The following is a 1,009,580-nucleotide window of genomic DNA, read 5'->3' on the forward strand; positions in this document are numbered from 1 at the left end:
CGTGTTACCTCCGTTTTCGGGTCTCGCTGTTCGCGTGCCGTGCAGGAAAGCCCGTCGCCAAATAATGTACAACGAAAATCTTAATATAATTCGATCACAGACATCGTTTATAACATTTTAAAATTTCATTGCCCAGTCACGGACGCCCACAGAAGATTAAATTGGTGTTGGAGCACAAATGGCAGGTATGCTACTAGTTAAACAAGAAAGCAAACAAATTCATTCTATGTCGAGTAAGTTCAAATAGCAGAAACGTTCAACTTGTATTTGGAGTGTGCCTGGTTCATATCTCGACCAGGCGCTCAGCTGTCATGCCTGAAGAGTTTACTCGGTTTCTCATAGTTCCCAGATGGTACGTTTAAACACACCTGCTTCATATTCGGGAGGTCCCGGGCTGAAATCTCGGCCCGGAGACCGGTTTTACTGAGTTTTTTGTTTTCCTCAGTCCCTCCAGGTAAATGCCGGGATAGTACCTTAAATTAGGCCACGACCGCTTCCTTCCTTTTCCATCCTCTCATTCGACGTTATATAGTCTGAGCTGCTAGAAAGCGTCGTTAAATAAACTATAAATAAATGTTAAAGAGATCGGTATCGATTCCTTCCACATCCCTTCCAATTCAACAATTCATAATGTCTCATCAAAAGCTAAATAACCCATGAAGTTAATACGGCGTCTTTAAACAAATTAATAATCCAGGAGTACTACATGTGAGCATGACTCATCTTATTTGAGCGTCGTAAAGGGTAGGGTTTATATTCGACCGACGTGGTTCAACAAAGACGCGAACGAACAGACATGACCTCAGGATTATGAAATTAGTTTATGCAATTAGCGCAGAGAACGAATAAAAAGAAACGATATATACTCGTGAGACGGTAAAAACAGCTTAAACAGAGCGGACACTTACACGAAAATTCGGACTGGAGAGACTTTTATAAGAAACGTGCAATTATAATCAGAGTTTAATGAATATGGAGGGCGGGTAGTATAAGACGGATTACCTTAAGCAGTTTGCCTCTCCTTGCTACAATGACGTAACCGTCGTTTCCTTAGTTGAGTCGAGTGAACGAGTCAACCCGTTGTGAGGCCCCGAGTTGTCAGGTGAAGCTTTAACATCCGTCTCTACGACTGGAAGTTCCTCAAGGTCTTCATCATTTTGCTGCTCGCCTTCCTTCCTTCCTTCCTTCCTTCCTTCCTTCCTTACTCTCATCTTATTCCATTCCAAACCTATTCCTGTCTCATTGTTTGTTATGTCCATTTCCTCTCCTTAGTGACTCACAAAAATTCAGATAGATTCGTTTTCTCTGCCCCCTCTTCACTTTTGTCCTTTTTTGTTCTCTGTGCAATTTTTGTCGCTTGGTGTACATTGCGTTTTAGTGGTCCAAATTGTCGTGGTGCCAGGTTCAAAACCTAGTAAACTGCCCAAGCTTTATCGTCCTTGTCCCCAAATCCTCTGGTACAATGTAAAAATCCACCTTCATACAGGCCAAAAGCATTTATTCACAATCCTTCTCCATGCACTTACTCGGCAGTATATAAATTCTGCAGTAGATACAGTGTCGCTAAATTATTCCTCTTATTCCCAATATTTAAATGTATTAGGGAGCCAAAAAAATATCCAGAATGTTTACCACTGGCAAAGCCTCTGTTTTACAAAGAATTAACATAAACATACGTAATTTCACGTAATTAGCACGAACTCCTATATTTAGAGCACACGCATTACATATCCGTCGGAGAAGTTGTCGCTTAAGTACGGCGTATTTCGCGAGAGTTAAAAACGCATCGACAAGACCAGATGAATGGGTGGATGGACGAATAGGCCTAAGCTACTTGCTACTACGTTTGTGAACTTAATGTGTTCAGTTGACAATCGCTGAAAGCGCCTCATTGCTTGGCAACTGACATCTCTGAATTCAAAATCCATCAAACTCCCCCCTTCCTGATTCTTTGTATGAAATGCACGTCGAAAGTCGGTAACAGCCCGTGAAGAGGAACCGATTCAAACCTAACTACCGATGACGAATTATATTATTGTTTATTTAACGTGGCCAATCAGCGTTGTGGTCAGATACATGTGTCCAACCAGAGTACAGAACACTTTGGGATATGAATCACGTTTTGCGCTAACACCTTAATTTATTCGGAGTACTTCTGGCTGCTACCAGATCTGAAGTCAAGGCTGCATTGTGGTAGTAAACGCGGCTCCAGGCTATTCTCCCAGCACACGTGATATTTGGCGGGCGTTTGGCGCTGTACTTACTTTTGAACCGTCATCACTTGGAACTTCTCTTCTCGGAGCAGACATGACAACTATACTAATGTATCAGATGTATAGTGTGGTTGTAACCAATTCTATTTGATATTTTGGTAAATCAGGAAAGTGGCTAATTTCTGGGTAACACAGGTTCGATTCTTCGCAGAAGCAGAAATTTTTCTTTTCATTACCTCATCCAGATCGGCTCTGAGTCTCGTCAAACTTTTTATCCAAGAGGAATAGATGATTTTCTATTCCATGACATTGTTCCTAAGCACAGGAGAACTTCACCTCTAGTTGATTTTACAGTTGGGATGTCCAGGGACCTAGTCCTGAAACCATATTTTCCGTCGTGCGTTTTCATGTTTTCCGTTCTTCGAGTCGTATGCATGGATAATGCTTCAAAAAAGGTCATTCTCACTTATACCTCTATAAGATCATTATTATTCATTTATAAGTTCATTGAGGGCGGCTAACAATGCGGAATTTTGCATGCGATAGACCGTTTAATGATAGACAGCTCCTTCTTCCACGACTGCCTCGTTTGAAAATAAAACAAATACGTTCATTACGAGCCTTTTACTGATGCTACAACCTAGTCCATATACGAATAGAACTTTCTACTTGCAGTGATGACCCTGAAGTCTATAGTGTTGTTTCATTATAAAATTCCAGTGCATTTTGTAATTGAAGTCAGCGCATTACAACGCCAGTAATTACAAACAGACATACCACGCCATCAGCAAGCAACACTTTCTACGTATTATTCACATTTGTACTTGTCGATTATGGATGTTTCTAAAGTTTTGTTTCGATTAACGTTTCCAGTCTTAAATAAATCTACTGCCGATATGACCACAAGTAACCAACGGACAAACTCCGTGGTAAAAGGGTCTTCCTTCAACAGTTATAATAATCTATCCATCTGTGTGGAACCTGAAAGTTGATTACTCTTTTCATAAAAGATCCACTATTTGGTTTTACCCAGCCAGCTCAATCCAGTTCATATACTATTTAAGATTAATTTAAACATTATCCTTTCATCTCTGCCTATGTCTCCATTGTGGTGTCCTCCCTTGAGAATTTAAAACAAGAAATATGAGTGTAGGTAGTTCTTGTTTCCCAAATATTTCTTCATTCAGGCATCTCAAAATTTTCGCTGGAGAGTAAAAATTGTGCAATTCCTTTGTTACTGCCTCCGTCTTAGATCCAAATATACTTATATTTTCGATCTCCATCGATTATCTTACATCGCTGTGAAAGAACATGCAAAATTTTATACGTCTTAATCTTTACGTTTTAAAAAATAAAGCGAGCAGATAAATGAATCTGAACCGACATAATTTTGCGAAATTCTGCCCTGAAAGAATAAAACACTTTTAAAGCCATGATATAGCAGTCTGAAAAAAAAGATTAATTGCGTTAGAAGAATTAAATATTTTCGACGAGTCTTTGTCAAAAAAGGACTCAATTCGTAATGATCCGGCATTTAAGTGTTCTGAGATTTTCTGTTAAATTCAAACCACAGGATTTCTGAAACAGGGGCTAACACCGTCGTTTTCAGTTCGGAAGAGACAAGTCTTCTTCTTTCATTCATATAATTTGCGTTGAGAAAAAGCTGCTATGGTGAGTCTTGTAAATTGCATGTATGAATAGATAGTGAGCTAAGCGCGAGTATGTTAAGTCCTCTACAGCACGTACTGGATGTTTTTGTTCAGAGTCGAAGCTTCACCATTGAGCTCTAACGTGCACTGTATATAAAGCGAGACTAGGCGCCTATACACTAGCAGGTATTGTAAAGTAATAACTATACAAGCCTGCGGACAGTCGTGTATAACTGTCATTAGTTGACACTCTCTCTAAATGAATGTGCCTATTACGAGCAAACTGAAGTATCAATAACACGCTGTATTTGTATTCGGACTGGTTCGAGTCCATTACTGGGCATTAGCTGTCTCAACTTCTTTCATATTTCAATGCAAAATCTGGGGAGAGACAAGAGATGCATAAAAAAGAATCTGGATAGGCCTACTTCATGTAAAACTGAAAAAATCAAACATTACTGAGAATATTATTACAATGGAGCATAGGAATATATGTTGTGAGGATGTGAATTGACCTGGCAATAAAACTGAACTGTAATGACAGTAATGAAATTTTTAATTTTATGACACATTTAGAACATTTTCGTGAATTTTTAAATTTTAGAGATATTTAGCCAAATTTGAAAATTATTGTAATTTTTAAAAACTTCGACATTTTTCTTAAATGTTGAAAATTTTTACATAAGAAAATTTTCGCAAACTCGATGTGTATTAGACTGTTAGCCCATTCTGTAATTTTTTGTAATTTTTCAAAATTTTGAAAATGTTGATCCCACTCAACCAAACATAACTCCACGTAACTAGGGCAGGAGACTGGGTGGGCCGCAGTTCCGGTCTGGACCCAGAGGCTAAAGGGAAAATCCTCTGCCCCTGTCGGTGATCGAACGCCGGTCGTTCGGTCTGTAGTCGGTCACTAAACTGACTGAGCTACCCCGGCTCATGCAGAAGATAAGCTGTCTACTTAATTAGACCGACGGTTGCTACATCTATTTGCGGACGGAAAAGAACGCCTACATGTGAGAAACAGCATCTAACAAGCTACAGTCCTACTTGTGACTATGAGTAACGCTATGCTAATCAGAAAAATTATCGCTCCGTGAGAGGCAGGTGTTGCCAACTGTTGCATCTCATTGTGCATCGTAGCTGCGAGATGCTTGCCTCAATGTTACAAGAAAAATTCGGCCCCTTCCATTCTACACCCCACGCTATCCCCTTTCTTTCAAGAACAAAGTGTGCACAGGAAAACCTGCTTAAAACTGAACCACGAAGGTACCTGACTATTTTACCAATCAGGCAGTTACTTCTACATAAAATAAATCTCTTCGTGAAATATACCGCGTGTAGACTATAACAAAAATTACAGGTAAACAAGTACTAAGTATATTGCGTTTTATTGAGTAGTCATATTATCAGTTTCTTTAACTTTTCCAGTAAAGTATTCTGCACATATTTTGTGAATGGTCAGATTTCTTTCCGACTTACGAACAAGAGCGTTCGTTCTCAGATAAATTCCAAGAAACACAGAACAGACCAAATCATGTAAACAGAAAACAATTTCAGCGGACTATTTTGTGTTCAGTTCTCGCATCAACTGTTTCCGATTTAAAGATTCTCCGCTTATTAGGGGTGATTTATATTTTAGCGACATTAATTCATACTTTCGCTCAAAGGATATATTTATCGCTTTCGTTTACTTCTTAGAATAAACAGCGATTATTTCTCCTAAACATGCTAAAACGTCTAGCTTTCTAATAGAGATATGGTGTATTTTCTTTGAAAAGGGAATTCTAAAAGACTGCTTTGACGAACTTCGCGCTTCAAAAGGCTGCGTCAATAATATAACGCTGTAAGAGTGAGAACTACTGGTTTCAAAGCCTAAATCAAAATAAACATTGAGGCAGCTTTTAAATATGAACTGAATTTGGTTATACAAATCTGTAATCTCATGTTCGCCCTACTGTTTGTACAACACGAATTTCTGGGCGTTGCAGACAAGTAGCCCTATTTACAGTGTGCCTGGAGCAAACCTCTTGGTTAAATCGTCCCTGGGCTTGAAATTCGGTAGTCCGGAGTGAGGTCTATTTGCATATGGGCAGTCTTTGTATTTTGTTTGGTGTCTCGTAACTTTTGTTTTCTATAATGTTGAAGAGATTTCAATGCTGGTGCAAGCATCGTACTCAATTTATCAGTTCAGTTCATGAAAACATTCTAAATACCTACGCCTTAAAAAGCCTTAGCTCTCAAAGACGTCCTGAGGACTAGGCGCTAAGGTTTTCTCACACAGATAAAAAGCAATACATGTTAGTATTCATATCAATATGATTACTGCATATCCACATTACAAATTCAAACACGTAATATTAATCTTATTACATTAATCGGGGCCTTATGACAGCATAACGTGTTTTAAAAACAAAATGTAATCGAAAAAAATGTGAAACTTGGATAAACTTCAGGCACTGACAAAGTAGTCTACTACTTGTAAACACTTAAGCAATTCGCTATTGGATTTGAGGTTTTCTGGATTTTTAAACTACTGTATGTAATTCATTTCGAAACTCTAACCTTGACTTTATGTATCTGCGGTTTATTTAACGACAGTATCTAACCTTAGAATGATTAATAAATAATTGGAAAGGATATGGAATGAAGTGGTCGTGCCCTAATTTAAGGTGATATCCCGGCAATTGTCTGCAGGGACTGAGGAAAAACCACAAAAGACCGCCAGGAGAACTGGTGTCGGAATCGAGGTTCTAACCCAAGACCTCCCAAATACAAAGGAAGTTAATTAACCACTCGGCTGCAACGTTCGTTTAAATAACCTTGAAAAAGGACTCCATGACAGGATGTAATACACCAGATGTGGTGTAGGTACAAGGGACCGGTGTTTCAGGTCGTTCTGCTGCCTGGAGCAACAAAACAATGGCACCTAAAGTAGACGTGATCAACGGAATTAACTTAAATGTTTAAGTAAAAATCAGTGTATGTAATACTTCCATCCTCAAAATAAAATGTCTTTCTTTATGTACATCAACTAAACATAAAAATCACGCGAATGTATGAGCATATTTAATTTCGTATACTCCGCAATTTAATGCTGAACAGAAAGTACCAAGAGCGAAGATATGTATATAATACTTGCAATTCTCAAAATCTCCGACTTTTATAAAAATAATGTGCGAGACATAAAAGTTTTATTGACAGGCTACCTGGAACTTTCACTGGAGACAGATCCCGACCAAGACCGGTTATATTTTTGGTTGTGTTCTCTTCAATGACAAACTGCGCATTTCAACCCAAGAAACTTGCACGTTTCTCATGTCCGACCTTGAAACCGCCCTCATACCCTTACGAGGCAAATGATAATTTCCATCTTGACCGGCTTGCACAAACCAGTGATTTGTATTAAAGTCTGAAGGACGTAAGAGTTTCCATCAGTGTTATAGTTTATTGGTACTTAAGCCTACACGTTTTGTCGCAACCTTCGCCTTGGTTGTGGTAGAGAACAATTCTGCAGAGCATGTTTCGACATTACGCTCTGCATTGACGTCTGCGTCTGCATTTCCTCTACTCGTGTTCGGGTTCTGAATTGCAGCTTTATAAAAGTCGGGGAGGTGGAACAGGGATTATGTAATGTTTCTATGGGTGTGCACTAGACCTATCAAATGGTACTACATATCCGGGAGATAATTTGGAGTAACATCATACGCAAAGCTCAAGAAATTGCAATAAAACCTGTGTGTGCCAGTACTCTTACGTCAAAGAAATGGAATAAGGGACTTTTAATCCGCTTATGACACATAAACTTAAAACCTGATATTAAAGTAATAACTCCTTAAGGCGTTGTTCAGTCTGAATCATTATGTGAACTGTAAGTAACTAACCAATCAATTCTAGGAACATAGTTGTTCTTAAGGAGCTCACAGTTTCATCGCTGGCCAAAACCTGACCATCTTTTATGGCAAATAAATATGCCTCACTATTTTAAGAAAATTCCGCCACTATATCCTATCCAAAGCCAGATAAATCCAGTCCACAGCCTCATATCTTATTTAAGATTAATTTTAATGTAATTCCTACACATTCGTCTCCCTCCAAAGAATTCGTCTATGCCCAACCCACAGTAACGAGGATCATTCACTATCAGTTGTCCGCGACTGTTTATTCAATGTAGCTATTCCCTGGAGGTCGTCTCCTGAGGACCCGCATCCGAAGAGACCCACTGTAGGCCAACACCAATTTTTCAAACGGAAAAATTAGCGTCATCCTTGACCGACTCCTTAAGTTTGTACAGAAATTCAGTCTATTAAGTACACACAGATTTAGTAATTTCCGATAGAAGACTGGTCATACGACTATCATCATGCTCATCTAACATGGCATGTTCTCTACACAGAACATAGAGATTCAAAATATTTTATAAGAAACATGTGCCTATCCATTATAAATGTTGTATGAACCTTCGAGTACGTGTGATGAATACGGAATAGTGTTGCGAACCTTGACAGAAATAAGGTGGAGGATTAGGGTTTTGTTTGTCCAGTGTGTGAAAGAGACACCGCTATGTGACTTCCTTTCTCAGAATTTCCTCACACGCTGCTGTTGTTTCCTCCTCCTGCATACACAGCCTGTTCTTGGTCACACACTCCCCGAGTACACGAGTCATTTGGAAGAAAGAATCATGCCTCGAATTCGGTTCATTCTGTAAGACAGTTCACGCCGTTATTTCTGTATTTCAGAACCATAAAACAGCCCAATGATATCGTACCTTAGAAATTGGCTGTCTTCTGGGTTGTTGCGCCGTGTAGTCTGTTATATGTTAACCGACGTTTCAGATGCCCTTACTGCTTCCATCATCAGGGCGATAAGACAACCCAGAAGATAGCCGTCGTGGAAACCTCAAATCCTACAAATCGTACCTTCAGCATTTTAACAAGCAATAAACCGCTGACTCGTAACTCGGAGTAATTCAATTTCAGTATAAATAATATTCGTATGTAAAATAGATTTCGTTTTTTATCTCCATCATCAGGGCCATGATATCACTCTGATGATGGAGGCAGCAAGGATATCTGAAACGTTGGTGAACTTCTACCTGACTCGACGGCGCTACAATCCACAAGACTCCCCATCTTCTGTATAAACTTACGTGCATGTGCATGTCACATCACATTCACCATATTTTAGCAAAGATATCCATGTTAGCACAAATATCGCCAGTGTAGCATTCTGCATATCTTCCACCCGCGCAGACTAAGAATTTGCAGACTCTTGTTAAGTCTATAAGCTGCTGCCGTGAATAAAAGCGCCTGGGGAAAGTGTTTTGTATACGTTTTTTGTTAACAGTAAATATACCAAAATTCTGTAACTGGAAACAACAGAAATGTGCTGTATGCGTTCTGATGACGTGAAATTCGTGGTCACAGGGCAGCCACATATATTAACAATAACCCTCATTTTATGAAATGCCACGAATATTGTTGGCAATGCCTGTGAGAACCTTTCAGTGAACACTGTCTAGGGTTACGGCACTTACACATAGCGTGTTCACCGTCATTCATTGACCTGGTAGATCCTCCCACTCCCGGGCTGTTCATCGAACGTAACTTCTCTTTATGAAACTGGCGTTGCTTGTGGGCATCAACAGCGGAAGAATTGTTTTCATACCTTTTTAAAGGCAGCTGAGCTGCACACGATCTATATTTTTCTCTGTAGCAGGAAGAGACGTCCTGGATTTTCCTTATTCCTTAAAACATCTCTCACGATCACCTTTCCGTTTCCTCTTATAGGCTCACCGACGAGCTCCCAGAATCCCGAGAACCTCAGTGGCCTGATGGCTAATTAAGTTATGATCGCAGTTCAGTGAAATGTAGAATGACATTAACAGATCTCGAAGAAATAAACTGTACAACACGAACAATCAGCTCGCTCGAAATGTGCGATGACGAACCTACGGGTATCATTACAATTAGGAAACAGTTGAATAATCATCAAGCGTTCAATGAAGTTCTTGTACCGCGGTGTTCCACAGATTACACAACAAATCAACAAAGATACCTTGTAAACTCTGTAATGTTATATCCTCGTGGTCTAACCAGACAGACCGACAATGTAACGTGTATTTCTACCCACGAGTGTACACGCAATTGGTATTCTTTGCTACTCACGAGAGCCAAACATCAGCCCGAACATTCTCGTGCGTGTCTGGCACGGATTACGCATGTATATGTGATCAGCTCATAAGTAGTACTGTGATGGACTTCACTTGGTCCCTGACAAACATCATCCTGAGTGTAGACTTAATGCGTCAGAGAACTCGTCGCTTGGCCGAACGTCGCGAGATTGTGAAGTTAACAGAAAATTAATACTTGGTTTTACAGTCGTACTAATTAGGAATAAAGCAGCAGCTGGCTTCTTATAGTACTAGGCCAGACTGAAAGAAACGAGCACAAGCCTCAGAACTAAATTGCAGATCCAGTAACGAAACAGGACCACCTGAAGTGAGTCATTTCGATGTGCTTTACGAAAACACCGCAGTATTCACTGTAGTTGCGCTGAACCACAAAGAATGTACCGCGTAGTGTGATGAAAGTTGTTTTACTAGGCCTATAACGTCATCTCCAACAGCATCATGACTAAGCCTGATTTGAGCGCCTTGAAAAAGTCATAATGTAGCTCCAAGTTCCTGTTTTCAATGTCAGTCGCTGTAGTGATTTTCCGCGTATTATTAATACGTGATCAAAACACTGCGTGAATATTAAGAAACCGACTGCACGTTCCTTCTTCAGGCGAATTTCTGTCTCTCACGGTAATAAATGTCACTAGTGGGACCCGCGGGCAACTACCCTTTTATTTAAAGATAATATTTGTTTGTTTATTTGTTTAAATCTTGTCAGTCTAATCACAATAAAATTCTATTAAATATTAAAATATTACTATAATTAACATTTAAATATTTAAAATGATGTTCTCTATCGAAATGTTCGACTTACATTAGAACATCACTTTTTTACACTTTTTTAAAGATAATGTTAACTAAAGAGGTTACCACTTTTACTTCTACGGAAACTAATAACGTTTCGAACATGGCTGCCTTCTGGGTTGTTGCGCCATGTTTCAGAGGTTCTTGTTGCCTCCATCATCAAGGCGATCATCGCCCTGATGATGGAGACAAAAACCCATAAGACAGCCATCTTCAGACTCACCGCCGTAAAAACCTCAAATTCTACTTAATTAACTTTCATTTGTGACAGAAAAACAGCCAAGAACTATACCCAATGTAAAACCTGTGAAGTACGCATCTCAAATTCTAACCAGAAATTATTCTTAGAAAAGTTAGTTGTAAAATAAAAGATACGGTAAATAAAGAATAAAATGCATCTACACATATAAGATAATTCTTAAATGTTGTTAAATGATTTTCTCAAACCCTGGATCTGCTACTGTAAGACGACGAGGAAAATAGACGCACAGAATTCAGACAAGAAACTTAATTTCTTAGACACACTGTGAGTAACAGATGACACTGAGAGACGTATCTGCCTGTACCTGGCATCAGGCACGTCACATGCCCCGGTTACTTTTCTTGGTTGTATAGCAGATCTGCCTCATTAGCGGAAATAGTTGCCGTCATAATATTTGTACATCGCGGCGTAGGTCCCTCGCTCTTACACAGGAGCACAGAATAAAACACACCAGCCCGCATCCGCCCACTCATCTCAGTAGCTACGTAGACATCGTGCCACACCGAGTTTTCTACAGATGTGAATTTTGCAATTTTTAGAACTGACTGTTGCCCTTGTTGTCAGGACTGTTAACATCTTAATACTTATTAATAATTAATTATCACGTTTCGTCTTTGGTTCCGCGAAATCCTATTGTTTCCATCTTCTGCAGTTCGTAAGGTTTTCAAGAATGCTAACCCCCACGAACGGCGAGGGTCTTATGACTTCACCGCAAATTGTGGGAAACTGTGACAACTTCCTCTCTCGTGTTATTTTCCTTTTAGCAAATGTTAGTCATCACCTCATTAACATTCAATGAACGTATTTTCAGGCTGTTTTTTTCACAACGTAAAACAATATGGCGGCCGCATACATATAGAAAATTTATAGAGCCATGCTAGTCCCAGTTTCACAAGATTTCTTAATCACAGACCGGGGACCGGAAACAGTTTGTCAGTCCAAATCATGCTCGCCAATATTACACCTTTTTTAAGACAGCTACACTATTTTATTATTTTTCGATTATATTTTCTGCATACAAGTACTTGAAAGAGTGAGACGTAATTAACAACATCTGCACATCATTGAGCTTCCAGGGGCCATAATTTGCACTACGGGATGTTATACTAAAACGCTGTCAGCGTGGAAGCAGCCTTGCATGAACCGTGTATGTTTTATTGATATGTGTCATTTTAGCACAGAACAAATCAAAATTCAAGGTTCTGGCGCTCCTGTACTGCGTATTGAATGTAGCGATAGCGTCCTTTCTCGCAATACAAGAAACGTGCTAGAACGTTTCGTTGCTAAAGAGTGGTAAAGTTTTATTACGACTCGATGCGAGGATCTGAAATTTGCACGCTTGCCTCGAATTTTGAAGATTCGGTCGTCGATATCTATTTATACTTACGTTAAAATACAATTTATATATAACGAAAAACATAGGGATGAAGAACATGTCTGTCTTCTGTGTTGTAGCACCGTGTAGTCTGGTAGAAGTTTATCAACGATTCAGAAGTCCTTGCTCCATCCATCATCATGGTATGGGTAAACTTCTACAGACTACATGGCGCTACAACCCAGAAGGCAGCCATCTTCAGACTCACCGCCGTCAAAACTTCAAATCCAAAATAAGGATCATGAAAACATTTTCTACATTTGTCTTTAATATGTCAAGTTTCCAGTAAAATGAAACTTGAAAGCCTTCGGGAAGTAAGATACTTGCAGGAAATTTGACACGACAGCTTGACTACGAACCAGCACGGAGAGGAGATGTCCCCCATTGTTTCATACAGTTATGAGTCAACCTCACCTGCCTTTTACCCGCACATCACTTGCATGATGACCCACCCACCTCCCCCACATAAAACTCGTACACGTCATTGCATGACGTCAGGACACGGACGTGAAGACATTTTTGCGAGTGACTGTAATGGTTGCTTACACTTCGTGTCGGTTCGGACCCATTCGGCTCTCATCTATTGCCTCTTGTTTTCTCAAGGTGTGGCAAAGGTAGAGAGGAACTAAAAAACTGTTTATAACACAAGTCTTCATTCGCTGTAGGGAGCATGCAGCGTCTAGTTCGCTCGTTCAAGTCTCCTCGTCTAACTATGCTGTGCGTTCAGATACTAGTGGTGACCGTAACAGCGTTCGCCGTCAAGGGCGAAGACCCTTCGGAAGTGTTTGGTGTTATCTACGAATGGAACAAACTTGATTTCACGTGGCCTGATGATTCTTTCAAGGCTAGATTTCTGGACTCTTCGCAATTTATACCTGAAAATACAACAATTTCGGGCGTGAAGGTCTGGCGCGATAGACTATTTGTAACTTTACCTCGCTGGCGTCGCGGCGTTCCTGCGACATTGGCTTCTATCCCGCTCCTAACGGCGGGAAGCCACCGCAACGCGTCTCCCAAGCTGGAACCGTTTCCGTCATGGGAGATGCAGCACGTGGGGAACTGCTCAGCCCTCCAGAATGTGCAAAATGTAGAGATACACCCGGACGGGTACATGTGGGTCATCGATTCTGGAAGAGTTAATACACTGTCACAACAACCCGACAATCGGTGCCCTCCTAAAATTGTAATGTTTGACCTGACTTCTGTTACTTCATCGTCGTCTCCAGAGTACAACTCATATGATACGGAACGTAGACAAGAAGGCACCGAACGCAATCATCAAACAGGTTACTTCCCGGGTGGATACAACCCTCCTAGTGATAACCAGGGCAGATACAATCCTCTGGGTGGAAACCAAGGTGGCTACAATCCCCCTAATAACAACAATGACGGATATAATCCGCCAAGTGGCAGATATGACGGATACAATCCTCCAGGTGGCAACCAAGGTGGCTACAATCCCCCTAATAGCAACAATGACGGATATAATCCGCCAAGTGGCAGATATGACGGATACAATCCTCCAGGTGGCAACCAAGGTGGATACAACACTCCGGATGATAGCCATGGTGGATACAATTCCCCTAGGAGTTATAACAACAATTACAACAGGCCTGGTGGTAGTGTTAGGATAGTCACGTTTTCTGACTCAGTGACCTCTGGAGATACCAATTTGGTGGACATCGTCCTCGACAATGATGGCACCGGTTACACTTACATAAGTGATGCAAGTGAAAAGGACCCAGGTCTGATAGTGTACAGCTGGAAGGAGAACCGCTCGTGGAAAGTCCGCGACAGCAGATCCATGCGAGCAGACCCAGGGGTCCGGAGTTTGTCAATCAACGGAGTGTACGTAGATGTGAACAAGAACATTGATGGACTTGCCTTGTCGCCTGTTTCAGACAAGGTGGAAAGGCGCCTGTATTACTCGCCCCTCAGTAGCTACTCGCTTTTCTCTATTCCTACGTCCGTCTTGAAAGACGAAACTCGCGCTGTAGGTGATGTATCAGGAGATATTAAGACTCATGGTCGTAAGACGTCCATCAGCGAGGGCATGGCTATGGATTCTCGTGGAGTTCTGTACTACGGTCTGTTGGGGGAAAACGCTATTGCCAAATGGGACACCAATCTGCCCTTCGAAGGTAATCAACGTAAGATTGCTCAAGACAACAATTTGCTGCAGTGGCCCGCCAGCTTTGGTTTCGATTCTCAACTAAGGAATCTGACTGTTGTTTCGAACAGGCTTCAGAATTTCTTAGCAGGGCGAGTTCATCTCAACGAGCCGAATTGTAGAATCATTACTGCATTCACCGGTACCAAGTCATACCTATACCCATCAATAGGGTTCGATTCTTCAACATCATCCCAGCGACCCACTGGAGTAACGGACCGGAGCTTCGACGACGACAGAAACACGATTCACTCTACTCATCACCAACATGTTACGGGCGACATTCACAAAAGCGCCGCGGGACAGATGACTCCAGTTCTGACCATGACAGCCGTTCTTGTCATTATCACAGCAGCGGTGGCGTAGACGGTAACTTCGGTCAGTCCAACTGTAGAAAGGCAGCAAATAACTTGGAGGTAATACTGAAAATTTTGTGACCGGATATAGCAGTGCAGATAATTACTTTTTCTCAGTGCATCTGACAAAGAATGGTATCTTTGCATTACTGGTGTCTTCATCTTGTCATAGTAGAATGGCTTTAAGGGGACAATCTACAGCTGCAAAATTTATCTTTCTACTTGTCCCAGTGAATGTATTTGGACATGATTTGATCTTCATGCGTATTTACTTCTGTCCTCTTAAAATGATGACTGTTAATGTTTACTGCTCAGTGCCTCATGATAAATGAATAAGAATATAAAAAACATTTGTGGGTAACCTGAGATGCATGACCTCAATATCTATATCAAATTTGGGGAAAAATGATAGATAAACACATAAAACGAACTAAACACATAAATATATAAAATACCAAACACCATGGAGCAGAGTTCTTCTTCAGAAGTTCACAGTCTCTTAGCTGGTCAATAAATTCTCCATCTTTAATTAAACCCAAAGATTCATTACCATGTTCACTGGTACCTATCCTGAGCCAGATCAATCCAGTCCATATCCTCACATCCTATTTTTTTGAGATCCATTTCAATATTATCCTCCTTTCAAACCTTGCCTATAGAGTTCATGACATTTAAATTTCCAAACATGTCCATTTTCCATTACCTAAGTTGCTCCACAGAATCTATCCAAATCCAAGACCCTGAGTAACATTTTCTAATGTGCAGGTTTTCTTCTTGTGGTAAGGGGTTGTTAGCCCAACCTCCACACTAGAGGACCACCCCTTGTTGTCTATATGTGACCGCTTATGCTGATGTGTTCACAGGATGATGAAATGTATCAGGGGCTATGAGAGACAGCAAGCATCGTACAGTCAACTGCTGCTGCCAGAAGAAGGTGACTCTGATGATGAGGAAGTGACAGTGTATGAAAGTGAGGACTGGCTGGAAAAGGCCCTACTAAAGGAGGAGCAACAGGAAACTCAGAGACGGAGGATTATGTCCTGTCCGACCTAGCAGCACTCCAAGTAAATCATCTAAATTGTATCATAAGCACTGTCTCATCAATGGCAGAATCTTGTGACCATGATGGTGCCTAAAAACCATCACTTTTAATGTTAAGTACTTTCAAGACTGTTATGAGAATTAATATGGTGTGTACGAGTATGTCTGCCTAGTAGTCTGTATCTCATATCAATCCTGGAGTCTATATATTGTTTTATACGCTGCAGTGTATGCTTTTACACCACAAAAAATATTAATTTGTGTACCTTAAGTTTACAACTGTAAACAATTCACATCATAATCATAAAATTACAGATCTCCATCTTCAGATTTACAGCCTAAAGCTGAAACCAAGAATTGCAATACCCAAGATGAATATTCCCATAGTTCTGTCAAGTCTCTGCAAAGAAGTGGTGGTGTATGTATTAACAATATCTCTTCAGTGGGTGAGTGAGAAGATGACTATCTTCTTGAATGTCACACCACATAATTTGTTAGATGTTGCCTCCATCATACCTGATGATGGAAGCAGTAGGCTCCTCTGAAACATCAGTCAATATCTACCAAACTACACAGTGCAACGTACCAGAAGACAGCCATAATAAGATCTTTACTACTTCCTTTCCACTCTAAACTGGTCACCCTACAGTCTATAAATACTTCCAAAACCTTCATGAACATGTTTACAGTTTCAAAAATAAATACATCAAAACCAGCTCATTGCCAGATGTCTTCTACCAAACAGCAGAGTCTTAAATTATTGAAACAATGAACCAATGAATTTAAATTAAAACTTTTGTTTTAAGTGACTCAGAAAAAAGGAATGAATAAGGTGTATATCTCCTCAGGATCAAAAGTTGGTCAGTTAAATTGTCAGCATTCTTATACACGTTTAGCTTACTCCACACACACTCTCTCAAGTCACTAATTCACAAATCAAATGATTACCTTAACTAAACAAACTGAATTTATTTTATCTCTACAGAAAGACTGTATGATCTAAAACCAATCATTTTAATAACATAGACACTGACCAAGCATATCATCCCTTGTGAACCAGATCTGTGAACATTGCAGACAACCCTTACACCAATGGTTACCATGCCTGAAATAAATTATTTCTACATTATATCTGAGAAGTGACAGCCAACCAACTTGGTAGACTTCTGTTCTATAGATGTTTGATTGTTATGGTTACACTGTTCTCTTGCAGTTATTCAGTGGCATAATGCTGCTGCTACTGCACGTTTTACTGAAACCCCAAAGCTCTGTAATTAGTCTGACATAAAATAATGCTATGGCTACCAAAGATTCTTTTTTAGTGTTTATTGTGTCCCCTTGTAAGTTCAGAATAGTTGTATTATCCATCATACAGCTTTAGAATGATTTTACAGGCTAAAAATAACACACACATACTGCAGTTCTACACTGCTGTTATGATAGTTTAAAGCAAGTATTGTAATTGCCATACAATAAAAGAGTTTTGTCTCTGCCTTGCATCTATTATTTGTACACAGGTCAATGAGAAATTAATCAATTTTGAGAAATTATTAATATGGTAGCAAACTGTTTTGCTTCAAATCTTATGGCATAACCCATTTTATCATTTCTTCCTTCAGTCCTCTATTGCAGCCCTCGATGCAGAATCTCCAATGAAAGTATGAACTTGCATTTTTCATAACTGGCTATGATGTAAGGCTGACAATAGATCTCTTAAAGTACATTTGTGCCTTTACTTATATGACAAAAGCCATACATATTATGTTACATAGACTTTGTAAATGCTCCAAAATATTCAATGAAACATTACTTTAATAGTGTTTGCCAACTGCTAACGTGTATATATCTTTTTTATAAACATTAATTTTTAACTTTGTATACACCAGTGTATAATTTTAAGCATTGTAATGAATAGAATTAAATTTTCTGTAAAAAAATATGTTTAAGAGTTTGGAGTAGTTATTGTATAGACATTTCTGTGTATTCAATTTTAAAGTAACATTTTATTCAATAAATCTAACATGAAAAATGGAAAGATCAAATATACTGGCTATGCCTTCAAATTCAAGGGAAATAAATCTCAGCAGTTTACAATGTAGTTGAGCAACAGGTGGTGATGGCATGAATTACTTTGTCCTTATGAGCAATGTTTTTATGTATATATTTAAAATGACAACAACATTTGACTTTACTCCTCTCTCTCTTTTTCCCCATATTGTCTCTGGCCCATAAATGCTAGTAATATTATACCAGATACATGCATGTATGTCTTTATATTTCTGGTTTTATAATACTTCAAACATACAGGATAATCATGTCATGACTGACATTAAAACTGAGCTATTAGCCCTACATCCAAGCTAGACATCCCATGTTTCTGTTTTCTGACTCACAGAATTACATAGTAAAATTTCTGAAAATGGAAAATATAATATTACAGACATCTATGTGAAACAAGAAAATAAATAAATTTCTGAAGACGGAAATCTTCAAACTCACCGCTGTGAGAACCTCAAGTCTTACAAATAAATTTCTAATTCCTATCTTATTTGCCAATTATGAACTTTTAAATGCTAGATAACCACTTAAATTATGCATTAAAATCTCCAATTTGAAACGTCCATGATTGTTCTGGGATATGTGAAATGGTAAACAACTGTTCAAGCATAGCAGATACTTGGGTTTTGAAAATGAAAGTGTTACATTTCATGACTCTAATACAGCAACCAGAAAATAATGTAATGTTAAATAAATACAATTTAGAACGAAGAGACTCTAAAAGAATAGGGTTACAGTGGTTAAAGTGCATAAAATGATTTGGGTCTCCTACTAGGCATGTTCAGGGCTGATTTTGATCCCTTTGCAATTTGACTTGGTTCTTTTAGGTTAGGATAGCATTATTGCTAACTACTCTATCATATCACAATTTTAATAACATGGACTTACTCATAAAAGTAAAATTACCGTCACGGTTTCGCTACGACCAAAATTATCACCACTGCCCTACTAGTCTTGGTGTCATTCTTCCAAGCCCTAAAAAATTAGCAAAAACTTCATGCAAGTACCCACTCCAAATTCCACACAGTATAATCATTCTACATCATCCTATACAGTCCATATGACTGAAAAGTATCATAGTGAAGAGAATACAAATGTCTTCAGTAAAAATATAAGACCATACCAAGAACATTATAATATACAATGTTCCCTCAATGAGTTGCCCCCTTCCAATACCACTGTTAATGAAATTGAATTTTACCGCGCATGATTCTTACCGTTCCAAGGCTGTTCCTATTACTGCTTACAAGTCTTCGCAACGATTGCAAGCCAAACATTTAATATTTAATGCGCACAATAGTTCTGATTCGTACATTTTTAAACACATTACATGTCAAAGAAATCATTTCTGGATACTTCCTTAAGAGCCACGTTCAGCGAAAATAACAATTTCATATCACAATGCTGCCAATAGTGCCAGACATATTTTCATTCTCAAAAGTTACGCCTACGCGAATTTAAATTTCCCAACATAATTATACCAGTGTTCATGTACCATATGTTTACATAACATGGGCGTCTATGTGTACGTAAATTAACCTAAAACAACTTCTTCATGTGTGTTTGCATGCAGTACTTGTAACAAAGAATGGCATTTACTGTAAGATCATAATGTTAAAGAGATAAGCTTCTGAAATGAATGGCAACTGTGAGAAGAATTACGTTCTTCATTTCTCTGATATTGCCAAAGAATAAAACAACATAACAGAAAATGTGATTAAAATTTAAGATAAACTAACGAAAATATAATGGTGAGGCAAAAGTTTCTTCTAGGAAAGTGGATGAGAGTGCTTTGGTCTATGCTTTGAGGGAACCATTTTTGCACTTTCCTTTTTAATTGTGTTTGTTTATAGTAATGGTCAATCAAAAGAAACGGTTGAACACACAGCACACCTATGCTTTTACACTTGTGATTCTCTTCTGAGGTCAGCTACCTTGACTATACTCATGATTTGTAAACCATCTAAATCAGTGCTGAAAAAAGCTGCAATTTCTTAGTGAAGTGAAAAGTGGATGTCCATCACAAATACTATTTCAAAGAGACTATCACTTCAAAAGGTAGGAAAATAAATTATGTTAATGGTACCTTAATGTCATATGTCAATATGTAATGTTTATGGAACAAGTATATTAGAACCTCAAACTAATTTTGAATGAAATCTTAATGTGTACACTGCTTAACTCATGGTCCATTGGGCCTAACAAGTAGCATTGTCTGTCTATGGTAAACCTGATAACATGAATAACTATACTGGTAATCCAAAGATAATCTATTATCATGCATAAACATCCTCCCATCAAGCCACACAGAGAACCTCCATGTCTTGCACTTAGTGCAAGTACATGTCAAGTTAAAAATTAAATACTTCTCTTCAGGAGAAAGTTCCAGGAAAAATAATAGTGACACATTAATTTTTAAAACTTGATGCTGATCCATCTATTTTTCTCCCTTCTCCAACCAAAATATTGGCAGAAAGGTTAAAAATCTCAATTAAGAATAACCTACCTCTGGACCAGGATTTAAATGTGGGATCTCCTAAACATAAATCAGGAGTATAGATCACTACACCACAATGTTCAGTATGTAGGAAATGTTTTTAAAATACATGTCAATATAAATCCAGTTTGTCACACAAGATTAGAGAATGGAACTGTCAGTTTCCTCCTTTCTCAACCCAACTTGAATCCATGGACATTATGTCACTAGGGACTACCCTAAAATCATACTTTTAAATTTTCTACAATCAGTAATACCAACATGGCAGATGAACAAACTTGTGAGGTAGGATCAAGATTAGCGCCACTTACACTAAGGCTGTATAGTGATGCGTAGTTATAGACTTTTACAAAGTACAAAACTTTGGTATAATTGTTCTTTGAATTACGTAAAATAACACAGCAGCTCCATGAAAGAAAAAAAATTACTTGACCAGGATTCAATCCTGTGACAGTCTGCATGTGAGTCAAGTATGCTACCATAGAACTAAAGCACCTTATGACATGTCATTATTGATTTATGGTACTTACAGAAGACTTTAAGACCAAGTGCTTTGTATATTTGAAATTAAAGTTGTCTAAGTAAGGTAGCTAAAGTAATCTTTAAATAATATTCCAGTACAGTGCAGAATACACCTTTCCATTGTTGTTCAGATCATACAGTTCTCTATTTCAAGGTACCTGGTAGCACACAGCGTATCATAAGGTAAAAAGATGCCACTGCATAACATCTTGAAAAGAGCTTCAAGTTACATCCTTGGAGTGCAGACAGGAACCCCTTCACCACCCTCCTTCGCTGATGGAGAAACTATTTTCTGTGAGTTCAATTTTATAAAAAGTATTTCTTATATCCAAATTGTATGCCCATACACCCATGTTATGAAGAACTTATGCTGCAAAAGTCAATATTATATGTATATCGAAAGGTCAAATATGACAGCCTGACCAATAGTTTTTATGTTGTTATGAATGCCTGATGTTCACATTATGATCACAAGCAATGATTGGGTTGTTATGTCACAGAAAATTATATATGGAAACAGTTTAAGATTTGTATGCATATAAAGTTATGCACCGTTTCCATTTTACACAAGTCAAACTTCAGTTAAAGTATAAGTGAATGTATCCAAATGTATTTTGTACAGAGTATTGATAAATATTAGACACGTTTATGGCTTCCTTGTCTTCATGTTTTACAGCTCAATGTAAAACTTCAGCTTTTGGGGATGTGCATTTTCAAATATTGAAAGTTATCCAAATTTTTACACTGATTATGGCAGTTTCACAATAATATAAATTTCATTACTAATAATATTAGTAATATCACAGCAAATGTGTGTAAGGAACACCATATGGTATACATAATATTTTTTAGGTAAGAACAATGTGTGTGTACATCCACCAACCCTCCTGCGCCAGGCATGTGACATTGTGCACCACCCTGGTTACCTCACCATTACATGTCAACAGCAACAGCAACAGAATGGCAATACACGACCCACACTGCAGCTCAGCTGGATACCAAACACTACACTGCGACGCAACCCATGGACTGTTGAGAAATCCTGCACAGAACTCACACATCCTGCTCGGTACATATAATGGTTCCTCGCATAGAACTGCTCTGTTAGACTGTGAGGAGATTATGGTTATAAAATTTAAACATTCAAATTAAACAGCCTGTATAGGTCAAAGTTGTAAATTTCTGTCTTCTTGCAGCCTGTAAAAATTACATATTTAAAAAAGTCAATTGAATAATGATTAACCATTATCATCCATGTGATGCAGCTTACAGATGATCCAGCTTCCTGTTTGTCACACTAGCATACCATTAACCATTAACACCAGCAGTCAGCCCTTTAATACAAAGATTTCAATCCTATATTCCCATAAAATAAAGGTTAATATTCACATGAAAATGTTGTTTAGACTGCAACAGTTGGACACTCCCTTTAAAAAGTGAATGTTGAAATACATAAGCTAATAGCAAATATATCTAAAGTATTTGGAGATAGTTCTTTTGAGATCCAAAGGAAAATTTTCTTCCTAAGACCACAGTATGTGTCAATCTATCTGTCCATCCCCTGACCCAACTAGGAACATAAATTTTACAAGTGTTAACTGACTGATATTCTTGAAACCCTTTTATGAACACCATGTTATTGAATACCTACCCATCTTGGTAATTTTTCTTAACTCCCTGTCATCAGTACCAACTTGCAGCCATGCAAACTGGTAAGATGAGAATGGCACTAACATCAACCTACATAGGGACTTGAAATTTTGTATATTGGTAAATATTTGAAAAGTATACAGTTAGTAACATTTTTTAAGATAAATGGAGAACAACAAATGATGGGGATTTTATTTTTATGAACGTACACTGGTGACTCATTGTACTTTGGCAAGTAAAATTTACATGGTGACATTTCTGTAAACATGTATGAATTATATGAAGACCTGCAAGTTTAGAATCCTATAGTATACCATGCAGTGATAGTTGTCTCATGCAACAGCTTATCACACGTCCATTTTTTCTACAGATCAGAGGAACAGGCTGCCACTACTCACAGAGACAATAACTGTTCTGAAGAGACACGCCTCACAGCTGATTATCAGCGCCGGAGTTCGGCAGACAGTAGCAGTAGCAGTTGTAGTAACTTGATAACACAACAGTCTCGTGAGACTGAGCAACATACAGACACTGTCATAAGCTCAACACATTGCTCAGACAAATTTAGACACCATTTCATAGAACAAAGACCACGCACAGAACGAGCATGTATTCCGGATGAAAATGGGCAGCAACAGAAACAAAGACCACAATCACTGGAATGCAAGAGGAGACTTAGCAGTCAAGATGATTTACTTGAGGTGCCAGAAACAGACAGTGATCAGAATAACAGTTCAGTTATCAGTCCTGTTATCAGCGTAGAAGAGAGTCAGGATGATGAGAATGCAACCAACCACAACATGAGTCAAACTAGTCGCTCCCCATCCCTCACATCTGCTTGCAGCTTGTCTCTTCCACCAACTGCTATAGGTCCAGGTGGGTTCAGAAATTCACTTGTATAATGAATGCTGTCGATACAGAAAACAGATATGAGAGGTCACACAATTTTTTACTTTTCTTACTAACTCCAGGGTTTGAAAAGTTCTTCTCTGGCTTTTGTACTGTGTATAAGTGTGGCCTCTTGTATCACAAGATAACATCTGACTGGCCATTAGCCAATGTAATGGATGCATTTGAGCCATAGTTCAACAAAATGAGTCCTGTTCAACATCAGTTCCAATAAAGAAGGTAAATGAATTAAAATAAATTTGTAGAGCCATTCATTTTCACTGCTTGTAAATGCAGTGACCTTAGAAGAATTTAGATCCCATTAAACAGCATTTGACAGACATGATATGACCTTGTTACATGGCACTGTGAAGACAGTTACAATTTATAAAAATGTCACTACTTATCCAAATCTGTATTGTCATATAGTAAAACATTTCACTGCTATAATTATATTACAGTAAGAATTTCAGCTGTGTAAAGCAAATGAGTGCCTTTGTTTAACAACTGCATAATTAACATAAATAAGGTAGTACAGAAACATAAATGTAATTTTGCATAATATGGTTGTCTTATCAACCATGCATGAAATTACCCTCCTAAGTGCCAATTACAAACCAGCATAGGTAATAGCATTCTTCTTTTTGCACCCAGACGAGATTCCACCTTGGATGAGTTCACCAGAGTTATTGGCCCTGCAGCATAACCTCACTTTTCCAGAGAGTGCAACCGCATCTCCCATAGTTCGCCGCACCCATCGTTGCCGGCGGTTCTCTGTAGACCTCGGTATGAAAACCACAAGTCGTCTGTCTTTTTTACTTTTTGTGATGAAGAAACTTGTATTTCCTTTTTTATCTGATTTTCTAATTTTTATTGTGATTTTGTAATTTATATTATTCATTGTCTCCTTCAAAATGAGGCCCTGAAGTGCTTCTATTTTGACATATATTGATGATTTGAGGTTCTCACAGCAGTGTGTATGAAGGTGGCTGTCTTCAGGGTTGTAGCACCATGTAGTCTGGTAGAAGTTTACTCCTGATGATGAAAGCAGCAAGGACTATGAAACTACATGATGCTACAACCCAGAAGACAGTCATCTTCTGATATTGAGAACTTACATGTTAATTCCTTTTTGCATGAAGGAACAGTTGATAGGAATCAATGATTAAACATAAAATTTATTTAAACTACAAACATCCAATGATCTTTTTCCCTCATCCCTTATTTGTCCAGTAACCCACTTAGGCAAATTACATAATAAGTGAATTTTAAGACATATCTAAAACTCCAAGACATAAGAACCCAACACTTCCATTATCAGAGTGTCTTTGGTGCAAAATTTCATAAAGCAAGAGAATTGAGCACAGTGCCAACATGAGTTTTGTCCTGAATGCCATAGGGTGATCTTCATATGATATTGGACCAATATTGTTTGAGGGTTTCTTCATAGTACCAAAAACATATTTTATTCTGAATTTATGAATACAGACTTCAGTTACTAAATGTCCCATTTTGATCCATATATTTTTATATTCCGTTAAATCATCATTTACCACAGAAATTACTATAATAAAAGCTGCATATAAGTCCATTTTCATTATTAGGCAGTTTTCCTCATAAACATGGATGAAGGTATATGCAGTCACACTTAAAACTGGATTTATCAATTTAGGATTTAGAACTTAGCATTAAAGAATAAAGAAACCTTGCTGTGTGACAGTTGAACAATGTACTTACAGGTCAGATGAGATCACTGAGGTTGTTCTTCAATGACAGTGCGTGTACATGTGGACAACTGGTGGTGGCATCCAGAGAAAGTCAGTATAAGATCCTTCACTTCCATCATGGAGGACTGGATCGATTAGCAACCGTACTCCAAGACTGGAATTTCTTGCTACACAGTCCACAGCTCAGTGCAACTGACCAATCGCAGCTACCATATCGTCACTTTATGGTCTGCAGGTGTGCATATCCTACGTCAGAAGGCTGTTACTTACAAGACTGCTGTCATCTGTACATTTTAAACAGGAAACCATACCTTAGATCTGTCATTAGATCAGATTTACTGACAGTACAGTGAACATTCAAATAAAACATTAGAAGGCATGGCACTTATTAAACAAGGTGTTCAAAGGCATGTACATGTATGTTCATGAAAGCATTTAGCTTAAACTTGCCTAGAAGATAGAATGCTGTATATTTCTGTACAGAATTATATTGTTAATTTCCCATTGAAGTCATCCACAAGAATTTTTATTTTTTAAGGTTTCAGACAATTGCCAAAACTCAGCCTAAAACTTGTATCCAATTTCAAATATAGATATGGGTTATAATCTTAAGAAAATCTAATTAAACAGTAAAATAAATTTAAAATGCAGGAGGATTGAAAGGAGCCTACAGGTAAACCTCGATTTACGCCGGGGATGCGTTCCTGGACGAACCGGCGTAAATTGAAACTCTTTTTATAATGTAAATCAATAGGAAGTCAATGACTTAAGTTCCTCAATTTCAGTCAAGGGAATGTCGAGGTTTACCTGTATTTAAATTTACCTGGACCAAGGTCCAGGTCTGAGAATAACTGAATCAGGAGGCCCAACAGATAGGCTTTCTGGCCTCTTCTCCCCTTTTAACTGTACAAGGAAGCAGAATCCAGCTTCTGAAATGTAGTTTTATAATTTAGACGATGGTCAAGTCCGAAGAACAGTTTTACATCACAGAAACCTTCAAACTTTGACTGATCAAGAACTGCCCTGCCTTTTATGAAACCTAAACATTATAACATATTATGTCCCTCTATATGCCTTTGCAGTTGGGAGACAACATTTATACTTAGTATGTTGGTCACGTTTTTCATATCTTTTGTCATCTTATCTCTTGACTTAGAATGACACAGCATCTGATATGCACCATGCATGTAAAGTATCATACAAGTAACAACTGTTTCTTCACTGTTGATTCTTTCTTCTGTTGGTGGTGGTTCATGGTGATAAAGGCCAGAAGTGAGCCAGGATGAGTTGCATCCTGAGGAAGGTTTGGTACCCCCTGTGGGGCAAGAAGAGTGGTCCAGTCTCCTCAATGAGGATGGGCAACTGGAGGATGATCTCACACTCAGAAAGGTACTGTTATGCTGCATTAGTAATTTGTGTCTGTCTCATAACAGTGCAGTGAACATTAAGATTCTATAAAAGGAAGGGAATTTCTTGACTAGATGCATGACTATCAGCTTCTCAAGAAACACTCTGCTTCATGGAGTAAGTTAGTTGATGTGGTAGGTAATATAGTGTTGAACAGATGGAACATTCTGCACTTTGCACCATCAGTTGACAGTTTACAAAATATGTTTCTTATAAACGATTTCCTGACAGTTTCACCTTAACTTTTATGTTGATTTAATTAAATTTAATGTTAATTAAAAGTTTATGATCCGTATGTTATATATTTATTATCATTTATGCGAGTCATTTCTTTTTTCAATGTGATTTACACATAAAATATTTGACAGCAAAAGTTTAATTGAACTTTAAATCAAAGACAACACAATATGACATGATTATTACGAAAGAGAACATCTTCCTTTTCTTTTATTTTTGCTGAAGTTTACAGCTTTCAGTTGGTGTTGCTGCTATTTACCACAGAAGGATATGTGTGTTGACTTATCTGTAATATGAAGTAATAGCAAGAGTTGTAAGTTTTAAATATACTGCATTCATGGTTGGTGCAGGGCATCTTCTTTGGAGGACTGGAGCCAAGCATCAGGCATGTAGTATGGCCTTTCCTTTTACACTGCTTTACCTTCCAGTCAACTTATGAAGAACGTGAACAGATTCTTGAAATCCGTCATCAGGAATATCATGAGATCACGTGAGTGTAGAGTGAAATCTGTAATGAGAATTTAATTACATAATCTTTAAATTAAGAGCAGCAAGTACTTCTTCTGGCTTTTTTAGATTTTCATTCATGTGATTCATTCTGTCTCTGTAAGTTCTGTAAACAGATAATTTCTTCTTCCTCTTTCTTGGATGCTTCAAACTCCAATTGAAGGAATTTTCTTTATTTTTGCACCTAGAAAATTAGGTGTGTGTTTATATAATGTATGACAACATAATTATAGCTGTAAGAACCTTGTTTCCAGAGGTGGGTCAGCATACTTATTGTATAGTATTCTACATGTCTGAAAAGAGGGAAATAATGAAAACATTCTAAAAACTAAAATCAATAGATACTAGGACATGCTATGAAGAAAATATAAAAGTCTGGAGCTGTACAGTTGACGTTTGTGTGCACATAAAGAATGCTAAGAAATTTTATGAAAATAATTTTAAAGCACTGATCTAAGGCACAACAATGACTGTGGATCATTATTAGTGCAAGAGCCATCTAATACAGTAGTGTCATAAAACAAAAGGGCAGCAGTGACTTATTTAATGTGGCATCTTTTGGAACATCATTGTTCTCCAAAGAATACCATCAACATCGAGCCCAAATTATGTGACTCAAAGTTTTTATTTTGTTATAGTCGAAGGCGTTTGGAGATGGAGCCAGAGCAGCAGCAAAACTTCTGCCGCAATGTTCAGTACATTGTTGAGAAGGATGTTGTACGCACTGACAGAGGGAATCCTTACTTTGCTGGCGAGGATAATCCCAACATTCATGTTATGAAGTGAGAAATTTTAAGATTACGGTTTGAACATTTCTTGTGAATTGTCAACTACTACGGAGATTTAATTTCAGATGTAAAATATGAACAAAAAATTAAATATAAGTCAGGTAATATGTAGAGTTTGTGCCTATTTTTTCCTCCATTATTTTACTGATCAAAGTGAAAAAAAAATTACCAATCTAGAAACAGAATGAGATATCTCTAATATCAAGGTAACCTATACACATAATTTTTGGTCTGACTTCAGTAACCCACTAATTCAGATAATCAAATCTGCAATTAGCTGACTGTTATTCATTTCAGTAAATTTCCTGATTTCTTGGTTCATCATCATGTTCGCGAAGGCTCTGAGTCACCTGAGTCCAGTTCATATCTTCACACCCTACCATTTTTAAAATATCTATTTCAGAATTGAAAATTGTCTTTCCATGAATGGCTAAGTCTTCCAAGTGGTCTGTTCCCCAGAGTTTTTCCAACCAAATGTGTGCATTCTGTTGTTTCCCTTGTGTATACCATCCACCTCATCCTTTGTGTATAGTCACCATTACAGCTAATATCAGGTTAAGATTACTTACTGCTGAACTCTTCAGTTTGTAACTTGTCTACATTCCCCTGTTAACATAATTTCTCTTGAGCCAAACATGTCAGATACAAAAACCTTAATGTCCTCACTCCCTAGCAGTTCTCAATTTAATGGATGAATTCTGAAAAAACTGGTTGGTTCAGTGGTTTATAATGCCCTGAGGGATGGTGTATGATATCTTTCCTGGCCTCTGCCCACTCTAAACAGGTCTAGAATCCATTTCTGAGGTAAGGGCACAGATATGGTAGATTTTGTTACCCCTAATGATTAAGTGATTATGAAGATGTTGGCAGAGGGGACCTGTAGTTTAATATGGGCTTCAGACTATGATGAGGGCCTGGATTACTTTACTTTCCCTGTGTATAACTGACAGTGTGAATGTTTTAGTCTGTAAGGAGAAAAAGTTCCAGGTCAGATCTGAATACTAAATGAGAATCCAGTCTTACCCCAACACTACCAGATTCCACATTTTGATAAAACTTGGTATGAACTTCATACCATTGTTCATGCTTATTCATTTCTACCATCAGTAATACTAATATGATAGCCGTACAAACTTTGAAGATAGGACAACACTACAGCATGAATCTATATTGAACTATCAGTTTGATAGCAATTAACAATGAAACACTGATGTAATGAATGTGAAATTTTGTGTAGAGATAGACACTGAAATATAAAATCATGCAAGGTTTCAAGATAGATACTGAGCATAGCTGAAAAAAAATTTTGAAGAATTTTTAGGTTGCTAAAGACTATAATCAGTACTGGGAAACATTTCCAATTGTCAAGTGGTCAGAATCCACATTAAAGGAAAAAGATCACTAATTTCTGCTGATCTTGGTCTACAAATAGATGCATCTAAAGGAACGTAAGTGCTTGCCTGAACTTCATGTTACATTTGGGCCTAAAAGAATTCTCACTGATGCTGAATCATGATTTAACAATGTTTCAGGGTAAGCAGAAATGTGTCATTTCTATTAACAATCACTGCACAGCAGAGACTGTTTAACTATTAAAATGTTCTCACAGATATTACAGCTGCAATTTTGACTCTTTTTAATTCTGAAATATCTTGTATTGCAGAAACATTTTGCTTAACTACGCAGTTTACAATCCAGGGTTTGGATACACTCAGGGTATGTCAGATCTGCTTGCTCCTGTGCTTGCAGAAATACGCACTGAGTCTGAAGCATTTTGGTGCTTTGTTGGTCTCATGCAGAAAGCCATCTTTGTTTGCACGCCAACTGACAATGACATAGACAGACACTTGGTAAGAATTTTCTTCGGTGGCATCAACTCCTTGCTTCCTCATACTGTGCTTGCAGTCTTGCCATGTTGTATGTGACTGTGTTACTTCTTCATGTTTATGTACTATATTAATATTTACTGTGAGTTCTGAGTGATGGATCATTGTTTTCTTGTATCAAACTCTGCTCATATGGTGTGCTATGCAATGTAGCCATCAGAATAACACAGGTAGATGTCAAAACACATATTACTGATTTTCTGTAAGTAATTTATAACTATATGAATGATGAGTACTGCTTTATAGATATCTGTAGAAGAGTAAACTGATGTCAGTATATTGTCAAGATTTATTAACCTTACACTGCCATACTTACAAACAGTTAATTATTATGTTAACTTCTTAAATTTCAAGACTACAATTAAATCTTTTGAGTGATGAGTCACGTGTCACATTTTTCTGTCTCTGTCACTTCTGGATTCCATAGAAGTCAGCTGTTGGCATATTGTGGATTCATAGTTTGTCATACAGACAGATCAGTCACAGTTTCAGTTTCAGTTCCATGGCTCTTTAAATGTCCAAAATTTGGTGCAATGTGCATGTTGCAGAGCTATCTGAGGGAACTCATCCATCTTATGGTACCCCACTTTTACTCCCACCTTGAGAGTCATGTTGATGCCATGGAACTTCTCTTCTGCCATCGCTGGATCTTACTGTAAGTAACATACATTCACTGTATTTTATACACTTCTGAATGGTGGGAAGTCTTGGTTTCTGAAGGCACATGGTCCAAGAACTGGTACAGAAAATTCCAACTCAGACTTCATATTCAGGGAATCTCAACCTGTTCCGTTTGTTGGGCTTATATACAAACTGAGTGTTCAGGTGAGTGAAGATGTGATTAGCTTTGAAATTTAGTATGCAGTTTGATATCTTTCAGTTTGTTGTATCAGTGTGTATTTAAAATAACCATGTTTTTGTAAAGTTCAAAGCGCAAAACACAAGACGTCCAAAATCACATATATCAAGAGAGGATGGAGTTGCAATGCTCTCAGAGTAAGACTCAATGAACGCTTTAACTTTTCATGGAGCTACTCATATGTAGAAGGCATGACAGAATGGCTCCTGAATGTAGTAACACTTGTAGATAGCCTAATGCTTTGTTGCCTCAAGAAACAAAGATTGTAGTTTCATCATCTACAGACAATGCAAATAAGAGAATGTCATTTCATAGGATTCATCATCTTTCATCCAATAGAACATTTATATAGCATATGCCTCAATAAGATTAAGAATTTTATTTTATTTCATTTATACCTGATGAGTTCTTGCACGCATCACAAGCTGCTTTAACAGACCTTTATTGCAGATGCTTCAAGCGAGAGTTTCCAGAAGTAGAGGCCCTGAAGATGTGGGAGGCATGCTGGGCAAACTACCTCACAGACTACTTCCATCTCTTCCTTTGTCTTGCCATCATCAGTATCTATTCAGATGATGTTATTGCTCAGGATCTTCGCACAGATGAAATGCTTCTTTATTTTAGTTCCCTGGCCATGTTCATGGATGGTGAACTCATTCTCAGAAAGGTAAATTATCTTGTCACATTTTCAATGTCATTAACATTTCTTTCATACCACTTCTCAAAGTATCAGAGCAATCTGAATAGCTGAGACATCACAAAGGTACATACAGATTTACCCCAAGTTTCTCATTTTTGTTTTTGTTGTGTACTTTGTGTGAATAAGAGAAGTATTCATCATACTAGTAGCATGCCATTGACTGTCGCTTACTAGCCAAACACTAAGTAATATCTGCAACTGATTTAGAGTTAGGAAATAATCACATAAGTTTCTTGGTTGGTTAATGGGTCTGAGGCTGATTCATATGCACCAGTTATTCAACAGTGTTAAAACATTATACAAATCAGAACTTCATTTCATCCTATGAATATATTTGTCTGTTAGAAGTTGGCTCAGTAATTAACTCATAGTGGTAGTCTGCTTCAAAAAATTGTCATCAGCAAACTATGAAATTAACTTTATTTAATGACGCCTTTTCAGTAGCTCAAACTATATAGTGTCGAATGAGGGGATGATAGTGAATAATGAATTTAAAAGAATGTGAGAGAAAGTGATCATGGCATAACTATAAGAATGAATGGAAAAATATATATACATATATATCCTTCAGTAATATGTTTGTACTTACCTGCTATTTACATTTAAACTATTTCTTGTCCTTATAGGTTATTTAAGTATTTCTCAATGTTCTCTTGCTTTCTACAAAAATGCTTTTACATTCTACCCATTATAGTGTGTTCCTCTTGTCACTAATCATATTCTGTAAATGCATTCCCCTTCCATGTAAATATTATAATACTCTCGTCTGTCCAGCTAGATATGCAGATCCATTCAGGTTACCCAGATATGTTAAAAGCATCCAATAATATTAAAACTTACAAATATGGCTTACAAGTATCTGAAGCTGTAATGTAATGTTTTAATGCAGGCGCGGGGTCTGCTTCATCAGTTCCGTCAGATGCCGCGCATCCCATGTACTCTGGGAAGCCTGTGTCAGTTGTGTGGCCCAGGGATGTGGGACTCTACACATGCTCCCATTGTGGAATGTACTGGCCAACACACTGAAGGCGATGCATGTCCACACCGCAGGTCACAGCATCAGTAGCAACTGTAATCAAGAGACGCTGTATTCATGTTTCACCTATTTTCACATACATTCTTTATAGAAAGACAAACTTTGAGAACTGACCATTCATAAAATCCAGTTCTAGCTCAGTCACATTCCAGCAGCATACTGTTTGCAGTACACAGAGTGGGACAGATCTTGCAGGTTCAAATGAATAATATGGATGCTTGTATTGTATGTGTATTCTTTGTAATGAAATATATGTGGAAAGATAATGTCTCACTGTTAGCATTATGAAAATTTTTAACTTATGTAGGAATGTGGTCTCTTTGACAGTTACGTAATTCTTCAGTTTGATACGGAGAAATAATAGCTTGGCCAGTCAGAAGTTCAACCTGTGTCATAGTATAAGACCCATCAACCTCATATCTATTTAGTATCACAGAAACACAGCATTTAATTTGGGGTCTGTTGAATGAGGAAACAATTCATATTATGTTTTTTAGCACAAAATAGGTAAGTAATTTCACAAGTTTACCAGTTTATCTAAATTTATTGTAGTGAAAGTTTAATGTGTATACAAAAGACTAGAAACACAAGTAACTGTATTTTTAAATAAATACTAAAAGATATTTCTATAATGTGACCACAACATTTTTTTAAAGCTGACAAGCTATTTATTCAACAGGAAACTGGTTCAAAAATATGTAAAAACATTTATTATTGTTGCATATAAAAATTATTTTATGGTCTGACAGGAAAACCGTTAACACTAATCAAGTTTGCATTTAATATTTTATTTTGGCCAACAACAAAATGTAGAACACCAGTGATAGTAATGAGAGTAGCTATAAAAGTTTATATTGTATAAATATGGTGGTATTTGAATCCTGGGCTCCTTCTCCTGGCTTAGATCAAGGACCTACATATCATTATTACTTCCCATAATAATTTTCCCTAGTCATCAGTTAGGACTGGTAATTAAAGTAAATGTACAATATCTCATTCTAGAAGGAATAGAATATTTTTATAATTTCTAATTAAATTTTGATACTTTTCATGAAATATTATCATTCCAACTGAAGGATGCAACAATTTTAGTGTCACCTGTCCCACTATGAATACTACAGTACACTGTGATGTGATACAAACTGCTGTATCATGATGCACCAAACTTTATTTGCAAACATGCAAATGTTAAGAATTTTAACTTTTAATCATTATCAGTATATAAAAAGCATGTTAAATTACAATGTAAACTGTGATATCTCTACCTGTATTTGTGTTTAACAATGTGACACTCAGTATTCATGATAATTGCAAGAATGTTCAAAGACTGATTTGGAGGTCAACTTTCTCATTTCATGTAATTAACCTAACCTTCACTTCTCAGGTTGAAATTCCTGAAGCAGTATAGTGATTAGGTTACAGGCTGAATGGCTGGGATTCATTCCCTGGCAGGGCCTCCTAGCCACCAGGTACCAGGTTTCTTTCCTTGAGAGTAAGATGAGAGGAGTGTGAAGCTAACAGCTAACCTCCATCCAGCACCAAGGCTAAAAATGCATAGAGGTATATGTTCATGCCCCTATACATCTGCATGATGTGGTGCATAGTTAAAGCACCAAGGACAATTTTATCTGACCTTCACTTCCTCATACGGATAAAAGCTTGTAAGATCTCACAAAAATGTTGATAGCAATTTTGAAAATATGCTGCCTTACTGTGGAAAAAGTCGTCATAATGACACCATTACTACAGAGAAATTGATTTAATTATGACAAAAGCATTCATTCATGTGGTTTAATTAACTGTTCATTATATTCAGTTTGAAAGTAGTGTAACATATAATTTGGAGCTTATTTTTCTCAGGCTAACAAAACTTTTATACATCAGTATGATCAATAATATTTGAAGGTTACTAATTAGATATTTATATTTAATGGCACTAGCATTACTGTTGTATATTTCTTGCTGAAGAAAACTGCCTACAATCATTCTATGAACATCTTGCATTTGTTGATCTGTTTTCAGTGTACCTATGCATTTATGTGTGTGTGTATATATATTATGTTACCAATCGTGAATCCATAATGTGCCATTAACAGAAGATCGTGCATGCATGCAGAAAAAGGAAGAAAGCTGGGAGGCTGTTGTGTGCTTTTTGAGCAGTGCATTGGACATTCCAAAGATGAAAGGGTAACTGAATTTAGCAATGTCGCATATTTCTGTAGCTAAGACTGCAAAGGACTGACAACAGAGTATGTTCATTTAAATTATTAAATAAATAAATCTGTGGCGTAACAGCTCCAGAGAGCCAAAGCTGACTAACTTGACTGCTGGCCTCATGTTCACATGCCTAAGCAGAGGTGAACGATCATCCAACCAGATATAGGGTGACGTGGTCAGCACGACGAACCCCCAGCCATTGCTAGTTTTCATGACCAGATTACGCTACTCATTATAGCTCCCCAATTTCCTCACGATGCTGGGTTGGCACCGGTCCCATACACTGGTCGAAAGCTTATGAGAAAATTTCTTCTCCCCCGAGACTCGAACCAGCACGCATTCCGTATTGCCGGTCCGAAGCATGATGCCTCAGACTGCACGGCTACGGCGCGGGACTCATTTAAATTATTACTTGATTTAATTATTTACTTGAAGCAATATTTCTTATGCATTCTGTTCATTATCCTGCACAGTGCAGAACATGGCATGCAATGTGTAAAAGTAGCATGAAGCCTCCTAGCTGTAGTATTAGTTTTTGGGCTAGTCATATAGTGCTGGAATGAAGTCAAAGATCAATTGTGATCGATTCTGTATGTTCATGTTCCTTCATGGTGAGAGCCACAAGTATAATTTTTCTGAATGTACTTACACTATCAATAAAATGATCATTCCGTACTGTAACAATGTGTACTGACAGTTATTTAAACCCAGCCAGTGCTATGCATATCCTAATAAATTTCCAAGTCTGTCATAGTATATATGTAAATAGAATGTTCAGTTTAATAACTGACTGAACTGTATCAGTGCAGACACCAGGATAGTACCATCAACACTTCCAAGATGTACAGTTAAATGTTTGTAAACAATTCCATTCACCACCAAACGGAACTACGAATTTCCCACAAATCAATCAAATTACTTACACTTTGGAGTTCACGCATATTTTCATTTCCACACTCGATGAACTGCATCAGAACCTTAGTTCGTTCTTCCAAAATAATGATGAGCATGGTCACCATTCAAGTGGCAACCAAACTAGTTCATTGTATGCATGTGATCTGGGCAGTATTCAGAATAGACAATTATTCTGCTCAAAAAGGGCATAAAAAGTTCAATATATTTTAGGTAAATTAAAATATATACATGTCTACAAATACATACTATTTAACATGAAATATAAAAATAAATTAATATTATCTACTTACAACTCAGCCAAATAGTCACATGAGGAGTTCGACTACAGGGATACGTTAAGAGAGGAAGGTTCACCAATACTGTTGTTACCTTACACCATGTATTGTTGGTGCATCTACAATTTATATTCATGAATATATGTCTGATATACAAGTTTCAGTCTTACTTTTAGTTTACACTTACAAAAACCTTAAAAATACATTAAATGAAGCAGTCTTGTGAAGATCTTCCACCTATGTAATAATAAAATGTGTTACCGAGCTATGAACATTATCTGACATAAAGGAAGCTCAGTGATTAAAACTCCATCTACACCACCACCTGACACATGTAAACAACACCCAAAGACTACTTTAAAAATTCATTCATAATAAAACAGTTTATCAGAATATATAAATTGCACTGTAAATTCAACCAACCCAAACAAATTGGCATATTGAATGGACATACCCATATTATGTAGTATCAAAAATGTAATATACCTGAAGCAAGTGAAGTCACAATACAGAACATAAGTTCATAATAACCAATATGCCAATAGCATCTTGGAAGCGTGAATCAGGCACTGTTCTTACATTTCAGTATTTTAAAACAAAAAGGTCACACTACGAAGAACTAAGTTAACTCAATTAACATTCACACAATGCCCGAGTAATTTGTATCTTGATAGCACATAAGAAAAACGTAAGAAAAAAGGCAGAAATTTACAGAACTTAAAAAGAAAACCTATCAAGTTAGACCAAAGCACCCACTAAAAACTCATGAAATTGAACTGCAATGAAGAGATGCTTATAAAACTGAGTCACAATCCGACTCAGTAATATGTGATGGTAAGCTGTTATTCACAGTTTCATCACCAATTATGAAACCTATAGGCCCTGTAGAAAACTACTGCAGCGTAATTCATATACTAAAACATTCAAATATAAATGTTGCCAAACCATAAAAATTTAAAAGCACCAAGCTTTCAAAAATGAATATATACATAAAAATAAAAATGTTTAACAGTGGCAGGTCAAAAGGATGATTACGCCCAAATGTTAGTTACTGATTACACAAAACTCTTCATGAAGTTAACTGACACTAGGACAATACATGTAATTGCCCATATTATCACAAATAACACCCAGTATTTGCCTTTGAATGGTGATTCAAAACCATTCTTAATACTCATTCCTATTACTTTTAATGTTCTCTTCCTGGCACTAAATACAAGGAAAGCTGGAATAAGATATTGTATTCCAGCACCAGCATATGATCCAGTCACACCAACAAGAATCTCAAGGTTCTTAGTGGTCATGGCAACTAGTACAGGAGGGATTACAGCCAAGAGTGGGAAAAGCAACTTGCAGATACACCAATGATAATGGTACCCTTCGGTGAGGAACAAGGACTTTAGGTTATTACGCAGTGTTATTGCCACTATAGGGAAGCTGGTACTGAGAGTGAATACAGGGAAGAGAGCTAGGAAGTAACGGGGGATCAGGAATGCTTCCTTCCCCAGCCAGCGCTGACTGAAGTCCAGGGTGTATAAGTCACTGACTTGTGCAAATGCAAATACACCAGTGAGTGCCAGCAGTAAGTAGAACATGGTGATCAGAAGGTAGTCAAGGGCTATCGAGCTGAAGAGGCGAGACTTGTCTGCGATGGGCGACACCAAAGCCGGAAGAGAGTGGTGGCACATGAATGAATACACACATGCCCCAAACAATTCAGGGACACCCACTATATCAGCTGCCTGAGGATAACCCTTAGCCCCATCCACAATCAGGTCTCGGATGGCTGTTATTATCATTACGGCGAATGCTAGATGTGCAAAAAAACCTATGCAGGCTCATTCAAAATAAATTATTTTTAGAGTTTAATACATTTAAAAAAAATCACACAATTTATCGGAATTTGAGGTAAAATTAGCTACAACATAACTAAATCTTTAAACTCAGGTTGTTCAAATATTCTGTTTCTTCACTGATTTGTAATATGCAAATAGTTAAATACATGCTTTAACTCACCTAGCTGACGTAAAATGGCGCTAAACATCTGCAAGTACTTAGTTTTCTGCATGTCAAAGAATGCAAATGGACCCAGTGCTGCAAGGAAGACTCCCTAAGAACCAAATGAGTCATCAGCCTCCAACTTTCCTCCATTTCAACTCCTACTTTACAAACTTCCAGCAGCCAACTCACCAGGAACACGCGATACACACCGATGCGTGTCAAATCCACATTCTCCCAGCAGATGTCAGTATCTGGAAGTGTGAAGTTGCTGGAACTGTTGTATGTGCTACAAAAAACATACACTGTTCAGTTTATAAACGACATATTTCAGTAAGAATCAGAATGGATTAGTTCAATCACTGTCTTGATAAACAATCATAATTTTAGAGTTTAATAGAACCTGTTTCAAGCTTAGTGGGCTGAAACTCACTTCAGGATTCTTTCTCCATTTGGTATAAACACATCCAAAAAATGAAATTCAAGGGATTTACATTTTATTATATACCACCTCCTCAAACAACAAGTGTTCAATAAAATGATCTTGTAAACACATTTAACAAATTAATACACCTCTTTTGTAAACATAATTATCCCTAAGAAATAATAACACATGAAGCCATGCATGTATTTTGCAGTCCTGGCCAATGAACAACATAACCATTTTACTGGCCTATGTTGAACCATGTTCAAAACAGGCCACCTCCAGTACCTATCCTAAGCCAGATGGATCCAATCTAAACTCTTCCAACCTATTTCCTTACAATGCATTCTAATATTATCCTCCCATCCACACACAGATTTTCTGAATGATCTCTTCCATTTCAGGCTTCACAACCAAAATTCTGTATGCATTTCTCATCTCCCCCATGCACATCACATGTCCCACCCACATCATACTCCTTGGATGTATTAGTAAAACTTAAAAGCAACAAAGTAACTCTCACCAGGCAACCTCCATGACAGACTTGGATACTGCAGCTGCATAGATGGACAAGTCCCCATACAGATAAACTACAAAGCAAAGGAAAAACAAAAACCGTCCACCTGCAACACACAGATGCATTCTGTTACAACACACGCCTACTGGATGACAAATGTGGAATCAGACTAATGGAAATGATTCACTAAAGGTTTGTGACAATGGCTGATTTCTACACTGAAGTTGTTTAGACACTGCCCATCATCTGAGCTATATTTAAAATACATGATGTTTTGTGAACTGACTACTTGTCTTCAGGTGACTGGCTGTTATACTGACTGTACAAAAAAGTTAAACATAAAACATAATTTTCACACCACAAATATTCTTAAAAAATACTTGTCAGGAATAACATACTTGTGGATAAGAGACTGTAATTGCAAAATAAGACTAAGTACAAGTAAGTTAAATCCCAAACATACCTGTATTTTGACATTAAAAAATAGAGAATTTAGGTATAAATCTAAAACTAGCAAATGTGTATAAGGTACTAGGTCAGTGAGAACTGATTTCTACTACCATTTTAGGTCTGACATAACATAAGACAACACATCAATTTACTAAAAGTCTATATATAAAACTGATTCTGTAAATTGTAACTTACTTCTGTTAAAAAACATAGAAGCCATTTGACCCTGTAAGAAAAAATAATCCAACATTAAAGATCATTCCAAACAATAAAATGCATTATTACTTCCCTTAAGCCACTATCATACATATATTTGATCCTCGTCAAATACAAACATCATGGTCCAATGGTTAGCTCTACTATTTACTGCTTCATATTCTGGAGGTCCCAGGTTCAAATCTCACCTTGAAGACTGGCTATCCTGATTGATTATGTCAGTTTCCCTCAATCCCTCTAGGAAAATTCTGGGATAGTACCTTAAAACTTTCCATGACAACTTCCTTCCATAATATTCTTTCTAATTCATTATTCATTAATCATCTGACACTATATAACCTGAACTACTAACAGAATTGTTTAATAAACCATATGTAAATAAAACCATAAAATGAAGTGTTACATTCCTGGAAAACAGTGCCTGACAAACTTAAAAACCTATGGGAAAAACAGGTTTCAAGGAAATTGAAAAATATACTTACTTATTTTCATAACATAAACAAGCTGCTTCATGTAATTAACACATAAATATACTAATGATCATGATGATATGCATGGAAAATTCATTTAACAACACTTCGCTGTACAAATTTCTTGGAGTTGCTTGAGAAGCATAAGACAACATATAGAAAAACACTTGATTCTGCTGCCAAGCTATTCAGCAAGAATCTAGCACCAGTACAAAATGTGTTTTAGAAAATTCTTCCTAAATATATGTAAACAACTGTCATAAAGGGTAACAAACACAGCGTCTAGTCAAAATCATGTTGCACTGATGACAGACCAAAGCACCACAGAGTATCAAACATTATCATGTTCCTGAATAAGTAACAGAGATCCCTCCAGAAACCAGAAGATACTTTGTATTATCCCAAACTACAGAAAATCACAATGTAATTCAATTACAAGAGCTAAGGTGTATCACATATTTATTTCCTACTGGCCAACCATGTAAGGTGTCTACTATCTGTACAGAAAAGATGTTTATCAGATGATAACCAACCTATTAGTGACCAGGCATAAGAAGACAGTGCACTGCTTTTTTCTGTCTCCCATGAAAGGATGTGAGAATAGCGGTGAACTAGACATCAAATAAAAATTATGTTGTGTAGTAGAAGCTGATAGGATTATTAGAGGTCTAGTGACCTCCTGCAGCCTCTTGGCAATTACAATGAGTAATTACAACACAACAAAACTTCAAATGAATGTTTCTTATGTCCACTTTTCTTTCATCTAGTGCTGAATTTCTACGGCCCCAGCAAAATAACAAGATTTTACATACAAATCATTCCTCTTTTCATTGGATTTATAACACTTTCCACATAAAACTCTTGCCCTGTACTAGATTCACTCACTGGTTCTCTTGCTTATAGCTTACTTACCATCTCAATCTTCTCCTGAATATCGTAGTAGCAATGTGGATCTACACAACCAGGAGAGAAAAGAGGTGTATCCTCTGTGCTGTCCTCATCCATGGATTCTGTTTGCAATGCCTGCAACAATACTCCATCTAAATAGCAAAGAAATGAATCCTTATATCATAAACACATATGTACATATGCTGGAACTAGTGGTGGCTTGTTGCAGCAAAACTTGCAATGTCTAAAATGCCTTATTATTCTACTGAACTTAACACCACGTAAAAATAAATGTGTTCTCATTTAGAGAGTGGTCTTCCGGGTCTTGCACCACATCACTTAATCAAACGGTTGAATCACGCTGCCTTTAAAGGAACATCAATGTTTTCTTGCTTTCTCTTAACATCCAACTTTTCAGAAACTGACTGTTTCCACCTTCAAGCACAGAAGGACCTTACCAGAAGACCTCTTTGAAACAGCGATATTAGACACTGGATGTACAAACTTCCAACATCGTGACAGTAATTAGATGTCCACACAGCTAGCAAAGATGATGTTGATTGATGAATCTCTTTACTATTATTTCAAAATTATAAACTTTCATAAGTCTGATCACATTTTTCCCGATTATCAACGGGGTGAGACTAGATAGGATGCCACTTGTAGCAAGCGAGTGAAAGCAGACTATAGGCCACAACATAACTCATGCAAGTAATTCCCAGCTTCTCACTACAGAGGACAAGGTTTGCTCCCAGGCTAGTCCACGAGAGATCTGTGAAGAAAGCAGCACTGAGACAGGTATTACTCCAAGTCCTTCAGTGTTCTCTTGTCAACATCATTCCACAGATGCTTTATATTCACTCATGTATCATCTGAGGGATGGATAATGCACCCCACTAGCAGTCACAGTTCCACAGAGACACAGTCTCACCCCCATGACACACTTATCGCTCTATCCCCTAACAGAAACAGGTAAGTTCCTCTGATCCAACAACATCAATAGTAGCATGCTACTGAGACTATCTTTAACAGTGAAGAGAAGTTTCAAGGTATTCAATCTATCTGCTACTTTTCAATAACATTGTCTCTTCCTTCACTTACCTCTTTCGTCTTCTGTACATGTTTCCAATGAACAATGGCACTGGCCGAAGCCATGGCTTCTATCACAAATGTCACAGTGATATAGCTGAAATATAAAATGTTGGAAATGTAGGCATGGCATAATTGTAGCATTCTCAAATTACCAATACATTTTCAATTTGTGAAAGCTAACTTTTCATGTTCCCTTATAAATACTACAGAATATGTGAGGACAGAGAAACAATAACCTCCAATGCAAAATCATATGAAAATCAATCCAGTGGTTGTTGAGTTATGAGAAGACATGGTATAAAATAACTTTTGGATTTATACACTATATTTAATTAACTTTAAATCTGTAAGACTTATAGAAAAATTATACTGGATGTAAACAATGTGTAGAACCTTTTCTGCAGTCAAATTTTTCTTCAGTTTACTTCAAAGAAACTTCAATCCCAAACAGGATTATACAGATAGCAAAATTTCTAAATGGCAATAAATTCGCTTCATACAAGAAATCTGTTTGTTATTTATACAAGCAGCCTTAACAAGTACTTGTCTCTGTAGTTCGAAATTGACAGAAACTTCTACACTTGAATAAAACCACAGAAGTTCTCTTTCATGGAGTAAAAATATTAAATTGGTACAAATGGCACTGCATGTCAATAACATAGTATATACATGCAAAGTAGTGTTGCTATGTGTTATTTATTTAGCTAATAAAAGAGTAATAGGTATGGCATGAAAATGTGAATCATGGTCGTCTGGGTTCTTACACCATTCATAGTTACCAATGTTTCAGATCAATGTGTTGCCTCCATCTTCAGGATACAAGTGAGTAATTACACAATACTGACAAATCACAGAATTTTAATATATAAACATGAAGTTTTGCAAGGAGAAAATGTGGATTATGGTCTTCTGAGATGTAATGCTAAGGAGTACTGTGCATGATCACCAACATATTCATGGAACACAGAACTCTGAAGATGGAAGTGACATATTTCCCTGAAATGCTGCTGACCACCTACAAAATTACTTGATGACATAATGTAGAAGACCATGGTTCACAGTGATGGGTCCCAGTTCTAGTCAACACTACCATAAAAATTCCTGACAGTTTTGTTCTTAAAATCTTGAGACCAGAATGATCTGTATAATGTTTACCTAATGAAGGCCAACAAACAAATAAGGCAAAGTCCAAGTGCCCAGCCAGCTCTGCTGAACACAGCAGGCAGTATAAGCGCACCAGTACCCACAATCAGGTTGAAAACATAAATCAGGCCCATCTGTACAACAAGAATTATAACAGATTCAGTTGACAGTAAATTAATTATAAATCAGATTTTTGTAATACTGTGCACATAATAAAGCATTCAACCTACTGCAAAAACTCATCCTCAAAGAAAAATAAATACAGCTTCAACATAAACCACAATATTTATATGAGCTTCTTTTAAAGCTATTAATCACTCAGATAGTCAAGAAATTCCCTGTTTGTTATGGAATCCACAGTTTCATGATCATGTTCACAATTCCCCACTTAACCTATCCTGAGCCAGAATAATTCAGACCACCAGTTTACATCTTGAAGTCATGTGTATCAGTTTATCGCTTAGCTCTCCCAAGCAGTCCCTTTCCTTCTGATTTTCCTAAAAATCACTAAACAATGAGCATAATAATATGGATGAGTAGAGTTAATAACACTGCTGTATTCCTGCTGGGGAAACACTGAAAACTAAAATAATACACATGAAAATTATAATTACACTTACCCATGTCGAATATGGCTGTCCTGAACTTAATGTATCAGCAGAAATATCAACCATATTAAGTCGTATTCGTAAATATGGTTAAAATAACATACATTACTTTTCATTACTTTATCAATTACAGTCTGCGTACCTAAATATAATACGTGTCATCCACAGTAATTTGACAATTCAGCGCCAATGGAACGGAACCAGTCGGTCAGGTGTACCAACATTAATATTATTTATTGTAACCACACAAACATTGTTAGCATGTGTTCATAACCCCTCGACAAGGTAAAATAAACTATTTTAATCTTAGCACTCCGTGTTCGTCAATCTAATGCTAAGTAATGGGATCTTGGGGAACATTAGAATTTACTTCAATACTCCTCAGTAGCTCGTATCGATAGGAGTTTGATGTTTCAACTCAGTACCTCCTGGTCACACTTCATGGCATAGGAACATCACAAATCCAACATAGCACCTGTTTTGCATAAAGGTGCATTTTAACAATATTCGCAAAACTGGATCATTGTACAAAACTTCTGTATATTACAAAATACAAACCTCTTTTCCAAGACCTCTAATATGTCACTCCCTCTAGACAGGATAGTAGCTTAAATTAGCCCATGACCACTACAATAATCATTTCTATTTCATTATTCAATCATTCATAGCAAAGCAGTCCAAGTTACTGTCAGTCATGTTATCAAATCAACTACAAATACAGACTTAACAGCAAAGATTTCCAAAGTAGTGAACATATGCATTAACATATTTACATTCGCTTTGTCAAAACTTGCATCTTGCAGTATATGAAGATGGAGGGAATTTACATAGCAAATTGCAAGCCATGCCTTGTATTTCCACATTCGACTGCCCTGATAATCAGTTTATCAAGGAACAAAATTGAAATTTTAATGAACTGATGCACAAAAGAAAGATGCAGTTAAATATGGTCAAATTACCAAACAGATTACACCAAAACCCATTCTTGATCTACGTACAAAAAATCTGCAATTCACTTTCAATTGCAACCTACCCAATACAACTCAAGCTTCTTACAAACAAGAGAATAACTCAATCAGGAGTGATCAAATAGAAGCCACCTACGAGAAAACATTTCAAACAGCCAGTTCTGAAAGGTTCAAGATATTCAACCCTCATATTCCACACCAGCAACAGGAAGCTACACTCCTCCATGACCACTCACCCCCCACACATGATGGTTCTGGATTTGGATGGTAACTGGGTACAAATATAAAAACAAATTTTACTAATTTTTATTTATTTTCCCATACTCTAATTCTTAGATCTGCACATGGGAATAAATTAATACTTTGGCCTAGTGCATTTAGAAATCACTTTGGTTCTGAACTGAACCATCAATTTTTTTGAGAGAAACAGTCATAACTCTTATATGTGAAAATTCCCTGAAAAATGCATTACAAAAACTTTTACAATTTTCAGTTATGAAATTACCAAATATCTTACAATTGTCAAATTACAGTAAGCCTTTTACACAGAATGCTTGAGCATGGATTCCTCAGAGTTGATTGCTCAGTCGTAGAAACCCTGGGAGACACTGAAGGCGATCTTAGAGAAAAGGCAGCCTAACCTTCTTTAATCATATATAGAAACGCAAAACATATCAATGGAATCACGCAATTATAATACAACTTGGTGATTTGAAAACTGTTCATGACAGAATGAAAGAAAGAAACAAGTCTTTGATGTTCCTCCAGGTTGTAGGAGTACTCTGGCTTGCAAAAGCACAACTTCTTCGTGATTGAAAAATAATTAAGGTACGTTGAACATTTAAAAGCATTTCCTGTGGACAATGGAAGGCCCAGATTCATCATATTCCTGCTTAGAAATCCACATCTGCTGGAAGGTTGAGAGAGAAGCAAGGATAGAACCTCCAATCCAAACAGAGTATTTCCTCTCTGGAGGAGCAATAATTTTAATTTTCATTGTGGAAGGTGCAAGGGCAGTGATTTCCTTCTGCATCCTGTCAGCAATGCCTGGGTACATGGTGGTACCACCGGAGAGAACCGTGTTAGCATACAAATCCTTACGAATGTCCACATCACACTTCATAATGGAGTTGTACGTGGTCTCATGAATGCCACAAGCTTCCATTCCCAAGAAGGAAGGCTGGAACAGCGCTTCTGGACAACGGAACCTCTCATTACCGATGGTGATCACCTGACCATCAGGAAGTTCATAAGACTTCTCCAGTGAGCTTGAGGAGGCTGCAGTGGCCATCTCCTGCTCAAAATCAAGAGCAACATAACACAGCTTCTCCTTGATGTCACGGACAATTTCTCGCTCCGCAGTGGTTGTGAAACTGTAGCCACGCTCAGTCAGAATTTTCATGAGGTAGTCCGTCAAATCACGGCCAGCCAAATCCAGACGCAGAATGGCATGGGGCAGAGCATAACCTGAAAACATTTAATTAGTTAGTCCTTTGGGTACACTATCAGAAGAAATATGCCTGAAAGTTCAGAATAATATATCCAGTGCTGATGGTAAACTATTCTTGGAAATTAAGTTGAAGAAAAAAGTCCCATTATATGCACTTGGAGGGAGAGGATGGTATAGCTCCTACTCATTCACCTAAGCGCTGGAAAAAGTGGTCAGCATCACATAACATCCACTCTTTAACCTCAGAAAAGAACCCTAGTACCCATTAGATCAGATGTCAGGTAGGCCTCAGAGCCAAGTCTGGACGAAGAAGAACCTATACTGACAGATATCCCAGCCCAAGTTCATTATACATTACATAAACTACTCACAAATTACCTTCATAAATAGGTACAGTGTGAGAAACACCATCACCAGAATCCAGCACGATACCAGTAGTTCTGCCAGATGCATATAGAGATAGGACAGCCTGAATAGCTACATACATTGCGGGTGTGTTGAATGTCTCAAACATAATCTGCAACAAATAAGTGTCATTAGTATATTGTTCCTACATAACAGTGGAGATTTTCTTTATGCAGCATGAAAAATAATTCCACACACCTGGGTCATCTTTTCTCTATTTGCTTTAGGGTTAAGAGGAGCCTCAGTCAACAAGACCGGATGCTCTTCAGGGGCTACTCGAAGTTCATTGTAAAAGGTGTGGTGCCAGATCTTTTCCATGTCATCCCAGTTGGTCACAATACCATGCTCAATAGGGTACTTTAAGGTAAGAATGCCTCTCTTTGACTGGGCCTCATCACCCACATAGCTGTCCTTCTGACCCATGCCTACCATAACTCCCTGAAACACACAAAATACACAAACTTAAATCAAACTGATACTGATGTAAAGACATGTTTTCCTAAATGAATATAGATGTCCAAAATAAATGCCACACAAAATTTAAAATGTTACAGGAACAGATCAACTTACCTGATGTCTAGGTCGCCCAACAATTGATGGAAATACTGCTCGGGGTGCATCATCGCCTGCAAACCCAGCTTTGCACATTCCAGACCCATTGTCAACTACAAGTGCAGCAACTTCCTCGTCACACATGGTTAGAAGCTTAGGATACTGAAACAGTCCGAGTAATATGCACGTCTTACCACCAACATTAATTTTAGAAAAACAGATATCAATCTGTAGCAATTACAACCAAGAACTTCAACAAAACCTAAATAAGTATCTCAGCTACTCTCAAATTTGTTCTAGCAGATGTGGCAATGGCTACAGCACTACTGAATATATCAAACATTCCTAAATCTATAGATCTCAGGTAACAAAGCTTATTTCAGCCTTAAAAACATTTCACTTGTTTTTCAGAAACTTAAATACCAAACAAATTTCTGAATTAAAAAAAATCTGACAATGTAACCAAACTGGGCAGCAACCACCTGACGTTATCAATCTTCCAGCACACTCAATACAGATGTGAACTATGCAGTTTCAATGGCCAATGGAACAAACCACTACTAAATACTAAATAAGGCGTTCCTCTGCCATATAGGTAAGGGCGGCTCCCAAGTTTCTGAACTCCCAGCATCACCATTCAGCCAACCCCGCCCTCCGAAACATTCCAAACGATCCTGCTCACCCACTGAGCCACCCGGCACAAACACCCACTGCAGAAACATCGCAGCAATTCACAGTAACTTCAAGAAATATAATTATAACTAAAAATTCCACAACACTTACTTGAAATTCTTATATACAAAAAGTACAAAAACGCCGACTTGCGAACCACCAATTCCAGTACCAGACTGATTGCACTAGCCTGCTGAGGTAAGAGTAATATATGCCTGGTAAGTCCTTCCCTCCCTCAGACCTCTCCCCCCTCAAACTTATAAGGGCATGGCACCCTCAGCCAATGGCAGCTTTCTTTACCATATATGGTATTGAGCTAGCAGCATGGAACACAACGCACCCTACCGGAACCCGCCATGCCGGTTATGACATTCGAAAGCCGGTCAATTGTCACTTATTTTTATAGTAGAAACGTTTCCGGCCTTCCGCACTTCACAGGAAGGGAAATGTTCTTAAAACTATAAACACCAAGTAAATATAACAAGTTAAGGCAAGTAAGAAAAACGTAAATTCAATACTAAATACTTCCGTTACCCTAATATAACGTGTTATTTATGAGAACTCCTTTGCCACTGGAGAGTAGCGAACACTGCTGTACTGCCTCTAAAATTAGAAACGAAACCACCTGCTACTGAGCGAGAATGCAACCTGTTATGTCGCACCACTCCACGCAATTCTTATATAGATTGAAAGATGAAGTACATTATTCGTGCATAAGTATCAAACGGCCCACTTGGCAATTCAAAATGGTTGCCCAAAAACGCATATTGCCGGTAATTAGCGACTGTTCAGAGAATAAAGAACTTCGTCATTGTATTTTTTCAAGTTAAAACAGATAAGAGAAAATTCTTCTCCTATCTACAAGATAAAGAAAAAAAATACCTCATACCTTACCTTTGCACAGACGTACACGTCACACTTCCAAACAACACTACGAATTTGCCGCAAGTGAGCGATCTAACCGCTCAGGGAAAGTCTCGTCACAAAAGTGGACTCGTCCAAGGTATGAAAATAATTTTGATATTGTTGACACAGAATTATTGTACTGATAGTATTACGTTGGTAGCAGTTATATACATTTAAAAATTAAAATAATAATAAATCTTATTATCTATTGAATAAAGAACACTCCAAAATGTTAGATATTGTACTGCACATACAACCCAACTCCCCTATTCAGTTTAGATTCGACGTTCTCCCCACCTCTGTTCCCAGAATTGTACGTGCCTTATATGGGCATAAAACGAATGGGGATTTCTGATTGGACGAACCAAGCCGGTTTGATTCAACGGCAAAATGCATGGGATAGGAAGGTTCAAAGTATATGGCCGTTGTTTTAAACAGTACAGTAAGTCTTTGCTTATGAATCATGACGCATTAGATGGCACTGTAAAATAAACGTTTAGGCATGCCTGAAAATTTTAATATTGTAAGTTTTCGGTGATGGTTTACCAGTACTAGTTTTCTTCAAGAGTGCGTCTATGTGACAATGGTGACGTAGAAAACGCATGATTCTTCAGCTCTAACCAACGTCTTTGACATAAGATTAGTGACAGGCATCAACCATGGCATACTTTCATATTCGCGTTATAATTTCATTAGAACATGAAGGTATTCAAGTTGACAATTAAGAAAATAAAATTAAACTCAATATTTAAAATGACAGTCTTGTAGTAAGAAATGGGCAAATTATCCTCTTTTCAAAAGCACCAAACATTTTGCCACATGGGCATTTTATGGGATCAAACAAAATATGCCGGTCGCCGTTGTTATCCCTTAAAGAAGCAGGGCGTGTCTGAGGCCATGGATTAACCAAATCGATATTCAGTTCACTGACACCGTTACTGTCTCGTGACTAAACAGTCCAGTCTACTTCTTCTAAACAGTTTAGAAACCACCAGCCTTTGAAGGGTCTGTCAAAGCTAAAACGCATTGATGTAAGTGATGGCCAAATTGTTCATTTCGTTAAAATGATACAAATATCTGAGGGGCTTCTTTGATAGTCTTTCGCTTATTTCCGTAGGGTTAACCATTGCCTGTCCTTGCACTCTTCAGTCAAGGACAAACGTGCAAACAAAGAAATACTGGTTTGGATTAGTCTCTTGGATAATTTAGTGACGAATAAAAAAGTTGTCAGTGGAACCACGGTTCCGGAGAATCTGACGTAAATACGTCTCTGTAATGTAATGAAATTTAATATAATAATTCTTATATAAGATAAGTACCTGTGATATTCTAAAACGTTATTATTATTCTTCTTCTATGGCTCTCCGGTCCGTATACGTTTTTACCAGCACAAAATTATCTAGTCTACGACGCACTTCTACAAGCGATTCACAGCTCAGCTCTTTCCGCAATAACTAAAGCGGATTGTTGACGGCAATAATGTAACACAACAATGCCGAGTAAACAAATGACGTAACAATTAGTTTCTTAAGTAACATAACCATTGTTGTCGGTCCATATTTACACATTGTTGATAAGGATCTTACACATCTTCGTTACACTTTTTTGCCGAATGACCCTTCCGTATAGACGTATTTACGTCAAAGAAGTTGACGGTTCCGGAGAATCTGACGTAAATACGTCTCTGTAATGTAATGAAATTTAATATAATAATTCTTATATAAGATAAGTACCTGTGATATTCTAAAACGTTATTCTTCTTCTTCTTCTATGGCTCTCCGGTCCGTATTCGTTTTTACCAGCACAAAATTATCTAGTCTACGACGCACTTCTTCTACACGCGATTCACAGCTCAGCTCTTTCCGCAATAACGAAAGCGGATTGTTGACGACAATAATGTAACACAACAATGCCGAGTAAACAAATGACGTAACAATTAGTTTCTTAGTTAACATAACCATTGTTGTCGGTCCATATTTATACATTGTTGATAAGGATCTTACACATCTTCGTTACACTTTTTTGCCGAATGACCCTTCCGTATAGACGTATTTACCTCAAAAAACAGTTTTTGTCAGCATGGAAGAATTTAAAAGAAAGGGGCCATGATCTATTCTGAGATGCTATCACAACAACAATAATAATTCAATTCAATTGTCTTCGTCAAATGGATATCACTCCTGCAGTCCTGATCTATGTTTTCGTGGCTTCACTCAGTCCCTCCAGGCAAAATGCCGGGATAATGCCTTAAATCAGGCCATTACCGTTGTCTTCCGTATACTTCCCAAATCATTATTCGTCATTCAACCTGTCATCCGGCGCCTACGGCGCTACCTGCTGGCACGTCCCTAAAGAAAACAAAGCAGAAAGAATGAATCACTGAGATGAGTATCCTCTGCTATTTTTTTTAGGTTTGTATACTTTCCTACCCGCCTGTTTCTAACAACATCTAAATTAATATTTCAGACCCGTCACGGCTTTCAAATTATTTTATTTTACAATGTCCTGTTTCAAACCTCAAGATTTAACGTACGTAACTTTTGATGCGAAAAATGTACTTGTCGTTTTGTGAATCTTCCACTCTCAGCGATGTATTTAAAGTGTTTAAATAATCTTCTGGGGGAAATGTTCGTATTTAAGACTGACTGGAGACTGGAGAATGTCACACAAAAGAATTTCATAATGTGTACTTTTCGACTACAGGTTATTGTCAGTGCGACCAACTCAACGAGGAAAATACAGGCAGTGCATATAGCACACATGGAGTACATAAGACACGAAAACAAAATTCTCGTCTCAAAAACCTGAAGAAAAGGGACTTTGGCAAAGACAGGGGGAGCATCTTAAATTGGATCATCGAGAAATATTGTATGAAGTTGGAGACTGGATCGAATTGGCTCATGGCAGAGTTCAATGGCCGACTATTGTGATCAGGGGGGCGATGCAGTCCCAGGGGGCTACGCCCCTAGGGTATCATCCAAGATCGTTCAGGAGTGAGTAGTGCGTGCCACACCGCGAGACAAGAGTAACAACTTACAGCTCTGTCTGTACAAGTAAAATATTCTGACAAGTGTGCTTGCATCAGTAGCCCAGTCATGCGCAAACAATGCTAATAAGCATTCCAAGGGAATGCCGGGTATAATTCGACGTTGAATCAGCTGACACACTCCATGTTGGAAACAATGAACGTCTGCGGACCCAGCTCCACTATCACTTAGTCCATATTTAGAATGATGTTCCGTTCTCAACCGGAAAGCGGCTACTCTGTAGACCGAGAAAGAGAGGGGATGATGCTACGAAGATGAATCTCATGGAAAATTTTTGCGAGAATATGAAGTGGGTATAATCAACCCAGGACCGCGCACAATGGCCAGCGTTTAGTTCGTCAATTCTCAACTTGTAACAGATTTACACAGCAGGGTCAGATAATCCCAGGTTCTGACGTTTCTCGAAATATAAAATAATTGTATTGAATACAATGGGTGTAGTAGCCTCTTGATTGGAGGTACGAGATTCGATCCCAGAAGCTGACTTCATCCTGCAGTTTTGCTACAGTGACGACAGGAGAAAATTGCGTAATGAGAAGCTTCACGATCTGGTCAGTTCGTCACATATTAGGATGATTAAATCAATAAATACATTGTAGACGGCCCATGTACCACGCATTCGGGAGATGAAAAATTCATACAGAATTTTAGCCGTAAAACCTAAAGAGACTAAATCTGCGGAGACTGAGAGGTAGATGACAGTACAAATTGTTCACATTGACTACTCGAGCTAACGCAGACAACTTAATTCTACTGTAGACCGAGAGCCAAAGAAGAGTCTCCAAATCGCCCATTTCTTTCGAAAGAGCTCACGATTTACCTACGGTTATCTGAAGTAAAAGTTTCCCTCTAAATCTACAAACTCCCCAGAGATTCTCACTAGGGAACTCTCGAATGGGGAAAGTAGAAACACGGAATATCTAGAACAGAGATAATCTCTGCTGTATTTGGAACAGAACTGCTCCACTCTGCATCTATCCTACAAGCTTGTTATATTGAAGCTATGTGAAAAAGCACTTTAACACGCTCGGGTATTTAGTCATTTGTTACAATAAAGTTACAGGCCAGAGATACCGAGCAAGTTGTTCACCCAGTACGTAATACAATTATAAAGGATTTTTAGTGCATAATTTACATTAGCAACAAAAAGATGAATGCATTAACGTGGATGTCCAGACCAGAAATTAGCCACTTCGTTGACAATTTCGATCGAAGATCGGTGACTGCAAGAGAATGACTCACGAATGAGTCAGAATTTCGGACAAGAGTGGCGTTACACGTAAGAAGACTCACTGTTTGGTATGGCAAGAGCGAAGCTTCCCTTGACAGCTAAATGCTTCGAGCTGGCGGCCTTCATGGGCTGAAACCTTGACCCAATATTGTTGTCCGCGCACAATGTAGTGGTCTGATGCCTGACCTCGTAATCACGAGTCCTACGCGTCCGACAATGGTTCTTCTCCTCAGCCAGTTTAATCCAACCCACATCAACAAATCTTACCTCTTTAACACATATTTTAACAGAACTCTCCCATTTACGCCTAGATCTACCACATGATCTCTTCCCCTAAAGTTCACCGACTAAAATACAAACCCAACAAGAAAATTTATAGTTTCGTTTAGGGTTTTAGATAGGACAAAGACTTCTTCGTGAATTCAGTTTTGATTTGTTACTATCGTTCACATGTATTTTCGTAAAAATGTATTAACTCCTATATATAATAATCAACAAGGCCGTGTTTTTTTGTTTTGTTTGTTTTAATACGTCAGCATATAGACCTACTTATAATTGATTTAATACGCCATTAGTAGCCTATTAATGCAAAGATGAATCAGAAACTTGACAACCTTACGACTCACATTTTCAAATGTGTGAATGTAAGACAGTCGCTCCGATGATGGAGGCAGCAAGTGCCACTGAAACGCTGTTAAACTTCTACCAGACCACACGGAGCTACAACCCAGAAGACATCCATCTTCCGAATCACCGCGGTAAAAACCTCAAAAACCTACACAATCAATGTAAACTTGTACATTGTTTCTCTGATTCCAAATTCTCAGTATTTGGGAGAATTTGAAAAACGGCAACTTGGATGCAGTTTGCTGCAATTTTTGACACCATGAGTTATAAATACTAACAAATAATTTTAATTTGTAGTTCGTGATATTAGACGTGTCACGCGGTCCAATCTGGGAATTCCGACGTGTCGCGGGTTGTGTGCCAGTGCTGAAACCAGTGGGTGTGTTGGTTCCTTCGAACGTACCGCTATTTCGGAGAAGCAGACTATGACGTGGCAGCAGCACCAACAGAATGAAGAAAATCTACATCGAAATTCGATAAAGCACGTTCAAAATACGAGTCTTGAAAGACTGTTTCAAGGTCTGAACAACGAACCGCCAGTGGGAGCGTAAACCTTGGAATCGTTTTAAACCTAAGCGCCAGATGTTGTGATGAGTTGCAACCGTTGGTGGGTTTGAATTTCGAATCTGACGTCATTCTGTTCAAAGTAACATACAACCCTAGTACAGTCGCGCAAATAAATTTTATAAGATTTGAGGTTTTCACAGCAGTGAGTATGAAGATGTTTACCAACGTTTCAGAGGTCCGTGCCTCCGTCATCAGGATGAATCGCCCTGATGATGGAGACAGTATGACCTCTGAAACGTTGGTAAACATCGACCATACTACACAGCGCAACAACCCAGAAGACAGAAATCTTCATACTCTGATGACGGAGGCAGTATGACCTCCGAAACGTTGGTAAACATCGACCAGACTACACAGCGCAAGAACCCAGAAGACAGAAATCTTCATACTCATCGCCCTGATGACGGAGGCAGTATGACCTCTGAAACGTCGGTAAACGTCGACCAGACTACACGGCGCAACAACCCAGAAGACAGAAATCTTCATACTCATCGCCCTGATGACGGAGGCAGTATGACCTCCGAAACGTTGGTTAACATCTACCAGACTACACAAAGCAACAACCCAGAAGACAGAAATCTTCATACTCATCGCCCTGATGACGGAGGCAGTATGACCTCCGAAACGTTGGTTAACATCTACCAGACTACACGGCGCAACAACCCAGAAGACAGAAATCTTCATACTCACCGCCCTGATGATGGAGGCAGTATGACCTCTGAAACGTTGGTTAACATCGATCAGACTACACAAAGCAACAACCCAGAAGACAGAAATCTTCATACTCATCGCCCTGATGATGGAGGCAGTATGACCTCCGAAACGTTGGTGGACATCTACCAGACTACACAGCGCAACAACCCAGAAGACAGGAATCTTCAACCCTTTGATTACAACAGTCAGTTCATTGAGAATCACAGCGCAACAACCCAGAAGACAGAAATCTTCATACTCATCGCCCTGATGACGGAGGCAGTATGACCTCTGAAACGTTTGTTAACATCGACCAAACTACACAGCGCAACAACCCAGAAGACAGGAATCTTCAAATAAATTTTACTCGCTAACGTGTACAAACGCTAAGCGGATATAATCACTGATGCAGGATTTCAAAAATACTGGCTAAAGAATCCGTTCTTCGATTGAGGGTTTCTTAAATTAAAATGTGCTTAAATAAGTTAATTACTCATTTCTCTTATTATAACACATTTAATCAGCACATTTCTATACATGTAACTACATCAGTTTACTCTTCTACTCTTTTTAATAATTTCTAGAACAATACAAACAATAACAGGACACATAGCTGCTTGATTTACAAGAAACAAATTCTGAATTATTTTTGTCAAGAAATTCAGATTCCAAAAGCGAAAGGATGTTACAACACATTTCTCTTCTATTACTGATCAGAACTGCTGGGATTTTCTCATCTCTACCCTCTCGGAATGAATAAAGCAGAAGTCAACGGAAGGCGTGGCAGTCCCTTGACAGTCAAGTCCAAATGAATCAACTTTGTTACTAATAATTTATGGCAGACACGTCAGAAGTTCCTTTCTTTCTCTTTGCTACATTCTCTCTCTCTTTCGTTCGTCGCCCTCTCTTTTTCGCTGTTAATATTTTGTGTCCTACTTATTAACACAAAAACCGTTACAAAAGAGCCAAAACAATTTTTCAAATTAAAGACAGAAACTAGAACATAAGCAGACAACGGAAAACAAAGATTAATATCCTACGTTTACACGTGTTCCATGCAGGCCAATAAGACACGTGGCATTATTTGAAATATTAAATTAAAGTTTTGGAATCTACTAAGTGAGCCGAGACACCCAAAAGGGCACAAAAGTAATAAATAAATTAGAGTTTTGAGGAGAAGAGAAAGGCAAATTACTCAGAGGAATGTTTCTGCTTTTCTCATCGCAAATTGCTGGGAGCACTGCGTATTTCAATGCTCGAACCAGATTCAAAATATCGAACGCCAATCTCTTTATGGGTAAAACTGGACGAGAATATTATTCTGCAGCTTGCACACACTCTGTGTACCCGTTTCAGTGACATTAATCGGTCTTACGTCTCCCATACTCCTGAGACAGCGAGACGAATTCCGAAAGAGCACGAATGTTCCACCGTGACTGCGTCGTGATGGTGGATGCCTTGATGGTCACATCGTTCAAGGAGCCCTGTCGCGTATCTAAAAGATTCACCACAAAGAATTCTCCGATTCGGAAAAAGCAAAGGGTTTAATTGGTCTAAGTAGTGGAAGAAGAAGAAGAAGAAGAAGAAGAATGCAATTATGAATACGAATATTGAGGAAAAGGAGAAGAACGTTGTGATGGAGACTGTAATTAAGATTACGAAGATGATTATAAAGTTATGGCAGCTGCGGATATACTGAGTAAGCAGTCACAGATAACCGACTAAGGGTGGTCCTCCAGACTGGGGGTTGAGCAGAACATCGCGCTCCATGAAGTTGGTCAAAAGTTTATCAAGGACACGAATATGAGGATGAAAACTAACGCATTCGGAATGAAGTCCTTTGTAGTGTTTCCACGAAACACAGTGAGGGATTCAGCGTTCAGGACAAAAGTAAATCTCAATCCAGAGCACGTTCTTTCTCCTCCATCGTCCGTGGTGAGTCAGCAGCTTTATTGAACTGGGCAGATCGGACCTGGGAACCAGAACTTGGGTTCCCGTGGTCTGCACAGATAAAACTGTGTTCTTGATGGAGGAATGCTGAAAGAGTGGAGGCAAAACTGGACTGAAAACTGAGAATCCAATAAAGTGGACCTTAGATTCCGTACTTAATGACAGATCAAAATATAAACGAGCCTGGGGACTCGTGAACATTGCTGTACAGTGTTGATGCCAGTACAACCAGCGTCCATTACAGACGCTTCAAACGGCCACGGTTCAGCGGACGAACAGGTATTTCCCACACTTTGTAACGCAGGTGGCGAAGCAAACATTCGCGACCTTGCAGAGAAATAATGGAGGAGGTTCTACAGAAGATAACGCGATGCTACAGCGACTAGACTGACAGGCTGTAGGCTTATCTACCTTGCGTATGAAAATTTAAGCGAAATAAAACACGGTTTGCAACCGGAGCACGCGAACCGTATGTGTCTCCCCGACATTTCCAAGGTAGCCACCGGTGAATTTTCAAAAATTATTCCACAGACTTTAGACCTTTATGGATAACTATAAGTCGTCCAGTTGGTCAAGAAAGTTATCGCCTTCTATGAGAACCCGAAAGTTCATTCGACGCTATACAACGCACACAGGTGACAAAGCGTCGTTAAACTAACAATCTCAAGTGCCGAGAAACCTGTTCGGTGCAGAAATACGTTAGGGTTGTGACATGCGGGTGAGGCATCGTTCCAGGTGCACAGCGACCGATATCGTCATCAGATGACGTCATAAGTGTTTTCTCGCACATTACTTCATCTCTGTAGGAATGGTACAGTCGTGCACAAGAAAATGAGAACACCCGGTGACAAACTGTGGTTCGCGTATCTCCAAATTATTTCGCGGTGAAAGTAATCCGTAAAAATTGCCTCCCTGTGTTCAAATATTATAACACTCCCTCTGTATCCAAGCATCATCATATAAAGAAGACATTTACAATGAGAGGAGTCAAAGCTCCACGCATTATATGAAGGTGAAAGGTCAGCTTAACGCTCCACAATAGTGCGATATGATTTGTAGATTGAGGGAAATATGAAGTGTGGGTTCAGAAACACCGGACGGTAACAAAATTCAGATCAACTCAAATGTGCTGAAATACAGAAAAAATGAAAACGACAAAACGAGTCATACGAAATCTGACTGAGATCCACATTTCGTGACAGACTCACCCTTGACATGAAGACAAGGGGACACAACGGGCGAAGGATGATGATCAGGGGGGCAAAAGGATGGATTAAAAATATCTTCCGAAAGGAACTCTTAGTAGATATGGGGGTATCTGCGTACAGAAGGGAACTGACACGAGTCCCAAAGGTGATGTAACGGCCTATCTTTGCGTTTCAGACGTCATCCTGCCAGAACTCGTCCTACTGGTAAACCTTGAGATACAACCACCAGGGCGTTTGTTGTTGGCGCTCGGAGGATGACAACGTGTAGTTCACCAATTCGACCACCATGACAGCGAAGAAGAAGAAGAAGAATAAGAGACAAAAACACAAGGAAAAGTATTGTTTGCACAAGACTTGTGCTTCCATGGTTTGTAGATTGATGAATCACTAAATCCATCTCATATTCACGCCGGTAGACAGATGTCAATCAGGTGTTACCAGGACAAGCCCTGCTTTGCATTTAGATTGCAGTAATGTCATGGCATCCTGGTACCGCTCTCTCAATTCTAGACAATTCCATGCAATGCGTTGAGCCTTTCATCGGGAGGGTCATCATGCTATCCCGTCCCGGGATTAAGCTCTTGGCTTGTTGCAGTTCCATCCGTTTTAGGCCTCGAAACCTCTGAGAATATAATGTTTTACGTGAACAGTGTCCCTGCGTATAGCAAAACTCCCAACGTAGAGGACGAGGGCTTTTACGCTACATTTTCCGACCCGCAGACACAACTGTCTTTTAAGCCTTTTGTTTAGAAACAATTTTCCTTTCAGAAGACCCAAACCTGTATTAATTATCTCTGAGGTTGTGATTCTCCCTCCACATCCACCTCCAAAACGATTTCACGGGATCGATGTTGCCAGAGAAAGACGATTAAGCACACCGCAAAGTTGAATTCAGCCACATTAAAACTTGCCTTGTAACGGAATAAGGACGCTGAACATCTCTTTATCGTTTCAGTCAGCCTTCCGTATAATACAGGTGCTTATACTGTAGAGAGAGAAAAAATACCTCAAGGCTAAACGTATTTCTGATCCGTATCACAAGCCAAACATTCCCTACTACGTAAACAGGTTAGGAACTCAGCAATAAGACCGAGTAGTACTCGGACCTGTTTTCAATCTTCCTCCTTTCTTGGTCTTGTCTCTCACGTGTGTTTTACAGGAAGGAATAGCTCAGTCAGGGCAGTAGTCAAGCCACAAGCTGGGTGAGTGGTGTCCGATTCTCAACAGGACGAGACTTTTCTGTTCGCCACAAAGTCCAGACCGGTTCCGGGGCCCACTCAGTTTCTCATCCAGTAGGAACTGGGATTCTTTCCTCGGGGATATATCAGCCGGAGCGCTTATTCATTTCCTTTTTTTTAACTTTCGTTCTTGCGTTAAGCATTTTCCGCGTATTATATATTTCATGTTGGTTTTCACTCCTTACTCTCGGAACAGGAGAAGTTTTCCGAGGACAAATTGCTATTAGATATGATTAACTGTAAGTTCTTCAGTTGATTCTGATAAAAATTAGTTATAGTTCACTTACACAACGGAGTTCAATTGTTCACGGACCTGCCCACACGTTTCTAATCATGTTTCCATATAATTCATATCTTTTTATCGCCACGGACACTTCTGCTGCATTAACTCGGTGGTTCAGGGGAATGGCATTTATCTGTTCCCAGACTCCGTCGTAAATGTGGAGCTCTTCCATATACGCAGAACATTATCTGTGCAATGTTGACTAAATTCCATACCCTCTGTGACGTCACATGTGACGTCATATTTAACATTCATCCAGAAGAAATGAAATCTAGAAATGGCAGTGCAGTTACTGGATGAATGAAAGGATGCAAATTCCAACACAAGTTATCCACGTTCGTACAGGTTAGGCCACATATTTACGAGGTAAAGTACAAAATCAAAGATGGTAAAGTTGTGTCATATTGCGATATAATAAGTATATATTAAATCTTGTCCGTCTAATCACAATAAATTCTTATTAAATATTAAAATATTACAATAGTTAACATTTAAAATATTTAAATCTAATAAAAAATGCACGCTAGCATAATGTATGAAAATTGTATTTGAATTATTTATCGTTTTGAAGCTTTATATAATTATATACACCTGAGGATGGTTCTTTTAGGAACTGAAACATGTCGTGAAACATGAAAAATGATGGTCTAATGTAAATCGAATATTTCGATAAAGAACATCATTTAATATTTTAAATGTTAACTATTGTAATATTTTAATATTTAATAAGAATTTATTGTGATTAGACGGACAAGATTTAATATATACAAAAGCAAAGTAAAAAAGCGAAAATCGATGTCATAGATGGGACAATGTTGGCCAACTTGCGAAATTTACCTACGAATAAATACACTTTCATCGCCTCAAACGAGAAAGCAAGCAAGATCCATCATCCCCGAAAATGTGGATCTTTGTTCCTCAGTATCGCATCTGATGGACCAAAAGGGTTTTATCAAGAAAGCTATCAATCGGTTTTACACAGCGGCTGTCTCCTTCCCGCAGGAGTTGTAGTGAGAGCCTCACGAGCAACGACCGAGATCATGGAACCGGTTCGCTTCCGGTTCTGCAGCATCTTCATTCCTTCCCCGGATGTTCCATGTAATAAAAGAACGTTGTTAATAAACTGGCTACAGCAGTTCTTCAAGGTTAAGGTAAGAACAGCGTATTCAGAGCCCAACACCTCGGTAGAAACACAAGAAGTACTCAATTAACAGCGCTGAAACAGCGTTTCTGTTATGCGTGATTCGGTAGCATAAGAAAACACTGCAAAGAATTATAAACCATTTGTTTTTAACACATAAAAGAGCTCAAGACAGGCTACCTTTAGAATTTTAAATATCAATCATTTTAAATTCTTTTGTGAAACGAAAGTGGGAAGGTATCCTCCGAGTTCACATTTTCAAAAACACGCTCTTTACAATTTTTCATACATTACTGCTCTTAATAATCAGTTATTGCACTGAGAGGTTATTTGATGGCTGTTCCGCTAAGACTAGGAAACGCAATGATCGCACACAGGGAAAGGGCCACGAAGTACCGCTGGAAAAGCCGATGTCTTCACTGCAGAAACAAATATATTGTTGCAAATTGAAGATAAACATTAACTTCTAATCGTTTCGCTAAATATTAATCACGTCAAAATGTTTCAGAACAAGGCCGGCCAGACCAGTAGATCTTCATGAGATGAATATATTTTTGTACAATGAGCAGTTTTTGAGAGAAAAAATGTTCGATATGAACTTCATAGAATGTAGGTGTTATGTACTACATTTTCGGGTAAAAATCAAATTAAAACAAAGCATTTTAATATATGCACACGCCATCAATTTACATGAAAATCGTTTGAGTACTCTATGATAAAATATGTGACAGATGTGACCTCAACATAATAATACATTTGAGAAAAAGAGAGCATAAATATTTCTTAAACTTCACGAATACACATTCTGACACTGCTGGGCTGATCTAACAAGTAGGGCATGAGGTTTTCACGGCGGTGTCCGACGATGGATGTGTTCTGGGTTGTAGCGCCGTGTACAACGCTAGAGGTTTACCACCGTTTCAAAGGTCCTTGCTGCCTCCATCATCAGGGCGCACTACCAGACTACACGGCGCTACAACCTAGATGACAGCCATCTTCTGATTTAACAAGCTTCAAGGAACAGGTTCAGGTGAAGATTATCTTGAGAGGAACTACTTCTGTGCAGCATCTTGCATTCCTGCCCGCACACTGGCACAGAATACAGATGCGTCATGTCGATTTGATGTCATCTCTATTCAGTTCATCTTACGATGTTCACACTGACATCAGTTTCGCTGCAAACGGTCAACGATCTCATTTCATTTTAGAGGGCATTTTAATTAGCAAGCAACTTGAAACTTGTATAATTCGCGAAAGAATGAGAACTCCATTTAGATTTACGGTATTTATTACAAATTAGAAATTCTGTAAGTCAATCTTCATACCCTCAGAACAGGAAGGCAAGGAAACTAATACTACAACAAATGTCAATGACGACTAGAGTTAAATAGAATGTGTAGTAATGCATGTAATGTTTCATTTTGAAGACTGTTTTAAAGCGCAAGAGTACATAATCCTTTGTAGCCAAAGCTCGTGTACATAATATTTAAAAAATCCGCCCGTACCTCAAAGGAAACACGACACTTTACCATTACACAGGACAACTGGCTGATGTTGTTAAAGACAATTATTACATTTTACTCTAAGAATCTATCTTGAGAAAATAAGGCGTGTAAGAGTGTAATGAATTAATTTTACTCGAGTATATAAACGGAAGTAATTATGATAGCTTTCTTATTGTAATCAAGTATTTTAATTTTCCAATGTTTCTGAAGGATTCATTAGTTGTCCTTATATCATGATTTTTCTCTAGTCATTGCCGATGCGTGAACATGCGCTTGGCTATCTCTTCGTTGTCTCTCTCGTATTTTAACCGGATGTACGCGAACTGTGTTATCTGACGACCGTTTTTCCTCCCTGGGAGACAGTACTGATTGTTTGACGGAAAGTACAGAACAGAGCAGTGCCTGAGAAGGGAAAGCAGACAGTTATTAAGGTTCCATAATTGCGTGAGAATGTATATACAATTCGTCACGCAAAGATGTACAGGTTTAACACCGCAAAGATCTATAAAATGCAACATTAAAGATCGTATCTGGAAATTGTTCACTTCGTTTGTACTGTGTTCTGGACGATACACATCTTAACCCAACCGAAGAGAGCATAAACACGCTCTTAAGCAACAATTACGTGGCCGCTTTAATGCAAGACACATGCTAAAAATTGGAGGCTGTGGTATAAGATCTGTACCTCTCTTTCCTGTAAGGAATTCAATTCCCATTTCAGCTTACGTTCGGCACAATAGTTCTACCAAGCGAAGCGTTGACACGTGTATAACGTGTCCACTTCCTCCTAATCAGAAAATTCGAGTTGAGTTCATTGCGATATCTGCTGTCACGCTTAAGGTACACGGGCATACCAAAACAACATTATATTTCACACAAAATTATTCCCAAAACTATTATTATAGTCCTCTGAAGGTTTCTGACGGAGATGATGCTTTTTATAACTTTCCTTCGTAAACACACGACGTTTTGGAAATTCGTCATCAGGTGAAACAAACAGTTGGGCTCATTGCAAAACGCTGATCCGGTCCGGGGATTGAGATTAGCTCTTCTCGATGGACCCAACTGAATAAGTCGCATGGTTTCGCCTGGTGGAAGCAGAACCGAGCTCCGAAAAGTCATGAGTTTTTTACTTGCGGATGTAGCTTCTGGGCCACAGGACATTTGCCCACAAGTGAGGGATCCTACCGCCTCTGGACACATCTCCAGGTTTTGACCTGGTCCTGTGATGGATGTAGCAAGGTGCTAGGACTTCGCAGGTTCGACAGGTGATACATCACACAGAGGTTAGGTCAACTCGGGCCGGCAGAGGTCACTGATACCAGAAGTACTGTTAACTGTATAACATTTGTACCGCATAATAACGACTTGGGTAGATTAAAAAGTTCCTTGTCTGACCCGTGCAGGACTGTTCTTACTTCTTAGCGAAGATGAAGAGAGTTGTGTTTTTAAAGGATATATACGTATAGTTATATACATAGCAATTTATTATTTTATGTATTATCAGTGTTTGCCTGTTATTGGCTTCTTGCTGTTGGCAAACATGTAAATAAATTAATTGAATTGAATTGAATTAATTAAATTATGTGTTTGAATTGTTCTTAGTGGATATTTTTGTGATGATAAGTCATTAAAACTGAATTCTGCTCATGGAATGTGAGATCACATGACTGTTCATAAATCGAGGTATTGTGCTTTGAACAAATTCAGTCGATTTCCGAGAAACAGGAAGACATGCATGAGTTAACACGTCCTGAGCCACTTGAGTCCAGCCTGTATTCTCACACATTATTTATGTACGGTTAATTTTAACCTATTTCCCAGGGGATAACGCCTGTCATTAATCTGTATCAATTGCAGAGGCCACGGATCGTCCTTAATACGCTTTCAAGTCATGACATTTAGGCGCACTGCTAACTTGATGACATCCTGCAGCCCGAACAGAGCATTAGGCCTACCGCAAAGCATAAAATGCGATTGTGCGACTGGAAGTGTCCGATGATACGGGGCTCAGTAACGGTCAGCGCTGCAGAATGTTGGGAAAGGAATGTGGCTGGCTGCTAAATGAACAGGTTCAGGTTCCGTCTGACCACAACGGCATGTCGTGGTCCACACACTCACGCTGCCCATACGCGATGTTAAACTTTACTGTGATGGCTGCTACGTGACATAATTATGAACGGCTATTTGCTGACTACCGGCTAGAAGACAGGTGTTCAGTTCCTGGAAAGAGGAATTTTGCTCAGATGGGCTCTGGGACCAAATCCGTGCAGTAGATTCCAGACGGCCGGAGAACAACCAAATCAGTGCACGTCTTTTGTGGAATCCGAAACCGTATATACGCTGCTGCAGAGTTAATGAACGTTAAAACAGGTGGCAAGGCAAGGATGAATGAAAGTAACCCATGAACTGGCTCTTTGCTTACTCCGCCAGCACTTGAAAACTGCCTGGAACTAGGACCTCATGTTCCCATAAGCATTTTCTGTGCGTGTGATTTAATTTGTTAGAACAAAGCCTTCACGTGCAGAGGCCTCAAGCACACGCTCTACTTCCTGCACCGAAACTGTGGTGCTCCGAATATTAGTCATTAATTTCTACTAGACACTGAGGAGAAACTGCTCTGATCATTTTAAGACCAATGCAGAACAGAAACTGTCGAGAAATGTGCTTTTCCCACGCACAATTTAGATGTGGATAACATCAGAATGGCCGAAGCACGAACCTGGCCACCCCCCATCCAATGTCGAAGTTACGATTGCATGGAGCTTTTTCAAAATTTTGTAGGACAAATTTAGAAAAATTTCTATACAGACGTAAAGACTCTATTTGCTAAATTATCATACCAACTTCAAGGATTATGCATTGCATTATATTTAGTACAGAACGTCAAATTGATAAGATTACAGCCGATTAGGACATTTAGATTGGGCCTCTAGTTTTGCGTAGCGTGGAATGTAATTAACGGATTTAAGCGCTGAGTAAAGGAGATAACACCCCTCGTACTTTATTAAACATACACATAATCCATTAGCATGTCACTAAAGTCTGCACATCTGTTTGTCATACGAGCTTTCAAGCCTGACAGTGTTCATATGTCCATCGCAGAACAGAAATCAAATCCACGAGGCGGTCAGCACTCGCCCAGCAGTTGTCTTGACAACACGATGTGATCGCTACATCTTCAGCACTCCCTAAAATGTTTCTCATTCATGGACCGGTAACACAGATTGAGTTTTCTAAGAATCCGGCACTCAACCTGTTTCGCATTGTACAATATAAATAAGTCCACAATTCTCAAATTATTGACACGTCTAAATATGTTTATTTGCGATATAAAACCTTAAAAATTTGTTTGGTATTAAAATCAAAAGGACCTCGCACAGAACATTCGCAAATATAAGTGTGCATTAAATTATAAACTTTAAGTTATTAAATACATGTCTTCTAAGAGTCTACGGAAGGGGAGGGGGTGTAACACGGCTCACGGCTACGTCTCCAAATTTTTGAACAGCGCAGAGCGACCGACTCCAAAAGTCAGTGACCTTTCCTCGCCACTTGGCCGGTCACACGATTAAACACTACAAAAAATGAGGGCGAGAGAAAAAACAGCTGCAGTTCGTCTCAGAGAATTTTCAGTAGCTGCTAAAAGAACTGAAGAACGAATAGAAGTTCTCTCGTCGATAAGTCTTCCAGTTGTGGCAATATATGGCATGTGTGGAAGTGCAGCGGTCGGCGGACCAGTGGTTGAGAAACACTACTCGGACTCGTAACCAGACGGCACAATACTTGTGTTCTTGTTTTCCTTATTGCTGTCATGTAAGACAGACATCTATGCAATGCGCAGTGTCAACAAATTTCGGAAACGGATGTCTTAAGCGCTGTTTAAAATACAAGTAAACCAAACGAGAGGAAAGCTAAGGCAATACCAGAACTCGATCCAAGCCCCTCAACACCCACTCCTCCACAAAGAACCTCACCGGCCCTGATGTTCCTTCATTGCAAAGATAATTTGTTTTAAAAACAGTATCACAACACACACAAAACTGTGTTCAGAATATAAATTAAATCTGTACTCCTCCCCCAGTATTGTCAGGGTGATTAAGTCGAGAAGAATGAGATGGGTGGGACATGTAGCGCGCATGGATGGGACAAGAGGTGTGCACCGGGTACTGGTTGGGAAGCCTGAGGAGAAGAGACCGCTGGGGAGACCTAGACGTAGATGGGAGGATAATGTCAGGCGGGATCTATGGGAGATAGGAGTTGAAGGAGACTGGATTTTGTTGGCCCAGGACAGGGTCCGGTGGAGGGCTTTGGTTAATTCGGTGATGAACCTTCGGGTTCGGTAAGCCATCTAGTTAGTTAGTTAGTTAGTACTTCACGAAACATCCTCGTATAAAGAATCAAATAGCGTTTCATATAAAAGACGTGCGTACAACTTAGGCGGCTCTACTTACATGTCACCCAACTTCGCAATCGGGGCTGCGGAATACAAATCTCAGCCCAGACACCGGCTATCCATCCTGACTGAGGGGTTCGGCGGATTTCCTCAGTCCGCCCTGGAAAATGCCTGGATGACATTAGGCCACAACCGCTTATTCCCATATAATTTTTCAATTCGTCAGTTAATAATCATCCTACCTTCTGACAATATATAGGTAGTCTGAGCTACTAACAATATCGTTAAATAAATATTTTTATATAAAATACAACAGACTTTTATTTATAAGATAGTATAATTGCTTCATATTGTGAATCAAATATTAAATTAATTATTCGGTTTTGTCCGTCTAATCACAATTATATTTAAAATTTAAAATTTACAAATAAGATAATTAAATTATCTTTGAATCATTTGCTTTGCAGACCGATGTAGAACATCAAAAGCATTCACTCCAAACAATACATTCGCTCCAATATGTGAAAATAATCTGGATATGAACATCACCAAAAAAAAGCTACACAACAGAAATTGTAGTTGAGTTTTAAGTTTATTGATATAATTTTACACCTGAAGATGGTTCGATGAAACCGAAACATGTTGTAAAAATGTTCCAAATGTAAATCGATTATTCGATGTGGAACATAAAATGATAATTTAATTATCTTATTTGTAAATTTTAAATTTTAAAAATAATTGTGATTAGACGGACAAAACCGAATAATTAATTTAAGACTTTTATTTTTCAACCGGGTTTTATTATCCGTCGTCCTAGAAACTCTGGTTTAGAGCCTCAGTATATAAAATTGCATGGGAATCCCTCGAGTAGATTGGTGATAAAATATAATATGTGGACAAACAGACACATCTCGCCGTTAAGGGTTCGTTTTATGGACTTCTGTGCATCGAATGTATAATTTATGACGTCAACTTTATTTCAGACGCATCGTCAGTCTATATTCGTTCAATTTTGTTAAGAAAATATTAGCTATTTGCAGTGAGAATCATACGAACCCCATTCGCACAAATGCATGGCCACTGATTCTTAATGTAGGTAGTACATATAGTTGCCACTGGACTTTAAAGGATCAATAATTATGTGCATAATTTTCAGTATTACAGATTCCAATTACGATAAATCTGTTAGATATGATTTCAGAGCAAACAAAGAATACTTAAAAATTAAAAACAGTCGTCTAATTTAGTTTATACAAAAAGGAGTAATTTTTCGTCCTTATTTTTTTCTTCAAGTCTGTATTCTTATCCAAACTCTGACAATATTTTTGCATAATGTCAGAAAACATATCGATCACGAGTCGAACATTGTTCCCATTCTAAAGCTAACCAACATTCAGAAGAGATGAATAGTTTAGATGCGATAATATAAAAGATAAAACGGGTATAGATAATCACCTTTCATGACCTTTGGTTGTGAATATCATGCAGCATATGAAAGGTCAGTACTGATAAGACACACAATGGCCTGCTTACTTAAGTATTCGTAGTTGTTTTCCTTGACATTACCTAATCACTTAACTTTATACACGGCCATTCAAAATTTGGAAACTACGTCACTATAAAATGTTAATTATGTGAACGAATTGTATATTATTAATAATATGTATAGTTGCGATTAAATAACTGTATGAATCTTCAAATTAGAAATTATTTCGTAGTCTTCTCCTCAACAACCTTTTCGCCTGGTCTTCCGCCACACTGCCAGGCACGGATTTGGAACTGTAATTCTTAACCCTATAACACAGACGCTATCTGGTCTTCATTCCTTAGACACAGACAATAAGGTCGCTATTTAAATTCTTGGTCTTAGAAGGCGAATACATCTAAGATCACTCACTTAAGAATAATTAAACAAACCCTTAATTCATTAGACGTTTCAGTCAGAATGGGACATATTCGAGAATATTCGGGTGGTGTATGTCTGATTTTTTACGCGACGTATCAGAAGGAGTCTTCCTTGGAGTCCCTCCTGGTTATTTGAGTTAGTACAGACAGGTGCACTTCGACGTGTAACCTGGACAGAAGATATATAAAGTCGGTACTATTGAGCTGCTTGGAAACTGAAAAGTGGACGGAGAAAACGTGTTTTATTTGGCGTTCGGACTGAATTCTTAAATATTATTTAAATGATATTCGTCTTCAAAGGCTACTTATTTAAAACGTATTTGAATATTAAATATGTCTTACGTGTATAAAGTGAGATTCAAATGGGAGAATAAAGTTAGCAAGATGCCATCAAAAGTAAATGGAAGACGGTATGTTTATTAGAAATGTCGGTGCCTACCAAGAGTCCACACGGCGTTACAACACGGAAGACCGACATCGACAAACATATATCTGTCTATTACCCAAAGCAACTTTGATTCTAAATATCAAGCATTCTGTACTTGGGATTTAAAAGTTACAGAGGACAATAGCTGATCCACCAGCATCTGTCCGCCCGGCAGGCGGGCATCTGGCAAGCGGCGGTTGAAGCCAGACAGGTTGTTTCATTGCTCACAACATGCAACTTAACAGAAACAGTCATTACAAAAAGCATTTGCCACTGACATGGAGCATCAAGAAAGTTCTAAAGTATTTCAGTTTAATACGAACATAAATTCGTTCACGATGCCTGTAAAATGAACGCAAACATAAGCACCCACGTACTCATAAAATGCTACGCTTTTAAAGATCCCAATAAGCGCGGTTCACATGATGTCTTTGTTTCTTATAGCAGAACAACAGACAACCAGAAAATCAGGTAAGTATACAGTACGTATACAGCGACACATTTTTATTTCCATTAGCATTTAATAATGATTAGTGGCGTTAACAACCCTTTGATTATGTAAGATTTGAGGTTTTCACAGCGGTGAGTATGAAGATTTCTGTCTTCTGGGTTTTTGCGCTGTGTAGTCTGGTAGATGTTTACCAACGTTTCAGAGGTCATACTGCCATCGTCATCAGGGCCATGAAGATTTCTGTCTTCTGGGTTTTTGCGCTGTGTACTGGCAGTATGACCTCTGAAACGTTGGTAAACATCTACCAGACTACACAGCGCAACAACCCAGAAGACAGAAATCTTCATACTCATCGCCCTGATGACGGAGGCAGTATGACCTCTGAAACGTTGGTAAACATCTACCAGACTACACAGCGCAACAACCCAGAAGACAGAAATCTTCAACCCTTTGATTACAACAGTCAGTTCATTGAGAATCAGGCCTTTTTGACGTAAATACGTCTATATGGAAGGGTCAGTGTCATTCCGCAAAAAAGTGTAACGAAAAATGTGTAAGATGGTTACCTAGGAAACGTTACATTACATTACATTACACCTGCTCCGAGCTTGGAGCTTTTGTCCACCGTGGATTGTAGTCTTCTGGGTCGTGATGCCGTTCAGAATTGTAGTAGGTGCTAAGAACGTGCTTATAGCAAATGTCCACACGAAGGTAACAAGTACAAAGTGAAAAAGAAATGCCTCACATATGACGATAGACAACATTCCGAGTCGTCTTCAGCTTCCCTAAAACTCGTTCTTGGTTGAGTCTGCAGACAGTTTTTGCTTAATTTTCGGTTTAACAGCACTAACTAATGAACCATTGCAGATAGGAATGAAATGTAATATAACAGATTCTAAATATACCTACAAATTATGCGTTCAAAGTTGTTTACCAGTCAACCATTACAAACATGGCGACGAAGTTGAGTTAACAGATGATATGGTCTGGCTCAACATTTTAACCATATCGTAGTCAGAATTTGGAATTAAGCAACCGATTTTTCTCAAAAACATAATAACACTAATATGCACATACAATTTATTTAACTGCAAGCTGAAGGAAATAACCGCTTCCGGTATTATTGTGGTCCTATCTGGCCAACTGCTTAACGCGTTAATCCATCCATTTCATTCTCGCACTGTAGATTATAATTTAAACTTACATTACCTGAATGCACTAACATTAGCTATATAAGACTTGTAAGGATGGAACATAAACTAACAAAATGATAATACACAAAGTCTGACAAAATGAGTTTGGCCCGGAACTTGAAATGCAGAATGGTTACTACTCAAGGATTAAAATCCTTTCTTTCCATCGGCTCCAGTAAAAGCAAGCGAAACTTTGACGTGTTAGAGGCACTCAGCGGAAATTTTATCGGGTGATTAATAACGAAACTGGTGATAATTAATCTAATTTAATGAACTTGAATTTATAGATTATTAGACACCAACTGCTCACAACGTATTTGCTAACAGTTTTGTAAATTAAAAAGAAGGAATAGGGAAACTTGATAATACGAGAAATTGAAATGACACCTAGGTTTCTGATTTAATTTGATTTCCGAATCGACGTCATCGTAATTACTAGAAATGGACTTGATATAGTTTTTTCTGGATCATCTGCCAAGAACGTATATGAACAGGTCCCAGTCCGAGAAAAGGATGGAAGGATCCTGTTCATATGGACCTGTCGTCAGACAGAACACTAAATAAATAAATGATGGCCACGTTGGTCTAGCTGTTAGAACGCTGGCCTTGTAATCCTGGGGTCTCGTGTTCGATTCCCGGCGGTGCCCGAATTTATAACTTGTGTTGGGCAAGGCCGTGGTCTAGGCAACACGGAGTTTTCCTCCGTGGCATCCCAACAATTACTCCATTCACACACAGAAGAAGGCAATGGCAAACCACTTCTGGATCATCTGCCAAGAACGTATATGAACAGGTCCCAGTCCGAGAAAAGGATGGAAGGATCCTGTTCATATGGACCTGTCGTCAGACAGAACACTAAATAATAAAATAGTCTAGCGGTTAGATCGCTGGCCTTGTAATCCTGGGGTCTCGGGTTCGATTCCCGGCGGTGCCCGAATTTATAACTTGTGTTGGGCAAGGCCGTGGTCTAGGCAACACGGAGTTTTCCTCCGTGGCATCCCAACAATTACTCCATTCACACACAGAAGAAGGCAATGGCAAACCACTTCTGGATCATCTGCCAAGAACGTATATGAACAGGTCCCAGTCCGAGAAAAGGATGGAAGGATCCTGTTCATATGGACCTGTCGTCAGACAGAACACTAAATAAAATAAATCTTCTTGACAAACATTTGGACTGTGATCTACTGGGTTGTGTCGCCATGTAGCCTCTACTTGCAGGTGCTTATCAACGTTTCAGACTGATGTTTCGTCTAAGTCTTCAGATCTTCTATTTTAAATATGGATTCAATACGGTCCCCAGAATGTTCTTATTCGCCGCACACCAGAAGACCACAAACCGCATTTCACCACAGAGAAACTATCTTATAATGTCTTATAACACATAGCCTACAAAAAACTATGCTCTGTATAATTGAAAAAGCTCGCTGCAACTAGGACAACTGTGAGAATTAGCGCGTTTGTAACGCCAGTCACAACTTTACTCGACCTTCGAACACAACTACCGTTTTCTAAATTATCATGCATATGCAGAACTGGAAGGACAAAAGTGACGTAGGCTTCGCCAGCAGGCCTTTTCATAAACCAACAGCAATCAAACTTCTCAGTTTTCGCTGTGGTAGGTAAATTTTCTTCCTAGTAACGGCTCATTCCACCCCTGGTAGAAACATTTCATATTTATGGGTTTCGTATGGTTCTCAGAATGCACAGCGATTATTATGTTAAACAGCATTAACGAACTATTCTTTGCAACGGAGACGCGTAGTTTTCTTTGAGGTACGGACTGAATTAATAAAGATTCCTGTCTTCTGGTTTGTTTTACAGTGTCGTCTTGTAAAAGTTTTGCTGGCGTTGCGGCCTGATGATAGAAGCAGTAAGCACCTCTGAAACGTCGATAAACTTCTACCAGAATACACAGCGCAAAAACCCAGATTAAATTCTGTCAACGTTCAGTGTAAAACCCCAAAAAACAAAATTTGATCCACGCCCTTTTGTTTAATTTCGGAGATGAACCATACCAACCAACAAACGGAATCAACCTCCCGTCTAAGCCTTCGCGTCATGTCTCCCATCTTTTCCTCGTGCTGTGCGCTGTATGGGACTTCAGATAATTACTAAGAACTTATACAGGAGAAATATCCACACTTTGTGACACATTTCCTTTTATTTGCAGATTAGCGATTATGTTTCGTTTGTCACTCCCTCTGCACATTCCGAGATACGTAACACTAAACAAAGGCTTGGTAAGCTAACTTTGGTATCCTCACTCAGTACATCCGTAATGACTATAGTGATATTGCCAACATATTTGAAAAAAACAGTGGTTTAAGAAAGGGATCACCAATCTTTCTCGGGGGACAGTCAACTACGAGGAGCTCATAATTTATAGCAGGCATCGTATGAATCTACTGATAAAATGCGAATATAAATACTTATATGAGGACTGTGTTCCTGCATCTGCCATACCAACTGGACCAATATGAAACATCGCAAGTGTGTGACAAATTATCGAGCAATTAACAGATTAAACATTTAAAATTCCTTACGAATATTCTAAAATTCTCGCCGGTTACCACAAATCCTTCCGTTCCCTCGCCCTTTACAGCCTAGTGGTAATTGTATGTACCACCAGCGTTAGCAATTTCCCGTAGTGTGTTTATGTGATTCTCCTAAACAGCGTCAATTTGAAATGGAGATGCGTTGTCTTTTCAAACATTATTTAGATGAGCATCGGCTTCAAAGAGTTAAGAAGACACTAAGAGAAAACAAGTAAGAATGAAAGACAAAGTTGTCCCTGTGTGTTATGCACCAATCAACAGGACATTCTGAGTTATACTAGCTACGTCATTACACGCGTGCTGGAGAAACACTTGCCTCTGCTGACAAGCTGTAAAATACATCAAAACCTGTGACCTGAGATGTGGAGCGTTCTGCACATAAACAGAACAGAGCATCAACGTTGGGATTCGCTTCAGTCATACCACAGAGCCAACTGCACTTCCTCGTTGCTTATCAGAGCTGCTGATGTGACAGTTTCTTACATGCCGATGAACACGTATTATTAAATCGGAGATTTCAAAGCGTGACGTGTAGACCACTTGTCTGTGGAGTTAGTCCGAAATGCTGGAAATCCCTATTATATTCATATAATAAGACAGTTGGCTGACTTTTTTTTTGGGGGGGGGGGGGGTGTGTGTGAAAAGAATACGTTTTGAAACTTTACATTTTCTATTTGGTAAGAAACAATTGTTTTGATTGTGTAAAGTCAAACATATTCTGTGTCAAACTTTTAAGTTTTCACTCCTACCCTTGAGGGGTGGAGGGGGGGATAGCATATTCTTGGTTTGTGATAATGGTAGAATCATTCTAATAAGAACAGTACGCTGGTCATTATCCATTGTCTGAGGTGTATTTTAATATACGCCTACACGACGTTACGGAAATTGGCTCTACTCCCGTCTTCAGGAAATTGGTTGTCATGATACTGGCACTTTTTTTATATTATTGGTAACAACGGTCGGGGCCGAACTCGGGACCTTCCAAATGCTAGGCTATAATACCAATCATTAGGTCTGGGGTTCCATCATGACCGTTGTCAGCAATATTAAAATGACAGTAACATGCCAGCCAGTCACAAGATGACGGGAGCAGAGTAAACTCCCGAAACGTCGTGTATATCAAGTTTGCCTCAGGCAATGACAACATGCAACAGAGTGTTGTTATGATATATACACACCGCCGAATGTATACACTAATCCATACACTTCATACTATAAAACTTTACCGTTAACCGTAGCAGCATCTTTCAAGAGTTGTATCTTTCAACGACAGAGGTGTTAAACGGGACTCTTTTATTCTCCAAGCACTCCTTTACAAACTGCGAGCCCTCTGACCGTGTATACAGATGTTTTCATGAAGAATTTATTCTCATAGAGAACAAGCTATATTTCCTGTTCATATCAGTTTAATATACCGACGAATTAGGAATGTAGTTTGAATTCCCGAATGTTAACATTCGATGTTTTGTTAAAAGAAATGTAAAACACGAGGGACGAATTGATAACAAATTCCAGTTTTACATTTTATTAAAATTAGTCCAACGGTTCTCGAGTTACGAGATGACAGCATAAAAATCCAAGTTGTTTAATTATAAGATAGTGTAATTGCGTCATATTGTGAATATTATAACAATTATTTATTTTAATCCGTCTGATCACAATATTTAAAATTTCTTATAATTAAGATAATAAAATATCATTCATGTTCCATATCGATTGATCGATTTACATTTCGGAACATTTACACAACATGTTTCAGTTTTTATAAAACCATCATCAGGTGTAAAATATATCTAAGAACTTAAAACTCAATTATGATTTCTGTAGTTTTTTGGTGATGTTTCATTACGTTTGTTTTTCCATTTTTGGGCGAAGGTGTTGTTTTTCTTAAATGTTATTAGATGTACATATCGGCCAAAGATGTAGGAGTGAGTGTCCCGATATGTCCAGAAGTACTAGTGTCTTCGAATAGGTGTGTTAATTATGTCGAAAACAGTTAAGTCTTACGGAAAAGTGTAATCAACATAGAATGTGTTTCATTTTTCTCTATAACTTCTATTCGTAAACCTTTTTCGCCCCGATAAATATTCAGCGACTTAACGCTCAAGACACGCTCAGATTAATGCAAGTCTTAACTCAGAGTGTCCGTTATTTTTGATGTAAATACGTCTATACGGAAGGGTCATTCGGCGAAACAGCGTGCATAACAATGTAAGAAAAAGGATTCGAATTTCTAACACACGCCTGCAACAATATTGGCTGAGCATGCCGTAAGGCTCTTTTCTCATTTATTATGCATGCAGTATAATAGCCCGAATGAACCGTATTGCAATACACTCCGTTACCTAAGAAACTAGTTGTTATGTCATTTGTTTACTCGGCGTTGTTTTGTTACATTTCGTTATTGTGGATAAAGCTGAGCTGTGAATCGCTTGTAGAAGAAGTGCGTCGTAGAGTAGATAATATTGTGCTGTTAAAAACGTTTTACAATATCACAGGTACTTATCTTATATAAGAATTATTAAGAAATCTGTGATACTGCCCTCAACTCTCTACATTTTTGATTTAATTCATCATTGTCTGTGGACATCGTGGTCTCTTACAATTGAGCGAAGGTCAAGGTAAGGGATTCCTATTTATTATTATTCATCAAATTTATATGTTTTCATCTGCATTTGTGAACTCGTGTAAGAGAATTAGGCTTGTCTTCTTTTGACGTAAATACGTCTATAAGGAAGGATCATTCGGCTAAAACAGCGTTAGTTACGAAGATGTGTAAGATTCAGCGCCGAGTCACCTTTAAATGTTCATTCCTCAGGAATGGTAAGAGTATGGGTAATGTAACCTATATGTAAAATGATCAGTGAATAAGGACCTTTAAGAATCTGTAATGTATTTTATTGTAATTATAATTGTTTATATATTTATTGTAATTTTAATGAACAATTTTAAATGCATCTGGCGCGTTAAGCGCCCGCCTCTCGAAAACCGTAAGAGATGGATCTGGACATATCGTACGAAATACTTATTACCTCTGGAGCTTTCCATATCTGTTTTCAGATTTTATATATCACAAATGGTTTAGGTTCTATAAACATTTATTTATACAAATAAAGGCGCATCGCACTTCACGCTACTGCTACGTTAGCGTATTTACGTCAGATTCTCCGGAACTGTGGTTCCACTGTCAATTTTTTGTCCAGTTTTAACCAAAACTGAAATTTGAACAACAAATTTTAGTAAAACTCCTCAATATAAAATTTCACGAATATTCGTTCATTGGTTCTCGAGTTATTGCATAAGGACGGATAGACAGACAGACAGTCATGGCGGAACATTTTTCAACAGTATTGGGAAAAGCAAAACTATCTATTGGATTAATCTGGCTCAGAACGAAGTTTAGAGGCGGTCTCCTGTGAACACGGTAATAAATATTCGGGTTCCATAAAAGGAAACAAGGGCAGCCTATATATTGACCATATGAGCAACCATTAGCTTCTCAAACAGGACTCTGCTCAACGCAATTAGTTGTAAATGATCAAATGACCATATTTCTCTCCACTTGCTCAAAAACTTACACTTCTGAACAGAAAACACGCCTATATGCGACCTCCGGGTTACGTCTGAGACGCGTTTACAAATCCACAGGACTATCAATTTCTGCTAACATTTATTCACTCTGAAGGCAATTGTGGTTTCGGAATTTCCTTTAATTCTTTATTACTGCCCTTATCTAGAGGCATTTGGCTTAGTAAACCTATTTATGGTATGACACTCATGCGAATGCCTGGTGAACAAATACGCGAAATTTTATGACACGCCTTTATAAATCCGGTTTATTTAACGACTGTGTCAGTAGTTCAGATTATGTATAATCGGATGATAGGACGAATTGGGAAGGACATGGAAGAAAGCCATCGTGGCCTAATTTAGGGTACTATTCCTGCATTTGCCTGAAGGGGACTGAGGATTACGACAAAAACCTGTCAGGATTACGTAGAGTGGAAGTCTCCACGGCACGTCTTCAAGTTGCGAACGGAGAATGCTTCTAGATATGGATGATGCCTGCAGGCGAATTGAATAAACAGTCGCTTACAGTTGATGAGACGTTGTCTTCTAGATTGGTGGTTGGGCGAGGAGTTAACATAACTAATACATAAATATTTTTGACGTAAATACGTCTATATTGAAGGGTCATTCGGCAAAAAAGGGAAACGAAAAAGTGTAACCTGGTTACCTAGGAAACGTCGTGTTTACTCGGCATTATTGTTACCTTACATTACTTTACATTACATTACATTACATTACATTCAGCTACCACAGAGCCATCTTAAGCGTAACTAATTCAAGTTAAATAAGCAAAGTCTTAATCAAACTTATCTCAATTATAAAGCATGTATAAAGCCAATATATAAACTTCCTTTCATTGTATTTATTGCCTAAATATAATTTAAATACAAAGACGTATTTACGTCAGATTCTCCGGAACCGTGGTTCCACTGTCAATTTTCTTCTATTACCCTTAGTATACAACATTTAAACACAAATTGACTAAACTCTTTCCAGGAATTACCGCTGTAATTCGTATTTATGAAAGTCTCGGTCGAATGTCGGACTAATACTAACGAGGTCAAACATCCCTTCTAAAGCATTCTTCATACTATCCCGCACAAACGACGAAGGTCTGAAATCACGTGGATGTGCAGCATATTGACATATCTCATGAAAACCAAACCGGTCTGAGCCGCTTCGTGTGAGAAATTAGTTTGCTAAGAAAGAGAATAAGAAAAAAAGAGGCGTTGATGGAAGCTGCGTGTCATGGACCTTCAAGATACTTGAAGCAAAGAACGTCAAAACAAGCTTTAAACAGATAACAACAGTCTTTTACGATTCAGTGTATATAATTACAAAGTAGTTCAAGTAAGCTGAATAAAGTAATGAAATCTCAAGGACGACTTCAGAAATGACACCAACCATCAACCAAAAAGCTAACAAAGAGCGGAGTCCTGGGCAAGCGCAAGCCATCGTCCCTTGCTAGGTTACGCCATTCCTGCGTAAAATGGAAAATAAATTTAAAAAAACCCGCACTGCTAGAAATGGTAAACAGTGCCTTAAAACCAAAACGGGTGTGCTTACGCGAGAGAGGATTTTGTCGTAGTGGAAAGCCTTGCGTATTCAAACTAGGAGCTGTTGCTACTGGTGGGAGGTTTATCCCGTCAGGCAACTTGTCCTTTGTGAAAAGGATTTTGGTTGATTTCAACCCAGAAGTAGCGGGAATCGCTTTGGCTGATGTCCTCTGCAACTTGGGGGAAATCACATCGGTTGAAGGCCTCCATGCCCCTTTTCAATTAGGCCTTACAACTGAGGAAAGGCACGGAGAACCTCAGTCAGGGTAGCCGAGTGGCACATTCCAGAAGTTCTTGAATCTGACCAAGTAAAAAAGAGTAACGAAACAAAGCAGTATACAAGAGGCATGAGGTGAAGATGTGGATAATGGTCCTCTGGGTCTTGACGCCGTGTGGACTTGTAGGTAGATGCAAACGTTTCAGAAGAACATGCGCCTTGGAGGCAGGATGTTCCTTCGAAACGTTTATATCTACCTATAAGTCCACATGGTCACTACCCAGAACACCATTATCGACAAAGAAATCAACATCTAGATCCAGGGAATACCTTAATATTTAACATAAAACTGCAGGAGGCCTACTCGTTTCTTGGAGGAAGTCGGAAGTGGTTCCTGACCAAGATTGCTCGACTGATAATTCCCTTGTTTACGTGTTGAGTGGATATCCGAGTTACGTAATTCCATACCACACCGAGATATGGAGGTGAAAAAGTGGACGAAACGAGGAGTAGACAGAAGCAGAAGGATACGAAATCGTGCTCATAGCACGCATGTTTGCTGCCTGCATTCCAGACTATAATAGTTCTCCACAACGTACTTATTTCCACCGGGATACCGGATTTCCTGACTGACAATCTGTTGCTTCCCTCAGTCTGTCCATGCCAACTTCTCGGATTATATCGCTCCCTTACACAACGTTTGGTATAAATCAGACCAGTACCAATTTCCATCCAAATCCATTATTTATTTTCGTAGATCACACATACGGACGGACAGACAGAACCTCCTAATTATGTATTTCGTGTAAATTGTAGGCCTACATAAACGGATGAACTGAAAATGTCCATTCAAGTGGAGCACAGGACGCTCAGGATCTGCGCCTCTGACTTGACCCACTAAGTCCCAGACGCAGTAAGGCACGAACATAGAGTTTCAAGGTCACACACGGGAGGGTTTGCATGTGAGCGAGCATTCGGTCATAGCTCGCAGAAGATGAAAGGAATTTCATCCTTTACGGAGTACTCTCGTTCCAAGTCTCTTGTCTGCATGTCTGGATGCAAGACGCACGCAATACACCTCGCAGGGCAAGCTTATAAGATATAATTCGCCAGTTAGAAGTTGAAGATGGATGTCTTCTGGGTTGCCGCGCCACTTAATCTAGTAGAAGTTTTCCGACGTTTCAGAGGTGATTTCTTCCTTCATGAAGGAGGTAGCAAGCGCCTATAAAACGTCGGTACATGGCGCAGCAACCAGAAGACGGCCATCTTCATATTCGCAGCCGTAAGAACCCGAAATATCAGCATGTCAGAAATTATTTTTGTGTTTATTTCATTAAAAGTTTCAAATAAAAGCTACAGGCCTTGACGAAATCTATATTTTATGTCATGCAAACATTTCCTGCGTAAATACTGATAGAGAAACCGAGGTCATAAACTGCTCTTCATTTTACGCGGTGCTTCGCAATCCTTCCCGCGGGCCTCAAGACGTACCAGTTTCGCCACTCGAAGCAGTACTTTCGTGGGCCTAGTAGTAGACCTTCAACTACGATTACTTGCCACGCTCATCCTCTGCAGTCTCTGAAGATAGAAACTACGTCGGAACGAAACAAAGCAAAAATGCTCCTGTCAGGATCCCCCCCCCCCCTCTCAATTGTGTGGGAAAACGACGTAGGGTTGGTCAGGGTCGTGCTTCGCCCACTTGTCTAAACTTAGACAAGGTTTTCGAGAACAGACGGCGGACAAACTAAAAACCTTACTGGCTCGCTCAGCTGTGATATTTCTGTCTTTGTTGAATCTTAACTCAGTTACAAAATCCTAATTCAGTACGCCCCTTCGAAAAGTTGGTAACCGCCTACAAGAACACATCCCACCTTTCTTAGCGTAAAACCATGCTACCCGTTTGACACAAACGTATTCTATGGGAGTGCCAGAATGGCTTACGGGCACATTAAAAAAAGTACGAGGGTGGCGCCCTGTCTCGACGGCAGCCCTTAGGATTAAAATGTATGCTACACAAACAGGATGAGAGGGTGTGGAATGAATTCAGGTTGATCAGAACACGGTTCAGTGGCCGTTTCTTATAGATGCAGCAATGAATCTCCAGGTTCCGGGGGGCGGGAAACTTTTGAACAGCTTAGCGACTGTCATATTCTCGAGAAACACACTGCTCCATGAAGCTTGTGTGGCGTACAGACGAATTCAGCATCTAGTCTTGGTGCAAACTGCAAAATCACACGAAGTAAGAGAATCGAACCAGGAACTAGAGAGTGCAGTGGCTGCTGTGTATAAATAGACCGCGCCGAGTAGCGGTAGTAGCCGGCGTAGCTATTACTCGGAGCAACTGCCTGCCATGCCGGAGGCATCTTTTAATTACTGTCTTGTGCTTTACTCTTGACATCAGTCAGTAAACTGCTGTAACAGGGGGCAACGCACTGTGCTAACATGAGCACATACGTACAGTCTCGTTCACAAACAAACGATTAGTGGAACCCAGTTTAGTGTTGCCCTCTTTCGTTGTTAAAATGTCGCCGGAAAATGAAGAAGGTTGTTTGCCGGTAGTCCGACGTTTCAGAGGTGCTTGCTGCCTTCAGAAGACAGTCACATTCATACTCGGCGTGCAATATCAACATTATATAACTTTTGTTTCGCGAATTGTAAAAAATAAATTAAATACTTCTTCTATGAAATGAATACCATTAGAAGAATACTTAGTACAACCAAGAATATGCCTATCTCTAGGAACTGGGCATACTTTAGGAATAAACATCGCACGACATTTCCAATCTGAGGCAACTCAACATGAAAGGCATATTTTGGAAGCAAATAAAGTACAACATTGATTATCTCTTCAGTCTAAAGTTGAGTGATTTCAATGCATTTTCATTAGCAGACTATGAAAATTATATCGAAAATATTTCACTACCCAACATGTTTATTTAAAAATACGATATCGTTTAGCTTCTCGCAAAGAATCGACTTTGAGAGTGGCAAGCGTGCAGCTGATGGTTAATAAATCATTCCATCATGCTTTGATGACAGAGGCAGATGCAGAGGTTTCCGAAACGTTAGATTTCTGCTATGAATTTACGTGCCGGTCGCTTTATCACTTAAGTCAATGCGGAAGCTTAAAGTGTTTCACAAAAGACGGTTTAGACTGCTTAAAAGATAATTGCCATGCTGTTAAGGCATTATCCGTATCTTTCAACAGTCAGCTGACATTATCCTCATACTAACAGAAATAGCGTAGTCACTACCGATCATACTTCTGAAATATCCACGTTGTCCTTTTATTTAAATTTTATTTAAAATTTAATTTACTCTAGTGGTTCGAATTGGTCTCGTTCTGGGATCATTTTATAAACTATTTTAATTAAAAGGCTCAGAGTTTGGACGAATTAGAACAAATTAATTTAAATTTTTTTAGTGTTCATCTTCAAAGTTCTCAAATGCAGATAACACAATTCTCTGAAATTATTTCTTCTTGAAAGTTCTACCGAAGTGCAGATATGTTATCGCAGTCATTCTTTTTCTTACACGAACTCGTTAGATCTTGATTATACAACAAATCTCATTTTAATCTCTAATCGAAAGTTTAGATGATAACCAGATGATATCTCAATAATCGTAAGGCTTGAAGGAGAGAAGTCGAGAGCCTGTCTCTGCCAGTTACTGCGCGGATTTTCAAAACTTGGAAAACATTATTTTAGCTAAGTGAGTAGCATATTCTTATAACTAAAAGACAAGATTACGATTAAATAGTCGTCCAAATGCCGAAATTAAACTTTCTTTCTTAGTTTATCATCCAGTAACTTATTCATGAAAAGTTTCCGTCTGGCCTTCCCCCTCGCTGAAAGGTACTGTCTTGGAAATAATAAAACGTCATGTCGTAGATAAGGTCTTAACCACTGCACCATCGAGAAATAAGTAACAATAAAGCTATAACCAACAGTCTGAAGGCTGGAGTAGAACCCACTCCAGGAACATCGTGCACATTATATAAATATCAGACAACGGAGGACATTGAGCACAACTGCCTTTGTCACAAACCTTGACACTTTCGTTACATTCTTCATGGCGGTCCATACCAACTCAATTCTCTCTTCACACGTTGCACGTCAAATTTGGTATTTTTAGATTCTTCCATTCTGACTGGATATACTCCCACAATTATAATGCCATACCGTAGTGCGTCATGGACACAAATTGTTTTGTATTTTGGACAACACAGTCGGCCTTCCTCTTCCTAAACCCAAGACGCATACAGATGGTTCTGAAGGACAACCCAAGAATAATAAATGAAACATTAGGACTAAACTTTGAGTGGGAGGGCAGCACAGTATTTGATAGAGCAAAACGTTATGGGAAAAACCACTGACCGATTACATTCCTCAAACTGATCAATGCTTATAGTTAGACTGACAAAAACTATAAATGACTTGTTATATAATTTCAATATCAACACAAATCCTTAATTTTTAGGGCACATAAGCGTTTCCACCATAAAAGCTAAATCAATAAAAGTTCTTTATCAGAGATTGATCTTTGAGACGTAACATTGTATTGTTATATTCCGCCTCGTTAATGCCATCAACCACGGCGACTGGTTCTGTCAGAGACTGTACAGATGCCTCCAGTTTCATCTGAAGACAGTAAATGTGTGATTTTCTTATTAACGGTGTCACAAAAGAGGTGCGGACGCATTTCTATCAGCCTCACGTGCCAGTGGAGTGTCCCTGTTTCTGTTCCCACCTCGAGTTCTCCGCGTTTCTTGCATCCAGCGGTCTAAAAGTCCTTAACGGATGCCTGTCTTGGTGAAGACGGCTGATGATGTGACATTAAGGATGCACTGGTGACAGGGTTACATCAGTCTTACGAACCTGTTGTTACGTCTAAGAGGGCGGATGTCATTGGTTATTTTAAATAATATATTCAGTACGTACCTAAAAAGTATTAATCTAGAACAACCAACGTTAAGAATAGAAATCTGAATCTCTTTTACAAGCAACAAAGAAAAACCACCCTAAAGAAGAAGTATGCTAATGAAATGGTTCGTAGCTCCTGGGACTTTGATGAATTCTTTGGAACGACCTAAGTAGTGAGAGTGGACACGAGACTTGGAATGTCAAGAGTCCCTGGACGTCAGGGATTTTGCAGACAATATCAAGGGAACCATCAAAACATATGTGAGATTCAGTGAGAGCGCAGGAGGTAAAACTGGACAAAGGGTACGTTTGATCAAATATGATTGTCAAATCAAAGAGGATGAGGCGGGCGAGTAAGAATAACATTTTTGTTCGAAAGCCTAAAAGTAGAAAACCACTCGGAAGATCTGGGCGCATATAGGAGAATAATATTAAAATGTATTTTATGGAATAGTAATGAGGGTGTGTATCGGATTCATCTGACTCGGGCTCTTGTGAACACGGTTATGCATCTTCAGATTCTACAAAAGGCAATGGGTTTCTTGACCAGCTGAGCAGCTAGTAGCTTTTCAAGAATATGTTGCTTGGATTTGCTTAATAAGCATCCGTTAATCCCAGGATTGAAATCTCCTAGTTACGGACTCGAGGCATTATCTTCTTAATACGTGATCGCTAAGATAAATTTGCTGATTACTGGTTGATGCAATGATGTATTGTGCGATGAGACAATATATTTTCTTCATAGTTTCTAAAATCACCGTAAAGTTCGCCAAACTTTTGTGTTGGTCGTTTCATAATTCAATTCAATTTATGAAAGCGATTATAATGCATTATCAGCACACTTAATGATTTCATATCTACATGTTCAAAAGTTAAGTTCGATATATTTATGTTCAGTCAGAAAACTATCTACTTGCCTTTTATCAAAATGAACCGATTAACCGAGAATAAAAATGAAAAAAATGTCACATAAGTCACGTAATCTTTGAGTAGGATGAAATTAAAAGGACAACGAATGTCTGTTAGTGGCGGATTTAACGTTATTACCGCAAAAATATCTAAATAACCATATGCTATAACCGTGATGTTTCACTCTGTAAGTTGTTCATAATTTCATATTGATTTACGAAATTTCATCTTAAGTAATGCGTTTTTGCTGGACTTTATCGTCGTAATATTTCCAAACCTTCCCAGAATGAGAACTGTAATCTATTTAAGATAAGCAGGTAATGCCATTACAATAAGAAACGTTTAGACCTAATCAGTTATCGAGCTTAAAATTGATGGCTGTGATAACACGTGATAATATCTCTATGCCATATTTGGTTTGCAGATGCTGCTCTGTTGAAAGAGAACGCAATTACCGAATTCAGTAAACGATAATAATATGTTTAAAAGTTGTTAATTTTTCTGCCTTTGTTGCAAACTTAGTTGTCCTCTAGTCCTCAGGCTCTGTAAAGAAGGTGCATAGTTGCTCTCATATGGTCGTCGTGAGCAAACAAACGCCATAACATGACTGAAAGAACGTCTTCTTTCGTAAAACTTCGTACATAAAGACGACCACTTTTCTACTGTATGCACGTGTTCTGCATGAAGTGGCCTGCATGTGCGTGTGTTTCGTAATAGATACGTAATTCCTTTCATTTTAATGCACGTGACATATTACTAAATTCGAAAATGTTCGTCTATAACTACAATCGTGCATTATCATAACTGTATTTAATTACTGGCAGATTATAGAAATACCAGTAACAATTTACCAGTAGATACTGTCATCGTACGCGATGGCATGATAAACACAGCCATAAACGTTTTGAAGACAGGAATGTGAATCTGACAGAGACCAAGTTATGACCATATTTGTCTTCAATTGTTTACCGGAACTTAGTATTTCCTAAAAGGACTCGATGACTGTTCAGAAGCCCATTCTCAGACACAGGAAACATTTAGTATTTATGGAAGACAATTAGAACCTAAGGATAATCGCTAATTGGTCCTCAAGGATCTCTATCCTGACTCACACAATGAATTAAGAATATTAATATACACGTCATCAGAGTCTTTGAAACGAAAATGGCACTCATTTAGAAGCTTACGTATTAGGACCATACTAAATTATTAGTAACCAGTACGCTAACTTCATGGTATAGCACAGTCTTCCTCGAAAAATCCAGTCAACACACCAAGAAATTAATAATTTTATACAACTTTGGAGTTCATTACCTTATTAACAAAAGTCGTTTACTGGACTCTTCCCTGAGCCAATCCATTTCCCACCTGCTAAACACATTCATCTCCAAGGTTTTAGTATCAACCGTCCATTCACGTCTGTGTCTTCAAAGTGGTCTCTTCTCCTGGGTTGTACGACCTTTGTTCGATTACCGGTTTTAAAAGGGATTTCGCTTAAAGACTGGTCCTTCAAGATTTCAAAAAAAATTGTCCTACAATTTGGCTATAATTTTGAGGGTCTAATCGCCGATAAGTCACGCGTTACATTTTGTAAGTTACTCTACATTAAAATGGAGACGACTACAAATATGGGTCAATTAATGACACAATTAGCGCATCCAATTCCTTTAAAAAAAGACACTTGTATGGAACACGAAGGGAACATAATGGTACCCTTTATTGGCGAGATGTTTCTTCTTGATCGCCATGTTGGGTTTTGCTCCCCTCTTCCCTCACACATGGCCCCGGAGGCGGTGATATATAAGTCTTATAGGACAAGACCAAATTAGTGTTGGTAAAAAGCACAGTGCAACCTTACTACTTAATATGGGCATCATCTGTGCTTGTAAATCGCTAGTATCTCTCCCTCTACAAGCCAGTCGCTTTCTCCAGGAGGTCAGGGTATACGACAATCAGTTCAAGTTTACTACGTCCTGCCTGGGATATTCAACCGAGCCTCTGCAACGCTGTCGACATATACTGCTGGCAAATACGACAGCAACACATAGAATGGCGGGTAAAGAGAACATCGACTCCTGTATCCTTTATGAAATCGACTATTGGGTCCACCCAGCATCCTGATCAACGAATACCGAAGTTACTTCAGCGAAGTTAAAACGGGCGGATCATGAATCTGACCACAACATCATTTCGTGCCGAGGTGGTTGATAACCAAAATGCAAAATTCATTGTCTTTGCCTTTTACATATTTTAAGTGTGCCCTGTGACCACACCAAGCTCAAATTTCAGGGCTCTTATTTTGAGTACACAGAGCGGAGAGACGGGTTTGAATCCATCTGGTCTGTGTAACTTATTCGTCCGTCAATCCGTTGGGGCACGCATTTGGCCTTACCATGAAATATCTCCGCTCATATCAGAATCAACAAGGCCAATCGACGACAGAGTTCGCCATGACCGCAAATCTAGCCGAGATCATGACTCACACATTCGTTCGGCCTAATTCCCAGTTGGTTGGGTTAACTTCGATCACAGCACTAAAGAAGAAATATGTTGCACTTAGCGCCGTTTACGACGAGCAAGATAACCGAACTCTGGGGACGCGGATTCGAATACCAAGTAAGACATCGATATTTTTGAGCGTTTCTCGTTACTACATACCATCCTCCTCATCAAAATAATTCCCCAAAATATGGATTGTGGCTGCATAGCCGTGGTTTGATTCCAGGTACGGACAGAGTATTTATCCACCTCGTCAGCATGAATCTGGGATGCACCTAGCCTCTTGTCCAATAGGACAGCGAGCTCTTTCCCCCGGGAAGACGAGACTGGTCGTGAAACTGCCCTCCACCGATCCAATTCAAATATGCAAGTGTCTCTGTATACCTGGTAACATTTTTCCGGTTGGGGAAGCCAACATTCAAACTAACAACGTGCAGAAAGATTACCCGACGATGACACAGAATAATTACCACAGCAAGAACTGTAAGTTACATCCAGTGTCTTCCAGTAGTCCTGCGGGTAAGCATGACCACAACCATTCTTGTTCATGCTGATTTGATTGAACTATTCGTTAACATCTCATGGCTCCCAGTCGAGGTAATGATATTCGAATAAATCTTTTATGCCTCATCTCTCAGGCGAAATATAGCATTCATTCATACCACGCTAATATCGCCTAACAGAGACACACAGGCAAACCAAATCTCGCAGTGTTAAATAACGAATATTACATGACATCTGCTTGAATTCGATTTGACGTTTTTCCGAACATTTAGAACAAAATTCTGACCTGCACACAACGGGTATGATGTTGACCGTGTTGTATGTTATGTCACCTGAATGAAGGGTAGCGTGTAGTGACCTCGTGCAGGCCTACTGCACTGTGAAGTGACCCCTGTGTTTTATATAACCATTCTCTGAAACAAGGCCGCTGACCGCAGTGTTGTCTCTCCATCACCTGGCTTCAGCACTTTACCATATAAGGACATCTCGTTCAGATATGAGTAAGTGCATAAGGCTGATGTATGTCAATGAATACTTGTTCCATACTACGTGTCCCCACAAAGTGGAGTTCTCAAGCGCGTTTATAAAAGTTCTGAAGTTATGGAACTTAAAATACAGTATCTATTAACCAACTAATTACACGGAGCAGAGTCCTTGTTGATAAGTCCATAGTCATGCAGTCAAGAAGTGTCAGGAGTTATACGGAACCCGAAAATTTAACCACATCTCGATGTTTACAACAGCACAGAAGTAAGGCGTGCCAGCCAATTTAACGGAAGCTGATGAAAGGTTAAAACTTAAAGAGAGAGAAAGCAATTGCCTTCAGAAACTTAGAAGACTGATCTGATCTCATATAATGAATGATTCACATTATAACAAATATGGCTGTAAATACGAGATTAATTAATTACGAATGGCACATAATAACAATCCCAAGGACCGAGTGAATGAGGTTAGGTTATTTTATTGCCGGTCTCCAAATAACCAACATATTAAGGTAATGTCGTTGAATTCAGATTTTGATTGAATTTTTCTGTTATTAAGAGCGTCTCCTCTACCTGGAGGCAGTTGCATGTAGCAATATTAAAGAGGGAACATGTCGGATATGAAGGTTCGATCCGACCGGCGACAGCAATTTCTGAACATTTTACGGTCGATATAACCAGTCTTGAAATTATACAATTTTACGTTGCTACTTCAACAAGAGCGGTCACGAGGTGTCGAATAAACTATGAATATGAAAAGGAATTATGAGTGGACAAGGTGCACTTCACAGTAGAACGAACTCTCCTTGAATTCACCTACAGAAACTGTGAAATAACACGAAAAACTTCCTTAAAATTTAGCCGGTAACCCAGTGTAACTTCTGGTAACGGCGTTTGATGTTCGGGGACGTTAAATTCTTGAACACTACGGAAGCGTACTGAGATGTTCCTCACAATGGGAGTAATTAACGTACATTAGACTGCAGCATGCATATAGGATTAAGCAGCAAAGCGGCACTAGTGAGGGCATCGTTCTAATTACCTTATAAGGAAGCCCCAATTAGAACTTCCCAAGTACGAGCGAAAGTTTTCATCGTCTTCAGCACAGCCCCTTCACTTCCCGGCCAACTCGCTCAAGAGACGAACGAACATCGCAAAAAGTAGAACTTTTCATTCCAGTCCAAATTTAGAACCACCAAGTAGCCTTCTTTTCAGGGATGACCAATAACGAGACACTGACAACTAAACAATCTTCAGTGGAGCGCCGTGTAACTGTTTTGGAGAATTCCATCCCGAAGGTGGAGGCGATACGTTCCACCGAAGCGTTGGGAACAACCCAGAAGACCGCAATACACACTGTCAGCGGGGGACTCACATATGGTCGGTGTGCGGTAGATCACGTGCATCTGGTCAATGAAACAATTTCGAGGCCTGGTTAACGCCTTGAAGCCGAAGCTCGTGTCATAATCTTAATCTCCGCACAAGATGGAAGTAAATTTTCAGTTTCACGCTCTGGTCGTCTTATCCCCCGAAAAGAGCCACTGATACCCAATGGATAGGATGCTATGTGGGCCTTGCAGCTGGTAGCGAAGAGAAAAGTCCCTGCCGGGAATAGAACCCTGGAACTTTGACTTGTAGCCAGTAAATATACTGTCTGATGAAGTGTCACTGAATGGATCAAGAACTAACCAACATAAACATCAAGAACTGACACGAACTCAGGCTTAGCAGCTGAGTTACGTGACGTTACGCCATTTGTCGTGCGAATATGGCCGTAAGGCAAAACTTTTCACTGACTCATGCAGCCAACTTCGTCTCTCTGTCGTTCAGTTCACGCACATTCTCAGGAAAAGCGCTGGGATCATCGCACAAAGTCGCATAATTTGGCTTTCGTCTTAAAAATGCGATGTGGTAAGTTCCAACAATGTTCGACAAAGTTGATAGTGGTCTTCTTGGTTCTAAAGCTGTGCAGACTTCAGGATGATAAAGAGAGTACGTTTCTCCGAAACAATGACATCTACACGGCGTTAAAACCCAAAATATCAACATCGGCATCTTCATCGTCGTGAAAAAAAATAAAATCTCACATTAGACAATGTTAACTGTCAATGGCAAATTGGCAACGATACTTTATTCCCTCTCTTTAGCAGACAACCAACTGGCAAATATCCCAAGATGATGAATATCTGGAGGATGTCACAAAGAAACGGAATTCCACAAGTCTCTGTAGAACCTATTTTCTGATGCTTTTAATTTTATCATCATATGAGAGATGGGAAATGAAAATGAAATTATAGTCGGAAACCCTGAAAGGAAAAGACCATTTGCTAGCTTAGGCACAGATGGAAAGCTACTGTTAAAACGGATCTTAAAGAAACAGGGTGTGAGGATGAGGACTGGATCCATTTGGCTCAGAATATGATCCAACAGTGATATTTGTGAAAAGTGTAATAATTCCATAAAATGCGGAGAATTTCGTAGGTTCTCAAGAAAAAGCCGAGCTTTTCATCTGCCCCCAGTTAGCTATAGAACATTCTTGAAGCAGAGATGGCGACGGTGGAATCCCCAGACATGAGATGTCTAGTCGATGCTTCAATCTCGGTGAGACACGAGAGATCCTCGGTCAATATATACTCGTACACAGAGCGCGGAAGTAGCCTACGTCATGACGGCATCATTGTATTCAACGTTAGAAAACGACGGAGATTCAATTTCGCATGAATTCTCCTCCCTGTTCGATTAACAAGCAGAACTCGCTCTGCAGTGGCTTCTAATCTGGAGGGAATTTGTTTCGAACCTTCGAGGGAGGGGGCGATCCTGACAAACATCCTATCATGGATTTCTTCAGTTCCTCTCTAATGTGGGGCACTAAGTTGTCACACGCCACTGTGTGATTCGAATTTATGATCTTGACACATTGTGCTGTTCAGGTTGACGTTAGAAAAAATTCATTCACTATAGAAAATTAACTGCTAATCATAGCGGCCATGCGATCGAAGGCCTGTGAGGTCACAGGTTCGAATCTCGCCCGAGGCACTGAGATTATATTCCCTGTTTTTTGAGTTGTCTTGTGTTAAGTACAGACCTTTCAATGGGTGATCAACCGTTCCAAGGCGTCCTACGAAATGTCAAAGAGATTTACTCTTTCAGAGGTTACTTCTGAATGAGAACAGGCCAGATGGCCTAACTCATAACAGCTGAAGACGAGGCAGACGAAAGCACGAAATGGCACGGGAATCAATAAGTTGATTTGTCACAGTCACAAAACAGTGACAATACGTTCCATTATTCTTGCCAAAAAACGTGAGACAAAGATCCGTCACACTAGGTTCAGATTATTTGTCCATATAAGATTTGAAGAGATTTCCTCTATTTATTTATTTATTCATTTATGGTTTATTTAACGATGCTGGCAGTAGCTCATACTACATAGAGTCGATTGCTACATAACCCCTCTTTCTTCATTCCACCATCAGCACTCCTAATTATGACATGCCATCTAGAAGAGCGCAGCGCGGAGTATGTAGCACCGCAATTGCTCGCGAGAGCCCCCCCCCCGAGTTCACCATTCCGATTTTTAACTTCACGGAAACGCGAGAATATGCTAGACAAAGAGTAAAAAAAAATGGCGTCAACACTGAAAAATCAACGGTAATTTCGCTACAACTGGCCACGACCGTCTTTTTCCGCCTCCTTTCCAATTCACCATTCACAGTTACCTAGCCAGTAAGCTGCAGAGTTTGAGCAACAGACCTACATTAATATGAAAGTGTGTTTTAGCGACTCTGAATCACTTGCAGTTGCAGAAAGAAACACGTGTTGAAAATACAGGCTACACTGCTATGATCGCCAAAAATATATAAAAACGTCAGTTATTTATTCCTGTTTCCGTTGGGGAAACCGCGAGCTCCCTGGAACTTCCATAGCTTGCCGGGAAAAAAGAGCTGCGCGTAGGAACCAGCACTACAGAAAAATCTTGAGTCATGATAGCCTGTGATCGGGACAGGATTTAAACTCCATACCTCACGAATGCGAAGCGGGATAACCAACGTTGGTTCGTGGTGGCAACAACTGTCACACGTGCAAACGGAAAAGAAGGAGAAGGAGGGTATATCTCGTAAAATTAACAAATACAGTGGAACCTCGAAAAACTGCGCCTCGTTATACCGAGTCTGTGATTATCTCCCCCCAATACGATTACATATGTTCTACATACTTCTGATATAACGCGGGTACTGAGGCTGTCCCCCGAAACTCGTGTTGCATCGAGGTTCCACTGTATACCAATAACTGGAAATTCCCAGGCTCAACTGGCCCGTCTGTCGACAGGTTCATATTTATCAATATGATGGGCCGCTGCCCAGAGGTACGGATCATTCGGGCAAACATGACACCCCCCCCCCCCCCCAACCTTCAGGGTTCAGACAGTATCTTACTCTGAAAAGTCGATATCCACCTCCATGGCACTGCAACCCAGAAGGTTATCATCGTTATTTTCCTGCGAGAACCTCATTCATATCTCATATTTGGCTTTTGTAAGGACTGTTATTATTGTACATGTAGTTGTTGGGGTCATGAGTGTTGAGTTGTATTAATCTCTGTTCGGTAACGTGGCCCCTTAAAGACCGAATTTCAAACAGTACAAAATCTAATGATGGCTACTTGTGATTATTGTTATGTCATTCAAAACAAGCAATAAAAATTTTGCAACTTGGCATAAACGCTTTTGTTTTGTGCTGACTGAGTCGTAACTACGGAATGAATACTTTTAGTACAGAATATGTACACGAGAAGCGGTAGCTGTTAAGACAGGTCTAAAACAAGTGCCGGTATCGCTCCGACTTACGAAAAACGTGCACAAAAATAAATTTGAAGTGAAAAATGATTATAAGGTGGTTTTTGCACACATAGTTTATTTTGAAATACGGTAATATGACTCAAGCATTATTAGGGAGCAGGTAAGGTCATATAACCAATCTGTATGGTGCCACTATATGACTGTACGAAAATAGGCATGATCATGGACATTTAAAACACCTATAATATTATTATTTATTCACAGCGGCTGCTAATTTGTGAACTTAGTTCATACGAAATTAACTGTTTCAGAATAAATATTCTGAAATATGAAACGTCGGGTTGCACATGAATGAAGTCGATCAATTTAGTTTACCCAACTGTAAACCTTTCAATTACCTAGAGTAGAGTAGATTTAATTTTCAAACTTTTACGAAGTATTACTTCTTATGTATTTCAGGAAACGAGTTCGCAGCAGTAACTGCGAAGAAGAATGCTGCGATTTCATGCCACTTTCTAAGAGAATCAATAATTTACATATCAATAATGGAAATTGCTGCAGCAGTCTTGGTTATCAACATCTTAAACATTCAGTCACAAAACAGGTATATATGCTATAGAAGTGGCAGGTGTATTACCACTAACTTTGTACTCAATCCTGATTCGACTGCCAGAAGTATCTAGCAGTGAAACAGGAGACTTGGGTGAGAAATGGTCGCTAAATTTTTGCTGATGAAACATCTCGTATCATGCTCATAAGGTTCTTTTACTTGCTGTAAATCTACAACATGGGACCGCCGGCTTTACTTCCCCACCAAAGGAAGTTGTGCTGTCATCTACAGATGTACAGTAGTTTATGATATGAAGGTAGAACAAGGCGGACGCGTCTTCAGTTTTACGCAAGTGATGGAATGGTGAATAGTGATGAACAAAAGCAAACTATGATCTGACACACATAGTAACACAGTTGTTGGTACATTGCTTACATCACAAAATGTACCAACCTAAGGGTTTACACATCCTAAAGAGGACTGCTTATATAAACTTTACAGTGAATAGTGCAGAAGATATATCCTAAAATATAAAGGATGATTCAATCACTGACCCCACACACTGCATATTGTACCCTATTCATTGTTACATATGTATATATTATCCATAATTAGGAAACATTGATCAATGCATATCTCTAGTTAATTTTTGTTTTTGTATGTTCTGCTTGATATTTTGGATGTAGACCTACATGAGTGCTTGAAATTGACCCAGTACAGTCTTTGATTTCACTGTTCCATAGAAGTATTATTTCCAAATTTTGTGTTATCATAATTATGTTTATGCTAGCTTTCTCAGTGTCAATACTGCTGTGAAGTGTCAGAGTAAAACTTAAATTTCTTCTGTTTTTTGTTGTTGTTACAATATATTAATATTTTCCTTTCACACTGCACTTGCTGATTAAAAAAATCATAATGCTTTTCCTTAGTTTCTGTTCTGTAGTGTTAACGTATGCTGTAATATAAAAAAGTAAAGCTGTCCCACTATACATCATGTAGGTACTTGGGGGAAGAGGAGGTATAGCTCCTACTCTTTCTTAACCTTGCCAATAAATAGGGGTGAGTGGTTAGTGTCATGCCCCAGCCATGCTTTACCCCCAGGAAAAGACCCTGGTACTCGGTACCTGTTGGATAAGAGGCTAGGTAGGCCCCAGAGCCAGTCTGGATGCGGAGGCTAGAGGAAAAATCCTCTGCCCCCGTTGCAAATCAAACCTTGGTTGTCCAGTCCATAGCCAGTCACTATACAGATGATGTAACATTCATTTTTCATTATTATGCATTCTTTGCACAGTGTGTAAAAAATGAACACACATAGGGTTGACCATGTCTGTCTGTCCATCCATGTCTGTATATTTCAACTTAAGAACTGCTGGATGGTTCTGAATAAATTTTGGTGTGTACATTTTACTGCTGGGGTGTACAGTCATTTCCCACAATCAGTAATACCAATATGACAGATGAATGAACTTGTGAGGTGGGCTCTATATTAGCACCACTTACACAGTTGGGGTCATACAATGATGTATGGTAACAGATATTTGAAAAATACAAAACTTTGGCATAGTAATTCTTAGTTTTGTTTTCAGGATGACATTTTTGAACCAAGCTCTGATAACTGGGGATGCATGGATGCAGCAGGAGAATGCCTAGAATTACTCTGCCATCAGAGTTACAGGAATGGAAATGGCTGTCATGTTGCAGTACAGTCTACTTGCAGTGATAACAGTGAAATTTCTCACCGACCTCAGCAGTCTGCAGAAGCTAGTGGCAGCAGCCCAGGTTTGCACCCCAGTGGTTGGGTGACAAACCATATCTTATCTCAATATAATCCAGCCCTCAGTGCATCAGACAACCCATATTACTATGAAAGTAACAAGTTATTGTTTGCTTTGTACATGGAGCGGTTACATCGTAATGGTGACACTCTCTATTGATCATGTTTGTTCCACTTGTTCAAGTGGCTCTCTTATTAATTAGTGGTTTTAGATATCATTGCATAAATCAGCAGATGTGTGCTATGTAGTAATTTTAAGGGAAATTAATGGATTTATTCATATTTGTTGCTAAATAAAGATTTGCTTGTACAACAGTAGAAAACTTGGTTATTATGCATTCTTTGCAAGATGTGAATAACATGAATACACATATGGTTGATGATGTCTATTCATCTGTTTGTCCATATACTTAAACTCATGAACCACTGGATGGATTATGATTAAATTTTATGTGAACGTTGTGTCAACATTGGCCATATCCACCTCTTACTTTCTATTTTCCAAAAGTCAGCAATGACAGGGCAGACACTTGAACTTGTGAGGTGTGAGTAACACTAATCCCACCTAATATATGGGTCCTGAAATTATGGATTGTAACATCTTAAAATATATGCAACTGATTTATAATATGGTAAAAACATGAAATCTGAATATTGCGTTTGGTTTGATAAAAAAGTGACTAATGAACTTTGTGGCTCTGTGAAATTTGGACAGAAATAATACAGTAGACCATAAACATACCCACAAATTCTGTATGAGATATATTAACATCATGGTAACTCTATGAATCTTTGACATTATATCCAACACTTGTAACATAGGCAAAGTCTGCACTAAAATAAGTTCTCAAGAAGGAAACAAATAATAGTAATAAGAAGAACATTCTGTAACTCATTTAGAACTGCATGCAATAAAATATTCTGACTTGATTGGGAATTGATCTTATGACTATATGCACATGAAGCTAGTATACTAGCCCATTAATTAAATTGCATTCTGCTATTTGTATTACCTCAATATGATCTTCACAAAACAGAATTTATAAAGCTTCAATTGAAAGTTATTTGTTTAATTAAGATAATAAAATCTTTGTTTCATTGTTATTTTATCTAAAATTAATAATCTAAACATGAATTGAATAGAAAAACTATAATTTAGCAAGTTTGTAAATTTAATCACAAACAGTTCCAGTCTCTTTTCTGTGTGTGTGTGTGTGTGTGCGCGCTCCAGAATGCACTTTTCCATTATTGTTATATCATGCCAAGCTGAAATATTTTAATGCCCATGCACAAAGGATCTTATTACCAATTGAACTGATTGCTTTAATTAAATACTTTGCTGTACATTTTTTAAATTACATGGCATTTCATGAGATGATTAATACATGGGGTGATATTTATTATATTCTAGAAAGCATGTTTGTTATTTATTTTAATGTTACATGTGTAGCAAGAATAAGATTAAAAATTGTATTAATGACACAAATTAGTCAATAAAAATATACAACTGAAGATAACTGAAATGTATTCATCCAAATTACATTACTATAAACTGACTTTGAATAATATCTGAATCTCTCATTCTGTCTGTTCTTATACTGCTTCCTGTTGGCATATCATGTTTCATAGTGGTGATATGTGAGCTGCATAAATTATAATAATTATTTGGAGCCAGACAGACACTGAACTTGCATTGAATTTTCAGCGTTAATAAAATAATTTCCTATTGGCGATGCTTCTAACATGTTTTCATCTCTGTTATGTGGTGGTTTCTAATCATTCATACTTAAAAAAGAGTCCTAAGGGAAGATATGATAATGATAGGCACATTTAAATATAATATTTAGGAAAGATGCTTCTTCAGAGCCTACCAGTTGTTATATTTATAAACCAGAACGTATGTGAATGGAATAGAAAATGAAATATCTGTCCTGGGCATTGACAGACTGGCAGAAAATCAGAAGGGACAGTGTATACAATAGCTGCAAAAATTGTCACCAGCAGGCATATAAGTATGGTAGCATATGGAAGAAATGAAAGAGAACAATGAAATAGTAACAAAATATAAGGAAACTTTGGGTAGTCATCTTAACATAAGGTCTATTTGCTGCATAATTTTAATTTATACCGATGTACTTTTGGAAGAAAGGAATGTCCAATTTCACTGCCTTTTAAGCAACAGGCATTAAATATAAGTACTTTTTAGAACTTAAGAGGTTTAACACTTGTAAATTTGAGGTTTTATTCTTCATTTTTTCCCTCTTGATACAAGCAACTCTAACAGGTTAGACTGCTGAAGAATAACTAGTCTGACATAATGCTATCTTTTCATAGTGGCAAATGGCTCATAATTTGCAATCATACTGAGAAATAATCAGTTATTTATCACAAATAAGTCTAAATAATTTACAGCTGAGATATAATTTCAAATTACATATGCTCCTCTGTTTCTACCTAGAGATGATACAAATTCATGTGATTGGCAAACATAGCCTGATATTGAATAAATATGCATCTCTTCCAGTGCACCATCTACTGCTGCAGACACTATATTGGAAATATCAGTCTGAGAATTAAGACATTCTGTACTTCAGGTAAACTTACTAACGTAATTAGTTTACATATCTTCATGAGTAAGTGGCTCAAGAGTGTGAATACTAGACAACAGAGTGCACTTTGGAGTGCAGACAGATCACACATTACATCAACTGATTTATCATCTTTGGCTAAGAACACACCAGATATGGATTGCACCTGAATTCAAGGGGCAAGGAGAAGCTTGTGCAACTTATTGCCAACAATAATAGGTACAAAGTGGACAGTGGTAAGATACCCATAGTCATTGGAAGATCTAGGCCTATTTTAGGTTATGACCCAATCTATCACTAAATACCTAGAAAGATGTCAAAATTAGCCAGATTTAAATTTAAAATACAATAAAAATAAAAAGGTTGTGGTATACCATCAGAACATAAGATATAGGGAATTATTTAAGAACTTTAATATTCTTCCATAAGTCAGTGAATTCTTGCTCTCATTATTATCACTTACAGTGGACAACATATAAAATGTTCAAATAAACTCAAATATTCACAATATAAGTACAAAACACAAATATAAGCTTCACATGCCAAACATTAACCTCAATAAATATCAAAAAGGAGTTTATCATACTGGAATTTAGCTATTCAATAATCTCCCCCATTATAAAAAAGTCTGAATCACAATATAAAGAAGTTTAAACCAGCACTGAAATAGTATGTTGTACCTCACCGCTACTCCATAGAGGGATTTACCTCAACCAAAAATTCTCAGCTATTATAAATATACGTAAGCAATAGTGGTTATGCTTTCTTGTGTAATTATTTTTTACGGAAATACTGTAGTCGACTGTACATTACTGTCATAACTACGTAACTTATATTTGTATTAGAAATAAATATTGTATTTGTGCTATGAAATGTTTTACATCCTTGGTTTAGGCCTATGAAGAATCTACAGAACGTAAAATAAAATGTTATTCTATTCAGCGAATATAATGGGTTCCTTTGAGATACATCCCCGTAATTCTTCTCGCTTACAATAATAAACTATTCTTAATAAAATAATTCCTACTCTCATATAAATGAGTTTCCCCGTGTACATCAATAATTTTTTGAAATTCCACGTCTTGAATACAGCGGTTTAGTTCAATTCGAGAACCTATCGAACATTCGATACTACGGAAGGTCGATATCAAAACAACGCAATATCGTCGTGCACAGCAGGTGTTTTCGTTTTCGTGTTTGTTGTCTTTTATAAGCTGCGTAGAGTTTCTATTGCAAAGCAAGGATTTATGACGAAATATTGTATTCCACAGCTACAATGAAGAGTTTAGAAAGGTATGAGAATATATTTAATGTGTTAACCAACATTTATAGTCTTATTTAGTGGTGGATTATAATGCCATCTTGTGACCTTATTTTTGGAGACAACGGATTAAATTGCCATAATGAGTAAAAAGTTGTATCCGTTATTTAGGTATCGTATATTCTAGGAAGTATGGGGCCGAATGTATGAAGAAGGGTGATAATTTGTATTTTCTTTCTGTATAGATGACGTTATTGGAGCATACAACAATGAAATGAGAGAGTGCCACTTAATTTGAGGTAAGTAGGTCTCCATGATCCAGGATACTGTTCAGCTTCTAGTACGGAAGTTGAAGCAATTTGATGTATTTGATCATTGTTATTCAGTTGTGTTACGTAACGTAATTAAGATTTTACTAGCATGTTTGTTTAACCATGGAATGTACATAGCATTAATGGAACAGCACTGTCAACACCTGTCAGGAAATAAGAATAAATGAGGTCACTGTTGTCAAAATAGACATGTCATCTAAAATTCATTAACCGTATTAAATTTTTATGAACATTTCAGGGGTTCCTGATTGACAATAGCAGTGAAAACCCCCTCACAGACCATGAATTTCACCACATTTGGAGGGCACTTTCCTCCTGGCTCCATACCCACAGCCACCATTCATCAGTTTGGTACAGCGAAGTTTGCCCACAATGCTGGGGGACAAATGTTGAGTGTTATTGGTGGAGGGGAAGGAGCAGTACAGTACATTCGCCAGGTTGACCCCAATGGTTTCACAATGGCAACAGCCCAAGGTACAGGCAACAATCAGCATCCTCAGGTACAACAGGCACTCATTACATTGCCCATCAGTATAGGAGGCAAACCTGGTGAACCAGGTCAGCCACAGCAGACCGTGCAGATTCAGGTTGTGAACCCCAATGCAACCACAATATCTAACAATGGTACTGCAAACAATGGTGCTCCAAAGTATCACATTTCCCCGCTGTCACTGCATCACTTTCCCCCGGGTGTTTTGACAGTGGCTTACAGTGGACAACAGCAGGCTGGCACAGAAACAGTGCAGTTGCAGGTTCAGCATCCACAGATACATGTGTCCCAAGCCTCCAACACCTCACCGCAGTCTCAGGATATTTCAAATAATAATAGCAGCAACAGTAACAATAATAACAGCAATACACAGAATCATCAGGCGCAAGTCTCACTTCACCAGGCGCAGCAGCAAACTATCACAGTAACTGCAGGAGACAAACATGATCAACATCATCAAACATTTCCTGTTACAGTTGTTGCATTGCAACCACAGGATCTTATCCTCCGAGATGCTGTGACAGCTGTGGAACTGGCAGCTGCCAAGTCACCTCAGCAAGATGGGACAGGAACAAAGGACAACACTTTGCAGGTGGCCATTGTGAAAACTGAAGGTGATAAGGATGCTCAGGGGAATGAGGATTATAATAGTTCACAACATGCACCAGCAGGAACGGTGGCCACAATGCCTCCTACATGGCAGAGTATAGCAGCCCCAGGCTCAACTGTGGCTGACTACCTTTCACGCATACCTGCATCCACCCTGCCCCTTAGCCTTCATCACTTCTTAAAATTCTCAGCTGAAACAATCAAGCGTGAGGCTGCAATAGAATCGTCTCCACTCTCTAATCCAGAACTTGTGGATGCCAGTTCTGCTACCAGTCCAGATGGAACATTAGCTGCAGCTCAGGGGGTAGGAACTGCTGGAGCAAAACCTAAAAAGAAGAAAAAGTACAAGAAAAAGCCTCCCAAGCCACGACGTCCAAGACCAGGGCAAGTCCACATTGCAACAGCATTGGATGGTACTACACTGTTCTGTTGTCCAGAGTGTCATATGGCATATCCTGAAAAGGAATTGTTGGAGCAACATCTGGTGGGGCACAAGATTGAGCGGAGATTCATCTGTGATATCTGTGGGGCAGGCCTGAAACGCAAGGAGCACCTTGAAAGGCATAAGCTGGGTCACAACCCTGACAGGCCATACATCTGCTCAGTATGTCATAAGGGTTTCAAACGTAAAGAGCATTTGAACCTACACTTTGTGATTCACTCGGGTGAAAAAACGGAGGTGTGTACAGAATGTGGGAAGGGCTTTTACCGCAGGGACCACTTGCGAAAACATGCCCGCAGCCATATTGCCAAGCGCGTCAAGGAAGAAATGAGCAATCAGCAGCAGCATCAACAACAAGCTGCAGCAGCAGCTGCTGCTGCTGCCGCCGCCACCATGGTGACCACAGTGGTACTGCCAACTGCTGCTGAGACAGGAGCCATGATGCTTCAGCATCACCACTGAACATATTGGACCAGTGGTGCCATCTGGCCAGAATCAAACACTTGTGTCACATGTTTGCTTGAAGCAGGATTGATTATTTATACTTTAGTGGTGCAATTGCAAGAGGTGAAGAAACCAAAGCATTACAGTTGAAAATACGGAACTTATGCAAAGTATTAATTTGATGAGAATTGTTTTGGAGATGTGTTCTAGGTGATTGTAAGACCTAAATCACCTACTGTCACAACTTAAGAAAAATGAGGTTGGGATACAACTGTCAGCCAGAATGACTGAGGTATTGGCTTCACAGTACTGTGGTTTATGAAAGAATCATGCTTGTACAATGTGCCGATATTTCTATCTTTAGAGGTGTACAAATGTTAACACAGCATCACAGCAACATGAGTCTTGAGCTTTCAAATTAAAAATGTCAATAACAGAGGATCTGTTCATTTATTTTTTTCTAATGTCTGCACTCTGTCGGTTCAGAGGGAACAGTTATGAATTACATACCAGACAAGTCACATTTACCAAGAAGTTATCTATATAATTCTGTGGAGAGGTCTTTTCACACAGACAGAGTAAGTACAAAGTAGCTTTACAATTTTCAATACATGTAACAAAATTTTCATCACATGTAAGAAGACAAAAGTGAATTTATTAGATGACTGTTATGTTCAAGTTTGTCTTTTGTCAGTTGTAATAACACATACCACCATCACTAGTGCTTTGATCCTACAAAGCAGAATGGCAATATTTACTGGCACTGCAAGTGGAATATGTTTTCTAGTTCCATGAAACAAAGTCTGTCATACAAGTTTAGAGAAGATTTTGTATGCATTATGCCAAAGAACCTTCTAGTAGATCATTGGTGTATGCCTAGCATAGTCATTCTGCTGAGACAGTGTTATATTAGCCAGATAAAGAAAATCATTAAGTCAGCTGTGCTACTCAAATGTCTATCAGATTGGTACACTTCCACATTTTGTTGCAGATATTCAAAAACTTCTAAATGATCGTTTCCCAGGTAGGATTGGTTGAGATGAACCAATTGCATGGCATCCTTGGTCACCAGACCTAATGCTAGTGGACCTTTTTATGGGATTTGCAAAGTGTTCCAGCCACTGTTACCTAATAATGTGAATGAAAGAAGGCACTCTACTGTTGACAAAGATCAACTGGTTAATACTCTTCAAGGAAATAATCACTGTTTACAGAATCATATGATGAAACCCACTGATATAAAATGAAGAGTTTCTGATTGTTAAAGCAGGTGGTACAGACAATTATCACTGGGCTTTAAAGGGTTAAAGAGGAAAATATTGAAGCCACAGCAGATGCCATGCCTGACATGCTACCTAGCATATAGGAAGAGACTGATTATTGTTGGGATGTCTTATATCACAGCTGACATCCACATTGAAATGATGTAGTCACTAGAATTTGGTGTGCCTCAATGTATTTTAAGCCATGTAATTTGTTATACCATCATATTCAATTTCTGTATGCCTTGAAAGTTGTAGAACTACTTTGTGCTCAGCCTGTTATGAAGTATTATGTTAAGTGTATTTGTCACTGGACTTTTATGTTGGATTTATCACAGTGCCATTATTGGTGATTACTTGACATTCCAGAATAGTTACATTTCTTAGTGATGTTCATAAATTTCAATGGACAGGAAAATGTGTTATCATTTGTTAATTTTTTGTGCCTTTATGTAGATGATTATAAAACTGCTTGGATACTGGTAAAACTGTTGTGGGTATGTAATTGTATACGCATAAAATACAATGGAGCAGACCTTGTTTTGGGTATAGTTGATGTTAGTGCTCAGAATGGAGTGATTGTTGTCAATATGCTACACTAACTGAAGGCAACATTGTCATCATACACAAGACTTCAATGAAATTTATTTCTGGCCAGTTGATGCCTGAGCTTCGGCCTTACAAATATTTATATATTATGCATATATATATATATACATATACATTGACTCTTAGATTCAGAGTTTTTTTTTTGAGTATGTCATTTCTAATGGTTGGTGTTGAAATGTGAATTATAATGGTTGTTACAAAGAAGTGATAATGATATGTGCAGCATTGGTTGGTTGTATGGAGAAAAGAGGTTATGTTGGAACATTGCACATCATGACTTTAAAGTAAAAGGACTAGACATTTTACAAATAAGGAAAGATTTTACAAAACTGGTGTTGACAGAGCTGTATGCCATCAAAGGGCTATTTCAGCTTGGTGATTTTTTTTACCATATTCTCTGTATAAAACTAACCAAACTTTCTACATGTGTGTGTCTAACTTATTTATAAAAAAAAGAAAAAAAACATTTAAAAAATTCTAACATCCTTCTTTGTTTAATGAATTATTAGACACATGGTATTGGTCCTGAGAGGAAAGACTCTCATTTCAATTATCTATGTGTATCACTTGAAATGAACAATAGTTAGCTCGTGGGTAGGAGGGGTAGGTTAACCAGGCAGATATGCCAGTACCTTGTGACACACCACACAGAGACTCACTCAACTATTTAAGTTATTATTAAGTGCTCCACTTAAGGGGAATAAATGATGAACATGATGAAAATTCTTATTTCAAGCCACCTTCCCATTTTCCCCCCTAAAAGTATCCAATGACTACCATTCTTGATGAAAGATATGTTGAATAGTGACTACTTTATATTATGTAAGTTTAATTACAGAATGTTCTACTTGTGTTGAAATATCTAATGCACAGATTTTTTAATTTTTATTTTATATGTTATGTGAAAGTGCATACTAGAAACAATTCTTCAAAATGTGAGCAACTATGAAAACATGCAGACCATTGGTCATGTTTAACAAGGATTAAAAGCTAACTGCCTGCATGAAGCATAGTACTTCTTGAGAATCTGATAATCATTTAACCAAGCAAGAGATACCCTGCTTCCTAACCAACACTAAGATACTCACTCACCCAGTTTCGTGAAAATACATTTAATATTATCCATCCATCTATGTCTAGGTCTTCCAACTAGATTCTATACACCTTTCTCATAAATCTAGTGCAGTTAATATCAAGTATCAATAGTAGCGACAAAACAGTCTAATAATCCGGAATATTTTATCAAGTTATTTACAAAGCATGCCACAAAGACAAGGATCACAACAGTCAGGTGAGTAAGTGGTTAGTAAGTACATGTTCAGACAAAGGATTTCAAAATGAGTCAGTATCAATGTTTTTTCATGAAGAAGATAGTACTCTGTTCACAAGCCATTTCATAATGTATAAGGTGCTGTGTGGTTACCTGAACTGTGTTCATGTCCAACTGGACCATATGTGAGTTGTGACACATGACTGATACAGGTTAAAATGTTACACATGCATTAATATGTGTAATGTTTTCTTTACATAATGCTCAAAAGTGAGGATAATGTATCCATTCTCTTCTAACAAACCCAAAATGTCCCACTTTTAGCATATATATAACACCTATTTCAAGTTTCACAAACAATCCCACTACCAATTTTTGTCCAGTGTTAAGTATGTACTAACAGATTCAACAGCATGCTTTTATGACATGGTAAGTTGATGAATTCTGAATGTAGTATGTTTTAGGATGCAGTGGTCTACTTGATATTTTCCCAAGTTTTTCACACACAAAGTAGGAGCCATAAGTATCTATCATTTAATGTCTGATGTAGTTCTGCTGATATGAAGTAGGTACTGAAGACACTTTTACTTGGATATTAAAAGACTGTTGTCAGACCATGAGGTTGGCCATTTGTTACTAAGTGCTAGTGTATAGTGCAAAGATCTTAGTAGTGCAAAACTTTACCTCCATGAACCCAAATATGCTTTGTTGTTGGCACAACACTAACTTAATTTTTTATCACACATACAGCATAATATATCTATTTTATTGACAATGACAAATTATTAGGATAACATGTTTTGATCACTTGTGATCAAAATATGTTGTCCTAATAATTTCAATTCTTAATAAAATGTATGATGAAATATTTTCCTATTATACATTTAAAACAACCACAACATGATGAAGAAATGGATATTCGTTTTTTTACAGAATTGTTTGTATTTTTACATCTCTGAACATCAAGTTCCATTTCCAAGTGTGTCCAGTGTTTCTTCAGAGTGATCTGGTGAACCGTAATGTTCACCAAAACAGTGGACAAATTTTAATGAGCTCAAGAACAAAGATTAGGTAGCTATCAGTGACTGGTTTGGAAAGTCTCCAATCAAGAACTGTTACTAACACACACTTTAGAATTGTTTACAGGCACGAAGTGAAGAGCACATTTTCCCTGGATTTCCTTTTGGCAAGTTTAAAGAGCACTGTTGTACATTGTAAATCATTTATAGATTTAAAATCCCTTGTACTATAGCACTACAAGTCAGACTTTACCTCCAACATAAATGGATTAATGGTGTGCTAGTGTGATGCACATTCAGCTGCACTGCTCATAAGCAGTGATGAAAGGTTGATGATAAAAGTTAACAATAATATAGCAATTATAATGGTTTATAACTTTAAAAAGTAACTCTTTGAATCATAAAAATTCTTAGTGTCCATTCCTGTTTAAATACCTGCACATAAAACACTGTGATCTTGGATTCCAGCGAGACCACTGATTGATACCAGTAGCCACTGTGAACCGGGGTAGCTCAGTCAGTATAGTGACTGGCTATAGACTGGACGACCGGGGTTCGATCCCCGACAGGGGCAGAGGATTTTTCCTTTAACCTCCTATTCAATGTTTACCGAGGTCCTTTACTGGGGGCAAAGCGTGGCTGGGGCGTGACACTAACCACTCACCCCTACCTAGTGCCAAGGTTATGAATGAGTAGGAGCTATACCTCTTCTGCCCCCCAAGCACCTACATGTATAGTGGGACAGATTACTTTACTTTTAACCAATGCTTGCAGTACCCATACTGAAAGTTGCTTAAAACATAACTCAAAATGCAGTATGTGGATCTGTGTGTATAAATATTTTGTTAAAATTAAACAATTAAGTGTAATTTAAATATTTGTTCATCAGTACTTACAGTACCAGTTTCTTGAAATTGACACATTGCAGCCTTGTAGAGTTAGTTCCAAAGTCAATCCACAGCATGATGACTGGCCATGGTAGAATCTCCAAAGCAATGGATTGATGGACATGACAAGCAGACATCAATGTCCATGGTGAAATTGAAGTTTGTGACCAAATGAGATGATGCATTAACAATGGGCTCACCTGCATGGTAAAATATTGAGAATTAAAACTAAACAGAAATAGTCATACTGTGAGATGTACCACCAGTGCATGATCAGAGAAAGTTTACCGTAGATTTTTTGGACAATATTGATAACATATATACACTTCAGTCCTTCAAATAATAGTTGCAAAGGCATAGAGCTTACACTTTTATGGTTGAAACAGTATATATAAATGTAATGTTTTTCTTTTCTTTTTTGTGGCAACAAGAACCACAAGTAAATTTTAACCTAATACTGGGATCATAATGCATTAAGGTACTGATATTATCATCATAGATATTACGGTGCATGGTATATAAGAAATGATAAAAGTTATAATAATAAACCAATGTATTTCTGATAATGACTATGCAATCTACCAGTTCTTACTTGCTTTGAAACATCAGCACTTTTACTTTAATTTTGCCGCTTACTTGGGGTCCGTTGATGGTGTAGTTGGGTCAACTCTGTATAGAGGTCAGGAAATCATGGAAGCTTAGGAAACAAGCTAGCATCGTTTTGCACAGCAGGTGTTTATATTTTCTGTCAAAGACGCTTATTTATGGGAAATAAAATGTAATGAGAGCAACAAAACTTGAAGCAGTAAGTACCAGTGTTTCTTTTAACCAGCCTATATATTTTACTTGTTTTAAAATATGTTACTAGTGATTACATGCCGGCTCTACTAGAGGGAGTCATCGCTAAATTTCGGCACTATATTTCGAAAGAGGTCCATTGTGAACCCATCTTGTACCCCTAATGCGCGGGCCATGGACGCCTGTCGAAAAATGTATTACAGGAAATGTGCTGCATTATCGAACAGCAGTACTTCTGTGGCGTGCAAATGAAAGCAGGAAGAAACGATCTCTAACGTTATACGAATAATGCGCATCACATCAATATTTGAAATGGATAAGAGCCGCCAAAACCATGTTGGAATAATGCAGTGAGACAGAAAATATCAAATGATAATTAAGTGTGTGTACCTTCTGTGTAATTTATTTATTAACTTTGTGACACCCAAAAAATTTAACTATAGGTGGATAATGATGAGATGTGCAATGTTTGTTTCAGGCTTAGTGGTGGGGATTATTTTCCAGGCTCCTCCAAGAAATATTACAAGACATCTTAGACCACAACGCCGTGAATTGCAGTTATGAATTTCTCTCCATTTGGAGGACACTTCCCAGCGTCCATACCCACCATTCACCAGTTTGCTGCAAAATTCACACATGATGGGACTGGAGGAGGCTTGCCACCACAGAGTGTTGGTGATGGAGGAGGGGCAGGAGCCCGTTATCACACTAGTCCTGGACCAGCTCATTTTAACCAGCATCATCCCCCTATTGGGATGCCAGTGAATATGGGCAAGTATAACAGAGGAGATGGTGGGAACAATCCTCCAGGTGGTGGAGGCCAGCCTCAGGTTAATATGATGAATCCAAATTCTTCCAAATACCATCCAGGAACCAACTTGACAGGAACACATCACTATAGTGGGAATGTTGGCATTCCATATAGCCAAGCAGGAGCAGTTCAACAGCAGCAACAGCAAAGCCGACCTACCTCATCACCATCCATACAGGACGGCCAGCAGCAAGGCAACAAGCGTGGAGCATATCATGTCGGCGAAATACAACCACAGGACTTATGTGCAGCCATGATGCGGGAGAATGCTGCTGTCGCTGCTGCAGCAGCAGCAGCAGCTGCTGAGAAAGAAAAAGACATGAAACGAGAGGAAGCTGGTGGTGAAAAGGATGATGTAGGAAGACCTGGATCCAATGAAGCTGAGTACAGTGGCTCCATGGCACTTCATCACCATCACCACCACCAACACCATCATGCTACCCAGACCACAGCTACCATGCCTTCCACCTGGCATAGTCTGGCTACACCAGGATCTACTGTAGCTGACTACCTGTCCCAGCTGCCAGCCTCCACTCTTCCTATTAGCCTCCACCACTTTCTCAAGTACTCAGCTGAGAACATAAAGAAGGAGTCTGATATGGCAGCCAATGCTGGAGGTGTTTCTGCCATTGGGGTTGCCAGCACAACAACACCTGGTGTTGTGGGGGGTGCTCCTGGAGTGCCTGGTGGTGCTAAGAAGAAGAAAAAGAAGAAGGCAAGTAAAGAAAAGAAGCCCCGGCCAAAACCAGGTGAGATTCGCCTCACAACTGCTTTAGATGGCTCAACATTATATTGTTGTCCTGAATGTCACATGGCATACCCAGAAAAAGAATTGTTAGAACAGCATCTGTTAGGACACACTTTGGAACGCCGCTTTGTATGTGACATATGTGGAGCAGGTCTCAAACGAAAGGATCACTTAACACGCCATAAGCAGAGCCACAACCCAGAACGACCTTATGTCTGCACAGTTTGCCTCAAGGCATTTAAACGAAAGGAACAGCTGACCCTGCATTTTGTGATTCACTCTGGAGAGAAACGTCATGTGTGCACAGAGTGTGGGAAGGGATTCTATCGCAAGGACCACCTGCGTAAGCATACACGCAGTCACATTGCTCGTAGAGTCAAGGCAGAGCTGAGTCAACATGCCCCACAACCCCAACATCCCCCTACTCCACAACATCAAGTGGCAACCGTCTCTGCTGAGCAACCACCACCTCCACCATTGCTCTCCTGAATGGCGGCCAATGGGAACTATGCCAACGTTCCCAGCCTCTTTAACTCGGATCTTCTGGCGTTCGTATCTGCAGCCAAGGATGCGTTCTAAATAGTTGCACTGAGCCACATTGTAGCTAGCTGTAGTAAGAGACTTGAACATTCAAAGATGATGCATGGTTAGGTATTGTAATATAAAAATAATCAAAGACAAGAAAGTCATATAGCTTTCTGTTAGTGTCTTGTGGATTTGGACAGATGAGAGCTATTCTCATAATAGTTCAAGTTTTTGAAGATGAACTACGATAGAGATGTATAAGATTGGATTTGGGTTGTGTTGATTGCTGAGGTCCTTCTAGCATTTTGGCAAATGTTGCATTTACTGTCTTCAGGGTTAATGTCTTATATAGGAAAAAACAGGAATGTTTCAATGGGCTGGATTCTGGAGTCTTAAATGAAGATTAAAGATGACCCCTGATTTTAGTTAGTCTATATCTCTTCCATGTTAATGAAATCTGGGTGCTTGATTAATTTATTGGCTTTGTTGATGGTACTGGGATGATGTTTGCTATGACATGTTTTGTCAAACTAAGTACTAAGTTTAGTCTGTATGATGTCCCATCTTGGGTTGGTAAAGGACCAACAACTCTCAACACATGCAATAGAATAGGAGGTCTCCACAATGATTTTTGAACACATTAGGGACACTGGACTGTGCACCAACAATTGGCAATAGTAACATTTTTGTAGCAACTAAATAGAGTATTCTGTTTGATACAACAGAAGTCAAAGCATTTATCCACAAATAAAATCCCTACATCATCAGAGAAGCCACTGAAATAAATACCAGACCATTAATTGAGTAGATAGATACAGGTTGAGCGAGATCTGGGTTCATCTGTTTTGTTCTCTCTTCATTCCAAACTGCAGGATCCAAGGTACCACATTAACTAGTCACTTTCTCCTTTCCCATATAGCCGGAGGTCTGTATATAAGTGTTTCATGCACAGAACAACAAAACCAAGGTAATATTGAATTCTTGCAAGCAAATGCCAAGATAGTACCTTAAAATAGGCCACAATAGCTTCCTTCCACATTCAACACTATATAGTCTGAGCTACTGAAAAAGCATTGTTAAGAAATCCATGAAATGTTTTATTTGGTACTTCCTTCTCAGGATATGCATAGCTAAATTCTCATGAATATTCCATGTTTGAATTTTCATAGCTTTTGTGTAACTATCATGAGCAGTGGCCTAGGAAAAAGGGTGACTTTTACTCAAGTATCATGGGGAGGTTGAAAGAGTCTATTACATGAGGGAGGACCAGCATATGGTTTCATTTTTATACTTTTAGGCTGCAATTGTTATGTTTTTAATGCAACATCAGGTTCTCCTTTCCATTATTTTTCCCTGAAGATGGCAGGTGCATTGTTTTCCAAAATGTTTAAGGGTTTAAACAATGAGTGCATTTAAATTCTGAAAGTCAGTCTCATGCATTAGGCACTGATTGCAGAAACTTAAGGACAAGGTATATGGTGATGTTTGTCAACAGAATGTTGGACAAGCATACCTGATCATCTTGGATTACATGAGCAAGCATGAGACTAGTTGGCCAGTGGCCACTCTTTAATGAAGTGTGTTTTTCCATTGAAGAAGAGAAGGACTTTAATAAATTTATAGTGTATTATGGTAATATAAACAATTTTAAATGAATAATAAGGGGATGATAAAGTTACCCTAGAAGTCTTTACAGGACACTCCATCATAATATTGAAGTGATTTCATTTTGGAATGTCGGTTGTGAAAGTTTACCTAATTAGTTTTGTAAGTTATTTTTTAAGTTACATTGTGCCATTTTTATAGTACAGTAGGCCTACTATGGTTATATTTTTTGTCATTGAACAGAAGTTGTAAATGCGGATAGTGTTTTTTAAGCCAAGATAATGTATTCAGGTTACCTCATGTCTCATCTATACAGAGAAGAGGATAAAAATACTCATGGAACATTTTTTAGACCTTTAAAGAGAATATGTAACTTATTTTTTTTCTGGAGGGCAAATGCATGTTCATGTAGCATTGCTTTTATTGGTGCATTATATTGAATATGTGCATAATTTTTCCTTTCCAGGTTAAAAGTATTATTTTTTAGTAAATGTTAGAAAGAAGCCACCATTTATAGAGCTCAAGATCTCTTTTTAAGCTATTTAATGAATGATGTATGCATCACACATTGGACTGGAGAGAAAGTGGACATTTGGATGGTTGATTTTTATAGAGGCAGTATATGTGAATCATGTTGAAACTAAAACTGAAAATGTCAGCCAAAATGAAAATGTACAATCCTGCCATCATGGTGCCAATGTATGTCCTTGCCCTAAATGTCATCAACTTTGTCCGAAGGGAAAGGAAATGGTCCCCTGCATGCAATGCAACACAATACAGTGTATATCTGCTTTATACCAAAACTAATGAGTCTCTCTTATTTACTCAGCATTGCTGAATGAAAAGCAGATTGCAGATTATAAGAGGGTTGAGTCTCAGAATGTAGTCTTACCAATGATAATATATACAGTGAAAAGAAAGAAAAATCCTCGAGATAGTACAAAACACTCCGACTGACATATTGTAAATGTTATTATGCTTTTCTCTCTTGTCTACAGAGTGCTTACCTTCCTGTGTGAATGTCAATGGTATGTCTCAGCTTGTGAGAATTTGAAAAAAAAATTGTTGTTTATAGGCTGCAATCATTATGGACTACACACCCCAGTGTTGCTTATGTATTAATAATTAAAGTCTGTATTGGAAACAGTTGAATGTCTTCTTGCCTTACTGCAGTTTTTTTATTTAATTCCTATACCAATTAGTGATTAGGCTGGTACATGTCATTAATGACATACCGAGAGGTTAGAACTTGTCTGAGAGAAACTCATTCATGGATGAATGCAGATATTTTTCAGACAGCCTGTGACTCTTAAATCTATAAATACAATTTATTTTATTTTTGTAGTACTGGTGGTACCATGTATTCATACCTTCAAGTATAACACTGAAGGAAATAGAGGTGAGAATTTAATAAATTGAGGTAAGGCAGTTTTACAGTTTAATGTGGTTGAACTGGAAGAAAGTTGATTTTCTGTTTGTATGTCTGACGTTTGTTACAATTGGAAAATAATTGGCCTTTGTGCTTAATTAAACCCATACCATAAAGGTTTGCACTTATTAACCTGACTCTAGATGGAGGTGAGTGATCAACTTGCACCCTGGCAGCTTTTACCCAGGTGTGCATTGAATACATTGGATGGGCTCAAGAACTTGGTGTGGCTGTTTCATGTACAGATGGGGCAATTGCAAAGTTTATATTATACAGAAAAAAAAAGTCTGAACACATGCAAATTACAATAATGTATGATACTTACTTGTTCTGAATCAGGATAGGCATCAGTGGCAGGCTCTTGTGAACCTTCAAGTTCTGTAAAAAGATAAGAACTTTTTGACTAGCTGAGCAATATATTGCAGCCTCACAAGAATAACAAAAATTTTCATATAGTTTTGCTTCAGATCTCTACATGTAGATAACTGAAAGTGACTGCTCCAGAATTAACTGTTTAAAAAGGACTTTAATACTACTATTTTTAATTGAAAAATATTGAACTTGGAAAATATTAACTTTTTTTATTTAGAGTTTATTGTTCCTATGAATTATTCAATCTTTATGACAATTTTACATTTCAGCTTCCACAGATTATCAAAGTTTCATTTTTAATCTATGCGCCGAAAAATATGGATCTTATTGGTGAATGTGTGCAATCAGCCTCACCATACGATTGGTCGGTGCCTGTCCCCCTCCTCCAGAACCCAGTAAATAATTGTAGTTATGTTTTTAAAACTGATTTAAAACAGCTAAAATATAGAGTACGCTTACAATGTCGAATTTATGAAGCGACACACATTCTTATCGCTTATGTGTTGGTGTGTATTAATTTGTGTTCCACCACTTTCAAGATGGCGGGAACAAGAAAACAAAACCATCGCGGTAAGCGATGTGTCAGTTATGGGTTTATAGTCAAATTGGGTGTGTTTGTACCAACAAAATTAGATTGCGTTCCCCGGTTAACGTGAGAAAGATATCATTGATAGTTGTTGTTGGTCAATGTAGGTGCAATCAACAATATTTTAAAGCACTAAACTTTCACAATATGGAACATACAAGTATAATTTCTCAGCGTGAATTGCCTCTTCTATGTCTATATATAAACCAATTTAAGATGCGAATATTGTTACCAGCATTTAAATCGCTGAGCTTTATATATGTTCCTGAAATAATGGTTCCGGAAATATGAATGTCTCACAGTATGTAGGTGGAACACATCAATCTTTTCATCAGCAGGAAGTTTCCCCTGTCCAACAACATCATGTTGCAAGCAACAGTGGTAGTGGTGTGGTTGTCATCGGCAGTGCCAGTGTTCAGTATCATTGCACAGATGCCATTTCTCAGGCTACTCAATTTAACACTTATCTATATGGAAAATCACAAACAAATGACACGAGGGTAACAAACCAACAGAACTCATGTGTGCACCCATACTCTGCCAGCACATCACAAAGGAACAGTGAAGTTGGGCAGTCCTATAACATGCACCATAATCCCATACCTCAGAAGGTTGATGCATCAACCATGACAGAAAAGGAAACCCAGACCAATGATGGGCTCTTTGGTAGCAGTGTGCAGCAACAGGATTTTAAAACTTCATATCCCATTACAACGATGATCCCTTCCCCTGCCACTTGGCAAAGTTTGGCTGGTCCACCGGGATCAACTGTTGCTGAATACTTGTCACGTTTGCCTGCTTCAACTCTTCCTCTAACACTTCACCATTTGCTGAAGTTCTCAACAGCAGCTACTCCTGAAGGACATGCTGTTGCAACACCTACCTCAGGTTCAGGGATCAAAAAAGACGAAGATATTACATTGTTGACAAAGAAAAAGAAAAAGAGGAAATACAAAAAGAAGACATATATCCCACGTCCACCACGCCCTAGGCCTGGTGAGATCCGTCTCACAACAGCACTGGATGGCTCTACACTGTACTGTTGCCCTGAATGTCATATGGCATACCCAGAGAGGGAGCTGCTGGAACAGCATCTTGTAGTTCATCGTCTTGAACGTCGTTTTGTATGCGACATCTGTGGAGCAGGCCTGAAACGCAAGGAACACCTTGATAGGCACAAACAGGGTCATAACCCAGAGCGCCCATATGCCTGTTCTATCTGCCTCAAGGCATTCAAACGCAGTGAGCATCTGTCACGACATTTTGTCATCCATTCAGGTGACAAAACACAGGTTTGCACAGAGTGTGGGAAGGGTTTCTATCGTAAAGATCACCTCCGAAAACATGCCCAAAGCCACATTGCAAAACGTCTACGTTCAGAGCTTATGGGTCAGAAACCGCCACAAAGTGGAGGAGGTAGTAATCAACAAGGCATAGGGCCACTGGGATCAATGCCTTCTCCAACTGGCATCACAGCTGTTGCTCTCATGCCTGGAAGTGCTACCCTTCCCATCCTATCATCCTGAATAAAGAAGTGATGTTTCTCCATTTTCATCACTGTTCTGCTTGAGAATGTATTTCCAAGCTTAGCAGTCCCATAAAAGTGACTATGAATATGTAAAGAAACATTATGGAGTTAGGTATTTCATTTGTAATTTATGTTTTAAATTACCTTTAATAGTCATATTTTAATTTGTAAAAATTTAGATTAACAGTGAATATGTCAAACTTTTCAGAAATGCAACTGGTGATTTGCTATGCTTCCAGTACTGCATGAAGCATTATCTCTCTTTGTGTATGTTGTGTGTGTGTTTGGGGTGGGGGGTGGAGCAGACTAGTCTCATCCAGACTTTTACTTGCCAAAGGAATGAAGTCAAAAAGTTTTTACATAGAATCAAACACCACAATTTTTTTATCACTAATAATTTCTGTATTAAATACAGAACCATAAATTGATAAAATCAAAACTGCTGTGAAGTTTCTCTTTGACTCTTTCTCTAAAGCATTTTCACATTTAATTACTGTGCCACTGATACTGATTGATAAATATGGCTGTCTTCTGGGTTGTGCCATGTAATCTGGTAGAAGTGAACCAGACTACATGGCGTAACAATCCAGAAGACGGCCATTTCAAACTCACTGCTGTGAAAACTTCAAATCCTACATACTGATAGATGTCTGTAAGATAATAAGGTAGTGTTTATGTCGTGTAAAATTTTTCTTCAGCATGCTTGATAATTCAATTTTAATTTCTTGATTCAGACTTTACCCGTTTGTAATGGGTCTGTTCATTCCTGATCCTTGTAAACATAATAATGAATCTTTGGGTTTTATAAAAGGTAGGGAATTTGGCCAGCTGAGTGACTGTCAAGTAATCAAGAAGCCTACAATATGGAGATGGTTCATTTTGAAGGGAGTTATTTTTACAGTGATTACAACTGCTAGTAGAAACAGCCACACGTTCAGCAGAGTTAACAAATTACTGAGTATATGGAAAGTCTGTAAAATTTCAATTTGAGATAAACTACACCAGGTGTTGACTTAGATTTAAATATTTTTTGTCTTAAAATCACTTGAAACTCAATCTCTAGTTGTAAGTTATTTTTCCTTCATTCACATGCATCAAACCTGTCAGTACACTATAACCATGGGTGGAACTACAACACTGTCATTTCTGGCTTTTATGGAACAAAGTTTCCACTGTAGTGATTTTACTTCTAAATTAGTATAATATGTGCTATACATGTCATAGCTTTTCATATTCCAAAACTAGATAAGAAAGACAGTTCTAATGCCAGTGTGACCCTTGCATGAAAAGAGAGATTTCCACTTTGTGCACAGTTAGCCATGTGTTATCTTTTCAGAAGCTACTTAATAAATCTATGAAGTATTCCTTATTTTGCTTATAGTAAGGACTGGAGATCAGCAATTTACAGATGTCAAAAGACTTGCTTTCAACTCAGTGCATGCCATGTGTTCAGGATTATGTTTTCCATCAGTATTGAAGTGCTATACTGACCCTCATATACCCTCAGCCATAACTTTTCTGCAGTCATTCACTCAAATTTACGTTTTAAACATGACACTGACAATCACTTTTATTTCTTGTTCCTTTTTAAAATTAGTAGGAACAGACATAAGAAAATTCTGTCAGTATATTCAGTTAATTTACAAATAGTGTACACTTCTTTTTTGTTGCTATTGTATTGTATTTTTAAGACTGCCACATGTTTTGTTCCTGTCTTCAAGATTGTTGAACAGTAAACAATATTTTTGTACCTGTCTTTATGTATTAATAGATATTTATCTGTTAAGTTTTGTATAAAAAGAAATATTGTCAATGTTGTCAAATTCACTCCCATACTGATGTTTTTGTATAAAGAAATATAAATGTGTCTAGTTTATATACTTCATAGCACTTTTATTACTTATATTCCTATGTTATATTTTGTGTGCCTGTACTGGATTTTAGTTATACAAAACTGATACCATTTTGAAGGACTTGATTATCAATTAATGAGCAGCAGATTTTTTATTATATTCCCTTCAGACATGGTTGTGGAATATTCATCAGTAATTAAATACTATCAGTAACAGCAAATCTTCCCTCTTTAATCTCTTTTAATGTACTGCAAAGACTGGCAAATAACAGGGACTGCAGAAAAAGAAAATTTATTGACACTAAACTTTACTAAGTGTTATCAACTTCTGACTTCATATATGCATTCAAACATATCTGCCATACCTAGGAATACTGCTGGAAATAATTTTCTTAAAGTCCTTTTGTTACTATTACATTGCTTTCATTGCCTTGAAGTGATTCAGCAACTTTGTGACAAATGAGGTGAGCATGGTGGATATTCCAACTTTTATATGTTGGCCATTGAAATTACTGTGTGGGAAAGAGAAATGTTCTAATCTAGTCATATATTTCGTCTCTTTCAGTAAACATTTCAGATCTCTAAGATGGAATGTTTATGACTGTTTTGGAAAAACAAGTTCGTGATGGATAATTCACTCAATGGCTCAACAAGTGTTTGACTTGATTTTTTACATTCAGATGTTATGTTCTTGGATAAATATTGTCATTTTATTTTGCGATAATACGTAAAATTCCAAGTATTGTCATCAGATACTGTTTAGTAAATAACTTTTTCTGACAAAATTATTAAAAATGTGGGCACATTGCCCTTCTCTTTCTTGTACTATTAAAATACAGGGAACTTCCTCAGCGACCGAATTGTCCGACCCTTTTTACCATCAGTTTGACCTGATACTCACCCGTCGTCTGCCGAGAAAAAGGAGTCGCGGGACGCGGTTAATATGCCGCGCAATATAAAAGCACGCATTCTGTTGGCTGTATTTCACTTCGAAGACCCAGGCGAACACTTTTCTAACAAATTCGAAAATCGTTTATGAAACTGACTCTACGATACGTACGGCGAATCCTTTCACAAAACTATCTCATAGAAAAATCTGCCGTTCAAGCATATATTTCACCATCTTCACTTATTACAGCAGACTTCTGAATGACCTTACAACAGAATGCCTGATATTATTACGCCAACTGCACGTGCAGTGATGGCCGTAGATCACAGACTGCATAAAGCAGCCAGCACGTTTTAATCATTGGATTTGGTCGTTCAAAAAATTCCCTGTACAAACTGTAACCAAAAACAAAATTAATACCAGTAAGTGATATAAAATGCTAAATCATTAACAACACACACCAACTCACCAGTGTTGCCAGTTGCTGCACAGAACATGAATCTGATGTCAGACCTAGTATACCTAAATCCATAATTGTAGTTCGAGGTCATTTGGAAAAGTGCCCCACTCCACCAATCATTACTCATAGTACTATGACAAAACTGTTGATAGTGTCATTCTACCTAAAACAACAAATTTTGAAAAAAAAACCCATCAAAAATAAAAAATTAGTGTCTGACGTATCACCAAATTCCATAACTTTATACACAAAATGGGTAGTCCCGTGTGGATTAGTATGTGTATTTTGAGAGTCCTGTTAATTGGCTTTGAAGATACATATTCCTGATAACAGTATGTTGCACAGAAACGGCCACTATGCAATTTTCCCCAGGTAGCGATGGCCATAATTCTAAAACCATTAGTTGCATCTACATATTTTTACCTTCACACTGTGGACCTATAATGGTAGTTTAAGGGCATTTGCCTAATTGCAATTGGAAGCCAGTTTCTATTTTAAGTCACAAGTTACCTAGCCAAAAACTAAAATTTACGATGTCACATATTTCAAAACTTGTAACAAAGACAAACTTGAAACTACACAATACCAAGTACAGGAGAACTCTCAGCAGTATTAATACTGAAGTTGTAGCTTCAGACATTCATCAGATAACTGTGGTGAAATAAGATGCAATTTCATCATATTTTGAAAAATGTCAATTTTCATACCTTGTTTACTCAGGTGTGACAGCCCACGCACATTTTTCATTTATACCAAAGAATGGCACATGGTAAATAATACATTCAAAATTCATCATTACACCACTCCTCTACTCCAAAAAACCCTATCTCTAAATACAATGTGTGAGCATGTCAGCCTCAGTTTGCAGGAAGCCAGAAATGTCCACACACAAGTAACAATTAATTAAGGGTAATGAAACTTAGTAGGATGATAAGTTGTGGCCTTGAACATCCAAACCAGGAACCAGCAACAATGCTGCAATACAAAAATCAGTGTTGTCAAGGCACAAAATTTCCAACCCTTCTTCCTACCTCACATCTACCATCCTACCAATTATCATTTAGTTCCCTACACTGTTTCCTAAAATAGACTGGAACTATTCAGACATTCTGTATTTACCATAGATCAGTAACACCTCAATGAAGCGTTATAAAATTCAAAGAAACACATCCAGAAAGACCAAATTGGTATTTTCTATTTGGTGCACAATTCATCAAAACACGAAACTTATGATGGAACTAATTGATAGGTGGTCTTAAGCAGATAAAATGAGAATTGTATTTACACACATGAATGTACTTGGAATGGAAGCTGCACATGCTTCAGGTCAGGAGGTACATGTGCATATATATTATATTCAGAGACAGGGCTATGTCATAGTAGGTCCACTGCTGAATTTTGAGTATATTGTTTACCACATGTTAATACATCTTTGGTGAAGTACAAAAACAATTCTGGGTCATGTTACATCATAAATGTTCATTTTTGGCTAGCTTATTAAAATGATGTAATTTTGTGGTAAGTTTAAACTACATACTTAAATTGTGTAATAACAATAATCAAGTACATATGCGTAAGACTTGAGGTTCTCACAGCGGTGAGTATAAAGATTTCCGTCTTCTGGGTTGTTGCGCTGTGTAGTCTAGTCGATATTAACCAACGTTTCAGAGGTCATACTGCCTCCGTCATCAGGGCTGTATGACCTCTGAAACGTTGGTTAATATCGACCAGACTACACAGCGCAACAACACAGAAGATGGAAATCTTCAAGTAAATATGCCTTAAAAGAATTCCCATAGATTTCCATTTTTAGAGTAAAACAATGTGAAACTAATCAAATGTTCCAGTTACTGCCATGTTAACATTGTAAAAATAGCATGTGTAACATTCTTCTTTGTATATACTTCCTGAAAACTGATAATATTTATGTAATAGTGATTCTGGGAAAGCTCAATGCTTGTGCACTTCATAAGTAGTCCTGCATCAAGACTGCCAACTGTCACTAAACTTTGACAGTGATGCCACACAAAGTAATATCATTTTGCAAAGAAAGGCCTGCTTACTATATTTGGACATAAAAGAGACGCAGTATTGAGAATGGAGAAGATTACCAAACATAACATTCCATAAATATTTTTCTGCTAGTCACCATACAGACTTTAATGCCCACATTTCTGCATGTCTTTCATGAAGTGTATTTATTGTAGGTTTCAATTTGTGTTCAGTATAAAGAAGAACAATATATTTTCCTGTCATTAATAGATTTGTGATGGTGGTATGCTTTTGTTTCTTGGAAGTAAGAACCACATTCTGAAATGTTATTTAACGGGTAAAATCAACAATGAGGTAGACACAGAACATAGCATGCATTGTGGGAAAACAAGAGATGTATATAAAATTTTGGCTGGGAAAGATCATGCTCATCTGAGAGGGCTCTGTTCTCCATACAAGTCATATTCAAATCACAGATTACTTAAGACATGTATTAGCAAAAATACATTTCTATTAAAAATTATAATGCACATGGTTGGTTTCATTACATCATTTACAAGACAAGTAAAACATACTGTCATGTCTTGTTGAAAATAAGTTTTGAATAAGTATATGGCATTGCATGAAACATGTAACTGTCCTCTAAAAGATGTTATATGTTTACAAAAAGTCAAATTTAATTGTTTATTTTATATGATAAGGTTTCACCACATCATCACAATGGATTGAACTCAGTTTGAAACATATTCAATCATACGAGGTGCGATCGGAAAGTTTATAGACTGCACCTATAAAAACCCGTACACTTATCTCAGGTATTAAATTCATCCATCACCCTCGAAGTAGTTCCTCTGGGAGTGAACACAACGATCCCAGCGCCGCTGCCAAGCCTGGAAGCATCCCTGGAAATCTTTCTTTGTCAGCCTGTCAAGCATCATCTGCGATTCTGCCTGAATCTCTTCTATCGTCTCAAATCTCCTTCCCTTTAGCTGAATTTTCATCTTTGGGAAGAGGAAGAAGTCACACGGCGAATAAGGAGGGTGCGGGATGACGGCCATGGTGTTTGAGGCCAAAAACTGCCGAACTTTGAGGGCGGTGTGCGCTGGCGCGTTGTCATGATGCGTCGCATGTGGAGTTCTTCCTTTAGAATCAGCTGACAGGTCCCATAGCCTATCCCAACAATGTCGCACAAGTCGTTGATGGTACGACGTCGATCGTCGTGAATGGCCTGCCGAATCTTCGTAACATTTTCGGGCGTTGTGCTCGAAGATGGTCGTCCAGAACGCTCGTCATCATCGACAGAGGTTCGGCCATTTTTAAAACGTGAATGCCACACAAAAGTTTGTGCACGACCCATTGCGGACTCCCCAAATGGTTGCTTTAGCATTTCATAGGTTTCCGTAGCCGTTTTGGCGAGTCTTTGCCAAAATTTGATGCACACGCCATTCCGAAATGGCAGGAGGGTCGGTGTAATGCACTACCAAAACGCCCGTAACTAAGAAACAAATGCTAATTCGATGATGCCGGCTGGCACACTGATTCACTATGAATGTAGGCCGCACCCCCCAGCGGCAGAAGCTCGTACTACATCCGGTTTGCCCGCTATTGACACAGTCTGGAAACTTTCCGATCGCACCTCGTATCAACTTGAACTAAATATAACTGCTACATAGTTTCTTCCTCACTGTCAGTAATGAAGCATTTACACTCAAGTTTCAATAAAAAAAGTAAAGCAGTCCTGCCACATTCCACGTAGGTCACTTGGAAGGAGAGGAGATAATAGCTCCTACTCATTCTTCACACTGGCACTAGATGGTGAGTGGCCAGCACCACGCCCCGGCCACACTTTACCCCTGGTACCCATTGTATAGGAGGCTGGGCGGACCCCAGAGCATCTGGATGCAGAGTCTACAGGAAAAAATCTCTGCCCCCACCAGGGATTGAACCCGTCGTCCAGCCCGTAGGTAGTCACTATACTGACTGAACTATCCTGGCTCAAGAGTAAGTTTCAGTACATAACACTGAATGTAGATTCTAAATCTAAATCAGCATTTCATGGATCATATAAGAGTGTTGCAAGAGATGATTAAGGGTCACATGCTTATTTAAAATGAGGACACAAAAAATAATATTCTCAAAAATCCCTGTGTGTGCGCGCATGCACGCACACACTTCAGTATGTAATCCTAATAAATTAATCTTACATAACCCAGTGTGAGAAAAGAAGATATTTAACAATTAAAGTGAAGTCAGTCTATGGAAGGTCAGGAATTTGGATATGTAATAAAAGCAGGATGTAAGGAATTTGAGATTAACAAAATGACTGACGACACTAGCGAGCACCAGAAGTGGAGAAGTCATGATCACCAGTTGCCAGACTACACATTACCAATTAAGATGATTTAGGAAGACCACACACGAGATGGTTCGAACAGTCTTTGTAACCTTGTAACAGGTCTAATAAACATAAACCTCAGAAGAAAGAATAATAAAAATTAGAATCAATGAATTAAAGTCACCATCCTTCTGTATGGAAAGTCTCTGCTTATGCCAACTTCAGAGAACTGACTCTCTTCTCATAAGCAGCCCAAAGTTTGGTACGATATTCCTGTGCAGCCTGTACAGGATCTGCAGCTTGCACAATTCCCCTGCCAACAACAGCAATATCAGCACCTCGAAGCATTATGACATCTTCTGGGGAGTTATATTGTTGTCCCAACTCCCCATCATTCTGGCAATCCAAACTTACACCAGGTGTCAACTGCAGCAATCCAGGATTATTAAGAGTGCTGGGAGTCTGACATACCACACCAACCACAAAGTCTGGATGCTTCTTACATATTTCCATCGAGGCTGAAAGAACACACCTACTCATAATTCCACTTTCTTAAAGTGATGTTACAATTAAAATGGGTAAGAAGTTTAAATAACTAGTTACGAGGGTTGGTCACAAATGTCATATAATGACGTGTTTCAATGACAATAAATTACAGTTTGCAGTCTGCTGCTTCTGATTTACTTGTTAATAAATTAATTAGCCAGTGTTTAGTGAGGTAATGAAGAAAAACTACATTCAATTCATCTATACTTAGACCTTAATAAATAGACCTCCATTGGGGCATAAAAAAAAGATGATGGAGCCAATGCTTGTGCCTCTGCTTTACAGATTGGAATCCACTGATTAAAAATTTCTGGATCAATAATGGATGCACACCAACCAAAATACAAAGGACAGTCATGACTATGGGTTGTTGTGTTAACACATTATGTACCTACATCTAATTCTGTCTCCCTCCATCTTATTTTACAGCAATAAAAATATAACTAGACATTTATAACACTTAATTTCATAGTCCATAGATTTTAAGTTAAAGATATATTCCTAAGTGTATGAGATATTGGAAAGGAAGCAAAGATGAGAACAATAAGAGAAGGAATAACAAAAGACAATAAAGTATCAATATTACTAATGATGGTATTGTACATTGAAATGCTGCATGGACTTCCAGGTACATATGAATATATCAGAGGAACATGCTGCCCTCATATTCAGCTCTCCAAAACACTGGTTCATATACAAGTCCATACAGAGTGACAACCCACAACAACATGGATGTTCTTGCTTCTAAAGCTAATGCAAGTTTTGATCATTTCTTTGAAACTTTTCCAGCAATACATTTCAAATGCCAAATACATTCAGTAATATAATTTTATGATTAAAGTGAAAATAAATGCATCAACTTTACTCAGACTAGTGCAGAACTTTCTTGTTTCCAATAACATTCTGACCTTCTACGAACTTTCATTCTGTGCATTAAGATTTGTACAACACAAAATATTTTATTGTGCAGGAAAACTACACACTTTTAATCATTTTATGACATATATCCATGCACCCATATTTTAGATATTTTATAGACTTCCCACTATTCTTACTGAAAATCTTAGAACTCTACTAATAAAATCATGTCTGCATTTATGTATATTGCTTGCTTACCTTGGAAATTTTTGTTTCCATCTTAATTCTCAATAATGTCCAAGTTTTGTCTTGCACTGGAGAAAGTAGTTCTGAGACATACATAATCTTCAACAGCATTTTTATAATTAAATATCATGGTTTAAATTCACCTGATCCACCAACCAGGCACCTCTGCATAACAAAGTAAAGTATAACTTACAAGAAATATAACTGGGTGTGGTAAGATTCCCAGCAGAGCTCATCTCCACAACTATAAAACAACCTCGATGGAGATCAGCAACAGCAGATTTCAATCCTGTTATCACACCTTCGCCTGGTACTGGATGGACTGTCACAAGATCAGCCCAAGAACAGATTTTGTAGGTCCCATGTGAATACTGCAGACTCACAGTGTGACCGATATCAGCAAATTTTCTGCATAAAAAACAATAAATTAATCATTGTCCTGACGAAACATCAGCCAATATCTGCCAGACTACATGGCATAACATCCCAAAAGCTCTTATGAGTATTATAGTGATGAGATTCTGATGGAGTACATACCTATCCTCAATCAAGAGGAAATTATGTTTCTGAGCTGCAGCAAGTAATTGTTGGATGAGCTGAGCTGAGAAGTCTTCCACTATATCAATATGGGTCTTGAAGAGGCATACATATGGACCTACAGTCTCAGCTAAAGCTATCAACTTGGAAGCACTTGTCACATCAGCTGCTACACATAAGTTACTCTGCTTAGCCACCATTATTTTCAGCAATTTTGCTGCTACAGGATTAGTTGCTTGATCTGCCCGTACACTGAATGGCAAAGACAATCTGGATGGTTTCACACTCTCTGCAAATAGATTAGTATGTTCTTAAAATATTATCTTACATGTAACATCATATTAAAACAACAACAGGAGGCACTGTGAAGCAGAGTTGTTGGAAGACAGAGATACATGTTGTTAGATGACCACATAAACTAGAAACATCACAGAAAGATGATGAACCCAGGATCTGCATGAACGGATTGGCAAATGAGACCGGGATGTTTGAACATTTTTCATTTCTACTCCTGATTTATACCTGTGAGGGGTTGTGCTGTGAAGAATGTGCTATCAAGGTGTATCTGGCTTGCTGCAAGGTACTTCTTCACACTGTCCACTATCTCTTGGTTTACTCGTCCAGCATCTTTTAGAACTTGTAGAATCTGGAGCCAACAACATTCACTATCACTGTCAGTCAAGCAAATGAAATATTTCAAGAACTGGTAAAGAAATCCTCACTTAATGGTACCTGCACCTTGTCGTGGTGGTGGGGCTTGAGTACCTCAGTGATCCCAAGAGCTATGCTGGCAGTAGCACAGCTACTGGTAGGGCCTCCCTAGCCAGATTGGTCGAGGGGGAGAGGTCAGACTAAGACAGGTACCCTGGTCCTCCAGGTTGGGGGTTGGACGCAAGGCTAACCTCGATCAAAGCCTCGGACAGACGGACCTAACAGAAGACCGAATGGAAGAGGCCATGGACCGAATACGGACCGGAGAGCCATAGAAGAAGAAGAAGGTAAAGAAATATATTACAAAACAACCTGCTTTATGAAGATTAAGATTATGAGATGTGACAGTATAGAAAGAAAATATAAGGTATATACAGAAAAGCAGAGCAAGAGTATAGAAGGAAAAAATTAAAGAGAGACAATAAGGAACCAAAACAATCTGAGGGAATTTAAGGATACCAAGATAGCTGTCTTCTGGGCTGAAACACTATACAATATGGAAGAATGAATGTCTTGGAAGGTAAATTAACAAATAAGAAAATAAGATGGCATGGATGCATTTAAAAAATAAACAGATAATCCAAAAGAAAGTTCTGGACCAGAAAGTAAAAGAAAAATGACAAACAGGGAGCCTGAGATCCAAACTGGAACAACAGGTTAAGAACTATGTCATACAGAAGGAAAGTAAACAAAGGAAGAAAATGAGGAGAAATTGTGGAAAGACATAAGTAAATGGTAAGGCTTGAACGTCAGATGACCAATATAAAGTGAAAATGTCTTAGGAACAAGACAAAGAAGTTACAGAAAGCTATTCAAATGAAAACCTATACCTGATTTCACAGACTACCAGTAGAAAACAGAGTTAAATTTTAGCTGAATTCAAATAAAGTAAATAATATATAATTTCTGCATATGTATGTGTCAGTTTGTACTATCTGCCATTCCTTGTTTCTGCAATGTATCTTAACTGTTCTTTGTGTCACACCACTCCAAAGTTGAAAAGTCACATTTAAGCACTTTAGGTTATATACTAAACATTACTGATATAAAGGGAAGAATAATTACACATTCATTTTTATTCATCATTTTATATATAAAAGTCTTTCATCTGGACACAAAAAGAATGTGTTTAAACTGTCTCCTTTATTTAAAAAGACTTATATTATTACACAGAGTCACTGTATAATGTTAAAGATCAATGGTGAACATTACTATGCTACATAGAAGACAAAGTTGGAGATCAGGGAAGCATGCATCACAGAGTCCAACAAAAAAACTGCCTCTGAATTCCACTTACTTGAACAAATTACAAATCACCAATCTCTTAACTTACTAACTGCATGGAGTACAGTTCTTGAGAAAATTATAGTTGTTCAGCTAGTCAAGAAATTCAGTACCTCTTACAGAACTCAAAGTTCATTACCATGTTCACAATAGCCCTCCCACCAGTTCCTATCCTGAGCCAGATGAATGCAGTCTACATCCCCACTCTAACTAAAGACACATTTTGACATGTTTTCCAGCCAAAATTTTATATGCATTTCTCATCTCCCATTTCTTAGTGTATGTAACTGACCTTCCACAGTTGCATAGGTTATATAATGTTCAACAGGAAGCTGAAAGTTAATGCTTGAACTCTGAACTGTCCGACTCAGATTCAGTGACCTAACACATATCTGCCTTACCTGGGAGAGGGTACATAGGCTATGCATGGTGACACCTTTCTCTGAAAGATTGTAATTGCCTCCTTGCTCACGATCCACTACAACAACAGCAGAGGTCACACGTAGCCCTTCAGATTGCAGGTCCTGCAACACAAATGTTACATTTAAGTAAATAAAGCTTCATAATATAAGTAACTAGTAGCAATTGTAAGGCACTGTTATAATACATCAATGTATATTACACCCATGAAAAATACAAGCTACCCAAATTAATTATCAGCATTTAAAATACAATGGAGTTTCAATATAATGTGACTCATTATGTATGGGTTCAGATAACATAGGGCCAAGTTTTTCATTCTGAAAATAAAGATGTACTGTGTATATGACATTAACGTTAAACTATTATATGCTTGAGCTTCCAAAGATCCATTTAATTGATTTTAAGCTTTCATGGTGATCATGCTTTTGGTTGGTGGCCAACTTGTACCAGCACCCAAACGCACAGTCCACATCAAATACCTATTTGCATAGTAATGCAGCAATAATGTAGGATAAAGATTTCTGCTTGCCCAACTATGATGTGGAAAATGTCACAGCTTTTCTGATTCACACTGCTTGGGACAGGCTTTCTCTTTCAGGTAATGACCTTACCAAGTCTTGTATGTGCAGGAAGATGATAAAGCCACCTAGGCCATCTGGTTTTCCCAGTCTTATACAAGACTTCATTAATCATTACCCCTAGAGTGCTTTGTTTCCTGTATCATATCCCTTTCATACTATATGTGTCCACATGGTGAGGTTATGGTGTAACTGGGTGCCAGTTGGAATTACAACAATTTTTGTGCATTTCCTATAGCACATGAAAACTGAAGATTTGTTATCATGAGTAATGTACCATGACACCCGGGTGGTTGGAAGTTTGGGACCATAGAATCTCTAATACTTACCATGATCGTTTCCAAAATGCTGGAGCCACTTGTGACAACATCTTCAACAATGACACACTTATCACCTGGACTGAATTTTCCCTCAATCAGTTTCTTGGTGCCATACTTTTTTGCCTCTTTGCGGCGAATAACCATCGGAGTTTTTGAATATGAAGATATAAGAGTAGCAATTGGCATTGCTGCATATGGCACACCACATAGCTGATTGCAATCTATGTCTTTTATAGCAAATTCCCACAGCAATTCTGCAACAGTTTCCTTTAAAAAAACAGTATTACAATAATATAAAGTATTCTTCCTCTGAATGGCAAATGTGTATCATAATCATTCAATGCCAGCAACAGCATGCTGCTCTGTGGTAACCAAGAGGTCCAAACTACACTTTATGAAGTTTACACTCTCTAACTCTGAAACAGGATTTCAGTATTAGAAATTTGCTACCTGATACCTTGATGAAGCACTATTTTTAAAATTCTATAATTAGAGTTAAAGTACTCTGATGTTCTAAGAAGTAAACAAATAATTAAAAAGCATTCAGACTTGAAATAGTCACTAAGTCAATAATGAAAGAGAACTTAAAAGAATACAAGTCCCAAATCCAATGCATGTGAACATGTACATGCAATCAGTTTTCGTCTTCAGGTGTATTGGGCAGGGGCACCTAGACTGTTGTGTCCGATAAAAAGAGCTAATCTCAATCACTGGACAACCCGGGTCAGAACGGTAACATAAGTATACGCACCTGAGGTCAGATTTTGTCGACGAGAGAAAATAAAAAAATATAGAAAGCGTGTGAAAGTCAAAGACTAAAACTAATGTGGAAACGTCATATACATTTCAACCTTGGACGATGGACAAAGTACAAAAACCCAATAAACCTGATTATGAAGTGCCGATCCTTGGACCACTGGCTGGGAAAAACGGGCTTGTTCTTGAATAGGAACACGTGCACGTAAGACACAAAACACACTGATCGTGATTCTATCTGAATTACCTCATGCTTATTGTACAAACTAAGCCTGAATCACAATTTGAGAACTTAGAATCTGGGGAATTTTCTATTCAACGCTTTTTCTCTGAAAGGAAAGCTGTAACAAAGATTACTCATACAGACCCACTTACCAAAATTGCCGGATAGGATATAATACTTCTCAGATCGATGTAAACAGGAGAATCTATACTAGATTTCATTTTAAACAAGCCAAATTTCACAGCCTCGATCTCGTGTAATTTTATAATAAGATCTTTAAGTTTGCTTTCAAACTCCGCCATTACGCATGCAATGAACAAAATTGATGTGTAAAAGAGAAAACTGTGCCCTCTCTTCTTCAATTGCAATACAGCCTGTCACGGATTATCCGAGAAACAGAAGAACGAAGAAAACAAATCTTTTACCACAAGATAGCAGGACAGTCATTGAACACATTTTTTTTTTAAAATCTGTTAATGGCAGTGTTACACACTTTTTATTTCAACATACCGAAATATTACCAAAAAAACAACAACTGTGAATCAGAATTTGGGTTCATTTAACATAAAATTTTAATTTTGTTATAACTATATTTGTATTATAAACAAGTATTGTAGTTGTGCTAATCCTTGGCTAGGGTCTTTGAAGGATCCATGGAATGTAAATAAATTCTATTCTGTGGTATGGCAGAAAATCACTAAATAAATTTACAACCTTGTTGACAGAGGCAGAGACTGTTGCTCCCAGATGACACTATAAAACAATCTAATTGTTGGTTCCTTCCATGCTCAAAGAATTTCAGAAAATAAACTTTCCTCATTATGATGGTTAATGAAAGTGATGTCCTCTTGGCCAACCACATTCTACTGTTTTCCCACCAGGTCTGCAATATGACATTTCTCTCTTCCCCCAACTTCTAACCACTTTGAAAGAAAAGGTATGCAGTAGTGCCAGAATATCACATGGGAAACAAGTGACATCCTGAATGAGCAACATAAGTGCTTCAAAAATGGTTGTAAACAGGAATCTTGCAACTGCTTTGGAGTAGATAAATGCAATAAACTGTCACTGTTATATATCTGTCCCCATTACTTCTGCACTAGAACTCATAACTGTATTAACATATTTAAAGTGCTTATAAATGTTTTCATTAACCATTACTGGTATGTTAAATTAGATGTTAAAATAATTGTTATTTTTTATTTAATTGACACCAATATCTCTCTAAACATAAAAGTTACATAAATAGCAGTTACAATGCTTTTCAGTTTATTCTTAATACTCTAGAATGCTCATCTCTTCCTGCTGTGCTGTTTCAAGTCCATTTTACAGAAAGCTCACCACACATGCATTTTACAGTGTCAAGAAGTCAATATGCAAGTACAGTAATACACATTTAACATGCACATTGTTGCTGGTAGCCCTGGCTGCTCTTTGGAATATGTCATGCATGATCTATCATGTATGACCTATGTGTTAAATACAATAAAATTAAATTGAACACCAATAAAAATTAATTCAGAGGTATGACTGAGGTTTCAAAAGGCACATACATTAACGTGACAAACTAAAAGAAATTGCATATTAAATTCTTTTCTAATGAAAATTTAATTTCAGTGTTACTCTGTCCCTTCCCCAAACTTATTGTCGTCTATAAGGGATTCTATCTTGTAATGAGACCTCAGCAGGACTTTTATATAACTTTCAAAGACTTAAACTATGGCAATAAGAAGTTAGAAAAGTCACTTTAAAATATGAAAGTTCACTAGACAGTATCAACCTCAGCACCTGCCAACAATACCCAAATGAGCAGCACATAAACAAGTGATACTTGAGAAAGAGATTGCCACTTTTCTACCACAGGACATACATATTACAGACCATCAACATCAAGCTTCATTTAAAGACCAGGAAAATTAGTAATGTGCAGCTGTGGTCTTCTGAGATTTCATATCATGTAGGCTTGTATGTTACCAGTGTTTTCAAAAACTTAGGTAACCACTACCAACCCAAAATACCACAAATGAGATCTTCACTGTTAAAATTAAAGACTAATATTTGAAAACACATGCTCCTTGGAGAATGAGTACTGTATATGCTTTTGCATAAGTGACTAAGAAGCACAAATATAATTAAACAACTGCAAATTTGTACATAATGCCAGAGACTGACCATGAACAGTGCTAAAAAGCAAGACCTGGTTATGAATTGCAAAACCTTTTAAACATTTGAAGTTATTTAACTTTGAATTAGATTCTACTTGGCAGAGATAGATTATCAGTGTTCCACTCAATTTATTTCTTCCACTAGAGAGGAAACTGAAAGGGACCTCTGCATTTTCTCCTATCCTTAAAATTACACAACTGAACACAAAATCAAACTGAATTCATGGGCTAGTATTATTAAGTGAGGAAACTGAAGAGGATGTTCATACCTGGCTTCTACAATTCATGGCACTGCAAACTATCCTATTCACAAGCCTGTCATAAATAGGTTCTGATACTTTTTATTTTGAGAAATATTATTTTAGAAGAAAAACCTAGTCAATAGTTATAGCATTACTTCACATATTTCCTAAGAAGGTATTATACACAAATGATTTGTGAGAATATGCTCATAATACATTCACCACTTGGAATGGACATGGTGGCAAAAGAAAAATTGCCAACACTGCTGGATGATTAATCCAGACTGTCGAATCACTTTATTCACCAAACTTCCACAGGTCACATACACAACTTCTTTGTAAATTGAAAACATGAACATTAACGTCACACTGGAGGCCACTCAGTCATTCATGTAAATTTTGTACAGTCATTAACTATGTGGCATATGCACAAACTTGGAAGTTGAAAGTGACACTAATGACATTTAGTTTTCAGTCCTTAAAGAATGTATGGTAATAGATTATAAAAAAATTTGTAATATTTTTCAGAATGTAAAATTTCAAAATGGTGGATGCAAGAAATCTATATTTAGCTTTTCATTTTATGTAGATAACTAAAGAACAATGGAGCTAGGCTTGTCAAATGTGCTATGGAGATAATGACATACACATACCTACAAATTGTGCAAGAAATATTATTCATAAGTCAACAATAACATGGCAACAGAGTGAAAATTTGAGGTATATGTCTCACAAATTATATTTATACACAATCTGTAAATAAGTAGGAAGTTCTTTTTCAAAAACAAGACAGTATTAATACTACAGCTAATAATAATAACTACAATGTGTAATATATGTTCAATTTCAAGCAACAGGCAATTAAAACTCAAGCAGGATTTTATCCAACCATATGCATATGAGGCTAGCATGACAGCCCATGAGCATAATTTAAGTTTACTGTCAAATCATAGGCTTTGGGTTCTGCCTGTAACTTCTTTTATAAAAGTTTAATTATGAAATGGGAAGTTCCTTGCAATTTTGCATGCTTCACAAGGCCTTTATTTTTTATGTACCAGTTTTTGAGAAGTTATAAACCACATTTGAGCTTCGTGCAAATACAGTTCGTTTATTGACCAAAATTAAATTCACACAGTAATTTTGTGTATCAAACTTTATTGAAACTCATCAAGTAATTCTAGAAATGAAAAATGTACAGACACAATATACCACTGGGTTTAATTCATGCATATTGTGGAAAGAACATATGCAAATTGGTAGTTTATTTTTGTAGCAATCAGATTTACTGGTGCCTGTAGTTTTCACATTTATTATTCCACTAACATGAATTAATTGAAATATTTTCAACATTCCACATACGATTCTCCACCCCAACATCTGTTACCACACTGTTACTTCTGCTTAGATTAGATCCATGTAACTTAAATAACAACCTATGCAATTCTATAATTTTATGTGTCCCAAGCTGCATCATTAAGGAAGACACTAGGCTTTGGTATAGTATGATGAAATGGAAAGTGCAACAAATGGGCCATGATTTAGTACTGTAAGAGACAAAAGTGCAACTGTCTCATTGATACTCATTTATTCAATACCAACAGCATAACACAGCATTTCCAAGCAGTTCATTTGTTACAACTTACCATCCATAAGTGATAGCATGATATAGGAATGAAAGTAGTAGTTAATAATTTCAGTTAACTTATACTGTAGGGCAGGCAATTTGTTTGTAGGAATGTTCTGTGGCAGAAAGTAAAGAATCTTATTCTCTTCAAAAATAAAAGACATGACTCTGTGAACTACTCTTCATTTAAATTCTGTCGTAAGACACATCCATTTTGTTTTCATTGTTGCTACCACCACCCGCTTTGCAATTTTAATTATGTATGTTAAAAATCTAAATTCATAAAGATGAACAGAACAATACAAGCCATAAAAAGTACTAAATGTTACAGAATTAGAGCAGCATTTTAAATAAATATCCTAGCATCTGGTCATCTATGACCAGCATACTGAAGCAAGCATCTAATGGAAGGGAATCAGAATAGAAAGCAGAGTTAAAATACTTAAATTTTTTACACATTTTTGTAGTCACATGTTTGACTCCTGTCCTGGTCAACAACACTTTGAACCAACTGAAATACTAAAATACCCAGGGCAAAACAGGCAACCAGTTCATGTGGGGTTCCAACAATGTCAGTCTTATTTAAAAAACTGAATTATCCTCATTTTATTTACCCTTTATTCCATCTTTGTATTCTACTTCATGGGTACCTAAAATGTGGATAATGTTCTTATAAAACTGTACACTTTCAAAAATTATCATTCTCACTGGACTTTTTTACACTGCAATTGCTTCCAATGTCATACTATTCACACTTCTGGGATCAATGTTGTTATATATATATTTATATACATAATTAATAAAGTTATTGTTTTCTGTACAGTTGTCCCAGAAAATGTACCCAATTCAGCACAAACCTAGAAACAACTCTAAACAATTCTAGAAATAAAATAAAAAATATTTGCTGTTGTTACAAGCATCTACACATGCATGTATGAAAACACAGAAGACAAGTCCTTGACTTTTATGCCAAATAAGATGTCATAAAGTTAATTTTTTCACATTTTATGCTACTATCATAGTAACTTTCCAGGTCACTCTTGCAATTCTAACATGGTACCAAATAATGTAAAATAAAGCTGTTTCTTGTGCCCAATACACTCAAACACTCACTCTTGGCAATTCAAAACTGGAATGGAACAGAAACCCATGATCAAATGTCTTTGTGAAGGGTTGCAACAAGATGAGCTTCTGAATCTTAAGTGCTGAGGTGCAAAAACCAAAGATGTGTGGAGGCAACTGCCACCAACACATACTGGATCAAGAACAGCCAGGCAAGAAGCTGCCAGAAGCTTCTGACTAGCTCATGCTCACAAGTCTGCAATGCTTGTATGCATGTGCCACACTGACTAAAATTAATAATCAATATATATGTACACATATCCTCTATTTCATTAAGAAAAATATTTACTTCCTAAATCACATATCTTTCAACAAGATACAGTGCAAACCATGTTCCTGCTGTAGTTGTCCAAATGATGGGTTCATAACAATATAATTCCATCAAATATTAGCACAGTGACCACCTCGTACGACTAGAAGAAGAACAAACAGAATGGGAAGCCCTTATAATATTCTCATGCCAGTTCAAAATATATAATCTTAACAAACTATCTTGGATTTCCTTAAGGTTCTGATGCAAGGGGTGATACTAAATCAAGTATCTCAATTCAAATAACATTTTCCATTTCTGAACAACCACTATGACTACTCAAACACACACACATTATGAAGGTGCAGATGAACTAAAATGATGGCTTAATAATAAGAATCAAACAAAGCATGAGTGGAAAATGCAGAGTTAAAGCACTAAGTACACATAGTTACCACAGGGCATTAAAGGGTTAACTATAACAATTAAAAATGAAGAACAAACTTAATGGAATGCACCCTAAACGAATGCTTCCTATGTGCTGACTTGTGTCTGAAATTCATTACAAGAAAAAAGGTGTAGACCAGGCATGATGAAATCTATGCCAGCACACAACCCTCTTTCAAGTTTTATGCACCCAAACTCACTCATCAAATTAAACACAATGTGCAGCCCTAAGGTCCCAAATTCAATGAATTTTAAGTTCAAAACATGTTACAAATAGCTACTTTTGTTCTGCTGTTTAATCTTTCAGTTAAATAAAGTGGAAACGTGTTGTAGTGAAATTCACATTTATGCGCGCTTGTGGGGAAAAAGAGGAATGAAAAATATATCTTAAATTTGAGCTTGGAATAAAAAAAAAATTGGCGGTTGTGATTTTCCCTACCCATGTGATGCCCCTAAAAGTCAACTGTTTTTAAGCAGCTCTTGGTAGACACAGAGTTTAACATGCCAGATGTCGACCATGACACTCAGAAGTAACACTAACACAACTTCACAACCACTTATCTATCCATGTCAATCCTGCAGACGACCAAATCTGATATGAACATTTTTTTTGAGAGATGACAGACCTTTTCACATTACATTTACTCAGGGTACAGCAGCTGCAGTATGAAGCTGACCACTCTTCTCAATTTGATGCCAAGGCTATGAATGCATGAAATGATGCTTCTACTCCTCCATACATCAATATGGCATGATGCTTAATTAAGCACAGGGACAATTTTATGTTTTATAAAATAACATGGAATGCTGTAAAATCAATGAATAAGCACATAAAGAATAAAATATGACATACTACAGCAGCATTATTTAAGAATATATCTTTCAGAACTAAATTTTGCTATTCTTAAAACAAAAGGTAATATGAAAAATGCCAAACTTCCCACTCTGATTCTCTTCTTCTTGGTCCAAACCATGGTCTGAAGTACAACAGCAATACACAATGCACACATGCACACTTCACACGCATAGATACATAAAAGATTGATGATGATAGCACAGCACACGGTGTGGCGATCATGGCACTAAACTAGTTCGATGACTCATCGCAGCAGCATGCACTAATGCTACCTACTGACTACAAAATAGCATCAAAATTCCATCATAATATAATAATACTATCTTTAGAAATACAGCACTTGGAAATGTAAATGGCGTAAAGATGTTTCTGTATCATATTATAATTTTTAAAATTATTTATCTAGTTGCTTAAATCATTCTTTGTAATTATGCATAGATAGAATATAATATAATCTGTGTATGTGTATATCATATGTACATTCTATTTCATTTAATGTGAAAGAAAAGATTGTCTACGTGTAAAATTCTTGATTTCAAATGTTAATAATAAATTCTACATCTGTACAGAGATAATATAAATTACAATTCACTTGTATGGCAAGGCTCAAAAGAATATATGATGATCTTTCCACTTTCCCTTCCTTACTTTCCCACTGTGGGAGCAGACTATGTCTGGCTATGTGAGGACTAATAATGAATGATATTTGGCAGAGATTGCAACACTGGCCAAGCCTTATACACACTGTGAGAACAGAATATATGAGACCCCCCCCCTTTCCTTATGCCATCTGCTCTGACCAATGTTGTGTCACAAATTCATTAAGCAGATCAGCATTAACAGAGGAGGCGATTTTTGAACACAAGTGCTATGTATGAGCTAGCTAACAGTAATGTAGAAACAACAAGTAGAGAGCCATAAGAGATACATTCTTCAGTACGTGGCCAAAACCCCATTAGGTGTGGGGACAACCACAGCAGTGTGTGTGGGATGTGGCTGTAAAGGTGGTGGTGGAGGAGGATGGTGTTGGAGGTGATGTGTGGTTGGAACCACAACCCCGTGTCCTGCCACAGCAGGATTCTGGTGATGTCCTTGTGGAGGTGGTTGAGGCTGAGCTGCACCTGCCCCACTTCCTTCGGCCACATGTTTGCGCAGATGGCGAAGCATGTTGCCCTTTTCAACAAAGGTCTTGCCACAATCGGGACAGGCATGTGGGCGGTCTCCTGAATGTGAGCGCCTATGTGAGACGAGGTGTCCCTTGCACATGAAGTCCTTTGGACAGAGGTCACAACGAAATGGTCGTTCAGCTGCTGCCCCTTTGTTGTGAGAACGCTGGTGGAAAAGCAGATTCCCCTTGAGTGGGAATGCCTTCCCACACTCTGAGCAGCTGAATGGACGCTCCCCAGTATGACACCGCATGTGATTGATGAGGTGCTCTTTGCGGGTGAATGGTTTAGAGCAAACATTGCAGCAATGGGGAGTCTCTCCAGTGTGCTGGCGCAGGTGATTAGTCAGGTGTTCTTTACGAGTGAATGTTTTGTTGCAGAACTCACAGCGGTGCGGAGATTCACCTGTGTGAATGCGTACATGATTGGTCAAGTGCTCTTTGCGTGTGAAGGATTTGGAACAGAAATGGCATCTATGTGGAGACTCGCCTGTATGTTGTCGAACATGATTGGTCAGATGCTCTTTCCGTGTAAAGGATTTGGTGCAGTACTGGCATTTATGGGGAGATTCCCCTGTATGCTGACGCACATGGTTCACCAGATGGTCCTTTCGAGTAAATGCCTTGGGGCAATACTGACAGCGGAAAGGTGTCTCACCTGTATGCTGTCGCACATGATTAATAAGATGTTCCTTGCGTGTGAATGACTTGGAGCAGAAACCACAACGATGAGGAGACTCTCCTGTATGCTGGCGCACATGGTTGAGAAGGTGTTCCTTACGGGTAAATGTTTTAGAGCAAAAATCACAGCGGTGGGGTGTTTCTCCTGTATGCCACATGATGTGATTTGTGAAGTGCTCCTTACGAGTAAAACTCTTCCCACATATTTCACAGCGAAAAGGTGTGTCATTAGTGTGTGAGCGCATGTGGTTTGCAAGATGTTCTTTGCGTGTATACTTCTTACCACACACCTGTAAATACAACAAGGCCCACAGTTAGATGGCGTGTCAAAATATATCATGCTGTGACTAAGCAATACTTGTTAAACGTCTACCATCCCAGCATACAAATGTTTGTGGATGGAAATTATTCACAGAAAAATACAAAGGTTCACTCCTTTTTTGTGACCTTATTACCACAAGATGCTGGGTAGGAGAAAATTCTCTCAGCAAAGACAGTAATACAATGCATGACCTAACTGGAGGTTCTATCAGCACTCAAAAATGTTTTCAGTAATTCAGCTTTACTTACCTGATATTACAACAGTTGCTGTAAATGGTGATATCCACTATCCAAGAACATTATTTCACACCGATGTAACAAATTTTGTAACATACATTCAGAAGTTCACAATGTGACTTATAGAGCAAAATACTGTATTTCAACCAGAAGAGCTTCTAAAGTTTCCAAATTATTTATGTACTTTGTTTCAAGTTTCAGTACAGGTAGAATATATCACACACATTCTGATCCCAGAAACAAGATAGCCATACTTCTCTAATAAATATGAATCAAAACTATATATTATGCAATTCTGCTAGCATACTGGCCTAATCAAAATACTCACAACTAACTCTCAACCACACACACACACATGCTGTTTAATATTGTAACTCACTACGGCTGGCACCACAAATGAAAATAATGCTGACAGCCATCTGGTCACAAAAACAAATGTTTTGATTCATGGCAATGAAATGCACATTTATCATGCATTCTCTCTTTATGTTAAGGCATGACCCATGCTGTTATAATCCCCAGTTTGAATGTGCCAAGATTTTTTAATAACAACAGAACTCATAAATAACTCATTCCCTGTGAAGCCATTCAAAACCGAACTCTCAAAATATTATTCCAGAAATCTTGGAAAGTGATTTCAATGAGTGTGACAAAATTTGTTGTAGCTCTGTGAAATGTGCTTTTATGATAAAGACACCATTCTGAGCAGTTATTATAACACAGTCAAGTAGAGCTGCTTTAATGAAAACATTTTTCAAGAATGGACAAAACCTCCAAATAAAACATTCAGTAGTGTGTTATTTGTCTTACCCAAGGGAAGCCAACTATCAGCTGGTATCTCGCCTAACAAACAATAATAAGGCCATAAGCAAAGCAATAAACCTCTCTGTGATCCTAAAATGTTACTCTTTACTAAGAACTAATAAGGAGTCAATCACTTCAGCACTGTTGCCTAAGAAACTAAACATTTTTAACTGAAAACGGTATAATATTAGGATTTAGTGTTTCTGAATGCTTTGACATCTCATCAGCAGTCATTACCAAAGCTTCTAAACACATTTTTCTGACCATAATTTGCACCAATCAACAGAAGCAGACATCACAGTGTAACCTCACACCTGACAAAAACACGTCTTTCCACCAGAAATGCAGGAAGATACAAATATTATCCTCAGTATCATGTCATACTATGATGTATAAAGCTAGAAGCATCGAGCTGTAACACTTATTACATAAAGCAGAAAAGATGAAAATATTTTATATCATTTGGACTTTATTATGAAACAGGCGTCCTGAAACGAAATATATAATTAAATATAACAACTTAACACACATACACATAACATAATACTAGACTGAGATATTAATGAGACATTTATGTTATATTAATACAAACAAGAATCTAGAACAAATCAAATTCTCCATGGACATGATATTGCGTGCGTACTGTTTGCAAACAACATATTTTGTATGTAGGGTGCTTCTTACAGATGAAGAATACGTTGGCCTGCATTAACACAAAGTATAAAGAGAAATAAGTGTGTTTCAACAGTAAGTACTTCTACTATAAAAAGATAACCAACCTACTGAAATGCAATGTACTGAAAATATGAAAAATCTTGCTTCTTGATTCCAAGACAGTATCTTATGAACTACTGCAATAAGACAAGTTAAATTTAGTATGCTTAGAAACTATGGATGTACTGACATATTTTGTATTTCAACTATGCACAATACAAAAATTATTAATTTATTTGTTTTATTTAAAGTCAGTAGCTCAGACTATACAATGTAGTATAAAAATATCTGATGCTATCTACTACTGTTGAGTGTTGTCATGGTATGTTAATTCCACTTTTCCATGCCTGCTTATTCCCCATATCAGTTTCTTCACATACATAAGTATTGTCAAAGATCTTATTAAGTGAACCGTTCTCCATGCAAACAATTTCCAGCTAATGAGACAATGCTGCATATAAGGATATATCTCGAAGCAACTGGTAATAGGATTCGTCAAAAGGAAATGAACATTTGAATCCTTCCAGCGTGACAAATTTTAGTTCTGTTAATAGTTTAATTTATAGAATCAAAGACAAGAAGCAGAATTGAACACGAAACATACTAAAATATTATAAATATGAACTGCAAATATTTCAAGACAAAGTAAACAACCATTAGTCCTTCCAAAATCAGCTTTTATCTTATATCCAGGGATACCAAATAACTGGTCTAATATAATTTCTTGGCACCATTTGCACCAAGAATGTTTCTTCTAGGATATTTGTCTAATTTCTTTAAAGAAACCATACATACCTGACATGCATGTGGTGTCTCGCCAGTGTGCCACATGACATGATTCATGAAGTGCTCTTTTCGTGTGAAAGACTTCTTGCATATATCACATCGATGAGGTGTTTCACCAGTATGTTTACGTACATGGTTGACCATATGTTCTTTACGAGTAAACGTTTTGGCACAATACTGGCAACGATATGGTGTTTCGCCCGTGTGACAACGTGTATGATTGTCTAGGTGTTCTTTACGTGCAAATGACTTGCCACACACTGTGCATCCATATGGTTTATCTGTTGCATGCCGTTTCATGTGCCGCTCAAGACTTGCAGCATTAGCAAACACATGGAAACACACTGCACATGTGTACATGCTACCACCAAGGTGACACTTGCCATGCCGGCTCAGTTCAGCTGCACATGTGAATGCTTTCCCACAAACCTGAAAATTAAAAGTAAAATTATTGGCCAGTACAGGCAACAAATAATACATCTTATATAGGTCTAAACACATCACAGTGTTTGCAAAACTATACAATAAACTGTTAAAATACTTAAATTCAAAGATTTCAAAATACATGATTCATATTAATCACAAAACTACTGAAACAACCAGAACTGCTGGAACATTGTTTAACTTTCTTCCAGGACAATGCAGCAACCTATCACAACCACGATGTCATATCGAGCTGGAGTTTGGAGGTGTTGGCACACCTTCATTAAGACAAACAGTAGTTTTTGGTGTAATGATTTTCTCCTAACTAATTTGAAGGAACTGCAAATTAATTCTTGAACTAAGTGAACACACACAAGACATTAAACAGAATTTATTGTGAATTACTCTACTAAATCCAATGGAAATAGTAGGGGAAAATAAATGAATAATGTTTTAAAAATGTGGTGAAATTATTAGTAAAATAGCTAAAAATTTAAACAACATAAAAATTTTGATACCCATACCTAATAAATATGAATTGTCTATGATATATCAGAAATTCATGATTATTTTTAATAAAATAAAAAAGCCCCACCTCATGATGCAATGCATAAATTTTGCCCCCACTGAAGAGGTTAACAAAAAATTGCAATTAAGTCATCATTATACTAACAAATATGCAAGACCATCACTTTTAACCTATTCTAACTCAATAATGATTCTGCACTGGATACTTAAAGAGTTGTTCCCTTTTCAGAGGCATTTTTTTCTTGAATAACACTGTAAATTTTAAACATTATTAACTTCTTACACCCAGTCACTGTGGCCGTGCAGTCTGGGTGTGGGCCTTTTGTGCTTGGAAACTGGGACCGTGGGTTCAAATCCCAATGAAGGCACAGATGTTTGTCCGTGTCTTTCTGTGTTGTGCTGTCCTGTGTACAGGTAGAGGCCTTGTGACGGGCTGATCACTCGTCCAAGGAGTCCTACCAAATGTCTAAATAGATTAAGTAACCCCCAACAGAGGTGTCCAAGACCCACACTGGGTTGTAGCGCCACAGATGATGATGATGATGATGATGATGAACGTCTTGCATGCAACTTCAGCGACAAGTTAATACTTTCCTTAACCCACTCTAAGATAAGTGGTCACGTGTATAAAAAAACCCCTCATGGACAGTACTCCAGGTTAAAAATCAGCCAACATATGCAGGAGTGAACACATGTAAATAATGCACTTGTGGAATATTGCCAACAGCAGCAGTCTTTACAATAATCACATCTTATGACAACAATAATACTATAATGAATTAATAACAATGCATGGAATTAAACAAGCTGAAGATTCTCACTCTAACATTTCATAAAAATACATTGTTATTCGACACTACCCGTGGATTTGTATGAACAAGTGCTGGATGTGGGAAGTGACTCAGAAGACCCTCTGTACAAACGCAATGGTGAATATGATTTGTCACATGACTGTATGTTTGACACGACCCTCCAATAACTAGTGTTAAAAACAAGTTAAAATTAAAAATACTGTCAAGAAAAACATTACTTTGAACTTCCTAAACATTATAAAAATGTCAAGTACCTGGCAAGTGAAGGGTTTTCGTTCTGTGTGGTAGCGTCGATGGACTATAAGTTGATACCGGAAAGGAAAGATCTTGCTGCATATGTCACAGATGTGAGTGCCTGGTGCAGTGATGACAGCTGCTGTAGCAGGGGATGTGGCAGTGCTTGCTGTGGCTGTATTACTTGCTCCTGCACCACCGACCTCACTACAAGAGGACTTCACACCTCCTGGACTCTGCAGAACTGCACCTGCATTTGCAGTTCCAGCTGCCACAGCTATTTCATTTTGAAGCTTTCCAAATACTTCGTGGTATGCCAGCAACTGATTGATGTCTTCCACATTTACCTGAAAAAATAAGAACATGTTTTATTAGTACAGACAGATGGGTAAATAATAACATAATATACACATTTTACAGACAAATTAATACCATATATGGGTAATAAAATAGCATACAGTTCATAATAAACATATTTACATATTTAATGAGCAAATTTTTATTCAATTGACTCTTCACCATCGTCAAGAAGTTTTAGATTTGATATAAATATTTCTGTCTTATAATAAACAACAGCTTGTGACAATGCAGGTAACAGTGTGTAAAAATATGTAACCCTTTCAGAGCAATGTTTTTACAAGCTTCTTAAAACGCAATGTACTAAACAATTGTTATTCTTTGGTTTTTGTATTACTGTACTTATAGTGCATGCAACTTATTTTCTGTCTATCTTATGATTGTAAATCTGACTGACAAGGCTTGTACATGTGTTTTTCACTTTCACTGTCACCATATCTCTTCTTAAACACCAACACCGTCAGTATTTACATCTGCCACAACTATGACTGTCAACTGACAAGCCTGTTCTTGATCACTTCCAACTGAAATAATTATCAACTGAAGAACTAAGTAATTAGATTAAATGTGCAAAATCTGGCACATGGGACACTGTCTTCAGATTTCAAAAACACAGCAGACTTCCACAGAAATTAAACCACCAACTGAAACACTTCACTTTCAGCCATTCCCTCCCCTCCCTTCCCTCAAAAGTTGTAACAAGGAGAGAGGAAACAGACAACAGTACTAACAATGACTGACAATTACAAATGATTCATCTTTCAACATACAGCAATCCCTGCATAATGCACGCAGAGGGATCATATTAAATACTGATATAATACTTGGGAACATTCACCAGCTTTACCTTGTACATGTTCTGAACCATCTCAACGCCCAATGTCTTGGTCAGTTCTTGGTCTCCATTCCCCGGGGTACTGATCTTCACTATGCTACCATCTGCAGTACGAATGTCCATCATGTGACCCTTGATGTCTTGTACTGGAAACCTGACCAAAAAAATGTTGGTGAGAACTACACAATACCAGTACAAAATCATTTAAAACTATTCTGGACATTTCTTGGAATAAATGAGTATTTCTATTTCATTATCTCTATTTGGTAATGTTAAATACAGTGAAACCTCGATGCATCATTTTTGGTGGGGGTGGGAAATAAAAACGATGAATACGGGAAAACGATAGTTGTGGGAAAGCATTAAAATTTTTAAAAAAACTGAATGTTTCTCTTTCAAAGTTACTTCTTTTTACCAAAAAAGTCTTTAATGGACAACTGTGGGCCAGGACTAAGATTTTTGAACGATTGATGTGATAAAACGATAGTTCGAGGAACGATAGAAGCGGGAAAATGTAACATTATTTTATATGAGATGTATCCGGGACTGAACAAAACGGACGATGCATCCGGGAAAACAATAGTTCGGGGAACGATGGATAGAGGTTTCACTGTACATTTATAATTATTATTTTGTTTCACACTGGTCTTTTTAAGTGTAGGGAGATCAACTAAATATTAGGTAATGTACTGGGAAGCTATGATTCCATACCATGAAATAATGCCATTAATACTAAACCAGTAAAAATAACACTTCTTACTGAGGCAAAGTGCAAGAGAATGTTTACTTTGGAAATAATTTTCATCTTAACCCACAAAACATTTGTACCAATCTCACCTCAATTTTAAATGACAATGAAAGATGCTAATTAGGCACATATTTAATACATATTTTTTTCTCCTTACACTAAATGCATGATAAAGTGCAAACTCACCCAGGCATGGGCAAATTGCGCATGTCCTTGGCACAGCCACTGATTGTGGGTTTTATCTCATCTTTCACCTGGTGTTGCTGATCAGGACCTACTGGTGGTGCTGCAACTGGATCCATCTGAGTTCCAACTTCCTGTGAAGATGCTGGGGTAGGCACTGCAGTCTGCATAACGCTATTGCCTGCCCCATTAGTACCAGGTCCAGTACCATCCCCTGCTGCTCCTGACTGCTGCTGCTGCTGCTGCTGTTGTTGTTGTTGTTGTTGTTGTTGTTGTTGTTGTTGTTGTTGTTGTTGTTGCTGCTGCTGCTGCTGCTGCTGCTGTGACAAGGCAGCCTGATGTACAGCCACAGCCTGATGCTGGTTCAACTACGTGGAAAGAAACTCAGCGTATTTCAGCTACTGAGGCCTAATAAGTGGTTACTACTTGATGCAGACAATAACTCACTGTAGTCTACTTCATAATCTGTAGGGATTAGTAAACAAAAGATCACTCCTTCAATTTCTTTACCCTTAATCATTCAGTTTTGTATTTATTCCACATATAATAAAGGCAGTTATATCAAGACAGTGATAATTTTCAGGCTGCACTAAATCAAAGAAATACTTCAACAGCTAAAAAATTATAAACTGTTTTAATAATACACTATTCAATGGAGTACGTAAAGTAAGTTCTTCAAATGTTAGGCAGGCAGGGGCATAGAAGTAAAGCTCCATGCAGTCTTAACTTCAGTACTAGATGGATCTGAATGGTTCGCTTTACAACCAGTCACCTTAATACCACGGAAAGCATACTGGTACCCATTAGACAGGAGTGAGGGTGCCCCCCCCCCCCCCCCCAGGGCTGATCTGGACAATGTGATAACAGAAAAACCATGTTTCCAATAAACAAAAACTGAACTTACAACATGAAACCCAATCACTATGATCGAGCTGATCTATAAAATATTAATTTAAGATTTAAATATTGCATTGTATGAATAGAGCAAATATATGGTAAATGAAAAATATATATTTGATGCTATAGAGTTTAATCACTGAATAGTATCCAGTTTGAAACATACTCCCATAAAACTCTATACTTAATTTACAAATTTACGAATTTTTCCATGACAAGACCCCCATAAATTGAGACATACATGTATGTTGTCATTCACATGTACACAAATACCTGATGCAACTGCTGCTGTGACAGCTGCGCAGCCATACTCTGTTGTTGTTGTTGTTGTTGCTGCTGCTGCTGCTGTTGATGATGTTGCTGTTGTTGTTGTTGTTGTTGTTGTTGCTGTTGCTGCTGCTGCTGCTGCTGTGCTGCTAACTGCTCACTGGCTTGTTGCTGAGTCTGTGCTGCAACTGCAGCTGCATTCACCAACTGAAGATCACACTGCACCTGGGAAGTGATATGGCAAGTTTCCAGGTGGAGGGATGCAAAATGTAGAATATATTAATTTTGCAAATTCTGTACTTGTACACAGCACGCACGCAATAGATGTAATGGCAACCATTGTTAATTATCCATGGAGATTTATTTATACATGTATGTAATTATACTGCTAATCAGGGAAGAATTATAATAACAAAAAATTTGCAAGTAGAATAGCCAATAGTCAAACTACAGACAATGTTTTAATTAACGTTAATTCAGATTCAATAATTAACCACAGTTTCACTACCTTATGTAAGTCATCTTGTTGTCTATGATCTTCTGGGATGTGATGCCATGCAGGTGGTTACCAATATTCCTCCAAAATTTTGATAACCACTTACAAGGCCACATGGCATCAAAACCCAGAAGACCACAATCAAAATCTTCACTGCCGTGACAACATATTTCAGACATAAATCACCTTGTCTACTCTAAGAACAACAATATCAACACCCAAACTCATCTTCTCCATTACCATACACAGTGTTGACTTTTAATTTTCAAACGATTACACATGCCTCACACCAAAACACTAAAATAACTTAATTTTCTAAAAATGTGGTAATTACCAATACTATATACCATGTCCTTCAGAGCACATCTTCACAAATGCAATGACATCATTAATTTCATAATTTAACTGTAACAGTCAGTACCACCTTCCTTTCTCAGCATATATAAATAAACAAATCCGAAGAACACATGTAAAGGTAAAGAAGACACTAGTACACTTTGAAAAGAAACACTTTGGCCTTTATTTCCCCCCCCCCCCCCAGATATATATATATATATATATATATATATATATATATTATCATCATGGGTAAACCCTTTCCTTACATGCTTATCAACATAATTATATGAAGCTGCTGGTATATGGCAGTAGTTTGCACTCACTTGGCAGTGGACCTGGTTTTCACCACAACGCTCTGTGGTACATGTCCCCTTGTCGAGCTTGTCTTTGTCTACCTCTTCACTTGTCAATACAACTGTAGCAGTTCCAGTACCTGCTCCTGTCACTTCCAGGTGCTGTTGCTGTGCAGCCACAGAGTGTGGTGGAAGTGACAGAGTAGCAACGCCTCCTGCAGTAGTTGTCAGCGCTGCCTGGACAGCTGTCACAGGTATCTGCTGCAAGATCATTGATAAAATTAATTTACAAATAAGTAACACAATTTTTATGTCCAACAGTCATATTAGTAAGATGTTTCCTATAAATGCTTTCATCTAAGAGATACCACAAGTTAAATGGTCAATGGTTAATTCCTGTGCATAATTTTCATGACATCAAAGTTAGCAGACAACCTCCACCCATTATGACATCCAAGAAGTCAGTAACTCTTGACAACAAGAGAACTCATAAGATGAACAGTTATGCTCACTCTGTGAAGAGCTAAATAAAATAAAGAAAACACGAACAAGAATAAAAAAGCACACTGCTAACCAATATAAGTACTTCAAAGTTGCAAAGTATAGCTTGTTCTCTTTACATTTATAAATAAAGATTTTCATAAAAGGGGCTTTTGATGATGATGGAGATAAACCTACATGGACAAAACTGTCATATTATGAGTTTCCAATGGTCTGTCTGCCATATCATTATCGTGCTTCTCTAAAACATTGAGAAGCAGTTCATAAACATAACTAACCTGTGCATGAGCATGCTGCGGATGATGAGGAACAAGTGCCATGGTTTCAGTGGTTACACCTATGCCTGGGGGACCCGTCATGCAGTGCTGCTGCTGCTGCTGTTGCTGCTGCTGAGATAGTCCTTCCTGGCCTCCTCCAGGTTTTCCATTGTCACATGGCTAAAACACACACAAAAGGAATGATTGCATAATTTACATTTAACCACTAGCACCTCCCTGCCTAATATCACTAATAATCCAAACAATACAACATCAACTGGCAGACCTATGGTTAGGATTAAGTTAGGTTAGGGTAGGCTAAGTTAGACAAACAAAGACACACTGACAATCACCTGCAAAAACAAACACAGTATTGCCCTAGTGAATGATTTAATACATATTTTCTTCTAATTTTCTGACTTAATACACTCATAAACCTTTAGAATATAGTTTGCAGTGAATTACAATATAAGAAAACTAGTTACACCCAATGTGATGTCTGAGCATCCATCAGCAAAACTGCAACTTTAAACTTATATAGAGTTTTATCAAGGATATAATTCACTGAAATAATGAGTGCAACAAATTCATCTTTTGATTTAAAAAATCGACAGAAGTTTAAGCAGTGAATCCTGTTACAATAAGTATAAAGGGGGAGCGATATTAAGCACATTTCTTCATAGACCTCAAACATGAATTATATTAATCTCTTCTGGAAGCCATTAATCACGGTCCTTAAGAAACAATGGATAAGAAACAGAAATGGCATTTGTCTGACTTAACATCTGCCCAGAAAGACAGTGCATCTATTACATATAAAAAAACTTGTAAGTACTCACTCTAGGAGGATGCAGCCCATATACTGAAACTTGGGGAATGGGACCTGGAAACAGGTTGGTAAGTACCCAATACTTGGCCACACTGGACAGCGCAACAGCTGTTCCAACACGCAGGTCTGTTGGCGTCCCTGTATGTCTTTGAAGGGCACCAGGATGTGTTGCTTCCTGTAATATACAAGTGGTGTCAAATATATTTTAATACTTTTCAAAAAATAGAAATGGCTGTATTTTCTATAACTTGCCACACAGAATGAGTAAACTTGGTAGGCCTGGCTGGTCACAAAGATGAAACAAGTCAAGCTTGGAAGGAATGTACTAATATGAAACTTCTATATAAATGAGATTAACAGATAAGCACACTACCACCTATAGTATGCATGCATGTATTTGGCACTAAAATCATGTCCTACAGTCAGGACACTTACAGAACTGCATAAAACAGTGACTTATGTATGTACAGATAACAAATGAATTGAATAACTTTACACTATGCATAAATAACTTCACACTTTGATGGAGGTAAACTGTTATCAAACTGTCAGAAAGCACTAACAATTCACTATACTTTATATGATGGCATATCTTCATATCCTCTGTGTACAGTAGATAAGCATCTATTCTTGAATATGGTTACTAAATCGAAAGCATTTTCAGTTCATGAGAAATTTAATAGAATCAAAGATGATAAAAAATTGAAATAGGTCAAATAAAGACCCCCATGTTCAGGTCATACAAAAAGGAATAACATATACATAATATCATACAAGATCATTTAAACCAAAACATAGCCTTCTAAAAATATCCTAACAGGTTTATCTGCATTAATAGCACAGGTACATACAGCAGAAAAACTGTGGCTAAAAGAACTGAAAATACAAATGTTACGTATCTGCTGAACAGGGACACTAAAACCGACTGTTTTGAGAACAAAGTTTGTACCTCCATAAACACAAATGAAAAACAAGGCATCAAAGCAGTGCTACCTGGAATGCCTGAAGATTTTATATTCCAATAAATGATCATAACGATAATTCCCCTCTACATATGCTGAAGCTCATTAGAGACAGTATCACATGTTCCATGACATGGAAGCACATCCAAACCTAAATCTAACCAAAGTAAGGTACATCAACAAGGCATCCACAGTGGGAAAGAAAGTACTACTAGTTTGAATTAAGCACAATAATTTTATACGTGAAAAGACAAAATCAACATGATTATAAAAATACAGTTTATAGTTAAAAAACACCTAAATCTTTGGTGGTTGGTTCATGACACAGAGAAATTACAAAGAGTAGGTCTATTTCACAAAGCACATTTGTTTTCCTGGTAAGGAAAATGATCCTCATTTTATTAAGGTTTATAGTTTGACAAAATTAGCTAAACACAAACCACGTATACAAACAATAACTGGAATATTTAGTTACTTGAAAAACGTCTAGGTGTTCAGAAAAAAAAAATGTATCAAATTAAATCACATAAATTTAAATCAAAATATCAAGAGGCAAAGGTTCAAGAACTAACTCTTTAAAGGATGAGAGCCATTATCATAAAAGGAAAAACAAATACTCCAGAAAAGCAGATATGAGAGTCTGTTGCTTAAATAACTAACAGTAATTATAGCAGCAGCAACAGCAGTAATAATCATAGTAATAACAGTAGTAGTATTCATACAGAACTGTAAATTTGTGCTTAATAACACACAGGGCAAAATATACCTCAGGAGGAGCCGTCGAGGAAGTTGGTACAGCCAATGTGTGCTGCTCAGCATTCATTATGAATCACAATGCTGCACTGATGAATGGAAACAATAATCTGGAACATATGTTTTCAAAAATGTTGCTTCTTGTAACTTGTAGTAGACTTGTATGTCAATCTAAACTTATTCCTTGTATTACAGTAATGTTACTGTAATAAACACTAAGCTGATGTAGAATCAGTTATTTAAATAACAATATTTTATAATACTGTATGAGTTGGCCAAATTCAAACAAAGCAATAACAACCATAAATGAGTTAAAGGGTTTGATTACCAATTTCAGAAGTGCCAGAGATGCAAAATATTTCCTAAATATCACAATAACAAATAATTGTTATTTCCTGCGTGCAAATGCCAATCTTGTCAAGTCTTATAACTACTAATTATGGTGCATTTCCTGACAACAGACAATTTGAATGAACCGAGTGACAGCATACATTTTGTAGCATAACACTGGGTATACTACCCAAAAAAGACCAGTTTACTACATTTATACGAGGGTTACTTCAAAAGTAATGGCAACTAATTTTTTGGGGGCAAACACGTTATATTGAAGAAAGTTCAAAATATACATATGAAAGGGCACGATATGTCCCGCGAGAGGACATTTCCAACGCAGTTCGGCAAGAGATGGCAAAATTTGGAGATGGTGAAGCTGATGGTATTCACTGTCTTCCTCGTCGTTGGCAGCGAGTACTTGATACACTCGGAGACTACTTTGAAGGTTGCTAGTCTTAATGTAAGAATTTTGATTTAACTCACATTGAATTTTTCAAGGATTAAAAATGAAAGTGAAAAAAAAGGTCATTCCATAATGTGCCTTTTTTCTTGCCTACTATACCTACACCCATTCACACCTACCTGATCTGACTACGCCAATCGGATCTTGCCTTTTCATTTGTATATTTTGAACTCTCCTCAATATAACGTGTTTGCCCCCCAAAAATTAGTTGCCATGACTTTTGAAGTAACCCTTGCATGTCTAACCCCAATAACATACACCGACCACAAATATAAGATAACAATTCTCATGTTACAAGACAACATAGACGTGTGGAATGAAGCACAGTTAAAACACCGATATATTATTTCTCTTCTCTACAGCCACATTTATAAATATTTCAAGAGAGTTTTCTTAACCTCAAAACATAGACATATAGTGTTTCTTAATTCCTGTACATTGTGCTCAAGCATTTTATTCAGTTTGGTGAAGATCCAAATGATCATGGGAACGATCAATGGAATCCTTTCAGCAACAGATTAACACTTCTGAATATTCTTTATCGTGAAGTGAAATGGATGCAGCTAGCTCAGGATAGAGTCCAGTGGCAGGCTTGGAGATGAACCTTCAGTATCCATAGAGGAAGTGAGCTATTCTTTGACAAATGGAGTTTATAATCGACTTTTAAAAGAATATCCTGCACCATAGAATGAGTGAGTGAGTATTCTATATCTATGAAGTAACTGAACCCTTTTCACAGCTGACTTTTCTCTTTAGCTTAATGGTTTTACCGTATAATTTTAAACCTCAGGGAAATGCCGGAATAGTACCTTAAATCAGGCCAAGACTGCTTCCGTCCACATCATTTCCAAATCATTACTCAATATCATCCTCTGATTTGATGCTATATAGTCTGAGCTAATGAAAAAGCATCATTAAATGAACTATAAGTAAATAAATAAATTTAAACTTCAAATGTCATTCAATATGAGTAGACTGGATGGCTGTTACAAAATAACAAGCACTTCATCGCCTCAGATTCTTAATTGGTAACTTAACGGGCTCAGCTCTATGGAGAGAGTGAATGAGTTAGTTACTTATGCCCACTGTGGTGGTAGTAGTAGTTTACAGCTGCCCCACAAAAGAAGTTCTACACTTTATTCATATTTACATAAATGATGTGCCCACATTAATAAAAGAATTCATCACCCAAAACTCTTTCATTTGCTTTTCCATTCCTACTCTACTTCTTTCTGCCCCATTACACCTTCCACTGTCATCCTAAATACGTACGATTAATAACACTACTTTTTTGTAACTGATCAATAAGTGCCAGGCACATACTGAAAATTTCCCTAGTATGAGCACAGTTAAAAGTTGTGATGCAAAAATTCAGTACAAACAGCACATAACTAAAGCCAGCCATATAATACTGTGGTCCATGCTCAACACAGGCAAAACTGTTAGTGATGTGAAAGTATTTTAACACCTAAGAATTCTTTGGTTTTTCAGTTCTTCAATTCATTATTGATATGTCTACATGTGATTTCCTGTGCTGTGGTATGAAGTCCCAAAATGATGGTAGTCATGGGGCCAAGGCCATATGACAATGTAGTGACACATAGTGCTGTCATATACTTTACAGCGACATGGAGAAAATACACTTCTCGCCTGGCAGACACATTATTTTGCCCATATAGTTGTTCCTTGGGTTACCACAGTAGCATGTAAGATTCTTGAAACACTACTGGTGCAAATGTGCAGTAGAGGACAAATGGTTCAATGGAAATCATGCATTTATCTTGCACAAGGTGGTGAACTCGTGTGCCTGTACCTGTGACAGTGACTTCCTGTACTGAGTACCATAATGATGATAAATATCAACATCAATGGCTCCTTTCTTCATACATACACAGTTTTTCAAATATGTCAAACTTCCAAATGCTGTATCACAGAACACTGTGTTGTGTCAGAGGAATTTAATGTTTTTTTAACCGTTGCAATCATGTGGAACTAGGCCACTGGCCATCCCCCGACATGAGTGAATAAAAAACAGTGGAATGATGCTGACATGGGAAAACTGAAGGGCCTGGACAGAAACCTGTCCCAGTGCCACTTTGTCCACTGTAAATCCCAGACAGACTGCCAGGGCAAGCCATCAATTAACTGCCTGAGCTATCACACAACCATAAATAATGGTTTAATGTTATGCACACTTTGGAACATATAATAAAGTCACTGAACATTACGGCCAATTGGTTAAATAGTCCAAGGAACCTACGCACCTATAAACTCATTACTAGTATTCTGGCTAATACTAGCTACCTGCTTCATATTTAGGAGATCCTGGTTTAAAATCCCACCTCAGGGACTGACAATTTCTGTGGTTTTCCTCAGTCCCTGCAAATGTCAGAGTATAATATTACATTAGGCCACAACTGCTCCCTACCACATCTTTTCTGATCCATTATTCCTTAATCAACCTGCCATTTTACATTATATAGTCCACGCTAATGACAGTATTGTTTAACAAACGAAAAACACAGAATCTAATGTATCCACCATGTAAGTAATTGAACAAGGGACATCCTGGCAAAGCATATGCATGTCTACAATCTGCCAACCCTGCTTCAATATTCGTAAATGCTTCAACAAAAATACCAACTTTAGTCCTTTCTTGGTAGCTATATAATTATTATAAGACAACATCTACAGAAGTTTGAATCATTTCATGTAGATGGGATTGCAGACTTTCAACAAAATTGTAATAAGCAATTGATACCTTGTTTGATCATACAGTATTTGCAAATTCAAACAATATAAATTTCAAGTTCAGTCAAATGTCTCATGAGATCCAGAAATACAATTTTTACCACCAGTTTGATTGATGCACTGCAGACGAGATGAATATAACGTATCTGCTGAAAATTCAGCACAATTAACTTCAATGGTGTAAACAACACAATAAAAAGTATAATACACAAATTCATTTCTAACACATCATGTTGTGGGATACAACATTCCTGAAGGTAACGAAACTTATGTAAAAACACTAGGTGGTTGCACTCTATAGCCCTATACAAATTACGTACCTCGAAAAAATTGACACCCTGCAGTTTTCTTTGCAAGATTGATCACTCATTAACATCTGATCAAGAGAACAGCACAATATGGTATCATTTAATTGTTAATATTGCGATGTATCTGGCTACGCATCACTTCATAAAAAAGTGCGGCAAAATAGGAATGGTGTGAAATAAGCGGCTGTCATTGTCATGTAGCTTAGAATAGGCTTACCAACGCTCAACCTTACGAAAAAAATAATTGTCAAATATGCATATATACGTGAAGTAAACATAAAACACTTGTATTATGAATAAAGCGTATGCACTTCTGCATACAGACATAGCAAATACATCGTATATAACTTACGTATCCCGTTGTCTATAGTTTTTTATACAAAGAAGAATTTCGGACAATAAACAGGTTAGCTGTCATGGCGAAACATCACGGCTTGCAAGCGACTGTAAATTACTTGACTTTTGTCAACTAGCTAGAGTCAAAAACTTACAATCATGTCCACACACACAATTTTCAGATCACGTGTCAAAGTATTATGCATAATTTATTCACAAATAACACTCAATTCAAAAGAAATTTAATAAAAATAAAGAAAGAAACATTTTAGCGTCAAAGCCACTTATCGATAGCCTCAGTCGATTTTCGTATCACTCCGCTTCCCCCGCACAGCAACCTTCGTAACTTTGGTCGGAATATAGTTTCAGATATGACGAATCAAATCAGCACGAAATCGGTATTTTATGAATTGGATTTATATAATTAAAACTTATTTAGTATATGGAAGTACTGTGTCAATTTTTTCACACTCTTTCACAATGCATTGTCGTGCAATGAAACCGAAGAGAATCTGAACACCGTGCTGTTTACAACTACATTCCAAATTCTTACAATGCACGAAATTCAAAGTACATACACAACCAGTAAAGTTAACAAGATATCCCCGTCTTATTGGCCGAACAATATGGTGAATTTTCAAGCTATAATTTTAAATCTTAGTAAGTGAAAAGGCTATAAGTTTCAATTCCATCTGCTAGAGCATAGCACCTTCCATCAGACCTAATGACTAGAACAGAACTTAATTTACATTTTGTTATAATTTCTTAGCAAGTAACAAATGTAGGTTTGGCATATACCTGGGTTAGAAATAAATGTTTATGGGCAATTCTTTGTCAGGCCTCTCTTGTTTCTCTCTTTGCTATACTTCTGTAAAACAATTAATTCAAAAATTCACAATTAAAGATAAAGACAATAATAAAACAAAAGTGAAACATGAACAGAAAAGAATGTGACAGGAATATTAATGAAGGTTTGGCAAGGACTTTTGTTAAACATGTTTTTCTAATCTGCAACACATGTTGTTAAACTGAAGAAACATGGGTTTTGTTTTACCTGCAACTTATACAAAACAGGCGTCACCTCAGTCACGATTTAGTTTTAGTATAAATACCCATTCTAATAATATTATGCATTCTGTATTTTTCTCAACATTAAATAATTCACAAATTTCATAACCTGTCCTGCACAGACATACATAAAGTTTGTACTTCATTCATTCTACCTTGTGTAGAACATTACACAACAGTTTTATGTATACATCTTATATACACATATAATAAAATATATCTGCAAGTATTAAAATTACTATACACATTATGCTGCAATATGTATGAAACTATTCACAAAATATTTTCAATTATGTAATAATTAGGACTATTAAAATATAATCACCTGGAAGAATGACTAGTACTCTCTATATGCTTGAGCAATGTATTGTCAGAGAATTTTTTTTGGTTTAAGCACTTTGTGAACTACAGCCTATTTCTAGTGCAGTCAACTACTACTGCATACACATAAAAGGGAAGAGGTGAAAGAAAATGCAGATATAAAGCACTCTCCTGGTAAAATGATGCCTCACATCTCACATGACAAAGATGATACAACTACAAACTTATTTCCAGTTACTGAATACAATCATTGGAAATGCAACAAAATAAGCTCAATTTCTTAGTTAACAACTTTTTCAATACGTTCACACAACAGAAATGGTCAACCGTGCAACTTATAAGATTTATGTTTTAAAAATTGTTCTCACTCAACAATGTACAGATCTACAGTGCTAATTTATCACTTTCAGATTCTCAGTGAACAAAGTACTTGACAATCTCCTTCCATCTGTGAACCTTCTGTTAAGGTAAATGCTTTTATCCTTTTCACTTAAATGAATTCTATGTGAAAAGCATAAATTTACACAATGTCAATCCAAAGAGAACTGTCAAAGTAACCAGTTCACACATTCAAAATAAGTACAAAAACATACTGTATTTTCAAAAATTAAAGAGAACCAATTAACAATACTTCTTTCTTTAAAATACAAGAAGAATGATTAAATGTCATTGCCATTATAGTATTTAAATTTAAGTAACTAATTCAGTTTCAAATTATTTAGAAGCACAGGAACAAACGGTGAAGGTTCATCATATGAGAGAATGGTTGAATATAGGTCTCATGAAAAAATCATCTGGCTTTCTGCACGAAATCTGACAGAATAAACTAAACAAGCCACAAATATATCTGAATCTCACGTCTCAGTCAACATTTAAATACAGAAAGACTGACTTCCTGAACAAAAACCAGAAGACTTAAAAAAATTAAAATTACTGGTATATACATAACTACTAATAAACGAGTCTTTTCAAGTTTTTATACTTGAGTATGTTTTCTTTACACAAATCCTGCTTGCAGAAAAGTTACATAATACCTTCAGAATTAGCACGACAGAGTTCAAACCAAGCACACAAGACATAAAAATAGCCAGATCAGAGACAATTATGAAAACCTACTTGACACCTGACTACTGGCTGAGGGTCTTCCGTGTCACTCATTAGTTACTGCTGCTTTCTTCGAGGCAAGTTAACTGCATGGTAATGAAACTGGAAAATAAAGGCACTACGCAGTCATGTCCCTGAGGTATTTAACTGCAGGCACAAGAAACAAGAGTGCAAATCTTCAGTCATGACCACATCCTCACATATAATGAGGGATGACCGAGTAATAGTACACTATACATCATATAGTTCATACCAATAGCCAAGATTTGTAAGCATATGTTACATAAATACTTTTCTGTAAATTTACAATCCATTGTCAGAGTTCAGTGGTGATCTCATCTTGTGGGCGGAAGCCAAGGGTGAAGAAGTCATCTTCATCGAGATAATCCCTGCTTGCAGACCACTCAGCAAGTATTGTATAATTGGATGGGCTGAATTCCCAACATGGGTTGAAGTCCCCACTGATGAAAGATGGTTGTAACACTGTGGCATCTCTCCTCAGAACAGCGTCATTGCCAGCTAAATGGGCATTGTTATAATTATTGTCAAATGTTGATATAGCCAGCTCTTGCAGGCTCTGGTTTGCTGGAACTCCAGTGTGGTGATTTTGGTTATTCTGACAATTAACGTGTTTATCCGTTTCTGAGGGATTTGTTGCAACGGGTTGAAACGTCGTGAGTGTCCGGTGATTCAGTTCTGGACTCACATAAAGGGATGGTGTAGATGACTGATTTGTCTGAATTGGAACTTGAAGAAAACTGACCAGCTGTGCCTGAGCAACCTGCAACACAACAAATGTTAATAAACTTAGTGCCATGCCGAAGCTACTTAAATGCAACATGTACAGAAAAGTAATAAAAATACCGCTTATATATACTCAACTTTTTCATCTTGAATTGCCAAACAGTAAGAGAGCAACAGACAGACAAATGAAGCAACATATTTATTGACACTGACTGAAGAATCAGCATCCATCAAGGTTTGGGGTAACTGTACTAAAACAAGGAAAATGGTTGGTGCATTACAGCTTGCTTGTTAGCAGTGAAATATGGGTAAATTTGGTGAGTTACTGCATTCTGTGTGATGAAATTATTGTTTCAGTTTGTCATTATTTTCAAAACCTTTTACATCTGCATTATATAAGGCACAGTTTCATGCTTTCGCATTTGCCAGCTCTCTATTGAAAGAAGCATTGAACTTACAAAATGCTAAAATAACTCAACACAGCTAATTTCTTTCTACAAAGACACATTTCAGAAGGTACAACGTGGATAAGGGAAATGGCGAATGGGATGAGAAATTATGATGATAAACTTTGGCTTCAAAGATTTAAATACCCTAAACATCCTGGCTGCAGAAAAATCTGACATTACAAATGGAAAGGGTTAAATTGCTCAGCTGATGGGAAGATAGTGTAGGAATAATTGTGATACCTGTTGCACACATCCTACAAACCTGATGAGGATTCTGCTTCTTATACCTTCGCAGCACACGCTCTCCCCAGGCCAGCAGCTTTTCCCAATCAGCTGGTGGTGACTCTATCAAATGCTCTGGTCGATTTAGAAGTGTAAGGATCCGTGCCAGGTCTGTCAACACTGGTCTGTAATATCAAATCAAAACACTGTCTTACTAAACAATTAACAACTTGATGCAGTATAAGAATGCAAATACAAAGGCGGAGTATTTACAAGAGAAAGGGCAATGGATTACACGGTGCATTTTGTCCTCAGTGACAAATTTGTTAATGAGATGGTTGTTGATTAGGAAATATGAGAAAATGTAGATGTAACCATGGGGCTGGAAAAAACAATAGTTGCCAGCTGATAACATAAAATTCGTGTATGATTAAATGTCCCAAAAGAAGAAGACAAGAGTGCAAGAAAAAAGGTGGGAATCTTCATCATGTTTATTTCTAACAGAATAATGTGAGCTCAACAGATCAGTCGTAAGTCATTTACATTTATTTTAACAAAGTAAGAACATGCTATAACATAAATGTGAAGTAGATATTACAGCAATGTCGTAAATTAAAATTATTTAAAATTCCGTACTGTTATACCTTCATTCTAATTGTAAAGATTTGTGCTGAGTTTGTGGTTCAGACCTGTCTGCCAATTCCAGATCTACGGCACAACTCATCTAAACTTTCTAATCCTATTTCATATTACATTACTGCATTGCGACAATGTTAAATAATTAATTAACCTTCACCTCACATATTTGCCAAGTGTCAACACAAACCGATCAATTTAAAACAAAAACATATACTGCCATTAAGAAAATGGCATTCATATGAAATACCTGTGACCAGTGAGTAATAAATAAGCAATGCTCCAACATTATTCCAATTTCCAAAGTGAAAATAAGTTCCACAATTCAGTTTCAAAACACAAACCTGTAGGCTTGAACAGCTGAATCTCCACGGCCGTTAGTATGGTATAATTCTCGTACTTGTCTTCGTGTGTCGTTTAGCATTGCTAAGAAAACAGGAGCTTCACATCGAAGAGTTGACAAATGTTTCACAAACTCCTTCCTCTCCAGTGTATCTATAATTATATATGCAAAAATAAAGAACATGATACAAATTATATACTGACAAGAGTGTAGTGGTAACTAAAAATCTATCCTAACTCACACTTGATGCCACAACTTCATTTACATAAATTATTTCTCTCATCAGAATAACAACTATCCACATTACGGCCAATCTCTCCCAGTATTAAACATATTTGTGAAACACGTCGTTACAGCTCATTGTTAAACTGTCTGGTTTCTACCCTTTGCTACTTGTTCCTTTTCAATTGCTATCAAGACACAATGCAATGTCACAGAATCAGAGCTTTTACTGAAAAGTGTCCCAACAAGTTCATTCACAACCACTAGTGAGAGAATATAAAATATCGAATAAAATAAATCAATAATACATTGAAGTAACAGATTATAAAAATGCATATTTACTAGAGGACTAAAATGTACTACTGGAAATTCAAGGCAAGAAGCACAGGAATGGAATGATATTTATGTAAGACATTCATATGGACATTCTGTACTATAAAAACTCACTTACCACATTTCTAACACATTTCATAGTTAAACAAAATGTATTGGAATCATACCAAATGTAATCATCGAACTGACTGAAACTGTAAGATAATGTACTCTGTGTTCAAAAGAAAGAAAAATTCACAGCTTACTAATTAAGGTCTCTGATGTATGGGAGCTGTGACTCACCATGATCTGGAGATTCATTACGGGCAGAGGATGAAGAGAAACTTGCTGTCTTTGTAATCCTGTGTCTCCGATTTCGCAAGTACAGAAAACTTCCGAGCAGGACACCCATGCAGATAGCAGCACCACTTATAGTACCCACAACGATAGCCAATGACCGACCTGAGAGTCCAAAAAAACCAGTCTCTGCAATATATAAAAGTAATTTGCTTTGTAACACAACACATTATCGTAAGTTAATTCAACTGGGTGTATAGATGACCACATTACGGTCACTGCAACAGGAACCTTGCTTAAAGTGCATATTTATGGCTTTCACGTCTATCTCATTTATCATTGTCTAACACACTACGTATGTGTATTTGTGAATACGCTAATATGTTCCATCAAGATTTTTGGTTTATTTAATATAGCAGTTCTTTATCAAATGTTTACATTATTTACCACTAAATGACAACTGTCAGAACAATTATAAATCATGTTTTGGGAAGATTGTCAGAGGAAAGGGTCATGATCTAGATCGCCACTACTCATGAACTTGTTCTTGTTCTACCTTGTAAATGCTTTTAGACAGAAACTTAAAATTCTTATTTTAGAGATCCCTATCAAGAGTTCAGATAAATTAACTAAACACTGTGGCCACTTTTAAAGATAACCACTTTATTTTCTCTATATTTTTTTCAAACCTAAACTTTACCTAATTCTGTTATAAATTGGTGACTCCTAAAACTACTATCCTTTAAGAGATTGAAGGTGAAATTATTTTAAGGTTCTTCTCAGGAGCATCCAAATACACCCATCTCAAATAAAATTACAAGAAAAAGATGGCCACCAATTTCAACTATCTTTTTCTTACATTTGTAAATCCGTGAGTTTGTATCTGCTGCGCTGTGTCTGATTAACTGAACAAATGCCTTCATTAATTTAGGTTGAATTCAATAGTATTTCTTTTTTACCTTTAATACAACTAATTTCAACAAGCAAGATACAATATTACCTAATTTTAAAACCAGTCCACTCTCAATGATGACACACGAAGGTAAATTTGCATACTGTATATTCACATAATGTATATATACTGCATTAATGACAAATGCTGATGAATTCTGAAAGTGAAAAACTTAAACACAAACATCACACAAAATGTTTGTATCAACAAGATGACTGCAAAATGCTTTTTTAATTGCTGGTTCTTACTTAATACCATTCTAGATAAGTTTGTATCTGTTTGGTCTCATACACATATAAGTGGTTCTTATAATTTAATAACATCAACCAGAGGTAAGAACACCAAAAGTGTTACTTTTCTGTATCAATGCATTCAGCTTTCCTTCAGCTCTTCCTTAGTAGAATATGTCCTCTGCTCAACCCAGAACAGGCCATATTATAGTCACGGTACTCACCGTAGCAGATTCGGCCCATATATGACACAAAACTAGACCAGTCTTCACGATAGCCTGCAGGACATCTGTCCACACATTGCCGGGATCCCATTACTATGAGATGGGCACACTTGATGCAGTGTGGTGCCCATGAGTCACCATCATTACCTGACCCCTTGTTCATGTCACATCTTAAACAATCCTTCTGCTCTCCACAACCTGCAGAAAGAATATTTTATGCAATTTACTTCAGAGTTTAACAACCAACATTTTTGCTGCAAAATTAGATTTAGGGCACTATAAATCATGAAATGGGTACAATTAAACTGGTCATTATATAAATGATTCAACTGAATGAACCAACATTTCACTTTCTACCTCGAAAAACATTCCAAACACGTCAGTTTTACTGTAAACTTCACTGAAAAATATATAAATCAGGCCACGTGTGCGCTCAACACTGCCCCATACAAGATTTAACCCAAAACAAGAAGGCGGATATAATGCGTAAGAGTGAAAAAATGAGGGAAGAAACAGGATAGACAAGACCGCAGACTCGAGATGCTGGTCGGGATGAAAAATTATGCGTCTGTAAATGAAGAACACACTGCCGACCATCGATCCAGACCAATTCATTCACCAGATAACCCCGTCTTTTGGACCATTTCATCTCTATTCCAAGATCACTATAGGCCTGTGTCATCTTCAATTTGAATAGAAACGACCTTGATCTGCTAGAAAGTACGAGCACAGCAGGTGGTAGAAGGGGTTGTGAAAAACAGAATATTCTGTCGATATTTGAAAGCGGGACCTCTCATATATGAAGGATTACTAACTACTTCAATGTGAACTGATCTTCGAAAAACAGAGCTTCCTAGGCAGGTGGTGTAAAACATGGAGCAAACAAAAACATTGTTTTTGTGAGTGACGGAGTAAAACAGTTCGTACTAGAAACCACACCGAAGGTACCTGCTTGCAAAACTGGCCCAGACACTGTTGCTCCAGTTATCAGGACACAGATGTAAAGACAGCAAAACAGAATCTACAACAAAATGAACGAAGGATGACAATTGGTGAAAGAGCCATTTATACGAAAATGCCATGTTATGGTGCCAATCTCGTGCTACGACTCGTTCGCAACCTATATATCAAGAAAACACTGGCCCAGTCGTCTTGCGTCTTGGGGCAGACAGGTTACGTAGAAGAAACGTAGGAATGTTGCTGCACCGTTATACGGGACGGATCACTTGTTCGACGGCTCGCGAAACACGAGAATCTAGATCGCTCACACTCGACAATGCACGAGCTCCCAAAAATGCAGATTCTGAAACAACAAATAAGTTCCGTGAAGAATTTATGAAGGCTACTTCCTTTCAGATGCGGGACTACAAGGAGCTACAAATTAAAGGTTGTACAAATGTTGTGGTTCATACTTTCCACTAGCACAGATTTCTAGAACGTTAAATTCGCCAGGTATTAAATCAAACTCTCGCAACGTCGCCATGTTCGCAATTTCTAACACAAACACTTATTTTATATCCGTATGTGTGTATATGATAAAATATAGGCACCGCAGGACTGCATAGACCCCATAAACAACTGTTTCCATTTCTGAAGGTTGTTCTTCAAGACATATTTAAGGCAAGAAAACAAACATGCAGGCTAGTAGAACTGCAAAGAGTAACAAAGAAGCCTCTTAACAATGCCTTAAAGCTCTGTAAACTTTATATACCCGTGACCTACAAATGTAAACAGGAGCCATGGAATGCGCGGCATGCAGCATTGCAAATACAGACACAGGATGCGATATTAATTTTAATTAGGATATAAATCACTATTTCAGCATTCAAACAAGGCGGCGAATAAGTGACAGCTTGTCACGCCCACAAAGGCAGCTATAAGGTTGTAACGTTGCCAGATCATCAGTTTTAGCTTCACTCACAGTCTTAATACCATCATACACATTAACGGAGAGGTTCTGCGACTCGGCAACACCGTGCACAGCTACGTTAGCCATTAGCTTGAAATAAACACCTTGATAATGTGGCTTTCCTGTGGAAAATTCGATGCCTGCGTTTTGGCTCTCCATTTTCATACACACGATAAAATTACTAATCACCCGCAACGCTTTGCTTTTACCAATACGCTATCGTGAAGTCATTGAAACTGCGAGTGAAAGCGTGTAGTGGACGTGAAGTGGCTGTACTGACTGACACGCGTACTGGTTTACGTGACAGTCGTTACATCGCCTTCTCGCTTGAGACCCACAATAGAAGACAAGAGTGGTCTGAGTTGCGGACTGCCGCTACGTGTACACGGTCAATGCGGTGGGGTCAAAGTCGTTTCTTTAGCGCGCCCTACTTCGGTCAGTGTGGGTTCCGTGAAAGAACAGAACACTACTTTTCAGAGCAAAGGGGGCCTTAATTATTAACGTGATGCGAGATATCGTTGGTTATTTAATGGAGCTGTGCCATCTGCAGACGTTAGGTAACATCGAAGAAGGGTGAACCAAATGTGGCAATGAATCTTGCCATGCACCATAGCGATCTCAGGTTTCAACCCCGGTACGAAGACCCTCTCAAAGTATTCATAGTTTCACTCAGTCTGTCGAAGCAAATGGTGGGTGAAGAATACCTTCAAACAGATCACGACAGTTTCGGCATTAGTTTATGGCATCTGATCTTTCGAAAGACCCGTTTATAACATAAACTCAACGATGCGAAACCCGACGCTAATCGCAGTGGCATCTTGGAGATTAAGGAACAGTTTCAAAATTCGTTTTGTTCTGTTTAAACATTTCCAGAACTTTCTAAACGCAGTTATCTCTTCCTCCTTTTCTTTATATTTGAATTTAATCTCAGTTCTTCACAGACTTATATTCGCGTGGCGTGGATGGTGTAGAATTTAAGGTTTTCAACGGCGGTGCGTTTTAAGATGGCTGTCTTCTGGGTTGTCGCGCCGTGTAGAACCAAACTTCTACCAGAATACACGACGCAACAACCCAGAAGACAGCCATCTTCAACTATTAAGACTGTCTTGAGACTGTTATTTGTAATTAATCTCTCAGAATTAAGTTTAACCTTTTGTTCTTTGTTAATTGATATTTAAGATCACAGAGGATTCCCTCTGTTGGTGGATAGTAAATGTGACTAATAAAAGAAACTTGCCTATATGAAACTTAACCCGCGCCTCCACCATTACACGTCCCTGGATAGGAAGATTCTACGGCATTAATTACACGAAGGAAGCAGCTGCTGCATTTGCAGGGCTGTACAATTGAATCTGAACCACCAATACAGCGTAAGCTTGGTGAAAACCATGACAATGAAATACTGCACATGCAATTGACTGAGAACATGAAGCGAAGTTAATCCAACCTTCAACGTTCAAGACCTTCGAATTTTTTACTACTAGGCAAAAAAAGATAGTGACGAAATCGACTTCACTCCATATGTCAGTGAAATTATTGGGAATCATCAGATGTGTGTGTTCCGACGTAACAGATCTACAGCAGATCAAAATTTTCTACATTCCCCAGATACTGGAGAAAAATTGGGAGTACAATGGGACAGTCCACCAAATATTTATAGACATCAAGTAAGCCTTTGACTCAATTAAAAGAGAAGCTCTTTACAATATTTCGCTTGAATTTGGTGTTCCTAAGAAGCTTGTCAGGGTAATTAAAACGTGTTCAAGTGAATATTATAGCAAAATATCAATGTGAATATAAACAAAAGAAGACAGCGTCACATTAACAATTCAAACAACGGGCAAACAGTTCATAAGACGACCTGAGGATCATACATGTTCAGCAACCCATCTTCGAAATAGAATAAAATACAATAGCAGTTATACTTCATCAGAACTGTAAATCTGTCATAATTACAGAAAGTCGCTTACATTTGCATCCAACCGCTACGCGACCTTGTACTTTTTATAACAGCACCACACAAACTGGAACTGTGACTAATCAAGATGAATCGGATTTGGCAAGTGGAATGCGTGGGAGAAAAGAACGAATGCACTTAAAACTTTGATTGATAACCTCAGAGGAAGAGATCACTTCGGAGTCCTGGGTTGGATTAGCGCGGATGTAAGGTGCGAGTGGGATTGAACTAAACAGGATTTTGTTGGCAGGCGAGTATCAGCTGCCCAAGAATCCGTGCAGTTGTTAACATCACAAAACTACGACTCGAGATTACGAGAGTCAAATGAAAACGCAAGGAAATGTGCACCGTGCCTCATCCAGAAGGCGAAAATGTACAAAAACCTGGTCAATATTATAGGGAACTAAAGAAAGTTTAACTTGTTTCTTTTTCCCAAGACAGAACTCTCGCAATAAATAATTTCACAGTGTGACATCGGTCACCCCTGGTGACAAGAGAAAACTCATAATGGGCATTAATGGAGTCAGTCTGGCAAAACCTTGCACGCAAGACCGGCATATGAGAACCCGCTGGCGTACTAATGAAATAATGTTAGAAAGATTCAGCAAGATTATTGTTCTTCATAGGACAAAAACCAAACTTTTAAATCGCACTAACGGCTTAATATCAACATTCCGGGAATGACTGGGGAGACCAAGGCATTCGGCGGTGGCCCACTGTGGGGTTGTGAAAACTCGGTCCGGGTAGTACTTTCGATGAAGAGGACGTGTTCTTTACCGACTTGCCAGATGTAAACATTCTCCTCACTCTCAATCAGTGTTCCTCCATTGGAGCATGGCTCTTAACTCTGCAAGACCTAAGGCCACATTCAGACTTTCTTAACGACTCGCGGGCAGCGAGTTTATAAACGAGGACTCTTCTCTTTTGGATTTTCGTGGCTGTAGTTCAATGTGTAACTTGCTTTCGAGGATGAACCGCTAGGGGATGAACCATTATATTCACCCTGACAATAGCAATTGCAATGTTTGCCGAAACATTCGATAATTCTCAACATTCGATGCGGTCGTTCCCTGAGAGAGGAAAATGTCTATTAAACGTGACTTACCATCTCAAGTCGACAATATATATATATATATATATATATATATATATATATATATATATATATAAGTCACAAAAATAACTATATAAAGAAAAGTAGACGACGTAAATTCTACCACGAACTTCTTGTTTCAATTTCTGTGAACGTTGCAGGAATTAATAGGGAATTTGGAATGAACACCGCACAGGGTCTGCTGCTTAGTTCGGCCTTGTACCCAAGACCCATGCATGACCTCTCACTACTATCTGCAGCAGTGGGTTGAGGACTGGCTGGTCTTCTACGTAGCTGATTGCGTAACGCAGGCGATACGTAACGGGGGACTGAAACAGTGAACACATTAGATTCCTCTGGGCTTCGTGGTCCAACCCTTCAACTGCATCCAGTTTTACGTCACTAATATTTACGATTTATGTACGAGTTCTTCAATAAATGTGATAAAACCTGTCCATGAACATCATAAGTAGCTGTTATGGGCCATTACGTCCAATAATAAGTTCGTCCGATAACCATCAATTTCATAGACACACCTATTCCATCAAAATACCGATACCAAATTTTATCAAAATCCTTTTGGTGCCTCATTTCGTACGAAAAATTAATGTAAATAACCCGTTCTTCTGTAATTTCCAGAATCCACGTCCTTTGTAACAGGTCGTAGGGTCACTGTTTTTATATAAACACTGTGAAGTGTCTTTACAAAAGTACTTAGTAGCCTACACCTATCGAAGGGTCGCACTAGAGCATTTGACCCTCCTTGACGCACTCATCACGGCTTCCCAAGTGACAAGGCAACCAGCGGGGAATTAAGATACGGAAAGAAGACAGGATATGACATCAGCTCGACAAACAAAGAAAAGGCTTCCTTATTCCAGTGAGCTAGCGCGACCTGTGACAAGAACAAGTGACATTTTGTATTAATTATAACAACAAAAGACTATAAGAGGGCAAAGTATTTATTCTAAATCAAATCCTAAGGGTCTATATTCCTGAAGATTTCTGTCTTCTGGGTTATTGCGCTGTGTAGTCTGGTCGATGTTAACCAACGTTTCAGAGGTCATACTGCCTCCGTCATCAGGGCGATGAGTATGAAGATTTCTGTCTTCTAGGTTGTTGCGCTGTGTAGTCTGGTCGATGTTTACCAGCGTTTCAGAGGTCATACTGCCTCCGTCATCAGGGCGATGAATATGCCAATAGGGTGTGAGGAGTTGGATTTATAGGCAGGGAAGTGAAAGGTGTAGCCTGCCCCGAGCCAATGGGAGCAGGTATGGGAGTGGACCAATGGTAGCACGTGGGCGAGAGTGGGAGAGGGAGAGAAAGTAGAGAGAGAAAGGTGAGTTTAGTTGTATGGATCAGGGCCCTGAAAAGGGCCGAGTTAGTGGTCTGGTTGGTTCTGGCGGCGCACTCTTGCTCGTTCTCGGAGTCCTCGGAGTGTGTGGATAAGAGGCTTCCAGGACCGGCTCAGGTGAAGTCCATCTTCCTGTTGTCTTTGGTTTCACTCATCACTTCTGTAACGTCGGGTTGTACACGCCTTCCGATAACTAGAATTTCGAATATTTCTTTCACACATTCTGAAGTGTATTTATTATTCTACTTCCGACGTGGTTGACTGTTTATCGAATCGCACCCAGGGGCAACGTCCTTATTCACATACGATGACATGTTAGTGTTGACATAGAATGTGTGTGGAGGCGCGGGGGCAGGTCTTAACAACGTTCTGTCCACCGAACAGGAAGGAGAGAGAAAAAAAACGTCATTTACGTTCCCGGAACACATCGTGGCACGTCAAGGTCGACGTGTGGAACAAACTGAAGTCCAGAATTATGACAATGAATACAATGTCAAGTGATGTTAACATTCCAAACGAAAGATCACATCCTTTTCTTACCACCCTGTGTAATCTAACGTTACTCACAAGATTCCTCTGCACGCCATAAATAAAAATTATGCACAAGATTGTACAGCTCAGGTTTAAACGTTTTCATCCTAGGATCGTACCGGCGTTGGGAGACTGCGGTTCTAACCGAAATTCAAATTTGGCCCAACCACAATTACAGCTCATCCAAATGTTTACATCTCGAAATGAGTTACTATGAACAAATGTCCTTTCCCGCATGCCTGTAGCATTCCACACAAACATCACATACGCAAAAGCTATTCTGACCTCTTTGATTACATTCTATTGCAACACGTAAACTTTTCCTTGAAAAATATTTATAGTCCTTAAATTATCGTACGAGCTATACACAAGTTCAAATTTTAAGGGCGTGGAAAATAATCCTACTGAAGATTCTCAAGTCCGCAGTCTAACATTTATGCAATACTGTGGCTATAATCGTATAAGAATACAAGACTGTTATGGAAAATCAACACTCTTTTGCATCAAAATTGCAGTATTCGTTTAAAAAGACGAAGTCCAACAGCGTTTTCTCTCCACTCTGCCCTGGGACCCACCCAGTCTCCTATCCAATACGTGCCGGGGCTCTTTCCTTGGGGATACAGCGGTCGGGGCGTGATGCTAACCATTCACCTCCATCTAGTGCCGAGGTTACGAATGCGTGGAGTGATGCTTAGTTATGCACAGCGACAACTATATTTGCCACAATATAACTGAATAATAAAACCTATTTATAAAACTATTTTTAAGTTATTTTTGTTAATTACAATGTAAAACATGTTGTCTAGCGGTTAGAACGCTGGCCTTGTAATCCTGGGGTCTCGGGTTCGATTCCCAGCTGTGCCCGAATTTATAACTTGTGTTGGGCAAGGCCGTGGTCTAGGCAACACGGAGTTTTCCTCCGGGGGCTTCCCCGGTTTCTCCGTGGCATCCCAACAATTACTCCATTCACACACAGAAGAAGGCAATGGCAAACCACTTCTGGATCATCTGCCAAGAACGTATATGAACAGGTCCCAGTCCGAGAAAAGGATGGAAGGATCCTGTTCATATGGACCTGTCGTCAGACAGAACACTAAATAAAAAAAATGCACGATAAATTGTTTGCTGTTTGATCCTAAGTTCGTTTTAAACTAGCCCTTCAGTATACACGTTTATACAACACTAATTACATGTTTTCTGAAACATTCCAGTAGGTTGGTTGGTTAGGTTGAGAACAGAACTGAATTTGTAGTCTGTTGTACTGGTCTACAGCTCTTGCGGAAAAGAAGTATAAGCGACACACCGTCAACAAGTAATAATACGCATGTTTCTTCTTCTTGAGCTACAGCCATTATTGCACGGCTGAGATCATACGAACTTTCCCCATTTAGTGTATGCGGAAAACCATGAGCAGTGACCTCAGTTACTCCGCCTTCGTATTAAAGCGCACTTTAAATTATAAGTTTTGAGAGCTGAACACGAATGGAACAAGGTCCTATGTGCGGCTCGTAAGACTTGTCACATTCTAATCGGCTTTCAATCTACATTCAAACGTTCAAAGGCTACCATCAGTCTTGTGTCACCATATTCCAGACATGGCCGATCATTTTTGGGCCCGGCTTACAGCAAAATGGCCGACAATACACAAAAATTGAGGATAAACTTCAATGCCCCGAGAGGAATTCGAACCCGCTGTTACACATCATCCATGTCCCATTTATTTAAACAACTTCTAATACTATCCTCTCACATACGACAAAGTCTTCTAAATTTCAGGCCAGGGTAAATATGAAAATCTCCTTATTTAAATCACTGCTACAAATTTCATCGACTTTCTCTACATGTCACCAAATTTATCCAAATTAAATTGTACATTTTCTTGTCATGTCAGTGTTTGTGTACAGATCTTATACCTCCAGGTTTCCTGACTAAACTTTAGTATGCGTTTATCATCTATGCGCGGGCCTGCTACATGTCCTGCTCATCCCACCCTCTTTAATTATGATCACCCTAACAATGCTCGTACATTTTGAATGTCTTCATTGTGAAATTCTCTCCTGCCGCCGGTTTCACCCCCCAATGAAGTAAACATCTTCTGAGAGCAAGGATAGGAATTTCAAGTCTACAAACTGTCACGGACATTTTGAACCAGATGCAGCAGGATTCGTCGTGCATGTAAGAGACAACGTTCCTGTCCCTTGTATGGCAATTCCAACTGCGAGAGCGAATGAACAAGGCATAAAGGCAACTTCACAAGCCGACTGTCCTAAGTAGGACGTTCATCATCTTATTCCCGTTACACGGCTACTGCACCTGCAGCCTATTCAAAATTATGTACACACACAAAAGCTGTATTTTCCACCAAACGCTGCATATTACGCCGTCACACACAGTTTCCGGCAAATAGTGTTTCTTGCCTCATATGAGCATAATCTATGTGTATGTCGTCCATCGAAAATTACGTTTGTTTAATTAAATCAAACTTTAATAAACTTGCAATGAAAGCAGACCACAAAGGCGACAGTTATATCATCCAGTTTCAAATAAAACTGTTGAACTTCCAGCAGGGGTGATTAAAAACGAACAAGAACAATTATTTTCCAAATAATAATAATAATAATAATAATAATAAGATAACCGGTGAATTGAAAGGTTTACTTCTTTCTACAAGAAAAAAAATTAGAGGGGTTAAACCCTAAAGATTGAGGCAGCATGTTCCCCTGAAACGTGGAGTGGAGGTAATCACCCAGCTCCTGCATGGCATGGTGCTAAGTTAAGTACCAGAGACCACTTTACCTTAATGACATACTTCAAAAATATGTTTCAGAATAACTATTTTCTGCAATGTAAATATAGAACTGTGTATAAAAATATTAACCATCTCCACAAATTATTAAAATAAAAATGTTGATATACATTATTAATAATGCTAAAAATAACGAAACAAGCACATTTAAAATATACAAATATCATGCCATTCAGTATTATTAAAAATTTAATGAAAACTCAGTTCAAGCGCATTATGAGAGAAAAAATTGTTTCCAAGGTACTTGTGGGTTATCAGGACACATCGCTTTAAAAAATAGGTTACGTTAGTTTCACTGCTTTCAAGACCATCCAAAGCTATACAGTCATAACTCCAAATTAAGCCACTTTTCTATCAGCAGTATAAGAACATATTTAAAAGAGTTATTTGGTGGTACAAAAGCAGTAACTTCCACTTAGAAAAGATAGAACTGCATTTCAGATGCTCTCCAAATTTATGTGCTTAAAATTCATATATGTTGGAAGCATAAGGGGGGAAAAGAAACAAAACAGCCAATTAAAATGTCTAACATGCAATTAACGTGTATATAAAGCAAAATACACTATTATCAAACACAACTACAATATATGGGTCATTTTATGGTACAAACTAAACATTGACCTACAACAAGTGTTCCTGACCACTGATCTAGAGTGACAAAGCAAATTCATAAGAAAATTTACTCTCTGGTAACAAGGTATAAAACAATTGTAAGCTACTTTAAGTCACTCATATTTATCTGAACGAACTTACACCAACTGAATTAATAAGCACAGATAAAAATTACATAATTTCTACTGTACCTGGTATAAGTTATTTAGTGCAATATAGACTATTAACATGTATGTGTTTATGCAATACTATATGCTTGTTTTTGAAATCTTTTGAGCACAGCTTTTACTGTATTTATTATTATGATCATATGATATTGTCTTATTCTGAAACAGACTACAAGTGTATTGATCTAAAAGACAACTAGAAATTAAATATTTCTCTGTTCAGTGTTATACTTAAATTTACATAAATGTGAATGACGCATCTTTCGTGATAAAACAAATTAATATAGAACATTATAAATTCAATTTTCCTAGCAGTTGTAATTTTAAAATTAACTGGCCTTCATTACCCTGTTACATTACTGAAACCCATAATTATACATTAAGTGACATTTTGACAGCAGCACTGTTTTAAAGTTGGCGCTATATTACTGGAACAGACGATGAAATCAACTCACCATGAATTTCACCAAATGTTGACACAGCACCCATGACACACAAAAATAACATCCGAATGCTCAACGAGATTCTCCTCCTAGTCCTGCCCATGACTTCCAATCGTCATCTGTAACGATTCGTCATTCCCAAAATCACAACTAACAAACAAATATAACACAAATCACAAATTAACATTCACACCACAAACCACCACCACCACCACCGTAGCCGCCAACTCTGCATTGACAACTGACCATAACATCGTTAACAGAAGTTGCAAGTAATACACAATAAAAATATAGATAGAGCCACGTACGATTGGAAATAGGTGGCAAAGCCTGGGCACAGATGGCAGCACAATCAATACTGCCAACCCTTCACGCAGAAATTTTCCTTCGATCCACCATCATTTCATAGATAACGCACCAGGAAAAATTGTTGTAATGGTGGGCCGCATAAATTGTCAGAACATTTCTAGCACCAAATACTTGGAAACGCCTAAATGGGAAAATAAAAATTAAAAATATCTAAGAGAGCCATAATAAAAACCAAATGTTTTTCCATTATACTTAGAAGTAAAATTACTACTGAAGACGATCATTCTTGGTCAATAGTTTTTTATTCAATACAATCTGTTCATAAGTATCTGTTAAAACATGAGAACAGAGGGGCTGGTGAAATTACATAAACATCAGATACTGGTAATGACATGAAAATTTTAAACTGGACCCTGAAGGAAAGAGGGATTAAAAACAGATTCCTACACCAGTTGAAACAGACACAGCATGAAAGGGCACATTTTTATATGTACCCAGTTAAAGTAAAACACTTTTTTTCTATTGTGAGCCTTGTCCTACCTCTGAAAACAAAGTTTTATGACAGAAAAAAGATATATGTAACCTCCAATGAATGTTTGCTAGGAATTACTACATAGAAAAATGAAACTCTTTTCACTAACATGCAATTTGAACAATTATTTACATTGCGGTCTTTTAAATCTTATAATAGCTATAAGAAATTATAATCCATACCTAACCTATGATACATCTCCTCTTGCAATCAGAAATATAGATTCTTTTATAAGAAGTGTTCAACACACATCATTTGGCTCGACAAACACAGCCTTCTTGTTTTCATATCATTCCAATTTTGTTTGTACAAAGTGGTTCTGATTTTATAATAAACACTGAATTTACAATGTACTTCCTTCATAAAAAAACTGTGGTATTTGATTTGGGATCTGAAAGATGTAGAGAATTAAGTGAGGAAAAAGGTACACAATTAGTTACCTTGCTTCTGCCATTCCAACAAAATGTTAAAGATAAAATTGTATGTAGGCAAAGGTTTAGCAAAAGCAAATTCTAAAATTTCTAAAAACAAATAACCAAGGCAATTACATGAATTTAAATACTCAGTGACAGTGACAGTGACTGTCACATTTAACTAAACTTCACTGTCTAATTTTATTGAACTGCTAGCTTCCTGCTTCAATTCATGTTGTTGCTTATACCACACCATCAACTACAATACTGTAAGGTACCAACTGGTGCAATATACCCCTTGTTTGATACAAGGATATTTATGGAAGTTATGATACACAATGATGTTAGGATGTTCAAGGAACAGAACAGTTATGATACACAAAGACATTCATTGCAAATCAAACATCAAGATAATAGCTATGTTGCATTATGAGATACCAAACCAACTTTACAAACAGGGAGCACCTTTTTTATGTTGACCACAGAATAATGAAGTTCATAACAAAAAAGGTTTCAAGAAGTAGCAAGTGTTTAAACATATTCAGAACAATCACAACCAACTGAACAAATTCTCTGAACAAGGATGGTGCATGGTGAGGCAGAAACATTAAAGTAATGGGAGTAGCAGTGTATATCCAGTCACTGTCACCTTCCAAATGGTGTGAACTGTGCCACATTCTGAGACTCCTCTCACTTCAGCTGTAGTCTCATCAAATTCATGAACTCAGAAACATTACATCCATAGAGAACAATCACCTGCTAAATTATTCACTGATAAAGTCACAAGCACAGTAGAAAAAAAGAAGTTTCACACTGATACATGACAACTGATTAAGATAAAGTCTGATTTAAAAAATAAAGATTATTAATGTAAAACATGTCAGTACTTATGTTTTCTCTCATTAAATATAATACAGTATCATATGAGTCTTTCAAACTCTGGAATTCAAACCTCATGAATCTCGCTTCTTACAACAGTGGACTTCTGCATGACAAACTCTGACAGCAGTTCACAAATGAAGACTGCAGTGATACGATGAACACGATAAGAAGTAACAATCACCACAAGCTCCTACATTACTCAGTGTCCTACACTTGTCACAGGTACTGATTGCTATATATTTTTTCCAGATAAAGAACAGATAATGCCACTCTTCTCAGAATGTAACATTACGTTGGTAGGATGGCTTCCTCGGAAGAATACACCCCCTTCTGAAAGACAGGCATTGTGTATTGTCATAATGGTTAGCACACTGACGAAGTACACATAAATTATCCTTAGAAAAGTTTGAAAAACAATCAGGCTTCCCCAAACAATGACAAAAAAGGAAAAGGTAAGGCAAATATTGTTACATATATTTCATCATTTACATCTCAATTTTTAATTACAGCTAAACATTGTCTACACAACAGCAGCTCATTCTACATCTGCATTTCAAACTAATAAGCATGTAATTAAAATCAATTTAATGTATTAAACTGCCACTTATAAACCTCATCAGATCTCATGGTACTCAAACTCTGAACCTTATCATGGTAAAAAATATTTATGAAATATTATTACATCTATTTACCAAATACTGAAATACAACTAAAAACCCTATTTTTATGCCAAAATTTTTGGGTAAAATTCAATGCAAAACAAGTATTTGTGCTAGATTTTATATCACAAACCACTGGTCATATTTTAAATCTATATACGGTTGCAAATTTGTTGGCACCAGCATGACTAAATATATAGCTGCTACTTCATTGGCACCAGCCAGACTTAATCACCGTATTTATTTGAATAAGAGACGTACTTATTATCCAAAATATTACATATAACAAATTTGTATGATAAATACACATAGTATGTACATGTGATATAAAACAGGCAAACAGCAGTTTGTAAAGAAATATTAGCACATTAATGAGCAATAAGTTCCAGAAACATGTAAAAGCACAATTATTTTGCTAGTGCACAGAGATACTACTATGTTATGTTTTTTCTTTCTTTTTGGAGTTCATGATGTGGAAACAGATGACAGACATTAATTTCTGCAGAAAAGATGTTAATCACAGTCACATCAACTTCTCTGCATAACATGGTTGTACAGACCTACAACCACATGACCACAGAAGTGGAAGACTTACTACATATCTAACAAATTGGCACTCAGAGCATGAAAGAAAATTTCACGCAGTTCTCCAACTTCTGTGTTTATAAATACAAACACATTATACACATAAATGTTATGCAATCTGGAAGTTCCTTTCAGAAATAACTATGACCAATACTCATAACATAAACAAAGTGTGTTTTCTGGCATCAGGTAACTGTTTTGCATCATTATAACACAACGTTAACAGGAATTTATGCTGGCCACAACAAACACACAAGTGCCATATGTGACCTGTGGTTAAGAAACCCTGGTCTACATGAAGTTTTGCACATATGTACACATTCTTCAGATCAAATAAATATTAAACAAATGCAAATCTTGTGACAGAAGTTTTTGCCACATCCCACAACAGATAAAAGGATTTCTGTATCTTGGAAAAATATAATTACATACATATAAGTTTTCTAAAACATAGCAGGAAAAAAACTGGAGGTTCTGCTGCAACACCAACTCAACATACGCAATGTTTCAAGTGATGGCACTACTGTGTATGTTAAATGTTTGTCATAATGACTACTGTTGCAAATATCATCATCATCATCAGAAACTAAGTAAATTATCTACTATGTGCCTAAAAGCCTACCTCCACTTTAAAAATAGTCAGGTGGTACTGTTTGTCGAATAAAATACATAAAGCAATTTATCACCCCAGCACTAAGCGGATCAGGAAGTCACTCTGTGTATCTATTAATTATTTAGAGAAGAAAGCAGCTTACGGATGTAAGAAATTCAGATCAAAGAAGTCACCAAAATTACAAGCCCTGCAAAATGATGCAAAACATTTTGTAAAAATATACTTCACTACGCTTCACAAATATTATAATTTATAATACTTCACTGGCCTGCAGTTCTGAAGTTCAATTTATATGTACTTGAAAGAGCAATATCAAGACAAAGTATAGAGGAATGTACAGACAGAATGGAAGCAAATGCAAGAGTGATACTAGAAAAACAGATAATGGAGAGTTTCAAATAATTCTAAATTATTTTCTAACATCCTGACAATACTACGTACATATTGTTTAACCAGGGAACAATCCCTAATGGTTGCAAAATAAGAGAATACTTGGTATGTTAGACAATGTGAGGTACTAGAGTCCTGAGTTATGAAAATTTCTCAACATTCAGCATCACTTCATGAACACACCATCATAAAACAAATATGTAAAAATGCATAAAAATAGTTTCCTTTCCTTATAGACTTCAAGCTTAAGGGCTCCTGTTATTATACCTCAGGCCACAAAAAAAAAAAAAAAGCAGACATTAATAAGGATAAAATTTAGAATGTATTAGATCATTCAATGAATGACATCACATTCTACAAACTGTCTATGAATACCTAATAATATAACACATAAATATTTTGATGAACTTGTAACTGTGACTAGGATATATGAAACTTGTACTAGCCTCCCAAGAACAAAATCTGAAATCATGCTGGCAGCTTCTTCTTGAAGGTGGAAGACAACATTATTAGAAAATGTGAAAGATACAATAAAACCTCCATACAATGAAATCCAGAGAAACCATATCTATGAATTTTGGTAAGTCAAGGCTTTGAAACCATAGCTTATAATATACATTGTAACTACCACGCAATATTCTGTACAGATATCATAGCCTATAAAATGCACTGCATCTTCACCTCTTTGAGATGTTCGTAAGGTAGAAGTTTCAGGCTTTCCTGTAGTACACATTGCTATTCAACATCCCAGAAAAAGAACCACCAGTGTCTACAGTATGTTGATTATATTCTGCCTTTTTAAAATGCCATACCTTCAGTTTCAAAGATACAATTTTCTTTACAGTACACAATATAAAATGCCATACCCAGTTTCAGGATATCATTTACATTAGTAATAACTATCAGAAAACTGTCAATTTTCCACCGTTCCATTTTTTGAATATGCTTTCTTCTCCATTTAAAAAGTGAGATACATACATGTACGTCTTGATTCAAGTAATTACGGTACATTCATTTAATACTTCTGGTGCCCTGATATGCCTTTCCAATTCTTATACAGAAGGAAATAATAAAAATGTCAACCCTTCAATAACTTACCTTGTGCTGAGCACAGCGAGCAATATATGCCTCTTCGTCCAGTTCCCATCCCTCCTCCCTTGCACACCCATAGTGGAGGCGCCGCTCACAACCTCTCCGGACACAACCCACATTTGCTCCTCCTTCACCACATTTGTTACATATCTGAAAACAGTTAATTCAAAACAAAAGTTAAGATGACCAAATACCAAGCATGCATAGGAGACCATTAACCTCCTATAACAAGTATCAGAGAGACACAATTTAATTCAGGGAAGAAACAGGGCAGTATTTCTACAGGAATACAGGAACATCTGTGAATCTAAAGGAAATTAAAACATTCCTAACTAATTTCAGGGATAAGAGTTCAGTGCAAAGGCAAAAACCATGTGTAAAATGTAACACACTGACTAAAACTTGAAGGTGTCCCCACGCCCCAACACAAACAACTGTCAACTTGGGGAAGCACTCAATGGTGCATGTCCATGATTTCTTATTAAATATATCTGCAGCTACCCTCCTGAAATTAAATAAACTGTCCCTTTTATAACTATCACAACACAGCACAATTATCTGAAGAAAACATGCCTAAAAGTCAAATGCAAAATTACTATAAAGCAGACAGCATAGTTTTTACTAATGCCATATAATTAAACAATCACACTTTAACTGCAGAAATCAAGTGCAAACATGTGTCACAGGAGCATTATTAATAATAATAAAAAAACTCAGCAGACTTCAGAGAATGTTGAAGGCCCTAGTATGGCCGAGCAGTAAAGCTCATTTTTCTATAAATCAATATCAGGTTAGTGACCAATGACAACAGCAGCAGTGGTTGAAAGTAAATGCAGATAAAAATCCTTAATTTTCTTCCAAACTGAAGACATTACACACTTTGTAGCTGCTGAAATAATATTGCTAATGACATATATTTCTTTGGTAGTTGGTGAAAGCAGAGAGAGTTAAAAAGGAGGTTCTGCTATGAGGTCCATTCCAGTGTCAGGAAACGAAGTTAAAAATACAAGCTAAACTGTGTAATTATTAATGTTTTGTTCTGGTAGTCTCATAGCATATAACTGGGGAATAAGAAGGAACACTAAGTGCTGTAAGTTCTTCCCAGAACTTTTCAGATATCACTTAAAAGCTCATTCAAATTCACATATTTCATAAGAACACAGAAAACATGCTTTTACTCTTGCATACTGACCGTATGGACTGCGCTCCAAACAGCCTCTCGGAGCCCAACAATGCGAGATCCAACAACATAGACACCAGCAGCCCACACTGCACACTCTTCATGCACCCATACTTCGTAACCGTCTTCCTTCCCATCACTACCATTTGAAGATACAGGTACCATTCCAAGTACCGGCACGCTGTCCAAAGAGTGTGACCGTTGGATCTATAGCATGTAAACATCCACATGCAACCAAAGCATTCAACTCCAACATGCAGAATGTTCACCTATGTTTTCTAGTTCAAGTCAGGTATAATCATTTCACAAAAGTGTGTTGATAAAATTATATTTTTCACTGTGATCATATTGCACATTTTAAGACAAGGTTCATATTCCAGCTAAAATCTTATCAAGTGTTATGACACTGCTAAATTTTGTACTGTAAACCAACAAATGTAAAACTTTCAGACAAGGTCAAAATGCTGCATTCATTTTCGCAGCTTAGGTAATCCCTCCCTCAACTTACGCCACTAAGGAAGTGGCAACATTGTTACAGTAAGCTAAGCTACCATATCTAATTGAATCCAATGCACGCCTACTTACGCACAACCCTCATAACAACAAGACTTTAAGAATAACATTTTTCAACCGCTGACATGTTACAACATGACCCTCCACACCAATCACACAAGTCTTATGACAGTGTTAACTGCAAAGTGACAGCCAGTAGAAGAGATACAGTAGGAGGCTTAGGAGCGGGAGAAAATATTATTTCCAACAGCAGGGGTAAAATCTCCCACAACATATCATATATTTCCTGGGGTTTCACATCTGTGGAAGGGACTATAAATAAATATCTGAACTTTCTATTTTACATAATTACAAACGATAGTATAGAAAGTTAAACAAATCTGCAGTTCTTTCACTGATAAAATTTTCTACCTGATCAGCTAGCACTCTAGTACATGGCTTTTTCCTGCTTCTATCTCCTGCAGACTTGTAGCTGACTGGAACCATGGTCGTATGTATCAGAACTATGATCCACCCTTCTCATATACTTATATGATTGTTACTTACAATCATGGAGAGATTTTGTAATACTATATATATGTTAACAGGTTCTTACTGTACACTTGACATGTACCTTTCTTGACATTTTCTGGCAGAACTGTTCAACCATTTTTGCCCCACGTAAGCTGAGTTTATTCCGTCCTCCACTAAGCTTCTGTTCCTCTGTAATGTCTCGTTCATCAGCAGATCCATCAGCAATCACATCCAATTTATCTGGTGGAGTCAACAGGTATGGGCCAAACAAGTCTCCTCCTACACCAAAATGTGGCCTATGTTTGCAGAAAACACAAATCCATGTTTGGTCTCTAGTCTGTGCATCATAGCGTGCAGACAGCGTACTGCTGAACATGCCTAAAGCACTGCTCCCACTGCGTGTCATCTTGCCTGAAAACAAATAATAACTATCAGTTTCATGAAGCACATTACCATTACAAGGGAGTTCAAAAGCAGTAGTACAGCAACCTTTTGAGAAGCAAAGATATCAAGAATCTGCTGTTTTCTATTTGTATCCAGATTTTCCAACGGCAGTACACAAACAAGGTTCATTCCTACCAACTATCATACTATACTAGTGTATAACATAACTGTAGTGCATTGGTGTAGGATGCTGCTATGGATACAGACATCTGGCAACATAAGTTTCCATTACAACTAAAATTTTGCTGCAGTTTATTCACAAGAAATCATTAACAGCCACAACACACCTAAGAAGTTCTGTAAATCAATCTTAAACATCACTCACCTCGATAATCCAAATCATTGTGATAACTTGGAGTCTTCCTTCTAATGGCAGTACTGGGCTGTTTCTTGCTTCCTCCCCTGTCACCACCATCCTCGTCCTCACCTCGAAATGGTGCATTAATAACAGACACATGATATGGATTATCTCTGGGACCCTCAATGTGTACCACAGGTCCCCTAGAACGGCTACTGCTGGTGTTGCTGCTACTGTCATATACAGATCCTGATTGCAAGGGGCCATCACGACACACACTCTCACCTTTAATGAGACCCTTTTTCCGAGGTATGGGGCTGTCGCCCCCGTTCTCACCTTGAAACAATTTTGACCTCTTTACCTTCTTCTGTAACAGGCTCAGAGAATCATCTGCTGACCTCTTGCCTTGCTTCTTTTTCTTTTTCTTTGGCATACTATCTGTTGAAGATGCCCCAAATATGCTCTCAGATGATCTGGCTCCATTCCTAGAGCCCTTTGGTCTTCCACGTGACTTTAGACCTGAAGTGGGTTTTGGCCCTACAGATGCAGCAGAATCAATACTGGTCAAACTATCCAGAGCCTTACTCGCTGGGGATACTTCCATTGGTACTGGAGAGGCAGAATCCAGCTTCAATGGATCTACACACTCCTCTGGTTCAACAATCCCTGCAAACATCTTCTCTAATTCTGTCTCTACTTCAATAAAGGCATTTTTTACTTCAGGTTTTGAGTCTCCCATTGCATTCTTATCATGATGATTTGAGACCAAAACAGAGAGGAGATCTCCTGCATTGCTGGATCCATTCTCCTCCTGCTGATCACTAGCAGACTTTCTTCGTGTCCTCTGGCCAGCCACAGACCATGCAGAAGATGGGGACATTGCTGAGCTCTCGCTGGATCGGCGTCTTCGTGTAGGCTCCTGCTTCTCTGTCAAATCTCGGTTGCTAACTGCATCCACAGTAACAGCTTCAATGGGTTTGGTAGATGGATCCTGCTCTGCATTTGTTATGGAAGCAGTACATTCTACAGCAGCTGATTCTTTAGTTTCACTGTTCTCATCAGTTGCAGGTCCTTCTTCTAACTTCTGACCATCATCTTTTCCTCTGATATCTCCATCAAATTCAGGTTCCTTCTCAACTTCACCTTCGCCAGAGACCTTGGACACACGAACTGGTTTGTCAAGTTTTCTCTTACGCCTGGGCTTGCCATTCTCTGAGTCATCGCCCCCTCCGGAGGTAGGTGATACGGCATCCTCTTCACGCACTGGGACTGGTGACTTGTGTTGATTTGCAGGTTGCTGCTTCTGCTGAGCTCCTGGTGAAGGAGTTTGAGCATCACGACCCTGACCACTGCCACTGTCTTCACTAGTACCTACTGGAGAGACAATCACAGATGCTGGGACTACAACAGTGGTGGTGCTGGGAGTCTGCGGTGACAGCTCAACCACTGCAGTGCCCATACTTCCTCCTCCAAGTTTCTTAGTCCCACTCTCCACTAGATTCTCCAAGATGGAATCTACTTTTTTCATTCGTTTCGGGTTCCCACTCTTTGGTGAACGGACTGGCGACACCGAATCTTTAGATCCTGGAGAAGGAGATGGTACAGATAACCCGTCATCAGACTGCTTTGACACAGAACGGCCACTATTACTGAAAGAAACAATGTTTGATGCTTGTTCCATGGGTGGTGCAGTCACATCAGTTGTACTGGACATGATCACAGGATTACATCTCTCCAAATTCTCTTCAGATACAGGTTTCACTGACTTCTCTTTCACCTGAGTAGATGAATCCTTGTCAGTCTCTATACTGTCATCTTTATCAGCTCCTGATTCACATTCTTCTGCAGAACTTTCAGGCTTGCCTTCAATACTCTGATGAGGACCTGTGGCAGAAGTTTGTGGGGAGGCCTTAGATTTCTCTCGAGGTGGAGTTTGTGCTATAACACTCACTGTCTTTGTGTCAACCACTGGTGCAACAGTTTTTGTATTAATGTCTGTGCTAGGAGTTGCTGCAGATGAACTGGAAATTTCAGGTTGGGAACTGGGTGTAGAGGTTGCACTACTACCAATAGCACTGTCTGAACTCACTTCCCCATTCAAAGGCGTAGGAGGAGAGGTTACATTTGTGTTGTTCACAGCAGATGAAGCAGAAGAGGTGGATGTGATGATGCTTCCATTCCGCAGAGACACATTTTCAGAAACCTGAGGAGTCTGCTTATCAGTGCGGGTCAAAGGAATGGGTCCTGCCTGTTGTGGTAGCATCCTTGAGTAGACTTCTGCACCACTTCCTGCTGAAGAAAGATCAACTGTTTCCTGTTGATGGGTAGCTGAAGGTGTAGATGCCCTATATGAATTTGCTTGAGCCAATGCTGCAGATGCAGCTGCAGCATTGCGGTTTATGTCTTGATTCACCAGCATCTGAAGGCTGAACAAGGGGTTACCACCAACTCCACCACCACTGCTACCAGAGTTATTTTGCTGTGGATGGGAAGATGGTGGAGGTAGACACCTTCCACTTCCATCATGGCTGCCTGAAGCTTTGGTGGTTGCAGACGACACAGAGCCTAAGTTGTTCCACGAGCCTGGAGTGGGAGAATGCAGTGGTGATCGCCGATCTCCAGACACTGGAACAGAACTTGCCATATGGGCATGCTGTGGAGGTCCCTGTATTCCATGGCCAGTGTGAGGAGGGTAATAGCCAGGACCCTGAGGAGGCCCACTCACTGCAGCTCCTGGATGCATACTTATCCCTAAAACAGATATGGTTTACTAAATAAATACAATTGTACCACTACTAAATAAATGTTACACTATATCTGTATAGAGAGATTTTATATTCATAAATTCTCCATAAGAAGCTAAACACTTCATTAATTTATATCAATAAAAATAGCTGATTTCAAAACTAAAGGTGATAACTGAATTCTTGGTGACAATTCTAAAAATGTAAATCTATATACATAAAGATCTCTCTTATGAGATTTGTTCAAATAAAACCCATTTACAAAATGAGTTTCTTTTCATTGTTCCAGGTGAAAGAGTTGGGGTTAACAGCCACGGGGCCTGAGGCAGGTATACAATTAACACACCACCCAACAGAACTCCACCACAAAGAACTTATTGGTTGATGCTGGAACCACTGCACTGTCTTTTATACATTCGTCCAACCCGAATCTATGTATCATTAGCATAATCAGTCCCAGCACTCACTTGCTCAGTATATGTAAAGACCAACAACTCAGATGCTTATTTACCATTAGATTTGAGTTTCTGTAGACAAGAAGAATGTTGAATACTTACAGCAAAGATGCAATGCAAGCATTACAAAAATATTTAATAACATCTTAAATCAAAAGTATACATTTGCATCATATTAGCCAGTCAGGGCTTCCAAACAATGAACTAGTTTTGAGAGAATGGTATCCAAGTTCTAGTCATCTGTAGTAGCCTTAATATAGCGTTCTAGCACTGAAATATGTCACAACTGCCTCCCACCAAATTTTTATCTTGTCACCTTACATGATCATTTCACACTATGAAACATCTACATTTGAAACACCATCATCAAATAACCTAATAATTAACTACTCTATTTACAATCACATCCTTCTAGTAAGAATGGAACTTAAAAAAGACATTCCATTACAATTAAATGTTCCTATTCTAACCTCGTCCAGCACCATGATGAACCCAGGAAGGCAAATTATGTCCCTGATTGGGTTGTGGTGGGCTTCCCATTGGTGGATGCCTCCCATGGTGATGAGCAGGATACTGGCCCGACATTGCAACAGAAGGTGGAGGGGAGTGCAGAGAACCTGCAGGTGTAGGAGTATGTGCAGGAGAGGGAGATGGGGTGGTAGCTGACGAAGCAGGTGATCCTGTTAGTACAGAAGAGTGTTGGGGTGAGGGACTTGAATGATGCTGAGAGTAATCGCCTGCTGACTGCTGCATTTGCCACTGTTGACTGTTGCTACTTCCACCGTTACCACCATTACCACCACCTCCACTGCTGTTGCTACTGCTGGGAGAGTAACCACTGTGCTGGCCTGAACATACAAAACAACTTACATTAAGTTTATTTACCAGTAACTCATATTTACACTTTCACTTCTGATACACCAGTAACATTAATACAAAACTTACCGTGGTTAGGGGAACCATAGTGGCCAGGCGAGAGAGCTGAGCCGTAAAGGGCTTGCTGCTGGGGATTGCTGTAATTCATTCCATGCTGTGGAACTGCCGGCACTGGGCCAACTGTAGGGGATGAGAGACTGTTGCTGTAGTGATAGCTACCTGCAGGTGTAACAGGACTCGCAGGAGAATGGGGTGAGAAGTGTGGTGGCTGTTGCTGAGAGTAGGTGGGTGAGAATATTCGCTGCTGCTGCTGCTGATCAGAATATGTACTTGAACTCCCTTGATTCCCTGCACATTAGACAACACAACACACAATAGAATGAAATGCCTTAAAATGTCAAGTTTCTTGAAGATCATACAACCTAACACGAAGTGTAATGATGAGCTGCTTCTAAACTACAACTTTACGCAAGACAGCATCACAGGCACTGCAACTGCCAGTTCTATCTATATATAAAGAAAAATGTGCATGACTGCTACCAAAGCATCATCAATAAGCTATATGTTACAGTCTCTTCAACAAAGACAACATCACAACACATCAATCAGCATTGTCAGAAGTAATGGAAGAGGTGGGAGGGTGTTATAAAGTGTGTTGTCACGGAGGAAGTTAGAATGTGGAAGTGGATAGACTGACTGATAACATTGTCGACCAGACAATCATAAACAACAGTGAGAAAACTTTGGTAATAAAGCTCACTCTTATTCAGACTTACAAGGCATGGCCCTACCCTCCCCCCAAAATTGATTTTTGAGTTCTATATTATTTTAGCATACATATGCTAAACTCAGTATAAACAAAGGGCTGCATAAAAGGAAGTGACTCTTCCAGGGGCAATTATATTGGCGGGGAAACCATCAACTTTTACTAATTCCAGGCTTAAAAATAAGACATATTTTACATTCCAAATTTTCCCACAGCCATAAAGAAATGTGTAGCTATATGACATGCACTTGAAAACTTAACATTTATTAACAATGTGACATCTTTGGCCTCACATCAAAAAGGGACATGAATTGATATGTTTCCTGTAACACTATAGTACCCTGGTGATCAACTAACACTGAAAATGTGTCTGATAACTACATAAAAAAACTTAAACAGAATGATTGAACTAAAAGTGAACAAACTCTAGTCCCTTTTCCTTCAACAGGTTCCAATAATATCTTCAAAACATGTTTGAATTTTTCATTCAAAATAAGTATGACCAACAGAACTAAATGTTTCATATATTGCAATATATACATTTACAGGTGGATCAAAAAGGCATTTCATCATATTGCAAACATACAGCACAAATGTTTTAAAACATACACAACTGAACTTTGTAACATATACTTAAAACACTGACCAATGTCCTTGAAAAATTCACTAAAATCCACTTCTCAATCACCTATTTCAATAAAATACATGATCGCCATCCTTGCATCCATGCTTTGGTCTTCCAAAAGTAATTTTTTCCATCAAGATTTACCTTTCTTGTTCTCCCAGTATACCCACCTTCCTGCAACATCCTTGTATTATTCAGCAAATTATGGGACTACTATACTTGCAAACTACTCCCACATCAAACTGTGCAACACCCTATTCATTCTCATTTTCACAGTATATTTTCTGCAGAAGAGGAAAGTAGTGAGGCTTATACTGCTTAATGCTGATACCTTACTTAAATGGTAGATAGGATCTGAGGTTGTCATAGCAGTAAGTATGAAGATCTCTTTCTTCTGCGTTGTAGCGCCATGTAGTGTGGTGGAAATTTACAAACACTTTAGATATCATGGGGAGTAGCAAGAACCTCTGAAACAATCATAAACTTCTACCAGACTACACTGCACTACAACCCAGGAGATCTAAATGGTAGATGTTTTACAGGTTTAAGTATGCATACAATGGCAAAGAAAGTGAGTGACCAAGCAAAGCAAAAAGGTTTATGAAAAGTGAGACATAACACAAGGAATCAATAAAACATAGATATTAAAGTCCAGACAACAGCACAAATATATAGGTCTTAGAGTTTTCACATTCAATAACAACTTAAAATGCATAAACACAAGATAAAAGAAGGAATACTAACTTATAAAAACTAAAGTAACATGGAGCAAAATACATATAAATAATATATCTGAACCAAAACTAATGACATTTGACCATCCAAATACCTACCAACATGTAGCACTGCACAATTAAATATTTTGAAGTAAAAATAAATAAAATAAACAATAAAATCTAATAGAACCTGTGAACAGGTACTTGATGGAACAGGACTTTGGCAGAGCTAAAGCTACATGGATGAATAAGAACTGACATATCTAACCCTGTATGGATACTGGTGTGGCAGTGATGTTGTAAATGTGAGTTTATCTTCTCTATGAGTAACATACCAAATGTTGCAACAAATTATACTTCAATACATTTCCCACCAGTGAAATACACGTGACAAAAATCAACACATTCAGATTTTTGTTCATTGAAGAAGTCTGAAGAGGTAGGAAAGGAAAATATTTCTGGCAAATCTTTACAATATACAAACTAGTTTTAATGGTTACGGTATATGTGGTAACCATATTGTGAAGTAAATGTAAATGAAACATGAGTATTCTGACAAACAGTAACAAGCTGCCAAATGTCAAATGGTCTGAAATAATAACTATAAGCAGACAAATAAATGTTTTGTTACAACCTTAATTTTTTAAGTTACAACAGGAATCAGTAATTTCATATGATTCTGTGAATGATCTACTTACAATGCTCAATGGCATAATATACCAGGATACTTACAAACTATTTTGAAATCTTGATTATTGTAAATTATAATATAATTAATAAACAAGATAGCAATACAATGAATATCTTTGGACAAAACATGTAAAAACCAAATGAATAACATGATTTCTGTAATAAAGGTGGAAAGTGAAATGTTTAAAGTTATAATTCATATGAAACTTTATTTGTAGTCCTTAAAATTTGAAAGCACTTTCAAACCGAACACACAATTAAACTTTAGGATAAAAATATAATAGTGCATATGCATATGAAGTAGTTTTTGGATAAGCAGCATATTTGTATATGTTATTTATTTTGGCTTCAAATGAAGAACATGACCAAATTCTACCTTGATTCACAGGGTAGTAACCATATTGGTGCTGCTGTTGTTCATACTGACTGGATCCTGGTTGTAGTGGTGGTCGAGAATAAAAGGAAGGCTCCAGAGGCTGATAGGTGTTTTCTGTTGGATCACTTCCACTACCTAAATAACATATACAATGCCCTCAGTAGCATATAACAGTATTTTCCATGATAGGAATTGTAAAGAAGCAATGGGTGTGCATGCATCTTCGTTTTATACTATTATAACCTCGAGCTGATGGTTCTAAACTATTCTATGTGGATTTATTAAAGGTCAAATAAATGTATAAAACATCTAACGAATAACAGATAAAAATCTGAATGTCAGTGCAACGAAAAACATCTTATCGTATGCTATATGGCACCTAAATCGTCGTATAAAACAAACTCTGGGCGTACCCAAACAACCGGCATGGTCAGGGCAGATGCCATCAGGGTACGGTATCACCCAAATGGAATCCTTTCTTTCCTTCGCACAAGATCGATGGGGGCGAAAATGCAGTCACCGCGCGAACAAATACGCGAAACGTATACTGTACTTATCATACATACGCTCTAAATGTTCCCATTAAAATAAACAAGACCACTAAACTTACCTACGCAATGTAACTTTACACAAACTTTCACAAATTTACTTCAAGGATTTCCTTTCTAAAACACCCGAAATCATAAACGCAGGATGTAACAAAGATGGCCGCTAAATTCTTAGACGCCATCTATTGCAATTTATATGAACTTTTTAAAAACTGCTTCTTCATTGTTTGATAGTGGCATCTGTTATGTACTGGTAGAACCTACGATATTACAACGTTTGACGCTGTATCAAATATTGAAATATCGGGATATAGCTACCAAAATCCCAACTGACGCTAGAGTTATACGAAAAATATAAAGCAATATGATGTTGATATTACCAATAATCACTGTACATTCAAATATGCACATGTTATAATTAAACTCCGTTCATTCTCACTGTCAGCATCGCGCATCTGTGGTATTAAAGTTCCACGCGTCCTTGAAAAAAGAAACACAGTTTGTTACCTTATACTTAAAAATGGTCCTACATAATGCAATTACATTAATGTAGTAGCTGTAACAGACAGTACACAATTTACTTCGTAGGCATGTTCAGGTCAGTAATCCAAGTATCAGCGCACTGATAATCTATTTTTATATCGTAGTTATGTTAGTTCAGGTCATTTATATCTCGAAGATGGCAGATGTGAGCAAAAGCTATACAACACTTTGATAAAAATATACGAACACAATCCAAAGCATTCCCGCGAGTGCTGCCTGTACTGTAAAAACGAGTTTTCTTAACACGTAGGTTAAAAAAACTTCTAAAAGATTCTCAAAAACACCAAACATAATAATGGATACATAAAGTGTGGACACCGTTGATTGAAGCAAATTTAATATTAAACTATTAGCAAATCACATGTCTGTCACACGTATTAGTCACGCCCTCTGATTGAAATTATCATATAAATCTTACTAAACTTAAGTTAAAAACATACTTTGCGGCCACATTAGACAATAATTACTGTTATATATGAACGTGTATTAAGCAAGTGCATTCGCCCGTTCTATAAAGGCGTATAGGTGGCGTGGAAGTATGAAACACTTCGCTCCCAGCACGGTCCTTAATGAATAATTAAACTTACAACACATTTCTATCGACTAAACAATTTTGTCAATGTGCTTTTTTGATCTGATGAGCCGGAACAGCTCAGTCAGTACAGTGACTGGCTACGGATTAGACGACCGGGATTTTTCCTCTAGCCTCTGCGTCCAGACCGACTCTGGGGCTACCCAGCCGCCTATCCAATCGGTACCGGGGTCCTTTCCCGGGGGTAAAGCGCGGCCGGGGCGTGATGCTGACCACTCACCCCCCATCTAGTGCCGAGGTCAAGAATGAGTAGGAGCTATACCTCCCCTCACCCCAAGCGCCTACATGGCTTTACTTGTTTAATCTAACAGCTCACTTTGTAGATGTGTCAAACCAATTACAAAATGGGTATTCCAGCGTTGAATAAGGCGATGAGTGGCGAATGACGTGTAAGATACGACTCTGAAAGAGGCGGTCGTAGATAATTTTGAGGTAACATCTCAGAATAGCAGCTAACCCGACCAAGATCCAAACCGATACCTCCCAGATTTTGAAACATACATCGATTTCATAAAAATATTGCGATTAACACAATCCTCACCAACCTCACAAACACCTAGCACTGCCATGAAATAAAATATAAACATTTACTCTATACCTACAACTTGTACCTGTTGTTACTGTTACTACTACAACGCACATCACACCTCATCACCAAATTGCAGGAAAGAATCATAATACAAAACTGTTAAAATTGCTTCGAGAATGATGCAACAAGTCACAAAGCGAACTCTGCTTTTGCACAAATTTCTATCTATATAGATCATGTGAGTTAATGCTATATTTAGTGAGAGTTTACAAAATAAGTTAGAAATCCAATGTAGATCATGAGTTAGCAGATTGTCATACGATTTCATCCAACTAGGGTCACAGTTTATTATTATTTGAAACTGTAAATATGTTGTAGAATATTGTTATCATCAGTATTATTGTGGTCTAGTGTATTTATTACTTTATTTTTGAAAATAAATTATTTCTTTCCGACTACATGATAAATTTGTTGGACAACCCCAAACTTTTTCACCGTCTCCATATGTGTACTCATCGGTTTTCAAGCAATAGTTCATACATAATTAATGTAAATTTTATTGTCTAGTTCATCAGTTATGGATGTTAAACTAAAAGCTAAACAATTTCATCACCGTTGCCACGTTATTGTTTTACATTATACAAAAAAATAAAAATTGTATATTTTTAATTATCTATTAGGCCTACCATTCGTTACTTACAAAAACTGATCCACTACTTAAGGAAGTGTCTGCAGAGAGTCTCTACATAAATGACGTTACACATTACACTAATAAAGCAACTACTTGCCCACGTAATAACGATGCTGACCATCTCAGTGAAAACGTTCTTAAACACACAGTCTTGACGTACCTACGCGCACGGACACCACAGACTACGAAAATGTGACGTAAGACTACATTTTCCTGTGGAGTTTTTATCAGACACCGTGAAGTTTATTTCTTAGTACAGAGTGTACAATTTAAAACGCAAACCAGCAAAAATCACATATCACGGAAATATTACGAATCACAAATGAAATCAAAAGGAGGTCCACTCCCGCGTAAATATCTCTCCAAACCTCCTCCGTGGCACTCGATGCAACGTCGTCACCGATCCTTGTCCTCAGATAGATGAATCCAGTAAACATCCTCAAACCCCATTTCATGAAGATTCACATTTCCCTCTCATCTATGCTCAGTTCCTCCGGGTTATATTTTCCCTTCAGGTTTCCCAATCAAAATTTTGTATGCATTTCTCGCTTCCTGCATGCGTATTTGATATGCTGAAACAATCCATTCTAGTACCGGCAGTACTGACAGAAAGGATAAGACAACACGTTCCTGCCAAGCAGCTTGTGATTTGTCGTCCATCACTGTCCAAGAATGCAGAGGCAATAACTCACCACTGAAATCTAACGAACGGAAGAAGGTGGAATCTAATCTCTTCCCAACAAACAACACTGAAGACAATTTCAAAACAAACCGAAACTTGCACTGTAATGCAGTGAAACAAACACAAAGATTTGGACATGTATATATTATGTTTATATGTACATAACCACACACGCTGCGCATGCGCGTATAATCGCTATGTAGCCCACTATGAGCGCTGGCCTGTCTGGAGAATTTTCTGCCTGAATTTCGAACCTTCGTTTCAAAATTTTGTAGAACTCCTTGGACCAAGGGGTCGGACCATCACAAGGTAATACTACAACACAGAATGATGCGGACAAACAACCACGCCTCGAGGACGATTCGAACCCACGATTTCAGTGCCCGAGCGACAGACCACTAGTGGTCAGTGTGATCGGCCTTTGATATGTCATTGCACAAATGCAAGAAACATTTAAACGTCAAATTAATAGCACCCTTTCAATGTAGAACGTGAAAAGTTGTTTTTAATTTTGTTTCTATTTTTGGATACCTTCTTACCAGGGGGCGGTGGAAGCGATTTATTTTCATGCGCCCGCCTGCTGGCTTCATTCTAGTCGGCGTGGTTGCCGCAAGTCAAAACGTACCCGAGGGGGACATGTAGAAGGCCAAGGTGTGTCTCGGGCATTGCCGCAATTCTTTCTTAAATCCTTCCTTTTTTATTACTGCTGTTACTTTACATAGCAAAGAGAGAGATGGATGAAGATTCGGACAAGAGGGAGAGAGCGGGAACTTCAGAACTGTAAGGCGAAGGTCAGGGGTTCACGCTGAGAAGGTACGCCATTGTACTACAGAAACCAATAACACGACCCATTGATGCATACAATTGTTTCAAGAAAGCGGGAAGGAAGGAAAATCAACTTATGATCAGGCAGACAATTCTTCAGTACTTTTTACTGTTTCAATTCATTTTGGTCTTCCTAACTGACAAACCTTTACAATACTCTTCTTGGCAACTCTTCGTTCTAGGTAATAAACGTCCAGAAATATTTAATAAAACATGCATATAACAATGAGTTGAACCATCTACATGAACTATACATTTGTAGCAGTGGTACTGGAAACATTAATTAATACTGAATTTATCAGTTTACTTACTTTAATTGATTATTAATCAACAAAATAAATTTGTAATTGAGAATCAGTCGTGGCGCCACCCTCCGTACCCACTTCCAAAATCCTCCTACGCAACAATGAGTATGGAGGGCAGAAATATGCTATAATCCCGATATGGCAACCTTGCTTCTCTCAGCCGGTTTTTGGGGGCTGCCTGCAATGCTACATCGATCCAGCAAAGAGGGGGTGACGGGGACGAAAGAGAGGACGCACATAGAGATGAGACTACGTGAACAGGGGGTCGTGGCACCATGTGCCAGATGACAAGAACCACAATAAACTCTTGTTGTCTTCTCGTGTAATTCCTTTTCCTCATGCACCTTCAAACTTCGCTTCCTCACTTTTCTCAGTCCTACATCATATATTTCATGATGTAATTTATTCCAGGAACAATTGATCAACTTCATGGATCAGTCAACGTTTGAAGAGAGGTCTATGTTTTACAGAAGGGTTGTACGTTCCTAAAAGTTGTGGGAGGCCTGGCGTTTCTTGTTGTCTTTTAAGAAGGCAAGGAAACTAGAATTTTTCTGAATACCTGTTAGGAATGCTGGAAATTGCTATCAAACAAAAAAGTCCCTTTATGCAGTCTTGTTATAAAGATGACGTTAAACATTTTGGAAGTGAGCACTTATCGCCCACCATTTCACACCACGAAGCCGTTGAAAAGTGGCATTTGGCAATACTGCAAACGAGTTAACTTCCGATCTGAATAATAGGCAACATCTCAGACAGAACTACATATTTGGTTACCTAGACCCAAATACGCGGTTTTCAATATAATTACTAAATTACGTATTGAAAAACAAATTTCCTGTAGTAGGAGAAACTTCGACAGTGGCATGTGTTTCTATGGGGCTTTAAAATTACATTGGCCTGCAATGTTCGCATTTTCTCGTATGCTTTCTTATTTTAACAGCTGATCCAGCTTTTCACATCGAAAAGCACCGCAGTACACAACAGATCTATTAAACGTTTATGCTAATATTAAGTAATTTGACTTCAAAAGCGAAGGAACACGACATCAATGGAACAAGTTCAAAACACCACTTTTCGAATCACATTTTCGTTAATAACCGGATAAACAGTTAATTGTAACTAACAAAAAATATGACATGATATTTACTCACCGTACCACGTCGCCAGTGTTCTGCCGGGCATTCTAAATAATCCCAAAATAAATGTCACCTCATACAGTCATAGCAAGTGACGCTTGTTCACACATTGCTATTACGTTTACAATGCCTCCTCAACATACTTAACGCACGCCAGTCTGACATCAACTAATCTTCTCACGGGATGACTTTGGTGGAAATTGTGTGGAGGTGTTTTTGCATTCGCTTTGCCGCAACCTGTCCGGAGATGATCCGCACTAGCTCTACCTGGCGGATCAAGCTCAACTTGGCAAACTACGTCACTAGCGCCAAGCCGAATCGTTGCTAGGCAACAGCATCTTGCGCCCAATGGACCAGACAACTTGACAACGGAACAATGCTAAAATACCCTAGATATATTACTGGCATAATTTGTTTTAATAAGAGATCATCACACTGCTGATAATACACCTATTTTACGGACTGAATGACTTAATGTTATACACAGCCGTTTATATAATTCAAACACAACTTACACGATGTGTTCTACAATTGCTTACCACTGACGTTCCTGGTTCTGGATTCGTCACCCATATCACTTGCCGCTGACTAGCTATTTCATAACAGTAATGGGCCTGCAGGTACACCATTCATTCGCGGCTGTAGACAACGTGCTGTACTCCACCCTGTTTCAATAAAATATTCAAAATTTCTCCCACAACATTTGAAAATCAGAATAACTGGATGTCGTACTCCAATGTGACCAATATATTAGTGCGAAATCCCCTGTTTGGAATATGGGCTTGCAAATGACTGAATCCTATCCCCTGTGTCTTTAAAATACCACAAACCCCTGTGCTTGCCCTACACAATTCGGTCTCAGCAATCACTTTCGACATGGCAAATAGTAAAGTGCATGGTATACAAAGAGTTATTTCGAAATTAGCGTCTTCTATAAACGCAGGAAATTATTATGAGGCCCACCAGATGTACAGAACGTTGTATTTCAGGTGCGTAAAAAGTTAAAGATGATAAGTGATCTTACAATTGGTGTTTTGTAGGTGCCTCTTTAACCTAGATACTCTTAACATTTCTTTATGTCAAGCCTCAATTGATTTATTTGGCCTCAGGTTTTTTTCCCGGGAAGTAATACCCACGTTTACAAATTTACACTTTATTTCAGATATCTTGGACAGAAAAAATATGGTGATCTCTTAGATTTGCTGTTTGATGGTGCAGTATTATTACTCAGACATGATCAGGTAGGCTTATTTATACTATTATTATTGAAACATGATGTTTTGCTATGAGTCTTATTTACCTTATTTTACTGTTTCTGCAATTGCAGCAAACAAGTGGAGCAGATCTAGCCATTCTTTTGGTTGATGTCCTAATCAAAGCAGAGGCCTCTATTTCAGAAGACCAGTTTAACAAATTATCTCGGTAAGTCACACTTTATATATATACGATTTAACAATTTTTATGTCGATACTCATTTCTTAATATTTTTCTGTTGTATCTATTCTATTTCAATGCCACAGCTTATTTGGAATGATAAGTTCAGATGTGCCAGAAAGAGAAACATTTCTTGCCAACGCATTGCAGTGGTCAGTCAGAGAGTCACATGAGTACAAGAGTGGACATCCACAGCTGCACCAAAGCATAGCTCAGATTCTCTGGAAAGGTATGTTGTCTGCAAGAACTTTTTATTGCACACTTCATTTGTCAGATCATAATGACTGAACCAAGCTAATTAGATCTATTAATCACATGTTTTCAGAGAAGAATTATGTACTGGCTAGGTATCACTTCCTGCATTCTACAGATGGCTTTGGTTGTGCAGCAATGTTAGTAGAACTGCACAGGCAGAGAGGTTACTCTAGTGAAGTGGATTTGTTCATTGCTCAAGCTGTATTGCAGTAAGTATGCCATGAAGTCAAATGTGTATGTTGTTTGCTGATATCATACTCTACATTTGCTAGTGAATGACAGATATAGCTAACAAAAAGTAATTGGGAAACACTCATATAATTGAAAACTAGTTCTTTTACATGTCAGAGTAGTTCCATTAATGTGGGGTTTCATGGCTTTTCTCTTTCGTTTCATGCAAGGCTAGGAATATACATTCTAAATCACTTTTCTGGATATATTTGAATACTTTGGTTTTTATCATAGGAGTTTAAGTTATAATTTGTTCATGCCAACTCTATATATAATTTTTTTCTTCAGGTACCTATGTCTACATAACAAAACAAGCGCTAAGGATGTCTTTGACAGTTATACCACACAACACCCAATCATCAAGAAGACTGGTCCACCTTATATACTGCCACTCCTCAACTTCATATGGTTTTTACTGAAAGTTGTTGAAAGGTTAGATTTATTTAATATTTTTGCAAATAGTTCAGATAGGTGTTCAAGTTGATAGCACTGTATTGCATTTGAAACACTGGATTAACCTTTTTTGTAGCCACATTTAATTTTATGAAAACTCGCTGAACTTGCTTATGGACACAGTGAAAAGCTAGCTTTAGTTCCATGACAATGAACAGAAAGATAAGTGTTGTGTTGTAACGTGATTTTCCTGTGTGCAGTGGAAAGCTTGCAGCTTTCACAGTGCTATGTCAGCAATACCAAACAAGCATTGAGAGAGACCCAAGTTACATTGAATATTTGGACAAGATTGCACAGATATTCTTTGGAGTTCCCCCACCACGTCCACGGTCACAAGGTCTCTTCGGTATGTGTAAAATGCAGTTTTGACATGCATATTTTAATTTAACTAACGCCACAGACTTTTACAATGGCAGTTCTGTCTTGTATTCTATATAGTGTTTAATTTTTGCAGTTACAAGCCAATGCTGGAAGAAAGAAAATAGCATGAAAAGTGATGCACTAGCAAGTATTGTAGAATTAAATTATAACATATAACTTGGGCAACCATACAATACAGAAATTGTCAGTACTACTAATGAAAACAACCAAAATGCTGCAGCTGTTTGACAGTAGAATTAAACTATGTTTCATTGTGATCCCCAGTAATATTCTTATTAATCCCTTACACATCTGTGCTTCTCACTGTATCAAAATCATGAATGCACAGATATTCAGCACTCACTCACCAACCATGAATTTCTATACTTTGTATCTAGTTTTGCCAACTGTAGTGTTTTGTTGTATGTCAGCAGATCTGTGTACACATGGAAAAAGTCACTTCTGCCTCCAAGAAACCTATATTTCCTGGGAGCAGGGCTGTAACACTATCTGTAGCTTCCAGATTATCACTGCAGTGTCTTTTGTGATACTTTTTATATTCTGTGTGTAAAGTATTTATTACATATTTTCTAGTGTTAATGAAGGAACAGTCACCTAAGGATCTGAAGAGTGCTAATAGTGGCTGTGGTTCCCCATTTCCCCAACCCCTAAATTTCCCATAAAGCCTTGATGTCAGAAAGATAGCCCTCATGGTTGGCAAGGGACTGCTGTATAAATATGTTCGGTATTGTGTTATAGGTAATTTATCTTTTTCCCTTTTCTCTGGTGTTAACCCTATGTAAGATATTGATATGTTTGATTCATAGGAAATCTTCTTCAGTCCTTCCTCAGTGATCTGGATGAACTTGAGTCTGAAGATGAGTCACACTCATTGCATCCAAGGGCTTCCACATCACGCCAACACATGGAGACTGACGAGTTGGACTGATGTAATAGTGCAGGATAGTGATGGAACTGGTGTGTCCTGGAGTGGTGGTGCAACAATATTGATAGATGATGTAGAGTCCATCTACTCTTGTAGCTTCCAGTAACATTGCACACCCACCCCTCATTTACCAGGAATTCTTGTTAGAACTGCACAGTGTGGAGAGAATTGCAGAGTTCTAACAGATAAAAAGTACAAGCTTTATCCATTTTATATAGTGTGAATGAAGCAGTACGACCATGGAAGGGAGTAAAAATAACTTAGTATTTCAGTCTTGTAATAGCCCTCACAGGTTTTATTCTGAAAACATTTCTAATATCATAATTTTCCTTTTTATTATAATCCTGAGGTACCCGAAAGATGAAATATGGCATAAAGAATAATATACAAGCATATGTGTGTAATTGGAGTGGTCCTAGTTCCTGAATAGCAGTTTACTGATTAAATTAATAAAATATTGATTTCTTATGAATTAATATATAATGGATATGTACATAGTGTAGAGAGAAGGAAGAAAGAGCAGCCCTTTTTTGGACCACCAGAAAGAAACCAAGTGCATGTCTTACTCTGTTCTTTGAGAGTGTGAATAAGAGGGTTCCATGATCTGGTCAGGGGGGATAACCTATATATCATCTGATTATACTGCCTGTTTGGAGCTTGATCTCTCTTGCCTCCCTGATGACCCTGTCCATGCATCTGGATTTCTTGGCTGGGATACTGGCATCATTTAGCAGAATATGACGGCCTAAGTTGATGTTGCATTTAGCTACTTATGATAACAGAGCCAGATGTGGGAATGGTCTTTCCTTGACCCTGGTTTCAATGGAAAAGCTAGGTAATCCTAAATGGGCCCTAGGAAACTTAGAGATATTTGAAGATGGCTGTCTTCTGGGTTTTCGCAATGTGTAGTCAGGTGCCACAATCCAGAAGACAGCCATCTTCATAAGCACCACTGTAAGAACCTCAAATCCTAATTGAATATATTCTTTGGTCGAATGCCTACCATCTTGACGTTGTGCTTACATATCATCCTGCTAATGCAGATGTAGGTGGTATGACTTTCTGAGGGGGCTCAAATCATGAGGAAGCCTCTTATTTACACTCTGAAGAACAGATGATTCTCTCCAAGAGCAGGCATGCACTTGGTATGAGTTCCTTTTCAGATGGTCCCTGAAAAGGGCAACCTTACTTTGTAGACCCCTGCAAGAGCCAACTTTCCCTCCATCAACCCAGCCTTCATCTGCATCTGTTGGATTATACTTGGCTCCTTCTGATGGGCCAATGTTCCTGGCCTGATTCTCAACCAAACCCTATATAACTCATCTAGCTTTTAACACTACTTATTTCAGCACTGAAGATGGAAGCAGTATATTCCTCCAAGACATTAGTATACAGTCAAAAGACTGAGGCACAACTGTCCAGAAGATGACTGTCTCAACTATAATCACAAAAATCTTAAATATTCAGCATGTATTTAAAACTGATGCAAAGTGTTAGTCACTGGCTATAAGTACTTGTTTCATTCTGTCACGAATTTGTGTGTGTAGGTTTGTAATGGAATTTAGGACAAAAAAGTGATTGTGAAATCAACTCATTTTCATCTTTTTCTTGAGCTGTGTTCTTATTTGATCTTCCTATAATTGTCTGTATACTATATTTATGCATTACAACACTGAATTGGGACCTATCCAACTACATGTGCATAAAAATGATGTGAACAATTTTTCATATAATTTCACATTTTTATATACTACAGTAAGAATGAAATCTACTGAAGGTTTTCTTTTGTATTCCCCTCCCTTGCCTGAGTGACCCATTTCAAGTATTGTTTAGCAATACCACGACCATATTGCAGGTGGATACTTACATAAATCTGTGTGTATAAAGGTCCCTACATATTATATTACGAGAGCGAGAGAAAAGAAAATGCCTTGAAGCAAAATTTTATACACATCTTTTGTGATACTTCTGATGATAATTTGTTAATGATTATGAGGAATTATCATAACGTGTGAAGCTGCTGTAAAGGCATTCCAATGAGAATTTTTTTTCGGACTCGAGTATTTCCTGCACTGTGCTACTTACTATCTTAATTTAGAGCATAAATTTTAACAATTGCAAGAAATAACAATCCTGACAAACACAAAAGCCAGTGGAAACTGAAATATGAAAGTATAATAGATGAACTGTATGTAAAAACTTTAAAGAAACTAAAGTAATAAAATTAGAAAATAAAATTAACATAAATACACATCTCAAATAATTTTATTGTGTGGAAAAAAGACTTAATTTTATGGAAGACAAATTAATTACTTTTCATCAATAACTGCTGAGAAACTGACACTATTTTTCTAGCTAACCTTAGAGACAGTTCAGAGTATTATAAAACCACACAAAGAGTTATTAGAATGGCATGAAACAAAAGTGAAGTTTGGGAATGCCTGGATTTAAAAATTATGTAACAATTACTGGCATGTTTATTCAGATGTGTGTATAAAATCCTGCATTAAACAATTTCATTAACATAAACTGCATCTCTTGTTTCTCATTCCTCTCTTCATTAATGTTGATATTAGTGTTACTGATGTAGTGTCGAAGACTTTATATTGTTCTGAGCAGTGTAATAAACATAACGTGCAGGCAGTCCACATTTAAAATGCAACTACGGTTACACCATTTTAAGCTCTAGAACTGTTACCTTTATTTCTTCAGTAGTAAATTTTTGTACTACTAATTTTGAAGATTTCATGAATAATCTGAAGGTGTTTCATGATTTTGGTAAACTTCAGCTGAAAAGTAAAAATGAAGTATTGCAGATAATTTAATGAACCAGCACTCAAAAGATTTCTGAATCCACACCTTGTGCCCTAATTTAAGATGAGGTATGATTTACTTTTAGTGGCCACACCATTTTCAGTCCAGTGTCAACATATGTTACAAATTCTAATGTTAAAATTGTTATGATGCAGAATTGTCTTATATCATCATATTTTGTTTGAATGAAATGCTATAATATCAATGTTTTTTTATATAATGAATATTACATAGTAGACATGCCACAATATATGGATAAAAAAGAGGAGTAAGTTTGAAACACATAAAAAAGAATTAAAAACATTTAAAAATCCAAAGTTGTAACTGGACAGAAACTTACCATACTTTTCCAAATACCAAGCACCCTTGAAAATTTGTTTGAATTATACTAGTACTAAGGACCAAAAACAACCACCTATAAAAACATGTGCAATGGCTAACAGAATGGAAATAAAATTAAAAAGTCATAAGAATATGATACTGTACTTACAAATACTGGTATGCTTCAATGCTCTTTGGATTGATCTCGTCATTGCCAGTGTACCAAAAATAACTAACCCAACTGGTGACTACTACTTTGTATAAAATGACCATTCTTTTCCTAGTCTTGGATATAATTTTCACACACATCAGACTTTCTGACCGCAGTGTAATTCCCTTTTTTTCTGCATCTCATAAAATGTTGGTTTCTCAGCATATGTTTAGTTACTTTCATTTATTCATTTCCAACAGCTGTTCTTATCTGTGGCTGAGAATGTTACACAGGCTATAACAAGAACTACATTGCAGTGATTCAACAATAATTAACAAAATATCCCCACTCTTGCCTGTTACAAGAAAGTGAGAATTTTTGAAGGTCAAGCTTCCTGCTCTGCCTAACAGCTGATATAGCATTTAGTGCTACCCAAATCTTGTCCTCAAATATGACATCTCATGCAGGAATTTTACAAAAGTTTGCATGCTATTTGAACAAATACATTATTTCCATCAGGAAGCACTGACAACCTTAAGGAATGTTTGCACTCACATGTTTGGGAACTGACATAGTTCTCCCAATCTTTGAGTAACTTCTGTGAAGGATAATATACGTCTTAGTAGTCAGGATAACCTGGCAAGGGAAATGTCTGAGAGAATGCATCAACTTCTTTACGCAGTTGATTCACCTTCTGTAAGAAGGTATCATCTTCTTTCAGGACACGCTTGAAGTCAACCAGTTTTGGTCCTGAGACTTTTGTCACCATCTTTGACAACTGGAGGCCTGTGAAAACAATTCCATAGGTGTAAATAGGAAGACAATATTAAAATGGATATTGAAGAATTAGGGTGGAATGTTGTGGGCTGGATTCACCTAACTCAGAACAGTGGTAGGCCCTTATAAGCAGTAATGAACCCTCAGGTTCCATAAAAGGCGGGGAATTTTTTGATAAGCTGAACAGTTACTAGCTTCTGGGAGGGGGGGGGGGGGGGAGAGAGAGAGAGAGATAGACACACACACACACAACTACTACTACATGGAATCAATTACTTGATTCCAATGGTTCATCAGTTTTCATCATCCAGTGAAAAACTAAATACAGTGAAACCTCGATGCATCGTTTTCGGCGGGGGTGGGAAATAAAAACGATGAATGCGGGAAAACGATAGATGCGGGAAAGCATTAAAAATTTAAAAAAAAAACAATGTTTCTCTTTCAAAGTTACTTATTTTTACCAAAAAAGTCTTTAATGGACAACTGGTTTGTCGAAACTTTACGTTTTAGGCCAAACAGAGCACTTTCCACGTTCAAAATGCTTTCTTCGTCACGTTCACTAATATTATGCGCATAAAAGAACGACTTCACTTTTGCCAATGCAGCGTGTGCTTCGGCAAAACTCGGCAAAGTTCGGGCTCGCATTCGTCGTTTCTCCCTCTTCCTCACCGCTCCCTCAACCTTCGCGGACTATAACAGGAAAAATGGAAGTACTATTACTGCCGAACTCAACGAAACGTAGCTGTAGAAGACACGATATGAACCAGAAGAATGAAAAAGTTTCGCTCGCCTTTCCTTTGTACTTATAATAAAAGCATTTGTGAAGAAATTCACACTGCACATGCCATCTGGCATCGCTGGAACGAAATATGAGTGCACCATAATTAAAATCGTAAAATTTCTGACAATGAGCACCGCCATTCACTCCAACTATCACCCCTGCACCGCTGACCCTCATTCCAAAAGAATGTGCTGGTTGGGCGACATAACAGGTTACCGCTACTGTGTATTCCAAAAACATTATGCGTCTTTCGGTATTAATTTATCTCAAAACCCAGCATTTTAAATTCTCAGAAACGATCATTGCGGGAAAATTGTGGGCCGGGACTAAGATTTTTGAACGATCGATGCGATAAAACGATAGTTCGAGGAACGATAGAAGCGGGAAAATGTAACATTATTTTATATGGGATGTATTCGGGACCGAACAAAACGGACGATGCATCCGGGAAAACGATAGTTCCGGGAACGATGGATAGAGGTTTCACTGTATATATTTCACACAGACACCATGTTGTTTTATATTCTACAAAAAGAGAGAGATAAGGACATACACAGATATATATATATATTAAAAAGACCTAATGGTACACCAGATTTGAGTACCCTAACTTACATGGCAATAATGTCACTACCTCAGAAGCTGACTGGACATTCAGAAGAATATACCAGCATGTACAGCAGTCTCATATGTGCCCCACCTCAGAAATGGACGCATTCACCATTGCCAAGGCAGGAAGAGGTTAGGGAAGTCTAACAGACCATAAACTGAAGCACTAGCCATTACAATAGCAATCTTGAGAGAGAGGGCTACTACTGTTTCTCCTGAATTCTGACAGCAATTGTATTGCATACACAGAAACATGCAAGTTGCCATAATACATTTACAAGAATTACAACATCATATGCTTACCTCTGTGTATGAATTCCACCACTTTGTCAATATCCTGCTCCTTGAGGCCTCTTGTTGTGAGTGCTGGAGTGCCCAGACGAATTCCACTTGGATTCAATGCACTCTTATCTCCTGGAACTACATAATAAAATTAGTCAGGAATGTTCCAAACTTCAAAACTCTGACAATGTTGGATAAATTTGCATATGCAAAGTATGTTGTAATCTCCCTCACCTGTGTTTTTGTTACAGGCAATAGAAATATCCTCCAGGATTTTCTCTGCTCGTGCACCTGTTATACCAGCTGATCGTAAGTCTACCAAGACAAGATGTACATCTGTTCCACCAGTTACAACTTTGTATCCACATTTTTGCAGACCATCACAGAGTCTTTGTGCATTAGAAACAACCTTTGAAATAAATTACAGAAGAATTAGCAAAAAGAAACAGTACATGAATGAAAACATGAGAGCTTTAGCTTACTTCAACTACAAGCACAAATTATGTTGGTATATCAGATCCCACAGTATGGCCCACTGCTAGCCTGCATCATCATCATCATCATATTCTGTCAATGGGGCCAAAATGGAAATCCAGAGCTATGGGAATTTCCACTTAAATGTGGAATCCTGGCTCCACCCTTTCAAGGCAAACAGAACACCTTTCTGATTTTTATGTATTTGTACTTAGGAAGTGCCATGATACAACACCATGGTAACAGAACCCACTGATTCAACATAACTAATACCTAAATCTACCATTTGTCAAAATCCACATCCACAGCTAGTTCCATCTACCTCCCACCCTTATAACTCATTCTCTTAAGATCCACCTTAATGTCGTCATCCTAGCTTCTGCTCAGTCTTCCAAACTGACATTTCTCAAGGGGTTTCCAGACCAAAATTCTGTCTGGATTCATCTCTCTCATCCTAACCATATCTTCAGCCCATCACAGCCTCCTGAACTTCACTATCCTAAGAAAGGTGTGTAACTATAAATCAATAAATGCCTTGTTATGCATGGAATACTCTAAATTGCTCATTTTCATCATTCTTCTCATGTCCAAATACTCATAAATCAAAAGTTACAGTGGAACCACGGTTCCGGAGAATTTGACGTAAATACGTCTCTGTAATGTAATGTAAAGTAAAGTAAAGTAATTTTATCTTCAATGTCATTCATTTTGTTACGAAAGCGGATTGTTGACGGCAGTAATGTAACACAACAATGCCGAGTAAACAGATGACGTTTCCTAGGTAACATAACAATGCACGCAAGCTGACCATTGTTGTCGGTCCATATTTACACATTGTTGTCGATTTGTTGATACGGATCTTACACATTTTCCTGTCACTTCTTCGTAACACTTTGTGACCCTTCCATATAGACATATTTACGTCAAAATTTTTATTACAGACTACCAAAGAATACTTACCATAATTCCTAGTCTTACATGGATAAGACCTGGTGATAAGAAGCAAGTAAATAAATAAATATATATATATACATACACACACACACACTCATCTCTTTCACATGATGAGGAAAATGATTCAATTTTAACCTCTATGACTACAATATACACATACTTGTCACTATGGAGAACATTAGAACACCTTAACAGTAGCTCTAGGTACGCTACTGCTGTACTTTCCATTCAACAGTATCCTTAACCATTCTCAGGATATTATGTAATACAAAGTTTTAAGTTCTACCCAAAGGCATTTGTAGACACAAAGGACAATATCTGTCACAAATTGTACTAATGACAATACCTGCTCCTGGTAGTTGCGAAACTCAGGTGTCATTGCTTGCCGCAAGGCAGTAGCAATACCTGCAATGGCATTATTGTGTGGTCCACCCTGCAGCCCAGGGAATACAGCTTGGTTGATCTTATTCTCCAAATCATACACGACTTTCTCACCTGCCTTATTCACAGACCTCACACCTGTAAATATGATATTATAATTAACAGAGTAACATTTCAATTGCTCTCTTTACAAGGCTTGTCATTGCTCTATTTTTTTAGTCATTATGTGTGACTATCAGAAACTCTTACAAACATTTGTGTTAGAACATCAGTAAACAAGCATCCTTACAAAGAAGCCAGAGCAGGGCTTGAAAATAACTTTGTGATACCTGATGGCTTATCTAACAGCCAAATACTTTATGTAGTATTTCCTGGCAGTCACTACAATCCCTTACCATATAATGAAGATACTGCATTATAATCTAATGTGGCCACTATTGGTATGTAACACATCCAATAGTACTTCAAACAATGTGGCTGCAGTGATGTATGCGGTAAGTTATAAAGAAATCCTAAAAAAGATGTCATTATAACAACATGACTTAAATTCTGTGGAAACAGAAACATAACCAATGCTCACACATGAATCATTGTTTCTTAATGTGAGTGGTCAGCATCATGCCCCAGCTGCACTCTACTCCCATGGAAAGGATCCCAGCACCCATTGGATAGGAGACCAGGTGGACACCAGAGTGTCTTCTGAACACACAGGTGAGAGGAAAAATCCTTTGCTTTTGCTGGGGATCAAACTCCAGCTGTCCAGTCCACAGTCAAGTCACTGTACTGACTAAGCTACTTGGCTCATGGTTTAATACCATAAAGGATTACATAAATAACCTGGCAGAAAGAAGACTGCAGAAACCTACCCTTCCTGAAGAATATCATGGCAGCACGAGGCCCACGAAGTGTCTTGTGTGTGGTTGTGCTGACAATGTCACTGTATTCAAAGGGACTGGGAATAATTCCAGCAGCTACCAGACCAGAAACATGTGCCATATCAGAAAAGAGGTATGCGCCGTTCTCATCAGCTATTTCACGGAAACGTTTATAATCCAAGCATCGAGAATAACAACTGATACCTGTAAATATAAGCCTCCAAGTTACATACATCAGCAGGACTAATTCATACAACACACAACAATGCTAAACTCCAACTTCTATAAATAATACAGTGCATTGGTTTAAAACAAAACAGTAAGACAATCTAGAAAAGGACAATGAGTCAGACTTGGTGGTAGCCTTCTATGCAGTCACTGCAATTTCCCTTGAAAACGTATTCCAGCATTCATAATTATTCTGCAAATACTATGTTTGCTGTAAGCAACAATACAAAGCTTTATTTTATCAGTCACAGACCACAAACACAATGTGGCAGACTAGCTATTACAGAATAACAATAACTGAGATTTTCTTACGTATAAATAAGAATGTATATGTTTATAAAATTCTTTTAAAAAATAAGAATAAATTCAAATCTTGGACATGTAGTAGCAGATTTATAATATTAATTTTTATAAAATGTGATTACAGACATTTTGTTTCTATGTATGCACATATAATGTACTATGAAACTAGTATATATACAGATAAAAAAGTAACTTGCATGCACACAAAACACAGTGTTTCATGTAAATCCTGTCGTCTCAATCAAACTGCTAATTCAATTCTAACGGGTTCTGACAGTGGTGGATTACACTTAAAATTATTCTTTGTCTGGACTTTTTCCACGGACCCATATGAGTAGGTACCTCTCGCCTGAAGACAGAAACAGAGTCAGTTTTCAAAACGTCATGGTTTCTTCTTTTAAACAAGGATGAGAGAAAAAGTCCAGATAAAGAATAATTTCAAACTGCTAATTTTTAAGACACTAAGATCCTCCCTAACCATCCATAAAAATTTCTTATTTATTTATGACAATCCATAAATTTGCATTTTATGTGGTTTTTCTTACTATGTTACAACACATAATCAAGTTTACATAACTACTGAATATCACAGCTTAAAAGTTGTGAACAAACACATACATCAAATTGATCCCTCGGAACTAAAAATATTTAATTCATGATACAATGAGTGCAATTATGAAAAGTTACAGTTCTAGAACATGATGCCTAAAAGTAAACTGTACAATTCAGAAACATCAAGACAATTAACATATAATATCTGGCTAATGTAAAATAAAATTATCTAAATATTGCGTTTCTTCTATGTTCTGTTCACTCACCAGCAATTATAAGTTTAGGTTTGAAGAGCTTTGCAGACTGCGCCAGGTTGTCATAGTTAATTAGGCCTGTATTGGGGTCAACCTTGTAAGGCATTGACTCAAAGAAAATTGAAGTTGCAGATATTTTCTTAGTGGCTGTCATAAAGCCATGAGTGAGATGACCACCATCCGGAAGATCGAGACCTAACAAATAAATCATAGGTGTAAAAAATTGATCTTAAACTAAGGAGTACAGAGGATGGATGTGTAACGGGAGTTAAGTAACATCCGTGTGAACTGAAGAACTCAACTAACACACAGACTACTTTCATACTTACTTTGAGCTTGAACAAATAGATTATATGCAATTCATCCATGTAACCAGATCACAAAGATGCAGAATAAATCATGGTACAAAAGCACAGTACACTCAATATATTTCAAGATAAATTTTGTAAACATACAATATTGTTACTGTTTCAATGCTAATTTGAATTTCCATTAAACATATGGTATCTATTGTTGAAATGCCACAAATAATTAATTAGCTTAAATTGCTTAATGATATCACAGAAGACTTTTTTTTACCCTTATCTTCTCAAACACATAATAAAATATTCAGTCTACTATGGCCAGTGCTTTTAATCAAGATCAATGAATGACCTTGATTTATTTACACACAGAAATAATCACTATAGATGTAATGATTTGAAGTTCATGTCATCATATGTTTCCTCAGATGAGGTAGGAATGTATAATAAATTTGTCTGGATAAACAATTTACATACATTAAATGACAAATGTACTATGAAAATAAAACAACCTAGTGATTCTAAGTAAAAAGTGATTTTCAAAATTGCATGCAACATTATATACCCATGATTCTCCCATGTGGCTCTACTATAGCTGTATACACAGCTAGATTTGCTGGAGATCCAGAATATGGCTGGACATTGACACCCCACTCTGCAGGGTCAAGACGGTACAACTCCAGTGCCCTCTTCTGACATAGCAGTTCAATTTCATCAATGAATTCATTGCCACCATAATATCTGCAGAGAGACAAATGCCACATTCAGTGCCTAGAGTAATTGCACACTGTTTGTTCTGTATGACATATGATGTACAAAGGTAATTACCAGGTGGATATAAGAATTTATGTAAAGCACAGCAATCACTTTACATGTTTCTTAACTTATCAGCATAAGACATACTAACACTACTGTAAGCACAATTTATTTTACTTCTGAATCAGTTACAAAAATATAGGGGTCTCCATAAGACACCTACAGAAACATAACACATGCCCCTTTCCACAAATTTTATTTATGGTCATATATTATGATAATTTAAAACTCAAACTTTTATTAACTTGATGTCATTTGGTGATTTAAAAGCTGATGGAAGGAATGCAAAATCAAACAATTTTTAAATAATTTTGCTGAATACAATGACAGACAGTTATTAAGATTTGAGGTTCTCACAGTGATTTTTTAAAGGAAACTAGTCTTCTGGGTTGTTGCAAAAATTCTATTTAGACTTAACACTGTCACACTGTGCAGTAATATGTCTGTATGCCAACATTTTGGAGGAACACACTGCCTCCATCTTCAGTTCCAAAGATGTTCCTCCAAAATGTTGACATAGAGCTAAAATACTAACAAGCCAGAATACACCATCTGTGTCAGAAGGTTGTTTTAAATAAACATTCTCTGTTCCAATGCACTTGTAACAACAAAACTTCAATGATGGTGACCATCACAGGGTTTTCATGCTGGTCATTTTAACATAATTTCAGAATTACATGTTAATGGCTCTATAAAAGGACCAGAAACCTTACTTCAACCCAAAATTATAAATCTATTTAAAATATGGGAATCTGGACCAGATAAGTTGAGTCCATGAAACATTCTCAACACATTAAGTGTAAACAATGATTGATTTTAAATTACATTACATTAGATTAACTTTATTACAAATATTTTTAGATAAACTTGTAACATTTATGTGTCTGCAAAAGACTGTAAGGTTGGAATTTTGGAATACAGTGTGTAAAAGATGATGCTATATGTAATTCAGTAACTTACTACATGTGTAAATGGGCCCACGCTGATGGCCCACATGGACTGAAATGTTGGGTATTAATGAATAATATAAATTCCAGCCAAGAAGTCAATTGCATCCAATGCATTTAAATATTACCTCTGTCCTGGAAGACCTTCTGAATATTTGTTATGCAGACATGAACTCAAGCACTGTAGAACAGGAAGAGATGTGAAGTTTTCTGAAGCAATCATTTCCAGGCCATGTAACTGCCGTTTTTTCTCCTTCTGGATGAGTTCAAATAACTCTGGGTCACTATCCCATACATTTTGGTTCAAAGACAAAACGTCTGAACTCATTATGATTCTAAATTCCACCTGTAAAAATTATCCGAAAAATCCTATATTACAGCAAACAATGAATATCTAGCGGAAAAAGGAAACACGTACAGCAGAAATTATACTGTACCCAACGATTAATATTACTGCTTCTGAAATGCCAAGAAAAACATGTGTAACAAATATCTATTATATTCTATCACCAAAGTAAAGGTCATGGCTCAGTGATAACCTTAGTTTCTGACGTCGATCTCCAACTGCATCATACTATTTACAAATTGGCCTTGAGATTGCGGTTAAGAAATTGTGCTTTTTGAGTCTTAGGAAACAAACTTTAAATCAGTTACTTACGTTATAAATTCACAGAATCTCAATACTGTTTGGGAATTTTTTGACGTTCACTGCTGTCAATCCTCTGAATTTCAAACGTTTCAGAATCATGTGCAACGCAAAAGCAGCTTCACAAACCACCTGTTAAATTTAGTACCCGGCGGTTTCTCTCTGTTAAATCAGTGGTATACGAGTACAGAACCAACCAATCAGGTCCCATTACGTTAGAAGATTGGTGAACATAACAAACGTGAGCAGATTATGCTTTAATGCCACAAATGACCGAAGTAAATATAACATTTTCGTCGTTTGCTTAACATGACAGACGATAAAATCTTTCAGAAGAGACAAGGATGTGATTGTTAACATGATGGTCACAGTCGCTAGCATTTCTATTGCTCATTTACGTATATGGTGTACACATTCCAGTTGTTCCTATTACTGTCACATGCAAACAATTGCAACTATAGGGAAGTGCGTTCAAGTTTATTAAAAACAAAGGATTAACAAAAATATGAGTAGCAACACGATTTGACTACTTGAGTCCATCACATTTTATTGTCATCTGCATTCTGGAGAAGACATTTTAGCTTGGCTCATTACAGCTTAACTTGTACAAGGTATTTGTTCACTGACAAAAAAGGTGCAAATGGTATGTGCTCCAGTTACAGGCACACTGCTTGTACTGTGGAAATTTTTATTTTGGATGGTAGTACTGAGCACAGCATTTCATAATAACCTCCCTCCCAGCCTTCCAAAATCAAGGTACCAAGGCAAATTACATAAACTATACATTCTGGAACATGAACCTTCTTATACTAGATTAAAGGTACAAAAGGTAGATTGAAAGATGTTTGCAAACCACCAGCCACAATTAACTTCAGAAGCAACACTGCAAGTACAATGGATCCAGAATTTTATAGAACAAATTTTGCTGGTAGTTAGGAATTTCTCATTTTGTATGTTTCCATATATGTAATGTTAGGAAATCGACGGCACTCCTTTCTTTCTCATGATCACCTTCCTCTTCTCAACATAAATGGTAAACAACCATCACAGCAATACATTAGCACCTCAAGCAGGTCTAGTTACATAAGAACTTATTAAAAATTTAAAGAAAATTAGCTTCTCTTAGAATCATGCAGAAATATATCAAAATCCAACAGTTTAGGATAAAGATGAATAAGGAGGCAGGTATGATCAAACAATACTCATATAACATCTGTGATAAGGCTTATAATCAAATAATTTTAATTTCTATTACAATTCATATTTAAATTAGCCTGCCAAGAATCAATTTTATTTATTATCATAATATCATACAAAGTAAAATAACCAAAATCCTTACAGTAAATGGTTTTACAGACTGTACTTTTATGCACCAGTGGCTCAATCCAGCTTTGGTGTTCTTTACCCTATCCAGTCAGCACATCTTCCACTTATATTAACCCTCTCTAAAATAATATTCCTATACTGTTATATTTTTTTAAACAAAATGTAAGTATACACAATGGCTTATTATTAGTTTCTTATTTTGCTTTGGAACGTCACAGTCTTAATTTCCTGGCAAATTCCAAGTTAAAATGGCCACAAATGTAGTCAGGCAATTAACAAATACAAGTTATGAAGGTCATGATTAAATTATCACACAGATTATATTAGCTTCTCCACACTACAATGCGCTCATACTTCCAGGCATACAATTTTTAAATTGATAATTTAAACACTCTTATATTTATGCAAGCAAAATCATCATTCATGATACCAGTTGGCCACTGAATGTAGTTTGATACAAAACATGCAACTTCCTCTCTCCACAGCAGCAACACGTCTAACCAAACACCTAACATCCTTTAACAGCTGTGTTATTATTTACGATCCAGATATTAACAAGAGTTATTTAAGATACAGAGAATTATTACTACATATTCAACAAAGTGTCTATCAACTTTCTTAATTCCTCAAATTGCAACAAAATAAAGAGATTGGTTAATCCCACATTTGTGATACAAGACAAAAATGTGAAGGTATACAGGTAATACGGAAGTGAATGTTTGAAACATATTATGATTGCTATCATAACAGGGTTGCCAGGTCCCTTGTACAATTGCTGTCAACTTAGTCCGTAAGGAGCTATCAACTGTTTACATGGAAGATCAGATTCAAACTCTTAGTACGTTTTCTTCAACTGAAAGAAAATCAACCTTTATTATAATAATCACCAAGTTATATCAGACATAAAATAGATGGGAAAAGTAACAAAAATATAACTCTGATATAGAACTATGTCAGAGCTCAATATGTACAACATTCATGCTTCAAAACAATGTCAGGTATAGGGCGAAGTACAACACTGGACTTCAGTATGGCATAGCTGGATTATATATGAAACAAATCACAGATAACATATGTAATCCGAAATTCTAACAGTAACATGTTTTCATAAAGAATGATGTAAACCATTATGGAGAATGCAAATGGGTTAATTCCTGTGAGTCCACACCCACACCCCTGGCAACCCTCTCCACAACAGGTATTATCATAATGCATTAAGAAAACTTCTTTTCACAGCAAATGCTTTGAGCAAGAGTATCTGTGCAGTCAACATACTAAAGACTATGCCACGTTACAGACATCTTACATACTTCAGTCCAGTTACAATTCTTTTTCCATGGCTGCTCTGACCAATGCCAAACACATACTTACAAAGACAACTGAGGCACACTGCTGCGAGACTGATCCTCTGCTTATCACTAAAATCATACACTAGAAGTTATGTACAAATTAGAAATATGTATCAGTTATGTACAAAATTATGTGAATTATTTTTAAACTAAGAAGTTTTTCCTTTTTATGTATTACTGATGGATAGGGTAAGTTTTCCATATTAAATCCAAAGACAATAATTTTGTTTCAAATGAAAATAAAATAAATGGAGAAAACAGCATTATACTTACTACATAAACATGTGATTTTTATTTTCATTAAACATACAATAAAAAAAGATCCAAATGTAATGCTCTTTCCCTGTCGAGTAGGTCTGCTTCCATTTAGCTGTATTTTATCACTCATGCACACGTACTCATTCCTTGCTATAAAGTTGCACGCACAGAAACACAATCTTTGTGGGCTACATAAGCCCCTATGGCTAAAGTTCTTTCACAGGAATACTTCATTCAACCCTCATTGTAAATGTCACATTCCATCATTATAATTTGAATCTCTTTACGGGGCTACAACAGTAAGGGCAACTAAGGGCAAAAAGCATGTAGAGGTACCATCATATCAACCACTTAAACAAGTGGGTCTTGGGTTCCAGTAACCAGTTGCTGTTGCTGCTGCTGTGACACACAACCAGTTTGTTTCTCAGTTCTGTCAACCAGTACACACACTGTCCCCTTCTTGCTATATCTCCTATTTCAGTGATCCAGCAAGATTCAAGGGTTGCAGAGAGATGGAGACAGAAATAATGTTTCAAATGAAATTACAGAAGAAATGCACAGCCTGTCACTGCACAGTAAATTCCTCTTTGTCCCAGATAATTCTCAAAATTACTACATCTTTTAACTTCAAGAAATATACTTGTTGTGCATGGTATCAGTTTATGCATCAGGGGTATAGCTGACCACAGACCTCAAATAATGATGTCTTCATTTCAACAAATGCAGGCTCCCATCAGCTACTAAGATGCCAGGCACAACTTTTCATAAACCTGGGTTCAGTTGTATATCTTTATAGCTTTCTCCAAGTAGTTGAATCGTGAACGCTTTGGAGTCTTGTTGATGTGATCTAAGCCCAACCATGGCTTTGGCGTTGAACTTCCTACAACATAGCAGGAGCAATATTGTACAACTCAATCCAAAAGTTTGTGACGATGGTGCGTTTTCAAAATAAAAAGTTTTCCATCATCTAATAAAATAATAAAATTGCACGACATTTCAGAGATGGGACTCTATCTCCGTCTTCAGGTATACCTACTCTGATGGGCCCAATCGATAGAGCTAATCCCTATCTTAATATTGTACAACTATGTAATTCTGGTCCAGGATTCAAAGTAACAAATAAAACAGAACATTTTAATATAACGCACATAATATGAATTTGGTCCAATTATAGGCCTATACTGCAACATTACATAATCATTCCTTAAACCATTAGAATTTCAACAACAAATGTTATCAACCATACCTTGATTTGGATGATTTTTGAAATCTTGCAAGTTAATGAAGAATTCAGATTCCTCATTAATAAACTGTGGTCTTCCCACCAGCACAAGAGCAAATTTAAACTGTAACAGAGAGAGTAACAGTAACTTAAAATAACTATACCTTACCAAATGAGCATAAGATATACATGACTGCAACGTTGTGAAATTTATCTAAAATATTATTTGTCTATACACAACACTTTCACTTTGTGTCGTGTTTAATTCATTTGCAACAACATGTTTTGTGAGTCTCTAAAATGGATATTAAAGATCATTTAAACTATATGCAGGTTTACACTGTAACTTACAATTCAATGTACAAACCTTTTCAAATTCTTTTTCTGGTATGCCTAATTTCTTCTGTAATCTATCTTTCACCTTGGAGAAAGGCTCCCCCTGCAACCAACCAAACAAATTCAACAGAACATACATATATCACAATAAACTAATTAATGTTAAACTAATCAACATTACAACAGACTTGGAGATCACTTCAACATGTTCTTTGTGTATCAAAAGTTCACACCTCATTCAGAATGTGCACACTAGATGCATAACAGAAGGTACAATTTTTTTTTACAAAATTTTACAAGAATAACATGTTCTCTCTCTCTCACATGCATTTAAACAAGATAATTGATTTATCTGCTAGAAACACTTCAATAACACTGACAAATAGTCTACTCTTTTTGTTTACAGATTAAAAACTCACATGTTTCACTTTAAGAAAGAAAGGAATCCCAAATGGTGTGTAGATATCCTTGCAGAAGTGGGCAACTGGGATCAGCATCTCATCATCTGCCAAGTTCAACTCGTCTCGTGGGATCTCCTCTATCCTACAAAATATAACAAATCTGATATATACAAAACAGTGGGGCAAAAAGAATACATATGACTAAAGCTGAGGACAAACATCCACATCTTCAGTGGGATTCAAACCCAGTATCCAAGCAGTGAAGACCTATGCCCTAGACCAGCATATCTCAACCTACGGTACGCAAGCCAATGTTGAGTGGTATATGAAGTAAGAAAATCAAAATATAATATTAACATAAATAAGTTTTCTATGAATGCATTTGGTTAGTGGTACACTTAATGTGTTAAATTACATACATATTTTATTACATTCCATGGATCCATAAGACAGTCAGATGACAACAGGATGTGGAAAAAGTCATAATAATAATACAACACATATTATAAAGTTAAATAAGGCTTAAATCTCCTATAACTGTACAACACAGGTTAAAGGCAAAGGTCTCCACAATGTTTTTCTCTTATGGCACAAGTTCCATGCTTCTAACTAAACTGAATCCTGAACTTTCTTCAATTAGAAGATGGCTGTCTTCTGGGTTGTAGTGTCATGTAGTCTGGTAGAAGTTTACTAACATTTCTGAGGTCCTTGCTCCTTGTGATGCTCATTGCCCTGATGACGGAGGCAACAAGGACCTCAGAAATGTTGGTAAACTTCTACCAGACTACATGACACTACAACCCAGGTGTCAGCCATCTCAGACTTGCCGTTGTGAAAACCTCAAATCCTACTTCCTTCAATTATGGTACGACCTTTACCGCCTCTTCAGAGGAACATTGAATGGGGGATATCAATATAATAATTAATTTATATCTTAATTGCGTCATGTTTGTGTTATATCAATACAGTGAAACCTCTATCCATCGTTCCCGGAACTATCGTTTTCCCGGATGCATCGTCCGTTTTGTTCGGTCCCGAATACATCCCATATAAAATAATGTTACATTTTCCCGCTTCTATCGTTCCTCGAACTATCGTTTTATCGCATCGATCGTTCAAAAATCTTAGTCCCGGCCCACAATTTTCCCGCAATGATCGTTTCTGAGAATTTAAAATGCTGGGTTTTGAGATAAATTAATACCGAAAGACGCATAATGTTTTTGGAATACACAGTAGTGGTAACCTGTTATGTCGCCCAACCAGCACATTCTTTTGGAATGAGGGTCAGCGGTGCAGGGGTGATAGTTGGAGTGAATGGCGGTGCTCATTGTCAGAAATTTTACGATTTTAATTAGGGTGCACTCATATTTCGTTCCAGCGATGCCAGATGGCATGTGCAGTGTGAATTTCTTCACAAATGCTTTTATTACAAGTACAAAGGAAAGGCTGGCGGCACTTTTCATTCTTCTGGTTTATCTCGTTTCCAGCGGTTCAGGGTCTTCTACAGCTACGTTTCGTTGAGTTCGGCAGTAATAGTATTTCCATTCTTCCTGTTATTGTCCGCAAAGGGGGTTGGAGCGGTGAGAAAGAGGAAGACGACGAATGCGAGCCCGAAGCTTTGCCGAGTTTTGCCGAAGCACACGCTGCATTGGCGAAAGTGAAGTTCTTTTATGCGCTTAATATTAGTGAACGTGACGAGGAAAACATTTTGAACGTGGAAAGTGCTCTGTTTGGTCTAAAACGTAAAGTTTCGACAAACCAGTTGTCCATTAAAGACTTTTTTGGTAAAAAGAAGTAACTTTGAAAGAGAAACATTGTTTTTTTTTAAATTTTTAATGCTTTCCCGCATCTATCGTTTTCCCGCATTCATCGTTTTTATTTCCCACCCCCGCCGAAAACGATGCATCGAGGTTTCACTGTACATATATTTATTTTTCCAGTCTATACACAAAACTTGTTTTAAAATAATGTTGTTAAAATTATTTATAACATTTACAATATAAATTGCATTATGTTATATGTTATAATTATTTTAAAACAAGTTTTGTGTATAGACTGGAAAAATAAATATATGTATATTAATTAAATTGTGAGATTGGAAACAAATCCATTATTCAAAAGAAATACTTCCATAATCAAATAATATACAAACTCACCTAAATGCCTTTGTGCCTCCAGTATTCAATGATTCTAATGGTGCATCTTCCTTCAATCCACATACTATTTTATTGCTATGAATTTCACATATCCTAAAACAAGAAAATTATGTATTGCAGCTGGTATCCCAATCTGAAATTATCTGCATATCACATGTAGATGGGACTGTCTATTCAATGTGGAACTATACCTAAGTTTCCCTGAACCATTCTCTGATAGCTCAACTTGCTTTCTGGCTTCCTCCAAGAGATCAGCAACTGTTCCATTCTTGTTAGGATAAAGTATCAGTTCTTTCTCCTCCTTTAGTTTTGGGCCCACCCAGACACACTGCAATTCATATTTATCACAAGAAATATGTTAGAATAAAGTGCAATATACAATGAACATTAAAATTAAAAGGACTGAAAGAATATTGTAATAAAGGAATAACATCAAGGACACAACATCCACTAAATACAAAGCAAATTACTGAAATTGATATCTGAATTTCTTTCCCCTTAATGGTATAAGATAAGAAAAAAATTGTCACCTTAAACTGTTTCTTATTTTCCAATTCATTGATTCGTATACTCAGCTGCTGGTAAAAAATCTTCTTGGGTGTTTTTGGTTTAGAATATACTAGTAATTCCTTCAGTGTTCCTTCAAATGTACATCGCAGAGGGTGGCCTGGACTATCCTTATAACTGTTGAAATAAAAACATACCGTTACTGCATCACAGTCTAATTAAGTTCATTTATACACAAAGTATAACAAACATCCAGTTTGAAGTTCACAAAACAATAATTACGAATAACAGCTTTCTAGAATTAAATATTTGGCTGTGTAAGTAAATTGAATTTCTTCCCAGACATATCTATGTACTAATTTCTTGTGTGTCTACACTTAATAATATACAAATAAAGTGGCATGCACAGAGACTTAAGTTTGATAAAAGATATTTAATAATCTTCAACCAAACTACACATAAGTAATATTTAATAGCATGAGCCTATTAAGATAGGGGTGCTGAGCCTTCAATTCTTCTTCTTGCATCAAAGACTTTCTTACATAAGACTTATGAAGGCATTTCTTATATATATATGACACCTGAAATTACTTTCTTGATGACAACAAATAAAAACAATTCAATACATTTGAAAACATTTACAAATTTATGTTTTAATGCTGTGACCTATATTCTGCACATCTCTGTCAAAACAAATTATGTTTTACCTATGTGTGACCATGGTAAGAAAGAGGGGGAAAGAATTATGTCACACATACCTTTATTTCTTTCTTTGGAATTTAAAATTCCAAATTATTGTGACTTACTATTAACAATAACAATGTATAGTAACTGTTACTATATAGACAGCTGTTTTTGGTAAGTTCCAAAACTAAGCGACAACAATTTTAAGTACCTTAAAATGTGCAATCTTTCAACAATGTCCAGATTTATTTAATATAGCAATATTTTCAGAAAGGTCACCTCTCATGTCTTGACTACAGCGATTCATCACATTAAAAAGAAAAAAAACAGTGAAGTGAAAGTTATATGTGGGCAGATTATTTTCTGAAGATACAAACAGATTCAGTTAAGTGATTTTGTATTTTAAAGGTGATAATGGATCAGATTTTTACAGTGCTAGTATTTATAAAATTCACTTATAGAATCACATCTAAAATAACATACTTCTGGCATTTGAAGAACTGCAGAAGGTATGGATCGGTACCAACTCTCTGTGCCACAGCATGTGCCATCTGGTCATATGTCATTCTCTGGGACAGGTCAATTGTGAAACCAGGATCATTAGGAATCATCTTATCACAGAATGTAACCTCTACTCTGTGGAACAAATCCCTGTAACAAACACCAATTAGATTAACATCAGAACTTTTAATCTTGTTCAACCTTTCATACTTCCTCTCTTCCAAAGCCTGACAAATATTTTTAAAAATGTAATCTTCATCAACCTATAAGATGCTGCAAGGAACACTCTACATAATCATCAGAGATACATAATATCCAAAAAATTATTTAAAAAGTACAGGTGTTTTGCTCATAAATATGGCCTAAACATTCTCATTCCTAACAGAGATTTGATTTAGTTACTGTCACAAAATTGAAGAGATTATACAAACTCGGTGCCCCACTGCTGGAAAAATGAAAGTATCGATAATTCAGAATAAATGCCAGTCTAACTGATGTTCCAGCAACACCTAGAAACACATATGTGCAATTAGAAGTCAGAATTTGTACTGAATAGCCAGAAAAGGGCCCCTTGCTTCTAAATGCTGGCTGTCATTGGTATACACATATTTAAAATACACAAAACATAATTTTGTATGCTACATGGTATAGTACTGTAAATGGAGTTACAATTAAAGCTTGTGTGTTGACTTCTGAGCTGCCAGTTATTTTCATAAGTGATGCTGAGAAAGATTACACAAAGTTGCACTGTACTGTTAGAATGCCCTTGCATAACATCCACATTTCAATGCTTATGGAAATGACTCACTTGAAATAATCTCGACATGTTGGTAGCTCATACATGTCATCTCGTTCGTCCTTCTGGAACACGATGATATCACCATCCATCAGTTCTTCAAGGACTTTCTCCAGGGGCTCATTGTAGTTTTCAATTCGCTCTACCATATTAGGTTTTATTTCCTCATAAAGAACCAAGTCTGTATCTGCAGCAAAGCCTGCCCGCTCATTGAGTAGAGGAATCAGTTCTTCTGCAACAGTCCCAAGTGCCACAGTATTCTGATTAGTAAGTCTACAAATGCTGGACAATTTTGAAGATACTGGCAATGCTTTTATACACATTATCTTTCTCATTTAATGGTGACATGAGTAGTGATGAGTTCTGATTGTAATTAAACTGCTAACAGGTGAGGCAGAAGAGTGGTTGTGCATCAAACAGTATGACCTTAGACCTTCACAGTACAAGTTTGTGCACTGAGTACTATTCTGTGATGAGATGCAAAACATTTTAATTAGCTCAGTATATTGACAGAAGAAATAATGCAAGTAAATAGGTCACATATGTCATAATGTCAAGCAGGATAACTGCCATTAATTATAATGAAAAACATTTAAGCTTGAAGAGATGGTAAAGTAATAATATGAGAATTCCAGAACTAATGATTTGAGATCATACAATAACATTAAACTTGTGATGTGTGCAGCTACTTACGGACTTTGGCTGCAACAGGCATATAATGGTGGCCACAATAGTGTATCCGCTTTGTCTTTGGGTCATAGAACTTGAAGAATAACAGAACATCAGAATCCTTATCAAACGGTGGTAGGGCCTGTAACCCTGAATCTGGGGGAACAACTTCCACAAATACGTTCCAGGGATTCTGGTTTTCTGCCACATCCAGTACTGATTTGTGTAGGTCAGTCTCCAAATCAATCAGGGTTGGGCGACATGTCTGGTTCGATCGATAGCTGAATGGCCATGGCCTGATTTGTTCAATAGGATACTTCTGTAATAGTGATAACACATTATTAATATCAATCATTGGTTAAAAGTGAGCCACAATATACATTTCTTTAGTACAGCTGTAAGTAACTCAGAATAATTTCTCCATACTGACAAAAAACAATGCATACAAAACTGCATTATATGCTAAGCTGCAGCTACAACACAGAGGGCACGGAAAAGATAAATATAGCAATAATGAAATAAAAATGTAGGCACTTCATATGTGAGAAGTATAATAGCAACAAACAGAAGTGTTAGAAATATACTAAAGAATAAAAATGCAGGACAACTGTACAAATTAGTGAATAACATACTCTGGAAATGCCCACGAGGAAAAAATTATGCCTATCTGAAAGCTACTACATACCCATAAAAACATATTACTCACAAGACTGTCAGCCAGATGTTCCAGCAGTTCTTGCAGTGTTGTCTGTTTGCGAACTCGGAAAACTCTATAAAGTGCTCGATCAGGGTCATATAAGTCATTACCCTGATGGCCATCAAAGCTGTCTTCCAGCAATACCTGTACTGACATGTAAAGATGTGCCTCATTGCGCTCTTTACGCCGAATCTGCTCCATTCGCTTTTCTTCCTGTAGTCGTTCTACCAGCTGAAGAATAAGGAAAATATCAGTCTGCCTACTTCAAAATGAAATGAAGAATAGCTAATTATTGCATTACGAGAATTAAAAACACACATGTAACATATAAAATGACAAAACAGGACAAGTTCCAGTATCCAACAGAACACAAAAAATGCCTGGTTATATACTGTTAAAACAAAAATTTGGAATCTGCTGGATTATCACAAACAAAACCATTAAAATTGTTGGATCAGCCAAGGGGAACCATGTGAATGGCCAATTATTACCTAAGTATAGATTTTAAGACATAATTTCAAAGATTCGCATCATTGTGTTTCAAACTGTTGACTCAAAAATTATAAAGCATACATAATTTGTAGGCATGTAGATGACCTATTTCCATAACAAATTACAGATGCTTAACTCCAACAGCAGCTTTCATTAAAATTAACACAAATTAAAATTTTGTGCACTCACCTAGTTGCTTTATAATCTACAAAATAAAATACAAAAATACTGTGACAATACATCTTAACCAATCATTATTAACTCTCAGAAGCATATGATACCCATAAACAAAACATACAGAGTTAATGACAAAACAGATAGTACATATAATTATTCCTGGACTTTGAAGGGCTGAGTAGCGCTACTGTTGCTCCCACCTCACAAGTATGCATGTAACACATGGCATTACTGAGAGCAGGAAATTAAAAACAAAGACTTTGGAGTAGCCTTCAAAAGCATAGGTCTGCATTAAATTTTATTAACATATTTTCAAAGGTTGTTGCAGGCAGGCAGATAGATGGAGAGATGGCCACAATTAGCCCTATGTGTATTCATTTAGTCCACATCATGCAAAGAAAAGCCATTTTGCATTATGTTACGGTAAAATTTGTAACATGTTCCATTATTACACAATGTTTTATTTCAGTTTTACATTGAAATATGGCAGCAGAACACCCATTTCTTATGTGGCTTATAACTCAAAATAATTTGAGAAGTTTGGTAGATTCCACCTAAGTCTATTACGGTAAAGATACTATGGACAGATCCTGTATAATCCGAATGAGGGTGCACCAATAAAGGTTCATAACTGCTTTGCCACTGACTACAAATGGTCTACACTGAAACAATATAAAATTCCATGAAATATATATTTCAGTTCAAAAGGATGCATGTAAAATACAGAGTTGTCATGAAGTCCCAATCCATTTGGTTGAAGAACACGGAATTCTTTCCAAGTCAAAGCACCCTACTTACACCATTTTATGTCAGTAGCTCAGACTATACAGCACAAAATTACAATTAATGAATTGGAAAGATATGCAAGAAAGTGACTGGCTTATTTACAGTCTCCACACTGGAATTTGAACCTAGGACCTTCTGAATATGAAGCAGTAGCGATAACCATCTGACTACTATGTCAGGTGGTCCACTTATTTCAGTTTAAAGTGTAACATGCGTCTGTAAAGAAAGACTTAAGGCAAAAAAATTTCAAGTGCTTGTAAGGAAATTCTACAGATTATAATTCTTATTTTTTATCAAGGCCAAGCTGCTCCCTATTTTGCAAACAGTGTATGAAATTACTTTAACACAGGTCAAGGATCACAGACTGTGAACCTCAAGTCCTCAGATTTAATTTCAATGGTTCAATATTCTGTAATGTATTCATTTCAGACAGAACTTTGTATTCTTCCTTGCATTCACATTATAGTAGGAAAAAAACCCCAGTCTTTACAACATGTTCAGCTACAGCTATATAACATTTGTAATGGCAGTCAGTCCTGACAGAGACCATGCACTGTACATTACAGAACTGAGACGATATATAAATAAGGCAGAAGTGACATGAGCAGTGCAATTCTGCAATTTCCACCTGACACCACATAACCAAACTGCACAGCTCATTTAAATAACCTTGTGCTTTACCCCTGGATAGTTTGCTTTTCGCTTACAAAGAGTATGCCTGTGACAGGTACTTTGTAGAAAAAGATTTCTGTTTCACCAGTCTCAGACTCAACTTTCATTCCAAACTTTTCTGACTTCAACATCATTCCGTTTCTCTTAAAATTTTCAGTTTCTCACAGGCAATAAACAATCACAGGTGCTTTCATTCATTTCCAACAGCTGTATATATACCTGTGTCACCATTATTTTGGCATATTACACAAGGGGGACTGGAGGACAGTATAATTAGGTCTGTACAGGCCCTGTTCAAAATGATACTTCTCCATTGTACACACAATGTGCACAGTGGGAAAGTAAAACTACAGAATGAACACTTCTGTGCAGAGTTTTTTGACCAGAGAATACAGCACTGCTCATTTGCTGCACAAATCAAGTCATAATGAGGTCAACCAAAATCAATTCTATGGAGAACAGATGCCAGATAAATTAACACAGATAATTATGGCAAACCCTAACAGCAATGAAAACCTGTTGCAAATGGAAAAATAGAGCAGCTGAAAATACTATATACAACAAGAACTGAACTCCATGAAGCAAGAGCAAGGGAACTTTTGAAGAACAAGCTTCTAAATCTGCCTAGCAGCCAATACAACTAATATAAACAATGGTGCCAAACCTACAGTTCCAACATGTATATTAAAATGTGTAGCACCTTCAACCACTCAAACCAAATCCTCAAATAAGACATGCATCTTGTCATTTTTATGTACACATTTCTGAGGAAAGGTGTACATGGTATATGGATACAGTATATGAAAACTTAGTGACAGGTTTTGGAATTACACACTGCCTTTAATTATAAATTCAGGAACGTATTAAAAATTATATTACTCTAATACTTCAACAGAACTGGAGCTGTATAGTCCTGAATGGTGTAGAACTGTTATGATCATGTGTTCTACAAATTAGATTATCTGATGTTCTGGGTCCAGTAAATAAAATGGTCAAATCACTGAATGATACACAATCAGAAAAATGGCCTCTATAACAAAATTATACTATGTAGGATTTGAGGTTTTCATGGCAGTGAGACAGAAGACAGCCATCTTAAGATTACACTAGATCAACCACACACACATGGCAACAAAATGTTAATTTTATAATGCCATTATCCAGAAGAACTGATATTAAATACTAAACATATTCTGAAATCCACTCCTTGAAATTTGGTTTTAAACATGAATAAAAAGTGACAGTGGAACCACGGTTCCGGAGAATTTGACGTAAATATGTCTATACGGAAAGGAAGTTTATATATTGGCTTTATTCTAAATATTTCCTTTATACATGCTTTACAATTGCATTAAGTTTGATTAAGACATTGCTTATTTAACTTGAATTAGTTACGCTTAAGATGGGTCTGTGGTAGATGAATGTAATGTAAAGTAATGTATTGTAACGTTTCCTAGGTAACAACAATGCTGAGTAAACAGGTAACAATAATGCCGAGTAAACACGACGTTCCCTAGGTAACCATTGTTATCGGATCTTACACATTTTCCTGTCACTTTTTCATTTCCCTTTCTCGTGGGTCTGTGGTAGATGAATGTAATGTAAAGTAATGTAATGAAATGTACTGTAATAATTATTATATAAGATAAGTACTTGTGATATTCTAAAAAGTTTTTGCCAGCACAAAATTATCTACTTCACGATGCACTTCTACAAGCGATCCACAGCTCAGCTCCTTCCGCAATAACGAAATCGGATTGTTGACGGCAGTAATGTAACACAACGATGCCGAGTAAACAGATGACGTTTCCTAGGTAACATAACAAGGCAGTTACACTTTTTCGCCGAATGACCCTTCCTTATAGACGTATTTACGTCAAAAAGTCTGTAATCTGTAAAATAATCAAACTTGTGCTGTTTTAAATTAAATTGCCAACTATTATTTACATCTTCATAGTTTCTAGGTAGACATAACATTTGAGTTTTGTATGACAGAATTATTATGGACCTACTTTAGTGGAAATATATTTTAGTATTCTCAAAAGATCTCAACTTAATGACATAATGTCTTATGTGATTAGATAAAGATAAAAACAGGATCCTCCTGCTTCATATTTTGGAGGTCCCTGGTTCAAATGTTGGTCCGCAGACCAGCTCTGACTGTATGCTTATTTGTGATTTTCATCAGTCTCCCCAGGCAAATACTGGAATAATACCTTAAATTAGGCCATGATGGCATTCTTCCATAACCCTTTCAATTAATGTTCATTAACCATCGTATCATTTGATACTTCATAATCTGAACTACTGACAGCAACAACGAATAAAACACAAACAAATAAATAAACGGAACAGCAATAAAAATTGCCTGAAAAGCATTTTAATGTAAACAGACAATGGCAATTAGAATACAATCTTACTACAAACTGGAGAACAGAAATAAACCCAATATTATATAAAAGGTATATTCAAAATGCTGTACAACTAAATTTTGGAAGCAACACAAGTGTGAAACTTTTAGAAGAAACAAAGCATTAGTGAGAACTATGCTAATCAGGTTCTATGTAACCTGGGCACACTGTTTCAGAGTCCAATGAAACAGAAAGTCACTGCTGCTGCTTCTTATTGCTCTCAAGTCTCACCTCCTGTGGAATGTCCTCCTCAGTCACTTCTTGCAGCACATTCTTCAACTCTGAATCACGAATGTATACCAACATGTATGCGTTGGTACAATGTTTCACTGTCATATTCATGTCATCATCATGGCCACCATAGTTGTGATCAATTGCCTCCTGTTTTGTGCATCGTGATACCACATCATCATCAAATTTGCACCACTGAAATTCACAAGATATTTATCAGATTCCACATTCTACACCTCTGAAACTCTTCAGAACACAGAAGTCCAAGGAGTTCCCAAAAACTTAAGACCAATTTCTATTTTACAGTTCTTAAGTTTTTACAGCAATAACAAATAAAGTTTTTCAGGTTGCAGTAGTGTCATTTTGGAAGAAACTTGATTTTCCAGAAATTCTATTATGAATGTAAGCAGCAACTTCCTCCAAAATGCTTACACTTCCTCTACACACACACAATTCTACAACCTAAATAATTTAACAATTAATGTTCCTTCACTTTCACTGACTTCAACAATGAGATAGAAATGGTATAAAATGAAAAAAAATAATGTTTATAAGATTATTGGTATGACAATGTAACATGAATATATATTAATAGGCATCTAAATGCCATGAACACCATGTCAACCAAGTACATGTGACAAATGTACAGCTTCCCACAATCTAATAAAACATATGCACTTAGATAAAACTCCTGTTCCTTTGGAGTGAGCGTTGCCAGGCTCGAAAGACTGGATGGAACCTCCGACAGATCCATCACGCACCCAAGATGACCCAAAAAACGATTCCTATAGGATTGGAATAGGTCTTTGTGTCTACCCTGACAACATCAAATAATCTGAATGTGATATGCACAGATCAATAAACTGTGTGAAAGAGCTTCTCAACATCTCTCCTCCATGCAGTTAGTATGAATTTAAACCGTGTTCACACAGAGCAATCATATACACTTTCAGATAACCTACAATCACTGCCAAATGAAATAAATTCTTAACCCGACTGGTTTCCCATGCTGCAGCAAGAAAAAGTTTCATTATACTTATACAGACAAAGGCAGCATACCTTGCCATCACCCTTAGGGTTAATGAAGACCACGTAATGCCCTCCATGGTTATCACCACTATGCACCAACACTGCATGCAATATATAATCTGCTCGCGTTGGTTCAGGTGTCTGCAGATATGACTCTAGGCTAATCTTTTCATCGAACTCAAACCTGGAATAAGTATGACAAAATTTGAAAAAGAAAAGAAAGAGACTGTAACAAAACATTAAATACAATTAAAACAAGAGGGGATAACTTCTCGGGAAGGATACTACAGAAAAGGAGAGGCAAGGAGTCCAAGAGTAGAGTGGATAAAATATCTGATGATGACTTCACTCACCAGAAATGTGGCAAGTTTGTTATCCAACTGAAAACCATCTTAAAAGTTCACACTTGTATGACTCATTATTCATTAGGTTTGTGTAATACTTGGATGAAGAATATATATGAATATTCTCAAACAATTCATCGGTTTAAAGAAGCGACGTACTGACCTGTCATTGAACTTAACAGAGCAATCAGTTATTGGATCATACTGGAACCTCATGAGGTGTAAGTGTAACACAGGAGGGAATGAAGCAAAGATGACGCCCTTCTCCGCATCTTGGAGTCCATGTTCGCCTGCATCATACTTGTTGTCTCCATCCAATACTTCAGTTGCAATATAGTCATGGAAAGACTCTTCAACTGAACACAGAAATTAATTGGTGAGATATCAGGTTCTCATAGTAATAAGAATGAAGACTGCACTCTTCTGGGATGCTGTACTACCTCCATCATCAGGGTGATGAGTGCTCCTCTGAAATGTTGCTCAGTGAAATGCTACTATCAGTTCAACATCCCAGGAGACAGAAATCTTAAAATTAATAAATGTCTCTTAACATTTGACTACATCACTTACCAGACTTCAGTAATTACAATGGAACCCAGAAAATTACTTATTGGGGAAAGAAGCGAAATGGTCATTTACTTAGTTATTCAGAAAATACAAATACAGCATAGTTAAACAAAACTTCCTAAGAACAAAGTACACTAATGGACTAAACCACATAATAGATGCTTATCTATTTTAGATTATATACTGAGACAGACAATTTCATTACACTCAAAATAATGTTTTTATACATAATTTATCACAGTAAAAAATATCAAGATTAATACTCACTATTTTTCTTTCCTTTAATATTCAGCTGGATGTCATAAAAAGTTTCCACTCTTGTTGACGTGTAATCAATATTTTTGCATTTTATGAAAGACTGGAACACAGAATAAGCACATGCTAAAATCACAATATTCAATGAGTAACTTGTCACTTTATATGAAAGAAAGTGAAAAAGTACTTACAACCATCTTCCCTTCAAACAGTTTGGGAACTGTTCCTTCTACACATGTCCCCTTCATCTTGCTCTCCAATTTGTCCAGCAACTGGAAGAAAGTATCATCAGAGGCATATTAAAGAATTATACATAAAAGGCAAACATAAACTATGACTTACTGTCCACCACTACACATTCCTTCCACATAAAAGTTAGATGTAACTTTTGAACATCATTCCACTGTGACGTCTATAATTTTTAACATGAAAAAGTTTCATATAAATATGTAAGAACTTCACAATTTATGACCATACTAAATTCTATATTTCTTGCTGTAATGGTACTTAGTTACTGCCATCACAAGCAATGCTTTGCCAAGGAACAAACTGATTATCAATTCACAAGCTTTTTAACAGCTAGCAAACCTATCTTGTGATAGAAACCACCCGCCCTAAAAATCTTTTAAACAGGGATCAGAAAAAAAATGAACAAAATGTATAGCCTATTTTACAAAACATTCAAGATCTGATTTCCTGTAGTCACATGTTTTTCCTAAATCACTTGCAGACATCATCACTGATCCTAATATCTGCTGAACTCACCACTCGCAGGAACTCCTGGACATCATGCTGCATGAAGGAATCTAGAGTCTCCCATCCAAATGACTTTGTCAACTTCTTTGTACCTACTGGTTTGTCACAGAACTGTAGTTCATGAAAGACTCGCTGTAATGCAAGAGCCACACTCTTGCTCGAGTCATCACTTTCTGTCGGCATCTTGTACACAGCCTACAAAATAGCGAGTATTTAAATGAATTACAGTTCATACCTTTGCATTAAATTCAACACTTTTACAAATTTTACCTGTATATACATATATTCTAAACAAATTTTCAACAGTGCAACACATTACACATATAGATCTATAATGCTACATCACATATGTAAAAATTACCACCTGTGCTTCTCTACAACAACCATACCTAATATATGCCAGTTCACACTAGTTCTAGCAACATGCTTTAGTTGCATGTCTGCATTGAAACAAACTTCTCTTGGACAATGAACGTGCTATTTTCCCACACTTTCCTTGGTCTTCCTGGGACACTTGACTAAACATTTTTCAAGCCAAAATTATGTACACATTTTATATCCCACATGCATGTTCCAACTACATCATAACTTCAAGATTAAATTACTTTAAAAATATCAATGAAACATTCAAAGCATAAGTTCCTTAGTAGTTCTTATGGTGGTAAGTACAAAGATGGCTGTCTTGTTGGTTGTAGCGCCGTGTAGTCAGACAGACGTTTACCAACACTTTAGAAACACTGGTAAACTTCTACCAGACTACACGGCGCTACAACCCACAAGACAGCCATCTTTGTACTTACCACCATAAGAACTACTAAGGAACTTATGCTTTGAATGTTTCATTGATATTTTTAAAGTAATTTAATCTTGAAGTTATGATGTAGTTGGAACATGCATGTGGGATATAAAATGTGTACATAATAATACAATACATTCATAAAAAATACCTTGTAATAAAGACAGAAAATATAAGTTTATGTTTTCCAAACTGTCAACACATTTTTCAATGTACAGTGAAACCTCGATGCATCGTTTTCGGCGGGGGTGGGAAATAAAAACGATGAATGCGGGAAAACGATAGATGCGGGAAAGCATTAAAAATTTAAAAAAAACAATGTTTCTCTTTCAAAGTTACTTCTTTTTACCAAAAAAGTCTTTAGTGGACAACTGGTTTGTCGAAACTTTACGTTTTAGACCAAACAGAGCACTTTCCACGTTCAAAATGTTTTCTTCGTCACGTTCACTAATATTAAGCGCATAAAAGAACGACTTCACTTTCGCCAATGCAGCGTGTGCTTCGGCAAAACTCGGCAAAGCTTCGGGCTCGCATTCGTCGTCTCCCTCTTCCTCACCACTCCAACCCCCTTTGCGGACAATAACAGGAAGAATGGAAATACTATTACTGCCGAACTCAACGAAACGTAGCTGTAGAAGACCCTGAACCGCTGGAAACGAGATGAACCAGAAGAATGAAAAGTGCCGCCAGCCTTTCCTTTGTACTTGTAATAAAAGCATTTGTGAAGAAATTCACACTGCACATGCCATCTGGCATCGCTGGAACGAAATATGAGTGCACCCTAATTAAAATCGTAAAATTTCTGACAATGAGCACCGCCATTCACTCCAATATCACCCCTGCATCGCTGACCCTCATTCCAAAAGAATGTGCTGGTTGGGCGACATAACAGGTTACCGCTACTGCGTATTCCAAAAACATTGTGCGTCTTTCGGTATTAATTTATCTCAAAACCCAGCATTTTAATTTCTCAGAAACGATCATTGCGGGAAAATTGTGGGCCGGGACTAAGATTTTTGAACGATCGATGCGATAAAACGATAGTTCGAGGAACGATAGAAGCGGGAAAATGTAACATTATTTTATATGGGATGTATTCGGGACCGAACAAAACGGACGATGCATCCGGGAAAACGATAGTTCCGGGAACGATGGATAGAGGTTTCACTGTATATTAGTTTCAAACATATTCTATAAATATACATATTTTAAAACTGATGTGTAATGTACAAAATTAGCCTATGAATTGGAAATATGAGTTCACCTTTCGTAGTTGATTGGTGAAGTATAAAGTCTGTAAGAGAGAGTTCATGTAACAGGTTGCACCTTGATTCTTCAGGCCAACATAACCTGTGTGTTTCTTTGAGTCCCAACTCACACCATGAGGAGCATCTGCAACTACATGAACCTGAAAGATGATGATTCCATATTCAAAAAAATCAAATCATACTTACTTATGACGACAGATTCCTCCATACTTTCAAACAAGTTCAATCACTGTAAATAAAACTAATATTCTTATTTAAAAGTAAATGTTGTGTTATTCTATACACAAATTATAACATGGTAAGGAATATATTAGGATAATAAAACACATTAAACAAGACAGATACAAAAGCTATATAAAATCCTATTGGTTTACAAGAACAAGAAGGATTAAACATACTTGGTTCCTTGCAGTCAGCATTTTCAACTCACACACTATGTCCAAAAGAAAACAAAGAAGAATTTCCCCCCCCCCCCTCTGAAACAGTTATCAGTACAGACTGATTAACATTTAAACAGAATAACCACTGTAGGCAGAATGAAAAGGAAGAGGGGTGAATCAATCAGTATATGGTCCTCCAGAAGGGAGAAATCCCCACTTCATGGAAATCAGTGAAAATAATTCAGGAAGATGTACAGCACGTCAGTGCATGGGGCTAGAATAAAGCACAACATACACTGTTGTAAAATATGTAGAGACAGGCAGGATTAGCACCTAGATGCACACTTTCAGGTATTCTGAACATGTACAATTAACCACATTATGAACTCCAAAAACCAATTACTACATTACTTTGTTATCATAATTAATATTTAACTAGTGTTAAAATGACACATTGGATTCCATATTTCATAACATAGCTGCTACATTAAAGTACTGCTTGAGAAGAAGGGATCCTTATTTCTGATCCAAGACAGTCTCTTAAACTTTCTGGACGATATAACCATGACAAACATGGACTCCACTTCTAAAATGAAGTATTCAAAGGATAAAATTCTGCTGAGTCCCATGACAGAATGATAATTAGGCCTAATGGCAGACCCAGCTTAATGTTGACACAAATAACAGTTTCGTATTTTTAGTGGTGTAGGATGGGGCTATATGCACTAGATTTGACTTACCTTCAGCCCAGAAACCGATGCCACAATACTAAACTATCACGTTTCCTTTAATCAATAATCTACAAAAAACATGACAATGTTCATTACTCAAATACATTTTTATTTGTAGCTGTTTGTTATTATCATGGAAGAGGCGGAGCAACTTTCATGCATAGTAATGATTATTCGTGAAGAAAAGATTGAGACTGCCTATTCCCATACCAGCAGGCTAAAAACAAACAAATTTAAATGAAAAAATAGCCATATAAAGATTAATAATAATTTACAATATAATCTGATGATCAAACCTCCAAGATGATGGAATCATCCTTGATAAACCCTTTTTCAGGATCGAGTACATCTTGCCATGACATGAAGTGGCTGAAACCCCAATCATTTTCTTTGCTATAGAAGAGATGTTGAATTTCTGTCAGGAAAAAAGAAAACATCATAACTTTAAAAAGGAAAACTAACATTTAGAAACCAATTGTAAGCACCACCAAGGAAATAAAATTGTTCATACAGGACAATTTCTTAAATGAAAAGCTTCTCACAAACACTACTAAATTTCACATGTTTATACTCGGGCACACTCATTACTTTACTTTACACTACTGGAATTATTTGTGACCAGAAAACTTCAAAAGTCAAGGTTTTAGTATGTGGCTGAAAACTAAATCCAGCCTCTTATGCTTGTGTGCACCAGTATTTGACAATACAATGGAAACCCTTATTTACGCTTTTCTGGGTATCAATGAAAAATTCTGTAAATTGCAGGAAACATAAAAATTATAAGGTTAACCAGAAACTGGAATGCTCAACAAATAATGTGCATAAATTACTATGCAAAGTATGAACATTTTTACAACATATAACCCTCAAAAATAAAAAAAATACACAGAATCATTCAGGAAGTTACAGTGATTTGTCAAATACAAGGCCTATAAATGTTTTTGCACAGAATAAGTGATGGATTTACTTAAATAAGTAATCTGGTATCTTGTTCCACTTGGATCCTTTTAACATGTAAATGCCCACACCAATATGAATCTTCTTCAATGACATGATGTTTCTTGACTATTCATAGATAACAGGAATAATTATAATAATGACAAACTTCAAAATAGGTGGAGGGAAATTGGACACCATAGTGATATTTGCAGGACAGCAACAAACTTCTCAGGGTAGGCAAATGCCTGAAAAGAGTTGATCAAACCCCCACAAAAGAAAGAAGAAGAAAAAAGTAGCAATCACCACAAAATTCCTTATGTATGAGGGTGAAAAACCGAGACGAGATATTTTTTTTCTCAATTACATCATGGAAATTCAAGACTCACACATGTCTAAAAATACAAAGTTCCTGTTTTGCTTCAATGCTGCCATCAGAACTATCTGGATTCGAACTAACATCACCATTATCGTAAAAGTCCAAAACTTAAGCGTCCTTGTAGACACCTAAACTCTTCAGAATTCCACGCTTTTTAAACTCTTTAAGGACAAGATCAGCTGGTATCTGGTTCTAGGTGCATAGTTCAATTTTGGTTTATTTCATAGAAGCATGACCCTACTTGTTCTGTCCCTCTTATCATCTTTCTTTTCTCAGAGAACATGAAAGATTGCAGTCACTTTATTTCAGTAATTCCAATACCTGTAATTATGGGTGGTACTAACAGCTCTGAAAACCTGTCATAAATGAAGGAACAGTGTGATTGCAACTGCTATATTCAGCAAGGACTGTCTTGCAGTAACTGATAACAACTGACAATATACCTCCTTCCTGAAGCAAGAAAAGTGGAAGTCTTGGCTTAACAGCAAGTACAGGCTGTACAAACAATGTTGTTAAGTCTTACTCTCGTAGATTCTTACACGTAGCACTTTCCATGAAACTTTTGAAGATTAAGCTTCTTTCTTCAAAATAACAATGGGTAAAGCTTGTGTGAGTAATGTTATCAGGTCTATCGCTGTGTCATGTATATTCCCAAGCATAGTGCACTATGTACTATCAAAAGAGAACCCATAAAATTAGATACACACCCAGTTGCAAACATGTTATAAAAAGGTGAGTACTACTTGGATAAATACAATTATAAAAGTGATCTTAAGTTACACATTGTATATTAAAACAAATACACTGAAAACAAATAGAATGATGAAAACTGAATACACAATGAAGTCAAAATTTGGGACAGGAAGTTTCTTAGGCCTAGTGCACACTGAATGGAGAGTTGACTACATGTGGATGGCTGAATTTACGCTTCATGTTTTAGATCATCCCTGCAGAAGAAACATAACAAAAGCCAATTATGGAGATACAAAAAGCATTTGCATGAAACAAATAATACCATGTAGACTGCAAGAAATTGTAGCACTGTAGAAGACAGTGAATATTAACAGAATTATGACCACTTGGTGGTGGGATAATAGCTACTCTCTTTCATACAAATTTTTCAGAAATAAAATATGATCTAGTTCTGCAACAAACTGAAGGACTTTGATCCAAAACTTTATGTACTCACTACGACTAAATGCTTCCACATCATCCTTCTGGCTAAGAAGCCGTAATTCAGCGACAGCATAACAACTCCATGACGAAGATTCTGATTCACCATTACACTAAAACAAGAGAATGCAATTTACTATGGTTGGCAGAACTACAAATTAGGGTAAAACACAAATTTTTTTTGATTTAGGTAGTTTCAAATTTCCATACTTCTGAGAGCCTGATGAGAACATAATTACTAATTTCAAAGATGCATACTGCACTTTTCAAAGACTTTTCACCATATAAACTCCACTATTCAACACTGACTGGCATTCCTGCTTCTGCAACTTTCACAAGTTAAAATGGCAGCACCACTACAACTGTTCATGACAAAGTAAAAAATTAATAAGATGGAGATTCTTCCAAATAGTATAATGCTCATACGACGTTTCATAAAAACCACCCTCTACTACTGATGTCCATAGATGATTCAGGGGACAAATAGTGTCTTCTAACTCAAAATTATTTTGACAAACATTATTTCCATCTTATATTCTGACAGACTCAATTTTGCCATAAAAATGCACACAACTTCAATAAAAACTACACTGATTTCAGTTTTTGAACAAATAACAATAATCATGGTAAAATAACAAGAGAAAGAAGAGAGTTCTTCCAGTTAGTTGTAAATTTGCCACTAGCATGTATTACCCATTCAGTTAATAAACAAAGATGACATGACAAATAATAAATAAAATACAAAGTGTACCAGATTTCTGTTGAATGCTATTTTTTTAATTCATAAATCAGCCAGTCAATTTTGGTGGGAAGGTAAACCATTTCAACAAAGTCCAATGTCCAACATTCAAGTTTCGTTAATTCCATTTTTGAGATATGTCTGTTTTATGTAAAATTGGTAACAGTTTCAAAGCGTTCTGCTAACAATATAGTAACAATTAAATATTTATCATGTATGTTGGAACAGGTTTGAAAGATTTTGAATGAGTTACAACAGGCACTTAAGAAAATCATATTCAGTTTTCAGGAAAAGGTACCATGCTGTGCTAGCCTCTCACAAATTACCAACTTCAATCAATGTAACTACTAGATACATATATTCAAGAGCTGCAGCTTCATGTCCTAAACGTGTTTTCCTTTGATGTAACATGAAACCTAATTAAACATTTTTTTGCAAGAAAACTTGAATCCATTTCCAGAAACAGCTTTTCTGGGTAGTCCCCTAAAAAAATGTTGTTAAAATGGAGCTGTGTTTACTCCTCTTCATCTCCAATTCCCAATATGGTAGATGTGATGTTCATTCCAACACACTCCAAAACTCTGTCAATTTCCCACTTTCGTAACAATGGAAGAGGCTGAAGAATACACCAGAGGTGTATATAACAAACACTGCTCAGAATACATAAAATTAGTGTGCTCTTTTATTAAACAACAGAACATTAGGAAATGGTAATAAATGATTATTTGTCAGCATGCTCAAAGATATCAACGCATATATTTGAAATTTAACACACAAAACTCAATTGATACTTTGTACACTCAGTAATGTTAACAGACAATCTAAATACAAATAAATCAAACTGAAAGAATCTAAACTAGCCTACTATAAAATGAAATTGCATTACCATATGATAGAGGTCCTTTTAAAAAAAATTAAGAACACTTAACTGTTAAGTACGATGACCAAGAAAAAGACGAGACCAAACAAGAGAACCTACATAACAGTAACAAAAAGTAAAGCTGTCCCACGCTTGGGGGGAGAGGAGGTATAGCTCCTACTCATTCTTGATCTCGACAGGAGCAATTATAGGATGAAAGGAGAGAGTAGAACAGAGAAGTGTCCAAAAAATACTGCACAAATAAAATATAACAGCACTGAAACCACAAAAATATTTCTGGTTAGAAGGTAAAACAATGAACCATTATAGCTGAAAGATGCACTTAAATTCAGTATGATGACAGATTACTTTCCAATATACCGCATAAACATCTTTCAGATAGAGTACTTTGAAGTAATATTAGGGAATCATTGGCAATACAGCATGGTCATGAAAAACTGCACAACAGGACTCAAAAATACAAAACATTTATTATATACACAACACATACTCCAATTCTGTTGAAAATTAATGAACTACTGCATATGGTTTCATATTATGAGAGACTAAATATTTCTAAAAACTTCACATGGAATTCTTTTGTGGTTAAAACTGCTAATGTTCACAATAAGGGTATAAACAACATAAATACACTTCTTAAAGTATCTACCCAAGTATTATCCTAACCTTCTCATGGCAGAGCATATTAAAAGACAAAGCTTTAATAACCAAGTCTTGACAGAACTGCTGGAACATACCATTACTGCTAGACCTACCAACAACAAACAAATGCAATTCCGAATTGCTTTCATAGTAATACCATAATACTGAAATGGGATCATACTAATAACCAGTGTGCAGGACAGAGGTGTCTATAAATAGCTTTTTAAAAATAACTCATGACACTGGGAATGGTAATGATCATGAAAAATCCAATAAAATCACTTTTCTCCAGCAGATTCTTTCTTACACCACAGTTACATTTGTAGAAGATCAGCTCCTACATTCATCACAGTATGCATATGAACACACATTTGACCAAACAGCATTGTAAATGCCATTACTCAAAATGGTTTAAGTGAGTTGTGTATGTATATAGAGGTATTACAAATTTTAAAATAAATACTTAAATGCAAGAAACTACAGAATATGTCTGATGCCACAAGGGAAATTGTACGTAACTAAATCCTGACAATATTAGAAATAAAGATGTTACTTTCATCCAATATGTCTGCATCTTCTAAGATGAAGGAATGTACTTCTATCCTATTTGATATAGTCCTCCATTATTTGTTTGGACTAGTACAACTCCATTTGGCTGTAACAAAATTTGGGTAATGTGGAATGTTTATACACATTCAATTAACCTACCTGCAAGAAGAAACCCAAACTTCTTTGTGTCTGTCTGTCCTGTGTCTGGCTGGTTCGAGGCATCACCATGATCTTCCATGGTAAGTTACGCACATAACATGGAGGAGACAACTGTGATTCCTTCAATTTGCTGAAGTTGTGTACAGTATAATGAAATGTTGCTTCGGAGCGAGCTTCGTCTATAAAAAGGAAATTGAGAACTCAGATGAGCTTGAAATGAACTATACCTACACATTCTCTAACATTATACCACTATTACCTTCTTCCATTTCTGCATCCTGTGATACACAGTGATCCTGAGCTTCACCATTCAATTGCTGATTTTCTCCACCACCGTCCCCTCCGCCAGCATCATTTGGCGTCTCCACAGTCTCGACTATAAGGAAAACTACACATTTTAGCAAAGTACAAAAATGACTACAACATATGTAATAACAGAATCTTTGACGCACTTTCGGTCAGAAAATGTTTAACAAAAATTGTAATTGAAGCAAACTAAACATTCGGTTCAACATTTAAATACAATTCTGTTTAAACACTAGTAAAAACAATTAAAACTTTAAAATATCAAACTATGGACACCGCCATGCGAAATCACACAGACGGACGCCGAATAAAACAATGTTAACGCCGCTCTTACCTTCTTGAGTGTCCATTTCTTCCACGTCATTATTTTCATTTTCTTTGTCATTCACGTGATTCATGTTTTCAATAGAAGCGATCTGGCTTTGGATTTTTGATTTTTTGAGACTGAGAGTGACCGCACGATCTTTCCCTGTATTGTAGGAGTTTTTACCGGACACGGTCACTTTAACGTGTTTACTCGCGATGCGCCCAATGTCTGCGGATTTCTTCACCCCCTGTTTCCAGGGGAAACAACCGAACCATATATATTACAGGTAATTTATATATTCTCAGATCTTCAAATATACAAAAACTCGAAATACACACTGATTCACAATCCACCTATTTAACTCGAAAATAAACAAAATGGTGGAAGCACCAGTACTGAAACAGTTAGACTCGCTCTGCGTTCAAAGCACGAATCACCTACATAGAATATGGAACATGCAGGGATATTAAATGCAGGCACGGAAGGAACTGCTATGTCATCTGTGGGGCAAGAGAAGGAAGGAAGTTATCAACGGAACCGTGAATGCTATGTTCACATTACCTCATTATTAAAAGTTGGCAACGAATGTTGCTTCTGTCGGTACGAATATATATATATATTGTGCTGTCATCTATTCACATCTGTAGCAAAACTACTAAAAAAACAATCTGGCCATCAGTCGGTAACAACGTTAACTTTCATCAAATTTACTTAACCCACCCTTCACCGCTAAAGATCATTTTACAAACTTGAAGAAGATTGTCTTCGATACAATATACCATGCAGTCTGGTAGACACCAACCAAGGTTTCAGATGCACTTACTGCCTCAGTCATCAGGGTAATGCCCAATGATAGAAGTAGCACTGCTGACATTTCAAATTATGAGCTATACTACCTCTTCCCCCAAGCACTTGCATGGCGTATAGTGGGACAGCATTACTTTACTTTTACCAGAATAAATGGTATAATATCCTAGAAGACAGTCATCTTCATACTTACCAGTGTAAGAAAATGAAATATCAATTTTATCCCTGATACTGCAAAGAAACTCCACTTTTAAAAATGACAATGTGAACTAGTTAAAACCAGTTTCACTGCACTCCTACATATCAGGAAAGGTTTCTCAGCAGTTCCTTTAAGAAGTACAAACATTAATCTAAATCAATCAATCGAAAATTCCTTAACTAATATGTACTGGATCATTTATCATAGGTAGAAAAGCTCAGTATTCATAAGCATTTTGGACAGCTGAGATTGTGTAAACTTGAAAGAAAATTGACAGTGGAACCACGGTTCCGGAGAATCTGACGTGAATACGCCTTTGTATTTAAATTATATTTAGGCAATAAATACAATGAAAGGAAGTTTATATATTAGCTTTATTCTAAATATTCCCTTTATACATGCTTTACAATTGAGTAAATAGTTTGATTAAGACATTCCTTATTTAACTTGAATTAGTTACGCTTAAGATGGGTCTGTGGTAGCTGAAATATGTTATAAAATTTGTACAATTTAGAGTATCAACATTTCGTGCAAACACCATATCTATACAAGATTTTGATCTAAGAGTACTATATTGAGGATTTGATATCAACATTAAGCCAAACGTTTCCTCCATAAATGTGACAAAGCTTTGATTTTCCTCCTTTAAATCAATGTTAAAATCTCCTGCCAATATAATGGGTATTGTATTGCGCCTTTATTTGTATAAATAAATGTTTGTAGAACCTAAACCATTTGTGATATGTAAAATCTGAAAACAGATATGGAAAGCTCCAGAGGTAATAAGTATTTCGTACGATATCTCCAGATCCATCTCTTACGGTTTTCGAAAGGCGGGCGCTTAACGCTTAATGTGATGAACAATAATAATAAATAGGAATCCCTTACATCAAACTTTGTTCAATTGTAAAGACCACGATGTCCACCCGCAATGACCAATTTAATCAAAACTAAAATGGAGAGAGTTGAGGGCAGTATCACAGATTTCTTAATAATTCTTATATAAGATAAGTAATTGCGATATTATAAAACGTTTTTAACAGCACAAAATTACCTAGTCCGCGACGCACTTCTTCTACAAGCGATTCACAGCTCAACTTTTTCCACAATAACGAAAGCGGATTGTTGACGGCAGTAATGAAACACAACAATGCCGAGTAAACAGATGACATAACAACTAGTTTCTTAGGTGAAGGAGTAAAGCATTGTTATGCACGCAGCTGACCATTGTCGGTCCATATTTACACATTGTTGGTATGGATCTTATACATTTTCCTAACGCTGTTTTGCCGAATGATCCTTCCGTATAGACGTATTTACGACAAAAATTCGTTTTCATTGCAGGAATTTGTATTCAATATCAGCTTTTGCACAACTGGCAAGAAAAGTGGCCAAGCAACCAGGAAAACATTGAATATCAGAAAGGATGTTGGGAGGGTCTGTTATATTGTGGTGGACCTAATTCTGATTTTTGTATCAGAGCATGGGATTGTTGTTAGATTCTCCTTAAAATCAAGCTTCAAGTATGCTAAGACAATTCTGGAAGGCAATATTAAGTATATTATTGCATTAGTTTTAGATGAGTGCATGTAACAATTATCACAGAATAAAGACATGTACAAAATATAGTGAACAAAAGCATTTCAGAAACTCTGAAGACAATGTACTACATTCATGGCAAAACAACAGACAGTAACACGGTAAAATAGAGCACTAATACTGAATAGATACATGTAGACTAATGTACAACATACAAAAACACAGTAATAAATAGATTACTTAATTTAAAAAAAAATTGGACTGTTTTCACTAATACTTTTTGATCATAATTATGATTGTAGCATTGCTAAATTATAATATACTTTTGCACAGCAGATGAAGTTTGCATTGTTTGAATGATGTTCTCATACAAATTGATAAAGATAACAATGGTTTTAGGAACCAAAATTTGATATGGTTAACTAAATAAAACAAACTGAAATCAGCAGAATCATTCTAGAGAAGTTAGAGTTACTCATCTAGTCTTATTTACCACCCTTCAATGGATCATAACCACAAACTATCTTTGTCCATGATAAACAACATCTTCTGTCTTGTAATTGTTCTTTCAAGTCAAATATACATTTTTCAACCTTTATTTTTTAGAGAGATTAAAACAAGCTATTGTTTCTACAACATTTTTACTGTTATAACTACCTTCTGAATCAATAGTCCAAGTTTTAATGGCACTGCCACAATTTTCAGTAGTTTCTTAATGACTGAAAATATACAATGAGAATATATGTAATGATGCAGAATGCCACAGGATGTAATATGAAGAAATCAGTAAGATAATGTCACATATAAGATTTGAGGTTTTCACAGCGGTGAGTATGAATATTTCTGACTTCTGGGTTGTTGCGCTGCGTAGTCTGGTCAATGTTTACCAACGATGAATCGCCCTGATGACGGAGGCAGTATGACCTCAGAAACGTTGCTAAACATCTACCAGACTACACTGTGCAACAACCCAGAAGACAGAAATCTTCATACTTATCGTCCTGATGATGGAGGCAGTATGACCTCTGAAACGTTGGGTAACATCTACCAGACTACACAGCGCAACAACCCAGAAGACAGATATCTTCATACTCTGATGACGGAGGCAGTATGACCTCCGAAACGTTGGTAAACATCTACCAGACTACACAGCGCAACAACCCAGAAGACAGAAATCTTCATGATGTCATATATTGCACCACTTGGCATGGCATGGAATGGCAGGCTCTGAAATCATCTACAGAATAAGACTACTTAAGACATATTTCCAAAAATAAATTTGACTGAATAAAAAGGAAGATGATTCACATATTCTCATAATGTTCAGAGGAAAAACTTTCCAGACCATTAACTGCCACTGAAGTATATTCATGATTTTATTATAACTTTCTCAAGCATGGGTGTGAAAGGCACTGTTTGCAGATAAACCTTATTGGAACGTCATCATCTGTACTATAAAATCTATAACTTTAATACAAAAGTTCAGTTGTGGGCAGTTCTTTGTTAAATATGATAAATATACCAAAGTTTTGTTTTAAAATTACAAGTTTTAGTGAAACCAGTCCTTAAGAGGGTTCTTAATAAAATCAATGTCACAGCCAGGCTCAAATGTTCTTATAATAAGGCAATAGGTAGTAGTAAAAAGTACAGTAGTTACGTCACAGACAGGGGTGTCATACGCAAGGCATGATAAGAAAACATGTCTCACACATCTTCTCAGTTAATTTCCTGCTACACTTCAGTCTCTCTACCTTCACAAAGCAGATTACAGACTTTAATAAGAATTGTAATTTATGTTCAAAACTGACTGATTCTTGATACCTTAAAACAGTATAATAATAAAAATAACAATAAGGTAGTGCTGTGCGAGATATATAGTTATTCGTCTATTCATAATGACACAGTTCATCTTTGTCACAGGTCTTCAGAAATGGTTGGGAGTCTAAAAATAATACTCTTCATAAATGTCATTACCCATCTTTAGACTTACATCAATGTCCCACAATCTGGGAAAATGTTATACAAATTTACATCACATTGTTTGAGGCAAATTATTTTTAACTGGCAGCTGGGTCAAAAGTAATTGTTGATGAGTGCTGTAATACAGTTTGCCTTATGTAAGTATCGTTAAGAAATATTGCTTATATGAAAATTTAAATCGAATCAATCTTCATATAATTAAACCTGAGGAATGTAGATGAACTGTGACATTAACAGATTATCAATAACATTTTATAAGCAAACTAAATTGAAATTATTTGCATATACTCTTATTACAAAGAATTCAAGGTGCTACTATAACACATGATAATTTTATGTAAGTGTGGATATTATATTTATTTTTACATAAATAATAATATGTAATAGTCTAAATTATGTCTCATGACTCTTAATGTTTAAATTTGTCATTAAATAAGTACAGGTGCAGTATTGCATATAATATTTATTCATTAATTCTAATGAGAAATTAAAAGGAAATTGTTTCACATCCTTCAAAAAAGATGCTACATGGTTTCCCACCCTGACTGCAAGCACCGATAATGACAAACAGATGATATGATTGAACTTTCTATTCAGAACTTTTATGTATATCTGCTTGTGTACAGATACAATAATTTTTAATAGTAGGAGAATGAACCTGCATTCCTTTATCCTTGGAAATGTTCTCATTTAACATCACACGACATAAAATCCTTTCAAGCGTCTATGGGAACTCGTACTAATATTGCCAACACTTATTCAGTACCATTTGGACTCATTGGAAGGGACTCCATTGTACTGCTATTTACAAATAAAGGATTCAACTGTAGTAATATGTAAACTGGGATAGCTCTGTCATTATGGGCTGGGTGAGCTAGATTATCAACAACAATGTTCTTCTTCTTTACTGCATCCAGACTGGCTCTGGGATCCACCTTGACTCCTATCCTATGAATAATTCAGGCACTTTCATGGAGATAAAGTGGCCACAGCATAAAGCTGATCCTCCATCTAGTTCAGAGATTATGAATATGTGAATTATACCTTCACTCCCTCATACATCTTTATGGTACAATTCTTACTTACTACACTACTATTAATGAACGAAAACACTGCCAACATTTTATTTTCTCGTGGATGAAAACACTCAGCTACTACAATAAATATTTACAAGGAACAAAATATGAACACTATATATATGAAGTTATATAATTCCTACATATACACAAGTTTGTGACAAGATTATTACATCAAAGAAATTCAAAGTCAGTACTTGCACTGTATGGAATGGCACAACAGAAGGAGACTGACTTGGGATACACATTTTGAACAATGGGTGCAAATGGAAAAATTCAGCAAAATAAGAATCTACAAAATACTTGCAGAAATTTAAATTACATTGTTTCTTGTGGTAATGCAGACATTTAAGAAAAGCATCCAGGTTAGTTAAAGGAAACATTTATGTTCAGGATTGTCAATCCTAACACATGGCAATAACTTGATGTTAGTGACATGGATTCTCCATACAGGAATCTAGAAAATCCAAATAATAATTATAAAACAACAACAAATCACTACAAGTTATAAATCTGATGCAATTTTACAGAAATGCACTTTCAATGCATTATAAATTTCTTTAAATAACATTTGATGTTTCCAAGTACAAAAGGGACTATTGGTTCCAGAACTAAACGTATGAACTATGTCCACGTTTTATCATATTTGCCCATTATAATAAGCACCCAAATTTGAAAAAGTTAAATAGAGAAAAAAAAGTCTTGCATGTCAGCATGTAATAACATAGGACTTTCCCACATTAAGTTACCTGTTCTTTGTGATGTGTGTCTGGTAACAAAGTAATATAATCAAATCATACAAGCCTTTATCAGTAAGAAAATATTAGATTTACAAGAGTAATCACAAAGAGCATTGGCAGCCCTACACAATACAATAACAGTTTGTGGAAAATTATTGCAGTATCACATTGACAAAATTCCCATCTCATTATAAATATATACCTAAAGTATCATGAGTCAATTAAACCTACAATTATATAAAAGGATCTTATATATAAAATATGTCACTTTTGAACTTTTCATAAATACTAGAGTAGCACAACAATGTTGGAAAGTAAATCTGGCCATATGTGCAACATATCATTATGACAATCTCATTTACCAGTGACCACTGAGAGAGTTCATATAATGTAATATTTTGACTGCTTTTCTCATTTTATGTCTGCTGAATCTTTACATTTATTAACCACTTTAATTGAATATTACCCAAGAAACACACACAAAAAAGGACATTTCAAACTCATGCTGCAAATACCATTTACTACAATGCTTATGGCAAGAAAAATGTTAAGAGTAGGCCTACGTTAAACTACTTATTATTTTGTGTCTTTTGGTAAAACACACCTTTTAAAGCCTGGTTCACAACAGGAGCATAGACTTCAGCAACATAATATCTCTCATGTGTTACCTTGAAAGATATGACCTATGCAGTCCTACCACACTTCCATATAAATACGGTCCAATTACTTTAGTTTCATGTGCCTTGAATTAGCATTTAACCAAAAAATAATTTCAAGTTTTACTTGTGCAGAACTTTAAATATCAATATAATTTAACATAGTGGTCAACTTCAAAATTTACAGTGAAGAATTACCATCTCAGGACATTTGAAGTGAGGCCTACCTTCATGCAAGAAACAGAACGACCAACATCACAGCTGACAATGTGGCACCATTATTTTCAAGGAAAGTCATCACCAAAGTTATAAGTACATACAGCTGCAAATGTAATATCATGGTACATTGTATTACAAGTTGAAACATTTAGTAGGGTTTGTTTTCATTGTGATATCAATTTAAAAAGCCATAAAAATGGAGAAGTTACCCAATAGTGATGCTATATGTATAAATAACGTGGAAGAAGTTCCTGCAAATAAAAAGATGTGACATGGTAAATTTCAACTTTACATATGCACATGATGATGAGATATGAAAACAGAAATTTTACTGTACTTTAATTTAGCACATATCAGCAGAAAATTTCAAAATTTCTTTCCCATCATAAATCAGGCTCTGAAAATATAATGAACTCATGAAATAACAATTTACACTTTACCAATGTAAGGGATCAGTGGAAAAAAGAAAAACTCTTTAATATTGATCACATTTACCTATGGCAAAATTGCTAACACAGGTAACTAAAATCATGGGAATACAAACAAGCAGGCACCTATGTCATAGTTTAACAACTACTTAAAACATATCCTTCAGCTCCTAAATTTACCCTTCATATTTATTTAGAAGAAGTTGACTGCACAGTACTGGTGTGCAAGATCATTTTCACTGAATAGAACAAATGGTTGATTTTCCTTTCCGTTTGTCCATTGCAGCTGCTCGCCGTCTAATGCCTTCAAGATATACTTCACGGTTGAAGAGACCAGCTGCGAGCGGAATTCTGCATCATACCATAACAAGAATATATTTGACTTAAAAATGTAAGAACTATTTAATCCTTTGAAGTATGAATTCATATTCAATATGGATCAGCACAGCAGTTCTTTGGTACATATATATATCAAAACAAAACCGTCATATGCAACCAGTTTTAAATGTAATATCTAAATCAAATCATGCTGTTTCTTCTCCTTTTTCTCTTTTTTGTACAGCAGGTAAGCCCAGTACCTCATGATTTTTCCACATCCAATGATTAAAGTGCCTTGTATATGTGCTGGAGCATACACAATGTTATTTAAAACTGAATGCAGCCATGACAGATTTTCTGTTTATGGCAATGGAATACAGGTTCACTGATATGGCTGTAACATTTTTCTGTACAGTAAAGTAACAATGGTATCTTTTCTACTCATAAAAGTGTTAGTTGAGAACTACTGGACCAGCATATTGAATACGTTGCTACAACAGATTAAAAAATTAAAGCTACTCTAAAATAAATTTTTAAAATTACTACTAAGCTTCAGTCCAATTGGTAATTTACCTGTGGGTGAACATGAATGACATTTACTTTCAGCACAATGATTTTTGTCACTTAAAAATTCCAAAGAAGCTGCAAATCTTGAAATCCATACGGTTGACATAAGTGACTTAAAGGAAAGGTGATTTGTTGTCAAGTACTCTACATAAACTTCTAGGCAAATTCTGCAATTTTCATTTTTTCAATATATTAAAACAAAACAACAGCAATATGAATGTTTAAATACAGGAAGAAGTCTTTCTTAAATGATTCCTAACTAGCAAATTTTTATATTAAAAAGCTCATAAGGTACCCACGTGTCTACTCCCGGACGCACAGTACTGCGATACAGGCCCCACACAGGCTTATGGTCTGATGTGCATATGGAGGGTACAGATGTATACATTAGACATTCTAGAAGCCCCACGCTGGTACTGCCAGACAAATCACGGCGATGGGATAAACCCTTTGACTTGAATAGTATGCGGTCAGTATAGGCAGGGGCACGTTGCTTATGCGAGGTGTCAAACCGCTGGGTCCCAGGATCATATTTATAAGTAGGTGGAAAAGTGATAGGACCTTCTTCAAAGTCCCGGAATATTGAGCCTGGAAACAGTATTCATTTCAGAATTTTGTAATCTAACTGCTATTATTTTGTGTTTCTGTAGTTTTACAAACCTAATTTACTATGATTATTATTAACTGACTATTAGTTTATTTAACAACACTTTTTCACCTGACTACATTATACTGCATCAAACTGTGGGATAACTGTGAGTGATGAATTGGACAGAATGCAGAAAGACGTGAGAATGGCCTACTGCAGACTATCAGTAGAGAATGGTGACAGTGTTTTGCCACAGTGAAGCACATACGAGTGGACCTGGCATGTTTAAAATTAGCTGAACAAGTTCCAACAATAAAGAACAATCAGGGCACAGGTCCAAATCCATAACTACAGGGAACACTGAATAAGTCTACAAGCTGATTCTTGACAACAGAAAGATGACTATCGATGAAGTGGCAAATTATTTGTATATCAGTTATGGTTCTACAGGACAATTTTCCACATCACTATTTTTAAAATAAGTGCCAAGGCAACACTCTAACACTATAGAAACACCAGGGGGCCGCCCTGGACCAGCCCAGGTCAACTACAGCCTGGCCTGAAATATATTTGATTTGTATAAAATGTGTTAAATGACTGTTCTAGCTTGTATATAATTAATTTTTTAATAAATAATTAGAAATTAACTGCATTATTAATTAAATTTAATCATACTTTAGAACCAGCAATAAAAAGTGCATAATAGAAGAGAGATAACTGGGCCACAGATTCAAATTATCTCCACCACTTATCTTACTTGAGCCACCACTGGGTTAACATAACACAATAACTCAAGGAAACAGCTAGCAAGTACTGTTAGCTTTTATTTGTTCCTGTCTACCTTCAATGCGGCTGTTACGCAATTGGTCACTCTGAAGAGTAAGAGGATGAGGCACAGGAAATCTCTGCTCTGCTACCCACTGAACCACTTCATCTCGAGGTTGTAATAACCGGAAGTTAAGGTCACCACACCAGAATACACAGTCAAAATTCTGTGTCACATCTACAAAAAAATGGGCAACATTAATGAAACATTTGGAATTTATCTTCCCTCAGGAATCCTTGGACTCCTGCTCTATTGCATAAGTATTCCTTTTTCTGTACGGTTAATTTAATTTATATTCATCTGCAACAAATGAAGGAACTTGCACAGGGCCACTAACCAAAACTGGAATGTAACACATCCTTTTTGTAAAAATGAATCAAATCTCAAATTTGAATTGCATACTTCAGACTGTTCAAAAAGCCAAATAAATATCTGTGGAACAGGACTCCTGGAATAGATCATTCAGGAATTTATTCATAATCGTTATAATGATTCCTCTTGAACTGGTTATTTTTTTAAAACATTTTAGTTCTCCTACAATTCTGTAATCATCATAATACCATGGTATTCTTCTACTAAAGATTCTTAAGTGTTCCTTCATCCTTCTTCAAATTACCTCAAGTTCATATCTCTCTTGGATACTTGTATTAATCTATTCCATGAAAGGGCCGAAACCATTTCAACCCATGATTGCCTGAGAGTATAAGGACATCATTTCCAATGTATAAGATAGAACTATATAACTGACACTATGGTGGCATGGGACTACAAGTTGAAGGCTCAACACCTCATAGCAACAAATCCCACAACTAGATACAATTTGAAACTAGTGTTATCTATCTCTCTTCATAATGTGGCTCCCTTAGATCAATCTCAAAAGTGAAACAAATTTCAGGAAGTGTCAGAAGCCATTCAAAATATGACACAGAAAGTGAACAACATCCCAAAAGAAAAGTATCAGAACTGCTTCAGCAGGGCACAGGACTGCAGGAAAAAAAAAATCACTAAAGAGACATGATTTATGCTTTCACACTGCCCTGCCGCAAAAATGAAGAATCCTATAATTTTTAATTCTATACTCCATTCTCATATAATACAAAAATACATTTATTTTATTCTTTCTCAATGTGAAATTACATAGTCTTGTAGGTGGTTACTGGTGTTTCTCCAAAATGTCAGTAACCAACTATCAAACTACTCAGCATCCTAATATCTCATTGTAAAAGTGGTTTTCATGAAAGTCTTCAAACAGATATATATATATACAAAAACAGGAAGACTGCCTGGCAACTATGGTGGTAAAAACTGAGTTTAAGGCTATATACAATAATAAGATCCACAGTCAGTCTTTTTACTTGAATAGAAGACCTTACATATTGTATTTAAAATCAACAATTACAAAATATAAGGAACCATACCCTTGCTCTTGTGACGGACAGGCAGCTGCTTAGGTAAGTCAAGAGATCGAACAATCCTCCTGACATCCTGAATCCTTTCTTTCACTTTATCAAGATGAGCAGTGAGATGTGCAGTGATAAATAGGTAGGATGTGCCAAAAACCATGAATCCAATAGCTACTGCACCTTTGGTCTTGAAGGCAGTTCCAGGTCTTACACTGAAGCTTGAATCTTCAGCCACTGCACAACACAACGTAAATGTAACTATAATGTAACAACACAATGCAAGGATATGAAGGCTGTTTACCAATATTTGTAACATAGTTGTTCACAGTGATGAGCTGTTGGCCCCTGCCTTACTGCTAAATTGAAAGACCACTCCTTTGTCAGCTGTACAGAACTGCTTATACAGTATACTTCACATCTATCCTCCATGAACAGAGACCTCTCAACTTCTTCATGCATTTGTTACTTATCAGTGTTAACATTATCCTTATGCTATACTGAACTGACATAGATGGCCTACCTGATACAGGAGTCTTCTTTTGTTTGAAATCCTGTCAGTGATCATACTTTCAGTGTTAAGGCATATTCTGCATCATTCTATAAAGTTCACAATTAAGGCTATTTGTATTTTTTTCATAATTCATTCATTTCACTTTTGCAAACAAAAGAAGAAATTTTCAACATTCATGTTGCCACTACAGATGAGAAAGACAATTACAAAATTCATGTCAAGTATTTTATTAGTAAGGGGTCTCTTCCCTTCTGATTTATGCTCATGTGGCTCATTTATATTTTCCTTTTAACAGTCCACAACTATTACTTATGTAGCAACCTTCATTACATGTGGGCAAGAGTGTTGAAAGAATATATTCCATGGTACGACTTATCACTTTCCTGAATATGTAAGTGCATGTGCTCACACACACAAAACATAACCACACTTTCAGTGATTATCTAGACTGAGGGAAACTGTCTTTTCTCTATGGTAAAATGTTTGAGTTTGCTGTTTGTAGAGGTCAAAGATAGCTAACCTGAACAGAACCAGAGCAGGTCCCTGCGAATGAAGATAGCTAGATGAATTGTTCCCAGAGTGGCTGAGTGCAGAAGCAGGTGTGATGGGCCCACTGTCTCCTGGATGCTCACCTCCCACTCAAATCGTTCTGAGAAGCTCTCCTGAGTGCCAACAGCAATTACATCTGGCACATGTTCTAGGTCATCAGGCAACATAAAGTCATTAAGCTGTGGTGGTGGAGTCTGTCAATAAGAAGTATGATAATTAATTTTCATCCTCCACAAGTGTACAGGGTCTTTATAAAAAGATGTTTCAGTTTTAATTGCTTATAATTACCTAACTACATAATAAACATCACTGTATTTGGTGTCTCTGAGTTCAGTAGTCATGGGAGATTTATAATCATGTAAAACATTTTCAATATGTACACCATCATCATCCAGCACCATTTACAGCAAACATAAAAATTTTTGTACAACTGCACGTTCTCCCAAAACTACTGAAATCAGAGACACCAAATACAGTTATGTTTTGTATATAGTTAGGTAATTTTACACAATTAAAACTGACATGTCTTTTCAGAAAAACCCTTTACTTGATGGATGTGATCAAAATAAATGTGTGTATGCATGAGGTACTGCTTTTTCCCAACAGAAGTACATCACTACATGAAACAGTGAGTCATCTAATTAATGTAGCCTTAAATGCTTTTACCTGAATGAGGATAGACCAAATGCATAAGTCTAATGTGGGAAGTGAGGGTGATGAAAACCCTACACAAAACATTAGTATTGAGGCCTGGATGCAAACATGATTAAATGGACCAACACCAAAAGCACAGTTCTTTAGTGGCTATCCCTACCAAAACTGCCAAAAACAGTGTATGCCTCCCCCCCTCCCCCATAAAAAGAGAGAGATGAGAGCAAACACAGTCCAGAATAAGGGTTATATTGCTCAAGTCTTTTAACTTTTGCATTAGTAAGTTACAATATTTCTTATGTTATTTAAGGCACTACACTTTTTATTGACATTAAAGTATACCTCCATAAAATTACTACTTCTCTGATAGTTGAACCCAAAAGTTCAACACTGCTAATACTGCCTGCCACTGCAAAAGATCTAAAGCCAGTTCCACCCACCTCTGATCCTCGCAAGTAGCAGGATTTTAAGTCCAGTATAAAAGAATCATAAAAACACTCTTAGAGTTATTATTATTAAGCAACAAATTGACCTTCTGAACAAAACTTGCATATTCTATTACTTAATACTAGTCTTTGAAATGGACTGGAATTTCATTCCATATCTCTTTCAGCAGTCATGACTTCTTTTCAGACTGACAAACAATGGGCTTAAATGAAATCACAAAAACTGTTTGCAAAAATTCATAATTTGGAATAACATTTCACATTTTACGAATATATACATAATCAGATAAATATAATAAAGAGAAACTGATGTTATCTGTAATGTTCTGCCACAAACCTGACCATTCATATTCCAAGTACCCACAAAGATCCGTAGTTCTCGCTGTGGAAGAGTCCGTTCCAGTTCTTCTAAACCTAACAGAGATGTAACAGCAATGCGACCATGCAGAAAATTCCTGAAATCAATAGTTCATCTATATATGTATTTCTGCTGGACACAACTGACCACTATAATGAACCACGGATTACAGAGTAGGATACACAGTTGGTTTGACATTCTGAGGTAGCCAGAAAGTATGATGAATCTATCCTCCTCAAAAATTTAAATTACCTAGTGAGGATCCTTCTTCAATAGCCTTCCTGCCCTCCATTGAAACCCTCTACAATCTTATTAGCAGGGTAATATCTAAATACCTCACAACAGTAGGGCTTCTGCAAAGGAAAATTTCCATCTTATCCAGCCTTTAGAACACTGGGTGTATACAGCATACTCTACAAGTTGAGGACAGTTTTCATTGGATAAACTGGCCATACTATTGAAAGCATGGTGAAGGAGCACAATCACCAAATCTGGCTCTATCATGTGAAGAATTCAGCCATGGCTGAACATAGTATCAACCAGAGCCATCAAAACGTCTTACATGACAACAGTATCTTGGTCAAGAAACCCAGACACATGGATAGGATTATCAGGGAAGCAACACAGATCAAGCTTCATTCTAACAACATTAATAGAGAGGAGGGGTTCTCCCTGGACAGGGCATGTAGTCCTCTTATTCACACTCCAAATGAAAAGAACATGCTCTCTATGAAGAAGACGCAACAGAAGCATAAGAATCATTGTGAAAAATACTGGTACATGAAATCCACTGTTTGCACCTAAGGAATGCATCATTTTTAATATAGAAGAATATACTGGGAAGAGATTTTGTCGTATAATGTTACATAATGCAATATGATAGCAATCAACTGAATGAAGAAAATGAGAAAACTAAATCCAAAATACTTGTATGAATATGATCAATACCATGGATGTGAAAGATCTAATTATACATTTATATAGCTGCATTCATAAAATTCTGTTTTATTGGTTCTGTCAGGGCGGATACAAAAGTATTTATACCTATTTCTGGCCTTTGTTGTGGGAATGAGATGTAGAACTTGTGCAGCAAGCAGAGAGTGCCGAGCCAAGCTATCCATGGATGCAACAATGCCACAAATAGCACCATTCTCAGAACCAAGGTTCCCATGGCTGCCTCTGAAAGGTACAGACACCCTCCCATCCTTTCCATTCCGATGTGGAGGCAACATGGTATCATGAGAAGATGACCTCTTCTTGTAGCCTCGAATGGGATCTGGAGCACTTTGGCTAGAGTCAGGAGACGAGTGACGAAGAGAAGGTGAAGGGTAAGAAGACGAGGAAAGTAGGAGGTTGTCAGCTGAGCGGCGATGCGATAGCAAACGACTCCGAAGTTGAGCTTGTGATGGTGTCTGCATTGGGGGAGTTGACTCACATGAAGATACTTCACTTGGTGAAGGAGAGTGTGATATTCTCAGGGAAGGCTGTCTCGAAACAGGCACACTTCGAGAACAAATCTCCTGCTGATGTGATTCAGTGCCTACTTCCCTTGAACAAGCAGCAGACAATGTTCTCTCATCAACAGATGAGGCTTTACCTACATTTTGCATTTTTATGTTCATGTCTTCTGTATCACAAAATGCAGCTGCTGGTATACTTTGATCATTCTGATTGCTCCTCTCTGTATTATTACTGCGATGGTAATTAGAACTATGTTGATGATTCAAAGATCTAGAACTCTCTGTCATAGCACAACAGAGGGACAATTTAGTACTATTGCTAAAATCTCTTGGTGATCCCAAGCGACGAATCTCTTGTTCTTCCCTTGAACCATCTTTGTTTTGACTGTCTTCTGATTTAGCTGTGCTACTGTTTTTCTTAACTGGTGATACAATGGTACTAGAATCATCTTTCTTATCTTTCTGTGTTATGGACAAGTTACTCTGAATATTATCTTGCAAGCTCAATTCTTCTGATTCAGCTGAAAGGCAACCAACCTTGGTCTTCTTTTGCATTAAGCTACACAATGACTTCTTCTTTGGTTTTAGCTTTGAACAGTGATCCTGGACATCTATTACATCTTCATCGGACATTTCCATCTTCAGATTCTACTTATTAATATAACAGTAACAAGCATTTTACACTGATGTAGCAAAAATATTATATAACCTTAAAACAATCTGAAATAACCTATAAATTTATTTACTAATTTTTATATTTAATTATAGTGAAGATGCTACAACGCAGAAGTATAAGCAGTACTAGTTTCTAAAACCAAGAAACTAAGCGTACGGAAATAAATTAAATTCTATTACTATTTTTTTGACAGCATCACCATGAAGTACTACCCAGCAAGGCGCCATTATACTCGTTTCACGGGACATTAAATTCCTGAGGGTTGACCACGCTGAATACCCGTTCGCTTGTGGAAGGGGAGGATTCGTATGCGAAAGGTGGGTATATCATGTTCTAAAATGCAGATTAAGCAACACTTGCCCAAATAAACAATTGTTGTGGATGTTTACCATTAAATTTAACAACTTAATTCTTTTGTCTGCCTGCTCACAAAAATATTAACTTCCTCTGCCTGCATGCCTTCGAACTCAAAATCAAAATGTCCCTCCAACACTATGATGAAAGATGTTTTAATATATTTCCATCGCTCGGTGGCAGAGGGATCAATAAGTAGGTTTTTAATGGTTCGTATGCATATAGCTGATGTAGAACGAACTTAATTTTTATGTCCTGGCTAATAATAAGTTGACTAAGGACTTCAATAACTTGTATTGATTAAAATGTTCATTTTTAACATAATTTATTGCTGGTTTACAGAGCTGTTGATGTAAAGTACTTTTGATAGTCAGTGCATTAGAGGCATATTAAGAGATTATAATCTGAGTTGTGTGGGGAAATAGAGGTATTATTCATTTTCAATTGAATACCAACTATACTGTGGTAGTTAATGATAACTCTGCTTACTGTCCATGACTTTTTTTTCCACACACACACACACACACACACACATATATATATATATATATATATATATATATATATATATATATATATACACATACATACATACACACACACACAAACAAACACGCACGCGCGACCAAGGCGGCTTACAAATGTAGAGTATCCCGACCTACAAACATTTCTGAACTAAGTTTTCTCCCAACAATACCATGGCAATGTACAGTGCTTGAAATTGGCTGATCTCATAAAATTTAATAGGATTCTTTTCAAATACAAAATAAAATTACATTGTATGTTGTATAATAAAGTTCTAAATACTCGGTGGCCCTGATTACATAACATTCTTTAATGCTGCACAACTCAGCCACTGATACTGTCACGAAAATGAACTTATTATTAATTTATGTTTTACACTTAATGGTTTATATGAACGTGGCATCTATGCCACAATATGTTTAATGGATCTATATCTGTAATGTTCACACATGTATATTTATGTACCCTGACCCTAAAACACAAAACATGGTTGATACATAATGAAACCTACGGTTACTGTGGAATTTTGAGTTACTAGTGAAGTTAGAGACTTTAGAGTACAAGTGCTATATAAAATATGACCTGTGGCTTATAATGTAGCACTTTGTAGTGGGGAGGGGTGCTGGCATGTTTAACCACACATTTTGATAGTAGTACAGATGGTTTATACAGTATGACATTCTTTTGCCACTTACCATGAACAAATTGTGTTCATTCCAGAACAGGTAAGCATGAATTTAATATACATGCCTTACACAAATCATTGTATGTTCTTATTAGGGTAAAGTACCTGTTCTAGTCATCAGATGACAATGAAAGGCAGATTTATTTCTCATGTTGGCAATCATAAGTGATGGTTTATAAACAGAACTAGCAAGGTAACTTATGGACAAGACCAATGTAATCCAAAGGTAGGGTAAATGATTAATGGCACACATTGCAAGAAAGTGAAAAACTTCAAATATGGGATGACAAATTGTACATATTAAGTTGAATGTTGTAGTGTTATCAGAAAATAAAACAATGCTCAAATTATGAAATTATTTTAATGGGTGCAAAATATACATTCTTCTTTGAAGATATTTAATATTAGATGTTAAATTATCTTTTGATTTTGTGAATGGATTAAATACAAACCAACAGCTGGACTACACATGTGATCCAAACATACTTGTACAAGTCCCATAGTAACACACATGCTCAATAGACTTTTGATTAATGAATTTTATAAATTCTAGAATACAGTTTAAAAACTTGAACTGTATTTAAAAGAGTCTCATCAAGAAATCTATGTTGTTTTCTTACTATAAAGATGGTTGTTGAAAAATGAAGAACTTATACAACTTCATACCCCACTTTGTGTACACTATTTTCACATCAAACTGTAGAGAATATAACAAGCTACATAAAAAACTATAAATGGGTATTCAGAATTAGCAGCATCTAGAATATTTGAAGCTACCAATATTCCAGTGATCATTTAAACTACCAACACTGAAATTTAGACTTGATTAGATCATGCTACTAGAACAAGATGCTTGCCATATAAGGAAACAAGGATGACGTTCTGCTTTCATCTGTTCGTCTTTGAGTTCATTCTAATAAACACACTCTCCTATGAATATAATACTGAAGTTTATACCATTCTTGAACTGAAGGCTGAAAAGAATTCTCAAAATGTATGCAAAATACCCTGAAAACTGTTGCCCCTTGAAATTTTTAGTTTACAAAATTCTGACTAGTAAAATAAATGTAAACATCAATGGAAAGATGCATACTTAGTGTCAACAAATTGCTAATGCTTAAAAAGATGTTCAATAAAATTTATCAAAAATAATTCAATATATGATAAAATGTACACAACTTAAAATTTATGTACTGTACAGTTACTTTCTATACATACACACTTGTTCCTCCCCTCAAGGGCCTTGCTGCAACAACCACCTGCCCCAAACCCTATGAATAACCTCCTAGCAATACTTGGTCACAGTTTTCTTTGATTTGAATGGGATGCTGCTGGAACTGCTGGGGAGGGGGAGGAATGGCAGCAGTGTGCAGGAAAATTAGTAGTGGTGAACAATACACACAACATTCATGCCTAGGTGGTATTCATAGCTACAGTAAGGGATGGAAGATCCATGCTTAATGACCATGTGGTGTGCTAATCGTAGTTTACCAATACAAATCAAATTCATGATTTGTAAATATGGATTTTTTTTATATCAAATGTTATAAACAGACAAAGGTTAAAAGATGAAATATAGGACAGCACTCTTAGTAATTCCTCAAGGTATTCTTCAGTCTGTGCATGTACACACACACAGACCTTAAGGTAAAGCCTAACAGTGCAGTATCAACTGTTAAAATTAATTAGAATAAATGGTCATAATTAACTACTGAAAATTATTGGAAAAACATTATAGCAGATTTTATTAGAATATGCTGATCATGCTAAAAATAAATATGTTCAACATACACTGTGATACTGTGTGAAAGAATGGACTAAAATTTGCACACACACTTGCATAAATCATGGATATTTGAACTTCATAACAACTTTGGAGCTTATTTTCACCAGGACTTGAATCTTGTAATTAAAACAAGACAATATTAATGTCAAGAATACCAATGTATAACAGTTATTGAGCACAACTAATGGGACTTCAGTTGAATTCACAGTTTTCACGCTAAAATACATATACTTTTCTTATTAAATTATGTAAGTTAGATATGAAACCACAAACCTTTAAGTATTAAAAGTACAATATTTTAATTTTTTGTCCAACTCTCTGCTTCCTTTAACATTTTAATCAAAATATATAACTAATTCTAAGTCTAGCACCACAACAGGTTTGCAAACTATGTTGGACAGTGACATAGCTAATCTAGTGGCAATCAGGAACCAAAATAACACAAAAATTTTAATTTCTGTGACAAACTTCTTGTCCATTGCTCAGAAAATATATGAGGTAACTACGAACATGAACAATAGACCCTTTTTAAAGTCTGCCACAGCCTTATGTAGATATATGGAATACATGTATACATGAATGAATAATTACAAATATTTAATCTCTAGATTATTCAAGTGGGCTTATAAATATTAACTATGTCACAGGCCATGTCTATAAATCACAAACACAATGTGTGACTTTTACTAACTTGCACAAAATTACCCAGTGTCAAAAATAACAAAAATCAACCGGCTGGCTGGACTAGGAAAATCATGAATTGTCAAGACAATAAAACATACACAATTTCTTAAGAATTTTTCAACATTAAAATATTTCTCATTCATCTACTAGGAATATAAACTATCAAATTACATAATTATTGACAGGTAAATTTTTTTTTCAAATATTACTTTGTACTCTCTCTCTGATGTTAGATGTGCAATAAAGCTGAAGCATACAATATTTGGTAACAAGAATAAAGGAAACAATCACATAATATGACTGACTGTTAATAACTAGCAACAATGCCTAAGTATTTATATTTATATATTTATTTGAAATGAAAATATAAACATTTATTTTTGGCTAGCTACTATTGTTAGATGAACTAAAGTTCTTTAAAACAAAGATGTCAACAGGTGGATTCACCAACAACAGCAAACTTTTCAATAACTATAGGTTACACAAAGATTAAAAGAAAGAAGTAACAGTAAAATAATGAAATAATAATTAAATATGAAGATAAATAATGTGAAGTTAAAAAAATCTAGTTCTTATAAACACTTTCATGAGCAAGGATAGTGCATTTCTACTTCATTTTGCATTATTCTTTTGGTAACAAGTTTCTATTAATAAGAGTTACTGGGATGCTATCATTCATAAACTCTCACTCTAGTTACATAACCACATACTCATAAAAGGATTCATGACTGAAGATAAGAGTGATACAAATACTGAGGAAATCAGACTAAATGAAAGAAGAGAGAAATGAAGCTGCCAGCTAGCCAGTTGTCATGGCCAAACAGCAGGACACAGCCCCCTCTGACTAGCTTCATGTGAAACAGCTGTCCTCCGTTCAATGGCTAAATACTTAAAACTGTACACTACATTTCACTTATACTCTAGTATCACATCACAAACACACTCATGTCTTTGTTCATTTGTGCAACAATTGTCACATTTATTGTTAAAAAAAATAAATAACTTTCAAAGAACGAACACAGTTGTCTTTGTACTATGGCAGAATGACTGGTTGAGAAATCCAGTGGCAGGCAAGAAAGAACTCCTCACTTCATTCCGAACACTAAATCAGTCTGTCCTTTTAACTTAAAATTTCAACAACCTACAATGCTCAGAAATTACACAAAACCAAGACACAGGCAATCACAGATTCACTTTTCAACATACGTGAATAAATTTATTGAAATATATTTTTATGAAGTTTTGAAGAAATGACTGATTTGTCACATGACAAGTCTAGAAATTCTGAACTCAGGATGTACAAATAAATCATACTGCATCAGAAGTGCCCAACTTTCTCTCAGTCTATATAACTCGAAAGGGCAGAAACATCACAAAATGATAGTAATATAACTAAATACAGGACTGATGATTTGAACATCTGTGTATCCAGATAGCACTGCATTCCAGTCTGTATCTTTGAAACTACTCTTATATTGCTGGCACCGTTTCCATGGCTCATAAATAATATGCCACAGCTAATTTTTTATGTTATATATACATTACAGCCTACAACAAATGAACATTATTATTGTCCAACTACACCTGTACTAGATTAATGAAGTTGAAATTATTTTTATTTAAACATCTTTGTTCATTATCCTATTTCTGAAACAAAACCACAATGAAAAAGCAGACCAGACTGGGCACAACTGATTTTGATGTGAAGAAAATAACCATCTGTACTGATTAAGCATAGTTCCCAAGGAAAAATAAATTTACAAGCTATTTTAGGTTAGAAGCATAACTCACAATAATGGTAAACGATCTGCTATACACATAATAAAATATGATACAGAAGCCAGAATCCTTAGAAAGGATACACAGAACAAGAAATTTGTCTAATTAAAAGCCATTTCAAACTATTCTGAGCATTGAGTTAGAGTGAGATTGAAAGAGATCATCATACATATGGAGTCAAATATCTTACTACACAGTGTGAGGATTAAGTCCCGATGGTGGGAGTCACTTGGAGAAGAGAACCCCATGCACTCGAAACCTGTATAAGCAGGTATATTCCATATTTCCATGATTAGATTCAATACGGAGCTCCACAAACTCAAACGGGTCAACATCTGAACGCTGTACAAAAAAGTTAACAAGCTTATTAAACATTTGGAAATGTACAGATGAAAATCTGTTTCTCATGATAATCAAAGAATCATCACCTTACATGGCTGGTAACCCGAGAAGAATTTATTACAATCACCAATATATTCCATGAGGCCTTCCAAACTTGTATTACTGGGTATTTATTAAAAATTTACATTTTAATTACACAGGATACATTATAAATAAATACTTCACTTTACTAAGGAAAATGTATCAATCCTGGATCACATACCTTAGAACACATAAATGAGAATCAACTTGTTATAGGGTAATGAACAACCATAATACTCAAGTCAGTTTCTTATCAAGTTTTACCCTTCAATAACTACATGTGCCTTGGGCCCACCCAACCTCTTATTCATTGGGCAGTAGGAATTACTGCCCAAGGTGCCAAGGCTATCAGAGTATAAGTCAGCTACTCAGCTCCACATACTGCTTAAGTTAAAAATATGTAAAGTGTTATGTTTCATTTATATATGACAAACAAATGAAAATAAACATATACAGAAACCTGTATGTTTGTCCATTTGCAGCTTCAGTGGAGGTCAATAAGACAACATTTATGAGTTTCATAAATCATCATCATAATAATATTAATCAAACTAAAAACTGTGATATCTTCTAAACTATGTCTCTGTATAAATAACTTTTTTGTTTCAAGTCAGAAGCTCAATATCCAACATTCCTATGAACTGATCTGTACTTATTTATCAAATAACTTCTACTTGCCTGCACACTGAAATTCTGAAGACTTGTGCCATTCTGCTGATACATGTACTTCCCAAGCAGCACTGGTTCCATGTCCTGCACATCCTTCAGACCCTGCAGAGATGTGATTACAAAAGACAGCATTTTTCAGTGATGGTCAATAGAAAACTCACACAAAATCAGTACAAGGTATCATAGATATTTTAAATACAGGTATTAAGAGTCTGTATATTCAAAGCATCTAATACACCATACATATATAAAATGAATGCCATTAAAAGTTGTATACAATCCTACTAAATAAAATCAAGATTATAATGACTTCTTGTGCACAAAAGCTTTAACCCACTGGCTTAAAGGTCCTGCTGGTTATGAGACACGTCTGTTAACAGACTTGATGGTAACCAACTCCTGACTGAGATTCTTTCAGTGTGGACTGGATTTATTTGGCTCAGAAAAAGGACCAATGGTGGGCTCTTGTGAATATGGTAATAAATCCTTGGGTTCAATAAAAGGTGGTGGTTGTTGGTTGGTTGGTTGGTTGGTTAGTTAGTTACTTCAAGGCATACCATATTACCATCTCCAGAAAGCAAACCAAACCATTATTTTAAGAATGCAAGATACTTTTTAATGAAAATGATGTGCAATGTGTGAACTTACCCAGATAGTGAAGTCTTTTGGGGCAGAGTCGATCCTGCCATGTGGGGAGAGGGTGCGGGGAATGTGCTCCAGACTGAAGGCAGTGATCTGGACCAACCCAGACAATTTGATAACAAGAAAACCCTGGGAACCACTGAATGCCCAGCATTCACCAGGGTGTACACCAGGCTGTAACGCAAGAAAATGGTACATCCTTCTAGACACCAATACAAAATAAGTCCAATATAATGCAGAGCTCTACCATAATACTGTCTCTGTGGAAATTACCAAGACATTTTTCCATTACTATATCTGCCCCATATTTGGTTTCTACTTTTATTACTAATACTGTCCTTTTTCCTAGTGAATTTTATATACATTTTTTATATCTGATCTCAATATGTAGTAACTTGTTTGAAAACCAGAAAGCTGTACAACTACAAAACACCTAGTTTTTAAGCCTTTTTATTTTTGACAAGCTGCAGACAAAATTGTCTGAAAACACGAACTGCTTCAAAATTACTGAACTATTTTCAATCACTATAACATTTCAAACAGTAAAGTTAGTGCAATGATTCAAGCACAATCTTACATAGAAGAAGGCTGTCTTCTGGCTTGTTGCGCCATGTATCTGGTAGAAGTTTACTGATATTTCAGAGGTCCTTGCAGTCTCCATCATCAGGGCAATGAGTACCAGACACACAGTGCAACAACCCAGAAGACAGCCATCTGCAGACTCACCACCATGAAAACCTCAAATCCTACTTACATTTTTACATATTTAAAGTTACCAGTCAGAGAGAGATAGGTGTCACATGTTTCTAAAACCCTTTAAAAAATATCTGTAGGAACATGTAGCTGCTTAAACTATATCAGTCATTAAATATAATACTAAGTGTAACAATCTGAAATACATTATAACCAAAGAAAATTGAAACATTTCATATTCAAATATATCAAGTACCAATAGTCCACCTGGAGGAAATATGACAGAATGCAAACAATATGCCATAGTCGGCATATGCACCCTATCACCAAGCCTGGTACCAGGAACTATAATGAATGTAGTATCCAAACTTGTGTTTTAACATCTAGTACAAAAATAAGTTAACATTTCTAATATGAAAATCAGACTATAAGCCATGAATTTCAGAAAAACTCGCAAGAACAGAAAACCATACCTGTATAACAGTGCGAGGATTGTTTGAAGGATACCACAATGGGATACCCAGCAGTGATAACTTAGCAGTCTTGGCTTGGTAAGTCTCAGTACACCTTGTGCTTATGACACTTCCACCTGCAACCAGCAAAGACAATGATGAGATCAATATTACAACACACAAATCATAACAGAGTTAAAATTAAAATAATTCAAATCACTGCTATGTCATCTTTAAATTCATGTAACCTGATGCTATCAGACCAATTCATTTAATTCCTGTTTATATACTATGTTTCAATATATTAAGTGTGGCAGAGGGCATTTAACATTACTTCATCTTATAGCATGGTTTTCCAAACTTTGGGTCACAAGGACTGTTTGATGGGTGATGGATGTTGCAAAAGTCAAAACACAATTTTTATATTATTATAAATTTAGTCAAGTAATTATTTGATTAATTTTTCAGATAATTTTTGTACTTTTAAACAAATGTACCTCTATTCACACAACAACAAAATATAATACTAGCATATTTACAACAACAAAAATGTTTCTAATTTGCCCCTAATTGACAAACTATGTGTTATCAGACAGAAGAATTTCGAAATGCTGGGCCAGAAACTCACCACAGTATTCTATATTAAGTTTTCTATACAAAGGAAGATGGACTGGCAAAGAAACTCAAAACCGTACTTCCCCCACAATTAGACACAACAACGCAATTTTTTCTTGTTCAAAGACACTGCTCATGATCAAAAATGGAAGAGAATGCTCCTTTTTGTAAAGGTAAAACAGTCCCTGTGCCAGCAACATACCACGATGGCAGGTCATGTTAGAAAGCTACACTCATTCTAGACCTCAGCACTAGATGCAAGTAAGTGGTTAACTTCATGATTTGGAAAATGAACTATGGTAACCACGACATAGCAAGCTGGATTAGTACCAGTCAGTCTGAATGTAGCAACAGAATGAAAAATTCCTGCCTGTAATCACACTTCAGCTGTTCATCCTGTCCTGCTTATAAACGAGAGAGAGGAATGGTGCAGAAAGGTGGGGGGGAGAAGAGGTAAGAAAACTTCCTCATTTAATCACAAGGAGCTGAAATATATACATCATAATATCATAAAGAACAGTATCAATTATTATTTTGGTAAAGAGTAGAATGAGTTGCTTTGGTAAGCACAGTACAACGGCTGACATTCATGATTAAATTCACTCAAATAAAGATCTCGAAATTCCTGTTCCCCCCCACCCCCCATAAGAAAACTACTACAAAATTCTACATATTCAGCTTCTATCCCGAGCTCACCAGAAGACTCAAGGGCATAGTCCACAAGACCAGTCTTGTCTGCATCATACTTTGCCAATGCCTCATCCACAATGGCCCGCACCTGTAGGTCGGTCAATCCCGCCACACCACTGCTGTTAGTCACCCACGTTCCCTGTGAAGTGTCCATCCATTTCAAGCAAGTTACACAAATCAGTAATGGTCCACTGAATGGGGAAATTATCTATGACAAAATCACTCATGAAAGTGCAAGTACCTAAATATGTACTTTTAATTGTACATTTTACTTCATCTATACAAAGAGAGAAGTAAATGTCAACTTTGGATTACCTGTGTGTCTGCAAAATTTTCAGATGGTAATTACAGCTGTAACTAGTAATATTACCTTGTTACCTTTATCTTATGAATGTAAAGTAAGTCTAAAAGTAAGGAATACTTTTAAATTTTATCTTCACTATTTAAAAAATGTACCAACTAATATACTATCATAAAGCTCCCAATTTATGCATGGACATTAATTTACAAGGAGATAAGAAAAACCATACATAAACTCACACAAAAATATAATAAATAAATTTAAGAAGGGCAATATTAAAAAGTAGTAAACAAACAACATGTAACTAGAAAACGTATAAAGAATTCAGATCTATAAATAGCCTACAGATTCTGAGGCCACTGTTTACATATTTTCAATCAACAAATATAATGGGAGATGAATATGCTCCTACAGAAAGATGAAATTCTCCCTGTGCCTAAGTATTATCCATTGAAGGCATACAGAGACAACTCTTCAAAGACTCTAGATTTAGGCAATCTTGCCCAACATTGCCTGGCTGGCTCACAATGCATTTCATCTGATTGGTTCTGCTGTGATTCAGTGTATGAAGTTCCACTAAACTACAAACTTATGACACAAGACTGGCTAGCCCTCAGAAATGATCAGGACGCGTGCAAAGAGGAAAACCTCTCTCTCTCATGGATCAAGTCCCAGACTTTCAACCTCCAACCAGCCACTTTTCTAAGCTACCCCCAGCTCATGCTGATACATAATTAATAAAAAATAAAACCACGTTATTTTGAATAACATATTTTTAAAGGTTTGAAGTAGGCAAAAATTCAAACCCAACCATGCTGCTAATCGTGCTTGTGACATCATGATGCTGCTGCTGCTCCTGCCACTTGGCAAACTCATTCTGGACGTGTTCCGACACTGAAGCCATGATTATTTCCTTGGACCGCTGTACAGCTTCCCTGTGAATACAGTTGAATGTTTTACAGACTCTGCCATAGGAGAGTAATGCAAATGAGGCGAAACAAAAGTTTTATTCGTACAGAATTTTAAGAATTAAGAATTATAACTGACACAACTGTAAACATGTACAAGTCTGATTATGTTAAAGGGTGTGGGAAACGCACAGCATATTTTGGACCTCACACACTGTGCTTGGAATCATCCTTTGTAAGTATACTATGTCTTAATCTGCTTCTAACATTTCCGAAAAAACTCTTTTGATGAAGCTTACCAAAAATATTTAAAAGAGCAATCCAGAAACACACTATGAGAACTATTTTGCAACTAGTTTGATATCTTCAAGTGATTTATTACAATGTACTGTACTGTGTTTAAGAAATTTGTTGTATATGTATTGAGTGACATTAATTACACTTTCATCTCAGAGGTTTCTACAGCTACCATGATGAAATAGTTGTCAGAAGTAATCTGCACTGACATATGACCTTCCTGTTTAGCTTCATGTAAATCATCAAATTATTTTAAAGTTGTTGGGGCAAGATATGCACACACAAACCCTAAGAAATAGCTTAAAAGAATGCACTCTATTTCCCTTAATATTTTCTTACTAATGAGAATAAACAGGTGACATAGAAAACAGCTATCATGAAAGTTCAAAAATAAACAAACTATGAAAGTACTGACATGTAAAGTTATGTAAAAACCACCCTCTTGCAGTATCTAATGGATGAATATTACTTTCTGTTTCATGCCATCCACATTCCATATAAAACAATACAAATTTATTTCTTGCAATGTCATTCATCACATGAAATACTGGCTAACAAGTCTACTATCAAGAAGTATTAATCACTGAAATTTTAAACTGGTGTAAAGTTCTCAAAGCTTACATAAATACATTACCTAGTTTGTAGATGAAGTGTGAACGTCAGGTTGGCAAGTCTGGCTTCCAGACCATCCCAAGCCAAGAACATGCTGCTCACCCACGCACGCAAGTCTTCGGGGTTTCCTGAAAACCGTCCTCCTGTAGCACCCAGCAGACCAGCCAAAACCCTGAACACATGCTGCTCAATAACATCACCATCTACTTTCACAGGACCGGTATTACGCTGACAGCACCTGTGTAACACCTGAGCCTGCTGTTCCTACAGGAAGACAAGTCTACATAAGAATACATTCAGTGCTACACTGAGGTAGCATAAGTTTATGATTCTTAGTTATATTGGATTGTCATCAGATGATAAAGCAACTAACACAAAGGTTAAGAAAAACAGAACTAAAGAATACAACGAATATGAATATGCATAAATAGGCCAACATTTAACATTAATAATGAGACAAACGTTACAAGGGAATTTTTAAAATAACAGCTACCTACAAAAAGATATTTAAAATTATATGTGTGTGTGTTTTTATATACATATATAAACACAATACCTGCAAAAGTCTTAATCTGTTCTGTACATCACGTAGCTCTTTGCGCAGCAGAACTTGGTTACTATCTCTTATGAGGGACTGTGCAGCAACTTCTTGTCTTAAAGCTTGTGTTTCTTTTACCAATTTGTGCTCCCATTCCTGTACATGAGCTTGACCCCCATCCACCTCAGAACTAAGATGATCCACTTTCTGTTGAATTTGCTGCAGATGGAGTGAGAGCTGTGATAGAGAAGCCTTCTGTTCCTCCAAAAGCTGTAAAACAAAAAGCTACTATGCATTTGGAGAATCAATTTAATTAAGAATGGTCAGACTACAGGAATTGTGCAAGTTGAGTAAGTTTGGGTTGTGTGTGTTAATCTATGAAAACAAGAGACTGAAGATGTCTGAGAACTGGAGTTAATTAGCAGCACAGGTATCAGAGACAACTGCAAATGTACCTCTGAGCTCATATGATAAAAGTCCTTCCGCTGGTGCACATCTGATTCAATTTGTCCCTTGTCCTGCGTCTCTGTGATCAGCAGTTGCTGGAACTGAGGGCTGGCCATTATGTAGTGAGCCAAAGTTTCCATATCAACTGATTGCTGCTGCTGCAGCTGAGGATTCTGACTGCCATGTGGTAGCTCAGGCAATGTCAGGCTCACAAACAGTTTCTCCTGAGAATAAAATGATTCAAGGACAGAAGAGTAAAATATCTGAATGAAACTTCTTTTTATAAAAAACTGTACAAATTTAATACACATACACGTTTTCAGGTGTCAATACTTTGCAGGAATTGGTCTGTTATTGTTGCAATCACATTCATTATACACAAATAAAGTATAGCATTTATTAAGTTTCTACATAAAGGAAAACTGTCCCTGTGCTTAATGGCATGACAACATATGAGATGTGTGTGGATGTACAGTTTGTGCATTAACCTCAGGGCTTCACAAAGGTAAGTGGTCACCTTCATGCTCCAGATGCATTATTCCTGTGGGAAAGACCCTAGAATATACTGGATAGGATACTGGTATATGATATATAAATTCATTAATATTTCAAACACTTCCAAGGGAAGATGTTACTAAACAGATAGTGAAAAGAGCTTATCTTAACTCTGCATACATTTCATGTGACTAGTAAACTTACCACACATTTTCACATCACAAAATTCATACAGGAGAGTTGACAGTGAGTAAGCAAAAGAACAAGGAACTGAGAAAGATAAATGAAAATTAAATAATACTAAATAAGTTCAGGTACAATATAGTTTATGCATTAAAATGATACAAGAAATGTTTCAACAACTGTAATCTAAAATTAACAGGTACTTACCTTTAAGGCACGATAAGCTTCAAATGGAATCAAGATCAAGCCAACAAGGGCATTCCATGCCGTGTCTGCTGCTCCCACAAGAGGATTGAAGGCAACTATTGTAGGTTCAGACATACCCCACCAACCTGTCAACATAATCAAAATGTGTATGGTATAGGCTGAACTTAAACTTGAGGAAGTTCTAACATGTAATGAAGTGAGACATAAGAACACACGAGCAGCAGCTGCATTATTTGTGAGTGTACAGAGTTTAATCTAAATTAATTTTTCATACTGGAACAGGAAGAAGCAAGGCATGAATCCGTTTCTACACTTTCATATCATACACCAGAATCACACTGCATTGGATTCAAAGGCTGCACAACAACATTAAATTTCAACTTAATCAATGCCTTATAGATAAACAGTCTAGATAAATTACCATGTAACTTATGGTAAATATTCTTTGCCATCAATATATTATTTTAAATTCTAGCTTTAAAATTACCAAGAAAAATGACTAGACACTATATTATGAACCTTTTTACCCAGATATAAAATTAAAGGCTTATTTGTACATTCCTCTAACTCACACACTTTTCTTCTGTGTAGAGAGAAATGCACTCATGCTACAAACACTTCTGGTTGCTGATCAATGTAACAACACCAGCAAATCAAGACAACTTTGAGAACTAGAGGAACGTGAAAAAACCAATTTAATGTTTGTAGTACAAACTGAATATATATTTCAATCATAATACTGATGCTTCACAGTTAAGTATCAATTATTGTGCATGATTTTTGTATAAATTTTGTGAGCCATGATTGATTACCAATATAAAATGTAAGGTTCTTATGTCTTAATTATATGCAGCTTAGAATAAAAGTAATTCCTTTTATACAATATCATCTACATTTTGATACAAAATAAGTAATTTCTCAAACATTATAAGAGATATGAAATCCTTATTTCTCCACATAGACGAATTAATTTTAATTTCACAATAAAGTAAAATGAAATTCTGACTTATATCCCAATGTTTCACATTTCAAACAGCCAACTTAAGTTAGTCACATAAAGATATTACTTCCTATTCAGCCAAGAACAGAGTCATAATTATTTTTCTAAACACATTAGCCACGAAGACTGCTGCCCATCAGTCACATACACAAAGATTAGTTAATGACAAAACACTAAAATCACCCCTATTCAAATCATTCATCAGACTAAAACCATTATCTTTAAACTACAGTAACATAATGCATTCTTCATTTCTCTACATCCAAGACTGAAAACCACAGTTATGTATTCAAGGTAATGAAGTATTGTTAACTTTGCAGGGGCTTGCACATTATACTTTATGCCATGTTTCTATTATTCAATGAATGTGCTTCTTGAAAATATTATTCTGTGAACATGGAAATTATACAATTTGATTGGTGTGTGTGTGTAGTATATACACACACAAATACATATACAAAGATGCATACTCCTATATAAAAATGTAAACACTGTCAGTAACCACTGAAAGCTAAATGTCTATAGAGAGAATAAAAAGATAATCATACCCAATAGTCATTAAAAATATTATTATGCTAGTAAGAAAATAATCTGTGAAAGCATAAGTCACCTATCAGATGAAATCCCCATACCTTACCTCTAACAAAAGATTCTCATACACTGAACTGAGTTTGTTTCTAAACCCTAAACTTCTTTAATCTATGCCTACTGCCAGAACAGCAAACCATGGCAGATGGCAAAACAGGAGAAGGACAGAGGAAGCACACTCACCATTATCACGCACATAAGCCCAGCCGACAGCAGCAGTAGACAGTCCATTCTTCCAATGTTTGAAGCCAAGGTAAGAAGGTAGAGGATTACAGGAATGTTTGGGGTGGTGAGAGTGGACAAGGTGCCTTCCTTCCTCTATCCTTCTCCCTTGTTCAATCTTGGGGGAGGGGAGTTTTTATAAAACTTTCTTGAGAATGTTATATCTCATACAGACACACAAGAAACAAGTGCAAAACAAACTCCAGTAAGTACAAACCAAATGATACAGCATTAATGAAGCTAAGTGCAAGGGTGCGTGGAAGGGTTAATACAGACCTCTGTTAGTGGTGATGCAATATTTTTTTAGAGAACAATTTAAAAAAAGACTATACACATTAACATCCATAACTCAGATTATACAATCTTCACATAATAAAGTTATAAAATTAACACAATGTGTCTAATTTAAGAACCACTTCCTTCCACTATCAATACCTAAGATAAATCTGTATGTCCAGAGATTAATACTCAGCTCATTAAAATAAAAACAAGAAGCCATTAAAACAGCTGGGAGACTCCATTCAATGTTTTCTTCTTTAAGCAAAGAAAAAAAAATTAAATTACACTCGTCAGTCTGATCAAAATATTCCACAGTAATATGTTGCAGTTATGTGCTGCATAGAGATAATGACAGGACGAAAAAGACATTGGATAGATTTTTTCCTCCCATTATTATTATTATTATTATTTAATATTTACATCATTTCTGACGAATATCTTATACTAAAAAGTATAAAAGTAATGATTTCAAACTACAGTCTGTTAATATCAAAGCTGCACCATGAAAAGAAATATGAGAAAAAGAGAACACAAAAATTCTTATAATGATTATTTGAGATTATAATTATTTACATGTAAACCCATTTAGAACCAGAAAGGTATGCTACATACACATGCCACATGGTTAGTTAGAGCACACTGTTCAACATGCAACATACAGAGCTGCGACTGTCAAAGCCGTTGAAAATAAGTTATACACTAGTCTGACTGATAGCTAGTTAAATGTAGTGATAAACAATGTTCAAATGGGGAACACACAAGTTGTTAACTCCTTTTATAATGCCAACACTCTCAATATTTTATCACTAGTTTTACAGCATCTTCTCCTCTTGAGGTGTTTTGGGTTGTTGTTTGTACCATGTGTGATTGTGACTGCACACCAACATTTTGAGAAACATGCGAACTCCATCTTAATATCAACCATGAAGATAAAGGTAACATGTTTCTCCAAAACACTGGTATACAATGGAACAAAGAAGACCACAATCTAATCTCACAGCATCATGAAAAGATCATATCTTACAGTGTCTTCTTTTAAGTTAACATCATAATTTTCATTAAGTAATATGTCATGTTAATTTTGGGATTCTGGCAATAAAATATTTTTATTTGAATCTAGAACAGAATCAGCCTATCACCAATATAACAGAAGAGATATACACTGTTTATATTTCATGAGGTGAATTAGAAAATTACTGGTTTCCGACTTGTCCAGTCTGCCTACTTATAAAAGTTTACATAAACCTCAGGTTTTATGAAAGTCTGTGTATCCATGACAAATGTTCTCAATATGAGAGCCCCAGGCTATTGGGATGCTGTCAAGCACATTTTCTGGGGGTGAAGGGGGGGGGGAAGAAACAACATGCTTCCATATTCTGGTGCATTTCTGAACACCAAATTCTTATAAAGATAAAAATTCCATTACATAGATAAACCTGAAATAGGTATGGCTCATAAGAACAGGAGTGAAAATAGTAATATGGGTTGTGAAATTGTGTAGTCATTAATGTTTTAGAGGAATGTGATGTTCCCATTGTCAGGAGAAAATATATTTGGCTTCTAAGATGAAATAAATGGATGGACAGATTCAACCTCATTATGTGGTCACTTTATGCACTTTGTGCAAACAACATAAATGTAATAATTACCGGAAGTGAACATGACATAGTTATACTGATTATCCAGGACCAGAACTGTGACACAAGAAAATTAATTCCACCACTTTTGCACATTCTAGTAAGAAAGTAATGCACATCAGAAGCATTGTCAAATAAAGGCCATCCCAAAACACAACTTACAAGCTAACAGTGTGATGTATATATAGAGGATGATATTATAGTAATAATAATAATATTTGACATTAGCTTTAGAGCAACATTGACAAAAGCCTCTGCTGTAAGGTGTACAGTATGGTAAAGTATGCTGCATATATATTATATATATCTGGATATATATTAAGCAAAGAGACACCACTATAAGAAATAAAATATGTACCAATTTCTTACACATCCCATTATCTGACATTTTATACTATGAACTGGCTTAATGTTTACAGCATTTTTATATGTAATTTTGTCTGTCTAGCTACCTACAAAATGTTCTTATTGCATGGGTCCCCAAACATTTTCACTAGTAAGCCACCTGGTTAATAAATTCTATGCACATGGGCCAAACAAGATGCAGATTTTTAAAACACAAGTGTATTATATACAAATACAGGCTATTTTCATATTAAATCATGAAAGATTAAGTAAATTACAATTTTTTCTGGAAAAATATTACTGGTCTAATTTTTTACTTTCTTCACTGAACATGAATCATAATCACATATAAATAAAATAAAAATATGGTATGAGAAAGTAAAATTACATGCTGCAAAAGTGCATCAGGCACATCTGTAGGAACTTCATTTGTCAATTCCTGAAAGCTTTGTTATATTTAGTAAAAGAATTCTGATAAATATGAGGTTCCCATGGCTGTGAAGGTGTTTCTGTTGTTCTAGGTAGTAATGCTGTATGGTGGCAGAATGTTCCTCTGAAACATTGGTATCTTCCTACAAGTCCATACAGCATTATTGCCCAGAAAACCAACATCTATCAATTATTATTAAAAATGTTACATGGCCCACAGTCTGTACTTTGGACAGCCCTGCCCTAGTGTTCTGTCAGGCTCTGAAACAAATCCACTGTTAATTTTAATAAGCTTCCTTGCTCAGAGACTACCCAGAGTTCAAGCCCTGATGATGGAGATTGTGTATTAGTGATAGCTAAGCATGCCATGCTGATGGAATAATGGCTGGCAGAGAAAAATCTACTCCAAAGTCATTTTGACCATCACTAATCCATATGGACTGCTCTGAATATCAGGCCTCTAAGGTAAGAAGATAATACCTTTCTGCATAAGCTATTGCATGGCCATAACTACAAACTAATGTCTGAATTTGTATCTCTTGAATACATACTCATTCATTAAGATATTAAATTAAATTTTTAAAACTAACTAATTTCAAGGCTATCAGCCAGTCATTAGTATAAATACTATATAAATTGTTAGCTGTATAATCCTCACAATATGGGCTTTATTTTTTCATTTAATGATATGAGTCATGGAATTAATCAATTTTAAGTGGGAAATGTTTGCATTTGTTCCTGATTTTATAATTTCAATGACTTTCAGAACTATTTTAAAATGTATTAATACTTACAATACTACAATCCCCTTACATATACTAACTTTTCTAAACATACGTATCTGCAGACTAAAATCTACTTTTATCATATATTGTGTCCCCTTTCTTCGTAATTTGTCATTTAAAAATAAACACACTTCTATATGTAGCATATTGCATGTGCAACCTCCTTACCAAAGAAGTAAACATTTAGTTTCAGAGCTTGGATCAGTGACAGAGTAAATTGCTACTTTCTATGGTATTGAATATGATTTCATCCCTCTTGTGTGGAGTATAATTTACACTAAAGATCATGTATAAAGTTGAACTAGTTTCATAAATAATATGTAGTGTAAATTAAATGTTAATCTCTGACCCACCAGTTAGATGGTCTCAGAGTCAGGGTAGTTAGATTTTATCATTTATGGAAGTTTAAGTTCAATATAAGCCCTAAAATTATAAAACAAATTAGATCAAGAATAATGTCTGTATTTAATAGCAAAGAAGTGATATCAAGGGCCTGACATACACTGGATAAAAAAATAAAACAAACTGAGGCCTGCTGCATGCTGCACAGGAAAAAGCAGGGGATAAAATATACAATCTCAAACTAAGCATCTGACTTAAAAACTGGGAGCAAATATAAGTTAGAAAAAGAAGTTTTAATTTCTGAAATAAAGTTTGGATAGGGAAAGGAATATGTTTGCACCATGTGAAATCCTGTAAAAAAAGTATGCATTTTTAAATAGTAAGCTGACAAATAAGAAAAAGTTACATAGTTAGCTATGACACAACACATCCAAGAATGCACATAAAATAAAGTTATGTGTGAGCATGCCTCACTGCTAACCACAAAAGAGATTAGCTCTATCTACTGCAGACATCACCTCAATGTTTCTTCATACTGCAACAACCAAAGAAGACTAAGTCTAAAAGATGCAGATGCCGCCAGAACCAACCAGACCACTAACTCGGCCCCTTTCAGGGCCTTTATCCATACAACTACACTCACCTTTCTCTCTCTACAATCTCTCCCTCTCCCACCCTCGCCCACGTGCTACCATTGGTCCACTCCCATACCTGCTCCCATTGGCTCGGGGCAGGCTACACCTTTCACTTCCCTGCCTATAAAATCCAACTCCTCACACCCTATTGACATATTCATCGCCCTGATGACGGAGGCAGTATGACCTCTGAAACGTTGGTTAACATCGACCAGACTACACAGCGCAATAACCCAGAAGACAGAAATCTTCATGCAGTTTTTAAGTTCCATAGCACTGTGACAATGATCATGATACAGTAGAACAAAAAAAAAATTCAGACTAGTGAAACAAGTAATTTTAGCCCTAAACATTTTATGGTTAGAAACAGAAATACTGTATCAAATCTATAATACAGGTTTTCCTTATAACATAAATTGCACCTTCTTCTTCTAAAAGTGCCTATCCATTCCTGGTGTTGGCGATCAGCATAGCTCATGCTTGATTGTACTATGGAATTATAATGGAGTGGTTTCCCGTTGCCTTCTCCATCGCAGTATCACAACCGGTACAATCATCTTGTAAATAATAGTTTACATGCATAAAACAGACTTCAGTACCCAAACAATTCAAATTCTCTTCCCATTTGTGTAATTTCAGTGCTTTCAATGAGCAAAGAATCAGTACTGAAATCTCTGCAACAACTCCTCTTTTATTATAATTGAAAGAAAATAAGGTAATAATATAATTAATGTATGTTTTACTCTCTCATAAGGGGTTAGAGTGGATTTGAAGACAGTTTTTGTGGCAGTTTCATTAATGAAGAGGTATATCCATTACTGAACACAAGCTCGATTTATTTCGCTGGCTTGCACCCTCCAGAAAGTATGCACATGCACACACAGAGAAAAGGAACTGCTTCAATTTTATGGCATGAGGGAAAGTTAATTTTTTTGGCACTTGTAGTAATAACCTAATTTTAACTTTTCAAGAGGACAGGTCAATGGTGATGAATATGTAAAATTATAATTTGTCTTTCACATTTAAAGAAAGGAGTTGATCAAATTTTCACAATCAAGTGTTTCCAAACATTAATGGTCTTCAATCAAATTTCAAGAATGTTCTTGTTCAAAAAAATTCACAATGTTGATACAAGCTATTTTCTGTCTTCTTAACCACTTCTAAAAGCAAAACAGGTTTACAGAGCAAACATGACTTTCTAGACCCCTCTTTAATAATTTTACAACCAACAGAACATGGTAAGATCAGTAATATGAACCATTTTGTCATTCAAGTTTTTACCAGTAACAAACAAGAAATTGGGCCACATATATTTTGAAATAAAAACACAATAATCATTATTTAACAGTTTTCAAATTTTTTTTAGTGATATGTCTGATAAAACAATGACTTACTTCTACTTAAACATAAAAGATCACAGGATATTTAATCAGGAAGTATGAAAGAAGAAAAACTGGTACAGATTCAGAGAGTAAGACAAACCGTTAGAGTAATCAAGCAACAAACCCTATATATTTAATGCATAGCCAGTGACATAAAAAACTCTGTTAAATTGCAACTGTGATGGCAACAAGCCAGTTATCTCATTTGAGGCAATTTATCACTCATAACCATTGCCACAAATTATACATACATTACTTAACAGTAAAGAACCACAACAGTTGATACAATTTCCTAAAGAGATAAAATAACATCAGGTAATGCTTTCAAATGTAATAAATTTATTTTCATGAATAAAGAAATAAGTTGGACAAACAACTCTATGCCCTTATATAAATATATCCCAGCACTAGTTTCTTTTATATATATATATATCAAAATTGTGTAAAATCCTCAATGGACATGTCAAAAATGCAGCCCCTTGTATAGCCAATTCTTGCTGAATGGAATAAACTTGAAGTTTAATGTGACCCTAGATCCTGAAGCATTGAAATAAAAATAAAATTTACTTGAAGTACAGGCTAGTGTAAGTCAAAAGTGAACGCCCACATGAGGATCAAAATTGTGATCTTCTAGCTGGCCAATCCTATCACATCTAAAAGTCAAGCATTAAAATGCTGTATGTGAATGTATCAGTATGTAAATATCATTTAATCTTTAGTACTATGATAAATGATTGCAGAGAGCTACAGTGCTGGCAGATAATTTAAACTAATACATTTCTGCAATTTTGGAAATATGGTCCACAGGTCATTAATCACAAATGTGTAGAGAACACTTACCTGCCAGAAAGATGAGGGGCAGCAGCAGGAGAAAAAGTCTCCATGTATTGCGCTTATGTGAGGAAAACGATTTGGATACGGCATCTGTTTCTGTAGAGTCATCTTGTTCATAAAACAGCTCATGCTCCTGTTCTACTCGTGTTGTGCGCCAACTTGACAGCAGTAATGTATCCAAGTGCATTATTGACAGGAACAATTGATAAGCCCAACTGAAGGTCCTTGGTAGCCAACTGGAACTTCCCTCACCCCTTACAGGTAACACAACTCCTATTCACAACAGGAAAAAATTGAAAGTAATGATAAGCCAGCTTTGGAGAGCCAAATTAAACCTTCAGATCATTATTCTCACTGAAGAGGTTTGTAGTTTTCAATCAGAACCAAATACAGCAAAATAACGTTAAAATAAACTTCAATGAAAATTACAAAAGGAACACTACCATCCTCATTACTTGTTCATCAAGTATCAGTTTAAAGATAGAACCACTTCCCAAGAGAAATACTTCATTTCCTTGAGGTGAAAAAGGAACACAAAACTGATCACAGTAAATTTCATTATAACTTACTTAACTGCTGCTATATCATTTCACTGTGTAACTTTGATATACTTTAGGTACTGTCCGCAAATGTTTTCTAGGTGTCTGAACTCCATAAAAATGATTTGGCTTAGCTCATTACAGCCTGGTTTATGCAATAGGATAGTAAAGCAGGAAGGCATACACACCAAACACATAACACTGTGTGGTTGTATTTGCTCCACTGTCATGTATTTTGAACAATAGGATCAAGCAGATAAGAAATCATTTCAGACTAACCTAACTACCTACCTCTTTCATTCCCAGGCCCCTTCATTAACAAAATGTGGGAAGCACACATACATGTTCACACATTTCAAAGCTAATACAAAATATGGAAAGCACCTCTTTTAATTAGTTACTACAGAATGTCTATTTGCTAAAATTATGCATAAAACAATAAGCTTACGGCGGGGTGTGGTGTAGATATCAGTGTCACGCGGATGACCAACTAGTCTATACACAGCATCAACTGTGCCAGTGTAAGAGACAGTGATGAAAGTCCAGATAACCATGAAGAAAGATGTGATAACAGAAGTGACAGTCCATGACTTGGAAATATGTGAAGAAGTCTTGCTACTAAGTGACTCAGCCACTTCATCCACATCTGAATCAATGGCAGCCCAATCTTCCAAAACTTTCCTGGATGCCTGTGAACCTGGAATTGTATCATCTATGCTGATATAAAGATACACAGAAGTAATGCAAAACATTATCATCTTGTCATATTTCATACTGTAAATATTTTTTACAGTAAACAGCGACATGTGCCATAAAGGTTGCGACACTGATAATTATCACATTAACTGAAATACTGAATACTGCACTGATAGTGGAAAAACCTTAATTCTTCTAGTAAATTTATAAATTGTGCAATCTTTTATGAAGTGCCAGATGATAATAATACACAAAACAGAATACACTTAAACTATTATTCTACCTGAGAGAGAAGGATCAAACCAACGTGATTTTGTTACACGATGCTTTGACACGGAAGTGACAGTACTGCTTGGTGAAATTTTGTTTTCTGTGCTGCTGTAATGGTGCATGGTCTTGAGGCTTCTACGAGACATGTTGGGCATAGCAATCACACCTGGTGCTAGCTCTTTGCGATGTGGTGACACCGGGGAGTATGTATAGTCAGTCTTTGGAAACTTACTGCAAGCATACAGAAAGTTAAGGTACTAAACCACCATTCAACATGATCGAATACCACTAAATAAATCAAAGTAATTCTCATTATTAACACATCTCATAAATCAGCACTGTAGTCAATGCAAGGTAACTGCCTCACATTATCAGTCAGTCTCACATTTCTTTTGTTTCATTAGTCATTTCCATCAACCAACCACTTGACACTCTTTTAGTCTGAGTTAATAACAGCATCATTAAATAAACCACAGATGAATACATAAACATGCTTACATCTCTTCTTAATATCCAACATGTCAAGCTCCAGTAAAATATATAAATAAAAGATGAAAAATTACAAAATTTGTAGGTGACATGTTTATGATCCATCACCATACCAAATTTTTATGTCTAGTTGCCATGACTTTTAGTCATCAGGATGGAAAGAAAACAACTTCTTGCAACAACTACTCTGTTGTTTTAGTTTTAAACTATACACAAACTTAAGCTTAAAAAAAGTTAAATGAATATTACTGCCACATTGATACTGTTAATGACACAGTGAAATGAAAACTAAGCAAGACATTCATATCAAGCTTCATGATGAAATTAGTCAACTGGTTCAAAGGGTCAAGCATGGGAGAGAAACACAGAGAAAACATAAAGTTGCATGTTCATTTTTCCGGCATAAGAAAAAAGGAGAGGTTAGAAATAAAAACTCATGTGGAACAAAATTTACATTTAGTAATGAAAATAAAAATCAATAAAACAGTTTGACTGCATTACAAGCAGCAGAAAGGTGGTAATTACTTTTTAGTTAATTTAATAGTTTTTTGATTGCATAGGTTCAATATAATCAAAATGGGATGATGACTGAGTCAGGAATTGGAAAGAATAAGGAAGGAAACAGCAGTAACATGTTTTAAGGTACTAATCTTGCATCTGCTAGGAGAGATTAAGTAAAACCATTAAGAACCTATCATAATAATAGCTATGGGCTGAGAAAGAAAACTATGACCTCCCAAATATGGAGCAGTTTGGCAAAAAGCAGTAAATTAAACAAGATCTGAATACAATCTAGATGGTTTCCTCAAACATCAATTTTATTTCATTTATATAAATAAAAATGGTCCCACATCATGATTACTCTTGATATTTAAAAGGCCATGTGTATTAAAGAAAATAATTTGTAAGTAAAAGGCTACAGAGCCAAAAAAACATAATGATACTGCCCTTCAAGTTATGCAATAACTTATGACATGTTATGGGGGGGGGGGGAGGGAGAGAGAGAGAGAGAGAGAGAGAGAGAGGTAAAAGACAAACTGAATCAAGTTTCCAGACACAAGAACTTTCTTAGCAAAGATGTGGCTTGGCATGAGTGTGAGTCACTCCAGGGGTACCCCAGTCTCCTATAAATAGTATCCTTCCCCTTACCACAATTATGCAAGGTCAGGTAGGCCAGTTCAGTTCAGAGAAAGGGAGGCTGGGATGAAAGTATATTTAGCAAAACCACATCTACAGTATTTGGAATTGCACCATCACCTTCTTTGTGCTGGACAATGTATCTGTATCTCCAGAATCCTTTCTCCTGGCCTCAAAATTCAGAATTAAAAGAAAGCTGAAAGCATTATATGGGCAACTACATCATATTCACAAACAGAACTGCACGAAACATCTAACAAAAACAGACCACCTGATAAGACCCAAGTAAACCTATCTTTTCTCCTGAAGATGATCCTTACCAAATTTCATCATAATTATGAACTTACAGACTACCTTTCTTGTACGTATCCTTGGCTCTGCCTCAGTGTTGACAAAATTAAAAACACCCATATTCTTTGAATCACTCCTTTACAAACTTGTACTCAATTATTTTTCATGCATTAAAAAATAGCGACATGATAAAATCTAACTTAGATATTTTTCTTTTCATTTGCTGTAAAGCTTGATTCACCAAATTAGGATGAGCAACCACAACATGAACTAGCCATTTAAAATCAGTACAAAGTGCTTAGCAGCTGCAGTCTCACATTATGCATGTAACAAAGTTCAAAGACCACAGATCATTACTCACATAATAACAAATGAATAAATAAAAAGTGTTATAGTTATTAAAGTTAAAACAAACACGTGTTCCATGCAAGCACATAAAAATACAAGACATAAACATGATCTCTATGTGCCAAATGCTAACCTTACTAAATATCAAATAGGAGCAAACTATACAGGTATCAAGTTATTTAATAATCTTCCACCAACAATTAAAAGTCTAAATTATGATATAAAGGTATTCAAGACTGCATTGAAAGATTACCTCTTCACTCACTCTTTCTATTCCATAGATGATTTCATCTCTGCTGAAAATTTTTAAGCTTTATGTATATCTATAATCTATATGTAAACTAAGTTTTGTATTTCTATTTAAAATTCTGAGGTTTATGTATATTAACTTGTAAAATTATTTTTCATTCTTGTATTGCAGAATCTGAAGTTTATGTACATTGATATGTAAAATACGTTCTTGTACTTGTGTCAAAAGTAATGAAGTTCTTAAGTTTATGTATACTGCATGAAATGACATGTTCTACATCCTTTGGTTTAGTCCTAAGAAGGATCTATGGAATGTAAATAAATTCTACTCTACTAAAGTCTGCCTTATGACTGAAGTCTTTCTTTATGCCCAGATAAAATTCCCATTAATTTATATGTGTATTATAAAAAAGTACTATACCTGTGCCATGACATATTCTACATTCTTGGCTTGGGCCTATGAAGGATCTATGAAATGTAAATAAATTCTATTTGCCAGCAGTACATAACCGTTGCTTTCAAAAGGTACATCAATGCAAAAACTACAAATTCAAACACCACTGCTATTAAAACATCTACAAGAAAACAATGTGGCTAACCAGCATGTCAAGGAACCTTTCACCCTTTAATCAGTAAGTGACTGTGCCCCAAATGGAATCTTTTCTGAAATATAATTAAACAGTAAAGTGCAAAATGCTCAACCAAATATATAATGCATTATCTTTAAATTCAAAATACAGTCTACACAAGGCTGACCTGGAACTTAATAATTACACTCCTATGCTTACTGGAAGTCCAACTTCCTGTTCCCTAATACAACATACAATGCTGAACAGAATTCCAAAGACCACTCTCAAGACAGGTGTACAATAATGGTATCACTTAATCTTTGAATCAATTTGTAATTAACATTCATAATTCTGTGCCATGTGTGTGTAAACTAAAGACTTCAACAAATATGGGGGAACAAAATTATTTTTATAGTGTTCAGATTATTATGAACTGCTCTAAAACATACCTTCAACTAAACTTAGATCCTGTGACATGTTATTGAACTTTTTACAATAATTTTAATTATACTAAACTTAAATGAGTACCTAGTAATTGATTAATATCATATTGTATGTAATGTTTAACATTTTACACAATTTAAATTTAAAATTTGGTGAAACTTTCCCCTATTACAGACCTGCATATTTACAATCTTCCACCAAGATATGTTTAAAAAACTAAGGGAAGGATGAATTTATCTTAGCAGTGACATTCTCAAGTTGGCAGCACTACATTCTATTATAACACTTTCAAAGAATATTAAATTTTAATTATGGCCTTGAAATAGTCACTGGCAGAGGTAAAGAGAATAATGGAGCATTTAAAAATCATATTTACACATATTATCTAATCCCTCCACAAATGTAATGGTGCATGCAATTTCTCTTTCACAGCACAGAGATATGAAAATTCAGACATGTAACAACATATTATTGACCACAAAACACTGAGAAAATTACCATATTACTGAATTTGTTTGTTATCTTGTTAACATTAATACTGTTATTGTTATTGGCATCATCATATCACTTACCTTTCAGTTTCATAAGTTATAATTTTAAGAGTGAATTTGCTTGAATGGAAGCAAAGATAGGCATGCTAAGTCAATTACTGTGTAGTCATATAACAATCATACTGTACATTCAGTCCATTATCTTAATATTCTAGATAGGACTATTAAAAAACACTGCGAAAATGGAATCCAATATAACTAACAACCTGAACAATCTAATTCAAGTTATCAAAGACTCTCCCAGTATACATACATTTCATGACCTACTCATCACACATGCAAGCTATGGAGCTCTTGAAGTAGAATGATGTGATAAGGAATATAAGAGGCTTCAAATGCCCATACATAATTTATGGTCTGTGTATCAGTGCTGATTACATTTTCAAATTAAATCTAGTATCCCAGAAAAATTATAAAATGTTAAAAGAAATGGACAAAATTTAATGCGACTATTTCATAAATAAATAAGAATCAAATACTAGTACCTTGCTTGTGGTTTCTGTCTGTAGTTTAAAATATAATGTATTAAAACTATTTATTCTGCAACAAAATGTCTTCAAAAAAACCAGTTCTGGACATACAAACCTTCTTCAACTCTCTACGAGCTTATGGAATTTGGTGCAACAATATTGGACACCTCACACTCTTTGCTTTTTACTAAGATTTTCAAAGCTAATTATCAAACTGTTGTGGAACCCTATTCTGCTAAACCCATTCTATTCTTCAAATCTGGCCAAAATCAGATATGTATTGCAGAAGCAAACAAAAACAACCCTCAAATGAACTAGCTGAATCTTGTTATGTTACTTTTGTTAAAGTGAGTCACAACTACAGCTTATTTTAAGGTATTACCCAAACACATCTTCAATATGTTGAGACTCAGATTTCTTGAAAGGGAACAACCAATGGGAAGGATGCAGCAGCAGGGTTGTTATATACCTCCAGGTAAAGGATGGCAGGACAGGTCTGTAATGCATAATTAAAAACATGAGGAAAATATGTTGGTTACATGAAAAGCAATAACAAAACATTAGAAAGCAAACAAGGCAAGACTGCTACACTAGAAGTATAAAGAACTATGGGTTCTTTGTTAAAACCCAATGATATCCTAATCAATGTTTATATAGAAATTGTGTTAATTAAAAAAATAAATTGAGCCTTATTACATCATGTACTACGAGGTAATGTCTAATAATTTTAACAATATTTTTTACATTTTGAATAAAGGTGCTGGTACTGTATACTGGTGCGTACAACCACAAAAGAGCACAGAAAGATTCTTATTCTTCAATACTCTTTTAAGATATCTTGGTCTTCATGTGAATTACCTGAAAATTAATGTATGGAATTTATATATAATGAGTCATAAATGTTTTAACTTGCATTAAATACTGACTCTTAAATTATAAATATTTTGAAATACTATACAGATACTTAGGTAAAATATTAACAACAAACTACTGAATTTATTGCTGCAGGAACAAAAATTCATGTTTGTTGTCTGGTCCTATACAGAAAAAATTGGTCTCAATACAATTCCAACTGAAATTAGACATTTTTGCATGCTGAACACATATCAACAAGAAAGCATTCCCATGACATCAGAAACGCACATGTTAACACAAACTATAGATCTGACTGTATTCTCAGATATGTGAAAAAATTAAAAATAAGCAAGCCAAGAAAGAAGAGAAAGCACCATGTAACAATGCGTAAAGTACACCTCTGACAATACACAAACACAATGAACACCAATGCAATACTTAACTATATATAATAATGATAAAAATTTAGAACAAAATATACACACACTAAATAAAACAGCACATTTCTGGTCAAGACATATATCCAAAATACAGAGGACTAATAAATAAATAAATAATTTTATTGCTCATATGTTCTACCAATTACAGAATTATTATTTATAGTTTCAATTTAACATTTATCCAAACTGAAGAAGAAATTCTGTAACACAGAAAGCAGAATGCCATTTTTAAAAAACCCAGTCAATTTAAATAAAATCTTCATCTTTCATAACTCCTAATTCCCTAGTTTTCAGGCTAGTAGTTACATAGTTTGAATAACCTATGTATTTAGATTTTATTTTTGTTCAACTGAACCTATATTACTTTCCAAATTTCTCTCAAGAAAATGATACATAACCTATGGCACAGCAATCCCTGTTAAATTCCTTGCTATATATACTGCACATAGCCAACATTTCTGATATCTGACAGTACATAGTAAGCATCCTGGTTGCCTAATTAATGTTGTATTAAATATTTTTGTGTGTAATTCATGATGATATTTTAGAGTGACTTACAAGCAACATGAAAATCTTTAGTTTGTCACGTGGAAACTATATTAAAAAATGTTTAAAAATGACAATATAACTATTACTTCTGAACAGGAAACTATAAAAAAACCGCCATCATGTCAATATGTTAACCCTATAAATAACTGTCACTATGACCCTAACATAAATCTTTGATAATGCAAAATAGCCAACCTAATGTTCACTGTTTGTGATCTTCACTTTTTTTAACACAGACGTACTTCTTAGCGGTGATATTAGTTTTCTGCGTTGTAATGCAAGACCAACATCAAAACCTAAATCACCACAAGAACCTCAAATCTCACACATTTCTTAAGTTTGTGCATAAAGGAGTTTTACACTTTACAAATATATTAAAGATGTTGTGCAAAACTGAATTCTCATACACTTTTATAATTTTGGCACTGAATTTTAAAGTAAGCAAAGCAAGCAAAATATATTTAAATACTGGCAAATTCAGAGATTAAGCAGCCTTAGAAGCAAAAAAGTAAATGTGAGAATATTTTACATGCAGATATATCCATTAGCCATGTGACTTCGCACAATGAATGGTACTGTAGGGGCCATAAAAGCTGTCTAATTGTAATAATTACAATCACTAAAGTGTTTTATTGAACACACCAGAGATTGCAATCACTCAAATTAGAATCACACAAAACTAGATTTGCATGTACATTTTTATAACCTCTATGCTTATAACAATCAGAATGTAGTTTACATCATAATCAACACTAAACATGTTTCGTAACAATTAATGCAAAAAAACTATTCTTTCATGGCCCCTTCAATAATCAGTGCATGCTACACTGCCCTTCAAAGTGCAATAAATGTTCAATTCCAGCATGCAGCAATACGCACTTCCACCAGTCTCCAGCTTTCTTGTAGATCTGGTACGCAATGCCTTCTCCTCCCTCACTGGAGAAGTCACTCATTTTGTGATAGCCCCTTTTCTGTAGATCTTCCTCCTTAACTGCTTCTGCTGCCATGGCAAGCACTTCATCCTCCTTTCTGAGTGTAGCTCCATTAACCAGCAGGCGACGTTTTGCTCTCTGGCGATCTGATCGTCTGTCAATCTGTGAAGATTACATATTAACAAATTCTCCGCAGATTTGTTATATGATATGTCAATTGTCAACATTATAATAGTCTATGCTACTGATAGCATCATTAAACTACAAATAAATAGTAGTTAATGGAATTATATTAAGAGCATTAAAAGACACCACAACCATTCTATTCCTGGTCTTAACTAATTTGCTATTCATAACCATCAGAACAATTAGTCCCCATGCAATTGTGTATTAATCAGTGGTTATCTGTGATGCAGAGGCTAATCCTATGATTATATTATTCTGCCAAGACTATAAAACTCCTCAGATAATGACTACAGTCCACACATGTAACAAGACTGAAAAGACCAATTTGAGATACACATTTTTAAAAGTGTTATTTGCATTTATGTAAACCTCATTAACCTTTACATAACACAAAACAGTACAGGATATAATTCATAGTAGCGCATGCTACAAAAGAAAATGTAGCACCAGTGCAACTTAATGTTCCAAAACCCAAGTACAGCAATTAATTATCCAACTCCAAAGAAGAGATTTCCTCTTGAGAAAGTGACAATAGCTTAGTTGGTCAAGAAATTTCTAAACTTTTATGGAACCTGACGGTTCAATATCATACCAAAAAAAGCCCATCAACAGACCATGTCCTGAACCAGATGAATCCAGTCTCAACCTTTACACCATATTTCCTCAAGGTGCATTATAATACTATCCAGGTCTACTGAATAATTCCTTCCCTTCAGCTTTTTCTGGCCTAATTCTGAAAATTTTCATATCTTCCCCAGCTACTTCTTCCATGATTTCATCACCCTAATGATGTTTAGTGAACAGCAGAAATTATGTATTTTCCTCCATCCTCCAGCTACCTTTCCTTTGATCCATATATTCTCAGTACCTTGTTCTCAAACACCCTCAACCTATGTTCTTCCTTAGGGCATGCATGTAAATTTCACACCCACATAAAACAAGTAAAATTATAATCATACCTTTAGACAGGAAGATACAAAACTTTAAACAGTAACAAGCATTCCCCATATGATATTTTCCCTTAATTTTGATCTTTTAGTTGTTCCCAAATATTTCACTTTGCCACATTTTCAAATTATTTATTAATTAGCCCTATAGTATGACTGTACTGAATTCTCTGAGCCATGAATATTTTGTCTGCACTTACTTCTTGACCAGCTTCCTCAGCAGCATCCAACAAAATTTCTTTGGTCTAACAATTAACAAATAAAAATAAAATTGAATTCTAAACATATACTCTGCATGTTTAAATTTATACTCTCTGTAGTTTATAACTACATGGATGAACAAGAGGTTTGTATTTCAGTAAAAGGTTCCATATTTTGTCTGTACAAAAGAGCAGTCCATTTCTTGTGATTTTGCAGATAGTGTAGTTAAGTGAGATAAATTAATAATATTCCATTTTATCTCCTATAATTTACTTTTAAGTGTCTTAAATAACTAGACAGCATTGTTGACATGCTTACCTTTGCTCAACAAAAATGCAATTACCTTAAAATATAACCCTTTACCTTTTGTTCATTCTCTACTGCATGTTCATTAGAAGAATCACTGTCATTACCAGTCTTCCTATGCACATGCCTCACTGTAGTAACATTCATGTGAGATTCTGTGACTGAGGTTAGGCCAGACTTCTGACCGTTACCACCCCTCAATCTATGGATGAACAAGAACATTAAATTTTAAAACTATAGAGTTGTTTGCATTTACAATTTGTCAGAAATAGGCAATTTTAAAATTTAAACACAAACTGAATCAAAGTCCCACCTTATTACATAGTTACTTTTAACTCACATCTCGAAGTATTGCCCCATAATTCAGTAACTAGTAATAATTTAGGGATATGGACATATGCTCCCCATCCTGATTAAGGAAGATGTAAAGAAAGATTACATATATCAGCTCATCCAACAAACTCTTCACTTACATCAATAAATTAATTGACCTTGCAATAACCGTACTTTGGTGAAATAAATGTTAAAAACAAAAACTGATACTCACCTTCCCTTGATTTGTGTAGCTGAAGTAGCACGTCTGACCTCTGCTGTGCCATGAGTACTCTCCCTAGCACGTATTAATGGAGTATTTGATCGTGACCTACTACTCCTTAATTCCCTAATATTTTCTTCTTCCATCCTTGATACCTGATTAGTATGTCACATTTAAAGAACGAGAGAACTGTTTTACAAGTTCGTTTCGATGAAGAGCCGTTCTATTAAACTGAAGCAACGCGAACTTCGATACTAAAAGCTCTGTTTACCCACGCTTTGCATAACAATGTGATGTTTTTGCGTAACAGCAAGGACTACTAACCAGCCTATTCCATTCTATTTAGGTAACTCCCGCAAGCACACACCCATGCAGAGATTGAAAACTTCCTCACAAAATGCCTGCTTAAAAATAGAACGCACGTCCCGTTCTGCACAAAACTATGTTACTAGCGTTGTGACTATGACAAACAATGTTAGTACTCTTGAACTCCCATAAAAAGAATAAACAAATGGACAAATCCGATATATGTCAAGACTTCGCATTCTACACTTACGATAATGACGTCATAGTTATCTTCGACATTCGTTTTACTAAACAGTCAGCTTGTTGATTCCTCTGCCACCTGGCGAAAGAAATGTATTAACATCATAGACATCTACTTCTACGTGTAGTAGTGTATAGTCTGGCAGCAGTTTAGTTACTAATATTAAAAATATCTAAGTTGAAATGTATATAAAACCCTAATTATGGCATATTCCATATAAGCATTAAACAGTAGTGACAAATGAAACCCATCTTAATCCTTTTTTATAACAGTGACCCCAGATCTTACTCCCCATCTCACATTAAGTTGAATTATTTTCATACAATTTTATAATTATTTCAATCATCTCTAAATTTATCTTTCATTTTCCATAGTCTCCCACAGCTTATTTACACCTTGGTATGGAGTTACAAACTTTCTTCAGCTATGAAAGCAAAACTGGTGTCTGATTTACAAAGTTTCTCTTTTCAGAAAGTTGTTGAAGGAGAAACAAGTTATCTACACAATCTCCCTACCACTACTACTTTAAAAAGACCAATATATATATATACACACACACACATCATCCACCTTTTTTTAGCTCATTTGTTTTTATAATGTAGACTGCAGTACCTTGGTGTAGATTCTGTAATATATTATTTACACTAAATCCCCTGTAAATGTGTGGATCTATCCAATTAACTTTTTCATATACCAAAGTAATGCAACTCATCCTCCATCAAACCACTGTTTTCATTGCTCCCATGCATTCATTTAATAGTCTAGTTATGTAAACGGCAAGGAACTTGGGTCAATTTTCCAATGATGGATCTTCCTCTGTCCTTAGGTATCAAAAAAGGTGTACAGATTGAGAGTTAGCTTGGTCTACGAGATCCAACAGATGCCCCACCTTTTGACACCCAAGACCAAGGGAGCTCCATTCTATGTAATTAAAGAACTTAAAAGAAGTCAAAGTACATTTGTTTTTAAAAATCTCTTAACAAAGGTACATTACAACCCTCTTACATTAAGTTTCTTCTGGGATTCCCAGCTTCAATAAAATTAAGACAAGTTGATTCCATAAGCAGTACTCATGAAACACAACTTTGTGTGTTGAAAACGTGCTGAGACAGGGCGTTATGTTTCCTTTGTGAAAACTTTCTTAATGACACAAACCAGAACCAAATATGCATAACCTATTTTGGAAATATAATAAAACTGGGCTCTCTGACCAATGGAAGAATTACAAAATTCAAAACTATAAATAATGGTGCTGCCTGATCAAGTTACAAACTTTATGCCCTAAATAGAACTAGTCAAAAATAAATTGCAGCTGTGTACATATAGAATAACCTATATAAGACTGATAACAACATAGAGAGGAAAATGTCTGGTAAGATGAACTTAGAATCAGAGCTAGCATTCACATAATATTTAATGTAACTTTTATTGCATGTACAAAAAGATAAAGTGTTACCTATTTTTATGCAAAAGTGTATAAGTATTTATACAACTTCTTACATTCCAATATTATAAAAAATAAGCATATAGTGCATTTTAGTTTGCTCAAACTAAAACATCTTATGATACCTCTTTTTAAAATCAAAACCACCTTATTCAACCCTACCCACACCACACCAATGACATACTACAGAATTATGCCATATACTTGAATCAATTGCAATATCCTACTATCAGCCAATATTAATTAATTTTATTAAAATTCCAATAATATATCATTACTGCTGTTGACAATGTATGTATCTCTTTTGATTAGGGATTTTTACAATTACCAATGCAAATTTTGTTTAGGAATGGTGGAATTTACACTCCCCATCACAAGTCCATAGATTACAAGGAATTTATAAAACAAAATGTTATTTGCATGTAATTAAATACTGTAAGAAGTTAACTGAAGTACATTCCAGTTACCATTATTTCTCACGAGAAAAACTAATATGAAGATATTTATTAATGTAATATTGTACAAATAAGACCTCCCAAGCTCTTAAAAAACATGCAAACATAGTCAACTCAATAAATAACCATCTCTCTTCCTATCTGAATTGTATGCTTTATCCTTCTTCCTGAGAAACATATAACCCAAGATGAAAATTATATGCATGGACCATTAAATGAAGGTGTATACAGTACTTTTAGCCCACATCCTTAGTTAAATCATTCTGTAAGAAAATGCAAACATCTTAATAGAGTATTAAGAGTTAATACACAATACATTCAGTTAGAACAGAAACAATTTTATTACTGACTAGTTTTCATTTCTGCACCAATCAATAAAATACATCTACATAAATATAATTTTCATCTTAGGTTTGCCAAAATTTGAGAAGAGTGACTACACTGTGTTGCATAGTTTGCAATACTTGCTCAGGACACTCAGCAAAGATTTCAGCCAACTCTGATGGTGGAATAAAACTCACACCCTTTTACTTCTTGCCAGAGCCTCCCCACCCCCACAAACCCTTCACAAAGCCTGTGAGTCCAGCTCCTCCCTTCTTTCCTCCAGCTGCTGCTTCTATTTTGTCCTCTAATGAAGGAAATTCTACAAAGTTGAATGCCAGGTCAAAAAATAAAGGTTTACATGGTATGGGTTGCATCTCAGGTGGTAGTTTATACACACTGGGCGTGCGAGATACTAATGATGAATCTTCCCTGTATTCCCCCAGTCGTTCGTACAGCGGCTGTATGAAAACAACATTTCATGTTCATAATTTCAAAATGAAATAAGACATAACATGCAAATGTTAGGATCTCAATCATACACAGGTAAACACAAAAGCACAAATTATTTGGAGAGGGGAGGGCAGATACAAAATACAGAGGCAACAAACATGAATGAAGTGTAATTTATAAAATAGTATCACTGTCAAACCACATCCAGATTGGTTCTATAGCCAATGAACCTCCTATCAAAAGGATACTAGATCTCTCCCTGGTTGTGAAGTGGCCAGACTGGGAAGGTGACCACTCACCTCAGTCTAGTGCCAAGGTTAAAATTGTTGTAGTGTTTAAGAACAGGGACAATTTTATCTTTTTACTTTATTCTATATATAACGAACTACAGAAGTATACTGTTAATGGGGTTCTGTTGTATGTGATATTTATACATACTTTCTTGCTTCTGTAGTTAGTCTTTGTGCCAACTTGGGCAGATCCAGTTTCCTCATCCTGTAGTCCCTCACCCTCCAACACACTATGGGCATGCGCTGAGAACAACTGTCGCTCCATGTCATGCTGAAGAGTTTGTAGCTGGGTACATAACTTGCTCTCTAGGGCGACTGAGGCATTGCTGGCTTCAAGGGCCTCTTTCACATACTGCTCAGCACGCTGGTATAGTGCCATGCCCTCACGCCACCGCTGAAATCCTATAAGGCTCTGGGCGATGTAGAAACATCTGTATAATAGACATGGTACATGTCTTGTTTAGATTCTTTTTCAGCATTCTTTTGAATATACTCACTAAAATCATTACCTGAAGTCAGGTTATGAAACTTAACCAAAAATCTTGAAAATGGACAGGTTTGTTGGCATGACCTACCGTGTCGAAGGCATACATTAACTTAAACCCAAAACTTTAAAAGTTCAAATATCAGGAAGGAACAAAAAAAGATTATATGCATATTGACTATAATATTATGAGAAAAGTAAATTTAAGAAAGTTGTCCACTTAACAAAATTGTGGCAATAAAACTGTAACTCTCCCACTTATCCTGTGGCTGTGAAACATGTTTTCTTACTCTGCCAAAAGAACATACACTGTAAGGAAAATATATGGACCTAAGATAGATAGAGCAGAAAATGGAAGGCTTTACATAATGAGGAACACTGTGTTTGGGACATTAATCCCTTGGGCCATTTCAACAGTAGTTGTATGATCTGTAAATATTATGCACTGTAGTGTTCAGGTGTACCACACATTACCTGAGCATGGGTTAAGTGAAGATGACAGTGTGAATGAGGTAAATATTATGCACACCTTGAAAATGTAACATGTAAAGAAGACGAAAAAGGTATAAATGTATAAAATTTGGATAGTAAAAACACTTGAGAGTTGTCAGCAAAATATAGTTTATACATGATGTTTCATTGTATGCAGGTGCTAGACATGACATTACAACAAAGATCAGTGTTATGGAACTGAATGTGGCAGAAACCCCTACACTAAACAGAAAAAATATATACAAAGGGATGTGAAAACAACTCAGTTTATAAAGAGTGAAGGTCCTAAAATATAAAGAAAAAAAGGGACATTCCTATTACATCATCCTTCCATGATTCATAGGTAATGGCTAAAAATCAAAGGTGAGTACAAAATGATGGCATACAAATTTTCAGCTGAGAGATAAGGGGTTCCAAGCACCAAAAGTAACAGATGGAAATGGAGACTTGTAATTCCAACACAGAGGAGAAAACAGATTCTGCTGCTGTACCTAAAGGCACGGTAGGCCTTGATTTTTGTCTCAATCTCCTGCTGATATTGCAGGTCATCCTCCAGGCCAGTTAACAGCTGCATCTCGCCATAATTCTGCAGGATGATCTCATACAAACGAGTCAGATCTTGTGGACGAGTCCTGCGTCCTTCCCCTCCACCCTACAAAGAAAGGAGAATGTGGAATGTTATTTCAATGAAAACCTTTAACTTTCTCAGCTAGGCGGTGTACAATCTCTGTTAACTTAATATCTATAATTAGACAGAAGGACTGAATGTTACATACGAGCAGCCATATCACTGACAATGGACATCTCACCCTGCACATCACAATCTACTCACATGATATGGCTCACCTCATTCTTGTCAGACAGAGCAGCCTGTGCAGATTCCACCATCAGCAGATTGCGCTGAATGGTTCGTGTGAGGCGAATATGCGTCAGATAGGATAATAAATGCTGAAGTGGAGTGAGTGGTGTTCCAACTGTACGAGCCTTAGTGTTCTGAAATAGTGACATTTCAAAATTACCACCAACTGCGGGAGTCTTGTCACTTGTCTGAAGAACAGTGGTTGTTTCCACCATCACTTACAGACCATCATATATATATACATATACACACTTTATCACACATTTATACTCGTACAGAACATTCACTTACTGGATCTGCCTTCAATTCATCCCTGACAGCAGCAATTGCATCCTTACAGTCCATAAGAAGTGTCTCCAGCAGTGTAATCTTTGATGCAGTGTCTGCAGATCGTGCCAGTGATGTGTCCAGTTGCTGCTGTGATAACAGGAAACCCCTTACACGCTCTGGTCGCACAGGAATAGCATGGCCACGCCATTCTACATCACAAAGAATTTCTGATCGACGCTGTGTCTGCACCATCAGTGACTAAACACAAAAGGAAGTTTACAGATCATCGTCAGCTCAAATTTTAACATTTTAATTAATTCACAGTGTATACAAATTATTAAAATGTTGTAACATTTTAATATGTTCCATTTAAAAGGAATGTAAAAAACTTGAAAATAATGAGCTACAAGACCCAAGCCATGTACTTTCAAAATGAAGTGAGGTCCTTACAACTGAACATTATATTACAATTTTCTCAGCTAACTAGAGTTTGGAGGTGCCAAATGGTTTCATATGGCTCAGGACAGGGACTGGAGATTGGCTCTTGTGAACTTAATAATATAACTTCAGGTTCCATAAAATGCAGAAATTTGACTAGCTAAGCTTATTATCAGCTTCTCAAGAACGACTCTGCTCCATGAAGATAGTAAGTTATTACACACAATTTAGAAAGACAAACATTCCAGAGATGTAAGAGATAAAAAGTTGTTGAGATCAATTTTAAATTATTATCCATGTCTGTATGAGAGAATGAGCAGAAACCATGGAAAGTGGTCACTTGTTACACCACAGTGATTCCTCAGTTTCTTGATTTCATTTCTCCATCATACTACTCAAACATGAGTTATATACATATTCATTATTTTAGAATATCTGGGCCTAAAAGAATTTAATACACAAAAATATAATAAAGAAAAGCTTTCATGGTTTGTGCTCCTAACCTAGCAGGCCTGTTGTTATTAGAGAGACACAAGGAGACTTAAAAGGGTTAAATGTGTAGCAGGCATGAACATTGAACGGAAACAAAACACAAACTGAGAAAATGGATACAAATTAATGTTATTTTCACTTGTGTGAGATCTTTGATGTTACACTAATAGCTGGAATCAAATCTGAAACACAATTGAAAAGAGCCACTACTATAATGGAGAAAAAAATGTGACTGTTACTCATTATCTTTGAACCCTCAGAAATTATGGAAATTATGTGGTCTTACATCCAAATTGGCAAGAAGATCTCCTTGGCCATGACCTCTCATTTGTAGCAAATCATCAATGGCACTTTCATCTCCAATATTATAGGCACAGAAGCGGAGGCTAGGGGCCAATTCCTCAACACGAGATTTGTACACTGGCTGCTCATCTTCTGGAAGGGCAAGCGCTAGTTTTTCATAAACCATTCTGGTGACAAACACAATTTGTACAAAGATTACTAGTACTTCTAGTTGGAAGAATAAAATATGAGAAATTAAGGACTAAATCAGGGTAGGACCAGAATTATTGATTTTATTCCACAGCTGAACAGTACAGATGCAATTTGTAATAATTACTGTCAAGATGCTTACAAACTAAGCAAGAGGTAAAGAACCACATGACTGCAACAGAGAGATTATATTCATAACACAGGCAAAGCTACACTGAACAGGCTCATATTTGACATCTTGCTCTTAAGAGTGCATAGTACTATCTATCACATTTTGTTAAGTCCAAAGCACATATATACCAGTATTCAATCTGCAATCATATATACAAGTTCTCTTGAGAAAAATTCAGTATCCATTTAAAGAGTGCCTGCATGTGAGTCATCTCCCATGTTGGATACTTCCATGTTAAGTGGGTATCTTGTCATAACAGAATGGCATGTCCTCAGTATATGGGCAGATTTATTTGTAGTTCATTTAACAATGATGTCAGTAGTTCAGACTATACAGCATCAAATTATAGTATTATTAATGAATAATGAATTATAAGGGATATGGATGAATTGGTCATGACCTAACTTAAAGTACTATCCTGGCATTTGGCTGGAGGAACTGAGGAAAGCCACAAGAAGTCTCAGTCAGGACAGCCATTCTCTGAGCTGAGATTTGAACATGAGACTTCTAAAATACAATGCAGGAGTGCTAAATGCTCAGCTACACTGTTTGGTGTCTGTAGATAGAAGACAGCTGACAAGAGGTGGTTCATCAGTTTCTGGGGTTTGATGTAGGTATAAGACTAATAAAACTCCAGTAATAAAAACTAGATCATTACAAAATGTCAGAATGGGAATGAGTATCAGAACTAGACAATTCTGAGTACAATGTTTGCAAGAGAAAATTGGTACAGAATTTGGGATAGGGTTCAGTGACAGCCTCTTGTGAACACAATAATGAACATACAGGTTTCATAAAATGATTCTCAAAATGGACTCTTCTCCATGGAGCAAGTTACTCACTGTGCCTTCTTCAGATTTTCCATTGCAGGCATCCACATCTGGAGTTCAAAATGAAGGGAGCCATGGATCCATGCCACATAAGCCTGCGCCTCCAACTTGGTGCGAGCATCACACTTGCTACTCTGTAACATGTCATCTTCAATGTTAACATGATACATAAGGTTCCCACAGCAGTGAAGATTTCACTACTGGTCCTCTATTTTATTTTTAAATATAAAGTATGTTGTAATAAAATTTCACTTCACTTTGTTTGCATTATTTCTTACTTCTTAACACAAGCACAGAAGTCTCTATTGCATTGTTACATTTTTACAAAACAACCTAGCAATTCTTGCACAGCATGCAGCAACAGTCAGCATTACAAGGATTTATACCAATGCCTTGTTTATCCTGTTATAAAGCATATGGATCAAAATGGAGTTTGTGAGATATCAGGTTTCATAGCAGTGAATATGAAGATGGCTGTTTTCTGGGTTCTTGCACTGTGTAGTCTGATAGAAGCTAACCAATGTATATTCGAAGCTTTCATGGTGACTATGAACAATGAATTCTTCTCAGGCTACCAGCCATGTCAGGTGGTTAAACAGAGAAAACACCAATGCTTCAAAAACCATCTTCGCCCCCATCCTTAGGGTACTGAACTTCGGTACCCTGAAGATGGTTCTCAAAATGTTGGTGTTTTCTCCATTCAACCACCTGACAAGGGTGGTAGCCAGAGTAGAATTCATTATAAGTTAACCAGTGTTTCAGAGGTGCCTGCTGCATCCATCATCAGGGCAATCACCCTTTCCATTGTATCTATGAAGCAATGATAAACTTTTACCAAACTACATGGCACAACAACCAATAAGGTAGCCATCTTAATAATACAGATTATATAAAGAAGTGAAAGTTACCTCACAAAGTGTCTGCAAATGCAGAGCATTTGTGGTTGCCTTACGCAAGCGTGAGATGAGATGGAATCTCTTCCTTGGCTCTGTGTTGGCTTCCTGGCGCAGTTGCATGGCATAACTCCAGGCTCTTTCTGCTATCATCAGAGGTATGTATAGGTACCTGATTGTTACCAGAAAAACAAAACACTTCATTCACCACTTATAGGTGACTTTTGTCCCTGACAAAGTAATTTCAGTTCTGGAAGTTTAACAAGAGCTAGAATAAATCCAATTATTTGTATGGACCATTTTAATTATGGCTTTATTATATAACTTCTACCATAACCACCTAAGAAAAAACTGATTTTCAACTCCAAGAGCTGATTATCATGCTATCTTATTTATAAATACCTTCATTCAAATTATTTTTTGCATTCAAACTTAGCGTTAAAAGACAAACACTGCATACTCACTCCAGAAAATTCAGAAAGAAAGAAAAAACAAAACAAAAAACAATTGTGATCTACTGCATAACAATCAAGAGTGAAAAATCAGAGTGAAGAGACCATCAGCAACTCAGTATGTGTATAAGTATAAGTGTTATTTAAAAGCAGTGTGAGAGCAGATTTATGCAATTCTTAGTCCACAGATAAATGCAAATTAGGTTAATTTTTAGTGCATAAAAATCTTATGTCTGGTTATAACAATCTGCATTGCACCATACCTTTCATCCTTCAGCATGGCCTCTGTAACATCCTTTCTCTTAAAATGTCTTTTGTCCCCTTGTGTGACATGTAAAACTTTCCTGAGTCTTCGGATCCGACGAGAACAATATCCCCTGTAACAATGACTCTTGGTACAATTAGACAAAGATTATTACATAACATATAATTACAAACAATTCATATGAAGATTTCTGTCTTCTGGGTTATTGCGCTGTGTAGTCTGGTCGATGTTAACCAACGTTTCAGAGGTCATACTGCCTCCGTCATCAGGGCGATGAGTATGAAGATTTCTGTCTTCTGGGTTGTTGCGCTGTGTAGTCTGGTCGATGTTTACCAACGTTTCAGAGGTCATACTGCCTCCGTCATCAGGGCGATGAGTATGAAGATTTCTGTCTTCTGGGTTGTTGCGCTGTGTAGTCTGGTCGATGTTTACCAACGTTTCAGAGGTCATACTGCCTCCGTCATCAGGGCGATGATGATGCCCTGATGACGGAGGCAGTATGACCTCTGAAACGTTGGTTAACATCGACCAGACTACACAGCGCAATAACCCAGAAGACAGAAATCTTCATATTCACCGCTGTGAGAACCTCAAGTCTTACACAATTCATATGAACTTTCCACAGTTACATCTAAACCTGTTTCTTTCTATAAACCCCAATATGTCCTGGTCTTTTCTTCATCAATTTGTTCATAATACGTCTCATTGTCCCTTAGATGGTAACAGAATAGCAAGTGTAGAAGGTGATCTCTCATTCTTTCAAAATATCTCTAAACCCAACGATGCGGTCGAGTGGTTAGCACTCCTGTTTCGTATTTGGGAGATCCCAAGTTCATGTCTTGGCCTACAGAACAGCTATCCTTACAGGATTTTCATGCTTTTGCTCAGATCATCCAAGCAAATGTGAAGATAGTGCCATAAATTAGGCGACGACCACTTCCTCCGATATCCTTTCCAATTTATTACTAATTAATCATTCAACATTACACAGTCTGAGCTAGTGTAACATCGTAGTTAAATAAACCAAAAACCTTCGTTCCGTATATTTACGAAATAAATTCTCCCTTTGACACTGTTGTGTTAAATAAATATTGGAAACAATGAAGAGTACTTAAAAAAAGGCGTTTCCAAGTTGTGTTAAAGACAAACCTGTATCTTTGATAGTCACTATGGCGTAATCCATGTTGTTGTTGAGCTTCTTTAATTATTTTGAGAACTAGTACAATATAAGGAAAAGCATCATTAACGAGAAATTTTTAAATCTAGAGCTAAATACAATTACTCTGCAGGAAGATGATCCTATGCTGTATAGGTTATGAGACATTCAACCATACGGAAAAAACACATATATATTTATGTTCAACCTTTAACCACAGCCAAAATCTCATCAAACATTATGAAAAGGATACTTTCAATTGTAAATGCTGGTTCTGATTCTGACTGGGAATCAACAAATTCTTCATGATTTTCAAATTTATTTTCTGCACACGTATCTTCTTGAACCACCATGATTACCAACACGGGAAGTAAGGAGACGTGGAACCACAGGTTACAACAATTTGAAATATATTTCCTTGATTAGCTTTCCTTTTCATCTGTGTCTGTGCTAAGTCATATATATGATTACACTCTTTACACGTTACATTAAATTTTTGAGCATTGCCCAGACTGAATAGTGTGACGTGTTGCCTTGAGAGCAGCATAACAATGTCAATAAACAGTTTAGTTGTCTGTTTATTGACATTGTCGTAACCGTTTATAGACATTGTTGTATTTGTTTATAGCTATTGTTGCGTTAGACATTATTGTGTCTGTTTAATGACATTGTTGTATTCATTTATAATTGTTGTTGTAGAGAGATGACTGTATGTGCAGACCACTGTAACTGATTTAATTTGACGTGAATAAATCAGGGTTGACAATCCAAGGTCGCAACGCCGACCCACGTTACAATATTTTTGTGCTCGGTAAAGGCGGAGGGGATGTTTACGTGATTGATAATTCATGTATTAAAACGCACGTTAAGCAACGCTGGACTTCCTTTTCTTTAATTTATTACATATTTTCATACATCAACAAGCCTAAAGTATTACTGTCCACCCCTTTTCCGATGCTTTATAGCCCGCTACTTCCAAGACCCTATTCACTTTCTTATCATCTAATTGACTTGACCTAAAATATTCTCTCCTTGAATTCACAGACTGTTCTCTACTTGACTCTCCTGATAATAAAACTTCAGCAAATATCAGAAATGGGATGGAAAAGGACTGAAGAAATTAAAGTAGAGGAAGGTATATTAAGAGGAACAGGTGGGGTTGCTATGGAAGGGAAAGCTGAGAAAAGTTATGTACAGGAAAAAGAATCAAGAGAATAATGAATGCGGAAGGTAGTCTGAACAGGACATACCAAAATAGAATTAAGAAAAAAGTAAAGTTGAATAAATGACATGGAAGGGGTTTGCATAAGGGATAGAAAGTATAACTTTAAAACATAAGTCATAGAGAGAAGACCATTTAAATCTCAACATCAGATAATTCATCTGCACATCATGAAATAAGGTCAGATAAAAATTAAGGAGTCCATGTTCACCTGAACAGCTACCAAGCCTACACATACGTCTTATTTGCACCTGTCTTCCAAAAATGAAACGGATATTAGGAATATCATGGGAGAGAATTTCTAAAAATATCAAGAGACAAAAATAAAAAATGTTATATCAATATAAAAATTAAATTAAATCCGTGGCGTAACAGCGCCAGAGAGCCAAAGCCGACTAGCTTGACTGCTGGCCTCACGTTCACATGCCTAAGCAGAGGTGAACGATCATCCAACCAGATATAGGGTGACGTATGGTCAGTACGATGAACCACCAGCCATTGCTAGCTTTCCTGACCGGATTACGCTACTTATTGTAGCTCCTCAATTTCCTCACGATGCTGGGTTGGCACCGGTCCCATACACTGGTCGAAAGCTCATGAGAAAATTTCTTCTCCCCCGAGACTCGAACCAGCGCGCATTCTGTATCGCCGGTCAGAAGCATGATGCCTCAGACCGCGCGGGAATATATCAATATAAATAATGATAAAAGTAACAAAAACAGTATAACAATAGCATCCACTCACCTTAAAACAGGAATACATCACACTTCCAAAACAACATATCTATCACATATAGTTTAGATAATAAACAACACGTAACATAACTGTCATAACAAAACAGCCACGGTCCTTTGTCTTCTAAGAATTATTCACACTGCAAACTGAAGTAAATTGTATGTACTTATTTACTGTTATGTTACTACAGTCTTTCCTTTCAAATACTCTTTATTATAGTAAATTCCATTCTGACTGCTCTTCTTGATGAACTTACACGTTACTGAAGTATGTAGTTTTTGAAATTCATTTTATTACAACTATCACATTATGAGATGGAAGAATCTAGAAGAGACTGCGGAAAAATCGCATTATTACATGAACCCATATTGGGGCATATTTCCTATCAGGCTTTGACAATGTTTCACTGGTGAATGGATTGCCTAATGCATACAGACGTTCTCTCTCCTCCAGGAGACTCTGTTGTAGATGTGGATTCTTTGTCACAATTGCTATCTGTGTCTCCAAGTCCCGGTCTACAGACCGATACCCTGTTGAAGAAAACAACATACTGAATCTCATAATGAAACCTATTATGATAAGAATGTCTGCAAATTATATGTGTTTCTTTTTTATTGTTACACTGAGGTCACACTATGTTTCTGTCAAATTTTTGAGGCGACCGGATCCACCGTCTATCCTGAAGTGACATGTGAGTGAATATAAAACATAGATGGAGAGAAGAACCTAACACAGTTCAACTTTGTCCACCACAAATCTCATACAGACTGTCCTTTGAGCAATCTTGACCTCTATGGTGAGACGCTAGTGAGTTATGCAATGGCAAGACCTGAAGTACAATTTACATCTAAATCAAAAAGCGAACCAAACCAACTGTCAGTGATACACCTTTGTGGAATGGGCCTCTGATATGGAAAGGTTCTCTGGCATGCTTTAATATTCAGTAACTTGGTAGCACACCCACTTAATACCTTCACAGGTTTCATTTGATTCTTAGAATTAATAGCAAAACTAACTTTCCAAAACATTATTACAACACTTATTTTTGTAGTGGTCAGGGGTATCTTTTCTTGAAGGTACAAACAACATTATTAAATATTATTTGAATGAGCTTTGTTCTTTAAAGAGTTAGTATTATTCATCTTCAGTCTGAATTTTTAAACAAAATTATATTAACTCATGGAAGAAACACGAAATTATGACAAACACACCAAAATTAGGGGAGCCAATGAAGGTTAGAATCGGTAAGCGTTGACCTGGCAGTGTGTACCACAATCCCTTTGCATGATAAGTCCAGCCCTCTTTTTGGAATTCTGCCATTTGTATGCGGTTTTCTTGTTCAGAGGTTTCCACTTGTTTAAGGAATTCTGATGCTACCAATGTGTAGCCTGCTGGGATTCCACCTGCTAGCCCACGTGCTCCCAAGAAACCATTTGCCTGTCCACATTATACACAAATGTTAAAAGCAAAGCAATTCTGTCCAAAAAATGGAAAGAACAACAAAAAAACCATACTGTTTCTAAAACTAAACTAATCATTTTTAAAATAAACTAAAACAAAAAACACTGTCACAGAGTCTTAATCTGTGGCAGCTGAGGAACACTTATTTATCTGTGGCTTATTTAAAGATGCTACAGTGACTCAGACTATACATCATCAAATAATAGGGCAATTAATGAATATGCAGTTGGAAAGGATATGGAAGGAAGGTTGTGGCTTAATGTAGGGTGCTATTCAAACATTTGTTTAGGCAACCTGAAGACCTCCTGAAAGGTAGCTGAAGAAGAATAAACCATAACCAAAAATATGTATCTATTAAAGGCTTGTTTGTTATCAATAACAATAATATTCCAAAATTTTATGCATCTGCTTGTTCTCTGTTGTCCTGAAATATGAGTAGGAGCAACAACTGGTGTTTTAAGGAACTGAACCCCAGATATCTGATGCTCAGTTCAAATATGGCCATTAACAAATGTGGAGAGACCAAAAGGTTACAGATATGGGATGGATGCTAATTAATAAGGTAATCATATTCTCTGAAAGGTATGGGTTACACTTCCACTTTTCATTAATGATTACAATATGATCTTTAAAAATGAAAACTTGAGTTTTACATAAAGTATTTGAAATAAATAACAAAATACGTGTAAAATTGGCAGACCAACAAAACAACAGTATATCCTATAAAACTGGCACATACCACACAAGACGACAAGATTTTATTCTTTCATCAAATATAACAGACTAGTCTGCATTGCTGAAAGAATGACTACAGCATATATAATTCTGGAAAAAAATTAGTTTCAAATGGTCTGCCAAGATTGTAATGAACCAACTACCTAGAATACTCAACATAATATTATGGTAAGATCCTAGTTTTCAGCTGGAGAACCAGTGCAAAAATCACAACTGGGATTGCAGTATGTACTGTTTGATACGAAGACTCTGTGCATAGATTTCTGCCACACAGTTAACTTGCTAAGTCAGCAACAAAATAATTTGGCACTGCAACCAAACTAGTACAAAATCTACAGCATATTCCTTCTGCATCTTGTAATACTCACAGTGGGATGAGCCATGAGAATGCTGTATGTTGCAGCAGAGTGTCTGATCACAGAAGTAATATAATCCTGTGTGGGGTTAAAGTACCCTGTGGCAAGGTGTATGACAGAACCTGGTAAAGCAGTCTCAAACATCCACTTCGTCACACAGCTGTCTTGATGAAATCCTAGTTGTCCCATTTCCACAAGTGGAAAAATCCATGTATCTCCTGCATCTGCATAATAATTTCAAACTAAACAATTTTCTACAAAAATGTAAAGGATGTCTATAATTAAGTTTTTTTCTTAGTACATTGGTTGATTCTGATTCAAAAACGATAAATATGTGGCCAAAATATGATTAACACTGTGGCAGAAAACATCATTACATTAAATACAAAGCCGCTAACATCCACCTATCTCCCTAAAATCCATCTTAATGTTATCTTCCTATCGTCTTTATGGTCCTCCTATTGATTTTCCCAAAAGATTTCCCCACCTACATTCCTTTACCAGCTGAATAAATATAAATTTTCAAGAAAGATTGTATACTATGAAATCATTTATTCAACTTTTTCCTCAGTTCAGTGATTTCCTCTACTGTCAGTGACAGAAATATTGAATGTTGATATTACTGATATTGATATTATTATGATTCTAGACTTGCCAAATTTCTCTTGCTGTGACATGGCCGATCTGTAGTGGTTCCAAATTCTATCTCTTGCTGCAGACTCAAATTCTTCTCTCTTTCCCTTATAGGGGTGCCACTTCCAGCTGGAATGGAGCTGTACTTCATCACCTTTACCTAGCTGAAGCGAGAATTCACTCACCCGAGATACCAGACCATCATAGAAGTCTGCCAGTGGACCACAATCTTCTATCAGCACATAACGATCTTGACGGTTTGTGAAGTAGTCATTACTCAGGTTTGCCCTGCACCAAAAAGTACAAAAATTTCACTCATATGTGCAACTGCAAATTATACTTGATACAACTTTGCTTATACGAAATAGTAAGTTTTGTATAAATCATTGATTCATAGCTTATTTAATAATAATATTTAAATTGATATATTTATACAGTGTGAAATAAAATGGAAAGATGATCATGAATGGTGAAGAGGTAAAAATTTGGAAGGATGTGTATGCAGTTTATTTCAAAGCAAAACTCAGGATTACTGATAACGAAGCTGAGTGTGTGTGTTTGTTCATATATATGTATAAATGTATTCAGGACTTTTGTTCTACTGGCACACAATGGTGTAGCATAGTTTCACCTTTTGCCATATAAGGTCTATGAATTAAATACCAGACTGATGATTTTTGTGCAGAACTGGCAGCATTGGTGAAATGACATATATAGGATCACATGACTACCTGGTTCAACAGTTTTGTGTTACATAGTCATTGATTTTTTTAATCTATTTTGTGGTTTACTGATGCACTGTGTCATTTATTAAAAAATATAGCTAATGAAGTATTAAAACAACTAGCTTTACACTTTTAGTGACATTTAAAAATAATGTCACTCACATCAAAAATGTTACATAAAATTTATGAAGATAGATTTGTGACTGGTTAAACCATTTGAAAATGTAAAGAAAGATGTTACAGAAGATGAGAATATGGTCTTCTACAAGTTCAAGAACTGATCCAAAATGTGGAAAATATGACTAAAATGATCAATTTCACCATTGAGTTAAGAAAAAATTCTTCAAACATTTCAGTATGAATTTTGGATGATTCCAATTTTTTGGGGTTAAAACCAGTGACTGGTAAAGACATTTGGGTCTTCCAGTACAAGCCAAAGCAAAACCCATAGGCACTAATGGAAAAGCCACAGTCTCCAAAATTTAAAAAAAGCATGACAAATTCAAAGTTGTACTACAAACTTGCCAAAATTGGCTCCATGTTAAAAACTAAGAATCTCAGAAGGCAAATGGTGTGAAGATGACCACACTCACTTAAAGGAAGTGACAAAATACTTTTTTACAGAACAATCCTATATTTGTGAGCCATCGCAAAACACAAAATTAGAAGAATTATAAATGTTACTAAAATGACTGAATAACAGACAGTGAAATAATTTATCAACTTTTTAATTTGCTTCTCTGTGGAAAAACATAATAAGTATCATGGCTCTTGTCAAATGTATTTGATCACTAGTACTCTCTTGATTAAAAATAAAACTATGCCAATAATGCCTTTGTATATGCATGTACGAGGCGCGTCCTCAAAGTAAGTTTCCCACTCGTCCCACAGCTAGCAAACCTTATATTGCGCAAAGCGACTGTGCGTACGTGATAGAGCAATGACGTAGCATGGCGCATGCACTAACAGCACCTCCCGCGTTCTCACAGTAGCATCGTTGCAGCTGTTGAAGATGGAGGTTCTTATTCCAGCTCCCGCCGACTGTGAAGTGCGGTCAGTGATAACGCTAGGCCACACACGGCTCGACGGACAGCAAGTCTCCTGCAGGAGTTCAGCTGGGAGGTGTTTAATCATTCACCCTACAGCCCGGACCTCGCTCCCAGTGATTTCCATCTTTTCCTACACCTCAAGAAATTCCTGTCCGGTCAGCGTCAGCGTTTTGAGAATGACAGAGAGGCGGAGATGGTTGTCACACAGTGGTTCCAATCCCAGGCGGCAGACTTCTACGACACAGGTATTCAAAAGTTGGTCCCACGGTATGACAAATGTCTCAATTCCGGTGGCGAATATGTTGAAAAATAGCTGGACACTTGCTGTATCTTTTGCAATAAATATTTCCATGAAATTGTGTTTTGTTTCTGTAAACGGCCCCAGGGAAACTTACTTTGAGGACGCGCCTCGTATTTGTACCTGTGTGTGTAAGTATGTACATGCAGAACTCACCCACTAATGAGCAGTGAGTTATCAAACAGGTAAACTTTCATGTGCTGTACACCAATCAGTTCATTGTAATGCTGTGGCATAAGGTTACGCAATATTCCACGCAGAGCTGGTGTATGATAGAGAGACACCTGCCATAAACACAATCACAGTGCCTGCAATTAATGCTAATTAGTCACTTCAATCAGAGCACAACTATATATATTCAAAATACAGAAGAAGGATATCATATTTTATCATTCATTCCCAAGTAAACTTCCTTAATTCCTTAGTGGTGGATGAGATTAATTGAGGTAAGACAGCTCAGTCAGTCTAGTGATTAGCTGCGGCCTGAATCATCAGTATTCATTTTCCAACAGGAACACAGGGATATTTCTCTTTGCCACCACATCCTGACTGGCTCTGTGTAAGTTACAAATGCACATAAAATAACTAGTTGTGTACTGCTGCTTTTTACGTCAATTAAACAAAGTGGGAATGTGTTTAAATAAAATTCACATTTGTGGAAAAGTGGAGGAAAAACAATATCCTAAGCTTAAGCTCAGAATTAGTTAAAGTAGGTGGTTATAATTTTCCCTATCTGTATGATGGACCCCTGGTGCAGCCACCTCTTTTAAATGGCCCTAAACAGACACTGAGTTTGATATGCCAGGACTAGAGTATAAAGTTAACAACTCATTTACATATTATACTAACCAAGGTTAGGTTTGAAACCAGAACCCTGTAAGATAATACTAGCCACTGAGGAGACCATTCTGTTAGATACCTTTGCTGACTATATACCATGCAATATATGCTTGCTTGTATCCCCACAATACTGTACTAGTCCTGAGAAGTGCAAGCAAATTAAATGATTACAGTATGAGAAAATAAAATATTGCACACAAAATATTTAAAAATACGAGTGCTAGCAAAAATTATAACCGAGTTAATCAATACCTGGCAGATATCCTGGTACTGAGCCAGAAGTGGTTGAAGCATGTGACAGGAGTTCCGCTCCCCTCTTGAACCTCTTGTGTAATCCAGTAACACTTTCACTTTTAGCTGGTCCCCAGACATTCTCAAGTTTTCACCAATGGCAGCAACCTGTGAATATTTATACTTACTGAAGTAATAAAGTGACAATTTTCAAAGCTCTGAAGAAAAAACCTTGAAACATAAACAAAACACAAATTTATCTAAATACCAAATACTCCAGCTGAATGGTCAGGAAGACTTAGGTTTGATTCATGGCCCAAAACAGCTAACTTGACTAAATTTCTTTGTGATTTCCACCAGACCCTACAGCAAAATGCAGAGACAATATCTTAAAACAATTCATTACTGTTTCCTTCCATATCATTTATTATTATTCACTGCCATTTTTACCCTTCAATAAAAATAAAACACACATAATGCAGCTAAAAAAAGATTTGTTGGATAAACTAAGAAATAAATCTATTCAAATTGACCAGTTGTTTCAGGTTGGTGGAATTTCCATTCAAAGCATCTTTGATGAAAAATAAACTTGAAGTGATGAAAAGCATAAATAGAAATAAAATTAGCTTTAAAAAGAAGGAAATCCTAAATAAAAGAAATGCTAAATGGGGATTCCACCGTAGTATTTTCCTTGCTGCAATGGGGCTCATAAATAATTACACAAACCATTTTACTAATTTAATTCAAGCTTGGAAAATGCCTTACAGTATAACAGTGGAACAATTATATAATGAATGCCATTATGTTGGAAAACCAAAATTTGAAAAATCTCTATTCTGACAAATGTCCAATACTGAAACTTCTGGGTAATGGATTCAGTATAGTAACCAGACTACTGCTTTATGTAGATTATACAATCTTTTCAAGTTTATGTGATATATAAAAATTCTCTTAAAATATTTCATGTCACTATACACTAATCAATGAATGAAACTGGATTTATAGACTGAATAAACTATTGGAATAAATGGTGGTGATGAATATATAATACAGTTTACGCCTGTCAATGTTTTTAAACAAATATTTTGACACATGTTTTATTATATTAGCAGACATACTTGACTTCCACCATTTCAACATTCATAATCCTGATATTTTCATTGACATGTTTATCCTGCATGCATAAACACAGTTATGTAATCATTATCTTCATCTTCTGTTAAAATAAATGTGTGTGATTATGCCAGAATTGTTCATAATTTCTTTGGCTCTTACCAATTGTTCCTCTAAATGACCAGTTCCCAAATACAGTGATGCTAATGTTATCCTTCGTTTGGCTGTCTGACACTTCTCCACTACTGTTTTGTAGAATATGTTTGGTTCATGTATAACAGAAACCTGAACAACAATGTGAAACAGAAAATATTAACACTAGAATTTCTGTTGGACATCAGGTTCTCTTTGTAATGCACCTTTAAATCCAGATGTTTCAACTGCTCTGTTAAAAAATGCGAGAATGGCAAATTCAAAATTTACTATGAAAAAGGTTTATTGGCTTCTTTTCTTCTCAATAAGAAATCATTTAAAGAAATTCTGCCTTCTGCATCCATATGCTCTGTGACTATTTCATAAGTGTTGCTTGGAAATGATAATGCTATAAATTACAAATTTAGTTAAACATACAGAGCGCCTCACAAAAATTACCCACGTACTGCAGTTTGGTAAGCTATGTCCTATTTGATAAGGCCAATATAAATCAAACTAAGATAAATATTACCTTATTTCCATCCACAGGAAAACAGGGAGCAAATGTATGCAGCCATACTAAACCAAATGTACAAAATTCTTCGACTAATGCCTTTGGTATATTTTGTTTCCCATGTGAAACTGAAGCTTCTTGATTTGGGGGTTCCATTTCTGGGCTTTGTAAAATTACACTTAATCTTCGAAACAGCTCCATATTCCTTGAAATCGTCATCCAACGTCTTATATCGCCTCCTACAAACCTGTGAAAACACAGTCTGATTTTACAAAGGCCGACCTAACCAAACTACATCACAAAACAAAACAAAAATAACAGTACGTATTATAAAACCAGTTCAGTACTAACCAATTGGGCCACTTAGAAACGTATTTTTTCATTTTTCTACAGACATTTTAAAATGTACAAATTCTTTCTTAACCATTAAGCATACTTAACACACAATCAACAAACACGTCTGCCATTTTAATACAAAATACCAATATTATCAATCTTAATATTCCTATTATAGATAATGCCAACATCTCAGCTATTACAAATAGATGAGATGGGTATGTTTTATTGTATATTTGTTTCTGCGGTAGAACTGTAGTTGACTGAACGAAAAAAGGACACAAGTATGGAGTTTATATTTGTATTACAAACAAGTATTGCTTTTGTGCTATGACATGTTCTACATCCTTGGCTTGGGCCTATGAAGGATGGATTGAATGTAAATAAATTCTGGTCTATTACATTCTTAAGTAAGCCAGGGTTCAGAGTCCTTGCGATGTAGTAAATAATAATAAAGTAGATATACTGTGGAAATATAAGTACATTCAAGCAAATCTACCAAAATTGAGTATGTAATATAGAGCAGAAGAGAATGGACAGCTACAATTGCTGGTTGCTAGAGACATGATAGCTTTGAATCAGAGCATGGCTTAACAAATGTTGTACACATTGTTCAAATTTGGACAGGAAGGTGGCGTTACTTCAGGTATTAAAACCTAATTAGACCGATTGTCGGTGATTTCATGTTTTATGCTTTAAGTATTATAACCTCAAAATGGTGACAAGCCCACAGGCTGCATGATAATATTCCAGGGCAGGCTTTATTTCCTTGCCTCAGCATCCAGACCTGAACTCTGGACTACAAAGCCTCATAACCAAAGGTTACCTTCTATTTTCGGGGTAAATCAGTCAGGGTGTGAAGCTAAACACTTGCCTTCATATAATGATAAGGCTAAGAGTCCACATACCAACTCAGTGTGGTGTTCAGTTAAGCACCATGAACAGCTTTACTTTATTAATTGTTATTCTTGAAAACTTTGAAATTCCATGATATGCTAAATTATTACGTAATAGTCTGTTGCTACCTGTCATCCTTGTGTAAGTCCAGGGTTGGGAAAGATTAATTTTCCAAGGATTATGTTGGAACAAGGAGTATGGAATTACACTGGGTAATCAAAACACTGAAAATGAAATAAATGAGAATGTATTAAATATAATGCAAATGTACAATAGATAAGGCTTGTATATGAGCATTTTCATTTTCTCCAATTCACAGTTATACAAATAACTTATTCACAGGAAGTTTGCTGTCTTCTGGTATGTTGCACAGTGTAGCCTGGTAGATATTGATCAAAGCCCTGGAGTTGGACATTAGCATCCTCTCCACCAAATCCAGACACACAGACTGTATCATCAGAGAGACTACTGAAATCAGATTGTGATTGTTGTTGATTAGCACATAGCAAGAATGGTGGTACATATTATATTACGTGGGTAACTTTTCATTTTATTTTCTGTGGCAGAGAAATTTGGCTTCAACATAAGATTCAATACCTTTATGAATCAGCAATGATGTCAATAATGTGTCCCACTTACGCATTATACGTAACAGGCACTGCAATTTCACAGCCTTGCCATGTGCAGCATCAGAACTTGGTGTCATTTTGTTCATCACACTGCTGGGGTTGAGCACTTTCCTGCCCTGCTGTGACCTCAGCCATCTCGAGTTTTGTGTATTGCTTGCTGCTCCTGTTTGCAGCTTGACTTTTCAAACCTGAAGAACATAACAATACTGTGATGACTGACAAATTCTTAGGCAACTCAGCGATGCTGTTCAACTACAGAGTATCATCATGAATGGGACAATTTGATTATTTATTAATGGTGAGTAGGTAGGAATTTGGATTTAAAAAGAAATTCAATTCAGAGAATGCTTGCTACCATTCGGATCATAATCTTTTGTTTCCTGGTCTTCTATCTAAAAACATGAAGATTAAAATATACAACACTAAAATTTTACCTGTTATTATGTACAAATGTGGATTGTGAGCTCTTGATTTAACAAAATACACTGAGAATTTTCAAAACATGCAGAAGATAATATTTCAAATTTCTGGTAAAATTCAAACCACCTTCATCTGATGGGCCCAATAGGCAAGAGATATTTCGAAAATAATGAAAAAACATTGATACTGGTAAGTAAAATAATTGGAATACACTCTGGAAGACCGATATCCAGAAGTAGCCTACATATTTTAAATTATACAAAATATTGTTTAAACCTGCCATAAAATATGGCACAGACATATAGACATGGTTTTGACAGAGACAAAAGAATGATAGAAGGGCAGAAATGAAAAACTTAAATCATTAGTAACATTTGCAGAATAGATAAAATATTAAATACTGAAATATTACAAATATGTAAGAGTGATAATACAGTCCTACAGGATGAAGAGTAAGATGAAGAAAATGAAGATAATGGAAAGAAGATTTTGAGGCCAATATAAAGTGGAACGAAGATATACCATGGTGGGTTAATGTACAGTGGCACCAGTTTTATAAAAAATCATCATTTGTTTCAGGAGATATTAAGGTAACAGGCACATGGACATCATGATACCATAAGCTTATCTTCACAGTAGATAAAGAAATTCGTATTGCCTACATTTAACAAGCCGCTCTAATTCAGCGTCGCTGTATGATGTGCACAGTTTCTCCTTGGGACTGAGAATCTTGGCAACAGAAGGTCGCAGGTTATGGAACACTACATGCTTATCTTGGCGTCTGAGGTCCTGCAAGAGTGATTGGACACCCTGTGCCGCAGTGAAATCTGCACGAGTCACATGGCGACAGTTCAGCACCACCACATCCACTGCTTCCATCCCTGCTTTTGACACAGCATCACGTACAAAGTCCACAGCTGGAAACAGCAAGCCAGCACTTGGCGTCACCAGCACGTACTCCAGACCTTCTGATGGGCACTACAGTATCAGAGACAGAGCATCATAATGGTGTATTTTGAGCAACCAATACTTGAATCTTGGCAAAATTACTATCTTTGACAAGGTTTTTTTAAATTTCTTCAGTTTCATTGAGAAAATGACAGGACATGAACTATACCATGACATAAATCTTTCAAATTCTTACCTTTTTCCATTCATAATAATTTTCCTATCTGATTCAACTCTGTATAACCTCCACTATTAAAACTACATTTTTAAATAATTCAGGAGAGAAACTAAGATAACATCATCAGGGGCATGGAAATACATATCTGCACCAAAAAGATGATAATATACAGTAAGAGTTCAGTTATATGCATTTTCATGGCCAATTTCTAAACAAATTGCACAGATTTTTAATTTGAAAACTACAGTCCCATACATATGCATGCAAGCCAGAAGCATAAACATCCTTCCTGAGAACTAAATAAAATTTTTAAAAAATAAAAAAACAGTGTGGGGTGCAGGTTTTCCAAAATGTTATTATTTTACACAGAAAATTTTTTACATAAAAATTTATGATCCAAACATTAGTGGAATATTGTAATATACTACTGAAAAAGTCAGAATGAACTAAAGAAACAAAGAGAACACCAAGGATGTGAAGAAAGAAAGAGTGAACAAATAAAGAAATAAGTAGGAAAGGAAGAGAAAAGCAAGCCAAAATTAAAATTGTGTACTGTAGTGTAAGCCTATATATATGTAGCATAAATTTACAGCTTGTGATTCGGATCTTAATGTGTAAGTGCACTGGGTATATTATTGTCAGTATGTAGACATAAGTGCCTGTATTAAATGGAAATATGTCTGAAACAGAATATTTTGCTATACTAAGTCTTGTCATTCAGTTCTTTCCAATAACCTGTGTATTGTCAGCAAATAAAATATGATCAGTGCACCCACCTGAAGTCGCTCCACCTGGATTCCTGGTCTGGCACTGAAATACAGCAAGAAGGCTATATCAACTGCCACTCCGATCATGATGCCCATTTCCACGCCAAGAGCCAGGCAAGCAATAAGGGTCAGGAAACCAGGCACCAGATCCCGCTCTGTGGTGACATCACAAAGGTATTTTAGCAGCATTATAGATTATATTATCACAAAATTACTTTATGATGATGATTATGATTCGTGCTTAGTTAACTTCACTGCACGTTATGTAAGTCTAATTGTACGAAAATATGAATTGTAAAGAATGTGGAAGGAATCAGGCATAGCCTATTTGAAGGTACTATCCTGGCATCTGTCTGGAGCACTGAGATAAAGAATAAGAAATCAATCAGAACATTGGATGTTGTGTTCTGGGTTTAATATTATGGTGTAAATATGAAAGAGATGCATGTCACTGAAATATTTGTTAACGACCTGCAAGACTACATGGTATAACAACCCACAATCCACATATTCACACCTATGAAAACCTAAATACTCATATCAATCACGACCAACCTAGACCAGAATTTGATCCATGTCTGCCACATGTGAGTTAGACACGTTATCGTTGTAATAACCTGCCCACTACACTTTTTTCTCTAGACTAACAACACAGAAATTATCTTACATTTGATGAGAAGGAATACCATTTCTATCACTGCCCCTGAGACTTATGACAGATAACAGTTGTGGTGAAGGGATACTTACTGTTTGACTTCCACATGGGTTTCACCATGCCAACCTCAACCATAAAGAGTACAGCACAGATAATGACAGAAGACAGGGTGGCTTTTGGAATAAAGTAGAAGTATGGTGTCAACAGACTCAGAGCCAGGATCACCATGATGCCTGAAAAGTTAATATGATACCAAGGATTTAATCTGAGAATTTCCAAAGTTAATTTTTCTCATAATTTCATCATAGAACTCATTTACCAGGTACATTATTTTTTTTATACATTTTACCCTTTATTCTTATGAAAATAAGATCAATCTTTTTGACCTGAGTCGTGTCTAGAGAATAAAAGTCTGTACCTGTGTAGAGGCCGCCAAATGGAGTCTGAACTCCACTGGAGTTATTGACTGCACTTCGAGTAAAGGATCCATTAATGGGCATGGAACGTACGAAGGAGCCCACAATGTTGCAGAAACCCAGTGTGATCATCTCCTGCGTGGCATCCAGCATAGCACCACTTGCTGTCATGCAGTTTTGTATAAACAAGAGTGAGAATGTTTAATAAAACCTGATGTTCACATAATTTATTTCAAAGAGCAGTCTCCTTGACAAGCTAATAGTCACTCAGCCCTGCCCTTTATAGGAACCTGGAAATTTGTTATAATGTTTACAAGAGCCTGTTACTAGGCTAACTGAATACAGTATGTACCCTACTTCTCTAAGAACCATTTTAATATGTATTATCCTCCCACTTGGATGTAGCACTCCCTAGTGGTTTCCTCCATTCAGATTTGTTCAACTAAAATTTTGTATGTAAGTAATGTTTTTGAAATGGGATTTAAGACCAAATGATAAGATGCAACAAAGGCCAGTGGTTGTCTACATGAGTGTGCCAATGTCTGGCTAATAGATATGATCAGAATGATGAAATTCCTAGTTCCACTTCCTGCCGCACAACCTTGGTTTGGAATACATCATCAACAAAAGACTTGTAAAACTGATAAAGTAGTTTGAGCAGAAACATAAATGATAAAAACTCCATAAAGCATTAATGTTTCTAGCTGTAAATCTGCATTGTCTTCTTCTCCAATTCAAGGATTAGGCCAATGACCTGTTCCACTGTCTGTGTGGTCTACCAGGATCTCATCTACTTTATAAATGGTACATATCTACTGAAGAATCAATAAATTTCCCTTTCTTGTCAAACCTTTATAATATATTAAAAACCAAAATTCACTATACTGGCAGTTTTTCTGAAACTTACAAAAGGACTTAGCAATGGCAACATTGCCAAGAATGGCGATGATGGGAACAATGGCTATCCCTGACCCCAAATGGCTCACCATGTCAATAAAATTATGTGTCTGGTTGCCATAGAACGTTGAGAAGGGCGGAGGTCCAGCATGAGGAAGACCCGCCTCAATCTGACCTGGAATTCAATCACAATTTAAGTAGAAATTAGAAAGTGAAATGTGTATTAAAGAACATACAAAATAAAATGTTAAAATCAATGTTGTATAATTCCTGATATTTTGTGGATAAAAAAAGCTGATGAGAAACAATACCTTTCCATTACAGTATACTGATTTACCAGCAATAATTTGTTAGAACAGAGCTCAGAGCATAAAGTGGCTATTTCAAAGTGATCAAGAGATAGAGAGACTTATGAAAAAAAATTGTAGTTATAAAATTGTCACATATTTGTCAGTAATTCACACTCAATGAACATATTTTATAGATATACCAAAACAAAAATCAATAACATTTATAATTTTACTTAACTCTGATTTGTACTTTTAGGAGATTAGGGCACAAATTAAACCAAACCTGTACTTTGGCTCTATTCACCTAGATATAGTACATAAAACTAGTAGGTATAGGGCACCAAAATTTGGATTTGTTAAGATCTCAATTTTAATTTTGTTGTTGTTGATTGTGTTTCTATTAAGACACCTTCTCTGTATTATGTATGAGAAGGTGAACACTGGTAAAGAATGATAATATTTTAATATCACTAAGGGCTGGACCAAATTTTTATCACTGCCCACATTCTACCCAACCCTGTGTTCTGAGTACAATGGCACCTGTAAGAACAAATAAGTAGAACTGTATATATGTATCATAGATATTGTTAAGATTGATACAGAAAGAAGTTCCTTTATCAAAATCTGATGAATACAATTGTGGTGATATAGAATGTTAATCCTTAACACCTGTAAGTATAAATGGTGTTTGTCCATGGCTCTTGAAGCCATAAGATATGACAGCACAAATTACAACCACCATTGCATTGCGTCCTGTAGCAATGTAGAAACAAAGCTTGGTGAGGGCTCTCTGTCGGCCTGTCACCTTCCCAGGTTCACCCAGCTTCATGTCCTTCAGTCTCTGTAACATGAACACAGAGATGTAGCTCAAATACTTATGACTTCTGTATAAAGTCATCAGCATCTTTAATATGACAAGTTTCAATATACATTACATAAGAAAGGAATTTCATATGGGTTTTTTGCGAACACAGAAATACAACTCGTTGATTAATGTTATTTAATGATACCTTAGCATTATTATTTGGAGATACAAGATTATAAAAGTTTAATAATATATACATAAAGCAAAAATTCTGGCACATTCGCTGTTTCCTTGTATAGGCAGTATGGACATGCAAGGATCTGTAATATAAAATCTGAGCGAAATCATTCACTGTTAGTGAGTTATGCAATAAAATAGGATTAAAATCTGTTAATTATCTTCAACACAGTGAAACTTAAATAAGGAGTGTATTAAGAATAAAATGGTTGTGCTGTGTAGCCTGGTAGAAGTTTACCAACAATTTAGAGATGCTTGCTGCCTCAATCATCAAGGTGAAGAGTCATCACGGCAAAGTAAAACCATGACGAGCCTTAGTCAAGATAGCCGATATCCTGGAAATTCCTTACCCTGAGACAAAGCAGAATGATGATGCAGCAGACACCCAGCACTGTGTCCCAGAGTCGGGTACTTCCAATATGCTGAAACAGTTTGGTCCAGGACTCCACAAAACCTTCAGAACTGTAGCTGAGCCCAAACAGACCTTTCACCTGGGAGCTTGCGATTATGATGGCTGAGGCTGAAGTAAAGCCAGCAACTACAGGCACTGACACAAACTCTACCAGAAAACCTGCACCAAAACTTTCAATTAGGCTATAAGCAATGTAATTTCTTATTGTTTATGTGATTTTTTTCATTTTCCCACAGATCAAATGACTGATGCATTAAACTGTGATCTGAATTTTTCTGTATTCTGCTGCCCTGTGACCTTCCAATCCAAAGAATCTTGCTTTAGAATTATGAATCAGAAGAGGCCCATAGGGAATGTGACGTAAATTTAAGCCTGCTCATTCGGGATCATAATTAAAGTGTTTGTTTGCGACTACTCACCGAGCTGTAGAATTCCACAGAGAAGCACTATGCAGCCAGTAAGGAAGCAGAGCAATACTGCCATGTCAGGATCTGTGTCATGTGTGTATGTGTGCGTGAGTAGTGACATCAATGCAGTTGGGCCAATGTTAATCTCCTTGCAGGTCCCAAACACGACGTACACCACAGAGCCTGCCAATGCAGAGTACAGACCATACTGCAAACAAACATCTTTCAATGTTATGGAACCCAACATAATGAGATGCATGTTCAGTACTTGAGTTCATGATCCTGATGTTTAGTTTGGAAATTCATTTGATAAAAGTATTTTCCTTTCATATAAATCCATTTGCCCACAGTAAACCGGGCAAAACGTCATCGTGTTTGTGGGCTCTTACCTGTGCGTGGAGCCCTGCCAGGGAAGCATACGCGATGGCCTGGGGGATGAGGGTGAGGCCCACTGTGATGCCGGCTACTAGATCGGCCACGGCGGCGCTAGGCCTGTAGTGGGGAAGCCAGTTCAACACAGGCAGGCGCTTCGCTACCACGCGGCGAACATTCCGCGCGCTGAGCTCTCCCAGCATTCCTGCAACCACACAGTTTTAAAATTCTGTTCAACCACAAGCGAAATACAGCGTCGTTTTCACAACAGGCCTCCCCTGTGGCTTATTCTGAGTCAGTTAAATCCAGTCCATACCATAGAATATTATTTCCTTAACATCCATTTTAATATTATCCTATCTACACTTTCACGTGTTCCAATCAAAGCTGCGTATGTGTTTCTCATTTCTCCCATCTGATCTTCCTTTATGTTGCCATCCTATTTGGCGGAGAGTATAAATATGGAGTTCATCATCATGCAATGTTTTCCTCAGCATCCTATTCTCAAACACCTCGATCGATGGACTTCAAAACAACAGGTAAAATTATAGTTCTGTGTATTTAATCATTATAGAACGAGAAGACCAAAACTAGTAACCCGGCTGAGATAGAAATCGAATACAAATTCAGAGCGTTAAGTTCTTCTTCATCCTACTCCGTGAGAGGCAGAATCGTCTGAACAACAATACCGATACGTGTAGTAACATTCCTTTAAAATCCTTCAGATACACAGCAGCGCCGTTCCTGGACAGCAACTTCTCTATCACGCTTGTCATGCGTATTATCTAAACACCAGGCGCTGGATATCTTTTTAGGTTAAATTTTAAGTCGGGGTAAAATTCATTCAGTGCGTAATATACGATTGTAAGGGGCATTATTGTTATTGTTGTTGTCGATTTAGTTCTCTCCAAGATATTTTTGGTACATAGTCTGAACTGCTAACAGCGTCATTAAATAAGTCTTTAGTAAATAAAGATTTTTGGTAGCTAAGACTTGTTTTTACGATGAAATGAAAGATAAGCCAGTTTCTAAAACCGTACTATGTAAGGGGAGTGAAGGCAGGCTGAATGATCTGCAGAGAAATTCCACATCTAGTGGCCACAATAAAAATCCACACGTACATGGTTGGTAGGAAACTGCTATATCCGTGATTCAAGTATTCAAACTATCCAGATCGCGCGGCCACTGTAATCAACAGTGGGTTTCCCCACTAATCTAGTATAAAATAACACACAATAAAATCCGCCAAGGTTATTAAGCGTCAATATAATTAATTACTCCGCAACTAATTATTCAGAGACAGGAAATACCGAAACACTTATCTTTACTCCTAATCAGCAGCTGTTATTCAACGCACTACTCACTTGTCATTGGAGAAACTTAGCTTCTCTGGAAAATAATAGCAGCCGTAATATGTACTTTCTTTCTGAATCTGCATTCATCACCTGTCTTAGTGTTAGTTTATTCAAAGTACGTCTTCATTCATTCCTTTTGTGCTGAACACACGTGAACAATTCTCGAGTTGTAGAAATGTTTAAGGACAGCTTATCAATAACATTAAAGCATAACAGAGCGATTCTCTGCACGTTATAACCAGTTGTGGCTAAATGGCTGCTTTTGAAACACAATGTAAAACCGATAACGGTATCAAAATATTCTTGTGCTGCGTCATAACGAAAGATATACGTTCCTTTGTAGCGTTATTGCAGAAATGAATGGGGGCGTTTTAACATGCCACGAGTGCTACAGAAGTGAGAATGCTTGTTCTGCGCTCTTGTAACCTTGGTCGTGCATCCTCCGAGTCCTCTTTTTACATAACTAAGTCTGAGGTATGCCCGGGGCACTGCACCAACATATGAACTTTATATTATAGTTTGCTACTGACTGAACACAGCTTAAAGTGAGACTTCGCTGTGTACATTATGTATGCACAGTAAATCGACAAGTGTGTAACACACGCCATAGAAGTCGGGTTATTGGGAGTTCATGAACAATTCCAACCGCGTTTCTTACAAACTAACAGACTAATAAGATCTGCCATGACTGAGGTTTTCCTCAGGAACTACACGCAAATATATGAAATAGGCCACGACCGTTTAGGATCGATTCTGACTCATATTCGGACTGTCACGAGTTATGTTACTATCCTGGAAGCTGGTTATAAAAACAGAGTGATTTCCTGAGTTTCCCCAGTTCATACACTTAAATTATATTATATTACGTTAAACCAGGACATTAGCACTTAATTCCACAACAATTTCAATTTATTTTTTAAAATAAACTTCATATTCGACGCTGTATAACCCACGCAATTGAGAAATAATCGTTAAATAGCCAATAAAATAAGTCTGTGGAGCAGTCCTTTTTTGAGAAACTCATGATCTCTCAGCTGGTTAATAAAGTCTTATCCTTTTATGAAACCCAAAGGTTAGTTGCCGTGTTAACAACAGCCCGTCAATGGACCCCATCCCGAGCCAGGCGAACCTACTCCACACCACACTTTTGACGAAATAAATTAGGAAACATTTTCTTTGCAAATTATTCGTCGTGCTGTTTCACAGAGGAAGGAACAAAGCAACTCGACTGGTTTCTTCGGATGTCCAATATTATTGATTGCTCTGACAGAAACGTCTTCAATTGTTGCGAAAAACGTGAAGTACGAATGGGAATTCAGACAGCTGTATCGTTTATTGAATTATGCATGAGTGAAGCAGCTCGTAATGTGCTCCGAGTCATTGCGTCACAACAATAGCCCACGTTATTCATATGCTAACTGCTCGCCATTCAACTCAAGGGACCTTCAGAGTTCTCTTCTGTCCGCGATCAATCTCCACCAGCTGAACAGAATATTTTTTGAGAAGTTGATAATCATTCAGCAGATCAAGTAATTAGGATCTGAGGTTTCCACGGCGGTGAGTCTGAAGATTTCTGTCTTCTACGTTGTTGCCTCTGAAACGTCGGTAAACTTCTATCAGACTACACGACGCAACAACCCAGAAGACAGCCATCTTCGGTCAAATAATTCTTCTCCGTCTCTTATGGAATCCGAAGGTTAATTAAAGTTTTCATAATAGCATAGAACTTAACCATACTCCGAGCCAGCTGAATCTCCTCTCATCCCATTCCTTGAAAGATCTGTTTTAATATTACCATCTCATATACAGCTAGCCTCCCAAGTGGCCGGTTCCCTTCAGGCCTTGATCAAAATTTTGAGAGCATTTATGACCTCCCCTATTAGTGCTACATATCCACTCATCTCATCCTTATTAGTTCTTCCCCTTGCCGTAAGATCGCAAACCTAACCTAACCTTTCACACCCACGTAATACAAATCACACGCCACGGATTAGTCAATGTAGGCTCCAATACATGGCTAAAACATAATCCTCCGAGAATCAAATGATATCCCTTTTTATCTTTGAAGTTAGCGAGTGCTTAACTACTACTTGTCAAGGCAAACAAGGAGACTGCAGTTACAAAACACGACCTTAATTGTTCAACTATTCACTACGTGACATGCGTCTGCATCATGCTTGAAGAGATAATGGATAAAGATCTACCAGTGCACACAAGCCACGACATTGACTGCCTGAAAGGTTATATAACGACGCCTGTTCAACTGTAGAGGTTATGTGGGCTCGAATGAGAAAGTCTCTTTCAAGGAACTATCCCAATATTCGCAAGAAATAGCGAATAAAACCACGAAAAACCTCAGAAATTCGTCTAAGATTTGAAGCGGGTATATTCTAAATATAGTTTGTAGTCATCATCTGATCACAAACGCAGACACAGCACACATCACAACTCTTGAATAATGAACAACTGACCAAAAATATGCAAAACACTACAAAGACCAAAAGGAATACCTACAAAAAGAAATCTACAAAACAAATAAATCAATAAATGGTTGCATTAATAAATATATAATAGTTTTAAAGATGAAAATAACAATAAAAAACCTGAGGATGATGCAATAGCATCGAAACATGTCGTAAAATAATAAGCGCTGAAATGTAACATCGTAATAACGATGAAAAGCGCCAAATTTTAATTTTAACAACATTTTAAAAAATCAAGTTTGTGTATAGACTGAAATAATAAATAAATATATATACTGAATTCTAAATATAGTTCCAAAATATTTCCGCATCACCAGTAGATAGGTTGAGAGACTTAAATAGTTTTTGAACACCAACCATCTGCCTTTCATGAAATTGCTTATTGTTCAAAATCTGGAAAGTGGAAGATCTTTTTATCTTGCCGATAATATAGTGCGTCTGGTTTGAATCAAGCCTCTTCAATAATCCTACCTCTTCAGAATTTACTTTTACAGCTCATCTAATTCACCCAGTAATTACGCAGAATATTTTAATTTTTTTATTACCCCTTGTTTTATGATCGTCTATTCTTTGTTCAGTATTCAGTATAATCAGCCTCGCTTGATTAAATAAGATTATGCAGCATTTAAACCAAGATTCATACACGCTTTCCATTGTTATAGACTGCCTTATTAATCTTTCCTTCCTGCTTCTAACAGAGGTTTCAGAAATCATTTGCAAATACAGTTCACCAGAATATGCTCTAGGGTTTTGTTACGTTTCGAAAAAACCGAAAGCCATCTGGCCGCTGTCCGAAAGTAACAATAAAGACTCAAAGCACACTATTTTAGATAACCTCGACACAAAATAGATTTAAAATATATAAAACCTTGGTCATACCTACACTTCTTTACGGATGCGAAACCTGGATAATGAACCAACGCGACAAATCAAGAATTTCAGAAGCAGAGATGAAGTTTTTAAGAAAAACAGCCAAATACACAAAGAACTACAAACAGAACCAATATTAGAAAAAATCCACAGATACAGAAGAAACTGGATCCAACGTGTACGAAGAATGGACAAGGAGAGACGCCCTTTGAAAAGATTCCTGGATGAATGAGGACGGAACGGGTCACAAGGCTCAAAATCCTTGACAGCTAGATGATGATGATGATGATAATAATAATAATGATGATAATAATAATGATGATGATAATGATAATGATGATGATAATAATGATGATGATATTTCTCTTCCACTCAACGTTATACAGTTTCCGTTTATTAGACATAATTTACATCGACTTTCACTCTTCATTAATGGTACAGGAGTACTTGGCAGAATATTTGAACCTAAGAAGGCCGATGTGACGGGAGGCTACAGAAGACTGCATAATGAGGAACTCCATATTTTATACTCGACACCAAACAGTATTAGGATCATCAAACTAAAGAGTATGAGATGGATGGGGCGTGCAGAACGCATAGGGAAATGGGTTTCGAAGGCGTGGATTGGATTTATCTGGCTCCGAATAGGGACCATGGGGGTTCCATAAAAGACGAGGATTTTTATTGACTAGCTGAGCGAACTGTTGACTACTCAAAGACTCCGCGCCAGGGAGTTAGTCATCGGTACTACAATTATTATTCAGGATTTCCATTCGACCGTAGATAAGCCTATAAAATAGGCAGGCTTTATTGTACAAACAATGTAAGACAAATACTTCATCTGGCACCCGACACTGTGTATTTCACACCAGATTGCTTTCACCTGATCAATACCTGTTTCTTGTCGTTGGTAAATTGTCTGTTGACAGTCGGAATTGCGAGCAGGAATAATAATCAACAGACCCGATATATGTAGAACATTCGTCTAACTCTAGTCCTGCAATATGTTTAATATTATACTTCAACACAACTGAAATGAAACGTACGTACACGCGATAAACAGGTTAAATGACGTGTTATCACGGTCTAATGGATTCGTACCCGTGCAATTGTATTGACAATCAGACCACAACATCGATATTATACATCCCACTTTTATTTTCTTACTTTTAATACGCCGATAAATTATAAACAGTTAAGAGTCTCTAATACACATTTAAAATTTAAAAATCACTTTGATGGTGTATGACAATTTAAAATAAGATCTTATTGTTGTGCGGCTGAAAACTATTAGCCATGATAACGTGTTAACTACAAAGTTTTATATATAAATATATTTCCGGTTTTAACAATGTTTTACACATTTTTCCGGTTACCAAGGTTATTACAAAGTTAATTTTGGATTATAGGTCATTATCGTGTTCACAAGATCCGGCCACCGGTCACTATCCTCAGCCAGATGAATCCAACTGACACTAAAACCCTGTTGTTAAGTCACTGGATTCCCATTCCCACACAGTCAGACATCTTCTCAGTTCTTAAATACTGGAACATCTTAGCGACAGGCACATCACTCATCTTACCGAGGTGATACTGCGAGAGGTCTTGGTTCGCTTGTAGTGTGCACACTTCCGTCCAGCGTGAAGGACACTGAGCAACTGACAACACTTCTCAGTTCGCGACCACTGTTCTAGCAGTCGACCGACCGATTTGCCCTGCGGTGTTCTGACAGTGACTGGCGGCGAGGCAAGAATCCTACTGACAACTTGGCCTCATTAATTCCACTTGAGTCTTGCAATTACTGTACAAACAGTCTACAGATTTTGCTTACAATCTAATCTTTATATTAACATGTCAAACAGAAGTAGATTGAACTTCTCTTGTGAGAAATCTCACAGGCCTAAAGCGAAAAACTCAACAATATTTATACAACGTCGAGATTGTATGCTGACATATTCGGGAAGTCCCAGTTTCGATTCCCGGCCCTCAGTCTGGTTATCATGACTGATATTTTCCGTGTTTTCCCAAGTCTCCAAAGTAATTCCTGGCATAACACCTTAAAACGTGCAGCTATTGATTCCTTCTACATCGTTCATCAATCGTCAATCACATTCATTCTAAAATCCAATGCTTTGTAACCAATAGAGTTTAGGCAAACAAGTGTCTTTACCTGGAATCCGCTTCATGTCGCAGTCATTCGCCACGTAAGACGCCCGTCTGGAACACAAATTACGAGCAGTAAAATATTACTCTAAGAAGTAAATCATTCAACAACAGACTACACAAAACGAAATACATAAAATGAAAATTTACTGTTTTGTACTCAGTGAGAGGTCTACGCGGACTCGATTTCCAACACTCTTTGTTTCTGCGAGCTTTATTTAATTCATCATGAACTAAATAAGTGACGTGTGTGACAATGGTAGCAAATCGTGAAAACTGAAGAAACCTGCGGACTGAAAGACGGGACAGGCGGAACCAGTTTTGTCCAACACAGATCTGGGCCTCGAAATCGGGTACACCAGTAGCATTTCACGCACTATTAATGACTTTTGTTAACAAACCGGTATTTGCCGCAGATAAATACGTAGGACGTTTAAAAGTTTACAAGTACTTGACAAAACTTTGCATGTTAAGAAAGGGATTCACAGTTTTCTTAAAGTTTTTGATCTAATGTAAAAAGAAGTACAAAGCACATCTTTCATAATGGGAATTTCTTGACTAGCTGAGAGTGTTGTTAACTTCTCAAAAAAGATTCTTCCATAGAGTTAGTCAGTCAACTAATAAAGCAACAAATTTGGTATTCAAAGAACATGCCTTGAGATTTGTGGAAACAAACCAAACACGGAAATATATAACGAGCACGTTTCAATGCGCGCTTCATTCTCGCGGTTTTTCTACACGGCAAGGCCGAGATATCCAGAGGTCGAGTTCCATCTGCAAAAAATACCGTGCGATATTTTCAAGACATGATTCTAGACGAAAAATGCCTAATCATAAGATTCACAAAACACTTTATGAAGGACACATCGCACGTTTCCCATGCAAAGTCCGGATATTCCCACCTGACACAATGCATTTAACTACAGATGAAGTACACGTCTAAACGATAAATATAAGACGTAGCTACTTCTTGGAAATATAAAACACAGACAGCACAGGCTTCATTTGCCTCTTCATTTTAGAGACATTTTTGCACAAATTTTGTGGAGATATATCCTCCGTATTCATATACAAATCGCGTGTGCAAAATCACTTGAGTTATGGGCTTACGAGAAGTGAAACATTGTATACAATATCATGAAATTATCTCCGCTATTTCCTTTACTCAGAGATTTATTCAGATTAGACATTTAAAACTGTGAAAAGTGGTCTAAATTCCAAGGGTTTAAAAACAAAGTGTTCGGACAGTTATCTGGATCAAAGACGGATGAAGTAGGCCTATTGAGTTTTTTGATGGGATATAGCGCCGTGTGGCCTCAGGATCGCTTTGATGACGGACGCAGTGTTTATTAACTTCTGCGAGACTACACGACGCTACATCCCAGAAGACGATAATCTTCATACTGACCGCCGTGCGAACTTAAAATCTAAGTATTGAGTCGTTTGGGGCAGTAGCTGGAACTTCGTGCTTTGTACAGGTCACCCACAGCTGATAGGTTAGTGAAATCTAGGAAGCCAATTCATTCATTCATTCTCACCAATTTTACAAAACCTTGTCTCGCCAAATGAAATAACACGTTTAAGCTTCGAGACACGTGACGTTTGATAAGGTTACCAGCGCATGATTCATGTCTGTAGCTCAACGCTGACATGTAAGGAATACTTCCGGGTAATTCATAAGTTTGAGGATGTTGTTTTCTGTTGCTACCAATAGAGTCCCTGGGACGCCTTTTTATTTGGTTTTATATTACCTAGTTACGCAGAACATGCCATGATTCGGAATTATACAACGTTCATACATACATTGTTTGTTTTCCACAAAAGACAATCGGACGAAATGTTCCATGGTAAAAGGAGTTACAAATTCCTTTGTGCTACACTGCAAATAGGTTGAACAAAGAATAAATAGTTGAAGTAGAAAAAGATTGTAATGATTCAATTTTTAGTTCGTTATTTGCTGCTTGTTGTATTTAACGACACTTTTCAACTGGATTGATAAGATGGCGTCTACTGTCTAAATTATTATGAATGATTAAGTGGAAATGTTTGAAGGAAATGGTCGTTTAAGGCATTTGCTTGTACGTTATGAATAAACTTCAGTCGGTCTCGTAGTCTCAGGCCGAAATTCGCACTCGGAACCTATCATATACACAATATGAGTGATAACAACTACATCGCGAGAAATTCAGTATACATTTCTTCTGTTTGTGTTTTCATTGTGGGCTGCATTTCATGGGCAATATAAGTAGCAATGCACAGTGCATCATAAGTATATTTTTATTTATTTATTTAACTATTTAAAGAGTTATTTGGGAAAAGCATTCCCCTGTACGGCATAAATACTGCTAAACTATCCTAAAAAAAATTCATGACGACATTGATCATCAACGTGCAATTAATTAACCCCTTTGCCAGTTCAGACATTACTCACTATTTTTTCTTTATCTTTTGAGAGTATTGTCTAAAAACAAATTAAAACTCACAATCAACTTGTGGGGGGAACCTGATACTTTATGAGGTCATGGAAATGGGACTTAAAAAATAACAAATCCTTACATTTAGGAACTTTAAATGAGGACTGTACTATATTTACATGTTACAAAACACATAATATAGTTTCAAATTGTCACACTTGTTAGATGCAGAAATATTTATCCCCCTTGAATGTTTATGTAAAAAAAAAGTGACGTGAATAACTAATAACACTACGCATCTTCAGCAATGTGGTAGAAATCTTCCCTTAACGTTCAATGGCATTTCCAATAAACACCCGTAATTTATCACACATTAGATTCGTTATTTAAGAAAGTCTTCTGCGTTCCATTTGTGTTATTGTCTCTGGCAGCAAGCCAACTTTCAGTAGCCACTTCTGTGGACACACAATGACAAAATTACAAGTTGCGCTACTCATCCGCATCTTGCAACACACAATTTATATAACTGCAATAAAAAACAATGCCCTGAAAATACTATAAGCACCTGTAAGAAAGAGAGACCTGGGTGTAGTTGGAAGGCGAGTCCATATTCAAATTAATCTAAAAATAAAAAATGTAAAGAAGGAGAACTGGATTTATTTAGTTCAGGACTGAAAGCAATGGGAGGTTCTTGTGAACATCCATTAGCTTTTGGAAAAGGAGTCTGCTCAATGACGCTATTTAATGAAAATGGACTTTCTTTGGCTGAAAGGATAAAAGCAAATTAAAACAATTTCATTCGATATAAGTCAGTGTTGAAGTTCAGTTTTAAAAATATTTCAACACTAACTTACATCAAGTAAAAGTAGATATGATTTTTAATAACACTTAAAGGAAAGAGTTCTTAAAGTGATGAAAGGACAACATTCCTTGCGATGAAGATAAAGTTCATTGCCTCTCACCTTGCAGCAAGCTCTCCAGACTGTCTTCATAACTGAAATATTTTGACATTTTTTCATCTATACCCCGACACACCACCTCCGCACTATGCTTCCAGTTCCAGAAGACAATCTTCTGGTTCCTGATCTTCAAGTCATTCACAAGCATTGTCATGTTCTGTGACAAAGACATATTTGACATCAATTCATCCTTATTTCTATGCGGTTTAATGAGATCAGAGTTTAAAGTTTAAAATTAGAACATAAGGAAATATAATTTTGTGATATAACTTCCACTATTACTAAAATTAAATCTCATTGAGATATATTTTGGTTGACACGCTCTTTTCTTGTTCTATAACTTACAGAAACTGCATAACAAGATATTAACATGAGAGTTATTTAACTGAAAACTAACAAATCCAACAACTCACTTTTGCAACCGTAGAATCTATTTGATGAATATTTGATCCCTCAACAACAACTATTACATTGCTTTCTGTCATCAGGCAGGATCTGAACACTGCATCTCGGATGTACTCTGCAGCAGGAAATACAAGACCCTGTTCTGGGATCACCAACAACACCTTCCGTGATTCAATCTGCCAAAATGAAAATGGTATACAGAGTTTTGTAGGCAATAAACCCCCAGATGAGAATAGTATTTATTGAAGTTATATAAAATATAATTTGTTGCTTAATATTAAAGAAAAAATATATAGACGACTTTAAAACTTTGTGATTGCATACTAAATAAGGGTCAATATGTCGCTGTGTACAGCACAATTTGAGTAACTGGAAACGATTGAAAGAACACTAGAATAATCACCCGTTTTCTAAAACCATGCCAAACAACAATAATAAAAGAGTAGGTTGATGGGTGGACGGACGGACAAATACACAGATACGTGCATCCCTTAGATCCTAGTAAGTAGGATGTGGAGTAAATTAAAACATAATTTTGGTAGGATTAGTTATTAAAAACCATACTTTTGTCAAGCATATTTTGGACTTACATGTCATATTTCACATTTTCCACCAATCTGTTCTCATCTCTTTGACAGATTAGTTCACAGTATCAACAAAATATCTGTTCTTATTCCTCCATTACAGACTTTGTTGACTCCTGCTCTGGTAAATCCTTCTATCTCCAGATACGTAATATATATTTTACAAGTAATATGGGCCTACTTACGGTCAAATTGCGGACCTGAACCTCTGGACGGGCTGCACTGTACAGTATGAACACCAGATTGACACCAATACCAAGAAGCATACCATAGTCAAGTCCAATTCCCAAGCATGCTATGAATGTGACTGCCATCGGAATAAGGTCAATCCCTGAAACAATGCTACATGTTAATAAGCACAATTTTTGTAACAAATTTAAACACCATAGAAAATGAGCAAAAGTACGAAATAACAGCATGTCCCACAATAAATAAAAGCCATGTGTGACATTTAGAATAGGTCATTTGGTTCCTACTATATTGCAGATTCAAAGTGAAAAAATTAATTCTTCATCCAGTTAAAGCATATTACATATACTGTGACTATAGATAAGAACTTAAGAAGTATGTTCAAATGCATGTTCCAAATCATTAACATATACAATGAATTAGATGTAATTTAAAACTGTTTTTTAACTATTTGAGGGCATTTTGTTTGCTTATTACATCAATACATGTAAAAACATACTCTTTGTCTGCCAAAGTAAAGGGACCATTTCTAACTCCACTATGGACAAGACAGCGCTGATGATAACACCTGCAAGAGTTGCCTTTGGAATGTACGCAAAAGTGGAGGTGAGAAGACCCAGTGCCATTAAGACCATAGCACCTGAAACACAATCATTCAAAACTTTCTGTTAAATATTTATTTAGTTTTATCTTCTTACATTTGGTGAAGTTTATTTATGTGTTTTGAAGAAATGCATCTAATTTATTGCTGATGATTTCATTAATATGGTCGGCTACTTCTTAATAATGCATATTAGATTATAGCAAGTACTAAGAAACAAAAATTAGTCAATGATAAAACCATGTAAATATATTCATATAAATAAATAAAAAATAAGTGTTTAATGGAGCAAGTGCTTACAGGGACAATGGAGCAAGCAAATATCAGATAGTCTAGGAAATTTAACAAACACTATGAAATCCTAACAATTTGGAGATTTTTCATATTTGTGGAAAATTAACTGGTAATTAACTAATTTGACAAAACATAATCCTGCTTATAAAGCCAATAGTCAATCAGCTAGTAAGAAAGGCTCCACCTATTATGAAACCTAAATGTCGATTAATGTGTTCAGCAGAATCTGCCACTGGGCCTTAGGTAGATAAATCCAGTTTACTCCTTCACAACCTAACATTAATTTCATAACAGATTTATTAAAAACAGAATTGTTATTTTACCATTTCATCTGCTCATGTTATTACCATAATGAAGGAAAGTCAATAGTTCCATTTTTTTACCAGTGATCAGACCACCGAGGGGAGTTTTGACGCCCGATCCATTGTTCACAGCCGTACGAGAGAAAGATCCAGAAAGTGGGAAAGAACGCACAAATGAGCTCATGATGTTACAGAAACCCAATGCATACAACTCTTGGGAGGCATCCACTGCTTTACCCGTAGCTACAACAAAAATAAACTGGTTAGAAAGAAAAGCACTCTACCTTCTTAACAATTTATATGAATTCCCTTTTATCCGCTGTCATTTATAGAAAGTGTACTTCTTGTTATGGACATTAAAAACTGTGTGAGATAAGATATAACATAAGTTTCAGGAATGCAGAGCACAAACAAGAAGCTTGGGATGTAACACATTTAGACCAGTGGTAAGAAACTTGAAGCCCATCAGATCTTCTCTAGCAGCCTAAAGGCCAATTCTGTAAATAACAAAATTAATACTGAATAAACTTCAAAGAAATAGCACGGAACATTCTAAATTATGCAAGGTGTTTCAGTGAAATAGTTAAGAGTAAAAAACAGATATTTATTTTAGTTATCAAAACTTATTTCCAACACCATTCAAACCACAGCAAAGTAAAGTAAACCTGTCCCACTACAGGCCACGCAGGCGCTTGGGGGGAGTGAAGGTATAGCTCCTACTCTTTCTTGACCTCGGCACTAGATGGGGTGAGTGGTCAGCATCAAACCACAGCACTGAAGCCAATATGGACAGGTGGGATGATCAGGTGGACAAGATTTCAAACATGACTGCAAACAACCTCAGTTCTACCTATGTCAGCACATTTTACATGAAGGAAAACGAATCTGTACATAACAATTCTTCAACTTACTGTCATCCATAACCCAGATAGCCTAGCAAACACACTTTTTAACTTATCACGCATGTCAAAATTCCATCACATTCTCTTACTATGAATGTGGTCTGCTGGCAAGATACTCACAGAAAGACTTGGCTGTGGCAACAGTCTCCAAGAATGATATGAAAGGTATGCTGAATAGGGAAGTTCCAAACGTGCTAGCCATATCGTCGAAGTTGAGGGTTTGGTTGTGCGAGACTGTACTGAATGGAGGAAGTCCAAATGGTGGTAATCCTTCTTCAATCTCACCTGAATGAAATAAGTCATTAAAAGCTGTGGGATTTCGACAATGACTGTACCTGCCATGTGAGAAAAATTTTGCAATATATCAGATGTAAATGTCTTAAGCTTAAGGTTAATAAGATTGTGATATTTCAAGTAGTGTGCAGAATGTTCACCACAGATACTACGCTTTCTCAAACTAAATGAAATATATATTAGACAGACACTTTATTTTCTTCTAGGTTACAAACAAACTCTATTATAAGCAGTGTATCTGTTGTTTGTTTCAATTGTAGACATAAATGCTATAAACAATGAAGGACTTTTGTGAAATTCCTGGAATAGCCTTTGACCTGCACCAAGATGAAATGAATTACCTCTGTAATGACTCCTTATACACTGAAGGACCAACGGAAAACATAACAGTGTCACAACGGTTGAATTCCATACCTGTTATTTTGAAGGGCTTGAATCCTTTGCTTTCAAACATGTAGGCCAGAATCATACCAATGATGACAACAATAGAATTCCGTGATATTGAAATCATCCACAGCATCTTTCCTATAAGTCTGTGTACTGCAGAAGAATTTTTGCGCCCACCATCAAAGTCTTTCAATTTCTGTATACACAAAAAACAAAACATAATATATTTATTTTATGAAAATAAAACCTCAATCCACTTCTGCCAAATTTGAGGAAAGCTTTTAATTTTCTGTACACAACCTAAGTACAGTCTGTATAAATTTAAATCCAGCATAAACAGATCTTATCACCAGAATGATTAGTTTCAAATGAGACAATCTGACATTCCTGAAACAAAATTATAGTAATACAATATTGAAGATAATATTATGAGTATTTTGTATGATGTACATTCTATCTGTGGTATTAAACATACAAATTCAAAGTTTAGAGGTCTAGTAAAGTATAGATTGAATTAGCAAATTTAATTAACAAATTAATATTGATGTTTATACAAAACTTTTAAAATTAATCTTTAAATTTAGAGTACAGGACACAAAATTATACTGCAGAAATATCTTAAAATAAACAGTTTATATCAGATAGTATACTCGTCCAATCAGCAGAAGAAGTATAGTGCAGACACCCAGCGTCATGTCTCCAAGCCTGGTATCCTGTATATTATTAAATAGATTCGCCCACGACTCCACAAAACTATGTCCACTCCCTTTAATTCCAAACAGGCCCTTCAGCTGAGATGAAGCAATTGTGATGGCTGCAGCTGATATAAAACCAGCAGTGACTGGAAGTGATATGAACTCCACCAGAAAACCTGACAGAAAAACAGAAACTCATAAACACAGGAATTTTTATTTTTTACGTAACCTGTTATCCAACTAAAACTAGGTTTTTAGGACATTCTTTTCTTGGGTGTGAGGGGTGAAATGTATTTCCTTCTTTTAGTAGCACAGCTGTGTGTCAGAGTTGTTTAAAAATTAGTATGCCAGGTTACAAACACCATTTCTAAATGTACAATTTAAAACTGACAGTAATAAAAAATAGTTTCTGCCATATTTTGGAAATTTGTTGAACACTTATTACAATATACCCATACAAATTGTATCCACAATAACTTCATTGTTACTGAAGATAAAATTACAAATTAATACAAAGTTACAAATATAAAGTCTTTATACTTTGAAGTTATACTCATACCAGAATTTGTTCATTTAAACTTACCAAGTCTTAATAATCCCACCAAGACCATAACACACCCTGTGAGGAAACACAATAGAACTGCAAAGTCTGGATTATCATTCTGAACAACAAAAGGATTTGTCATGATACCCATCATGGCTGTTGGACCAATGGTAATATCCTTGCAGCTTCCCAGGAATATATAAACAAAGCAGCTCATAAATGAAGAGAAAAGCCCATACTGCAACAAAGCAGTCATTAATCATCAATCAATTTGATCTTCAGATAAATGTAAATAGAGATCTGAATGTCCTAAGACAATGGTTTTCACACTTTGATTGTTAAGGATACCAAACATTCATATTTGATGGTGGCACCCTGATGTACAATATATGTTCAGAGTTCTGTCTTAATAAACTGAAGACAGATAATTTATGTTACATCAAATGTCTGACTGCAAATTGATTGTGTAGTTCTGTGTTTGCACACACACGCATAATTTTCTTCCAGAGTGTTATAATTTAGCTATTCCTAATAAAATTGCTAAAGAATTATAAATAATTTAAAGTATGTTATTTAAAATATTAGTAAGTCATCAGCTGTGGATTGAGGAGAAGGCCTCCAGATATAGATGGCAACTGCAACTGTACTTAAGAAGTCATAGACAGCCCACAGCTTAGAAGTTAGATGAAGAGTAAACAACTCCTCATAGCAAGAAACTAGCAGGTTACAAAAAGTTACAGAGGGTTTGGGTTTGGTAGGATATTGTAAACACAGTAATAAACCTTTGGGTTCCATAAAAGGCAGGGAATTTATTGAGTAGCTAAGTGGTTATTAGCATCTCAAGAAGGACTATAATCCAGCAGACGTTAATTATGCAGTGACATGTCATTGTGAAAATTTTCCGTGGTAATAATTTTCAATGTCGCCCTCGGTCGATGGATTTTTAAGGGTGATAAAAATCCGTAGCACTACTTCCTTCAGAGGGGAAGTAAAGCTGGTGGTCCCATGTCGTAGATTTAGCATATGTAAAATAACCTTACAAGCATGAACGAGATGTTTTGTAGGCAAAATTCAGCGGCCATTTCTCACCCAAGTCTCCTGATTCATTGCTAGATGGCTCTGGCAGTCAAATCAGGATTGAGTAGAAATTGTGCAGTCAGTGAGCTGGTCACCAACTGCTCACAAACGAACACTTCAAAGACTAGGAAACCCCCGAATAGGGGACGGCAAAGACCCACAAACGGGTTGTAGAGCCAAGGAACAACAACAACAATAATTTTCAAACATAACATCAAAACATTCATTCATACCATGGCTATGTTTTTAATTTTCAGTATTCAAAATAATGTTCTTTACAATAATTCTCTGTTTATTTATAATCTCTCTTCAAAGTCTTCCTTGGACACATGCAATTCATATGCTATTGCTAGCAAACTATAAACTGTAATAACAAAAAAACTGCTCTAATTCCAAATAAAAATGTCTATTACTATGCAGTATTTAAACCCTTACAAGTGAATTCTATTGATAGGAAGGGAAAATAAAAACAAAGATACTTTTCACTTGATCCCGAAGAGTGTATTTATAAAATGCTATTCTGAAGCTGCACAAAAGTAGTATGTATACCTGTGGTTGTAGACCAGCAATTTCAGCATACGCAATTGACTGTGGAATTAAAGTCAGTGAAACAGTCAACCCAGCAAGCATGTCTTGAACTAAAGTAGAGAAATTATACTGTGGGAGCCATCTGGTGAATGGAAATCGCCTGTGCACAAACTCTTTTGTGCACATCTCAGACACTTCTATGTGAATTCCAGATGTCACAGTATTTGTTGCTGTGGAAAAGAAGGTTGTTTTTATGACTTTGCAATGGATCCTGCCCTTCTAAACAGAAGATAATGTTCAGTGACCTATGGAACCTGACTTTATGACACAACACACACAAAGAAAACTGTGTCAAGCACTTACAGTTTAAACAAGCAGGGTGTAAGAAAAAACCAAGCTAAAACTTATTACACCTAAACTCAGTTAACCCTTTATATAACTAAGGTAACTATATGCACTATTTACAGTTAATAACTGAATATCTTGCAAAGGAAATTTATAGATTATATTTTCACACTGGAATTAAAATAAATTATTATTCTATGTACCTGTAACCAACATATATTCGAAATGGAGATATGATTAATTTTCTTGGAAGTTCTACCAATTACACTTTCAAGCACTGATAACATTTAGTACGAAAATTGCAACTGATTACACAAAGTGAAATTAAATATGTGTAAAGCAATCAATATTTAAAAACAGCAATATTTTTAAGAAAAGATAGCAAGTTAATAAAGTTGTCTCACCAGTTAAGTCAAGCACAGAGTTTCAAAAACTCATTTATACAGAAATAGAAGAAGCAAATGCCCATAACATTGTGTCTTGTGATGGCATTATTCAAACAAATAAACACTTGTAATAAAACATAATCAATGAAGAGTCGATAAAATATACCTTGGTCGTTGTCAGTTCCAGAGTTCTACGGCCTCTGTTCAAATCTCACGCTCTTTATTTGCCGTGCTTGCAGCTACAGACATCTATCTGCGAATAATGTAATTATACAAAACACCGAGAAAAAGTGGCGTAAGTAACTTGTCAGCGTACTGTAAAGATATACTTCAAAGTATGATTATATCAGTGTACTTACGGGTTCAGATGAGAATGTACTTATAATTTCACATTTCTATTATTGCCTGCAAAGTTACTTTAATCCTTCTTTATATTATAATGCCATTTAATTCAATTTCTTACTACGCATTACACAACTTACTTTTAAATCATAGTAATAGTGTTGTCTCCACAGAAGGGTAAGTCGTACATTGCACATCAGAACTTAAACATATTTAAACTGAGACAATTTTAATTTTTTGCTCTTATATAAGGTTGCGACACTCATTAAAATCTAATTATAACCACCCACGTTCATTTTAAGTGTAAAATAGTTGTGTATACATCAAACATAATTTAAAGGCTGTAAATCATTTTATGTAAATTTAAATTAACATACGCTTATTTACCAACAACCATTAACCCGTGATGCACTGCTGTAATAAACTCGATGTCACCAGAGAGAATTACTCATATCTAAAAAAGTATTGTAATACAAACACTGTAACCTCTGTCGGTTTTGGCCTCATCTCAGTGGCATATATACGGGCACTGAAGCCCACAAAAACAACAAATATTTGTTCAGTCTCTTTCAATTATAGGCGATTCAGTTCATCGTGCTATTATACTCCTGGCATTATTTATACTAATAAAGTTTTCTCGGGCTATCAGCCGTGTTAGATGGTGATTAATCGCCGACGTTTCGAGGACCATCTCTGTCCTCATTCTCAAGGCTGTTTACTGTGTTTCTCGTAGTGCGAACTATAATCGTTTAAAAGTCCGAGACTCTTGCCGGTCTCCGCGCGGCGTTTGGTGGGGGAATGTGTGGCGTAAACAGCCTTGAGAATGAGGACAGAGATGGTCCTCGAAACGTCGGCGATTAATCACCATCTAACACGGCTGATAGCCCGAGAAGACTTTATTAACGAAAGCCGCCGTGAAAGCTTCACATCATATATTATTTATACTGATCAGAACTTCACTGATATTAGGGTTAACATGATAACAAAACTAAATGGTGGAAAGATATGCATAAGTACATTTAAATGTAAGCTCTTAACAATCACCCAACAATCATCAGTGGGATGTTATGCGTTCTTTGCACGCTAAGCACGAAATAGGGCTGATCGTGTCTGTCCGCAAGTATCAGCTCCAGAACCGCTGAACGTGTTTTGATTAAATGTGGTAGTGGAGCCTACACTCTGTAATATGAGCATGGAAGTCGCACTAACTTGGGGGATGGAAGAGTCATTAGACCTATTTTATAGCCTATAGGGCCCTGAGATGATGCAGGCCTATAATAATAGTAATAGATCTTTGAAATCTGTTCAATGTGAAATAATATGACGGCTGCATGAAACAATAACGTTTCTGGTTTGACCAGAATTCCAAGGCAGCTGCACATTAGTCCAGCACTCAAGCACAGAATTGTATTCGGGTAAACAGACTTTTATCGCGTCAAGAGAACACATGACTTGTGTGAGTCTATGGACTAGAATGGACTCATTTTTGGATATAGTCCAGTGATGGACTGTTGTAATCAGTCCTGAAACTTCGAGTTCCTGAGTTCCATAAACAAAGGGAATATCTTGACCAGCTGAGCGACTGTTATGGTCTCAAGAAACATTTTGCTCCACGGAGTTAGTTTAAATGATTTTCAATTTCCTGATGTTTATTTGTACAGACCTTAGGTAGCTTTTTACTAGATTCACCATTCAGCGCACTGTAGGGTTCCATCAGTCTGTAGACATTGTAATTTGGTAAAGTTAAGTTAAATATGGTTTTAAACGGACTTCCTTTGACACTGATAGTACATCGGTTAGTTCTATACAATTTATGTTTGTATCTGCTGAGGTGTTCGAAAATACTTGAACCCTATGTAGCTGTTAATTAAGGTGGAGGAGTGCCGCGCTAATATGTCCTTCTGCGTGTCTTCTCTTAAGCTATTTACTCCGTTTGCAGTTGTATACGTCTATACTCTGCCTGTTTTTGGCGATGATGCCACACGTCTGTTGGTAAAGTTTATCGTACTTTTGTTCAAAATAAGATTCTACGGTCGGGTGTCGTAATACCTTGGTTGTGCTGATTACAAGCCATTACGACATTACTGGCCATTATGTCGAAGTAGTCTTCTGGGTCTAGGTGTCGTGTAGATTTGTAGGTAGATACCAACGTTTCAGAGAAACATACTACTGAAGCCCTGAAGTCGGAAGCAGAATATTTCGGAAAGTATCTACTTACACGTCTACACGGCATTACAACCCAGAAGACCAACGTCAACTTCACCGCTGTGAGAACTTCAAATCTTATTGATTTATCGACTGCGTTTTGAAGGCTGACTTGTGACAAATTTTTCCATTGCGACCTCAGTTCTAAGTATTGCAGTTTATATGAGGGTTCTGTGGCGGAAACCCAATATTGGCGCAACGTCAAACCGAATAATTATCTCGATTTTGTCAACACACAGACGCGTAAGCCTATTATGCCCCGTTCTCAGCTCGCTGGTGAAAGAGAACGGCTTCAGAATGGAGTCGAAGACGGCAGAAGAGTGTTCCGCCTGCTATGGGGTTGGGTTTGGGGGTTAACAGCTCGCTCCGTGGCACGGCATAAGCAACGGAAAAGTGAGGACGTTAACTGGATCCATCTGGATTGCGATACGCCCCAGTGAACAGTAACGAGCCTTTGATTTCAATAAATTACGCGAAACTTATTGACAAACCAAGCAACTAAAGAACTTACATTGTGACAACATTAGATTCCATGTTGCTTAATGTTTTTTGCAACTTAAAAACATTATCCTAAAGTGAATGTGGTCAACAAGAGTTGAAAGGAACTTTTAAAGTGCCCATAAAATAGTCTAAATTATACTATCATACATTAAACAATTCAAAATCCTAACACAACTCTATGGTAGTTGCTACATGCATGCAAGGTAAGTTTTATCAACAAGATTGGGAAGGTGTACTCTCTGGACTACACCAACCTTCCAAAGGCGTCCTTTTGCTCAGATCATAGGTGGTGATGAAAGCAGCGAAACAAACATACCAGAGGTCCATCTTCCTAGTAATGTGTCCAGCATTAGTTGCACTGCTGGAGTGGTTCTGCATATGAATTACCAAATTTCAGCAGCTAGTTACAGTTTCTGGTTTTTGGTAATGCCTTCAGAGATTTCTTAATTCTGTCACTACCTGAAGAAAAAACGAAATATTAACATGTCTGCCATTTCTCAATTATGGGCAATGCACATAATAATATTAACTTACCTGTCCAGAACACAGATCAATTTGAATTGGGTAAATCCTGAATATTGCAAAGGTAAAAAGTCATCCCTGGAGCCAAATTAAAGCAAGATGGCACAAAGATGTATGGGGGGTGAAGGAATAGCTCCACACATTCTTAATCTCAGCACTAGATGAAGGTGACTGGCTGGTTTCATGCCCTGGTTGCTTTACCCGTGAGTAAAGGACCCAAGAGTACCCAAGGGTCCCAGAGTCGGTCCAGACACGGTGGTGAAGAGAAAAGTTGTGCCCTGTCAGGAATTGAACCCCAGTCACCCAGTCTGTAGTACAATCAAAAGTGTTAACACTGTGCGTACTATGATGGAGAGGAGAATCAGTACTCAAGCTGACATACATATACAGATTTCTTTTAATTATTCGACACAGAAGTTGATTCACACTAAACTGCACATTGCATCATTTAAGTACTGCTCATTTCACAGGCAGAATATATTTCATATACAAGTTTAACAAGTATAAAAATCACACTGCCAACAGCAAGAAATGATGATGATTAAGGAAGGAAAAATACTGAAGAATATGAAATAGAATAATAAGGATAGCGATGAAAATTTTCTCTTTTTTTCCATTTTTGGTTCTAACAACATAAGGTAGCAAACAAAGTCAAATTTGAAAACAACAATATTGAAGAGTTTCAGATGAAAAATAGCAACACACTGGTTTTATTCATGTGTAATGTGTGTGTCTGAATCCAAGGGCTTTAACTTCTGCATGATGTCTTATTGCGTTTATTTAGCTGTGCAGTGCGTACAGAAATGGTCCTGAATAACATCACTGTTTATAATGAAAAAAACAACAACAGTTTTTATCAATATGGAGAGGTAAATGAGAAATCCTATTACAAATTCAAGTTCAGTTGATAATAAAAAAGGCAGAATTAATACAAAATTAAAACAGATTTGAAAAAATTACTACCAAATTCTTGTTTTGCTCATTACGTTTTTGAATGCCTTAAACTAGAATTTTTACTGATGTTTCAAAGAGCTTACCGCCTCCATCAGGGTGCCCTAACAATGGAGGCAGTAAGCTCATCAGAAATGTCAGTCAATATCTAACACACATTACACAACACAACATCCTAGAAGACAGCCATCTTCATTCCTGTTGCCATAAGAATATGAAATCTCACAATTCTCTGGAAGCCAGTACTAATAGTCACATTAGTATCCCTGAATTTCCATCTTAGTACATCAAATTCTATAATTACAGTACATAAAATGGTTGAAAAATTGTTTCAACACTTTTCTCTAACATGGATAGATCCATGTGCAATTAAGTACTGCTAGGTCAACTTTTTATAAACTGCTGTAATCTTATAAAAATATTCTGATGTTTCTACAGTTTCAGAATGCAAACGTTTCTCTCACTTTATGAGTCATCATGATAAAACAACTGACAATATAAAACACTAATGTTTTAATTAATAATCAACTAAAAATCTTTATATAGCAATTTTTATGTTCAGCTCAACATTGTGCCCATCAGCAAAGATTAAGCCATGAAATAACAGCAACAACAAAAACAAAATTTTACACTAAGTGTGTGAACATGACAGGAATAAAAACTGTGTGAGAACAAGTTTTGAGCAGATCTGACATGATGCAAATTGTTAACCGACTTGATGTTCATGTAACTCTGCTCAAATGTAATGTTCTTTCATTAAAAATTATAATATTATAATATTCATATAACATTACTTATAATATGTATACATACTTGCATAATAAATAACACTGTCTATTTAAAGTTCAAATATCAATTACCATTTGGAAAATAAACAAATACTTATAAGCTGCCAAATATCAAATACCTATAACAATTCGAATGTCACCTAATTCACTGCAATTTGGAAAACATAGAAAAATGAATTATCTCTCCAGCAAAAGTTTAATAAATATAACTCAGATGACTACAACAGAAGACTATATGCCCCAGATCAAAGCACTACCTGTGACTGTAAGTTGTCTTAACACTTTGCTGCACTTAGGTGAATCCAGCAGCAGCTGCACACTGTTTTACTGTAATCAGTAAGTTTTACTACAATATATATCACAATAACTATTCTAATACATTTTGTTTGTACCATCGGGTCGGAGCCGACCCCTGGTGACATTATGAACAAGATCCCTCTGATAGGGACCTGTTCATATGTTTCCTAGGCAAATGATCCAGCAGTGGTTTGCCATTGCCTTCTTCTGTGTGCTTAATGTCAAATGATGAAGAAAATGGAGTAATTGTTGGGATGCCACGGAGAAACCGGGGAAGCCCCGGAGGAAAACTCCGTGATACCTGCACCATGGCCTTGCCCAACACAAGTTATAAATCCGGGCACCACCGGGAATCGAACCCGGGACCCCAGGATTTCAAGCCCAGCGTTCTGACCGCTAGACCACAGTGGCGGTTCTAATACATTAGGCACAGCAAAATTTTAAACCGATTTTTGAGAGACTGAGGCTTCTTCATAACAATTACATGAGCATAGATGTCAATAAAAACCTTATGGCACATACAAAATGAATACAGAACACCTATAAAATCTTTGCACAAAATTTTGTGCTATCTAGTAATTGAATCTGTGAGTGAATGGAAGCACCAACAGAGGTGTACAACCACTCATTCAAAACTTCAGAAAACTACGCTGTTTAAAATTTCTGAGTGTTAACACACATAACCCTGTTTAGCCGCATTGCATGAAAGTATTCATCATCATGATTTCTTTGGTATAAAATTACTTTATTAATATAATGTGTAGAATAAAATATAGCAGGCTCTCTCCAGACTTTCCTTTAATTATAGAGGAGCTTTGTTCTGGAATAAAAAGTACATTACTGTATAAAAATGCACAAGTTAAACAACAATTTATTATAACATGGAAAACAAGTTTTGTCATCAGCAATTCCAAATGGATCCTAATTCTTGGAGAACACTCCAAGATCTATAGAAAATTTGTAAAGAACTGTATCTACATCAAGTAGAGAGACAGATAAATTAAAAAAAATCAACAAGAATAAATAAGCATTGGATTTTAAACATATGCTTAATAAAAAGACTTCGTGTTTAAAATATTTCTCAAGTTTCCAATAAATAAGCAGAGAAGTGCATGTAAATAGCATCAATATGACGGACATAATTGTAATTTGGAACACAAATCTAAAACAGTAACATTAACACAACCTTAATACACCAATAACAGACTACATGAAAGCTAAATTAACATCTGTGTATTAACTTTAAAACAGTGGATCACTGCACATAAAACTTTTCTTTACACTTTCTATAATGCTACCATAGCTCCCTAACAATAAAATTCTATAACTTTCACTGTACCATACATGCTCATTAGGCCAGGTACAAATTACTTACAACGAAGCTTCAATTCTACTGTGAACTAACCATACACATCATTAAAAGGATACGTGGTCAATCCAGATTAAGTATTGTATAAATGGATATCTTCATTGAGTTCCTGAATGACCTAAAATAAAAATGTACAAGTATTATGCAAATATACAGACTTATAATCAGTTTCAGATGAAAATACTTCAAAGCTGCTAGTCAGTGGATACATCTATAAATTATTACAAATCATGTAAAGTACCTGAGAAACTCCACTGTACCTGTAAACCTTTTCTTTTTGTCTGAAAATGGAACATGGATGTTTCAACTACAAGTTGGACAATAAATGCTTTAAGTACACAGCATACTGTACTACAGTAGAAAGCATCTGTCATAACTGGTTAAAATTGTGTGTATGGATGAAGAATTCAATATATTCTTACTTAACCACTCTTATCATAGGAATAAAATAGCATGTGGCAGTTCCTCTCAAATTTGTTTTGTTCTTATAATTGCAGCTCAAACTTGTACCGACAATTGAAGAGCATGTGAAAACTTCCTACCTTCCTACATGTATAAATTCAGAAGTTATTAAAAGAAACAGTAGAGAATGAATTCTCATTAAAAGGGATTAATACAACTTGAACAAAATGATCATGAAAAATTAGCTTACATAATTGCATATGAAACAAACTACAATTTGAAAATGCATATCTTTCCAAGTGCACAGTTAAAACACTGTACTCAATGAGAATTAGATAAATAAAAAATTATACTCTTTTGTAAATGGATACTGACATCACCCCCTTACACAATATGCTGGGTAAATTAATGTAAGTTTGTGGCTCCAAATAAATATGTCCATATCACAGCACAACAAACACATTTCAGTTAAACCTCCACATAGGATTCTTTTGGGAGAATTTAACTGACAAAAATTGTAAACAGAAAATTAACACCAAGATACGGTGCGCGACTGTAATTTTAAGACTTGCAAGGAATACAGGAAGTCAGAAGCGATAAAGACAGACGCTGTCTTTCCTCCTTCACCCCACTTCCTCACCCCGAAAGTCTCAAGATTACAGTCTTTAACTAAAATTGGCAAGAGATCATTAAAACTGAATCTTAAATGGGGGGGGGGGGGAACCCTTAAATTGAGGGATATTAAAAGAAGATTCCACTGTATGTACAAATTACAAAACATAAAATATGTAAGTACAAAATTGTTTTCAAACATTTCTCTGTTGACACTTGTTAAATGCAGCTCTGGTGTCCTTACTTGTACTGTGCAAAAATCACGGCACAAATGTGGCTGGAAACGTTCAATAAATTTCACCCGATTTCTAAAAAGCTCCAGTGTTATATCACACACTTGGTTCAGTTACTAAGGATGTGCTGTTAGTTTCATTTGTGCTGTCACCTGTACCATTATGGCCCCTTTCAGCAGTCAGTCCTGAGAACAGACGATGACAACATTAGAAAATGTCCTCTAGCATACAATTCATGTTAATGGAATAAACTATACTTAGAATTTTAACAACCTATTGGACTCTAATGTGCAATGCAACAAGAAACTTTCACAAAACAGAAGCAAAGACAAGACAAAAACTATGTAAGACTTGAGGTTCTCACAGCGGTGAATATGAAGATTTCTGTCTTCTGGGTTATTGCGCTGTGTAGTCTGGTCGATGTTAACCAACGTTTCAGAGGTCATACTGCCTCCGTCATCAGGGCATCATCATCGCCCTGATGACGGAGGCAGTATGACCTCTGAAACGTTGGTTAACATCGACCAGACTACACAGCGCAATAACCCAGAAGACAGAAATCTTCAAGACAAAAACTGTCAGCAGAACAAATTGTGTGAAATTTCTTTTAACACATACATTGTCTAAGACAGGAAATAACAGCAGACTGGATGTACATAAAATTCATTGCCTCTCACCTTGCAACAAGCTCTCCATATTTCCTTCATAATAAAAATATTTTGACAATTTGGCATCTATACCCCGACACACCACCTCTGCACTATGCTTCCAATTCCAGAAGATAATCTTCTGATTCTTGATCTCTAAGTCATCCACAAGCATTGCCATGTTCTGCCACAAAGAGATACTTCAGAATGAATTCATCCTTTTATGTTAAGTTGCTTAAAGTGAGAAAATCATTATGCCATTTACAATCAGAAATTAAATATCAGCAATTTTGCAAAGAAATAACATTGAGAAATATTTTGGTTCATAAAACATTAGCTTATTTTATGACTTAGAGGAGCTGCATTAGAAGATATTTAAAAATGCAATTCATTTGCAAGATAAACATTTCCAAGAACTGATAATGGATTAAACTTCCAATTAGACAATGAACAGAATTCCATCAGTGGTCAAGATTACATGAAACTAAAACCACAAGACATGTCCACCTCACCTGTGCAACTGTAAAATCTATATGATGAACATTTGTTCCCTCAATAACAACTATTACATTGCTTTCTGTCATCAGGCAGGATCTGAACACTGCATCTCGGATGTACTCTGCAGCAGGAAATACAAGACCCTGTTCTGGGATCACCAACAACACTTCTTGTGCTTCAATCTGCCAACATAAACACACAATATGAAATGAGGACTCAGTTTTCTGTTGACCTTTATATGGCGGTTAAAGACAAAGCAAATGGTGATTTTTAAATCAAAACTGTGATTAAAATAAATGAATAACACTGTTTTTCAGTGTGGATAAAACATCTTATTGGGCTCCTGCTCTGGTAAGTGCTCTCACCTCCAGCACATAATATATATTTCACAAGCAGCAGTGGCCTACTTACGGTCAAATTGCGGACCTGGACCTTTGGACGAGCTGAACTGTATAGTATGAACATCAGATTGACACCAATACCAAGAAGCATACCATAGTCAAGTCCAATTCCCAAGCATGCTATGAATGTGACTGCCATAGGAATAAGGTCAATCCCTGAAACATTATTCATTGTTTAAAAATGTCTGTGTATATTAATAAGAACATATTTCCTTTAACATATTCCAATTCCATGAAGTCAAATAAGCAAACTATAACAAATTACAGCTTGCCCCAGAATAAATAAAGTTGCTCTTGAGATTTACAAAATATAACTACATTAGCAAGATACTGCCACTTTTGGACTGCCATCATCATATATTAATATAGGATTTATTTTCATCTAAATTGTATTAAATCTAATAAACATATGTGCCACAACTACAACATAATCTGTGTAACTGATACAAAACAGTTAAATAAATGAAGAAAGAAAGGCGTGATAGAGGGAGGGCCAAAGAAAGAGGGAAGAAAGAAGTATGAAAGGAAACAAAAAAAAGTGGGAAAGACAAACATACAAGACTAGCTGTACTGCAAAATATTTGTTCACATAAATACCTTAACAGCATAAAGAATATTAGAGAATGAATGGTTTGAGATGAATTGCTTTAACAAAATCATTTATACTCTAAAATTCTATTTAAAAGTTCTGAACAATCAGAACACACAAACATTATTTAATATAATTTAATTCTAAACTATATCCTTTCAAATTATCTTAACTAGATCAGGGTCATTTGTTTTGCTTCTTATATGAGTACACATACTTTTTGTCCTCCAAAGTAAAGGAACCATTTCATATTCCACCATGAAGATAACAGCACTGATGATAACACCTGCAAGAGTTGCCTTTGGAATGTACGCAAAAGTGGAGGTGAGAAGACCCAGTGCCATTAAGACCATAGCACCTGAAACACAATCACTCATACTTTGGAATTATGCCAAAACTGCTTTGGCATATTATTCAGTCTCTGTGATCTCCTTACAATATTTTATGCTTCCAATCCAAATATTACATCATCATCTACAAATAACACATTGTTTTCATGTTTCATTCTTAGCCTACCTTACTTTCTTGAGGAAAGAGTCTGTTTTCTCCCATTTCTGATTTTTTTAACCAACTGACCAATTTTAACAAATTCTTGTGCGAATGTTATACCAATGGAATACACGCCAGTCTCATACTATTTAGTTTCCTATAATCAATAACAAAACACTTAGGTCAGGTAATTTTGTGGAAATAGATCTTTAAATACTACACAACTGATAAATCCACAATTACTGCATGACTTTAAGGTTCTGTTTAACAAATTCTGTGGTAGGGATAACAGTAATAGTAATAATGTTCTTTGTGTAATATATCTGCTATTTCAAGAAATAACTTGAGTAGAATTTAATCTTATACCCATCTACTCCCAGGCTCAGCATGCTAACCCATTAGTTAAATAGAATTTTGTTAGATTATAAACATAACAAAACCCAAATATAAAATTAACAATACAAGATTTGCTGGATGGGAACCTTACACCAACAGTTTGCATTATTAAGAACTGCTCTGTACTAAAAATATTTGTTTACATATAGGTAAAGTATGTTACAAACAGCTTTCATCTTATCCACAAGTTATTCTGACAATTATAACCTTCTCAGGCTTGTCCATTTTATAATTTGTATGCCAGTAAATTAACATTCCTAATAAATGCTAACAATTATTTTATTTCACACTTTCATTAAAATTTGCATGTCAATACAAATTAGTGCTGTTCACGCTACATGGCACATCCTCACATTGCGGGTAGAGGAGTGTCTCCAAATATGGAAGCAAACTGTGAAGATGTTGAATATACAATTACAGAAAGGTGACATGCGGTGGTTTTCCAGCTTGGTGGTTGAGTGGATCGAGAAGGGGCTACCAACTTATTGCAAAAACTTTAATGTTACCTAGGGCCTTGGAGTTCTATTCTGAGACCTGAAGTTACAATACATAATTTTGTATAGACTTCCCTTTCATTACAGATTTACTTAGAAGAATATTCTTACTTCCATTTTAATGAATGAAGTTATGAGCTGATTCCTTACCAGTCATCAGACCACCAAGAGGAGTTTTGACGCCTGATGCATTGTTCACAGCTGTACGAGAGAAAGATCCAGCAAGTGGGAAAGAACGCACAAATGAGCTCATAATGTTAGAAAAGCCCAATGCAAATAACTCCTGAGAAGCATCCACTGCTTTACCCTTAGCTAGAACAAAACAAAATGGGGTCACAAATGAAAGGTTTTAATGTAAACTTATATGTATATAAGTCAAGATATCATGATATTCTGTCTGAGGAGAGAACTAAATCAACATTCAAACAGAAATACCCACCTGCACAGTCAAAGAGCACTCTAATAAGTGGTACAGAATCATCAGTTGACTCTTCGATTCACCATTAATTTTCTACCTTTCTACTGTTTTGTCTCATTCTTGTATTTTTAGTATTTCTAGGTTTATACGCAATTTAGCATATTAGTTGGATCACTGGTATCAAATATGCAGACTGATCCAACAGTGGGGACATTTTTAGATGGGAGAAATGTTTTTAGGACAGCATTCAGCATGTCACGGCTACAAGATTGAATCAGTTTTCCGCTCAGACAGACAATATGTAGGCAAAAATACTCACAGAAAGACTTAGCTATAGCAATAGTCTCCAGGATTGAGATGAAAGGAACACTCAGCAGGGAAGTGCCAAATTTGCTTGCCATATCCTCAAAATTGAGGGTTTGGTTGTGCGAGACTGTAGTGAATGGAGGAAGTCCAAATGGTGGAAATCCATCTTCAACCTCACCTGAATGAAATAAGTCATGAAGAAATCTGAGGAATTTCTGCACTATGAGCCTTACTATTTTATATCCAGGTTAACTAGTGATTTCAGAACTACTGACAGTAACAGAGTATTATTAATATTAAAGAATGGAAAATGGAAGAACTTAAAACTTTACAAACACCCTAAGTTTTGCAACATTTTTCTTCATGGTATTAAAAATTTAAATGTCCCACATGCATTTACCTAGATCAAGATTAATTGTCTAATTTTGTGTTTCTGCTATTCCTCTAGAAATAACAACTATATTTAATTCATGTATTAAGATATAGCAATGCAATAAAAGACATGAAGATTTATGAACATGGTAGTTATTTGTACTAAGTAATATTCTGATGCATGTTTTACTGTTTTAAAATATTAGTTTCTGAACCCAAGACTTTGCAAATATGACACAAGCACTAACCACTTCACCACCATGTTTGTACTCTAATTGTGCCTTCACTTCCTCCTATCTTCATTTCTTGGAAATGCTGAAAGTCAAGTGTGCATTCAATATCACAATCATCTAAACAAAGTTTCCCTTCGGAATCAGAATTAAAAGCAATGCTGTGATCTCAGGTACACCAACATTATGCAAATGTTATGCATGATACTCGCAGCCAAACTATTGTATCTGGAAAGCAATGAATTCCATACCTGTTATTTTGAAGGGCTTGAATCCCTTGCTTTCGAGAATGTAGGCCAGAACCATACCAATGATGACAACAATAGAATTTCGTGATATTGAAATTATCCACATTGTCTTCCCCAAGAATCTGCGAACTGCAGAAGAGTTCTGACGACTCCCAGCAAAGTCTTTCATTTTCTGTGAAATTAACAAATACAGTCTTCATTTTATGTTCAAACAGAAATTTTATCAAGACAGTTTAAGTAGAATTTGAGGTTTTCACAGCGGTGAGTCTGAAGTTTGCTGTCTTCTGGGTTGTTGTGCTGTGTAGTCTGGTAGATGTCCACCAATGTTTCAGAGATCATGCTGCCTCCGTCCCTACAGCCATTTCCGCTCTATTGGCTCATTCATCGCCCTGATGACAGAGGTAGCATAACCTCTGAAAAGTTGGTGGACATCTACCAGACTACACAGCGCAACAACCCAGAAGACAGCAATCTTAAGACTGTTCAAAGTGCTGGAACACAATTTTAAAAGCACTGTTATGCAAAATTTAAAGAATATCATATTCACTCTATTAATATTAAAACATAACTTTTATGACAGAACAGGAAAGGCAATAGCTGTTCAGCTACTCAGAGAAATACACCACTTTTTACGGTATATGGAGGTTTATTACTGTGTTCAAAAGGGCCCACTTCTAAAATTTATTTTATTTTAATAGTATCCTGCCTGTTATCTCTAGGTAACAAACCATAACTTCATAAAAATTAAGATATATAGACTTGTAGAACCAAGTTTGTAAATGTTTATCTTACATTAGTATAAAATTCAGTGACTTGAATTTTAAACCTTATTTTTTTAATTTAAGACAACAGATATAATTTTATCAGAAAAATTCTCTTTTAACAACAGATACCATACCCGTCCAATCAGCAGAAGAATTATAGTGCAAACACCCAGTGTCACATCTCCAGGTTGTGTATTCTGTATATTATTAAACAGGTTTTCCCATGACTCCAGAAAATCATTACCACTCCCTTTAATTCCCAGCAGGCTCTTCAGTTGAGATGATGCAATTGTGATGGCTGCAGCTGATATAAAGCCAGCTATGACAGGAAGTGATATGAACTCCACCAGAAAACCTGACAGAAAAACAGAAACTCACAATGCACAGATTGTAAAGTGAGATACTAATTTGTACATGCAGTTGCAAGCAGATTATCTATGGTTGTAAATCTGTATATTTAGCCCCAGCAATTTGTTGTGTGTGCAGAAGGTCTCAACAGGCAAGGGTCACATAGAAGCAGAAGGTTTGTAGTTCTGTACAATGGTGCAACTGAAATTGCATGGCTAAAGCATGCAATGTTTCCACAACAAAGACTCAATGTAAAGTTATCTATTGACCCTATGGCACTCAACCTGCCACTGAACTGGGCACCCATAACAGCAAATTATTCTGCACATCAGCACTTCAGATAAATGTCCTTGTAAATATTTTTATAGTCACACAAAAATTATAAATGCTGTACAACACAAAGCAAGATAATGGAGTGGCTTTCTGATAAATTTGAAGAGTTTAAATTACTATATTTAATTACATTATCCATTTTACCTCATGTAACTAATAACACACATTTGGTTAGTAGACTCACCAAGTCTTAATAATCCCACCAAAACTATAACGCACCCCATGAGGAAACACAAGAGAACTGCAAAGTCTGGATTATCATTTTCAAGAACAAAAGGATTTGTCATGATACCCATAATGGCTGTTGGACCAATGGTGATATCCTTGCAGCTGCCCAGAAAAATATATACAAAGCAACTCATAAATGATGCATATAGCCCATACTGTAACAAAGAAAACAGAACTTAGAGGTTAACATATAACCCAGCACAAAGAAAAAATACTTTTAAACCAAACATGGAAACTGAATGTGAGTTTAGTGCAAAGTATTTTATTCACAAAATGTACATTAAAAATAATTATTTTTACTGTCATTAGTATATAAGATGAAAATAGACAAACTGACTATATAAAACTGCACAGTGAAACTAAGAAATTGCAATGATAAAATGTTTCTGCTGGTTAATTAAGCTCCATGCCATAAAGATGGATGACGGAGTGGAAGTATAGCACTATGTATTCTTAACCTCAAAACTAGATAGAGGTGAGTGGTCAGCTTCACACCACAGTTGCTTCACATCTAGGAAATTAACCCAATCTGGACAAATCAATAAAGGCAAAAGTCTCTGCATCTGCCAGAAATCTAACCCCTGTCATCCAGCTGATAGGCTGCTTACTTACAGAGCTATACCAATTCATAAGAAACTATAAATAAAAAGTAAATAGAAAACAATTTCTAGAAGATGCTTGCCATGACATATTTCTGAAATGTTAGTAGCAATATGTATACCTGTGGCTGTAGACCTGCAACTTCAGCATACGCAATTGACTGTGGAATTAAGGTCAGTGAAACAGTTAACCCAGCAAGCACGTCTTGAACTAAAGTGGAGAAATTATATTGCGGGAGCCATTTGGTGAATGGAAATCGCCTGTGCACAAACTCTTTTGTGCACATCTCAGACACTTCGGCCTGAATACAAGATGTAACAGTATCTGCTGCTTTCGAAGAGAAGGATGTCTCCTGACTTTGCAATGGATCCTGCCCTGTTCAACAAAAGAGAATATTTAGTAAACTAGGAAGTGATGTCTTCATAATAGCAGAAAAGTTTTCACTTAAAAGTGAATTTAATTTACTGGCTGTTTACTGATATTTTTAAGTTCCCTGTTCTTATATAAGGTTGCATCTCTCACAAAATTAAACTGTCACCCACTTTCAGATTAAATGTACAATAGTTTTCTATATGTAAAATCGAACAGAACTTGTTTACAGTAAATTATTTAACTTAAATCATAATTTAGCCAACAATTAGTCTTTCCCCTCTTTCAATCATGAGACACTTATACACGGTAACAACGGGCTGAGGGAATGATCTTATGCCCCTTTCACCCTCACTGACAATGACTACAAATTACAATAAGCAGTAAATTTACCTTCAGTGTAGGTGTTATATTAATCGTATCAGTGTCCTCACATTGGTTGGCATAATAGGAAAGGGTGCACGGTTCATACATAACCTCTCTAACGAATGAAGTCATATACGACCGGAAACACAAATATCTGTGAAACAGCATTCCCGCCGGAATTTACATCAATCAGTAGTTGGAACTTGCCCTACAGATGACGTAAGGTTGGTATTTAATTGCATTTCGCCTATAGACATATCAATGTACTCCTCCCCCAATATTGTCAGGGCGATTAAGTCAAGAAGAATGAGATGGGCTGAGCATGTAGCGCGCATGGATGGGACAAGAGGTGTGCACCAGGTGTTGGCTGGGAAGCCTGAAGGGAAGAGACCTCTGGGGAGACCTAGACGTAGATGGGAGGATAATCTCAGGCGAGATCTATGGGAGATAGGAGTTGAAGGAGACTGGATTTTGTTGGCCCAGGACAGGGTCCGGTGGAGGGCTTTGGTTAATTCGGTGATGAACCTTCAGGTTGGGTAAGCCATCTAGTTAGTTAGAGATATCAATAGAAGATCCAGCCGTTGGTTCCTGCAATAAATCTGGTGAATCCAGTCTACTCCATAACTTAACATCCATTTCAATTAGTCTCACATCTACGCCTGCGACTCCCAAGTGGTTTGTTCCAATCAGTTTTACCAACAGAAATTATGTATGATTTTATTCACACCAACCTGCTACATCCTATCCTATCTTTATTTGATCGGCCCACTTATTTTTGTTAAAGCTTCTCATTATATCATTTTAACGCAACAGATAAAATTATTGTTTTGTACGATCTGGAGGCAGCAGGTGCCCTTGAAATGTTGGTAAACTTCTATCTGACACGGCGCTACAACCCTGAAGACGTCCGTCTTTAGGAAGTTTTAATTTGTATCTTCCCCAAATATTAGGGCAAAAAAACCAAGAAGAAAAGATGGGCGACATATGTAACAAACATGACGGAAATGAGAAATGCATACAAAGTTTCATTCTAGAAAGTTGAAGGAAAAATGCCATTTGAGAGACCCGGAAGTGGCACGGAGGAAAATTATTTAAAAGATATTAAAGGAATAGGACGTGAGTGTGTAAACTGGATTCAGCTGGCCCAGGATATATTTCAATGATGGGCTATTGTGAACACGTTAATGAACTCCATTGTTCCATAAAAGACGAGGAATTATTTTACCAGCTGAGCTTTTATCAATTTTTTCAAGAACTCCACGACATTGCAACTAATGACCTCTGTATTTTGTAGCGAAAATAGTTTGTTTCTGTCCGGAAACGTCGCTGTGACATTACGCATGGGAATTTATGATGAACTTGAAATTTGACTTAAGCTGAGCACGCAGAAACTGACTCAGCTATTGATCAACAGTCACTGATACTTGAGCTACGGTGTGAAGACATTTGTTCCTCTGTGCGTGCGTGCGTGTATGTCGCCCCTTCCGTCTTCTGAACCCGCTGTCGGATATTAATGAAATTTTGAATGAGAGATTGTTGTTGAAGAACTTGGTGATAAAATATTGCTGGGACACGTTATTATAGTCGAAACACAACAAACAAAATAAATATTCTGTCATTTCATTAGTAAAATCAATCTAATTAACTAACTCTGTAGTATTGGATGTGGAATGTTCAACATCCACTCCCCATTCTACAAGAGCCATCTTTAATGTTTTCATTCCATCCTTGTCTACAAAGTACACGTTATCTATCAAAATTCTGTACGCATTCCTTGTTTCCCCATCCTAGCTAAGTGTCCAATCCATCATAGCTTCCTATAGTCCAGTAATCTACTAGATAACTGCATAAATCACGAAGTTCGTAGTTTTGGAATGTTTTAAAAATTGCTTCACCCTTTTTAACTCAAAAGTGTTTTTGAGAACTTTGATTTCAAACACTTGTAATTTATGAAGATGGACGTCTCCTTGAATGTTGCGAACTGCAGTCTAGCAGATCACTCAAACGATGAAAGATAAAAGCTCCTCTGAAACGTCGGTCACTACCTTACAGACTATTCGACACAACAACCCAGAATAAAGCTATCTTCATCCTCGTCACCGTAAGAATATCAAATTTCATTTGTAATTTAAGTCTTTCCTTCTAAGACCATATCTATATCACAACTGACGAAAGTATTATTTTGTACATCTGATCTTCAGAGTTTGGAAAGTAGGCGGATAAGAGTTTTAAAACTAAATAAGAACAAATATTTTCCGAATTTATTATTTAATTTTACAACTGTTCACTTCCATTAAAATCAACCATAAAACTTTAATATTTACTATACAAAGAATCATTTGAAGCTATTCTTGAGGGCCAGGACAGTGACAATTTATGTGCCAGAAGTTTGTATAATAAATAAGAGAATATAACGATCCGGAGTCAATGTTCGAGTGTGATAAGACGGTTGGTTGATAATCGTACGTCACCAATGTAGGTTAAGCGAGAGATGAAATTCTCTCTGAGCCAATGCCCTGTTTAAAGGCAGTTCTTGATATTCTACTGAAGGAATGACGGAAACGAATTAAAAACCAAATCTGAGATTTAAATCGAATAACTTCAGATTAAATCTATGTATTTGATATTTATTTAACGATACTATCATAAACTTGAATGATTGGATGACTAATGAATAATGAATCGGAAAGGAATGAAACGGTCTCAGCCGAATTTAATGGGCTATTACGGCATGTGCCTGGATGGACCGAGGAAAATTACGAAAATATTCAGGGTCAGATTAAATGACATAGCAGCATTACTAAATCTATGATTTATGTAACGAATATTTTTGTAGTATGATAATCAGTTTTTAAGATAATTCATAAATTTCGATTTAACGTGAAGTGAACTTCTGTGGTGTGGGTCGCCCCGAATTTGTAGCAGTAGCATCCGACTCTTCGTCTTATCAGGACACAGCTCATTACGTTTGCTATTACCTTTCGGTCGATTATATATTCTGGTATATTCTGAAGAAAATAAATATCTGGACTGTGTTTCATGTAACTTTGTTTCACAAATTCTTCAAGTGTAAGAATACGAGCTAAAATTTAGCCCACCTAAAGTGACGGAGATGAAACTAATGTTACATAGTGGCGACTTGTTCGACGAAGTTCAGCATCCTTCAGTTAGAATTAAGTTCCTCGTTATACAGAGGCATCAACACTTATCGAGGGATACTTATTTCAGTTGCATTCTCAGTTTAAAAAATGAACATACACTGCTCATAAACGCATGGTTTAGGGGCAGCCATGTTCTTGTGCGGAGACTACAGATTTTCACTTGTCAGGGCATAATACTGACAGCTGAAGTTCGACGCGTGTTCCAAATTTTGATATCACTATAATGGATTAAATAGTGTATAGGAAATCAGGACACAAAATATCATTAAGTCTGGTAGATAGTATGAAAGTATAATAAGATACTATTAGTGTTACACCAATGAATATTTTGAAAACCCGTTTCATTGTCATTTCTTTGTATTCAGGTAGCTAAGTATTGGCCCTCTTTTCTTTGCGTAATGACTACTGTAGTTCGTAATTTAACATGTGTGTACCTTCATCTCAGGAGTTTTACAGTCACGCTATAGAAAATAAAAAAATATAATTAGTAAAGGGCGTCTTGATTTTCTTTAGGGCAGAACACTTAGTCCTTTTCCTTTTATATGAATTATATTAATTCCAATCTATCTTTATTATTGGAGTTACCTGCATATTTTCAAGAGAAAAATATAGCAACAGATAGGAGAAATCATTGTGAATATTTTAATGAACCTCTAGGGACAAACACATATTAGATACGTACCGTCTGCCTTCATATTAATTACAGATGTCTTCATTTTGAGAGAGTCGCTTAGTGGAAAACAAAAGTGACTTGTCTTTTACTTGACTATTTGCTGACTGATATCTACCACGAATATCAGTCATTTTAACTTTGTTCCGAGTAATTAAATCTCTGATAGTCACATTTGAGTGTTTGCCGACGCAACGTTCTTAGCTCATGTCATATCACATTTCCTTGGTCCACTTCTAAAGTTCAAGGCCATGACAATGTCGCTTTCCTGAATTTCATCATAATTTACCCCTAAATTTCACTGACCAAAGTGCAGCAAATATGGAGGTAATTTTATAAAAATCCTTAACTCTTATTGAACACCGAGTTATATCCTGCTTACGCTGGAAAGTGAATTTTATTGTGGTTTAAAAACCATATCTTTGTTGTTTTTCCCTCGTAGAAACAGAATGACAGGCAATCTGGCTGTGATATTTTGTCTAAGCGAAATTATTATTGCTGATTTGAAATATTTTCATAGCAAATATGATTCGGCAGATTTTTAGACCAATTTATGTCAGTCTACCAGAAGCATGGAGATCAGCCGCCATGTAATGTCTCGTTTTTTCCCTGACAAATAACCATTTCCCACGAGTCTTGTGTTCAGAAATATAATGCCGAATATATAATTATTAATTCTGTGCTGTAAATGAATAACTTGCTCCAGCATGACATGAAAAATCACAACGATTTACTATGAATGTAGGCCGCACCCCCTAGCGGCAGAAGCTCGTACTACATCCGGTTCGCCCTCTATTGACACAGTCTGGAAACTTTACGATCGCACCTCGTACCCCAGTCTTGTTTAACATCAAAACAGAACTCTAAATTTCAAATTGCGGTATTCGGGATTGTGAAAAAAAGTTTAACAATTTCTACCCTGAAGACAGAGGCAGCATACTTCCAAAGAGAGTTTCTAATCACCTACTCGGCTACACGAAATCACAGCCCAGAAGATCATAATCTAATCTAATCTTTCACAGCTGTAAATATCTCCTAAAATGCAATGTTGAAACGAGAGTGTGTGACCGCAAAGAAACCCCCCCCCCCCCCCCCCAGCATTACTACCGGTCATCGGAAGTGGATTCTTTAAGTTATCAATCAAACATGTTTGACTGATATTAACACCTTAATCAGAGCCATTGAACTAAATAGAGAGCAGAGATCAAAAGGACGAGTCTATAGTCACACAGTTCCAAGGGCCAGCGCTGTAGATCAATGAAGGCCAACTGTTAATTGTTTTTTCAGGGTTGTCTACAAGTTGTAAGCATTTAGAGATAAGCGAATGTGGTACAAGAAGGGCACATCCCTCAATTCAAGCTTCAGAATTCGTTTCCAGACACTTGATATCAGCAGAGGTAGACCTCAGACGATTAATATACATAAAGAGGTCGATTATGGAATTATGTGGGGTAGATTGGTGTCTGAACGGTCTGAAACAAGGAGAGGCTTCATCACCATAGCTTTCCAAGTTTTTTTAGAAATGCTTTAGAATTCGCAATTACGAAGGATCAAAATAAAACTGGGCCTGAATAAGATACTGACATGTGTCGATTATGTAAATTAATCTGTTGGAAAGACGCATACTGTAAAGACAAATATTATACATACATTTTATGTGTTCATGTCTAGTCGCCAGAATGCAGGGGAAATTCATAATTTAAAGATAGCAAACAACCCCAGAAATGAGTCAATGTTCAGATATCTTGGAAAGACAGCAAAAAATCAAATTTACATTCATGAATAAGTTTGAAGTAAATTGAATTCGAGGAATGATTTTACCATTTAGCTATGTAAGAGCTATGAAAAACCTAAAAGATAAAGACTACCATTTTACGTAGTATTTTTATTATTATTATTATTTAGTGTTCCGTCTGAGGACAGGTCCATATGAACAGGATCCTTCCATCCTTTTCTCACTGGGACCTGTTCATATACGTTCTTGGCAGATGATCCAGAAGTGGTTTGCCATTGCCTTCTTCTGTGTGTGAATGGAGTAATTGTTGGGATGCCACGGAGAAACCGGGGAAGCCCCCGGAGGAAAACTCCGTGTTGCCTAGACCACGGCCTTGCCCAACACAAGTTATAAATTCGGGCGTGTAAAACTTTATCTTTCCCTTCTGGACAGAAGACAGTACCAAGGAGAATATTTGGAAAATAACAGGATAACAGGAGGAATGGAAAAACTGCTTAATGAGGAGCCTCATAATTAATGACCATCATAAATCTAGAAAAACATAACAGCACACACATGGGTGATGACAAATGCATAATGAACCTTTTAATTCCATAAAGGGCGGCACATTTCTTAACAAACCGAGTGACTGTCAGCTTCCCAGTATTAGTGTAATATCATCTTCTAACTTATTCCTTGATCACCAAAGGCGTCTCCTCTTTTTCGTTTTTCAACTAAACTTCTGTGTGCAGTTTTAGTTTCCCCCTGGTCATTCTCCTCATGCAGACCACCCTAATAACATTCAACATTCCTTTCAGGCCCAGACACAATTTCACGAAATCGCAAAAGACAGACTACGCTAATTAAAGGCAAGTGCCCTACAATCGACGAAAATAGATTGCAATTTATTTTGTGTTATATTCACTTTGTCAAAAACAACACGCTGAAGAGGGAGATGGATATTGGTATACGTAATCAGACAATAACGACCTTGGCCGATTATAATATAAGATAAATGTTTAATTGATTTTCTTAAAGACATTTCACCAACATTTATGCTATCTATAATTTCAACTGTCATATCGTTGGTATTAAACGATAAAAACTAAAATTTACGTAATATACATCGTTTAAATGCAATACTTTATTTGTCTTTTACTATCAATTGTTCTCAATATAATCATATCAGAAAGACGAATCACACGACTAAAGGTACTGTATATGATATCGAATCCTCTGGTATCAAAATCAAATGTGTCTGCATAACAAACAATAGTCCATTCCAAAGGTGGAAAGGCCCCATTTATCTCCCTGGTTTTATATAAAATTATTCTATATAAGATATACTGAAATAATCACATTAGGTACATATTATGGCAATTTTACGAATACAAAAGTATCTTAAATGCCAAATTTTCTATTATTTATCGCCATGGCGCTGCACAGTGATCGCTTTTTACATTAAGGCTTTGACCGGGATGTTCTTTTGTTAAATCTTATGTGGTACCGCCTGATTCGACTTCTAATGGTTAAGTGAAGTGTTTTCTTCGCGGTACGGTCTGGATTCGTAAATATTATGAAGACGAGCTTCGGCTTCAAAGGGTTAAACAACTGACAAGCAAGAAAATTGCTGCCGGCATTGCGAAAACAGGTCAGGTTCTACAGTGTCACGGAGATGGTTAATAAAAACCTCACCGTCGATGTGTATTATTATTATTTAGTGTTCTGTCTGACGACAGGTCCATTGTTCTGCCCAAAAAGAGCTCTCCAGTTTTCCCTATTCTCAGCTTCTCGTTTTAACTCCTGCAACTTCATCTTCTATCCTTGTTTAAGATCGCCTCGATGTATATGGGAGGATAATATTTAACTGGCTCTTAAAGATTGGACCAAAATGCTTCAAGGTAGGGTCTAGGCTCTTGAGCGCACGGAATTTTTAAAAGGGTGGAAAATGTCTTGAACAACCGAGCAAGTAACGTCCCATAAAAGACTAGGCTCCATGTTTCTCCATTTTTAAAAGCAGTATTGATCTAAGTAGGATTTGAGGTTTTCACGGCGCTGAGTACGAAGATGGCTGTCTGCTGGGTTGAATCGCCCTGACGATTGAGGCAGCAAGGACTTCTGAAACACTGGTGAACTTGTACCAGACTACAAGCGTTACAACTCAAAAGACAGCCATCTTCTTGTAGCATGCATCACATTATCTTTGTCATAAATTTATGTATAAGCCATGAAAGCGGTGAGAATGACTGTCTACTGCTGATTATTTACCACGTGACAAACCTTACCACCGCTCTCAAGCTTTGGTCCCAGAATAGACAGCATTAGCTTATTGATTGGCTTTAATTTCCTGACAAAAATCTTCCGCCATGTCTACAGACAATGTCGATACCCTAGAGATATGGCGTATCAACGAGAAGCTATTACCGCAACATTTTATACGCTGTAAAATATACAGATTTATTGATCTGCATAAGTGCGTTATAAGTACATTGTCAACATAATAATATATCAGAGATTGCAAGAATATTGTGATAAGTTCTGGACGCTGATTCCTTTGTTTTAAAAAGTTTTATTAGACATAGGCTAGTTATTTAATCCATTCATGCTCTCCTGGGAGTTCGCTATTTGCAGATAAGCTAGGCAATCAGATATCGTTATTCCCCATGTTACTATAGATCAGCTTACCGCTGGTGGTACGCGAACTAATTACGAAAATCAAAAATAAGTTTTCCCTGAACGCATTTGGTTAGTGGTACATTTAGTGTGTTAAATTAGAATTAGTGGTACCCCTGCTACAGATATTCAAAGCAATTGAAAACTCTAAATTAAGACTCTAGAACAAAATTATTATAGGGTATAAAGGCAGCTAATGCATTCTATTAAAATGTGGAAAATTACTAAATTCGGGGAATGCTTGCTACCATAGCGTCCAGTCTTCCGTCTGCTATCTTAAAACGTAAAGATTAAAATATACAAATATATAATTTCGTGTATATTTTTGTACGGGTGTGAAACCTGGTCTCTCAACGTTAGGGGAAGAACACAGAACGAATGTACTTGAAAACAGGGTGCCAAGGAGAATATCTGGACCTAAGAGGGATAAGGTGACAGGAAGTTGGCGGAAATTGCATAACGAGCTTTATAATTTTTACTCTCCACCAAATATTAACATTTTAAGATAATCAAGTCAGGGATTGACGGGGTATGTGGCGCGCGTGGGGTAATGATAAATACGTACGAAATGCTGGTTTGTAAAGCCTGAAGAGAAGAGACAACTTGAAAGACCTAGGCGTAGATCAGGGAACAATATTAAAATGGATATTAGAAAAACAGGTTTGTAGGATGTGAATTGAATTCATCTGGCTGATGATGAAAACCGGCGGCCGACTCTTCTGAGAACGGTAATTAAACTTTGAGTTCCACAAAAAAATACTAATTTATTGAATATCTAAGTTTACTATCAACTTATAAAAATGGACTTTGTTGTTGATTACAATTTTGCTTCTTTACAATTCTTGTACTCTGGAAGGATATATAGGTAGATAAAGACTAAACTTATAGCTTCAACTGGATTTAAAAGAAATTAGAAGTCTTCAGTTTTATCAAAACTTACTAAATCCAGTATATAGGAATTAAGCAGGTAGTTTGTAGAGTCAAGCATGTAATATTATAGCTGTTATAGCTTTAACTTTATTCTCGTTAGCTCGTCTTTGTTTACGTATTATCCAGAAAAATAACGCAACCAGGAGTTTAATTTTTTATCGTCAACAACATAAATGTGACGGGTTTTAATTTAGGTAAGAGCATGGCTCTCAGACAGGCACAAATAGTCATAATTAAAACATCAACATAGCATTCGGACGTAAGTTTCTTAATTACGTTGTCAAGCCGGAAGCCACACTGTAGTCATTAGTATATCTGCTTTATATCTCGAAGGCCACTCGGTTCGAATCTTTCTCTTAAGACCGCCTGTTCTTACTATAACCTCTTTTCGTTTACCTCTGTCCCACAACTTAATTAATACTAGCCCACGACCGTCTCGCACTTACCAGTTCGCTATGCATATCAGTATGTAATTTATACAATTTGTAGTTGAAAATAACATAAATAAATAAATAAATCTGTAAACAACTTAGCGCTATAAGAAAACTGGCGGGAAACGTTCGAAACTACCGTGGAAGGGAAATGGTGAGAATGGCAGTCTACAAGAATCGCCCTTAAATGCAGGGCTGTTGGCCCTGTGTCTGTTTAATAAATAAATATCAATCACATTCTGAGCAGATAGCGACAAAATGTTCTCCTGTTGGACAGCAGACAGTTTTATTTCCGAAAGTGCATTTAACGAGGTGTACGAGTGATTAATAGGACAAGCGGTCAGGCCGTTATTAGTTGTGACATATGCACTCGTTTCCGCCTTAAAGCATCGAATAAACTCTCCGTGGGCGAAGTACGAAGAGGAACTCGGAGGGAAATGCATTTACGGGGCAAAATTGTGAAGAGTATTCATGACAGAATTTAACTAGAACAAACATACAGCTTCATATGGCTGAAAGAGCAAGTGCTGATAAAAGGTTATCTCAGAATGCCAGTTCTTGTGTTAAAACACAACATAACTACACAAAAAATAATTCCGTTGTACTTAAAAACCGATACTCATTCCAACAAATAATTTGTGCTTGTCTGTATTCGTGGGGAGGAAGGTGTATGGTAGGGGCGATCTAACTACGACATACAAGACGGAAGTTGTCAGCAAGAAAGCGGTCCGGACCGAAGAAAATTGATCTGAACTATTTCGTATATAATCTAGGGAACGTATTACAATAGCAAATGTACAAATAGTTCTAGATGTTGACGAAAATATAAATATGAAATAGTTCAGTAGGACCCACACTAAATTCTGGTTAATATGTGCACTTCTAACATCTTGAGGACAACAGAGTTCAACCCTTTAACGCGCAATAATAGATCATAACATGACAAGGTATCACTGACATAGATCAACAGTCCAGAAACCAAGTTCAAGTTTATTTTGGCGGTCAAATGCATTTAATTCAAAAAATATAAAAGTTACCTCGTCAGGTGTCATATGTAAAGAAATATGGACAGCAGTGTTTACAATTTCTGCACATTTTTCTAACAAACGTCTCCGGCAAGTTGTCACCCCTGTACCAACTCTGATTCAGTTGGTTACATGTCATCGTAAAAAGTACACTTACTGTTGGCGGCAGGGTCCCGCGTAGCATGGACCTGTTCCTTGATGGGCTCCATGCTGTGTTCTGCCTGGACAGCTACAGAACGCACACTGTTGCTTGCAAGTGGTCTTCCCCACAGACGGAGTGTCTTCACTTATCGCGTACAGTCTCGCGATAAAAAAAAAAACTAGTCCAGTTTTGAGAGGACCGACTGAATGAATGACGCTAGACCGACAGAACCGGTTCAAAAATATCCCGACTGGTAAGCAGATTTTTCTGTGCTCGGGACTCTGATCAGAATATTGATTAAATTATGCTGTAAATCAGTGGTCCCCAACGCGGTGCCCGCGGGCGCAATGGCTTTTTTTGGGTGCCCGCGTTGTTACGTAAAGAGGTTATACTGAATAATGAAGGCCGTTCAACCATGAACATTATAAAATCAAATCGCATATCTCGACGATTGTTTGCGAGCAGCAACATCATCCTACACTCCCAAATTTGAAAAACTGGCCAATGAAATGCAGCGCCAAACATCACACTAACTTCCCACTTGAGTAATAATAAATGTACTTATAAAAGTACGTATTTCTGATTGCGTGGTTTCTTGTATCATTAACGTAATGTTGTTTTGTGTATTATTTCGTGTCCATATCTTATTTGTCCAGAGAAAAGAAAATTTGGCTTTGTTAATTGGCTGGTGCCCACCACGATCTCATAACTCTCAAATGTGCCCGTGGGCACAAAAAGGTTGGGGACCACTGCATTACACTGTAACTCCATACTCACATGGCTGACTGCCCAAGACTTCAGTTCATCCTCTGTATCCAGTAAGAGCATTCAAAAGCCCAACTACTTTCACTCATTTCAGTATACTCTAAAATGTGTTAAAATTTTTAAATACAAAGACAAATAACATTTTAAAAACTGAAATAGAAGTGTACTTAATTTTCCTTCATTCTTAGTGACCATGCAAACACTACTCCTACAGACACACTTAATTCCCTTTTGATACTTGTATCTCACTTTATAGAGACCTTTTGTCATAGTATATGAAAATAAAAAGGACAATATAAAATCAGAGCGTGGCAGAATGAATCAGGAAGCCGTATTTCCAATACTGCCAACAAACCACCACCCACCTAGCAAGCAATATTAAAATGTCACACTTGAACTTTATTCTTTGTCATTTCATTTTCACATAATCAATCAATACATCCAACGTTGTACACATATGACAAATCGGGTTGGGCAAACAAATGTTAGATCGATACAAAAGATTTTTTCACAATGGCAAAGCATTCTCTGCTGGTCACCGGTGCAATTATTGTCAGTTGATAGCACAATTAAAAAAGATAGAAACTCCAAGAGAAATTCTCAGTTCACACACTCACTGTTCTGATGGTCTGAAACTGTATGCTAGATAATGTTTACCACACAAAAATATGCACATTCACTCAAGTGTCCAGATCCCTGTGTCACGTCAATGCACAATATTACACTTAACGAAAGGGTTCGGCTAATTTGTAGCATAGGAAGGTCAGTGTTAACATAAAATAACACAAATTCATAGATGCAGTTTTGTTTAAAAACGTCAGGAAAGAAGCATTAGTTTGATCACACTGCCGTGATTTTGTGAGGCGCACAGTCAAGAATGTCGTATGTAAGTGGGCAAAGAGTTAATATGAAACGTTCTACTTCTTGTCTTGGTTTTGCAAAAATACCCTTCTGTACACACTATTTAGAATACTCTAAATGCAACAGTGGAAAATTGTATTTATGCCAAAAGTTGCATATTACATTATAAAATCAATATGATATTTGTCTATAATGAAGACATTACACAGATTTTGGCAATGGAAAGGGTGAAGCATTACAAGATTTACAAATTCTTTTCAGGTGCACTAATATTCTTTCTAAATTTGAAATCGATTATAATTACTCATTAACCAACCTGACAGATTTATACAGAACAATATAAGACATGGCAAGACAAACTGAATAACAATTTTATAAAATTAAATGCATAAAAAAGAAACTTCTGCCTTCATTTTCATGAAAATTGGCAACCCAATATGTAAGGAAAGGAACAATTATGCTAACATCTCTCTACTTTTTGCTGAGAAAGAAATAATTTACTGAAGTTTCTGAGAGGCTCATTTTCTTGTAAGTTGAGAAAAAAACACATAGGTGTAATTGCTTCTATGGATTCTGCTTCACGTCATCTAAAATTCTTCATCCTCCTATTTGCAAATCGACCCAACACAGCATTCGATACAAGACTTGAAAAACTACAGTGATGTGTAGCTCGGTGACTTTAAATATATCACGTTATTTATGTTCAGCAGAAATAATTCACATGACAGATACTAGAAGAACTTCTTTCCTGTCATCGTATAAAATTAACAAAATCTTGTACAAGTATTCTGAAAGTACCATTTTCACATAGAAAAGTCTACACAACGAAACAAAGAAGTGCGTGTAGTTCTAGTTCCTGGCCCCTCCTGTGTTACAACATTCAGGTTTTGTACTGTTGAATGGCCTGAGTTGAACACTCTACTCATTACAGACACACACATACACACATATGCACGAATCTATCAACCAGCTGTCTGATCTAAGATAAAAGGGAGGCAAAAACAATGCATCAACATAAGACGGTAAAAATAATTTCTGTGCATCTGCGAACGTTATATTCTGACAAGTATCTTCTACGGAAATAAAAGAAAAAATTATTTCTCATCATCAAATTACTAGGATTACTGGAAATATGTGGAAGAGAGTTAAATATTTTTTCTATGTAAGCATAATCATATATGTCAGTTACTTCCCCCTACCACTTTCAAAATATTTATAATATTTCAGGGGGCATGCACACAATATGGGACATCAGAGGGTTGCTGAAAACAATACAGATATTTCAACAATCACACATGAGTGTCCACAGAAGTAATTACAGAAATGATTCTAGTGGTTGTCTTGTCCTATCCAGGAACAGTGACCAAATTCTGAAGGTCTAATGGTACATGAAATGCAGAAGTTATTGTGTATGATAAAATTTCAGTTGTTGTAAATTATAATAATCATACAAATCTTAACTTGCTCTCAGTGGGATAATTCTACGATTTTATGGGTATAAAATAAATGAGTAAAGACAATTAGTGGGAAAGCGTATCCACCATAACCTCTTCCAGAAATATGTTTCAAGCCGTCGCACATTTCAATTACTGATCATTGCAATTCAAGGTGTAGTTTCTACTGTTTGTGGTCCAATATGACAGCAATTTTTGTGCTTAAATATTGCATTATAACAAAATGTATTCAACAGCTAGTATAACTGGAATTACATATGAAACCAACATAAATTATGTTATTTGAATGGCAAACAGTATCAAAACAGTGGGTTAATGCTTAGATCATAAATCTAAACATATTAAGATTATGAACAAAATACAGACATGTTGGTAAAGGATTCTTGGATTATAAACTGAGAAATTAATACCAGTAATTATTATTTTGCTGTCTAATAGAACAGGCATGTGGAGCATCTTTCCTACTCAGGACATCCAGAAAAGTTCAATCTATGAACCATCACCACCACAATGAGTGAAAATCACACAAAATATAAAAATCTAAAATGGGAAATGTATATGAGTTATATCACTACAACAGCTTTGAACATCTAAACAGCATTATCCAATATCAAGCTATTTCCCTTGTGAATATAATGCTCTGATAGCACAAATCATATTGTTGACAGAAGAAAAGCATATTGAAAAGACACATAACATGGTTACCAAAGTGAAATAAAACAAAGAAAGTATCTTGCCTACTTACATAACACCACCACTGTGGGCAACCAATGGTAGAAAAAATAAATCGATGCATTTCAGATCATCTGAAACTACTAATATCCATTATTAACTCACAAAACTGTAAAAACAGCAAAATGATATATGCCACCTTCTTCAAATTTGGGGACCTAAAATTACATTCCTATGTTTCAACATTTAATTAATCTAAAGTTAATAAAGAACAATTCATATCACCAAACAAGCTTAATTGCACCCCAGATGCAACACAGCTGGATTTGCTAATCATTTGTTCCTGTAGTTAGGCCACAGAAAGACAAAAAAATTTCAAGTAGGCCATTACCCCTCTGATGACATTATCATCACCGAAATACCTAATTACAGAGAGGAGTTCACTGTTATGCAGTGTACTGGCCCCCACTGTCATTCAAGAACGAAAATTGTGCCTGATGTTTATTGTAACAAATTAGCTTTATTATGAGAAAAAGTCAACCCAATAATAAATATTATATATTCATAATTACTTATAATTATGAATATTAAAACTGATATATCACAAACTATTGTCATTTAACGTATTTTAACCTGACTTTCATTGTAAATTTCGTACAGGAAGGCAATAAGGTTTTGTTGCAGTTTCAAGGTCTTCACACAGCATGCAAAAATCCAATACCCATAGTGCAGAAAAGTCAAATACTGAACATTCCTATCTATGTAAAGAGTCTGAAATAACAGCGTTGTGTTATAAAAATGTAAAAGCTGAATTCTTTAAAATACCGTTCATCAATCTGATTTCTGATTTCAGTTATCATATCCATAACTACTATTTCAAAGTTTTACAAATGCATCTAATTTTGTCACAAAAGGAATAATTTGAAACACAAAACCTTTCTAATCATAATAAAAAAGCTGATTTTTGTTCTACTGCCATCAAAATAAATCTTGTTTTGCACAGTATAATAAATTAATTATGATAGTTGTTCCTAAATTTGACATATTATGCAAGTGAAATAATGTGAGTACAGTGTAATTTATGCAGAATTTGGTACTACCTGTACAGCAAATGGATGACAATATAATATCGGAAGTATCATTGAATCATAAATCAGGAAGATGATGACATTTGGGAAAACCACGAAATTTTTTTCCAACTAGTAAAACTGGAACAAGCAATACTGCCTACTCCATAAATGCAGATATTTTTTACTGCTAAAAAGAATTGGAAAGGCTTTAATCCAATTCTAATATTAAACTAAAGTGTACTAAGAATTTTCAATAACTGAGCAGCACACTGTGTGGATAATCAATTTTTTATTTCTTGACTGAGAGTTAAACCTACAATCACAGCATAAAACAATTTATGTGAAAGAGGAGATATTCCAAACAAGAGCTCAAACATTTTTTACTTTAATACCAGAACTAATTATTACAGGCAGAGCTAAATTAAACCTGTAAAATGAATGCATGTTTATAACCTGCAGACTGGATATCTGAATTAAAAGCTGTAGCTGCTCTTTCAAATTTCCTACCAGTATTACACAGTGTCCCATAGGTCACTCCATAAAATTCAATGGACACATGGGGATCTAACTGTGTGTATACTGTGAGTGTATTCGGCTTGTTTTATACCAGCACACTGCATCCCACATGGAACTCTAGAGTAATGAGGCATGGCTCTACCAATCACGCATATATATATGCATATATATATATATATATATACACACACACACATACATACATACATACATACACATGCATACCATACGCATACATTGCAACATCAACAGACAACAAGAACAAAGAAAACACAATTATCCTCACGTTTGTGTTGTCTTTTAAACTGTTTGTTCCCATCTGAATTCCATCTACAGTTAAAACAGTGGTGCATGAATGCATTAAGTCTCAAGTGGCTGATACACTGGTAAGTTCATTTACTCAAATGTCTACAACCACACTTTAAAATGTCCTGCTTAATTTAACAGGCAAGGAACCACAGCAGACAGGTTGAAATTATGTATTCGTATACAGTATAAACAACTTGTGTTAAGAATTTGTATAAGAGAGCAACAGTGCTGCCAACACTTGCATTACACATCTTCTACATAAAATCTAACATATGTGCCATGTTCCGGAAAAAGGAATTCTGGGCATGGCTCAAGGAGAGGCACATACTATGTGCAATGGTCACAAAGTTCAATGCAGTGAGCATAGGACTCGGCCTCGCCAGACATCCATGTGTCAGATGGTAAAATGATACCCAACTGATAGAACAGTTACTAGAATCACACTGAAAATGAGTTTCACAGCACAAATTCACCTGTAATGCAGGTGCATGATTTTTTAAAGCATGAGATGAGAGATGTGCTAGGCCTCACTTGCCAATACTCCAAGTTTGTTATTAACAAAGGCAGCACAGTGATCTAACATATGACTAACCTTGTACCCATAATAAACACATGCACTCATACATGACATACATACACACACTGTCACTGCCTCCGTCACACAAAATGGACAGCACCTCTTCTTTGAATGGTCAATGGCTAATGGCAAAACCCTCGTTTCTTCCAACTACCAGCTCCCTGCACCTCACAGCTCTGTTATTTGATACAGGTTGCATTCAACTTCCTGGCAGGTGATGGATGATTCTGCATTCCTGCTGAGAGTTCCATGGCCTTCCTTCATGACTGTAGCCATTTGGCAATGGTCAGTGACTACAAAGGGGGCATATCTAGGCTCCCAGCCAGTGCAGGAAGTCTCTGTATCACTCCTAGCTACAAGCGGTTGTTCACAACTTGGTGATGTGGCAGGGGGCATTATCATTGTGCCAGTAAGCAGACTCTTCTCAGTAGAAGTCAGAGGACTCGAGGGTCTTGCACTGTTTGCTCAGAGTCGCGTACTGCCCATGGTTGGGTCCAAGCATTGCAGAGGCTCCAGAGGACCCGTAGTGCTCAGACCCTCCCCCGCTGTGCAGTCCCGACTCATGATGGGAACTGTGCTGGGACTTTTCCTCGCGGGAACTCCGGCCATCTCTGTAACACCAATCAGTCCACAACCCCACCAATAATAAGTCAACTCAACTACAAAGCCAATAAGACATGGCGTAAAGGTTACAATGTTACTGAAATGTAATGTTTCATTCTTTGAGGAGGTAATGAAGAAGACTGGGCAAAGTTCAGCAGAATGGCATCTTATACATATTAAAAAAACTGTATGTAGACATTCTGCTCTGAACTTCAAATTACCTCAGCAAGATGTTAAAGAAACTCCTGCAAATATATATACTAGTTAGATGTTCTGATTTTCTTACTGAATTTTGATATATAGCATGCCTTTAATGTATATGCAAAGTTTTCAAATGAACATGTTGAAGTGCCTGAAATTACATGAAGTGAGTAATGATTTATCTCATAATCTCATTTCGGAAACTCTGGTTTAATTATGACAAATCTTTGTAGATCTTGACATTTACTTTATTTATGAAATCTATAATAAACAATATAGTATTTAAAGCATAATAAGTGGCACTAACGATTTAATTCTTTTAATAACTGTCTATCATGGTGCCGTGGTAAAGAATTGACTCATAGCACCTCAATCTGATACATTATTACAGAATCTTCATAGACAATTTCAGGAAGAATTTTATCTCTGATAATTAGGATAAAAAAATATCCATTGATAGAATATATTGCTTTAATGCTTTGTTGCAAGTTGTGGAACATTTAGTATTGCCATCATATGTGGGAAGATAAACAGGAAGTCACTGATCAGTTTTTATTTGCACTATAAAAGCACAACAAAAATTCATGTTATATTATGATCCCAACTTTCAAATATGATATGGTTGTCGCAGTTATGAGACAACAAACTGGTCAAATATAAAGATTTAATTACAATTACCTCACTCTGACACCTCCTGGTGATACATATCTTGTGAAAGATAATTTCAAGACCTAAATAATACTGACTTTTCAATGAAAATAGGGGCTGGGTAGTAGCATTGTCACTAATGCACTTTAAACACAAATATACACATTTCCATTAATTTTAAAACCTCTAAAATACCACGAATAGGACCGTACACTGTGACTTGTGTGTCACCACTCCCATTTCATATTTGGAAGGTCCAGAATTCAGTTCTCAGCCCAGAGACTGGCTACCCTGATTACAGTAATTTTTTGTGGTTTTCCATGCAAATAAACTTTCACCTTCCAAATTAATAATCACCCACCTATTTAACATAATGCAAATTAAGCAACTAACAAAGCATCATTAAATAAATTAAGAATGAAGCTATGAATGGGTTCTAACATATTGCATTTCAAGAAATCAGGCAACACAACAAATTCAGTAGCTCTTTCCTTCACATTATAAAAACTCTGCATATGCATTAAATCAGAGATGATACAATTTCTTCAAAACTTATTTTGAAAATATATTATATACAAACACACACATAACACTCAACCAAAACTAAACAATGGTCTAGGACCAATCATAACCACTGCTGGGAATTTAGTATTTACATAGAGCTCTAAAACAGTCAGAGGCACACTGTTATCACCTGAACCATCTTCTATTATTTCAGATCAGTACTACAGAAAATTTATTAACCAGTTCCTGTACTGGTAAAGTCACTGACATAAATATAAAAACCAGGCTGTAGTGTCATAGCAAGTGACTGACAGAATTGGTATTCATTAGATAACAAGTGATTTTACTGCAGTGCCATCTTTAATTATAGCACAATAAGGTCACCAATTACTAAATGTTTAATAAAACCAAAACTAACACAAATTAAAGTTAAGAATGGATTCTAATATACTGGTAATAATCCTAAAATGCTGGAATGAAAACAAGTTATGAGTTTGTAAATGAGTAATTAGAAAACAAGACATATTATGAGATCATATAAACATTATAAAAATTCTTAAGGTCACTTAGGGTAATCTTCTCCTTTACATTAATATTCTGAGAAGACACACATGGATTAAAGTCAATTTCACAACTTAAAATTCAAACATCTTGCAATAGTTATGGAGCTCAACACACCCTGACTCTTGAAAATGAGCTAATCTAGACATAGACATCGTTTTCTTTGACAGGGATTCACTTTTGCACTTTTGGTTTAAAAAGCATGTCTTCTGTTAACAAATACTAAAACATTCTTAAACCACCAAACACCATATTTTCTTCATACAATTAGTTATTGACTTCAAGAAGTTAAATTTTGGACCAATCATAAGAATTTTTAGAATCCTTAATTAATTAAACCATGACAGTTACAAGGCTAAGTTTCCTTTACATATTACACATGGCAACCTGTACAAGGAACAGTGTGGAAGTATACATCACAGTCTGAATGAACAATCTGGTGTCTGTATCACCTAGTTAACACAATTTAAAAATCTACAAGACTTTTGTGACAGAAAATATTCTTTGGCTCTCTTGAAACCTGTGATCACTGTGCACCAACACTAAATACAACTGCAAGATCCATACAAGTCAATGAATCTTAAAGTCACATCTCAAATATTAGTACACTGTCATTACCATACAAAATAAAATCTACAGCAAGAGAATAGATGTACAGTCACAGTCCCCCCCCCCCCCCCCCCCCCAATCTCCAAAATAACAATCATTCAAACAGTAGACTTCCAGAGGACAGTATGAAAAATTCTCATCTCATAATCTTCTTCATATAAATTTAGAATAAATAATGTATTTAACATCATTGTCATGTGACAAAATCTAACAATATGAGGCTAAACAAGAGACAAGAGGCAATTTTATTATAAGGTTTCTGGATTACATCAGAATAAAATGTTTCCAGTTAAGCCTACCTTCCTGCATAACTGATGCTTATTTAAGATTCAAATTCATCAGTGCTCCTTAACCTCAACATAATACTGTTAACAGTTGTCCAACACTTTATCATCCCCCTCCACCTATTCATAAACCTCCACTGTCTCACATAGTTATCACCACAATCAAATCATATGACAGATCACAGCTCTTCTTTGGTGTATTATACCAAAGATATGTCTCAATATTATCACTACTCAGAAGACAATAATGGAAGGTTCATAGTATTTATATCCATCACCCTTTTTTACTGGTGCCAACATAATAAATTAAAACTGCCTTAACTTTTTGACTTTTCCCCTTTCATTGTGTGGTATGATAAAACAACAAAAGTACTTGTGAATCTGTGAAGACAGAAGGAAGTGGCCATGCCTTTTTAACCTTTAACAGCCAGGAGCACCAACTTCACCTGTAGACTGCTGGGCCTGTCCTGGAACACTATTAAAACTTTTATACTGCTTATGAAAGAAAGAACTGCCTTTAATATTTCCATCAGATACCAAGGGGCCTTATATCTCATTGCTGATAATGCCTTTAAATGTAAAAACAGAAATGTTGATTTAAAAACTGTAACAACTCATGTAAACAATCAAGATTAAATACCATCTTAATAACAACTCAGTATCATTTGAATTTGTCTCAGATGTTATATTTTGGTGAAAGCATGCAACTGATGATCCACCTTACTCTGTGACTAGAAAACTATACAATAAAAATGAACAAGAAAATAAGGACAGGAGGATTTTTTAAAATGATGTAGCCTGCTTCACACTGTTCCTTGTACTCCTCCAACATGAAATAGATAATATGAGAATGGATGGGTAGAGGAGGGAGGGCTGGCAGGACTGAGAGGGGGGAGGGAATAAACAGAACATGCCGCAACTAAATGAACTCGTGCAATGTATCATAATACCAATCATGCTGAACAGTTTTCCTTATCTTCTTCCTTTGGTGCAATGCACAAACCTGTTTATGTTACAAAGTACATGATGCAAGAGATCACCAACTGAAATGTGTATTGCTGAATTATTAACATAAAAAAATACTGGTAAGTATAAAACAGGGTTATTCAGACAGGACATTCTAACATAATGAGGGAATAAACAAATAAATGGAGAAATGATAAACCAGGACTTCTTTCTCTAATGTTTACTTGACCATAATTAGTCTTCAAACCTCAAATGACTTAAGTGATAACTTTTAAGCCTGCATAGACAGGTGATCTGTACCTATATATAAAAAATAAAATTGTTAATTAACCTTTTTTCTCCTCCTAATGCAACAGAACATATTAAACTTAAAAGAGCCTTGCAACTATAACATAGTGCCATGTAGTGAAATCACATTTCAAATTTAAAACCCCACAAGAAGGGGAGGGGAAGGGGTGGAATATCAGAACAGTTCCCAAACAATCTGATCAGAAGAAACCACTAGGAAAACCTCAACATGTTACAGAAAGAGTGTGAAGATGCAGACTGAAATCTGCTGCTTCAGAACTGTGTCCAATGACGGTAATGTTAATGAACCTTTGGGTTCAATAAAAGGAATGACATTTCTTGATCAGCTATAAGAACCCTACTCCATTGAATTACTTTATTACAAATAATTTTAAATTACTTTTATTTCCCCATATTCTTGCGACAAGTAAAAGTTTTTGATAAAGGCAAGTTTATATTCAATGTCAGTTCCATGACAGACAGCTTTCCTGCTGTGCCACAATATAAAGAAGTGTGAAACTGGTGCACTTCCTTTGTCAGAGTTAGCTTACACTGCTGCTGAGAGGTAATAACAAACACAGAGTCCACACATTCTGGATATAAAATCCAGGATGCATGAGTAGGGTTTGACCGCCAGACCCTGATTTATGGCAATCTCACAGACGGAGATAGCACACAATGTATATTATTTTAATTGTATATAACACTGTGTCAATAAGCAAATTAAGTGGCAACATACATGCAACATGCTTCAACAGTCACATAAATGCACATATAGCATAATAACATTCCCACAACATAGTGTGAAATGTAAAAAACTATATGTCTGAGTATAAATACATATGAAAAATAAAATAATATGGCAAAAATTGTCATAAATAACTGCAAGAGGCAAAAGAAACACACAATTACACATATAACTTAACAAAACTTAAATCATAGTAGAGTGCTTCCTGTTAACTGATTGGTGATGACTAATGTCAGTTTCATAATTCTTTCATTCTCTCAATATAATTTCTTACTGAAAAAATCTGGGAACAATTATAACTTCAATTCAATACATGCAAGTTTCAATATGTCTGTGTAAAAATTATAATAAACTAAATCTCTGACGGCAGAACTTGAAGATTCAACACCATCAGTACCAAAGCCCATCACTATACACAATCCCAAAATTAATTGCACCCACGTCTAATACTCACAAGTTATTTCCCACAGATCAACATTAATGTTTCCTCCCATGGTAAAATTGCCCCTGAGCCTAATCCCCACATTACAAGGCACTAATGGTGAGTATAAAGAACCAATGGTATTTATGGATAGGAGGCTGGGTGGATCTCAGCATTGGGTTGAATGTAATAACTAACTACATTACTGTGTTTACATGAGCCTGAACCTAGATATGATTGTGAAGAGAAACATTTCTGTCCTACTTTGGCATCAAACCCCAGTTAACCAGCTTATAGCCACCCATTTTACTCAGTGAGATATTCTAACTTATGACTGAAGTACATATGCAAAAGAATTACGTCAAATTCAAATCTCAGAAAAATATAAGAAGTGAGGTACTAGGTCCTCATGGCAGTGAGTATGAAGATGATTGTCTTCTGGGATGTGATGTGTAGTCTTATGCTTACTTCTTCCATCATTAGGGCCCTGACAAGCCCTAGTAGCTGGGGCAACAGTGTATACATGCAAACAAACAATTACAAACAGTAACAGGCGCTCAACTTAACCATGCGACGTACAGCGTTCCAGGGTAGGGCGGCGTGGGTGGGGGGGTGTGGTGGTGATGGTGAGGGGAGTGGTGATGTTGCCGGAAGTAGCTTGTGCTGCCATACGACCCTTGGCTTCGCAGTGTCCGCGCAGCGATGGCCTGCGATGCGGCCGTTGGAGGCAGAAATGGATCCTGCTCGTCCACCTGCAGGTAGTCACGTCTGCAACACACACCAGCAGGTGTCAGTGTCTGACAGGGTACCAAGTGGTGCCCTACTTAATTTTATCCTCTCAAACTGGGGCATGAGGGCTGTAATCTGAATGCATATTTAAGGGCTGTAAGATAAGTTAGCGAAGGCCTGAAGAAGGAGTATCTGCTATTTCACTAACAGATCTATTCTGGATCATAATAATCATGCACAACTTTTGGCCCCAATATGGGCACTCAGTTAATTTAAATCAAGAACTGAAATGTAATAATTCTTTTGAGTTCAAGAATACATTAGGTGCAGTTTGTCATTGATATAGGATGTGGGAAGTAGCAGCCATTTTTAAACTCTTGTAAAATAATAGAAATGAATTGTACTGTGAATTTTCAATATAAGAAAGCACATTTAACACCTATACAACTCCAGGTCTCCACATATGAAAATATCAGGTCTATAGCACAGGACACTGAGAAGGAAACTGCAACATGTGATGCATGGTGATGGTGCAAAAGTGATTCAGCAGATTGATTCAACACTAACATAAACTTCAGACTGTCATGCCTAATACGATGAACAAGTAGACAGCCAGATGGAAGGAATGATTTTAATAAGTGCTCTGCAGGGATACGAATGTGTCTAAAAAAAGAGGGAAAAATAGATGCGAAACATTTACTTGCAAAAAGGCTTTGCACACATGACAAATATAGTTAGGAAAGCTGTATATGTCTGCTCAAGTAGGCATGTGTGCAGTCATTTTACATGAAAGGACTCAGTACCATGCTCTCCCTCCAATTTTACTTGGTAGCAGAAGAATTATATCTTCTATCCTTAGAATAATTCAGGCCTGGTCTAGCTGGAGCTTCCATTTCTGTATCTTGTTACTTCATGTACTTTACTTTTATCTGTATTTACAATCAATATTTTTAAAAACCTGGATTCTTTGTAAAATAATAAAAAACAGAAAAAGACAAATGCTACTTGGGTTGCTTACAATGTTTACAAGAATTCATCATGAATACTAAAACTCAAGATAATTTACAGCTGTTGTTCTTGACACATAAAAATAATTTTGTGTTAAAAACATGAATGCTCAAATAACATTTCCCTGTCATATTATGGAAATGAAACTGGACAGTAGAACTGTCACTCTTTCATCCAGTAACATGATAAACTTCAAGATACTTTCTTCTAAAATGTTCTCAGTAGCCATTATTTTATTTTGTTCAACACATTTACATGCAATGAGACAGTGCACCCATATTTGATTGCTCACAGGAATGCACATACTTTTTGACATATTTCAAAAAGGAATTATAGTACCTATTAGCTGTGCTGTCTACTGGAACATCCAACTTTCCTGTTTTGTTCATTTGCATGCAATAAAAATGTATCAGCTCTTTGGGTTGGGTTTACTATGCTACAGACAAGATTGATAATTTAATTCCTACTCAAAGATTTCAGTAAATAAGATGAATGGAATATCAAGTGTCTAAGCATCAAAATACAAAAATTACTACTACTACTACTACTATTACTACTACTTCCACTGCCACAACAGTAACTATGACAACAACTCTTCTGTGTATTTAGTAAAACAATATAGAAGTTCAGAGGTTTAGCACAAAAAAAAAAAACATAGATGAAAGCTTGAGGGTGACAGTGCAGTAGTAATTAATTATGGCTACAACAGGATAATATCTAATTGCTGTAATTATGTGTACCCTTTTTCAGTCACCTACATTGCTGAAATGCAATATCAAAACATTTCTCTACCCCTTTTCAGTCCCTTTCAATCCATGACATACAGAAATATTTCTCAAATAACTTTTAGAATTATTGAAATGGGTCCAATAGCAGATGCATTTATGTTTGGTTACTGTGGAATGATGCTTTAAACTAACTTATTCCACACGAGGAGGATGGATTCTAGTATGAGCAGATGAAATGAATTAGAATATGAAAGCAATGCAAACATTTGAAATTACACAAGCATTACTTAATACTTAGTCCCAACATTTTATATGACAATTAAGGTTTTTTAAAATCACATTTGTTAGATCATTCAACTTTATAATGGAAAATACAAAAAAGTATCATTGTTAATGTGCCACAAAGTTCCACAGCTAATTTTGATATTTGTTAGCCCATGCAATGATAAAATTCTGTGGAATAAGTCTTTGATCACACACACATATATAACACAATATTCTTTTGGATAAATTGTCTTTCTGAATTTACTCAAAGAGATGGACTCTATTCATTGTTTCAATATAAAACTAAAGCAGGCATACTGTGGCTACTCACCTCCGCCTTATGTAGATCCATGTATGGGAATCAACCCAAACCAGCACAGTGAAAAAAAAGCCAGCTGCTACACTGGCTGCCAGCATAAATGAGAGCCCAAACCTGTAAACAACAGAAAGTAAATATGACTGTAAATTTCTGCTAAGAAAATGTATACAGTTTTAACATGCTTGTCAGTTAGATGTACACCCTCTAAAGCAGTGCCCCACTCTTCCCAACAGTATGTTCACTCAAAAAATAATCTATAATGGACTGATACCATCACATCTGGTATGCAAAGTAAACTGATCACTACCAAATATTTTTGTTATTATTGCAATATAGAGATAAAAATATATCTTACAAGTAACACAATCTTCAGTTCTAAGGTCATGTTATTATATAGAAGTGTCCTCTGGGTTTCCTAGCAATATGAACTGGAAGGATACAAAAGAATTTGTGTCTAATAGTTCTAGGAGGAAATAAAACTTAATTTTCTGTGCTTCACGCTATTAGATATTTTACATTACCAGTTGGCCATCTATAAAACTGCAGCAGAGGATATTACTAAAGTACCTCCAAAAAGTCAGTAAACTTCTACCAGACTACACAGTGCTAAAACCCAGAAGACAGCCATCTTTAACAGATTATGTTTCATGACCTTTCCTTTTCATTAAATTTCTTGATCAATACCTGCCTTGTTTGTTTTAAAACTACCAAATACTACAAGTGGAGGTTTGTACTACTGAACACAATCCAATCAGCACTAAAGCAGAGATGAAGTATCAGTTATGTTTTGACATTTATTTGACTGCAAAGGAGAAGAGTGATAGCTTCAGAGATCTGGCTTTATTGGTTGCATAAATCACAAATCCTTACAGGCCAAGGTTACAAACACTGCTTGTGGCAGTGAGATACTGGCGATGCAAACTCTTGCAGTCCAGCAGTGTAGAGAGACCAGATGCTAACTTGTCCACCTGATTAATATCTGTTGTAAGAACATCCAACTTGGGATGCAGATCCGCATGCTTATACAATGCTTCTGCGATACGAGCAACTGTTGCAAGATTCGAGCTCATTGCCTTCACAGCCCGCTGGCCCTGAAGCAGGCGCTGGAAAAATGGGTTGGTCCGTGCCTGGTCACATCGTATGTAATAACTTAAAATGTCTGCCTTTAGTGTTGTGACAGCTTCTCTTTCTAGGAATCCATCAGGAGACATACAGAGATCACCTAGAGCCTGAAAAGTGCAGAAAAGAGAAAATATACTAGAACTGCAGTACATTTATAATGTGAGAAACATTAAAAAAAACTCACACACACATGATGTTTACAAATCCAAGATTTATTACTTAAAGCTGTTCACTTAACATTAAGTTTCAGCTTCATATTATGGAGTTCCCTAATTTAGCTTATTTTTAAGATGTGAGGTTCAGTGGTTACAAAGTTAAGTTAGCACTAAATACTTCTTTCTTGGCAATATTAGGAATAATAACACTGTTATATCATTTCCATTTTAAATCCACATATTTGTCGCCAATAATGTTATCTAAAAATTTTCCTTAAACTCCACAGAAGTACTAATGAAGGACTGGCAGTGTACCACAAACTGATTCTGGAAATTTAATAATTATGAACTCACCACAGATGTTGCAAGATACAGAGATGACAAGAGCCATGAAATAATTACAGCAAACAGGCCGAACACCGAGAATCTGAAATTGCACATCAAGAGCATTACATTAAACTAAAATACTTCAATGTATGGATGATGGCCAAGGTTTGGAACAAAATATAAATAGTATAGCCTTCCATATTATAGCACATTCTGCTGTGATGTAATTAAATAATCAACTAATTAAAAATTATAATTTAAGTCACTAAAAATGTTTTACTTATTCATAAATATACATGTTTTGACACAACATATAGTCATTAGATGTGTCTAACTAAATAATGAACAACCAACCAACCAACCAACTCCATGAAGCAGAATCCCTTCTTCAGAAGCTGATAGTAGCCCAGTTAGTCAAAATATTCTCTACCTTTCTTGGCAATTACATGTTCATTATAGCCTGCCACTGGTCCTGTGCCAGATGAACCAGTTGCCATCCTCACAACCTATTTCAATATCATCCTTCCACCTATGCCTAGATTTCCTAAGTCACTGCTTTGTTTCAGGCACTCCAACTAAAATTTTGTAATGATTTTTCCTCTGCCCCACCTATCTTATCCTCCTTTACTTTCATCATCCAGACAATATTTGGTGAAAAATTGAAATTATGGAGCTCCTTAATATATAATTTTCTCCAGCCTCTAGTTAATTCACCTTTCCTAGGTCCAAATATTTTCCATCAGTACCCTTTTCTCAAGTATCCTTAATCAGCATTCTTCCCTTAATATGGAAGACTAAGTTTGATTTCAGGTTTTCACAGTGGTTAGTCTGAAGATGGCTGTCTTCTGAGTTGTTGCGCCATGTAGTCTGGTAGAAGAATTAAGAACTGAAAATTATATATAATTTGACTGACAATAGCTAAGGTATGTTACATTTGTCTATGAGAAGTTCACCAATAAAACACCCTTTCACGATAACTAGCTTTGGCAGAAACAATTCTAGGCTTCACAAACATCAGACAGATCTCCTCCCCCTTAATAAGATATTTATGTGGGTTGTCTGACAAGACAGACATAAAATATAATAACGAGTGAAATGTTTTAACAACTGCAAGTACTCACGTGATAAGAGCACATCGTGAATGACGTGCCACACCAAACAGTAAAACCACACAGAACACAAGTAAGATGCTCAGTACAGCCATTGTCACAGGCCACCTGGAAACACAGAATTTGTATGTTATTAAATGTAGTGATATACAAAACCTTTGTAAGTTGGGAACATCTGTGTTAAGAAGGACGCTGTATTAAAAGGACTGTGAGTGAAAGTCTATAAACAACAGAAAGTAAGATCAGTATTTGTTCCTCCATTTATATTAGGTCAATGATTACTGTCTAGCATCAGATGATCAATTACAAAAACAAAATTTAATATCTACTTCCATCAGCCCAAAAATTGACCACTTACACTAAATTTATGCACAGAGATGACATGTTCCTTCAAATTTAGAAGAGGCCAAAAATCTGTTTTGAAATTGATAGGCCTGTATCAAATCACATGCTACAAAAGCGAATTAGGAGCCAGTAATGCACACCTGATACCCTCTGCAATCTGCACAACAGAAACAATGCCATGTAGAGTGACACCTTTCAGTTGCCCACTAATGTCCTGAACACTGTGCAAAGCAGTAGTTGTATTTCCTGTTACAGCTTTCAAGGCAACAAATACCATTTCCCGAGCTGTTTGGTTGGCCACTGGATTGTCAAACACATCACGCAGTTCTGTAAGCAGAGGCTCCACCTTATGTGTCAGCGTTGTCTCGATTGTGCCAGTCTGCAACATGGACAAGACAAATCAAGGCACTCCAAAACTATAGATGAGCTGGGCCATACACAGTATTATACGTAAGTGTACACGTATGGTGATATCATATGCCTCATGAGAAGTAATTTAGAATCCTAAGTTTATTTGCTTCCGTAGTTACGCAATAACACAGTAACTCCTAAGGTCATCAGTAAGGAATGAGTGTAAAAGAATTAATAACAAACTGCATGGAATATAGTCATCTTTGACATGCTAACAGTAACTCACCTGGTCAAGAAATTCCATACCCATATGACAAGATTAATATAAATAGTTCACTTGGAAGAATGTGTAATGAATTTATTATTGCCTTTTTCTAAGAGCTGCTTAGAGAAGTTTGGAAAAATCATGAAAGGCCCAGTCAGAACAGCCAGTTAACGTAAGAAGCCAAATGGGGTATCTCATATACCCTACCTTCCTCAGTTTTATACAAGTCGTAGTTCATACCTTATTTTTCTGGTGTGGCACCTGTTTTAAAATTTAGAATAAAACTGCCAAATTCTAGTACATTTTTATATCAAATTCAAGTATCATGGATAGCAGAATCAACGAAACCAACACAAATTCCACAAATCTCGATGCAATGTCTTGCAACTCAGTTATGAATATTAATATTGGTCTTAATAAAAGATGAAGAGTAGAAAAACACTTCCTACAAATGAATGTAAATATATTAAATACTTATTTATCTAACTGGCTGAAAGTTAATTTCTTCCTGTTGTTCTGACACCATCCTCTTTAAAGAGGTAGGGGTCCTAGCAAAGAGTGCCCCATCTTGCAAGCAGAGTAACCTTCCTTGCCTCTCCTCTCCCCATGCCTACAAACAACCTCCTCAACCAGGTCACATTTTCATTGATGGAAAATCACAAGGCTGCAACTGAAAGCGCCTTCTTTTTCACATTATGGGACAACAGAAAGGTTGAATTATGAACACATTCTTTGAATGACTCATCACGTCATGTATACATTATATTCACACACACCTATGAATGTATATACCATCATGATAATACTTCAGTTAATGTTTTAGGTGTCCTAAGTGGCCTAACTGGTGAGCTGTCACTGCACAAAACATAAAATGCAATCACCTGAGCCATATCAAGGCACGGGGGAGTTTCGAAGACTTCTCACCTGGTTTTTCACTGCAGTGATGATGTCGTCCATACTCTGTGTTGCCAGTATAAACTGAACCAGACCATTATGAACATCGTCATTTCCATACAGTCCAATGCCGATGGCCGCACTGGAACAATGTTCATAAGATTAACTAACTTATCTGTTCTTCACCCAGCTTTCCTTAATGCATGACCTATGTATACTATCAATTAACCCTTCATTGATCTTATATTTACGTATATGAAGTGACGCTGAGGATAACAAAAGAATATCCACATCACATCGAAGAAAGAGGTAAGATGTGTTAACTATTTATGCTACTGGAGATTTGAAAATCCTCAAAAATTTCACAACTCTTTCTAATTATGTTGTTTTGACTCAGTACACATCAAAAAGTGTACCACCTCAAATGAATAATTATTGAGACTTTACAGTTCAACTGCTGAAAGTTAGTTCTTTTTTCAACTGTGACTATACAGTCAATAAATTTTACTTTAGCACAAATCATGTTCCTGCACTAATTGCTTCTGTTCTCTAAGCTTCCATCAGGCAGGGCTTCTCAACCTTTTCTACACCTCGTTATGCCTTCACCATTCCTAATCAACATGGAAGTTTACACCTGTGGGCATTTTATTACTATTGCAAACAGGTCGACATGTTACTCAGTAATTTTCTTCAACAAAATCAATATTTTACACTTCTTACTGGTGCAATTTCCAGTACCAGCTTTAATTTCTGTTGTCACAATTTGCATGCATCCCTCCAACTTTTCATCAGTAATACACATCTAAGAGCTTTATTTGATGTTCTTCAACGAGCTTAACAGATTCCCACTCACAATTCTTGAATTTACAAAAGTGAATGTGTGTTTCATACTCACTTTTGGTGAAAAATTAAGTTTTCAAATTCAAAACCCATTTGTAAACCTACCAGCAGAGTAGGGTGAAAATTGCTAGGGTCCACTTGAGAACTATAATGCTGTGTTTGGGGCGAGGCCTGCGGTCACAACATCTCGTCAGCAGGTAGATGAGAAGCACGAGCAATGTGAAAATGAGCCATGCTGCTGGCAGTGACCCCAGAATTCCCAGTGACTGTACACAAAAACAATAAAAAGCATTTTAGTGCTCATATTCTTACTTATCATTAAATTCAGTTACTCTAAATGAAAGGATGTGACATCACACATATTTTATATTGTTTACTGCTGTGGCACCTCACAGTAATAAAGTTGTAAATACCACACAGATGTGTCAAATGTGTGTTGTTTAATAGTGATAAAACATCTGTGAAGATCATTAACCTTTAATAAGGGTCAAGTTTAAAAGATACAAAGAAAAACTTTTAAGCATCCTGTATGGGGCACAGTAGCTTGTGGCTACTAGCCTTCTGTCAGTGTCACATGACATCCTGCTCTTACCAGAGTGAGAAAGTGAGACAGTGGGTGAGCGAGGTCCAGTTAAGCTGTTATCTAATTCAGCAGAACAAGAGAAGTCTGCAGTCAACCCAACTTTGATGAAATAATACAGGAAAATAAGGGTAAAATACAGTTCATCACTGACTGCCAGTTTCCGTATATCATATAATGTCTGTTCTTACACAACAGTTGCAGACCACACAAAGGAACACTGGACCTACCAAACATCACAGTCAAGTGGCTAGCATTCCTGTTTCATACTCAGTTTGAATCATGGCTTGGAAGTTACTGTGGTTTTCCTTAGGCCCTCCAAGCAAATGCTGGAATGTCACTTCAGAATTAGCTACGAACACTACTTAAATTAAACTATTCTGCATTAAATTAAATAACAGATTCACATTGGTCAATCACAATCCCCACTTTCATAAAGCTCCAACTGATGACATTATCTAAAATGGTTATTTTGTTAAAAACAAAGGTGCACAGTACTTATATGTGAGAAAGGTATGGAGAAATGAGGAGTATTGCCAATTTGTTCAGGGTTAATTTAAAAAAAACCCCTGAAACACACTTATCCCTGTTTAAATCTGTGTATTCCAATAACTGCTATCAGCATTTACATTTGTTTGCCTTATGAAAAACAGCGACCATATGGCACACCACTGAGCACTGACAGAAAAATAAAAAACACATATTAGATTCAATTATACTACTGGGAATTTAGCAAGATTTCAGGTTATCATGGTGGTACGTAAGAAGCTGACTGTCTTCAGGGATGTTGCACCACATAGTCTCATAAAAACTGACTGACATTTCAAAGGTTCTTACTGCCTTGTCTCTCAGGGTGATGAGTAGCCCTGATGAAGGAGGCAGTACACACCTCTGAAATGCCAGTCAATTTCTAAGACTACATGACATCCCAGAAGACATCTTTAATGAGAACTTACCTCAAGGTAAATACTACTGTCAGGGTCAAAGGTTGAATTGACAGGATGACAGGTGATATTAAGATGGGGGAATGCGTGAAAGAAATATGCCAGCGGTGGTGGATAGTACGCATCACTGTCCAGCTGATGCATGGTCTGAGCGTGTGGCTGCATCGTGACTGCTTGTACTATAAAAGTTGCTGTGAGGGATATACTGTATCGCACACCATACTGCTCCTTATGTCTTCATCCTGGCCACCTACAACTACAGAAAAGTATACTTCATTACAGTGGCAAAAGTCCTTTAACAACAACACTCCTCCATGTAAAAATTGTTATTATTGCTGTATTGTATTGAAAGACCTTCATTTAACATTTTTATTATATTATTCTTCAATTGTTATACAGTAAAATATTTCTTCTTTTATATACCTAAATTTTAATGTCTGGAGGCATGCTACTAACTAGGCCAAAGCCTTCACCACTGCTTCAATGGAGCACCTATCTTGTAAATGCGTTCCTTGTTACTCTGCACATGTAATCGACCTTGATGTTAATCTGTTTTGGCAACAAATCTACTGTTGTAAAGCTATTTACACTATAGATACAGCACTGCTTGCATATATTATTTTCCCTTGCACTGTTTTAAATATTCACTGAATGCTGCAACACAGTCAAGTGGTTGTCACTTCGTATTCAAGAAGTCTCTGGTTCAAATCACAGCCCAACAAAGACTGGCTACCCTGCCAGAGATTTTACTCAATCACTCCTGACAAATTCTGGGGCAGTACCTTAAATTAGGCCATAACCATTTCCTTTCACATCCTTTCCAATTCATTACTCACAAATCATCCTGTCACCTGACACTATACACAGTAGTCTGAACTACTGGCAGCTTTGTTAAATAAACCACAAATAAATCAAACTGTTGTTCCTAACTATTCACCACATCCGAAATTAATAATTATAAGTTTTAAAGAGTTCCACATTTTATATAACGTACTAACGTCCTGCACAAACAGCCGTTTTGGTTAAATGTTACAAAATTCGATTTTAGTTTCACGTAAAATATGAATTATACATGAACAATACGCGCGAAAAATTAATTTCCTTGCCAACTTTTAAACAAAACCCCAAAAACCAAAATTCATCTAAATTGTTTCGGTAGTTTCAGAGACGAAACATGCTGACGGACAAACATAACCTACCCACGGTGCGTCAGTTTACGCTCTTTGTATTTTTTTAATACATAAAGTACATAACACCATTTGGATAGTAACAAGTAAACTGGTACGTTGATACAAAAATATTAAGTTCATATCAATTTTATTTTTTAAACAAAATCGCATTTTTGTAGTATGTGTCGTTACTTAAAGTACTATACAATTAACAACATTCCATTCTGTAGATCTGCACAGGCCAAAAATTTTAAAATGTTACCCGGCCCGAGCTGAGGACCATTTCACCTGACTGAATATCTTCAACTATGTTGCGCATTCCCAACCTAAGCACGACTTCCTTTCATCTAAGCCTGAATCATACCGTATCTATTTACAATTTGCCCCGACTATCTTATCACTAACACGTACATGCGTCATCAAATGCCCGTTATGTATGATCTGACACTTTTACGTCGACAAAGTACATGAACGCCCGTAATCTTTGAACGAATAAGTTAACGACGCTCTAAGATATGAGATTATTTTAGAATTTGAGGAGCTGTACAAACATATCGGATGCCAAGTCTGTAAGGAGTTATCTCATCTGTTTCTGGGACGGGGCAGGTACAAAAATCTCGACAAAGCCTGAAATGTTCAGCGTAACCTTTGATCGCTAACCTTATCACTCCTGCCTTCGAATCCAATGTCCCATTTTTTCACTGTTACCCCCCCTGCCCCTCAGGTTGACCGAGAGAAACCACAAAACAGTTCGTTCAGTCATGAAACTCGTCTTTTAGAATGAACTTGCAGCTTGGCATGCACAAGGCTTGGGATCACAAAGGCCACCATATCACACTTGAGAGCGCAAGGAGCTCACAGCGGCGTGCTCTGGTACACAGCGCACGAGGATGCAATCAATCAGACGTGTGATCACACAGCTCACATGAGCAGCTGGCAGCCAGCATTATTGGCCGGACATTCATTCACTAATAAAACCAATTAGTCAATCTGACAGTCTTCTAATTCGGTCAATATACTCAAATACACACCTTTCCTGTTTCCATTAACACAGTGTTTAATAATTCCATAAAACACAGGCAATACATTTTTGCACATTATGGATACAGTGGCCATAGATAAATTATATCGACAAAATGATAACAGACTGAAGGCAATATTTTAGTTACTGTTCTTACAAATTTCTCTAACAATGTCAACTACCAAGAAGCCAATAACATTCTGTCAATCCTATTTATTATTTAGTGTTCTGTCTGGCGACAGGTCCATATGAACAGGATCCTTCCATCCTTTTCTCGGACTGGGACCTGTTCATATAAGTTCTTGGCAGATGATCCAGAAGTGGTTTGCCATTGCCTTCTTCTGTGTGTGAATGGAGTAATTGTTCGGATACCACGGAGAAACCGGGGAAGCCCCCGGAGGAAAACTCCGTGATGCCTAGACCACGGCCTTGCCCAACACAAGTTATAAATTCGGGCACCGCCGGGAATCAAACCCGAGACCCCAGGATTACAAGGCCAGCGTTCTAACCGCTAGACCACCGTGGCATCTGTCAATCCTAGTAAATAATAATGCCATGTAAATTTTAAATAAGAGACAGTGAAACTTCGCTGTACAAATAACGAAAGAGTAGATATATTTTATTGGTTTAACTTTTCAAACTATCAGCATGGAGTAAAGTTTCTCCTGGGAAATGATGGTCAACTAATTCCCTATCTTATTCACAACACCCTGGCACAACAGTTTATTCGGAGCTAGATAAATCTAGTCCTCGCCCCGGCAACCTGTACTTCCAGAACCATTCTTATTTCCCCTAATCCACCCTCCTGTCACTTTCTCTGTGTCAGGCACAATTACTCTCATTAGCACTCTCTCGTCGAACATCCTCAATTTATTTTCTTCTCTTAGTCACACTACACATTTTATAACATTACTACTGAAAATCTGAGTTCAACAGATAAGAAAAATTACCTCTAAACCAAAATAACGCTTTTACCCGTACTAAAAAAATTCACAATAAAACCACCGCGTTATCGAACACAAGTTAACGCTTCGCAATGGCAGTCAACTGGCTAATAAAACCTGTTATTTTATTCTACAGCGTCAATCAGCCCTGTAATACCAAGTCTGTTAGCCAAAACACAATCTCATTAACTGTTGAATGTTGCCATTCCCTCCGCCTTCAGCACAATTTGAAACGAACTTCATTTCATGATTCAACTACAGTTCAGTTAACAAAAGAATCTATATATTTCCCCCACTCCACCTAACAGCTACCACCCCTCTCGCTCCAAACAGCTGTCATCGTCTAGAGGCGCGCTCTACGTTCCTGGTTTGAGTTTCATTTAATTTTTAAAATAAATCAATATTACTTTTTGATATACTGGGAACGACCCGTTCTTCAGTGCCTTCAGCATCTGCGGGTCCCAACTATTTCGTTGGTTTTGATCTATTAGACATTCGGTAGGACTCCTTGGACGAGGGATCGGCCCGTCGCAAGGCCTCTACCTATTTAAGGTACAATTTGGCTGCACGCGACAGAGACAAGCGACCGAGGCAGGCGACAGAGTTACGAGACCGAGACTGGTCGCTTCCTGTCTGCTCTCTGTACAATCGTATGAAGTACAATTACGAGCGCGAGACAGAGACAAAACACAGGAGACCGCTCTCGGACCAGTAGTGTCTCGCGACGGGCTCAGGCAGCACGTGTGTTGTTGAGTAAAATAATGGCAGAAATTAAATTTACTGGTGACCAAGATGAGCAATTGGTAGAATTAGTAGCAGAAAACCGACCACTGACCACCGACAGAAAGATCCTTCTTCGCGTCTGGTTTTGAATATTGAACTCATAGGTTTTCTTTGTTTCTTTCGCAACACATCATCTTCTTGGAGTAACCTTTTTAGAAGCATTTTTGTACTTATTTTTCACAGAATATGTGCACGTATGTCTCAACAAAACAAAGAAAACAAACACTTTGCCGCATGTCTCGGTCGTCACCTCAGAAGTGTGTGGCGACAAGCTGCGATGTGTCCGTCTCCCGTCTCTGTCGCCTGCCTCGGTCGCTTGTCTCTGTCGCGTGCAGCCAAATTGTACCTTTACAGGACAGCAGAACACAGAGAGACGCGGACAAACATAAATGCCTTGAGTGGGATTCGAACCCACGGTCCCAGTGACACAAGGCCCACGCCTCAGACCGCGCGGCCACTGCGAACCCCACTTTTTGACATGAATCACATTTTTAATGGCAACGACGATTACAACAATAAATAAGTAATGAAGGAACTTGAGGGGTTGACGGTGAGGTCTGCTAGTTGTGGCCGCACTGTCGCGTTCAATAATTGAAATACTTCTCCTTGCTTGCGGGACAGGTCAAAGAGACATTTGGGCGATGGGTCATAACTACCTACTGTTAATTTAACGGAGTTCTTAGTATTCCTTTACAATGCGCACTAGAGCTAACAAAGACCGGGTCGATTGTCGTTGACGCACAACACGACCTGGTCACGAAACGGAAGAAATAGCTACCACGACAATTCCTTCTCGGAACTCGGCAGTCATATTCCGGAAACGAAGCGTAAACGACTCATTTTAACGCAAAAAGGGGATAATTCTTCTGTCGTTATCGAAGGTACAGTCACCCTGACAGCTCAAGGAACATGCCTGGAACAAAAACTCGTTGCTTTTATGGATTTGGCTACGAATCGATATACTGTGTCCGTGGCATTCTGCAATCTACCTTTTGTTTGGGAGTCTATAAAGTGCGATTTCTTCACAGGACGGAAGATCCATAATGAAATGCGACGCATTGTGGACTTGTTGACAAAAAGTGTTTCGGAGGAACAGCCCTGAAGATGGAGGCAGTGTGTCCCTTCGAAACGTTGGAATCTACTCATAGGTCTGCAAGGCGTTAGAACCCAGGATACCAATCTCAGGAGCCAAACACTGCTTTGGGCCACGCGTCAACATTCCAGTTCGATCCTTCCTAAATTTAAGTGTTCCACTCCGAAGGAAATTTTGTTATCAGTAACCCCGCCTCGCCACGACCCAAAAGTGCGAAGAAATCGATTGCTGTGCTGTGACAATAGACGGAGCACAAAGGTGTTCCGGCCTCATTCATGAACGCTGCTGCTGTTCTTGTATATCGTCAGTGAACAGGGCAGTCAACATACTTTATGGCTCCCATAGCATAAAACCGGCACTGAATCAAACAATGAAATCTGGCCTTGCCTCTAATACGCCTTTTTTGTACAGCGTTAAATTAATTTTCTTATTCTATGATTCTTCCTGGTACGAAGCCTTGTTTTCATTTGAAACACATTTTTGTTGAAAAGTAACATTTAAAAATTTAGAATCATTAGTTATCTTTGCGTAATTAACGAATATAATACGATTTAATGCAGCACAAAAATTAATCTTAAAAAAAATTATCACCAACCAGACATCGAAAATATCGCAGGCTGTACATCGCAATATTTGAACAGTTTGCAATACGAAGTCAAGGCTCTGCGTCTATTATGTTCTGCCAACAGTCAGTTCACGACAAATAACTGAATCAGTAGAGAAGACAGGAAAAAGTTTGTATTTAGGCATTTATATATTCACCAAAATGCATTCGATTGCAATTAGCTAGTTGTTCTGTTTCTTAGACTATCAGTAATAAGATAAATTTATGCTGAAGAGATAGTACGCTTGAGTTTTTACATTGCCAGCGGTCTAACAGCGACCAACACTTTCCTACTGCACAGACAGACAGACAGACAGACCAAAACTCTGGAAACAGAATCTGCAACAGGCTATCCTGCTCGAAAATAATTCGAAAGTGTGCAACTCTTGAGGGACGTTTTGTACTCATTGTCTCAGAGATGTCATAAGCAATTCAACAGTGAAAGTTTGGCCGAAAATCGACCGGCCGATCCAAAGTTACGGGACACGGGGCCATATTACGTAAATAAATTTCCAGATACTTCTCATAACCTTCTTGGCTAATCGGATTTTCCCCAACCACGACATATTTCTAACGACTTTAGACGCTTAGATATCGTTATCTTTTCCCGCTTACTTGCTTCTGAGATATGTTTCACAAAGGGGAGCAAAGGATGTTTATATTTGTTGAACAGTCATCTCGCTGCAGCTTCAAATTTTCCCATTTCTTCTTCGCCTCGTTCTTTTGTTTCTCGAGAAGCTGGAATTTTCGAAGAGCAAAGGGGTACTGGGAAGCCGATACATTAACATTATTCTCAATTCCTTCAAGACAGTTAGAACATTGTGGAACATCAAGCCTTTGTAGCACATGCTGTGAAATTCTGTACTGTAGACATACAACTACATTTGAATAAGTGGTTTTCAACCCGTGACTGAAGTTAGGTCCCCTTCGTTCTTCAAAATGCTAAGACGTTCCTTCAATCGTAACTTAACGTTGCCATCCCACGAGGACCATGCTGATAAGAACTCAACACGTCACAATCAGCTTTATCTATATTTCACAGTAATCGGCACATAACTTCTGAGTGCGTGGTGGAATTGATTATAGCTCTGCAGGTCGTTTGAAAAACTACAATGGAAAAACAATTTCATTAGTAATATTGTGCCCCGAAATAGTCAGAACCTCTGGCGAAACATAACCCTCTGTTGCCGACCAGTTCACTGAGAATAATACTTTTCCTGGGAGGAATGCTCTGGATTTTATTTTGAAAGTTCTAAGAATATTACGATTGAACGCCAAAGGACGGGATTTTCATTGCAGGTTTATATTTTTAAATTATCCATCAACACGGAAAGTCTTGACGTGTTTTCTGGGAGTATGCACCCCGAGATACGCGGTTTTAATACCGGCAGCTGCAGTCACGCACTGTCGCTGGTCGGTCATTCAACTTCCTCTGGTCGTCTGGGTCACCTGTCCTCAAACGGAGTTTTCGTGATAAAGCACCCGTTTCATATCTGTAAGTAGATCCATGAATACTTCTACCTTGTCTAAGCCAAAGAGATCAGCTTCTCGTGACGTATAATTACATGGCAATCTCCAATACATAATCGAAGTTTCGAAAGTATAAACTCTGGAGATGGAGGTTATAAGATCACCCGAAACGCTAGTGGCCACCAACAAACCTACACGACGTAATAACCAAGATCACAACCCAAAAGATAATTTTAAAGCACGCATGCAAATTTAAAACAATTATGCACTGAATAATTTACATAGTGTTGTTCAAATTGGATATTTATATCAAGACTTAAGAGTTTAAAAAATAAATATATGGATTCGCATGCATCCCTCCGAGCACGACTGTATTATCCAATAGCCACTGTGCCTAGGGCATACGAAATTATATTTGACATTTTCTTTACTTGTATGATAAAACTTGTAACAAAGATCTCCTCTTGAAAAAAATATATTTTTAGTAAGGATAGGCACATATAATTCTGATCACCAATCTACCCCGAGAAAAATATACACCCATAAAAATATATCCACCGAAGGGCCTACGAAACAGAAGTGCCTGTTGCCTGCGAGGACCTTGGAGTGTTCCAACGTGAGACGCGTCCCAGTTCTTGATTTGCTGCTCTAAGAGGATTTTTCTTCCAGCCTCTGGGTCCAGAACGGCTGGCTCTGGGGCCCACCCAGCCTCCTATACAATGTATACCGTGGTCCCCACCCGTGGGTAAAGCACGGCCGGGGTGTCCCGCTGACCACTCACATCCACCTAGTGCCGAGGTTAATAAAGAGTACGAGCTTCACCTCCCCACTGTCTCGCGTATGGCGGGACAGCCTTGCTTTTGCTTTACATTATGTCGCATAGTTCCTCACAGAGATAAGTGGGACTGAGCTTGCAACCAGACGACACAACAAATATACGAGGATCGAAAAAAGAACAGCGGGCCGAGGGTTAAAATCCCTGGTTAATTACTTGAAACTAAAAGCTACCTAGCGGGTCGATAGGTCGAAGTTCAAGTCAGTCACCCAGTGAATGTTGAAATCACTGACCAGTAATGGTGAAGGTTACTGAGGCACTTCTTATCCTGGTGCTCCGTTCTCCCTCTGCCCCCTCCCCCTATTATCACCTCTTGAGTGGCTTCAAGAAAACATGAGTAAGCTCACAGACATTAATGCAGTTACGTAGATATAACAGTGAGAATAAATTTTCATGAAATGAGCTTGGGAAATTCAAAGGCCTACATTCCTCAAAACCTTGGACTGAACTTATCGTGATCTCGAGGTAACGTTGACCCATCCATGACCTCAAACTGACATCAATATGGTCATTCAAGTTCTTGCAGATCGACAGAAACAAGCGTTTGAAAAAAAATGAATGCCGAATGACCTAGAAAATTAAAAGGCCTCCATTCGTCCAACCCTCGGACTGATATTCTTATCACCTTGACATAACACAGACCTGTCTGTGACCCCAAACTGACATGAGTATGATCATCAAGATCCCTAATGATCGGCAGACATATACGTTTCAAAAAATCACCTTTGAATGACCTTGAGAATTCTAAAAGCCTCTACTCGCAAAACCCATGGACTGACTTTGTCGTGACTATGACATGACGTTGACCCATCCATGACCTCAAACGGACATAAATATGTTCACTCAGATTCCTACAGATGGGCGGAAAAATGCGTTTGAAAAAATGACTTTCGAATGACATTGAAAAGTTTAAAGGCTTCAATTAGGAAAACTCAAAACAGACTTCGAATTAAGGCTGGGAAAGTTGCTGACCAGAGACGTTTCTGTGGCTTTTCCTAGTCCTTCCAGGCAAAAAGTGGGTTCATATAAGAAACAGACCACGACAGCTATCTTTGCACTCACAATTCAAACCGCATTCGAAGCTGCGTTGTCACAAATGTATCGTTGTTAAATACGCAATGGAGTGCCCCTACTCTCGCTTGCAAGACGCGTGCGTTTAATAAACACTACTTCCGAGCCTGGTCACAAACATTTACCTTGGTAGCGGTACAGGGGACGACGGCTTTCACACTCATCAGAGTTCCCCACGCTTACGTCATAGTCAGCTGTGTGTCAGAGCAGTGACGACATGCACATCACACGCAGGTGTGGTCGCCAGATCTGTTAGATTACGCATTTTTATCGGGAAAGAGTGATTTTTACATGCCTCGACATTTTTTATCGCCCTGATGATGGAAACAACAAGTACCTCTGAAATGTCAGTAAACCAGACTACTCGGCTACTTCGTATTCTGGAGGTCCCGCGTTCAAATCTCGGCCGGAGACGGGCTAACCCGACAGGATTTTCGTGGTAATCCTCAGTCCCTCCAGGAAAATACCGGGATAGGGCCTTAAATTGGCCACTACCACTTCCTTCCTTTCCAATTCATTATTTCGTTTTTGTCTGAGATACTGGAAAAGTTTAGTCTATGTGCAGTAGTAAACCATAAAATTAATACAGATGTTGTCGAATTTCGTCAAAGAAGGCGCAGTTATCGACGCTCTATTACGAATTTACAGTCCAAGATTAAACAGTACTAACGTCAAGTTGGCGTTACGATTTAAACCCTGAGGAGATTCAAAACGAAACTCGACTATTTCTGCTTAGGCTTGTATAGCCAGATCTCTCGTGCTTCCTGCCACAGCAGAGAACTTGATAAACAACACAGTTCCGCTACTTGCGGCACCATCTTGAAAAAAAAAAAAAAAAAAAAAGGTCTCAGTGCCGGAAGTCCCATATAACAGATGCTCAGAAACAAGGCGTGCGCCAAACCCTTTGAATGCTAAAAGCGAGATATAACCTGTCTGAACAGGGAGTGCACTTTTCGTAATGGAACACATGAGCACTTGAGCAGAAATGAAAACACAGTCTAGCCAAGAACATCGTCATCTTTAGTCAGTACAGAACCACTTTTCTGCCTACACAGGCTTTGTAAAGTGCGCGTGGTATTTCATTTACTGTTTTCAACATCTTTCCATCACATCAGCTCATTTACTTGGCGATTTGCTAGTTTCCTTGCTGCCTGGACTGTATCTTACGCAGATCTTTATCAGCTGTCACCTGACAACAAATCATTAATTCCAAACTGCATTCTTCCTCAGGTAAGTTTATATCACTTAGATAAAACAGTTTGTTTTCAATAAAAAAAACACTGTCATTAAACATTGCCAGTGAAAATAGCCATTTCTGGCCACCTTTCGTAATTTAATTCAAAATAGCTGCGACGTTTCAACACTACGAAATGTTAAAACAAAAATTCGAAAATTCGAAACAAACTTGCTTTCACGGAAGGCACAACTGGTTCCAATAAAACTGTTTCGTAGACGTGCTATCACACACAATTCTACAAACCAATGTTGTTTGGCTCTAGGTTTTTTTGTTTTTGTTTTCAGGAGTAATTTATTAAATTAATATAAAATTAATGTGTCACGATTCCTGAGGCTCACGGGGATCGCGCTAATGAATTAGGATGTACTAAAGGGACAGACATCACTGCGATGTAGAGCGCGCTGCATTAATTACAAGTCGCTCTGTTTGTTTGAAATTGTCGAAGAGTCACGAAGACACCAAAATTTTAGAAATGAAAGCAAAGACTGAGCTCGTTTCAGTCCTCGTAATATTTCGATCTGAACTGCCAGAGCAACTGACAGAAACGGTCACGATTCAACTTAATAGTATCTGAGTCACTCCGCGTAACAATTTCAGAACATGTAGGAAGGGAGAAACGAAGTAGGACCCTATCATACGCAGTCGCTAACATAACCAACGTCCACGTCTCGTCACCAAAAATAAAAGATGGCAAACGAAATAATTTTAGCCGAAAAACGTGAAAAGAATAAACGACTTCGGAGGCCGACATCTTCACTGCCATGAGAACCCTAACCTTCAATTTATCCATTGCATTTATTCAATAAATTTATAACCGGCTCCTTCTGAAGAATATATTTCGTTACACTCTTAACACATTAAAACAATTTATTATATTTCTGTCTCATTACATATATCTTCAGTTTCTTTATGTCTGACTTCACATATTAATTTACAAATGCACATTTTAGTGCCAAGATTCCATGACTCCGGTAACTTCTGCGTAAAAATGACGGCTACGCGTGCTACAGGGGGCGGGGAAACTGCATAACAGAAGTCGTCATCCAACAAGAGTGTATAAGTTGACAAACTGTATTTCGCAAGAAAAATGCCACACATTTTATGACGAAACACGGGGTACGCCAACAATCGAAAGCCGGATATACTGCTGTACAGCAGACGATGTATTCACGTGACACAGCCACGGCATCAATGGAACAGTCGTTCGTTTCGTCGCCAACCTTGCTTTGAAAGAGCAATTATAGTCAATGACTCTTTCGAAGCAAGGTTAGCATTGCCCGGAAATGTCCAATATTTAACAGTACTCGCTGGTTGATGCTATGAGCCCCATAACTGTGGTTTCAATAATAGCTGGAAGACAGACGGGTATTTAAGAGAAAGGGCTTGTGTTTGCGGAGGTAAAGGCGTGGCTCTACATGCAGAATCCCCTAACAATCGATCGCCCAGGACGTCGATCTCTGTTGCAGCCTGCTCCCGCCCGGGTTTACCGCCCGACGGAAGCCCGTTCGCACACCCCACACGCCGTGGGGGCAGGACAAGTTCTAATTCAGATAGGAAGACACTGTACCTAGTGGGTTTATTAATTGGATACGGCAGGGGACACGGTAATAAGGCGACCGAGATATCATAGGTTCGGTATATATCAGCGAACTGTCGTATGTGTTGTGGAAAACAAATATCGAACCAGGATGGAATGAAGGAGAGTACTACAGAAAACGGGGAGGGAAAGGGAATGTTGCTATGGCAACCCAGGTCCATAAGGCGAATGGCACCCCTTCCCAAGCACCCCAGTAAAGCAGTTGGAGTAATGGTAGTAAAAGCAGCCTAAGTTCTCCCACCCGCACCCGTCACCCTCAACCCCCACGGTCCCATTGATTTCTTAATTTAGCTATTCCGTTAGGACCTTTTACAACAACCGGGCAACTAGTCAGAAGGGATGGGGAACAACAATCAATCCATCCAACATTAACACCTACGATCTCACATGCATGCTACGATGTTGCTACTACGTCTCGACCATTACAAGCTTTCATAATGCATACACTTAAAAGTTTATGTTTGCAACGGGTAATGTAGTCATACGTAAACACGATAAGATGAGCATAATTCCAACGTCATGACTATAAAAAAAGAAAAAGAGGTTGTTATAAAAATGCATTTTAACAACGTATTTTCGAAACGGCAAAGTTTTGCAAATCGATTTCGAAGACTGCGGATTGCAAGTAAACTAGAATAAATTGTATGGACTAGAATTTGAAGCGTGTAACGTGACTACCCCGTTCTACAGATGACCATCTTTCTGTCAATGCGTTTCACAGAGTGAGCTGTTTACGGAATGCTCTTTCTTCCGAAAATCACAAATGCTAAAACTACGTTTCAAAAGTTATGAATATTTTTATAGGAATTTCAAAATAACTTACCTCAGTTTCAGTCAAAATTACAGGCACAAAACACTAACACACACGACTCACGAGCTAATCTCAAGCAAACTGTCCTCGGATCACGAACGGACTGCCAGCGGCGCGCACTTACGACCAATAAGAACAGCCATTCTGCATCACGTGGTACAGCTTGTAAGAAGCTATCTTCCAAGCTATAAAAATAAAATAATGTTGTATTATTATAAAAGTGAATACGCATAATCGTATAAAATATTGTAGTTACAGCAATTACGCTATATAATATTGAAAAAAAATGTTAAATTACAATAGGAGTTATACATTATACAGTATACTTCATATTTTACAACGTCCTCTGGTAGCTCAGTTGGTAGAGCGGTGGACTGTAGTAGTAACGGAGGATAGAGACGATAAGTTGTAATCCATAGGTCGCTGGTTCAAATCCGGCCCGGAGGAATTTTTTTTTCCTCCCCTCCATAAATATTTTTCATTTACTCCAATTCTTCGCATTACTTTTTTCCTTCAGATTACTGTGAGATCACGGCAGCATTTTCTAATAATACTGGAGTTTTAGTACTGTGTAGTCTGGATAAGTCTAGGCCACTAGTCCCATATATAAGAGAATGAAGGATGAGACAGAATCACTGTTTAAATAAATTTGACCTTGCATAAATTATTTGGTCACTATTAAAAATCATATTTTTCTTTATCTAACTCAGCATGGTCCAACTGGCAACACGCGACCACTTGTAATCTAGCCCGCGAAAGTATTTGTTAATTTGTTACTAGTTAGTACAAACCCACTTCAGAGTGACTTCTTTCTTGCTTCAAAGAGCAACCATCAGGATGAAGAGTTCTGGAAATTGCTGACAAATTAACAGTTTCCGAAGCTTCACAAATGTGCATAAAAAAATTGCTCGATGTTTGGTAGCACATAGCACTTTCTCCACCATGAAAATGTTAAAAACGAAGCACAGGAAGTGGTTATCTGAGGATGTGTTACAAATAACCCTTCATTTAGCAACAAAAAGAAGCTGATATTCCATCACTGGTAAAAGAACATTCTGCTCAGTGCTCTCACTAAAGCCATTGACTTTAAAAGTATAGAATACTCATTCTGCTGGTACAGATTGTTATTGTATCAGATGCAAGCTGTTAAAGGAGAGGAGTTCAAATAATTTGTGTAAGTTTTACAGGTAAAAATTATGAGAGATACAAGCTGTTGAAAAAGCAAATTTAAAATAGTATACAACTCTATAGTAATTTGTGCACATTTAAATAACATTTATATTTCAGTACATGCAAAAGTAATTTCTCATTTCTGAATAAGTGTTATTAAAGATAACAACAATGTAAAAATAGTGACAGTAGGGGTTGTTGGCCCTTGGGTCCAACAGGAATATTATTCTGGCCAGAGGGAGAAAAAAGGTGGACCACCCTGATCTAATTCATTGTTGCTAAAGGTTGCAAGAAGTTGCCTAATTTGACATAAGTACTTAGTGTTGAATAAGGACATGACCAGGAACCTTGATTAGGTTAAAGCAGCATCTGCAAAACCAGATCATAATAAAAAGATTTATTACTATAATATTTTCAATTAAATAATGACACAAAACCTAACAGAAATTCACTGTAAATTTTGTATCAATAACTTTATACAAAAACAGAAAAACAACCAAAGTCAAAATAGAAAGAAGTCAAACAGGCAGAACAATAACTACAGTAGCTGTATTGAACCAGATCTACAATGAGAATGAAAACCACAATAGGCATAATAAAAAGCTTACAATGCCTTCAAATATGATTGATAAACATTTTTAATGCCTGCACAGGACTAAGAAGAGGAAAGTTTAAGTTACAATATTCATTAGAAATAATAAAATAGACTCTGACAAATGTTGGCTAAATTTAAATTTGTTCTTACACTTATCCTTTTCTTAGTCCCAATGTACCTCTAATTTAATTGAAACAAGCTTCTTACACCCATATTTTGTTTCTAAATACCAATCATCAGTTACTAAACATGTAAATGTGCAGGCAATTAGTATTTTCAGTGCATTTAATGTCAAACTTTTGTTTGGTGCAAGAGCAGTGGAAATTGCAGGGACTGAATGAACTCCTTTTGAAAATGAGTGGAGTTCTTGTTAGTGATAAGGTTACATTAAGGCACATGATGTGTTCTGTCACATACCTATCTACCTATAGCTTTTCAATGCACTGTTTCTGAGGCACTATGGCACTGCTTGTGTGCAGCAAGTACACAAAACACAGATGACAGGGTACTAGTTTCCATTTACGCTAATCTCAACATGCACCACTATTACACAAACAAATAACAAAGAAAAAATAAATTTCTATTGGTAAGGATAGATTTGTGAATACTGTAAACATAATACAGCAATGTAAATAATGAACAAACTATGATAGAAATTATTATGAAAGATAAATCAAGCAGCTGTACTAACAAACTTAACAGATTCAGATTCTGAGATAAACTGGAAGTTTATCAATAAGGAGTGACACTAGCTGTCAAGGTGCTCAAAGAAATATTCTTAAATTTTTAGCTCAACCTCAAAAAATGATAATTTCCACCCGTCACCTTAGATACAGACACAAAAATATTGTAGATATTTTCTTAATGTGGTTCATATCTTCCATGTAAGTTTAAACAATTTACCACTATCTAAACAGTTAACATCAAAACAAAAGTCAAACTTGTGTGTTCATACTAAACTGAGCATACAAAGTAATATCATAGCTCTCTTTAACGTTTATATGTTCACGCAATATCATGTATGGTACAACCATGCTAAACAGTAAATGTGTTAACCTGTCAAACCAGAACATTTATGATATTCTCAAAGCTGAATTAATGTCTAATAAATTCTAGCACTTGAATGTAATTAATGAGACTGCAGACATGCAACTCCCTAAGCCATTTACCATAAAGAGCTATAAGTCATTATTATATTACAACTTCCATGAATACCAAAAAATTGTTCAGATGCAAATTACTGAAAATGAGTAACTACTCTTGCAAGATACACTGCCACAGACACCATACTTTCATGAACCCAAAACTTGTATCCAGTCTAAAATTCTGCACCAAATATAGTAGTATTTGCTACTAATGCCTCATCTAAAAATTGTTTGAAGAAGCAAAAGACACTGCTTAAATTTCCAACTGACTGATTACATTCTACACATTCGTTACATTGGTCTTGAAGATGACACATGACAGACTGCATTGCATATGTACTTATCATGCCTTGAATGCCTTCAAAATAAGGTTAACTATGCACAAGAAAAACATTACATACAATTTTCTGACAGAAAGAAGAAATTTTTATTTATATTCATCTTACTTAACATTATTCAAAAGATATATCTTTGCAAACATATGATGTACACTAGCAGCCAGTCTGTTTTTTGGAATATATATATATTTTCTCTTGTAAGATGTAAGATATTGTTTTGTTTTTCAGGTTGTGGTGACATCGTTATGATGTGGTAGCCATTACTTCTGTTAGATGTAAACAAACTTCTCAAGATGACAATGGTAAATTCTTTTATTTGCTGATTCTGAATCTTCGGGTGAATGAAAAGATAGTTAAGTATTTGAACAATAACATTGAATTAAAAATAATATTTGAAATTTATTAAGCGGCCTGGCATCTTGTACACAGTAAAAGAGTTAAGTACTCTAACTCAAGCAAGTCCTTCTTAATTCTGAATATAACATGCATTCCTCATGAAGCTGGCCCTAAACACTTAAGAATCAGTGCCATGGAATGGGAAGCATAAGTAGTATGAATGCACTCTCTTCCTGGAATTTCCTTCATTATAGAAGTGACAAATAGATCAAACAAAAAAAAGAAGCCATCCAATTGAGCTCAACATTTATCAATGATCTGAATGTATGTCTGTTCAGTACAAGAGGAGGGGACAATTTTTAGGACTGATGGACAAATACATCCCAAATGTTCAATCTTTCCACAGAATCTGTAGAAGGTGACATCTTACAAGTACTGTTTATTACTTAAACATTTTCAAATTGATTCATTTCAAAATATGACACTATATCAGCTCAAATACATTTTGTCAGGAATTAAAATTATCAGTCACTCTTAAAATGCAATTTTCAGAATAATGGACTTACCTCTTTCAGACCTACTTATCTGAGCACAATTAAAACTGTTATAATTATAAACTGAATTTTGTCAATCATTGTTTCTAATGCACCTTCTGGAAGCAAACAAGATCATGCTATATTCCACACAGTGTTGTATGACACCTTAATAATCATGCATGATTTTCACAGCAAAAACACAAAAAATATTTTGAAAATTATTCTCATTCAGAAACTGGTAGCCAATAACATGCACAGCTGTTAAGCCAATAATCTTAATTCCAATAAATTAGTTTCAGACACGCAATATTTACTCAGATTCCATCTGTATCATGCTTATAAAAGAGAGGGTGGGGAAATGTCATATATTCCTCAGAAGTACAGAATATGGCAACACTCAGTGTTTGCCAAAGAAGGCCCTCTCCTATGAGAAGTGAAAATTGATTCCCTGACGAGCCAATAGGCCACTTTGTTATAACAGTCTTTTAGTTACTGTGTGTTCTTTGTACAATGAAATGAATACATACAGGGCTGTTCACGTGTGTCTGTTCACATTTCAATTTTAAAACAGTAGAATAGATTTTGATGAAATTTAGTGTGGACATTATACACATGGAAGCCAACCCAAACTCAAACTTTTTTAATTTTCTGCAACTGGTAATAGGAACATGGCATATGCATTAACTTGTAAGGTAGGAGTGACATTAGATAACTGGAATCTTGCTTCTGCGTGACATGATACTTTTAAACAAGGGGTTTCATTTGTAATTTCCATCTGTCATTAATGATGACAGAAGGGTGTCAAGATAGGAAGCATGAATGCCTTTGAAAGAGTATATGCTAGGAATGAGATGGGTGGTTATGCAACAAACTAATAATAACATATTTTTACTGCTCCAAATTAATTAGAGACAAGCAACTGTGATTGAAGACCACTGTTTTGAAAATCTGCTTCTTGAAAGAAAGTCCTAACTCTGACTGTATAAGTGCTAAGACTTTGGTTCAGTAAGTCAACTTAGCAAGACAAACATGCAAAACTATGTACAGACTAGCATTCAGGTGGATATGGAACAATGGAATGTGGAGGTTGTCTACATCTCATGTTAAGTAAATACAACAAGTAACAATATGAATTGGGAGGAGGAGGAAATGATTCAAACAAATCTGACTAGCACACACTTTCTTATAACTCAATCGACGGAATGGTATCGTTCATCCACCCTGTGCCAGGGGGAGCAACAAGCGCATAACAAAAATCATAACACCCAAAATCCAACGCTAGATAAAAAAAGAACTGCATTTATTTTACAGCTCTGTGTAAGACTACTTGATCTACTGCGGCACTATCAAGTATACATGAGAGTCCAATACAATGAATGGGCTTAAGGCATCTTCTGTTAATGGAGAGTGGGGGATGGGTTAAAGAGTAGCTCTTGATCCAAACCATTACCAACTCTGAAACAAATGTCTCTTGCAATGTTACTGCCAAAAATCAGTGACCAAATTTTTCTCTTTTCATTTTAAGTTATATGAAGTATTGGTGCATACACTGAATAAAATGTAACATAGAAACCTATAGTAAAATCCAAGGATAACGTTTTTGTATGATACTCAAAAGACTTACAGCACGGTTTAGAGTAACTGCCACATAACAAAACCACCTGAGACATACAAATTATATCTACAAATATGTCCCAATGCACAGAAAATTTCAAAATGCCTATATGCTTAAAAATACTGCAAACTGCCAAAGAGGACAACATACCTGAAGGATACACTCGAGAACATGGGAAGCAGGGATGGTACGAGACTGAATGAAGGACTGTGTCTGTTCTATATTGCCAATTTTTGCTATGTACACACTCCTATGTACTAGACACCATCACACATTACACACATGACTCCGTAATTTCTGTCATCACATCATCCGTCCCTTCTGCAGGTTCTGGTCCTAAGCTATCAACTCCCCATTTACTATGAGACAGTGTCCTCTCTCCAATGCCAAGTGTTTCAGCCTTGTGATCAGCACATGAAGTGGAGTCCTATACGAAAAGAGAATACATATGCTCATTGGTTACAACTGTATTGACACAGGTAGGTATGATATTATACATAGAATAAAACGTCAACACAATATTTAATATAGACTAACACCATAAATTTATTAAAAAACGCAGTGTTATAGACATTGCAATAGGTATATAAAATCATTCAGAACATAATAAATAAAAGAAGATGGCTGTCTTCTGCGTTGTAGTGCTGTGTTGTCTGGTAGAAGTTTACCATTGCTTCAGAGGATCTTGCTGCATCAAGATGATGAAAAAGCCGCACATGTGGGATCAGTCTGAGATACAGGAACCAGTTAGACAAGTTATTAAAATATGTAGATTCAAGTTGTATTTCTGGACCCCTGATTAAAAGTGGTCAATTAAAACTCACCCATGTGTCCCCACATCCTCTAGGTGTAGCAAGAGGGGCTTCATCATCTGAGTAGTGGTCCAGTTCTGAAGCATCTGTTTCAGTGCCAACAGATCGTTTGGGGGTAGACTGAAGTGTAGCATAATTACGTCCTCCTCGCAGGAATGTGTCTGCCGCACTCTTTCCTTCTACCACAGGTGAAGTGGTACTGGCTGTGGTGGTGGTAAGAATAAGAGTTGTGGTGGGAATAGCAGTTACAGTTGAACCTGTAACCAATCCCAGTAATCCGGCATCACATAAGCAGAGGCCATGCTGCATGGCCACGTTATCCCACAGATAACACACGTGACTCTTTCCCATTCCCCGGGAAAAAAGTAGATGAAGCATTAAAGTGACCAATTGCTTCTGTCTGCTTTCTGTGTCTAGGATGAATGGAGCTTCACCTCCACACTGCTTGGCCATTTTAATTACATGGAGTACAAGCAAAGATATTTTACTTTAATCTGTTATGATCATGACAAAACAACCAGCATTACCACAATCTATAACTGTCATTAAAGAAACTGTATTACTGGTCATACATACTATCTTTATGGCTGAGTTCTTCATGAGATTTGCTAGATCGAGTGAAAGCAGGCATGCGGCACACCCAGTGTTCGAGACCACCCGAACCTGACGAGCTTGTGGAAGCAGCAGAGCTGTAACTGGTACCAAGCCCACGTCGCTGATAGAACAAGATGTAGGCTGCTGCTGTCACCAAGCTTGTGTCTGTTACTGGATCCACACATGTATCATCAAAACAATACCACTGTGTGTCATAGGGGTTGCGGCAGTATGCTGAATAAACACAGAACAAAGGTCGATACCATCATAAAACCAAGTAATATAACATCAACAAAACCTGGAATAAAAAGCAGCTGAAGACACAATGGAGAACTGTTGGAATTTTACAATACTGTACGTTGACAATAGTTGTCTTTGAAACAAACGTGCAAGTTTCCACTGTAAATATAATTCAAATGCCCTAATACATTATGAATGTAAAATAAATATATTGGGTCAACAAAAAAGAATGCCGTGTATTAATAAGTTATATATAACAAAATAATAAGCCCTCACAGATTACCAACAGTTGTATAGACTTCAATGTGGTCACCATTTTGGAAGCTGATGCCAGTTAATGCCACTAGTTATGACATCAAAATAAACATCTTAAAATATGGGACATCTGGAAACTTGTCTGCAAGAATTTTCCACTAGCTAAGCATGAATTCTTGAGTGCATTCATTGAGCCCTGAAGTATCATTTAACTCCATACCTGTATAGTGACCACCCTGGAGGTCCTGACCATGGTGATTGCAGATGGCATACAGGTCATACACATTGTCATCATGGCGAAGTGGTGTTCGACGTGGACGTTTCCATGGGGACCAACCCAGACCACCCAGAAGTCCTCCACTGCCAGGAGGTGAGCCCAGCATACTCGGGGGAGCCACAGAATTGCCTGGAGGAGCGGGCCGGTTGGCTAGATGTGGACTCATGTCAAAGCCATACAGTGGGAAATCCACCAGTGTCGTCAGTTTTGCCGGAGCTCTCTGCTTTGAAGAATGCTGAAATGATTTTCATACCACATTTAAACAAAATGCACATAATATTTTTATATTCATGCCCTTTAGCTCAATTCCAAATTATAATACAGCAAAATCTTGTAGTCTTAACTAATTTAGCCCCCAGTGGCTAAAATGTCCCTCTCTGTAACTTCTCCAAAAAAATGCCAATGGCTGAAATAACATCTAACTTTTAACATGCTTATAATTATAAGCTTATCCACACACATGTGCATACTTGTTGATAGATACACTATATTAAGGAAAATTGAAGAATAACAATATAACATAAATACATTCTCACCTGTCTGAATCGCTTGAGATGAATAACCAGAATATCTGGTAATGACCACAGTCCTAGCTTCTTCACTACCTCCTGCTTTCGGTTACAGTTTGGACAGTGCCATGCATCTTCTGCACCCAAAACCTCTGCTCTCGTATATAGCTGGGAAAACAAACATTTATGTTCAATGGACGTGAAAAGGAACTGACTTCAATGAATAAAACAACTGAAGAGAAGAGAACTGTTATTTTCTCAGGAACTTATACTGTATTCCAGTGTTAATGCCCGACCTCTGTGATATATGTTCGTCAAGGTTAGACAAGAGTAGAAGGGTGTATTCTAAATTGAAAATACATATATTTTCCATATGCATTCTCTGCAATACTACATACCTCACTGACACTGATATTCATTTAATGCAGATATACATTTACTATAACTGGTACAGTATAGTGTCGTCAGTACTGTTTTTTGTTTTCTTAAATATTCGCCACAGCAAAGACACCGAACATGTGAAATCATATGTTGTTTTGAAAAAGTCTGAAATTCTGCTTAAAGAATGCAACAAAACTAATCTTAATGCTTACTTCACACTGCTGTTTGCAGCCACTTCAGTTTACAAAACCAGTTTTCAACCAGTGACAATAAACATAATGAAATTAACTTGAATCAGAACCATCACCTCAAAACATTCCTCGAGGGTAACAGCACCGCCCTGCTCAGTGTTGATTTTCAGCTGTTTCACACTGGTATGCTCCTCCATCTGGTCACTGTCATCTGCAATGGTGCTGCAACCATGAAATAAAATATCACCACATACTAAATAAAAGTAAATAATAAGTTAGTTTTGATGATATTAAGGCAACAGTTGCTTTCAATGGTTGTCGAGCTAAATTATATAAAGCTGAGATTATATTCTTTAAATAGGTGTGAAACTATGTATCTTATTACAATGAGAAAAGTATATACTGAGGATGTTTCAGAATGGGAGAGGACATGAAGGAGATGAAACAACAAAGGACTGAAGAACATAAAAATGAAGAGCTTTGTAATTTGCGCTCAGTGCTTAATGTTCATGTCTTCACCTAATGCTGACAAGGAAAATAAAGCTTTTTTAAACATGGCACAGCACATAAATTAAAGTATCTGACAATATAGCCTCATCTGGAATAATAATTCTTTGTACCTAACATAACAATGCACAATGACAATTTATAAAACAGATTTTATATCAATTCTAACATTTACCCCTGACAAACAGGCTCTTACAAAGAGATACAACAGCAAAATCCAAGAAATGGCTGTTAAATTTTTGAGAAGTACTGAGGTTAAAACAAAGATGGAACAGAATTATAAAAAAAAAAATTCTGAGAAGAAAAGAGAATCCAAAAATCTGTTAACAAAATTAGAACAGAAATGACTACAATGAGTTCAACCACGTAAAAAGAATGGGTAGAACAAGAATTCTGAGATGGGTATTACAATTATAATTCAAAGGAATGAGACCCATGAGGTGACCAAGTACAGGACAGTTCAGCTAAATACTAGAAGACATCAAGAAGAGATTGAACAGTTGGCAAGAAATCAAGACAAAATAATAGCAGAGTTTTCATCCACCAAATTATATAAAACAGAAATGATGTTAGAAGAAACACATGATATGTTCTGCCACATACCCCTCCTTTCCTTGCAAGTCCCATTCCAAGACCAGTTTGAGATGTGGAGGTCCAGCATCTTCTTCACAGAGAGCCAGTGCCTGCTCAACAGCTTCCATGTACAATGGATGATCCAGTGTAGGATCAAGATATACTGGCGTACCATCACCTAGTCCATCCACTACTCGCATATGGAACAGTGGAATCTGCGAACACAGTGACAAGTGCTTAGTGAAAATGGCTCCTTGTCTTCTTGGTTATGACGTCTACCTCAGAAAAATCATACTTTATAATGGAAATATTTAAAAATTGTATGAAATTTTTCAAGTTTGGCTGTACTGAAGCCATAATCAAGTAAAAGAAACTTTACATACATCCTGGGAATTGACAAGAATGTCATCATGTAGCACAGCATTCATTTCCTTGAGTATCAGCTTCTGGAGATCCTCATAGGATGTCTCGCGGGCAACCTGCATTGTGTAGGGACTGCTGAACCTTGCGCAATGGTCTTCAACCACTAGCAGATTCACCCAACACAGTAATACATATGCCCCACCAACATCTTCTGTTGCCTCCTTCAGCTGCGGCAGCTCCAAGCAGTACACAGGATCCGTCTCTTTGATACTTGACACAGGCTGTGAATCTGCGTATGTAAAGTGAAACTACTGTACATGTGCTTGCAATAAGTCTTATGATCTACTGGGTAGAACGCCACTTTGCAAAAGATCTGATTTTAAGAATAAAAGGTGGAGGGGGAGTTTGTGGGAAGTGCAGTGGTAATGAAGTGGAAGAAACAGAACTAATACCATCTTTGACACAAGCAAAAGTAATCATAATGGAAATTACTGTATTCCCACGAAACTTATTCCAGAGTCCGTCCCCAAACGTCGCGCCCAACTGCCTAGTTCAATTTATAAACTGCAAAAGAGCCACTACAACACAAGGGAAGCCTACAACAATTTCTATGCTTTCTTCCATAAATAAATACTGGATTAATCACACATAAAACAATTCATAACAGAAATCAAACAAACAAAACAAGAGACAGCATACTTTTAACTTAATGTGGCATATCACTGAGTTTTATGCTTCATGCAGTTAAAAGCCCTTTTCAATCAAAACCAATGTTCAGTGTAATATACCTGCAAATGTTCTGTGGAAGCCGAGATCATCCACCTCTGTAAGCAACATGTCAGGCTCTTTAATACCCGTGTCAGATGCCAGTAATTCTCTCAGCTCACGCACTTCTGCGTGTATAGGCAAGGACAGCCCTAGTTTCACCTAGACAACACAAAAATACGGTACAATTTCGGAACTGTGGTAACGAGTCTGATATCAGCTAAGAATGTGTTGGACGAAACTCTCACACAAGAGAACATTCACTGAGATGCATTTATCTGAGCAGATGACAATAAGAAGGCCCAACTTATATTTCCTGTTTGTTAATTTTAAGATTGTGGAGAAAGTCCAGCACCACATGAAAATGCAACTGTCGTGAACATTAGACTGGTACAACAGAAAACTGGAAAAAAAAATTAAGTAATATGCACAAATTCATCGAGTACAAAAATCAAGGAGAACCAATCACAGTTAGACACATAAAGAAGCATCTCTTACAGAATATGCCACTTGCTCTGACCGTGCTAAACTGATTACATTTATGTTCCTTAAATTACACATTTCATTAATGAGAGACTAAATGATGTAGCTAAAATTAAGGATACCTGTCGAGGTTGTTGAGAAGTATACAACACTATAACATAAATGGGCCTCCTCTGATTTTGGGGGACAGGCACTGACACACAGAGGAAAGGATCAAATGTGTTGCTCTGGCGCTGGCAGCGCGGACATGTGAGCGATGATCGGAACTGTGCTTGGAACACGGCGTGCACAAAACTGTTGTTGCATCGCACATGATTTGCTAGAGTTTCAGCTGCCACCACTTCGTCCGGTCGTCCAAATGAGTTCTGCAATGACAAAGTGAAATCTATTTATGGTTGAGATTATATCTGCTAATTATTGCCTTGCACAGCATGGACATGTACATTATCAGTTTATTTATAGTTAAATACAAACACACATAGATTTCCAAAGAAATTTCAGAAATATTCAGTCTGGAAAATATGAAAATGTTAAACTCAACTGAAATGGCTTTTGGGTGCTGCCCAGTAGATCCAGGTAGTTAAAAATGGATTACTGTACTTAAAATGGCCATGAATACAAATCTTTTCAGCAATAGGGTAATACAATAAAGAAGTGTGAGATGGGTGGACCATGCAGTGCACATGGAATTAATTCATACATTTTAGTCAAAACCCAAAGGGAAGAAGAGACCATTTTGTAGACTTGGATATACATAATACCAAAACGTATCCGGATCCCATAAAGGGCAGGGAATTTTTAGACTATAATATGAGCAACTACCATCTCATCGTGAATGGTTAAGACTAATACAGTGAGCCTTTGGGTGATTACAGCCAGAAAACTGTTAAAAGATTTCCGAAAACTCTGTATCAATTGACACACAATAAATTCTCCATGACAAAGCACAACTGGAAACATCTGTAATAATCAAATCCGAAACACGTGACGCAGTCTGCAGTAAAGTCACACCACCAGCATTGTGACGTTAAGCAAGCTGTGACGCATTAGTCACTTAATCATATGTGTACTTTGCTTGTAGTCAAAAATCCTTCAAAAGACCGAACCGACCTCACGATACCATCAGCTTGCTTGCACTAGACGTGCATGTTGCATGCATCGGAGCTGTCGCAAAACCTGTAGCGAAGAGCCCACTTCCGGGATTTAGGTGCAGACAGGAGGTTATTATTACAAAATATATTAAACAAATCATGTTTGGGTCTGTGTAATGGATTCATCTGAGTCTGGACAGAGGACAGGGTCCAATGACGGGCTCATGTGAACACGATAATGTACCCTCTTCGTGTACGATGAAAGGTGGGGAATTTCTTACGTCTCGACACGTGGCTTCTGGGGAACAACCCCGCTCCACGTATCAGTGAGTGACTCTGACAGTGACAACTGTAGATATAATGGGAACATGTGATAATGTATTCGGAAATCTACCTCTTTGTTCATCCTACCATCAGCGTGTAACAGGATTTACTGACAAGTTTACATTTCTGTCCGGCTGAAGAGTTACACAGATCGCATACCATAAAACAACAATGCGATCACGTGTAGAAAACTGTTGTATTTCGAGTCTTTTACAGGAATTGCGCAAACATTCTCTGTACAAAAGACAGACAGGAAATGTCATTATGTCGTGCACTACGTTCCATGACTGTGAGAACTGCTGAAAGCTAACAGCTAACGACATCGAGGACATACGAAACATAACCCTGGGAACATATGGCTCAACTCCTAGTTCAAATACCTATACAGGCAGTGTCGAACAGCGGCTCACAAAACAGCAACTTACCCACAATCCTCGTTCGAACATTTAATCGTAGTTTTTCCCAATAAACTAATATCAATCACTCTGGAACTACCAAACTGCAATTAGCTTTCTTTTTCCAAAGCAACTAATTCTTGAACTTTCCATTAGTTTCAATCTTTAATAAACTCGTATTTAAGCAGTGTTAACTTTTTAATGCACAACGGTTCTAACGTTCAATAACTAAGCATTTTTGGTACGATTCTCGGATGAAGGAAACAGCATTAACCAGTTATCTTTGCAATGAATACGCGTTGTTTCTTTGCGGTAACAACTGGATTTTTAATCAAACCTACATGAACTTGAAGCTTCAAAAGATTAAAACAATATCAATGAAATAAAACGTTCGAATAAATAGAAACGAAAAGTATTTTTAGTCCAGTATGATACAAAGCTACATTCACACTAAAGAATTCTGTACATACAGGCCAAACTAATTGCATGTTGGGAAGAAACCATGTGACGTCACTTCCAAACAGCACATATGTACGCAGTAGCAGGAAAATGACAGGTGCAAAATGTGATCAGGAGATAACCACGTGACACTACAAGGAACTGTACAGGATCTCAATGTGTGTGTGTTCAATCCTCCGACTTGAAACACAGCTCTAGACTACATCCTATTCTCACGCTTCGCCAGCAAAGAACTCAGAACTCTTCACTATCAGACCGCTGTTGCAGACAGAACGGCGGATGCACAGTGTGACACATGATTAGTTGAATGGACAAACGGAAATGTACGGACAGATAAATGGACAGGTCGATAATTATCATAATGGCACCTTGCTGCCAGGTGTCGTGCCACTTACCCAAACACACAGCCTTCTAGAACAAATAAATATGCACGAATTATCTCTATGGTTAGAGAAAAATTAAAATCTCAACAAAACTTATGACAAAACTGTACTGATATATGGGACACAGAGCGGAGATGGAGAAATACAGGAGTCGGACACAATTACTTATTAGTTGTTCTTTGTCATCCATAACGACGCACTTCTCTGGCTGTTACCAGCGTCTGGTACGGCCATTTAATGTAAATCGGTAGGTAAAGTCAGGTCGCCTCGTTGCACGTCACACACCATGCATTTGCAGTGAGTAGCCACGCCCACATTGTATGCCTGCCAACTCAGTATTAAAACTAATTGTCAAAAGCTCGGGTTCTTTTAATGAACACAAAACGACGTTACATGATCCAAAACAAGTCTTGCAGGAGCTTCGTTGTTGTAGATTGCTTGTAAAATCATATAGTGTATTTAAAAGGGGCCTTTCAACATCAGGCCTACTCACGGTACTTCTGGGGGCACTACATTCTGCATACTCAGTTTGCGCGAATTCAATTAATGGTCAAACTTGAGTTTGTGGACACCTTTCACAGAACAGGTGACGAGACAACTCGCCTCCCATTCCCCCAAAAATGAGCACGGCTTAGTTTATGAACTTCACCTTTCAAAATGAATCACCGACAACTGTGGGAAAGAAATTCCAAAATTCTGTGTGCGCGCGCACGTGCGTGTGAAAATTTCCCATAATCTTCAGCATAACAACGCTGTTAGAACAACGTGCTCCTCTTGTGGTATGCATTTAGAAGTTTATGGTCTTGGCCAACAGCTTTCTGACTCACGACACACAAGGCCCTACACTTCTTATCGAGGTACCCGATAGTACATTTCTATGGCTTCCTATCAGCTACTACGGCTATTCGCTTACAGAAAGTTCAGTCTTTGTATCAGTTAACAGGTACAAATGTGAATAGGCGGACAAAATGAATCCCAAATATTCTTAACCTTGAACAATATACCAGGTGATTCAAAAAGGACTTTACAACTTTGAAAGTGTATAGAAATTTATTCAGAAGGCTTACAGAATCGGTTGAGGTGCCATTTTGTAGCAAAACAAATCAAGTTTGACTCACGTTGTGCTGTAGTACCGAATTCCGTCACCGTGAGCGCAAGCGGCAGTGCATTTGAAAATGGCTCGAAAATTTTCTCATACCACAGTTAGACGAAGATGACCAAAAAGGACGCATTCACTTCCAGCAAGACGGCGCACCACCTCACTACCTCACAGAAGTCCGGGATTTCCTCAATAACCGTTTCCCAGGTCGGTGGATTGGTCGAACAGAGTCGATAGCATGGCCACCTCGTTCTCCAGATTTGACACCTCTCGATTTTTTCTTATGGAGTTTCATTAAATATCGTGTGTATGTTCCACCCTTACCTGCCAATCTCACTGAGCTCAAAGCTCGAATCACCGCCGCAGTTGCAGAAGTGACACCGGATATGCTGGATCGTGTTTGGCAAGAAATTGATTTCAGGTGGGATGTCTGCAGTATCACCAATGCCAATCACATCGAACCAAAATGACTGTTTGAGGTAAAACTTGATTTGTTTTGCTACAAAATGACACCTCAACCGATTTTGTAAGCCTTCTGAATAAATTTCTATACACTTTCAAAGTTGTAAAGTCCTTTTTGAATCACCCTGTATACGTTTACTGTGGAGAAAGCTATCTATATCACACCAAGGCCGTTTTAAGATCTACGCTTTAGTTTTACGCCACGTGCAATTTTCAGTAAGAAGCGTTTTGGTGAAAACTGATAAAGTTATGCAATGTAGGGGGAATACGGGAAAAATAAGTACCAAAGTCAAATTCTTCCGACATCTTTTGACGCAAACTTCCAATACTATGTACATTCTAAATCCGTTCGGTTAATTTAAGATACATATGGCCTACTGAGTATTTGATAGAATATAAATTTTATCATCATCATTTGGCCTGCGGCTCGGACTAGATGAAGACATTTTTAAATTCGGCCCAAAAACAGCGGTAACGCAACTTGCATTAGCCGAAATTGGGAGGTAAACCGTTTCTGCCTTTTCCACTCCTCAGTAATCAAAATTGAATGTTTCAACGCGCCTTCCGAAATTTTGGAAATACACAGGTCTACTTATGGAGTAGACACAATACTAAGAATGCGGAAAGCCTATCAGGAACAAGGAGACGAGTCTTAGCCAACTGTTGTACAAGTTCACACTGCTAGCTATACACAATCCTGTGTGTGCGTGTTCTTTTTTCACGGGAAGCCAAGAGCTTGAAAGTAGACACGACATTAAATCGATCACGCAGCACAAGAGCCATCTTTACAACGGGAGGGCGTCGTACGAGAACGACGAGGTTACGGTTCAACCCCAATCAGGAAAATGCAAATTTCGGGGATGAAGACCTTCAAAATCAACGCCGTTAAAGTTCGGGTGGTAAATAATTACTCGAGGGCCAGACGGGACTGCTTCGAAGTGACCGGAAGCCCGGCGAACAAAAATTATATTTTAAATTTCTCGCACTAACTGAACATACATAACACATAACAAAATATATGAAATCACATAATTAAAAATTATATATTGGTGAACATTTCGGAAGTGCTTCCTGCATCGATAATCAGAGTAATCACAGCCACATGAACATATCCAATTTAGGGTTGACAACAGCCACTAGAACTTACTCGATTCTCCAAGCGTGGGTTTCCGTGACAACGTTAATTCATCACAAGAACACCACGTTTTACCAAACAGCTGATTCTCCGAAATTGACTGCATTTGCTCCTTTGGAACGTTTAGTATTAACAGTAACCACGTTGTTTCTTACGGTATCAACGGCAAAATAATTTCATTTGTCGAATTTTCGTGATAACCACAATTTAATGGCACGAGTCACCAACGGATTTCCATTTTGTGTCAGGAAATATCACACATGGGAAGTTCGAGGGATGAGAGCAAATTCTCCATTTCCGCGTTTCATTATCTCGATTTCGATGGACGAGGTCTGCACTTCTAGTTGCTCCCCTAAACACCCCACACTTATTCGAATTAAAATATCAATCACCGAGGGCAATAAATATTATTATTTCTTGAGAATTGCGTTATCAGTACGTTATAGTCAGAGATAATCCGGATAATCCCAGCGATGTTTACGAGGTCGATGACTTCAATGTATGGTCTCAAGAGGGTACTTCTTTATTTGTTCAATTTTCGAGGAATACAACCACAAGGAACAAGGCAAAAATCCTGCAGGCAAGCAAATAAATAGAATTAGAAGTGAACACAGAAAAAACTACACCCAGGTCACAGAAGTGGTCTCTTTAAATTCAGAACTTACAACCGGCGTTTTGTATGCATTTCTCATCTTACCCTGCGTGCTACATGCTACTCCCAACACATCGATCACCCCAATAATATCTGGCGACGAATACGAACAAACACGAATAATCTTCATTATGCAACTTTCTCCAGCCTCCTGTTATTTCCTCCCGTCTACATACAAATATTTTCCTCAACATCCGAGTGAGGTTAGGCCATCATAATGGATACGCGTGTAACTCACATAATTATTTCTAAAATATACCTAAGGCTTGAAATTAAGTACTACCTTAGTCGTTAATGTTTAACTGTTCAACATGTTCATGGTGCGCAAGAATATTAAACCAGGAAAAGCACCCCCCCCCCCCCCCCGCACCTAAATCTCGACATGATGCTAATCCGTCAAACTCGGCACAGTATCTAGTCCAACGACAAGGGTATTGATCGAAGACGAAAATCTATACAACGAAAATGAGCACGAAACAATTAACATCAAACAGGGCAAGCAAGAGCTCCCTACGACAGTCTTGTTGTTTTCAAAACCCAAGCATCGCATCCTTCTAAAACTGAACAATGTAAATTGGAAGTTTCTTTCGGCCCACCTCATAGCACAGATCAAGAATCAAATCCCAGTCCTGAGTTAATTTTCATCACTAACTTGAGGCGCTGTTGAAAAAGGGTGGAACTGTGTGTTGTGAAAACGAGAGGTCAATGCTCCGTGCTGCATACAACTTTCGGTTTCTGCTACCAGGGTGATAGTTTTACCTTACTCAGGTATGTCTAGTCTAGCAGAATGCAAAGTTCCCGTGAGCGAGACGGCCGGCAGAACGTATCCAGAGCAACAGAAACCTAAAGCACGCAGCCAGAGCAACAGAAACCTAAAGCACGCAGCCAGAGCAACAGAAACCTAAAGCACGCAGCTCGGAATGCGATCACACAACACAGCATTCTCATTCAAAGAAACCTGAACTTGCAAACGACCAGAAGTCAGCAATATGGTCCCCCAAAGTGTTCACATGAAAGCGAACAAGATATACATTAATTACGACGTCAAGGTGACCCAAATAACCACCGCGTTGTGACGCAGCATGATGGAATACCAGTGAACAATTGGTTACGTCACACATTACAAGGGCACTAAAAAAAGTGTAACAAACAACTTCCTGCCCTATCCTGACGATTCTGTTACAGTGGAAGTGAGTAGTCAGCCCTCGACTTGCCATAGATTTTTCTGTGTCTACGCCCTTCCAACACGGTGTTGATGCAATGTTTAAAAGACAACTGTGCAATTATGTTAATTTCTGTAGCTTACGCCACACGATGCGATTTAAAATGTCTCACGTTCGACTGAACACGTCCGTGTAGCGAAAACAATCCTAACTTGCAGTATTCGAGAGACAGCCGGTTCTAAACTCGGCTGCGTTACATACCGACAGAAGATTTTTATCCCCAGTTGAGTCTGGCGTCGGTTTTAAGTGGGACAACACCGTTTCCCCACTCCCCGTTCGCAACAGTTCTGCCGTCTGTCATTGTTATGAAACAAGTCCGTGACGACACACATTCATCTGCTATCATCAGGACACGTTCTGCAAGCCCCGGAATTTCTGTAATGTCGATTTGATTCGAAACTACTCGGCTTCAAAAGTAAAATACAGTCAAAAGGAGATTGAAAGGTCATGATTGTTGGGCAGGTACGATTTGCAGAGGCGGCCGTGGCCCTATTTTGAAATGTTAACTATCACGAACACGTTAAAAATCACGGAAGTTAAAGGTTGGGGCCTAGACTTTGAAAGTGTTCAATCACATCTACATGAAATTTGTAACAGTAACTGCAGATGAGATTCTGTCCATAACACCACAAATATAGTGACTCAAAAAATGTGACACATTAATCACTGCACGAAGCAGCGATGACTCACGATCCAGCTGGCATCGAACAGTACTCCATCTGCCCATACAAATGCCTCAAATTAAATTCTAAACACACTACTACAATTCTCCCCACATTTATGGGCAAAGAAACTGCAAATGAGTAATTTAGCAAATATATATACGTAATTTTGAATAACAGATATTACAGTGGCGGTACCGACAACTTAGTTGGCACGAGATTTTTATTTTGCGACGTATAAAATTACAAATCTACTCTTGAGTGACCATTCCCTTTATCATAATAATAAACATACGATTATAATAGTAAATAACAATAAAATGTGAAACTGATATGTATGTAGCATTGACTTTACATGCAAAAGTAACGTTTATGCCTCGGGGATTCTTAGCATAAAATGCAGCTATTAAATTAGTCTGTGCTAGCTATTTTGTGCATACAAAAAATTATATCTACAGTTTACAGGAGACACGCACTAATTATGGGTGGTGGCCACGTGTCATAAGAGCATAAAATGTTTTATTTTCATGGTCTAGCGGTTAGAACGCTGGCCTTGTAATCCTGGGTTCTCGGGTTCGATTCCCGACGGTGCCCGAATTTATAACTTGTGTTGGGCAAGGCCGTGGTCTAGGCAACACGGAGTTTTCCTCCGTGGCATCCCAACAATTACTCCATTCACACACAGAAGAAGGCAATGACAAACCACTTCTGGATCATCTGCCAAGAACGTATATGAACAGGTCCCAGTCCGAGAAAAGGATGGAAGGATCCTGTTCATATGGACCTGTCGTCAGACAGAACACTAAATAATAATAACGCAACAATATCGTGACGAAGAAAACAGCAACTAGAGCATTGCTGGTTAAGAGATGGCTTCCATAAATTTTTAAACGTATATTCATATGGCTTCCAACATGGGAGAAACACAGTCTAGTTGTGCCCTGTTCATTACGGCAGTTCATTACAGATTAACAAATCTTGATTTGTAATCTGTATATCTCCCCATCACCCACACCTCTTCCATTAGGCATGATTTCATAAACCAACCAGAATATAAAATTTTGTACACACATTTAAAACGTCAGTCTTAGGCCTAAACATAGAAAACCATCTAGACTGTAGGATTTTTGGATCCTGTCCATCGTCTGATCTTATAAAATACACAACATTGCAAGGACTGGATCTGTCCTTGTCTTCTGGTGCAATGAAGGGGGCATATAGTGTGGAGTCCGTTAGAATGAGTCAACAATCCAGATTGTATTACATCGTCGACAGAACTTTTTATAAACGACATTTAACACTGTTTTACACATTTTTATATTTCAATATCAGAATTGGCCACAAGGCCTAATTCGTAACAGCTGATCATACTTGGTGACTTATGCGAAGGCAATATCGTAATATATCCGCAACACAACACGGTAGCTAAGAGAGCAAAAACTGAAATCTAAGAGGCTCGACTTCGGAACACGGGATTCGGTTAAGACAGTTGAGACTGGTCATGGCTTTGCAAAACGATGACTGATATAAGCCCATGTTTTCTTGTTACACTGTACTTCACACACTACGAGCGTGACCTCGCTACGAACAGACGACTGCGGTGACAGCAACCTTGGCGGATGTAGGTCACAACGTTTTTCTCTCTCATTTCATCAATTGTGCCATCCGAGCGGAGCACTCATCTCTTCACATTTGTCTCTGAATATAACACATACAACGGAGAACCAATCCAAAACTTCAAAAACTGACCAAACAAACAGGAAAATATCACGCTGTTGGTCACTGGGTCCAACCAGAAAGAAAGCAACAACGTAACAAACGACACACAAGAGCGAATTTGCCTGTGTTGCTATTTCGCCAGGAAAATGTCTACAAATGTGTCAATTTGCTACCACTGATGGTGGTAGATTCTTCGAATACTTGCGACTGAAGGAAAATTTAACAATGGACAAATGTCTGCATGCGATCGTATTAAAAAACAAGGGACTACAGGGCACTCAGTATGTTTTAACGTTTCTTTGAAGATATGTTAATTAATATTATACACATAATTCTTCATAACAACGCAATGAAAAAAAATACAATCTCAAAATAAAATTTTCATCAATGAAACATAGCACCCCGATATTAAAAAAATCGCTCTATGCCTTTCGAAAATATAAGTTATGCTATGCAACCTGCACAACAAAAACAGAACAACTTCAGCATGTATAACGGTATGCCGGTTTGTACAGGGCATTTTAATTAACCGGTATAAAATATAAAGGCCATGAGATAACCATGTCTACTTTATCTTTAACATCAGCTTGTAGTAATGAAGTGTTAATTTTCCTCACCTCCGAGTATTATTCCTTCATAATGCATAATGTACAAAGCACAAGTTTCCCATATGATATAAGACCAACACGATACCAATACTTGCACCATAAACTCCATTCACAGAACATGATACTGTTTTTTTTTTAAGTTTACAAAAGAATAACTGTTTCCTGGGCCCAAGTGTTTTTACAAGCTACTGATCCAAACCCACAGATATCTTCCACTGACCTTGAAAAAGAGTCCTTGCACTTAAGTGCTAATAAATGTTAACCCTTTGCAATAATGGCACTGCACAGTGTACGTCCCTTAGTCAGTTCCTTGTAGTGTTTGATAAAGGACACACTTGCTAAGAAGCAATGAAACAGGTTAATATCAGCCCTAGGCACTAGGAAGTGTTTGCTGACATTTTTACAGTTTGATATTAAGCCACACTAATAATGCAGACAGGATTAACCACATTTTAGGGTGTTCTTGTGCCAGTCATGAAAACAGGAATTACGGAACATATTTCTTATGCATTCTTTCACCAGAAAAGCTAGCAGGAATTAACAATTATAGAATTCATTTATATATTCCAGTACATAATAGCCACACTAGATTCCCTTTATATAAAAAATCTGCTAGACTAAACCAATCAATGTCAATGTCACAATGTAAGCAGACACATGACAGCTGCATACAACACATTAACAAATCTCTGAAAATACAAGAACCAACACTGAATTAACTATGCATCCAGACTGGTTCTGGGTCTTTTCCCAGGGGTAAAGCGAGGCTGGGACCTGATGCTGACCATTCGCCCCCATTCAGAGCTGAGGATAAGAAATGAGTATGAGTTACAAACCCCCCCCCCCCCCCCCACCCCCCAAAATGGCATATAACAGGGCAGCTTTACTTTTTACTTTACACTATATGTTTAAGAGCTGACTATGAAAAACATCATGTAAATTTGAACACTTAACTGGTGCACTGAAGGAAGTACATCAAAATTCTGTTCTATAAGCTAGTAGTGAACATGTTACTGATGATAATATTGCCCTAATCACTTCACACACTTGTCAAGCCATTCTTATCAATGGTAGAATTCTTGTGACAGAAATAGTAACAAAGTTATCAACGTTCTAACAAAGTAAAATACATATATCGGTGAAATCTGCAGAAATGTAAAATACAAAAGGAAAACAGAAATGAAAGCTTGTCACAAGAAATGGTTCATTTATGTCTAGTAACAATAGTGAATTGGGTAGTGTCCTGATTAAAAGTCAGACACCTTTCTGAAGACTAAGAACTCTCCAGATGTAAAATGCAAATGTAAACTGAACTCTTGTGATTTTTTAAATACTATAATCTAACCTTTCATATGGTTTGTGATGCACTGATGTTACTTCTTTCACTTATAAGGCTTAATCTTTGTTTGTTTGTCATGTTGTTGTATGAATAAACACTTCTCATGACATGCTCTTGGCCACTGACCTAATAAGGAATAATGAAAATGTAAACTCATGTTATTACTACAGGTTCTCATGGCCACCTATGAAGGTGACTGTCTTCTATGATGTTGTGCCATGTTATATGGGAGAAGTTTATTCGTATTTCAGACATTGTTGCTGCCTTCAACATCAGGGCAATGACCAATCTGATGATGGAGGCAGCAAGCACCTCTGAAACACTAGTAAACTTCTACAGAACTACATGACACTTCTCCCCAGAAGACAGCCCGCCATCTTCATACTCACCACTGAGAACCTCAAATCCTACAAAGGATATGATGGTTTAGAACACAGTAAAATTTAGAAGATTGGTAAGAAAGAGTCCAGTATAGTATACGCCAGATAAGTTTTAAAAAACAATAAACACCACTTCTATAAGTCAACTTTAGATGGAATCAAACCTTGGTCTTTCAGGTCTACAGTACCTGATATACACACTGGGGAATGTACGAAGAATATCATAGTGAACAGAGAAGAGGTTAAAATAATAATGGAATTATACAGTAATCCATTTGCTTGTACATATTCTGAAATTATACTATTTTCCAAGGTAATGTTACAATTGGAATGACAAAGTGCCTCAAGTGAAATTGATAACATCTCTAAAAGAATTTGCTTTACTTTCAGTGTTACTGAAAGTTATACCTTCATTTGGACACTGATCCAAATGTTGCTTATTGGGCTCACCTTGATGATCTTGTATTTCTTTTTTGTGGCTGTGTTTAGATCCTCATGCACCTTGTCAAGCAGCCACACAAGGAATTCCTGCGCATCATGTTGATTGTTGCCACGGTACTGAGTACCATACTTGTCCACCACTAATTTAAACTGATTAGAAATCTCTGGATCATACTGACATGACCAAATTGACTTGAGCAAGAGAGCAAGCTGCTCTGTCACTTCACCCTTGGTTCCATACTTCTTGGAATTCAGTTTATTTCTGCGAGACAAATCCACCTTATATTGGTCCAGGACAAAATACTCTGCCAGAATATCTGTGTGACTCAGGCACTGAAGAACTGCATTAATGAAACATGTATTACCATGGTTTCTTAGACCTATCACACCAGGGACCTTATCACTGTTTGCTAAGTTTGCTAGGTGGGTGGGGCGCATTGGAGGAACACGAATGTCTGAAGATGACAGAGACACTGTGTCTGTCCTGCGCCTATTATATTCATAATTAACACACATACTTTTATTGTTGGGAACACCCACTGTGGACATATGCTGAACAACCTTGTTGATGAACTTCTTCCAAGACGGTCTCCGAAACACTTTTTTATTGGATTTCTGGACCTCTGAGTTTTGCACTTCTGAAATTGTTTGTATATTAGAACCCTTACCATCCTTCCCTTCTTTGTGTTTGGCTTTTCTTTTACTCATTCTCGTTGACACGAAAGGGTTCCGGGGTAGTGTGAAGGTGCGTTTTAACTTAGACTCAGGATAACGGTTACCATACTCAGAGGAATCGTTTATCAATTGTGTCTCCTCTCTGTCAAGAATCTCACCTTCTGATGAAGACTTCATGATTCTAGTCGAGTTCCTCTCTGACATAATGTGCACATAAAACCTGAACACTCATTTAAAAGCACGTTACTAAACACCAATCTCCTCAATTATCTTCATTAGCACTTCATCTTCCTTACCAACTCCAACCTAGTAGCCATTACTGCAATGACCTGTGGGAAAGGAAGTACAGCAACACCCTCAAACAACAGTTGCTGAAACAACTACTGCAGTTTGTAGAAACGGCTACTACGTGTCGTTCCTATCAGCGACACGAAAGATCTAACGAGATCCTTCCAAACTAAATTCATTCCATGCATTCTTTTTTTAAAAGATGTATAATACAACCCTTTTACCACGTAACCAAATCGAAGAATGCAGTACACAAATACTGCAAATTCAGCAACCACCTTCTTGACTTGGAAACAATTCATTTGCCAGACGCGAAGTCGGCGATATTCCTTCACGGAATGTCGTGTGTGAGATAGGATTAGTTTCCTTGTGTAAGCTCAACAGATATTCAGGTAAGATAGAACCGTTTACCGACAAGAAAATATACAGAAAAATGTAAATCTGCAGTTAAAGAAAACAATCTTATCGAACTGTCTGACAAACTATCAAACGAAAAGTGAGTTCCACATTGTAAAAAATTCTCAAGAAAAGCGGGTTGAACGATCACAAGAGCGAGAGACGCATTTTTTTTACGTTATTTTAAAATATTTAAGAAGGTGTTCTCAAGGTATATTAACAAACTGTGCATTCTCGTAGCTATTTGTAGAATTTCTAAATGAATTACTTATTGTTCCCAAATAATTCAATACAAATCTGTCAGTCATTGGCAGATTACGATATGCCAAACAGTAATTTCCAGCATTTACTACAGATTATTTTCGATGTTTTCAATTGTTTTAATATTTACGTTTTAACGACATTCCTGACACAAAACTACATGTTTTTATTCTCAGTACTATCAAGAGGAGGGCCGTTTACGGAAATAAACTATGTATATACTGTGAATCATACAACACCCAGAAATACACTTTTTTGGGAAAAACCAGTAACTTAAACTGTTAAAGCATGTGGTTCAAAGGGTAAACATTAATTCCGTACACAATGAAAAAAGTTCCTTGTTCCACTGATTTGGTATTACTTTGCAGATTCTAGAAACAACGATGTCGACCATTCTTCTACATTTATTCTGGATTACTCTGCTAGCCCCTGCCCTGAGCTGGCATCTATCTGGTTTCGCCCCATTACACGCCCCAGTTGGACAAGTAGCTGTGTGGAGAAATCGGGCGTATATTTGCGTGCCTAGATACGATCTAGGGACCGTGACAGCCACGCTCTTAGAGGCTTCATGGCCAGAGACTATGAACTCCAGTCACAAAGCAACGCAACAGGTACAGCCAACATTTTCTTCACCGAAAAAATTACGTTTTGACCGGTGTCAAAGTATGGCGGAGCGCGTAACATTTCACGGAAACGTATTAAAATGTTTACATTTTGTCCGCACGTCTATAAAATTTATGAATTTTAAATATTAGTCACAGGGTATTTAAATGCATGTCCACAAGAAACATTGCATTTATCTTATAAAATGTTTGAGAGAAAACCATAAACAAATAATTTCCTAAATATATGTCCGTCCGATTATCCGTTGCGAACATTTTTAGTTCTGTAATCCTGGGGTCTCGGGTTCAATTCCCGGCGGTGCCCGAATTTATAACTTGTGTTGGGCAAGGCCGTGGTCTAGGCAACACGGAGTTTTCTTCCGGGGGATTCCCCGGTTTCTCCGTGGCATCCCAACAATTACTCCATTCACACACAGAAGAAGGCAATGGCAAACCACTTCTGGATCATCTGCCAAGAACGTATATGAACAGGTCCCAGTCCGAGAAAAGGATGGAAGGATCCCGTTCATATGGACCTGTCGTCAGACAGAACACTAAATAATATAAATAATAACTAGGCAAGATAAAACACAACGCCGACAAACTGACGCCGAACGTAGCATTCCATCGCTATAGAAGATTACGAAAAGAATAAATGCACGTCGAGAAAACAAATGAAACGATGATGCCAATCTAACAACGTGAATTGTCCCAAAGGCGACAAAAGATAGCGAATCAGCAACAAATGACGCTAATAATGCGAAACAACGCAGTCTGCTTTAAACCTAATAGTTCTCCCTTCAGGCAGGTGGATTCTCGTCCCACATGTCTCCTCGGCCTTACCCTAGAAGTGACCCGACAATGCAACGAGAGGGGCACTGTCCTTCGCTCCAGAACGTAACAGCTTTGGACGTCGATTCTATGAGAGGGCGACTGTGGGTCCTGGACGCTGGTACTAAAATCTGTAGCCCCAAAGTGATTGTTTTTGACCTGCGCAGGAACGAAGAGGTAAGACAGATAAATCTTGGTCTCTCAACTTAAAGGAAAATAAATATTTTGTGTAAGAGGATGATGATGAAAATCACATCACGAGTTTCATAAGTTGTCACATGAAGGACAATGAGACATGTGAAATAAGTAGACGACAAATCCACACAAAATTTTAGTCAGAAATCCAGAATGAAAGAGATATTTGGTACTTGCAGGCTACTGCTACAGAGGATCTTAAACACTGAACCTCACAGAGTAAAATGGCGAGCTCTTGTAAACACAGTAATAAATCTTCAGGTTCCACAAATGGCGGGGAATGTCTTGACCAGTCGAGTGATTTTTCAAACTGAAACAATAAACCCAAGTAGAAAGAAGTACTGAATATTAAGAAGGCAATGGACGACTGCAGCAACTTTGGTTTGTGTTGACTTCTGTTCGGACGTAATTGTCAGTGTTTTGTTTTCTAAATTCTTTAATTGTCCCAGATTCCTATAAGGTAACTTCTACTAAACTTGTTATACGAAGACCTTCTTAAGATCTTTTTCTTCTGACGGTGCTTAGTAGACGACAATATTTCGAAACTTGACATTCATAGAAATAAATATGTTCTCATGTTTTATGTTGTGAAGACAAGGATCGCGGGAAAAGTGGCATTCCAACGACACCAAAAAAGAGTTGTCAGTGGAACCACGGTTCCGGAGAATTAGACGTAAATACGTCTATACGGAAAGGAAGTTTATATATTGGCTTTAATCTAAATATTTCCTTTATATCCGCTTTACAATTGAGTAAAGTTTGATTAAGACTTTGCTTATTTAACTTGAATTAGTTACGCTTAAGATGGGTCTGTGGTAGCTCAATGTAATGTAATGTAAGGTAAGGTAACTATGTAGGTAACCACTGTTGTTTATTTGTTGATAAACAGATGACGTTTCCTAGGTAACATAAAAACGAAGTTACACTTTTTCGTTTCCCTTTTTCGTTACATTTTTGCCGAATGACACTGACCCTAAAATATAGACGTATTTACGTCAAAAATATTTTCGTCGAAGTTTCATGCAACTTCCATTTTTGAAAACAACTTCGTATCTGCATTACCCTACAACAGAAAATGCAATGTACTCTCCCCAGTTCAGTTACCACAGTAATTACATATTTTTACATCCTAATGGCACCAGAACTGCGCTGTTATTATGCAGGCGATCTGTCGTAGCAATTTCTACTCTTTTGACATTAATTTCTTTTATTTCATTGCTTATTTAACGACGATCTCTTGGTGACTGATAGGTCTGGTTTTCCAGGTTCTGAGGGTGTGGCTGACAAATGTGGCGTCACATGCGTTAACTTCCATTGTAGCGGATCCGTTTGTCGGTGCCTGGGGACCTCGCGCCTACGTGGGCGGTTCCAGAAGCGGCGCATTACTGGTCATAGGGCAGAGCGGGTGGTGGCAGATTGGACTGGACGTGAAGAGCTTGGAAAAGGAACGCATGCATGCTGTTGGCGCCGTGACGCTCGCTTTGTCCCGACGCGAGTCTCTCTTATACCTGGCGGAGCCTGACTCGGACCGGATGTTCTCATTGGACCTGTCAGCCATTCGGTCCTCACCGCAACCCAGTAGCAATGTTAGTCGCTGTGGACCACATCTCATCAGCACTAACTTTATGGCGAAAGATATTCCTTGAAAAGTTGAATTTCGGAAAAATTTACGTTTTATATTCTGAATTCAAATAATAATGGTATTTGACATGCGGTATTTTGTTTTATAAGACTTCTCTTATTAATGTTGTCACGTAGCAACGAACGTAATCATAAGCACAGTCAAGCTTAATGATTTCGAATAGGTATAACTACTGTTTAATTATTACCAAAACGTCTCGTTCCACATACCCTATACGGCTTTACTTCTTAAACTGCGTTCAGACATTTCATTCACGTGCTCCATCTTGTATACCTCCACAAATGTGCACGGTGTCTACAGTAAGGATCTAAGTAGTGTCAGAACTACAACGGAGGTTCGCTAAACAGCTCAGGGATAACGAAGACCTCACAAAACAGAACGTATGAAACCATTAAAAGAGCTGTATGGACACAGCTCGCAAAAGCCCCTCCTGAGTCAGCGGCTCGCGACCGACCTCGAGAACAAATGGTCTGGACGCACCGATACAGGAGGAGAAAGCAACACTATACGGCACGGCACACGTGTCTCTGTACTTACCTGAACATTTCTTTTGCAGAAGGCGAAAAGGCAGCCTGTGACGTTTCTGGGGAGGAAACTAGGACCATCCCGTGGCTTGGTTCAGGATCTCTCGGCAGGACTGCACTATTTCCTGCCCCGGGATCATGCGGTGGTGCGTTGGGACACGAGACGTCCTCTGTCGGCGGAGTCCCACACCGTGCTGCTGCAATCGCCCAAGACCCTGCCCCAAGTCAGTCACATGTTTCTGGACCCACAGTGGCAGGTGTGGGCTGTCGTCGGCCAGCGCTGTGTCAGGATCCAGAAATATTCGTTCGTGTAAACTACCGCCGATACATACGTATTTATTACAAATAAATATTATAAAACTCTACATATTCAAGGAGTCACTAAATTTATTATTCTTATATTGGTTTCCTCCCGAATCACAGCAGCTGGAATGACAAATCTGTCATTCTAATGCACCCCAGGCCCAAAAGACCCTGAACCTGAACCTCCCAGACGCGGCTTCATAAAATGCGAGAGGAGACAAACATTTGTAGTTACCTGAAACACTGCAGTACTGAACTGTGAAAGTCTTCGATGGTTACTGAGGTGGTAAATGTGTCTTAATGGATTAAACAGAACTCAAAACGGGAGATATTTTGGCTCAAGAAACGAAAGGAATCTAATAATCTACTGCTCCCAAGTCCATTAACACGCTAATAGAATTGTTAATAGAATTTGTCACATAGTTCAAGTCAGCTGTGTGTGCAGAATATTTGTGTTAACTGTGCACGAATGCATTCCAGTTTATATACCGGGTCAAACTCGAGACTATGGTTACCAAATAAAACAAAACATTGCTGGAGTCATCGTTATTTCGACCTCACTACACGCAAGGAATCACGTTCGGACACGTCGGAAACTTGGAGTTCAATATCAATTACACTTAAGGATGTTTCTTACTGAAACTGTCACATGTATTACAACTATTTTTTATTTGCAAGTTATATTTATGTACATATTATGTAAGAGTACATTTATTACTAATTAAGTAGGCAAACTAAATATGTAAGAACAATATAATTTAAAACGTATATCACAAGTAAATTCTCGAATACAGTACCCAGTAAATATTCCATGCTGTGTAAGAAGGATGGAAAAATATCTAACATTAGAAATACGTTACAAATACAATGGAAAAAAAAATGTATGCGTCATGTAACACTTCCGGCACGCTCGTTCTGTTATTTCTTCTAGATTTTCAAATCGTAAATAATAACTTCTGATATTCTCTTTGAAAATAACGTAAAACAGACAAGTCAAATGAACATAGATCTACAATAAAAAACTTTTCATAAGTTGGTATAGTTGCGTCATATTGTGAAGATATATATTTAATTAATTATTCTTGTCCGTCTATTCACAATTTAAAATTTAAAATTAAGATAATTAAAATATCATGTGATGTTCCTTATCGATACATTCGATTTACATTTAGAACATCTAGATAAGGAACATCACATGTTATTTTAATTATCTTAATTTTAAATTTTAAATTGTGAATAGACGGACAAGAATAATTAATTAAATATAAAAAAACTTTATTTAAGTCAGAGGTTCGAGCTATCAGATGACAACATAAAAATTGCTTTTGTTTAATTATCTTGATATTCGTAAGGCTCACGGATAAGTGCAGGCCAAGTTGAACATAAAATTGCATCTGATGTTTTACTACTGTTCAAATAATTTTTCACTCTAATAAATATTTAGCGAGGTACTCTTTAGATGGAGGCAGAAACGCACGAGGGCCTGTCTATATCGTCATGCAATGTTTCCGTTACTGTCGTCCGAATTGAAAAATGAATTAAATTTGTCGAAAATTTTAAGTAGAGCTCCTCAATATCAAATTTGATGTCTGTCGCATTTCTCCTGCGGGGAAAGGGAAACTGCATTCTCGGGAGTCAGTGCTCCAAAATGGGCACCCTTGGAACAATTTCTTGCACAACAATAGGGCGAAAGGTCATTGTTGGAACACAATGTTAAATAACATTGACCTCGTAGTATATCAGCGCAAGAATGTCTCCTCAGACCATATTTATGCATGAATGACCTACGGAGAACCAATGACCTCGGATCAGATTAATCAACAATGGCCTGTGTGATGTGACGTGAAGGACACATTTTCAGTGCCAGTGCACTCTTTCCAGAAACTGTTGAGTGATTATCCCTTCAGAAGATGCTGGAGAGTGCAACGAACTTCACGCTGCATTAAAGATGGACTCCATATCTCTGATGAACAATGGTGTCTTCCACATGTCAAAACGACTACCGGTAATTAAGAATTAAAAACAACGGCACTGGAATGCTTGAAAGAAAGTTATTATGGGTTTCTGAGCCGGAACAGTACGACTCATGGAGGTCCGCGGGCCGTAGATTGATCGGGAATATTTAGAAATTCAGTGCCAAGTATTCTAAACCTAACGTATATGGGGAGATAAGTGTTCCTATTATGCAGTCAGTCTTCGGTAGCCGAGAAGACTGCGGACCTACGGTTACCATTAATCTCAATAGTAAAACACTACACAAACATTAATGGCCCTGAATGCATTCGAACATGCAACTCTTGGTGCAGCGAACGAACGGCCATGACAGGAAGACCAGACCTTGACAAGTGTCAACAAAACAAGCGGTGCAACTGGAATCAGCGGAATATTGTACGGCGAGGTTGCAAAATGCAACGCAGTCGGAAAAAGGAAACAACCGCCCGTAATAAGAAGACGCTACTGCTGAGGCCAGCACAACACTGGTCAAGGATTGGTCGTAACGTTACGTTGAACCAAGTGGCTGCGTTGACAGACGAAAGTTGGTATAAAAAAGAGCCGAGGGCTTTGAAGCAATCACACTTGAAAGTTGTGTGTGTATTTCGACTCGTCCATAGGCTCCTAGTTAAATTCTTCAGGTGAGACTTCCGCTAGGAACAAGAACCCACGAAGGGCTGCGAATTATGAACATCGTCTGTAAATTCAATTTCAGTTTCACAAATGCAAAGTATGTAGGGCCAGTAGTAAAGTTTCACAGCCATATAAAAGAATACGTAAGTATTTTAATCTGTCGAAGAAGGAAACTTAAAAAACGCATCTGAATTTGGATGCTGGAACATCCGTAACAGAACCAACTGGTGTACAGTCATGACTCGGTCGTGGTGTTTCCGGAGACGGTTACAGCACAAAACGGCGAAAATGGTTTTAATGGTGGAGAATTGTGTGTGGTAACCCGACGGCATTTATGTGAGGTTACTGTGACGACCACTTCTTATTTTCAGATTGCCTGATCGAGAAGTGCGGAGGTTGCATGACGGGAGTTGAACAAAACTCGTAATTTACTCCAGAGACGCCCTGTTTCAGAATGCGGTCTCAAGTTATCTGGTTGCTCGCTGTGGCAGCAGTCGCTCCGGTCTGCTCTGCGTCCGGATCGTGCAACAAGCAACTGCTCCCAGATCTCACATTCACGTTGGACGGCGCCAACCTGGACTGGCCGTGCTCGTCCACAAAGAGCATCTACACCTCATCAGGACGCTACATCTCGAAGCACGTCATCACTACGAGAGTACAGATCTACAAGGACGAGGCTATCGTCCTGACGCCTCGTTACAAGACAGGCGTGCCTTTCACACTGGGCAAAATGCCGCTCAGATCCAAGAACTGTCACCCAGTGATAACCCCATTTCCTTGTTGGAGTCTCCAAGAAGAAGGTAACTGTCAGGCACTGCAGTCTGCCGTCGACATATTTCTTGACGCTCAGGACATCCTTTGGGTCCTGGATGTTGGTATCGTCAACACTCTAGAGCAACCGATCAGGCGCTGTCCTCCTAAGATCGTAGCTATCAGCGCGAAGACAGGAAAAGTGGTAAAAGTGATCGATCTATCAGAATTGGTTTGCTCTGCCAGCAGACTCCAGTACCTCGTGGTGGACTACGATCAAGATGGACGCTGCTATGCGTATGTTAGTGACGCTGCGACGCGGGCGATTCTTGTATATGACGTCACAAACAGCAAAGGTTACCGTGTCGTGTTGCCCAAAGCCGTGACAAAGGGATCGTCTACCAAAGACGTACTTTATCTTGCTCTCATTAGGAAATCCTGTGGTACAAACGTTTTATATTTCACTTACCTGTCAAGTGCACGACTCTTCTCAATCAAGGCCCACCACCTCCGTCGAGGATCTGCCAAGGGCACCGTTGTGGATGTTGGTCCCAAGCATCGCAGTATTGTTATTCTAGGCACGGATAATGGTTCTGCGATGTTCTTCCGTCTGAAGGGTGAAAGTGACATCTATATGTGGAATACAGAAACATCCTTCAAGTCCGATAATTTCTTGCTTGTCCAGAAAGGTACCGAATGTCGGCTGGCCACACATGTTGTGCCCGGTTATAAACGTCTCATGTGGGTTCTGGAGTCTAACTTCCACGATTACATCCAGAACAGAGTAGGCTGTGCCGGTGCCAGTGTCTCTCTCCATCCGCTGGTCAAATCGTGCGAAAGTTGAGCGTCTCAGCAATTTACCGAATATTTCTTTAGTCTGTAGGTCTCGTCCTGAAACAAAGGAAGGCAAAGCCCACGACGATTCACAAACCGGCACAACAATCCTTCGTACGTCTGAACAAAGATATGTTTGCTGCCATTACGAAAATAGTTTATAAACAATATTATGTACATAAAGTTGTTGATAAATGTGATACAAATCATAAATACAAGTGCAGAACGTGATTTTGTTAAGTTTCTTTGTCTTGACTGAACTGATGGAATGCGAAAAAAAAACCTATGCCAAGGTCTCACTACTAAAATAAACTTGTTATATTAAACTCTGGAGTCCTTCGAATGTTTTAATCCGTAGACATAGAAATGAAATTACAGTTTAAATAACGCCTCTAAAAGGTTAATATAAGATGTATTTAAAGAAGTATTTTGTTATAACTCGATTAGTATTTTACTGTACCAACTTTGTAATCAAACACGAATACTCTTATATTTAATTATTATATTGTTGTTGTTGAATCTATTGACTGTTACCCTTGCGATTCTAACTATGAATGTGATTATTATTTGGATGTGCTTCTGTGTATAGTAAAATATTCTTAAGATTAGTTGTTATATATTATAAGCGTACTTCAGTTCTAATATTAAACAGATTTGTACGTTAAGTAAATGCTGTGTTGTATATTATTCTTCCTTTTCCTTCAGGACGTAATTAATTATTACACCATTCTTATTAGCAAAAGAAATATCTGAGGTAAAACTTTGTCCTTCTACTTATATTGGGATATACAAACCTGCACTCTATAAATATGAAGGAAGGAGAGAGCAACTGAGGAAATTCACGCAATAAGTCAATCCAATCGCTTCCAGGACGAAAGCATAGAAAATTAACATTCTCATTCGCATAATAAAGGATTCACACTACTGATCATTCGTGCAAGATGGATTTAATGCCCCGCGTTAAAGTCACTAGCGCTGAACGATCGAAAGAAGCCAGCAAGGATTTCCTGTAATAGAGACGTTGAATTATTCATTTACTCAACAAATTTATGAGGAAACAATTTTAAAGTGAAGTTCGTGGTGAAAAACTTTGAAGAGAATGTTTAACAAACATATTGTTGCCAACATTCAATGGGAAAGTTACTGGCGTAGATTCCAATGAGGAGGAAAGTTCTTCAACGACCTGCAGACCGCTCAGAGCTCGCCCAAACCAGCCACACCAACACACCGCCAACAGGACACTCCGCCCTCCCGAAGGTTATCAACAAAACACAGATATCTTCAGACCTCCCAGAGAAACGGGAAAACCCAATGCGCTCTGCAATTATTAATGCCTCAAGTGTTGCATTGAGGAAAAAGATAGCGAGAATTCATAATGCTTATAATCAAACGGAAAAAAATGTTTTTCCACAAGATTCATCGTAACACCAACATTACTAACCACCACCGTACTCTTGTTTAAAAAGTTTAATATCCAAATATATATGGGTGGCTTCTGTTGAGGATAATAATACTGAGTAAGGACAGCAACCTTATTTTATTAAATGTATAAAAAATAAGACAGAACGGCGGAAAATAAAAGTATTGTATTGAAACACAAGCATGATGCAATTAAGATATAAGATATAAGACAGAAGCATTAATCTGGTAATGTCTGAGAACAGTGGAGGAAGTCAGCAGTAGTTGGTGAAGTTTTTATTTCTATAAATCACTATGCTAATGCATGTACTAAACCTTATTTTCACTAACATTTACCTAAGAAGTTTTAATTATGAACAGTCAATAAATGAGGTAAGTTTTAAGCTTCATTCCTGTAAGAATAAATTCGACGTTTAGGAGATCCTTACTGACAGCGTATCCGAAACATCGGTATAATGCCCTGCATCTACATATCATTACCCACAAAAATAGGCTGCAAATTACATTTAATATTGGTTTGTGTCCCTTAAATGGCTAATACCCGAAGTTCGTATCGAATTATTATCAATTTTCTCACCCCACTCTCCCCGAAAAAGACAGAGACAGGAGGAGAGAGACGCTGAAACTGACCAGTGGTTGAACAGTAAACGAGTAACCTCGATAGAAATTGGCGCTACCACAGGGACAGTGCAATTATTTCATGACTCGGGCGATGTAACAGCGCAATGACGCAAATATTACTATTTATTACGACAATGTTAACTAACGCTTTGAAGTCATAATGGAGAGCAAGGCATTTTTGAAACAAAGTCACAAAAATTGACACTGCTGTGAGTTATTTATTTTTATTTATTTAGTGTTCTGTCTGACGACAGGTCCATATGAACAGGATCCTTCCATCCTTTTCTCGGACTGGGACCTGTTCATATACGTTCTTGGCAGATCATCCAGAAGTGGTTTGCCATTGCCTTCTTCTGTGTGTGAATGGAGTAATTGTTGGGATGCCACGGAGGAAAACTCCGTGTTGCCTAGACCACGGCCTTGCCCAACACAAGTTATAAATTCGGGCACCGCCGGGAATCGAACCCGAGACCCCAGGATTACAGTGCACTAAATACGACGAGCCATCGAAAGGCTGGTGACGAGATATTGACCAAGGCTTGAGAAGTGTCCACGGTTAAACATGTTTTAAATTATATAAATTCACGAGCAGGGTTCTAACGGAACATAATTTCTCAAACCCATAAACACGAAAGGTCATTAACCAAAACTTAATAAAATGAGGAATAACTTTCGTAACTGAGACGCAATGCTTCAACAGTTAGATAAATAATACAGACACCGATTTTAAAATCTGTATGACTTTCATCGACACGGACTTCGGCAGACCTTGTAAACCAGATTAGGTCCACAGGGCAAGCAAGGCCAAGCTGATCTCTTACCAATTCAGCCTCAGTTAAGGACCCGTTGTTTTTACTAACAGCTCCGGTAACTGTAACACGGACTACACCCACCCGTCTCTACAGCCTGTTCACCAAGCCAAAACCTCTTTGTTGACCAATACTGGAAGCAAACATTTTGCGCATTCTAGTCTCAATCACGGACTGGTAAAACACCGTGGAGTTCTCTGAGGCCCTATACCTTATACTGTTAGCAGTCTATAAATCCAATTATGATATGCACTCCCAAGATTATTGGTTTAATATTGCTTTCTTTCTGGACTTATCACATCGTCGAATATTCTAAAACGAGACAGCCTCAATCCAGGTATTCAGAATAGCCCCTTCCATTGGACCCAACAGAATATATATTTAGCTACTTTCACCTGAAGATGGGAGCAGATCCAGCCCTCGAAACGTAGCGGTCTTATTTTAGAACAACGTACGATGGATAAAATCCAGATAAACAGCAATACTGAATGTTACAAACCATCGTTATAATCAATCAGAACTGTACTTATTTAAATTGTGCAAGTTAACAATTTGACGAAGTAGGACATTTGAAAGGAGCCCAGACATGCAGCCGGGGGCATCAATCTTAGGACCCCCAAATGCAATACTTTATACAGCTGTTTTCAGATCAAAATAATGCGTAATACTATAATCCAATATGACTCTCTAGGTCTTGTAACCGGTACTGGATGTTAATAATTATGAATGAGGAACTTGTTACACAGGCTGTAGTAAGGCGATAAATGAATAATCTGTCAAGGAAATAAAACAAAACCGCTGCCACTTCGTTCTGTTCCATTACGTAACTGAGTCTCACGTGTAACAGTGTCCTTGGTTAAGAAAGTAAAGGTGTGGGCTGGTCACATTCTTTACCCACCACATGCTACACGCTCGGCATAACCCCACCCGCACTCCACCCAAACTGAGACCCACCGGCTACAAAATGTAACGGATTCTTCTTATATCCCCTTACCACTAGGGCTATGAAAGTAAGGAATTTCGTAAGTGTCAATGCAATCACACAAAGCTATTTTTCCTTTTCCCAAAATACTCTGTCCTTGGGAATAGTTTGGCCAAAAAATTCTGACAGAACTCCAAACCAATATAAAACCCGGGGATATGAGAAGGATATAAATGTTTCCTTGACATGACATATTTGCCAAATTCCTTTTGCTATTGTGCATAAGTCACCGGCCTTGAAGTCAGTTTTAATTGCGGATACATTCTATTATATGAGAAGTTTACAGTTTCCAGAGCTAGTCACATTGCATGCATGGACTCGGAATAATTTTCTTGTACTTCGTTAAACAGTCAGTAGTCCTACGCTGAAATATGTTTAAAATAAAAACAATTGGCCGTTATGAAGTCTAGGCCTACATCTTGTGGCATGTAACATGCCTCCGTCATCAGGGCGATGAATTCATCGCCCTGATGACGGAGGCAGTATGACCTCTGAAACGTTGGTAAACATCGACCAGACTACACAGCGCAATAACCCAGAAGACATAAATCTTCATACTCTGATGACGGAGGCAGTATGACCTCTGAAACGTTGGTTAACATCGACCAGACCACACGTCGCAACAACCCAGAAGAGAGAAATCTTCATACTCATCGCCCTGATGACGGAGGCAGTATGACCTCTGAAACGTTGGTTAACATCTATCAGAGTACACAGCGCAACAACCCAGAAGACAGAAATCTTCATACTCATCGCCCTGATGATGGAGGCAGTATGACCTCTGAAACGTTGGTAAACATCGACCAGACTACACAGCGCAACAACCCAGAAGACAGAAATCTTCATACTCATCGCCCTGATGATGGAGGCAGTATGACCTCTGAAACGTTGGTAAACATCGACCAGACTACACAGCGCAACAACCCAGAAGACAGAAATCTTCATACTCTGATGACGGAGGCAGTATGACCTCTGAAACGTTGGTTAACATCGACCAGACCACACGTCGCAACAACCCAGAAGAGAGAAATCTTCATACTCATCGCCCTGATGACGGAGGCAGTATGACCTCTGAAACGTTGGTTAACATCTATCAGAGTACACAGCGCAACAACCCAGAAGACAGAAATCTTCATACTCATCGCCCTGATGATGGAGGCAGTATGACCTCTGAAACGTTGGTAAACATCGACCAGACTACACAGCGCAACAACCCAGGAGACAGAAATCTTCATACTCATCGCCCTGATGATGGAGGCAGTATGACCTCTGAAACGTTGGTAAACATTTACCAGACTACACAGCCCAACAACCCAGAAGACAGAAATCTTCATACTCATCGCCCTGATGATGGAGGCAGTATGACCTCTGAAACGTTGGTAAACATCGACCAGACTACACAGCGCAACAACCCAGAAGACAGAAATCTTCATACTCATCGCCCTGATGATGGAGGCAGTATGACCTCTGAAACGTTGGTAAACATCGACCAGACTACACGGCGCAACAACCCAGGAGACAGAAATCTTCATACTCATCGCCCTGATGACGGAGGCAGTATGACCTCTGAAACGTCGGTAAACATCTACCAGACTTCACAGCGCAAGAACCCAGAAGACAGAAATCTTCATACTCATCGCTGTGAATACCTCAAATCATACATAATATAATCCATCAATTGTTTTAACAAATCTATAAAATAGGCTGGAAGTGTCCTCATCATTCCACTGTTGGTTTGAGACGAAGAACATCACATTGAGTTTAAAAATATTCTCACTGTACCACTTGCACGCATGCAACTTTTAGAACAAGTCTGAGCACATCTCAGTTTTCATCCGATTTGCCTTATGCAGCTCTCAGATTAGTATCGTGTTAGCGGGAAACTAGGAAGTCGTGTGGATGTGGAGTTTCACTTCGACGCACTGACGGCGCCCGATTAAAAAAAACACGGTGGCAACAAATTCGATATTCGTGCAACTGGACGCAAATGGAAGTATAATACTGAAATGAATTTGAAGAGGGAGTGGACTGGATTGTTATTAGGATGATCAAACTAAGGAGGACAGAATAGGTATGAAATGCAGACATTTTAGTCACAAAACCTGAACAGTGAAGACGACTTGAGAGAATCAGACGCAGACGGAAGTATATCCTTCAAATTAATGATAAAAAATATGTCTGAGGGGTGGATTGGATTAAATTTGATCGACGTAGGGCCCAGTGGCGGGTTCTAGTGGGATATATCCTTTACAAGATTTAAATCACAAATATTACACGATTAATAATATATAAAAAACATATCTTTTAATGACCTCGATCTGTATCAGCAATATAAAACATCAAGGCAAATTGGTCGAAATGAAATTAGCCCGCGAGTGACATTAAAAAGTCCGAGGTTCTATCGTGTTATTTGCTTTTCACAGAAAGAACAGAGCTGAAATCCACCACCACAATATCACACTGTTAAGTTATCACGACAAATGTAACTGGCATTGGACACCAGCTGGAGGTCCCTGTAAACTTGCAGTTTGTTTGATTCTATCAAACGTTCGCAGCTGGTATTAACCTTCATACATTACGAGTATATCCCCCCCATCAACACTTTTGTCGAGTAGGCTGTCGTAATATTTCAACCTAAAGCCATTAGTCATTATAAGATTTACGGAATAGCCTGTACTGTCATTACTCTGTTTGTAATGAGATTTTACGACAGAGAATAAAATTTCAATAGAAACATAGTTATAAATAAACAAATAATTATGTGGAAAGAGTCAGTTCTGAAAAAATCGTGGTCGCTCAGTTTGTGGGCGTCGGCTTATAAACATGTGAGTGAAGCTAGTGCATTAGTTTATCCGGCTGCTATTAGTGCATGAATGACATATGGCATTTATCTAACAAAAATTGGAAAAAATTCTATAGTCGCTTCCGGTCGCGTCGTTTTTCTCAGTGGTTTTAGATCGATTATGTTCAGTCCCGTCGCTGTTGTTGTCTCCCGTCTGAAGATACTTAAGCAGTCTACAGATAAACCAAATGTAATATGCATTTATTATTCTCACCTGTAGCTACTATGCACAGGCTACAGAATATTTGGTGAAATTCCCCTGGGAATTTATACGCGCGAGATCGAGAAAAATATGGCAGGAAAAACACTGTAAGGTACCTTCAAACGAGCCACAACAGCCTTCTAAATTATTACCGACTTCCCATTAACGATTGGTTTCATGTCATTCAATGCCATGTGATCTCCGAGGTTGAAGAGCGTTCTTCCGTAACCAAAGAATCACAATATACTCGGTGCATCCGTCAAGGATGTTCAATACAAAATCGCTGTTTGTTCTGTAATCCTGGGGTCCCGGGTTCGATTCCCGGCGGTGCCCGAATTTATAACTTGTGTTGGGCAAGGCCGTGGTCTAGGCAACACGGAGTTTTCCTCCGTGGCATCCCAACAATTACTCCATTCACACTCACACAGAAGAAGGCAATGGCAAACCACTTCTGGATCATCTGCCAAGAACGTATATGAACAGGTCCCAGTCCGAGAAAAGGATGGAAGGATCCTGTTCATATGGACCTGTCGTCAGACAGAACACTAAATAAAATAAATGGGTGTTAGAATCTTCACTGCGGTATGAAGAGTTGAGGATGATGAAGCAAACGCAAGCCAACCGAGCCCTCCCAAAATACAATATAATATCAACGTAGAATGAAGCTACGAAAATCTGCGGAAAATGCAGAATATGGGCTTATAAATTCGATCCAGGGACCGTATCTCCCAAATACAGACGAGACGCTCCTCGCTTCTGGGTCAATGTGCGTCTAGAACACAAAACGAGCCCGACTGTAGCGTGAAGACCCGCGATGTCACAGAGTTTTCCAGAGTCCATACCGAGTCCTCGTCGTACGAAGGGCAGTCCGTGCGAACGCCGTTGTTGCTTGAAGACGTGTTACGCGGGCGGCGACACGCACACGCAGAGCGAGAGAAAGGCTGCAGACGCCTATAATAAACCGAGACACTCGCCACGGGCGGCACTCGTGGTGGCAACAGCAAGTTAACATTTCGGCGAGCGCTCTGCTCCTGACATTCAGTTCAAGTTCCTGGTGAATATCTGGTGTCCGTGGCACGTGCCCGAGTGAAGTGTTTTACAGACAACGCGCTTCTAATGCGAACGGTGGTGTTTTGTGTGACTGTGAATCATTGTTTTTCTCTGAAGAAATAACATCAATCACTGAAAACAAAGGACTCGGAATATCTGGATCTAACAAGGACGCAGTCGGTGGGGATTGAAAAATATCACACGACGTGATTTTAAAAGTCTTCCAGTATTGTTGCGGTAGAGAAATAAAGCAAGGTGGGTGATATTGGCGAGAAGGGAGGATAATATTAAAACGGATCTTAAATAAATATGATGTAGACAGAATCCATCTGGCTTAGGATAGGACGTAATGCTGTAAAGAACCATCAGATTCCGTAAAATGCGGGAAGTTTGTGATGAACTGAGCGACTGTCAGTTTCTGGATAATGAATCTGGTTAATAAAAACTGTTATCACATACGGTTTTCTTAATGTCCTCACGTCTCTCATAATATTCTCATTGTCATTACTGAACATTGATTAGATTTCGTGACTGGCATAAATATATAAACAGTTTTGAAAGTAGGCGTTTTTACATTTAGGTTAAACATATTATTCATTGTATGAATACGAAGAAATTAACAAAAGCGCTCGGATATTTATTATGACTGATCATAAAAAGAAATACATTTTTTGAAGTGAACTAGTTCCGTTAAAAAAAATTTAATTCGTAGAAATTACTTCAAAATAAAAACTATGTAAGTGCAAGAACTGCGGTATTTTGTGCTGTGATGTCGTGTGGTACTATAAGTGACCACCAACATTTCGGCCGGAAGTAGAACCTCCATCTTTATTTCCTCCGAAATTATAGCAACCACATACAAGGCCACAAGGCGAATAAGGACTAGGAATATAGAAATGAGAAAGTTCCTCGCTACGTGGACTACATTCTTACATATATAAATATAGCAACATTCCTCTGCCCCTGCACAAAGGTCACTTACTAAAGTCACTTAGCAGGGCACGGAAACAGAAATTGCCTCATTCATGTACTTTCAGTTTTCCAGCGTAATTTCACTTTTAACTTTGTGAGTGGAGACCGCCACCACGAAGGAGGAACACTATCTATCTGAGCTGCATATAAAATACTGTCTCCTACACGGAGCTTTCGCGAGTAGAGCTGGTGATTGATGCTAACATGCCAACTGTCTTCACGAGATAAAAAGCGTATATGTCCAAAGACGGATGTAAGTTTCTTGGCCTGAACTCTAAAACATAGTCTAATGGAGTTTATTAATTGTCGTAAATAAACTCTCTGAAGTTGAGAACTTACACTATATCCTGCCTGGAATCAGACAGATCGGAAATAGGTCGCAGGTGGTGTTCGTCTGTGCAGACAGGTTATCTTGGTAGCCAAATGAATGACAAGAGGGAAGTAGGGTCTGGTAGAAACGTTTACTCATAGCATTGCGTGCGGTGGGTGACACACGTCAGCAGATTTATTAAAGTAATTCACAGTAAGTGAGGAGAGGGAAATCAATAACAACGATGTCGCCTACCGATGTTTTCTTAACGGTCAGTAGAACGCCTTTTCTCAGCGTCTCAAGGAATCGGATCTCCGGAGCTCCCATGATACTTTTTATAAATAATTCTACGTATTATTTTCCGGGTGTGTCGACATTGACGAACCAATGATAAATTCAGTGATTCGTCACATGTGTTGCCCTCATTCTTGGTCTATTAATTTGCCCGAAAATAACAGCGAAACATATTCCCGGCTTATTGGGTACAACGGTAGCAACTTGCTTTAGATGGAATCCACACTTTTCATCTGGACGAACTGCATAAAATCACGTAGACGCCACATTCCGCTTGTAACGGTCATCAGGTATTCAGAACATAAATCGATTACGCGAGAAACTTGAAAAGGGCGTGTGATGTGTTATGAAAGTTTCTAGCCAGCAGTTCAAAATCTATTAGCTCGTTAAATGGGACAGGCACACACTACACTCGTTCACGACTAACAACTTTCAACCTTTTGTCTGCAACAGCCATCTGTGGTTAGGTTAGGATAAGAACCGGTTAGATTGCCAAATTCTAGTGCACGAAAAAAATACGAATGGGCAACGTGCCTTAATGAGACAACAGTTCGTACGATTCATGGAAGAATAATAAATCGCTTTATAATAAAGAGCTGTGAGAAGCGAAGGGACGTGTTCAGTTCTGTGCTTGTGATAGGCCCACAAAACTGAATCTGCAATACTGTTATTATGAACTGAACGAGTGAAACTGACACCAAAAGTAAAATAATTATTATTGATAGACATGTCTAAAAATTAAAGTATACAAAACAATAATCTTACCTGTTGTTTTGTATGGGTGTGAAACATGGTCACTCACTCAGAGGGAGGAACACAGATTGCAGGTGTTTGAGAATCTGTTGTTGAGGAGGATATTTGGGCCTAAGAGGGAAGACGATGGGGCGTGGAGAAAACTTCATAATGATGAGCTTAAAAATCTGTACTCCTCCCCCAGTATTGTCAGGGCGATTAAGTTGAGAAGAATGAGATGGGCTGGGCATGTAGCGCGCATGGATGGTACAAGAGGTGTGTACCGGGTATTGGTTGGGAAGCCTGAGGGGAAGAGACCTCTGGGGAGACCTAGACGTAGATGGGAGGATAATCTCAGGTGGGATCTATGGGAGATAGGAGTTGAAGGAGACTGGATTTTGTTGGCCCAGGACAGGGTCCGGTGGAGGGCTTTGGTTAATTCGGTGATGAACCTTCGGGTTCGGTAAGCCATCTAGTTAGTTAGTTAGATAAACATGTAGAATATTGGAAATGTTCAGAAATAAATCTGAAATATTTCTAGACTACAAGATACGTTGATTTTTGACTTACGCCAGCAATTTTCGAATTCGACCTACATTCACCAAAATTTTACCAGCAAAATTTAGCATATGATGTCACTGCAATATTATTCTGACTTGAAACGAATTTCTTTAGTAAAGCGAAAGGAAAGTGCTCTAAATTGAATTAAACGGATATTGCTAGCGTAGATACACTACAGCTGCAAGCAGAATACTTGTTTCGGACAAAACTAACAGGAAATCAGAATTAAAAAGTGAAATCTGATAATATCCCGCGGCTGAATAACCTCCACACCCTATGGTATGACACATAACAGGTCAATAATTCTACTGCTAGTCTACACACCTACATTTGACCAGGGAAGTATTATAGAAGATCTTGCAAATGCGTACTGGAAAACCGCTTCACGTTTTTTTTTTTACGATGGCGCCACACCTATAACGGATGTTCGACGCTATACGGTCAGAGCTACTGAAAAAGCATCGTTAAATCAACTTTAAATAAATACAAATAATGGTCGTGGCTATGGAATTCATGGCATTAAACAACAAAATTTTACGGAAAAATAAAAATTCCTACCATCGCATTTTGATTCTGATTCGGTAACTAGGTTTCTGATCAAGCGCTGTCTTCCTTATGAAGTCTGCCAAGAAATTACACTGCTCACATTATTATCAAGTCTAAAGTTTTAGAGGACAGATCACGAAATAAACGGTAATATGAAATTTACGAGTTTAATCTACTTTTAATTTAACCAAGAATGCAATTTCGATTTACTCTATTATGTGGATTTGTAGACATAATAAAGAGAGTTAAGTGCACGCTAGTGAGAAAGTTTGTCTAGAACTAAATACAGATAACACGAAGAAAATATTTATGTATCGTCAAAAGAACCGAAGACAAAATCATAACACAAAGATGGCTAAGAAACCCTTTTAAAACATATCAAAATTAACTGGGAACGACGATAAAGAATGGAAATTGCATTTAAGAAGACATTACGACAGATTAATCTTAGGAAATTCTTGCTACCTTGCTGTTCAGAATAATTTGTTAATCCATTTGCTGTCTAAACGTAATGATTAAAAGCTAAAAACTATAATCGAACCTGTTCTTAAACATCTGTGCAAAGGCTGGTGTCTCACATTAAGGGAAGGACACAGATTGAGAGAATTTGAGGACCGGGTGCTGGGGAGAATATTTGGGCTCACAAGGGACACTCTGACGCAGAAAACTGAATAGTGAGAAGTTCTGTAATGTGTATTCTAAGCCAGAATTTGTTGTAATAATGAAATAAATTAATATGAGATATGTGGGCTTACTGAGGAGATGAGAAATGCCTTCAAAATTTCGTATGAAAGCAGGAAGGGAAGAAGCCACTCAGAAGACTTAGGCGCAAAAGGAGTGATAATATTAAAATTTATCTTAAAGAAGTAGGGTGGAAGTGTATGAAATAGATTCCTCTGACCCAGGAAAGGGACTCCGGGCTCCCTAAAAGACAAAACATCTCTATTAGTTTCTCATAAGGACACTGTTCCATGCAGTTATTTAGCTACTCGATTCGATACAATCTCTATGAACAACTAAAATGAAATTTTTATTGGTGTAGAAGCTGACTCGCAAGACCGAACGCTTTCTGTGGCAGGATGACGGCTACTTTGGTTCTGGCGTTGGTGTCACTGCTGGCTGGCTCCGCGGCTTCCAAACAGAACTTCCAGACACTTTACGAATGGACGTTTCTTAGCTACGACCTGCCGGATGACAACTATATACCGCAGAACAACCTGTTCACCGGGCTGGAAGTGACCTCGGACCGCATCTTCCTGGCACTGCCGAATCTCCGAAGTGGAGTACCTGCCACTTTGACTTGGCTACCTCGGCCCGATCATCCGATTGCTTCCTACGTTGGAAAGTCGCCCCCACTACAGGTTCTGAAGCACACAATGTTCTCGCAAAGTAACAAACACTGCAATAGCTGCTAATACTAAAGCCATTCATTGAATAAAATCCGGAGCCACTTCAACCATCTCCCGTTCTCACACGCCTTCCTCAAATCCATCTGAATGTTAACCTCTCCTTACAAGTCTTCAAAGTAAATCCGGGACCTTTGTATATATATAGCAAGACCAAACATTTTGGGATAATGGACCTCGCTGGGATGGCCTTCACTCATCAGCTGTCCACGACTGTTCTGTCAATACATTCGCATTTATTTTTCATACCTGAAAATATACATCAGTATTAAGCAACTGAGAACTGATATTTAGCAGGCAGCGTCTCGACATTTTCCTGACCACACAGCTATCGCATTCGGTCTGAAAGTTGTCTTCAAATCGGTCCTCAGTCGAGGATTCACCTCCGATCCTGGAAATAAGCTGATCACTCGTCTGTTTACAGCCGTACCCGGGCTGGGAGTGGCAGGGGACTGCCGGGAACTGCACCGGTCTGGTATCGGTGTACCGCGCGCGTGTGGACCGTTGCAACAGACTGTGGGTGCTGGACAGTGGCGTCATTACTACCCTGGACGACTACTCGCCGGTCTGTCCCCCGAAGATCTTCGTGTTCGATCTCAAAACTGACTCGCTCGTCCACAACATCGTATTGCCCAGACAGGTAATCACTTGCCAACATTATAATGCGCGTACGATCTACCTCTGGGAGCCTAATGAACTTTTAGTTTCAGTACTACGTGTTTGAAGAGTTAAATAAATAAGCTTCACATTGTGTAATTTTTCATCCTTAATGTTATTTAAATTAACCAAACAAATAGAAGAACAGGATTTGAGGTTTTCACGGCGTTCAATCCAATCTTGTGGGTTGTAGCGCCGTGTAGTCTGGCAGAGATTTACCGACGTTTAAGAGATCCTTGCTGCCTGAATCATCGCATGAGGATGACCACAACCCAGAAGACAGCCATCTTCATGAACAGAAGAAGTTCATAAAGAAATACACATATTATCAGATAGAAACTGTGAAAAGCGAGACGAGCTGGTAGAAAAACAACTGAAAAAGAACTTCAACTGCAAGTATACCACATGTTTAACAGATGCATAAAAATGTATCGAATACATTATTTATCTCAGGTACTGAGGCCCAACTCGCTGTTGACGAATCTGGTGATCGACTACGAGGTTGCTGGGACGGCGGGAGGGTTTGGCAGTTTTTACGGATTCCAGCAACAGACCTGTGACGACGTTTTCCTATACATTACTGACACCGCTGGCGCGGCCATTATTGTGTACGACGTGAGAAGGGCCGCTTCCTGGAGGGTTTTCGACCCGAGCATGTTGCCTCACCCCGACCACAGCACGTACAACGTAAGTAAGAATTTCGCGAGAGCTGGAGTTTGACGTATCGTCATCAAGGACTAGGCGACTGAACGAAACTTGTAATAATCTTTCCAGTCCCCCCCCCCCCCCCATGGTTATGGATAAGTTTTTATGATGAATCTGACATTTATATTAACAACAATGATTGAAAACTGTGCAAGTAAATTATATGCAAAACGTCAAAGTTGTCCCTGTACTTCAGCACCACGTTACGAGAACCCATTTCTTAACCTGGACAGTAGATGAAGGTAAGTAATTAGGTTCATACCCAGGAAGCTTTTCCTCGGGCACTGGGTGAGCTCCATAGCGGATGTGTGACGTCAACAAATAATCCCTGCTTTTTTCGGGAATCAGAAAGCAGTCTTCTAGCTTTAGACAGTCAGTTACCTCTTCGAAGCTGAAACTCGGAAAAATAATTTGATAATTTAGTCTATACCGTAAAGAAAACGTCACACTTCACCATTACAAATATCAGCCAGTTAATGCTGTCTGAGGAAATAATCTCTGTTTGCAATGAGAATCATACAAAACCCATAAATACAAAAGGAAGAGTTACTTCAACGTGACAGTTGATCTCACCGAGTTAATATGCAATAAAATACAGCTTTTGTACTTTTTTTTCAATCTCTGAAGCTGAATAATAAGAATTAGAAAACCAACCAGCAATTATCACAGCATAAACACCAAATCTAGGACTGTGTTTGTCACAGATCGCCGGGGAGTCGTTTACCCTCCCGGACGCAGTAGTAGGCATCGCTTTATCGCCTGAGACCAACATATTCGGAGCGCAATTGCACGGAGACCAGCGAGTGCTGTATTACCACCCGTTCGCGGCGCTGCGCCTCTTCGCCATCCCCACGTCTGTACTGCAGACTCCGCCACAATCAGAAGCCGACCTGCAGGTGAAACTCGTCTTCGAGAAATCATCACAATCCGCTTCTCTGGCTTCCGACCCCATGTGAGTACAGGTCAAAATCATTTCTTCCGATCGTCATTCACCGCCCACTGTTCGGTTAAGAACAATTCTTCCTCATTAGATTCTGATCGTTATTAAGCCGGATAACATTTCTCATATGTTGTCATAAGACAGCTGCAGTTTGTAGCAAAACACTGTGGAATTCAAAGGCACCGGAGAATGTACGACTCGGCTAAGCTGATTACATGTAACGCCTGCACACTAACGATTAGACTACCTGACCAACAAACGTGCCGGAGAAGTTGCCGCACTATCACGGCGCTAAGAGTAACTCCTGTAAATTTTAAGTCAGGGTTTAAATCTAAGACAGGAAGAAATAAACAGATTACGACACACGAATAATCAAAACTTTTTCATTAACTTAACACAAAAGTAACATTAAGGGATGTACTGATTTTAGAATGAAAGAGTACAAATATGTGTTGCTTTCCACAGTGACGGGACCTTGTACTTCAACCCAGTGTCGGAACTGGCCATCGTGTCTCTGCGACCTGGCACTCCGTATGCACAGATTGTGGTAAAAGACTCTGAGGCACTGCAGTTCTCATCAGACATCCGGGTTACGCCCAATGACAACTACAACATCTGGTTCATCTCCTCCAAGTTCCAGAAGTACTTCCGCCAGACATACGATCCGAACACCATCAACTTTCGGATTATGAGGATCCCTCGTCATCTTCCTTCGCCCAACAAATCTTTTGCCTTCTTCTAGCCAGCCATTGATTGTCGCACTGAATAACCAGGACACAGTATCTCGGGCTGCAAGAAATTTCTCTGAGTCAAGAGAGTAAACCTGTATCAAGAATGGGCTACCTCATATATAACAAGTACCAAATTTTGGTAAAATAAATTTGAAGACAATACGGACTATGTGAACGCTCCCAAATTTCACTTTGCCTGCAAGTCAGACTCCGGCACTCAAAACGATTTTTGAGAACATACTCTTAGCATCGATACACAGCTTATCCTAATATTCTGTGTCAGCTGACAAATCCAGTAAAAGTTGAACAAAGTTGTTTATACATATATACACACAAGCAAAAAGTAGTGTAATTATATGTACATCCTACATGTCAAGGAGAATGGTAATTTAAAAGTATTCATGTCTACCATAACATGTTTAACTTAGCCTGTTATTTTTGTAATTAAATGTCTTTGCACAACTTGCATTATCCTCTTTTGTACAAACTATTTGCAGGGAATGAAATGTACAAACTGTAGGTTTATGATACAGTCAGCTGTATTAACGAGACTGTTTAAAACGTGTTTTGTAAAAACCTTTCTGTAATGACTGATATATCAGAGTGGTGGCTAAATTCAACATCCAAAGCCTGAGGCGTCCTGATCCTCTAAAGTTATGAATAAAACTATTGAAATGTTTTATAGTTCTCGCCGATGTCTGTTCATTTGCCCTACTATTCTTTTAAAAACCAAGCGCGTTACTCTAATAACAGCGAAAAATACTCTTTCAAATATTCTTGATTACTTCTCATAGAAAAGGAAAGTGACTTGACAAAATGACCTCTAGCTCACTGGTTTACTTCGTATCAGAAACAATTCTGAATATACTTTTTTAGGCAACAGGCAGTACCGCTTCGACACATGGAAGGTCCGCCTGAAAGACTTCCGCATACATAGGACAGCACAACACAAACACAGACACAGCGACCTGTCCCGCGCAGTCACTGTTATATTCTTAACCTAAATCTATTAATTAAGAGTCGGATTATTAATGATATTCTAAATAATTACTAGAACGGTGTAGTTTTAATGTGTATATATATATATATATATATATATATATATATATATATATATACACACACACACACAAAATTTCACTGTTACAATACAGCACGAACAATATGCAGATACACGAATACAAAGCGCCTAAACAAATGCAACCCAACTAACTGATCTGTGTGATGTTATGCGGAACAGAAAGGCGTACTTGACGTTTTTGTTACCGTCAGCTTAAAGACGAAACATACGTCGAAGCATACGAAGAGCACGACATTGATGAAAAGTTTATAAAGTAGTAAATAGAGCAAAGTCCTTGAGAAACGAACAGTCAAGACATTCGCCGCATTTAATGAAACCTGAAGATTAATTACCTTGTTCACAAAAACCTGCCACCGGTCCCAATCCATAGTCAGATTAATCCAATCCACATCCTCAATTCCTGTTTTCCTAAGAGATATTTTAATATTATCCTCCAATCTACACTTACTTCTTCCAAGTGGTCTCTTCCCTTCATTGTTTCCAACAAAAATGTTGTACTCGTGTAAAGAGTACGCTGAAATTCGAAGGGGGATGTCCCCTATCGCACCTAAATTCCTCAGCATTTTTCTTCCTTTACATTATCCCGTTCATACCTTTGTATTTTTCCCTCCATTTTTCATATTCCTTTCATATCCCTCTGACCTCTTCACCCTTCATTGCTTCTATAAGTCATCCCTTTTCATTCTCGTTAAGTATTTGTTGAATGTCAGTGTCAAGGTCACAAAATAAATCTGTCTGTAAACTACATTTGGAGGCCTCGTACTGAATGTTTTGCTATCCAGTGCCATTACTGAGAACAGTTCCAACAAAAACCGAGTCGCGTTATTTTCCGAAACGTTCTCCCAGGAGATCCGCGCCCATTTCCCATGTGAGTGCCAACACCGACTGAAAACGTCAAAGCGTATTTACGTAATAGACTGTCTGTATTCCATAGAACTGTGTCGTTCCCATCTGTTGACAAGGGAAGTTCAATGCGTAGGCATGAGCGATTGATTAGTCATGGGAATCTTTACTCGAAGTTCATTTCGTTACACTGAAAACTAAATATGATGTATAGTTCGCGTTTTGTGTGTATCGAGAAGCGAGCAAATTTCCCTATAGATTTAATGTCAATGCGGTTACGTTTCTGAGTGTAAATATTTTCAATTACAAACTTGATAACCGTGGCCTCTGGAGGTTATTAAATAATGAAGCAACATTCTAAAAATATAAAAGTGATGTAAATAATATGTAACAATTCTGAATCTAAACTTATTTACTCAGCTCAGATGACCACTACCGACAATGATTATCATTGTATGTACAATCACCATGTTACTAGCAAAATAGCACTGTTTAGTAACTAAGTAGGACGTAATAAATTCCTTGGTCCAGGTAAGAAAGGTAAACATCTGAAGTGTGTGTATGATCTGAAGCTTTCGCGGCGACTAAGTATAATGAATTATTCTCGGGCTACCAGCCAGTTAACTCCCGAACTCCAATACGCTGAGGACGAGGACAAAGATGGTTCTTGAAACGTTGGTGTTTTCTTCAATAAACAACCTTTCGCGGCTGATAGCCCGAGAAGAATTCATTGTGTCTGAAATGTAGTTGCAACAGAAGCATCTGCAAAAAACGATGGTCGGTTAGAATGAGAGATCAGATTTCTCAGGCATGAACCAGGAAGAGGTCAGATTTCCTGAATTGTGGTTACCAAACAACCTGTAAACGCGGATGTTAGTGGATGAAGGATCAGCTGGCTGAATGACAGAACGATGAAATGCAAAGCGATCGACGATGGAAAAGCATCTGTCAAGTTTCGATCCGAGGGCCGTCGGGATTCTTGTTTCGAGTTTTATGTTTGTACATGCGAGTTCTTCTCTGGACTGGTAATGTAGAGCGTTCCTGAACTACCAACGACAACTCTTACCGGGTTTCTGCTGAAAAACCATTTTGTCAGGCTCAACAACAAACACAAGACAATAGGAAGAATACGAGGTGCGATCGGAAAGTTTCAAGACTGCGCCTATAAAAACCCGTACACTTATCTCAGGTATTAAATTCATCCATCACCCTCGAAGTAGTTCCCCTGGGAGTGAACACAACGATCCCAGCGCCGCTGCCAAGCCTGGAAGCATCCCTGGAAATCTTTCTTTGTCAGCCTGTCAAGCACCATCTGCGATTCTGCCTGAATCTCTTCTATCGTCTCAAATCTCCTTCCCTTTAGCTGAATTTTCATCTTTGGGAAGAGGAAGAAGTCACACGGAGCTTAGAAAGGAAGTTGGGGTCGGTTCTTGCAAGATCTTTGAGCTCCTGATAAACGAGAAGTCCATTCTGCTTCTGGTCCTCAGACAGGATGCGTCGCATGTGGAGTTCTTCCTTTAGAATCAGCTGACAGGTCCCATAGCCTATCCCAACAATGTCGCACAAGTCGTTGATGGTACGACGTCGATCTTCGTGAATGGCCTGACGAATCTTCGTAACATTTTCGGGCGTTGTGCTCGAAGATGGTCGTCCAGAACGCTCGTCATCATCGACAGAGGTTCGGCCATTTTTAAAACGTGAATGCCACACAAAAGTTTGTGCACGACCCATTGCGGACTCCCCAAATGCTTGCTTTAGCATTTCATAGGTTTCCGTAGCCGTTTTGGCGAGTCTTTGGCAAAACTTGATGCACACGCCATTCCGAAATCGCAGGAGGGTCGGTGTAATGCACTACCAAAACGCCCGTAACTAAGAAACAAATGCTAATTCGATGATGCCGGCTGGCACACTGATTCACTATGAATGTAGGCCGCACCCCCTAGCGGCAGAAGCTCGTACTACATCCGGTTCGCCCTCTATTGACACAGTCTTGAAACTTTCCAATCGCACCTCGTATGTAATAGCAATGCAATAAATGCTATAAAAGACACAGACAAACGAAATGTGAGACGATGATTAGGTATTGCAGGCTTGTACAGACAGGCTAATATAAGACAGCACGTTTATAGTCATTATAATCTTTTAGGTGCGGAATTTAAGATCTTGGTTCTACGCGCACGTATGGATTTAATTAAAACTCAATAATATTTATGTTACCAGTACATTTCTATTTAATTTCGTTAAAGGGTCTGAGAGGTAAGAATTGTCTGCGATAAGAAATTTTCCTATGCCCCGTTTCGTTCCACTCTGTTGTATAAAGATACACGTATGTTATGTATAAGCCTTATCGCCATGTGGCACCACAATTGTACATACAAGGAAACGTTTGCGATGCCACTTCCTTTAGTTATCAGAAAACGAACTACGTGGCAAAGTAACAATTTCCAGTGTTTCCTGTTTATTTATAACTGTCCATTAACCTTTGTGTTTCAGTTAAGGAGTGAAATCGTTTCTATTGCATTTCTCGGGGTTTATTAAAATGCATGCTAATATCCAAGTAGTTACAAGCGTGAAATAAGAGTTTGTTACTGGTGTAATAAAAGAAATAATCCATTTAATTATTTAGGTACAGTTTATTTAGTGTACTTTAAGAAAAACAGACGAAACACGGTTACTTTAGCTTAAAATGGATACTGAACTTTCAGTATGGAAGGCCTATAAAGCGAATTCTTTCAGGCACGGAACAAGACGAGCTCTTTGGTTAGTTTCTTCTACAATGGAGAACAGTGGCCAGCTAGTCATAGCCACACCCTCCACCAAGCAAAAAATCAGTCGTCTGTTCGTCTAGACGTCTAACCTACCAACCAATTTCATTTTATTAAACCACGAAACAAATATACGGCATTTTAAATAGCAACAAGAGAAGCAGAGGAAATACAGTAAAGAGTGGACTGTGCCAGTATTAAAGTTGTAGGATTTGAGGTTTTCACGGCGGTGAGTCTGAAGATTGTTTGCGCCAAGTTGTCTGGTAGATGTTTACCGACCTCTGAAACGTCGGTAAACATGTTCCAAACTACACGGTGCAACAATCCAGAAGACATTAATCTTCATTAGTACAGTTAACTGGGTTTATGACAACAGCCTTCTGAATGCGACGTGTAAAATGCCCGTCAAATATTATGTATTATGCTTGATACTCACCTCGGGTAATTTAAAAACTGAAGTCAAATAACAGCCCAGGGTGTACAGTCTACTCAGAAAGTAACGAACAAGAAGGCAGATTATGCATTTAAGGAGGTTAAAACTGAATGACCCTGTGATACAGTTCAGTCATGCAGGCCGCCAACATTTTCTCATATAAATGTACACGGACGATTCCTACAGCATCTGAGCCGGAAATATGTTCTACTGAAATACACGACAATTTTGTATGTACTCCTTTTATGTGATAAGAAAGCCGTACTTCTGAAGATTCAATGTCAATTTCTCTGTTGCTCAGATGTCCATTTAATGCGTTCATTCAAGGAGCTTCTGATTTACGTTAGAACAATAAAACCTATATCTAGAAGTGGTATGTTTTATATTTAATGTTATAAATTTCGTATAAAGTCTATTTCTAAGTCGAATTCTTAGAATAATATCCAATAATTAAACCTTTTTTTAAAATTTTATCCAATTTAAATTATTGTACGTCCCAACGATCTTAAACTGTTTTAAGATTGATAATTTTTTAACAAGAACTATCCCTTTGCTTTTGCGTTGTAAGCCTAGTGAAGATTCCTGTCTTCTGGATTGTTGCGCTGTGTAGTCTGGTTGATGTTAGCCAACGTTTCAGAGGTCATACTGCGATGAATCGCCCTGATGACGGAGGCAGTATGACCTCTGAAACGTTGGTTAACATCGACCAGACTACACAGCGCAACAACCCAGAAGACAGAAATCTTCATACTCATCGCCCTGATGACGGAGGCAGTATTACCTCTGAAACGTTGGTTAACATCGACCAAACTACACAGCGCAACAACCCAGAAGACAGAAATCTTCATACTCACCGCTGTGAAAACCTCAAATCTTACAAGCCTAGTGAAGTTCACATAGGCTACACATGCAGTACAGTTAGTCGTATGAAATTGGAGTAGGTCACTGTTTTGTAGCTAGGAGTATCTATGAACTCAATGGAGGTCATCGCGTGAGTCTTCAGTTATATCTGTAATGGAAGGAAGGTAATGTTTCCCGTGTGAAATTAAGGCGGATTCTGCTCATGAAGCCAAATATTTTCATACTACGGTCTGACAGTAAATCCTTGTTTAAAGTTTAAATTAATATTAATTAAAAGAAAAACCTGAAACAGAATCCGTTAATATCGCGTGGCGCAAGAGACATTAGATTAAAAAAGACAAAAACAAAAGGCTAAAGGAATTTTAACGTAACTCATGTAAGCTGTGCAGAGCGTGACGAATTTTGTGCACAAGAAGATTTATTCGTTCAGGGTTTCGATCAAATCCGCTCAGCAGTTCAATTTTACAGTTTTTAAACGTTATTTTTGCGCCACCGGTGTAAATCACTATTCTGAATGTTTGATCTCCTTATGGCAATCATTAACGCATTTGAATGAAAGTGAGCGTTGTGAATTTTCCTCAGAATCTCTCGTCTTCCACGAAGACAGCGGCTAGATTTTAAAATCGCTGTCATAAGTTTCAGTCCTAAGGTGAAAACTTTCATCCAACTTTTGCTAAATGAAGAAATAGGCAGTAATATGACTAGCTTAAGAAATCGTGTATCACGCTGACTGTTTTGATGCGCATTTACAAAACAAAACCTTGAAAGCGTAACTATTACGCAATATCGCGTTTTCCTTGAGAATATTTAATGTTTCTGCAGGTTTATTAGCACAGCAGGTGAATGAATTTGTGTCACTAACAGTTCACCTCATTGGTTTCCTGTAAAGTAATGTTACATTATCTTGCACAAACAAGACTTCATTTCCAGGACTGCAATCAACAGACTAATTTTCGTGAAACTAGTTACGACCACTGTGGCGCTGTACACGTCAGTATCTCCGAATTTTTAAGCTTTCTGCGGAAAACCGGATAAAGTATCAGCATGACCGAATTTCGGAGAAACGAAATATAACCGCTGGCACTTACAATGAATGACAATTATTCGTAAGTTATGTAACGACACTATTTCAACGGCGGAGAAATGACTGGAAAATTATAATAAAAGGTAAATAAGTTTTGGTTGGAAAACGATCGTGGCATATTTCAATGTATTATGAATGCATTCGCTCTGGAGAAAATGAAAAAAACCAGGATAAGCCCTTTCAGTGTAGCTGAGATCAAACTGGGCGCTTTACGAGAACCTGAGTTATGCCGATCAGAAAAGTATGACAATTGCAATATATCGTTTATGGTTTAGTTACGACGTACGACTTAAGACTACGCAGCGTTAAATTATAAAATAGTTAATAAAGATTAGTTGAAAGGGACTTGGAAGGAAACGGTCGTGGCTTAATTTAAGGTACTATCCCGGTGTTTCTCGCCCTGGGTGGTCTAGTGGTAGCGTGCTCACGACTGGACCCAAGGTTTGCGGGTTCAAACCCGGTAGAGGTCGATGGATTTTTAAGGGCGATAAAAATCCGTAGCACGGTTTACTTCGGAGGGGAAGCAAAGCCGGCGGTCCCATGTCGTAGATTTGCGGCATGTAAAAGAACCTTACGAGAATGAACGAAATGTTTCGCCAGCAAAACTTAGCGGCCATTTCTCACCCATGTCTCTGGTAGAGGCCTTGTGATGGGCTTATCACTCTTATAAGAAGTCCCTACCAAATGTCTAAAAAATATATCGCAAACCTCTGAATGGAGGCCCTTATGCTCCATGTAGGAGATAAAAGGGCATAAGAAGATCCCGACATTTGTCTGCAGTTACTGAGAAAAATCACAAAGCAAGGCAGTCAGGATAGTAAGTCTGTCTCCGGGACGAAGTTCGAACCCAGAACTTCCAACATACAAACCAGGCGTGATGATCATTCGGCCACGACGTTCAGTTAATTGTTAAAAATGATTGAAAGGATCTGGGCGAGTAGGTTCTTGCGGACACAGTAATGAACCCAGGGTTTCTTATAGGCAGGGAATTTCTTTAGTAGATGATCGGCTATTTGTCTCGCAAGAAGAACTCCGCTCTGTGGCGTACGTTACAATCAGGAAGGACGAGGGCAGCAGCGCCTTATTTCAAGGTATTGTCACGCCATCTGAGTGAAGAAAACTCTACGAAATCGTACAGTAAGGATATCTAACCTCTGGACCCAAAACTGAAAGCGGGGTATGAGGAATACTTGGCAGAATGATAAGCGTTAAACTACGAAATTCAAAATGGGCACTTTCAGAATACGAGTCTGAAGCAGCACTGATACAAAAGCCCACTGAGTAATAAGTTAAGAAGCTGTCATTATTTAAAGACAAAAAAAGTAAAGCAGTCCCACTACGCGCCGTGTAGTCACTTTGGAGGAGAAGCTGTATAGCTCCTACTCATTCTCAACCTCAACACTAAAGATAAAATCTGAACTACTTTTAAGTAGGGGATAGAAAACTCTTGACATTAACTTTCGGCTGTGTTGATGTCTCCGTTTGTAGTTGGAAAACACCGCCTAATCTTCGTTTTTCAAGTTCCTTGTGGTAGAAGAAGGATAAAGCTACGACTCATTCGCACTTCCTTTCTTGTACAGCGATTATCAGTTATGCCAATCCACTATCGCTTCCTGACGTCTACCACAAGACTTAGATAAAACCAAACAAAACATGAACACACACGTAGCTAATTTTTCTCTCGGGCTGTACAACATACTCCCCCCCCCCCTCCACACAAACCCCTCCCCCCCAACAAAGTATAACCTGCACTGGGTCTAGGTACCAGGGGCGCAGTTTGCTAACATTCTCCTTCGCGGTGTCATCTGCTTCCACGCACCTGGAGAGCGTCAACCCAGCACAAACTCACAGGTAAGCGAACACTTAACTCTTACACGGGGAACAGCGAACAAGTGAGAATTTCAGCCGGGTGAGATGTTCTTCCGCTGGGCGACACTAACATTCACCAGTCCTTACTTCGAACCTCGGAACAGAAAGCAGGCAGTTTGGGATGACAATCAGGAGGCGACTGCCGAGTCGCATTCCTAGACGCAGTGTTCTGAACGCCACCAGGAAGAGTGGTCCATGTTCCTGCGGGCCCACACGTGGTCACATTATGATCCGTTCACATTTCACTTCAGACGCACTTCAATCCTTTCTCTGGCCAGACTTACGCGTGTGTAGATACTCTAGGAAAACTTGCACTTAAAGGCGATAGATTATGTACCAGAAACGAAAAATGACACACCAAAACCAAGCCAAGAAGAGTACAAATTTGTATCAGAAGTTGAGGTGGGCCTACGCGTGTTTCCCTAAAGCGAATCTTTGCGATTCCCCTACTTCACTGGCACTGGTGTTCGTTTACTGCAGGCAGAAACCAACTTTTACAAACCTAATTACCGGCCAGTCTAACGGCGCCAGAACCCAGATCATTATCGTCACCGTCACGAAAACCTCAGACTTCATCTAATCACAATAATCTGTACAAATTTTCTGGTTAGAGTCTCAAGCAAAAAGACCACACTGGAAACCTAGGAGGAGAATATTAAGATCTGGCCCAAGGATACAGAGTAGGAGAGTCTGGACTGGACTCATCTGACTAAGGATAAGGACCAATGACAGGCTGTTGTGAACGAGATAATATTCCTTCGGGTTCCATACAAAACGGGGGAATTTCTTTACCAACTGAGCGATTCTTTCCTTCACATGAAGGACTCTACCCCATGGAGTTACGAGTAGTTGTTGTTAACAGGCTACACGTGCAACATAAAACCCTTTTCCACCGTTTCTTCCGTCCTGTTTGTCTGGTAGCTGCTAGGTATTTATACACGGTCTAATGCATAGAGGTTTAGTTGGTTTTTATAATACTTATTATTACGTGATGACACATCGATGAATGATATAAAAGGAACGAGATGTCACATCTTTTAATTTTTAGAACCTGAATTTAATTACAGGAATATATTTTTAATTCCTAGTTCTTTAATTTTCGTATGTCAGGTAAGGGGTTAATTGTCAGGTTATTATGTGCGTAGTTTATGGAGTTTACTAAGCATGTAGAAGATTCATCTACCACATAAACATAAAATTAGTTTCTATTTAAAAAGCACGTGATATTCTTATAAAAATGTAATAACTTTAATACAGTCCGCTTTAAGAAAAATGCGGACGAAGAGCGGGTATTTCATTTAGGTGTCGTATTAGTTAATAACCTCCAAGAGTTATTTATTCCCTGCAATTAATCATGATGACTATCGTTTAGTCGGTAACTGACGTCATATCCAAAATTCTTCTTCATAATTTTCTGACGGTGATATAAATATTAGTTTGTAGGAGAATTCTACACTAAGCTGGTTTATAAAAATATAAACGTTAGAATGTGACGTCTCTGTAGAAATACATGAATATGTTGTGTTCTAGGACCAGTAGAGAAAATACCTACCTATATTTAACTTTTAGTTTGTCAATAACTCATACATAACTGAAGAAAGGCACGTGAAATCCAGTCTGAAAATCGATCATAAAAGTTTCACAAATGGTATATAAACATGTTTTATGTGGAAAATAACAAACATGGATAAGTTATGAAAAATTCCTTTTTACATGTGATAAAGTTAATGAAATGCAAGCTAATCAACGTAAAAACGTCGTCACTCGGGAACGGTGTGAAATCTAAAAAAACAAAACAAGTTTTGCTCCAAATTATCTCCCAAATACCTCCTTAACTAGACCTCTGAATCACTCTGCATATCGTGGAATGAGATCTACATTTAATTTTATTTTTTTATGGTTTAATGTTGTTGAGTCCTAATATTATCATGAACGCTAAGTTTGTAAGGACTTGGAAAGGGGCAGGTGTGGGCCTACATCTCTAACATCCAACGTTATGTAGTCTCAGTTACTGACTGTGTCGTTAAGTAAACCACAGATAAAATTAGAGAACTCGTCTGAATTCTAAACCTGTGAAGTCGAAATGTGAGAGCGTCTTTGACTGGCATATTTCCAGCCAAACAACTTCGAAACGTCACAGTAAATATGCCATACTAAGTGCTCCTCTGCCTCAGAATTGAATATGAGATGAAACATTATACTATCTGATAATACACTTTATAGAGTAAGCATTAAAAAGAAATGCTGGCTTAAAACGGGGCTTTTAACAACCGTGAAATCGTTCAACGGCATCATGTTGCGCACGGAACAAGAATTTAGTTGTAAATGGAGAATGATGACGGAGAAAAATGGACAATGGCACACGACCGCTGTAAAGGAAATGCAAAAAAACGCAAATTCTCGAACATCTTCTAGTGGGCAGAATGATCGACTGAATCCGCGGTGCGATGCAAAAGCTGAACATTTGCGAGCTAAGTCGATCTAAAAAGCAGAGCAAAGTTTATTTTAAAAAAAGTACAGTCTAAGACAGACGAGGCTTGTTCAAAGAAGAAAAGTTAACTAACAAAGTGAACTGATTTTGAAATTACAGTCTTCGTTGTAATGTAGTTTTAAGTTCTTACAGCGCCCAGAACGGAAATGACTCGTCCCATACCGCGAGGTCATGGATGTTTTCGACGCATTTCTATGAGACTGAAGAAAACAACGAAATCCTCTATAACAAAAGTGGGATTTTAAGCGTGTTCCCCTGTAACACAAGTCCAGAGAGTTACCGCTGAACAAAATAACAATACAGCCAATTCGAGAAAATTTGTTTATCATTTCTGTGGTTATTTCACAACTCTCTTTCAACTGCAATGGCTATATGGCTTTGAATATCAGGATGACTGAGAATAATGAATTGTAAAGAGTCTTTGTAACAGAAACGAGATATGTTTTCTTTGTCGTAAGAACTGACTTTTTAAGTATTATTTAGACGAGTTTCAAAGGCATAAGACGGCGCAGTAAATTATTCTTTAAGAACATTTGTATTAAATCCAGGTGGGCCAAACATTATTTACTCCGTAACAGGATCTGGTGACCAATATTAACAACACTAATGAATGAAAGGTGACTTTGCAGCTCTGTACCTATCAGGTCTTGGCAAATGAATATATTGTATATCCTGTTCTGCACACTGACCAAATCAAACATGGCCACCTTGAGATGAAAATATGCTTGAGCTGAAACAGCACGTCTAACGTTTCACGACTAATCCCTACTCATTTTTGTTCGTTTTCTTGTATTCACACGTTCGAATATTGTGTTGGACCTCAGTCTGAGTCATATCTGGCACACTCAATGTTTCGGTGCTTGACTCTACTATCATTTTCAGGTGACTGGATGTCATTCTACTGACGTATTTGTTTTCCTTCTCTTATTTTTTACAAAAAAAAATAGTAATAAATTTTCCAGATTATTTTTGACAAAGCTAAATTATTATTCAGAAAACCGATTACCCACTTGAAAACCGGAACAGACGAAGATACACCCGGAAATGGCATTTCCTTACAAACCCAGAGTTACATGGCGACCATTCTAAAGCTTTGTATGGAGTAGGAACAGGTTTGAAGTTATACATGGACAGAAAAAGAACAATAAGTAGAGAAAATTGCAGACAGTCACATATGGGCGGGATTCCAACCCACGACGAAATTACTTACAAGAAAACTCACTATGCTTTAACAAGCAAGCACATTCAGCTTTTATACACATGCACAGACCTCGCTTGGTATGAACAGTGACGAGTTATAGCTGAACTGGATTCAAGAAGCAGGGGGTCCAATTACCGCTTAAATAACATCCATTTGGACTTTCTTTATATCGAAGCTTAATAGAATCGATTAAAAACCATTAGCCGAGCTTCAGGACTACAATAGATACTCTTATCCATAGTCAGGTAGTGTGATTCATGCAAGTATTTTAGAAGAAATCTAACAGCTGAATGCTAGATGATGGGAAGTCTTCTAACTGGTTGACCAGGTGTTCGGATGTCTCATGTTCGCATAACTCTTAATAAGATTCCGAACTTCACAGCAAATGCGTATCCGCGATTATCATCCTGTGTCATTGGGTTTCCTGTGAACTGAAGGCCGAGACCATGACCATCATTCGAATATCGCAGCCTGTTTATAAGTGAGACGGCTTTCCATGATTTGTTCGTTCTTTGTGGGATCTTGATCGCTTAATTCTGCATTTAAAAGTGTAAATCCACCATAAAATAACAATGAGAACAGCCTCATGCTCTTTTCTTTCAACCTGGAACTACGTGCCACCTTTGCTTTTAAGACAACGCCGTGGCGCCAGCTTGCAAAACAAATCTAAATTAAATGTCATCCTTTACTACTACTTAAATATGGCTCCTTAAGATACATACAAAAACATTTTTATATTAAATATGTTATCAAATACGCAAACTATTTCGACTTCTCATTCGTCAGAGACTTCAACGCACGACACCCTAATGATAGGACGACCGCCAGTTGTCAAAGGACGCTAATATCTGTGCGCTAACGAACTGTAATTAAGAAATATAAGATATTGCATTTTTCTAATTATAACGTGCAAATATGTAATTTTATAAAATTTTGTAGCACATTTGAAACCTTGTGGCGGTGCACCGGTTTCGGAACACTGGTTGACAATGTTCTGCATGATGTAAGACGTTCAAAGAATCCTTACAGAATATAAAGTAGAATATGTCAATGAGCAGCAGAGAATACACTGCACCACAAAGTCAATTAGACAGACGACACTGGTAGCCGATGATTATCGTCAAATATTAAATTGTACGTGTTCATTGTGTGAGTACGAGACATGGCTACTTGTGAGACGCTGTGAAATTTACTTACATACAGTTGGAGGAACTGAAAATCGGTATTTAAATTTTCTGTGAAACATAGAAATGTTACTCTATCTGCTTAAGGCAGTATATGTAAATGTATTTTCGTCAGCATCGCTGACATTTACGTCTTTGTATAAGTTAGAGGTCAGGGTGAACGTGCTTACATCATAATGGTGATCAGTCCATACAGGCAGGTACTCGCTCACTGCCTGTAATTTATTCTTCGCCAAAAGCAGAATCAGACATTCAAAAACGGCTGAAAGTCAACCGATTATAGATATCTACTAGTTAATCTCGACAACGTTCAGAACTCATTACCCTGGTTATTGAAGCAGCAGGTACCTCGGTAAACTTCTACCAGACTACACCGTGCAACATGCCAGCAGACAGGAACTTCCATACTCGCTGCTGTGAGAACATAAAATCTTAAGCACTGTGACAGATGCTACAGCGTAAAGTAAGAGCCGAATATAATTCCGCTGACCTCACGACTACAGCGACTCATTCATGGTCAAGGGCACTTCGAATGTGGCTGATATTGTACAGCAGATGCTATAAGTTTATAGACTGAAGTGAAAGGTACGTACACAGTATGATTTGAGGTTCTCACAGCGGTTAGTATGAAGATTTTTGTCTTCTGGGTTGTTGAGCTGTAGTGTAATGAATCGCCCTGATGACGGAGGCAGTATGACCTCCGAAACGTTGGTAAACATCTACCAGACTACACAGCGCAACAACCCAGAAGACAGAAATCTTCATCGCCCTGATGACGGAGGCAGTATGACCTCTGAAACGTTGGTTAACATCGACCAGACTACACAGCGCAACAACCCAGAAGACAGAAATCTTCATACTCATCGCCCTGATGACAGAGGCAGTATGACCTCTGAAACGTTGGTAAACATCGACCAGACTACACAGCGCAACAACCCAGAAGACAGAAATCTTCATACTCATCGCCCTGATGACGGAGGCAGTATGACCTCCGAAACGTTGGTAAACATCTACCAGACTACACAGCGCAACAATCCAGAAGACAGAAATCTTCATACTCATCGCCCTGATGATGGAGGCAGTATGACCTCTGAAACGTTGGTAAACATCGACCAGACTACACAGCGCAACAACCCAGAAGGCAGAAATCTTCATACTCATCGCCCTGATGATGGAGGCAGTATGACCTCTGAAACGTTGGTTAACATCGACCAGACTACACAGCGCAACAACCCAGAAGACAGAAATCTTCATACTCTGATGATGGAGGCAGTATGACCTCTGAAACGTTGGTTAACATCGACCAGACTACATAGCGCAACAACCCAGAAAACAGAAATCTTCGTACGTACACAGATCTGAACGGATGCAGTTCAATAACCGCGCGTCAGGTGGAACGCGGAGCTCAGCGGTGGTTTCGGTTTTGGCACTAATAAGCAACTTTCAGACGGTTTTCTATTGTTACCACCTGCAATGTTATGGTTTCACGAAACATCACTCGGAAGGTGTAGAAGTGCCTTTACAAGAATGAAGTCGCCAGGTAAGCAGTGTTATAAAATTAACTTCAGCATTTAATTTCCATCCTTTAATTACTCACTGACACGAGAAATTCCGTTAGAAAGAGTTCGAGATCAACCATGGCGGGCAAGATACAGGCAGCTCCAACAGCCCATAACGCGTTGCCTTAGCTGCAGACTTCTGCGATTCTTCAGCGGATATCGGAAGATGAACGTTTAATATTTCTGTCTGCTGCAGGCTGCTTCGCCCCTACCTATACTTAACCTTCCTATAATCTCAATAAAAATATTATAATTTAAGTACCGCTACATAACCAATAGGGTTCATCACTTATATTTATCAATCAGAAAAGCAAATATACATTTCAAAGAGCCACCACATTGTTATTTTATAAGAGTCACAACAGCAAAAGACGGCAGTTTCTTAAATGTCTTACAACAAATAACACTTAAAGATCCTACACTCGTACAACGTTCTTTACCGCCTAAAACAATAGCACAGCTGCAGTTTCTGTGTTACAGAACAGCAATTTTCTGCCTTTCCCGACCCGCCGACAAATAAAACAGCAAAGACATTTCCAAGGATCTGCAGGTACCCTCAGTCTCGTCATGACGTCGTCCACATACAAACTAGTAGTCTGTAAATTTATTACTAAACTATATTTACTCCGAGACAAGCCAGTCCTGGCGAGAGATGAAGCTCCTAGTACATCAAAATACGTTTCTTGTTAATTTTAAAATAATGTTACATATGCCCGAATTTATAACTTGTGTTGGGCAAGGCCGTGGTCTAGGCAACACGGAGTTTTCCTCCGTGGCATCCCAACAATTACTCCATTCACACACAGAAGAAGGCAATGGCAAACCACTTCTGGATCATCTGCCAAGAACGTATATGAACAAGTCCCAGTCCGAGAAAAGGATGGAAGGATCCTGTTCATATGGACCTGTCGTCAGACAGAACACTAAATAAAATAAAATAAAATGTCACCAACAGGAGGACGATATTAGTGGGTGATGTAGCACAGAAAAGACATAACAGAAACAGATATAAAATTTTACGCAGAAGACCTAAAGGGAAGAACATTCTGGGATACCAACGCGTAAACTTGTTTTTGAACGGAAATACCAACATAGCATCTGCGCAAAACGTTAAGATTGAAGTTTCAGATGAGCCACTTAACGTAGGATGCCTGAAAATATAACATTTATATTACCGGAAAATTTAATCTACAGCTAAAAATAGCAACAAGGCGTATGTTTCCTTTCCGACTGTAAGCAACCGTAAGAAATAACTTAAATTTGTTTTAAAAAGTCCAAACATGCAGACGGTGGGAACTATTTTATTCTTGCTGGGTTTTTCAGGATATAAAAAACAAGTCTCCACCTTCCGAGACAGATATTTACGATGTTTTCTTTTTCTTTCTTTCTTTTTTTATCTTAAGTGAGAACCATGTCAGTGCTATCGGTACTGATGCTGTTGTTCCTGGGATCCACGAACCCCACGCGGGCCGCGAGACTACTGGAAGTGCTCTACGAGTGGAAGGATGTGGAATTCACTTTCTCTAGTCAGTCCGCCAGAGACGTGTTAATCAAGACAAGGGCCTACATTCCTGGCAACTCGTATCCCCTAGACGTGGACAGCTGGCAGCAGGGTGAGTGCACCGGACAACTCTAGCCGCTGAACCGTCGTCACCCGTCCTTCGCACGCAACCTGTCTCATGGTGTACGATAATTTTAGACGAGAAGTACCCAGTTCGAATTCCGGGAGCGTTATCGGCTGCCACGCCTTCTGCAAGAAACACTAGCCGGTTAAAGCCCTGGAACATTCTTTGTAGATTGTGTTAACGAGCGTATTTTGTTTGAATATTTACATTTTAGTGTAATGTGATAATACAAAATATCAGCCAATTGGAATTACATAAAACTCCAGAACAAAGGATTCACCGAATCTCGTTGCAAAAGGAATAAAGACCAATAAATTATATCATAAAGATAATAATTATTCTGACATTGTCCAACGTCATACTTTTTTTTAAACACGATGCTTCGAAAACTGGGCATGTTTCTGTCGTCTGACAACAAGGGAGGAAGATTCATACCGAGTCATATACCGTAAACAGAGTTGGTCTTGTTCCCTGGGTCACTTTTATAAAACCACGCCATAGTCAAAGCATTTGTGCTGAATCAGCTTGTGTAATGTGCAGGTACCGGCGAGGACCAAGTGTTTGTGACAATTCCGCGCTTCAGCCCCGGCGTGCCAGCAACACTCACCACAGTGGTCCGCTCCGAAGAAGGCCGCCAATTACTGTCACCGTACCCGGACTGGAGCTGGCACAGAGAGGGCTCCTGCGACGGTATCACATCAGTGTTCAGAATCCAGGTCAGTGCTTTACGCATAACTAATACCAGCTGTCTGTGCTGGTATTCTAAACAGACTTAATTAATATGGTTATAATCATTTCGAAGAAACGTATCGCATTTATCAACATTCCTACCCAGAAGATGGGGGCGGGGGCGATGTTTTACTCCTGAAAGCCGATAAACACCTCCAAGACTATACAATGTCACAACCCAACAAACAACAATCTTCACAGACTCTTCGCCCTGATGATTGAGGCAGCAAAGAGGGATTAGCCCTAATGTTTTGTGTCTATTACAGGTTGACCAATGTGGTCGATTATGGGTGCTGGACAGTGGTGTGGTCAACATCTTTTCCCAAAGAAAACGCATATGCCAGCCACAGGTCCTCGTATTTAACCTGAAGAACAAGAAGTTGCTGCTACGATATCGAATACCGGACAGCGTCCTTCGGGATCACTCCATTTTGGCCACAATTGTGGCTGACATCCTCGATGCGAACGGAAAATGCAGGGAGTCTTTCGCCTACATAGCCGACGTCACCGGCTTTGGTCTAATTGTTGTTGATGCACACAGAGAGAAATCCTGGCGAGTAGTCAGTAACTACTTCTTCCCTTACCCTCTGAACGGACACTTCGATATCAACAACGCGCAGTTCGACTTGATGGACGGTGTACTTGGCCTCGGGCTGTCTCCTCCCCAGAATGACAAGAAGAAAGACAAAACTCTGTACTTTCACAGCCTAGCAAGTGTTCGAGAATCGTGGGTATCGACAGCAGTCCTACGAAACGAATCTAATTTCCAAGATAACGTTAACGCTGTTCCTCAAGAGTTCTATGTTTCTCAAGGCACGCGCCCAAGCCAATCAGCTCCTTCTGCTATGGATGGCGAAGGTGCTGCTCTCTTCTTCAACGTCTTGTCCAAGAATTCGCTCAACTGCTGGAACCCACGACTACCCTATAATGAAAACAACATTGTGGAACTGGACCGGGATGACGTCAAATTTCAGTTTGCCAGTGGTTTAAAGGTACGATTCAATGTTTCTGAATCTTGACAGTCTAACAAAAGGGCGACTTAAATACGTTGCCGTAGCTTATTTAACGGTACTTACTAAACTGTGGTTCAGGTTGGGGGCCGGGGGGGGATTTTGTAAATACAGTAATGAATCTTCGGTTCCATAAATGATAGAGAACTTCTCATCAAGAAGGGAGTTAATTAAGTAGTTAGTGACGTGTCAAAAACGATTAAGTTTCGCATACGTAACAAAGGCTTCAATACAAAACTGATCAACCAACCAAGCAGCAGCATGATTATTGGCCAATGTCTCCCATCCTATATTTTCAGGTGATTCGAGACCGCTCAGGCAAGGAGTGGGTGTGGGCGCTGACATCTAGGTTTCAGAACCTGATGGTCAATAACGTGAACCACGACGAGGTGAACTACAGGATCCTGAGGGCGCCGGTCGCGGAACTCGTCAAAGGCACGAGCTGTGCCGCCCGAACTTCCGCGTCCTACGTCTCCGTGACGCAGAACGCGCCTAAACCAGGGTACACGCCAATCGTGTTCGCTTAGGACAGGTGTGTGACGTGCAGGGATGGCGGCGTGGCGAGTCTCGGAGAGCAAACTGTTAACGGCAATAATGTTATTACACTAATGACATGTAACATGGTATCTTATTAATGTTAAGTTCCCCATTTAGCACAGTTCTGATATTGTCGATAGAATGCCAGTAAAAAATCAAACTAAAATTCATAAATACATTGCAGGCCTAAGAAATTTGCTTATTCGAGACAGAACACGTATGCACCCAAGATACTGTTTTGGAACTGACAAGAAATGCTCTTACAGCAGCGAAATAAATCTTTTGCAGTTTATCTCCTGTTACTTACTTATTTACTGTTTAACGACGCTGTCGGTGAGCCAGACCGTATGACGTCAAATGATAGAATGACAAATGAATTTGAAATAATGTGGATGGAAGCAGTTGTGGCTTAATTTCAAGGCACTATTCTGTCACAAGTCACAGAGTATTCTTATAACAGTTAACTCAAGGTGGTTACGATGGGTTAGTCGAGTGATATGATCAAAATATACCTTAAGAGAACTAGGTTGTAGAACTAAGTGGTCGATGTAACTGGCTAAAGATCGTTTCTACCAACAGATTTCGGCATGGGCGGTACTGAACTTTCGGTGTTATTAGTTACATCAGCATTTTTCATAGGAAATTGCCTGAACGTTCATATTTACTGTTTCAGCCTTGAAGCTGACCTTGATGCCTCACTTCTGCGGACATGCTCATTGTCATTCATCCTGTAGTCATTATTATTGCTCTGATATTAACACAATCTCTGTTCGCTATCTGTTCAGAGGCTGCGACTACTAACACGTTAGCCTTTACCTAACTGCCTTGTTTATTGTATTGTGTTAATTCGGCTAAAAATTAAAATGTGTTACATGGGCTTACCGTAACAAATACTGGCATTTGCCTGTACTGGATTTAAATGTTGCACCTTTCCAGGACTTAAAGTGTCGCACCCAATTGCTGATTTTATTCCAAATATAAAACAGCTTGAGTAGTGGCCCACCTCAGGTCAATAAACGTATACAGATGTAAATTATTTAAACAGAAAAAAAAATTAAAAACGTCACTTTATAAATGTAAATTTGACTGTGATAACCCCGTATACACAGAATTTAAATTACTTATATTAACTGTTTAATGACCTACAGCAACAGGTTTAAAAATGGCTGCTGTCAGTCACTGCCTGATAAATGATTTTTATGGTAAGTCTTGTAATACTGATAAATTGTTAAAACTTCGATGGTCTGGCAGAAAACTTTGATAATTAAATAAAATAGAATACTTTTGTGCTAATATTTAAGTATTCGCAAATGTAAAATTTTCCCAAATAAAGCTGATAACTTTTAAAAATCGCTTGTTAAGTTATTGGATTTAGAATCAAATCTTAACTTTAAGCAGCATAGCTGCTGCGGCTATGAATAAGCTCATATATCACGAAGTCCTGTAAAACGTTTTAAATGCTCGTGTATAATTGTATTTACAAATGCTTAAATTGGTTTCTGAAACCACGAGAGGTTTTTTATTATAAAGAAACAATGGAAAAACATAAGACACGAATCAGAGTTACCCCCCAATCTTTGTCATTAGAATGGAATAACTTCTTTGAATAAACGAACAGATCTACAGAATCAGTGGCTTGCCTGTTTCATTTCAAAACCTTTCAATCACAGCTACATACTGCATTGTTTTCCATGCAGTAAATTTGTTCAATTTTGTGGCCAAAAGAGGACTACAGTCTTACTATGCCAAGGTCTTCGTGTTAATGTTCCTACAACAGATTTTTAATTTCATACAAATAAGTTAATTCTGTAGTTACGAGACAAAAATAAACTTTGAGAGCGGTTAAAGGTTAATATGATCTTGGACTTTCAGAGATCTCGGATTGCGGTTTCGAATCCGAGTCGAAGCATGCGTCCTTCTGTGTTGTGTGGTTTAACTGTTACACAATTTCTAATGACATAATATTTGTGAACTTGGGATTTTTAAATATAAAAAGTGTGGGGAAAAAGCGACGATATCCAATTTTAACGCACTATCTCCGAACTTGCCTGGAGTAGTTGGAGCAAAACTATGAGAAAAATTCATGTTGTCCTTTGTCGCTAGATGAATTTGCCGATTCTTTGTTTCAGAACTAATTATGAATCGGAAACAGACCAGAGGTCAAAATCCGTGACGTCTGAAGAAGTAGAACAAACTCTAAATAGAACCAATGAACGAGGACCAGCAACTGGTAATTTTTATGCATGAAAAAACAGAAACTCATGGCTAATAACGACACAACTGCATCTCAAAGGAGGTAGAGTTATCATCACTTAATTACAACGTAAAATTCATGCGTCTCGCATTATTTTGTGTCTCAGTATTGGTACATGCAACGCAACTTCTTTCATAACTTAAAAAATTACAAAAATTAAAATGTATTCAACTCTTTATAAACATGATTATAGAAGTTATTAAACCAAAGCATATAAGTGCTTAATCACTGCATCAGCCGCTTTGCCGATTCCTGTCAATTCACTGCCACTAATTAATCACAGAGTCTATTCGAATCGAAGCAATGAAGCAAGGACTCTGCTCTAATTTATACAGATAATGCCTTTCCCGAGTAATTCACAAACTCCACGGAGCAGAACCATTCTTAAGAAAATAATAATCGCTCAGCTGGTAGCGCCTTTTATGGAACCATATTTACAATATCTCGCCAGCGAGCCCTATCTTGAGCCACCTTAATCCAGTCCACTTCACACCCCATTTCTTTAATATCCACGTCAATGCTATCTACTCCTCTGCGCTTAAGCCTGCGAAGGAGATTGTCTTCCAGGTTTTCAACGCAAAATTGCTTACAAAAGGAACCAAACCAGGGGAATTGGAGACGTGGCATTAAAATGTAAAGTTCCGCCAGGCTTTTATATATTTTTGTACTTGAACGAGACGAACGAAAGATAAGATTCAAGCTTCGCTAAGAACAGTAGCTGCCAGAACATTTTTTAAGTTCTCTACAAAACAATGTGTTAGAATAAGATGGGAAATCAGTGCTGCTGCACTAATTGTGCCAGTTCGTGATAAGCTCTTTCGGCGCACGCACAGTGCCTTGACTCCACAGTCGTCACTTCCGAGACCCGACAATTGCAATTTCTTGCTCGGTGGCTGTCTCTCTCACTTCATTTGCAGCGTATTAACAACGCGACGAAACTTTCCCGTTAGCTTTTTTGCTGTTACTGTTTTTTCTTCTTGGTTTTTTTCCCCTTGTTTCTGTTCTGCATCTTCTCTTTGCTCATGATTCTTGTTTATCTTCATCCCATTATTCCTCGCACAATTTTCCTATTTCCTAAAATTTTCAATCAATTTTATTCTCTCTCATTACCTAATCTTCTAAGTCTTGTTCCTCCTACCGTCCGTACAGAGCAGTTGGAATCGCGGTAAACAGCCTAACATTCTTCCAGATCTCCGATTCGAAACTCGGACTGGGCTCAGCTTCTTATGATCGAGATTATCTCATGGGTTTTCTGTAACTCGTGGCTAACATCGCCGGCATATTCAATTTTAATACACCACGGTCACTTCCTCTCCAATATTGTCCATTTCCATCAAAAATAATCAATCACCTTCGCATCCATAGACTTGAAACAAAGTCGTTAAATGGACCTATTAATTCACTTTGGAAGTTACTGACTCATGGTGAAGTACGGAATATGATGCACTGCCAATAAGCTAACTTTCCGATATCAATGATTTGTCTTCGACTCTCACTTAAGCGCAAATCGCAGCATTAACGTTTGCCAAACTGTGGTTGCTCGAAGTCTGGGAAACCAGACAGGTTAAAATTTACCAATAGTGCTGTTGTTTCTAGACAATGAAATCGGTACACCTCAGCCACACACGTTTTCACCGTACAATTAAATTAAATTAATTATTCCAAATGTGTCTTAAACGTCACTCGAATCATACAACTGTAAAACAAACATCAGTTACGTTTGCAGACCACACCATTATACGCATTTCGCCTTCTGTTCCTTACTCTCGACATATCCAGTACATCTCGTCCATCATTTTATCACCGTAACAATATTTCCTGAATTGTACTAACGATGAAGCTCCTCCACTCCGTCTTATTTAATCTTTCTTGGGCTCAAATATTAACCCTCTGTTCTTTCCTTGGAGTGAAAAAGTACGTTTCACACTCACACAGAACACTGCGGGGTTAATGCGAGCCATAATCTGTGTTGTCAGACGTGGCGAACGCATGTGGTGGACGCAGCGCAGGGCCGCTGGGGCATCGCTCTGCGTGACCCGGCTTTCTCCGCCGTTCGCCACGACGCGAAACGCCCAGTTCCACTGTCACTCCCACCTTTAAGAAATTGATCAGCAGGACAATCATTCGAACCAGACTCACAGTAAATCAGCTGCCTCCAACTAAGTAACAAGTTCAGCCGGAAATGTGTTAATGTTCTCACGTGACATTATGCTCCTGACCACTTTATCGGCTCTTAATTTAGTGGCACTAACCCCATTAGTGCATGCGCCCTTCGTACCAGGAGCTGGAACCATTCTGCAGGAGAACTCACGTGGGTTCCCATCGTGGTTCTCGTCGGACGAGTTATTCAGAGTCTCGGATGTTGATACTGATCGACAAGTAACACCCTCACATAGCGGAACCAGTTATCAACAAGGTAGGTCTTGCACGACCCTTATTTTATGATTACAGGGTCGGAAACGTTAATTCTGAATGACTTTTAATGGTTTATAAATATTGAAGAAAGTCACCTGAGGGAGATTCAGTAATGTTTTAGATATTATAATAATGACGTACTAAAATCTCGAACTAACGTTTTACTGAAGTTCCGAAGATGGCTGTCTTCTTGCGTTACATGCATCAGTTCTGAACATCTTCACTTTTTATAAATACAATTTATTTTTTAAGATCAGTGCCTTGTCTTTCAATTTATAACACGGCCTGTGCCTTTCCGAGATTTCATAACTTGGTAAATGTTTGATTGGACGTGCTGAATTTCCTATTTATCACACACGGAAGGGGTTAACAAAACTAATAATTATAGCATTTAAAATACAGTGTGATAGCTGCTAATTTCTATTATTGTTATCTTGGAAATGACACCAGATTAAATGAAATATAATTACAAGTGAAATTAAGAAACTGATATTCTTGCAAAGTCTCCCGCCCCTGTGCGTTAAACAATCGCATCTGGGAGACAGTGCAGTACGTCATTTGCAAAACAGCATTTTACCATCACACACTCAACAATTTATTCCACAAACTTCCATACACAGTCAGCGATGTTAATGACATTCTGATGTCGACAAAATCAAAGTTCTAAATCGCTGTGTTTGGTTTTCTGCATAACCTTCATAACCTGCATATTCAGTAGTTCATAGTGCCAATTTAAGTCACCATAAAAAACAATCTGGGACATCACATCAAGGCATTTTAATTGGGTTCCATTGTTTTGTAACTGTTTTGCAAACAATTACACAAGTTAGTCGCTTTCTCATACCTCATTGGCTTTAACTAATGGACATTGTGCGGCATAAAGAAATCTGAACTAAGGACCCGTAAAAGAACGCGATTCACACCGGCTATTATGATATAAAGAGCCCATAGCACCCAGTAATTGAACCACAAAGCGCAATACTAAATGCATGACTTCAGAAAGAAGTCTTGTTGTTATTTAACTGATATGTCTTGGTTAGTAAGATTTGAGGTTTTCACAGCGGTGAGTATGAAGATTTCTCTCTTCTGGGTTGTTGCGCTGTGTAGTCTGGTAGATGTTTACCAACGTTTCAGAGGTCATACTGCCTTCATCATCAGGGCGATTCTTAGTATAAAGATTTCTGTCTTCTGGGTTCTTGCGCTGTGTAGTCTGGTAGATGTTTACCGACGTTTCAGAGGTCATACTGCCTCCGTCATCAGGGCGGTGAGTATGAAGATTTCTGTCTTCTGGGTTCTTGCGCTGTGTAGTCTGGTAGATGTTAACCAACGTTTCAAAGGCCATACTGCCTCCGTCATCAGGGCGATGAGTATGAAGATTTCCGTCTTCTGGGTTGTTACGCTGTGTAGTCTGGTAGATGTTTACCAACGTTTCAGAGGCCATACTGCCTCCGTCATCAGGTTGATGAGTATGAAGATTTCTGTCTTCTGGGTTGTTGCGCTGTGTAGTCTGGTCGATGTTTACCAACGTTTCAGAGGTCATACTGCCTCCGTCATCAGGGCGATGAGTATGAAGATTTCTGTCTTCTGGGTTGTTGCGCTGTGTAGTCTGGTCGATGTTTACCAACGTTTCGGAGGTCATACTGCCTCCGTCATCAGGGCGATGAGTATGAAAATTTCTGTCTTCTGGGTTGTTGCGCTGTGTAGTCTGGTCGATGTTAACCAACGTTTCAGAGGTAATACTGCCTCCGTCATCAGGGCGATTCATCTACCTGACTACACAGCGCAACAACCAAGAAGACAGAAATCTTCGTCTTGGTTTATTTAACGACGCTGTTTCAAATGCAACCGATAGGTACCCATAGTGGAATGAGATCGAAAAATAATCCAGAATGATGGGTCGACAGGGATGTGGAAAGAGGGAGACGTGGAATTTGTCAACGTAAATCCCTAAATTCTCGGAGGGACTAAGTAAAATCACAAACACGCTCAGTCATTATAGCTAGTAACATGAGGAAGATACAAACCGTGCATCACCCGTATTTAATTGCGATACAGAAACATGAGCCCACTCTGTCGAACTCTGGATAAGAGCCCACAGTCAAAGAATCAAAGTCTTAGCTGTCGAGAATCAAACCCTGACTAGTTACTACAGCAATTGATTTCATATATTACTGCACATACAAAGTAATAAGTGTCGGTCACAGTGACGACGCAAAGGGGTTCTAGATCACTCGACCCGTGGGATTAAGGGTTCTAATCTGCCTCGACACATAGGTGCAGATTATGCCTATTTGCCTGTATTGTTATCCTGTGTAAATAAGAGCCTCACATCTCAGGAGTACTGGACCTACAGTTCCAGAATTAACTGAGAATTGAATTATGCAAGCAGGCCTAAACCGAGAGTGCTAAAAAGGACGAAAATAAGGACATGTAGTGCAGTAGGAATTGTTAAGTTTTTTACTGCGCGAGTAAATTTTGGAAAAAAGTCTGTTTTAATTGGAACAGTTGTTACAAAGGCACTTCCCTACAAGTCAGGACAATACATCACCACCCATCCCTTTCCAATTCGCCATACAAAATCATTCGACTCTAAATAATATCTGCAGTGGCCCATACGTGCTACATTCCCGGCCCAACTCTTCCTTCATTGGATGATCCTAATAATAGGCCGTTTGGTGAAATATACAAATTATTAAACCCCTCATTATGCGGTTTCTTCCAGCCTCCCATCACTTGCTCTCCTCAAATAACTTAATATACACCGTTAGTTAACAGGATCAAGCAAGCAGAGACGAGAGGCACGTTTTACTAAGACTGCCACTTTCATGGGAAGGAACGTACCTGCATGTGACAGGTAATAACATAACACGTCGTTTATGAAAGCGAAAGGAAAATATTATAGATCGTTACCAAGCTAATGAATCAGTCTGGTTCCAACCGAATCTTATTTCTACTCGTAGTGATCGGTTTTGCTTCGACAGCTCATTAATAACAGCAATCAACAATTTATCTGTAATACCTATATATCGTAAATTAATCAAAATCGGCAAAGAATTAAAATACGAGGTGCGATCGCAAAGTTTCAAGACTGCGAGTATAAAAACCCGTACACTTATCTCAGGTATTAAATTCATCCATCACCCTCGAAGTAGTTCCCCTGGGAATGAACACAACGATCCCAGTACCGCTGCCAAGCCTGGAAGCATCCCTGGAAATCTTTCTTTGTCAGCCTGTCAAGCACCATCTGCGATTCTGCCTGAATCTCTTCTATCGTCTCAAATCCCCTTCCCTTTAGCTGAATTTTCATCTTTGGGAAGAGGAAGAAGTCACACGGAGCTAAATCCGGCGAACAAGGAGGGTGCGGGATGACGGCCATGGTGTTTGAGGCCAAAAACTGCCGAACTTTGAGGGCGGTGTGCGCTGGCGCGTTGTCATGATGCGTCGCATGTGGAGTTCTTCCTTTAGAATCAGCTGACAGGTCCCATAGCCTATCCCAACAATGTCGCACAAGTCGTTGATGGTACGACGTCGATCTTCGTGAATGGCCTGACGAATCTTCGTAATATTTTCGGGCGTTGTGCTCGAAGATGGTCGTCCAGAACGCTCGTCATCATCGACAGAGGTTCGGCCATTTTTAAAACGTGAATGCCACACAAAAGTTTGTGCACGACCCATTGCGGACTCCCCAAATGCTTGCTTTAGCATTTCATAGGTTTCCGTAGCCGTTTTGGCGAGTCTTTGGCAAGAGATTCAGGCAGAATCGCAGATGGTGCTTGACAGGCTGACAAAGAAAGATTTCCAGGGATGCTTCCAGGCTTGGCAGCGGCGCTGGGATCGTTGTGTTCACTCCCAGGGGAACTACTTCGAGGGTGATGGATGAATTTAATACCTGAGATAAGTGTACGGGTTTCTATACGCGCAGTCTGGAAACTTTGCGATCGCACCTCGTATATTACGTTTCTGTCTGAAGTTTATTAACAACCAGTCGGTCGACCAGATTGGCACGCACTTTCACCAAGTAGGCTTGGCTTCGAAACTAAAATTCTTAAGACATTATTAGAGAGTTTTCTTTAGCTTTCACGTCAGTTATGCGAACACATTACTTTCATGTCGCCCATTACCATTTATATCATCGGCATCACATATTAATTGATTGATACGGCGTCGCTAAATACTCCACAGTTCGACGTAAAACATTGGATTTAAACGACTCCAGATGAATCTCAGGATTCAACAGAATCTTTAACAGATAAGCTTGCTGGCTTCTTCGTAGTTCAAATTATTATTATGATTGTTATTAACTTAACGGCCTAATGGAGCGGCACGAAAAGTGAATTTTAAGCTCCGAACATTAATGTGCCTCTCTGATATGCGGTAAAACTCCCAATGATGAACTAGTCCACGGTTTCGTAAGTTCATTCGTTACTACTGGCGAAATCACGTCAACATGATGTAATTGGGGTGTGCACTGTTAACAAACTGGCCCCTCCTCGTACTGCATTTCTGAAAAACACGTAACTGGACGATCCAGTTACGGACAAGACACGATAACCTGGGACACACTGCAGAGGAAAACAGGCGTCTCTCTAAGTAGTCTTGAGAAGATAACTGGTTCAGTATTCCGTCTCACATGGACTCCGACTATACGATTAAGAGAAAGACAATTTAATTAATATATATTGTTTAAATCTTGTCCGTCTAATCACAATATATTCTTATTAATATTAAAATATTACAATAATTAACCTTTAAAATATTTAAAATATTAAATGATGTTCTTTATCGAAATATTCGATTTATGTAAATATATATATTTATTATATCACAATATGACGCAACTTTACCATCTCACAATTTAATTAAGAAAACCAGTCTTTCTATTCAGTTCAGAATCATACATATCTCCTATATAAAATCAAAACATATAAAATTATAATTTTATTTCGGTGTAAAACATCACTGAAAACAAAGAAACAACAACGTAGACAGTGTGACAGCGATTGAGAATGAAGTGTTGAGAAGAATACTGGGCCTAAGAAACACGTATCAGGATGATGAAGTACATGATAAGGAGCTTCGACATCTACGTTCTTCGCCCTGTTTTATTAGGGCGATAATATCAAGAGGCTGAGATGAGCGGAACGTGTAGCATGCATGGGAAAAAGGCGATAAGGGCATACGAAAAGTTCGTCGAAACAACATTAACAATGACACAAAAGAAACAGGATGTGAGGTTGTGGACTGCGTCCAACTTGCTCTGGATAAGGATCAGTCGCGGGCTCCTGTGAATGCGACTCAATTAGGTCCAGGGAAGGACTAACGGTTTCTCTCAAGGATATTCTTCCACTGAGTAAATTAGATGGGGGGCCTTACGTTAAAATGAGATTTGATCCAGACGACTGCCATGTCATGTTGAAATACTTATCTTTTCCCCTCCCTGTACGTCAGTCTTCAGCCCTGTCGTCTGTATATATGTAGGTGGCGAGGCGTGACGCCGGCTCAGAACTGATTAAAGCTGTAACTTGTGGAATCCTCAGGAGAATACCGGAACAAGGTAGGCTTCAGGGTACTGTTTCATTTTACTGCTTTTATTTTAAATCAGATATATCTATAGGGCGATCTCGATTTTGTAAACCACGCATCGTCTCTGGCTGCTCGAACACTGAGAATGTTGGTTCGAATCCAGCGTAAGGCATGGTTTGTCTTTCATCGTTATTCTCTGCATTATTGTGCGATTACATATCTTACGATAGTCTGAGCCTCGTTCCAGAAAGTCCTACTTCTTATCTGGTTAACAATTCATAGAAATATCTATCTACAATACACGAGTCTTAGGCTTAAAATGGTGGGAATGTATAAAGGATATATCAGTGTTGTCCAAATAAATGTTCATATCCTGGCAGGAACTGCGATAAGAAACGATATAAGCTTGGTTCTGATGTTACTTAACGACGCTATTCCAACTGCAGACATTAACTTATTTAACGTCATGACTGAATCGAACAGCTGGACTCTTATAAAGAATTAATGTAAATACGAGAAAGTTTACGTAACCCCTCCCTTCAATGAACGTAGTACCTGTCAGACGGGATTATTTTTTGCATAGATCAAGTGTCTTGCAAGAACATACTCCATCTGGACAACAACGCATCCAGACACGACAAGAACTCTCGCCGCTTGAAGGATTTCATTGCTACTGAGATCGAAGGTGTGAGTCTTGAAACAACCAGACAGGTCTGGGAACTCAACTGATGCGTGCAGGCAGACAACTTTCTCATCAAGAACACAGGCCGGCGGAACCAGCTGATTGTAGTTCCGAAAAAAAAAATGCGTATACAAGATTCATTCTTCAGTTCACATAGCACTAACAATCTCGTACAGATATTTTATCCACACACCCGTGAATCAGTCGCTTAATATTTGCATAGAATTAAACTTATTAATACTTATGAAGAGACTGTACTATAAAATATTCCAAAATTGTCTACAGACCCTTAAAAAAGAGTTCCTTCATTGACATGTAGTCTATAAACTACTTCAGTGTGAATGTTCGCGGTTTTGGGCTACCTGGACAATCTTCGAGCTGACCAGTGTCAGTGTGTTGCATTCGGCATGGCTAAAACCGATTCAAAGCCGACTTATTTTCGTACGGGTATCTCCAATAAAACAACGCTTACAAATTCATAAAGTTCTTACAACTTGGCATCTTTTATACTCTGTGTTTGTCAGAAATACTGACGGAGCCTTTCGTACATTTAAATATGTTCTTAAAATCGACACAGCGGCTTGTCTGCTAAATTAGAGCACGTGGTATTTAAAACGAAAGGCATCCGAGAGATGCACTTACATACTGACTTGTCGTGGATGTAGTGAAGGGAATGAGTTACATAATTAAGAAACATTTGTTTTCCTGTTACTGGATGCTGGTAAAGTGAAAAGTCAGGCCTCTACTTATACATACAGCTTTTGTACTTCCTCAACAAGAAAACAGTTTGGCAGGGAAAAGACATCTCAATTATTGATAAAAATGTATGCAGTAGCTCCTGAACGTGGGAAATCAAACACGAATAAGGATATAAGATTTGAAGCTTTCAAGGCGAACGAATGCAATACGCACTTTTAGGGCGATCAGTTTTAATGGTGTGGAACAGATATTATCCAACCAGCAAATTAAGGAAGTGGATCCTGTACAAAGACATTCTTGTTCTTTGCTTTGTATTGTCTTGCATTCGGATGTTACGCTACATCTTCCATAAAAGAGGCTTGTACGAATGACAATGCTTCAGAATTTCTGTCGTGAAGTTTAATTTTGGACGGATACAATTAAATTGGGAGATAAAACCACCTGCTGTGCACCACGTTCAGAGCTTTTTTTAAACTTGCCAATAATGTTTTCATAGTCGCTGAATGCTTTCTTTCTTTCTTTCTTTCTTTTTCGTGACAGATGATGTGCGAGATTTTTCCCAATCCTGGTAGGATTAGGATGTATATCTAGTCTAGACAGAATATGCAACGACCCACAGACAGCTCAAATATCTCTTGGAAAATGAATGGTTTTGTCCACACAAGATTCCGTCAAGCAGGAAATGTAAGTTCGGTGGGGATTACGGAAACAAAACACAAACAAGTGTGTGTGTGTGTGTGTGTGTGTGTGTAAACACTACTTATAAAAAAATAGTGAAATCGGCAGTGTAGTAAGAGCTGTTGTGTCACACGACGCCTACCGGCCAAGTGACTGGAAACTGCAACTCTAAAATTAATTTCACCAGACAAGTTTCTAAACAGTTCCGATCTTTTAACAATTTGTACATTTATTTCATTGCACGAAGAAAGATCAAATTATTGGAATACATCGGTGGTTTATAGGCCTATGAATCGTTTTCATGAAGTTCATGAACGTGTTCTGGGAACCTAACTGCATTAACATTTTCATCTCCGAAACTTCTCACTCGGTTGATTTCAATGGAACTGTGTCTTGTATTGCAAGTTTTAAAGCAAGCTTTACTTAATTCGTTTCGGTCAAATATAACTAATTTAAATTAGTCTCGAATCTCATTGATCAACAGTTTTTTGGAAGGTAGTTCACAGTACTACAAAAACACATATATGAAAACATAAATCGCATTAATTTCTACACTGTTTACTAAGGCACATAAAAGAGTCAGAAGAGTTTCTATGTTTCGTAACAATAAATGTATCTTATATCTTAATTGCGTCATGCTTGTGTTCTTCAATACAATAATTTTATTCACCGTCTTTACACAAGCTTATAGATTGTTAAAATCACATAAAATTATAACATTTCAACATTTGATATTGTTACATTTTAAAATGACGACATGTTTCGATGTTCATTCCATCATCGTCAGGTCTATCAATCAAAATTAAAAACTGTTGCATCTGCTGCTCTGCGTATACTGATTTTGTTCTACCCGTTAGATTTTATTTGTTTAACCTCCAGGCTTCTTCCATTTAATTTTGAAGGCTGCGCCTGGATGCCTTAAATCTGCAAAATCAATTTTAATTTTCATATCGTGATCCTGGCTACTGACATAGGAAATGGAATAATTTTAAAGAATTACTCAATATATCGTAATACAAGCAAAAGAAAAGTAATCACAAAATATTTAAAGTATTATAACATACCGGGTTGTGTGTTAGGTGCGTGTCCGATCAATAATATGTATACAAATATTCCAACAATCATGCTACGAGATATTGTAAGAGATATTCTAAATAGACAGAATATAAATACAGATCTAATAAATGAAATTACAAATATAACTAACATTATTATTAACCAAAATTATTTCCAATTCAACAATGAATATTGGAAACAAGAAACAGGATTACCCATGGGAGCTCCCACCTCGAGCATATTATCTGAAATATTCTTACAATATCTCGAGCATGATTATATAGTAAATATATTAAACAAATATCAAATCAAATACTATAGTAGATATGTTGATGATATACTCATGATTTATGATGCAAAAAATACAAATATAAAAAATGTTTTAAATGAATTTAACAACATAAATCAAAATATACAATTCACTTTATAAACAGAACAAAATAACAAATTAAATTATTTAGATCTAACTATAATACGAAACGAAAATAACTTCGAATTCAAAATATACAGAAAACCCACAAATACAAGCACCATAATTCATGCCTCTTCATGCCATCCAAATGAACATAAACAGATGGCTATTAATTACTTAATAAACCGAAAAAATACATATCCCATAACCACAATAAACAAACAAATTTAATGCAACATAATAAAACAAATTCTAATAGAAAACGGATATAATAATTATGAATTAAAACCCAAAAATAAAATAAACAATGTAAACAACATAAATGAAGACGAAAACGAAAATAAACAAAACAAATGGGCCACATTCACATATATAGGAAAAGAAACCAAATATATAACAAAAACATTTAAAACAAATAACATAAAAATAGCATTTAGAACAAAAAACACAATAAAAAACATCTTGAAACAAAAGCCACAAATAGACACAACAAATCAATACGAAAAACCAGGCATATATAGGTTAAAATGCAGTGATTGCCCGTTAACCTATATAGGCCAAACCGGACGCACCTTTAGTCAAAGATATAAAGAGCATATTACAGCAATCAAACATAATAAAGATCATTCAGCATATGCAAAGCATATATTAAACACAGGACATACATACAACAAAATAGAAAAAACAATGGACATTATAAAAATAATACAAAACAAGCGACATAGAGACACCATAGAAAAATATCATATACAAAGAACACATAAACAAAACCTTGCTTTAAACGACAGTAACATCTACACGAACAATCCGATATTTAACATTCTACAGTCCATCGACCCAACCCCCTAAACAACTTTCACCCAATATATATAGCCACACACGATACTCACAGCTTAGTTGCAGTCTACCGTTCCGTAATATCGGACACGCACCTCACACACAACCCGGTATGTTATAATACTTTAAATATTTTGTGATTACTTTTCTTTTGCTTGTATTACGATATATTGAGTAATTCTTTAAAATTATTCCATTTCCTATGTCAGTAGCCAGGATCACGATATGAAAATTAAAATTGATTTTGCAGATTTAAGGCATCCAGGCGCAGCCTTCAAAATTAAATGGAAGAAGCCTGGAGGTTAAACAAATAAAATCTAACGGGTAGAACAAAATCAGTATACGCAGAGCAGCAGATGCAACAGTTTTTAATTTTGATTGATAGACCTGACGATGATGGAATGAACATCGAAACATGTCGTCATTTTAAAATGTAACAATATCAAATGTTGAAATGTTATAATTTTATGTGATTTTAACAATCTATAAGCTTGTGTAAAGACGGTGAATAAAATTATTGTAATAAATGTATATCTGAAAGCAATAACGTTTTCAGAATTTCAAACAACGCATTTAATAACTACGCATTTACTTCTAGGATTGCTTTAGGATAAAACTAATAGTTGACGGCATTACCTAACGAACTATTACAAAAAGAACTTTATACAGGGAAAGGAAATATGGGAAATTTCATCAAGAGTAAAACGTGTCATCATGCCCTCTAATAATGTTTCTCCTGTGTCGACAGGAATGTCGGCAGCCTTCTTCCTGCCACTGATTGTATCTCTGTCAATGGCATCGCCGCCAAACCATCAGGTGGGGACCACTTACTACAGGGAGTCTCCGGCATCAGCGTCAAAAGAAAACTCCAGATTACAAGAACTTTACCTGTGGAAAACTGTTGATTTCAAATATCCCAGCGACGCCAGGTAATAACTATCTGAACTACACATTGTACTTAAACCAACGTCAACAGACACAAATCATGTCAATACAAACTTAAACAAAGACCTACATCACCTCGTATACGGCGTTTCAAAGTGTGCCACATTGCAATCAATAAATCTATCATCACCCATGTACCATCCCGCGGAATCTTAATGTAGTATAATGAGCACAAAAGTCTCACTATGGATCCAAAGATACACAGGGAAGTCCGTGTCTCTTAGGATTCATCTTGTGACTATGATTTGTGTTTCAGGCGTCAAGAAGCGATACGCAGTGGTTCGTTCAAGCCTCAGAACAACGTGCCTCTTGGGCTAGAGGTGTGGAAGAACAGGATATTCGTAACGTTTCCAAAGTGGCGGGATGGAATTCCCGTTACCCTGGCAACTATACCACGTGATTCTTCCCTGACAGGAGGTAACCGATCACCACCATTCAAACCATACCCTAACTGGTCGTGGTACGCCAACAACAACTGTTACGGAATGACCTCAGTCCTCAGGGTATCGGTCGACCCGTGTGGAAGGCTGTGGGTTCTGGACTCTGGTGTCACGGACATCGCCAAAACAACGAGCCAGACTTGTCCACCTCAACTGCTCGCATTCGACCTCAACACAGACGAAATGATCCTGCGTTACAGGATTCCGGACTCCCAAGCCAAGCAAAACTCTCTTTTTACGAACATAGTTGTGGATGTACGTCAAGGAAAATGTGATAAAGCTTATGTGTACATGACAGACTCGTGGCGATTCGGTTTAGTCGTATACAGCTTGCAGGAAGATCGCTCTTGGAGAATCGACCATCATTTATTTTACCCGGACCCAATTGCAAGCAGCTACACGTTGCATGGCGTCAACTGGAGGTGGACTGATGGAATTTTTGGAATTGCTTTATCACCAGTCGACCACGAAGCGGATGACCGTACTCTCCTGTACCACCCAATGTCAAGTTTCCGTGAGTTTGCAGTACCTGTCTCGTACATAAGAAACAAAACCCTCGCAGATAGCAATCCCGCTGCGTTTCAGCCTCTCGGAGAACCTCGTGCGACAAAGAATGGGCATTCCTCAGCTCAGGCAATGGATCGCCAAGGAATTCTATTTTTCAATCTTGTAACCCAAGATTCGGTGGGTTGCTGGAATTCGCAGCAACCTTACGGATACAGACCAGAACTACTTGGTATTGTGGGGAAAGACAGCGTGAGACTGAACTTTCCGAATGATCTAAAGATTGATCATGAGTTGCGTCAAAGTGTTTGGATTCTCTCGAACAAACTATCTCAGTACTTGTACAGCCAACTTGACTTCGATGACTACAATTTCCGTATCCTGACAGCACCAACTGATGTGGCAGTGCAGGGAACAGTGTGTGATCCTAATTCTGTTACTGTGCCGCATTCTTACCCCAAAGAACAAGACAAATCTGGGCTCGGCTGCCAGGCAACGTAAGAAAACACAAATATGGCGTAAAATCTTAAGTGGTTCCAAGACATAACAAAACGAAGCGAAAAGGTACTTTTATACACAGGTTTTACTAACACCACTAATCCAGATATGCGATTCTCAAATGCGGCCAGAATCTATATTCATAATTATTATAAACATTGAAAGATTAAAATATACTCCAACTGCGTATACATATTTTCTAGATGAACCGTCTTACCACCCTGACTGCCTCCCTAAATCCTATGTCCACTGACTGCAAAGTTGATAATACAACACGTTGCTACTTCGCATGGCACGTAATCAAAAACACGTTATCCTCTGTATGTCGCTAGACATTTATTAATCGAAAAATATCTTAAATAAATTTCTAAATCTTATGATAAAATATATAGGGGAAGGTTGTATAGTGCCGGACAGCGTCCATTACTTTTCCGAAACGTCGCTAGTTCGTACAACTTGTCAGTCAAGTATCGGAGTCTTGCCTCTGTTCGTCACAGACGACAGACCTTAGTTGGAGTAAATCCGTTGAGGCGGTCAGCCGCTGTGAGTGAATCATTCAATTTGTACAAATTTCTAGCTACATTGATTATTTTTAAAAATGGAATAAAAATCTGAAAAAGAACATCGTTTGATATCTGGTAAAAATCTGATAAAAATGTACGCTAGCATAATGTATGAAAATTGTATTTGAATTATTTATCGTTTTGAAGATTTATATAATTATATACACCTGAGGATGGTTCTTTTAGGAACTGAAACATGTCGTGAAACATGAAAAATGATGGTCTAATGTAAATCGAATATTTCGATAAAGAACATCATTTAATATTTTAAATGTTAATTATTGTAATATTTTAATATTTAATAAGAATTATTGTGATTAGACGGACAAGATTTAATATATACTTATTATATCACAATATGACGCAACTTTACCATCTTAATTCTGGTAAGTGAAATAATTATTCAATTTATTTTACTTTTGTTGTATCAACTACAGACTGCATGTGTAGAATGATTTTGTTCCAGCAGTAAGCACTGGATAAACAGCAGCCAATTTCTCTTTACGTGTCTGTCGTCTAATATCGGACAGTGTGGTTTCTGGTAGTACCGGACAAACAACAATTCTCGAAAATATTATTTAAGAATAAATACAATTTAGTTTGCTTCTGTTTTTACCACTGATTATTATATAAACTCTGTTATCTTTACTATTGGAGAGATAACTGGTATGGTGTTTCTTTATTTTGTTTCAGGGATTAAAATTGGATTTTATATTAGAATGAAGAACGGCGAGCCCAATGCAAAAAAGAAATAGGGACAATGGACAGAAGATCAAATGAAACTTGTTATACTAACCCAACCTGACCTAACCCAAGGTAACGTAATCTATCCCAACACAAAAGAAGCGCTGAGTATATATTGTGACCTTTGCATGACCTTGATATGTCTATGACATATACACGACCTGTGCAATTTAGCTCAGACTCTCTATGTATATGCGTGAGAAAATAGTATTTCGAATGACCTTGAAATGTTTGAGGCCTCTAATTCTCAAACAGTTTGCGTGATCTTGTCGTGGTCTTCACATGACCTCGACCTATCCGTCACCTCATTTTAACATGAGTATGGTCAACCAGGTATTTACTATTTAGCAGAAATGAGCGTGAAATATATGACCTTGAAATTTTTGAAGACCTGTATCTGGCAAACTATTGCGCCGATTTTTTCGTGACTTCCACAGGACGTTGACCTATACGTGACCTAATTTTGACATGAGTATTGTCAATCAGGTATTTATGGTTTGGCAAAAATAAGCGTTGAAAGATATGACCTTGATAATTTTAAAGACGCATATCTAGGTAACTAGTGGGCCGATCTTGTCGTAACTTCCATATGACCTTGACCTATACGTGACCACATTTTAACATGAGTATGATCAACCAGGCATTTACGCTTTGGCAGAAATAACCGTGAAAATATATGACCTTGAGAATTTAAAAGAACCCTATCTGGGAAACTAGTGGGCCGATCTTTTCGTGACTTCCACATAACCTTGAACTACATATGTCCTCATCTGGACATGAGTATGGACACCTAGGTATTTACGGTTTGGCAGAAATAAGCGTTGAAAGTTATGACCTTGAGAATTTTAAAGACCCGTATCTAGGAAACTAGTGGGCCGATTTTTTCGTGACTTCCACAGGACGTTGACCTACACGAGACCACATTTTGACATGAGTATGGTCAATCAGGTATTTATGGTTTGGCAGAAATAAGCGTTGAAAGATATGACCTTGAGAATTTTAAAGACCCGTATCTAGGAAACTAGTGGGCCGATTTTTTCGTGACTTCCACAGGACGTTGACCTACACATGACATCATTTTGACATGAGTATGGTCAATCAGGAATTTACGGTTTGGCAGAAATAAGCGTTGAAAGATATGACCTTGAGAATTTTAAAGACCGTATCTAGGAAACTAGTGGGCCGATTTTTTCGTGACTTCCACAGGACGTTGACCGTCACGTGATATCATTTTGACATGAGTATGGTCAATCAGGAATTTACGGTTTGGCAGAAATAAGCTTTGAAAGATATGACCTTGAGAATTTTAAAGACCCGTATCTAGCAAACTAGTGGGCCGATTTTTTCGTGACTTCCACAGGACGTTGACCTACACGTGACATCATTTTGACATGAGTATGGTCAATCAGGAATTTACGGTTTGGCAGAAATAAGCGTTGAAAAATATGACCTCGAGAATTTTAAAGACCCGTATCTACGAAACTAGTGGGCCGATTTTTTCGTGACTTCCACAGGACGTTGACCTATACGTGACCACATTTTGACATGAGAATGGTCAATCAGGTATTTATGGTTTGGCAGAAATAAGCGTTGAAAGATATGACCTTGAGAATTTTAAAGACCCGTATCTAGGAAACTAGTGGGCCGACTTTTTCGTGACTTCCACAGGACGTTGACCTACACGTGACAACATTTTGACATGAGTATGGTCAATCAGGAATTTACGGTTTGGCAGAAATGAGCGTTGAAATATATCACCTTGAGAATTTTAAAGACCCGTATCTAGGAAACTAGTGGGCCGATTTTTTTGTGACTTCCACGGGACGTTTACGTACACGTAACATCATTTTGGCATGAGTATGGTCAATCAGGAATTTACGGTTTGGCAGAAATAAGCGTTGAAAAATATGACCTTGAGAATTTTAAAGACCCGTATCTAGGAAACTAGTGGGCCGATTTTTTCGTGACTTCTACAGGACGTTGACCTACACGTGACATCATTTTGACATGAGTATGGTCAATCAGGAATTTACGGTTTGGCAGAAATAAGCGTTGAAAGATATGACCTTGAGAATTTTAGAGACCCGTATCTAGGAAACTAGTGGGCCGATCTTTTCGTGACTTCCACAGGACGTTGACCTACACGTGACATCATTTTGACATGAGTATGGTCAATCAGGAATTTACGGTTTGGCAGAAATAAGCGTTGAAATATATGACCTTGAGAATTTTAAAGACCCGTATCTAGGAAACTATTGGACCGATTTCTTCGTGACTTCCACAGGACGTTGACCTACACGTGACATCATTTTCACATGAGTATGGTCAATCAGGAATTTACGGTTTGGCAGAAATAAGCGTTGAAAGATATGACCTCGAGAATTTTAAAGACCCGTATCTAGGAAATTAGTGGGCCGATTTTTTCGTGACTTCCACAGGACGGTTACCTACACGTGACATCATTTTGACATGAGTATGGTCAATCAGGAATTTACGGTTTGGCAGAAATAAGCGTTGAAAGATATGACCTTGAGAATTTTATAGACCCGTATCTAGGAAACTAGTGGGCCGATTTTTTCGTGACTTCCACAGGACGGTGACCTACACGTGACATCATTTTGACATGAGTATGGTCAATCAGGAATTTACGGTTTGGCAGAAGTAAGCGTTGAAAGATATGACCTTGAGAATTTTTTAAGACCCGTATCTTGGAAACTAGTGGGTCGATTTTTTCGTGACTTCCACAGGACGTTGACCTACACGTGACATCATTTTGACATGAGTATGGTCAATCAGGAATTTACGGTTTGGCAGAAATAAGCGTTGAAAGATATGACCTTGAGAATTTTAAAGACCCGTATCTAGGAAACTAGTGGGCCGATTTTTTTGTGACTTCCACAGGACGTTGACCTATACGTGACCACATTTTGACATGAGTATGGTCAATCAGGTATTCATGGTTTGGCAGAAATAAGCGTTGAAAGATATGACCTTGAGAATTTTAAAGACCCGTATCTAGGAAACTAGAGGGCCGATTTTTTCGTGACTTCCACAGGACGTTGACCTACACGTGACATCATTTTGACATGAGTATGGTCAATCAGGAATTTACGGTTTGGCAGAAATAAACGTTGAAAGATATGACCTTGAGGATTTTAAAGACCCGTATCTAGGAAACTAGTGGGCCGATTTTTTTGTGACTTCCACGGGACGTTTACGTACACGTAACATCATTTTGGCATGAGTATGGTCAATCAGGAATTTACGGTTTGGCAGAAATAAGCGTTGAAAAATATGACCTTGAGAATTTTAAAGACCCGTATCTAGGAAACTAGTGGGCCGATTTTTTCGTGACTTCTACAGGACGTTGACCTACACGTGACATCATTTTGACATGAGTATGGTCAATCAGGAATTTACGGTTTGGCAGAAATAAGCGTTGAAAGATATGACCTTGAGAATTTTAGAGACCCGTATCTAGGAAACTAGTGGGCCGATCTTTTCGTGACTTCCACAGGACGTTGACCTACACGTGACATCATTTTGACATGAGTATGGTCAATCTGGAATTTACGGTTTGGCAGAAATAAGCGTTGAAAGATATGACCTTGAGAATTTTAAAGACCCGTATCTAGGAAACTAGTGGGCCGATTTTTTCGTGACTTCCACAGGACGTTGACCTATACGTGACCACATTTTGACATGAGTATGGTCAATCAGGTATTCATGGTTTGGCAGAAATAAGCGTTGAAAGATATGACCTTGAGAATTTTAAAGACCCGTATCTAGGAAACTATTGGGCCGATTTCTTCGTGACTTCCACAGGACGTTTACCTACACGTGACATCATTTTCACATGAGTATGGTCAATCAGGAATTTACGGTTTGGCAGAAATAAGCGTTGAAAGATATGACCTCGAGAATTTTAAAGACCCGTATCTAGGAAACTAGTGGGCCGATTTTTTCGTGACTTCCACAGGACGATTACCTACACGTGACATTATTTTGACATGAGTATGGTCAATCAGGAATTTACGGTTTGGCAGAAATAAGCGTTGAAAGATATGACCTTGAGAATTTTAAAGACCCGTATCTAGGAAACTAGTGGGCCGATTTTTCGTGACTTCCACAGGACGTTGACCTACACGTGACATCATTTTCACATGAGTATGGTCAATCAGGAATTTACGATTTGGCAGAAATAAGCGTTGAAAGATATGACCTTGAGAATTTTAAAGACCCGTATCTAGGAAACTAGTGGGCCGATTTTTTCGTGACTTCCACAGGACGTTGACCTATACGTGACCACATTTTGACATGAGTATGGTCAATCAGGTATTCATGGTTTGGCAGAAATAAGCGTTGAAAGATATGACCTTGAGAATTTTAAAGACCCGTATCTAGGAAACTATTGGGCCGATTTCTTCGTGACTTCCACAGGACGTTTACCTACACGTGACATCATTTTCACATGAGTATGGTCAATCAGGAATTTACGGTTTGGCAGAAATAAGCGTTGAAAGATATGACCTTGAGAATTTTAAAGACCCGTATCTAGGAAACTAGTGGGCCGATTTTTCGTGACTTCCACAGGACGTTGACCTACACGTGACATCATTTTCACATGAGTATGGTCAATCAGGAATTTACGATTTGGCAGAAATAAGCGTTGAAAGAAATGACCTTGAGAATTTTAAAGACCCGTATCTAGGAAACTAGTGGGCCGATTTTTTCGTGACTTCTACAGGACGTTGACCTAAACGTGACCACATTTTGAAATGAGTATGGTCAATCAGGTATTTATGGTTTGGCAGAAATAAGCGTTTAAAGATATGACCTTGAGAATTTTAAAGACCCGAATCTAGGAAACTATTGGGCCGATTTTTTCGTTACTTCCACAGGACGTTGGCCTACACGTGACAACATTTTGACATGAGTATGGTCAATCAGGAATTTACGGTTTGGCAGAAATAAGCGTTGAAAGATATGACCTTGAGAATTTTAAAGACCCGTATCTAGGAAACTCGTGGGCCGATTTTTTCGTGACTTTCACAGGACGTTGACATACACATGACATCATTTTGACATGAGTATGGTCAATCAGGAATTTACGGTTTGGCAGAAATAAGCGTTGAAAGATATGACCTTGAGAATTTTAAAGACCCGTATCTAGGAAACTAGTTGGCCGATTTTTTCGTGACTTCCAGAGGACGTTGACCTACACTTGACATCATTTTGACATGAGTATGGTCAATCAGGAATTTACGGTTTGGCAGAAATAAGCGTTAAAAGATATGACCTTGAGAATTTTAAATACCCGTATCTAGGAAACTAGAGGTCCAATTTTTTCGTGACTTCCACAGGACGTTGACCTACACGTGACATCATTTTGACATGAGTATGGTCAATCAGGAAATTACGGTTTGGCAGAAATAAGCGTTGAAAGATATGACCTCGAGAATTTTAAAGACCCGTATCTAGGAAACTAGTGGGCCGATTTTTTCGTGACTTCCACAGGACGTTGACCTACACGTGACAACATTTTGACATGAGTATGGTCAATCAGGAATTTACGGTTTGGCAGAAATAAGCGTTGAAAGATATGACCTTGAGAATTTTAAAGACCCGAATCTAGGAAACTATTGGGCCGATTTTTTCGTGACTTCCACAGGACGTTGACCTACACTTGACAACATTTTGACATGAGTATGGTCAATCAGGAATTTACGGTTTGGCAGAAATAAGCGTTGACAGATATGACCTTGAGAATTTTAAAGACCCGTATCTAGGAAACTAGTGGGCCGATTTCTTCGTGACTTCCACAGGACGTTGACCTACACGTGACATCATTTTGACATGAGTATGGTCAATCAGGAATTTACGGTTTGGCAGAAATAAGCGTTAAAAGATATGACCTTGAGAATTTTAAATACCCGTACCTAGGAAACTAGAGGGCCAATTTTTTCGTGACTTCCACAGAACGTTGACCTACACGTGACATCATTTTGACATGAGTATGGTCAATCAGGAATTTACGGTTTGGCAGAAATAAGCGTTGAAAGATATGACCTCGAGAATTTTAAAGACCCGTATCTAGGAAACTAGTGGGCCGATTTTTTCGTGACTTCCACAGGACGTTGACCTACACGTGACAACATTTTGACATGAGTATGGTCAATCAGGAATTTACGGTTTGGCAGAAATAAGCGTTGAAAGATATGACCTCGAGAATTTTAAATACCCGTACCTAGGAAACTAGAGGGCCAATTTTTTCGTGACTTCCACAGGACGTTGACCTACACGTGACATCATTTTGACATGAGTATGGTCAATCAGAAATTTACGGTTTGGCAGAAATAAGCGTTGAAAGATATGACCTCGAGAATTTTAAAGACCCGTATCTAGGAAACTAGTGGGCCGATTTTTCGTGACTTCCACAGGACGTTGACCTACACGTGACATCATTTTCACATGAGTATGGTCAATCAGGAATTTACGATTTGGCAGAAATAAGCGTTGAAAGATATGACCTTGAGAATTTTAAAGACCCGTATCTAGGAAACTAGTGGGCCGATTTTTTCGTGACTTCTACAGGACGTTGACCTAAACGTGACCACATTTTGACATGAGTATGTTCAATCAGGTATTTATGGTTTGGCAGAAATAAGCGTTTAAAAATATGACCTTGAGAATTTTAAAGACCCGAATCTAGGAAACTATTGGGCCGATTTTTTCGTTACTTCCACAGGACGTTGGCCTACACGTGACAACATTTTGACATGAGTATGGTCAATCAGGAATTTACGGTTTGGCAGAAATAAGCGTTGAAAGATATGACCTTGAGAATTTTAAAGACCCGTATCTAGGAAACTCGTGGGCCGATTTTTTCGTGACTTTCACAGGACGTTGACCTACACATGACATCATTTTGACATGAGTATGGTCAATCAGGAATTTACGGTTTGGCAGAAATAAGCGTTGAAAGATATGACCTTGAGAATTTTAAAGACCCGTATCTAGGAAACTAGTTGGCCGATTTTTTCGTGACTTCCACAGGACGTTGACCTACACTTGACATCATTTTGACATGAGTATGGTCAATCAGGAATTTACGGTTTGGCAGAAATAAGCGTTAAAAGATATGACCTTGAGAATTTTAAATACCCGTATCTAGGAAACTAGAGGTCCAATTTTTTCGTGACTTCCACAGGATGTTGACCTACACGTGACATCATTTTGACATGAGTATGGTCAATCAGGAATTTACGGTTTGGCAGAAATAAGCGTTGAAAGATATGACCTCGAGAATCTTAAAGACCCGTATCTAGGAAACTATTGGGCCGATTTTTTCGTGACTTCCACAGGACGTTGACCTACACTTGACAACATTTTGACATGAGTATGGTCAATCAGGAATTTACGGTTTGGCAGAAATAAGCGTTGAAAGATATGACCTTGAGAATTTTAAAGACCCGAATCTAGGAAACTATTGGGCCGATTTTTTCGTGACTTCCACAGGACGTTGACCTACACTTGACAACATTTTGACATGAGTATGGTCAATCAGGAATTTACGGTTTGGCAGAAATAAGCGTTGACAGATATGACCTTGAGAATTTTAAAGACCCGTATCTAGGAAACTATTGGACCGATTTCTTCGTGACTTCCACAGGACGTTGACCTACACGTGACATCATTTTGACATGAGTATGGTCAATCAGGAATTTACGGTTTGGCAGAAATAAGCGTTAAAAGATATGACCTTGAGAATTTTAAATACCCGTACCTAGGAAACTAGAGGGCCAATTTTTTCGTAACTTCCACAGAACGTTGACCTACACGTGACATCATTTTGACATGAGTATGGTCAATCAGGAATTTACGGTTTGGCAGAAATAAGCGTTGAAAGATATGACCTCGAGAATTTTAAAGACCCGTATCTAGGAAACTAGTGGGCCGATTTTTTCGTGACTTCCACAGGACGTTGACCTACACGTGACAACATTTTGACATGAGTATGGTCAATCAGGAATTTACGGTTTGGCAGAAATAAGCGTTGAAAGATATGACCTTGAGAATTTTAAAGACCCGTATCTAGGAAACTAGTGGGCCTTTTTTTTCGTGACTTCCACAGGTCGTTGACCTACACGTGACAACATTTTGACATGAGTATGGTCAATCAGGAATTTACGGTTTGGCAGAAATAAGCGTTGAAAGATATGACCTTGAGAATTTTAAAGACCCGTATCTTGGAAACTAGTGGGTCGATTTTTTCGTGACTTCCACAGGACGTTGACCTACACGTGACATCATTTTGACATGAGTATGGTCAATCAGGAATTTACGGTTTGGCAGAAATAAGCGTTGAAAGATATGACCTTGAGAATTTTAAAGACCCGTATCTAGGAAACTAGTGGGCCGATTTTTCGTGACTTCCACAGGACGTTGACCTACACGTGACATCATTTTCACATGAGTATGGTCAATCAGGAATTTACGATTTGGCAGAAATAAGCGTTGAAAGATATGACCTTGAGAATTTTAAAGACCCGTATCTAGGAAACTAGTGGGCCGATTTTTTCGTGACTTCCACAGGACGTTGACCTATACGTGACCACATTTTGACATGAGTATGGTCAATCAGGTATTCATGGTTTGGCAGAAATAAGCGTTGAAAGATATGACCTTGAGAATTTTAAAGACCCGTATCTAGGAAACTATTGGGCCGATTTCTTCGTGACTTCCACAGGACGTTTACCTACACGTGACATCATTTTCACATGAGTATGGTCAATCAGGAATTTACGGTTTGGCAGAAATAAGCGTTGAAAGATATGACCTTGAGAATTTTAAAGACCCGTATCTAGGAAACTAGTGGGCCGATTTTTCGTGACTTCCACAGGACGTTGACCTACACGTGACATCATTTTCACATGAGTATGGTCAATCAGGAATTTACGATTTGGCAGAAATAAGCGTTGAAAGAAATGACCTTGAGAATTTTAAAGACCCGTATCTAGGAAACTAGTGGGCCGATTTTTTCGTGACTTCTACAGGACGTTGACCTAAACGTGACCACATTTTGAAATGAGTATGGTCAATCAGGTATTTATGGTTTGGCAGAAATAAGCGTTTAAAGATATGACCTTGAGAATTTTAAAGACCCGAATCTAGGAAACTATTGGGCCGATTTTTTCGTTACTTCCACAGGACGTTGGCCTACACGTGACAACATTTTGACATGAGTATGGTCAATCAGGAATTTACGGTTTGGCAGAAATAAGCGTTGAAAGATATGACCTTGAGAATTTTAAAGACCCGTATCTAGGAAACTCGTGGGCCGATTTTTTCGTGACTTTCACAGGACGTTGACATACACATGACATCATTTTGACATGAGTATGGTCAATCAGGAATTTACGGTTTGGCAGAAATAAGCGTTGAAAGATATGACCTTGAGAATTTTAAAGACCCGTATCTAGGAAACTAGTTGGCCGATTTTTTCGTGACTTCCAGAGGACGTTGACCTACACTTGACATCATTTTGACATGAGTATGGTCAATCAGGAATTTACGGTTTGGCAGAAATAAGCGTTAAAAGATATGACCTTGAGAATTTTAAATACCCGTATCTAGGAAACTAGAGGTCCAATTTTTTCGTGACTTCCACAGGACGTTGACCTACACGTGACATCATTTTGACATGAGTATGGTCAATCAGGAAATTACGGTTTGGCAGAAATAAGCGTTGAAAGATATGACCTCGAGAATTTTAAAGACCCGTATCTAGGAAACTAGTGGGCCGATTTTTTCGTGACTTCCACAGGACGTTGACCTACACGTGACAACATTTTGACATGAGTATGGTCAATCAGGAATTTACGGTTTGGCAGAAATAAGCGTTGAAAGATATGACCTTGAGAATTTTAAAGACCCGAATCTAGGAAACTATTGGGCCGATTTTTTCGTGACTTCCACAGGACGTTGACCTACACTTGACAACATTTTGACATGAGTATGGTCAATCAGGAATTTACGGTTTGGCAGAAATAAGCGTTGACAGATATGACCTTGAGAATTTTAAAGACCCGTATCTAGGAAACTAGTGGGCCGATTTCTTCGTGACTTCCACAGGACGTTGACCTACACGTGACATCATTTTGACATGAGTATGGTCAATCAGGAATTTACGGTTTGGCAGAAATAAGCGTTAAAAGATATGACCTTGAGAATTTTAAATACCCGTACCTAGGAAACTAGAGGGCCAATTTTTTCGTGACTTCCACAGAACGTTGACCTACACGTGACATCATTTTGACATGAGTATGGTCAATCAGGAATTTACGGTTTGGCAGAAATAAGCGTTGAAAGATATGACCTCGAGAATTTTAAAGACCCGTATCTAGGAAACTAGTGGGCCGATTTTTTCGTGACTTCCACAGGACGTTGACCTACACGTGACAACATTTTGACATGAGTATGGTCAATCAGGAATTTACGGTTTGGCAGAAATAAGCGTTGAAAGATATGACCTCGAGAATTTTAAATACCCGTACCTAGGAAACTAGAGGGCCAATTTTTTCGTGACTTCCACAGGACGTTGACCTACACGTGACATCATTTTGACATGAGTATGGTCAATCAGAAATTTACGGTTTGGCAGAAATAAGCGTTGAAAGATATGACCTCGAGAATTTTAAAGACCCGTATCTAGGAAACTAGTGGGCCGATTTTTCGTGACTTCCACAGGACGTTGACCTACACGTGACATCATTTTCACATGAGTATGGTCAATCAGGAATTTACGATTTGGCAGAAATAAGCGTTGAAAGATATGACCTTGAGAATTTTAAAGACCCGTATCTAGGAAACTAGTGGGCCGATTTTTTCGTGACTTCTACAGGACGTTGACCTAAACGTGACCACATTTTGACATGAGTATGTTCAATCAGGTATTTATGGTTTGGCAGAAATAAGCGTTTAAAAATATGACCTTGAGAATTTTAAAGACCCGAATCTAGGAAACTATTGGGCCGATTTTTTCGTTACTTCCACAGGACGTTGGCCTACACGTGACAACATTTTGACATGAGTATGGTCAATCAGGAATTTACGGTTTGGCAGAAATAAGCGTTGAAAGATATGACCTTGAGAATTTTAAAGACCCGTATCTAGGAAACTCGTGGGCCGATTTTTTCGTGACTTTCACAGGACGTTGACCTACACATGACATCATTTTGACATGAGTATGGTCAATCAGGAATTTACGGTTTGGCAGAAATAAGCGTTGAAAGATATGACCTTGAGAATTTTAAAGACCCGTATCTAGGAAACTAGTTGGCCGATTTTTTCGTGACTTCCACAGGACGTTGACCTACACTTGACATCATTTTGACATGAGTATGGTCAATCAGGAATTTACGGTTTGGCAGAAATAAGCGTTAAAAGATATGACCTTGAGAATTTTAAATACCCGTATCTAGGAAACTAGAGGTCCAATTTTTTCGTGACTTCCACAGGATGTTGACCTACACGTGACATCATTTTGACATGAGTATGGTCAATCAGGAATTTACGGTTTGGCAGAAATAAGCGTTGAAAGATATGACCTCGAGAATTTTAAAGACCCGTATCTAGGAAACTATTGGGCCGATTTTTTCGTGACTTCCACAGGACGTTGACCTACACTTGACAACATTTTGACATGAGTATGGTCAATCAGGAATTTACGGTTTGGCAGAAATAAGCGTTGAAAGATATGACCTTGAGAATTTTAAAGACCCGAATCTAGGAAACTATTGGGCCGATTTTTTCGTGACTTCCACAGGACGTTGACCTACACTTGACAACATTTTGACATGAGTATGGTCAATCAGGAATTTACGGTTTGGCAGAAATAAGCGTTGACAGATATGACCTTGAGAATTTTAAAGACCCGTATCTAGGAAACTATTGGACCGATTTCTTCGTGACTTCCACAGGACGTTGACCTACACGTGACATCATTTTGACATGAGTATGGTCAATCAGGAATTTACGGTTTGGCAGAAATAAGCGTTAAAAGATATGACCTTGAGAATTTTAAATACCCGTACCTAGGAAACTAGAGGGCCAATTTTTTCGTAACTTCCACAGAACGTTGACCTACACGTGACATCATTTTGACATGAGTATGGTCAATCAGGAATTTACGGTTTGGCAGAAATAAGCGTTGAAAGATATGACCTCGAGAATTTTAAAGACCCGTATCTAGGAAACTAGTGGGCCGATTTTTTCGTGACTTCCACAGGACGTTGACCTACACGTGACAACATTTTGACATGAGTATGGTCAATCAGGAATTTACGGTTTGGCAGAAATAAGCGTTGAAAGATATGACCTTGAGAATTTTAAAGACCCGTATCTAGGAAACTAGTGGGCCTTTTTTTTCGTGACTTCCACAGGTCGTTGACCTACACGTGACAACATTTTGACATGAGTATGGTCAATCAGGAATTTACGGTTTGGCAGAAATAAGCGTTGAAAGATATGACCTTGAGAATTTTAAAGACCCGTATCTTGGAAACTAGTGGGTCGATTTTTTCGTGACTTCCACAGGACGTTGACCTACACGTGACATCATTTTGACATGAGTATGGTCAATCAGGAATTTACGGTTTGGCAGAAATAAGCGTTGAAAGATATGACCTTGAGACTTTTAAAGACCCGTATCTAGGAAACTAGTGGGCCGATTTTTTTGTGACTTCCACAGGACGTTGACCTATACGTGACCACATTTTGACATGAGTATGGTCAATCAGGTATTCATGGTTTGGCAGAAATAAGCGTTAAAAGATATGACCTTGAGAATTTTAAATACCCGTACCTAGGAAACTAGAGGGCCAATTTTTTCGTGACTTCCACAGAACGTTGACCTACACGTGACATCATTTTGACATGAGTATGGTCAATCAGGAATTTACGGTTTGGCAGAAATAAGCGTTGAAAGATATGACCTCGAGAATTTTAAAGACCCGTATCTAGGAAACTAGTGGGCCGATTTTTTCGTGACTTCCACAGGACGTTGACCTACACGTGACAACATTTTGACATGAGTATGGTCAATCAGGAATTTACGGTTTGGCAGAAATAAGCGTTGAAAGATATGACCTTGAGAATTTTAAAGACCCGTATCTAGGAAACTAGTGGGCCGATTTTTTTGTGACTTCCACAGGACGTTGACCTATACGTGACCACATTTTGACATGAGTATGGTCAATCAGGTATTCATGGTTTGGCAGAAATAAGCGTTGAAAGATATGACCTTGAGAATTTTAAAGACCCGTATCTAGGAAACTAGAGGGCCGATTTTTTCGTGACTTCCACAGGACGTTGACCTACACGTGACATCATTTTGACATGAGTATGGTCAATCAGGAATTTACGGTTTGGCAGAAATAAACGTTGAAAGATATGACATTGAGAATTTTAAAGACCCGTATCTAGGAAACTAGTGGGCCGACTTTTTCGTGACTTCCACAGGACGTTGACCGTCACGTGATATCATTTTGACATGAGTATGGTCAATCAGGAATTTACGGTTTGGCAGAAATAAGCTTTGAAAGATATGACCTTGAGAATTTTAGAGACCCGTATCTAGGAAACTAGTGGGCCTATTTTTTCGTGACTTCCACAGGACGTTGACCTACACGTGACATCATTTTGACATGAGTATGGTCAATCAGGAATTTACGGTTTGGCAGAAATAAGCGTTGAAAGAAATGACCTCGAGAATTTTAAAGACCCGTATCTACGAAACTAGTGGGCCGATTTTTTCGTGACTTCCACGGGACGTTGACCTATACGTGACCACATTTTGACATGAGAATGGTCAATCAGGTATATATGGTTTGGCAGAAATAAGCGTTGAAAGATATGACCTTGAGAATTTTAAAGACCCGTATCTAGGAAACTAGTGGGCCGACTTTTTCGTGACTTCCACAGGACGTTGACCTACACGTGACAACATTTTGACATGAGTATGGTCAATCAGGAATTTACGGTTTGGCAGAAATGAGCGTTGAAATATATGACCTTGAGAATTTTAAAGACCCGTATCCAGGAAACTAGTGGGCCGATTTTTTTGTGACTTCCACGGGACGTTTACGTACACGTAACATCATTTTGGCATGAGTATGGTCAATCAGGAATTTACGGTTTGGCAGAAATAAGCGTTGAAATATATGACCTCGAGAATTTTAAAGACCCGTATCTAGGAAACTAGTGGGCCCATTTTTTCGTGACTTCCACAGGACGTTGACCTACACGTGACAACATTTTGACATGAATATGGTCAATCAGGAAATTACGGTTTGGCAGAAATAAGCGTTGAAAGATATGACCTTGAGAATTTTAAAGACCCGTATCTAGGAAACTAGTGGGCCGATTTTTTCGTGACTTCCACAGGACGGTGACCTACACGTGACCACATTTTGACATGATTATGGTCAATCAGGAATTTACGGTTTGGCAGAAATAAGCGTTGAAAGATATGACCTTGAGAATTTTAAAGACCCGTATATTGGAAACTAGTGGTTCGATTTTTTCCTGACTTCCACAGGACGTTGACCTACACGTGACATCATTTTGACATGAGTATGGTCAATCAGGAATTTACGGTTTGGCAGAAATAAGCGTTGAAAGATATGACCTTGAGAATTTTAAAGACCCGTATCTAGGAAACTAGTGGGCCGATTTTTTTGTGACTTCCACAGGACGTTGACCTATACGTGACCACATTTTGACATGATTATGGTCAATCAGGTATTCATGGTTTGGCAGAAATAAGCGTTGAAAGATATGACCTTGAGAATTTTAAAGACCCGTATCTAGGAAACTAGAGGGCCGATTTTTTCGTGACTTCCACAGGACGTTGACCTACACGTGACATCATTTTGACATGAGTATGGTCAATCAGGTATTTACGGTTTGGCAGAAATAAACGTTGAAAGATATGACCTTGAGAATTTTAAAGACCCGTATCTAGGAAACTAGTGGGCCGATTTTTTCGTGACTTCCACAGGACGTTGACCGTCACGTGATATCATTTTGACATGAGTATGGTCAATCAGGAATTTACGGTTTGGCAGAAATAAGCTTTGAAAGATATGACCTTGAGAATTTTAAAGACCCGTATCTAGGAAACTAGTGGGCCGATTTTTTCGTGACTTCCACAGGACGTTGACCTACACGTGACATCATTTTGACATGAGTATGGTCAATCAGGAATTTACGGTTTGGCAGAAATAAGCGTTGAAAGATATGACCTCGAGAATTTTAAAGACCCGTATCTACGAAACTAGTGGGCCGATTTTTTCGTGACTTCCACGGGACATTGACCTATACGTGACCACATTTTGACATGAGAATGGTCAATCAGGTATCTATGGTTTGGCAGAAAGAAGCGTTGAAAGATATGACCTTGAGAATTTTAAAGACCCGTATCTAGGAAACTAGTGGGCCTTTTTTTTCGTGACTTCCACAGGACGTTGACCTACACGTGACATCATTTTGACATGAGTATGGTCAATCAGGAATTTACGGTTTGGCAGAAATAAGCGTTGAAATATATGACCTCGAGAATTTTAAAGACCCGTATCTAGGAAACTAGTGGGCCGATTTTTTCGTGACTTCCACAGGACGTTGACCTGCACGTGACAACATTTTGACATGAGTATGGTCAATCAGGAATTTACGGTTTGCCAGAAATAAGCGTTGAAAGATATGACCTTGAGAATTTTAAATACCCGTATCTAGGAAACTAGTGGGCCGATTTTTTCGTGACTTCCACAGGACGGTGACCTACACGTGACATCATTTTGACATGAGTATGGTCAATCAGGAATTTACGGTTTGGCAGAAATAAGCGTTGAAAGATATGACCTCGAGAATTTTAAATACCCGTACCTAGGAAACTAGAGGGCCAATTTTTTCGTGACTTCCGCAGGACGTTGACCTACACGTGACATCATTTTGACATGAGTATGGTCAATCAGGAATTTACGGTTTGGCAGAAATAAGCGTTGAAAGATATGACCTCGAGAATTTTAAAGACCCGTATCTAGGAAACTAGTGGGCCGATTTTTTCGTGACTTCCACAGGACGTTGACCTACACGTGACAACATTTTAACATGAGTACGGTCAATCAGGAATTTGCGGTTTGGCAGAAATAAGCGTTGAAAGATATGACTTTGAGAATTTTAAAGACCCGTATCTAGGAAACTAGTGGGCCTTTTTTTTCGTGACTTCCACAGGACGTTGACCTACACGTGACATCATTTTGACATGAGTATGGTCAATCAGGAATTTACGGTTTGGCAGAAATAAGCGTTGAAATATATGACCTCGAGAATTTTAAAGACCCGTATCTACGAAACTAGTGGGCCGATTTTTTCGTGACTTCCACAGGACGTTGACCTACACGTGGCAACATTTTGACATGAGTATGGTCAATCAGGAATTTACGGTTTGGCAGAAATAAGCGTTAAAATATATGACCTTGAGAATTTTAAATACCCGTATCTAGGAAACTAGAGGTCCAATTTTTTCGTGACTTCCACAGGACGTTGACCTACACGTGACATCATTTTGACATGAGTATGGTCAATCAGGAATTTACGGTTTGGCAGAAATAAGCGTTGAAAGATATGACCTCGAGAATTTTAAAGACCCGTATCTAGGAAACTAGTGGGCCGATTTTTTCGTGACTTCCACAGGACGTTGACCTACACGTGACAACATTTTGACATGAGTATGGTCAATCAGGAATTTACGGTTTGGCAGAAATAAGCGTTGAAAGATATGACCTTGAGAATTTTAAAGACCCGAATCTAGGAAACTATTGGGCCGATTTTTTCGTGACTTCCACAGGACGTTGACCTACACTTGACAACATTTTGACATGAGTATGGTCAATCAGGAATTTACGGTTTGGCAGAAATAAGCGTTGACAGATATGACCTTGAGAATTTTAAAGACCCGTATCTAGGAAACTAGTGGGCCGATTTCTTCGTGACTTCCACAGGACGTTGACCTACACGTGACATCATTTTGACATGAGTATGGTCAATCAGGAATTTACGGTTTGGCAGAAATAAGCGTTAAAAGATATGACCTTGAGAATTTTAAATACCCGTACCTAGGAAACTAGAGGGCCAATTTTTTCGTGACTTCCACAGAACGTTGACCTACACGTGACATCATTTTGACATGAGTATGGTCAATCAGGAATTTACGGTTTGGCAGAAATAAGCGTTGAAAAATATGACCTCGAGAATTTTAAAGACCCGTATCTAGGAAACTAGTGGGCCGATTTTTTCGTGACTTCCACAGGACGTTGACCTACACGTGACAACATTTTGACATGAGTATGGTCAATCAGGAATTTACGGTTTGGCAGAAATAAGCGTTGAAAGATATGACCTTGAGAATTTTAAAGACCCGTATCTTGGAAACTAGTGGGTCGATTTTTTCGTGACTTCCACAGGACGTTGACCTACACGTGACATCATTTTGACATGAGTATGGTCAATCAGGAATTTACGGTTTGGCAGAAATAAGCGTTGAAAGATATGACCTTGAGAATTTTAAAGACCCGTACCTAGGAAACTAGAGGGCCAATTTTTTCGTGACTTCCACAGAACGTTGACCTACACGTGACATCATTTTGACATGAGTATGGTCGGTCAGGAATTTACGGTTTGGCAGAAATAAGCGTTGAAAGATATGACCTCGAGAATTTTAAAGACCCGTATCTAGGAAACTAGTGGGCCGATTTTTTCGTGACTTCCACAGGACGTTGACCTACACGTGACAACATTTTGACATGAGTATGGTCAATCAGGAATTTACGGTTTGGCAGAAATAAGCGTTGAAAGATATGACCTCGAGAATTTTAAATACCCGTACCTAGGAAACTAGAGGGCCAATTTTTTCGTGACTTCCACAGGACGTTGAACTACACGTGACATCATTTTGACATGAGTATGGTCAATCAGGAATTTACGGTTTGGCAGAAATAAGCGTTGAAAGATATGACCTCGAGAATTTTAAAGACCCGTATCTAGGAAACTAGTGGGCCGATTTTTTCGTGACTTCCACAGGACGTTGTCCTACACGTGACAACATTTTGACATGAGTATGGTCAATCAGGAATTTACGGTTTGGCAGAAATAAGCGTTGAAAGATATGACCTTGAGAATTTTAAAGACCCGTATCTAGGAAACTAGTGGGCCTTTTTTTTCGTGACTTCCACAGGACGTTGACCTACACGTGACATCATTTTGACATGAGTATGGTCAATCAGGAATTTACGGTTTGGCAGAAATAAGCGTTGAAATATATGACCTCGAGAATTTTAAAGACCCGTATCTAGGAAACTAGTGGGCCGATTTTTTCGTGACTTCCACAGGACGTTGACCTACACGTGACAACATTTTGACATGAGTATGGTCAATCAGGAATTTACGGTTTGGCAGAAATAAGCGTTGAAAGATATGACCTTGAGAATTTTAAAGACCCGTATCTTGGAAACTAGTGGGTCGATTTTTTCGTGACTTCCACAGGACGTTGACCTACACGTGACATCATTTTGACATGAGTATGGTCAATCAGGAATTTACGGTTTGGCAGAAATAAGCGTTGAAAAATATGACCTTGAGAATTTTAAAGACCCGTATCTAGGAAACTAGTGGGCCGATTTTTTTGTGACTTCCACAGGACGTTGACCTATACGTGACCACATTTTGACATGAGTATGGTCAATCAGGTATTCATGGTTTTGCAGAAATAAGCGTTGAAAGATATGACCTTGAGAATTTTAAAGACCCGTATCTAGGAAACTAGAGGGCCGATTTTTTCGTGACTTCCACAGGACGTTGACCTACACGTGACATCATTTTGACATGAGTATGGTCAATCAGGAATTTACGGTTTGGCAGAAATAAACGTTGAAAGATATGACCTTGAGAATTTTAAAGACCCGTATCTAGGAAACTAGTGGGCCGATTTTTTCGTGACTTCCACAGGACGTTGACCGTCACGTGATATCATTTTGACATGAGTATGGTCAATCAGGAATTTACGGTTTGGCAGAAATAAGCTTTGAAAGATATGACCTTGAGAATTTTAAAGACTCGTATCTAGGAAACTAGTGGGCCGATTTTTTCGTGACTTCCAAAGGACGTTGACCTACACGTGACATCATTTTGACATGAGTATGGTCAATCAGGAATTTACGGTTTGGCAGAAATAAGCGTTGAAAGAAATGACCTCGAGAATTTTAAAGACCCGTATCTACGAAACTAGTGGGCCGATTTTTTCGTGACTTCCACGGGACGTTGACCTATACGTGACCACATTTTGACATGAGAATAGTCAATCAGGTATTTATGGTATGGCAGAAATAAGCGTTGAAAGATATGACCTTGAGAATTTTAAAGACCCGTATCTAGGAAACTAGTGGGCCGACTTTTTCGTGACTTCCACAGGACGTTGACCTACACGTGACAACATTTTGACATGAGTATGGTCAATCAGGAATTTACGGTTTGGCAGAAATGAGCGTTGAAATATATGACCTTGAGAATTTTAAAGACCCGTATCTAGGAAACTAGTGGGCCGATTTTTTTGTGACTTCCACGGGACGTTTACGTACACGTAACATCATTTTGACATGAGTATGGTCAATCAGGAATTTACGGTTTTTACAGAAATAAGCGTTGAAAATTATGACCTTGAGAATTTTAAAGACCCGTATCTAGGAAACTAGTGGGCCGATTTTTTCGTGACTTCTACAGGACGTTGACCTACACGGGACATCATTTTGACATGAGTATGGTCAATCAGGAATTTACGGTTTGGCAGAAATAAGCGTTGAAAGATATGACCTTGAGAATTTTAGAGACCCGTATCTAGGAAACTAGTGGGCCGATTTTTTCGTGACTTCCACAGGACGTTGACCTACACGTGACATCATTTTGACATGAGTATGGTCAATCAGGAATTTACGGTTTGGCAGAAATTAGCGTTGAAAGATATGACCTTGAGAATTTTAAAGACCCGTATCTAGGAAACTAGTGGGCCGATTTTTTCGTGACTTCCACAGGACGTTGACCTATACGTGACCACATTTTGACATGAGTATGGTCAATCAGGTATTCATGGTTTGGCAGAAATAAGCGTTGAAAGATATGACCTTGAGAATTTTAAAGACCCGTATCTAGGAAACTATTGGGCCGATTTCTTCGTGACTTCCACAGGACGTTGACCTACACGTGACATCATTTTGACATGAGTATGGTCAATCAGGAATTTACGGTTTGGCAGAAATAAGCGTTGAAAGATATGACCTCGAGAATTTTAAAGACCCGTATCTAGGAAACTAGTGGGCCGATTTTTTCGTGACTTCCACAGGACGTTGACCTACACGTGACAACATTTTGACATGAGTATGGTCAATCAGGAATTTACGGTTTGGCAGAAATAAGCGTTGAAAGATATGACCTTGAGAATTTTAAAGACCCGTATCTAGGAAACTAGTGGGCCTTTTTTTTCGTGACTTCCACAGGACGTTGACCTACACGTGACGTCATTTTGACATGAGTATGGTCAATCAGGAATTTACGGTTTGGCAGAAATAAGCGTTGAAATATATGACCTCGAGAATTTTAAAGACCCGTATCTAGGAAACTAGAGGGCCGATTTTTTCGTGACTTCCACAGGACGTTGACCTACACGTGACAACATTTTGACATGAGTATGGTCAATCAGGAAATTACGGTTTGGCAGAAATAAGCGTTGAAAGATATGACCTTGAGAATTTTAAAGACCCGTATCTAGGAAACTAGTGGGCCGATTTTTTCGTGACTTCCACAGGACGGTGACCTACACGTGACATCATTTTGACATGAGTATGGTCAATCAGGAATTTACGGTTTGGCAGAAATAAGCGTTGAAAGATATGACCTTGAGAATTTTAAAGACCCGTATCTTGGAAACTAGTGGGTCGATTTTTTCGTGACTTCCACAGGACGTTGACCTACACGTGACATCATTTTGACATGAGTATGGTCAATCAGGAATTTACGGTTTGGCAGAAATAAGCGTTGAAATATATGACCTTGAGAATTTTAAAGACCCGTATCTAGGAAACTAGTGGGCCGATTTTTTCGTGACTTCCACAGGACGTTGACCTACACGTGGCAACATTTTGACATGAGTATGGTCAATCAGGAAATTACGGTTTGGCAGAAATAAGCGTTGAAAGATATGACCTTGAGAATTTTAAAGACCCGTATCTAGGAAACTAGTTGGCCGATTTTTTCGTGACTTCCACAGGACGTTGGCCTACACGTGACAACATTTTGACATGAGTATGGTCAATCAGGAATTTACGGTTTGGCAGAAATAAGCGTTGAAAGATATGACCTTGAGAATTTTAAAGACCCGTATCTTGGAAACTAGTGGGTCGATTTTTTCGTGACTTCCACAGGACGTTGACCTACACGTGACATCATTTTGACATGAGTATGGTCAATCAGGAATTTACGGTTTGGCAGAAATAAGCGTTGAAAGATATGACCTTGAGAATTTTAAAAACCCGTATCTATTAAACTAGTGGGCCCATCTTGTCGTAACTTCCATATGACCTTGACCTATATGTGTTCGCATCTGTGCATGAGTATGGTCAACCAGATATTTACGGTTTGTCAGAAATAACCGTGAAAATATACGAACTTGAGAATTTTAAAAGCTTGTATCAGAAAAACTATCTTTGTGATTTTGCCCTGACTTTGCCATGACCTTAGCCTAACATTGACCTCAACGTGACATAAGTATAATCACTCTGATAACTACGGTTATGAAGATGTGAGGGCGACAAAAAATGTACAAAATATAATTTCGAAATTTCCTAACTCATCGTCTTTGTACAGAGCCACCCGTCATTCGACGATGTTGATGAAGCATGATTAAAAGCAAGAAGAACAGAATATACATCGAGAAGAGTCATTCATTAAAAACTGATAGTTGTTATACTCACTCAAGAAAGTGCCCGCCTTTTTATAGAACAAGAAGGTTCATTTCAGTCACAAGAACCCACAATGAAATTTTGATTTTTACAGCCGTTCCCAAATAATTAAACATTGCCACATTTTCAAAAGATTTATTGTCTACCTCTATACAGTGGTTATATCTTGTCGGCTGGCAAAGACACATCAACATATCCTACTTACATTCCTCTGCATTTACTTCAAGATCAACTTCATTACTAGCATCTTTACTTTACCGTTTTCACCCAGTAAATGAACATAATCAGACCAGAACCTGATGCGTCCTATTCGATTCCAATCCCTGTTTTTCCTGGGCGTTCCTGGTGGTTTATTCTAAAGCGAAGTTGATGATGATATTAAAGCATCCTCTTTTTCAGATAATTATGAATGTATCTGGCAAATGTTTGCCTGTGATACAGTGTTGCAGTGATATTGTTTGCTGAAAGAAGAAAGACCACTCACTCACGATTGGCTGCATGCGATGCTGCTATGGAGTGGCAGACTGGCGCGTTCCTGAGACCCACCGCCGTCACCGTCGGGGCAAGATTCGGCTTTCTTTATCAAGATGGATTCCCACATCGCAAACAAAAACACACCCGGGTATTAACAGACACATTTGTCCTACTGACAGGTATCCGGCTGTGCAAGAGATCATAACCTTTAGCTAACACAGTATCTAAAGACGCTGTCTAAATTATTATACGTGTGAAACGTAAGAACATGGACTAAGCGGAGTCTGAAAACAGGGCACTGAGGAGATGCATCATACAGCGAAGACGAGGTGGGCGCACATGAGGGCGAAGAGAAATGCTTATAAAGTTCTACGGAAAATATTAAGGGAAGAAAATCCACTTGTACGCCTTAAGCGTAGGTATGGGTATAACATTAACATAGATGCACTTACGTACCAACGGATCGCCGTAATGGTACTGCGATATAAATAAATGCATTCTACCTGAGTTAAGCTAGCTAAAGAACAAACTGGTGGTAATGTATCTTCAGGTTCCACAAGACAGGGAATTTTTAAATTGGCGCGGCACGAACATTGGTGCTGCCAACCTCACAGTTCGAAGCCGCCCGGTGATCGCGGGAGGGAAGGTCGGCCTACAGTCCGTCGGAATCCCGTTTGTGTGGTCAGTCCCCGCGTAGCTTTGCGTCAGGCAGCATTGGGAAGGAGCGAAGAACTCAACACAGGTGAGACAATAAACAAGCTGCTGACAGCTCTTAAGTGTTAACTTCCTTTTGAATTCTCAAAAACTTAAATTTCCGAACAGAGTCCCAAAATAGACGATTCCGTTTTAATATCGCAAATTTTAGATTTTCTCGAAACGACAAACGATAGGAGTTAAATATTACGGAAATCTGAATGCGCCGAATCAGTCTTGTTTTCGAGGATTGTGCTCTTGCTGCCTGTACCGACCTCAAAATACTGTTTCCGGCGTGTGAATAGTATTCTTTGAACGCTTCGCTCTTTGGGTACCTAATTCCGTGCTTTCTTCCTGCTACCAGTCTTTTTCCACAACCCTTCCTTTCCCATAAGATTATTCCAATTACGTTACAAGTTTCTCAAGTACGATGTCAGTATTTATCTTGGACCAACAGCGGATAAAGAGTCTTGATAAGTTCAAAAATACAATTATTAAACATTTAAAATCATGATAAAAACAAAATTATCATGCAAATACCGGCCATCCTAGTTTGTAGGACAATGGAGGTAACAGGAGGTCTGTGGTCCAGTGGCCGTACACACGCGATCAGCCAACAAAATTCACGAATAAAAAAGAAACAAAAATTATTAACAGAATGAGATTCGAAAGCAGTGCATTCCGAATAGAAAGCATATATTTAACCACCACGCCGTGAAATATTGTGTCCAGAGTTGTAAATTCTCACGTCGTCGTTTTAAAATTTTCATTTCCTTCACATGTTAAGTAAAATCGATTTTATTCTTTTGTGAGCCTTATAATTACAATGTTTTGATATTGTAGAGTTTTTTATACTTCCCGTTCCTCGTGTAAATACAGATTCGCTGTTCCCAATCCGCCCAAAGTGATACAATGATGTAGATTAATTGCATTTTCGTCAATGTGCTCCGGTCACAATCCACACTTCTCCGTTTCTCAGCTTCAGAAGACTAGCTTCACCAGCAATTCCAGAGGTCATCCTGCTTATACCTTGCGTAGACTGTAATTAGGAGGTAAAACGGCCACCAGAATATAAATTTCTATACGTGATATTGGACCTCTGGTACTTCAATGAGTCTTGAAGAGAACAAATCTGTTTCTGCAAGACTTCATGTTCTTCCGGCGGAGAGTACGTAGATGCCTGTCTTCTGGGTTGTTGCGTCGTATAATCTGACGAGAAATCGTCGCCCTGATGATAGAGGCAGCAAGCACGTCTGAAGCGTTGGTAGACTTCTACCAGACTACACGGCGCAACAACCCAGAACTCGGCCATCTTCAAGTTAGTTTTTAATCATGATGCGTTTTACTGAAACTCTTTAGTGAGGTGATAAGAGGGGGGTTGAGATTTATCCCTGTCACGAGCATTGAACCACACAGATACGACACAGAGATCAACATGAGTTTCAGTCTCCGCAAAATATTTCTCCCATATCTGGTACGCCTAATCTTGTATTCGTAATACAAAAATATAATACCAAGTTAAACTGCCATCATTGATACCATGCCAGTTCACCTTTTAGATCTGGACAAGCCTTCGCGAGGTATACGATTCGAATCTCTACCACGGGGGAAACTGAGTTTGTTCGTGGTTATCTTAAATCTCTCCAAATAAATACCCTGACAGTGGTCTTGGTCGTCTCCTTTCAAACCCTTGCCTACCCACCATACATCATTTTCCCATCTCATTTGATTTATGAAGTCAAAGGGCATGTACGTATTTTGTCAAAATGTATGGCTATCGAGTGCTTCATTCATCGGTTACTGTGAACATTATTTTAAATCAACTGTTCGGCGGCGTAGATCAAAACACAGCATGCATGAGGCCTTCGACGACCATGTATGGCAACCTCTGTCTACGTAGAACGCCGAAGTAGGCCATCAGGCAACGTGTGTCGGTTTCTTGTTGCCTTCAATGACGTCATCTGCCGGGGTGCAGGAATTCTCGTGATGTCATCAATTTGATCGTCAATACTGTTACCGGAATGCTAACCCACCCACTTCTGTTGAGAAATGGACTCTATCGCTTTGTTTTCCGGGTCACATACACGAAACAATACCAAAATGTTAAAATGTCGGGCATCGTTATTCAGCTGTTGTGCAAGGCTGAAATTAATTCCGTTTAAGGACCGCTTGGTTAGGGAACGTCATACTGTGCGTACGTTTCGTACGTCTCTGTTTATACACTTCAGTTCTGTCAGAAGTGCCCGACATCATCAACACCTTCTCATTTTTTCTCTCGGTCACCTTGACATATGGCGGTGTTTGTTCAGTCATTACGGTAGCTCCGTTCGTCTGAAGTAGTGTAAAAAGACAAGGTAGGTGCAGACAACGCAGCGTTACCCGTATAAAAATATCTGCGATATTAAAACTTAATAATTTTTTAAGATCGTAAAATAAACAATAACGGAGTGCATAAAATAAGGACTGAGGCGTACAAGTGCCAGTCTTGCACAAAAATTCTGAAAGTCGATGGCGAGATTAGGGAATCAAATGTAACCCCTTTACTGGTTTTTAACTCTTACGGGCGAAGTCTTTCTTTTTTATTCGTGAACAAAACAATTGCGCAGTCAGACCTGCTGTGTGTTTGAGGTACTGAAATCACAGCACCGATAATTTTGATGGCTATGAATAAACAATGTGAGGTGGTGGAATAAATGGGAAAGGACGTAGAGAACTAGAAAACCTTCCCAATCAGAGCTTTATCACAAGTGACAGAATAAATGAAAGGGAAACGAACGCAGGGTCGCTGGCTGAGAAATCTATGTTCTAGCTAGATCATCTGCGTCACCTAAATGACTTGGTTCTTACGAAGTGGGCAAAATTAAACTCGTAGGTTACATAATTGTGACAACGCAACACGAGGTTTCTGTTGCACGGTAAGGCTGTGAAACAAAACATGCCAGGGGCAATAATTGATACACTGTTTTGTTGAAATTCTTCAATAAATTACCAATTACTGTTTTATATGTTATGTCCCCCGCCACGGTGGTCTAGCGGTTAGAACGCTGGCCTTGTAATCCTGGGGGGTCTCGGGTTCGATTCCCGGCGGTGCCCGAATTTATAACTTGTGTTGGGCAAGGCCGTGGTCTAGGCAACACGGAGTTTTCCTCCGTGGCATCCCAACAATTACTCCATTCACACACAGAAGAAGGCAATGGCAAACCACTTCTGGATCATCTGCCAAGAACGTATATGAACAGGTCCCAGTCCGAGAAAAGGATGGAAGGATCCTGTTCATATGGACCTGTCGTCAGACAGAACACTGAATAAAATAAAATAAAATGTTATGTAAGAAATAGATGAAACTATACGGCCGACGAGTTAAGAATTTGCAAGGATGCGGTCATTATTTATTCCACGAACTGGATACTCCGGCATGTAAGCGTCATAACTGCATTAGTTTAATTTTGCTGGCTGCTAAATCATTCTGCATCCTGTACCCTCAAGGCAAAACTTGTTTTGGACGCAATATTAAACTGACGTAATTAGTCTCGTACGACCAGTGTGAACACAGTATGTCACTGGAACCGAGGATGTCTGAAATTCAAACAGCGTAGCTCAGCAAGACGATAAGCTAGAACCTTTTTTTTTTTGAACAGTGAATGCGATTGTACGTTGCATCTTCAGACCACGCACTCTTGATGGGTGCACCTGCCACTGAGAGTGGCCTTGGTCCAGCAGCATCAGTGGGTTACTTGGTCGAATGAGGTGTGGCCAAATTTAGCTCATGACGTGTATCTGTATGGAGAGAAGCCAGCTTGGTACAGCCTGCAAAGAGCAGCTTCGCGTCACCCACACGTTTAACAAAACCTTCATTTTAAAATCTATACAAAGACTGGACTGAAGAATGAAAATGCACATTTTACGTCCCCGTTTCCACTATGGGAATCTAGCAAAATAAGTGTGCGCATAGTGTAACAATTCTGGCGTGTTCGCTCTATTGTTGTCTCTAGATTTATATTCCATTTGATGCTGTCTTCTAAACGGCAAAGCTCATGCAGGGGCGGCTAGTAAGAACCGCCATTATAAAATCTGATAAAAATCAGACCAATGATTTCGAGATAACGACAGCATAAATATCCCCTTTTTAATTATCTCGAAAATCACTCTGGAGGGAAAACTGTACTAGGAATAAAATGTGTATCATTGTTATCTTTTTCTTTTGTTCGAAAGGCCTTCGCTCTAATTAAAATATCCGGAGTTACTCTAGAGATGCGTGCAGACACCCACATAGGTCCGTTACTGCTGACTGATTTTTACCAAATTAGAATTTGTCGACTAATTTCATTAAAACTTCCCAACATCAACTTTAATTAAAATCTATTAATTGATTCTCGAGTTGTTACATGACTAAATTAATAGCCGCCTTTTGTATCTTTTCGTTACGATCACACCACGAGATGAGTCAAGAAGCAGGACTTAATGAAAAACTGATGGTACTCACTAAAATATTTTCAATCAATTCTCAATTTTTCAACCATTTCCTTTCAATAACACGCATTGCACTGATCTCACATATTGTTGCCTTTTGGACACAGCATAACTTCCATCAACTGTCTTTAATTTAATTGACAGCAACGTTAGACTATTGCCAAAATGAGTATCCATTCTATGTTCCAAGATTTTTTTGTTCCTTTCAAATTACTTGGTACTATATCTGATTTTGCTCTGTGTTGAGACAGATCCTGAGCTGCTTGCTGCGTTATCAACTCTACAATGCCGATATTGACCAAATGCTGCTGTTGTGGCTCGCTCAGAGCTGGAGCCATCATAAGTGGAGTCCTTGGTGTGGTACGTCTGAAGAATACGACTCTCACTGTGACAGAAAACCTTGACTTGGCCATCTCGAAAGTACTTTATACCCCATATGACACAGTCTCAGACTTTGCACACCAATTAGCAGATCTTGTCATTCACACTGCCATTAAGAAACACTTCATGTCACATCGTGAGCATTCATTAATTCATTCTACTTTCTCTCCCTTTGTTTATCAGATATTATATGCAAATGCTAAAGATGTTCAATCTGACATGGCAAAGAGCCCCAGAGAATCCAAAAACATTTTTTAAACTTGTCATTTTATTCGTCTCTTTTAATTTTCAATTGAAACATTTGATAAAGATAGTTCTCATTTGATTAATGTCATATCACTTTATCATCTTTAATCAGCAATGACTGTTCTTAATATCTGTATTCAGTTTTAAAGGTCCTTAATCTTGAATTCTTGCAGGTAGTTGCTATACCAACACTGATTCTGATCCTTGTGTTGAACATAAAAATGAAGACAATCATCATTGACACATTGCCACAAGAAGTAGGTAAGTCTTGCATTTCTGGATAGCCAAGTACCATCTTTAAACCATCTAAATGGCAATGTAATATAACGCAGCCTTGCTATGCTAGAATTAAGCTCGTCTAATCCTCCTCTTCACCATCGTCGTCAAGTCATGGTATTACATTTATTGTGTCTTACATTTTTGCTACAAATTTACATGATTTCAGAAACACAAAGTAAAAGAAACTATTTACAGCATTTCTACCAGTATGTTCCCTTGGAATTTTGCCAGCAACTAAACGTTGCTGTTGTTGTCGTTGTTATTATTATTATTATTGTTGCTGTCATCATTTTTTCTTCCTACTGTTATTCATTCTCCATTATGAATGAGTTTGAATGATGGGCACATGATGTCAAGTGCCTTACAAGCAGAATTATCAATTACTGAGCATGAAACATGAACTGGTTCACTGTAATGGGATACTCTCATTAGAAACTTGTGGGCTACGCAGCAAGTTCCTGTTATCACTGATATTTGAAGCTGAATGTACATGTTCGTGGATCTGTAAACTTGTAGGTGAGTACCAACATTTCAGAGGAACATAGTGGTTCTATCTTCAGGGCAGAAAGACATCATAAATTCTTCTCTCCAGCACTGAATCCAGAATTACTGTGGTCCATTCTTCCCTCTATGTACTGACATTCAGAAGAAGTCTGCCATTGTTTCCTTTGCATTTGTTTTATTCTTTTCCTTAGAGCGAGTCTTTTTCTCCTGTCAGGCAGCCATATAAATGCAGTCACCATCCACAGTTGTGCTGTATTATGTTTGTACTTATAACATTATTGTTTCAGTGAAAATCATTATTGCGCTGAATCTGGTAATGACGGTGCTCATTTCTATTCTGCTCATATGGGGAGCAGTGAAGGTAAGAAAACTTGTTCTTATAGAAGTTCCACTCAGTTTTTTAATCTAACGTTCACACCCTATTATGCCCGTCATGTCCTATGGAGTAAACAAAAGTGCCATCTATGAGCACACATAATTGTATTTGATGCTGAAAACTAATAACTCCATGGAGCAAAGTCCTTCCCAAAAAGCCTCAGGAACATATCCAGAACCAAACAAATCCAACGTTCATCTATATGCCCTATTTATCTAAGATCTACTTTAATTATATCCTTCCATCGAAACCTGTATCTTCCAAGTAGTCTCTTCCTTTCAAGAAATGAAACTAACATTCTGTATGCATTTTTCAGTTCTCCCAATCGACCCGCATGCCTCAACCATCTTATCCTCCTTTATTTGATCATTCTATTAACATTTTGTGGGATCTATATACAGATTTCACAGCGACAAAATTCGATGAAGTATTCATGTGCAATAAGCCACATCAGGTGGCTGTAAAAATGACATTCTGAGAGCTGTCTCACATCATCATAAGACGTATGATATCAGGTCGCTAATGATAAGCACTGAGACAGCTGTTGAAATGTTGGATTTTTATGACCACCTGACAAGGCTTATTTATTGCATGTGAAAACTTTGTTCAATTCAAATTATGATCCTACTGATTACGCTGTTTCCTTCTAGTCTTATGTTCCTTCCTCACTCTTAGGTTGAAATATTCCCCTCGGTGCCCTCTTCCCAAACAACCCCAATCTGTGTTCTCTCTGTATGGTGATGGACCATGTTTTACACTCATTAAAACAACGAATAAGTTACAATTTTGTATATTTTAATTTGTAAGCTTTTAGACAGGATACTGAAAAACATAAAATATATTGAACTAAGCTCTGCTAACCAATTGACAGTAATATCATCAGTACTTTGTGTTGAATTTGAATCTCATTCTGTAAATGTGTACGCAGCACATTTGAGAGTTTGTGTTTGTTACAGCGCAACAAGTTCTTGATGCTGCCATGGATAATGCTGTCTATCATGATTGCAATCGGTGGACTCATTTCAATCATCTGGACAGTAGTAGATCTTTACAATACAAACTATGATACATTTGCAACATTAGTCCTTGTGTTTGGACTTATTGGCGTTGGTAAGTATATCAGCAATTTATATATGCAAAGGGAAAGTCTAAGAGTAAAGGTAATTTTACTCAGAGGAGGCAGTACTGAAAAAGATGCACAACATGAACTTTCCATCGTTTACAGCTAGTTGGCTTTCTGATTTTTAATAACAGCTAACCGACTGCTAAAAATGGTTCAGAATCGTATATTTCAATTATGTTTATGTGATGCACAATGTCTATACTTCAGATATAAAGCGACATTAAACAAGTTATGACTTTTATATATTTTCTTTTTGTAAGTAACGTATTGTAATGAAACTTATTACTCCAGTAAATCATAAAGTTTAAGGCTTAAATCACACATACAATTAACACAACTTTAATTATGTTCACTGTTACCTTGATAACAGCTTTGGTGGTCTACCTGTGGTTAGTGGTACTGAGTTACTATCAACTGCTGGTAGAAGAGTCTCACCGTGGGACATACGGTAAGGTACCATACCGCCGATAAATCAGCGCACAGAGGAACCCCAACACTGAGGTGTTAATCAATATACATACAATAGTGTGGAATAAAGCTGTCTGCAATACTAGCAAAAAGGTGCTGTCTAGAACAACGTGTTGACTCCTGAAGACTTGAAACGTGCCATACAACTTATGTATATGGTTGACCCTAAAATGGTAACTAATAGTATAACAACGAAAAGATATAACATGGGCAGTCAGTAAAATATTCAGGGGCAATACATGAGAAATTACCAAAAAATGAATGTGTTACTTATTCTACAAACAGTATCCCAAGTCCAACAACTATTTAATAACATTTATCATCACTAATAATGGCACATTTGATTATTAACTTTTATCATACAGGTATATGAGATTTTAAGACCTCAAACTAAAAGGCTGCCAGTTGGACTGTAACTATGTGTTTTAACAAGTTAATAATATGCTACTGCATGTGAAGCATCGATGTACTGTTGGTAGAGGTTAACACTCTTAGCTAATGTCTTCAAACATGTGTAAAGCAACAGGGGCTCTATGTTTATAATTCCAACAATAGGTATGTTGAGATTTTATTACACATGAAGAATATGTGCGTAATGTGCCACAATACTTTCAATGGAATAGTCCTGGTTGCTCAAGAAATACTTCAATACTTGGTTGCTGTAGTCAGATTTCTCTAATAAACTGTCAGTATATGACACTGAGATAATTGAGAGAGTAAACCTAGTCATTGTTAAAAATTAATTTAAAGTTGTTTTAAATGCTATAATGAAAATAATAATATATCAACTCTGTAATATGGCTTCTGGATGAGCAAAGACCGATATGCAAATTATTGCCCATTCTATACTTGATTTGTCTATGTTAAAAGGGCAGTTTGGTTTTTGTTTGACTTCTCTTAGCAATATACTAAGATCCTGAATACAGAAACTGGGTTTTTCTTCAAGAAACATCATAAAGTGAATGTACTGTAGTTCTAGAACTTAATGTTAATTCAATGTTGTTATTAATATTTCATAATTATAATGCCATAAATCCCATTATCATCAACATATTACAACTGACAAATCAGAAAGTAGAGGTATTTCCAACCAGTGCAGTACCTGGCAGTTCAGTACATGACCTAATAAGCTATTCCCAACATGAATGCAGTACCTGTCTCAGTTTTTGCAATAATACCTATTATTAATCCACCAATTTATTTTCACAGACTACATTTAAGATAATATTTCACTAGTCAGTGTCTGTTTATATTAATTGTGTATTTTCATTTGTTTGACATAATGGAAACACAGTGAATTAAAATGTTAAGCATCTACTTTTGCAGAGAAGTTACAGTTTAATATAAACATGACAACTTACTGTAAATGTAGATCTATCTATCTCACCTTGCGATTTTGTGTGTGTATATATATATGTTTGAATGTATTCTGCAAAATCTATTTTTGTGTACAGATAAAATAAATTATATATTTTTATTGTATTATGGTTTTGATATATTTTAATTAAAATAAACAGAAGGGAGAGTACTTCAATATTTGTCATAACTACTACTTTCCCATTCTTACTGAATTGCCTCTATTCATATAATTGTCTTAATGTTTTAATTACATGATCTTCATTAGAGCATTGTTAAACAACCTGTGACACTATAAATAACAGATCAACAGAAATCTTACTACAGATTTCAAGTCAGCAATAAGAAATGCATTTGATTTTTAAATGACCAATAATAAATTATTTTATACATGTTAAAAAAAAAAAAAAAAGAACGCACTCAATTGTTGTGTATTTTCGATGATTTTTTCCATCTCAGTAGTTCTGGTAAATAAACTGGCATTCCACTAGGGAATGTTTTTTTTAAATCATTCTCATAACCTATAATCTGGGGGATGTTTGGTAATTTTGACTACCCAAGGAACATTCCCTGCAAGTTTGGCAGGAACCTGCAAGTACACCACGTATAAGGCATCTCCTGTCCAGCAGTTTGGATGTTGTCCCTTTCGCTTTGATGTTCAAATGTTTTTTATATTGTGGATTATAGTCTTCTACATTTTGACACTCTGCAGTCTTGTTGGTGGTTACCAACATCTTGGACTTACCTTCCCTATCCTGAAATGGAGATAGGTACCTCCAAAACATTGGCAACCACTTCCAAGACTGGCCAAAGTCCTGACTAGACCTGTGGTTGGGTATAAACATTTATTGTAATATTTGACAAACTGGCTGCCACTTTCAATAACTGGTTCATGTAGAACTGGTTTTCATCCATGTAATTTCCTACATTAACCTATAAATAAGTAAAATGTAAAACGTATTTTAATAAAGCACACAGCAGGATGCTTTTATACTAAGACTGTAGAAACCTTACCTTTTCGTATTGATATCTTGCTAATGTCATTGTCTTCCTTTTAAACACCTGACAACACAACAGTATCAACAATCAACGTACACTACTTCACACTGAAAATAAGCGCGTTTAGAAAATTCTAGATCGAGGAAAATATCTCTATATATCTCGATTATTTTCAATTTAGATAAACGAACCAAAATGGCCACTTTAGCCACAACGATTTCGAATTCAGTAACACAAAGGAAGAATACCTAAATATATGCCCGCGTTCCGGTATAGCACAAAATTTTACTGCCACTTTAGACCACAGGGAAGACAGAGGACGTGACTTGCATGTGGGTGCTTTCATTATGACGTATTTTGTATCGGCCTGCCGTTAAACTTTCCATTCGTAGCAGAAGCGTAGTTATGTCCTTGCAGATATTTCATTTTTATGCCACACCTCTCAAGGCAGTCTTATAGAGCTTCCGCTAAATCACTCAAATTGCAGAAAGTTCTCCCTAATCACAATTTTAACATTGTAAATACATCTAACGCCCAAACTAAATTGTTCCACTGAAAATATATCCGTTATTTCATGGCTAATATGGCTACTGGGAAACATAATTTCACTACGAATCCAAAAATTCATTTCAAAATATTGCGACATAGCCTGTTATATTTTTATTTAGCACTTTTGAGTTCATTCTGTGCCTCTGTGAAAACTCTAATACGAAAACGTAGTAAAGGATGAACATTGCCTTCATTAGCTTACGGTTATTTCGGATTATTCAGAGGTCAACTATGTCTGTGACCTCTTAGGGATAAACATTGACGGCCACAGTGGATTAAACGTATTATCAGCAATGGTATTCATGCTTTGTCTGATTTCCATTTTTGAGTCAATGTAGTTAATACTCTGCGCTTTGTTTTCTGATGCCTGATAATCTTTAGATAAAATTCCGTCGTTTCTAAAATTTTCAAATGTTTTAGAGAACAGTGCAATACATAGACTGGAAATGTGTGTATAATTTCACTTTCTATAGACAGGCGAGATAGGAACGCTAGTATTCCAAATCTCTGTGGCTGCTCTGATGTTGAGAGCTAGGAAAAAGGTGGCCAATCCAGTGATATGCATTGTGCAACCATCTTCTTGTAGAAGACCATCTTCTCGCTTTAGCCGGAAAGAGGAAGGAGACTTGGTCAACGCATCCAGCCATCTTGAATAAAAATGTCACTTGTTTAATTTGCAAGGGATTATATTAAACATTCGAAATTTATTCTATTTACAATTCGGAATTTCTCTTTTCTTTCTTTTCCAGCATGTTATTGGGATGCAAACCTTCTCGGCGCTTTTTGAATGAAACTAATACGTTACATGCCTATTGTGTACGAAGTTTTTCGAAATGTACCTAACAAGTGGGAATTTCTCTCTTCCACGAGACTATACTTGTACTTACCCGTGTCTAATTTTGTCGGCAAAGCAGCCCGATGGGGTCTGCAGCGGCAATATCCAGTTCATGTAGACGGGGTTCAGGAACTCCGCGAACCCTTCCATTCCGCACAAACCGACTGTCAGAAAGGGAACACTGAGCGTTAAAGTTGTACGTAGCGAAAACGGCAGACTGGAGGGAAAACCTTTGTTCAGGGAATTATCATTTCCTCAACAACAAGAATTCGAATATTTTAGGAAAGAATTAATTTGTTAGATTTAAGATTCTAACGACGGTAAGCGTCAAGATGATAGCTCCCTATACGCCTTATTTGCCTGGTGCTTAGGCAAACATCTGACTACCAAACTTTATACACACATACAAGAAGTTGAAACAAGGTGTTAGGCTCATTCTGTGCTATTACGTTTCTAAAAGGGAGTATTTTACGTACTCTGTTCAAGGAACAGGTCCCTGAATCCCACGGGTACTTTCAACTCGATAATACGGTACAACTCCACTAAAATGTCAGAACACAGATTCCTTATTGATGCGTCTGTGTCAGCAAACTCAGCTCGGTTGCCACAACCCAACTGAAAGACAATAAAATGCAGAAATAAATACCAGAAAAATTTTACAATCTTATATTTTAACCATAATTATGAATATTTTGTAAATCTTTATTACGTTGGATATTTGATGTACTCGCGAGAATGAATCAAATAATTGTGATTATAAATATTCTAATACTATTATAGTACTGGTGATTAAAATATAAAGTTATGAACGAATGCTACATATTGCTATAAAGGCAATATATTAATGTCAAAAAACTTACACCAGTTTTATGGGGAAAATGTATAAAGCAAATGCTGAAAAGTTCACAAAACACAATACATACATACATCTTTATTACATTCCATGGATCCATAAGTTAGTCAGATGACATAGACGTAGCTTGAACCATATTTGTATTTTAAATCATTTCTGTCAACTTGTGATTCTTTTCACATTATGTGAAATATTTTATTAACATTCACATAATAGGGCCTATATATATATATATATATATATATATATATATATATATATATAGGATACCGTATACTGTATAACAAACTTTCTCATTTACTCATCATAGGAAAACTGCGTGAAGCACGAATGTAATTACAATTAACACATGTAATTTTTGTTAGGAATATTTTTCCTTGCAAAGTATTGTTATCAATTTGTAACAAAAAAATATAAACAGCTACAATGTGACAGCTTTGCAAAAATGAAATCCGTACGTGCAATTAATGATCATCAAGACAACTGGAGACCGAGTGCATACGTACTCTTGTTATCATTAGTCCTCTCACCTGTCTAGCGATCTGTAAGTACAGCAATCTGTGTGTAAGGGAATAACCATGAGTTTCCTCGTCTTTGCTCGTCATGATGTCCCAGCATGTGGGGCTGGTCCCACACAGCTTTGGGGACACCAGTAGACTTATGCAGTGGTCAGACTGCATTTCGTTTGGCCGACCACTTAATAACATTGCCAGTCTTTGTCCGATGGTGAAATTGTATGGTTTTTCATGAGGTACCCTCTTGTCGAAGCTACGTTCAGGAACCTTCCTCAATTTCCCCAACGTTAACGGATAGTCCACTTCCCACAGCTCTTCTCTAACGATGTTATCCATGACTGTAACCGAGGGAATTATGTCACGAGACAGAATGTTATCACAACGTCAAATAACTGTATGGCTGTCGGTGATAAGCCGCGCTGAGTGTTGGCGTTCCATCAAGAGGGTGTTTGATTAGTTCGATGGCTTCTGTGTACCCATTTTAGCTGTTATTTAAAAATTATAAAATCAGAATTCTAAAATTGACTACGTTTCGGTAACTGGCTCTGTCTTCATGTTCGGTCAAGAGAGTAGAAATCTGTTCTATCCGTTGGATGAGGCTAAATAAACATCCACATTAGCATTAAACCGCACTAGAATCCTGAAATCTCCAATTTATCAGTTACGTGACAAAAATTGAGCCATGTAATTTCCATAATATTGGATATTTCCTCTTCCTTCTATGACCGAACATATTTTCGCCCTCCTCCATACAACAGTCCTAATACACCCTCAGATGGCTAAAAAATCCCACCCCCCATGATGGAACTCTAAGTTCATAACAGCCCACAGACGGTTCGTAACCTGAACAAGCCCCGAAAATGGAAAATCGTCTTGTACCGACACGGACTGGGCAAAATAAGACATTTATAAACAAATCTTGGTGCAGACATGTGGGAAAACGCTGTACCACAAAAAAGGGTGCCAGACATGCTCACTCACTTCTGTCATAATGATCAGTCTCAGACCGCACTCTAATGGGCACGTACTCCTTGTACACTCGCTCACACTTCTGCTCCAGGAGCGACACTGTGGATAAATCTTGTAACCTCGTCTTGCCTCCACGACTCTGAATCATATGTCTTCTCAAAACTGCAAGCTGACCTACAGAAAAAAATGTGTAATATGTGTGTATCCTGTATTTCTTACAAAGTGTAACGACACTTTCAAATACTTGGGACTACCTCTAGCCATAACGACTCCGAATATCATGTCCCCGACCACACTACGAGGCTGGAGCATGTAGTCCAGTAGCTTGTTCAGAGAATTCACAGCATGTCTCTTGTGAGAAGAATGGTCTTGGGACTCTTCTGCAGCAGTGCTGGACATTACGACCAGGGTCACAACAAGCAGCTTCCCTGCCGCGCCCATACCAACTGATGCTCCTGAGAAGCAGCACGTCCTATACTTCATATACACCATAGATTCAATACAAAATCCTTCCGTCGTGTCCTCGTTCCTTCGCCTCCGGTCTGCCTACTAAAGGAACTTGAACGGCTTACGGTGATAAAGCGAATTATGTATTCGCTGTTTGTTTGGTTGGTAAGAGTTCAAAACATAAAACGATCATTATGCGATACCACGGTAGTAAATAATAATACTCTAGTCAATGCTAATATAATATTAAAAATACTGTCATAATAAACTAGCAATTTCATTATTTCAATAAACTTTATTTTAAAACGTACTTTTGCTAGAATAAATCGAAGTTTAAATTAAGATCATTTCTCTATTAGCCTAGACAGGAGCTTGTCTACAGAGTTTGTTTGAATACGGTCCATATGTGTTCTCACCCGTGGAACAGTTAACACCATTCATCACATCTGTTCTTATATTTAACATTGATAGGAAGTAACAGTGTACAGGTTAATTAATAAGTACGCATTTTTGGTGGAGGTTTGCGTATTGGAATTAGGCTTATGTAGACTACACACTTAAATCGATCCTCTGACAACAGATATCACAATCAACAATGATAATACCAAATAATAATAATCTTTTTTATACTAAAATACGTGATTTGTCGTAGTCGCCAAACAATCATGGAAAAACTATAAATAACAGAGTTCAGCACAGCGAAGGTTCACTGCCTACCTGTATTTGCAGCCAATCGCAACTCCAGAACTGAATCAGGTAAGAAGACGAACTGAAGTGACGATCTAGACTGGAGCAGATACACCATCCCTCCTTCTTCGTGACGTCACGTAAACGTACGTTTAATAACACTGCATAAACCGCTGGTGACTCCAGGGAATGGAAAATATCACAAGAATAACAGTGGCGCATCAACATCGTTGATAAAACATCACGGAAGCGTCTTCAGTAGCCTTGATTGCAACACGTTGTCCAAAGTAATGATCCTGTATCCGTTCTACACGTACGTCAGTTCTTCCAATTTTTAACAGGTTAACGTAGCGACAACGCTTCCGAATTGTATTCAGAAAATATCCGGTTCTAATCTCGGCCCGGATATCGGTTGTCATGGGCGCTTCACCATTCGTCATTTTCCCATCTCATTATACGCCAAATCTCCTTTGCAGCCGAAAAGATGTATTTACATAACATATAATATACAATCGACCAGTCCTTTTGTTTGTTCGTCTGTCCGTCTGTATGCTGGAAGGTAAAGATACTGGTATAGCCTACTTTGTAACACCAGAACGTTCATATCATTTATGTATCGATTTCTCAACTGCTTAAGTTATAAAACAATGTTTAGTAAGACAGTGATTTAAAAACCGGCAATTAATTGGGAATATTGTAGAAGGAAGTGATGATTGTCTATTTTAAGGCATTATCCTATCTTTAATATGGAGGGACTTATGAACAGCACCAAGAATTTGAACAGGATATGGACCTCCGAATCGATATTCGAATCCAGAACCCCCCTCCTCCCAACTATTATGCAAAATGAGAAACCCTCAGTCGCGTAGTTTGGTGCAATAGAAGATACAGACTTAAATACATCCGAGCATTTGACAAAAGTAGACTACATATTTGCTTTCCATCTGAATTCTTTTAGTAACTTGTACATGAATAATAAAATTGCTCATTCATTTTAACAACCTTCTAGTAGATATATATATATATATATATATATATATATATATATATATATATATATATATACCCGTTGAATAAGAAGTGTTATTCCGTTGGTAATGACAATCACAAAATTACTTATTTCTTATCACAATTATGTATAACACCTCTTTGTACATAGTGATTGTAGTATTTCCAACTAGAACGAGAATTGGAAGAAACAGAGTTCGTAAATAAATTCCTACTATTCGGTAAGATCCCCCCCCCCCCCAATATTATATTGTATTTAACCTTGAATTAGTGACGGTGATTTTCACGTCTAGCGAGTCGAGGGGGTGATGTGAAAGGAAAAATTAGTAACATGATTTAACTTTCCATTCCAGCGTTTGCCGAAGCACAAAGCATGAGGCTTGACAATTACATTTAACAGAAATATTATATTTATAGTTCTAAGAATGCAGTTGAAAAAGAGTAATTAAATACCTACAGATATCAACATGATTTTTTGACGTAAATACGTCTATATTTTCGGGTCAGTGTCATTCGGCAATAAGTGAAAGGAATAAGTGTAACTTCATTGTTATGTTACCTTGGAAACGTCATCTGTTTATCAACAAATAAACAAACAATGGTTACCTACATAGTTACCTTACCTTACATTACATTCATCTACCACAGACCCATCTTAAGCGTAACTAATTCAAGTTAAATAAGCAAAGTCTTAATCAAACATTACTCAATTGTAAAGCGGATATAAAGGAAATATTTAGACTAAAGCCAATATATAAACTTCCTTTCCGTATAGACGTATTTACGTCAAATTTTCCGGAACCGTGGTTCCACTGTCAACTCTTTAACTCAGTACCGATCAACTTAAAATGGATGGTGTGCCACTGTTACAGTAAGGACGCATGCTTTGCTGTACCTAGCTTCAGCCTTAAGCCGTACCAGATCGTTGGCTCCCTAGGTAACTGGGTTTAAATAAAGAAATAAGAACGGAAATAAAGAAATGTTGCTTCACTTCCTACTCATCGTGTTTCCATGGCAACATTTAATGAAGCTCTCCAGTCAGGACCGCCTGCGGCTTACTTGAATGAAAGACTAGCTACGTGATCTCGTGTGTCCTTATCACCTCCGTCAGAGAGGATCAAGAGTACAAATTTAATGCAATGAGCCTACCTGAGTGAACAAACATCTCTCGGAGTAGGAATTGAGATTCTCATGAGACAGCAAGGGCCTCTGAAAAGTTGGTAAACTTCTACCAGGCTACACGGCTCTACATCCCAGACGACAGACATCTTTCAATATCTATCTGAGTATCTGAATTGAAATGAAGGTTCGAAGTCCTCCACAACTGTAATATTAGAAAACACTAAATTTGCCAATGTTTCAAAATAACAAAAACAAATTTTCTTGATTAACTGGTTGGTGAGTTTGCAACGAAAAGTTTAAAAACAGCATATATTAGCTTCGCCATTACTAAACTAAACTAAAATCTACCTACACATTCACATTTTGGTTAAAATCGATAAATATTTATCGGAGAAAAACATGTTTCGAGCAAAAGCTGTAAAGGATCCCGAAGCACAAATTATGTGTCCTGTATACTTTTTTCTTCAAGTCTTACGGCGTTCCAAATAAAGATGTGTAATGGAATTTTATACTGAGTCATTTCATAATTCGAGAAGAGCAGAACAGATTTTTATCAGTTCTATTGAGGTGCTTTCTCACTCTGTTTACGAAAGAACATAAGAAGTTATCATTTACGAATTGAAAACCTAGAAGTAACAACAGTGACAACGCACCATAAATTTTACGCCAAGCCTACGTTTCCTAATTTGTGTAATTTAAAGGAACATGGTGTACTTTTATACCCTTTGGTCCTCTAGCCATTTCCTCTGCACATAACGCACTGCCGCCAACTTGCGTACAAGTGATACTTCACTTAGCGAAACTGCACATCATAAGTAAAAGTGTTCAAGAAAATGTATGAATGAACTGCTCAAAATTCGAACACGACAGGGATTTAAATTTCTTTAGTTCTATATTTCTTCCAATCCATTTTTCAATAGCCGTTCTACGTAATATATTACCAACTGAAAGCATCGTTAATTAAACCAGGAATAAATAGTACGTTATAGCTATGATAAAATTAATTAAAATAATGAGATGTTATTATGAGAACCCGCAGTTGAATATGTAATTTTTAATCATATACTTAATAGCAGTCTTGTTCGCCCACGATAACTGCTCGGGGTTATACAATGTGGTGGCATTCCTTGTACCTTGTCATTACATTTCTGCTGGTATTTTATGTTCTTGAATTAAATTACCTACCTTAGCTACTAAGTCTCTCATTTCTCGTTGCTCCTACTAACGAACGTCAGCGACTACTTATTCAGTCCAATCAATCAATTTGCACTCACCACATTATTATTAGTATTTTAATATCATTGAGTATGAGATGGGTGTTAATGTAGCACTTATCATTACTTTAGGTGAACCCTTTGTATTATGTGAAATTTATATAATAGTATGAATTGTACTTTATAATATGTATTGTATTATCATTATGACTTTTTCCACATCCTATTGTTATCTGACTATCTTATGGATCCATGGAATGTAAGAAAATATGTATGTATGTACACACTGGAGAAGTGAGAAATGCATAAAAAGTTTTGGGTGAAAGCCTGGACAGAAATTACCACTTAGAATACTTAGGTATTGAAATTAAACCGATTTTAAGGAAATAGGGAGGGAGGGTGTGGACTGCTTTCACCTCAGGATACAGCCTGGTGGCATGTTCATGCAAACACAATAATACATCTTTGTTTCCCATTAACATTCTAGACTGGATCAGTTACAGCTTCTTCAGAACTCTGTTCCATGGAGTTAGTACCAAAATCAATCAGTGGTGCATATCACAAAGTATACATTTCAACAAACATACTCAAATTCTATAAGAAAATTTTACTTTTGAAGATGGTCTTTGAAAAAGTTTCTAGAATTTTAATTTTGGGGCCCATTTTAAATATGACTACTTATTGGCACATCATACATGCAGGTCCACAAGCAGGAGCTGGATTTAGTTACAGATACTCTTTATAGTTGATGTAGGAACATATGCTGTGACTGCTGTCAACAATGTACAGTAATCACGCCATGAGAAAGACGCAGTAAAGGTAGTAAAGTCATTCTGACATTCATATTCATATCAAAGACAGAGCAATGGAGTGGTCAAGGCCATGTAAGATATTGAAAAGATTGAGCAACTGTCTTTGGAAACAGTCATGACTTTCTTCCGAGTACAGATTAGCCTGATTCTCACAGCATTCAGATAGTTTGGAATCATTAGACAGAAACCACCTGAAACAGAACCTGGCAAATGTATATTTGAAGACACTCTTGTCAATATCCAAGTTCACTACCTAAAGACTATATCAATTAACCTTTCTCATCCAGAACTTCAGAACACTGACAATACTGCCACCCACACATGTTAAAACAAGAACTACAGAGAAGAGACAAAAGAGAAGAGAAGAACATCTGGACTAACTTCATTGATGCCATGACCAACATCAAGTGGACAACAGTAAATTATCTGCACAGACACATGTTGATGTGACTTTTGGTGCATGATTTCCATCACAAGATACGGTGAACCAATCAGTCTGTATGTTCCAGGAGACAACTGTATACATAGTCTATGTAAATGTGATTGTGAAACATATCTCCTTACCACATACAAGAAACAACCTACTCTGAGATATACAGCAAGGAAAATTGAACACGCACATTGTATGTATTTCAGTTAATATTATTCCTGTTATTTTATTACTATTACAAGCTTGTACATTGCAATGGTGATAATTCATTTTCAAGCAATGTTGTGTACACATGTACATATATATACAGTTTTCTTGAGTCTTATGGAAATTATCATGAATGATGGGCACATTGCATTATAATCCTTATTTGAAAAATGTGGATAGAATTACATTTTGTTAGTATATATTTTAAAAAGCTGACAAACATATCAGGCATGGTGGTCTTGGAATTTTGTTGAAACCAAAAAACAATTTTCAGAACACACTCACAAATCAGGAATACTGTGTTATAAAAGCATATATACAAATACAATAATACAATTTGGACACAGACTTAGGGCCGAAGTGCTATTATTGCTAAATTACAGGTTACATGAGATACAGGCACTAAAGCAGCAATCATATTTCAGCTGTAATCTTTTTAACTTACATTCCTTTACTCTGGCACCAACAAAATTATTTATAAACTTCAAGACATCAAATACTCAGATCTAGACCTACTGTTCTTAATACATTTTTTATGTGGTTTCCAATAATCTTAAATATTTTTTTAAAATTTAAATGTGATTTCCATTTAAAAATCTTCAGACTTGGCTCAATGTAAATATATGTAGCAGAAGTGCATTTAAGTGAATTTAACACACACCTTCTTATAAAAATAAAATATCAAGGTAATGGCATTAGAGAGTAAGACATTTTAGTACATAATACATTATACAGTTTCTGATTCTTGCATCCAACCAAAACAATTAATGGCACTGTCTTTTTAAAAGTGTAAGTTATCAATGCACTAATACTTCAAAAAGTAATCAGATTTTAGTAACAATTAAAATATTTAACCTGTGTGTTCATACGGCAATATTTTCTTCCAGTTCAGAATCCTCTTCTACTACATTTTCAACACCACTGATGTGGCTGATACCACTGACATTACTGACATCTTCATCATCTTCTTCATCACCATCCTCTCCTTCTTCTCCATCATCATCATCTTGGATATGTATATGTCTAACCTCTATGTCCACGTTCACCTCGAGTTGCATTCTTACATCAAGAACCATAAATCCCACTGTAATGAGAACTGGAAGGCGAAATCGGGAGTTCCATGCTAATTTTAGTAGAAAAACCAACCCCTTCTGAAATGCTCCACCCAGTCCCAGCACTGATGAAACGGGCGACAAGTGTCCTGCATTTTCAAAGTTCATTCTTGCCGCCTGTTGATTTTCACCTGAAGATTTGTTACATTTGACATTTCATTTTAATCAAAGTAGTATTTTCAACCTAAAGTCCTCTTGCAGTATTACAATGCAAATATTTTATATATTATACTTACCTTCTAGATTTATCTTAATGTATTACTCCATGATAAAAATTCATGTCACTCCCGTGATGTTACGTTGCCATAAGACTTTGTCATTCAGCGTGACATATTGTAATGATCAAGAATTTTCGATAACTATTTCTATCGACATGTACGAACTCTATGCGTAATATATCGCTATAAAACTAAATGACTGTATAAGAGTATCAGCTATTAATACCAACATCACAATAACTACGCATCTGGTTGATAATTGGTTCTAATCGCGGATAATTACAACTCCCGTAGGAACCACAAATAACATAACTTAAATAAGGGACAAGGGATGTTGCTAGCTGCTAAGAATTCGCTGGTCGGACCGATCAAGACTCAGATGCCCATTTGTTATAATGTTGGTATTAATCACAGATATCCAAAAGCATTTGCGAGTCAGGAAAGAGTATTCTGTCTCGGAATACAGTTCCATTGTGCGTTCTTTGCAATGGGCAATTTTAAAATATTTAATACGCTTTATCCTCCGAAATAAATTTGTCGAAAACAAAAGTCTTAAGTAGACCTTCAACGGTATCCAACCCACACCTTAACCTCCCTCATTTTACCCCAACTAATTCCGCACATGTCAACCCCCTTCTTTCAATCGTGCCACATAAGCCGTATCCGCCCCTACCGGCTACGACCTTTGCCGTAACACCGAAAAGGACTTCCATTGTTGTTGTTGGGCTCAACAACGCCCCTGCCATTTTCCTTCGTCCCAAAGACACCAACAAATTCCATATAGTTAAGTACCTTGCATTCTGTATACACATATTACAACCGTTGTGTGGATACTCAAAATAATTGGCTATCTTTCGGATGTGACTGCCTGTTGTTAATTTGACATTGTATTAAAAATAAAGTTGACAGTGGAACCACGGTTCCGGAGAATCTGACGTAAATACGTCTCTGTAATGTAATGAAATTTAATATAATAATTCTTATATAAGATAAGTACTTGTGATATTCTAAAACGTTTTTACCTGCACAAAATTATCTAGTCCACGCCACACTTCTTCTACAAGCGATTCACAGCTCAGCTCTTTCTGCAATAACGAAAGTGGATTGTTGACGGCAGTAATGTAACACAATGCCAAGTAAACAGATGACGTAACAATTAGTTTCTTTCGTCTAAGTGAGCATTTTTTATGAATTTAAAACTCATCATTTCTGCCTTCATGTCACTTAAACCGATTTACATCCTCTGGGACTGACAGGTTAACCAAATAAGCACCATTTAAACTCCAGGTAAAGTATGTACTAAACCCTCAACATATACAATACTTGACCTGACAAAGTAAATAAAACAATCAATAAAATCTTGGGCAAACAGCTGCGTCAACTGGTTACCGTAGCCGATTGTCCGAGAAGATTTTATTGGTTGTACTCACAGCGAAAGTCTCAAATCCTATAAATAAAACAAGCGCTAAACTTACTTCTCATCAGCATAATGCATTTAAGAGTTCCAAAGAATAAGGCAGTGCTAGTTTTAAAATCACTTGCACTGCTAATGATTTTGGAACCTGTTACCAACCTCACAACAAAATGGTTTATGCATCTCCAAATTTTTCCAAAAATAAAAATTTGTTTACTTTTCAAAGCCCTATCACCACACAAAATTTCAGCTCCAATGTCTATGGTATTAGCATTGCTCCCATCTTACAAATGCACATGGTAGTCATATGGTACTGCTCTTCAAAGGAAGTTAAAAGTGGAAGTTGTATAAAAATTGGCCAATTAGTGTCTCTAATATTCATGTCTGCAGTTCAATCAGGGAGAAGATGGATGGGCAGGCTAACTAATAGGGTTCCTTTGGAACTCTACAAATATAGTTTAAGGAACTGGTTAAAGCAGAATTAAGAAATACATTTAATTATTATAAAAATATTATTAATAAAAGATATTATCCCTTGTACTTACCTGCCAGAACGGATTATCAGTTGTAACATATAGTTATAATACTATGGTTCAGAAGAAATGAACATTTTGTTATGACCCATATGGATAATATTAAAATGGACCCTAAAGAAATAATATATGGGGATGTAAACTGGATTCACATGGCTGAGGATTCAATCCAGTGGTAGGCTGTTGTATACGTAATAATGAACCACTGCGTTCCACATCAGGTTGGGAATTCCTTGGCCAAATGAACAACTATTAGCTTCTCAAGAAGAACAATGCTTCATGGAGTTAGATTAGTTAGTGGAGAACTTTATGGCACAATGGACTCCCACTTAACTGGCACAAACACGACCAAGTTGTAGGCTGGTTATTCCAAAGTTATATTCTTCATTGGAAGAATTATATATAAATGAAAGGTAATAAAATTCAGTACAGTGTTATTTACTTAGCATGACAATAATTTATCAATTATAGATAACCAAACATTACTCTTTTTTTTGGCCCATTTTGCAAAACAAGAGTGCACAATATTAAAAATTTCAATACCATCAATCAAAAGTCCTGTGAAATGGTGTACACTGGTGGCAGTCTGAAACAGAACTAAATATGTAATGTTTATGAAGAATTATTGAATCATGTTTGAAATGTGAAGATTACAAAATATGGCAATTAAAGTCAGACTGCAGTTAAGAGGGTGCCAGCTGGGGAGAGTCCATTGTATTTGAACATGGTAATAAGCATATATCATTCATAGCTTTGTACCAGAATTGCTATATTTGAAGTAATATAAACCATCGCCAGCACAGATGTTGATGACTGATGCCAGATGTGGCAGCTACAATCAAATCAGAGAAGGGTGTCATAGCCTCGTACACGGGCTCCCAGCAGCATCTGAGCCTCTGCATCCTTCTTTAACTGGCGTAGGCGAATGCGCAAGGGCTCCACCAATGTACCAATCCATTCCTCCATTGCTGGTATTTGTAGCACATCTTCCAGATGAACTCTCATGTAACCCTCCAATGATGCAAATTCAAAAAGCAGGCTGCGAAATACGTAAAGTTTAAAAGTATAAAAATTAAAAAATGTTTTAGTCAATTCAATCCGTTTTTAGAAACAAGAATAGTAGAGGTCTGAATCACTATTCAATTCTATTATAACAGACAGCTGATTTAGAAGTCTATGTTACATGACAGCTTCATTAAGTCAAACCATTCAGGACTGAGAATTCATACTCTGTATAGTTTGCTATGTAGATTACAGTGTTTGAAACAGCAAATAAGATTCGGACCTTACAGGAATGATAGTACCCTAATTAAATAACATAGCACGCTGTATTACAGTACCCAAAACACAATTACATTTTCAGAGATTGAATATAATCTCAGTTTGGATTAAGAATATGAATGAACACAGCAGAATTTCTCAGTACATTCTTTATTAGGATGCTAATGTCTAAATCTGGTGGAACCAATTCTATACTTCTACACACTGCATACATATCTTGGGCACATTTTACCAATTAAAACAGTTTTTATTCCAACAAATTTACACTTTACACCTAATCTATAAGAAACTAAAATAATCAATTACTTATATGTGTTAAATGTGGAGAACCTATGTATCATGCTCATAAACTTTTTATATTTAGGAAATTATATATAAATAACATATCTTATTTCATGGTATTGTGCATACAAGCAAATACACCCAATTGTATAAATTCAGGAAACAGTAAAACTTACTCATTGAAAGCAGGAATCAGACTTTCAATCTGCATGGGATTGGTAAATCCATTTTGAATCTGCCAAGGGTTGAACCAAGTTTCAACTCTAAAATAAACAACAGTAGTTAAGTTCAGTGAACTGTTGAGCTTATAATTGAATCAATGATTTCCAAGACAACACAAGTCAGGAACCACAAATTTTCCAGGAGAGAGACGGGGGGAAAAACTCTGAGTGATTTGTTATTGCGATAAGAACATCTGATTATATTACTATGAAAGAGAAAGAGCATGGAGTTCCAGTCTTGTTTCACTAAACTTTTAGTATTTTTAATCTTTCACAATAATTTTCTTTTTCATTGCAACTTATGTTGTTTCTGCACTAATATACTGGATATGCTATTATTGTTATTTATTACTTATCTATGCCATTGTTTTTTGAGAAAAATTATTTTTTGTATTTTAGTTACACATAAACCTGCATAATTTTAAACTGAAGAAAATGCAATACTCACTGATCACTCTCAACGATGCTACGGTACTTTAGGCGCAGATTGGAAAACCACTCAACGCCAACACGTACTTTCCAGCCAGGAAAACTGAGCTGTTGGGGAACAGGCTGTGGCCTATAATAATAACATAAAATAAAGGAATAAGACCTCTAATTTGTATCTAGAAATTTAAATTGAAAGTAAATTCAGAATAAATGAAGTTTTGAATAACAATCATTTACTTAAAGAAATAAGATGCGAAATTATCCTACATTAGTCACAAAATTAAAAGACAATTGTACATAGTCCTGTTATGTATAACAGAAATAAAGTTTAGGTAATACTTTATGAAATTTATTTATATGACAACCATGACAACAGTTTGGTTGTTTCCTCACAGCATACTTCTCCTTGTAGTAAATATACTAAATTCATAATGCACTGATTTCAGAAATTTGTTTACAAAAGATAAATCCACTTATGCACATTGTTATTCCAAATATGTACCAACAGTTTAGGTATTATGTCAGTACTATTTGTAGTAAACGTACCTGACCAACAATGAAGATGAAGAAAGGAAGAGCAGAATCTAGAATTTTCTAACACCTCTAGCTGAATGTACATGACACAAAAAATTAATACTGAAATTCTGTTCATGAGAAACTAGTAATAGATAATAGAGTTTATTACATATAGCAGTATGCAAAGACCACATACAGAGAATGTGTATACACAGGTGACCGAATATGACATTAGTTTATAAACCTACAAGGTGAAGAATAACAGCAGGTCTAATGGGAAATGGAAACAGGATTTTGAAGGCAGTGCAGGCAATAACTTACCTAACCTATTAACATAAGGAGAAGTACTAAATTCTGTGAAATGTGTTATACACAAAACACCAATGGTACTGGACTGAAAGCAATACAAACAAAGAAATGTAACTAATCATCATACCACATGGCCTGTTAACAGTTTTTAAGCCATGTCTTCAGGGTCTTCCTAGACTTCTTTTCTCCTTAGGTATGAATATACTAAAATATCAATTAACAACTTCATTTCTACCCACATCCCTGTAATAATTACACTCCCAGTTTTGGGTCTATTTTTAATACGTAAATAGCAGAGCCTTACCTGGGATAGGGATTCAGGACAAGTGGTGTGTCCATATAGCCCAAATCTTTTGCTACTGAAATGTGCAAATCTCCACTGTAAGCTCCAGCCAACCACACCTTCAGACAAAGTGCTAAGCTGGGAATGGCAACTGGCAGAAGCTCACATAGTGTTGCATAATGGTCATACCTATGAACATACAAAAGGAACAGTTCCTTTTCTGAAGTAAAATGTATGTATCTTTTCAAAACTTCATATCACCACTTAAATTCACTTTACATACTTGTTTATAAAACAGACCATGACTTGCATACCATCAGTTCTCACAACACACTCAGAAAATGAAAAAAGACTTCTGACTCCCCACATTTCAGAGCCCATGGTATTTACATCTTATTCCCTGGTGTAATGTTGTATACATCAACAAATAGGCAAAATGAGGAATTGCCCATTCTATACTCGAGTCCAAAAATTATACAGTTTTAAATATTTTTAATTTGTGTTTTTGCCCCTCAGAGCGAGACAATGTTTCATAACTATAAAAAAAGGTCAAATACTGGCTTCATGGTGTATGAAGATATTGCATTTTGATAAAAGAAGAGTATTCTTACCATATGCAATATGTCAGTTGTTCCTTTATCATGTTGGTGTCATTAACATCTCTTTAGCCATTTGCCTATTTGTGACAAGGTATCTCATATGTCACTTCCATCTACATATGTTTTATATGAGTTACCTTATGAAGGTACAACACATTTCATTTACAGATTTCTGTTAAGCTATGAGGCCAAGCTGTAAAATGTGACATATCAAGATCTTCATAAACAAATTAAGCTTGTTGTATTACTTGCATTGGTCTGTGCTGATTTCAAATCTCAGTATGAAAAATGTGAAACAGACTTCTACGATTTTAGTGATAATGGCGTAAATACTGAAAATTGAACATTCATCTGGTGAACATCCTAAGTGTTAAAAATCCTGTTTACTGAACATACTTGGACCCAAGACATGTTGCTTTAAATCATTACTGAATCACACAATCCCCACTTAATGGTACCTGCACTTTGTCGTGGTGGTGGGGCTTGAGTACCTCAGTGATCCCAAGAGTTATGCTGGCAGTAGCACAGCTACTGGTACGGCCTCCCTAGCCAGATTGGTCGTGGGGGAGAGGTCAGACTAAGACAGGTACCCTGGTCCTCCAGGTTGGGGGTTGGTCGCAAGGCTAACAACCTTGCACCGTAAAAAGGAAGATGTTTCAAAACCTCAGTCAAAACCTCGGACAGACGGACCTAACAGAGGACCGAATGGAAGAGGAGAATTAAGGAGGCCATGGACCGAATACAGACCAGAGAGCCTTAGAAGAATCAAACACTATCTAAGTGCCTGACCATCAGATACTACTACATTTGCTCTGACCACCATGGCAGAGTAATAAGCACTCTGCTTCATATTCAGTAGGTCATAGGTTCAAATCTCAGCCTAGAGTCTGGGTACACTAACTAAGATTTTTCATGGTTTTCCTGGGTCCCTAAAGGCAAAGGCAAATGCCAGGATAGTATCTTAAATTATGATATAATCACTTCTTTCAGTATCCTTTCCAATTCATTATTCATTACAACATACACAACAGCAGAGAAAGGCAAGAATATAAGTATTGTTGGTCTACAGAAAATTACCGAGACCACCCAGTGAGTGCAACACCCCTGAAGTGCTGGAACTTGCTCACTTCACGGCTGAGGACACGAAGCCAGTGTTCATGATTGCTTAGATGGTGCTGAATCACTGGCAACAGCTGACAACTGCCAGTTGCGCCTTTGAATGCTGTTGCCACCCATACACTGTCAAACACTGAAGAATATTTATCCCATAATTCTGCAATAACACACCAAACACAAATGATTACTATATAATGGGACGAACAGGTGAATTACCACACATTCACAAACAACAATTTGTCTGTCATTATTATTTTAGGGAACTAATTAAACTAGAATTCTGACTGTGCTCATACAGAGTTAAATATTATAGACACAAAGAATAACAATAACCTGGTGTTAATTGGAAGCACTCAGCAGGTGTATAATGCCAGACCATGAGTTCCACATAGCGACCCAAGTTGAACTCTGAAACACATCCCCTCAAACATATCATAATTATCAAGCTAAACCAAAAAATTTGCATTATACAAAATATGAGTTATAAATCCTCTACTGCAATGTACAAGTCTCTTTATTGGTATTCTAAACCTATAAAATGTATCTTAGGGTCAAAATGTCATCACAAAATTAAATCAAGCTCAGGATATGCAGTCATGGATTTAAGTTCCAAATAATATAATCTACAATCACAGTAACTTATAAAACTTCAACACACATGCAATGACAAATTACTGACAACCCCAAAACACTGATACTTTATTTACCGGGCCCTGTAACGAATGCCATAATTATTTGGTGTTAATAATATGAAACTGGGAAGATTACATTGATGGAATAAATGGACAGGAAACATGAAAGACTGAAGAAACCCTATGTTAATGGTTCTAGCTATCATATCAAAGACATATGAAGTACAGTTTCCTTAAGATTATATTTCTTCCTTCAATTTCTCTTTGTCTCTTGGCAACAGAAAGGTCAAATATATCATTTATTGACAGGTTTTGAGAGCAATTTTCTTTCTACATATTCAGTGAGTGACATGAAAGAAAAGAAATTTGGCCTGCAATCTCAACATTTTAATCCAACAGTCTGCCACATCCCACACACTGAATTCATAAGTTACCTTAAAAACATTAGACAAAATAATGCCATTCCACTTACAGTCTCAAATATGGAAAGGAAGAATCAAGTCTTCAAAGTGTGAGACAGTCTGGGTTATGACGATATACCAACCAAGCAAAATAGATGTGTCAACAGCACGCAGCATGTCATCCCACATGATCACACGCAGAGAGGGAAAAGCCTCACGTACATACTGAGCAACTGCAACCACGTGTTCCAGGAAAAGTTGTGCACGCCCACACTTGCTATTTTCAATGCGTCGAGAACAGGCTGGGCAGAGTCCCATGTGCCAAACCTGATGGAAAAGCCAAAATAAAATAACACTTTACAGAATTCCACATATAGATGATATTTTCATAATAAAAGAGCATTACATAACAAGATTTCACAAAAACCTGGATACTTGACAGTAATGTTTATATACCTCATCAGCTCCAATATGCAAATACTGAATGTCTGGATGGAACTCAACAACTTGCTTTATTAGTGATGTGGCAACTGACAGAGCTTCTGGATGTGAGGGACACATGGAACTGGGGTATGCCTCTACCTCACGCAATGCACGCCACTTGTCATGCTTCAGAACAAACTGCAACAGGATATATAAAACAATAATTTTGCCTGCTGTCTTGTGTGATTCTGAAACATGGTCTCTTACCTTGAATGAAGAACGAAATAAGTGGCCTACGTGGCTTTAAAGTCCAGCACCTTCAAATGTTTAGAAATAGTAATGCAGCCTTCAAAACCAAGAAGAAAATATGTTAAGTATTTCATATCAGTATCTAACAGTGGTGTGATGCTTTGCTCCAAGTTCAGTCTCAAAAACATCATATGTGCTTTGCCATTTCATACAGGGCTCTCAATTTTAAAGCATAAAATATGGAGTTACTGCAACTTAATTCTGTTCTGCTACTTTCTAAAAATAAAAATTGCAGTCACTAACATACACAGCAAATATTACCTCAAGATGTCCTATGGTCTGTACAAGTGGAACTACTGCCAGACCTGCATCCCCTGCAAGTTTCAGTAATTCACGAGCCTCTTCAGCTGTATATGCTCCAGCTGGACATGGCCCATTAGAACCGATTAATGTAAGATCTCGAACATAAGGAAAAGTATCCTCCCATTCAATCAGTAAACCTGTAGCTCCCCATTCACGAAGTAATGGAAATAGCTGTAATATTCACAACTGTTTTAGACAATGGCCAAAACTGAATTAAGAAGTGTATTCTTACCTGTGTAGTGTATTCTCACCTGAGCCAAGTACGTTATCTTGGGTGGTGCACCCTTCAAATCTAAGTGAATAAGCCTGAAATGAAATTACACTTCCTTAATTTCTAAGTTAATAAAACTCATATGCTACCAAACACCTCAAGAATTTGGATATTGTACCTATGAGAGACGGAAGTTAATGTTTCCATTGTATTTTTTACTTTGGTCCATATTTACAATAATTATTTCGTGACATCTACATCTTTCGGTATCATGATTTTCGGCACTTTTATAATTACATTCTAATTATCACAAAACACAAACTCAAAACAATTATAATGTATATCGTTATCAATAAAACGCTGACACTCTTGTCACCAGATTCTACAAATGTTATCTGCCTATTCCTATCAAAGTTATCCCGTCCTGAATTTATATAAAACAGAATTAACGGAATTCAGCAAGCTCTGCTATAACTTCTATTTCTTACACAAAACTATGTATTTTGATTACTGTACGTAATATGTCAACGCAAACACTTGTTATTAAAAAAAAATTAACAATGTAAATAAACATATTTGAATGATGGCAACCATGCAGACGGGTATGCAGGCCAAACCCAGTGACGTAATTGCGCCTGGGCGCTAAATACAAAGGTTTGGGTTAAACAAACTATCAATATCTTCTGCTTGTTTATTTATTGTTTTCACAGTAATGCGGCCATTAGTTTCGAATGATTCGCATATAATTCGAAAATATGTGGAAGGAAGCGGTCATGGCCTAATTTATTGTATTATTCCAGACTTTGCACGGAGGAAAACCAGGGAAACTTGTCTACAAACCCAGCCTTCTGGCCAATTTGACCTCGGAATCCGAATTAGAGGTGCTGTTCATTCGACCATGACATTCAATGGAGTTTGTAAATACAAGCTATGTACTGGAGGCTCTGCCTTTGAAGGGAAAATTTAAAAAAAACACTCTCTGCGCCAATAACACATTCTAAATACCAAACACGTAAACAATAACAATTCTGGATGACATAATCAGAATTATTGGATGTCAGACTCATCCCTTAAATGTACTCATGAACGCAGCATCTCAGAAAAACTGGGATGACATAGAACATATTCTCATTATCGCCTACAGATCCCAGTGGTATATACACCATCTGCTTTAACAATCAATAACTATGCATTCTGCCAAATTATGTTTATGGGTGTATGATTCTCAGAGTCATGCCACTAACTTATTGATTTTTGTAATGAAGGCAGTTTTCTTTGCAGTAAGAACTGGCTGTTAAATGTTATTTAAATTGACTTTGACTTCAAATGGTTAATACCTGTAAATTTGATTTGAAACTATACACTTGAAACATATGTTTACTCCAGTGGAATACTTTTACATTCTTTGTGACAGGAACAGTTCTTCCTGGTCCACACTTCCCTTGCACATCCCCCTTCCAAAACATTTAAATATAAACTTACAGGAAGAAAGTGCATATGCAGATCTGAAAAAAGATGGAAAGATTTTGTATTATAATAGCCATTTGAACTAAATAATGGAAAGGATATTGTGGTCTTCTGCAGTGACACTATGTTCTAGTAGGTGGTTAACAAAGTTTCAGACAACAAAATTATTCCTTCTTCAGGATTCCACTTCTTACCTCCATTCTATATGTTCCTATACTGAACAATATCTTCTGCATTGAACTTCTTTATTCAAAGCAAATCACACAGAAATTGTGTAGAATTTTCTTCTCCGTCTAGATATCAGAACACATAAAATCAACAACTCTTTTAACTCAAATACATGTCTTCATAACTAAAAGAACCAAAATGTACTACAGTAAAACTTAGATTAGGAGCAATAATGGGCAACTCCAGTACTGAATTCAGTAGTTACACAACCACTGAAGCAACTGTGAATTTGAAAATAAAAGCATTAATCTACAAAAACAGTAATTATTTCTTCTATTCCTGTCCAGAAAATGTGTAACTTAAACTGTTTGGTCAGAGGAAAAAGACAGAGAAGTTAATACACCTTTGCCAATACCGCAAATGTCCATTGTGAGACATGAAGTTCCTTTAAAGAAAATTAAAGCATAAAAGTACTACTATCTGGTGCATTATATCTTACACAAATCCCTAAAAAATATATCAGTTCCTTAAGTCAGTTATGCACCTAGTTAACATGGGAATGAATGTCTTAATCTGATATTAAGCAACAAGTTATAGCAAAATACTCAGTAATGTTGTTGAGTAAAGTAATATAATTAATTCCTAAATAATAATACAAATTAGGCCATGACTGGTTCCTTTCACATCCCTTCCAATTCAATACTCACTATAATCCTCTCATTTGACGCCATATAGTCTGAGCTACTAAAAAAGTGTTGTTAAAACTATAAACAAATAGCAAAAATTAAACAAATTACAAAGGTTGATTCTCATTAAATATGTATAAAGATATCAATTATTATTTTATTTCAATACTGTTACTAATAATCGATTTACTGCACATACCAAGCTGGTATATAGATTACCAGTAATGTTTATATTACAAACACATCATTTGCATTAGTCTCTCCCCTACATGCACACAAAATTTAAAGCACAGAGAACACAAAATAGTTCTTAAATCTTGCAATGTTCAACATAATATACAATAAAAGAATTTGTAAGTAAAATATTATATAAAATTTGAAGTCCTTGAAGACAATCAGAATTATTTATCATAAATTATTTTTAAAAAGATATGAATACCCTCCTTACCAATTTCTTTAGTGATGCAAGGAATGGAATATATACTCTACATATGTATACATAATATATCATGTACACTGTACACAATGAAATATAATTCCTGGGCATTGATTTTTTTATCAGTTTTATAACCTCACAAATTCAGAATATTAATTTTAAGAAACCAGTTATAATATCCCAGTTACTTACAAATAATTTCCAAATATGATGGAATTAAACAGTGGAAAATCATCTACTGTAACTATAAAAACTGATTTATACAGCATTCTGGACAAGTACCTCCCACAAAAAACAACTACAGAAAATAACCTAGCATATATTAGTACTCTAATACCACATAGATCAAGAGATGAGCAAAGTAGTGGTTGTACAATTGTACTTACAATAAAATCACCAGTGTGACCACCTTGTAAACAAGTAACTAATTTTGGGCCAAACAACCATCCCAGGAAAAATGTATCAACTTCATTCAGTCCAGTTCATATTTTAAAACCATTGTTGAATTAATTATAATTGGCACTTCCTTTGACATTGTATTATCAATGGTAAATACAATGAAATCCCCATTATGGTTTCTTTGTGGAGGAAGTTTTTCAAACACTACAATGATAAAATCCTAAAATTAAGGAAATTATCACTGGGTTTACTGACTTGGGATCATTGGACTTGAAAGTTAAATGAGGGAAAATGTTAAAAAGAATAACATTTAATGGAGGTTCCACTATAATAATTTTTATTACATGCTGGAATATCACATGCCTAGTATATCCCAGTTTCTCTAGCAGCCCAATAGGCTTTCATTTTGTAACTGTAGAAACTATAAACTGAGAGATGAAAGAGAGTAAATCAATGATTTATGCAAATTTTAAAATCCTCTCCAGTTCAGCTACTATTTTCATGGTAAAAATATATTAAGTCCAAGTCCTCTATTTTCTGTTTTACATCCAACTGGGTTCTGAAGCTTATATTTTATACAGCATATATCTGTACAGTACCACAACCCTTTGCCATCCTGTTTTTCTCATGATATCAACTCCTGCAGTTTGTAGCATGAGTCACTGATTTTAAATTGCGAAGTTTACATTTAATGTGGAGTAGCTTCAAAATGTGAAAATGAAAGATCATACTTCAAAATAGGGATTATGTAAGCGTACTGGGAGAAGGTATTAAAATTGTGTTCTGTCCACACATAAAAAGACAATAATTTTTATAAATCAAGCTGATTTAACTACTGAATAACAATACTCTAGACACACTGTGCCTTTCTAAAAATAGGCAGTTCTGGAAAATGCAACTGACTGAAAAGGTGCATCAATATAATCTCAAAACAAGGTCATCTTTCACATCAATACACAGATACAATGATATGTATATGACTGAAATATCAGTAAGATTACTCATTCTTTCACAGATACTGTCAATCCTTCTGAACCATAAATTGTTTAAATTTTTCAAATCATGTTCGTATTTTGTATATGTTGTTTTCTGAAAATTTCTTATGTCTGACACTTCTTCGAGAACAATACAAGACTATATAGCTACATTTGTAATTTGGGTCATGGAATTTTAAAACTTAAATGCAACAGCAAAATTGTGAGATAATGTTACAATTGGAAATTACATCAACTGCCATTATTAATTTTCTGATAAATAATGGAAACTGATGCATCTAAAATCCATATTCTATATTAACTAACCACTTGTAGCAGAGTCTTTATTAAGAAGATAACAAATAGTATGCTCACCTATTCAAGAAATTCTTAGCATTTGATGGAACCCAAAGAATCATTACAACATTCACAAGAGCCTGATACTGCTTCCTATTCTGATCCAGACTAATCCAATACACAGCTTCAAATCTAATTTCCCCAAGATTAATTTCAATAATATTCTCCGGCTTATGCCTCAGTCTTATGAATGGCCCCTTCCTTCCAGGCTTTCCACCCAAAAACCTGATCTCTCATCTACTCCATGCATGCTGCATGCCCTACCAATCTAATCCTCCTTGATTTCATCACTTTGTGTTTGGTGAAGATCTCCATGTGCCTCACTTTCTCCATCCACTTCATCCCTCTTAGACCAAAATATTTTCCCAAGTAACCTCATGATTAGTAATAAACTGATAAATAATGATTTTCCTTCAAGCAGAAGCCACAAGTTATAAATATGAACATACATTTCTACATACTTAATCCTATTACACATGTGGCCATCCAGTCCACAGCCACTATACTGACTGCACTACTCCACCTCATCTCAAGAGTCATAAACATTATTATTTTTTGACTGTTTTCCAGTATGCTCCAAGAGTAGATGAATTCACTGTTTGTAGAATAAATTACACACAGCAAAGATTTGATAGTAAACATCAGGAAAGTAAAATAAGAAAGATGCGATCAAAAAGTTATGCACTTAGAATAATAACTCATTTGTTCCTCATTTGATGCACATTTTCAGTTGAAGTTATTCTGAACAAGAACGTCTTGTATATTATAATGTATACAACATCTAGGCCAAAACGTGAAATTCCAGTATATACTAACCACAATAATCCAAAATTATGGCAGTTTTATAGTAATAAGCTGATACTCTATTGAGATGAAAATGGCATTTACAAGACACAGACATAATACTGAATAATGTTGTTTCCATCAATACAAAACAAGCAGGATCCTATATACACATTAGCAATAAATATAACTTCTACCAACAAGTTATGTGACCACCATAATTCATTCACAAGTTTCAAGAAGACATAAGCGTATTACATTAAAACTATAAGCCACAGCCGCCTCCATGGCTATCCCACACTGACTGCAAGTACATTCAGTAACTAGCAGCACCTTCCTGAACACTCCACCAGTCTGCCTTCGATTCATTCATACTCCAGGATTTGTTTATGATAAAACAGCAGGTAGCTAGAGAAAATAAGAGAAAATCTGTAGTCAGTCATTATATTTATTTCAGGCTGTCAAATGATATAGGCACCCAAGTAACATTCCAAAGCCAAAATGGCTATAGATAACAGCAGTAACAATTCAGTAATCAACATTTTCACTCCCTTTCTTGTTGGTGTCTCATGAAAGTTTCAAACATGATAGGTCACTTCTTTGTTTGATTACTGAAATAGGCAATAAACTTGACTTTGGTGAATATATGTGTACAATGCAACTTAAGCATAAATTGATACAAAAACATGGAAACATTCTACACCACCTCTAATATGAGGCAAAACAAATTATAAGGCAATGATGACAAACTTCGCAGAATTAACAACTGAGCAGCTGTGAAAAAATATATTACCACAGAAAATATACCAGGTTAAAGACTTCCTTTTCATTATTTTTACCTTTTCTTCCATTTCAATCCCATTTTATGGAGATGTTTTAGGTCAACCCATATTCAGGTAAATAGTATTAATATCCAATTAGGACAGAAAATAGTATATGTAAACATTAAGTACAGGAACTTTAAAACACAATTTCATTACACTGTGCATAAGACAGCCTGTGTACTGACCCTTCACTGTCCAAAACTTCCTGGAGATTTGCCCTTGTGATGAGGTGGTCATCACACTTGAACCAATGATCACGCTGCTGACGAATGAATGCAGTATAGTGGCCTGCATCCAAGGAACCTATGTGGTTTATCACAGCAAATAATGAGTACCTACAGCAAAATAAAAGTTGTAAGAAAAAGACCCAGAACCCAGTAATGGATGAAAGATTCACAATTTCACATAAACTGTAAGCATGAAATTAAAGTAAGTAATTAAGAAAGCAAACAAATAAATAAGATTATGGGTTGAGATTTGAAATTTTCAGTGGTGAGATTGCAGATTCTGGTCTTCTGGGTTTTGACATTGTGTCTTGTTGGCAGTTGTCAACACTTTGGAGGAGGAACATACTTCTACCCTGAAGACAGGGGAATTATGTTCCTCCAAAACAATGTTAACCACTGACAAGACTGCTATTCAGTCATTTACTATAGACTGAGTATTAATAGGACACGTTTAATACCTATACTACAAAAAACCTACCTATTATCAGGTACAGTTACAGAATTGAGGCCTCTGAATGTGTTGATATTGTTGTTGTTATTGTGGTTCCGACAGTGTGACATGAATGGTGTCATATCAAGATGTTCCGGAAATGCCACAAATGTCTTTATTTTCTTGTGGAAGTGATTGGAATGTTCAAATCTCTGGAGAGAACCAACAAACAATTTGTTTAATTTAACATGGCATCAACTGAATTATTACTTTTAATAACATTAAACAATAAAAATTGATTCAGCTTAAATAAATTTACCTCATTCAAATTATGCAAAACATCCACCTTAAATCTGAAATCATAAATTATAGTAAACTTTAAGTAATGCAGAAGAAGTACTAAGATGTTAGATGTCACTAAGCTGGTTAAAATGCCAGTTCAGATCCACTGTTAATCACAGAAAAAGCATTAATTTTTCATATAAGATATGAGGTTTTCATAGCTGTGAGAATTTGGGTTGTGTCTTCTAGGCAATAATGATGTTTTGTCTTGTCGGTGGTTATCATCATTCTGGGGGCACTAAATGCCTCTCTGAAGACGGAGGCAACAAGCTCCTCCTAAATGTTGGTAACCACCCACAAGATTCCATGTCATAACCCAAAATACCACAATCCTATCTATCATCCAATTTGTATGAAGAAAGAGGAGTTAATTTCTTACTTTCAGATGAAAGCTTGCAACTACAGGTAACTTCTTCATGGTCAATTGCTTTGTTGACTCCTGATAGCTCTGACACTTGCTACATTTGATTTTTGCAGATGATCCAAGATGCTCTGCTCGTGTAAACCTCTCCAGACAATCCACTAACGATGTGCGATCCTGCTCCTGTTGCTGCAGGTCAGAAGACTGACTCTGATTCTCATTGCTGCTATTTCCAGATTCAACTTCTGAGTTTGGTGATGGACCAAGATCCAGAGAGATGTCCCAAAATGGATCTATTGTTGTTGACACTCCACTAAAATAGAGAAATCTAATACATAAGCACTTAGGAAACATTCAGAGATGTAAAAATTTGCTGGCTGTCCACTATCCAAAAGAATATGTTTAGTATGATGATGAGCTGGAGATTTATTTCAGTGTGTTAACCAAAATAATTCTCGCATCTTTAACTCATGAAATAGTGCTTGCTGATGAACTTACATTTCAATGTCACCATTTTAAAAATTGGCTATAGCTGCTGATGAAGTTTCAAACTTCATGTACAATACTGATACTAAAATACATATTTAGTGATAAGTCATGGTATACTTTTTTAAATAGTATATTTTCTTGGAAAATTTTATGGCACTCAATGTGTTAAAAATTGTTCTGACATACTCACTTGCAAGCTTGGCATACAACATCAGACTGGAGTCCTCCAGTGAAGATCTGGTCAATAATGCAATTGCAATGGTGTGGGTTTGTAGTTGGAAGAGGGTTGGATTCCTTACAGTGGCGATGCATTACATCCAGGGCAGCAATAAAGAACTCATGTGCATCTTGCTGTTCATAGCCTGCTAAGTGCCGTGCATGTGTCCAGATGAGATGAAGCAGGCGATGAAGGGTCAGGGGTGCCTTATTACCAGAGTAGAACTAAAATGCATAAACTACTTCTCTCAGTTATGTTCAAAAATCAAGTGTGCTAAATGCCTGTCATCACTATATGACTTAAGTATAACGATTTCATCTTTATTTATTCAATGATACTTTTCCAAATGAATAAGTTATAGTGTTTGAAGACAGAATTAAATGTATGAATGGAAATAGTTGGGTCTGTTTTAAGGCATTTTCCCAGAATTTGGCTGGTGGGGCTGTCAAAAACAATATAAAACCTGTCAGAATAGACAGCTATCACTGGACTGCCATTCAACCTCCAGAATACAAAGCAGGAGTACAAACTACTATGCTGCAACATTCAGTTTGTCTGTCTTCGTAAGTTGATATATATTGTACTTAACATTAGGAGGTTCAGCCAGGTCAAACTACACAGATTATTCCACTTTATCACTACAAAATTTGCAACTTATCCAGTAGGTGCAAAGGCTGAGCCCTGATTTCTTCTCTGGGAGACTCAAACATACAGAGTATTCCTGGGAAAAAGTCTTCCTCTTGTAATTATGTAGGAAAATACAGAGTTTGTTCATTGAAAGCTGATGTGATAGACATGTATGTTAAAGAAATAAACACAAATTTAATACGTCCTAACTTTCAATTAGTAGCATAATATATAGAAGGTTTTACATTACAGAAAATAGTTTAGGCATCAGCTGAACAAACTAAATAGGTTGTCATTTTTTAACCTTTTGATGCCAGTGACAAAGAACATTGTCAAGGGATCAGCAACATGTCAGCGCTACTGAAGAACTGTGTTGTTCTGTGACACTCACCTCTATGGGATGAAGCATGAGAGGAAAAGATCTAGAACTGAAAGGGTTTAGTATCTCCTATGTTTCAGGTAGAAAATACTGTTTTCCTTTTCCCACATAAACAAATTTTTGTACACAATCAGTAGCACATGACTGTACAACCTTAGGAGATTTCAGCATTTGTCCATGGTTGATACATTGATTACTAGGCAACTGCAGAGGTTATACAAGCACTGAATTAGATTAAAAAAATTATCATAAAATGCATATTACAATTCTGACATTCACCTGAAAACAATGAAAAACCTCACAATAGCCAATAGTGTGACTGAGATTCAAATTCAGTAACTCTTGATTACAAGCCTACAGCATTACATCTACATCAACCTTTGTGGTGACTTAAAGTGGTTAATACTGTTCAATGCATATTTTTAAGTCAATACCAATGAAACATACTTCCTGAAACAGTCTGGACACTTCGCACACAAGACATCGACCAGGTTCATCTTGAAACTGACACAGGTGACGGTCAGCAAGGAAGAAATCTCGAAGGAGTGGTGTATGAATGAGGGCTTGCACAATGCAATTCATGAAGCAAGTGTTACCTAAATTAAGAAGACCACGAAGACCTAAAAAAAAATTCCATACATTAATATCTACAGACAAATTCTAAATTACAGAACAGATATGTAACAGCAGTCAACAGAAAAACAAGTTCTGAAATCTCTAAACTGTATCAAATCACCCCTGCACTGTTATCAAACCTGACTGAACCTGTTATTCAGAAAAATAGATGTTAAACAAATTAACTGCACAAGTCAGTAACACACACAAAAGCATGATCAAATTTATAGTTAATTCTTCTCTGATTCTTTGATCACACTATACCATGACCAACAACTACTTACCTCTAAAACCTATAAAAAGAAATGCGTATCTTTCAACCACATCTCACCTACTGTAGTGTTTTTAATTAGTTTCCTCCTACGTGGATTTCGTCGAAGAAGCTCTATTTCATAACGACTTGGTTCCCAGGAATGATAGACAGTTGGCATGCCAAGTGACTTTGCTGCCTTTAGTCGATGCTCACGAGCTACAGTTGCCAATTCTTGATCATACACATAATCACCACACTGGAAACAGAATACGGCTCCATATGCAAGGTCGACAGCTGAGAAGGAAAATGCCCATTACTCATATTAATGTATGTGATACATATCATGAATAAGAGTAGAAAAAGCAAATTACTAGAACCCATAATTTTCTTTGTTAGATAATGAAATGATATGTTCTTTTGTAAAGAGGTATATGGCATAATACCTAATGTCATCAGTAACTATATATATACATTCCACATAGCAGCCAAGCATTATGATTTCATTCTGATAAATCTTTCATCCATGCAACTGTTGGCTTTATTTAAAAATATTACTGACACACTCAACAGAAACAAAGAATGATCTAATTTCAAAAATGAAGCTTGATATTATTTAGTGATAATGTGCATGTATATTTTAGTTGTGTGGGGACATCACTGCTTCATTTACGTACTTGTAAAAGTGACTGTGTCAGAAACATTAACAATAAAGACATCCATTCTGAGCATACTCAAGCATCAGTAAGTAGGATTGGAAATAATTATTCCAGAAAAAGGGTTCCTATAGGAGTACTAATGTTTCTATGTTCCAAAGTAGTCCTTTATATTTTTTAATGTACCCAGCATTATGGAAGTATAAAGCTACGTAAAAATTTGTTATTTGGTTAGGTTGTTACCAGTTAGATCTCATATTTTTAGCACTTTCAAAGACTGCGAAACTAATGTGTTTCTATTGAATGTAATTTATTTTTCCTGACAAAAATCATCCTTTCTAAAATAAAATTTCAACTGATGATGGCAAGGTTCTACATTATTTTACATATTTTTCATACATAAGCAAACACAACTAAGTAAATGAGTTATGCCATTCATTCAGCAATAAGTTTAAATAAATGTTATCACTTAAAATAAATTGGGTCCTACCTGACGCAGAATATCAAATGTGGGTACAATACAGTGCAGCAAGAATCAAACTAACTGCAATAAGTTACATGATAAAAGAATACCACTTTTCTTTGTTCATACCTAAGAAATGTTTCTTGAGTTTTGCATGCTCTTGAATATGTCCACCAATGTAACAACCAAAAAAAATACAATGGAGACATGAATGTAGGCGAGATCCAATACTGTTGCATACATGACAAAAACATGCAAGGGCCTGAAACAGAGGGTCAAAGAGAAGTAATATTAAATTCACTGATACAGATTAATATTCAAATAATCCTACGATTAAAAAACATTTAAATCCTGGCAGCCAAAATATTTAAAAGCATTATTAATCAAATGACCATTTGACAAAGCAACTACAAATACGAACACAAATCTAGAAATAATGTTCGCATCACTATCTACTGCTCCACTGTTAATGATATATTCCTATTGATCACGCTCAAGAGCAATACACACCTTTCTACTTCGGGCCTCAGCTGTCGTGCACGCAACAAAATACGTGTGAATTATACGGTATGGCTGGATCCCTTTTGCAGCTTTAAAATTATTCAGATGTATACAACCATGATCGCTCATTTCAAATAAAAATGAACAAGTAGACGAGAAACAAAACAATTACCCAACTGTTTACATAAAATGGAATTACTGTCCCTTCCTTCGCCGAAAACCGGCGACCACAGATTCAACCAGGTGCGTAACTCTGTTGCCGTTGATGGGCAACATAGCGCTGTGTCTGTTGTGCTGCGACCTGTGAGCGATTTACAAGTAATCATTAAGTTGGCGTACTAGTTAGCCCAGCCAGTTAGAATGTTAACTACTCTTCAACCTTCAAAATCCCTCCTGCCCCCATACACTTTGTCTCTGAAAAACTTGATCCACTTTAGGGCACAAATGAGTTCGTGTATAATACCGATAACCCAAGAGTCGATGGTAAACGTTGAACTCCAGTGCAAAAAACTAGGATTAGGAAATTGGTTTTACCATCTATAATAGCAAATGACAATTTGTGAGGCCACCAACTCAGTCAGTGGAAATACATCTACTTAAGTTTCTCTTTAAAACGGTCGCCAGAAAAATAAAACACAAACCAAATTTTTGAACTAGACAAAAGGGGGTGTGAACACTTGGAAGACCCATGTATTATTTGAAGTTCTCGTGGCAATATTCTGGGTTTTAAGAAGTTTGCCAACTTTTCTGATGTCCTTGTACCACAAGGTCATTACCAAACAGAAAGATAATGTTTAAAGAGAAAATACAGAATTATGTAAGCAGCTAACGTAATATTATGATATTATCTTTACTTTTATGTCTTCTGTGTTGTAGTGCCATGTAGCATCATAGAAGTTTACCAATGCTTCAGTAGTCCTTACTGCCTCCATGACCTCTTGAACGATCAACTTCTACCAGAGTACATGGGGCTACAATGTAGAAGACAGCCATCTCACTGCCATGAGAATCTCAAATCTAACCCCTACATCTGGCAGAATTCAGCATACAGCATGTAACCTAACTGTATTACTAGTTCCAGTTTAGGATTCAATCTAAATACCTCCCAAATTCAAGTTAAGATGTTACCACAGAGTTAATCTGCTGTGTTCCCACCAAACTAGAGGAAGAATGGGCCCCCAGAGCTGTCATTTCCTGCATAATGTGATGTAACTTTCCAAAAGCCACAACTCTAAACAGCAAAATAAATGCTTTGGGACAATTATAATGTCACATGAATAGGTTGGCTGCATACTTCCAGAAGAATGGCTTGGAATTTTATTATTTAAAAAGGGAGGGGGGAAATTCAAAGGTATGGTTGGTGGTAAACAGAGTATAAATGTATACTGAAGGACTATCTTTATGAAGATGTGAAATAAAGGAATTGAATTAAACATAAAAAATCATCATAAATTACAAAAGAAATCTTTATTTCCACTTCTTTCAATGGATCAAATGGAAGTGATGCTTTTACAGTTCACATAGTCAACGTATACTAATATACACAATACAATGGCCAGTTTACAATAAAATATTGAAAACAATGAAAAGAGAACATGCCTTGCACAAATATTTTAGAATAAAAATACAGTAATTAGGAAAATGGAAAATATAAATTTCAGGAGACTGATTGGTTGAATTCTCCATTAAAAAAACACATACACAACTTTCATTCATACATTTGCACTGATGAAAAAGTATGCAATACTTTTACTTAAAAATCAACCTTCACCAAAAATTCCCAGAACATTTTCTCAAGTTGATGAGTCTATGGCAGTTAGGAAATTTAAAAATTTCAGTAACCAAGTCTGTGCCACAATATGGTAATACTGTGGACTACCAAGAACTTTGTCTCATACAAAAAGTCATAAAACTTACACAAATAAAATTCTATGCATTAAAAAAATATATAGCATCCATTACTAAACACAAAAAAATACTGTTCTTTAATATTTTTACAAAGATATCTTTCTGCATTTGTCAGAAAAATTACTTATTCCATTTCCTCCCAGGAAAAAAAGCTCTATGTAAGTTTAGGATTAATGAAGGCCATACCATGTAGTGTAGCGGCTTGGCAAATTATGTTTAAAAATTAAGCTGCTCTGGAACACAATTAATAAAAATAATTTCATAGTCACGGTTCATTAAAATCATGGAATGTTCAAATAAATACAATATGTGCAACAGCAACATACCTATTTAATTAACAATAACAAAACCACTCCCCACATTAAGGCAGGCACAGTAAAGCGTCAGTACTGTTGGGAGGGACAGGCCATGGCATCTGTAATGAATAAGTTGGATGGAAGGGGTAAGTGGTGCCACAAACTGAAGAGGTGGAAGGAAACCATTACACAATAGTAGGCCTCTGTCACATGTTTGCAGATATTGTTGCTGCAATCTCCATCTCAAGGTCTTCCATTTTGGCTAGTGGTGCCTTGCGTGGACTAATCTAGAAAAAATTAGTTCATTTTATTATACAGGTACTACAAGTTTCATAAATGTCAGTAAAACTGACACACATGTACATACATATACACACTGCATACACACACTCAGTTAAGGTTTTTGCTGCTATTATACTGACTAAATAGAGGGTAATGTTAATACAGATAAAGTGTTTTTAGCACAGTTAGAGAGCATTTCACAGTTTGTATGTGAGCAAATGCCAAGCAACATACTACTTTCCAACATGATTCAATATCTGCATAATTCTCATACTGACACAAACTAACATGCTAACTTACATAAATACATAATCATTCCTGTAATGATGTATAATTACTCTTGTAAAAACGTATACAGAAGCATACATTATAGATATATTCACTGTCCAAATATGACCATTTGTGCTACTAAAGTCATCACTGCTACCATACAAAGGTGTTTTGTGAGGCTTTGAGGTAGGGTGATGAAATTAAAATTGTATGTTGCAGTATTCATGTTATATTGTTGTCTTCTTCTTGTCACACTGATCAAAATGTAAAGCATGTGACACCTACCTGGCTACAAAACTTCAAATCAAAGTGACTCTGCATGTACTATGACACTCACTTCAGGCAATTTCTTTTACAATAATGCCAACAGCATAACTTTTCATTACAATACGGAAAAAATGTAGAATAATTTCTCTGGTTTGGTAAGGCAACAAACTATGCACAGATTTGTTTAAAAGTTGTATTATTACGTGCAACAGCTATGAGGTCAACAGATGTATCATTAATAATTAGTTGGAGAAGCTGATGGTAGTCACATGAAACACAACTGCACACATGCTACTATAAAAGCCAAAACACTCCCACCTTTGTACATTGTGGAGGAAGAGGTGGAGACTAAGCAAGTGGACAGGGTACTTACTCACAGTAACTGATGTTTGAGCCAAGAAGAGGCAAGCATGAAACAAGAAGAAAACAAAGGCATTACCCCAGAACCTTGATGGAAAGTGGAAGACAGGTCAGACTTTGTCAACATTTGAAAATTATATTTACTGTGCTATCACAGCAAAATTTTGTTACAGTAAAATCAGAATTGTTTCAATCAGTTTTCCTTGTTGCAGTCACCTTACAACAAAATAGATTTTATTTCAACCAATTACAAAATCAATTATTAAATGGGGAGAAATGGAATGATTTCCCAGCGATCTCAGTTTACCACATGTTATAAGCAGATGTGACATATCTGCACAGAATGTCAAAACAACTCATGTAATAAAAAAGTGCCATTTTATAACTACAAACCAACCAACAAAATCCATGAAAAATGGGTAACCCTTATCTTTTAATGTTCCACTGTGGTAGGCATGTCTACATTTGAGATAGAAACAATACTCAAGCCATCTAATGTACTCACAGATTCCCAATGAAAAACACAGAGACCATATTATAAATTTCATGACAAAATCTAGAAAGTTTATACAAAACATACTCCTTTATGTTGATCATTCTAATGTGGCATGATATGATGCTCTGATGTACTTACAATCATTTACAGCTAGTCATTTTGAATTTGGTATGGTAAGATCATATATGTGCCTATATGCTTGTAAGGAATAATTTTTGTTTCTTAAAAAGCACCAAAATGAGAACTATATGGACCTTTAAAGCTATTGTTTTCCAAGGAAGTGAAAAAATGTTTTTACTATAATGACTGCTACTTTAATTCTTCAAAATAAAAATCTGAGATGCCTACATCTGGTAAACTGTTCTGCTCATTCTATTCATAACTGCACCACTAAACAAATTGCATGACTAATTACTTAAAGTGTGACCAGATGTTATTCAACAAACTTCATGAACAAAATGTTTTCAGGTAAACCACATCAGGATGTGAAAGGGCATAAAATTTCTGTCAAATATAGAAGCCTATGGAATCTATTTGGTAATTACATAATGCATTTCAAATGGTGTGACATGGGAAGCCAAAAAGCCAGTTGAGAGGAAAGAGGAACAAGGCATCATAACAAATAGCAAGCATGATCAAGTGGTGATATGGTAAGAAATTAGGTTCTAACCTCATTGACAATGTGTGTAGCAGGCGGCCCATCTGCAGGGGGGGAGGACTCAACAACAGCTACTGAATCAAGACAATAACACAACACATAATCAGGCAGGTGACAGGACAAGATACAGGGGTAGAAACATCACAGTAATCACCACTATACTACTGTCAACAAATGTCAGATCTATAAATGTAACAGATACCTTTAGCATGGCAATTCACAATTAACATTTTGCAAGTGAATTATCAGACCACCCCAAATTACTTTACAAAGTTGTAACTACTGGTGAAGGTGAGAAGGGTATTATGAGTAACAGAAAATTGGGGAAACATTATAAAGCAATATTCTTGTAATTTTTCTTCAATATCACATTATGCAAATGCTAAATGAAGGGTCAGTGGGCAAGACATATTTCATCACACTCTGATTTTTCCATGTTCCTTCCAACTCACATTTGCTTAACTACGTTACAGACATTCTAAAGCATATGCCAGAACAATGATTATCAGTGAGTACTAAAGCCAACCAACTGTGATGTCTCAGGTAGTCCATATTAATTAAAAGGTTCATGTAAGAAACAGTGCAAAGAAAAATATATTTTCTTTCATTCATTCATTCTATTGTGCATCTAATGACAAAGAAATTTCACTACCAAATTTCTGGGAATGTGAATAGAGCAAACATTTCAGATTGTAGTCTAAATGAGTTCTTAAATCCTAAACTGTTTTGTGGAATGACTGAATTGTATTGTTTATTAGAAACAAAAGACATGGTAGTAGATAAAAAGTTACATTAGAAAACAAGACTATTTATGTAGATAACTTATACAGGCCAGTATTCATGCAACTGTAACATAAATAATTCATGCCTACAGCAAATAACTCATATTGGGATAAAGGAATTTCCAATTAATCATTTTATATTTTAAATTATAGGCAAAGGGGCAAAACAATTTTAAAAATGAATAGACAAATTTCCTGGATGCAAGTTTCATTATATGACCCAAAAATGATTGTGTTATTAACTTGTTTGAAACAAAATGCAATTAATATACACTTACAATACAATGAGACCATACCAAAATTTAAAAAGATAAAATATTTACGGAGTAGGGTGTGAGGATGTGAATTGGATAGGATATTGAAATAAGGTTCTGTGAACACAGTAATAAACCTCCACATTCCATAATAGGCAGGGGATTTCTCGACCTGATGATTGAATCTTATATTCAAGAAGGGCTCTGTTCCTTAAAGCTAGTATGTTAATTTAGTTGATGCATATGCTTCATGCTGTCGCATGGTCACAATGGACACCAAAATACAAGATAATGTAGCAGATTAAATGACTTTCAATGGACAGGAAATAAGTTTTTTTTATTCCTTAGTTGACTTTAAGATCATGTACCAACAGCAAAGGTCAACTAAGTGATAAAATAATTATGAATAACAAGATGGTAAGATGATAAACTGAAATGTTTCTTATAAACATGCAAAGACAAAGGGTGTACCTATCCGACAAATACCATATATATATATATATGTGTGTGTGTCCTTTGCATGCAGCATCCCGTGACTTGAGATAAACAGAACCAGTTTCTGAAACACTGTGTCTGTGCCAAAACAATGTATAATGTCTATAAAATGATGACTAATCATTATCGATCTGGTTTTGGAGACAGGGTGTCCAGAAACCTCCCTCAAGACAGGACAATTAGCTTCAGGTTTCATAGTTCACATAATGTGACACAGGACACACCAAGTGAGAGATTCCAATTGTGATTTTAAATTTCCTTTCTAAATGATCATAAGGTATTCTCTGCCATTCTTTGCATCTGTGAGTAATTTTACCCCAAAAAATTAAAGGAATTGTCTTAACTACTGAACACAGAAGGCACAACTCAGAGAATAACTCACTGTCAGGTGCGTGGCTAGTGGAGTTGACAGTAGTGGTATCACTGGTAACAGTACCACTTGTGGTACTGCTGATCACTGTGGTGGTGGTTCTTATAACAACTGACTGCTGTTGCTGCTCAAGTTTTCCTGCTGCTGTAGTTACTAATGTACTGGACGCGGATGACTTCAGCTCTGAGATGCGATTATCTTCTGTCCCAGACATACTGCTGTAATGCATGTGGAGAAACATGTATGAAACAAGGTAAAGGCAGGAAGTCATTACTGGCAAATTGGTGTGATTCAAAAACTTCATTCACATCACTTTTTAAAACATCATTATGCTGCTTAATATTATGGCAGAAGTGAGTATGCATTAATTATGAATATGGAAGAACATTGGATGCTACAGAAATCAAAATTGTGAGGCTTTGTAATAAATATTAATGAAACTCAGAACAGCACAGAGAAGTTACTGGATATACTGGAGAAAATATATGATAAAATTGAGATTTTATTAATATGTGTACTATACAAAGTGGGTGAACATTATGGTTAGCAATTACAGCTGAAAAGGAGAAATGTTCATAATTGCTGTTCACTTCCTTTATTTATCACCTCTAAATCCCTAAAATGAGGTAAACAGAAGAAAAGGAAGGATAGGTGTCCCTAGCAGTATTGGTGATCAAAACGAGCTGGGGCAGAGCCCTTAGACATTACAAATTTCAATTGCAAATTTCCTCCATTTCCACTCTGCATCAAAATCTTACCAAAATTTATGTGGTCTCCACATTTAATATAACTCATGTCACTATTCTCTAGTCAAAAAGTGAAAACACACAATATGTTCAAGTTTTTCGCTTCTCACATTTCACATATCATGTCTTTCATCCACTGATCAGATGTGACCAAAGAATGTGTACAGTTCCTAAGCATCTTAATAGATTTCATAAAAAAAAAGGTTTACTATGGTGAAGGATTATTAGTCTCTTGCCTAGCCCATAAGCACAAGTGAAGGAGCCACCATGGTTATGTTGTATGTCTGATCCATCAATCTGATTTTCTTTGCAAAAAAAAAGCAAGCAACTTCATTTCAACGTTAAAGCACAAAACTTACAAAAGATGGTCCTTAACCGAGTCAATGGTAATATCTCCAACACTGAGAGCACTCATATCGTGTCTGTCCTCGTCACTCGCTCCCCCCGCAGTCCCATTCCCCCTAGGTTCATCTGCCTGACCCTCACTACTGCCTTCTGAAACAAAAAACAAAAGAGAATGAGCTCTCTTCACCCTGATAATGGAGGCAGTAAATTCCTCTGAAATGTCAGTCAAGACTACATTGTGTAACATCCCAGAAGATAGCCATCTTCATGATGAAAACAACAGGCAGTTTTTGAAATGCACCTAAAACTGTACTTGAAATATCTCTGAATGAAACTTAAAAAAATAAAATATTTTAATTGTGTATGTGTTAAGCTTACACTCAACACAACATTATCTTATATTTAAAACAATTTTTTTAGGTCTGTGAGCAGGATTAGGTTATTGCTACAAAGATTATAAAATTCAATTGTCTGAAAGAAGCCACTTTGCTATACCTTCTAAATCTGTAGTGCCACCATTAACTATAGGAGCTGCATCCTGTTGCTCTTGAGCAGTAGGTGAAGGAGCTGAAATTTCTCTACCCTCTATCTTCCTTTCATCCTCCTCCTCCTCATCATCATCCTCAGCTTCTGCATCTTCTTCATCTGTATCCTTCTCACCAGATGCAGACTCACGAGCACCTTCAGGGAGTTCCACTCTACATAGAGGTTGTGTGACGGATGTCGCAGACAATGTTACTCGCTGCAACTCACTTGATGAATGGAGGTATAGGGCTTGACCTCTACGTGTAAAAGTTAGGCTAGAGATGCCACTGGAATATTACAATCATGTTTCACTTGTCTGCTGGATACAAAAGTTCCAGAATACAGTACCATTTCAGAAAGTTCAACAGCAACCTCAGACACATACAAAGAAAATCCTCTAAAGTGATTTTCATAATTAGCACTGTCTACTTTTAAATTACGTTAAATACTCTTTCATCTGATAGGACTCTGTCATAGGAACTCTGATCCCATGTGAACATTGCCAACAGACTGTCATTTCATAACACTTAATGCCTACCGGTCTGTGGGGTTTGGCAACTGTTAGAAACTAACACAAAACTCTAAGAGATATTCCTACTAACTGGACTAAAGTAAGGGTTGGAATGGAAATATTTCAAAGCTCCTTATATCATCTCATATGCTGAAGTTTAATGCTACACAAGTGAAACAAAAATTTAGTTACTGACAATCACTCCTTTAATCCATTTTTAATTCAGATTTTACCCTTCACGTGTTGACTTTTTACCTCCCTATCAACTTTCAATTAAAATAGATGACCACTCATTTGACATGCTGAGAAAATATCGGTGTTACACTGCTCCAAGCACCATTCTTTCTCATAATAAAGAACAACTAAAAATAATTTTTACTTCTTTCTGTACAGATACTTCACACAATTACACATAACAACTACGTGTTGTAACTAAATATAAGATGTATAAATTTGATACCGACTTCAGTGAAAGCCTGTCAGCAGCTGACAATTGGTACAGAAACAAACACATATTTGCATAACAAATTAAGTAAAAGGAATAATTCTATGCAATTCCAGAACAATCAACAGTTAGAAGAACCATCCTATAACTTATCTGAAAAATTGGACTGTCAGTAGCCTGGCATGCATGATTTTGCAATGTGAAACAAATCATAGTGTTTAGAGGATAAAGGTCAGTGTTTAGTAATTCAGTCATACTTAATGTCCTCTCGTCGGATCACAGCTGCATTAAGTTGCCGCCTAAGTTCTGGTATACTCAACACAATGCAATCACCCAAATTGGTTAGGCACACCAAACAACTTTCTGAATGCTGGCCACCTGCTGTTGTGAACCGTGCTATACCCATGCGCCGCACACGTGCACCTTCATGAGCTGTCAGTTTGAATTTGCAGAAAGGCTTCAGACTTGGAAGTGTGAATATCTGAATGCAGAAAGAGAACCAGATTATATTTATTGCTTTCTTGGAGTACAAAAGTATTTTCTCAGTGTTCACAGAATATTCTCTGGGTAATATATAAAGATGACTAAAATAGGAACATATGCACAAATGTTATCTTCAAGAAGCACTTAACATGGAAGAGAGTTAATTTTGGGTGTGGCTAAAATGCCACTACAGAAGTTTCCACAACACTGGAAAACAGAAGCTAACAAGTGACATGCTGCAACAACACATCTACACATATTTCTTCTGTTACATATCATACCAGACTTTTAATCTGCACAAATACTGTGGAATCCTCCATTTCATGTTTCTCAGCTTAAGGCATTCCCCTATTTAATGTTCACTTTCTATTGCATAAACCAATTATAATAGTATTCACCTTCCTTCATCTACAGATTCTCTAAGTTTAATAGTCCAATCTGATGACTCCAATAGAAAGCTACAACTGCAGAACGACTAAAGTATATACAAAAATGAATTTAAAAATGTTGGGCTAAGTGTGCAAAAACTACTTTTGTTGAGGAAGAAATGGACACTCATCAGACAAAAAGTCCAGAAAAGTAATGAAAGAACAAAAGATATCTAATATATACTATTGGTTCTCAAGCACTAGCTGCATTGCTTGTTTTCATGCAACCAATACTCCAGGAAACACTGTGTTAACTTACCTTGAACTGCTCCTCTGAACAAATAATAACACGATGTGGAGACTCTTGCTGTTTTGTATTGCCTTTCTCTACCTCATGTGGATCAGGAAGTGGTGAGTTGCTTCCATCTATGACTGCAATGGCTATGACAGGTGCTCGATGCTTCAGCTGTATTTCTTTACCTAACTGACATGACACATCTTCTTCTGTCCGCCTCGTACCCGATGGAATGGTAACAGTAAATACAAATACTGTACCATTGTTTGTGCCAGCCCACATTGTGGCTGTCATCATTTGAACTGCAATACAATTCCAATTAAATTCAATTAGCTTTAGTTCCAAACTAACTCCACAGATAAAGGTTCATAGCCATGTGCACAAGACCTCAATAGTGGCCCACATCCTGGGGCATATGAATCCAGTCCACAACCTCCCACCATATTTCTTAAATATCCATTTTAACATTATGCTTCTATGTATGCCTAGGTCTTCCAAGTGGTCTCTTCCCTTTAAGATTTTCTAACCAAAATGTGTAACTTTTCAGCTCTCCCTTTCCATGTTACATGCTCAATCCATCTCAACTTCTTTGATTTGATCACCCTAATATTTGGTGAAAAGCAAGGCTCCTCCAATTTCTATTGCTTAGATCAATCTCAAAATTATTTCAATGTCCAAGGCTGTATGGTTAGCTCCATGTTCAATTAACTTGCACTTTATGTTATGACCAGGAAAAGCTGGGTCAATAATTATCAGCAACATTTGAGAATATAAAGAAAATTCCAGGTTTATGTAAAACTTTAGGTTTTCACAGCAGTTGCATGCATTACCGTGCTATGCAGTCTTCTGACCGTATAACAAAGCTTTGGAGGAATATAGTGCCTCCATCTTCAGCTTGAAGTGAGCAAGGCTGGGAAGGTGGTAGTTTATTGGATTAAATGGAGATTCAGGCATGGTTTGTTTGTGAATCACACAAAGTGTAAGACAATTCACTGCATAATGATCAGCATTTAGTTTCATACCACACCCACACCTGTTGCAAAAACTTACTGTGTAGGCACAATGGTTCATGTTGCAAATAATTTTCATTTACTTTACTTACATAAATGTTGTATTTTAAGATCTTACCTTGAAATATATACTTTCTTAACATTTCTTTGTTTATGTTACAATATTTTTCATCAGACTTTTTAATTCCTACAGCCATATTGTAACCACACACCACACATGCTCAAAATGGGAATATTTTTTTCATTTTGTAAATGAGAATGGACTGATCTGCTTATCAGTTGCATCATATTTTTGGATGTATGGACTATACATAAACATATCACTCTCACCCACTCTACGGCACAGGGAATTCTTTGGAAAGTTGACCGTATACTTGGCTTGTCAAAGAATAGCCAACTTTCTTTATGAAAATATACTGTACACAATACATAAAACTTATTTAAATATTATACATCAGAGAATACAGATATGAATGTAGCTTACTGTAGATACTGTATGAAAAGGAGTGTGTAATACTGAGAAAAAAATGAAGCTGATTATATAAGTGAATAGGGATGGATAGCAAACAAAGTGGCAACAGCCTATTTCAAGAGAATGCCACGCATTTGCTTGAAGAAACTGAGAAAAACTAAGAAAGCCGTAGACAGTATGGAATGTCCTAACCAAGATTTAAAGCAGGTACCTCTTGAATATATGTCAGATGAATTTCTGCTGTGGGAATAAGTCTATTCCCTATATATCTCAATATATTTGAATATTGCTGCAAGAGATGGCCTAGAAATTAAAAGAGAAAAGATGGACAAAATTTGTATCTTCTCTTACCCAGAACATGAGAATGGCGTATGAATTGAGTATTACTGTGTAAGTGACACTAACAGCTCTACAGCATCCTATGTCTGACAGTAACCTTGCATGTGACGTACATTCCATGGAAATCACATTGAGTAACTCACTACTTGTTCCTGAAATAATTACGCATATTCCACTGTGAATTTTTACTGTTCTAGATAACGGTATTAGAAGTAGCAGATAACTGAAAATGCGAACTGCTTTTAGTCCATCGTGTACATGCGAGCATTTTGCTACCTTCAATTAAATCTTGAACCTGTCTACATACCACAATCTCCTTCACAAAATATAACAGAAAGCTACAGCGCTAAAGCACTGGTTTTCATATGTAATTCCAAACATCAGTTTCAAGTGATACAGAAAATAACCAGAATAAAATGGAAATAAAGAGAATTACAATTTATAACATGTTTATACTAAACATTGGTTTTATTAACAGCCCAGGGTACCGAATTTGAAGCAGAGCTACATACCAGTTATAAGGAATGTCTTGGCAAAATAAAGGCAGCGTACCATACTGCCTAATGAATCATCCACTGGCCGTGCTTCCACTTGTCTCTCCACAGGTTTTGCCTCCAAAGGGCTTAGCCCACCAGGACCTGTTGATGATGAGGATATAGGAGCATCACCTGTCCTGTAATGCACACCGGATACTGTGACTTCCATATACCACAGATCATGCATCATGCATGATACACTTCTGCTGCCAGTAGAAACAGTGATATTTGTTTGAATTCCTGTATTTGCCTACACCACAAAAATCACCAAAGCAGTCTTTCATTTGAAATTCTAGATTTCCTAAATAAAAATCAGCTAACATGGATCAATATGTGGCTCTTATAGTATTACATCCTAAAATTCCCCCCATACAGATATAAACAAGTTACAGGTCTCCAAAATAAGAGCAATCAGAAAGATATGATGTCCATTAAACAAATATCAACCTGTGAATTTTTGTGAAAAGAACTCTGAAGCTAGCAAGTTAAAATGTATTAGGAACCACAACATGGGCATGGATGTATATATTATTTAAATGACAAACACAAGTGATTCAGGCCTTTGTAATGAGTTATCACTCATTTATGAGAACCAACCTAAGCAAAAATTCTCCTAAAATATAATTTGGTCATACAATCAAACTGCAGAATACTGAACTATTAAGCGTCACAAAACCAACATACAATAAAAAAGAGAAGCCAATACCAAAGTTTCAATGACAACTAGTAAGATACAATACATATAAAGTGTCTACAAAATGCTGTAACCAAAGTGCTATTAAGAAGTAATTTTTTAGGTTCACAATTCTCAGTGCTGCATAAAATCTGCTGCTGCTGCTGTTTCTGGCAAGAGAAAAAAGAAGACAGGACAGACAATGATAGTGAAAAATTTCATAACCAAGTAAACATGACTGGGAAGGTATAATCCATACTGAAATGCAGAAAGTGTCTACATGCATTCTTTGTGTCTTGGAATTCTAAATAGTTTTGATGAAGACTGTTTCAGCCAGAAACAATTAAAATCTTCCTCCATGCCATGCTAAACAAAAACAAAACTATGAGTAAAATAAGAAATTCATCAGTCAGCAGTGTATGCTGGTTTACCCGAGGGAACCTCTTTGCTCCACAGCTTCCAGTTCCCCCTCAGCTGAATCTCCTCCAGCCTCAGCTGCCATATCCTCTGGCACCTCCTCCAGACTGGCAAACCAAACACACTCTCACATACACCTGACCCCATTATTGGTCTCTGGTTAAGATAAGTTTAAAGTCAAGCCATTCAATCAGTAGACGATACTGCAATATGCCTGTGCAATAAAGTGTCTCACTCATTATTATATAACTGATTTTAGCATAAACGGCTAGAAAAGATGTCAAAGTGATAAGACCACTTGCAAATGAGAAATATAATTTACCATTTAATCAACAAAGAGATCTAGGAGGTACAAAAACAGAGAGAATAAACTGTCAACACATTTCAAAAAGGCATTAAAATAAGTCAGATTCCTATGCTGAGAATCAGTCCTGAATCTATAACAGTAATAAATGGTCACATGACAAAAACTTCATTCGTAAGCATGAAATAGAAATCACAATATTTAGAGTAAATACTGTTGAAGTCTGTTACCTGCATACATACAATTTTGGCTGAAAACATGGTCTCATTTAGATAAACCACATACTGCAAGCCCAAAGCAACAGTGACACTAACTGTGAATAACACAACACTGCATTACACAAAGAGCAAGCAGTGACAGACTGTTAGCAGAAGTACTTATAGGCCATGAACTACTACTGAGTTTTCAGAAAATTACAAAACTGTAACAGTACTGTGTTGTGTTGTATTGTATTGTAACAGGCCCTGATTATGGTATCATGGTTCAGATCCCATGTTATGCTGTAAGCGCCCTCTACCAGCCACCATCTTCCATCTGGACAACAGTAAGACAATACTGTTGCAGCTTGCAAGAAAAATTCTGCTGTATCTCTAGTCATTGCCATGAGTTACAATTATTTGGCATAAAATTACAGTTTCTGACATGACAAATTTCTGTCAAAAGAAAGTTGTACCATGAATGACAGCAAATGATCTCAGTGTGTTTAGTATCTTGAATCTCAATGTTAAACAATTTCTTATACTCACTGAATTTTGTCCTTAAGCTTACTATTTTGAGGTAGAGTTTAAGTTATTAAAGGAGTCACATAAATGGGTGTGGGGTGAAACGTGAGTGTTTACTGGTAATGATTTGTTTTTCGTCCATTGGCTTCCCAACAGTAACAAACCTGGATAGCACCTTCCTGGAGAGACAGCAAAGTTGAATGTACTACATACTGCAGCTAGAGTTTAGCCTTTATCAATCCAGTGTACCCTCGTATGGAATCTGAACTGTCTCCTTTGAAGACTCTTTGTGCAATGTTATGCATATATTATTTAAATGCCATCAATTAACTGGGCACAGAAAGTGTACAGGGGAGATTTAAGCCTGGTAATGATATGGGTTAAATACATATCAGACACGCCACTACTAACCCATCCTTCTTCCTTGAGTCAGTGGGTATGGTGGTAGTGGGGGAAGTAGGACTCTGAGCTCCTCGTTTGTCAGTGTGCCTTGTGGATCTTCCTTTACGCAGGCGACGGAAAGACTCTCTTAATGACTTCTTGAAAGACTTGCGTCGTGAAATTGGAGCATCACCTGCTCCAGACAGATCTAGAACAATTAAACAAAGAAAATTAACAAGCAACATTGGTTAACATCTCAATTCAACTTCTCTTATGTTCATATTTAGTAGAAGAGAAGTTTAAAGTAAAATCTCAAATAATATACTGCAAAATGAAATTCTCTTTTATCAAAGTGTACCGCTGATGACAGTAAGAGCATAATATATTCATAAAAGATTTTGTCCAGTGGATAATGAAGCTCCGCTTGTATCAGAATTTGAATATATAACACAAATATCTCTAATGCTGTAACATCTTTATTGTAAGTTCCAAATGCTTCTTCAAATCTTCACTATTTCACTGTAATATGAACTGGCACCAAGTATAACGATAGAACACTGCACAGTGTGAAGAGTGCCATCATATCTCAGTATGACGTGACGGGCGATTGTGGAACATCACAGAATCAGTGGATCTGACAAATAATGGTTATCAATTATTAACATATAATAAACTATGAACAAAGATTATAAGGAAAAGAATGATGAAAGTCTTACAATTACAACCTCTTCAGTAAGAAAAACATTATGCCTTCTTGTACATAGGTAACAACTCCACAAGAACCTCCGTGATCTAAAGCTACAATAAACTTTAAAGACAATCACATACTTGTACAGCATACCATTTGGATTCAGAGTACACTTGGTAAGGACACCCTTGTGACGAATATAATCGAACAATGCAAGGCCATGTGCTGTACCAGCAGCTACAAGACCCCATTCTGCGTGTAATGCAAGGGCAGTAACAGCAGCTGGGGGATGGAGCTGAAGCACAGAATTTGGCTGAAATCCTGGAGCCAGGCAGACAGTCCCACCTTGAGGAGTTAGCTGGTCATGCCCCTTCCACACAAACCCATCTCGATCCAATACAATGTTCATTGGCGTCACCTGAAAATAGCCCCAGACCAAAGACAGTAACCAAGAGGTTTAGTGCAAGTAATATTCATTTGCAAATAATTCTACAAGAAAAATACTTGCTTGTAAATAATTCTGTAGAGAAAGAAAATGTGAGGGTAGCTCAATCAATATAGTGATTAGGCTATAGACTGGACAACAGCGGTTTGATTCCTGCCAGCAGCAGACTTTTCTCATTGGCATCAACATCCAGACAGGCTCTGCCACCCACGTAGCATCCTACCCAATGCATACTGAAGGGATTACTTCAATTCAGTATGTTATTACCATGTGTCATTCACACAGTCAATGGAATGTAGACATACCAAGGTGCTCCTTGTCCATGTTTATATCAATTGGGGGGGAGGGATTTCTTTCATATCTTTACCCTCACTCAGTTTTTACCTTAACTTCCTTCTCAACAGAGTCAGAGTTGATTTTGGCAACAATAACAGAGCCTGCAGTCCCAGCAACAACCAGCGTTCCAGACACAGGGCAAAGAGCAAGTTTCTTCACTGCTAATCGAGGGTCATCTGAATAGGGGTCAAATGTCCCAACCTGTAAGTGTAACAACAACAATAAAATTATGTTCCCTTCATAAGTGCCACCAAGAAAAGGCAAATAATTATAAAGGCAAAATCTAGGAAATAACTCCATGAATATAAATTCATCCCTGTGCCTTAAGCACCATGCTATGAAAACATATGGGGCAGTGTAGACATAGCTCCATGCATTCTTAACCCTATAATGCAATACAAACACAGCATACCACCTGCTTTCTAATGTCACCATCTGAGGACCACAGCACATCTCATATATGACTAAAATCCAGCTCATAATCTAAATTGCTGTTTCTGATGTAAATACATCCTTTTGGTACAAAAAGAATAAAAGATGGACGTTCAATTTGTAAGTGTATATTTACACTTTAATTTCCCAGCAACATTATAAATCTTTGAAAAAGTTCTCTGCCTCAATAACTTCTGCCATGTTCACAGCGTGTCTCTACCATGAGGAATTCTGGTAAACTAATGAATGAAGAACAATAAATTCAAAACAGACTGACGGTCTTATGCATGTTGACTGACACAAAACAACTCTGTTGCATCTTTAGAAGTACTGTTTCACGGAGTAAACATGTTTTCATCCAAGTACTTGTATCCACAAGAAAAGAATTTTTTTTTGAGCCTGGTCTTCACTCACAAGCACTGTAACAGACTGATGAAGGTTTTTGGGGGTGCCAATAAACTTGAACAGAAAACCAAGAAAGCCTGTAAAATGCAGATACAACCATCAACCATTTAAACAGACTGTTAAACAAGGAAAACTATTACATTAAGGGCCTATGAATGGGGCTTAAACATTAAATTTAACCATTTTTGATAAATACAAATAGCAGCAATGCAAATTAAATTTCCTATTATTCACAGATACAAACCTTTCTAAAAGGTGGCCATTCATCATCTTCATCATCATCACCAGCAGCAGCAGCCCCATTACTACCTTCAATGGCTATTTCTTCTCCACTGAACAGTTGGGCAGAACCAAATTTATAAAGAGGCTGAAGCGCAATTCCACTTGCATCCCAAAACCTAACAGTTCCATCCTCATGACCAGTCAGTAGCAACTCTCGACATTCTTTCTCCTCTCCCTCTGTTACTTCACCCAGAACTTTACCACCTGTTACTGGCCACTCCTGTAAGGAAAGTCAAATTATGCTAATTGCATAAAGAAACTGAAATGTGGGTGTCACTTTCTAAGATTTACAGAAAATGTCAGATTTAGAATTTTGTAATCACTATCTTGGAACACCATATTTTTAAAGAAAATACATATTACATAAAACATTTCACTTTGCTAAAGGTTAGAATGATATATAAACATTTTTATCAAACCATATTCATTAAAAAATATATGAGAGGACCTTCAGTCTGAATGGTAGTCTGTCAGAGGTCCAGGAACCCTAAACACACATTACTAAGTTTTAAGTCATGCAAGATAATACTGATTGTGTTAAGGCAATTTCCTTTGATGATAAAGGCTATGGTAACTACTGACAAAGAGAAATCTTAAGACACAAGATAGCACCTATCACCTGCTCAATTCCAAACAAATATAATAGTTTGATAAAAAATATGGCAAAAATAATGGTATCATTTCATACTGCTGCAAAGATGAAATGAATATACAAACATTATTTAAAATTCTCACTATAATATACTTCATACTGGTTTGTGTTAGCTTCACCATAAAATCAGTGATAGCACTTACTCTGTCCGAATACAGGTCCTGTGTCTGCTTCTTTCCAGCAAACACAATACTGTCCCAAAGGTCCTGAGGTACTCCTGACACATGCTGTGAGCAAGTCACTGCACTGGCATGTAGGGAAACCAAGTATGGCAATGGCAACATGCGCCAGTCATCTGATAGTAAGTCAATAGCCATAAGCTCCTCTTCCAGAAGAACAATCAGAGCTTCTGGCTCATCAAATTCTACAGTGAGGAAAATAAAAATAAATTATAAATTGAGAAAGGTCTGGTGTAAAAACTTATGAGAGGCTCAAACACTGTAAACCAAAATGTCTGGATCATTATTCTAATTTCAAAAGGCAGAAAGTTTACAGATACTTAAAGAGGCCTATCTGACTGTATATGTATTATTACATGGCTGCAGCAGAGATTCTGGTAGTGAATGTATTTATAGATCAAGAGCAGTGACTAAAAATATGTATGGTATTTTGCAAACAAGAACACCTTGATCAGTGTATGACATTCCTAATTTTAGAATAAAAATTTCATAATACAATTGCAACCTTTACATCCTTAAATAATGCAATATAACTACGGAAGTAACTCATATTGAGATTGATTTTTCTTGGACCTTAAATTAATTAAATTAGATAAAATGCCCACCCCTGTCATCTGGATCAATAGCCACTGTGAAAAAGTCAATGACTTTTGAGGTAAAGTCCAAGACAACATGGCGTTTGCCATGCTGGACAGTAATGTTGTGGCGGTCACTATAGCTGGCACGTGGCATACCACCAGCAAACACCAAGTAGTCATCCCTAAAACACATGAAAGTCACTATTAACAGCAAATGCCACATAACCCTGGGGTCTTAAGGATTGGTAGATTTTATAACAACATTCAGCTTAAAAATTAATAATTATAAATCTGACAGCCATTTCAGCTCCCAAACAATTATTTAACATTTAAAAGTACTATAAATCATAAATTAATCACACATTCTATGCACTGCACCTACCAACGGAGGTATACTGAAATACATTCATCAGTTGTTGAAGATTAACACAGTGGCTTATGGATTGCCACACTGATGTAGCTCGGATTACACATATGGATAAGTCCAAAGTTTACAGTTTGATGCAAATGTTCAACACATCTTGTGAAGTGTATTATTGGGAATTAGGATACATAAATTAAATATGTTATCTTCCTACATCACAAAGCATTAACCTTAATTAAAGATCTAAAGTTTTCCCTATACTTAACCCTTTCCAGTCTGATATTTTCTTGTGAATTATACTAGCTGGTCCAATTTAATTTTGCAGATTTTCTTTCCACAATGCTGCATTTCAAACTACAACTACTTTACGAACTGAAAATATGGCACTACAAAATCGATCTGATTCTGAGGTAAATATACAGATACAGAACTTAAAATTTTCAATGTGTGGTTTCAGCAACAATTTTTGCCTCCAGAAACTGGGCAAAGACTAAAATTCTAGCACAGTGATACAACTAGTTAGAATTTGCTGTCCTTCAATTTCTGCCCCAAATAATGGCCTGATCTGGGAGGATCCGTCTTGCACTGTAACATCATTCCATTTCTTCAACCTAACACTTGATAACTCATAAAATGCATCATAATCATCATCACTGGTGCCTATTTTATTTACTTCTCTAATTATATCCTCATCTTCTAACTTTCAGCCATCACAAATGTTAGAGTTAACATAGACTTATAAGCAAAATTTCTGACTGACAATGACGAACACAAACTAATATGGTAATATCTTGTATACTGAGGCACACAATGGGAAAAAGCTGAAAACCTTATTTACCACTTACTTCTTGGTATGCCTCCAAAGAAGTTTAGTGATGGCCTTACAAGGAAATGGGCCATATACAGTGGTTGGTTCTTCAGAAGGACGCTCACCAACACCGACATCCCAGACTGCATAGCTGCCATCATTGTGAGATGATGCAAACTGGGAACCTGATTTGTGCCAGCAAATACTCTCTAGCTGCTGTGTACTTATATATGTCTGCAACAAGTTCATATAACAATATGGTACGCTAAACACAATAGTATTCTTGAAATACAGTTAAATACATTCAAAATCTCTACAGTATCTACCCAAATGTTAACATATGACAGCTACAGTATGAAGATGGCAGGAGTCTTCACACAAGAAAATGAATCAGTAAAATTCTGTACTAAGAAGAACTCAACCATAGGACCTAGAGGAATAAAATATGTTGTTAAGTCCACCTCAACACTGGTCCAGAAAGGACTGTAATACTGTCATCTAGTAAATTCTTCTTAACAGAGTAACACAAACGAGTGACTGCAGTTCCCATACTTTTTTTAAAATTAAAATGAGAAGATAATATTATTTTATAAGAAAACAGGCTGTATTTTAGAGAATTAAGCAAACATTCTGCTACTTCCAGTAATTTAAAATCCTAAATATATTTATCAGCCTTTCAATGCTTACATTGAATATTAATGGAAAAGAAATGGTTACATTAGATCAATTAATTCTGTGTACCTGCTCAGCTCCTGGACTCTTGCGATCCCAAAGAACCATGAGGCCACGATTGTAACCAATTAAAATCTTTTCTGCATTGCCTGGTTGCTCAGCTATTGCTTCCACTGCACCCGGATTAATTTTGTAATCTTCAGGTACACTGCATTGACACAAATAAGTAAGTTTCCGTAATTATCAAAAAAAACTAGTACCTTTCCTTAACTTGTACTTCTTACCTTGCAAACTACATCAAGTCAGAAGTGAAAATTAAACAATTAATAAACACTATTAGAAACTGAAGACTCTTCATTTATATGAGAAGAAAGACCTCTTCGACAGAATAAATTTTACTAGATATGCAATCATAATATAACAACCTACAATTTTGCATTTTCCTATGTGAAGATCAATTTCTAAAGCCCAAATCAAACATGCTACAATTACTGTGAACAATTTTACACATATAACAATATATTTTAGGGCACTTCAGAATATTGCACAAGAAAATTATTGCTTCATCTACTAAATGAATATAAGCATGCAAGTAAGAAATGGTCTGTTCCTTCAGTAGGGATGAATTTGGCAAATCATAACAACAACAAAACTCCAATAAATATACTCTGGAGGTGAATCCTTGCTGCTAAATGCTCTAAAAATCACTGTACCACCAGTTGTATAAGACTAAATTATTTTTATTTTATGACATGATGGAGTGAAATTATTTTCATTTTAACTTTCGGCTGGAAATACTATGCAAATTTCTAACATGAATAATTATTTTCACGGTGCTTCTGAATGTGGTCTTCACATCTGAAACATTACCATGAAGTACGTGCAAATGTAACAAATTAATGACTGGAAATCATATTGCTAAGTTGCTTTATGAAACAAAAGTTGCTTGCAAGTACAATGACAGGCTGAAAGTCACATTTGGGCTCGTAAATGAGAAATGAATTTAGAAATTGAGATCTACTGCTGTCCAAATGTCCCACTTTAAATAATGAAGTATTACAAACTGCAGTACCAAGACAGTTGCAGTGCAGTACTGAAGATATTTTGCAGACTACAACCGAACATTCAGAAAATATACTGATTAAGACGAGCAAACAAATAGAATGGTGCATAATTTGACAGTCAACGGACATTTCTAGTTTAACAATTAGCAGTCCCATTTTATACCTGTCAGGTCTCCTTGCATGTGATATAACATAAATATTATGGCAGTATCTCAAAATAGATCACTGATGCTTCCTTCCCAGCACATCTTTTACAATCATTATCGCTGAATGAATTTTAAAAAATTTAACATCTTCTATATATACCACGTAAAGATTTTTAACTGCTTTGGAGCAACAGACATCAACTTTCTCCAATTTTTAACAAAATGTTCAGCTTTAATACCCTATAAATATACCTGAACTTTGCCCAAGTATGATGTAAAATATGGATCCAATCTGCTTCACTTACTTTTGCATCACAACATCTTGGTAGATGATAGTGTCAGCCATCTCAAAAGTCTTGAGATTTAGCAGGTAGATATTCCCACCCTCTGTCCCCAGTAACAGATGTTCACATGCTGACTCAAGACAAACAGCTGAAATCTTCTTCAACCTACATAATCAGGAAAAGAAACATCAGAAAACACGTGACATTTCTTCAGGTTTTCAGGGCAGCAGGTATGAAGATGACTGTCTTCTGGGATGTTGATCCATAAAATATTGTTTAAATTACTGAGAATTTTTTAAAAGTTGTTTGCTGCACCTTGTGACCCAAATCCAGAAGCTCCCTATAATTTCACATGTCTTCCCACCACTCACTATCTTCATTATATAACAATCACAGTGTAAATCAGTATACAATCACACACAGAATTTACACTCACTGCCTAAATGCAATAAACTTTCAGCAAGTTACTACTCTGACAGCACACTTGGTACCTTACTACTACCAGTTACTACTGCCAAGGCCTCTAATTCAGGAACTATGGCACTGTTATAAAAATCTCAAAATAGTCTTGCCTTCAGTATATGAAAGCAAGCATGCATACCAAACCATTACAAATACTTCTGTAAAGGCAACACAAAACAGAACCTCTTGACAAACTCATGAGCATGATCAGTCACAGTTCTGATAGATATTTGCACCAATCAGTTGTGTAGTAAAGTGCTTGGGTAGAAAATTTTTCAGTGAAAAAGGGGTTAATAATGATTAGTATTTATGAGACATTAAACAGAAAGTTCAGATTTCACACCAATAAAGTTTCACTAACTATGACAATATTTTAAGTGAGAATTATATGGAGAACATAATTGGGACAAATGTGTGACAGGACATTAAGAGAATATTGTGTATGGTGACACAACAACAAAAATGGAAGAACAAATGCAGTATATTTGATGCCCAAAATAAAAGGAGAGTATCATACTTACTTTCCCTCCAGTGCCTGAGACTTCACTTCTTCAAGGGAACCATCATTTATTTCCCAGAGATGGAGTGAATTATCATCGCACAGTGAGACAATGCGGCCCTGATAACATTGAATGCACATGTCTGATACTCTTCAGTGTTCTCCTTAAAAGTAATAAATACCACAACTGCACTTTACACTTTGCTGTTAGGACAAGCAAATGCCTTTACAAGAAGCCATTTGCATTCCAAATTAAAATTATGATACCATCTCAACAACAACAATAATACTGACAAAATTAACAATAGTAATCCATGTTCTAGTGTTTGCTAAAATGTTAAGGGGCATAATATGAATATATATGAAGCCTATATGACCAACAATTATAAATGCAAAAAGTATACAGAACTAGAAACACAATCTCTAAGCACAATAAATACCATCAAAACATTCCAGTACATTCACTAATATGTGTCATGTATATATGGACACAATAGATGTACAAATGGTTCTGAATCATAAAGGAATTTATACAAAAGTGACATCAAAACAAATACTGAAAATATAAAAATAAAAACCACACTTCAAATTAAGTTGCTACAAGACTTAAAATTCCTGAGACTTCTTATAAACATGCAGTTTACTTAATGTCTTACTTAGGACTCACCTCATTGGGCAGGAAGACAAGCTGTGTCACAGCAGAATCATGGTTAGTGTGCTGACCATAAAACTCCACACCTGGCTTACCAAAACTAAGCAATGGATTAAAGAAAATACTGTCTGCATTTCTATCAGTGCTTTTGTAAATTCTTATTAACTTATCATGTATTCAGCAAAACATGGCAGAATAATATCATCATCATCTCAACTTTCGATGAACATGAACCTGATAAAGATTTCATATATCTGACAACTAAAAATGTCTTTCATTAGAAAATACAAATCCATGCATCTAATAGTCAATCTGGTCAAATTTTGTTTTATATTCAACAAAAGCGCTTGTCTTTACAAGTAGTAAGTTCATCCCTGCAATATGGATGGAATTTCAGCAAAAAGAAACCTTATAAGAATTCAACAAAGCCTTTTCCAAACTTCCAGTACTCAAAAAATGAACTCATGCAAACATGCTCATCATGATAGTTTTTTTAAATGCTGTACATACTATTTTCTCTGGTGTTAACAACTATTTTACAAAATGACAGTGTTTCAAAATTTGCCAATCTGATACCCTTGAAAACACACAAGCACACAAGATAAAGACAAATGTATTAAATCTGTTCCTCGCATTGATTTATTTAATGCCAAGAAGATATAGTTGCTTTCTGAATAATTAAATCTGTAGGACAATATTTCAACTATGAGAACTGTAAAAGATAAACTGCGATTTTGTTGAGTGATTCACACATACTGGCAAATATGTCACTCCAGGTGACCCAGAGGGGATTTTTGAAACAATTATGGGTCAAAACAATGAAAATGTTCTATTCACAAACTTTAAGAAAAAAACAGAAATGACACAAGTATTGCGGTCATCATGAAGGTGGTTAGATGCTTTTTGAAAGACAGTACAGGAAGTAAAGAACTTCCTGGAAGAGTTTGCTTACGATTTGTCAACTTTCCTATGAAATAAACAGTTTGTTAAGAACTGAAAGGATACACTTTGATGGAACCTGTAGCAGTCCCAATGGCCAGTAACCGCTGAGCAGAATCCCAAGCCAAGGCTGTGGGTTTATTTGGGAAACCATGTTGTACTGTCTAAAAAAATCATAATTATCTCTACAATTCTGACTTCATAAACAAGGGGAAAACAAATAAATTGTGAGTGAACTATTTGCCCAGTCCACAGGTAAAAATAAAATGTCAATAATTTTAAACAGGTTATATAATAAGTGTATATGAAAAAAGAATGATCAAGGATAAGCTAGAATTTGGGAGCATTGTGTATTCCCATTCAACAGAAAGCCATAACACAAATCTCAGGGGCTCAAGAGGATAATGCTTTTAACATTTAACAAAAAACATCCTGAATCAGCATCCACAGGTTATATAATTATTATTCATAATCATATGATATTAGTTCACCATGTGTGAAGTTTAAATAATGTGAAAACTGATTTCTGAGTGAGAATGCCATACTTTTTATGTGAATCTAAAACAAGAGGTTATCAGACTGCTGTTTTATTGCAGTTTCTAATACAACTGTTTTCTAATATTTCACAAACTAGTGCAACTCTATTGACCCCATACCCACTGCCACAAATCTGCTGTTGCAGGGATAATCTTAAGACAGATAAGTGAGAATTCATGTTGTCACAGTGACAAGTATCAACATGGCTGTCTTCTTGGAAGCTGTGTCATTAGTCTGGTAGATACTGACTGCTCTGTTTAAATGGACCTTAATTTTACAGTTATCCATACAACACATTCAAACTCAGAAAAATCCATATAACCTGAAAGATATCTAACTGAATTAGTCACTGACTATCGATTTATTTGAAGATGCTTTGCCAGAGTTAACAAAGCAGTTCTGCCTTAGTAATAAAGCATCAAATGGTAGAACAGTTTGTAAATGATAAATTGGAAATAGAGCGTAAGGAAGTACTTATGGAAAATTTTACAGTATTATACCAGAATTAGCGTGGAGGAACTGGCCTCTGGTTTACAAGCACAAAGTGATCACCATGAATTCCTGTGAATTATACAGGAATCTGTAGCAGATTATTATTGTCAGTTTATGCAGATATTGTATCTGACTGTACTCCTCTAGCAAAAAACAGTATCAAAGGCACACCTTATGTTATCATATGTACACAGCAAATCAATATTTTTTCTAATGTATACGGAGCTTGTTTACCAAATTACTAACACTAATCAGCAGGTGAAAAGAGATATGTTATCTTACCATAACCCCAATCAAATAGCAAATACACAAACACTCACATGTAATTATATTACATGCACTGAAATAAAAATACACCCCTTTATAAAATGTGTAGCTTTTGTTTTATTTCAGGCAGCACAGACAGCATATTGACTGACCATGGGCTGGACAATTGCGTTTTGATCCCTGACAGGAGCAGATAATTTACTTCTAGCCCTGCAACCAGACTGGCCCTGAGGCCCACCCAACCTCCTGCCCGATGGGTACCTGGGGTCTTCTCCCCAGGGGTAAAGCGCAGCTGGGGCATGACACAGACAACTCACCCCCCACCTAGCACTGAGGATGAGAATGAGTAGGAGTTCTTCTCCCCCGAGTATCTACATGGCACATAACAGGATGGCTTTTACACCTTTTGTTTTAACACTGGGTATAATCTATGACAAACTGATACAATAAATACAGATCTGTATAAAACATTTCACACTGCTTTATCAACTGCAAAGCTTACAAAGCACTGAATGTGAGCATGATTACTATCAAAAATGTAGAAAAGGTTGCAACCTCTTTTAAGGGACTGATTCAGAATCTGCTTTCAGGTTCTAAGGAAAAACATGAAGGACCTATCTCACAGTAGTCAACTTCTAGAATGCAAACCACTCAGTTGTATAACTATCAAAGAACTGGGATCTCATGTCATAAACTGTAACCTTATTTCTACAAGGTCTCTAATCTGTCTCCCAAGCCATTCAGTTTATGCTTCTCCTCAACACAAGCATTAATATCATAAAATCAATAGCAAGTATTATGATAACTCACTAACATGTCAGATTCCATTCACAATTATTACACTTGACACAAATCACTTTACCAATTGACACCAAATTTGAATTTGATGCAAGGGTGTAAACTGGATTCAACTAAGGTTAGGGTCCAGTGGTGCACTCTTGTGAACACAGTAACAAACCTCCATGTTTCATAAATGACAATTTCTTGACTGACAGAGCAACCAATATCTTCTGACAGACTTCAGCTCCATGGTGTGAGTTAATCGGTTGAAAATACGAAAATGATTGCTGGTTTCACTTCCCTGTATTCACAAAAGCCTGCCATCAGACTCTATCCTGAGCCAGCTGCATCCAGTTGACTCCATCAATTCCTGTCTCCGTAAAGTCCATCCTAACATTATACTCCCACCTATATTCCCTATTACCTACTTCCCCTATTGTCATTACGGTTGACTGACTTCAGTGAAGTACAATGAATGTTATGACAGAACAGACAAAACACAAAAACAACAATACTGATAAATCTGAAAACTAAGTGGCATTTACATTATGGTAAAAACAGTAAACATAAAGGTCTAATCCCAATAATATCTTCTTGGGCAATCAGCCATGTCAAATGGTTACAAGAAGAGACCAAACATTTCAGACACCACCTCTCCCCACATCAGGGTTCTGATGAGATCAAATACCATAACTGTCTCCTATATGGAACTGCCTGGTACCAGTACTCATGGCTGGACCCTAGCCAATCGGAACCGGTGGGTGGAGTCAAGCTCTCATGTTGTGTGGCCCTACTTTCCCATTGGTATTTGATATAAAGCTGCATACTATGACTATACACTTAAGTGAACAACATATTCTTGACCTATTGCTTCATTTTCAGGAGGTCATAGGTTCAAATCTAGGTCCAAAATAGGCTAACCTGACCGAGGTCTTTTATGGTTTTTCTCAGGCGATCCAGGCAAATGCCAGGATGGTACCTTAAATTACATCATTACTTTCCCTCTGGATTCTTTCAAATTCATTTTTAATTATCATATCATCTGATGCTACATGTCTCAGCTAGTAACAGTGTAATTAAATAAGATTCAAGAAAATAAAATAAGAAAAAACTGTCCAGTCACAGACAAGAGAATGGGAATCTTTATGAGACAGGAAGAAATTCAATTATGTTTGAAAACCCCTGAAAGATACGGGTGTGGGCTCTTTCCAGCTTACCTTTCTGAATGCAAACAGCTCTCTCTGTAATTTCTGGCGCTCTGCAGACGGTTGCTGTCCCTTCCCTCGTATAAACTTCAACATGATTTCTGTAAATAACCAAGGTAGCCGTATGTCAAAAAAAGTTTAAAACACACCGATTTCAAAATACATTAAAGTAATGACAACTCAGAACTGAAAACAAATCACTACACAAATAAGACTAATATATTTCATAAATTTTTTGAAGACGTCAACCAATATGTACAATGCACAGACCACCTGAAGGAAACGCCTGTACGTCAACTTATTTCCATCGCCTTTACCACCGGCTATTACCATACATGTACAATCAACAAAACAAAAAATAGGTTCAAGTACCTTAACTATACCTACTTTAAAATCTATAAATATAATTAACAAAACCTCCGAACTACAATAAAAATATTTCTTTCCACGTCCCCCCCAAACACCCAGACGCTTCAAACCCAATTTCATTAGGTACAGTGTTAATAACCCAACAGTATTCCTTCGCAAAGGTGTTTAAAATTGTCCAGAAATTAACTACATACAAACGTAAAATTATTGACAAATCCTTTGCCGATAATAAAAATGATGCTTTATACGAGGAAAGTAACTCTGTACTAAACACACCAACGAAATGCTTCCGAACTACTTTAGATGCCTTGGCCCGAGATGACTCACAACACCACAGACTTAGACGACACCTGCTGTTGGAATGTTCGAAGTTATGGTTTTTTTATCCTTAAACATAAGAGTTTATTTCGTGCCTTGTGAAAAGACCCAAAAATTACGCACAAAATATAAGCGAATAAACTGTTTATTGTATTATAATGACGCTAAGCGATTTGTCCATACAGTGATTATCAACTACTTGACACCATGGTGCATAGATAACCTCCACGGTGAGACAGTACACACATAATAATAAGAATAAGAAATGAAAACAACGCCTCATGCGGAACATGAAAAAAGCTTGAAAAATCTGTACTGGTTATGGTGATCTGTGCCACATGTTTGACATCATATGAATGGGTTTTATTATTGTATTTTGCAATGTTGGCTTGTTGCTACCGTGGATGGCAGAGCATGGCTGCCAATACTTTAGTAACATAAAGAAGACGTGTATTAACTATAACTTGTATAAAATGTCAGAGGAATAGATAACGAATAAAAGCTAAACATCCATTTGAGAAGGTTTCCAATTTCAAAACTTTGCCTTCCTTGATCTCTGTGTTGCCACCTACTGCCGCTCTCATAAACCATCAAATAAAGATGGAAATGGAAATGCGAATTATATGAGTAAAAAGTGGCGTATTATAACAGGGAGGCTAGAAATTGAAGCATATTTAGAGCTGGAAGTTCTCTGAGCTTTATTAATTTTGAAAATGGCAGCGCAGAAAGCCAGAGTGCTTACGTAAGTTAGAGAATGTATTGTTAATACTGTTTCTGTTTAGCAGATAACCTGCATAGATATTGGGTGTAATAAGGGTAAAAAAAAACAGAAGAATTGTGAAAACAATAAGTACTGAATACGAACATGAATATGGCTTGAAAATAAGAAACACATCATCTGAATCCACTGATCTCAATTTCCTTGATTTGGGATCCAAGTCTTTACCTACACCGGGTGATTTGTTTTAGTTGCCTTTCATTCTTTTCAGCTACGAAATATTTTGTATACCAAATTGAATGTCTTACATTGTATAATCTGAACAGGTCAAATTCTGTATGCTTTACCAAAAACTGAATGTGTAAGTGATGCATTTTGTTTGTACGAAATCAGTAATTTGGATGGCGTAGGACTCGTTTCACTTAATATTGCCCAGTGGTTTGTGCATACAAGTTTATTGTTAAAACAATGCTGAGTCTTGTGGAACTGTTCAGTGTTACTGACCCAGCTGTATTATAATATGGTTACATGAAATGTCTGTTACAGACTGGGTGCAAAAAGGATCAACAGAGCAAATTAAAGGATAAGATTCCATGCAAAGTTGACACATTTCTGAAATTTGTAAAAGAAAATTTCAAGTGGTTCAGTATGACTAGTCCACAGCTCTCACAATTAAAATATTCAAACCAAACACAAACAGATGAGGTGTTTACTATGCATATAATAGTTTATAAAAGCACAGTGATCAAGTCACTTGTGAATAAACAATGTATTGTGTGTGTATAATTTATTTCAGGGCTGAAGAGCTGGTTCATTTGAGAATAAAGGTAGACAAAACACTGCCCTTAAAAGGAACCAAAGAGTTTCAACCTTCACATTCTTGGCTTGAAAAGAAGCAAATTCAGGCTGCTTTAGATGAAAGAAAAGTTCTTCTTGAAGAAGAGAGAGTGGAGAGATTGTAAGACTTTTTCTGTTTCTGAAAAGGGACATGGCTTATGCTTACCACCTGAGATTTGTGAGATATATTATCATTTTCAGTTCCTGTATAAGAATTTAGACTCATGTTATGGCTTTTGGCCATCATAGAATTTAAAGTCATGACATCTGTAAGTCACTGAGAAGAATTCCTTGATACTTGATAGCCTTCACGTACCACAAAATGTAGTCATGTGCCTTTCTGCCTGTGCATTGTACAACACATTTCTGGTTAAATGGTTACACTTAACTACCAGTGGACATGAAATTGGGAACATATTTCTCCTTGAATATAACTTAAATATTTGGATAATTATGTGTTGTATAGAATTACTAATGATGTTCATGAAGTTGCGTATTTGTTTATTTCAACAGAGGAGCATTAACAACAGCTGACTGGGATGCAGAACTGAAAATTGCAAATGTGACATGTAGAGTGGGTCGACACTGGAAACAGATGGGTCATGAAGCTGGAGGAAAACTCCATTTATTTCCAGAAGAAGCTTTGTTTCTCTTGGAAACTGTGAGTATATGTAAATTAAGAGGTGGGTACTGTGTACTTAATCTGATGATTGTATGATAATACAGTGATTAAAAGTCACCAAAGTGGAATAGACCTAAATATGGCCATGTTATATGGTATATGATTGCTTCTACACATTTTTACACATTTCTTTCTTCTAGCTATAAATTACAGTTTATTATGTCCTATTACTTGGTTTAGTATTAGCTGACAAAGCTCAGTCAGTATAGTGACTGGCTTTGGACTGGATCACCAGGGTTTAATCCCTGACAGGGACAGAGGATGTTTCCTCTAGCCTCTGCATTCAGACTGGATCTGGGGTCCACCCAGCCTCCTATCCACTGGATACTGGGGTCCTCTCCTGGGGGTAATGTGAGGCCAGGGCGTGATGCTGACCACTCACCTCATCTACTGCTAAGGTCAAGAATGAGTAGGAGCTATACCTCCCCTCCCCCCCAAGCACATACATGGCTTATAGTGGGGCAGCTTTACCTTACTTGTACTTGGTTTAGTGTAGTGAAGATAGTCTAATTGACTGAATAAAGAGTTTTCAAATTACTGTATTATGAACAATGCAGTAACTTTACATTATGGTTAGTTGGACTAGCCAGCCTCTTTGTCCTTTGCATTTACAGGTAGCCCTCGATTTGCACCAGTCCAATTTGCGCCGATTCAGAATAACGTTGATTTTAAAAACAGAAAGTCAAAAAGTGAAAGAAAAAAAAATTTACTATTATTTATAACGTTTTACAATGTTTCTCATACTGCTTCTTATACTGAATCGTAATTCTTACATCGCTGATTTTGAATAAAAATTATAAATGCAGTCATCTCTGCAATTACGTATGTTTCGTTAACGTGAATTTGTTCCAATGAGATCGATGAAACAGTAAAAGTTGTTTGTGAAATGCAAGCTTTTGCATATGCGAGTTTGTTCTTGTGCTACAGCGAAGAGGAGCATTATGGCATCTATGAGGCCTTATCGTGAAATTTTGAAAGAAAGAAAGAAGAAATCATGACAGTCCACAGTACATGCTTTCTTTAAAAAACATGACGATCCTCAACCAGGGACTTCGTCAGAGAACTAACGCCACTCCATCACGCCATCGCCGATTGTAAGTGTGCAACATATATTTTTTAAATTCCCTTTATTTTATTTATGTTATTTCAGAGCTTTAAATGTAATGCCATTATATTACTCATCAAAGTTCGGGTCCTGGGAACACATGTCATTGACTTCCCATTGATTTACATTATAAAATTATTCCAATTTATGTCGGTTCGTCCAGGAACACGTCCCTGGCATCAATCAAGGGCTACCTGTATACAACTGAATTAGCAAAAAATGTGGAATAATGCTAACAATGATATAACTGCAGGAAATACTACTTATATATATATATATATATCAGGTGTTTTGGCATTGAATGTTGACCATTAGATTGGCATGTCATTTACCTTATTATGTGTATTATTTGTTTGTTTCTGAACCAAGTTATTCTTACTCTGTCCAGACCTGTCTTGAGCTCATGCACAATGGTGTACCTATGAGCATTCAGGAAGGTTACAGCAAGCTGCTTGGTCCTGACACAGGCTGCACATTCAATGAGTATCAAAGTTATGTGCATCTTGTACGTCAAGGCTACATTGTACTGCGACACTCCAACTCCATCAGAGCAACTGACTATGAGCGACAGATACGACTTGATCAGTACAGTGTGGGGCAGAAGCAATGTAAGATGAAGGAAAATGCTTCAGTGCGAGAAATAGTTATTGAAGATGGTAATATAGATACCAAGGAACATACTGGGATTATAAAGGAATCCATTAGGAGTGAAGACATGCAAAATGATTTGAAAATAGAGGAACAAGAAATTATTGATGTAGAGACATTAGAAATTGTGAATATGAATGATGACAGAACACCTGATAAAGTAACTGGAGGGATGGATGAAGCTTCTAAAAGAAGTGGGTCTGTAGAGAAATCAGTCTCTAGGAGTTCTTTGAGAAGTGGTAACATTAAGAGTAATCCTTTTGAGTCTAAAATGACTGTGAGAACTGATCCAGAAGGAAAGGATATTAGTACCATAAATAAGACTGAAAGTGGAGAAGAAACCATTAAGATTGTCAAAGATAAAACACCAGTGCAAGAAAAAGACTCACAGACAGAATATGTTTTAGGGTCAGATAGCAATTGCAAAATGAATTGTATTAGTGTTGATTATCAGAATTGCAAAAATGATCTTCAAGTGGCAGACTTAAGATGTGGAATAAATGAAGAGAATATTACAGGAGATGGAGTTTCTGGTGCAGAACCACAGAAACAAAGCCATAGTGAAAGTAGCAAGACAAATGAAATAGAAGTAATTTCTGGCATAACTGCACAGTACTCTAGGATTATGGTTGTTGATGTTGAAACCATGACAGCTAGCAGTTTAAAAAAATCTGACATTGGTATTTGCTCTCAAGATGGTCAAAGTTCTAAAGAAACCAATAATGAAAATGAAGGCTCATCATATAGAAAAAGTATAGAGAAGTGTGATAATTATACATCAGAATTAGTTAAACCTTCAGAACCAACATCAGATGAGATGACTGATGTCACCATTATAGATGATGATAGTTCTACCTCAGTAGATGTCAGTTTGAAAGAGATATTTTCTGGAGACAAAAATGAAATAGAATCACAGAAAAGTGGATGTGAAGGTGATAAAAAACAGTTAACAAATATGCAAAATGTACCACAGAAGTGTGAAAATGTAATCACAGATTATTCTGATATTGTAGATGTTAGTGACAGCAGTCAGATATCATATCCAGACCTAAATACTGAATGTTCAGCAGCAATGAGGAAATGTGATAATAAAAAACAAACTTTAATTGAAATAGTCAGTATAGATGACTTCAAGGATGATGCAGATAATGAAATTGTTGAGGTAAACCATTCAGCATCTGGTATTAGATGTATTTCAAATTTTAGGCAGAGGAAGTCAAATCAAAACAGTGTAAAATGCAGTGCAGATAAGAATGAAAGAAATGTATTAAAGAAAAATATAACTGTAATAAAACCAGATGTAATAGATTTTGAAGGTGATGCTGTAACTAATGTTACACTGTCACCATCTACACAAAATTTAAAGCTTGGTTATAAGAGCAGGCTGCCTTCAGAAGACACTGCATGCTTTGGCAGAGGGAAAGTTACCAACATCCATTTGAAACATGATGAGGTAGAGATCACACCCAGCATCATAGACATTTCAGAAGAGAGAGTGAAGCAGGGTCCAAGTCACATAAACCAAAAAGAAGCCACGTCTAGATGCAGAACTGAAATTCAGGTGGTCGATCTGGAGCATGAAGGTATGAGACCAAACATGTCATGGGATGAAGAAAGAATGAGGATTCTTGATTCTATCCCTAGTATTGATAGAAAATTTATTATACATGTGAGAGTGCCTGATGAGAATCTGCTACCACCAAATGTTTGTCCCCAGAATAAAGACTATTATATCCAAAAGTGTCGTCTTAGTGCACCAGGAATTGGTGGAAAACTGACAGCTCAGCTGCCAAATGACATCGCTCAATGGCAAAATGGTCAACCTCGCCAGACTGATGGTCAAATAAATCCATGGATTCAGGATCCTACTTACTTTGGTGGTGGTGGTGGTATATGGAATAATAATGCTTTTCCTTCATCAGGCCTCTTTATGAACCAGCGTTACCAAACTCCATTCCCTGGAGCATCTGAATTACGGACTGTATTCCATCAGGCTGCTGCTTTGTTGTCAGTTTTTGGTAATCCTGCTTGGGCACATAATAGGATGTATGGTATGCCTGCCCCGGCAACCATGCCTCAACATTCAAGGGTCCCATATGACCAACGACCATTTTGGTATCATCAGACGAGACCTTATCATCAGCCATATTATAAAAGGAGAAGGCGGAGGTTTGAAACACAGTACCGTAGTGCACCTGTGACACTTGGGAAACAACATTTTGAAAACCAGACTAGCAGTAAGAGTGACATGATTCCACTCAGAGTGGAAGGTGAAGTCCATGAAAGAGCACTGAAAGTACCCTCTGAAGGTGAAAAATATGTTGCTGCTGCTACTGATAATGGTGTGATTGAATGCATATCAGTCTCTCATCCAACAAAACCAGAAAATGAACCAATGGAATGCACATCAGGTGAAGGTCAAAAGTTTGACAGTGGAATTGATAGACATGATAGTGGTGGATACAGGAAGCGGAAAGAATCAACGAATACAAGGTTTTTTCAACCACCAAAGAAATTAAGATCATTTATTGAAAAACTGAGATTGGAAACAAAAGAAGAGAAAGTAAAGAAATACATTTTGAGGGATGAAGTTCATAATAAAGAATCTAAACAAGAAGTATTGGAACAGGAAGATAAAGCAAGTGCTGATGTTAAAAGCTGGAGAGCCTTAAAAACTGTTATGCAGGTTGTGGTCTTAGACTCAAGCAGTGAGGATGAAGATGATGTTTGTGTAGTTGTGGATGATATCCAAAGATCAGAATTGGAAATTACTGAGCCACTGGTACAACCAGAGGATTGCAAAAATTTAGGTATTTCTGAATTATTTTTTATCTCTCTGTTCATACTGCATGAATTGTACAGTGTATTAGTTTAAGTTTAGTTACAACCAGCGAGCATATACAATATATACCCAGCTGTAAGACAAGGGTTTTCTACTTTTATTGTTACTGAAATATAAGGGGGCAGGGGGCATCATATATTCACAAACAAATAAAAATTCATGAACATTGTGTTACAATGATTTATGGGAAAATAGGCAACTGTGGTGTATCTTTAAATTTTCATTTCCATTATGTATTGTATATATTTCAAAACCAATAACTGATAAATTTTCATTACCATTATCATCATACTTGTTCAGAATATAACCAGTTGTATATATTTGGAGCTGAGGAACTGTTTTCATCAAGTGATGAAAACTAGTTCTGTAACAGGCTGTGCATATGAGGACATTCCTTAGAACTGGCTCTGAAACATTGTTTTTTAAAACATGAACCTGAATGACAGATAAGGCACTGTTACCAAAAAATTTCAGAAATTACCATGTGACCCAAAATGTTGATAAAAATTTAAAATATGAATATCCAGGTAAGTTCTTGTTAACACAGTAATTAATCTCTGGTTTCCATAAAAAAGTGGGGAATTTCTTGACTAACCTTTTCTGGTGCTAGCTTCTTGAAAGGACTCTTCCATGTAGTTGGGTATTATACGAGGCGCGTCCACAAAGTAAGTTTCCCACTCGTCCCACAGCTAGCAAACCTTATATTGCGCGAAGCGACTGTGCGTACGTGATAGAGCAATGACGTAGCATGGCGCATGCACTAACGGTACTTCCCGCGTTCTCACAGTAGCATCGTTGCAGCTGTTGAAGATGGAGGTTCTTATTCCAGCTCCCGCCGACTGTGAAGTGCGGTCAGTGATAACGCTAGGCCGCACACGGCTCGACGGACAGCAAGTCTCCTGCAGGAGTTCAGCTGGGAGGTGTTTAATCATTCACCCTACAGCCCGGACCTCGCTCCCAGTGATTTCCATCTTTTCCTACACCTCAAGAAATTCCTGTCCGGTCAGCGTCAGCGTTTTCAGAATGACAGAGAGGCGGAGATGGTTGTCACACAGTGGTTCCAATCCCAGGCGGCAGACTTCTACGACACAGGTATTCAAAAGTTGGTCCCACGGTATGACAAATGTCTCAATTCCGGTGGCGAATATGTTGAAAAATAGCTGGACACTTGCTGTATCTGTTGCAATAAATATTTCCATGAAATTGTGTTTTGTTTCTGTAAACGGCGCCAGGGAAACTTACTTTGTGGACGAGCCTCGTATCATATATTACCTCAGTTGTAAACATTTCCTTTTGATTGTACATAATGTGATTTCAGATTCAGTCTTAAAGAAGCTGCAGATTATTAAGCCCATGAATTTTGAGCATGAGAGAAAAGTTGGAACAAATGAGAGACTGAAGATCAGTTTTGATCTGTACCTGCCCACTGCAACATTCCGCAAAGCTAGTCCAGGTCTTCCTAACTACAGGATCACAGTAGTTGGGTATTCATGCATCATACTTTATTTGTCCATAGTCTAAGATCTAAGAATAATTAAAGCACCTTCCAAAATACAGTATGCTAATACTGAATACACCCCAGTCCCTGTGCCATAATGGAACTTTGAAGGTGCTTACTGGCTTGCTTTTACATTAGAATTCCATGTGACACAGGGGAATGAAAATAATAAACTAATAATTATTTACTGAAAACCACAAACTAATTGGATAGCAGTGTGAGATAGATTAAAAACTATTGGAATTTTCACTCTAAATCAACAACCAAGAGCATTCTTAGAAATGTTAGTAATTTTAAATAACAGTAACAAGTGATAGACAAGCTGGTTTACTTTTGTAAATGAAGTGAAGACTTTTGAGACTTTAACTTATTTACCAGAATAATACACTGGACCAGTTGTAATTGTACTGTGGAATTCCTAATTGTGCAGTATTATCTGACACAATGAATTCATCCATCCATAGCAAAGTAATGAAAAAATTAGTAAAATGTAGAAGGCATTATTGAATTATCAAAATAAACTACAACATAACTTCTTTTTAATATTCCAGTCTCCAGTCTTACAAACTTGAGTTGCAATGCCTACATTCTTACATAAATGTCAGTTACTGTCAAACCTACTCTGTATATCCAAACACCCTTGTAGTACAATGTATATAGAAGTTCTTTCATCAACAATAATAACTCTACATACTGCCCCATTACCAATACAGCTAGTAACATACCTCAGTGTAAGATCTTGAAGATCTAAAATTTTGCACATAAAGAATTTTATTTTTAGTTACAAGGTGAGCCCTGGTAAAGAATTGGAAACTTACCAAGAATCAACATGAGATCTATAATTTTCTTAAATAATGCACACAAATCTTACTAAATCAAAGAAATTTAAACTTTGTCTTTACCTGCTGGTTGGTTCTCTTTGTTATTTTCCTTCTTAAACTTCAAGATGCATGAGGTTAGAATCCAGTGATATTCCTTTCCTGTTATGAATTTTTTATTAGAGGTCATCAGAATTTATTTTTTATGCACAGTTTTACTGTGTTTAAACTGTACTTAGGTATTAGTCACAATTATTTGCAATTTAGGTAACTGATCTAGATTATGAATACTGCCAGTATGCATGCATGATAATACTAAAGTGATAAAACAATACATGGCTTACACTGAGCATACAGTAAATGATATCCTAAAGATGTTACCAGAAGTAAGTAGTAGTACACTACCACATGCTATTTCCCAGTATCTTATCATGTGTACATTAAACAGATCAATTTATATGGAAATGGTATCGTTATGTTACCTGTAATTGCTATTTGAGTTTCTCCAATGACATACAAATTTCTTTCTTTCTGTTAAATCTTGCATTTGCTTTCTCTGTTTATAAGTGAATATGCAAAAATTAACATATTGCCTTCTACCCATAAACTGTGTTAATTAATTCTTAATATATTGAAACTGTTGTGTATTATTTCAGGTACAAGGATCCCATACCTGAACCAAAAGAAATGATTGCACTCCTAAAAGATTTTAAAGATGATGTGCCTCTGCTGTTTGCTGTTGTCCTCCCAAATACAGTCACATTCCTCCAATTTGGCAGTGTTAAACTACCTGTTGAGACATTTTGCTCATAATCTATTTTATTTATTTTTTAAATTCCAGTTTGTTATATAAGAATTTAGATCTTAATGTTATAAACTGAAGTATTTATTGGATCTGATAATATAGAACAATAAATCAAATTGTATATTGTAATGGTTCAGATATACCTATATCAGTTCAATAAAGCATTTAACTGTATCATGCGTGCTCATGTCACTCACCAATCTACAAACCATTTGTCCATACACCTGTAATTTCTAATAAAAATCATCACTGCTTACAGTACTATAAAATTAAATATTATACATTAATTAATAAAATGCTATATATTCTATTGTATATGGATGGACTGCACTTTAATTAACTTTTTAGGTATAAAGTTAGTAGAGCATGTCACTTGTTTAAGGAAAGTATTATGAAATCTTTCTACTATCCTGAATGGATAAATTCGCCTGAATAACATAAAAAACTAATAATGTACCATTTTAAATGAACAAAAATACTCAGATGCATCAATAGCAATCAACTACTTTTCTTCAGAAAAACCTCAATCATGAATATTATTCATATAAACTGATAAACTTCAACCAAGAGAAGACATACTACAAGAAATAACAAACAAAAACTACTGCAAATCACATGCCCATACGAAGTACTCATAATATCCGTATAGAGAAAATGAAAGAAACAAAATTAATTGTAGATACAGTTAATTACAAGATCATTAATGGAGTAACATATACCTACAACTATCACTCGAGTTGATACTGTATTATCTAATCTATAGGCACCATCAGTAAATAAGCCATAAATATCAGATATTTTTCTCACAAATGAATATTTACCAAAATAAAACAAAAATGTGTTTAGCCCCTAAGTATTGTGGGCCTTAAAATACAGTGACTGTATGCACATGTGGTAATACTTGCATAACAAAAGTGCTGTATATAAATTTTCATCAAAATCTGTCAAAGGACTTAAAAGAGAGATGTATTAAACTTAATTTTGGGCACCTCAAACAAGGTGACTTAAAATTAATCACTAAATAAAAATCAAGGCTCTAACATTTAGTGTAAGACTGCCACTGAGTTTAAACAAAGCTGGTCTCCCTCATAAGTTTGGTGGTTACAGGCAGACATGACAAAGTTAACAGTGGGGTTTTCATTTTCTTTAATGTGCCAAAATAGCAGTAGTATCCATTGGCACTTTGCAGATATCTTCCTAAAAGTATTATAAGTTACATGCTTTCATAAGCTTATTTTACATTTATAACTTAAACTCTGTTAGAATAGAACTTTCAAGTGATAAAACAGCCCTTCCTACCCATACTATCTTTCTTTAAAATATATCAGTAAAGCATCTTTAAAATTTTGTGTAAAATATCCATGGCACTGAGCAAGACTTCTTCACTATGGCCTGTATAAATTATTTTGGTGGATGGACATCTGTAAGACTGAAAAAGAGCAACACAAAAGCAGTTTTGCCTTATGATTTTTATCAGATGTTCCAATTACAAAACAACACAGCATATGGCAGAAGAATACATTGCATCAGCTGATGACAAATGATTTGACTTTGCACATCACCAGGCAGCCTTTTGTAACAAACATCTATAAGTAAAAGTCAAATATCAGACTACTTTTATCAGGGTTGCACATCAGATATCCCTGACAGTAGAATTAACAAGATGTTACACAAATAACATCTACTGTACAGCCTCAGAAGTACTGAATATTAATATGGTTATCATAAACAGTATAAAGTATGAGTAAACAGGCTTCATTTTTTTCCAATGTACCTGTAATTACTGCATAACAAAACCAAGTTTAAAGCACTGTATATGATTGCAGTAATATGTGCGTATCTAACTAATGTATAAAAACATGCAGTTAACATATACTTAGGCCTATAATAAATTAGTCAAATGGACAATAGACTTGCCATAGTCTTAAAAATCATGGTTCACCAATTCCAGAATGGAAAACTACCAAAGCTAGTGGCAATATGTGCAATGACTTCTCACACTGAAACATTCTCAGCTTTATGGATATTCACTTTCTCCATCACAAAATACAATACAGAGAATATAAAACAATAAATGTCTACTGTAGTATTTTAAATTTAACATATTCACTACCACACCAATAAAAGATGAATAAGGGCTATAATAGAAAACTCTCTTCAGGGGAAGAGAAAAACAAATAGCACATTAAAATACTTCACTTGCATGTTACTTTTTAGTGCATGAAAGAGTGTTAAGAACCTAGATGTATAAAAGTATGAAAACACCTGTTCAATCGATGAGCATCTGGTGTTTTCCAACAGTACACAAAATCTAGTGCTCCTTACATTTCAAAGTGCCACAGCTTGTCATTCTTTGTTTTGATAACTTATTGCCTCATCAGTTCTTAGTGATGATTCAATATTATTGCACAAAATATCACATTTCTTTAAATTACATACTACACTAATTGAAAATGAAAACTAATGAAACTAGTGAGTATATTTAAAAGAGTTTCAGCTCAAAAAATAAAAACTGGGAGTAGTTAATGCTACACAAACAAGATAAAGTACACCTAATTTTACCCTAAATAGGCAAGAACTTGTACAAAAACCGTTATTACAGGTACTAGGACATAACTTCAAAATAATTAGTATAATACAGCAACAATAATTGGGTGGTAACTAAACTGAAGGATGAATAATACCAGGTAACATCTGCAGGAACACTAAAATACAGACTGTAATAACAAAGTTCAGGTCCATATATAGACAAACAGAATGGAGGTTTAATGAATTAAGTTTTACTGTAGTCAAGATTCTGACCTATAACACCATCACCACACTATTAATAATTAACATTTACAATGAATACATATTTAGTGGAAACATACTGAAATGAAGTCTGATAATATGCAAACAGTTCAACACTACCAACACCGAAGCCAACAAATGGACACAATCCTGAAAACTTAGTATTAATCTGCCAAACAGGCTACCAAAATTCTGTATGCATCTCTAGTTCCATCCATTCAAACTGGATGTAGAGATCATCTTAATCCACCTGATATTTACTCTAAAAAATTGTTTCTAAGAATTGTATAGGACTAAGGGAAGCAGGAGTTATTTTATGTGGAGAAAAGGAATTGCAAAGAATTCATTTGTTGAATATGTGTATTCACTTTTCCACTTGTTTTAAGTTATTGGGCTATTGTTAAGCAGTGTTAAATTATGAAAATGTATGCTTGATGTTAGCATATTTGGTCTTTCCTATTTCTGCCCTCTGAATGTTTGGTTAGTAAGTTCCTCTCACACACATTTGGAATCACCTTATACTTAATGCTGCAAATTTAACTTGGTGGGGGGGACAAGCAAACTGGTAACAACCATTTTTATTTTACAGTCCAGTGGTGAGTTCTTGTCAACACAATAATGAACCTACAAGTCCTATAAATGGCAGGGAATTTCTTGACCAGCAGCAAAACAAGGAGTCTGCTCCAGAGTTATTTTTATGTATATTACAGAAGATAATATGGCAATACATGAAGTAAGCATTTAGTTTTCAGTTTTATAACTGATGAATAATTATAATTAAGCATGTGGAATTTGGTGTGGTAAAGGTTATGTAAATTGGTGATAAAACATTGATGTGATTAAAATATTACAGACACAGTATGAAAGTGAAGAAAAGTTTTTTCTTCTTCACTTTATAACCACCCAACACAACTGGTAGCCTGAGATAACTTTGATACAGAAGAAAGAATAGTTCATGTCCCCCCCCCCCCCCCCCAACAGTATCTTGACTTATCAGACTCACATTTCAGAAATACCAGCACCTGCATCTTTGCATTTAAAAATGCAACCACAATATGCTGACTTCACACTATGACATGTTCACAGCAGCAATTAATGTGTATGTTGCTATTTTTGTAAACCATTTTTACTAAAAAGCAATACTACTTTTCTCCTAGTTATATGGTTATATAACTATCACAAACAATTAAAGACACAAATTCCTATCAGTGCACTATAAGTAAGTGCAACTACAAATAGAACATATAGCTATAACTCTGCTCCTTGTTCTTATTCAGTACCTAAGGCACCAAAAAGCATAGTACTATCTTTCTGTACTGGTACCATTTCTATGAGAATTACTGACCATAAAAATTCTTCATAAAACTGCAATCTACTAATAATGATCAGCTTAAGGTCTTAAGATCATAATCCCTGTTTAAAAAGTTCTTGAACTGTATGAGTTAAAATGGTGGACTTCATTATAACCGAACAAGAAGTACATATCTTTAGTTCTATGAATATAAGTACCGGAACTTGTAAGTTTTATAAATACTTAATATAAATAACATTGCACATATTCAAGAATACAAATAAATCATGCTTACAGATGGGGAAATGAAATACTTAACTAGCAATCTTTGCTATTTACCTGAGGGGTTCAGTGTAAATGGACATGGGTTAATCCATGACAAAATAATGTGTCATATTAGCAATAAAACAAAACCTCAAATCCTACACAGCAATAAAATAGTTATGCCAACTTCATTAGTAATAGAAAAACATACTAATCTATTCTGCTACATAATTATTTGGAAATGTCATCACCATAACTTCCAATTTTAAACTCCATCACATGTACAAATTATTAACAAAAACTGCTAATACAGACTAAAATAATAGTACAACATTCTTTGCAGTGTTCCTTTGGTTAACAAAACAATCTACAGTTAACTCTACAAATTCTAACCTCAGTATAAGACAATCAGATACAAGATATTTTCATCAAGATGTGCCTACTGTTTAAATAAATTATATTTGTGTTTAAAACCTAGCGCCATCAGAACTGTGATATTCAAATTCAGTTGCTTCTATTATTAGTTATAAATGCCATTAATTAATCTAAACCAGTTGATTTAGAACATACAATTACATTCACCCGATTGTCTCCTCAAAATATAACCCTTATAACCATGGTATCCACTTTCCACAACTTGATGTTTAAATTTAATCTGCAAACCAGTTTGCAATGTTGTTTTCAATTAATTATGTAGACCTCTCTCTCTCATTTTAAAGAATATATATATATATATATATGTGTGTGTGTGTGTGTCAGCATTTAACTGTTTTTCCTACATAATACCTAGCATAGCATTTTAAAATCCATAGACTGTCAAAAAGAAAACTACAATAAATTCACAATACCTTATTAGGTCCAGCATAATTGCAATTTAAATTTTCTCCTGAGGACAGAAAGTCTTGATCACCATGTACAGGACAACACTAAACCATCCAAACTTAAAAACAAGTATGAACACCTATTCATAGACTTTAACTTCACTTACCATACTGCAGTATGATAAACATAATAAAATGTAATATTATCTGAAGTAATTTAACTCCAGAACTACCAATTATAAAATATATCAGTACCTATAGGTATTCAGGGAAATATATTAGTAAGTTTTTCAGTGAGCAGGAATATTTTTAGAACATATTTGAAAACAAAAGCATTTATAGTCATACTTTCTTAAAGAAAATCAGACAACTGTAGTGATTTTCAACATAATTCAGTACAGGAAAGTGAAAATCAGAAATTATTAAGAGGTTCTGAGGAATACTTAATACACTCCAAAAAAAAATTATAAATGTGTAGAACAATACTTCAAGATTCATATTTTCTATAGTAAAAAGTAAATGGGACATAGGACAAGTCAGATAAAAGGGAAAAAAATTTTTTTTTGTTAAACTAACCTGGCAGTACAGAAAATAAAGCCAGCAGCAGAAACAGGTGAAACACTGAAAAACTTGCAACAAATTATACTGTATCATAAAAATACTTGTAGTTTTATTTTTGCAAAGAAGAAATCTTGGGGGAAAAAACCCAGAATGAGTCACAACAAACCTAACCCCTTTTATATACTTTTTAGCCTAAGGACATTTACTCTCATCAAGTGACACAAATTATGTCATATATCCACCACTCAAGGAATAAGAAAAATCTGTCATTCACAGCCAGTTTTGAAATAATGGTTCATCAAACAGAGGACAGTATGGAACATAAAATGTTTAATTCACAGTATAATTCTATAATTTTTTTCTAAATCATTTTTGTCATAAATAGAAAGAAACGTATAAAAATTATTTTGGTGGCAGCCTTAATTACTCAGTATAATCTAATAGTAACAATCATGGACTTCTTAAAGAAGTCACACTATTATATTCCATTAAAATAAGTAAATATAATTTTAAAATTTGCCCAGAATGTCTGAATTACTGAACAGGGACAAAAACTGATATTTAATCAATTTGTTTCAGTAAGAACCACTACCAAAATGAAATTCTTTAAAAACCCATTCCATCAGAGTGGCGTCTTCTTATTGTGTACATATTGTTTTTGGTTAATAAAATAATTGATAGGATGATAAATTGAATTTTTTTATATATTTCAAACAACACAAAGTAGCTTTATGAATCTACTGGGTAGCCACTGCAGTTGGAGCAGATGTGAATCCACATGAACCATACAAAAAAGGAAGCCAGGCAATTAATAATAATGGCAAGACAAGACCATGTCACATACATGTGCAAAAAGAAGAGGTGTTTGTATGTCAAAAATAAATTACTTGTTCCTTTAATGTTGTGCATTGCTTCACAGTAAATATTTAAATAATAAGTACAATATATATATATATATTTCTGGTTAAAAAGAAAAAATAAGTGCTGATAATATGTAAACTTCCTGTCAGTCATAAATCAAAACTTGTTCAGCACTACTGTTTCTGAGTATACCAGAATAATTACACTTTACAATGATAAAGAAGCCCTTATAAAACATATATCAAATTGTAAAACAGTTTAAATGTATGACACTTGAAACTATTTGGCATGTACAGAAGATTGCTGAATGAGCACATATATACCAGAGATGAAAATTAATTGGCACACCAAGATAAAAAATCGCATACAACTACAGGCTGGTGATTTCATCACCTATTGGTCCATTGATGTATATGGTCAGAAAATGACTAGAAAATTGCATTCAACCATTCTGTTGGTCCTGTATTTCTGGAATTTAGATAAATTACAAAGCCACAGTAAAAGCAGTCATAAAATTTTTAACAGTAAAAAATCATATCTACAAATCCAGTGATGATCTCAAAGACATAACCTTTTAAGTCAAGAATAGAAATGACTGAAGTTTTCTGTTACTGTAACACGACAGCTTCATGCTGATGATACCCTCTCACTACAAAAGAACAAATCTTGCAATAACATTGTGAAATGCTACAAAAATTAACACAGTTCTTTAGGACAGAAACATCATATTCACCTGAATATAAAATATTCTTCCAAATTTACCATCTGAAAGATGAGTTGTCCTGTAATGACAAACAAAACAAAATACTTTACCAGGTTTGTATCACCATCATTAAAAAGCATTCAATGCTTTTAGTGGAGGTACCACTGCTATCCATAGCATAGTTACTGAGCAAAAGTGAGTGCCGAGCATAACACCAGAGTGACTGAACAGTGCCTTCCATCACACAAGAAGTGGTCACACACTATCCGATTAAAAGAAGCACATGGGCTTAAGATGAGTAATGCTGACTCGGTAAATTAAGCCTTTCTGTAAATTAAGACTTCAGAAGGCGTGATCATCTTATATTCAAGTAAATATGGTAATCTGTATTTGGACACAGATGTGGTCATGCTGAACTTTTTACTTGCTCACTTTGTATTTCACCACTTGTCATTTGACTATATTACTTGAAAAAAGCGCTTATACTTATCTAACACATTAAATTACATGCTGATGATCCTCTCAAGGCCAACCAAAGTTGATTCCTGTAAGCTGGTAGAAACGAGCATTGAAGGGTCTGTAGAATTCTCTCAAGCGCTCTACAGCAGAGGAGTCAATATGTGGATGGTTGCGGCCCTTAGTCTTTCCCAAACAATGTGGACTAGACCGACCTTCAGACTTCATCAAGCATGGAAAACCTTTTGTTGAGTTGAAGTAGAAATGTTTTTCAGTCACAACTCTCTTCAGACCCAAGAAATCCTATCAACATCACAGTAATTTAACATTTAACTACCATGCACAGATTTAAATTTCATAGCTAAAGGTTAAAATATTAGCACCACACCATTCAGACATATGTTGAACTGGAACAAGTTATTCAATGTAGAAATGTTGTCTTGTGTGTACAATGAAATTAGTGAATATAAAAAAAGTATGATACTACGATACACAAATTTATAGTTTTATTCTCTTCTTTTCAATGAATAATTCATATTATAAGTTGTACATGTTCATTCAATTAAGATCACTGTTTATTGCATTAGTTTTTCACATGGGATAAAACTAGTTTTATAATCATTATAATGCCTTCCCTTTTAAAGGTATTTTCTTGCTTAAGAAATTTAGGCTCCTTGGTCCCTCAGAAGAGTTCTTAAGGATCCACTGTATCTTCATGCATCTTCCAGTGTAACCCCTGATCTGAAGTTAACTCTTTCCATGATACCTCCAATGAAAAGTTATACAAGCATTTGTTCATCCATGCTACATGCATAACATATTTCAATAACCTAATTTAATCTCAATGGTGAAGAATCACAAATGCTGAAGTATATTCTATAATTGCTTCTGTTCCCTTCTCACATCTGTCTGTCTGAATTTGGTTTACTTAATATTTTGTTTTAAAAATTCTTCGCATAGCTTTTTCCTCAGATAATACATTTTTCCACATCAAGCATAACAAGGAATACAATTATAGTTCTCCACATCTTAATCTATACTTCTTTAAAAAGAAGATAAAAAGATACTGAACTGACAGCATGCACTGCCTTATCTTTGACCCTGATTTCACTGCATCTTATTTATTATGTTTTTACTTTGACTCCCATATAAATTAACTTTATATTTTCAAAGAACTTAGTAGCACTCACTAGGTTGTAATTGTATTCTTGATTCCACTAACAGAAGATGGACGAATTCTTAGTTTTCCCTGCATTTTTCAAAAATAAGGTAAGATGAACAATTAAATCTCAACAGCTCAATTCATACTGATGACAAATGACAGCACCACATAATTCATCCACATGTGAACTTCCTATACTTTCTATCTAGTTTTCAGAATGTGTGCGATGTAAAAGAAGCTCACCTGTACTCTAGCCATCTCTGCTGCTGGATCTACTATAAGTCTTTCACCACTGACAAATAAAAGTTGATTCAAAGGAAAGCAACGCAACCAGCGTTCCAAATGCCGAGCATATACACCAATTTTGACGGGTCCCCATGATGTATCTACCAGACCACCAGTACCATTCAAAAATGCCAAGTCTTCAAATCTACGCATGCCAACCTTCTTGCTGTAAGAAAACAATATCAGAATCAGTCACTGAAAATGGTTCCTAATATACAAAGTTTACAAATTAAGACTGCATCTGCATGTGTGTAATCATAAGTAGCTTACCCAAGTGCATAACTTTATATCCCTTTGTAAATACACATTGTAAAGGTGGTTTTGCTACAATGTAACAGAAAATGTCTTTAGATATCTGATTAATTCTTAGATTATTTACTTATGATTTTTAACTGTAGAGGATGGATAGTTAAATAAAATGACTGAGATGACAAATTAGAAAGGCTGTGGAAGGAGTGGCCAATTTTAAGGTAGTATCCCAAAATTTGTATGGAGGGACTAGGAGAACAATGAAAAACTTTGCCCAGGACATCCGGTCTCTCAGCCTAAATTTCAACCTGTCATTTTACAACAATCTACTCTGAAGAAATGTATAAAACTGGATTTGAACATCAAGTAAAGTGTGATGTGCAGGTGGATTGATACCTGACCATTAAATTTTATCATAATCCATTCAGCAGTTTCAAAGATTAAATGTGTAAACATACAAACTGATGGACACAACCTCCAATACACATATTCACTTCAAGTACTTTCCGCAAAGAAAGTATGAAACACAAAAGAAACAGAAAATAAAGTCTGAATGTAGTGCTCCATGTTGAAGTAATAAAGAGGAATTATCTTGCCATGCAATATTTTCAGTACGCAATATATCACACTGCCAAAAAAATATTTTGCAAAAGAATTTCCATATATCTGAATTACCTGGCTGCTTGTGTATAATCAGATATAGCTCTGGTGACAGGGTCCCTCACCACAATCAGAAGTTTGGTGTTAGGATTCATCTGATGGACTCTCTGTGGAACTTCCCTTGTCACAAAATAACTTGGAGTTTTCTCCATTGTCACCTGGCCTTCCAAAGTTGGAGGCATATGATGCCTACAACAAAGAAGATTTTCTATAGCTGTCTTCTTTAATTTGTGAAAGCCTGCAACATGAACACTCAATTCACATATTAAGAAGTGCATAACTTGAACTCTTCAACAAATATTATTAGGGTGATCAAATGAATAGGAAATGTAATGCACATGGAGAAATGAGAAATTCATACAAGATTTTACTTTATAAACATAAATGGACAATATCACTTATTCACAGATGGGAGAATGATGTTTTAAAGTGAAACCTAAAGAAATAAGATGTGGATTGGATGTATATGGCTCTGCAGTGGATCCAGTGAAAGGCTCGTTTGTGAAATTTCTTGACCAAATGAGTGATTATTGACTTCTAAAGTAGCAGTCACTTTGATGGAGTTATTTAGTTCAGATGACATTACTTGGGTACAAAAACTTCATTTTCAGAATCTTTAATATCAAAACAGCATGTCACTGTATGTGTAAATGAATACAAGAGAGTTTTTTTTGTAATTTTCTGATTGCATCCTTTAAATTTCCCAATCCTCAAATCAAACTGTTAGATGAAATCCCTACCTGTACCAAGTAAATCCCTTTCTGTAAAACCGATCAAAGAAATGAACCTCAGATCCTGCAGCACGGACATCTGGATGGAGGCGTATGAATTCAAGCAATGCTCTAGTCCCACCTTTCTTCACACCAATGATGAGAGCATCTGGAAGTTTACGGCTTGGACGTAAACCTTGCTGTCGAAGGAACCTATACTTAGGAGCACCATCCAATGGTTCTCCATTTGACTCATTACCTAGAGCCAACCCTGTCCAGGTGAGTGGCACCACCCGCACTATAGTTTGTTTCTCCTGCCACACTTTATGTTTTTCTTCATGTTCATCTAGGATTGGCTTTGGTGCTGTTGCAACTAATGACAGCAAACCTCGGGCTCTTTGCTGAAACATGACAAACAACTGGTAAAATGAAATTAAGAAGACATCTGAACAGTGATCAGCCAAGAGTAACAGCTGTGAACAGTGCAATCTCAGGTTTAACAATTTACCTCTGACCAGAACAGCAATTACTCACTTAAGGGATGCTGCAGTTTTTCAAACTAATATTAGTAGTTTACATTTGCATTTGCTTAGATAACACTAAGTTCATGCAGTGGTAATGCTTGAGAAGCTGACAGTCACTCAGTCAGTCAAGAAATTCCCTAATTTTCATCATGAAAACGTCACTTAGAGTTTGAACATATAAAGTATGAAGTATGTGTTCTACTAAAACAGAATTGTTCCTTCTAAAATTACTACATCTTCCATATTGCAGAAAATCAGTTATATAGCATTCTCCTATTCTAGGCACTTTTTCAATACCAAATAATCATACCTGTCGAATTGCTCGGGTCAAGTTTATGACAAGACACGAGTTGAAGGAGTATGAGAGGTAAAGTACCCCAGCACACATAATCAAAGTCAAAGCACAGGACCTCTTGTTCATTCGCCAGAGTAGATCCCATCCTCGTCGTGCTGACATACCTGGTAACTCACACCGTGATGTAGCACCATTTTATTCTAAAATCAATACAAGACAAAACACATAACTATACTGGCAGTAAACTGAACACAACACAAAGGCATCTGTACTTAACAGAAAAACAGGTACACTTCAAAATGTCACTTTTTTGGAAATCATAACAGATGAAGAAAATAACAAAAAAATCTCGGAACTTCGCTTAAAAAGGTATAATAAAATATGCACATAAACAACCCAATTGCACATGCTAAACGCCATAAAAAATGTAAACAATTTGGGTGCATTAATTTCACCCAACAGTCAAGATGTAATTAATTATACTATTCAAAAATGTATCCGACTATTGCATACACACTTCTGGTTCACTTATATCAGCTCGCTAGACAAACTGAGAACAGATTGAAAAAACATGAACAGCCGTACTTCTCACATCATAAAAAATACAAAATCTAACCTAAAAATACGACAGACTTCATACGCCTTCATGCTCTTTCATGGAACCTACAACATCCGCATAATCGATAGCACCTGCCAAAACTGAGCACCGGGCAATCGCATCGTGAACAGAGATTATGTACCTACTTTTTGACGTTTTCCGTCTGCTTCAACTGGGCCAGTACCACGGAACACAAACAGGAAGGAAAACAGAATACACACTTTGCCATCTAGGGACAGAAATAGGACACTATATTCCGCTGCTTGAACTATCAGACGGTGAAGAAATTATTAAAAATCGAGGCATCGGCGCAGGAATAGGAGGCCTTGTTTATTAAAGAGAATTAATGCAATAACCTTTATAAAGTTAACTCGTTGAAACACCGTGTGGAAAACCTTCTCCGCAAGAATCTCAGATCTCATACTTGTTTCGGCATATATAAAGTTTTAATCTAGTATGTAACGTTTTTTTTTTTTTTTTGCATACCACCCATTTTGACATGTATCATGTTAACATCATAATGTCATATATTTTTGTACGTACAATGCCGGGAATTTCTTGTCTAGCTAAGTAATAACATCTCGAGGAGTACTTCATGGGCTCAGTTATGCCAATTTAAAATGTCCACTCGTATTGATTGGAGGCATTTCATAAGATGAACTCGTACCTACTTCACCGCCGTTTGTGATCATTTAACAAATGCAAATATGAACATTCACATATTACAAGTACATTAAAATCAAAATAAGGAACAACTACTACATATAATACAGATTCGCCAACTCGCAGGATTATAAGGCTGTGAGCTAAATCCAAAAACTTCGTTTTTCTCACACGTATAACGTGTTTTCAGTTCGGAGAGGAGTCCCCTTCTCGAATTAAATACAGATTAACGAGAAATATTTGCATTTGGCTCGTTCTTTGGTACAAGGCGAATTTTCGAGAAATATATTGCAGATTTACTTGCTTGAAACTTCTGTAGTACCGAACATTGACTTTCATACCATCTATGTTTCAAGTTAAAACTATTTCGTAGCCGAACATCGATAGCTCAGTCAGTAAGGAAAATTCTCGTGCAGTTTAAAATGCTATACCCTGTTCATTTAATGTTGGCGTATTTATATTAACTATGACACTTGGAAGGAGAAATGAAAATATGATTGGCCAGAAAAATACAATGTCTGGTGCTCACAGAATCAATCAGTTATGTAGGCCACTTTAATTAATCACAATTCAATAGTAATAAATTCCACAAAGTATAGACAATGTTCTTGGTTTTGGTGCTCTGTAGACTCATCAGTAGACACCACTGCAAAAACATACTTTCTCCATCTTCAGGGCATGCAGGAAAAAAGACAATTTGTAAATTTGAAATGTTTGATAACTGGCTGTTAATTTATTGATATTTTATTGAATGATTTAAAGTAAAGAAAGTAAGTTTCACATTACACACTTCATTCTATCTTCATATCTTGCAGCTGATAATTGAGATTAAACTATCCACACATCCAGCTTATCATTTTCAAGAAATGAATTGCTACTTGAATAAATTTATAATATAAGACACTTCACTTTCTTTGATGAATTTAGTCTCTTTGAGTACATAATGAATGAACTGTAGACAGAATTTAAATCATCTCTAGCTGCTTCTTGCATTTTTATAACTTCATCCCTAATTTGACCCTCATTTCCTGAATTAATATTAAGTTCCACCTGACACAGTTCACCAGAAGACATGCTGAGGTTCTCTCGAGCTTTATCAAGTACTGCTCGTGCATCATCCCTAGAGATTACTGGTATACCTAAAAACAAAACAAATATTACATTAAATGTTCCCTTAACTAATGTACCAGCTGAGTATGTGATACTCCAATAAACAGATTTTATTTTCATTAGCCTTGAGCAGTGTTGTATATTACTAACAAGTTAAAGCATATTAATCCATGTGTGATTCTGTGCCTTTAATAGTATGAAATCAAGGAAATATATAAATATGGAACACTGCACTAACCTTGATTAATGAGTTTATCACATTCTGCCCAGATTCCAAGGATTTGAGCGTGAGCTTCAAAATTACGTGCAGGTTCACTGAGAAATTCTTTAAAATAATGAAGTCCTTTTGGGTCTGCTAAGAGATAAGTAATTCCTTTTGACCACTTGTCCAGATCTGAGTTTTCTGGCTTTGAAAATCCAGTCATTCCCCATATACCCAGCCATTGTAGATGACTCATCTAATTCAGAAATGTTCACATACAATCAACATGCCATAAAAAAGTAGATAGTCATAAAAATATTCATATTAAAAGAAGTAAAGGTTTTAGCAACCAATTAAAATAATACAAAAAGTAAAGAACATACTATCATATATATTCCCTTTCCTAACATAGTTATAGTTTGATGAGTAAACAAAAAGAATGACAAAAGACTGACAACATTACTTTAAATGACAATTTTGTTGACGTTTGGAAAACATTAATTATCCTCTGCCTTTCTTCCTCTTCACTGTATGTGCAACATTTCTTTTTTGAATTAAACCACATTGTGTCATTCACATTCCAAGAGATAGATGAATGTCTTATGCAGTTGAGAAACATTTGGCTAGATTCTGTATCTGCAGTGATTCTTCCCACAGGATACCATGTTCCTCAACCAGGAATCAAACACCATAAGAATTATAATAACTGTTTCTTACCTCATTCCGAGGCAGCATCAGTGGAGTTGAGTTAAAGTTTATGTACTACACACCATAATAAATACAGCATGTAAACGACACATTCCGTTGAGTTGCAAATCAGTTTAGGTTATACAAATCTCTAATTTAATTTGGTAACTTTATGCCGTCTAGCTTTCCAGAAGCCATTGAAAAATTTTGCCAAAGATGACATAAACATTCTGGAGGTATACCTAACAAAATAATAATATTTTCTTGATAATCACATTATAACCTTTCTTAAAATACAAACACCATAAGACGATAAATATTTTAGGTTATATGATTTATACACGCACCTGAGTAATCCCTATGCGTCTTGTATTTACAAGGATTTTACAGAAGAAAACACATTAACCGTGGGAAAATGTGTTTAATATTTTGTTGATAACCAAATTGCAATCATTCTGCGTATATGAACACCATCATAATAGCCAATATCCTGCCATGTAAACAGTTAAAAGGATTAAATTATGGCGGGAAAGACCATTACAAATAAATTAATTGTTGAAATACAATTGGCAATTCGTATTGCTTCTTCCAAACATATATACTGCTCCGGTTAGGGAGAAAAAAAATACACGGATATACGGATATACATACATACATACATACACACAGACACACCCATATATGTGGTTCAGCATATCTTGACCTTGATTTCTCCTACCAAGCCAAATATTAATGTGAAATAAATAAGAAAATCAGAAGTTTGGTGTTATATATGAATTACACATAACAATTAAAAATTTAAGTATTCAACTGAAATCCTAAGGGAGAATAATTATGTACGATATTTCCTCTTTACCCTAACAGGAAAATTATTGATATCAATAATTTTCAATATGCACATTCAGCATTCTCTAACATCCTGTTCTACTTAATTCACAACTAGATTTTACTACTTAAATGAAATACATGTGTTCATCTTATGGTTTGAACCCACAGTTCCCAGTGCTGCCCAAGGCCAAATGCAATTCTAGTCACATTTATGTTTTTGATGTTACAGTGCTCGCACGTATACGTAATTGTATAACTTTGAAGATTTTATGAATTCATAAATAATCTTGATATTCTGTTGCATATTCAATTGTTTAGAATAAAGAGATTTTTGCTTTTTAGTGTATAAGTACTAATGCTTATTCTAATTGTAAGCAAATTACTTTATATGTAATCATGGCTTGGTTTCTGACGTAAATACGTCTATAAGGAAGGGTCAGTGTCATTCCGCAAAAAAGTGTAAGAAAAATGTGTAAGATGGTTACCTAGGAAACGTTACATTACAATACATTACATTACTCGGTATTTTTGTTACCTAGGAAACGTTATCTTTTTACTCAGCATTGTTGACATCTAGGAAACGTTACATTACATTACATTACTCGGTATTTTTGTTACCTAAGAAACGTTACATTACAATACATTGCATTACATTACATTACATTCAGCTACCACAGACCCATCTTAAGCGTAACTAATTCAAATTAAATAAGCAATGTCTTAATCAAACTTTACTCAATTGTAAAGCATGTACAGTAAAACCCCTCTAGTTGGACACCCCTATATCCTGGACACCCCTATATATTGGACACTTTTAATTGGAACCGGCGAATATCCTATAATTTTACATGTCCACAACACCCTATATCTTGGACACCCCTCTATCCTGGAACTTGAACACCCCTTTTGTTGTAAGTTGGACAGGTTCATGCACTTAGCTTCAATGCTTTTATGGGAAACATTTACAGTTAGTATTTTGTTGTTTTGAATTTCTGACTGATGAATGCCTTCTACCTGAGGATTAGTTTATGGTTGAGGGTGTGAGACATTGAACCCTTCACTGGACTACAGTAAATATTGCTGGTACAGTTCTAACTTTGTCAGTACAGTTCAACCCCACTACAATGCGGGTCGCGGGGGACAGTGGTAAACCCGCGTTATTACGGGAGTGCATTAGAAAAATCGGTACAGTACTGGACGTACTGTACGGTACGTACAGTATTGATAGACTATCGCCAATTAAGAGTATACATACTTATTTTACTATGTTACGATTGATTTTACGGAAAAAGTAATAAATAATTAATTTCGTTTGCATTTTAATATAATTTTTAGTTCTGTGTGAAGGATAATTGATGAACTTTTTTTCTCTTTTTTTGCTGAACTATGGGGGACATGAGGTACCCGCGTTATATTTGGAACCGCGGTATAGCGAACCGCGTTATAGAGGGGTTGTACTGTACTGTGCTTGTAACTGAGTTAATCAGTGTTAACAGAAATTACAGTAGTTAGATTATGTAAGTAAATAGAATGCATTGTCGGTAAACGTAAAGTATCGGTGCCCTTCCCTTTCAGCTTATCCATGCGAGTTTAATTTAGTGAAAACAAAATTTGTAAAAATTTAATTCACTCTTTTGATTTTTCTTATCAATAATTTCCTTTTTGGGAAGGGCTCCACAATACTTTACAATTACCACATTGTCATTACACCACAATTTGAAAGGATGATTCCCTCTATCCTGGACACCTCTGTAAGTTGGACACATTATCGTGGAACCGCAAGTGTCCAAGTTAGAGAGGTTTTACTGTATAAAGGAAATATTTAGAATAAAGCCAATATATAAACTTCCTTTCCGTATAGTCGTATTTACGTCAAATTCTCCGGAAGCGTGGTTCCACTGTCAATTTGTTACAGAGTTTATAATGCAGAAGTGAAAGAAAAATTATACTAAATGCTTGATTCATTTTCTCAAGTAATTTGCTTCATGCAGTTTTTCCTAACATTTTCATGGACTTTACTGGTGAATTTGTTTTAATATCTGAATCCATGTACTTGAAGTTGAGCAATAATAATATTTCTCTGAATAGGTTATGAACCCATCACCAAGTCTGATGCAGGGTCATTACCTTTCTATCCTTTAGACTTTCAGTGTTTTAGGAGCAGTGGCCTTTCTATATGGCTAGAGTTCCTTCTTTCCATATTATTCTTTGCTTTATCACTCTCCTCTGGCTGGATAGCACTGAGTCCTCCCATCTTACCAAGGACATTACTCCCAGGAGGGTTGTGATCTGTCTACATACAAAATATTACAACTCCAGTGATTCATTAGTTATTATTATGAAACCAAAAGCTAAGTACAGATTTCAAGTAGCTACTATATTTTATCTTTTCCATGGCCCCTCCATTCTGATTTATTTTCATAATCATACCTAAAGCAACTTTTAATCCAAAATCTTTACACACTGTTTACATCATTCCTGCATACCACAATATTTGGTAATACAACCTTTGATAAAAAAAAACTTACTGAAAGATATATTATTTTTACTGTTCTGACTTATTAAGAACAGTATGTTGATTTCAGTATTTTAAAGGCTGATTTTTGTATGAAAAATTTTAAAAAGAAACTTCATACTGTTTTCATGTATATATTGGTATCTTACTTTCTAAAGAAATAATGAGCCTGTGATAAGTAAGCATACTACATAATAGTATGCCATGAGCAGAACAGAATATGCAACTACATAGAACTTGAGAAAATGACCTTAGATACAATAGATCTTTATTTTCAATTTCTTCCATTGAGTAATATTATAATTAACATTAAGGGAAATATCAGCTGCTGCTGTCTGTTTTGTTATTTCAGTACCTTGTACTGAGAAATACAATCTACCTAACCAAAGTCCTGGTACAGTTGCTTCACATGAAATATGGGAATTCCAATTTCTAGGTAGTAATTAGGACAACACAGCTGAAAGCTACAAATTCCTGTTTATTACTCACATACAAAATTCTGTATGTGACATTAAAATCTGAATACTGGTACACCTACTGAATTTTACACTATGGTTTTTGTCCACCACTCATTTTCAGTTCAGTGAATTGTTCAGCCCTCAGCCATTACTATAAATATCGTATTATGTGCTATTGTTTGGTACTATATTCCTGGAAAGCAGTGAATGGAATAAATTCACATCAGAATAATACTTTTAAATTCATACCCCATTCTAGTACACTTACTTTAAACTATGAGTTATAACATGTAACATTTAAAATGATGATAAAAACATCAAGGCTAAAAAAATATATCTATCCAACATTACAAAACTTACAGCCACAAAACATTAACAACATTAACAACGTTCCATGATATGTAAAGCTAGTAGTAAAATAACATCCAGTATACAATATCAACACATATGATGAAAGTGTTACAAGAGTACATACATCACCACACTTAGCGTAATGTGGAATGTGGTTAACACAGCAACTGTTAAAGATTTCTGTCTTCTGGGTTGTTGCGCTGTGTAGTCTGGTCAACGTTAACCAACGTTTCAGAGGTCATACTGCCTCCGTCATCAGGGCGAGGGTTAACATTGACCAGACTACACAGCGCAACAACCCAGAAGACAGAAATCTTCATACTCACCGCTGTGAAAACCTCAAATCTTACAGCAACTGTTCATTCTGCCTCTTCTGTGTATCTGAGTAATGTTGCTTGGTTATGAAATGTTATATTCAGATCTGCAGGGTGCTGTTCCCATGGTTCTCCATCTACTTGAACTGGCGTCATAGCCTTTAATTTGATCTGTAGGGTACAAAAATCACAGTGTTTCCTTTTGCCTTATTTTGGGTTCTGCATCATTCAGTTGGTAAGTAAAGTAAAGTTTGTCCCACTATACGCCATGTAGGCGCTTGGGGTGAGTGGAGGTATAGCTCCTCTCTTCCTTGACCTCGGCACTAGATGGGGGTGAGTGGTCAGCATCACGCCCCCGGCCGGCTTTACCCCCGGGAAAGGACCCCCGGTACCCATTGTAGAGGAGGCTGGGTGGGGATCATTATTTTGGTTAGCTCTGGAAAGAATGTGGCTTTTCCCAAGTCATTAAGTTTATGCAGGGCTACTATCTACAATTCTTGAAAGATTTTTGGGTTATATAATAATCGTGCTTATATTCCAGAAGTTACATAGTACTGACAGAGATGGAAACATAGTTATGAACAGTGAATAGGTGAGGATTTAGAAAGGGTATGTCATGGCTTAATTCAAAATATGGTCTGGGCACATGCTTGAAGAGACTGGGAAAAACCAGAAAAACCTGTCAGTAACACGACTTAGACATAAGCTGGGTACCTACCAAATACAAAGTCTAGAAGAGTTGTACTTGATATGTAAAGGCATAAGAGCAATGGCAGTGGGGAAAATAAGTATTTCAGTGTCTTAAGATAAAAGGTGTCATAACACAAGAAAAAAATAATGTAGTAGTTTTATAGTACAGAAAGTACGGATTTGTGTGTGTGTGTGTGTGGGGGGGGGGGTGTTTGCACGCACATGTGTTTCTATATATGCATATGCTACTGCAATTTAAGAACCATTTATCAACTTACAGTCTAAATAAGAAACTAATCTACAGCATACTGAATTTTAACTTCTTGTAATTAGCAGAAAACATTTTATGTAACTTTTGGCTGTTTATAACAATTGTGAATGCAGGAGAGACACCCACCTGAACAGAGGAGGCCTGTCCCACTCTGTGTGGCTGCGAGAGTCCAACCTGAAGCTGTGCAATGTGGAATGAGGAATACAAAGCAACCACCTCCAATTTGTTGTCACTGTAGCTCTGTGTGGGAACACTCTCAATGTCTGATAGTGTACAAAAACTTATTTTATATAAGCTTGCACACAAAAATAATCTTAACATTAAACAAGTAATGCAAACATATCACAGCCCAGCAAAGGGACTATAAACACAAATATCATGCATAATCTGTAATTCCTCCATGTATTAAAAGTCAGGATTAAAGGCAATCTTTTAGAGGCTTAGTCTAAACACAGTAGAGTCCTTTAGAAGCTTACACTCTTTCACATGTCCTACAAATTCTCCACACTTTAAGTATCACCCCTTAGATTTTCAAAATAAAATTTTGTATGCATTTGAGAATAATGGGAGTACAGTGGGACTGTACATCAATTATGTAGATATTTCAAAAAAACCTATGACTCGGTTAAGAGAGAAGTACTATTCAATATTCTCATTGCATTTGGTATACCAAAGAAGCTAGTGAGTCTAATAAAAATGTGCTTAAATAAAACCTGTAGCAAAATTCAGATAGGAAGAAGAAGAATATATATAAAGTTCTAGACACAATTTACATTTTAATTCTTACATTTTTAGTAAGGAAATGGGATAACAAAAGATTATAAGTGAATGGTAGGAAGAGGAACAAATTTAATATCATATTAACTTATTGTCAGCATATATTGGAAGGAAAATCATGTTTCCAACTAACATGAATGTTACAGAGGTTTAGCATACCTGCACCCATGTTCCAGAGATCAACACCTGCACCCCATGATGGGATGTTAAGTACCACAATTGATTCAATGGAAGGAAGTTCTGCACGCACACCATCAAGATAAAGTTCTAAGCGCTGGTCCAAGTCTCGGAATTCTCGCTCCATCACTTGTTGTGTCCCATATGTTAAATATAACATCTGGTAACACAACCAGTTTGAATTATTTAGATACTACATGCACAAAAATAAATTACTGCAACATTTCCTAGCTGGAAGAATGGATATCACGGACACACCGCTATTACACAAATGCACAGGGAACTCACTGATGTATCATGTAACCAAAGAACATGACTATCTACGGGTTTATTAGCCCACTGCACATGAATAAATCTGGTATAACTGCCTCCAAAATAAAAGTCGACCATCATTGCTGTAGCAGACAGACCTGGTGTCTAGGGCTAGACATTAGCCTTAAACATAAATGGTCCTGGGTTTGAGACTGGCTGGATCCAGTGAAATTGTTTGTATATACATTCTCTTTCCCTAAACTGAAAAAATAAAAACTGTGACAATGAGATATATCAGGGCTGCACCACAAAAACTGTAGATACCCTTTGCTGGCCATCATCCTTATGTTCACCATCTTCCAATCACCTGACCTTCACCCTTGCCATATAGTTAGAGACCACAATGGTTGAAATGACCATTGATCTTGCCAACAGAAGTATATTTCAGGAACATAGCCCCCATGGTTGCCAAGGGATTGTATGCCTGCACTGAAATGACAGTGGAGTGCAAGTCCAAAATTATCATTATCAGCTTCTCATGTTTTCTATGCAAGTTACTTTGTTTCATAACATGTAATCCAAACTGTTCTAAAATTTATACAATTAAGTCTTCAAAGGCAATCAGCTATCTTGATATAGAACAGAATTCCCCTCCTCATTATATTTTAAACATATGAAATATAAACTCTTCTTGAGAAATCAGTTGCATATTTAGAATTTAACAGAAAGGAATGGGATGGAGAAAGCACTGTAACCTCATACACACTGCTCACCTAATTCCAAAAAATGTAAATAACTACAAAGGAAATGCAGGAGCTAAGTTTCAGAAAATATAACAGACTACACATTTCCAGACATGTTCTTTGGCCACAAAAGAACAGAATTTCAGAATAAGGAGAGGAATGGGTAAATATGACTCAACCTGCAGGATTTTTGGATTCATGTAACATTCACGTTATAATATTCATCTGAAATTTAATTGTAAATGATTTTAACACATGTGATGCACAAAATGTGCAACTGAAAATAATTGCCACAGCACTGTCAATCATTTTCAATACAAATTTTGAATTTCTTTGAACATAATCAACAGCCAAAATTAAATTGCAAGCCACTAATTATATGAACAAGGCTCAAGGGCAACATACTTGGCTAATAAACATGCAGAGAACTTTCTTACCTTATTGATCAAACGACTGCTGATAATGTAAAAGGGAGACTCACGAGCACGGTGGAAATCTAAAGTAACTTGGGCATCCACCCCTACACTCAGATAGTTGTACATGAACATATTCCGTACTGGCAGATATATACCCAGATGGCGGTATGGACGCACTTCAATGTTCCATCTGTATCATGAAAATGTACATTTTTATTCCAACATTAGGGAATATTTTAAATTAGAACATGATGATAAAGTAAATGAAATGAAATACAATATAAAAGATGGAAACAGGACATAACCTGTCTGTGTAATATCCCCACAACTAAAAATGGGGAAATTTATTTAATTTGTAGTTGATACATTGAACACTGTGGAGTTTTAATTTATATTAATCTTTTGAGCAGCAGAGAAATTCACCGCTATCCAGGAAAGAAAGCTATGTTGTTTATTTATTTATCTATTTTAAAGATGCTGTCAGTATCTCAGAGTATGTAGCATTACATAAGGAACATACCTCTACCATCTTCAGGCCATACTTCAGTAAGAACCTAAAATTTCATATAATAATCTATTTATCTAATACATCATCTCGTTACAGACATGAGATGTGAGTGTTGTACATAGCTATATTAAATATGCTCTGTATAACAAGATGTCACATTTTCAAGAAAATTCTCCCTCTTAGAAACTATAAACAATCCACAATGCTACGTGTGCAGATGAATGACAACAGGAAAAAAGAACAAAAAACAGTAAATTTATGTTTGTAGATTGTTACATGTTTCTTTGTGTTTCTTAAGTGATATGTGTGAATGTGGTCACTGTATTTTATGCATCATTATATATATATAATAGCAGAATAATGTCATATATAAACATGAAAAATGCTGTATACATGTATATTAGCTGAATATAGCAAATTTCATTCTTCTTGCATAAAACTCCTAAATGCAGTTGGGATGTGAACTAGGTCACACTGAGCTAACTGCCATATTTTATGAGTCAAAACATTACAAATGAGTACATCAGCAGATAAATAACAGAAATATCTCTCTCTTTTTCTCTCTCTCAGGAGGAGGAAACCTACTGCTTGAATACAAACATAAAATAAACAATTTTACCTGTCTAGATGCACAAGTTGGGCATTCTGTACTTGTTCAAGTACCGAGACTGGGTCAAAATCAGGATGATATTCCTTGCCCCAGCCCAGAACACGGGACAGATCATTCCCTGTTCCTATTGGTAGAATGGCCACTGCTGGACCTGGCTAGAATACATAGAAGTCAGTCTATATGTATAGAGAAGTTAAGGAATTAAACAGTGTGTAAACTATAGTAACTTAAAAACATTAATGCAAGTAAGCTATAGTTCCATAAAAATCAATTCTCTTTTGATCTTCTGCATAATCTCATTATGGGCAAGAAATATCTGGTGTTTATTTTTAGTATGTAGGCCCTTACTATGAGAAGCATTCTCTCTTGAGTACCTGATATATACATCTGCATGCACAAGGACAGTAAAATTTTCGAACAACAAAATTCAGAGGACTATGATTTCTTATTTTTTCTTTGTACAAACAATATAATATACACTATTGGAATGTCTCCTGACATTTATATGGGAATTTTTAGATAAGCATAGTATAGCCTGTTTGGTACAGGTGTTACAGCATTTTACATATACAATATCAATGACTGAATCTCCCTCCTCAAAACAGAAGTGGCAGAATCACAGAACCCCATGACTTTAACTCTTCTACACATCTTGCTTTCATAGGAGTAACAGTGCTTCTTATGTAAAACTTCATTAAATGGTAAACTACTTACAGTATAATAAGCATGTTACATTAGTTCCTACCTTTAACTGCAATTTATTCACAGCATTCAGAACCCAGCCAACAGTTCCATCTCCTCCAGCTACAAGTACTGTGGTTCGAACCTCTCCCAGAAGAGAACACCACTCTAATGCAGCCTCAGGTGAATGGTCTGCCAAGTCCACTACTTGTGCAGGATTCAGAAGGCGTCGAAAAAGTGACAGGATTATGTCCCCATCATTGTTACCAGACTTGCGGTTTGCTATAAACACAGCAATTTAGAGGATAAAGATTTTGAAAAAAAGTGTGGCCTTTATTCATGTAAGCATAGCAGTGGTGTTCAAGCACAGGAATAGCTTTACTGTCACTTTAAATTGTGTATATTTTGAAACAATACACATTTTCAGAATTATAAGAGTTTCTTGATAGGAAATTACTCTGAAGATCCAAATGGATGAGACAATAATGATGTTGTATGCACAGAACATACCTAGTACAATAATTGGTGTCCAGTTCTTCCAGCCAGGAGACTTAACTGCACGGAGTTGGAGTTTCTTGCGTATACTATTGCGTTTCTTAGTTAATATAACACAGCTGGGTGGAATCATCTGGTTACGATATGGTCCAAAGTCACAAACCTTAATCAAAAAAGCCAAACTACAAACTGTTACTTCAAATATATAAAGCAGGTTATTTTCTTTCCATGTTCATAGAAAATCAGTATAAGAGAAGAAATTAAACTGTTATTCACAAATTTTATGAAACTGCATGTTCAAAAGTAATTAAAAAGTTTAAGGCAGTTTTATTACAAACATTGACCAATTACATAGAATTTAAAACATATTTTGTTTCTCCATACAATCACACTGCTTTTCAATTCGTTTGGAGTCCATCAAAATAAAATGTTTTCAATTGTGCCTTAAGCCATCCTTGTACAGGTTATTTCTATGAGTGATACTCATTTAAACTCATATTTTGGCAAGCTGATGGGAGAAAGTTTAAAATGTTATAGTTTCATGTAACAAATAACTGGTATATTATGCCACACCCAGCTTTCAACAATTGCTATGTGATGAATTCAGCTAAGGAACTTCTGTTAGCGTCTATAAGTAATGCAACCATTTCTAAACAAGAAGAGAAAAACAAACAGGTCTAATGAAGCATACTGTTCATTTGGTGTTCTTTTGATAATTTCAATCATGTTTACTGCAGACACTATGTCTCTTAAGTATCTACTCAGTTTTCATTACATACTCTGCTGACTAACTAACAAACTCCATGCAGCAGAATCATTCTTAAGAAGATAAAAACAATTATCACATAGTCAAATTTCCCATCTTTTACGAAACATGAAGGTTCATTATTATAATCAAGAGCCTAAAAGTGAACCCTATTCTGGCCAGCTGAATCCAATTCACATCCAAACATCCTATTTTTTAAAAAACATTTAATATTATCCTTTCACCTATGCCTAGTTCTTCAAAGTGGTTTCATCCCTTCAAGTTATTTGACTAAAATTTTGTATGAATTTCTAGCCTTTCCCATGTTTCCTACATGCCCTGTCCATTTAATCATCCTTGAATCAATCTCCCTAATAATATTATATGAAGAGTACACATTACAAAGCTACTCATTATGCAATTTTCTCCAGTTTCCTATAACTTCATCTCTTGGACCAAATATTATACTCAGCACCCTTACATACTTTCATTTTTCCATGTAGTCTACTAGCCTTAATTTTAATTAAAAAATTAAAAAATGGACTAGTAGAAAAAAATACCTCATCAATGTGAATATGGCATTGTGAATGAACAGTTCGTTGGCACCAACAGCACATCCAATCCACTAGTCCATATTCTGATCCACAATCCTCTACACATATGTAGCAACATGCACCTAGTGGAAGGTTACCTGTGAATACATACAGGAACAAGAACATGTTCCATAAAGGCAGATTTAAAATATACATGGATTTCAGAAACTGAAAATACTCTATACAATAATTTTATGTTATAACATATTCAATTTAAACTGTGACAACATGTTGTAAAATGAAGAAGTATTATATTTTGTCAGTATTGTATAACTGTAATCAAATGTGAGATGGATTCTAAATTCTAAGGCAAAAATATTTCAAGCAGACTGACTTCAACCTTAAATTATTTCATGTATACAATGATTACAATTTATGTCACATCCCAATTATATCATGCTATACCACATCTAGCTGCAGAAAGACTATATTCAAAAAGGAATCGAAGAGGCCTCACTACAATTTTCATATAAATTATGTAAACAGTGCTCTGAATTTCATAACAACATGTAAACTCATCCGTTTGCTGATGCCCTTCTGCTTTACTCAAATAGTCAAATGGATATATCGTGCAGTACTCAAAATTATGTCATATTGAGCAAATGACAGAGAAACACACAAAAATGTTAAATGTGTATGTCCAATTCTGTTTGTTTTACTAACACATGGAAAAAATTTACTATAATTCTATAAAGGTTTCATCATCTTTTACCACTTATTTGATTAAGCAATTTTAGAAGACTAGCTCACACAATGCCATTGCTACACATATGAGCATGCAGTGAAGAGATATAAGATAAAAAAATACCTTTCACCCAATGATGTTTCATAGGGTCTTTGTCACTTGATGAAATAACCTTACACTTGATCTTCTGATCAGCTGGTTTAATGCATCCTCTATCTGCGCAAACTCCACAGCAGTCACAGTATGCCCCTTCTCCAGTCACCATCAGTGCTTCACAGACATTGCAGTAACATGGCTGACACAGACACAAAACATAATATTTTTCATTGATATGTAAGATTAGGCGCTACTTCAATGTGAAAAAATATTCTTAATAGATTCATACTACATGAGTTTCTTTGTGAGTTCAAACTCAGGCAGAAGAAACAGATGCTCCTCTTGACAGTTGGGTTGACAATAACACATTAAGTATGCTTCAGAGTTGCACTGCCTAAAAAAATTGCTTTTATATCTGCAATGTAAGATAATATTTTGAAGTTGTTATAAAACTACAAACATGTTAAATCAATTAGCTTATTCTGTTCATACAATTTTGGTAGTTAAAGGAAACTCAACTCCTTGAATTTTACCTAGTGGTTAAATGTAAGAAGTCTTATATCAGTAAATATAAGCATAAAATTCACAACAGCAATACAAATAAATTAAAAATGCAATAAGCAAAGTTAATCAATAAACAAAAATAATGGCATTGTTGCCAACACCTATTTCAAAACACATCACATGCCATAACATCAAGAGTCATGTGGGGTAGTGGACAGCAGTAACAAGCAGATTTTCCCACTCTAAAACTGATTATTATAAATTGTCAATACATTACAGCTTTTCTGGTAGATGTATGCTAGCCACAGATGTCTTTTATGATTCCTCAGTAATAAGCTTAACACATCATTCTACTATCTTCCCTCAGCTTAAAAAAAGGCATCATCTACTTCCTATAGCTCTTCCACCTTAAATGCTATCTCATTTTCCTCAATTAACTCCAGTTGAAAATTCTGCTCTAAATATATTATTCCTAGTTAACTCTTAGCAGCTACCCCAATTTCCTTCATTCCTATAAATAATATGATATTCTTGCTAGATGGAACAAGTGTTCAGTAATTAAGTGACAGACACCACCTTTGGAAAATTTATTTCATAGTTCTTTGTCTTTACTTGTAGTGCTTAAACATTACCCATGAGTATTATACCTTCATTTGGCAGATTTTCAAAAGTAGTGATCACAGATGTGACACATATTGTGCAGTATGGCTTGTTACATTAAAGTTGTTGTTAGCATAATTTGTTTTATTTTTGTTTTGTTAGTATTATTGTGGTACTTGTTGTCAAAATCATCACAACTATCATTAACATTAAGGTCATTGCAATCAGTATTACCATTATCATTCATGACATCTTCATGATTATGTAATATTAATGTGACTCTTATAGTCACAAAGGTGAAGTGGAAGATATTTCTGTTAAGGTGCCTGGCAATAATACTTGAGAAGTATAAATTCATACATATTCACATTCAGCTGACATACAGGCTTCACATTAGGTGGAACTCCACATTCAAAGATCACAAAGTTGAATTGAAATAATATGAATTTTTTTGGCCTCAAAATCAGAAAAGTTAATTACGGAAGTGACTGGGATAATATGAAACTAAGCTGTTCATGCCTCCCATCCATAATTCTTCCAACTTAAGATTTGCAAAATGATTTAAACACCTTTGACAGAAGTTTCGCATGATGCCAGTTGTGTTGCTTAGATGTATCCCTGATTGGAATGTGAAGATCTGAAGTCAAGTGTTTGATAATATTGATTGTAAAAATAAAAATTAATATAACTGTTAGTGTGGGAAGAAACACATTCATCAAGCCAGCATCCCAAAAGAAAAGCAGTGGCCACATTTTTCTTCTAAAACAGGCCCCAAAAATATTGTTTGAGCAGGGTCCTGAAATCAAAATAAAACTTTTTAACAGCACTCTTCACACATTAACGTAAAAACACTACCAACATAATATGAGAGATATCATTTGGCACAACAGCAATATAAAGTGTACTCACTCTCAGTACATTTTCATACTTAAATTTGTAAGTGATGTTTTAAAATCAGGCAATTTTTCAATGATCTATCAACCTAATGGAAGAACACAGCTGTTTGAGAACATGTTGACAAGAACATTCAGAACTAAGAAGTTACAAAACTGTGAATAAAACTTCTTGAAGAAGTGCTTTATAATTTGTAGTCTTCGCCATATATTTTCAGGGTGTAAAAATCAAAGGGTACAGAGCAGCAGGGCCCATAGCATGTATGGTAGGTATGAGAAATCTTCTTGCTCTCAAGACAATTTGATTTCATATGAGTTGTCTGAGAGGAAAAATGCATGCAAAAAGTTGACAGTGGAACTACGGTTCCAGAGAATCTGACGTAAATACGTCTCTGTAATGTAATGTAATAATTCTTATATAAGATAAGTACTTGTGATGTTCTAAAATGCTTTTACCAGCACAAAATTATCTAGTCTACGACATACTTCTACTACAACCGATTCACAGCTCAGCTCTTTCTGCAATAACGAAAGCGGATTGTTGACAGCAGTAATGTAACACAACAATGCCGAGTAAACAGATGACGTTTCTTAGGTAACATAACAATGCACGCAAGCTGACCATTGTCGTCAGTCCATATTTACACATTGTTGATATGGATCTTACACGTTTTCCTTTCACTTTTTTGCCAAATTACCCTTCCGTATAGACGTATTTACGTCAAAATTTAGATGGTAATCCTGAAGGGGGAAAAAATCACTTTGGAGATATAGGCATCAATGGGAGGGTACTATTAAAATGATTTTGAAATAAATAGGGTGAGAATGTGCATTAGTTTACAACAGGAGGCAATTCATTGTTCTTGTATTCATGGTAATGAATCTTCAGATTCCTAAAAGGCTGGAAATTGATTTAATAGTAGAGTTACAATCAGCTTCTGAAGACTGTCAATTGAATAAAAATTTACTTGGACTGAAGACTGTATTCTACACAGGTGTCAATGAGGTATTAAAATTTCTGTTTCGTACGGCGGCGAGTATGAAGATAAATGTCATCTGAGATGTTGCAACTTGTTATCTGGTAGAAGTTTAACGACGTTTCTGAAGTGTTTGCAGCCTCCATCATCAAGACGATCCTGTCGAAGTGGGTAGCAAGTACCTCTCAAACGTCGGTAAACTTCTACCGGACTATGCGGTGTAATATCCTAGACAACATCCATCCTCAAAGTACTGACATGTTAATTATCTAAAAGTCATTACACATAGAGTGAAAACCTCAAATGTATTTAAACATTCTTCACAAAACTTAGCTTCCTTTACATGAATAAAACGCGATTTCTATTGCAATCTTTATTTTGCTGCCAACTCAACAGGTAAATCAAAAACAACGCGTAACTTTATATTGGCGATCCTGCTTAAAGCTTCTGAACATCTGCCATACGAATATCGTAAAGGAGAAGTATTTGTGGATATTTTTTTGCAGTATTTGTAAGTACTTGGCAAGGATTAGAAATCGACAGAAGATCGTTTCATATGCGCATTTTATTGATGGATTTGAATCTCACATTTTTTATTCGAAATCAACAATGATTTTGCTTGGATATAGTTGTGCCATTGGGTACCTTGATGCTACTATTTATCTTTATGAGTTTAAGCACCGCGGACTAAATAAACTAATTTTGTGTGTAATGAAACTCTGTGAATTGTCTGTAGTCACCTCTCATGCTGTTGCCTCCTTAGTGTAAAGTTCAAATAATACCAAGTTTTCTTAAACATATTTAAAAGTATTGTAAACATTTTTCAGGTTAGTATGTTTTGGTAATTTGGACGACAGACCTGAGCCTTCGGGGAACCAAAACATTCACTTTCGCTGTGGTGGTTCATATTCTTCGTCGAGGTATCAGTGAAACGTTTATATTCGCCATGACATGGAAAACCACTTTATCTTTATGATTGGACATAACATTGTCCATCAGTGCTATCTTGACAGCATAGGTAAATATCAGCTGAATTTTAGGAACATCTCTTGAAGTAATTGCTGTATTCAGGTAGTTCATCCAGGAGAGGCTGTATAATGGCAGGTAAGAAAAGGAAACACTTTTGATGTATTGATTTTTGAGCTTTGTTTGTTTTGACTTTCTGTGTGCACTGTTTTATGTTGGATGTATATTTTAAAAGGTCGGACACCGAGGAAGAAGGGAGGGTTAAAGCTGAAAGTACCTGAAGATGTTCCACCAGTGTGAGTTATTTTCACACACTTTTCATACTTAAATACTACAAAATTAATTTGATTATAATGGAAAATTGTGTGGCTTCAATGGAAGGAGGAAATTCAAATTGTCTGCATTATTTAAATGGACTAAACATTAAATTTTCAAGATATGTTAGCTTCTGGTTTTGATGTTTATTGCGATTAAAACAATTGCCCTAATTTTATCCACTGGGGTTTAATATTAAGATTTACTTACGGGTAGCCATAATATCCATACAGCTATACCATGATGGGCCATGTTCTGTCGTGATCCTGCCATTTAAATGGATGCCCAGGCGAAGCAATGGGCCATTTAAATGAGAATTTAGTGGGTTGAATAAACATCTGTCTTGCATGTCTTTGATAAGACATCAATAATGGCCAGCTCTGTAGGTAAAAGCAGTTTCCTGCCATTCTCAGAATTGTGATCATACTATTTTAAAAAATGTGTTAGAAAGAATTTGGATTCAAAGAAGTGAGTTACAGTTCTATGTTTGGATATAGGTTCAGTTGATATTGGTGGGTCAAAGAAGGTATCCTGAAATTTGTCTTCATCACGTAGGAAAATGGTTAAAATCCCACAAACAATAGCTTTACTGTAATGAAGTTATGAATAATATAGGAATTTCCAACTTAATTCTGAAATGGTATAACAGTATTTAGCTAAGCTTTTTATTAGGTATCAATTATTTTACAGCACACCACCACGAAATTTGGACAAACGTACAACAATTACAATTGGAGAGAGGACTTTTGAGGTTGAGGCGGATGACCTGGAGAAAATATGTGACCTTGGGCGGGGAGCCTATGGCATAGTTGAAAAGATGCGACACATTCCTAGCGGCACTATTATGGCTGTTAAAGTAACTTTATAAACATTTTCAATTCATTAGTTTTAAGTGCCTTATTTACATTTGTGCAACTTAAAATAAACTGCATGTGAGGAATTTATAAATAAAAGTACCCTATATTTTTCCTAAATCATGTGCAAGCCTTCTGACAAGGACCCAGTATCAAATGTAATCAGAAATTTATTCTAATGGACAGAATATTACATGTCTTTCATATATTGTGTAATACCTTTGCATCTGTAGAAACATTATATAATATTGACTATCTTTTCCATAATATTGTCACCAATAAAAAACATAAACATTATTGTTAATTCATCTAACATACATCACATTACTATAGGCAAAACATGTAGCAACATATGGTAGTAATGTTATCATGTTTTTTTAAAAAAACTATTCAAATAAAACAGTCAGATGCAGCTACTTAATGTTACTTGATGGTTTCTTTTCACTTAAGACAACATGCTTCAGAAGTTATATTTCCATCATCAGGTCAATGAAATAAATATTCTATAAGATTTGAGGTTTTCATAGCAGTGAGTATGAAGATTTCTGTCTTCTGGGTTGTTGCGCTGTGTAGTATGGTTGAGGTTAACCAACGTTTCAGAGGTCATACTTCCTCCATCATCAGGGCGATGATGACGGTTAACATCGACCAGACTACACATCGCAACAACCCAGAAGACAGAAATCTTCAAATAAATATTCATAAGATCCTCTAAGTTGCAATGTCAATTAGTTACACCATTAAAAGATAAAAACATAAAAAGTTTTAAGATTTTAAACCATTAATGAAATTAAAATAAATCAATTTTTGCAGGAAATATCCCAAATGTTTCACCACAATCACATTTTGAAATCTGTTCATCAAGGAACATTAACTAGTTGTATCAGACTGTATTTTATTTCAATAGTTTCTATGTAGCACTATAATGAGAAAAACTGTATATGTGACAGGTGAAGTAAATATATTGAATTTTTAATTAGTAAATTGTGCTTATTGTCACCGTTTTCCTGATTATATATAAAAAAAACCTGCTCTAGTTATATAGGTAGCCATTACTAAAATTTGTTGTGGAGATTAAATTTTGGTTTTATTGAGTAGATTTGGCTATCACTTTATATGAAACCTCAAGTTCATACTTCAGAAATGTTATGCCTTACCTGCAGGTTTTGAATAAGTCTAATATTGGGACTTCTTTATAAATTAAAACCCAAAATAATACTTTTGAACCATATAGACTAGTGAGAGTTGCTGCTTAACCTTAAAGTTAAAGCAGTGTCACCATTTTGTTTGTATGTAAATGAGAGTTTCTGAATAGTTAAGTGTTTATATTATAGAGGATAGCAGCAACTGTAAATACCCAAGAGCAAAAACGCCTGTTGATGGATTTGGACATTTCCATGCGGTCATCTGACTGCCCCTATACAGTACAATTTTATGGGGCATTGTTCCGTGAAGGAGATGTCTGGATATGTATGGAGGTTATGGACACAAGCCTTGACAAGTTCTATACAAAGGTGTGCCATCATGGACGCCAGATACCAGAGGATATTCTTGGAAAAATTGCCTTTGCTGTAAGTTTCACTCTGTTGTTTGTATTACACTTGGATGTGTCAGTAGTTTTGCTGTTAATGTTCAAAAATATAAACTAGATGAGGACACTAATATTTGCCAGATTAAGGACTTACCAAGACACTTGTGTAAGAATATCAGAAGAGTGAAGGGATGTTTTTGGGCCCTGTGGGAGATATCTGGATCAATGGTTTGGATTTTCCTGAAGAGAAGTTATGTCATTCACCTTATTTCAACTATGTTTATAAGGAAGTATTCTTCCTGCTTAGTCCAAAGCCATTCATTGTGGTTAAATTAACATTTAAGGTAAACATTGGTTTCAAATTTCAGAATATTAAGTCAATTCTATAATCTTTTTAAAGTAATAATCCATTTTCATAAGCATCATATAAATTCTCATTTTATTATACACTGTCCTTAAATAATTTTGTAGCACCAACTATATTTATTAATTACTTCAGGAATTATTGAGCTGCCTTGCTCCAGTTTACACCCTCAAGATATCTGTTTTAAATCACAGTCAAATAGTAAGAATTATGATGGTACATAAGTAAAGCTCTGTTAGTAGCAAAGAAATAATTACTGTAATTTACTTTCAGGTATGTGGTCTTCATGGACATCCTTCAATAATTGCTAGAGCTTGTATGTAGCAACAGTTTTTCTTTCACTTTTCAGGTTGTGAGTGCACTGCACTACTTGTATTCAGAACTGCGAGTGATCCACCGTGATGTTAAACCTTCCAACATACTCATTAACAGAATGGGGGAGGTGAAAATTTGTGATTTTGGTATATCTGGGTATTTAGTTGACTCAGTAGCGAAGACAATAGATGCTGGTTGCAAGCCTTACATGGCTGTAAGTATAGCATAGTACAGGTATCATTGATAATGTTATCATATTTTTATGCTTTTGTCCTTTATGCACTAATGGTAAATATTTTAATGTCTCGGCTAACAATGCCTTGACTCTTCACTTTTCTAAAGAGCAGTAAACAATAATGTAATAACAGTTTTTCACTTATGTGTTGCTATTTTTATTTACATTACAGATTTCTGCAGTGTCGTGACATTTTGTGTTTCTTGCACTCTGTACCAACATTGCAGTGCCTAAGTAATTGAGGGTTAACAAAATTTACAATTTCAGATTTCTGGCAATATCATTGTCAAACTAAAAGAAAAATCGGAGAGAAAACTATTTAAGTAGGTTAATTTGTTAATGTTCACATTAGATTTTTTGTTAAGTTAAGAACCATGTCTTTAGAAATAAGTTAAATTATTTTAATATACTGGTATCTAGTATTGGACAGAAGGATTATATAGTCTTATAAGCATGACTAAATTAAGCAGACTGATGAAGCGATAACAATATTTGTAGGATTTGAGGTTTTCATGGTGGTGAGTCTGAAGATGGCTGTCTTCTGGGTTGTTACACCATGTAGTCTGGCAGAAATTTCCTGACATTTCAGAGGTCTTTGCTGCCTCCATCATTAGGGTGATGAGTGACTCATTGCCCTGATGTTGGAGGCACCTAGGACCTCTGAAACATCAGTAAATTTCTACCAGACTAAATGGTGCAACAACCCAGAAGACAGCCATCTTCATGCCAATATTTCTTTTCTCATACAGCCTGAGCGAATAGATCCTTCTGGTAATCCTTCCCAGTATGACATCAGGTCAGATGTATGGAGCCTGGGCATCTCGTTGTTAGAACTAGCAACATTGAGGTTTCCTTACAACATATGGGGGACACCATTTGAGCAACTAAAACAGGTTGTTAAAGATGATCCACCTAGACTTCCAGCTGGTGAGTTTTCACCAGAATTTGAAGACTTCATCAGTCAGTGGTAAGTAGTAAGTAGGTCAGAAAATTGTACTCAGTCAAAAGTAAAATAGTAACTATCAGAGTTTGACAAAATCTGTAACTGTTAGAGTTTGGAAATTAAAAAGTTTTAGTAATTCTCCGAAATGAACTAATTAAAACAATTTTTGTAATTAATTTTCCTCTTTCAAAAAATTGAGAGATATGATGATTACAGTAAGTTTTATTTTTATTTGCCACAGGAGTTGATATAACTGTCATGTGCTAATTTTTTATATATATATGTGTGTTGCAGTCTGCAGAAAGGTTATACAGCTCGTCCCAACTACAATCAACTGCTCTTACACCAATTTATCCAGATACATCAAGAGCGAACTACCAATGTATCACAGTTTGTAAGTGAAGTCCTTGATCTGTCTGATGAAGGGGTGATATAGTTTAGTTTATAATTCTTGCATCACAAAAGTAACAGTTCTGCTCATCATCATTAAACTGTACAAACATTCAGAGATATGCCCAGAAAGTTTGCCTTTTACCAGCTATCAGCTTTTGTCAACTTATGAACTGGATCACTGTTTATGGAAGAGTATTAAGTCTTTGTTTAAAATAGAAAAAATAAACATTCCAGTCATGATAGGTTTCCTGAAGAACAATGCTGTGACAATTTTGTTCATAAAAATTAAAACTTTTACATGTAGAAATTATTAACTAACTTTTGTTATGTTCTTGTCATATTTCACATGAGGGGTCTCTTATCCAGACAGGAGTGTGTCGTGTGGTCCACATCGCTTTGCTAACAAATTGTCTAAAGAGAACATGGAGAGCAGAGCATATTTTTAATTATGCTAATAGCATGATATCCCCACAGTGAATGTTACCATTTTACATGTATTTAATATGCTGCTTAGAACTTTTGATTGATAGATAGTGTGAGTGGATTAATGCATGCCCATGTTGAGATTGGGATACAGAAAGCTATACTGTTTCTGATGTTTAGAACACAGGCCTTTTAGCTAACATATTCAGGTTCAGTTTCCACTAAGCTGTGCTGGGGCAGACTTTTTCAGTTTCCTCCTGCTTTGTATTATTCCAGTCTGCTAATGTATTCTTTGCTCAGTATATCAAGAAGTTGATATGTCATTAAAATGATATGATCTGTTGTAAGTAAACATTTCAAAAACAATCCTACTTAGTTTCTTCAAAAGAAATTTAAAAATGTACTCACCTCCCTCTTATTTTTCTCTGGACCATTATGTTGGTACATTCTGTAGTTATCTCAGTCTCTGCAAATGCATTGAAAAGTTTCTTTCACCATTTGTGGAGTACCTAGATTCAGAAAACATTAAGATAAAGTTAATCATGGTAATTATTTTACTAAACAGTAATTTTCCTGCCCCTGTAAACTTGCTTATGTAAGCTGTATTTTTTGTCAGACATACTACATATTTTTTATAACATGTGTTAAGATACTGAAAAAATATTCATAATGGGGAAAGGATCTTGAAGTAGCATGGTTCAGTAAGTGAACTTCAATAAGTAAACTGTCATATTGTTTATAAAACCTTTCATGAACAGGATTCATTTTTTCTAACAGAAACATCGACTTGTACCCTTTCTTTGTTACACAGCAAATGTTTACTGTATGTTACAGATTGCACTAGCAGCAAATTATTGTACTGTTTTCCCTCATGACAATAGAACAATATTTAAGGTACAACAATTTAGAGACCATTTCATTACAGACCAAAATGTGCATAAATTCATTGCAATAAACCAGTTCACATGCTGTGAGATTCACCAGCCTTATGCCTGATATGTTTTTGCTGCCGTACAAATCAGTGATTGTTTCTATATTGAAAAGTGACACAATTTGGCCGTGGTTTTCAACCACTGAAATTTCCAGATCTCTCAGCCCCCACCTTTCCTCCTCCCTTTGGACACAGCTTTTTAAATGATGTCATCTCTGAATGTTTCTAATATAGAACAGGAATCCTATCATGTTTAAACAACAGGAGAAGTGACCACATGACTACAGAAATTTTGTGTAGGCTGAGGCTCCTAGATGGGCATGAAAACATAGTAATGGCCTAATAGCATTAGATGTGTGGGTATGATGTACAGCATTCAATAGTATAGTTCTTATTTTTCAATCAGATGCTGTAACTAAATAATTGGGTGAATTTGATTAATACACATGATTGTACTGAAACAATACTTTGAATTGATCTGTATTGGTTGATGTGCCCCCCACCCCCCATTATTGTTATTGAGTTTTGAGAGATATTTTTGTTTGCTAGGATGTTTTGGGATGCCCAGAAAACCTTACACTGCCTTTTGCAGGGCCATAATATGATTTTCCAAACTAACATTTTTGCTATTAAAATGAAACAGTGAAGAGCAAAAGGTGTTACAGTAACTTGCATTTAGAAGATATTGAAAAACAAACATGTGGAAAAAGTTAACTAAAAAATAAACTGCAATAACTGTACAAGCACCATGTTATTATATTAGTACTTTGTTAGTGTGTGTCATTATTTTTAATAAGATTAATTATGTAATTATTATTGTGTGAATGGACTATTAAAATTACTGATAAGTTAATATTTGAAGCCTGAATGTAAGTTTCTTATATTTTCTTCCTGTCATCCTTAGCAGCGTAGTCACCTACAAACTTCTTGAATTCTGACTTTAAGCATTCATTCCAGTGTCTCTGCCATACCTGGAAACACAGCTCGAAACAATTTAATGAAATTCTTTTAGTACTGTCATTACATTGCTCTGAATTTCTATAACTGTTTTAAAATTACATCCTTTCTAAGAGATTATTATTTTCAGCAAATCATGCAAGTATGGTAGATGATATGATAACGTTACAGTACTGACATTTGTTTGTTGAACAAGCATCGCTCTACCATAAGTTGTTGCCAATGTTTTGGAGGTGTGTTTCTTTTTCAGGGTAAAGCAATAACCATCCACAAGACTACAAAGTGCCACTACCAGTGGCAGCTTTACCTAAAGGATAGAACAGTGTCTTTTTCAATAAATGTAAAGTTGTCTGTAGTGCTTGACTAAGCATGGAATTAAAGCATAGCTCCACACATTCTTAACCTCAGCACTAAATATGTAGGTGAGTGGTCAGCTTCATACCCTGAGGAAAGAACCCCTGTATCCATGGGATAAGAGGCTAGGTTGGGCTCCATCCTTTATCTTCACAAAGAAGTTGTTTCTTTCATAGAGTTTTTTTGCAAAAAATTAATAAAATCACTTATAGGCAATCACTGTGAACATCTTCTTTCTTGTAAATTGTGTAAATGGAAACCAAGACAATAATGGCAAAGATGCTGTTAGATTCAGTTAAGAAAAATGTTTGCCAGTAAAAGGTAAACTTTTAAATTTACTGTATAACAAAGGTGGAGCCAGGACATTTTAATAGAAGGTTCAGAACCAAAGTAACACATTGCACAATTTTTGAGACGTGTCCAGTTGGGCCATAGTTAATGTAAACAATATAAATTTTGAACTATATTTCTGGATGCACTGTGTGTGTTTTAAAGTAAGAGAGCTGAGCTGAGCTGAGCTTACATCAAATATTACTCTGAATCCTCCAGGGTTGTTCACCTTGTCAGTGGGAAGTCCTAAAGGTACAATGGCAGTCGGGCACACAGTTTGACATTGGATGATATGAGAATAAATCATGATAAAGAGGCCACTCTCAAGTTTCTGAATTATAGTTTTGCACTTTTAAGAAAGCAGTGAACAGTAATAACTCACAAAATTTACATAACTTGCTTAAAGAGGCTGATGCTTCTGCCTTAAGTGGAGAGACTGCAAATTTATGCCCAAGACTTCAACAATACATAATTTTTCATTTCCTAGAGGAGCGTACTTCACATTTACCTTCAGGCAGGTGGCTTGCACTCACTTGTACTTATGCTGTGCTGCTACCTATGACTACATTTGTTAGGAATGTGTCAAGACAGCATGCTGACACTGGAAAAACAAAATGGGCTAGCCTTTGACTGTGGCCTTTTCTGTAGTTACATACTTGAAGTTAATTGTACACAATTTAATTTATTGTTTATAAAATTAAATTTAGCCACCATGGCAGACCTGGACGCAAATTCAGTTGTTGCCCACAACAGTGAAAATCTCAAATCTCATAGATTTAATTAAATCTACAAATCTGTTTGAAATGTTGTAGTTCAGTGAGATAATTATCAAACAATTTGCAAGGAGACCAGATCTATCATTGTGTTCTTTATTTTAGTGCATGCCAGTAATTGGTCATTTGACTGTTGTAAAGCACCACAATAAATAAATGACTTTTTAGTTATTATTTAAAAAATACCTCTTTCAACTTACCACAAACGAACATAGAAAATCGAGATCCTGCACCCGGCTATAATCACATGACAGGAGGTAACTGGTACTGTAATGCTGCTTTGAACATCATCATTTTCATAATCCCCTTCAGGAACCGGAATTGGAGACACAGCAAGTACAGACATGACGTTTTATTAGCTCATAAACAGTGAGTAGATGGCAAATCCAAGCCAACTTAGTATTGAATGGGGGGGAAAAATGGCGATCTTGTATCCGGATATCATGAAGCATTAAGAGGTATATCCTTGTCGTAAAGTTATTTTGAACATCAAACTTTTCATAGTCGCCCTACGTAACACAATAGCAACCATGATAGAACGAAAATATCAGCCATTTTCAGTGTAGTTCATGAAACAACCAAGTACAATGCAGAACCAAAATATACAAGACTCCTATGGCAAAGAATACGAAAAATAGCAATCTTATATCCAGTTATTATGAAGTGTGAAGGGGTATACATAACTCAAAATCATTTAGGACATCCTTACTCCCTATAATATGGAACCGGAATTGCAACCATGACAGTACGAAAATATCTGACATATTCAACTTCGTTCATGAAACAACCAATAGACTGCAGAACCAAACTACACATAACTTCTAACAATAATGAACACGAAAAATGTCCCTCTTGTGTTCAGTTATCATGACGTACGAAGAGGTATACAACTTGCCACAATTTCATTTTGGACATCATATTTTTCATGGTCGCTGTAAGAACCGGAAGTGGAAATACAACCATGAGAGTGCAGCAATAATGGCTTATAGGACACAATAGATAGATTGCATAATTAAGTTGTCTATGAGAATACTTATAACAAACCAGGTATAACCTACTAAGTAACTCGTGGAGCAGAGTCCTTCAAAATCAAGTATTCCCTCAGGGCAAAGCGAATGAGGCATTAAATTAACCACTCACTTCTTTTCAGTGCTGAGTTTAAGAATGTATTAAGTTACACTTTCACTCTCCCACATGCATCACATATTTAAAACACCAGCACCAACTTTAATTACATTTAGACAAGAAGACAAAGGACTCTAAACTGAATGGTACCAAGCTTTCTCCAAACTTATTCTTCTCTTAATTTCTTAGTAAATGCAGTTGTAATTTATTACTGAGATTCCTAAAAGTTTTAACCTTGCCAGATCTTCAAGCAAAAATTAGCTATTATTTTATCCTGAATTTTGGTGAGGAATGGTCATATATTAAATTTTCTGTTAACTCTTTTGTTGTTTCTTATCATATCTATTTATCAGAGAGTCATTTAAATTAGGGCACAAAGTGTTAACATTAGATTTCTGCTGTTTCTTTCCATCTTACCACACTAGAACATATTGGCCTCAGTTTTTCACAATCAGCTGAGTTACATTCATCCTACCACCATGCTCTGTTTAGCAATCAAATGTGTTATGTACAATTATTAAGCTGTTAACATACTGACTTTCAAAAGTCCTGGTTACAAAATAATACAAACATTTTCTTTTCTTTCTAGCACTGTTTACATTTTATACAGCCCAGGCCAGTGGGAAATAATCAACAGCAGTGAATATAATTATATCACCATCAATTGTAACCAGGCCCTGGGAAATACAGGCTGTAAATTACTACACCATTTTCATATTATCTCATATCCTCCCTCCCTCATGTCCATATTTGTTATAAAATGCAAACACAAAATATTATGTCCATTCTATATAAAAATGCAGATATTTAATAATGCCCCCTCGTAACCACAACATATATATGCATGTTTAATATCACAAAGGTGCTGCAGATATAATCAGGATGATATTAAATGGATCTAAAAGAAGCAGATTCTGGTTATGTTGGATGGACTGAACGGCTGACATGCATTTGACTGCAGTTAACACATTTTCAGATTCCTAATATGCAGGTGCCAGACAGCAGTTTATTTACCTATGAATTCTTGACAAAAAGAACACCACAACTTATATCCAACATTAACACACATTTGCACAAGCTTGCAGCCATCACTTTAAAAAGACAAGAACCCTCTAGAATGGTGAGTTCATTCCCAACTTTGTTCCAAACTCCAGACGGGCTCGTTTCTGGTATCTAACGTTTGCTCTGTAAACACATCAATATAATTTCACTGTAAATAGTTATAAATCATATACAGCAATTAATTATAAAATAAAGACAAGCCTATGCAGGTGCAAACAGATAGTCCATTATCTTGCTCTTAGGTTAATGAAAACAAAGTATGATAAAACATGTTACACTGACCTTGGTGACATACGAGTAACTGAAATCTCAGGTTGTGAAAGTGAAATATAACAGCGTTCATATGGTTTTAACCTTTATTATATAAAATTCACATGTCTTTTATTGTGAGTAAAAACTGTTCCCCAGATACTGTATAACCATATGCATATCAGATGAGTTTTGAGTTCTATTTATCCAGTGGCCAGGCTCACCCCTTTGTAGGGACAAGCTAAAATAAGCCAACAATGGCCTGAAAGTTCTCACAAAAATATATTTGAAAATTGAAGAGGTCACTGGTAGTTCCAGGAGCAATCTTCTACAAAGTCACAGAGGAATACAATGTGTGTGTGCATGCAGGACAGATTATCACCAATGCCAAAGCAACAACAAAATCTTCAAACAGCAAAATCAAGGGACCCAAATGTTTGTACTTCATTTTATGGGAATATGTTATATATAAGAGCTATCTATAGTTATTTTGCAAGCACAGTTACTTTAAAACTTACTTGATTTCTTCTTGTTTCACCAGTTCATTAATTAAAAAGATGAGCACTGATGACAGCAAGCCAAGAGTCAGGACATACCAGGGAATGTGTCCTACACCAAGTTGTGTTGAGCTGTCATCACTACACAGGGAGATTCCAGTATACATAATCTGCAAGCTTATCCTGCAGAGGTAAAATATAAAGTGTGATATGCAATGAAAAGAATATATATAAAAATATAATTTATATATCCTCTGCTCTTGCAATGATTGTCTGACATTATTTCTTGTTCATTATGTTGTTGACTTTCATGGTAAAAAATATTCCTAAACTAAATAGAAATTTTTTGTTGCATGCAAAATCATGCTATATGTTATAGATGGAACAGTTCTGTGCCTGTTGTAACAGTTACATTTTTCATAACATTTCACAACAACAAAAAATAAATACATTTGTTCATATAAGGTTTAACATGAATACTGGTTAAAACAGAGCCATATGTCCCACTTTTCTTCACTACCAATGAAATGTTATGAATCTGAAAAAGTCATGCATTGGACATATCAGAATTTAAAATATCCTTACGTGATAATCACAACCAGTAGCCAAACCCTGTTGTGGTGTGGGCTTCTATGCCAGATTGAGTACTCACGTTCCACAAAGCTTATTGATATGGTCACTGAAATGTATGAACAGTCTGTTAAACAAACTGCAGGCATAACAATACTGATCACTGTTACCATCCTATCAATTTAAGTTCATAAATGTGTACACACATTTAACCTGCATATTACAGTTCTTAGTCTGATACATGCTGTAACCTGTTCGACTATTTTATATACAAATGCTAGTCTTGATGTTATTTTGTATCATTCTATAATATCTCCATTATTACTTTTAAATCTCTCACATCATTACCAATCCATTGCTAAGTAACTAACTCCATGGAGAAGAATCCTTTAAAACTAATAGTTGCTCAGCTATTCCAGAAATTCCCCCTTTTATATAACACAGAGGTTCCCAAAGTGTGGGGGGCGCCCCCTGGGGGGGGGGGTGTTGTTTGTATGAAAAACTTTTTTTAACGAAATATGGAGAAACATTTTTAACAGCCTTCGCTTGATTGAGGCACTTCAGCAGTGGTAGCCATCAAAACAAAGTATCGTTCTACGATGAACCTGGAAAACGACCTTACAGCAGTCATTTCAAAACTCCAAACTCAGTATGATAAGTTATGTTCACAGAAGCAACCACATCCATCCCACTAATCCAGGTATGAAGCATATATTACGGTTTTTTTAAAATTAAATGCACTGAATAATACATATTAAATTATAAAAATTTATACTCATAGCTAAATTTTATGTCAAATCTGTTTGCTTGCACTTGTTCTGGAAGGGGGCATGAAATTTATGAAATGTTTTAAGGGGGCGCAAGGTATAAAAGTTTGGGAACCTCTGATATAACATGAAGGTTCCCTATCATATTTTCTACCAACCTCCATAGCTAGAGTCTATCCTCCACTCCACTCACAACCTGAGGACACATGCTTAATATGGTATACATATATAAATAAGAGTAATAATACACATACAGGTAAACCTCGATTTACGCCGGGGATGCATTCCTGGACGAACCAATGTAAATTAAAACTTTTTATAATGTAAATCAATGGGAAGTGAATGATATGCGTTCCCGGCACCCAAACATTGACGACCTAAGTTCCTCAAAATTGACTTTGCCTTATCTGTGATAGCAATTTCAGTCAAGGAAATGTTTTTTTCGATTCATGTTATCCACCCATAGCAACAGTAATTTCTCCATTCTTACTTCTGCTATAACTCACTTGCATTGCACTTACTCTCATAACCTGTTGCATTGACTGTTTTATTTTATATGAATTTTTCATTATGATAGTCACAGTGGAAGGAGGCAACTTCATACTTCTGCACACATTACGACGGGTATCACCACCTTCTATTCTATGAATTACGTCCATCTTATCTTCTAACGCAATAGACCTACGCATCTTTTTAGCAACACATTCACTTCTCTTACCAGACATGGTGGCTCTCCTACAATTTATAAATATAGAACAGTTGCTACTGCAGAATAGTGGTCGAACAACAACACAAACACGTTTAGCACATTCAATGTGTCAACAAGAAGCAAACTGGGCGCATTTTTTCCTTACTCCCTTATGAGGCTGAACGCAATTGACTCACCGTGAAGAGTGACCAATGCTCATGTGACTGTTGCGCAATGTTGGCAGATTTTTAGGAGATTATCTCGCAACTACTTAGCAATGAGTGCACAGGTGACTGTATTTATAATTTTTATTCAAAATCAGTGATGTAAGAATTATGATTTAGTATAAGAATCAGTATGAGAAACATTGTAAAACGTTATAAATAATAGTAAAATTTTTTTTTTTCATTTTTTGACTTGCTGGTTTCAAAAGCGGCTTTATTTTGAATCGGCGCAAATTCAGGATTACCTGTATATGTATTATTATTACAGCAAAGTTGACAAATTCTTGGAAGTCATGATGGCAGACAAGGTTTGCAATAAAACTCACAGAACTGACTAATGCTCCAAGTACAGTCAGTATACAACAGACAACACAGTACAAAGGTGGTATGGCAAGCAAGGCTGGAAACATATGAATGGTTTTGTTAAGCAAAAATTCAGTATTTATACTTTTTATATACACACACATTAAAATGCTAAATACATTCACAAAAATTGTCTTACCAAAATGGAGCACTAAAAGCGCAAGTGCTGCATGTTGTGATGTAAGCAAACTGTACTGATGTCTGACCCAGCCTCCCCACAGTTCTTGTGGAATGCTGATAGATGGCAAGGGATACACCATGGTGCATGTTGTGTTTGTACTGACAACTATCTCACCACAGAAACAAGATAGTGTAACAGCATAAAACAGTAGAACTATGAATACAGTTGGCAGGAACTTAGAACCATAGCACCACAGCACAAACATAGAAACCTGTGAACACAGGCAATGGTCAATAACAAATTAATCATGTGTGTATAACACTTGAAATAGTACATTAACTACAAATACAAATGTTTGTGTAGAAAATAATGTTATAGCTAAAAGAATAAGTTTGCTGTACTGAATATGGTTAAAGTAGTAATTTTAATGTAATATTCGATTATGATCAACTTAAAACTTGTATTAATGCTATCTAGCAGTATATAATCATTCATAGGTTAATGTACCTATAACTGATAATTTTTTCAAAGTAAAAATATATCACTTTATTGAATTATACTTTCTACATCCTTCCACGGTAAAGAATTAAGAGTTTTCAGAAAATACTATGAAATACATGTATAAACATTTTGTAACTTGAGTATGAAGCCATGAAGATGTATGGGGGAGCGCAGGAAAACCTCCACACATTCTTGCATTCTTAATATAGACACTAGATGGAGATTACTGATTAGATTCCCACAAGAGCCACCTCACAAAACATCTATTATCACCATAATAAACAAAAATGTGAGCTGTAAAACATAGATTCAGAATCAATTAGCAACCATCCATATGTAAAAAGTGACTTGCCTGTGAGTTAACAACACACTGATTCTTGCCAGTAGCACGTTGCATGACTTGTGGGTCAGTTGAGTTGGCAACCAATGAGAGTGAGAGGAGAGGAACAACCAAGCATACCAACCACAGCACAGATCCTGTTGTGAGGACGGGTGGCAGCATTAGGAAGATCCCTAGCACCTGTACTGCACTCACTGTCACACCACAGCACACCCAGAACTGTACACAGTTCCACACACATTGCATGTAATGGCGTGACTGTAACACAGGCACACAGACATGCTGAAATCAGATAAGCTGGGGAGAAAGAAGAAGTTTTGAGAACTTCTGAAGCCTTCTTCCCTTACAATGCTTCAGCCTGTATGGCAAAGCTGGCATAAACTATAAATGAATATTTTGCATGATCTTCACTTATACAAATTCCAACTACATGCAATTTGACCAATATAACCTCAAAATTTCACACTTTAATTATGTTTGTAACTATTAACAAATAAGAATATTCCACAGAGAATTTGTAGATACACATGATGTTGTTGTTTCTTGGCATTACAGCCCTGTTGTGGGTTTTTGCCGCCTCCTTTTTGGAGGTTTCTTGGTCTTGGTCGTGCGTGAAGTAGTGAGTGACTAGCCCACTGACTCTGCACAATTTCTACTCAATCCTGATTTGACTACCACAGCCATCTAGCAGTTAATCAGGAGACTTTTGGGTGAGAAATGGACGCTGAATTTTGCTTACGAAACATCTCGTATCATGCTCGTAAGGTTCTTTTATATGCCATAAATCTACAACATGGGACCGCCAGCTTTACTTCCCCTCCAAAGGAAGTTGTGCTACGGATTTTTATCACCCTTAAAAATCCACCAACCTCGGCCAGGATTGAACCCGCAAACCTTGGGTCCAATGGCACGCTAACTACTAGTCCACCGAGGGCGACAGATACACATGTAGATGAATTTTATATACACTCAACATGAAATAGGAATAATAATCATTACTAAATTAAACACAAGTAACTCACCTCCAAGATGAGGTGGAAGATTGAAATAGGATCCTCCCTCCGAAAACTGATGGAGCACGCAATGGAGTTGAGACTGCGACTCAATTCAACAGGTGATGGTCCTTGATCAGGTGTAGTCTCTTTGAACACGGCCACCTTCTGGCACACTTGTGGGTACAGAGGCTCTACTGCCAAGCTACAGAGGAAAATGCACTATAACCCATATCCAAGAAAACAGACAATTAGGTATCCAAAATATATAACAGAAATATTCGTGTCCAGGTTACTGAACCATCTCAGCAGTCTAACTCTATGAAGCAGAGTCCTTGAGAAGATGATACCTTCTGGCTTGTTCTGATTCAGAATTAATTGTGAAATAGTGAATCCTGCAGGCAGTTAGTAGGACTCCTTCGATGGGCAAATGGTTCATCACAAAGTATCTATTTATACCACAACAAAGAAAAACATAAATATACATTCATGCACTGAGCAGGAGAAAATATGGATACAATTCTTTATCAGTGTCATAATGTTCAAGAGCATAGCTATTTAAACATTTATAATTATCATGAACTCCACTTCCTATTAAACCATCTCACCTAGCTACTAGCTGCAAGAATAAAATGATAATTAATTAATTAATATCTCCATGCTTTTATACCACTCTTCAATTCTTCATATGGTATATAAAAGACACATGGTGCACAGATTTCACGTCTCTACAGTGAATATTGTTTCTGGCAGTCAGCAACTTGGGGGAGTAAAATTATACTGAAATTTCAGACATGACCAGGACCACTGATTTATCAACTATAGCAACATGCTACAGTTAGCAAACATTGGAATTTCAGAAAGAATATGAAGAATATTGAGTACCAACTTTATCCACACAGTAAATTTTCAAATGGTGAGCTGAAAGGATACAAGAAAAATATGTGTATATTTCATACACAATATCATACAACTGCCCTCTGCAAGGTTACACAGACAAACTTGTCTGACATTATGCACTCGTACTTACCTTGCATCTGCTTGGAGAAAGATAGCCATGTTGTCTGCATTGGCAGAAGAACCAATGACACAGACTACTTCCCCATACTCTTGCATGATATGAAGCATTTCTCGGGTCACAGAAGGAGTACAATCAGTGAACAGTGATACTAATAAAGGGACATTATCTATCTGCTCTAGGTGGGGGCGTATCTTGTCAATCCCTCGGGGCAGCTTTGCCTGAAATCACCACATTTATGGCTGCCAAATCTTTCAGTTTTTGGGTATTAAGTACAGATGATGGATAAACCTTTCTCATGCACATGATTTTATGATAATTAAAATAACTGGTGAGCTAGTGGCAGTTCATCTGAATTACACCATGAAGACCTGAATGAAAATTTTATGCATGTTAACTAGATATGACAAGTGTATGCAAGACTGAACTCAGTAATAAGCAGTGTAAAGTTATGGTATCCACAGTGATCTTCACATTCAAATTAATTATACCACATTTATGAAAAATGGCTTATTCTGAGAAAATATGTTAATAATATAATATTTATCTTATTGCGATTTATACCTAACTCCACAAATCACAGCCCACATTACTGCTACAGAAGCTGACCCACACAGATACACCCATTTCTTTTATGATCCATTTTATTATTACCTCAAATCTATATTACAGTCAGTCTTAGAGATAAGTAATTTGAGCTATTGACAGCATCATTAAATAAACCACAAATAAAAGTATCCCAAGACAAATACAATAATTTACTCTAAGTGCCTGTTCTAATCAGTCAATACAGACCAAAGTCATATTTTGTAAACATATCTTTGGGTTCAATAAATGGTAGGAATTTTTCACAACTAGCTATCAACTTCTCAAAAAAGAACTCTGCTCAAAGGAGTTCCATTGTCTTGTCTTGTAAGTATGGCCAATCATATCAACAGGATGCAAGTAAAATTATTGTTTCAAAAGGGTTGCAGCCCTAATAGGTAATACTATTTGATCACACAAATGTTACAACTACCTGGTATGTGGAATGGTAATTAAAAACAGAAGTTTCTGTGTCTGCTAATTTGATCTAAAAACTGCATTAAAATTTGTGGTTACACACACACACATTTTCCATTGGTGTAATAGTCCAAACCTCTTTAAAAATAGGCAATAGTAATGTGTTAGTAAATAGATCAGATTCAAGTGAAATTACTGTGTTCACAACTAACAACTCTCACCCTGTTGGACATGATGAAATTGATAGGTGCACTCTGCTCAGTACTGTCTGTGAGACAGCTGAGGGAGCGCCATGTATCCTGCTGAGAAGTAAGTTCCATGCTGTGTACCAGTACACTGTCCTGACTTTCCCCATGGCTTTGATGATCCCTGCTATAATAAAGGCAGGCATTACTACAACAACACAAGTAGCAACATATCAGACTTTTCATGGTTTTTTGGTCCCTGCAGGTAAACGCTCTGATAACATCTTCAAATTTGCCAGAAATTCCTCCTCAGTTCAAATAACTTCACAGCACAAAGGTATCTTCTCATTTCATTAACTAATTAACAAACATTACAGTAGGAGAACCCAAAGGTTCAACAATACATGATCTTGGAAATATATACAGAACTGAATTCAGGTACTATTTTTTAACAATGTGTATAGTTTAATAATGGTATGTTTTATTTAATGTAGTCACCTGTGGTTTACAGTGGACTTGTTGAGCAATGATTCATCAGTCCAGTCACGTGTCTCTTCTTCAAACTTTACCTGAGAGAAGTCCAGATTGATTGCACTCGGAGCAGAGAAACTTAAAGCACGAGAGTTCCCAATGTTACTGCTACAAGAAGAACAAAACATTGTTAATACTCTCCTCAGAGACAACAAGATTTTTCAGAAATGTCTTAATAGTACTTCTTACACATACATACATAATATGATAATATGATATGTTTATTGGTTTACAAAACTTTTCAGATGTACAATTAGATAACATATATGACTGGGTTTCTCTGATTTCTGCCAGATGGAGTATGTGGCTGGACATAAGGTGGGGATTTATCACATATAAACCTTCAAATGGACGAATTTTCTATACCAGTTCAAACATCCTGTGTACACTTTGACTGTAAGAACTAACATTTCAGTCATGACTGCACAGGGCAATGCACACTGAGGGAGTACTTTGAACTCTTACATTATCATAAGAGAATGATATGAATAAGGAGGAAAATCTGTCACATACACAATTTAGTATAAAAAAGTGGCATTAATAATGAGCTGGGATAGCTCTGTTAGTATAGTGACTAGCTACGGGCTGGGCGACCAGGGTTCGATCCCCAACGGGGACAGAGGATTTTTCGTCTAGCCTCTGCATCGACTGATAGGTTGTCTCCATACCACAATTAAAATGAGTGGTTCCAAATGCTTCTTACTTGGAAGATCCTTGAAGAGGCTTCAGTCAAGTTGTGGCATTCATTTTAATGAATAAAGGTAAATTTGAAATAAAAAATATTTCTGAAATGACTTCTATGGCTCTGATGGACATAACTACCTCAAAAAATAATGTGCAGGTACATCTGTGCATCAAGTACTAGAAAGTAACATACCGAGCATTGAGCAAGCTGACACGCTCTTCATGGAGGACAGGTTCACCAACAGCGTTGCTGTCTGGTTGGTCAGTGTTACACTTAGGGAGAGATGAGGGAGAAGAAGAGAGATGACAGAAGTGACGAGCTGGCACAGTGCCACTTGTCACAGTAGACATGGCAGCTGCACCAGTAGTAGCTATAGTCTCGGAGTGGCCACTGTCAGACCTGTTGTGGTGCCACCAACAGGTTACAGACACAAACACAAACAGAGACAAGGTGGGCACAACATCAGCTACTCATATATGTTATTATCTGTACAAGAACACATTATTGTAGATAAGGTTATAGAATTTCACTGTTAATAAAATAATGCACACATTCAATAATTAGTGTAAGCAAGGACCAAGGTATGGTGGCAATAAGATGAAATATGTGCAAAGCAGTTACAATTTTTCTTAAAATGGATATGTGAAATTCTGTAAATTTATATTCACTGTAAGAGGGATTTTAACTTCCTAAATCACAATGCTAATGATCAGACTACTGGTAAAATTTATAACATGACTAAAATTATGTTTCATGGAATGACATTTTGAAATATTGTATGCAAGTTCAAATCATTTGTGATTCCCAACTCCAATTAATTCTTCTAGGATATAAAATTAGTAACTGATAAAAACTATATTTCTGAGTTTTGACTTAGCAGTCATATTTTGTACTGGACTAAATTCGTGTATTAATATGACCATCCTTCTTAGTTTATGCATTAACGATGTACCAACTACACAAGTTACACTGCATAAAATATGAAAAGATACAATTATGAATTCTGTATTGGGAAAGAAAATATAGGAAACTGCTGTAGTACATTTTTAAGGAACTGTTAAAATATCTGCATGTAGAAAATGGAAAATGGCACAAAAATTAATCAGAATAGAATTTCCTGATCAAAATTAAACCACCTACTAGCCAAATCCAGGGCAAACACATTGGTCCTAGTTGACTTAAACTCAAAAATAATGATTACATTTCATGTAATTAAATTTACCAAATTTGTGCACTATGATAATGATTATAATGGATACAAAAAATTCAAGTCTCAGTGACGTAAAAAGAAATTAATCTGATGAAAAGGACTATACTTAAAATGTTGTTTGAATGAAACTGGTTCAAATTCGAAGACTTACATAAAAATACCACACAGGATTCTGTAACTACATATCGTAAGAACCAGTGTTCTGAGGAGCTGTTAAGACAGACAACAACAAATAGCACACTTCCTGATGCAAGGTATCATGCACATTAGTAATCTTGTATTAATGACTGCCATACCTGTTACGCTCGCTTAGAAGTGAGATGTGACAGTTCCAGCCACTCTCCAACCCCATCTTTTCTGAGAAAACTCGTGACCGTAGCTCATTTTCCTTACTGAAGTGAACAAATCGAATACATGCACGTTCCAACTGCTCTATCAGCTGAACCTGTGACACCAAATTTTACTGAATAATCTACTGTGACTGGGATATGAGTGAAATGGTGGATCTGGTACAGTAAGACATATCAGTGAAAGCAAAATATTTAAGGCACATAATACAGGCATAAAAGAAAGTTTTATGTGGCAAATGCACCATCAATAGAACAAGAATTATACGAAGTAGTGATAGCTTTGGCAGATAAATGATGATAATGAGAAGCTAGAGCATGACACACAATACCTACCATGTCTATCTGGGCCTGGTATTGCATTGTAACCATCCCGATAAACACCTGATTACACTGCATTTCAAAGCAACCTTCCACATCATTCACATCTTCCTCATGTACCTCATTTCCCAGGAGAGAATCTGTATACAATAAATTATGTGATCATGCACATACAAAAAATACATCTTCAACAGCATGTTTTTAAAAATATAATGTATAAAAATCAATTTCCTTTATACTTTATTCAAATTTGCTTAATTTTTTATGTTCCAGCTTGCTTCACACTAATTCCTCAGATCATTATAGTTATGTATACTAAATACAGTAAAACCACTGACTCACATAGATCAGACGACTAGCCATTTTTTAGTTTTGCCAAATGGGAATTCATGTAAAAACATAAGTAAACATCTTCCTATTTTTAATTTTTATATATATTCTACACATTTGACACATAATTAATTAAATTCAAATTTATGTTAAGCTGTTTAGTTAAATTTACTTGTTGTACAGCAAAATGCCATATCAGAAATGAAGCCCCAGCTGAGCACCAATCATATGTTAATATGCTAGCTGGCAGCATGGAAAATTAATTTTACTGTGTTCTAATTAATCAGCTATGGAAATAGATTAAAAAGAATTATGACATATGACAGCTGATAAAACCTGAGGAAAACAATTCTTAGTACTGTCTTTATGAAATGTAACATTCAGGACCAGAAAGCAGTACTATCAGATTCTGTTTAAAAAAAGTACCTGTTGAGTGAAAATGTCCAGGCAAGCTTTTGCAGTGTGGATCCAATACATTACGGAAGTCCCAAGCAAGTGGTGTTGGACTCCGATGAGGAACATAGAGGTGTTTACTATCAGCAGGCAGCTCCAGATACACTTGTGACAACAGACTGTTCACTCCTCGTGTCAATGGTCGATACGCAAATGCTGTACAGTAAGCAGTAAGGCTGGTACGCTGATAGAAATCCTGTACTTTCTTTCTGCAAAACACAAATATAGCTTCTGACAAACGCACAAAAAAAAGGGGGGGGCCCAAAAGAAACATCGTGAAACCAGATGAGTTAAAATTGCAGCACATATACAAAGACATAAAACAAGCAGGGCAGAGGCAACTGTAGAAATAGATGCCAATACTGTGCCATATGTAGATGATCGGTCAATTTCATATTGTACTTTCTTCAGCCCCAAGGAATGAATTCCATTTTCATTGGGCAGGAGACTGGATTTTCTCCAGAGAAGTGAATATTAACACAGTCCTGGAGAGAAAAATTCTGTCCCTTCCAAGAATTAAATTCTGCACATCAAGTCTGAAGGCTGTCACTTTACAGATTAAGCTATCCTACCTCAAACTGGCTAAACAAACATACCTGTCTGCGGGAGACATGGGGCAGAGGTCATGTCCATCCCAGTAGTCAACACAAAAGTCAAGAATTATGTCAGCTGTACCCTGAGACATGAGTTGCAGATCTCCATGACTCTGTTCCCTCATAACCACAGCCACCATATGTGGAAATGGAAACTTCAGCTTTGCCATTGATAATGAACGAGCAAACTTTATGTCCCGGCGGACAACTTCTGGTTGCTGCAAAAGAATTAACAGAATGAAAATATCAGAACAGACAGAGATAATGTAAATGCATCAGAGCTTATAAGGAAGACCAACCCCAAATCTTGACAATAATTTTTTAATTATTCTAAGGTATCAGATATCCACTCACCACATGCCTGAAGGTAGAAAGTTGATCCTCCAGTTTAAAAACATCTTGTGCTTGATCCATGAATCCAATTTGTTTTGCCAACTCACACAAGCATCTGCCACCAGCACAAACAGTCTCAGCAAAATTACACATCAAAACAGGTTCACATGTGGCTTATAAGCAGAGTCTCTAAATCTGGTTACCAATATTAATGTGCCTTTTTGATGACTCTTCAGTGTTGCTGCAACAACTGTCTGAGTCACACAGTGTCAACTTAGATATGTGAAACTGATTATGAATGGTGAGTTAACAGGAGGAGGCAAAGACACAAGTTCAGGATTCACTAAGCCTTGACTTATTCTCTGTGCAAGTCAGAGATAGATTATCCCTGCAATAAATGTCTTTATGACTCTGGAGATTACATCAAGAAATAAAGGGTCTGTCCACTGTTCCTCATTCTTTTCGATGTCTACCTAGATGTAATAAGTATGAGTGATCAAACACTCAGAAGTTACTCACTGAACAGCCCTCACACTTCTTTCATATGCTAATAATTAAAATGACAAATATAAACGCTAAGCTCATAATATTGACAGAGGTGTAAGTTTATAAGTGCAACTTAACTGACAAGAGGTAATAATTTATTTTCTAACTACTAAATCTTCAAACCAATTTATGTGAAAAAGAAACCAAGTTCGAATTCATCCTTACGGATATAAAACTACCTCAGTAACAAAATATTTTTCAGTTAGAATATTAAGAATGGTTTCTTAGATTATATAAGATACAACACAATGGGCATAAGTCAAGCTTTCCTGCTATAGAGCCAATGTGAACACTCAAATACAATTACTTATTGAGCAAAAATTACGTAAGGGCTGCAGGGGAATCTGACATGGGTAAAGTTTCTTTACATTAGACAACCACCAGACATACACTGCCATATAAGCAATAGAAGGTGCATCCACAGTTTGGTCTTAGGAATGTATGTGGTAGGTATACTGCAGACTATTTTGTTCTTGGGATATGTTTGTGTAACTGTGTTGTATTTTTAGGTACTTTCTGAAAACAATGCCTCATACTCCGACCTGTTCCACACCATGGAATGCATTTAACTGTGCAGTAACAAATGCTAACAATGATATGGATGAACCTTCACACATGCACACAAAATGTAATCAGCATCACAAGCATGATGCACTAGATACACAACATAATTATGTTCCATTCAGTAATCTGTGAAACATGAGAAAATTTCCTTATCTACAATAAAAATATAACATATTGGACCTGTTTTCTTACTCAAATGTCAACCATGCTAGCTAGATAGTACTAGGATCTGACATGTATTAAGTCAGTAATTCATGATTTTGACTATTCAGATGATGATCCATACGCTTTCCAGGTCAGATTAGTGTGGCTGCTGATGCTGACTCTCTTAGGGGATCAACTCAGGACAGGAATTAAGAATTATAATAATTTCAGAATTAAATGCCTTTTTAATATAACAATTGGCAAAGCCATGATTTTATATTTTGCTGAAGCGGCTTTTATACACTACATTGTGTTCAAAAATGGTCTAGAATCTATACTCTATGCTGAAAGACAATACTCAATATTCAATACTCTGTGTGAAAACATATCAGTGCAATAGTAACAAAGAAAGTCACAAATAATGCTATTATACTATTGCATGTGAATACAACAGTAAGCATCAGTGTCAATGTAGTTAGTGTCAGTATGAAAAGGAACACAAAACTTGCAAGAAAAATTAATGCTGTAACTATGGTACAGTTATACATAAATCAAAATATAAAATTGAACCAAATACTATATTACAGAATGATACAGAACTGAATATACCTCAAAAATCATAATGCTTTCTGCAAACACTACATCATGTTTATTCACTTAGCAAGTCATGCATGATGATATACTAGAATGTGGAATCCACAACATACATGAACACACAAACATAATTTGTGTTTAACTGTGTCATAACATCTGTGAAGTTCTGGAAGATATAACTACATGCAATTTACTTAACTCATATATAAATTCAAGACAGCAATAAGTTGTATATACACCAACATATTAAAACACAATGTCCACATGGAAACATGAACATCTGTATTATATAAAAGCAACAAGCTAAAAAAGTATTAAAAGTCTGTATTTCACTTTCATTTGATTAGAATGAAACAGCAATGATGTTTATTACAGAGCACATAGTATAAGATGTTAAGACTGAAGGATAAGAGCCAATTGTACATAGGCCAATCAAATGTTATTGTAATGATCCATACTAGTTCCAGCAAAAATCTCCTTTTGTGTGGCTGACTGAATCATGCTGTGAAAACTGTGTATAGAGTGCATTATTCAAGCATTGGTTTTCCTGTGTGGACATGTGTACATTTTAATGGGTAAAACATGAACTACTACAAACATCCTCTATGCCACATCATGAGTCCCCGATGTTCACAGGTGAAACCTCCTACAACAGAAGAAAACCAGCTGCAAAATACTCCATCGCCCAGCCAAATAGAAGCATTTGAGATTGCACACAGATGCAACCATGTGTCACAACTGGGGAACGTTAAGACATTTTAAATACCAATGAAGAGGAATTCTCATAATCAATTCAAAAAGCAAACTAGTATAAGATATAACCTATATTTTAAGCTAAGTATCAATTTTGAAAGCAAACACTGTACAAAGAATTTTTTTTAAATTAACAAAGTTTGATGAAAAGTGAATAATACTGAACCAATACAAAACAATATTAATTTTTCAAGATGACTTTTTGTGTAGACCCACAAATAACAAATTTCTTCAAATACGTCTGCTAGTTTCAGAGAAACAGATAAACGTGGCATTCCCATTATGTAAAATTTTGTTTAAAGAATGCGTGAAAAGGTACCAATTTAATAACTCAGAAGGACAAAATTACAGTACAGACCTTTTGAAAACAGATAACCCCTGATGACTAACGAGGGTCATTCTATATTCTGCCACTTTTGTATCTAAGTATCTGAAACCCCCTCTCTGATCTTATACAGTTTTACCCACACATAATCTACACACATATATACATGCAAAACATGCTAAACCCTCATATACCATACTCTTTAAAATGTAACCAATAACAAAATTATTTCTTTCTTGATGTAAGGTTGCATCTGCATGTAAGTTCTCTAAATACAAGAGAATAAAAGATTACAAGGGAAGATGTGACAACTGATAAAGTCAGACGTAATTACTTATTTGCTCCTGGCAGCAGCACAGCCATGTCCTCTGAGAGATTTGCTTTCCTGCACAACGAGAATCAGAAGAAACCAACCAATTACCACTTCAAACTCTGAAGGCAACACACTTAATACAAGGAAGATGGCTGTCTTCTGGGTTGCAGTACCGTGTAGTCTGGTAGAAGTTTATCAATGTTTCAGAGGTACATGCTGTCTCCATAATCAAGGCGATGAGGCAGCATGTACGTCTGAACTGTTGGTAAACTTCTACATAGCGCTACAGCCCAGAACACAGCCATCTTTGGACTCACTGTTGTGAAAACCTCAAAATCCTATACATAAAACAAGTTCAAAACACCTTCATACTTTACCACTGAATGTTCTACATCACTCTCAACTGCAATGTGTTCTGTATGTAATTTTCTTGGAATCAGAGAAAGAAGAGACTTGTGCCACAATTTAAATGTGATTTCTTACTTGTAACAAGTATTTACAAATCTGGAAAATTATAGGTTTCCAAGCACATCAATGGAATATACCACTTGCAGAACACTGTCTATGAATGGGTCTCATGTGCTTCAGGGTGTGGACAGATACAATGGCAGGCATTTAAATTTCTACAAGAGCCAGACTGGATAAAGTAAGGAATCTTGTAGCAGTTCCTACTCCTTTACATATGGATCATGTGAGAGGTCAAGAACATCCACACAAAGGAGAAATTATTTATTATGATATACACAAAAAAGAAGAATGAAAAAATTGTTCTGTACATAGTTTGGGGATGCTGAATCTGGATGGCAATGAATGATTAGACATGGAACCTAAATCACTTTTATTACATAAAACAGCTCACCCAATAGAAAATTTCATTATACAGTCCTTTTCCCAGAATGTATTACAGAAGAGATGGGTATATCAGAACAAGTCTGAGGTTAAAATAGAACAGAAACCAGCAAAACAAATACACCAAATTACCCCGTAATAGAGAATGCATGAGGTAAATAATATTTTCAGCAAAGTGATATTCTGTCTGCCTGAAGCAGTACCTTTCAAGCAAAACCTTTCCTGGCATTTTGAACTTGTCATACTATTCATGATATCAAACTGTTGCGATTCCAGCTCTCTGAAACATTACCATGTAATCTTGAAATGTTTCCAACATACAAAATAATTCTGATTGCTCCTTCAGTGATACCAGTACACGGTTTTAAAACAGTTTATATATGCACAAACACAAACATAATGTTACTTCACAAAGCAGAAAACTACAGACATGAATATGGTATATAAAAACTGAGTACAAAGCACAGAGAAACAATTTAGAACAAATAAACTGCATTTAGTAAAATACCAACATAAAGGTAAATTAAGAAGAATTCAAATGATTTAGTTTCAAAGTATAACCTAATAACAGCAGAGTTATAACATGCAAATATTCCCACACTTAAAGGATGTTAAAAGATTGTGCTAACCAATAAACAAGGTTTTAGTTTACTGTTGAGGGTGTCAAAACAAAACAGACAACATGGTATAATACACAGACCATTAAATGTACAAATTTCATCCAATGATATAAGCTGCAGATAAGGAAAAGAAAAGTTCACTATTCACAATTTTACAAAAAAGGAATTTAATGTAGAAAAAATTCCCACAAATTCTATATTCAAAGGTGTTCACTGTATAAAATCAAAACTTTTTAATTTCATAGTTTTCTTCTAATTACCTGCTTTACAGTTTTTATAATTTTTAAAATGCTCACTATGCATGTTGATGTTGGTCTTCTGGGTTGTAACACTCTGTGAACTTGCAGGTAGACACCAATACTTTAGAGCAATAAACTGCCTCCATTCTTAGGATTGAAGGCTGAAGATTAGCCCAGAAGATGGAGGAAATACATACTGGTATCTTAGTTTAACAGACATCTGGCACAAATAATTGTAATTAATGGAAGGTAGATGAAAGCCACATACAGACAAATGATAGGATATTATAAATGACTGGAATTATAATGCCACTTGTATGCATACAGCGTTTCCACTATGGAACTTGGAAAATTTTAAGGGTATGAAGCCCCAAGCCTCATTCAGACCACTTCTCCGTTAGTCCTTCCATTAAATTTAAATATTTTCAGATTATATTTTCACTGCTTCACGTATGAACAAGTTATCCAAACAGCTTTCTCTCCAGCTTATACCCTGTAACTAAATATTTGGTAGACAAAGGAGCAACAATGCAGAGTACCTTACCTGCGATTGGTAACAGGGACAAGATCTTCATCGTAGAGGGCTTCGCATGTTACATGAGAACAAAACTGTGTGTAGTGCTCCTGTGTGGCCATGTTGCAGGTATTAAGCAAGATTGCCAACCCTAGAGGTTTCAGAGAGCTGAGATGCTGTTTCCATGTGTGGTCATCAAACTGAAGACGGAAGGGGCTCATGTGATCATGGGTCAGATCCAAGACCTCAGCCACTGTCGGCATTGCATTGTAATCTACAGCACACATGTTTTGTTCCATTATACATTAGTATGTTAAGGTTCATATCTGGAAAGGCAACAATACTTACATAATATTCCAAATATATCATAAAATATTTTATAACAGATAAAACTGTGTGATCAACTGAAGGTCAAACTGAATGAATAAGTATGCATCCAGGACAGTCTCTAATTGTACTAATTAATCACTAACAACTAATCTTAACCGACATGTATAACACAGTAAGAACAGAGGTAAAGCTACACTGGTGCTTATCCACCATGAAAATGGCATCATGGAGATAAACACTCCATGCATTACTATTAACTTTTGTACTAGATGGATGTGTCAACTTCATATCCTGGCTATATCTGAATCGCAGGGAACTATTTCCTGTACTCCTAAAAAAAATAATAAAAAATGGGTAGACCCCAGGGCTGGTCAACAAGTGAGAAAAATCCTTCAACTTACTGGGAAATGAATCGTGGTTGCCCAGCCACACAGTCAGACATTTTGCTGATTGAATACTATCTCATTTGATAAAAAATCAGCAGACCCTCACCTTATTTGACTTTGGTTTTATAAATTTCTTTACAATGGAGGTTTTTGGAAAAGTACTCAAGTTTCCATTAAGATTTATTAGTTACTGGAAACTCAAACAGTGCTTTAATATTAAAATAGTAATGTAATGAAATTCACAGTTTGGCACAAAGTTTTTAGCACACTAACTGTACAGCAGCTTCACATAATAAAATATTTTACATTGCACTGACACCGCCTTACCATGTTGCATAAAACTGGACTTTGACGTTCCCTCATCTTTCTCATCTTCTTCCAGTATTCCTGTCTGCAGTGGGTCAGTATGCACAATACTGTTTGCACTACACATAAAAAACAGTGACTTGCAAAAGATGAAACTGATTCAATTAAATTAGATAATTCACAACACTTGGCTGCATTCAAGCACACAGGACTTACAGTAAAATGGTCTACATCTTTCAGACAACATGGATTATCCTAAAAACAGTAATAACAATACTATGTTGATATAGTTACTGTTATGTATTTTTAGAGATGATTTGTGTAAGGCAATGGCATAAAAAAGATCCAACGAAAAAGTCATGATGAAACTCTTACCTTGAAGAGTGAGATGTATGAGAAGAGTTTCTAAGAAAAAAAACTTTCTCTGCTGTTGGATTTGGCCATGACAGGATACCTTTCTTGTCAACACAGCACAAAGCCTGCAAACAAATCATAATTTAGTGAAAATATATCAAAATGCATTTATTTGAAACTGACATTTGCTGGTTACTTGAAATGCTAATCATTAACTAATTACCACAAAAAAGATATATAGCAATTGTGGCACATATCTGTATTATTTTTCATCATAATTGCTTTACCTAAGAAGGAATTTGTCTCACTGTGCAATGAGACTACCCATACTCTTGCAGTAAAGTCTTGGCTCAACCCTGACAGCCAACCTTGCACTTCACATTGAATATCCTCATCTGTTCTAAGTAATTTATGTTGGTGCCACCTGTTTTGCTCATTGACAGCCTACCACTCCTTGGTTTATGGCTGATGTTCATACAACCATTTTTAATTCATTAAAAAAATGTTTTTTTGACATCACATCTCTCCACAGACATACACAAGCTCTCAGTGAATTTCACTTGCTTTATTCACTTACACACCAAATAATATCTCCAGTGTAGATGAGGGTACAATCCCTGAGGTAATGACATTTTTCACTAAATACAAAAAATGAAACTTTCAGTAATGTCTGTGGAACCAGTAATACTGATTTCTGATATAAAAGTAATGGAACAGTCCCCTGTTTGGAATGGAATGACACATAGGCATTGTGGAAACACTAAAAATTTCTAAGAGACACAAGTTAAGAATTAAATATCTTGCAGTTCAACATCAAACTTACAGTTACAGAACCTAGGACATGTAACAGGTTGGCCGATCGAGACGGAATCTGCCCACGTCCTCTTAAAACATCCACCAAGTAGGTCTTAATCTTTCTCCACTTGATCTCAGGTATTTGGTGTTTTGGCTCAGCAAGATCTGCTTCTTCAAAAGGGTCTACAGTCATGTGCTAGAAATGTATTAATTGTTTATATAAAAAAACAGAGCACTAACTGTTATATTGTTTGATAACACTATCAGCAGCAGAGGTTTACAGTGCTAACTGAAAACTGACAGGATGACTATGAACAGAAAATTAGAAAAGAAGCAGGCTCAAGTGTTCACAGGCTATTTTAATACACCACTCATTATATGCCAGGATAAATGGTTGGTTTCTGAGTTATTTGACAAAGCTATACTAAGGCATGAGATGTAAAGATGATTACAAATGACAGACTGGAGAGGATAAGGCATGGTTGTCATGACCTATTATTCATATGGTGGGACTGAGGAAAAAATTGTTACGATAATGAATGCATCAACCACAATCTGAACCAGCTACCTCCTAAACACAAATTACACATTACAATTGAACTAACCTGTTTAGTTTACTTTCATGAAGGGACAACAACTGTCAGTCAATATTTAAACCAGGAAAATTCTAGAAGTACTAATCAATCTACTACAACATAATTCAATACCAAATAAAAGACTTTCACTTTCACACTGATAAGATGAAAAAAACATTTAAAAGTTCTTTCAAGTAATGGAAAAATGTAAGACTAGTACAGTGAAACCTCTATCCATCGTTTTCCCGGATGCATCGTCTGTTTTGTTCGGTCCCAGATACATCCCATATAAAATAATGTTACATTTTCCCGCTTCTATCGTTCCTCGAACTATCGTTTTATCGCATCAATCGTTCAAAAATCTTAGTCCTGGCCCACGATTTTCCCGCAATGATCGTTTCTGAGAAATTATAACAAAATTTACGCGATGTTTTTAGAATTTAAAATGCTGGGTTTTGAGATAAGACGCACAATGTTTTTGGAATACACAGTAGCGGTAACCTGTTATGTCGCCCAACCAGCACAGATTCTTTTGGAATGAGGGGTCAGCGGTGCAGGGGTGATAGTTGGAGTGAATGGTGGTGCTCATTGTCAGAAATTTTATGAGTTTAATTAGGGTGCACTCATATTTCGTTCCAGCGATGCCAGATGGCATGTGCAATGTGAATTTCTTCACAAATGCTTTTATTATAAGTACAAAGGAAAGGTGGGCGACACTTTTCATTTTTCTGGTTCATCTCGTTTCCAGTGGTTCAGTGTCTTCTACAGCTACGTTTCGTTGAGTTCGGCAGTAATAGTATTTCCATTCTTCCTGTTATTGTTCGCAAAGGGGGTGGGAGTGGTGAGGAAGAGGAAGACGACGAATGCGAGCCTGAAGCTGTGCCGAGTTTTGCCGAAGCAAATGCTGCATTGGCAAAAGTGAAGTCGTTCTTTTATGCGCATAATATTAGTGAACGTGACGAGGGAAACATTTTGAACGTGGAAAGGGCTCTGTTTGGCCTAAAACGTAAAGTTTCGACAAACCAATTGTCCATTAAAGACTTTTTTGGTAAAAAGAAGTAACTTTGAAAGAGAAACATTCAGTTTTTTTCAAATTTTAAATGCTTTCCCGCAACTATCGTTTTCCCGTATTCATCGTTTTTATTCCCCACCCCCGCCAAAAACGATGCATCGAGGTTTCACTGTATTACAAACCCAGTAACATCAACACAACAAGGACCCATCTCTAGATAATTCATTACAATGAATGACATAAACTGGCATGATTTGCACACACAGTTTCATGAAAATCTGTTAATTGGTTCAAAAATTATTTGGGGAGGGGAGAACAAGCAGAAGTAATACCATAAGTATATCTTATAGAATAATGATGCAAATCCAGTAGTTAAGGAGATTTGTTGTTTTGTATCCCTGCATTCATTTGTATTCTTCAGTAGTAAACTTTCTCATCTGACCTGTGAATGAGAGGGCATATGGATAAGGGCCTGTATGCGAGCCATGCCCAGTGAGTCCAGAATGATCCAGGCCGCTGGAAACACAACTGGCAGCAATGGAAGAGCAACAGCTGTTGTCTGCAGGAGGAACATCTCAGTCCAATGACCTATTCCAACCCACCTGCTGAGGTATAGGAAGCGAATGAGGTTGACAAACAGCACACATACCTATAGTAACAAAGAATATAACATTTTTCCAAAGGTCTGTGAAAAAAGGTTGTTTTACAACAATACAATTATGCTGGACATTGTTTACTGTCTGTAATATCAAAACATTTCCTATTATGGAATAAAACTGTACATTACCATGTAACAAGAGTCCACCGATTGATCCTTTAACCAGCTAAATCCAGTCTATACACTCATGCTATTTTAAGATCCATTTGAACATTATCCTCCCATTTATGGCTACATCTATAAAGTAATCACTTTCCTTCCGGGTGACACATTAAAATTTTGTACACTTTTATAATTTGTTGTGTTTTATTTCACATAACTGTAATAATGGCCGACATCAAACCTACAGCCTTAAAGATATGAAACTTGAATGTATCTAGAAATGTTCTTCAACCTCTTAAAAGAGCTCCAGGAATAAAACTGACTCAGATATGCAAAAACATGTCGAGAAAATCTTATATACAACTGTAACTGACCAGAATGACAGGAAGTGCAAGCTGCTCCAAACACGTAGGCATAAGAAGGTGCCGTAGTCTATTATGGTATGTAACTGGTCGGTCCAGAGCCTGCTCTAGAGCCAAACGCAGATTGCTCAAGTATGGAGTCTCTTGGAGAATATACTTCTTATTGAACAATGGAGAACGGGCCATTGGAATACTAAATGACTCACGAATGGAATGCAACATGGGACTGTACACTTCACGAGCATGAAGAACTGGTGCTTCCTTATCCTGCAACAAGATGCATTTCATTTCTTACCACATAACAGGAGAATGAGTGACCTTAAATTATGATACTTATATTGGTATTCTTCCACAGGAATAGAGGTAAATCAGAAACAACTTCAGTTAAAACAGAATCAGGATTCAAACCATGCACCTCTCAAACTTAAATTATGAGGAGAGACCTCAAAATCACAATATTGTTGACTTATATTAGTGATACTGAAGTCTCTCACCTCAAATGGTATACAATGTCCCGGAGCCTGTTGACCTGGACGAATCATTATCACATCACCAGTCACCAACAATGCCCATGGTAGGTTTACAAGATGACCATCACGATATGTCCACTGTAGTGTAATACATGGTGAGAATGGTGAACAGAGGTGTGGGTAGTTCTCTGGTAGCCAATAACAGCTTCTTGTGGCTTCTGTTCCGAGCACGGCAAGAGTCATGTTATTTCATAAAATATTAAAATACTGTGTAACGCTTCTTAACCACTAAACTAGTGATGGAAGAGTACATAAATTCTAGCTTAATGCTACTAAAATTAAGAATGTTCTTAGTTATAATGCAACTTCTAAATTCAGTGAGTTGCATTTTACTGTGCAAAGTTTTTCTTTAGTTTTAAGATCTACAAATAGGCAACCCCATAACAAAGGAGACACTAACAGATAAATCCATTCTTCACTAGGCACATGATTTCCTCAATGCAGGCAGCTTCAAACTACCTCCTCCTAACCCACAATATACAACTGTAAGTATAATGGGATAAATTTAAACATATTGACAGTGAAATATCTTGAAAATTAATAAAATTATGGATTTAGGGTGTAGTGAGAATGGCAGGAGGACATTTGTTCACAAATTCCTTTGTAATAAATCATAGGTTAGGAGAATGAAGAATAGTAGAAGGAAACACTAACAGTGACAGTAAAGGTTTTTGATGGTAGAAAAGCACATGGTAGACATTAAATGCCTCCCATAGGGAAATTTCAGGGGCAACAAGGTGTAGATGAAGTTGGTGGGTTTAATTGGGGGGGGGGGGGGGGACAGAGAGTGAGAGGAAAATATCAGGCTTGGATATGTCTTGTAGTTGTCCTGTGGTTTGAATAAACTGGATGGGTTGTTTAGTGTGATCAATGCAGATACCATCTTAGCCATGAACTCTTTAAATTTTTCAATTGTAAGACCTACACAAAGCCTGCATACCTTTCAATTTTTCCAGTAAGTTACAAACTCTCTGTGGTATTTCCCAGTACCTCAGGCTGTTTTCCCTGGCAACACATGTTAGGTTGATGCTGAGACACACAAGTATTACAAAGCCTTCAAATGGCAAACTGCTATACCTGACAAAGGAGAAGCAACATAAAAACAAAACATGAATATATTAATTGAAGAACCACTGTTTTATGAAAAATTATCACAACTAGTGTCTGGACATATCTGGAAGAAACTGCATGAATGTTTCAAGCATGCCTTCTTGATTTCCTAGTAATAATTTTGTGCCAGCTTACTGACAAGAATGCAGGAAACATTCAAAGCTTACAACTTATGACAATGCCCATGATCTCTGCTAAAAGAAATTTCTTGCCAAAGTAAAACAACCATCCACTGCTGTAACAAATAATATACCGTAATATTAACGTCTTCATGAGCACAAGGCAACAATTTTCACCTGTCATAATGTACACACAAACCAAGACATATATAGTTGCCAGCCAAGTTTTCCAGCACACAACATTCAGTTACATAAAAGCCATGTGTAGCCTGATTTCAATTTCACCAAACAGCTTGCATTGTTATATTTATGTGCTGTTCCATGTATGAAGGACTATGGATATGTGCAAGGTAATAATTTTACTGTTTCTCTGTTTATTTTAAAGTAACTCAAATGGAAACCTTACATTAGATTCCTACAATTACAGAAGCTAGACTTAGGTTTGAAAGTGTTCCTTTTATTATTTTTTTTTGAGCTATGTCCTGTGCACCAAGACGTCATCATCAACAAACACTTATAATCTGTTAACTGCTCACTGTCATTTCTGATACCAATTTTTCTTTTTTTACATTTGAAACTTTCTTTTAATAGTAAAATAAAATTACACATCTCTGAAACATGCTTGTGAATATTTAGAAAACAGTACCTTGGATCACTGGATGTGAGGTAAACTAAAAAGAGAGTTAGTGAGTTTAAAAGAAGCGCAAGGGCTGACGTCCAGCAAAGTGTGGTATACCGACTCGTGTGATGGAACATATCCTTCAGCCATGAACCATACGGCCTGTAGGAAATGTCATAGCCTTTGTTAAAAAAACCAGTTTCATATGATGTACCTTATGCAATATAAGAAGTAATCCTATATGTTTGCATGTTGTTATTATGCAGCATGGAACAGTATTAAAATATATTAAACCACATCAATTTAAAAGAGTTCTGACTATGGTATATTACAAACTAAGCCCAAGATGAAATGTGTTGATTTGCTATAAAAACATAAGCATATGTCAAACTACAGGCAAAGATATTTAACTTCATGAGTAAAACTACTGAGGTCTTTGCAGCAGAGTGAAGAAGGACATACAAGTCCATGTTGCAATATATTACATTACACACACCATCTAACTCTCCAAACAATAACAAGAATTTTTTCTTTTGCACTAATGTTCAGCACAGTGTAGTGTTTATGATTCTGATATCTTACCTAGGATGGTGTCACCTGGCAGATGTAGTATTCTACATTTCATTATAAGCAAAGTATATACAAACAAAACTTTTGTAAGAATATCTTCCTGATTTCACTCTTATTCAAAATGTAAAGGCAGACAAAATTTATATTTGATACATGCCACATATTTTTTATTGGACTGATTACCAAACATCAAGCAAACAACACTTACAAGTAATCTTATTCCTCCTAAGAGAAAATTGCTACTTACCTCTTTGTTTGGAATTCTTTGTATTCATCTACAACAGTTTCAATATCTTGACATAAGCGATTCAGAGCTTCCTGTGTGGTTAAACCCATTCTGTTACCAGCCTCAGAATCCATCTGTTTAGTTCCTAATGACACAAATTACATTAAATGGGCAATTCTTCTCACCCTTTAGGAACTGTAACTGGTAAAATAACAAATTTCATGCTGAAGCCAGAAATACAGTATATCATATTCTGCACATTAAATAAAGGGTTGCATTAAAGTTTGGGAACTGAACTTCCCTTTAACTAACTAGCTGGCTTAGGAAACCCAAAGGTACATCACCAAATTAACCAAAGCTTATCTTCCCATCTATGTCTAGGTCTTCCCATTGGTCTCTTCCCCTTAGGCTTCCCAACAAATACCCAGTGCACATCTCTTGCTCCATCCATGAGCACCACATGCCCATCCATCTCATTCTTCTTAACTTAATCACCATGACAGTACTGGGGGAGGAGTACAAATTTTTAAGATTATGCAGTTTTCTCCATACCCCATCCTCCTCTCTGCTAGGCCCAAATATCCTCAACACCCTATTCTCAAACCTGAGGCGGACAGACCACGTTTCACACCCAAACAAAACAACAAGCAAAATTGTTTTACTTCACAAAACCAAAAATGTATCTGAACGTTTGCCCACAGCATCTCGTGTAATTAGCCAACTAAAATGTTTATAATTTGATTAAAGTCCTTTCACTTCAAGATACACTACAAATTAAGTACAAACTGAGGTTCTCTAGGCAGCGTGGAAAGCCGACTGTCGTCTGGCGTGTAGCGCCGTATATTCTGGGAGAAGTTTTCAAAGGTACTTACTGCCTCCATCGTCAGGGCGACGATGATGGAGAAAGCAAATACGTCTGAAAAGTCCGTGTATGTCTGCGAGACTAAACGGCACTACAAACCAGAAGGCAGCCAACTTCATGCATTAAAAACTGTTAAATTTCCATATGCACTGGTATACCTCTCTCCTAATGTTGTTTAATGGATATTGCATGGACATGAAGCTACCACCCTATTCGTAACCTCAAAGTCATACCATCCTCCTAAATAGCACCGCATTCTAGCACAGTTACAAATTACCAACATAACGCAAGCCTTTAGCTAATCGCCTGGCTTTAGCTGGTATAAACTGTTATTTTAGCGACATGTGGTAAACCATAATTCCATCTCTGTGACCACAAATTAAAACAAAAATATTGAATCTAGGAGCATGACATAGATAATCTGGTACGGATCACATCGTTATGATGGACCCAGATAACGCGGCTTTGCAACTACTTCATTTATGACCACTGGCGATGTTTCGTGATATCCATTGTGAGCAACCGAAATTCTTATAAATGGTTCAAAGATGTCAGTATATATGCTGACAAGTTTACCAAATAAAATTCCACACGCGACTCACTTCACACAGCTTGAGTGCAAGAACCGCTTGAGCATAATAAATGTATGTGCGTGAATGAGTTTTGTGTGCCCCGTACATTGAAAATGAAAAAGAAAGGTATAATGCCTGATGTACACGATTCCTTTGTATGACGGTGTTTATCGTATGTCGCTGAAATTGACACCCAGGTTAAGTGGAGCATGTTATGCAGTTATATCCATGTCAGCAGTACTGACATACAGATCAGTTTATCTTGCCATTCGCAATCCATAATTAAGTATGGGATAATTTTAAGAGGCAGTCCATCTAACAGCAAAATGATATTTATTGTACAAAATAAAATAGCTATGTTTTCAGAAGATGCAAAAATTTTAAGCAGGCATCAAAGCTTCCAACAGTTTAAGCATCTAGTCTCATAGGTCTTACAAAAAAAAAAAAAGGCAAATTACACACCATGTACATAATTGATGAATTTCTAATTTTTACTTTTCTTTCCTTTATACAATACAAAATGAACAGATTATTTCATCTGCTGTAATGGGTAGATTTATTTGTAACATATCAATACTTTATTATGTGGTCTTTGCTGGTAATGTGGTCTTTATAATAGTGTGAATTATCCATGTATGTATTGTATTATGACTTATTCCACATCCTGTTATCTGGCAAACTTACAGGTCTATGGAATGTGTTACAGATGTATGACATATGTATTAATGTAAAGGCAACAGGTAGTTGTGCTTTTCAGCATAACCAGACCTTACTCCCACCACACATCACTGATGTATTGTTTTTGCTTCACAGAAATTGAAGAAGTTTTTGGTGGTATTCTGGAAAATGAGCAGGATGTGTCTGCGGGTATGGCTGCTATTAGAACGTTGTTAAATGTTTTAGAACGTGATACTTGTAAGTGTGTACTGTTTTACATGATTCAATTATGTGTTATACTACATTCCAAGTTCATATCTGATCCTGTTATCCTCCTTCATTTTGTAAAGATTAGCTTTGGGGACAAAGGCATTATTGAGCATATTTATCCTTGCTACACATAAGTGGTTATAATTTGAATTTTGTCTCCATTGTAAGTCCTTGGCATAATCTTATGAAGGATCTATGGAATGTATATAAATTATTATACTCTAATTAGCATTAAACAGAACACAGTAGAATTTATTTACATTCCATAGATCCTTCACAGGCCTAATCCAAAAGTGTAAAACATGTCATGGCACAAATACAATACTTGTTTGTTTGTATCAATGAATATGAACTTGGCCATTTCTGACTTACCACTGTAAATTTAAGTTACATGAAATTACACATAAAATGGCTGTTTCATCAAAATGAAAGAACTCACTAGGAAGGGTTATCCACAGAGCTATTCTGGAAATGGTAGTAAAAAGAAAAATTTGTACATCTGTGAGAATTAGAATCTGATAGTACATGCATATGTTTTACTTGGCATTGCTGAGAATATAGAGCTTTAATGGGGCTGGTTTGACTTCTAGACATCTTTGAGAAATTCAGCTATGTATTAATTATTTCATAATTCTTAAACACTTCCATAAACAGATTAATAGTAAATATCAATTTCTGCAGCAGAAACAGTTCAGGAATTAGACTCCAATCTCCAGGCAGCTGTGGATGCAATGAAGAATACAGATTATCCTGTCACAGCAGTTGCATCAGGCTGTGAACTGTTCCTACGATTCATTACTCTGGCAAAGCTTGATACTAAGGTAAACATTTGCTTAAGTTGGACAGAATTAACTATACTTGACTAAAGTAATTTTCAGTCAATGCTGTTCATCTTTATTTCAACAGACATTTGGGGAGTGTAAAAGCATCATGTTGCATCGTGGTCAGCTTTTCTTGAAGAAACTAATGGAAGCAAGAGGAAAAGTTGCAAAGTTGGCATCTTCTTTCATTGTTGATGGTTCTGTAAGTTTTAATATAAAATCTAGTTATTGTAGTGTTGGTCACTGTGTAATGAAATTAATTATGAAGTAAGATTTAGTAACTTTGTTTTGTGACTTTAGCGTGTCCTCACTCACTCCAAATCACGTGTTGTTCTGCATGGAATGAAAGAAGCAGCACGAGCTAACAAGAGGTTTGAGGTTTACATTACAATGTCATCGCCAGACAATAGTGGGTATGTATGTAAAGAATACAGAGACCAAAATGAAAGCAACTGTGGTTATAAAAATACCTCATTCAGTAGATTGTATATTCTAGGATGTCTGAAACTTCCACTGAGATAGCTGACTATAATTGCAGCGTGTATGAAATATTACAAGTAAAATGTTATTTAATTTGTGAAGCCTTGTTTCAGAATGCCACCATTTTATGAAAATGTTTTCTCAACAGTTGCATTAGTAAGTTAATATATGAAGAGCCTCAAATATCCCTTCAACTGTTCAGGCATCAGGGCAGCATACAAATAGCAGATGATGTTGGATTTTAAATTCAAAAGTATTTGAAATGTATTCTTTTTAAAATTTGACACATACATTTTTCATGTTTATAGTACTCGATTTTATACTACTTACATGAGTCATGATGTAATAAAAGCCAATTTCTTTGTGATATAATACAGAGTAGAAATGCGTCGGCTGCTTGAAGAAGAAAACATTCCCTGCACTGTGATACTTGATTCTGCTATTGGTTATGTCATGGAACAGGTAGACATGGTTATGGTTGGTGCAGAAGGTGTGGTTGAGAGTGGTGGTATTATCAACAAAGTGAGTAGTAGAAATGAAATAACCCAAAATAATGTCACTGTTTTTTAAGAGAGATTCATTTTATGTACTGTAAACTGTAAATATTAGGTCATTAAGACATAAATAAAATAAAAACAGCATTTATACCTGAACAGACTTAGGGTAATACATATAAAATAATCCAATGAGACTCAATTAATGTAATTCACAGAACAAATATATTTTCACATGCTTATTTTGTATGTCGATATATTTGTCTGGCATATTCATACCCTTTGTTTAGTTGATGAAATATTGTCTTAATAATGACCTGAAAATTGAAGTTTGTCAATATCTGTTTAATACCACAGTAGGTACATATGCACATATTTTGTGTTTAGGTGGGCAGCTATACAATGGCAGTATGTGCACGTGAAATGAAGAAGCCTTTCTATGTACTCACAGAAAGTTTTAAGTTTGTCCGACTCTATCCTCTCAATCAACGTGATTTGCCTAATGAATTCAAGGTGAGTATTCTGTTAATAACAGGTTTCCAATTAATGATATAATACTGGTATGTGTTACCTGCCTCACCATCAGAACTTTAACCACTATGCACTGTTTCAACTGCAGAAGTGATATAGTGCCAAAGGAATGGGAAGAGGATGATGAATAGTGAGTGTTTAAGGATTTGAAAGTAGATAGTCATACCTATTTGAAGATACTATTCTGGCATTCCCCTGGACAGACTGATGATAGCCCAAGTTAGGATAGCCAGTAGGTTATGTAGTGTGAAATAAAACTTGATTATGAATGGTTGCTAGATACAGATTTGGAAGGTGGTTATCATGGCCTGTTTTAAGGTATTGCAAGATATGCTCAGCTTTTCCACTATTCAATTCTAAAAATATTTATAACATTTACTGTATTGGTAATTATGGATATTTTGGAAAATGAAAGATTTAAGTATATAGTTCCTGTGAGCTGTAAAGTTTGGCCATATTACATACTTAAGAGTTTCAGGTGAAGTTTTTGACAAAATGCCCATGTTCCTTAGTTTTCTCATCTAGAATAAGAAGCTGGTTTTGATGATGATAAAATTGTTTTACAGTATACATCAAGCAAATTAGGCAGAGATCTGAGTAAGGAGCACCCTCTGGTAGACTACACCCCTCCAAGCTACATCACATTGCTTTTCACTGATCTGGGTATTCTTACACCATCTGCTGTGAGTGATGAACTTATCAAGCTCTATCTGTGAAATATTATCTGTAACCTAAACATTCTATAAAATACTTATTTTTACTGTACAAATAAATATGATTTACTTAAAACATCTTTAACTTAGTTGCTGACAAAATAGTGCCTGAATCCTGAAAATCAGATTTCCGTCCCTCGCAGCACTTCAATATTCCATTTTCCATCATGGATAATTTCATTATAGCAAGTCTTACAATAAAAATCTCATTATAAGAAGAATGTATCATATTCAATGATACACAAGTTCTTTGTATTTGTTTTCTATATAAATGAAACGCAGTCTTTTATTCACATATCTAAAAAAAAATTAGTTCTGAAAATTCCCACTACTGGTAAGTGAATGATTATGATGCTTACAAATTTTGTGCTGTCTTAGATATGTGCAAGAAGTTGATTTCCTTTCAGCATGAGCATACCTGGAAGCAATCACTATTTTTATTTTATTTTATACGACCCATTCTTCAGTTCCTGAGCATCTGCAGGTCCCAACTTTTTGTTGGCTCTGAACTATAGACAGTTGGTAGACTCCTTGGACGAGAGATTGGCCCGTCGCAAGGCCTCTACCTGTACACAGGACAGCACAACACAGAAAGTTGCGGACAAACATCCATGTTTTGAGTGGGATTCGAACCTACGATCCCAGTGACCAAGCGGCTCAGACCACGTGGCCACTGTGACAACAGCAATCACTATTAATTCCCTAATTAGGAACAGGATTGTGTCCCTTAGTTTTCTGATGTGGGACAGGGTTCAATACCCTTCTCACCATAATCCCCTTTCTGACACATACTTTACCAATTTCAAGGTGATCATTTTCATCATTCCTGCCTCACAGGTATCTTTAATATAATGTGAATGTGTGGTATTAGTAATTTTAATTTTATTACATAATATATTAATCGGCTTATGCAGTCTTATTATAATTTCTGAATCTTACACATATCACATGGTAGAAGGGAATTATGCCATAGAAAAAAATTGTAAAACTGAACATTCTTGTCAAACAAAAATGAGTACACAGGCCAGATGACACAAGTGTATGACATTAACACTGGAAGAGTTAAGTATAGTAATAAACACAAACTGCAAGGAATAAAATATTTAATGAAATAGTAAACTGTATATACAAAGTCAATAGTACTGGACTAAAAATGAATGTACTCCACAGGAGCTGTTTCTGCAGTTACTGTAATAATGAATTGCTGCCGTTTTCCTGCTTTATAAATTCACTCAGTGAATGTAGTCTACAGGAGCACCAAATTCTCTTGAGCATTGTTAAGTATTCATCACATGAATTCATACAAATATTTCTGTATGTTGAAATTAACAGTCCTGAAACAAGAATAAGCCAAAGGAAAATTGTATTCATCTCATAACATGCAAGTCATATTGACAAATGTCAGTGTGATGTACAAATCCATTGGACTATAAGAGAAGTCAATGACACATACCTAAACATCCTGTCTTTTGTAACTAATGTTTGCTTTAAACTCATTCCTGAGAAGCACACTGAATGCAATATCAAAGCTCACTTCACATCCTCTGTTACACAAAATACTGATAAAGGTAAGAGTAACTGACTTCTTGGTGCAGGTCCTGTCTTCAAAAGCTGATACTGTATTTAGTCAATATATGGTCTGCTTTAATCTCACACACACACACACACCACATGAGTAAAAAAGAAACTGTGGTAATTTTAAGAACTTGGATATAACATACAAAAATACAAAATATCATCACAACAAAGCCTGCTGGACAGCTTTCTGTTTCATCTTTTCCCACATTATAGATATAATGAACTCTTAATAACTAGTCACTGTTACTAACCTTGCAACAGTATTGATAAATTCAAAGTCCACAGCACACTTATATCGTGGTAAGTCAATGGTATCATCACCAACTGCTGTGAGTAGCTGCAGTCTCACCAGAGATGACATCTGCGCCAACAGAAGCAAAAATCACAGAGAATTTTACTTCTTGTTATGCAAATTCACATACTTGACACTGTATGTATTTCTTTCACGAATTATACAACTCAGACTTAACCTAGCATCTTAGGACCCCTTTTGATTTTAATCAACATGATTTGAAAGCAAGCACCAAAATTTTAAAAGCTGAACCACAATTATTTTAAAAGTTGCTTTGAACACACAACTACAAATTTTTCACTTACTGCTAAGCTTAGTATTTTTGCCATGTAGTACATAACAGGAGTGTATAATATATTACTCCTACTGTCATAGTGAGTAAGGACCTGTCACCTAGGATGGGTTATCTACTGTTCTGGGATTAAGAACAGGTAGTAACACTGAAAAACAAGCGTGAAAGGTGCACAGTGGGCAGTACAACTGAACTTATATACAAATAAACCTGTTCTTCAAGGCACAGTTTAATCAAAACATGTACCAACTACAAAAGTAAAAGGGATTCATAAATAGTTAAAATTAGAAATGAATTTCTTTGTAATTTTAAATTAAAACAATCAATCTGTGCAATGTCATAAAAATTATGTTAATGAAAAGTGAATACAAAATTATTAAGTTATGTTACCTCTTCATAAAGAAAACTCCAGCAACAAAGTTCAAAATGTTGGACCCTGAAATACTGCTTTACAGAGTTTCTATGTTATTCTTGGTCTAAGGTTTCATACAGAAACACCAGCAATTGAAGAAAGCAATGTTAGTCTGGCATCAGTTGCGTTGTTTTACCTGAGACAAAAGACTGGCTGTCAGGTTCACATCCTCTCCAATGATGGCATAAAATATTGCAAGAAGCCTGTCTAATGCAAATGGTTTGGGACCCAACAGTTGCTCTGCTAGTTTTTTCTGCTGTTGCTTCTTCTTGCGCTCTTTCCCATGATTTTTCACAAAAAGACGACGGTCAGCCTTTGCAGGGTTGTAAGATGCCAAGTATGAAGCAATTAGGAAGAACTTGGCATAGTAAGGTAGATCAAAACTCAGAACATATGTTGCAGATGAAGACAATGCTGTTGACTTGGTAGGCTCTTCCTGGCCATAACTTTAAACAGGTGAAAAGTTACAAACACAATATTCTGACATCTTGTTATTGAGATATAATGATAAATTTCATGTAAGACACACTCAACTGCAAATCATTTTTTTCCTGATACTGACCTCTGCATTCTTAAATATGAGAGTATCATATCAAGACTCTGTACCACCAGTACCTATTGTCAATACGAAACAGAAAACCACTGTCTATATTTTACATGGGTGTCTAAATCTAGGAGGCTATGATGATCTGGGCAAGAAGCTAGGATGGTGGACATAAAAAATGCATACAGGATTTTTATGGCAAAAATCTCTTGCAAAATGACCATTTGCAAGACCAAGGAATTGGGGGAAGTAACATTAAAATGGGTCTGAGGGAAGTACATTGTGATAAAAGGGGTGTGTATAGAACTAGCTCAGGTTCACGTCCAATTCTTTTTGTGTGTGTATGCAGATGTTACCTGGACACTGTCCTGAGATACAACTGCGCCAATGATGACCTGAGATGTGGTGTTACGTGTCTCCACAGTTTGTTAACATCGTCCATCTGTGTCTCTCCCTTTAGTACTGGATCACAATATTTTGGAAAATTCAGCTGAGCCTGCAACATAATACAAAACTGCAGTTCATTTAAGACTAGCTAGTCACCAAATAAAGTGGCTGAGTGTTCAGTCTTCATGCTTTGTATCAGGGAAACAATCTATCCTAAATGAGGTACTACAAGATTTCCTTTAGGTATTCCAAGCAAATTCTGACATACTTGTAGTACCTTGAAATTATCAAGATCACTTCCTTATACATCCTTTCCAATGCATAATTTACAATAAACCTCCCATTTAATGTTGCATTAACCCATAATCCAAGAAACAAACATTCAGTGTTTTGTTATATTAAAACTGAGGCAAGGCAATCTGGAAATTTAAGTAGGTAAGATAGGGAAGACAGACTAACTTAAGCAAAGAGCTTGACAATATAAACAAAATCTTTATATTCCATTTTTGTCTGTATAATAAGGTTCCAGTTTCAGTTAAGTCCTCTTACCATTCTTACTTTTAATTTACTTCTCTGTAATGTGTTAACCAAAACTGAAAAATGTGCATTCAGGTTGAAGAACCAAGACAAGAATAAAAATACAAAATAAAACATGTTGTTTACAGTTCCTTGTCATCAAACTTGTTATACATTGAAATGTCAATAATATGAGATATAAGGTAGCGAAAAGTAATTAACAGAATATTTGACTCTCTGTGGAGAAGCATTGAAACTTACATTTTACAGAACAAGAGTATGTTTACCATATGCCAGCATCCAGAAATTATTGTTTTCTACAGTACTGGCAAAAGAACACATAATTTTTCCATAAAAAACATAAAATAAATATTTTTGTCACTTATAATGTTCTTCACAAACAGCCCTTATTTCATTCCCTGTCCAGCTTAAAATATGGAATCTACATAATTCATCCTCTTTTCAATCTAAATTAATCTCGTTCGAAACACGTTCAAACTACTAACTTCAGAGATGAAGAAGTTAAAGGATGATAACTGGGAACAGTTACAAAAATTATTACAAGTTGGATCTTCTCAATATAAACAATGAACAAACAAAATATTTTATTGCATAATCAAATGGCACATAATTCCTCTACCATAATAATTACATTTATTCCCTGATGCTAAAACCAAAGAAATACAAATCAGAAATGTGACCTGGTAGCCATTCACATGTACAGGCTGCAAACTTATGTGAACAGTAAAATAATAAAGGCATCTGGTCTGTACCCATTTTCTATCAATTGCTAAATCATGGCTTTCCCATGCCAGTCCCTTGTGAAAGCCATTGTGTTTGTGAGAGTGTGTGTGTATATATATATATATAAATATTTTTTTAAATACACATCTACCAATGAACATGCAGTTCTCTTCACCAACTCAGAAAAGTGGCTGAAAGGAAGGTCTGATAATGACTAACATTTCCAATACATTCATACTTACCATATGTCTCAATTCATTTAGGTCTCGGCATGCTCTTTGAAAGATACCCAGGAACAGCTTCACATAACTGCAGTAGAAGTCATTAGGCCATCTGCCTCCTGGTGGATGATCCCGCAACAAAATTTCCACCAGCTCATCTACTGGCAATATAAGTCACTAATTCACAAATACACAGAACTAAAAAACTATATATCACTGGAGTGCTGAGTATGTAACTGAAGTTCGCAGTTAAAAGAAGTCTAGTGGAGGAGAAATTAAAACCCCCATCAAACAAAAGATTATAATATTTGACAATCAAAATTTCTTAGTAGACAGGAATCACATTACTATGTTCATGACTCAGATTTTGAATAATACAGTAACTATAAGACACATGATTTTCTTCCCTGTTTTAAAATTCTCAGTCTTCTTCCAACATACCTTTCGTATATTGTGGGAAATGAATTTGTATTGGCTCTTGGAAGCCTTCCCTAATACGAAATTTTTCCCACACAACGTCACTGAGAAAAAAGACACATATATTGTTTAACTTCGTCAATTCTTGAAGTCGAAGGAATGCTGGGAGAAGGTTGGCATCCATATCTCGAAGTTTTTCACATTTGTCCAGAACCTGGGGGAAAAAACATGTTTCTAGAAAAGTATTTCACTGCACAATACAGTACATTAATTTTCCACCTATGTGAACATTTCTGAGATTTTCTACTGTCATCAACCATATCATGTAGACATAAGCAGTATTAGTATAATGATACAATTTAAATATATCACATTAGGTTCTAAAATAATGTTCATTTTTGTTATTAAGCAATAAACATATCAGGTAAAACGTGAATTAAAATCAAGGCAGATATGATACACGGGACATGCAGCACATAAAACAAATAAATACACAAAATTTTTGATGCAAAATCTCAAGGAAAGGCACCACTGGGAGACCTAGGCACAGATGAGAGGATAGTATTCTTATTAACATGGAACAAAATATTGGAGTGTAGACTGGATTCACCTGGTTCAGGACAGGATCAACTGCAGGCACTTGTAATCATGGTAATGAACCCTTCATAATGTGCCCATTTCAGTTAAAAAACAAATAAAAAATCTGTTATAGTTTGGTCAAAAACAGTAACAAGAATTACTCAGTATGTAATGGCACTACAGATGACACAAAGTTCAAGACATCCAGGGGAAGAATGTAAAATAACCAACAATAGTATAGGTTATGACAAATGGGAAATTAATGTCTGAAAGAATCTTATTTTAACAAAGTGAATATAAGTATAGAAAGTTCAAAAACTGTTCTCGATACATTGAATATCTACAAGGTTTTGCGCCCAGTGTGTTTTGGCTGCTATTAATATAGTGCTGTACTGACAGAAACTTACAATTATACATGGTTTCTTCTCTTGGGCAACAATCTTTGAATCTCTGAGGCAACTGACAAAATCCATCATATTGTCACAGCTAGCATATGGGACATACTTCTTTGCACATGACAGTTCATGACCTGAAAATAAAACAAGATACATACATCTTTACATTGTGCACTTAATTTGTTTACAAAAGCATTTCATGTAATTCAATTTCAATTGAATCTTCACTGTAACTTGTAGTTATAACATAGAACTGAGACAGGAAGGAATTAATTATTTATGGAATTGTATCAGTGCTCTTAAGTATGCAACTGATTATATCCAAGTTCCAATGAAAAACACAAGTTATTATGTGAAACTTTCAAGCATGTCTGCATGTTATGCAAGTCACTTTCAATTTTATAATTACTTAATTATTAACTCTCATATCTTTACAATACAATGTAAAAGAGTAGGTTTAAGAGTTTCTTATACTGCAAATATAAAATGGCTGATTATGGATAACTCATGTTCAATTGAGGAAGTATTTATTATACCACAGTTGGTACAAAAATTACAGTCACAATTACCATGTATCTTGTTCAGTATTGGTTCAAAAAGTAACTGTGGCATGTAGCATTCAATACAGTTCACCACAGCATGGCTGTACTGCAGTGCCTCCAGTATGTGGCTCACGACCAATGTCTTTCCTGTTGCAGTATGGCCATACACAAATACTGCAGGTGGCAATGGTTCTCCTGGCTAATAAATGTGACATACAATATTTAGCCAAAAGCATCTATGAGTTGATGAATATTTTTATATTACAGTAAACTCTTGTCAAACACTAGGGATATGTACAATGGAAGCAAAACATCTGGTGAATTTGGATTGGATAAACTTCATATTGTATGGAATTAATGGGGATATGGAAACATGGTTATGTAAAATTGAAGTAAATACAAAACAAAATCATAAATATACTCTAATAATATTTATTTATGAGCATATTGTGTAATATAATAAAGTACCTTCAGAAAGTTAAGCATTAAAGTAAATTATCAGCAGAAAGTTTGACTTTAAAATAAGATATCAGTGGAATGTTAGGTATTAAAATAAAATATTAGCATACAATTAGGCATCAAACTCCATCACATTGGCCATCATTAGCTTTCTAAATAGTAGTGGCATATTTTGCATGATGCTACAGCATCTTCGGCAGACCACACATAAATGAGTTTTCTGTATTCAGCAAATAATTGTTAGCATTTATTTTCATATGTATAATGAAACCTGTGTTGGAAAAATCCATGTTGGATGACAGATGGCTGTAGTTCAGTAAGGAAAGTACCTTAGTGACACTACCATAGCCAGTGGCAGCTTTAAAGGTTATGAAATTCCTCTCAAGTGGTCTCTCATTTTGCACCTCTCCATCCATCTTTCAAAAAACATATAGTACTTACCTTACCTTCAGTAGATTGTTTTATAATCAGAATATATCTAATCCATTACACAAGTCTTACTAGATTTCTTTTGAACATACCTGTCCAATCAGTTCCATGATGCAAGAAATTTGATAATTTCTGCAAGGAATATCCTGACAAAGCATCTTCTGCATGATTACTGCAATTTTCAAGAATAAGATTTGCTATCAAACACAAATGAAGTGGGGTGTTGAAAAACATGGGAGTTCTTCAAGGTTCAGTACTTGGTACTCTGCTGTTTCCCCTTCAGTTAACAACTAGTTTTTTTAAGGCAAGGAAGGTTGCATGGAATGAATGTAATATAATTAAACAACTTTAAAAGCTCCAAATAAATTAAGAAATATACAATATAAACACAACTATACTACAAATACTACCGTTAAATGCCAAATGGTAACCTCACTATGTATCGGAAAGGAGTGCACTATACTGGAATCGTTATTCAATAAGATTCATTAAAAGTTCACCTTGTTCTGGATAATACAATGTCCTTGTAATATAATATAATATAATATATATATATATATATATATATATATATATATATATATATATATGAATAGCTATAACAACCAATTATGTATCTTTTTCTGTATTTATATAAACTGCATACAGTTTATGTAGTCCTACGTTTTTGCATTAGGTCAAATGAAACATCTACGGATCTAATTACCATACTAACTCTAAATTTAATCCACATACCACTCTTTAACTAAACGACACTGAAAATATGAACATTGCAAACTGCCTTTTGCTACAATTCATTTACAAACATTCTATTCCTTTCATCACAAAATAAGGTCAAGAATGCCAAACGAAGAAATGATAAAGCACTATACCAGTTTTATAAATTTGCCGTTACATTTACAATAAGTAGCTAATGAAAAAACTAAAATGAATCACAACGTACAGAAATAACACATTTCCCGCCTTTGTAGGCAAAGTTCACAGAAAACTGATTAAATAATATATTAATCTACACATATGAAACATAGAGACACCAAGATAGCATATACTTTAGTCAAAGAGGTCGATTGGAATCATAGTTTTCATACTTTAATTTTGAATGGATTATATCATTGCTACAGAGCGTAATTAATCTATGCTCGTACATCGACTGTTGCCTAGGTGTCTCAAACTGATGTATTGAAAATATTCGCCAGATATTACTATACTGTAAACTTTACCTGTGACAACAGCTGCGTCCATATGTGGAAACATAACCTAAAAGTATTGTTTATGTTGTATTGTAATTGCTTTTGCGTTAATTGTGTTCATCAAGTAATTCACTAAGTTGTAATAGTTTCGAATGGCATGGACATGATCTCAGATGTGGAGTATTATTACTTTTTGCTTCTTGTTATTGTACCAGTCTATTTATTTTTTTCACTCTGGGCATGGCTGGGTTGGGAATTATTCAGGAATAACTAGCAATGAATTGGGTAATTGAGCAATGATAAGGAATAAGTTTACGTTTCACGTGGATGTTAATTTAAGATTCAAGTTGATGCCCTTACGTCAGGGAAATATAAGGTTTTGGCCTGCAAATGTTGCATAGAACACATTTTCAGAGCAAAACTCTAATTCCAGAGCCAGGGTGCAAGACATGAAGACACAAATTTTGTACAGTGCGGCCTGTAACGGTGCAGTCGAAGTGTGGTTTCGTTCGTATTCATATACTTGTTACACGTCACAGCTTTAAGAATTTGACTTTTTTTTTAATAAGTACATTATGATGTCAAACTTTGTCTGATGTATAACAGTCAAAGGTAATTGAAAATTACATTGTTGTCACACTGACAATACCCCTGAGCTCATTTTTAAGGAATGACCATCATAATTTATCTCTCTGATGTAATACTTTGTCTGACAGTAATGGTTGCATATATAATTTAATGTAAATAACATTAATGTAATATTCATACATGTAACTATTGACATTGTTTCAGTAATGGACATGTTTTAAGCATAGTAAAACTTTGGCTCTCTTTGAATATAATGTAAAACTGATAAACTGTTAATAGTTTACAGAATTTTGTCATTTATTTTATTCTTGGGAACTGTTTTTGTTTGTATGTCCTATAACTCTATAAAAATGATTTTCATAAAACAGAAGTAAAATTGTTACCATTATACTATCCTAGAACCTAACCCAACATTATTACATGTGGGAACAGTACTGAGTAAACTGTCAGCTCAGTTCACTAATCAATGTCAATGTCAATAAACAGTTTGTTTATTGACATTGTTGTGCTGCTCTCACAGCAACACTTTACAATATGTTGCTCATGTGTCAACCTTCACTGTTTGCAATCCACTGTCTCTCACTCAGTTGCATATTATGAAAATCCTTCTGGTCAAGATTCAAGGATGATTGGCAAGTCCTTCCAAATTGTTGCAACAAATCTACATCCTACCTAGAACTGCTAACTCTTTATAAAACAGAATACATATAAAAAGAGAGGAATTCACACCTACAAACCCTGAAGAACACAATGGTAAAAGATTATCATTCCTACAATAAACTGGCAATACCAAAGTTTTGTTTCATTTTTATGTATAGGAAAAGTTTTATTTTTACACTGATGTTATAAGATTAACAAACAACAAACCTCTTCACAAAAAGATTTTGTTTTAATAATTGCATACAGTAGATAAAGTGCAGAACACATGGAGACTCTGTAGCTCCTTCTAAATCTGATATGTCTGATACAAAATTCAAATTGTTCATGAACTTTAGATAGTAAAGAAAACATAAAAAAATTATGTAAGATTTGAGGTTTTCACAGCGGTGAGTATGAAGATTTCTGTCTTCTGGGTTGTTGCACTGTGTAGTCTGGTAAACATCAATCAGACTACACAGCGCAACAACCCAGAAGACAGAAATATTCATAAAGAAATTAAATTTTCTCAATTATGCTCCCTGGATAATACACCTCGTGATATAAGATCAGATTAATTTTTTTTTGTGTAATTATTTAATGGTTATGTTGCAACTGTTGATATGCTTTCTTTTTGCTGTGTGATATATTTTAAAAATGAAAGTGTATTAAAATAAATTAAAGTTTCCTTTAGGCTATCTTTGAGTCTGGGTTAAAAAAGGCATGTCTGCATATCCCCCCAACCCCCCAAAAATATTACCATGAGATCTTGATTTCTATATCTTCGCTACTTTTTCTCAAATACTCCATCCTGTTTTCTCAACGAAAGCCAATTAAAATTCATTCATAGTGCCATATAATAGAATGTTACTTGCTAACATATATTACTACACCCTAACCTGCTACTAGAATGCAGTTAACTATTCAATGAATATGGATGCATGCCTAATCTCATTGATGTTTTATTATGCATGTTTAGGATAGTTTCATAATATTATGGACAGGATGTGAGTGTGCCTCAAACTATACTTCATCTATAATCATATTAAGGCTGAGAAAATAATTGTATTTTGTAGTTAAAGAGTACATGAATGTCTGAATAACCATATACAAAGGTGGTGTGAGGTATGACACCAACAGACATGAATTCTGCAATTTCTGTATTTGGTTAACTGCATTCCCATTAATCTTCTTCCTCCTGAGATGTTTCCACTTTGTGGTTCACTTGCCCCATTTAATACCTCTTGGTTTTAAGGCTGAATTTCAGTGATACCAAATCAGTAATCTCAGTGTTAAATTTACTTCCTAGTGTTCAAATCCATTGTCCACCCATAAATAGCTTCAATGGGTGAAATCAGTACACACACTCAGGTTTCTATTAAAAAAACATATTTCTATTCCCAAGCAAAGGTAAATTTTGTGTAATTTCAAATGTAACAAAACAACTAAGTTTCCTTTGTTGATCATTCGTATTCTCACAAATTGTATCAGTACATTTCAATACAAAAAGTCTGGATAGAAAAATTACATAAGCAAACATCTGTATATTACTTAAAAAAATTAAATATGCTGAGCTATTTACTTAATTCACTGACATGACTTTTTATTATTTCCACATCAGGATGAATATGTAGCACTACAAAGCTTGTAAACATAGGCACATTATGCAAAGAACAAACAGGAAGCTTGTTCTGTCCTAACGGAATTAAGTTCACTGGGCCATCTACTACAGTTTATTTGTTTTACAAGAAAGACTCAATATATCCCTACAAGAACAATCAACCCCTACCTCTTTGACAGCTGATTCACATAATGATTGGTTTATCTTTAAGTTACTGTATTAATAAAATGGAACTGCTAAAGCTATAGTACATAATGTACTTCACTCCTGAGCCAAATGGACAACAAAGCTTATATATTAATAAACAAAACCAGATATAAATACTTACAAATTTTTATACTGCTGAGCATAAATACCTGTAAATGCGACACTTTCAAAACTTCTGCAAGGAAGCTAGGTCCTACCATTATTTCATTTTGTGTAACATTTTACATGCTCAGTGTTCAAAGAACAAGTGGCACAAAATGGGATACACCAAGATGAAACCATCCTAAATTTTTCTGTGTAAATGTAAAAAAATTAAGTTAATGACACTGCACCAAGTGTACTTGTACTGTTTCCAAAACAGAAGTCGACTGTAGAATCCCAGGAATATGTAATCACAAGTCAGACACTGGGAATGTCACATTAATCTCATTTCTATTATATCATTGTAACACTTTTTATCTTCCCAAATTTTATGCTCTAATAATTACAGAAATATATTATTCCTTTCATGTAAGTCACTGCATAGTTACTCAAACCTAACAAAAGAGCAAGTTGCCAATGTGGAAAAATAAATGTGGCTCCTGTGCCTTCTTATAATCAAATTGCTTTGTACAAGTCACTTTTTAAAGCCTCTGTCACACAGTTTCAACCATTCCTCTCCTGCGAGTCTTCCTCTCGTCTTTATCTATTGCTTCATTCTCAGATGGCAACTGTGTAAATGATGTCTCTTCAGATGGTGGTGCTGGAGGTCTCTCATTGCCCACTGCTGCCACTGGGGGCTCTAGTGTTGGTACTGTAACTGTTGGCAGAGGCTCTGTAGTTCCAACTGGAGCTGCTGGAGATAAGCTTGGGAAAGAAGGTCGTCTGGATGGGAACTGTGATGCCCCATTATTTACTTCTGGAGCAGGACTTGCTACACTACTAATACCACCTCGAGGTTTAAGCTATAAGTTTAAAACAAGTTTTAAATGGCAAAACAAACATCTTAATTCATTTAAATCTATTGAATATTACGTATATTAACATATGAAACCTATATTTCATAACACAAGATAAAAATACAAGGAAAATTTAACATAAAGAAGTAGAAATGACAAAAAGAATCATGTCATGATAAACAGTAAATGGTACAAGAATTTTAAGTGATGAATATTGTACAAAAATGAGAGGAACCAATGAATGAATTAATGGAATTCTTAAGTGGCAGGACAAATATTAGGAGGACAGGAAAATACAACAAATTTTACATTCCTTTGCATTACTTAAATTGTATGATAAAGCATTTTTAATGTTGCTGATAGGTGCTAACTGATCAAATCCATTTCATATTTTTAAAGAAACGTAGCATTTACCACTTTTGATTCTTCTGTATTGCTATACTATAATGTGAAATATCAAAAGATAAATGTATTTAAAAACCTATCATAGATGTGTAGATGGATAGTTAAGGTTACACAAACAGATGTTGCTGCACGTCTAATTTTACTTTACACAGTGACTTCTGAGCATCATTAAAAGTCTTACAGATACTATTATAATGACAAAGATCATGTAATATATTAGCAGGTAAATGTATTGCAGACACTTGCCTTTGAGCCCATGTCTTCCAGTGGAATTTCCTCACTTCGTGGTCGAGGCAGTTTTGGGGATCCTTCTCGAGATCGAACCACATGTCCACTATGAGCTAAACGTTCTGAAACCATCATACCCATTTCCACCAATCATGTAAAATAACAGGTGGAATAAGAATGATCTTATACCGATTTAGTAAACAAAATGTACTACTTGAAATTATATATTTGTATACACAAATAATCTCCATACATTAGCAGAGGAAATGTTCACCTTGCGAGTCTGAACGTTTGTTCGTCGGAGAAAATCTTCCAGGAGGAGGCAGGCTCTCTCTCCTCATGGCCACAGTGGCAAATCCAGGAACCTTGGTATTTGCAGTGAACAACGGACGATGATAACTAGGTTCTCGACCCAGGCGACTGCTTGCAAGCCCTAAACAAAGGTGTGTAAAACAAGTGCTTACCTCAGATTCCTGTACACAAGGTAAAGGTTAAATGCATTGGTAGGCGGCTTCAGGGAACTTGCAGTATGCAGTCATACCCAATGTATAAAAATGGAAACAATGCTAAAAAAACAATACGGTGAGGAATTGCTGCACAACCAGCGATGTGTGACTCAGTGCGTTATTGTGATGCAGAAATCACCCACCCTGCCACTTGTCGCGCCGATTCCCCCGAACTGCTTCGCGCAACCTTTGCAACACTTGCACGTAGAAATGACCCATAACAGTCTGTCCAGGCAGTACGAACTCATGGTGCACCACACCGTCGATGTCAAAGAATGCCACGAGCATCACTATTTCCTAGGATCGGACGAGGCGTGATTTCTTTGGTCGGGGAGACGATGCTGTGTGCCACTCGGATGACTGCATCTTCATCTCCGGGTCGTAGGCGAACACCCATGACTCGTCACCAGTGACGATCTTTGTGAGAAATGTCGGGTACTGCGTACTTTTCTCAAACAGATCTCCAGCGACCATCGTGCGACATTCCATCTGATCCGTAGTCAGCTGCCTCGGAACGAACTTCGCACTGACACGTCTCATCTTCAAATCGTCAGACAGAGTCGCATGAATGGATCCGTGAGAGATACCAACTTCATGCTCCAACTCCACGATGGTCATCCTGCGATCAGATAGAATCAGTTGTCGCACTTGTTCAATCGTTTCCGCAGTTCTGGATGTCGAAGGCCACCCGCTGTGCTGGTCATCCACCATCTCCTGTCCATTCTTAAAACCGGGAAAACCAGTCGTAAACTGAGATTTCTTTAGTGCAGTATCACTATAAACTTGCTGCAGGGCCAATAGTCTATGCAGCAGATTTGCCCAATTTGCACATGAACTTGATGTTCACACGCTGTTTGAACTGCGACATTGTGCCGAATGACCTACACCCACGTCTAACTGAAACGGAACAGTAACGACACGGCACGCCGAAACCTGTCCAGACCTGTTGCCACTGCGAGCGGGCATGCTCAGCTGCCCACCACAACATTTGCGTGTGCTATCTTATCTCTTATTCTTCGTCTGCAGGGGAATTCCGGGAACTTTTTGACTGCCCTACGTAATAATCAGCAGATACACATTACAGTGGAACAACTAAACCAACAGTAAGTACATGATTACTGGTGTTTATACCACCTGGGTTTCCAGCAGAGAACTGTATCAGTGTACACTATAATGGTTTGTTCTCCACATTTAGACTTGCATATAGGGGCTGTGATAAAAAAATCTCTGTAGAGACATACAAGTTTGGAGCAGTACAGCGATATAGAAACAGTTCCTGGGGTGACTGTCAGTCAGACAGGAGTTACAAACTTGTAGGTTCTTAATGCTATAAGAAAAGAACCTGTTGTGTCAATCATGAATAGACACAGCAGGACTGAAGTCCTGAGTGGGGATAATGCAGCACAGAAAGGGCAATGGTAGTGAAGATGGGATGAAAAAATGAATGACAAAGAAAGATGATGTGTGAGAGTGAATGAAGAATGCATAGTATGATGAAACAGAAAACATGAGAGCCTCACTTGCAACTGTGAATTGATGTTTTTGTATGTGCACTTGTGTACTTGAACATTTCAACACATTTTCTTCATGTTTTGGATGTGTTTACATCCCACATGGGAACTTCCATAACATAACCTTAATAACTGACAGTACATAATATGAAGATGGAAATTAAAAATAGTGACTTCCTAAGAATGTCTCCAATAGTTTTCACAATGGTTATAAAGAATATCACCCGAAATAATACTACATTAGCCATAAGGCACAAAGACTATACAAAAAGCATGAGTTTGTTCTTTTGACAGCAACAATATAATGTCATTTTTATGAGTGTCAGAGACCAGATGTTTTGAAGGTGACAGAACTTGATCTTTTACAGAACCTTCAGTACTACTGTGCCATCCCATGCTGTAACAGAATAAGAGCACTCACGTGAGGTGGTTGCAAGTACAGTGTAGGCTGGTGGTGAGGGACAAGACTGGACAATACTGGGCAAATCCAGCAACTGTGCAATCATATGCATCTTCTTCTGCCGGGCCTTGATGCGACCCTTTGTCAATCTGTAACAAAAATATCAACTTTACCTATTACACTATAAGTTATAAATTACACACATTGTGTATCCCAGTCAGATGAGCATACAAAAGATACAGAATTATGTTAATAAAGTGACCAGAATGAATAAAAAGTGAAGTGGACAAACTGAAATTCATATGTTATACAACATATTCTACATCATCATCCTATGCATCCCACAGAAATACAATCCTGAAACACACAGAAAACAATAAATAAATAACAACAGTTCACTAGAAATATTTATCTTCCTACAAAAATATTGTTTAATATTAATAATGCATATTCCCTCAAGTGGGGATCCAGAAATATAAATGTGTGTGGATGCTGTAAACAACAAAGAAATATTTTCAGAAGTTGATTCTCCATCTAGTGCCAAGGATAAGGAACAGTGGAGCCATACCTCCATTCCACCATGTCTTCAGGGTGTGGTGCTTGGTTAAGCACTAGGGTTAACTTCACCATTTACCTACTTCTTCATATTCAGGTCCCAAGTTTGAATTTCATGCAGAAGAATGGCTATCCTGAGGTTCTTTGTCACTGTCTCCAGTTTCTCTAGCAAATGATAGGACAGTACCTTAAAATGTATTGTTTCCTCCCACATCCTTTCCACTACATTATTCACAATCATCCTACCATTTGATGTTATATAACCTTTGTAACTGATGAAGTGTCATTAAATAAACAAAGAAACAAAATATCAAACCCCTCTTACCAACCAACATGACTTGAATAAAAATTTCTTTTAACAAAATACGCGCTAAATAAGCAATATATTTTTGACCAAACAGATAGGCATGTTTGAAAAGAGAATTCTTTATAATCAGTCACAAATACATTTCTTCTCACCTCTGCTTTGCTGCCATACAACGAATATGATCATCAAAAATGAAGCGCGCTGAAAGCAAGGGCACGCGATTCATAGATGAGCCAGATGACAATGGACGATGAATTGTGATATGAAGACAGCGGGAGTCATCCTTATCTCCTGTCACCTCAATATCCTGTAATCATGTTCTCTCATTCAAAGCACAAAAAGTAACAAAAAAGAATATAATATTAGTGTTTTAAAATGATGATTAACAATATCATGTTCCTTTAAATGTTTTTCCTGCTCATATAACAGGTCACAATTTAAACACAACATAATTATGAAAAAGTGATGTAACAATGTTAAACTTGAATTTAAAGTGACATCTGTTCAGATTAGATTTTTTAGGATACAAATTGAAAAGGTAAAGTTAGAACAAGACGTAAAATGAAACAATAAATATTAATATGACCATCTGCATACTATTGGTATAAGATGATACAATGGAATAGAAAAATAACTGTTTAAATTTGCAATTATTCCAACATGATGTAAAATTTGTAGACAAGAAAAGGAAATGATAGAATTCATTTTGTTTGAATGCAAAGGAGAAGTAAATGCAAAAACATTGAGAAATTCTGTATTGGATGATGATGTAAAGTATAACAAACTGGGAAATAGCCAAACATCCTATATTTTACCTTTCATAGCAAATTCAGACAGACCACTATAAATAAATGTTTAAAATAATATAGAAACTGTTACTTTGCTTAAAAGGCAGGATTTAATAAATGAAATTGCTCAATTATTCACAAACCTGCAAAAAGCCAACAAATTTGGCAACACCCCAACCAAGTCGACGAGTATCAGGCTCTACCAGAATCAACTGGATCACATCTATCACAAGGAAGCGGCGGATCTTTGAGCCTTCCTTGCTAACCACTGTACAGGCTATTAGGTTACTGTTGTCTGTACCAAAGAAAAGATTCATATTGGCAAAAATCTTAAACATCTATTTAAGATAATGGGAGAACTTATGATTCCTGCTTTCCTAAAAATGTTTCAGGTTGTATTAATAAGAGATTAGTAAGAACAGTAAATATTGTTAGAAGTTAGCAGGATTTATAAACTAGAAAGTTTACAAATTAGTGATCCATTTCACTGCATTATTTCCTTTACTATATATTACCATTATTCTAAATTTGCCAGATATTCACAGCCTTGCAATATATGTAATTTTCACAAGTAAAACTAATATAATGTACAAAATCTGTAAATGTGTTTATTATATATCACCATACAAAATTGCAACTGTCTAACTCTTATGATTCATTACTAATGGCATCAAATGGAAAGTTGATTACACCAAAATAAGAAAATTGCACACTTTTTTGCATATATGCTACTATATAACATTCCAGTATTCATATTAAGTGGCACTAGTGTTGCTTCTATGCCAGAAGTTCAGAAGACTCCAATGTTGGTATATATTGTAGGGAAAATAAAAATACCAAGGACAGATGGTCTTCAGTGGCATGGTGTTCGTACTAAATTTAAAGAAAATCCTTCAGTTGATTCAGTAATATTAATCAGACCACACACATGCACATATGGATATGATGCACTCCTTTCTTTATAAGACAATGAAAATATGTGAATTGCAAATATGCATTTCTAAAATGCCATCATGCAACAGGTGGCTGATTATATGGTAGGACATAATGGTTTGATACTGTTATTTTCCTGTCGTAAAATAACCTCATTATTCCACCCACATTTATCCAAGGGAAACATTAAAGCTTGCACACACATGATAATTTAATCAGTTTGGTAGTTTTAAGCAGTATTAGCTAACTTACTGAGATCCAGTAAATTGTTGACCTGAACACAGGATTGGGGGTTTGTCAATGGCAGCTGTATTTCTGGCTCCATTGCCAACATCAGGGACAGCTCCCGAATCAAGAAGAAAACACGTATTGCTCGTTGGGCTCTCTCTACCTGTGAATTAGATATACATCAATAAATGTATAAAAATGTACAATTATGTATCATCCTTATTTTCTTCATTATAATCACCATTCAATGACAGAGACTAAATACCTTAATCTAAAGAGACACAAAAAGTACACATCTCTTCCCTTTACCTGTGGACAGACACAGAGCTAGGTTCTGAAATGTCATATACGTTCCCTCTAAAACTAAGACAACAAGACAACAAAAAAGTCCCTAAAACTAGTTTTGTGATGAAGTGCTTGTATTTTAAGACAGCTACAACTTACCTCTCCACAAGGCAATCGTTTGCTGAATTCAATGCCTGTCATTGGAGTTCCTGTAGGTGGCAGCAAGATGTTGGAATCCATCATTAACCATTCAACATTAAGAGGTCGCTTCTGCATCTCACTATATTCATCTTCGAACATGTCCAGGAATATTTCTTCACTCTGTTATTACAGATAACCAAAATGAACCTGCGGACTGCAGAATGCCTTAACCTATGTGGTACACTAAATCAAAAAGATTGTATTATATACAAGCAGTGACATACTGAATTATTTGCTTATATTCTGAAAACCACTTATTCTTGCTCATATGATTGTGGATAATTAATGATATGCTCCTTTACTTACATTTTATATATACATATATATCTATATATACACACACACAAACACACACTATATAAAGTGGTGTGTCTATTTATAACAGTACAAACTAAAAACAGGAGTTCAATTTAATTAAACCTTTGTACTTGCTCCATGATAGTAGTATGATAAGCAATATTAAAAAAATAATACTACCTTATAGAAGTTGCGAAGGAGGCACGTGCTTTCCTCCTTGGCACCCTCAATGGCGGCCAGGTGACAGTCATGAAGGTAACTCTGACCACTTTTCATGACTAGTTTTGTCAAGAGTCGAATAGTCAGCTCTAGTGTTACAAGACGTACACGACAGTCTACATTACCAAAAAAGGTTCAAGTTAAAAGCAAGCCAAAAGTACCCGAACAAGTTAAAATAAGAAAAAAAAACAATGACCAAATATAATTATTGGAACTAACAATAATATTTTACACAATCACAGTTTTGGGCATTAGACACATTTAATGCATGTTACAAAACAAATTATTTCAGGGTCAAAGTGACAAAATAGAAAACTCCTGAACTTTGCTTCCTTTCTAGGTGATATGACTTTTTTTTTTTCTCGATATGCATTTTCATAATTCAAACATGTACTACTAAAATAACACAAAAATTAAAATGTGTGAAAAAATCATCTCAGCTGAATATATAAAAATACATATCAGACACTCCACATGAAGAGATCAGTTCTGATTGCATTACTAAACTTGCTGATATTTTTAACTGACTTTACATAAAAGTTTATTCAAATGCGCATCCACTATGTAACACTTACTTGGCTGGCAGCTGGTTGATATGATCCTGATGAGTCTCTCTGCTAACAATGTATTGTACCAGTTCTCGGTGCTAGGTTTCTCTGACAGGAAGAGAACACCATCCAGAAGATCCCTGCTTACACCTACAACATACATGTAAATGCTGTGCCTCTCTGAAGTTTATTCTTAATGAGATTTATAGTTGCAATATTTATTATAACCCATTATACAGAGCAGAGTCCTTCCTAAGGACCTAACAGTTGCTCAGTCAATTAAGAAATTCCCTGCCTTTTAGCAAACAAAGTTTCATTGTCATATACATATTCACAAGAGCCTGCCACTATTCTATATCCTGAGACAGATGAATCTAGTCCACATCAACACAATCTATTATATTATCCTCCCATTTATTCCAGTGTCCCTCTGATTTTCTCATCTTCCCATCTCATATTTCTTGATTTGTTAATCCTAAGAATATCTGACAAAGTCAAAGTTACTCATGATTATGTAATTTTCTCCAGCCTCCTGTTACTTCGTCCCTCTCAAGCCCAAATATTCTCCTCAGCACTGTTAATTTCTTTATTTCCCTCATGCTACAGACCAAGTTTCACAACCATCAAAAACAACAGGTAAATACTTAATGTTATGCTGATTATAATTTTGTATTGGTCTTCTACGATTGGAACAAAGCGGTTGTCATTTACTTTTCAATAATTTTCCATCACTTACTGAATGAAATTCAGAAGATAAACACCCAACTGCCCTTACTCTGTGACTAGAGAAGTACTAGGTCAAAGACAAAATGTGTTTCATTTCGATCTAAGAACAAGTACATTTTGTGAAAATGAAATTAACTGTTTCTTCACTTTTTATAGCCCCTGTACTGAATTCACTTTACCAGGTTCACATCAGAGATCAGTAATTCCTAGCCTGAAATAAAGCAACATTACATTGTAACACATGTTGCAATCCTTTCTAAAACAAACTACGTGTCTTTTACGTACTTGTACTGTACCTGGATTATGTCCAAGAGCATACAGCAAACAAAGAGCAAACAGTGCTGCATAGTCATTTTCTGAGCACTGCAGTGTGTTAATAATCATCTCCAGGAATGGTTTATTTGCCAATGATTGTTGCTGATAGTTATTACCAGCCAAAGGCAATGGTGGTGCTGGTGGTGTAACCCCATTCTCTATTCCAAAGACACAAACCACATTATCACAATTATTCATATAGTTATTCAGTTCATTCAATTTGACATCCATCACATCCATTTTCTCTGCATTTCATATTTAATGTTATCTCCCGTCTTTGTCTTTATGAACAAAAATAAGAAAACAACGTACTCACCAAGAGAAAGTCGCTGCTCCTTCTCCTCATCTGTGATGTTCACATTAACTTCCTTGGAATCTACTGAACCATTTTCGGCGGCGGCAGCTGGATCCAAATCTACTGCAGAGTTTAGGAAATAAGAGAAACTTTACAAGCTAAATATTAAACATAAAATTTCATTATACTCTTACTTACATTTACAAAAGCAGTAACAACAAATTGAAGAAAAACATATATGGACTGACAAAGAAACCTCTAGAAACTTTAAAGAGAAGGAAATCTACACTGCAAGATCTACTGCAAGAACTGAGTAAAACACTACCAGCAAAGATGTTTCTTTACATGTAGGATTTCAGGTTTTCACAGCAGTGAATCTGAAGATTGCTGTCTTCTGAGTTATTGCACCATGTAGTCTGGTAGATTTCCACCGTTTCAGAGGTCATGCTGTCTCAGTCATCAGGGCAATTAATGTGCCAATCAAGTGGAAAGGGCTAGGTTTATAGGGATCAGACAGTAACTGGAGTAGCCTGATCCTAGCCAATGGGAGCTGGTGTCAAATCAGGCATGGGTGGAGACCAATAGGAGTGTGTTAGCGTGTTTTGCTATGTGTGAGTGACAAAGAGAAAGGAGAGAGGTACAAGAACCAGCCCTATTGAAGGCCTCTATTTTTCCTCAAATTTTTTCTTCCCTCTCTGTGACATCTTTCCTAACCTGTTACTCTCATCTTTATTTCCTTCTTGGATGTTTTCCTTTCACTTTCATGTTTAGAACATTCTCCAAAATTCTCCCTTCATTCATTCTTGAAACATATCCAAATAACCTCATTATAATTTAAACTTTAGTGATAACTTCCTATACTGAACTGAATTAATTCTATTATAATCATGTTGTAACTATGAATGCCAATTTTCATGATGTTTCACAATTTAATTTAAGAGTTCCACACATTTTATGAAAATATAATTTACCTTGTGTGCCTGATGCTGTCTCACATTCAGTAGTATGGGAAGTTTCAGGTTCCGATGAATTTATTGAGCAAGTGGTGTTACTTTCAAGTGATTTTTCCAGAGTCTCTGTTGGAGCCACAAAGCCAGGTTTGATGGTTGCTGTGCCCTACGAACAAAATGAAGCCAAATATATTGCTACAGCTTCAATGACTAAAACTGCTACTTAAAATTCAGTTCATGAACTTCAAAGATAATTTAATTCAGAATACAGTTTTATATATTAAGCAACACACAACCACTAACCATCAACCCATATAAAATTAAAAGTATGTTACAAGAATATTACCACTTGACTTAAATTACAGAATTATAAAGCTTAAATTGTATTTATACTAATAAGTCTTCAAATGCTGAAAATGTGATATTTAATTTACATTTATCATATCCTGCTTTGCATATATTTTTATGAATAGTACCCATGAAAAGAAACCTGTATCCTTTCTATTAATTTTAATTTTAGCACTTTTCTTTATAATAAATTGATTTTCAAGGTCTTCTTAAGTTCTTCACAGCAGCAACTGGTTCAAATGTACTCCTCATCCTAAGTCAAATAGTTACCTGTGCCACTTTATCTGCCTCAGCCCCTGTAATTAGTGCCTTTCACAGACAAATATTAGCCTTTCAGTTATTCAATTTTCCAAGCAAGTATTAAAATATCTGCTTGTACATCAATACATCTTCTATCAATTATACTGTACTCTAAAAACACAGCACTGCCATTCCCACTGAAATACAGTGTAACACCAAAATTGTAATTATCTCTGGGAATAAATAAATTACGAAATCAATTCTCAAAAATTACCATTTCAGACAGTACATACCAGGCAATTCCAAATTATCATGATAGCTGACACTTCTGCATTACATGAATATTTTTAACATTGAGGATAATCATAAACCACCTAGAGCAAAGAAATTTCAAATGTTCATACAATGAAGCCAACTATACCCCCAAAAATTGTAGCATGACTTACCTGAGCCATATGGCAAGAAGTAAGTTTTTCAGATGCTCCCTGGGAAAAGATGTCCATGTCACCAGTAAGGATGAGTGATGCCAGAACATGAACCAGAGGCACATGTGTGATGATGAGAAACACTTGTGACAACAGGAACAATGATAGGACACTGCTGACATGTGGTTTTGTGTCCTATATGATGATGCATGACAAAGAACATAGCTTTCGCAGAACAATCTCTGGTGACCCATATTTGAACATAAAATGCATGCATCAGATCTGTAATATCTACAAGCCATCACCATCAAATATAGGATTTGAGGCTTTCGCGGCAAGTACAATCAATAAAATCTTCTCGGGCAATCAGCCGCGTTAACTGGTTACCACAGTAAACCGACGTTTCGGGAACAAACTGTCCCCATCTTCAGGGTTCTGATGTGACTGGATCCTCGGCAGTCGTCTGTGGCGTCTTCCGACTTCCAGTTAACGCGGCTGATTGCCCTAGAAGATTTTATTGACCATCAAATATGTTTTTCATTATTGTATGAAACAAGGAATGCCAATCCAAATGACATGGGCCATGTTTCAGTACCTTAGAAATATATACAGCCATGTGTATAAATAATACCTGTGCCTAAGCACAAATTCTTGCACAATTTTAAGTTTTCATGGCAGTGTGAATACAGATGATCTTCTGGGTTGCTGAGTGACACGGTATTATGGCTGTGTGTCAATGCTTCAGAGGAGCATACTACCTCAATCATTTGGGCTCAATCAGAAGTTTGGGATGTAGATGGTTTATACATAGGTAGGACATGGGTCAGGGCACTACGATTGACCAGTTAGAGGCATGGATGAAGAGGGGAGATGGAGACATATCCAAACCAATACAAAAGAATCCTTTCTGAGGCACCAGAAAGGGAGATTTATACGAGAGAAACAGAAAAAGTGCAACCTTTTATGGGGCCAGGAAAGATGGGAGGATGAACAAGAATTCTTGTTCTTGGAAAGAATTTTATTTTTCTGTTCACCCTAAAGGAACGGAAGAAGAAAATTCTATCCGAGAACAAACTTCTTCTTGATCCTACCTTTATTTCTAGTCCAATAAAAGAACCTCCTTTCGAAGTAAGGAATCTGAATTTGTGTTTTAACAGTTACTTCAACATATACTACAATAAGTCTAATTTCTATGGTGAAACAGACAAGAATTTTTAAACAGTATTCTGCCCAGAATTGCTTCTAACATTCAATGAATGCATAAAGCATGTGACAAGGGAATTTAAGCCTGCTTCAAGGGTTCATTTTTCTGTTACATGTTACCAGCTACACTTCCTAAATCTCTTAGTTCATGCAAGAATTCATAAACTAATTCAAATTGTAAATTTACCAACAACCCATTCATTACCTCTAGTTGAGAATGGCGTCTGCGTTTGGTAAGTGAATACACATAAAGGGGTATCAGCAGTTTGTTAAGCAGGTGGTCTGTCAACACCTGATTCAAATCTCCAATGTCCAGACTAAGAATGTCATTTAAGTAGTGAAGATGGTCTAGGTGTTCTGCAACTAAGTCTGACAGTCGGTTCTGACTCTGATGACTGCAAATAACAATTACCTATCATTAAAACATCTTAGATAACATCACACATCTGTAGTTAGAAATATAACTTTGTATATCAAATTATAACAGTATCAATTCTTAACATGTACAGCTAAAAACACAAGTTTTCTACTCTTCAAGCACAATTCTTTCTTCAATCCAACACCAAAGTATAAATTATTTAATTAATCAATTCTAAGTTACATACTTACAGACAAGCAATTTTACAATAATGGAAGTACACAATAATTGTTTTAACTACATAGTTCTTTCCTAAAAGTTTACTTACTATCACAGCTGTTAAATTACACATTACCACTAAAGTTCTATGTATATATGAAACAAGATAATCTGCTTAATCTACAACAGATTTATAAAAGAAAAGAGTGCTTATGAAAGGAAAAGTGACTTTTCATGGCAAAGTATCATAATCATAGCAATGGTTTATAATTACATTATGTAATATCAAGACAAAACTGAAATATTTACTCACTCTGCATCATTGCGAACACAAGTGTCCAATTCCAGGATATGGTTGCCAATGAACCACACCAAATTAGAAAAGTAAGGTGCAGCTGTTTTATCACGAATAAACTTGAGCATGGATTTGTCCTCCACTCGATACACATTGAGTGTCAAGGTTCGCACAGCAATGCGTACCATACTTTCTGGATGATTGAAGAATTTGATTGCCTCAGTATACAATGGAAAATCATTTGTGTGCTTTACCAAACAACAAAAAAGTAAATATTAACAGCTAACATATGACATAACACATGTTTCAACATAAACACACAAAAGTCATTAAAATTAATAATTTCATAAAGATGCTGTAAATTCCTGAGTATCCATTAAAACAAGAATGTTTAAATCTTTTTGTTACTTAAGAAATATTTCAACAAACACGGAAAAAATGCAAATTTTTTAAGATAATTACTTAATCCATTTAAATATAAAAATACAAAACAAACCAAACAATCCTATCCTAAACCAACTCAGTTCAGCCCATAACAGCACAAACTATTTTCCTGGAACACATTTATACACACTTTATTATTTATGATAAATTTTATGCTTAGTACTTGGGCACAGGGTACATTTAAGACACTGCATTCTCTGCCATTTCATTGTGATGAATACTGATAGTAACATGAATATATGACATTTAAAGCAAATTAATTTTAATTTCTTGAAAACTTCTATAAATATGTATTTCAATTGCTATGGCCAAAGTAAAAATGAATGTAATATTGAAAATGACAGCCTTCTAATGCTGCACTATGCAGTCTAACAAAAATTGAGCTTCCATGATCAGAGTAACTGCCCTGATGATGGAGGCAGCAAGCACCTCTTAAATTTTGGCCAACTTCTATGAGGATTTGAGTTTTCCATCGAGGTGAGTCTGAAGATGGCCATGTTCTAACTTCAATGAGACTACATGAAGCAACATCCCAGAAGGCTGTCACCTTCATACCTGTTGTGAGAACCTGCAATCTCACATAAATGAAATGCTATTTCAAATGGTGTAGACCAAGCCTATGAACACCATCTCCAAAACAAATACACAGATAACAGAACTGCATGGAGCATTTCTGCTTCTAAAACTAATCTTACCTCATTATAAAAAAAATGGATAGTATGGGCATTTAATTTCAGAGACAGGGTCTTAAGAAATGAGATATAGTAGGCCATCACCTCTTCATCTGAGAAATCAAACTTGTGCACAATTATTGAATTGACGTGGTTGTTACTCAGAAGATAGTCTGTAACAAACATATTACATTCAATGGTTACAATGCATACAAACAACATTTAAACTATAAAGTGAAGCTTTTGCAGTGACTGAAGTTGATGAAAGACTCTCAGGCTACAAACCGCATCAGGTGGCTTGTAGCCCAAGAATCTTTCATCAACATTTAAACTATTGTCTTACTTCATCGAGAAACTTTAAATCTTATAGTCTAATAAAAGCATATGCTATGTGAAGAATAATTAAAAATTCTTTACTATGATAAAAAGATGACAGGAAATAATAAACTTCCGAAGTGAAAGGAAGTTCATTATCTTGTAAATCCATTATAAAAATTGAATAAGTATGTTTATTTGTTTAATAAACAATTTATGCTAGCAACCTTGTAAGCATGTAATTACAAATATAAATACAAGTAAGTAAAGTTTGTCCCACTATACACCATGTAGGCGTTTGGGGTGAGTGGAGGTATAGCTCCTCTCTTCCTTGACCTCGGCACTAGATGGGGGTGAGTGGTCAGCATCACGCCCCAGCCGGCTTTACCCCCGGGAAAGGACCCCGGTACCCATTGTAGAGGAGGCTGGGTGGGCCCCAGAGCCAGTCTGGACGCAGAGGCTAGAGGAAAAATCCTCTGCCCCCGTCGGGGATCAAACCCCGGTCGTCCAGCCCATAGCTAGTCACTACACTGACTGAGCTATCCCGGCTCATAATATAAATACAAGTAAGCAAACTAACTCCATGGTGCACAGGCCTTCCTGAGAAGCTGATAGTAGCTAATCTGGTCAAGAAATTCCACACCTTTCAAGGAACTAAAATGTTCATTAACATGTTCACAAAAACCTACCACATATTCAACTGACATTGTACTCTTATCCAAGTATTATTACAATTATCAATTAAAGAGGATGAGATGTATGAGCCATGTAGCATTCATAGGGGAAACTAGAAATATGTAAAGAATTTTAAATGGAAAGCCTGAAGGTAATATACATTTTAAGAAATACAAAATAAGACTTGTAAAAATATGTTACTTTCATATGAGGAATAAAAGAGTAATGCAGCAAAAATGTTAATTTAATGTTTCTACAACAGGTCTACACATATGACCTTTCCACTTTAACATATGTTCTAACTACTTACATAGAGAAGTTTCATTCCGAATATTTTCAAAAAGTATGTTCAACGTCTGTAGTAACTGAACACACACGTAGCTGCCACATTTCTGTTTCATTATCTTCAAGAAGAATGAAAGCATATTCTTCTCCAAAAAGAAACTATAGAACAAAGAAATTTACAATATAATTTTCTTCCATTGTAAATACAATCACAATAAACCAGAAAAAAAGTTATGTAATGCCATGACACAGACAAATTACTCCAGAAGAACAAATGTCCAAGGGTCATTAAAAATGAATGGCAACACTAGCTTAACACTATAAAAATTATTGTACAAAGCTAACACTTTACAACCCTTCAATTAAGTCTTCTGCATGGTTGTACATATTGCTACAGATCTGAAACATGTATGATGCCATTAACAGTGTACCTTCTCATTATGGCACATGATTCGGAGCAATGTCATGCTGCACAACAGGGCTTGACTCCAGAAGAAATGGTCTTATGATGTAGTACAGGGCACAAATGGTGTTCCAGGAACTTAATAATACACAACATTTAAACTGTAACTAAGCAAAGGGGTTGCAAATATCAGGAGAATGCCCTTGTAACTGTAGGCATGAGATTCCAGGCTCTCAGTACCAAAAAAGATGGTTTAAGTATTAATCAGATCTTGCAGTTTTGTTAAATATGGTCTGCCCATCTACCAAAGTTTAATAAAAATATACACTATAAAAACAAAAAAATTCTTGTAACATTCCTCAGTATTTACATGTTTATACATCATATAATCTGTACACAAAAAGTGGTAATATGAAGTGGGGGAAACAAGCTTAAAACGTGGATATATGGGAGGTTACTTACTCAAATACACTACTATCATTCTGATCACCCCAGATGAGTATTTCTGCAATTGACCTCAATGTTTCAACCAGGAGTCCACGGTTGTTCTCTGACACAATCTGATTCTTTGATAAGACGTTATACAGGTACCTGAAAAAAGTATTTTACATTCCAGGCCATAAGAAATATAGTCTTTCATCACCATTAAATATAACAATAGTTTACAATTTACTCACTTCAAATGCTCCAAGGAATGCGGATTTTTGGGTTTCCACAATCCGCTTCCAAACCAGCTTCTACTTCGAAACATGGCTGCTTATTTCTACCACAAGTAACAAAATTAAAAATTATACTAGTAATATTTCTCTGGTAACAATTTGTCATGACTGCACATAGAAAGTAACCATAACTACTTCGGTTTAAAAATAACAATACAACAATGTCAACAACCGGAAAAATACCCAACGACTTCGTTTAATTATACTGCAAAAAATTAATCCATCTGGTGTATTAACGACAAATCTTATTCGCATATCCACAATGTAAAAACATCTTGTGTTGAATAGCTCACAACCATTTTTGCGTTCAGATCACTTGACTGTCTATAGCACGGATCACACACAATGGCACGGTGTACTTTGTAGAAATGTGTAACTCTGTGTCAGAGCATTGTATTGTTCTTCAATCTGTCAGACTTTGTGTGAAGGTGATTATTGCTCAGCCAACAAATTAATCGCAAACTTTGTAATCACAGACAATACCCCACCATGGTTCTTATGGGAAATCAGGATTACTAATACTTTATTTTACACATTCTTACGCGCCTTGGCAATTTTCCAATTAGTCTTCTTTTCTGTGATCTGTGGAAATATGAAACATATCTGTAAATAAAAAAAGAGGCAGGAGCGAAATAGAAGTGGATTGTTGACTCATTACCTGATATTTTAACTGTTCGTTATAACGATGAAGGTTTTAGAATTGTACAGTGGTATAGGTGGAATGCATTTTGCATTTAAAGGTCAGATATATGATCTCGTATGAAATATATGTACTAAATTTACGTAACATAACCAAACTTCCAAATAACAAGTTAGATGTACTTGGCATGAAAGTGCAGTAGTCACAGTATTGAGCACAATATCAGATTTCGGAAATCGTCTTCCCATTAATAAATAGTTTGGATTAGGTCAGGTTAATTTAGTTCCTCTCAGTAGCGATAGTTTGTCTTAAACATGTTGAACACTACATGCACAAAATATGCTACCACACAATAATTCTGAACCAATTTTAGAAAGTTCTGAATTAATGGAGTAATTTTAGCAATTATAATTAACTTTATTTTACTCACATGAATTTTAGATTTGTTAATTGATACTTTTTATGTATAGTTATTCCTACCAGAATGTTTATGATTTCTCATACATCAGGAGACAAAAATATTCATAACGACTGGGGTAACAAAATTACAAATAATGTTGGGTCCTCAAAAGTAGTGGACCGATGTATAAATACAAAAATAATTCAGTATTGAAAAGTTCACTAAGCAAATTGACACTGAAACTTTCTCAGAAATTAATACATGTTTCCATCCATTAATAATTAATATTTCAGAAAGTGGTATTCCTGGTGAAGTAAAGGTAGCTGTGGACATCAACACCATAGCTAATAAAGTGTATCAGCATAATTTTCCCAATACAAAATTATTACAAAGAAATATTAAGTCTTTTTCAGCAAATGAAATAAATGACAGTGGTATTGATATGATTCTTATGAGCCCTCCATGTCAGCCTTTTACAAGGTAAGGATTCACACTGTTTTAGGTTTCATAAAATAAAACATTCCAATAATAATAATAATACTTTATTTTCTGTAGATCAAAAATACATTGATATAGGATATATCTATATTATACATTGTCAAAATACAATAATGATTATGATATAATCCCATTGGAGATATAGCATTATATACATTAGATAATCAGTAGCCAATATTCAAAAACTCTTCATTAAGATAAGTCTTCTAGTGAATAGTAACACCCCTTAATAAGAAAGTCCTTCAATTCCTTCTTAAACTGGTTATTTTTGGTTTTATTGTGGCAGGCAGTTTGTTATAGAAGACACAACCTGCTACTGACGGTTTACTGTTATAAAGTTCCAGCTTGTGTACATATTTATGATCGTCATTATTATTTCTTGTATATGTATATACTTGTTTACAGTGCAGACACACTTTTCTTTTGCATATAAAATGGTTTCTTGAATGTATAACTAGTATACTGTTAATATCTTTAAATGCCTAAAACTATCTCTGCAAGATTCCATTGGTTTTAAATCTGTTGTGTACCTTACTGCCCTTTTTTGAAGAGTAAAAATTCATCAAGTGAGTACTTTAGCACTCTGTCCCCATACGACAATGCGAATATATTACATGACTTACTTTTTTTCAGGGTTGGTTTGAAAAGAGACATGTCAGATAACAGAACTTCTTCATTTATCCACCTTTTAAGTCTTCTTCCACACCTTAATAAGAAGTGGAAATATTTAGTTGTTGAAAATGTAAAAGGCTTTGAGAAATCTGAAACTTGTCAACAACTAATTCACACTCTGGAAAATTTGGACTTTTGCTACCAGGAGTTTATTCTTAGTCCATCCATGTTCTCAATTCCCAATACACGGCATCGTTATTACCTCATTGCAAAGAGAAGGCCTCTTTATTTTAATTTTCCATTGCAGCCTCATGTTGTAAGTAAATTACTGTAACAATTTTTTTATTCAGTGTACAGATTCCAGCCTTTGATTGACATGACCTGGAAGTCAGAATGAGATATATAAGTAAGCCAGACACATTTTAAACATCATTACTTGCTCCTGGGGTCAGGCATTTGATTTGTATACCTTGGAATCATTATAATAGCTGTAAAGTCTGTAAGAACTGTGATGACAATGTTAAGTCCTGAGTGAAGTATTAACAGAATGAGGGGACAGCATAACTGTCACCTTCTATTCTAGCATTTTTCATCATTTCTGACCCCATAATTCTTTGCATAAATAATTAACAAATATCTTTAATTTGTTTCATTTTACTGATAGAAATATCACCAATTACACACACGCACAAATACGTGTGTGTGTACACTGCTTCTTGTTTACAGTTGTAAACTGAATGAGTTTGTCTTTTTGTACCTAGATGGAGAGCCTACCAGTTCCTTTACACACCACCAGCAGCTTTACAGATGCAGCATATGAGATGTCTGCATTAAATTCAAAGCATAAGTGTCTAGTTGAAGAAAATCAAATGGCTTCTGAAGGGACATGCTACTCTTTGAACCACATTTTAGAAATAAATAAATCTCTGGAGTACTTTGAACAATTTAATGTACCAGACAAAATATTAGGGAAACATGCATGGCTTCTGGACATTGTTGGTCCAAACTCAACAAGATCTTGCTGTTTTACTAAAGCATATGGACGTTATGTAGAAGGAACAGGTTCTGTATTTTCCCCGACATCACCAGATATAATCACCAATGCATTTGAACAGAGTCGTTCACATGTTCCAGGTAGTCATGAGCAGTTGGAACTTTTACGGGGACTTGCGATGCGTTACTTCACACATCGTGAGGTGGCAAGACTTATGTGCTTTCCTGACCAAGGTTTTAGTTTACCTAATGATGTCACAATAAAACAGTCATACTGTCTTCTTGGCAATAGTGTCAATGTGCATGTTGTTGCATTATTAATTCTCCTTTTGACCACAGGAGACAACACTGTGTGTTGATTATACTTTGGCTGAAAGATAGGATTGGTATGATCTCTGGCATTTTCATTATTCATAAGTAAAAATGTAATGTACTATAACATAATAAGAATTCTGGGTACTAAGTTTTAACAAATAAAATTATTTTACATCATGCTTTCCATACCAATTAGTCTGTAATTTTGCTGCCTGAAGTGATGAATGAAGATGCACCTAAATTTTTTCTGTATTAGTTTTTATATTTATACTGAATTCTTTTATTGTAAATAAAAACCCTGCTTTCATTAATGATACCAGTGTTGTTTAAATTACTAATAGAATTAACCTGTGCTCTGCATCCATTAGTGCAATGAAAATGACAAAATGAAACAAAATTACATTAAACACGTTCAGTAGAAGAAATACATTGCCTTAAAGACTTCCTATTTATGATAAATGAATTTTCATGAAAGTGTTTACCTGTAGTACTTTAGGCATTGTTGATTTATATTTCAAACTAGTATTTCACAGACCTTGACCTACAGTTAATGAATTGGTAAGTAAATCAGAATACTCTGCCTGAATGCAGTGGAATATCCTTATTGCTGATTAGCTTTGTTAGCATAAAATTTTAGACCTGCCACTTATCTATGAACAGCAGATCTGTATGTGCAATACATGAACTTCACAACCAACTAGGGATGCCAAATGGTATAGAATGTCTTGGAAAACTTTACTCATCCATGTAAAAAGAGCATTTTGTTGTGGGTAGCATGGCAGAAACAACAATGTAGCGTCAAGATGATAACATGTTCTTGCTCACATGGAAACATTTCATAGCCCTAGCTTCAAGTAATTCCAGCCCTATATAAAAATATGGGCCATTCCAAACATTCATTGTAGAATAAATACAGTTTTCATTTCAAGCAGAAATTTCAATTTATTGCCTCCATTTCTGGTGGTATTGGTATTTTCTTAAGAGCTGCAAATTTTTTCAGTGCTTCATATTTGGCATATAGAGCTTCAACTTCATCTTTCATCCTGTTGTTATCATCCTGCATAGCTTCCATATCTCTATATTCTTGTGACTTCTCTGTCTCCAGTTCATCCTTCTGTTCGATTCGTTTTATACGACAGCTGAAAAGTAACAATTACATTTGTAGGACTCGAGGTTTTCACAGATATATGCATTTAGAACAAGATCTTCTACAGTGGTATGCTATGTAGTATTCTGGTTATATACCAACAGAGCTGGATATGGCGATGAGACTCTGTGACCCTAGTTTCAACAGAATGTCCCTTGAGACAGAAAGATGGCCACTTTCCCATCTGGGATAGTGACATCTACAGAAGGCTCAATGGCACTTTGAGTAATACATTATTCAAAAACACTTCTATTTGAATAGCAGAGTGCATCACCATTTAGTCAACAATCACTTTATGCTTTTCACCTTCAAACACAGTCAGGCATATGTGCATTTGTCAATTTACAATGGACAAACTTACTGTTATGTTGAAACAAAGATCGAAGTACACCACTTCCGTATTTGGATCACCATCAAAAGACGTCATCCATGGCTAAACACAGTACCAAAGACTACTTCCAACACTGTCAAATCATTATATGACATTTATTGTAGAATAATATTACTAACCTTGCTGCATATCCTCTGTTTTTAAGAGTTCGTCTTCGTTGTTTCATGCGAACTATTTCATCCCTAGTCAATCCTCTCATCTTCAGCTGGCGATTGAGATCTCGAACAGAGATTGAAACTAGCTCATCATCACTGATATCAAGTACAGGCCCTGGGGAGAGTGGTGCCTGGAGGAATAACAACATGAAGAAACATATAGAATTCTGCAACTATTATAATAAGTTAACAGTTCCAGATTCTGCATTCCCACTTTTCCTTCCATGGTATGAGAATTAAAAAAGACTGGGCATAGTACAGTAATCTACAAATCAAATAATACAGAATGTGTGAAATACAATTTCTGAAGTAAAAAAGAGGTCATATATAAATAAAATAATAAACATTATTAATGTTTAGTCAAAATTCTGATCGTGTTTATCACAAATAGCCTGAATGTTCTGCCACTCTTGGATTAACGGAAGGAATATAAGCTGAGGAGGCTGAAGTATAAGACAACACCAACATTAGAGCGCATTCACTGATAAAGTTGAAAGGAACTGTCAGTTCCTGGCTCCAGGCAGAAATTGCTTTAAGTGTTGATTTTGTTGTTTCTATGCATCAATACTTAATTCTTGTTGGGAAAACCTTCTAGCACTTGGCAGTGAGTCATACAGTTCCAGCTACTTTCAACTTTATCAGTGAACACAACGTACTACATACAGAAGCCCTGTTCATTTGCTGGTATTACCGTATTTTAATACGAGTACTATTTTCATCTGATGACAGTAAATACGACTTAATAAATAAGCAAATGCCCTTCATTTACAGTGATTTTTAACTGTTATGTTTCCTTCATATCTACGCCGTTTATATTAATCCACGAGATAATGCCCAAGTCCTCTGTGCTTTAACCTATTATGAAATTGTGCACAAGGCTTCCTTTCTTCATCCTCCCACCTCTAACCCTGATGACAACCAAAAACGCCAATATGGTGTTGCAACAAATTCGAAAATACATCACCAATGAAAGTGCTACTTTTGAATTTCATACACCAATATCCACCAACATGCTACTGTTGAGTAGTGTTACATTACGTGGCTGGAGGTTCAAGTTTTTAAGACGAATTCTTAACAAATGGTACAAAGTTCTCACTCACCTGACTACCATGACCGTTTTTTCTGTCGCCTTTTTTACCTTCTGGAGGCATTGTTAAATTCTCGCCCGCTTTCAGAGCGAAGTTTCTTGCAGTTCTAGTGCAACAAAGCACAAATATTGCTTAGTCATCATAACACGAAAGATGGGCCACACGAACTTCATGTTATGAAGAGGTACTGCAGGTTTAACTTTGTATAGTCAAAAGGTTAGTCATAAGGTATTTAACATCTTCAAATAAATTTGTTGCTACAGTATTTCATTTACACAGATCAATAATAAATTATCCGTTCAGTTAATAAAATATTTGCTTCTACCACTAACATTTAAAAACACTCATTTACGATAAAACCAAGGAAGAATGAATCACGCACAGATGAGCTAAATAATCACAGATATTATGCAACTTTTCTTCGTTGTGATAGCGGAACATTTGAATAACTTACAAAATGGAAATTGAAGTGCCCATCGTTATTGAGAATAAATAATCTATTGGGTGTGAAAAAGAATATGACTATTTTCTTTTACATTTTTACGATTATACCTGGTCAATCTACGACAAGGGACAGTATTCTGAGTCTACTTAATGTTAACTCAGATGCTGTAATTGGGTAGTAGGGTATTGAGGTATTCCTGCAGACAGAAGCCATACTTTCACTGTCATGACACTTTGCCCAGGCAAAAAGATAATTTTACCTTCATCTTCACTTCTGCAGACACTTTCCAGTAGACCCATGGAAGTCCCATATCCACTACATTAATTCACATGCATATGTTTCTATACACTCAACTTTTTAAAATTATAAAATCAAATATGCAGCAGTTCCTCCATCATCAACAGTTATGCCCGTCGTCTGAAATTCATTATCAAACAACACTTCTTCAATATCCAACATATTTATTGCACCCTTCTTGTAAAGATCAATGATTACTATAAGTAATGGAGGTGCATTATTACTCTACTCCAAAGATGACCGTGTGAAGGTATACAATTTAGGGAAGGTCTCTTCCTAGCTACAGAAGTCCTCAAATGTTATCATAAGCTTCTACAGTTTGTAATTTCATGAATACAAAAAACAAACTATTTTGTTCAATGTTTCAAGTCAGACATAATAGGACACATAGAGCATACCACTTACACAATCAAACCTTTGTGGTGTCAACTGTCATTTACTGATTCCCTCCATCAAAGTAAACTGAGAGAGTACCCTACAATATTGAAAGCACATTTCGAAGCTCAGTAATTTCAATAATTACATTTTATCAAGTACAAATGCTGGTGTTTTTAGAATGTACTTTCTATGCAGGCAAATGATTTGTGCAAGAGGAGTTCACTGTTTCCAAATACAGGACCCATTGCACCAGTCATTGTGTACAGCTTCTAATGTATGAGACTACACTGCAGCAAAAATGATACTTAGTGCACAAATGATGGGTTGGAATAAAGAAAATCTTGCTGATTGATACTAAAATTAACACATAATAACATTAAAGTCAGCTTCTACACTTTATAATCTAAGTTAGACTCATTTTGTATTTTTATAATAAGAAATAACAACTGTGAATGAGAGGTGAAATAAAGGTCGTTGGCTTGGGAGTAAGATGCATGGTTCTTCTTACGTTCTTCTGCGACAATTGTGGTTGTTTTATTTTATTAATATTTTTACTTTTTAAATTGTTTAATGATTCAACCTTGCTAAACATAACATTTTCCTGAAAAGATTTTACTTATGTCAGCATCAGTACAATGAAGTTATAGTACAGGAATAGGTTTGTTGTATAACTGCACAGTTATTATGACGGATGTAACATCACATTTTGCATTACAATGACTGTACTAAATTTTATTTTAGTGTTAAGATTAAGTTACTGACAAGCAAAAAGAAAAAAACAATTTCCAGTCTTTCATACATTACTGGTACTTGTAACACACCATTACTTATTTTGAGAACAATTTCACATTATAAATATATGAACTCTTAAAACATGTTTGATTTATTATGTGATGTAATTATGCACTACATTTACGTCCATCTTCTTTTTACAATATATGCAAACAAGTGATAATCACATATAAATGCAGTAACTACTGCTTTCATATCTAGCATAGGTAATGTCAGTACAGTTAAGATTCATTCATTCTTCATTCAATATGCAACAGAATGAACACTAAACAGATACCTATATTTAGTGACTGACATGGTGAACTAGTCAAAGCTAATCAATTCTGCTGTTTGCTGCTGTTGCTGAGAGCTTCCTGGTGTAGGGCCTTGGGGAGGTTGGGTCTCACCTGATGGCATCATCACTCCTCCTGGAGAATAATGTGAAACTTGTGGTCCCTGAGCACCAGCAATTGGCTGCCCTGGCACAGGCTGATTTTGTGGTACTGCTGTTTGACCGGGAGGACCCTGCATTTGTAGTGGAGGTCCCTGGCTCTGAGACCCTTGACCTGGTATCTGTTGTGGTCCCTGATGTTGCATCTGGGGTGGATGAACCTGGCCCTGAAGTTGATGGTGCCCTTGGCCTTGCATTTGAGGAGGTCTCTGAACCTGCATGGGGCCTCCTTGTACATGTGGTGGTACCTGCACAGGCCCTTGGGGCAACTGTGCTGGGCCTTGTCCTTGTAACTGAGGACCCTGAACTGGGCCTTGAATAGGTGGTCTCTGGCTCTGGATAGGCCTTGGAGGGCCATGCACCTGTCCAGGAATTGGTACGGGTCCCATCACAGGACCTGGTACCATGCCCCTAGGAAGACTATGCATTGCGCCTGGTGCTGCAACAGCTGGAATATGTCCTTGAGGTATATGAGGGACAGGGCCTCCTGGGATTGGCCCCTGTCCAGGAAGTGCTTGCACATCTGAAATCAAAGTGGTTATCCCTGATAATTAACTAAGCACCACACCATGCACATGCATAGGGGGAATAAAAGTAGAGCTATAATCATTCTTAACTTCCTCACTAGTTAAATGTTGGCTTCATGTCCCAGCTGCTTTGCCCATAAGGAAAGAACTGCTGTACCCACTGAATATGAGGCTGGGCATACTCCACAGCCAGTAAAGGGGGGAAAAATCCTGCTTGCCAGGAACTAAATGCTGGTCATCCATCCCATAGTCTAGTCACTACACTGATGCCATCCTATTATAAGATATTAAATGATTTAAGTTGTGAAGAAACACATTTATTATACTTGTGAACAAAACCAAGTAAGTGTGCCAAAAGAAAAAGAGCGAAATATTTACAATGACACTTGCAAGCTAGAAAGTATACACTCACTGGGTACAGAGTATAATCCTGAGAAGTCTCTGTAGGTGGTGGGTCCAGCACTTGTAGCAGCAGATTGTAACGAAGTAAAGGAGTTGGGACCTGGCACTGTTGAGAACTGATTTCCATGCACAGGTGATCCATCTGCACTTGCAGGTCCAAAACCTGGTCCATGACCTAATCAACAGTTATGACAAAAATATTATACAGTGAATCGCCATATTATTCATACATAATAACAGATGTGTATTCCTATAACTACCAGACATTTTTCATTCACTTTGACAATCTGCATATTATTCCATGGTAATATATTAAAGTTCCAAGACAGAACAGACATGGAACTTTATATTAACACCAGGCAATGTGCCAAACAGAAATGAAATTCAGTCTGAATTCATACCGTTCTCACATTCACTGTCAGAACAGGCAATTCCACACTATCAGAAAAGTGACATATTATTGTGTGTTAATAGCAAGGATTGAGATGAAGAGGCCTCACAAAGAAATTTTAATATAAATACACTCCCTTTCAACTTCCCATTTTTTACAATTTCAATGTAATATCGAATATGGATTATGTAGCCAAAGGGAACACAAAATACAGTTTTACTTGCTCTATGTATGATATTCACTTCTGTATCATTTCCAACTTCCAAGACAATTTTCTTCTTCCCAAGGTATTTCAACTTACTTTTACCGAGAATCAGAAAGAAATGTCTGTTTTGTGCATTAGTTTAGTAATACATCAATAATTCCATTAAGCACAAATACAATGAAATATTAATTTGAGATTCTTTTAGGATACATTGTACTTGAGCTGGGATCATAAAAATTAAATTATAATCAAATAAATTTTTTACAATAAGAAATCTTAAATTCAGATTTTGCTATATTATGTGCAGCATTCATGAACCTGGCATATATGGTGGTTGCATGTTGTAAGGCATAGATGAACCCATAAGGTATTGTTGCTTCTGCTGCTCCTGCCTTATCTGCATCTCTCGTTCCTGCTCTTGTATTCGCTGAAGTGCAAGCTGACGCTGGTACTGCAACACCACCAACAAAACTTTAATATCAACAGACAAAATAAAGCATCCCTTTCTGACATCCAGAGTCAGGGGTACAAAACATATTCAAGCCTAGAAGAATAAATAAATGCACAAACTGCCACTGAGACTAGACAGAAAAACTATATTAAAATAAAAGACAATACGTATATATAAACTTTGTTAAAAATATCCCCTTAACAAATTAAAATGTTTCAATACTATGGTGTTCACTGTATGGAGGTTTTCTTATATTTGGAACTAAAACATGGGCATGGGTCAGTACAAAGTCAATACTTTCACTCTGGATAACTGAAATTCATTTGGCCATGTAACTAAGCGTGCATCAATCGCAAGTGTATGAAGTTTATGTCTCTTAGTTTCTACACATGTCATGCTGACATCAGATTTGTCATGATTATAACTAACTTTGAGATTGATACATATATTAAACTGTAATTTTTATTGTTATTTATGTCACACACAACCTCCATTCCATTATACATGGAATAGTAAAGGGTAATCCAAGAGTGTAACACAGCAAATTTTGAAACTTCATGATGTTATAAGTGTTTATTTCACTACATATACTAATATTCTGATTCTGTTAAACTTACAGAAATAAGCAAGGGCACACACATTCTATTTCATGAAATTTCATAATAGGAAAGGAATTTACAATGTGCATATAGACACAGGGATGAAGAATGGAAATTATCTTATAAAAGTGAGTGTATCCTTTCAAAATGTATTGTACTGACATTTCATTGTATAATGGAGTCATATTCTGCAATGGTTTCTATCTCAAGTTATACGGAACATACTACAGGTAGTTTGCAAAACTCAAAATCACACATGCAATTGGACTGAATGTTATGAATGGAGCACATTTGTGCAATATGGCTACTGACACTTACTTGCAAGTATTCCTGCTTTTTCTTGCGCATAATCTGCAGTTTGTGTGCCATCTGCATTTGTCTAATCCTCTCTGCCTCCTCAGCCTGGCGGCGCAGTTTTTCATGATGCTCTTCTCTCAAGGCATCCAATGCTGCACGGGCATCCTTAACCTGTGCCAGTTTATCTTGAAGTCCTTCATAATATACTGAAACAGAAATGAAGAAATAAATATCAATTTCATTTTTAATGAGTCCTCTTTTCCTTATGATGTTTGCAAATTAGAATGTACCTATGTTTAAGCATAAGGAGGCCAAGGCTCAACTTCAGGCTGTCACGCCATAGAATAAGATGTTTAAGCATATGCTTTATGTTCTCATTGTCACAATCTGATTCTTAAATCTTCTTTCTAGAATTATTTGTTTTCTATTTCACCAATTTCCACATACACTCATACCAAGTGTCACATAAACTATTAGGACTAATTACATCATTATACATTCATTATTTGTATTTTCCATTTGTAATTCTGTGATCACACTGTAAGATTACAGTTCAGATGTGATCATTATTTAACGAGTGGCTTCAAATTTCCAGACAAATTACAAAATTATAAAAGAATATACAACAGAGGTGCAGGAACTGAGTACCTTATACTCACCTCTGCTATCATCTTGCTGTTGAATGTGCTTCAACAAACGAGAATGCATTGCTGTAATATTCATGAATAGTGTCTGGACAGAGCTGTCATTTGCAATGCTCCGTCCCCTACTAGAATTGGATTTCATTCGGTTCACAAAGATCTCCACTTGTGTTTTCAAGGTTGTTACAAATTCTTCCATCTCTGTATCTGTCTCCCCATTCTCATGACGATGCTGCTGACACAACAGAAAACAAACTTTCAAATGTCAAAACCAAAAACCACAATAAAACATGCATCCTAAGTTATCAAAACTGTGATGTGCAGTGAGACTTGAAGGTCTATTTAAATAAATCAATCAATCAACAAACACATTCTCAGGTCATTATACACAGACAGATACCGAAAAGCCAACAGGCACATTTTTGCAACTTTTAGTTGTGAATGATTCTAAACATGAAAACGCAGAATACAACTGGGTAACACAGACCATTTAGAAACATCGAAGGTATCACCACCTTGTCGAAGGCAATCTGCCGGGTGAGGAGGCTTGCGTGCTCAAATGACCCTTAGGGCTATGCCGGCCTGAGCTTCGGCTCATGGTAGGGTCACCCAAGCCGGACAGGTCTAAGGAGATGCGCTAGACTAAGAGTGATACCCTGGTCCTCCAGGTTGGGGGTTGGGTGTAGGGCTAACAACCTTTCACCTTTAAAAAAAATATGTGTTACGAAAAAATCAACCAAGCCTCGGATCAGGACGGACTCTTTGGCACGACCACGGCAATTGAAAAAGGACATGAGATTTGGTACCTGGAACATTAGGAGCCTCTATAGGGCTGGGGCACTGAAATCAGTGTGTAGGGAATTAGGGAATTATAAGTTAGACTTAGTGGCAGTGCAGGAAGTGCGATGGGAGGGGGAGGGCACGATCCCAGTGGACAATTTTACATTTTTCTATGGAAAGGGGAATGACAATCATCAGCTAGGGACGGGTTTTTTTGTTCATAGCAGAATTAGGGCAGCAGTTAAGAGAGTAGAATTTGTTAGTGACAGGTTGTCTTACGTAATTTTGGAAGGACGTTGGTGCGACATCATTGTCCTTAATGTTCATGCCCCAACTGAAGACAAAAGCGATGATATCAAGGATAGCTTTTATGAAGAATTGGAATCAGTATTTGATACATTTGGCAAGTATCACATGAAAATTCTGCTAGGAGATTTCAATGCAAAAATTGGGAGGGAGGATGTCTTCAAACCCACAATAGGCAGCGAGAGTCTCCATGCACTTAGTAATGATAATGGCGTCAGAGCAGTGACCTTCGCTACGTCAAAAGATTTAATTGTAAAAAGTACAAAATTTCCACACCGTGATGTTCATAAATACACTTGGACTTCCCCAGATGGCAGAACACACAATCAAATAGATCATGTTTTAGTAGATAAGAGAAGGCAGACAAATGTAATTGATGTGAGATCATTCAGAGGAGCAGATTGCGACACTGATCATTATCTGGTGGTAGCAAAAGTGAGGGAGCGGCTTTCAGTAAGTAGACGAACTAAACAAAATTTTGACACAGAAAGATTTGATTTGAAAAAATTAAGTGAGGGAGAGGCAAAGGAACAATATCAAGTTGAAATTTCGAATAGGTTTCAAATTTTAGAGACAAATGAGGATAATGAAAGTGTGGACATCAACAGGGAGTGGGAAAATGTCAGAAACTGCATCAAAATTTCAGCAAAAGAGAAACTAGGATACTACAGGAGAAAGCAAAATAAACCGTGGTTTGATGAAGAATGTTCAAAATTAATAGATCGAAGGAAGCAAACAAAATTTCAATGGTTGCAGAACCCAAACAAAACAAATGCGGATAATCTATGTAACGTGAGACGTGAGGCTAGTAGAACCTTTAGGACTAAGAAAAGGGAATACCTGAAGGGCAAAATTGCTGAACTTGAGACAAATAATAAGGAAAAAAACATCAGAGACCTGTACAGAGGCATTAATAACTTTAAGAAAGGATATCAACCCCAGACTAATTTGGTAAAGGATGATAGTGGCAATTTGCTTGCAGATCCAATAAAAATTGTGAATAGGTGGAAAAATTTCTTTAGCGAGCTCTTAAATGTTCATAATACTGGTGATATTAGACAGATTAAAATGCATACAGCTGAACTGTTGGTGCCAGAACCTAGCTTAGATGAAGTGGAACTAGCCATTGGGAAGTTGAAAAGTTATAAATCTCCAGGAACTGATCAGATTCCGGCCGAATTAATTAAAGCAGGTGGCAAAGGGTTGCATATGAGGATCCATAAGCTTATTCAGTTAATTTGGGATAAGGAAGAGATGCCACATCAATGGAAGGAATCCATAATTATTCCTATTTATAAGAAGGGGGACAAGACTGAGTGTGGTAATTACCGAGGAATATCGCTGCTATCAACCTCATACAAAATTCTATCCAACATTCTTTTGGCAAGATTAACCCCATATGCGAATGAAACTATTGGGGATCATCAGTGTGGGTTCAGACGAAACAGATCAACGATTGATCAGATCTTTTGCATTCGTCAGATACTAGAGAAAAAATGGGAGTTCGGTGGGACTGTACATCAGTTATTTATAGATTTCAAAAAAGCCTATGACTCTGTGAAGAGAGAAGTGCTATATAATATTCTTATTGAATTTGGTATACCAAAGAAGCTAGTGGGTCTAATAAAAATGTGCTTAAATGAAACCTGCAGCAAAATTCGAGTAGGTAAATATGTATCTGAGACATTCCTCATCAAGAACGGTCTAAAACAAGGAGATGCTTTGTCTCCCTTGCTCTTTAACTTTGCGCTAGAATACGCCATCAGGAAGGTCCAAGGTAGGCAGGAGGGTTTGCAATTGAACGGGACACATCAGCTATTGGCATATGCTGATGATGTTAATTTATTGGGGGACGATATAAATACAATAAAGAGGAACGCAGAAGTTTTACTAGAGGCTGGTAGACAAGTGGGGCTGGAAGTAAATTCAGAAAAAACTAAGTACATGTTAGTATCTCGTCATCAGAAGACAGGCGGGCAAAATTATCTTAGGGTAGCTAATAAATCCTTTGAAAGGGTTACAAAGTTCAAATATTTGGGAACAACAATAACAAATCAAAATGATACTTGTGAGGAAGTTAGGAGGAGACTAAATTCCGGAAATGCTTGCTACTTCTCAGTCCAAAATATTTTGTCTTCCCGTCTGATTTCTAAGAACCTGAAAATTAAAGTATACAAAACAATAATCTTGCCTGTTGTTTTGTATGGGTGCGAAACATGGTCTCTCACTCAGAGGGAGGAACACAGATTGCAGGTGTTTGAGAATCGGGTGTTGAGGAGGATATTTGGGCCTAAGAGGGAAGACGATGGGGCGTGGAGAAAACTGCACAATGACGAGCTTAAAAATCTGTACTGCTCCCCCAGTATTGTGAGGGTGATTAAGTCGAGAAGAGTGAGATGGGCGGGACATGTAGCGCGCATGGATGGGACAAGAGGTGTGCACCGGGTACTGGTTGGGAAACCTGAAGGGAAGAGACCGCTGGGGAGACCTAGACGTAGATGGGAGGATAATCTCAGGCGGGATCTATGGGAGATAGGAGGTGAAGGAAACTGGATTTTGTTGGCCCAGGACAGGGTCCGGTGGAGGGCTTTGGTTAATTCGGTGATGAACCTTCGGGTTCGGTAAGCCATCTAGTTAGTTAGTTAGTTAGTTAAATACGCCTGGCTCCAACAATGTGGCAAGATATACTAATGGTCATCCTACTATGCTTAAATGTAGTTCAAAATGTTAACTAAACATATGGTTTTTATATACTTTTACAGAGTCAACACAGAACCCAGATGATAAAAAAGTTAGCGTACATTACAACATTTAATATTAATTTTTGTATGATACTTGCGTATCTGGTGACAATATTAATGAACATTTATATGATGCTTTTGGAACTTCCTTAGAAAAGCCTTGAAAAGGTAAGAAACAAAACCAAAGCACCTGACCAATAGAATACATAGTGTTAACTGCTGGTGTGTTGACTAATACAAACACTGCTTGAATACCCACTCACAAGTTTGCTTGATGCAGTTGTAGATGACATGGGTGCAGAAGGTTGTTGACTCAATGGACTGTCCACCCGACTACCATTCCGATCTGATGTATGATGTTGTTGCTTCTCATGCTGATGTGCTTCTTCAGACTGACGCTGCTCCCAATATGAACGATTCAAATAGCGTGCAAGTTCTGGGTCTACATCATCATCTGTCAATGTCTGCTGTTGACTAGGACTGCCACCAGCAGTGTCCTAAAATAAAAAAACATCAATCTGAAACTATTAATGTCTGTCAACATGTCTTAGCTGGAACGTTAGTCAGAAAGTTAATAGAATTCATGTTGAATTCTTAATAGCCCTCTGTTCATATCCCACATAGCTACATCCATACAAAAGTGGAATGTGCAGGTTTGGATGGATAGTGGATATACTAATACATGACAATAAAGAAGCTCAGGAAGAAATAAAAGCATTTAGGACATTCAAGTCACATAGTTACATGAACATAATGTGACAAAATGCTGCACATTTTTCAACATCTTGAACTGGTATTTGCCCAAGAGTTTGTCTAAAATTTTTTCCCCAAATAATATAATTATGATTATGTAGTTGTTATTGGGTTTTATAATTAACTGAGATGTATTTTCATGAATGCTGTTTCTTAACCTAAGTGAGAATGATTACCACAACTTAAAGTATGCAGAATTACAGAAAGGCACAACAAAAGTTAACTATCATATCACTTATGTCATTTGTAGTAACATAACTTCATTCACACCTGCTCCTTCCCTTCAATTCCAGCTCTCACACAGAATTGTCTAATATAAGACATACATATTTACTATCCATACTGTGTATGAGAAACAGAGGCACTTACAACTGCAGGTGGAGGGGAGTATTGTTTGGCACGATTTGTACTGCTGGGACCAGACATCATGGCTGATGTTGTTCGTTTCTTCTGCCAAACAAACATATAAAACACATGTACAATATACAACTAACTACTGATAGAAACAAATTGTAATTCATATAATAAGATCAGCACCAGACAACACAAATTCAAGAATCAGAGATTCAATTTGTATTACTTACAAAAAAAATGTAAAAATACTACATAGAAACTATAGGCCAGAGATAACTGTATAGATTGAAAATCTGCAAAGTCAGTGAATAATATACTCAACAGTCAATTCCCATTTATACACAGGAATGGGTGGAGAAGTATTGGGAAACATCCTATTTCTGTAATTACGTCCTGTTTTCTATCATATTGTGATTGAAATCATAAACAGGACAGGCACCTTGACTTGGGTATTAGGGATATGAGTGACAATTTTAAGATTATTCTGGAAACCTGAAAAGCAATAAGCCAAACTCCAAAAAAACACTACACAAGCATATCAATAATATGCGTAAACATGTGTACAGCATATTACAAATAAAACTAAAAGAAAAGTGATAATTTACTCAAAATGAGATATTAATAAAGTTTCCACTACCAATATCACATACATATTCACACCTTCCTTTATAGTGTCTGAAAATTCACTCCAGTTTACAAACATCCAACATAAATACCTAAATGTGTTCAAATTTTACATACTTTGTTTGGCAATGTCACCATAACTGTAAGCATCAATATATTTGGCAGTGTTTCGGTTGATGTAAGCATGATTTCTATTGTTTTGCAGTTAACCAGTAACACACAAATAGAGGCTTGAACACAACGTATATATTACTAAAATAACTCCAGCAGTTCAGGAACAATAATGTAATTATGAAAGCTAATAATCCACAAAATCCAAGAATGCTTTCCAAAGCTGCGTATCTACTAATCATGCACTGCTCTTCAGTGATCAGTATGTAATGGAAAACAAACAAGAAACGGAGTAGTTCATTTAACAGGGCAGAATGGCAGATGTTCATAAGGATCAGTAGCACAAACAATATGAATACTGTCATTATCACCTCTTTCTCTTTGTGTTCCGCTTCTGACTTGGACAGCGCCAGTGCCAGTTGCAGCTCCTCCTCTTCTCTGAGTTCATCCTCTGACTTACGTGGGGGACTCTGCCCACAACACAAATCCACAATGTGCACACACACATACAAACATATAACGCCATTTTACACAAACACATATTCATATGACACAAATGTAAGGGCACGTTCCCTCATCACAATAATAAAAAAGTTAATATAAAAACTGGTTCTAAAAGCCTTCTCTCCAAGCTATAGCCCTCTTCTCTTTTCTGAACTTTCACTGCTTCCCCTCTGTACTCAGAACAGAATTTTTATAGCAAGTATAAAAAACGTGTAAAGAAGGACTTTCTGCCTCCATTATCTGGGATAATGATGTACAAACCTTCCCATCATATTATACCCAGTTAGATCTTGGAGCTCAGTGCCCTTGTCTAAGAACAGACGAACAGGGAACAGTGGGCAGCAACAGGTGGTCGGTTGTAACATTGTCCGTTTTGCTTAACCTGAACAATATAGGATGCTAGATGTTGTTGATCTCAACTTCTATTTGTTTTTGATGATACTTCTTCATTGGAGTGTACTTCAACATACTCCAACATGTTCCCACACACTTGTTGAGTGTCTTGAAACAAGTTTCATAAACCCACACCTTTTTCTCAAGGATCAGTCCTGGAACCTGGCAGAGTTCTTCTTGACAAGCCTATAGTTATTCAAATACTTCAAGAACTTCCCTCCCTTTTACGTAACCTGAAGTTTGATTACAATGTTCACAAGAACCTGCCACTGGTCCATATTCTGAGCTAGACAAATCAAATACAGAAGATGGCTCTATTCTGGGTTGTAGCGCCAAGTAGTCTACTAGACGTTTACCAATATTTCAGAGGTCCTTCATGCCTCCATCAGGGCAATTAATGCCTGATGATGGAGGCAGCAAGGACCTCTGAAACGCTGATAAACTTCTACCAGACTATACAGCGCAACCCACAGGAAGCTATCTTTCGACTCACCGCCATGAAAGCCTCAAATCCTACTACATCAAATATATATCATGACACAATATTTTTCCAAGATCCATTATAATATTATCCCCTCACCTCTACCCACACCTTCCAAGTGATCTTTTCTCTTAAGGTTTTCACTGTTCATCTCTCAAGCATGCATGCATGCCTTAGCCAACCCATCCTCCTCCATTTAATCATCCCAACAATATTTTGAGAAGAATACAGATCATAAAAGTAAAGCTGTCCCACTATACGCCATGTAGGCGCTTGGGGGGAGTGAAAGTATAGCTCCTACTCATTCTTGACCTTGGCACTAGATGGGAGTGAGTGGTCAGCATCACGCCCCGGCCGGCTTTACCCCCGGGAAAGGACCCCAGTACCCATTGGATAGGAGGCTGGGTGGGCCCCAGAGCTGGTCTGGACACAGAGGCTAGAGGAAAAATCCTCTGCCCCCGTCGGGGATCGAACCCCGGTCGCCCAGTCAGTAGCCAGTCACTATACTGACTGAGCTACGCCGGCTCACGAATACAAATCATGGATTTCCTAATTAAGCAGTTTTCTCCACATTTCTGTTACTTCTTTCACCATACATCAAAATTTCCCTCTCAACAACCTGTTCTCAAACTCTGTGTTCTTTTCTTAGGATGCAAACAACAGATAAATTAGTAGTTTTATATACTTTTAATTTTTCAATTTTTAAGTAGGAGATGAAAGGATGAAAGCAACATGCTACTGCCAAATTAATCTCTTCTTAACTTCTTAATCAATATAATTCTGATTTGTTACTATCAATCTAGGAGATGCCAACTATGAATAATATTTTTACTTTGTCGAGACAATAACATCCAAATCCAATGAAAGGTTGCAATCAGTCAATATATAACAAAAGTTCTTAAGTATGAATTTTGGTTGTTTGAAACATGGCTAAGTCTCCTAAACATTTCAGATCACAGTTCATAAAGGTGCTCTAATATACAAAACATAATAATAATAAGCATATTTTGATTCCTCTTCCTATTTGGGTTCTAATGAACACTAAAACGATTGAAAAATTGCTGTACAACATGTGAACAATACCTGGCTCTGCTGTGCAAGTGAGCTAGATACATACTCTGCTGGTAATTCTCCATCTGTTTTCTGACTTGCTGATGTTGGTCTGAAAATTGGTAAAAGGGTTTAACTGAGAGATTAAATACAACACACACTATCAACAAAATCACAGAAATAAAACAAATAAATTATTTGTGAAATAAAGTATGCTTATAATAAAATTCTCCTTGCTTTACCACATATTTAAAACACAGACACACAAACTAAAGAACACTGTATGCATACATGTAATTCTGACTCACTTGTTAAGGATCTCGTAACAAGCTTCACAGACCCGCACCTCTTTCTCAATACCAAACTTGGGTAGTGTAGACGTCTTGGAGGAACAGTGTCCACAAAAAACCTGACCACATGCTCGGCAGTGGTGCTACATTGGAAAAAGGAATATGATGCTTATATATACAAGTGCCTAATGACAGACATCTGTAAACTAATCAGAACTGGTGGTTCATAATTCACAAAAAAATTATTTAGACTTTAAATTAATCTTGGTAACACAAAACTAAAGACAGCAAAATCTGATTACCAAATCTTTCTAAAAATCTTCACACAATATACACAGACATTTGCAAAGGTAGTTATGTCTGTTTCTCAAAAGGATCTCTTAACATCTTTTAATTTGTTAAAGCTAATCTCAAATGAAATAGATATGAAAAAACTGAACACACAATGAATGATTTTAACACACAGAAACTTAAAGATTACTAACTTAATCAGTGTCAGAGATCACTGGATGGTTAAAATAATCTTCCTTCTCTTATAATACAGAGAAACAGAAATCATGGAATGATAAAGTGGTTTCCATGCCCTTTTTATTTCATAGAGTAGGCAAGAAGTTAAGATTAACATAATGTGATCAAAAGCTACACAACTGATGCATGCACATATAAAAGATAACTCTAAGAACAATTACAAAATGCATTGTTGTGGTTGGCTGCAGTCCTACTAAACGAGATAACAATGTCATATTGAATTATTTTCTGTGGAATCTCAACAGACAGCAAAAAGTATTTTACATTCAAAAGAAAACAATTAGAGACATCTGCAATATAAGTACAACATATAAGAATTAAGCTATTCAGTATCTTCCCCCATTATAAAAAGTCTGATTCACAATATATATAGAAGTTTAAGCTTGAACTAAAGAGTATCTCCTACCTCACTCCTACTCCACAGAAGAATTTACCTAAACCAAAAATTCTCAGCTATTACAAATACATGTAAGCAATAGTGGTTATACTTTCTTGTGTAATTATTTTTGTGGCAATACTGTAATTGACTGTAAATCAGTCATACCTATGTAATTTTATATTTGTATTAGAAACAAGCATTGTATTTGTGCTATGACATGTTCTACATCCTTGGCTCAGACCTGTGAACAATCTATGGAATGTAAATAAATTCTGTTCCATTGTAATGACTTTACCTTACGCTGCATCATGCCAAACTGGACTCTACATCGATGACAAACATCTCCATCAGCCCACTCTGGTGCTGTATCTGCAGAGAACATTGCATCACTCTCCTTTAGTACTGGAAACTTGCAGCCCTCAGTCTTCATGATGTTCACAGTGTCCTGTAATAAGAACAACTTGTAATACTGTTGCAGAGGCAAATCATTCATGCTGCAAACTTCACACATAATATTTCACAGACTATCAGTTCATTCATTCTGTGATTTTTTTAAAAAGTTAAAGTAGAATGTATTTTCCCAACAACCTTCCATTCTCTGTATATAATGACATACTATGAAGTAGGAGTGCTAATCACTGAGCCACAGCATTCTGTGTTAATGTTGCATGCACCAAATAATGGCTGCATGATTATAAGTAGTTCAAACAGTCCTGTTCTCAGCCACATTTCACCATTCAAGTCCTGTATTTTTCATCATCCCTTATAAAATCCTTTTGCCAGCTTCCTATTTGTTTACACCATCATAAGAATCACATTTAAGACTGTTGCATGCATTTTATTGGACATTTCAGTTGATTGATCAGCACATATGCATTGTATTTGTGGTCCCAGGTCTGATTCTTTGGCCAAAGGCCTTACAGGTTTTCTTGTATTTACATTTTCTGTTTTCACTTCTCTCCTTACACATACCAAACATTTCCAAAAGCATATGGCATGTACAGTTTGACTAGTTTTATATGTGATATATCCCAGGTTCGAATCTTGACGTGGAAACTGGCTAACCTGATTAAGAGTCTTCGTGGTTTCCTCTGTCTCTCCATGAAAATGCTAGAATAGTACTTAAATTAGGCCTCAACTGCTTTCTTCCATATCCTTTCCAATTCATTATTCATTAACCATCCCATCATCTGAAGCACATAGTCTGAGCTATTGACAATTTTGTTAAATAAACCACAAATAAATACAGTATTATAACATTAAAATTGATGCTGTGTGTAATAACAGCTGTCTTAAAGTTGCAATAATGTACTGTCCTACCTGGACTGCTCTGTATTTAGGACTGTTGCGGAAAGCATAGGCCCAAGCCTGAATCAGCTCTAACACCTTGTTCTTCACATCATCATGGGAAGTTGATTTAACCAGGTCACGCAGTTGCTCCATGTATTGTTTTGTTCCAATCTCATCATGTATGAGGTTCCCACAGTTCTTGACACATGACTCAAGTACCTGCAGACATTATTAGTAACTGTTTCATAATGCATATATAAAAAAGCAAAAAAAAATAAAGCCGCCCCACTACACACTATGCAGGCACTTCAGGGGAGAGACAGTATATCTCCTACTCATTCTTAAATTAAGCATTAGATGAGGGTCAGTGGTCAACATCACACCCCGGCCGTGTTTTACCCCTGGGGAAAGGACACCAGTACCCATTGGACAGGAAGCTGGGTAGGCCCTAGAGGTAATCTAGACATACAGGCTTAAAGAAAAAAAATCCTCTGCCCCTGTTAGGGATTGAACCCTGATTGTCCAGTTCATAGTCAGTGATTATAATGACTGAACTACCCCAGCCCCTCATAATGTAAAAATAACCAATATAAAATTGTGAAAAATTAGGGATTTTTATGTAGTATAAAGTAAGTACACAAACAGATATTCACTTTACAAAAGAAAATTGTTAGATTAATAGCTGGTGTCAAACCTAGAAATGTGTTCATGAAATGAAATGTGTAGAAATTGCCTGGTGGAAGGCTTTGGTTAATTCGGTGATGAACCTTCGGGTTCGGTAAGCCATCTAGTTAGTTAGTTAGTTAGTCAAACCTAGAAATTCATGAAGAAGTCTATTTAAGAGATTTAGAGATCTTAGCAATTCCTTGTGAATACATATTCTATAACCAAGAACTTTTTCAAACTAATTCTGCTGTAGACAATGTCAACACAAGGAATAAAAGTCAGCTTCATGAACCAGTTGCCAACCTCTCATGCTTTCAGAAGAGTGCATATTATGCAGGGATCAAAGTTTTCAACAGTCTACCATCAAGTCTCACAAGTCTTGTAAATAAAAAGTCACAATTTAAGGTAGGATTAAAAAGATACTTAATTACACACTCCTTTTACTCTGTCACTAAATTTGTTTACAAATAAGTGATAATTTATCTTCTGTATGTAATGGGTAGATTTATTTGTAACTTATCATTACTTTAGGTGAACCATTTGTTTGTATTATGTGAAATTTATATAACAGTATGAATTGTACTTTATAATATGTATTGTATTATTATTATTATTATTATTATGACTTTTTCCACATCTTATTGTCATCTGACTATCTTATGGATCCATGGAATGTAATAAAATATGCATGTATGTATGTAACCCTCAAGAAAATAATTTTAACTGTAAATGAAATCCTAATTGAAAGGTTAATGGGTTAGGGAGCTATTCTGCATATGTAGCTATTGTCCATATTTATATTAACTATCAGCATTTTACCAACAAATATTATATTGTAGCATATCCCTAGTAATAATAAATCTCTCTCTTGATGTCTTACCTGTAATCCAAACATGGCAATGTGTGGATTTGCATTGTACAGCTTTTTCTTAATAGCAATCAGGGCATATTTAGATCTGAAAATTAAGTGATAGAAAAATACATTTTTTTTTTCATGTAACTTTTTAAAGGTTTGTATCTTAAGTGCGTACTAAAACAGCTTTAACTGTTTAGACAGTAACTGAAAATACACTTACTGAACATCCCCCTGTCGTATAAGGTCACATATTTGAAGGATTGCTGGCCAGTCTGGTTCCAAACGTAGGTTACTGGTTGCTTTATCTATAAACAAATAATATTCTTGTTTAGGTATATTAATGTGAAATGCAACACAATTGTAATTTTAACAGTTATGGCTAAACAAGACTGATAATAATATTCCAACTTCCTAAGTAACAACTTTGGATACGAAGATTTTGATCGCATACATGAGAAACGTCTTCGAGAATAATAACCTTATATATTCATATCAGTTCACCCTAACATCAACCCAACTTGCATAAATCTTAAAAAAAGCACCAAATTCATTCAATAATATACCGTCCAAACAATACATGGTTAAAGAACAGTACTTGCCCAAAAGTTTATCAAAACTAGATGTTGATCGAAACATTTCCAAATTCTGATGTATTCTCTTATTCTCAAACACCGACCAAAAACAACTTCCAACAGCTGACAATGACTAATGGCATCAAGTCACAGAAATATAAGCAACGTCACACGTTTGTCTATCTGTGCTTCATATTTTGCTTCCATAAATTTTTCATCTAGACGAGTATGTAACAGGTAGCTAAACCTATGAACACTTTATGTTCCCTACAGGGATTTTACTTAATTCAATACTGCATTTATTTACCGCAGATTAAATATTTTAAGCGATAACCAATAAGCAGTATGACGTTACAAACGGAGACCCCAAAGAACTGTACTCATTGCCACAGATATAGTTTATCTGTATTTATAGGAAGTTAATTTTTTGATTGCACTGTATTGCCATTGGGGCTGCCAGAGGACGGCCACCATATTGCAAAACTAAACATGGCTTATATCCGGTTCTTACGATATGAAAAGAGGTATATACTACCCAGTGCAATTGTTTGGAGTATCGGTGTTTTCATACACATTGGAATCCGAACCTGTTTCTGAGAACAACGATATTTTCATATACTTTGTTAGAATCGAACTGGATTTACCGCCATGACGTAAATACCAGCCGCCATATTCCAATTAGTTTCTGAAACAACTGACAGATTGCAGTTGTCCTTTAACAAACCAGTAAATAATTGGTACGATATTCTAATCTAATGGAACAACAGCCATATTGTAAATCAATGATGCATAAATCCAATGACATATTTTAACTGTTCTATGAGTAATATATTTATAAATAAACATCTCTAGATTTTTTATTTGTAATCTGATGCTTTCCGGATTTATATCCGATCACTAAACGTTTACGCATACATCTGTGATGTTTAAATTAGGAGCTCTCCCCCCTCCCCCCATACACACACACATATACATATAAATATTTGTTTATAAACACAAGTTAAAGAAAGATAGACGGCCGCCATGTTGCAAAAATCAAATTCGTCTTGTATCCAGTTATTAGGATTTCAGTGGAGGTATGCACCATGCAATACTGTAATTTGGAATACCACTACTTTCATACTCATGTAGAACCGGATCATCAAGACTGGAACATCAATATTTTCATATGCTGTTAGAATCGTTAGTACCTTGCCACCATGACGGTACGTCATACTGGCCGCCACACTCATATTAGTTTACGAAACAATCGACAGATCGCATAAGCTAACTATATACAATGGACACGGCCACCAGGAAATATTGTTTGAAGTAACATTTTCATACATAACTATCCAAATCGGAATTGACAGTACGTAACAAGCCATATTTAGATTACTTCATGAAACAACCGACATTACTTGCACAAGACCATAAACGCCAACTAGTATTAAAACAAGAAAAATTTAACTCTTGTAGCCGGCTCTTATGAATTTGGAAGAGGTGTACCACTTCCCTGGGTTGTTTAGAACCCGAATATTTTCATAAGCGGAAGTTTAGTAACAGCCATGACAGTATGAATCATGGGATGGAAATATGCCACATATTGACAAAAGTATCACATATTTGTTTCCCACCTAATTTTGTTTGCTCTATTAGGCACTTGTAATGAGATTGACTTAAAACTATACACAAATTAAAGCAAGTTTATTGGAAGCTAGAAGAAAAAAAAACATTAGCTAAGTCACCTGAAGCTGTCACGTTTATGATATTCGAAGTCGGCAAGAAATAAAAAGGACATTGACAAAAAAAGAAAAAGATCCGATAAACTCAGGGAATACTTGTTACCATTTAAGGCAGAAACTTTCATCTCTAAGTGTATCTAGAAACATAAATATTATAAGTAAAATTAATCTTACCTGCTTTATATGGATTTCTCCCATGAAGGAAACGAATATTTCAGTCATAAGTGGAAGATGGTGCTCAGAGGCTGCATTGAATAGTTGCTCATGACCTTTGAGTAATAAATTTTATGGAACTAAATACCTATAGAACCTTGAAAAATTCATTCATAAATGGATTTATCTGCCCCAAATTAATAACTTTTTTTAAATCTTTAACTGTCATGTGGGGCTACATATATAAGATTCAAATGTCATACAATAAAGGCTAATGAAATAAATAACATACCAATAAGACCCAAATTAGTGTATCAATTGTGTATTTTCCATACATGTTTTCTGACTTCATGTTATAACCATTCCAAGTTAAGACCCTCGTTCACATTCAACAATCAACTTTGGATCTTATAACCATGTAAGTTACCTTTCCAAAATTACATAACATAATTTTTATTTATATGTAGATGGGCATCAGTTCTTCATACCACATCATATAGGTCATTGTTGCATTAATGTGATCTGGAGTCATTGCTGCACTAATGTCATCTGAGGTCACTGCTATGCAACAATGCTCCAACAATGACCTGTTTCTATTATTGTCCAAAATGTGTTCCAACAGTGGGACTTAACTTCCCATTGTGACATAACTGTGTTCCAACAATGGAACTTCAGGTCCCATCATTATGCAACAATGACCTCTGGTCACACAGGTTGCCTTTAAGGTGTTCTTCATGCATGGTAGAATATGAAGAACAATAAAAAAGGGCAGAAGGAAGACTTAAATATTCATATTTATTGCTATAAAAATAGTATGTCCACTAGACCTAGAGCAGTCTTGTTACTTACACACTTTACGGTGAACAGAAAGTTCTGAGACAATCACTTTCAATTTCGTTCCTTGTAGTTGTTATATAAATTAATACATAATCTTATAAAGGGGAAAGGCACTCACACAGAATGACTGGAGAGTTTCTGAAATTGTTGTCATTAATTAAATCTTAAGATTATATATTACATATGAATTCACAAGCAAATGAAATATAACTACTAACTCATAGAAAACTCATACAAATTGATCTGAAAGCAGGATGATGAAAAATTCCTAGGGATACAAAACAAATCTACTTCAGCTTACTATATGTTACCTATACTATATACAAGTAAAAGTTTACTTTATATTGGTTTCCTAAAGATTGTTTTGGTGACATGTCAATGTGTGTATATAAGGTTTATACAACTTGTACATATTACCTGTAGTAAGTGCCAGTGAATGACAGTTTTCTAAACAAAACATGTATGTTTTAAAAAATTTCACCTAAGTATATATCTTATTTCTATGGACAATTATTTTATAAAATTACTCCATCTGTCTTTAGGTGCTTGTACATATTTAATTTAAATTTAATTGTGACTTTTTTTAAATTAATTTCTTATGCCATAGGTTATGTATCGAAACACCAAAGGCTAATGTTGCATAGATTAAGTTCCAAATTGAACCTTCATTTTGAGATTCCATTGCAACAAGAATCATCCACCTTTGATAGCTAAACATTTTATATGAAGTGTCAGTTATACCATAATTATAAGTCACAATTTCATGACTGCTTCTAGATTCCTTCTGTAAGAGACTAAATAAAGCATGCATCACGTCTTTCGTTATTCTGAAATATTCTATGCGTATGTTGTCAATATAGGCAATGACAACTGCATCTAACAAAACAACAAGCATGCTTATGATGTTCTTTCTCAACAAGTGAATAGTCAACCAGAATATAGCTGGGCACATTATGAATATAACGTCTGAGTTTTGTTTATTCTGAAACTAAATTTAGCTTAAGCAATGCTGAATGTTATAATTACACAAAACTTTTCTTTTCAACATGCAATCACAATCAAAATCACAGCATGGTTTGAGTTGTAGCTCTGGCAAAATGGAAGCTAAAGTTTAACTTTTGTAACAGATAGTATATTACAGGCCTATTCCTCTCCAGATCTTCTTTGTAGTTTCAATTTTTATTTCACTTTTCACTTTATACTTTCAACTGAGGATGTACTGTCATACTGATTTCATGATAAAGATTAAGTCCCTTACTATCATATGTAAACAGCATTCAGTTCATTTATCTCTTTGAAGAGTCCAGTCTTTTTACTATTATGAATTGCATTCTGTGCAAATTCAAATAAGATGATTTGCTGTCTCTTTCACAGTTTATAATATTCATTGTTCTTTTTTTGTCACTTGTGTATTATATGTAACAAATCACAGCTCTTCAGTGTATTACTTCTAAAGTTTTTACTGACATTTATGTTTGTATACAGTTTTAAAACCAGTATATTTAACCTTTATTGTTTTTGCACCTCATAGTATGCACAGTCCAACATGCATTGCACTACCAAACACTACTGAACAGTTAAACATGAAATAAAAGTTTGGTTGGCAGATCCGTAGTATGGGGGTTGAAATAACCTTCTCCTGTACAATAAAGGTTACAGTCTTTGGTTGATATTTAACATTCAGCTGCATCTGAAGGATATACTCAACAGTTGTTGAGGAGTTCTTGGTATCGAGATTGACAAGTAGTGATCTATCCAGGAAACAAATAATGAATTACAGAGAAATCTTTTATGCGACTAATCAGTGAAATGTGTGGATAAAGCTGATATCTCACTGGTATTTCCAATCTGACATACTATAAGTGAAGACAGCTTATGGGACACAAACCAAACAGATGAAACCATTGTGCTAGTGATGAGCTCCAGATGCCTCCAGGGCTTTGTTCAGGAAAGATATCATTGTTACATCACATTTTCTACTGCATTGAGCTGCAGACTGATTTATGATTGTATTCTGGAGATGACGTAGCCACCACAGCATGGCCGACCACTGCAGTATTCCTGCATGTATTTGTTTAAGAGATCACTAACTTCAACTGTTACAATACATAACACTAATTTAAAACATGTTATCTCATATAATCTTATGAAAACTGTTCCATTATAACTATCCAGAAATATTCACTATATTGTACAGTTGCTGAAGTTTGTATTCAGCAGATTATGGTCATCATTATGTTATGGAGGATGTATCATACCGATGGCAATGAATAAGTCAAAGTCACATTTCTTAATTGAGCTATGACAGTGTTGAAAGTTAATAACCATCACAGTGGTATAGATGGAACTCATATTAAAGGCAATGCCCCATGGTAACAGACAACAGCATGTACTGATGCACTGTGGGTTTTGATTGTCAGGAAACTTAATTATTTCTGAGATGTAATTTGATCATGAACCACACATGTTCAATAATGTACTAGAGACAGTATTCAGGTACCCTTACAGTTATCAGTGTGATGATGATGATGATGATGATGATAATGAGGTGTCATCCTGACAGTAGTGGTCCACAGGAACAGCCCACAAATGTGTATTTAGTTGTGAATTGGCTTGAGGACTTTGCTCAGGCGATGAGATATCTGATGCTCGGACGTGTACAAGGCTGGCAGGAGCTGAATACAAACTGCTCACTGTGTTACTCAGTTGCCGTACAACTGTGTGGAAAACAAAACATTATTAAGGCAATTAAGCACATTAAATAAACCTTGCGTTAAAACTGAAATTATACGAGGTTTTATGCCAGTTAAGGTGACATTTGGAAAGAAACAATACCTACTATATAATATCAGTTAAATATTCAAGCATAAGGTTGGGTTAAGCAGCTACTTAGATTTATTGTCCATAAATTGATTTATTCCATTAAATAAATTTTCTATGTCAAAATAATCAGGATGAGAAATTTCATATGAATATTCTCACTTGTGCTGTGTGTTTCTTAAGACAGCATATTTTAAGAATCCTTTCTGTCCAGAATTATTCTCCATTTATACAATAACTAGATTACAGCCCTTAACAAACAACACAAGAAGTATACAGCTCACTTAAAAGCACTGGATTTGATGTCTTAGAGATGGAAAAAATATGTTCCACAATCTTTCAAGAGCCAACAGCTCCTTAACACAGAGCTCATAGAATAAAGTCTTCTCATCAGATCAGCCATGTGTGAGAATGGAGTTCCTTGACTCTCACATGGCTGAGTGCATTCAGCCACCAAGTCTCAAATTTAAATAGATATTACACATAATACATTATGATAAACATATAACAGAAAGAAGATCCCTTTACATAAAAACAGCAAGGAAAGAGGTAATGCACATTCTCAAGCATTTGAAAAATACTGAGTGTACAACAATGGAGACCAAAACACACACGCATTACTTACACCAATTGGACTGGACTGACATCTACATAGACATGAGATTTGGTTCCTCAGAAGTGACCATATTGCTCATAGCATTTGGCTCGCTGGTAACCCGTCTTAACCCCATCCCATGCTGCCCATCTGATGACTCGGCTACAGCACAAAACACACAACATTCACATCAAAACAACACACACAAAACAAGGGACATCACACAATCTTGGATCTGTTCAGAGGTTATATCAATGTCAATGCTGAATGCTCCAGTCTGGTTGCCACACAACTTAAATTGGGATATAAAAGCATGTTGTCTCTTCTCCATTCAATAAAACAGTAATATTTTCAATAATTTTCTTGCTTTGCATACAGATTATCTTCATATACACCAGAACATAAACTCCAAGGACACAGATCATCAGGTGGTAAAAACACATATTTTGTTGCTTCACTACAGGCACCAGTCTGAGCTTTCACATATGCGTTGCAATGAAGGAGCAACAGGGAGAATACAGTTCTACATTACTACCAGGTTATGCAGTCTGAATCACTTAGCTGATACCTGTATTGCGTACTGTAGTAGTATACTTCCTTCATGGAAGATATAAAATTGCGGAATGTGGTAAATAGTATGGTTTTCTGTGACGATGGAAAATTAGTCTGGTTGTTTTTAAAACTGAATATTATTAATAGCTTTTTTAAAATTCCACAGATCAGTTTATATGAGTTTGATAAAAGTCTTATTAAATATTTGTTGGAAATTCCATATTCAAGTAGAAATTTAATAGAAAAGCTAAAGCTAGCAACAAATGGTGACTGAACTACAATACGGCTGTTCAGTAGTGATTTGAGTAAGTTACGTAAGTTACCTGGATTGGGTGAAGCTGATTGTTCCAGGTCTTGTTGAAGTTGATAGAAGTGCTCAAGATCCCTCGCACTACACAGTGGTGTATCCACGAGGTCTGTGTTGTTGAAGCGACTGTAATCAACCTCATATCCTTGTCGTTCCTTGTTGTACACAAGCATAGGCTGAAATCGATGACCCCAAAGCACTTCATTTGGAAGATAAGATGATCTTGCTTGTGTAGTCTGACCAGTTGACTCTATAGTTCCTATATAATATAAAGCAATGGAATTTAAATAATTTTAGGATATTATTGCTAACAGCTACATTGTCCTTAGAATTTGTTTTATTACTTATGTATGGTCATAAAGGCAGAATGTTAATTATTTTATATTGATTTAAGATGAAAGTTATTCATAAAATATGCAGTAAAAGGGCTACTCAAATAACAAACTACCATTGTTTTAAGCAGCTTAAAGAATATAGCATATTACCTAATATTATGAGAGTCAGTTTAATTAATGCAAAATTTTGCTTTTTTAAAAAGTTCCATTTAATTTGATTGATGTGAAGAATTTTTCTATCCATAGTTTTAAATGAATAATTGGCTTCACTACATTCTGTTTCCAACAGCACTCTTGAAATTCCCAATTAGCCTGTAGTCTCAGTATTTACACTTACAAAGTTGCAGTTTTATTAGAATTTTTGCTTTTACTATTGTTAAACACATTCAAAGCATTTGCTGTTCTCTGCTTTTAAGCACTTTTCAACAAAACCATCATTGGCCATTCTCCATCAGCTTCATATCACCACAATAACACAGAAAAATTAAAACTGCTAACCGAATACCCAAAGAAAAAATGAAGGGAACAGCTAGATCTAGTGGATTAGGAACAGACAATTGAGGTCTTCCATAATTCATAATCATGATGATACTTTTAAATGATACCAAAATTCAGACTGTCACAAATCTTAATTTTAGCCCCTCAGATTGCCTAAATTTACCTGTAGTGGAGGGTCTAAGTGTTTTAATTACGTACTCAACAATGCTATTTACATTTTTATAGTAAATTTTCAGATACAAAACAAAATTGAATTTTACATAGTTTATTTACTGAGCAATTCTTGTACTTCATCTTACCACAAGCAAATACAAAATGACTGCCAGGAGAAATTGCTATTAGTAATTGTTATTGCTAGTAAATGTCTGTTGCATGTTCATAAATTGTACAATTTATCTGCTACATTAAAGGTGATGTTTCCCTTAAAATACCAATGGATCACTTCCACACACTTACCTTCCAGAATAACAACAACTTCAAAGCGAGATTCACGGTCAATTATGTCACTGGCCGAAATGTTATAAAGTGGACTTTCACAGTTGATTCTGTGGACAACAGTCATTGGCCAGATGAAGAATAGATTGTTGTCACCACCGTCAGTACCTATGTTGAGTTCTGTCTGGTGCTGGTGCAAAACCTCTCCTTCCTTGGTTGTACGGGTGCGAATCAGCTGTGCCCTGATTGTTGCACCAATGATGTGAGACTTGCGCATGTCTCCAACACGGAACATGAGACAGAGTTCTCCGTCTCGTAAACACACAACAGCATTGCGGCTGAAAAGAAGTGTCTGAGCACGTTGTTTGGGGCGTGCCATTTTAGCAAACACGATGCCCACCATGAAGGCCTGAATCATAACACCTGTAATACTTTGTAGGCACATGACAAAGACAGCTTCAGGACACTCCTCAGTAGTTGACCGTGAACCGTACCTGCAGATACAAAGGTTTTATGTCTTCATCACTCAGAGATAACCGAGGTATTTATAAACTTAATTTTCACAACTATTCTATAAAATTTAGATTTGAATTACCATCTATGAAATCTGTGGTTGAAAGAGAGATCTACTATTTAAATTTAGGATTTCCTCAGTATGTGTTATTTAATCTCATAGGATTGCTGTTAAGTTGAATAGTGATTCTCATTATTTTCTTATGACTAATAAGTCACATTTATTGTTGCCTTCTTTGTATAAGAAAATTTTAATGGAACTTATAAAACTTACAAAACTCTAATAATGTAGTAACTCACTGCTAACAACACATTTGAATCATTCCAAGATTTTGGTTTTTGGCACTGGCAAACAGCTTTTTTTGTCACCCATTTTAAGTTTCAGAATAATGATTTAATTCCTCAGATTTTCCAGTCCAGTGTTGCATAATACAAAAACATATATTTTAAAATACTTTCTGAAACTTTGCTTCAAGGGAATGAAGGAAATGAGTAAAATTCCAGTTATTGAATCAAGAATGTGTGAGAATCAAACATATCTTCATCTCCAAATACAAGACAGATGTACCAGATTTCAGATTGATGTAATAAGTTATTTACATTTCAATAAAATCTTCTCGGGCGATCAGTCGCGTCAACTGGTTACCATAGCAAACCAACGTTTCAGGAACCAACTCTGTCCCCATCATCAGGGTTGATTGCCCGAGAAGATTTTATTGATTGTACTCGCTGCGAAAGTCTCAAATCCTATATTATTTACATTTAGCTTTGAAGTTCACTCACTGAGATTATCAAAACATGTACATACCCAATGGTGTGCTGAGTTTCAATGCTGAAGAGAAAACAAGATGCAAAACTGTAGACTTCTTTGATACATGGTTTCCATCCTGACTCCTCCTGCTGATGTGGCAAATGTTCCAATTCAAAGTCCCCATGTGTAAACGCAATGAGCCACCAAAGAAGTGCAAATCCAAGCCAGCTAAGGATGAAGCTGAGGGCGAACACAAGAAGTGTCCACCGCCACTTAATGTCCACTAGGGTTGTAAATATATCTTGCAGATAGCGCAATCTGCGCTGTGCTACGCGGCTCTGCAGCACATTACATTCACCTGACTTGAGCACCACACGACGTCGCATCTTTGAACGCCCTGTACCACCATTTCGGTACCTGCTTCTGCAATATAATGTATCAAAAGACTAGAAATGCATTCACGTGCTCTATGTGTAAGACACAATACAGGATAATCTGATTTTGACTGATGTCCACAGAATATTATGATAGGATATTTTATTAACATTGCTGTCTTGTTTTCTTTTGTAGTGCAGTGTAGTCTGGTAGAAGTTTTCTGACGTTACAATGTCAATTGATGCCTCCATCATCAGGGTGACTGAACAAGTGGAAACAGGGCGAATGTTTATGATATTTGAGATTATAATACCGTGTTGACCTGTCCAACGTTTCGGAGGAACATACTGCTTCAAGGAAACCACACAGCTTCATAAGTTGCACACACTTCTGCTATTAATTCGTTCATTTATTAGGCGATAGATCCTGTTTCGTATTAGAATTAATTCTCATATAGAGAATTCTTTTGGCATGAGGTAGGACTCCCTGATTTAAGGATCAGCATATCGTAAGCTCTCTGCCACCACAACGCACAGCACGCGGAATTAGAACGTGATTCCAATTTTCATTGACAATACTACACGTGGATTAATTTGTCTGCGTTAGTAAATAACTTTTACACACTGTTTCGATTCCCTTTTGGTCGGAATGTTCGGGTCGAGTTGAATATTCTCATGTAACGCTCCCACATAACAAAATCATCACTCCTGTATCACAATTCATCATATCCGGCTCATACCTAATGTCACATGAATGTGAACAAAAGAATAAATAAAGAACAGTTTATCAAATAATATCAAAGCTAATAGTTTATACCACAATTTTGAGAGTCTGGAAATAATTGATCTCTGTAAAACACGATGCACTTATTTAAGTTTATTATAAGTTTTAAGCCAAAAAAATGCTTGTGTTTTGTTAATTCTGTGTATTCAGATTATTGTTAGCTAACACTATCCATAACAACGTAACCCACAAATCAAACACGTCCTCCACCTGGAACGGCAAATACTGCAGTCAGAATTATCTGCAGCTATGAGCAAATCTGCCCAGGAGGCAGGGATTTCCCTCAATAAAATCTTCTCGGGCGATCAGCCGCGTAAAATGGTCGAAAGACGAAATCGACGTTTCAGGAGCCATCTGTGTCCCCATCATCAGAACCCGAGAATATTTTATTGAGTTACACCGCCGCGGAAGCTTCAAATCAGGGATTTTCCTGTTCGACACCGCGTCCAGATCGGCTCCATCCAATTGTCACCACCGAAGAGCGAAGGTGAACAATCTTCTCCATCTAAAAACTGTGCATCAAATCAGAATGTCTCTAGCTGAAACTACTTCGTGTCTTGGTGCCTAAAAAGAACAAGGACAGCTTTACGTTTGCATTTTTTAGCTCACTAGTGATGCTTTGATTTCAAACGTCACTTTGTCCTAAAACAAGATGTCACAAAACAACAAAGTAGCTTAATTATTAGAAAGCTTCAGTAACAAAAATGGAGATGGAGCCTTTCCTAAAGCCGATTCTTGATTTCACACTTAAGCCTGCTATGTGTGCGTACGAAAAACGAAGCAGAATTACCGTTAAATGCATCTTATAATAAAATATATTCACATTTTGTGTTGTTTTGCTCGAGATCATGATTTATTTAACTTCTGAACACCCTGTCCCAGGACCGGAAATGGCCATCAGAGCAGAGATCCGGCAGACAGCTTCGACCTAAACCTCACGTGCTCTGCAAACGAATGAACGTAGAATGTCAATAAAAGGAGCCATGGGCTTTAAAAGAAGAATCCAGGTTACGATGAGGCTAATCAAAATCAGACCATCTAAAAATAGGGATATTAATGCATTTAGCTGCTGAGTGCTCCCAATTCGGCGGTCGCATTTCTTGACTAATCCGTATTTCCAACTGGAAATGTATGAACTAAGTTTACATTTACAAACATTTAAACGTTTGGTTAATAAATTAAAACAAACACACTCTTCTGTCGAGTACTGACTGACTTCCTTTCATAATTACTTAACTGTTCTACAGAACAGCGTGAAGGAAACAAACGTGACATTCCGGTGCTTGGACGACTTGTCCCCCGAGCCGACATTTTGACATTTTCTAGACCCTCACTTAACAGTAAGAAAATGAAGGGATATTTTAATAGCAGACGATAGGAGTTACTCAGAAAATTTATAAGCAGTGCTAAGCAGCATCTACCAAACTGAATGGTACTCCAGAATAGTTTTACGGCACGCACAAGGTTTCAGGGGCTCAGGAGGTTTAAAAAAAAAGCGTAACAGCGAACGTCTTCAGCTCCACTATTAGTTTAAGGCACATTCACTAACCAAGATGATAATGGACTCTACCCCTCCGTTTATTTACTTGTTTTAAACAGAATTGGAAATATGCAGTCCTATATGAAGTAGCCTGTTTTTCAAAAGCTTTCTTTGTTGATCGCCATGTCCAAATATATTCTTCCGAAGATAATTTCACTGCAGACAGTCAACATTTATTTTCTTTTGTATTTCGTTAAATAGCCGTCAAATTAGAAAATGCTTCCAACAAAAGTCGTAGACCCTAGATCCTAATATAATTTCAGTTTCATATTATGCACCATCATTCTCCATTTTCTGCCTGACGAATCCACAATTTTTTTACTAGAAGTTGGTCCATATCAGACTGTGAACGTAACCGGCTACAATTCGACCTTCCGGGTATAATGAAACATTTACTATGCGCTAGGCTGTACCTTCTTGTAGAGGTGCTGGACTTGGAGCTAAAGTTGCGGGGGCGACCTCCCCAGGTGGAACTCGCGATGGCAGGAGCCGCGGAGAGGTGTCCTCCTAGTAACTGGTGGTGGTCATCCCCTAGCATTGAGTCCACAGGACTCCTCAACGAAGCAGAATCCACAGACACGTGATTCCCATCCCCCACGATATTGGTCGCGTCTCTGGCAAGTGACAACTCATTCCTGTTTCTGTCGAGTTCTTCCATACTTAACACATAGGTCGAGTCTGACATTTTGCTCGAGTGTTCTTCGCTCGGAGTCTTCGGCACCTCCTTGCTTGCAGACAATTCACTGCAATGCCAGCTGGTCAAGACAGAGCTGAGATTGTGTGGATTGTCGCTGGAAAAGTTATGCTTCAGTAAGGTAACTTCTTTTATGACAAATTGTAATGGTGTCGTGTCGGCGAAAACATTGATTCTTAGATGTTATTTCTGGAAGTGACGCAAATATTAATGCCAGCACCACAATACAATCGCAAGTAAAAACTTTTAAAATAATTATTTTTATCTTCGTTTGGAAATGTGACTCCTAATTTAACTTCACGGGCTACTGACTTAGACAAAACCCCAAACACTGTAGAAGCGATTATTATATTCCAGTTTCGGTTCCACGTCGAAATTCTTCTACCTCAAAGATACAGTACATTCAGTCACACAAAAGATCACTGCATCACAGAATCTGCAGTTACATACACACGAAGATCTTGTATTACATACGGACAAAACCGCGGATACCGGTTGCTTACATATATTAACTTCCATACATTCTTTACGTTTTCCTGAGGAAATGGTGTTTATGTTTCAGTAGTTCATCAGAAAGAAATAATTTAATTGAAAATTATATGCAAGCCTAACACGTAATGTCCATTTGTTTATCTTCAGAAGAAAATGACTGTCGCTTTCTTTAGGGTCAGAAAGAAAGTCTGTGGTTACGATACATCCTTGCTAAGCCGTAATTATTATTATTAAACATTGGCACTGGAAGATAATGAATCACGACTTGATTTTTTTCTCGATGTATTAACAACCTGAGAGTTTGCTCCCGGTTTCTTGAATTTCACTAACGGTACTGTACAACGATATTAAAATATTCCGCACACATTTTCATACAGGCTTCAATTTCAATTACAAATCCCTTCGTACTCATGTGTTCGTATAATCGCAGAAATTCACCGAAGACTTTGTTCCTTCAGAGCATTATCTTGTGCTATTATTCTTCTTCAGGAAAGAAGTTTTATGAATTTCTTAGGATCCTGAGCTGTGTATTGTTACCACAGAACACCCGTCTGAAATGAACGGGCACGACTGATCTAAATTTGTCTGTCCCCTTTATTTCTTCTACAAACAGAACTTGGCGTGGGCTAGTAAAAACAGACCCTCAACTACTCATCATATTCTTCGGGCTGTGTTTGCAGACCGCGGCCCAGTGTCCATGCAAAACTGAGGCGATATTGACAATAAGGAGCTGGTGCGACGACAGACAATGTGTGGGGGTTGCCTGCAGTCAATTGAGCGTTGTTGCTTTCTCAAGGATACGAACTTCACCGTGAGCTGTCGCCCTTGAAGATGATGACACTGTGCGACTTAATGCACACTTCTCTGCAACAATAAAGACGACGTTGAAGCATGAGGTGGATACAAACAGCGACGCCTTTTTGCCAAGAGATTCGGCTTTCGATTCTACTTAACACAATTATTAGCACTCACATTTCCCTTTTTGTTGGGTGGACTTATATAAACCAACTCCGTGGAGCAGAGTCAATCTTGAGAACAAGATAGTACCTCAGTCATGAAATTTACGGCCGTGTATAACATTTCGTAGCATTCTGTTTTCTTTCGACTATCAGCTGTTAGCCTCCTGCCCAAACCCTAAGCCTGAGGGTCACCCCTTTTCAGTTGTCCCGCGAGTGTTTATTGTATGCAGTTTCTTTCATCCTGAAAACGCACTGTGACAAGGAACCACCTGACCCGGATTGATTGAACGGAACCAACAATTTTAACTAAATTAAAAGACGCAGATTTCTCTGGAGTTTAAACAAAAATTAATATAAGCTGAAGTATTCGAAATGAGATTTTATTTCAGGTTTATTCAGTCTCAAAAAATATAAATAATTTAGGATTATTTCTCCTTCAGTCTAAAACGAACACAATCACAACAAGACTTGTATGTGACGAAGTATATACAAGTCTTATACAAGTCTTGTTGTGATATACTTCGTCACATACAAGTCTTGTTGTGATTGTGTTCGTTGTAGACTGAAGGAGAAATAATCCTAAATTATTTATATTTTTTGAGACTGAATAAACCTGAAATAAAATATCATTTCGAATACTTCAGCTTATATTCAGCTGAATGTAGAATTACTGAACATACAAACAGCACAGGAATAAGAGACGAGAGATTCAAATGTTTTTTTTATGGTAATTATAACTAACTTGATATTAATTTTAAAAGTTACAGAACTGACCTTCAACATAATTTTATAACCACTGAACGTTCACGTGTATTTCACATATTCCTGTGCAGCTTTCATGTCATCAGCAGAGAAAAATGAATACCAGAGTTCGTCTGAACGTGAACTATGATCCTGCAGCGGACATATTTATAATTGTAATTGTCGTCAGCAAGCAAAGGCTGGGTTGCTCAAGGTAACATTCTCTGGCAACGTATACGTCAGAGAAACAAGTTTTCCTGTCATCTTATGTCCTCGTCATTTACAACTTCAACAAACAAAGGACGTCCCTCAAAGAGCCCACCTGACTCGCGAGCTCAGCAGAAAAATCAACAAATTAACAGCGATAACTTCATAGACGTGTACTCGGGAGATGCCCGTATCGAATTTCGGCCGAACTACCGGGTATTCTGATTTACAGGATTGAACCAAATACGGTTTAGTTTGTCTTAATTGTAGTAAGTGTAACTAAACTGACAACTCCATGTAACAGTCCTTCTTGCAAGGTTAATATTCACTCGGCTAGTCAAGAATTTTCCCGTAGTTAACGGAACTCTAAGGTTCATTACCGTGTCCACAACAGCCTTTCACTGGACCTTATTCCGAGTCAGACGAATTCAATGTCCAAACTCACACCCTATCTCTTCAAGATATATGTTAATATTATCCGTCCCTCTCCACTTAGGTCTTTAAAATTTTCTCTTCCCTTGAGGTTTCCCGACAAAAATACTGCATGCATTTCTCATCTTTTCATGCATACCGTTTTACCCACCATCCTAACATCTTTTATTTTATCGCCCTTATAATATTTAACGATGTGTACAATTTATGACAATCGTGCTATTTTTTCAAACAGCGCCCATGCAAATAGCATTAGCAGCAGACTGACCTTGAAGGTGTGATTTATAATAAATTTAGAATAGACTCTAAATATCCTAATAGGTATACGTACACTAACAAACTCAAATATGGAAAATAAATTAATTTTGTTTTTAAAAAGAACGAGGCATGTGGCACTTGGATGCTGTCGCTTGAAATAAAGTGCTGAAAGATTCAATCTATTTAACGTGTTTTCACAGATACGCCAACATAAGGAAGAAAACTGTCTCCCAACAGTTTCGTCGATGTAACGGAATTCCAGACAACAGATTCATCCTCAGGTATGGGCATCAGAGCTCATGTGTCGTGGAAAAGAATGAAGTAATGTATAATTTCAAATTCAAAATTTGTTAAGACCTGAGACAACACGTAGTCAATGTATTGATTCATGATCTTCTTACCAAACAGGAAGAATTAGTGACACTCTATCAACTATCAGGGTTAGAAAGTGTTGACAGGTCTGTTTGCGACAATGGGTGAGACTTACAAAATCCAATGGAATGAATAACTTGGAAGAAAGTTCAGAGACACTCCGACATTCAAACTCATATAAGTGAAATGAGTATCTTTGACCTAGCAGCAAGGCCTTGGCGGTCTACAATACACAAGGAGGAACTTACAGAGGAATAGTTTTGTCAAATTAATAGAGTTCTTTAGCAACGGATGATTGTTTTAAAGGCATCTGCATAAAATAACATTATTCAAGTGTCATCAAATGGAAAATTTACTGGCTGGTTCATTCGGATGCATTCATCTTACTGATTTGGTTCATTAGCAGTTTTGTTTATTTCGTAATTTGGTGCAGCCATGTTAATTTAATACAAACCCAAGGCACGTAAAATTATCGTGGAATTGATTTTAAGAACACAAATATGAACTTACGTCATACTATAACCTCATTACAGCGTCATTTGGAGAATTAACATATGAACAAGCCATGCAAATATGCCATTTGTAACACTGGTCGAAAACAGAGATCATTAAGTTGATGGCGGACGACTACAAAACTGTTCAGACTACTGCGATATTTTATTACTCTGAAAAGTCCTCAAAGAATGACACTACAGCAATCGATCTATTACATTAAAACCATTTCCGAAGGTAGGGAAAAAAACAAGAGAGAGTGACTGAATACAGGCACAGACCTTATCTAGCGGTTCTCATCCCAATGAAATATTTCACCTTATATCCAGGATGTGGGCGGGGAACTACGACGACCGAGATGGAGAAGCCACACTGCGACTTCCAAGCGAAAAAAAACAGATAAGAGTTTTTCACTAAAAGCTGCTACATTTCCTTCAAAGGAAGCACAGAGTAAAGATTGTTGTCCTCTGGGTTGCTGAGCCGCGTAGTCTGGTATTTTCTTAGAAATTTACTGACGTTTCAGAGGTGCTTGCTGCCTCCACCATCGTCACCCTGACGATGGAGGCAGGAAGCTGGATATTCAGAACTATGTTTTCGAAAACAACTACTCCAGTCATGAGCTCGTCTTTCAGGTGTGATACAGCGAGTGCACAGAAATCTGCAGATAGCGACACCAACAATTTTATCAACTGCCAATATTTGTGCATCACTCGTCCTTCCCGCAAGCTTGGTCTGTGTAACCATGCCATCACGACCGCACTGTTTGCGGCGCTTCGACCATTACAGAAACGTGAGCTGCACACCAATATATTCATTCAGTCATTTAGTTTCATCACTACAATTTCGCAACTACCAGAGTTCAATTTATGACGAAGGCCTTCAACCATTTCGCAAGTCTCGAATTACATTAAGGTGCAATACATCGTGTTAAGCCAGGTACCGATGCCATCTTACTTGTCCCTGTATTAAGATCTCGGTTACTGATAAATACTTGCATTCCAGTTCAAATCAGTTTCCATCTTGGAGTTAGGCTAAATATTTTAAATGTCTTAAGAACAGATAGGGAAATATGAATGATAAGTAGGTAAGAATTTGAAATTATATTACTGTATGATTTGAGGTTTTCACAGCGGTGAGTATGAAGATTTCTGTCTTCTGGGTTCTTGCGGTGTATAGTCTGGTCGATGTTAACCAACGTTTCAGAGGTCATACTGACTCCTTCATCGCCCTGATGACGGAGGCAGTATGACCTGTGAAACGTTGGTAAACATCGACCATACTATACAGCGCAACAACCCAGAAGACAGGAATCTTCATACTCATCGCCCTGATGATGGAGGCAGTATGACCTCCGAAACGTTGGTTAACATCTACCAGACTACACAGCCTAACAACCCAGAAGACAGAAATCTTCATACTCATCGCCCTGATGATGGAGGCAGTATGGCCTCAGAAACGTTGGTTAACATCGACCAGACTACACAGCGCAACAACCCAGAAGACAGAAATCATCAAATTACTGTAGCTTTTGAAGGAACTGAGCCGGCATTTGTTTGAAGGGAAAGTAGACCCTACGAAACACTTTTGATACGAAATCCGATATTCAAGGTTTATTGCGGTGCTAATCTTCTCGGTACGATTACAAAAGTAAACATAACCTAATCAAATACTATTTAACAAGCTAACTTAAGAATCGTTTAGTAGTGAATGCCCATTTACAATGATGGATGAGTTCATGACAAACTAGTTCTGACTGTACATCGACTGAAGACGGAGGCATGATGAATTTGTATCAGAACGCAAGCGAATCTCTGATTTCAGCTGCCCTAATTATACAATAGGGAGATATCGTTACATTAGTTTACTGTCACTGCCCTTGTTTCATTTAGGTTTAATACAATATGGCACTGATTAAACACAAATGACTACGTTACTCAAACTGCTCCAATTTTACGCATGTTATCTTCCCGTTACTTAACGGAAGGTCAGTCTCTACAGAAACATTTTTCATAATATTCAGAGAAAAACGTGAAGCACTGAATCTTTTGGCAAAAATATTAGCAGACAAAAACCTAACAACATGTCGACTTACCTGCTCATTACTTATCTTACACACACGCACACACATTATAAATAATTAACACAAAAATAATAACAATATTACTGTCACTCTCCTAGTGTTTTTAATTTTATCGCAACAAAGTAAATTTTCTGTATAATAAATTACGATTGTTATCATAAGAAGAATTAATATTTAACTTATGAAGCAGTTCATACGAATACCGTCTATTTTATTCAGTGCTTGACAATAAAAAATAGAATATCACATATTATTTGTATGCCTCAGAAATGATTATATAGCCTATTCAACTTTAATAATATAGAACTGCTTAATTATATATCATGGTTTGTGTGTAATCACAGAGTACATACATGGTATGTAAGAGTTTTTCTTGGAATATATTTTCAGAGAAATAACAAACTGAGCTGTTCTGATACAGCCGAACAGCTATCTTACTGGTAACAGTAAAATAAACCTTAAAATCAGATGTAGGTTCAACAAAATTAAATAATTCCAGACTACTTTGACATTAACTAATCATTTTGGCGTAAAAATCTAAATATTTGGTTAAAATAAGGCATTAAATCGCAATGTTCGAGAAATGAATTCTGAGTGATTTATTTAATATCAAACAAATATATAAATTTCATATCCTACATTGTGATGTCTAACATGATAACCGGTATGTCGGAACTGGTACTCAGTTTACGATAATGCAGATAATGAAATAAGAAAATCTCGCATACCCTGCGTCCACCTGGTCGGAAGCTCTACCCTGAACAGACTCCTGCACTGGAAGCACTGCTACTGTCTCTCATGAGCTCCCGGGTATTAACGTCTTCTTCAGAGCTACGCTAATAGTCTTAACAGCACACTATGATCTGCAAGTTGCTAACTGCTAACAACTCGCATCCCGAGCTATCTTGAGGACAGATAAGTGCGACGTAAGATTGCGAGACAAGTGACTGATAAAACTCGCTCAGTAACTACAGACGTATAGTTTCCGCATCCACTAACAGAGCATTCTGTATGAGTTAGTTTCAATGTATTAATACACATGAGAACAAAGTTTAATATGACGTCTTAAAGAGAAATTAAATATTCATAACGTAATTAATACTATTATCTGGAATGTTAATTTTATATTCTGCGACAGCTCTAACAGAATTTTTATCATATTTTCTCAGAATGGCTCATATACAAAATATTGGTTCTAAAAGACTAAGGAAGTCAATGGAGCAGAGTCCTTCTTGAAAAGCTAACAAACGCTCAGTTTGTCAAGAAATTGTCCGTCTTCTATGGAACCCGAAGGTTAATTACCGTTAAATCAGTTTTCATCCTCATAACCTACTTCTGTATTCATATTAATATTGTCTGTCCATCTAAGACTAGGTATTCAAAGATCTATCATTCCTTCACATCTCATCCGACAAAAACCAGAGGTAATGTGGGAAGGTCCTAGCATTAAAGAATTATGAATTTCCACAAATTCAAAGTTGGGCCACACCAATCTCGACTAAAACCACAAAATATTAATTTCTAAATCAAGTCATAAACTAACATATAAATAATACAAAATTCTTGCACTGTTAAAACACCATAAATTTACCTACGCGAACGCGTGGTTTGTCAACAGACATTTAGAAGTGAATTTAAGCATTTAACGACGACAGAATTTGTGACGTTTGCCGCAAGCTCGAACATAACCAGTAGTGTACCGAAGGCTTAAGCATGCCTAATGTCTCACACGTCATGCTATTGTGCTCTGGCACAGTAGAGCAGTCGAGAATTTATGTATGTAGTTCTCACGTCCCATAATGTCAAGTAAAGTAACATTATATTTTTCAATGCACAATTTCATATAACGGAAACGAGGTTTTGAATTCGAGCCCGCCTTAATGCCAACTAACCTTCAAGCGAAGCATCATTTTTCCTCAAACGAAGCTCAAGTGATCGAATCATGAAGGTAAAACATTGCATCAATAACGAAGGCAGTGCTACAATTCAATTACAGAAGATCGAATCATCAACCATATCGAAATACTTTTGCCTCGGGAACTCCTTCGGGCCAAATAGCATAGACACTTGTCACAAAATAAAACAGTTGACTTAGCATTACAAATAGGGCAAATAGACTACAGCGGACTGTGAACATAGCTTTAAAGTCAGAGATAAGGTCGCATTCAGGTCTAAGTCTACAGACCAGATATGCATGCATGTTTGCATGTTGTGAATCTTTTATAATCTAACAAAAATGTCACTAGTATTCAAGAAAGTGAGAGTGTACCGATTGAACCTAAGCTGGATTGTGTAATGTCAATATGTCCTTCGCTCCATAATTAATTCTACAGAAATTCCCACGACAACATCCGAACCGACAAGTCAGAACTCTCGCAACAAGAAAAACATACAAGCCTAGCAGCCAAAAGACAGGAAAAGCAGCGAACCCATTAGGGACATAACGATGTTAAGAAGGGAAACGACGGAAGCTGTCCTCTTCACAGAGTTTATTTCTGAACAGACCAGTACACCGCCTAATTCTCAGTCCCAATCCATTTCTCTTCAGGAGAAGATGTGAATTTTAATTGTAAAAGCTAACATAGAGGAATCAATTGTGACAGACGTAAAGAAGGCATCTGTGTTTATCACGTAAATTCAACACAATAATAAATAATAGCGATGAGAGACCAAGTTTCACGCTAATGTAAAACATCACTTAAAACATTCTTATCTCTTATACCACTAAAAGTATTAGTCCAACTTCGTTTCGAGCTACATTTAGTTACTCAATGAAATTTGACATTCTGAAGGTTGTGATGATGTCATGACGTCATGTGAACTCGTATGAAGACACCAACGTTTCGGAGGAATTTACATTCAGGGCTGAACCTACAAGACCACACGACATTACAATTCAGCAGATCCACATCAAAATATTTAGCCACTGTTTGGGGGTGTGAATTAACAAAAACGTATTCCTTACCTGATCGTCGGCTGATTTAGAGAGCTGGTATATGTGGACACTCGAATAAGGGTGCATGGCGTCTTGAGGACATCCCGTCCTCCACCTCCACCACCCCCTGCTGCCCTCAGCAAGGATCCGGTGGCCTCAGCTGCAGCATCAGGTATTATGGCACCCGAAGACTGGGATGCCCCTTTACCGAGATTATCACAGCAATAAAACGAAAGTTCATCATTATCATCATCATCATCCACTTCGTCATCTTCAGGCACAGCTGTTGGAGCCCGGGGCGCTCCATATTCGTCTTCGTCTCTACCAATCATGTGGAAAACCTTCATAGCACTAAGTCTCGAGGTTCGCTATGACAATGTTGGCAATACTGGACATGCTACAGGTGCGAATATCCTCACACACAACACATTCACGACTATTCAGTACATTTCACTTTCTTCTCACACTTTCATTTGTAGGTTTAGTTAAGTTTTCAGCCTTGGTAAGATTCTAATTGTAAGACAATTACTGAATTATTCACTGAATTTTAACCAGTCACTTCAATCTGAGTTTGTTCAAGGTTACGACGATCACGTTTTCCGATGTTGATTTTTTTTTATAAAAAACAGACGCGATCAAACATTTGGTGTAGAGATCTCGTCATCTTCTTGCTCTTGAAATGCACCCAGCGCGTTAATTTGGTAATTATTATGGAGATAAGCAAATGTTTCTTATTACGTTCGGTTACACGGTTCTAGTTGACGCACGACTCACTGTTGCGAGTTGGCAGATGAATGAGTTGGTACAGCAAAGTCACGGTAAGCTGAGTTGGTGGGAGGTCACTCTTCCTGTTCAAACACATAGCAGCCTTACGAGGGCGGCGAAAAGTTGTAAGGCAAAATTGACACACACAAATAAAATAACCATTCCAGCGCTGTTTCATACACTTCAAAAAACCGTTTTAACGAACATCTTGAAGACACGATTTTACTGTTGGGCACAATCTTTACAGGACAACAAACACTGACTGGCTTTCTTCAATCACATTAGCTTGACAGATCTTTCTGACCCTCCTGTGCAGGCTTTAATGTCATGACAACCTTCGGCATCCATCAGTTTTTGCAGAACTAAAATTAGATTCTTCTGTAATAAACGGGAATCTTCTAGAAATTTTACACTGTTACATATAATTTTTATATCGGCGTTTCGGACTGAAAAACATTCAGTTACGTCAATCAAGTATTTTCCAAGAAATTTTTTTATTACTCTGTTTACACGAAGAGATTCACTTTAAAATTTTTATTTCATCTCAAATTATTTTATATTCGTTAGTGATTTTGTGCCATAAAATAAATTACTTCGTTAACAAAATAAATGTATTAATAGTTCTCGTGCCTCAAAACTAAATAATAATGATTCGGATATAACAGTGTTGCTATATATTGAACGCACTTGTCCTTGTGTTACATTTGGTTTTATAAAATCCGTAAATAATCATTGAGGAAAACATAAAATGTTCTTGAAATACGGAGGCGAAACAAAACCTAAGTAAACATTTATTTAAGCAATCACTGGTTTTCGTATAAATGACGCACGAGGAAAGTGTAACAGATCCATGGACAGTCCTTTCAAAATTTATGTAAAAAATTCTGGAAATGGGATACTTTAAACTTATTATGACACCGTAGGCCCATATTCATTCAACAATCTCTTTTTCGACTGTTTATTTTCTATCATTTAGTTAGAAAAATCTTATTTCTCTGTTCAGCAAGCTTACTTGCGTGTTCTTACGAGAAACAGTCTTTTTTTCTAAATTGTCCATTAAATATTCTTCACAGAGTTAAGTACGTGATTCCTTTGAGTCGTTTCAAAGTCAAATCGGAACGCGCATTGCTTCCAAATCTAAGGAGTTACTCAAATCGAGAGGCAGCTATTTGTTACGTGGAGTCACTGCACCGTTATTGTGTCAGATTCACTTCGAGCTCCACAGAAAATACAAAACCAACGCCAGACTGATCCACACGCTGCTGCTCAGAGTGCCCGCAACTGCTTAAGGCTGATAATGGTTGTGTCGGGTTACTGGACGGACTTACTGTCTTGATATTCACCGCTCCTTCTTTGCCTGCGAAGAAAATAATTGCTTTGAACGGTCTATCTCATACAGCAATGTGATTTAAAAACCTGAAAGGATAAAACCACATGGGAGATCTAGGCGTAGATGGATGAATAAGATGAAAACGTATTTGAAAGTAACAGGGCGTTAAGAAGCAGACGATTCATATGGGTCAGGACAGCGACCGGTGACGAACAGAGCGGAAGGAGAAAGAGTCTTAGTGTTCCATAAAAAAAGAGGAATTACTTGACCAGCTGAGCGACCGTTAGCTTCTCAAGAAGGAACTCAGTCCATGACGTTAACTGCGAGTGGTACAAGACACAACCACATTGTAAGCCTAGAATTTGCTAAGGTCAGGCCTGTAATTATTAAATTTCTGTAATAGGATTTGGGGTATTCACGGCTGTAAGTCCGAAGGTGACTATCTTCGATAAATCTCCGTTCTGAGTGGTGTATGACATATGAATAGCAGCAGTGAGTTTTATTTTGGGTAAGACTGAGATACGATAACAACACTAACATGTTCGAAGAGCTTTTGCCTTCCAGAAATAGTGACGTACGTAAGGTGTTACAAACAAGGTGGGAGTAGCACGAAACCGGAGTAGGAGTTCAATGTGTGTTCTGCGGCATACGACGAAAAAGAAAAGAAGAGATGAAACAAAAGAAGGAAGGGAAAAACGAGTTTTAAGAAAACAAAGGAAGAAGGAAAAAAGAACAACAGAGATAAAAATATTAAAAATAAAGTCTAAGTGAAATAAATAAAATAAAGATTCCACTAGTAGTGCTCTATCCTTCGTCCATGGATAATTCACGTGGAAGAAACAACACTAATGGCTTTGTCGTGTGTCAGGAAAAAAACATGGCATTTCTAATTAGAAATGAAGGTCGGAGGAACTAACGGTTGAAGAAGGTACTCACTCGTGTGTAATTCAGACGGTTATGTGGAGCAATGCCAGCCAGCCAAGTAGGAAGTGTCGCGACTCTCATGCAATTTACTGGTAGTGTGTTAACGAGCATTTCCCCCCCCCCCCCCCCACTAATATTAGTGGACCACGCCCCCGATTTCTTTTCCTTCCAGTCTGTCCCACATAATGGTACATCAATGAGGAAATGTTGAAAAGTCTACATCGTTCACACATTCATAAAAATTCTGTATATAGCGCTTTAGGGAGAAGATCATGCCATTCAAAATATCATTTTATGCTGAAATAATGCAGTACAGTTAATTTGGTGTCAAATGATGCCAATATTTCGATATAATTAATTATTCTCCTTAAAATAATACTGCGATTTTTTTGATAAAATACAGAACTTATTTCCTTCAAAACTGCAAATAAAATTATGTATGCAACATTCGAAGCCCGATGGGTTTTAGATTACTAGTATTTTATAAATCTAGTATTTGGTTTCTATATAAGCTACAGTCTAAATGACATATGGGCACATCTCGATTCCAAAAGCTGTGTCATAATGCTTCGCACTTTACTCCATTAAAAACACTGAGGGCCCTGTAATTATGTCTGAAGACATGTTTGACATTTTTATAGGGCTTTATTAAAGTTTATTTTTAAAGTTTCAGTGTACTTTTAAATACATAGTCTACGTCCAATGTATGTCTATTGATTATGAAAAAATATTGTTTTTAATTTCAGTCAGGGTAAGATGTGAACGGTTTGAGAAACTGACATATCTTACGGCTATTTTCACGATTTCAAGGAGAATTATTTTTAGACCTGTTGTCTATCATTATTTAGATCCAATGCCTTAATAATGCTATTAATAACAAAACCTAATACTGTGCTTGGGAATACTGATATATCATGGTCTCGTAAATTGTGATAATTTAAACACAGACAGAAAATTAGAAACTGGCAGGTTCTGACATAATCTTTCGAAATGTAATAATCTTCTAGAACACAGAAATCAATCTAAACACTGTGTTTTCCTTAGTGTGAGAATGGGGGTTACAAAGCTCTGAGAATATCGTTTGCAAAGGAGAAAGACCACTATGAAAATTTGGCGCACGTGGGAACATTACATTAGATTCTAAACAAAGCTTGTGTGGAAATAATGTAATTGGATTCTTCTGGATCAGGATAAAATCCAATGGCTGGATCTTATGAAAAATTGACTTTCAAGGACGAAGCTCATCTGAACAAAATCTAGGATTTCACTTTCTACCTCAAAGGAAACACAACGCTTCTCCATTAACAGATCAAGTCGTTAACGTTGTATAAGGAAATAATCACTGTTTATTCTAAGGATCATACAAAACCGATAAACACAATCTGTAGGCAAAATACAAAGTTACTAAATGCTAAAACAGGCGGTATACATAGTTACCACTGTGTTTCAGAGGTGAAGACTACTGTAGCTTAATAGCGTGAAGATATCAAATTATTCTAACTTCTGACGTCGGCGTCATAGCAATGCTAATAGACTTCTTCACACATACAAGACGGGAAGTGCTTTACATTTTAAGGCGAGAATCCAGCCAATTGTTTGCTGGCTGCCTCCAACTGATAATAAAATTATTCAACTCCTTTTAAATTTCTGCACAAAACGATTAATCTTGTAATGAATCGATAGCCTGCGTCTAGATTCTACCGGTGTGTTTGTTCACTGGAGCCTACGTTTCAAAGCTGACAGACATTTTAAATTATCAAATATACAATTTAATGAACGACTTTTGTGCTTAATTTACACTAGTGCAGATACAGGCGATGTTAAATATATACCAGATAGCCTAGAATCTATAAGTTCCTCGCTGTCATAATATTTGTAATTTTTAACCTTTCACCTTACTTTGCAAGCGGAAACAGACATGTTATTACAATGACCGCGCGTATACAAACGTTTATAAATGTTGAGCCATTATGCAGATTTCAGAAAAATTTACAATTAAAACTATGGTAACGAAACGAAATTTTGAAGCTGTATCTGGAAAACATAACGTCGTCAAAATCAGTGGGACTGTTACAGGAAATAAGCACAGGACATGATTGACATATTATAGACCGAAGCATTTGAAGAAAATTCGCGACGTAAATTGTTCCCAGAACTCCGTATATTATTTCACGATGATTAAAGTGCTCTCTGAGTTTATTTGAAGTTATTACGGGGAAATGGATTCCCTTTAGCCTTCGAAGTCATTGACCTAAGTTGATTATACTACTTATTTCTTTACGAACACGCCCGCTGATGGAGGCTGCATGATGGTGATATATTAAGAAGCAAAATTACACGAAGAAATCGCGCAAGAAATAAGCTCAGGAACAGCAAAATAAAGATCACAAGTTTGGGTTTGTTAATCCTATATCTGGGCTAATGAAAGTACCCGTACTTGGTCCAGAAATATTAAAATTAATACATGAAATTACGCAAAATCGTGAAGGCTGTCATCATTAAAAGAGACAGTAGCTTGTGTCTGAAGGTCGCCTGCTAACAGCAGGGAAGAAAATTACAGATCCTCGCGCTACATCCTCATTGTCGCCAATTTTGTGGGTAGAAAAACGAGTATCTTGCCAGGAGACTTATGACCCGACTACAGGGTTAATCGAAAGTAAGTAGCCGTAACTCGCAATTTCTGTTGTTTTAAGATGTTTTAAATCCAACATTTTAAGGAATTCAAAATTTATGAAAATTTATAACCTATTGTTTTGCTTTTCTTCTACGGAGAGGCAAGTTTTTCGGCAAGAATGGAGAACTGCTTCTATACAGAGCAACACATCATGGGGTTACACGGAAAACGTGATCGTCGCCCTGATGATGGAGGCAGTAAGCACCAGATTACACGGCGCAAGAACCCAGAAGACAGCCATCTTCAGCTGTTTGTGAATCTAGAAAATGGACATAAGAGAGGAACAGGGTGGACTGAACTGGGCACACGAGATATGGAAATGCTGTATTATCGGAATATTAATGTGAACGGTGGCTGTACCTGTGCGCTATATGGTGGACTCCGGGCCTGGCAGGTCTACTGGCGAAGTCACGGTTACCAGCGAAGGTTGTTCTTCTGGGGATATGCTGTTGGAATCTACGCTCGCCAAATCTAGCGCGTCACGAGGTGAGGCTCGTAGCGGTGCGTACTTTGTGGGGGAAATCAGCAGTTCTGAAAAACCACGCACTTGCGATTAAGGACCTGGTATCTGCAAGTGAACAGAGTTCGATAAGCTATGCAAGAGCAGCAAAAGTGTAGTTCCACATGAATTTAAAAAAAATTAATAAATCAGGAGTTCACAAATGGCGACGCACTTCATGAGTGCGCCTAGCGAGGCAGTGAATGCAGCAGCGTCCGTATGTACTCAAGAATCAATCAATCAATCAGTCAGTCAATCGACTTGGCAACTCAGGTCTCTGTACCAGAGAGCCAATTGCTAACACTCACATTAAATCCCATTCACGTCCGTATTAATGGCTAAGAACGAAAAATCACACCTGCCAGCCAGGGTTGTGTTTAGACATGCTGAGGCTCTAAGCTACGAGGTCCTATAACATTTAAAATAGCTTAATAAGGACAATATAAAAAGACATTTTAATATTTTCGACTTGCTATCATCACTGACAAAGATTCAATTAAAGTAATTATTGAACTAGCAGTAAACAGAAATTGCACAGGAAATTTAAAGTTTCATGACTTCCAAAAGCTCAATTAAGGGTTTTAAAACAACACAATTATAATGCAAGTTTTATAACGTAAAATTATTATTTTGTACACTGTCCATCGTGTAAATTATAAAATCATAAAACTACAACGTTTCGCCAGCTGGATTCTGCTTCCTTCTTCGGGTAAAAAAGGGGGGAATAGGACAGGAAGCCTATATGTTGGCTCCCTGGTTGAACTAGCGTCAGACTACATCTCAGCCTGGCTAAATCAGGAGGCTCTGCCTGGAGACTATCCTAACAGAGACGTTTGTGGTTTTTGTCTATTCGTTCAGGCAAACACCGAGATTGTACATTAAATTAGGTCACTACCACAGCTTCCTGCGGAGTGACAGCGTCTTGAATCAACCACAAATAAGTAAACAAAGAAATTCAGTATTCTCATTCTTTTCGTCCCACGCTATAAGCATCGAAATCTTCGTCATATGATCTGATCTGTGGTTTCAGATTATCTGTCACTTAAGTTTGGAGTTTAAAAATAATTTATATGAGAGCAATAATCGAAAGATTTGCACCCACTGTTTATTACATCTGCTATAAATTAGGACACGACAAAATCCACAAACCGTCAAAGGATTATTTAACTCTGTTTCTGCAGTGCCGTTTGGGTCAGCATTTCTTGCATAAATAACGTTTATGCTTCGTCAAATTGACTACATTACAGACGAACACTTGTGTAAAGACATTCTTGGAGCTGTAAATCACAGGGTAGACGGAATAGAGTCGTGTATTTTTATTCTCACGGCTCTCTTTCGTCTACAGAAAAACGACTAATTGAACAAGCTTATTTGCATTTATTTACAGCACTTCTCCGTTGCACTGTCGAAGAGTGTGTAGAGACATATTTATTTAAAAGTCTTTTAGGTCATAACAAGTCAAAGCTTAGGCGTCACTGCAACCTTTTTATGTGTTCTTTGTATGACATTTATTAAATAATGGGAAAGTACCGTCTGTTTATGTCTTGTATGTCGATATGTTTCATGTTCAAAGTTACTGAACGGATCTCGATTAAATTTTGTATTGGAATTATATCAGTAGAACGTGTAGGTCGAATTATCCCTTATTCCTTATCGATCTAATTTAATTATAATTTTGTAAATAGATAAATTTACAAAATTTACAAAAACTACACATTGTAAAATAATTTTTTGGGGGGGGCCAAAATAAAAATAAGATGTTGATCTTCAAGTTCTAGGTCTACAGCTCTTATTTTTAAAAATTCCAATGTACTGTAGAACAGAAACCGCTAGACGACGTGGCATCTGTAGCGCGATCATATTTCCACTAATGGGTTTACAACAGAAAATAAGTTAATTAAAATATACTCCAAACTGAATTAAAATTAACCCTCTGAAGCAGAAGTTAATCTAAAATTATGCAACAGTTCAGTTCCTACAGCAAAGAAAACACGAGACGTATCCATCATAGAGCTCAATTGGTGAATGCTGTTTACGGAAATAGTCGCTGTTTATTCTGAGAAAAGTACAAAACACATAAGAACAAAATGTGCACAGAATGCAGAATATGCAAACGTGATGCACGTACATACCTTAGGGCTTTAACGTTTTGGCCCTTTGCCAAAATGTAGTGGGTTTTCATACTGTAGTGTAGATGAGTAACCCGGAAAGTTATACTTCGGATTAGCTCAATAAAACCTATCCAGAGAACTCACATTATTCTTTTATTGCCCACTGTTAAGAACGAATTTACTACTCTTTTCTGTTCTAGAGTTAAGATAAATGTAGTATAGATGTAAACGCCGTTTCAGCCAAGTCTAGCTTTCTGCATGTTTAAGCAGACAACAAGCGGACCAAAGAAGTTCCTTTTGTTAAACTACTGCTTCAGATTTCTTTTAGTATTCTGTAACATACTTTTGGACAAATCAATTTCTGAGTGTGGACACAGTGATTAAAAGATGACTTTAAATTTATCTATCAAGAAAGACTGTAACTGAATGGTCTAAATCGGGCGTTTGTTATGTGCTAATGGCGTTAGAGTCAAGAAGCTTGCCGTGTGTCCCAATGACAGAGACAACGCTGCCATCTGTTAAATATACAACAAAATCACTTTGTCGCTTTTTCCAAATAATTTCGTTTTCGTGGAACTCAACACAAATTTAAAATGTTAAATTGAAAGAAAAAATTGATCAATATCTGGCATCGCGCCCACCGCAATTTAACGGGTTTGACGCCATTTTTGGCGTCGCGACGCTCGGCGTCGGTTTTCTAATTTAGTTCTCGCTGCCATCAGGTCACATCTGATGATCATTTGGCGTTATTTGAAGGCATCGTGATTGTTGGCGTCGCGACGCCTGGCGTCGATTTCACAAAATCGCTCTCAATGTGTTCCCAACTGTTTGAGACGGACACGTGTGATACAATGATGGCATCGCGGCTAGTAGCGTCGCGACGCTTGGCGTCGGTTTTCTACTTCAATATCTGCGGTACGCTAGGCGTATTTCGAAGGCAACGCCATGATCAGCGTCGCAACGTTAAGTTAGGTTAGGTTAGGTTAGGTTGGGTTAGGGTAGGTTAGGTTAGGTTAGGTTAGGTGAGGTTAATTAGGTTAGGTTAGGTTAGGTTAGTTAGGTTAGGTTAGGTTAGGTTTGGTTAGGTTAGTTAGGTTAGGTTAGTTAGGTTAGGTTAGGTTAGGTTATGTTAGGTTAGGTTAGGTTTTTTTGAAAATTTTCAAAATTTGCGGAAATTTTCAAAAAATTAAAAATGGCTGCAAATGGCGTGAAACGCGAAGAAAACTAAGAATTTTCGAAATTTTTGGAAAAAAATTGAATTCAGAATTTTTAAAAAAAAATTGGTTTTTTGCGCCTTTTGGACGATGTCCACCGTTTTTCGATTTTTCGAAAATTTTCGAAAAAATTGAAATTTTTAGATTTGGTTAGGTTAGGTTAGGTGAGGTTAGTTAGGTTAGGTTAGGTTAGGTTAAGTTAGGTGAGGTTAGTTAGGTTAGGTTAGGTTAGTTAGGTTAGGTTATGTTAGGTTAGGTTTTTTTGAAAATTTTCAAAAATTGCCAAAATTTAAAAAAAATTAAAAATGGCTGCAAATGGCGTGAAACGCGAAGAAAACTAAGAATTTTCGATATTTTCGAAAAAAAATTGAATTCAGAATTTTTCAAAAAAATTTGGTTTTTTGCGCCTTTTAAACGATGTCCACCGTTTTTCGATTTTTCGAAAATTTTCGAAAAAATTGAAATTTTTAGATTTGGTTAGGTTAGGTTAGGTTAGGTTAGGGTTTTTTTGAAAATTTTCAAAAATTGCCGAAATTTTCAAAAAATTAAAAATGGCTGCAAATGCCGTGAAACGCGAAGAAAACTAAGAATTTTCGAAAAAAAATTTGAATTTAGAATTTTTCAATTTTTTTTGGTTTTTTGCGCCTTTTGGACGATGTCTACCGTTTATCGATTTTTCGAAAATTTTCGAAAAAATTGAAATTTTTAGGTTAGGTTAGGTGAGGTTAGATAGGTTAGGTTAGGTGAGGTTAGGTTAGGTTAGGTTAGTTAGGTTAGGTTAGGTTAGGTTTTTTTTTGAAAATTTTCAAAAATTGCCGAAATTTTCAAAAAATTAAAAATGGCTGCAAATGGCGTGAAACGCGAAGAAAACTAAGAATTTTCGAAATTTTCGAAAAAGAATTTGAATTTAGAATTTTTCAATTTTTTTTGGTTTTTTGCGCCTTTTGGACGATGTCCACCGTTTTTCGATTTTTCGAAAAGTTTCAAAAAAATTGAAATTTTTAGGTTAGGTTAGGTTAGTTAGGTTAGGTTAGGTTAGGTGAGGTTAAGTTAGGTTAGGTTAGGTTAGGTTAGGTTAGGTTGGGTTAGGTTAGGTTGGGTTAGGTTAGGTTAGGTTAAGTTAGGTTAGGTTAGGTTAGGTTAAGTTAGGTTAGGTTATGTTAGACCGTGTATATTGTACGGTACCCACTTTCCGCCCAAGGCGCCACGACGTATTTAGTCCCTCTGATCGGTGCCGACTATCTGGCATCGCGCCCACCGTAATTTAAAGGGGTTTGACGCCATTTTGGCGTCGCGACGCTCGGCGTCGGTTTTCTAATTTAGTCCTCGCTGTCATCAGGTCACATCTGATGATCATTTGGCGTTATTTGAAGGTGTCGTGATTGTTGGCGTCGCGACGCCTGGCGTCGATTTCACGAAATCGCTCTCAATGTGTTCCCAACTGTTTGAGACGGACACGTATGATACAATGATGGCTTCGCGGCTAGTAGCGTCGCGACTCTCGGCGTCGGTTTTCTACTTCAATATATGCGGTACGTTAGGCGTATTTCGAAGGCAACGCCATGATCAGCGTCGCAACGTTTACTTAGGTTAGGTTGGGTTACGTTAGGTTAGGTTAGGTTAAGATAGGTTTGGTTAGGTTAGGTTAAGTTAGGTTAGGTTAGGTGAGGTTAGGTTAGGTTAGGTTAGGTGAGGTTAGGTTAGGTGAGGTTAGTTAGGTTAGGTTAGGTTAGGTTATGTTAGACCGTGTATATTGTACGGTACCCACATTCCGCCCAAGGCGCCACGACGAATTCAGTCCCTCTGATCGACGCCGACTCTCTGGCATCGCGCCCACCGCAATTTAACGGGTTTGACGCCATTTTTGGCGTCGCGACGCTCGGCGTCGGTTTTCTAATTTAGTTCTCGCTGCCATCAGGTCACATCTGATGAACATTTGGCGTTATTTGAAGGCGTCGTAATAGTTGGCGTCGAGACGCCTGGCGTCGATTTCACAAAATCGCTCTCAATGTGTTCCCAACTGTTTGAGACGGACACGTGTGATACAATGATGGCATCGCGGCTAGTAGCGTCGCGACGCTTGGCGTCGGTTTTCTACTTCAATATCTGCGGTACGCTAGGCGTATTTCGAAGGCAACGCCATGATCAGCGTCGCAACGTTAAGTTAGGTTAGGTTAGGTTAGGTTGGGTTAGGGTAGGTTAGGTTAGGTTAGGTTAGGTGAGGTTAATTAGGTTAGGTTAGGTTAGGTTAGTTAGGTTAGGTTAGGTTAGGTTTGGTTAGGTTAGTTAGGTTAGGTTAGTTAGGTTAGGTTAGGTTAGGTTATGTTAGGTTAGGTTAGGTTTTTTTGAAAATTTTCAAAATTTGCGGAAATTTTCAAAAAATTAAAAATGGCTGCAAATGGCGTGAAACGCGAAGAAAACTAAGAATTTTCGAAATTTTTGGAAAAAAATTGAATTCAGAATTTTTAAAAAAAAATTGGTTTTTTGCGCCTTTTGGACGATGTCCACCGTTTTTCGATTTTTCGAAAATTTTCGAAAAAATTGAAATTTTTAGATTTGGTTAGGTTAGGTTAGGTGAGGTTAGTTAGGTTAGGTTAGGTTAGGTTAAGTTAGGTGAGGTTAGTTAGGTTAGGTTAGGTTAGTTAGGTTAGGTTATGTTAGGTTAGGTTTTTTTGAAAATTTTCAAAAATTGCCAAAATTTAAAAAAAATTAAAAATGGCTGCAAATGGCGTGAAACGCGAAGAAAACTAAGAATTTTCGATATTTTCGAAAAAAAATTGAATTCAGAATTTTTCAAAAAAATTTGGTTTTTTGCGCCTTTTAAACGATGTCCACCGTTTTTCGATTTTTCGAAAATTTTCGAAAAAATTGAAATTTTTAGATTTGGTTAGGTTAGGTTAGGTTAGGTTAGGGTTTTTTTGAAAATTTTCAAAAATTGCCGAAATTTTCAAAAAATTAAAAATGGCTGCAAATGCCGTGAAACGCGAAGAAAACTAAGAATTTTCGAAAAAAAATTTGAATTTAGAATTTTTCAATTTTTTTTGGTTTTTTGCGCCTTTTGGACGATGTCTACCGTTTATCGATTTTTCGAAAATTTTCGAAAAAATTGAAATTTTTAGGTTAGGTTAGGTGAGGTTAGATAGGTTAGGTTAGGTGAGGTTAGGTTAGGTTAGGTTAGTTAGGTTAGGTTAGGTTAGGTTTTTTTTTGAAAATTTTCAAAAATTGCCGAAATTTTCAAAAAATTAAAAATGGCTGCAAATGGCGTGAAACGCGAAGAAAACTAAGAATTTTCGAAAAAGAATTTGAATTTAGAATTTTTCAATTTTTTTTGGTTTTTTGCGCCTTTTGGACGATGTCCACCGTTTTTCGATTTTTCGAAAAGTTTCAAAAAAATTGAAATTTTTAGGTTAGGTTAGGTTAGTTAGGTTAGGTTAGGTTAGGTGAGGTTAAGTTAGGTTAGGTTAGGTTAGGTTAGGTTAGGTTAGGTTAGGTTGGGTTAGGTTAGGTTGGGTTAGGTTAGGTTAGGTTAAGTTAGGTTAGGTTAGGTTAGGTTAAGTTAGGTTAGGTTATGTTAGACCGTGTATATTGTACGGTACCCACTTTCCGCCCAAGGCGCCACGACGTATTTAGTCCCTCTGATCGGCGCCGACTATCTGGCATCGCGCCCACCGTAATTTAAAGGGGTTTGACGCCATTTTGGCGTCGCGACGCTCGGCGTCGGTTTTCTAATTTAGTCCTCGCTGTCATCAGGTCACATCTGATGATCATTTGGCGTTATTTGAAGGTGTCGTGATTGTTGGCGTCGCGACGCCTGGCGTCGATTTCACGAAATCGCTCTCAATGTGTTCCCAACTGTTTGAGACGGACACGTATGATACAATGATGGCTTCGCGGCTAGTAGCGTCGCGACTCTCGGCGTCGGTTTTCTACTTCAATATATGCGGTACGTTAGGCGTATTTCGAAGGCAACGCCATGATCAGCGTCGCAACGTTTACTTAGGTTAGGTTGGGTTACGTTAGGTTAGGTTAGGTTAAGATAGGTTTGGTTAGGTTAGGTTAAGTTAGGTTAGGTTAGGTGAGGTTAGGTTAGGTTAGGTTAGGTGAGGTTAGGTTAGGTGAGGTTAGTTAGGTTAGGTTAGGTTAGGTTATGTTAGACCGTGTATATTGTACGGTACCCACATTCCGCCCAAGGCGCCACGACGAATTCAGTCCCTCTGATCGACGCCGACTCTCTGGCATCGCGCCCACCGCAATTTAACGGGTTTGACGCCATTTTTGGCGTCGCGACGCTCGGCGTCGGTTTTCTAATTTAGTTCTCGCTGCCATCAGGTCACATCTGATGAACATTTGGCGTTATTTGAAGGCGTCGTAATAGTTGGCGTCGAGACGCCTGGCGTCGATTTCACAAAATCGCTCTCAATGTGTTCCCAACTGTTTGAGACGGACACGTGTGATACAATGATGGCATCGCGGCTAGTAGCGTCGCGACGCTTGGCGTCGGTTTTCTACTTCAATATCTGCGGTACGCTAGGCGTATTTCGAAGGCAACGCCATGATCAGCGTCGCAACGTTAAGTTAGGTTAGGTTAGGTTAGGTTGGGTTAGGGTAGGTTAGGTTAGGTTAGGTGAGGTTAATTAGGTTAGGTTAGGTTAGGTTAGTTAGGTTAGGTTAGGTTAGGTTTGGTTAGGTTAGGTTAGTTAGGTTAGGTTAGGTTAGGTTTTTTTGAAAATTTTCAAAATTTGCGGAAATTTTCAAAAAATTAAAAATGGCTGCAAATGGCGTGAAACGCGAAGAAAACTAAGAATTTTCGAAATTTTTGAAAAAAAATGAATTCAGAATTTTTAAAAAAAATTGGTTTTTTGCGCCTTTTGGACGATGTCCACCGTTTTTCGATTTTTCGAAAATTTTCGAAAAAATTGAAATTTTTAGATTTGGTTAGGTTAGGTTAGGTGAGGTTAGTTAGGTTAGGTTAGGTTAAGTTAGGTGAGGTTAGTTAGGTTAGGTTAGGTTAGTTAGGTTAGGTTAGGTTAGGTTATGTTAGGTTTTTTTGAAAATTTTCAAAAATTGCCAAAATTTTAAAAAAATTAAAAATGGCTGCAAATGGCGTGAAACGCGAAGAAAACTAAGAATTTTCGATATTTTCGAAAAAAAATTGAATTCAGAATTTTTCAAAAAAAATTGGTTTTTTGCGCCTTTTAAACGATGTCCACCGTTTTTCGATTTTTCGAAAATTTTCGAAAAAATTGAAATTTTTAGATTTGGTTAGGTTAGGTTAGGTTAGGTTAGGGTTTTTTTGAAAATTTTCAAAAATTGCCGAAATTTTCAAAAAATTAAAAATGGCTGCAAATGCCGTGAAACGCGAAGAAAACTAAGAATTTTCGAAATTTTCGAAAAAAATTTGAATTTAGAATTTTTCAATTTTTTTCGGTTTTTTGCGCCTTTTGGACGATGTCTACCGTTTTTCGATTTTTCGAAAAGTTTCGAAAAAATTGAAATTTTTACGTTAGGTTAGGTTAGTTAGGTTAGGTTAGGTTAGGTGAGGTTAAGTTAGGTTAGGTTAGGTTAGGTTAGGTTAGGTTGGGTTAGGTTGGGTTAGGTTAGGTTAGGTTAAGTTAGGTTAGGTTAGGTTAAGTTAGGTTAGGTTATGTTAGACCGTGTATATTGTACGGTACCCACTTTCCGCCCAAGGCGCCACGACGTATTTAGTCCCTCTGATCGGCGCCGACTATCTGGCATCACGCCCACAGTAATTTAAAGGGGTTTGACGCCATTTTGGCGTCGCGACGCTCGGCGTCGGTTTTCTAATTTAGTCCTCGCTGTCATCAGGTCACATCTGATGATCATTTGGCGTTATTTGAAGGTGTCGTGATGGTTGGCGTCGCGACGCCTGGCGTCGATTTCACGAAATCGCTCTCAATGTGTTCCCAACTGTTTGAGACGGACACGTATGATACAATGATGGCTTCGCGGCTAGTAGCGTCGCGACTCTCGGCGTCGGTTTTCTACTTCAATATATGCGGTACGTTAGGCGTATTTCGAAGGCAACGCCATGATCAGCGTCGCAACGTTTACTTAGGTTAGGTTAGGTTGGGTTACGTTAGGTTAGGTTAGGTTAAGTTAGGTTTGGTTAGGTTAAGTTAGGTTAGGTTAGGTTAGGTTGGGTTAGGTTAGGTTAGGTTAAGTTAGGTTAGGTTAGGTTAGGTTAAGTTAGGTTAGGTTAGACCGTGTATATTGTACGGTACCCACTTTCCGCCCAAGGCGCCACGACGAATTTAGTCCCTCTGATCGGCGCCGACTATCTGGAATCGCGCCCACCGTAATTTAAAGGGGTTTGACGCCATTTTGGCGTCGCGACGCTCGGCGTCGGTTTTCTAATTTAGTCCTCGCTGTCATCAGGTCACATCTGGTGATCATTTGGCGTTATTTGAAGGTGTCGTGATTGTTGGCGTCGCGACGCCTGGCGTCGATTTCACGAAATCGCTCTCAATGTGTTCCCAACTGTTTGAGACGGACACGTATGATACAATGATGGCTTCGCGGCTAGTAGCGTCGCGACTCTCGGCGTCGGTTTTCTACTTCAATATATGCGGTACGTTAGGCGTATTTCGAAGGCAACGCCATGATCAGCGTCGCAACGTTTACTTAGGTTAGGTTAGGTTAGGTTGGGTTACGTTAGGTTAGGTTAGGTTAAGTTAGGTTTGGTTAGGTTAGGTTAAGTTAGGTTAAGTTAGGTTAGGTTGGGTTAGGTTAGGTTAGGTTAAGTTAGTTTAGGTTAGGTTAAGTTAGGTTAGGTTATGTTAGACCGTGTATATTGTACGGTACCCACTTTCTGCCCAAGGCGCCACGACGTATTTAGTCCCTCTGATCGGCGCCGACTATCTGGCTTCGCGCCCACAGTAATTTAACGGGTTTGACGCCATTTTTGGCGTCGCGACGCTCGGCGTCGGTTTTCTAATTTAGTCCTCGCTGTCATCAGGTCACATCTGATGAACATTTGGCGTTATTTGAAGGCGTCGTAATAGTTGGCGTCGAGACGCCTGGCGTCGATTTCACAAAATCGCTCTCAATGTGTTCCCAACTGTTTGAGACGGACACGTGTGATACAATGATGGCTTCGCGGCTAGTAGCGTCGCGACGCTTGGCGTCGGTTTTCTACTTCAATATCTGCGGTACGTTAGGCGTATTTCGAAGGCAACGCCATGATCAGAGTCGCAACGTTTACTTAGGTCAGGTTAGGTTAGGTTGGGTTACGTTAGGTTAGGTTAGGTTAGGTTAAGTTAGGTTAGGTTAGGTTATGTTAGACCGTGTATATTGTACGGTATCCACATTTCGCCCAAGGCGTCACGACGAATTTAGTCCCTCTGATCGACGCCGACTATCTGGCATCGCACCCACCGTTATTCAATATGTTTGACGCCTTTTTGGCGTCGCGACGCTCGGCGTCGGTTTTCTAATTTAGTCCTCGCTGTCATCAGGTCACATCTGATGAACATTTGGCGTTATTTGAAGGCTTCGTGATGTTTGGCGTCGCGATGCCTGGCGTCGATTTCACAAAATCGCTCTCAATGTGTTCCCAACTGTTTGAGACGGACACGTGTGATACAATGATGGCTTCGCGACTAGTAGCGTCGCGACGCTCGGCGTCGGTTTTCTACTTCAGTATCTGCGGTACGTTAGGCGTTTTTCGAAGGCAACGCCATGATCAGCGTCGCAACGTTAAGTTAAGTTTAAAATGTTAAATTGAAAGGAAAAAATTGATCAATAGACTACCACGCCTCAGGTGAAAAAATTTTGTTTCACTTCTTACGGGTACCCCTATTTCAATACGTTTCAGATAAGGACCAAGCCCGCAGAATAAATCCATATTTTGAAATTCTTTCAGTAATTTCGAAGATGGCATACGTATCAGCTATCAAACATGACCTCAACATGTCCCCCATTCGTGGTAATACGATATTATGTATATTCAAAATTAAATCGTAAAAGGAGTAACCGATAGAAACATATTTTTAGCTCAGAACTCTGGCCTGTTCCGCCCGCGACACTCTGCATAATTCACGTTACAAAGCTTCAGACGTGAGAATAATGCCAGCTGCCTTAAATAAACCGTTGATATCAGGCCTCTGTTGAAACGTGTATTACTTTATGAATGAAATCGTTTAACGCCTTGCATGCAGGAAACTTCTCTGACATTACTGTCGTGCGGGCCAGTCGAACGCACTTACCAAGGCGTTTATCGCTCATACACTTTAAACAAGTTTATGAACTTTTCTGTTTGTTACGTAATGGACTGGAGTATACTGGAGGGCTCTCTTAATCAGGGACATAAAGGCAAGGGACAGGGAAGGAAAATTTTTAAATGCATGGTCACTTCTCGCATTAGGATAAACTTGCGATGCAATGTAGACTGTGTATGAAAATCGAGCTGAGAGATAATGCAGTTTTGGTTGGGGAAACTCTTTGTAGACGCATCGGTAGACCTAGATGGAGTAATGGGGGTAATATTTAAATAGATTTTACAGAAATAGGATGTAGTAAACGCGAAGCGGCTCGTGATAAATCAGAGGAAAGCCTTGTATTACGTCTGTTACGAATGAACCTTCAGATACACCTTCCGAAGTGTTGGGTGGCTGGGATCTAACTTTAAGAAATTACTGAATATATGAAGTTGAAATTCTGGGTGTAATTATTTATTTCTCTGCTATCAGCTCGAGAATAGAAAAAAAACGATTTGTACCGGGCTCGGAATCTTTATTCCCTGAAAACAATAAGAGAAAATTACAGGGTAAAACTCAAGAAAATGTTTCCTGAGTTCGATGTCTGGTGAGGGCGCTTCCTATAGCTCGGAAATTAAGCATGATAGGAGAACGGCGCTAAGACCAAAGCCGTCCATTTCGAAGGGGTTACAGGAACCATAGTCACAAACTCGAAAACTGTTCGAGTCTCGTGAAGATTTGGGGTTTAGGGATATTTTTTTATATTCAACAATACGCGACTATCGGAATAACATACATGACAGTTGCAAACCCACGACGACAGTTGCGTCGCGACGTCGACACAAGATAACACATATAACGCAGATGAGAATAAGAATGCCATAAGACACGACGCCGAGCATCACTGCAAATATCGTCAAGGCGACGACACAAAATTCCATATCCAAGGATCACATACGACATGAATTTATCGAAGAGACGCTGAGCTTCGCGGAATATGTGGACGTGGCGCCACGAGACGCCAAACGACAAGCTGACAACCCGACGCTAAGCGGTGAGACGCCTACCGTCGCGACGAGAAATAACGTACATGACTGAAGGGTTGCCGCTGCGTACACTTACCTAGCCTGTGCTGATGTTCGTTGTGTTGGCTATCCTGTTGCTGTTGCATTTTCTTTAGGTCATCCAGCGCTTTGGCGCTGCATAGCGGTGTGTCCACTTCGTACGTGTTATTGAACAGGCTGTAGTCCACCTCGTACTCCCCCGTCTCTTTCTTGAACGACACAAGGGGCTCAAAACGGTGACCCCACAAAACTTCGCTTGGCAGGTAAGATGATCTCGCCTGTGTCGTCATCCCGGTGGACTCGATCACGCCTGCCAACACATATTTATTCTAAATTTTGTGCATAAAGTATTAAAATAACTAAATGCAGGGAGCAAAATCGTTCTTCAATGAGACGAAAGTTCTGCTTTGCCACAAGTGCGAATTTCTCACCTTCGAGAATGACGACGATCTCGAATCGCTCTCGTATCATCTCGGAGGCGGACAGCACGTAGAGGGGTGAGGTGGGGTCGATCTTGTGCACAATCGTCGTGGGCCAGATGAAAAAGATCTTGTCCTCCTCGCCGTCTTCGCCGACCATGAGCTCGTGCTGGTAGTACGGCAGCACCTCGCCCTCTTGGGTTACCTGCAGACCACACAATGGCGGGACTCGTTAACCTGTTACTCTTTTAATAACGCTTTCTCAACTGCATGCGTTACACAGCGTCTAATATGAGACTGGACGAGAGTGATGAATTGAGAAGGACGTGGTAGGAAGTGACGGGCTCTTATGAACATGATAATAAACCTTCGGATACATAAGAGAAGAGAATTTCTTGACTAGCTGAGCGACTGTCAGCTACTCAAGAAAAACTCTGTTCCATGAAATTGATAGGTTAGTGAAGAAAGCGAGCCACTCAGACGTCTAATGAATGAGTAAACGTGACTCTTTCGGCGGATGTAAAGCGGCCAGAACATGAAGCTGACTGCTCACCTCCATCTAGAGCCCAGGGCAGGATCAGTGAACTTTGTTCTGAGTAGCATCCTCCTTGTGCATTATGCGCCTATGTCCAATAACTGCAAATTTGGAGCTTTGTCTTCGTAAAGATGTCGCACGGCCAAACCCCGCCTCTAGCTCACAATTACAATATAACCTCAAATGAGAACATCCTTGAAATCTCTCGGTAAAATTATATAATATTTAAATGTAATTAGGCGGCTGCATCGTGATAGAGGCAGATGTGTGTAGACTGTATCCCACATATACAGGATGTGAGCTCAATGATTGCCCGTTAGAAAAATTGATGTGGGCGCCACACAGAATTAGAGCAGATTGGGCCTCTCCATCGTATCCTGGGTAGTGGTTCAGGAGGAACGTCGAAGGCAAGCGAGACTCCACAGAGTCACAATAGGAAAGCTCAATCAGCAACACTGAACAAGAAACAAGCCCACTGAACCAGCTTAACCATCACAGAAAGTCCTTTCAATGGCATTCCCAGCACATCTGAACTTCCTGCCACCTGCAGGACAGTACAACTCGATATACTCGATAGACGATATCTGTGACGATGTGATGATCGTGATACGTACCTTCCTCCTGATGAGCTGCGCCCTGACGTGTGCCTCCACGATATGCGACTTCCGCATGTCTCCCACTCGGAACATGAGGCAAAGGCGACCGTCTCTCTGGCAGATCACGGCGTTGCGGCTGAACAGTAGCGTCTGTGTGCGCTTTTTGGGACGCGACAATTTCGCGAACACTATGCCCACCATGAAAGCCTGGATCATTACTCCTACTATGCTTTGCAGGCACATAATAAAAATGGCTTCCGGACATTCCTCCGTCGTATGCCGCGAACCATATCTGCAATATAAAACGATTTTACACGTAACAATAAAGTGAAATTTGGTTTGAGGGAAAGGCCGAAACGGATAACAAAGGAAAATAAATGATCATGGCCTTAAGATGGCTGTCTTCTGGGTTGTTGCGCCGTGTAGTCCGGTAGAAGTTTACCGACGTTTCAGAAGGTCTTGCTGCCATCATCATCAGTACGCCCTGACGATAGAAGCAGCAAGGACCTCAGACAACCCAAACGACAAAGATCTTCAGACTCACCGCCGTGAAAACCACAAATCCTACACGGTCATGGTCTTGTTACCATTAACGTCAGAGTTGACAGAGAGACAAGAATAGTTGATGTTGGGAAGCAAAAACTTGAATCGATGCGAAAATTAAAGAAGGCAATGTCTGTCACGAAAGCTTCCGGTAATTATATCCATAACTTCCTACCCTATTGTGTGCTGCGTTTCGACGCTGAAGAGGAAACAGGATACAAAACCCGATACATCCTTCACGCAGGGAGTCCATTCTTTCTCTTCAGAAACAGTCTTCTGCAACAGTAAATGACAAAACATGTCCCTCGTACGAAATAATTTAATGGTTTACATCAACATTAAGACAATGCCGTCAAAATATACTTTCTTCCTGAATCAGACTGTAGTACCTGGAAGGACGTACTGTTTTTCAAGTGTGATTCAAAATGTGATCGCAAATAATGCTACTAATACAGTAACAGCCCAATAACTTTTAAAGTGTTCTACAATTTCAAAATTCCTGTCTATGTGGCACAGTCGGAGAGAGATTTTAACTAGTACATAACAAACACACAACTTTTGACATTCGTTCAACTGGTCAGTAGTGTGAATAAATATACATCTCTAGAGAACTGCACATAATTCAAAAATCTGTACTCACAACCGGCGATGCCAGTGTCTGGTTGTGGCTAGTGGCGGACGCGTCTCGTTTCGGGTTGTTTTCTGGACTGAGGTCTCCATGAGAATACACGATAAGCCACCAAATAATAGCGAATCCGAGCCAGGACAACAAGAAGTTGAGGGCGAAAACAAGGAGAGTCCATCGCCACTGAGCGTCTACAAGCGTGGTGAAGATGTCTTGCAGGTAGCGTCGCCGTCTCTTCGCCACATTTCCCTGTACAACATTGCAGTCGCCGTTCTTGAATACGACCCTCTTCCTCACACGCCGGGAGCTGAACCGGGCTTGCCGGTACCTGCGTAGAGACAGAAAGCAGTCGCCTCTGAACCAACTTCTGTTTCATTGGCGGAACATACTCTTATTAGACTCCAGTAAAGAGGTTGGAAAAAACTAAGTATACGCTCCTGTATAATCAGGAGAATACAGGACAAGACCATGCTATAAAGATAACTAACATTCATTGTAATTATGGAAAAGTTAAAGTACTTGCGAGAACAGAACAAATCAAAACAGCATTCACGAAACAAATTAAGAGCAGGTTAACTAGGAGAATATTTGGTTCAATTTAATTCACAAATTTCTATCTACCCGTGTCATATAAAATTAAATATATGTGGCAGAATCCTTCTAGAGAATCTGACAGTCGCTCAGCTAGACGTTCTGGTTACAAGACTTAAAACTGCACGCCCCTAATTTTAGTCGTGTGCCCCTTGCATCTTCTACCCTCAGGTGTAATTTAACTGAGCAACTTTGGGATTCAGTTTTGAGACGCTTTTTGAAATTATTGTAGCCACTTCGTTTTACAGTGTTTATTATTTAATTTATGCATGCACTTTCAGTTCTTCTGAGCCGGGATAGCTCAGTCAGTATAGTGACTAGCTACGGGCTGGACGACCGGGGTTCGATCCCCGACGGGGGCAGAGGATTTTTCCTCTAGCCTCTGCGTCCAGACCGGCTCTGGGGCCCACCCAGCCTCCTGTACAATGGGTACCGGGGTCCTTTCCCAGGGGTAAAGCGTGGCCGGGGTGTGATGCTGACCACTCACCCCCATCTAGTGCCGAGGTCAAGGAAGAGAGGAGCTATACCGCCACTCCCCCCAAGCGCCTACATGGCGTATAGTGGGACAAACTTTACTTTACTTTACTTTTATGATCTGTATTCTTCTAGACCGTATTTAATAAGTCCATACTCTACCTTTCTGTACACTGCGATCACTCTGAGAAAACATATATCTGCTGCCTCCGTTATTGTTAATTCCTCTGTCAAAGTCCGACATTCCGACTCATATAAAAGCGTAGTTTAAAGTCGATTTTCACATTTCTACGGGTTGGTCCGTATTCTGCCTGAAACTTAATTCTGAGTTCGCAAATTACTTTCAGCTTGAAATCCTCATAAAAGAGATGTATTCACAAATTTATCAGAAATAACAAACAGTTCTTTCTGACTACTAAAGTGTAGTGCGCCATTCAATACACCTGTTCCTTTGTACAGTCAGCACTGAAGTACTACAATTTCTGCAACTGCCAAAAATGTCTAAATTTAGCGAGATACAAAAACCTTTAATAGACCAGTGCTATTTTCTCGAACGAGGGTGCCAAAACTTAATGGGCTATACTCTTACGAAAAATTCAAGTACAATGGGTTTGTACATCGCAGTCTTCACTCCTGTTGACGGTCCTAATTTACCGCCTCGTCCTGTCTTTGGCTTGCATTCCGAAACAGCGCCAATGCATCTGGCAGGCCGCATCCTGTTTTATATTGCACGCACTTAGTGCAGTCCGTAAACCAAAGTAACCTGGGCAAGAGAATAAAAGTAAATAAACACAATTGTTGAACCACAGTTGCGTGGGTGTGCCCTGAATTCTATGCTGCCATGAATGATTCATTTATAAACGGATTTTAACGTTCGGAATTTCAAATACGCAAGAAGTCGCGTAGATCAAAGGTGCGAAAGTCTGTCAAAGCATTTGTACTAAGAGTCCAGATGTGGGACTTCAGATTCTCACGGCTGTTAATATGAAGATGAGATATTGCGCCGTGTAATCTGAAAGACGTTTACCGATGTGCTTGCTGCCTCCATCATCTGGGAGGCCAACCACAGAACGTTCCGAATACGAAGCCAGAATTCAGCCGCGATATTTCGTGGCATTGACTCGTTTGGTCTCATATTTTATTTCTATGACCGCAGTTATTGTTACTCTGCGCAACAAGCCTGGTTCAGACATGTATAACAGGAGGAAAGCCTCTGAGAGCGACCTAATCAGACAGAACTCAAGAGAACAAAATATGTATAGAATATGCAGTTCCCGAAGTTAATAAAACGTGCAACCTGGAAAATTAACTGGTTCAAAAACCAAGATATATCCGTCTGTAGTTCTTCAAAGTAGGCTAAAAGTATCCCCAATTCACCACTCATGAAAGTCCTGTTTTTAATGATTTATCGCTGTATCATTTTTGTACAGCAGTTAACACATATTAGTTAAATAAATTCAGATATAAATCATGTTTCATAGAGTTATGTAGACAATACACGACCCCGTGACACACATTTCAGGCAGTGTTTGTATGGAAAACAGCAGCTGCTTCAGGGTATTTCTGTTCAGTATTATGAGCTTGGTTACTACTACAGCGAACTTCATACTGCTTTAATTCGACAGAGGTTAAGATAATGCTTGTCGTACATCACTAGAGAGATAAAGACCTCCAAGTAGGACTACATGTTGATTTTCTGTTTTGACGTATTCAAATATCTGTATACTAGCAGTTAACATGTGATTCATTTCCTTATCAGACGGCGACCAGCAACTGTTATCTGGAACACGTGATTGGCACGTGGCAGACTTGTATCACACATCACAGCATGTAGGGCATAAAGGTCGTTCGGCATCTTTGTTTGTAACAACAGCTCGCTTCATAATTTACCGGTACACTTTTCAACAAATATTATTCGGAGTTGTGATAGTTAAGTGCTTTAACTGGTTGCGGGCTGAGCGACAGCGGTTCAATTCTCGGTAGAGGCAGCGATCACGTCAATACCGGCTGTGAAGACGATCCAGTAGCACAACCTGTGTATTCCGGGGCTTTTTACAATGTGGTAAAATGGACGGAGCGTGAGACAGACCGCTCACCTCCGTCTAACGCTGAGACCACGACATCCCGCCATTCCACAGGGACAAATTGTCTTTTACCAGACATTATTACAATGACAAAATCAAGGACGATGAGATGACCGGAACACGTAGCACGCATGGTAGTGATGAGAAACGTGTAAACAGTTTCAAACCCAAGACCTGGAAGAGATGAGACAACTTGTAAGACCTAAGCGTAGAGGGGAGAATAATATAAACATGGACCATAAAGAAACGGGAAACCGGCATAAGGATGAGAACTGAATCCACATTGAAGATCACCAGTGATTTCGTTGCCGGATAAAGTTCGTAAGTCAAAATGATGCAAGAGTTCCCACGAGTTCAATCGAAAACAAAAAAGTTTCACAATAATAAACTTTGTCCTGACGCACATGTGCACTCGTATGTAGTTCATTGGGTCAAACCGACTGCAAAACGTTCTGTAAAACTATCAAAGTGATTTATTTATAACACTCGATTTAACACGAGAACTGAATCACATTGCAAGCGGAATTATTCTTTTAGACGTTTCTGGTTTATTAATGATGGTAACATTTGAAATGTGAATCGTCATATCATAAATAATCAAACTTGTCTGAAAAGCAACAATCCAGCAATGTTCAGTGATTGTTAACTCTCTCAACAATATCGTTTCAAAAGTATCCCTACGAGACTTTTTTTGTAGTGTTCTGTCTGACGACAGGTCCATATATTATGAACAGGATCCTTCCAACCTCTTCAGGTTGTCAGGGACCTGCTCATACATATACACATTCTTGGCAGAGATGATCAGAAGTGGTTTGCCATTGCCTTCTTCTGTGTGTGAGTGGAGTAATTGTTGGGATGCCACGGAGAAACCGGGGAAGCCCCCGGAGGAAAACTCCGTGATGCCTAGACCACGGCCTTGCCCAACACAAGTTATAAATTTGAGCACCACCGGGAATTGAACCCGGGACCCCAGGATTACAAGGCCAGCGTTCTAACCGCTAGACCACCGTGGCGAACCCCTACGAGACTACGGAGACATAAATTGGCCTACGGTTCGGAATTTATTATATTTTAGAAAATGGAAAAGCAAACAGTAGATCGATAATTGAATTTTATTAACATCAAAACTTCGAGAGCGGGGATTCTTCTTCTCAAGAGCGTCATTTCCATGCAGGCCTGTCCTAACCTAACCTCTGCAAGTAAAACCATTAACAGAATCTGTTATTTTATCGCCCAATTTATTCAAAGTATGTAAATCTACGTATCGATGTCATAATATGCAAACTGTTAAGCCACTAAAATAGTGCATCGAAACTTTAAATAACGCCTACGGCAAACATGTTACGGAAACCTGAGGGAGTTACTGTTATCAGTTTGTTTGCAGGTCTGCTGGCTAGTGTCTGCAGGAGCAGGCACCATGTTCTCTCCTCACATAACTGCTGCTCTGCACACCATCAGCTGAGTATCAATGAATACACGAACAATGAAACGCAACAGAACATCTGAAGACGCTTAAGGTACAATTTGGCTACACGCGACAGAGACAAGCGACCGAGGCAGGCGACAAAGACGGGAGACGGACACATCGCAACTTGTCGCCACACACTTTTGAGGTGACGACCGAGACATGCGGCAAAGTGTTTGTTTTCTTTGTTTTGTTGAGACATACGTGCACATATTCTGTGAAAAATGAGTACAAAAATGCTTCTAAAAAGGTTACTCGAAGAAGATGATGTGTTGCGAAAGAAACAAAGAAAACCTATGAGTTCAATATTCAAAACCAGACGCGAAGAAGGATCTTTCTGTCGGTGGTCAGTGGTCGGTTTTCTGCTACTAATTCTACCAATTGCTCATCTTGGTCACCAGTAAATTTAATTTCTGCCATTATTTTACTCAACAACACACGTGCTGCCTGAGCCCGTCGCGAGACACTACTGGTCCGAGAGCGGTCTCCTGTGCTTTGTCTCTGTCTCGCGCTCGTAATTGTACTTCATACGATTGTACAGAGAGCAGACAGGAAGCGACCAGTCTCGGTCTCGTAACTCTGTCGCCTGCCTCGGTCGCTTGTCTCTGTCGCGTGCAGCCAAATTGTACCTTTACACTTTCAACCTCGCCTACTGAACCTTCAGCAACGTCTGGATCAGTACCAGGAACTTAATCTCCTGTACTCGGCCATCACGCAAATCACGCTGATCGTGTGTGGAGGTCCGGTGCAGCACGGCACTGAGGGCTGATTTACCGCAGCGTTTCGGTGGGTCTGACACCCGGAAGCTCTGTTGGGCTAACCCGAAGAGCCCGCCCAATACGAAAAGAGACGCTCTTTTGATACTGCGTGAACAGGAAATCGATCACAGCGGAGGACTTCCTGAAGCGCGTTTTTTTTTCAGTATTCCCCAAGATGGGCTGAACGGATATAAATATCAACGCTTCGTCACACGGATTTTGCTACTGCAGAACACATGCTTCGACTCTTTTGGCCCACCTTTAGCCACAATTATCAAATCTGGTTGTGAAGTTCGTAGAAAACATTTAGGATAACCAGACTCCTGATGTAACTGGCAAGTCTGTCGGAAGTGAAGATATAACAACGCGCCTTGAACGAACACCGTCCACACCCAAAATTCGTCTCAGGTTCTTTCAAATGGGAAAGAGTAACAGACGTAGGTAATTCTGAGAGTCGAGGCAGTATATCCGAGTTACGTCAGACACGACCCGGAGGGGGGAGGGGGAGAATACGTCGACGACCAAAGGTTTCCAAAATAACCCGCGTGTCTAGATCGCCGTACGCTGACTGCACGCATTCTTGTATATAATTAGATGCAACAATCACCACTCCACTTTATTATTACAATTCAAAGTGCTTCGATGTGTCGATGCAGTCTTTTTCTTCCTTCCTGTCATAAAAAAATAAGTTTGAACGACGATCTCTGTTATATATAGTCTGCAGTTTAGTGGCTCAGTTAAAACTGAAAACGACTTGGCACAAGAGCTTGAATTTGTTTTAGCTTAACTGTGTTTTGTACTTAATGAAGTGGATGTGTGACAGTTTCGCGAGGACATGTTAGAACGCTTTGCTTAATTTAATTCGCAAAACACAACGACATAAAAATTGTGTAGCGCTAAAATATGTACGGTCCCCATGTATTTAAAATACACACCCTCAGATCATACTTATCTAAGATCCATTTTAGTATTACCCTACAATACAGACCTATGTATCCTTTGTTTATTAAATATCTAATAAAATGGAGAAGGCTACAAAGTATGAAACCCCTCATTGTATCAAAACTAATTTTAGTGTACTCGGGATAGTGCATTTAATGAGTGGGGCCTACAACATTGCGCCTCAAAGACTGGCTGATGAAAACAAACTAAAGTTACAAATTTAAATGTTACAATACCATAATTACAAACACTTCCATGTGAGAGTGGCATATTCTTTACTGAATGAAGATTACGGTTAATAATATGTTCCTCTTGAAAGCATTTAATTTCGAACGCGCAGGGTGAGAGCGAATTCCGTAAGATTTGGCACTGTTGTGAGAAACGGCTGCAGGATATTGCGATATGATACTGGACCACACGCGAGAAGGGGCTGAGACTTGAGACGCGACAGGGGCAGGTGGATGGATGCACTGTATCTTCTGTTCCCGCTGGAAGGCACTTCGGCGCTGCTGTTGGTTTTGGCTCACAGTTCCTCGGTTACTACTAGACTACGACTGCTTCTGGTGAAATCTTCGCTATGCTTTCTCTTGTGTAAACCGTTTAAAATGCTGTCAAAATGGTTATTTTCACTGTGAAATGTAAACCATACAAAACACTTCCCGGTATCCACACACACACAGCACCACAACCGACAATTCTCATTTGAGGGACTTTTAAACTTCATTCATATAATGCATATTTGATTTTTGTTATTTTTGTAGTACTACTAAACCATTAATAGAAAATGGTTTGAGTATAATACTGCAAATAATTCTTTTTCCTCCGTACTACCAGGCCGGTTCAATGGTGCTACCTTAGCTTGATTTGACTTGTATTATATAAAACAGAGTTTAATTGTTTCATACTTGTAATCGCTCTATTAAAATGGGAGCGACTGAGTAACGTAACACCTAGTGCGGAGTTGAAGGTACAAAACTGATAACAGAAAGAAATGGGGAGGTGAGTTACAATACGAATAGACAAATATGCAAAATGGGAGAGGAATACGTGGAGAAGGAGGAAACGAAATTCAGACAGCAAGCGGAGATGACGATACAGAAAATGTATTTGAATAAACAAGTTGCCTTCGAGTGTGTGCAGATGTCATTAAATTTCGGTTTAAATTTCTGAAGGTGATGTGTTAGGTCTAATCGTTGCTATTTCTCCGAAAGACAAGAACAAATTTGCCATTTCTGTACACACAATTATCATAAGCATTCTGTATTAACTTGAAAGGGTAAATATGACTTCTGCACAACAGGTTGGAATATTGTCCTCAAGAATGTAGAAAGAGCTAGGGTACTGGGTCATTGGCAGGCGAGTGTATTTTAATGACGAAAACACATAATGGCATAAGCTTTCATCTGCTGCGTTCAAACCCAGCTGTGGGCAATGTTTCATATCAAGGGATGCTGACAGGAACAAATAAACACATTGAGAACAAAAGAGTGGCAGTATTTTTAACTTTAGTTTTAATTATAGAATCCCCGCACGTTAAAAATAATCTTTTTCCTTACTAAAAGCAGCTTTTTAAATTGCTTCCTGGTCCCGGGTATGAGAACGACGTGCTCTGTTCTTCCAGGGAAACAAAATATCTATTAAGGAGGTGAGACACTCGAATTTTTCATTAGGCAGCCACGGTCAAATTCCCAACAAGAACAGACATCTATGAATAAAGAGTTTCAGGACACAAATCAACATTCTCTATCGTCGCTCAGCTAATACGAGTCTGTATTAATAGCACCGAGTGCTGTAGAAAACAGTAATAGAATGAGCTAAAGAGAAGTCCGACGGAAATACTTTTATTCGGATTGAAATGTTGGCCTGGAAGTTTAATATTATTTTACCTGTCAAGAGTAGCATAATACTACCAAGTAAATAGTTGAATTATGTTAAAATAAAAATGACCCGCTGACATGTGGCTGCAGCGACTATCTGATTTCGTCTTGGACTGATTTGCTCTGCGTTCGAACATGACAACCAAGATTAGTTATTCACAATTTCCTATGCGAAATAGTAGCCGCGCGTTTTCTCCAGAGTCAGTTATGTTGTCCCAAGCCATGAAATCTTATGAAAAAGTGGAGACAAAGTTTCGCGCATTCTTAACCTGAATATTAGATGAATGTTAGTTACAAGCGGAAGAGCCCCCCACCCCCCGGACACCCATTGATTAGGAGATTTGGTGGGCCACACACCTGTTACGGACGTGCTATTTTTTATTTATTTAGTGTTCTGTCTGACGACAGGTCAGGTCCATATGAACAGGATCCTTCCATCCTTTTCTCGGACTGGGACCTGTTCATATACGTTCTTGGCAGATGATCCAGAAGTGGTTTGCCATTGCCTTCTTCTGTGTGTGAATGGAGTAATTGTTGGGATGCCACGGAGGAAAACTCCGTGTTGCCTAGACCACGGCCTTGCCCAACACAAGTTATAAATTCGGGCACCGCCGGGAATCGAACCCGAGACCCCAGGATTACAAGGCCAGAGTTCTAAGCTAGTGGACAAGAAAACCTCTGACCCCGCCAGAAGTCGAACCCATGTCATACAACCACGTGGAGTAATATAAAATAAATCGCAAATACAAGTTACACATAAGCTGTGTCATCGAAGAAAAGTATCTTAATCTTCGTCAGAAATAAATTACATTTCAGTGCGTTTTACGTGGCCATAAAATGTTTATGGCACTTTTTTGTATCCAATTACTGTGTTCTGGCACGCTTCACTTCCCCTCTTCCTCAAAATCGACATGGCTAAGGATAGAGAAGTTGAAAAAAAATAATATAGCAACTTAGAGTAAAAGATGATTTTAAAAAGTAAACAAAGAAAACATCTTAACTATAATGCCTGGCACAATGCTCGGTTGGGCTAACAAAACGAGGACAAACCAAAGTATTTTCCGTTATTAACATTTTGAAGCACGAGGTTCATCTAAATAATATTAAAAACTACAGTTCGTGCCTCGAAGAAAACACAACGCGTCCACATCAAGAAAAGATGGTTAATGCCGCTTAGGGACAAAATCACTGTTTATTCTGAGAATCATATGAAATATTTAAATACACTTCGCGGTTAATATGCAGAGTTGTTAAATGTTAAATCAGGTAGTACACATAATTACCACTTTGCTTCAAAGGCAGTGCGGAACAGCCCCGATAAAGTCCAAGGTTTCTTATGTTTTATTCAGTCTGTAAGGTGGATAGAACTGGCTCAGAACAGTGTCCAGTCGCGGGCTTTGTTATTAATGGTATTGAAACTTGGATTATTTTACCACAGTGTTAATTAACTGCCTACTACCACCATATTCCGGGTAAATCTCATGCATGAAGGGTTAAAACGATCTGTATCTATTACAAAGAACTATCTTGGCATTTGTTTGCAATGATAGAAAACCCATGAAAATCCAACGTTACGGTAGCCGAGTCCAAACTTGGTACCTAACTAACTAACTAGATGGCTTACCGAACCCGAAGGTTCATCACCGAATTAATCAAAGCCCTCCACCGGACCCTGTCCTGGGCCAACAAAATCCAGTTTCCTTCAACTCCTATCTCCCATAGATCCCGCCTGAGATTATCCTCCCATCTACGTCTAGGTCTCCCCAGCGGTCTTTTCCCTTCAGGTTTCCCAACCAGTACCCGGTGCACACCTCTTGTCCCATCCATGCGCGCTACATGCCCAGACCATCTCATTCTTCTCGACTTAATCACCCTGGCAATATTGGGGGAGCAGTACAGATTTTTAAGCTCGTCATTGTGCAGTTTTCTCCAAGCCCCATCGTCTTCCCTCTTAGGCCCAAATATCCTCCTCAACACCCGATTCTCAAACACCTGCAATCTGTGTTCCTCCCTCTGAGTGAGAGACCATGTTTCGCACCCATACAAAACAACAGGTAAGATTATTGTTTTGTATACTTTAATTTTCAGGTTCTTAGAAATCAGACGGGAAGACAAAATATTTTGGACTGAGAAGTAGCAAGCATTTCCGGAATTTAGTCTCCTCCTAACTTCCTCACAAGTATCATTTTGATTTGTTATTGTTGTTCCCAAATATTTGAACTTTGTAACCCTTTCAAAGGACTTATTAGCCACCCTAAGACAATTTTGCCCGCCTGTCTTCTGATGACGAGATACTAATTTGTACTTAGTTTTTTTCTGAATTTACTTCCAGCCCCACTTGTCTACCAGCCTCTAGTAAAACTTCTGCGTTCCTCTTTATTGTATTTATATCGTCCCCCAATAAATTAACATCATCAGCATATGCCAATAGCTGATGTGTCCCCTGAATACAATTGAGGCGTGTCACCGGTACAACAGCATGTCTTGTAGTTTTATCAGACGATCACTCATTTTCAGTGTTGACAACAGACGAGGAAACTGTTTGGGTAAAATCATGTTGAGCACTGAGCATAGCACAAAAACAGAATTTTGTAATCAAATGAAAACCTTTAATAAACAAAGGTCAGCGCTCGGAAGAAGAGAAGCTTTGCGCGGGAGGGAGGCTGTGGGGGTGTAAGTTGAACGCGCTCTGTTCTTAAAGGGTACACTCACGGGCTCATGAAAATGTGAGAACAACAACATAATAACATTTTAAACGTTAATCTGTGCACGTTCTTGTCTTATATTTGGGATATCCCTGAAATTGAAAATTAAATTAAGATGGCCTAGAGAAGCGATGTTATGGTCGGTAAAGAGTAAACTGTGAGTACGAAGACCCCACGAAAAACGGCGCTTCCTGGCCTCTCCGCCCGCCCGCCCACCACTCAGTTACCACGAGAGTGGAACCAACCGGCCACACAGTGACGTAATATGTCAGCACCAGGGTGGTCCTCCACATGTGGCCGTCTATAATGTAATCCCGTGTTCGATTCCAGAACCTTGTTTGTTTTGATTATTCTGAACGACTCCGCCAGAAGAGACGTGATTAATGGTATGGTGAGGAACTACAAGTGGGCTCAGATTTAAATGGTGTTTTCACTGTGGTCTTGCGTTCCCCGCTTTTGCATCGAGACTCCTTTACTTTTATTGAAAAGGACACCAATCACTACACAGAACCTCTCCCAGCTTAATCGCATTCTCATCTGCATGCAGTGTGCCACAGTTTTCACAAACGAGGCCTTGAAAGACGAGTCATGGCTTTATAAACCTTTTAATTTTACTGCAGGGAAATTCGTCAGATCGACCTGGTGTCTACACAATTTTCTGCTTTCTACAACAGTGTGCTTAACAATCTAATTATATATCAGTTACTGAAGTTAAGTCATTTCCGGTTACCAGATAACTATCTCCCTATCTCTGCACATGTGCAAAACAAACCTATCCAAACGTAACCCAACCAAAACGAAATCCAGCTCGAAAACTTAACCATTGGTGTCTGTATTTACGCAATTAACACCTACAGAATGGCTGCAAGGATTATCATGAAATCGTGTATGTATGTTGTGCCGTCGGACAATATTGTATTTTCACAAATTTTAATTTTATACATTCGCTAATACCAACCTGGATGAGACTCGAAGTCGTGAGGTGGACAGTGACGTCGTCTTCACCCACAAACCTCACGCGCGTCACTAACCTAATCAAACCTAACGAAACGTAGCTTTGCTTAAGCACTTCGCCCGTGTTAGCTCATCGGCCTGATAATGGAAGCAGTAAGTACCTCCGAAACGTCAGTAAACATTTGCCAGACTACACGGTGCTAAAATCCAGGAAACAGTCACCTTCATTCTCGCAGCTTTGTTAATCTCAAATCGTACTAAAATTAAAGTTTATTGGTAAATAATTTCGCCAAAACTTGACGTTATTGGAGAACACCAATGGAGAGTACGAGCTTCCCCTAGATCAACGCCCGTGCATATATCTCTTTTCTGAGTGCAAGAAAACATGAAACTCCACATTAAAATGTGCCTTCAGATGTGGTACTCACCTTCCCCAGAACTCTTTCCACGCAGAGTCCCCGGACGACATGAGTGGCTTGGCCAAGTTTCCCATCACACTACTGAACAGTCGCAGTAGTGGAGAGGCCATACCGCGGCACTCTCATTGTCCACTCATTGTTGCTATCCAGAACATATAAACTGACACCACGGGACACAAAACGCGTTCTTAATGTCTCTGTAGACGTAAAGGCTTTGATATCTTGTTCAAAAGTTCACTCAACTGCAGTTTTACTCCTCTCGGCACAAATTAGAGGCTATGAAGATAAGTTTGGGCTTGCTCGCACTTCTTAAAATGTCTTGGTATCTTTGCCGAGTTGCGACAATTGTTTTTTTGTGAATATATCACAATACATTACATTATCCAATAGAATATTCTACGACATCGTATGTGCTCTAATACAGTAATTGCACAAGGCTGTTAAAAGGATTTTAAAAGAATAGCGTAGATTTTGTAGACACCCTATTAAATTTACATTAATTATGATTAGTTTGACAGAAGTTATTTCTTAATAACGAACGTCTACTTTATTTATAGGTCTATATATTTTGGTAATACTTTTCCAACCGTGAGAGTAAAATCTGAGAGCTACATAGTTTTGTAAAAATCTTTACCATTTGTAATATAACAGAGTTTTCAGTTGTAATAAGTTAGAAATATTGTTATGCATCGAAATTACTTACAGTGTGCGGCTTTTGTTAGAACTTTAATTAATATTTCAACACAAACAAAGCAAATGAAAAAAAATTGCTCCTGGATCCTGCGTGTATACAGTAACAATGTTTTCCCACAAAATTAAACCACTATGATTGCATAAACGCCCACTGTCCATACAATTAGTACTCCCTTAATTATATACAAATTTCTAACACAGAATGGTCACACCAAATAAATTAAAAATTCATTACTATAACTATATAGCCTGTGCGTTTATACACGGGATTTCATGAAAAGTAATGGCCAAAATTTGTCAATTTGTTAAAACAATAGTTTACTCCATACATTTTATGAAAGTTACCCAATCCAACATTTTATCAGGATGTATCTAGCAAGACAGGGAATGTTACACACAGTCATGGAAAAATTATTGATACAATACCGGAAAGTATATACAAATTTGCATAGAAAATGCTGGTTCGATTTAAATATTATCACTAAGATCTGTAGTTCTTTTAAAAATTAATGACAGCCATTAAAATCTACATATTATAAAAAATAATAATTAAATCCATAACATTTAAACAATACAACGCGCTAATTGTAGGCCTACAGATAGCCATAGATAAATAAATATTACATATTTCTAAATTAGTAAGGTTTGTCAAATCCTGTTTCGGGTGACACACCACATATCACTTCTCGGTCCAAGGTTCACCCCCGTAAGAATAAGTGACGATAATTTTGTCTTTTTAAGTTCCTCTCTAAAGTGAACGTTGTAGAATTACGTTACTGCCACTGAAACGGCATATCTCGGTCAGTGGTATACATTTCTGCACTAAAACAACGAGGATAACAACACACTTATAAGATGAGGGACGGTGAAACAAAGTTTGCACTAAAATTTATTACAATCGAGCACTACACAAGTTTGGTAATGGAAGAGCTGCATTTTCGATTCGTTTCAGTTGTACAAAAATCTACATTTATTGCTGCGATCACAAAATTATTCACCGTTTGAACAACAAAATAAACCGGGATCTTTCACTATGGCTGGCCGGCCACTGGTCAAAGAGTACAGAGGCTGTGACGGTGAAGTTGTCCTGGCGGCGGATCAGACTTGAGGGGAAGATGGAACACAAGAGGGGAGATATTTTAATAGCCCTCGGTAGAAAACGGACACATCGACATACATCGTGATAATCAGTGAAAAAGCGCCATCTCGTGACATACTTGACACTGGATTCGAATTTGGAAGCCGGCGATATCCTGTACTTGATCACGAAGCTCACAGTCACTTGTTTCAGTCTTCGGCTCATAAAAAAAACAGAATATTCCAGTGTCCCGGAAGTATATACTGTTATTGCAAAACAACTTTACAGGCGACATATTAAAAATTCTAATTAGTAAACTTTCAAACCGAATTCAATTAAAACTTCTTATACACACAAACGAAAAATAAATCCCACGTTTCGTTGTAAGGGAGCTGCTCGTAAACACAAATAATTTGAATAACTTAGAAAACGTATTTGCATTCAGTCCATAACCTTTCTATTGGACAAAGCTAAACGCGGAGTTGACTCTCTTCTGAGTTACAGCATTCTTAGTAGTATTTATGTTTTTAAAACAAAACAATTTCATTTCAAATTCTATGATTTCTAGTAAAGATGCGTTTCTGACAAAAAGGCTTATTATAACTGTCCTAGAAATTTTTAAACGAGCGCTTTGACTGTCCTTCACGGCGAACTGGGAATAAAACTCAAAAAGGCCGTTCAAAGTCAGATCATTTTTCTACACTAACTGATTTTGTCATACTAAATCCACTAGAGTATACGTATGTCATGCCCTGCCGTGATAATATAAAGTCTCGTACGTATATTTGGCCTTGCTCATAACAGACTTGACTACTCTATTGGACTGTACTGTCTACACGTGACTAAAATCTAAAAGAGACCTGCTAATGATATTCCAGTACTTGTATCACTTTGCCACTTAACAGGTAGCAGGCTAGGTTCATAAACAACAAATATACGTTCTTCGGCCTGCCAAAACCGCTAATGTCGTCTGTTGGTTTGCCCGTCAGACACGTTCCAATTAAATTCCTGCGCCCTCAGACTTATCCAGTCCCTTACGTCCTCACAAGGATCTCGCTGAAGAAACCCATTATTTTATTTGAAATTAAGAACGAAATTTATACTCATTTGCCATGTCTGTCCTCAGAAGTGCATCGATTTCAAGACAGTTACTTCAAACGCACGATCCGCCAACTACTATTACCTACACTACTGTGGCCTAATTTAAGGCACTCTCCCGGAATTTCCCTCGAGGGACTAAGGAAGACTATGAAGAACCTGTCAGAATAGCCGGTCTTTGAACCGAGACTTATACCTGGCACCTCTAGAGTTTTCAGCAGGATTGCCAACTAATCGGCCGCGATGTTCGATACTCACCTGAAATGAGTGTAGAAATATGAAATACGTAGTATCGTTGTTACAAATAATTAAATTAAGCACATCTTCAAATACGAATGCTTCGATAGTTTAAATTATTATTTCACATTCATAAGTTAAAATTTTTCTACGACAAAATTTGAACATTCTTTACCTGCAGTATAATAATGACCAATAGCTTGAAATGTTACTATAGGATGCGTAGTCTTTTATTAAATCGTAAAAATTGAACAGAATTATAATTTCCGGGGCAATTGTTCATACTACTTGTATTATTTAGCTCTGAAAGAAATGAAATATTTATGTTACATTAATCACACTGCGTGTGAAATATGTCACTTTCAAAATAAACTCAATTTTTTTTTAAAAGTGACAGAATTTTTGGGCAAATTTCGCAAAATTTCAGGCTCGTATTTTACTGCTCCTTTAATAACACATATAAATGTGCAGTTTCGTGTCACAGAACGACTATATATATGCCCCTTTCGCCCAAGATTTCGTTCGAATCTTTCAGAAAACACAGCAGATTCCGTGTCGGCTGCTTAGCAACCGCAACGCGTAGGAACGAAAACCTTAGAAGCATCAGTTTCCTATCGTGCTGAGGCAATCAGTCATGTCTTAGCGTTCCAGGAAAATGCTTTTATTTGCTTGGTTCGCGTCTCGTTGTGGCTTTCTATTGTTTGGATAACACCGTGACTCTGCCAACTTCGGCTATAATTATAGCTTTATTTGTGTCACAGTACTCACCGTCTGTCTCTTTGTCAACAACGTTAACCTTTGATCCGCTGCAGTAAAGGTTGGGACGACGCGAAAAGGAAGGTTGTCTTACTTTGCATGACAAAAAGAGTAGACTAGACTCACGTGCATAATTAGTAACTAAATTTCAATTGTTTTGCGCATAAGTTTAGAAACAGGCCATAATATTGCAATCCTTTGGGAAAAGGTTGGTATATTTTATTGCTGATAAAGATACCGGATTCAAAATAATTACTGAAACGCAATGCTGAAACAAAAAGCAAGTTAGCTGTATGAAGCACAGATACATCACTCCCGTTTAAACCTGTTATACTGAAAGAAGTTTCTACGATTTCACTCATATTTTTATTATTTTTTATTTAGTGTTCTGTCTGACGACAGGTCCATATGAACAGGATCCTTCCATCCTTTTCTCGGACTGGGACCTGTTCATATACGTTCTTGGCAGATGATCCAGAAGTGGTTTGCCATTGCCTTCTTCTGTGTGTGAATGGAGTAATTGTTGGGATGCCACGGAGGAAAACTCCGTGTTTCCTAGACCACGGCCTTGCCCAACACAAGTTATAAATTCGGGCATCGCCGGGAATCGAACCCGAGACCCCAGGATTACAAGGCCAGCGTTCTAACCAGTTGTCCCAGTTGTCATTTCATTGTACACCGAACTTGAAACAAAATCCAGAAATATAGCAGAGGCGAGCACTTGGCTTATTATACGAATAACATGCATTTGTGTTGTCATAAAAGGAGCTGTAAAACATGTTAAATAATCGATTTAAAATGAAACATTTTACCGACAGAAAGATATGAAGCAGTCAATGTTTCGTATTCAGGAAGTACTGGGTTCAGTTCTCGGCTGAAAGACAGGCCGTCCTGACTGATATTTTTAATGTTTTTGCAGTCACCGCGAAAAAAATATTGGGATTCCTTACAATAGGACACGCCCTTTTCCTCCTATACCCTCTTCCCTTTACTATCAACGAACACAGCACATATGATGGGTGAACGAATTTTTGTTAAAGTTATTTTATGAAAAAACTGCACCAAAACATAATACAACACAGGTTCTAATACAGTGTAATGGCATGAGTTTGATAGATGTTCTTATATCATGATATAAAGTTAGGAGTTGTCCCTCGCAACAGCATGAGGTAACACCCCAGGGAATCAACAAACAAGCACTTAATTCTGTGTAACCTCCCCCCCCCCTCGAAGCTAGGCAACTTAACTGCCACGTATTAGTTGGGTTGCCTGTATGTAGGGGTCCGGTAGTCTTAGTAACGTGAGCAGACTTGGAAAACAGGAGCATAAGAGAAGTACAGTAAAAAAAGAGCAAAGAGTCTAACACAGACGATCTAATTCGTCGTAATTTGCTCCCATCACACTGAATAAAGTATTCAAAACTGTAGAATAACAGTGAAGGCAATTTTTGAGGTTCTAGAAGCAAGGACGAAAGGAGTTGAAGCTAATAATGCATTCATTAAGGTATAATAAAATGGAATCTACATCAAATTCACTATAAAAATGTAATTTGTTTAACTAGGACTTCTCACATACAAACAAAGAACATGGACAACATGTTCACAGTTTTATGTAGGGGATCAATCAAAAACGAAACTGCCAGAACGACACAGCAGATTACTATAACTGGAATATTTATGCAGGTAAACAAATAGTTACCGTGTATAATAGCAAATTCATACTCAGCATCAATTACGATCATAAGTAGGATTTGAGGTTTCCACGGCGGTGAGTCCGAAAATGTCTGTCTTCTGGGTTGTAGCGCCGTGTAGTCTGGTAGAAGTTTACCGACGTTGCATCGTCCTGATGATGGAGGCAGCAAGGATCTTTGAAAGGTCGGTAAAATTCTAGCAGTCTACACGAAGCTACAATCCAGAAGCAGCAATCTTCAATCACAATTACGTTCATAAATAACGCCATTATAATTATCGTCGTCTGGGGGAGACTTGAATATAGGATAACTGCGATATTTAAGTAGGTACACAAACGACGCCGGTTTGTATAAGCAAGTTCATACTCAATATCAATCATAATTGTATTCAAAAAGATCACCATTATCATCATGACGCAGATTATAAGACTCGACCATTCTTGTCAATACCGATAACCTACTTCATCCCACATCTCTGTATGTGGCATTTCTTAATTTGCCCCCTGCTCCCAGTGAGACTCATACAGAAGTATTTCCTTCATAATGCAGGAAGTGGTTTCGTTGAGAGCTGTAGGCTATGCGGAAGGAGCGGAGTCAGTCTTACCGCATGATTTGAGACTTTGGCCTGGCGACAGGCGACTTCCGAGGGTCCAGTCACATCAGAACCATGAAGATGGGGACAGTTTGTTCCCGAAACGTCGGTTTACTACGGTAACCAGTTAACGCGGCTACTACAAATGTCTGCACGAAAAGCCGTTTTGGACTAAAGAAAATAAAATGTCAGGCAACTGTTAGTATCCAGTCACGAACCAGATTTCATCGCAGTGTTCGAACGGTCTCGTACACAAAATGTACGTAAAGACGGATATCCAGACAGTCCCTGTTTTCGTTCTTTTTCTACAAATAACGCATGAAAACATAACAGAGCATGGTGACTCAAAATACTCACGTACTAAGTACAGTGTGTTGCTTTCCTAACCAATCACAGCTCTAGCGATAAGCTAGTTTGTGTACGTACAGCGTTTTGGGCTGAGGTCGAAAGCGAAATATGACTGAAAAACATTCAAACCATGCGTTACTGGTTGAACTCCTAAGAATAAATATCACATTTTGCTTTCTTGTATGATGTATTTTACCTTTATTTACCGATACTTTCGTTGTGTTCTTCTTTTCGCAAAAGCAATGCACATCCTAAAACGTCCACGTCACATCTCATTCCATTACAGCCTGTTTTCGAGAAAATTACCTTCGAATACTTAAACTAACTCTACAAGAGTGCTATTAACTACGATTCATGGTTTAACAACTGCTAGAATTTGAATTAAACATCTGACTATGATGCAATTGTGACAGACTAATTCTCAACACCGCACACACGAAAACGATTATATCACTTTCCATAATTGATTATAAGTAAAATATTTAATGACGCGCCGTTTAATGCAGTTTATTAAACACGTTCATTTACGAAATCTGAGCACCTTTTAACTTGCAGTATTGACTATAGCACTGGGTTTTCTGTAACTCCTAAATCACATTGGTAACTAACTGTACTACCAACATTAACACTCAGTAACTCTGCACTTTGTTCCCAGAGTGTATTTATGAGTTTCTTATGGTTATTAGCCTGAACAGCATTAAGCAATTGATCTTCGTAATGGACGTTCGTTCTATTTTCTTTGATACAGAGCCCGAATTTTTAAATATTATTTAGATAAACTGCATGCTTTAAATGGTTAAAATGAACAGTGGGTACAATATAGCAATTAATTATTTAGTTTTTTATAACACACCTTTAATCAGCTGTAACCCAATATCACTATTTGCGCCTGGTAAAAGTAAAGAGTTTCTAAAAGGATGAATAAATTGAATTACACTAAATTTCGAATGACGTCAACTTTGATCCCACATCTGCGCATATTTTAGATTCCAGGCCTCTTAATTCTGTTAAAGTTATTTTTAATTCCAATGCAGAAATTTTATTCCGGCACTATATTTTGTTTCCCTGAAGCTAATTCAGTCCCCTTACAAAACTGTTATAGATGACTGGAGTTTGGAATAAAGTTTATGAAATTAATACAAAGCGATGTGCTGTACAAATAAAAAGAACTTGATCTTAGAAAAAAACTTTTGTAAGATAGACAAACAAAGTTATGATTACCATTATCGGATGTAAGAGATTAAAAAGTCTCGGAAATATGCAGAAAGTTGGATCTGGAAACTACTGCAGCTGACAAATACACGTAAGTTCGTTAACAGGAACAGTCAAAGAAATAAGTGAAAGAGTTCAAATGGAAACAAAATACGGATAACAAGAATATGACTTCTAAAACACATACGCCAGGAAGAGCGATTATTTTAAGCTCACGACTGCTAGTTTTTTACTCGACGAAACGGCTAGCGGAGAAAATATGTGCTAACCATATCTAGAGAGATCTGTCCAAGTCACTAAAGCTAATGAATCGAGAAAACGGAAACAGATATTTTACAGAAAGAGGACTGAAAGTCAGTTCTTAAACAAGATTTTCTGTGGCCGGAATGATTCTTGATTTAAAATTGGTAACTCTCATAAGAAAATAAATAGTAGGCCTGCCTGTGCGAAAACCAAGTAAGTATTAAGATTTCTGTCTTCTGGGTTGTTGCGCCGTGTAGTATGGTCGATGTTTACCAACGTTTCAGAGGTCATACTGCCTCCGTCATCAGAGTATGAAGATTTCTGTCTTCTGGGTTGTTGCGCTGTGTAGTCTGGTAGATGTTTACCAACGTTTCAGAGGTCATACTGCCTCCGTCATCAGGGCGATGAGTATGAAGATTTCTGTCTTCTGGGTTGTTGCGCTGTGTAGTCTGGTCGATGTTTACCAACGTTTCAGAGGTCATACTGCCTCCGTCATCAGGGCGATTCTTAGTATGAAAATTTCTGTCTTCTGGGTTGTTGCGCTGTGTAGTCTGGTCGATGTTTACCAACATTTCAGAGGTCATACTGCCTCCGTCATCAGGGCGATTCTTAGTATGAAGATTTCTGTCTTCTGGGTTGTTGCGCTGTGTAGTCTGGTCGATGTTAACCAACGTTTCAGAGGTCATACTGCCTCCATCATCAGGGCGATGAGTATGAAGATTTCTGTCTTCTGGGTTGTTGCGCTGTGTAGTCTGGTCGATGTTAACCAACGTTTCTGAGGTCATACTGCCTCCATCATCAGGGCGATGAGTATGAATATTTCTGTCTTCTGGGTTGTTGCGCTGTGTAGTCTGGTAGATGTTTACCAACGTTTCAGAGGTCATACTGCCTCCATCATCAGGGCGATGAGTATGAAGATTTCTGTCTTCTGGGTTCTTGCGCTGTGTAGTCTGGTAGATGTTTACCAACGTTTCAGAGGTCATACTGCCTCCGTCATCACGGCGATGAGACAGTGTTTTTGATAAGAACACATGCAGTTTATTTCTGTAAAGGACAGCAAAAACTAAGTGTGCCATCTGTTTCAGCACTCAATAACTCGGCACCGAGCAAACATAGCCTAGTGTACGTACGGACTACGCGGACTACTTTGTATCTCAGAATAAACAACGATTATTTCCATATACGTCACTAACAGACTGATACCGGTTTCGGAGATTAGGCATCTTACCTCAAAATTTTTAAAAACCATTACTAATTCACCGTGGGTTTAGATCCTCGTGCTTGGGAATGAAGGCCTCAGCCACCTTTCCAGAATACAGCACAGGAATTGTAACCACTCTGTGCATTAACAGAGAACAGGGGGAGGTGAGAAATACAATCCAAAATTTTAGTTAGACAGCCTGGAGTGAAGAGAGACCCTGGCGTAGACGGGAGAATCCTATTAAAATTCATCTTAAAGAAACAGAGTTTCGAGGTGTGGATTGAATTCATCTGGCGGGCAGTTGTGAACACGGCATTAAAACTTCTGGTGCCATAACATTCTGTAAAATTCGTGACTACCTAAGAAGCTACTGACTTCTTAATTGACTGTATTCCATTGAGTTAGTTAGTTACAATTTAGAAGATAGTGTAATTGCGTCATATTGTGAATATTATAACAATTATTTATTTTAATCCGTCTGATCACAATATTTAAAATTTCTTATAATTAAGATAATAAAATATCATTCATGTTCCATATCGATTGATCGATTTACATTTCGGAACATTTACACAACATGTTTCAGTTTTTATAAAACCATCATCAGGTGTAAAATATATCTAAGAACTTAAAACTCAATTATGATTTCTGTAGTATTTTGGTGATGTTTCATTATGTTTGTTTTTCCACTCCTACATCTTTGGCCGATATGTACATCTAATAACATTTAAGAAAAACAACACCTTACACCTGATGATGGTTTTATAAAAACTGAAACATTAAAATAAATAATTGTTACAATTTAGAAGTAAACGTTGTCCAGTATAGAGAAACAGATCCCATTAACGTAAATGGCAATTCTGTCATATTTATGTGTTTTAGGCATGATCCCCATCTAAAACAAATCGCATCGCTAAAGTCAGTAATTTAAGCGGTGTTAGACCTGACACACGCCTCACTGTGCAGCCCTCACCAGTTGCCCAATGAAGTTCTTGGCTCCTGCAGCTACTGCTGATGCCATTATCTTATTGCAAAGTTATTCTTGCATCCTAGTACACCTGCACGTGATATATCAAGATCCTTCATAACTCTTGACGATTTCCCTTGGTGCGGGATCACACTACTACACTTCGCGACGTCTTGCTTGTCCTTTGGCACGCATTCTGGTTTTAGTCCAAAAACTTGAGGTCAGTACATCCAGACCAATTTGTTTCCCTGTCTGGAGTCACGACTGGCATTTATACATTAATCTACTATTTTCTGCATATTGCTGATGTATTTTTGTCATATCACTGGGTCTATTAGTATAATATAGAACTGAGAGTTATTGTACATTCTGTGTAAAATTCGATTATTATTATTATTATTATCATTATAGTAATCACCATAATTACAGACTCTAGCAGAAGTTTTCGCACACATTATTAAAAAAATTGTTATATAAAATGTTCAAAATATCCCATCACCCACACCCATATTATAATGGAAACCGCCCGTTGTCTACGGCAAACTAATCTGATATTATAGGCTTTCAGGTTCCCATGGCGGTGAGTATGAAAGTGGCTGTCTTCTGTCCACTAGCGCCTTGTAGTTTTTTTTTATTTGTAGTGTTCTGTCTGACGACAGGTCCATATGAACAGGATCCTTCCATCCTTTTCTCGGATTGGGACCTGTTCATATACGTTCTTGGCAGATGATCCAGAAGTGGTTTGCCATTGCCTTCTTCTGTGTGTGAATGGAGTAATTGTTGGGATGCCACGGAGGAAAACTCCGTGTTGCCTAGACCACGGCCTTGCCCAACACAAGTTATAAATTCGGGAACCGCCGGGAATCGAACCCGAGACCCCAGGATTACAAGGCCAGCGTTCTAACCGCAACGAACAAGTTGTTGTATCTGGGAAGTTCCCACGACGACGCGTCGTTTCAGGCGTCTTACTTTGTATTTACAGTGCAACAGTGCTGAAAGCAACAATCACAGTGGTGGGAGGGTTCATTGTTCGTTGTTCCATCCGCGAATGGTGAAATTTGGACCGGATCCTGGTAATTCCGATTTCAGCAGCCTCGTCATGATCTAAGTTCGTGAAGTACTACTACAAGGTTACTCCAGAACCGTCGCCCACCTACCTCCCCGGGCTCTGAACCAAACGTACCGCTGTTCTACAAATTAAGTGACGCAAATAATTGTTATAGGCCTTAGCTGGGTCGCCTCCCTGCCTTGGCGACTGGAGTATTTTTATATTAAGGAACACATCTGACGCCGAAGAGAGACTGCAGCCACTACAGTTAAGCGTAATCTTATTCAGTGTAGCAGCAGCTAATAATTCACAAAAATAAACAAAATTGTTAAATGCACGACCTGATTTAAATCTCCGTTATAGCAAACTTAGTACATTCACGAGTGAATTGAGATTAGGTTAAATTCAGGTATGTTCTTGCTACCATTCAGTTACAAACGTTAAATTTCCGTTTCCTATCTAAAAACGCTTCCATTAAAATATAAGAGAATTATAATTGCATCTGCTTTTTGTGTGCGAGTGAGGAGGAAAATATGGACTGAAGGTGCTGAGAGCAGAGTACTTGAAACTAGGAGAGACTAAGTAACAGGCAAATGAAGACAAATGCCTGAAGAGGATCTTCACAATTTACACTCTTCAACAGAGATTATTCGAATGGTTGAAAATGCCTCTTGAAACGTTGGAGTTCCGCAGTACACAGCTTGGGAACGAAAGTGCTAGACGATCATGTATAAGCGAGAAACAGTTTCTTCTGAACTTTCAATTTAAATGTGCCGCTGAGTGGTTCCAGTAACATTAGAACTCCCATGAAGTATCAAATCTAAAACTTCTTTACGATGGTGAAGAGTCATTTGAATAAAAATTTCCTTGGATATTATCCATCGTCTAATAAAATATAAAACGTAAAACGACGTTTCGGAGATGGGATTTTATATTTTACTAGACGATGGATAATATCCATGGAAATTTTTATTCAAATGTCTCATGAAGTATTTTGTAAAATGACAGTTTGCTGCTGAAGATAAGATTCGAGAATGAATGATCCTTCCAGATACAAACTTTGATGTGGCTGTCATGGATAACATACGTGGCAAAGATCTTTTGAGTTGTAGCGACAAGCAACACAAACATATTAGTCTAATGCAACATACTAGCATGTAGCCACTTCATATCCGTACTTATCCATCCTGGTCTGGATGTGGACACTTCATACGTTCAGATTATTATCGCTGGCAATTCTCCAGAATCTACGTTCTTAAGACGAAAGAGATAGTTTGATATTCTTAAGCACTTTGAGTTCGAAAAACTCATCTCTCTAAACATTTAACAACACGAAGAACAATTCATTCATCCATCCATCCACCCACTCAGATGAAAGAACAATACCTTGCAAATAAATGGTCGGTCACTAGGATACTTTACTACGCTGTGCCAACCGCAGAGATAAAGCGACTTTGAATGGGATGTGCCATGATGTCGAACGAGTTCTTAGAGAGCAGGGAATGGTAATGTGCGAACTAACGCAACCTCACTACAAACCAGTATTACATAAAAAAGGTTTCACAATCCTCATTGCCACACGACAACTGGACCAGTGACGACGCATTTGTGGCCCGTACAATGAACTGTAAGCTCTTCTCTTGCTATGAATCGGGTATAAGTGATGAACAAATACGGCCCGAGGGAAGACCAAAGCAGCTTGTGACAATGTTCATATTTTATTTATAATCCCGCACTTCATCAATTTTTACTCTCGCTCTGCAACAACAACAACAATAATTCAATTCAATTCTTTATTTTAACGTGCTAACTTAACAGCTGCAGCAGCCAATTACAGAGTTAGCACAAAAGAATAACAATAAAAATGTCAAATATTTTCAGTCCAACTAACTGCAGGTTTATTGCCACGTTCACAAAATCCCTCGCTATCCCCTATTCTGAGACAGCTGAATTCAGTTCACATCCTCGCATGCTATTTCTTTAGCCTTGAGCAGTGACGTGAGGTCTGAGAGACTGAACGATTTCTGGTAGTCCTATCTAACACCAGATTTATTTTATATGCAAGTGAATTTTAAATCCACCACTGTATATCTTAAGTGGCGTACATATGACAGTGACTCTTTTAAAATAAACTAATTAGTACCTATTCTCAATAGTTTTAAAATATTTCTTCAGAATTCTCACAAAGAGAAACAAATTCAGAAACTGGCTTATATATTGACTAAAAATTTTCTTGGATATTATCCATCGTCTATTAAATATAAAACGTAAAATGACGTTTCGGAGATGGGACTCTATCTCCGTCTTCAGGTTCCTACACAGTTGGGCCCACTAGATAGAGCTAATCCCTATCTCCGGAGATACGTTTTATATTTACTAGACGATGGATAATATCCAAGAAAATTTTTATTCAATTGACTCTTCACCATCGCCAAGAAGTTTTAAATTTGGCTTATATATTGTTTACCTTTTTCTTTAAAAATATATACAAAACTACACATTTTGATAGTTTACATTACGTTCTAATATAATACATGGCGAAAGGAAGTTGTTTTAGTGTAAACCTGCAACGGGTAAACTCTGTGGTTTTGTCACTCTGCCTCAAGACGTTTCCTGCTGTCGTCGCTGTCAATTGTGCATTCACTTTCACTCCCAGCAACACTTCGACCTCTCGAACGACCGAGGAAATGAAGTAAATACGAGTAGGCAAATAAATGACAATAAGAAGGCATTGAGAACAGCAAAACACTGAACGCCATATTCTCAGAAAAGAAAAGTTGTTAACGCTTCAGTCTCACAGACCGCAAGTCACCGGTTACCGAAAAACATCCATTTTAATATTATTCGTCCATTAAAGATTAGGTCTCCCAAATGATCTTTTCCCATTTGATTACCCGACGAAAATTGTTTATGCATTTCTCGCCTATTTTATTCACAGAATAAGTGAAAAGTGTTACATGTCCCATCCACCCGCTCCTTGATTTGATCGCCCTAACTATACTGGGTGAAGAGTAACATAAAGTTCCTCACTGTGCAATTCTCCTGTTGCCTCGTCCCTCTCGGGCCCAAAGAACTGTTCGCTGAACGCAATTTAATTAATACAGTCCTCTCTTTTCATGAATATTAACAGGCTGAGGTGTCGATAACATCCATGTACTTATCATTTTTGACAGTTCACCATGACGACCGTTCTTTTGTTAAGTTCTGACGTCATGTCGACTCTCACCTCGTGCATCCTGTCGAAGTCCCACAGTCAACAGACAAATGCAAACTAACAGCTGAGCCCTAATCTCCACAACAGATACTTACATACAGGTAGGGCCGATCTGTGTAAAAGCACGGTGATAATCACACAGGGAATTAAATTTAACAGCAATATCCGTTCCTTGGGCAGATTTAGTACCTCGAAATCTCAAAGATAATATCAATAGATCCATAGGGCTTTTAAACTCTGATTAAATTCCTACTGCCAGCATACTTACTAGACGCTCTAACTAACTAACTAACTAGATGGCTTAGGGAACCCGCAGGTTCATCACCGAATTAATCAAAGCCCTCCACCGGTCTCTGTCCTGGGCCAGAAAAATCCAGTAGCCACTAGACGCCCTACCGGATAAATTAATCGGATAAGTCGAAAAGTACGAAGTTAAAAATCTTGTACGAAAATCTTGTAGGTGATTACTAATAGACTTCAGAGGAACATATCGTCTCCATCTCCAGGGTAAAATTATGCAGGCGACAGGTTCCTCCGAAACGTTGAAAATCAACTACACATAACTTGCCCCCATCCTATCTACATTCCCAATCCATAGAAGACTCTCATATTTCTCTATCATTAACACCAGATCAGACGACCTCCATAAATCACCAAGTTTCACAGCGTGTAAGTCAGACTACTACTAAACTAGTGGAAGTAGAGTAGCCCTATATGGGGAAAAGAAATACCCAACGCAGATTTTACGACCATATAGGGACTCAGGTCGACCCACGTCCACGAAGTTAATGTGTATACTGCGTTCCAGCGTTCTTGGCCGCTGAACTCTGTGAAATGGAACCTCGGAGCGAGTCACTTACCAGAAGTTTGCTGGAAGGGATGACAGCAGGCCGCGTAGAGTACACTCCAAACAAAATATCACCACGGTATGTAACACAGGAAAGTCGATTTCACTACACTACACATCACTAGAAAAGTAACTCTGCAGAGAGTATTAGATAATTTTATCTTCTTCACAACTCTTCGGTCCTTTTCCAATTCTTCCACTCCTCACAGACCATCGCTTTCTGACATATCACTCGATTCATCTTTACCGCTGCTGCTGTTCACTAAATTATCTTCAATTATAACACGTTCAATAGCGTCTTCGATTATGTCTTCTTTCTCATAATAAATTTGCTATGTTCTTGCTTGCGACCCATTGTTTTACTTCTGCCTAAGCAAGTTCAATGGGGTTTATATCGGGATGGTACAGCGGAAGTCTCTGCACAGTACGTTCGTTGTCTGCTAAAATCTGATCAATCACATAATATTTGTGCTTTGACTTATTTAATTTGATGAAATCGTACAGTTGAGCTTTCAACACGTTGTCACAAAATGAGATGTTTATTTCCAATAGCCAGGCTTTCATTTCGTCCTTCTTTGATTAAGACGTCGGTGGTTTGTCTGTCTGAGTGTTGTGATACGAGGTGTTATCAGTGACCAGAAAGGAGATTGCAAGGAACAGTTGGCATGTTGTTAACCCAGCACAGTCACAAGACAACAATTATCAGGCACAGACACAGACTGTACTGACAGACGGAAACTCCTTCCTTCCTTCATTGAGTGGTCCGCATATTGGGCACTCCCTACAAGTTTCATCGGCCATAATCGGTGGATCCAGTTCTACTTAAGAGTTACTGTAAACTCACGTGGTAACAGAAAGAAACGTGGACTGACAAAGCGTGAAAATACTGTTATCTTTCAGGGTGCGTTGGTCCACAGACACCAGCCTCCCTATTACAACAGTACGTCTCAGTCAGCGTGTGGACTCATCGTCGGAAGAAGCAGGGAGCTGGTGATGACCATGCTAGCATTTTGGACAACTCTCATTCCAGTTCCATTACCAACGACCTGACCCCTGAAGATTTTTAAATCAACTTCCGAAGCCACTGAGGTTTACAGACTATGAAAAGAGTCAACAACCAGATACAGAAAATGTAACAGGAAATCCTTGGGCTCAGTGCTGTATTAATAGCTAGACTTATCCAGAATCTCTTATACTGATTTGCTGTTGCTAGTTCTTGTGTCTCACACGCATTCGAGAGGTGGCTAAGATGGCTTCTTTCATGGTTTATTGAAACGTTCTTGCATTAGCTTGGACAGTCCATAAACAAAACTAAACTAAAAACCATTGTGAATAGACGCCTCGGGCGAATCTTCTAAATGCCCTGAATTGTCTACTTATACAAGACATTCTGTAAATTGGGGCATCTGTCTTGTCTTGTCTCTCCTGGCCTAAATCACTAGTTTTCAAAAAAAATGTTTTGGTTCTTGTGTCACCTGTGCGGAGCTAATGTCTGCCAATTAGTTACAGTTAAATAACGAAGAAACAAGGGCGGAAATTACATCGAAAATAATTGTAACTAAAAGTTGTAGGTCCCTATCAGATCCACACATTATGTCCCTTAAAATTTCTTTGTATGATGATCCTTTTATGTTAAAACTGATAAAAGTTAGAACTGACATTTGTGTTCATACGAGATCGATACGAACTACAGTAAAATTCTTTTAATTTTGGTACAGACCGCCAGTATCAACCGCTAAATAATTCCAGGAATGAATAACGCGGACGGACAGACAGATACACACGCAAGGCATTCATTTCACGCATTTCGTGCAAAGAAGACACAAATGTTATACAAAGTAGAATGAGATGGAAGGATGGTGATGAATGGTGAGAGGTTATCGCTCGGAAGGAGAAAACCATGACCTATTTCAATGCTCTTTCCAGCTACTCGGCTGAACGGACTAAGAAAATTCAGGAGAAATCTCATTGAGAATAAGCAGTAAACCGTCATAGATTTGAGTCGAGTACCTCTAGAATACAAGTCTAGAGCTTTGCCGCTGCATATCTTGTCCGGCTGCATGAGTTTGAACTGTGTCTGGTAGCAGCGTCGGCTAGCTAGTTTCTCCCCTTAGTTTCATAACCTCACAAACAGAAACAGACAATCGCGGACCACAGTTTGAGAGCCACTTACTTCATGATCGTAAAGAAGATCGCAGTATTGAAGGACGATCTCGTGTTTCTTGGATGCGATAAAATATGCAAAGTAATCCTCAGGAATCAAATTCTGAATTACTAGGAAGGAAAGATGGAAATACGGGGAAAAGGAGGAAAGAGGAAAGAGGAAGGAGGACGTCATAATGAGGCAGGAGTGTGACAGACCTCACGGCACGAAGTGTCTGTGTGTTCTAAGTTTATAACCGGGGCGGACGAAACAACCGGCCAACACTTCCACAAATAGCACCTCCTAGATCTTCTCTCCTTTACCAGCCCCATCTCGACACAATAAAACACAGCTATCACCCCAGGATGGACACAATTAAAGCAAACACTTTGACGTAAGGTGAGATCTCAGTGAGGCTTTGTACGTGTTGAAAATCAGGAGCTAGGCCTAACGGAAAGGAATGGAATGCACCAGCTTCTGATCTAGACTTACGATGTTAATTCGCTGGGCAGAAACATAAAAAGGTTATGCCTATCATTAAAAAGAACACAAAAGCTAGCAAGGATTTTTGTCTAAAAGCAAAAACCTACAGATCTAAGTATATGTTTATGTCTCGCGACCAAACGCAGAGCAAAATAGTAGAATATCTAACAAATACTTCGAAAATCTGGCAAAGATCAAATATTTGAGAACGACAGAATCATATAAAACATTCAAACAAAAGTTAGAAGCATAATAAATTCTTCTAATGCTTGGTACCATTAAGTTCAAAATCTTTTGTCTTCCCCACTACTACGCATATAAAAATGACATAAAAATAAACAAAACTATAATTTTACATGTTGTCCTTCATTGGATGTGAAACTTTACCTCTCATACTAAGGGATTGTACTCGTAATAACAGAAGCTTCATAATTGGTTCCGTTCACCAATTGCTATTAGAGTGATCAAATCAAAAATAGATTAGAGGGGTGGGCATGTAAGACGCATGTGCCAGATGAGAAATGCGCACAAGGTTTTAGTCGGAAAACATGAAAAGATGAAAAAGAACTACAATGAGGGCAATGGATTGGGTTCATCTGCCTTAAGACACGGACCAGGGGCGGACTCCTGTGAGAAAAGCCAAATGAGCAACTGTCAGCTTATAAAGGACGCTAGTAGATTAAATTAGTTCTTGATATGTCCCTTTACGCGTAAATAGAAATTCCCTTTGTATATTCTAACCTGCAAGTTCAGGAATGTAGCTAATAGCACAAATCACCTCTGAATAGATTCTGCTTCTGGAATAAACTACGTGAGGTATTTCATATAAATTCTATTAACGTGATGAAAATAGTTTCCTTTAAAGTTCTATGAGATGGAAAAGGAAGGCGAATGGAAGTAATTTGATACCAATATTGCACAGGTGAAGCTACAGTACCAAATAACAGCAGCAGCAGCATGAGATTTCATTCACATAGAAGGAACACCGTGTGTCACATCCTGCTCTAATATCCTCAATTAAATAAAAAAAATTATGGTACGAATGCGAACGCGAGGCATATTAATCTAATTTGTTAATATTCAATTCTTCTTTACCATAATCACCTTTGTAAGCTATAATAGCATACATAAACTGACGACCCTAAATTACAGAACAGATGAAGTCTCGCTCTTTTTATGGCAAATGGGAGCTGACATGAAAATTGGGCCAGATCGTCTCGATTTGAAGTGGGCCTATGGGCTGTGACACCAAGTGATAATCATGCAGGTGGTCACCAATGTTTCGAAACTACGCAGCTCCACCATCTTCACCCCGAAGAAGAGGTAATACTAACTACCATCTTTTATCTAGTGACGTGCAAGGTAGCAGGATTACTAAGCTCACCACCTCCATTTGGTATTTACTCCCATACGCCTTCATTGCATTGTGTCTACACACAAAAATAACCTTAGATAAGGATGTCGTCCTTAACCTTAATGCTGTTTGTCACTTACTTTGAGATCCCATGATTCCATAGAGAATTTTATATTTGTTTAAAACTTGTCCGTCTAATCACAATTTAAATTTTAAAATATTTAAAATACCATATGATGTTCTCTATCGAAACATTCGATTTACACTAGAACATCATTTTTTTCTCACGACATGTTTCAGTTCTTAAATGAACTATCTTCAAGTGTATACAATTAAAATTATATAAACTTAAATACAATTTCTTAAATGCAACTTTTTATATATATTATTGTATTTTATTTTAGTCAGATATCTGATAAACATCTGAAGATAGTTCATTTAAGAACTGAAACATGTCGTGAGAAAAAATGATGTTCTAGTGTAAATCGAATGTTTCGATAGAGAACATCATATGGTATTTTAAATATTTTAAAATCTAAATTGTGATTAGACGGACAAGTTTTAAACAAATATATATTTATCACAATATGACGCAACTTTATCATCTCAGAGAATTTTATGTTTACAGACATTAGTAATGTAAAAACAGAACAATATTTTAGTCCTGGAATGCATCATTACGCAAGAATGTATAATATTATGTCGTTATTTCTGGTCTATTGCCACTCTTTGAAGGTAGACGTCGTATGTTTGGAAAAGTGCCCTTCCTACACACGAAATACTTGGAGGGAGATGACAATTTAGTGGCAACATTTGGGTGGGGTTTCCCTTGCCGTCGATAACTCACAACTTAAACGCCCATGACTCTTCCACCTTAAACGATGAAGGTCCCAGGCATGACTACTCATGTTTACAATTTAGGAGGCCGCTGAGAATTTACAGAGGACAGTTATCTTACGGGCCGCTTAAAGGGTGCAGCATGTACATAAAAATTCGTTTCACAACAGGAAAGCAAAGTGTGTTTGTTATCTTTGCTTCCCTAACACTCATGTAAAGTAGATAAACGGCTTCTAATAGGATTTCATAGTGAACATATTTACAATAACGAACATTATGGTTTCACCATATTCCTTTATTACCTGTTCCAACTCAATGAAATTTCAACGTCTTCCTACTTAATTATTTGTATTCCGATCACATAGCCTTTATTTCACAGTCTGTGATGACTGATTGAAATCTGCTTATACGTTCTAAACATCGTATAATATCCCAACAATTTTATGTAGTCACAATCACAGTACATGGGACATGTATTACTTTTGAATTTGAGAAATTCAATAGGAGAAGTCTTCTACAGATCAATTCTATAATGAACAAGCTCCAATTAAAAATTAAATTCCGTTCATCCGCTCTTATTTAAGTACCCCTTCCCTTCCAGACGTTAGCAACTGCATATGCTTGTTCTGATCCCAGTGCCTGACAACAGCAACACAAAGGTCATGTTTTTGAAAATGAAGTTTCTTCTTCACTGAAAAATATGTAGTTGCTCCCGAAACCCTCTGGTTTATCTCAATCTGACTCCGGGCAGTCACTAAAAAAATGCTCTGTGCCCAGTATTAATCAATCAAGAACTTCCGGACACAGGAATTCACAAGTGGGGAACACGCTGACCTAACACTAGACTAGAATTTCTTAAACATTTTCAGAGCTGATTACACGGATGACAAACATGTATAGAGGTATACGACAATGTTGAAAATTAAAACACGGTTTGCGCGCTCTGTTTTCAGCAACAAACTTTATACAGTGAAATGGAATTTTCTTTTGGATTGAATCTCGTACATAACTATCATCGAAGCGGGGCCCTTATTTTATCGGATTACAATTATTACAACACAAGTATTTAAGGTGTTTGGTTTCTGTTCTTTGAAAACGTCAAACACTTTTTTCCACAATCGACGGCTTGACTGAAGAAAATTCAATTTAAAACATCCTCTCCAAGTTAGCCTTTGCTTACATTATCATTCCTTTTTGCAGTTTTTTAGAACCTTTTGGCGTTGCCAGCGTCTATAATGTCTGGAAAGAGACTTGAGTTCGACGAACTGCCTATTTCGGAACAATAAGTGCACCAGTCTCTGACAATAGCGCGATTTGCGCCGGACTGCGTAGACTATCGGCTTCGGATTTAACTAAAATTCAATTCCCCAACCTTACACATCTTCGAATTTCAGTGTCCAGTCTTTCGAAAGAAATTTAAATTTGATTATGGTGAATAAATATTGAAACTTAGGTCTAAGATCTTAAGTCATGTTTTATTTACAAGCTGTCGCACATGTTCTACCAGACTACACGGCGCAAAATTCCAGAAGACAGCCTCTTCAGGCTTTTACACAAATTACTAAATCCGGAGATGAAAATGATTGGCAAAGTAAGCAGCCTGTTTTATTGTCGTACAGCTGGCGATCAGGAAATTGCTTTCTCCCACTACTTCAGAAGCTACACACCAGAGTTTCAGTCTGGCCAAACAACTTCTGTTCAAACACACAAACATTATGTAGTCCTAAAGATGACGTAACACAATCAGACTAAATTTTCAAGTTCACTTTTTACATACGCAAAAAATAAACCGAAAAGACACCTTGTCCAGTGCACCCCTTTTACATTTTTATACTCGCCATACAAACTGAGCGTACAAAATCAGTTTCACGTCTCCCAGAAAACTCAAATGTAATAATGATTTTTGATGCCTACATACAACACGACCGCAAGAGACGACTTAACTCTTCGTTTAAATCGTTACTAACAAAACTAAATTACTCCACAGACATTAACTGTGTGAGCAAAGTTAATAATATACAAACAATTTGAAAGAAAGCCACACATCAGACTGTTTTATTAGAATGGTGTTTGCCAAAACATATAAATAAATACGTCTCCGAAAGCTAGACAGGGAATTCAAAGAAACTACAGAAATAACCCTAAGCAGTCGAGTACAGTGACGAAGTGGAATGCTATTTTGTTTACGAAGGTTCGTTATTAGTAATAAAAATCAGAGGGGGGTGTGAAAGAAAGTAGGGCGTATGCACGTGTATGTAACTGTTCGTGGCCTCGTGATAACTCACTGCTTTCATTCGATAGTTCTGAGTTTCAGTCCTCTTGAAGTTCAAAGAATTACTTTCATTAAAACAAAATATCTCTTAAAAATAACGGAGATTTCTACAGCAGATACGTAACTAACGTGTAACGTCTTTCTGAACGTCACGGTGTAATGTTCGCTGGAGATTTGCACCTGTGCTCACAGCTTTAAGTTATTAAGGAGTAAACTCTATTCATTAAATTTGTAGTTTAGATGCGTCATGTTTGTGTTGAAATTCAGTATATATTTATTTATTATTTCAGTCTATACACAAACTTAATTTTAATTTTTAAATATTGTTGTTAAAATTAATATTAAAATTAAAATTTAGCGCTTTTCATCGTTATTACGATGTTACATTTCAGCGCTTATTATTTTACGACATGTTTCGATGCTATTGCATCATCCTCAGGTTTTTATTGTTATTTTCATCTTTAAAACTAATATATATTTATTAATGCAACCATTTATTGATTTATTTGTTTTGTACAAAATAACAATAAAAACCTGAGGATGATGCAATAGCATCGAAATATGTCGTAAAATAATAAGCGCTGAAATGTAACATCGTAATAACGATGAAAAGCGCTAAATTTTAATTTTAATATTAATTTTAACAACAACATTTAAAAATTAAAATTAAGTTTGTGTATAGACTGAAATAATAAATAAATATATACCCTATTCATTAACAATAGAATATTTACGTAGAATTTGAGGTTTCCACGACGATGAGTATGAAGATTTCTGTCTTCTGGATTGTTGCGCCGTGTAGTCTGGTAGAATGGCGATGATGGAGGCAGCAAGGACCTCTGAAATATCGGTAAACACACGGCGCAACAACCCAGAAGACAGCCATCAACATCTTCACCGCCGTATGAACATTAAATCGCAGATTTGTTATGGCTTTTCTCCGACTTTAAGAGCGAACAGTCGGCAGCCATAGACTGTAATTTCCAATTTAGTTAAAGTGTGTGTGGAGGGGGAGGGGGAGGGGGGGTAAAAGACCCCACTTTTGCTTTACTCTTCTGACATGCAATTAATGCGTTCTGATGCTGCAGTGAGGATATTTCGACATTTCTGACACTTTAAAGTTTCAGTTCAAACCTATTTTGAGTTTGCGTCAAATCAGAATCCAGGCCACCCCTTGCGACAGTCCATAGTAACCTGGGGCGGAGGATCAAGTTAATCGTGTTAGCCGAGCTAACACTTCGAAAAACAAAAATTAAAAGTCGTTTATCTTACTTTCGTGGTTCAGAGGTGCGTCATAAGCTGGAATACAACAGATTCGATGAGAGAAAGTACATCGTTAGCCAGATCCAGACAGCCAGACGTTAACCATGTAGTTGAAGCGTACGCTCGCAGCGAGCGTTCTGCTGTGTTCCATTGTACGGAGTACCACTGAGCCACGAAAGTTAGGACCTTCATTTCAATTCCAATCCCCATTCCCGAATAGAGAAAAGTCTCTTGAAAGACCAGTCACTTGCAGTGAGCAGAGAGTTCCACTATTAAAATAGCCTGCGTCGAGTCCACTGCTGCCTTAACGCGAGGCGCCACGCGATCTACGCCTCAGTGTTCATTGTGTTGATGGTACCGCTCATGCTTAAAAGCCACTCTTATTGCCAAGGTGGCTATTTTCATGGACGATGACAGAATGTCGCAAAAACACGACCTCCTATCTCTTATGACTCACTATATTTCAGGGGTACACACCATGTTGTTCTCCTCGCGAAATTTTCAACAAAAAACAAACGAACAAAATTGGACACAAAATGAAAATCATTAGAACGATAACACATCGCGTAATTTTGAATAACTACTCAGTCGGAAGCATGTAAGAAATGAGAAATGCATACAGAATTTTAGTCTTAAAACTGAACGAAAGAGACTGCTATTGGGCATTGGAGTAGATGGGAGGATAACATTAAATGTATCTTTAAAAAATACTGTGTGACGATGTGGATTAGGTTGATCTGGTTCAGGATAGGGACCCGCGTCAGGCTCTCGTGAATGCAGTAATTAACCACTGGGTTTTACAAACGGAAGATGGGTGATCCCTTGACTATTTGATAGATTGAAGAATAACTCGCTCTACTGACACCGTTATAATTTGCTTCGGTGCTGAGAAGTAGCATCAGAAGACGACTACTGCGCCTTGTGAAGGCATTTCTTTCATACTGTAAAGATGTTCTTGGCCAGATTCAGGTACCACTTTGTGAAAAAGTGAGCCTGGTAGCTCAATCAAATTTCGTGATTGGGTACGGGATGGACGATCGGGGTTCGATCCCTGTCAGAGACAGTAGTTTCTTCTCTAGCCTCTGCGTCCAGACCGGCTGTGGGGCCACTCAGCCTCCTGCACAATGGGCACCGATTCCTTTCTCGGGGGTAAGGCGTGGCCGGGGCTTGACGCTGACCACTCACCCCCGTCTAGTGCCGACGATAGGAATGAATAGGAACTATACCCCCCCCCCCCCTCCCTTAAGTGCCGACATTGACATGTAACGGGATGGCTTTACTTTACTTTGTGAGAACATAGATGAGAATATTCCTTCTCGTTTTTGCCTAACTGACGAATATCAAGCATCTGAAACAGTCACACTAAGTAATAGCCAACACGCCCACGGAGTTTTGTTGACCTCCTGACCCTTTAATGTGAGATATGTAGTTTCACAGCCATACAAAACAATAGGTGCAGTTATAGATTTGCATATAAACGTCCAGGAAAACGCAGAATATGAGTGAACCTGAGACAGAAAGCACCACGACGCCATCATGTTTGCAGTATTTGACTTTTTATTTGTGGCCAATTTAACAATGCTGCCATAGCTTAAACTATGGTGAATAATGAATTGGGAAACATATGAGAGGAAGCTGTTGTGAACAGCTGTAATATATTATCCCGGAATTCGTTGGAGGAACTGAGGAAACCCGCAATCATGATAGCTGGACTCGGATCAAGACTTGAACCGGATACCTTCCGAATACAAAGAAGTACTAACTATTCGGCAGCGACTTTCGGTGATATTGCACATTAATATGACATTTCTTCTTCATTTTATCCATGCACTGCAGAATTTGGAAAACATTTTAAACTTTTTAACCTCGCGTAAAATTGAACATAAGCGCAAAAATATAAAGCGCACCATCAGGATAAATGCTTTCATCTTTCTAAAATACAAGAATAAGGGCGGTATCGCACTAGGATGCCAACGGGAGGCCATGGCGCAGCTGCCAGCATCTCGGCCAAACTCAATGCATTAATTTAGTAGTCATATATCGCACCTGGCATCCGTCTGGCAGCGCTTCCAACTTGGCATCGCTGCCAAGGCCAAATCAACATCACATGACAGTCTGGCCAGTCCATTGACGTACGTGCGTGAATGTGCTTGTGTGTATTTCTGTTTCTTCCAAACGTGGATTATTTCGACACCGAAAGATTGATAATTGAAATTCAGTCCCGACCATCACTATGGGATTCATCTGCTATTGAATACGCAAACCGGGACTTGAAAAAAAGAAACTGGGAAGAAGTTGTGGAAATATTTGGAGGAGATTTATTTACAGTAGAAAAGAAAGAATTAGCTAAGAAGTGTTTCTATGGCTTTATTTGTGGGGCCGCTTTCCAATATGGCAACTTGATTTATAAGTTTTTTTGTTTAGCAATCTATATATCACAAATAACGTGAATTAAGTAGAAACCTGCTTTTATAATGTTTTATTAAATAAAGTTTGTTCATGTAATATTACATGTGATTTGCAAGAACTGAAACATTTCAAATTCAATAATGGTATGGACGTGCAAAGTGTGTGTATGGAGAATTTTTTTTACTTATTTCTTTGTTACAGAATTTAAATTCACTCCAGGTATGTAGTTTTGATAAAGGTAAATCTCATTTTCTCAAAAGTGATAAAAGTGAACATTTCTCCTTGCTAATAGCCCTTCATTTCGTGATCTCATAATGTTGATCCATCTGTTCGCTCGACTGGCGTCGAAAGCTGGCAGCTTGTCTGGCGTCTTTTTCTGGCAGCTGGACGCCATGGCATCGCTGTTGGTGTCGCTGCCATGGCATCCTAGTGCGATACCGCCCTAAGAACCTGACTAGATGCCTCCTCCCTGGCACTGGCTCGCTGGTTTTATGCTAGCGTGTCTTTCTCTCTCTTTCTCTCTGTCTTTCTTTCTCCTACCGCCCTTCCTTCTTTATCTAGATTTTTTTGTTCCTTGCCGTCTTGTTTCTTTCTTTTATATTTCCTAACTTCCTTGTTTAGCTTTCCTCCCTTCTCGTTTACCTCCTCTCTTCTATTACATTTCCATGTTCCCATTCCACGGATGTATCCCTCTTTTCCGCTATGATTAAGGAGGCTCCAGGCTGTGTCGAACCCTGGAGCTTAATTAGTCACGACGCTTTGAAGACCTATGGAGGAGCAACGGTATAGATCCATGCATTCTTAACCTTAGCACTGGATGGAGGTGAGTGATCATCTTCACGTTCCAGCCGCTTTACCCCCGTCATTCATTGGCCAGGCGGTTGGGTGGGCCCCAGAGTCTGTCTGGACGCGGTGGTGGAAAGAAAAAATCACCGCCAATGATATTCGAGCAACGGTTGTCCAGCCCGCAGCCAGTCACCTTTCTGTCTGAGCCATTCCGACTCCATCCACTGTACAATTAACAAATCTTCACCTGCACTGCACCCAAGAAATACAACTGCTGCTACTTCACTAAGGTATGTCGACGTTCGTTTACGATCTACAGAATAAATTACGATTTTATAACTTCAGATATGTTTAAAACTTGAAGTTTTCACAGCGGTGAAGATATAAATTAACTACAGATGTTTACCTCACATAAACTATGATAATTAAAAAAAAACGATAATTCTAGCACAAGTTGGTGAAATTTTGTTCTTTTAGACTTGCCTGAACAGTGGTGCTCCGTGATCTCCTTTCGTCTTCGCTGCTGCAGCCGCTGCGCCCAGTGAAAGTCTGGAGAGTGACGGCAGGTGTCTGTGGATGGTACCCAACAGACCCCCGTTCTCTGTAGCAGGACCACATCTTCTCCTGGAAGAGGACGAGGGTTGCTGGGGCTGCTCCTCTGGTTCTTCCTCGCTGATGGCCAACTTAACGGCCACGGCAGCTGCTGGAGATATGGTGCTACTAAGGAGGTGTTCCCATGGCGCCGATAAGGCACTGCTCGCATCTCCTGGCATAACTTCCTTGGTATCTTCGTCTTCCTCCACCTGATGGATGTTATGATGAGAAAGACGACGTCTAGGAGATGATAATGTTGTAGTACCCTGTACAGCTCCTCCCCCTCCTAGGCGCATGGTGATGACACCCCACTGTTTATTACTGCCTTCTACTTTTTGGTGATCAGCTTTGCTGGCGGCCAGCGGGCTCTGCTGCTCCAAATGCGACGGAGGATCCGACAGATTTGTGGCACCCGTTGTGAAGCTTATTACGACACACCGTTCATACTATCTATACAAGCTTACGGTGATTTATTTTCTTCCAACAACGGCATACAGGCATAATCACAAAAACGAACGAGTCGCTTTCAAATTTCACTACTGTGCATTTCCCAATCTGATCACGCGATCATATAGGATATTTTTTTAATACGTAGATATATAAAAATATTTTAAGAAAAATATAAAATATTTAACTTTATAATCTTTCACATCGTTTGTACATTTAATTAAATGATGCAAACGTAAAATTATAATCTGGACGGGACTCGTATATTCCATCCCTCTTTCTTCACTTCCATCACTTCACCTCTTGTATTAATACCACGGTAAGACGCTATATTGACGTTTGATGAGAGTCGACTCGTTAAACCACAACTGTTCCTCTCTGATCCAACAATATAATAGCTATTTGTGAACAAACGTGAGCTTGAATGACATGCAGTCCGTAGTAGTATAATCAAGTGCTTTACGGAACACTATTTAAGTATGATGTTATATTCTCAAAGTACAACTAGTTAGGAGACATAAGAAATCACTACATACAATGTAACACATACATGTCAGCGACAGCCATTGCAACAAGAGTCATTAGAGATGTCTTCTACTGTACATGACTGTTGAACAAAAAACTATGTTCAAATTGTCGGGTTTCGAGACGTATAGAGCGTAATATAATACACTGACACTTCCCCGCCTTTGTATAAAACAAGTTGTTGGCAGGGTCACCGGTATGTCCATGTGGGAGGCCTACCCCCAAGTCTACACATCAGAGGACCTGGATTAATTACCATCATCTCACATGCACAATCTCAAAAACCACTTAACTGACTTTTGAGTAATGCTGACTCCCATGTTGTACATTTACAAATACTACGAGAGAGACCGAAATGTAAATACTGTCAGTGATATATTGCCAAACACACAACGGAAACAAGCACAACTGTCAATTTAGCACTAGCATGTTTCCTTTCTTCGCCAGCTTATAGGTGTAAGCCTACTGGAATCTCTGCTGTTCACTGCGATTCGAGCTTCACTTCGTCCCCATTGATACTTACACGACAGCCCGTAGCTAATGAACAATTTTATTGCCATCTTGTCATCTTCCTGTCGTGTACTGCAGCTGTATTACCACTGTTGCGGATGCTGGTCGAGCTGATACTGAGAGGTAGAGCGAGATGGACGATAGTGATCCCGCTGTTGCAGCACGCGACGAACAAGCAACTCGAAATACCCGCCGCAGATCCGTCCTTTTGATGCATCCATTGTCCCCCACTATTCACTTGTCCCGTCAAGCACAAGGGCGCCAAACTGTAGTTTTATTCATCGATGATGTGATACATATCATTTGAAAGAAATTAAACTTTCTTCTTGGTGCCTTATTTACGTCATCGTGTAACAACTGTAAACGTAAACTGCAAATATTTAATACCCCTTTGCTTTCCTTTACTTTAATTTTACCGACAGAAGTTTGTTAGATCAGAAATTACTTGTTTTTCCTGACATAAAGTTGACTACGAATTACCAACATGTTCACTATTCAATTTGTATTCACAACTAACTCGATCGATCATTATCTCTTCGAGTTCCGATAGTTGTGTGAAAGATTCCGAAAGCTACACAAGTATTGGTTTGATGACTAAAACAGACAGCCACGTAATTTGTACCAGTCTGCAATCTGTTGATTGTTTCATAAACTACTCAGGATATGGCGGCTGGTATTACATAGTGTCATGGCTGCGACTACATTTCGAGGTATGTGTGTGTGTATGAAAATAATAATGCTCCAAATAATATTACTGATACCTTCTTTGATATCCTGATAACCGGATACAAGTTGAGTTTTGAATTTTACAATGGCGGCCGTCCCATAAAATCGATGTCATGGGTGCCTGGACCAAGAACATTCCTAACTTGGACATCAATTACTTTTTTATATTATATTTATTTAATGACAATATCTTGGACTGTGCAGTGTCAAACGGTAGTATTACTGAATAATTAATTTCCTGGAAAGGATGTGGAAGGAAGCACATCAGGTACTGTATCTGCAGTTGAACCTGTGACCTCACAGATATGAAGCAGGAGTTATAACCATTAGGTAACGATATTCGGCTTTAATTGTCTCATGGTATCATATTTAATATTGTACATGGGGAATATACATCATACCATGCAATATTCAGGGAAGTGCTTACAGGGAAACCAAGATACACTTTATTCACATCACATTACGAGCACCTCATTAATATACCATTTACATATCAAAATGACAAGGTATTCACATAGATTTAAGGCTGCTAGCCAAGATTTCTTCTGGGCTGTAGTGCCATGTAGTCTGGTAGAAGTTTACCAACATTTCTTCTGTCTTCTATGCTAAACTATATGTCCTCCAGAACCTCTACATAGTTAAACAGCTCTGCCAAGTTTGTGTTATTAACTATTGTATGATACTCTCTGAAATAAATAAACTAATACATCTACTTCCCGGTTTATACTCTTCAGTGTCTTTACATAGATTAAAAGAAAGAGGTTCAGATGGGTCAGATACATAGCACACAGTAGAACCAAGAACATGCAACAGAGTGAATGTTTAGGAATTAATGAAAAAGGAACTTTTTGTGTTAAGAATTATCCCCACTTACTATTATGAGGTAACTGGATTAAAAATACAGCAGTCTGAGTAAGAAGTTCCTAGTTACTTAGTAATTTTACATAGCAAAGTTTCTTGGTGCAACCTTTAATTGTTTAAATTAAATCTTGATAAAACAATACAGTTTGAAACTTAATGCAATAACATTAAGTTGCTACAACAGAAAAAATGGAGGAAGGGGAATAAAACAGAAAATTAAATAAAATAAATTTATGTAATACTTTTTAAATATGAATACCACCTTCAACCAAAGTAATGGTGGTAAGAGTATACAATTATTCTTTAGTTCCCAGCAGGATTTTTTTTACCAACATGATCAGACTAGGCCTACCCACCCTTCCAACCAAGAGAAATAAACAAGATCATTATTTAGTAGCCATACTAAGAGAACAGCAGCTTTGGTCAATGGAAAAGGAAGGACATTTGATGCAAGTAAAGAGAGAGGGTTGAAGTATCCTGACATCACAGGTGGCCATATTGTTTGGCATGGAATATTGGCTAATACTTAAATCCAGTCACCAGTGCATATGTTGAAAGAAGCAAAGAAGCTACTTTTCTGAAAGAGATCACATCTGAAGACACTACTAAAAATTACCATCTGAAAGCACTACGCAGCTTCCACACACCCTGTCCACTTGTCAGTCGGTGGAACTCACACACTTCACTCAACATAAATTTGAACAAAGGAGAAGATCCAGGTGGCAAACGTTCACTAAACTGAGCAAGAATCTCTTCAGTTGAGGCTCGTCCATCCATTGATCCACCAAATGCTACAAAGTTCCGTATGTCTGTGAGTAGCTCGACATGCTCCTCTTGAGCTGACACAGATGGGAGTGTTAGAATGCTGTCTGCTGGATTATTGTCTTGTAATCCTTCCTCTCTACACTCGAGTTCAGGTTTCACCATGGGCTCCAGAAGGCGGTTACGGGCCCGCATTCGTGACAGCAGCTCACTGGATGTCATGGGCTCCTCAGTTCTCACATCAAAAGCACTTGCTTTGGGTTCACTCTCAGGAACACTAACAGGACTTGTGACAGCCTTTTTCTTTCCAAACCTACGTCTGTAAAATTAGCAAGCATGAAACTTAATGTCAGTTGCTCATGAAGAATGTTTTTATAACTGTAGTGAACCTGAAGCCAGATCAAACAGGTTACTATGCTTAATGCAAGACAAACCAGTACTTCAATTATGAAACAACTTGATCCTTATGTCATTCAGAAAATATGTTATAGTTAATTTGAAATTTAACAGCACTTTTACTATGTTATGTTATGGAGTAAATTAACCACATCAGACACTTTAGCTTATTTTCTCTGATGAAAGTAATCTCACAGACCAGGGTATTTGCCTCCCAGAATTACCAATGTCTAGTCTGCTTTTACCTGGACAGCAGGACAAAACCATGAAACTGCAGAAGTAATAGCTATGAGTAATGTTAAGTTGCAGCAATGGAGAAAACACAAACATCCATGTTCTTGGACGAAAGCAAACTGGTGAATTAGCAAGCTGATATGAAAAAAGCATTGTGATTAACAGAAATAGTTAGTGTCATAAGTATTTAAATATGTTGCTTATTATTTTAATAAATCACACAATGATAAGATAAACAATACATCATTTTAAGCCACTGTAAAATGAAAGCCAGAAAATAATATTTTGAAGATAACTTACAGAGAATAGATATTATCATTTTATACCTGAAATATCATGTAATGTTCTAAGTTAGTAGTCCAATATGAAACCTGGTAGGACAGGTCCTAAATAAAATAATGCTAATATTGTAATCACAACAAAACAATACAGACATTAAATTCAACACAGTATCAGATACAAGCCAATAATGATTCTCACCGAACTTGGGTTGCTGAAGTGTTACGAGAACGGAGAGCTCCACTCTGACCAGTCCAAGATGGGACACCTGTATCAGCCTGCCAACACTGCCGTCGTGACATTTTCAATGCCTGTACAGCCTCCTTAGCTACTCGACATGCTTCACCTTCCACCAGAGCATAGTCTGCATGTCCTCCTTCCATAATGGAGTCATGTCTCATTGCTGTTTGGATACCTTGGAAGGAGTTAAATTGTTCAATGCAAATGTTTTTACTTCTATTATATTCAATTATGTAAAGCAGAGGTAGTTAATTTATAAGCTTGTGGGTTATGTTGTGTAGTCTGAGGTGTGTGATAGAAAAACCTGATAAAGTTACAAACTACAGACCTTATGTTTACTAAAACCTTAAACCCTAGTAAACTAAACATGAGAATGATTTGTGGATACAGGGACAGACCAATAATCTACCTCATATGCCAAATTTAATCTTTAAACACAGTCTTACCATATCAGCCATTTAGATATGGTTATAAGGCCTGGCAGTGACATGGGCAAAGTGTATCCCTTAACAGAAGGGTACAAGAGGCTAAGCAAAATTTGCAATGACATACACAAAATTCACTTAAAGTACAGGAAAGTTAAATCTGTTGCTGTAAGTAGGGCACTGAAATTACATGTACTGAACATTTTCATTAAAATAACACTCAATATTCCCAATTTCTTTAAATCAGGCAGCTTCACTATTCTGGTTTTATTAGCCTACAAGGGAAAAGAATGAAACTTAAAAATTCTATGTGGTAATCAATACTTCAAAAAGAACACAATTTAAACAACTGAAATAAAGCATAAATTCTGGAATGCATACATGCACTTCTGAACTTAGAATACTTCTTCAGGTTGAAGATTGTCCAAATCTGATACTGAATGTTAGGGATAAACAAAATAAATATAAATCCAATTTTCCATCCTGAAGTTGATTAAAGTGGAATGTTTAATCATGCTCCTTGATGCCTTACAACTATGTTGTTATATGCAACATTTGGTCACGTCATTGTCTTCAATCTGCTTTAGGAATTTCTCTAAAATATCAAAGTTAAAATGGTAAACTTAAAACTCAGCACTGTGCATATCTTCTGTGATGTCTGTGAACTGCAGAAAGATTACATCTTAATGTGGTGGATATCTGAATGAGGTTTCACCATGTTTTACAGTTTCACATACAACTTATAATGGAACAAACCAAGGCACATGAATGAATTTAACAAGTGAAAGACTCACCAGATTTCTTGAACAGTTTACGCAGCACATAGTCATCCTCCTGCCGAGAGCTTTGTTCTCCGCTGTCAGCTAAGGACAATCCTTCCTTTGCTTCACATTGTCCCACCAAGAAAGACACCCTCTCTCCTTCAAACATTGCACCTTTTTCTTCTCTATGTGAATGCTTCCTCTTGTGATATTTCTTCCCATGCTGATGGGACCTAACTGCTCCTTTATTATGAGCCTTCTGCCTTAGCTCTGAGTTCTTCATAACCAAGTTATCTTTTGTCCCAGAAAGATCTTTCACAACTTCTTGCTGCATAAAGTGTTCATTGGGCATCTCTATTCTTGTATACTTTTCACATTGTGCAACACGCTCATCCTTCTCAACAGTCCCTGACTCACTCACAGTTTTCCTCTCACCAGAACCACATTCTTCAATTGGCATAATCTGTGTCGTCAGTTCGAACACATTCTTATTTGCTCCAGATGTATAAGCCACATCCTTGGCTGGATCTGTGCAACAAGGGTGGCAGAGTAGTTCATCACTGCTACCAATCATGTCTCGTCTCTCCTTACAAGATGGTTCTGGAAAACAGAAGACTAAAGAGTGGTTAATTAAACCACTGTTAATGCTATTACTCATTTATAATACATTAGGAGTAATAACATTTCAAGGACAATGAAAGTGGGGACAAGAGGCCAATGCTCACCTACATACTACATAATGCAACCCTTAGTTCATCCCTCAGATTTTGAATACTTCCAATCAAAGCTATAAAAACATTACTTACATCTACTAACGTAATCTATAGCCTCACAATAGGATACACAAAAATATTTTTATATTTGCCACTGGTCTTCATTAACTTGCCTGTAGTGAGTGAGTGAGTGGGCTTGACTCGACTGGATATCAAGCTGAAATTTTTGAGACTCTTAACTTGGAAGGAAGGAAGCAGGAAGAAAAGAAGTAATGAATATGAGATCTGGGGTAGGATGTGGTACAAATGTGGGAATGATGAATGAGTGTGATGGGAAAACTGGTAGAAGTGGATGACTGGAGTTGAGGGTAGTGAGGTGTAAAGTGATGGAGAAGGTAATGATAATTCAATGAAGGTTAAAAGCAACTGAGAAGGCCTTTGTATCCTGGGACAACATGGGTTAAAATGGATGAAGGTGATGTGCGTGTGTGTAGTATGTAGTTTATTTAATAATTCTTAATCAGTACCTCAGACTATAAAGGTCGAATGTAAGGATGATTTAGAAAGGAAGTGGTCATGACCTAATTAAAGGTACTATCCTGGCATTGGCCTGGAAGGACTAAGGAAAACCATGAAAACCCCAGTCAGGATAGCTGGTTTCCAGGCCGAGATTTGAACCCAAGACCTTCTGAATATGAAGCAGGAGTGTGGTAGTGGCAATCATAATGGTGTTGTTATCACTGTTGCTATAGCAAGAAAATACCATTAGCAAAACTTCAAAATCAAATACATTTTGCAAATAACTGAAAACCAAGCAACTTAAAAAAGGAACAGATACAGGACAGAAAGACTGTAATTCACCTTGTTTGCTGATTGAAGCAATCTGCTTACTAAGTAGCTGTGCCAAACGCTTCATGCGTTCCAGCTTTGATGCTGAAAATTTCACACTTCCCAACTCTTTATGTATAGTCTTCTGGTGAAGTTTCTTTTCTCCTTCACATGATTTTGATTTCTTAGGTGTCAATTTTACCTGAAACAGAACTAATATTATTATCTTGTCACAAAGGATCATAGTTATATTACCAGACCTAAACAATAACATCTAGTATTTAACTGTTGAATGTACAGCATATCCAGTGGATCTAAATACCTGGAAAATATGTGAACTAAGAATGAAGATGTCACATCCACCCCTACTTTTGGTGAGAATCTGTTCCCCCTCTGTTAGGCTACCCTCCTATCTCTCTCTCCTGCAGTTCATACTATTGTTGAACTAACAAAACTGAGTGACTGATATGGAATATGGTGTATTAGCATGTCAAAGTTGTTCACAGTGGGAAAGAAATGTTTTTGATATCAAATTTTTAAACTGGTCTAATGGCTTGTCTGGTTTCTAAGTCTTCAGATAAAATACCATAATTATTTCATGTCTTTTTACTGTGTCTTTTCTTAAAATACTTGATTTCAATAGATTATCAGGTTCCAATCAGTACCAGTTTACTGTTTTATTTCACACAGAAAGTTGCAAAGGTCAATAAGAAGATTAAAACATTGATATGGTAGCAAGCAGTTTCCCAGTTTTACTGTCATTTCAACAGTGCAATAAGACATTGTGTCACAAGACGAAACACAATCTTGCACAAATGGGAATCAGTTTTTGCATGTTACTGATAAATAAATCATTTGCTGTAGAGATCAGTGCCCTGCAGTACATATTAGCATTTACCTCTGAGCCAGTGCCTGCAAAGATTGCAGCAGTCTCTGTGGTTTGCTCACTTTCAGCAAGTGTAAACAATTCCAGGAGATCATTAGACTTGAAGAAACGACGCTGACGTGGGTCACAAAGCACTTTATTACAAAGAAACTGTTTAAAGATCTGACGATGATACACCTAAAACAATGAGAATCAAATGAAGAGAAAGACCATTTCAAATATCTGAAGTATCACATACTCCATGCCAAGGTGATAAAATTTATTAAAAATTTCTTAAAGAGTTCCAAGTATATTAATCCCATATATTTCTACAACACAACCAATACAAAGTAGAAGCATCAAAAGAAAAGGGTGAAGATTACCATAGGTATGACAACATATACATGCACACACCTTTTCTTCTATGGTGCCAGCAGTCACCAGTCGATACACAGTCACATGGTTTTGTTGCCCAATACGCCATGCCCTTTCCCGAGCTTGAGTGTCAGTGGCTGGATTCCAGTCTGGGTCATAGATCACCACCCTGTCTGCTCCTGTCAGGTTGATACCTAGACCACCCACACGTGTTGTAAGCAGGAAAACAAAGTATGATGAATCCTGCAACATAATACATTAGGACACTGTTAACAAGCAAGACAAGACAAAGCAATCAGTCTGATGTTTCATCTGCATTGTCTACTGACACTTATAATGACGGTGTCCCTGTTTCGTTCTACTCATTCACATTAAATTTATATCTTTTCATATGTATTCTCTTTGTTAAGGATGTCTACTTCTATTGAATAAAGTAAAGGAAGAATTAATTCAAGAAAAGTTAAAACAAATTTTAAAAATATGCCACTTCTCTCTTTCCATTCTTGTTTTTATAGTATTCCTGTCCAATATACCAGTCACAGAAATACTTGATTTACATGCAATTCATTGCAAATCAAACACAAGAAGCACCATGTTTTATGTGAAGGTACTTTGCATGTATGATTGTATCTGTCCAATTACAGATGTTCAATGTAATTTGAATGTAAGGCCTAAGACAGCTGACGTAAGTTAGAAAACTTGAAAGGAACAGACAACTTTGGAGTCCTAAAAAAATGATGTCTAACAAACCTCATTAAATCTGGTGATAAGGGGCTGTCGTGAAGCAATGCCTGTCCCACCATCCAGCTTCAGGTATTTGTAGCCCTGCTTCTGTACAAATGCCTCCAAGATACACAGCATCTGAAAGAGAAATGATATATTCTAAAAATTTGTGGCTAGTATATCTACCTAAGATCAAGAGGCAAGCAGTTCACAGAGACATCTTTAGAATCTTTTAATTATCTCAAGTATAAAACTGGGGAAAACTGTTCCTTCCAATCCTATGGACATATACATGTTTACAATGGCATTACAGTAAGTACACACAAAAAAAGACAAAGCAAGCTTCTAAATAAGATTAAATTTTTCTGCATAACAAAACATAACATGCAATTTCAATTACACATTATTAGACAAAATGTTTAACCCTTTCCTTAATATTGGTGGCTGATTTTCCAATTGCTCTGCAAGTATAAGTTTTAATCTTGCTGCTATAAGGACAGTTTCTGAATGCAGTTATTATTGATCAATACACCTGAGTATGTACTTGTTTAAACATGTTGATTTTAGTGCACATAAACTGGATCCACTTTATGAGTACAGTACTATGTTACCCATGAGGCCTACAGCTGTGAACTGAGGATGCAAAATTAACATTTTGATGCATTTCAGAAGCAATAGGTTAGCTGCCACTTAATTCTGATTCTGAAGAATTCATGTGGACTGGCTCTGAGAGGTCAGTTTCTGAGACTGAAGATAGATCAATCTGGATGAGAAACATAAGTCTAAACCATTGATAATCTAAACTGTACAGGATTCAATCATGCTGTGTTCCACACTGAAGTTCTGAAGTGTCTAAGGCTGAGACATATAGCTGTTCCAAACATTTCTCGAGTGACACAATGTACCAAAATCACTAAACAGGATTATCTGCCAACTACTAAATGAAATTCTGACCTCCTCTGCAACTCTCTGTAGCATCTGAAGATAATCAAAGTACAATGCAATTAAAAATTATTCTTGAACCTGTGACACTGTTACATCATCTGTTCACAATACAACACCAGAAGTTTCTGCATCATTTCCATAACCAATTTCCCCAGATACCAGCAAAAAGTTATGTTGGGAGCTTCATTAAATGATCCATTTACCCACTTCAAAACCTTCCATACTCTTCTCTGAGACCTATCATGCCCAACAGTCTAATGACAACTGAACAATTCTACTGCATGTAGATAGCATGTATGAGGAGGATCCAGACCACTTGTAATGTCACTGTGTTTGGAATTTGCCTTGACACTTGTAAAGATACTTTTCTGCTCATCCTCTATAATTTTTAAGAGTGATTAGAATACAGTATATATAAGGACAACATTTACAATATTTTAAGCAAGTAAAAAATTATAACTGACCTGCCGACTCTGTGTAAAAAGCAGCACACGGTGACCCTGTTTCTGCCAAATGCTCAGCAGTGATTTTATCACCAACATCTTACCAGCACGGCGCCAGTATCCATATCGACTCTCCTCTGGCAGGTCCTCCTCTCTATCCTGCAACATACAGTACAATATCATATTGTACCTACCAAACAAAACACACTGCAGCTTGTCCTATTGTATCACTCTCCTCCATATAATAATTATCAGGGCTTTTAAAATTATGCCACATCCTTCTTGCAAAACTAATTTTTTTCCCTACTTTCCTTTCCATGTCAACCATAATCCCTGCCTTGTTCTACAGACATCATCAGCTTGTCTTATTTTCAAGCAAATGCAGACAGTATCTTTTTGAGGTAAAAATATTTTAACAATACCAAAATAATTTTGTGTGAAATGTAAAACTCAATACAGTCCCATGTTGAACAGAAATGTGATTCTATGAATGTCAATGACTTAAACAGGGGACCTCTACTCGAGACTCATATTTTGGACATGTAACACACTACCAGACCCAATTTTATGTTTTTCATTTTAAGTCTGTCAAACTCAGTCTGACATTATACCCAAATGTCACCAACAGTTTGACAGGGGGCACAAGAATATTAAATATTACTGATATAATTACTATAGCTTGGAACAAGCTAAAGAAAGATGGAGCTGGTATGTTCTCCTACTGACGATTAATAAGAACCTGCCAATTTTAAATCTAGTTTTTGGTAATTTAACTTATGAACACAGTTTTACTGCTTACTGAAGATAAATAGATTACCATAAATGAAAGGAACTGGTCTTACCCCACGAAGTAATTTTGGTCCCCCTGAATACAGGTCTGGGTGATTGCATATTTTGCGAAGAGCAATTAGCCCTACAAAGACCTGGAATCGACCCTGAAGAATTCGCCCTACTTCATCAGAATCCAAATAGCTTTTGTACAGACTTCGTTGTTCTTCTGTCAGCCGGCAGAACAACACCTGGAAAAACAATAAAATCAACCTGACTCCAGTTTCTCTTAGAACATTTACAAATATATATAATTAAATCTGCTAGAATTTGATCAATACCTGGAGATTTATAACTACAAAGAATTCTAGTGTTAAATATTCAAGTTTGGATACATGATGCTAAATACCTGTTCATTCTTTGGTGGGAGATGTATATGAGATTTAACATCAGTTTTCATGCGGCGCAGTAAGTAGGGTGCAATAGTGTCTCGCAGAACCGTAGCACATCGATATGCTGTTGCTACCTGTACCAGTAGGAGACAAGTAACTTAAATATCTCACTTTTGAGAACTGAGAAGCATAAATAACTGCTCCAGCACTGGAATAAGCTCCATGAAGAAATGTCCTAGACCCACAGATAGTTGCCCAAATGGTCAAAAAATTTCTAATCTTCTATGAAACCAAAAGGTTCATTACCATGTTCACAACAGCCTGGCACTGAACCTTATCCTAGACAGATGAATCCAGTCAACAGCTTCATATGTTGTTTCTTCAAAATCAATTTTAACATTTTCCTCCCATTTACACCTAGTTCTCCCAAGTGATATTTTTCCTTTAGGTTTTGACTGAAATTTTGTACACATTTCTCATCTCCCTGTGCATAATACATGCCAATCCCCTTCATCATCCTTTATTCTTAATACCATAATATTTAGTGAAGAGTGACTCCAGTGTGAGATTTGTGTTTTTAAATATTTCATCACCCTCCAACTTGGACCTTCAAAATGGAAACAAGGTTTTAGATATAGGAAATGTAGACTACATTTAACATAAGTCCACAAATGGTAATGTCTGGATTTTATTTCTGCATGTGTAAATTTCAGCTTCATCAAATGTGTCTCCATCCTAAAAGGAATGTATCACTTCCTCAAATGTTAACATAGCACACTGTAACCAGGTTTTCTAAAATGACAGAATAGTGAATCATAGTATACCTGAACTTCTGAAGCATTAGCATAGCCACCTTGAGTTATTGGGACAGCCATATGAGCAAGAAATACAGGCAAAGTACCCAGTTTTCCAGGAAAGATAAAATCAAACAGTGACCATAACTCCTTCAAATTGTTCTGCATTGGTGAGCCAGAGAGGATGAGCCGGTGGGGTGTACGAAATTGTTTTACAGCCAATGTCACCTGTACAATAAACAAAAATTTCACCTAGCTGGAAGAGAAGCAAGTCCATAAACTATACAAATTGAGCACATACATCTTGGAAATTAAGTATTGCAACTCACATTTATTAAGTTTACAGCAGACAGATACACAATTTTTCCAAAAGACACTTCTAACTTGATGTTTTGCATATTACATTGCTTATTTCATTTACGGGAGTTATTAATTTGTGTCACTAAATAAATTTAATTACAAGAATTTTATAAAAATAGTTACTAGAAAGGGTACAAATTAGAGTTACAACTGAAAGCAGACAAATTTTCTTCAAATTTTTAGACTTAATTACTATTACATTCATATATGCATACCAGATTGCAGAAAACATTTATTGGGAAGACCATTAAAAGAGATCAAAGGCCCACTTATGCAAATCTTTGAATCGGTCATAAAGTTCAGTACTTTGAAGAAGACAAAGAGGGGAAGAAGGAAGCATATTTTTACCAATTTAATTCCTTTCATCCCATGTCTTCCCTGAACACAAGGCATATATAATGATCAAATAACATCATCTCTTTTATGCCTACCTGAGCATCAGGGTTGCGAATCTTGTGGCCCTCATCAAGAATTACATAATGCCAATCCCTGGCCAGCAGGGTCTCTTGGTGCTGCACAGCACCCACATATGATGTCACCAGAATACATCCAACAGAACTCATTTGATGTATTAATGACTTCTTTTTTCCTGTGAGAGTCACATTCCACACAATGAGAAGACCATTTCATAACATTATTAAAAAAAGTCAAAAACATCCATCAAGGTATTTTTCACTCAGTCATAAAAACTGAAGAGTATAGTATTCATTGTGCAGTCAAGCTTCAGCCTGCTCATTAAAAAAAATCCTCATTATGAAACAATAAGGTTCAACACAAAACCTGCCACCTGTATTATCCTCAGCCAGTATAACAGTTCACATCTTCACAGTCTCTTTATCCCCTCTATCACTGGACCTCTTAAGTATCCTCCTATAAGGTTCCGCAAACAAATGTGTGTTTCTTGCAACATCTGCATGCTACACATTCCCCAGTCTAAATCTTGTGCAAGCCATAAAACTGCCATGACAGAGAAGACATAAACTGAACCATTACTACCTTCTTCAAACTAAGCCACTACCCACACAACTGCCATTTCATCAATACATTTCAAACCACTATGCTGATAGAAACACCTACAAATATAGATACTAATCAGTACCATGAAAACCAGCACTAAGATGGGTCAACCATATAATAATGAAGTTTTGTCTAAGAACAGCAACTCCCATTAGTATAAAGACATATGTGCACATAGTGTGACAGGGTTATTTGATCCCACTATATTTGCCTTCTTCCCACTATTGAATATGAAATACCATCAGAATAGCAAAGTTAACAATAAGCTTAGACACAGACATTTATGAAATATAATCTAAAAATTAATGTAACTGAATGCATGAGAAGTGCAAAAAATTTGCAATTACAATGCATGGAAAGATTTTCCTCACCATTGAAGGAGCCAGACTCGTGCAGGACAGCAACTCGGAAATATGGCCACCATAAATGGAATTCCCGCACCCACTGATGCATCACTGTGGTGGGACACACAATGAGACTTGGTCCTACTCCTCTAAAGCTAAAAAGAAACAAGTGAGGCTGAGTTCCTTGCTTCCTCCCAGTCCTGAGTAAATTTTCAATGAGAGCACACTAACCTGCCATGGCGAGACAGCAGTTTGCTATAGTTGAGTCCAGCAAGGAACGCAATAACTTCCACAGTTTTGCCAAGACCCATCTCATCTCCCAGGATGCCCCCACACCTTTGCTGGTTTAGTTCCCAAAGCCATTGCACTCCAACCTTCTGGTAACTGAAAGCAACAAAAACTAACACATGAATATCTACAAAACTACATACATATTCCAAGTTTTGAGAGAGAAACTAAAGATTTGGTACCATAAATAATAGTAACACAGCCTGCCACTGAATATGTCCGGATCCTGTTCAGTCCAGTACCTATCACCACTATCCAGTCCCATATATTTAATTTTAATAGTACCCTCCTATTCCCTTAGTCTTCCAAGTGGTTATGAATAATTAAAGTCTGCGATAATAAACAGTATAATGCATACAAAATTCTTTCTCCAAAATTCATAGGAATATACCACTTGGGAGACAGACAATATTGTTTGAACAAATATCAGAGATATAAGAAAAGAAGATGTAACCTAGGCTGACCTGCTGAATGTCAAATGACAGACTTCTGTTAAGATGATGATGTTTGGGTTCTTTAACAAGGAATTTCTCATCAGCTAACTATAGTACCTGCTGTTCAAGGAACAGCATATCCATAAACTGGTTGCTTTGTTCATGGTAACATCTACACTAAACCAAGATACTATTGATCTCACCATGTCCTAATTTACAAACAAACTTTAGCAAGTTACTGTTTTAATAAGACATTCAGAACTATTTTCCCAATGAGAAATCAGTGCTATGTGTGCATACATGTCCACACATTTGAATATGTATTGTCAATCCTTCAAAGTGAGATCATTTTTAGTGAAGGAAGAGGAACATTTGTCTCCAATATTAAAGAGTCAAAGTGAACTATCTCATGTTTCAAGAACTGTAATGCCTCTGGTACTAATTTTTAAATTCACATCCAACATTTTCTTATATGTTCTGATATAAATACTATTCTTGTTGTTAAGAAATTATGACACAGAGTATCATAAAAACAAAAGCTGTATAACAGACATGTACATGTCCCTCTCGGACTCATGAAAAATGTCAGGTATACATAGCATGTCCTTTCACAATGAAAGATTAAACCTATCTGCACCAAAATCTAGTCCATTTAATCTTGACTTTGGAAAGTGGACTTCTCTTCAAACAGTAATGAAAGGGAACTAAAATTTATAACATTTGTTTCACTTACTTGTATAGCTTAGACCACAGATCCCTAGGCAACTTGTATCCTCCTCCTATTTCATGGCCACCCATCTCCTCAGGCTCAGTCTGCCTCGCTTTCTGTTCTTCCCATAGCTTCAGTCGCTCATTATAGTCTTCAATATTACCATCATCAATCTCTTTCTTTCCTGCAGAGGACACAACAAAAACAATTTGTATTCATCGCTATTAATCCTTTGACTCATGAGTATTTATTTCTTAATTCACAAGCTCCTGTATGATTTATAATTGACCAGTAAAAAACATATTTAAATGGTTACCTACAATAGGCCAGGGTTGGTAAGGTTAGGATAAAGTGCTCTTGGGAACTCCTGTCTATATGTGGCATCTTCTCAAAGAGGGCCTTCTGAATCCCCAACCTACTCACAATGCCAACCCAAAATTATTTAATAATCCTTTACTAGTGATGAGATCAATGAAATGACACTTACTGCTTTTGCGCCGCTTAGCTCTTGTTTCCTCATCAGAGTAATCCCAGTCACTATCATCTGTCCCCCATTCTTGTAAGTCCTGCCGTTGCTTGTGTTTCCCTGATGGTGTTCTCTTCTTTGTTGGTACCTTTACATGCCTGCCACACTCTAAGAAAAGGAACTGTTTATGTACTATAAAGCAGCTAATATAACACAATTCATACTGCAAAAATCTATCAAATAACTTATTCTGAAAGAATTCAAATAACATTACATTAAAGGTACAAATCCTCATATATAACCTCATTCTATTCTTCCTTTAGTTAAAAATATTCCCAACACCTGTACTTAGAGAAAGAGGTAAGTTCCAAATCCATTCAAAATAATGCATTATTTACTGTTTTATTTAGTTTTTAGTTTTTATATAATGGAAACAGAGGCATAAAATATTATGAAATTAATAGGAGTACACTTTTAAATAAAATTATAACTACAAATAAAGTAAACAAAACAAAACTGCATGTAATAAATTTTAGGGTCTTCAGATATTTACTGTAAGTTTCAAGCTAAAAATAAAAGATAAAGTATATTATACCAACATTAAATTTAATGGATTTGAGTTTTTAATATCACAACTGTTGGTACTTTGTTTTAAGAATGTGTCTGTAAGTTTCCTAACATTTTTACTTATTTTCATGCCTTCATATTCTATGATTACCTAAGTATCAAAATAAATAAATAAATAAAAGTATATATATTACACCAACACAGGATAAAATCATTCAAGTCATAACAGGAATACACATCCTTTCATTCCTAGAAAACATTATAACAACAATCCAGTGTCCTGTCAAACTTGATTAAAGAAACAAACATCAAGAAATGCCACATACCCTTCCTCCCCAATTCTTCCAGCTCACTCTCCGATGGCAAGTACTCACTCCCCTCACTGTCTTCAAGGGCTGTCTGTTCAGACATAAGTTTGCCTGGCTTCTTCTTCTGATCCCTATTAAAAAAGTCTTAATTTCATATTAACTAAATAACCAGAATACTGCTTCCTCTGACACATGCTCCCACTGGACCATAACAGACTACACTGAGGAACAGGGGAATCATAAATTCTGATACACTGAGAAAGACATGGACACAAACATAGAAATACTGTACTTCGCAGATAAAGAGTCATAAATGCAGTTACATACTTTTCTGGTGACTATAATAAACTTCTTAGAATCATATTTACTTAGTAGTACAAAGCAGTACCGCCTATCAATAAAATTGCAATTTTGGAAGGAAAAAAGTCAGTCTCAACTAACACTTGAAAACTGTAAAATTAAGTGGAGTTTACTTCTAAAATAGAGAACTGATATCAAAATAACGGAAAAACCTAAATTTAACACTGGAAAGGGATCCTGTACCATTATTATTGTTGTTATACAATTAATTTCATTGCTGAAATTGTTCAAGTTAAAAAATTTGTAAGATAAGTGAATACATTAAACATTTAATCTAATTCAATGACAATTTTCTACATGTTAAACACACTGGTATTCATACAAATCACAGAACCAGTTTACAGGGATAAAATTTCATGCAACTTCACAATTATGTAAATTCTGTGTCTCAGTGTGCATGTATGTGTGTCAGTGACTGATAAAATGGCCTTACATTACAATTTCTAAGTACATTAATGACAATGTATAGACAATAAAAGTATTCCTTTGAAAGAATCATAATTAAGATGCTGAATAAACAACCATTTCAGGAGCCAGGACTAGACAGAGAAACCAAGTGGGCAAAGATACACTAAAGGGAGTATGAAAAGAGTGGACACTGATCCTGAAGGTATTCTTATGTGAAGACTGTGAATAAAAAAATTAATTGCTTGGAGACAACTCACCCTGATGTAAACATCAATAAATGATAGTTTTAATAACAAATAATTACTTCACAAATCAGTGATGTTAACTATACACAATACTTGCCACCAATCATTGCTAGAATTTGTGCCAAATTTTTCCTTTTTGGGTCGTTTCTTTGGCAGTAGGATACTTTTCTTCAGTGGTGAATTTCTTTTAATTCCTTTTTTCTGGTCAGCCTCACCATGAAGTTTTACACTCACTTCTTTCTCAATTGCATGAGCCTTTACTAGCTTCATTTTCTTGATACCACCCTTCTGCTTCTTCTGAAGTTCTGCTTGACTTTCCAGGTACTTCTCAAATTCTGTGAGACCTCTGGTGGACTGACTGGAACAGAGAGCAGGTGGTATACCATTGAGCACCAAGTAGTTACGATCAACTGGGACTACTGCTCAAAAACATGGTTTGTGGAAAGGTAGAATGTAAGATTCTACAGACGTTAGGAATTACAATTAATTAGCTTTATAGGGGAGAAGCTGACTTGTTATGGTACATGATATAAACTAACAAGTGAACCAATTACATTAACCTTTACTTATTTCATATATTTTGGCCTAATACAGAAGAAGGAAGGGGATACTATATAATAAAGAACTTTATGATTCACATTGTAGCTGCACAAGTCCGTGGACCATGCCACAGCTTGTTTCCCTAAGATATCTAAGTTATGAAGGACATCAGTTTTTAAAATTTATATTTCACAAAGAACATGGGCTGGCAACCCAAATCAGTGAAAATTTCCATTGAGGGTGTTTTGGTTTACCTCACACCCTATTTCTACTCATCTGTGGCAAACCAATAGAAGAGGAATTGCTCTCACTTGAACTAGTTGTTCAATCAAGAAGTGGACTAAGTTCCAATCTGGCTGACCAATTAGAATCTGCCTCTTAACAGCTAAATATTGTGTACCGTTGTCTGTGCATGTGCTGCTCATGTGTCACTAACCTTACCAAACCTAACCCAACCCAACTCAACATAAAAATTCAACTAAATCCACCCCTTAACAGCTAAATATTGTGCATGGTTGTCTGCGCATGCGCACATAGCCAACTGCACATAAGTGTCACTAACCTAACCTCACCTCACCTAACCCAGCCTGACCAAATTCAACTAAATCTGTCTGTTAGCAGCTGCATACTGCATAGTCTTCTGCGCACATACATATGTTTGACTGTGTATGCACATCACTAATTGCACCTAATCTAACCCAAGCTAACACAACGTAACTAAATTCAATTAAATCCAACCCTAAACAGCCGAATATTGTACAGCTACTTGTAAGATAAGAAATATATGAAAATGTGTTAAGCCACTGAAATCATAAACTTATTGTGACTACTAGCACATGCATATGGAATTAAACTATCAATTCTCTCCATTTTATACATATATTACCTTATTGTATGTTGTAAAGAACATTTTCTTTTTATGCAAATAAATGTGTGTGACTATCACTGCAACACATGAGCAGAAAAGACAGCATTCAGCCTCTGTATTAAACACATGTGTGAACAAAAATTACAATTTTACCTGCCAGTGGTTGCCAACCGGTTACCAAGAACATTTCCAAATGGAGTCATTTCTCCCAATCTTATTCTATGCTCTCTTTCACTCTCCTGCTGCTTATCTTTTCCTGATGTGGCATCTGGAGTCATGGTGACCTAACAACACATCCGTCAACAAGTTTAGAATTGTGAAATGACTATGTGGTAAAACAATATATGTAAATTTTCAACAGTGTAAATCATTAAAACACAACAACAACGACGACGACGAGGACAAGATGGAGAAATGTCTAAATCTCATCTTAAGTTGGTCCTTCTCTATAAAGTTCTCCATTGGACAATATTTCATAATCAATAAATTTATGTAGAAGGTTCTGCAACTCTGTTTCTTTAGTAAACAGTCTCAAATTAGCAGCAGTATATGGTAATGTGGACTTTCCTGGCACTTACAGACAATATAAAGCATAAGTTCATAAAACCAAATTTTAGATTTCTACAGCCTGGTAACCAAACTGACATACATAATTAAAATCATTTATCTTCTGAACCCTTGAGAATCCCTTATAGGATAATGGGATGCCATGGCTGAGCATGCAATACAGTTTAGCTATAGAAAACATCATTTATAAACCATCTTATCATAATAAGCAAATTATCGATCCTCACTGGCTTAAAATACATCTTCAGTGCCTCATTGACACCAAAACAACACTCAACTAAAATCAAACTTACAATACTACCACCTCCAGTCAGATTAGTATACTTTTGTTGCAAGAGATCTGCATGATCTTTCAATGCTACTAACTCCTTATGCCCAGTTTCAACACTCTTCCTCACTGACACAGCCTGCTTCTCACTTGAAATTCCTGTTACTTTCAAAGCTTTCAGGATTGTTTCTGATTTTCTCAGTTCTTGCTTACAGGTCCTGGAGACAAACAGCAAAAAGAAATGTATTTCAAAGTATCATTCATGTGTCTTTGCTTGCATTTAACAGCCCATGCTTCTAGTGGTTATCAAAATATTAGAAAACTTTTGTTCTTGTGGATTCAAATAAAGCTTGTGAATTTGTGCAGATGTCTTTTTTCTTATTGAAACCATCATTCCACTTTCTACAATAGTTCTACAAAGGTTTTCTCAGAAATTAATTACATATGGATCATAATTTATTAATAAAGACATATGAACAGTCTCAATCGCACTAAAGTGAACTTCATATTTGGTTCCAAGTTTATAATTTGTAGAAAAGCACAAATTACTGCCAATGTCCATCATTCCTACATACAAAAAACACCATTTTGGTCAAATACTTTTGCATTAAATTTAATATTTCAGGCAAATACAAAACATTATTGATGGGATTTAATTTTCATCTACAGCAATGTTCCAAAAATTGTTATCTCCAAGGAACATTCTTGGTGCCCCAAAAATTGTGATGGAACACATATCCAAAATAAACACTTCAGGCATAAACGGTCACACAACAGTGTGAGTTTTGCATAACAGACCAAAGGGAAACTTGAAAAAAGCTACCTTAAGGTTTCAAAGAACTATGGAAGAAGTCTCAAGCAATACAAATGGATAAAAACATGATTCCTTTGAAATCATAAAACATAAAGATGTCAAATGACTATGGATGAGAATAATGACTACTGGAGAGACAACTGTGACAACATGTAGAAAACAGAGCACAGAAACAGCAAACAAATATACAAGCGGAGGATCTATGGTAGGACAGACAAGAAAGGAGAAAGCTTTGTTATAATTACCTGATGAAAATATAAACTTACATAATTTTATCTGCAACAGTCTTCATCTGTACCTCCAGCTGTTGTCGATCAAGTTGCTCCAAAGCTTGATCCACCTGCTGAATGATTCCTTTTTCCAATGTAGCCTGATCATAAACTGACAATCCAAGCACCTGAAGTTCTGCAGCTTCATCAGACAGCTGCGCCTCCTCAATTTGGCTGCGATCCACCTTCAACAAAAGTTTTGTTCTTTTTTTTTAAGTTGCCAGGTAAGTAAAATTATGGTATTCTTGAATTCTTTTTCTATTTCGAATAAGGAAGAGTCATCAAAGTTATAAAATTGTTGCTGTAGTAATTTCCAGTATCATCTTTATTAATCTGTATATTTACAATAACAATCCTTGAAAAAATATTTTAATCTATAACAGATAAAATGAACACTACTGGATCGTACAACATAATGAGGAGCTTGTGATTAATATAGATCATCAGGTAGTGTTCACCATCATTATCCTCCTCCTGTCAGGCATTAAACCTATGACCTGTTATGATTCCATACCATCTTTTCAGTGGTCTTCCCAAACTTCTCTTTCCTACATTTGTACACTACAATCAGTTTTGGTATTCTGATGTTTTCATCCTTCTTACATGTTGTTACCAATTAGTTTGGTAATAGTATACAAACTAGTGACTGAATTTTTAAAGCTTCTTCAGATGTCTTTATTTTGTTTATGATCAAACAGCATGTTACCTGCAGTTATCCTCACAAATTTTATTCTGGATGCTCATAATCACTTTTCATCTGGTATCCTTAAGATAGTGAAATCAAGGCTGCTACAATTGGCTAAACATAAAGCCTGCATGGGGAGACAAAAAATGTTTGTGGGGAAACATCTTGGAAATCAGACACCTAAAAGGGCAGAGGAAATTGGAGAATAACGGCATGGATTGATCTTAGAAAGAATGATTGTGAGGACTGAATGTTCATACATGTTACATTCAATGGTGGGCTCTGGTCTTAAAAGTATTTAATTTTCAGGCTCTGCTTCCAGAGAGTTGATCATATGGTCAGCCTGTCAAATAGTTAATTCATTCTTTCTATTAATATACAAGGTTGGTTAATATCTGACCAAAATTTTCATTTCTTCTCATAGGAGATGTGGGTCACTGTCATTTTTAGAGATTAATTTAATGGAATTGGACAAGTGTGTATGTGTAGTGGGAAAGTACCTCAAATGGCACAAATTATTCCTTTAACTCTCTCAACTCATAACCTATGTGATATTTGTGATCCCTACATACAAATGAATGTTAATAAAATGGTAATAATAATGAATATATTATTATTTTATTATTCACCTGAAATATAACAGAATCATCCACAGGTGACATCTCTTCAACTTCATGTTTTCTGGTCTCAATCCTAATTTTTGATGCTTCATTCTCTTCAGTATATCCTTTGAACTGTTTGGTGTGAGATATGTCAGGATCTTGATCCACTTTATTCCAAACATGCACATTTGCAAACTGAGGCTCATTACTAGTGTCTACCTGTACTGAATTACCTATCTCTTCAATATGAAATGATCTAGTACTTTGGGGGCACGCTACAATATCCTCATAATGATCACTTTCTTGCAGATCAATCTAAAACAAGAATTAAATAATAAGTATACAAAAATGAAATTTTATCAGCACCCTGTCTGCAGGTTTCTTCTGCTTCCTTTTCATACTTATATCTGATATAACCACATATCAAACATCTACAACCTTCATTCATTCATCCCTTCCCCTCAAAGCCTTTTACAAATCTAATTACTTGGGTATTACAACAAAGTCTACATTGCTGGAATCAACTTTCAAGCTCCTAAGCTAACACTTCACTTCATACATAATTATGATGTTGCAAGATAACTAAGGAAATAAATAATAAAGTATGAAGTGAAGTGTTCGTGATGACTGGAGTTGATGAAATACTCCTGGGCCACCAACATTTGGTTTGTTCACCCTTCAGCCACCTGACATGGCTTGTAGCCTGAGAGTATTTCATCATTATGTGGTAGAAATTCCCTATTCAAGCAATCACGTGGAGGGACTCAGGAGAAGTATTCATATTTAATCAGTTACTTGTGTCTTGCAGTTTGTATACTCTTTCTTACTGAAGAACAAAAGTGATGTAAGTAGAAGGGTGGAGAATTTGCCACTTAAAATATCAGAAAGGATAGATGGTCCCCTGGTACTTCACAGTGTGTCATACACCTTACCAAGATATTCAATCCAATACAGTACTTTGGTCTACCCATTGATCCATGCATATTATAAGAAATGTTTAAGTACTCATCTAGTAACACAGAACTGGGCTAACAGTACCCATTATAATCCCCAAACTTAATTCATTTTTACATAATTTCAAAAGACTTTTCAGGGGCAAGGAAGAACTAGACTGATGTAAATATTCTACTCTAACTTCCCCGCTAATCTGATATTCAATCAACATAACTTATGCTAACTCCATCTAACACATTCAGCTTATTGAACACAATAATATTAAACTCATACCAACATATCTACCATCATAACATACACAGAACTACTACAGAGTTAAAACGATTAAAAACTATAAATCAGCAAAAGTGTAAATAAATCTAAGATGAAACAAACACAAATACAAAGATGACCTAAAGATGGGTGTCTTCTACGTTGTAGTGTCGTGTGATCTGATAGAAGTTTACCAACATTTCTGAGGTCCTTGCTGACTCCATCCTCAGGGCAATCACCCTGACTATCAGACTACATGACACTATAACCAAGAAGACTGTCATCTTCATACTCACTGCTGTGAGAGCCTCAAATCCTACATAAAGATGACCTGTTTCAGGTATAGAGGTTTTCAACCTACCACCTCAATTCTAACTAAGATAACTGTGAAAGCCTAAAGGAATAAAACACTTGAGAGCCACAGGAGTAGATGGAAAGATATTAAATGGATCTGGAAGTAAGAGGTGATTGTGGACTGGATTAATCTGGTTAAGAACAGGGTCCAGCGTTGGGATACTGTGAACTCAGTAATGAACCTTCAGGGTCTGTAAAGGAGGGTAATTTCTAGGCCTACTAGCTTCTCAAGTACAATGACGATAGCTCTAAGTAATGCACAAGAAGAGAAAAAATATATTTAACCCGAAACTCGCATGTTCCATACGCAATGTTTACCTGAATTCCTGCAATATTGGCTTGAGTCATACGATCAGCCGACATATTTGTTCTCACAAATTAAACTACCGGAATATATTAAACGTATTCCTACTTATAATATAACCTTATTAACTACGTTACAACTGTTGTGTCATTAATTCCTACGTAACAACATACTTTAAAACTGAAACAGTAAGACAATCACGCCTGACTACAAATACAAAATGAGGCAAAATTTAACACCGCTTCTAACCACTGTCTTTACTTCAAAATTCGCAGTATCCTCTATGATTTATAAGCTACATATCCAGACTCTGTACACTCTGCTACGAGACACATTTTACAAATCTGTGAACCAGGTTTCAGCAATGTAAACAATCCATGGGGTTCCAATTGATTTCCCGTCACTGTACTTGTACTCATTCTTGCAAACATGTCAGCTGAAAAACAAGTGCAACTTATTAATAGAATATTGTAGAACTTCAGTAACAAGCCTTTGTTATACTGGGTTGAGACATTTATGTATATTCCGTGGTGGAAAAGACCATACTGTTTTATCATAATTCATTCATCCCTTTCAGTAAAAGCAAAAACAGAAAATAAAACCACCCATTTGTTTCACAGACCAGGGGTTCTCAACCTTTTTCGCTGGGCGTACCACTAATTCTAATTTAACACATTAAATGTACCGCTAACCAAATGCGTTCAGGGGCAACTGTTATGTATGTTAATATTAACTTCTGATTTTCTTACTTAGTTCGTGTACCAGAGGTTCAGTAACGCTGTCATTGATTTAGTCGTGTGTGGTACGTTACACATGTAACCATCATAGATAATCTACTTAGGATACTTTTAAGCAGACTTAAAATGAGATCTACAGATACAAGGATCATAGATAACCTACCAGGATCGGATTACCCGCATGAATAAGACCTAACAGAAAATGGACAGAGTATAATGCAGATGAGTATCCAGGGAGAAACTCCGATCTGAGTTTTATCACAAGCCAGCTATAGACATTCGGTCCGTGACTACAGGGCTTATAAATTGGGTCATGACACCGTACACAAACTACTATACCAGTTACATTTATCAATTCATTTAAGCTCCTTACTCTCCTGTAAACACGTTATGCTTTATCTGAAAATGTGCCCGCTGATTTTAATTAAGTTCCTAATATATTGAATGTCCAACCTCCATATGCATGTTCTTGCCAGTTTGATATAAAACACATTGCATGTACCTGTACTGCTGGCAGATATAAATGTGACACTTCATTGCATTCCGAGCATGCATGTTTTTTTTATTTAAAGGGCTTATTTTGGCACACAAGTTACTCTTTTACAAAATAATATAAATTTTAGATAATATAAACCTTACAATTAAAGTATTGGAAACCCAGGTAAAATCTATAACAATCACATTATATTTATTTAGTGTTCTGTCTGACGACAGGTCCATATGAACAGGATCCTTCCATCCTTTTCTCGGACTGGGACCTGTTCATATACGTTCTTGGCAGATCATCCAGAAGTGGTTTGCCATTGCCTTCTTCTGTGAGTGAATGGAGTAATTGTTGGGAGCCCCTGGAGGAAAGCTCTGTGTTGCCTAGACCACGGCCTTGCCCGACAAAAGTTATAAATTCGGGCACCGCCGGGAATCGAACCCGAGACCCCAGGATTACAAGCCCAGCGTTCTAACCGTTAGACCACGGTGGCTATAACAATCACATTACATGGTCAAAATTGATCAAGGCACCAGCTTTCTATGGAACAAATAATGTTACTACGTAAGATGGGTATACAGTTTATGTTGCAATTAATACATGATCAAAATTTGATAAAATACTGATTTTCTGTTACATAACTTTAGAACGATAACAAAGTGAATAAAGAATATTTGGGTCAGTATTATTTGTACGGACAGGAAAATGTTTATAGCTTTTTATGGTATATTGTTTCGAAGACCATTTGATTCTGGAGAGTCCCTCCACCTCTAATTAAATTTTCCTTTTTTTTTGACACTAAAACTCACAACAGAACTTAATCAGAAAAAGAAGACAAAATGTTCAGTTCCATTCTTTCTGCCTTTATTAGAGCTGAAATTACAATGTCAGCTACCATAGATACCACTTGCAAGTATCTACACAGGTATCTAGAATTTCTCAAGGTGTGTGTGATATCATATATAGGGCAGGTGAATCATAAATAAGTCCTAAAAGATATCTTTATAACAAATAATCCAGAAAGTGTTATGTTATTCTAGGTAATTCATATGTAGTTATAGATCAGTCTTTAAAAAGACAACAATAAATACACTTCTAGTTCTAGCTGGATTGTTTGTAGGATTTCAAGATTCTGTAAAGTAATTACATTTAATTAAAGAAAACTTTCATCTCGCTACCTCATAAGTCTCACTTATCATAGCTCAGTGCTTTCTTAACTTGTATATAACTTTGCAATCATGTTTGGTAAGAAGTTCAGTTGATTCCATTTTCTTATTTAACAGAGGTCTGAAGGAAAACAAATTCAATAAGACTTGCACTGGGGAAGAGAAAACATAAATGTCAAAAGGGTGTACATAATCAATCCAAACATATCAAACTTAACACTGTTGTTATATTATGAAACCCTTGGCAGGAACAACAAAAATCTTTATGCCAAAAGACACAACAGGAATGCGATCAAGTTGGTCTTGTTCCTGCTGTATGTGTATAATTGACTAGGACTTCACTACACTACAACTGGAAAATCATCTTTACTCCATTTCAGGCACTTGTTGAATCCATAATACATATATATATGCATACATTAAAAAGAACCTCATAGGATTTGGAATTATCAACAAGGAGGCATTAAAAATGCTCTGCATCAGTGGACGGACATTATGGCAAGCAAAGCTCCAGGGAAGATGTTCATACCTCTGGTACAAATTATACACTAACAAAACTCTGAAGAGATCACAGCAAACACATGACTATGCATAAGTTTCAACATCATGAGGTATATCCTTCACAGATAATACAGTATTTTCAGAATGTAATTATATATTACATCTATATAATTTTGTAATGTTATTTTAATATAAAGTTCTATAAGCTCTGTTCCTATCAGATTATAAAAAAATTCATACATAAGTCAATGACAACTGAGACTTAAAATAATATTCCTTGATAAGTATTTCGTTATTCAATACAAGATGCATAGTTGGTCCCAGTTACCTCAGATAATCAAGAGAGTACAGTATTTTAATTCCTATGAATTTGTTAGCAATCAGTCAACAATAAAATGAGCTTAGAAATAAAATGGGAAAGAATGTGCAGGATTACTGCAAATATCTTGTTTTAAAAGATATTACAATTATTTCTAGAATATCAACTGACATGGTCTGTAAACTGTGCACTAATAAGGAAAAATAACTTTCCAACACAAGAACAGATAAGTTTACATCAGAAATATCAAGAGATTATAGATTCTAAATGTTAGTATAAAATATATATACCTTAAGTAAGTTCAATTGATTTACCTTAATACCATACTTTTCAACAGTAGATCAAAATGTCATAAGTAATCTCAATGTTGCATCATGCTTTCTTCAATCATAGCTTTCTTATTGACAGGGCATGCACACTACATACATTTATTCCTTCACAGTTCCAAGGGCTTCCATAGTTCACCATATCCCTGAGAAGCACAACCTCCCAAATGTTGGGTCTGGTCAACTGCAATGTGAAGAAGCCACATCTCATTGCAGAAGCAAAGTAACTAGTACTATACTAGCTAGAGCATCGCATGCCTCCTTGTTGGGACTGTATGGCTGCTAGCCACTTAAATACAAAAGTTTAAATGACTAATAAACCATTACATTCCTCTAACCCCCTTTGTCTTAACACATACCCTACCATAGACACGTGAAAGGTCAAAGAGCTACCCTATAGTCTCATTTATTGATCTATCTGCAACTAGTCTCATGTCTTTGGCCATCTAAATATGGTTGCCAGGCCACATAGTATGTTATCAAAGTAAAACATAAGATGTTAAAAAGTGCCTCCATAAAAAAAGAAGTAAAATTTAAGTTTTAATTGCATCAGCCCATAATCAGGGAAGCCATTTGATGTTAGAATCTCTACAGTATAGTACATGTTTCATTTGTATTGAGCTACAACGGTATTCTAAGAAGTAAAATTTCCCATGTAGTCACACTTCATAATATTTTTAAAAAATCCAAAGATATTTCAAGACTAGTTTTACACAAGTACTGATATCTTTTGAGAAAATAATTAACTAGCATATTTCACCACAGAACTATGTATCAGAACACTTTTATATCCACACGGTGTAAAAATAATAAGTAAATATTTCCACAGATATTGCAAACTTTGCTTTTCTTCACCACTGTAAAATTTATTTTAACAAGCAATCACTAAAGTATATAATTCCTGCAGGAACTTACATGACCAGAAAGAATTCTCTAGTACCATTTGTGTTTTGAACAGTACTTTAAAGTTTCAATCATGTTATACATTCTACTCAAGCAAGCTGAAAACAAGTTTTAAGATGTTCCCTTTTTAAATTAAACATTAAAAGAAAGTTTTCATTTTCCTCCTAGTAAACTTGATCATATTATTAAATTAGATTACAGACTTTAAAGATGCTATATATTTAATCCTGTTAACATCAAAATAACTGTGGAGACAGTCTGTACTTTCTCCTTCAAGTTACTGAGAAATTAAAGTGAAAGGCCTAATTCTTAAGTGCACTGATAGCTCTTAATAGCAGATACTTTTAACAGCTAATTCCCACACTGTGGCATCTCAAGAACATAATCACAACTTCATTATTAAGCCATTTTAAAATTAAATATAAAACAGGTAGATGTAACAGGCAGTTCTGTTTATCTTGTAAACTACACAGCCATGTAAATTTCCATTAATTACATAAAGTTAATGCAATGGCTCATCTTTTTCTTATTTCTGCACCAATGACCACAGTATTTAAAAACACTATAATTCTTTCTTCCTTCTAAACGACTAGAGCTATGGCCTATTATCACTACAGGAAATAATCAAAGCTTCTCCATGGCTACACATAGCTGTTCAGTTCAGCCTGAATGACAATCTGACGTGTGTAAGTTACTGGTTTAATTATTATTTTAGGATGAAGATAAGTGAATTTTGAATCTGAGGTCTCAGAAGGGATAACTCTGTGTAAATGCCTGGATACCTCTGGCCATACATACAAAAAGAAACTGTAACAGTGTGTGTGGCTTTCTCAGAGAGCAAGTGGAAAATAGTATGAGTAACCATCCCTAGTCATCATCAGTGTTCAAGAATTAGGTTTAAACTTGTTCTGGATTTAAAATTTGTTCTGACCATCTCTTCACTAGTCAATTATAATAAAAATAGCATTACACATTTCTTAACATCAACAATGTTGTTATTTATAACACACCTTCCAGCTGTACTGGGTCAAACAAGCAGTTTGCTCAGCAAGCTCATGCCTTATGTATTGGTGTAGTACAACTGTAAACAAATTAATTTAGATCATGCCTGGCGATACTTCAATCTCAATTACAAAACCATAAAAAGTTTCATCTTATAAAGAGCATGCTCTTTCCAAGAAACATAAAAATTACATACATAATGAAATTTAGCGGATTAAATTTAATTCAGAAACTTTCTCTTCCCACATCTTTCCAAAAGTATAACAATTAAACTATACAAAAATATAACTTCATGTGGCATGAAACCTGGTTTTCAATCTGAGAGAAAAACAAAGACTGAGGGGGTTTTGAGAACAAAGAGCTGAGGAGTGTATTTAGGCCTACAAGATATGAAACTCTCTTCACCTACAACTATGCTCAGTTAATCTTCATCATCCATGCATTACAGTTTATGCATACTACAGGAAATCATATGTTGCACTAATAAACACTACACCATTAACCAGAGTTAATGTCTGGCTGGGATCTCCATGTAGTTTAAATGCCCCATTCTCACACAATAAAGGATAATTGAGATTCAGATCAGCAAAAACATAATGCATACATAATCTTGGTTAGGGAAACCTTACAGGAAAGATCCTACTTCAGAAACCTAGGTGTAGACAGGATAATATTAAAATGGAGCTTATAGAGAGCAGACTGTGAAGATGAATCATACTGAACTGGTTCAGGATGAGGTCCACCAAAAGGCTTTAGCAATCATGGTGATGAATGTTCATGTTCCATAACAGGGTATTTGTTGATCAGCTGAATAACAATTAATTGCTAACATCCCACATTATAATATACATATGATTCTTCAATTTCAAGAACAAAGGCTTCAACCCAGTATTTATGTAGGTTCATTTTGGTGACTGTGCACCTACAATCCAAACACTTTCTTTGGTCAACAAGTGTATTGTCACAGGACTCTGTATATATTATTTGCAATTACAAGTGAACTGGCATATCTACTATCTGTCACTTTTAAGAATTAAAACTGAAATTTCTAAATGATAATGAATTATGTCCAACATCTCCATCTTAGTCTGACCAAGTATCTGTTGCAACAATATATTTTGAGTTAAATATATAATGTTATCACTTCAAGGAAATATCATTTAAACAACATGGAACAACTGTTGTAAAAACAAAGGCTCACCAATAAAACCCTGCAGTCCTTAGCAAAGTTTCTGTCATTTATACACCATCACCACCACCATGGCAGTGAAGCAATTTAGTAAATCATTTTATAATTTACAGGAAGCAAATTACATGGTACAAAATTACATCAAACTATTTACAAAAAGACATTTTATGAGTAAGTATTTACAAGATATGGTGAGTGCCTATGTAAATAAAATTCCTAGTCTAAGAAGCTTTTTCTCATGAACAATTGTGTAAATTTATAATTTTATTTCCTTCCTCCTAACAAAAAGTTACTCAACATTACATTAAAATACATCATTTATGTGCAATGAGTTTCACTTTCAGAATGGAAGCATTTCACACAGCAATTTGCTGAGTGATCTGATTTACAACAAATCTCTTACAAGACAAGAGATCCCAACTCCTAATCTCACCTGCAGTCAGAGGGTTTTATCTGATCACAAAGTCTGCTGAAACTTATCATGGACTAGAAACATTGCTATTTAGTCATTTACACATTTACATGACAAATACATTCCTGAAAAATGTCATGTAAATGAAGAACTAATTTTAAACAATCACAGACACTTATGTAAAACGTTTATATACTTACACCTAATGTTATGTTAACATTTTAAAAAAAACACTGTCTGTCACTTTCTGTAACCAAGTTAAATGAAAAAATGGTACATATTCTCTGATCACTTTAAACCAACCATAAAATAAATCTGCTGTTTTTAATAAAATATACACAATAACAGATATTCAAAATGGCAAGTTACCAACCTAAATATGCATAAATGCCCCCATGATTGCCAAAACAAACTTTTTTACATTCCACATACAGTATTTCTGGTGCCACAAAACCTATGCAAACCAATGGATGTAAGTATACAAATTTCTTATTATTCTAAAAAGATATTCATACATGGCACTTCAGAGACTGCCATGTACTTCAACTTAAATTACAAATATGTAACATATTTGTGAGATATCCAAATCAGACAAAGACAGATATGGAACAAGATTTATACATGACATGATAAATAAAATAAATATATTTTTTATGTTACACATGAGTAACATATTATACTAGAGGGCATCATAAATATTCAACTGAAAATGAAGAGAGACAATTTATTTGTGGGGAAGGAAGTACATGCTATTGGGAAAATATGATAATTTTTCATGAAGGACTCTGCTCCATGAAGTTAATTATAAGGCAAAAGGAAGTCTCCCACAGTTTATGCCAAATATTTAAATTATCATGCATGTTGCAAAAGTTTAGAACTGTGAATGCAATATTTATCACAGAAGTATATCCAACAAACTTTTACTTCACTATATTATTTTTAAATTTTATTTAGGTGTGTACCAAAATGAAGCTGCTAACTGCACAGCTATTAAAACATCAGATACTAGTTTAAAGTCATTTATATGAACAATTAAGTGTGTGTTTTTAGAAATAAACAAAATGTTCCTAAAAATTAAAAAATTTCAACAGACATGTTAAATATAACCCTCCTCTCTGCTAATCTCATCAACCTGAGGCTGAACATCAAACAAGGAGAACTGTGGCCGGCCAGGCTCCTCTTGAAAACTATCATGATCAGCCATCATAACAACACATTCTGGATATTTGGAGTAATATGTACACCGCAGGATTTAGAGCGAAACCCTACTTAAAACAAATCTGGGATAAAATATCAAGTAATTCTCAGTACCACAAAATGCCACACATTTCCCTGCACCAACCAGAGAGCAGTCAAAGTTTGTATCACACCAGAGAACCCTATCATGGACTAAATTTGGCATTTTTACAACCATCATTATAGAGTATCCACATAGTCACAAGCAATATTACTATTATATAATTGTCTGCGACTACTCAACAGCAAAACCACATGTCTCTTCAACAGCCTGGGTGAGTTTTTCATACATTTTCTGGTAGCTCTGATATGGTGGGATGTCAATTCGATTGAAGCATGTATGTGCCTTGGGCAGATTTTCTATTGGTGCATCCACTACGTGGATTGTAAACAAACGAGGACCTGCTGCTCCTGTTGAACCTTTGGACAAAAACACACAACACTTTCCACAAAATGTCATTCTAATACACAATCTGTTCCCTTTATATGACATGGCATGTATATGAATAAGCTGTTGCATACGCAATGCTGGTTAACAAATGAACTCATTATGAAGCATATCTGCAGCTACCCTCCATATGAGGAAAACATGCACCATGCTACAGTGACAAGAGACCCTTAAGACACTTAAGATGTGAAGAAAATTCCATGAGGTGAAGCTTCATATTTGTATTTATCAACAGGTATTGTTAAAAGGCTGTGATAAGCAGGGAATATAGCATGCATGGGGAAATGATAAATTAAAACAAAATTTTGCTTGAAAACTTCAGAGGAAGTGACTTCGTGGTAGCCACATGCACAAATGAGAGGGCAACATTATAACTGATCTTAATGAAATAAGATGTGAAGGTGTGGAGTGAAATGGGATGGCTCAGGATAAAGTCCAGTACACAATAATAAGCATTCCATAAAAGAAGGGAATTCCTTGACCAGGTGAGTAACCATCAGTTTTTCAAGAAAGAACTTGTATCATAGACTTGTTAGTTGCCAAATACACATACCCTGCAGAGCTTTGAATCCTTGAAGAGGCACACGAGAACTTCCAGTTACAAACTGAAGAAGTCTTGCTCTCATCTCCTCTCCATATTCTTCAACTATCTGCCAAAACCACTGCACTACTGGAGTTTCTGGAGTGCAGTGCTAGAACACATATATACCTATTTAGTTGAAATACAAATTAAGTATGGGGAAGTAAACTAATACAAATATTATATTTCCCTGAAACTTCAACTTAATGTTTTTTATGGAGGACAACATAGTATGAAAACTTCTAGAAAACTGGTATAAATTACAAAAGCAAAATATAAGCTATAAAAGTAAAATAAACAGAAACAATACAAAAAACAGAGCTGGAGAATCAAAGTACTGTAAAATCTCTAAGAATTCTGAATTCCAGTTTCTGAAATGCTGTTTTTTTTTCAGGATGCCAGATGATGGATATGTCCAGAAATCCAGTAATAATAAATTAAGTATATAAAATAACTACAATGGGAAATATAAAATAAGTAAACAAACAACTATTAACACTATATAAAGACACTATTGCCATACGCGTTTCAACCTCAAGAGGTCATCATCAGTGGCATATGGCAATAGTGTCTTTTCATAGTGTTAATAGTTGTTTGTTTACTTATTTTATATTCTAATACACTACATGGTATGCAAAGTTTTAATACAATGGGAAAGCCTACACAAGGGATGAAATTGGATAGCTATATTTTTCTTCTTTTAGCTTCCAACAGAAAAACCTTTCCAAAACTCAAGATTATCTTGGACCTGGCCATTACAGTATCCAATGTGATATGTAACCAATTATTTTATTGTATTATGTTTTGCACTTCACATTTTTCTTCTTTGGGTCCTCTGATAAAAAAAGTTCTACAGAACATGCTCTCACAGTCTAAATTATTTATATTAAACCGATGCTCAATCCAGATTGTTTATATTTTTGTCCAATATTTTCAAAACATCTCATAACATACAATGGCTGAATAAGCAAAATTACAAACCTTGAGTCGAGTATTGTTGCGCCAGTCGTTAATGTCAATAGAGCCAAGACCTCCTATCACCAGCTCCAATTCACGTTCATCGAAAGGACGCAATAACTGACTTGGTATCAGCTCTGTGAAGCCTTTTTGTAGTGCTAGGAACTGTTGTTCAATGCCACGCATAAATCGATAATTAACATACAACCTGCAATATTTCACAAATCCAAAAACCATCAATACGATCTGTTTAGAAAATTATGTACATGTATACAATATGCAAGCATTTAACTTACTTGACATACTCCTTCTTGTTGTCCTCTGTAACCAGTATGTCACGACCACCAGGCTTCAGTTCATGTACCCTCAATACACCAAAACTATTGTGTTCTACTGAGAATGTTGTGTCAATAACACCAGTCATGTCGTTCTCCCTATATCACCACAGCCAATATTAAAATTAAGCAATTCAATATTCACAATATAAGTAAAAATACTACATAAATTGTTTTAATGATAATACAACATAGATTGGAAAATATCAAATTACATGGTTAAGTATTATAAAGCATGCAAGTTGCCTAAGGTTCAGTGTAAGCAATTAACTGACATGTCTGACATCTTAAAGCAACTTAAATATTATAGTAAAATGTAATTAATTTACAAAAGGCCAATTTCATCACATGACCATCATATTACATTTATGACAGTCCTAAACGCAATCGAGTGTGCCATAAAATGTATGGTATTATTTCAATGCTTCTTTAACTCTCTGATAAAACATTTTTAAGATTTCCCTCTCATCTTACGGTAAGGTTAATTTCTGCAGTAAGAAATGAGACTCGCAAAACAAATTATTCAACCTTAACATTTTTAACACTAAAATACAACTGGAGGTTGGAGACATTTTATTTTTGTGTAAAGTTTTACAGGAGCTATCTCATATTATTAGCTCATGACTCCTAATGAACACTTTTCATTTAATCTTAACATAAAATCTCCAACCACATTCACAGGAACACTTACAGCATCCACGTGAGGCTACGGTGAAGCTCAGGATCAACACCCTCAATATCATCTAGAGTGATGGGTTTGTTGAGCAGCATTTTGTAGAAGGGGGTGGTGAACCCACCATCTATATAATGACCATGGAACACCGCGATGCCAATGATACGCCCCACAAAGTGAAAGTAGGACAGATGCTCCTAACACAGCCAGCCAACACACTTACATATAAGTATTTCATTACAATACTTTACTACATCTGGAGTGTTGTTTCTTGATTTATTCAGCAATAACAAATCAAAGTCTGGCAGACAGAAGAGTACACTATACAATTATTATAACTACAAACACTGATGAATGATTAAGAATTATAAGTCTGAAAATCACATGACCAACGATACTGGAAACATACCAGAGTACAATGAGTTTCCATGTGTGACTTTTGTACCCTGGCATTGTAAATGCTCCTAGCTGTGCATGCACATGTGCGTGTGTTTGAGTCTATAGCTCATGTTGACAGAGTGCTTGGATTAAGTAAATTAACAACTCAAGACCTGGCCTACAGTGACTGCTATGATAACACATCATAATTAACAGTTTATCATTATGTGTTCAGTGTATTGTATTGTCCGTGAGCCACGAGAGTAGACCTGACATCTTTGAGGGAGGTGGGGTAGAATTCTGTGCTACTAGCGGACCGAAAAACACCCGCAGCTTATACAGGCCGTACGTCGTGAGCTAATGTACTGACTGACTGATAGCACAATGTTCTTAGGTAAGGAATACATCACCAGCGCATGCGCAGAACCCACTTTCCCCTGCCACACAAGCAACGGCTGACAAGGCCACATCTACTCTCGTGGCTAGCGGATAATACATACAATAATGACTAGTAAATCCAAAAGAATGAAATTCAAAGTGTCAGCTGAAATCATTATTCTCAAGCTCTACTCCTATAATTCAATATAGCTCCTAAATTGGCATTCTGAACTTGTCCACAGATGGTCATAAAATGAAATCCTACTCAGGGTAAATATTTTTATTATTACTTGCAATTGAAAATACATCAAAGAATATTATTAACCTATTTATATTATTATTATTGATGTTGTTGCTATTATTATTTTCTTTATTGGAAGATCTACTATAACGATTCTATGTGAAATCTGTCACATATGGCATATAACTTTCACACTGTAGTAATGTTTGTAGCTGTTGAACCACAAGCAATATTTCATATTTATGTTTATTATATATCTCCATACAAAAGTTCAAATACCTAAATCCAATGGTTTATTAATTAATTATATCAGTAAAATTGAAAGCTAAAGAAAATTTTCACATGAATGCCACAGTATTATTGTTGTACTTGTACATTCTATGCTGTGCATAAAACGAATGCATCTGGCTGTCTTTATGTTTCACCTTAAGAATCACTGGACAGATTCTGATGAAATAGCATACCTCAAACTCATACTTTCCAATTTTCTACAATTGGTAATAACAACATGGCAAACACAAACTTCTGAGATGGCACAAACACTAGCATCTCTTTAAAATATGGTCCCGATATAACACATGATAATAGATAACTAAAATGTATGTGTCTTACCAATGTGAGTGTAATTGTTTCATGCATGCAAAATAATAAAAAAATACAATAAGCACTGCTACTGAAAGTGTATAAAGGCAAAGGCAAAGAAAGTAAACTCACAGGGTTGATGCTACTGTCTGGATTAATTTGAAGTGTATAATTGTCCTCACGAGAGTACTGGAACAGGCCATATTGTGGGTTCAGCATTTCATGGCTCAGCAAAAAGAGCCACTCTCTTGCCACACCCCCATAATCCAGTCCTTCTTCGCCACGGAATTTTACCATCAGTCGCTTTCGCATATCCTTTGGCCGCATCTTCATTACTAACCGGTAGGATTCCTGTCAATCAGAAGGATACATAACAGCTACCCCATCTCCATGTTACTTTTGAGATAACAATTTAGCTGAGCAATCAGCTGACTGATTGCCTACAGATTTACCATATAGAATGCCATACAATGTATTACATTTTGTGTAACAGAACTGTAGTAAAAGTCACTTATTACAAAAAGTTATGATGACAAGGAAAAAACAAGGAATGCCATATCTGATTACCTATAAGAAAGTTGTCTGAAATTTTCTTTGCACAACTCTTTATCCTTATTGCATGTCTTGGGCAATAGTATTATATTACCATGTTCTTTGTTTTGGACTTTATTCAGTCTGGTTTCTTTAAAAAGCCTGTGGACCACAAATCAGGAATAGCTTGGTCTACCAAATCCAACAGAATAGGTGCCCCCCCCCCCCCCCCCATTTTAACCGTATACAATTAAACATCTATCCTTCAAACAACTGTGATTTTTTTTTTAAGATTTTAAGATATATTAAGGCTTTTAAAAAATCCAGATCATGGATATTGTCCAAAACAAAGAAAGTAGTCTCTATCCTCACTTTATTCCAGTATGTTTCTCTCAAAAACATACCATGGAAATCAATTTCGCATTCCATACTATGGACACACTGGAGAAGCATAGTCAGACACATTGTGATAACACTGACTGAGGTCATCTGAAATGAAGTGAAGTATGCTGAATCTATGAGTAAGTGTAATTCTAATACAGTACCATGAGACTCTTAAAATCTCATTTTGGAATACAATATGGAAAACAGAATCTGTTATCTAGATTCAAGTAAATATGATATATGTCCCATACAAGAGTTTGTGTTCACAAACCCTCCTTCGTTATTTATAGGTAACATATGTTTCCATGATTATACAGTAAGTACTGGCATCTCACACCAAGTGAATTTCTCTAAAAACAGTGAACAAAACTAACCATTTTGTGGGCTCACCTCAAATATCTCTGTGCGGGACACTTCCAGACGACAATGACCACTCTGGGGTTGCAAGGCTTGCAGCTCTGCTCTTAAAACCTTTTGCTTAGCCACCAGGTCGCGTTTGTACTTGGGGAGACTTTCACTATCTAGCAAATCTTTGGGAAGATCACCCATTCTCACAACAGCAGACTCTGTAGTAATATTTAAACTGCAGCCCTCTGCCATTGTGCGTCCATTAGAATGGTCCATAATACTATTGTTATTGGTGGGGGAAGGTACAGTGGAAGTGGAACTTGAACTAAGGCTAGAACTAGATGGATTATTGTTGCTTGGAGAACTAAAACCAGAACTTGAGTTCTCACTCCCTACAGGATCTACACGAACACTACCATTGCTTGGAGGTGGAGATGGTGATGTAGTGGCACTACTTGTTGCAAGAGCTACTTGGCTTGCCAGGGAGGAAGACAAAGGTATGTTCTGCTTCCTAAAACAAAGGAAGGTGCATATTATTAGATGGGTGAAAACACCACTTTTGAAAGTTGAGTATGTTTTTTATTACATAAATATTTAATTACTTTCTTTCTCTAAAGGCAATGCATTCCAAAAGAACAAAACCAAGAATCACAATCAGCCATACACCTCATATATAAAGTGCACAGTCTGACAGTTATCGAAATGTTAAGCGAAAACAAGATACCCATTTCAACTAATGACTACATTATGACTTTTCCAGATAATAAAGAGTTTTCACTTAACTCTAATGCTATTTTGCACCAAATTGTTTAACAATAGTAAACAGACTGTAAACATAAAAACTAACACTGAACATACATATGATTTGAAACAGCAAACGCTTCAAATGCAGAAATCTGTTAATAAGGTTTCTGTAATATTTAGATACCTAGTCACTATCTTAGTATAAACTTAATAAGCTGCATTCAATAAACTGGTATCCCTGTAATTACTGCAGTTATTTCTATATTCGCTTCCAAAAATTCTAGTAAACAGTAATATCTTCCATTTTTTATGTACCAGACACATAATCCAACAACTATTTAAAAAACCTAAAAATCCCAATTTAATATTTGATTATATGACTCTATTCCTTCAGTAAACTTTTTATTACTTGTTCTTCCACAACAAGGTACTCAGGAAGATAATTGAACCTAGGACAGATGAAATAAGTGGGAACTTAATAATACTGCATAACGAGGAGTTGCGTGACTTGTACAGATCAGTAGCATAGTAAGGATAGTGAAATATAGAGGCTCCGATGGGCTGGACATGTAGCTCGAATGTGGGGGGGGGGGGCAAGAGGTGCACACAGAATTTTGGTACGGAATCCTTCTGGAAAACAACCACTGGGCAGACCAAGAAGGAGATAACATCAAGATGGATCTTAGGGAGGTGGGCTGTGTGGATGGCAAATGGATGGAGTTGGCTCAGGACCATGGCTGGTGGTGGGCTTTGGTGTTATCAGTGTTGAACCTGCAAGTTCTGCTACCAAGGAGTTAGTTCTTCCACAGACTCGATGTTCCATTTTAATTTTACCTTCATCTATTGATGATGTAAGATTTCTCTTCTGGAAAAAAACCTTTCCTGAGGAAGAAACTATTTTACATTAAAGAACAGACTACTGAGTTATGTTCAGATTCTTTTCACATCTTCACATATATGTATATATATGTGTCCGTGTGCATCCATGTGTGGAGGAACACATAATTTTGATTTCAAAATAAATGCATTCTGTGTTTTATAATACATTACATGATACATCCACCAATCTTCAAATAAACCAATCAAGAAATTCAAATACTTGAATGTCAGGTGTAACTAATTTTTCAACACACACTAGACATATCAATGAATTGAACTCACTTCATGAGATTGGATATGACAGAACCAGAGAGTCGAGGATCTGTAAACTGTGTTGTGCGATTGTTGTGGTCCACATAATAGATGCGTCCAGAAGCAGTCTGACGCATTTCCCAACCAAGAGGCAAGGGACCGAGCTCAGCCAGCAGATCACTAGAGCCCACTGATAGCTCACGAGGAATGCGAGGATCGTGCCATGTACTTACTCCACTTGGGATGTGGTAGAAATATACCTGCCCTTGCTGTGTTGTACGCAATTCTGTTAAGCAATGGGATTCATAATTCTGTTAAACTTTCAAGCAATACCTTAATTTCCAAAAATTTAGAAATATAAAATTGAAGTACAAAGAACCTTAAGTAATCTTTTTAGTCAAGAACAATGAAACATCCCAGGAAATCTGATGTAGTTTTGAACTTCCTGAAGAAATCCCAGAGTTATATACAAACCTTTAAACTTAATTCTCACATATCTATCGAACAGTTCATTTTCACTAGCAAACTTTCCAAATATATTTAACAGTCATAAAACCAGTGTTCTTTGTCAAATCAATACACTGTATATTTAAACATGCACACTTTTTCTAAAATAGTTTACCTGTAAAATGGGGTATGTGGCTTACAAGAGTATGAGTCATTGCATACCTAACTGTATCTCTCTACCTGCACCTTGTCATTTAAAAGCTGGGTTGACCATTACTTACTTCAGTTATTATTTGAAAAATGAGTATAAAGGTATGAAATTAAGGTGTTTCACAGCAAGTGAAAAATTTAAGATAATTTGAGTGGCTGAGGAAGTTGGAAATCAGGCTGGTGGGAGAAGGTTTGATGTCAGTGACACCTGTATAAGAGACTGGAGGAAGAACAAGGACCTTCTAATGGAGATTACAAATAATTGCAGAGCCTTCAGAGGATCCAAATTGGAGTTTGAGGTAATCAAAGAGGAGCTAGTGAGCTTTATTTGTAAGAAGCAGCAGTTTGGATATGCTGTGTCAACAGAAATGTATCAGATGAAAGTGTAGAAATTGCTAGGGCCAAGCAAGTAACAAATTTTAAGGCAAGTCAAGGGTGGTTGGTGAGGTGTTTTGCCTGTAATAATTTAACCATAAGTAGACAGACCCAGATTGTGCAGAGGCTACCAGATGCATATAAAGAAAAAGTTACAAACTTTTTAAAATAGGACACAAATATGAGTTAAAAAATAACTATTTTGTCTCAAATCAGGAATGCTGACCAAACTCCTGTTTATTTTGATATCCCTTCAGAAACTACTGTAAGTGTGAAGAGTGAAGAAACTATTTCTATAGGGATTGGGGGGGGGGGGGGGGGGGCAATGAAAAATAAGATGTATACTGAATGCAGTGGTTTTTGGCCGGTGAAATTGTCAAGGGGAAGGCTAAGAGGGAGTCACTTGTGGGATAGTATAATGCTGACTGCACTGAGAAGCTTATCAGACTGAATGCCCAAACAAAAGAAATGCACTGGCTGTGTCACCTCAGGTACACAGACTAGGCCCATCCGCCAGCTTCTCCACCAGCCAAAAACTACTGCGCTGACTATACAGTGATGTGCATTACAGCAGACATAAGAAAACTGCCCCTTTATGTAGTGGTGAAAAGATAGACTACAGAAAATTTCTATGCTGGAAGTGATTATTGTGACTCAGGAAAAGGGTTGGATGAACAATGGACTGGTTTTAGATGGGGTGTACAGAGCATGGAGCAATGGACCAGGTTCTTTATTAAAAGTTCCCAGTATGCTTATTCTGGACAGCATTTGAGGACACAGGATACAGAATGTGAGGAAAACACTTAACATAATAAATGACCACCAGGTAATTATTCCCAGAGGTTTCACGTAAATTTTGCAGCCTCTGGACGTGTGCATCAATAGACCTCTCTAGGCCGACTTAATATGTCTATACATGAATTGGATGGTGGGTGGTAGGCATGAGACACTTTCTGGGAGAATTAAGAAACATGAACTTGGCCAACTTTGCAATTGGATAAAAATTGCTTGGTCCCATATTTCACCAGCTTCAACTGAAGAAAGCTTTAAAAAATGCACGGATTTCAAATAAATTGGATGGGACTGAAGATGATCAGTTGTAGGTCACAGAAGATTCTGAGAGCTTCATCAATGATCCGTATAGTGATGAAAAAAGCTGATAAGAACAATTATAGTTCTTGTGAATAATACATTTATTTACCATACCTCTATATTATACAAGAAAATAAAAATAATATAATTAACCTGGCCTTTGTTTTGCAGGATCCAGTAAAGCTACTGTTCTCAAGCTTGCCATTTCCTGGAAGGAATAGCCCCTTACATCCCTTCACCATTGCCCTTTAATGTTCAAATATGTTAAATTTTCAATAAAATATATACAGTGAAACCTCGGTGCATCGTTTTCGGCGGGGGTGGGAAATAAAAACGATGAATACGGGAAAACGATAGTTGCGGGAAAGCATTAAATTTTTTTAAAAAAACAATGTTTCTCTTTCAAAGTTACTTCTTTTTACCAAAAAGTCTTTAATGGACAACTGGTTTGTCGAAACTTTGCGTTTTAGGCCAAACAGAGCCCTTTCTACGTTCAAAATGTTTTCCTCATCACGTTCACTAATATTATGCGCATAAAAGAACGACTTCACTTTTTCCAATGCTTCGGCAAAACTCGGCACAGCTTCGGGCTCGCATTCGTCGTCTTCCTCTTCCTCACCACTCCCACCCCCTTCGCAGACAATAACAGGAAGAATGGAAATACTATTACTGCCGAACTCAACGAAACGTAGCTGTAGAAGACACTGAACCACTGGAAACGAGATGAACCAGAAGAATGAGAAGTGCAGCCCGCCTTTCCTTTGTACTTATAATAAAAGCATTTGTGAAGAAATTCACACTGCACATGCCATCTGGCATCGCTGGAACGAAATATGAGTGCACCCTAATTAAACTCATAAAATTTCTGACAATGGGCACCACTATTCACTCCAACTATCACCCCTCATTCCAAAAGAATCTGTGCTGGTTGGGCGACGTAACAGGTTACCACTACTGCGTATTCCAAAAACATTGTGCGTCTTTCGGTATTAATTTATCTCAAAACCCAGCATTTTAATTTCTCAGAAACTATCATTGCGGGAAAATTGTGGGCCGGGACTAAGATTTTTGAACGATCGATGCGATAAAACGATAGTTCGAGGAACGATAGAAGCGGGAAAATGTAACATTATTTTATATGGGATGTATCCGGGACCAAACAAAACGGACAATGCATCCGTGAAAACGATAGTTCCAGGAACGATAGATAGAGGTTTCACTGTATATATTTTTTTACTTCCCTTGAAAAATGGTGTGTGTGGATTATACAAGTGTGTGAGGTGCGTGAGTAAATATGGTATACTTCCCCAAGCATTTTTATCATTTTGACATTTTTGTACAAATGTAACACAACAAAAAACTAGAGTAAATAAGTAATGGTCTGCACAATACTTATAACTTCTAATAAATGTGGTAGAATAATGGCTACCACTTCTCAGTATTTCAGAGACGCTGAGATTCAATACCAATAATAATTCACTATACTAATTCTTGTTAGTTTACCCAATTGTTGGCAAAACAACTTAAAATAGGAGACTTCCTCCAACATGTATTCTCATTAACAAATACATACCAAGAAGATTTTACTGAGTTGAGTCACTGCAAAGCTTCAAGTTTTATACTATTTGGATTGATGCAATCTCTAATATGTTTACAGGGGATGGAAAGCAAGGCGAGAAAAAGATGGGGACTGAGGGTTGGAAATGATGGGAAAGAAAGATAGCAGAAAAGGGCATTAAAAGGTTAGAGGACTGGATAGTCAAATGAAAGCAAAGGACACAACAGATAAAGACAAATATTATCCGTTTACTAACTCTCACCATAACCAGGAGGTAGATCACCAGGCTGGCTGGGCTGGTGGACACGACCAAATGAACTGCTCCCATTCTGCTGCTGGTGCTGTGAATTGCGCTGCTGTCTTGATGAACGTCGTCTCGATGCAGACACCTGGCTTCCTGTACCATCACGACGATTACCACCATTCTGAAGCTCATCTGAAACCCTCAAACTGCGCCGCTGTTCACGTTGTTCTCTGTTGTAAACAAAAGTTAAATAATAAGAAACTTAACTGCCTCACTTTTATTGTGGTTTTTCATATCTGGTAAAAAGATGAAGTTGTCTACATGTCTTCTAAGCACTATGTCATAATGAAGAACAAAAGTAAGGTTCCATGCATTATAATACTATGTACTAAACAGATGTATGTGGTAAGGTTCTTGTTCTGACCATCTTTATCCTTGGTATGCACCATTTCATTCATTCATTGGGCCAAAGCAATGGTGAAGAGAAATACTCCACATGTCATTAATAAAAACTGAACCTTCAGTCATATCAGAAAAGTACATAATAGCATTGCTAAAAAGCAAATCAGAAAATTTAAATGGAAAAGAGTGACAATATTCATACAAACCTCTAAAATAAGAGAAAAACAGCAATTATGGAGAAAATGTTTATAAAATGACTGGTTTATTCTATTTATTCCATGGCACAGCCTTGATATTTGGTTGAAAGAAGTGATAAAAATCACGAACATCAGTTATCAGGTCATCTCAGTTCCTATCGAAGATTTTTAACAAGGGTATGATACTGTTACCAGTTTTCTATTTCAATGACTTATATCCAAATTCTTACCTTGTGCTGCTACTGCTATTATTATTGTTGTTGCTGTTGTTGTTATTGCTACAACTACGCAATGCATCTCTTGGAATTTGGTTGGTAATTACACTCACACCAGGAGAAACAGATCCATTCTGCTCACCACTACTAGACAATCCTGAGCCTGAGGGTGAGCTGTGTGTTGGGATAATCCCATTGTAATGTGGCCTGAAATGAAACAACATGCACAAAAAGATCAAATACAAGCCAAGTAATAATCACATTACAGCTAATCACTGGTATTATGCATTTATATACAAAAGAATAAGAAGTTTATAATACACATTTGTTACAAAAATGATGAGATAAATATTGAGTACATGGTTTCATTATATATGTATATATATATATATATATATATATACACACACACACACACACACACACACACACATACAATGAATGCAAATTCTGCTGTTCAAGAAATTCTTTCTTGTAACAGAAACCAAACGTTCAACAATGTTAACACTGAAGCCTACCACTGGATCCTATTCTCAGACACTTCCATCCAGTTAACATTTTTAATACTGTATCAATGATAAGTTTAATGTTGTATTCCTACCTTGAATTATCCCTAGTAGCAACTCCACTCAGAGTTTTCCAAGGAAAATTTTATATTTATTTTAAATGTCTTTTATATACTTTTCCTCTCTTGGTTTTTCCACCCTGAACTTGGTCTCTATTTGCAGCTCTCAAAGGAATTCTATTATGAATAACACATGCCTATATCATTGCAGCCTTAATCTGACTAACTTCTTATCATGTTTCTACTTTAAACTCTAGCCATGTTGAAGAGCAGCGTGTTACTAATGTTTAAGAAAACATACAAGTTATGTTACATATCAATCCTCACTTTAGTCCTGATGATGGAGGTGGTATGTTCCTCTGAAATATCTGCAACACAGTTCACTTCCACATTGTGTCAGCATCCAAAAGCAGTATCACCATCAAAGGTTAAAATCAGTTGGTATATACAAATTATAAAAACACTGACACACTTCTTCCAACTTTTCAATGCCATGCACATTTTTTAACCATTTCTGGACATTTATTTGTCATTTTGTAGTAACTTTTTAGGCCTTGTGGCTTGTTCTAATTCATAATTACTTTTCAAATTATAATTTCTTTTAGATATTTGGCAAGATTCTTTGATCAGGAACAGTCCATTTCAAGACATCTATCTATTCAGAACAGCACAACACAGAAACACATAAACAAACAGACAACCATGTCTTAAGTGGAATTCAAACCTATAATCCCAATCTTCGTGTGGTCAAGCCAATGCACTATTAATAATACAGCCATTATACCGGCACAATTTTTTCTATAAGTAATTTTGTTCGTGGCTTATGTTAAAAGGTAGGCACAGAACCAGAAACTGTTAAGGGTTCAACTGATACTTTAGGAAGAAAAATGGATTCAGTTCAGGAAACACTGTATTAGGATTTACAAATCCTCACCTATTGGGTCTAACCCACTGTGTGGTTCGTGTGTGATGATTTACATAGTACAGCCTTCCAGCAGAAGTCCTTCGTTCTTCCCAACCTTCTGGCAGATCCTCAGGGCAACTAAGATCCCCTAGTGGATCCACCACAGCATTATGACCTCCTCCTGCCACACCTCCATGACCATCCCGTGACAGTAGTGACACTACAATCTGACCTTTCACTGGTTCAGGGTCATCTGGACTAGCCTTGCACAGGTCTAACCGTTGATCTATATTCACAACACAAACTCAGTAACTGCTAAGAGCCAACATGTCTACTTTCATTCCACCTTTGTAATGTAATTTTGCCAAAACTGATACAAAACAGTAACCATACACAGTGCTCTAAAGCAGATAACCAACAAACCACAGACTTGAATTGAAACTCCTGCAAGACTTTTTCCATGTCCATCCTGGCAAATCTTCTACATTATCATTACATCAAAGTGTACATGCTATGTGCTAGAACTGATGCACCATAAAGTGCTTGAATTCATATTTTAGTTCTAAACAGTTTAAAATGTTTTCAAAATTTTAAAAAAAATGTAAAACTGAATTATTTATACAGAACCTTTTCATCAAACATGCATGTATCCCCATATATTTCCTTTCACTACTCCCCTCCTTACATTCACTTCACTTCTTTGTGTTCAGTATTCTATCCACCAGTCCCCGAAGGGGCCCCTTCCTTTAACCTCTCTCTCCTGCATGTCAAACCCCCCCCCCCTTCTGAACAGGCTGTGGTATGCCAAAACTCTCCTGTTGGCTATCTTGCCCTCACCCAATCCTCGCCTTATTTCCCACTAGTCCAGTCACAGTTCTGCCATGATCAACTGGTCCCTACATCTCAAATCAATTCCTTGCACGTGACTTGCTCATTGTCCTGACGATTGAGACAAAGACCTCTGAAACACTGGTAAACTTCTACCAGACTATAACCCAGAAGATAGCGATCTTCCCAAGTCATTAAAACTTCATTATGAATTTTATTTCTCCCATTCAGACACAAAGAAATTTAACTCATTACATATACCAGATGCTCTTCAGCACTATAATTATACAATAGCAGTTTAAATATATCTTGTAACATGAAGTACTTACAGCCTGTGTCCTTAAGGCGCTGAATTGTGTTGGACATGATACGGACACAACCCAAGAACCCTCCACCCTGCTTTTTGTGTATTTTCTTATGGTTCCACACACTGATTGTTATACCATCACCTTTACCAATATAACTGCAATGAAATATAAATGGTAAAATATTCTGCATACACACAGGCACAAATAAATAAATATTCACAATTTAGCAAAAGAATACATACAGGTCATAATGTTGGTTCCACTTAGGATCAAGAGTAGCTTTGCATGTGTCAGTGCTGTGGCATTGGCCCGATCCATCCACACTGATCTTGGCAAATGGATCGGGCAGTCCTGTCAAACAAATCAAGTATGAATGCTCAGTAAGATTACATGTTACTTAGGAAATGTCTTAAAGGAAAACTACCACTTCTGCAACATATACAATTACCTCAATACTTACTGAATAAGTCTTTCCTAGCCAAATTTCTGGCACAAAGAACTGAAAATAGAAAACATAAGAATTACATATCTTGTAAAACATGCATAATGTGCCATATATTTGTAATAATACGCAATACTAAACACAATTTTCTGGACCAAAGTATATTGTATTTGGAGTTTCTTAACAGTGAATTAAAGGGCTAATTGTCGATGTTCAATGTAAGTAGCCATATTGAATTTGGTATATGCATAACAAAAACAGAGGTTTTCTCCGACATCCGGAGTCCACAAACACGTGAAAAATGCCACGAAGTTCAGTTTCATAGATAAAATCATGATGCTTACTTGTTAGGCGTATTTTCATGGCCCCATTTCTCCTGCTTCCGCCTGGGTTGGACATATTTTTTCATTCATTTAGTGTCTACACATTTACCACTAATTAGTGAGCAACTGTCCTAAATGGGCCAACAAGGTATACAACCACGTCCTTCAAAGAAACTGCACTTCGACAACTGTAGGAGGAAAAACAATTGATAAAAATAAACACGAAATTCTCGGTACTTCCACACCAAATGTATTATAAAGATTTTAATTACATTTCCTATAACTATTAACGACAACATAATATAATTTAAATGTCACAAGAATATAACTTCTTACACCACAAATTATGTAGGTAATTCTTCTTAAACTCTTTGGATTCACTTTTCCAAGGAGTAAGCAGACACGGATCACCTACATATGCAAAGCATGGAGACTATACACAAGGTGTTAACTGGAAATGGTAAAAGATCATTCTCTTAGTGGAGTAAATCAGCCAAGATTTGATTGTAAACCGGGCTAACCTAACTTATCTGACAGGACAAGCAAATTAGTGGCTTCAAATACCACTTATTAGCCCAATAATTCTTAGGAAACTAAAATATCAAGTTATATTTCCATTTAAATAATTGTAGCAAACATGGAAATCAACTTTATTTCAAAACATGTTCTTGTAACTGGGGCTGGAAAGGGTAAGACCTATGTCTGTATATTAAAAAAAAGTAGCATACTTTGTAGAAGTATAGATATTATGACAGTAACATTTTACTCCATGTTCTTATAGGCTATATAGAATCTTACTAATTTTATTCTACATGAATTTGTGGATTATTTTCTGTACTGTTTATTGATTCATATAATTAATAATACAACAGTTAATTTTTTTAAATGTTTTCTTTTTGTATCTTTTCCTTCTTTTTCTTTGTTGCTTCTTTTCTTCAAGAGGTAACTGATTTAAATCTCAGCTTATTGCTAACTGTCGGGACTTGTGTGGTTTGCCTCTATTTAAATATGAATGCTGAGTATTTACTTAATTTAATCTCTTATCTATACATCTATGAACAGCTGATCATAACCTATATGAACTGAATAAATTTTATATTATTTTTCTTACCTTAAAGCCTCTGTAAAGTAATTTAAACAGAAATGAGTATTTTATTGAAGTAAATGATTTTCGTTTTGAAAATGAAACATGTGCCTCCTTCATTGTTTTGGATAAGTTTTATAGAGCTGATTAGTTTTATATAGAAATGTTTTCCTCTCACTTGAGCATATAGTACCGTACACCTAACCAAGAATGGATCTGTACCAATGGCTTAAGCCAATGGCCCATTGATTGCTGCTGGTCCATGGATTAATTCATGGTAGTCTGAAGGCTGTAGTTAGCCCTTCATATATCCTTGTGTATAAATAATTGTTGATATTATCTTTGATTTTAATGCCTCACAAAGGGATTAATTATTATAATTTTTTTTAGACAAGCTAGCAGTAAATAAATTTGTAGATTGTTGTGTTGTACAATATATAGAATACTGGTCCCTGGAAGACCATCTGGTGTATCATTGTCTGTGAACAGAGCACAATATGTTTACATTCTATAAATCCTTCATAGTATTGAGACAAGAATGTAGAATGATATAATATGAATATAATACTTAATACAAATAAAGCAATTAATAGCAGTATAATTACAAATATGTAGTTATTGCTGTTACAGAACAAGAAATATTTTCTTCACTTGTATTTACAATATTTGAGAATTTTCGATGAACGTAAATCCTTCTAAAGAGTAGGAATTTAAATTTATTTGTTTTGTAAATATTTTATAGGGCTTAGTTTGTAGAGCATGTCCTATACTTTTAATAGAAATAGAATTATAAATATATAGTTGGCTGTTATTATGCAGAACAAAGTAATTATGAGTCAGAAGAGGTTGCAGACCACTAATTTATACACACAAAAGTAACTATGAGTCAAATGGATATATTCGTGTCAATAACACAAGAACTAACATTAATCCTGAACATTTCAGGTATTGGGCGAGAACTGGCCAAGCGATTGGCTAGCTTGGGAGCTGAGGTGGTTGCTGTCTCACGTTCAAGGGATGGGCTTGATTCACTGTCAGCAGAAGTGAAAAACATTAAGACAATTGTTGTAGATCTGGCTGACTGGGATGCAACGCGGGCTGCCATACAGTCTGCTGGTCCTATTGATTGTCTTGTTAATAATGCTGCCCATGCCTCCCTTGAGCCTTTCCTTGATGTCAAGCCAGAAAATTTTGACAAGTAATACAGTGCAACAAGTTTACTACTTGTCTTTCTTATTGGCCACACTTCATTCTTGAACATTTTCTTAATCTTGTCTGTAATCCTGATATAAGAAAATGAGGTGCTTAATTTATGCAATGTTTAGGTTATTGTGTGTTCTTTTCTTCAAGAGCATGAAATGGACACTCAACAGGTAGACTGTATCCATCTGTATGTTTGATGTTTAATCTCTGAAACTACTTACAGTACAGTTTTGTATGAGGGGCATAATATAAAAGATATCAGCAACTTTAAATTTTTGTCTTTATCAGTGCAATATAATCCCCACATTGCATTAAGCTCAAATGTTTGTTAAAATGGCTAGTTATACAAAAGTTTTGTACATAATATAATTTTATGTTTTATTAAGCTCTACAAATATTATCTGAAATGTTTTTTCAATATGTTGTATCTTCTTCATCCTATGACTTTTCTAATTTATGTATGTTATTAACAAAATTATTTTTCCTTTTATGTCATTACATGTACTAAGATGAATGGATCTGTAATTAAGTTAACTTTGCAACAGGATTTTATCTGCAGTAAATGAATATCAAGACTTGTTAAGATATGCAAAGTCACAAAGAACAAATGCCATGGAGCAGAGTCCTTCTTAAGAAGTTCAGTTGTACAAATAGTCAAAATTTCCTACCTTCTGTGGAAGCCAAACATTCATTATCATGTTCACAAGAGCCTGCCCTGAATTGCATGAATCCAGTCGATACTCCTCCACTTAATTTCCTTAATATCCAAATAAATATCACTCTCCCACCTATCCTTAGGTCTTCCAAGTGGTCTTTTTCTTTCAGGCTATCCAATTGAAATCTTGTATGTACTTCTTTTCACCCTCATGTGTACTACAAGCAATGCCTACCCCATCCTCCTCAATTTGATAGCTGTAATATCTGGTGAAGAGAACAAATTATGAAGCTTCTTGTTATTCAATTTTCATCAATAATCTCCTCAGCATCCTATTTTCAAATACCCTCTGAAGTCACAAAGAACACATCTGGATAATATGTGTGAGACAAAGTGGAGTGCATGTTTTTACTTATTATGTATTGAAAATCTGGGAAGACTTCACAGACAGGAACATTTTGGTCATTTTAGCCAGATTTAAAGAAGTCTGAATGTCCCAAAAGTGTAGACATTAATTAATTAATTACATGTAGCCTTCCTTAACCACCTCACTGCTGTGTTCCAAATACAAAGATGCGTAATATATTTTAGCTTTCATGCCTAACTGCATTCTCCACAAGAGAGCCTCACTTAAATTTGTATCTGTGATCATAACTAAAAAAGTGCTTATGTTTCAGATCATTTGCTGTGAATGTGAAGGCAGTGATCAATGTGAGCCAAGTTGTGGTAGAAGGAATGATAAAGCGTAAGAGTGGAGGTAGCATTGTTAATATCTCATCTCAGGCTTCCCAGGTTCATATAATTTATTAAAATATTTTCACACTAATATAAATCATTACTTCCCTAATGCTATGAGTTGTTCATATTACCACATCTAGGGTCTGGGGCTCTTGACCAACTTCAACTGAATCAAATCATTTCCTTAGTTGATTATGGGGTGCCTGTTTAATTTTTGTACATGCATTTCTACCACTTATGAGTCACCCACATATACTGCCTGTAGTTCTGTACAGGCTAAATTTTACTCCAGTAAGGCAGTATGGAATATCGCCAAGCACTTATCATAATGAATGTTTTTTTAATTATATCAGGCGGCCCTGGCAGACCACACAGTGTACTGTGGTACAAAAGGAGCTCTCGACATGGTATCTCGTGTTATGGCCCTGGAACTGGGCCCACATAATATTCGTGTCAACTGTGTCAACCCAACTGTTGTTCTAACAGATATGGGGAGACTGGGCTGGTCACAACCTGAAAAAGCCAATCCCATGCTTGCAAAGATACCTCTGGGAAGATTTGCAGGTAATCATTGTGTGTTTTAGTCTGCAAGTAATTAATCAATTGGAAAAGTTATGTAGGCTGTGGCTAGACAAACTATGTAACTTATCAGTCTCAACAGTACTGTCATAAAAACCAGTGTTCATTATGGTCTCTAGTCCACTGATTAATCGTAGTATACTGCATTGGAGATTGAATGCAGTAAAACTTAGTTGTTCAGCAATATCTATAAATATGAAATAGCATATTTATTAAATACACATCGCACAATACAGTGTTCAACAACACAGTACAAAATTTAAGATATGAGTGTGGCTGTACATGTAGCCAAGTAAATGTATTCCAATTTTAATGTCTTGATACTTGTTACAGAAGTACATGAGGTGGTGGATGCTGTTGTCTATCTCCTCAGTGATAAATCTTCCATGATAAATGGTGTCACTCTCCCTATAGATGGAGGGTTCCTTGCTACGTAACAGATTGAAAATGATGTGGAGACACTGTTCTAATTACAAAACTAGAAGCCCCATGTTAAGATGAGCAATCATTTTTATGAAATAACAGGCATATAAATATTTTGATAGCTACTGTATTGTATACTCATTGTAAAGGTAGCAAAACTTACCATATGAAAATTATAACATGTTTAGGTAATTCTTTAGCTGGTTATGTTATTTACTGACTCTGTATCAAATCTCAAAGCTATATGGTGTCAGTTACATGGAAAGATCATTTCCAAGTATAAACTGAATAAGGATTTCGGAGGATGTGGTCAATCTTATACCAGTATTCACCTGGAAGAACTGAAACCAGGTTCACCAATATCCCACCCTAGATTATAAAATTGTAATCTTAGGCCTACTTTATATCAGGTGGTAATGTAAACATTTGTGGATGACAAAGATTACATTTTCCTGAAACATATGTTACAATGCTACCTGTCTACCAGTAAACCAGCACTTCAAAATTCTTTTTATAAATAACACTCGATAAAATACACAAGTGTTGAGTCACCATTCTGGAATTAGAGGCCATAGAAGCTAATAAAATACAGACTCAACAAACTTCTTGCATACTGATTCATACAGTTGAGAAAGCAGAAATAAGTGACCAAGATATAGTACAGTTATCCACAAAAGACCTGGCACAATTTTCATGCTAGACCTACAATTAATTTCCCATTATTTTATAGAATAATTAATATCAATGTGTGAAACTGTGCCTGATTTTTACAACTGAACGTCAAATTTATCTCTTTCATATCCTACACATCTCAACCTCCTTCATTTTATCCTAATAACACGTAGCAAAGAATACAAATTATGAAGCTCCCACTTATGCAATTTTCACCAGCCTTCTGTTACTTCCTCACTCTTGGGTCCATTCTCCTCAATACTCTATTTTCAAACAACCCTAATTCACAGTTTCGTATTCAGCGAGATCAAAATTTCACACCTATCCAAAACTACAGGTAAAACTATAGTTTTAGGTGACATGGACATACAAAAATAAAAATGTAGATCACACAATTTCATCAGTTTTAATAGTGTTTTTGTGAAATTCTTTTCCTCTATGTACATTAATAAGAATTACAATCATACCACATTTTTTAATCATCCATGACATAAAAAATGATTAATTTTCATCCACAGATGCAAAAACCAAATTGAATTTTTGTGTAACTGATTCTCACTCACCTGATTAATAATATTCCAGGCTCAATTATCATGTTAAAGTCAACATTTTCTTATTTAAGTGTTTGATTACTTTCATCATTTTGATGAGGTGCTTACAAGTTCTTACAAACTAGGGTGTCACAACACCAAGCACTCAAGATATATACACACACACACACACCACACATCAACTTAGTGAGTGAGAGGAAACACATCAGTTATACAGAATTATTGGATTAAAACTACATTACCCTGACATGGGGTTATGTACAACCCTCATATAAACAGCACACTTGATCCTCAAGGCGACATCATATACATGAAACATAAGAACTGTCACTTGAAACAACACCACTATTACTAGACATTAGATTTATATGAAATAAAACAGCCTGACATACGTATATATTCAAACACAAAAATTAAAACCTCCAATAAAATCATCAAAATAAGCACTTACAAACAACCAAAAGTGGTGAACTTTGGGATTGATCTGTTAAGTTCACAGCTATTATGTATCCAATATATTTGTATGTTTCTTACACTGCTATCCTTGTTAATTAATGGTTCGAGACCATAGAATATTCATATAGGATTGCGCAGTCATTATGGCTAAAATATGTAAACCATTTTCCTTTTCTTGTCATTTAAATATGACAGAATATGTATTGGTGCCATTATATGTACAAACAACCAAAATGATTCTAAATGCACTACAATCATTGCCATTGGCACCTGCCCACATAAAATTACAATTATATATATATAAAAAAGAGAAACTAAATACACATATAAATCCAATGTCTAACCATTACCTTTCCAGTATTCAGTGCTTCCCTTTAAGAAGATGAATTTAATACATTTAATAATCAATGGTCATATGTGGGTGTTATGTCCCACCTCATTCAATGGGGGTGAACATAGTGATACAATTAAATCACAGCCCCAAAAAAGTTTCCTGACCAGAACAAAACAAGCTCCTATCAACAGCAGAAGATATGGTAGTCACAGTGTTTCCTCTTCTGTGAAATATTTTAATAAAATCAAGGTCAATGATGCAAACAAGCCTGTAAGAATTTTCATATCTAGGGTGTACTGTGCTGTAGCTTACATTTTGTATTACAGGGGATGATGAGTGGCGAGTGTTTCATTTATAACTGCTAGTCACAAGCAACAAAAAGAAAACAAGGAAACAATGCTATCTTCCAGAATCAATAAGGGCTGATCATTTTCTTGGGCAAAATACAATGAACATAAATCAGTGCTACCAACATGTAAAAATGATGTAACTTTCACAGTGGAGGCATGTTAAACTTTAACATACAGCCTTTAAATCATAGAAACACATTACCCTACATTATGGTTACCTTAGTTTGAGAAGCAATATCCTACGCTTATATCTCTAATATGTTTGTAGCATTAGTCTGTGCAGACGCCACCATCAAGTAGATTTTTTTAAAAGAAATTATACATTTTTAACTAAAAAATTCTTGTTTACACCTATTAATTCTTTTGAAAGCTGTAAAAACTGTGAAGGCAAAGTACAAACAAGCACTTTACAGAGTATTTTAGCATATAATTTATTAGGTTTTCTGCAAGAATGACTAGCAAATCAAAACATCAGGCACGCTTCTAATGGAACATAAGCTTAACTTCGTCTGGCTGCATCCAATTATGAGTTCCAGGTAACAAATAACAATTCACACTTCTTTGCTTGTTCTATTATGTAGTCATCAATCATCAGTACATAATTTCAATCTTCCTATATCCAACAAAAGCTCTGGAATAGTCCAACAAAGTAAATGCTACAGAACAAATTAAATGTACACTAAATAGAGGCAAACATTACAATAAACACATCTAACTTAAGGAAAGCACAAAATATTCGACTTTTTTTACTTCCTTGCCATCTACAGGATTATGCAGTGTGTTAGGATTTTACGTCCTTTTGTGCTATTCAGCCAATTAGACGGGATTACAGTTTTAAGTGGAATCCGAACCACATATAATATCATAAAAACTTAAATGTCCCTGATGGGATCAGTAAAGAATGCAAGAAAAAAAAGCATTTCAGCTACTGAAACATTTTACTATTATCTGAGAAGAAACCAGACAGTTCCATTCAGCACAACCTGAAGACAGACGTTTGATTACAAACTTTTTGTACTATCATATAAAAAAATCGTATTTTAAAGAAAATAAACTTGACTGGGTATTTAGCATACAAGGACACAGCCAAGGTAAGGCAGGGAATCTAATCATGTGTCCAAATAAGGGCCCAAAGCAACCAAAATGCAAAATATTTTTAATGCCAAATGCAGATTCATTCTGCTATATATAACAATAACACTATTTCTTTTAGGAATGTTTTTCCTGGTACTTGCCCCAACTTCTTTATACATATCAAATCTAAAACTTCTTGACGATGGTGAAGAGTCAATTGAATAAAAATTTTCTTGGATATTATCCATCGTCTAGTAAATATAAAACGTAAAACGACGTTTCAGAGAGAGAGTCCCATCTCCGAAACGTCGTTTTACGTTTTATATTTACTAGACGATGGATAATATCCAAGAAAATTTTTATTCTTTATACATCTTCAGTGTGTACAATATTTCAGTTGTTTTACTCCATTATAAAAGAATAGAATATATGAATTCCAGCAACATCAGAATACGGACCCTTGGGAAAACATACAGGTACCCCTCAATTTACGCCGGGGATGTGTTCCTGGACGAACCAGCATAATCAGAATCTGCGTAAATTGGAACGATTTTATAATGTAAATTAATGGGAAGTCAATGACATGTGTTCCCCGCACCCGAACACTGACGAGTAATAAAATGGTATTATATTTAAGGCTCTGAAATAACGTAAATAAAATAAAGGGAATTTAAAAATATATATTTTATACACTTACAATCGATGATGGCGTGATGAAGCAGCGTTAGTTCTCTGATGAAGTCCCTGGTTGAGGATCGTTATGTTTTTTTAAAGAAGGCATGTAGTGTGGACTGTCATGATTTATTATTTCTTTCTTTCAAATTTCACGATAAGGCCTCATGGATGCCATAGTGCTCCTCTTCGCTGTAGCACAAGAGCAAACTCGCATATGCAAAAGTTTGTATTTCACAAACAGCTTTTACTGATTCGAACTCATTGGAGCAAATTTGCGTTAACAAAACATACGTAATTGCAGAGATGACTGTATTTATAATTTTTATTCAAAATCAGTGATGTAATAATTACGATTTAGTATAAGAAGCAGTACGAGAAACATTGTAAAATGTTATAAATAATAGTAAAATATATTTTTTCTGTTTGTTGACTTTCTGGTTTCAAAATCAGCATTAATCTGAATCGGCATAAATTGAGGGCTACCTGTATTTTATTCATTTTAATACCTGTTACACAATAATTCCAAGAAGCAGAGCTCTTGTTGAAAAGAATAATCACTCAACTAGTCAAGAAATTATTTGCTCTTTTTTTATGGAATCTAAAGGTTCATGTTCTCAAAAGTCCACCACAGGTCCCTGTCCTGAGCCAAATGAATCCAACCCCCCCCCCCCCCCAATTTCCTAAAGATTAATTTTAATATCAAAATCCCATCAACACCTAGGTCTTCAGAGTGGTCTGTTCCCTTCAGACCTTCAACCACAACCATATTTTTTGTATGCATTTCTACCTTCTCTATGTATGCTACATGTCCTCCATATCTCATTATTTTTGATTTTATAATAACAATATTTAGTAGAGTACCAATTATGAAGCTCTCAAAATGCAATATTCTTCAGCATCCAGTCACTCTTAGGTCCAATGCATGCTGTTACACCTCCACTGCCTTGAATGTCTGTATAGTGTCATGCCTAATTAGGCACTGTCAGCAATACCACGCTGGCATTCATTTACGTGCTAACCTGCACATCCTGAAGTCTCTCAACCTTATAACAAGATATTCAGTAATATGTTGTATCCATCATCAGTGTCTAGCAAGTTTCATTTACAAGAAATCACCTTGAATACAATCTTGTTTTATCAACAAAAAGATAACATTTCTGCTTTTTCTCAGTGTGTGTGCATGTATGTAGACTTTTATAAGATAGTAAATCCTACCATCTGATAACCATGGGACTTCTCCCTCACCGTAGGCTGAGTGTCAAAGTTCCAAACTCAGTGGCTACATAGGCAAGAACATTATGTATGTATCATACTACGTGTTACAATTACTGCCATTCCGAAGTCCCCATCATGATGATCACATGCAACAGCAACAATTAACTTAGCTAACCATGACAAAACTGCACACCAATATACCTCAAATGTGGCTAGCAAAGAATGACCAAATGGTAAATGCGACTAATTCTACATCAGTTGTATTTTTAAGATACTGTACTAAATATGGCTTCTAAGAACTCACAGTAGGCATATTTACATTTCTGTACTGAAAGACACAATGACTATCAACAAATACAACTTTGATACTCCAATTTAACATTCTTCTAGCTAAGAACATTAACTCAAATTATTATGTATGTATAAAACAAAATCTTGCTTCAGTATGGTTTAATTTAAATTCTTATTAAATAAAATAAAATAATGTGGTGAAAGAAATATACAAACCACAGAAGACTGGGATGTTTCTTGGCCACAAATATTTGAAAAATCAAAAACTTTTACCCTTGAGGGAGAGGGACTTTCTTTCCCCTCATCTTCAAACACAAGACTGTTTGTTATAACATAAAGATGCTTCTTGGACATAGCCCAGAGTCTACAGAGTACAGATTATGTCACTGTTTCTGTCTCAGTCTTCTGGTGAAAAGCAAGGAAATTTGTTAATGGGTCAGACTGGGTAGGTGCTTCCTCTCATTCCTGATTTTTATCTGAAGACATGGACAGATCCAGCCTATAAACCAAAGCACATATAATATCTACTCCATACAATGTAAAGTTTCCAGGGAACATCCTTACATCATGATACCAGACCAGTGTCACATACCTTCAGAACTACATAACTATGATTTTCAGGCACTTATGCTCATAATGCCTGACCATGGTTTTAAATAAGATATTTACAGATCACACAGAGGGGGTCAACATATCTAGTCTATCATCTAATTTCAGTTGTAAAAACTATCAATTACCATGAAGCTTCTTTATAAAAAATACTAGATATTTCAACTTATTTTAGGTGAAACAATTCTGAAGCTCAGAAACAAAGACTGTCATTGTAGCATTCTGAATTCATCAACTGTGCTGACTGAAACATACTTCCTAAATTTTATTTGCAATGCTTAACAACTAACCTTTCAGAGGAGATGCCTTCTCCTTCAGCATGAAATTAATGAAAATTTAACACTGACATTTTAATACTGGAGCAGAAATCCAACTATCATATTTCATGTATCTGGTTTCTGCATTTACATAAATCTATAAGCATTGAATTTCCATTAGTTCAACTCTAATGACAGAGGCAGGTACTCCAAAACAATTGGATGCAGTTATATCTTTCTGACATGGTGTAACACCAAAAAGGACTCCAAATAGACTGCTGTAAAACCTCACATGTTATACGTATTACGATTCATTTCAGCAGCAGAACTGGTACCTATCAATGTTATAACATGAAAATGGTATCCGATTGTGAATCTGCATAGTCAAAGTAAGGAGCCCTACCAAGCTGTACAAGAAATATACAGTTAACTTGTTAAAAGAGTGAAAAAGTAAAATTTTTGTGTATGCAAATATGACATTCACATGTATTTTTGAAGAGACATTATAATATACAAGCAAATTAAATTCTGTTGTTATGAGCAAGTAAAACATGCTGACAAAAATCTTGTATAATGCACAGGTCAACTCCAAATGCTTTCATTGCAAAACAGTCATCCTTAGAGAACATTATAACAAAATCCACAATGATCACTCTTGAGACCACAATTTTACAGAAAGGAGGTTGAACACTAAGTGTGTGTACACACACGCATGCACACACAATGTAATGCCAGACTGACTACAAGTGGATGAATGATTCAGTAAAATTCAGAATGTCTCATTTACAGAAGGTTCATATTTACCATTAAATATAATTTTGCAAAGGTCATCTTCGATGTAATAATTTGAATTTAAATGGCAAATAATACACCATATAACACAATTCTCAAATGGCATGACATTTACTCTTTTGCTTTTTAAATTAAACTTCTAAATTTGTTGATAGTGGGTTTCCAACACCAACCACAACAGAATACCTTAACTCACAGATTCAATAATGCTATATGAAGAAAAATACCAAATTACTGTAACATAATTAACATTCTAATCAAATGATTTGATGTTATTTTGTGAAGCCTATCTCATAATAAAAATGTCATGCTGAGTTTAATAAATATTTGTGATAATGTATCCTGGTGTGCAGCTAGCCAACCAGTCCATCAATCCTTCCTTTCACACAATCACACAAGACCTCCCGCTAACAATCAAAAACAAATACAACTAAAAGAGAGGGCCAGCTTTGAGAAAAGATGGTTACAAATTTAACTAACAATAAAAATGTAATTATGTAAAAGAAGAACATACAAGAGATCACCCTCAGAGTCAAATTGGAAACATTTAAGAGAAAGTTACACATAATTCATTTTTCCTTCACTGTCATACCAGTCAGTTTTTGCTAGCATTCTCCTTAAATATAGTTCTGTTATAACAACAACATTAACATATTGTGACGGCGGTCTTACAAATATCATTAACAGGCTGAGGCAACGAATGGAACACCACAGAGTGCAGCACTGTATGCAGTAGCAGCAGCAGGTTCTGTCAAAATATTTATATATACAACACATACACACAACAAAACCACCAGGCGTTGTTTCTGTTTAAGTTACAAAGGCTTGATTTATATATATGTATACATAAATGCAAGGTGAGTGACCACAATTCTTTAACATTTGTTATGACATTATTAATCCAAATAAAAACCCTAACAGTTTGCTAACTGGTACCTTCGCAATCCTCAACTCACCAAGCTAGGGACAACTGTTGACATCAGCAGAATCATTGTTAATACTAACAGAAGTCTTGTTATCATCTGCTCCGTGCTTGATGGAGGCACTAAGACTACCAACATCATGATATACCTTTATTCCTCACGTTCAATTGAATATGGAGTGGCATCTGTTGAATCTAAGCGTAGGGCAGAACCGTCTATCATCAACTCTTGCCACTGATGCTGGCTTTCCACAACCAGAGTTTGTTAAAAATCAAAATGCACTCAACTTCAAGTCCAACTAGCCTCAAGAACGGGCTCGTTCTCTCATCTGAATGCAATTCTCCTCACAACAATCATCATCACTTCTTGTTATGTCTTGCGATGCTCTCCTTGGTTAAACTTCCCCTATGGGCGGAGCCTCCCCCCCCTGCAGCGACCCCCTGAGGGGGGCCCATAACTGCCCCAGGGGGGCCCATAACCACTCCGATGGGGTTCAGCCCCACCGCCGAGACTGGTGGAGCCATCTGACCCACGGTGGCGCTTCCAAAACAAACACACACACAAAGAAGCCACATTAGCGTGAAACAAAGAAACCCTGGCATGGCCATGGGAGGGTTGTGTGGAAGTAGTGTGTGCGCAGCTTTTATAATTCTCGAGGCAGTGACCATGGCTTCGGTACTCACTTGGTCTGCTTGCCCATAGCGGTGTCGGAAGCTTGTCTGGTGTTGGTCAGGTCGGATGTTGAGATGTTGGGCCCCGTTCCACCTCCCCCTGTTGCACTCCGGTTTAGTCGCATGCTCACTCTCCTCTCCTGAGCCTCACCCCCTCGCCCTCTTGGAGACGCTGGGGGCAGGACACCAGGTGTTTCTTTACTCTCGAGCCAAATATTACAGGACCTACACTATACCAAAACCAAGCTAAACAGCTAATACTGACCCTGCTGCTCTAGTTCATTTCTAACTTTCCTGCAATAAGTAAACAATAACTGCTTCTCATTAACTTCATTTTTATCATCAAGGGTAATTGCCCAATTTGCAAAGTTACCCCTTGCTGCTTTCTCCTGTGTGCCTTCCATAGTCAGCTTGCCTGCCTGAATTTCACATCTGACTGAATGCAACACCTGAATGTTGGTGGCAGTGAGGCAGCTTTTAAGCTCAGTCGGGCTAATGCCGGGCTCGGCTCCATGAATTACCGGTGGTAGGGCTGGCTGTTGTGACTGGTGGAGTTGTTCCTGGTGGTGTGTTCACCATGTCAAATGCTGTCTGTGTGCGTCTGCTGGTCCCACCTGCAGCTGCTGCACCACCTGCTGTTCCCTGAGCTGTACGTGATGTGTAGCGACGTTCCCTCTGTTCCTCTGGTCCCCCATGCCGCGAACCACCCTGACATCACAGAAAGCATATGCAAGACAACTTCTACACCCTACAGAGACTATGGATAAAAATATACACACTTAGAAAACTTGCTAAAACAGTGTCACAATTTGACATGAGAAAGCACAGAACTAAACATTAAGAGTTTCTCCTAATAGCATCTTTCAAAAGCATTTTTAAAGTTGAGACACAATATTTTCCACAGAATTATTCTATAAAATGACACTTTATAAGACTGTATGCTGTTCAAAAGGACCCACTATATTGAACCACACAGTGCAGGCAATGGAATAGTTCTGGTGAACTGTTCCAGTTGCCACTGAATATCTATAGGCTTTTTTTACTAATGTAGAATGATTTATAAATAGATAGTACACCTTTATACAAATCAAATTCAAGTTTGTAGTTAACTTCCCACTCCAAATAACGTTATTTTGAAAAACTAGAAAAGATTAACACACGATCAGCCTGACACCCCTTCAACCTACTGCTCAAAATCTACATTACCTGCACTGTTGATCATACCCACATTTTGAAATTAAAAAGATGTACTAAGTGTGACCTATATGACAGAAATGTCAGTATTTATAACATTGTTGAAACACAATATAGAAAATTGCTAAGTCAAAAATAATAATTATGGATTTCCACTCATGCATAATCTCTTCCATATACAACAGACAAGCATCAGTATCTCAGGAAACTGCATGTATCAAATCATGCAAAATCCACTACCACAGCCCTTAATCCTAACATCACCTGCAGCCCTTACTCTACACCGGAAAACCAAATGTTGTGGTTGAGTGGTTAACACTCCTGCTTTGCATTTGGGAGGTCCCAAGTTAAAAACTTGGCCCAGAGACTGGCCATCCTGACTGGGGTTTTCATGGTTTTCCTCAGTCCTTCCAGGCAAATTCTGCGATAATAACTTATATTAGGCCATAACCATTTCCTTCCACATACTTTATAATTCACTATCATCCTCTCATTTGACACTACATAGTCTCAGCTACTGAAAAAGCATCATTATATGAACTACAAACAAACAAATTCAAAACCAGAAACAAAGTCCACCACTAACTACACTACTTTCCACTTACAAATTTGAGCATGTTCCAGTCAAAGACATAGTCATAGGTAAAGCCCTGACGATGGAAGAGCGTGCGGAACAGCTGGCGTAGGTAGGAATAATCCGGTCGCTCCTCAAACCGCAGTGAGCGACAATAGTTTAGGTAAGTAGGAAACTCCCCTGAAAAACATACAAGTCTATGTCAAGAGAAAAGTAATAGCAACATACTTATAGAAAGACTAGGAAAATATGCATCTCCCATGGAATATAACGCACTGAATTGTAACATAATTTGCAGTTGTTTACAGATTTAAAAATAATTCCATAATAAAAGAGTTTTAATCACAGCTTCAGAGTTTCTGAAAGTTAAAAAAATAATAACAATGTCTGTATTTTAAATATGAAACAAAACCATATATCTATGAGTTACAGCATTCTAAATTTTACATAAAAATGGTACATGTCTAATACAATATCAAAGGTTTAACAGAATTCGTTCTAGATAGAGCTCAGTTATTTCCACAGAATACTGAAGTTTACTTTAAAAAATCAGTTATCTTACATGATTTTCATCCTTTACCACGCACAATAAAGTTTCATTAGGCTTCTCTTTCTAGCTCTTTATGCTTTTTGCATTGAAAAACTGTTCTGCCTTTATTAGTACTATGCTCTACTCCATACAACTTTAATAGTTGGGGCACTTATGAACCAACTCAACTACAATGTAACAGCACAGAATGCATATGAAATTCAGGATGATATGAAGTTCCTGTTGAAATCAACATTGTATCTTCAATTTAAGTTACTGAGTTGGTTTTGTGTGCCATTTATGTTTGTCATAAAATTTCTCTTATCTCATTTGTGTCACACTCAGTTTGTACTTTATCATACAGTAAGCTCCCCATTAGCTGGGTTAATAAAGGGCAGAAGATGCACATACATCCAAGGGAACTGAACTGTTGTTATACTGAAACATTAAAGTTTTCATTTGATAATAAACAAATGTAGGAAACTTCTTTTATGCATGTTTTAAATGTCATAAAACAAACGCTTTATCAACATTTTACTGTAATCATGTTAAAAGACTTTCTGTCTGTAAGTAAAATATTACTTTCAAAAAATGACAAAAACCAAATATCAAATGCAGAGCAATACACACGCATAAAACTGTTATAAGTAAGATTCTTTTTCTCCAGGCTGTAATGCAATGGTAGAATTTATTCACTATTGTAATACTTTACATCAGTAAATCAGTAAGTCACTTTACAGTTCTTCCTTACATGCCTTCATGGTGCGTTGCTTAGATACAACTGTCACTACCATACCACACAGTTCTTCAGACCACTGTATGAGCATGAACATCATCAATTCTTCCAAACATCTTAAATAACCAGAAAAGTCAAGAGTGGATTATACTCAATAAATAAAAGAATAAAAACCAACCTGACTGACAACTTTGGAAAAAGATGAAGCTCTGTTTCTTTCAGTAACATTGCAAAACAATTTTCTATCATTGCAAAATATTTACACCTTTGAAAAACCACTCTATTCTATGTAACTTCTTAATCAGTCACTCAATCCATTTGTACTGTGTTAGTGGATGCAATATATTATTACTTACTGAGAGATATTTCACAACATAAATCGCACCAACATAAAAGTCAAACCACAAGTGTTAGAGGTCTGTTAGAAACATGGAAAAAAAGTGAGGTTCAGTTTGTTTGTGACAGAAAATAACTCTGGGAATACCACATCAATCTGAATCAATGTATTGGTAATGCATGCTTACACTGTGCAGACATTACTGATATTATGAAACTTAAAATATATGAGATGAGAGGTCCTCATGGAAGGTGGTGAAGATAGCAATAGTCTTCGGGGTTGTACTGCCTGCCTACAAGTCAACATGGTGATACAACCCGGAGGACCAACTCTTATTAATGATTTCAGACTCCTAACACTGAAGCGTTAAGACAACCTTTAAAAATTAGTGACAGGGTGAAAAAATGTTAAAATTAGAAGAAACAATATTAATGGTCCAAATGTCCAACTTGTTTGATTACCATTATACTTTCATAGACTTAATAGTATGTGAATCAAATTGGCATTCCTCTTACTTTACCTACAAACCACAAGCCTCACTAATTTTATGTGTAAACCACAGGACTCATTACAGATATGAATGATTACAATGTTGGTAAATACAACTCATTTCTTGCAAAATCTGTGTAATGTCCACATTATCTCAAGCACACAAATGTTCATCGGTCACTATAATGCCTCTAAATTAACATGAAGTCAATAAGCAAATATGCCATTCATAACACTGTCCTTTTATTGTTCCACTTTAATACGAGTGTACAACAGGTAGACTGCGTTGGTTTATATGTTAAACTACACAAACTTTGGCTCAGAACTCTAAATTCTGCCAGTGACATTAATGTTCTAATTCATGATAAAACCGTGTCCATATCTTTCAAACCAAGACATAGATACTTTACCACAAGTTCAAAATTTGAAGATTTCAACCAAATACATGAAAAGTTACATATAAATATGAAGCTTAACTGATGGTGTTAAGATGTATATATGTCTTAAATCTGCAAAGTCATAAAGTTAAAAAAATCCATACTTACAAACCAATGACATTCCAAAAAACCTCTGTAAAAACAAAAAAATATAAAATACCTATTCTAATATCACAAAAGACAAATGCCCATGTCAAAGACAAGTGTCTATTAGTCATGACATCACTCACCTGGGTAACCTTTGCATAGTTCCTCAATAGGTGTTGACATTTTCTTTTCACTTATCCGTTCATATTTCTGTCTCTTGGTTGCTGCTTTCAACCCTTGCCATGGTAGGGAACCTCTATTGAAGTACATCAGTACATACCCCAAAGACTCCAAATCATCCCTACGGCTTTGTTCTGAAAAAAAAAACCTCTTTACCATATACCATTGCCTGGTGTAGTTTGGCTAATTCTGTTCTCCAGGTTGCCTGAACTATGGCAATCAGATATTAAGGCAGGTGTCTCTATGACCACCAACTATAAGCATGAAGATCCATGAGTTATAAGTACAGTAGGGCACCGCTTATACGGCAGGTTAGGGACCAGACCCCCGCCGTAAAGCGAAACTCGCCGTAAAGCGGATCTTTGCCTTTTTTCACTTGCAAATGCATATCAAAGCCTAATAAGATGTTTACACTATCATATAGTAAGTGCACAATATCGCTAGGCCTAAGAAAACGATATGAAAGTAAAATGAATATCAGTAGTACACACATTGTGGCTCGTTTGATCTTCAATCCACACAACTAAAAGTTTTTCCATGTCAGCAATAAGGCTATCTCTTTTTCTTATGACTTTAGAGTTCATTCGTGTGGCACTTTTAATTTCATTTAACACTTTCTCCTTAGCGTTCACGATGGCACTAACAGTTTGGCGAGCTAGGCCTAGCTTACGTCCTATCTCGGCCATAGACATGCCTTGTTCACGAAGTTTAATTATATCTAACTTGGCATTTAAAGTAAGAGGCTTATGACTCCTCTTTTTATCGCTACTACCCTTAGACGTCTTTGTAATTACTCTGTAGTAACACAAAAATATTACATAAATATACAGTTTGTAATAACTCTGAAAAATTGCCAGAAATACGGAGATGCGCAGCGCACAAAAGCTGTAAACAGACTGAATCAGCGACGAGAAAATGGCGCCGGATGCACTTCTCTGACTCAGCTGTTGAGCGCCGTATTAGCGAATCGCCGTAAAGCGGGGCCCTACTGTATAACAGACATCATAGCATGTGACTGACAAATTAAATATGCTAACCTATGCCCAGATGAGTGTTGATGCTGGCATATCGTGCTGTGCCAGTCAAATTCTTGTTCTCCCGATATGGTATATGCTGATGTGAACGGCCATCACGATATTTCTTTGCTAAGCCAAAGTCAATTATGTATACCAGGTTACCCTTCTTACCAAGGCCCATAAGAAAGTTATCTGGCTTGATATCTCGGTGAATGAAATTTCGACTATGGATATAGTCTATCCGAGATATCTGAAACAGGAAACCACAACACATCAGCTTCAAAGATAATATATATTTTTTGAGTGATGTAAAATAATCACATTCTGGACTTCTAAGAGAACTTCTATTTCCATTACTAATAATATCACAGGTGGGTAATAATCAATCTCCAAAATCCTAACTTCTTCTGTTGGCTAGGGCAACACAAAAAAAAAACTTTAAAAGGCCAAAGGATGATCACAATACCCATACGAAACACTGCAACACAAGCTGACATGAACCTATGTTTCAGTTTTACTGCACTTATGAATAATTACTTGCAGAAAAATGTATCAAAGGAAGAATAATGTAGCAAATCTAAAACTGAAATGAATTAAAAATGGAACTCTGAGAAACATACTTTTGTCTCATCAAATTACACACTGTAAACATTTTTTTAACACTACCAGGAAGATATTTTGCACCCCTGTATTGAGAGTCACACTCTTGATTGATATTAAAGGTTATGTTCCAGTCCAACATGACAATAAAACAATCTACATTAATGTAATAATAGAATAATATACTAGGAGTGGAGATAAAAGCAGCTGTGGTGTGAAGCTCACTACTCACCACCGACTAGTGCTAGGAAGAGCAGTGACCTATTCCTTCACCAACCTATACAGAACTTTCATGTAAGACTCTGAGACATAGGTCAACTGGATAAAAACAGATATCACTGCACTATAATAGCTATCAGTTTCTTACTAGTTGGTCAGCCAATAGCAGCACAGTCTTGAGGGAAAAGCGACGTGAGCAAAAATTGAATAGATCTTCAAGTGATGGTCCCAAGAGTTCCATCACCATGACATTATAATCACCTTCGGAACCACACCACTTGATTGTTGGTATACCCACTGAAAAATATTAGATGAAAGATGTCAATAATTGATTTATTGGTAAGTTCAAGGTCATTTTTGCACAATGTTTAGGCACATCAACTGCAAAAACCCAAAACTATGAAGTGATCAACCCGACTTACCACCACCCTGCATCATTTTGTAGAACTTCGATTCGATGTGAAGCTGTGGATGACGTGTTTTGATACATTCTAACTTGATTGCCACCTCCTCGCCGGTAGATATATTTGTTCCTACAACATATGCACCATTTGCTTCATCATCCTTTCACAAGAGTTAATTCTGAACAACCAAAAATGCTTTTCCTCCGAAATTACAAGACTTACGTACCTAGGTATATGTCTCCAAACGACCCACTGCCTATTTTACGACCCAGTCTGTACTTATTCCCCACTCGGAGCTCCATTTCTGTAAATACACGAACACATTAGAGGACAATGGAAACATAAACAGCTTCCATTGTGGCAGCCATATTTGAGGTTTTCACCCAGAAAGGTATAAGATAAAGACCCAAATTCAATCACTTAATATGCCAATACCTGGGGCCCAAGTTAAAATTGGTGACCACAGACGAAAAGGCCGATTCTTGTAATTTTTAGAGCTTCATCAAGAAAATGACATGCTCGACAATAAGCGAGGATTATTTGGCTCTTTCATAGTTTGTACCACAAAATTATTCACTGACACACAGTCGATTCCAGACATTACTTCATCTTTTCTCCACATATGATGATGGCACTGCCATCACTACAATATAACACGTGACTGTCGTAATTCAAAAGAGGAAAGTTTGAATGGTTTGGACGACTAACTAGGAATCAAGCCCATAGTTTTTATCAATTTATTACGTTTTTAACCAAAACAGAAGTTAATGATTATGAGTCGTTACAAGCCAGTTACTAGGGCAGCATTCAGCCGCCAACCAGCTCATTATTTGCTCTTTGATGTTGGACATCCAATGACTTTAACCCAAATACGCAGTACTGCAACGGTATTTCTTACAAATGTAATTCATTAACAAAATTCTAAGGAAACATATTGAATGTTTTTTTATCAGATTTGTTCTTGCAGGCTGTACAAAATGTTTTAATACTGGCTTGTTCAATTCGAGGAGGGAGTCGTATTCCTGCTTTTGGATTAGCAATGATTAATCGAAATTTTGAAAATGTGTGCAGCCTAGAGGCAATCCGAGGAAACTTTTCTAAAATTGTAGCTGCTTTTAATTCTCTCTCAAATCAGGTGAAATAACTTTTATATTATTTTATAATTTTTAAGTATTTTATTATTATTTTAATGATAAATGTAACTACAATTTCAGTACATACTGCTATTTCTTGCAGGCCAAAATGAGTGAAAAAATTCCTTTTGAAGAGTTTAAGGATTATGTGTACCTGGCAGTAAATTCTTTACTGGAGGATTTCAAGTCCAAATCTGAAACTATGGTAATGTCATGAACCACTATATTTAGCTGAATTTCTTGTTCGATTGCAATGTCTCATGCAATAGAACCTAATTTCATACACCAAAAGTTTTGTTTTCTGAATGCCAACTTTGAATAAACTAAGAAATGGAGAATTTGTTGTTAAGATTAAACATTCTTTGCAAAATCAATCATTCTGTAGTCATGTATGTGGAGATTTAACTTTGTATACATACCTTAGATACACAACAGTAAGACAATAAAGATAAATCAGTAAAAAGACTACAGATGACCCACATGAAACATAAACCTCTCAACATTGCATTCCATGGGTCAATAAGAAGCAACTAATTAACGCTTTTATTGCATAATTAGAAAGTTCAAAAGTGTTAACTGCAAAGCCCACTATTCAGCATCTTAAATTATGCACATACTTATGTGCTAATGTTTGAACATAAAATTTACATTTCATGAATGTGAAAAGCAGTTATTTGATTATTAAAAGCTGAATATAATATGGTATCTACTTAGTTGGTAAACAACCAACATACTACTACATCTGGATCCCAGGGTGTGATGAGTTCTGCAGAACATAAGGAAAGTGTGCAGCAATATAATAGAAAACTTTAATATTTGCTTTTTCTATTGTTAGTCTGGAAACAAAAAATGGCTCTTTCCTCCACAACTTCAGATAACAATGGTGACTGCAAAGAATGGTTCTTATGTTCAACAGTGTCTGGAAGAGGCTGTGAAGACTCTGAATATTGCAAAGCTTAGGAAGATACAGGTAATTCTGATAAATATGCAAGTGCATGTTGTGTTTATGGGTCATGAAAAGACAATAAATGCTCAGAAGTAGGAATATCTAGTACCTTCAGTACATACTGAAAATGACAATAAAGGAATTAATATAACAATGACAGCCACCTTAGCTCAGTCAGTATAGTGACTGGCTGTGGACTGGATGACTGGGGTTCAATCCCCAGTGGCGAGCAAAGAATTTTTCTTGTAGCCTCTGCGCCCAGACCAGTTCTGGGGCCACCACACACCCTCATCTAGTGTTGAGGTCAAGAATGAGTAGGAAGTATGCTTCCCCCCCCCCTCCCCCCCCCCCCCCAAATGTCTACATGGCGTATAGTGGGACAGCTTTACTTTACTTTACTTTACTTTTATATAACAATAATAGACTATAGGCAGTGTCTGTACAACTAAATGGTTTTATATCACATACAATTACATAGAACTATGCAGTAGAATGTAGTAAAGATTAATGTCTCTCTTTGTATTTGCATACTAAAATGTAGTCTATAATTGGTGTGGCAAAGGTTGGGGCTCTTTATTTGGTTTTATATTTTACATTATGTTAGGAAAACCAAAAAATATTTCTGAACAACTTTATTTCTTATAAAACATATTCATGAGTATCCAAATTTGAGTTCTTAAGAAACATGCCTCAACAATTAAAGAAAGTAATATGGTTTTCATAAATGAAAGAGAATCATCTTGCTTTTACACAGAAAGTAAAATGATTTAAAGGTGTATGTAATATTTTTACATAGGCATGTTACAGAACGTATCTTTTAGAAAGTCTCTCAGCTAAAATCTTATCAAGAAATCTCTGAAATTAGTAAACTCTTTTCCTTCAACAATCTTCTTTATTTATTTACAATTAACTTCATGTCAACATATAAATTTATTTTATTTATATCATTATTACAACATGTTAATTGCACCCATTCTGTACCATGTAAACAGACATTTACAGACTATTCCATTACAGGTGGTACAGTTACAGAATCTGTTGGGTAACCTGGCTACTGCAAGCAATAAGGAAGAACCATTACAGAAGATCAACACAGACTTCTTAAGAGGTGTAGAGTTTGTAGTATTAATTCAAGTTGCTGGAACTGAGGAAGAACTAGAGAGCTTATTCAAAACTTGGTTGCTGGATTGTGACATTGACCATGAACATCTGCGCATATCCTTCCCTACTTCACTTAACCTTCCAGGTTCAATATCTTCATCGCTCAAATGTGACATTGGTGAATGTCTCATAAATCCCTTTTCCCTGCCATTTGGTCATCGCTATCAGCTTCAGATGGACTTCTGTAGCATCCAATTGGGAGGAAGTGGACTAACAAAATCTGCTGGTATGTTACTTAGCTAGATATTTGCCTGTGTGTGCACATAATTTAATGTTTGTGAATGAAAGAATCTATGTATAGAAAATATTATCATACATAATACAAATACTGTGCTATGATTATAATTTTGTTTGTATAAACACTATAAAAGTAGGCAACCTTTTGAAATAAATCTCTTTATGCACACATCAGCATAAGGAACAGGCAGTATCCACAAAACTGGATGCACTTTTACAAGTAGAAAAAAATTACAGGTACCTATATTTCTACATTACATATTATTTTTATCTCCTCATAAATTCTAGGAGTGTGTATGGAGTGGGCAGTATAATAATTATGTCTGGATATAAAGATTAATAGTCATCATCTTCATCAACTACTATACGGACTGGGCCTTTGACTCATTCTGGGACAGTTGCTCAAGGCAACTTGTCCTTATTAGTCTTGAAGAGTGCATTTTTGAGTAGTGAGTGACAATCCCACTGCATCTTTACAATTTCTACTCATTCCTGATTTGTCTGCTGGAGCCATCTAGTAGAGAATCAGGAGAGACATGGATAAGAAACATGGCCGCTGAATTTTGCCGGCAAGCATCTCTTTCATGCTTGCAGGGTTCCTTTACATGCCATAAATCTAAGACATGGATGGCCTTACTTCCCGTCTGAAGGAAGTTGTGCTACAGATTTTATCAGCTTTAGAAATCCATTGACCTCAGCCAGGTTTGAACCCACAAACCTTGGGTCCAGTGGCAAGCACATTAACCACTAGTTCACCAAGATTAATAGTTAAAGTTTAATTTTTAAGTTTAAGTTCTGATGCATCTAATGAGATGACAAACAAACTAAATTTTAGTCAGTCTGACTTTAAACTTATCAAGCAATTTATCTATATATGTAAGTAATCATCAACATATATTTCATTATAATACAAAACCCCACAACAATAAATATTAGAAATATGATTAATAAAAATTTGAGATGAAGTTAACACAAAGAGTACAATTTTCAATGGCAGCAAATGACATGCCAGTATATGAACTGGAGGTGATTGCATGTCTAACATCATCCAGCATCTGTCAGTCACATCTCTTTGGTCAACCAGCACGTCTCTGTCCAACCCAATGTTGGCATTTGGAGTGGGAGGAACTGCTAGCCAATCAGCAGGTAATTATCATTATTTAATGAATTTAAACTACCTTTGAAGGTGTATTTTCTACATGGCTCAGATGATAAATTGTATATAACAAAACTGAACAGAACATGAAATGTCAAAACAACTGATCAATTTATGATATGAAATAAGAAAAGAATCCTAAAGAATGTATAGGAATGGCTTATAATCTTGCAATTTAGCATACAGGAAATAATAACTTTATAATTTAATATATATATATAAGTTACAACAGCCTATTATACTTTTATAAGGCACTCTGAACTAGGATTAAGATATGTAAGTCAGTATAATATGGGACCATTAGTCAATGCTCAGAAAAGTGGCATGGATATGAATCCTGAGGTATTTTTTGGACACTTTTAAATTTGAAGAGAATGTTCCAAGCAGAATAAACACTGTTCAATTTCCAGTATCAGGGGCAAGATGCTAAGAATATAAGCAAGGGCTTTATCTTCTAAATCATAAGTATGACAAATGAATATCTTAAGCCTGTTCCATAAAACATGAGATAATGTTTGAATTTGTAAGATTTGTTACAGTTGGCCTCTCACAGTGCTAAACAATATATGTGAGCTTCATCTTCAAAATTGTAGAAATGTTGAAGAGAACAATTTATTTTTCACCTTTTCCCGAAACACAAGAAACGTTTTGTCAAACAGTTCTTACAGGCATAAATCTATCACTACAAAAAATTTAAGGACTTGATATTACACAGCATTTCAGTTTCTGACCACTTCAGCAGTTCATATGTTGGCAACAGATGGTCAGATGTAAGTCTTTGTACTTATTACTGTCTCTGAAATGAGGTATGAATAATTGTTGCAGTTCTTCATGGCACTCTGCAAGAAACTCTGTGAACGGGACCAGTACCTACTAACAAGAATAAAGCAACATTTCCACAGCATCAATGAACTGTCAGGACACTTCATTTTAGAATCAGGTGGAGTGAAAGAGATGCAGTTTATATGAATAATGTTGTTGAATTCATGTCCTCTGTTGTTACTGATGTTGAACCTATGAGTTCTGCTACCAAAGAATTAGTGTATGATATTTGAGATAATAATAAATGAAAAAAATAACAACACATATACAGTACGTGCCACAGAAATTTAAAATTTAAAACAATGGTACATATCTGTGACTTCAGATGGCAGTGAGCTACTACTGAAAGCAGCAGTTTCAGCAGAACTGATGCTACCAACACGAGAGGTTGGATTGCCTTGCTTGTCTGATGATAGGATGATACACAAAATGATGAACACAGTATCAAACTGTTTAGACCATCTACCATTGATGGAAGAATACAAGCCTTCTGACTTCCCATCAGGCCTCTACAGCATACTTGCACGCAACCTGCAGCATAACACTTTGGTGAGTGTGAAATAAATTGTTCTCCAGACATTTCTGGAATTTTTAAATTCTTCAGTCCATGGTTAATCTGCATCATTTTAAATTTGATTGAGTGGACAACAAAATATATGGCCCTTACAGAAAATAAAGAAAGAAGAAACTGGTAAATGAGGAGCTTCATATTTTTTACTGTTCATTAATTATATTAGTTGAACCAAAAATGGGGTATGAGATATACAGGGCATGTAGCACACACTTGAAGGATGAGAAATGGATACAAAGTATTAACTGGAGAACCTGAAAGGAGACTGGGCATAAATAAGGTAACACTACTAACATTAATCTTAAAGAAATTGGATTGGAGGATGTCTGTCTGCTCCAGTGATTGATTTTTGTGAACACAGTAATGAACCTTCTGATTCCACAATAGGCAGCTGAGTGACAGTTAGCTTCTCAATGGTTGCTGCAACATAATTAAGTTTACAGTTTACAACTGCAGCACTATACTAGTATTAAATTCATCAATAACAGTGTTGAATAACAACTTTAACTCAGAAAATTATCACAGGTTAGGAGATTTATTTGAGGATATAAAAGCAAAGTTGAAAGTAAAAGTATATGTTTCAGAATACTGTAAAGTTTATTCTGAACAAAAGCAAAGCAAAGACTACATATTTTCTTTTGTGCAATAATGTAGTATGATAATGTTAATTTCCTGAATGGGAGCTCCAACTGTAAGGTGGGATCTAGTGGACACCCTGGACCTGATGTTTCACCAAGTGAACTCCGAACTCGAGAAGGCACCAAGCGCAACCGAGGTAGTAGCAGCAGCAGCAAGAAGTAGAATGCAGTCATCTGACTGTGGAACATGAAAGCAAGAAGACCATCATATTGTATTTATTTTCAGTCACAACTCAGAACATCTGGTTTGTTGTTGTTCCCTACAACAAACGAAAGAAATCTGATGTTCCTTTTTATTTGTTCTCTATTTCATTAGGTTGTAAAACTGAACTTACTCCATACCTCACAGTGTTGTGTATCCATTCATGCAATAAGATCAAAGGCAGTTTTCTTCTCACTGTACAACTTGTGCCATTCATGTGCTAATAGGAAAAATGGTTCTTCAATCCCTTGATTTTCTTTCTGTAATAAATGAATGGTGGCAGGTAAAGAATAATGTAAATTTTTAAATATTAATCTTTGTAAAAATATTAAAAATATCAGTCATCTTTCACAGGTAGCAATGAATAAAAAAATGAGTAATACAAAGTGTGCTCCAACTATCATGAAACTCTTGTCAGAAACTAGACATTTTAAAGTATGAAGGAAAAAATTACTGGAAGTAAAATATGAAACTAAACTGAACAGTTATTTTAATTTCAATAAAAGATTTTTCATGTTAAGTTTATATTATTACAATTGGGACAAGTATTAAAGTTCAGCTATTAAAGTACATCATTATATATATAAACAATTCCTTCCAGATGTATCATACTTTTGTAATGTTACATTGTTCTTTTAGTAACTGAATTCTTGATCAGCATACCTGACTGCAACTCCACTGAAAATGAAACATAGTTTGTTTCTTACATTATTTAATAATGTCATATTATTTCTATAAGTTAGGATAACCAGATATGCGTTCACTGCAATCAATGTATAAAGCATAAATGAAATTAAGATACATACTTTCCTTACTATCCAAGTGTCAAGTGCACTACCCATTAAATTATTTCTCTTCTCTAAATATTTCTTATATTCATCAAGTAAATAATTTTTCCTTACTAGTTCTACTTCCCACCTCATCATGCAGAAGGGTTTGGGTTTCCTAACCAAATATTTATACATTTATAATATCCTTCAGAATTATTGCAATCTATTGCGGAAGAAGGAACTAGAAGGTTATTCAATCTGGTGCCCAAAATCTATGAGTCCGGAGAAATACCATCAGACTTCCAAAAGGGCATTATCTTTGCACTTCCCAAGAAGCGAGAGCAGACAAATGTGAAAACTCCTGCACAATTAGCTTGATATCGCATGCATTGAAATTATTAACTAGAATAACATACAGAAGAATAGAAAGGAAAGTTGAAGAGGCACTATATGAGGATCAGTTTGGTTTTAGAAAAAAGTATGGGTACTCGAGAAGCAATTCTGACCTTACGTTTAATCATAGAAGGATGGATTAAGAAAAATAAAGATACAATTGTGGCATTTATAGACTTGGAGAAGGCTTTTGACAACGTAAAGTGGAATAAGATGTTTGAAATCTTGAGGAGGGTAGGGCTGAAGTATAAAGATAGACGAGTTATTTACAGTATTTATAAGCATCAGGTGGCCATAATAAAACTGGAGAATCAAGAAAGACAGGCATTTATTAAAAAGGGAGTAAGGCATGGATGCAGCCTATCGCCCTCGCTGTTTAACTTGTATGTTGAGGAAGCAATGAAGGAAGTGAAAGGAAAGTTCAGGATAGGAATAAAGGTTCAAGGGGAAAGGATAGCAATGTTAAGGTTTGCTGATGATATTGCCCTTTTGGCTGAAAGGAAGGAAGATGTAGAGAAATTATTGAATGGTATGATTAGATTACTCAGTGAGCAATTTGGCATAAGGATAAACAAAAACAAGACAAAAGTTAGGAGCAGCAGCAGAAATGAGAATAATGATCCATTAAATATCAAAATTTGGAAGGACACAGTAGAAGAAGTGAAGTTAATTCTGTTATTTATTAAGCAAAATCACAAAAGATGGACGAAGCAAGGAAGACATTAAAAGTAGATTAGCACAAGCAAAAAGAGCCTTCTTCCAAAAGAGAAGTCTACTAGTGTCAAACATTGACCTGGAATTAAGAAGGATTTTTCTGAAGTTATGTATATGTTTGGAGCACAGAGCTATACAGAAGTGAAACATGGTCAGTGGGAAAGCCAGAAAGAAAGATAGAAATGTGGTGCTACAGAAGGATGTTGAAAATTAAGTGGACTGATAAAGTACAAAATGAGCTGGTCTTAGACAGGATAGGCAAAGGAAGAAGTCTATGGAAAAATCTTACGAGAAGAAGCGATAGGATGGTGGGACACATTCTGAGGCACCCAGGATTGGTTAATTTGGTAATGGAAGGAACAGTTGAAGGGAAGAATTGTAGGGGGAGACAAAGATTGGAATATGACACAGATTTTTGAGGATGTGGGCTGCAAAAAATATGAGGAAATGAAGAGATTGGCGCAAGATAGGCGAAAATGGAGGACCACATCACACCAGTCGAAAGACTGATGACAAACAAACAAACAAAAATAATATGTGTACACTTACAGCAGATCCTTCAAAATACATAAGCCCAAGTTTCTCTGCCATAGTAGATCCTGTTTTGGGACTTACAACTCTTCTGTCTACTAGATCAGTCTTATTTCCAAAGAGAACACCAGGAGTTGTGGAGGCAGCTTTTTGAGGTATAGTGCTGCGTACAAGAGCAACCCAGTGGCTTACTGAATCAAGTGACAACTCAGATGTAACATCAAATACTGCCATTAAGATGTTGGGTTCATGCCACTGTAAAGGTCAGAACAACAAATTAGATACTGTATAAATAACATAACAATTCTGACATGGTTGCCAGAATTTGACTCATGACTTTTGCAAACAGTCTCAGATGTGTCAAAGTTGTCTGGAGTCAATGACCTTTGCTTCGGTGGGATGTCTTGCTGGGTGATAACACATAATTAACATCAGATATCACAGAATTCTCTTGCAGTACCATGACATATACTAAATTTATAATTTACTTAAAAGAATCAAGGAAAATATTTTTTTAATTATCATTATTAGTACTTACATATTTTGAAAGACAATTGTTATGAACATCTTGTCCTGAAGAATCATAAATGAACAATTCCACAGTATCATTTGAATCTGGAATTGATAATGTCTTCACTTTCAAATCAACTCCAAATGTCTATAAATAATGGGAAATGGTTATTTACATGTTCCATAATCACTGTCCATTAATAAACTTCATACAAATTTAAACATATTATAAAATCTAATAGAGGTATTTACTGCTGGATAAAACATTACTGAGAAGTATGTGCATGGTGGCCAGCATGTGGGTTGGCTGACAGTTCTGCTGCACAGAACAAGATCAACAAAAATAAAACTTATTGTTCCTTCACAATTTTAACTCTGAAATGGAGTTTTCAGGATGTTAAAATTGTCAAAACTGTTTTTTACAGTATTCAGGTACCATAATATTAATTTTCCTTAAAAAATATTTGTTTACTCTCATTTCTTTTCTGAGGGCCCTGGTGATATAAAATTTTTAAAATTAAAAAATCCATTGAAAATGAATTTTACTTCATATTTCAAGTTGTTAATAATTTTTCATCTACTGAAGTGGTGAGTACCTAGCATAAAATAAAAAAGGACACAGATATTCATTGAATTTACTTGTAAAAGATTAATTTTAAACCAATTTCCTTCAGGAGAATATTAGGCAGAAAACAATACAGAACCAACAGAAACACCAATAGAGGCAGCTTTCATTGGTAGTGTGCAGTGGGTCTAAATGTAAAGTCTGCACATTTATATGTGACTAATGTAAATGTGTAACACTATGTAGATTATGAACAAGTACTTAATTTTGAATTTCTTAATTATACATTAACAACACTTTTAAAACAAGTTTATTATGGAATCCCAAAGGATCTAAAGCCATTTTTCATTTCAGACAGGTTTCCATTTAGCAGATGTAACTACTGTGCATCTGGATACAAAACTGAACAGAGTGCCATATCTATCATCAAGATAGCAACTCAGTAATTAATGGTGAAAATGCACACTGCACTGTTACTGAACAAGATATAATTTCAGACAAAGTTTTTGTTCCATCTAGGTTCCACAGTAGCTGAAAATCCTTCAGTACACATTTCTATCATTGTTTTGTGTCACATATACAGAAAATAAAAAGGGAATGCTGAACAAAATACAGTAACCCAACAAACAAATCAGGCATAGATAATATCAAAATATTAATTCCAACTTCATAATTAACAAATATTATATTAGCATCACCACTGATACAACCAATGCACACATTTCAACCAAAACTTACCACTTGTTCTAACCCAAGCAAGTGAAATTGGAATTTGTATTACCAAGTTATATTTGGGTCAGTACGATTTTATGTAATAGTGGTCCGATTTAATAACACTCTGAAGTTCTTTGTTAGAACTGGAATATTCTGATTAACATGATGCGCCGACATGCAATTAATTCAAGTGCATCTGCACAATCTTTGATTCATAAATTTAGATCTTACCATGTTATAATTCTTTGAAAATTGTCTACCATCTGACAAAAATGTTTGAGATAGGGCAGTCTTCCCTACGGTACAATTCCCTACAATAACACACTTCGTCCTCAAAATATTTGACATAATGATTTCCATCCATACACAATTATGCCGATTATACATTGCTAGGCAACCATACAGGTGAACCAATATTACAATACTAAACATTTAAAAATTCAAATTAAAGATTACCCAAATATTCACAACAAACTCTCGCCTACAAAATACATGTGTATCTACACATATGTTATGACAAAACCGTTATACCCTTAAATTTTTAAGTAGTTTGCACATAAAGTATTAAATAAGATTACAATATTTATTCAACTTCATCTAACAGTTGGTACACCGGAAGGGCTTGTACTATAAGTAAACACAGTGATAAAAACAAAGTCTACTGGTGTGATTCATTTTAGCACATCAAACAAAACCTCATAAAAAACCTCCACTACTGAACAAACTGACACAGTACACCGGAAGCGCAATTTATGAAATTACGACGTCCAGACAACCATCAACGACTTCTCCAGGATTCCTCCATGGAGTGGTCCCTATATTGGTCTCCTCCTATAAGGTCATCGGCCATAACCGGTGGATCCAGTTCTACATAACTCACATAATCTTTAAACTGACACGAATAGCAACGCACATATATCAACGACAATGTATGCCACGGAATAGTTGAAAACAAATTTCCTAGCTGCTTTGTCGGCTAGTCAACCGCTGGCGACTTCTTTCGACATGTCTTGGAAATATTAATATTATAATAGAAGTTCTTGTAACTCGTGTCAAGATGTCTCCACTTATGTTATTACTTGCCATAAATTGTTGACAGGGTGGATGCCGATGTGTAGATGGTGGAAATGCACGTGTGCTGTTTAATGTGAAGATATGGATATTCATACAGAGTTGGTGCAACATGAATTACAGCGACAAAAAGTGAAGTCTCCAGCAATACAAAGCAACTCGACTAAATCGTTTACTTCAGTACTATCCCAGAGGCCGACAATGGCGAATTCTGTTTGCGAGAGTAAAGTGCAAACAGGTTATGTTGAGAATAATGCAGTGTGTTCAAATTCATATCCAGCAATAAACTGTAATTTTAAACCTTCAGGGAACTATCGTCATATTAAATTGACTACAGATATTCCTGGAAAGAAGAAGAAAAAGCAGGTTTCTGCCGATGTTACGGAAAGCATAAACAATCTGAAAGGAGAACGTGGAAGTAGACAGCATAAAGGTGGGAACGAAATTCCTATATTAATGAATTTCAAAGTGGAAGATAACGTCACAGATTTTAAATTCAAACGTATAAATATACACGAAAAAGCTCTTGGGATTCAGGAAATAAATACCTTCAAAGAGGAGGATGTTGCAAATTTGAAACTAAAAAGCAGAAGCAAGCAGTACAAAGGAACAGTTGACATTAAAGAGGGCAATACTTTCAAAATAGAAAGTAACATAAAATTGGAATACAAGCCAAAGAAAGAGACTATGGAAATTCAGAAAGTAAATGTTTCTGAACTGCTTTTTCCTGCAAATATGAGTCCTGAAGCAGGTCCAGGGCCTTCACATAAATCTGAAGTGGGAAGTACCATAAATTTGAAACTGAAACATAGAAAGAAGCAACATCAAGAGTCTATCATGATTCAGAAATCACGTAATTCCAAAGAGGAAGATACCACAAATTTGAAATACAAAAGCAGAAATGATCAGCACAAAGGATTTCGCAAAATTAAGAAGTTAAATAGCCCTAAGTCGAAAGGTATTGTAAAGTTGGAACATAAACACATAAATAAACCTCCAAGAAAAGCTATTAAGATTGAGAACTTATGCAATTCAAAAAAGGAAGATGTTACAAATTTGGAACTGAAGTGCAGAAATAATCAGCACAAAGGGGTTATCAAAATTAAGAAATTAAATAGATCCAAAGTGAGGGGTACCATGAAGTTTGGAAACAGACAGAGAAAGAAGCCCAAGGAAGATGCTATCAGGATTCAGAAATTAAATTACTCTGAAGTGACTATTTCTGCAGGTACAATTCCAGTTGGAATTCCAAAGCCTTCACATACCCTGTTGTTTGATAAGGTAAGTGAGAATGTCATTAGATTTAACAGTATAGTCTATAGATACTTCCTGAGTTCAATAGAGACAAATATTTTTATATTATCTTCTATGAAAACTACATGATCACAGGCTATCACTATAGAGTTGTTAGGTACACTCGTTTGTTGAAGAGTTAACCAACAAGAGTTACAGTCATATTTAGATTTTTAAAATTAATAATTCCTATGATATGGTGAAGGACGACGAGGAGGAGAAGATAGTTTGTTTAATGGTAGTTCACATTATTACCCGCTGCCCACCTGATTGTTTTTACAGTAGTTTCACTACAGTTGCAGATAGATGACAGGACAACATAGGCCACATGCATTGCCAACTTTTATCATTGAGTTACCATTCTGTGTGTTGGTAAAGTGTGTCTGAAACATTTTTCCATGTGTTTGGCACCTGTGGCACAATGTGATGAAAACATTGTTGGTACATTTGGTGGTGAATATGTTACTTATGCATGTATGCATCATTACATTCACAGGTGCAATGCAGTGTGTCTGCAATGTTGCAGTTGAGGGATGCTAATGCATCGTCAAAGACCATGTCTCTGTTTATGGATGCAGGTCAGCCTGTGTTCTTGGTAATACAGTGCATTAGGATTCCTAAGATGTACAACAAAAATTTCAGATTGTGAGTATAATTTTCTCTTGTCTTTAAGTGTGTTACATATGATAGCAGAATGTTATCACAACCTTCATCCTCAGCTGGAGATTCACCTCTGAACCTCATTCTTGGTGAAACCCACATTATTGAACTTTCAGTTATTTAGAACTTGCTGGTTCTTAAAAACTGTAAGAATTTATTCCACAGTGAAGAAACTGAAATGTATATTTTTAATGCTCAGAATACTGTTGAGCTGATACTATTCTTTCAGTTAAGTTGTTACTTATGAGTATGTAACATTTAAATTTTAATGGAAGGAAAGTGTGGGAACATTCCTGCAATTTTCAGCATATTTTTACAGTGTGACTAAAATAGCAACCAATCTTGCATACAGTGATTAATAAAAATAAGTGGCAAATAATATTTTGCTCTAACTTTTTCCTACTTCCCAATGTTCAGAGCTACAATTTTAAGTGGCAGATATTTTTATATTTTTTTCCTTGTCTGTGTTTAAAAACCTCACAACATTTTCAAAGCTGTCTCTGGTTCCATCTTCAGGTGAGCAGCTTACTCAGTTGATTTGATTGAAAAGAATATTATTGAGGAAAAGCAAAATATTCTTTCACTCATTGCCTTGGTTTTCCCTCATCACAGACACAGGCAGGTGGGTTTGTTGAGCGTTGTACATGTGCTATGATAATATTTTTTATTGAAATATGCTTGATTCTAGCCGTTTGCCTCACCCACTGATTGACAAATCGTCTGATGTATGTCTTTTTGTTCCTGATCTCAAGAAAGGAAAGAGAGAGGATCATGAACCAACAATTAAACATTATAAGGACCTTTTAGAAAAAAATAATGTAACTGGAATTTCTCAGGTAAGTTTTGATGATAACCACATTACCAAAAAACTGATTTGTATGAACTTGAAAAGTTTTAAAGCGCTAAATGTTATTTTTCAGATAATTTCATTATTAACATGATGAGGGCTTGATATTTTTCAGGTACTTGGTTGTCATGCTGCATGTAAAATGTGTTGAGAAGCATACTTTTTAATAGTTTATGTTCATAATTGATCTAAATATATGAGAATTTACAGGAGAAGATATATCAAAATCAGGATATGGCCTTTGTCTATCCTATTCCTGCTTAGAATTTTCCCTTGTTATGTAGACTGTAGATTAACCTCAACCTTGTGTTTGTGCTGTACCTCTTTTACCTGAACAGTGGATAGCTCTTTACTTCATTATGAATATGCATAATTCCTTGTGACCTGCAGGCAGAGACTTAATTTCTGGAACATGGAAAACTTTGCTTGTAAGTGTCTTTTTAATATGGAAAAGACATCTTATACACTATGATTCTCTTATCAGGTGATGCCACTGAGACAGGTGCGAGTGGAATATGAACAGTATGAGCTTCGCCGTCGTTTAGTGAGCCAGTTTGATTTGTTCCTGTCAGATGGTCGTATTGCTGGGCATATAATTAGACTTCTTGGCAAGGAGATCTATAAGAGACGGAAGTGAGTACCTGTGGCATTAATGGATTTTTGTATTTTAACCCCCACCCCATAAGAAGAAGGGAGTTTTCATTACTTCACTTGTAAGTAACAGGTGTGCTTTACATTTAAACCTTTGCCATACATAACATAGTTGTTCAAAGCAAAAATATTATATCATGTGTTTCACTTAAGTACTAAAATGTGTATGAAGGGTATTAAAATTAATTGCTGCAATAGCTGCAGGATAGTAAGCAGCTTTAACAAGAAATGCCCTGCGTTTTAGATGATGACTTTAGGTTGTAATGAATTTAAATGTTCTATATTCATGTGATAAATGTTGTTTATTTTTTGAGTTGTAATTCCTGAATATTGGTGATAATAAGAGAAGGAAATAATATATATTGTATCTCTTGTAGGTTACCAGTTCCGGTGGATATGAGAGTAAAGAATCTAAAGGATGAATTCGAAAGAGCTCTCTCCAAGACACTAATGATGATGAATACAAATGGAAATAAAGCAGCTCTCAGGGTATGGCACAGTCCCTCAGACAATTATACAAGCCTTGATTCTTTACAATATACTGATGGACATTAACTCACATGTTCCTCCAAAACACTGGTAACTACTCACAAGTCCACACAGCATTACAACCCAGATAACATCAACATCTTCACTGCCATGAAACCTGAACTTTCATGTACAAGTACTGAGAGCACCTACCATAGGTGTGATGATACATTTTAGGATTTTGAAAGATTATACCTCGTAGATATTGTTACTGTTCATACAAGTAATACTTGTATTTGTAATGTAATTCCATGCAGATTTTGTAGGTAAATTTAGAATGAGTTATTGAAATAACAAAATATTTCTTGACATCACTTGTAGGTGAGTTTTAATATTTGTATAGAAGTAATTTGTATAGTACAAGTGTAAGAAATTAAGTAGATATACCTACAACAGATTAGATAAAATTCCCATGAAAGTAATGAATTTGCCTGGATTGAATGTTCACAGTGATAAGGTCAACCTGTTGTAACTTCTGCATTTTATGGAGTCACCAAATTTGTAATGTGTTAAAAATCTGAATACCACAATGTATTTTATTTCTATTACAGGTTATTAAAATACTTGAGATGAGTGCGTGTATTTTGTGCTGTCAGCCAACTGTAACAGGCAAGAGAATAGTGACAGGGAAAATTCTTCAGTTTTACATTATTCAAGTCAATAAAATTCATGAGTCCCACATTTCATTCTCAACATTTCTATGACATCATAGGCATTAAACTTAAATTTTTATTTGGCTGACCCTTTTCTTTCCTTTAAAGTTGAGTCACACTTGTTACATTAAGATACAAATGCATCATCACACCTGTTGTCGAAGCATATTGAATTACACAGGGCTACAGCATAAGTCTTGAAATGCTCTGGATTTATATTTGGATGTTTGCAAAACAATCTTTGAGGGCATCTGTCTGCAGCATGTGAGGTTCTTATTTCAGTTATATTCCTGTGATAAGAGAGATAGAAGCACCACACCATCACTTCTTTTCTAATATTGAGAAAAATAATCACTTCTTGAGGCATACTGTATTCAGTGAGCTGGTATTTCTTGCAACAGGTTGGGCACACAAAGCAGTCGGTAATGCAGATAGCAGAGAACATCATGGCTGTTGCAGATTGTCTGGCAGAACACTATCCTGGAGGATGGGACAACATCCGCTCCCTGAATATTCAGTTGCAAGACTCCCCATTCATACCTGTATATATTACACTCAGTAAGCAAGCCACAGTAGTATAGTGAACTCTCAATACAGCATATATTATATTAATCACATTAATGTATATTTTATTAATCCTCATTGAAAATATCATTTATGAATGTAAAATTCTTTAATTTATGGTGTTGTAGGTGTCATCATTAAGTAGGATTTTTTTTAAATCATTTAATATTCTTTTGAAGTGCATTCCAAACAGTGATGCAAAAGTGCACATTCCTTTGCCATGTCTCTCCAAAACCTCGTGAACAACTGAATGTAACTAAATTTTGTCATAACATAGCAGTTTTGGTGAAAACTTGACTGCACTAGCAGGCACATAATGAATACCAGCATATTTTGTGCAACTTGAGTATAATAATTTGCTAAATATTTACTAGAGAAAAAATGTTTTGAACAGATGTTTTAGAGGAAAATTAAACTTGTTATGCCCAGTTCACTTTCTCCATGTTTTATGGTTTTCAAGGTAATTAAATGAAATGGATTTTTATGTTGCATCATTTCATAACCTGAGACCCATTAGACTGATTTTGGTTAAAATTTATGTTGGAGATTCTTGCTTGTTATCCCTACCTATTTCATGCTATTTTTAAAACATCAAAAGGCAACATTCATAAATGAATAATTTATAAGCAGTAGTAGAGTGAATATGCTAGAATTGTTCTGCTATGTATTTGCTTCCTAGCTTGTTTAAGTTTCACGTGTTCATAGAAATATACAAAGCTTTGAACTATTGAAAATATGTATTTGATCTTCAATTAGATGGCATAACATTTTTCTTAGTTTAATGGTATTTGAACAGTCAGGGTCATATTTGTTACTGCAACAACAGTGAGGTTTGGTGATATAGTTGCATGTACATTTTGCAATGCAATCACAACAAATATTGCAGAGTTAGTTTGCAGATACTCTTCGATTTAATATGATAACTTGAGTCTAAAAGTGGCACTCATATAACAGTATAACAGCTTGTCAGTGACTATTCTTGATTTGCAGAGAGTAGCAATGAGGTGAATGTGCCAGTTGTGAATCCTGTCATACCAAAGAAAGCAAGACCAGTTGAGGGAGAGCTCACTACATTCCCAGGAACACATGTCACAGTCATGCCTAATGGTGAGGTGATCGTGAAGAAGCTGGAGCGGACAAAGGAGGAGAAGGAGATGGGTCTGAGTGATTCAGACTGGGAGGAATACGACTCTAATGAGGAGGTAGCAACTTAATTTTACATATATCCTACAGAAACAGAGCCTTTTATAGTGACTTGTCAGCATAAGAAACATTTGCAAATACTTTTTTATTATTATTATTATTTTACAGAGGTGCATATTTGCATTGCCATGTCCAGCTTAAAGTTACATGGAGTGCAAAACTTCATCCCCCTCGTATTCTTCAATGTTCAAAAACTATATAGATCATGATAAGTAACATGTCACCTTATATCTTTTATCCTTTGCAGTATAGTAAATGTAATTGCTGCATGCAATACTAAACATGCTAAATCCTAAAACATACTACATAAAGCACATGCAATAAATTGGTCTCCAGCAAGGGATTAAACAGGGAGGTAATATTAGGTTAGATCTGTGCAACAGAACATGATTTTGTTATACCTTATGTTTTTCAATATCCATACTGACTGCCTGAAATGAAAATTGTCTTTTTCAGATGGATGTAGATAGTGCAGATGAAATTCTTACAGTTCCCACAGAAGAGAAGACAGAAGTTGGACCACAGCCTGGCTCAGAAGAGGAACAGGAATCAGATGATGGAAATGAAATTGTGGCTGAGGCTGCTGAGGATGCATATCTCAGTGAGTGGTCAAAGCAGTGGAATGCAAATACTGAAGAAGAAAGTAATGATAAAAAGAAGAGGAAACAAATTGAAGTGAGTAATTGCTGCTATTTCTTGTTACTTTCAGTTTTTTCTTTGTTCATTGTTTGACAGCAATAATACAGAGAAGCCACAGGCCTAGTGGTTCTTTATTTCTCTGCAAGATGAGACACTAAATGAAAGAGCAAGAAACAATGAAAACTAATTAAACTAGATAGCAAAATATTCATTCTTCAAGGTTCCATTAAATAAACCAGAACCAGAATATATGCTGTAGCTACATAAATTATTATAAATGAATAACTTTGCTACTGGCAACATGATACAAACAAATCAGAGAAATACCAAGATGTACCCAAGTACATGAAAAATGCAGCATGACTGCTGTAAAATGGGTACTGTTTATAACAGTAGAACAGCAGGGAGAAAGATATCAGCACCATGAATATGTTAATGTTACATATAAAGAAAATACTTTATAGAACAAGGACTTCTGTAGCTTTCCATACATACTCTCCTTCCAATTTTAATTCCAAAGCTACTTATAGCTGGCAGTCATAAATGTACAGTTAACTCCCCCTCTGTGCCTCTCCCAACTTAAATGGAAGAAAATTCCTTACTCAAGAACCTACAGATTGTAACAGGTCTGAAAGTTATAGTAAGCACATGGTAGAATTGCCACTACTAATTGTGAGAACATAAGTCTCCTTGTCAAGTATCAGGAGCCTATTTGAACATCATTCAGTAATAAACTAAATGAAAAATAAACGAAAGGCCAACAATTAACTGAATTATGTTGTCACCACTTTCAAGAAACTCCTTCAACTTGCAGAATCATATAGTATAGCCATACTAATAGTAGAAGCTGCTTTGGGACATGAAAAAAGGATGTACTGTTCCAACAGGCACTGTTCTTCTCCATGTTGAAGGAATATTTTAAAATATTTATTATAATTGTGCTAAGTATAAATAAAACTCACATCTATTAAGAACAAACAATAATAATAATAATAATAATGTTTTCGTGTTTGTTTCTTTTGTAAATGGTTAAGCTGAGAAATGTTTGTTTTATATTTCATATTGGTTTCAATTTCAGTATATCATTACAGTTTGCTCATGATACTAAACAGTTCACACTGTGTTGTTGACATGTATGTAAATGCAGGCACAATATTTTGCTAAAATGCAATTGGTAAGTCTGTGTGAATATTGTTCAATTACTTTATTCTTGTTTTTAACCTTCAAATGACGTACAGTTTGTGACTTGAGTCATTACAGAATATGCATTCGATGTTAAAGAGTATCGTCCATTATCCCCATGCTGTGGATTGAATGTTAGTAAGAAATGTGATGCACGTTTTATTCTGTTTTTTAATTACTGATAACATTTGCAGTGAGAAATTATGTTTATAATTGATAATATCATTCATAAAAGTAAGAGACAATCATGAACTCCTTTGTAAAAAGTTCATGTTGAAGACAAACTTTATTTTTATTGGTTTCAAACAGAACCTTTGTAAATTAGAGTTGTTTTTATTCTATATGAGTCTCATATTTCCTTATTTGTACATAATTTACAGGCTACTAGCAAGCCAAATGGTGAGCCTGAGAAGAAGAAACTGAAATTTGTTAAGAGGAAAAACAAGAAACAGAAAGAAATAGAAGATGGAGAAGAAAAGAACAACAAACTAGTGATGCAATAGAAATTATGGAAAAACTATGATCATATTCAAAGGTAATATGCTTTTAGACTGCCACTTTAACTATATCTTCAATTTCAACTATAAAAAATCTCTTATATTCATTAATAAAGTTGTATAAACATATTACAAGCCTAAAATAATACATCAGAACCATAATGGCCAGTTATGTATACCTTTTTACTCAGATACCAGAATTACTGACAATGTTTCATTAAAACTGCAAAAATTCTGTAGAACTCAGATAAGAAACATTTTGTTCACACATTAATTTTATGGGATGAGACATTTTTGATACAGTGGCTCTTCATATCTAACATGTATGTATTTATAAAGATTATGTAGACCTCTCATGTGGTAACATTCACAGATATCTACATTTTAAAGGTAAATAAAAAGTGATTAGAATACTTACTGTAAGCAGAATACAGTAAAGTAAGCTATATTGTAACCAACACTGTTAACAAAACTGTGGTCTTTAACACTTCCAATACCAAAGCATTCCAATGGATTTAAGGTACACATTGACTTTTCAGTCATCCCCTTTTGTTTTCTCACTGTTTCCATCGTGACACTTCCAACAGTTTCCCAACCTTATAAGAATGTGAATATTCAGTGACTGTAAGTAGTGGAAAATTAAGAGTATTCAATATAAGATTATTCACAGATGTAAGCCTCAGTCCCTACATAATGTATGAATAAAACTGATATAACACTTTTAACAATTTGGCAAAAGGTAATTTCATTGACATTTATGATCAACTTTACTATGCAGTAAAATATGTTAGTTATATCATGTCACAGAACTTCCAGGTTTTACACACTTCTTCATTTAGTATGGCACATAGATGAAGAGTACTTTCAAAGTACATAGAAATTAGAGAATTATGTGAATTTGTTAACTTTTCAATTCCAGTACTGTTTCTTCATTCAACATACCTATTCTGGAGAATGATGCAAATGAGCCTAATACAGGATTGTTTGGTTCTTGTAAAGAGATATAGACTGATAACCATTGATATTTCCTCCACCCATTCCTCCAGCACTAATGAGGCCATTGGTTCCAGGTACAATCTTATTCTTTCCAGCTGATGCTGCAACCACAACTTCAATTTCCTGGAAGTCCTGAAATCGTTGTACATCTTTGTCCTTACGCACAAGTGTGTCTGGAAGCTTACGGACACGTACGATCTGATTAGCACTAATACCCAACTCTTCACAGCATACTCTTAGCAGTCGGGAATATGAGAGTTCAGTTCTTGGAAGTTCTACTTCAATGAAGTCCGGGTCACCAGAATTGGCAGCACGTATCTTCAATACTAGCTCTAAAAAAGATAGTCATAAAGGACTGTAGAACATTGTTGAGCATAGAAATATTATATAACCATCATAAAAAACATTTAATTAAGGATATTGGTCTTATTAAAATGCTTAAGCTCAAATGGCATTTAAATATGCATTATCTGTGCAAGTATATTTCAGCAGCTTGTCTGAACAATCTGATTCCATGTAGAGATCAGTATACTTGGTGATCTTAATTATATCTCAGATCACAAAGCTACTGAAATCGATACAGAACATGCATTGTATGAATATAATTATGTACATGGACAGTTACCTTTCTTAGGTATACAATTTCTCTGTACACTATTAAGATTTATTGTAAGGTATCTTGTTCTCAAAATATAAAGTGTCAGGCTTATTATAAAGCAAGTATTTTTTAAATGTGCTGTGTATTGCACACTAAGTTACATTGCAACCTGAACAGCAGCAGCATCTATTTAATGTTGCAATGGGTGCAATCCACAGAATCCTTTCCTTCCTCCATACCTGTCCCGCTTGAATGAGCTGTAACCAATTCAGATGAAAACATTCAATGAATTTCACACTTTACCATCATTCTGAGTAGAACCTCCAGTCTGGGGGCCTGGTTTAACAGCAGAACTTATAACTGGTGTGCAGTGTTTTTGTGCCTCTTCCATATTCCTCCTTATTGATGTTGATGTACAAACATCCACTCTTCCATTCAGTGGCTGATGTATCAAATAATATGGTGTAATAGGAAGATTTGGACTGGATTCAGCTGAAATTGTAGTTCCTCCAAGTTCCATTCCTAATAGTTTATGAACTTCAGGATTATTGCTAAGTTCTGCAGGTGTCTCTCCTTTTGCTGTAACAGCTGTTATATCTGCCCCATTTGTAAGTAGCATGCTGACAATTGCCTTATGCCCTCGTTTTGCTGCCCAATGCAAGGGAGTCCTAAAATAACATTTGAAAGCAAGAGTATGCTGGTATGTAGTGCTTTGATGTGTAGTTTAGTATTCTATAAGCTTGACAAAATTGTAGATATCATGGGAAGATTAAACACACTTTACAAAAGTCATCCATCCCTTGAATGGAACTTGTTACAAGGAGACTTGAAATTCTACTTGGAAATAACATATTTACAGCAAAATTATTTCAGATGCTGCAACAGGTTTAAAACAATCCTATGTGGAGTTGTCATAAGTAATATACTAGGATTACCAATATACATAATGAACAACATTGTACGATGCATGGAATTATTGCCGCGAATAATTTATCTTATAGAATTAATTACAATTAACTATAAGCTTAAGATACGTCTCTCACCATCCATTAATATCATGCTTGGCATTAACATTAGTCCCTTTCTTTAATAATTCTTCTACTCCTTCAATGTCTCCAATACAGGATGCTTCCCTTAGATTGTCTTCTAGCGTTTTAGTTCGATCCATACCTAAACTCAAACGTCAGTCTATTCCGCGAAGTCCATTATACGTAGCCTAAACTCGACACACGTCTCGCTGTATCAACGGAAACGCAAAATCACACATACATGTACCTACATAACCGCATACAAAATTTGTGGGGCGAACTATCGCCCGGCGTCAAAAGTGTAGCAGAAATTAAATGGGCACTACGTTTCAAGACTGCAAATTAAATCTGTGAATGAGAACCTCAATTGTACTGTTATTGTGAGGTTTGGAGAATCCAATAATTTGTTCGAGTAAGTACAATGCGTACTATTGCCAGCAGAGTGCTCTATAGTACTTTAAATACTTATTTGTGCGATTGTAATCCGTGACGGTGTACGTCATATGAATTTAATCTTCATATAGAACAATAGTTGGAGGTGTATTACACGTGTATTATTTCTTGTTGTTCCAGAAGAATACATGTCCAGTACTGGGGGTCACGTCAATATAAGCCACAGATCACCTAAATTGTACACTTTTTATACAGTTTGGTGAAGAGAGAGAGTGTGTCATGTTATTACTGATTGAGCTACCGTCGTAGGTCGAATTTCCATTGTTCTTCGTAAGATGACAGTACAGTTCGTCGCGCGTTGCTATTTTTAATCTGTGCTGTATGTTGTGTACCGAAGGTTGTTGACGTCATAGTCTTGTGCTGCGAAGTAGGGACGCTGTATCTTTTATATATAATATTGGTTGCTAATATATGATCGATTTCATTATCTAAAATATAAGGGTCTTGAATAAAGCTGTCTGTTTAATTTGGATCGTAATATTAAAATGGGTGAAGAAAATAAAGGCGGTAAGTATAAGTAGTATAGGTAACCTGAATAATGTTCAGAAATAAAATGGCTGCGGCTTTCTTGAAGTCCCTAGAAATTAAACGCCCAGCTGATTATAATGCATCGTATTAGGAATTATAAACTATAACATTTTCGTACGTTTCCTTACCTTAAATGTCTTATGAATATTTGTACTTGCTGTAGTGTATTGAGTTTGTAGCTTGGAAAAGCCAAACCCCGCGTGAAGATTACAAAAGTAACATTTAATTTCCCAGAAACCATTTAAGCCCACAATGTAATGCATAAGAAAGCAAGCTTTTTTAAGTTTTTGTGTAAGGAATGACCATATAGAGAACTTATAATTTAGTTTATCCGGGAGCACTATGGTTATATACGGAATTCTTACATCCTTTCCGTATTGGTATACGCCGACCAGTGGCCGGCGTCTTTTGGATTGTATGTGGTAGTGGTCTGCACTGGCCTGGTAGCGCTGATAAGGTACCAGAGGTCTATACGAGCCGAAAATTTATAATTCTGGTCCGAAGAGCATTAGCTCAAGCCCGAAGTTTATCTTCAAGTATGTTACATGTACTCCACCTAAGCCTGACCTCAATTTATTCCAACCCAAGTGATGCCTAATCTGTTTACATTTTCAGGTAGCCATGACTATAATACACATGCTTCTTCTGATGCATACATGCTACTAATCCATGAATTAATTATTTAACAATGCTCTTAACCCTTTGCAGTCCCCTTTAAGTATCACTATGGCTCTCTGCAGGTCTGTTTAAATATCACTAATCTATATAAATTCAACGACAATTATGAACTGGTTTGATTTTCTTTATAACTTGCATAAAACAGAAGAAACTTTGCTAAATATGGTGAAAATATGTTCTGAGAGGATCACAGTTCTTTTTGTTTGAATATTGACCGTGTAAAGTAGTTTTCACGGACTGTACCTCTGTCACTAGTGAGATGTGTAATAACTGGTGCCATTCTGCTTGCTCTCGTTCGGTAGAGAATAAAGCAAGTCCAAGTCGGTAGATATGACTTTGGCGACATCTAAACATCTATTATTGCATGCAGATATACAATGTATAAGCATTGGATTTCATATTCTCAGAGCTATGCTTCCTTTCGGGCTGATTGTGTTCGAAAGATCAAGACCAAGTTCAACACCATGAGAGTGAAACTGAACGCGAAGTGTAAACGATGACGTCACTACACACAAAGAATGCCTGATAAGAAGACGAATGAATATGCATATGTCACTGGTGGATTGCTCAATGCATCAAAAATAATTAAAAAAATAGAATTTCCTACTAGGAAGATTTGATATTTGTTTTATAACTTTATCAGATATAAAATACTTCTATTCTAAGTAAATATGATATCTAAACACCCGATGTGGAATCCTGGCTTCTTTGGACACATGTCAGAATAAGATGACTTTTCTCTCCTGCCTCCTTTCACTGTTACAAGGTTCACAAAGTCTTACCAGGAAAACTAAGATAGAACTAGTGCGAAAAAGAAGGCTTGAATGATATGCTGACACTGTTTGCCAGCCTCAGTTTGACTCCAGATCACATAAAAAGTGTGTAAAATACATGGCGGACTCAGTCCAACATAGGACTGCAAAAGGGTTTAGATGTTTGTAAGGCGTTACCTTTAACTGTTTCTGGGGGCATCTATGAAAATCCCTGAAAAAATCAAGCCAGTGAGATGAGCATGAGAATAACTTTTTTGTTGTGAAAAAAACGGCCCAAGAAAGCCTGAAATGTTTTGTATAACATTTGATTGCTTTCATTTGAACCAGGACCATGGAGATGTATATAATGTTTGGGTGCTGGTGTGGTTTTGGGATTGACATTAGTAACTATATTCCTTTCCTCCTGTGCCCAATCCTGAGCAGTTTTCTTGCTGTGCTGTGCACTAATATATATACAAATAACTGTTTCTATCAAGACATGGAATATAAGTATATTATAGTCAGTGTCATCTTTCATTGTTAAATAATTATGCTGTAAGTGGCAGAGTGGTTATAATAAATTAGAAGACATGTCAAATTATACTGAAACCTGAAATAACAAAAAAAAAAAAAAAGAGTGAGAAATGTTCCACTCTTGTTTGTGGCACAAATGTTTTACATGGCTTGAGAGATGTAACTTTTGAGTCATGTTAGTCCAGTTGGTGCTCTCCTGTTTGTTTACAGTGGTTCCACTTAAAAATGTGTGAGAGTAATTGTCATGTTACTTTAGTGAGGACAGACAACGCATGCTTTCAATGTTTTAGACCGTGACAGGGAAAAGGATCGTGACCGAGATAAAGACCGCCGACGCAGATCTCGATCACGTGAGCACAGAAAAAGATCACGATCGCGTAGCCGTGATAAAAGGTCAAGATCACGCAGTCGAGAGAGACGAAGGGAAAAAAGAAGCAGATCTGGGTATGTTAATTCTGTTGAAGTTATATGACATGTTATCTTAACATGATTTTTTCTTTAAGAATCAATATTTGTATACTTTTTCAATTGAAAACTGTTACTATAATTTATTTTCCAATTCACGAGAGTAAGGTTGACAGTTGAAAGTTAAGACATTGTGGAAAATGAGAACTATCTTTCTTTGTCACCTGACTAACTTATGGATCCGTGGAATATGATGTACGTATACTGAATATTACAGCCTGATGGAACATTTGACAGTTACAGCAGTTTTTGCCAAAGAGACACAAATACTTTGGGACAAAAATCTGCAAATTGTGTGAATCAAAAGAATATTTTACATGGCAGTGTGTTGTAGGCAAAGATAAGAAATTTGCAACTACCACAATGACCATAACTCATGCCATTTTAACAAGAGTTACTGCAGGGTTCGAAAATTTGGGGCATAAACTGTATATGGATAATGTCTTCTTTCCTGACTTATGTGATGATTTACACAAGACCACAGATTGCTGTGGCACTGTCAGACCACATTGAAAATAAATGCAGTTGAAGCAGGGGTGAGAGAAAGACTAAGGTGAAGGGTTATTTTGTGGTCATTGCTTGGAAACAAATAAGTGAATATACATAATCAACATTTTTCTTGTGTTTGTAGCAGATAAGTGGACCGAAATTGTTAAGAATTTGAACACATTTGACCTCTTGATTTACAGTTCGCCAGGTAAAAAGGACAAACGTTCCAGGCGAAGAAAACCATCATTATATTGGGACGTACCTCCACCAGGGTTTGAGCACATCACTCCTCTGCAGTATAAAGCCATGCAAGGTATACAAAGGCACCATTGTTATCTTTGCTCAATCTGCTTATTGCTTTATGTTTATATTGATTATCTTCAACTGTATTATGTCATAAAATACAACAACTTTGGGTGAATGAAAATGTAATGAATTACAATCTTTTAGCTGCTGGTCAGATACCGGCAAACATTGTTGCTGACACTCCTCAAGCTGCTGTTCCGGTGGTTGGCTCCACAATAACCAGGCAAGCTCGAAGACTGTATGTTGGCAACATCCCCTTTGGAGTAACAGAGGTAAGATAGAAAAATCATTTTACATTTTACCATAATTATTATAGTTCTATCATGCTGCCTTAAGAAATTTGTTAATCCAAAATGTTTACATAGTGAAAATTTATGTTTATGAAGATTTCTGTCTTCTGGGTTGTTAACATCGACCAGTCTACACAGTGCAACAACCCAGAAGACAGAAATCTTCATACTCACTGCTGTGAAAACCTCAAATCTTACATTTATGTTTATGCTTCTCAGTAGATTGATGAATTGTGTAAATGCAGGAAATACAAAAATCATGAGCTTATTCCTTACCTTTATTGAAATGCTCAGTACATAATACAGGCAAAATATTGTGCAATATATGAACATTTCTGAACATGTTATTATGTTATAAATTAAAGTAATTTGTCAAACGACATAGAAGTTTCTACACAGCATAACCTGTGTATTTACTGGTTCCAAAAAAGTTGTGATACACTGATTTACATGTGTGACATGATGGTATTTGTTTTCATTATGAAATCTGTTATTTTCGAGATACAAATGTTGCCATCAAAATGTATTTCTTACAGGAAGAAATGATGGAATTTTTCAACCAACAAATGCATCTTTCTGGTTTAGCTCAGGCTGCTGGCAATCCTGTGTTGGCTTGCCAGATTAATCTTGACAAGAACTTTGCTTTCTTAGAGGTATGTATTATTGTTTTAACAGGAGTAAATCCTTGTATGTGCATGCATGTCCATATCTCTGATTTTTTTAAGAAACTTTTGGGAATGGGTAAAATAATATATTTATGCGTGGTTATATTTTGGCATTTTCCCCTTTTGGTGCTTTATTATTATTATTAAAGATGGAATCCTTCACCTGTGATAGTAGTATCATTTGGTATCATTTTATTCTGAAAATAAACATACAGTAGCAAATATTAGGAGACCAAGTTTGTTGGTCATCATTGTAAGGAGCTACTTAGAGAGTACATCATTCTTGATAGTATTCAAAATTTCCAGAAATAACTTTTTGTGAAGAGAGATGTCTTGAATAATAAACAATACTGGGCTGTTTTAACATTTTGTGTTTCTTTTTAATTTCACTTAAATATAGGTTATAGTAGTCGAACGCATCTGTGAAACTTGTGGCCGTATTTCTTTTCCTGTTTAATATAACTTGCTGGTTTGCTCTTTCAGTTTCGTTCAATAGATGAAACAACACAAGCAATGGCATTCGATGGTATCAACTTCAAAGGACAGAGTTTAAAAATCAGAAGGCCCCATGATTATCAACCCATGCCAGGAATGTCAGAAAACCCATCAGTGAATGTTCCTGGTATGTGTAAGTTATGGTTCATTATTGCTTTATTCTGTAGCCAGCCCAAAAAAGTCTTGAGATTTAGTTAACAATACAACCTGGTCTTGAAATAGCTTGTTTTGGTGTAACTATAATTTTGAACTTTGTAAAAAGCTTGTGTCTGATGATGTGGAATTATGTAATGTATTTAAACATAAATATCTTAGAAGTTCTTTTGTAACTTTAAGAAGTACATTTGAAAAACTTTCTTGTAATTTCTACTTTTAGTATCATTCTGTTTTAATTTCATATATTTCCCTTAGAAAAGAATCTGATAGGCACTTTTATTTTTGCTGTTATATTTTGAACCGTTCAGTTTTTAGACGGTCCTTTGCCACTAAGCGGTTGTCTTGTTTACTGCTTAGCAGGCGTGATCAGCACGGTAGTCCCTGACTCACCGCACAAGATCTTCATTGGTGGCCTACCAAACTACCTCAACGAGGACCAGGTGAGCCCATGCTGCCATATCAGCATTGCGTCATGTAACAGGTTTGAACCATTGTCTGAACGCTCTGTGCAGCCTGATTCTGATTCTGATTTCAAGACTAAATCATTACAGAACATAACAATAAATACTTGGCAGATAAGAAGTTTCTGGACTTCTGCATAATGTTTTCTATCTTGTCTGCATCTGGGTGTTCGGTATGGGCAAGTTTAAGATGATGAATAAAGTAGCCTTTGACAATGCAGACACTTAGCCTGCAGTTCATTTGAATGAATGTAAATTAACTTATTTTTCATGTGATGTTATTAGGATGTATATCGTAGGTGAATGGTAAAAGAGAGGAGCAAACTAAACCATTAAGAAAACCTGTGAAAATGCAGCTTTGTATCCTAGCAACGTAATGAAATGTGTAGGAATGCTATCGTGAGTCCAATTAAAGCAGTAAGGTTTAGTCTTACACAGCATTTGGAAATGGTTTACAGAGTTCTTAAAATGTTGCAGACAATGGTGATGACACTTCTGGTAGCTTAGTTAGAAGGGATGTTTTAGCCAGTGTAGATTGATTGGGAAGCTGAACTTCTCTGTTAGTGTTCAACATTCAGTGCCTATGGTCATGTTCAGTACTTTCCATAGATGTAAGTTTATGTTTTGCTTTTGAATGTATCTGGTGCAGTTAAGATAAATTTTTCAGGAATATTTCCCTCTGGTTCTGTTGGTTACGTTTGATCAAAGTTTGATAATTTTAAGATAGATTAGTTTCTGATTTAAATTAAGCTTCGGTTTGCTTTCATTTGTTTAGCCTTGGTCATTCTGTGTATGGCATAACTTTAGCTTCAACGTGAATGTGGATTTTTTCTTCCATAAATTTTGCACTTTTTGCCAGACTCTCCAGTAAGCCCCTTGATAAAAAAATGTCACTCTTAACATGTATGACTTATGAAAACTCTGTATTAGAAAACTTGCTTCTAAAGGTTTAAGTTGGCCATGGTAATCAAGATATTTCCACAGACAGCGGGCATTAAACATGTCCAACTGAGAAGTTTGTCTAATACATTTTGCATAAGAATAGAGAAGCAATGCAAATGACATGTTTTGAATTTGCTTAGTTCAAGTATCACGAAAATATTGTTTTCTTCTCCTGTAAATGTCTTCTATATAACCCATCTCTATTCTAGACAGAACCTGATTGTTTTATTTTTCAAACCAGTGTATCATTTACATAGTGCTTTAATATTTATATAGATTATGTGCATGAATGATTATTATAAAGAAAAACAATATGTGATAAAATATTGATTGGTAGGAACAACATTCAGCCTTGTTGGATGTATGGAAAATTTATCTCTGATGTGGTATTTTGTAAATTGGTGACATATGCTTTGAAGCAGAGCTATTAAATACCCCATTAACGTACCAGCAAGACTGAATCTGTTTTCTTCTCTTAATTTGTCTTACTTGACTTTGCCACATGAACACTGGAATTTATGTAGGGTTTGTGCAAAGCAATGGCATGCTGATTTGGCCATTGCATTTTCTGTAATTGACCCAACAGGTTTTTTAGGTAATGGCAAGACAGGGCTACCACATCTCCCTTGATTGGTTGGTCATTCTGTGTGTTTAATTCACATACTGACCACTGATGAAGAAGACAGGAGAGCTGCAGCTTGGGACAGTGGGAGTTCTTAATATTTATTTTTAACTAGAATTTATTTACAAATTATTGAGAATGACATTACTAAGGTCATGTCTGAAAAGAACTATAGTTGAGGTTGCCTTAAAACTCATAACATAGCAATACTTCTTACGAGTGCATGGAGTAGTGTTAAGGTATAGTTAAAAACATGGCTCAGTGCTTTGCAAATTCATTGAGACTGACATCTCACTTCATTCAGATTAAAACTATGTTTCAGGTGTTCTCAGACATCTGGTTGGTATCTTGATGGAGAGTACTACAGTTAACAGATTGGTTTCTTACCAGGAAGTAGTCAGCTGTCAAATATAACAGTGTCTCCATTTATGATATTTTAAATGAAATACTGACTTTGACATGATACACGTAAATTTATTTACTTTGTGAAATATAAGCCCAGTTTTACAATTTCAGGAACAGTAACATATTTACATACTTACATAGGATACTTAGGCGACCCATTCAGTGCCTTGAGCATCTGCGGGTCCCAACTTTCGTTGGCTTTGATCTATTAGACAGTTGGTAGGACTCCTTGGACGAGTGATTGGCCCGTCACAAGGCCTCTACCTGTACACAGGACAGCACAACACAGATAAACGCGGACAAACATCCATGCCTTGAGTGGAATTCAAACAAATTGTCAGTGTCCAAGCGGCACAAGGCCCACGCCTCAGACCGCGCGGCCACTGTGACGGCACATATTTACATATCATTATGAAATGTATCTGTTATTTGTATAGGTATCACTTATGGAACACAGTCATCACCAGACCTAATCGTGATCATTCTGGCAGGGCACAGTGTTGCAGTTCATTAGGTACATGTAGTCCTCTACCACCAGTCAGTATTCAGCAGTGCTTTATTGTGTCTTTGAATTTTTATGGCTGTTCTTTTATACTTATCCTTTAAAGTTCAGAATAGGCATGAATAACCATGTTAAAGCACCTCTAAACGCACTACAGTACTAAGTAAGGTTCACAGTTTTACATTCTACATACTCATAACGTATTGAATAGGTGAAGATGAAAGAAAGCTGAATATTTTTGTAATCAGTTTTATATTGAAGTTAATATAACTTGCCCAAAAACTCGTGCAGTTGAGTCAGTCGTTAAGGCAGTTAGTATGTGACAGTATTGAGCCATAGTTTTATGTATTCTATCTGTACTTTGAAACTGCTATGTAAGGAAAGTGCCCACTGTCTCAAGCATGAATGTTGAGAGGTAAGTACATTACTTTTTCTTTTAGGCGCGATTTTGTTTCTTCATTGTATAGAGCTACTGGCGTTGCTGAAGGATGGGGACATGAGAAAACTGAGAGGCAGCTACCATATTTATTTTGGGACCATTCATATTTGGTTATTTTTTGTGTTCAGTCTGTGTTTTAATGTCTCAGCTGTTTGAAATCATTCAGTTTCATATTCCTGCAGCATTTGAATCAGTTGTTGCTTTGTTGCCGTGGTGAGTTGGGTCCATTTATTTGAAAACCATTGTACTGATCATCCCTTGTCTTTATAAGGATACATAACACAGTTTTATAATTTTCAAGTAGATTGTGCTGAAATGGTACATATTTATCTCATAGCTAAGTACAGCTCCCACTGATCAGTTACATTATGGGATTGGTTGCAACGAGATGAAAATTATTAGGATTTTCTTTGCAAGTTTTGCTCCGAAACTACAGTTCAGAGCACTATAAATCTTTAAATGCGTGTCCACTTTGTACTCAGAAGATTCTTCTAGTCTGAGATCTACTAAACATGAGATCTTTCACTTTTTCTTCACCGACTTCACTTGACATTTTCCTTTCTTACTGTTCATAAATATTATATTACCTTAAATGTCTCTCAGCACAGTTTTATATGTAAAACTGTAGAAACAATCGGAAGTACTAGGTTTGGTTCTCTCATATGGATGCTGTAATTCTTCTTATGTTATTCTTTGCTGCTATTAGGACTTTACATAAACCCATTACATTGAACAATGTATTACTTTTGTGGTTTCTCTTATCTTGACTGTCAGAGTGGTAGCGAACATTGTTTCATTTGTACACATAAAAACTCATGAATACTAATTTTGCTAGAGTTACTTGAAACAAAGTCTGGTACATTTTAAGATAGAGAATATTGTGATCTGAGTCCATTCATATTTTCCAGAACTGCCACTGTAAAATCAAATTTATTTGGCAGTAAACCATTAATCACTTAGGTTGGGTCATCCATAAGTTGTTTAATGTGCATCAAACATTTGTGTGTCCAAACAGTCTATTGAAGTTCAGTAATTGCCTTTTCAGTTTTTCACATTAGTGTATCAGACTCCAATCTTATCATGAAAATGAAACTTGGTTTGCTTTTCATTCTTCTGTAGAATGTTTAGCACTTGGATTGAAAATCTCATCCATTGGGCTTCTTTACATAGGTAGAAATTACAGGTCAGTTGTACTGTGTTTCTTTGACCTAATGGTTTTGATGGCACTTAAGTGGAGATGATGGGGGAGGACTACTGACATAGATTTTAAAGGAATATTGTGGGGGGTTGTGGACTGGAGTTACCTGACTTAGGATAGGTTCCATTAGAGGGTTACTGTAGGTGGTAAAAATATGTGGCTTTCTGCTTTAGCCTGAATCTTGATCCATGTTCAGGTCTGCTTGATATAAAACAACAAAAACACTTCTTCAGTCATTGCTGCCATTTCATCTTCATAATTTTTTGTGGTCTTTTAGGTTATTGCACAGTGTTGTCTTGTGATGGTTATATACCAATATTACAGAGGAATATGCTGTGTCCATCTTCAGAAGTTCATCCAGTGTTGAAGATTGAGGCAAAATAACTCTAAAATGTTAATATAAAACCTCAAGACTTATGTGGCACAATCCAGAAGGCTGCAACTAAGCTCACATTGTCATTGAAACCTTAAGCCCAACATGGATATGTTTTCTTTCTTAACACACATTTTGTCTTCCTCCTATCTCCACTGGTGCATACGAGATGTATTTGCTGTACTTTATGCATATTTTTATGTATGTCTTTGTCTTCGTGCTTGGACATCTTGTTCCAGCATTTAATTAGTCATATTCAGCAATACGTGCATATCTTCAGAACATATGGAATTTTATGCTGTTGATGACAACATTTTCTGTCCAAGATTGCCATATTCTGACTACTTGTGTGGTTGCATTACAGGAACTGTCTCCTTTTAATGCGTAAGTGTGTGTCATTGTTTGGATCAGTCCTTCTGCTTTAGGTGTTTGTTGGTTCTTTGCCTTTCTCGTTACAGTTTTGGGTCTGGTATGCAACACAGCACTCATTCTGTTGCAGGTTTTTCTAGGTGAAGTGGGCATACCATGCAATGCCAAGGCAAGATGACCAGCAGAGGTCAGACATATTTCATTTTCAGGCAAACTAATACTCTCAATTTGATTTGTGCAATGTTACAAAACCTTTCCAGGTTCAGGCAAGCAAAAATTAGACTGGGGAATGTTTTCTTTTCAGAACTTCTCATTTCAGTGCAACTGAAGGCAGCTAATATTTCCATCAAAATAAATTCCCCATGGTAGCATTCTTTGTTTTCAGAATTTGTGAAATATTTCAGATCTTCAAAGTATATATATTTATCAGTATTTTTTATATTTAGTAAAAGCAGGGGACATCTCTTTTACAGGATTTTTTTCCTTTCTTTATTTTATGCATGTCTAAAGGAAAATGCTGAGATTTACATATATATAGCAGGAAGGAGCACGCCCCATGGCTGTTGGTCACTGTGGCACTATTTAATTTGTGTTGCAAACAAAAGGAATACTGGAGAAAAGTATGAAATCAGTCTGAAAATTTCACTCATCTGTGCCTCTGCTTTCTCCCCCCTTCTGTCGTAGCTAAGGTATCGCGGGTAGTAAGACCCATCCTTTGCTTGTCGATAATAACAGAGAGAGAGCTGAACACACAAGCGCACACAATTGTGGATCACACAAGGCAAGTTTTCTCAAACTCTGATGCTTTGGGAGCCCATTATGAGTTTCCAGCCCAAAGTTTTAATACGGGTCCACCATTGCAGTTGGTATGTAAAAAATTGACAATGGGTTTGGATGATTATGAAGAGCAGTGGTAAAGACAATGCTGTGTGCATTTGGATATTTTTCTTGCTGCAAGTATGTACTATCCTACTGCTAGGAAATAAAATATATAAAACAAATATGAGTTTCTAAAGTACTTTTTTTGTTGGCATAGTTTTTCTCACTGCTTCTTCTCTATTGTTCTGTGAACTTTCAGGCCCATGGCCCTTAATATCACCATACTCAAGGTAAGTGGTATTGTCATGCTTTAATTTGCACATTCTGATTGTATAAGCTATGGTTTATAATCCAGTTGAAGACATTGTCTGAATGTATATATTTAGGTCACACTGGACAGTATGTTTAATTTTGTATTCAAATACTCTGCCTACCTACATAATGTAATTTCTTAATGTAAAAATGGAAGGTTCTTACACAAGTATGTAATGTTCCAAAATGGGGCTGGATGAGCTGTTGTCGAGTCACAGGTGGAAGAATAAAATTGATTCATGAAGTATACACACATACTCCTGTACCCAAGGCAAGGTTCAGTTTACTTTCTCTTTAGTTCTTGTATTACATAATCTGCCACCTTGTTCATTGAAACATGCACTCAAATAATGTGAAATAAGTAGCTAAAGTGTAATAGTATACTGTTCACTGGGAATATGTATGTTAAAAGGAATGAAACAACATTAATGTTACAAGAAGGAAGGCAGGTCTCAGAAAACAAAGTTTGTGGATTTTGGTTTGCTTGTCCTGACAAATTGTCTTCAGCTGGGTAAGTCAAGTGGATTGATTTGTTCTAAAAATTCTTTTGTAGTTGTCATATCTTCACATTTTTAACATTTATTACATGTTTTTAACTATAAAGTGTGCACTTAAATTGTTTTTGTGTGTGCTGTGGAGTTTTATCTTGTATATATGTTGTTCATGCAGAATTTTTTAGGCTCTTGGCTAAAGTGTGACCATGGTTACAAATTGAAATTGTGAAAATGTGACTTACAAAATTTATCTGCTTGTTTCACTGTGGGCTATCCATGAATCTGTTTTGCTGAAGTTAGATGGCCGATGATGAGTGCCTTGGTTTGTGAATTTCTAAGGCTACAGATTGTTTTCTGTTCCATAAAAAGGTCATTCCATACTGGATGAAAATAAAGTATAAGATCAAAAATAAGAATGTCATTGCCAGAATCAAATTTGAATAGGTTACATAAATTGCATTTTGATACTTTTGTTATTTTTTTATTTCTTTCCCTTATACATTCATATTAGTATGAGTGAAGAATGGAATTAGCACATAGAATACAAAAGTAAATACTGCGTAATTTGTGTAAGTAAAAAAGGAAGGAATAATGCAATTCATAGATAGCCACATAATGCTTATTTGTATTTTCATTTTGTAGCATTCTATTTGTAAATATAAATGCTGGCTTATTTTTAGTGCTAAAAGGGAGATTGTTTCTCCAACAGGTGAAAGAGCTGCTGATGTCATTTGGCCAGCTGCGAGCCTTCAACTTGGTAAAAGACTCTGCCACTGGTCTCAGCAAGGGCTACGCCTTCTGCGAGTATGCTGATGTCACAATGACAGATCAGGTGAGAAAAGAATTGTCCTGCATTTTCTCTCACTTGTGTTTTTGGTAGCCATTGAACGGATATGTTTTTATAAAATTGTTCAGGTGCCTCCTTTTACTTTTTTCTCCCTGGTCATGTACATTGATTAATATATACAGTTTATTGTGTTTGATCAGGCTATTGCAGGTTTGAATGGCATGCAGCTGGGTGACAAGAAGCTGATTGTGCAACGAGCAAGTGTTGGAGCAAAGAATGCCCAGATAGGTCAGCAGGCACCAGTTCAGATTCAGGTACCTGGTCTCACAATGGTGGGAGGTGCTGGTCCAGCCACAGAGGTGAGTGTTTACTTGGATTCCATTTTAAAAGAAAGGTAATTTTAATCTTTTTGTTTGAAGTAACTCGTGTTAAGCATTATGAATAAGAACCATGATTGCTTTCAAGAGGTAATATCAGAACATGGACACATGTCATTAGAAGTATGTTGAGTACATTTATGAGTGTGTCGCAGAGACTTTTTTTCTCAGTTTATTAGCTTATTTTTTCTACCGTGTTTATATACCATTGAATGGGCTGGGAAAATAATCATTATGGTGAATTGATAAGGAGTTATTGCTTATTTAAAGGTGCTGTGTAGTGTATTTACCCAGCAAAATGAAACCATAATAAACCTAGGTTATGAGAGTTGGTAAGCAAGCCATCCTACAATGTTAACTCTTAACCATTTTGCTCTGGTGGAGAATGAAGTCATTTCATATGGTGGTGTATAGAAAGATACATGATTGTTACAATATTATTATTCATTATAATTTTCTTTTTAGTCTGATATGCCATGACAACTTGTAAGTAGAAATGAATATGTTAACTTTTCCTGCAGGTGTTGTGTCTCCTGAATATGGTAACGCCTGAAGAGCTACGCGATGAGGATGAGTATGAAGACATCCTGGAGGATATAAAGGAGGAGTGCAACAAATATGGAGTGGTTCGATCTGTTGAAATCCCTCGACCCATTGAGGGTGTTGATGTGCCTGGATGTGGAAAGGTGACAATCAGAGAGGAATAAACCTTCTTTTCATTTGTATTTCTTTCTTCTTAAATTCACGAGAGGCAAGTCTTGGAAAGTGAATATATAATTTGGAATTTCAATTTAAATCTGAGTTTAGCAAAAGATTGGAGCATTTAAAAATGTACATTATAATTATCGTCCTGATAATTAAGGCAGCAAAGGACCTCTGAAACGTCAGTAAACTTATACTAGACTACATGGTGCAACAAACCAGAAGACAGCCATCTTCAGACTCACTACCATGAGAACCTCAAATCCTACATAATTATACTTTATACAAAACTTGAACATTTGTATGTTGTAAAGAGGAATGAATTGTCCAAAAATTTATGAGGTATTTTTATTTAGGGTCATTATATTAACAAGGTTAATTAAATATGAGGATTACCTTTAGCCAAAATTTTTTGCTGGTCCACAGAGTAGTCCACCTCATTATTTGCATGAAGAATATCAGAAAATTTAATCAGAAGTAATAGGTTGTTTTTCCTTTAAGATATGTAACAAAACTTGAGAAGGGAAACACAGTATATGAGAAATAAATAAAAAGTAATTCAAAGGTAATTTTAGTAGCTTCTGTTTAATGACCTTTGCTTAGTAGATATGATGGTGGTTAGCACCATGGGAAAATGAAACTGTATATTTGTATTTTAGTTGTAGGTTTTCATATATATATATATGATTTTAGAAAAAATACCAGTGTGAGAAATGTGTATGAACACTGTTCATGGCACATTCGTCATACAAAACAGCTAACATTCAGAAGTAAAAATAGATTTAACAGGAGTCATCAATAATGTGTAAATATTTACTGAATTGAATATATTTTTATTTTTTGTAGGTATTTGTGGAGTTCAATTCCATTATTGACTGTCAGAAGGCACAGCAGTCACTGACAGGCAGGAAGTTCAATAACCGCGTGGTTGTCACGTCATACTTCGACCCAGACAAATACCATAGACGAGAATTCTAGATGGAGCCGTTAGAATTCAGTTATATGGATGTTATCAACATTTCAAGTGCACTCTGACTTTGGGGTGCAGTCTTCAGATTGTGGAAAAGGACTTCATGATTATTTAGTTTTTTCTACTGTATGTATTTGCAGTTGTAAAGTAAGCTGGATACACATATAATACTTGGAAAATCTAACAGTTCTGTTTTATAATTTTAAAGGAAGTTCTGACAGTAACTTGTTTACTCTGATATTGACTTGTCGCAAATGTTCTCAAGGATTGGCAATTACATGGAATTGTAAGGAACTGTTTTGTGTATTATTATTTTTTATTCCTCTTGATTAAGTTTCTGATAACATAGCAGTTTTTCCACCAGCACATGTTCCTCTATTGTATTATCATATTTTATTCACAGAGTATTGGGTTGTACCAGATTTTCCTGCTCCACATAACAGTGCACCTTTTGATTCAAAAACTGCTGAGAAAATTTTCAGAAAGTTATTATGATGTAACTTACTGTGATTTTCTTGTATTTGAGTACAGTTGTTAAAATTGGTTTTTAGAGATGGTGGTGTAAGGTATTCTGAGAATCATTCACTTGTACATATATTATCAAATAATTATAATTGCACAACTTTAACTTAGTTGGCAGATATGCTGTGTGAATAATATATTTACACAGTTCTAATAATACTCCTATATGTAGATTTCAGGTAATTTTTAATATAGAGAAGAGACAGTGAAGATGATAGTTTGTCCACATTTTCAGGTATGTCATCACTTCATTTAAAATCGACCAAAATTATAGCATATGATGATCATGATGATGTAAACAAACTATTATGTAATTTAACACAATAGTACATGGAATACATTTATTCACCATCTGGGAAGGGAGGAAAAGTGTCTGCTTGCCTTTGAGGGCTTTTTTTTCTGACAATACCACTGAACTTTGTTATTTCTTAATTATACCATGAAACAATTGCCTTTTATACCTGAAAAATAAACTTTGGCAGACAGTGTTCAGTGAAGGCTTTCTAGAAACAAATATAAAATGTTTCCACTTGTCTGTGTTTTATTTGTCACTATTTTCAAGTATTGAATAAGAGAGTGGTTTATACAATGCCACGTGTATGTGAATTGTGTGACATCTATGATCAAAGCTTGCATGAGTATGCTATGAAGGAAAATATGCTTTAGAACAAAAGATAATATTCACAAGTGAAAGTGGTTGCTAATGCTTTGATGTAGGCAATGTGACTATTTTAACCGTACATATAAAAATTCATTCTGACATTTCTGAGTTTTATTTTGGTTGTAATGAATGATGGTTTTAGAAATGTGCAGATATTTATGTGTTTTTTTTCAAATTGGGGAATGTGATACAGTGCCCCTCCTTTTCTTAGTGTTGACTTTATTTTCATAGAATGCTTCTCTCATTCAGTGACTTCTGTAAGCACAAAATGTGATTGTATTTCACAAAACAATTGTTGTCATAAAGGGAGTATAATATTAAAAAATTCATTTTCTGATCTGTTTTAAATTGTTTTAATTTTGCTCTTTGAATAGGAATGCAATGCACAGAGGGCATGAATTAATGTCTATTATTGAAAGATGTTGGTGCATTTGGTTCTTGGCTTTTCTGTTGCATCCTTTATGTTATGACTCGTCTTGATATAATAGTGATAAACTGAAATTACGAAATGCTTGCAAAAGTATATAAGTTAGTGATCAAGTAATTAAGGGTGAATTCCTGTTTTATCTGCATCTCAAACGTGGCCATCTTAATTTCCGCTTGCCCCAATTGTTTCAGGCATGTAGAACATATGGTTGTATGCTATTGTTTCCTCTCCTTAGACATTATCCTATGTAACATGATGAAGTATCTGTGATTTTATATTGCGTGGCTGAGTTGGTGTTTTTGCATAGCTGAATAACTCACTTGTTTACATATCCCATAATGCATTATGGGGGGTGGGGAGATTGGGATAAATAAATAAAATAAATTCAAAATCTCTTTATAATATTGGTCAAAAAAGATATATATGCAGAATTAAACATTGCCTCCATTGATTTATTTTGTATGTGTATAAAAACACTTTGGATATTTAATAATCATTTAACATATTTTGAGTCCTGACACCTTACAGAAAGAGGTTACTGGCAGTTTGTAATGTTACACATCTCATACATAATCACTTTCAGTGTTAGTTTGTGCTTTGATGTGTTTGTCATACTATCATTTTAAATTATATTCTTATGAGTCTGATTTGTTGTAACATTATACTTCATCATCATTATGATAGGTTGTGGCACCACCAGAACTGCTACTGCTACTGCCCAGAATTATCTTCTTCATGACAGCATACAGGATCCCACCAACAATTATCATACTGCAAGCCACAATCACCACAATTCCCCATGCTGGCACGGCATTTGCCTCTGGAATATAAGTTTCTTTTATGTAGAAATATGTTGACTGTCACGTTATGAATGATTGGTATATGTAATGTTGGTGTCAGTAGCTAAGACTATATAGCGTCCAACAAAAATTAATTTCTGAGTGTTCATCTTTAAATGAAAATGGGGAGAATTAATTTCAGAGAAATAAGTCTTTGAAATAATACATTACAAATTATAAGATATACAGTTAATAGCATTTTCACAGTATGAACTTATAGTACATTAAGTCTAGGTAATTTTTATTGCTTCTATATTAATATTTGAAGACTGGAAAACTTTTCTTATGATTTTATTCAATCTCTCTGTTGAAGAATGAAAGCTGGAAAATTATTATTTTAAAAGCCAAAAAATGGAAATGTTTTCTCCAGAGTTTTAAAGTGTGTTCTTTGTGATCTGAATGTTCATTTGTTACAGCTGATAAATCTTTCTGGAGGAGGGTTCTTAGGAAGAAGGTAGTCCCTAGGCTTGTCAAAAAAGTTTCTCACATTATATGGAATCCAAAGGTTTATTACAGTGTACCACTGAACCTTTCTTGTATGAGTTGAATGCAGTTTACACTCACATATTGCCTATTTTAGATACAGTTTAATATTTTTCTTCACCTAGGTCCAAGGAAAACTAATCATGGTTTAGTTCTGTGCTCAACATGTCTAGCATATACACCCACTGAATTTAGTTGATATTTTGCTGATCTCTAGCTCCTGATTCCAATTACTGTAATTTGACCTGTAGAGAATTCAAACAATCCAAGTTCCAAATTATGTCCCTTCTCTTCTGCTTTGGTTATGGTATAATTTTTACAGTGTATTTCATAGAATGAACACTATATTAACAAGTTAGAAAGTGTGTACCAGTTTCTTGTACAGTAAGCCATTTTGAGAAAATACATTTGATTTGCACTTTTTTTAAAGTAGGGGATATACTGTACAGACCAAAATTAAATTTATGTTACAACTTCTGATGTAGAACCTGAATACCAGTATACTGCAGTTAACATTCCTGCAGTACACTGGATAATTGTAAGAAACCATATATATGAGAGGGAGAGAGTAATGTTATTTCCTTTTCTTCTGATTGTTATAATCAGGCATAACTATGCTCTTATGTTAACATATCATAGTTAATGCTTACTGTAATATGTCCTGGTAATGGTTTTCCTTCCTTGAAGAATCTTCCTCCGTGCATCCACCTCGTCAATGAGAAGACTTATTATAGCTGAAATATTGAAGTGTTTAATCAAACACTACTTATAGCTGCCTTTTGTATAAATTTTGCTCCTTAATTACAAACATTAAAAATTTTCCGTATTTACATTGTAAAACAAAGCCTTACCTAATGAAATAGCTGTGTAAACAATACTTTTGTGCAGTATGCCCATTTTTTGGTTTTTTAACCGTGTGTAATTTTGTATGTATAACAAAACAGTTGAAATGGCTGCTCTCTTCTGTCTATATCTGTCCACACCCTAGATTAAGCTTATCAGCTTATCTTTATTAATGACAAAATTCTCGTGCTTATCAGGACTGACGCAGTAATTGTGTAAGTGGGTTCTTTGAAAGCCAGAGGTGTCAAGATATAACAAGAAAATGTTTTGCAATCCCCTTATCTTTAAGGAAGCATAGCAGAACCTTTGTTAAAGAAAAGGGGTAAATATAAAGCATGAGTGAAGGGATGCCATGGTGGAGCAAGTGTTTTTTATATCCTCTCATTTCGATTTTATATGATCATTCATTGCTGATATATCTCACACAGTTGATGGATAACCTTGTAGGGAGTCAGAAATTACTTCTTTTTGTATTTCATTAAATGTTTATCTAATTTAAGAATGTTTCAAATAGAAGTTGTAGATTGCAGTGAGATGCAGCAATCGAACTTTACAAAATTAGCTATATAAAGCGTCTTGTAAATGTTCAAAAATCCGCGAGGCCAGCATAGGACTCGCGGTCATCCGCTCACGACCCGGGTATGCACAGATTATAACATAGCATATCATGTGCTGCACTATAGTTAAGCGGGATGCGTGGTTTTGCATTTAGCCACTAGAGTGCCTAAAATATTGCAAGTTTAGGAGTTGTAAGGAGTCAGTTCTTAATTGTATTATTAAATTGTTATGTTTATTAAAATTCCTGATTAACTATACAATGCAGTCTGTAAGGAGTTTAGTCCAGAGTAATGTCAAGCAATGGAGAGCTTTCTCCAGTTGGTAAGTGTCCTAATAATACAACTTTGTAAGATGCATACAGTATGAATGTAGGTTATGTAAATACATGTTTATGACCGAAATAGTTACGACTGTATTATAGAAGCAATAAAGATCCTACAAAAACATATCAGTAAACGCCTACCCTATTGCATTCACTTGGCAGCGCAGTGGAGCCGGCGATGTATTTATGTCTGTATTAAGTGTATGTGACATTCTGTGTCTTTGGCTTACTCGTATATTTATATTGGTATTAATTATTATATTTGTATTATGTCGTGTTACACTTCCTTGGCTTGGTGCTATGAAGGATTTGTGGAATGTAAATAACTTTTTTCTATTTCTTAAGTTTATGTTCCTGACTTTTATTTGATAATGTCTCCCAGTTCTGTCTCTCTTCATTAGGTTTACAGTGTATTAAGAGCCTGCATTCGATCTTTACAGTGAGCCCATTTAGTCTAATTTACATTTCATCCCAGAAGATGAAGACAACATATTCCTCCAGAATGCTGGCTTACACCAAGGAAAATACATGGCACAGTAACCCTGAATATCACAATCGGAACTCACACTGCTGTGAAAACCTCAAATCTTATGAAATCACCTGCATAGTCTGTTTTGATGATATCTGATGTTTTATGTTGAACCATTTAGATTTGTTCTTCTTCACCTCCAAATTTGGCTGGTCCTTATATACATCATGTCAGTCATAATTTATCCTTCCCATTCAGGACCAAGTGTGGGATTTAATCTTTTATTGACCCATATATTGATCTTTCTGTAACCAAACTTTGAATTAAATATGGATAAAAGTAGTGTATTACATATACTTATAGAGCAGGTTGAAAACACCTAGCTTTTTCCCATTCCCCAAACTGTGTTTGCTGTACAGTTTTATATACATTTAATGAAGGCTTATCAATTTTACTGCAGATAATATTACAGGTTTCTGACTTTCAAATAAGGTAATGTAAATTTGTATAATATTGAAGCAGTTTCTCAGAGAATTGAACTTCTGTCATGAGAGAAATATATTGTTTTAAAATTGTACTTCTTTCCATCCAGTGCTTGAGTGTTTTTTCTGTATTATTAATCATAAACATTATCAAAGAAATTTAAAGCCAATTATTGTGGTCATGTGATATTGATGACAAAGAGAAATATATAGTGGAAACTGTGATAACTGAAAATCTAATGTACTGCCTATAACAATTCTGATGTTCAAAAATGTCTCTTTATTATTCAGTGAAATGTAAAGAAAGCTCTGTAAAACAAATATTGAATTATGAAAATTGTAAAATATTATGCAGTTTTAGGGAACATATTACAGTCTACTTGTTGAAAATATATTCATGTTTAACAGTAAAGATATTATAATACGAGTAGATTAATAATATTTTATAAAATTTTATTTTGATTATATTTGATTCTACTTTATCAGTTGTATACTGATGCGGAGTTCCCAGTCACAGGCACAGAGTGATCAGAGTGCAGAGCTTAATTATGCACCTCTAACATCTGTAACAGAAGGACTGCTTCAAGTGCCTCAGCCAGAAGGGGAAGAGAAGAAATTCTCTCCCAAGATTGAAAGTTTGGTGAATGAGATAACAAAATTGAACCTGATTGAGGTTGGAGAGTTGAGTGATCTTCTCAAGAAGAAACTTAATCTGCCTGATACACCACTTCTGCCAGTGGGTGGTTTCTCACCAGTACTCACAGCTGCAGCTCCAGAGGTGATTGAACCAATTCAGAGTTTAATCGACACACAAAAGTCTCACTTGAAAGGTCTGATACTTCTAGTGTAATTTATCTGGTGTTTGATAAGCTCATGGGAAAGAACATATGTATCTCTGAACAGGCAAACTTAACAGTAAATATGCAACAGTCTGCCATGTATTTGCTGTCAATTTTTTTAGGAAGAAGAGGAGGAGGTATCTTCAAAGAAGGTGCAGACTAGCTTCACAGTGAAGTTACTTAAGTTTGATGAGAAACAGAAAGTTGCTCTTATCAAGGAAGTGAAGAATTTGCTGGAGGGAATGAATCTTGTTCAGGCAAGTACATGCATTTAATTAGTATTTGAATGTAGACTGGTCAAAAATTGGATGTTTGGAATTGGTAAGAAACACATCTGTTGCTTTATGAATATCTGTGGAATTTTATTATATTTTTGAAATCAAATTGATATTGTTTTGGTTCTTACTATTAGAAATATGAGTAATATATGTCATTGGGGGCAAGGTTTTCATGGCTGTGAAAATGTTGATTGTGGTCTTCTGGGCTGTGACACCATGTAGTCTTGTAGGTGGTTACCATTCTTTTGAAGGAATTTATCACCTCCATCTTATAGGTAGAAGTCTTCCAAAATGTTGGTAACCACATACAAAACTTTGTATTGTCACAACCCACATCTTAATGAATGATGGAATTTGTTGCTTAGGCAAAGAAGTTTGTGGAGAGTGCTCCAACAGTTGTAAAGGCAGATATGCCCAAAGATGAAGCTGAGAAGCTGAAGGAGGCCCTTTGTAAAGTAGGAGCAGAATGTGTGATAGAGTAGTGTGTTGCCAGGTAAGCTTCAACTCAGTGTGTAAATCATTGTTTAGTTCCATGGAAGCTAAATTTTTCTTGGCTTAGATTTAATTATAGTGGAGGTCTGTATCAGTAATTTCAGAGAATTTATTTTTAAATGTTTGTAACATGCATGTCCATTTGTCATACTGGATATACAGCAAGTTCAAGGAGCATGGTACTGGTATTCAGTTGTTAAGAACACTGGGTGCCAGCAACATTATAAGCAAATTAAGGAAAGCAGACATGATGACATGTAAATGATTGCTTTGTTATGAGCTGATTGATATATGGGTTGGGTTCTGGATCTGTTCCATCTGTTAGTGATTGGTTGTTATTAAGCAGACAGTTAATTTTTGTTACCATTTCTTGTGGCAGTGACAGGAATTGCACTTGTAACCCAGTCTAGGTGTTAACATTTGTGTAGGATTTGAGGTCTTCACAGTGGTGAGTCTGAAGACTGCAATCTTCGTACTAGATTATTGTTTAAAAGGAATCAAGTTTGATGTTACTCATTCTCATAGGAAGCGAAAATAAAACACAGTGTAATGACATGCTAAGCATTGTGTTGCCTCAGCATTCTCTCATCTCCTTACTTCTTTTGCAGGATTACTTCAGTCTGAGCACAAGTGCCATACTGGGGTGAGGCTGCACATAGGGCTGATGCAGTATAGAGGAAATATTCTGTTCAATCTCAAAATTTCAGCAGATAAGCATGTTCTAGATATCCCAAGGTCCCAAAAGATGGCCCTTCTTTACACTCCCTTAATGTGTGAACAGTTTGGTGCAGTGGTTCCCAAACTACTACTTCCCCCCCCCCCCCCTTCTCTCTGTTATCTTTCTAGACTGCTTGAAATTGCTGATCATTGCTGGAAATATTCTAGAATATTTTAAATAAGTTAATTATTAAACTAATTCTTTTATTAATATCTAACCAGTTATACATGATATGACAATGGAACACAGTATGTAACTTTTATATCTCTGCTGCTTAATTTTAAAATACAAATGAGAGAAACATATTTCTTTCCTCTAGATGTCTTTTGAAACTGACACTACTTGTTTATATCTGTATTGCTGCATAAAGAACATGAAAAACATGAGGATGTTATAATCTACCACCGAAAGTTTCATAACAGAAAAATTTAAATAATAATTATGATGAGATAGTCTAGTTATGAAAATACTTTATACCTTTAATGAAAGTGCCCTATAATGTATAAAATAGACCAGAACCAGCTATGGACTATTGCCACAAACTCAGTACAGTTTCCTTGGACATAATTATAACTAATTGACAGAAACTTAGAACATTGTTTTTAGCATTGCAATTCTGCATATATGGAAAGTTGTCTTTATCATGTGTGATTAGATATTGGTATAAGAATGAGTTTAATAATTCTGTTTTTAATTATAGAATATTCTGTAGTGGCTACTTAAGACAATTGTAACTGATTGTATTCAAGCTACTTTTTAAGTTTCAATAATTTGAGTATACCATATGATGACTGCATGTTGAAACATGTAATTGAATGTTGTATTTTTTTAACTGACAATATGATTTTTGTATTCACTATTTATTTACTGACTGAAAATAAAACTAGTGGATTCAGATACGTAACAAGATGCTTACATATATTACACCTTACTGAAACTCATGGATCACTGTTGGTCTGCAGACCACACACTGGGAACCTCAGGTTTAGTAAATTTTCTTCATAATGAACACAAACATTGCTGTGAATGTTAATGTTACAGAAGCTTAAAATTTGAATGCTTTACATGAAGATACAAACAAAATATGAGATTTCAGATTTTCACGGCAGTGGAGATTTCTGACAGCCAATTCATGGTATTGGATGGGAAGTCCACAGTATCTTAACTTCACAAAAAGAAATTAACTTCTTGAAACTGTTGGGAATATATTTCTAATATATGTACTGGAATGTCTGTATTTTCACCCATAATTATAAAAATGCACTCAGAAAACACAAAGACATTTTGAGTCTCAGTATTTTTATTATATTAAAAATAATAGTGTAAAAGAAATCTATTTACACCAAACATGCACATTTGTGACATTTATCAATATGTCTGTTTCCATACTGTCACGGCTTTATTCCAGTTCCGTTTATGTGCAGAGGATATGAAAATATTTGTTCTAAATAATATGTAGAGAAATCATATACCTCCTATTTCTTCATAATGGCCAGATATAATATTTCAATTTTTCATGTTCATGTTGAGAGAAGTTCGAAGTCTTGTGTCATCTGTTGGTTGTTTCATGAACTAGTCTAAATATGGCGGCTTGTTTGTAAGTACTGTCATGGCTGCCAATATAGTTCCCATAGTGTGTATGAAAATATTAATGCTCCAAACAACGGAGTGTGGAGGTTTCTACCTCCTCAGATGTCCTAATAACCGGATACAAGTTGAGTTTTGCAATATGGCGGTCGTGTCCTCGATTTTCGACATCTCAGCTAATGCGATTTATCAGTTGTTTCGGAAACTAATATGAATATGGCGGCAATTTTACTTCCGATTGTATATGAAAATATCGTTGTTCTGAACATCAAGTTCCGGTTCAAAATGTGTATGAAAACTTAGTACTCCAAACAACGGTATTGGGTAATGTATACCTCCTTCGACATCCTAATAACTGGATACAAGCCGAGTTCTGTTTTTGCAATATGGCTGTCGTTCCCGTAGGCAATCTTAACCTAAGACTGGAAAAGGATATGGAAGGAAGTACTCATGTGATGTTTTCAGGTAGTGTACCAGGATTTGAACCTGGGAGTGCCACGTACTTGGCAACGATGTTCGAGTTGAATTATTTGCGTCGTACTATATTTGCATAAAATTTACCTACAATTAAATATTGTTTTTATGTTAACATTTACATGCATGGTGGTGATTTAAAACTGACAGATTTAATTTAGTGGGGGTTTTGTATTAATTGAAATTATGAAGAGAATGAATCAGTAACTATAATTATTATTTTATATTTTTTGCTTGCATAAAACATATGAAGGAAAGCAGGCATAATTTTAATTCTAATTTTAACATGGTCACAAGATCAGTAACAAGCAATGTGGAATTAATGAAAAGTGGAAACTGTGCTTCCTAAAATATTAAGATAAAACAGGTACAACTATATAAACATCTTACATGAACACTTGTATGTGTGTTTATTATTTGGAATTTCAACCCTCTTATGGAACTAGTTCCTCATTTGTTGGGGAACTCATGTACCATGTAAATAGAAAAATTATTAAGTAGAATTTGAGGTTTTCATGGTGTTACAACCCAGAAGACAGCCATCTTCAGAGAAATTAATATATTATACCAGTGAGTTAAGCTGCTAAGTAGGTACATAGTTTGCTGTCTGTTAGAAGGAAATTAAATTAAAAACATTTTCCAATTTTATTTTCTAGTAATAGTTTTGTTTTTAGTTCAGTTATACAATAATTGATACAAATTAAATACACGTTAAAACTTACTATATACATACAAAATGCTTTTATGACATGATTCTATGAAAATGTACAGTGAATATAATGATGGAGAATAATTCATGCCATTGCTGTTTTTACAAAAGAACACTGTTGATTCAAAACGTTTTTTATTTCTTGGGAAACACACTTCCATCTTGAAAAATTAAGACTGACTGGAATTTTTATATTACATAGTTTATGTTGAACATACCTTCAAATTTTTATAGGAGGTATTTTTTCTGCATCTGGAAATACACAAGGCAGTAACTGGTTTTAGAATTTTAGGATATTTACCAACACTTTTCAATTTCCGAACTTACATAACTTTGAATTAGATGAGTATGGATGAATAATATAGTAATTCTTGTACACAGAGAAAAATATAACATATCTACAACAGTAATAAAAGAACTTAGTTAAGATATTTGAGAGTTTTTGTTAACATGAGTTTTAGTATCACAATTTTTAATTTTTCTTTTGCAGAGATATTTGTATATATTCATTCTGTAGATGATGTACATGAAACAAAACCATTTTGAATTGGTGTCATTTAAATATGGGAACTGTTTTACACAATTTATGTAAATTCCAAGTGAGCTGCTTGGACAATATGTAAATGAAAATCAATTTCTGCTCATGTGTGCTGAATCATGCTTTGCAAAACTGTGGAAATGGCATATTTTTGTCTGTTTTGTAGGTTCTATAACAGGAATAGTGAGCATATTGTGCAAAAAGTCAATAGGGGTTAAATCCAAGGGCCTGGAATGTGTATATAAATGTGTTTGAACAGTCTCTGCTTCCACAGATTTGGTGACTTCAACCAAACAACCTATTTAAGATTTTAATTCTAACCATTATGTACAATCATTAGCACTATTGATGCATTTTAGTAATCCATATTTCTCTGTGTAAATCTCATATTAACAATTTTTCATATCATATATGAGTATATATTTAATGTTTTTGTAAACTACTAAATATAGCAGCTTCTGCTCAATGTACAAAATCACGAGATGCAATAATATGTACATGATAAATACTATAATACCATGGGGTAGTATGTTATGTTATAATTACTACTTTGTTTTTCTTTAATTTATTGTCTTTTCAGAATAAGGTGTGTGCCTTATTTATAGGTATGCCATATTCATATAAATATACCTTTCTTCAAAGTATGCATATTAATATGATATATTTTGTGTAGCTTTACCTGAGCTTGGGTTTGTTTCTGATGCATTAGCCTTGTCTACTCCTTGTTCCATTGTCAAAGGATTATTCCAAGGCTGAATTTCTCCTGATCCCATAAAGATGAATAGCACATTTGTGGCAAGGAAGACACCAAATACAATCCAGAATATTTCTCTCCACTGAAGAATTGTGCTCTGTTTAAAGAAATTTAAAATTTAAGTTTTTCAAACGTAAATGCATATGCACAAATATCCATTTATATACATACACAAGTAAAGAGACATGTTTGCTGAATTAGAGGACACTCATTAGATATGTTGTTGCAGCTGGACTCTGATGTCTGAATGATGGTGGTATAACTATTACATCTTTGGCTGAGGAAGTGCCGTTACCTGTCAGAGAACCTAGTTATGACAGTGAATCTATTATGTGCCGTGCAACTATCAAATTTTGTATTTTGGTAAGTTTTTTGTTTTCATGGTGTTGGTCACAATCACATAATTATTTGTCATGTTGACAGTTGTGAGTAACCATTCCAGATTAGTCAACTCTAAACCTATCAGTGAGTAAATCATCTTCCAAGTGAGATTACTAGTCCTGAGTTTTTATTATCATCTAAAACATATTTCAAAATGTGTTCTACCTGACTTTGTTAGGTTGCCAGACCATTTATAGGTTTCTTTGAATATGTAGCTGCATATATCTGAAGCATGTAGCAATGTGTGAATGAACATGTTTGGACTCCATAAACTACAGGGAATTTCTTAACCAACTCAGTAGCAATCAGATTCTCGAGAAGTACCATGTTCCATGGAATTAGTTGTATTTTGTGTTAATTGTATGGGAACATAAATATTTTGGTAGTATCATTTACCTCAGTTTATATCAAAGTTTTAAAAGGTATAAGGATATAAGAACATTTCTTGAAATAAAAGGAAAATTGTCTTGGAAATGTAATAAACATTCTAAAAATAACAATTATATAAATATGATGTTTACTTATTCTCGAATATATGTATTTGTTTTTAATCATTTAGATGCATCATTAAAAAAATGTAAAATGTGATGAGGAATTTTGGAAGTGAAATGTTCCAGCACTTTTACTTGAATGCATTCTTGATTCTGACTTTCTTTCTCTGGCTTAATGTTCAGGATAGATATCTTGAGAAATTCAGTTTAATTTTATGGTCCATTAAATCTGTATCATCTATGATGTGTTAAAATGGCTATGAGAATTATTCTTGAAAAAAGAGACAGTGTGACATGAAAAGTATGGAATTATAGACTCTCCACATTTCAGACACAGATGATGCCGTTAAGTATAAGTAAGCTGCACTTACATCTGGAGTTAGTACACCGACTAGGTATGGAGTGATGATTCCAGTGAATGCACCAATACCATTTACAATGGCCATGAGCGTTCCTGCATAGTTTGGACTAAGATCAAGTGCATTGACTTTCATGCCAGGATAGAAGGAACCCATGAGCATTGTGCCCAGTGTAATAAGAGAAACTACAGCCGTTCTGTCACATCCTGCATATGATGCAGCAATGATACCAACTCCAGGCCCCACTGAGGCTGTAATAAATAACATTCCAAATATCAATTACTACTACAGTTTTTCTATCGTATTCTACGGATGACACGCTATATTTGCATTTTATTTCTTTAATATTTTCACATCCAGTACAGTATTTTAGGGATTGTCTTTTGGGATTTGTAGGTGAATAGTTGTCACGATACTGGATAATAATAATGCTACAACATTGTTTTCCTAATTTTTAAAGAGATGGAATATTATGGTACTGTCAAGCTGGTTTTTTTCTACCAGCAATTTAAAAATATGCAAAGGCTGTGACATATCAGTTCCTTGCAAAAACTACAAGATTGCCTTCAGAAATTTTATGTCATCTACAGAGAAGAACGAATGCAAGGAAACAATTTAAAACTTAATTTTCTCATTATTGCATTGTCTTTATATAGAATTCTGTAATTCTTTTTGAGTAACTGAAACTATGAGGGGACACAAGCATCTATGGAGGTGTGCTACCACTCATCCAGAAGCCAATGTTACCCTGATATCCAGAAAAATAGAAGTTTTACAATCAGTCTTAAAAATCTGTAAAATTACACTATTTTTGGCTACCACAACAATTAACTGTCAAGCATTAACACATATGGACCTGTTTGTTATTCAACATTTTATTAAATTATGTAGTAGATAACACATGAGCAAACAGTGTTTTGTGTAAACAGCATTGTTTTTATTTCATAAGTGTTGATAATATTTGGATATGAATATGTGATGCATGGGGTATGAATTAGTTTATGAAGAACACAATCAACATTTTCATTATCATGGAAATTTCAAAGCTTCATGTAGTTGGTATTTACTATATATGTCAGCTCTCTATAAGTTCTCACATCACTTATCATTGAAGAGAAGATATGTTGCATGGAGTATTGAATTATTTCACAGTGTTTACTGTTTTAATTCTTTAATCCATTTGATAAGTGTGCACATTGTATAAATATATGTATGTGTAATGTATAAATGTAGAACAAAGGTCTCATTTATCTTACCCACCAATGGTAGTGAAGATTTTACGAGCATTTGTGGTTGATAAACATCCCCAAGTGATCAAATGATCACAGAGCCAGCCAGATGCCATTGAAAAAATCCACATTGTGAGGTATGGCAATGCAGTCAGGAATCCATTCTGTGAAACAGCTTGGATTTAAACCATTTTAAAATAAAATTTATACTATGTCTTTTGGATTTATTTATTAGAAATTGACCCTAATGAAAACTTAACTCTTTATTGCGGGATATGTTGTAAAAGTGCTAATAAAACTTGTTTTTAGTATGATTTAACAAGTTTTTACCTAGAGTAATCTAAACATAGCTAGTCTTCACTCAGTAAGTGCCAAAACAGGCTTGAAAATAGAGCATTTATGTAATATCAGACACTTAATATATAGTAGCATGTTGCAGAAATGCAAATGTCACATAAACCGGAATTAAAGTACTGGTGAGAAAATATGACGAGAGAGAAAAATTTCTGCCACGATTTTGAGTACAGCATTAACTTTAAGAATTCAGAATAAGAACTATTGAGAACACACTTTGTAGGGGTTTATACATTCTTTTTCATTGTAGAATAGCAATGTAATTACTGAGTTATAAAACCCATTAGCCACAGTAGAAGTCAGCCCTGATTTACTCACCTCAAATATATTGAATCTCATTACATCTTTGAAGTACTTTGGTAAGTCAGTCACTAAGGTAAAGAAGCCCCAGTCATGACCTATCTGAGCAAATATGAGACCCCACAGAGGAACTGATTTCGCCATTTCCCGCCATGGGACAGGTGGAATATCCTGAAAAATATGAGAAAAGATGAATACCATTTCATGGAGGCTGTTTGTCTGAGTCTTATAGTCAGATCTTAGATTTTTCACTTCTGATGTTTTACTAGTAAGAAATACTTGAACACAATCCTGTTTGCAGATTACCAAGTAATAATGTCAAATTCAGAGGATTAATTAAAACTGAATACATCATATGCTAATATGGTATGATAATTTCAACAGAAAAATAAACAAAATGGCATTTTATGGGCAGGAATCATAAGAGGTAAAATGGTGATAAACAACAAATAATATAAGTTATTACTCTCAAGTACCTCAAATGTTCACTGCCATACAATAGGATATATGTAGAAGTTAAATTTCCAACTTTTTAAAAGTTACAGGTCTTAGCAACACAATTTTAATCATCGAAAGTCCAGAAATATACTATAACAAAAATGTTGTAACAGCTTAACTGTACCAACACATTTATATGGGAGTGAAAGGAAGAAACAAAACTAGAATTGCAGGACAAATCAAATTAATACATGGAACAGCAAAATACACTTGAATGGATTAAAATTTTAAAAATTTTGTTGTTTCTGAAATACTGGCAATTGGACACAAATATATTGCATGATAAATTATTTTTTTGCTGTCATCACTGGACCTTAAATAAAAAATCACATCAATACACTGTCTCTTTTTAATAATTGTTTGGCCACATTATTTTATTATTTGTATATGAAGTGTGAACATGTTATGACATTACACTTACCTTTTTATTGTCTAGTCCTCCAATACTCTGCTCAAGAAATGCTTTTTCCTCATCAGAAATAAAAGGATGAGACTGTGGATCATTGTAACAGAGGGCAATCCATGCAAAGAACCAGAGCACACCCAGTGAGCCAAACAAATAGAAGACACTTGGCCATCCAATTGACGAGTACTCTATCAAGACTCCACTGAGGGCAGTACCAACTACTGTTCCTATTTGAGAACCTGAAAAAGAAATCCAAGAACCGTGAAGTTTTACCAAACCTCAAGTTATATAGCACACTTTTGATTTAGTCACAGATATTAAATTGGAGGAGAGGGTATCAACTGTGACTCATAATGAATTATTTCTATGCTCAAAATATTTCATTTAGAAATACTGGCCTTTCTGGTGCTCATTTATAAGATATTTGGCAAGATCAGTGAAGTAAACCATTTCTGCCATCTGTCAACAGTTAATGGCATTCACTCTCCTCATATTTTATTTGTCTGTACTTTATATTATGATGCTTTTTCAGTAGCTCAGACTATATGGTTTTGAATGAGAGGATGGAAATGAATTTTGAATTATAAAGATGTAGAAGGAAGCGGTTATGGCCTAATTGAAAGTGCTATCCTGGCATTTGCCTGGAGGGACTGAGTAAAACCATGTCAACCTAAGACATTAATTACATCTATGTGACTAATGTTTTGCCTTAATACCCTGAACTTCCAATTGTACACATTGGTGAACTATAAATAATAGTATATTTTGAATAATATGCATGTTGTCTGCATTTAAGTAAATAACCCGATGGAGTACAGTCTCCATCTTTTATGGAACCTGGAGGTTCATTACTGTGTTCAAAGCAGCCAATCACTGAGCCAGTTGAATACATTGCACTAGCTAAAAGCCCATTTTTCTAAGAACAGTTTTAATATTTCACTCCCATCTATACCTAGATCATATAAGTGATCTCTCTTCCATTTGGCTAAGAATATGTTTTGGGGGTAAATTAAGGCATCGTTAGGGTATGGAATTTGTCATCTATGATAGGTTAGAAGTGTCTCTTAAAGAATTTTAAGTGAAAAAGAAAAGACTTTGATTTTATCACTGTAATGTCAATATTTCTACATTCAATTAAAGCTGTTCCTTCTTCATGTACCACTGCTATTTTTATCAAGATGCATGAGTGCAACTAGCAAATATATAATCATCTATGGTGCTTCGGCCTATTTTCGAGCCATGACCTCCCCACTTAGGAGCTTTCTTGGTCCTTGAAGCGTGCATTTGTGAGTAGTAAGTGACCAGCCCACTGACCATCTAGCAGTAAATCAGGAGACTTTGGTGAAAAATGGCCACTGAATTTTGCTTACAAAACATCTTATATCATGCTCGTAAGATTCTTTTACATGCCGTAAATCTACGACGTGGGACCACCGGCTTTTCTTCCCCTCTGAAGGAAGTTGTGCCACGGATTTTTATCGCCCTTAAAACTCCATCAACCTCGGCCGGGATTGTACCTGCGAACCGTGGGTGCAGTGACGAACACACTAACCACTAGTTCACTGAGGGCAACCTAGCAAATATATGTTCTCATAAATTAAAACTCACCAGAAAACACAAAAGAACCAAGGATTCCTCTCTGCTGGGGTGGTACCCAGCGTGCTAATATGGAATTCAATGCTGGGAATGTTGTTCCCTGTAATCGCATCAAAATACTAAATTACTCAAAAAAAAACTATTATCACTGTGCGTGTGCTTTAAGTGAAGCAAGTAGACAGGAGGGGAGGGAAAACAGATTACAATCCAATATATATGAGGTGCAAATATGAAATTCCTTGCATTCTGAACTTTGGCACATGATTTATGTGTGATCAGTCACACACTCTGGCTATTTTATAACTGGGGAAAGAGCCCCAGGTATTTTGTAGACAGGAGGCTGAATGGACCCTAGAGTCAGCCTGGAAATGATGGTGGTCGCTGTTTCTGCATCTTTGCCATCCAGACCATAGTGAATTTAAATACTGCAGCAGAGAAATGCATCAAAATATTCAGAAAACCTTCAAGAGAAGAGACCACTTGGAAGGCCTTTGTGTAGATAGGAGAATAATATTAAAATTAATATCAAAGAAATAGGGCATGACGATGTGGCCTGGATTTATCTGGCTCATGAAAGGGTCCAGTGATTGGCTTTAGTGAATATGGTAATGAGCCTTCCTGTACTATAAAAGCCATAGCATTTCTTGACCAACTGAAGGACTTTGCTTTATGAGGTTAGTTGAGGTTTATATGTTTTTGTGCAAAGTCATAACCTATTTAACATAAAGAAACAGTTATAATTTAACCTTTTTAAGCCTGAATTTTGTACAAATGGTATTTAAAATTTTATTTCTTACTTTACAGAAAAAACAACACATTCCTGTTACAAGGATTAATTGGTTGGTGTTTAAGGAAATGACTATTATTTGCTCTAAGAACAATATGGAACCCATACATAATTTTTGTGGGTAGGTTACATAGTGAATGTTAATGTTAAAGTATGTGATATATACAGGTTTGATCATACCTTAAAAAGTTCAAAGTAAAGGATTTGTATTCTGAAAATTACAACATATTGATGTGCATTCATTTTTGGACAAAATAAAATTTATACATTTCAATTAATTTTGTGAAAAATTTAGATCCCGTGTGTGTTGCAGTGTAAGTTAATGTGTGACTTGCCTTGCTCTGGGTTGAAAACTTTGCTTTAAAAAGTAAAAAATTCCAAGTTCCTTGAATTTAACTGTACAGAGGTTTTATAATACCATGTACAATTACAGAAAATGAACAGACATGAATTGGGAGTGGGTTCATGTTTATCTAACAAGGGACAGAACAGAATTCTAATATTTACATTTAATGGTTATAAAATATTAACAGAACAGGGACACTTAGAGGAACCAAAAAGAACTTGATCCAGTACTATTAACAACCATGGAGGAGAAATTAAACTAGTATCCAAGAGACTCGATACGTTTATAATTGACATAAGGTAATATTCATTGAAGTATCATTTATGATGTACCTTTTTATAAACTTTGTTACATGAATTGTTATGCCTTCCAATTAATTAATCTCTATTAAGTGTGACATACGAGGTGCGATCGGAAGTTTCCAGACTGTGTCAATAGAGGGCGAACCGGATGTAGTACGAGCTTCTGCCTTTAGGGGGTGCGGCCTACATTCATAGTGAATCAGTGTGCCAGCCGGCATCATCGAATTAGCATTTGTTTCTTAGTTACGGGCGTTTTGGTAGTGCATTACACTGACCCTCCTGCGATTTCGGAATGGCGTGTGCATCAAATTTTGCCAAAGACTCGCCAAAACGGCTACGGAAACCTATGAAATGCTAAAGCAAGCATTTGGGGAGTCCGCAATGGGTCGTGCACAAACTTTTGTGTGGCATTCACGTTTTAAAAATGGCCGAACCTCTGTCGATGATGACGAGCGTTCTGGACGACCATCTTCGAGCACAACGCCCGAAAATGTTACGAAGATCGACGTCGTACCATCAACGACTTGTGCGACATTGTTGGGATAGGCTATGGGACCTGTCAGCTGATTCTAAAGGAAGAACTCCACATGCGACGCATTATGACAACGCGCCAGCGCACACCGCCCACAAAGTTCGGCAGTTTTTGGCCTCAAACACCATGGCCGTCATCCCGCTCCGTGTGACTTCTTCCTCTTCCCAAAGATGAAAATTCAGCTAAAGGGAAGGAGATTTGAGACGATAGAAGAGATTCAGGCAGAATCGCAGATGGTGCTTGACAGGCTGACAAAGAAAGATTTCCAGGGATGCTTCCAGGCTTGGCAGCGGCGCTGGGATCGTTATGTTCACTCCCAGGGGAACTACTTCGAGGGTGATGGATGAATTTAATACCTGAGATAAGTGTACGGTTTTTTATAGGCGCAGTCTGGAAACCTTTTGATCGCACCTCGTATACAGTTTTAAATATTGATAGTTTATGTGCCTTTTTTCAACCATTTTTCTATGGAAAGGAAGACGTGTGTTTGTGTGCGTGTCCAAGATAAAGAGGAAAAATAGAAAACTCACTTCACCCAGACCTTCCAAGAAACGCACTGCAATGAGCCAACCTGCACCCCCTTGAGTGGCTGCCAGTGGGGTAAGTATTGATAAAATAGCAGTACATAGAATGCCTAGTCCAAGGGCATATTTGCCTCCAAACTTTTCTGCTAGCATTCCTCCTGGTAGATGGGTTATGACATAACCCCAAAAGAATGAACTGAGAATTAATCCTTGTGTCTCCTCATCCCAGTCAAATGTCCCGTGCTGTAAAGAAAAATACTATTTAGTATTTTTATTGCAACATTAAACATAAAATATATAGTTCTTGATATATTAGTCTTCTAAATTGGATTTTGTTACATTTGTATGTGAGTCTGTAGAACTGTGGTGCTGTGAGCTGTTTTTCTCCAAATATATATTTAAAGAAGTTTTATCTACTGGTATCAGGAATCATCTTACTATAAAATTTAAGAATAATATTTACCTCTTGTGACATTCTGTATTAGATTAGAAATGGTTGCAATGTAAACATGCTGATAAATGTTCCAAATCCTCATAGTCATGGGCCTAGGAATTTGTTTTTCATCTTCCTTGAGATAATTAAATGAGCTTAATGTTGGAAATCAATTTATGAAATAAATATTATTAAATCTCATATTGTCATATCCTTGAGGATGAAGGTACAAAATTATATTTTAACTATCATAATGTGTTAAGTCTACATAACCTAAAAATTAGAAAGAGCATGCTTTATTTATCCAAGAGACTGTAATGTACTTACTTGTGCAGTTTTGTTATTTGATACTGAATTTGAAGGGCAGGCATCAGGATCTGTTTCCGATTCATTTCTATTATGGTGAACCACCATCTCCGTTATGGCCGTTGACAAACATATCCTCATTGTATATGCATTTGCCACTGCTAGAAAACCCATTATGGCTATAACATAGCGCTGAGCTATACATCCTGTAAAAAGATAAAAAATATTCCAAATATTTTGTAACTCACACATTGGTGTGTTTAATACTTTATATGCTGTGAATTCTTGCCTGTTTTGAAGTGTTTTAGAAGTTACATAAATAGCACCATAAAGTATCCAGGAACAGAAATCAAAGGTTTAATTTTATATCTTCAAAATCCATACTTGAAACCCTGTCTTAAGTTAATTAATGAGTTTACATTCTCATAAATTATTCTTGTAAACTCCATTTTGACATTTACATGTTATTTTCCTCTACCTCTGAAAATGCTACCTCATAAGAGATTTCCTCATCAAAATGTGTATGCATTTAGGGTTTCTCTGATTTCATTTCATCATACTTCTGTCCCTTAATATCACACACGTGGTTTATTGTACGTAATGATTGGTCAAATTTCACCATCTTGAAAAATATTAATACGCAAATTCCTCTCTCCAATTGTGTATATTATTTCCGAGAATTTTTTTTTTCCTTAACCTGTCCCGTAAAAACACAGGCACGCATTTAAAAAAATTATGTGTACATGATAATTTACAAATCATTTCCTTTTTGAAATAAATTAAGCTGTGACTAAACAGAATGGCTAATATATTAACACACGAGCACCACATATATTACAATTGTTTGTGGAATCATCTTAAAATGAAACAATACTAAACTTCTTTTTACCAAACGTCTTGTTTTTACTAAACGTCCATTTGATACTAAAGGACGGATGAAACAATTCGGATTTCGGAGGTCAGGTACCTTAAAATGAACATGTCAACTTATATGCTAGTGTAATAATAAATACATTCGTGGGGTATTAAAATAAACGATACGTCATAATTACGCACACCAAACGTTTACAATTAAAATATATGGACAATGTCATGCTAAATAATTTTACGTGGTCACAAATGTACCGTTTTCTATGTGGAAGGAACTAACTCCCTGGTAGCAGAACCCGAAGGTTCAACACCGACAACACCAAAGCCTGCCATCGGCCACGATCCTGAGCCAACTCCATCCATTTGCCATCCTCACAGCCCACCTCCCTAAGATCCATCTTGATGTTATCATCCCATCTCATTCTTGGTTTGCCTAGTTGTCGTTTTCCAAAAGGATTTTCTACCAAAATTCTGTATGCAGCCCTTGTCCCCCCCCCCCCACATGCGTGCTACATGTCCATAAGTCCATCGGAGCCTCCTAGATTTCACTATCCTCACTATGCTAGGTGACCCGTACAATTCACGCAGCTCCTCGTTATGCAACATTCTAAATTCCCCACTTATTTCGCCCTTCCTAGGTCTAAATACCTTCCTGAGCATCTTGTTTGAAAGAACAGAAATCGTAATTGACTTGTCAGACCTATGCGTAAAATAACAATGTTCAGCGCGAACTATTTAGCATAGAAAAGGAAACGAAAAACGATAAAGGTCGACAGCTGAAAAACGATAAAGGTCGATAGCTGAAAAACGATAAAGGTCGATAGCTGAAAAACAATCATTTTTCAGCTATATATGCCCACATGTACTGTACAATATGTGAGACTAATTAGATTTTTCGGACTGGCGGAAATTAATCCGAAGGCACGGCCGTCGTAGATGTTATGTAGAAAGACGTGGGATTTTTGATTGTGGGTCCGAACATGACTCTTCTGGGATGTTTCACCGTGTTGTCAGTTGCCTGGTAGAAGTTAACCGACGTTTCAGATGTGCTTGCTGCCTCCATAATCAGGGCGATAAGTAAGCCACACGTGAGCAGCTTACTCTTTGCAGCAAGCGCCTCTGAAACGTCTGGAACTTTAACCAGCCGACACGGTGCAACATCCCAGAAGACAGCCATCTTCATACTCGCCTTCGTGAGAACCTGAAATCTCAAGTCTGTCACTTGCCTCATTGGGCAGTGTTAATTCTGCTGGAGACTGGGAGTTAATAATTATGTGTGGAACATTAATTCAGGGACAGCCTATACTTAGGTTTGGCGGTAATTCTGTTTCATGAATCTTGCTAAAAGTGTGGATCCTAATCGCAGTGCAGGATTATGCAGAATAAGTGATCAATTGTTTATTAATCAGTTATTTCGAAATAAGCTGTTGCCTTTCACCCGGATTATCAAGTTTTTATTTCACAGGACAGATAACATAATCGTGTGTGTAATAGCTCAAGAATCTGAAGACGATTATCGTCATTCAATTGTGAAAGAATTTAAAGACTCGTAATAGTGTCAGCGAAAGATTTGCCATCAAATGTTGAGGTCGCGTAGAATGGAACTGGGATTAAGAGGATGACTATGAATGTCGATTGGGGATAAGCGAGAGAGGAGGAGGTTGTGACCTACTTGGAAAGTTCAGAGATTGAGGAAGAACCTTAGTCTGTCGAATTTCGAAACATACACCGCATGAAACGCGACCATCACAACGCTCATATCCGATATCCGATATCTGCTGTTAGGTCCAGTAGCCTGTCAAGGCCTATGGCCATGTCTTGTTACACACCTGATTAGATTACGTCAATGGAATAAACGCTAAACTTGAAAGCTTAGAAATATCGTGTTTCTTCATGTGAGCTCCTGGTTAGTAATCTATGCGACTGTCAGTTAAAGGGCTGTCTAGGGGCTTGTCAATCGCGGTTTGACTTCCGGCACGGGCAACGACTTTAATTTCACCGCGTCCAGACCGAATCCGCTGTCAATCCAGCATCCTTGTAGTGAATGCTAGCGATCTCGGTGTTTGAGCTTTGGTTTTTTTTTATAAGTATTATTGTTTTCACTTAGAGATTATCCTTTATGTTCTATAGTTTTTATTTAGTGTCCGTGGAACGTACGGAAAACTGTAAGAACCACAAATTACGGTTCCAAAATACGACTAACGAACGAAGGAGCGGGCCTTCGTTGATCCCACTGACATAACTTTTACCAGTCTGCAGTTCTGCGCACTTGGCCTCCTTTAGTAAGAGCGGATTCTTCAATATGAATATTACGCCACAGGTTTCCCACAACGTTATCGCAGTTGAGATGAAGTAGGTTGTTCTGATATGATCTTTGCTGTAATAGTACAACTCTATAAGGATTAGTCGATCAGATCGACTACCGTTCAATTCTATGGAATTTATGACCATTTAAACGTTTATTATTAATTTGCCATAGATTAAATATGAAAGTATACATTTCAGTTTATGTTGATTTAATCATCACTTCTTGTTGAGAGTTATATAAACAATTTAAGCACATGAATACGATGATGGGAGATAGGATGTAAGATTAAAAGACAATGGTATGTTTCAGTAACAGGTTTGTCCAGATAATAACCGCCTTTGTTAAAACACTTCTTTCGACACGGAGTTGCAAGTAACTCATTCACGGTATCGGGTTTTCCAAGCAAACAAATAATAAGGCTAAGTCAACATAACTGTAGCATGTGTTATTCGTAAAGTGCATGGCACTGTAGTCATCAGTTTGGAAATGATTTGACATCGTATTTTTACCATTCTGCATATACCAAGAGGCCAGCAATTTTGGTGACTATTTTTCCTGAATTTCGAAATATGAGGTGTTATCCACGGACATCCACTGTAGTAACGAATCAACTGACCGACAGACCAAGAAACTCATTAGCAATCAACGAATTAGACAACAAATTAACAAATTCTTCCTTGAAAATCTGTCAGAAATTCTCTGAATTTATTGATCCTGAAGTTTCATCATGTTGTTATTTTCTTCTCACCAGAAGCAGAGAACAGGCGTGACAGTAAAACGAACGTTCGACAGAAACCTGACCCAGGTCGATTACCGGAGGTGTATTTGACCTAGTCACACATGCTCACCAAGCACACTTCCCACTCTTGTCACCAAGTCTGGATGCCTTCTCGTACAGCTTCGTGGTCTGTAGTTAAAACCAACTGCACGCAGACGTCTGGAATCAACGCCCCCCCCCCCCCCCCCCCCCGAGTGGTTTCTTATAACCCACGCAGACATGGAGATCACACAAATATTGTTCTCTGGCAACAGAGGAAGATGGCTGTCTTTATCTTGTCAACATATGGTTGGACCTTGACTTATTTTCTCAGTGTTTTCATTGCATATCTGATTAATTCGACACTGATGGTGACCATCAAGTTTGTCATCGGCCTCCCTACGTGGCTGCTAAGTTTATTTTGGATGCGAACCAAGGGCAGGTTCCTGATAAGCCTTCTTGTAAATTACAAAACGTGACTTTTTGCCGTTCGTCATAATGAATCAGCCCTCAGGCTTGGCACGTTTTTTCCGTCTTGGTCATGTTCTAGTCATTTGCACTTGTTGTCACCGTGCGAACGTTATTAACGGCTATTTTCATTATAATTATAAATACAGAAAACGTAACAACAATATGACGAGATTTTGCATTTTTTCTATACATTCTTGATTAAACAAAAGAAATTAAATAAATGAGAGAAACTTCAGGTCAGTGATCTAGTTGAAAACATGGAAAGTCGAGAACAGCTCATGAAGTTTCTCATTGTGTAATTCCTAACACGCTATGTTACGAATTCGTTGCACATTTTCTTATCCTTTCTATTTAAATATCTATATTTGCTTCTAAACCAAATTTTTTACTGTCCTGTAACAGAATTTCTGCCTTATTTTGTGTGTGTGTGTTCGTGGCAGAAGGGGTGAGGGAGAAGTCAGACATCTGTCCCCTACAAATGGCTTTTGGAAAAAAAATTAACATTCAAAAAGATTGAAAAAAGAAGAGGCCATACCAAACAATGATATTTATTATTAAAATTATCCCTAAAAAGATTTATTCTTCTGTCCTACATACAAAAGCTTTTAACAACTTTTGGCTAAAGCGTAAGCTTCTAAGCAGATTCTCTGGCTGTCCGTCGTAAAGAATGCTGACGGCGCCCATATATTTATGCCCAACGAATTAATATGTGAAGATTTCTGTCTTCTGGGTTGTTACGCAAGAACCCAGAAGACAGAAATCTTCAGACTCATCGCCCTGATGACGGAGGCAGTACGACCTCTGAAACGTTGGTTAACATCGACCAGACTGCACAGCGCAACAACCCAGAAGACAGAAATCTTCATACTCTGAAGACGGAGGCAGTATGACCTCTGAAACGTTGGTTAACATCGACCAGACTACACAGCGCAACAACCCAGAAGACAGAAATCTTCATACTCTGAAGACGGAGGCAGTATGACCTCAGAAACGTTGGTTAACATCGACCAGACTACACACCGCAAGAACCCAGAAATCTTCATACTCGCCGCTGTGAGAACCTCAAATCTTACGAATTAATGTGTACGCAGAACGAGAGCCCGGAAAAGAGGAGGCTGAGACAGGTTTCGGCATTCCGTCGCCTGATCTGTGACGACAAAAGAAGAACAAGGGAAAACAAGTGGACAAAGAAATTTTTAGAAACATTTTCAAGCCTGTCATTTCTCGGATTAAAGTGCCACTTCTCGCAACCGTGCAAAAACCTGTAACTTTCATTTATTTATTTTGGCTAGAACACCGTAAAGAAATACGAATACCAGTAATTCAGGGGCTGTCTGCAAGACAGTAATTCATTTTTACCTTCATGAAACGAAGAACATTTTCTTCAGTCATTCGGTCTATAAGGATGAAGCTACTTCTGATGCCAAGCATCGTGTCTAAAGATGTGGAAGATTAGCCTCCACAGCATGCCTAAGACCTCGACATTTGAAGGCGAGTGGCCGCTTTACAATTCATTGGAGTTTATCTCAGGAGAAAGCAATCCTAGTACATAAGTACATCGGATGGATTACTCGGATCCCAGGGTCGCGCTAGGCGTGGTGGCGAGGGTTAGCATTCCTCTGCTCTTGTCGGGAAACGATCCCCTGCCTCAAGATGCAAACAGTTGCCTTACAAGCCATCAATCGGCTTTTGAAATTTGGTTGTTGGTAAGAAAGACGGAAATATTGCTTAAGGATGTGATATATAAAATTAGTCTAATTTTAATTTATGTTTCGTATGAAATATTTAGGACATCTTCATAAGCAATATGAAAAGAAAGAACGAAGAAAGGGATAAAAATAAATGAGCGAAGAAGGGGCGTGGTCAAATTCACAAAGTCGTCTCCAAATAAGCCGATGACCCAAATCTAAAACCTGGCTTAGCCAAGATCTCGTGCAGCCGACACACAAATTCAAGGCATGCGATATGTAAATTGGCAATCTTAGAGCTGTATTTGTGTCACGTTATTAGGCATTATAGTTACTTTAAAAAGTGCCTATGTAAGTTAGACGTAACATCAAGACTACGCACTGTCTTACTGCCAGAATCAGATCGATGGCCTTTTTGATTTAGCCAGAGAATTCTCCGTGTGGGAATCCCCCCCCCCCCCCCCAAAAAAAAAAAAATCACTTTTGCCCGCAAATATTCGTGCACATCTTCATGAAAAGTGCCTATTATTGTCCGACCTTAACCAGAATTGGAAATAATCGGCAGATTTAAATGAACTTGCGTGAAAATCCGCCTCGATTCACCCCAAATCAGTCATAATATTAAGATGCCAGTACATTAGGAGCAGATCTACTGATGCATTCGGTGACTTTAAAGTTAGCCCCTAAATTACACAGATTATATGACTAGTAGCTGCTTTTGGTGGCGTGGCCTAATAACATTTATTCCCCAGTTAAGTTGGCCATGGGAATCATGGAGATTGCTGCTTCTGCTTGCTTAGTCATTAGTTCGAATCCAGTCCTGGGCATGCTAATCGTCCCAACTATCGTCAAGGGTTCAGAAATAGGCCGATCTAAATTCAGTCAGTAAACATTTGGGACCAATAGCTGTTGTTAATTATTCGACCTATAAGAAAACTTTATACGATTTATTAGCAGTTAACTGATGTGTGAGTTTATTTGTGATCGGAACGCAATTGATTTAGGTTTCCTTGTGACGTTATCACGTATTCCTTGACTCGTCGTGTCATGTGAACCTGGCTTACCTCGGGTTTTAGCATCCTCATATTAGCCCATCTGAAATTATTCTCACGAGGCTGAATCTAGGTTCTGACTTCACCCTGTGAAATCAATTCACTTTTGAAGTGTAAAACTCTTGTAAGTACGTTCGTGACTTGTGTTTCAATCATGGTTGAATGTTTTAAACTTAATCTATGATTAAGTAACTTGTGAATTTAAGAGTTAATTATATGTATAAGCTACTTTAACGTTTATTAAATCTAAAACTTCTTGACGATGGTGAAGAGTCAATTGAATAAAAAATTTCTTGGATATTATCCATCGTCTAGTAAATATAAAACGTAAAACGACGTTTCGGAGATGGGACTCTATCTCCGTCTTCAGATTCCTACACAGTTGGGCCCACTAGATAGAGCTAATCCCTATCTCCGGACAAAGTAAAAGGTGAAAGTCCCGGAATAAAAAGGCATTACCACACCATCCATCCGTGGGACGTAAAAGAATAGTATGTAGAAATCAAAATTCATAAACACGATAAAACCAAAAAACAAAAACTCACAAAAGGTGGGAATAAATACACATGAATATTAACGTTCTTTGAGGTAGGAACGGTATTTTTAAATTGTTTATATGAGCTTCGTGATTCAAAACGTTAATAAAGAGCAAATTAAAAGTTAAACTCTGTGCCTCTAATCAGTAAAAGAGAAGAATGTGACGAGGAGAAGGAAGATAATAAACAGTGATCGTAAGAAATAGAAGAGGTGGAAGGAGGAAGATAGGAATAATGAAGACAAGATAAACAAACAAAGCGGAGTGTAAGGACTCAGAGAAGGAGAGGGAGAACGAAGAAAATAAGAAGAACAAAGGGAAAGAATGAAGAGATGGGAGAGGAATAGAGAGAGAATGAGAAAAAGCTGCAAACTGACACAGGCGACTGCAAGCCGAACTACGACAATGACTGCTCTGCGTTCAGGGACGTGTAATTGTTGGGTTCGTTCTGCCGCGTGACCTTCCGATAACTTCCGTCCATGCAGGGCTAGGACAGCAAGAAGGAGAACAGTTCGCAGTCGATCCTCAGGACAGTCTTCGGGTTTGTGGACGTTTTGGAATTACGTCTCTTGTATCGCTATCTGCATGCTTGGGATGTCAATCAATATCGACACATTCATGAAACTATTTAGATATCGACTTGAAAATACGTACCGGAACTATACATAATTTCCTTTGTATTTCAGAACCAGACATTCTGTTGAGTCGGGTAATTAGTTTCGGTCCCTGGTCGCCTTTTTGGACGGAAAAGTGGCTCAGAAATTCACTGGACAAGAGATAAATGCAATCTGTAGACATTTTTGGTGCACCCGTGAAGAGAGAATCGTGGTGAAAATAAAAACAGCAGGAGGTTCGATGAACAGGCCTCTGCTACCTACCTACACTGTTCTTAAATAATTTTAAGATTCTGTTACTACTATTGCCATTTTTCAAAATTAGATTTATTCGGTGTTTTGATGAAACAACTCCGACAGCAGTTTCTATGCACGTAATTAACTACGTAAATAACCAACTAATTAACGCTGTGACATCAGAACCCGATTGCTCAATACAACTGATACCAAAATCCACCACTGGAAAGTGCCCTGAGCCAGTTTGATCCTCACAACAAATGTAGACTAATGGGGTACTATTCTAGTTATACTTCCCAAAACTGTTTCAACGATTATTAACTCCGAATTTTACTTTGATTTTGGTTTGGTTTGGTTCTGAAAATAAGTAGCTATTTCTTTCTTAAATTTCAAGAACAGATCTACCCCTGTAACGCATATTCGAAGTGTGTTTTCTGTAAATCCGAACCGAGAAATAAGATATCGTGATCATCATGCCAGAAGGGCGTAACAACAAAATGGCTGATTTACAAGAGACTAAATTCTTACGCTTATTTGGTCTGAACAAATTTATCTTCCTGTATCTCTCTGTACAGCAGCATTAGCATTATGCCTTTCTGGCATGACATACATTCCACCATGTTGTTAGACCACATATCTCCGATTATGCAAATATGTTGATACGCCCTTGTTATTGTTTAAACGAGCTTCGTTAATCAAGCTCACAACATATGTAGGCCTACTTAAATGCTACTTAATTCAGATTTAAATTGTCTTGTAAGTAAGTTTATTCCTTATTTTCCGATAACTGTGATAGTTTTATAATTAATTAATTAATTAATATAACAAATTCGCTGGTAGTGGAATACGAAGGATCGACACCTGTGATACCATTAAGCATTAATTACCAGAATTGCGCATTTATTGTCTCCTACATGCGAGATAATACGTATCTAACCTCTTTAATGACACAATTCCTACAACAGATCCTACTAGGAGACATGTGTACTTCAGACGTTTCTCGCTTTGTGCTGTCAGATCCCAGTATTTTAATTGAATAAAAATTTCCTTGGATATTATCCATCGTCTAGTTAATATAAAACGTAAAACGACGTTTCGGAGATGGGACTCTATCTCCGTCTTCAGGTTCCTACACAGTTGGGCCCACTAGATAGAGCTAATCCCTATCTCCGGAGATAGGGATCGTTTTACGTTTTATATTTACTAGACGATGGATAATATCCAAGGAAATTTTTATTCAATTGACTCTTCACCATCGTCAAGAAGTTTTAGATTTGATACCCGGTATTTTATTTTATATAAATTGAGTGGCGATGTAGTTCTTTCGTATAAAGGCGGTTTTTCTTCTGCGTGCGACAATTCACTTACCTTTAGCTAAACGTTTCTTCCATTCTGTAAGCATGGTGTCCGGAAACAGGTATCACAAAAACTGTAGAACAAGAACGTTTAACTTGTTAAGTACTTCTAGGCATGTAGCTTTATGCTTATTAAATTCTTTTTAAATGTCTTCCCACGTCTGAAAAGTAACCGAAGTTTTAATACGATGTTTAAAGACCAAACACACTGCCTGTACACATAAACACATTTACTGCCTGATGATCGTATTACATTCAGGAAATTAAAAGTGATCTTCTTTCACTCGAAAAGTAGCATAGAGTGCAAACATAAATAATACTTGTGACAAAACCGGTGTTCTGCTTGTTTTATTAAAGAACAAAGTTTCGCGTCATGGCGGGTGTAGAGTTTTTTTAGTACGAGACGCGACTCGCGTGGTATTTGTCGGCGCACAGAACACCAATGACTTTATACAACGTTCCCTGCCTCTTTATACAAGCAGCCGGACAGCTGGACGGTAAGGTAATGGAATCCATCATGAGAGGGGGGAATGGAACAATCACGTCCACTGTTGCAGGTAATAACAGGTTTAATCTTACAGATAATAACGTTTAATCTATGATACGTTATATTGTAGTCAAATGGATCATAAAATGCGAGCTTTGAGCCGGTACTAACCGATAAAACAATTGTATAGGCAAGATATTTAATTCTGGAGGTAATCGGTTCTAGTCTTGTCCGGCATTGTTTATTTCACATGAACATCTGCCTTGGTTTTCTCAGTTGGGAGGCGAATGCTTGGATATTTATCTAATTTTTCAAATAGGCTGCATGATATCATCTCATGTGACACGATGACATCTGTAGCTGTTTAATACTCGATCTATCAGCCAGTCAACATTATTCTCATCTCAAGTTCGTAGAAACTAAAACCATCTGCAGGTGACAGAGCAGAGTTAAATAATACAACGTTCTACTGATTTATCGATTAACAATTCAATGAATCTGTAACTTTCAATTTCATTTCAGTGCATCGTACATAACCACACTTTAATTTCATTCAACACTAAATAAATATTTGAGGTTGACACAGTGTAGTTAAAATTTAAATATAATTAATAACACGCACAAAAACTAATTGAAATGCTTTCGTACAGAACTTCACTAAAGAAATAACATTTTAAATGATTTGGTTAATTCACGCACTATAGGTGTGTTTAGAGAGTAAATTGTTTTCGTTGTCTGGACTCGAAGAAGTAATATTTAGTGTGGCTCCTACTGCAGATGTTTATAATGCTCGTATGTCTTCATCCCTCATACATCTTTAGAGCGTTTATCTTAGTGCAGAGGTTCTCGTAAGGCTACCAACGGCTGCATGAGTCAACATATTATTTTTATGAATAATACAACGTGTCAGAAGTAGCCAGACTTATAAAGAATCATCTCAACAGCATATTTTTATCTGTACCTCTGAAAAATCTCAATTCCTGCATGTCCAGTTCCTAAAGCTTTTTAAGGAATATTTATTTTTATACATTCGTAAGAAAATGTTATTTAAAACTGAAGTCTGCCACATAAAATGTTACATGAGTCATCTGTTGTAATTAATTCCGTTTAAATCTCTAATAAATTCCATCAGCTTATTTTGTAGAATGTAAAACAACTTGACTGCTCAAAATTCAGTCCCATTTTTATTTCCATTTAACGGTAGAACGGAAGAATAAAATTAGCCAGGAATATGAAATTTGATTTGGAGATAATCACAAATAAATTTACGAGTCTCGTATGTAGCTTTTATTGTATGTTAACAATTAAAATCACGGCGACTACGCGATAATTTGAGGTTATGGTTGACAAATTGAGCGAATTTGGATCTGGTGGTAGTGGAAATTATGCACAGAAATTATACTAAGTTGTATAATTATAATTATTAGTTTACAGGCCTGTTTCTTCCAGCCTTGTCATATTGACTGAAATATTTTAATTAATATAATTCTTGTAATTTCTTCCCAGAATTTCCTGTTCGTAACACTGCGTTAAGTGATTACTGGTATTACACAGTGTCCTTGGTGATACACGGGCTGCAGTTTGATAACAACTAGTTACACGGTACACAAAGTATATTATTCCCCCATATCAGAAAGGGCGAACAAAGTAAGAAAACTCGTATGTTTACGTTCAGTCACTGACTTCTGGCACGACACTAGATAAATGTGACGTGATTTCTCAAGCCAAGTTCGAAGCAAGGAGATACGTACACGGCAAATTTTTCCACACGAAATCAGGAAGGTTGACTCCATTGTAGTTGTAAACACAGTTTACAGGTGAATTATTTGCTCTGTTTTACATATATATCACTAGCGTTGATGATTATTTATTACAATTATAAATTTGATGCAATATATCTAATCGCGTTACAGATATTAAAATCCGCAGATTAAGGAATTTACCATAAAAGTGTTCACAGAAAGAAGTTTCAGACACTACTAGGCCTTTTAAGCGTTCTTCATTCTCTAGTGTGAGCAAAGAACACCTTTTGGGCCCATCAATGTCTGTCTGTCTATCTATCGCGTCTTTTCTTACAAGGTAGGTAACCCGCGTTACCATGGGAACTATTGTTACTTTTATTATTATTGTTATTATCATTGCTATTTTTATTCATATTGATATTCATGCTCTGTGGTCTTCTGTTTTGGACACCCCTGGGTCAGTACCATCTCATTCACCTTGGTTGTGACTTAGCGCCGAGATAGGGTAGCTCCATGGACTTAACCCCACGTCCACCTCTCCCCTACCTTGGCCGCGAGGCCTCGATACCCCTGTTCTTACACTATCCTGGTTTAACCGTTGGTGCAAGAATGATCTAAGGTCAATGTTGGAAAACTTGTGCAACAACTGACGTCGATTTAAAGGGCTTACATAGGTCATGCATTGCATTTTCGAGTCGTTGGCCAATCATTAGAACAGCTGAAAGGGGAAGAAACAAGTAGTTTATAACTTGTTTGGGTACAATCTGATATTTTCCTGGAGAGAGTGAAGAAAAGTTATAAAGAAAACCAGCCCAGGATAGCAAACACCTGCCGAGATTTAAACCAAGTACCAACAGAATAGAATTTTAATATCTTTAAGACAAACTTTGTTGGTAGTTAGTTGATTTCGGGCTAAAATGCTGACGTTTATAACAAAGGATGGATTTCAAGGCCTTGTTAAGAGCAACAAGTTATACTTGACCTCTAAACCATCCGCACGTTTAATACTGTAACCTACATACGCCTTTTGGTGATTTGACACTGACCATGAAGTGTGGCAGAGGACAGCTCAAGTGTGTGAAGGTGACGGTTTCAAATTGTGATAATAAGTAGGCACACGCTCAGAATGCTAGTGAACTGTAATCTGAAAGTAAATGCTTTGTTTGTATTCATGTATGCAAGTTACAGCCTACTCATGAACTCGGTACAATAAGATTAGGCCTGACACTCCTACATTTTAAACGACGCTGTGGACATTATTATTTTTTTTTATAGTCGCCAGTAATATTTATTTCAGGTCATGTGTTTGACCGTTATAGGGGAAATAGTTCCTGAGATATGCTTTCATTTTTCTTTCTTTCTTTGAAAGTTGCTGTTTTCTTGGGGAACAGGAGGATTGAGACGAGGTTTTGATGTCGATGACAGGGGCCACAGTTACAACGGAGATATTAGAGAAGAACTACAGGGAGAATTTCGGCAGAGAGAAATGAATTGTAAAATAACGTAGAAAATATGAGGAGAATAATATTCAGAAAATAATTTGAAATTACAAACCGCAAGGAAAGATACATGTTAGAACACACACACAAACGGATTTATGTTCTTCATAAAGAAATCGGGGACATAAAATCAACTGTTACTGCAAATGTCGTGCGTTAGGAAGTTGAGAAAAACATACAAAATCAGATAGGAATAGACCACTTGGAAGACCTGGGCATAGATGGTAGGGTACTTTTAAATAGATCTTACAGATACTGGTGGTGAGGACATGAACTAGATTTGTTTTTTTCTCTGGACAGAGCCCAGTGGCGGGCGCTTCTGAACTCTGTAATGAACTTTTGGTTTTCATAAAGACAGGTTCTTTCATGACTAACTGAGCGACTATCAGTCCGCTAAGAAGGACTTTGTTCTATGGAATTAGTGAGTAAGGGAGAGTGTTAAAAAGAGATAAAGGCGGCAGATAGGCCACGACCGTTTCGTCCCACAACGAGTCAGATTCATTGTCCCTTTCAGTGCTATATCTATAGGAGAGAGTGACACGACTTTCTTTTGAGTTCAACAGTTTCTGTGCCAACTAATATTATCCACAATTTTACTTTTCATTTATACATACACAGGAAAGTACATTATTACACTTTCGTAAGATAAGGCTTGTCATTCACGTGTAATTACTACCATTATGCTTTAAGTACAAGTACGATAAATTAGTGTTTCAAAAGATATCTGTGTGACTACTTCACTATCTCTAATAGCAGGAAAATATAAATTCCTTTAAAGTCCTTAATATTTTTGTTTGCTACTTTAATTTTATCCCTGAAATACCTAATGGAATAGGATAACATTATCACCATAAATAAGTGTCAGAATTAATTGTTTTGAGTTAAGATCGTAGTGTGATGTGATATTAAACTTAATGCATCCTTTTTCTGAAATCTTGTACTCGTGGAAGGTTGAAAAATGTATACAAAATTTTTATCGAAAAGCCTGAAGAAAACTACTCGTAGTTGGGAAGATTATTTTAAAACGGGTCTTAAAGAAGTCGAGCATGAGAATGTGGACTGGGTTCATCTGCACCAGGAAAGGGCTCTAGTAATTACAGCAATGGAGCATCGGGTTTCATAAGGCGGAAGGGGAGGATTTCTTGACATGATGATTGTATATTAGTTCCCAAGAAGGATTCTTCGTCGTGGAATTAATTAACTGTAATTGCATTTGATGCCCATGCCAACAAGTAATACAGCGGCGTAGTGAATATTAAAAGAAATTAATGCAATTTTTATTTATCATTAATTAGGATCCTTCTAATGTAGCCCACTCTTTCTGAGTAATTGTAAGCCCGTAACAAGTTACTTCACTGAGCTATTCCGACTCATGCGAATAATTGTCCTGTGCCATCAGTATTCAAATGTTGTGTTTCCTTGATGGTACTCGCATCTGCATGATAATATAAGTTTGGCCTTCTGAATCATCACAAATATGAATGTCATACTGTCTTGTTTAAAATTCAAGTCGAAGAGTAACATCTTCGTGTAACATTTTAATAAGCATTACCTAATGAAAATAGATTATAAAACAGTAATTAATTTGAGCTTATCCTGTGAATAATATTCTTCAGATTTCACGCCCTGTCCGTATTTAGAATTAGGCCTAGTCTAAAACTTTGGATTAACTAATTAATTTTATTAATTTATGGTTCACGTAACGGCACTGGCAATAGTTCAGAATGCATGGCGTCGAATGATAGGGCGATTAGTGAATAATGTATTGAAAAGGAGGGGGGGGAGCAATCGTGGCCAAATTTCAGGTATTATCCCGAAATTTTCTGGAGGGACTGGAAAAATCACGAAAAACCTCAGTCAGAATAGTCGATCTCAGGACTGAGACTTGAACGCGGTACTTTTAGAATACTAAACAGGATTCCTAACAAGTGGGCCGCGACATTCGGTCTGAATCTTTGAACACCGGGCATTTTATGACGCCGCTCAAATTGGTCGCAAGTGTGTACGGTCTTCGACCTCTCGACGAACACTGAGCGATCGTGAGTACTCATCTCACGCATGGCATTGATGTCTTCTCCGCGTCTTTTTGGCTTACGGGACTTGAGATTCTTCGGTCCCCTGACGAAAGTTGCCTACCAAAATACGTAAGTATTCAGAATTTCAATACTTCATTCTTAATCGAAATAGGTCGGAGGACATAAAACATTCTTAAAAGTTACAAGTAGACGGTATTTGTCAAGGCCCATCACACAGTATCAGTATCATCACAAAACGTCAAGACAGCACAGAGAATCGCTGACACAGGCTACAGACGGCGCCCTAGACCACGCGGCCACAGGCCGCTGTTGAGTTCCCATTACCATTTACAGGTGACAATTGGTAGTATGTAATTAACGTACGAGGCGAAGAGTTAAGAGACAGGGAGATGGTACAGTGTGACTACGATATGTAGAAATTTCAGAGGTATTTGCTGCCTCCGTCATCAGGGTACTGAGCTAGCACATCTGAAACGTTGATAAACGTCTACCAGACTACACGGCGTTATACCATGTCCTGGTTGAAGATTATTATCACAGAAATATAATCCGCGACACTGCTTTGGGTTTCTTAATATTGTAGCATAAATACATTTGTAGCAAAGGATCGTTCACCAATTCCTACTCTGCAAGGACAATTAGTTGCCCCTCTCAGCAGGGGTCATTATTTCCGCCAAATAACCAAATTCCAAGATCCAACAGCGATCCATGGACAAGATAGAAACAGGTGTCTAGCATACTGATTCATCGCTTAATCATATGCTTAATTGGTACAGTACATACCATTGAATCATGAGCGCGTTACGGCCACGTGATATAACCACAAATCAATTCTAGCCATTGAAAATAAGAAGAAAATGTCAATGACAATCATAGTTTTTTACACATGAGTTCTCGATAATACAATGTGATGTTCTTGAACTTACTGGTAGGGGTCAGCACGTATCATAAAGATATTCAATTATGACCAGTCAGTAATTGTCACCAGAGATTTAATGTTCCATCCTTAAAGCAATAGTGAAGCTTCGAAACTATTAAATGCGGCTATTAACGACTATCACCGTTTTGTGACTGGAGTTGCGTCTCAACAGCAGAGAAACATTTAAAGTTAGTGTGCTAAAAATTAAGTGGACTGATAAAGTACGAGATGAGATGATCTTAGACAGGATAGGCGAAGGAAAAATCTTACGCGAAGAAGAGATAGGATGGTGGGATACATCTGAGGCACCCAGGATTGGTTAATTTTGTAATGGAAGGGAAGAATTGTAGGGAGAGACAAAGATTGGAATATGTGACGCAGATTTTTAAGGATGTGGAAATGAAGAGATTGGCGCAAGATAGGCGAAAATGGAGGACCGCATGAAACCAGTCGAAAGACAAACAAACAAAAACAACTTCATTTAGCAAATGTTACTTAGCTACACCAGCATCAAGATGCAATTCTAATTCAGAATTACAAAGTGGGAGTACAGAAATTTCAAAATAGAACAGACTTAGAATTCCACTTTTGTTTTTCAAAGATACCGAATTTTATTTTAGACCGAAATATTCTTAAAAAATTTTACATTTGATAACTCACATGACAATTGTTGGTTCAGATAGCCCGCTAATAAAATGAGCATGAAATTTCAGGTCTGTCTTTTTATTGAACAAGGCTTCTCATAAAACCGCCCTTATTCACCCTGACTTCTTAAATAAATTCTGGTGAAGTAATCAAATTCCTTATGTATGAATTTATATTACCGTTCATACCGAAGTAATTTCGAAATTTTGCGAATAGTCTGTATCATTCAAACCGCCATGTTCTTTTTTTTTAATGCATCGTTCCACACTTGTTAAAAAATGGATCGTACATCGAAGCAGAATAGATTTCAAGAGCAATTGTTCTCCGTGGGAAATTTGTTGTGCAAAATGGCTCTTATTGTTTACATATTCACGAGTGGTACAAGTGAAATCTTCCTTAACTCGTTAAAATGTCGAGGAAATGATTCGGTGGCAAAGTGACTAAGATAAATAATAATAATTCCCAGAACTGCCTGATCGGGTAAGTCCCACCGAAGTGAAGGCCCCTTTCCATGCCACTTCACACTTTCTTTGCAGTTAAACTCTTGAAGATTCTTGAAATCTGTTGAAACGAGTGTCCAGATCTCCAGTAGGTTGCACCGTCTTCTATTATGTACCGTATCCTGTCGGGTAGTTGCTAGAATGATCATGTACGATACCTACCTAACGAAACCTATATCCACCATTGTTTCCTGAATAAGCAACAGTTTAATGCATAAAACGATAAATTTATTTTCAAGACTTATCACAACGAGAAAAAGTGATGTAATGTCCTTTCGTATTTTAAACTCTTTCATTTCTTAAATAACAAGGAGTTGCGGGTAGAATTTTATAGCTCGTGCTTTCCTATTGCACACATTTCTAATAAGAAAAACCTTGTGTTCTTAATGTTGTATTCAGGTAATGTAAGTTTCCAGTCCAGCAATGACGTGCAGCGTAGCTCATCTGGTGGTCGTATGATCGCATTCCATTCGAACCACGTTTTCTGTGTTAATACTTGGAATTGTAGATATGTTACATAACTGTATTATCATAATTAGGTTCTGTTATTAGTATTATTAATAAATTTTTTGGAATAACTTATCACTTATCTGCCGCCATATTATTAGTTTATATTCTACAAAGAATTAAATATTGTAAGAAATTAAAACGATAAATATAAAAATATTTGTATAATATTTAAATTTGTAAATAATAAATATTTATCTTGCTTATTAACTTACATTAAAGAAATGATAACATTAAAACTCATTTGTAGGATTTTAACTCTGTGTAACATACGAATAAACTTTCTGTTTTCCGTCCGAAATTCTTTGTAAAACTTTATAAGTGCGAACAATTTAGTCTTTATATTTTGCATTGCACTCAATCATGTGTCAGCTAAGAGATTAATTTGCGGTTTTCTGTTTTACTTTGATTATGAAATGTTTTATAGAATGCATGTAGAAAATATACTCATACGCAAGCATTAAGTAAGAGCTTATAAAATATGTGCAATGTGACTTAAGTAATTTTATTATTTCGGTACAATTTATTTTAAGAAAAAAAACAAGGCGGAAACGGACGCTTTAACTAGTACGTACATTATAATCGATAAATGTGTATTATTGTGAGCTGAACTGATTGTTTCTTAAGGTGAATTAATCGTTAAGTTATACTTTTTGTCCTCCCAAAATCCGTTAGGAACTTTCATTCTAAAATGCATAACCATGACTGTCCTTCATATAGCGGTTCTGTTCTAAAATCTGTGATCATTTATTACAGATTTTTTCTATAAAAATCAACCATCGTGTTCAATGCTGAAAACAGATGAAGTGTGACTGCTGCAATATTCTGAATTTGTTCTTCTCCTTCTTCTTCTTTGTCTTGTGTTCTGGCACTCGTACTTCTATCAGACGATAGCCATCTTCAGATGATAATTTATCTCCCTCCTTTTAATCATTTTCTCTCTTTCTACTTCTTTTCACCTTATATTTTTATGCCTTTAGAAAATGTTAAATTCTTCGCCTTATTTTGTTCCACTTTTTATTATAGCATACAAATACTGCAGTTAATATTTATATGCTTATTCTCGCATTTAGATTTCTTTTGTTATGGGTTTTGGCGTCGTGTGGATTGGTCGGTAGATGCCAACCCGTCATTCCGCCCTGACTGACCCATTCCTTCAGACGACTTCCTGCTACTCTATATAATCCCTCATATTCAGCCCCCGAAGATGGAGACAGTACGTCCCTCTTAAACGTTGGCATCTACCGACCCGTCCACACGGCGCCAGAACCCAGATGACATCATTACCGCCACCATCTGAAAACGTCAAATTTCGCTGTATGAATGTGGTTAACAATTGCAATAGATGCATATTTCTTTGCTCATTTTCTGCTCCGAACACTTCATAAACAGTCCGCATTTTGACATACGTCGTCCGTCGAATTGGTGCTGAAGGAAGATATACACCATTCAGTTAGTAAGATATTCAATATCGTGGTCTTTGCTTTGAAATGTGTTAAGTACTTACAGGTTGGTAGGTCTATGCCATTAGACAGAACACTCCTTCCAAATGAAAGTGTAACTTAAATGCAAACATATTTTTTTAAAAGGTGTCAAGGTATTTACACCAAGTGGTCCTCTCTTCAGATTTGTCATGACTTCAAGTTATCTTCTGTAGGTTACTTATAATTCTATGCGGAATTTCCTCCATTTGACACAATTTGAAAGTAGATTAAATAACGTGAGCCGATTATTTTGGTAAGTGCTTTATCTTAACGAACAACCCAATATTTTATTCATAATCTTTCACATTCTTGTTTCTTCCAAACAATCAATCCGTCTCTCAGACACCACGTGATTAGATTACTGACAAATGTTCTTGAGACATTCAGTGCCTTACTTTCGTCAATCTTAAATTATGCAGCGTTTAAGTAAATATTATTCAGGCAACGTTTTACTGAAAGGAATTTTGTGTTATTTTACTCTTTTAATTAACACAATTTTTTCCTTTTCATAAGCGAAGATCAACTTACGACATAACGTAAATATTCATGTCCCGCACTAATAACTTTCGAACCAAGTGGCGGATTTTCGTAAAACTTCAAATGAATGTTATGCCACTAGATGCCAGTCTAGTTTTGCACTGTTATTTTCCTGCCATTAATACTACCAGTGTGGAAGTCTTGCAAACTTATGCGGTGGAATAAATAAGATAAGTGAAGGATTTGAAACATTTCCTCAACAAGGCGTCCTTCTTGAGAAGTTAATAGTACGCTCAGCTAATCATAAATTCCTCGCCCTGCGTGTAACCCGAAGGATTTATTAACGTGTTCGCAAGAGGTCGTCACCAACCCCTAAACCCAGCCAGCTGTGTGTCCAATCTACACTCCAAAAAATACTTTTGTAAGCTCCATTTTAATATTATCCTCCATCTACGCCTAGATCTTCCGAGTGATCATATAAATAAAGTAGTGCAAGCACTCATTTTATACACTCCTTGCTAAGCACCTGTAAGTACTCAAAGAGCATAATAGAAACCAAGAAAAATGTTTTTCCACCGCTTGTGAATACGGCTAATGAACTTAGTCTTGAACCACGATATTATTAGAGATAACTGCAAGGTTACATTAATTCTCTATCATAAGTGTGTCGGTATTTGATATTGCAGTGATTTATATTTCATGCAAAGCAAGACATTTGAACTTTTATACGATCGCGTAATAAATAGGAAAGTACATTCTCTTCAGAAACCAAACAGTTAACACGTGGGTCTAATACCGGAGTTTCAATTCAGACAACACAGATTCAGATTATTGATGGCTTTACAATAATTGTAAATGACCTTTACTTAGTACGGGATTTTCTTTTAACGTTTTAAACCTATCGCGTGCTATTAAGGAAACCTATGAATGTCACCGTGCACAGATCGCATTAAAAATATTGTAAAGATGTAACTCTTGGTTCTTATGGTTAATTTAATGTTGAAGAATAAAGCAAATCATTTGACGCAAAGTAAAAAGAGACAGATGTAAATAGCTTCAGTTTCTTCCATCTTAAATCAAGAATATAACAACCTATTGAAAAATTCTAACAAATTTTCGAAGCCTTTAAATTGTCTTCATCTGTAAGTACAATTAATGTAAAAAGAAAACTGAACCAATAAATTCATAATGAACATCGACGTTTATCGGACGAAATTTTAAATAGCTAACGGCAGCTGCGTTGTTCATTATTTTCAGTTTATCGGGGATTATCTCCAATGTGAACAACATGCGAAATTAATAGTTTCCTTAAATAATATTGTTAGCTTAAAATTAAAGGAGAGTTGAAGTGTAAAGGAGGTGACTGGTAGCCAATATTAAAACTGGACATTATCGACTTAAAAATCAGGCACGTTAGCACTGACACAGCTCACTGAGTTTCATTTTGTATTGTGTATTGTCACAAAATTAAATGGATATGCCGTTATGTAAGTGTCGTGTGCAGGATAAGGAAGAACCTTGTCTTCAGTTCACTGGTTTCTGGTTGAAAAAGCAATTTAAATAGGTTATTTAGTTGCTTATACATGATTGCAATCACTCATGGTAACCAGGGTTATAAATATTTTACAGTCACTTCAATACGACGTTATCTTTTTTGTTAAATAAAGTAATGGAACTTTGGAACAAAGATTCTAGATTGCTTAAAACCACCGACCGTAAAAATCTTTATTTTTAGGGTCAAGGTAAAATGTACAAAAACGATGAACAAGAAATTATATTTATAAACTCTGCAGTAGATAGTCAGGGTTTATTTGTGTGATTGCCAGTAGAGCAAAGGTTATAATGAGTCCGACTTGGCATACACGACAATCCGACAAAGATAATTCGCAACAATGCCTTCTAGAGCATGCAGAATGCAGACATTCGCCCCATGACCTGACTTATGTATCACCATTTCGTCTCGTCCGGAGGTTCTCAGTCTCTTTTGAACAGGTGCTTATGTAGCAGAAATATCAGATTTTCGCTACGTACGGATTCATATTATTACAGAACAAGCTAGCTTTATCCCGAGCCAGTCTGACACAGTCCACACTCTAACACCATATTTATTTAAGGACTATTTTTAATACGGACCGCCACGGTGGTCTAGCGGTTAGAACGCTGGTCTTGTAATCCTGGGGGTCTCGGGTTAGATTCCCGGCGGTGCCCGAATTTATAACTTGTGTTGGGCAAGGCCGTGGTCTAGGCAACACGGAGTTTTCCTCCGTGGCATCCCAACAATTACTCCATTCACACACAGAAGAAGGCAATGGCAAACCACTTCTGGATCATCTGCCAAGAACGTATATGAACAAGTCCCAATCCGAGAAAAGGATGGAAGGATCCTGTTCATATGGACCTGTCGTCAGACAGAACACTAAATAAATAATAAATTTTTAATACAGTCCTCCCTCTTACTCCAAGGTCTCAAAAGTCGTATATTCCCTTCAAGTTTTCTGACTAAACTTTTGTATGAACTTATTTTATTTTCTCATGTGTTCTACTGTTGTCTACTTGATTTGATAATCCTATTAATATTTTGTGAACAGTACAAATTAAGGTGCTTCTCACTACACAATTTCCTTCGGTCTCCTGACGCAAAATATCAACAACATTTTATTTATATATTTACTCATAAGTTATTTGACATCACATATGTAGGTTTTTATATACATAAGCTTAGCGTCGAATGGTATAATGATTAACTGGGATGAATGCTGTCATATACCGGTATTGGCCTGGAGTGACTGAGTAAAATAAGCAAAATTTCAATCATTATAATCGATGTGCGGGGTGAGATTTGAATCTGGGGCATCCCGAATAAGATGCAGGAGTGCTAACCACTGGATCGCGACGTTTGTTTTCAATAAAATCCGTTAAGTAATTCCGACCTGTGGCATGTGGGACGACAGACGGATAGAAACACCTTTACATGATTCTAATGCTCACATCCAGTGAAAAGATGTTTAAACCGAGTTTCACGAAGACAAAGCATTTAGTTAAAATATGCCGATGTTTACGCACATACAAACACGAACATGATAAGTTCGTAATTTTCACTTTCCTTGCAAAATAAATCAGGCGTGTAAGTATTTAAACGTGGGGACCTGTGCACCGCATTTCGTGACATACATACCTGAATTCAATCGCTGATAGCAAAGATAGTTAACAGCTGTCACATTTCTTGTTTTTCTTGCTGGATACGATGCTAATATCATTGATTGGTATCTTTGGAAATTTCCTGGCAGTGTGAACCAAAGTCCAGACTGACGCACTTCAGACTTCAAAGCTTATTACGAATTTATTCGTTCGGTTTCGTTTCGTATCAATTGCACTTACAAATAAGAATTCAGGCTAAAAAATGTGTTTGCAAGAAACTGAAGCTATTTCCAGTCGTAATTTTTCTTGCTTTCAAATGAAGTAATGTAACACAGTAAATTTTATATTTATAGTTTATAGTTTTGATGCGTCATGTTTGTGTTTAAAATTCACATATATATTTATTATTCAAGTCATATACACAAACTGACATTCACCTGATCAGACGGGGACACACTGCACATCAATCTCATGAACAATGAACAACTAACATAATATGCAACATAATATGCAAAATAATAAGAAGACCAAAGAAAACACCCACAATAGTAATCTACAATCTACAATCAACGAAAAGCTTGCATTAATAAATATAGAATAGTTTTAAATATAAAAACCTGAAGATGATGCTATGACATCGAAACATGTAGAAGTATTAAAGCGCAACATTGTAACATCGAGATAACGATGAATGGCGCAGAATATCAATTTTAAATTTTAAATTTTAACATCAATAATTTAAAAGTTTGTGTATATGACTTGAATAATAAATATATATGTAAATTTTATATCTTTACAATTCTGATTTAAGTGTGATCTATACGCAGTGGTACGCTGATCTAATTTCCAGAACTAAAGAGCTTTGATTTACAGTTATATCTGTGTTAACAGTGAAGTGAAATCATGTTTCAATTAATTGTAATACCATTAACAATCATCCCGATTTCTATGTATCTTTCCCTCTTCCTAAAACTCTAATTAACCCTTTAAAACACGGTGACAACTATGTGGCTACTGTCTGCTTAAAAATTCAGTAACTCAGCATTTTACCCACTGAGTACCTTTGTGGGTTTGGTGTGATTTTCAGAATTAACAGTTATTACTTCCTTAAACAGCAATGACAAATTAATCTTTGTAACAGAGACGAACTGTGTTTTCTTTCAGGTAAGAACTGAATATTTAAACATTATTTCGGCAGCTGGAACTCATACTGTTATAACTTATAAACAAAAGCCTACAAAGACAAAACTTTACACTTGTATTCAGGAGGCATTCATTTCGAATCTTGGTCGGCCTATCGGGCATTTTGATTAAGGGCGAAGGCTGTTGATATTAATGGGTCTTACATTAAGAATTAATACAATTTATAATTTTTCGTTGCAACTCCATGATATTCGTGTTAGTCTAATGGTTTCACTTCTAATTCACCAACAGTAAATTCTGTGCCGTAATTAAAATAGGATTACATTCGTTGAAATTCTGCATGCCTCATTGACCTTGGTGTTTTCTTACTGCAGATAAAAATGTGTTGTTACAAAGCTAATGAACAGTGTAAAAACAAACTGCATAAAACCATAAATTCCGTGGTTAATGAAGCTGATGGACAAAATACGTGACTCAGAAGATAAACATAAGTTACTTAATCTTCCTTCGGAGAAGGAGGCTAAGTCTCATACTCATATGAAATGACAGATAAACATTGAAAACTATCGTTAAAATAACCTATACAATCAAACGTTACTTAACACTGCCGTTAAAAACTTACGTAATTGTACTTTAATATTTGCCAGGGGTATTACTTATGTGAAGGCATGATTACCCTTGCTTGCGGAAGATCTGTGTCTGCAGTAAATTCACGTCAAGACTCAGTTAACGAAAAATCGCCAAAGCTTTTCCGTTTAGCGATCGCTTTGTGCATTAAATGGTTGCCATTCTACAAAACAGCGATGGGCACAGATCGCTTTATGCATTGTTAGGGCCAGTTGTGGTATCCTAACGACAAGACCAGAGATGGAGAATCTGAGGAAGCTGGAAGGATATAAGAATTTGCCTCCAAAGCTTGCAACACAAAATTTTAAACTAGGTACTGAGCGAAGGTCACTAGATGTTCTCTTTTAGGGTAACAAAAATATTTAACGAAAATATGCTGATTGTTTTTTTAACAGTTGTAATCCCTGAAACATAATTGACATCCGGAGTGGGGAAACCAGTCGCCCGTACCAACAACATTGAAGAAATAAACAATACCTTTCAATTATTACTGAACTGGATAAATGTAATCGTATCCTTGATGAATCAATCTCACTTCCGTGCATTCTAAAAAGTGTTTGACGTTAAGGACAGTTCAGCGACTGTTTCTTTCATTTGTAATCGTGCTGCTATGATAAAAGCTATGCAAATAAGTCTTTGTAACGTCTGGCGTGTCAGTTCGACAGGGTTATCTTAGAACTTCTCACTCGGTTTCCAACTGCAGATTCATTTATATAACAATATTGTCCCTGTTGTCAAGTAATGCTCCACGGAAAAGTCTGAGGGTTGTATCTTTCTTTTTTACAATGTATCCACAAATTATATCTCAAGAACAACCGATGATAACGAAATATCTTAATAATGCGTATGAAATGTGTATATTGGATTATTTTCAAAGGTTTTCAATTGCCCAAAAGTACCTTGTGTATGACGCAATTTTTCCACAAGCGATTCCCAGACCATTTGTTTCCACAGTAACGAAAAGCGATTGTTGACGTCAATAAATATCAATAAAATATAACAATGTTGGCCAAAACCATGACGTAACAATTATAGTTTCTTCGGTAAAAAAACATGGAGTGTTTTACACTTTGTTGAGACACAATTCTACTGCATATATAAAACAAATTCACAACTGGCAAAGAAGCTTTAACAAAGTTGATGTATCAAGAAATGTAAAGATTTCGAATTATTTTTCTCAATATGTACCCCCGTTTATTAACCATCTGAAGCCGAAGATCGTCTAAATATTATCTAAGTATTCAGTCCGTACCGCAAAGAAAACACTACACATCACCAATACAAAGATCAATCGGTTAATGACGTTTAAAAAGTTTTCAGTGGAACCACGGTTCCGGAGAATTAGACGTAAATACGTCTATACGGAAAGGAAGTTTATATATTGGCTTTATTCTAAATATTTCCTTTATACATGCTTTACAATTGAGTAAAGTTTGATTAAGACATTGCTTATTTAATTTGAATTAGTTACGCTTAAGATGGGTCTGTGGTAGATGAATGTAATGTAAAGTAATGTAATGTAATGAAATGTACTGTAATGTAACGTTTCCTAGGTAACAAAAATACCGAGTAAACAGATGACGTTTTCTAGGTAACCATCTTACACATTTTTGTTACACTTTTTGCGGAATGACACTGACTCTTCCATATAAACGTATTTACGTCAAAAAATGATCGCCGTTTACCCTGAGAATCACACGAAACCCACAAATACACAATGAAGGGTTATTAATCGTGAAAGCAGGTGGTACACAGACTTACCACCAGATTCTTAAGGGTTCTAACTGTTTCACCAAGATTTTCGGCTACTAAACATGCCTTGTTCTTTTATGCATTTGAATTTCTAATTGTTTACTGGAATATACAGTTGCAATCAATTTTTTCCGTAAATAACAAAAGTCAGTCTAACATTATTTGAAATTGTGTTAGAAAGAAAGAAACTAGCTTAATTTTCTTGCGAGTTTTCATAAGTATTAACAAACACATGTTGATAAATAATAGTAAAAATTAAATAAAAATGTCTTTACCTGTCTCTTCGTTCACGGGAAGGGAACTAGATGTCCACCAGCAATAAACAATTCAATTAATAACAAAATTCAGAGAGTGTAAGGCACTATTCTTCAATAGCACAAAAGGATTCTGTCTAAGACGCACTTCTTCTAAAAGCGATTCACAGCTCAGTTCTTTTCAGACTAAGAAAAGCTTATTGTTGACGGCAATGCATACTAATGAAATACAACAATGTCAATGTGTGATTTATAAATTCCAAAACATTTTCTTACAAAGTGTTCATATAAAAGCTAACCATTGTCCTTCGATATTTACAATGTTGGTAGTTGAAAATAATACAAAGAGAATTACTCTATGTTATAATTTGGTTACATTCCATTCTTCCTGTAAAAATTCAACAATTAATATTAAATGTGTTCTCTGTAAGAAGGAAATAAATTTAAAAATAATGAGAAGAGACACGAAGAAAAATTGTTTCTTTCTTCGAATCCCGGCAAAGATGTTTTCTGTAGTTCGGATAGTAAGCACTAGGGAAGAATGGCGCTAAGGCAAATTCTGTTTCTGGGTAAGGATTTGATTAACTGCGGCCACAATCCCGAGAACTGTCCTCAGTTCTAGAAGATGAATTTGTAAGAAACTGTCGTATTTCCCGTTAGTAAATAATGCGCACTCTGTTCGTCGTATGTAAAGTCGATAATTGCGGGTTGACGTCTTTGTTTGCTCGTTCGCTCACAGCTCGTGAACGAAAAACCTGCGTGCTCTTACCCTGGCGTGATTTTTCCTTAAGACCCATAACAGAACACACCATATTTCACTGCTGTAACTGAGTGCTGATTTTGAGGTAATATTGTGTAAACGCAATTTCGTATCAATTGTCACGTTTGCCATTCAGCTAATTATATTTATATAATTTGATATCATTTTTGTGATCTGAAAATGTATTTCCCAAGTATGTAAAATAAAATAACTTGCCCTGTATATATATTACGTTCGTGGAATTGTGACGTAAGGTACGTAATGAAAGCTGTTATTGTATCGCTGCATAAATCGGTCCCGTTAATGAGTTTATGTAATGTGCCCTCGTTGTTCAGTGAATGTTAATATAGTAATTATTTATTGAACCGATATCCACATTTTCTCCAACCTATACAGGAGTCTGCATATTCCATCAGTTTTATTCAAATGGTAGCATTACTATTGCGCGTGTTAAATATCTAATAATTACTCCATTTTAATATTTATACTGTTTTATCAACCAACTCTGCACAAAACTCAATTCAATTCTTGAGTTTATTTATTTAGTGTTCTGTCTGAGGACAGGTCCATATGAACAGGATCCTTCCATCCTTTTCTCGGACTAGGACCTGTTCATATACGTTCTTGACAGATGATCCAGAAGTGGTTTGCCATTGCCTTCTTCTGTGTGTGAATGGAGTAATTGTTGGGATGCCACGGAGGAAAACTCCGTGTTGCCTAGACCACGGCCTTGCCCAACACAAGTTATAAATTCGGGCACCGCCGGGAATCTAACCCGAGACCCCAGGATTACAAGGCCACCGTTCTAACCGCTAGCCCACCTCATCTTATTATTATTTAGTGTTCTGTCTGACGACAGGTCCATATGAACAGGATCCTTCCATCCTTTTCTCGGACTGGGACCTGTTCATATACGTTCTTGGCAGATGATCCAGAAGTGGTTTGCCATTGCCTTCTTCTGTGTGTGAATGGAGTAATTGTTGGGATGCCAAGGAGGAAAACTCCGTGTTGCCTAGACCACGGCCTTGCCCAACACAAGTTATAAATTCGGGCACCGCCGGGAATCGAACCCGAGACCCCAGGATTGAGTACAAACAGTTTATTGTAAATCATGCCATAGATATTTTAGTAAATTTTATTGCTCTTATTTATGTACACAATCTATGGTCTGGTGGAATGCAGAGGCCACCGAATTTGTTACCGTTTCAAATTTTACTCTTGATCTCTCATTCAGCTGCATACTAAAATTTTAGGACCTTCCACTGAATCCCACATGTAATGCTATAAAACATATTGGTCCAACTTTTTTTGTTCCCTCGAGCCAAAAATAATTCTCACTTTGGACCCAAGTGCAAAGAATCTTCTCCTGACATTAATTTTAAAAACAGACAGTTTTTGTTATCTGCAACAGTACTTACTCATAATCGATAAATTACTTCAGTACAGTTTAATTCAAATTGTATTCAAATACGCACATTTCATTTCAGAGTTACATATTATTTTAATACTTCTCCTGTATCTGACACAGTTGTTGTTTTGAAAACTTGCATTTTGCAATAAGATTTCAAAGTCTGGCGCTACAGATTGAAGCAGATAGCTCGATTTACGTACTAGGAGAGTGGGGGAACTCGCGGACCGTTTATACGCAGGTACCTGACTATGATCCCAGACTGTATTCTACAAACCTTCGCCGTGTAAACGCAGCGAAGAGAAAAGTCCCTGCCCGGAATCGAACCCCATTCGTCTAACCCTTAGGAAGTTTCTTCACTCACTAAACTATCAGCATTTATAATGAACTTACAAACACTTGTGAAATAAAAATACAAGTATTTATATGAATGATTTTGTAAGTCTGAATACGTTATGGACTTAACCTACAAATTTCTAAGTTGGATTTGAGGTTCTCACGGCGGTGAATACGGAATGTCTGTCAGAAACCTAAATGTGGGCGCAGTAACGGCCAGACCCACTATATTAAACGGGATAAATGTCTGTACAATCGAGGGTGTAATTATCATGAAATTAAAACTAAGACCAGTACCTTGGCGTCGTCTCGTCAGTGGCGGTGGTGGGAGTAATCTTTCTTTTTCATTGATGGGGCCAAGGCCTCTTATGTCCCATTTAAAGTAGGAGACCATGATGAACGCCTCTTGAAGTCACGAGCCAGTATCCTTCCACAGAGATGAGAAGCAGTACAGGAAACTGATTCACTTCTGGCGCCGCGCGAGAAATTTTCCGTTAGACGTGTATATTCTAATCTCCAACCAAACAAAGTTTACATCGGAAGAGTGTAATTGTATCTCTCATGCAATGACGTCATTCCAACAGCTGTTGGCTGTATTACGTTGATAATTCGTCACATATGTACACACCCCCCGATTTAAATTTAATGTACATTACAAGCAAACATAGTAGAATGGTAAGGAGGACAGTCGCTTTCAGTTTACGGTTATGATGTCTCCATTGTCTTCCTGGGCAGTTAGCTGGCCACGTAATTTTCTGCGTCTTTTGGGAACCAAATATCCACGATAGTATACACAAAATCTTGTTGTGAGCTACTTCAATTCACAATAGATCATTACAGCTCGTTTTTCAAGGTCAATTAAAATATGCCAAAAATCCTCGCGTGTCAGTCTGAAGTATTTCCTTCAACTCAGATTTATTGACTAAAATGTTATGTACATTTTTCAATGATACGTCAGTTTCATTTTAATTTACCGCAGAATAACTGGACTATAAAAGAAGAAATTATAAATTCGGGCATTTAAGTCGTCTTGGGCGATTAGCCATGCCAGCATGGAGAGAATGTTAATCTCCATGTAAATTCATTTCGCGCTGACATAGCTGATCGCCAGAGAAGGCATTCAATCGCCATGAAAGCTTCAAGTCTTTTCGAAGGCCCTCTTTTTTGGTACGATGTTTCTTCTGTTTTCATATTTCCTTTCTAAAATACCTTACAGCTATGTTCTGTCCAGAAGGTAAAAATAACGGTATAATTTTTTAAGAGCGACAGATTTTTTAGTGTTTCACATAGCCTACATACGTTGTATACTCAAGTACGCAAATAGGCCTATATGTTACTGGAAGACGTACCTTTCCGCAAGATAAAGAATTGCGAGGCTACACTAGGATTTTATTTTATTTTATTTAGTGTTTTGTCTGCCGACAGGTCCATATGAACAGGATCCTTCCATCCTTTTCTCGGACTGGGACCTGTTCATATACGTTCTTGGCAGATGATCCAGAAGTGGTTTGCCATTGCCTTCTTCTGTGTGTGAATGGAGTAATTGTTGGGATGCCACGGAGGAAAACTCCGTGTTGCCTAGACCACGGCCTTGCCCAACACAAGTTATAAATTCGGGCACCGCCGGGAATCGAACCCCAGGATTACAAGGCCAGCGTTCTGACCGCTAAATCACCGTCGGTCCACACTAGGATAATGCATTAAAAAGAGTTGGACTGAACTGGACGACCGGGGTTTGATTTCTGACAAGGGCAAGAATTTTTTTTACTTCGCAATCCATCCTCCTGCCCGATTCGTGCCAGGCATCAGGGTCAAGGTGGCTGGAGCATGAAACTGACCATTAGTCTTCTCATTCATTACGGAGGCCTAGAATACGTGGATTATTAACCACGTGGCCTTTAGGCAGGAGGTCGACATTACTTTTTTTTTCTTCTAAAAGACGGGCACTTAGTGCACAATCGAAGAATTCGGTTATAACTGCAGAAGAGCCTCATTGTGATGTTATACTCAAATATTATCTACACATTCTTAAGCAGGGAGTTTAAATTTTCTTTAACAGACTTTGTCTGTTCGGTGCTAGGCAAGGTAGTCTAAAGGACACCAACTGAACAGATCCTTTGTTCCCATCAACACAAACTTATATAAAACAGTTTCTGCTAAGATCGTAAGAAATGTAAAATCAGAGGGACAGACACATGCAGGTACTTTCCTGAATCTCTTAAATTTCTTTTATGGCGTGTGAATGTTTCCCTGGATCATTCCCAGATGGCGTTAATAGCTGGGCCTTAGGGTTGTGTGTTTCTGTGATTTCCGCCAGATAGCGTATGTGCGCAAGCCGAAGCTTGCAATTTGTTTGGCGCCAACCCAGTCTCTTGCAAAAAAGTGATATCAATAAGTTTCCGCGGTATTAAATCAACCGGAGCGTGAAGCTGATCTCTCACCATGTGCTACGGAGTTGAAGAATGCGTGGAGCTGTGCCTTCATTTCGTATGAGTCTCAACGCAAAGCTACTTTACTCATCCTTTTACCGAGGTAAGTTGTTATGAGACCAGGCCTTGTAGATGCTAAGTTACTGTATACTGTGTAATGCAATTTTGAGGTGTCTGGTGTGAGCTTGACACAGGACAAGGAGATGAAACTGTTTGTTCCAAGTGTTGAAATATTGCTGAAGACGTCTTAATAATGCAAGAGTTTAGAAGTTTCTCATTGCTGAAAAACAAAACAGCACTGGGAACACAAGGTTAACATTTACATAGAACATTTACAGTTGATTATATTCCATGAAGATGCGATCATTCTTCAACTAGTAAATATGAGTTCATCATCAGTTTGTTCTTATGTGATTATGTTTTCATTTTAATAATCCTGCTTATGAAGTATTGTAAAAGTGATTATAATTCCATGCAGATACGATAACTCTTCTGCAAGAAAATGCACTTCTAATGTAAGTTATTTCTACATGATTTTATTTTAATTAACCTGTTTATGATTAACGTGGACCAGAAAAATCTGGTTCTGTATCAAGAAAATGTTAAATTGTTTTTTGTAAGTGAAATGTGACAAATTATGACAACAGTATTATATTTACATTGAGTCATCATTTAGAAGCAACCAGATGTACCGGTCAAAGGCTTTTGTGATTTTACTGTAATTCCAGGCAAGTTCTGGGGATATTAATGGTTCTCAAATTGTGTTAACTGCACAGTCCCAATGTACAACTGAACTTGAGCTTTCCAGTTGTACTACCATTTCATGCCAACACCCAAAACTGAGATGAGTGACAGCAAAGAACTTTGGGTGGGTTACATAATGCCTCGAACCACATTCTACTGACTTGCCACTGTCTGGTGAAAGCAACAAAATTGTTACACTGTGTTTATTTCATAACTTGTTATTTTAATTTATGTATAAGGCATCTTTTTTGTGGTACTTTTATATTTGTCTTTTACTGAATATTAAAATTAAACAGGTTTTAACTCTCATAGAATTTATTCTGAGGAAACGTTTCCTCACGTGTCTGTTTGAAAATGAAAATATTTGTATTCATTTTCTTGTAAATGGAGAAGTGGCTATAGCTTCTGAATACCCATACACCACGACGTCTCATTGGTCGTGCGGCAATGATAATTGTTTATGGTTAATTTATAAATTTTCACCAGCAGTTCACACAGCTTAGTCTCATGTCATGGTACCATTATTTGTTTAATCAGCCAGCCATAAAATTTCTAGGGAATATAAAGCAAAATAGCAACACTTAGGTCTTTATATAATGGGCAGTGAGTTTATTGCTTCAGAACGTCAGCTGGTGTATGAATACCTTTGCCTTGTATGTTGCTTACTTTTTATTCCTGCTGTCTTCAATAAACGTGTTTTCAAGGAAACTGTAGTAACTGTTGTTATGGATTTTAAGTATCCATTTGAAGCTCTTCCATTTATTAGATTAATCTGACATTGGATTTCAGTCTATATTCCAGGGGCCAGAGAAATGTTCTGGCGGGCGGTTTTTTGTCCAATATGGGATCCGATCAAGAAACATTTTTCTGTATGAGTCATATGGAATTTTTACTAATATAGGACAGACCAGTAAATAGTAGCCTATGTTATTAATACAGTGTATGAGGTAAAAAGGAAATATTAATTTGAATGAGGATGTAGTGTAGTTAATGGCTTATAAAGGCGTAATTTGGGCACCAAGTATTAATTACGAGATCCATCCATACATTACGCTTTAATTATTTACAATATGTAGCTAAGGTACAAAGTTCACGTAGTTACGATATTAAATGTTATTTCCATCCACTGTAATGCATGACGGGTAAATTATATCTGGTGTCTGCGGTAATATAAAAAAAACATGAAAAAGAACGAGTTCTTTTAAACGTCTGTTTAAGATGATTAATCCCCATATCGTGTGAAAGAATCGAACATGTTGCAAAGAACAATAAGACAGAAACATTCTCACTAAAAGTAGGTTTCATTGAATAATAAGTGGCGATTCAACAGTTTGTTTGGATATGTTAAATAATTCATACTTCCACGCGCATTTAGGCCACCAGTACGGATAATTTATGGAGATTACAGAAGATCACTCATCTTTCTTCATCTCCCTGAAAGTTTCGAGATAATTATCTTACAAGAATTTTTTCCTCTGGTGTAATTGCAGTGTTGTTGTTTTTTATATCAGTATTGATTTCTGTCAGATACAAAGAGCGAATGGGAGGAAACGATAAGACAGAAAAGATATAAATGAATTGATTAGACCAACGTAATTACAATGGTTAGGAATTCCAATCATCTTTTTCGCCGTGTATATCGATTGAACTTGTTGAAACTTGGCGTGATGCAATAATCAGTCCTGTCACACGTTATTCGAATGTAATACAACTATAGAAAAGGTGGTTCTGATTGTGGTAATATACCTGCCTGTGTTATGTTGTCCAAGCTCCGTACGGTAGGTCGTGGTTTCCACGCCGAAGCTGGCGTGCACTAATCAGAATTGTCTGCAGACTTCAGAAATTTCAATGCCTTTAGATTAGCACCCGGGATCAGGAGCCCGAGGCTGCGTGACAGAAAAGTTTTTCATCCTTTAGAGCGAACGTATAGATGGGAGGATAATATTAAAATAGATAGTAAGTAAGTACTTTGTGGCGATGTGAATTTGATTAATCTGGATGAGTCTAGGGGTTCATTGGCGGGATTTTCTGACGACTTAGCGAATCTTTGGGTATCATAAAAAGCGGAGAATTTCTTTACTTGCTGATCGACTGTTAGGTTCTCAAGGGTGACTTTGTTTCATGGAATTGTTACTGCTAAATCAAAGAATGTTAAATGCAGGTGTCAGAACATCAGCACTGAATTTAGTTTGGAGAACTTTAACATTGTGTGACTTTCGGTGTTTAATTATTCGTATTTTTGGATCCCATGCGACGAATTCTTGGAAAGGCAGCGATAAAGAATGATTCTGTTGTGGTTTGTGACGGCGGTTCATTCAATGTAACCAATATTATGTTGGGCATTGCCAATTTTTTGGACATACACGACGTTTCGGGAGTTAACTTTACTCGCGCCTTCAGGTGACTGTAATTACGTCTGGGACATCTGATGGCCTAGTAGTTGTCGTATTGACTGAGAAGATCCCGGTTCGATCCCATCCTCACCTCTAACATTAAGCATAAAAAAGGAAAAATATCCGTCTGTTTTACGACAACCTGAAGACGTTAGCAGAGCAACATAAATTGTGATGTGTAAGACGCTCTTAGGGTACAGCGATGGACGTTTTTGTGTTCTGGTGTTTTCGAGTCGGGCTCTCTCGGTCGTGGAATTTAATCCCACCTGGGACAGTGCGTTTGTTGTACATATTATCATCCTATTCATCACGAACCCCTCCCCTATTCCTGTGAGTTAATTCCCATGCAGATTCCGTTCTGGTCGCGTTAACTCTGGAGTCGGGGGTCAAGATAAGTACTATTTTATCTGATGACAGGTTACAGTGGATGAAGGCTACGTATTTTGCATTTGTATCTCTAGAAAGGATCTAGGGGCAGACAGATGGTGGGAGGCAAAGCAAATGCTTGCTCCTGTTCTCGTTGTCCAATACCTCAGCGTCTCTTTAGCGTATTTTAAAGACACTTCGAATGGAAACCAACGCACAAAACCTCCGTGTACTGCACTAAATTATAGGGCCGTTATCTTAAAATAGACTCTTCTCCCATGTAACTTGTGTTAGCTTTGAAATCGTGTGCAAGAGTTACTAAATACGTTCTTATGAACATCTAGGACCCAAACGTCCGTGTATACTACACTCGATAAATTAAATTTTCTTGTTACTTTTTCAGATGCATTTCCATTCATTGTCATTCAGCACAAAAGGATTGTAGGAGATGGATGTAAAAAAAGTAGATTGAATGTTAATGTAGCTTTGCTGTTCCAACTGTGCAGTTATCATCTGTAGTTGGATTATATTCTTTAGCCTAGACTTGTATAAGAAGATACTGAATTGTTAAAATACCCACATGAAATGTGTCTGGAAGATCACTGTTCGTGTTACCATACCAATTACAGAGGTTTAGTTAACTCGACCTTTTTCACAGCACTGTTATTACTGTGGCAACATTTTATCTTGTACTCCAAAAGGAATACTTATTTATTTTTAAATTATGAAAGAACCCTGATAAAAACTATCTTCTTCTGAAAGCCACCTTGAAGCCATTTAATTTTGGTATTACCATGGAGGGGGGGACTGACGTGTTTCTGACGTGGTCTGAACGCGGCAGTTTTTTTGTTACTGAAGGGGCCGCACTATTCTAAAATAACATTCAACGTTCTTATTAAAACACGTACATAGCGCAGATACGGACTAGAATTGAGTTCACCCTATAGTCTCTACTTAGATCAGGGTGGTCCACCTTTTTTCCTCGCTCGGGCCAGAATAGTATTCCTGTTGGACCCAAGGGCCAAGAAACCCCTACTGTCAATATTTTTGCATTTTCGTTATCTTTAATAATACTTATTCAGAAATGACAAATTACCATCGCATATGCTGAAATATAAATTTTATGTAATTGCGCACAAACTATTACAGAGTTGTATATTATTTTAAATTTGCTCTTGCAACAGATTGTATCTCTCGCAATTTTTACCTGGAAAACTTAACACAGATTATTTGAACTCCGCTAGTGAAACCGCTTGTATCTGATACAATAAAAATCTGTTCCAGTAGAACGTACATCTTATGCTTTTAAAGTCAATGGCTTTAGTGAGAGCTCTGAGATGAATGTTCTTTTACCAGTGACGGAATATCAATTTCGAAAAAAAATGGGTTTGTATTAACTAGTAACAAATTAACAAATACTTTCGCGGGTCGGATTACAAGTGGTCGCGGGCTGACTTAAAGTATCCAGTACAAAATATAGTCCCAGAATCCGTGGAGTAATTTCGGAGATGAAACAAAAAGGAAAACGGACAGGTTGCATGGAAATTTACTGAACGTACAGGAACGGCAAACGAAAATAGATGTGTTTAAATTAGCAGAGCGATGACAGAGGTATCGTGAAGCAAAATATATCATTTCAGGTTCTCGCGACTAGTATGAGGTGTCTGATTTCTGGAATGTTGCAATGTGGAGTCTTGTAGACATTGACCGACGTTTCAGAGTAGCTTAATACCTCCATCATGAGTGCAGTAAGATTCCCCGAAACATAGGTCAGTATGTACCAGACTGCACGGCGTAACATCCCAGAAAACAGCCATCTTCAAAAGAGGCTGAGCATGGCACCGGCTTTATTGCTGTAGTAGTAGACTCTTCTCTTATTTAGACAAACATTTGTCTTCCACTTTTTCGTCATTCATCATAAAGCTAAGCCTGTCAGCGGTAAAGTTCAAAGGCTCGTGTACACCTCAACATAATATTCTCGTTAAGTTAGTCGCTCTGTTTGTTTAGAAAAGAGTAAACAGGAAGATTGAAAATACATGGCCCTCTTAACCTTCTAAATTGCATTTCAGTGTTTTCTTACTTTGTGAAGCAGAGGCCTTGAGAGGCCAACAGTCGCTTAGTAGGACAAATGTTGTGTACTTTGCATCGAAACCGAAGGTTCATTGCTGTGTTCACAATAGTTCGCCACTGGACCATGCACCTTTTCGTAGTTTTCTCTGGCCTGTAAACTAAAATTACTTTCACTTTCCGCCGTGTATGCCTGTTTAGTCCACAACTAAAATTCTGGAAATGTAGTTCACCTTAATGTTTGTCGCTTCTGTTTTCCGGCTTACTGCCATGATGAAGCTGAGGCTTGTTCTTCACAGCGGGTGCCCGATTCCAGTGAGGTTCGTGGTGGACGAATTGGCACAGGAGCAAGGGTTTTCACGAGTTCCTCGATCACCCCCCGCCAATCATCCTTCAACAATTGCTATGTAGTCGTCTGTTTACCCCATGAGGTGTGCGATAGTCCACGGCCCTAGTCCGGCATTTGGATGGTCTCTGAGTAAAGGCAGATTGGTTTTAGATTTCTGGTTCTTAACGGCATTCAGCTTACCGGTAATTCGGGCTTGGATAGTTGACATGTTTAGTGGTAAACTAGTATTTGTGGACAGTGTGGTTAAACTAAGGTGATGAAATTTTCTTTCGAAAACAGATGACTGGTACAAATATATGTTTTACCAGACAATATATTTTATTAATCTCTGAGTGCAATCAGACACGCTACAGGAACGAGTGTATGGAGGCGTGAATAATAGCCTACAAATGACATCAGAGCAGAAGCGTAAAGAATGTCCTCCGCGTATGACGTATTCCCATAGTTGCGTCACTAATTACCGTTACACGTGCTCGAATTTATATCTTACTGCGGTGCCGAGTGGCTCGCAGAACCATACAGGACCGCGTTTCCAGTCCGTGTCAGTGATGAATCGCTCGGCAGCGGCAAATGCTTTTTGTTCGTCAATTGGAACTTTTTAAAATTTTTAAAAACTGGAGCCGTTTAGTTTTCGTCACAGTAGCGACGGGCAAAATGACCCTTTTTGTCTGTCCTCCTGCCAAACGCTCCATGAACAAATCTTCGTATAATTTCATTATGTAGTGCGCGCCATTTCTCGGCGGGGGTGAGGGGGTTTGTATCCAACTTCTGGGGCTGAGCTGGAGGTCTTGGTTCATTATCAGGGTAACCGTTTGCGAGTTTATGTTCTTCTCAACGTACGTAGTTGGCATTCCTGTTTCGTATTCGGGAGGCGAAGGTGTTGACTGAGGATTTCGTGTGTTTACTCAGTCCCTCCAGGTAAATGTCAGGAAATCCGAGTCAGAATTACTACATTTTTAAATAAATGACATGTATTTTGATGTAGCTATCTTTGTATAAAATATAAGTCAGTGCGATTAATCAACACTTACTTAATAATTTTTTTAAGTATAGAATATTTTCACGAAGGTCCCAGGCTTACCGATAAAAATAACACCATCCGGATCTGGAGGAAGAATTCTTGTCCACCCCTGCGCTATTGGGTAACTAAATACGAGAATGTTACTCCTTATCCTCTTCGTGTCCATGATTTTGAAACGTGTCCACACATGCCAGAGTGGAATAATACTGCGTGTGGTGTGGACTGGAATTACTTTTGTGTAACTAAAGAACTTTATTCTCTGCGGTGTTGTGAGAAAACAAGATGATTTATTACAGCATCGTCGACAAGGCTACTGCAAGGTCCGTGTCCCGGAGTCTTAGGCTTTTTTTTTTTTAGTAAATCGAGAACATTTCCGTTTTATGTCACTAAGTTAACTGTTTGAGATGAGATGGTAAAGTTGCGTCATATTGTGATATAATAATTGTTTAAATCTTGTCCGTCTAATCACAATAAATTCTTATTAAATATTCAAACACGGCAATACTTCCAGACAGATGTAACTCCTCTACAACTTTCATTTCTGGCTGATACAAAAACAACAAAAAACGTTCACCCACACTAAAGTCATATTGAGCATGTACATATACAGAACAACATCAAATATGTTATTAAAATGGAATAAAATCTGGAAAAGAACATCGTTTGATATCTGATAAACATCTGATAAAAAATGTACGCTAAACTAAAATAATATATAGAAAATTGCATTTAAGAAATTGTATTTAAGTTATTATTGATTTGAATCTTTATATAATTATATACACCTGAAGATAGTTCTTTTAGGAACTGAAACATGTCGTGAAAAATGATGATCTAATGTAAATCGAATATTTCGATAAAGAACATCATTTAATATTTTAAATATTTTAAATGTTAATTATTGTAATATTTTAATATTAATAAGAATTTATTGTTTGAGATGGTTTAAATGCAGACAAGAAACTGTTATTAATTATATTTGAGGTTCTGACAGTGATAAACATGTCCAGGTTCTTCTGGGTCGTGACGCTTCAACGCTGAAGATAGAAAAAATATAATATTTTTTTACCTATGAGTGTATACACGATGTTAACGATCTCCTATAAGAACAAGAGGATGTCCGCGTACTGGAGCGCGTAGGGTTGAGAAAGAGCGGAAGTAATGGGAGAACGGAAAAAATTGCGCATCGAGGAGTTTCATAATTTTTGCTGTTCACGAAATATCAGGAGGATGAGATTGGCGGGTCATGCAGTTTGCATGGAAGATATGAGAAATGGATAGGTTTTAGTCGGAAAACTGCAAAGGTAGTTACTGTCATCTAGTCGTAGATGGTAGCATAATATTAAAAAGTATCTTGAGGAGGGTTTAAGTGTGTGGACTGAAGTAATCTGAATCAGGGTAGTGCACGAATACGGTCATGAACCGTCAGTTGCGTTAAAAAGGCGGGAAATTACATGACCATAAGAGCGGTTAACAGGTTTTCCAGGTCTCTGCTCTGTGGACTTGGCTAGGAAGCAACCGTTGTCTTCTTTGATATATCGCAATATGGGCCTGGAAGGATTGGAGAAAGCTACGAAAAACCTCCGGACACATTCGATTCTGGGGCCTGCCAAAGACGATGGAGGAGTTCTAAACGACTGCTGCAAGGCTTGTTCACACACAGCCAGTAATTTAATCGAGTAGCGAGTAGTAACTAACACTAAAATGGTTTAGTCGCTTTTAATGTGTCCGGATTAGTACAGTTGAGCGTTCGAATTCACGCAAGATGGACAGACGACACCGTGCAGTTATAAATAGTGGTATCAGAAACCTTGCAATTTTTTTTATTAGAGGAAATTGAATTACTTTGTGTTTCTCTCATTTCTGAATAGATATTTCTTAATGACTCATCCAATAAGTGGAATCATTTTATTGTTGGAACGTAAACTGCATCAACCCCAGCTCCAGATTTCTTGGAATCTTTAATTTTCTTTAATTCCTGCGAATAGGTTGACCTGATGTTCTCGATTTTCAACTTTATCTCATTTTCTGTAAATCCAGGTATATTCATAGTTTTCTCCAAACTCAGGTACGCAGCTTGTTTTGCTTGTCTGGTTTTATACAGTTCACTTTTCACATTCCACAGCGATTCATGATTTAAATATTCAGTAATAAAACGAATTGTCATCTCTTCATTCCAGCGCGTCATTTTGGCTACTAATGAACTTGACTAAACAAACGTGTTCAGACATGTCCCGAGCTCAGTTGTGGGGGAAGCCTACTCGACCAAGAAAATATAATGAAATGAATCTACTCGACTAAATCGTTTCACTAAACTACTCGACTAAATTACTGGCTGTGTGTGAACAAGCCTTTACGGAGGCGTACGAGGAGAAACGTTTATTTAGACTTAAAGGCTTTGGCTAATAGTCTGAATGTGTTTATAAATGAACGGAATTTAAACCTTCTGTTGTGTACGCGCCGGCATTTTGAATTAACCCTTAGTGTGGCTTCATATAAGGAATGGGAATTCTGTTGTTTTATGTTGTCGGATACCCCATCGTCTTCGCTGTGGTCACACAGGTCTGCAAGATGTTCAGTGCTCCGTAATTGTTAAAAACAGATGACTAAGTGGAAAGAGTTGTCTGTGTAACATCTGAGGTAAAGTCTTCATTTCTCTCTCACGCACTTGACCGTAAGAACCGGATGATAGATGGACGTTTCCTGTAAATTATCTTTTATTCATACCATTCTGAGTGGTAACACTGCATTGTGGGATAACTCAGTCTTGTTCATGTCTACTGTACATTGTGTACCTAACGATTTCAGGGCTGAATCTTCTCTTAGCGACTTCAACGGTAATGACAACTTAATGTAGTTCGTAGGAATATCGAGTTTCTGTTGTACAGTTCTTGAGTGCATCTCGAGACTGATAGGTGCTCAGGGACCCCTCCCCTTTCTTTTGGCAACCTCGTCGTGTCTTGTAAGACAGGATCGACACCAAAGCAACAAACAGGAAGCTCTTTGTTGCGATATCCTGGACTCAGGGTACGTCATTGGATGATACGATAAGTCACCAGAAATCTCTCCGTAGGGTTATTTATTTCAAGACTTATATCCTGTTACTAAGTGATAATTTTAAAATCGATATTGCTATTGTTTGGATGTCAACTGTCAGCTGTTTCTAAAGGAACTCCTGTTGATGGTTGCTAGTTGTGTCGGTGTGAATCCTTTGTTGTGGTCAGCCACGGGGAAAGCGAGGAACTAGCGGAAATGTCACTAGCTTCCATAATGAGAGGAACCGTTGGACGAAATGGCTTCCTTTTGTTTAGATCGAAGCACCAAACCGTATAGAACACGAAGGAAAGTGGAAAAGGACTGTGTGATTTTTCGATTGAATACTCGTATCTAGCTCGGCGTTTGTTACAAAACGTTGGAATTCATTGCTACACTTTTTCACCCTGTTACCCGAAATCAATGAGAACATTCTGTTTGGGGTTTAATGTGTTACTTTTCTTTATTTGCAGAAAGAAATAGAATGAATGTGTGAAGCGATATCATCCTTTCGATTTTAGGACACGAATTTAATGGAAGCAGGAAAATTAATTGTTGATGTTGGTTTTCTGGGTTGTAACGCCGTGTAGACCTGCAAGTCCACTCGCCGTTGCAATCCGTAAGACCAACATCGACGTCTTCACCGCCGTGAGGACCCCAAATCTTATACAAGAAAATAAATGTTTCTTGCAGAACATTAAATTTCACAAGTCTGTTAAGTTGTTAAAGTTATGCTTGCATTATTCATGAAGCTTATTAAAACATTTACATCAGATTGACCTAATATACGGGTAGTTAGAGACATTAAGAGTCTTTTTGTGTGAGATATAAACTGTCATTATTTCAATATACTTTGTCGAAAGCGGGGCGAAGGATGGGTTCCTTAACCTTTCTTATATGACTACAATAAACTTTCTGAGAACGTTTCTTTATTGCAGACTGCAAATATAATAGTCATAATACGACTTCCTGGCCCATATTTCATTAATGACAAATGTGAATTCAAATGGGAAGTAATTCTGTGCATTGTTATGATTTCATTACTGTCATTGTGTTTATAGCGTTATTGTTCTTCAGGCGCAGAGCATTACTAACCCAGTTCTTGTTCGCTTAACACTGTCGGTTGTATAAACGTAGCTAAATAACGAGCAGACGCTGACAATCGAACAGCCACTCAGTTATTGTCGTTACGGATACGGTCCCAAACGAAACTGTGACGGTCGAAAGTTGTTGAAAGAAACCAGGAACCAAGAGAACTCTGCCGGTGAGTTCCCAACGGATTTGTTTACGCGTTTAATAGATAACGTGACTCCTATTTAAAGTATCTACAATTCGTGCTGGACCTATCAGAGGCAACGCTTGTAAAGTATGGAACATAGTCCGGTGAAACACTGAGTAAAATATGCCAGCGTTAAAATATTACATTGTTACGGTAGAATGAACACAGGACAGGTACATTGTCTCTAAAGAATTGTTAACACGGTGCATGGCCAAAGTTAGTGCAAGAAGGGCGTTTGTCATCTTGGCATGATGGAACGTAACGCACATATCCCTGAACTAGTCGCTAATTCTTCGATTATTTAACAATGCTATTTAAATACGTAACTTAAATAGCGCTGAATGATATGAGAATATAATAATGAATGTGATTGGGTAGAAACTTTCCCTATCACAGTGGCCGCTTGTGTAAGGCATGCATCTTGACATCTGGAACACTGGGATCTTGAGTTCGAGACATGGATTTTTGTCCATTTATTTCTATGTCGTTTTGTCTGTGTTGGTAGAGACCCTGCGACGGACTGACCCCACGTCCGAGGAGCCTATTAAATATCGACAAATTTAAAGAACCATTCAGGAAATTTTTCTGTAAAGGCCAGAGCTCTTAAGTGGTGCATTGCGCCCATGTAGATCTACTGGTTATGAGAAGCGATGGCAGAGTAGGTAAGAGGTGATAAGAAAAACAGTCGAAGGTTAAGGCTGTCCGGATCGGTGGTTTTGCGTGTAGCTATGAGCCTCTTCCGCAAAGACCTCTCTGTTACGAAGCTCTTAGCCATAAAGAACCATTGAGATACAATTAGAAATGGACTAATCCATGAATTCGCTTGGAGCAAAGAACCAGAAAAGCGTCACTAGACTCGAAATTTTAACAAATGTATTCACAAACGAAGTCTGGTGTACTCCAGGGCATCAAACCTGCTCGGTGTATCAGTGTGAGGGAATGAGAAATAAGGACGTGATTAAAGAGGCAGCCTATCTATCCGAACCAGTGAACGAAGTAATCAGGCAGTGACGTCGAGCAATCTCTGATAATGAGAGGCGATGAAGATGCGCAACACATCCGTGCCGCAGGCGGAATTCAAACCCACGGCTCCGAGAATAGCGATCATCATGCTAACGACCAGAGTCAACACGAGTGCCAATTTGTACTACGCATTTCCCAAACGCGTCAGCTGTAGTATGGTTGAACCACAGTTGCTGCAGACATGATAAATATTTGGTTATGAAGCTGATCAGCACTGCAGATACGGATATTTTCATCGTATTTTTGGCCGGTCTGAAGTTCGATTCCATACAGAAATAGGACCCTTCTCTTCATGGACCATGTCCACGTCTGTGGAACCGACACAATTTCTTATCCAATGGGGTTAAATCACCGAAGCTGACCTTTCACCCTCCCTGTAGTGACAATTGGCGAGGTTGGAAGTGCCTGGCGATTTATATACATTGTCTTATTGTCTAAATACGTCTTCGCGCCGTGATGCTTTTCTTTTATTGTCTAAAGGAAGTGAAGTTGTTATGAAAATGTACGTGGGCGCGGGGGCAAATTTCTAGGAATTCTTGACGTCGGTTCTAGGAGGTGAGCCGTCACTCCCGCTGTCCAATTAATTTTCCCCCCTTATTCAATGCCCTCGTGATGGAAGAACCTCTGAAACGTCGGTAAACGTCTACCAGACTACACGGCGCAACAACCCATCGCCGTGAAAAAGTGAAATCCTACAACTAGTGAAGTCTTTGAAGCTGAGGATTGCATAAACAATATTTAAACAATTACTTCTTACTGCAAAGAAGACACACTTCGTTATTAAAAATATGAGTTGATTAATGCGGTTTAGGAAAATAATCGCTGTTTACTCTGAGAATAATGGGAAACCATACACTTTGTGGGTAAAATGCAGATTTACTTAACGTTAAAGCAGACGGCACATATAATTACCATTAGGCCTTGAATGGTTAAAGCCTTATAACGCCGTGTGGACTTGTAGGTAGGTACAATCGTTTCAGAGGAAAATACTGACTTTATTTTAACCGCCTTGATAAACTGAAATATCGTACAAATATGCGAGTAAGTGTATTATGTACCACTCTGAGTTTACTTTAGAGGATTAAATTGAGTTGAAGTTTGCGAACAAATAGGCTTAAATTTTACTTTTGCGCAAAGAATGTGTAGAAACTAATCTTTTGCCAGATTTCAGTTCTTTGTCATGACACGTGATTTAATTTACGTTTGCATGGAGAATCACTGACCTCCTAGGCCACATTCACACGTTTCTGGATCTAATGGTTAACCCGAAGGATCTTCTGCCCCTAAGAGAGTGCTGTTCTTTTGTTTGAAACAATGTATCTTATTAAAGATGGTCAGCGTTCTGCGCATTATCTGCCATATACAGAGGAGATTATGAATGGCATCATTTCCGTTGTACAGGCATGAATAGAAGATCATTAAAGAACTATCATCAGCTTCAGCTGCTGTCCATTTGAAATATCAGTGCACTCATCTTGCCGTCCATCCATCCATTTTTAAGTCGCACTGTTTCGCTCTAATTCATTTACACAGCTGGCCAGCGCACCAGTTTTAATAATGAGGGATGTAAATCATCCTGTTTTATAGAAATGTAGGGTACCGGTGTTAAATAAAATGTTCACAAAAGCTGTGTTCTACTCAATGCGTATAACAGTAGTACCCTATGGCACGTGTTTCCATTTTTGCGGTATAATAATTTATATTATATTAAAATATCTTTGCCTAGAATGGTTACGTCTTCGTGAATTACCATCTTTGGCGGTATTAAGCTGAAATATTACATAAAGTGTGGTCATAATATTTGTTTAGTAAAAATTTTAACTTTCCTTAGTATTTAGAATGTTGAACAAAAACCAAAATACTTTATTTTAATTTTAGTTTTTAGTGTTATTAAAATATGTCTACTGTCTACCTCGAGCTGTCTTTACAGATGAAACAACGTGTTCTTTTGAATTATTCTTAGGATATCTGTGATGATGGATTGGGAGACTTATTAAGTTCGGCGTTCGCGATTAAGCAGATTATTCATTTTTGCTGTGTAAACATGTGACTTGACTTAGTCTCAGATAATGGAATCGATTTAAATGAATTGATCTCGGAACTCTCACCCTGCCCCTTTCTACCGAAAAACTGTTCTTGAAATGTCTTATTTAGCCAGTGACAACTGATACAGGCTTGCGTGAAACAATCTGAGTTGCCTCCAGCTCCATCAAACCGCGGAGCCTAGTGATGTGGCATCTACAGATAACTTTTCTCCATTGACACTGTCATAAAAATGACCAATGGCATTCATCTTACATGAGCCACATAAATCCATTGATTTCTGGCCTTTCGGTATATTGATTTCGGAAGACGAGTGAGGTTTAGCTTTTCACCAATGTCTCTAGTTTTGTTTTGTTATTATCAGTGGCTCTACAGTCCTTGAAGGACCTTGGCCCCGTCACACATGGGAGATTTCTTAATCTGTTCAGACATTTGGTCTCGATTTCTCTTCTCCGCTTTTTAATTCCCATGCAAATTTGATTTATTATACTTTCTGTTAACATCGATGTTATCGAGAAATTATATTTCTACTCGCCGGTCTAGATTTCCTTCTTTGATGCGGTTTTAGTGGGCGAATCTTTTCAATGTAAACGATGTCATATCTTGTCATTTGGCTGAAAAAAGTAATGAAAGCGGAATAGAACCAGTCATGATAGCTCTCGTGGATTAAGCCCCTGATTTCTGTTTTACGAATCACAACCCTAGTATAGTTTTTCGTGAAGATGTGCGTCTGCATGTTTTTTTCTCGCTGTTGATTTCTTAGTTCATTTTTTCGTGAAATGAGAACTAAAGCACGTAGGGGAGGAGTTTCAACGCTTGGATGAAGCTCAAACCAGATATTTTTATTGTATTTGTAACTAGTCATGAAAAAGTATTTAAAACAATACAACATGAATATATCGTACTGTGAAATTGTATGCAAATGCCCGCTGCTTCGACCGGTTGAACTATAATTGTGAAACAGACAGGCAACAGCGTGGAACTGATTAACGGGTATTAATCTTATCGAGAAAGCTAATGTGAGGAACTTGCGGCCTTCAGATTATACCCTGAAGGTAGAGGCAGTATGTTCCTCAAGAAGTTTGCAACCACCACAATCTGAACTCTCGCCGCCATGAAAAGCTCGAATATCATTTTCTGACAAGTTTTTGGCAATTTTCTCTAGTCTTGCCCTGAGAATGCCGACGTAGTATCTTCAAGTAGACACGATACTTCTAACGTCTCATTCCACGCCGTACCTGCGCATTCTGCAGCTGAAACAGCGTCGTTATAGGCCTATTACTCAAGGATCAGTTGACGGCCCACAAGATAATATTCTGAGTGACGTGAAGGTAGTTAATGCCTGCGAATTCTCGAATCTCGGAAACCGCTTTGTTGCGAAAGCATGCCACCAAGTTGTTGACTGTGACCGCCTCAACATCTGATGTTCGCGCTTGACGGCTCTGAGAACGACCAGCGAGGGCAAATCAGTTCCGTCGTGACTGCTCGTGCTTGATTGTCGAATCGTGTGTCGTCGGAACTAAGCACAAATGTTGTTTGTCTTTAAACGAAACGAACTATAAAATCACGTTTTCCTTACTTTATCTCCTTTACATGTATGTTCCCGTATTGTTTTCTTTTTTAATTTTATCTTTCGAAAAAGACGAAGAAAGTTAGAGAGAGAAAAACAAAGTAATTAATCTACATAGTTAACCTCAGGGACTGGGAATGGAAGTAGAAAATTCTTGTATCTGCGCTACAAAATATTTTACGTCACGTAACGTATGTTCAGTGCGACGAAACATTTGCAATAAAAACTGATTTAATGGTACGGAAAGAACTCCTTAAATACTCTTTGTTCCTGTTAAACTTTCTTACTGGAATCGTTTATATACGTGGGGTAATATCTCCTGAACGGGATTCGGCCTCTTGCGCGGGCCAAATTGTGTGTGTGTGGGGGGGAGTGGATTGGATTCATGTGGCTGATGATATGGACCGATGACGAGCTGTTTTGAACGCAATGATTAACCCTAAGTTTCCATAAAAGGCGGATATTCTTGACTAGTTCAGCTATTGTCAGCTTCTCAAGAAGGTCCCTTCGCATTTACTTTAGTCCAAGCAGCGAATAGATATCTTTCCTTTTTGTTTTGCAAATTTAAATGTATTTTCAATAAGGATTCAGGATTATGATGACGAGGCCTGCATATCAGTGACAAAACATAAAAGTTTTTATTTTGTGACAAAGTAAATGCATTTATTGCCATCATTTACTGTCAGTAAGAACGGGTCCTGGACTTCACTTTTATTAAAATCTGCTAAGTTTGTGCAGTTTCAGAGACTGGACGATCATATGCACATTGTAAAATATTCCAAATTATCGATATACCGTTGTGACGGTGCCCAGGCGTACACAATAATTCATCTTGTTATTTGTGAACATTTATATTTCAAATTCAGTTATCGAAACTAAGTTATTTACTGGTTTATTCTACTTCTCCTTTTCATTTGCTTAAGTTGCTTTTCCACACGAAACATTTTAAACGTGTGTTTATTTTTTCACATTCGTTCCTGTAATGGTAAATTTACTTTCATATGCGTAGCGTCTTGTGCCATTTACACACTCATACGCCATTTAAATTACTTAAAAATATTTCAGTATGCAAATTTGTTAGTATGAAATGCAATGAAGTCGTATACTGTAACAGGAGCTTTTGGCAGAATTGTAAATGAAATGTTAAAAATCCATGTTTTTTCAAGTTACTGCGAAATGACGATTACAGCGAGACTTGGAAACCGTAAAATTGACCGAGTAAACAGTGAGCACTAAGGCTTAACTTTCCACCATTATTACACGAATTTGACGGAATAGGACGAACTTGATTTCGGCGAAGTTTGAACGAAATCGAGACCTTTCTGTGCTTTTCGTCGCGTTCTTCTGCTTAAACAATTGAAGTTAGCATTAACATTTTCCGTTTGATTTAAAATTTAAATGATTCGACAGTTTAAATAAAATTGTCCCGTATTAAATTATATCTCTGGTGAAGTTTATATATGTTTTGAAGCCTCTTGCTTGCCTCCATCATCAGGTCATTCAGGTCCTGGTAACTGAATCAGCAGATACTTCTGAAACGACGGTAAACCCGGAAGACAGCCATGTTCATACTCCCCGCCGTGAGAACCTCAGATCCTAAATATAAATGCAAATCGTGCATGACACTTACGTTATGTATACATAAGTATGAATTAAGCGAGTCTGTGAGTGAATTTACAGAGGCTCGCACCTTCGTATGTGACAGTGAGTCGGTTAGTTTTGTAACAGTGGAGTAGATAAACACATAAAAACCAAATAACGAAAACAATTCAAAATCAGCTTTAGTAACAGTTTGTTTAGTTACTTAAAGCGACACAGTTCGTGTCATTTTACTTAGCGCGTTTGTTCACGCAATATGCGTAACAAATAAAGAACACGTGTCTCGAAGCGATAAAATTTACGTACTTTTCTCCCTAATTATATTTGGCTTTGGGACAGTTTTCAGAAAACATTTAATTTTGTACGTGATTTCTACCCTAAACAAGGTACAGATTTTTCAGTACTGCCACTAGTCTTCTTACCAGTTGGTTAGCGTATCTGAGCACCAGAGCGTCTCGTTTCTTGTACTTCAAGAAGTTATTGTGACAGCCTGGTACAGTGTCTGAGGAACAGGTAGCTCGGTAGTGATTCATCTGAGCAACGTTTATGTCCAGCACAAGGTTCCGGGCTGTTGATGGCCTCAGAATTCTTAAAGTGTAATGATTAAACACTGTGAGCGCACCGTCTGTTGATACAAAACTCTTTACAGATTCTAGTCCCGGACTGAAATTAGCACTCCTTGTAGTATGCCTGAGGATATGATGATATTTTGGTACATCACTTTGGTCAGTTACAGGGAAATCGTCAAAGAAATATGCGTTGCGCACTGAGAATGATGAATATTTATCAAGTAAGTTAGGATTTTCTGAAAATAATTCTTGGAACATGGCGTTCCAGGTTGAAGTCTTTACTGGTACTATAACTTCGTCAACGTCTACCGGAAGTACGAAACGATGCGAATACAAGTTCCGGTAGTAACAGTCATTATAGGGCACTAGTTCATCTCGCCTCTTTTGCCAAAGATTTGTCTTCAGGTACCTGGACCTTTGTCTTGGTCTGTTTGGCTGTTTGCCCGGTAAACTCAATGGAATGACTTCGAGAACACCGATACTGGAATAGTATTCTAAAACACGCTTCAGATTTGGATGCACACTGTAAACATAAACGAAGAACTTATCTGCACCTAATATTAGATTCAGTTCTAACCATTCCGCAATTCTTACCGACATATCTCGCCTTTGGAAGTCAAGGCCTTTTACACAAACTGCGAAGTCTCTCCGAGATTCCGACGACGAGATCTGAGGTGTGTGTATTGGTAAAAACGTTCTGGGAGACTCACAGGGCTTCATTGTCACAGAAACACCGAGAGGAAAGCGTTCTCTTTTAACTGTATCAATGCTGATATTTCTTGGTACTGGACAGCTGAACATCACTGGGTTGTCAGAGTCTATGCTGGCGTTGCTGTCCCATTGTGAGGCCCATATATCGAGACGCAATGCTTCCAGCACGAGGACTTCTCTGTCGTACCAAATCTGGCAGTAGATGGAGGCGTTCCTGTGGCCCTCGACCATACTAATGATTCGGACGTAGTGATAGTTGTCAAGCCTAGCATCGTAGTGGGCCGAGAACAGGTGTAGGCCTGAATGAGGTGGGCTTTGCCAGTAGGCGTTGATGCGATGGATCTGGGAGGACATGGGTCGCATACCGAGAAGGTTATTGCAGACGATCTGTTCTCTCTGCTCCATTTCCACTTGACGCTCCAGCGAGTATGCAACAATGGTTTGCGGTGGCGACCTCAGAAATGCTCCCTGAAATAAAGACAGGTTTATGAGTGTGACTTCAGAGAAACAGGCAACCCACGCACACGCAGACTGAGGGGATCCACATTTTTTTATTAAAAACGCAAAAATACAAATAAATATGCTGAGATAGCTCAGCCAGGTTCCGGGCGGCCAAGGCACAATTCCTACAAAGTCCACCCGGGTGTGCCTTTTATTCAGGGGCCTTAGCACGAGATTGGACACTCATCTTCACCTAGTGCCGAGGTTAAGAATGCCAGGAGCTGTACCTTCACTTCCCAACACGTCTTCATGGCGTGGCGCACTTCTGCTAAAAAATGTTAAAATTGTGCGCGCCTTCCCACCCGTTGTCACGTGTAAGTGCAATGTCTGATACAGTCCCATTTATTTTTATGTTTTATTGTCGACAATAATTAAAAGATTGTCTTTGCAATTATTACTCATGTGCATGAAATTGTACATTTATTTAATTTCTCTTTTATTTGCTGTCATGTTATGCTTCTGTTATTCACATGCTGATTTCCAGTTAGTTGACTCGAATGATAGATTCTACCATATTAGTAAAGCCAAAGCGTTTTGGCATGTTGGAGTGGAGACCTGGTCTTAAATTAAGCATGATGCATTTTAAAATTATGTATCTTCATACGCACCAAAGCAGTAAGCAGACCAATAACAGATATAGGCATATCAGCGTAAAACAGTAGCTCATTAAATAAGCTTATTATAGAATATTCAGTATAACATTTTTTAACTGCAGATAAATACGAGAAGAGAGACGTTTGGCTTCATTATTAATTGTATTAATAATCATCCTTTCATTTGAGATAATGGCAGCGTTGTCACATTAACCACAAATAAAACATTTGGGCTCAAAAAATCTATAAAATTAAATTTTATTTCTATAAGCTTACGCACCGGTGTGTCCAGGTCGTTATCAGCTGTGTGGATGGTGTTGAAGGTTTTCTCCAGGCCGAAAGGGGGTACAGTGGTGATCGATCCCAGAAACTCTGTATTCAGAAAACCAGCAAGAGTAAGGCAGATACACGCGAAGAGGAGTCCGGCGAGCCAGTGGGTTCGTCGCAGTGTCTGCGCCGATCCTCGGCGAAAGATCTGGCAGCAGCAGCCTCGCGTGGAGCCGAGCTTCAGCTGCGGCATTCTTCGCCACACTGGTCGCTCGCTCCTCCAGCAGACGCGCCCCCTACCTGCAGCCGCTGTGGGCAGGGCTCCAAGTTCACGAAATACAAGTACACAAAGGGAGGGAAGGTGTACTGTGTTGCAGGGGCTTTGCAAATTTTGCGTGTGCCATTGGTCTTGATGTTAGTTGCGTTACGTTTCGCGATCAGTAGTCTTGTGTGAGGTTTGAGGCTTTTGCGACTGTGAAAATATACATCGTGGTCTTGTGGGTTGGGACACCGTGTTAATGTTGGTTGTTATCTGCGTTTCGGAACGTATCTTCTCCATCCTCGAGGTCGAAGTATTCTCCGAAACGTTGCTGATTACACCTACACAATTTATTCGGCATCAGAACCGCGAAGACTACAATCCACAACAAATATTAATCGTTTTTCTGCCACAAAAGTAAAGGTGAATTGCTTTTACTTTGGTAAGATTTTGTCACATCATTTCCCCCACTGGACGAGAAAACTGGTGTTTCAGTCAGTCGTATAACTTATCCGGCCTTTGAATTCGACTCAGATCACATCAGGAACAAATTGGCTTTGAGAAAGCAATTTTATCGAGGATATTGGTTGATTAAAGGTAGTAATGTTTGACAACGACATAATATAATATTTGCATTGAAATTGTTTTGAAAGGGTTAAACTGAATTTACACTTCTTGTGTTGGGTTTGATTTGTGTAATAAAATCCTTCACTTGTTTCTACGCTTTCGTGGCAGTTTATAATTTTCATTGATTAGAATCATGAATACCTTAGAATGTCACTAGAAGACAGGAGGATTTATTATCACTGATATTATCAAACTCCAAGTAAGCACAGCGAAACTACTGTGGTACTTTCGCAAGAAATCCCCGGAAAAAGGTCACGACGGTCAAGCTTGACCATAGACGATGAACAACGTAAGCTCAGAAAAGAAGTGGCTGCTGGAATTTGTGATGATGAAATGTCGTAAAATTAATTATTGTCAGGATTTTTTCCATCGTCTGTTCTTTAAAACCACGACGTTTCGGAGGCTGGTTCTGTCTCCGTCTTCAGGTGAGAGGTACCTACTCTGTCGGGTCCCTTAGATAGAGCTAGTCTCTGTCACTCCAGTGACAGAGACTAGGTACCTCTCACCTGAAGACGGAGACAGAACCAGCCTCCGAAACGTCGTGGTTTTAAAGATGGTAAAAGTCCTGACAATGAATAATTTTAAGTGTAAACCGCCGTCGTCAAAACCCTTTAGAATTGAATGAAATATCGTTCAAGTATGGAAAGACCTAAACCGATATCATAACTGATTTTATCTTTCACAAAACTGTATTTTAGAAAGATTTCACAAAACAAAGCCGATTACGTCATCTGCCGTTTTACTGAAACAGATGGCAGCGACTGAAGTTTTCACTGCTTGTTTATGGTCAGTGAAACGCCCTTTAAAATTTCTGATTATGCTATGTTTCTGTGTACCGGTTTTGCACTTCATGAGAATATGTTATTTTAAATTGGGATAAGCCTTAGGCACAAATTAAACTTGTCCTTCAGCCTGTCGGAATGCAGATTGAATCAACCAAACCACGCTCTTGATTTACTAATCAGTTAATAGTTCGATTAGGCTTATTTGGTTATACAGTGATTTTGCCTACACCCGTCGCGTGACCACCGTTGATTAGAAGTAGCTACTTTACGTTATTTTATTTTGTTTAAAACAGAAAGCCGCCTAGCACGTCCAATTAATGTTTTCTTTCGTGAGATACTAATGAGGCGCGTTTTCCCTTGGGCGACTAAATGTTATTTTGTGACGTGTGCAAACTCAATAGTTTGGGTGTCAGTTTAAAAAAAATAATCTTGCAATGTTAACACACGTGCACGAATATTAATTTAAAAAATTAAATGTGAATATTTATTATTATTATTATTATTATTATTCAGCAGTGCAGCTTCCTTGCAGTTCTGGTTACTGGTTAAAGGTATTGGTTAGAGGCCTGAAGGGATGAGACCTCTGGGAAGACCTAAGCGTAGGTAGGAACATAACGTTAAGATGGAACTTAGGGGGAGATGAATCGATGGAGCGAACTTGATGTAGCTGGCTCAGAATAGAGTCTGGTGACCGGCTTTTGTGAACACGATGATGAACCTTTGGGTTCCGTAAAGAAAGTGGGCTATTCTTTGACGAGCCGAGTATGCAATCGACTTTTCAAAGAATTCCCTGCACCGTAGAGTGAGTGATTAACATTCTAAAAGATTAACGCTGAAGCAGTTTTATATTATCAGCTCAGATCAGAAACGTGTTTTTTTTTGTCGTGACCTATTGTAATCTTGTAGGATTCGAATAACATTCACCCCGAGGATGGAGGAAATGCGTTCCTTCGAAACTTCACTTCTTATCCCAAGACGAGGGCAACAGATTCCTTCGATAGTTGGTAATCACCCATAAAACAACGCGGCTTCACATCCCAGAATACCAGCCTGAAGTACTCATTTGTGAGATTTCGGATTCTCACGGCGGGAATTTGAAGATGACGTCTTGGATGTTGCATCGTGTAATCTCGCAGAAATTGTCAGAGACCCTGATGATTTAGGCAGTACGCACCTTCTGTCAATTTATACGATACTACACGGCACAACTTTCCAGGAGGCAAGTCATCTTCTGCTCTCGCTTGTAGGGACTGAAGAAAATTACAAAAATACTTTAGATTAGTCGGCGTGAGGAACGAAAATCTAACTTCGGATATCTGGAATACGTAACGGAATGAGAACCATTCAACAGCGACGTTCGGTAGCTTTGGACTTTATATGTTTAAATCTGTATCTTAAGTTTTAATTCAAGTTATAATGCCTTCAGATCGATAACTGTTCCACTGTATTCTGCAGGTAACAAAACAGTCTCTGTAGCCTTGAAATGCTACGGCGACCAAGGAAAGACTACATGAACATTGAAGATTTCTGTCTTCTGGGTTGTTGCGCTGTGTAGTCTGGTCGATGTTAACCAACGTTTCGGAGGTCATACTGCCTCCGTCATCAGGGCGATGAGTATGAATATTTCTGTCTTCTGGGTTGTTGCGCTGTGTAGACTGGTCGATGTTTACCAACGTTTCAGAGGTCATACTGCCTCCGTCATCAGAGTATGAAGATTTCTGTCTTCTGGGTTGTTGCGCTGTGTAGTCTGGTCGATGTTAACCAACGTTTCAGAGGTCATACTGCCTCCGTCATCAGGGCGATGAGTATGAAGATTTCTGTCTTCTGGGTTGTTGCGCTGTGTAGTCTGGTCGATGTTAACCAACGTTTCAGAGGTCATACTGCCTCCGTCATCAGGGCGATGAGTATGAAGATTTCTGTCTTCTGGGTTGTTGCGCTGTGTAGTCTGGTCGATGTTTACCAACGTTTCAGAGGTCATACTGCCTCCATCATCAGGGCGATGAGTATGAAGATTTCTGTCTTCTGGGTTGTTGCGCTGTGTAGTCTGGTCGATGTTAGCCAACGTTTCGGAGGTCATACCGCCTCCGTCATCAGGGCGATGAATATTCATATATAATCATATTCATCGCCCTGATGAAGGAGGCAGTATGACCTCCGAAACGTTGGCTAACATCGACCAGACTACACAGCGCAACAACCCAGAAGACAGAAATCTTCATACTCACCGCTGTGAAAACCTCAAATCTTACATACATGAACATTGTCTGCGTACCTTCAGATATTGAAACGATGAAGTAAATGTTTGTATGTTTCCAGAATAAAATCATATTTCTTGTAATAAATATAACAACACGATGTTTACAGAAAATACGCTGTCTCCTAAAATGCCAGTCACCCATACATTAACCTGTGCTGTTTAATGATGAAAAAAAAATTCCTTATCCCTAAATTACGGGCAAAACGGACTGCTGAATAGGTCACTCCTCGTTAGCCGAAGCAAATAAAAAGGGAATAGATAAAAGGGGAAGAGGGGAAACAGAAGATGCGTAAAGCAAGAAAGCGGAGCTGTAACTTGACATCTCCGTTATAACGGGAATTCCAGAGAAGGTTTAGGACAGTTGCATTTCGGATAAACTGCTAAGACATTAATATATAGATGAAGGCTACGTTTCGCCAGAAAACTCACAGTTAGAATTTTGTCACGGCAGTTGACAGCGTACTTGAAAATGTTCGTGCGTGATGGAACTGACTCACGGACGTCGTGGGTAGCTCGTTTCATGCAGGCCTCGCCTCTTTACTATTTTAAGAGGGCATCTGCCTATTCTTGTTACCCTACGCTCCTCTCCTGCGTTCATTTCTAGACACTTCCAAAGACATGGCGTATGTACGTCAGGTCTCTTCACGAATAAGAAGAGAGAAAATTGAATAAAAATTTTCTTGGATATTATCCATCGTCTAGTAAATATAAAACGCAAAACGATGGACCGGAGATAGGGATTAGCTCTATCTAGTGGGCCCAACTGTGTAGGAACCTGAAGACGGAGATAGAGTCCCATCTCCGAAACGTCGTTTTACATTTTATATTTACTAGACGATGGATAACATCCAAGAAAATTTTTATTCAATTGACTCTTCACCATCGTCAAGAAGTTTTAGATTTGATGTAAGAAGAGAGAAAGTTTTATATCTCTTCAGAAAGAGGAAAAAATCCGACCTCGTCATTGGTTAAGTAGCCGTATCACAGAACAGTCAATAAAACTCGTATTGTTGTCGCCTGCTAACGGCTGCTGTGCCGTTAAGCTACAAGGCACATCACCTTCAGGCACTCACTTGTCAGAGCTAGGTATTGCGTCCGTCCACCTTTTTAGTACTGCACTTCTGGCTTCGAGGGAAGTGACGACAGATGAATAGGACGAACTGATTAATAGTGTAAGAAGTTGCTTCCACTCATTAATTTCTCTTATGATTAAGTGGTTAATTCGAAGCTGTTATACGAGTTTAATCAAAAGTATATCATTTTTACATTTTTGTCTGGTTTGTAATTGAAGTAAGAGGGTGGTTGTAAATAAGTGCTCTTTCGCAATATCACAGTTTCCTTTCAAATTAGGCTGTAGATCGATTATATGGAGCCTTTTATCGAAGTGTCATTAGAATCGTGTACATTCTGAAATAAATCTCTTCAGTACTACTCTTTATGCCATTAAAGGTAGTCATTGTGAATTTCAAGACAATGGCTGCTCGATTATACTAATCTTATGCGAAAGGTTCAACAATTTCCCGTTAATTTAATGGGCATTGTTATGTCGAAACGTTCAAATTCGACGAATATCAGATAGCAAAGTGGCTTTGCACAACAAGCCTTAATGTGTGAGAGACCTCTTCGTGATCCGTCTGTAAAAAGACAAATGAATAGTAAATGGTGATCGCGTGATGCTCGAAGTTAGGGTGACCCTCTCCCCTCCTGTAGCCAAGCAGTCTTTTGACAAAAGACTGTAATCATCAGCAACTCTTGGAACACGAAAATAGTTTATGCGACTGTCAAGGATGCCATAACCTCACTTTTCAAGTCGAGAATAGAGCAAACAACAAAACGATGTCATCACGAGTCAAATGTTATGCAAGGTAAGACGGAAGAGACTAACTAGGCGGCTCCTAACCGATTTATAGACGAACCACATTTTCGACGCTGCTGCGTTCTTCCACTCATTTAAACCAATTCCGGAAGGCGCTGTACATTCATAATACAGTAAGCGTTTTTAAACTGAACCGGTTTCAGGGAAAGCCTATCTTGACGGAAAATATTTCTGATCCTGGGACCGTAGTTAAACTGAAACATTCTCAAGTTCCTTACTTCTCTGTTATAAGTAGAAATTTTTCTATAAATTTAGGAGCCATTTGAACAACTTAGAGTCAGAATATATATCGGAGGGAGCATTCATGTCGACCGCGTTAGCCTGGCCAACACTTCGAAAAACGAAAAACATTATTTTCCTGGTCCAGTGGTATCCATACACTGGAACACACCGGAAGCGTTCAGATAAAACACGTCGTAAGTCAGCTGCAACCAACCAGACGTTGTTAGCCAACTGGTCGAGGATTGCGCTCGCCGTGAGGGCCTGATCGAACAAATAACTACGTGCATGACACACTGAGAGCAGAACCCGGAGGTTCAACACTTCTACAGACGAGTCCGTAGCTATATCATTGAATGTGATTCATTCTTCTAGGCCTACGCCGCTGAAACTGTAAGAAGCTGTATGACGAAATTCGTGAGAAAATAATAGTTCGTAAAAGAAAATAACAGACTCACAGGAATAAGTAATGAAGAAACAAAATATTGAATGCGATAAAGAACAGGGAAGAGAGACGATTGGTGTGTTCAGTATTGCGAAGTTGAGAATGATCAGGAAAGTAAGAAGGAATTAAGAGATAACGGAATGTGTAATAATGGTAACGAAGAAAATGAGGGTGGTGAACAGATAATGAAGGGACAAAGCCTCGGGTCGTGACCTATCGTGCCCGAATCAAGGTTTTTTTCTCTCTCTCTCTCTCTCTTCCCGAGAAGAATGCCCGACTCAGAAGCCGATCAACGGAAATAACGAATTTTGCCGACTGATATATATCGCGTTTGGAGAAACGAAATTGAAGGCCAATAATAAGTTCTGTAATATATTTCTGAGAATTATATTATAAATATGATGAACGTAGTAGATTGAAGCTGTAAGTGTGGGTTTGAAGTAGATGCTCAAAACAAATTCTAAGGTTGAGCAATATTAAGAATCAATCACACTGCAAAGCAAGGCTGTGGGAACACTTTTCAGAGATGACGGATGTTCATGTAAATGGCTGTCTTCTGGGTTGTTGCGCTGTGTAGTCTGGTAGACGTTTAATGACGTTTCAGAGGTCCTTGCTGCCTCCATCATCAGGGCGATGAGTATGAAGATTTCTGTCTTCTGGGTTGTTGCGCTGTGTAGTCTGGTCGATGTTTACCAACGTTTCAGAGGTCATACTGCCTCCATCATCAGGGCGATGAGTATGAAGATTTCTGTCTTCTGGGTTGTTGCGCTGTGTAGTCTGGTAGACGTTTAATGACGTTTCAGAGGTCCTTGCTGCCTCCATCATCAGGGCGATGAGTATGAAGATTTCTGTCTTCTGGGTTGTTGCGCTGTGTAGTCTGGTCGATGTTAACCAACGTTTCAGAGGTCATACTGCCTCCATCATCAGGGCGATTCTTAGTATGAAGATTTCTGTCTTCTGGGTTGTTGCGCTGTGTAGTCTGGTCGATGTTTATCAATGTTTCAGAGGTCATACTGCCTCCATCATCAGGGCGATGAGTATGAAGATTTCTGTCTTCTGGATTGTTGCGCTGTGTAGTCTGGTCGATGTTAACCAACGTTTCAGAGGTCCTTGTAGTTGCCCAAGTAACACGCGTGACATGAAAGTGAAAATCCACATATTTGAGGCTTTGACAGTGTGTTGGAGTGAGTGGTCAGCTTCACGCTCCGGCCGGACTCGCCCGGGGAGTATGCCCCTGTTATTTTCCGCGTTATCTATCTTGGTTTCGTTCAGAAGTGTTCCGGAAGCCACAAGAACACCAGTGGAGTGCAGACGCCAAGCAAACTGACGCGAACAATATCCATTCTCGTGGTATTGGCCCGCATAGATTTCCGTCTGTATGCCGTTGTTGCGTTCGGGTCTTCATTTAATAGCTTCCAGCAACCGCAGGAAACACTCGTCCCGCGCGGTACGAAGCTAAGCCTCTCCTTCCACACACTACTGTCTGCTCCGCGACGTATTGTAGTCTGCAATCACACGCCTTCGGCTTCTCATCCCGCTCTGATATTCACAGTTGTACGTGACGCCTCTTCAGAGGATTGGCGAATCTTGGGCTTTAAAATACGTGACACATCCCCGAAAATCACTCTGTAGTCCCGTGTTTGAACCTCATCCCAGAGACTCGCTACACTTAATGATGTTTTTCGTGATTATCTTCAGTCTCTCCAGACATTCTGCGACCACAGCCACATCCTTGAACGTGACTGTCTTCTGGGATGTTCGTCTTGTTTTCTGGTAGGAGTTTGCATACAATGCAATACAATTTAAAAAGCACTGCTTCGTGTTTTAGGAACATAGGAGGTGTAAAGCTAAAGGACTAGAATTCTATAAGCAAATGGCATTTATCCATTCGATGTTACAATTTATTCTCTTGTACCTGCAAGATTTGCCATTCAGTCACGCCTTTTGTTGTAAAAAAAGAATTGTGACGTGGTTAGAACATTGTATGGGACATCCCTCAGGCAATTTTCGCAATTGCCATCGTGAAAAATTGTAATTTTTAATTTCTTTGTACCCACATTAGATAGAAGACATAAAGCATACTGAATATCAGAACGTGACGTATATTTGCGTCATTATCTTTAGTTGCCATCCACACACACGTGGTCATTATACTTTCATATCCTTCAATTTGCTGTCTCAATACATGTGGAGCATGCTGGGAAAATTCTTCATCCTGTAGAGCTAAGGCTGGAGAATGCATTGTGTCTTTTCAAAAACACATCAATTAGCTTCAGAGTCCACTGGTCCCATTTCGTCCCATGCTGTGTCAGGGAGTCATCAGTGGGCGGCAGACAAGTGTCGGATGATTGATGATAACAAAACATAGTGCCCAGAGGCAGAATGCAAAGCAGGGCGTAAAAATTGCTCTAGAATATTTTAGTACCTTCTTATATGGAATGTTCTTCGCTCGGATGGAGGAGGGCTGACTCATCAGATGGAACTTTCCTGTTTATATTAAACTTCGCAGATGACCAGGTCTTTATTGCACAGGATGAACTTCATTTAGAATTTATGTCAAAACGCCTAAATAAGATTTATAATAATTGTGGCCTGTGTGGAGACAGCTTTGTATTATGTATGTGAGAAATGGATCAGTTGAAAGAAAATATAAAACAAGTTACTTGCCATGGGAATGAATAATTCATAATTATTGTCTGAGAAATGCAAAATTGTAGAGAATAGACAGCTTGCGAAATTATAGAATAAGAAGAATTAATGGAGAGACGATAATAGAGAGAGGAAAGAAAACGTTTGAAAGAATATAGACGTAAAAATCGAATGGCAGAAGATAGGTAATGAAAATGGAATGTGCAAGTAGTCTGCACTAGGAACATAATTCATACTCCATTCTTCAGGTATATTGACTAGTAAAGATCCATCATTTCTGAAGGGTTTATAGATTTTCAAACACGTTATAATTATTCGCATATAGGTACATAAATATGTCATTTAATTTTATTAAGAACATTTTCCACAGTTAACACAAATTACGCCCATAAACGTCTCTGGATAGAAATTATAGCTTTAGAACTGCTCACAGACATGGCTGAGGAAATGCTGTCGTGCTGACTGCCAAAAGAACACCTCTAACACTGAAGCCCGCCATTGGGCAATGCACGAAGCCATTTCTTCCGCCTACGAAGAACGGTATTAATGTTGTACTCGCATCCCTTTCTTGGTGTTTCAATTGGAAATAAAGTACCAGACATTTTTAACCTCGGCACCAGGTGCAAGTGAGTGGTCGGTCAGCGTTTTATCCTTAGGGAAAGATCCTCAGACACTCAGAAGGGTAGAAGGCTGGATGGGTCTCACGGTCGGTCTGACGCGCTGGCGAAGGAGAAAATGTCTCTTCCTGCCTTGGATGGAATCAACGTAAACAAGGACACGGTTGACTCTCCAGGTTCCTACGACGACGAGTTTGAAGACGGTTGTCGTCTGGGTATGTTGACCGACGTTCCAGTTTTGTTAATCGCCTTCATCTGGTTCGCGTGTACCAGACAACACGGCAAAACATCCCAGAAGAGCCATATTCAGAGTCACTGCTGTCCGTATTCCATAACGGATTTTGAAGATTGTGATGCAATCTGAGATAATACTGGGTTTAGAAGTATGCCCCAGACGCACCGCAATACAGTTTAGTTCGCCATTTCCACCGGTACGAAATTCTCCGACCACAGGACGCCGTGGAGTCCATTACAAAGGGCGGTCAAGGACCTTGATGACCTCTTACACCACCGCACTTAAATAATTTATCACACGCACCTGGTTCACTGTTGCACACACATTGCCAATGATTTATGCATATGTGAAACTTCTTTTAAAGCTTTCGTTCTTCACACTGGAGGACAGAACGCTTGAACTGGTGTGGCTCGTTCAAGCACGTTTTATTTCTCATTATTTACTCTAGCATTTGCATTATCATTACCATATAATGATTCCCATAAAACTGGGAATGCATGCGTAATTAAGTTACTTGGTTCATTTTACGACACTTTCACGGGTGTATGGTTTATGTAGCGGAATATGTATCCATTGTTATGAATTACAGGTGGAATTACCTGTTTATCAACCGCGGTTTTCTTTAAATAAATGAAAGTGTGCAGAAAAACGTTTTTTATCACACGTCTTTAACAAACTTTTTCTTAATGCTTCTTACTACTTAGGTTAATCTTTACGACACCCATAAACATTGTAAATAATAATCGGATATTTTAACCTCATAACTGACAAATAGAGACTAATGGGGGACCGACACGGTGGTCTAGCGGTTAGAACGCTGGCCTTGTAATCCTGGGGTCTCGGGTTCGATTCCCGGCGGTGCCCGAATTTATAACGTGTGTTGGGCAAGGCCGTGGTCTAGGCAACACGGAGTTTTCCTCCGTGGCATCCCAACAATTACTCCATTAACACTCACACAGAAGAAGGCAATGGCAAACCACTTCTGGATCATCTGCCAAGAACGTATAAGAACAGGTCCCAGTCCGAGAAAAGGATGGAAGGATCCTGTTCATATGGACCTGTCGTCAGACAGAACACTAAATAAATAAATAAAAATAGAGACTAATGAACTCAGCTTCTTTTTGCATGAAGAATATTCACTTTGGCCAATACTTTAAAAATTCCCGCATGCTTTGTTGGTGTAGGAGTTGGAGAAAATTACATAAAAATGCGCTTCATAATTTGTATTTTTCACCAAATATCTTCAATCCGGGAGCATGAGACTGACGGGCGTAACAAGAGGGTCGTTGAATGTACATAAAGAACGAGAGATGGAAGAACATGTCAAGGCTTAACCTTGCACGTCATGGACCTCGTATTCCTTTGACCAGGGTGCAGCAGCCAAGTGGGAAGTTTGCGTCCTACCCGTAAGGCTAACACAATTGGCTCTCCGCATACAGGTTTTGAAATACGCGTCCTGTACAGACACAGCTTGACCACATGTTCCTACTAGCCAGATGACTCCTAAACAATAAACAGGTAGCAGTCAGTTGGTAACCACTAAATTATCTTCTCAATAAACAGTATCTTCTTCTGGTACTTGAGCAAACCACTCAGTTTTTCAACGGATGCCTAACACTTGGACTTCATTATAACGGTGGATAGTGCAAAAAGTGTCTGGTAAGACCACGAGGTGCCCGGAAAGCTCTCCTCAGAAATGGGATTATCACACCATAGTGACGTTTCGTTTCGCATGCACGGAAGCCAAGTTCATTTTCAGTCGAAAGTCTATTATATTCTGAATAGTGTCTCTATTTATTATCAAGCAGGATGAGGTGGGCGGAACATGTAGCATGCATGAGGGCTATGAGAAACTGGTGCAATATTTTAGTCGGAAAACCCAAGGGAAAAATATTTTGCACGGTATGATAATATTAAGATTTGCAGTAAAGAATAGGGTATTAAGATGCAGACTGGATTTGAATCTCAGGCGGGCTTATGTTGCTATAAGAATGAAGAACAGCGAGCCCAATGCAAAAAAGAAACGGGGACGATGGACAGAAGATCAAATGAAACTTGCTATAGATAAAGTTAGGAATAAGGAGATGTCGGTAAGGGAAGCAGCAGATACTTTTTCAGTCCCCATAATTTCTCTTCGAGATAGACTAACAACATTGCAAGAAGGTGGAATTGTGAAAATGACACCCGACATTGGTTGGTTTCGGAGAAATTTCACTCATGAGTTGGAGGAAGAACTAGGGAGCCATACAAAAGCGTGCATCATCTGTTCAGAAATTTTTGACTAGGACTGGATGCATTGTCTTTCTTGTAGTGGTTGGGCGCATAAAAACTGAGCCGATAATGAGAGAAATATGTTATATTACAAATGCGATTCCTGCAAAAGACGTTAAGATTCATAAAAACTAAAAGTTTCTATTAAAACTAAGAAAAACATTATAAGTAAATCAGTGTCCGATACTAGACGACAATTTTTGTAATGTTGAAAATGTAAAAAAAATTCAAACACATTTTTATTTACTTTTTTAACAGTTTGTTTTATTCAAAATACATGTTTCAGGAAGAAAGAACTTCAAATTTGTAAAAATTAATAAGATTTTTTAATTTCACATTACACATTTCTCCCCCCCGCCCCGAAATCCTTAGGTATCTGGTACTATACGATCTTCCCCTACTGATCTGATCTGCCCTAAACTAACCTAAATTAACCCTAAGCACCCTAACCTAACTTAAACTAACCTAAACCAACCTGGCATGACCTAACCTAACTTAACCCAACCTAATCAAACCTAACCAAACCCAACCTAACCTAACGTAATTATCCCAACACAAATTAAGCACTGAGTATATATTGTGACCTTCACATGACCTTGACATATCTATGACCTCTAAATGATGTGTGCAATATCACTCAGATTCTTACAGTTCCCTATGTATATATGCGTGAGAAAATAGTATTTCGAATGACCTTGAAAAGTTGGAGGCCTCTAATTCTCAAACAGTTTGCGTGATCTTGTCGTGGTCTTGACACGGCCTTGATCTATCCGTAACCTCATTTTAACATGAGTATGGTCAATCAGGTATTTACGGTTTGGCAGAAATAAGCGTTAACAGATATGACCTTGAGAATTTTAAAGACCTGTATCTGGGAAACTAGTGGGCCAATTTTGTCGAGACATCCATATGACATTTACCTATACGTGACCTCATTTTGACATGAGTATGGTAAACCGGATATTTATGGTTTGGCAGAAATAAGCGTTAAAAGATATGACCTTGAAAATTTTAAAGACCCCTATCTGGGAAACTAGTGGGCCGATTTTGTCGAGACATCCATATGACGTTGACCTATACATGATCTCATTTTGACATGAGTATGGTCAATCAGGTATTTACGGTTAGGCAGAAATAAGCGTGAAAAGATATGACCTTGAGAATTTTAAAGACCCCTATCTGGGAAACTATTGGGCCGATTTTGTCGTGACTTCTATATGACCTTGATCTGTACGTGAACTCATTTTGACATGAGTATGGTCAATCAGGTATTTACGGTTAGGCAGAAATAAGCGTTAACAGATATGACCTTGAGAATTTTAAAGACCTGTATCTGGGAAACTAGTGGGCCGCTTTTGTCGAGACTTCCATATGGCGTTTACCTATACGTGACCTCATTTTGACATGAGTATGGTAAACCGGGTATTTATGGTTTGGCAGAAATAAGCGTTAAAAGATATGACCTTGAAAATTTTAAATACCCGTATCTAGGAGAGTAGTGGCCCGATTTTGTCGTGACTTCCTCACGATGTTGACCTATACATGACCTCATTTTGACATGAGTATGGTCAATCAGGTATTTACGGTTAGGCAGAAATAAGCGTTAACAGATATGACCTTGAGAATTTTAAAGACCTGTATCTGGGAAACTAGTGGGCCGCTTTTGTCGAGACTTCCATATGGCGTTTACCTATACGTGACCTCATTTTGACATGAGTATGGTAAACCGGGTATTTATGGTGTGGCAGAAATAAGCGTTAAAAGATATGACCTTGAAAATTTTAAATACTTGTATCTAGGAGAGTAGTGGCCCGATTTTGTCGTGACTTCCTCACGATGTTGACCTATACATGACCTCATTTTGACATGAGTATGGTCAATCAGGTATTTACGGTTAGGCAGAAATAAGCGTGAAAAGATATGACCTTGAGAATTTTAAAGACCCCTATCTGGGAGACTAGTGGGCCGATTTTGTCGAGACATCCATATGACGTTTACCTATACGTGACCTCATTTTGACATGAGTATGGTAAACCGGGTATTTACGGTTAGGCAGAAATAAGCGTGAAAAGATATGACCTTGAGAATTTTAAAGACCCCTATCTGGGAAACTATTGGGCCGATTTTGTCGTGACTTCTATATGACCTTGATCTGTACGTGAACTCATTTTGACATGAGTATGGTCAATCAGGTATTTACGGTTAGGCAGAAATAAGCGTGAAAAGATATGACCTTGAGAATTTTAAAGACCCCTATCTGGGAAACTAGTGGGCCGATTTTGTCGAGACATCCATATGACGTTTACCTATACGTGACCTCATTTTGACATGAGTATGGTAAACCGGGTATTTATGGTTTGGCAGAAATAAGCGTTAAAAGATATGACCTTGAAAATTTTAAATACCCGTATCTAGGAAAGTAGTGGCCCGATTTTGTCGTGACTTCCATACGATGTTGACCTATACATGATCTCATTTTGACATGAGTATGGTCAATCAGGTATTTACGGTTAGGCAGAAATAAGCGTGAAAAGATATGACCTTGAGAATTTTAAAGACCCCTATCTGGGAAACTAGTGGGTCGATTTTGTCGAGACATCCATATGACGTTTACCTATACATGACCTCATTTTGACATGAGTATGGTAAACCGGGTATTTATGGTTTGGCAGAAATAAGCGTTAAAAGATATGACCTTGAAAATTTTAAATACCCGTATCTAGGAGAGTAGTGGCCCGATTTTGTCGTGACTTCCTCACGATGTTGACCTATACATGACCTCATTTTTACATGAGTATGGTCAATCAGGTATTTACGGTTAGGCAGAAATAAGCGTGAAAAGATATGACCTTGAGAATTTTAAAGACCCCTATCTGGGAAACTAGTGGGTCGATTTTGTCGAGACATCCATATGACGTTTACCTATACATGACCTCATTTTGACATGAGTATGGTAAACCGGGTATTTATGGTTTGGCAGAAATAAGCGTTAAAAGATATGACCTTGAAAATTTTAAATATCCGTATCTAGGAGAGTAGTGGCCCGATTTTGTCGTGACTTCCTCACGATGTTGACCTATACATGACCTCATTTTGACATGAGTATGGTCAATCAGGTATTTACGGTTAGGCAGAAATAAGCGTGAAAAGATATGACCTTGAGAATTTTAAAGACCCCTATTTGGGAAACTAGTGGGTCGATTTTGTCGAGACATCCATATGACGTTTACCTATACATGACCTCATTTTGACATGAGTATGGTAAAACGGGTATTTATGGTTTGGCAGAAATAAGCGTTAAAAGATATGACCTTGAAAATTTTAAATACCCGTATCTAGGAAAGTAGTGGCCCGATTTTGTCGTGACTTCCATACGATGTTGACCTATACATGACCTCATTTTGACATGAGTATGGTCAATCAGGTATTTACGGTTAGGCAGAAATAAGCGTGAAAAGATATGACCTTGAGAATTTTAAAGACCCCTATCTGGGAAACTAGTGGGCCGATTTTGTCGAGACATCCATATGGCGTTTACCTATACGTGACCTCATTTTGACATGAGTATGGTAAATCGGGTATTTATGGTTTGGCAGAAATAAGCGTTAAAAGATATGACCTTGAAAATTTTAAATACCCGTATCTAGGAAAGTAGTGGCCCGATTTTGTCGTGACTTCCATACGATGTTGACCTATACATGATCTCATTTTGACATGAGTATGGTCAATCAGGTATTTACGGTTAGGCAGAAATAAGCGTGAAAAGATATGACCTTGAGAATTTTAAAGACCCCTATCTGGGAAACTAGTGGGTCGATTTTGTCGAGACATCCATATGACGTTTACCTATACGTGACCTCATTTTGACATGAGTATGGTAAACCGGGTATTTATGGTTTGGCAGAAATAAGCGTTAAAAGATATGACCTTGAAAATTTTAAATACCCGTATCTAGGAAAGTAGTGGCCCGATTTTGTCGTGACTTCCATACGATGTTGACCTATACATGATCTCATTTTGACATGAGTATGGTCAATCAGGTATTTACGGTTAGGCAGAAATAAGCGTGAAAAGATATGACCTTGAGAATTTTAAAGACCCCTATCTGGGAAACTAGTGGGTCGATTTTGTCGAGACATCCATATGACGTTTACCTATACGTGACCTCATTTTGACATGAGTATGGTAAACCGGGTATTTATGGTTTGGCAGAAATAAGCGTTAAAAGATATGACCTTGAAAATTTTAAATACCCGTATCTAGGAGAGTAGTGGCCCGATTTTGTCGTGACTTCCTCACGATGTTGACCTATACATGACCTCATTTTGACATGAGTATGGTCAATCAGGTATTTACGGTTAGGCAGAAATAAGCGTGAAAAGATATGACCTTGAGAATTTTAAAGACCCCTATCTGGGAAACTAGTGGGTCGATTTTGTCGAGACATCCATATGACGTTTACCTATACATGACCTCATTTTGACATGAGTATGGTAAACCGGGTATTTATGGTTTGGCAGAAATAAGCGTTAAAAGATATGACCTTGAAAATTTTAAATACCCGTATCTAGGAAAGTAGTGGCCCGATTTTGTCGTGACTTCCATACGATGTTGACCTATACATGACCTCATTTTGACATGAGTATGGTCAATCAGGTATTTACGGTTAGGCAGAAATAAGCGTGAAAAGATATGACCTTGAGAATTTTAAAGACCCCTATCTGGGAAACTAGTGGGCCGATTTTGTCGAGACATCCATATGGCGTTTACCTATACGTGACCTCATTTTGACATGAGTATGGTAAATCGGGTATTTATGGTTTGGCAGAAATAAGCGATAAAAGATATGACCTTGAAAATTTTAAAAACCCGTATCTAGGAGAGTAGTGGCCCGATTTTGTCGTGACTTCCTCACGATATTGACCTATACATGACCTCATTTTGACATGAGTATGGTCAATCAGGTATTTACGGTTAGGCAGAAATAAGCGTGAAAAGATATGACCTTGAGAATTTTAAAGACCCCTATCTGGGAAACTAGTGGGCCAATTTTTTCGAGACATCCATATGACATTTACCTATACGTGGCCTCATTTTGACATGAGTATGGTAAACCGGGTATTTATGGTTTGGCAGAAATAAGCGTTAAAAGATATGACCTTGAAAATTTTAAATACCCGTATCTAGGAAAGTAGTGGCCCGATTTTGTCGTGACTTCCATACGATGTTGACCTATACATGATCTCATTTTGACATGAGTATGGTCAATAAGGTATTTACGGTTAGGCAGAAATAAGCGTGAAAAGATATGACCTTGAGAATTTTAAAGACCCCTATCTGGGAAACTATTGGGCCGATTTTGTCGTGACTTCCATATGACCTTGATCTGTACGTGAACTCATTTTGACATGAGTATGGTCAATCAGGTATGTACGGTTGGGCAGAAATACTCGTGAAATTATATGACCTTGAGAAATTTAAGGACCTGTATTTGGCAAACTATTGGGGCGATTTTGTCCTGACTTTGCCATGACCTTGGCCTAACAGTGACATCAACGTGACATGATAATAATCTCTGATAACTACGGCTATGAATATGTGAAGGTGCTCCTGGTAACGCCGCAGCGTTAACAGCAGCCGACCACTGGACAATTCCGGGGATCTTATGCCGATTATTGAAAGACAATTTGATATCCCTGGAGTTTTTGTACAACTTAATGTCTTGATTGACTTTGTGTTCCAGCTTCTTAATATTTATTCCAATATGAATTGAATGAATTAAATATCCCTGCCTCACTTCGAAATAAAAATGTTCTTTTAATTTGAGTATCCATACTTTCACGTAGTCTGCTATTAATATTTTTGGTTAATCTTTGATTCTTGTCATGATTTGTACCTTGATTCCATTATTTGATGTCTACGATACGGATCATAAGGATTAACGTGCTTATATATAGAGAGCGTGTTCGTAGCGCAATCTGATTGTGCTCCATCTTGTCACGCTATAATAATGTTCGTGGCAGTACGGTAAATCTGGGCGGATACGGAATTAACAGTGGAGCACGACATCAACAAAACAAGAAAACATCTTGAGCGCCCGCTCAAGTCGACCATCACGACATCGATAATTATATCGTGTAAAACAGAAGAGCACCAATCGTGCAACATATTCTGCCTCAGCTCGGAGTACAGTGTGATACCATACAATGATGGCTTGAAGTTCTGATCCGATTTAATCGACCCATCATTGGGTTGATCGAGGGTGCAATATCCCAAGAGACAGTCATCTTCGTACTTGCCGTCGTGAGAACCTGAAATCTCACAAAATAATCGTGACACGTTAGAGCCACTGACGTTTAATTTTACGTTCTGCTGTTGCTTGCATGCGAACTTCTGTGTCGCTTTTGAAGGTGCATACTTATGGCTGCAGTGAAATTACTGATTGTCAGGTGGAAACGACAATGAACCGTAACTGTAACGATGTAAGCGCAACTGTTTTTACAATAATAATAGCAGAACTGCTGCTTCTCGTGGCACATCCATCACACTGCTACTGCCTTCACTGTGTTATTGTGAGCAAGGCCGCCTGTCAATTGGCTGATTTACCACTGGACTAGAACGGCCAGGCTCTTATTTACCAAATTCATCACGATCAACAAAATTAGCTTTCTTTGAGAGTAAGAATGTTCCATGTTTCATTTGAGGTTTCTTCCGCAGGAAGATGCAACTGAAAGCTGTGTATTCATAATATTGGCATTTACAATTTATGTCCAAATGGACGTCGTTGGTTATGAAATCAACAAGGCTACAATATTTCAGGTTTACAGTTCGGTATCGTTCATATATCAGCACTGAAACGGCAGTCCTTTCTTGTTTAACGACGCTGTTTATGCTGCAGATAATACATAGCTTGAAATGAGATGGGACGATGATCATGAATGGTAGGTAGGTAATGATTTGGACGAAGTCTGCCGTCTGAGTATTTTATTAAAATAATTTAATTTTTAATTTCGGTATATCTCTGGCAAATAATTCATGTCTCGCATGTGGGCTATAAAAATTATGAATATGTTTGCTGTTCTACATACTTAATTTCTTTATTTTATGAATAATAAACGAAATATAGAAGTGTCTGGAAGAAACTGTGATACGAATTAACATACTTTATATTCTCGCAGTTCGCAGTCACATGGCATTAGCCTTCTAATTAGGGCGTACAAATCATATCAAATAAAGAATCTGTGTTGGAATGTGATACGCTAATTTTTGGGAGTAAAGATGGCGTGTTTACGCAAAATGGTTAAAGTAATTTATCTGCTCTCAGATTTAAGACAAGTCGAAATTTCAGACACAGATCCACGTAGGTGAGGTTTAGCATTAACTTTTATACACAGCTGTAGCACGGCGTGTGGTGTCGTCCATTATCATTCTACATAACTAATCGAGGTGTAAATTGACGTTTCAAAACAACCAGAGATCGTCAGTTACATTCATCCGCAATCCGACTCTCATAACAGAAAACAATGAACGCGAAACAGTTGAAGGCCTCGTGACTATAAACATGTTTATACTCATATTTTACTAACATTCCTTTTCCGTGTAGTATTACCGGTACAGAAAAACAAGTTTAAATATTTTCCGTTAACTCCGAATGTATACAGGCACGTCTAACGAGAAAAAGGTGAATAAGATGTGATATTCATGGAGTTGAATGCATTATAAAATGCTTGTTATGCCCTCTCGCTCCAGGAATGGTATTAAAAACAAATTACAAAATAATTTATTCTATTATAGAATGACACTGCAGATGGTGTTAGATTCATCCAGATACCGTTCAAGTATAGTTGTCAGCTGTTCCGCGCAACAACTTGTAAAATTGTCATATCATTCGTTTTAAAATACGATAAGATGCGGAAATATAAATAAATCACGTTTGAATACGTTTAGGCTTACTAAGTAAACCCATAATCTGTAAAATCATTTATTTCTCTCCCCACGTGTTCAACACAACCTGCTATCTAATTAAGTACAAAAAATAAACTAAAATCCTTTAGCTAATTAACTCTGGTAGTGGAGCCCGAAGGTTCAACATCGCTAATGCATTAGATGCGATCTTGAGCAAGTTCCAGTCAACTTCCATTCTCACATCCTAATTTCTTTAGCCCTTAATAATACGCCCGTGTCCTCGTTTTTTCAAAACTTCTGTTCTCTAAGGTGCCCTGCGCCCTTTACTCCCCCTCCGAGTCGCCTGTTCGGTCCATCAGCTAGGCATTCCGTACCACTGGCAGGTGATCTGTGTCAATCACGAAGTTCCTCGCCATGTTAATGCGAGCAACGTCCAATTCTTGTTTGCTTTATCCTTCCCAAGATCCAATCATTCTCAGGAGACCTTTGTTTTCAGACACTGGTAATTTATTGTACAAGGCTTTCATGTATTATTGGTATACAGTTTTTTCTTTTTTGTTTATTCCACTGTCAGCACTTTCCTGCTACCAAAATGTCCCGTATTTTGCTTGTCAGTAAATGATCGCAATTCTTTTGCGGCGTGATAGCATTATTTTGTCAGTACAAATTAATGAAAACTTTTTTAAATAAATATCCCAAAACCATTAAAGAAATTATTTACACGTATTGTCAAGTTCTTTCACTTTCAGTCAATGAATTTTTACAGGCTTAAATTTAACTGACGGCACCCGACATAATCACATGAAGTCTAGCAGCCAGTGGACAAAAATGCCAAGATATTACATGATTCCCTGATTATGCAGAGAAGTAGGAATGGTTTCAGAGCTATGCTTGTTGTTCGAGGCAAGAAAGGAGTTACGGACTTACACATAATAGATGCCACACGCAAGTCAGACTTGTCTTGCTATATAAACTAACACTGTGCTATCAGAAACCAAGGTTCAACATCGATAGCACAAAAGTCTTGCTTTGGAGACGATCCAGAGCTACTTATATCCATCTTCCATTGCCTAGCCAGATCATTCCAAAGAATCGAAAGCCTTTGTTAAAGTTTCGTAACACAGGGCGTTACACGGTGAAAGGTTATTTGCCCTACTCCGTACTATAAACCTGGAGGACCACCTTTGTCGGTTGTTAGTGACTGCTTGCTAATATAATAGCCTATATTCCCAGGTACCCACCATATTTGGAGGTCGACACCTTCATCCTCATCCTGAGGACACGCCATAACATAGTCATAATGGGCCGAGACTGAAAATTGGCGTATACGTTGGGAAAAATTTCGTCTACTTTTCAAGATGGCTGACTTCTACGATGTTGCGCTATGTATGGTAGAAATTGATAGATGTTTCAGAGGTGCTTATTGTCTTCATCATTAGAGCGATCGCCCTGATGTTGGAGGCACCAGATTCAGCGAAACATTCTTCTTAGTCGCCGTAGAAACCTCTGCATCTTGCTGGCGCGCTCATTTTAGCGAACTGTGTTCCAGTGGCGTATGACGTCATAACTGTCGTTCCCAACAACGGCACATGCAGAAGAAAAATCTGGAACCGGCTTCGTAAGAATTTCTTTCATAACGTGTTGGTTATTCCGCTGGACTTTTTCACTGAACTGGCGCGTCTACTTGTTTCTGAAAAGCCATTTCCACGCCTGCAGAGAGCCACCATCTTAAGTGACTGGTTTTGCTATTACCATTCTTAAATTCACACAAGTTAAATGAAAGTCTTCGAAATGTAAACAGCCACGGAAGTTAAGACCACACAGACGATATTACGCTTGAGGCAGAAACGTCACACCAGGACATGGCTCGAAGTCGCTTCTTCTGTGAGCCTTGTGATGGATAAAGCCCGGCCAGTATGAAGATTTCGTGGTCCTGCCTTTTCCCACCTAAGTCATTCCATGAATTTCGTCGTGGTTCATTTAGCATCACCAGAATCTATCATCGACTTAAAATAACCACGACAACTTGTGGAGCTCATTGGCCTCAATCGATTGTTCAGATCACAGTCAGGTGTCACAGCAATTTCATGAACAGATTGGCGTCATACAGACTGGAAGTTGAATGCAGCCTTTTATAAGAAATTATAATACATATCTCTTTATTATCGACTTTACAGGTAGCTGCATAACAGCTGAACTGCCGTATCTATTTCGCATTTGAGGCAGTGCAGTTTATTCTTCCCACAATTTGGAATACAGGCTTCTATTTGACTTATATTTGCAGTGCTTTCACGCTTGTGAAATAATATTTTCCGTTTGTTTTTGCCGTTGTGAGCTGCCATGAATTATATTTCTTTAAAAAAAAAGACAGACAAAGCTATTAATAATGTGAAGATTTCTGTCTTCTGGGTTGTTGTCATACCTCTGAAACGTCGGTAAACATCTACCAGACTACACAGCGCAACAACCCAGAAGACAGAAGTCTTCATACGCATCGCCCTGATGATGGAGGCAGTATGACCTCCGAAACGTTGGCTAACATCTACCAGACTACACAGCGCAACAACCCAGAAGACAGAAGTCTTCATACGCATCGCCCTGATGACGGAGGCAGTATGACCTCCGAAACGTCGGGTAACATCGACCAGACTACACAGCGCAACAACCCAGAAGACAGAACTCTTCATACTCACCGCTGTGAAAACCTCAAATTATATTAATAATTTGTTCGTTCTGTCGAAAAATTTACCCTTAATAATGGAGCCCTTGTGCTGACATGGGATTCGTGAATTCAAAACATAATTCAGATTCCAGAGGCTATATGTTACGTTTTCTGTGTTCGTTGTGTTAAAATTTACACTTTTATAGACATGTAGCGTGAATAGGAGAGGTGAGAAATGCTTTCAAAATCTTGATTGAAAAATCTGATGGAAGGCTACAACTTAAGAGATCTAAGCGTATATTATAGAACAATATTATAATGTATCTGAACGAAAGAAGGTGGGTGTGAGGATGTCGACTGGATTAATCTGACTCAGGAGAAGGTCCTTTGGCCGAGCTCTTGTGAAGACGGTAATGAACCTTTCGGCTCCATAAAAGCGGGTCATTTTTTGACTAACTGAGCGACTACTAGCTTTTCATAGAGGACTTCACGTCACAGGCAAACGGTAGTCGATTACGCTTTCAGACTACCTTTTTCGTGGCTTCCTTTTCAGAGTTCCGCTCCGAACGTGAAGCGGACTGATGACTTCATTTATTTTCGTTATGGCCCCGAAGAGTGAGTGCAGCCGATCTGTTGATCGGACCACCTCCTGCGCTATTCGAGGTCCAAGAACTCGATCTGATACTTTCTTGTTTTCACACATCGTCTTTGAGGTTTGCGATGTCCAGTCGTAACAGGACGTAACCGCGAATTTTCCCTGCCAGCCACAGCCATGTAGCTACATAGACTGTTAAGGAAAGTAAATTCCCTTCACGAAGACATTATTTTAACGAATTTTCAGTCACCCTTGTCACTGTTCCGACTGTGAGATTTGATTTTGTTTGATCGCCTGACACTTGTTCGGTTTACTTGTGTAGTGTCTACCAAGAAGAAAATAAATAATCATAATTACAATGATAATAATTTGTAACACACGACTGTTCAAAGTTACAGGCAGTACAGATATTTCGTTTCGATCGTGTGGCTAACGGATCCAGGACCCTAGCCGTGACGAAAATTGTTTTGTTGTTGTTGTTGACATTAACAAAACGATTTTGAAGGTTTCAGCTGGTAGCTAAGGTAGACAAGAAATAAACGTTTTGATTTTATGGGAATTTGTCTCTTTAGTTAACAAGTCAAGAAATATCTCATCAAAGAGGTTTGAAACCGATTTTCTTCGTGTGTGCCTGAATAAGGAGTTAACGTCTTCATCAAAGCTGTTTGGAACAGCTAGGAGCTTGGATTACCTTCACGGTTGTAGAAATCGGAATTCCAAGGTGCAAAAAAGACGATTGCAGGAACTTCATGAACTCCGATACCATCGCACCTTTTCAGTCTTGTTTTAAAGAGAAACGCAGCGACATGTTCTACAGTTTGATCATAGTTTCAGAACATTTCTCTTTAAAAACATCTGTTTCTGCGTAGATTTAAATTTCCATTCAGCGCACAGCTTAAGAAACAAGTTGAATTTTTACCACGACGTTATATTGTCGTATGAACTGGAATTCAGAGTCAAGAGAACAAGATCTGCATACAAATTTGATGTGTTATTTCCAAAGACTGCGTTCGCGTGTTTCTGAACTGCTCTGATATATTATAGAACAGCCTCAGAGAACGGTCATGCCGAAAAGTTTCCTTCCAGCAGATTTTGAATGTTTAAGAGGATACATCCAAATACGGAGCAACCGATGCGGTATGTAAAATAATTAACATAAATTTTATATTTGTATCTTATATGCGTCATGTTTGTGTTTGATTAAATATATTTATTTTGTACAGTCTATACACAAACGTTTGAAGTTTATTGGTGTTGTAAAATTATATAATATTAAAACATTTTATTTTGTAAAATTCATACTCATTCCAAGAAAATAATTAAACATTAATTCCACAGATAAATATAACGTCTGACTACAATAAACAACTTACCATGAAAATGGAAAGCTACAAACAGAACTACGGATCATTATAATATATTTCATCAAATATCTAATAGTTTTTAAAATATTTTAAATTGATAAAAACCTGAAGACGACGGTATTACCCGTCGAAACATGTCGTTTTAATAAAAGCGCTAAAAAATATAATGTAAAATCGTATTTACGATTAAGAGCGCTAATATAATATTTTACACAATAAAATGTTTTAATATTATATAATTTTACAACACCAATAAACTTCAAACGTTTGTGTATAGACTGTACAAAATAAATATATATAAATTTTATAATTTTTATCTCATTTGAGATAAGAGACGAGAAGACAGAATGTGGACCTGGAACACTACAACTCGGGACGTGGATATTATGCTGGAAGTGTCAGTATAATCACAGCCGATCGACGATTGTCATTACGCTGATAATCTCATTGTAGTCACAAACATTTACCCGAAATACGGGGCTGGTTATCGTCATCTGTTCATATTTTCTGAATTTTGGATTTTCTTTTTTTATTATGAAGATAATGTCACGTTTGATGGTTATCAACAGCCATGTTAGCGTTCTTAACGCCATTGTAAGTTTGAAACTCTTTCATCTGAAAATTCTTCGTATGTCACGCGTGTTCATTTTGACACGCAGAATCTTACTGCTTCAAATTTCCTCGCATGTTTCTTAGTTCAGATCCTGTTGTGGCTGGGCCGCGTGTTGTTTCAGGGTGTGATTTGGTCATATACTTTATGGCACTGCAATGCACTATTGTAACCCCTTGTTTGCATTATTGCTCCCCATTGATTGTTGCCTTCAGGCCTTCCTGCACTATTCATGTAGAAACTGCACTGGAACTTTGCCAGGCAGTTAATTGTGAACGAAGTTCATTACGTGAACGTAAAGCGATAAGTCGTATTTTCCTGTTTGCCCTCCTGCATGCACGTTTTATGCATAAAATTACTCGTATTCTAATGATTTTGATTAAATTTTATTTTGAATATCCTCGCTTAAAATTTTCGATATAGATCCCCTTCAGAACTCGTACGTAACATAAAAGTGAATTATAAGTTGCAATAATATGGCTGTCTTCTGAGTTGTTGCGTCGTGTAGTGTGATAGACGTTTGGCGACGTTTCAGAGGCCTATTCTGCCTCCATCATCAGGGCAATGACTCATCGCCCTGATGATGGAGGCTGCAAGGACCTCTGAAACGTCGGCAAACTTCTGCCACAGTACACGGCGCAACAACCCAAAAGACAGCCATCTTCAGACTCAACTCGTGAAAACCTCAAATCCTTCACAGAAGTTACAAAATTCCTCAAAGACGACTGGAATCACAAGTAAGACTGGTAATGTCAAGATACGCAGATTTCGTTTAAGAACTGTGACATTTATTTGTAACATTTTCCAACATGGCGTGTATGTGATGAAATGCGAGAAAGCCGGCCTAATCAAATGTTCGTATTTCGCGTGTTTTACGTAACAACTCTTGGAAGTCTGAAACAGAAAACACCACGGGGACCTTCAACGCCACTACCAATGGTGGTAATGAAACGTTAGAGATGCTGAATGTAATGGATAAGAAGGAAATGTTCAAAGGAAGGAGTGAGACAAGTTAAATTGAAATGGAATATTTTACTAGCGTTAGAGATGAATTTATAATAAATGAAATGCCAGTTGTAGGTAATTTGGGAAGGTGTTGAAATGATTAAGCCGTTGCAGTGTTTGTAAAAAAAATTCTTGTACGAAAGTTAACTGCGTTTAATAAATACATGTTGGTTTCCACTTCCCTAGGCGTTCCAACTTGAATGTTGAGCATGACGTCATAACACGAGCTGGAATTCGAATACGAGATATGCATATTAACTTAGCACTTCAGTTTGAGCTGCAGCAGACCTCAAACTTTTTGCGGTGGCGGCTTCCCAGAAACCGGAGGCAAATCTTCACTCTCAGTAACAGCCTCAGTTTGTGAGCCGTTTCTGCCATGCACGAATAAAACTGAAACCTCAATGCCTAGTGTGTTTATTATATATTTTGATTTTTCTATCGTGCAAGGATCGTCCTCTGCAATCTTGCAGCACTGAATTTTTCAGGATTATTTTAACCTGTCTGCGTGTCGGAGGTTTTCAGCATAGGCTGTCACTTTTCTCTTATGAAACATACGTGGGACGATCAGTGTTAAAACAAAACGAACGTATGTCTTGTTGCTGACGTGATGGTACAGAACCGCTATTACCAAAGGCCGCCATTGTGTACTGCTCCTAGCGGATCACTGGACCACCCATCCTTAAAAACCATCTCCCTAAGATCCATCTTAACGCTATCCTCTTCGATTTTTCTGGTCTTCTAAGAAAGCGTTCCTCACGTGGTTTTCCGAGAAAATTCTGCATTCATTCTTTGTCTCTGCTACATGTCCAGCGCATCTAAACCTCATAAATTTCACTATCCTAATAATACTAAGATCAGATGGCAGGTATAAATCACGAAGTTCCTCGTTTTGTAATGTACTAAGCTGCATATTTCATCGTTATCATGTTCAAAGATTTTATTAACCACTTCGTTTTCAAACAAGCCTGCTTGAAATTTGTGTTCTTTCAAAAGAAGAGATACTTACCGCCTCCATCATCAGGGCGATTACTTAAGCACCTCTGAAACTTCGGTCAGGCGTAATATTCCAGAAGGATTTTGTCTTCAGACAGTGGCGAGCGGGCAACGCGCCGTCCTGCGAGCTGGGTGTACGTTTGGTAACACCGCAGCACAAGGGCTGTTGTCTTGCGTGCACATTGATTAAGTTGTTATTTATAATGTTTGCTTTGCAGTGCACGTTACTTTTTCAACGTAACAAAATATTGCACTCTGCACCAGGAGGAAAGGACGTTTGTCTTCGTCATGCTTCCTTGTTGTCCTTCGGAACGCGTTTGAGTAATGATTATCACTTCGTGCTACGTATTCAGGAGGTCCGCGGAGACACACTCTTGTGCCTGAGGTTTTTAGTGTGTCTCGCTTTCATTTGTTTAACAGATTGTACTCGCTGTGGCGAAGGTCTTTGATCCGCTGACCAGTGAGTGTGAGGGTCAGCAGTGGACTTGCGCACGCTGACCAAACTCTGGTGCGATGATCTGACGGAATTGTTGGAAAGAACAAAGAAACATCGAGTTCTAGGCAAAATTAATAACGCCTGTCGTTCTGCCTTTATCAGAAGATAAAACTGCCGGAACTTATAGAAATCTTTATAAACAAGAGCTAAGCTGTTTACCCTATCACATTTTCCGCTTCTGTTGACCTTAGAGAAAAAGCAGTTTGGTACTGGCGTTTTTCCAACTACATGCCCTGAAGGAAGAACAAGGATAGGCGGTGTTAGAGAACAAGGTGCTACATCAAATATTAGTTCGATAATTTAGACTCATCTTCTAACGTTTCAAGGAGTCTGATGGGCGAAATGTCGTGGTACGAGGAGTAAAATTGAGATATTTTCGTGCGTGTAGGCAATTTTAGTTGTAGGGGTCGAACGGTATATGCTACTTGGAGACCTAAATGAATCTTCAAGAAATTGGGCATGACATCGGTAGAGGGTATCATATAGCAAGAGATGGGTCTAGTGCTCGAGTGGAAATTCTTTTAGTTTTTAATTTTATTATACCCTAACCTTCTGGATGCCATACATAGCATAAAGATGCTATGGAAGTGTAGGCTCCCCACTCGTATACGTCACTTGTCTCTCCCTGTACCTCGCCCGTTCTTCGTTTGGCAGCTTGCCCCCCACAAGTGTGCCCGCCTCTCACGAGACAGACGTGCGTGCACTGACATATTAGGAATCACGATTCATTCTTACAGCGTTACTGCATGCTAATGCCTGTGCTGTATTCAGTTTGTGGTTTATTGAACCTTTGGTCAAATCTTGGCGGTGTTTTGTTCTGTCACGTACAGGATGTTTTTGTCACACTCCCTCTTCCTGTTTCCTTTTTATGATTTCCAGGGCTTCCTCGGAGTCCTGGGTCTCATCATCCATGTTAGATTTTCGCAAACATAAATTAAATTATAGAACTATTTCTGTTGTTAGTTGTTTTAAATGTGCCATTTTTTATTATATTTACTACAAAATAAATAGGACAGGGTCCGGTGGAGGTCTTTGGTTAATTCGGTGATGAACCTTCGGGTTAAATAAACCATCTAGTTAGTTAGTTATATAATTTTATATATGCAAACCGGGACGGGTAGCAGTAACTAGAGAGATGAGCTGAAAAGTAGAACAGAAAGTCATTTTGATAGTTGGTGAGCAATACGAACAAAAATGTTAATCCAATTCAGTCTGAAATATATTTTTCGAACTATCGCCTCGTAAATTATTCTGTATTCTTTCTGCGTGAAGGTCGCTGCTGAAAAGTACTTTAGTGTGAAACAATATCGGGTGAAATCAGAACGTTTCTAAGTCGTCCGTCTCCTAGAAAACAGGATTTAAATGGTAGAAATCCGCTGGTAAATAATACTTCGTACGTACGAAAAGTGTTCAAAGCGAGGTAAAACTTCTCTATTTCTTTGTCTTGTGGATGCATGAAGGCTGCGAGCAAATTCTGCTCTTGCGTGATTCTCGAGGGATATCTTGGTGCTCGCGTTAGCCGCCATTAAGTATGAAGTGTGCAGAACAAAGAACACTCAAGGTTAAACTACATCGTTTATCTTTTACACGTAATGAAGCTGTGTGACAGGTCGTGATCTTCAGAGCGGGACAGGCTTGTAGCTTTCTAATACCTGCCTGGTTTAAATTTAAGGTCCTTGTGACCACGAGTATGAAGATGACAGCCTTCAGAACAGCCCTGATGACCTCTGAATCGTTGGTCAAGTTCTGCGAGACTGCACTGCGCAATATCCAGAAGGCTGTCATTTTCGTGTTTAAATACGTTGCAAGAGTATGGGCTGGATTCACTTGTCTGTGGGTAGGGTCCGTCCGGGAGAGGGAATTTGTGAGCACGACTAATGGACATTCGAATTCCATCAAATGTGAAGAATTTTCTTAAGACTGTGCTCCAAGTATTTAGAATGTCATTAGAGTCAAAATAAATGGATCTTAGATGAGGTTTATTGTGTCTGAAGTTTCATATTTTAACTTTATATTTGAAACTAACTTCAGTGTGAATGGAGTGGTGTATAGAATATCAGGTTATATTTTCTGGCGTCATAGACATCCTTTTCTGTATGATAAATCAAATCGTGTACTTGAGATGGAAAAGTAAGGCCTTATGGGTCTTCAGCTTATTTTCAATATATTATTCTGTTGTCTTGTATCTCATTCGCTCTGGGCGCTAATTTAAAAAGTGGCCGTCGAGCCAGAAATCATTCATTTTACTGGCTGAGGTGGTTGGTTCAAATTTCGTGGTTATTATTTTTAAATGTAATAGCAGCGCAGTATGCCTAATAACGGAATAGTTATATTTAGATCCCTTGGGGCGTATCCGACGTGTACCAATTTACTG

At 37.0% G+C, this 1,009,580-nt stretch overlaps 62 protein-coding genes, 6 long non-coding RNA genes and 1 other non-coding gene across 218 annotated transcripts in view; 28 read left to right on the forward strand and 41 right to left on the reverse strand.

Moving 5' to 3' along the window:
* LOC110827636 (uncharacterized) overlaps positions 1–17,541 on the forward strand; it is a 25,900-nt gene extending 8,359 nt beyond the window's left edge. For both annotated transcript variants that reach the window (XM_022059480.2, XM_087358785.1), the window contains one exon: positions 15,871–17,541. In XM_022059480.2, coding sequence (XP_021915172.2) covers positions 15,871–16,060 — 190 coding nt within the window. In that variant the 3' untranslated portion in view covers positions 16,061–17,541. The remainder of the gene's footprint in view (positions 1–15,870) is intronic.
* Positions 17,229–19,449, reverse strand: LOC147874990 (uncharacterized). Its single transcript, XR_015537969.1, has 2 exons — positions 19,324–19,449; positions 17,229–19,081 (listed from the first exon to the last, which is right to left on the reverse strand). It is a non-coding gene; the product is annotated as an uncharacterized LOC147874990 (long non-coding RNA).
* A 111-nt stretch (positions 19,450–19,560) lies between these two features.
* Positions 19,561–35,711, forward strand: TBC1D16 (TBC1 domain family member 16). 3 transcript variants are annotated; one of them, XM_087358867.1, is made up of 13 exons: positions 19,561–19,631; positions 21,280–21,419; positions 21,978–22,194; positions 23,146–23,651; positions 24,318–24,449; positions 25,403–25,625; positions 26,656–26,779; positions 27,385–27,524; positions 28,180–28,323; positions 29,993–30,179; positions 30,764–30,870; positions 31,525–31,741; positions 32,664–35,711. In XM_087358867.1, the coding sequence occupies exons 2-13, from the start codon at positions 21,317–21,319 to the stop codon at positions 32,838–32,840; spliced, it is 2,277 nt and encodes a 758-aa protein (XP_087214993.1). In that variant the 5' UTR covers positions 19,561–19,631; positions 21,280–21,316; the 3' UTR covers positions 32,841–35,711. The 3 variants fall into 3 exon arrangements, with proteins under 3 accessions (XP_087214993.1, XP_021915204.1, XP_021915194.1); XM_022059512.2 differs by having other exon boundaries at positions 19,597–20,164; positions 21,266–21,419; XM_022059502.2 differs by having other exon boundaries at positions 19,598–20,164.
* Positions 35,712–36,121: 410 nt separating this feature from the next.
* Positions 36,122–44,249, reverse strand: LOC110827693 (putative sodium-coupled neutral amino acid transporter 12). 3 transcript variants are annotated; one of them, XM_022059587.2, is made up of 9 exons: positions 44,036–44,249; positions 43,428–43,549; positions 42,282–42,366; positions 41,205–41,315; positions 39,802–39,832; positions 39,163–39,262; positions 38,408–38,504; positions 38,234–38,327; positions 36,122–38,027 (listed from the first exon to the last, which is right to left on the reverse strand). In XM_022059587.2, the coding sequence occupies exons 1-9, from the start codon at positions 44,087–44,089 to the stop codon at positions 37,273–37,275; spliced, it is 1,449 nt and encodes a 482-aa protein (XP_021915279.1). In that variant the 5' UTR covers positions 44,090–44,249; the 3' UTR covers positions 36,122–37,272. The 3 variants fall into 3 exon arrangements, with proteins under 3 accessions (XP_021915279.1, XP_087215036.1, XP_021915287.1); XM_087358910.1 differs by lacking the exon at positions 44,036–44,249 and adding an exon at positions 43,646–43,990; XM_022059595.2 differs by lacking the exon at positions 44,036–44,249 and having other exon boundaries at positions 41,205–41,332; positions 43,428–43,464.
* Positions 44,250–45,285: 1,036 nt separating this feature from the next.
* On the reverse strand, positions 45,286–49,123 carry LOC110827707 (actin-5C). Of its 3 annotated transcripts, none has more exons than XM_022059620.2 (5): positions 48,965–49,123; positions 47,417–47,560; positions 47,045–47,284; positions 46,820–46,958; positions 45,286–46,458 (listed from the first exon to the last, which is right to left on the reverse strand). In XM_022059620.2, exons 2-5 carry the CDS (start codon positions 47,540–47,542, stop codon positions 45,833–45,835), a joined length of 1,131 nt encoding a protein of 376 aa, XP_021915312.1. In that variant the 5' UTR covers positions 47,543–47,560; positions 48,965–49,123; the 3' UTR covers positions 45,286–45,832. The 3 variants fall into 3 exon arrangements, with proteins under 3 accessions (XP_021915312.1, XP_021915320.1, XP_021915301.1); XM_022059628.2 differs by having other exon boundaries at positions 48,960–48,984; XM_022059609.2 differs by lacking the exon at positions 48,965–49,123 and adding an exon at positions 48,182–48,318.
* A 26,689-nt stretch (positions 49,124–75,812) lies between these two features.
* On the forward strand, positions 75,813–96,697 carry LOC110827721 (uncharacterized). 2 transcript variants are annotated; one of them, XM_087342558.1, is made up of 3 exons: positions 75,813–75,894; positions 93,316–93,460; positions 94,993–96,697. In XM_087342558.1, exons 2-3 carry the CDS (start codon positions 93,362–93,364, stop codon positions 95,338–95,340), a joined length of 447 nt encoding a protein of 148 aa, XP_087198684.1. In that variant the 5' UTR covers positions 75,813–75,894; positions 93,316–93,361; the 3' UTR covers positions 95,341–96,697. The 2 variants fall into 2 exon arrangements, with proteins under 2 accessions (XP_087198684.1, XP_021915336.1); XM_022059644.2 differs by lacking the exon at positions 75,813–75,894 and adding an exon at positions 92,825–93,016.
* A 2,209-nt stretch (positions 96,698–98,906) lies between these two features.
* Positions 98,907–104,232, forward strand: LOC110827677 (uncharacterized). Of its 2 annotated transcripts, XR_002542453.2 has the most exons (4): positions 98,907–99,061; positions 99,275–99,328; positions 99,600–101,924; positions 102,338–104,232. XR_002542453.2 is itself a non-coding variant. In XM_022059539.2 (3 exons), the coding sequence occupies exon 3, from the start codon at positions 99,643–99,645 to the stop codon at positions 101,362–101,364; it is 1,722 nt and encodes a 573-aa protein (XP_021915231.1). In that variant the 5' UTR covers positions 98,907–99,061; positions 99,275–99,328; positions 99,600–99,642; the 3' UTR covers positions 101,365–104,232. The 2 variants fall into 2 exon arrangements, 1 of the variants encoding a protein (XP_021915231.1); XM_022059539.2 differs by having other exon boundaries at positions 99,600–104,232.
* A 2,833-nt stretch (positions 104,233–107,065) lies between these two features.
* On the forward strand, positions 107,066–112,032 carry LOC110827683 (uncharacterized). Of its 2 annotated transcripts, none has more exons than XM_022059556.2 (2): positions 107,066–107,198; positions 107,670–112,032. In XM_022059556.2, the coding sequence occupies exon 2, from the start codon at positions 107,752–107,754 to the stop codon at positions 109,237–109,239; it is 1,488 nt and encodes a 495-aa protein (XP_021915248.1). In that variant the 5' UTR covers positions 107,066–107,198; positions 107,670–107,751; the 3' UTR covers positions 109,240–112,032. The 2 variants fall into 2 exon arrangements, with proteins under 2 accessions (XP_021915248.1, XP_021915256.1); XM_022059564.2 differs by lacking the exon at positions 107,066–107,198 and adding an exon at positions 107,296–107,571.
* Positions 112,033–113,139: 1,107 nt separating this feature from the next.
* On the forward strand, positions 113,140–116,675 carry LOC110827500 (uncharacterized). The gene has a single exon (XM_022059222.2). The coding sequence runs from the start codon at positions 113,555–113,557 to the stop codon at positions 114,791–114,793; it is 1,239 nt and encodes a 412-aa protein (XP_021914914.2). The 5' UTR covers positions 113,140–113,554; the 3' UTR covers positions 114,794–116,675.
* Positions 116,676–120,458: 3,783 nt separating this feature from the next.
* r-l (rudimentary-like) lies at positions 120,459–129,201 on the reverse strand. Its single transcript, XM_022059401.2, has 7 exons — positions 128,958–129,201; positions 127,836–128,093; positions 126,907–127,029; positions 125,033–125,156; positions 124,511–124,799; positions 124,167–124,381; positions 120,459–122,841 (listed from the first exon to the last, which is right to left on the reverse strand). Exons 1-7 carry the CDS (start codon positions 129,105–129,107, stop codon positions 122,534–122,536), a joined length of 1,467 nt encoding a protein of 488 aa, XP_021915093.2. The 5' UTR covers positions 129,108–129,201; the 3' UTR covers positions 120,459–122,533.
* A 790-nt stretch (positions 129,202–129,991) lies between these two features.
* Positions 129,992–154,438, reverse strand: LOC110827430 (uncharacterized). 8 transcript variants are annotated; one of them, XM_022059128.2, is made up of 13 exons: positions 154,141–154,438; positions 153,801–154,016; positions 153,034–153,108; positions 149,947–150,043; positions 148,229–148,393; positions 147,411–147,569; positions 146,662–146,892; positions 145,510–145,728; positions 144,343–144,707; positions 143,421–143,562; positions 142,237–142,563; positions 140,229–140,648; positions 129,992–137,647 (listed from the first exon to the last, which is right to left on the reverse strand). In XM_022059128.2, the coding sequence occupies exons 4-13, from the start codon at positions 150,001–150,003 to the stop codon at positions 136,445–136,447; spliced, it is 3,288 nt and encodes a 1,095-aa protein (XP_021914820.2). In that variant the 5' UTR covers positions 150,004–150,043; positions 153,034–153,108; positions 153,801–154,016; positions 154,141–154,438; the 3' UTR covers positions 129,992–136,444. The 8 variants fall into 8 exon arrangements, with proteins under 8 accessions (XP_021914820.2, XP_087214896.1, XP_087214907.1 ...); XM_087358770.1 differs by having other exon boundaries at positions 152,994–153,108; XM_087358781.1 differs by lacking the exon at positions 153,801–154,016 and having other exon boundaries at positions 152,994–153,108; positions 154,280–154,438.
* An 807-nt stretch (positions 154,439–155,245) lies between these two features.
* Positions 155,246–172,572, reverse strand: T48 (FU domain-containing protein T48). Of its 2 annotated transcripts, XM_022058974.2 has the most exons (7): positions 172,429–172,572; positions 172,133–172,239; positions 161,249–161,446; positions 159,849–160,031; positions 159,013–159,163; positions 158,073–158,217; positions 155,246–157,398 (listed from the first exon to the last, which is right to left on the reverse strand). In XM_022058974.2, exons 2-7 carry the CDS (start codon positions 172,221–172,223, stop codon positions 156,934–156,936), a joined length of 1,233 nt encoding a protein of 410 aa, XP_021914666.1. In that variant the 5' UTR covers positions 172,224–172,239; positions 172,429–172,572; the 3' UTR covers positions 155,246–156,933. The 2 variants fall into 2 exon arrangements, with proteins under 2 accessions (XP_021914666.1, XP_021914670.1); XM_022058978.2 differs by lacking the exon at positions 172,429–172,572 and having other exon boundaries at positions 159,849–160,007; positions 172,133–172,376.
* A 140-nt stretch (positions 172,573–172,712) lies between these two features.
* LOC110827492 (uncharacterized) lies at positions 172,713–194,358 on the reverse strand. 8 transcript variants are annotated; one of them, XM_087358732.1, is made up of 9 exons: positions 194,182–194,358; positions 187,792–187,926; positions 184,688–184,966; positions 184,213–184,590; positions 180,571–183,294; positions 179,902–180,212; positions 178,788–178,982; positions 177,602–177,745; positions 172,713–174,583 (listed from the first exon to the last, which is right to left on the reverse strand). In XM_087358732.1, the coding sequence occupies exons 1-9, from the start codon at positions 194,213–194,215 to the stop codon at positions 174,545–174,547; spliced, it is 4,239 nt and encodes a 1,412-aa protein (XP_087214858.1). In that variant the 5' UTR covers positions 194,216–194,358; the 3' UTR covers positions 172,713–174,544. The 8 variants fall into 8 exon arrangements, with proteins under 8 accessions (XP_087214858.1, XP_087214850.1, XP_087214853.1 ...); XM_087358724.1 differs by having other exon boundaries at positions 172,713–174,586; XM_087358727.1 differs by lacking the exon at positions 194,182–194,358 and adding an exon at positions 193,658–193,880 and having other exon boundaries at positions 172,713–174,586.
* A 21-nt stretch (positions 194,359–194,379) lies between these two features.
* On the forward strand, positions 194,380–199,850 carry LOC110827297 (Golgi to ER traffic protein 4 homolog). Its single transcript, XM_022058844.2, has 8 exons — positions 194,380–194,631; positions 194,805–194,883; positions 194,970–195,064; positions 195,163–195,305; positions 195,402–195,540; positions 195,851–195,994; positions 196,216–196,361; positions 197,203–199,850. Exons 1-8 carry the CDS (start codon positions 194,519–194,521, stop codon positions 197,322–197,324), a joined length of 981 nt encoding a protein of 326 aa, XP_021914536.2. The 5' UTR covers positions 194,380–194,518; the 3' UTR covers positions 197,325–199,850.
* Shmt (serine hydroxymethyl transferase) lies at positions 199,569–209,957 on the reverse strand. 3 transcript variants are annotated; one of them, XR_002542262.2, is made up of 10 exons: positions 209,801–209,957; positions 209,271–209,488; positions 207,945–208,120; positions 207,090–207,272; positions 205,732–205,944; positions 204,831–205,003; positions 203,291–203,465; positions 203,078–203,194; positions 201,163–201,393; positions 199,569–200,110 (listed from the first exon to the last, which is right to left on the reverse strand). XR_002542262.2 is itself a non-coding variant. In XM_022058799.2 (9 exons), the coding sequence occupies exons 2-9, from the start codon at positions 209,468–209,470 to the stop codon at positions 201,227–201,229; spliced, it is 1,404 nt and encodes a 467-aa protein (XP_021914491.1). In that variant the 5' UTR covers positions 209,471–209,488; positions 209,801–209,957; the 3' UTR covers positions 199,569–201,226. The 3 variants fall into 3 exon arrangements, 2 of the variants coding, with proteins under 2 accessions (XP_021914491.1, XP_021914501.1); XM_022058799.2 differs by having other exon boundaries at positions 199,569–201,393; XM_022058809.2 differs by lacking the exon at positions 209,801–209,957 and adding an exon at positions 209,580–209,698 and having other exon boundaries at positions 199,569–201,393.
* A 1,043-nt stretch (positions 209,958–211,000) lies between these two features.
* On the reverse strand, positions 211,001–238,107 carry Usp7 (Ubiquitin-specific protease 7). Its single transcript, XM_022059430.2, has 23 exons — positions 237,683–238,107; positions 237,302–237,418; positions 237,043–237,221; positions 234,090–234,186; positions 231,882–232,000; positions 230,471–230,614; positions 228,420–228,605; positions 227,846–227,926; positions 227,667–227,757; positions 226,996–227,188; positions 226,519–226,672; positions 225,460–225,654; positions 220,700–220,921; positions 220,018–220,312; positions 219,337–219,556; positions 218,511–218,678; positions 217,367–217,520; positions 217,028–217,164; positions 216,837–216,929; positions 214,699–214,822; positions 214,311–214,382; positions 213,968–214,067; positions 211,001–213,601 (listed from the first exon to the last, which is right to left on the reverse strand). Exons 1-23 carry the CDS (start codon positions 237,744–237,746, stop codon positions 213,498–213,500), a joined length of 3,309 nt encoding a protein of 1,102 aa, XP_021915122.1. The 5' UTR covers positions 237,747–238,107; the 3' UTR covers positions 211,001–213,497.
* A 5,183-nt stretch (positions 238,108–243,290) lies between these two features.
* INPP5E (Inositol-3-phosphate synthase) lies at positions 243,291–254,020 on the reverse strand. Its single transcript, XM_022059471.2, has 7 exons — positions 252,562–254,020; positions 251,497–251,614; positions 250,034–250,256; positions 249,018–249,236; positions 247,615–247,776; positions 246,484–246,772; positions 243,291–245,650 (listed from the first exon to the last, which is right to left on the reverse strand). Exons 1-7 carry the CDS (start codon positions 253,614–253,616, stop codon positions 245,536–245,538), a joined length of 2,181 nt encoding a protein of 726 aa, XP_021915163.2. The 5' UTR covers positions 253,617–254,020; the 3' UTR covers positions 243,291–245,535.
* A 1,539-nt stretch (positions 254,021–255,559) lies between these two features.
* Positions 255,560–287,702, reverse strand: koi (Sad1 and UNC84 domain-containing protein klaroid). 3 transcript variants are annotated; one of them, XM_022059445.2, is made up of 17 exons: positions 287,133–287,702; positions 286,643–286,787; positions 284,893–285,107; positions 282,552–282,665; positions 277,635–277,852; positions 277,104–277,352; positions 276,123–276,389; positions 267,639–267,763; positions 266,762–266,977; positions 266,325–266,576; positions 265,791–266,032; positions 264,763–264,886; positions 263,657–263,789; positions 262,367–262,482; positions 261,207–261,374; positions 260,568–260,660; positions 255,560–259,808 (listed from the first exon to the last, which is right to left on the reverse strand). In XM_022059445.2, exons 1-17 carry the CDS (start codon positions 287,264–287,266, stop codon positions 259,692–259,694), a joined length of 2,928 nt encoding a protein of 975 aa, XP_021915137.2. In that variant the 5' UTR covers positions 287,267–287,702; the 3' UTR covers positions 255,560–259,691. The 3 variants fall into 3 exon arrangements, with proteins under 3 accessions (XP_021915137.2, XP_021915145.2, XP_021915151.2); XM_022059453.2 differs by lacking the exon at positions 282,552–282,665 and having other exon boundaries at positions 287,133–287,700; XM_022059459.2 differs by lacking the exons at positions 282,552–282,665; positions 284,893–285,107; positions 286,643–286,787; positions 287,133–287,702 and adding an exon at positions 280,557–280,585.
* LOC147874991 (uncharacterized) lies at positions 267,736–269,192 on the forward strand. Its single transcript, XR_015537970.1, has 2 exons — positions 267,736–267,873; positions 268,230–269,192. It is a non-coding gene; the product is annotated as an uncharacterized LOC147874991 (long non-coding RNA).
* A 1,361-nt stretch (positions 287,703–289,063) lies between the features above and the next one.
* On the reverse strand, positions 289,064–298,444 carry Srp68 (signal recognition particle 68). The gene is made up of 11 exons (XM_022058968.2): positions 298,179–298,444; positions 297,919–297,985; positions 296,768–296,881; positions 296,068–296,224; positions 295,172–295,293; positions 293,952–294,135; positions 292,757–292,993; positions 292,453–292,599; positions 292,098–292,258; positions 290,779–291,061; positions 289,064–290,348 (listed from the first exon to the last, which is right to left on the reverse strand). The coding sequence occupies exons 1-11, from the start codon at positions 298,276–298,278 to the stop codon at positions 290,094–290,096; spliced, it is 1,827 nt and encodes a 608-aa protein (XP_021914660.1). The 5' UTR covers positions 298,279–298,444; the 3' UTR covers positions 289,064–290,093.
* An 823-nt stretch (positions 298,445–299,267) lies between these two features.
* Positions 299,268–308,471, reverse strand: PGS1 (Phosphatidylglycerophosphate synthase 1). The gene is made up of 9 exons (XM_087342569.1): positions 308,321–308,471; positions 307,988–308,216; positions 307,486–307,608; positions 306,232–306,378; positions 305,296–305,423; positions 303,090–303,355; positions 302,447–302,658; positions 301,094–301,319; positions 299,268–300,412 (listed from the first exon to the last, which is right to left on the reverse strand). The coding sequence occupies exons 1-9, from the start codon at positions 308,350–308,352 to the stop codon at positions 300,207–300,209; spliced, it is 1,569 nt and encodes a 522-aa protein (XP_087198695.1). The 5' UTR covers positions 308,353–308,471; the 3' UTR covers positions 299,268–300,206.
* Positions 308,472–308,500: 29 nt separating this feature from the next.
* On the forward strand, positions 308,501–312,922 carry LOC147874992 (uncharacterized). Of its 7 annotated transcripts, none has more exons than XR_015533572.1 (3): positions 308,501–308,589; positions 309,769–310,129; positions 310,831–312,068. It is a non-coding gene; the product is annotated as an uncharacterized LOC147874992 (long non-coding RNA). The 7 variants fall into 7 exon arrangements; XR_015533574.1 differs by having other exon boundaries at positions 308,505–308,589; positions 309,875–310,129; XR_015533573.1 differs by having other exon boundaries at positions 308,559–308,684; positions 309,875–310,129.
* Positions 309,434–323,066, reverse strand: LOC110827473 (sodium-independent sulfate anion transporter-like). 3 transcript variants are annotated; one of them, XM_087342567.1, is made up of 12 exons: positions 322,927–323,066; positions 316,653–316,840; positions 316,276–316,471; positions 315,795–316,015; positions 315,072–315,243; positions 314,123–314,287; positions 313,218–313,379; positions 312,892–313,032; positions 312,154–312,299; positions 310,914–311,229; positions 309,842–310,019; positions 309,434–309,667 (listed from the first exon to the last, which is right to left on the reverse strand). In XM_087342567.1, the coding sequence occupies exons 2-11, from the start codon at positions 316,836–316,838 to the stop codon at positions 309,892–309,894; spliced, it is 1,833 nt and encodes a 610-aa protein (XP_087198693.1). In that variant the 5' UTR covers positions 316,839–316,840; positions 322,927–323,066; the 3' UTR covers positions 309,434–309,667; positions 309,842–309,891. The 3 variants fall into 3 exon arrangements, with proteins under 3 accessions (XP_087198693.1, XP_087198692.1, XP_087198694.1); XM_087342566.1 differs by having other exon boundaries at positions 309,434–309,670; XM_087342568.1 differs by having other exon boundaries at positions 309,434–309,670; positions 309,800–310,019.
* LOC110827524 (sodium-independent sulfate anion transporter-like) lies at positions 322,964–338,215 on the reverse strand. Of its 9 annotated transcripts, none has more exons than XM_087342560.1 (13): positions 334,895–335,126; positions 333,703–333,960; positions 332,116–332,314; positions 331,488–331,708; positions 330,865–331,033; positions 330,277–330,441; positions 329,336–329,497; positions 328,557–328,697; positions 328,054–328,199; positions 327,293–327,460; positions 326,883–327,036; positions 323,514–323,560; positions 322,964–323,098 (listed from the first exon to the last, which is right to left on the reverse strand). In XM_087342560.1, exons 1-12 carry the CDS (start codon positions 334,949–334,951, stop codon positions 323,526–323,528), a joined length of 1,875 nt encoding a protein of 624 aa, XP_087198686.1. In that variant the 5' UTR covers positions 334,952–335,126; the 3' UTR covers positions 322,964–323,098; positions 323,514–323,525. The 9 variants fall into 9 exon arrangements, with proteins under 9 accessions (XP_087198686.1, XP_021914943.1, XP_087198690.1 ...); XM_022059251.2 differs by lacking the exons at positions 322,964–323,098; positions 323,514–323,560; positions 334,895–335,126 and adding exons at positions 326,059–326,375; positions 334,579–334,665; positions 337,777–338,215 and having other exon boundaries at positions 333,703–333,911; XM_087342564.1 differs by lacking the exons at positions 322,964–323,098; positions 323,514–323,560; positions 334,895–335,126 and adding exons at positions 326,059–326,375; positions 334,579–334,665; positions 335,142–335,394.
* Positions 338,216–338,361: 146 nt separating this feature from the next.
* On the reverse strand, positions 338,362–361,736 carry LOC110827552 (sodium-independent sulfate anion transporter-like). 6 transcript variants are annotated; one of them, XR_002542400.2, is made up of 13 exons: positions 361,492–361,736; positions 350,117–350,370; positions 349,352–349,550; positions 348,621–348,841; positions 347,726–347,894; positions 346,886–347,050; positions 346,299–346,460; positions 344,987–345,127; positions 344,191–344,336; positions 343,794–343,961; positions 343,312–343,465; positions 342,646–342,819; positions 338,362–341,505 (listed from the first exon to the last, which is right to left on the reverse strand). XR_002542400.2 is itself a non-coding variant. In XM_022059306.2 (12 exons), the coding sequence occupies exons 1-12, from the start codon at positions 361,541–361,543 to the stop codon at positions 342,731–342,733; spliced, it is 1,920 nt and encodes a 639-aa protein (XP_021914998.2). In that variant the 5' UTR covers positions 361,544–361,736; the 3' UTR covers positions 338,362–342,730. The 6 variants fall into 6 exon arrangements, 5 of the variants coding, with proteins under 5 accessions (XP_021914998.2, XP_021915006.2, XP_021915013.2 ...); XM_022059306.2 differs by having other exon boundaries at positions 338,362–342,819; XM_022059314.2 differs by lacking the exon at positions 361,492–361,736 and adding an exon at positions 354,574–354,667 and having other exon boundaries at positions 338,362–342,819.
* Positions 343,955–347,389, forward strand: LOC147874993 (uncharacterized). The gene is made up of 2 exons (XR_015533576.1): positions 343,955–344,130; positions 346,236–347,389. It is a non-coding gene; the product is annotated as an uncharacterized LOC147874993 (long non-coding RNA).
* Positions 361,737–362,619: 883 nt separating the features above from the next.
* Positions 362,620–396,262, reverse strand: tty (tweety). 9 transcript variants are annotated; one of them, XM_022059032.2, is made up of 11 exons: positions 396,161–396,262; positions 383,526–383,769; positions 382,095–382,255; positions 381,180–381,291; positions 379,780–380,018; positions 379,307–379,402; positions 378,213–378,285; positions 377,452–377,810; positions 376,594–376,695; positions 374,113–374,301; positions 362,620–368,311 (listed from the first exon to the last, which is right to left on the reverse strand). In XM_022059032.2, exons 2-11 carry the CDS (start codon positions 383,676–383,678, stop codon positions 368,125–368,127), a joined length of 1,671 nt encoding a protein of 556 aa, XP_021914724.1. In that variant the 5' UTR covers positions 383,679–383,769; positions 396,161–396,262; the 3' UTR covers positions 362,620–368,124. The 9 variants fall into 9 exon arrangements, with proteins under 9 accessions (XP_021914724.1, XP_087198697.1, XP_087198699.1 ...); XM_087342571.1 differs by lacking the exon at positions 396,161–396,262 and adding an exon at positions 386,654–386,808; XM_087342573.1 differs by lacking the exon at positions 396,161–396,262 and adding an exon at positions 385,094–385,114.
* A 229-nt stretch (positions 396,263–396,491) lies between these two features.
* On the forward strand, positions 396,492–396,595 carry TRNAY-GUA (transfer RNA tyrosine (anticodon GUA)). The gene is made up of 2 exons: positions 396,492–396,528; positions 396,560–396,595. It is a non-coding gene; the product is annotated as a tRNA-Tyr (tRNA).
* Positions 396,596–397,700: 1,105 nt separating this feature from the next.
* Positions 397,701–421,225, reverse strand: LOC110827281 (Ubiquitin specific protease 15/31). 3 transcript variants are annotated; one of them, XM_087342576.1, is made up of 11 exons: positions 420,215–421,225; positions 407,956–408,198; positions 407,374–407,512; positions 406,606–406,874; positions 406,253–406,437; positions 405,259–405,364; positions 404,598–404,738; positions 404,005–404,296; positions 403,272–403,523; positions 402,708–402,952; positions 397,701–402,310 (listed from the first exon to the last, which is right to left on the reverse strand). In XM_087342576.1, exons 1-11 carry the CDS (start codon positions 421,082–421,084, stop codon positions 402,158–402,160), a joined length of 2,895 nt encoding a protein of 964 aa, XP_087198702.1. In that variant the 5' UTR covers positions 421,085–421,225; the 3' UTR covers positions 397,701–402,157. The 3 variants fall into 3 exon arrangements, with proteins under 3 accessions (XP_087198702.1, XP_087198704.1, XP_087198703.1); XM_087342578.1 differs by having other exon boundaries at positions 407,956–408,218; positions 421,039–421,224; XM_087342577.1 differs by lacking the exon at positions 397,701–402,310 and adding an exon at positions 402,405–402,612.
* A 166-nt stretch (positions 421,226–421,391) lies between these two features.
* Positions 421,392–425,984, forward strand: yellow-k (L-dopachrome tautomerase yellow-k). Its single transcript, XM_022059174.1, has 5 exons — positions 421,392–421,560; positions 422,194–422,436; positions 423,232–423,435; positions 424,719–425,039; positions 425,652–425,984. The coding sequence occupies exons 2-5, from the start codon at positions 422,209–422,211 to the stop codon at positions 425,931–425,933; spliced, it is 1,035 nt and encodes a 344-aa protein (XP_021914866.1). The 5' UTR covers positions 421,392–421,560; positions 422,194–422,208; the 3' UTR covers positions 425,934–425,984.
* Positions 425,985–428,510: 2,526 nt separating this feature from the next.
* On the forward strand, positions 428,511–430,141 carry yellow-g (L-dopachrome tautomerase yellow-g). Its single transcript, XM_022059155.2, has 2 exons — positions 428,511–428,555; positions 429,001–430,141. Exon 2 carries the CDS (start codon positions 429,002–429,004, stop codon positions 430,139–430,141), a length of 1,140 nt encoding a protein of 379 aa, XP_021914847.2. The 5' UTR covers positions 428,511–428,555; position 429,001.
* LOC110837606 (uncharacterized) lies at positions 430,054–524,630 on the reverse strand. 2 transcript variants are annotated; one of them, XR_015533578.1, is made up of 10 exons: positions 523,881–524,630; positions 521,754–522,275; positions 520,844–521,044; positions 520,602–520,763; positions 519,636–519,958; positions 518,729–518,867; positions 518,305–518,416; positions 516,884–518,064; positions 430,926–431,138; positions 430,054–430,188 (listed from the first exon to the last, which is right to left on the reverse strand). XR_015533578.1 is itself a non-coding variant. In XM_022079910.2 (8 exons), the coding sequence occupies exons 2-8, from the start codon at positions 521,839–521,841 to the stop codon at positions 517,878–517,880; spliced, it is 1,212 nt and encodes a 403-aa protein (XP_021935602.1). In that variant the 5' UTR covers positions 521,842–522,275; positions 523,881–524,630; the 3' UTR covers positions 514,271–517,877. The 2 variants fall into 2 exon arrangements, 1 of the variants encoding a protein (XP_021935602.1); XM_022079910.2 differs by lacking the exons at positions 430,054–430,188; positions 430,926–431,138 and having other exon boundaries at positions 514,271–518,064.
* On the forward strand, positions 437,977–446,597 carry yellow-e (L-dopachrome tautomerase yellow-e). Of its 2 annotated transcripts, none has more exons than XM_022059021.2 (6): positions 437,977–438,311; positions 442,514–442,832; positions 443,302–443,517; positions 443,988–444,221; positions 444,944–445,191; positions 445,645–446,597. In XM_022059021.2, the coding sequence occupies exons 2-6, from the start codon at positions 442,551–442,553 to the stop codon at positions 445,919–445,921; spliced, it is 1,257 nt and encodes a 418-aa protein (XP_021914713.1). In that variant the 5' UTR covers positions 437,977–438,311; positions 442,514–442,550; the 3' UTR covers positions 445,922–446,597. The 2 variants fall into 2 exon arrangements, with proteins under 2 accessions (XP_021914713.1, XP_021914705.1); XM_022059013.2 differs by having other exon boundaries at positions 442,550–442,832.
* On the forward strand, positions 454,697–467,661 carry LOC110827384 (protein yellow). 3 transcript variants are annotated; one of them, XM_022059000.2, is made up of 6 exons: positions 454,697–454,828; positions 462,685–462,894; positions 463,447–463,622; positions 463,902–464,627; positions 464,945–465,177; positions 467,312–467,661. In XM_022059000.2, the coding sequence occupies exons 2-5, from the start codon at positions 462,693–462,695 to the stop codon at positions 465,170–465,172; spliced, it is 1,332 nt and encodes a 443-aa protein (XP_021914692.1). In that variant the 5' UTR covers positions 454,697–454,828; positions 462,685–462,692; the 3' UTR covers positions 465,173–465,177; positions 467,312–467,661. The 3 variants fall into 3 exon arrangements, with proteins under 3 accessions (XP_021914692.1, XP_087198701.1, XP_021914683.1); XM_087342575.1 differs by lacking the exon at positions 467,312–467,661 and adding an exon at positions 465,856–466,810; XM_022058991.2 differs by lacking the exon at positions 467,312–467,661 and having other exon boundaries at positions 464,945–466,810.
* Positions 469,589–482,316, forward strand: LOC110827601 (dopaminechrome tautomerase). Of its 2 annotated transcripts, none has more exons than XM_022059375.2 (3): positions 469,589–469,852; positions 480,487–480,667; positions 480,940–482,316. In XM_022059375.2, exons 1-3 carry the CDS (start codon positions 469,627–469,629, stop codon positions 482,126–482,128), a joined length of 1,596 nt encoding a protein of 531 aa, XP_021915067.1. In that variant the 5' UTR covers positions 469,589–469,626; the 3' UTR covers positions 482,129–482,316. The 2 variants fall into 2 exon arrangements, with proteins under 2 accessions (XP_021915067.1, XP_021915078.1); XM_022059386.2 differs by lacking the exon at positions 469,589–469,852 and adding an exon at positions 479,169–479,848.
* LOC110837607 (uncharacterized) lies at positions 506,582–515,995 on the forward strand. Its single transcript, XM_022079913.2, has 6 exons — positions 506,582–506,715; positions 511,388–511,496; positions 511,937–512,024; positions 512,834–512,907; positions 513,879–514,032; positions 514,416–515,995. The coding sequence occupies exons 2-6, from the start codon at positions 511,422–511,424 to the stop codon at positions 514,514–514,516; spliced, it is 492 nt and encodes a 163-aa protein (XP_021935605.1). The 5' UTR covers positions 506,582–506,715; positions 511,388–511,421; the 3' UTR covers positions 514,517–515,995.
* A 1,870-nt stretch (positions 524,631–526,500) lies between the features above and the next one.
* Positions 526,501–528,204, reverse strand: LOC147874994 (uncharacterized). The gene is made up of 2 exons (XM_087342579.1): positions 527,865–528,204; positions 526,501–527,759 (listed from the first exon to the last, which is right to left on the reverse strand). The coding sequence occupies exon 2, from the start codon at positions 527,734–527,736 to the stop codon at positions 527,380–527,382; it is 357 nt and encodes a 118-aa protein (XP_087198705.1). The 5' UTR covers positions 527,737–527,759; positions 527,865–528,204; the 3' UTR covers positions 526,501–527,379.
* Positions 528,205–530,541: 2,337 nt separating this feature from the next.
* On the reverse strand, positions 530,542–537,659 carry LOC110837605 (hexosaminidase D). Of its 2 annotated transcripts, XM_022079907.2 has the most exons (11): positions 537,287–537,659; positions 537,149–537,203; positions 536,856–537,068; positions 536,319–536,483; positions 536,006–536,189; positions 535,163–535,237; positions 534,791–534,986; positions 533,136–533,303; positions 532,026–532,136; positions 531,533–531,619; positions 530,542–530,832 (listed from the first exon to the last, which is right to left on the reverse strand). In XM_022079907.2, exons 1-11 carry the CDS (start codon positions 537,313–537,315, stop codon positions 530,637–530,639), a joined length of 1,479 nt encoding a protein of 492 aa, XP_021935599.1. In that variant the 5' UTR covers positions 537,316–537,659; the 3' UTR covers positions 530,542–530,636. The 2 variants fall into 2 exon arrangements, with proteins under 2 accessions (XP_021935599.1, XP_021935600.1); XM_022079908.2 differs by lacking the exon at positions 536,856–537,068.
* Positions 537,660–539,566: 1,907 nt separating this feature from the next.
* On the reverse strand, positions 539,567–549,037 carry not (ubiquitin carboxyl-terminal hydrolase nonstop). 3 transcript variants are annotated; one of them, XM_022079905.2, is made up of 9 exons: positions 548,769–549,037; positions 548,388–548,520; positions 547,221–547,436; positions 546,722–546,894; positions 545,242–545,474; positions 544,581–544,875; positions 543,908–544,071; positions 543,388–543,537; positions 539,567–542,786 (listed from the first exon to the last, which is right to left on the reverse strand). In XM_022079905.2, the coding sequence occupies exons 1-9, from the start codon at positions 548,886–548,888 to the stop codon at positions 542,744–542,746; spliced, it is 1,527 nt and encodes a 508-aa protein (XP_021935597.1). In that variant the 5' UTR covers positions 548,889–549,037; the 3' UTR covers positions 539,567–542,743. The 3 variants fall into 3 exon arrangements, 2 of the variants coding, with proteins under 2 accessions (XP_021935597.1, XP_021935596.1); XM_022079904.2 differs by having other exon boundaries at positions 545,242–545,492; positions 548,769–549,034; XR_015533577.1 differs by lacking the exon at positions 543,908–544,071 and having other exon boundaries at positions 545,242–545,492; positions 548,769–549,035.
* Positions 549,038–550,207: 1,170 nt separating this feature from the next.
* l(2)gl (LLGL domain-containing protein l(2)gl) lies at positions 550,208–593,243 on the reverse strand. 15 transcript variants are annotated; one of them, XM_087342585.1, is made up of 23 exons: positions 592,771–593,243; positions 576,950–577,038; positions 573,723–573,820; positions 572,733–572,817; positions 572,088–572,185; positions 571,126–571,269; positions 569,680–569,818; positions 568,976–569,172; positions 567,794–567,948; positions 567,153–567,373; positions 566,320–566,577; positions 565,287–565,439; positions 564,611–564,875; positions 563,800–563,977; positions 562,377–562,469; positions 561,249–561,409; positions 558,940–559,217; positions 558,027–558,250; positions 556,784–557,100; positions 556,303–556,438; positions 555,210–555,415; positions 553,309–553,370; positions 550,208–551,250 (listed from the first exon to the last, which is right to left on the reverse strand). In XM_087342585.1, exons 2-23 carry the CDS (start codon positions 577,031–577,033, stop codon positions 551,170–551,172), a joined length of 3,633 nt encoding a protein of 1,210 aa, XP_087198711.1. In that variant the 5' UTR covers positions 577,034–577,038; positions 592,771–593,243; the 3' UTR covers positions 550,208–551,169. The 15 variants fall into 15 exon arrangements, with proteins under 15 accessions (XP_087198711.1, XP_087198708.1, XP_087198710.1 ...); XM_087342582.1 differs by lacking the exon at positions 592,771–593,243 and adding an exon at positions 577,583–577,717; XM_087342584.1 differs by lacking the exon at positions 592,771–593,243 and adding an exon at positions 577,501–577,647.
* LOC110837598 (tRNA splicing endonuclease subunit 54) lies at positions 577,716–587,751 on the forward strand. Of its 4 annotated transcripts, none has more exons than XM_022079884.2 (6): positions 577,716–577,854; positions 579,139–579,300; positions 579,693–579,840; positions 581,355–584,424; positions 585,775–585,940; positions 587,429–587,751. In XM_022079884.2, the coding sequence occupies exons 3-6, from the start codon at positions 579,775–579,777 to the stop codon at positions 587,583–587,585; spliced, it is 3,459 nt and encodes a 1,152-aa protein (XP_021935576.2). In that variant the 5' UTR covers positions 577,716–577,854; positions 579,139–579,300; positions 579,693–579,774; the 3' UTR covers positions 587,586–587,751. The 4 variants fall into 4 exon arrangements, with proteins under 4 accessions (XP_021935576.2, XP_021935575.2, XP_021935573.2 ...); XM_022079883.2 differs by lacking the exon at positions 577,716–577,854 and adding an exon at positions 577,910–578,366 and having other exon boundaries at positions 585,775–585,935; XM_022079881.2 differs by lacking the exon at positions 577,716–577,854 and adding an exon at positions 577,911–578,366.
* A 1,221-nt stretch (positions 593,244–594,464) lies between the features above and the next one.
* On the reverse strand, positions 594,465–600,068 carry Hs3st-B (Heparan sulfate 3-O sulfotransferase-B). Of its 5 annotated transcripts, none has more exons than XM_022079887.2 (6): positions 599,954–600,068; positions 599,225–599,409; positions 598,421–598,791; positions 597,696–597,869; positions 596,730–596,937; positions 594,465–595,627 (listed from the first exon to the last, which is right to left on the reverse strand). In XM_022079887.2, exons 2-6 carry the CDS (start codon positions 599,369–599,371, stop codon positions 595,391–595,393), a joined length of 1,137 nt encoding a protein of 378 aa, XP_021935579.1. In that variant the 5' UTR covers positions 599,372–599,409; positions 599,954–600,068; the 3' UTR covers positions 594,465–595,390. The 5 variants fall into 5 exon arrangements, with proteins under 5 accessions (XP_021935579.1, XP_021935578.1, XP_087198724.1 ...); XM_022079886.2 differs by lacking the exon at positions 599,954–600,068 and adding an exon at positions 599,826–599,942; XM_087342598.1 differs by lacking the exon at positions 599,954–600,068 and adding an exon at positions 599,727–599,750.
* A 939-nt stretch (positions 600,069–601,007) lies between these two features.
* LOC110837641 (uncharacterized) lies at positions 601,008–603,278 on the reverse strand. 3 transcript variants are annotated; one of them, XM_022079997.2, is made up of 5 exons: positions 603,125–603,278; positions 602,817–602,959; positions 602,500–602,711; positions 601,819–602,038; positions 601,008–601,609 (listed from the first exon to the last, which is right to left on the reverse strand). In XM_022079997.2, the coding sequence occupies exons 3-5, from the start codon at positions 602,515–602,517 to the stop codon at positions 601,359–601,361; spliced, it is 489 nt and encodes a 162-aa protein (XP_021935689.2). In that variant the 5' UTR covers positions 602,518–602,711; positions 602,817–602,959; positions 603,125–603,278; the 3' UTR covers positions 601,008–601,358. The 3 variants fall into 3 exon arrangements, with proteins under 3 accessions (XP_021935689.2, XP_021935688.2, XP_021935695.1); XM_022079996.2 differs by lacking the exon at positions 603,125–603,278 and having other exon boundaries at positions 602,817–603,113; XM_022080003.2 differs by lacking the exons at positions 602,500–602,711; positions 603,125–603,278 and having other exon boundaries at positions 602,817–603,113.
* Positions 603,279–605,611: 2,333 nt separating this feature from the next.
* Positions 605,612–627,718, reverse strand: Dgkepsilon (diacylglycerol kinase epsilon). Of its 12 annotated transcripts, none has more exons than XM_022079989.2 (12): positions 627,533–627,718; positions 627,068–627,160; positions 624,396–624,496; positions 614,702–614,873; positions 613,861–613,991; positions 612,571–612,718; positions 612,125–612,342; positions 611,389–611,534; positions 610,283–610,451; positions 608,833–609,010; positions 608,023–608,159; positions 605,612–607,106 (listed from the first exon to the last, which is right to left on the reverse strand). In XM_022079989.2, exons 3-12 carry the CDS (start codon positions 624,432–624,434, stop codon positions 606,981–606,983), a joined length of 1,464 nt encoding a protein of 487 aa, XP_021935681.1. In that variant the 5' UTR covers positions 624,435–624,496; positions 627,068–627,160; positions 627,533–627,718; the 3' UTR covers positions 605,612–606,980. The 12 variants fall into 12 exon arrangements, with proteins under 12 accessions (XP_021935681.1, XP_021935670.1, XP_021935671.1 ...); XM_022079978.2 differs by lacking the exons at positions 624,396–624,496; positions 627,068–627,160; positions 627,533–627,718 and adding exons at positions 616,348–616,574; positions 616,688–616,760; positions 617,992–618,109; XM_022079979.2 differs by lacking the exons at positions 624,396–624,496; positions 627,068–627,160; positions 627,533–627,718 and adding exons at positions 616,348–616,574; positions 616,688–616,760; positions 617,932–618,046.
* lic (dual specificity mitogen-activated protein kinase kinase lic) lies at positions 618,068–625,779 on the forward strand. 2 transcript variants are annotated; one of them, XM_022079991.2, is made up of 8 exons: positions 618,068–618,159; positions 618,476–618,752; positions 618,850–618,910; positions 619,620–619,785; positions 621,118–621,354; positions 622,028–622,207; positions 622,978–623,195; positions 623,466–625,779. In XM_022079991.2, the coding sequence occupies exons 2-8, from the start codon at positions 618,746–618,748 to the stop codon at positions 623,605–623,607; spliced, it is 1,011 nt and encodes a 336-aa protein (XP_021935683.1). In that variant the 5' UTR covers positions 618,068–618,159; positions 618,476–618,745; the 3' UTR covers positions 623,608–625,779. The 2 variants fall into 2 exon arrangements, with proteins under 2 accessions (XP_021935683.1, XP_087198726.1); XM_087342600.1 differs by lacking the exon at positions 618,068–618,159 and adding an exon at positions 618,162–618,289.
* Positions 627,711–631,122, forward strand: LOC110837642 (uncharacterized). Of its 4 annotated transcripts, XR_015533581.1 has the most exons (3): positions 627,803–628,379; positions 628,483–628,603; positions 629,047–631,122. It is a non-coding gene; the product is annotated as an uncharacterized LOC110837642 (long non-coding RNA). The 4 variants fall into 4 exon arrangements; XR_015533583.1 differs by lacking the exons at positions 627,803–628,379; positions 628,483–628,603 and adding an exon at positions 627,711–627,790; XR_015533582.1 differs by lacking the exon at positions 628,483–628,603.
* Positions 629,439–656,613, reverse strand: l(2)k05819 (transmembrane protein 94-like protein l(2)k05819). Of its 7 annotated transcripts, none has more exons than XM_022079973.2 (27): positions 656,375–656,613; positions 655,376–655,499; positions 654,586–654,720; positions 653,651–653,787; positions 652,675–652,868; positions 652,193–652,447; positions 651,501–651,707; positions 649,500–649,667; positions 648,698–648,801; positions 648,344–648,441; positions 647,331–647,574; positions 645,100–645,150; positions 641,861–641,954; positions 641,510–641,724; positions 640,887–641,122; positions 640,146–640,270; positions 639,759–639,907; positions 638,445–638,651; positions 637,535–637,675; positions 637,073–637,223; positions 635,862–636,070; positions 634,862–635,036; positions 633,852–634,097; positions 633,017–633,269; positions 630,851–630,944; positions 630,287–630,448; positions 629,439–629,642 (listed from the first exon to the last, which is right to left on the reverse strand). In XM_022079973.2, exons 2-27 carry the CDS (start codon positions 655,486–655,488, stop codon positions 629,570–629,572), a joined length of 4,236 nt encoding a protein of 1,411 aa, XP_021935665.2. In that variant the 5' UTR covers positions 655,489–655,499; positions 656,375–656,613; the 3' UTR covers positions 629,439–629,569. The 7 variants fall into 7 exon arrangements, with proteins under 7 accessions (XP_021935665.2, XP_021935662.2, XP_021935663.2 ...); XM_022079970.2 differs by lacking the exon at positions 656,375–656,613 and adding an exon at positions 656,227–656,291 and having other exon boundaries at positions 637,073–637,220; XM_022079971.2 differs by lacking the exon at positions 656,375–656,613 and adding an exon at positions 656,227–656,290 and having other exon boundaries at positions 633,852–634,058.
* Positions 656,614–656,746: 133 nt separating this feature from the next.
* eIF2Balpha (eukaryotic translation initiation factor 2B subunit alpha) lies at positions 656,747–660,834 on the forward strand. 3 transcript variants are annotated; one of them, XM_022079993.2, is made up of 8 exons: positions 656,747–656,914; positions 657,602–657,703; positions 658,397–658,536; positions 658,622–658,738; positions 658,837–658,949; positions 659,394–659,538; positions 659,898–660,023; positions 660,608–660,834. In XM_022079993.2, exons 1-8 carry the CDS (start codon positions 656,863–656,865, stop codon positions 660,755–660,757), a joined length of 945 nt encoding a protein of 314 aa, XP_021935685.1. In that variant the 5' UTR covers positions 656,747–656,862; the 3' UTR covers positions 660,758–660,834. The 3 variants fall into 3 exon arrangements, with proteins under 3 accessions (XP_021935685.1, XP_021935686.1, XP_021935687.1); XM_022079994.2 differs by having other exon boundaries at positions 656,836–656,985; XM_022079995.2 differs by lacking the exon at positions 656,747–656,914 and adding an exon at positions 657,055–657,074.
* A 1,006-nt stretch (positions 660,835–661,840) lies between these two features.
* Positions 661,841–670,805, reverse strand: Orc5 (origin recognition complex subunit 5). Of its 6 annotated transcripts, none has more exons than XM_022080029.2 (10): positions 670,723–670,805; positions 668,654–668,733; positions 667,701–667,872; positions 667,144–667,265; positions 666,182–666,371; positions 665,762–665,901; positions 664,229–664,368; positions 663,465–663,774; positions 662,584–662,693; positions 661,841–662,088 (listed from the first exon to the last, which is right to left on the reverse strand). In XM_022080029.2, the coding sequence occupies exons 2-10, from the start codon at positions 668,726–668,728 to the stop codon at positions 662,043–662,045; spliced, it is 1,305 nt and encodes a 434-aa protein (XP_021935721.2). In that variant the 5' UTR covers positions 668,729–668,733; positions 670,723–670,805; the 3' UTR covers positions 661,841–662,042. The 6 variants fall into 6 exon arrangements, with proteins under 6 accessions (XP_021935721.2, XP_021935715.2, XP_021935716.2 ...); XM_022080023.2 differs by lacking the exon at positions 670,723–670,805 and adding an exon at positions 669,782–670,421; XM_022080024.2 differs by lacking the exon at positions 670,723–670,805 and adding an exon at positions 669,782–670,419 and having other exon boundaries at positions 665,762–665,898.
* A 1,620-nt stretch (positions 670,806–672,425) lies between these two features.
* ema (C-type lectin domain containing ema) lies at positions 672,426–690,473 on the reverse strand. 4 transcript variants are annotated; one of them, XM_087342601.1, is made up of 21 exons: positions 690,222–690,473; positions 689,997–690,082; positions 689,782–689,910; positions 688,942–689,075; positions 687,666–687,814; positions 686,545–686,774; positions 685,860–686,049; positions 684,473–684,646; positions 683,460–683,604; positions 682,510–682,611; positions 682,175–682,351; positions 681,180–681,302; positions 680,566–680,720; positions 680,047–680,208; positions 679,627–679,765; positions 678,585–678,736; positions 677,806–677,960; positions 676,813–676,940; positions 674,649–674,807; positions 674,393–674,496; positions 672,426–673,747 (listed from the first exon to the last, which is right to left on the reverse strand). In XM_087342601.1, exons 2-21 carry the CDS (start codon positions 690,068–690,070, stop codon positions 673,439–673,441), a joined length of 3,090 nt encoding a protein of 1,029 aa, XP_087198727.1. In that variant the 5' UTR covers positions 690,071–690,082; positions 690,222–690,473; the 3' UTR covers positions 672,426–673,438. The 4 variants fall into 4 exon arrangements, with proteins under 4 accessions (XP_087198727.1, XP_021935707.1, XP_021935711.1 ...); XM_022080015.2 differs by having other exon boundaries at positions 682,510–682,608; positions 689,997–690,473; XM_022080019.2 differs by lacking the exons at positions 672,426–673,747; positions 674,393–674,496; positions 674,649–674,807 and adding an exon at positions 674,832–675,499 and having other exon boundaries at positions 689,997–690,473.
* Positions 690,474–690,591: 118 nt separating this feature from the next.
* Mt2 (tRNA (cytosine(38)-C(5))-methyltransferase) lies at positions 690,592–693,812 on the forward strand. Its single transcript, XM_022080031.1, has 4 exons — positions 690,592–690,778; positions 691,372–691,558; positions 692,210–692,504; positions 692,950–693,812. Exons 1-4 carry the CDS (start codon positions 690,724–690,726, stop codon positions 693,538–693,540), a joined length of 1,128 nt encoding a protein of 375 aa, XP_021935723.1. The 5' UTR covers positions 690,592–690,723; the 3' UTR covers positions 693,541–693,812.
* On the reverse strand, positions 691,605–696,657 carry maf-S (MAF bZIP transcription factor K). Of its 2 annotated transcripts, none has more exons than XM_022080033.2 (3): positions 696,290–696,657; positions 695,154–695,320; positions 691,605–694,635 (listed from the first exon to the last, which is right to left on the reverse strand). In XM_022080033.2, exons 1-3 carry the CDS (start codon positions 696,338–696,340, stop codon positions 694,434–694,436), a joined length of 420 nt encoding a protein of 139 aa, XP_021935725.1. In that variant the 5' UTR covers positions 696,341–696,657; the 3' UTR covers positions 691,605–694,433. The 2 variants fall into 2 exon arrangements, with proteins under 2 accessions (XP_021935725.1, XP_021935726.1); XM_022080034.2 differs by lacking the exon at positions 696,290–696,657 and adding an exon at positions 696,184–696,216.
* Positions 696,658–697,982: 1,325 nt separating this feature from the next.
* Hrs (Hepatocyte growth factor regulated tyrosine kinase substrate) lies at positions 697,983–714,989 on the reverse strand. 3 transcript variants are annotated; one of them, XM_022080021.2, is made up of 15 exons: positions 714,838–714,989; positions 714,459–714,543; positions 714,263–714,338; positions 712,747–712,935; positions 711,722–711,871; positions 710,538–710,662; positions 710,263–710,341; positions 708,173–708,271; positions 707,082–707,162; positions 706,223–706,456; positions 702,151–702,364; positions 701,513–701,697; positions 700,463–700,595; positions 699,559–699,723; positions 697,983–699,142 (listed from the first exon to the last, which is right to left on the reverse strand). In XM_022080021.2, the coding sequence occupies exons 1-15, from the start codon at positions 714,872–714,874 to the stop codon at positions 698,493–698,495; spliced, it is 2,502 nt and encodes an 833-aa protein (XP_021935713.1). In that variant the 5' UTR covers positions 714,875–714,989; the 3' UTR covers positions 697,983–698,492. The 3 variants fall into 3 exon arrangements, with proteins under 3 accessions (XP_021935713.1, XP_021935712.1, XP_021935714.1); XM_022080020.2 differs by having other exon boundaries at positions 702,151–702,367; XM_022080022.2 differs by lacking the exon at positions 708,173–708,271 and having other exon boundaries at positions 702,151–702,367.
* Positions 714,990–717,462: 2,473 nt separating this feature from the next.
* LOC110837602 (G protein-activated inward rectifier potassium channel 3) lies at positions 717,463–738,628 on the reverse strand. 4 transcript variants are annotated; one of them, XM_087342609.1, is made up of 6 exons: positions 736,721–736,862; positions 727,442–729,078; positions 724,388–724,753; positions 723,088–723,560; positions 721,815–722,057; positions 717,463–720,241 (listed from the first exon to the last, which is right to left on the reverse strand). In XM_087342609.1, the coding sequence occupies exons 2-6, from the start codon at positions 727,711–727,713 to the stop codon at positions 720,036–720,038; spliced, it is 1,560 nt and encodes a 519-aa protein (XP_087198735.1). In that variant the 5' UTR covers positions 727,714–729,078; positions 736,721–736,862; the 3' UTR covers positions 717,463–720,035. The 4 variants fall into 4 exon arrangements, with proteins under 4 accessions (XP_087198735.1, XP_087198736.1, XP_087198734.1 ...); XM_087342610.1 differs by lacking the exon at positions 736,721–736,862 and adding an exon at positions 734,484–734,624; XM_022079892.2 differs by lacking the exon at positions 727,442–729,078 and adding an exon at positions 720,970–721,101 and having other exon boundaries at positions 720,100–720,241; positions 736,721–737,995.
* LOC110837603 (G protein-activated inward rectifier potassium channel 3) lies at positions 737,931–799,885 on the reverse strand. 8 transcript variants are annotated; one of them, XM_022079903.2, is made up of 9 exons: positions 797,729–797,863; positions 759,888–760,033; positions 758,221–758,533; positions 757,756–757,856; positions 757,056–757,329; positions 755,919–756,111; positions 755,546–755,797; positions 742,744–742,914; positions 738,674–738,812 (listed from the first exon to the last, which is right to left on the reverse strand). In XM_022079903.2, the coding sequence occupies exons 2-8, from the start codon at positions 759,983–759,985 to the stop codon at positions 742,751–742,753; spliced, it is 1,395 nt and encodes a 464-aa protein (XP_021935595.1). In that variant the 5' UTR covers positions 759,986–760,033; positions 797,729–797,863; the 3' UTR covers positions 738,674–738,812; positions 742,744–742,750. The 8 variants fall into 8 exon arrangements, with proteins under 8 accessions (XP_021935586.2, XP_021935595.1, XP_087198731.1 ...); XM_087342605.1 differs by lacking the exon at positions 797,729–797,863 and adding an exon at positions 770,484–772,242; XM_087342604.1 differs by lacking the exons at positions 759,888–760,033; positions 797,729–797,863 and adding exons at positions 770,484–770,800; positions 771,841–772,239.
* Positions 799,886–800,378: 493 nt separating this feature from the next.
* On the reverse strand, positions 800,379–823,649 carry LOC110837615 (DNA excision repair protein ERCC-6). 3 transcript variants are annotated; one of them, XM_022079921.2, is made up of 24 exons: positions 823,584–823,649; positions 822,849–823,270; positions 820,998–821,285; positions 819,681–819,868; positions 818,626–818,818; positions 817,919–818,049; positions 816,455–816,715; positions 815,363–815,475; positions 814,491–814,637; positions 814,028–814,187; positions 812,804–812,956; positions 812,600–812,727; positions 811,643–811,800; positions 810,882–811,079; positions 810,075–810,191; positions 809,740–809,916; positions 808,919–809,056; positions 807,537–807,647; positions 806,826–807,029; positions 806,445–806,609; positions 805,580–805,748; positions 804,039–804,620; positions 802,781–802,994; positions 800,379–801,989 (listed from the first exon to the last, which is right to left on the reverse strand). In XM_022079921.2, the coding sequence occupies exons 2-24, from the start codon at positions 822,891–822,893 to the stop codon at positions 801,521–801,523; spliced, it is 4,509 nt and encodes a 1,502-aa protein (XP_021935613.2). In that variant the 5' UTR covers positions 822,894–823,270; positions 823,584–823,649; the 3' UTR covers positions 800,379–801,520. The 3 variants fall into 3 exon arrangements, with proteins under 3 accessions (XP_021935613.2, XP_021935614.2, XP_021935616.2); XM_022079922.2 differs by having other exon boundaries at positions 804,039–804,605; positions 823,584–823,648; XM_022079924.2 differs by lacking the exon at positions 822,849–823,270 and having other exon boundaries at positions 823,584–823,601.
* On the forward strand, positions 823,643–827,786 carry LOC110837630 (uncharacterized). The gene is made up of 2 exons (XR_015533585.1): positions 823,643–825,832; positions 826,484–827,786. It is a non-coding gene; the product is annotated as an uncharacterized LOC110837630 (long non-coding RNA).
* Positions 824,898–847,312, reverse strand: Smurf (SMAD specific E3 ubiquitin protein ligase). Its single transcript, XM_022079925.2, has 16 exons — positions 847,266–847,312; positions 846,951–847,117; positions 846,625–846,663; positions 846,407–846,515; positions 846,186–846,319; positions 845,059–845,314; positions 843,575–843,766; positions 842,764–842,975; positions 838,850–839,105; positions 836,987–837,455; positions 835,814–836,032; positions 834,121–834,299; positions 833,391–833,528; positions 833,119–833,302; positions 832,111–832,249; positions 824,898–831,529 (listed from the first exon to the last, which is right to left on the reverse strand). The coding sequence occupies exons 2-16, from the start codon at positions 847,003–847,005 to the stop codon at positions 831,345–831,347; spliced, it is 2,766 nt and encodes a 921-aa protein (XP_021935617.1). The 5' UTR covers positions 847,006–847,117; positions 847,266–847,312; the 3' UTR covers positions 824,898–831,344.
* A 46-nt stretch (positions 847,313–847,358) lies between these two features.
* LOC110837625 (L-xylulose reductase) lies at positions 847,359–851,913 on the forward strand. Its single transcript, XM_022079950.2, has 5 exons — positions 847,359–847,618; positions 848,959–849,211; positions 850,549–850,663; positions 850,963–851,173; positions 851,522–851,913. The coding sequence occupies exons 1-5, from the start codon at positions 847,567–847,569 to the stop codon at positions 851,623–851,625; spliced, it is 735 nt and encodes a 244-aa protein (XP_021935642.1). The 5' UTR covers positions 847,359–847,566; the 3' UTR covers positions 851,626–851,913.
* A 753-nt stretch (positions 851,914–852,666) lies between these two features.
* dco (discs overgrown casein kinase 1) lies at positions 852,667–867,895 on the reverse strand. Its single transcript, XM_022079940.2, has 10 exons — positions 867,719–867,895; positions 867,510–867,587; positions 867,302–867,412; positions 867,028–867,176; positions 866,082–866,310; positions 865,008–865,178; positions 862,281–862,429; positions 861,003–861,189; positions 860,494–860,653; positions 852,667–860,350 (listed from the first exon to the last, which is right to left on the reverse strand). Exons 2-10 carry the CDS (start codon positions 867,583–867,585, stop codon positions 860,170–860,172), a joined length of 1,413 nt encoding a protein of 470 aa, XP_021935632.2. The 5' UTR covers positions 867,586–867,587; positions 867,719–867,895; the 3' UTR covers positions 852,667–860,169.
* A 57-nt stretch (positions 867,896–867,952) lies between these two features.
* On the forward strand, positions 867,953–874,719 carry LOC110837614 (meiosis 1 arrest protein-like). Its single transcript, XM_022079920.2, has 8 exons — positions 867,953–868,170; positions 868,251–868,418; positions 868,520–868,621; positions 869,252–869,386; positions 870,380–870,749; positions 871,758–871,906; positions 872,742–872,856; positions 873,064–874,719. Exons 1-8 carry the CDS (start codon positions 868,051–868,053, stop codon positions 873,300–873,302), a joined length of 1,398 nt encoding a protein of 465 aa, XP_021935612.2. The 5' UTR covers positions 867,953–868,050; the 3' UTR covers positions 873,303–874,719.
* Positions 873,884–878,932, reverse strand: LOC110837626 (intraflagellar transport protein 27 homolog). Its single transcript, XM_022079951.2, has 5 exons — positions 878,578–878,932; positions 877,096–877,215; positions 876,576–876,812; positions 874,290–874,409; positions 873,884–874,125 (listed from the first exon to the last, which is right to left on the reverse strand). Exons 1-4 carry the CDS (start codon positions 878,776–878,778, stop codon positions 874,311–874,313), a joined length of 657 nt encoding a protein of 218 aa, XP_021935643.1. The 5' UTR covers positions 878,779–878,932; the 3' UTR covers positions 873,884–874,125; positions 874,290–874,310.
* A 405-nt stretch (positions 878,933–879,337) lies between these two features.
* On the forward strand, positions 879,338–889,846 carry LOC110837618 (uncharacterized). 3 transcript variants are annotated; one of them, XM_022079928.2, is made up of 10 exons: positions 879,338–880,698; positions 881,207–881,355; positions 882,059–882,206; positions 882,702–882,850; positions 883,246–883,357; positions 884,451–884,607; positions 885,604–885,815; positions 886,273–886,491; positions 888,018–888,172; positions 889,205–889,846. In XM_022079928.2, exons 1-9 carry the CDS (start codon positions 879,502–879,504, stop codon positions 888,138–888,140), a joined length of 2,466 nt encoding a protein of 821 aa, XP_021935620.1. In that variant the 5' UTR covers positions 879,338–879,501; the 3' UTR covers positions 888,141–888,172; positions 889,205–889,846. The 3 variants fall into 3 exon arrangements, with proteins under 3 accessions (XP_021935620.1, XP_021935619.1, XP_087198729.1); XM_022079927.2 differs by having other exon boundaries at positions 889,226–889,846; XM_087342603.1 differs by having other exon boundaries at positions 888,018–889,846.
* On the reverse strand, positions 883,152–891,323 carry LOC110837624 (ankyrin repeat domain-containing protein 40). 2 transcript variants are annotated; one of them, XM_022079948.2, is made up of 4 exons: positions 890,772–891,323; positions 890,032–890,396; positions 889,077–889,462; positions 883,152–884,589 (listed from the first exon to the last, which is right to left on the reverse strand). In XM_022079948.2, exons 1-3 carry the CDS (start codon positions 890,894–890,896, stop codon positions 889,104–889,106), a joined length of 849 nt encoding a protein of 282 aa, XP_021935640.1. In that variant the 5' UTR covers positions 890,897–891,323; the 3' UTR covers positions 883,152–884,589; positions 889,077–889,103. The 2 variants fall into 2 exon arrangements, with proteins under 2 accessions (XP_021935640.1, XP_021935639.1); XM_022079947.2 differs by lacking the exon at positions 883,152–884,589 and having other exon boundaries at positions 887,645–889,462.
* Positions 891,324–891,521: 198 nt separating this feature from the next.
* On the forward strand, positions 891,522–906,633 carry U2af50 (U2 small nuclear riboprotein auxiliary factor 50). 4 transcript variants are annotated; one of them, XM_022079941.2, is made up of 11 exons: positions 891,522–891,716; positions 893,992–894,145; positions 894,856–894,968; positions 895,106–895,233; positions 895,788–895,904; positions 896,400–896,544; positions 896,925–897,007; positions 904,213–904,335; positions 904,491–904,649; positions 905,189–905,353; positions 906,216–906,633. In XM_022079941.2, exons 1-11 carry the CDS (start codon positions 891,695–891,697, stop codon positions 906,345–906,347), a joined length of 1,341 nt encoding a protein of 446 aa, XP_021935633.1. In that variant the 5' UTR covers positions 891,522–891,694; the 3' UTR covers positions 906,348–906,633. The 4 variants fall into 4 exon arrangements, with proteins under 4 accessions (XP_021935633.1, XP_021935635.1, XP_021935636.1 ...); XM_022079943.2 differs by having other exon boundaries at positions 896,928–897,007; XM_022079944.2 differs by having other exon boundaries at positions 896,400–896,538.
* A 1,700-nt stretch (positions 906,634–908,333) lies between these two features.
* hoka (membrane protein hoka) lies at positions 908,334–910,314 on the reverse strand. The gene is made up of 3 exons (XM_022079955.2): positions 910,123–910,314; positions 909,922–910,005; positions 908,334–908,769 (listed from the first exon to the last, which is right to left on the reverse strand). Exons 1-3 carry the CDS (start codon positions 910,166–910,168, stop codon positions 908,609–908,611), a joined length of 291 nt encoding a protein of 96 aa, XP_021935647.1. The 5' UTR covers positions 910,169–910,314; the 3' UTR covers positions 908,334–908,608.
* Positions 910,315–910,810: 496 nt separating this feature from the next.
* On the forward strand, positions 910,811–918,697 carry mRpL12 (mitochondrial ribosomal protein L12). Its single transcript, XM_022079952.2, has 6 exons — positions 910,811–910,993; positions 912,432–912,723; positions 912,907–913,041; positions 913,428–913,555; positions 914,163–916,324; positions 918,564–918,697. Exons 1-4 carry the CDS (start codon positions 910,932–910,934, stop codon positions 913,542–913,544), a joined length of 606 nt encoding a protein of 201 aa, XP_021935644.1. The 5' UTR covers positions 910,811–910,931; the 3' UTR covers positions 913,545–913,555; positions 914,163–916,324; positions 918,564–918,697.
* On the reverse strand, positions 916,965–977,244 carry LOC110837620 (dietary and metabolic glutamate transporter). 7 transcript variants are annotated; one of them, XM_022079937.2, is made up of 11 exons: positions 957,077–957,308; positions 937,079–937,139; positions 927,200–927,384; positions 926,446–926,682; positions 923,961–924,048; positions 922,368–922,591; positions 921,467–921,619; positions 920,826–920,958; positions 919,578–919,816; positions 918,260–918,431; positions 916,965–917,294 (listed from the first exon to the last, which is right to left on the reverse strand). In XM_022079937.2, the coding sequence occupies exons 2-11, from the start codon at positions 937,110–937,112 to the stop codon at positions 917,263–917,265; spliced, it is 1,497 nt and encodes a 498-aa protein (XP_021935629.1). In that variant the 5' UTR covers positions 937,113–937,139; positions 957,077–957,308; the 3' UTR covers positions 916,965–917,262. The 7 variants fall into 7 exon arrangements, with proteins under 7 accessions (XP_021935629.1, XP_021935628.1, XP_021935627.1 ...); XM_022079936.2 differs by lacking the exon at positions 957,077–957,308 and adding an exon at positions 954,297–954,464; XM_022079935.2 differs by lacking the exon at positions 957,077–957,308 and adding an exon at positions 954,297–954,464 and having other exon boundaries at positions 937,079–937,226.
* On the reverse strand, positions 974,323–979,631 carry LOC110837619 (uncharacterized). Its single transcript, XM_087342607.1, has 2 exons — positions 979,350–979,631; positions 974,323–978,443 (listed from the first exon to the last, which is right to left on the reverse strand). The coding sequence occupies exons 1-2, from the start codon at positions 979,587–979,589 to the stop codon at positions 977,073–977,075; spliced, it is 1,611 nt and encodes a 536-aa protein (XP_087198733.1). The 5' UTR covers positions 979,590–979,631; the 3' UTR covers positions 974,323–977,072.
* Positions 979,632–1,009,580: the final 29,949 nt, after the last annotated feature.

This window comes from Zootermopsis nevadensis, unplaced genomic scaffold (assembly GCF_977971745.1).
Source record: "Zootermopsis nevadensis isolate Lab colony 2312 unplaced genomic scaffold, Znev_1.0 Znev_ptg000003l, whole genome shotgun sequence".
Classification (NCBI taxonomy): Eukaryota; Metazoa; Arthropoda; class Insecta; order Blattodea; family Termopsidae; genus Zootermopsis; species Zootermopsis nevadensis.

Bases quoted from the DNA above. Each gene is read 5' to 3' on its own strand.
- TBC1D16 (XM_087358867.1), top strand. From the start codon at position 21,317: ATGCCACTGCATAACATCTTGAAAAGAGCTTCAAGTTACATCCTTGGA. The intron at 23,652-24,317 runs GTGGGTTCAGAA...TTTTGCACCCAG, and splicing joins ACCAACTGCTATAGGTCCAG to ACGAGATTCCACCTTGGATG. The intron at 26,780-27,384 runs GTACTGTTATGC...TGGTTGGTGCAG, and splicing joins ATGATCTCACACTCAGAAAG to GGCATCTTCTTTGGAGGACT.
- LOC110827693 (XM_022059587.2), bottom strand. From the start codon at position 44,089: ATGGTTGATATTTCTGCTGATACATTAAGTTCAGGACAGCCATATTCG. The intron at 42,367-43,427 runs GTAAACATTATA...TTTATATTTCAG, and splicing joins TGTTTGTTGGCCTTCATTAG to CTATATCACTGTGACATTTG. The intron at 38,328-38,407 runs GTGAGTTGGCTG...TTTGGTTCTTAG, and splicing joins GTGTGTATCGCGTGTTCCTG to GGAGTCTTCCTTGCAGCACT.
- LOC110827707 (XM_022059620.2), bottom strand. From the start codon at position 47,542: ATGTGTGACGAGGAAGTTGCTGCACTTGTAGTTGACAATGGGTCTGGA. The intron at 47,285-47,416 runs GTAAGTTGATCT...TGTGTGTTTCAG, and splicing joins TTGGGCGACCTAGACATCAG to GGAGTTATGGTAGGCATGGG. The intron at 46,459-46,819 runs GTAATTTGTGAG...AAATGTTTTCAG, and splicing joins CACTGTACCTATTTATGAAG to GTTATGCTCTGCCCCATGCC.
- LOC110827721 (XM_022059644.2), top strand. From the start codon at position 92,991: ATGACTCAAGCATTATTAGGGAGCAG. The intron at 93,017-93,315 runs GTAAGGTCATAT...TATGTATTTCAG, and splicing joins CAAGCATTATTAGGGAGCAG to GAAACGAGTTCGCAGCAGTA. The intron at 93,461-94,992 runs GTATATATGCTA...TTTTGTTTTCAG, and splicing joins AACATTCAGTCACAAAACAG to GATGACATTTTTGAACCAAG.
- LOC110827677 (XM_022059539.2), top strand. From the start codon at position 99,643: ATGAATTTCACCACATTTGGAGGGCACTTTCCTCCTGGCTCCATACCC.
- LOC110827683 (XM_022059556.2), top strand. From the start codon at position 107,752: ATGAATTTCTCTCCATTTGGAGGACACTTCCCAGCGTCCATACCCACC.
- LOC110827500 (XM_022059222.2), top strand. From the start codon at position 113,555: ATGAATGTCTCACAGTATGTAGGTGGAACACATCAATCTTTTCATCAG.
- r-l (XM_022059401.2), bottom strand. From the start codon at position 129,107: ATGGCGGAGTTTGAAAGCAAACTTAAAGATCTTATTATAAAATTACAC. The intron at 127,030-127,835 runs GTAAGTATTAGA...TTTGTGTTGCAG, and splicing joins GCATTTTGGAAACGATCATG to GACCTGCAATCTGAAGGGCT. The intron at 125,157-126,906 runs GTAAGGCAGATA...TGTTGGCTCCAG, and splicing joins GCCTATGTACCCTCTCCCAG to ATTCTACAAGTTCTAAAAGA.
- LOC110827430 (XM_022059135.2), bottom strand. From the start codon at position 150,003: ATGAATGCTGAGCAGCACACATTGGCTGTACCAACTTCCTCGACGGCT. The intron at 143,563-144,342 runs GTGAGTTTGCAC...TTTTTTGGTCAG, and splicing joins CGCAATTTGCCCATGCCTGG to GTTTCCAGTACAAGACATCA. The intron at 140,649-142,236 runs GTACTTGACATT...TTTAATTTTCAG, and splicing joins GAAAACCCTTCACTTGCCAG to GTTTGTGGGAAAGCATTCAC.
- T48 (XM_022058974.2), bottom strand. From the start codon at position 172,223: ATGGGCAGGACTAGGAGGAGAATCTCGTTGAGCATTCGGATGTTATTT. The intron at 161,447-172,132 runs GTGAGTTGATTT...TTCTTTCTGCAG, and splicing joins AACATTTGGTGAAATTCATG to GTTGTGGAGAGCAGAAGGAT. The intron at 160,032-161,248 runs GTGAGTACCGTG...TATATATTGCAG, and splicing joins TATGGGCCGAATCTGCTACG to AGACTGGTTTTTTTGGACTC.
- LOC110827492 (XM_087358724.1), bottom strand. From the start codon at position 194,215: ATGGGTGACGAATCCAGAACCAGGAACGTCAGTG. The intron at 184,967-187,791 runs GTAGAATTTGGT...TCTAATGTGCAG, and splicing joins TTACTACCCTGTGAATCAAG to GGAATCAAGGGAGTTCAAGT. The intron at 174,587-177,601 runs GTAAGTTATTGA...CCTGTCTTTCAG, and splicing joins CTCGCTGTGCTCAGCACAAG to AAGGGGGTGTATTCTTCCGA.
- LOC110827297 (XM_022058844.2), top strand. From the start codon at position 194,519: ATGGCAAATAGTAAAGTGCATGGTATACAAAGAGTTATTTCGAAATTA. The intron at 194,632-194,804 runs GTGCGTAAAAAG...ACTTTATTTCAG, and splicing joins TACAGAACGTTGTATTTCAG to ATATCTTGGACAGAAAAAAT. The intron at 195,306-195,401 runs GTATGTTGTCTG...ACATGTTTTCAG, and splicing joins AGCTCAGATTCTCTGGAAAG to AGAAGAATTATGTACTGGCT.
- Shmt (XM_022058799.2), bottom strand. From the start codon at position 209,470: ATGAGTTCAGACGTTTTGTCTTTGAACCAAAATGTATGGGATAGTGAC. The intron at 205,945-207,089 runs GTGAGTGAACAG...TTATATTTACAG, and splicing joins ACCTAAACTTATAATTGCTG to GTATCAGTTGTTATTCTCGA. The intron at 203,466-204,830 runs GTATTGTCATTA...TTTATTTCAAAG, and splicing joins TTCGCAACTACCAGGAGCAG to GTTGTTTCTAATGCACAAAG.
- Usp7 (XM_022059430.2), bottom strand. From the start codon at position 237,746: ATGAATCACGTGAATGACAAAGAAAATGAAAATAATGACGTGGAAGAA. The intron at 232,001-234,089 runs GTGAGTACATAA...TTTTCCTGACAG, and splicing joins TGTGGAAGCATTTAGTCGTA to AAATTCAACATCTCTTCTAT. The intron at 214,823-216,836 runs GTGAGTTTGTAT...TATATTTTGTAG, and splicing joins GGAGGCACAAAGGCATTTAG to GATAGAGGAGATCCCACGAG.
- INPP5E (XM_022059471.2), bottom strand. From the start codon at position 253,616: ATGGAAATGTCCGATGAAGATGTAATAGATGTCCAGGATCACTGTTCA. The intron at 251,615-252,561 runs GTATAAATACTT...TATTGATTTCAG, and splicing joins ACAACAAAGGCCAGAAATAG to GAATTTTCTGCATGGTCGCA. The intron at 246,773-247,614 runs GTAGACAGGAAC...TACTGTTTCCAG, and splicing joins GCGTAACAGCCGCATTGAAG to GCTCAATATTCCGGGACTTT.
- koi (XM_022059445.2), bottom strand. From the start codon at position 287,266: ATGGAAGAAGAAAATATTAGGGAATTAAGGAGTAGTAGGTCACGATCA. The intron at 282,666-284,892 runs GTGCGTATTGCT...TATGCATTACAG, and splicing joins AAAGCTGGAGACTGGTGGAA to ACCTGTCCTGCCATCCTTTA. The intron at 277,353-277,634 runs GTAGAATAATAG...ATACAATTCCAG, and splicing joins GTTTGATCCTTCTCTCTCAG to GTTCACAGGCATCCAGGAAA.
- Srp68 (XM_022058968.2), bottom strand. From the start codon at position 298,278: ATGGTGGTTCAAGAAGATACGTGTGCAGAAAATAAATTTGAAAATCAT. The intron at 294,136-295,171 runs GTGAGTAACTTG...GTTTGTCACCAG, and splicing joins GAAAATCTGAAGAAGGCACA to AATGGTTTATGAAAAACTAG. The intron at 292,994-293,951 runs GTAAGACCACAT...TTTTGTGTTTAG, and splicing joins ATCTTCTTGCCAATTTGGAT to TCACTGATGGTGCAGACACA.
- PGS1 (XM_087342569.1), bottom strand. From the start codon at position 308,352: ATGAAAAAATACGTTTCTAAGTGGCCCAATTG. The intron at 308,217-308,320 runs GTTAGTACTGAA...GTGTTTTCACAG, and splicing joins GTTTCTAAGTGGCCCAATTG to GTTTGTAGGAGGCGATATAA. The intron at 302,659-303,089 runs GCAAGTCTAGAA...ATTATTATGCAG, and splicing joins GTCACAGCAAGAGAAATTTG to ATGCAGGAGATACATGGATT.
- LOC110827473 (XM_087342567.1), bottom strand. From the start codon at position 316,838: ATGCTGGGAGAGCTCAGCGCGCGGAATGTTCGCCGCGTGGTAGCGAAG. The intron at 316,016-316,275 runs GTGAGTAGTCGC...GTTTTGGTGCAG, and splicing joins CTGTGGAATTCTACAGCTCG to GTTTTCTGGTAGAGTTTGTG. The intron at 314,288-315,071 runs GTGTTAAGGATT...ATTGAATTCCAG, and splicing joins AACACCATTTATACTTACAG to GTCAGATTGAGGCGGGTCTT.
- LOC110827524 (XM_087342559.1), bottom strand. From the start codon at position 334,951: ATGTGCAATGTACGACTTACCCTTCTGTGGAGACAACACTATTACTAT. The intron at 331,034-331,487 runs GTATACTATCTG...TTGTGTATACAG, and splicing joins TTCTTCTGCTGATTGGACGA to AAATTGAAAGACTTTGATGG. The intron at 329,498-330,276 runs GTGAGTATCTTG...TTTTTGTTGTAG, and splicing joins TGCCACAGCCAAGTCTTTCT to CTACGGGTAAAGCAGTGGAT.
- LOC110827552 (XM_022059306.2), bottom strand. From the start codon at position 361,543: ATGGAGCCCATCAAGGAACAGGTCCATGCTACGCGGGACCCTGCCGCC. The intron at 347,051-347,725 runs GTATGGAATTCA...TATTTCATTCAG, and splicing joins CAAGCCCTTCAAAATAACAG to GTGAGGTTGAAGATGGATTT. The intron at 344,337-344,986 runs GTATGTGTACTC...ATAATGTTTCAG, and splicing joins TTTACTTTGGAGGACAAAAA to GGATTGACCTTATTCCTATG.
- tty (XM_022059032.2), bottom strand. From the start codon at position 383,678: ATGCAGCCACACGCTCAGACCATGCATCAGCTGGACAGTGATGCGTAC. The intron at 378,286-379,306 runs GTGAGTACTTGC...GTGCAATTTCAG, and splicing joins TCACGATGTGCTCTTATCAC to ATTCTCGGTGTTCGGCCTGT. The intron at 368,312-374,112 runs GTACGTCGCATG...TTGGTGTTACAG, and splicing joins CCGCCCTACCCTGGAACGCT to AGATGGCCGGAGTTCCCGCG.
- LOC110827281 (XM_087342576.1), bottom strand. From the start codon at position 421,084: ATGTCAGAGAGGAACTCGACTAGAATCATGAAGTCTTCATCAGAAGGT. The intron at 404,739-405,258 runs GTGATGGTTCTG...TTGTTTTCCCAG, and splicing joins CCCTCGAGGAATGTTTTGAG to CTATATACGAGAGCAGAGGT. The intron at 403,524-404,004 runs GTATGGAGTTAA...GTGTTTATTCAG, and splicing joins CCAGGGTGGTCACTATACAG to CATACTGCCGCAACCCCTAT.
- yellow-k (XM_022059174.1), top strand. From the start codon at position 422,209: ATGTCGACCATTCTTCTACATTTATTCTGGATTACTCTGCTAGCCCCT. The intron at 423,436-424,718 runs GTAAGACAGATA...CTGGTTTTCCAG, and splicing joins ACCTGCGCAGGAACGAAGAG to GTTCTGAGGGTGTGGCTGAC. The intron at 425,040-425,651 runs GTTAGTCGCTGT...TTTCTTTTGCAG, and splicing joins CACCGCAACCCAGTAGCAAT to AAGGCGAAAAGGCAGCCTGT.
- yellow-g (XM_022059155.2), top strand. From the start codon at position 429,002: ATGCGGTCTCAAGTTATCTGGTTGCTCGCTGTGGCAGCAGTCGCTCCG.
- yellow-e (XM_022059021.2), top strand. From the start codon at position 442,551: ATGACGGCTACTTTGGTTCTGGCGTTGGTGTCACTGCTGGCTGGCTCC. The intron at 443,518-443,987 runs GTAATCACTTGC...TATTTATCTCAG, and splicing joins ACATCGTATTGCCCAGACAG to GTACTGAGGCCCAACTCGCT. The intron at 444,222-444,943 runs GTAAGTAAGAAT...TGTTTGTCACAG, and splicing joins CCGACCACAGCACGTACAAC to ATCGCCGGGGAGTCGTTTAC.
- LOC110827384 (XM_022059000.2), top strand. From the start codon at position 462,693: ATGTCAGTGCTATCGGTACTGATGCTGTTGTTCCTGGGATCCACGAAC. The intron at 462,895-463,446 runs GTGAGTGCACCG...TGTAATGTGCAG, and splicing joins CGTGGACAGCTGGCAGCAGG to GTACCGGCGAGGACCAAGTG. The intron at 464,628-464,944 runs GTACGATTCAAT...CTATATTTTCAG, and splicing joins AGTTTGCCAGTGGTTTAAAG to GTGATTCGAGACCGCTCAGG.
- LOC110827601 (XM_022059375.2), top strand. From the start codon at position 469,627: ATGTTCTCACGTGACATTATGCTCCTGACCACTTTATCGGCTCTTAAT. The intron at 469,853-480,486 runs GTAGGTCTTGCA...CTGTGTCGACAG, and splicing joins CGGAACCAGTTATCAACAAG to GAATGTCGGCAGCCTTCTTC. The intron at 480,668-480,939 runs GTAATAACTATC...TTTGTGTTTCAG, and splicing joins AAATATCCCAGCGACGCCAG to GCGTCAAGAAGCGATACGCA.
- LOC110837607 (XM_022079913.2), top strand. From the start codon at position 511,422: ATGCCGATATTGACCAAATGCTGCTGTTGTGGCTCGCTCAGAGCTGGA. The intron at 512,025-512,833 runs GTAAGTCTTGCA...TTATTGTTTCAG, and splicing joins CACATTGCCACAAGAAGTAG to TGAAAATCATTATTGCGCTG. The intron at 514,033-514,415 runs GTAAGTATATCA...CCTTGATAACAG, and splicing joins GTTTGGACTTATTGGCGTTG to CTTTGGTGGTCTACCTGTGG.
- LOC110837606 (XM_022079910.2), bottom strand. From the start codon at position 521,841: ATGGTGTATCTGCTCCAGTCTAGATCGTCACTTCAGTTCGTCTTCTTA. The intron at 520,764-520,843 runs GTAGTCCCAAGT...TTTTTTCTGTAG, and splicing joins CGGAGTCGTTATGGCTAGAG to GTCAGCTTGCAGTTTTGAGA. The intron at 518,868-519,635 runs GTGAGAGGACTA...ATTGTCTTTCAG, and splicing joins ACTTACAGATCGCTAGACAG to TTGGGTTGTGGCAACCGAGC.
- LOC147874994 (XM_087342579.1), bottom strand. From the start codon at position 527,736: ATGAACTTTGAAAATGCAGGACACTTGTCGCCCGTTTCATCAGTGCTG.
- LOC110837605 (XM_022079907.2), bottom strand. From the start codon at position 537,315: ATGGAAACATTAACTTCCGTCTCTCATAG. The intron at 536,484-536,855 runs GTAATATTTGCT...ATCCTGTTGCAG, and splicing joins AGACCATAGGACATCTTGAG to TTTGTTCTGAAGCATGACAA. The intron at 530,833-531,532 runs GTAAGTTTTACT...CGTATTTCGCAG, and splicing joins CTGATTCCTGCTTTCAATGA to CCTGCTTTTTGAATTTGCAT.
- not (XM_022079904.2), bottom strand. From the start codon at position 548,888: ATGAGCGATCATGGTTGTATACATCTGAATAATTTTAAAGCTGCAAAA. The intron at 547,437-548,387 runs GTATGAACAAAG...TTTCCTTCTCAG, and splicing joins ACTCAAGAAACATTTCTTAG to CTGTCGACCTTGCATATGGA. The intron at 542,787-543,387 runs GTCAGTACACAG...TATTTTCTCTAG, and splicing joins GAAGTTTTGGACAGTGAAGG to CTACCTGCTGTTTTATCATA.
- LOC110837598 (XM_022079881.2), top strand. From the start codon at position 578,338: ATGGCAGCGCAGAAAGCCAGAGTGCTTAC. The intron at 579,301-579,692 runs GTAAGACTTTTT...TTATTTCAACAG, and splicing joins GAAGAGAGAGTGGAGAGATT to AGGAGCATTAACAACAGCTG. The intron at 585,941-587,428 runs GTATTCATGCAT...GTATTATTTCAG, and splicing joins TACAGGATCACAGTAGTTGG to GTACAAGGATCCCATACCTG.
- Hs3st-B (XM_022079887.2), bottom strand. From the start codon at position 599,371: ATGTCAGCACGACGAGGATGGGATCTACTCTGGCGAATGAACAAGAGG. The intron at 596,938-597,695 runs GTAATTCAGATA...GTTTTCTTACAG, and splicing joins GATTATACACAAGCAGCCAG to CAAGAAGGTTGGCATGCGTA. The intron at 595,628-596,729 runs GTGAGCTTCTTT...TGATGTTGATAG, and splicing joins CAGAGATGGCTAGAGTACAG to GATTTCTTGGGTCTGAAGAG.
- LOC110837641 (XM_022079997.2), bottom strand. The intron at 601,610-601,818 runs GTTAGTGCAGTG...TTTTGTTTTTAG, and splicing joins TGATAAACTCATTAATCAAG to GTATACCAGTAATCTCTAGG.
- Dgkepsilon (XM_022079982.2), bottom strand. From the start codon at position 616,530: ATGTGGCCACTGCTTTTCTTTTGGGATGCTGGCTTGATGAATGTGTTT. The intron at 612,719-613,860 runs GTATTTTTTTCT...TTTTTGATTAAG, and splicing joins GCCATATTCACATTGATGAG to GTTTGTGACTTTGGACCATA. The intron at 609,011-610,282 runs GTAAGAAAGTTC...TTGTGTTACCAG, and splicing joins GCAGTCGTTTGATCAATAAG to ATGTTATATTTAACATATGG.
- lic (XM_022079991.2), top strand. The intron at 618,911-619,619 runs GTGAGTTATTTT...ATTATTTTACAG, and splicing joins CCTGAAGATGTTCCACCAGT to CACACCACCACGAAATTTGG. The intron at 619,786-621,117 runs GTAACTTTATAA...TTTATATTATAG, and splicing joins GCACTATTATGGCTGTTAAA to AGGATAGCAGCAACTGTAAA.
- eIF2Balpha (XM_022079993.2), top strand. From the start codon at position 656,863: ATGTGCGTGAATGAGTTTTGTGTGCCCCGTACATTGAAAATGAAAAAG. The intron at 658,537-658,621 runs GTAAACATTTGC...TTATTTCAACAG, and splicing joins TGGCAAAGCTTGATACTAAG to ACATTTGGGGAGTGTAAAAG. The intron at 658,739-658,836 runs GTAAGTTTTAAT...TTGTGACTTTAG, and splicing joins CTTTCATTGTTGATGGTTCT to CGTGTCCTCACTCACTCCAA.
- Orc5 (XM_022080023.2), bottom strand. From the start codon at position 669,815: ATGTTTCCACATATGGACGCAGCTGTTGTCACAG. The intron at 668,734-669,781 runs GTAAAGTTTACA...TGAAAATTGCAG, and splicing joins GGACGCAGCTGTTGTCACAG to TAATCATGCAGAAGATGCTT. The intron at 667,873-668,653 runs GTATGTTCAAAA...CACATTTATTAG, and splicing joins TCATGGAACTGATTGGACAG to CCAGGAGAACCATTGCCACC.
- ema (XM_087342601.1), bottom strand. From the start codon at position 690,070: ATGTTTCGAAGTAGAAGCTGGTTTGGAAGCGGATTGTGGAAACCCAAA. The intron at 689,911-689,996 runs GTGAGTAAATTG...TACTTTTTTCAG, and splicing joins CATTCCTTGGAGCATTTGAA to GTACCTGTATAACGTCTTAT. The intron at 687,815-688,941 runs GTAAGTAGTTAG...TGTTTGTTACAG, and splicing joins TCGGAATGAAACTTCTCTAT to ACTATCTTCTGAGTAACAAC.
- Mt2 (XM_022080031.1), top strand. From the start codon at position 690,724: ATGAAGGTTTTAGAATTGTACAGTGGTATAGGTGGAATGCATTTTGCA. The intron at 690,779-691,371 runs GTCAGATATATG...TTAATATTTCAG, and splicing joins AATGCATTTTGCATTTAAAG to AAAGTGGTATTCCTGGTGAA. The intron at 692,505-692,949 runs GTAAGTAAATTA...TTTTGTACCTAG, and splicing joins TTCCATTGCAGCCTCATGTT to ATGGAGAGCCTACCAGTTCC.
- maf-S (XM_022080033.2), bottom strand. From the start codon at position 696,340: ATGCCTCCAGAAGGTAAAAAAGGCGACAGAAAAAACGGTCATGGTAGT. The intron at 695,321-696,289 runs GTGAGTGAGAAC...TTATTCCTCCAG, and splicing joins AAAACGGTCATGGTAGTCAG to GCACCACTCTCCCCAGGGCC. The intron at 694,636-695,153 runs GTTAGTAATATT...GTTACTTTTCAG, and splicing joins AACAGAGGATATGCAGCAAG to CTGTCGTATAAAACGAATCG.
- Hrs (XM_022080020.2), bottom strand. From the start codon at position 714,874: ATGTTTCGATCAACATCTAGTTTTGATAAACTTTTGG. The intron at 714,339-714,458 runs GTAAGTGTATTT...CTTAATTTTCAG, and splicing joins ATACGACAGGGGGATGTTCA to ATCTAAATATGCCCTGATTG. The intron at 711,872-712,746 runs GTAGGACAGTAC...TTCTTATTACAG, and splicing joins CTAAATACAGAGCAGTCCAG to GACACTGTGAACATCATGAA.
- LOC110837602 (XM_087342608.1), bottom strand. From the start codon at position 737,037: ATGAAGGTTTTCCACATGATTGGTAGAGACGAAGACGAATATGGAGCG. The intron at 724,754-736,720 runs GTAAGGAATACG...ATTATATTGCAG, and splicing joins CTAAATCAGCCGACGATCAG to AAGCAGGTACCGAAATGGTG. The intron at 723,561-724,387 runs GTATGTACATGT...TTGTATCTGCAG, and splicing joins GAAACTCAGCACACCATTGG to GTACGGTTCACGGTCAACTA.
- LOC110837603 (XM_022079894.2), bottom strand. From the start codon at position 798,135: ATGCGCCTAGGAGGGGGAGGAGCTGTACAGGGTACTACAACATTATCA. The intron at 756,112-757,055 runs GTACGTATCACG...TGTGGTCTGCAG, and splicing joins CGCAGCTCATCAGGAGGAAG to GTAACCCAAGAGGGCGAGGT. The intron at 755,798-755,918 runs GTGAGAAATTCG...ATGTGTTGGCAG, and splicing joins GATCGTCGTCATTCTCGAAG to GCGTGATCGAGTCCACCGGG.
- LOC110837615 (XM_022079921.2), bottom strand. From the start codon at position 822,893: ATGTCGGCTGATCGTATGACTCAAGCCAATATTGCAGGAATTCAG. The intron at 821,286-822,848 runs GTAAACATTGCG...TTCTTGTTTTAG, and splicing joins CCAATATTGCAGGAATTCAG to ATTGATCTGCAAGAAAGTGA. The intron at 809,917-810,074 runs GTATTTAGCATC...TTGTTTTTCCAG, and splicing joins TCCCACCAAAGAATGAACAG to GTGTTGTTCTGCCGGCTGAC.
- Smurf (XM_022079925.2), bottom strand. From the start codon at position 847,005: ATGTCCAACCCAGGCGGAAGCAGGAGAAATGGGGCCATGAAAATACGC. The intron at 843,767-845,058 runs GTGAGGATTTGT...GTTTCATTTCAG, and splicing joins CAGTGGGTTAGACCCAATAG to GCCACATTACAATGGGATTA. The intron at 834,300-835,813 runs GTGAGTTTACTT...TGGCTGTGTTAG, and splicing joins CAGACAGTAGCATCAACCCT to GAGCATCTGTCCTACTTTCA.
- LOC110837625 (XM_022079950.2), top strand. From the start codon at position 847,567: ATGGAAATCAACTTTATTTCAAAACATGTTCTTGTAACTGGGGCTGGA. The intron at 850,664-850,962 runs GTTCATATAATT...TAATTATATCAG, and splicing joins TCTCATCTCAGGCTTCCCAG to GCGGCCCTGGCAGACCACAC. The intron at 851,174-851,521 runs GTAATCATTGTG...TACTTGTTACAG, and splicing joins ACCTCTGGGAAGATTTGCAG to AAGTACATGAGGTGGTGGAT.
- dco (XM_022079940.2), bottom strand. From the start codon at position 867,585: ATGGAGCTCCGAGTGGGGAATAAGTACAGACTGGGTCGTAAAATAGGC. The intron at 862,430-865,007 runs GTGAGTGATGTC...TATGTTTTTCAG, and splicing joins ACTATGCAAAGGTTACCCAG to GGGAGTTTCCTACTTACCTA. The intron at 860,654-861,002 runs GTAATTCATGGA...TCCTGCCCCCAG, and splicing joins AACAGCCAGCCCTACCACCG to CGTCTCCAAGAGGGCGAGGG.
- LOC110837614 (XM_022079920.2), top strand. From the start codon at position 868,051: ATGATTATGAGTCGTTACAAGCCAGTTACTAGGGCAGCATTCAGCCGC. The intron at 868,171-868,250 runs GTATTTCTTACA...TTGTTCTTGCAG, and splicing joins AAATACGCAGTACTGCAACG to GCTGTACAAAATGTTTTAAT. The intron at 868,419-868,519 runs GTGAAATAACTT...TATTTCTTGCAG, and splicing joins TTAATTCTCTCTCAAATCAG to GCCAAAATGAGTGAAAAAAT.
- LOC110837626 (XM_022079951.2), bottom strand. From the start codon at position 878,778: ATGTTTAGTATTGTAATATTGGTTCACCTGTATGGTTGCCTAGCAATG. The intron at 877,216-878,577 runs GTAAGATCTAAA...CATTATTTATAG, and splicing joins TTTCAAAGAATTATAACATG to ACATTTGGAGTTGATTTGAA. The intron at 874,410-876,575 runs GTAAGTGTACAC...CATTTATTACAG, and splicing joins TGTATTTTGAAGGATCTGCT to AAAGAAAATCAAGGGATTGA.
- LOC110837618 (XM_087342603.1), top strand. From the start codon at position 879,502: ATGGATATTCATACAGAGTTGGTGCAACATGAATTACAGCGACAAAAA. The intron at 881,356-882,058 runs GTGAGTATAATT...GCTTGATTCTAG, and splicing joins TACAACAAAAATTTCAGATT to CCGTTTGCCTCACCCACTGA. The intron at 882,851-883,245 runs GTGAGTACCTGT...TATCTCTTGTAG, and splicing joins GAGATCTATAAGAGACGGAA to GTTACCAGTTCCGGTGGATA.
- LOC110837624 (XM_022079948.2), bottom strand. From the start codon at position 890,896: ATGGATCGAACTAAAACGCTAGAAGACAATCTAAGGGAAGCATCCTGT. The intron at 890,397-890,771 runs GTGAGAGACGTA...ATGTTATTTTAG, and splicing joins AAGCATGATATTAATGGATG to GACTCCCTTGCATTGGGCAG. The intron at 889,463-890,031 runs GTAAAGTGTGAA...TATCTTTTTTAG, and splicing joins AGGTTCTACTCAGAATGATG to AGCTAGTATTGAAGATACGT.
- U2af50 (XM_022079941.2), top strand. From the start codon at position 891,695: ATGGGTGAAGAAAATAAAGGCG. The intron at 895,234-895,787 runs GTAAGATAGAAA...TATTTCTTACAG, and splicing joins TCCCCTTTGGAGTAACAGAG to GAAGAAATGATGGAATTTTT. The intron at 905,354-906,215 runs GTGACAATCAGA...TATTTTTTGTAG, and splicing joins ATGTGCCTGGATGTGGAAAG to GTATTTGTGGAGTTCAATTC.
- hoka (XM_022079955.2), bottom strand. From the start codon at position 910,168: ATGGGCATACTGCACAAAAGTATTGTTTACACAGCTATTTCATTAG. The intron at 910,006-910,122 runs GTAAGGCTTTGT...TCAATATTTCAG, and splicing joins TTACACAGCTATTTCATTAG to CTATAATAAGTCTTCTCATT. The intron at 908,770-909,921 runs GTAAGCATTAAC...CTTATATTCCAG, and splicing joins CATTACCAGGACATATTACA to AGGCAAATGCCGTGCCAGCA.
- mRpL12 (XM_022079952.2), top strand. From the start codon at position 910,932: ATGCAGTCTGTAAGGAGTTTAGTCCAGAGTAATGTCAAGCAATGGAGA. The intron at 910,994-912,431 runs GTAAGTGTCCTA...CTACTTTATCAG, and splicing joins TGGAGAGCTTTCTCCAGTTG to TTGTATACTGATGCGGAGTT. The intron at 912,724-912,906 runs GTGATTGAACCA...CAATTTTTTTAG, and splicing joins TCACAGCTGCAGCTCCAGAG to GAAGAAGAGGAGGAGGTATC.
- LOC110837620 (XM_022079933.2), bottom strand. From the start codon at position 957,173: ATGGTCTCCTACTTTAAATGGGACATAAGAGGCCTTGGCCCCATCAAT. The intron at 920,959-921,466 runs GTGAGTAAATCA...GCTGTTTCACAG, and splicing joins TGAGATTCAATATATTTGAG to AATGGATTCCTGACTGCATT. The intron at 917,295-918,259 runs GTAAAGCTACAC...GTGTATTTCCAG, and splicing joins AGAAACAAACCCAAGCTCAG to ATGCAGAAAAAATACCTCCT.
- LOC110837619 (XM_087342607.1), bottom strand. From the start codon at position 979,589: ATGCCGCAGCTGAAGCTCGGCTCCACGCGAGGCTGCTGCTGCCAGATC. The intron at 978,444-979,349 runs GTGCGTAAGCTT...TCTTTATTTCAG, and splicing joins ATAACGACCTGGACACACCG to GGAGCATTTCTGAGGTCGCC.